Source organism: Melopsittacus undulatus, chromosome 6 (genome assembly GCF_012275295.1).
Source record: "Melopsittacus undulatus isolate bMelUnd1 chromosome 6, bMelUnd1.mat.Z, whole genome shotgun sequence".
Classification (NCBI taxonomy): Eukaryota; Metazoa; Chordata; class Aves; order Psittaciformes; family Psittaculidae; genus Melopsittacus; species Melopsittacus undulatus.
The window spans coordinates 42,683,503-43,836,935 of NC_047532.1; the positions used below are offsets into that span (position 1 = coordinate 42,683,503).

The 1,153,433-nt window shown below is 38.7% G+C and overlaps 2 protein-coding genes, 1 long non-coding RNA gene and 4 other non-coding genes across 14 annotated transcripts; 1 reads left to right on the forward strand and 6 right to left on the reverse strand.

Annotated features, from left to right (window-relative positions):
• Positions 1 to 57,964: 57,964 nt before the first annotated feature.
• On the forward strand, positions 57,965 to 692,873 carry NAALADL2 (N-acetylated alpha-linked acidic dipeptidase like 2). 6 transcript variants are annotated; one of them, XM_031047098.2, is made up of 15 exons: positions 57,965 to 58,026; positions 135,304 to 135,382; positions 256,940 to 257,441; positions 305,268 to 305,538; positions 323,715 to 323,834; positions 359,795 to 359,945; positions 400,685 to 400,828; positions 409,721 to 409,813; positions 415,081 to 415,286; positions 416,811 to 416,930; positions 444,636 to 444,782; positions 467,062 to 467,157; positions 502,050 to 502,143; positions 510,551 to 510,749; positions 527,202 to 529,748. In XM_031047098.2, exons 3-15 carry the CDS (start codon positions 256,948 to 256,950, stop codon positions 527,398 to 527,400), a joined length of 2,334 nt encoding a protein of 777 aa, XP_030902958.2. In that variant the 5' UTR covers positions 57,965 to 58,026; positions 135,304 to 135,382; positions 256,940 to 256,947; the 3' UTR covers positions 527,401 to 529,748. The 6 variants fall into 6 exon arrangements, with proteins under 6 accessions (XP_030902958.2, XP_030902961.2, XP_030902957.2 ...); XM_031047101.2 differs by lacking the exons at positions 57,965 to 58,026; positions 135,304 to 135,382; positions 527,202 to 529,748 and adding exons at positions 162,408 to 162,574; positions 692,786 to 692,873; XM_031047097.2 differs by lacking the exons at positions 57,965 to 58,026; positions 135,304 to 135,382 and adding an exon at positions 162,408 to 162,574.
• TRNAG-GCC (transfer RNA glycine (anticodon GCC)) lies at positions 150,220 to 150,290 on the reverse strand. The gene has a single exon. It is a non-coding gene; the product is annotated as a tRNA-Gly (tRNA).
• On the reverse strand, positions 153,699 to 153,769 carry TRNAG-GCC (transfer RNA glycine (anticodon GCC)). The gene has a single exon. It is a non-coding gene; the product is annotated as a tRNA-Gly (tRNA).
• TRNAG-GCC (transfer RNA glycine (anticodon GCC)) lies at positions 157,178 to 157,248 on the reverse strand. The gene has a single exon. It is a non-coding gene; the product is annotated as a tRNA-Gly (tRNA).
• On the reverse strand, positions 160,658 to 160,728 carry TRNAG-GCC (transfer RNA glycine (anticodon GCC)). The gene has a single exon. It is a non-coding gene; the product is annotated as a tRNA-Gly (tRNA).
• A 196,899-nt stretch (positions 692,874 to 889,772) lies between the features above and the next one.
• Positions 889,773 to 1,003,958, reverse strand: TBL1XR1 (TBL1X/Y related 1). Of its 2 annotated transcripts, XM_034063714.1 has the most exons (17): positions 1,003,763 to 1,003,958; positions 953,062 to 953,126; positions 929,741 to 929,808; positions 911,621 to 911,723; positions 909,301 to 909,446; positions 907,632 to 907,851; positions 905,359 to 905,491; positions 905,029 to 905,170; positions 904,699 to 904,762; positions 904,500 to 904,597; positions 902,733 to 902,793; positions 901,418 to 901,539; positions 900,836 to 900,910; positions 898,289 to 898,416; positions 897,945 to 898,110; positions 896,934 to 897,035; positions 889,773 to 895,131 (listed from the first exon to the last, which is right to left on the reverse strand). In XM_034063714.1, exons 4-17 carry the CDS (start codon positions 911,676 to 911,678, stop codon positions 895,105 to 895,107), a joined length of 1,542 nt encoding a protein of 513 aa, XP_033919605.1. In that variant the 5' UTR covers positions 911,679 to 911,723; positions 929,741 to 929,808; positions 953,062 to 953,126; positions 1,003,763 to 1,003,958; the 3' UTR covers positions 889,773 to 895,104. The 2 variants fall into 2 exon arrangements, with proteins under 2 accessions (XP_033919605.1, XP_033919604.1); XM_034063713.1 differs by lacking the exon at positions 929,741 to 929,808.
• A 46,441-nt stretch (positions 1,003,959 to 1,050,399) lies between these two features.
• Positions 1,050,400 to 1,068,484, reverse strand: LOC115946157 (uncharacterized). 2 transcript variants are annotated; one of them, XR_004080270.2, is made up of 4 exons: positions 1,068,393 to 1,068,484; positions 1,067,798 to 1,068,198; positions 1,066,348 to 1,066,438; positions 1,050,400 to 1,050,591 (listed from the first exon to the last, which is right to left on the reverse strand). It is a non-coding gene; the product is annotated as an uncharacterized lncRNA (long non-coding RNA). The 2 variants fall into 2 exon arrangements; XR_004080271.2 differs by lacking the exon at positions 1,050,400 to 1,050,591 and adding an exon at positions 1,051,518 to 1,054,119.
• Positions 1,068,485 to 1,153,433: the final 84,949 nt, after the last annotated feature.

The following is a 1,153,433-nucleotide window of genomic DNA, read 5'->3' on the forward strand; positions in this document are numbered from 1 at the left end:
TCAAGGACTGCTCAGTATCTAAACTACGGAAAGTTACCTGGAAGGGGCCGATCACTGCTTGGATCAGGCTGGGTATTTGGTCTGTGAGTGGTGAGCAATTGTACTGTACATCACTTTTGTGTTCTGAGTTTTTCATTTACCTTTTTTCATCATCCCCTGTTATTATTATCAGTATTGTTATTGTTGGTATTGTTGGTATTATTTCTTTTACCATTATATTTTACTTAATTTCAATTATTAAACTGTTCTTAACCCACAAGGCTTGCACTCTTTTTATTCTCCTCCCCATCCCACCTGGAGGATGAGTGAGCAGCTGTGTGTTACTTTGTTACTGGCTGGGTTTAAAACATGACAGTGGGAAAATTTTTAAGATTGGATCATCTAGAGATAGTTTCATACAAAAATGGTCTCATTAAAAGTCAAAGAAATGCTATAATAATTTCAACAGTCTTTCATTTTTTGGTTAAAAAAAATTGTATTTCCTCTAGTCAAATTTAGTGATACCTTTAAGTAATGTATAGAAAGATAGCCTATATTTTTCAAAATTATTGCAAAATTACACTGCAGCTATTATTCTGAATGAATCAGTTTTATTGCAGATGTCTTCAACAACAAAAAGAAAGAACAGAAATAAAACATCATGTTCTGTAATACCAGCACTGAGCACTTACCACATGTAAACCTGAGATGCCTACCCACAAGATATGTCCTCCAACATTTACAAAGTCAGTCAGCTGCAACATGAACAGGTATCAACCTTCAAGTTGCTTTGAATTAAACTGGCAGTCCTATGAAGCATCACTTTCCAAGAGGTAGAGTCTCTGCGATATGATGGAGTGTGTGAACTGGGCAGAGGAAGAGAGAAGACATCAGTACCTGACCTTTTTCAGCACCATTCAATCATCTATGGAAGATGGACAGAACCAGAATGGCACAAACTCATTTTGTTACTACCAGCAACCCTACTCCAGCTTCTTCACAGGCACTCCCTCTTGCTTGCCTTGGAGAGACCTGTAACAGCATGAGATTGTGCCCAATTAGGCAAGGGTTAAACCCAGCAATTAAAAACGCTAACATTTAATTTTAGAAAGTAGAGGCAGACTGGAATAATCCAGAGCAGACAGCAGGGTCAACAGCAGGCATGGTCTGTAAATTGACTCTGTCTGGTGTGAGCAAACTAGGTAACTGCTGATTAGGCAGGTCTTGTGATGTGCCTTTTGTGAAAACAAATTCAAGCTGCAGCTTTCCATACACAGTACAGCTGATGATGGGTTGTTACTTAAAGGTCTGGGAAAGCAGTTTGCAGATCCCAGGCTTGTCAGAAAAAACAGCAGGAAGGGGCACAAGTAATGAAAACAAATGTACACTGAACAGGTAACACTGGTGCAGAAGTCAACAATGTGATGTGCCCTGAAATGTATTGCAGGAAACTGCAAAGTCAAAGCCAACCCAAGGTACTGAAATAACCTTTGTGTATTTATTATTTGCTGTGTTTGGGTCCTGATGGAACAAACAGTATCAATTATGCTTTTCTACCCCTATGCAGGGCGTTGCAGTTTTAAGATACTTCCTATCCATGCAGAAAGAGTGCAAAATTGTACTGGTGGATATAGCTAGTTGTAGGGGGAAGGAAAAGCAGCAGCTAGTGATGGCTGTGCAGGGGAGGCTGAAGTCCATTGACAAATGCCATTGCCAGCTGGAGCAGTGCTAATGTACAAAATGCAGGTCAGCATCAAAGGGGGGTGGGGGAGGAGGGGGCGTGTTCAAGCTATTCCTGTAAGCCCCAGTGACCACAAAACGTTTTCCTTTTATTCAGTATGAAGATGGTTTTCAGACCACACTTAATGAATCACTTCCCTTATAAATGAGTAGCAGAAAACATCCTTTAATCAACAGAACCCTCTCATTGCTGTTGATAACAGGTTTTTTCACAGGTGCTCAAAAAGTCTCATTTCCAGTTGTCACATGTGCACAGTTCTCAAAATAGCTGAGAATTTGGAAGCCATTTTATGGAGTTTTAGGTTTCAAAGAACTTTCTGACTGTGAGATGGAACTGAATAGAAAAAGGCAATAAGAGCGGGGCACCAGGTTAATTTATTTCTTTAGAGACCACACTCACTAGCATTAGGAATAGTTCTCACTGTTGGTACTTAATTCCTGGTAGTAGATACTAATTTTACCAGAAAAAAATGATAACTGTAGGAAAACCTAGTGCAATTATTACTTGACCTGCTCTGCAAAAGGTAGCTTCTGTACTTTTACATGCAGTATCAGCAGCAGCTGTTTATCTAATGAGCTTTGGAAGACCAGGTCTGCCAGCTTGACAGCTCTGAGAAATACAAAAGCATGGCAAAAAGTGACATTGATGTTTCAATAACTGATGCGACATTCCTCTGAATCAGCATGAACAAAATGCCATGGAGGAGTGTTGGAGGCAGTGGGAGACACCACCTATAAGTAAGACGTAAAGCCAGCATCCATCCTCACATTAAAAATAAGAGACTCTCCAGCACAGGGATGCTAAATATGTGCACATGCTCATAGATTTCAAGAAATCCATGCAAAACAGAGACATTTTGGTGAAAGCAAGACACTTCTTTTGCAATATGCTTGAACTTAATAAACGTGCTCTGCTACTGCTGCATTGCATAAGCTGGTTCTAAACAAGTTCGTTCAGCTCTCTTAAACATGAGTTATTTTGTAGCACTGGACCTGCATTCAGAAGTTCGCTGCAGGTCCATATGATGATGATGCTCCAATATAGTGTAGTATAAGTCTCATATCTTTATAGCATTGTGCCAGAAAGTCATGATGTCGTCATATTTGTGGTTAAGCTTCTAGCCAAGCTGTCGCTTCTGGTGCTCTTAGTGTCCTACTGCTAACATCTGAACCCTAGAAAAATGTTCATATTCAGGTTTAGACAAAGAGCAATCATAAGTTGGCATTAAAGCTGCGTTTCCCATTTGGCTTTGTTCTGATCCACAATTGTTCTCACAGTACAGGTAAAAATAAAGTGACCTCTTTCTATCTGCTGTCATCATTGTCCAGCAGATGCCCTAACTTCCCACTGCACCCTGCTGGTTCTGCAGCCCCTGTGGTCTCTCAACCCAAAGAGGTTTCTGAACAAGAGACATGCTTTTATGGAGCCTGGCAAAGCTTCAGAAGGGGAAAGGAAAAATCAATACTGCTTCAAAGTAAAGTGTTTGCTTCAGTGAAAATGACATTTGCCCTTTCTTCACTAGTGGGAAAAACAAGGACACTTACACTGGTGATGGAAATAGAATGAATAAAGAGAGACCTTCCAGGTTTGACTTGTAAAGGAAAATAACTTTATAGTTATTGTCCCTGTTTGATGACATGAAAGGCAGGTGTAGGATGTTAGGTGGTGCAGTCCAGGAATGAAGTGGAAAGCAGCACAAACTCAAAGAGAAGAGTTGAGGGAATCTGGAGCAAGTGATAATGGACTCTGCTGAAGAAATGGGGAATGAAAGACGACACAAAGGTCAGGTCCATTGCTGCACAATCAAATCAATTATAAAATGTCACTTGCAAAGGTGGGCCATAATATTAAAATGACTTTCCAGTAAGTTTTACACCATTTAGACACCTTTGTAGCAACTGAAAATGGTGACAGAAGCTCACACTTCACTAACAAACAGTTTCTTGGTAGGTTCAAGCAGGTCAGAAATTTCCCACCAGAAGGTGAAAATGCCAATTTAAGAAATTAATGTTTCAGCAAAATCAAAACAACTTCAAAAAACTCTCACTGATCTTTTTAGAGGATTTATAAAAATGTAAAATAAATGTAAACCTTACTGTTCTGCTTCACTTACTTTTTATACTCAAGCTATTAATCTAATTTTCATTTCATTTTGACTGTGGGTTTTTTCCCAGCTCCTTTTGTTTCAAAATAAGGTGCTTGTTGCAGGTTCTTAATTTCATTCTTTCTTGACCAATCCACTTCTGAGCTAGTTTTCCAAGCTGTTTTGATGTTTTCTACTTCTGTGTCATTCTTTACATGCAACTTTGTGGACCTCTTTCTTTTGGAATAACATGGATTATTTCAAATAGGGTCTGTATAAATGTTTGAAAATAGTCTTTTTAAAAGAATTTTCCTTATGTGAAGCTGTGCCTTCAGCTGCAGCTGCCACTAGATTTTTGTAGTTTCTGACCTGTGCAGTGGGTAATTTGCAGCACCTAACTTCCTCTGCTGAGAGGGGATCCTGGGTCAGCTGCTGTTGTTGAAGTCATATAATAGTGCAGACTTCATCCTTGGTGAGTCAAATAGCACAATTTCTGACGAGCACACTTGTAGTGTAGCAGGACAGTCATGTTCTCATACTCTGACCCCTGTACTTGTGCTGGGTGAGAGTTCTGCAGCTACAAGAATCAATAAAAATGTATTGATTTCTCCACACCATCATAAAGCCTGTCTGCTCTTATCTCCAGTTTGCAAGCTGAAAAAGGAGACTGTAAAACTAGAATTGTCTTGGACTTTTTCTGTATCGTGGTTTAACACCAGCTGGCAACTAAGCACCACGCAGCTGCTTGTTCACTCTGCCCACCCAGTGGGATGGGGGACACAGTTGGGTTAAAAAAAATAGGTAAAACTCATGGGTTGAGATAAAGACAGTTTAACAGGTAAAGCAAAAGCTGCTCACAAGCAAAGCAAGGCAAGGAATTAATTTACCACTTCCCATGGTAAGGCAGGTGTTCAGCTGTATCTGGGAAAGCAGGTATTCATCATGCTTAATGGTTACGTGGGAAAACAAACACCATCACTCAGTGTGACCAGCAGGTTAAAGGAGGAGATCCTGCCCCTCTACTCTGATACGCTGGAGGGAAGGAATGCCATCCAGAGGGACCTTGACACACTTGTGAGGTGGGCTGATGCCAACCTCATGAAGTTTAACCATGCCAAGTGCAAGGTCCTACACCTGGGTCGGAGCAATCCCAGGCACAGCTACAGGTTGGGCAGAGAAGAGATTCAGAGCAGCCCTGTGGAGAAGGACTTGGGGGTGTTGGTTGATGAGAAACTGAACATGAGCTGTCTGAGTGCGCTCACAGCCCAGAAAGCCAACTGTGTCCTGGGCTGCATCAAAAGGAGCGTGACCAGCAGGTTGAAGGAGGTGATCCTGCCCCTCTGCTCTGCTCTCATGAAATCCACTTGGAATCCTGTGTACAGTTCTGGTGTCCTCAACATAAGAAGGATGTGGAGCTGTGGAGCAAGTCCAGAGGAGAGCCACTAGGACAGTAAAGGGGCTGGAGCACCTCCCATATGAAGACATGCTGAGAAAGTTGGGGCTGTTCAGCCTGGAGAAGAGAAGGCTGCATGGAGACCACATAGCAGTATCTGAAGGGGGCCTACAGGGACACCAGGGAAGGACTCTACATCAGGGACTGTAGTGATAGAACAAGAGGTAATGGGTTTAAACTTAAACAAGGGAAGTTCAGGTTAGATATAAGGAAGAGGTTCTTTACTGTAAGGGTGGTGAGGCACTGGCATGGGTTGCCCAAAGATGTGGTAAATGCTCTGCCCCTGGTGGTGTTAAAGGCCAGGTTGGACAGAGCCTTGGGCAGCATGGTCTAGTGTAAGGCATCCCTGCCCATGGTAAGGGGGTTGGAGCTAGATAATATTGAGGTCCTTTAAAACCCATTCTATGATCACTCCAAACCTCCCTCCCATCTTCCTTCTTCCCCAGCTTTACCTGCTAAGCGTGATGTCATATGATATGGAATATCCATTGGGTCTGTTGGGATCAGCTCTTTTGGCTGTGCCCTCTCCCAGCTCCTTGTGCACCTCATTCTGCTCACTGATGGGATGGTATGAGGAGCAGAAAAGGCCTTGACTCTGCAAAAGCATTGCTCAGCAGTAATTAAACATCACTGACTTACCAGCACAGTTTCCAGCACAAATCCAAAGCACGGCCCCATACTAGCTTCTTTGAAGAAAATTAACTTTACTCCAGCAAAATCCAGTACACTCACTTTTCTTCCCCATTCCATGCTTTTTGCACAGGAAACCAAGGTCTCTTTCTGACAGGAGCCATAGCCCTGCTTGCTGTATCACAGCATCCTATTCTTTTAACATTTGGATTGTGAAAAAAACCCTTAAAGGGTTTCTAAATAAGGAGATGTGAATGGTAGATTGCTAAAGGTTAGAGTTGGATAACTTCTGGGGCTTAACTCATCCCTCTACAGGCAGGTAGTGAAGGACATGTGAGTGAATAGCTCAGTGCCATCTCTGGATATTCCAGATTCACATAAGGTTGCTTTTGGGGGCAGGTCATTTCAGCTCCCTTTGTAACTTCTTAATGTTTTCTGTTCTAGGAAGAAGGCAGGTAGCCATCATTCATTTGAAGAACATGGGGATGTCCTTCCCTGTTTAAAATTGTTTCACTGGTAAAAATGAATCAGGTAAAGCAGTATTTTCAATAATATGTTTTACAGAAATTGTCACCTAAAGCCATACCTGTCAGAAGGTGAGTGGACAAAAGCCTGGTTTTGGTACTCAGACTATTTGGGAAGCTCAGCTTCAAACTTCTGGGGATGGATGCAGCTGTTTGTCAGCTGTGTAGTCAGTCTGGGATAAATCCCAAAGTCCTGATAAAACACATGGAACACAGTCGTGGAGCAATCAGATTGGAAAAGCTTTATCCAGAAGACAAAAAATATCCCACAAGAGTCCTGCAAACTGCAGAATACACTGATGCTTTCCATGATTTCATTAGCTATGTCAGCAGTATCACTGAACAATCATATTAAGAGATTTACAATAAAGTTAACAGAACAACATAAGGTGTGACCACAAACATCTTTGAGTGTTTAAAGGCACCAGTCTTGGATGCCTTTTTTTCTATAGAGAACAAAGGCTCTGACACTCAGCTTTTCCCATTAAGAAGATTCCCAGCTGCACCAATTTTGATAAAAATATATGCAGTATGGTAGGTAAAACTGTTTTGGCTGTTAGATATATGCAAGCACTGTTCAAATGACCAACTCTATATCTCTCATTATCTATATTTAAATTGTGTGTTACTTAAGGCTAGGTATTTGTGGCATAAAATATGAGTAGCCACTGATTTCTGCTCTACATGCTGAAGGGTGAGTCTGACCTGCTGACAAAGAGCAAAATGCCACGTGGTTTATCTGCTATACTACCATCTGTGACTTTTCCTACCTTCCCAGTTTCAAGCACATAATTCATAGATTCACACAGTTGAGTCTGTTGCATGCAGGATGTTGGGAAAGGCTCTTACGCACAGAGTGTTATCAGCAGGGTCTACCACTGAGAACACAGAGAAGAAAAAGGAAAAACTACCCTGTGGGTAGCTAGGAATAGCAGTAGTGGGATGCCCACCTCTCCTGTGCAGCAATGGTGAGGGTAAAGAGAAACATTATTATGGGTTTTGGCATGTTTCCCACTATTTATTATACACTTTTTTCAATAAGATCAACTCAAACTCCCTCTTGGATGTTCCTCTTTGTGGTATGATTATAGCTGAGTACAGTAATTAGATAAAATGTTGCACATCGGTCATTAACCTCTGTGCACATATATTATTGGATAATATTTTAGTATGTAAAATACTAATAGCATTTAGGATACAAATACTGCTTTAAGTAAATACTGCTTTGTTGCGGGCTAATTTTAGTTGTCCCTAATATAAACTAACATCTACAAACTGAGGTATGAAAAAGTTGGTGGAAAGGGCTGATTTTCACACCAGTGGTAATGGCTTCCAATGAAAACCTACCATATAACATTATTGGGGTTATAGGTGCAAGGCCATGGGAACAATAAACAAAGACATGAGAATGGGAAAACCCTGCCTCCACAGATGATGTGAAAGATTACAGAACTGCAAAGAGCAGTCCCTTAGCACTGCTAGGGCTGAGGCACAAGCACACCTAAGGCACAGTGCAACAGGCCAAATTCAGTTTTAGCATAAGCAAATGCTATGTCATAGTGCTCAATGTCCCATCTTCGCCTCAGACACAAGCCATAGTCTTGCAGTAAAGTATAAGAATACAGCCCTTACATTGAGATATACATGTAAGCCAGTATATATCTGGGGTCTCATTTTAGACTTTTTAAATATGGTGTTTATTCAAAGGAGAAAGAAAATCAGGCTTCCTAAATAAACAAGCATAGACTCATATCACTTTCCTCCTTGCCACACAGAAATTGGTATTCTGTAGCCTACAGGTTACAAAGTGAGTCATGCTGAAGTACAGAAAATACAGCCCAATCAAGCTGGTAAAACAGCCTAGATTTTAGAGATGAAGGTCTCTAAATTAAGAGTGCTCTTCTGCTGCCCCCCAGGCTGTTAAAGCTCATGACTGTTTGCTCCAGCACCACAGTTGCTATGGCAATTCATATAGACAAAAGCAGTAACCTTTCAGGATCCAACCAGGTAAAAAAATAGGACTTAAATTATACTCAGAAACAAAGAGGAAGCTGATATAGATGCCAAAGGATCAATATACTGTATTCTCTGTGTCTAATATCATTTCACAGGCAGGCAGCTGCATTCTGCACAAGCTGAACATTCGTAATGCTTTTGACCACTTACACGACATAGAAGAGCACATTGCAGTAACTCTGACTTGGAAAAGGAAACAAAAAAACTCATGTAAAGAAACTGGGAAAAGGAACAAATGTCTAAGCAGACCCAGACAACACCTCGTAGGTGCTACTAAAAAAAAATAAAAAAAAAATGCATCTTACAAGTAGAAGACAGGTGAGATATTTTTCTGATTTTTTTGACAGAACATGCTAAGACAGACCCCAAGCACCTCCAAATGATAAATCTCTTTAACAGCAGTAAGACAAGCATGTGGTTATGATGGGATCTCTTGTAGTTTAGAGATAGCAGGCTGGATCTTATTTCCATTTAATTAGTGAATCCATCTTGTTCATGCTTCTAGGACTATAGCACCTTAAATTGTATTAAAATATGCTTCTGTGTAGAAATGTGATTGGAAAAGACAACAGATTTGTCAGCAGCTACTTTTGTACATATAATCTTAGTTTTGTCATCTTCAGTAATGAAGTCAATGATAAAAGAGATTCATCAGATGGAAGCTACAGATTTAGTACACTGAAACTTTCTTATATAACTCACAAATGTCATTATAAAGCACAAAATATCAACCCCCCAAAAAAAACCCAGACAAAATATATACATGAATCTGCACTTCTAAGAAGGATTTTCAGTCCCTGACTTCTTTCTCCACACCTGGAGGTATGGAGAATGGTGAGGTACTCCTGTCCTTCCCCACAATGCAGTCGGTAGAGATTCTAGATGGTCCAGACCAGAAAGACTGCAATTCTGACAAGACTGTGGCATAAGAGATCTTCCTTATGGGCACTACCAAGATAGAAACAGTCACTTAAAGCAAAGTTGGAAGCATAAAAGTCTGACATCTCTCATAGGCTGTCAGAACAGGCCTCACCTTGATTGTACCAAGAGTTTGACTGAGCCAGTATTACTGTTAACTTTGACAAGCATCATTGCAGGGAAGAAGCAAATGTATCTCTTGTCAGGCACAGCATCTCCTTGCAAAGCTATGTGCTGGCACAACTTGATACTGTAACATTTCATCCTTTACCAGGCTTGCACATCTTCCTTTTTTGGACTGCTGTAGATAGACCAAGTAAATCAAAAGGGATAAGAATTTATGAAACCCAAAGCAGCACTGAATTTTTGGAATGACATCATGATTGTATATGGGTACTAATAAAAGGCAAAGGTTCACTGAAGCTGCGGGCTATGAAGTGTAGTAGTGCAATATGATTAAAACAGACTTAAGTCATATTGAACTTTGAAGAAAAAGGCATTCCATACTGACATGTTAATAGATCCCAAGAAAGATTTGTTAACGGATTAAAAATTGAGAAGCTCTTTGTAAGCAGAATTAAGGAAAAAGAAAATCACTATTTCTTTTTGGGTGAGATTCACTTAAAAAGAAGCTGGACAAGGCAAGATCACCAGCTACACCCAGGTCTGTCTTGCTGGCGCTTGGAGGCAGAAGCACAGGGCTGGTCCTAGTGCGCTTTCAGCCCTGGTGCTGCACTATGGGTCTGCACAACCACAGCTGGTTTAGGTCTTGCTTTCCACCACACTGAGCATAGGAGTCAACAAAACCTTATGATTTGGGTCTATGAAGGCGGTTTGGGATGTAGTGATTTCCTGAAGACTTCTTCCGGAGTGTGAACCACAGCGTATGTCTGAAGATCTATTTAAATAATGACTATTTTTCAATGAAAAGACAGTTCAGTTGGGCAGTAGCTAGAAATGAAATGCAATGTCATCGAAGTCTGAACCTTGTGAGGACACTGAGCCTAGTAAAAAACTTCATCTAGCTGGTATGAGATAGTAAAACTTACACTGATAGCCACCTGAAAGCAATTGTAATATGGGGGAAAACATGGCAGTGAAATGTTTGTCTTGGCCTGATCTCACTTCTGTGATCTTCTTTTCAAGCTGACATGTTAGAAACAACAAGTGACAATGTTTTGGAGCACACTTGTCTCTGAACAGCAGAAAGCACCAGAACAAGTAATACCGTCTCCTCTCAGTTGTGAAAGACTGATTTATTCTTCCTTCGTTATTATAAAGGGTATCATATTTTGTAACATGCTGAAAGCAGTTGGGGAGCTTTGCTTGGGCCACCTTATATCTTTGCCTCAACTTCATTTTTCTAATCGGATATTTTCAAGTTTACACACTATTAAAAACAGAGCAAAGGTAAATAAATCAAGCACCTTTAGGTAAATTAGTCCATAATCTACTGTGCAAGTAGTCAGTTTTGCATTAGCTATCAAGCATCTTTAAAACCAACTTCAATTCCATGGCACTGAATTCCATGAATAATTTTTTTTCTGATGATATTCTTATCCGAGAAGTTAAAACCTCCTGGCTGATTTTTAACTTCCAGGTCCACAACTTTAATTCCAGGCAATTTCTTTTCTCCACTGACTTGTCCAAATGAACCTAAACTCAGATTTCCTAATGTAAACTCTAACCTGTGTTTCACAGACAATGAGAAACTGGCATCAGGAACTTTGGATATGGCTTCAGAGAGGAGTGGATGTTACCAGGGGTAATTGCACAGCTGCTATTATACCATCACATGGAAAACCTACAAAAGAGGTTATCTGACATGTTTCATGAATGAAGGTCAGCAGTGTGTATCAGTGGTGACAAGAATTAATAAAAGAGCTGCCTATATGCCAGCCCTGGTCCAGCCTTGTTGTGCTTCTGCTGGGATTTCTGCTAGAGTTCCTTGGGTTATTTCTTCAGGCTTAAGGCTGTGAGGATTTCAGGGCCCAGCAAGATACCAAGGAGCATGCGCTCAAGCCTCAGTCTGGCAATGAAATTCTTCCCCTGCCCTTGTGGCCAAATGTTTTCCACTTGGGAGTCTAAAACCAGGTTGAATCCAGGTGATGGAGGCCACTCTCAGATAATTGCAGCCAGCTGTTTTGCACTAGAGAATCAGTTCAGGGGTCATGAATCACATATATGTGCCAAAGGGGGAATGGTTAATTTAGGCCCATGAACATCAGTGGTTGTAGCCTGACAGCTAGTTCTATCTCCCTTATTTCCTGACATGCCAGCCCCTTGGGAATCTCTGCTGGAAAAAGACTTTTAGAACTGAGAGCAAAACCAAAGATGCGGGGTGAGAAGGGAAGAGGTGGGTGGACGGCAGAGGAGGGGCTGCTGCACTGCGGCCATGATCTGTTATAGCTGCAAAGCAGCTTTGGAGGAAAGACTTAAAGGAGGGAGACACCTGAATGTCTTTAACCAGGCAACAAGACTTTGCCTCAAAGCAGAGTTGGGTGTTTGACTGCCTTAGGGGGGAAAGGTGTGAAGTATTCTTATGGTTATTATACAGATAATCCTGAAGGAATGTTTCTTGAGGTGAGGGTAAACCAGGGGAGTTAATAGAAGCACAGCCAAGGAGCTGTAATCACTCACCTTGCTTTTCATGCAGCAAAGCAATGTAATGAGTCAAATGAAGGAATTCAGTATTAAAGAGAAGGGTCTGTTTAAAAAAGAAAAAGCCACATGTCTTTCTCCTGAAGTCGTACACGGTAGGCAAATGTGTAAGTGTTGACTTCCTTAGGATACTTATGAGCTTAATTTCTTTATTGACTAAATGCTTGTACTCCATGGTTGGTTGGTTGGGTTTTTTTTTGTTCTCTTTTTTCCACTTCTTGTGTTTTTACTACAGTTAGCACTAAAATTTAAACTATGTGAGATGGAACTGTCCAAGGGGGTATTGTTTGTTATATGTCACAGGGATTTTTTAAGATTATTTCCATATTAATAACTACTTAGCTTTTACTTCTGGCTTTTGTTTTCCCTGAGGAAATAATACCTTTGCTCTCCTTGTGGAAGAGGGGGAGTGTTTGGGTGTTTTTATTTTATTTTTATATCAGTATGTATTTCTTAAGCGAGAACAGTCCTCCTTCCTAAAATATCTACCTTCTGGTGAGCATTGTAAATCATAAAATCATATATCTATCACTGCTTTTAATTTTTTTAAAGGCACAATAGAGAGGAAAGCCATTTAGCAAATCAGGTACAAACCTAACATCTATGTTTTAAGAGCTGCAGGGAGTTGGAAGAAAATTGGCTCTTGTGATGAAGCATTATTCAGTCACACATTGAAGTTCATCATTCACACATGTGAAGTCCAATTTTGCCCCCGAGGTGAAGAAACTGGTATTTTGTTCCCCCTTCTATATATAACCTTGGAATTCAGAAGATTTCCCTTGTCTACATTACTGTGCCACTTGGAAATGGAACGTATAATGTTTTGGGATATGCTAAGAATAAGGGGGGCAAGTATGTGCCTATTTGCAGACCTAAGCAGGTAAGAGTAGTAGGAAAGGGACAGGACTGATATCCTCCTGCTTCCCCCATGTAGCTGCTTTTCACAATGGGAGAATGGGGGGTTTATTGTTTGGGGTTTTGAGCTGTTTGTGTTGGGTTTTTGTTGTTTTTTGTTTTTTTTTTTTTATTTGATGTTTCGGTTTGGGTTTTTTGTTTGGTTTCTTTATTTTTTTTCTTTTTTGTTCTGAGCCTCTTCCAATTTTCATTGCCTTTGATAAAGAATTGATAAAAATAAGCAGTGTCTGAATTAATTTGTCTGTGTGCACAGGACCACCCCAGAGGCCCTGAGCATTGTGTACAACCTGTTTAAAGTACTAGGGAGTCATCAGTGCTTCTGCATCACACCAGCGTTCCTTGCACTTTAGGGCTCTGTCTGTGGTTAGGACTATTTCATGGTCCTTAGCAGTGATTTGAAGGTAGGGTAAATCAGCCATTAAATTAAAAATTGGGAGACTAAGTCAGTTTTAATTATTTGAATGAATGTACTGCTGTAAATCATTAATAGATATATGCCAAGAGGCAGGAATGGGTGCATGGTTGGTCCCCTCCTGAGCAGAACTTCAGCAAGCAGCATTCCTGGAAGTAATGTGCAGGTTTGGAAAGCATGGAGAGCAAGAGGAAATGGGGATGTGCTGCAACAACACCTCTTCAGTATTTCCTTTCTTTCATGTACAGCTTATTACCTTTAGTGTCACTGTGATGCATGAGAATGACTGTGAGTGATGTTGATTGTGTGTTGTGGGGAGGATGGAGCCTGAATTCTCCTTTTTGACTTTCCAGCACTTTTTTTTGGTACAGAGTAAGATTATTTTCTTGCCTTTTCCTGTTCCTCTTCAGAGCACTCTAAGAATACTAACAGCGTTCTTGTTCCATTGTGCTATGCTGAGCACTAGGCTGCAAAATCCAGCTGGCACTTGCACAGCGATTCATATAGAAAGCTATCCTGGCTTAACCCTCTATAAAGCCAGCCATTCCATGTTTCAAGACATAAGTTTAATAATAATACCCTTCTCCCCTCAAGAATATAATGTAGAAACTGCTGCTGTGTACAGCTCCATAGTTGAGATAGCTGTGATAAGACTATATCTTGAAGATAGAGGGCAAATCTTGTGAAAATGTTAATACCTTGCCTTGTAAGGGAGAGGGGAATGTGTGTGTGCAGAGAAAGAATAAGGTTTGGACATAAGGAAAAATTATTTGAATGGTATTCTGAGCAAAAGTGCCAGAAGGAAGATGTACGTATTTCAGAGAGACAGATTGGGCAAAGAATCCTGGCAAAGAAAATCCTTGTAGCAAAGCTGTTAAAAAGGCATTGTCTTCAAGCAGTGAAACAACTCTGCTTTCTTGCATTTCTCTGCATGAGTTAACTTGACCCCAAGCCATTGTTTCCTATGGGAGTGGAATATCTTGATAGGCAGCATGAGGCAAAATTATTTCAAGTCTTTCAGGATTGCTTCCTGTAACCAAAAAAGTAAACACGGACATCAGCATGTAAACAGGATGCACAGCTGCAAATTAGAGCAAGATGTAGCTTGTTCTACATTCAGCTTTTCCAAAAATAATTCTGCTTTAGTAAATAAGACATTCTGTATGTGTATCCTACTTTAACACATTTCAGATTGCTGTCAACAAACTGTAAGATTTTAGTAGAAGGTGTTTTCTAAATAACAAGTAAGGCAAACTGGATTTACTAAATCAGACCTTCTCTGTTTTTGTTGCTAAACTTTTGTGTGGAATATGCCTTTTCCATATTTGGATAAATGCTACTAGAGATTTACTGTTCTATTTGTGAATGTGGCTGTTCCTATAGAGCAGTCTTATGGTTGGGATTTTGGGATAACCAAGAGGTGGGTGTTCTAGTTCTAACACTGAATTACTCATTTGTTCCCCGTTGTCTGTCCTCTCCCCTGCTTATCCCCCCTTTACCCCGAAAATACTTTTGGGAAAGTAGGGTGTGTGTTAACTTGTTTTGTTATCTTTTTTTTTTCTTCCCATTTTGTTTTTTGGCTTCTAGATAAAGCTGCTGCAGTTTCCCTTGGAAATCATAATTTGAATATATAGAACTGCATCTCATAACATAAACCATAGGTCCCATGGCACACTGCATTGAGCAAAACTGTGATACACCTGGCTGTATGTGGCACCTGCCAGTGGCCATCCTTTGCCATTGAGGGGGTGATCAAAAAGAGAGAGCCAGGCTTTTTACAGCAGTGCATGGCAGGAAGCTGAGAGGTAATGGATGAAAGCTGGAATTACAGAGATTTATGTTAGATTTAAGGGGAAATCTTTCTCATCATTAGGCTAGTCAAGCTGATTTTGGCCAGAGAGGTTGTGTAGTCTCCATCTGTGATGAGTTTTTCAAAACTTGATTGGATAAAGCTATGAGCAGCTAAGGCAGACAGACAGCAACTTTGGATAATAATCTAATGCATTTTTTGTCAAAACCTGGTGCACCTCTATAAACTTCTTTTAATGTATGTGAGCATAGTAGCAGGTAAAGCAAATTATACTCTAGAAGTCTAGGTTTGTTCTTTTTTTTTCTCTTGACATTCTAGTGAAGATCATGGAATCTAGGGTGGTTTGGGTTGGAAAGGACCTTAAAGACCCTACAGCTCCAACCTCGCTGCCACAGGCAAGGATACCTTCCACTAGATCAGGTTGCTCAAAGCCCCATCCAACCTGGCCTTGAACACTGCCAGGGATGGGGCAGCCGCAGCTTCTCTGGGCAACCTGTGTCAGTGTCTCACCAGCCTTCTAGTAAATAATTTTTTCCTAACATCTAATCTAAATCTCCCCTCTTTCAGTCTAAAAAGTCATTCCTCCTTGTCCTGTCACCACATGTCCTTGTGAAAAGTCCATCTCCAGATTTCTTGCAGACATTCTTTAAGTACTGGAAAACTGGTTTAAGGTCTCCCTGGAGCCTTCTCTTCTCCAGGCTGAACGAGCCCAGCTGTCTCAGCCTACCTCTGTAGGAGAGGTGCTCCAGCCCTCTGAGCATACCTGCGGCTGTCCTCTGGACTTGCTCCAACAGGTCCATGCCCTTCTTATCTTAGCGGGACCAGAGCTGAATGCAGTACTCCAGGTGCAGTCCCACAAGAGTGGAGTAGAGGGGGAGAATCACCTCCCTCAACCTGTTGGTTGTGCTTGTGTTCTTAACATCAGTCATATAGCAGCAATGTAATAGGTACAGTGCAACATAATGGCTTTCTGACTCCTTAAGTATCAGACTCAGTTCACATAAACTACGCTTGAGATTATTTCTGAAACACTGTTCTTATTGGACCCTTGGAAGGCATGTCAGATAACTTACTCTTGACAATAAAGTTTAGGAATAGGGCAAATAAACTACCATTTGTCCCTATCCAGATATTGCATATTTTGTGACACACATCACACCTACTGTAGAGGTACAGGGTCTTGTATTTGCAGTGAGTATTATTGTTTGGAGGGTGAATTCAAAGTGTGTAAGATAGGTTATAAATATGAGGGAAAGTGTTAATGGAAAAAGGGCAGCTGCTTGTGACTTGAATTTTTTCTCCCTTCACACATACGCACATTGTGTAGAGTTTTAAAATGGCTGGCTTACTGCACCCGTTTGCCTCTCAACTATCCTTCAAATTCAGGCCTGGAAGTGTGAGAAGACAAAATCAATGGGCTGTGAAGACTTGTTTCTTTCCTTTTCAAATGTGTGTGCGTATCATTGCTATTACAGTGTACCTAAAAGCCTGTAAGTGGTCAGTCTCAGCATAGCTGTTACAGTGAGACCAGATGAACAGGCTTTTTTGTATTGATTTACCTTGGTTGATGTCTTGGAGTAACTTGCACCTTGTCTGCACCAATAAGTGTAGATACATTTGAGTAGTGGGTGATTTCTGAATTCTAGAAACGGAAGTACTTCACTTGCCCCAATAACAGAGATTTTTGTAATTTTAAGTATCCAGATGGTGATACTTGTGAAAGTAATATCTTAAATGGTTTAATTCATGCTGCGGTTGTTCATTTTGATGCTGGAGATGACATCAGAGTAGGGAGTGTTTCAAAATGAAAATGTTTGTCCAAAGCCATTTCTCTTTCAAGTCTATGAATAAAAAGATGAGAGGGACCCAAAGGAGCAGCTACTGGCTGTTAATGGTGATCGACAATGTGAGTCTATTTTAAGTGACAGACCACTGAGAACAATGATGATGCTTTCAGCCCTGAATACGTTGTTTTGAGCAGTCAGGCAGTCTGTAGAATGGCTTTGGCCACATGCCATCTTCATCTTAAGAATCATACCCCAGGCTGCTATGGAATATTACACTAGTAGTCAAAAAGTGGGCACTGTGTATGTCAAGTGTCTCACTTTTTGTTGCTGAATTCCATTCTCTGCATGCTATGGACAACACACATTTTTCTGTATATTCCTAATGCAGTTCTGATTTTGGAAAAAAAGGCAATAAAACACAAAAAGCAAGTGGTACGAGACTTTGCAGGCAAAGACCAGAAAATACTCTATTATCTTTATCCAGTTTATAAACATTATGCACTTCTTGCTTTAAGCTTTATATTCTAAAAACATTGTTCCTTAGCTGCGTGGGGCTCTGAGCACCTGTTTTCTGTGTGTTCCAAGATGATGATATGCACCCTTCAGTATGAAAATTGCTATGTAGCCTGCAGCTTAAAATAAAGAGGTTTTTTTGATGTTCCAATTCCTGATTCAGGAGTGCTCTGATCACTCAGTAGCTTCTAATTAATGGGAGAGTCTCCAGTTAGCAGTGTAATGTTCAAGAGTAGTGCTGCATTTTATCAGTAGTTTTTGCTCACAGCATAGAAAAAGAACATAGCACTACAGAGGAAACCAGTGACACTGTGTGTTCTGTCACAGATGTAGGTGGTTGGATGGAGGAAGAGGCTACAGGACAGTATAAAAAAATCTGAGTTAATTGGTATAGTTGTTTGCAACACCGAATACTAATGCTCTGTTAGAAGATATCCCCACAAGCAACTAAGCTGAAATGAAGACTGTTATCCATGTCCCAAACTTTGCTGGTTACAGTCACAGGAGCTTTGATGAAAGGCAAGGAAGGTCAAGCTGCATGAATCTCATTGTGTCATCTGAATCCTAGGTACTATTTGAAAAGGAATGAAGGTGTCTGGAGGTAAAGAGTGTATTGCTCTAAAACATTTAAAGAGCAAAAGAAAACGGACTGTACTCTGCCATTATTAAAACATAAGAGGTTAAAAAAAGCAAATATAGGATATATTTAATTATTTGTATTTTTACAGTGTGATTCTCTGTTGCACAGTCAGCCTTTTGACATACTTCAAAGTCAGGCTAATTGTCGAAATCCACAGCTCCAAGATGGTTGCTGAAGTTATTCTGCTAAATCCTCATAAAAATCAAAAGTTAAAAAAACCAAACCAAACAAAAATAGAAGAAACAAACACCAAAAAAAACCACAAACCCACAACAACCCAAAACCAAAAAAGACCTTCCTCTTCCCAAATACTCCTCTAATGACACTGTTGTTCTAATAAAGTGATTAGACCTCCTTATCCCAGCCAGGGATGTTGTTAAATGAAGTTGAAATACCCATCTTGCTGGGATTATCCTTTAGGCACAATTTAAGTGACCCACTAGCAAATATATCTGCTTTAACCTGACATGTGTTGTCCTTGCTGCTTTCTCCTACTAGTTCTGTAGGAGACTTTAATTTTTTCCCTCTGAATCATGATCAGCATTAAAAAAAAAAATTAAAATCTGTCTTTATTCTTAGAAATGACATTCTTGTTGAAGAGACCTCCACTTTCACTTATGAACCTTAAATTGTATGCTGTTTTGACAGCATTTTTAGCCTTGGAAGCATCTAGCTACACCATCACACTTCAGAAAAAGACTGTTCAGAGCCAAACTGTTGTCTTGCTCTATGCACTGGTGCTTGGAGCAAGAAAGTGAACGACATGAATATTTATTATGTGGTGACATCTTCAGTCCTGTGTTAGTATGAAATGATCTTTTATTCTGCTTAAGTTACTACCTTAGCAGTCTGTATGTTACCTTTTGATTAAAAGGTAATTTAATTGTCCTTAGTTTTAAAAGCTTTGGAAGTAAAGCTGTTAATATCCCAAGACACTACCAACTGAAATGAGAATCGGTGAAAATACTAAACCACCGCTTCTGCCATCTGATAAGAGGTACTGAAGCAGTGATACTTCTCACATGGTCTTTGATGGATCTCTTCTGCTTCCCTGTACTTCAGCTCTTTTTCTTATTTTATTCAGTCCAGCATCTCCAGTTACTCTCTTGCCCAGAATTTAACAAAAAAAAAAAAGCACAACATATTCGTATAAAATTGGCATGTATTTCTCTTTACCTGTCTCAGCTATGGATTTGTTTACCCTGATTAGAATTAAAGCACAGGCACTGCCTGTGTGAAGAGAACTAGTGTGAAGGGATCAAGTGGGATTATTTCATGTGTTTTCATTTAAATTGCAATTGCAGAAGTGTGTTTGGAATTAAAAGGTTTAATAACATATTCTTTACAGTGGCCTGCATTAGGACAGGTAAATCAGGTACAAGCTGTGCCTTAAAGAAAACCTAAGCCCTGGACAAACAACTCCCCAGTTTATCCCCTTTAATCTGGGTTATGTATTTTATTGGCATAACTTTTCTTTTGCTATATACAACCAATGGGTAGCACTGATAAGAGGCAGATAAGATTTTGATGAAATTCTTGTGTCCTATTAGGTTTGTGACTAATATTTTAGTGTGTGTACTCTGACTCCTTATACCTTGCTTGGGCATGTATCTGAAAAACAACAAAGAATTACAGCTACTGAATTAGAGAACAAACTTTACTAAATAGATTTCATGATAGCTGTAAAGCTATATTGTGACAGGTTTTTAGCAGACATTCTCTGGTCCATGCCAATCAGCTGAAGCTACCTTTTGAATCAGGCAGTTCACTGCTGCCTTCAATTCTTGTAACTTATGTAGTCTTCTATGTCAATGCAAGGGAAATAAAGTGCATCCAAACACTGTTTTTGGGGGGTTGTTTTGTTTTTTTTTTTTTTTTTGGTGGTTTTCTATTTTGTGTGGGTTTTTTTTTTTGTTTGTTTGTTTTCTGGTGGGTTTTTTTTGTGGTTTGTTTTTTGGGTTTTTTCTGGGCTAACAGGAATTTAGCCTTAATCACAAGACTAGGTACAGATTTCAGTGCAGGCTTCAAGAATGCTCTCACATAGAGGACATGTATGTAACAGAACCTGCTCAGCTGTGGGTACAGCACATATGATGGGGCAGAAAATACCATGGAAACAGAAGAAAGGGCACAACACTTGGGCGTTTTCCAAGCTTTTTAGATACTTAGGTCTGAATTATAGTAGGCACAGGCCACCTGACAGCAACAGAATACAGAATGTGCAAACTCTTGCAAGCATAACGTGAAGCAGGTGCAAGGAAACAATCCTAGTGCAGTATGGAGGGCTATCCCTGCTCTGAATAATGTTTCTCTGTGAATTTCTAAAAGCTATGAGGCCCTGGAATGGAAACAGGTGTTGACCTGTTAATGTTCGCCTGGCTCTATAGCAAAAGCAAACTGTACCAAGGACTTGCAATGTAAACCATAAACTAGATTACTCAGCCTATGCTCAGCACTGTATTGACAGGTTCTGTTGTGTCAATGGGACACAACTACTGACTTGAGTTGCAGCTTCCCAACAGGTACAGAGGCCTAACTCTGTCCCTACTCATACAGTTTTGCTCTATGTTTTTAAAAATATTATATTTTTTTTTTCCACGCCAGTTAAAATTGAAATATCCTTGACTGTTGACTTATGTGAGAACTGTAAAAACATTTTATTTTGTCAGGTTTTGATTGAATTAGCCTGTTTCAGGAGAAGATTAATATAGCATGTATAACCCTTATTTAAGTGCACCCAGTATGGTATAATAGCAGAGTTTATGCCAAACAAACAGCTGGGCCTCACCCAGAAGAGCTTATACTCTGGTGTCACAAATGGAAATACACAGTAGGTATAAACACAGAACAGTATGTGCTTGGTATTAAATAGAAATTATTCTGTTTCTGCAACTTGTTTTCTACAAGGTGCCTCAGAATTACAACTTATTATTGTTTCTTCTTATAGTCTTATCTCTTGATACCTTTCCCTTCTAAACACAGCTTCTGCTCCAATGCTCCAAATATTCATCAGGCACCTTCTTATAACCTCTGAGTTCTTTCCTTGTTTTAGAATCTGTGATAATTTTGCTTCCAAGTTACAGTATCTCTCCATCACTGACATTCTGTATGGTCACTTCATTCACATAGTTTATTTAAGTAGATTCCTGTATACAGGTGCAGTGCACTGGGCATAGGCTCTAGTGTCTCTCCTGACAGATCACTGGGTGCAGCTTCCACTCATTAGGACTCTGATGGGAATATGATTTTAATTATTTAAATAGTTATTAAAAAATAATCACAAACTACATTGAGAGAACAGTGCTAGGTATCTTCTTGAAAACTTTAAAGCAAGTGGAAAGAGCTGTCTAGAAGCTAGTTAGGCTTACATTTGCTTTAAAAAAAACAAAAAAGATTTCTTATTTATAAACAACAGTAAAAGCATTTGTAGAACACTTATTATCTTCTTACTGTTCTGAAAGCAAACTTGCTGGGATGAATCCTTCCCAGAAGGTGTAAGTTTTTTTTGTTTGTTTTTTTGTCTTTTTTTTTGTGTGTGGCTTGTCAGAGATAAGGTGGCTGTGTGGAAAACCATGATGATAGGAATCTGTAATTACTTCTGACTGATGAGCAGATGTGACATTGTTTCTTGGTATCCACTGATGATTCTAAGAGGTACGAGCAAAACAGACAATTTCGTCTGCTGGCATGGCATATATGCTCAAGATGCTGCTTGCTGTAAGGTTTTGGGCAGGGCTGTTATACCACATTGTGAAAATGTTAGTGAAAACAATGTATTTCTGGAGACCAGTTCATCAAATGTTTCTATCCATCAGGCTGGTACAGTAGGAGTGAAGAAAGAGAGTCCTGTGAGACAGAGAGCTCTTGCAGATATCAGTCCTCCAAATTAAATCCATAAGGGAAAATCAGAGCATCTTTGAGCAAAGACCATCTCTCTTTTCCTCCAATTATAAGCACTGCAATATTTTGAGTGGTGCAATAATAAGATTTTCTGGGAGAAGTTTATTGTCTTAATTTAAAAGTACCAATACATGCAAAATTAGAACTGGGCCCCTTAGCAGGTTTAGTTATTTTAACCTGAACATTTAAAATATTTTTTTTTAAATTTTAAAGTTTGAGAAGTTTTAAAAATATGAAAATTTTAAAATATGAAAGTTTTAAAAATATAGTCTAATATAAAGCTGAGGTCTTCGAGCTCAAATAACTACAAATAGACTTTCAAATCTACCACTAACCCGCACAACTACTTTTATCTGCATGGCTTAAATCAAATACTGTTCTCTAGAAGGGTAAGAGGATAATACTTAGTTTAACTGCACTTTATTTGGTACTTCACAAAATGATCAGTTGCAGGACAATCATTAAAATCACAGGCTATAAGTTACTGTCCTTTGAAGTAAATTATACGTTGCAAGATATGTTGGTCTTTGTCTTTTATCACACCAAATTGAACATGTCTAAGTAACTGGGTTATTTTTTAGGCTCTGCCTTCTTTTACTAGGTCTGCTGCTTTTAAATGTTTTGATTTAATAAAGAATAAAACCTCTTATGCTCATGTTGGTTTAAAAGCTGCTGTTTTGTTTAAGTATCTTTTCTTGCTAAGAAGTGACTACAGTGCAGCTCCTGATGAAATAAACCGATTAAGTAAGTAGGGGTTGTCTCCTTCTTCTTCCCACAGTCTTCTTCAGCAGTTACTTCTTTTGTTCAAAAACAACTGGAGGTCAGGTAATATGAAGGCACCCCATGACGAGTTAAATGATCAAGACCCAGAAAAGCTCAGAGCACTAAAGTCTGTGTTTTTTGTCCTCCATTTGGAACAAATTACCTCTCCCAGCTTCAAACCTCAATGGGGGTGAATATAAATTGTTTTTTATTTAGTCTTAATGTTGTGTTCACCACCCTACCTGTGCTCTGAGTATTTGTCAGTGTGAGCCCTGCAGGTTGCCGAATGACCACTTGCAATGCTGTATCTTCTGTTCTTGTTCTAGTTTTATTGTTTGCCACCCTAGATTAGAAGCTAAATGGTGTGTTGAATGTGAGGTGGAGAAACCTGGAAAGGCAGGAGGAAAGTCTGTCTGGAGAACAGCAATGCATGTATGTCATGGTAAAAAGGCATAAGAGGATCTGAAACGGCCAGGCTTTGGTAAAAAATTGAATAGTTAAAAAAATTATATGCTATAAGAAAGATTAAAGAAAATTAAATTGGAGGATTAAGGCTCAGGTTCTGCACTCTGTTTCAATTCACAAATACCTTCTAAAACCTACCAGTGAAGTGATTATTCTGTAATTAGAAAAGCAGGAAGTGGGTTTTCTCCATAACCTGTGGTTATAAGCTTTATCATATGAATTGTTTCTCTTGTGAAACAACTTTGAGAGTTGTGGAGAACTGCTTATTCGGGATGTTGATGATGTGCACTCATTTACATCTCTAATGAGTAGGTCTATGAGATCTTGAAATGTACACCCTGAACTGTTAATAAAATTACTTGTTAGGAACCCCAAATCCTGATTAAGTCAATGACAAAAAAACTTGCTTCTGGTAATGCATGAAAACGTCCATTACAGCCTCATGGACTTCAGGACAGTCTATGGTGCTTCCCATAGTTCTACAACGGCAACATTTTGACTAATGGTAACACCCCGGTGATTGTTCATTAGAAAATAACTTTTTGAAAGACTGTGTCCTGAGGCCAATCTGGCCACGGGAGTGATTCTTCAGTAAACTACTTTGTTTTCTTTCACAGTCTTATAATCTGAAAGAAAAGGACACCATTTTTGGTTTCACTTGTTCATTTGCAATTAATTTTAATTGGAATCAAGTGGGATTTTTTAGTGAAAGCCTCATAGTAGAGGTATTTCTTTGTACTCATAGCTGCTGTCTACCCTGGGCAGCTATCAGAAACCAAATACTTCCAGCATGGGTCTTGTGGTCCATAAAAACAAATTGATTTGAATAATTAAAAAAAAAAAACCAAATGCCCCCCCCCCCCAGCAAAACAAAATAAACACCCCCCCCAAAAAAACCAAACCCCCAAACAAGCAAAAAAAACCCCACAAACAAACAAACAAAAAAACCCTTGGAACAAATTAGAAATAAATTATGCTCAGGCTTTGGGGAATATGTTTTGCAGGTTAGGATATAGTTTTCCTGAGCAGGAGGGAAAAGGCTGAGAAAGTCCACTGTAGGAATGCATTGGTAAGAAATGGTGCATTTCAAATTAATTTCAATATGATAGATTTCAGAGTTAAAAGAAAATGTAATACTTCTATTGCATATAGAATTGTCTCTTTTACAGAAAAATCTGGTTCTGGTTTAATCTTTGAACAAAAATCAGAATTGCCTGCTTTTGTTAGTTACTCTTTGTAAGGCATAGATCAAGGAATAAAAAAAATCCCAGTGTAACAGCAAAACCACATAACTTCTTTTTGCATCTACTTAAACAATAGCTCAACGTGAATTAGACTTTCTTTCAACTGTGTAAAGTGTGTGTACTTAAACGTCTTTTTAGGAGGTATTTCACTGCTTATGGGATAATGAATAATAATGGTATTGTCTAAATACGCTGCATTGCTTCATGTTTAGTTAACCTTTTCTAAGTACTTAGGGAACCCACACTAGCCTTTTGTAATTTTGTAATTTTCTCACTTTCATAATACTATATAGCTCTGCACTACTATTGGCTTCAGTGGATCAGAGTACTTAGTTGTATCATGGGTAGAAACATACTGAGCAAAACTGGGGTCGCATTAGGGGGTGCATCAAGGCAGGTATGTTCAATGCTCATGATACATAAACAGGAATTATACCAAGTTTATATGATCCATTTCATGTCTTCATTCTTTAGAAACTATTGCTATCAGGAGATTTTATAAGTAGCACTCATTTTTGTTGATTTGTACTGTACTTTTCCAAATTCATTATTTACAAGGTCATTTTCCAAGGTTGCTAGGTCCAAAATGACCATTTTTGGCAGCAGTTCCAACCGTCTGTTCATTTCATTAATTTTCTTGCTGAATCATGGATTAGTTCTGTAAAAATACATATATCCAGTTAATTTTTCAGTATAAAAAGCAGAGACTACTCATAAAAAGAAATTTTAGAGATCTTCAAACTACATTTGGTAGATAATTGTTAACGGTATTTAATTTCTTATTTCTCCAGGTGGGGTTTCTGTTATTTAAATGTGCAGTGTTTTAGCCTGTGAAAGGAAGCAAGACTTGAAATTCCAGGCATGCCTACAAGTCATCTGGGTCTCAGTAACTTCTTTGATTAAATGCTGCGGGAGAGGACAATACGGGGCAGGACTGTAGGTCCATTTCAGACCTTTAAAATGACAGTTTGCATGCCTTCCTTCTCCCCCAGTGGAATAAATAGTCTATGAATCCAGTGATTCATGTCCTCCAGCAAGGATTGGATCCTTCATAGTGTCAGCCCATAAATGTGTGAACTAGAAAGTTTGGTGTTTTTTTTTGTTGTTTTTTTGTTTGTTTTGTACGATGAACTCTTTAAAACATGGCATTTTGATATTAGTACCTCTAATACGACCCGAAAGACAGTGTCTTAACCAACAAGTACTAACAGCCACACGATGGCACTTCTGCTTCATGTAAGGACTAAAGCTCAATCACTTAGCAGGCTGGTAAAAAACCGAAAAACAAACAAACAAGCCCAACTTTAACCTACAGAAGCAAAGCATGCTGCTTCTTGTGAACAGTAATTTAATGTCAGTAGTTAAAAACATAAAATGCATTCCTTTCAATAAAGCAGAAACTATTTTTGCTCTGTCCAGTACCTCAAGACTCAATGTCAGTGAAGTCTCTAGAATTCAACTTTGTCATGTTTCCATGAACATTTCCAAATTGCCTGAGGTATTTTTGATAAAGCCAGATGCTCATATACTTGTGTTCTATAGAGGTACTATCTGACTGCACTGTTTCCTTTCAGAAAAGTTTTATGGAAAGTTTTAGGTTTATATGATTGCCTTGAATGCTCTTTGATAGTCATATCCATTATGTTTCTGCAAAATTTAGCTGCATGGAATATTTATTTATTTTATTCTTTGTAGTGTAGCGTAAATATATTTCAGTTTTCCTGAATGTTGGGGCATCATAGAATAGTTAGGGCTGGAAAGGACCTCAAGATCATCTAGTTCCAACCCCCCTGCCATGGGCAGGGACACCTCACACTAGACCGTATCACCCAAGGCTTCATCCAACCTGGTCTTGAACACTGCCAGGGATGGCGCATTCACTTGCTTGTTTTGTGTGGTCCTGATTCAGTATTTAAAAAAAAAACAAACAAAAAACCAAAAAACTAGAGAAAATCCAAAAAAAAAAAAAGAAGAAAAAACGTTTCCTTGCCAGCTGACTCAAATGTTTTCCTTTGGCTACACTGGTGTACTGTGAATGCTTGCTTCTCCTGTTGCTTGTAATGAGGCCAATCCCTAGCAAAAATGTTGGGCAAAGAGAAGAACTATTGGAATGGCAGCAGGAAGATAAGGATTTGGGCAGCAAAGCCAACATGATTTTAGCAAAAGGGTAAATTTTAGATTTGAGTGACTTCTAGCTGTTGCTCAGAGTAATTAAGGGGCATGTCCAGGAATTTTTGACTAAGATGGAGCAGAGGCACAAGACTCTAAGCAGTCAGCTTTCTGATTACCCAACACATTTGAACCCTGCATTTGAAGTTACGGCTGGTGCATTGATTTGCTCTTGGAGACAATTTCTCTGCTGCACTGTTAGCTCACACTTGTGCCAAGCTCTGGGCTATCTAGCAGTGATTTACAGCTGAAGCAAGGAAATGCAGAACTGTGGTGGTGGTGGTAAATCTCTTTTGAACTTCAGTCTTTGCCTTTCACACAGAATGGGCAAGATTGGCTTATGCTATATGACACAAAAGCCTCAAGTCTCTATTTATGGTGTGACTAACAGAACCAGTATATTGCCATGGCTCTAAGCTGTAGATAGTCTAGAAAAGAGAAGAACGTTGGAAGGAGCAGAGTTGTAACATGTTTTTGCAGAAGAGAATAAACCCTGATGAATCATGCTTTCAGTAAATGTATCTGTATACATAAATGCCTGAGAGATTTCTGTATCCTTGGGCAAGACAAGTACGCCACCAGTTGTAGTTGTTTTGCTTCTGCTTAATACTGGAAAAGCTATTAATAAGGATTGTAGATTAATTCACCTGCTCTGCAGTGACTTCATTGCTCTGTGCTTTCTGAAATTGCTTTCAAAGCTACAGCATTCTAACCAGATTTTCCCATTAATACTTTATTAGCAGAAGCTATTTCTGCTATAAAAGCCTGAAATTTGCTTTTCTGTGTGCTAGTGTGCATAGCATATGCATGGAAGACTTTTAAAAGACATTGTTTTTTTGCCTCCTCTGCAGTAACTGCTGGGTTAAGATGCTGATTTTTGGTTTTATTTTTTTTTTTTTTAGCAGTAGTTCTTAGCATCCAGTAGAGAAAACATCTTAATTGTTCTCTTTGTTTTCCTTTTCCTTCCTACCCCCTTCTGGTAAACGTTTCTTGACATATTTCCCCTTCCTAAAATTAGTATTTCTATAGCTAATTCTCTTAGGGTAAACAGTACCTAAGAGCAGTCACTGGCTTCAGACAGTGAAAATTAACAGGCTGTTACTTCTCCTGCCTTTGTTGAAGACAGCTGAGCTCTGTAGCTTGCATGGTAGCAGCCTGGACTGCAAGACAAACACCAGATTTAGGACAGAATGCCCAGCAGAAAGCTTCCAAGCACAACTAAGGAAATCCTTTTTTTTTATAAGGAGAGACTATTGTACTGGGCCTGCACTGAAGAGTAAAGTTTATCTATTGACACTGTGAGGCTTTGTGAAAGTAGTATGACTGCAGCAGTTCAGGCACCTATACAACTGTGTGTTTTCTGGTCCTGCTGGTATTGGTGTCGTGACTGCAGCGCCCAGATGTTCACTCCCCGGAACTGTGCTGGAAAAACCTGCAGGTCTTGAGCACACTTCATAGCTCTCACTTCCATACCCGCGTGGTGGGTTTATGAGTAGTGTATGTTACCAGGCGAACTTGTTTGGGCGCAAACCCCTGCATATCCCAATTTACCACCAAAAAGACTTAACAGTATGCTTGAACACGACTGTATCTGTCAAATAATGTAGATCTGGATCGTAAGGCAGGGAAAGTCTCGGACTGGAGGAGCTACAGCTGCAGGCTCTGGTAATGGCCTCACGACAGCCTGCACAACCTGTTGTCACACCGTGCGAAAAGCTTTCTACACTTCCCCTTTCCCCATGTTCCCCGGGACCATGGTCTCGCTCGCCTTCTTCTCCGTCCCCTGTGGTCTAGGAGAGGGTTGGGGTCCCCAGGTACGGCAAAGCCCGTCTGTTCCCGGCGGCGGGAACCGTTATCCACGCAGGTAGGGAGCCCCGCGGCGGTCAAGTCCGGTGCTCCAGAGATGGAGCCGAGGTGGGGCGCGGCACCCCCAACCCGCCCCGCAGCCAAGAGAAGCCCCGCGCTGACCGCCCGCCCGAAGGGTCCCTTTCTGCGGTGCTGTGGCCCCTTCCCGGCCGCCGGCGCCGCGCCGCTGGGGAGAGTGCGCTCCCCGCTTTACGGCTGCTGAAAACCTCCCTCGGCGAGCGCGGGGCAGCCGTACGGCGCCGGGGCACCCACCCGGGGTGGGCAGGTAACGGCGAGGCGGCGCGGTGAGGAGGTGGGTGGGAGGGTTTGGGCAGCCGGTATCGGCACCCCCCTCCCCTGGGTGGGAGGCCAGTGTGTCGGTGTGCTGCTGCCGTGGAGCCCGGCTGTCAGCCGGGGTTGGTACTCACGCCAGAGCTGCCGGCAGTGAAGAAAACTTTGTCAAAGCGCGGCAGCTTCATGGGTGTTTGTCTGCAAGGAAAGCTCAACTCGTTACAAAAACTGTAGCTCCGGGCCACCTTATCGGGCTCGGCGGCTACTCCGCCTGTCCCGCCCCGCCCTTCGGCGCAGTAAGGTGTAGGAGAACCGCGACCCTCGCTAATTGATCCGTTGGTGCCGCCCGCTAACGAGGAGGTGCCGGCGGGGAGGCCTGGGCACGCTGCGACTTGCAGTGTAACAGGTAAATCTGCATTGCAAATGTGTCCTGCTGGGGGAGGGTGGGCTGTGCCCTCCCGCTCTTTTTTCCTCCCGAGTTACTGCGTAGACTTGCTCAGGAGTATTTTATTACTTGCTGTCAGGTCACTTAGCTTCGTTGAGAAATCATATGCAAGCGTTGTCTCGGCTAGATTTAGAAATTATGTGTTGAATTATGCGTTAGCTTCTTAAAGCTTCTAAGTATTAAAATTGAAGCCCCAAGGCATAGATATGTGACATCTTGAAAATTTTTTGGAATGGTCAAACAAATGCACTGGGTGGAAACATACTTTTCCTCCCTTATTTAGTGTGGCCTCAGATTAGCTGAAACACCAATGAATAATTTCACAAGTTTCAGTTCAGGGTAACACTGTAGTCCTGTGTGTGTACCTCAGCGTCTTGGTTTCTACATCCCTCTGGAGCTCCTTGACTTCAGTGTTTTCTTTTGTTTTGTACAGCAAGTTTCTCTTAGCCGAGATGGCCTCAAACCTAATTAAAATGTGCTATGTGAAGGCTGTGGGGTTGACACTTGTAAACAGTGCTGAGGCATCATGCTGACTTCAGCTGAAATGTGCAGCATTATTGCTGAGTCATCTGGACAGAAATATTCAGGCAAGAAATAAAGAATTTAGTTTCTACCCTAATATGAGCAGGCTGTTTCATATTGGTTTATTTATTACTTGGTACATATTTCTTGCATTTACAGACAAATTTATTTGTTCAGTGGTTAGCATATGGAAAGCATTAGATGGCTGAAATGGTAACGATGCTGGAGTCTTGTAAATCAAGCAATGCCATATATATTTTTAGAATTTTAATCTAAAGAGCTCTTTTATGTGTCCCAGTGCATGTGTAAAGCAGCATTTATCTCCAATATCATCAAAAGACTAGAGTATCTCCTGAATGTTGGTCATGGATCACATTTCTAGTAAATGTCTTAACTTTTTATGATAATCTACCATAAAGTTAATCACCTGAAACAAGCCCAAGAATGATCTTTTGCAGGAGATCTTTTGCAGTGTTTTTCAGCTGTTTGTTTTTTTTTAATTATTTTTAATGAAAAGCTATAGAGCTCTACACACAACATTTTCTTAAAAAAAAATAAACAACAGTTTTTTCTCCAAGTTACACCAGTTTTTCTTGTTTTAAGTATCTATCTAAACTTTGGTTCTTTTTTTTCTTTTCCATAGCCTTAATGTGAAAACAGTTTCATGTTGAAGATGCAAGCTCAGACATTACTAACAGGCCAAACTGCTCGATGATTAAGCAATTCTCATGTTTGTGCTTTTGGCAGGCTGTTTGATTTGAAGAGTTGGGTCCAGGTTGTTTATCTAAAGCAGAAAAAAAGGACTAAGTGGTAAAAATGTCAGAATTGTCTTAAGTTGATAGAAAGATGCTCAGGATTCATGTGAGTGTCACAAGCTGCAGATTTTTTTTTGTGGCAGCAGGTCCCAATAGTCACGCTGAATCATGTGACTTCTCGCTCTGCTGGAGTTTTAGCTTTGTCACTTACTGTGGGGCATACCTGCATTATTTTTTCCCTTCTTCAGTAACCTCAGGGTATGAATACAGACTAGACAAAAATAGACCTTTAAAGTGCACACCCCTCCCAGAACCCACCCCCCTTACCTCCCCCCAAACAGATTTGTTTCAGAAGAGTAATTCTTAGTGGTGCAGATGTAGCCCTCCAGGGAGTGTGTGCAGTAGGTCTTTGTGATGGTAAATCTGTCAAGTAGACATCTTCTAGATCCTCATACTCTTTTATTGGCTCTGGAGCTTAATGTTCTTTTGTTGGCCAAGATAGTATTCCTGCAATAAGGTATATTTATTTTACTACAGAATTGGTGTTTAGGCTTTGGTGATAAGTACGTGAAGCTATAAATATACATATAGTTATAACTGAGAATAATAGGAGCTTGGCTCTGAATTAGTGATAGAACTTAAAACTGGGAACTTGTAAGTTTCCTTCCTGTGCAGATCACTCTCACTTGCCGAGATGTAGAACAAAGGTTATAACACTTGCCTGAAGATAGCTGTGATTCAAAGTCTGAAATACAGGTGTTATCTCCAGCTGTGACATACAGAACAGACACTGAATGTCTTTATTTTTATTTTTTCCTGCCATGTGGAGATACAGTGGGTGCCATTCTTGTTTTCACTGGCATTTGACTTTGTTCTGTGTTTGATCTATTGGAAGAAGTAGCTCTCTGGGACTATATCTGCTTGATTTCTTGTCTGATGGGTTTCAGTATAAACTGGTGTGAAGAATGTCAGTTGAATTCGTTCTAGTACTCTATGCCAAACCTTCAGTTAGGTGGCCATGTACAGAGGGGACCAACTGTGTTTGTGTTATAGGCTGTTGGCAATCCAGCAGCCACTGGGTCTACGTATAGAGTGCCAGTAGTGGGAATTACATAACTCTTTTGTGTTGGTGTGAGGAAATGGACTTTTATGGACATAGAATTTGGCACTAGCACTTCCACAGATCGTGCGCTCAGTGCAGGTTTGATGAATCAAAGTGCTTTAATTAAATTTTATGCATTAAAACAGTTAGTTTCTTCTGAAATATACATCTCCTGGTTCTGTCAGTAGGGTATGCTTGGTTAACATTGCTATGCAGGAAAGTAGGAAAGGTTCATTCCCCATAGCTATATGGCTCCTATAAAGTAAAAAATCAGGTACAGCTGTTACAGCCTAGACTGAGTGCAGGAAAGTAGTTATTTTCCAGGAGCCATGGACTAGCCATGGGATCTGTTGGTCAGCTGGAATCTAGTAGGGGAAAAACACTTCAAGAGTTGAGTAGTTAAGGAGTAATCAAATGAAGGTTTATGAGCACTGTTTGCTCTGGTTTCTTGTACAAACACGGTTGCAATTGTGTGTGAGTATCTGAAGCACAGAATAAGTACAGGAGCTGAATAAAAGTCAGAATATGATATTATTTATTACTGATCCATTAGTTGTGATGTAGGTCCATATCCTGACTTTGATTGTTGACCTTGGAAACCCTTGACCGTTTATACTAGTAAGTGCAGCACTTCTCCTTTGCACAGAGACGAAGGATTCAGCCATGGTTCTTCTATGGTTTGTGGTTGAAAATCAGAGGGAAATGCCACCCAAGCACATGAATGCAGGAGGAGGGAAAATATGTAAGAGTCATTTGGGAATTTGAATTGGTAGAATTGTTGGGTCTGTTCCTTTGTTCATAATTCATAGCTGATTTTGAGCGTCTTAGTTAAATATTTTCCATGTAAATATGGATTAATTTATGGATCTTTTAAGGAAGAGGTTCAACATGATCCAATCTATATATGCCTGAGCAAAAAATGTACAGCATCTTTGTATTTGACAATAATGAGATCACTCCTGTCCAGAGAATCCTCTGTCCAGTATAGGTGTTCATACTTCAAGGGGAATGTTTAAGTCAAAGAGAATTCAGAGACAAACTGTAAGAATGAGTAAGGGTTGAAAATAGTTCCTAAGGAGTAAATTCTAAGAGCTCAATATGTTAAATATTATCAAAGAGAAAGGCAAGGGGAGACTTGATTCTAATGTTTACATGTGTGCACTGTGAACAGAAATTCTATTATGAAGCAGAAAATGATAGTATAACAAGATTCACTGGCTAAAATATGAGCCAGACACATTTGCAGTAGAAATAAGAAATGCATTTGCAACAATGAGGGAAATCTATTCCAGTTTATGTTAGGATATTTATCAATTATTCAAAACTAATTTAAATGTGATACCTTTCTTTTAAGATGTACTTAAATAAAAATTGAGGGCCTATGTCCATGTTCTGTAGAAGTCAGAGTATATGATCATAATATTCTTTCTGTATCTAAATGCATGAATCTAAATAAAAAGAAAATAATGAAATATGGTTCTTTAACCCAGGATACCATTGAAATTAAAACAGAGCTGATAGGTAGCTGAAGATTTCTAAAACATCTAAAATGCTTGGAAACAAGCTGTTTTAGAAGTTCTGTTTTGAATATTGAAGATCACCTAGTCATATTAGCACCAAATTTATTCAGCAATAGAAAGATGTCATTATACTTGATTACTGCATTAGTACATCTTGGCCATTGTCTGTGAATACTAGATTAACATCCCAGTTGCTAAGATACCTTACTAGTTTTCATGAAATTACTGTGGAAATAAAGATGGTTGAAGTCCATAATCTAAAAGAAAGGTGAAATTTGAAAAAAAAAAAATAAATTCCTGCTGTCATTGAGAAACTCGTAGAAGAGAATGCTTGGGCTGCTTTAGAAATGTGCTGAGTACAACAGGCTGGTTAATCGAAGAGCCTTCTCTCTGGTTATGTGTGCAGTTATTAGAGGGTTTGCAAGGAGGCTTTCATGGATCCTGCAGAGATTTCAGGGAAATCTGTGTTCTAATGCATTAGCTCCCTCACTGAAGAGCCAGAATGAACATTCTGAGGTTTTTAGTATGCTCAGCTTTACATGTCTTTAACAGGGTATGCTTTTAGGTCTTGTGCTTAGTGGAATTGTAGGCAGCTGTGCTGATTTTTTGTGGGGTAGAGTTACTTTTCTTCACAGTAGCTAGCATGGGTCTATGTTTTGGATTTTTGCTGGAGACAGTGCTGATAATTCAGGGATGTTTTAGTTACTGCTGAGCAGTGCTTACACAGAGTCAAGGTCTTTTCTGCTCCTCACACCACCAGTGAGTAGGCTGGGGAAGCACAAGTTGTTGGGCAGGGACACGCAGCTGGAACAGATGACCTCAATTGACCAAAGGGGTATTCCATAGCATACAACATTATGCTCAGCATATAAAGCTGGGGAAGAAGGAGAAAGGCTGCAAGGGGATGTTTGGAGTGGTGATGTTTGTCTTCCCAAGTCACCACTGGATATGATGGAGTCATAGAATCATAGAATCATAGGATAGTTAGGATTGGAAAGGACCTCAAGATCATCTAGTTCCAACCCCCCTGCCATGGGCAGGGACACCTCACACTAGACCGTATCACCCAAGGCTTCATCCAACCTGGTCTTGAACACTGCCAGGGATGGAGCATTCACAACCTCCCCGGGCAACCCATTCCAGTACCTCACCACCCTCACAGTAAAGAATTTCTTCCTTATATCCAGTCTAAACCTCTGCTGTTTAAGTTTCAACCCATTACCCCTTGTCCTGTCACTACAGTCCCTAATGAATAGTCCCTCCCCAGCATCCCTGTAGGCCCCCTTCAGATACTGGAAGGCTGCTATGAGGTCTCCACGCAGCCTTCTCTTCTCCAGGCTGAACAGCCCCAACTTTCTCAGCCTGTCTTCATACGGGAGGTGCTCCAGTCCCCTGATCATCCTCGTGGCCCTCCTCTGGACATGTGCTAACAGCACCATGTCCTTTTTATGTTGAGGACACCAGAAATGAACACAATACTCCAAGTGAGGTCTCACGAGAGCAGAGTAGATGGGCAGGATCACCTTTGATCTGCTGGTCACGCTCCTCTTGATGCAGCTCAGGATATGGTTGGCTTTCTGGGCTGTGAGTGCACACTGCTGGTTCATGTTCATTTTCTCATTGACCAACACCCCCAAGTCCTTCTCCACAGGACTACCAAGAATTTCCTTTTTGCCCAACCTGTAGCTGTGCCTGGGATTGCTCTGACCCAGGTGTAGGACCTTGCACTTGGCATGGTTAAACTTCATGGGGTTGGCATCAGCCCACCTCACAGGTGTGTCAAGGTCTCTCTGAATGGCATTCCTTCCCTCCAGCCTGTCAACAGAACCACACAGCTTGGTGTCATCGGCAAACTTGCTGAGGGCGCACTCAATTCCATTGTCCATGTCAGTCACAAAGATATTAAGTAAGACCGGTCCCAACACTGACCCCTGAGGGACACGACTCCTTACTGAGTCCTGTTTTTCTGGGAGGGGCTGAACAGCTGCCTGCTCATGGGAAGTGGTGAATGAATTACTTGGTTTGCTTTGCTTGTGCATGGCTTTGCTTCACCTATTAAACAGTCTTCATCTTAACCCATGAGTTTTCTCACTTTTACTCTTCTGTTTGTCTCCCCCACTGCACTCTGGTTAGTGAGGTGAGTGCCTGTGTGGGTCTTACTTGCTGTCTGGGGTTAAACCACAACAGCAATATAAGGAGAAAAAGAACTGTAAATCAGAATAATGTAAACTCCTTTTGACGCTTAAGTTTGACAGGAAAAGCAGAAATGAAGGTGAAGTGCAAGTCAGAGAAGATATGCCTGTCTTGTATAAAATCCAGCTTTTTTTAGGAAAACACGAGGAATCAGCCCTCAGTAAGATGAGAGAATTGTCAAAATAAATGAAAAGGACCCAAGTAAATCCACATCACTCAGTGAAACCTGTCTTTTTGCTTAAATCTTTGAAGATACTGAAGCACTGACCAGAGGATTGATTAAGAGTGTGGCTTGGTGAACTGCATCATATATTCAATGAGATCCAGCTGGCTGTAATACTGCAGCAAATTAGAGCAGGAAAAGACTGCAGCTGGAAGGTTTTTTGAGAGTTTGAAGATGATTGTGCTTCTTTTCTCAAGTGATAATGTGAAAGTATCCAGAGAGTTTCATGCTACATGTTGAAGAGAAAGCTAGAAATTTGTTGTATTGATCAATGTGAAAGTTGGAGAAGTCTGCAGAAGTGTGTTGCTTTTTAGGGCTTAGTCAACAAATTCTAAGCCATTTGCTAGTAAGAGACTATGCAATGAGAAGTATTTAATGGCTTAGAAAGCAGTGGATAATGGATGTATGAAGTACTATTGCAAAAAAGAGATTCCAAACTCTGGAATGACAGAAAATCCTGCATAAGTGCATGTAGAGATGTTTGTCTATGTATTATTTTTCTCCATACTAACAGCAAAAGTAATTCATAATTGTGTGCATGTTTTCCTTTATAACTTTTTATTTTTCAAATTATTATTTCTTAAATTTATATTTAGGCATTTTATTTGATGTTCTGAGTACTTCCACAGAGGTTTTACCCTTTCTACTTTGTATTGATATTCACCATAGGGATTGCCTAAATTTGCTTCAAACTTTGTTTTTGTGCTGGTGATAAAAATATGACTTTTATGAAAGAGAGGAATATTTTTAATGCAGCAACTTAGGCCTAAGATGATATAAGGTGGTACAAACCAATTTCGTGGTTTGAAAAGATTAACTTTGTCAAAACTGCAATAAGAACTATCTGTGTAGAGTGATGGGTGAGAAATTCTTAAAAAAAAGAATAATTGTTTGCAGAAAACCATATGTATACTGTCAATTTCCAAGTAGACTTGGGTGTATTTATCTACCCATTATAGATCTTATTTTACGGATGAATATGCTAAGTGCTATTCAGAATTATTTGGCCATATGTTCCTGTTTTTATGGAACTTCATTTTGCAAGCTCTTTATATAAATAAAGTTATTCTGTTTGTGATGGCATGTAGTAAGAGGAAAAGAATGTTATTTCAAATGTTATACCTTTTGCGAAAGAGCAGATGGTGTTTGTATGTTGGGGCTTCGAGTAAGTTTTACACTTTGAAGCTACTGCTTTATTCCAGACTGTCTAAATCTAAGTGAAATTAGTGTTTCTAGCTCCTCTGGAGCATAGCAGGTTATATTACTGTTGATGTCAGTGTGTTTTAAGTCAGCAAAGGTGTGGAATTACACTGACCATTTGTAGCCTTATTTCACTGTATTTGTATAACATGGACTGGTGTCTGTGTGCAGGGAAGAGTTTCTTGCTTAAAATTTCTTGTGTGCTGTACTTCGGCAAGACAGGACTGAGGTGAGGCTGAATGATCTCAAGTTCCTGCCTCTTCATTTGTGCTTTTTTGCAGCTGAGCATTAAGACTTGACTCTTCCTGTCTTTATGACCTTTTTCAGGTACCACACCTTTGCAAAGCTGTTAGAGAGCCGTCTCTTGGTTATGTTAGCCAACTCATTCAGCACCTGTGGACACATCTCATCTACTGCTACAGTTTGGTCTTTATAGTCAATTTGACACACTTCATAGGCACTAAATGTGATACAACCCCCTCCCTCCCCCCTGGAAAATAGTTGGCAGTTGATTAATTTTCATATTTGTCTTTTTAATGTGAAATTTAAAATCCATTGATTATGCCAGTTGTGAGGAAAAAAATAATTTGGTGGTAAAGTCTCAGAATAATACAGAGGTGGAACTGCAGGCCGTATTGAAACATTATAAAACATGCCTTTTTATAAATAAGCTCTTAGAGCTCTACATCTGTGAATCACAAACATCATGCTTTACTTTGTGTTGCTGTCTAAATTACTTAATTGTCTTTCACTGTTCCCCTGCTTAGTTTGTTGGTTTTTTTGGGTGTGTTAAAAACCATACTTTCCTTGTGATTTGTGTCAAATGACTTGGTTTTAGAGATATCTTAGTAGGCACAGATCCATATGAACTCTGACACAGAAATTATTTCTTGCATGAATTTGAAAGTAGTATTAAGAAGAGGGTAGCAAGGAATACTGAGCTACTGTAAATACATATCTACTACAAATAAAAGACTGTGCTGGTGACTTACAGAGTTTTTTAATCTTCCTGTTGATGATGGCTGTTGCTGTGGGAACCATTGTAGAGCATCTACAGTATGACAGAACTACCTCTGGAGAGGAATCTGGAACCTTGGGGGTCACCTGTATATAAAAGTGAAATGTACTGTGCCTCCGGCTAGTAGTAGACTGTGTCTGAGGCTGATTTGTGGAAGCCTGTTAAAATATTAGTGGATTTACTAATTTAGAGATCTCTGAGAATACCTGTGGAAGAATATAATCAACTGATCAGGCAGGTGCTTAACTGCTAAAGGAGACAGTTGTGATGCAGTGCTCTTTTCTGCATTCTGTAAGTGGGGCTGTAAGGGCTGTAACAGACATTTGGACTATGCATCAAGGTGTGTGTGGGGTGGAACTCTGGTTAAAAAAGGAAGGTATTTACATGGTGTCAGAAATGTGCCTCTGAAATTTTTATTTTAGTAGTGAAGTGCTGCATTACTGGACCAGTTGAGAGTAGCACCTATATGATGTTGTTTATGTAAGTGCTTACACAAGAGAGGCATATGTTGAAATACTTCAGGAAGCCTGGTCTTCTTATCAGGCCAAAGTGTTGGCCAAGAGCTGGTATGTGAGCATATGTTCAGCCTGCTGAACCAGTGGTTATTCAGTCATCTTTCTCAGTCACAGGCAAGCGTACCCATTTTGCTTATTTTTTAATAATAAGATTGAATTCTTGTTTTCCTTCCAGCTAATCACATGCATTAGATGCTTGATGAGTGTCTGCTGTTTGAAAACAGATGCAACATGGGCAAGTATGTCTGGCACAAGCCATATGGTTTAATTTTTGTCTTTATGGGAATTGAAAAAAAAAACCCTAATGCATGTAGTGAGCCAAGGAGCAGTAGAGAATATGGTGTTTCTGGAGGGTGGAGTTGCATCTCTAGGTCTGCTCGATAACCAGACTTTGCAGTTTTAATACAGAGTTTTTCTTGATTGTGGCTTCTTTTCATTTGCTTCATCCACCTACTTATAACACTGTGAAAATGAATATTTTGGGAGATTCTTTCTCACTTTCATCTTTGGTCAAAAAAAGTTTTTTTCTTCATGTTTTCTAACATCTGCTTTTCCATAAGGGTGTGTATGTGGAAAATACTCATTTTGCATGTGGGCTTAACTGGCTTTTTTGCACTTCACCATAACAAAAAGTGATTCTGCATAGACAGTTCATTCTTGATGTATTTTGTATGCCAGCACTTAAGTCTAGATTTTGAAGTTGAGTGGATAATTAACTCTGAAACTCTGAAGGTTTAAATTCACTGAATTCACATGTATATTTTATGTGGGTTTCAGTTTTTAAACCAGTTCTAAAGAACATGATTTCTAGAACAAACAAGGTCTGCTCTGCAGGAAAAAAAAATAGCTTATATTTTAAGTGTGGGTTTTGGTTTTTTTTAATATTTTTCTATTAATATATATGCTCCAAGGTCCAGAAATTCCCAAGAGCAAATGTTATATTGGGATTTGTGTTCTACTATAGGGTGCTTCTGTGGCACAAGTGTGGAGTTTTGTTTTGTTTGTTTGTTCTGTAAATTTATTTTTTCGTTGTTTCTTTTTCTGTGTGAAAAAGGCATATACTGATGTTCTGTTGTGTAACGTACAGATGGCTCTTGCACCTATAAAAATTATCAATGTACCTCTGAGTATAGGGAACTGAAATGAAATATACATTTTCATATATGTAGTGGTTATATACTAAAGTATGTAAGCATACAAGAATTTATTTAAGTATGTGCAATCTTGATCAGATAGGCTTGTGGCTTCTGAATTTGGAAATAGTTCTTGTAAGCTTGTACAGAATATTTATAGGAATTTTTCTAGGTTCCTGTCATAAGAGGAATCTGGGATGTATTAAAGGAAAAGTCTGTGTCTTAGGAACTACATAGTTTGAACAATGACTGAGTTGTTATTTCAGATTATGTGAAACTAATCTGAGATGGTCTCCCATTTGAAAAAGGTATTAGTGTTTCTCTTGTATCGTCTATAATGCTCAAGCTGAAATATGTTTGTTGTCTAGTTGCAAATAGACTATGGTTTGATAGAGTTATCTGTGTATGTTAGTATCTGAGAGCAGATGTATTGACTGTCTTTGGAAGGGTGAGGTGAGCTGTAAAGGAGCTATTATCCAGTCTTTATTTCAGTAAAATGCTTGTATTTCAGTACATGAAAAGAGGGAAAAATGTTAATGAATATCAAATTATATTTGAATTATTGGAAGTAAAATACTTGATGCTGCTGCTTAATGCAGAATTGTTTTTTGTTTGGTATGTAATTCAAGCAAAAATGACAGATTTGAAAAAAAGTCTCGTTCCATCTTTCTCAAGATAAAGTATATTTTGGAAAACAAAATGTTTAATGACTACTTTCTGCCCTTTGGCTTATTTGTTTCATGTTTGTTTTTTTTCTTTATAAAATTAAATGTCTTTCCAGATGTATATAATCTGTTCTATGTGACAACACCCAAGTAATTTATTCCGTTTTCTAGCAAATATTTTGTGTGATTCAGCTTTGAAGTCCAATTCTTTCTATGTTTAATGGAGATATTTCATTTTCTTTTTTTGCTTGAAAGGAGCTAATTAATGACACTTCCTAGAAAGATGAGATAGAATTGTTACCAAAAAAAGAGGGGGAAAAAAATTCTTGACCTTTAGTGCATAATTATTTTTAGTATCAATTCAAAAGTTGGAAAATCGCTGATGTCCTGAGAAGGCATGAAAGTGCTAGCGTAAAAGATACATCAAAGTAATTCAGTTTTTCGGAATTGAAATAAATGTGATGGAAAGAGAAACTCTCCAGATACTTAGATCTTAAAACCACTTAAGTGGAAATTTGGTTTTCTTCCTTTTTAGAAGGGTTGCATTTACACTATTGGTTCTAGAATAAATTAACTGAACAGGTTATTATTATGGTGCACCTTAGGGAATAGTAATCCATTTATTGTTTATCTCATGCTTTGGATGGATTCCATCTAGAAACTTTTACTCAATTACCTTGTGCCGTGTGAAGTATTCCAACCTGCTGCTGTAAATGTACCTCTTTAAAGTGCTGATCAACACCAAGTTATACTGATTTATGAAGAAAAGTGAAAAATAACCAGAATTTTCTTTGAAAGTATGTAGAGGAAATTGTCTTACAGTGATAGGAGATATGCCTCACAAACTGGCTTAAAATGCAGACTGACCCCTGTACAAATTTACTTGGTGTGGAAACGTGGGTAGATACTTTACTAACAAAAGGAACCCAGCAACATGAACACAGATAAAACTTGAGTAGTTCACTGGTGGAAATCTAGACATAGAAGTCTCATGTTGGTTAGTGAAGTAGTTCCTCCTTGGAGCATCCTGTATGCACTGAGAAGTTTCTTAATTTACAGAGCCTAATGTAAATGCTACCTTAGTCTTTCTTGGTAATCTTTTTCAAATCAGGGCTTTTCTTAAGACTTCATTTCAGATAGTGCTACAGGCACTGACTGTACCGTAACATGCAGTGTTGTATGTGTGATCTCTGTTCAGAGCATTTTCTGATCTTCACTGTTGTGGTATACTAATCAGTGTCTTCACCTCTCGTCTTCAGAGGTCTGCATTTTGTTGGGTATTGTGGTAAGTTAAAAATTAAAAGGAAGTGCTCAGGAAAATTAATTTAATCATTAGTACTTTCTGTAGTCTCAGTGCTCAGTCTGGTTTATCAGGCCTTCATAATAAGAACAGCAATAGTAAGAAGTGATTTGATGTTTACCTAAGGTACTGTTAAGATGAGAGGTTACTGGATTTTTTCCAGGTTGCATTTTTGAAGGCTGTTAGGATTTTTGTAATACTTGTGATTTTTTTATGTACTCCCTTGGCTGTGTCAGATGGACTGAACAGCAGGTCACACTTGTACAAAATAAATACACACAGTCTAAAATTTGCAATGTTTTGCAATCAATGTAATGAGTTAAATGGTTGGAAAGGTTGGTGTGGTTTTTTATTTTCTTTTTGTTGCTCTTCCTTTGATGGATTATAGATTAATATTGTAAATAATTTTGTTTTTAAAATAGCCTGCTACTAAAATACATGCCTTAGTTTGCAAAATTAGTGTCTTTCCATTATTTAGATGTGAAAATCTGGACAAGATTAAATTCTCTCCCCAGCCGCTTTACCTTTGTTTCTCTTCAGGCTTCTTCTGACCTTGTTTTAGATCCAGATTTCCAGGCTGGGGATGTGTCAGTGTGTTAGGCAAAATAAGAGACTTTACCTGGAGCATAAACCAATCTGAAATGAACCTGAGGTATCTGATACCTGAGGTGTTAGGCCTTTGTAGTGACTGCTTTAGTCACGCCAGTCTGGGGGCAATGAAGTTTAAATCTCTGGATTTACAGGTTGACCACTCAGTGCTCAAGTCAGTACTCTTACTTGGCAAAGCATTCATATTTGAGATATATGTTTCTCTCTAATAACTCAACAACTTAATGAAGAATGTTTGCTGAAATCTCTCTGACTTCACTTCTTTGTGAGGAGTTTATTACTTGTTTCATGAATAAAGATCTGTGGTCACTGGCAAACTCAGATGACTAAATGTTTCACAAATGGCTAAACCAAGATAATGGGATAGTTAAGGTTGTCTGTTTATTGCTTTGAATGCTTTAACAGTCTGGTCTCACTTAATTGAAGGTCAGCAGCTCATGGGAACAACCCCATTTCTCCCACTGAAGGGTCCCTTCCACGTGCTCCTAATGCACCTAGGTTGGCATAAGAGCAGTGCTTGCATAGGAGCAGTAGCTGGATTCTTGAAGTGAGTGTACCATACTAATCTGAGAGTACAAAATCTGCATCTTTCTTCAGTGGGTAACAAAGGTATCTTACTTAATAGTAAGGGATGCTATGAGGAGAAGAGAGTGGGGTTTTTGTTGTTGTATTACAGAGAGTAGAATATATACAGAACAGACTATTGTAAAGATTGGGCTACTCTAACAAGTACCGAAGAAAAATCTGAATTATTGAAACTTGTCCATATTGTGAAGCTAGGGTGCAATTCAGTAAAAAGCCCAACTTTACACAGATGAAGTTTGAATGCAATTTTCTGAATTGGTTTCCTAGTGAGAATTTGTGAAATTTTTATGCGTAACACATTCATTTATTCATTTTGACTTTTTTTCCTGATTTGTGCATGAATTTGTTAGCTTTAGGCAAGCCTATAAGGGTTCAAGCAATTTTTTTTGTTGTTGTTGTTGTTTTTGTTTTTTTTTTTTTCCCTAAAATTCAACCTGTAGTACTATCAAATTTTGCTCCTTTTTAACAAGCAGAGACCTTACTTAGCAGAGGTTGCTGGAGAGCTGCAGCTTCACACATCTGTAACTCATACCTGTTCTTATCGAGACGTGTTTGTTAGACATCAGTAGACTTAAGGTCAGGCCTGTTGCAAATTTGGTAGCTTGAGGCAAATTAATTTGGTGGAAAGAAATGTGTGAAAAGACTGAACATTTTATCCTGCTGTTTTGACTAATGCAGACTTTGACTAATTCAAGTTAGTTGTGTGTTTTTTTTGTTACTGTGTCAGTCCCTCCTTCCCTACCCTCCCCATCACATGATACACTTTGACTGGAACAAGTAGACTCTAACAGAGGTAAGCTAATGTTAATCAGCTTATAGAATTAGTGCAATTTGGTAGCAGAATGAAAAAATATAACACATCCCCTCCCAAAAACCTATTTATAAAGTAGTTTCTAACAATATATATTACTGAAGCAGTTTCTCCCACCTAGTTCCAATTTAATTGAAGTAATATTTTACTAGAAAGAGAATTAAAACATGAACAGCAGAGCTAATGTATTATCTGCATAGAAGTTATACAAATCTGCAATGGTCAAACTAGCATTACATCTACATAATGTAAAGTAGGATCAATGCTGTGCATATGTGTTCCTTACCTGCTGGAGCTACCTAGGAGGCTTCTTGGTGCATTGAGGCTGCAAGAGGTGTGGAGTTCCCTGTGCTCCCTGTGTGCTGATTTCATGGTGTTGCTGGATGTATTAATGGGACCGGGAGATGTTAAAAGCAGCTTTCCAGGCAGGAAATAGAAAACTAGTAGTTCTGTTGAAGCTGGGGACTCAGACAGACTCAGCTGTCTGTCCCCAGGGTTTGTGGGGACCTCCTCAGCTGACATAATCTGTTGTTCTCTACAGCATGTGGCTATTGGAAATGTAATAATGAACTTTGAGGCAATTATCTCAGTCCCTTTTTTTAAGAACTGAAATTTTGTTTGTTGTGGGTTTTTTGTTTGTTTGTTTGTTTGTTTTGTAATATCCTGTGTTCACAAGGGAAATGTCCAGGATGTGGATATCTAACTAAGCACAAGACAGAATGAACTTGGGTTTGGAAGACTTGGCCAATATTCAGATGCAGCCGCTGTTCACCTGCATTGCCTTGGCCAAGACTGCTTTTCTTTCCTCTGCTTTTACTTCCTTATCTACAAAATTTCAGAAACTGCAATAAAAAATGATGAATTAGATCTAAGAGTTATGGTTTTGTATATTGATATGACTTGAGAAAACTTATTATGTCACTATTTAGCAGCTAGAATTGTAATCTCATTGAATGAATGGTGAAGCTTACCCTCAATAGCAATCAGTGTGTCAAGAATAATACAGTATGTTGCAAGACAGTTGCTAGGATAGTAAGTACTTGAAAATACAATTAAAAAAGACAAAGCAGAGGAATATGTATATATTTATATATATATATAACCTACATATCAAAGAATAAGTGTGAGCTTGTTTTCTTGTGCACTCAGGTCAATGATTGCAATAGGCCTATACTTTGTACTGAATATTCATAGTTTGAATAGAAAGGCAAAAATGGGTAATTATGAAGGCAATGACATGCTTTGTCAGGCTGTGTTAAGATCCTTTGGGCTGTAACTTAATGCTGATCTAGTAGTAACATCATCATAGTGTCTCCAGCTTCATGTGAACCATAGTTTCTGATAAATGATAACGCATTCCACCGTGACATACGCTTCTTGTGTACCAGTCTTTAATGTGTTGTTCGGCTTTCCTTCATTACATATTTTCTAGCATAAGCTCTAACTAGAATAATAGTAATTGATTTTTTTTTTTTTATAATGAGGAAAGCTCTGCAAATTTTCACAGCATATCATGTACAATTCTTGCATCAATGTCGCTTGCTTGGGGGACAGCTATTTTTAGTCAAAGATAAATATCACAGGATGGATCTTCTGGCAGAAGGATGCTTTGGTTCATCACCAGAGGCAGAACAGCTTAAATGAAATCATGTTTTTGGATCTTTTTGTGTTCAGTTAGGTATTTGTATTCAAGGCATTTTCCTTGTGAACAGAGGATATTTAGAAAAGGAAAAAAAACCTGACAAACCAAACTCCACCTCAAATGCTTCATATGTGTTAGGTTTTTTATTAAGTAGAAAGTGATCAGTGGTGTTTTCTTTATATATTATTTAAAAAAAAAAAAAGAGCGGTCACTTCAAGGGAAAGGACAAATTCACCAAAACTGTAAAACTTTGATTGTATACTAACCATAAAATGGAAGTGCTGTTAAGTCACATCATGTCTGATGGGAATGCACTACACAGGTAATAGTTGCACAATTGTCCACTAACACACTGGAATGCTCATGAATTCCAAATATGACAAGAACTGTTCCTACCATTGGAGTACTGAAAGGATCTTTTCTAACAATAATCCTATTATATGTAGGAGGTAACCCACTGCATAAAGACGATTTGTACTTGTATCCTAATATGATAGAGTGAAAGGGGGAAAAAAATCATCTCTTTGTAAAAATTCTCCACCACTGTCTCCATAATCTCTACTTGAGTGAGCATCAGCCAAGTGAGAAAATGAAAAATTATAACCTGCCAAGCATCAGTGGCAAACTGAAATGAAAAAATTGTAAGTTAATAACAGTGATGCCTCAAAAAAATTGCTGGCCAATTTAACATTGCTTTATCCAAGGTCACATCTTGAAGCTGATTATTTTTAGTAATTTGCAGATGAGGACTTTCTACCTTTCTTACAGCAAGTGAAGATAAGGGAAATGCCAGGTACAATTTAAAGCTCAAGGTTATCAGTCTCTTCAGATCAGAAGTAAATCAGGTTCCTGACTTGTTTGTTTGAGACTGGGCACAAAAATATTTCCATTGTAGTGAAATGGGCACATTTATGCTATCCCTTATGGCAGCAATAAAGTCAGTGTAACAGAAAAGCTTACAATGGAGTGAGGTAGGCAAAGGTGTTGAAAGTATGAGAAACTAAAAGTTGTCAGTTTCTTCTGGAGGAGAGTCATGATAATGTTCACTTGATGACTTTTGCATAATAGTATTAAAAGGTGTTGTGTTTCATATTTTCAGGGTTTCTTAAGTAATGTGAACCTATTGCAAGCTAATACATGACATACTGTAAGTGTAATCCTGTGAAATAACCAAGCTACATTACTGGAATTAAGGATATGAAAATCATTAGTGGACTGTAGCAGCACTTAATTTCCTCCAGTGCAATCTACACAATCATTTAATGTTACAGAGTGAACCTTGCTGCAACATTTGCAAAGATTGGGCACACTGTCACGTATTTAAAATAGACCATTCTTGAACAAATGAAATGTATTGTTGGTTTGTGGAAACTTGTGCTCCAAGCTTGCAGTGCAGGGTTTGCAGGAGAAAACCCTCTGTGCTGTTGTTTTGATGTGGTTCTGTGGTCCTTTTAATGAAGGATATGCAACATCCTGATATGCTGAAGTGTACACAGTGATTCTAGGGAGATTTTGTGGTCTGTTGGTTTAAAAATCTTGTCTGTGGGTAATTGTTTTTCAGCCACCCAGTTGCTGTGCGGAGAAGAGTGCAGTGCTTCTGCCTGGCATAGAAAGTGAAGGGCACTTCTTACTGAGAGGTTGATAGAGTATCCTATTTGTAGCTGCCCTGTTTTCTAACCAAATAGGTCTTCTCTGTCATTAAAATGATAAAAATAGTCAAGCAACTCCATTCAAGGACTCTTTGAAAGCATTCCTTTTTATTCCTGTACTTGAGGGCTTTGTAAGCTAGTGCTATTCTTTGTTGAGATGGCTGAAAGTGTTGCTAGAGTGCTTTTCCAGAACAAGAGGATTAACTTGAAAGAGGTGTTACCGGCCATCAGTAATGATCACTGTGTTCAGAAACCTGGGTTGAAATCTTGGCCTCTAGAACCAAGTCTTCTGGGCATTTGCACAGTAGGAATTGGAGCTGAATTCCTGCTGTATTACCCATCCTCCTGTGGAAGTTCACTGTTGGATCACTCATGTCCTCTCTGGCTTCTGAGATCTGACAAAATCGCATCTTGAACTGTTTAATTTTTCTCGCTCTCATGCAATGCATCATATTGGGTTAGTTCAATAGCCTTAATCTAGCACTTGCTCAATGAAAACTGTGAATATATCAATCAATACTTATTTCAGTAAATGCAAAGCAAAATGAAAATTCTTTTGATAATTGCTGTCCATTTCGTTATCTCTTTTTTAATCACAGAACTGTCTCTTAAAGTTTGCACACTTCTTTAAACTTTGTAGCCTGTCTGCTTCCATATACATCAGACTGATGCCAGCAGCTTTCTCCTCTCCTGAACAAGGCTACTTCCATCTATTGCATTAGGTTAATCTGCTGCATTCCTGCAGCAGAAGGAAGCTGAATCTTTCCTGACATATCCAGGCAGCTGTGGCAGGCAGACCTCTGGACCTAGGAGCAAAAATTTCAGGGAATATGAGACTTCAAACTTGATGCTTTATTGCTGTGTTAGTTTTATTCCTCAAAAGCAATATTGCTTTAGGATATTTGCAATGCAGGCAAAGCAGCGACACTTTAGTATTGCCATTCTCTAGCATCACTTAATCTTCCCATCTAGTGTTATGTGATGTCTAATATCCAGACTCTGACAGGGTGTGCTCTGTCTCAGGCCACACAAAGCAGCAGCTGTTGGGTTATGTTCACGTATGAAGTGAAATTTCTCCACTGAGCTCTGTGATATTTTCCCTGTTTATACTAAGGCTGCTTTCTGTTTATGCAGGAAAGTGTGTATCTATGTGTAATATTTCTAAGTATATATGGTCTCATATATACACCCTTTCCACCATTTTTATGGCACTATAAAGGAGTCAAGATTAAATTCCTCCCCTTTTATGTAAAACATACCTCTAGTGATATTTCCCTGGTAATGGTTTTCTTTTAATGTTGCAAATATTAACAGGTGAGCAGAAGGAGCAAAGCATAGGGAAGATAAATACCTGTGCACACCTCGGCATGAATTTTTCTTAGTACTTTGCTGGACAGAACTGGACTAGTCCCATTCTACTGTTTATGTCAGCAGTGTTGTTTCAGATGCTTTATTCTGCCCCCCCTCCATGGGATTGAAATGACAGGACACAACTTTCTTGTGCTTATATGCATATGGCCATCTATATGGATGCTTAGTACTTTGTGGATGGAGGAGACAGCATCTGTAGCTTATAACGTCCAGTCATAAAAGTACAGATCTTTGCCAGCTAAGAGGGAGTGCAGCAGGCTGTACTCAAAATCAGGTCATTTTTGGTTGCTGTTGTGAAAAGATAGAGCTTGATTCTCCTCTTTGCTTTTCAGGGAGCTTAATGCTTTTGTGCTGTCTTCAGCCAAATGTTGTTAATAGGTTCTATAAAGGGAACTTCTGTGCAAAGATTGCTTTAGCAAAGAAATTGGATGTAGCAAAAGTGGGCTTTACCAAGAAAAAGGTAAGGTTAAAGCAAGTATTTAGACCTCTTTTTTTTTTTTTTCCTTCCTCAAACCATTCAGAGTAGGTAAGGGCCACTGAGCACAAATTAACACTTTAAAACAGAGTAACAAAGCTGCACTTTTTTCCTGCAGAAATCTAGAACACAAGCATCAATTGATAAACACCTATTTTAATAAAGCCTCTCTTGTGGCAGGTATTTCTGTGTAAGGGTTCTTGATTTGTATTGTGTGAGAGATCCAAATTGTTCATTTAAATTGACCCTTCTGATCTTAAAATGGATGTAAATGTTTGCAGGCTGTTGTTTTTTTGTTTTGCTTTCTTCTGAAAACATTGTTTTAAGGCAGCTTGCCCTCTGATTATACTGTTTTTTTCTGGTAGGCCTGCTATTTTCAGAAGCTGATAGTGAAATTATGTGAGAGATTTAAAATAGATTTCCTTTTTGAAGCTTTTGTACTTCAGATTATTAAAGTGTGCAAAAGGAGTTCCCTGACCCATTACAAAATAATTCTTCTGCCAATAGAAAACACAAGGCATTCTGATGACACTTGTAATTGTAGTACTTCTAGAATAATTACCCTGGTAGTTAATTTTCATATTGTTAGAAATCATATTTGCATGTTATATTTAATTGAAAAAGGCATACTTTGCTCTGTGCACATCAGGAAATACTGCTTGGGTTTAACTTGAGAGCAAATGTATATTTACGTCATATTTAAGCAAACATATAGCCCTCTGAAAGAATGCATTTTAAGATCACTTACATGTGATACAACATCCCTATACAACTGCATTTTTCCAAGTTACAGCAAGTTGAAGTAGTGGTGGATATTGAATACTTAGGTGTTTATCCAGCATATCAGATTCCAATGGTTATGAAGTTTTGAATTGTGCCAGAAACCAATTCGTGGTCAGGTTTTGGCATCTGTATCCTCACGTTCATTTGCTGATGTTGCCTCTTTTCAGTTAAATTACTTTAGTACCAGGTGAAGTTCTAGCTCAATACTAGAAAAAGTAAATAGATCTCACAACTTTGAACAGTTGCCCTTTATTTAGATTTTGCTATTCTTCACCCTGAACTATTACTGAACATTCCTTTGGCAAAGAGACGATTGAACTTTTCATATGTAACTGAAGACACCTGGTTAACGAAGTGCCAAAGCCTGAAGTAGGAAGGACAACTCTGTGGAGGATGAAGAATAAAGATAAAGGAGTGGTGCACTGGCACAGAATGAAAAATCAGATTCATTAGTAAAGTTAAAAAAAACACAACAACCCAACAACAAAGTTCAGACAGTGATGAACTAGAACAAGCACAGCTTTTCCTGGGGTGATCATGGGCATTTTAAAAGGTCTTTTGAATAGACATCAGCTTGTATTTTGAGGTTAAATTACCCCAGTGAAAACAATTTCTTTGTGTGCTTTCTGGATATGTAGTTTAGTCAGGCCATCTTGGAAAGAAGCCTGGGACAAACATGTACATTTTCTTGATGTGATTCCTTTGTTTCACAAGTGCGGGGAAAAGGCCTGTGGTCATTCTATCAAGTGGGAAGGAACTACCTAAAGCATGTGGTTAATACTAGATTTTTCTGCACTTTATTTACCCTGTAATATTATTGAGGTTAATGATTATTTTTTTTTTTTAATTCAGAGCTAAAAATACTGTCCAGAGTGTGAAACAATTGTTAAATTAGCAGTTGTTAATATGCAGTGAGCTCAAGTCGAAATCGGGCTGGGTGTAGGAGAATTCTTAGTACATGGAAATCAGTGTTACCATGTGACCTCATTTTTTCCCATTATGTTATCTTGTAAAAGCCTTCTGCTTAACAGCTCTGTATAGTGATTTATGTTTCAGACAGCTTCAGGTACTTGTTTTCTACACTTCTGAATCCTTCGGCTATGCCTTGTCATCAGATAGACAAAATGCTGCTCTCTCTGAGCACTGTGTGAGGCTACCCCGGTTTAACTTGTGATATGGCTACAACTGGAGTGAAGGTTTTGTTGTATAAGCAGAACTGGGGACTTGAGTGAAACTCCAGTTTGTATATCCAGTGGGTAGTCACTGGATAGGAGCTCATTTTGATTGTTACCAATCTGGGTGGTAATCTTTCAGCAAGTAGAAGCTGCTGAACTAGCCAGTCTTCCTAAGCTGTTAATATGTCTTTTTAGGGACTAAATTTAAAAAATGTAGTGTTTCTTCCAGCAATGTATACTACTATTTATTTATTTAATTAATTAATTATGTGTTCAGCATAAAAATATGTGTGACCTTGGTTAAAAAAAAGGAAGAAAAGTACATGATCAAATTTCAGTGCATGAAAGTACACCTGAAAAGTTAAATAAAAATCCTTTCTGGCAGATTAAGACTTCTGCCTTTCCCCTCCCTTTTAAACACACTCTACATGATGCTTAAGCTTTCAAGTCAAAGTTACGAGGTGCTTTTTCCAGGCTTGAGTCTGAGAATGAGACCCGAACCAGGACAATAACAAAATGACACAAAGATTGACTTCACTGTGCTTGCTGGATGAAGTGTAAACTGCTGAAATATAAATCCTATATCCTGGGATTTCACTGCCTGCTGGAACTAATCTCATTAACTTAAAACCACCTGAGGCTTAAAAGAGATATACACTGCTGTGAGAAATTATATTTATCTCATCCTAGGGGGGAAATCCTTTCCCTCCCCCAGTTTACCTTACTTTTGACTTTGTCAGTCTTGAATTACCAGGTCATTTCTCCCCCATGGGAAAGTTGTCATAGCTCTCAGCAATGCAGTTACTGTACTGAAGTTCTCTGCTATATGAATGCTGAGATCGCTGTTCAAGGTTTTTCTTCTTAAATAATTTCCTAAAGAAAACAAAGCCTGGAAAAATAATAGGGTAGCAGTTTACTTGAAGTTCCCCTAGAGTTACAGGAAGAGACTCTAGAATTAAAGACATGGCATAAGGAAACAGCGTATTGAAAATATTTAGGTGTTTATTGCTATTATAAACTAGATACTGAGTTTTCTTCAACCAGTGCAGTTTTAAGAGGTTGGTTGCTTCTAATAGCTGGTAGTTGGATGCAGGAATTTTGATTTCCAGTTTGCAGTTTTAAATCCAATGAATGTTTCCACTGAGAGCTGTGTAGTTGTGTGGTTGAGGGCTGCAGTCCCATTTGGATAGAGACTCCATGCCAAATCTACATTCAAGATTGAAATATAAGCAGTGGAAATGATGTGGAATGATTTTGGGTTAGGTCTTATCTGATAGTCCTGTTGGACTTTGCAACAAGGCAAAATGACCTTATTCAAGTGTCTTTTAAGGTTTGTCTACCTATGAAAAAAAGAAAAATCAATTTTGAGTTATCCATTAAACAGTCCAAACATAGAAAGATATTATGAAAAATTACATTAAAGCTGAGCTAGCTTTCAAAACCAAAAGTGAAGGCCTGTATGCAGGAAGCCTGAGACAGTGAAAGCTTTTTGTGCTAAGCCCTGGCTCTTGGTGTGTTGCTTCCAGAAGGGGGCCAGGAGTACATTGGTATTGTGAAGGTGAAAGTTCCTTACGGTGAAATGGAGATACCAGTTTCTATGGTTTAGAGAAAAGACCACTGAGAAAACTACACATGATTTCTGCAAAATCCAGTTAAGCTCTAAAGATGATTTGTAGATTTGAAAGATGAGTCTGTCAAAGTTCAACACTAATAGTGCCTTATTAGCCCTAGGTCACTGTCTTAATGACTAGCCATTTAAAATGTCCTCTACTGATAGAAAGTTCCTTTGCAACATTCTTGTCCATCAGTATGGAAGATGAAGAAAATGTTTTATGTTTTCAGAATGTGCTTCTTCCCCATTATGACAAGCAGAAGTGTTGCGTGCTTCAGATCATTTGATAACAGGTATGCTGTATGTTGGATCCTATTTCCCCTGTGAAAATCATGGAGTTTGGACAGCAGTAGTCTCATCGCAGGCCACGTGAACATGTGCAGAGGATGTTTCCCAGCATTGAAAACAGGATAAGTTTATACATTTCCAGTACCCAGAGGGGCTTGTTTGTCTCCTAGTTTACCCTCAAAGCAACCCTGTTGTTTCAAGGGGGTTGATTGGTGTATAGGTTAGTCTAAACTTGACTGAGCTGTTATGATGGTGAAATTCAGTGCTTGAGGTTATCATCAGAATTTAGAAAGAACAGACAGGATGAAGATTGGGTTGGGGAGGGATAGTAGGATGATTTTTGGTTTGGAAGAGTATTACTTATTTCTGTTTGTGTACAATTAATGCTTGATTTAGCAGTGTCTAGTAACAGATGGATGTGAACTCTTTTCAGGGTTAAAGGAAGAACAGCTATGGGGGACATTACTGTGGGGATATGTTACAAACTGCCTGATCAAGAAGACTCTGTGAATGAAGCACTCTATAAACAGATAGGAACAGCCTTATGCTTGCAGGCCCTTGTTCTCATGGGGGGCTTCAACCACCCTGATATCTGTTGGAGGGACGGTACAGCCTCGCACCAGCAATCCAGGAGATTCCTCGATTGTGTGGAAGACAACTTCCTTCTGCAAGTAACAGAGGAGCTGACAAGGAGAGGTGCCATGTTTGACCTCGTGCTCACCAACAGGAAGGGGCTCGTTGGAAATGTGACACTACAGGGCAGCCTTGGCTGTAGCGATCATGAGATGGTCGAGTTTGTGATCCTTGGGACAGTGAGAAGAGCATGTAGCAAGAGAGCAGACTTTGGCCTCTTCAGGAGCCTGCTTAGTAAGGTTCCATGGGATATAGCCCTAGAGGGCAGGGGGGCCCAAGACTGTTGGTTGGTATGCAAGGATCACCTGCTACAAGCTCAGGAGCATTGTGTCCTGACTAGAAGGAAGTGCAGCAGGAGGGCCAGGAGACCTCCTTGGATGGGTAAGAAGCTGTTGAGGAAAATTTGAGGGGAAAAAAGAGGCTTATAAAAGGTGGAAGCAAGTACAGGCTGCCTGAGAAGAATACAGGGATGTTGTCTGGGAAGCTAGGGACCAGATTACGAAATCTAAGGCCCAGTTAGAATTAAACTTGCCTAGGGATGTGAAAGATAACAGGAACGGATTCTATAGGTACATTGCAAATAAAAGACAGACTAGGGACAATGTGGGCCTCTCCAGAAGCTATCAGAACTGGCTACCCTGAATTTGGAGAAGGTTGAGGTTCTTAATGACTTCTTTGCCTCGGTCTTCACTGGCAAAGGCTCTGACCACACCATCCAAGTCTTGGAAGGCAGACACAGGGACTGTGAGAATGAAGACCTTGAGCCCACTGTACATGAGGATCTGGTTTGAGACCATCTTAAGAGCCTGAACGTGCACAAGTCCATGGGACCTGATGAAATCCATCCGCAGGTCCTGAAGGAGCTGGCAAATGAAGTTGCTAAGCCACTGGCCATAATATTTGAAAAATCATGGCAGTCAGGTGAAGTTCCTGAAGACTGGAAAAAGGGAAATATAACCCCCATTTTCAAGAAGGGGAAAATGGATAACCCGAGGAATTACAGACCAGTCAGTCTCACCTGTGTGCCTGGCAAAATCTGGGAGCAGATTCTTTTGGAAGGCATGCTAAGGCACATGAAAAACAACAAGGTGCTTGGTGACAGCCAGCATGGCTTCAGTAAGGGGAAATCCTGCCTGACCAATCTGGTGGCCTTGTATGAGGGGGCTACGGAACTGATGGACAGGGGTGGAGCAGTTGACGTTGTCTACCTGGACTTGTGCAAAGCATTCAACACTGTCCCACATGACATCCTTGTCTCTATATTGGAGAGACATCAATTTGATAGGTGGACCACTCAGTGGATAAAGAAATGGCTGGATGGCCGCACACAAGGAGTTGTTGTCAATGGCTCAATGTCCAGATGGAGACCAGTAACGAGTGGTGTCCCTGAGGGATCGGTGTTGGGACCGGTCTTGTTCAACATCTTTGTCGCTGACATGGACAGTGGGATTGAGAGTGCCCTCAGCAAGTTTGCCGATGACACCAAGCTGTGTGGTTCAGTTGATACGCTAGAGGGAAGGAATGCCATCCAGAGGGACCTTGACACACTTGTGATGTGGGCTGACGCCAGCCTTATGAAATTTAACCATGCCAAGTGCAGGGTCCTACACCTGGGTGGGAGCAATCTCAGGCACAGGTACAGGTTGGGCAGAGAAGAGATTCAGAGCAGCCCTGTGGAGAAGGACTTGGGGGTGTTGGTTGGTGAAAAAGTGAACATGAGCCAGCTTCAGTGTGTGCTCGCAGCCCAGAAAGCCAACCGTTTCCTGGGATGCATCAAAAGGAGCGTGACCAGCAGGTTGAAGGAGGTGATCCTGCCCCTCTGCTCTGCTCTCGTGAGACCTCACTTGGAGTTTTGTGTGCAGTTCTGGTGTCCTCAACATAGAAAGGACATGGAAGTGTTGGAACAAGTCCAGAGGAGGGCCATGAGTATGATAAAGGGGACTGGGCCACCTTGTGTATGAACAGAGACTCTTCAGCCTGGAGAAGAGAAGGCTGTGTGGAGACCTCATAGCAGCCTTCCAGTATCTGAAGGGGGCCTATAGGGATGCTGAGGAGGAACTCTTCATTAGGGACTGTAGTGAGAGGACAAGAGGTAGGGGGTTAAAACTTAAACAGGTTAGGTTTAGATTGGATATAAGGAAGAAGTTTTTTACTGTAAGGGTGGTGAGGCACTGGAATGGGTTGCCCAAGAAGTTGTGAATACTCCATCCCTGGTGGTGTTAAAGGCCAGGTTTGATAGAGCCTTGGGTGGCATGGTTTTGTGTAAGTTGTCCCTGCCCATGGCAGGAAGGCTGGAACTGGATGAGCTTAAGGTCTTTTCCAATCCTAATTAGTCTATGATTCTGTGATTCTAACTGTAAGATAGTGTTTCCAGCAGTTAGTAACAGCTCAAGTAATTTTTGTGGTGCAGATAATCAGGAGTGTAGTGCTTATGTGTTGTGATTTGTTCAGAAGTCTGAGTTTGTTGATAAATGGTACAACAGTTTATGGGGTGAACTTTAATTTTATATGGAAGGCAGTTAAATTCTGAATTTGAAGTTGAAAAATGAAGAACAAAATACCTTAAGTACTCAATTGTTTTAATGGACTCCAGTGTTCCCTGATATGTAACTATCTTTGAACATTCAAGTCATGTAGTCTGTTGATGTGAATGCCCCATTAAAGGTATTCCAAGGACTGCACTGTAATGCAGATGGGGAAATGGTTCAGTGCATTCATGTGACTGGGTAGGAAGCCCATGTAACTTACCTGGCCTGTATAGTGCTAATTATGTGTTGTGATCTTGTCTGGATGTAAGTGATTTTGGCCCAGTGGCTTTGTTTAATTTAATTGAGCAGTGAATAACTCAGTGAAGGTATAAACAATTATGCATATCGTCTTTCTAAAAAGAGCAACATGCTTGCTGGACTCTAATGTCACAGTCCTTTTCAGTCCTGCCTAAATAAGTACATCGTATTCTAGTTCAGTGATGGACAAGCTGTTAATTCTTAAACTAGCTAAGGAGTAGGAACCAAACACCTTGAATGATTTATGGGTTTTCTTCCTAAGCTTGTTTCTGTTTTGTAACCTTTAAAATGTGGGTTTTATGAGTGGTATCATTAAAATTTATACTCCCTTTAGTATGTGATGTTAGCCATTATTGCTCTGCTATGCCTCCACATCACCTGTGTGAATTATAAAACAGCCTTCCTTGGAGCTAAGTAGTATTTATTTTTTTTTCCTTGCTAGAGTAAATGCATGTGGAGTTCATTATTTTTCACTGGTGCTCCCATACTGGAGCAGAGGTCAGAATCTGGCCTTTTCTGCTTTCTGTCCAAATGAGAAAGGTTGCCAGGAGTAACTGTGTATTTCTAAGAATGAAATATGAAGGGTCTTTTAACTGAGAGATTTGATACCAGTCAAAAGAAACTGACAGAATTTGTTTTGAAGTGTACTATATATTTTGTTAACTCAGATTGATATGCTCAGTACGTGATTTTATGTTGTGCTAGGCTTTCTTAGGCTAATTTTAAAATGTTTTTATAAAAAGTGAATCATCAGTAAGAGAAAATACAAGCTAATACTGAAGGTGAATCATAGTCCTTTGTTTCTATCTATTGAGACTTTTTTAAAAAGGATCTTCTATACCAGGAAGGATATTGCAAAAGACTTCAAAATTACATTTTTAGTCTGCATTCTCAACTTGAAGGTGCCAGAAATGTTTCTTTTACCATAGTTTGCCATACTATAAAAAGTTGTGAGCTTTTTTGAAGGAAATAAATCAAGATGTTTTTTCTAATACCCAATCTAAACCTCCCCTGCACACCTTGAGGCCCTTTCCTCTTGTCCTGTTGTGTCCTCTTGCTTGTTACTTTGGAGAAGAGACCAGCCCCTAGCTTGCTACAGCCGTTTTTAAGGTAGCTGTAGAGAGGAATAAGGTATCCCCTCAGCCTCCTTTTCTCCAGGCTAAACAACCCCTGTTCCCTCAGTTGTGCTTCTTAAGGTTTGGACTACAGACCCTTCATCAGCTTTGTTGCTCAGAAGAGCTAGGATTGCGTGCAAAGAGCTAGGATTCAAGGTGGTCTTGCTTGCTTTTTTTTTTTTTTGTTTTTCTTTCCCATCCCTCCTGCCACAAATCTGATTGTTGTAATAACAAATGTTTTAATGATGTTAACAGAGGATAAAATACTCATTTCAGTGCAGCCTGAGGCTACCATGATATATTCAGTACTGTTTTCTGGTTCAACTAAAAGATATGGGATATATTGCTAGAAAACACATTTGAGCAACACTGAAGTGTTATTGTTGGAAACCTTGAGAATAAAATGGGTCAGGTTGGAGGTATTTCAGAATAAATGCACTCAGGCATTAGATCCTCCTCCAGTATAATCTTCCTGAAATATCTGGTATCATGCTCCGCATTGTTACAGTTCATAAAATTACCTGTCTGCTTCCTAGAGTAGGAAGGGATGCTCTGTGGACTTGTGCTCTTTCCTACTGTCAGTTAAGGTCTGTGCTGAGAGTCTTCTCCCCTCATCACACAGTGCAACTAGACTTTGATTAAAGTAATAGTATCAAGTTGAAGTTTAATTTGCTCTGTGCTACTTATACATATTTAAAATTGTGGTAGGCTTCATAAATGTCAGTGAGATAGTGAAGAAGATAGAAAGAAGAGCTGTGATGCTGATTAGAGAAGGCCGAGTAGAGTTTTTCATAGGGTTAATGCTTTTCAAATTGGAGGATGTAAGATTGAAAGTGAAGGGCATACTCCTCGTTGAGGGAAAGTGGTAGAGTGGTCCTAATGCAGAATCTCATTAAAGCAACTGTCACGATTCCTCTATTTTACCGTCACTTCCCCTATTCTGTGAGAGTCAACTGTCGTTTTGAGTGAGCATACTGCCAAAGAGGCATTTACAAATAAATGAAAAATGTCACAATTGATTTTGCTCCTTTCAGAGTACTCTGTGTCAGCTTTGTCACAAACCCTTTGTTATTCTCTTTTTCAGATCTGTCGTCTGGACATTGGAAATATCTTTGGTTCTGGGCTTCTTCCTGTTGACCCAGGGTAAGCTCCCTAGATTATGATTTTTTGTTAACATATGTGCAACATTAAAATACAATTGACTTTTCAGTGCTTATAAAGGATTAAAATGCTAGAAACTCTTACCAATTACCTGATGAATGTGTATCAAAGCTGCATAACACAGTCCACACTGGAGAATGCAACTAACCTAACAGATTTATTCCTTAGTTTCTTCTACAGATGTATTTGTGAATTATGGTAAGTACTTTGCCAGTGTTGCATGTGGTGGTAGTAGCCACATAAAATATATATAGCTGTGTGGTTTTGTTTGTTTCTGAAGAATATATTCTTCTAAATTGATAGTGTTATTTCCGTAAATATTTACAATATCTCATTCTCTTCAATGTATGCTATATGGTTATTATAGAGCATATTGCTGCTTGCAAACGTATCGAAAGGTAAGCTGTTTTTCTTATGTATTTGCTGGCTGCGTAAGTGGGCCTAATGGACAATATCAGTAAACCCCTTTTAGCACTAAAGTGTTAGCATAAGAATGGGTATCTGTATATTTCATTATAAGAAATACTTGAGATAGTTGAGATACAGCAAAATATCTCAACTACTATCACTTCTAATAAAAAAAAAAGTCTTAGTTGTTTTCTCCTTGAACTTTAGTTTTGGGATAGCAATCAAAAATACCTGGAGTGTTTGACTAAATCTTCTGTGAAAGAAACTTCATTAACTTGTATGGAAATGCCCATGATACTTTAAATAAGGAGTTGGAGGTTTTTAGTGACAGATGTAGTGCTACGCTTGAGTAGTTTTTGTCTTTTTTGCATTTTATGTGATGGCCAAGAAGTGTAACCTGCATATAGTAATAGGACAAGTGTTTACCATTTTCTACTACATTAAAAAAATAAATTTGCACTATATAGAAATATTTTGTGATGTGTCGTGTCAGTATATCTAAAGGGATTCTTCAACAACGGCAATCTGGCAAACAACATGAAGTCTCTTTGTCAGTGCATGTTATTTTTTTCGTAGTGTATTTTAAAAAGTTGCTTCATTTTATCACTATTGCTAATAACAGATTTTGAGAGAAAGATAAGAACTGAAGAAAAACACAGTGGTGTCATTTCTGTACTTTGGAAACTCCCAGGAAACCCAGGAATGAATAGGACTTTGAGGGAAAACAAGAAGAGTTTACGGTGTCACGTGCCCTGTATACAGGTTTCTATTTCTCTTTCATCTGGGGTTGTATTGTACCTGGATTAGCTTTACCCTTACTGCAGCAGAAACATCTTTCCATTAGTGTATGCTTATTTATTAGCTGTTTGCGCATTTTTAGTGTTACACTCACAGCCAGCTTTTACAGTTCTGGTATACCTGTGTCTTAAAACTAAATGTGTTAGGGTTTTGGGTTTTTTTTTTTTTTTTTGTTTTTTAAGAAGTTTTAAAATTAATATCTAAAATATCTGTTAACTTCCCTGAAAGTCTTGAATTTTTATTTTTCTTTAACTAGAAATCATAACCTGTTATTTCTGTACTGTAGTACACACTCATTTGTACTTTGGACTCTCTCTCTTGTTTACATGTTAGTACAAACTTTGGGCCAAAGCTTTCGAAGGCAGTCCCTAATACTAAGTTATCAGCAGTGGGCTGCCCAGCCTTGCTTTACTTCTGTTGTATTAGAAAAAAATCTGAGATTTGAATCTAGTACAGAGACAGAAGATGGATTCTGGCAGTTTGAAAACTGATGACATAATTTCAATGGCTAAACCAAACAGTTCAGGGCTGTTATATTTGTGTAATTATTATTGTTGCTGTAAATAAAGAGTAAAGAAAGGAAGGAAAACCTAGATGAAAATGAAGTAGAGCTCAACACTGTCAGCTATATGCATCCCCAAAGCTCCACTACCTGTTTGATTTTTATCAGTACGGTTCCTCATTGCCATGGCTGAGCGAGTTGGTTTTAGGTGATTTGATACTCAAAAAGGAATAATGAGGTAAAATGTGTTTTACTTGTTGTTGTGGCAGAGTAGTCAAGGTTGAACCACTTAATTTTAAGGGTTTGGACAGGGCAAAGAAATGGCTAATCTCTTGCTTAATTGATCATTCTTCCACTGTTGTCTCTAGCTCTAACGAGTTAATGATGGTCAGAGAGATTAACTATCAGAAATCCCCCAAACGGTACAGGAAAATACTATGAAGTAGCTTAATGGTGAAGTACTTTAACTGCTGCTTAATCAGCAGAGCAAGGGCAGGGGAGGAAGTTCACATGCTGACCCCTGGGTTCCAAAAAAGTCTTTAGTCAAAACAGTGATTCCAAATACAGGTAGTATGTTCATCTATGCATAGTATATTTGAGTGTGGAGGGGAAGTGTCTTTGACTACATTTCCTCAAGTCCTTATTTTAACAAAAGCATCTTGGGAATATTTCCAATGCTCAAAGCATCAGCTGGACCTAATGCATTTTAATTTTTCCCTATGAAATGGTAGTATTTTTGTAAGGAACAAATAATTATAATTATTATTGTTCCCAAGTAAATATGCCTACATATAGGTTTACATTACTCTTAAGAAAATCAATGAATTGCCATTGAGTGAATAGTATTGGCTCTATTTGATAAGCATGTCCTTGGGCTTCTTTACAAATTATAGCTATCATTAATGAGAGTTGAACAAAACACCTATGAGTCTCCTGTAGTTTGATGTTATGTAGCTAGTTCTGTAGCTAGAAAGAAGTTATGCAAACTTAACCTTGATTCCAGTGGTGTTCATTAGAGCCAAAATGTCACACAATGTTTTCATACAAAGGAAGCAAATGCAGTCTTTCCACAAGGATCTGCAGTTAGGGGTTTTCCCCTTATTTTCCACTGTCATGGGGAAGAATTCAGTTCAGTATTCTTGAATTGGTTACAGAGACATAATTATGTTTTTTAACACTGGTATAAACTTGACTTGCATGCAGGAGGTAGATTGTGACAACCTGTGCTATACTAAAATGACACATAAGTAGAGAATGTTTTCATCAAGTGAAAAGTTTTGTTGTTTAAAGTTGATCATCTTTAGAGGTGCCATAAAATAAGACCGTAACATAATCCTTCTCTATTGCATATTAATTCCATAGAGGGATGAATTAATCTTTTCGGATTGCAGTAGTGTATGGTTGACCATGGAAATACTATAGAACTATAAAATGATCTGTAATACAAAGTATATTTTTTCTAGGCTAGCATACTTATTTAATAAAACTTTATAAATGGCTCAAAATTCTAGTGATTTTTGTGTGAAACAAACAGGAAGTGAAAGTATTGGTTTTAAAATTAAAAGTTGACATGGAATGATGTGTACTTTGCCTTAAAGAAACTCTGTCAGCTCACAGAGTTGTTCCCCTGCTCATAGCAGGAATTCTGAAACCAATGATTACATTATTGTCTTTTTATTGAGCCCGTATAGGGCATCTTTCTGGTTGCATTATGAGGTGTGTCACACTTGAAAGGTTCTTTCCAGCCCCAAAGACTTGTGTGTTTGTGCTGTATTTCAGTTTATACTTATCATTTTAATTAATTTGGACATTAACCCTTCCTTTATTAATATTTTCATCATCAGTGGTGGAAGTTGTTAACAAGGCCCTGGCCTGTTATATCCTGATATAAGGCCCTTTTCTTTAAGAATAAACTAGACCTTGAGATGTAGTTAGCTATGGCAAAGGCTTTGGGAATGTGCAACAAAAAATCAGAGGTCTAAGGAAACACTGAAATTAAGCTCAGCCTTGACTACCTTTATCAGGTTGATACTTCTGTGTTCTTGTAGGAAGTTACATGCATTAGCACAAAGAAGGGCAGTAGTGGCTCCATACATGTGAATTAGAGCGAATGACTCATTTGTGTAACACTATAGTCAGCCTTTAGTTGCAGGCAATGTACCATAATCACTATTTGATTAGTTGATAAATTAGTCTAGAGTAGTGTGCAGAATGAATTTTCAAAGTAGCCAAGGTGTATGATAATTATTTCTCACATGAATATTGGAAAATTAAAGAAAATACGGAAGCTTAAGGAGATCCTTCTGATCCTGCTGTTGTTCAGGGAAGAAGTGTAGTATTTAGCATCCCATGGGCTTTTCAGTATACTTTATTCTTTAAAACTGTGCTGCTCTAGATGTACCATATCTAAGTTCAAAAGTGAGTATTTCCTATGTCTTAAGACCTACAAAGGAGATAATTGTCTAGGGAGAGTTTTGACATTTGTTTTAATGGAACAAGGATCAAGCATGAATGGTAGGTTAGCATGACATTTAAAATTGATTAGCAATACTGATCAGTAAATTGAACTATTCAAGTGGCTAAGATTCTCCTTTTTGTAATGTATTCTCAGTTCTGTATAATTTTCTGTTTTTTTAATTATTGTATATTCAAATTTTAAATTTTATTAGGAAGAATATGGCTATACCTGTATGAATAAACCATCCTCATCCTGTTGATGTTGATGACCAAGCTCTGATGGATTTCAATAGCATTATGAATCTGTCTGCTGGAGATTCAGTTTTATATGCATAGATGCAGTACTGCTCAAAGCAAAATATTTCACAGTTCTAGTATGAACACTTTCAGTGCTCTAAGGCATCTCAGTGATTATGGAAAAGAGCTTGTTTCCACCAAGAGAAATATTTTACAATGGTTTTATTTTCACAAAAGCTAAAGCCATAACTAAGAAATGATGACCCAATTTTTGATTAAAAAAATCAAATCACCCAGCTTCCCTCCCCCAGCAAAACACCTGCACAGCAAATAAATAATATTGTGATTAAATTACCTGATGTTTCAGCTTCAAGAAGGAGAATATCTAATAAGTGAGGCTTGCAGAAAATTGAACTTAAAAGCCTGAGATTTCAATGAATTGTTTAAAGACAGGGTGGAGGGTCTGGAAGATAGGCAGGTCCGACTTCTTGGTAAGCTTCTCTTTCATGGTTAAGTATTCCTGTTGTTTTCACCTCTGCTTCTCCAAGTCCACCTGTTTTATCAAAATCAGCTATGCCTGTTGTCTTCTTAAAACACTCTGCCCTGGGTGTAACTGACTTTTTGCTACTGCAGACCTTATGGATTTCTTCTGAGTTCACTGTGTAACATTTGCTATGAGCTTTGTATTAGCAGTTACTTTTACAAAGTATGACTTTTTCAGTTAAATAGGATCTTTCATCCTAGTCAGTGCTATCAGTATTTTAGACAACAGCTGTATGAATATATTTCAGAGTATCTTTCAGGAAAGGATGGATTGTATTTCAGAAATACAGTTTTATGATCTCAGTTTACTTCATCTTAAATACAGTTTTATTGGTGCATGACTTCAGAACATTTCCTTTAAAACGTAAGATGATGTTTCTCCGCATTCTCCCATTTATGAAGTACTGTACAAAAAAACCTAAATTCACTTTTTTTTTTGGCTCCTTCCCTTTATTGGTGAAGGTAATAAACACATTCTATTCCTTTTTGGATCTCCTAAAACTTATTCACTCCATTTTCTTTGCTTTTCTATGTCTGTGCTCACATCTTACGAGGAAGAGAACTAATGGATATACACACAGAAAAATCCACCTACTAGACACATTTTGAGACATGAGTAGAAATAAAGGAAAGGATTAGGGCAGAATTAAAGAGATTATCAGAGACTGAGAAGATGATGGGGGACATAGTCCCTCGTGTTTTACTTTTGAATAGTTTGGTGGTTTTGCAGTGTTTGTAAGAATACATTTGCAATAAAAAGGGAGAGCACCTTGTTTTGTAGCTTTTACAGTGATACTAATTCCTTCAACTAAAAGGGAGAAGCTTGCTACCTTTCTTTTTCCTGGTGTTTTTAATTCTTGTTTTTCCTGTACCTTAAGATCAGCTGAAGCTTGACAAATGCTGGTGTTCTTACAACTTGTCTTCAAGCTGTACTTCAGATTGCCTCCCTTTGCAATAAGAAATATCTGTTCAAATGTTACAGTTTCTTTATGATAGGTATTTCAGATACCTACTGCTGAATAAATAAAACTGCCTTCCTAGCTTAAGGAGACTGAGATGTTTTTTCATTTATTTCTCAAAATCTGTTGCAGTACAGAATGTAGTTGGTTGTCATAATAAAGAAGGTGGCCTGGCATTGAAATGAGAACATAATTAAAATTATTTTTACTTTTCTCAGGACTTGGAACAAACTGTTACTTAAACCTTTTCTTAGAGGTATTACACCTAACAAGCTCTCTTGAGAGAGATGGTGGCAAAGCAGCTAAGCTGTCAACAAAAATACCGAATGGCAGCATTCCCTGGGGTTTGCTTAAGTTTGAAAATAGATAGGAACTGTGAAGAAATATAATGCAGTCTGGTAAGGAAGTTGCAGTATAACTCCAGTGGTCTCAGACACAGTAATGTACCAGTATAAAAATCTCATATTAACCTGGAATATAGGTAACATCATAAAACATTTTAAAGTTGCTTAGCTTACATTTGTCCTTGATGCATCATCTTCAGTGTGTTGTCATGTTGAGATCAGTTTATGCTGTAAACTCTTTAGAATGGAATCCGAAGGTTTTTTTTTTTTTTTTTTTTTTTTTTTTTTTTTTTTTACCTGCTGTGGAAAAGACCCTGTGAACATTTTCTGGGCTGTGTTAGATTTTGACATGCTAAATGTAAAATGACCACTGAGCTAAAACAGCAGTCAAATAGGGTTATGTTCATGGCCTTGATTTCATGGCAGGTTAATGTTCGCAAAGCCACTGAAGCCACTTGCAGTCTTGAGGTTTTCGTTCCTTGCCCACATGAACGTATGTGCATACATGATGAAGTCCTAACACTGGTCTTCTAGGATTTGAAGCAAGTGGAGGGGACACAGCAGTTCTTGGGTGTTTTAAGGGATTCCTATTATTATTATTATTTTTTATTATCTGGATTGCTTGTTAATCTGTGTGGTATTTATTACAATCCTTTCTCAGAATTTGTGAATGGGGCATTTTCTTATGCCTTTTAGACATACTGAATTTTTCATTGGAGCAGAGAGAGTCTGTTGTGAAAGGGGTTATGAAGCATCCCACATTAACATTCTGGTTGTGTTGTTTCAGTTCATATCCAGGTGTGCACTTACATGCAGCAGGGATCCTACTACAAACAATTCTGGCTTGTCAGAAAAGGTGTACCTACAATATTGCTTGAAAAACCTCTGTGATTCAGGGACCCATGCTGGGTAACATCTTCTGGGTCAGTCTATATGTGTGTATATATGCAAGAATGTGATGCTGCCAGGTTGCTTTGTGGTGTTAGATATTAAATTACCAGATATACCTTTTTAAATAGTGTGTTATGGGGTTGGCTCAAGAAATAAAAGGCAAAGGGTTACAAAGCTGTCTTCACAAGCTCTATTACCTCTTTGAAAATAGAATTTCATAATATTTGTTTAAAAAAATAGAGGAAAAAAATCCTAATGTTAATAAAACATATTTAACATCTGAGTGAAGCACAGAATGAAGAGTATTAGTATAGAGATTGTGATGCATTCAGATTCCAGTCAGTCTAAATTGTTTGGCTTTTGTAACTATTCAAAACTTAAATCATGTTGAAGACATTAAGGTACCTCATTTTTAGCCAAGCATATGAAGAAAATGGTGACTGAGTGCAACAGGGGGCTCAGATAACTTATATTTAAAAATGTTGTCTCTTCTGGCGATTAAGGTTTGTGCATTTAGCAGGAGCTCAGGAGCAGACAGTGAGCAGGCATGCTGTGCTCAGTTTCTGCCTTCTTCCTGGCCAGATCAATCTTTGTCAGCGATGTGGTGGGATTGAGTGGACCCTCAGCAAGTTTGCTGATGACACGAAGCTGTGTGGTGCAGTCCACAGACTGGGGGAAGGGATGCCATCCAGAGGGACCTGGACATGATTGAGAGGTGGGTTAGTACAAATTTAATGAACTTCAACAGGTCCAAATGTAAGGTCCTTGTACCTGGGTTGGTACAATTCCAGGCACAAATAAAGGTTGGGTGGAGAGCTTGTTGAGAAGAGCCCTGAGGAGAATGAGCTGGGGGTACTGGTTGGTGAAAAGCTCAGCATGACCTGGTAGTTTGTGCTTGTGGCCCAGAAAGCTGACTGGTTGAATCTAAAGGAGAGTGTTCAGAAGGTCAAGGGAGGTGATTATACCCTACTACTCTGCTCTTGTGAGGCCCCATTTACAGTACTGCATCCAGCTCTGAGGCCCAGAAGAGGGCCACAACAGTGCTCAAAGGGCTGGAGCACCTCTCCTGTAGAGACAGGCTGAGGGAGTTTGTCTGGTTCAGTCTGCAGAGGAGAAGGCTGCATAGAGACCTAAGAGCAGCCTTCCAGTATCTGAAGGGGGCCTGCAAGTGTCTGGAGAGGAACTTTTTACAAGGGCATGTAGTAACAGGATGCAGGGGATTGGCTTTAAACTGAAAGAGGGGAAATTTAGATTAGACATGCAAAAGAAATTCACTGTGAGGGTGGTTAGACACTGGAACAGGTTTCCCATAGAAGCTATGGCTGCCCCATCCCTGGAAGTGTTCAAGGCCAGTCTGGATGGGGCTTTGAACAGACTGGTCTAGGGGAAAGTGTCCCTGCCTGTGGCAAGGGGGTTGGAACTGGATGGTCTTTAAGTTCCTTCCAACCCAAACCATTCTGTTATCCTAATAAAAACTTGTAGCTTTACAGGGTAATTTTTCTTAGGGCTGTTGGTTCTTCTTCTGTAGTGTCTCCTGTTCAAAAAGAAGTAAACTGGAATCAGTAGTCCCATTGGGTTTAAATGAGAACAGACTGTTGAAGAGTGCTCTATTCAGCAGTCCAGGTAGGCATCATTAGCTAGGAACTCCCAAGCTGGAACCTAAATTGACAGCTTCTGTGTTGCACCCAAATGTAGAATCTACCCTGATGTGAAATACAGGAAGTGCGGGTCAGATTTTGTATGGTGCCTTTTAATTCCTTTTCTAAAAGAAAACTAGTGAAATAAATTTGTTGTCTTCCTCTTTTGAATGGAAGAATGGTGCCTGAATGAAGATGAAGCAATTAGCAGCTCCTAGAAATATGGATGGCTTTACTAATGTGTGTGTATGTGTATACACAGGTGTGTTTTTCATGTACCTGTGGGTAGAAATCCCTTTTCTTGTTTCTGTGAAGGTCAGTCTGGAATAATCTATTTAGGAAAGAAATTATCTAATTCCAGTATTATGTACTGAAACAATGAAGCTTTATAGTCCATTGGTTTTGTATGTAAGACTCCTATGACAATATAATTTTCATGACTGCATAAAAATGTCATTAATGAGTTTAGTAACTACTGTTCTATGATCCATTAATTATAATAGATGAAATTGGATATGAACAGAACTTATATCCTGAATTCTAAAAGACTAACTTTATTTGCCATAAGTGTATAATCCTTAGATTCTGTTCTTAAACTATCTTATTTGATAATGTAACAAACCTGGTGTCTTGAAAAAATTAGTATCAGCAAAATCCTATATATATTTAATTGAAAAGATCATATTTCAGAACAGCTCCTTTTGTTGGTGCTATATTGCATTAGTGGTTTGCATTGAAACAAATCAGTGTAAATTTATATGAATTGATCTGCCTCATCTTGCAACAGCAGGGAATTACTATGTGTCGTGGTTTAAACCAAGTCCCCCAACTCCTGGAGAGTTAGGAAGGAGAATCCAAGGAATGTAGCCCCCACGGATTGAGATAAGAACGGTTTAATAGCTAAGGCATAACACAATAATAATGATACAGCCAATAACAAGTGAAGAGAATACAACACCCCACCAGCCACCGACCCATAACTCACTCCACCCTGCCCGGCCGAGCACCGCGTGCTCCTTCCTCCATTTTCCTCTAGAGCTCTACCCCTCCAGCTCTCTCTCTCCCAGTATGCATCCTGTACATCACGTGCTATGGTATGGAATACCCCATTGGCTAGCCTGGGTCAGGTGTCCTGTCTCTCCTTCCTCCCAGCCTCCACCTGGCTGGAGCACATGCTCAGAAAAGGCCCTGAACAAAAATACCCCCAAAACATGCCCACCACCAAGCAACCACTCTCAGCCCAGAAGTCAAAACACAGCACTGCACCAGCTACAAGAAGGAAACATGACTGCCATGGCTGAACCCATGACACTATGATACTACTTTAAATCTTCTCTTATTTACAGAGTAGTTGTTTACCTCTAATGAGTTTACTTCTAACTTGGATCAGTATAACAAAAGTAAGATCAGGTTCCTAAACAGGTTCTCTTTGTAAAGAAATAAGTATATTAATTTTAGCATTGTTTTTGCTCAGTCATGGTAGTTAAACTGCAAGATCTCTTCTCCTCCAGCCTTAAGCCTACACGTGGATGGGAGAGAAACCAAGACCAACCCTTGCCCCAGTTTCAGAGAGGACAGTACAGCAAAAATAAATAGATGATATAGCTGCATGAGTATTATAGTTGTAATGCCTGTAGTGTTTTCATACTGATATCTAAAGCAGGCTTAACATTTTAAAATAACTTTTCCGTCTATGTGTGAGTTTCTGAATTTCTGTCTTGTGCAAAACCACCCTTGTACTCTTGGTTACCTGTTTCTTTCTGTTGTTGGTTCTTTCCATGATGAAAAATTTTAGACCTGTCTGTGCTGTGGCATAGTAGAAAATGGGAAAGTTAATTTTATTCTTCACTCAACTTCCCTTTACAGGGACCTCGACATGAGGACACAGGCAGAAGTTTCTGATACATGTCACTTTTGATGTTGCATTTCATTAATCTTAGGGGAATAAATGGGTATTATAATTTGTGGTAATTTGCATTAGAATTGAGTTCATTTGCAGTTGATTTCTAAGTTTGGTTTGGTTTGATTTTTTTTGTTTGTTTTACAGTTTGAGTGAAGCTTGAATGGATGCATCACAATAGATGGTGCATGGAAAATATTAGCAGAAAAGTGAAATTTTGTATTGAAGCTTTTGTAACTTTGAAGTTCAGACTGTTACTTTATAGTATCTCTTGCATCTTAAATATTTCAAATTAAAATGTTTGTTTGCATCTGTCCCCAAACTCCAGATAGGAAAATCTACTTGTGGTGTTATTACTGCTGTGAATGTTAACTAACTTATAATTCTTCTAGTTTAACAAGAATTGCACAGTTTATCTGAATAAAACTGTTGTTTTATTTGGTATTGCTTTCCATGACCACCCAGTCCAGTGACAAAATGCTTATTGATTTCTATAGGAGATGCACTTAGTTGGCCTGTAGTAAACTGTGTGATTCTGTAGTTACTGTGTTGTAGAAAGTTGGCTTGATGTTCAGTGCATTGCACAATTGAAAAATAAGGTTTTCTGCAAGGCACCTTAGATTCACACACTTTATTCTGCTAATTGCATATTTCTGTTTTTACTGAAAGTGTTATTCTGGATGCTTTGCTCTAAAAGATTTCTCTCTTTTTCACAATTAACGCATTGATTTTTTTTTTTTTTCCCTCTGCTCTCTCATATCCCTGGTGTTTCTTATCAGCATTTCAAAATCGCTGCCTATCCTCTGCTCCAAATAATTTGTGCTTGTGTACATTCTGGTAGTACACCTCAACTGTGAATGTAACACCAATTAATATTATTTTCAGTAGTTAAATAGTTTTCATATATGGGTTTATTATCAAATCATAATATATTCACTAATTTTTATCTGAGAATCCTTGAGTCGTAGGAATTGGATTAAGGAAAAATTTGTATTTAGGCTGAGTAAGCAAATACCTTTGATCACTTAGAGTGTTTCTTTATAGCTCTCTACAGGAGGAAAGAATTAAAAAGGCAAGCAGGAAGTAAATATTTTAGAAAACACTTATTTGTTAAAATGTGCTTCACCTGGAAAAGTATTGTTAATCTGCAGATTTCCTGTTCGCTCTTAGGTTGTCAAATGAGATGTGAATATGAATTTCAAACGCAAAGCTTAATCACTGAAAATATTTTACTGCCTTTTGCTTGCAGTTTTATGGTACTGCTTTTTTTTTGTCTTAAACTTGATAATCTAAAGTAATTGCAGTAATAAGTGATAAGGTAAAGGCAAATTATAGCTAAATGCTTTGAAAAATAAAAACTTTGTGACTTCAAATTTGCGTTCAAAATGTTCAGAACCATCTAATTTCCTCAAGAAAATCTCTTTAGCATACAGTCACCCCTAGTTTTAAAAAAGCAGAACTATTTATCTTTTCTGAGTAGGAGTAATACGACTTACCAAGAATGTATTGGAATAATCAACATGTGAAGCAGAGATATTGTACATAAATATGTTAATGCCTATAACATAATGAAAAAGAGGCTTAGAGCAGCAAAATAAAAGAAATGTGTTCAGGTAAATTCTTTTGTCTATACGTCAAAGACTTCCTTTGAATGTTAACTTAGTTGTTTCTGATCCAGGAAATACATTTAGTAATATAGATTAAGTATTATCTTAGTTTCTTGCTCTCGTGCTTGGTTAGATCATCTCTTACTGTGATGAGTGAAACGAGAACATACAGAGGTATGTGGCAGCCTGAGGACACTTAGTTCATGGCTCAGTAAACATCCAAAATGAGAGAGATAGTATGGTGAGGTGGTCCTCTTCATGAGAGCTGTGAAACAGATAATTGTTCAAAACTACTGTACTTGGAAGTTAATGAACAGAACCATGTAAGTAATTCTCACTGTATGAGGTCAGTGTCACCTTGGTCCCTGACAGATTTTTAAGCATAATATTTTTTTTTCTCAGCTGTGCAATTGCATGACATAAATATAGTGTCTGTAGTTATATGTCAGAACATGCGACTGATTTTGTAACTTTAAAACCAAATTCCTGCACTTGGAATTTTGCAAATATATCAGTGATGTTTCCTTTTTTTAGAAAAAAATAGTGTATTTAAATGTATAATAGAGCTGACCCCTGAAAAAATACTTCACAACCCCCCCTTCATGAGGCTCATGAAACTGCATGTTCTTTGGTATCTATGTTAAGTTTGATTCATGAGGTGTAATGTTACAATCTGACAAACTTAAACACAGAATTATTGATCTCAGAGCTGCAAATAATACTTGTGAATAGTGTTATAAATTGAGACCACAACGGATCATAATCCAATTAGATTTTTATTAATTATAGCAAGTAGAATATGAGCAAAGACAGCGCTGGACGGCAGGGGAGTCTGCGCTCCGCCTACTGCCGTACTGAGCAGTTCAAAAAGCCCTCCCTTATACATCTTTTACTTCCGTGTTCATGACGTAGTTGAGGTACTCTGCGCATGCTTCAGCTGTTGCTAGGGGGTCGACCTCTGCCTCCCGGTGGTCGGTGAGGCCGAAGTAAGAAGTTTTCCTCCTTTGTTCCATAGTTGACCCTTCATTTATGTCCTTATATGGAGTGGTTTGTCTTATTTCTGCCAGTTCCTGGAACATCTTGCAAGCCAGTTTCTGTAACACCTTGTGGTCATCTTATGTTTGCATAAACGGTTTCTGGTTTAATTGGTGTAAGCGATTGTGGTTTAATTGGTGTAAGCGATTGCGGTTATCTTATCTTGCATAAACTGTGTCCGTTAACTGTGTGCATAAGCAATTTCATATCTTTTGTTGTCTAACCTTTATATTGGGTTTAACATATATATACCTAACATATATCTTAATAAACAATACCTTATTCTTTAGTTTTTCACAATAGGGAATATCCCAGTTTATCTTCAGTAGTTAGTAGTATTCAACACTTACTGTAAATTGGTTTTGCACAGTCATGGTAGTTAAACTGCAAGATCTCTTCTCCTCCAGCCTTAAGCCTACACATGGATGGGAGAGAAACCAAGACCAACCCTTGCCTTACAGCTTTTGCTGTACATTATTTATTAATGGATAAATTAGCTGGCTTTATAGAACTTGTTTGATAGCTGTAAGCATCTCTATTTCTTTTTGCACAGAAGAAAAAATTGGGTCTAATATTGGGTCTTAGTGCTAACAGGAAGTTATTGTCCTCTGAAATTGAGAGGATTTATCAAATGCATGAACCTTGGTTATCAAGTTGCAAATTTGACCTGTGTCACAATGTATGGACGAAATTAGTCCACTAGTTTTGTGAATCTGAGGGCCACAGTTACAGAGAGAGAAATCAAAACCACTAAATTAACCAAATTATGGTATTGCTATTGGTTTTAAATATTTAAATGAAGCTTGTATATCACTCTAGAAGGTGAGATCTATCTCGGCTAGATGCGTGTAGGTTCAATGCAGACATTACTGAATTAAATTCTTCAGCCTGTTCAATGTAAAGAGTCAGTCTAGGTGATTCCAGTTGCCCTCAATAAATGCTGTTTGTCAAAACCTAACACTCAGTTGAGTACATATGAAACAGCATGAAATGGGATGTATTAGAAATGAGATGTCAATAGATTATATGAGGTAGAATAAACAAATAGTGAAGGAATAGTTAAGGAATCTGGAATGGGTTCCCAAGTGCATACCATGATGTTTAAATGTGGCAGTGTACACACATGCACTTAGTTTAAGTAGTGTTGCACCTGAGTGGAGTCAAGTGGCAGTAAAAGAAATCTTTATGTTGGCTATTTGTTTTCTGAAGACTTTCAGATATTTATGGATTCAAAACTTGCGTGGTAATCTTTGGATGTACTTTGGAGAACCAAAGAAAACTTTTAGTGCTCAGAAGGAGCATGATTAAATCCTTAGTGGTATTCACAGAATCATGGAATGGTTTGGGTTGGAAGGGACCTTAAGGATCATCTAGCTCCAGCCTTCCTTGCCATGGGATAGAGCAACTTCCACTAGACCAGGTTTCTCAAAGCCCCATCCAGCCTGGCCTTGAACACCTCAGAAACTCTCTGGGAAACCTGTTCCAGTGTCTAACCACCCTTACAGTAAGGAGTTTCTTCCTTATTTCTATCCTCTTTCAGCTTAAAGCCATTCCCCCATGTCCTGTCACTACATGCCCTTCTAAAGAGTCCCTCTCTAGACTTCTTGCAGGCCCCCTTCAGATACTGGAAGGCTGCTCTAAGGTGTCCACACAGACTTCTCTTCTGTAGGCTGAACAAGCCCAACTCCCTAAGCCTGTCTCTATAGCAGAGGTGCTTCAACCCTCTGAGCATTGTTGTGGCCCTCCTCTGGACTTGCTCTAACAGTTCCACATCTCTCTTCTGTTCCACAGCCCTCTTGGCCTTAGGGCTGGATGCAGTACTGTAGGTGGGGTCTCACAAGAGCAGAGTAGCAGGGGAGAGTCGCTTTCCTGGACTGCTGGTCATGTATCAGTGTTACACAAAAAATGCTAAAGTCAGACAAAGTGACAGTTTCTCTGGTATATTGATTATGAAAACACAATCTCAAATAAGTGTAAATGCAAATGCTTTTACATCAACGGTCTTTCCTTAGGATGCAGCATGGAATCTTATATTTTCTGGCTACTTTTGCTGTTCCCCTTGGTGATACTTAAAGGTGAAATATACTGCTAGTCTGATAAGACATTACCTCCTATTGTCTACCTCAAAATATCTTTGAACAGAACAGTTAGTGGCTTATGAAAATGTACATTCATTAGTTACTCTGAATAATAAATTGTAATCCTAGATAAGCTGGGTGTTTAAGTTTTAAGAATATTTCAACTTTTTAAATTAGTGATATAATTTTACTGTTTGACTTATTCTTATGAACTGCTGGTCTTTGTCCTGTTGCTTTCTATGTAGCTATATGTAGGCAGCAGCTGCTCAAACAAAAACAGGGTTACAGGAGTAGTGTCTTGATTTGTGTAGGAAATACCCTGGGTTGACTGTTATAAACCCTTATTGCCTTAAAATATGTCAGAATCTGGTAGTGACTTTTTCCATATCTGAAAATATTTAAACAGCTGCCAGTGGGAAAATTGAACAGAATAAAGCAAATTGAATTTGGTTTAAGAATTCATGACCTTTTTGTCCTATGTATGAAATTCATTTTTCTCAAATGCTGTTCATATTGTGCTGCATATTAATTACATATAGCGTATTCTTTATTCATAATATACCACTGATAATAACATAAAATTACATTTTCAATTCCCAGTGATATCTTAATTTAATGTTTCATTTACTTCTTTTATCTAATCTTCTGTTCTCTGAAAAAATGTGATTAAAATCACTGCATTTATTAAAAAGAAATGGGCTAAAATGTATCAGTTTGGTCCACTAGGAGCTGGAGTTAAAAATTCCTTTCTGGGGTATGCCTTTCTTTGCATAGCAGATTTTAGGGGAGGAGATGGCTGATTAAAGCTCAGAAATAGCTAGGATAGTGAAAAGTGGAAGAAATTTTCTGCTTTAGTTACTGCTTTCTCATTTTCCAGGTAAACCATTCTGTTTTCTCCTTTCTCTTGTCTCCCGAAGTTCTAGTAATTATGAATTTGTGAAATTTGGGATGAGACGTGGGACAGAGTAGTGATTTCAGTGATGTGTTCTGCTTACCTTTTTTATCCCTAGTGCTGTTTTCCAGCAGACTGTCTTCCAGTCTCCACCAGCTGTCTGTCAAGTGATGAGAAGAACTCACTCTGGGCTCACTGCCCTTTTGTGTATGTCAGGCTGAGCAGAGTTAGTGACAGGATCTTTAGGATGGGATAATGCAGCCATGTAAATGGCCCTGCTGCTGCAATTTGACATTCTTTCTTGGTCAAAAGAGGCTTCCTTGTTTCTGCCTCCAAAGCAACCAGGAAAGCCTTGTATATATTTCGTCATGGAATCAAGGAGCTTAAGGTTTAATGTTCTCCTTTCACTGTATAAATGTAATTGTGGAACTATTTCATCAGCATGCAGCAAGTTTTTAGAATTTTCAACTCTTTATTGTTTAGAACAAGGTCTAAACAATAAATATATATATACACAATATATCTTAACATGTCAAAGTGAAGATATACTGTAGTGCTATCTAGGTGAATTGCTACAGCTGTGAATGTCAGTCTTGCCATTTTTATGATACAGTCAGTATGTTGCACTTCACTTATTCCAACATATACAGTTCCTGAAATTGTGCAGTACAAGCTTACTAAGTGGTTCTTAGTAGATGCCTCAAAATCCTTGTTTTGAAGCTGTTGGGCAAAAGGGAAAAATGGGTGGATCAGAAGATTCATGAATGTGCATTGATTCTTGGTGCAGGTTGTTTACTGACAAAGCATGTCTTAATTGGTCTTTTGTATTTATAGAAGACAAAAATCAGTTTGTGTTTATATTTAGAAGTTGAATTAACATCTTGTAATTTGTAACTTTATGCTTATTTTGTTACTTTGGCTTTGATTAAATTGCTACTGGTTTAACCTTAATTTTCTATTGTATTACATGATTATCTTTGCCTATTTGATGTTATACATATCTGTGTAATTATGATGTTGTAATCTTGTTTTCTTGGTCTGTGAGATTGAGTTAAATGATATCTGCTTAGGAAGTATGATATAACATTGTTAACTGATTGCCTAAATTGGTAGGGAGGGGTTCACTTACCAGTGAATAAAATTGAAGCTTAGGTCTTTTCCAAAATTAGCATTACATTGAAACACTTTTGAAATACTTGCATTTATTTTTATGGTTGTCCCTCTTTGTTCGTATTGTATGGCTGGTTTTCTGATGATTTTCTGATCCTATAGTGACGGGGCTTTTTTGAAGTATGAGTTAATGAAATGTAGTGCTGTCTGTGCTGGCTTCTTTAGGTCTTCTGAGCACCCATTAAGTAGGTTAGCTGCTCACTTGTTAAGCACTTCCAACAATGTGAATTAGAAAGCATCTGCCTTTACTGAATGCACCTATTGCATATATTCAGTCTAATTTTCATTCCTGATTAGTTTTTTTTTCTCCTCCTGCCCCTATGCCTTGATTCTGCAAATTCAGAGTACCAATTTTATGATTCCAAAACTTAGTACACCGTTAAGTTTTACTTCCTCATTATCAGTAGAGCAGTTTCTTGGTCATGAATGTTAAAGCTTGCATTCTGAAGCCCAGTGCACCTTTCAGTCCTTTGGTAAGGAAGGAGCTGATTTTGTTGGAGCAATCTGGTGGGACCTGGGAAGCAAAATTAACTCTGTGCAGGATCTATGTGAGTGTGTGACTGTCTTTTGAGGGATTGGTTGGAATGAATGAATTTCAGCCATGGCAAATGGCTCTCAGCTCCAGTGATGACACATTTCCTTCCTTTGTGCTTTTTTTCTTAAGGAAAATTCTTGGCCTGATTTTTGTAGATATATGTGTATTTGTGTGTAATGTAAGTATATTTGTGTGTAGAAGAGGAATACCTAGCAATTGTTTTGTCAGGTTTCATCTCTGTAACATGTAGATTCGTTACTGCAGATGAAGTGAAAAATTTGTTACACAGTGTGCAGGGAATAATATAGAAATTCCCATTGGCTATTTGGAAGTGGGGAAGGTCTTTCTGAGATGAGGTGACAAGCTGAAGTTTCGTTTTTTAATTTTAGTGGAAAAAGTAACAAACACCACAATTTAATAAATATCAAATAGAAGACTAGATAATGATGCTTTTAGCTGAATTCTATTCATTTGGGCTTTTTCCTTTCTATCTAACATTTCAGTAATTGTAGTTCCTAGTACTTTTGCCAGGAAAAACATTTCAACAAATGTGTGTGTTTTTCCTTGAAAACTAGTGTGAAAAGAACTGCCTTGGGGGTAAAGGAACTGTTTTATTGTCTAGGAATAGCATGGCAAAGTACTTCATAGAGTTCTAGAATACCACATTGGAAGGGACCTCAAGGGTCATCTGGTCCAAACTTTTTTGGCAAAAGCACCTTCTAGACGAGATGTCCCAGATTCCTTCCTAGCTGAATCTATAGTGTCCAACATTGGGAAGTCCACCACTTCCCTGGGGAGACTATGGCAATAGCTGATTGTTCTTACGGTGAAAAATTTTCTTCAGGTGTCCAATTGCAATCTCCCCAGGAGTAACTTGTAACCGTTACCCCTCATCTTCTCCATGTGACTCCTTGTAAAAATGGAGTCCCCATCATCTTTGTAACATCTGTTAAATACTGAAATGTGGTGATGAGGTAACATCCAGTGATAACCTTGTGGTGTTTTTCAGATTGCATGTAAGAAGTAGCACTGCTTCATGCCATCTGACAGTTTAGTAGTGAACCCTAGATGTAAAGCAAGATGTGGCAGGAACAAGCAAGCAAAACTAGCATTTGCACAATGCGGGCAGCCTTGCCTCTATTCATTTATTTCATGTTGCACAGTTTTCTTCTCATCCTTGTCTGATAACTCTTAATGACTTGACTCAGTCTGTATTACTGCTTTCATTTCTTACTGTTACTTCATTCTTACTTAAGATTCTTTTCTTGAAACTTTGAGTAAGAAATCTGTGAAGGGACGAGTTTTGTGCCGACTAGAAGGAGATTTGTAACTTCAAACTTACACTGTTATATTTCTGTTGCAGTGATCTTGGGATCCAATCTGTTGAATGGTTCCTTTGCAATTAGCATAGATCTTAAAGTTGTATATCTGTGTCATGGTTTGAGCATGTTTTAAGGGTGTTTTTGTTCAAGGTTTTTTCCAGCCAGGTGGAGGAGGGGAGTCTGGGAGGAAGGAGAGACAGGGCACCTGACCCAGGCTAGCCAATGGGGTATTCCATACCATAGCACGTGATGCCCAGGATGATACTGGGAAAGAGAGGGCTGGGGGGGGTGGAACGCTGGAGGAAAATGGAGGAAGGAGCACGCGGTGCTCGGCCAGGCAGGGTAGAGTGAGTTATGGGTCGGTGGCTGGTGGGGTGTTGTATTCTTTTCGCTTGTTATTGGCTGTATCATTATTATTTGTAGTAGTAAATGGCGGTAGTGATTTTTGTGTTATGCCTTAGCTATTAAACCGTTCTTATCTCAATCCCTGGGGGCTGCATTCTTTGGATTTTCCTTCCTAACTCTCAGGGAGTTGGGGGACTTGGTTTAAACCACGACAATCTGCATGTGATAATGGTTGCCAGTGTTAATGAGTTAAGAGTGGGTTGAGAGAGTGGCTTTAAAATACATTCCTTATTGGTGCTTATTTTCAGGCTTGGCATCAACCCTTTTGTGAATGACAAATTGGTTACTCAATGCTACATGCAGAAAATCCTGTTTGACAATATCTGTTTTAAAATAATTTTAAAAAATGTTCATATAGAATTTTGGCATGATATTGTGAGCATAAATCCTTGGTAGTGCTGCTGCCTTAAGTTACTTCATCCCCAAATGAGTGTGGTTTTAGGTGGTCCTCACTCCTCCCCACTCTCTGATGACTTAGTCTTGAGTGGCTCAGCATGGATAATCTTCATGGACTGAAAACAGAGGTACAGTAACAAAGTTTTTAACACTAAGTAGTTTACCTTCTGGATATACCAAACTAACTGTTGGTCCTGGATGAATCCTTTGCTGAATACAAAGCATGTCTTGCAGGCATGTTTCTTGTATGGTTATGGATTATTGAGACTAGAATTCATAAACACCATTCATTATACTAGCTTTTACAACATAGTTACAGACACTTGAAATTTGATTTTGGGATAACATTTTGTTTTGAAGTTAACTCTAAGTATATTCTCAAATATAGCAACCTTCTCTAAAGTTCAGATGGGCATACCTTCACCATTTTAATTTATATACTCAATGTGTTAAAATTATTAAAAAATAAAAATGTTCCCAAATAGTAACATTTCTAGCTACTTCATTGCTCTCCATATCTGACAATGAATTGATTGCAATGATTCTAAATGATAATAAATCTATAGCCTACTTAATTACATTGTGAAAAACACTCCTAGACATCATATTCTCTCTTAATAAAGGCTTGAATATTTGTTGGTATTACAGGAAAACTTGGAGTACTCGGCTATAGTTCAGTTCTGGTGCCTGTTTTTACAAGGTGTTGTATAAATGTTAGAGCAATTCCATCACCTGTAGAACTTATTTTTGATATACACCAGTCAGATAAAGGGTATGATCAGAAGCCTGGAGAATATAAACCCACCTATGTTTGTCTGGCAGGGCACTGGATGTGACTTAGTTGTGCAGTAATGCTTCTATATGTGTTATGTTAACACCAGGAGGCCTTTACTGAGAACCTGATTTCTACTGTGCTTTATTGCGAACGTGATCTCTACTGTGCTTTATTGCCAAGAATGATTCTGTAAAAAGTCATTTGTCCAAAATAACTCTTATATGAGGTTTGTTGAGCTGTAGCAGGCTGATGGAACAGAAAACAATGTTATGAAGTCTGTGGCAGTGCAATATGGTACTAGTTATGCAACTTAAATACATTATAATAGATATTACAGAATCACAGAATCCCAAGGGTTGGAAGGGACCTCGAAAGATCATCTAGTCCAACCCCCCTACAAGAGCAGGGTAACCTAGAGTACATCACACAGGAACTGGTCCAGGCGGGCCTTGAATATCTCCAATGTAGGAGACTCCACAAGTCCCCTGGGCAACCTGTTCCAGTGCTCTGTCAGTCTTACAGTAAAGAAGTTCTTCCTGATGTTAACGTGGAACCTCCTATGCTCAGTTTACACCCATTGGGCCTTGTCCTATCATTGGATATCACTGAAAAAAACCCTAGCTCCTTCATCGTGACACCCACCCTTTACATATTTGTAAACACTGATGAGGTCACCCCTCAGTCTCCTGGAGCTAAAGAGACCCAGCTCCCTCAGCCTCTCCTCATAAGGGAGGTGTTCCACTCCCTTCCTTCATCATCTCTGTGGCTCTGCGCTGGACTCTTTCAAGCAATTGCCTGTCCTTCTTGAACTGAGGGGCCCAGAACTGGACGCAATATTGCAGATGCGGCCTCACCAAGGCAGAGTAGAGGGGGAGGAGAACCTCTCTTGCCCTACTAACCACACCCTTTCTAATGCACCCTAGGATGCCATTTGCCTTCTTGGCCACAAGGGCACATTGCTGGCTCATGGTCATCCTCCTATCCACCAGGACCCCCAGGTCCCTTTCCCCTTCACTCCTTTCCAGCAGGTCAACCCCCAACGTGTACTGGTACATGGGGTTGTTCTTCCCCAGATGCAAGACTCTACACTTGCCCTTGTTGAATTTCATCAAGTTTCTCCCCGCCCAACTCTCCAGCCTGTCCAGGTCTCTCTGAATGACAACACAGCCTTCTGGTGTGTCAGCCGCTCCTCCCAGTTTAGTGTCATCAGCGAACTTGCTGAGGGTACACTCGGTTCCCTCATCCTTGTCATTGATGAAAATATTAAACGACACTGGTCCCAGCACCGACCCCTGAGGGACTCCACTAGTCACAGACCTCCAGCTAGATTGTGCCCCATTGACCACAAGTCTCTGTCTTCTTCCTCTCAACCAGTTCTTGATCCACCTCACTACCTGATCATCAAGCCCACACTTCCTTAGCTTATTTATGAGGAAGCTGTTGGAGACAGTACCAAATGCCTTACTGAAATCAAGAAAAAACACATCTACTACCACTTTACCGTCACCCTCCACCTATTTACTTCCTCACAGAAGGCTGTAAGGTTGGTCTAACATGACTTCTCCCTGGTAAAACCATGTTGCCTGTTCTTAATAACCCCCTCATCCTTGATATGTCTAGAGATGGCATCAAGACTAAGTTGTTCCATCACCTTTCCAGGGATGGAGGTAAGGCTGACCGGTCTATAATTACCCGGGTCCTCCTTCTTGCCCTTCTTATAGACTGGCGTGACATTTGCCATCCTCCAGTCCTCAGGCACCTCTCCTGTTTCCCACAACTTACCAAAGATGATGGAGAGTGGCCTAGCAATGACCTCTGCCAGCTCCCTCAGCACCCGTGGGTGTATTCCATCTGGCCCCATCGATGTATAGATGTCCAGATTGCATAGGTGATCCCTATCCCAATCCTCATCTATCAAAGCAAACTCCTCCTTTGTCCTGACTCCTTCTGGGGCTACAGGAATCTGGGGCCCCTGGGGAGAGTCTGCAGGAGTAAAGAGAGAGGCAAAGAAAGCATTCAGCACTTCTGCCTTCTTTGTATCCTCTGTTTCCAGGGCACCCACCTCGTTCAGCAGTGGGCCTACATAGCCTCTTGTGTTAGTTTTATTCGCTATGTATTTGAAGAAGCCCTTTCTATTGTCCTTAACCCAACCAGCAAGATTAAATTCCAAGGAGGACCTGTACATGAAATTCAGCTATCTGGCTTCTGGCCAAAGTAGTTTGCTTCATAGTTTTTGACTGAACAACTTTTACTTTAGTTTTAGGTAATTGATGAGTTTAAAGAGGAATATTCAGGTTTTTTTTTGTTACAGTTCTTCAGTGTTACTGTCAACTTGGTTTTTCAGGGTAAATGCTGATAAATTAAAACATTAATTTCTGTTGCATTGTGAGGAATATCAGATTTTTAAGGCCATGCTTTTGTGTATAGGGGGACAGTATATATCCTAAAGAAGGAGACTGCACATTCATACTGTGTATAATGAGAGCTTTGGTGTGTAAACATTAGCAGCGAAAGAATGAGCTGTTTGGAAGTCTCTGTTAATGTGTGCACACATGCTGAAAGATAATAAATTATAGCCTTTTTGGTGGGTTTAGAAGAAACATCCAGGTGAAAGCTTTTATATTCTAGAACATATGCATCAGGTTATTTTTTAAACTGGTATAACTTGGTGTATTGATGACATGGGTTACACCAGCTAATGACCTGGAGATTATTCAGGGGGTTTTCATGCTGTCCTTTTCAGAAAATATGAAGGGAAAATCAGATACCACTTAATTAGAAGATGTAAAACACTGAGCAAAAAGGAAGTTAATGTAGTGAAAATACAAAGATGAAAGAATAACCATACTGCCCTGCAGTAAGATTACATTATACTGCCAGTGCATTGGAGGAAACTATATGTCCGCTGTCTGAGACTGCAGCATGGAGATGTATGGGAATCTTACCGTACACCACTCTATGGTCTCTTATCTATTCTAGTGTGACAAATAATTCTGCTCAGCTTGTCAGGAGTGACAGCTGAGACTTTTTGCTTAGGTGCCTTGACAGTGCTTGTATTAAGCATCCAGGGCCATACACTCCATTAAGTTTTTGTAAAATGAACTGTCTGCTGCTTGCTGTCTTGCTGATACTGGCAGCATTTGTGAACTATAATCCCCTCCAGCTGCTGGCTGCCCAATCGAGTGCCTTCAGCTACCAGATGGGTAGTGAATCTGGATGTTCTCAGTGGAGTCTTCAGGGCATAATGTTACTTTAGACAATGGGATTGTACTGATAGTGGGTGTTTTGAATGATGGTCAAAGTATATTGTGGAAGACAGACAACTTCTCTGAAAAGAAAATAAACAAGAAAGTATCAGGTTTTGGTAAGCAAGCAGTGGCCATATGCAAGGAAGTAAAAGGTATGGCTGTATGGAGACACAAGAGATGAAGTCTGTGTATCACTTAAATCTTGTGCTATTGCTCTATATACTACCTACATCATGCTAGATAAGTTTATAAATACAGTGACTTTTGGAATTGGGAATTTCATTTTTGTGGAAGAGAAATGTTAGAGTTGAGTTATATTATAATTATGAATCTAGCCATGTATAGTCTGATGATAAATTTAATTCAAGGACCATTATTGAATTCTTTATTAAATTTATGGGAGATATTGAGATTCCCTTCCTTGGAGGCTCTACTGTGTCAAGGCACTGCGTATTGTTGTGGTTGGGCTTCTGCCTATAGCAGATGAGGTAGCATTACAGTTTCTTCAGTGATGCAGTTGCAATACCTTGCCCTCCAGATATATGAGTTAGTTTGCTAGAGTTTGTCTGTAGGAGCAGTAATTCTGTTGGAGAAATTTTAATTTATGTTCCTCTCCCAAAGGTGAAGTGTGAATAACCACTACTTCACAGAATAGTAGAATATAATTTTTTCTGTTAAGAAAGTGTGTTTTTGTTTTTTCTTGTTTTTTTTTTAACTTTGTATTTAAAGGCATTTTCTAGATGTAAATATGCAGTCATGCATGCTCATGTAAACATACCAGTTATATTGAACAGTTTATTGAATATTATACTGAAATCAGTAGAGACTTAACTTCTGATCCTGCATTTGGTTTTAAAACAATTACCCCATAAACTGTTAATAGTAGAATAAGAAATAAGCATTTGGAAACTTTAAAAATTCTGCCTGGTGTTTGAGTTGTACGTATGACTTCAGTTAATATTTCTTATTCACTGCATCATGTCTTATTTTCTACTTGGGCATTACAAGAATTTGCAATTATAGTACTGCTTGTTAATGGAAGAGCAGGAACATAGAGGTGGGAGTCCAGATGGAAATTCTGAATTTTGTTTCCTTATAAATCTTAGCCTGTATTTTATTTCGCTATGTTCATTCTTACATAGCTATATAGTGTATATTGATATTATATACATTGATGTAGGATATGATTTATATAACTGTGTATGGTACTGTTTTTTTAGCTGGGATGCTATGAGGATTTCAAGATGGTCAATATATACTCTTGCACCTAAGGTGTTTCAGTATCTCCATGAGGAAAGAAATTATTTTGTAACTTAATTCTATTTTAAATCTTGGCATGAAACTTCTTACCATAGAATATATATATTTTTTAACATCTGATTTAACACTTTTTTTCCCTTTCCCTTTGGTGATTGCAAAATGGAACTTTGCAGACTTACAGTTGCAATATGTGGTTCAAAGCATGCACCTTAGGCCACATGTGTGTGTGTTTTCTTTTTTTAAAATATTAGCAGGAATGGAACCAATTTATTTAATATACTGTTTGTGGAAGAAGCACATATGGAATGAAGGAAGAGCAAGTCTTGGGAGAGTCTGTAAGAATGGGGAGCCACAGGCCAATAACTGGTTTAGCACAGGGAAATGTGCACTGAAAAGGATAGATTGAGCAATTGAAGATGCGATTATAATATGATGAGTTGCAGCAGGTTCAGGAAAAGGACTGGCATTGAAGCTAAGCCTGGTAATTCAAAGTCTGCCAGAGGTTAGAAAAAGTAGAACAAAACTTCTAAGCTGAAGTTATTGCATGAGTTTTGTTGCAGCCCAGGTGTGTAATATGGATGCCTCATGTTTGGGGGCAGGTTTTGTTTTGTTTCTCATTCCAATATGTATTTGTGAAGCCCTCAGTGCAGACACGCATATGCTACCAAAAAGCTGTGCTACTCTGGCAATACTAGTATAATAATGTACTGTTGTTACCTGAACCAGTAAAGGCTTTGCTTTAGCTAATGGTAGCATGAAGTCTTAGGTTATAGACATAATTTAGAACAGATTTAGGTTCTAGTTCGGCACTGAAATCTTAGCGAGAGAAAACTCACTTGTCCTATGGCCATTTAGTTTGGGACATGAGTTTTGGTGATGGAGAGAGAACAGAGAGGGCCATATCTGAATCCCTGTCTCCTCTATATCCCTTCAAGTATTAATTTGTAGTCAATTATCCTTTATGTAGTTGGTGCCCTTTCTCTTTCATCGACTTCTAAAATGTCTGTTTGTATTAGTGTGGGTGTGCGAGTCAGGTTTTGATCTCCTTCCCTTTCTGCAAAAGTAACTTTTGATGCCAGATTTAGTAAAATCTGATTTTGTTCATGCTGAGATATTTGTATACCAATATCCTTCTTGAAAGAATATTTTTCTTACCAAACTCTGATAGTGGAAATACTGGCATACATGTACAAGGTACAGGCCCACATCAGTGTAATTAGACCTGTGATTAAAGAAAAAAGGATGCTTTTAAACTTTGATGTGAAACCATGAAACTAAAAGACTCGAATTTCTTACTTTTGGCAGGAGTGAATAACATAATGAGCTTGACAACAGAGATGTTTAAAAATGCTTAATTATAAATTGGAAGCAGTGCTTCTCTATTGCATGTATAATTGGACTGTTTCAAAAATATATTTTTTTCTGTATTGTTAAATTTTCCTTTCAGGCTTGGTTTCTTATTCTTTAGTACGTTTATTTTTGAAAGTAAGAATTGTGTTAATTTCTTATGTAGACTTATGAAGTATGATTATATTTTTCATCTGAAAATAGATGGTGACTATTGGAAGTCTGTTAATGAGTTAAAATTAGTTAGTACTCCTAAATACATTGCTGAGTTGCCAGGTAGTTTGTGACTTATTTTTTCTTCTTTCCCCAATAATCCTTTTACTTCATGTATATATGCTTCTCTCATCCACTACATATTAGAGATGAAAAAGAAAACACAAGACCACAGAGGTGTTAAGCCTTGGTAATGAAGGCTTGGCATTACTATATGATTAGGGTCCTGGTGACCAAAGCAGGAAAAGCAGTGGAGGTGACTAAGTCCTCCCTGCTTTGCATACATACTTAGGATTATGTACCATATCCCAAAGAAATCCCTAGATTGCCTTAAATTCTGGTGTTAGGAAGGAGGTCACGTGCATATTACATGAGACGTGGGTTTTTTTGTGCTTGTTATTTACTTTTTCTAACCTTCCAAGTTCGTATGTTAAACATTCCAAGTATGAATCTGAGATGTGAAAGTTTTATATATATATATATACCTGTGTATATATATATATAATCATATGACACCATGAAATGGAGTCTGAGGAAAAATGACCCATTATTGTGACAAAGTTACTGGAATATTGAAGAGCTAATGTTTGTTTCTGTTTTGACATAACTTGCATTTAATAAAAGGAAAAAGAGGACAATTTATTTAACTAGAACAATCAGCAGACAAGGCTAAAACTAGAATGAGGTGTGATTTTTTTAATTGGCAGTCTCTCTGTAACCTTATAATCTCATAAATTAACTGTTCTTAAATACTAATGACTTGGGAAATGCAGATGTTGTATCCAGCTGTTACTTTTTTTTTTTAATGTTCCTTTTTTTTTTATAGAGACAGTTAATTCCAGGGTAAAGCCTAAAACCATTCCAGGAAAAAAAAATCCTAGTGTAGTCCTCAGATGGATAACGAGCAATGACAGTATGCGAAAGAAGCATGAATATACCTTTTTAACTGCTAGTTTTATAGCTAGTTCTACCACATGTTGGTGTCTTCATTCTACATGTATTGACAACTTATAGTTTATTTATGGGAATTGTTAACACTGTTCCATGTTAAGCCAAACCCCTGCCACACAGTGGTGACATCAGTTGTATGTCTATGGCTGGGGAAGAAGGAAAGGCAAGTTAGGAGTAGGGGAGAACCCATAGCTTTGCTTTCTTAGGTCTCCTGGCAGGAGAATTGAGTATTTATAGAGTCATAAAATGGTTTGGGTTGGAGTGAGCGTTAAAGATCCGATAGCCCCAACACCCTGCCATGGGACAGGTACACCTCCCACAAGACCAGGTTTCTCAAAGCTCTGTCCAACCTGGTCTTGAACACTGTCAGGGATGTGGCATCCACGACTTCTCTGGGCAACCTGTGCCGGTGCCTCACCATCCTCAAAGTAAAGATCTTACTCTTAATATCTAATCTAAATAGACAGACATGTAGATAACAAAAGTATCAAGTTACTGCAGAAACATCTTGCAGGGTGACAGGATATTCTTTCCCCACAGGTGTTTCATCCTTACTGTGTTCACAATATCAATGTTTTTCCTACTGCTCCAGAGCTGTAGATGAGAGCCAGATTACATGGTAGCTGGACATGTGTGCTGCTGTTCAGTGTACAGCCCAGAGATGTGTTCCAAGGTCTGACATGAAGTTCCTGCTTTGACTGATATGTTTGTTAGAGTGTGTGTCTGTTCTGTACTTCCTTGTGCAGCATGCTCTGGGTCAGAATTACTGTTTGGATGAATTGGGTATTGTTCTTAACCCAAATGGTGGGGGTTAAAGGACTTGTCTGCCTTTTGGTTTCCAAGGGGATTTTTTATGCTTGGTTATGCAGCCTTTTCCTGTATCAAAAGATGTCAGTTATTTTGCCCTATAATAATAAGTTAGAATTTAGGACTGCAGATTATAGAATAGTTTTATTGATGATGACATGGTCAAATGATAACAAGTGTGGGTTAGTGACATGCTTGACCATCCAAGTTTTACTCTTGCTTCTAGATATGTGGTTCAAAACCACAGTATACTTCTTGGAGGTCTCTGGAAGTTACGCAGCCAGCTGAGGGCTAAGTTATCCCCTTTCTAAAGGAAAGGGAGTTGGGAGGAAGAAAAGATGTGATAATTATTTTTTCTTAAACAAACTTTTCTGATCAGAAGGAACTTCATTGCATGCATTTGCTCTCAAAGAACAGAATCAGTGCAAAAAATAAAAATGAGATCACTTCTCAAAAGTTCAGAGATGGCACATGTAGCCTCTTGTTGTTCCTGTGATACAGAGTTTAATCTTTAAAATTATATATTGGTTAGTATCGGAATCTAATTATCTTGCAAATCAATGAGGGTGGAACAGACTATGTCCAGTGATAAACGATAAGAATATTTGTATTTATTTGTGAATATTGTGGTAAGATGAGTGAAAGTAGTTAGCTGTAAAACAGTTGCCAAGAACTTGGAGGAATAGTGTCTGATCAGCTGCTGTGTGTTGAGGAGACTTCTGGTAATAGCTGTTACCTGGGGTGTGTAGTAGGTACGCATCTGATCTTGGGGTGTGGGGGTTCCTGTGTCTCTTGAATGTCTCCATTTGCAAGATGAAATACACTGTTAACTGAGTCTGTTTATTTCCTTCTATAGACTGAAAGCAAGAAAATGCATTATACTGAGCCACAATAGAATTATTTGCTTAAAAAATTCTTTTTTTTCACTTAGGCATTTTTATTCTTTGGTGCATTACTAATGGACTGTCAAAGGAATGAAAAAGCTACAAATCTTCTGAAGTTCAGCCCATGACAGATGTAGTCACAGCAGATTTTAAATCTTTATTTCAGTACTACTTAGTTTTATAACTATCTTTAAGTACACTCTACAAACTTTGCCACTAATAAACTCAAAGGTATGTTTTTACACTGTATTCATCTCTGACTGGCTGCTTCTCATCCTAGTGTCACATCATATGTTTGACATATTTTCCTAATTCTTGTGTGTGGTTTTTTATTTTGTCTTCTTTTATACTCCTCCAAACCATGTCAGAAAGCAGTCATAAAAATTATTTATTTTTCCTCCATATGGAAGTTCTTGGGTATTCAGAAATATTATATTAGGGTTTTAGTGCTGACTTCATTAGCTGTGATCCTGTTCTTATTCAAATCCTAGCTGGCAGAACCAGTAAAATAATGTCAGAGGGTTTTTATGTGTGTGTGAAGTCATATATATATATATATATATATATATATAATTATAATGAATACAAAAACCAGAAAAAAAACCTTTGTCATTCATTATTACACAGGAAAACAAAACAATTAAAAAAAATGTTATGGGAGGCAGTGGGAGTGGTGCCATGTCAAATATTTATCCATCTCTTCCAGACAAAGTGTTGTGTGAGGTAAGAAAAAAAAAATACAGCTAGAACAACAGAAAATAGTTCTTACCACATTATACATCTCTCATTCTTACATGGGGGAGGGGGGGGAGAAATGTGCTGTGCATTACTTGATGGTGCTTGGAAGTAGGGTGGAGACTAGTTCTGTTACAGGAACAAATCATTTTGCCCTTCCTGTAACAGGTCAGTGTTTTTGCAGCTGCTTTTTTCCCACTGAATATACTGTGTTTATGTGGCTGTCACTAGAAGCTCAATGGTTACCAGTAATACAGTTCTGTATTTGTCACACATGAGAAGATGTGGAGGAGAGCTGAGCAGAGAGGTTTCCTCTGCTGAGAAGGGACCTCTGAAGGATTCTCATGGATGGCACTGTACTGGGCTTTGACTGGAGGAGAAGTGTGCATTTGTCCTGCCAAATGGAACAAATTGAATTCAGTGTTTGAAAATAGAAAACAACAAGTTTGGATAATCAGGGCCTTGGTCATTAGGCCATGAAATTAGTATCTATTTGTCTGTTTACTAGGAACATGATTGAAATTACAAAGCAACAGATTTATGTCACTGAATTCAGTGTTGCTGCTGACATTAAGTGCTCCTGGTGATCTGAAGAGAGGAGTCTACGGATGTTTTGCATGTAGCAGTCAAATTATCTGAGCTCTGCAAATGGTTTCTTTGGCTTATGTACAGGTACTGCACAGCTGGCATAAATGTTGCCAGTAGTCTTCAGGTTAAAGTCACCAAAGACAGGCTTTGTGTTCCTCCTGTGGGTGTTGGTTGAGGTGTCTTGGCTTCTTCCTGACCTGGAATTTTAGCCTACAGCTTGCTTCAACAAATAAATGACAGGATATAAAGGCAGATATGTGAAAATAAGAACGCAGCATGAGTCTCTCAATAGATACGTTGGGTTGATTAATTTGTTTGACAGTTTCCTTGAACTGACCAAAATAACATTGCTGTTATCTGTCTGTTGTTCCATCAAGCTTATCTTGTGTCAGGCAGTTCAACTCGTTGCCTAAATTCTTCATGATTATGGTTGCATTCAGAATTATTTTTGCAAAGCATTTAGGAGCAGTGACCTGTTTACCCAGGAATAAGGTGAAAAACTCCTGTATGTTTTTACATTAAAAAAAAAGTGTGATAAAATGCAGTATGCATTAACAAGTGACTGATATCAAAAACTGTCAGCTTCAGGCAGACTTCTGAGTTATAGGTACTTTAGAAAGGATGGGCAGGGAAGACAAGGAGGGGGTGTTGCCCTCTATGTCAGTGACCAGCTGGAGTGGACAGGGCTCCACCTGAGGATGGATGAGGAGCTGACTGAGAGTTTATGGGTCAGGATTAAAGGGAGGGCAAGGACAGGTGACATTATAGTGGAGATCTGCTACAGGCCACCTGACCAGGAAGGCTGAATGGATCAGGTTAGGGAAGCTAAAGCCTTGATAGGATTGAATCTGGCCAGGGACATCAAGGACAACAAGAAAAGCTTCTTGCCAGGTCCTGCACCTGACTCAGGGCAATCCCAAACATAAACACAGGCTGGACAGGGAATGAATTGAGAGCAGCCCTGAGGAGCAGGACTCAGGGGTGTTGGTTGATGAGAAGCCTGGCAGTGTGTGCTTTGTAGCCCAGAAAGTCAACTGTATCCTGGGTTGCATCTAAAGGAGTGTGTCCAACAGGCTGAGGGAGGTGATTCTTCCCTCTACTCTGCTCTCATGAGACCCCACCTACAGTACTGCATTCAGCTCTGGGGCCTCCAACACAAGAAGGACCTGAAACTGTCAGAGGAGGTCTGGAGGAGAGCCACTAATACGATCAGAGGGCTAGAGCACCTCTGCTATGGAGACAGGCTGAGACAATTGGGTTTGTTCAGCCTAAAGAAGAGAAGGCTCTGGGAAGACCTTATAGCAGCCTTCCAGTATCTGAAGGGGGCCTGCAAGAATCTGGAGAGGGACTTTTTATAAGAACATGTAGGGATAGGACATGGGGGAATGGCTTTAGGCTGAAAGGGGATAGATTTAAATCAGATATAAGGAAGAAGCTCTTCACTTTGAGAGTGGCAATGCACTGGAAGAGGTATCCCAGAGAAGCTGTGGCTTCCCCATCCCTGTAAGTGTTCAAGGCCAGGTTGGACAGAGCTTAGAGCAGCCTGGTCTGGTAGATGTCCCTGCCCATGGCAGGGTGTTTGAACTAGGTAATCTTTAAGGTCCCTTTTAACCCAAACCTTTCTGTGATTCTGTGAAATTACTTGATTGTGCAGTGGTACACTTTTAAGTTAGAGGAATAGGCTTCTGAAGTGGTGTTATACTAAACATTACTGACTCATAGGTCTTTGTGAAATACTTGCATTGTGAGATTTTTTCCCCAGTGATATTAATCTGTTCTTAAGCATGTGAAACTTTTGTGAAGTTGGAGCAATTTTATTTAATTTTATAGAATAAAGTTGCGTATGAGGAGGGAACCAGGGGGCTGTGGATGCTTTATTGGTCATGATATGTATTTAGCTTATATTTAGCTTCAATAAGAAAAGCTCTTAAGCAATGCTGAATTTTGAGCACAATGATCCTTGCGGTTGTCAGTGGAATTATTTTCCTGCTTAATGTCCAGTACACTTTGAGTGGTGTTTGTGAAGGATTGTGCAATACCCAATTCCACACAGTTTTATAGACTTCCTTGTCACATCATCTGTAATTGGGTATTAAAAATAGAATTTCTGATATGTAGTGGACTGGTAAGTTTAGGCAAAGTAGTAATTTGTCTAAGGACTGAGCAAACTACCATGAAAGCTGATATTAGAAGTTGGACGACGCAAAATTTTTTCTGTTGACTTCCTAAATTAAGTCAAATGCAAGGGTAACAGGGCATGGAACAAAAGCCAGGGAAAAAAAAACAACAAACCCAGCCCTGAAAACCACTGTAAATATGCATCAATGCTCTATGTTTTTTTGTTTTTGTTTTTGGGTTTTTTTTGAGAAATAGGGAACTGAGACTGATGATTTTCTACATGGTGTTGGGATGACAAGCGTTAAGTGGTTCTGTCTCAAAAGCAAACTTAATGTGGGTCATTCTTTCAATTTCTTGTAATGGAGTTTGCCTGTGTATGCAAAAGTAGACTTCTCAGTTTGTTGATTCATCATGACTTGAACAGCAAGGCATAATATTGAGCAGGTACAGAAGTTGCAGGTTAGAAGTTGAATCAGTCCCTGACAAGAGCCACTCTAGGATCTATAGCCAGTGTCCATCCTTCTGCCCAATGGACACCCTAGCCAGAATCTCTTTCTTGCTCTGCTTTCCTTAATGTGTGGCAATCCAGTCCTTGTCTTGCTTAAGTAAAGTCTCGTTTATCCAAGGTGGGGCTATGCTTGTGCTGCTTGGGCTATCTGGTCTTATGTTAGGAACATTACTAATATAGTGCTTTTCTCTAAAGTGAAGGACAGTCATAATTTTGAATATTTATGCTGCTTTTTGATATAAAAAGTATGACCATCGCTACGACCATCCTTCCCATAGAAGTTGCTCTGCTGTTGGCTCAGGCCCTCACAAGAAGAACAAATTGTGTCACATTCTAGAAACAGACCTAGAAAAATGGTTATGGAACATAGTTTGAGCACCTCTTTACTCATTATCAAGTAGCTGGTTTTACATCCTGAAGAGCTTAGATCTTGTTGAGTGCTGTGAATGTACTGATATATACAAAATCTGCTCTAGTCTGATGTTGAATAATGAAGACCTTGCTATAGAATGAGGTAAACATTTTTAATTGCCTGTGTCAAAGGGAATCCAAAGAACTGACCTATATCACAGTAATTTGTACAGAAGCTATCAATATGATTGAAATCTCTAAATATTCTTAAGATACTGACTAATTTCCTTAAAAAAGCCTGTTGAATATTCATTTTGAAACTGAAGAGAAAGATTGACTTTACTTATTCCTGAGATTCTAAATTTTAGGCTATTTTAATAATAATAATTAAAAAAAAACCCCAAAGAACCTAAAAATCAAACCCACAACTCCCCCCCCCATTAATCTTTAATTTTAATAGAATATTTCAGATAAACAGGACACGTAGAGATATTTTCGATCATTACAGTTCATGAAACTTACAAAAATAACTTCTGCTGTAAAGAAAAATGTTTTCAAGAAAAAAATTGTGTAAACTCAACCAATTCTGAGAAGGCTCAAATGGTAGACCTGAGTGTTCCTCAGGCAGTGACCATAAGCTTTGGCAGCATTCAGTGTACCATTGCTTCCAAATAAAACCAGTTCATGTTGGCAATAGTGTCTGTTTAAATGGTTGCATCATCAAGGGAGTTTTAGTTGTGATGATGGTGTTAAAGCCACTGTGCATCACTCTGCTGCTGTGCAGATGGTTGGAGGAAAACTAAACTAAAAACATTGTAGTCATTTTACTAAGAAACTTCACAGAAGATATGAGAATGAGAGAGGTATCGTGCTGATAAAGGGCTATGATAGAAGGCATCGGGTAGAATTTATGTTGGAGCAACTGTCAGTGAAAATGTTAATCAAGACCCTTCATGCCCTTTTTTTATTTTGATCTCTGTTAGAATCCTATGAATGTGACAATAGATGTATTCTGATTAATGACTAGCCTGAACCAAAAAGTTTGTAGTATTGGGCCATCAGATTCAGGTACTGTTTATGATTGTCTTTCTCCCTAATGTAGTCAAGTATTGCTGTTTATTCTTTATTCAAGGACCTAATATTTTCAGAACTTCTGAGATTTGAAAGGCTGTGGAGTGGTAAATAATTTTGCATGTCTGAATGACCAGAGAGCAATTTAAAAAAGACTTTGTCTAAAAAAAAAAAAACTTGTTACATACATAAGAACATTTATATACATATATAATACATGCATATTGATATACTACTGATACTTAGGTATTAGGGGGGGAAAAAAAACCCACAGTCTCCTCTCAGCAGTTATTCACTGCTGTGAGCATGACAGTATATAAAGGTTACCCCCAGCTCTGTATTTACTGTTGATGTGAAGTTAACACTTAAGCATCATAAAACATTATATACTCTTCAGAATGCAGGGTGGATTTACAGAGTGTGCAGTTTGCCTCTACCTCTTAATCTCTCTTACTTCAGAGATGTAATACTGATTTTTTAAGTTTTTTATTATAGTTTCTGACTTATTCAGCATTGAACAATAAAAGACATTTCATGTCATAAGAGAAGATTCTCACCAACACTCGGGAGTGTTTATGCTGATTGGACTCTGACAGTGACTGTAATTGCAGTGAGAATGGTGGGCCCTATGCTCTGTTGACCCCTTGCTGAGGCTTCAATAAAATGTTGGGCGTATAGGATTAGGATTATTTTTTCTCCTTTATTTATTTTTTTTATTTATGTTAGCATTTATGAAACTATTGCAGTCATCTTATTTTTGAACACTTGAGAATGTCTGTCCACTTCTATGCTGTCATGGTGTGAATACACAGCCAGTTGAATGTGTGGGCATACTTGGTTCTTCCTGCTCTCTGGAGCTCCTTATCTAACAGTCTGGGTGTTGCATTGCAAGCCAGGCTACAGCATGCTCATGAAATTGTGCTGCTGACTTCAGTAGGAATGAAATTAATGTTTCTAGCTTTACATGGCAAAGCTCTTGCTTTTACTGCAGCTCATGTTTGAATGAGCTTCTAACATTCCTGATTATCAGCAGAGCATTAGAGCAAAAGGTTGATTATGGTCCGATTACCATAAGCCACTCAATGTATATGCTCTTCTTTTATTTGAGTTCTCCCCATCTTCTTTTAGAGGAAACAAATGGAATGTAATCCATTACCACCTACAATTTTTTATGACAGTTTTCAGTTTAAATTAGTTTTTCTGTATTAATTTTCACATTAGCTGTCTCTTTGATGTAATAATTGAATCTGCTTCAGAGTGAAAAAAAAATCATTGAGGAATGCATTTGAGATTTAAAAAGAGGCTATTTGTAAAATTGCATTATTGAATAAAACTGGATGATTTCTGGTACTGGGTTTGGCTCTTTTACATACTATTATATGTGAAGATAGCTGCCTAAGAGGTGACAATATCTAAAAGATTTTATAGTTTAAAGGGATGACACTGGCATCTGCCCTTGTTGAAGGACAGATCTGTTCTAGCAGTAATACTGATTTTACTGGAGTTCAATAACTTATCTCTTGTTAGCTTGAATGCAATTCATGTTAGTTAATGACCTGCAATCAACCTGTACATAACTCTTAAGTGCCTGATTAACAGAATGTTTAAACATAAGAGAATCATGGCATTAAGTATATTCTGCAGTGGGGCACAGGTGGTCCATAGATTTTTGGATGAAGTTGACTCTGAAAATTTCTAAGCAGATAAGGAGGTGCTCTTGGTGAGCATCATAATCTGTGCTTGTGTAAATCATTATCTCTGGAGGGGAGGGAGGAGGGGGAGCGAATTAGTATAGTTCATGCCTCAGGTAATTATAAAATAATGTGTTTAGTGTAGGTTTTGCAAGCTGTTGCAAGCCATCAACTGGTAACATCGAGGTGCCAAAAGCCACCAGTTCATAATAAGCTCATGTTATTTTCAAATTCTAATTCTAATTTTCTGTTATAAAGTCACTCAGTTTCAGACTTTCTTAGGCCAGTGTGACAGCTCCGTGATTTGTATGTAGGTGAAAATTTATAAAATAAAATCTACATGCAAGAAAGCAGAAGATTTAAAAAAAGAAAAAAAGCGAATCATTATTTAGGCACAGTGCTTATATAATAACCTACTGGGCTAAATAAAATGTCATTGGGCTGCAGATTTGTACATAGTAGTAATCATTTTAATATTACTCTAAAGAAGATGTGTTTAGCCTTATCTCACGAGTTTGTTATTAATAGGACAGCATTATTTAGGGTTGTCAGGAAAATCAGTATTGAAATGTGGTTGCCCTGGTCGTTAATATCATCATTAGAAGTAGATGCTGTTTGGTAGTGTAAGGAGATCCATGACCAAAGAAACCTTTTGATTGGCAGAGAATATTGTAAAGTACAGTGTGCCTCTCCTGAAAGGCTGGGCAATGGGAAAATGATAAAAAGAAAGCAAACCCAAAATGCTTTCGGTAAGTGCGTGTGGTATCCAAAGATACAGAAGTGGGGAAACGGGAAAGAAGAAGACATTTTGCAGTGACACTGTGACATTGATTTTCATAAATTTTCAGTTGTAGATAATGGAATGTTTTATTTTGCACAGCAGGAGTGCTGCTCTGTGTGCTCTGACAGCTCATTAGATACTGTGGTAGGAAAGAGTGCTGAAAGCTCAGGATTCAGCAAGGGAAGTATTTGGTACTGTGCATGATACAATGTAGATTCTGGTGCTTGCTTCAAAGTTTTAGAGTAGCATCAATTTACTGTCTCTCTGGACTGAACCTTGTCTGGTGTTAGACATGCTAACTAATGCAAATTTTAACTGTGACAGATAGCTGGAACCAGAAATATCTCCCAAGTCTCCGTTCTGCCTCTTGAAAGTTTAAGGTGTAAAAATTTATGGCTGACTTGGCCAACTTGTGCCATCATGGGGCATTCAATTATGGATCTATGAGGCCAGCTTGATATTTTTCATTTTCTAAACTTCCATGCAGTTATTCATTTCAGTACAGATTCAGAGTGTACTGTTCTGGAAATTGTGTGCCCCATCTCTCTTAAACACTATTGAACTGCTGCTGAGAAGCCTCAAGGGGAATAAAAAAAGTAACCGATCTGAAATAGCTCACTGAGACTGTGTTACATGCTGCTACTGGTTTGCAGGGATGATGAGGACTTTGGGTAATGCCTGCTTATCTAATGACTGTTATTTTCTTTGTGGTCATCAAAAGAACTGCTAGTTTTTGTGTTACAGTAGTTCCATGTTTTCTGCATATATTGAAGATACTTGAATTTGTGATGATTTGTTGGGAACTTCACCATCACAGTATTTTTTATCTTCTACGCTGTAAGCAGTGCAAAGGCTGCTTGGCTTTACTCTGCTGCTTGCCCAGGGTTTTAAAATCCAGATGTGCTTGGTTGTACAATAGGGGAGGGGACTTAGCATTGACAGAAACTTAATCCAGGGAATGTCTGGAGTGTGGCCACTGAGGTCATCAGAACTTCATGCCAGTACATAGCTTTTCAAGTCTAAATAAGTGAAAACTGTTGGTAGGTTGAAATATCATGGTCTGCTTGAACTGTGCAGGCAACTGTTTGTAAATATCTTTCTTAGGATCCTCTCTTAATATGTAATGCACCATAGAAACACAATTCTTTTTTTCCTGCTTGTGCTGCTGGTTTTGATTCTATAAACAATCATCAACTTGGGGTATATTTGAACACAGGGAAAGGAGCAGCTGAAACAGTGTCAGGTTTGCTTTGGCTCCTCAAGAGAAATTGTAGGGGAAACCCAAGCTTGTCTGTGTGGAAATGATCGCTTACCTACAGGAGCTGCTGTCTGAGGACTTAAGCCGTTGCTGCTGTATTCAGGAGACCTGTTCCAGGCAAAGGGTGAGAAGGCAGTGTCAGACCACTTGCTCAGCATCTGGCAGGCAGATATGTGACCCAGGTGGGAGAAGCTGTAACTAATCTTTGTCATGGCTCGAGGAGAGTTTTTCCCACTCACTTTGAGGAACTGAGAGTTACTGGACTTGTATTTTGATAGAAGCAGTATCTTTTGAAATAGTTAGAAGGTGCATTCAATGGAGATGCCAGCCAATCTTCAGATCCGTGATGTCTTCAAAGGTTTACCTGAAGTTCCATTTATTCAGTGTCATATCTGTGAGCATTTGTCAGTATTTTGCAGTCAGGGCATGCAGTTAGGAAGCCTGGTCTAGGTTGGGAATTCGCAAACATAGCTGACCTAGTTGCCACTCTTGAGGATAAGCCTTGTGTTTTACAGGGGAAGGGACAGTAGCTCATGGCTCTTTGCCACATCTGGCAATTTTTTTTGAGGAAATGGCAGTTCCCAGCATGCTTTCTCCCCATGGAAGAGGTAATGGAAGAGGCTGCAGTGCTGTACCTGGCTGGGTACAAGTGCTGGAGAGACCATTCCTGGGTCCCGTTTTTCTTGCATATCACTTAATGAAGTTTGTGTGTTGCTAATTGTATATACCTGAACAACCTCAAAGGGGTTGGTGGTGAGGGCTGTTATCCTCTTTAGGGCATGTTCTTTTTCCAGCTAAAGCTTTATGTTTATTTTCTTTAATGGTTATGGTATTAAGTAATATTAGTGTTACGTAGTGTTAGATAGATGTAGCCTATATTTTTCTAAATCTGTCTCTAATACTGTCTAATACCATATATGTGTGGCAACCTAAGAGTCATGAGTACAGGATGCAAATTTGAAACATTAGAGATGTTTACAGAGCGTGCTAAGGTATGATTCATGGTGAAATCATTTTATGTTGTGAATTCATAGCTAAGTATTAGCAGAGTTCATATGACTACCAGAACTTGATAATGTGTGAAAACTGCGACCAAAAAGTCTGAGAAGACTCATGTATCGCTGTAAAAAATAAAATGAATAAACACTTTGGTAAACATGTTTTAAAAGTTTGATCATCAAAGTAAATTGATGGAAACTATATGGTCTTGTTTGGGGAAGCACATGAATATGTGATGAATGTTAGAAGTTTGATTAAGCCCTTCTCAGTTTGATAGTAAAGTTTTCCTCTAACAGAGCTTGTTCTTTTAGAATGATGTTGTGTTCAGGCATCCCCCCAAGGTCATAGCACCCACCTGAATCATAGTGGCTTTTCATTTCATACTGTGTGCATTCATAAATGTAGGATTTTTGTTTGTGTTGAGTTTTAAGAAATGGCTTTCTAGTGTAAACATCCATTTGTTTTCATGCAGATAAAAGAATTGTGCCTTAGAAAATTCTCATTTTGTTGAATTAGAAAGTACCAATTTCTTAATTCTTTAATGGAGGTATGCTCGTCCTAGGGAGAGAGAGAAATCTTCCTAACAAAAAAAAAAAAGCCTCTGCTAGACAGAATGTACAAAAGCAAATGAATAAGACCTGTTAGATGTAGTTGAAAAAATGTTTTGTTGTTAATTGTTGCATAAACATTCTCTGTTTAAAATACCTACATTTATTACTTCCTTCCAGAAGAAGAAAGCTGAGGGGCAAAATGAAGTACAGAGAGTTTTTTCCAAAGCATTTCTTTTTCTCTGAAAGCAAAGCACTTGCCATTCTTCCACTTACATAGGTTTCCGTTTAGTCACAATGTAACTTACAGCAGCACAACTAAATAGCTAATGACAGGGACTGCAAGTACAAGCCAGTTACTGGGGAAGCCATCTATGGCAGCTCATTCTCCATTCCTACGAAGTTAATGGGCTTAACTTCAGTCATGGCTTAATTAATATGCAGATTGTTTCCAGTAGTAAAGATGATGGGCATTCTGGAGACAGTCATGTTATTTAATTTTTCCATGTTCCCACTTATTCCATGCCACCTTGCATTCTTTAAAAAATACAATATGTACATGATACATTAATGTATAAATAAAAGTAAATATGTATCAGTTTACAGTAGTAAAATTTCTCACCCTACCTTGCTTGGAGTGACGCTTTGCCGTGCTTTATAGTGAATGTACAAAGAGAGCATGGTGCTGCTTCCTTTGGCAAGATAATTTGGCTACAATGGAGATTTGTTTTACATCATTTGAAAGTGATGTGGGTTGATTATTTCAATGGGTTATTTCCCAAATTGTGAAATAGTGTTAGTACTGCTTCCAAATGGCAACATACTGTCCATAATTTCCCAAAAAAGGGGAAGTGACAAATTTGTTTTTGAGAAAAAAGGAAAAAGCCAAGACAAATAAAGCTGAGAAATAAAAATATTTGCTCTTTGCCCCAAATCCTGAAATTGGAAGCTTATTAGAAGCTTCTCTTACTTTGTAAAAGAAAGACTGACTTGAACCAACTATCCTTATCTCCTGTGTTGTTTTTCCTAGTGTTACCATTCATGCTAATCTTTCCTGTCAGTGCTTTCCCAGCTCTTTTAAATCGTGTGTTTTTTTTCCAGGCTTGCTTGAAACTGAGAGGTAGAATAATACCCTTCTCCCTGAGGTATACTGCTGACTGTTTGCTTCTGCTAGAGGCTAGAGGGTAGAGATGTCGCCTGCTTAATGTATTTATTTGAAGTTTTTCTTTGAGATGATTAGTGCTCAAGTTTACTGAAAGTATGAATCCCCAAACTTCCTTTAGAGTATAAGCCAGCAACTGGGGATAAGTAGTGGTTAACTACTTAAAGCTACTTTTGTTCTGTAGTTGGTGAAAACCTGAAAGACTTGATGTTTATGACATGAATTTCCACTTTCTTTTGCGGGTAAGCTTTCTGTACAAGCAGCAGATTATGAAAACATACATTTTCAAAAGTGGCAAAATGGTTCAAAATGATTCTTAAAGTGTTTCTTTTTTAGAAATGAACTGTCCTTATGTGCTTATCAAGTCTTTTGCGAGTTGAGACGGATGCTTCATTTTTTCTCTGCAAAAAAGCTAAGCAAGCTTTTATTCAGATGAAAAGATTGCTGTTGAAATCTATTTAAAGATGCAGAAGTTAGTCTGACACACTAGCTAAATTTTGTGGGAATGATTGCTGCTCTCAGTGTGCTACAGAGACACACATGTACAGTAACAGGAGAAGAGGGTGGTAAAGGAAATGAGAACATAAACCGCCATGCCATCTTATTACTTGAAGCAGAAAAATAAAAGTCCCAATTTTCATATTGTCATCCCTTTTCTTCTTATTTTTTTTTAAACATAATCAGAAAACAACCCAAACAACCCAGAATTTCAGCCAAATAATCCAATGACAGAGACAGTAGGTTGGAAAGTTAACAGTGAAGTAAATGACCCCTTTTCCATATCATACTCTTCTGTGCTCGATACTCTTTAAAAAAAAATACTAAAAATTCTCATTCTCTGAACATCCATGTGATGATCTGTAGCATAACAAATGCACAGTTTCAGCTGTTTGTGTTTGTGTTGGTGGTTTCTTTCTTAGTGTCCAATACTTACCAGTTTACATGTTCAGCACAAGGTTTTGAAAGTAGTTTAAATAGAAACAGAACCTTAAGGGGATTTACAAGTGTGCACACCATTTGATTTACGTATGGACAAAGGACTTGATACATTGGTGAATGAGTCTTGAATTCCTGAGTCAGTTGTAAAGATCTGTATATCATGACTTGCCCTAAAGATGTTCTAACAAGTTGAACTTAGTGGTGTGAATTGTTTTTGTGATAGGTCCACTAAGTTCAGCATCTTTGCATTATTTATGGCCGTCTGCTTGATGTGTTGAAGGCTCTGGCTCAATCAGAAAGCAGTAAGGGCTCTCAGGAACAGAGCACACAGTCATGTATGCTGGCTGCTGCAGAATAAGAAAGTAAGTAAAGACAGTGGTGTCTTCCTGCAAGTTTCCTTTACTGTGTTACTTACAAAATAAAGTGGACATGTAATGAAAAGATCCCAAGCCAAGATCTATGATGACATTTTTCATACACTGTAAAAAGGAGGGAGTATTAAGGTAGGGAAGTATCCATGAATTTTCAGAAGTCCACATTTTGGTTTTGTAGGATGGAGTTATTTATAAATTTAATTTGTGTATGTGTTAGGCTGTGACATTTTAAACAAGATGTTTAGAAAGACCAGCCAAGAATGATATAAACCACAACAATACTGTAATTCTGTGGCCACAGGCAATTCCTTCAGTCTTTTTTCAATCTCTAACAGCAGCAGTGGGAAAACAGCATTCCTATTCTGCATGATCTGGTTTGGAGACAAATTATGTTCACAAATGAGTCATTTCACTGTGGAAATACGGGATGAATGAGGTAAATTTCAATGAATTGTTTTTGTTTGTGGGTAGAGAAGGAAAGAACATCCCTAGTATTTTTAGAGAACTATAAGTTGTAAACAAGAGTGAGTAGCTCTAGAATTTTGCTTTGTGCATAATGATATGGTGAGATTGAAATGTAAAACAGTCTTTGACTTTTGCTGCTTTTCATAACAAGGTTTGGAAAATGAAAAGATGACCAAGGTTTTACACTCCTGAAGTCAGTAGTGGTGTAATGTCAAGCAGAGCTCATTTGTGCATTCATTTATTTATGCTAAATAAAGCCAAACAACTAGGTGCAAAATGAAGGATGTTAATCAACTAAGAGATACAATTCTTAGGTAAGTGGATGGTGGCAATGTTGATTTGGAAGGAAAATGTTGAGCAGTAGACTTTTAAGCTTCTTATTGTGTTCCCATGAAAAACCTTCACCTCTGTGTAGAGGTATCCAGTGTCATGAGGTATTCTTGAGAGCCATGGCTCAAAGGAGATGCAAACAGTAAGTTCCACATTCAGTCAGGAAAATTACTCCCTGAAAACTGTGTTCTTAGTGGAAATACACGGGTCAGTATAGTTCTGTGGTGGTTTTTTTTTGTTTTCTTTTTTCTGTTGAATTTGACTTTTTAACTGCCCAAGAACATCACTTATATATTAAGACTCAGCATTGTTAACATTGATACAATGGAGCAGTGTCTGTAGCTGGGAGATTTGTGCATGTTGATTATTGTTTGTTTACTAGGAAAAAAAATGAGGAGGTTGTGGAATTCTGGCGGCATGCAGATAAACAGAAGCTGTCCACTCTAAGGGCTATGACTAACTGAAGCACACACAATGTCAGTAACATTCCTACATGTAATTATGTAATTTGGGTTTTAGCATCTGCCTCTTTCTTAATTGCATAAATTATAACTGATACAAATTATTATGACAATGACAGTAATTGTAGATAGATAAATTAGAGGAACAAAGATGTTGAAACTAATTTGATTGCTCCCCTAAATCATTGTGGCCTGCAGTTGTACGTAAATGCTGCCATTTCTTAATTTTGTGAGTTGTTTTTTTTTTTTTTCCACTTTCAAGCTGCTTCTCAATATTCTGAAGTCACCCCGTTATTATCTTAGCATGGCATTTGGCCTGCAGCTCCCAGCTGGGAATGAAGAAGGCTGTCATTGGTCCTCTCTGCTCAAAATAGCTGGTCAGAACATTTTTGTACACAGGGACTGATATTCTCACCTTTTGAACAGCAATTTCTGTGATGACTTAGAGAGTATTTGACCTTCAGAGTAAAAGCTGCAGGCAGTACAATTTGCCCTCATAGCAGTTGTGTAGAGGTTTGTTTTTTTTGTGTGTGTCTTTCACTTTTCTGTAAATTGTAGTGATTCCTATGGAACTGGTTAGTCCCGTTCGGTCTGACAACCAGGTTACCAATAGTGGAGAAGAGGTGGTGTTTAAGAAAACATCCTTCTTTGAAAAGCTCACATAATTAATAGCTGCTTCAGAGCTGTATAAGGGCAGAGTCTTGGATGACATGGTTTAGGGTGTGGTGTCCCTGCATACGGCAGGTGGGTTGGAACTAGATAATCTTAAGGCCCTTTCCAACCCAAACGATTCTATGATTCTGTGAATCAAGTTTCTACTCTTTTCTATGTAAGATGTACAATAACTTTTATTTTTTAAATTTCTTCTTCCTGCAAACATTCCTTAATTGTTGCCCCTCAACTTGAAGGTAAAGGAAAATGTGTATGATATGTGGATAGCAAACCTGCCCACAAGGTGGGTATACCCCAAGCAGTTGCAGGCCTGGCTTTTACTTGTGTTGAAGCATACTTGCCAACTAGCAAAAATATGTAACCTTTCATTGAGGAAGCTGCTAAGTAGGGAATCAAATGCACCTAGGAGAGAGGTCTTTTAAATCTATTATAGAATAGTTAGGATTGGAAAGGACCTCAAGATCATCTAGTTCCACCCCCCCTGCCATGGGCAGGGACACCTCACACTAAACCATATCACTCAAGGCTTCATCCAATCTGGTCTTGAACACCGCCAGGGATGGAGCATTCACTACCTCCCTGGGGAACCCATTCCAGTACCTCACCACCCTAACAGTAAAGAATTTCTTCCTTATATCCAGTCTAAACCCCTGCTGTTTAAGTTTCAACCCGTTACCCCTTGTCCTCTCACTACAGTCCCTAATGAATAGCCCCTCCCCAGCATCCCTATAGGCCCCCTTCAGATACTGGAAGGCTGCTATGAGTTCTCCATGCAGCCTTCTCTTCTCCAGGCTGAACAGCCCCAACTTTCTCAGCCTGTCTTCATACGGGAGGTGCTCCAGTCCCCTGATCATCCTCGTGGCCCTCCTCTGGACTTGTTCTAGCAGTACCATGTCCTTTTTATGTTGAGGACACCAGAACTGCACACAATACTCCAGGTAAGGTCTCACGAGAGCAGAGTAGAGGGACAGGATCACCTCCTTTGACCTGCTGGTCATGTTCCTTTTGATACATCCCAGGGTACAGTTGGCTTTCTGGGCTGTGAGTGCACACTGCTGGCTCATGTTCATTTTCTCATTGACTAACACCCCCAAGTCCTTCTCCGCAGGACTACCATGAATTTCCTTTTTGCCCAACCTGTACCTGTGCCTGGGATTGCTCCGACCCAGGTGTAGGACCTTGCACTTGGCATGGTTAAACTTCATGAGGTTGGCATCAGCCCACCTCACAAGCGTGTCAAGGTCACTGTGGGTGGCATTCCTTCCCTCTAGCGTATCAACAGAACCACACAGCTTGGTGTCATCGGCAAACTTGCTGAGGGCACACTCAATTCCATTGTCCATGTCAGCGACAAAAATATTAAACAAGACTGGTCCCAATACCGATCCCTGAGGGACACCACTTGTTACTGGTCTCCAGCTGGACATTGAACCGTTGACCACAACTTTTTGAGTGCGACCATTCAGCCAGTTCTTTATCCACTGAGTGGTCCACCTATCAAATTGATGACACTCCAATTTAGAGAAAAGGATGTCATGTGGGACAGTGTTGAACACTTTGCACAAGTCCAGGTAGATGACGTCAACTGCTCCACCCCTGTCCATCACTTTTGTAGCCCCGTCATAGAAGGCCACCAAATTGGTCAGGCAGGATTTTCCCCTAGTAAAGCCATGCTGGCTGTCACCAAGCACCTTGTTGTTTTTCATGTGCCTTAGCATGCCTTCCAAGAGAATCTGCTCCCAGATTTTGCCAGGCACAGAAGTGAGACTGACTGGTCTGTAATTCCTTGGGTTATCCATTTTCCCCTCCTTGAAAATGGGGGTTGTATTTCCCTTTTTCCAGTCGTTGGGAACTTCACCTGACTGCCATGATTTTTCAAATATGATGGCCAGTGGCTTTGCAACTTCATTCACTAGCTCCTTCAGGACCCGCAGATGGATTTCATCCGGACCCATGGACTCGTGTACATTCAGGTTCTTAAGATGGTCTCGAACCAGATCCTCATGTACAGTGGGCCCAAGGTCTAGGTTTTCACAGTCCCTGTGTCCTCCTTCCAAGACTCGGGTGCTGCGGTCAGAGCCTTTGCCAGTGAAGACCGAGGCAAAGAAGCCATTCAGAACCTCAGCCTTCTCCAAGTCCTGTGTAGCCAGTTCTCCTGAAAGTTTCTGGAGGGGGCCTACGTTGTCCTTAGTCTGTTTTTTAGCCGCTACATACCGATAAAATCCCTTCCTATTACCTTTAACATCCCTTGCCAAGTTTAGCTCCAATTGGCCTTAGCTTTCCTAACTTGGTCCCTAAGTACCTAGACAACATCCCTGTATTCATCCCAGGCCACCTGTCCTTGTTTCCACCTTTTATAAGCCTCTTTTTTCTTGTGAATTTTTCTCAGCAGCTCCTTATCCATCCAAGGAGGTCTCCTGCCCCTCCTGCTGCACTTCCTTCTGGTCGGGATGCAACAGTCCTGAGTCTGTAGCAGGTGATCCTTGAATATTAACCAAGAGCCTTGGGCCCCTTGCCCTCTAGGGCTATATCCCATGGAACCTTGCTAAGCAGGTTCCTGAAGAGCCCAAAGTCTGCTCTCTTCAAGTCCAGGGCAGTGAGCTTACTGCATGCTCTTCTCATTGTCTTGAGGACCTCAAATTCGACTATCTCATGATCACTGCATCCAAGACTTCCCTGGAGAGTCCCATTTCCAATGAGCCCTTCCCTGTTGGTGAGCACGAGGTCAAGCAGGGCACCTCTCCTCGTCGGCTCCTTTATTGCTTGCAGAAGGAAGTTGTCTTCCACACAATCGAGGAACCTCCTGGATTGCTTGTGCCGGGCTGTACCGTCGCCCCAACAGATGTTAGGGTGTTTGAAGTCCCCCATGAGAACAAGGGCCTGTGAGCGTGAGGCTTTTCCTATTTGTCTGTAGAGTTCTTCATCCACAGGTTCCTCTTGATCAGGCGGTCTGTAACATATCCCCACAGTAATGTGTCCCGTCACCGATTTCCCCTTAACCCTGACCCACAAACTTTCTGTTAACTGATCACCTGTCCCCAGACAGAGTTCCATACTCTCCAGCCTATCCCTAACATAAAGGGCAACTCCCCCTCCCCTCCTACCGGGCCTGTCTTTTCTAAAAAGCCTATAACCCTCCATTCCAACACTCCAGTCAAAAGAGCCATCCCACCATGTTTCGGTGATGCCTCTTATATCATAGCCCCGTAGATGTGCCCACATTTCTAATTCTCTTGTTTATTCCCCATGCTATGGGCATTTGTATAGAGGCATCTGGTCCGAGCTCCAAATGAAGCCGGTTCAGTGGCTGGAGCGACTAGAATATTACTACATTGCTCTGAGTATTTATTATAGGTGCTGGCAACTGACTGGGTGTGTTGGGATGGAATGATGCTCCCCTCCCCCAGCACAACTAGTTTAAAGCATCCTTGACAAGTCTGGCAAGCCTCCCAGCAAAGCCACTCTTCCCTTTCTTTATCAGAGCAGCTCCACCAGCCCCCAGTAGGCCTGACCTACAAATGTGGGCCCCATGTTCAAGACACCCAAACCCTTGACTATGACACCACCCTTTTAACCATTTATTAACCTGTCCAATCCTCCTTGCCTTTGGAAGGTCCTCCCCTGTGTCTTGGGGAATTGTCAAAAAGACTATCTGAGCTCCAGAACCCCTGACCACCTCTCCCAGAGCTCTGTAGTCCTTCTTTATACTCCTCAGGCTACTACTATCTATATCCCTAGCACCCACATGTATCACTAGAAGTGGGTAATAGTCGTGGGACTTACTAGAGCAGGCAGCCTCTCCGCAACATCCCTGATCCGTGCCCCAGGTAGGCAACACACTTCCCTTGCGACCGGGTCAGGGCGACAGATGAGCACTTCTGTCCCTTTCAAGGCAGAGTCCTCTACTACTACAACCTGCCGCTTTTTCCTGGTGGCACCAGTAGAGATCTTCTGTACCAGTGCACCAGCCGACTGTTTCTGATGCAAGTGAATTTCCTCATCAGCCCCCTGCAGGACAGCAAAGCGATTCTGGGTGTGTACAGCAGATTTAGGAGGAAGCCCCTTGCTTTTAATTGCTCTCTTCCTCCTTTTGTGGCTTAATATTAGGTTGCTTCTTATTTAATCTCCTATCAGAGGAGCTGCAAGAGGGACTTCAGGGGAATTTGGTATATTGTTCTTTGGAAATTTAATCTGGAAATTGTACTTCTGAATTCTTGACCACATTTAAAAACTTTTTTTTTTCACTAATTTTTAAAACCTTGGTGTACTGTAACACAAACATTGTCAGCAATTAAAGTTATCACAGTTAGCAAAGAAAAAATTGTTTTTCTGCTGAAAAGACTCTTGCACTAACATTCAAATATTTCATTGAAAAAATAAATATTTAAACTTGCTCTGTCCATTGTTCTGTCAACTGTTGGGATTACTGATGTGTTCTCTAATTTTGACTCAGAACTCAGTATATTGACCTCACAGAATTAGTATCACAGATGGACACCAAGGGGGTGTCTGTTCAATTACTGTATCAGGGTAATAACTGTTCTTACTTGGGACCATAGTATTTTATAAAAAAAAAAGAGAGCTATTTCTCTTGAGGGATAAGAGTATTGATTAAAACAAAGTTCATACCAAATAAGGCTTGGTTATTGTACATTGCTTGTCTGTGTTATCATCTACTGTATTGTGGTAGGTATTAAAGTCAGTTTAACAATAAGTTTTCAGTTTTAAATTTAAAATAATACACTTTAGGGTAGTCTTTTCTGTCTGACTGTATTAGCAAACAGTATTTTTTGTGGTTAATGATTTTGTCATAATCAGTGTCAGTGAAGTTTTGCTAGATTTCTGTCAAAGTGAATACGATTTTGCCCTCTGTTTTATTATACTGGCCACTTTCATCTTAATATATTAATATTTCATAATCTTTCTTACTTTTCCCTGGACAGGTTGACAAGGTCTTTTGTGTTGTACAGGACTAGTTTTGGGCTGGAAAACTCTTGAGCAGCTGTTTAAGTATTTAAGAAGTTAGTTCTTTGCTACAGTTTTGTACTGCTTTTGAAATACAGTCCTGTGTGATACATACTGTAGTATCTTCCGTTCAGTGGTGAAGATGAACCTGGAAATGTACACCCCATTGGTGATTTGCAGTTCCTTTCCCTTCCCAATTGTTGCTCTTTTGCAGATAAGAGCTGCTAGTGTTGAGATTGCATTGCAACACATGCTGTTTTTCATACTGAGGCAGAAGAGCTGACCTTTGTAGCAGCTGGGCAAAAAATTCCTGAAAAGCATTGCTGGGTTTACTCATTCCCTTCTGGATTGTTTTCGTTAATTATTTTTATTCCCACTAAATTATATATAACTAGAAGACAGCAAACACTTGGTAAAAGAATGCTGGCATCATTCCTCTTTGCTCATGTATAATCTTGATGAGAGCCTGGTGCTCCAAAGTACTCTATGTGCTCCTTTCTTTGGGGGTGTGACGATACTTACTAGCTTTCTGTAAGATTAGGGACTGTAAGAGCAGGTAACCATGTACAGCGGTTTACTGATAAATAGAAACACATGTAAGTTCTTTCCTAGTACAGAAGAAAAATCCATTTTTATGGATTCATCTTTGAGAAGTGCACTTTGCAGAAGATTAGAAAAGGACTGTGTATGGGAGATACTCCATACAGTAAGCTAATTTTAAAACTGAAACATAGCAAGTGTCTTTCACTGGCACTAAGTTAGTAGGTCAGTCTACTGCCAGTGTAGAAGGGAAATAAGACATGATTCTAATAAAAGAGAATTATTTGTTCAACTAGGACTATTTGAGTAGTTTAGTTAGAGATGGGATAATTTACAAATAAGACAGTGAAATTTCTTGGAGATTAGTTGCTTTGAATAATTTTTTAATACTAGGATTTTATTTATAGCACAAAAGCTCTTAACCTGAAGTCTGATTATGTATTGGTGTTTAAATCAGTGATAGTGCTGTTAGCAAGAAGCTTTAATTGTATGATCAGAGACCAGTCAGGTTAGGCTCACCGATATGCAGTCATCATAACCTGGCGATATGCTAAACTCTAAAGCTAAGACTTCCTCTTCTCTGCATCCACATACTTTGAGTGTGATAAAAGTGTTTCTAAAAACGTGTACTTCAACCTATTTTGTGCTTGCCCCTGCAAACTCGTTTGCCAGCCACTTTTGTGATATGTTCTATGAATTTCAGAATCTTGATAAGGTTCAGTATCTCAAAGATGGTCATTCATATGATGCCCTTTGAAAAATTCCTGCCTATGTGCATGTTTCCTGCCTCCAAAATTATTATCTTCAAGGATACTATGTGAATAAATCCATCAAGAGCCTAAGGTACACAAGTGTTACTGTAGCAAATGCCAGCAGTACCTGCAGGTTGGCTTCGCTCATGAGCTGCAGTGTTAACACTCCAGCCCTGTGTTCTGTGACTGTGCTGAAAAAAAACCATAGTGAAGCACTCAAATTGCTTGTTAACAGAAAACTGAAGTATATATGGTGGCAGGTCAGCTTCTGAAAGTGGGTTTACTGTTCTGCCTTATCCTGTATACTTGGCATGGGAACTTGAAGGCTGTTCTGATACTAATCCATACCTACTTGCTATGAACTCAGTTTCTATGAAATTCTCCACACGTGTTGGATTATTATCCAGCAGTGATTATTTTACTAGGGTTTTATTTTTGGATGTGATTTTTTGGAAGCATGAATTTCGAACAGGTTTAAGTGACAGGAATGGTAATGAACATGGTAACTGTCCTTTTTCTTCCATGAGGTATTAGATGAAATCCATGACAGTGTCTGTTCTAGAGCAACATACCAGTTTTTCCTCGGACAATGCAGATACGTGCCTCCAATTAATGAGTGTGTGCTCATCAGCACAGTTGGGAATGATTAATGCAGCTCACAGCAAAATCTTTGCTCATAATAGTGATTCAGCACTTCATGTTTCTGAGCAAGCAACAGAGCTGCAGCCATCCCCTAATTGCTGTCAGCTTTGTATGCGATGAGTGTTTTCTGCTTGGGTCGTGTGCTTTGCCCATCCTCTGCACTTGTGGTCTCTTAGTTAACCTACCACAAGTTAACTTGCATAGGTGTTATACCCTGGAGATAGCAATTGAATAGCATCATTCATTAAAACAAAACAACCTACATAGTCTCTGCTGCTTTTCATTTTGAAATAAGAAAATGATCTTGGCACAGGGCATTTCTTAGGGATTAATGACTGGCTGGGGTTAATGGCCCTTGGCTGCACTGTGGGCCATCAGCTCCTCCCAGCTGGTCATTAATCTGCAGGAAATGCTCTGTGCCAAGATCATTATTGTTGTATTTGGGTTCTTTGAGAGCTGAATTCAGGAACTGACACTGCTGTAATGTGTGAGAGCCTGCTGGGCTTTCTTACATTTAGACCCTACATTTATTTTTTTTTTTTTTTTCTGAGCTTATCTGAAGTTTCCAAACATTTCACTTAGTGGAAAGTGACTGTAACGCTTCAGGGCCTTTCAGAATATTTTACTGAGAAGCAACCAAAGTAATGCTAAACTTCATGTGGTGAAAGTAAAAGTTCTGTGTAGCAATCACTATTGGAAAGAGTATGCTCTTCGTGTAGCCTAGAACAGCAAACCAGGGTGTTTTACTTGGCATGGGAACTTGAAGGCTGTTCTGACAGGCAGTGCATCTGTGCTTTGTTCTGTAAGGTAGGATTGTATTATGATGTGCATAAGCTGTATACCACTTCTTCATGCAAAGATGGTTCCCATTTTGAGGAGAGTTTTGCTTTTTTGGAAAATTAAGAGTGAGATGAGATGTACTAATTTTCCCCCTACCACCTGCTGACGGGGTGCAAGAAGTGGGCTTTCTTTTCATTTTCCATGTATGATTTCAACTTTTTAATGTAGATTCTGTATAGTAAGTTTATGAAGCTTTGTTGTACACTGCACTGAAATTAGTTTAGGGTTGAACAGGAAATTACAGGAAAAAGAAAACGAAACAACAGCAAACCCCCAAAAATCCCAAAACTAAAGAAAAACCAACTTCAAGTAGGTAGGTTCATTATTGAGGCCTGGAAATGGCAGTTCATGACTACTGTGATATTTCTTTGTTAAAACAAAACAATCCCAAAACCCGCAAAACTGAACACCACCCCCCACCCCAACTACCAATCTTCTGCTTACAAAGAAAATGTTTGATCATACTAGAACGTATTAGAAATAAGGTTATTAGGAAGCGGAGCTTGCATGGCAAATAACTGCAGTGCTGAGGATCTCGAATAGTGGTAAGTTGGGACTGTGCATGCATCTGTTGTTCCTGGATGACCATTTGTATTTCAGTGAATTAATGAAATTATTTCAGTTAATTAATTCACTGAAGAGAACAAAAACCAATGTTTTACCTTGATTTTTTTTTTCTTCTTAAATGCTCTTTCCTTGCTCCTTTCTTTCTCTCTGTGATTCAGACCTTAGAGACCTGTCTGTAAAGTCTCCTGCTTTTTCCTTCAGAAGCTTTGCAAACAGGCAGCTTGTGCTGTTCTCTTCCCCGTTCTCAGAAGTCCCATGCTGTGAAAGCTGCATTGGGTCAACAGGAAACCTTCGTAACATGCCTTTCAGGTCTTGAAGATGCTGCAGTGTGCATGAGACTTGAAGACAGCAGCAAGCTTAATAGAGACTGTCACATCTGTGCAGACCTTTTGATGGATTTAATAGGATTTCAGCAAAGAGAGGGAGAGGCTTTTCGTTAGAAGAGGTCCTCTATCAGGTCTATATACAGACTTTTACAGATCTACATATTTAGATCTACAGATTCAGTGTGAGGTTTGGAATTTTTTGGATGAAAGTATATTCATGACCCAGTCCTTGTGTATACAAGTTAAGGCTTATTCCTGTTATCACAGAAGGAACACTCCGAAGTTATTCCCTGTAATTATGAACTGTCAGTCTAAAACTTATACCTATAAAATATGATATGACAAGAAATAAGGCTTACTAATACTTTCTAAGTAAACAACACTATTGTAGCTACTTAGGTTGCATTTTTATAACAGAATGATAATTCCTACTCCATCAGTAAGCCTGTAACAAGGAGAAGACAGCCTTCCATGTTATTAGCTTGCTGTGTGCTTTTAAAAATAGATGTTTATGTTTTGTCACTTAATGGTGAACATCACTGAATATCTGAGATGATGTAGGTACCTCAGAAAGTTGATAATGTTGTCGATGCACTCGAGAGACTCCATTTACAGAAGCAAAGCAAAATGCAGTGAATAGCAAGGGAGAAATTACAGACTGCCTTTTGTTTGCCTGATCTGGGAAGATGTAAAGGAAGGGAAAAAAAATTTGCTCATAAGGAAGCCTTAACCAATTTCCACATTATTTCTATTTTGCTGCTAATCTAGTAATCTTTTATTGCTCCCAGTCAATAACCTCTATGCAGAAGATACATAATCTGTACTACAGCCTTTTGAGTTGGTAGGCATCAATTTTCTTTGTAAATTTTTGCTTTTCTCACAAAGACTGTGGTTTTGTGGGGTGGTTTGTTTGTTTTTTTTTTTTCTTTTTTCTTTACTTTTGGAGGGAAGGAGAGGGGGAAAAAGGGGGTCCTAGGAGAAGGTTATTAAAGCTGGGATAAATGGATTTCTCAGCCTGTTCTTTCTTTGTACCCAGCCTTAATAATGACTGGTCAGAAAGGGTCCCTGGTATGAAGAAGCAAGGAATCTTCTTTTAGCTATACTGACTTTGGTAGCTGGGAGGATAGTTGGATCTTCGTATGTGAAACCTGGTACGTGGCAGTGTTTTCACCACAGAGTGACTTGTTTTTACCAACTGCATCCTGCCTGTATCTGCAGGCTCGATGAAATCCCATGAAAAATTCACCCCTGTTGCTCCATCTCTCAATCTAGTGGTCAACAGAAATTTTGCTGTGTTCTTCATTAGAGCAGCTTTGAGCAAAAACCGTTTGGTGCAGTGGAGATGAATAGCCTGTAACCTGATCTGCTGCTCTTCTGGTAGTTGCTTTTAACATTACAAAGCAGTTGTAATTTGTCAGCATTCTTAATTTAGCTGCATGTATATGTGTATCTGATTTTCTAAAGTACGTACAGTGATAAACCAGGTTCTGCATCCTTATTTGTTGGGAGATATATTCATAACAAACTTTTATAAGTCTTTACTTTTTGTCAAATGTAACTTTGAAATACTGCTTGTGACGTCCGGTATACTGAAATATTTTACTTTTCTAGTCTTTTTATGTGAAAACAGAAGTATTTGTTGCTTATGGCTTTTAGAATCACTGGGTTTGCAAATGATTAACCAGCTAATGAGTATTTTGTAGTCAGCAGCGTAAACAAGACTGAAGAGTTCAATATGATATTGGGGTAGGGGGTTGATGCTCTCTTTACTGTATGGTTAGAAAATCTATCAGAAATTAAGTAAATATTAATTAAAAAAATGTTGTCTGCTGCAGGCAACATTTCAGTTAAAATGAATTTTAAATGGAGACTTCTAAAGCTGTCCTGTTGGAGGTAAAACCATCAGGATCTGAGATGAGCTAGGTAAGATTTTCTGAGGTACTCAGAAGGTTGCCAGTATTTCATTGTTATGCACCATACTTGTTTGACCTACTGTAGTTTTGTTTCTGTTTTCAGAAATCATACAAGTTTTATCTTGCTGTGATGTTTTTCTAGCTGCCTTAATGTTTACAGAGCAGTATTATATACTCCAGCTGTAAAGTAAGACCATGGCAAACTGTGGAAGCATATTTTATCTATTGCATGCACTATTAATTAATTCCAAAGACAGATGATTTCATTACTTGTTATTTTTGATTGACTATTAATTAATTCCAAAGACAGATGATTTCATTACTTGTTATTTTTGATTGTAAAAAAAAAAAAAGTATAGTTCTGTACATTCCTTAGCTTAATTTTAGCTACTGTTTCTCCTTACTTTGCATTTTCTGCCTGCCAAACAGTTGAATGTGTTATCCCAATAAAGAGATGGAGGCTGTGATACCGGCTTATTAGAAAAGTATATGCCAATAACATTTTAAAAACTTGTTAGACAGATACTTCTCTCTATATAAGTGTTGCTTAGTTTTGTTGGCTTCAGCAGAAATTTATCATTCTCTTTGAAATGTGGAATATCTTAGAGGAAAGAAAGACTCTTAGCATTTTGCAAACCCCATGATATGAGGAGGACTCAGTTTGCAATCATAAAGAGAAGCAGTCATGCCCAAGAGACATCACTACTGGACTAAGAAAAATGTTTGCCAATCAGCAATATATAATGAATAATGAACAGTATTTGTCATCTCCCTGAAAGTGGGGCATTGCAATGCAAATGGTACAGCTGTTATTCTTTAATTGCAGCTGTATTAATAAAATGTAATTTTTACAGCCCATTTGCGATATACCACTGGGGAATACATTTTATTACCACTTTGGGTGTCTTTTTAGTTAATAAATTTGTGCCTTTTGAGCATAACTGTTTGGCTTCAAATCTCAGATACAAGTTTATTAAAAATTGTAATAGGTCTTAGAGACTATAAAATGAACTGAAGTGCACAAAATGTGCATTTCTAGTGCTTGAGTTTAAAACCATTTTTTTACTTGATTAATTTCAGTGTTTCCAACACTAGAAAGTATTGAATTTAAATAATTATTAAATATTTAACCAACCAGACATACAGCATTATTTTCAAGAGCTGATTTGTGTTTGTTAGTAATTACAGATTCAGAATGTCACTGAGAGGATGTGGTTGTGATACCTAGTTTTTAAAATTTACACAATGTTTATGCAAAGCAATGGCACTGCAGGGAAGCAGAACTAATATTTGAAGTCAGAAACAAGAATGAGACAGTAGTTACATGATGTGATTTACAGAACAAGGCTGACCTGCTCAAGAATAGTTGGCCGGCCTTTAAGGATAAAATGGTTCTTAAAGCTGAGGCTAAATCAATTCTTGGCTGTTGGCTAATTTCCCTTTCCTTATTGCAACCAAACTCTTGAAACAACTATCAGAGACTGAAAGCTACCTCTGGTCAAAATTCCTTCTCTACAAAGTCCACCAGGCAACCAGGATAATTTCTGTTACCTATGAAAAGGAACACTGCTCAAGATGCTGCTCTCCACATTCGTGTGCTTGCATCTCTTTGCTGTCTGTATTAAGCAGTTATTCTGGTTTAACTATTATGAAATATAGTGAAACAAATAGCTTTCTCATTTTTGGGATGCTTCCACTCTCATTATTTTCAAGTTTTGAGATGGCAGTATATGAAGTTGTGGCTGCCCCATCCCTGGAAGTGTTCAAGGCCAGGCTGGATCAGGCTTTGAGCAGCCTCATCTAGCATAAAGCATCCCTGCCTGTGGTGGGGCTATGTGTGTGTGTGAACTACATGAACTTTAAGGTCCCTTCTAACCCCTTCTATGATTCTATGATCTTTGTCGTGAAGCGGAAAACCAGTTTTGCTCTGGTGTTTAGCCAGAGCCATTAGTGTCACTGTAGTGGCTAGCCATATTTTAGGTTGAATACATTCCTGTTATTTCTTCATCCTCATAAGATTTTAGTCTGAAAATTAAAATTGGTCCGTGTGAAGGGAATAATCTCCCATTCTCAGTTTATTCCAGTGTTATCCAAATTAATGAGTCAGGATTAATGCAGTCTTTTGATGGATAAATGTGCAATTTAGAAAAAGACTAAGGTGAGAACAAGAGAAACTTGGAGAGCTTGCTTTGAGCAAACAGTAAATGTAACATGTCTTTGTTACCCTCTGATAAATCCTCGTATCTCTGAGCATTGTGGGGAAGGGAGAGATGAAAGATGAATCTAGCCCTCAGTTAAAAATAAATTTGCTTGAAGGTGAGGGTGGGTAAAAGGGACTATGTTAAACTTGAACTGTAATTACTGCATTTGTGTCAGGGTTTGAAGTATCATACACTGTACAAAGCCTCTATAGAAGAGCAGTCTAGCTGTAGTCCTGTTTTTTTTGTTCTTGTTTTCCTTGTTGCATGATGAGTGAACTTGACTATGTTACTTTCATGTGATGATTGTACTCGTGTGAAAAGACAATTGAAAAAAAAATCCTTTTTAATTTTTTTATTTCCTCATTATTAAGTCTTTAAGGAATCTGAGCTTGAAAACTCAAAATGAACAACAGATACGAGCTTGCTGTACCTCTTACAATGTAAAAAAATGTCTCTGAATTTAAACCTTGGGACATTATGATGTGTCATATGGTTGTCAGTAGAACAAGATCTATCTTGTATGGGCACTCATTATTACACTATGACCATGGGAATCATGGCTGAAAGAGATTTTCTGTTAGACAGCCTGACATATGACTTGCTAGGTTCTCAAGAAAAAAATTTATAACATTTTATTTTTAATCAGATGCAGTGATACAGATGCACACTGTTTGTATTCAGTGATGTGCCAGTATAAATGTTGCTGAATTATGTCCTGTGAATTAATTTTTCTTGGTAATTAATTGTCTGAAAGCTTGAGTGGGTGAGTTAGAAGAAATTCTTCATGAGCATTGCATCACCTGGAGGAGGATATTAAAATTTAGAAAGTCCATTAAGCTAGTAACTCATGCTTGTGCCTTCTGAAAATTCTCCCTTCTCCTGCCTCTTTATTTTCACAGATACATTAAAATTGGGAGTACTGATTAAAAACACAGTAGTAATTTTTATTTGCTTGTGGTGTAAGCAGTCAGATTGTAGTTAGTTATTATTTGGGGGCACTAAGGAAATTGCCTGTGAGCATTTATATTGATCATTGTTCTGTCTCCACGTTTTTCAGTGTATTCACTGCTACGGTATTATACACCCTTTGTGAATACAAAGATGCTTATGAAATGTAAAGGCTGACTGTACTTAATTTTGCATCAAGAAGGACTCCCTGCCATAGTGTTCAGCTGAGCCATTGTGAATAACCCTCAGTTCTGAACACTGGCATAAAACGCTTTTTTGTCTGTGTATGATGTGAGTGTTTTGAAGTCTTTGGTGTAATTTAAAATGCAAAAACAACTGAGCTTTTAGCTGCTCGGAACCGACAGAGCAGTTTTGCTTTGTTTGTGCCTGCGAAAATGGTGTGAAAATCTTGATTGTGTGATTCATTTTGGGGGTGGATGTCTATGGACCTTAACAGTTCCATGAATATTCTATTTATTTATATATAGATATAGAGACAAAATAATTGTATATGTTTATTACAGAAGTATGTACCTGACTTCAGTCAATGAGCTTTCTTAATAATTTCTTGTGTCACTGTCAGTATTGGACTATATGTGAACAAGATTTCCATAATATCCTTTTAATGTAAGCAGTGTTTTGTAATAGTAAAGCCAGCCGGAAAATAAAATTCAGGAAACAATTTTGCCACAGTTAAATAGGAGGTGAAAGTACAATTCTGACTATTAAATTGGATTCTTCCGTAGAACAGATGTGGTAGAAGGATATGGCAGTCTTTAGGAAGCATAAAATGCAGTTAACCAGCACTAGTGTTTAGTCACTTGCTAATAATGTATGTGGTTTCTAATTACTTCTGTAGTTTGTCACTGTTTCACACAATCAAATCTAATTGGCCAGAAAATTTTTCTTGGATTGTCATAGTCTATGACTATGTTTTTACTGTCATTGTTCTGGCTTCTTTTACAGCACCCCAACCTTTACTGCTTCATTAAGTCTTAAATTAGACTGTGACAATCAGCCTATTTTATTACATTTATCAAAAGAAAGACATATACATGGCAAAGTCAAAGGGGAGGCTCAAGCATCATATTTTATTTAATGGTTAGCAGTTTCTTGAGAGTTATCAAAGGCAGGGATCCTTTATTTGTAATTAAATACTCCTCACTTAAAATCATTACTAATAAATGTCAAGTGCAAGAAGAGGCGCTATTATTCAATGAAAGTCCTTGGATATGTTTTAGAATAAAACCAGGTAGGCATGAAGGTGGTTAGTTTGTGAAATGTTGTAGGGTTGTTTTCATTACAAAATCCTAAAGTTAACCACTTCAGATAAAGCTCAGAAATCATTGAAACATTTGGGGAGCTCTTACTCTACAGGAAGCTCTTGACATTTGTGGTAATTAAAAGTGAAGGCATCTATTAAATGTGTAAGTTGTTCAAATAAACACCAAAGTAGTATGAGACTGTAAGGGCTGGATGTATCTTAATTAGGGCTGGTCAGGACTGTTGAGTGAAATTGTGTTCTGAGTTTGATGGCGGTTGGGTTTGATGGTGGTTGGGTTTTTATGTTTTAATGAGATGCAGAAATTCTGAGAAAATATCAGCATAAATGCTGTGGGAACTATCTAGAATGAGGTCGTTCTTCAGAAATATTCTGGTGGTTAGCAGATGTAGCTTGGTTGCTGCAAAGCAAGGATTTGCAGTCCCTTTTCCCTCCCTTGCTCTTGTCCATTCTACACTCATGTAGAATAGGAAAGGAGACCTTGTTCTTACTTATTTTTCAAAATCTTAACGTATCTCTGTGGAGTAGAGCCTCATTTTTCCAGCTGTTCCCAGCTGCAGTTTCCTGGCTGCTTGTCCTGATCCTTACTTCTCAGCATTAACTCAGGTGTTAGGATTTAAGAGTATCTAATGATGCTCTTAAAGTGCTTAGGGCCAAATTTTGAAACAAAATTTTCCTATGGGCAGTATTAGGAAAAAGTTATTAGTTCTTAGTGCAGGCTTAAAGACTGCAGAAGTAAGGACTAACCTGTAGAGAAAAATACTATTGTTACCACTTATTTGACTGTAAGTCTGTTTGACTAAAAGTTGCAGAATGCACCCAAACCGTGTTTCCTATTGAGTTTATTCTTGCCAATTACAATGACATTTGGGTGCTTTGCTGCCATACAGTGAGATAGTCTCTAGGTTGCATTTTTTTGGGGTTTTTTTGGGGTTTTTTTGAGGGGGGTCTTGTGTTTTTGTTTTTTAATTTATATTCTTATTTGCTTTTTTTTTCCCTGTTAAAGGAAAAATATTGTGTGAATTTTGATTTATGTAATCATTGAGGATGCATTGAAAATATATCTGGTTGAACTAACATGAAGCAGATGCTTTTACTATTGTGTTTTATAGTAATCAGCACTGTAAGTGAAGCACAGCAGTAGAAATAGCATTGTAATTGGAAAGGCAGTTTCTTCCCAGTGATGAAAGACTCCCCTACAAAATAGTGAAGTGTCTTCCCAGTTTGTTGTTTTGTTTACACCAGACAGTCCATTTTGTGGTGATGGTAACAACCAGAGTATAATAGTGTTAGCAGAGGAAGCTATGGCACTTTATATAAACTTCTTAAAAATAATAATTAAAAAAACCCTTTTTGGGTACTATTTTAATTCAGCTTTGACAGTTACTTCAAAGAATGTTATGGAAACATGGTTCAGTGTATTTCATAAGAGAGCATGTGATTATAAGACTGGATAAAATTGGTCCTCTCCCTCCTCTGTAAATGGAAGGCTTTTCAATGTACTTTTCCATGCATTAGCTTTTTTGTACTTCCTTTTCCACACATCTCCTGAGAAAAGCATGCAATCTACTGTTACTCTGAGGTAAACGGGATTTCAATGTAGTTTGTTTCAAATGAAATGAAATTGTTTATTAGTTTCACAGTTCTGGAGACTAGAGGCACCCTTGGGTTTTTATTAAGCTGATGAGGGATATGTTAGCCTATAAGTCCAGAGAGGACTGATGCTAACTGGGCTTTTCACTTTGATAAAGTCCTTGGTTTCAATGATGATATGCAGGTCAGACTCATCTTTTAATTAAACAAAAATAAAAAATATTGCATGCGGGAATGACAGAACTGTTGAGCAGTTTTTATATGCAAGTATGCTCTCTTGTGGTAAGCCATTTTATTGAATCCTCCACCAGTACTGAAGTTTGACAAATTGGATTTAAAACTAGATTTTTTCTAATTTGTTACTCTTTAATCATGCTGTGTGTTTTAGCAGGGTTTGCAGTGTGCTGCAATGGCAGAGCTCTGGATGGAGTATGTGTATATATTTTGAAGTTCTGCACTGTATAGTGAGTGATACTCATCGCTTGAACAGTGCATGATTTCTCTGGTAGCACCGAGCTTGCTGTGAAATCAGGTGCTATTTGACTAATAATGATTATAGGATATAGGGCAAGACACTTGTATAGCTTCTAAACATCAGGTAGAAAGGGAAGAGGGATTCTTGTTCTGAAGCATCTTTGCCAGATTGTAGTAACTGCATGATTTGTGCTTGTTACAACAGCTAACATGCTGATTAATAGAGACTGAGCCTTGGAAGTTTAGTTGTTCTAGCCTTGCTCAATAATCAAGAGGAAAAAAAAAGGCAAAACAACCCAGACTTTGCTCTACTATTGGTACTTCTGGGAGGCCTGAGCTGCAAATGTGTATTCCTTTCCTCAGCATCGCAGTAGTACTATTTCAAGTGTATATAAATTCAAGGAGAATAAACCCAAATTCCGTTCAGTTGTCTCCTCCCAGATATATCACAGAGACTGCTTTAATCTTCATGATTAGCCTAAGATCCAGGAAGTATAATTTAATAACTAGTTAAGATGTCTCTAATCATTTAAGTATTTTTTCATATTGCAGCTGGGGATTCTAACCAGATTTTTTACCTACTGAATAATTTATGTATAAATTTCTTTCCTGTTTTGCCTGGAGGTGAGGATAGCCAAATGTCAGTAAAAACGAGGTTATGTTAAGTGATCTCAATCCCGCAAGTCCTTGTATATATTTCCCTTCAAGGGATATAAGGTCCTCAAGAGGAATTTCAGAGAATGTTTCTTGAAGACCGTGATATTCTAGAGTCAATTTAAGCTACAAACACTCAGCATGCTTCATGTAAACACAACTGCCATTGACTTTTGTGGAAGTTTTGGCAGCCTGGTGACTCAAAAGATCACATTCCCATGGTTGCAGAGATGATGTGATGTTTGCTGCTGTGCATGAATATTTTAATGTCAAAACAATCAATTATTCAGCAGGTGTGGGCTATAGTAGAATGATCTCACTTGGCACAGAAGTTGGATAATGTGTAGGAGAGAAGGAGATGGATGGGATAAGAGCATGCTGGAGTCATACCTTCCATTATCTGGACCTTAATTTAGTTGAGGAGATGAACAGCATTTTTAAAGGAACTTTTTGACGGATGCATGTTACTTCTTTTGTTCTTTAATTACAGTTACATATTCATTAATGAGAATAGAAAAGTGAAACCATGTCTTCCAGTTTTCTTCCATTTTTATGTAATCTGAAAGAAACAGTGAGTTTAAAAGGTTGAGCATGTGACATGTTGACTCAGCTCCTCTTAAGAGCTTAATAGGACCTTGAGCAGAAACCTGTGCTAGAAACTTAATATAAATATTTTATGGAGAAATTGGGAAATATTTTCAGGCACAGAAGTTGGTTAAACAGCATCAGCAGTTTCAAGCCGTAGAAGGCAGGCAATAAATTGCACTGTTTGCAGTGAAAACTTTGTATGAAAGTGTCACCTGTGAAGCTTGGATTTTCAGATGATGCTGTATTACTGAATGTTCATACACAACCATATGCTACTGATGCTGCTTTACTGCATCTGATTACACATAACACTCCTGTGCAGTCTCTCTTATCTGTAACAAATGAATGTTTTCAGTTGAAGACTTTTTGCATGGGACTGGCTGCTGTATTTGGCAGCCATTGTCTCTCCTGTATTGGTTTTGAACTTTCAAGTTGATTTTGTTTCGCGCTGTCCTTCACACTTCTCTTTCTCCTCCATGGCCTCACTCACATTCATTTTCCCATTCCAATACTTGAAACTCCGAAGTGTTTCAAAACAAATGTTTTCATTTGAAGTTTCAATTATCAGCTGCTCAAGTTGGAAACACTTCATCCATCTTTGATATTGATTCAGCTTTCTGTGGTATATATGTGGGGTAAATATAAGATAGTATACTTCTTTCTTCTGGTTCAGTATGTTCTCCTAAAGCTTTCATTCAACTGCTTTCCTGTTTGATCAGATTTTCTGTCTCTTTCTCACCAGAGAGTTCTGACAAAGTAAATACAGAATAAATCAACAGCAGCTTCCATTTTACCCCAATGATGTCAATTTAGGACACAGAATTATGCATTAATTAAATAATAATAAATGCATCTCTGTTTGAAATATGTAGCTGGTTCAGTGCTGGACTTTGCAATATTAATATATTTTTGTAATTGCTCAGTTTTCTAGGTAGGCTGAATAATTTTAATCAGTCATGAAACAACAGGATCATAGTAGTGGCCACAGAATTGACCAACATCTAGCTGGGTTCCTGGAAGCTACAGATCTATAAACAGATGCTGCTTGTTACCTGTGAAAGGGGAAGACCACTAGTGGTTTGTCTGGATAAGGATGAGGGGGATGCACAGCTTGTTAGTGTGGTTCACGTATGCTTCTAGATGAGAAATTTATAGTCTGGAGTATTTTAGGCTCTGCAGTAAGAGTTTCGAATAGCATTCCTGTCTATGTGTCTCACTGCTCTCTGACCATTTCTGCTCTCTTTGGCCTCTGTTTTCTATGCATCCCAACCCTCGTGGTCTGCTTTTGTTGTGTTGTGAACTCCCTAAAAGCAGGCATGCTGCGGTAAGTTTTCATGTTTCTTATAGGTGAAGTAATGAAATAACATTTCAGGAAACAATAGAAACTTCTGCTCTTCAGTTGAGAAAATCAGATATAAAAATCTGTCAGTTGGAGGCTTGTGGAACCAGATGCCATAGAGTGATAAGTTGGCAGTCCAACATACAGACACTATTGTCTTGTATTACTGTTAACCATGTAAATTACGTGAAAACTGTTACTTTTTTCCACTCCTTTACATTCTGTATTGTTGCCAGTCTTCTTTTAGTGTCCAGTGCTCAGAACCTGCATTGCTTTGAAATTTTTATTGTATTTCTGATATGATTATGAGACAAACTGTTTATACTGCACATTCTCCTGTGTCTAGGAGAGTAAGAGTTACTGAGTAACTCCCTTCTGTAGTAGGTTAGTTTTTGAATTAATAGTAAGGGTTACCTAACTTTGGGCAGAAGGAGAATGATATGGGAGTTGTGTTGGTGTTCCAATTGAAAAAGTTTAAGGGCTGAAGACCTATTCTAATAGAATGAGTGATATTTTATCTTTTCTCTACATACTTATTTTTACCCTTGAAAAGAAGGAAGCAGTCAGGTATCCTCATTTTCCACAATGAATAGAATTATTTCTGTGTTGGAAATAAACAGCCAGTCATCAAAACTGAAGGTCTATTTTCTTCTAAGTGGGTGATTTTCAAATAACTAATTCAGTCATATGCAGAATACTCGTGTTCCTAAAAGTGTTCTGATTTTTGTATGTCTGCTGGCAAGGTTTTCAGTATATGAACCTGGAAACAAATTTCAAAGCCATCAATTTTTGTAGCCACATTTATCAGTTTGGCAGCAGTTCCTTCTGAGCTGGATGCTAAACATCGTAATTTTAAGTTATTAACTATGCTTTCTGTAAATCACACAAATCTGCCCAGTTCTGCTAGCAAAGTGGTGTGAGTCTCACAGGGTGGTACTGGTACATATATTTGTGACATATGCTACTGTTCAGAAAATAACTTTATTTTTATGCTTTCAAGAAAAAAGAATACTGTCTGGTGGAGAGGATAATTTTGAGCAGAATTCCTATATTTTGAAGAAAATTATTGAGCATATGGAGTTCATAATATCTTGCTTTTTATCTTTCAAAAAGGAACTGTTTCTGTTCTCTGATCCTTAAAATCAATCTTTCAGCTGAAAAACACATAGAAATAACAGGTTACTCTCTAAAGTAACATTTAGAGGCTCCAGATGGAGTCTGGTGTCTTTTGCGTTTGGTTGCTGCATGCAAACAACCCCATCTCCCAGTTCAGCTCTTTGCCCCAAAGAGCTTAAAATTTGATGACAGTGGATGTAGCTGGAGGAGCACAAGTTAATGTGAAGTAGCTGTGCCTGTCACAGCAAGCAGAAGTCAACAGCTCCTTTATCCATCATCAAGCGTTCGCTGGGCATTACAGCCAAAAAGTCTTTTTGGGGGCAGACTTCCATGCAGTTGTGTATACCTCCTTTCCCATATTATATTATGGCTTCTGAGAAGCAATGGGATGAGGGAGAGGCACATGGTGGCTAAAAAGTGGTGCATTAAACAAATTTACAGTGTATTGCCCTTAGGTGGGACCCTGAGATCCTGCTGACACATGTGTCAGCAGCAGAAACCTTCCTGCTGGATGAACTTGTGAATGTGAATACTGTCCTAGAACTCCCCAGAATATGGAGAGCTGGTTAAAAAAGAAGCAGTTTGATATCCCATTAGAAAAAGCCAAGGCTTAAACTTCCAATAGACACACAAAAAATTCCAACAGGGTGGGAGAAAGAAGGTGAGGTGGAAGAGGAGAAATGCCACGTGTCCTGCCTGAGGGAAGATCTTCAGTCATGGCTCAATCTGTGTTGTGCAGCAGACTCTGACTGTAGGACTGCAGAAAAGCAGCTTTCGTTGCTTGCTGTATGTGTCTGCAAAAGGTTAAATCACGCATGCGGTGCATGTTAGTACCACCTGGAGATTTCTGTATTGATCTGTTGCTTAATAATGCATAATAGACAATCAGATCTTTCCTGATCTTTTCACAGACATACTGTCAGCAAGAGTCTTAAATCACAGTGCTGCTACTGGTTGTGTCTGACCTGCCTTCCACTGTCACTGGAGTAGCTTTTATTTCCACTGAGACTATTCTTGATTTACCCAATGGAAAGTCAGGCTCTGTGTTTGGAACAGTTTTAAAGTTACAGTTCTTTGGCCTTTCAGCAAGGCAAGATACATCTGTGTTTTGTTATTTTTTTTTCCCTCAAAATCAGTGCAGATCTTAGATACTTCTTCTTCCAGCATGAGCAAAAATGTCAGTTTTGCATTAGTCAAATTTTATGTTCTGCCCTGTTTAATCTTTGCTCTTATTTGTAAGTCTTTTATGTAGAGTGGCTCAGGATGAGTTTTTTGTTTTGGATGTTGAACTGAGCAGGACTTTATGATTCTGAAGTCACCTCTCTTCCACCTATTAGAACATTGATTTTTAGCAATGTATGCTCTTAAATCAATGTGATCTTTATTGATATTTGCTGGTGACATAGTTAAGTCTGGCAGCAGCTAACTGCAAGCATATATTGCAATAGTGCAGTGGTTTTAATTAGAAAACAAATAAAAAGGGTTTTCAGCATTAGTTATTGCTGTTTGACACAATAGGCAATGCTTGTCTCCTGGACTACAGGAATTCATAATTGGTGCTGTGAGACAGGTACTTTATCATTTGGTTTTAAGAGTATTTAGTTGATAGCGTAGGCTAATAGAAATTAGAATTGTGTTATGATCAGTATTCTGTGTAAGTACTCGTTGTGCAAGCTGGTTCTTAGTTATCTGATTTTGCGTTTGACAACATCAGAAGTTAATTGGGCTACCAAAATAATGCAGCAGGAACAAAAACACAAAATTTGTCTTAGAGCAGCAGATAAAGTTTGGCTGTATTGTCTCCTGGCTATTCCTTCTGTTTAATTATTAGTGTTTTTTTTTTTTTAAAGGCATAGTTAGTCATAGCTTTTCCTTGTGTTGGTTCCTTAATAATAATGATAATAAAAATACTGTTGGAGAAAAAATTCATTTAAATTTCTCAGGAAGCAGGAGAATTGCAGGCTGTTTTGGATACTTTGAGTAAGATGTTTAATGTTCTATTTATATCTAGCATAATAAATATGCTGACCAATGGTAAGTCAGCAAAACTGACTGTGGCTGAATGGTTCAGAAGGAATCGGCTCTAATTTTAGCTCTAATCTTGGACAGATGGTAGGCCGCTAGTGCTGCAATTCACCAGGTGAATATCCCTTTGCCGGGGTTGTCCAGAAGAAACTTAAGAGCTCTTCTCTGGGCAGGACAAATGTAGGTCCCTCATCCATGGCATGCACTAACCATGAAACTAAAGGCAGAATCAGGTGGGAATCACACATCTTCTCTCCTGTTGAATCAGGGCCATTGTGTGCTCCTGATCCCAAATAGTAGAGGAAGAAGAGGGTGACCCTCTGATGGATCTGTGTCTCTGGAGGGGAGCTTCATTAGTTGTGGTGTAGGCATTGAGGAAGCGGCTCTTTTCCCTGCCTATCCCCTTTCTAAAAACATGGGATGACTTGAATGGGGTGTCTTCTGAAGGATTAGATGAGGTAGTACAATTTAGGGCTGTGCAGGAATACCTAATATAATTCAGGATAAGCTAGCTTGAGTGTAGTCTAGTTTCATTAGCACACAGCTCTGAATTACTGTACTGTATGCAACATGCCTGAGTGAGCTCATTGATTACCACTTTGTGCATCTCAACACCAAAAAACGTTTTGCTATGTAAAAAGGTACTGAAAACTGTCTCCATATGACTTGTCAGCACTGAGGCTGAATCGCCTTTTCCTGGTCTCATTAGCCTTCTGTGATTCCCTGGACACAGGAGGAGATTTTGAACTCATCAGATGCCCAAAGTTGTCGCCTCTACAGCCCCTGCAGCTGGTGCTGGCATCCCTGAGCTCTGTGTGTCCTGGCAGGGCACACAACTGGAGCATCAAGAATGAGTATTTTTGTTGAGCACATGTTAAAGGGCAGCACAGCCTTTGCCAATGAGCTAAAAATTGTTCTCTTTTTTAAAATTTGGCTATCTGTATGCTGTGGCAGGATGGGAGAGGTATGGTCTAGTTTTTTTCTCCTGACTTAAAAACAGCCTGGACCCCCAGTCTGGCATGTTTCCATTGCAATGTTATAATTTTTTTTTTTTTTTCATTTTTATTGCCAGTTTTTGAACTGCAGATGTAAGGAACTTGATAAAAATGCTGAAAGAGGAATATCTGTAGTTCTGCTATAATAAACCCTGTTTTGGTGAGGTTAATAAGCGGTTGCAAAATACAACAAATTATTACATGAAAATAGTTGTAAAGTCTGGAAATTGACTTTTTGCTATTTTTTATGATGTAATCTATTTCGAGAGACGTACCTGCTTTTCACAATTGGAATGAATCTTGATGAAAATACAAATAAAAACATAATATGTATTATCAGATTTTTTTTTTGTTAAGGGAGAAAATACAAACTATTTTGAAGATGAATGATTTGTCTTTATTGTATCATCTAGAAATCTGCCTTTCTTCTCCTTTGTTTTATTTCTTGTGTTTGAATTTGCTGAGTATGTGAATATTTCTTCTCCTTAAAAGGGAGAAGCTTAGAGAGAAAATATGGTATGTGTACCCACTAAACCTGATAAACTGATACTACTTTCCAGATATAATTTCAGAGCGTATGAAGGACATATTCCAAACTCTTGTTAAAATCAGCAGAAGTTCTGCAAACTTCAGGGCATTTTGAACCAGGCTGAAAGTGAAATACATCACTGAATATATAATTACAAGTTACTTTGTTCTTCAGAATATTACCCTACTGTGGTCATTGTGTGTTATGTCCTTGCTGCTTTGTACTGCAATGTACTTAAGTACTGCTATGGGCCTTGTTGTCAGTTTGTGGTGGTCTAAACAAGCAAATACTTTATTTTTGTATCAAGGACAAGACTGTGGCTTTAGCATTGGTAACAAGTGCTTGGAGACAGGTACTGGCCTTTTGAAACTGGTAAAAAAGATCCCCAGGAAATCCCATTAGGAGCAGAGAAGTTAGATAACAGTTTGTGTCGTGTCCTCCCCCCTGAAAAGACACAGCATTCTGCTGCTTGTTGTTAGGAGACTTTGTACCTAAACCCGATTTCTTTGCCTTCTCATCCAATTCAAAGCAGTAATGTTTGTCCTTTATGTGATAGATGCTTAATTATTTTTCTGTGAATATATAAAGGCAGACTGTTGGAGTTCTTATCTCCAAGACAGAGTGTAATATCAACACAGGTTTCCCTGTTTCTTTCCATATAGAGAATTGCACTTGCTCTTCCTTCTTCCAGTCCTTTGTTGAGGAGCAAAGGTGCAGAGTGAATCCATCAAGTGCTATAAGAGTTGGTGGTAGCCCTGAAATTGCTTGTCAATTCACAGCTGCAACCTGGCATTAGCTAGAGCAGTGTATCCATCCAACTGCATGTGCTGCTGAGATTTGAATTGCATGTATTGGTTTTTCTTACAGATATTATATATATATATATATATATATATATATATATGTATATATATATATATGTATATATATATATGCTGCTTTTCATGTAATATAAGAAGATGTAAAAAATACTGTAACTAGGTGCTTTTTGGAAGTTTTAGGAGGAAAAATTAGGATAAGGGAGATACATTGGGTTCTTTTAATAGTGTTATTCCTCCATAGAAACTTTTAATTGTCGTTTCCTCAATGTTAGAGTCTTTTTTAAAATCGACCAGATTTTCCTGACTGTGAGCTGGAGGGATCCTTGGAGATGCTTGCTTCTTTCCCGGCTTAATCTGTCATGATTCTGTGTCTTTAGGTCTTTGAACTTAACTTTGAAATGATAAAATTGGAAAATATGTATCATCACCTGTAGATACGAGCTGGCCATTTTCAGTAGCGAGACTGGAGATTTGTTGTATTTATTTTGCCTGATAAAAAAGCATGATTTTTGGGAGACCTTATAAAAATTAAAAAGAAGCAATAATTCCTCTGTTATGCCAGAACTTGGTAGTGATTATAGCATTCTCTTGTTCTATTTGCTCAGGGTTTCTGATTCCAGAACTTACAGATACAGCAATTGTGAATACAAGATTGAAGTTTTGTAGGAAGTACTGAAACTACCAGTAACTTTCAGCCTTCCAGTTGATAAAGTAACAATGGCACAAAGGAAAGAGAACCCTTCAGGATTTACTGTTTGATCTGACTTCAAGTCAGAGATCTTACTGTACATACTTAAAAGAGTTCCAAGAATTAGAACAGTGTTGAAGTAGCATTACTTGGGTAGCATGTTAATTACTTCAAACACTGTAGTTAAAACTGAGTTTTTTTTAGGTTTAAGGGGTAGTAACTTCAGATTATTGAAGTTGTCCTGGGTTCAGCAATAGCAGTCATTTTTTTCTCCTTCTTAGTGGCTGGTGCAGTGCTGTGTTTTTGACTTTTGGCCTGGGAACAGCACTGATAACACCGATGTCTTTAGTTGTTGCTAAGTAATGTTTAGTCTGACCAAGTATTTTGTGAGTCTTGTGCTCTTCCAGGGAGGAGAGGAAGCTGGGAGGAAGCAGAGACAGGGCACCTGACCCAAACTGACCAAAGAGGTATTCCATACCACAGCACATCATGCCCACTGTATAATCTGGGGGCAGTTACCTGGAAGGGTTAGACCACTGCTCAGTCGGGCTGGGTATGAGTCGGCGGGTGGTGAGTGGTTGTATTCTCTTCACTTGTTATTTCCTTTATCATTGTTATTACTGGTGGTAGCAGTAGTGGTTTTGTGTTATACCTTAGTTACTGGACTGCTCTTGTCTCAGCCTGTGGGAGTTACATTCTTTTGATTCTCTTCCCCATCCCTCCGGTGGGGGGAGGAGGAGGAGTGAGAGAGACGATGCATGGCTGGGCTTAAACCATGACAGAAGTGTAGAAGTTCATGAAGTTAATACTTTTCTTTCTTCACCAAGGTATGAAGAAATAAAAATATCTTTTGAACAGTTGTTTTGTTTTCAGGTTCTGTGTTCTGTGTTCATTGATCAACAATGTTGTTGTAAAGTACGAGATTTTCTTTGAATTCTTCTTTACACCATCCATTGTTACAGGTGTTTATTATTGCCTTCACAGGTTTGTGTAGAAATTGAGAAGGTATGTTTGGGAGGCAGGTTTTCTGAAATACTTCCTTTATTGAGAGAATGGGAGAAATCCGTGGTAGTTATCAAAATTTACTGCAGTCATGCTTTTGTGTTTTACGTGTTTCAGAATCAGGAAAGTAAACAAAAGGAGTGAGAAGGATGTTTCAGAATGGTTGAAAATCCATGCTCTCAATAATGTTTAGACTGTTATTCTAATCTGCTTTAGTTCTACAGCAGGTCATAACAGTGGATAATTTAGATATGCAGAAAACCATCCCATTACTTCTTGGAAAGAATGGAGTATTTTGAGCTTTTATACTTGGACAAAGACAATTTAATTGCAATAAGCCCTACTGCGAAACAGTAAAAAAAAAAGTCAAAGAAGAAAATGTTGCTTCTGGAGTCTTAAAGTGGAATATAGCTCTTTATTTCTTACTTGCGACTGAACATGTGAATTGTTCTTTTAATGAAGGTGTTTCGAATGCGAATCGTAATAGCAAGAAATATAGAACAGAAGCGTATATCTACCTGATCATGTTGATTTGTGAGCTGTCTGCTTTTACAAAGACCTGGGATGGCTGCACAGATGGCTTGGGTTCATATTTTAGGCCACTGAAGGTGTTTCCTTGGCAGGAATGAGGTGGCCAGAAATCCTACCTGTTGTTTTACTCCCACAAGTCATTTCACATCACACACCACCTGCCTGACCACATGGATGTGACTGTTCAGTTCATTCTGACTGGGCAAAGAACAAATCGGAGAAGAAAGTAGGAAAGAGGTACCTAGCAGTCATGTATTTGAAAAATTACTGTCATCAATTGGAGTGTTTCTGGTACAGGGAATGTAGGGTCCCTGACAGTAGCTGAAGGTGATCCTGGCTGCTACCAATGAGTAGCTCTGCCATTACAGCTGCCTTTAAATTTTGCCCTAGGTCTTCTCTTCAGATACACTCAGTTGATGTGTAATATTTAACTGACTGGGTGGACCCACACTAGCTGAAATATTAAATTTCTTGAAATACCAATGTAGAAAGCTTAAAAGAATAGAAAAGGTAGGGAAAAAAAGCTAATTTGTTTGTTTTGGCACTCAAATATTCTCTGCTGTATTGATGTGACTGATAGGTTTTGTCCTGGGACATGGGTTGGTCCCTTCTTTCAATGGCAGAGAAGGGAGAGACGTAAACTGCAGAGCTGTGTGAACTCTCAGTTTGGTGAGGTGCTGGTAGCAGGGGTTTTACTAGAAGAAATTTCCAAAGTCATTGGACTACAAATAATGACATTAGTTTCATAGAATCATAGAATCATAGAATAGTTAAGGTTGGAAGGACCTTAAGATCATCTAGTTCCGACCCCCCTGCCACGGGCAGGGACACCTCACATTAAACTATATGACCCAAGGCTTCATCCAACCTGGCCTTGAACACTGCCAGGGATGGAGCATTCGCTACCTCCCTGGGCAACCCATTCCAGTGCCTCACCACCCTAACAGTAAAGAATTTCTTCCTTATATCCAGTCTAAACCTCTGCTGTTTAAGTTTCAACCCGTTACCCTTGTCCTATCACTACAGTACTAACTCTGTGCGTAACAGTGTGTACTGTGTCTTGGAATGATACAGTCTCTCTGCAGGAGATGGAGCATTTAGTAGTGAGGACTTTGCACTTGAAAGGCTTTAAGCTCCAATGTTTTACCACTTTCTGTCCATTCAAGGAGCTGTGTTTTGGGAGTTTATCTCTCTAAAGAACCAAGTATAAAAGCCTGTATTGCTTTATCCTAGTCCCTTACAGTGGTGAGGTGTCTTTGCTTACTGCGTAGCCCACTGTTGCACTCCAGACTCTATTGACTTTGCAGCTGATGGTCTTCTCATGCTGCAGACACTGCTTCATCTCCAAGTTTATACATAGTGATCTCTTTCATGTGTCGGAATACCTGGCTCTGTTCTCTGCATTGGTAGGATTGAAAGATGACTGTAACTCCTATTTATTTTCATCACCCTTTAAAAGAATCTTTCGTTTACTGCTTATTGTGTCCGCACGTAACTTTTCAGATGTCTTATGTTTGCATACTAATACTGCAGTATAAGACAGCATAAGTAATTATAAGGTGATGAAAACAGAAATAGTTTCTGTAAATTGTCCTTAAGAACCTGCAAACCTACAATACTCAGGTACCTTTAATTCTTGACTGGGGCATGCCAAGCCCATCAAAGTAGCCTTCTGCTACTTTATTCTGTGTGTATTTATTAGTAATGTGAATACTGACATCTCACATGAAAGAACAGTAAGGGGAACAACGCTTTTTACTCAGCTTCCAGCCCCACATCTTACTCAGAAGGACAAATCAGCTTTTGTTGTTTATTACTTCCCCTGTTACTCTGAATCGTGATGCGTTTCTTTTTATATTGTGCTTGCTGACTGTTTTCTGACTAATGTATCTTGATATTTGCTACTTGAAGCACTATACAGAGAAGCTGTCATCACCAGCTGTGTAGAGGACAACTGAGAGAACCATCAATAAGTACTTAGAAGCAAATGAAAATGTCTGCTGCCTTACTGAATTTGGCTTTTAGTACTGTTTTTTGCCATTTTTCTTCCTTGGCTCAACGTGCTTAAATACTCTGAGAGAAACAAGTTGGTGGCTGCTTCTTGCATGATCTCCAGGTGCATAGGCCTATGCCCAGTTTCCTGTGATGCAGAAAGAAGTCTGTTGATTACATTTCTGTTGCCTTTCTGAAGCTTGTAATCTTCAGGGTCTATGAAGATTTAAGTCATACGAGGATAGGTTACTTCTGTGTGTCTGAATATTTTGGATTGAAAATAAACATTCAGCCTGTATCAAGAATAATTCACTGTTCTGTTAAGAAGGAAGAATAGGAAGTAAGCTATTACCATACAAAATTTCACTGCAATTTTCTTTTGCAGAAGCTTAAGTTCTGAGTAGAGAGGTTGTCAATTAGCGTGCAGACTTTTTTAATTGGCTGTAATAAAAAGCTAATTGGTGTTTTGCTTAAAGAGTGAATTAAGAAAGTGTTGCTATAGAAACTTTGCATGTGTATAGTGCTGCTCTACATAACAGTGAATATAATAGTCTAATGACCTTTCTGCGCCAGCTGTATAGTCAAGGAAAAAGTGTGAAATTTAGACTTGCTGAAGTGATCATTAAGGAGTTTGTGACTTTGCCCATTTCATTGCCTGAAAGTGTGTGTGGCATTGTCTTGTTGAATGTTTCTCTTGACTCATGTCAAACCATATGATAAATGTCAGGAGACCTGAACTTCTGTAAAATCCAAGTGCTCCAATTTCAAAAGTGTAAACTAATCTGTAATCTGTCAAGCATAGAATGTACTACTGGGGAAATTTCATTTTCATAATCTGAGAAAGTGTGATGATGGATCATAAGTGACAACATCTAATCCGTTAGCTGTTGTATTCCTCCCTCCTCTCCCTGCCTTCTTTACCCTCTGCATTCTGAACCTCATGTAAAATGCAGGAATTATAATTCTAAGTCAAATGGGATTTCTGGTCTAATTTGCAATGTTCTCTCCCAGCAAAAATATTTATCTTTCAAACACAAACTTCACTGAGGAGAGAATAATTTCGTCAGGATTTGTGACCAGGAATTTTTTCCTTGAGTTAATGCTTGCCTGCCTAAATTACTTCAGTGTCATTATCTGTACTTTTGCTAGTTGCTTAGAAGATAAAGATACAGGGGACGTGGACATGAGGTATATTATGAACATAGGTCAACCCTGCACAGGAAGATTGTCAGTTGTGAAGTAGGTGTGTCTACTTGGTAAAAGGGAAAACTGAAATAAAACCTTTAGTTCCTAGTCCTGAATCTCATTACCCTGTAAATAGACAAATCACATTGTCCCCTCTTTAACTGCATATCTAGAAGATGCAGAGCTGTAAGATTCTGCAGGTATGAGTGAAAGTGACAGCAAAACCTTAAAATGTTCTCCATGTTTTAAATAAAGCTGTGACTGTCTAAATGCAAAAGACTGGACAAAACTATAACCTGATGATAGTTCACTGTGGTTTTTTTTGTCTGGTTTTCAGTTAGAATTAAAAAAAAAACAAACAAACCCAAACATTCTCTGTCTTAAATTTGCCCTTGCAGTTGTTCTTCAAACTCGTACAACACAAAAAACTTTGATCAGTTTATGTTTAGTTCAGTTAGATTTGACTTCCCCCCCCAGAGAAATCTGAGATCTAAGTGGGCATCTTTGGGAGAATTTCTCAGAATTCTCTGGAATTGTACAGTTGGCTTCTTTCTGTACTTCTGAATCATGACTGAGTAGTATCATTCGTAGCAGCTTATTTTCCTTTGTTACACGTATGTGTAATCCCTATTAGTGTTCATGGCCTTTTGAAATGCTTTCCTCATATTATGTCATCTCTACTACTTACGTCCAAGCCTGAAGTCCTATGAGTTGCGTAGAATGTGGCTATCTCTAGAGCTTAATAGAAAGCTGGATTTGATCTCATAGTTCGTCTTTTGAGCAGTATAACTGTAAGACAGATAAAATGTTCTGACATGAAGCTTTTATCTGAGACCTGTGAGCAAATAAGTCTTTTTCTGGTCCAGGGAAAGAACTGATATTTTTTTTTTTCCTTTTATCTCCCCTCCATATTATCTTGCTCACTAAAATTGTAACTGAAATGTGTGCTAACATGGGCTTCTATAATTTAAATGCGTTGTTTTGCAGAAAAGTAGAATTCTATGGTATTTATGACTCAAGGAAATATGCTTTTTGGAACCGAGTTAAGTCCATCCTTACCTCATTTTAAATTTTTAATGCTTTGCTGCAGTCCATTGTCATCTGTCTTTGTGAAAATGGGACCAGGTCTTTGAAGGGCAAAGCGTGAATATACTTTAGGGCTAGTATTTTTGTCCTAGTTTTACATGACTGTACAAGGCTCTGAGCATCCTCATGTAATGTTAATGTAATTCCTGCTTTAAATGGGCTGTTGAATCAGGTGAAGACTTAGTGTTCTCCTAGCCCAAATTGCTTCATGCATCTCTGACAGGGTTCAAATCTACAAAAATAAGGGGACTCTCTTGCTATTGTTCTTCTGTTTTGATGAACTGTGACCTGCAGGTTTACCTTGAAGGCAATTACAGTAACAGCTGAAGCATGAATAGTTAAAGTACCATCAGTTGTGTTTGTTTTTGTTTATTTTTTTTTTTTAAGATGCTTTATCTCCTGATGATTAATTCAAACATGTCTTTCAAATTTGTCTTTCCAGCTTTTATTCTCCACATTATTGAAAAGATAACTTTGGTCAAATCTTTGAATGCATACCTAAGAAAAGATGCAAAAGTTATCTCCCATCTGAAGCTTTTCCATCTTCCAGCTACTCTTTCCCATCTTCTTAATCTGCACAAGGGGAAGCCAGTTTTTAAGTGGCTGCTACAGCCATTATGTTGGATCAGTAAAATTTATATTAAAGCCTAGTGTCTGAGAGATGGACACTGCTCTCCTGCCATTTCAATGAATTTATTTTTTTTTTTTTTTTTTTTAGTTGGAATTAGTGCTGGCTGAGGTTCTCTAAAATGAAGTGGGGTGGTGAAATAGCTTGGTGGGTTCCACATTGTGGGTGTCTATGGAACACCTTGGAAAAGAAGCTGCAGTCACTTTATTTCTTTAAATGTGAAAAATACTTCATAAGTACCAGCACATTTAAGAATATGTTCTACTTTGCTGCTGTGTTAGGAAAATGTCTTATACTTAATATTTACAGGTTACATCATTGAAAATGGTTAGTTTTCTGTATCAGTGACTGGAGTTATAAAATATGATGTGTTCCTCTTTTGCAGAGTATTAATGTTGAGGCCAGATTGAAAATATGCCTTCGTGAAAAAGCCTCTACAAAACTGATCCCACCTTGGCTCTAAGGTAAATGAAAAAAAAATGTATCAAACACCTGTTCTAACATCAGAATTGTTCTGTTTGAAAGAAATGTGAGGATATGATGTGCTCAGAACAAAGAAAGTACGTATTTTAAGGAGTTAAGCTGCAAAAATTTATGTTTTGTCAAAATATAAGCATGAATTTGGGGTAGGCTTCAGTAATAAAACAAAATGTCAGTCAGTGGCATGAATGCTTCTGTGTCTTACAATACTGCCTTGGCAAGTGTCTGTTTTTGTCTAAAAATGGAATATGCATACGAAGGAGAGATCACTATAATTGAATAGAAAATATGAAATTATGAAGGCAGCAAAGTATAAATAATTAAAAATCAGGCTGCAACTCTAGCTTCTGTATTTCATGAGCTCAGTTGCAAACAAAATTGCTAGAATGAGAATTCACATTTTTGTTCATTCTAATTTTACTTTCATGGTACCATACTCCTGATATAGAGAGTAAGGCAGTGAAAATGACTAAGGGATAATTAAATACCTGTAGGAAAGTAAGAGCCAAACCAGAGACTAATTTTCAGCACTCTATAGCTTTCATTATATATGTGTTTGCTTTGATTTCTCATGTATATGGAAAGTGTATCCTCTAACACTGCATAATTTAGTATTTCTCCTTCTGAATTGTTTAACTTGCTGTGTTATGTAGTAGGATGCAGCAAGCTTGTTTTATTTGTAAAATTATTGCAGAAAATAATTCTTTTAATAATTTTATGGACAGTTAATTACTTGTGACTTTAGCTAGGTATTCTCAATCTCCACTAAATGTCATGGCTATGCCTCATTTGACTGCTTAGTAAGTTTTGTTCATTCATTGAAATCAATCAAAATGGGTAATTTTCAGTGTTTGAAGCTTTCTGTATCTATTTGCCCTGCTGTGTGTGTAGATGAATTGGTCAGTGAGATTGCTGTACTCAAAACCCATTACTTCAATTTGAAACTCTTCATATTTAACCAATGCTGTTAGACATAATAGAAGCCATATGCTACTTCATATCACTAGTATTACGGGTTGTGATACTGGATTTGCCATAAAACCAAGCTCCAGACAGCTGGGCCTTCAGTGAGCCTGTCCAGCTGCCTGTGGTGTAGGACAGCAACCTGTAGCAGGATGAGAGTTTTGCTTTGTTTTATGAATTTGGCCTACTTAATGACACTCTATCACAGTCTTGGTTGTATCCCCTTTCAGATGGGATTATAATCCTTCTCTTAGGGTTTAATAAGAATTGGAAATTTTCTTTAAGGATTATAGAGTTATTTAAATAATTTGCTATTGATAATTTTCTGATTTGAACAACATTTAAATACAGATGTTTGTATAGTAAGACTTCAGGTAAATGTATATTTAAACTTAATATTTGAGATATTTGAGAAATACCCAAAGACTCACAGGTAGTGAGAATGTCTTATTCTTTGCAAGTATTTAACTCATCTATATTGCTGTCATAGTACTGGTAAAGTGTTAATGAAATGAAGCTTTAGTAAAGTTACAGATGACAGGCTTGCAATGATGAAGTAATGTGACTCTAGAATTTGCGAAAACAGTCTGATAGAATTTAGACTGTCACAATAAATAAAAAAGCAAAATTGCATTTCCCAGTAGTTTGGGAAGTAGCTCTGCCTGGTCAGGATAGCCATTTCCACTCTATACTTCAAATATTTCCCATAAGCACCATAAACAGATACCTTGACACAATAGACGGAGGGCTGTGCTTATGGAGGAGCTGCTGTCCATGACAGTGTGATCTCTCCTAGTGCCCTCTGGGACATGTGGTTGCAGCAAGAGCGGTTTCACATTCTTGTGCTTTGTCTGTGCTGTTTGGAAATACCAAACAAATTCAACAATTCCTTTAGTCTGGCATCAGAAGAAGATATTTTAAGAAATCTGGCAGTGTAGAGATAGATCAATATTGCATTTGCCTAAGTAGCAAATAGTTGTGACTGTGTGTTATACTGAAGTGATTATAAATGGGCCAGATAAAATCCCTTTTCTTGTGCTATCTACTTTGGGTTCAAATTACAGAAGTTTCATCTGAAAATGAGAGGAGTATCTTCAATTTTGACCTGTGTGGATGCAACCAGAAGAAAGTTCTGTGAAACACGAGTCTGTAAAAATGGTTTTGTTCTCTGAGGAGCAAACAGTAGAAGTTATGATATTTCCATCCATGCTGTAGAATTGTCTCTGTCATCTAGTTTTTTGACATCAAGAGTTGTTTCTGTTTTGCATATACTTTGCTAAATTTCATTCATTGTCATGTCTTGTTCACAAAGTGTGTAACAAAACACCCAGGAGCCTTGTTAAGGAATTGTGGGAGGTCTTCCTAGGTGATAGCACTGTTCCTTCTCTCGTCAATTCTTCATGTCAAATGTAATTGCGTTGTGGTGTGTGTTTTCTCCTTTGGTAGTTGCTATATACAGACCATGGACAAATTGAAAAGTAGAGCAACTGATGTGGTTGTCCTGTCTGGAGGCAATAGGCCTTCCTTGGTATAATTACTTCTGTGTGTTCAGTAGCTGCACTTAAAGCAAAAGCCTCCAATCTTGAAGATTCTGGTGATGGAAAAACTCTAATGATTCTTGAAAAACTGCCCAACAGACTACACTGCTAGAAAAAAGTTTGCCTTATTTCTTGAATATATCTGAATCAGCTTGAAGCATTAAAAATATCACCACTCTTTTTGTTCTTTCTGCTCACCTGCACAAGCTTATGTTATCATACTTCTGATCCTGGCTTTGTTATTTTGACTGCTAGTTAGTTGCACCCCAACTTTGACTTAAATATCAGACTAAGCTCTCTTAGCCTTTGTAAGGATGTTCTCCAGACTTGTCATAGTTTAAACACAGGCACACACACTCTCTCTCTCACCCCACCCTCCCTTTTTCTTTCCTTAACACCCCCCCCCCCCCAGACAGATGAGGAGGAGAATCGAAAGAATGTAACTCCCATAGGTTGAGATAACAACAGTCCAGTAACTAAGGTATAACACAAATCACTGCTGCTACCACCAGTAATAATAATGATAAGAGAAATAACAAGGGGAGAGAATATGATACCACCCGCCGAAACGAGCCTGACCCAGAAGAGAGTGTGCCCTTCCAGGTAACTCCCAGTTACCTGCCTGGGCATAACATGCTGTTGTATGGAATACCTCTTGGCTAGCTTGGGTCAGGTGTCCTGTCTCTGCTTCGTCCTGGCTTCTCCTTCTCCCTGGCAGAGCATGAGACTCACAAAGTCCTTGGTCAGAGTAAACATTACTTAGCAACAACTAAAAACATTGGTATTGTCAGCACTGTTCCCAGGCTGAAAGTCAAAATATGGTGCTGCACCAGCTACTAAGAAGGAGAAAAATTGACTGCTACTGCTAAAGCCAGGATACTTGTTCATGGTCTTTGTCCTAGTAATCGCTAGCCAAGCACCTTATCCAGACCTGGAAACATGTTCACATGCTGGTCTCAAAAATAAAAAACGATAGAGAGACAGTGCAATTTCTTTGTTCTCTGCTCAAGAGAAATCTCTGCATAGCATTATGCTGGGAATCTTGTTTTTGCCTATTATAGAATTGTAGGATTTGCAATGTTCAATGGTTTTTAGTGCTTTTTTCCAGCATTTTAATACTTCTCTTCACTTGAGAAGTTCTAATAAACTTCAGTCTCAAGGAAACTAGCAAGATTCTGAAGTACCAAGAATGTATTACAGGTTTGTTTGATGTTAGCATTAAGGTGATAAAAGTATGAACTTCTGCTGACATAACTTCATCTTCCCCTTTGTGGGAAGCTATGGCCCTACCACTTCCCCTGTGACACCATTGATAGTTGGGCTGCAGTGTGAGGAGCTCGATGAGAATTGCTCTGCCTGAAGCAAACCTGGGGCTGGAGATGGGGAAAAAGTTTTCATCCTCATTTGCATTGTCTAGCTGTGCTTATGGCTGTGTAACTTACCTACTAGTACCTCTGAGTGGATGTTAACCTGCGCCTTGGTGATGGCAGGCAGGGAAACAGGTGCATTGGAGGTGGTTCATATTTTTGTTGATATTGAGGACAGTGGATCAGTACCTCCAGTGGTTGAAGTTTTGTTTTATTTCCATGGAATACATTGGAGATAACACATTTCTACTTCTGAGATCAATTGATTTTTATTTATCTTGACAAGTTTTAGAATAGCATTTCCTCATGTCAAATGCCATTCTTCTGGAGTTAAAAAACTGTCATCTGTTTATAAATTCAAAGGAGACTTCAATACTATCAGCATGAGATCATCACTGCTTAATAATAGGCATTTTAGAGGATTTCTATTAATGTTAACTTTTAACAGAGTCCTCTTACTAAAAGAACTGTACCTTGTAATCATGCTATATCTTTCACTACAAAGCAATTATATGAATGGTGTGAGCTGGCTAAAATCTATTAGCTATTAAAACTCAGAATGTTATTTCTGATCAGAAAGAAAGTAATCTTGTTTAACTTCCCCCTCCCCTCCATACATCTGTGAGAGTGGGAGCTTGTATGAGAGAGAAGAGAAAGGGAGCCTGAATGGTAGTTAATGGCTAATGAATACAGCTGAGGATACAGGGATGGTTGCCTGGCAACGTGGGGACGGTGGGCTAAGGTCCCTTGTCAGCGCAGAGGAGTTGAGAATTGGCTCATCTCTTCAGTTTATAAAGATTGACTTTGGCATTTTTGCATACTTTATTCTCAATAGGTATCATAGCTGGGCTAGGTTTGTGAATTACATGTTTTGTGTCTATGTATTTCATTCTTTGAAAAAGAAACACAAGGAGAATTGAAGCAAATCAAGCATTTTAGTTAAAAGAGCAGAATATACTGTGAATTCTGTCCCATGCAGTTGTTATGCTTTCAAGTTGATAGCCATATTTATCAAGAGGCTTGGCTGAATTGCAAGCTCTTAGATCTAATTCCAGGTAAAGCTATGTTTTCTTAGTCTGAGAGCCCTCTGAAAATGACCATCAATACATTCAGTGCTGAAAGCCAGGGTTTGTGTTACAACTGAAACCTTTAGAAGATTCCCTTTTGTTTTGTTTTTGTGTGTGTGTGGTTGAAACACAGTTATGAAGTGACACATCTGTTTCCCATCTTAGAATGGAATAATACCAGGCTGCAAACAGAGTGTGCAAAGTGAGGAATATGACAGACTTGACCTTGTAAAAGTTGTTCTTACAACAGTTCAAATGAATTTTGGATATGGGTGTCACTGTGTGCTGTAGATCTATCTGCTGCAGTATAATTGTGCATTAGGTGGTGTTTTTTTAGGGAGATTGGGTGGATGGCCTTTGTTAGTTTGGTGTTCTCAGGAGAGGCTTCATAGAAAAGTAGGTGGGATGTTACCACATTAAGATAGTTACGATTAAGTGAATCTTGAACTAACATTTTTTTTTCTTTTCTATGGAGATAATTATTAAGGAAGAAGCTGCAACTGGCTTGCAGACCCAGGTTTCACAGTCTAGTGGGATGCGTAGTTTTGATATTGCCAGAGGCCACAATTTTCTTAGCACTTTTTGCTCTCAAGATCAACTTTGACGTGTAATGATAATGCCAAAGCTGTAAGAATAGGTTGGGTTCTTGTTTTAAATTGTTGAACAGGAGATTTACCTGTCCGTTTTGTGCCTGTTTATTCTACAAGGCAGAAACGTGATTAATGTGTATACATCTGCCATTCTGTTACCTTGAGGATTCTTAAAAGAAAAAAGAAAAAATCATCTCCACCTGCTAGTAAGAGCAGTTGCTATATGCAAAATGCTCGCTTCCATTTTTTCTTGTTCAGTTTTTTTGTTGATGGTTGTTGTTAAGGCTGAAACTTTTTTAGAGCATTTGGCACATTGTGAAACCTGACCAGCTGTCAAAATAGAGTGTTTGTATGGAAATGTTTTGATGGAAGCTGCAAAGAAATCCATTATGTTTTCTGGAAACTTTGTAATTATCAAACTTTGAATAATCTAGGTGAAAATTAGTGTTTTCATGTAACATTTTTTCTGAACAGTCTATTCTCTCTGTCCCCATGCAAACACAGAGGCAAGATAACAGCAGGCAACTGTGTAGAATTACTTCCTTGTAACTGGAGATACTCTGAAAAACAGTTGAAAGGTTTGAAATGTTTATATAGTCAAAGCCTTAAGGCAATTGTCATTAACAAGATGGTCTTTCTCCCTTCTTCATGTTATAAACTGTAGCTTCTGACTTACTATTTATTGTTTTAATGGTTTATACTTATATTACAAGCCTTAAGCTTGCTACAGAGTACTGAGAAATGTTTTGTAGTTTATTATGATTCATGGGAAAGTTTGGATAAACTGCTCAGGACTGTATTTCATGGTAACTTGTATTCCAAAGGGCAACTTTGGTCTGTAAGTAAGATTTCTCTTTCCCAGCATCTGCATGTTTAAGTGTCTCCTGATACAGTATAACTTAAACATATCCATCAGGACTGAAGGAACTGCATACCGAACTAGTATTACAGAAACTTTGTATCCAAGTATTTGAAGTTGGGCTTTAATCTACTGTGTTGTTGAATGAAAAGATTACAAATTTAAGATTTATGAGTCTGTGTTTATATCCAAGATGTCTTAATTTTTGGCTGTTTACTCACCTAAAATTACTAGGGGAGTAATTAGATTCCTAGATTCATAGATTTTTAGACTTTAAGACAGCAAAGTATGTTAAAATTATTATAATTGAATGAAGACAATAAGTAAGGATCAATAAGATTAAAAAAGAAAATAATATCGCTATTTCTTTGTCTGTACAATGCAGTGCTGTTAAAAAAAGTCTGTCCACTTCTGTGATGTTACCAGAAATGGTCTTTTATTTAAACCAAATTACATTATTTTATACTTCAAGTAAATGTTGGCCAGCTTTTGTAGCTGTAAGGAATGCAAGTGGAATGTATTAAATGTTATCAGCATTCTGTTGGAATACCTGCTGGTGTCTTACAAAATTTCAGTACTACTAAACTATGAAGACACTGGTTACATTGGAACCAGTGTAAAAAAACACATGAAAAATCACCTTAAACTATGTAAGTTGTATTTTACAATGATGCTTTAAATCAGCCGATTTTGACTTTTCAGACCTGTTTTTTTGCATGGGTTTTCTTTAATTTTAATCTACTGCCTGATACTGTAATAATTTCTGTTGGGCTTTTGCTTTTCTTATGCCACTGAAACATAAAGTCATAGAACAATAAATGCAGAACATATGAGGTAAATATTTTTGAGGGTTTTTTTTGTTTTATTTTTGATTTTGTTTTTTTGTGTGTTTCAAGCATTGCTTAAAAGTGAGATTCTGATTCCTTTTCCTAATTATGGACACAGAATTAGCTTCTCATCCTTTATTTTGGCTTCTGTGATATTTTATTTGCCTTACATAATACCCTGAAATAGGAAAGCATTTTATTGATTAAAGATTATGAAACAAGTGCATGGTAAGCAGGGAAAAAGGGACAAGTTAATGTATTTTAGATCTCATTTCCAATGTTGCTTCTGTATGAAAAAAACAAAATGAAAACAACAAAAACAACTACGTGAAAATATATTAAGCAGTGCAATAGCTGCATACTAGTAAATACAAAGCTGACAGCTGTGTTTTCCAAGAGTGCACCACCATTATTGGAATTGGGAAAAATAAAACTTTACTGCAGATTTGAGGAGAAATGGAAAACAATGCTAATACTAATCTATATTCCCTATTCCTTCCCATCCCTCCTTCCCCCTCCCCCACTTGTGGAGAATAAGATTTTGCTGCCTTTATTCTCTCAGCTCATTTAATAGACCATTGCGTAGACAATTAGGAGATGCAAACAATAATGAAAAGTGTTATTCCATACTAGAAATGCTTTATATAGGTAGTTACTTGTAGCAAATAATTAAAATAACTAGCCTGGAAAAAAAGGAAGAATGTATTCAATCTGAAACACAATTCAGATGTGATGTGTGTGCCCTGCTGTCAAAGAGGATGCTAGGATGGGATCTGAGCCTCAGTCCCATGAAGTGAGGTAATTTTATACCATAGTATTGCTTCTCTATATGATACACATCCATACATATATCTTTATATATAAATATGTGCATCTACCAGCTCTTCTGTTGGAACAATCTTTAGTGATAGAAGATTCACACTGAATATTCTTCCTGGCTCTTTTGTATTTGCTGGAGTAGAAGATACTTCAGAATCCAAGTCTTCATTGGCTTGAAAATCTATCTCCATATTAAATCACTGTATTCTATACAGTATATTTGTTATAAAAGCTTACATATGTGGTTGGAATGCAAGCTGACCTACTTAAACCACAACTCTTACCAGCTGTGCTTTCTCTTGAAAGGCTAAAGCAAAGATAAAATAGTGAGATTTTTTTTTTTTTTTTTTTTTAAGCTGATCAGCTTTTGATTCCTTATTTCAGGTTTTTAGGCTGTGCTTCCTAATGTGAACTTAGAATAGTAAGATTTACTGCTTGTGCTAGATGGAGTTTAGTATTAGTTATCATTTACAGCATTAGTTCTCTTGCTGACAAATATTAGAAAACCATTTTTCATTCACTCACTGTTTTGCTCTCCTTTTTTAAAGGTGCTTACTTTTGTCATTCAGTTTATCCTTTGCTTTCAATTATAACTCCAAGATTAATTAAATGTGTGAGTGGTAGAAATAAATTGTGCAGACGTTTTTAAGGAAAACAGTCAACATCTGTAAAAAACAATTGTTAATTCCACTGCTTTTATAAATAGTCAAGTGGGTTGAAGGGCAGTGCAATTGTTACCCTTTTTACTACATTTTACATTCTTTGCATTACTATCATTTGCAGGTTCAGATCATGAAGTATCATCTTCTGTGCATTATATCTTTATACTAACTTGCATAGTTTTATTTCGTTTAATACCAAAAAGACCAAATTCAAAGGGAAAAGAAGCTAATTCTTCTTTCTTTCTTCTACAAACCAACTTCATGGTAATGTGTCTGTAGGTTTATTTTCTGTAAATTCATCTTTCAGCTGTTGAAGTCAGCTTGAGTTATTTATTTTCTACAGACTCATCTATATTTTCATTTTATTTCCATTGCTGATTTTGATTGCTAACATTTGTTTGAGGTTTGGTTACTAAAGCTGTATGAATGCTGAGAAGCAGGAACTGGTTAGTAAAAAGATATTTAAAGAAGCTTCAGAAAGGACATTTTGACAAAGCACCTTTTTTCTGTGGAGGGAAAAATACCTCTGTTGGGGAAAGCTGTCAAAGAGTTCTTGTTTCAGCTTTCCAGATCAGGACTTTGAGAGTGGAGAGATGCTGAGTTCTTTTATTATGGTCATAAAGCTAGCAAATGGGGTCACAAATTGAACTGCAGTCTTAGATCTACTGTGTTACATTTGTCAATCATGTCAGGACTCATAGGTCTTGGGGAGAAAACACTATTGTCCATAATTCAGGTATTGTGAAAAGTAATGTATGCATTATTAACAAAACAAAAATAATGAAAACTACATGGATGTTTTGAACGCTGTTTTCTTCTGCATACTAAGATATTCCCTTGGCATGTTATTTTCTCACTCATCAAGGGAATAGGGAGAGCTTGAGGCAGTCATTTTGCTGGTTGCACTTTTGAAAAAGGAGACTGTTCCATTGTGCAGCCATCCTCAAACAAAGTGGCCAAGAGGGAAAAAGCCCTGTTCAGTCTGGAAGACCTAAATCTTACTTCTGTCCAGTCCCCATCAGCATGTTTCAGGTTACACTGGTGTTTCAGAGCCTTTTCTGGTCTTTAAAAAAAATTAATGAAAAAAAAACCAACCCTGCAGCAAAAAACTGAAAGTATTTCTGAGCCGAAACCCCTTGATCAATGGAATACTTGATAAAACTAGATCATTTCACCATGAAAATAGTTGTTTCAATAAAGTGGTATTTTTCTCACAGCCAATAGTCTTCTGACAAGAAGTTGTATGAGCTGTAATTAGTGCTTAGAAATAAGTGAGAAAAATACACTTTGTTTCCCTCTGAGATCCAAAGTGGTGGTGTTTGCATCATTGTGGAGTTTTATACCACAGCCTTCTCATAACTGGTGAAACTAGACTTGGAAATAAAACTCAGATATGAGGAATAAAAATCTCATCAATGACGGAGCAAGTCTTTCATGGGTTTTGCCTACTGCTCAGCTCCATACACTGCCTCTCCCTGCTGGCACTCAGTCACTCTTGTTTTTAGTGCACCATTTGCATAAACATTGAAAACCTATTTCACTGTGGGGTTTGAGACTGGTTATCCTTGCTTTTGTACTTAATCCATTTTAATTGTGGAAGAAAAGATCCTATTTTAATTGAGGTTGTAGGCTTAACAACTGCTTGTAATCTGGAGGTTAACCAAATAGTGCTGTTCCTTTTACTGTACCATTTTCCATGGAATGAATAAAATAGCTATGTTGCTCTTAAAAAAGACAAAGAAACAAATCACTGCCACCGCCAAAAAAACCTGCAAACACCACCAGTATAAAAACCTGAACATCTGTGAGGGAGACGGGATTGGCGCTGTCCCTTTTCTCCTTGCAATTCCACCATTGTTGAAGGTGAAATATTTGTTATTTTTTCTTGTGAAAAATGTTTGTAGTGCCGGACAGGTAGCTACTACAAGAGAAGCTGCGGACTGCTTCTTTCCTGTCATACCCTTTAAAGCACATGGTTATCAAGTTTTATAGCAAGTTTTCGTAGAGACTGGATCAGAGAGTAATCTTAGCAATTTGAACTCTGCACATTCCCAGTGCTTAGATTTCAGTTCTAGTTATGATTTGTGTTATTTATGCAATTTCACATCTAGAAAATATGCCTCATTATTCATGTTTTTGAAACATTGAAACTATATTTTTTAGGAACACACCCCACACCCACACACGCTCCTTCCCCCATGTCTTTCTGTTACATTTGTAGAATATGTAACATAATATGTCTGGGAATTTGAAGCATGTTACCAGTAAAGAATGACAGCAGATGTGTTAGCTGTTGATAATATTACTTTGCATTTATTCTGTATAATACCTAGATTCTTGAGTAGAAATGGGAGTCCTGAAAGCAATTTGGCCAGCACTAACAGGAAACATTTGCTTTTCTGAAGGCTTTTGGTTGTGAGGTTTGCAGAGTTTAAAGAACTTGTGACAATATAGAATCATAGTATCCCAAGTTAGAAGAGACATCAAGGATCATCTCTTCCAACCTTTCTTGGCAAAGTGTGATCTAAACTTGATAGTCCACCTCCCTGTCCAGATATATCTTAGAAGTGTCCAACACTGAGGAATCCTCCACTTCCCTGGGGGGATTATTCCAGTGACTGATTGTTCTCATTGTGAAAAATTTTTCTTATTAAAAGGTCTGACTATGTCTAAGACTGCAGAAGAGTGCAGTCAGAACCTCCATGGGAGCAACTTGTACCCATTAACCCCTCATCTTCCCCATGTGGCTCCTTGCAAAAAGATAGTCTCTGTCTACTTTCATATTCTCTGGGAACCCTGATCATTGTTGGGGGAGAGTGCTTTGTTTCTAATGGCATAGAGCTTAGGCTTAAGGTCATCCATGACATTGGCAGTATGATGCAGTGATCTATTTGGCATGGCTGTATGGGCAGCATAAGATCTAGCTTTTCTCTTTCATAGCCCTGATTGCTATCATAATAAAATCATATTACTGTTCATTGTCTGTTAAATACACTCCTTAGAATTGACAAACATTGTAGTTGCTGTACTGTAAATATAAAGAATAACTTTATCCTTTCTTATGGGAGTAGAACAAACCCGCTTCATTTTCACATTTGTGTCTTTCTAGAGAGAGTGACTGAATTAAGAGTTCCTCCTTCGGAAATCACTCCTTTTAAATCATTGCACACAAGTAAGCACAACCAACAGTTTTGAGAGAACAAAACCACAACCTAGCCATTTCTCACCATCAGTCATTGTTGGAAGAGGGAATATGAAAAAATCTTGAGTTTCAGTCCTTTTTGTGCTATTCCCACTTGTAGGCTTAATTTCAAAGGAAGAAGTATTTTGAGTAGTATCACTGTAATCTCTTGAATTCTTAAAAATATTTAAGAGTTAACAGAAGATGGTGTGATAAAATGCTAAAATATAAACTATAAAATACTTGAGTAGGTGCTAAAAGCCCCAGATGAGAATCTCACTCCTAAGGGAAGTGTTGGTACTCAGTGGTTTAGAAGACTTTCTGTTATCTTAGGTTTTTATTGTCTTTGGAGTTAGTAGATCTCTTTATAAGGGGGAGGACTTCACAGCATGCATTATTGAAAGTGAAACCTGATCATTATGATTTCTCCAATGTTTAGAAGTTATAGGGTATTTAAGGATTTCTGTCTTTCAAGATACGGACAGTTTGTATTTGGAGAGGGCAGAAATGCTTCAGATGTTTCTGTCTCCTCGGTTAATTACCAAATGTATCTTGCTTTGCACAGCAGAACTTCACTGATAAATAGACTTGTTTTTCTTAAATATTCCTCTAAATATAGAACAACTCAAGCTTGCTTGAATATAAAACTCAGCACTAAATCTTTGACTTTCCCAAGTTTTATGGTCAAGGAGGAGTTTCTGTATATGCATCTCTGCTGTACCCAGGAAAGGACATATGCAACCTAAGTATTGGTAACCAAATCAAACTAATAATGAATGGTGCTGTTTGTCATAATGTCTTTGAGAGCTGAAATAAAGAAAAGTCAGTGCCCAAATATTTTTCCTTCTCGTGTCTTAGGTGCATTTCATCAGCTTTGAGCTTCAGGAAGGTGGTGCAAAACTTTCATATTAGGGACTTGTTTAAAAAACAGGATTAAACATAGACCTTTTAATAAGGTCCCAGTATCTGCTCTTACATGCTTATGTCATTAACTGTACTGCTGAATACTTTCAAGAAAGGCCACTTTTGCTTGTCACTCTTAAAGGAATCACAAAGCCAGTAAAGACCATATTTATACATCTCTGTGAACACAAAAAAAAACACCTTAATTTAGTCTCTGACTTTAAATAAAGGAAACTCCTTTAGAACTAAGGTGAAAAAGACCTCCATTCACTAAATGTATGTTTCAGTTAGATCTTTCACTCATATCTTCAAGTGGAAGCTTAGTAAACTAATTCAAGATTATGTTCAGTGTTGGAAATGGAAGTTGCCAGGTGTCTGCTGTGTGACTGCAGAGATTCTCCAGGTGTCTGCTGAAGTCTTACCTCTTTTTTAACTTCTGTTTATGTGATAATTAGCTTGAGGAGTTGTCCTGGGTTGAGCACTAGCAGTAATTTTTCTCCTTAGTAGCTGGCACAGTGCTGTGTTTTTGATTTTCAGCCTGGGAGAAGTGCTGATAACACCGATGATTTTACTTGTTGCTAAGTTATGTTTAGCCTGACCAAAGACTTAGTGAGTCTCATGCTCTACAGGCAGGACACCTGACCCAAACTAGCCAAAGAGGTATTCCATACCACAGCACGTCATACCCAGAATGTAGAACTGGGGGTAGTTACCCAGAAGGGCTAGAACACTGCCAGGATCGGACTGGGTATCAGTTGGCGGGTGGTGACTGGCTGTATTCCCTTCCCTTGTTATTTCCCTTATCAATACTATTACTGGTGGTAGCAGTACTGGTTTGTGTTATACCTTAGTTACTGGACTGTTCTTATCTGAAACTGTGGCAGTTATATTCTTTTGATTCTCCTCCCCATCCCTCTGGGAGTGGAGCGAAGAATTTGATGGCAGTGAGCAAGGGCTGTGTGCCTGAATTGACAGGCTGGGCTTAAACCACAACAGTTCGTTTTGGTGCCCAGCATGGGGCATGAAGGGTTGAGATAAAGAGAGATCTGAGTGGAGTGTTTCTAATCGTATTTGTGATAAGCGTTCATTGTTTTGGATTAATAGTCACCCCTCACAATGCTGATTTGTTGGCTCTCAAAGTTGTTGCTCTTGATGTTACAGTTTCAACATTTCGTAACTTACTTGCAGCCAGTATTTGCTGTGTTAATGTTTATCAGCTTGGGGCCTTTGGCTAAGGTTCTTGTTTTGTTGTAATGTATGGTAATGACTTGTAATAGAATAAAATCATTGATCATGAAACTGATCTGGCTTGCATTCCCATTGTGGTCACCACCTCTATACTTTGGGTGGTATATAATAGAAGTGCTTAGGGATTACACATCTTTTTTCTCCTCGAGTAGTCAACCTGTGAAAGAGATGTTCCCTTACAATCCCAGACCCCTACCAGACCGTTTACAGCATCATTTGAGAGTTCTGAAGGTCTTGAATGGCCTTCAGGTATCCTTGAGACCAGCCTGCTGATTGTGCTGTGGATCTCCATGTTTGCATGCGTACAGAGTGTGTTTTACCCACGACCGTTTCACCTGGCATCAAGAGCTGAGCAGAGTCAGGTTTGGGCTTTGTCTAGGGTTAGAGGACGATGTAGGAGGACCAGGAGATTTTCCCGGAGGCGTGGCAGTTATGGCTGGGAGGGTGTGAGGGATAGTATGGGCAAGTATCTAGGTCAGTGGGCCCCTCCAGTGCTTTGGAATTTCACCACCGAACAAGTGCAAAATCTGGAAAAAATAGCAAAACTCTTGAATGAGGTGTGTTGTCATTCTGGTGACGCCAGAGAGGGACAAATCAGGGCAACGTTCTGGGGCTTGGCCTATGCTTACAGAGCCCTGTTCAACACTGTCCAGCACCTTCAAAAGGAAAGAAGTGTCCCTGGATCTGATGGCGGCGCAGCTACTCCAGCTCCAAACACCGCACTGCAGCAGCTACTAAGAAGGAGAAAAATGGCTGCTACTGCTGAACCCAGGACAGCATAAAAGAAAGAAATGCTTTGCATTGGCCGGGAATTGAACCCGGGCCTCCCGCGTGGCAGGCGAGAATTCTACCACTGAACCACCAATGCTCCTGCTGGCACCTGAGTTGCCCGTGCTCAGCTGGATGTTCAAAGGCAGGGTCTCCTTTACGCGTCATGCAGCCGATGCTACATGGAGTAAGTGGGCTGCACTAATTACACAAGAAGCTCGAATAGGAAATCCTAGTCATCCAGCCATTCTAGAAGTCATCATGGACTGGCCAGAGGGCACCTGACCCAAACTAGCCAAAGAGATATTCCATACGACAAGCACGTCATGCCCAGAACGTAGAACTGGTGGCAGTTACCTGGAAAGGGTAGATCACTGCCGGTGTTGCGCTGCGTATCAGTCTGTAGGTGGTGACCGGTTGCATTCTCTTCCCTTATTTCACTTATCATTATTATTACTGGTGGTAGCAGTACTGGTTTGTATTTTACCTTAGTTACTGGACTGTTCTTATCTCAACCGGTGACAGTTACATTCTTTTGATTCTCCTCCCCATCCCTCTGGGAATCAGGGGAAGAAGGGAGGGGAGTGAGTAGGGCTGCGTAGCTGAATTAACAGGCTGGACTTAAACCACGACAGTTTGTTTTGGTGCCCGACGTGGGGCATGAAGGGTTGAGATAAAGAGAGATCTGAGTGGAGTGTTTCTAATCGTATTTGTGATAAGCGTTCATTGTTTTGGATTAATAGTCACCCCTCACAATGCTGATTTATTGACTCTCAAAGTTGTTGCTCTTGATGTCACAGTTTCAGCAAATCACAGAATCTCAGAATTCCAAGGGTCGGAAGAGACCTCGAAAGATCATCTAGTCCAAGCCCCCTACAAGAGCAGGGTAACCTAGAGTACATCTAGGAGCCATACTACCTAGAGTACCTAGGAACTTGTCCAGGCGGGCCTTGAATATCTCCAATGTAGGAGACTCCACAAGTCCCCTGGGCAACCTGTTCCAGTGCTCTGTCAGTCTTACAGTAAAGAAGTTCTTCCTGATGTTAACGTGGAACCTCCTATGCTCAGTTTACACCCATTGGGCCTTGTCCTATCATTGGATATCACTGAAAAAAACCCTAGCTCCTTCATCGTGACACCCACCCTTTACATATTTGTAAACACTGATGAGGTCACCCCTCAGTCTCCTGGAGCTAAAGAGACCCAGCTCCCTCAGCCTCTCCTCATAAGGGAGGTGTTCCACTCCCTTCCTTCATCATCTCTGTGGCTCTGCGCTGGACTCTTTCAAGCAATTGCCTGTCCTTCTTGAACTGAGGGGCCCAGAACTGGACGCAATATTGCAGATGCGGCCTCACCAAGGCAGAGTAGAGGGGGAGGAGAACCTCTCTTGCCCTACTAACCACACCCTTTCTAATGCACCCTAGGATGCCATTTGCCTTCTTGGCCACAAGGGCACATTGCTGGCTCATGGTCATCCTCCTATCCACCAGGACCCCCAGGTCCCTTTCCTCTTCACTCCTTTCCAGCAGGTCAACCCCCAGCGTGTACTGGTACATGGGGTTGTTCTTCCCCAGATGCAAGACTCTACGCTTGCCCTTGTTGAATTTCATCAAGTTTCTTCCCTCCCAACTCTCCAGCCTGTCCAGGTCTCGCTGAATGGCAACACAGCCTTCTGGTGTGTCAGCCGCTCCTCCCAGTTTAGTGTCATCAGCGAACTTGCTGAGGGTACACTCGGTTCCCTCATCCTTGTCGTTGATGAAAATATTAAACGGCACTGGTCCCAGCACCGACCCCTGAGGGACTCCACTGGTCACAGACCTCCAGCTAGATCGTGCCCCACTGACCACAACTCTCTGCCTTCTTCCTTTCAACCAGTTCTTGATCCACCTCACTACCTGATCATCAAGCCCACACTTCCTTAGCTTATTTATGAGGAAGCTGTGGGAGACAGTGCCAAATGCCTTACTGAAATCAAGAAAAAACACATCTACTACCACTTTACCGTCACCCTCCACCTATTTACTTCCTCACAGAAGGCTGTAAGGTTGGTCTAACATGACTTCCCCTTGGTAAAACCATGTTGGCTGTTCTTAATAACCCCCTTATCCTTGATATGTCTAGAGATGGCATCAAGACTAAGTTGTTCCATCACCTTTCCGGGGATAGAGGTAAGGCTGACCGGTCTGTAATTACCCGGGTCCTCCTTCTTGCCCTTCTTATAGACTGGCGTGACATTTGCCATCCTCCAGTCCTCAGGCACCTCTCCTGTTTCCCACAACTTACCAAAGATGATGGAGAGAGGCCTAGCAATGACCTCTGCCAGCTCCCTCAGCACCTGTGGGTGTATTCCATCCAGAGCCGTGGATTTATAGATGTCCAGATTGCATAGGTGATCCCTATCCCAATCCTCATCTATCAAAGCAAACTCCTCCTTTGTCCTGACTCCTTCTGGGGCTACAGGAATCTGGGGCCCCTGGGGAGAGTCTGCAGGAGTAAAGAGAGAGGCAAAGAAAGCATTCAGCACTTCTGCCTTCTTTGTATCCTCTGTTTCCAGGGCACCCACCTCGTTCAGCAGTGGGCCTATATAGCCTCTTGTGTTAGTTTTATTTGCTATGTAATTGAAGAAGCCATTTCTATTGTCCTTAATCAGACGAGCAAGATTAAGTTCCAAGGAGGCCTTAGCTGTCCTAATTGCCTCCCTACATCCTCTAACAATAGTCCTATATTCCTCCCAGGTGGCCAGCCCCTCATTCCATAATCCATAGATTCTATTTTTCCACATGAGTTTGCCCAGCAGTTCCTTGTTTAACCATGCTGGTCTCCTAGCTCCCTTACTCGATTTCCTACCAATCGGGACACTGTGATCCTGAGCTGGGAAGAAGTGGTCCTTGAGTACTGACCAACTATCTTGAGCCCCTTTACCACCTAGTACCCTTTCCCACGAGAGTTCCTTAGCAGTTGTTTGAAGAGGACAAAGTTGGCCCTTCTAAAATCCAGAACTGTTGGCCTTGCTAGGTATCCTGTTCTTCCCACACAGGATCCTAAACTCCACCTTCTCATGGTCACTGCAGCCAAGGCTGCCATTGACCATCACCACTTCAACCAGACCCTCCTTGTTGGCAAGTACTAAATCTACTTACAGCCAGTATTTGCCGTGTTAGTGTTTATCGGCTGGGGGCCTTGGGCTATGGTTCTTGTTTCATTTTAGTGTATGGTAATGACTAAAAAAGTGCAAAATCTGGAAAAAATAGCAAAACTCTTGAATGAGGTGTGTTGTCATTCTGGTGGCGCCAGAGAGGGACAAATCAGGGCAACGTTCTGGGGCTTGGCCTATGCTTACAGAGCCCTGTTCAACACTGTCCAGCACCTTCAAAAGGAAAGAAGTGTCCCTGGATCTGATGGCGGCGCAGCTACTCCAGCTCCAAACACCGCACTGCAGCAGCTACTAAGAAGGAGAAAAATGGCTGCTACTGCTGAACCCAGGACAGCATAAAAGAAAGAAATGCTTTGCATTGGCCGGGAATTGAACCCGGGCCTCCCGCGTGGCAGGCGAGAATTCTACCACTGAACCACCAATGCTCCTGCTGGCACCTGAGTTGCCCGTGCTCAGCTGGATGTTCAAAGGCAGGGTCTCCTTTACGCGTCATGCAGCCGATGCTACATGGAGTAAGTGGGCTGCACTAATTACACAAGAAGCTCGAATAGGAAATCCTAGTCATCCAGCCATTCTAGAAGTCATCATGGACTGGCCAGAGGGCACCTGACCCAAACTAGCCAAAGAGATATTCCATACGACAAGCACGTCATGCCCAGAACGTAGAACTGGTGGCAGTTACCTGGAAAGGGTAGATCACTGCCGGTGTTGCGCTGCGTATCAGTCTGTAGGTGGTGACCGGTTGCATTCTCTTCCCTTATTTCACTTATCATTATTATTACTGGTGGTAGCAGTACTGGTTTGTATTTTACCTTAGTTACTGGACTGTTCTTATCTCAACCGGTGACAGTTACATTCTTTTGATTCTCCTCCCCATCCCTCTGGGAATCAGGGGAAGAAGGGAGGGGAGTGAGTAGGGCTGCGTAGCTGAATTAACAGGCTGGACTTAAACCACGACAGTTTGTTTTGGTGCCCGACGTGGGGCATGAAGGGTTGAGATAAAGAGAGATCTGAGTGGAGTGTTTCTAATCGTATTTGTGATAAGCGTTCATTGTTTTGGATTAATAGTCACCCCTCACAATGCTGATTTATTGACTCTCAAAGTTGTTGCTCTTGATGTCACAGTTTCAGCAAATCACAGAATCTCAGAATTCCAAGGGTCGGAAGAGACCTCGAAAGATCATCTAGTCCAAGCCCCCTACAAGAGCAGGGTAACCTAGAGTACATCTAGGAGCCATACTACCTAGAGTACCTAGGAACTTGTCCAGGCGGGCCTTGAATATCTCCAATGTAGGAGACTCCACAAGTCCCCTGGGCAACCTGTTCCAGTGCTCTGTCAGTCTTACAGTAAAGAAGTTCTTCCTGATGTTAACGTGGAACCTCCTATGCTCAGTTTACACCCATTGGGCCTTGTCCTATCATTGGATATCACTGAAAAAAACCCTAGCTCCTTCATCGTGACACCCACCCTTTACATATTTGTAAACACTGATGAGGTCACCCCTCAGTCTCCTGGAGCTAAAGAGACCCAGCTCCCTCAGCCTCTCCTCATAAGGGAGGTGTTCCACTCCCTTCCTTCATCATCTCTGTGGCTCTGCGCTGGACTCTTTCAAGCAATTGCCTGTCTTTCTTGAACTGAGGGGCCCAGAACTGGACGCAATATTGCAGATGCGGCCTCACCAAGGCAGAGTAGAGGGGGAGGAGAACCTCTCTTGCCCTACTAACCACACCCTTTCTAATGCACCCTAGGATGCCATTTGCCTTCTTGGCCACAAGGGCACATTGCTGGCTCATGGTCATCCTCCTATCCACCAGGACCCCCAGGTCCCTTTCCTCTTCACTCCTTTCCAGCAGGTCAACCCCCAGCGTGTACTGGTACATGGGGTTGTTCTTCCCCAGATGCAAGACTCTACGCTTGCCCTTGTTGAATTTCATCAAGTTTCTTCCCTCCCAACTCTCCAGCCTGTCCAGGTCTCGCTGAATGGCAACACAGCCTTCTGGTGTGTCAGCCGCTCCTCCCAGTTTAGTGTCATCAGCGAACTTGCTGAGGGTACACTCGGTTCCCTCATCCTTGTCGTTGATGAAAATATTAAACGGCACTGGTCCCAGCACCGACCCCTGAGGGACTCCACTGGTCACAGACCTCCAGCTAGATCGTGCCCCACTGACCACAACTCTCTGCCTTCTTCCTTTCAACCAGTTCTTGATCCACCTCATTACCTGATCATCAAGCCCACACTTCCTTAGCTTATTTATGAGGAAGCTGTGGGAGACAGTGCCAAATGCCTTACTGAAATCAAGAAAAAACACATCTACTACCACTGTACCGTCACCCTCCACCTATTTACTTCCTCACAGAAGGCTGTAAGGTTGGTCTAACATGACTTCCCCTTGGTAAAACCATGTTGGCTGTTCTTAATAACCCCCTTATCCTTGATATGTCTAGAGATGGCATCAAGACTAAGTTGTTCCATCACCTTTCCGGGGATAGAGGTAAGGCTGACCGGTCTGTAATTACCCGGGTCCTCCTTCTTGCCCTTCTTATAGACTGGCGTGACATTTGCCATCCTCCAGTCCTCAGGCACCTCTCCTGTTTCCCACAACTTACCAAAGATGATGGAGAGAGGCCTAGCAATGACCTCTGCCAGCTCCCTCAGCACCTGTGGGTGTATTCCATCCAGAGCCGTGGATTTATAGATGTCCAGATTGCATAGGTGATCCCTATCCCAATCCTCATCTATCAAAGCAAACTCCTCCTTTGTCCTGACTCCTTCTGGGGCTACAGGAATCTGGGGCCCCTGGGGAGAGTCTGCAGGAGTAAAGAGAGAGGCAAAGAAAGCATTCAGCACTTCTGCCTTCTTTGTATCCTCTGTTTCCAGGGCACCCACCTCGTTCAGCAGTGGGCCTATATAGCCTCTTGTGTTAGTTTTATTTGCTATGTAATTGAAGAAGCCATTTCTATTGTCCTTAATCAGACGAGCAAGATTAAGTTCCAAGGAGGCCTTAGCTGTCCTAATTGCCTCCCTACATCCTCTAACAATAGTCCTATATTCCTCCCAGGTGGCCAGCCCCTCATTCCATAATCCATAGATTCTATTTTTCCACATGAGTTTGCCCAGCAGTTCCTTGTTTAACCATGCTGGTCTCCTAGCTCCCTTACTCGATTTCCTACCAATCGGGACACTGTGATCCTGAGCTGGGAAGAAGTGGTCCTTGAGTACTGACCAACTATCTTGAGCCCCTTTACCACCTAGTACCCTTTCCCACGAGAGTTCCTTAGCAGTTGTTTGAAGAGGACAAAGTTGGCCCTTCTAAAATCCAGAACTGTTGGCCTTGCTAGGTATCCTGTTCTTCCCACACAGGATCCTAAACTCCACCTTCTCATGGTCACTGCAGCCAAGGCTGCCATTGACCATCACCACTTCAACCAGACCCTCCTTGTTGGCAAGTACTAAATCTACTTACAGCCAGTATTTGCCGTGTTAGTGTTTATCGGCTGGGGGCCTTGGGCTATGGTTCTTGTTTCATTTTAGTGTATGGTAATGACTAAAAAAGTGCAAAATCTGGAAAAAATAGCAAAACTCTTGAATGAGGTGTGTTGTCATTCTGGTGGCGCCAGAGAGGGACAAATCAGGGCAACGTTCTGGGGCTTGGCCTATGCTTACAGAGCCCTGTTCAACACTGTCCAGCACCTTCAAAAGGAAAGAAGTGTCCCTGGATCTGATGGCGGCGCAGCTACTCCAGCTCCAAACACCGCACTGCAGCAGCTACTAAGAAGGAGAAAAATGGCTGCTACTGCTGAACCCAGGACAGCATAAAAGAAAGAAATGCTTTGCATTGGCCGGGAATTGAACCCGGGCCTCCCGCGTGGCAGGCGAGAATTCTACCACTGAACCACCAATGCTCCTGCTGGCACCTGAGTTGCCCGTGCTCAGCTGGATGTTCAAAGGCAGGGTCTCCTTTACGCGTCATGCAGCCGATGCTACATGGAGTAAGTGGGCTGCACTAATTACACAAGAAGCTCGAATAGGAAATCCTAGTCATCCAGCCATTCTAGAAGTCATCATGGACTGGCCAGAGGGCACCTGACCCAAACTAGCCAAAGAGATATTCCATACGACAAGCACGTCATGCCCAGAACGTAGAACTGGTGGCAGTTACCTGGAAAGGGTAGATCACTGCCGGTGTTGCGCTGCGTATCAGTCTGTAGGTGGTGACCGGTTGCATTCTCTTCCCTTATTTCACTTATCATTATTATTACTGGTGGTAGCAGTACTGGTTTGTATTTTACCTTAGTTACTGGACTGTTCTTATCTCAACCGGTGACAGTTACATTCTTTTGATTCTCCTCCCCATCCCTCTGGGAATCAGGGGAAGAAGGGAGGGGAGTGAGTAGGGCTGCGTAGCTGAATTAACAGGCTGGACTTAAACCACGACAGTTTGTTTTGGTGCCCGACGTGGGGCATGAAGGGTTGAGATAAAGAGAGATCTGAGTGGAGTGTTTCTAATCGTATTTGTGATAAGCGTTCATTGTTTTGGATTAATAGTCACCCCTCACAATGCTGATTTATTGACTCTCAAAGTTGTTGCTCTTGATGTCACAGTTTCAGCAAATCACAGAATCTCAGAATTCCAAGGGTCGGAAGAGACCTCGAAAGATCATCTAGTCCAAGCCCCCTACAAGAGCAGGGTAACCTAGAGTACATCTAGGAGCCATACTACCTAGAGTACCTAGGAACTTGTCCAGGCGGGCCTTGAATATCTCCAATGTAGGAGACTCCACAAGTCCCCTGGGCAACCTGTTCCAGTGCTCTGTCAGTCTTACAGTAAAGAAGTTCTTCCTGATGTTAACGTGGAACCTCCTATGCTCAGTTTACACCCATTGGGCCTTGTCCTATCATTGGATATCACTGAAAAAAACCCTAGCTCCTTCATCGTGACACCCACCCTTTACATATTTGTAAACACTGATGAGGTCACCCCTCAGTCTCCTGGAGCTAAAGAGACCCAGCTCCCTCAGCCTCTCCTCATAAGGGAGGTGTTCCACTCCCTTCCTTCATCATCTCTGTGGCTCTGCGCTGGACTCTTTCAAGCAATTGCCTGTCCTTCTTGAACTGAGGGGCCCAGAACTGGACGCAATATTGCAGATGCGGCCTCACCAAGGCAGAGTAGAGGGGGAGGAGAACCTCTCTTGCCCTACTAACCACACCCTTTCTAATGCACCCTAGGATGCCATTTGCCTTCTTGGCCACAAGGGCACATTGCTGGCTCATGGTCATCCTCCTATCCACCAGGACCCCCAGGTCCCTTTCCTCTTCACTCCTTTCCAGCAGGTCAACCCCCAGCGTGTACTGGTACATGGGGTTGTTCTTCCCCAGATGCAAGACTCTACGCTTGCCCTTGTTGAATTTCATCAAGTTTCTTCCCTCCCAACTCTCCAGCCTGTCCAGGTCTCGCTGAATGGCAACACAGCCTTCTGGTGTGTCAGCCGCTCCTCCCAGTTTAGTGTCATCAGCGAACTTGCTGAGGGTACACTCGGTTCCCTCATCCTTGTCGTTGATGAAAATATTAAACGGCACTGGTCCCAGCACCGACCCCTGAGGGACTCCACTGGTCACAGACCTCCAGCTAGATCGTGCCCCACTGACCACAACTCTCTGCCTTCTTCCTTTCAACCAGTTCTTGATCCACCTCACTACCTGATCATCAAGCCCACACTTCCTTAGCTTATTTATGAGGAAGCTGTGGGAGACAGTGCCAAATGCCTTACTGAAATCAAGAAAAAACACATCTACTACCACTTTACCGTCACCCTCCACCTATTTACTTCCTCACAGAAGGCTGTAAGGTTGGTCTAACATGACTTCCCCTTGGTAAAACCATGTTGGCTGTTCTTAATAACCCCCTTATCCTTGATATGTCTAGAGATGGCATCAAGACTAAGTTGTTCCATCACCTTTCCGGGGATAGAGGTAAGGCTGACCGGTCTGTAATTACCCGGGTCCTCCTTCTTGCCCTTCTTATAGACTGGCGTGACATTTGCCATCCTCCAGTCCTCAGGCACCTCTCCTGTTTCCCACAACTTACCAAAGATGATGGAGAGAGGCCTAGCAATGACCTCTGCCAGCTCCCTCAGCACCTGTGGGTGTATTCCATCCAGAGCCGTGGATTTATAGATGTCCAGATTGCATAGGTGATCCCTATCCCAATCCTCATCTATCAAAGCAAACTCCTCCTTTGTCCTGACTCCTTCTGGGGCTACAGGAATCTGGGGCCCCTGGGGAGAGTCTGCAGGAGTAAAGAGAGAGGCAAAGAAAGCATTCAGCACTTCTGCCTTCTTTGTATCCTCTGTTTCCAGGGCACCCACCTCGTTCAGCAGTGGGCCTATATAGCCTCTTGTGTTAGTTTTATTTGCTATGTAATTGAAGAAGCCATTTCTATTGTCCTTAATCAGACGAGCAAGATTAAGTTCCAAGGAGGCCTTAGCTGTCCTAATTGCCTCCCTACATCCTCTAACAATAGTCCTATATTCCTCCCAGGTGGCCAGCCCCTCATTCCATAATCCATAGATTCTATTTTTCCACATGAGTTTGCCCAGCAGTTCCTTGTTTAACCATGCTGGTCTCCTAGCTCCCTTACTCGATTTCCTACCAATCGGGACACTGTGATCCTGAGCTGGGAAGAAGTGGTCCTTGAGTACTGACCAACTATCTTGAGCCCCTTTACCACCTAGTACCCTTTCCCACGAGAGTTCCCTTAGCAGTTGTTTGAAGAGGACAAAGTTGGCCCTTCTAAAATCCAGAACTGTTGGCCTTGCTAGGTATCCTGTTCTTCCCACACAGGATCCTAAACTCCACCTTCTCATGGTCACTGCAGCCAAGGCTGCCATTGACCATCACCACTTCAACCAGACCCTCCTTGTTGGCAAGTACTAAATCTACTTACAGCCAGTATTTGCCGTGTTAGTGTTTATCGGCTGGGGGCCTTGGGCTATGGTTCTTGTTTCATTTTAGTGTATGGTAATGACTAAAAAAGTGCAAAATCTGGAAAAAATAGCAAAACTCTTGAATGAGGTGTGTTGTCATTCTGGTGACGCCAGAGAGGGACAAATCAGGGCAACGTTCTGGGGCTTGGCCTATGCTTACAGAGCCCTGTTCAACACTGTCCAGCACCTTCAAAAGGAAAGAAGTGTCCCTGGATCTGATGGCGGCGCAGCTACTCCAGCTCCAAACACCGCACTGCAGCAGCTACTAAGAAGGAGAAAAATGGCTGCTACTGCTGAACCCAGGACAGCATAAAAGAAAGAAATGCTTTGCATTGGCCGGGAATTGAACCCGGGCCTCCCGCGTGGCAGGCGAGAATTCTACCACTGAACCACCAATGCTCCTGCTGGCACCTGAGTTGCCCGTGCTCAGCTGGATGTTCAAAGGCAGGGTCTCCTTTACGCGTCATGCAGCCGATGCTACATGGAGTAAGTGGGCTGCACTAATTACACAAGAAGCTCGAATAGGAAATCCTAGTCATCCAGCCATTCTAGAAGTCATCATGGACTGGCCAGAGGGCACCTGACCCAAACTAGCCAAAGAGATATTCCATACGACAAGCACGTCATGCCCAGAACGTAGAACTGGTGGCAGTTACCTGGAAAGGGTAGATCACTGCCGGTGTTGCGCTGCGTATCAGTCTGTAGGTGGTGACCGGTTGCATTCTCTTCCCTTATTTCACTTATCATTATTATTACTGGTGGTAGCAGTACTGGTTTGTATTTTACCTTAGTTACTGGACTGTTCTTATCTCAACTGGTGACAGTTACATTCTTTTGATTCTCCTTCGGATCCCTCCGCGAGTGGTGGGAGGAATTTGGCGGAAGTGAGCAGGGTAGCGTAGCTGCATTGACAGGTTGGGCTTAAACCATGGCAGGAATGTTTGTGGGGGCATTCTGAAATAATTGTTTTGTTTGAGTTAGCATACTTTATTTGAGAAATTCTTCTTTAAGGGTATGTTTTATTTAGCCTGAATTACCTTGATAAATCGTCTTAAGTTCATTGCCCTCCCTATGTTGCCATTTTAATAAAGAATTATTTCAGTTTAAAATAGGGAAGAACAAGATAATAAATTTTAGATTTTAAAATAACCTTATTTTTACTGGATTAAAAAAAAATCTGGCACCATTGATTGGATCATTTTATTTTTAATCCTTACAGGGGTTTACATTGTGAGAGCTTCTTACCTATTTTAATTGTCACTGTTTGTTTCTTAAAAATAGTGCTGTGAATTTTCTTTGATTTTTGCCAATGGCAGTTGCAAATGTAAATCTTAAAATAAATCTAGCTTTGTAGGCAGAGATAGGTGTGGTTGTTCAACAAATTGATCACAAATGTATCAGGCACCTGTTATTTGATTTCCACAGTAGAAAAGAGGAAATATTTCCTTAGAACTCAGCTTGAAGTTTGCCTGGATAAGTTTATAGTAAAAGTGTGTCCTTCTTCTGGAGGAGGTGGAAAAGCAAAATAAGCTTTTGTTTAGAAGCCCTTTCTGTTACAGAGTTAAAACAATCTCAATATTACAGTGTTAAAGTAAAGCATTTTCTTAGATATAATCTTATTGATAGATCGAGTAAGGGTGTTTCTAATTTTTAGGTTTTGGGCTCTTTGCAAAGCTTTTGCCAGGGGGCACTGCACCTGTGCAATCATCTTCCATGGTGGAGAGCTGTGGCTGCCATGTTCCCATCACACTGAGATTGGCGTGATGTTTATCATATAGTTTTCATATGAAATGTAAATTCAAGGGATCTTTAAAACCAGTTGCAAACTTTCTGCAGGCTTTGGCATCTTGACTAAAACACCTGCTGCGAAAGAGAAATACTCTTCAGATTGTTGTCTGTGTGAAAGTGAAAGGAAAGGGTGGGGAGCAAGTAAGTGGGAGAGTCCAAGAGGAGACAAAGCAGCCTTGCCTGAAGCACATGTTAATCAAAGGAGATCAAAGGATATGATGTCAGTTTATAGAGAAACAGGTCAGGCAAGTCCAGGTAGCTCAGGAAGCAGGATACTATTTATTCACAGAAGAAAGTCGGGTATATGGTTACTGTGCTACAATTGGAAGTCAGGAGGTCAACACTTGCACAGCAACCAACTGAACTTGATAACACAGCTTGGATCCTTACAGGGGAGTTTATTGTTTTCTCAAAATGGGAGAGAATGAACCCACTGTACCGAGTCCATCCCAACAAGGTAAGCACACGCAACCTGTGAAATGCTGTCCTTTGTGGAGGCTTGAGGTATTGTTAGTTTCTCATGTATAAGCTTGTTTAGCTGTCGGCTGTTGCGGTGTGTGCTGCATGTCTGCACGAGGGAATGTGTTCTTACATGTGTTTTGGAGAAAACAGGAAATCCTCATCTCTCATCTCTCATCTCTGCAACATCCTGCTCTTAAAAAAACACTGCATAAATTTAAGAGAGTAAGGGAAGGTCTGATAAGGTTGTGTAAGCAGTTGGCTTTTTATTGTCAACAAAGGTTGCTTTAAACTGAAGGTGAGCTGTGGATGTTGAGGTCACTGTTCTGTAGCTTAGTTCAATTTTCTGCAAGTACTTTTTGGATAGGAAATGCTTTGCACAACTGCTTTGCACAAATTGAGTTGCATGTGAGCAGGGCATGGCAAATGCATAAAGATGAAGGATATTCTTACCGTTTTGCTTTCTTGGCTTATTTCAGGTTGTTGCCTTTTTTTTTTTTTTTTTTTTTTCCCTTCTGTGGGCTGTGCTAAGTTAGCACCAAAACATGCACGCAAAACAACCTTTGTAAGCACTTGTGTGACTGTTAGAACACAGTATTCTGTCCTAGGTGTTGTACATTTTCAGTAGAAGCCTGAGCACAACAGTTCATAAATCTTTATTGGTCCTTCTTTTGCAACATTAATGTCAAGTTTTGGTTTTAGAAAGAATGTTTTCCCAGTAGCTCTTTTTCTTTCAACAAACAATCTTAATGTCCCAGGAAATATTATCTTCCTGAGGAACTACTCCATTATGTTATCTTCTTAACATTCAGTGTTTTTTTAACCCTGATATGCAACCCATGCTTTTCTTTTGCTTGACTTTACCAGTTTACTCCTTGCTGGTATGCAAAGCATGAGAAAGAGGCCAGGAAGAAAGTTTAGTGTCTGCTTTGTATTTTGCAAGAAACCACAAGCTATTCTAAAATTTGCAAATGATTTTCCAAGAGCTAACATGGTAACTTTTATAATCAATGTGAAGATATGCTACTATTTTTTCCCTTGAAGTTATTCTTTATTTACATGCATGCATGTTATACTGGAGTTCAAATACATGTCAGACCTATGTTAGTTGGGAATAAGTCCGTAAAATGCCAGAGGAGACTGAGAAGATTTTGTTCACCACAAACTTTTATTTCAGTGCTTTTTTTCCTTCTTTTTTTGGTGTGTGTCAGTAAGTACGTGCATACTGCAGCAAACACACAATAGCAAATTAAATTTTCATCCAGATTTTACTTTTGAAAAAAATAATTCAGTAATGTTCAGTAGTGTTTGGGTCTAAACACCGTTTCTGGGATGGTAATGAAAGAACTGGTGTTGTTTATTTCTTCATTCAGGATCTGACTTGAGATAACAGGGCTATGTGGTTCAGAAATATATCCAGACTAATTCTTATCTTAGTTTTTGTATTTTAAAGGGGGAGCTATTTCATTGCTATTAATAAAATTATATTGATAAAAGTGATGTGAAATGTTTTCAGGCCCAATATATTTTATACAGGTCGTTTGGTAACCGCAGTTGTGATTCTGACTTAATTTGTGCCTTTTCTTCATTAGTTTAAGTTAGCTTAGTCAAAGAGATTGCTCTTCATTTTCATTAATGGAAATGGGACAAGAATTATGTCTGCAGAGTAAATAAAAATGTTTCGTGTGTACACACATGCAAACACACACATACATCCCCAGTGTAATTTTTTTCTGTTGCCATCAGTCTGATGTACTGGGTTATTTCCATGTGTGTTTTTAGAAACTGTCCAAAATAATTGGTGATTCAACTGATATTTTTTTTTAAGGGAAAAAGGTGGAAAAATTAACATAACTCAAGATACCTGTCAAAATCACTGCTAGTGAGACAACCTGCATTTCTTTTCATTTTATTTATTTTTAGAGAACTTTGCACTTGTATGAATTACTAAAGGTGCCAGATTGACAGCCCTGGAGGCTGACTTCACTTATTCATTAGCAAAAGCGATACCACCTGGGCAGCAGGTGCACAAACCTACTTGCTGTGTGTGCTATAAGCGTGTCTCAGTTTTGCTGGGGAAATAAAACCCCTCTCTTTCTGAGGATCCAGAGGTTTCAGTCCTGTTCAGTCCTTGCTCTTCCCTGCAGCATTTTCTTCTAATGGTTTTGTGATGATTGGGTTTGTGTGCTAAAGAGACCTTTATTTGATTTTACCAAACAGCCGTCAGATGGTGAAGAAGGCTTGGGGCTTACATAAGTCAGTAATTCTCACCATCTGGTCAATCAGTAAATGTAAGGTCACTCTGCTGTTACAGCATTTCTGTTTTGCACCAAGTACAGTAAGCACAGAGAATAAATTAGCTCTTGATTCTGTTCTGTTGTTATTCTGCTATTTCTGCAAATGCTTCAGACCTCCATTTCTGCAGAGGCTTGCAGCCTGGGTGTGACAACTGAAAAGAACAAAGCCCAGAACAATAGGTCTTTGACTGCCAGCCATAAATTGATTCCTCATTCAATCAAGCACTCTTAGAGCCCTTCAAAAATGCACTGCAACTAACTGAGAATACCTTGTGTTTTGGTGGTGTTTTTTTGGGTTTTTTGCCTTGTTGCTGTGCTTTTTGCTTTTAGATTCAAGAGCTATTCCTTCATATGAGTTGTCATTTTCAATCTTTCTGTGAACTAAGTGCTGTTTACTGCCCCCCAAGATGTAATTTAATGTAAATATTAATTTTATAACACTGTATATAAGTTGTAATTGATTTTACACTGTAATGTGTTGTTAGGTAATCATAGTAGTTTTGCTCATGTGCTAAGTGTGTGTAATCCATGCTTGCCTCTCTGGCCCACAGAGGACAGTTAAATTGACAAGTTCAAGTTAAAGCAGCTTGTTCTTTCAGTTCTCAGGAGGCACAGTAAGTGAGCAGGAATGAGAGGAGTTGTATGACCGTTACTAATACACCATCCTGAAAAACTTGTTGTTTTGTTTTGTTTTTGTCAGAGCTCCCTTATGTGCTGTTTATTAGCATATCTAAGGCATTTCTAGAAATGGTTTAATTATATCTATCAGTAATACAAACGTATGATTAAATAAGCATAATAATTCTTAAAATAATTTCCAGCAAGTTCCGCTCCCTTCCGTAATTAATTTGGGCTTTGGATCAGCTCTGAAGCATGTGTTCCTTAGGGTTTGTTCTTGTGTTCTGATGTTGATTTTTAGATCAATATATATGTAGTCTCATGAAACATTTACAGACTGGGTCTAAAGGAAACAACTACTAGTTTTTGGTGAAAAAGATGGTAGGAAAATATCGAGAGCCTACATAAAGAACATGGCATACTTGCATGGGGGTGGGGGGGGACGGGATGGTGTGGGCAGTGGGAATTAAAAAGGGAATGTCTTAGAAAGCGAATTTAAAATGTTGTCCCTTCAGTCTCAAGTTCCCCTTTTTGTAATGAGAGGGCTTCTTGGCCACCAGGTCTGCACTGCTTGCTAGGCTCTGAAGAATGGTGGCTTTTTATGGTTGGTTTTTTTTTTTTTTTTTGTTTTTGTTTTGTTTTGTTTTTTGAGCAGGACTCTGAATAATGCTAATGAATGCTGTAATCAGCTGCAGTTATTAGCTGTGGTTTTCTCTAAGAAGATGTGGTGGCTCTGAAGAACCACTGTAAAAGCACTTCCTCCCCCTTTGTGTTTGATGACCTCATTTCTCAGAATTGCACCCTCCTTCCCCCCCCCCGCCCCCCTGCCACCCCATTTGGTGTTAGCAGAATACCTTTGGGTCCCTTCTTAACTCTTTTTGAATTATAATAGTGAGGGTTTCCTCATTTCTTATGCAGATTGGCTCTATTCCCCAACCAGGTACAGTAACAATAGGTAATTTAAAATAATTCATTTTATTGCTGCCTCCTGTAGATTTTTGACTTCCATTTCAAAGTCTGAATCTAGAGAGCTGGAGAAGTATGTTCTGATCACTATCCTGGTGCTGTGAAGAATATGAGATTCAAATAGTCCCGCAGAGCCATCAGCAGCTGGATCGGCACAGAACACTCTTTTGACTTCAGCTGAAGCTATTTGAACGTTTCCAGGGAGCTTTTAACTCTTTTATCACAAATATACCTTTTTTTTAAAAAAAAAAGGAGAAGAATCTTTCATTTCCAAGTTTATGTGTGCTTATGAATAAGGATTTGGGGTTACTACAGAAATATCCTCAGTAACATAAGCCTATTGAAACTGAGAAAACTGCATGAACTGAAGCATGATAACAGTGAATCTTTCCACTGGTGAGAATCCAGGTGAGAATCCACTGCACAACTGGGTGTAAAGCCCAGCTCTCAATCTGCTTCATATTATTGTGTTTTGCTGTTATAATCTTTTCCAGTTCTTAGAGGTATGTTGCAGATGATTGCATCCTAATATATATGCTTGAAAATGAAACAAGATAGCAACATCTTGCTGTAATAAATAGAACTGAAATTGAAAATATAGTGGATATCTAGTAAAAGGATGATATTTGCAAGGAGTCCGAAAACTTTCCTCATAATCTTGATCATAAAGCTACTTTAAGCTTTGAAATTCTACCGAATGTACAAATAAGCTCTTGTCAGCAGGGGAGTCTATCAGATTCAGTGTTTGCCACTCAGGGAAGCAGTCCAAGGGAAGTTGTTGATTTTTTCCCCCAGTACATCATTCTTCAGTGTGTGTGGTAAGTGTTATGTTTATTTTGGCCACTCCCATACCTCTTTTCTCTGAAAGTATGTCTCTTACTGGAGAAAAGTCAAGAACTGAGGTTGTCACAGAAGGAATATCAATGTGGTTTTAGCAGTTCAGGCAAAAGAAATCAAGGTTTATGTAAACTACTTCTGCAGTTATGACACTAGTTCATAATCTTAAGAGTACTTGCATTCGTAGCAGGTCCAGACAAGGTCTCTTTTTCCTTCTCCTTTAAGTACTGGATGGTTTTTGGCAGTGGCTGGAATGGAATATAGGGATTGCATTCCATGGTCCTGTTGGAAAAGGTGGCGGTAGTGAGGGGATTTATTTTATTTGTCTTTTTCATTTCCTTGAAAAACAGCATCTTCACTAATCTCCATCACAAATAAGGTAGTATAATCTTAGGACAGTAGCTTAAAAAGCATTCTGTCTTGCTGTGAGTTATTGAGATGTTTTTTTCTAAAGGCAAGCAAGGTGTTTTCTTCACTGCAATATCACTGTGATCAAGATAGTCAGATTTTTTTTTTTTTTCCCTGAATGTGTGTATTTCTTTGGTCTTTTGGTTTTTGGTTTTTGTTGGTTTTTTTTTTGGGGGGGGGTGTTTTTTGTTGTTTTTTTTTTTTTTGTTCTCCCCCAGGGCCTGGTCTCTTAATTAGTCCTTTCATACTCACAATATTTCTACTATTCCATTTGATTTATGGACATGGTCTGACTAAATGTAGTGATGTTAAATTGTAATATGGTGTGCATTAAGTAATGATGAAAAAATAGGGTAGATTTCACTAGAAAAGTTTCTAGTTTTTAATTAGTACATGTGGGTAGCTTTTGCTCTCAGGTTGTTTTTTTATACCACTGTCATGGGTACTTAAGTTAGATCCAAGCCAATAAGAGAAACATCAGTTACTTAGGACATCTAGGCAAAAAAAAGAGTACTGGCACAATACTTGTACAACAGTGCTCTCCTATGTAGTATGCGTTGAGGTTTGAAAACTATGAAACTGGTCTGGAGATCTGTTTCAAGTTTTTTTCTTAGTTCTCCTGCTAATTCCTAGTGGTTTGGGGTAATTCTCTGCATTTCCAGATAGTCATAATATATATGTTGTTTTGTACTGTAAATCCAGAGGTATATAAAGCAACTCTGTAATAATGGAAAGAAATATTTAGCAAGCAGTTAAATAATTTTCATCTCTCTCATGTTTCTAATCGTAAGGCCAGTCAGGCTGCTGGGGGAAAAAGGCATACTGCTTGAATTCACCCTTCTGATACTATTTGTGAGTTGTTGAACTAATAGTACACTGTGAAGGCCGTCAAACAGAATATGATAGACACAGAAAATGTTATGTCACGTCATTTGCACATGCCTCAAAAAGAGGTTAAGTGTATTATGTGAAGACTTTCGTGCTTTCTTAGTGATGTTGTTGTTATACAGGTTTCAACAGATACTGCAAGTGGCCATATTCATGGCAAATAGTTAAAATTTAGCATGTGTACAAAATTGGGGGATTTTTGATATTTTAACCTTATTTACTAAGGGAATGAGGCTAATGCTACCTCTGTCAGATGAATATGAAAATAACCAGCCAATTTTAGGGTATTTTGGGTGTTCTTCTGAAAGCGTGTTATTCCAAAAGAGTATATTGGCGATCTGTCGATTTATGCAATAGCAAATGTAGCTGAATATATATCTTAGGTGTGGGGTTTGTGGAATGCAAACAAGTTTAATTAATTTCCTGTGGCTTCAGATCTTCATATGCTAAGATTAATTTTTAATTACACAGAAAGCTGTGCAATCCTGGAGAAGTGTGGACGTGTTTTCACTTACAGAACAAAATATTGCCTGATTTGCTAAAGAAGGGCACATGTTTGCCAGAAGCATTGTGATTTCAATACCTGTTTTGGTATGTTCTAGCTCTTATTATTTCAAAGGAAAAACAAAAATCAGAAAAAACCCAAACCAACCCGTCTTTAAGGATGTAGTTGGTCTGGTTTTAATATCTATATAATAGTCATGATAATTTTTAGGAATCTCATGGTTTTGGAATATATAGAACTCTGAACAATAGCTGTAAATCTCTTCCTTTTGCATTTAGTCATCTGTCAGAGAAGCAAGAAAGATTTACTTGATCTACACCAGGAGAGTAACTAGAAACCATTAGAAACAAGTGGTTAGCTTCAAGGAGACTTTTTCATATTCTTCCCTCTCAAGAAAGATGTGCGTGTTCTATGTAATAGTGCTGAAGCTTTTTGCTGAATTTTTAAGCTTTTGTTTCTTCCGAGTCCATTGTCTCTACAGTCACATCTACCTCAGGATGGTATTTCAACTGGTGCAGAGGCGCAGGGTGCCTTTGGACCTGCATTGCTGCTGGGGGTCCATTCTTGCGGACTTACTGCTGCTGCTTCTGCCTTTTTCCAGTTTCATGCTTCCAGTTATATTTTGGTCATATATGGAAGCCCTTCTTAGTGTTCAGGAGAATAAAAAGCATACCTAAAGCTAACTAAATCTGTCCCTGTGGAAACAGTCATAGGGAACAGAGCTGAGGTTTTTTAACCTGAATGTTACTGTGAATTTATAGTGCTAGGCATACTTTCATAATAGCTGGCTTTGTCAATTTGTATATACATTTGTCTTTTTCTTCAAATAGTGCTAGTATGGAAGTGACATTTCTGCTGTCCCTGTAAACTCAGATTTTATATGCCTTCATAACACAGTTAAGTTTACCCCATTTTATTCCTGCTAGAGCTGCAAAGAGGGGCTGAGTCAGACTGCATTTGTTCATGTGCTTTATCATTCAGAAATGTTTACCAGCTTTTTAGTTATATTTTATTCGTGAAAACACAATGAAAGTAATGGGGTTGCACTGGTATCAGAGGGTCTAATTTGGCCTGTGTTGTTGTTAGCATTGATTGAGACATATGAGCAAGAAGTAATCTGTTTGACTTCCATTGCTGAAGGCTGAGTTTTTAGGGCTGACAGGAAACAAATATGAATCTTTTCACTTCTAAACTGAGTATATTTGACCTGAAAGTTTGAGAGTTACCATAAACCCAAATCATGGCAATGGTGGTTGTACAGCAGAATAGTCTTCTCTCTCCTCGTAGAGGTGATGCTTAGATGTCCTTGATCAGCTGCGCTCTCTTCTTGTTTTCCCTCCTTTTTCTATTCTTCTCAGTGTGCCTTGGCTGAAATAAAGTATAGGTGGACAGTTTGAATTATACATACAAAGACATTCCAATATGCCATTAAATTAAGTTACAGATACCATATTAATCCAGCAGTGCTGATGGCTCTGGTACGTTTCCTGACATCCCTAGGATGTTGCCTGTGTGTAACAAAGGCTCTGACATCTCTAAAGGACTGTAAATTCAATTCTTATTAATTCATGAGCATTCTGGTCATTCACCTGTAAAATGCAGAGTAGTTGATGGTTAACTAGCACATAATTATGTAAACTCATGTCCTCTGCATACCTGAACAACAAAATGTTTGTAGCTGTTGCTTTGCTGATGCAGAGAATTTTTCCTATTTACTGTTTCTGTACTTACCAGATTACATTTAAAAACTGTAAAATCCTTTATATATCCATAAACATAATAAGAATGCTACCCGTCATAACTTTGACTTAGTCAGTAATTCTAGATTTAGCCTGAGGAGTTGAAAGGAAAATTATTCCTGTTGCAAATTTTAATTATGCCATAAACTTTGGGAGATAGCTATTGATCTTCAGCATCTGGCATCAGAAATGTTGTCAGCTTTTTTTTTGGTTATTTAATTTGTGAGTAGCATTGTTATATAGGATAAAAATAACAAATGTCACATGAGATGAAGATGTACCATATGCAAATGAGAATATTTTTGTTTGTTTATGTTCTAAAAATATTATATTGCTGAAGAATTTTTTTTTTTTGTTTCTTACCATATTTTTTTTAGCTATCTCCAGAGAAATTTGCATTTGAGATGCAAGAAAGCAAATTCTAATTCTATCAGAGACCCTGTCTCACTATGGGGTATTGTAATGTATGCAGTATGTTTCTTGTCTTACAGGTACATTTAAAACTTCAGTTCAGTTGACTCTTCTCTGTTGTGGAAAAATTGTAATTTCAAGGGCCAGATGAGACAAAGGATGGAACCTGATTTCTGTACTTCTTGCCTTAAATCTGGGCTCTTAGACAATGACTGTTGGTGAGAAAAAAAGAAAGAAGTCTGGCTTAAAATAGTAACACTGAAATTCTGGTCTGGCATGATATCAGCAGCAAAGTTATTACTCTTCAGCACAGCGAGCTCTTATTGAGATGTTGCAGAGTAGGAGGAAGAGCTTTTTAACTTGTTTGAATTTCCCAGCAGCGTGTAATAAGGGCAGCATTTAAAATGCAGACTACCTTTTTAATCATAATAAGGCCTAGAGCCAAATGTGTTGTTTCATGGCATGTCTGCTTATGGTTCAAGATGTTTGACTGTAGGTGGAAGAAGAGGGAGACCTTAGATGATCCACAAAACCAGTCATTTTAGGTGAATGAAAACACAGGCTATACTCTTATTAAAATTTCAGTACAAGGATCCCTATAGGCAGAGTAGGATAAAGGCACTTTTCTTTTTCCCCATCCAAAATGCTCTTTGAGGAGATGCTACTTAGTGCTCCCCTCCTGATTTAAATGGAGGAAAGATATTTGTTCCTGTCCAGGAGAAGTGAAGTTACATAGAGAAAAATGGCTTAGAGAGTTCCAAATAACTGGCCCTTGGAAGGATGACTGAGGGCAACTCTCTGTGATGGCAAAGACTGATGGAGACTGACTCCTGAGTAGGTGCCTGTGGGACCAAAAAGTGTTTGCTTTTTTCTCTCTGAAAGTCTGCATTGTGTAAAGCAAGAAGGTTGTGTGGTCCCAAGTATTGTACCACATTAGTGCTATTTTAGTTGGCTCAATACAAAGATACAGTGACCCTAATTTTAGTGCCAAATACTATGTTGATGCATCTACATTAAAAGGAAAAATGTTTTTAAAGCTATAGCATGGGGGTGGGCTCTGCTGTGCTGTAAAGAAAACTCCCAGAACATCCTTGAGAAATGCTACACTTTTCCTCCCTAGATACACTTATATCCCATTTTGCTTGTTAGTTTTACTTAGAGTCTCATCTTTTTATCTTCCTGCACCCTGTGGTGAGTGCTGATACCAAGCAGCATCTCAAGTTTCTCAAACTTTTTGCACATTGCAGCAGTGCTGTGACCTCTTATTGAATAAGTAAACTAAGCAAAGTAGGACAAAGACGACTTCAGAGAGGCAGCTTGTAGTAGCTGTTGCCAACTGTTCGGCAGGAAATTGCTCCCTTGTAAGAGTATCTGCCAGTGGCCTATTGATGCTTGAACCTTTCTGGCTGACTTTAGTCTGCCTAGCCTTGAACAAAAGGGGTAGGAAAAATATCATAGAGGCTTGCAGGCATTTGAGGTGGCCAAACTGACAGGTTGCACTCCAGCAGGTAAACGGAATCCTATTAAGAACACACAGAGATAAAATGTGTCGTGTGTCGAGTGCTTTGTTGGGATCAACTTTGGTGAGGAAGACAGCTGTGGCCGTTTCAAGGGCACAGTGCAATGATGTGGTTTCTGAAGGTTTTCTATAGCAAGTTCTGACTTAAATATTTTCTTATAAGACTAAAAATCTAAATCAAAACATGCATCTGAATTATCTTTTTGGAGCAGGACTAAGGTGGCATCTCTATCTGACTGCAGAACGCTCTGTAAAATTAGAAGCACCTCACCATCTCCAGTTTTGTCTTCTCCAAAGAGCCCTAGTGCTACTTGAGTAATACTTTTTTGTCTTTCATTTTCTGGGAAGAAAAAATAAATGGTGTTAAATGCATGCATTTTCACAGGGAAAAAGAAACAAACTAAAAATCATTGAAATGCCTGGTACTCTTTCTAAAACCTTCCAACAGTTTGAGAACCCAGGCCTGCCTTGATTTTTTGCTCCTCTGAAGTTATCCGTTAGACATTTAATTTGGGCCTTGTACTCTTGAAAAGTTCTGCCATTTATGTATTGAGCCATTCATTTTGGTGACAAAAGGAAGCTAAATACCTTGAAAAAATGCAAGCTCTGATTTTTTTTATATAGTCCAATTTTTTATATATATTGTTTCTGTCTGGCAGGTCAGATTTGTACTGAAGTCATATGCAGCAACTTAAAATTCTTGTTGGTGTATCACTGCAGTTACTCCTCTTAAGCCTCCACACCAGAAAACTGTTAACTTGCAGCTGATGATAACGGAAGATATTTTATAATAAACTGTGAAATAACCTAGTTATTTGCAAAAGGTGTAAATATTTTGTATCAAAATGAAAGTAATTCTTTATTTCAGCAAATTGGTTATATAAGGCATACAGTTACCTGGCTTTTGCTTTGGAGGGATGTGTGTTTGGTGTTTGCTAAGACATGGTGTCTGCTCTAACAATAGATGCTACCACTAAATGTTATGATGTTTGCATGCAGGCTTCTTTTTTGTGTGAAAGAAGAAACTGATAGCTTTCACCTGTTAAATGTAGGTGCTGAGTGGTATTCTGAAGACTTAAAGCTGTGGATCATTTAAGATAGAACAGGACTTGTTTTGATTTTAGATTGAATAATGAATTTTCAGCATGGGTTTGGATTGTCCCCTTATCTTGCTTTGTGCAAATCACTTGTTTCATTTTTTACTTTGACTCTCATTTGAGATGGGCAGATGGGAGCTGCCTGAGCTCTGTGGGGTTCAAATCTGCCAATAATTCTCAAGTGCCTTAAGGCTTACTTGGAAGCATCTTTGTGGTTTTAATTGGCTCATTTCTAACAGTAGAAGAGAGTGTTCAAAAGAAATGGAAAAGCCCAAGTCTGCTATGTAAAAGGAAGCTTTCCTAAGATGTGAGGTTAGAACATGCTAAGCTATTAAAAATGAAGGATGGGAACTGAAAGCTTGGGAGAGAAAGATGAACAAAATGAAGTATATGATAATTTGTTCAGGAAGCACTTCTGCTACAGTGACGGTCGGTTATAAAGGCTGGTGGCACCAGCCTTCAATTGAACTGGAGGGAACCTAAAAACATGGAGTAAGTTTCCACCTTCCTGAGGATGTTTCGTATTTCACAGCAGACCTTTCAAACACCCTGTTGCCTCTCTATCTAGGCCCTGTGACACTAGGCAGTGTGCTAATAATACTATTATAAACTAGGTCTAAATGTGAGTCTTGATGTAATTATTTGTGTATCTCCTTCCTGGGTCATGTAGAAGATTCAAAACAGGTTTCTGTGTGAAAGCGGGTTTAGTTACTTCAGTGCCATGTGTGCAGCATAAAAGTTTTCCTTTTATCTTGTACTTTAAAACTCTGTGTCAGCCTAACATCTCTAAGCACTCTCCAGAAGTGATCTGGAAGTGATGGGTTCCCTGTACATCAGTGTTTTTTTAATCTGCTTATGGCATTTTCAAGTCATTTTATAATGCAAATACCTATTTGCTACATAAAGCATTCTCAAGTGGGGTTTTTTTTTGTGTTTTTTTTTTTAAGTGGTTGAAAATAGAACTTTATCTAGCACATTGATTTGATTTTTAGTTGACTAATAGAAAATCTTCCAAGATGTCAAAAATGTTGGGAAAAAATCTATCCCCCTAATTTACATTAGTCAAACATTATCCCAAATGCAGTCTTTCTTAAATGTGAAAGCTGAGATTTTGCTTAGAAATGCATTGTGTTGTTTCATTTATTCTGGTACTACTGCATTTTGTATTTTTAAGGGTAAACTGTATCCTTCAGTGTCGACGTGCATGTCTTAGAGTCTTTGAAAACAGCAGTCACTGAAATTCTGGCTCTGCTGAAGTTGGTTCTTTAAATCCTTAGGGGACATCTCAAGGGTCTATAATCCAGTCTTACTATTGCACTCTTCCGTTGAAGATTAGTGATTGCCAGTTACACATCTGTAAATCATGTCCCAGAGCTGCAAGCTTTTACAAGAATAGGAGTTAATTGATCTGTAGCGTGAAATCTGTCAAGTGGTTGGTGAGTATGTGTGTATACACATGCAATGCAGTCATCTTGTTTTGCCTACAGCCGTTTTTTCGTGAATCAATAGCATGCAAAGCACATTGTCTGCCCACCTGGGATATGTCATTTTATTTTGTTAAATTTTCCCCTTCCCACTGAGCATAACGGAGACAAATGGGATGAGCGGTGAGGGAAGCTTGTACAACACCTTGTTGTACATGTTCTGCGTTACACACAGAAAGGCAGTGGTTAGAGTTCACAGTTGTTACACTTAGCTTGTTAATAAATATAGCTTTTTAAAAAAATAGAGATTACATTTCTTGCCCTTCCAATATGTGATTGTACACCAACCTGAGAAGTTAGTGGGACATTCTCAGAAATAATCACATTATTTCACCAGTCATCTACCTCATTCAAGAAAACTGTGAAGGTGGAAGAGGTGAGTTCTCTTATTTAGATCTACCTGAGAGCAAAAGAAATATCAAATTGCTTCTAAACCCAAAAGGAGTCCTAGTGTCAGGATGTACATAGCCTTAGGGTATTGTGTTCTATGCTTTGTTTTATTTAGGTAAGGAGGAGAGTCCATTGTCACCTTATTTCTGTCTATTGCTTTCTCTTCAGTGCAGACCAAAAGAAAATATTTTACTGAATTAAATGCCTGTTTACTAGTTCATAGCATGTAGAGTGACTAAATAAGGATATGGCCTGATAAAACCTGGCTTTTATCTCTGTAAAAGTCAGCTGTTTATGAAACTTGGATAGTTCTTCTTTGCTAGCTTGGTGTCAGCTGCATCTGTTTGAACTGGATTGAAACTTGTATAGCAATTATACCAAAAGTAGGAGATGCAAGAAAGAAAAATCACCTTCGTATTTCTGATGTGACTGTTGAAAAAAGTAAAATAAAATTGGCTTTCTGTTGTCTTGAAACAGATGTTTGATTAAACCCAATCATGAACTTGTACTTAGATTTAATTTATTGTTTAATTTTGTACCAGTCTTTTGTAAATAAACTGCCTCAGGAGCAAGTGAATAGAAGTTTTCTGTATATTGCAGACTTTAAATTGGGCTTCTTTCAGCAGAGTTAAGCATCCCAGTTTTCCTGGGGAAAACTTACTTTCCAGTAAGCAATTTCAAAATTGCTGATGAAGCAGGATCTTGTATATAGATATTTGTCAGGGTTTAAAAGCTGCCATAATCTTAGTTTGCAATACATCTCCACTTAAATTTGAATAATTGAGTTTGGTCCAAATAAAATCTCAATCTTCAAAACTCAGACTTTTAAAAGTGATTTTTGGTGTAGTTTTTCTTTTTTCTGGTTGTGGAATCCATACCCTTGGCTATGTTCAGGCATTTCATATGCACTTCAGCTGAGTGTAGAGGGGTCTTAAGTGGAGGAGATGAGATACAGCTGTATCTTTAAATTATTTTTGACTAGATGTGAAATATCTGGAATTTCATGATAGTCATCTTGTTTTTCTGTGCAGAAATTCTTACCTAATAAGGAAAGACAAATGTTTCCGGTTATGAGCCAAACCCAAGCTTTTAAACATTTTCTGAATTGTAGTCATGTACTTTAGGAAGTTACTGACATTATAAGCGCAAACATACATCTAGTTTTACTACTTACCTGCTTTGTCTTATCTAGCATAGTTGATTTGAATTCTTCCCCTTAAAGACTGCAGAAAAAATGTCTGCATTTCATATTAAATTTATCTTGTATATATTTCTTATTCAGAATTGGAAGAGGGAGCACTCAGTCTATCTAGTGACCTGTGTCTGGCTTTTCAGGGAAACAAAAAAAGAAGTAAGATTATTACAATACTAAAAAAAACCCAACAACCCCCCAAAACCAACAACCCAAACCAAAACCTACTGACTTTAGATCTGGAACATTCATTTGAAATAAAAAATTACAGTTGGTTGTATATGACACAAATAATTACAATTTATCCTGTTAGTATGCTTCTGTTTGATAGACTATTTTTAGCAAATATTTTTTCTTGTTTTCTGGGGTTTTATTATGGCATTTATGGTCTAAAAAGTTGTAATTGCCTAGATTTTTTCATTTTGTGTTAGTTGGTTTTGTTTCAGTATTTGTTTCAGGAAGTTAGCATTTTTTCTTTGAATATGCACATCTGTTGTAAAGAAGGAAAACTGATAGAGGCATGATTGCTCACTGCAATAGGAGAAAATTAGAATCCTATATTCTGTGGAATAGAATAGGAGCAGGATGCTGAGATAGGACATTTGAAAAAGCAGCATTAGGGAAATGTTACTGAGTTGTTCAGTTATCATTTATAAATCCTGTAACCGTGAGGCATTTCAGCCATTTTAAATTACTAGTGTATAAATGTTTAAATTATGCCAAATATAAAGATAAACATTTGTATTATGCTTCAAAATTTGAAGATCATCAGTAACTTCCTATTCTTCGTAACGTTCAATTTCATGCAAGAGTAACTGATGTTTTCAGATGCAGTCAGTGATGCTGTGGCATCTGCAGAGCTTTTAGTTGGTAAGGGAGAAGAAATTAAAAAAATGATTTTGAATAGCTTATGGTTGATTTACTAATGCCGTTGGACAGTGTACCCCATATTGCCTTATTAAACCCAAGCATTATCTTATTAGTTATTTTATGTATCATCATAATTGTATAACTATTGTATATTATATATCCAAGTTTGTTCCCATTAGCTTTTAGTCTTAAATCATTAAGGGCAGATTTTAAATTACATGTGAATTAAAATATGTTTTTTTCTTAATCAGGTAATTCTTTGGAAAAAGCTCCTTCAGATTTTTCTTCACCCATTATTAAAGTTTTCCTTTCTCAAATCAAAACTCAATATTTCTAAATAGTTTGTTGTCTTTTTATAATTAACTGAAATTAAGGCATCGTGAAAATGAGGTTTTAACAATTTTAATAGTCTTATTTGAAATTATTTTCCTCTTTCCCATAATGAATCAAATTTCTAATTATTCTTCTTGCTGAATAATTTGCGTTGCTGTCTGGCTGCCTTGCATTTAATTGTCAAGAGTAACAAGTTAATATAATACCGGGAATCTTTCAGAACTATCTGTGTAGTGTTGCAACTGCTGACAGGGTATGGAAATTCACTGGAAATGATGGGCTCAGTCCACTGGGGATTTCATCTCTTGTCAGAAACACAGTGACTGGCATCTCAAAATCTTCAGGTAGAAGATACAGTAACCCAGCTCTGGTATGGGGCATTGTGCTTATCTAGAAAGCCACCTGCTTTCTGTCTGGATTAGTATGCTCTTCTTATTTTGCTGTCTACCAGTAAGCAGCAGAAATATGTTTATTTTGGTAGGAATTATTTACCTAAATGTCTGGGTTTATATTGTTGGTTTGCATTTACTGTATTAACAGAAGGCTATGAGATGGGTTGAAGTACTTTGCATGGTTAACTGCAAAATAGAAGTTTTCAACTAGTTCTGAAAAAACCCAATAAAACCCAGACAAAACCAGAAAAACATATTGGTAATCGGGCACTTACTTCCTTTGGTAAGAAGTTGCTGCTTACAAAAATTTTACAGTTGTTCAGAGTTATGTATTAGGCAAAATAGCAATGGTGAAATTGTATACTCTTGACTTTCTTGCTGTAGTTATGGTGTCAAATATGCTTTAACACTAATAACTGTTCATGCACTAAAAATAATAAAATACGAAGATAAAGTTATGGGTTTGTGCTATGGTTTGGTTTTGTTTGTTTGTTTTTTTTTAATGGAAGCCCAGAGACTATACAAGGGATGATTCAGCCTTCATATTACCACAGTAGTTAAATCAAAGTTTAAAACAATAATTGATCTTTAATCTTAGAAAAAATAATCAAATATTCTAAAAGAAACAGCAATAAAGTGATTTTTTCAAGAGTAAAGATTTCCACCCTCTGCATTTCTGATAAAGGGTGGAACGGCATTTCCAATAAAGAATGAAAGGCTTAAGGACTGTGGTAAAAATGGAGCAAATAAGTCTTACTCATAATTCTTTGTTCACTGTTTAAAATGATGGTAGTCATATTTTCTGTGTGGTTGCATGTTATTTGCTGTCCAGTTGTCTCTTATATCTGTGGACTATGCTCCATAATAAATATTTGGAAAAGTCTGAAGTTTCACAATACTACAAGGAAGAATTGGCTAATCCTTGTTTGTTTTATTTTTTTTAACTACTTATGATCTCAGACTGAATCTTTGATTTTCAGTTGGAAAATGAAATACCTGGGAAAGAAAGATAGAAGCATTCAAATGATATGATGGAGTCTATCCCTGTTTCTCTGTACCAGGTCTCTGCCTATCACAGCTCCAATAAAGAAATAAATTAAAAATGAGATGAGTTTCTCACATCTGGTTATACCCTCTTAACTAATTCATAGACAATGGTAGCATAGGAAGACAAATAACACCTTTTATCATTTCCAGTGTTGCACATATTTCACAAATAATAAAGCCTTAATTTGGCATTCTTTCTTATAGTTTAATTTTGCTCTTAGTAATGTCAGGGCATAAAAAATATAAAAGCATATTTCAGTAGTTTTTTGGTTTTGTTTTTTGCATTTTTAGTAGCACATCTTTAGCAATATTTGCAGTTTGAAATATTTGTATTAAATCTATGTAATGGGGATGTTGCTGTGACATTTCTTTCCCAACTTTTAGGCCAGGTTGGCTGTAAGTTGTGTTAGAGGGAGGGAAGAAGTACGGGGTTTTGCGTCATCAGAGCAAAGAAGCTTTATAACCTGATCATAAAAATGATTATTTAACACTGTCTGCATTAGGAAAGCATTAAACACTCATTAGGACTCTAAAGTCTTAGCCGTTATGAACCTGGCCATAGTTGGCATACAACTTTTACCTTTAGTGTTTTGGTTTGATGCAGCAATAAAAGTGTGAATTTAAAGCAGAAAGTTCCTAAGTGCAAAAATGACAGCTAAAAAAAATAATTAAAAAATCAGTATTTTATTGGCCTTTGCCTTTGCAAAATATTTTTTTTTTCTCTCTTCCTGTTAAAAGACACAAAGCTAATCCTACCCAAGACACTTTTTAAAGTTCTCATGGAAGAATTTGTACCACAGGGACTCAACCTGAAGTTACAGCACAGAATTAATGTGATACCATATATTATACTGGTGAGGCTACACTAAGTTGCACCTGGGTGGCATGTGTTGGTAGGAAGGACAGGCACATGATCTAGAGGATTTTTTTCCTATGTGAGGAACCTCAAGCGACATACCTGGATTCTAACTGGGATGTCATGTTAGTAATTCATGAGTGCATTAAGGCCCGGAAATGGTGCTCTGACAGGTCTGTGCTTGTTGTATATTTGTGACTGTATTGAAACTAGGCAAGTCTGTAAAAGTGAAAACCCTTTTTTGCACCCTTTTCCAATATTTTCCTTGAGTTGTATTTTCAACCAGGTTTGAGATTATTACAGCTGCTGTAATTATACTAGTAAATAGTGAAATATTCCATGTTATTTTAACAATGCAGTGATATATTAAGACTCTTAAAACATAGTGAGTGCTGATGTGCATGTTGCAGATGTAAAGACTGCAGAGTCCAACATCTGTAGGCTGTTGGTATTCTAATGCCTTTTTGGCTGTTCAGAGGTCGTTATGGGTTGTTCCTCTCTTGAGAAATGTGTGCTTGGTAAATATTACAGAGTTTTATTTAGAGGGTGCTGATAACAGACTTGATTTGCCAGTTTGCTTGATGCTAGATCATGTTTCCTGCTTTGCAGGTCCTTCCGTGTAAAAATTGGTCTAATTTACTTCAATTTAAATGTTAATGATCCTCTTTTTCTCGAAGAGGAAGGAACATGCACAAAGGGGAACATGCACAATAACTCTGAAAATAAAGATTTGTTCTTCTGACAATCCTAGTAATAACTTTATGTCTAAAAGTCCCCTTTTAGATGCTTGTTTTGCTGCTTAGAATTAAACTAGTTTTGCATAGACAACTTTTAAAAGGCATTGATGTGAGATTAACATTTCAGACTCAATCTGACAATATGTACATTTACTTGAAGCCAGTACAATGGATAAAAATTGTTTGCTTTTGGTGTTGCCTTTTTTTCCCCCAGCTTTGCAGTAGATATGGAGGCTTCAAAGTGCTTTACAAATCCTGGGGGTGGAAATGTGAATATTTTATCAAACGTATAATGAATTTTTATCATATACTTTATTTTGAAACTTTGACTACCTGTATTTATGTAATAGCACATTTTAGAACCCTTAAATTGTGTGCTGAGTCTACTTAAAATCCCCATGCTACTGTAATAAGAAATAATCCTTGCTTTGGTGAGCTTCCTTGCTAAATAAGTATTTAATTAGAGCAGAATCAGGTTATACATGATATACAATAAATTTAGTTATTCAGGATAAAGCAGAATCGGGTATACATGGTACAAACTGATGGGTGGAGAAGAAGAAACCTGTACATGTAGCTGGACAGGCCTGTGGTTTCTGGGCACTGTGGCTCTTTCCCAGGCACAGCTTCTTGTGAGCCTGATGGGCTTGAAAGGAGTGTGAGCATGCTGCTGGTGTGAAGACATGACAGGAGCCTGCAGATTACCATGTTCTGCCACAGAGTGAGCAAAGGGAGATAGGTTTGGACTGTTTTTTCTGAACTGTTGTGATTATTAGGCTCTGTCTAGTGCATTATAACAAAACACGGTTGCAAAGCTGGAGGGGAATGCTGATGAGCACCAGTGGTGATTTAAAATCTCAATAATCAGGCTGGTCTTGCTCTTTTAATTAAAGGAGTTGATGAGAAATTAACTGTTCTGTTTTTGAAAATATCCACAGAAGTACTTATTTTATATATCAAATGTCCGTTGGTGCCTCCATCCTTCCTCCCTGGAAAAAAAGGTGAGGGTCAGCTTGCTGTCTGCAAAGCTACATTCCCAGCACCCATCTCCTCTTATCACCTTCCTGTAATGAGGAGCAGGAAAGGCAGACCTTACACATCCAGAAGTCAGCCTGGATAAAATCAAATGAATGTTACTATACAAGTAATTTACCCTGTCAGGCTGCTCCTGTTATCTTTGGTGTCTTTCCATGTGCTGTAAAGATGGAGAATCTCCCACAGTTTTTATGTTGCAACTTTGTTTTACAAGCCAGAAGATAGTTTCTCCCCTCTGTGTTTATCAGTTGGTTGGAGTGGCTTGAGAAGTTCAGTCCTAGACTTATAGAATGGTTTGGGTTGGAAGAGACCTTAAGATCATGTGGTTCCAACCCCCCCGGCACAGGCAGGGACCTCACCCCTGGACCATGTTGACCAAGGCTCTGTCCAGCCTGGCCTTGAACACTGCCAGGGATGGAGCATTTACTAGTTCTTTGGGCAACCTCTTCTAGTGCCTCACCTCCCTCACAGTAAAGATCTTCCTTATATCTAACCTGAACTTCCCCTGTTTAAGTCTGAACCCCATTACCATTATCACTACAATACCTGATGAAGAGTCTGTCTCCGGTATCCTCGTAGCCCCCCTTTCAGATACTGGAAGGCTTCTTTGTGCAGCCTTCTCATTTCCAGGCTTAACAGCCCCAACTTTCTCAGCCTGTATTCATACAGGAGGTGCTCCAGTCCCCTGATCATCCTCGTGGCCCTCCTCTGGATTTGCTCCAACAGTTCCATGTCCTTCTGTTTAGGACACCAGATCTGTACACAGTATTCCAAGTGGGGTCTCTTGAGAGCAGAGGGGCAGGATCACCTCTGCCCCACTGTTGCTGGTCATGCTGCTTTTGATGAAGCCCAAGATACCATTGGTGTTCTGGGCTGCGAGCGCACACTGCTGGTTCATGTTCAGTTTCTTGTCATTCTTAATTGCTTTCTAATTCTTCATTAAACAGGCACATGTCTACCCTCTCATATACATTAAAGTTGTTTGCACTAAATAAAGTGAATGTGGATATTACAGAAAATGCTGTATTCATTCTGAACCTAAAAAAATACATCTGCTTTCTTTTAAAATGAAAGTACTCTTTCTGGTTTTGATAATATCTGGGGCTGCCAGTAATTTTTATTTTGTTGTTTAGCCTTTATAGGCAAAGATGCTAAACAGTTATAATTACATCACCACATTTGCTGTTTGGAATATAATTTATTGGCTTTGGATAAGGTATCTTGATTGATTGATTGATGTATTTTGGATTTGAGTAAATGTCTCTTCATCTTTGTGGCATTCCAGGTATGATTAATATCAGCAAAAAATATTGAAGTAATTAGTTTTTAGTGTTGAGAATTTCCTTTTGTTTGTCAAGATCTAAGAACGTGTCAGTAAGAAACCAATTTTCATTTCAAATGAGTGCTTGTAAATATGTAGAAATTAAAAAGCAATGAATTGTATTTATGAATTTTAATGGATGGGTATGGTGCAGCATTATGAAAAGGAAATGAATGGCATAAATTACAGTACTATATTAATTCATGTAATTTTCCTGTAACTCATTTCATGTATTAGTTGCATCTAGACAAGTCGTTGTCACGCACATTGTGAATCTTTTGCCACAGTGCTGAAACTCATCCATTACTAAGCTGGAACATGGCAGCATTTTTAATGGTACTAATCAAAACTCCAGCACTGTTTTGGAGAGGTTAAGAAGGGGACATTTCCTTTGTCTGTTAAGCAATGTAAGAGAAAGGATGTAACAAGAAATGCTTACACATTTTAATATTGGCATTATTGTGGTTTCCTACTACCTTTAATCTACATAAAATTTTTCATTTAAATAAATGTAAATGTAGAAGGTAACCTTGTTAACTGTATATGTTTCATTTTGCATCTCCCTCGTTGAAAGGAATCTAAGTAAAAGTCTATTTGACAAAGTAAAATTATTGCTTTATATAGTTATTTATTTTACATTGATGGTACAGATAGAGCATTGTATATGGTCACAGGGTGAATTAATGGATAATGGAAGTGTGTTACACAGTTTTGTAATAGACACCAGTGGACAGGAATTTGTTTCTTCCTCTAAAATGTATGATCTGAGTGAGCTGTGATGTTCAAGGACAGAATAGGAGGGTGGGTATAGGCAGGCATGTATTTCAGATGGAAAGATTACAGGCATATCCATTAAAAATACTTATAAACCATCATCCAATGTAGCTGTGGTTTCAGAAATAGTCAGAAAGCTCCAAAAAGACCTATGTGCTGAACTGCAAAAGTAATTATTACTGGTCAGCTTTAGGGAGTTTCTTTAGCATTGTAGAAAAAACAGGTTCAAAGCAGAGTCATGCTGAGCTTCAGATAGATAGGTTCTTGTAGGGGAGAAAGTAGAACGGAATATAAGTAGAGATGAGGCAATGACTTAATGCTAACAGAGGTATTTTCAGCCTGGCAGCAGCAGACTCAAAGTGTCAGTGGACTCTCTGCTAAGTATCTGTGAGGGTAATGAAGAAACCCAAAAATTGTCAGCTGGCCTCAAGTTGCTATGCAGGAGTCTGAACTGGCAGTAGAAAACTTCAAGGGTTCAATAAATGGGAAAACTCCTGAGTTAGAACTTAAGTGCCCAGACCCATCTTCACTTATATTTGTGGGAAGATTCATTGCAAATAACTAGTTGGACACTAGGTTACTTCCCTACCAACACTTTAGTTAACTGCAATTAAAATTTTAAGTTTGGATTGCACTTTTTACTGATGGCTTCATGCGAAGTCTTATTACTTTTTAAAAATGCTGTGCTTGTTTGATTAAAAATGTATTTCCTGTTAGAAAGAAAAACCAGGAAAAAGTTCTATGTCCAGCAACTTCTCATTTTAGCCATATTTAATGGAAGGATTAGCCTATGAAAGGTACCTAACTTTTGCAGAAAGAGAGACTTGATTCTCTAGTGTATTCGAGCATGTAGAGCAGGTAGCTGACAACCAAACACCATGTCACGGCTATAAAAGAATATCACACAGATGTTGTACAACACCTTAGAGAAGTTATTTAATTAAACTATTAAGACAGTATCGAGATCGTTGCTAATTTCAAAGGTACTTAAGATAATTTTTTAGAAATTGAATCTAAGTACTGATCTATTGATTTGAATCAGTAACTTGCTGAAATCAGAAGACTCAACAAGTTCACACTTTAGTCAAAGATAAACCTGTATAGTTTTTCAGAGCCCTGAGAAAATTCCTGTCTGTGATTTTCTCTTAAGTAAAACAAAAATATATTCCCAAATTTTATTTTGAAGAAAAAAAAATAATTTTCCTCCCATCCACCCTGTGCAATGCACTATTGAGTAGCAATGAACATTTGAAGAAGTGGAAGTCACATCTAGAACTGATGTTGATTCATCTTGCAGTAGGCAGTTACTGATGATTTGTTTACATGTGTCCACATCATTTCACATTACATGATGTCAACATGCCTTTCAAACCAAATTTATTTTGACTGAAAGCAAATTTATGTAGTGCAGGAAGCAGTGGAGCTTGCTGATACATAACCAACTGCAAATGTTTTCCAAGACAATTATTTTGTCTTTTAGGTATCTTCATAGAGGAGGATGTCTTTCACTTTAGAAAAGGTTTGTGTTCTGTTGATTTACTGTTCAAAAATAGATATGTTTTCATTCTAGATGTCTGTTGAGCAAGGATACTTTGAGATCAGTGGCCTAAAGACATATGTTTCTTCTTGCAGTAATTTTCAGATATTTCCTTGATTTCTGACTCTTCTTGTTGAGACACAAATTCTCTAACATATCTTCTGCCCCAATTCCAGCTAGCTTCTTATATTAAAACCAGTATTTATCCTTGTCCTCTTAATTTCCCTTACGCAAATTGTAACCAATGGAAGAACAGAAAACATACAGAAGAGCTGAATAAAACAAATCTACAAGGAAAATCTGTTCATACATGGAAAACTTTAACAGGTTTTAGAAAAAATACTTTTATTTTCATTACATTTGTGCCTATTTTTGTGTTTTCTGAAATGGCTAGAACTAATACCAAAGGTAACGTGCAGTGTCAGTAGGCTTGTGGGGTTTGTTTTTAGAAAAGAAAAAGCTCTGCAGCTTGGAGATAATATGTAATGTAGTAGTTGCTAAGGTAACTGCATGTTTTTGTGAATAGTGGAACAAATTAGGTGAGCAAAACATCTGTATATTGTCAATACGGAGGTTAGAGCTGCCCTTAAGCTGTAGAAATTAACCTCTTCAGACCTGCTAACAAAGCTGAGGAACATAGAAGAGGAATGGTCATGCTGAGGTCTCTGTTGAGCTGGTACTCCAGTGAATGCTGTCACCTTTCCCTGGGAAACAGAGGTTAGGGTTGTGGCAGTGGTGAGTTTTCAGAGGGCCACATTCTTGTCAGACCTGGCTGCATGAGGACTGGTGTGTGCTCCCCGAGTCCTGCATCAAGGGTGGCCAGTTCTCTCTTTCAGCTTATACTGGAGGTGGTTCTCAGTTGAGTATGCTACTAAAAAAGGGAAGTGCAGACTTGGTCCTTTGGAGAGATACCTGTAGAGGCTGAGTGTGTCCCACCCCCACATGTCCAATCTCTGAGAACACACAGTAGCTGAGTGCATATATAATTGCCTGTGCTTAACTTCACTCTTTGATGGGTTTAAATAGATGAAGACTAGGTGTTATTATCATCTGTTTATGGATGTAATGAGCTACCTCTTTGCCAACCACTGGTGAACAGAAGAACATGTTTTGTAAAGGTATGGAACATGAATTTTACAGGATGAAAGCCTGATGCTGTTGTGTGATTAAAGAACGATGGCTTGCAACTCCAGTCAAAATCTGGGCCATATCTACAAAGAAGTAGATATGATTTTATTTGGGAGGAGAAGCCTACTGATTTTTTTCTGGCATACCAGAGGCTCAAGACTAAAAATGAGAGCAGTAAGAATAGTAAAATCCTTAATGGTTCCAAATCCTTTAACACTAAAAATGATTGGCCTTATTGCCATTCAGAGCAGGGATTATTTTCCAGAAGAAAGTCAAAAAGTATGCCTAGTTCGTGGTGATTTTATGTGCCCATATTTCTGAGTGTCTATCTGTGGGATTAAAAAAGATCTTTGTTTCCTACCCTTGACATGTCTGCCTTGGCTTCCACAAATTGAACTTGGCACGCCATAACAGGATTAGAAGTTTCTGCATGAGAGTGGAGCAGTGAGGTTATGGGGTCAGAATAATTTGAAATGTGGAGGCAAAGCTTTGTATGATTAGTTTCCAATGTTAGCTCTTTACAAGAATAAAATTCATTATCGTTATGTGGAATGGGAGGTGAGGGGGAGACACCCAAGTGTTGTACACTATGTCCTCCTCATCCTTTAAAGCACATTCTCAAACGGAGGCAGTGAGCACACAGCTTCCTGCCTGGGAGAACAGAGATGGGGAGGGAGCTCTGCAGGCAATCTTGTCAAGACCACGTTCACTGAAGATAACCAAGATTGATTTGAAGGCAACTCAGACATGCTAGTGCTGGGAGCTCCAGCTGACCTGTTTTCTCACAAAACTATCTGTTTTGAATAAACTGGAGCTCCTGTACCAAAAACAGCCCCATGGCTCATCATGGGGAACAACTTCTATGTGAGAGCTGCACTCAGCTTCTCAGGAGATTTCACTATGCTTAACACTGAGGTTAGTAGGTACCAGTAAAGCTCCACCTATTTTGGGTTAGATTTAGCCCAGGTGGAACACACATCTTTATTCAGTATATCGTCATTATGCAGTACAGCAGATGCTTTAGAGCTAGTGGGTCAGATATATAGTTAAAAAAGAAGTAAGTATGGAGTAACTTCATGACAGTACTTACCAGATAAATGCACCTTTTATTTATTTTTTTAAGTAAACTCCTGCAATTGCTGTTACTGAGTACTTTTAAGGAGTAATTTTTTAATCATATGAAAAATTTTACAATTAGGTTTTGTATTTGATAATGTAAATTAATCTTCAATAAGAAGACTTTGTGCTGTAGGATGTTACTTGTTGAATCTGCCTAATTAATTCAGGAATTAGGAATAAGTACAAGTTACCTTTGAATTGAGAAATGAGGCATAGCCAGAATTACATGGCGCTTGTTTTTGCTGGTCTGTACGCAGGATCTGAAATGTTTTTCAGAGTGCATCTCCATAGATAGAAAGAAATGTTTTAAAATTAGGCAGGTACCATTTTACACAGAATTATTTGTTCTTTAAGATGAAAGAAATCTATTGTTCCCAGCTCAGAAATCTCCATTTCAATCCTTCTAGCTCAGTGATTACCAGAATTTCATTTTGAAGGCACTTTCAAATCCAACCACCTGTGCTCAGAATTGGATCATGGGATTCTATAAGATTGTATAAAAGTGACAATTACATCAGTCTAACACTGCTTGCATCCATTCCCATGGTGCTTTCCACTTTGCCTAACTAAGTTTTCTTGTCTCTTCAAGCTTGTTGCAATCAGGATTGCTTTTTTACAGTAAGATTTGAGACCATATGAGAAGGAATAAGTTACTAGCATGGGGCCTCATGCAGCCCCATCAGTTTTCATCCTCACTTTCCCAAAAGAGGAGATGCTGAGAGCTCTCCTATGGAGGGTAGGACATTGGGCACTATATTAGAATACAGGCAGATAAAGAAACAAACCCAGTTTCCTGTGCCTATTGTGTTTTGTTATGTTAGCTGGTAAATGCTTATTATATACACTTCAAAATCACACCCCCCATACCTCTGTGCTTTGTAGTGTACCCTTCCAAATAGCACTATCAGAGTCAGGAGATAAACGTATTAATAAAGTATGGATCTTTATAAATATATTATTGCTTGCTTTCTCTTTTAAAACACATTTATCTGGAGAATTTGATTTCATGACATATCTCCCAGCTAGAACATTGATTTCTCCTCCTTTAGCAACAGAAGTTGTCTTTCTTTTCTGTCCCTGCCTTGCTTACCCCAGTTGTTTTGCTGTTAATAATTCCTCAATTTACTTTCAGAGATCTCTTAATAAAAGTCACGAGACTTTAATTATTTTACAGTTCCATCAAAGTCTTTCAAGAAGGTAAATGCTGTCACTTCATGGCAAGTGTTGACACCTGCATAATTTCTGTCACCTTTTAGGTGATTGGTTATTATTTCTCAGAAGAATGATCTCAAAGTTGTACTGGAAAACTGTTCTTGTTATTGGTCTCTAACAGGAAGATCCAGACTGTTAATAGCTGACAGTCTGAAATGCATTTGGAGCCTATCCAGAAAATGCACTTTCGGCCTATTACACAAAATGTATGATTTTATATGTTAAAAAAACTCCTATCTGTAGACAGCAAATTTTATTCAGAAGAGTTGGACCCAGAAGGTAAAACTAAAATAAGAATTTCCTTTTTTCTTTTCAGCCTTATAGTAAAGTCTGTTTGTGATCTGTCAGAGGGAGAAACGGAGGAGTTGGGGAGTTCAGACATGATAGGTAAAACCTGTATCATGTTTTTCATCTGCTTTGCTGGTAATTCAGTAGTTTTCTGGACCAGAGGAAAGACAGGTGGAGCAAACCCACTGTCACTAGAAAGTGTAACAGAATGATCTTAGGCTGTGGAGGTAAATACAAAATTCATGGATATAGGATGAATGGAAAAGGAAGGTATTTCCATGCTTTATGACAAGGGGCTGTGACAGGACAGAAAGGAAGAAAGAATGACAGAAGTATGTATCTGTTCATGTTGTACACAGTTCCCTAAACTACTGCAAGTGTGATTTCTTCTTCCTGTGTAGATCATAAATTGTGAACTGCCTTCATGTTCTTTGGATCAGACAGATTTTTTTTTTTCCTGTAGACAGTAAAATAGAAAAGGGGAAAAAAAATCTTGATAAACAGAGACATGATAACCATATGGAAAAGATATCAATTATAAGAAATTCAGACAAATAGGTGTAGATTTAAACCACAATGACAATCATGGCTTGTTTTGACAAACAGGAAAAGTAATTCAAGAAGCAGTTTGTGTTGCCTACAAATGGAACAAATTCTGGAGAAAAAAATCTACATTATCTTTATTTCTGACACTCATCACAGTGATTATGAGGAGTTTTGCTGCAGTGATAAATGTACTGTGAATCACATAGGTTTGTCCAGGGCATTCATCTAGTTGAATCTCTAAAATATGTATTACCTTCTAACAATAAGAAGGTTAAAATATCATTCTGTATCAATATATATAAAAGCAGTATGGTATATTGCATGGTTGTTATAGTTAAGAAGGTAATGCTCCAGGAAGAAGTGCACCATAATATGGGAGGTGGGCAGGATTTTGGAGGATTTAACAGAAGCTGTAATTTCGTATGTAGCTATGAAAGAATATTTTCTAACGGAACTACTATTTTAGATGGAGCCATAGTGTTTTTAAAGGGTTGAAGCATGGGGAAAGTTGAATCTGTGTTTGAATATAATGTACTGTGAAAAGGATGCTGTTGATAACTGAATTGGCTGCTAGTTAGTTTTACATCAGAGTGCATGAACATCTCTTTTCATAGGTAAGTTCACAGGCATTAAAAGCAAGAAAATGTTGTGTTTCTGGAGTGATATTAATAAGTACAGTGGATTCCCTGGAATAATCAGAAAATGGGAATAATTTGGTAGTACTGAATTATTTACAGGCTGATACTCTCAGTCAGAGGTATATTGCTGAGGTATATTTAAAAAGTAGACAAATAATTTGCACAGATAATAACTGTCATAACTGAAATAATTGTCCAGAAGATGTGTTTGAAAAAGGAATTAGCTTTCTTGCTTACCATACCTTGTGAATGTTGAACTCCGAATCTGAAGCTGGATTTGGGTTAACATGTGCTGTGAATGCAGTAGTCCAGTGTTTGAGAATAAATTCTTGTAGACTAATTGTTATTGTGGGCATGTGTTGAAGATTTGTTATGCAAATATGTGTAGTGTGGTGTTAAGATTAGAATCAAAGTGATGACTAAAAGGTCAAAAGCGGAGATAATGTAGATCCATGGGTTGTGAACCTACTCTCTTACGGAGGTTTTATTTCTGTATATGTAGTCCTGGGATTTAAAACTGTTCTCATTCCTCTGAACACTAGCTGAAAAGCTAAAACCCCAGAGCTAAATGTAGAACAGAATAGGACTGCAAGGCCTTTGGGAGGAGGGAATGACAGCTTTAAGATGTAACTGTGGTGCTACATGTGTTAATGTCAGTATATGTCTGACATTGAGGGGTATTACCAAGTTCATGGAGGCTTTGTTTGATAGTAGAGACCCAAGAAATTTGATGGGAAGAGAGCATTAACTGTTAGAATATCTAGCACATATACTTGATAAACTATACATATGGTTATATAAAGAGAATAGCATTTTAAAGGAAAAAAAATACTGTGGATGATAAAATAGAGGACAAAAATTTAGTATAAAAGGATATCTCATTATTTAAAAAGCCAAAATGCTTTATTAAATTCAGGATCTCCTCTTGCTGCTGAAAATTCAGGAAAGCCTTTTGACCTTCCACTGTTTTAACAACTGTCAGTGGCTGAGCCATTATATTCATAAGCAGTTTTACAGTACATTTGAAACTACATCACCTATTTATATTAATACCTTCATACCACAAGCACAGCTCCTTTCTAATCAAACATTCAGTTACTGGTGGCCTACTGAAAAGATTAATGAAATGCAGACTTTATTAGCCACAGTGCAACACAAAATTTCACTATTGAAGTTACTGTTGTTACTCACCTAAACCCACACCTTTGACCACATGAATTTAATGTGTTTGATCTCCGAGAGTGCTTAAAGAAGATAATTGACTGATGCAGAGGATGGGAGCGTACTGAGTTAGGTGGCACTGTGTGTAACAGGTGAGAGGAGTACTTGTCTGGTGACACACATTCTTTCCCATGTTCTGCTGTAGTCCTTTGGCCAGGTTCCAGGGTGAAAACTAATGTCAAACAGCATCAGTGTGTGCTGAAGTGCGGCAGGGCACAAAGTTGTATGTTAGTCAGGCGAACCCACCTGATGCACAAGAGTATTTAAGGAACTTAGAGGAAAAGCAAAGCTGGATTGGTTTAGTTATTCTCCTACAGTGTGTGTAAGGATAAGCTGAATATGGCCTTCTGGTAGGAGTAGCAATTCCTTTTTAAACACTGATCCAAGTGAGAAATAGTTGCATCGTAGCTTGCATTTTTATTAAATATTTATTAATTTTTTATTGTTCTCTGGACAATACAGATCTCCTTCAAAGATGTATGTAAGCCAGTCTGGCAGTCTTTGCTTACCTGTGTTTTATATTGCTAGATCCCAATCAAAAGAGACTTAATAGGTCAGTCAGTGTTGTCTCAGACTGGCTTCCCTTAGATTTGTGCATTTTTAGTCCAGACTTCTTAATAAACTCTATTTGTGCAGTGAGGCTGTCTGTGGGTATGTGTTTTTTTGTGTTTAGCATTGGCAATAGAGAACACGCAGTTTGTAGAAGAAAAAAGGAGCCCAACAGCAGATGGAGCAATGAACTATTTGCATTGCTGTATTCGGATACTGTATGTGGCTTTTTTTATTTTGTACTTGCTCCATCTCCTTTTCCTCAGGCTGTTCAGATCAATTGTCAAACACCTGCCTGTCAAAAAAATCCAACAACTTTGCCTTTCTATTTGGATGATTAATTGGGTAATTTCAGTCACAGGAAAGTTGCCAGATCTTGTAAAAATGGGAAGCGAAGGGACACAAACTCTAACAGCTATTGATTAATAACAGATGTGTATTCAGTGGGATGGAAGATAAACTGCTCTTTCCAGGGATTTGATAGATTGGGTGCTTGCTTCCCAGTTTCCCGGGGAGCACTGCAGACACCTTTGTTAGGCTGCAGAGGGTGTTATCTAATGAATTTTCATTGATTACATGATAGTGAACATTGATCAGCCCTCTGTTGCAAGTCAGGTCCCTACTTGTGCTGCTGCTTCTGCCAACCTTTCTCCAATAAAATATAACAAAGACTGTTTTCCCCTGTTTCTTCTCTTCCATGTTCCTTTGTGCTATTAAGGACTGACTTGAAATGATATATGTTCTTAGAAAAGATCAAACCCTAGAAAATCAGCCCAAAGAGCATTCTTTCTTTATCAATTACTTTGCTTAATGCATAAAGTGACCAGCAGAGTGTATAATCCAATGTTTTGCTCAATTAGTAAATCAATATAATCCAAAGCAGATTTATAAACTGCACACAGACAACCTGGGGAACAGGATCTTTAAAGCCGATAGCATCAGCCAGCATGTCTGAAGTTATAATGACAAAAGGACTGGTAACAGAGTAACTAAATGCGAGATTGCTTTGTAATGCCATTGTGAATAAAAGGGACACTTACTTTTATACGCAACATGAGGAAAAAGCATTGTTGGCTTACCATAGTGCTTTTGTGATTGTGTGTTAGCTATATGTAGATAAATAGCTACTGCTGCTAGAAAGAGTAGAGGGAAAATACAAAGAAGCAAAAGAAGAGATTGTTAGGAGAGCTAGTAGGGAACTTCATGAAACAGTAATTCCTAATCCACTTGCAGAGGAATCCTGAAGTGTTTAATATGCTGTCTGCGGTTCAGGTTTTTTTTCTCACCTGTGATTGCTATTGTGCTTGTTTGTCTTGTAAAATTAGTTACTGAATTTTTTTGCATTCATGTAAGCTGTGTTGTTCTTCGAATGAAGTCTGGATTTACTTTTAATGATTCCCTGTCATCTTTTATTCCTGCAAGTGTCCTGGTATTTCTTTTGAATTTTACACTGGGGCTTGTATTTGATGACATTTCGGCTTTGCTGCAGCTTCCTCATGTGAAGGCCACATCACTGACAGATCATTGAACTATGGAGAACTGCATAGGATCGAGTAGCTGGATATCAGCTTTCTGGTGTGTTGACAGGCATTTTCCTGGTTGTTAGCAACAGAGGTTAAGCTAACATAAAAATCTCCTTCTGTCCACAGAAAGTACTGTCTGTCTTGGTTTGGTCTTGTGTTGTGCTGTCACCAGCAATACTCAATGTGTGGGAATTCTTAAAGAGCCAAGGCCACGTAGTGAGCGATCCCGATACCCTGAGCCTTATTACTGTAAAGTAAGAAGATTCTTGGCAGGCATAAGCAACGTCAGTTGTCTTGTTAGGCCTCTGTAATTTTCCACTGAAAACGTGCAGAGAATGATCTCTGCCAAGGTTGTAGTTTCCCACTGTATTTTTAGAGCAAGGTATTTAATCACAATTATAACAAGTTATAAACATTAACTTTGTAAATGGTAGTAACCTCTAGACTAACCAACTAGAGCTCAGTATCCAAAGCTGTTACATAAGGGTGTAAGGGTATAAAAGGAGCACTGTATCTAATAAAGTTTGGCAATCGCTTGATCACATTGATCGTCTCCGCATTGTCCATGACTCTAGCGTCTACACCAGTGGGCTACCATTTTTATTTGAAAAATTTATAAAGGACAAATTTAATCCATATGGCAAGTAGCTATAAAAATTCCAGGTCTTTAGTGTGGGTTGTGTGTGGCATTTTTTGTTCATCCCTTTGTTTTTGGTTGGGTTTTTTTTTTGCTGTTACATGCATGAAAGCTAAGATGGTTGGCTGCTGCTGGGTCACAGCACAGATGTACATTAAAATGAGCATCTGTTCAACCTCTGACTCAATTTTTCATCACAGTCCCACCAGCATCATTTCTGCCAACTGTGCTTCATGAGGTGTCATGGCAGCAGCTCCAAATAGGGTGGCTGAATTACAATGCTCCTTAACCAAAGGGTGCTTGGGTGAAAAGACCGCATGACCATTTAAAAGTAAGATTGTTGTATGATAAATTATACTCTTTTTCTTCCTCACATCAGTCAAATTAAAGTTGTGTAAGCACTGGTATTAGTTTCTAAATTTCAGTGACTGTATGGCTGAAAAATGTCTGCAAGCAGAGAGAAGTTATTTTAACAAAATACTTAAATGTTCTACTTAACTTCCTAATGTTGCCCCTTATTGGTGCAAACTGCAAACTTGTGGCCTGGGAGTAGGCTGCACTTTTGCTGCTGGACAGGGGTTGGCTGGAGTATGCAGAACCATCAAACTCCAGAGAATTTCCTCCAAAGACAGGAACTTCTCCTTAAATGTGAAAATGTTATATGGAACTACATATAATACTTTATTGTAATTATGACACATCACAACCTGTATAGGATTCTTTTTCTGAACTTGATACTGTTTGAAAGAATTTTCTTTGCAACTAGAAGCTGAGGAAATAACAGTGGTTGTTAGATTTTTGTCACAGAGATAAATATTAATGAAATACTTCATATAAGCTATGGTAAAGCCTTCTTGGAAATTCAGGTCTTTTTGTTCATTAGCTGAGAGCTCATTTGTCATTCATGCAGTAGCTCCCTGTTTTGGAGGAATGCAACTATGTTGCTCAACGGAAATGTCAAGAAATCTGTGTTGTGTGTCATGTGATCTTCTCTAACTCATTTTATGACTCTTTCAGTAGGTTCCCAAGTTCTACAATTACTTTGAAGTATATGTATTATTCAGAAATATTCATAATGTTATAGAAAACACTTCAGATGGCATAAAACTTGTGGGTATTTTCCAGTCGTGTACAGAGAAGTAGCATTCATATGAAAAAATAATTTGTTTAATCACCTTGTGTTTTGGGGCCTGTCTTTGAATGCCTCCTGAGAGCTTTCCTTTAATAGCATCCTCCCAGCTGATTACTCCAGCCTCTACCGATCTGTTGTTGAGATACTCTGCACTGTTTTTCCTCCTTAGCATAGCCATACTTTTACTTTGAAGTTACATCACGCTAACTCAAGATGTTGTCTTCTGATCTTTTACAAAGAAATAATAATGAAATTACAAAGGTCTTCCTGATTCCAGCTCCTAGGGCTAAACCACCTGCTAGCTGCGATTACCTGAGGCTTTCCATCACTAGGGTTTTCCCATACTGCCAGACTTCAAAGGAAATGTATTAAATGTTACTCTGTACTAATGATTAATTTTAATGTTGTATAATACAGTTTCTGTTTATTCTTGTCTTGCTTAGAGATTGATACATCTTTGTCTGTTAACTCATTTAGAAGTTTTGATTTGATTTTGAGTTTTCAGAAAGGGCCTAGGTAGCAAAGGCCAAGTAAGTGTTTTCATCTGACTTGATCAAAAACCTGTCCAAGAATTCAGGCTTTTCTAAAGTGAATAATTTAATTTTTTATTTATTTTTTTTAAATCCTGTGAGATGTCTTGTGCTTGTGAGAAATAATGTGTAATTTTTTTTTTCTGTTCATTTGTAGAATATAAGCAGAATTTATTTGCTCACAGTTCAAACCCTTCTTCAGTGTGCTTAACCAGAATGCACTTTCTTTGTGGGCTGATTCAGGCTGGATCCTTGACTTTTTGCTTCTGTTTTTGCTTTGACTTTTTTTCTCTCTTCCCTTCTCCTCTTCTCTTCCTTAAGCACATATCCCTCAAATACAGCTGCTTTGTTCACACAGTTAATGGTATTCATAAGTGTGTGTTTGAGGAGATGTGTCCCCAGTGCTTGGAGAGTGCTGTCATTTCAGCTATCTCCTTCGAACAAGGGACTAAATACTGCCTTATATACAGTAAACCATAAAAAATCTGGTTAAAAATCTCACCTCTTCAGCTCTTTTGGAATTTTCATGCAAAATAGAACAGTATTCTCAGTGGTTTTATTCACCCACATTAAGGGACAGCCACTAGGCTTAGAAAAGTCAGGGGGTTTGTTTTTCACTTTGGAGCATCTGAAGTAACATTAGTGGAAGGAGTAACATTTTATTATTTGATCAGTGCAAGTAAATAAAAAAATAGAAGAAAAGGAGAGCTAGTGATAACAATATGGAGGAAAAGCAGGAGGAAAATTAAAGATTCAGAAAGCCCCTATCAGTGTTACCAAGTAAAACCCTCCTTCAAAAACTTTGTGGTGTTTTTGCGTCATAAGATCTTATTCTGAGATGCTTAAGCAGAGGTCAGATCAGTCATACTGCATGCAGACCTGGATCCAGTTTACTGTGTTTGTATCTTTCACTCACACATCACCAGGAAATTGGTCCAGCTTCCACATAGTTGTAACGACTTCAGGTTTTAGAGACTTTCTTTTTTTGTCGTTTGAGAGACAAGAAATGCAACAGAAACTCTAGGTTTAGATTATAACCTGCCTTGCCATTGAATGTCATAAATATTTGGACAAATGGTAAGTGTCCAGTTTTTATAAATTTGCAGTGGAACTTTACCTCAAAAATAAAATAAACCTGGAAGCTGAATAGCAGACAACTGAAAAGTTTTTGGGTTTTTTTTCTTCTGCTATTCATATTTTCATTTTAATATTTCTTTTAAAAGAACCCTCCCAACTAATTTTTTAATTCCTGTTATGAAAGCTGTTTTGATTTAATAGATACTTTTTTTTGTGCAGCATTTCTAAATAATTTTTAAATTTCTAAGCCATATTTTGGAAAATTCAAGTTTTTTACAAAGTGATGCAGCATCTATGTCTTTTGTAGCTGTAAAGTAGGGTTGTGGTTTGTGTTTTTTTCTTTTTAAGTTCAATTAAAAAAATACCTTTGTGTCTCTCCAGGGTTAAACTTCTTTCTTCTAATGACATATGAATATTTTTCATTTGCCTCTAGATTTTAGTCCTAATTTTGAGAGCAGAAAAATAACCCCAAATATTTCTACTAAGGTATTGACTCTTATTTGGGCATGAGCCGGCATGTGCGCTTGCAGCCCAGAAGGATAATAGTATCCTGGGCTGCATTCAAAGGAGTGTGGCCAGCTGTTGAGTGAGATGATTCCGCCCCTCTGCTCTGGTAAGACCCCCCCTGGAGCACTGTATCCAGCTCTGGAGTCCTTAGTACAGGAAAGGCATGGACCTGTTGGAAAGGGTCCAGGGGAGAGCCAGAAGAATGATCAGAGGGTGGAGCACCTTTCTTATGAGGAAAGGCTAAGACAGCTGGGGTTGTCCAGCCCAGAGAAGAGAAGACTCTGGGGAGACCCTATTGCAACCTTTCAGTTCTTAAAAGGGGCCTATAAGAAAGATAGGGAGAAAATTTTTAGCAGGGCCTGTTTCAATAGACAAGGGGTGATGGGTTTTAAGCTAAAAGAGGGGAGATTCAGGCTGAATGTGGAAAAAAAAAATTATGATTTAGGCCAAGAAAGCTGCCTCTTAGAATTTTTCATCCTTATAATGTTCAGTTCCATCACTGTCTATTATAGCAGCATTTTGCAGCGCATAAGGCTTTTACTATAAATAAGCATTTTCCTAATACTCCTGTGAAGCACAACATTTCAGGATGCTGAATAGAGCTTTGTGCTTTCCAATTTTTATGTTCTGCTTCAGTCTTTCATCTTTAGCCATTATGATAGAGGTTATCATCTTTATACATATGATGGTGAGATTTGTGTGTATATAGTTAGCTTTCTGTATCAATCACAACTTTTGGAGTTAGCTTACTTGTGCTTTCTAGAAGGTTGGTTTCATTGTCCGTGCTGGCCATACCTGATGCTTCAAAACCAACGTAACTTCTCTTAGAAATACTTTACAGTGTTACAGCTTGTTTTAACAGCTGTTGTTTTGGATTTATTCAGTATTGTGGAGAGCAGCCTAGGAGCAATATACTACAAGAGTCAGTAATTAGGTCAGATTTGCAATTTCTTCCCACCCTGATGATATGTAATAGACTTGCATTATTGCAAGAGTGGCATAGCAGATCTGAGTTGTCTGAACTGTGTTCCCTGTGCATCTTCTCATTGTTGGGAGTTTTGCATGAGTTTTTCATACGTAGACTGTGACTTGATGGGCTTTTGCTTTTCCCTCTGTTTTTGTCAGTGTAGAGCCTTTCTTACTCAAGTATGTTTATTACTCTCTTTATGACAAATTAAATTTAGATTTTTTGCTAAGGCCAGCCTACTAATTGTGTCTAAAAAGAATTTCAAGAACAACAGTGTAATGTGTTTCAGTAATTGTTAAATATGAGCGAACTGACTAGGCTAAAATAAGAATCAGACCAATTAAACCTCTCTTTGAGGATAGTGGTGCTTGTAATTAGAGACGCTAAGGAAGTGTTTCTCTCTCGCTCCCTGCCACTCCCCACCTTTTTTCTCACACAAGATGATGGAAAGTGAAGGGAGAAAGCACTGACCTGAAGAGCTAAATGCTCAAGCATTGTAGTGGCCACATGGGAAACTTCAACAGGTTCCCAAGAATATGAAACCTTATAGCGAAGTTTTTAGAATGCATTTCTGTGAAATGTCTTGTTTTTCATAAGAACTGGTGCTTTGTGAGGGAAAATGGGTTCTCTTAGGAAGTCTCAATATTGCACTATTTGTGGTGGTCGAGAAGGTATGCAAAGTGCCCTATCCAGTGTTTTTAGTACCTATGATGAGAAAGTGTAGCCATAGTGATACAGCAGGACTTCTACTCTAGTGTATCAGCAGTCTATGAAAAAATTAATAAAATAATCCCCTCTCCCCCCCCCCCAAAAAAAAAAAAAACAAAAAAACACCACCAGAAAAAAAAACCCACCAAAAAACCCCTTCAAAACCAGAGACCCCCACCACTTTAAAAATAAATGACTGACCTTTTCTGATGAATTTTTATTCCTCATTAACTAGGTGAGAAGTTATATTATGAACTATGTTCCAGGTGTACCATCATCTTTCCCTGCAGCTCAAGGTGGAACATGCAATTTAATCTCAAGTCATGATGCTGTTTCTGTAAATTCAGAGAATCTGGTGAGAGCTCGGTGTGGGGACGTCTGCAAGTAGGGAAGTTTTGTGTTTATGTGAGTGTCAATTTGCCAGGTTTTTCTAATAGGTAAAAATGTATCAGATTGCATAAACTGATTTAAAATTATTTAGCATTCTTTTAAAATATAGTACATAACTTGATAATCTAGTTTCTCAAAAAAAGCAGTCCCTCTCTTTGATGGAGACTTAAAATAAGCTTCTCTAAGGAACAGCTCCCTTCATATAAGGAATGGCATGTGGTCCTATAAAATGCAGGTTATGGTCTCCAACCTGAAGATGGTATCTCTTATTCTTTACTAGGCTTTTTAATCCTGCCTTACTTGCATCTTTTATCTAACCAATTTCTATTTTAAGGAGTGTAATTTTTGTAGTACCATGTCATCGTGGAGAATTGCAAACCTCATCCATTTGCAAGGTCTTTGTTTTTTGACTGTTCTGGTATTGCTTCATTTTGTCCTGACTTAGGGATACTTACATTAGAGTAACTTGGGTGATCTTAACCTGTAATACTGAATATGATGCTGAAGGTGGGGAACTGAATGAGTTGACTGCCTCTTCAAAAATAGATCATACTTGTGAAGTGATGAAGCTTGCAGAAGCACTGAGCATTTGTCAGTTCTCATTGTTCAGCTGTAGACATATGGTACAGTTGTCTAATATAAATTTAGCAGTATAGTTTTTTTTTGGGTTTTGGGTTTTTTTGTTTTTTTTTTTCAAGAAAATTTGCACTTACTTTTCTCATTGCGAATAAGATTACAAACTCTGCAACGTTTTGTTTGCCCTAGACTTTGTATGTCACAGCAGTTTCTAGTGTCTTGCATGTGGCTTAACTGGCTCCCAGATGTCAGAACAAAATGCACCAGTTTTTCAGTGATCTGTAGAAAACATGGACGTACGCAATTACATTGTTTGAGTGTATTGATTACGAACCCTATAGACTATTCCTTTTTTATAGCAAGATTTCTTTTTTTTTTTTTTTACGATTGGTGAGAATTTTATATGGAAAATTTTGGGGATCTGGTGTGGATATGTATTTCCTATTCAGTCAGAGACATAAAACCCAGCATGGCTTTGTGTTTGCAGTAAGGTGTATTTTCCCTGAATTCATGGTATTACAGAATGAGGAGTCAGATCAAAACCCAGTGCTAACAGCAGCAATGAATGTACGATGTATTGTTGTCTGTTGATTTTTTTTTTCTTCCTAGTGTGGAACCTAAATGAGAGCAACCTTTATAAAAGATTGCAAAATAAAAAGAAAGGGGTTCTGGTATTACTGAATTAATGAAATGTATACATCTAAATGGAAAAAAAAGAAACAAACAAACAAAAAACCAAGCAAGCACAAACCTCATATTTCAAATCCCCTTCGTTTAATTATTAATGTTAAATGCAGCTCTTGGAACATTTTTTAGTAGCTGTCATTAGCAAGAATGTAATTCCAACAGTGGTATGTGATACTGCTGTCTTTTCACACTGTTTTTAGTGTAGTAGTCTTAATGGGGCAAACGTACTTCTAACTTAAGATCACCTTCATCCAATTAGCTACTACTAAAACTCTCCCTATGCATTCAAACCTTCTTCCTTTTGTGAAAATTCATCATAACAGAAGAGAGGTGAGTGGACGTGATATACAATATATACCATCAGGTACAAATATGTTTTATGAGCTTGTCACATTAAGCCTTGGGAAATCTTGTACACATGAATGCTTTCACAAATTATCTTGTATGTGCATAGGAGCAAACTACGATTTTTTAGTCTTCAGGGTATCTGTAAGTGGGTCTTTTCTTGCCTGTTGAGTGGAGAAATACAGCAGTAAAGCTTTAGACTTTGCAAGGTCATTTCAGACAGATAGAATTGTATGGAATTTCTTGTTGAAGCTTGAAAGCAGATGAAATTCAGGTGGTTTTACTTTTCAGTATGATGTGAATTTCTTACTAGTTTGGGAAAAGTAAGTGAAAGGACTAGCTGAAGTGTCACAGAAGTGATTAAAATGTTCTTCCAGATTCTGCTGTTACAAAAAGGGAAGGAAACTGTAGTTTTAGAAAAAGTAAGCCAAATAACCTCTGAGTAAAACTGGCGTTTTCTTTTTTACCTCTTTCCCCACAGAAAAGGTGTTAGAATCTTGTTCTGTGTAATGCATTGGTCCAAAAAAAAAAAAAAAAAAGTGAAATATTTCAGTTGGTTAGATGAGGCTTAATTACAGCATTATATATTTGATGCTTTTTGGCATTAGCAGCAATGTCCTGTGTGCCTTCCTCCTGCCACTGCAACTCAGAAACCTGCAAAACACAGTGTCACATCATTTTTAATTGTAGTTATGTCTTCTAGGTATGGATATAGTGCATTTCTTTCACTTAAAGGAATTTTTGTTCACTTTCCATCTTCCCCTTTCATCACACAGAGGGGTGATCAGAGTTCAGTCATGTCTGGGATGCCATTGGTAATTTTTTGAAGTGTCCAAATTACTTTTTAGATTTTTCAGGTTAGTTCCAAGCTCTGGCATTTCAAGCAATGACAACAGAAGCAAAACCACACAGCTATGAGTAATTTGCCATTTCCCAATAACTTTCCAAATAGATTTGAGTAGGTTTTGCATAGCTTTCACAATTGCTTTGAAGAGCATTCAAATGTACCTCTTATGTTGAAACAATCTCGTACTTAGGTTTCCCACACCAGCCAGTAATGTATCCTAAGTAGTCCTCTGCAGGGCATTCCCAGACTGATGTGTGAGAATTTAGTGGTTGAACCACTCCTGTTTCTTCCATGCAGCTGCCAAACCAGTTGTTTTAGCTATCGACTTTCCCTTTTAATCTTTGCTGTCTTGGTTATTCGCATTTACTAAAGAATGAATGTTATTAACTCGGATGATGACAGAAGTACTGAACACAAACTTGTTTAAACTGGGTATGTAATTTGAAATTTATAAGGGGAATCTTCAAGTGAAAGCAAGTTCTTCACCAGTAATGTTGGAGGTTCTGTTGACTTTTCAATCCATATTTGAAAGGAGCACCTTTATATTTTCTTTTCAGTCTTGTGTCAGAGAGAGGCTTCTGTGAATTAATATAAAAGCTGTTGCATGTAACCTACTACAGATAGGGAAACAGGGACCACAAAGTATATCCACCTTGGGAAAGTGGTATGGAGGAATGCAGTAGGTCATTGGTCTGAGAGTATCTGCTGAATAGGTACTGCACATGCACTCATGCATTATAATGCTATAAGACACAAAAAGCTCCCATTAGAAATACGAGGCTTATAGTAGACACCCAACTCCCACAACTGTATGGCACACTATAATGCCAGAAGAGAGAAATAACTGAAAGGTGTTGGGGAAACAAAGATTGCTAGTGAAGATACACTGGGCAAAAACTATCAATCCTTGTTTAGAAGAGTAAACGCTAAAGTTTCAGTGGGGCCTGGATGGTGAAGGAAACTGTCATTCATCTGAGTGTTATCGAAGGGCTTTCTCTTCCTCTTAACCCATACAATTGTGTTTTGATGCTTGGGAGAGTGCAGTCTTCCTCTTTGGAAATCGGTGTGGTCCTTACTAGATGCCTTGCATTCAAAGGAGAAGATACTTTTACAGTTTGAAATTCCTAAGTATGATGGAAGATACTTTCTGCTACTTTGCTCTAATCATGTTTATGAGTTGCCTTTGGCTCAAACCTCGCAGCTGTGTTAAGTCATTGCTCGGTAAAACTGCCAATGTAGAAACCTAAATCTAAGGGTATTAGAAATGAAAATACTTGATATTTTCATTGTGAATTTCCTAAGATCCTCTTTATAGTCTCTCTCACTTGTAAACTATACAATTAACTTAGGTTTCTGTGACTAGCTTGCTCTAATATTCTTTAAAAATCACTGTAAAATATAGAGACTTTGGAGTAGTAATTACAGAAGTAATGGGGAACTGCAGTTTTTTTAGCTGTTGCATTTATTTTATTTGTCAATATGTGTTTGTAGTGTTCAGACTGTCTTTTACAAACCCTCAGGTATGAGATGGAGAACTTGTCCTTTCAAAATGAGTATTGGTTTATAGTAAGTGTAGTAATATGAAAAACTCGGTATTGTACATGCTTTGAAAGCAGTGAGACAAAAGAAGAGGGTAGTCAGCTGTTGAAGATCCATTACTGCAGCATTAAAATAAACAGGAGACTAAGCTTTAGTGTGATTTAAAAACAATTAATCTCAAATAAAAACATAGTGGCAGCATAATTGATGCAAATCTATGTAAATAGGTAGTTATAGTGAATTAGAATGTAGCATTACTGAATGGACTGCTCAAGATCTTAGTAACTAAAAAGACTGAATACCCTGTTTACCAGAAATGTCCTTTATTCTGTATCAGTTACTTTAGGTTATTAATTTGAGAAGCTGATCATTTTGGACCATTAATCATCGTAATTTGAGACAGATTTAGTGAGCTTTAGTGCAGTTCTCAACTAGATTAATAGTTGTGTAAACCCGTGTTTATTAATATAAATGAAGTAAATTAGAAGCGTGACATTATAAAGACAGGGATGAAACTTAAGGAACTCTTCTGGATTCTCCCAAAACTCCCATTAGTTTAAACACGTTGTTCTCCAGTAGTTTGCTTTGTTTCGTTTCAGTCTTTTCTTTTTTTTTTTCTCCTGCACTAAAAGTGCTGTAGTTAAGCCCAGATAAGCAGCCTAGGAGAAGAATGCATGCAGTGAAATCTAACCGTGTTTACAGTTACCTAACATCCAGAGATTTTTATATTTGGGTGGAGAAGGGAGCAAAGAATTTAACATCCATGGGAAGTTATACTTTTTTATTTTTTACATATTCTTATCAGTATGATCATGTTTTTTCATTCATCTGAAGGCTCAGAGCCAGGATTGCCAGCACATGCAAGATTTTGTGCCTATGGAGACTCCTACCCCAGTGTGGCCCAATGGTTACGAGCATTGCCACTCTTATTTCTAAATAGGAAATACTGTGCACAGCGATGTCTCCTTGATGCTTCTCTCAGGTAGGGAGACTGAATTTTCAGTCTGCTAAAGATGTGACAACTGCATCTATCTCTGGCTTTACTTCAGAGAGGAGGTGGCATATGTAGTGTAGTGTAGAAGTGAGAGGTTTTCCTCAGCTCTGAATTTTTTTGTATCTTTTCTTTCCTGAGGGCAGATGCCTTCGTAAGTCTGGATTTTCCTACTCTGGGGTTCGCATGGCAGATAAATGATGGCTTGTAACAGGATGTCCCTGTGTCTGGACTTTCTGCTGATGTTTCCCTGGGGTTCTGGCATGAGTTCTATGGGTCTGTGTGTGCTCCTGTGCATTGGAAAGGGAGATCTCCAGATGCTTTATTGAACTTGTGTGCTGAAGCACCTTCTTTTTGATCAGTGTCTGTAGTTAAATGAACAAACCTCAGATTTCTTTACGATTAACATCAGTTTCTCATTTATAAACCTAATGTTTCAGTGCTTACAGAAATGTGAGGTTCTCCTGATGGTCTGTTCAAGCCTTGTAGATTCCAATTCTAGCTCTTCTGTTCCAAATTATTTTTTAAAAATTAGGAAGAAAATATGTTTTACAAGATTAAAAGACTCCTATTGCCAGAAGAGTCAAAATGTCTATAAATTAAAAATCTTCAGGTGTGTTTAGCAGCTGGAGGAAATTTGCATGCATGTGCATGTCTTTTCCTACATCCAAAACCCATAAACTGATCCACAGATCCCCAAGAGCTGTCAGCAATTTCTTCTCCAGTGATTTTTTTTTTTTTCCTTTTGAAGGTATTCCCAATGCCCAACCAAATGAAAGACTTTGTTTTTTTAGCAGGGTGGTTCTTGACCTCCTTTCACCTTCTATAGTTTAGGTACACAGGCATAGCTCTGTATTGAAAGTCACATTGCTAATGTAAATACTTACAGAAAGCTTCAGAGCTCTCTCTAAAGAAAAAAAAAAGGTGCAAGGAAGACAGCAATTGCCTTATTCGTGTGCTTTGAATAGCAGTTTCTAATAATACAAAATACTGCCTGGCAAATGTAAAGAAGATAATTTCCTATCTAATCCAGCCTCCTGGTTACAAATCACCTGACAGAAATACCATGAAGTAGTTGTGACATGTGCTCCTCTGTCAGTCCAGTTATTCCACAGCAGCTTTCCAGTGAGCAGGTTGGGAAGACCGGCTTTCCAGTGGAAGCTCCTTTAGGGTAGGTGGTTTCAGTTTTGCCTCCCTTGATTTGAGTAAGACAAGCCTGTTTGTAGTTCTGAATTCTTTTGGAACGTGTCTTCACATGCAACTTCTCATACCTTTTTGGATCATCTTAAAAGAAATCTATACCTGTAGTTGACCTACTTAATGTATGCAATTATTCCACTTTGTAGGGTGTATGCACATCTTGTTCTTGTCTCCGTGTTTTTTCCCAGCTTGGCAGACATTCTTTTTTTTTTAAATACCATATGGTTGGTAGTGGGAACTTAAGTTCAGTATTTCTTTTGTTAAAATTACTAGCCAGAAGAATGGAGGCAGAAATCAGACTACCGCTTTGCAAAATCACAGCTCATTCACTGCCTTCTCAGAAATCCTGCTGGATTAATTCACATCTTTTTAATAGCGATGAGTAAGGCAAATGGAGTCCTGCTGAAAGCAAGTGAAATGTCTGGGATTGTTGGTTCTAGGTAAAAATGCACCTGTTTCTCACCAGAGCTTCATGCTGTAACATCTTTTTATCTATAAATCTACTAAAAGACTTCCAAGAGATGATGGGTATCTTGTACCTAGTTGTTATCTGTTGTGTTGTGCCAAATTTACTTGTGTTTCTTCCTTCCTGCCTATAAAGCAACAATATTATTTAAAGCTCTAGTTTTCAATGTACATAAATTGAGTGTTTCTGGACTAAATTGCATCCGAGTGCAAATATGTAGAGACTATTCAGCCTTGTAAACCCCTGTACGCTCTGTGATCTAGCAGAACTCATTAACGAACTAAAATTGAAGGATATAAATGGCTTTCCTGAAGACACTGTGTCAGTTGCTGTTTGTTACTGGCTTAGTGCTGGTACTCTTAACATACTATATTATCTGTCCCTAAATCGATATAATTAAAATTCAACATTTTTCAACTGCTAAATATAAGACTATTTTTTTGTCAAAATTTACTCTTTTAATTTGTGGTTAAATGCTTGTTAGTATAGGAAAGAATGACTCTTTATTTGACTATTGTTACTAAGTATATACAGGTTATTATGCATCTGTATAGAGCACTGAGAACAGATTGTAGATGTATAATATAAATATACAAATTTTCAAGCTAGATACAGTGAATGTTTTGGCGATATTAACACATGCAGAGGAAGAACCAGTAACTACTAACTTCTTAGTCATGCAGATTACTATATGGCATCTAATACTATCTAGTGATTTGGTTATAGCATCTTTCACCCTGATGTTTGGTTTCCATTTTTCTTGTAGATGTTACTTTGGTAGACTTGCCCTAATAAATTCTTCCCTGTTTCCAAAGTGTTGCTTTGCCCCTTGGCTATCATAGGGAAACAGCTGTGATTTAAGACATCATGTTCGCTATTAACATCAAGTGGCTGCACAACAGCTATGAATCATCTTTATGAATGTGTTCTGACTAAATCATAGGACTCATTAGGTGTGGATGGATGAGTATCTGAGAAAGTGATACAGGTAATAGGCTGTCTTTTCAGATAATGAAAAAGTTTTCACCTTCACTTTTCTTTATATGCATGCCTTGGAAATGGTGTCTTTCTAATACAAATACTTGCAAACACACAGCTGAAAATGAGTCTATCACTGTAAATCCAGTTATATGCAGAAAACTGATTCATATGTTGGAATGAATGGTAATTATTCATAACTGCAGCTTCTGTAGCAGAGTATTTTATCAGACAAGAGCGAGTTAAGGTGGTTTTATTACTTGCTTTTTTTCTTATTTCATATTGGAAGTTTTCTGGTGTTGGGATTGGTCTTGTTTAACATCTTTGTTGGTGACATGGACAGTGGGATTGAGTGTGCCCTGAGCAAGTTTGCCGATGACACCAAGCTGTGTGGTTCTGTTGATATGCTTTAGGGAAGGAATGCCATTCAGAGGGACCTTGACACGTTTGTGAGGTGGGCTGATGCCAACCTCATGAAGTTTAACCATGCCAAGTGCAAGGTCCTACACGTGGGTTGGAGCAATCCCAGGCACAGCTACAGGTTGGACAAAAAGGAAATTCTTGGTAGTCCTGTGGAGAAGGACTTGGGGGTGTTAGTCAATGAGAAGATGAACATGAGCCAGCTTCACTGTGTGCTCGCAGCCCAGAAAGCCAACCGCATCCTGGGATGCATCAAAAGAAGCGTGACCAGCAGGTCAAAGGAGGTGATCCTGCCCTCTACTCTGCTCTCATGCAACCTCACTTGTAGTATTGTGTGCAGTTCTGGTGTCCTCAACATAAAAAGGGTATGGAACTGTTGGAACAAGTCCAGAGGAGGGCCATGAGGATGCTCAGGGGACTGGAGCACCTCCCGTATGAAGACAGGCTGAGAGAGTTGGGGCTGTTCAGCCTGGAGAAGAGAAGGCTGCATGGAGACCTCCTAGCAGCCTTCCAGTATCTGAAGGGGGCCTATAGGGATGCTGGTGAGGGGCTATTCATTAGGGACTGTAGTGATAGGACAAGGGGTAACGGGTTGAAACTTAAGCAGCACAGGTTTAGACTGGATATAAGGAAGAAATTCTTTACTGTTAGGGTGGTGAGGTGCTGGAATGGGTTGCCCGGGGAGGTAGTGAATGCTCCATCCCTGGCAGTGTTCAAGGCCAAGTTGGATGAAGCCTTGGGTGATATGGTTTAGTGTGAGGTGTCCCTGGCCATGGCAGGGGGGTTGGAACTGGATGATCTTAAGGTCCTTTCCAACCCTAACTATTCTATGATTCTATGATGGTCAAGAAGGAATTGTTCCTGATGCTCTCTGAGAATTGTGGGGAAATTAATGAATCATCCAGACATGTGCAGAAAACAAGTTTCCTGAATTTCTTTTTTACCATAACAGCTGTTTAAATAGCATGCATTCTTTCTGCATGTGGTCTGTATGGGAGAGTATTGGATCTTTTCTACATAACTCATTTATTTCAAGGAAATACTTCTATTTTTCCTCAGAAGAACCCAAAGATATATAAGCAAATTGCCTCTTGGCCAAGCTGTATCTCTTAACCCAGCAAACACACCTCTTCCTTCCCCCAGAGGAGCTAGGTTAATCTGCTAGTGTTGATATTTTTTTGCTATAATCAGATATTTCATAGTTGCTCTCTAAATAGTAATTTTAGTTTGATAAAGCTTTCAATGTATTTGCTGCAAAGAATGGTTATTTGACAACACCCCTCCAAATCAGTCTGAACATTAACCGCCTCAAGATATAAACTCATTAGAAGCACATACTCAGATTGATTGGACTGATACTGATGGTGATGATGATAATAATTGCATTACAGTAGTGCCTTAGGATCCTAGCTGTAAATGAGGTTCTCATTTTTGTAGGTACAAAACTATGATCCTCTCCAGTCCTGAAAGCCCTCAAAAATAGAAGTAAAATGAGAAACAGTGGGAGCTTGAATAAAAAAAAATCCTCCCTTCCTTCTCTTTTAATTAAAAAAATATTAAAAAAAAAGAAAAAAGAAAGGGAGACCTTGTTGCCTCTTTGGATCCCAAACAAATATGCCATGTTCTGTTCTTCAGTACTTTTGAAAGAAGCAAAATGTCTGTCAGAACACTCATACATGACACAGTCATGCAAGAATATGAAGTTTTGCCCTCTGATTTGTGATAAACAGTTAATAAAGAAATGAAATAATGAATGTTGCAGGTTTCAATGGTAGTAATGCACATAGTGCTAGTAATAAGCAGGGACCGCATATGCCTGCTTGAAGGATGAGCTGAGGTTTATACCAAGCTATTGCTTTTACAGTCAAGTAGATGTCAGTGGGCTTGTTTTACAGGATATCATGATATATGAAACTGAAGGTGTTTGAGTAGTAAAAATTACTCCTGTCAATTCGTCTTTGTGTATGGCACTTTGATATATCATTCACAGCTTAATTATATTGTCATACTTGAGAGATTAAAACAAAAGTCAGGTTGACTCTTGCTTAAATCTCTCTCTGAAATAATGCTGGTAGGTAAAGAGGGAAGAAATCCATAAGATCTATATAAAATTCCATTATAATGTATTGTACCATCAATAACAGGTTCCTTCCATGATGCAGTTTCATATAGTGCAGTTAGCGAGATATTCATCAGCCATCACTCACTACACAGAGCACAAGCAACTAATACCAGACATATCAGGAAAAAAAGTGAGACACTGGGAATTGTCCTTTGTAGAGGCCTTGGAGTGGTTGGGGTGTGGGTTGTCCCAGACCCCAGTGGGATGAGGGAAGCAGAACAAAGATACGGATCTGTCAGTGCAGGTTTACAGGCTTGACAGTAAAAAGTATTTGATAACTCCATCCAGGAAGTCTTTGCTGTCACCTTCACTGGCACGGAGATGGTCACCTATCTGCAGAAGTGAACTGTTGGGTGCTGGGCCTAGTGCCTTTTAGCTGCTGTCCAGAGGGTACAAAAGGGACTCCCCTGCCCACCAAAGTGGGAGGACTTTTGGCTATCGAGCTGGTCTCACTTTGTTGCAAAAAGGGCATGTGATTTTGTGTTTGCTTATTAAATGGCAAGCTACAAATGACAAAACAAACTGTAATCAAAATAAATTGCAGTACGTCATTTGGACATGCACGTTTTGAGGCTTAATTATTATCAAGTACATTGCTTAAAGCAAAAGTGATCAAAACTCAAAGGAGAATTTTATGTGTTCTCAGACTCTTTTGTGTTTGGGTATTTTATCTACATATAGTGGGTTGCTTTTATATGAAGGTGTTCATTGAAGTGAATTGCACATTGGTACCTAGTAAAGGTGTACATGGCATTGAAAAAATCAGTGCAGTTAAATTAATGTTGAAATTTTTCAAGGCATTGTATTTGGCGTACTGCCCCTTCACCTTTTGTTTCTGGATGATACTGTAATGCATACACAGTTTAATTGTTGTACTGATGCTTACTGCCAGGTGCTGCAAAAAAAATAAAGTACTAGACGAGTTAATGTAACTTAGGATAAAGCTGTTAATCATCTGTCATTGTGTTATTTGTTGCATGTTTTATATACATGGGTTCAAGTGATTGATTAAGGCATGCATTTAATATATTTAACAGCTTCCTGCTGTGGCTGTGATTTTAACTATGTGTGGCTTTCAGAGTGACAGCTTTGAAGGCAGAGAAAGGCTGTTTATCTTTGAACTTCAGGATGAGAAGGTAAAGGTGTGCACAGGCAGAGGTGCTGGTGGTGACACCGAATGATGTGTGCTTTGTAAAAAAATGGCTGTCAAGGAATTTTTCATTGACAGGGATCACTTTCAAACACTGTGGAGCTTTTTTTTGTGGATGCAGACGTAGAGCTGCTCCATATTCATCTACCTAGGGATGTGGCAAATGCTGACAATGCACTTCACATATATGTAAGCAAGTAGATTAATGAAACATCAGTAAAAAGTTCAGTCATACAATCCTTTTTTACTTGCTTTACTGTTATAAGGTTAGATTAGCTGTCACATATTATTAATCTGAGCCTTCAAACTGTACCAATTCGGTGCCTCTATATTTCTCTTCTGTAGCTTAGTTTAATGAAATTGTTATTGCTTCCTTCACATACTAAAGGATCTATGTAATAAAACAGAAGAAAGAAAACCTTACACAATTCCACAGCTACGTGAATATAATGAAATGGGTTTGAATCTAACGTTTTCAGATATTTGCTTTGCTAAAACAAATTCTTTCCATGCGTGTTAAATACTTGTACATGTTAGGCAAATTTTACATATTTTGGGAAAAAAAATCATTTAGTATGCTATGAATTTGTGAGAATGCTGCAATGAACTGGTAGATTGCTACAAATTGCTTCCACAGTGTGTGGCGTGTATAGGTGAGAAAATTTAGGAAAGCTTCTGATCAAAGGCAGAAAATCTTCAGAATCAAAATTTCAGCAGTATAGGGCAACAAAGATTTACTTTTTTTTTCCTTCCCCATTCGGAGCCGCCTGTCTGAATGAAGGTAGATCCATGATTTGATACTTAATATATAATCAGAGGACCTTGCCCTAGATAGAAATCTCTTTGTAGTTATTTAGAATTGGCCTGCAGCCCCTGAAGGCACAGTGTAAATTAATGTAAAATGCATTTAGTGATGTGATTTGGGTGCATTAAAAAAAAAAAATTCCCATTGCAGTTAAAGACTTGTTGAGAACAGCTTTTTCCAAAGAGCTTTTCACAGATGTTCTTACCTCACTTTTTTAATTGTCTAGTGCGGTATTTATGTACAAAGATTCCTGTTTCTCTTCTGCAATAACTTTATGTAGGATGCGGCTGGATACTGTTGTTCATATGGAAGTGCCTGGCTTGACATGATCATACCAATGCCTTTTGGGTGAGCCTTGTCTATCCGATTGATACATAATAAATCAGTAAATTTTTATTTTTTTTATTCTGTGTGGGTAATTCGCTTTTTAAAAAAGGAAGAGGTGGAGTCCACTGTTGTGTAGTGATGGTTGGCATGAAAGTATTTTTATTCCTTTAGAAAAGCATTTGCTGGGCAGGAGACCAGAAGCAACAGTTTACTACTGTTAATCTCTCTGTGGAATATTTAATCTTCTCTGTTTGGAGAGATTTGCTAATAGAGTAGTTTGGCTGAGTAACTAATGTCTTCTGAGGGAAAAATAAACAGATTTATTGATCTACAGAAGGTTGTTGATATTTTTCACTTTCTCTCTCTATGAATTTATTGTATTTTGTAATATATTATTACTAATGTCATAGAGCATAATTATTACAAATAAATGTTTCTAATGAACTTGAAGTTGTCTGTGACCATTTTTTGGCTGAATGATACTATACTATTTAGCAGACATCCTCACATCTTCCTTTTGAATTCTAAATGAACATTGCAGCAGATTCAGTTTAAAGATTATTTTTCTTGCGAGAGGGTATGGATACTGTGTTCTTAAAGCAATACAGGCAATCTGGAAAGGTGACAGATGAGGAGACTCCAAGGGTAGCTCTTGCATCCATTGCTGATAGATACACTGTGTCAGAAAGTTCTGCAGGCAACTCATCTCCAAGATGTGGAGTTCTTCCAGGTACTCATTTAAATACTTAGGCCTTTGTTTCTTCACTTTCTGTACCCTAGTGAATGCTAATGCTGCCCGCTGCCTCAAAGCATAACTCATATCACACTGTTGGTCAGCTTTGCTGGTCCTTGCATGGCTGTTTAGGGAAGGTGAGGAGGTTGCACACATGTGGGTCTGCTTGACCCTTGTCTTGGCTGTTCCTGGGAGTGAATGGTGAAAGATTTGGGTTTGGTAGGGCACTTCAAATTCAGGTGTTTGATCACGCACTGGTGGAACTCTGGGTCTAATTCACCCTGGAAAAAGTTATCTCTCTGTGTATTTCTCCCCTGACACACTGACTTCTGCAGTTTTTGTTAGTTGTGTGTGTGAAAATGATTTTAAATGTCTTCATATATGTGAATTATTAATTTAATAATTCTCTAAAATATTTACATTCTTGTGCTGCATTGAAAATGTTTAGCAATTGCTGGGTTTTAATTTCATTCTTTAGTTTTATTTTGTAACTGATTATGTTTAGTTACTTGAAGAAAATCAATTAAGACTTTCAGTAACCTCCTACTAGTGCTAAATCTTAGTGTTATAATGTTTTTGATGGTAGGAGTTCCTTGCTGTGCAGCCCCATAGTTTTGTTTTTAGGTAACAGTAAGGTAACTTAATAAGTAATAAGATGAGTTTATGTGTTATAAGTAATGTGTTTAATTGTATAGATGATGAATGATGTATTTCCTGCTGTATGCGATTTCAGTAGAAACTTTTAAGCCAGTATCATTAAACATTTCTGTGGTGATATTGCTGGTTCTTGACTTGCTCTTTCTTATTCCTGAGTTTGCTCCATAAGTTTTCTATGTGCAAATAGTCTCTCTGAATTTGCCTGTGCTAGGGTAAATGGAGGTAATAATCTTCCTTTGGATCACACCCGATATTTAGCAATATTTTAAGATATAGAGAGAACAGATTTTTTGTTCTCTACATGTACTTGCAAGTTCCTGTGCTTGTAAATTATTTAGAGTTGCTACAGTGAATTACTGCACTGGATAATACTGCTTCTCAGTGGTTCAGGAAGTTTTTTTTTATGTACATGCTTCACTTAAAGAATACTATAACATTAATCAGATTTATTTGAAAGGTATTATTAGGTTTTGTATACTCTGTACTGAATAGTAGCGTATCTTTGGTAATGATTACTCATAAATCCTGCAATTACTCAAAGAATAGCCTCATGATTAGAGTAGCATTGACTGTGTTATCCTGTGTTATTACAACAGTATGGAAGCATTTTCATAATAACAAGGGATTTAATTGGTGCGAAGACTTATTTGCAGAATACCAAACACATTGGTAAGCAAGGCATTTGAATTGTACGTTACAGTCACCCATAGTATTATCAGCTAATTACGTACTGGAAGGGCATATGTACTGTTAAGGAAGGCTGTTCAACTTCTGAACAGTTGTTTTTCAGTAGTAAAATGGCTGGAACAATGATTATAAGTTTTATGTGACTTTAAGTATGTTTTATTACCTTATGTGAACAGTTTCTAAAACATATTTTTAAGCACTTTTCAGGGAACAGTGCATGATTAAGTTTTGCAATGAAGGTACCAATCTATATCTAGAAAATTGTGCAGTAAAGTTTACATCAGTAATCACACAATATAAATATTTAATCTGTTTTTAGGAAAAGCTTTTCTTTTTTTTTTTTTCCTTAACCAGCAGATGTATTTTTTCAGGTGGGGGAAAAGTATCAGTGTAGGTTGATTGGACCTGGTGAAGGAGGAGATGCATTAGTGGGAGCCTGATCCCCTGGGAAGTTCTTGATTATAAATCTGCCAGTTTAAAATTCCATCTGTAATGTACCAATCAAATGCTTGTGACAGATTAAGCTTTATTTGTTACCTTTAAACCTGTAAAGAAGGAGGTTTTCCTCTAAAATCTGGTTTGTTTCTCATGCAGCTGTTAATTATGCCTAGTGATATATTTTGTTAGTTTTATCTTCCTTCCAGGCCAGTGTTCTGTGCAGACTTCTTTTGCTTCAATTCTGTGATATTTTATTGTCTGTCTTTGCTGCTCCTCACTTTCTGTTGAAATTCTTGTCATTAATGATAGCCCGAACAAGTATTTTATCTTTTGTTCAAATCTTTTATTGTTTCTGACCAGTCAGCTGTCAAAACCCTGTGTTTGGTGGTATGCTACAGAAGTTCTCCTTGCTGAAGGCAGGGTTTATTTTTCCATGGCGTGAAACATTTTACCATATAAGAGTGATGTTGAAAGTAGATAAATGCTTTGTGGAGGAGAAAAACTGTTGCTAAGCAGGACAGGGTGGATTATCATTTTGTGGATAAATGCATTTGTCTTTGCAGACGTTTGTGCAAAGCACAAAGGTGGCTCTTCTTGCCCAGGGGAGCACAAGGCAGCACAAGTCATCCTTGCCCTTTCAGGGGTGCAGAAGAGACACTCAGTGAGTATACTGGCTGGAGAGATGTGTATCTCTCTCCTTCCTGCTCTGGGCTTGACTCAATGGAGCCAGTTGACTAAAATGAGGGCCAGCTGAGGAACTGGCTTCACCAAAGCTATGCTATGTTCTAAGGATGTGATTGTTAACAAGGTAGAAGGTATCAACTTCAGAGGAGTTGGGGTAAGGGAGAGGGGAGAGCACATCCTTCTTGTTTGCTTAATAAACCAAATGTGGCTGGGCCTTATGAAGGCCAGTGCTGGGAAGAGTCCCTGAGAGCAGTGGTACTGCATCAGGGCTGATACTTGGAGTTTAAATTCTGCAGTGGTTTGTTTTTTCTAAAAGGGGCTTCTTCTGAGAGGGCTTGTGCAGTAGTAGTGCCTCCATATCTGTGGTGGTGCTTCAGCTGTGTTATCTCATTAAAATGCTGAAGCTTACACTGTACACTTACTCTAAATTGTAGATATATATTTAGGTAACAGTCCAGTTCTGTCCTTCAGTATGTTTATCATATGATAAACAGCACATGTATCATATGATAAACAGTGAGGCACTGGAATGGATTGCCCAGGGAAGTTGTGAATGCTCCATCCCTGGCGGTGTTCAAGGCCAGGTTGGACGAAGCCTTGGGTGACATGATTTAGTGTGAGGTGTCCCTGCCCAGGACAGGGGGTTTGGAACTTGATGATCTTAAGGTCCTTTTCAACCCTAACTATTCTATGATTCTATGATTCTATATCTGTACAACAAAATGAGAAATCTCAAAATGGCAGAGTTCACTCTTTGTTGTGCTGATGGTGGGTTAATTACTCGTTTGTTTGAAAGCAGCATCAGGAGCCCTGTAATTCCCCCTTTCTGACCCAGAAAAGGTTTTTTCAACTATTAGACCAAGTTGTAATGCATAAAGTGTTTATGGAATGGTAGATTTCACAAGTACAGCTGAAGGTAAATGATAGACTGTTATGTCATGAAATTGTGCTTGCTGGCACACCTGGCAGAGAAAGGATCTCGCTGATTTAATGGTTTTATGCTCTTCCAGCAGTTGGTGTGCCAGCCTTTCAGGCATTATGATACAATTTACTTATCTAATATCTGTAATTAATGTGTGAGCACAGTATCATTTTAAAGACAGATGATGATGAACAGCAATAAGGAGTTTTACTTCTGTTATGTATTGTACTCTTCAGACAGATTACTGTTAAACCCAGATGGTTTATGACTTTTTGATAACAGCGCAGGGTGTTTTATTCTTGGTATTAATTAGAATTATATTTTATAGAGCAGAAATTCATTCTGCCCTTCATTAAATAAGTAAAAAATCACACTATTTGGCTGTTCATGATTCTAACCGTCCTTTCTTTTTAGAAATTCAAATTTATGTTCTGTATGTTGCTAATCTGGTACAGACAGAATTAGAGGAGGAAACATTGTACGCTCACAGCTCAGCATATAGCTAGAAAATAAGTCCAAGACCAGTGTACTTTTACTAGTTTGGTTGAAGAAGCTAATAACTAGTTGTACAAGGTAGTTTTAAAAGACACTGATTTACTTACTAACAGTGTTTTGTTACCTGAATAAGAGTTTAATCATATTGGTGGGAAACAAAATTGATGTACTTTTAACATCAGATGGTACAGAAATAGTGATTATAAACCATTTGCCTACAGTTTAGAAGACAGAAATTTAGATTAAGCACAACTGAGACATTACTTGAATCTAATACTGTTGAATTCCTGGGGAAAATCTGCTGCTGTAAAATTACTCTTATTCCCCATTTGCAGTTATAAACAGGGTAAAATACTTGTGTAAAAGTCATCAATATACTTTTTTCTCCTTTGTACCTGAAGCAAGTATGTTTCACAAAATGTCCTTCTTCTCCTCTGTTGTGTTGCATGCTTTTTGACATTCCTGATCAACAAAACACTCTGGATTTAGCTTTCCAAAGCTAAGGAAATGAGATCCCAGCAGTCAAAAGTCTGCTTAGAACAAAATTTCACAAAGAAGGGAATGTGTCTCTCCCAGCTGGTTTATAGGCTTTAGCAGTAATGACAGAGCAGCCATCGTCTGGGAGCTGTTTCCTGAAAGAAATGCAAAATAAGCTGAAATTGTGCATGGTCGTTCTGCTCTCCTGCCAGGATTCTAGTCTGGACATTCACATTGTTTGGACTTGAACTCAGGTTGACTTTTCCCCTTGTCCCTTTCCCTCTGATTTCCATAAATTATAGCTAAAAGAATCACTTGGGGAAGTTGCCTCTTCTGTGGATGCCCTTGTATGTTGTACTTAATATTCTTTGCAATGTTAAAGTAGCTTTGGAGTTTTGTTTTGTCTGGGTGGGAGTCATCGAGAGAGAGCACTCGCTTGATAGCACTTGCATTCTCATTTAATACAGAATTCATTTCTGATTCATAGCAAAATATTTCTAACCGACAAAACCAGCACGAATTAGTTCAACCTCTGAACTAAAAATCTCTTAGTGCCTTCTTCATTTTGCAACATCAAAATAGGGACTGAGCTTGCAGATTTCAACACCATCTTTCCCAAAACTGCCACTGGCCCTGTTGGAGGAACCTTAACAGAGTCCGGCCAGAAGTTATAGTTACCTTTGCTAGCAGAAGTCCCATGGTCACGTGGTGTCTGATAAAGCTCATCAAATTGAATTTGTATTTCCTGCTTCCAGCAAGATCAGAAGTTGCCTAATCTACATTTAAACCTTTGTATTTAACATGCTTTTTTGTTCTCCTTTTTTTAGGACTGGGACATTAGGCTGGTTGGTCTCTTTTCCAAGTTTCCAATTAATGAGCAATAAACTGTTCCCATTTAAGGCAGAATTACTAAGGTAGGCAGGTTTTTCATGTCTGTTTAAACTCCCCACTTCCAGTCCCAGTTCGGCAGATAGATGCTTGTGTGCATCTGGGCTGAGCCTCCTGCAGTCGTTACAAGAGTTGCTGATTTGCTGAAAAAAATAGCATCTACTGGGGTGTTAGAAGCTTCATCATCTAACTACAGCAGTATGTCATCTTTCTAACACCTAATTTATATTCAGTTACAAGGCTGTGCTGGGGTGCTTTGTGTAGGCTGAAGTTTTGCTACAAAGGTTTAAAAAATTAAGAGGCTCAATATTGTGGTAGCTTCACAACAGATGTGGTTAGAGTTGGAGTGTCACTGCTCATTTAGCTGCTAGGCAAGTAAGTCTTGATATATTCTGTCAAAGGACTGGCCAAGGTGCATGCAAGACATTTCTGGTACCATAGGAAGAAGGTACTGATTGTGTGCATATGTGTGAAACAATTCCTGAGAGAGCAGCAGTGCGTCTTTATATACATGATCAACATACCAAGAGCTGTTCAGTTACTGGGGGTTAGCAGAAACACAGTGACAGGTGATGTTCAGGCAAACCTTAGCTGACTTGGCTTAACCTGATGTGAAAGAGGGCTTTGCTAATGCAGGTTACTTCTTTACCTTGCATTTTATGAGCTAAGACTAAGTGATAAGAGAGTTACTGTGGCTCGGTTGATGTAGGCAATATATTAATCTGTCTGAGGTCTGACTATGCTGTGTAAATATCATTAGTATTTGCACTATACTATACATACTTGCATACTAATGTGTGACTTCTGAAGGTCAGATTTGTGACAAATTATTATGCCTGTGAACATAGATACTAGTACAAGTAAAAGGTAAGCAACACAAGCAGTTTTAACAATGCTGACTTTTTACAAACTAAATGATTTTTATGTGCATGGAAGTTCCATTACAATAGATATTGTACACAAGCAATAATCCTGAACTGAGATGTGCTAGCTTTCTAATGTCAAGGCTTTCTGTTCATGACATCTGTCATCCTGTTAAATAGGAGACCTTTATTATCTATCTGGTTTGGTGATTTAAATCCATGAAGGACTTGCTGTCTGAAAAAAAACTGTGCTACATAATGCTTTCAGATAGCCTACCAAATGGAGGCATTTGTTTTTATGTTTAAAAATGCACTGCAGTGATAAAACAGTGCAGTTGTTAATCTGTGTGTTGCATTTATTATGGAATTCCTTTAAAAGGAAACAATTATTTCATTGTTCTCATCTACCAAAAAATGCCAATTAGCATGCCAGACTAATTAATCTTACAAAAACTAGCAATCAAATGCAGCATATTTCCTAGCATAGGAGCACACAGTGCTACTAAGGGTTGTCGTTTAGCTGTGTACCTCCTTTTATTGCACTTTCTCAAAAAAAAAGAAAAAAAGGGGGGGGGGGAAGGAGGGGTTGAGTTATGAGAACTCAGTTCTCTCTAATGCTTAATAAACTTAACCTTTATCATGGTATTGAACTTGATGATCCTGCATGAAAGAGGAGTGCATGCTGCTTTAGAAGCATTTGTGCTGACTGTTAGTTAATCATTTTTATTTGCTTTATGGATACCGCATAGAATATTTATTAAAATTCTTCAGAGCATAGTAAATATGAGAAGATATTAAAGCAGCAGAGTAGGAAGGATCGCTTCTATGCAAGGAGAAAGAAAGTGGACACAAGTGACTGCAGGGGATGCATGTTGATTCCAAAAAGATATATTCATGAGCAGTCATCTTTGTGTCTGATTCTGGACATACTTAAATGCTTAAGGTGCGGATAGAGCTTGGTGTTTTATCTGGGGTTCTGCAGTGTAATAAATAGTTAACATTTGACATAACTGAAAAGACATACTGATTTTTTTTTCTGCTTTTATGCTCTTATTAGGAAGTCTGTGGAAAAAGTCATTCTGAAAAGAAAGAAAAAAGCATATAAAATATAGTACTTTACAGAGGGGTATTCTCAAAGCCTGTCAAATCAACGCTGTCAAATTTTGTCTCTGATCAGTCATCTCTTATTGCTGCGTTGTAAGGAGTTAGGTATCTTTTCTCCAGTTGACTGTAGTTCTTCATCATCTATGGTATGCTAAGTTGGTTTAGGAAGTAACTAGAGAGTGAATTTTTTTTTTTACTACTGATCCCAAATTAGTTCCCAGAAACTCATAGGCTCCATAAGCATTTCTAATGATCCATTAAAATCAGGCTAACCATGATATGTTGTAGGATGCTATATTTTACATCATGATCCTCATCTGTATTTAAATTAAGTTCTTGTTTCCATAATTGAATATTAAATTCTATTCCTTGGTGACTACATCAATAGCGAGTATAAATCTCACTTTTATTTGCAGCAGGTGCTAATCTTGCTCTAAATACACATCCTTACTATGCTCTTTTCCCAAGAAATACAACTTTGCCACATTGTGCCGACTGTGCAATAAATGGGCTCTGCCTCTAGATTGAGCTGACATGTGTGGAAAGCTCTTGATGGCAGGTTAGCTGTGGGATGGTGCAGTTGATGCCACAATTAGGAATTAGGGTTCTTCAGATAGCTCCTCAAATACTGTTGGATTATCACTTGGAATTAAGAGGAACATAAAAGGTATAAAATAATTTTTCCACATCTCTTGTTTGTCTGTTTTCCCATGAGAAGACAAAGCCAAGCTTGCTGAAAAACTGGAGAAAAAGACTGGAGACAGTAACTGTGTTTACCTGGCAGTGATGGAAATGGGGAATGAGAAGGATAAAAAGTCCCTGACAATTTGTTGCTTTCTCTGTTCTGCCTCTGGCTTCACAGTGATTTTTATCTTTTCCCAACTTGTTTTTCTTTTCTGTAATGCTAGTATATGTAGGGAGCAACATACCAGATCAGCAAAGTTTTTAATTGCTTGAGGAATCCCAGCATACCTGTTTTTGGTTTCTTTGGGCTGAAAGGTGAGGGCAGGGCTGGTGCAGGCAGTGAAGATCAGGCAAATAAAGTTTTCCTGTCAGCCAGATGCAGCAAAACCAGTCACCACAACAAGTGGTTAAAAAAAAATCCTACCAGCATTTGTTCTTTGAAGATACCCTACTGCTGTATTTGTTTTAGGGATGTCAATCATCTGTAATATTTAACTTGCTTGTCAGTCAGCACCAGCCTTTCCAGATGCAGGAAGAAGGACCAGAAATGCTCCTTTACATTAAAGCCTCTTTTGTCACTGCCAGTTTTGGTATAGAAAACATCCATCAGCGTCACTAGTGGGAGGAAGTTGTGCTTTCTCTGTCAAAATCCAGTGTTCCTGGTTAGTAGGTTTTTGTTGTTTTCTTCTTCTACTCCCCCAGGAAACCCACAGGATCACTTGTCTGACACTGTGTTGGCTTCCAGGGACATAATGTGCAGCTTCCTTTGAAAGCTGTAAAGCCTGATGTTTGCTTTCCATGAACAGTAAGTGTCTTCAGAAGTCAGAAAGCTGCTTTCTGACTTGAGTTTACTTCCCTGAGAAATACAAGTACAAAACTTTTTGCTACCTTGTGTGCCTTTATAGATCCAGTAAAATGTGCTGGCAGTTGTGGCTTTAATTTTTGTGTGGGCAGCTATTTCATTTTATATAAGTATTACTCCTTTTGAGAAATTGCTAGAAGATATAAAAGTTAAAGTACTCTGCTGGAACATAATTCTGGCATTCATCAAAAGCTTGTATCTCCCAGCCCCTGTCAGCATATGATGTGTGTCACATGCTTAAACATGTCTTGCTGCTCCTCTAACAAATCTAACTCTTCTGCTGACATCATTTGACAGCAAGGAGTCAATTACAACCAAAATTAAAACAAAAAACCTAAAAAAAACCCTAAAAACCTCAAAAAAGAAAAAAAACCTCAAAAAACAACAACAACAAAAAAACAAATGTAAAGGCTCCACCAGTCAAAGCTTTTCCTAGAAACCAGGAAGAATAAATTGTGATGGCTATGTACTCAATGAGGTCATCTGTCAAGTTCCCCCGACAACTGGTTAAACAGACTGGCAAGAGGAATAAAAGGAAACATGGTAGTATCATGGTAATGTGAACAAGACTATCAGCCCTGAAGAGTGCACTGTTTCTTCGAAGGAAGGACTGCTTGGGGTAGCTACCAGCTCTCCTCTACAGATAACTACCTTTCTTATAGTTTGGATCCCATTGGCTGGGCTTAAATATGTCTGTTGCTCTGTGGCCCATCCAGCCTTTCCCGTATGTTAGGAGATCACTTCTTCACAAACACAGCCTGGGCTGCTGTCTTGCAGGGTAGGTCTTAATTCTGAGTAGGCAGATTTGCTACGAGCTGCTCCAGTTTGTGTCGAGTTTCTCGTTGCACATCCTGGCCAGTGTTTATGTTGTCATGTCTGTTAGCTGTGCTCTGGCTTGCTGAGGCTGTCACACTGTACATCTGCCCTCTGTTGTCTTGCTGTGCAGTCCCTGCAGGCATTCCACCTTCTTAAGGACCCGGAACATGCTTCTCAAGCCTCACTCACCTCCTTTGTCACAATGGAATAACTTACTGAATATTTCTTTTGCTTATTTAAAAATAAAAATCCTAACAAGAAACTCAAAACAAAGCAATTTCCTCATTTTCCCGCCAAGCCAACAGGAGTCCTTTATAGAGTCCCATTTCCTCCATGTCTTTATATGCCGAAAAGACAGATTGTAAGGACATAACCACAATAGTCTTTGCTCACTCTTTTTCCCAACCAACACTACAGTAGTACTGCCCACGTTCTTAGGCTGTTTTGGGCATTTTCCAGATAATTTACGAAGTGTAAATGCAATAAACCCAATTGGGCATGAATTGACTATATAAATTTATGTCCTCCAGTGTCCTCAAGGAGGGACTACTGTCTTCTGCACAGGTCAGACCACAGGGTTTTTACAAATTGTGTTTCCATTGTGGTGGCAAAAATATGGGACTTCTTGAGGGCATGTTGAGCGTGAAACAACGTTAAAAGCAGATTTAAAGGCATATTATTTTTGAGGTTGCCTTTATGAATTAAAAATGGGATGTTATTGAATGCGTGAAAGAGTTAAACTGGTAATAGCGATGCTTAAAATGTCTATTGTGATGCCTGTTAGGTTTGTGGATATTCAGTTAAGTGGCTGTATAATAAATACTTCAGGGATAATGTTAAACTAGCCTTAGCTGCCATGTTGAGGCTTTCTATAATAGACCTTTTAAAAGAAAACTGGAGAATTTTTTGTGTCTTTGTAATAAGGAAAAGTGAAGCTGTTTGCATGCAGGTTATCTTTTTTCATCTGCTGCAAGTATTTTATACAACTCTGGCTGTAAGAGATCAACAATACTTTTCCATGGCTTACTACTTACATGCATAATCAGCCAACAGTCTCTTTTGCAATGGGTTTGATTTCTTTCAATTAAGTACTGGAATGGTATTACCGCTTGCAAATATTTCAGAGTCAGCTTTAATATAAATTTTTATACCATGCTAGAATGGAGCTGCAGTCTGAAAGAATTTTCATCATAAATGGTTCTAAATGAAAGTACTTGCAGATTATTTCCGTCACATTTGTGGAGGAAATAATCTCTTTCTCCCTAAATAATGTTTAAGTCTATTACCTTATGAGAAAACAGTCATTTCAAGTTTTAGCACCCATGTGGTGCTGAACTTTAGTGATGGTAATATGCAGGTAAAAGTGCAGAAGAATAAAATTGCTGCCTTCTCCGGAGAAACCTCACTCCAAACAAACCCTAGAGTCTCAACTATAGGTCCTGTATAGTCAGAGTCTAGCGCATTGAAACCTGAAAATGCAGCATCTTGGCTTACTTAACCTTTGGGAGCATATAAATCACATATATATACACATATATATATGTATATGTATGGGTATGTATATATGTATGTACTTGTATATATTTCTAATAAATATTTTTAGAGTTTACAGTCAACATTGTAAGAATGAATATTACACATGTATAGTGTTTTTTGTGCTTTTCAAATCATATCCCAAGTCACTGCCTTGGAGGAATTGGAAATCTGGGAACAGCCCTTCTCTGCATGCTGCCCCTGCAGAGGTACATGGCCCAGTTTGGAACTGGTTTCCTATGCATCCCCTTGCAGATGTGATGTGTTTTGGTTTCAGAGCTTGGACAGTTCATGGAGGAAAGAAGGGCTGGGCAGATAGCGGATGCTCAGAGGAAGCTAATTGAATCATGATTTTAGAGTCATGGGAAAAATGACCAGTGCAGCTCCAATTATAAATTTGATTATCTAAGTTCATGTGAGCATGTTAAGGTGAGAGAAACATTTTTCTGTATGCTTGACTATTTATTCTTATGGCATTAAGTAAGGTTTTTTGCCTTACCATCTCAGATTCAAATTGAGCCACACACCACTGAATTTTGAGATTGGTGTTTTTGCTGGAGTAGGTCAATGAAAGTAAAAATCTGTCTACATTTATCTTTTTTTTTTTTTTAATGTTGCTTGATATTTAAGAATTGAAGAAAAAAATCTGTTTCTTAGGGTGAGTTGGTTGCTTTGTTTTCTTTTTGTGGAAACACTATACTTTTAAAAAACAACATTTCAGCATTAGGAATATTCTAGTTGCCAGGCTCTTTCTTTTAACACCTGTCATTAGCTTCTGCAGAAAGCTAATGTTTTTGCAGAAACATTTCATGCATGTTCTGGAAATTTGCCTTTGAACTTGCTGTACTAATAGCCCTGTAAAGGATTTGGTGTGGTGAAGACCTGCTTGACAGTGTCAGCTGCTGATTCTTACCTGCAACATGAGCAAAACAAATTAATTAAGGCTTCTCTTCAGAGGGCCTGTTGCTGGTGCAAGAATTGAACACATCTTAAATCATGCTAATCTTAAATTATGCTGTTAAGTGTCCTTATGGTTGTTGTGATATTCACTGTGAGGGTGGTGAGGCAACGGAACAAGCTGCTCAGAGAAGCTGTGGCTGCCCCAAACCTGGGAGTGTTCAAGGCCAGGTTGGACAGGGCTTTGGGCTATCTGATCTAGTGAAAGGCATCCCTGCTCATGGCAAGGGGGTTGGAACTAGGTGATCTTTAAGGATCCTTCCAACACAAATGATTCTGTGATTATATGATACCTAAAGCCATGGTTTCAGTGGGAGGCATTGAGCAGTACTGCAGTGGTAACGAAGAGAAACACTTTTTTCCCATACTTGCTCTTGAGCTTGGTCTGCCTTAAATTTGTCCATTAAATCTCATTTTCCTGAAAAGATTATTAAGATAGTATGGTTCTTAGGTTAAAAATTAGGAATTTTAGTGTACATTAAAAAAAACTTAGTTTTCCCCATAAACTGAAACACCTACATTTTCATACAGGAAAAAAAAAACATGTGCAAGTGTCTGCCAACATGTAAAATTACCTGTCATAATAAAATTTGCATGTGTTTTATTGAGATATAGGAGGTGCACATGAAATCTACTGAGAAATGTGATATTTAGGATGCTCAACTTTTAGTCCCTAGAGATCTAGAGATTGATAGGTAGCAGTTTCAGATTTGTAATACAATATATATTTGGTAATATAAAAATATGAATGTTATATTAAACTATCAAAACTCTTTTCAGAAAATGTGATACTTTTGCTCTATGCCCAAGCTCATGGGAACTTTTGAACTTCCATTAATGACCTCTGTATTTTGCAGTGTTTTAAAATTAGATTTTAAGTGAGTAAAGATGCTTATTTGAATTCCCTCTAAGCCAAAGTAACCTTTACTTTCTGAGTACTTGTTAGAGTGGTATTACCTACTCAGCTTCCTTATTGAAAAGTAGAGCATGAAAAACAAGAAAAAAGCCTCTACTGACTTGAATATGCCTAAAGGAGTTAAGGAATTTTTTTTTTCTCTCTTTACAGCTTAACTGTTTTTTTTTTTGTTTGTTTTTTTTAAGATAAGATGCAAACAACTTTGTAATACTGTATTTTACATCTAAACTTGTATGAGAAGATACCTTCTCAGTTCATGCCACATCAACACAAGAGTATTATTCTAATAACAAAATGGCAGATGGAAAATAAATGCTGGGTTTTTTTTTTATTTGTTTTTTTTTTGTTTGTCTGAACTCATTTTGTCTAACTCATGTTTGTGAGTTGCTTGGAACATTTTTCAGAAGAAGCTAAGGTTGAGAGGAAGCTCTTGATGTGTTGGTATGTTTATAAGCAGTTCTGTTCTTCAGTGTCAGCAGTGAAAGCAGAGCAGATTGTTAATCCATGTTTATACATTTTGGCTTTAGAATCCAATGTTGTTCATAGAACAGATCTGTAGAATTATTCTGAATAAAGCTTTGCAAAAGGATTGAGTGGCCAAACATTAAATAGTCCAAGACCTCTAAGGAGACTGCAAATACTGAATGTTATTTGCTTGAGTGTGTTATACCTCATGGTATCTCAGACCCTTAAATTTCTTCTTGGGCTAGTGACAGGAATGACATTGGGCTTTGAGGGGGCAGATGTTTTTTGGTGTGTTGCTGTTTGGTTAGCAAATTTTGTTTGTTGTTTGGTTGGTTTTTTTTTTTCAACAAGAGCATAGTCCTTTATGAGATCCATATGCTGGCTCAGCAAAAATTTCAAGCTCTAGATCTGTAGTCATATTGCCAAAAATTGCTACTCCTGTTGCTGAAGTATTCCCTTTCATGAAAGTGGATATTGGTTTATTACTCCAGCAGCTCATTTGAAGAGGATCAGTCAGATCAATTGGAAATACCTGTGTAGAGCTGGAAAGGCATATCCAGGTGAATAAATTTCATGTTTATGTATGCTTTCTTTAACTCTTCCACTGCCAATTAATAAAGTAGGGATCTAATGAACTCTTCATTATTTTAATACCTCAGCATGTTCTGGTTGCTAGTTCAGTGTTAACATGGGTGATATAGGTGTAATTATAAAGGAATTCTTGGTTCACAACATGCAGGAAGGTAATGGCTTTTGTCTCAGAGCTGTGCAGAAATTGCTGTATGAACATGAGACGGTAAGAGTATCCTGAGGCACTTGCATAGTATTTCCATAATTCCGATTTACAATGGTTACAAACGGGGTTGCCGATGCTGCTACTCAGCTACTAACTAATTTGCCTTTTTTTTGCAGCATAAGAAGAGAAAATAAGGGAGATCTAATACTATTCTTATCTGAGCATTTGAACAAGTAACTGGTAAACTGTTAAACACTACAAACGCATGTTTTGGAGGAATATGGTATTTTCAGATGCTTGTGTTACTGCTCTGTAACTTTTAAAAATAATAAGGAAACATTGAAACTGCTTTTAGTCAGCTAAAAGAAATAAGACTATTATTTTTTCAAATGTTATTTTTAGTTTAGCAGGTTTTTTGTGTTTCCACAAATGCCCTTTAGACTGCATTGTGTCCCTTTAAATTCAGAGCCCCTCTGTGTAATGCTTCTTCCCCTTCCAAGCATGGGGTCTGTCTTCATTGTGCTTAATCTCAGTGTGCCACCTCTGACCATTAATGCAAATTGGAGGCCAGATAAGAGTTGTTCTGGATTTAAATTGGTGCAACTCACAGCAGAATCTGTCTCCAGTTCATATTAATGACTGCAAGTGGGAGAAGCTGCCTGAACAGATAGAAGTCTCTAATGAGACCATGTTCCTTCATCCATAGCCGTATCTGTGCCACCTAATCTCTTTTCTATACTAACTGTCAAATCAAGTTCATTTAATTGTGTTTTCAGTTAAATTCTGCGAAGACACAATATGAGAATAAATAAGGAATCATATTTGCATGTTCAGATGTTTTTCTCTTTAAGTTCAGTGCTTACCTTTTTCTTGGTAATAGCACTGAAATTGTTCCATAGCATGTATGGGTGCTTTTGGGGGGCTGGTGGAAGGCACTCTGTTTTTTCAGTCTTGCTTTTTGGAGTACTTGAGGCATCACAATTAGCCTATGTCCACTTGGGCCTTTTTCTTTAGAGGAAGTTCAAATCCCCAGAGAATATTTGGCCATACTTCAGTTAATAACAGAGTGAGATTTCCATTTAAAGGCACTGTCTGTCAGCAAAGCAAATAAAGTATACTGTGATTTTTGTATGCTTGGCTAAGGGCAATATTTATTTCATCATTCGAGAGCTTGCATGAAGAATGTTATTCCCACTGTGAGTGTCAAAAAGGATATTCAGTGTCTTGCAGAAGGTACCCTAAACTCCCTTCTTTGATAAAGTACCTTTTGTCAGCAAGTGTGTATGTTGAAAATTAGCAGTTCCTTCAGCACGAAAACCTTGACATTGAATATAATTGAAGAGGTTAGTGTCGGCATGCTCATAAGTATTACCTGTCATTTGAAATATGACAGTGCTCTAACTGCAGGACCTTGGGGACTTCAGTGCGTTGGCATTGCCATCTGACTGCCTTGGAGTCTGTGAGACAGCCTTCCAAGCGACTTCGACCCTGAGATAATTAACATGGCCCTGGAGGCTTCTGCCTTTTGCTTTTCTGCACTTGTTTAATAAGATGTTTGTTGCTCTGCTTGTCTTTGATGCAGTGCTGTGCCTTTAGGGACACAGGGTCCTTCACATTCTGTCACAGTTAGTAGGTTTAGGTAATGCTGTTTGTGCATCCATTTTCTTCACTTCCAGCAAATTAAAATATTATCATCAATTATCCAGGTATACTTGGTGGCTTGCTTAATTTCTGAGAGGATGTACGTATTTATGTGGTATGAAAACAAGGCAAGAGGGGGGAGAATATTTGGAACCTGACTTCTGGCAATTGCATCATCCAATAATGTGGAATAGTAAAATGACATTATAGGATAGTGAAATGAAAGGCAGCATGCAATGCTTTGGGGGGATGGGTGGGGACTGTTTTTGTTGCTGTGTGGGAGGCACAGCCACATAGCAAAAGGTTATCAGCTGGCCGTGGTTGGAAAAACAGTTTCTTTATTTAAGGTTGGACCTTTTTCCTTAAGTTGGACCTAAATCTTTACCTTAAGGTTGGACCAGAGGATCTTGGAGGTCCCTTAAAACCTGGTACTCTTTTATTCTATGATTTTAATCTCTTGCATTGTTGGGGATCATGGTAGTTTAGTCCATAAAGTCTTTTTGATGTGTTATTGAAAGCAAAATCTGCTTTTAATAAGAGTGGGGGAGAGGAGCGGTAGAACAGCTGAAAAGTTTGAAACATCTATGTGAAGATAAGCTGATCACCACTGGCTTTAATTTTCCAGTCTGTTGATAGGTATTTTAAAGCATTTTGAAAAATTCAGTTGTGTTGCTCCAAAGAGATTCTTGTGAATGTGTAAATTCATACTGCTGAACTTCTTTTTGAATATTGGAAGAAATCAAAGCAAGACTGAATCTAAATTCTCAACTCAAATGGATCACATTATTGACCCAGGGTGCTTTTACAAAAAAAATGCATTTTTAGGCACAACAAAATCTTCACAAAATCATTTTATTACTAAGGAATTATCTCTTTCAATGAAACAAATCTGAAAATATTGTCCTTCGTTTATTTTTTTTTGTCAGTTGGCTTTTTTCCTGTAAATGTGTTTATTTCTGAAAGAGATGATAAATACAATGAGCATAACCTGGCGTGTGCTACCTCAGAGAGCTGTGGTTATGGCATTTAACTTTAATTTCATTATATAAAAACAAATGAAACTGGAAAGATGTCTCATTACACCCATTTAGTTTGAAATATTTATAATCTTTCTTGCTTGTGGGGACTATCATTCATAATTAGAACTGGGAATCAATGCAAGATAATATTGAACATTGAGTTTGGCTGTTTTAGAGAAATGCTTGTACTGGAGAAGCTTGTAAAATGCTATCAAATAGAGTTGGAGATATTGAAAAGATTAACATATAAACCACAATCCACCCATAAGAACTCAGTGTAGTAACATATTTCAAGTTCCTTAGTGTATTATTTCCACTGTCATGCTAATACAGAATGAAAGCTTTTCTCTTCTAATAATCCGGCACTAGTTTGGGAGTTAAAGCCAAGATGACTGAAAGCTACAGTGTGCTAAAGACTATTCTCCAGTTCTTCTACGTTATGAATATATAAACATCTTTTCAGTTATAGACATTAGACTTTCATCATGTAGCAGACCATTAAGCATAAAACATACAAGAAAGCTTTCTATATTAGGGTATTGAAATAGTACTGATTTATAGCTATTCTGTACCCTCACTTTGCAAATATTAAGGGAGAAGTACAGGGAAAGTATATTGAGGATTTTACATAAATACGTTAATCTTTCACTTTCATTTAGAGGTGAGGTGCTGGAATGGGTTGCCCAGGAAGGTTGTGAATGCTCCATCCCTGGCAGTGTTCAAGGCCAGGTTGGATGAAGCCTTGGATGACATGGTTTAGTGTGAGGTATCCCTGCCCATGGCAGGGGGGTTGGAACTAGATGATCTTGAGGTCCTTTCCAACCCTAACTATTCTATCATTCTATGTTTTTGGCTGATATGATTCTTTTAATTTTTTTCTTTTTTTTTTTTCTCTAAAATGTGCCTCCAGCATTATTTGTAATAATGTTGTAGCCAGATAGCCAGATAAACAGTTGTAACCTGGCTATCTAAAAAAGTAGTAATGTGATATGTCGTTCTTCTCTAATATAACGTCTTTAAGAATAGAGGTGTAGATTTTGTTATACATCTTAAAGCATTTGGCTTGCTTGGGAAAAGAAAGTGCTAAACTTAAACCCAAACATAATAAAATTCACATTTACTAAACACATATTTAAAATAACTAGCTGACTGCAAAATCACGAGTATTTGACTAATTCCAAGTTGATCCTTTTCTCATTTAAAAACTGTTACTGGAAGGGAAGAATAATTTTCTCAAAAATAATTAAGTACAAGATATTGATCAACTATAGCTAATATTAAGTTAATTTTTGCTTGGATTTCAGTTGGCAGTGACAGAAGACTTAAGCAAGAGAATATAAAAACTAAAGATCTACCAGATGTGATCCAAAATCTCACTGAGGTGGGTGGGTCTGCGCTTTGTGGCACAGCCATTTGCACCTCTTGTATTGCACACTGCTGCTTTACTTCTGCCTAGGCCTCGGCTCTGAGGCTGTAGGATTTTTAATGGAGATTGCTTAAACAGATAAAGAATATTGTAGGATGTAAGAGGGCTTCCAATGGCTGAAAGCACCTGCTGTACATAGATGGACTTTTTCACAAAGCCATTTAACTTTTATTTATCAGAGTACAGTGAACTTCTATTTTCCCAGTAAATGGTAGAAAATAACTAGAGTTAAGTGAGTAAAATTAACAGTAATAAAGTTAGGGAAGCATGAAATTAAGAAAGTGATTGCAGTAATAAGGTGTAGAAGTTTTTCAGAAAAATAATACCCTCTTGATTTGGCAAAAAACAATATTAGTACTACTCATTAAAGAGGAATAGATTTATTTTATCAATATCTCATCTATGAGTTCTACATACTTTTTGGATTTGCCTACTCTGTTCTATTTGATTATTTCAAATTAATTACTTTTTACAACTGCTAATCAATTTGTCCTCATTTTAATGATACATATAAGTATCATTACTTATGATAAGCTGAGGCTTATGACATAGGTAGTCTGTGTCCATTAAAAAGGCCTTTAGTTGTAGGTGCTTAAATTTGTTTACCTCAACAAAAGGTGAAGAGGTAGGTGTTTGCTGATACCTTATCCTGGGTTCACCATGACATACCACAGGTAGTGTTTAGGTACTTCACTCTACAATTTTATACAGTCACAACTCAATCCAAAATACATATGCAGCCTGTGAAACAGAGCTCATCCCTTTGAGGGAGAACATACTTTGAAGGGTGCAGGAAAATACTTATTCTTCCTGTTTTCCCTTTCGACTCCCAAAAACTTTTGTACTCTGCGCAAAGTTGAACGACTATAACAAAGGAGTGGAAATGGAATGTGAAGGAATATGAGTCAGGATCAAGGCTGAGGCAACAGGTCTGAATATAGTAGGTTGTTATTCTGAGAGGTTGTTTTCATTTGAATTGTCTCAGGATCAGGAGGCTCTGTAGAAATCGCTGAACTTCATGAGCTTCTGCTTAGGTTAAGAAAAAATGGAAAGACTGCAAGAGACAAATCAGTCCTAAAATTCTTCCATGCAACATCTGGCATAGCCCTGTTTTCTCTTTAGTAGATCTTCCATGTTCATCCTGCCCTGTCAAATTTATTTATTTCCTCTGCTTCCACCAATGTTCATAGTGTACAATTGGAAGGATGAATGTAACCCAGTAAAATGTTGGTCTAAGCCTGAACAGCAGAAGAGCAAGAAAATTATGGTTTATATTATACGAAGACAACCTTATGGCAGTGTTAGTTTTTTTGTGTACAAATGTGATTAATCCAAAATAATATTCTTGAATACTGTCGAGATTCTTTTTCCCAAAGATCTTCAGTAAAATGCAGAAAGAAATATCCCAGTAATCTTAGAGAGAGGAGATATTCAAGGGAGTGTCATTTTAATAAACTGTTTTCATGAAAAGTTTTCCTAGCGAATTCATAGAGTTCCCTTGAGATGCTCTGCTTTCACAGTTCTGCAGTTGACTGGTTTGCTTGGTGTTAAACAGCTCTAACAGATCCGGAGAAGCTGAAAAGCTTGATAAGGTCAGAGTAGTGAATGACTGCTGAGAACGTGTCTTATTCACAAAAAATGCATCTACTTCTTTGACTGCATTTCTGTTCATCTTTTTATCTTCATGTTAAGAATTTCACATTTTACGTAGAAATGTCAAGACTTTGTATTTATTTTTTTAAAAATATTGAGCTTTGCAGATCTGATTTTTATTGTTTTCTTGATTCTTGCCCTTTTAATAACCTTTAAATACAGGTCCACTTCTTGCTGGCAGACCAGTTACTTTGCCATGAGCATCTGAAAAGGGACTCTTGTAGAAGGAATAGTGTGTTCTGGGCAGGATTTGATTTCCCTGTGTGTTGATATCTGAGTTGCATCAGCTCAGTGGCACATTAAGTGTTAGGCTGTCATGGTCTGTTATGGAACAGTTCCCATGAACTAGCATTGGATGTATCTTATGTAACAAACCTATCTTTAGGCTGATGTACAGGATTTCACATTTGGAGCCAGGCAGAGATGTAGCTGATGCTTCATTTCTAGCATTAAATCTTTTTTTTTTTTTTTTTTAATGCTCAAAGCGTAAGTAGCATTTAGAAAGCAGATGCTGTTGCTTTTCATGCCCGCTAAAAGCAGATAGTGTTTCTTCAACATAAGCATAAGCATAAGAAATTTTGGATCTGTAACTGAAATGCCATAGCCTGCTACCCTGCAAGACATAAAACATTTGTACTGTGGCACAAAAGAAAAACCAAACAAAAACATGCAGTCTGGAGAGTTTGTTTCAGTTCTGGTGGCATTTCTAAGACTCACTTCAGGGCCCAGATTCGATGTTTCTTAGGCAACTACTACCATTAGTGAATGCCTCAGAGTTATGGTGAGTCCATTGCCTCTGTGGGCAGTTTGGTCCAATGCTTGACAACCACTTTGGTGAAAATTTTTTTCCTAATATCCAGTCTAAACCTCCCCTGGTACATTTCTTGTCCTATAGCTGATTATCTTGGAGAAGACACCGACCTCCACCTGGCTACAGCCTCCTTTCAGGTAGTTGCAGGAAGCGATAAAGTCTCCTCTGAGCCTTCTTTTCTCCAAGCTAAACAACCCCAATTCCCTCAGCCACTCCTCATAAGACTGGTGCTCCAGACCTTTTATTGTCTTTGTTGTCCTTTGGACACACTCCAAATTTCTGCTTTCATCAAAATTCCTTGGTTGTCTCTTAAATTAGCAGGGTCACACTATAGGAGATGGTTGGAGATCTAAAATCTCCCTTTTTTGCTGTAGTAAATTTATTCACAATGTATACAGTGCTTACAACAAGACTATACCCTCCTTGAGTTAGTGTATTTCAAGACAGGAACTTGTCACCACTGCCCTTAAGTCACTGTGTTCAGGTGGAGAGAGGACAGGGTGTCCTCTGTATCCTGTGTCCTCTCTGCCTGCCAGGCCTGTCTCAGGGAAGGCAGCATGTGATTCCACTAGTCTTTCTTTCACATCCCCAATACTCCCCAACTTACCCACTTGCTCTCAGAGCTGTGTCACTCAAATGGGAGTCCCTCTACCTGGACACACCCTGGGCTCACTCCTGCCATCTGATACTGCAGCCTGGCACCTGGGCGGCAGTGTGTCCAATGCTGGAGCTATGTCTGGGCAGCTGCATCAGTTGTGGTGGGTTGTGCATCAGCTCAGAGAGGCCATGGCTTTCAGCTGGGTACATACCACTGCTCCCTGGTTGAGTTAGCAGAGCTACAGGTCCCATCCTGCATGCCCATCTGCACCAACTGCCGCTTCCTGATGCTCCATGCACCACTGACCTGCCCCGCTGCTAGTGTTCCTGGTAGCTGGTGCTCCCTGAGTGCTTCTGTAGAGTCGGGGCTTGGCTGCCATTGGTCCTTAGTCCTACCCAGCTCCTGTCAGCAGCAACTCTCTTGGCTCCTCCTGAGGTCCCTGGTTTGTAACTGCTGCCTGTGCACTGCACTGCAGTGCTGTGCTGCCAGTCATGCTGGCACCGGAGCTGCTCACCTCAGTGACTGAGAAATAACACACTTGCCAGGTGACCTTTGAAGAAAATCACAAATTTCTTTGTTTAGAGTGCAGGGGGCCTGGATCTTGTATAGCAGTTTCTAGTAGGTAGAGTATATTACTTCTGTATCAAGTGTCACACTGTCAGAAAGTGGCACTTTGTTAAGATAATGTGACCTTTAGAGTAATCATCTTTCAGTCCTTTATTCTCTCCTTGGTACTGTGGAACTCTAATTCTTAATGCTTTTTGATGAAGTAGAAATAACACAAAAATAAAGTATTTGAGTTATTTCCTCTCAGCTGTATAAGATGTTTTTCTTCATAAATGGCACAGGTGTCATTTTGTTCATGAAAAACTTCTGTTTACTGACTGTGAAATGTAAATTTCTAAAATGTTCTGAAATGTAAATTTGATAAGGCTTTACATATTTTATAAAGGAAAAAAACTGATATAGTAATAAGTATCAACCGCTTTCTAATGGCTTCTATGGAAAAAAAGTGGACAAAACTTGCCCTTTGAGCTTTATGCAAGTTTGTCTGTTGAAGGAACAGAAAGCCACTGTACTGGAACAATGATTACTTAAAAAGAGAATATGAGACCAGCTCTGGGTGTTAGATACATGGATTTGATTTGAATACTAGCAATATTATGTGCTAGAATTTTTTGTGCACTAAATTCCCAACATGTTTTTTTAGGAGATGCCCAGCATCAAAATTTTGTTGTCATTCAGTCTTTATTTAAGCGCTGGCTGAATCAGAGGTTCAACTTGGTCTCTTTGCCATCTTCTCACTTCGAGTTATGCTATATGCTTTAAGTCAGGGAAATTATGTTTGCATAATTATGTTTCAGAAATTAAGTTTGGTGGAGTGTGTTGTTTGTTTGTTTTGTTTTAAAACTACCAAAAGATTTAGCTGAAAGCTTTCTATCCTGCTGGGTTCTTAACCTGATAACCATGCTGGTTTTCAGCAATTGTTCTCTTTGTTTTCATCTCATGAGGGCTATAGTCATATAAAAACATCGTTCTACTCAGAATATGAACTAGAGGTATGTTGATTATTTTTTCAACCTTATTGTTGTGATACAAGTCTAAATGGAGTAGAAATAGAATAGCAAAATTATAAGTAGCTTCATGTGTCAATTTTTTTTACAGAAAGTTGGAGAAATTTTGACATTTACTGGAGACAAATGTATTTTCCAAATAGAAGCTGCCTGTTTAAAAAAACATATATTTGTGGAGCAATGTTACATTATTTTTGGTTGTAATTGTATGAAAATCGTAACTTTTAAATGCTTAAAAATATCTGTAACTATACATGCAGATACCATTCTGACATCTCTGTTAATCTTCATCTAAAATTTCATCATTTTTACTGTGTTTGGTTAACTGAATAAAAATTTTGGTTAAAGTTTGAAAAATGTAACATATATTAAACATTTCTGAGACAAAGAAGGCAATAATTGATTTTGTTTGTGCTTAAAATTTGGAAGTTGGATCTGTTTGAGTCTTGTTTTGTTTTTTTGGGTTTTTTTAGAAGAGAAGAAAGTTTTACTGGCATTTTGTAATATTTTATAAAGATTCAAAGAGAAAAAAAAAAATTTCTAAGCCCCTTTTAACTTTACAACTGTCAAAACTTACAAAAAGGTCCATCTTACAGGGATATTTTTGATACAGATTGCTTTTTATTTATGAAACCAGAAACCTTTAAATTTTGTGGGTGTTTTTTTTTTTTTTTTTTTACAGAGGAAGGTTTTTCATATAATCCAATGGGAATGAAAACCTTAGTTTTTCCTAATGTTTTAAAATCTATTAGCTGTAAATGTTGACTGTTATAGATGTATTGCAGGACCTTAAAAAGAGCTGGAGAAGAAATAAGTAGAAATAATAATAGCTTATTCCCATAAACCTTTTATTAATATTTTAAACAGATACTAGACACATTGTAGATGTGTTCAGTTTGTTAAAGCTAATACTTCAGCTAGGAACCCATTTGGCACTTCAAGTGAATCTCCCAGATGGAACAATATCATTAAAAATTAATTATATAACCATTGGACCTGCCTTTAAAGAACTGCTGAGGCTTTCTAATCGTATATTGTTGCTCCAGTTCACCAGTGAAGCGAATCCGATGGCTTTTTTGGTGTGTGGCCTACTTCTGTTAATGAAAGTACAATTTATTCACTTTAACATACAGATTGTAAAACTAATCTCCTACTTGACACATTATGCTTTTCTGCATGTTTAACTTCTCTTCACTGTGCCAAAAAAAAGTATGTAGTAAATCAGGAGGGATGCATCAATCAACCTGGCATCATTTAAAATACAATTAGAGTTTGGGATTGTCACTGCTGTTGGTGTCAAATATTGAGCCAGACTCTTCTCTGGCATGCCTTGGTTGGGCTAAGAGGAGTTCTATCAGGTGCAGGTCTGGTCTGTTAAGCTTTATTGTAATACGTTGTTCAGTATCTTCATCTTTTCACAAGTATTTTTTCCCTAAATGGTGGTATTTTAAGGCAAATTAGATATTACCTGTCCCAAACAGGCAGACTTTGTTTTTCTCTCTTACATGGCTCCCAATGTAATCTTGGCATCTGATATTATTTTACAATGAGAAATAACATCAAAGCTCCAATGTACTTTGTCAAAGTGTTTTTCAAAGCATCAGCAATGTTATTTAATTGGGTGTGTGCATTCTGAGGCCTGTGCTAGGTTCTGCTACATCGGTTTACTCCAAAGCTGCATAAAGATGACTGGGTTTCACTTATGTTGTTCATTCAGCACATAACCACCCCTAGTGGGAATGAAGCAATTACTGTGCTGTTGTATCATCTGCTCCATCAACTTACTGGTCACTGCCATCTTTCGTTCTTGTGGAATGGCTGATGCTGCGATGATGGGCTCAGTCAGGATATGTCAGATAGCTCATTTGTCAAGATAACAGCTCATCAGATTATTGCAGTTAGGGAGAGAGAGAGGAAGGCTAAATAATAGCATTTATCATCAGGCAACAGTGCATGGATGCATTAGAGAGGACAACTTTATACCTTGGGGTAATAGGATTTGCTTTTAGTTTTTCTTTACTTTCTTTGTTTAGGGGAGCATTAACACTTCATTACCATTTCATTCACTGACAGAGTTGCACCTCTGGGCTTTCTCATGCCTACTTATTCACTATTATGAAATATCTTTTGGATGGTGAAATTAATCAGAAAACATCACCGGCTGAAACAGCACTTCAGGACTTCCATTTGTATTAGATGTATCTAGATTCCATGTCTATTAGATCTACCACTGTTGATGGTGGATAAAATAGGTTGTCTGACTCTTTGTTTTTGGCTCCCTTTCTGAGGCAAGCTAACTCATTTTGGCCTTCACACAAGGGTAGGGGCCCTTGCAGCTGTCATTACAGCCATGGCAGCAAAGGTGCCATGATCTGCTGCTGCTGTGCTTTGCCAGGCTGCGGTCCGAGATCTGCACCTACCACATGTATCTTCCTATTTTTGTAAATGTGGGGATCTCTCTTGTGCTTGACTTTTCTCTTTTTCCTGGAGGACAGAAGTAGATTACTGCTTTGCTGGTTTTACGCTAGCAAGTGCTTCTCTTACTGCATCCTTACTGCATTCCTCAGCTGCCCAGCTATAGCAGCATTAGGGCTGTTTAGGGTCATTTAATAGTCAGAAGCCTAATACTCTGGCACTCAATATTTAAACATGACAGTTGCTACTGCCACTTCAATGTTAGACTAAGTTATCTGTGCCACAGGAATAGGTCAGCAGTAATGTAGTTCTGTAAGTAAATATCAAATACTAATTTACATTTATTCTGTATATAGCCATAGAAAATACATACACATGCATAGTTGTGTATATGTATTTGTGTACTTAAGTAATTTATGTACCAAATAGCTGCCATTCCTGAAAAAAAAACCCAACAAAAAAACCCCAAACAAAACCAACAACAATAAAAAAAGGACAACAAAAAACCCAAGAAAAAACTGCACAAAACAAGAGCTGCATAAATGCAATAGGACATATAGAGGATTCTAATTACAGTCTGTCATTTCGCAACATGGTTGCAGGCAGACTGCAATGTAAGTTAAAGGTTCATTAAACAGCATTCAATTAAAAAAAAAAAGTCTGATTGTCTTCTGTGGTAAATGCGCCATTACACTCTGAATTAGTATGTCATATTTATTAAAATTTGATTTGCACTTCTTTTTCAGGTGACAAGCACAGCACAAAATTATATGGTATTTGTGTGTTGTTTTCATTATGAGGTTTATCTTTATATATTTTTCTTGGTTTATCTGGTTTTTTGAGCTACAACTCACGAACCTGGGGATTTTGATGTTTCTACATCAAAGTGACCTTTTGTAAGGTTTTAATGCTGGGGTTTTTTTCTAAATTTTGGGGAAATAAAATGTGAAAATCAAAAAATAAAAATAAACAGTTGTAAATACTTCATCTCAATTTTTTATGCCACTTATTTGCCCAATAAAAGCTAGGAAAAAATAAGTATGTTACAAAGACAACCACCAACCACCTTTGCTGCTGTTTTTCTTCTGTGCATTCAGAGAAACTGACCCCAAAGTTGGAACTGATCTGGCATACAATTTGGAGAGAAGTTATCTTCTTTGTTTATGAAATTTAACATTAAATAGGAAGTGTTTCATATGTAATTTTATAGTATAATAAAATCCAGAACCCAGCTTCCATAATCACTTACTCTATTGGAGTTTCCTGAGAAATACAAATAATTAATAAAAATAATAATAGTAAGCAATGAAAGTTTGCATTATGAACTGCTTAAATCATAGGACTAGTTTTTTTCCTACTAATTAGGCAACCAGTTATGGCATTTGTAGCCAGAATTAAAATAACCCAATAAATTCAACTAGTTATTTGTAGAATCTTTCTTTTATATATGTCTGTATGCATACTGCTTTCACTTTGTGACTCAACTGTAGTCACCCTTGAAGCTATTTGACCTTTACATGAAGGCAACATATTGTTCTATGACAAAATTAAAATACTATGTGTGTGCTTGTATTATTGTGAGATAAACATTTTATAACCATTACTTCTACTGTATTCCCACCCCCTTCTTTTTTTGTCTGTATCTTAATGTCTCGGTAGAAGACATACCATAAGGTCAGCAGTGACTGGAATGTACTATCCAAGTCTCATAGTGAAAGTTTGCTGATTATTCCAGTTAAATTTGCATTTACTTCTTTACTCCTTTACACTTCAATTTCTGAACATAATGCAAAGGTAACACATCTCTGATGTAATTCTAAATTCCTTAGGTTAAGATGATTCCCAGTGACTTAGCAGAATGACAGAGTTTGTACTTTAGTATTTATCACAGCATCTTCAATTTCTTTGGAGGTAGCAGTTCCTTTTCTAAAAGAGTGAAGTTGCACAGTAACAGCATTCAAAAGAGACCCTTTTCTTGCCTTCAGCTTTCATCAGCATATGTAGTATGTTAAATAGACCAACACAATCTTACCTTTAAAAAAAAAATATTAGTCTCTCATTTTCATTAAAATCACACAGTTTCTTGATTACCTCTGGTGGGATGTCTCCACTTCCATGTGATTCTGTGCTGCTGCATGAAGTTAAGAATGTATCAGACTAACGTTTCTTTATTGCTTTCATACTTTAGCAGTATCGACATTCTGTGCTGATGAGCAGGTGTGTACCTGAGCAGGTTTCTACCTGCAAAACTAATGATAAATTTTCTTGTTAAGTATTACATAAGTTTAGTTCTTGTCTTGGGCAACTTGTAGTTTATGTTGCAATTTTTATTTTATACCTTAAGTGTTTCATTAGGAATAAAACATGGTGTGCGACTTTTTGTTTACTGCTGTTTCCCACTGCAGAATAGATGGGTGGAAAGTCATTACCAATTCAACAAAACCTATTGCACTGCAAGTAAAAGATCAGACTGGACATTGTTTATTCCATCCTTCTTTCAATTTTTTTGGAAACATATTCTAGGAGTTATGTAATTAAATTACTACCTGCTGTATCACCATCTGCTTACATGGTTTTGAAGTGTTTCTAACCTCTGTGTCTGTATAGACTTCATGACTTCAAGGAAGTGCCAAAAAACAGTGAACATACTCAGCAGATGGACTGAGCGACTTAACCTCCAAGCAGTCAGTCGTGATTGTTCTGGGTATAATTAAGTATAATTTCTCTAAATCTAATTATTTAGTTTCAAAACCTGGCAGGGAGACTTTTGTAGTTGTAATAGTAAAGTATTCTTTATGGCATGAAGATCTGCTTGTGATGATGGCTATAGATAAATAGTATGTATTTTCTTGTTATGGTCATACACTGTTATTTCTTAGGTAAATAGTTGTATTATTATCTTCAAGTAAGTATACTTCAACTCAATTCTTGCACTACAGTATGACATGGGTAAATCTTAAAATGAACAAATAGATCTGGATGCTCATAGAAGGCCTGCCAAAAAGTGGAATTTGCATTTCAGTGCTCAAAGTTTCACTTACATGTTTATTTTCAAACATTATAGTTTCATATTATTCAAAACAATTGGAATATTCAGTAATAAAGTTTTTGCTGCCATAAATGTTCATGCTGGCTTTGTTCTGCTGGATTTTTTGTATATTATGAAGAAACTGAGCAAACTAATTTTCTCTAATACTGATGAGAGTTAAGGAGCCTCAGCAGTCCACAGGAGCAGTTCATTATGTGTCAAAAAGTGATGCTCTTAAACACACGTAGGCTAGAAATTTCATAGACTGTTGTACAGGTGTTAATAATCTTAGACCTTAGTCACAAACTGGAAGTCTTAATGGTATCATTAAATCAAAGTTTAGTCTGGTTTTATTCAGCTGTGTGAAGTCTAAGCTGTGATAGGGCTGTTAAGATGTTATGTAACTTTTCCAATTTCTTACTCATTTTGAAGTCATTTTGACCTTGGTAAAACAGATTCAAACTATCTTCAAAGGCATTTCAGTATCTTTTTTCAGTGCTATATTCAAAAACTCTGTAGGTAATACCCTCTCTGTATTTCGTACTCTACATATTTATTTTTCTGATTCTCATTAATTTAGTTAGATTGCAGTCTTCCTTTGCTCTTTACTGAGAGATTGCTCTGCAGGACATACACATTTTAACTTTAATGCCTAATGCTAGATGTGCATGCTCATAGGTGTCTACTCAAATAAAAGTGCCTGAAGTATTCTCCTTTCCTCACATACAAAGTTCCCAATGCAGTCAGTAAAAGTGCGATGAGGTTTTGATAATCTACATCTCTAATGAGAAATTCATCTCTTTACTTCAATCATAACTACTTCAATGATACATGAAAGTACTTTAGAATGGTCCTGATTTTGTTTTTGAGATCACCTATCAGCTTAACAACCAGCCTGGATATAAAATTCAGTTCTCAAGCTATTTGCAGTAGTTCGCACTACATAGCAAAGTTTATGGGCACTTAGCCAACTGTCTTTTGAAGTATTGCATCCACCTGTTTTGACATTAATCCGTAACAATAAATTCCATATGTGTCCCAAATACTGGTCTTTGTGGCTCCCAATTTACAATGGCAATAATTAAAATATTTTCTTTCATGTCACAGATGGTAACTGTGGCAGATAATTGTATTCACTGTAATTATTTTGGACTAAGTTTAGCGATGGAAGATGAAAATCCAGAATGGTTTTGTAACGACACACGGTATTTAATTAGTTTAACTGTAAGCTCAATTATTTCCAGGATCTAAAAGTAAGGAAAAATGGAAATGGATTACAACTCCAAACAGATCCACAGAACTTTTGCATGTTACTTAAATAGAGGTGTGACATAATGGTCATTTTAGGGTTGTTCTCTTTATGTTAAGTGTGGTAGGTTTTGGGCATAGCTTTCTAATGGTTGCATTTGGGACTTTTGCAAAGTTATGAAAATGGGTAACAGAACTAATTACTTTTGATCATGTGTATTCTGACCATACCCTTTGAAATGTATAGCGGTTTAGCTAAAGCTTTTGTGTCAGTATAAAGCAGAGTCATAGCTAGATTTTTTTTTTTAAAGAGAATGAAAAATTGAGTATTTAAGTAATGTAGTGATTGCACATTAAATCATTAAATGCAATACAATTGTAATAATTTTGTTTGTGTTACTATATTAAACCTAGCTGTTTCAGGCTGTATGTTGGCAGTGTAAATATTCTGTAATAAAGCAGTGTTTTATGACTTACTGAGTTTTACATTTTCATGCCATTTGCCTGACATTTTGTTTCAAAACAGCATTACTTTTAAGTGCCATTGAAGATCATTTATTTTTAATAATGTCCCAGTTCATAAATAATTTATAAAAACTATGAGATGTACTTAAAATAGTTCACAGTGTTTCTATATACCTGTAATACATACAGAAATTATAGGTATGCATGAGTATCTAAAATGCAGGAAATGTGTGTGTTTGCTGTTGGAAATAAAAAATTGCATTCAAATTTTTAGTCTTGAATTTCTGTTAAACTGTTTCCTAATGCAGTTTCTTGATTCATCTTAATTATAAATTTAGTCACTCTAAATCTTTTATGAGCTTGGGTGACTTTTCACTAGAGACTTATTTGCCTCTGTTTCCATGCTGTAAATCATGAAAAAAATTGCACTATGAAGCTTAGTGGAAGATGTTTCTCTGTAAAAAGCAGTAGAGGTGAAGAAAACACTTCTGCTTTTTTAAATTACATGGCCTGATCCTCTTCCGGTGGAATCTCATGGGCATCTTTTGACTTTTTTTTTTTCTTTTTTTCCTTCTGAGCTTGAAATTAGGTCAAGTATAAATAAAGCTGATTAAGTTTTGTGAGGGAAATATTCCCAGTAAAAACCTAAATTTAATAAAAATTCACATTTTCAGTGAGGAACTGTTTATTTTTGAGAGGAATAATTATAATGTACAAAAAAAAAAGCAGAGGATGTTCAGTTTTGAATGTGGAAAGTTTCTGGGGAAACTGGAAAAAATAGGTTTCAGTTTCTGAAGCCAAAGAAAATCTGCATAGAGTTCAGGATCTGTATCTCTGTTTCTATAATCTTTGTTAGTTTGATGATTTGAAAGGTAAAGAAAGATAGGAGAGATCAGGGACATACTGGTAGTTGCTACAGTAATCTTTGCAGTTTCCCAGAGGCCTGCAGAAAGAAAGAAACAGCATATGAATAACGATGCATTTGTTTATTTTATGAAGTCTTTCCTTCTTCCTTCAAGGAGACACCTAAGTATTCTGGTACAAAAGAAGGAACTCAATGGGACTGTAAGTTATATTCCAATCAAAAATATTCATACAGTATTGAAAATGCTTATATAGGAATTTGCAGAATTTCATGGGTCCTGGTGAGAATGCTTCTAATCTCACTTCAACTCAGCTGAAGTTACTGGAGGGTTCTTTAGAAATGTAGGGTAGCAACAGAAAGGCATTGTTTAGGAGGTACATGTTACTGAGTCTGAATAGACACAGCTGCTATTTGTGTGTTTATTCTGTGCTTACATAAAGTTGACAGTGAGAATGATATTTTGTACACATTCTGGTGATATGCAAATTGCATCAAAGACTGCAACAAATATGAGCTATGAAATGAAATGCTTTATTTGTCAGTGATTCAGGAAATCTGCATCATTCTTGTGCTTTAAGGGTTACAAGTCAAGCAGTTTTTAGCAAGCTGCTAATCTGCTATGCTTGCTATATAGTTATAGTTGCTTGCTATCCCATGAGTTTCCAGCAAATGCTCATACAATCTGATTAACATGGTTCACATACAAAGGGCGCTGGCCTGGGGACTACCACATCTCATTAATGGAAATTAATTTTTCATGCCATGGCTGCTATGTCTGTGTGTTAAGACTTTCATTTGGTTTTCCATTTCTTTCTGGTTTCTGTGTTTTAGTGTTATTTTTAAAGTAGAAATATCTGTATGAGTTTTAATGATTGGTTATATTAGAGGTTTGTGATTTTTTTCTTTTATCTTTTTTTTGCGTACTGATTTTATTTTTACTAAGAAACAGATGTAGCAGCAGCAGTTAAAAAAAGGGGGAGGATTGTGTGCGAAATGGCATACATTTGTGTTCATATTGAACCCTTTAGCTCTGATTGAATGCTTGATGAGCTCAGTTTATGGATGAGGCGACTTGATCTGTTCCTGGCAGCATTTCTGCTTTGAGAGGTTGGAGCAGGTGACCTCTGGGTCCTTGCCAGCCAACACTTCTGTGATACTGTGAACTGTCAACTTTTCAGGATAACTTTCCAGAATTAAGAGGATTAGTATAATAAATGTATCACAGCATAATAGAATGGTTTGGGTTAGAAGGGATCTTAAGGATATTCTAGTTCCAGCCCCCCTAGCATGGACAGGGGATACCTTCCACTGGACCGTCTCATCATTTTAAGAAGCTGGAACATATCCTACTGTGACATGAATGCTGTTAAGTTTCATAGCTGAAAGCAGGGAAGAGAGGGCTAAGTCTTCTCACAGAGCTGTTGCTTGGAGTGTTTTTTTGGATTAATGTTGCTTTTTAAAGGTGATTGGAGGGAAGAAGTAATAAAACATTAGCTGATATGCAGAGTATGCTCCATGACTGGTCATCCACAGCTGGTGTTCTGTGGCACTTGCTATTTAAGGGTTTTGGTCTCAGCAGATTGTAATTTTCTGGCCATTATTACTTTGTTGATAAGTTCCCAAACATCACTAGGTGTCTTGTACAAGAATATGTACCTGAATGTGGGTATCCAACATCTCACAAGATCATGAATACCCATTTAGCTGATGGTATAAAGCTAAATTAGCACAAACCATCAGTCCTTCTGTTCATGCACAATTCTTGCTTAAGATGAGATGTGCTGAAATACCTCTAAGCATCAGTAATATAGTTTATAGCCTACTTTAACTCAGTATACTAAGCTATATGTTTCTTGAATATGTCCTCTTTGTTCTTGCAATGCAGACTTCTCTTCAATTGCTGATGTCTCTAAATCAAAAAGTACTATAGCATAAACAATTTAAGCTCTAAAAGTTATGCACAAACCCTGGCTTAGTCTGAAAGAACAAGGTTTATTTTTTTTCCTCTAAAGCAGCTGATCTGTTTATTTAGATTGTGATGTGTCATGCTGCTCTCTTAAGGCTGCTCTGTTCATGATCAAGAAGTATTATGTTTACTTTGTGAGAAATTGTTGCTTAAGAAATTAGTACAGACTAGCAGTATTAAGAACTACTCAGAGTTCAGCCTAATAGTATTCCATTATAAATTCTGTGTAACTATAGAGTTATAGGTGTCAAAAGCAACTACAGACTGAGATAGACAATTGAGAATTGAGGTAGTCTTTGGGATAATGGGCCTCTCTGGTTCATTTAATGTAATAGCTCCATCTTCATACATCTCAGGAGGGCTGAGACATGTCCATAAGTGAGATTAGAACACCATCAAATAGAGGCTGAAGATAAAATCATAGGCCAAGCAACTGTGCTTCTTCTCTCAAGGCTGTGGTCACAGTTGGCTGAAAACAGTGTCATATCTAGCTGCTTTTTGTGATTTAATTCTCAACGGACTAGCATCAAGGTGTAAAATTATCCTGGAAAGCTACTGAAAGCATATGTATTACTGGTATACATAACTTTAGATACAGATTTACTTTAGCACAGATCTTAAATGCATTTGCAGTGTGAGTGATAACTAAAGGAACAAATAAGTTTTTAAGTTAATACGCTTCTACACTGAATTCAATGCTGGCTGATGTGGAAAGGCTGTATCAAGAGTTGCGTAACTCCTTAATAAGATAGGTATGTTGACAAAGCAGCGGAAAGAAGGGACACTTCCTTTAACTTTTATCCCCAGAAATCAAGTGAAGGTTCCTCTGGTAACCTAAACTAAACACATCTTGGATTTTCTTCTAAAAAGAAATCATAAACTTATTTTAGCATGTAGACTTTGGTGGATTCAGCATGCCAAATGTCACAGCATGTTGAGTATGTGTGAAATAACATGTGATAAATTCATAGGAATTGTACACCATGCAAACTTATACCTCCAGGCAGACACAAATGACCAAACTCTGGCATTTCTCAAACTTGACAGCTTATTTCAGTGGAGATTAAAAAAAAAACAAAAAGGTTAACAGACACCAAACATATTACCACTCCACTCTTTGCCTATAGCTATAGGAACACTAAATCTAATATTACATCTTGCGGCAAATTAAGGTTTCCTTGTTTAGGTCCTAGAAACCAGGAGTAAACAAATCATGAGAAGCAGCTGAGGGAACTGGGGTTGTTTAGTCTGGAGAAAAGGAGGTTCACAAGAGGCCTCTTCATTTTCTACAACTGCCTGAAAGAAGGCTGTAATGAGGTGGGAGTCAGTCTGTTCTCCCAGGTAAAAAGAAATAGGACAAAAGGAAATGGTTTAAAGTTGTGCCAGGGGAGGTTTAGGTTGGAAATTAGGGAAAAAAATCTTTCCCCAAAAGGATGGTCAGACATTGGACCAGGCTGCCCAGGAAACTGGTGGAGTCATCATCCCTGGAGGGATTTAAGAGATGTGTAGATGTGGCACTTAGGGACATGGTTTAGTGGTGGGCTTGGCAGTGCTGAGTTAATGGCTGGACTTGATGATCTTAAAGGTCTTTTCCAACTGACACAATTCTATGATTATATGTGGGGTTGCTGCAGCTTAATGGCTTCAGCAAATGTCCCCCTTTGCCTTGCCAGGAGCAGAATCAGGATTGGTAATGCATGAATAGCTTGATTGCCTTCTGACAGTGTCTGGAGCATCGATGTGCCTCGGCATGTGTATGCGGGTATATAAATGTGCTTTCATAAACATGTTCCCATCTTGGGTAGCAGTAGTGGTTGCCATGGCAACATCACTCTGTGTACTTGAGCTTTAACATTTGAGAGTTCACCCAGAAAATAAATCTGGTGTGATTATGAAGTACACTTGCTTGTTTTCTGAATTCTTTGGATACAGATAGTTGAAAAAAGCAGAAAATTATATTACTGCCTTATTCTTTTTTTTTGCTATGAACCACGCACAGAATCATTAAATCTGCCATCTATCAAAATATAGTAAAATTCCAATAAAGCTAAATTGTAAGTGTTGCCATCTTCAGATCTATAGAGATTCCAGTATCTGAAGGGGGGGCTATATGGATGCTGGGGATGGACTCTTCATTAGGGACTGTAGTGAGAGGACAAGGGGTAACAGGTTAAAACTTAAATGGGGGAAGTTTAGATTGGATATAAGGAGGAAGTTCTTTACTGTGAGGGTGATGAGGCACTGGAATGGGTTGCCCAGGGAGGTTGTGAATGCTCCATCCCTGGCGGTGCTCAAGGCCAGGTTGGACAGAGCCTTGGATGATATGGTTTAGTGTGAGGTGTCCCTGCCCGTGTCAGGGGGGTTGGAACTGGATGATCTTAAGGTCCTTTCCAACCCTGAATATTCTATGATTCTATAATGTATTATTTTTAAGAGCTTCATGTTATTGTTGAATTTGATGAAACTTGCCCACTCAGCAAGAAATGAAGGAAAAAAAAAATTCAAAATTGTACTCTGAAATAATGATTTTTTTTTTCCTTTATAAGTACTGACCTATTTCTCTACAGCAAGTTACAAGTCTGCTGGATGGTAACAGAAACATTTTGTTCGTGTGTATCAGTATTTTATATATATCATTTGAAGTCATGGTTTATCCAGAAAATTACTCATCATGAGATATTAGGTCTTTGTATGTCATGTTTATTTCTGACTTCCATTTGAAATCTTAGTAAGATGGTCTTCTGTAACCACGTAAAGTTGTCAGATTGATCTTAAGCTCTGCAGGTGAGCTTAAGTCATCTGATCTCTGCCTCACCACCCTCCATTCTGATCTCCTCAACAGAAGTCATAGAAACGGGTTTTTGTGAGTACTTGACATCACCAGCTGGATGCTTAGTTCTTCTGTGGGAAAAGAAATTGGACTCAGGTCAGTCACACATGCAGGATTTATAGAGGAAGGCTTTGTCTGTAGATCTGTTATTTTTAAAAACAGATTTGAAATATCATTTCTTTTTAAATTGCCTTATTTCATGTATAGTCATTCATATATCTGAGTTTATTCTGCTTGGAAGTGACATGCCCTTAAGTGTCTAAGTTGCTTATGAGCTGTTTTCCTTTTAGAAGAGATGTGAGTGTTACATACTAGGCTTATTGTCTGCAATCCGTATTTTACTGAAACTCATTCTTAGATCCTGAGCGTGTGTGATGCTTGCAGGTCTGCTGCATGCTGTGTCGTTTTGTCAGGGGGCAGCTTCTCTCAGGGAATAGACTGAAATTACAGGGCTAACTCTTGTCCATCTCTTATCTTCTTTGGCATAGACTAAGGGTAGATAATCTTGCATCCCAGTTGTTCTGAAGTCATCATTTTATTTTGGCTTGACATTTTATTTTATTTTATTTTATTTTATTTTATTTTATTTTATTTTATTTTATTTTATTTTATTTTATTTTATTTTGTTTTGTTTTGTTTTGTTTTATTTTATTTTATACATGGGTTGAAATAATGTAGTATGTTTTAATGTTGTTTTGCACCTTTTCATGTATAGTAGACTACCAGTACCTTGCAAGTGTACAGCTTTCATATTTTTAAAGTTAAAATGACTTAATTTTCTAAAACTAATTTAAGTATGAGTGACTGCAGCAATTAACAAGAAGATAGAGATTAAAAAAAAAAAAAGAAAAAAGAAAAAAGTCAGTGGAATGTACCAAAACCAAAGGACTGGCAATGTAAAAATTTCCAAGGCATTAATGAGTCATATAAAATTAACTTTCTTAAGAACTGCTAGGGCCTGTTACCGCAGCTATCACTGTCAGCATTTTCAAGTTAAACACCATTTACAATAATTTTGTATCACATCAAATTCAGCTGTAAGCTTAAATGCAAATGCCCCAATAATAGTTTTTTCTTGGTAAGGCTTTGTGGTTTATTTATTTCAGAGGCAATTATAATGTTTGGGAAATTTAATGCAAAATGTATTATTGATGAAACTGTGAATTTGGAAAAAAAATATTCATGCAGGCAAACTGTATGTTACTAGGTTAGCATACAGGCAATTGGTATGAGGAAAAATGGGAAAAGGGAAATGTGTTCAAAGAACAGTTTTGGGTGGGTTGATTGCTCTGTAAGAAGAGGTGGTTGCTGCTAACCTTCCCAAATCCCATTGAGCATGAGGGGGCAGAGGGGATCTAGGGATGGCTGCAGTTCAAACCAGACTATGACAGGAACTGGATGAAACATATGGCTAAAATTTCTTCCTTTGAACTAAATGTATTCTTATTCCTTGCAATTGCATCCCTTTTGAATTCATTTATTAGTTATAATTGTATAATGTCTCCAAGTCCCTGAAATCTAGCACTTGTTTTCTGAGGGATCCTTGGTGTAAGGTGGTCTTTCCCTACCCATTGACTGTTGTGACTCCCCAAGGAAGAGATGCCAGAACCTGATGGCAGTTCCAGCAGCAGGAAGGTAGGAGCAAGGGCCTTTGGGACAGGGGTGGGGAAGGATGTGGTTGCTCTGAAGGAGCAGGCACCCAGTAGGAAATGAGGATGGAGAGGCAGAGATGTGGGAAGGCAAATGGTTGAGGGGTGATTGAGGCAGGAACAAATATGTAGAGCATAATTTCTTTCATTAGACCTAGTTTGGAACAGTGACTAAACAAACATACAGAACACATCCCTCCTAGCACTCATATTTCTGTTTCTCCATCCCCTTTTGTGCTTTTAGAAACACTGCAATCCTATCTAATGCCCTTCCCAAGGAAAAGCAGCAGGATCTGTGTTGAGCACAAAGATGAGTGATTAATTAATTGTGTAAGGAACCAGTGTGTGGGGGGGGCTTCTCCCTTCTTGTTTGAGACTATTGTTCAGATATTTGAAAAGGAGTGTAGTAAAGAATGAGCAGGTAGAAAACAGCTGTTAACCACCCAAACTGGAGGGAAATGCTCTTTCTGAAAATGGAAGCAGAGCAAAAGCAGCAGCCCAGCATGTACCACAGGAAATGCACAGGCTCTGTAAGAGCCATTAGTACCAACCTGATTATGCTGCAGTTTTAATAAACCTCCTGATTAGGCTAAGCATATATCACGGATGCTGTTAGCTACTCTAAGTTCAGTAAATATTTCTGAGTTTTGTTTCAGGCAGATAGGTGTTTGCAAACTAAACATATCTGAGGATGGAGAAGATCCGTGTTAGTAATACATGCCCAGCCCACAGAGACCACCTGAGTCTGCCTTATCTTTGTGATAGTTGTCTGTTGGATGAGAAGGAGCTTCCTATCAATTCTTCTTTCTCTGAGTCCCAGGACTTCAAAAATTCTGAAAAATCAGCAGGCAAATACATACATGTCTACCTATGCACACCTGGACAGCCTAGGCTGCTACAGCTCAAGCAGCTGACACATTTGATCACTGCTTCCACAGGCAAGTTCAATCTTGTTTACAACTGGGCATCATTGTGCATAAGTCATATCAGTCAGGGCACATTAGACCCTGTTCTTGTCACATAGTCATCCTTTGTGTTGTTATTAATAGTGTCCTGGTCCATGTAGCTGTTAACGATATAATAAAATTGTTGAGAGGTTTTGAAGTTAAATATTCTATGTCACTGTCATGGTTTAAAACCCCACCTCAGTCTCCCGCAGTGCCACACATCCCTTTCCCCCCCCCCCGCCACCTCCCCACTCCTGGAGTGATGGGGAGGAGAACCGGAGGAATATAACTCCCACGGATTGAGATAAAACCAATCCAGCAATTAAGGTATAACACAGATCACTACTGCTACCACTAATAAATCAATGTTAGAGGAAATAAACAAGGAGAGAGAATACGATACCACCTGCTGAAACGAGCCCAACCCGGAAGAAGAGATAACCCCTCCCCCCCCTTCTGGCCAACTTCTAGTTACCTCCCCGAGCATGACGTGCTGTGGTATGGAATACCTCCCCAACTAGCCCAGGCCAGGCGCCCTATCTCTCCCTCCTCTCGGCCTCCCCTTCTCCCTGGCAGAGCATGAGCTTAGAAAAGGCCTTGGACAAAACCAAACATTTAAGCAGTAACTCAAAACATATGCGCCACCAGCAACTGCTCCCAGCCCGAAAGTCAAAACACAGCACTGCACCAGCTACCAAGAAGGAGAAAAATGACTGCTACTGCTGAGCCCATGACAGTCACTCATGCATGCCAGAAAGTAATCAATAGTGTTGCATAAAAAGACAATTTGGACTCAATTTAACTGTGTTCTACACACCACTTTTTTCAAGTCTGACTTCTCTGTTGTCCTCTGCTACAGCACTGCACACTCTTTCATATTGTTTGTCTTAAGTCAGCTACTGAAATGTGATCAGGTAGTACCTTTGTCATTTGTTTTTATATGGTGGTTGTGAATGGTGACAATGAACTTAATTTCCCTACTGTAACTGTTCTGTTTGCCAAGCCCATATCCCAAACGTGAGGGATAAGCCATTAATGCAGAAAATTAAGGAACTGATGATGGAAGGTAACACATTATTTCTTGAATTACAGTGTAGTGTAATGTTGCTGTTGACAAGGACATTGTAATCTCTTCTGCAAACAGCTTTTGTCAGGGATTTAGAAATGAAGAAATTTGTCCAGGCCTGAAACTTGGCATCATCTCATTTAACTAAGTACTAAATTGTTGTTGGATACACTTTAAAGACTTATATATGCAGTGGGTGTTGATTTCTATGATAACTACAGCTATTTGCCCTTCAAATAGGTGACATTGTATTTGCTTTTGGGGTTTGCCTAGATACAGAAAGATTTCAAGGCCTAAACAAAAGCATTCTTTATAGAGGATACTGAGAAGAAAATAAAAATTAAAGAACCTTTAAAATTGAGATTAATGAACAACCCTGGATTTCTAAGTTTATGATTTTATAAAGAGGCCACAGTGTCTGTAGTACAGTTCCTGGGTAAAATTTGCCTTTTCAGTAACGAACACGAAATGGCCAAAGAAGGTATTGGCTGTGGGCAACATGTTAACACTTGCTGCTTTTCTTTCTGTGAATGAGCCTGCTAATGGTCTCAGCTATTTATGAACTGGATTTAACGACTACAACACCAGTCACAAAGAATTACTATAATATATTCATATTGGTCTTTCCTTGGTTTCATGGTTCATATAAGCTGACCTTCCTGTTGTGGAGGTATTGGAGAGTGGCAGTGGTAACAGATGCAACACCTTTCACATAGTCCTTATTATATAGTTTTCAAAGGCTTCATTGATAAAGCATTCAATCAGGAAAGGTATCACAAAAAAAAGGGTTTTTTTTTGTTTGGTTTGTTTTTTTGTAACAAGATGTACATATCAGGGTGTGGATGCGTAGATGCATTATTTTTACGATCAGAGAACTGGTAGATAGTTTTGAAATGGGCTCATTAAGGCAATAACAGTCTGATAAAGCAGACTCTCCTGATTTCTGGTGTACAGTTAATTGAAATGATATTTAGCATTAATTTGGTAACTTTTTATAAACATTCTCCCCACAGATATGTAGGAGTGTAGAAATGCTTATCAATTTTATTGGTCATCAGCATGGCTCTGTCCAGTATTCCAGAGTTTATGATCCCTTTTGCTGTCTCTATAGAATGGCTTTAAAGCTCACTTAGTGCTCATACAGACTTCCGGCATTTTGCAGTTGCTTTTTTATCTTAATAATAAAACAGGTATTTAACAACAATTAAATGCTGAAAGAGCTTTCTGGCAGATGGGATGGATTTTCTATCTCCTGAAACTTTAAAAAGTGTCTTTCAAAAATATGTTCATTTTATGGTCTGTACCATACAGAAGACCAAACTGGGCTATTATAGTGGGTTTTGTTTGTTTGTTTGTTTTTTCTCCTTGACTTCATACAGTTTATCCGTACTTCAGTCCTCTTTTTTATTATTCTTTATGTAGTGTTTCCCGTATCCTTCTAATTCCTGCCTAAAATTAAATTTAATACTGGATCTGTAAGTCACACCTACTTCTTTAATTAGCCAATTACTAAATCAAACTGGTAGTATAGATTACATGGCACAAATGACTTGTGCATTGCCAACAAGAAGACCCTTTATAAAATCACTATTGGCATGGCTAAATACAATGCAGGCCCTAATTTCAGGTACTTTGTAGTAAGCGGTAAGTTGTTTTATGTCCTTACATTCAAATAATGAACTTGGCAATATGAGCAGAAAAGTGAACAAATTCACTGGGACTACTCTTGCATTCTTTAACATGTGTGATGAGAAGATCCCATACTCCAAAGACTGGCGTCAAGTATAAAACTGAATTGAATACTAATTTTTTTATTGTAGTTTATGTAGCTGGGAAAGGGGAGACTTGATTGTGTTGGTTTTGGCTGTTTTATTTCTGATTTTTGTTTTGTTTTCCTCCCAGAGTGAGATAACTGATTTGGTTGCTTTATATGAAACTTAGATTATTGAGACACTAAGCTGTGGAATGTCATTACTACTCATCTGTGTTAACAGCCATTTAAAAAAATCATAGTATTTGGGTTTTTTTATGTATTTTATGTATAGATTTAAATAACCTTTATCAATACACTGTATTGAACCATAGCATACAATTTTAAAATGTCATAAATATAGAGAAAAGCTTACTGCCACATATATGCAGTGGTCAACATTTATAAGCTCTGCAAAATTGATATTTACCATGCAACTGCATGTGATAAACTGCCTTAATTCCTGTTTTATGGGTAATACTGTTAAATGACTATGGTAACTCTAGAGTCAAAATTATGTATTTTTGTAATATGGTAATGGTTGGTTTAGCTTTTAAGGACAAAACACTTGCCTCTAATTTCTGATGAAGAATATACAATTTAGTTGGAAAAATGAGGTTGTCAGGCACCTGTTGTGACACAAAACGGTGCGGGAAGAGGTGGACAGGCTGCATACAATCATAGAATTAAAAAAATCATAGAATACCAGGTCAGAAGGGACCTCAAGAATCATCTGGCCCAACCTTTCTTGGAAAAAGTACCGTCTAGTCAAGGTGGCCCAACTCCCCGTACAGCTGAATCTTAAGTGTCCAACATTTGGGAGTTCACCACTTCACTGCAGAGTTTATTCCAAGGGCTCATCTCATGGTGAAGAATTTTCTTCTTTTGTCCAGCCAGAATCTACCCAGGAGTAACTTGTACTCATTACCCCTCATCTTCTCCTTGTGACTTGTATAATAAGGGAGTCTTCATCTTCTTTGTGGCTGTCCTTTAAATACTGGAATGTGAACTTGTAGCACTGCAAGTTCAGAGAGACCTTCACAATCCTGAGGGTTGGGCTAACAAAGTCCATAAACTTCAACCAGAATGGCTTTGGATGCATAAATAATTTATTGACTCAACTGCAATTTAAAGACTAACTTTTTTATCATTATGTAAATAATGCAGATTTTCACACTGATATTAGAATCTGTTGCTTCCACTGCATACAGAAAATTTGGGACTGCAGGCAGAGAACTGATTTGTAAAGTGTATACAATAACTGCACTTAAAACGTATACTTCGTTTGTCGGCTCTCTTGGCTGTTTCTAGACTACCTGGCAAGATATATAGGCAAGGGATATTAAATAGCTGTTCAAGGACCAAGTTGGTATTGCATAGAGCTGGACAGTCTTTCAGTGGACAATAGGCTGTTTCATTGTATCAGTGATTTCTAACAGTTTGGTCTCCTCAGGGAGCTTCAAAAGCTAAATTCTTTGCAATTAGAGGAGGTTCATCTGTTATGTGGCCTCAGTACTGTTTTCTGGAGGTAAGTCTTAGAGAAAGAAAAAGCTTTAAAATGTAAAAATGGAGCGATAATGTAGTGTTGTATGTGTCAGTCCAATATCCATCACTGTGAGAGGTTTAATATCTTTATCTTCATTTATTCTAATTGATGAGTGAATCTCATGTTTGAAAAGCCCTATATTACAGATGCTTTATGTGTTGGAATAGCTATTGTCAAAGTATGGAGGAGAATGACACCCTATTGTTGCAGTCTGTTAGAAATGATGTGTTGAAAATTGACTTTGAGTGTTTGTACTGGAGGTCAGAGTTCCCTTTAGGGAGCTCATACTTCCATAGAAATGTCTAGAAGTACCACAGATATGCCTTGCTATTAAGGGAATGATTTTGATATAAATACTTGCCTGTCAGTGCTTTTGATTCATTAAAATGGGAAAAATAAGTGGAGCAAAACAGCTGGGACAATTTCTCAGTAAATTCATCAGTCATTCAGGAAATATGCATTTAAAATACCTATAAATAATAGAATGCTCCATCTAAATAGAAGCCTTTTATTGATGTGTAAGTACAGTGTCACCCTGAAATTTCTTTTTTATCTTACTATTTCATTGTGTTTAGAATCAGATCAGACAAGTTCTATTAATTCTACTTTTTAAACATTATTTTAACAGCATTATTTTGTATGGTGTGTGAAATGAAGTTGATACATACAGTTGTTAAGCTTTGAAATTACTTTAAGGTCATAAATAATTGTTTTGGAAACTGTGCAGTCGCTTGATTTCTTTTTTCTTTTTATTTCTTTTTTTATTTTTATTATCTTGGGAACTGACAATATAATAGGATAACTTTTGTGCCTTGCCTTTGGCACTTGTAAATTCTCTTTATTCATATTCTTACAATATATTATATTCCCTTAAATACCAAATTTTCTCTCTGACAATGTTCGTGGGACTTATGATCCTGCAAAACAAGGCAGGACAATGGAAATGGGGAAAGTGAAATAGTAAGAACCCTGTTTATGCTTTGTGCTGTGTACGTTTACGTCTCCCAGGTTTACAAAGAATAGGTTGTTCATACAGAAGAAAATGAATATTTTTAAATTTTGTTTTAATAGATAAAAAGATGGCCTATCACAAAGTAAATGCAGACCAGAGAGCACAGGGGCACTCTCCATACCTTGACAATGATGAGCTCCAAGCTACAGCACTGGAACTGGAATGGGACATGGAAAAAGAGCTGGAGGAGCCTGGCTTTGATCATTTCCGGCTGGATGGTGCGGTCCAGCATCACCTGGGAAACTCGCAGAGCCCTGACCTTGATCTTGAGCCCATCCAGCCTTCATCTTCTCCAAAAGGAAGATTCCAGCGGCTTCAGGAAGACCCCGACTATATCTCGCACTATACGAGACAGGCACCAAAGAGTAACCGCTGGAATTTTTTTCAGATACTAAAAGTATTTTGCACTGCTTTGATTTTATTTATTTTTGGAATTCTGATAGGATATTATGCACGCAAGAAATGTCCCTCTCCCTCACCATCTCAAGAACCAAATAATGCTCATATCTACCATGAAATTCTCAAGGAAATCAAAGCTGAACATATTCAGCAGATTTACAGGTATGTACCTTGACATGTTTTTATCTAAATGCAATCAGGTGCCAATGTTAAGACTTCTTGTGATTTGCTTTATATGAAATCTTATTTACAAACTTTGACTCTGTGTTCAGTTTTCTCATGATGCTTGAGAAGCTCATACATACACCTGTGAAACTTGAGTAATTTTTATCAATATGAACTTGTGTTATTTTAGTTTTTGCTTTAATAATGTTCTACTGCTAAGTTTATTAATAGTAGGTTTAATGTACAAGAATTGAAAAACAGATAATTCAATATGAATAGAGATATAGTCAATAGACCAGCTGTCCTAGATCCTGTCAATTGCCAGATAACATTGTTGAAAAGCAAGATTTTAGGTGGTGTTTTGTAATATTTGTTGCTTTAAGAAAGCCCCATTTAATCTCTGGTGAATAAGTGAATCCTGTATTTTGTTTTTCAATCCATATGGTAAAGTAAACCTTTAGTCTGCATGCATTTAGGATGGAAAATTTGACCTCTGAACTCTGAAGGACTGGATTTTTTTTTTGTTTGTTTTTATTTTGTGTGGGTGGGGTTTTCTTGGTTTTGTGTTTGTTTTTTTGTGGTTTTTTTTTTTTTTTTTTAGTACCTGTTTCATACGTATAAAATATTGTAAAATATTTACTGACTGGGTTGGATTTTTTTTTTCTTGATGTGGAACCTTTTCACTGCTTTAAAAGTTTATATAACATGTTCATATGAGAGTATAATCACTTTTCTGTAGCAGTGACTGTGGAGAAAACTAGGTTTTCCTGCCAACTTTGAAAGTTATTTCTGTGTAAGACAAGAGATGAGCTTACTTCTGGCTTCTGAAGCTGCAAGTTCTTTTTTCATGATAAACACATCGTGGATTTTTTTATCAGTACTAGTTCAGGAGTAGCAAAAATTACATACCTGAGGTTAGAAATACTGTCATGGATGTCCAAAGAGTCATTCTCAAGTGAATCAGAACTGCATTGAAAGTAACCATAGAAGCCTTCTAAGATAGCAAATATAATAAAAGACATACTAAACCAAACCTAAAACCCTAAAGCAGTTAGCACCAGGTTTTGAGCCAACACTGTTACTAAATTCAAGGAGAAAAAAAAACAGGTATGAAGGATTTAGTGTTATCTTTCATATGCTGAACTGACTCTATACCAATCTAATTATTTTCATAATGAAAAAGGCTGTAGGTGATGAAAAGTGTTGATTCTCAATGGTAAGAAGTTGACTATTTTGTCTTCTCAGAGAGTAAATTGAAATGAATTCTGTCATTAGGCTTAGTCATGAACAAAGCATTGTTATAAGCTAAGCCCTACTGACTGAGTATTACGCAAATTACAGCAAATTGCAGAGAAGCCTGTCAGTCAGTAATGCTCCAATACTTTGTGTTTGGGGATGGAGAATTTCTTGCCATTTTATTGTTTCAAAGGCTATTTTGAAAACATTCCTTTTCAAACTCTTCATCAATTTTCAAACTATTTCAGCTAGCTTTTGGGGTATTAGTGAGAATCTGGACTTTAGGTAAAATGAATTTTATAAATACTTTGGAACCTAAAAAACTTACATAGCTGCTACACTTTAATTAGCATAATTCCTAGCATTTGTTAGTTTTTCCTCTCTGTAATAGAATTATTTCAACAAATTTAGTCAAGCATTAATGCAGTTACATATCAGTTCTGTATATAAATATACAATCAATGCTTTTAGTATACCGCATTACTCACAAGATTTTTCTTGACTCGATATTTTTATCTGAGACAGGGTTTATCCCATCCTAAATTGCTTTCTCTCAACATCTGTTTGGCAAGTTAGAGTTACTGCAAGGAAACTTGCATATAAGTAGCCCCACAAATATAGAACATGCAACATATGTTGTTGGGGGGGGGGTGGGGAAGGCCAAACCTGACAAAATCGATATATTTTATTGTAAAACTTCTTTCAATATAATATGCTTTGAATTACTGGGAATAAGTGGCAGGTTCTTAGCTTGCAATTTTTAAATGTTACTGAGAATGACATTAATTTGATTTTGTTAGCTTACTACTTAGATCAGACTCAATAATGGCAAGGGATTTTCCTAACAGTCCTGAAAAAGGACTTAGGAGAGAAAGGAATGTGCAAAAGACACATGGTGGTATCGCCCAAGGTGACATGACCTTAATGTGCTTGGAGGTATGGAGTAGGAATTCCTATTGAGATGAAATCTGGTGTGGTCAGATGAAGCTTTGAGTACTGGAACCCTCTGGGCAAGACGTTGCAAAAGTGCATCAGGGGACTTGTGATGATTTTGTTGTGTTTTGGACTGTATTCTGTTTGAGCCAAATGAAGCTTCTCTACCAATTTGCATTGGAAATGTAGGATCATGTAAGCTAACAGCAGTTTGTCTGCATGGGTTGCTGCTGTGGGATATGCAAGTGTTCCTGTCTAGCTTCTTTGCTGGACTCTTGATAATAGCTTGTGCATTACTCTTCTGTCAGTCCCATACTGGCTGGCTGCATCACCTAGGTGAGTGTTAAGCATTTTTCCCAGCAGACATACTAGGAATTGCTAGGTAAGAACAGTCACTATGTTGACTTTTATTCCTTCAGCTTTGCACCTTGCTTTCTGTGAAATGCCACTGCTGCAGAAATTGATTGCAGTTTAGCATAGTTGTAATTGCTGGCCTTGGCCAAGTTGCCTAATTGACGATGCTGAGATTTTGCTTATCTCATATCTTGCTAAGATTTTATATTTTAGAATGGTAAATATTTAATTTTTGTTTGAACTTTGGTGAATACTTTCAGTTAAAGCTTGCATTGAGTATTATTAACAAAATCTAAAGGGCCAAGGCAATGAAAGCACTAAAAGTAGCAGAAATGAAGTCCTGTCAAAGACCTCTAAGATCATAATAACTACTGCTGTCCAATTTGGCATCTTTTTCTTAAAGAAAATATATTGTGTTGCATGTTTAACAATGCTGAGCATTTCAATAGGGAAAATATGAAAAGTGGCATTTGTATTTTATACAGAATTATTTCAACTTTGTTACTCTAACAGCAGATAAAAATGAAACAATCCTAATTTTTTTGGAAAATGTGGGGCTATCATAATTTTTTGGGAAGTTTTAATTTTGGTGTTGACTTCTGTAAATTAAACCAATAAACAAAGATTCATGTTGAATAGTAAGAGTAAAGACAAATGATCAGTTGTGTTGATGTTGATGATGAATCTAGCTATATCTTATTTGTCAGATTATTTAATTCTCACAAGCATGATTTTTAAAATTCTTATAGCATTATTCTGCTTTAGTCTGTAATTCCTTTCAACAATCATATAGCTTGGCTACTATCAGATTCACAGTCCTCTTGGATAATTTTTTTCTAGGGTTAAGACTTGGGGTGGGGGCGGCACAGATGGAGTCTTTGCTTTGGTTTTCATCGCGCTTATAGGACAGCTCCTACATTTCAGTGCTGCTTTTCATCTTGTGTATTCTCACTCAAATGCTTTCTTTACTATCATTTCCCCCACCCCCTTGAGCAATAGGGAGGCTTAAATCCCTTTGTAATACGTCTAGTTGTAACTAACTGTCCTTTGGAGGCATATCTGTGCCTCCTTCCAGCTGGTAATATCACCTGCAGAAACTCCCAAATCCATCTCTGGCAAGAATTGATTTGTCACTGGTGCCTGGTGCCATCCATAACTTAATTCTTCAAAGGGCTTTGAGAGGCACCAGCAGCTCTCCTACATGGTCAAGGCCAAAGAAACAAAAGTGCCTATGCAGTGAGAAAAGGAGTTCACTTGTTTTTTTCTGAAAGTGAAGGAAGAAACTTCCACACTCAAGTGTTTCTTATCCCCGATCAGCTATAATTGATACTGTAGAAACTGTGGAGTTTCAAACCTTTATATCAGGTAAAGCCTGTGAAACATAGTCCTGATAACTAAAGAGTGCCTAGAAGTTCTTGGAAGATTTCAGTTCTGGAGTTTTGAACTGAATTAAATTTATGAGCTGCTGCTCAGCAAAATTGCTGTTGCTGTCCTAGGAATGAGAAATCATGACAGGAGCAGAGTCTCTGCTTCCCAAAGAAGAGTATGAGGAAAGAAAGGAGAGCTCTGGCCACTGCTCCCTTAGGAAGACCCATTTTGTCCCTACTCCTGTTAACAGCTGCTGTTAATTAGTAGTTACCTACTGACATCTACGTGGCTGATGGTAGCAGTGTGTTGCCCTAGACCACTGCTCATTCTATCTGTGGTCTGAGCAGTTGTCTTGGTGTCCCCTGTGCGCAAGCAAATTCTGTTTTTTCTCATTTTTGCCATGAGAACAGTTGAAGAACGCATTGCAAAAAACAAATCTTAGTGGGTACTCATCCTGTTTGCTCCTGTATATCAGTCTTACATATTTATTGCATTGCCATAAAAATTGCAAGTATCAAATATAATTAGAATGGGTCTTTATTTCTGCCTACTGCATCTTTAGAAATGGATGTTGGCACATGCCTGAGTAACTGGGAGCTAAGGAAGCATTCTGTTTCATTTCCACACTGTGTAATCACTTGGGATTCTCTTTATTCACATGATAGTTTGGATGTGTATTTATAAGTCCCTTTAGAAAGGAGATAAGAGTAATGTCAAACACATGAAAGTTCCCACTTATGCTCCTGCTGCCTGCCCAGGGAAGAATGGCTTCGAGAACATGGGAATGTGCCTTTTGTGGAAAAAAGATGCCCCCCATGACCTGAGTGGTATCTGTGGAACAGTGGCTTGATAAATTTAGGCTACAGATAGCCACTTCTATCAAATACTTTTTTTTTTCTAAGCAAAAATAGGTTATATCTGTACTTCAGAGATCTTAATAGAAAGTTGAAAGTCTTGTCTCTTTTATAGTTTCATTCAATTTTCATTTTCTTTTTTCTTCTTTTTTTTTTAATTATTTCCCCTACATCCTCTCCTTCCCCCCACACCCCCCACCCTCCAACATAGACATAGCTCTTTCATTTGTTTCTGTAGAGGAAAGAATGAAGCATTATGTTCATATAATGTTTGACAAGGAGATGTACATTTGTTCCTGTTAAGGTCAGTTACAGCATATGCTCATATGCTTATAACATTTCCCATCCTTTTTGAATAAATGTCATAGCTTATGGTTATTTTAACATTCAAAGGACATACTGCATGTTTAAAGTCCACCATATGGTTCACTGAGAAGAGTTTTTCCTCTTAGTTGATTATTTTTTTTAATGGTAACCATAAAAATACATTTACTGTCAGATGTTTTGTTTGGGAAGTCATTCACAGTGAAGTCTGATTTTTTTTGGTTGGTTTTGGTGGGGGGGTATTTTTATTTTTTTCTGTCATTTGTAAATGAAGTACACAGTGTTACCTTAACATATTTTTTCTAAGCAATACACCAGAGTCATGTAGTTAGAGCCCACGAGTATGGCTTCTGGCTTAATGCTCCTTTCTGAAAAACAGCATGCAGTCTCTGCTAGGGAGAATAAAAAAATCACAATTGGGTGAACTTTACAGTTAAGAAACTCTTTAAAGGCAAGAAAAGTATTTTAGTTGTCTTGGGATGTAAGAAAGTAAACAAGTGTTTGCCAAACCTCTGAGACTTTCCCTCAAGAGAAGCAGGAATATTTGTCTCATGTGACATTGTGGCTGGACAACATGCGTCATTTGTATGAGAACTGAGAATGAGGCTTCTGAGTATTTTATCAGGAATATATTATTCCAAAAAGTGGATTTTGTGGACTAGAAAAATGTATAATAAGCTAACTGGCAATTTTTGAGGATGATTCCACCGCCTCCCATAAATCTGCCTTTTTTTTGCGGTACAGTGTCTGTTTCAATACAACATTCACAAGCTCAGCCTGGAAATTTGAGAGGGGAAGATGGGCAACAGCTCAGTATTTCTGGGAGGTTACACGAAGCAGAGGTCTTGGGAGGGGACTCATGGTCCTGTTCTGCATTAGGTGGAACAAGACCTGACACCAGAACTCCTCCCATTGCAGTGCTTTCCTACACATCTGCATGTGGGTACAGCACCTCATATTTCCTCAGAAAGAGTAACTCTAGTTTTTGATAGGCTGTAAAGTATGAATAAATTTTTGCTCTGATCACTTATTTTCAAATTGCATAAGTTTACGTATTTTAAAATTAAAGTTTATCTTGCTGAATTTGCCTTAAACTCGTAGCAGAAGTTTGGATAGGATTTAGTTAGAGAACCAATTTCAATGGCCATTAGCCATCTACTTCTTTGCCATGACTGCTGAAATCTGTTGGGCAATTTAGTCCTAATTAGAACAGGCAGTTCTGAATGGGGACAAGTACTCCTTTACCTGATACATGATGAACTGAGCTGTGCTAGCATGGAGTGAAGAGTCTAGCACACCTCCTTCCTGCCTGCCTGGAGAAACAAAGCGACTGATGATACCTTGAGTCTTCTTATTTGTCTGGGTTGCCCCCAGGACATCTTGTTCTCCCCTTTGCCTGTAGATGTTTGTCGCTGTTTGGAAAGCCCAGATTTTCAGGGGTTTTTTTCCCGTGTCAGTATGACAAGCAAACAAATGGTCAAATGTGTATGGATTTTAAAAATGCATACGTTTTAAGAAATGTTTGTTGAGTATTAAGCCCTATACTTGACTTTACCTGAAAAAGAGAAATGCTTGACATTCCTGAGCATTTCTGACACTAATGCTGACTAAAAGGCAGTATTTAGAGGCAAAAAACTTATTTGTGTTGCCATCCATCAGGTTTATAGATGTAACCAAACCATATTTCTTGTAACAGAAAGAACGCAAAAGAAAAAACTACACTGCCTGCTGAGATGACATCCAGCTTTTGGTTTTAAGACAATTGCTTCCAATGGGGAAATATCAGAGGATGCAGAAATTGGACCAAGTTGACCTTCACTGTCCAGTCCTTGCAGCTCAGTACAAGGAGAATCAGCAATTTTGCCTAGTGGTCCCAGGGACATACTTATAAAGATGCTGAGAAACAAACCTTTCAGAACAAAACCCCTTAACAATTTTATTAGTGGTGGTAGGTACGTGGACTATCTACTAATTGCCTGAACAACTGCAAGAGTTTGCTCCTGCTGAGTTAACTGTATTGGCTCCCCAGTTCTTAGCAATACAGTATAGTATGTTCAGAGGTGGCTGTTATCTCTGAGGAGATGATGGCGCAGGGCATTGCAAAGACTTCTCTTGTAAAATTTCTCAAGCACCAAACCCTCTCAAATTCCTCTTTAGGATGCATCTCTCATCAGCAGAGTGTAAAACTGAGGTCTATTGGTACTCTTGAGATACGGTGTTTGAGTGGAGTGCTGCAATTCCATCTTATACACTGCAACAATTATCAATTAGTTTTCTGCCTGTACACATAAATCAAATTAACAAAGCCTCAAGGGAAAGAATTTTCTCTACCCTCTTTGGTGGTGTTTTGACATACAGTTCCCTACAGTCAGCACCTATGACAGCTATTTACTAGAAGCCTGCTAATAAGTCAGACTGTTACCAAATATACTGGGAGCAGCAGGACCGTGATATGTAATGCAGTATTAAGTTCCTGTTCATGCAGCATTTGTAACTGAAGTCTACTAAGGAGCATTGCTAGGAATCGATCAGGGATAATGAAATTGATATTGTCCAAATAATAATCCATTTTAATAGCAGTTTTCTACAGTAGTCTTGCATTAAGGGGCTTCTATTCTCATTTCAGTTCTCTTTGAAAGCTGATGAATTTCTGAAGTAGTAGATGCCCCATTGAAGCAAATATGAAAAGTTGGGGCTTTTCCCAATAATACTGGAACTTGTGCAGTCTTAAAATTTTCAAAATTCAACAAGCTGACTGTGTCTGAATTTTTAGAGTACCCTCTATGGACAAGAAGTTAAATAATGTAGGAGGTTTCTTTTTCTCAGTCTCAATAGTGGGTAATCTTTAAACATTGGAGAAGTCTCATCCTTCGTATAAGTTGATGTTTCCCTTGGACAAGCAACTGACACAGATTTACGTATATATGATTTCCTGGTGAATTAGTCGCTGTCCAAGTTAAATACACATAAAATACACTTACCTTATGAGTATTTTTTAAGGGTGAAAAGGTGGTAATATTCCAGTTTGATAAAATTTTCTCTATCCATTTTTTTTCTTTTAGTGGAATAAAAAAGTTGAGAAGTGAATTGAAATGTTTCTATGAAAATAAAGTGTTCCAATGGCTCAGAAATAAAAATATATGGAAACCCTTTTTCTTGGAAACATCAGGATTTTTATTCCTGACTGGGGACTTTTGTGTGTGTTTTGACATTTCCTTCCAAAGCAATGTCTCTTTCTCAAACAGCCTAATGTCTTTGTTAAAGTTGGTTACTTAACAGAATGAAGAAGAGAGCATTAACAGAAGTGAGCAGATAACATTTGAGGGGTTTGTTCATTTTACCTTTTCTAATGTGTGTCAAACTTTGTTAGACAGTAAGTGGGTTAAGTGGGTTATGTGAGGCTTAAGGAAAAAGGTCTCTATTGCTGCAGGGGTTAGGACCCAATCAAAGATTGATTTCTCTCCAGCAAATTTTAGAAAGCTCTTCAGAGTGGATTTTGTATGAATTCTAGTATTTTTGCTGAGATCTGGGACTACAGAAAGGAAATAATTTGGGATGGCTTTCATTTGGAAGTTTAGGGCATGGCTGAAGACTGATCTATAACACAGAATTGACCAAATGACCAAAGTTTTGAAGCATTCTGCCTTGACTCAACTATCCAATATTTGTGTTATGCTCAAGTGGCAATAGTTCATTTTGCTTCTGCTCAAATGGCAAACTGGAACCTGTAGACTGGAGGAACCCAGGACTTCTTCAAAATGTGAAGAGAGGAGACAGCAGGAAGAAGGTTTAATAGTTAAAAATGGGTAAGGAGACTGTGGAGATGTCAGTACGCCTCTGATGGAAATTGTTTTCTCTGTTCCATCAGGGCAGATGTGATTTAGCAGACAGCTTACATATTTACAGTTATGACTGTGACTGAGGCAGGAACATGTTCCCAGCGGTTCTGGAATCTGTTTCCTGACGAAAGCTACGTGAGCCGAGGCTGATGCAGTGCAGATTGAGAGCATTTAATTATTTAAATAGCTGGCTGAGTGCTATTTGTGAACAAAAGGTGGTAGCTCTGAGAAGTTGCCTGTTTCATGGCCATTTGATAGTTATTGAATGCTTTACTTTTAATAAATGCCAACCTAGGTGATAGTCCCTGTGATGTGCATTATTAAATAAATAGACAAGCTTCAAAAAAGGCCATGCGGTCATGCATAATGCTTCTGTTCCCTGTCAACTATTTAGGGAGCAAAGCAAGAAACTGAATTATTCATGATATCCTTAGTGGAAGGCAAATGGAACCTGCTGCTGTGTTGCTAGCAGCGCAAATACTGACTTAAAAAATACAAATGGTTTTCTTCAGTGATATCATGCTTGTTTTTCTTTGTTAATATGTCTAGAAACTATTAAAGAAAATTAAACCCTGTGATGAAAAATAGTTAAGTTTACATAGTTCCTAGCACAGACCCTGCGGGGGATTTAATTTCGAAATTACCTAGCCTATATACTAAAAAGATAGATGAGACACTGTGATTTGAAAGTTAATATAGCTGTTCCTTTTGTTCATATTGAAAACTTTTTTTTAAATTTGAAATAAATTTTGTAAATACAGTTTCCTATAGACAGAATACATATTTATTCAACTGTCCATTTATATATGGCGTTTTGTGCACATGTGAATACATAGATGTGGTTTTGCATAGTCGCTGAAGTTCTGTCATTTACAGTACACTTATCAAAACTGTTATATGTTCTAGTGCTTCTTCCTGTGTTTGTGGCTGAAGCCTGATTGCCATCTAATCCCAGGGCCAAAAGTACTTCCTATATTCATAGATCCTTTGAAACTGTAAGAACTCAAAAAAATGTTGACTGTTATAAATTCCCACAAATATTAAGGACACAGTTCTACACTGGAGGATGGGCATCAGCTCTTAATATAGTTACTTGTTACTTATGAGAGACAAATACAGGCTGGGGGGCTTATTCATATTGAAATAAGTATAATACAGAATAAAAACTTAATTTAGTTGATCATGGTGGAGAAATGTTTCTGCATGAAAATAGATACCTGGGCTTCTTAATCAGGGGAGGGTTGCATGTGTGGTGGTGTAGGGGATAGGGCAGGGAGGAAATTAAGAAGAGCTGATGGCTGAAAGATCATTAAGTTAACAAAAATACTATACACTGCACAGGTAAGGTGATGGGTGGAACAAACTTCTTAATGGCTTTATTTTGTTGGGTGTCCTATAGCCAAACTATCATTTTACTGTTCAATACTATACAAAATCTATGTATGTGGCATAGAAAAGGCAAGGTGATTTAGTGGTTTTTCTCTAATTTCTTTTTTTCCCCCTATCTCTGTGCTTCATAAGTCTTTTCAAAGATTTTATTGAAGCATACTGAAATCAGCAAGATTTATTTCATGTACAGAAAAGATCTTGGAGTGCAAGTTTAGAAAACAGTAGTAGTTTGGATGTTGAATGAGTTTCTCAGGAGACAGGACTGCTCCTTTTCCTTATGGTAAGTGCAAGGACAGTATGAAGGAAAGATAATTCTGAATTTTTGACCACATTTTAAATTACAACTGGTAGCTCTGAACTGCGAGTTGATATATATCTTGCTACGTTTTGGTGTCTGTAGCCCCTAGTACCTGGAGAAGGAGACAACAGCCAGAGGAGCACAAGAGGTGATTTCTACATGTGTCCTGCAGCAATTGTAAAAAAAAATGGAACTAGATGAACTTACCATTCTATGATTCTATTGTTATTGAGTTGTTTCAGCTTGGGTGACTGAGAGGGTTTGATACTCTCTTTTGACTAATAAACCAAACTACAACAGAGGACTTCAGCTCTGGTGGTTGCAGAAGCCAAGGCAGAACCAGACATCATTGCGAGGCTGCTAGAAGGCACACAGAGCTGTTTATAGCACTGCAAGCCAGTTGGGCATTATCTGGGATTTGCAGCTCTCCACTAGCAGATTTTTTTTTTCCCCAACACTGTTAAAACAATAATGATTTGGTATTATTTTAGAAATGCAAAGCTAAACAAATTAAATCCTACTTTAGTCTTACGGATTTGGAAATTGGTTTTACGTGCTTCTGTCATCCTGGCTGGATGAATCTAACTCTCTTTTTACAGTTTTGTCAGTGCTGCTGCTGCAGAACTTGTGTACCGATTGCAGTGGCAGCAGTGATCAGTGGGTCCCATGGGAAGAGCAAGGCTTGTAGAGGTGAGGGCTCACTTTCATCTCTCTCATTTTCTCCTGATTTAGTATGTCTTGAAGTTAAAATAGTCTTGCTGTTCAGGAAGCAGTCAAGTGTATCAGGAGGGGTCATAACCATGGTTAAATGCTGGCAGCGTGATTGAATCATAGACTCATACCATACCAGGTTGGAAGGGTCCTGGAACAGGGATCGTCTGGTCCAGCCTTTATAGGCAAAGCATGACCTAGACTAGATGGCCCAGATCCCTGTCCATCTGAATTTTAAAAGTGTCCAACGTTGGGGAATCCACCACTTCCATGGGGAGATGATTCCAATGACTGGTTGTTCTTTTTGTGGAAAATTTTGCTCTCGTGTCCAGTCAGAATCTCCCCAGGAGTCACTTGTATCCATTACCCCTCGTCTTTTCAAGTGCCTGCTTGGAGTCTCCATTGTCTTTGTAGCCACCCTTTAAATACTGGAACATGGTGGTCAGGTCTCCCCTGAGCTGCCTTTTCTCTAGGCTAAACAAACCCGGTTCTCTCAGCCTTTCCTCACATAGCAGGCTTCCCAGCCATCCTTATGGACTTTCTCTGTACACTCTCCAGTCTGTCCACGTCTTTTTTTGTGTAGTGGGGACCAAATCCGAACAGGTGTGGTCTCACAAGCGCTGATTGGATCCCTTCCCCTTAGTTAACATGATTAAGATGGATACTAAAAATCAAATTATCCTATACCAAATTAGAGCTTTAAGTAAGTGAGAAACATTTTAAGGACATTCCTGAAAATGGTAGAAAACAGAATTATCTAAAGATGAGTCTTAAGTGTTTGTTACGTGCTCTTGTGCCATTTCTGAAGAGAGATTTTGGGATGAGAAGTGACATTCCACCAGTAATTCAAGATCTGTTCCCTAAAAGGAGAAATTGTTACTTTTTCTAGAATGAGGGAAAAATAATTTCACACAGTAAAGGATGGTAATAATTGCTGTAAGGGTTACTGTAGTTGTACGCAAACAGTTTCCTAGTTTCTGAGGCCAGACTATGATACAGCACGTAAACAGTGTCTCATAAAACCAGTAAAAAGATAACTTCAAGGAAAAAGTGTGACCTTAGAAAGAATGGAAGGGTTGCTATTCCAGAAGCAGCAAAAGCATATCATGGTACTGACTATTTGTAATCCCTTAATTAGGTGATGTTATAGTAATGGAAAGCTACTGTTTTTTTCTAGATTCACCTCCAGCTAGAGGATGTATCTTTATGCTTTTTTATATTGCAAACAATGTATGAGCTTCTTTTTCAATTGCAAATGCTATAAAACTTTGCCAAAAAGCTTTTATTTTTCCTTGCCCCACCAATATTTCAATTCATGGAAACATTAGAATGTATTCAAGATTTGTGTATTATTGTTATAGCTAAGAGGGAGATAATTGATTTCTGTTAGCATATTTTTGAAACAGTATTTAAACTGCCCTAGGAATATTTGAGAATACATAATAAAATCAAATTATTTTTACTTACAGTATTATGTGAGCACTGACTTTCAGAGAGACTATATTCTACTAGGTATGGAGAATTAAAGTGAATTTTTGCTTACAGGTGATATGGCTCTGATTGTATGTAAAGCTCTGTGAAGAAGACCTTATTTGTTTTTGAAGGCAATGCAACAAAATTTTCAGTTGCTTTTCCCTGTTTATGAGAAGAGTTTCAGACCTACTGGAATATTTTATCTGCCCAGCCTTGAATGCATGGAAATGGTAAAGTACAGAAGTACAGCTTCACAAAATAGTTATCTCTTGAGGTGAAATTTTAATTTCAGAGGAGGCTTAAGTATTTAGGGAAAGATTGGGTGAAGTCAAGAAAGACTCCGTGATGGTATTCTACTTGCATTCCTTTCAGAATGCATGTACCATGATCGTGTTTTGATTTCATCTCTATAATTACCTTTATTTGGTTTGACAAAAACAAAAAAAACAAACAACACAAACCCCTAAACAAAAGACAGGCGTAAATTGCTACATGACCATTTTTATGCACTGGGAGTCAGAAAAGAAATGTGGGTTCATGCTGTTTGGACACTTCTTAAAAGAGGTAATGAAATATTTTACTTTAAATTTCAAACCCCCCTTCCCCCCCCCCCCCCCCCCCCCGAATTTTTCTCATTTTCTTGTGTATCTTCAATTTGAACAGAAAGGAGTGGTCAACGAAATTCAGCCATGGATGGGATTTAAGTTATTATGGTTCCAGTTATAGAACAAACTTCAAAAACATAATAAAGATGAATTGTGGATTAAAATGAAATTTAAAAGTATCATTTTAAGCAATATACTGAAGATCCTGAAAATGGAGCTATAGTTGTGAGTAGAAAAGCACATGATGAACTAAGGCAAATGATATTATTTTTAAATGCTCTTGATACAATTTCCATTGGTTTTGTCACTGAAAGGTATCCATCCCACAAGTTTGCAGCTTTCTTTGAGATGGTCTGAATAGGTAACTAAGTAGCATAAATTTCATTTAGTTCTTTTTCAAAGTAGACTTTAACATTTGGTTTCGATTCCAGTTTCAGGTTTACTAGTGTTATTTTCTTGAATTTCCTAGAGTTCTGAATTTACAACTGTGTAGCTGAGTTCAGAGTCTTTTATTTAAATTTTAATTATTTATTGTTAACAGTGTGGCCATTTTATTGTTTTCTTTTTGTTAGGTGAGATGTTTGGCATATCTTAGCACACCTGAGCAATGGCAGTAAGACACTGGGATTTATTTTTTCACTTAAAAAATAGCCATAGCAATACTTAATTTTGAGGTAAGTCCAGGTAAAGATCAAATCAGGCTGCTTGTAACACTCATATGCACTTGTTTTTTGAAATAATTTTAAAGAAATACTTCTGTGCATAGAAGGAACAAAATAACTAAGATCATGAAAGTAAAGATTTTTAAAACCTTGTCAGGATTTTTAAAATCTGGTTCATCAGCTGGAACTGTTTGGGGTGGCAGATGCTTTCATTAGCTGTATATGCATAGAGTGGCCAGTGCTCTGGAGTGAAGTTTTGAACTCAAATGACTCTGTTTTGACCCACTGGAATGGCAGTAATGAGTAGTAACACTGTCTTTGTCTTCCTAAAATTAATGCCTGCATGTGTGGCTTATGCTACTTAAATTTTGAACCCACACTTAGGGAGTGAAGTGGGTGAAGCTACTTACTGCTAATGAAACCTTAATTGTTCAGGTTAAAGGCTGAATATTCAGAGGCTGCAAACTCCCTTAAACTTGCTACTGGTGCCATTTAAAAATGATTGCGCACTTCAGTTTAATTTGCTTGAAGGTGGAGAGCTTAGGAAACTTACTTGAACCTAGAAATAATTCTGACAGATAATTTTTATATACATGAAAAAAGTTTTATAGTGGAAACCTTGACTTCTAGTATTGTAGAGTTGTCATAAAGGCCCTAATGATTTCTGACTTAATTATGTATCTGAACATGTAGGCTGATAAACTACCCTTTAGAGACTCATGTCTAAGTACCAAATACTGGATGTACTCTTTTGCTACGAAACCTTCTTTATCTCTTCTGCTGCACAGCTCTACTAAGATCTAGGAAATGGAGTTACCTTCTTGGTAGTATTTCACATCTAAGTAAAAGCCTCCCAGACATGTGTCCTTAATTTATAAATAAATGATGTAATCAAATTAGATCTCATTTGCTGATTGTGTAAAATGCTTTGGGAAAACTGTTAGGAAAAGTGCCTTACTGTGGAGGAAAAGAGGGGCTGAACTTTTCAATGAGTTATCTCCTTAGATTGCAGGAGAGCAGTACTGGGACTGGAAAGATGCTGCAGCAGCTTGGAGTTACCCTCCAAAATGCTGTGTTGCGTTCTTTTGGGAAAGGGATGTCCCTGGGAAACTGATGTCTCAGTCTGACCTGGGAAACAAAGGGAAGTATAGCCAAATAGGACAGGGCAGACTTATTTCTGGCTGACTGGGGAGAGAAAATAACAAAGGAGCAATTAGTAGAAATACTTGTTCTTCATATTTGGTTTTGTATTGAACTTGTTAGTTTAATAGTTAAGGAGTGCAATATGGAAAACATTCTGCTTCAAAAGTACTTCAGACACATTTTTGAAAGACTGTTACCCTTTGGCTACAGTTAATTGTGATTTAAATGTTTATTTTCACTTAGAAAGTTTAGCTGGAGTTTGGATTGCTTCCCTGTTGAAGATAATTTGATTTCAGATTGCAGCAGTTCAGAAGTATAAAGATAGAAGAAAAATTCTTCGGTAAAAGCTGCACTGTCTGTAAATCATACTTTTCAGGCAAGGAGTTTGTGTTAAGTTGCAAGTTTTGTCTTAAACATGAATGATTTATAGTTTTGATATAATAGTTTAAAATTCTGCTGAGCACACCTGTTTTTAATAGCTTTTGTGTCATCCAGTTGCACATATTTTGTGTATGTATGAAAGTGAGTGTTGAAGTTAAAGATGACTTAATGGAAATGGCCTTTCAGAAACATATTGTGACAGTATAGCAACCTTCCAATACCTAAAGATGGCCTGCAAGAAAACTGAAGAGGGACTTCTACAAGGGCATGTAAAGAATAGGATAAGGGGAAAAGGCTTTAAACTGAAAGAGGGTGGGTTTAGATTAGATATTAGGAAGAAGCTCTTCACTGTGAGGGTGGTGAGGCACTGGCACAGGTTGCCCAGAGAAGCTGTGTCTGCTCCATCCCTGGAAATACTCAAGGCCAGGTTGGATGGAGCTTTGAGTAACCTGGTCTGGTGGAAGGTGTCTCTGTCCATGGCAGGGGGGTTGGAACTGGATGATCTTAAATGTCCCTTCCAACCCAACCCATTCTGTGACACTATGAATACTTTTTTTTTTGTGTGTGTCAGAAATACTAAAACTGATCTGAGTTCTCAATAGGGTTGTATAAATGTCGGTCTCAAACTCCTCTGAACCTGGTTGGGTATGATGCATTATTTGCTGATGCTGTTTTCCTGTTTACATAAGTTGATTTGCACTACAAAATATTGGACTACTGAAAACCACCTGCATCTGCTGAGGTATTGAGACAAATACTCTGGAGGCTGGCCAGGTTTCTGCAGTGCTTTTGCTTACGTGGTTGACAGTAACATCTGGTAACACAGATGTTGAATTCTAGAGAGCCGTAATTATTTTGAGAGTGGGGAGAAGTTGTCACACGTAGTTATTATCATGCTACTATCACAGGTATTAAAATCAAAGAGACCATTTTGTTCTTTGCTGACAGCATATGTTTTCTCAGCTTTGGAGATATGCTATTTTGATGCCATTCAATATGCAGATTCAAAGTTATCTAGTTTGTTTTCTTTTTTTAAGCAGCTTGAAGGTTAAAGAAGAGCAAAGAGACTGTAAATGCAGTGTTTTGTTTCTTTAGACTACCAGTTCCATTGCAATTGTGATTGCTGCCAAAATGTGCTGCACTCTGTGCCCTAGAGTCTCTCATAAGTAACGGTTAGATTTTGTACTACTGGAAGAGAAGTGCCTTACCTCTGTCCATCTCAGGTGTTAGGAGTTTGGGTTTGCTTTTTGTCTGCTTTTAGCTTTTTTGGGGGGGTGATTGCTTTGTATTTTAAGTTCCCTGAATCAGTTTCAGGCACAGTATTACTGGAAGGAGTAAGACAGTTGAGATGTTGTGAATTTATGTATTTACAGGGGTATTATGGAACAAATATTTGATACTCTACCAAGAGAGAGATATAAACTCTTTTAGTAGAATTATTCTGGAAGCTTTAATTTGGTTGACCAACTTGATATCAGGAATTAGCATCCATCTATGATTTTTATAAGAACCACCTTTCATTGAAACAGGAATAACTTACTACTTCCTGATTATTTTTTCTTTTTTGACAGTAAATATTGAGTTTTCGTCTTAAAACTTTGTATTTGGATGTCTGAAAACGTGGAAATGAGCATCTTGTGAAATTTCTCAAGTCTAATTGGATGCACAGGAATGTTTTAACATGTTTTTCAAAGCTTATGTTTGCAGTAATAACATTTAAACATTTCTTAGAGAACACAAGTTTTTAAAATGGCTAGGAAAAAAATGCAGGGACTAGCTAAACCTCCTTTCTCCCTAGGTTTTCTGAGAATCCCAGTCAAATGTACTTAAAAATCTTTGGGTGATCTAGGTCAAGGTTGTGTTGGTTTGGTTCTTTTTTTAACCTTGTATCTTCATAGGATCGATATGAAAACGATTTGAGTAAGTAGGCCCAGCCCAAATACTGGTAAGAGTCCCAAGCTAAGGTTGTAAGTACCATGAAGTTCCTCTAATACCTTATTCTGTCTAAATCTGAAATTAGTAGGAAGAACAATTTTATAATAATCTGAATTCAGTCAGCATTAGAAATGTTTGGTTTTTTTTAACACAACTTTGATCACAACTTCCTAAAAATTAGCATTCTTTATTTGAATGTGTGAATCGTTTGTGTGAAGTTACTTAAAGTGTGTTAGTATTTTTTCAATCTCTCCTATCCATGTAGCTCCACAAGTGCTCAGGTGGCCAAGAGGGAAGTGAAATCACAAACAGGTAATTCTGTACTGTCCAGACATCTGTACTTTCCATTTGCTGTTGTCCTTGATTTATATTTACATTTTTGGCTGTGCTTGCTGCTCGATGAACACAGGGGACTGCAGACTGCTTGACAACCACAAAAATAATGGAATGCCCTTCATCTTCGGGGTTGATACTTTATTAAGTTAAGATGGCTTTTCACCTGCTTTATTACTGAATGAGTGCTCCAAGCCCTCTGTGGTTTGTCACTTTTCCACTGTAGGACCTGTAAATTGCTTTACTTTCTAGTGGCTTTGCATTCTTTGTGTAGTCGCTTCCTCCCTTGCACACTGCCAGTGCCTTAAGTTTCCCAGGGTGAGTCATTATGTGGGATCAACTTGACTTTGATGCAAGCGCTTTATTGTTTTGTGATGTGTTGCATAGGAATGGTTACCATGAGACACATATTTTGTAACTTTCTGATATGGTTTGTTGATGCAACAAGCTTAAGCGATTTAACATCGTTTTCTGCCCTCCAGTTTTACTGCTGCTGGATGAAAAGGTCTATTTATTTTTATTCTCCTTTTTTATGTATCAAGCACCTTGTCTATGAACAGTACTTACACAGTGCACTAGGTCAACTTTTAGTTTCAGATGTTTCTCAGTTGCCCTCATTTAACTGCATCAGTTAACCCTGGAAAAAAAAACTTGGGTCATTTTCACATCTTCCATGGAACATTTTTCCCTTGATTGTATAACTGCATGTAACCAGGTGAATTCCCATGCCATCTTGCTAACTGACTTGTCAATGGGCTTGTGCAACAATTTTCTTACCCCAGTCATTCCTTGCATTCTCTACCAGCTTTTACTTCTGGAAAGTATGGTGGCCCATTTTTACTCCCTTATTCCTATTCTAATCTGTTTAAAATGATTTATTAATATATTATGAAGATATTGAAATAATCTATTTTTCTTATTCCTACTCTAATCTATTTGAAAATATTATGCTATTTCAGACATACCAGAAACTATTTGCATGTTTACACATGATTGTAGATCCATATTATAGTAATAACAGATAAATTACTTTTTAAAAGTGAATTATATCAAAACAATGTGGTTTTCTGAATTACTGGTCCATTTGGTTACACTGGAAACTTTCTTGTGATAGCATGTTTCAGATAGGTATTTCATAGTTTCCTGTTTGCTTGCTCCTTAAGTTTGTTCTTAATGTCTGAGTTTGTGCTTGAAAAAGTTTTTCTATGGTGGATGGAGCATCAGAGCAATACAACAAACATCTCACTAGGGAACTGAAAGAGTGCTCTGGCACTCTTTGTTGTGTGTCTCTTGGCTATGTTTCTGTTTCCATCAATCTGAAGCAGTTGGTCTGTGAGGCTGTTCTTCAGTTTCCTTCTTGTTTTGCTGCTTCACTGTAGTCAAGATATTAAACCCTTGGACTATTATCAGGTACACTTTATGAGCTTAAGATTTAGTGTGAATATATCTTATCATTACTTGTGACCCTGACTTTCCTGCTGGACACCCATATATCCATATAAGGAGCTCTGCAGCCTGGAAAATCTGCTTTAGAAAAGAACCAGAACTGGGCAGAGTTTCTGTTCTAGGATGGCACTTACCTCATTAGTAATGCTTTTTAAAATAAAATAGGGAGTTGCTTATTTGTAAACTTTTTCATTTATGTTGGAGAGTATTTGAGAGCTGTTTTTAAAGACTAGATTTTGCCAGCCTTGCCACAGTGGGTCTGCTGATTTATCAAATATCCTCTTTTAGGGGTATGATTGCCAGATGCTCTCTGATGTTCATTAAACTGGAATCAACATCCTTATAAACTCATAAAGAGGAACCGTAATGCTGCTACATTAAATGGGGGAAAAAACTTATTGTCAGCCCTAAGAAATGCAGTGGCTATGCCATGAGACATCTTGATTGCAGTGGTCTTCGATAGGAGAACAAACAAATCCACCCAAAAAAAACAAGCTAGTGAAGAGAAAATAAATTTTCCAAGTGCTAATAATGTTGCTACATACTTATATATTCATAAAATTCCACACTTATGACACTAATGATGCAAAACATTCTATTTGAGAAAATGCAAACTTACATATCAACAGCAGCAATATATTGGGTAACATGCTAAATTCTGCCTAATGAGCATTAATATTGGAGTTCTGTCTAAGATAAATGTTAGGCTGCTGTTTATTATACACGTAATTTCTGCCTTAATTATGGGACGTGGGTTCTGAGAGTGAGATGGCAGAGCAAGATCTTATGAAACCAATTTTTAAATTGTTTCTCGCTTAAAGTGTTCTGATTTCAGTGGAAGATTGGCTGAGAATCTTATAGTTTAAAATATAATACAAGGTTAAACGATGTCCATATCAAACATTTTCAAAATATTGTGCTTTTTTTGTGAAGAAAATATAGAATTAGCTAAAAAATTTGAAACACATATTTCATAATTTGACTCTTTCCAATAATATAAGAAGGTGTGGACTCCAGTTCAGCAACCCGTAACACTGTTAATTAAAAACAACAGCAAAGAAAAGGCAAGAAGAGAAACAGTAGACATTTTCAGCATCGGCATAACTTTCACAGTTAAGACTGTGCAAGCTAGCCCCACTTCTGAAGATCAATAAACTTCACAGATCAGGCATGTAATTGAAACTGCCTCCTTTTCTGTGCCAGTGCCAAATGCATCAGAGCATACTGTAAGAATTCACAGTCAATAATTATGATTCAGTTAATGGTTGTATTATGCCTCGAGGTAAACTGTTTCTGACTCTTCTGCAAAAATTTTGTAATTTTGTAAGGCAAATGCATGCTTCCATTAACCATCTAAATCCAGCCTTGCTTCCTCAGTGTTGCCTGGATGCTCTTTACCATATTTTTATTAAAAAGAAAAAAGAAAAGGCAAAAAAAAAAAAGGCAGCTTTCCGCCATCATTTTTGTGGTAATTCTGCATAGAAGATTGGGTGAGAGGGGAAAAAGTGTATGGCAGCTTGTGGTAGCAGATGTGACATCTCTTGGGCAAGTAGTCATTTGCAATAGCATCTAACCGGGAAACCTTGGAGATGCTTCCTTCAGATACAACATTTGGCCTCCTGTCACAAACACATTTGCCACTTGAATAATCCAATATTTCATTTAAATCACCAAACTTTTTATTCTTTTGGTTTTTTTTTTTCCTTGTTGAATTTTTCGGAGACAAAGCCAAACTTGCAAGTGTTGTGGATGTTTTTGAAAGCAGTAAGAGTTGAGCTGTGTCTGCAATGGCAGTTATAAATCATAATGTGGCTCTCAAACAAGGCATGTCTAACCTACACAGTTAACCTGGAAAGAGGTGAACTGTGTAGTCAATAAGGTATTGATTGCTCAGAGGAAAACGTGTGCATGTAAGTTGTTACATTCCCATGCAGGGCTGTTTGTGTTGGTCTGCCTGCAGAGACTCACACTTGTTGCAGTAAGTGAAACAGCGAGTTCCTCCTGGGATATCCTAATACTAGCAACAGGTTTCGTGAAAGATCTTCACTATGAGAATAGGGAGGCACTGGCACAGGTTGCCCAGAGAAGCTGTGGCTGCCCTATCCCTGGCAGTGTTGAAGGCCAGGTTGGACAGAGCTTTGAACAGCTGGTCTAGTGGAAGGTGTCATGACAAGGGAGTTGGAAAGAAATGCTCTTTAAGGTTCCTTGTCACCCAAACCATTCGAAGATCTAATCCAGATAGGTCTCACAAGTTTTTCTTTCCAGATCTTGTTGTTTCAGGCTTTATTAGTATGGCTAGTGTTTCCATTTCCCTCTACTTTGCAAATGAAGTTTGAATTGCAGATTATGTAGAATCATTATTTAATAAAGAACATTATTTAATAAAACAAACTTTTTTAATTGCTGACCTATGCTGTGCTATTCCATTAATAAGCAGCTGTTCCCTTTTGAATTTGTAGTGATAAGTTTATTACTGCTGATTTAAAAAGATGACAAATATATCTTCATACTTTTTAAATATGGCTACAATTTAAATGCAAACAGATTACTTAAAAAGAAGATGAGAAGTTATTTATTGCATATTCTCCTCATACAGTGAAGCACTGGGGAGCATCCTCTGCTTCTGAGTTATTGCTTGCTTGGGAGATCTGTAGCAGAAGTCCTACTCTGTCTGAAACGGTGTTATGCTATTAAAAGGTGCATGATAGCATGTGGTCCATAGAGGCACAAAACTTTTCTTCAAAAATAGAGAATGCTTGGTATACAACAGCATCTCTATTTGGGGCAAATGTAATTTCAAGTACTTGCTGCACAAAGTCAAGGACACTGCTTGTTTTGACAGAAACAACCTTTATTTTAAAATTTTCTATTGAAATATTTTATCAACATACATGAGATTTATATGGATTTCCGAGGGGCTTTATTTTATTTTGTAGCTAATAATGTAATTGCTATACTGGTGATCAATAAATCTGAAAACCAGAAATCTGTTATCTCCTATTCCTGGCATTAGTAGTATTGACATTATTAAGCAAACAAATAAACCAAAGCCAAAACAAACCACCAAAAAATGCCAAAAAACCAACACCACCACAACAAAACTAACAACAATAAAATTGGCTGTGTTCAGGTGAATAACTTGCCGGCAAAACACGTGCATAATAAGCAGTTGATACATTATCATCGTTATACAGAAATTTCAAGTTAGCGTCGTGAATTTCATGTGACCCTGTGAATTAAAAATGTTTGGGCTCTTTTTTGTTTTGTTGGTTGTTTTTTTTTTTGTTTGTGTGTTTCTTGTTTTGTTTTTCTTTTTCCTTCCTAAGACCACATGTATTCAGCTGATACTGAATTTAATTGAGTGTAAGACTATATTTGAAGTAGAAGCAGAATTTGGATGGAAGAGCACTGCAACTCACAGCAGCTGAAATTGGAACAGGCGTAGATTGTTCAGCTCCTCTTTGGTCTCCTGGCTTTTTCAGTTAGAGTCTGGATTTTGCCATAGTGTCAGGTAGGAAGACATTTAATTGGGTCCAAGAATAATGACTGTATGTGTGAGTGTTGATGAAATTGATGCTGATTTCCAAGTGATTTTGAGAAGGAGGGGAAACAACAGTTTTCCCTTTTTTTTCTGCTTGTGGAAAAGCTGATGAACATTTTCAAACTCTACATTTTGGAGAATAAGAAAAGCGTACTGTTCTTTTAATAATAGTTGATATTTTTTTAGTTATTGACTGAAATGAAGACTTTCACCCAACTTTTGGAGATGTACTGATAACTCACTAGTGGCTTCTGACTGTATAAGGTTCATTAGGTTAATAACTAATACCCAGTGGAAAGGTCAAAATGGAAATTTTCATGTAAAAGGAAGAAAACTTTCTGGTTCCAGAGTCCTTGGGCATGTTCAGAAGCAGTTGTATGCGTCTGCGGTTGCAACGTGCTGTTTGTGACGCTGTCAGTACAGGTGACATAAAAAGTGAGGCCAAACTTGTCAGACATGTGTGTCAAGAATATATCTGCTTTTGAAACTTATCAGTCTGGAAGAGACTGATAAGATGACCAAAAGTAATCTTGAGTTGAGAAAAGAGAGAGAATAGCAGGATTTAAGATGATAGGGAGAGGTGAGGTAAACAAGAAAAGCAGGCTTGGGATGACAGGTTTTTACTTATAGTGTTAATAAATAACGTCCTACCTAAGAAAGCAAAGTGTATGTTGCTGATACTGTAGTGACATCCTTGGAGGCAGCCTGTGTCTGTATTTTATTCCTGTTAGTGGCTTTTTATTCTTCTGCTAGCTTGCATTCCGTGGAAGGATGACAAGGGTGGGCCTTTTGGTCCTCCCTATTGTTCATCTCTGATGCTCTGCTGCTTAACCTTGCATGCAGGTCTCTGCTGAGGCTCTGTTACCTTTTCAAAGACAAGAGACACAGAGGACATGCTGGTATCTTAAGCAGGCACTATTTTATGGTGGTTATAAAAACAAAACCGTTGTCATCATCTGATACTTCTTTGATCCTGACTTGCTTTGGACTGTAGGACGAGCATTGGAGCTGGTTTGATAGCTTGATCTCTAAGGCAGAGCCATATGGGACAGTGATACAAGTGGCACCTGCACTTCAGGTACCTATTTGAAATACTGGGGTGGAGGATGATGCCTCTTGCAGGTCTCAGGTGGCTGTTCATCGGCTCCTTTATCAGGAGGATTTCCTTGCCTGCTTCATTGCAGATCGTAAGCCTACTGAGTAGCTGGGATGTGTGATACTCACCTAAGGACTGTTTGTGGATTTCAGTGGGCAGGGAGTCAAATTGTTTTGTTTTATTAATTGAGTTCTATTTCTCTCCATACCCTTCACTTAGTAGTTAAAGTGTTTTTCTTATGTTTACATTACCCTTTCTATGATTAACTGACTAGTGGTGATTCACTATCTTGTGCTGTCCTATCATACCTGTTAAAAAAATTACAACTGTTTCTTATAGGTAAGGCAAGAAACACATTACACTGGGGTGCCTGTCTCTGACATTTCATTTGTCTGCCAGATTGTGCAAGGTTAGTTACCTTTGTGCCAAAACTGATTATGGACAGCTCTGGGATTACATAATCTGTCAGAAGCAACAAAGAAAAAAATAAAAACAAAAATCCATCTGTATTCAGAGGACTGGGTGAATAAGGAATAGATGAGAGTTTTCCAGACATAAACAGGAGCTTTCTCACTCCTGTGTTCAGACTTCTTACTGAAGTTGGTATAACTAGGATCATAGAATCATTTAAGTGGAAAAAGACCTTTAGGATTATTGAGCCTGATCATTACCCTAGCACTGTCAAGTCCACCACTAAACCATGTCCCTAAGTGACACATCTACACATCTTTTAAAACCCTCCAGGGATGGTGACTCCAATCTAAACCTCCATGACACAACTTGAGGCCATTTCCTCTTGTCCTATCGCTTGTTACTTGGGAGAAGACACCGACCCCCAGCTTACTCCATCCTCCTTTCAGGTAGTGGTAGAGAGTGGTAGGGTCTCTCCTGAACCTCCAAGCTAAACAACCCCAGTTCCCTCAGCTGTTGCTCATAAGACTTGTGCTCCAGGCCCTTCACAAGCTTTGTTGCGCTTCTTTGAACAAGCCCCAAATTTCTGCTTTCATCAAAATTGCTTGACTATCTCTGAAATTAGAATGGTCACACTATAGGAGATGGTTGAAGAGTTATGCTTGTCTCCCTTACTGTTATAGCACATTTATTCACAACATGTACAGAGCTTACAACAAATCTATACCATCCTTGGGTCACTGTGTCGCAAGGAAGAAATACCATTTAAAAGAGTAAATCTTGTATTGGCTGGGTATCATAATCTAAAGAATGTAACTGGTAACTGCGTAAATTACTGTTACATTCTCAGCAGTTATAAAGTAATTACTTTATTGCTCTTAAACCCTTACTGCATGTCTTTTTCATCAGTAATGGCTTGTGAAGGACTGCTAGCTGGTTCTTTATGCTGCTATGCCAAGTACTCTCTTCAGTTTAAGTGAAGACAGTAACTTTAACCTCTTATTTATTTGTTTGGAATGAGTCAAAATCTGTACTGGGCTTGTGTCTTTGCTTTTACTTTCCCCTGTGAGGGCTGAACGATGTGCCCTCCATCTGGTGTCAGGATTACAGGGGAAAAGGAAAGGATTAGAAATATACTTACAGGAAGTGGTGAAACCTTTTCACTGACTGTTGATTTAACAAGGTAATATCTCTGCAGTCAGAAATGAAATTGTTAGCCTGAGGTTTTTCCAGAATAGGCTTCTTGTTTAGAGTAGTTTTCTTTATATTATAGCAAGTGAGCGGGCCTTACACATACCTTATTATGTCCTTTTCCTCTCATCAATAAAAATCGAAGTGGGGTTTGAATTAATGTTTGCAGTAATCCAGACTTTCAGTTTTCTCCGCCTTCATACAGAAACATAGATCCTGTGGTGTGGCTATCCAGTGAGCAGGAAGTGGAGAGTATTTGTATTCCGTGTAACTCTTATTTATTGTAACTGTGATTGCATGCCTAGACTAGAAGAGTGCTGCCAGGACTCCATGTGTGTTGAATATCTTCTAGTTGGTCTGTGCATGCCGAATCCTCTAGGCTGCCACGAGGCTCCCACAAGAGAAGGGACCCCAAAGGCAGCAGAGCTGGCCAGCAGCAAGTGACATTTCTGACAGGGCCCTGCAGTGGTGGCCCCAAAGCTGCCCTTCTCTGGCAGCACAGGTAGGGCTGGGTCAGACCGTGGCAGCTTGCAAAGCGTCAGATCAAAGGAGCGTAAGACTGCTGTCCCTCTGTACAACTGTGTCACTGCCTTATTCTTTTTAATATCAAATAAAACAGAATTGCCACCACATAGCAGAATGATTCATCTATTCTCTATTGTAATTCGCTTAAGCAATAGAAGTTACTATATTAAATAGGAATGCTTTTCTGACTGCTGAGTGTTCTTGGGTCATTTCTATCACATTCTCTTTTGGAATCCTAAGAGCTAAATGATTTTTAATGAAAGCTGAAAATCTGACATCATCACAGTATTCCAGGAGCTAAGACTTCAGATGAATGCAAAATATATTTGCATGGCTAGAAGTGTTTTATTTGTAGCTGTAGGCATTTCCATAGGAATTTGAGACTAAATCTGGGGGGAAAGGCTCCAGCATGGACCAGGCATGACACTGCAAGTACCGTCTGTTTGTCTCAGTAACAGCAATTCTTTTCTGCAAAAATCTTGCTGATAGTTTGTCACTGATGTGCCTAAAATGGGAGTTATTAATAGACAGTGGTATCTTGGCAGATTGTTGTGTCTTGCACTTTTGCCCCTCTGCTCCAGTGTATGTTTATGAAATTGCTTTAAGCTGTATTTTATGTATTTGAAGCATTGACTGAACCTTTCTTGGAGCTATGCCAAACATATTCTGGGTGTTGTAAGAAATAATAAAATTGATATAGTCAAGAATCCCAAAACCCTTCTGATTTTCTTTTCAGTTACCACTTCTTCCTGAGTGTGCCTGTGTTAGGAGATTTAAAAAAATTCCATGTTAAAAATCATGTGTTATTGATAGTCTCTCAAAAATAAATCATTTCATATTGTCTCCTTATGATCATATGTATGATGCCATATTTACTATGTATTCATCATTTGACAACTGCAGCCATTCATTTTAATAATGTTTCTAATGCTATGCTTAGCAGGAATTATTTGATAATCTAAGCCAAAATAATTGGAAATACTTGCTTTTGGAGGTGGGTAATCAGATTATGTTCATCTGTCTATTTCAGGCTTTTTAAAGCTTTTTATGTAAGTGACTTTGGGTGTATCTTTTTATGTTTTCAGTTATATTGGGGAGGTTTATAAAAATTCAGTAGTTACCTGCTGAGGAAGGCTACTAGAAGAAAATATTTCATACATCATTGGTCCACGTGTTTTAGGAGGGTGGGCAAAATACTGGTTTCATTGCTGAAAACAATCTTGTACAATAATGGTTCACAAATGGATTTTCTGGTAGAAACAGGTGTTTTTAAATTGAGCACTTCCTCGGAATAGTGCAAGAGAAAATTACAGTTGATTTTGGCGTTAGAAGATTTTTGAAACATAATGTGAATAATGCTTTCTCTAAGTGCTCACATCTGATAGGATTTTGTAATATGAGTGCCTTCGTCACATTGCAGAACTGATTAATGTGACAGTAATGCATAGAAAAGCTTTGATTAATCTAAACTTTACCCTGTGTGTGCTCTCATAACTTTCTGGGCTTGAATACATGGCACAGCTTTGCTCTGTAGTTAACCCAAATAGACAGAGTTCAGTGTATGCGTGGTGATCCTGTGATTTTTCTTATCACAAGAGCTTACATTAAATCTTTGACCTCATTTGATAGTAGTTTGTTTTTTTTTTTCGGTGGCTGTGAAAGTGCTCCTGTAATTGTCTTATTTCCAAAAAACACTAAGGAGCCATAAATTATCCTGAGTAGCCTTGGTAGTTTCTTTGTGTCTTGGAAAATACAGGTGGTCTAAAGTGTGTTAAAACCCCAAAACACAAGAAAGAATAATTGCAAATGGGAAAAGCAGGTGTTGCTTTTGTTTACTTAAACTTTTTAGCTGGTAACAACATGTCTCTCTTTCTCCTTTTCAGTCTTATGTTTTTGTCAGCTGTGACCCTGCAGAGTTAAAGGGGCATTTTACAAAGAAATCCAGAGAAACAGCTGAATATGTTTACCCAGCAGGACAGCCTAATGTGTGGAGTTTTTTTTTTCCCTCTAAAATGGGAACTAACAGCAGCTGGAAGCTGTTGTGGGGCTTTCTCCAAGGCTTTTGTGAATGATGCTGCCTGGTGAAAGGAGCAGCCGGTTGTAGCTTTGTCTTGTGGGGTTTGTGCTTCATCTGGCAGGAGACAAGTTGAACCATAGCTAGAAGAGTCCAAGGGTAGAGAAGGCAGATTGTGTTCCAAACATCTTGTTTGCTTGCTGTTGTCAGGAGTTGCTCTGAAATCTTCTAAGTGTTTTTGCAATCAGCCTTAAATTGGAAAATAATGGCTGCGGATTAAGCAGTTGTCAGGCTTCTTCCAGTCACAGCAGTTTGTGCTGTGTGCATATGCTCATTCTCACACATGTGCATGCATGGCTTACTGGTTATGCCTGTGGGTTTATATATATATGTTCTACATATCTCTGACTTTTGAACAAAAATCCCACAATTGTTAAAATTTGCTTTAAAATTACATGTTCATCTAAGAGACATGCCTTTTGATAGGAAGAAAAGTAGGTATTTTCTTCTTACGATTAGTCTGGTTTGGTGTTTATTCTTAATTTGTCATCATGTGGAAACCTGTGTGTTTACAATCATTATTTCATGCGTCATTGTTTTGGAAACATGAAGGGATAGGAACAATGTGCCTTTCAATGCCTTTAACTATGGTGGGGTTTTTTTTTTTCTGTCATTCACTGATGAAGATATATCCTTCTGTTGTAAAAGCATGTGTCAGATATTGAAAGCTGATTTAGTTGTAGTAGATGGTATACTTCATTAAGTAGAGATCACTTGGTCTCAATTCATGTCATCCGGTGACTTTCTGAGCTTTTAACTTAGTTGCTGGAGTCATGCAGTTTATTTTATCTTAATAATAGCACACCTTTTAAAAGGTCAGGCCCATTCGCCTAGAAGATTTTGATGTGGTGATTTCATTTCAGGAAACAGAATTGCTGGTGCCTGCTGTGGGTGCTAGAGAAATACTGGAAGTGGACTTGTTGGATGGTGGCTGGCTGAAAGATTGCAATTAGTTTTAGCGAGACTTCCTGCAGAAAAATATTTTGGTAGCTAGTTGATGAGCTGGATTAACAAATGTATAGTGTTTAAACATGTAAATAAACCCAGACTATTTTGATTGAGGTGGGTTCATTGTTTTATCAGCAGAGCTGAATAAAGAGTAATTTTCAGATGGAGGGCAAAGAAGTAGGGAAGGGCTTGGGACAATAATCCCTTTAGTGGAACCAGATTTGGCTGGAGGTGCATGATTTGACTGGGGAATTGCCATTACTGATAACATAGCAGCATATTTGAAAGCAGAACATTTGGAGTGTCTCTTGAGTTTTAGGGCTGAATTCTGAACAGGTAGAAGAGGATCACAGAATCACAGACTGGTTTGGGTTGAAAGGGACTTTAAAGATCATCTAGTTCCAACCTCCTGCCACAGGCAGGGTGCCTTCCACTAGACTGTGTTGCTCAAAGCCCCATGCATCCTGGCCTTGAACACTTCCAAGGATGGGGCAGCAACAGCTTCCTATAGGATAACTTCCTGTACTGTTGATACCCCCTCAGCTCTGCCTCATTCACCCATCTGAATGTTGCTCTTCTACTTTTTTTCGGTCATTCACAAATATGTGAAACAATACAAGCCCTGAGGCTGACATCTGGGTAACTTCATAAACCATTTGGGTATTAAGTGGCACGCCTTGTTGTGCCCTTAAAAACACACAGTACTGCATACTTGCTGGTCTTCATTAGGAAAATTTTATAAGTGAGGAGGAATTAGTCTTCTATATTGGCTACTTAACTTTTTAAGAAAACTCATACAAATGTGACCTAATTTTCAGTGCTCATCATTTTTAATTAAAGATTTTATTTATTTATAAGTCTAAATATGGATCTGGGATTCTAATGTTAACCAGCCATTAAGAAAAAAAAAAGTAATCTTGGCTCTGGGTAATTTGATTAATTCAGTTTTTCCAATTGCTCATAAGTATACTAAATATATAGCTAGAGGCTGTAATTTTGTTGATGATTTAAAAAATGCATCCTAGCAATGTAGTATATAGCAAGCTATAAAGTTACTGTTGTCTTCATATAAATGTGTCATTAAACCACATATCCTAATATAGTGGTTAAGGTGAACTGAAGACAAGATAATGCAGAGCAAGATTCTTTTCATTTCCTGTTTCTCACCTCTGTAAATGTTCATAAGTATTTTGGCTAACAGTGTTATACAGAGTCTTACAGTGATTTTTTTTCCCTTTTTTTCATAGAAAAACCTCCTTAAATAAGCTGCTCTTTTGTTCCTCTCAGAAAGAGGTGTTGTATTAGTCATGAAAAGTATGAGTAATATTGTTAAATAAAATTTGCAACCTAACTATCAACATGGAAAAAGATTTCACCCATTTTGATAGGGAACTGTGCCTTTTGCTAGCCTGGAGGGCAAACTTGTGGGCACAGATTGACAAGTCAGCTCAGGTGACATACATTAATCTAAAAATGTTACCTAAAATTTTAAAACTTGAGTACAAGGCTGGAGAACGCTTCCAGCAGCTAGGCTATTCCTCTCCCCACTCACCATATGGATATTGTAAGTGATATTTATAAGCCCATGCTTCTCAAGTGTTTCCTCTTCCATGATGTGCAGGATGAAGGTCTGAGGGAGGCATACGTGGTCCAGCACCTCTGGCAAGCTGCATTCTGTTCTATTTTTTTTTTATCTTTCTCCACTCAAGGTCTATTTGCCTCATCAGTCATTTATTCAGTACCAAGACACAAATGCATTTTATTATTTATTTGGTGATCCTATCAGCTTAGTACATAAGGTAACATGTTATGGTGGAATAGTGGGCTGAAGCTGACAAGGGACAGTTCAGGGGTGAAATGTGGTAGAGAGCAGATGTGAAGCTGTTAAAGCTGATTACCAAGGGACAGTTTGAAGTGGGAAGAGGAGGATGGTGAGGAGAGCTGGCAGAAAAACTCCAACAAAGAATGGTAAAAAAAACCCCAACCCCTTGATACGAGGTTACACCCACATCCACGCATAACCCCAAACCAAAGCAAATCACAAAACCTCAGAAAGGAGAGGAGGTATAGGCAGGATGTGACAGTTTTGACAGTGTAGATTTCATTGAGAAAGATAAAGCAGCAAAGAATTTTCTCTTTGAAATCACCATTTTTAAGGACTTAACTCTTAACTCACAGTGACTGGCACATTTGGGTAACTGTAGCCTTTTTGCGTTCACATGGTTTATACCAAGACTGCATTTATGTAGTGTTACTGTGTTAGCGTAGGAAATTTGCTATTTGAAACACTGTGGAGAGAAAATGCTCCTACATGCAATTCAAAACAGAAGCTTAAGTCTTCTTGCTTTCCTAAATCCTGTAAGCACTTTGGAAGATATTGCTTACATAAATATCACAGCTAATATCGCATTGTGTTGGCAAAACTATTAACTTCACTGAAAATATGCTTAGCATCTTCCCTTGTGTTCTGTGTTACAATGATTTCAGATAAAGTGAATTTCTAAGCTTAACCACATGTGATATTCATTTTAATTGGCGATCAGATTGAACAAAATCCACAATTTGTTTCACTCAATATTGCATGCATTTCCAGATCATTATTTTGTTCAGTATCAAGGCTCACAGTAATATAGTTTTCCTACTCCTTTTTGCTTTCTAACATGCCCCAAATTGCTCAGGTCTTGTAATTGTTGCTTATACTTAAAGTGAAGTTTTAATTAAAAGTAACTTGATTAAGCATCTAACCAAAATTCAGAGGTCAGTAAACCCTATCTTAGTTGGTTTTGTCTTTGCCCTGGAAGAAATTAAAGGAGTTGATTTAAATTTTGGTTTTCATGTTTATTTAAAAGGAGCTTATTTGGGTATAGTTTTAATTGGGGTTGGGTAGAGGAGAGCTTGCAGTTTGTGCCGGGGTGACATGTTAAAGCTTTGTGGCAGTGGAATTAAGGAAACTGCTTGTGGGCATACTTTCAGCCAGGAGAAAATGCATAGTAAAAGCTTCCAATGATTTCTCATTAAACAGAACAACTACTTTAAAGTAATGTCTACATACAGATTTGCACTTCTATGATTTAAACCAGTGTGTTAAAATAGCTGCATGCAAAATCTGTAACTTTTAGTTATCATGTGTTGCTCTGAGGAATAAATGCCCGAGAATTGTTGAGCCTTTTGTGGCTGTGTTTTTCCCTTTTTGGCTGAATTCTGTTTGCTGTGAAAGGCTTCAGTGAGTACTCAGCAATACAGGCCGTTAATCTTAGCCATTTAGGGGTAGGTGGAGAAAGTTGAAGAATGGACACGATGCACATTAAACTGCAGTGGAACTGTGTTCCCGGATTTACTAAGTAAGGTATAATTTACTTAATTCATCTCCTCTCCCTCCTCCACCCCCCCACCCCCCAAGATTTCCAGTAAAACTCATTTCCATTTATCTTTAGTTTCCCCAAACCACAGACTTTACAGATTATCTGTGCTTTAGTGACTTGCTTCAGGTATAGTTATAATTGTGAATTTTTTACTTTTCTTGTCTGTTTATCCATTTCAGACTGTGGCTGCACTGCTAAATCTGTGGATTTACTTCTTTCTTTCCTGATTAAAAAATCTGAAGCTGCTCTGTATGATTCAGCTTTCTTAAATATATTTAGGCATTCAAGCCCTTATTAGTTTTTTCCATCTTGATATTAATCTTTTTTGTGTCATATGTGTTGATGTCACAGATTTTTCAGAAATGTGCGATGAAATGTTGTATTTGCATAATCCACATAGGTAATTTTTTACCAAGACTGTGAGTATTCATGTCATGTTAATAAAAAATAGACCATTTGCCTCCCAGAATTCCTCTACTTGGTAGCTAGTTTAATAGATGACTTTGTCCTTATAGTGGATGTAAAAAACAGTGCAGGATGACCATGCCAATATTTTCATTTTCTGCAGTGTAGCTAAGATGACCATGTTCTGTACATGCATAACCAGTGAAACTCTGCTCCACTGCTCCGCTGCTGAATCCTGTTTTGTGTCCTTGTGCCTGTCCGTATCTTCCTTAACACCACATTAAGAGCAAATTCAGACTCAGGTCATAATATCTTTGCAGGAAGAGAGACAACAAAGCATACCAAAATTTACAGTTAATAAGTAATGATATTCTGCTTTATTTTTTTCCTCTCCCCTTCTCTCCCCCCCAGCTTTAATTGATAGTGCAGCTTTGGAATAGAGCGCTTCCTACTTACTGCCTAGCAACAGCTACCCCCCTCTGGCCTTCAGGTTGAAACATCACTGTACTACAATAGCCCATTTGTACTTGCAGTAAGCAATTCAGGTGATTGCACATTAAAGTATGTTAAATACTAGAGGGCATTTTTCAGCCTTGATTCTAATTCCTGAGCATCTGTATATTGTTGTTGATTTTGTCTTTTATTTGTGCTTTATTTGCTTCAAAATGGGGTTTGAAATTTTAGTTAGGTTGTGAGAGACTGAAAATGAATTAGACCATTGAAGTATTGCACCATGAAACCACCACCCACTGTTTCTGGGGCAGTTTGTGTGGTTTATTTCGTTTTCAGATAAAGAAGAGCCAGAAGTCTAGAACAGGCAAGAAAACACAGGTAGGGAGACTGTTTTCCGTGGAGCAAATGACACTTTTGGGAGTGCAAGGTGAAAGCAGGGAATGTTGTATTCCAGAAAGTATGAAAGGAGAAGGTGGTGGAGGAGTGGGTAGGGTCCCTTTCCTGGACCCTACTCCTAGAAGAGTCTGCCCTGCGATGCGTACAATTTGCCCAGTACACCCAGGCTTTGTAAATGCACTTGAGGATACCCTTTATGGGAGATACGTGGACTTCAAAGAGCAGCTGGTTTTGATTCTGTGGCACAGAGATTGCTGACAGAGGATGAAGTGGGTAGTTCAGCCTTCAAAGTGTCAGATTTTTTTGTATGGACTCGAAGTGGACTGAGCAGGTGGTTGCAACAGGGAGAGTGACTGGAAGATGGCTAGACTAAGAGCAAACATGACTTTGGAAGCCAAATCTCATAGCAGCTCCAAATTGAGATTCGTAGAGGCTTAAAACTGAGTGAGCGAATACTTTGAATTTTGCCTACTTAAGAAAGTTTAACAGTGTAGTTTAAATTCTCGTGAAAGTTACTTTTTTGAGTCAGAGCCCATTTGGTGTTTTGGGAGGACTTCCTTCAATGAAAATGCACAGCTCTGGCCAGGCTTAGTTACTGACTGAATACATGGGTGTTTGATAAAGTCTTGTGTGAGGTAGACTGCACAGCAAATCTTGAAGTCTTGCACTGGCTGTTATTTTGTTGTGTTTGTTTGGGGGGAAAGGGAGAACCCATCCTTGACAGTGGATTCTCAGCACTTTGAAAATCTGACCTATCTTATATGGTATATGCAGATGTTTCAGGACCATTCCTTCTTGCAGCAGGTAAGTGATGAAATGAGGAGGCCTCTGAGGTCAACAGTGCTAAAGAACTTAGTGAACTTTCTGGAGAGGTACAGAGGTGAAATCAGAATAAAGACAGCAGAGGAATAATAATAATTGCCTTTTATGGAGGCAAATAGTTATTGGGTACTAATAATTCATTTTCAGTGCAAATGGAATATTCACAGTGTCCATTTGTTGGAACTCAGTTTCAGGACGAGTGGGAACAGGCTGGAAGAGGGTCAGAAGAGATTAGGAAAGGCAGCCGGAGATTCCAGGAGCGGGAGCTATGAGGAAATGGATCAAAAGACCGAGGACATTTGACTTAAGACAAGATTAGATGAGGGAAGATCATAAGAGCAATCCTTAAGTATGTAAGAAAAAAACAACTGCAGAGAGAAAAATATTAGTCTGTTCTCAACATTGGTGGTAGAAAGGAGAAAATGAAGTGCGCTCGAATGCATCAGTGTGTATGGTGATTATTTAGGATGGACAAGGAGTTTCTAAATTTGGAACAGGGCAGGAGAACATCTGTCTGGGATGGCAGTTGGGTGAGCTAAGCCTGCCTTCAACCAAATGATCTCCTTTGGCCTTTTCCCAAGCCTCTCTTTGCAAGGCTTTATGCTTGCTCCTTTGGAGAGAGCTTTCTGTACATCCACAAGCAATTTGATTTGCAGTGTAGCATAAATAACTCCAGGACACAGTTTTAGTTATCAGTGTTGATTTCCTTGGTTGTATATTAGAACTGAAGGATCAGTTCAAAGATGTCAGGATTTTCAGATAAAAACAAATTCAGCTGAAAAGCAGTTCAGTGAGTGAGATGGAAATTATCTGAACTAAGCCATGTGATATGGCATTCATGATAACATTTTCTGTGCATAAATAAGTAGAAATGATATTCTATCCTTTCTCCTTTTTTTTTTTACCTGCACTTTTCATTTTAGCTAATACACCTGACTAAACTTTTAAATATTTTCATAAACCTTCCAAGCTGACATATCAGCTAAAAATCTCTCCATTTCCATTATAATTGTACTGGTGATTTAACATATACTGATGTGAAAATGAGGCTGGTAACAGAAAGGTTACATAGCATTGTCTTGTGGCTGTCTCAGGCTTTCCTGTGTATAGGGTTAACTTCTTGAGATTCATGAGATAAAAATTAAGGTTTTACTTTTCTAATTTTAAAAATTAAACATTTATTTGGGGATTTATTTAATTCCAAATAATCCTAAATCTTCAAATAATAGCTAGCTTTTCTAAGCATTGCTGACTTTCTAGGATTTCGGGTTAGCATACTCTCTTAATTCTTCATTGCCCTTTGGGAACTGGGATATTATTCAAAAGTTAAATCATACAGTTCAAATAAAGATGTCCAGTGCCATCAGAATAACACCTGGCATTCAATGTAATTGCATTTCAGTTCCCAGTATAACCTAACAATTGGTAATTGAAAGGAATTCAAGTACTGCCAGTTGGGCAGTATTGAGATTTTTATTTTTTTATCAGATTTTCTATATAAAAAGCAAGAATTCAAGGGGTTTTTTGATCAATACATTTTCTATATAAAAACTGCTATTCTCATACATGCAGAAATGCTCTCTTGCTGTAAGTAAACGTAATTGTCTCCAACAGTAAAAGGTACCACTTGGACTTGATTATACAGCTGATCGCATTTTATTGAGACATTGACATATTCCCTGTGGTCTGAGAAGAAAAGAATATAATATCATTGTGAAGTTTTGCTGGGTCAGTGCTCTGCCTGTGAATGCAAGGTTACCTGCAAGCACTTTCAAGGCAGGGGATTGCCTTTTTACTGTCCTGTTTCAGCTGCATTGCCATCAGCATCATAACCTGCCAGAAAATGCAGGGCACAGTTGTTTTCTAGCTTGGGACCTGGTTCTTTTCTTGCATTAGGAGAAAATAATAGTAAATGATATTGTTAAACAATTAGACTTATAAACTGAAGAAAATTAGATTCCCTTTGCGGTATTTAAAACAGAAAACTAAGATACCCTTGTGTGTACAAAACAAAGGCTTAGGTTAAGTCATAGATAATGCTGTTATATCTTCAGATATAGCACAATTTTATTTTAAATATTTTAGATGGAATTGTGCAGAGGCACAGATTGCGGTGTTAAACAAACACACACAGTCCTGTATGCCATAGAGGAAACCCTGATTTTATGACTGAAACTTAGCAACTATGGAAGTTAATAAGAAAAAAATGGTTGTGATCTTAATGATTTTGAAAGAAAATGGCATCATTTTGAGACATCCTCTTGCAAAAGAAGACATTATATATATATTGAAAGAAGGTTTTTTTACAGGCAGTTCATCTGTTAAACAGTTCACTCTATTAAAAACAAGAAGTTTGTGAAGGACTAGATCAGTCCTGTTTGTGGTAAGTATTTGAAGACTGAGAGCTCAGTGTTAGGAAGGAGAGAGATTTGCTTGCTTTCCTAAATGCAGACTCTCACCTAAACCTTTGTGTAATCAAAAGGAGCAATGAATATGACAATGGCTTCCTTTGCACTGAAGGATGCAATGTAAAAGATACCTCCTGTCCCATCTTCATCTGGAATAACAGTCCTTCAGATTTTTGAAAGCAGCCCATTTGAGGTTTTGGAGCTGTTCTCCATACCAAGGTTTCTGTGGGTCATTAATGATTCTGAAAATCAGAACCGTTACCATACTTTAGTTTTTAATGTGTCTCCCCAGTGGTGGGGGAGAAATGCTTTGATAACTGAAACCCACAGTCTGGTCTCTGTTCCTGTGTCTGCCATTGTGTATTGGTCTGCCGCTGAGTGACTCGCTTATCCTAAGCATATTTAAAAACTTCTGTAGTTTTGTGAGTTTAATTTCCTGAGCATCTGGTTTAACATCAAAGTCAACTGCCTTTCACATTTTGACTACACAATGGTAAGTGATGAGAAAGCAGTAATTTAACAAGTTACTTCATGACAAGACAGCTGATTACACATGCTCATAGTCCATTGCAAATTAACATGTTTGAATAGCCTTTACTTTTGGCCAGTGTATTTTACTGTACTTTTCTGCTCTGTTGATAAGCCAATTCATTATAAAGTGCTGTAAATCTGATTTTTTTTCCATCCATTTTCCATGCTGCAAATAAAAACTGTATTAAGAAGGTCTTTATTTTTTGAAAATCTGATGTATTCAAGACAGCTTCTATCAAATTTACAACCCAGATAACATATTTTGCATATGTTGACAGTCTTTGGCTGACTCGAAAAGGATCTGAATTAAATAAGCAGTTCTTAGCCCAGCAATTTCTGGACTCAAACACTAGTGCACATATGCATCATTTTTTTGGACCTTAGTTGAAGGAATTTTATGACTGACACTTGCAGATGCTGCTGCTTCATGGAATACTGAGTATTCACTACACTGATTTAGAAGACCATACACAGAAGAATGAAACAAGAACCTTCCTTGTGCTGGGATGCAATTTATACCTACAGTTGCTTCTGAAATCGTGACTTACAGTGTCAGGAATTACTGAAAATCAGAGTGAACTGTTATAAACTTACATATTTTTTACATGGTGCACATGTACTGAATTTCTTTTTTGAATGTAATGTATTTGAAGATGGCTTACTTATTGAGAGGTATTTACCTTTCAAAACTTGGATGTCTTGGATTCATTGAGGTGATGTCTACAAATGTCAGTTGATGATTTCTTAGTGGAACTGGCCATATACTCTGTGTTGTGACAGTTTAACTCCTTAGAGTCAAATCATACGACATCATCCGTTGCTGCACTTACATATATCAGTAACGGTTTTCAACAGTTTTCCTTCTCTGTCAATAAAAAGATGTCGTTAGTAGTTTTCCATTAAAGTGTGATGGGCTCTTGAGCTATGAGTGAACATGTAGATCATACTGTTACATTAACAGTATTTTAAAATACTGTTACGTTGTTTCTATGATGCTAGAATAGGGAAGGCATTGCCTTTAAACATAGGTGTTTGTTTCCACAATAAAAGATTGAGTAACTTGAAGATTTGCTGTTCATTAAACGAATAGATCTGAAAGAGCCTTTTTTTTTTTTTTTTTACTTCAGAAAGGCATGTTATTTCTGAGAAGTAAAGGTGAACTGAACACTCTCTAAGATATTTTGAGGTATAGACTTTTGTCAAAAATACTCAAAGTTTAAAACAAAAGAGTAGTTTGAGGGATTTGGTGTGGTTGCCCTGTTTTTACCATCTTCGGGGCAATCATTTGCTAGAGTCTTATTGGAACTCATATTGGCATTCTGATGTTCTGAAGCGTTTGAAAGATTTGGATGCTGGCTAGATGTCAGCATAACTGACATCCACATCTCTTAGAAAGCTTTGGAAAGCTCACATCTATGGCCACTTTATGACTTTGTAATGTTTAGTGTAGAGGAGCAATGAATTGCTTGTTTTCCAGTAAACTGGAATCACAGAGTGAGGGAATCAGTCATTTTTTCAGTGCTTTCCACCATCTGCCTTGAATGCAAATTTGGTTTGTATCCTGATGTTGGCAAGGGAGATTTCAATGACCCCATTAGTTTTATAAAAAAAAAATAAAAAATAGGCATTTGACTGTCTGATGCAGTGGGTAGTAGCAATATGCTTCATAGTCCTGTAGTGGAAAAAAGTAAGACGTATAACATAGCTGATCTTGGAAGCCAGCATGATCTGAGGCTGTTCTTCAATCCTGTGACATTGAATTTATCAGGAAAATGAGAGGTTTGGCCTGAAGCTGTTGTGCATGGAATCATACTATGATAGGAGATAATACTTATGGTCAGGTACCCCTGAGAAAGTCTAACACCCAGGTGGACCTAACTTAGTACAAAAATGCCATGAAGTTTTGTTTAAAAGTACTTTTCTGCCTGCTCGTGATATAATTTTCAACTTCAAATATTTTTCAACTTTCAAATAATTTTCATGATACAATTTTCAGGTTCCGTCTGCAAGTAATAGAGGAGCTGACAAGGAAAGGTGCCATGCTTGACCTCCAGGGCAGCCTTGGTTGCAGCAATCATGAGATGGTTGAGTTTGAGATGCACAGGACAGTGAGAAGAGCGTGCAGTAAGCTCACTGCCCTGGACTTCAAGAGAGAAGACTTAGGCCTCTTCAGGAACCTGCTTAGTAAAGTTCCATGGGATATAGCCCTAGAGGGCAAGGGGGCCCAAACTGTTGACTGATATTCAAATATCACCTGCTACAAGCTCAGGAGCGTTGTGTCCTGACTAGAAGTAAGTGTAGTAGGAGGGCCAGGAGACCTCCTTAGATGGATAAGGAGCTGCTGAGGAAACTTCAGAGGGAAAAAAGAGGCTTATAAAAGGTGGAAGCAAGGACAGGTGGCCTGGGAAGAATACAGGGATGTTGTCTAGGAAGCTAGGGACTGGATGAGGAAAGCTAAAGCCCACTTAGACTTAAACTTGCCTAGGGATGTGAAAGAAAGCAGGAAGGGATTCTATAGGTACATTGCAAGTAAAAAACAGACTAGGGACAACGTGGGCCCTCTATGGAAGCTCTCAAGAGAACTGGATTTGGAGAAGGCTGAGGTTTTTAATGACTTCTTTGCCTCAGTCTTCACTGGCAAATGTTTTGATCACACCACCCAAGCCTTGGAAGGCACACACAGGGACTGTGAGAATGAAGACCTTGAGCCCACTGTAGGAGAGGATCTGGTTCGAGACCATCTTAAGAACCTGAATGTGCACAAGTCTGTGGGACCTGATGAAATCCATCTGCGGGTCCTGAAGGAGCTGGCGAATGAAGTTGCAAAGCCACTGGCCATAATATTTGAAAAATCATGGCAGACAGGTGAAATTCCCAGCGACTGGAAAACAGAAATATAACCCACAGTTTCAGGAAGGGGAAAATAGATGACTCGGGGAATTACAGCCCAGTCAGTCTCACCTGTGTGCCTGGCAAAATCTTGGAGCAGATTCTTCTGGAAAGCATCCTAAGGCACGTAAAAGACAAGGTGCTTGGTGACAGCCAGCATGGCTTCAGTAAGGGGAAATACTGCCTGACCAATTTGGTGGCCTTCTATGATGGGGCTATAGAACTGATGGACAGGGGTAGAGCAGTTGATGTCATCTACCTGGACTTGTGCAAAGTGTTCGACACTGCCCCATGCAACATCCTTGTCTCAAAATTGGAGAGATATCAGTTTGATAGGTGGACCACTCGGTGGATAAAGAACTGGCTGGATGGCTGCATGCAAAGAGTTGTGGTCAATGGCTCAATGTCCAGCTGGAGACCGGTAATGAGCGGTCTCCCTCAGGAATCGGTGTTGGGACCAGTCTTGTTCACCATCTTTGTTGGTGACATGGACAGCAGGATTGAGTGCGCCCTCAGCAAGTTTGCCGATGACACCAAGCTGTGTGGTTCTGTTGATATGCTTTAGGGAAGGAATGCCATCCAGAGGGACCTTGACACGTTTGTGAGATGGGCTGATGCCAACCTCATGAAGTTTAACCATGCCAAGTGCAAGATCCTACACATGGGTTGGAGCAATCCCAGGCACAGCTACAGGTTGGGCAGAGAAGAGATTCGGAGCAGCCCTGTGGAGAAGGTCTTGGGGTGTTGGCTGATGAGAAAATGAACATGAGCCAGCTTCAGTGTGCACTCGCAGCCCAGAAAGCCAACTGTGTCCTGGGCTGCATTAAAAGAAGTGTGACCAGCAGGTCGAAGGAGGTGATCCTGCCCCTCTACTCTGCTCTCGTGAGACCTCACTTGGAGTATTGTGTGCAGTTCTGGTGTCCTCAACATAAAAAGGACATGGTGCTGTTAGAACAAGTCCAGAGGAGGGCCACGAGGATGATCAGGGGACTGGAGCACCTCCCATATGAAGACAGGCTGAGAAAGTTGGGGCTGTTCAGCCTGGAGAAGAGAAGGCTGCGTGGAGGCCTCTTAGCAGCCCTCCAGTATCTGAAGGGGGCCTACAGGGATGCTAGAGAGGGACTGTTCATTAGGGACTGTAGTGATAGAATAAGAGGTAGTGGGTTGAAACTTAAACAGGGGAAGTTTAGATTGGATATAAGGAAGAAATTCTTTACTGTGAGGGTGCTGAGGCACTGGAGTGGGTTGCCCAGGGAGGTTGTGAATGCTCCATCCCTGGTGGTGTTCGAGTGCAGGTTGGGCAGAGCCTTGTGTCACATGGTTTAGTGTGAGGTGTCCCTGCCCATGGCAGGGGGGTTGGGACTTGATGATCTTAAGGTTCTTTCCAGCCCTAACTATTTTATGATTCTGTAATTCTGTAATTTTCAAAATAGATGATTCAAGTCCCTTTTAACTGAAATATCCAAAAGCTATAATGCAGATGTTAAAAAAAAAAACTAACAAAAAACAAACTTCGAAAGCATTTTTCTGCTGCAGAACTGCACAACTGAATCTAGAGCTGGCTTTCTGTTATCTGCAGTTATGTATTTTTGTATGCTTTCATGAGTTAGGTTTTATTCTGTGTCTGTGAAAAGTCAAAGCTGTCATAAATCATAATCCTTTGTGTTAATAGCATGATATCTGTATTGTAGGCACTGTGCAGCATTTGTACAATACGCAGGTGCAGATCTGTAAATGTTCTCTTTGATAGCAGTGGTTAATGAGAAGTTGTTACCCAAGAATGAATAGCACTTTAGCTTTTCCATCATTAGGACAGACCATGAATTCATCACTGTGTTCTGGTGAGCCATGTATAAGTTCTTCTGTCAGGAAGAACTGAATGACTGCATAGGGCTAGTAAAAGGCTTGCCTCCCATGAGAGTTTTATCTCCAGTGGAGAGGATGCCACAGGTGATGAGCCTGGCTGGCCAAAACCCAGGCAAACACAAGCAGCAGCATGTCACATAGTGGCTGACCCATATTTAGCGTACAAATGTTGTTTGACCAGAGGTTTCCATTGCTTTCATGCTGTAAACCAGCATTATTTTTTGTTCATGATTTAGGACGTATATCTGAATAAACTTATCTCTTAGTTTTAGCTATTGCTGTGGTCAGTGTGTGTGGCACGAACAAGCACAGTACTAGATTTCTTGTGTCCCATGACTGCTAGAAAATGGATGTTAATATCTGTGCTAAAAATATGCCCAGAATGCATAGAGAGTGATGGCAGATGTGACAAAGAACATGTCGCAGAGCAGTTGCTGGAGACCTGGCAATGAAACCTCAAGAGCCTGGAGTGGTTCTGGATCCTGTCTTGCACTAAGATGCATGTAGGCAACTGTTTACACCTTGAGAGTTTCTCTTGCATGTTCTAACCTCACTTTCATCCTCTCTTGGACTTTATTGGGGATTTTTGTTTGTTTGGCTTTGGGTTTTTTGTTTGTTTGTTTTGTTTTTGTTGGTGGTAGTTTTGTTTGGGTTTTTTTTCTCTTTATTTTGTTATCAGCAGGTTAGTGGCAGTCAGCTCAGACCAGGGAAATCCAACCAGGCAGATTGGAGACCAGCCAGCTGATGGCCCTAATTAACAGGGACATGTAATTAAAATTTAAGCAGATGTGGCTTGGGCAGGTGGTATTTCCTGAATGCAGTTTGTTTGCTGTGTGTGCACGCTATGTGTGATAAATACAAATAAACACTCTAGCTGCAACTGCAAAAAATACTTGTGCATATGCTGAGCATTTGGTCTGTGCAAGTGTTCTGTACTTGCCCAGGACTGTGGAAACTACCACATTTCAGATGTTAATGGGCTGAAACCAGTTGTGAGATCCTGAACATATGTAAACATTTTTAAAACTTGGTCTGGACAAAGTTTGTGGGTAGGAAAAAAGACATATGCATGAAAGTCTATATATACAATAACCCTGTATGATGCGTTTCTTGTTTTCTTTTTTGATTATCTGCTACCAGCTACTGTTGGAAACAGTGTATTAAGCAAGATAACATTTTGATCTGATGCAGCTTGCAGCTTCCCAAATTTGAAAACAAGTACTGTGCCAAAAAATCTGCCCCAAGCAAACCACACTTGAAGTTCTTCATTTTTGAGGGGAAACTCTGTGTCTTCAGATTTTTAAGATTAAAGCTGTAGAATCCTGCTACAGTTTTAGATCTGTTTTGTGAGGCAGTTGTAGCAGTTTAATAGGATTGCCTGATAAGAAATTTTGTCATAGAGTTAAATTATCTGACTTTTTTTTATTGTTAGCGACCTATTGTAATTTTTTGGTGTCCCTTGTGTGGTTTTTGCAGTGTCCCAGTGCATCACCAGCACTGAGCAGCTGACTTATTTGCAAACCTTATTCTCCTCTTTAGCAAGCTGTGTTGAAAGAAGTGCTGTTCTAGCAGGTGACTTTCCATTAAGCTGCTATGGCTTCATGTTCCCCATGGTTACCAATTTGAAAATAAAAATTGCTGTATTTTGTATGTATGCCCATGTGTTCATTTATCTTTTATAATGAACTGTTACAGATTGGTCTTCTCAAGCTACAGAGGCTGTAGAAAGCCTGACTTTATTACAGTAATATCTTTGTCTTACTTCAGATTATTTTGCTAGTTTTAGAACTTAAAACCTTCAACAGTCATGGTCTGCTGCTCTTTGCTGGCCAGGGCATTCAGGCAGCAAAATAGTCTTCTTGTTTACACTGGAAATCTAAGAAGGTGTCTTCATAAATGTTTTCTTGATCTTGTCATCATATCAACATAGGAAAAATTTACCTGTGATGTAGGGTGTGCTTTTTTGAGTTTTAACTGCCTTTTTTTTTTTTTCTTCAGTTTGGGAACCATCTCATTGGAGATGGAGAAGAATACTCATGAAACAAATTTGTGTCCTGTTCTAATGTACATTAGTTCAATATCTGATCTGTATTAGAAGGTAAAGACCAGTAACTTGTGGAAATGGAAATCTCTTTGGAGTATCCGATAAAAGCACAGGATTGTCCAGGCTGTTATTGTTACATTAATGGTGATTCTAGCTTGAGATCAAATCTTAAGTCTTTGGTGGTTCTATTTCAGTAAATAATGTAGATTTACAGCAACTAGGATGTACCTGAACTTGAACTGAAAAAAGTGTCTCTTTAATGCAAGAGAATCAAAAATTTGGCTGGCATTATTAAAGGCAGTATTGTAGATGGAAATTGGCAACAGCATTGCTATTGATTTCTACTGAGTATGCAGCTGCTTGCAAAAGAGAGAAACATAATCATCTCAAGAGTCTGTTTCTTTTCACTGTTTAAATCTTATTACTATGACTCTCAGTGCCCTGCAAGTTTTAGGAAGCAAGTTAATTCACAATTTGCAGAGAAGGCCAATGAAATGCATGTGGATTTTTCATATTTTTCCAGGACAAACTGCTGAACGTTACAGTTTTCTGAATTTGGTTGGGTTTAGGAAATGCTATTTTTTTTACATATTATACTTAGTATCCAATTAGTATATAATAAAAATGAATTAAATTACCTCAGACATTAAATTCATGCAATCAGCAGAAGTATATCAAAGAAAAGTGGTTGTAAGAAATCTAAAACAAAAGAAACAACCCAAAACCGAAAAGCCACAAGTATCTTTAAGATGGTGTTCGTAAGATTTGTCCAAGTAGTGTAATATGTGCTGATTTCTGTAATATTATGTGTGCTTATAATTTGTAATTTGATTTTAACATTCTATAAAGACATTATGGAGTAAATAGTGAATGTGCTCATTAACTCAACAGATAGGTTGTCACAAAAGTTTTAAAGACATGCTTATTTAATTACGAAGTGGAAAGTAACTTTTGTTAGTAAGGGAGCAATTTGCTTATTGTGTCTTCTTTTAATGCTTAATTCTTTTTATTGAAATAGAATACTTCTTGTTGCAATGCCCAGAATGTTGTTGGCCTGGCATAAGTTTCTTCAACTATTTATTCTATTAATGTTCCTGTCACCTGAGGGAAATGCAGATATTATGTTGATAATATTAATAAATATTAATAAAAACTTTCTGTATTTCTGCAGTGCCCAAGTTTATATCATTACATTAGCAGGCATAGGAGAGGAAATCGGGAACTTGTAATATACTACAGATTGAATTAACTTGTCTGGTTTGTATAGACTACTTAAAGACTTATTTTAGATCATTTAAAAAGATTTATTCTGCAATACTGTAATTCCTCCTTACAGGATCTCTGAAGTCTTCAGCATAAATCCAGCGTTCTTATGATGTTTTTGAGCTTTCTATGTGAATAACCTTGCCCTTGCAGTGCAGCGTAGCATACAACATGCTTCTTTAAACAGATACGTTTTTTTGTATTTTTAAAATCCTGTGGCTGTTGGAATGATTATTTTACCCATATAATGTGATGATGGGCATTAGACATTTGAATGTAGTAAACTACTTTTTGAGCCGTTCCTAGGCTACAATGGGTGTTATTCTCTTTGTACCTTTTTAAGGTTTTGATTTTATCTAAGCAGTAAATATTTGCTTTTTGAAATGTCTGTTGGAGCAGAAGGTAGTTTTGTTGGGGTAGAGAAGCGAGTCTTTGTGCTTGCTTTCTGTCATAAGCTTTTCTTGGTAGAGATCACCCTTGAATTAGTGTAGACCCTGATGGAAGCAGTGCCAGAACCTTTAGCTGAGATGATACTGCTTGCAGCATTGCAGCTGGGTTCTGATTAGCATAGGGGTGCCTATAAAGCACTTTGTGGCTGTCCTGGGTTCAGCAGTAGCAGACAGTTTTTCTCCTTCTTGTTACCTGGTGCAGCACTGTGTTTTGACTTTCAGCCTGGGAATGTTGTTGATAGCACCTATGTTTTTAGTTACTGCTCAAATGTTTGGTCTGGCCAAGGGCTTTGTGAGTCTCATGCTCAGCCAGGGAGGAGGGGAAGCCGGGAGGAAACAGAGACAGAACACCTGACCCAAACTAGCCAAAGAGGTATTCCATACCATAGCATGTCATGCCCAGGATGTAACCGAGAGTTACTCAGAAGGGCTAGTTCTCTGGGTGGGGGTTGGAGGAGGTATTGGTCGGTGCTTGGTCAGGCAGGGTGGGTTGAGTTATCGGTCGGTGGCTGGTGAAGTGTCGTATTCTCTTCACTTGTTATTTCCTTTATCATTATTATTATTATTGGTAGTAGCAGTAGTGATTTGTGTTATACCTTAGTTATTAAACTGTTCTTATCTCAACCCGTGGGAGCTGCATTCTTTGGATTCTCCTCCCCAACTCTCCGGGAGTTGGGGGGGAAAGGGACGAGGGAGTGAAGGAGCTGCGTGGCTGGGTTTAAACCACGACAGTGGGATTCTCAACAAAACCTGTCATTTGCAATATTTTTTTTTTTAAAGACCATTTTCTTCAAACATCACTTTTGATGGATGTGCAAGAAAGCTGAGGTATTTTATAAGGTTCTATTAAGGACTCTAAAACATCTAAATGTAATTGACTTTTTTATGAAGAGAAGGTTGTAAGCAAGAGTTTCAGGCAGTATCAGTTGTTTTTTTTTTTACTTGGAAATCAATACTTCTGTGATCCTTACTCTTTAGTTCTAAGTCCTGAGAGCCCTGCTTGCCTAGGTAAGTAGGGAGAGTCTTTACTTTTCCCCTCAGCATGTCTATCCTCTAAAGTTCTTTAAAATACTTTCTACAAAAGTATCTTTAAAATACTCTCTACATCTTGTATCTTTTGGCATTCCCTGGGCAGTAGTGTGGTCCTTCAGTGCAGTCACTGCTTTCATTGTATGGCCCATCTGGTAGCAGGTGTTAAACACTGGTACAAACCCAGTGCTACAAGCCCAGACAAACCCATCTGAAGTCTCAGTTGGGCCATGTGGTAGAGACTGCCAAAATAATTTCCAGACTCATTTCATACACTTGCCAAGCTGTTGGCTCAGGTAATCCTCCAGTGCAGGAAGGAAATCTGAGGAAAACGTCCTGACAGCAGAGTATTTTGGGGAACAGTTCCATTCTATTTAGCAAATTTGCTTTACTTAATGAATTTAAACCAAACATACAATTGCAATTAACATTCAGCAGCATGCCCTACCTGAAGTCCCTGAAATGCTACTTCAGATAAGTGCTACTTCAGTGTTCGTTATATTCAGTGCTTGGTTAAACTGATGCTGTATCAGAAACGTAATCAGCACCGGAGGGATCAATTTTGAAATAATTACTGTGATAATTCCTGTAGGATTCTTTGCTTCAATTAGGTATGTTTTCTCTAAATGTTTTTTCTTAATTTTATTTAACAAAAAGCAGTTGCTTTTGTCTCATAGTTGCTAAGAAATCATTTGCAAATATGAAGGGTGATTTCCCTCCCCACCCCCCATATTTGGTGGTACATTATTAATAAAATTATGGACCGATGCATATTAAGGTACAAGTGTCTTGGTGGGAAATAAATTAAGCAGTTTTTACTTATGTTTTTTTTCCAGAGATCTGTTACAGTTCCCTAGAGAAGACGATGTAGACATTGCAATGAAAATTCTGCTTCAGTGGCGTTCCCAAGGTCTTGAAGATGTCCAGCTGGTAAATTACTCTGTTTTGCTTGACCTACCGGGCTCTTCTTCAAACACAGTAACTCTGAAAAACAGCGGTGAATGCTTTTATCCTAGTGGACAACAGTGCAACACAGAGACCAAAACACTTCACAGCCGAGACCTCCTGTACTCGTACGCCGCTTACTCTGCCAAAGGAACTCTTGAGGTAATATAACCATTTGTCTCTGTCATTTGTGGTGAAATAGAGTTAGAAAACATTAGCTTTTGTTGAACTTGGTTGAAAGTACATGTGGTGAAATGCCCGGCCTTAAAATTGTCATATTTAGGTAAAATATTATGAGGCCAATCTCAATTCAAACTTGAAAAGTAGTCAGACCCAAACACATAATATGATATATGGGGGGTTTTGTTGTTGTTGATTTTTTTTTTTATTGTATCTGAGTTTATGAATGGGCATCTTTTGCTTGGGTATAAAAATCTGAAAACTGTGTCTAGAGCTACATTTTGTCCCTGTTGATGTATAAGTGCTACTGGTTTGAGGGATACCTGTAGGAAGGGTAAGATGAGGTTTTCTGCTGTGAGACCATGGGAGTACTGGGCTTATACTTTGAGCTCCTGAGTTATGGTTGTGGATCTCACATGCTTACTTCTCTGGCAGCTCAGCTGACATATCTGCTCTGTTTCCTCTTGGAAACTATGATTTGTAATTTTATCTCACTGTAGCTTTTTTAAGGAAGTTTTGTCAGTGGAAAGATCTGCCTATTGGGATTTCTTACTTGCCAAGTGAAATAAGATCTCAGATTATCTTGTTTTATTCTGTCCACTGTCTTCACTAGCTGCCTTCATATATTTGCTTTCCAAATACATTGAGGATACACAAAGGGGTCGTTGTTCTGTTTACTTTCCTAGCTGAGATAGTATGAATCTCAATAAATATTTCTGAAATATTAAAGTGGCAATTTCACTGCTAACCATATTACTGGTTTCTTTCTCTTCTGTAAAAAAAATACTGTATGTTAGCCCAGTGATGGAGGAGTTTTTCCATCTTTGTTTCTTTATTGTTTAGAACATATGTTTTTAATTACTTAGAACACTAACAGACTATATAGGAACAAATTGTGAATAGCTTTGCATTTGGAGCATGCCTCTTCCAAAATACCTTTATATTTTGTGAATATTTTTAATATTTGTAACAAATCAGTTACTGAATATCTAAAATGTAACTGTTGTATATTTGTCTTCTGTTTGTGAAAGTTTATTGATAACAAGTAATGCACTGAAAATCCTTTAGTGAGTCAAAATGGGTTAAGTTGCATGTTGCTAACTAATCTGTTTTATGGACTATAATAACATAATTGTGGTTTTTTAGCTATAGGAAATACGAGGGCTGGTAGAAAGGCTGATCCCTAAGCTACCTATCCTGAAGTTCAAAAGTTTCAGCTTCCCTTTCTTAGAACCATTGAAGCTTTTTCATCCAAGGTTTTTATCCCTGAGAGGAAAAGGAATGGAGTTCTTGTTCTCCTCTGGGAGAATGTCTCTTGTTTTTGTCTATCTTACATGCCCACTTTTCACATTGAGTCTCATGATTGTCCCCACACAGCCTCTGTTCTGGGGCTTTGTCAACCCAACAACTTCATGTTTGCTGTTAAGAAGTGAAATGAAGAGGCAGGGGCAGGTCTTAACCTACATGGTGTATGCTTTAACTTTTCCATGGGCAAGTAAAAAGTACTAATGAGTAGGTTTGGCTTCTCACATTTATCACTTAGAAACTTGATATGTAATATTGATTTCTCACTGTAAATTTGTAAGAGGATTTGCAATGAGGTGAAAGTATAGTTGTGGCCTTTGAGATTTTTTTTTTCCATGAAAATCAAAGTGTTGCTAACAAATGGATCAGATTAAAGGAAACCCAGTGTTCTCAGAAAAAAAATCATGTACTACTTTCAGTTATATTTCAGGGCAGTTTTCTCTGTGTTCTGCAGCAATGAGGACCATACACACTGCATTGTACTCACTGGGGTTAGACCTTCGCTTTGGCAAAATTTAGAGCTTGTGTTTGAGCTAAAGAATGACTGTGCACAATTTTACAGTCAGAACTTTGATTTACCTGAAAAACCCTTGAAAAACTTTGAATCTTTTATTCTTCAAAATGTCTTCCCGAGTGTCCTTAGATCTAGAGTTTTGACTAAAAGGGAAATTTCCCTATTTGTTTTGGCTACAGATAAGTTGGTGGTGTTCTAACCTTCCAGACTTTCAATCCTACACAGTAATTTCTACTATTTAAACTAATGGAAATGAGAAACCTTTAAATGAGAAATAGCAGGCAGTGGCTGTTGCTGGGATCAGCCATCAGAAGGTGACTTGATTGCTTGCAGTGAAACTACGAGTTGAATATTCTGAATATCTTTTAGTGGATTGTGATTTTAAAATCATGACAGTTTTCCTTTTAAAAGGTATTCTTGTAACAGCTACTCATAATCTGAATAATTTTCTTTCAAATGTGACACATTATTAGTAGGAAATTTCTATTGTGTCACACAATCAGGTTGAATTGCTAATACTGCTTTGATGCTGCTGCTACTTCATTGTATCTCATTTGTATATTTGGTTTGCCAGAAGTTCAAGCAAATAAAACCATTAAATAACTGCAGTCTGGCTAACAGTAAAGCTACAGCTCTACTTTCATGTTGACGAGATTATTTGTAGAATAGCAAAATCATTTTCTTTGACCACCTGTCATGTCCATTCATCATACAGCCATTGTATGTGAGCCATCCAATTTGTGCGGTCTTGTAACAGTCTAAACAGCATTTGTGAATAAAAATGTGAGCATTTGTGATCTGAAACCTACTTGAAAAACCTACTTAGTGCCATTGTGATGTATAGTACCCTTTACTACTACTCTATATTTCATTGGACCCTGAAAAGGTGACACTGTTTACCCATCACGGTGACAGGCAGGGCAGCCTGTAGATCTGGAGAGGGCTGTCGAGTTGGTTTTGAAGTAGGTATTGCAACAGTTATGTAAATAATGTATCACAGACTAGGTCAGTCTAAGGAAAGAACGACACATGAAATATATTTTGATTAGAACTAAAATATCAACCACCTTTTATAGAGTTTAAACCTTTTGTCTGCTTGATGAAAACAGGAAAGCCACACAGGCCAACAGAATACCTCTATAAAGGAAAATTACCTTGCATCAAATTTATGCATTAAAGCAAAATGTGTTGTCAAACAGTATCTAGGCATTCTCTAAGTGTGTAGTGTGGTGAATCCAAATGTGCTGCTCCCTGACATCACAGTGCATAGTGATCTTAGAGCTGTGGCTGCATGTGCTTTCACCAGCAAAGCAGTGGGGGGATGAGCTGAGGAACCATTGGTATGAGCCAAGGAGAGGCATATGTGTGTGTGAACCCCCCAGAGACCCAGCATCCTCCTCTCAGTACTACATTGGTAAGTAGTGTCAGCGTGGGTGCGTATTGTAGCCCGTCTGTTAACCTACACAGCAGTGATCCCCTAGTGCAGTGAAGTGCGAGTAAGGATTCATCTTGCCTGCTGCAAGGTGCTCAGGTCATCCAGGCAGTTGGTTTAAAGCAGGCCCATGGAGTATAGCAAACTTCAGGAAGAAACTAGTGTTGCAATGTTCATCTGCTCTGTTCCCTTTCCTTTAACAAATGTAAAGAGAAAATCTTAGCAGCTGCAATGGTGTGTTGAAACGACATTCAAGGACAGACTAATTAAAGCAAAATGAATATTGTTTGCTTTGTATTCCCTGATTATCTGAAATTGTGTTTGTGTGATCTGGATTTTTCCTCACCTTCTTTTCACCTTAAATTTATTCACTCTTTGCTTTATGGAAGTGTTAAAGAGCTTTTGGCAATCCTAACTCTGCTTTAATACTTTAAACAGAGATCCTTAGCTGCCCCTTCTATACAACATTGTCTAATGCTATGCTACACTCCTCTGCTGAATGCACCAAATCCGTATAGGTGCCTTTGCTGGTCCTGTGTCCTTCCTGTGTCCATCAAGGACACCCTTAGCAATCCCAGCAAAACACCACTTTTCTTTCCTGGACCTTATACACTGAAAGGACTTTGTTAGGTAGGAACCAGGAGAGAGTGCAAGAGAAGTCAAAAGTACTGGTAATATTCTTGAAATGGGAATGCATATGCAGGCAGGATTTTGACAGACAGAAATAAATCAGGCCCATCTTCAAGACATTTCTTCCAACACCTGTCCCCTTTGTTCCTTGTCCCCTCCTCTGTCCCTGTTCCCTGACTGCCTGAACTCCTCTGTTACATCACTTTCCTGCCATTATCCATGTTTCTGCACTGATTGTACCCAATTCTCTGTTTGAAGTGTCTGCTGATTTTAGGCATTAATTCTCCCACCTCAGCCAGTGATATCTTTGATTAGTTTTGGAGGGGGTGTAGGGAGCAGACTAGCAAGAATGCTGACTTTTTGCCTGTATCTACAATATGCAGAAGGGATTCTCTGCATCTGTTGATAGCATATCAGCCTGCTCTGGTTCATTTGTTTTGGTGACATTTTCTCAGCTTACTGAGAACTCACCACAGAGATTAATGCCACCTGAAGCAATACGAGAAGTACAAACCCATCTGTTAAGCTCACTTGCTGATCTTCCCACCATTCTTCAAACTTGGCAAGATGGGAATAAGGGAAGCAGGACTTGCTTTCTGTCAGATCTTCTTTCACAAGGAGAAGGGCTTGCTCACTTCTTATCAGATACCCTGTTTTCTTGTTGCTGTGCTGAGATGTCTCCTCTCTCCCTATTCATCTTTCCCAGATCCTTCACTGTGCAGGAAGATGGGAGTCTTCCTCTCCTATCCTGCCTGTTCCACTTATCTTTTGCGCTCATGCAGACTCCCCGCTTGCATGCCTTATAGTCCCCTCCCCTGTCTGCTACTTTTTTACAGCATTGCAGCACTGTTACCTTGCGGTACTTGAAGCTTTCGGTATTTCTAGCTCTGCACCAAATGATGAGTTTCTCTGAAGGGACAATATGTCAGGAAGTCCTTGACCCAACGGCTTTCTTTCATTTGATTTGGTTTCATTGGACTGGAAATGTGATTAGTGCACCTGTATTATCATTTATGCTCCCTCTAGCTAAGCAGTGGTAATTTCCTTAACAATATTTCTGAATTATGATTGGTGTTAGCAGGTTGGTTTTTGAAAATTTTTAAGTCGTCCCAGGTTATTTCTATCCCCAGGCAAAATTTCCAAATGCACTTTCTGTAGCTTGCTCACTTGCACATCTTGAATTCCAAAGACAGAGAGTGCATATAATTTAGATTAAATAATCAAAAGCATCTCACCCTAAGTCTTTCAGTCATTTTTGATGGCACATTGGTGCAAAATATCAAGCTAGAGGGCATCTTGAGATGTGTGCATTTAATTCTTTTAAGCATGCCAGTTTAGTTTATTATTATTTTTATTAATGTTTTCTAATATGTTGTCTCTGAAGAGACATCTACTAGCTAGAATACATCCCTAGCAGCTGCTAGTTTCCAGATAGGTTGAATAACACTTACAAATGAGAAAAATCTTTTTTTTTTAAATATTTAAATGTTTTAAAAGAGGTTTATTTATCTTTTATTTATAGAAGAGTTTCTCAGAAACCTCTCCCACAAATAATCATAATTTAGACCACTGCTCTGCATGCCAAGTAGGTACAGCATATTTTCAAAACATTCTCACTAAGAATATAGGGTTTAGAATAGACTTGACCTTTAAACGGAAAACACCATTTAACATTAACTACAGGATAGCTGCCACTCCATTATAATTACATATAGAAAGCTGTGAAATGCAATGTGGAGGTTATAAAATTGCAGTCAAGACTACAAAAATGATAATTGAAGAGATGTCCTGGAGAACATCCTGTCAGTTTTCTGGCATATATCACATAAACATTAATAAATAAAGTTGTACAGTTCCCTAAAAATAATAGGAGTTTGTCATGCACAAAAACCTGGTTAATATTGCCGCAATATTTTTGTGTCATTGAAGGGCAGGGTTCCAAAATGAAAATGGTTACTGTGGCAAAACTTTTTGGTGTTTTGTAATTGAGAATCAATACTGATGTTTTACTAACGGTATATTAGTAATAACATTTTAGTAATAATGCAAATGCTGAACCCAGAACACTGACATACTGCACTTGGTTATTTTTGAAAAGGAAGAAAAGTCTAAATCACGGTGGTTTCTCCTGTGAGTTAGTTGGCAGTTGAAAAGAATCAGGAGCAACTAGTTTAATCTTTGATTTGTTGTCAGAAATCTTATCAGTAGAAGCCTTAGCAATGTATTTTATCTTAGGAGTTATCTTCAACTTTTACAGTCAATACTGGTAAACATTTTGTCAAAATCATAAAAATGTATTTTTTCTAATGTAATAATATCAGCTGACTGAATGCTTTTCCTATGGGACTCTGTTTTTTTCATTTTTTTATTCCCCTCCCCCCCCAAGAAGTCATAAGATTTCCTCTCTCTCTTAGGAGATGGTGAGATGAAGTCCAAATACAGCCTCCTAAGGTGACCACTTGAATGAGTGGAAGTTCTTACCAAAACCCAAAACACCCTCCCCCCAAAAAACAAAAAAACAACCACCAAAAAACAAAACAGAAACCCCAAAAAACCCCAACATTCATGACAAGTTTTACATGTAATCTAAACTAGTTGAGGGTAACGCTGCCATTATATGAATAATTTGGTGAGGACAGATTTTAGCAGTTTGTCTGACTTCTTTGTTGAAGAATTTTGGTATCAAAGAGCAAAGGCTGTACCTTTCTAGAAACTGCTTTAAGGAATGCTATAAACCTGGATATAGAGCCTTAATAGTAAGAAAGACTGAAAAGCAAAGAACTCTCTCAGAGAAAACCCTTTGAAGTAAATGTCTTTTGAAACTTTTCAGAGCAGGATGACAAAAATGTGCAATAGAGTTGGTTGAAAAAAATAGGTAAGAACTGAATTCTTAAAAAATGTAAAAAAGAACAAACAAAAAAGACCTAGTTGCTAACCACAGGCGAGTCTAATTTTGGTATCCGGGTGCAGCTGGCAGAACTGCATTGGGTGTTCAGTAGTCAAAATACCAGAGCCTGTCACTGGCTGGACTAAAGTGTCCTGAGAAAAAACTTTTGTTCAGAATTTCACTTTTAAGGTCATTAGAAATACAGCAATTCTGCCTGTGCCCACCAGCTGCAATCTCAGCAGAGAAAAACCTGCTTAGAAATAAAATAAAAAACAATGCAAACCAATCAAAGCTGAAAATACATTGGATTCCCTTTTTTCTAGAATTAGGCAAATACATTGGATTCCCCTTTTTCTAGAATTAGGCATTCCTATTTTCTTCTGTCTGATATGCTGTCTCTTCCAGTAGATACAAATAAATCTCATGTCTAATACCTCATGTAATATTAGTTACTCTGTTTATTTTATTCATTAGGAGGGCCTTAATGTTAATTAGTTGTGCGATACATCAGTTCTTTTCTCAGAATTATTTATGTTCCTGTGTTCTGCATTTCAAAGAGAAGGTGACTAATCAATCACCAGCTTGTGACTGGCCCAAGAGTAGGTGTGCGTGAGAAAGATGCTCCAAGGAATTTACCTTCCACTGAATTATGTTACCATACAGAGTTAGTCTTCTCTCCTTTCAGATTCACTGCTTCATACTGATGTCTTTGAGGGGCAGACAGAGGTGAATAAGGATAGAAGAGGTCTGGCAATGGCTTCAACTACTAGAGAACAAAGCTACTTAAATATACAGGAAAGCTCCTGCTGTGTTGTCATCCAGGAGGGATCTCCCTCCTACTGCAGGGCAGTGCTTGCCAGGCATGAGCTTTACTTGAGGAGTATTTTAGAGGATGAAGTAGTATGAGAAGCTGAAGATTATATTACTGTCAACAGATTTACTGCATCAATCTTAAGAAAAAAAAAATTAAAAAAATTCCTTATCTCTTTGTCCATGTTGCCTTCTTATGTATAAAACTCTTACGTCTTAAGGCCAAAAGAAAATATTATAGTCCCGATGATGCTAACTGAAATTCTAGAATGAGAAACTGTATCAGTGCAGACAGTGCTAGGCTCAGGATCTGATGAGTAAGACTGGCTCTTTCAATTGAGAACTTCCCTGATGATCTTATTGCTGTTGTCTTCATGCCTGTAGAATTGCTTTGCCTGAAATAATATTTCAGTTTTCTCTGCAGACAATGAAGATAATTAGTTATCTAATAATGCCTTTCTTTTATTGAAAACTGTACCATATAGTACTAGTGTTACAATAAAACTGAGCACTTCTGTACTGCTGTAAAAGAGGCTGATCTGGATTCCAGGCTGAGTGGAAGATGAGGGAAACTGTGTTAGATCCAGTTCCAGAGCAACATCTAGAATGGGCTGCAGTGATGACAAAGCTTTTCCATTATCCAGTTAAATCCATTATATAATGTCAGGTCAGATTACTCCTTACCTCCTTCAAGTTGTCCAGATTCCAGAATCTCTTCAGACTTTCCCATATGTTTTAGATTAATGTGTACGCTTTTGTAGCTTTTCTTTTGAGATGCAGTTTAACTGGATGCCACTGTACAAGGAGAATGATTCTGGGCCTTTTCCCAAAAAGAAGCAGTTTCTGTCCTTTGCACGCGATTTCCTCTTTTTCTCCAGAATTTTCCATCTGTGCTGAGAGCACAAGAATCAAATTCACAAAATTCTCCACAGTGTTTCTGCCAGTACTTAGCAGAGATGAATGCTCAAAATATTTCTGTAAAATTTGACACAGCTCAGGAAAACCTTCACCCTAACCTTTGGGAAGGCTGAGCATAGTGATGAGCTAATTATGATATAGCAAGGATAACCAAAAGGGACCTATCCTGAATCATGGCAAAAGTTGGAAGCCTGAAAATTGTAAGACTATTTTCTAGGTGGTGTTGGTTTTGACACAACCAGACTAACTCTAAAAATGAAACAATTGGGCAAGGTTGAAACACTACACTCAAGGAAATTAAAATACTGAATATATTATAATTATAAAATTAAACATTTAAATTTTACTTTGTTCAAAAGCACTTCCATGTAACATTTCACTGCAGTTGATACACCTTCTGTCTTTCATAGGCATTGCTTGCATTCACAGGATGTTGTTCTTATGACCTGTCCTTTCAGACAGGAGGTTACTTTCCTCATCTGGATGTATAGGTGCAAACTTGTGTTTCATGTTTTTTCACGTTTTCATTGGTGGTGGGGAGCATGCCCTGTACCATTTGGGAGCTTCTCCTGCCCAGTTGGGCTGATCTAATCCTTGTCTAGCTGGCTGCTGCTGCTGCAGCCTGGACAGCCTTGTTTGCTAAGGGCTTCTTAGGCAGCTTCTGTAAGGTGCAACCTTCTAAAGTCTTACTGGTTGTAGCTACTATCGGATGGAATTCCTGGGGTTTATTTGATGTAAGATAAGAAGGCCATGTAGTCTGCAGCCACTGGGTGTTTTGCCTTTGTTCTTTGTGTTTGAAAGTAGCCAGTAAAGTCTCCAGCTCACTGCAGTCCAGCCTTGAGAATTTGAGTTCTGACGTAACAGCACTGGATTCTGACATAAAGCTGTTTCATTGATGTTTTCAAAACCAGGTTTAAATCACACAATTTTAATTTACTGCATACATATGTAGCTTATGATTTGTTTTTTAAGATGTCATATCAAGGCTGAACAACTGTGTAATTTATCCTTAGTCTGTAATTTGTGAATGTATATTTGCATGAATAATTACCCCTGAACAAACTGAACCAAGTAGGCTGGCAAATAGAGATTTCTGTTTCTTCTTTCAAAAGTATGATCAATGTGACTTTATGCTTAGGGACTAATGCTACTAAACATACTTGCAGTTAACTCTTATAAAGAGGGGAATGTAAATAATACATGCATGTAAGAAAGAATCATTAGAATATTTTTTTTTCTCACTAGTGAGGTGAACAAGTAATCAGCACTGCTTAATAAAAGTCCAAAATAATAATAGTTCGGATGGGGTTTTAGGCATAAATTATATCGTGTTTTTCAGTGTTTTACTAAAGAAACATTCTTAGAGATTTTAAAATAAACATAAATTTAATATGACCAAAAATAAGAATATTTTGTTTCAGAATCCTTGAAAAACAAGATTTGCATTGTATCTAATTAGAAAGGATGAAAAAAAATGTTGCTTGGATATCTTGATGGATATAATGAATTAAGAAGTTATATTCAAGTGTTAGTTTGGCCTTCTGCTAAAGGGAAGCTCAAAGAATATGACAGAGGGCAATGGGTCAGTATGAGCGAATTAAAAGGAGAAAGAATAAAGTTACAAATAGATATAGAGGGAGGAGTCTACAGGGTAAGCGTTGTGAACAGGGAACTGAGCTAAGTCAACTCAGATTTATCTGGGGCTCTCTAACCGTAAAAAAAAGAGGTTCTTTTCTGTAGACTATAAAAAAGCTTCGATCTTAATTCAGCCTCCCTGAGAGCTGGTAGAGGAAAAAAAAAAAACTGCTATAAGCTATAAAAAGCAAGGAAGCAAACATGTTGAACCTCATTGTCTTTCTAAAGATTATACTGAAACAGCAAAAACAGCCTGTAGGAGAAACTTCAGCAGAGCCCTGCGTCTGCTGGACCTCTGTTAGCTGGACAGACAGCACGAGAGGGAGCAGAGTGTGTACAATTATCTGTGATGGAATTTGGTCTCTGGAGCAAACTCTGTCAAATTGAGGTGAAGGGCCAACTTTTTTCCTGTTTTGGTACAGATTAAAATTTTAGCTGCCCCTGTAATGCAGTGTGAAACTTTATGAATAAAAGCTGGACATGAAGAATACTTTTGACTGAAAGCTGACACTGTGACTCATATAGAATTACTCTGGAATTTCATTGTATGACTAGGGTTATTGTAGTTAAAAAAAGAAAACCTCTATAGAATAAAGTGCTAACAACCATGAAGAAAAAAATGTCATGGATCTGTTTGAAAAGGAGTGCCTGTGGTTAAAACCTGCTAGTTATTTAATGACCAGCTAGTTATTTAATCACCCCATGCACATGTTGTGTAAGCCCAGCCCATGACCAAGTACCACACAGCTGTTCAGCTTGCTCCCTCCAACATCCTCTCTCGGTGGGATGGGGAGGAGATTTGGGAAAAGATAAAACTTATAGGTTGAAATGAGAGCAGTTTAATAATTGAAATAAAGTAAAACATAATAATATTGATAATAGAAAAGGAGAGGAATAAAACTCAAGACAGATAAGTGATCCACAGTACAATTGCCCTGCTGACCCAGCCCATCCCTGAGCAGGAATCAGTGGCTCCCAGCCAGCTGCCCCAGTTTATAGGCTGGGCATGACACTCTATGGTATGGAATATCTCTTTGGCTAGTTTGGGTCAGGCGTCCTGTCTCTGCTCCCTGCTGGCTTTTTTTGCCCCTTCTCATTGGCAGAGCATGAGAGACTGAAAAGTCCCAGACCAGGGTAAGCACTACTGATCAACTAAAACGTTGTTACCAGCGCTATTCTCAGACTAAAGCCAACACACAACATTGTACCAGCTGCTAAGAAGAAAATTAATTTTATCACAGCTGAAACCAGGACACATAAATCTTGCTTTGTAGAACTGTATTGAAGTTCTGTGGTGTAAACCTGGTCAAGTGCATTGCTTAGTATTGTAACACAACAAAATTAGCTTCAGCTATTCCAAATATGTGATGATTTGCCTTTTTGGGCACAGACAGCATGTTCAAATTCAAACTGCACAAATTGTATCTTTTTGGCTTTTCTCACACAGTTGCTTGGAAATATATCAGTTTATTTTTCAAGGCTTAAGATTGTTTTTCTCATTATTTTTTTTAGTGAGGCACACAAACTCAAGGATAGGGAATCCTGTGTGATTAGAAATAGAGTGTGGATAAGTAGTGGCCACAAAGAAGGTAGGAGAATTTACTTTCAAATATACAGCTTGTTTGTTAGCAGGGTATCACAGCTGCATTTCTGTGTAATTACCCTCAAATGATCTACAAGATTTCCCAGGCAGTTTGGGTATGGCCGTGTTTCATAGCACACACAAAACACTCTGGGTAGTATTTACTGCTGGAAGAGGGTATGCTTGGAATTTGAGACCTATAATAAATCTTTCATAAAGAGAGTGGAAAGCTCACCAGGAGATTTCAAAGTTAGTATTTTTTTTTATTGTAAACACTAGAGTATGGCATTTGCATGAAAACTGAGTTCCAAAGAACAGATTTGGTTTTAGGTTTTGATTTGGTTTGGTTTGCTTACAGCAAAAGCAGCTCTGTAAGATATTAACCTTTCATGTTACAACCCTCTCCCCGCACCCATTCCCGGGGGGGTGGGACTAAATGATCTTTAAGGACCCTTCCAACACATACCATTTTATGATAAAATGGTAAATAAAACTTACTTGTGCTTGCACTTGTCTTCAGTGAGTCCTAACTGTGAAGGAACAGACTGACTGATCCTACTCGTACCAAGTGTCATTACTGTGAAAGGAATGAATAATTTCGTTCATGGCTTTCATAGTTAAATCTTCATCACTTCAGTTGAACTGGAGACAGCCATCAGGTGCATGCCACAAAACCTACAAACACAGAACTCTGTTTCTCTTTCTGACTGGAACCAAACAAAGGACAAAGTTAGAATGTGAACTTTGTATATTAACTTTCCTCTACAAATACAGTAAGTATATAAGAGATGGTTATAGCTGTTTGTTTTGTCTCTGGCATGTTCAGTAGGAGGATGAAGGAGGCTTTTGTGGTAGCAATCACAGGGAAACATCTGTGTGTCCCTGATTATCAGAAGAGTGCTTTTGGCCAAAATGAGAGCAGCAGCTCCTATCCGAAAACATAGCGGATTGTGCACTAACAAATGATTTGGCATACTTAGGCACAGCTTTGTTATCTCCCCTTTTCTTTCTTCTTCTCTAATTTTAGAAGAGAAGTAGTTTTATGTTTGCAGCTTTCTTTGTGTTTGTTGATGTCCAGCTTTGATCTACAACCAGCTTGAGTTTACTTTTATGCTCTGCTGAATGCTGTCTTCAGCCTCAATTTCAGAGCTCTGAAATAAATTATAGTGAACTGTTTAGAGTTAGCCTAATGTCCTGATTGCAGACTGCCATCTTCTCAGCTAGAATTTGCAAATATATTTTGGTGTTGTTACTTTAGGCAGGATGACTATTTGTAAGGTTATTTACTTGTGATTGATCATGCATTGGATGTTTCTGTTACTTGTATTTTGTGAAAAACCTGAAAATAGTAGCTGAATGTTGAAGGACAAATGAAGGACATTGACTTGAGGGAAAGAGGGGGATGTAGTGAGCCTGGACAATCACATAAATTAGGGGTTGATATCTGTAGAATTATTTATGTGGGGTTTTTTTTGAGAAATAGTCTTAATTTTGAGAAATAAGCAGTCCTAGATACATTGTATACATGACATTTAATATTTAGTTTTCTTTAATACTTGGAGAGTCTTTAGGTCATCCATTTCTGACACTCATTTGATAGGTACATCAGGACTGGCAGGAATATGAGCTTGTCTGTGCTACTAAATATGACTCATTTTCATAGCTGCAGCTTTTACAGACCTCCCAAATAGTTTGTTTAGAAGCTGTTCATTAATATGAATCAATAGATTGATATAGTATATTCATGATTTGACGTGGCACTCACAGCATGTAACATTAAGATTTTTTACCATAGCAGTCCCATATACTACTTTTGATTTTGTTTTCTATGTAAATTTACAACTTTCAGATAAAACTTCTTTGAGGTTGCTCAGTACTGACCTTATTAAGAAATAATAATCAAACTACTTGATTTTCTATCCTGTGATCCCCAGCCTTGATACCTAGAGCGGGTGCGTTTAAAACCTACCTTTTTCCTTGCACTGACTCTATCTGCTTTTGGTGGTTGTAAGAAACATCTCTTTCCAGGTGTACTGGCTTTGAATTTGTGTGGGTTTGTTGTTGCTGTTGTGCGTGGGTTGTTTGGGTTTTTATTTGTTTGTTTGTGTGGGGTTATTATTATTATTATTAATAATTTTAATTTCTCTGTAGGATTTCCCAGTGTATTGTATACAGATGTATAATGCAGTTCATAAATTTCTTTCCTCATTCAAGTGGACTGAATGATAACAATGTGATATGACAAATATATTTTTGTTATTATTTTTGATCTGTTTAACTTACCCTTTTTGTCTGTTTGTTTTATTGCCCCAGCAATTTGCAATGAAAGCAAAGTTTTAAAATAGTATCCAACATCTTCAAGACCTCAGCTGCCACCTGCTTCTCACAGCTTTTCACTTTCCTGTTCCAAGATGTGTCTTATTCTTTTTTTTACTTCCATGTCTGGATGAAGTACACTGTTTTATTCTCTTTTGTTTTGGAGATAAGTAGAAGAAATTGGGAAAAGATCCTTGACTGTCTTGATTGTGTATCTTTTCTGTTTTGGGGGGATTTTATCATAGTTTTTAAGACAGAATGTTTGCAACTCATTCAGAATCATCATGGGACTTAGAAACTAATGATAAGTCTAACATAAAATAATTACTTTTTCTAAAAATGTTTAGCTTATTACCTCCCCCTACTTCATTTCATGCATGGGGGAATATTACTGAACTCCATATTGCAGCTCACAGTTCGTTCCTAAATAGTCATATCTTTCAAACAGCATAGAATGAAACAATTTGAAGAGTAAGTACCTAATTCAGATGGATAAAACAACTCATTCTTTAGCAGTTTCCCCATTGTAGGGTAAGAGAATTTACCCTTGCATGTCTAAACCCAAGTACATAAGTGCTCCTTTCCAAGCATCTGATAAAAGCATGAGTTCTTTTCTGTTTTTTAACAGAATTATCCTACCAAAAGGAAGCAGTTTCTCAAATATGGGTAGTTGGGGGTGCAGTATTTTGCTTTTTTAAAAAACTGAATGTGTAAAATTATGTTGTAAACATTTCTGAAAAAAATAAAGAATAGATAATTTAATTTCCATTTTTGGAGGTGTTAGGAGCATTATGAAATTAAAATGGAACTGTGCAACAGAAATGGACTCTTAATTTGTAAGTTGATTTTTGAGAGGGTAGCACTCTGGATTCAGTAGGATTCTTTAACATTATTCTAAAGCTTCACCCCTCCCATTATTTTATTTTATAAGCAAAATGTCTGATTAGTTGAATCCCAGTGTATCAAATAAAAAAATTCCTGATTTGATCTCTGATCTCTGAGATAGTGTTGCTGTGCTGTATTTGATGAGATGTTTTAAGTACTGCACAGTATTTTGCTTTGTGTTGAAAATTTTACTCATGTATTCGAGTAGAAATGAAGAAATTGAAATAATCTTTAAAATTTAATGTTTACCTATTAGGGTCTGGACTGTAGTGCCAAAATATTGTGACTTTCTTCTAAACTCTTCCAGTGGGTTATTGACTTTGTTTGGCAGAGGACAAGCCATAGTCAAGAGAAGAGATTACTCTTTTTTTTTGTCATTTTAAGTTAGATCTGAGGTTAGCTGTGCAAACTTCCAGCTGCTAGGCTATGTGTGATGTTACTGGGGTGTGATAACTTACTTTGCTAGACATGTGCAACATTTTTACCCATGATTCCATAAAAGGTAAAATTAAGGGTCAAAGATCTGTGCTGAGAAGAGAATGGCTTCAAAGTTACAGTGAAATATAAGTGTGCAAGTGCCCTCAGATTTGGACAGATGCATAGGTCATACTCATTTTCAGGCAAGTGCAAATGAAAGACTTCTAATATATTGAGCTTTGACACACTCTTCATGTGGAAGATGTGTAATGAAAGCACGCATAACTCTGTTATATTATATCCAGCTGCTTTTTATGTAATGACTTCTTACATGTACTCTCAATGTATGAATGTATGAAGGGGCTTACTTTTAACATTTGGAGCAAAGAACATGGTTGGCAGAGTGTTTGGGGCAGCAGGGAGTCAAGTTCTGGTTCTCCCATAATTAGAAAAGGAGCTGTGCTTTTTTAAGGCCTTTTATTCAGCCTGCTCTTATGGAGCTTCTATGTTGACTGTGAAAGACCAGTGAATAGCTCTTGATGATGCAGTTTGTGTCCATAAATGAACTAAGAACGTCCAAGGGCAGTTGATAAATGCGTTAATAATTGTGCAAACATGTAGTTTTGTTGTTTACAGAGCAGAGGGTAGCACCCTGGAGGAGCAGCTAGTAAAAATGATGTGAAGCAGCGCATGAATGTAGATGGGCAGGAATCTCATTTTCACACAGGCATACTGTACAAGTGAATAGTTTGATACTTCATTATGTTACATCTTTGTGTATTGATTTTGCCTCAGGAAAATTCAGTGTAGTTTCTCTCGTATGAATGATGAAAGCTCTGATTTTTTGCTTTGCTTGAGGGTAGATTGAGAAAGGCATTGGGTCCAAAGGAATTAGATTAGAGGTCTCCCAAGAAATCAGCCTACTTATAACCTCTCAAGCCATAAGACTTTTGAGATGCTAATAATTATTGCACTCAGGTGTGTCTACTGACATGTCGGTAGGTAGAAATTAAAATAAAGCTGAGACCTAGAGAATGAGGTAAAATTTGTGTGAATTTCAAGGAAGTATACTGGTTAATACCCTTTCCTCATTTGAGGTGAACTCTTTCTAATCAGATGAATGAGATAAAATATAAAATATTAAAATAGTTTCCTCTAGTATAAAAACTTCCTCACTTGATTTTATCATACTTTTCAAATAATATGATCACATGGGGAAAATTATTTCATCCTGTAGTCATAATTTCAGTTTTCTTAAGAAATGGTTTTCAAGTTCTTTAAGTGTTTCATATATTTCAGAAGAAACTGTATGAAGTGCAAGATTTTCTGTTCTTACACTTCAGTATTTGGTGTTAAATCTGATGCTTGCCTGTTCAAGAAGTGTTTTATAACTTTGGATGCACTTTCTAAATATTTTGTTTATACAGTACTTATGACATGTTGTAGTCTTAGAAACTTGATAACTTGAAAATTTAAAATAATACATTTAAGAAGATGGCAACCTTGGCAAAAAAATTGTATAATTTCAGCTTGAATGTTGCGGTGCAGACTCAGACAAAATATTCATCTACAGTTGTATAAGGGTAAATACTTTCCTACAACACCTATGTTCAGGAATCTAGGAAAGTTTCACACATCCTACATATCCAGAACAACTGTTGCTAGAATTTAAACAGTTTGTGTAGAGATGCCCAAAATCAGAACTGTTGCCTTTGGCAATGAATCCATACTTGTTACCAAAGCTGAACAGAAAGGAGACTTTTCTATTTTGTACTGCTCCTCTTATTTTAATTTTTGAAAATTCATGCAACATTTTTGTGTCTTCTTATATCTGTGTTTTATGTTAACACAATGGAGGGGTTTAGATGTTCCAGAATGTCCTCAGTGGTGTCCTGAGAGCTGCTGTGACATTCTAAAATAATAATGTACAAGCCTGATTGTCCTTATGCTTGGTCTTCACCAGAATTTATTGCTATAAAAATGTGAGAAATATGCCCTTGGTCATTCTTAAATTAAATATATGTATTTATTTATTTATTTTAAAATAATCCTTCAAAACAAGTCTTGATGTGGTTTTCCATCACTGCTGATTTGTGATATTTACTAATAACTTAGGCCTTAGCTACATTCCTTTCAGTGTCTTCACTGAAGAGCTGAAGATCTTCACACTCTAAAAGCTTTTCATTTAGTGGAAATGACTGTAAATAATTTAAAAATATGTATTAATAGGCAAGCTTGCATGTCAGAGAGTTGTAGTCTGTTTACCACTATAATTATCTTGAGTATAATGCTTGGATAATTGATGGATTATGCAATAGTTAAGACTGTTCAGGAATCACATGAGACCACATAATAAAACTGTGTATTGGTAGAGTTTATATTATCGATATATTTTGATAAGTGAACAGTATAATCATTCATTTTCTGAAACGCTTTATAAGAGTCTGATTAAGGAAGTTAACAGATGTGAGTTAGTATCCTTTACATGGTTTAAAATACATTCCTGTAGCTAATGAGGGGGAATTGTCATCCAAATCAGAACCACTTATTGTAACTACTGGGGGGGGGGGGGAACAAAAAAGGTGGGTTTTTTTTGTCACAGCTGATGAATTTTGAATGAAAATTGCAAAGATACAAATTCAGCTGTGAGACCAAATTCTCAAGCTCTTTGTTATGACAGGTTTTTCTTATCAGGAAATGGGGATAAGGTAATTGTAGAACTCTGGTCAGGTGCTTATACTTATGCAGACAGCTTTGTTTCTGTGGAAGGAGCATCCTCAGTGATGCATGGTTATAGGTTTACCATTACTTTGTCTTCTCTTTACAGGCAGAACTTGTTGATGTACAGTATGGGACTGTGGCAGACTTGATCCGGATTCAAGCCATTACAAATGTGACCAAAAAAATTGCACTTTTGAAGCTAGGACAATCACCTTTGCTTTATAAGGTTAGTCAAATGCTTGTTGGGCTTCAGCTGAATTATTTATTTGTACTTTCAGTTTCAAGATATCGAAACAAAGACATTCCCATTCTATCACAGTAAGTCAGGATTTACTGGCATTCAGATTCTTCCACTTTGGTCTGTGCTGCCTTTTATGTTTTACAGTTCTTTGTTTTGCTGCATATCTTAGAGTGTCCCAGTAGTATGCTGTATTTTCTCTGGGTGTACTGTAAGCCTTTTGGTAAATAAAGAAATCCCTAAAACAGGTAAATAACATGAGGTGGGGGGTGGAAGGGTGAAGAGGGGAAGGGAAAAAGGATGAGGGGAATGTGGGGAGGAGGAGGGGGGGAGGCAGCTGAGATCAGGAATAGTTTGATCTGTGTATGCTAAAAATGTACATACAGTTGTTTATATTGCTTAGTCTGCTGGCTGTAGTTTGGGCATGCTGTGAGAGGAGGCAGAGCACAGTATGTGCTCAGTCAACCTCAGGCTTCTGCAGGTCTTTCCAGTCCCATCAGACTGTAGCTAAAGGCCAGCACTTTGAGCCTTGCTACAGGTATGCTTCTGCCAGCACTGAGACTGTGAGGTAGTAACCAGAAGCGTACACTGCAGGAAGACTAACACTGTTGTTTATGGATTTGTTTAAGAAATTAGAAGGTAACTTGATTTAATCATGACATACATATATACATAAATACATACAGCCTTGCTCTGTGGAGAATTTACCTTTTGATACCTTGGTTCTTTCATCTATCCTTAACGCCTCAGAGGGATAAAAGGGACTAAGAGCTGGAAAGGAACATGAACTTCTGTGATGTTTTCTGCTGTGTAAACTGTGTAAGCAGACTGCCCTGTGATACACAGATAGGCATGTTTTCCCCCTGCCTTTAATGGTCAGTCAGTCCTGTAAAATCACTAGGATTTACTGGTCTATGAATGTGTTCAGATAATAATATGTGAATAATGAATGTGTTGAGATAATAAATTCAGAATGAGAAACATATTTTTCTTCCTTCTCCTTTGATTGCAGCAGTTGTGGGAAGGGGTATCTATGGCTATGGGTATGTGTCTATAATTCCTCCAATTCCAGCCAGTGCAGAGATGCAGCTCACTAGTCCACTTGTATGATAGACATCATAGACTCAATGTGTAAACCACATTTAAATTGCAGTGTCAAGTAACTGCCTTCTATTGAAAATATTTTATAAACAAAAGTGCTGTTTTGCCTTTCAGAAAATATACTAGGGCAGTAAATATTTAATTAATTCATTCCCAATTCATGAAAGCAATTATAAAAGGACAGTGACTCCAGATCTTACAATTAAAAGAATCAGGATCTGCTCTGTTGGCCGTAGGAAGCACAGTTGAGATGATGACACAGGTTCAGAAAATAACCCCTGAAAATTTCGTTCTATAATAACAGTATTTGTCTTAATAAAACTGCCATTTTCAACTGAGTAGCTTTAGCTGTTTATTTAAATTATTTAGATGCAATTTAATTACACCCATGAAAGGTCAGTTATCACTGTTAGAACTTGGCTGTTGTGCATTATTTCCAGCAATAGATCTCACACTGCATTTCACCACTGACAGGAACAATGAAATAGCAATCAGGGCTCATACAGTAGGAATTTGATAAAGATGCAAAGGCTGCTGTAATAGCATTGTCTGCAGTGCCTGTGAAGTGGACTTTTTACCAATTTGTGTTCTCTAAACACTTGCTATGTCTAAATTAGGAAGTAATGCCACCTGAATAGTAGGGAAAAACAATTGGTGCTGAGGACAAGGGTCATCTCAGGAAAATTTAGTTTGGGTTCGCTGTAGTCTCATCCCAGGAAGTAAGTGCAAACTGATGTATTAGGTGTGATAGCCACACTTTTGGTGCTCATTTGCTATTCTGAAAGAATCCACAGTCTGTTACATAATATGAACCAAAGTGTGATATGCTCAAGAGATTGATTTTTGAATGCATACTCAGGGACTGAGCTAAAAATACAGCTCCCCAGACCTATGTTTTATGTTCTGCTACTCTGTTACTCACACCTTCCGGAGCACAGACTGAGGTATGGAAGCTTTCCCTTTATTTGGTATTTTTTCTATTTGAGGTTGTAAATGGTTTTGTTTGGATGTTTTGTTTGTTTGTTTGATTGGGGTTTTTTTGTTTGTTTTTGGTTTGTTTTTTTTTTTGGGGGGGGGGTTAGGGTATAGATTGTGTTTCTTTAATTGTGAAATAATTGTAAACTTTACCTTTCTCATGAGAAAATATGCAGTAAGATATGAAAAATAGATTATTCTTCCATAAAGGATATTAGAAGTGAAAGAGAAAGATTGCCTTTATGGTTTAAATGGACACAATCTCTACTGAATCCACTTTTTGCATCATTTTCTCTCCAATGTTTATGTTCCTGTACTTGTCAAGTCTCAGATTTCTGTTCCAGCAAATACATCCCTCTCCCTATATTTTCATTACCTCTGCCTTTCCACATGTTTGGTTTCACATCACATTAAAACAGAGTGGTAGCTTGTAACAGAGCTGTCACTATATAGATATATTTTTATTGGTTTTCTTTCTGATTTTGTGTATTTAACTTGGGTTTTTTCCCCATTTTTATGTCCTTTAATTTCTCATTATTACTTTATATTATGCAAATATCTCACTCTCTACTTGGGTCTGATTTTTATAGATCCTGCATGAGATTTCATCTTCATAACCAAGTTTCTAAACTTGTCTCTGTTTCAGCTTTCATTTTCCCTTGCATGTGTATGCTTTTGCCTTTCTTTTACTGCTTGTTTTAACCATTTTTCTCCTTTTGTCTTTTTACTTTGCCTTTTTTAATCTCAGCTCTTCTTAATCTCCATATTGAGTTCTTTGGAAAAACCCTGAAAGAAGTACTATACTGCTGCTGGCAGAAGACTTACCATGAAAAGTTAGCATTTCTTTACATCACATTAATAGAAAGAAGTATGTGCTGGTAGAGAACAGTTTCATGTAGAATGGGATAATTTATAGAAACAGCCCAAATGATGGGAATTTGAATATTTGAAATAGTTACTGTATTACTGACAATATTTTTTGCTGTAGAGATTTAGTTTGATATATTATGGAGATTGAATAGGGTACAAAATTAGGGGGAGCATCAAAGTTGAAAATAATTTGGGGCTTCTACTTTCAGTCTTTCAGAATGGGCCCCTCTCTCATACCTTCTGAGACACTGAAAACAGCAGACAGAGTTCAGACTTGTAGTAATGTGAAAGTGGAAGAGCAAGAAGGCAGGGAGTGAGTGAGCAGCTGTGTGGCTCTGAGTTACTGGCTGGACTTAAACCACGACATCAGGGAATTTGAAGCAGAAAAGCCTGAAGTTAATGTGCTATTAGAATGTGCAGTTGAATCTTTAACAAGAGTAATTATGATTAAATTTGGTAAGGATCGCAAATTTAAGCTGCTTTGTGAGAATAAGATATGTAGAAAACTGACCTTTAGTTATTTTTGTAATTTAATATGTTTTCAGATTTTGTTGGGAGTGTTGTATTACTGTTCCACTGAAACATATGTAATGTAGTATCTGATTAAGGATAACAGGAGCAGCAACGGCAGGGAGCACATTTCCTAGAGTATTGGCAGAGCCACACAGACATGTTTTGGTCCCTTAAGCTGAACCTTTTCAGATAAAGAATATGTTACTACAGCCACATGATGGATGCCCCATTCCTGGAAGTGTTCAGGGCCAGGTTGGATGAGGCTTTGAGCAACGTGGTGTAGTGGAAAATGTCCCTGCTTGCGGCAGGGCGTTGAAACTAGGTGATCTTTAAGATCCCTTCCAACCCAAACAATTCTATGATATGATAAATTATCCATCTAAAAAGAAAGAGTAGGGATGCTACCTTTATAGCAAAAAGAGTGTTGACTTTGGGGGAGAAAAGAAACAGGTAGAGCTTACATTGCTATGATAAAAACAATAGAAAAAAAAATAGATATGTATTAAACTATGCATATATCAGAGTGGAGTAGAGGCTTAGAAGGGGTTTTTACCATTGATATGGAACTCTTAAGGTCAGTAAGGGAGCAAGACTGTCTATTATAAAAATAATATTAAAGGTGGGAGAAAAGAATGGTAGAAATGCTTCAACGGCTGGAACAAGTTACAGTACGGCAAGGGCAGAGTCATTTTCAAATGCAACTAAAAGGTTTAGGAATTTACTGCTTCCAGCACCTGGAGTGACAATTTCCTATAGGAATACAAACTAAACCAGTAGACTGAGCAATGAAGCATAGAGGGAGTACTCATGTTGTACATTAACTTGGCATGGCCATGGTGCTAGTAATTTCTGTCTCTCTAGCCAGAATAATTGACAGTGCTGAGTAACTGACAGAAGGAGAAATTTTAAACTGCTATGCCTACTCCTAAAGGGATCTTAAAACTAATCTGAGACACTTAAGAGAGCTGGGTTGTTTTTCAATAAAGAGGGCACTGGACTAAGGAAGAAAAACTTACTTAAGGAGAAAGCTGAATTGAGACAAATCTAGAACCTAAGTGAAGCACAACTTTTAGAATAGCCTACCATATAAAAGGTAGAGTACTTGCTTCCTCATGCCTTCTTGTTGAAAGTAACTGCCTCCTGGTGTTCTGTCTAGAAGTAAAATTTGTGGTTTGGTGGAACTTGGGCTATTGGGATCACTGGGGAACTTCAATAGCCAGTTACATACAGGACATCCAAGTGGACTCTCTGGTGTTCTTGAATCAGGAGGATCTATAAATGTGGGCAAAGATGATGAAATTTCTGTGATGTATAACACCTTCTTGAAAAAGAGGATCTTGTATTGTCTGCTGCGTTTGTAGACAAGAAATGTATTCTTATAGTATAAACTATGTGGAGAAAGAAAGATTGATGTAGCTACCGTGTTAGCACCCAGTTTCTCTGCCCTAAAGCTTGTTGGAGTATCTGCAAGCACATAACAGCCATAGAAGGCTTTATTTCTAGGGAGGAGGCTTTTCTGTTCTGAGGAGATCTGCACTGTCTGGAAATACCGTCACCAGATTCATTTTTTGAAAAATTATGTGAGTCTTGAGCATGATTAAATATTTTGGGGTTGGGATTCAAGAAAAAGCCGTAATTTCTATCCTAAGTTAACTTCTAATAGAGTAAGAAAAGCCCTGAAGGCCACACCACTTCATCTTTAAAATGTTCACATATTAACATTAACGTCCATTAAATGAAGATGTTGTTCTACTGTGTAAATATCTATATTTATTTTAATAATTTACTGCCTTCATAAATATTCATAAAATTGCTTTTTAACTGTCATAAACTTTAGAAATGTGAATGCTTGGATGTTTTTGCAGAGGTTATTGGTAGGCACTTACAGATAAGGATTTACTAAATGAAAAATATTAAAGATTCCCAGAATAAAGGCAACTTGGAAAAAGATTTCTATTTAACTGTGTTAGTTTTAAAAAGTTTACTTTGGAGAAAGTAATTTCACTTTTCTACTTGTCTACATTGTTTATTTCTTTCCCTCTGATACTTTTTATGGCTATCCCATATAGCTGTGAAGATTGCGTTTTAAATCTCCATTTAGCTGTGACCTTCTCCTTCCATCCCTTCCTCCCTCTTTATATATATACACACACATTGATATGTGTGTGTATTTTTGTATATATATGAACATTTATATACAATATGAGCATATAGATATTAAAAATTATACTGTATAAAATATATATTTTTTTAGGGAAGTTCAACAGCTTATACCTTTTATTATTAAGGGCACTGACCTTTGGTTGGTGTTGTTTTTTCTTTTTTTCTTTTTGTTTGGTTTGGGTTTGGGTTTTTTGATCATTTTGTTTGTTGTGGTTTGGGGTTTTCTAGGATAGATTTTTTTCCAAGGTGCCTGAGTCTTTATATGCCTGTTTTTCATGGGCATAATATGGGATTTTTAATGATATTATGTCCCCTCTGAAGCCCCTTCTTGAAAATTTGAGCCATAGGTATAAGTAGTATGGGTAAAAGTTAAAGAAGCCTATAGAACAGTACTTGGGGATCTGGATCTGATGGAGATTATATAGTAACATCCTCTTGAATAGCATCCTGTTTCTCTGGTTCTAATTTATTGTCCTCTTAATATCTCGTCTCAATTCCCAAAATCTGGAGAGTTCCTCTTGAATTATCCAAGCTGAGTTCAGATTGATTGATAATGGTCGTATCTGTGGAGTTTGCTATTTAGCCAAATTATATTCCTACAAAATGTACTAGTTCTTACTTTGTCTCCAAGGGATTATTAGTTGCTTTATGTTTCTTTTTCTGTTATCATTTGTCTCCCCTGAATTTAGAAAAAATTCACTCCTTCAAGTAAATTTATTTTATTGCTACCCTTCATCCTTTTTTTTTATTTTCCCAGAAAAGATCAGATTTAGGGTTCTTAACTGTCTCCCTCATCAACTAGCTTCTTTAATCTGTTCAGCCTGAAAAAGCCTTCATTTTAATTTCTTCCTCTTCTTCCTATGTAAAAAAAATCCTGTACCAAGGCCTTCCAAATATTTAGTGGGCAGGAGTCTGTACCAAAGAGCTGTTTATGTAATTCAGGTTTCACACTGCCATCAATCCTGTATTTTGAGTTATTCTTTTAGTCACCTCTTCCTGATTTCATGATGCTTGGAATAATGCAGAGGCTGGTTTTGCTCTCCAGTGGTGACAGAGAAAATTTGTTTGTTTTGATGAAAGACTATGGGTTTTCCCTCATCTGACAGTGTATCGAATTTAAGAGATTGGTAGATGTAGTTTTCAGTTATATTCCTTCTGCTTTGACTGATAGTAATGCTTTCTTTTCCCTTTGAACAGAAGGAATGAGCCATAATAGCTAATTAGAAAAGCCTGGAGAAACCCTGCCCTGGTATCATAAATCTGTTCTGTGTTGGGGTGACTAAGAAATCCACCCCCAGCCCATTGAGTGCACATACCAGAGTTGAAAAAGCAAGTCTCAGTCTCTCTGCACAGATTTATCACTTATTGCTTCATCCTGAGGTCATATTTTAAATTTTTATTGGTAAACTTAGTTTAAAACATAGATTAAAAAAAAATGAAAGTACCAATTATACTTTCCCCCTCTCCCCATGTGTGAGGTACTATGGGAATGAAAATGATACTGACTTATGAAATCTATAGTTAATGAAAAAAAAAATCAGAAGAGTGGTTTTATATTGCTGATTGGAACCAAATGAGCTCTATAGCTCCGTATAGAGCTGAGCTCTGTTGTTCAGTTTCTAGAAGGCTGTTACTACCCAAAATAATTTAAACTGAGCATGTCAATTTAGCTCATACTTAATCCAGCATTTAAAGGATGATGTACTGGGGCCTGTACCACCCAAAACAATGCCAGTGCACTTATAAATCCAATCTGTATCTGTCCAGATATATATTAAATATTTGACAAAAATTTGCTGTCATCCCTTTAGTCAAATGCAGTGCAGTAAATAACAGTGGAGTGTGAATTCCTAATCTACACAGTATAAATAGCTCCTCTAAGCAGTAAGAAGAATATGTAAGGGGTGGGGTAGGAGAACAGCAATTGATGTCTGGAAGGAAGCATAATTATAGCAAAGCTTGTCAATATTCTGAAGTAATTAGCCTTTTGGTTGCATCAGTAGGATGACTTTTGGTTATTACTCATTTCCTTTTTTATTACAAACCCTTGGATTTGTTTCAGTGAAAGGAGAAATGTGCTATTAGCAGAGTAAACAAGGGGACATACCAGTTAATGAGCAAAAGGAAGTATCGATTATTCTGAATGTCTGATGCCACAGAATTTTCCCTGAATGGTTTGAGAAGTCATTGCCATTTTGCAGGCATACTTCTATTCCCAGCTGTAATTCCTGTTATCTCTTTCCTGAAGTCTTGCCACTGAATCAAACACCGAACTCTTAGTTATTTGAGTGGGTACATAGTCCTGTTATCTCCAGTGGCACTGAACACTTAATTTTCTCTAGGGAAAATAATTCTAAATATTCATATACTCAATTGGGTGCTTAATTGCACATTCTCTACATGCATTAACTTCATCCTTTGAAAAATTAGGTTAGCTCCACTGTGAATTGCTATTTCCTGATGGAAGGGCTGACCATTTTATAGCAGGTCTCTTCCTTTTAGTACAGTAGGCTTAAATTGAGTGAGACAGTAAGTGGCTTCCATTCAAAAATGGAGGATGGCTGACTCAAGAGTTTCATTCTGGGGTGTTCTCAAACACTTGTCAGATTTTAGAGGTATGAAACCCAAGTATAATTTTCTATTCTGTCAAGCCCTTAAAAAGTGAGTAGTAAATGTGATCATCCAATTTACTGTCCAAGTGCTATGTCCTGACCAATGGTGCAAACTTAAGTGAAATGACTTTGCTGTGAGGCAATTGTTTTGAAGCACAGCTGAGCGAAGAAATCCATTGCCTCAATTTGTACCTCAGAGCCCTAAATCCATACAGCTGATCAGCAGCTTGTGTGCAGGGCAGTAGGAGGTATCTTACACACTTTGAATTTCCATCCTAAAATCTAAATGTTTTAAATACGCTCTTTCTGCACATACTTCTGCAAGTGGCCTTAGCACTTTTTCTGCTGCTTGTATAGGAAATTATAGGCATAATTTTCTACCCAAGCTGCTAATTGAGCTGCCCTTTCAAATTAGTTGAGCTTGGACTTCAAAAAGCCATTGACAGGCAAATTATCTGTGTGGGTTTTTTTCCACATCATGTAGTTTGATTTCAACAACAGACGAGAAAGTGAAAAAGAAAATGGAAGATACAGGAGCTATGAGTAGAGTTGAAGAGTGAATATATAAAATCTCATCTTGCCAGAACAGATCTGTCCTTTGGTTCTTTGAAAACACCAGCCACTGGACAAGGTGAAGCAATGCAGTCCATGCCATTAATCTTCAGCACTGCCTGCTTGAACAGCTCTGCAAAGGATAAAGATCAGTACTGCGCATACTGGTTATTTTATATTTTCTGGAATAGTGAACAGAGGAAAGATTGTCTTTCTTTAGTCAACAAGTGGTTTAGAAGTACTTCCCTCATTCTATAGTGGGTTTGAGTTTATGGCATTGTCTATGGCATGTTTTAGGTTTATTAAGTAGTTATGACTATTCTATGGCCTTTTAATGCTCTTCTAGGTCTTCTTTTCACAGTAGATACTTCTTAATAATCAGTTTGCTTACATATCTATGAACTGATATGAAAGGTATCAAAAGTCTTGGGTTTTTTTGTTTTTGGTTTGGTTTTGTTTTTATTTTGTTTTTGTTTTTGATTTTTTTTTGTCTTGTCATCAGCCCTTTAAAATGCAGCAAAGTTAACGCAATTAAAGAAAAAAAAAATCAAACAAACCCCAAAATGGTTCTGAATCTGAATAGAAACAACATTGAAGCTGGTCGTACATTTTAGGAAATACAGCCAGGTTCAAACCTTGATTTGATTTGCATTTGTTCTGCATGGCTTTAGGCACTCATCTGTGAGTACTGGTTCACAAAATCAGCACTTGTGATTTATGTACGAAAATCTGAATTCTGCCCTTTCAAATATACCTGTAGTTTGCATTGTGATCAGAACTTTGAGTTGAAACGTGGTCTTACTGAATGCTGATAGGCAACCTTTTCATTGGCATCAGTGGAACTAGTTTTTTATATTTTACATTCTATAGCCTATGAAAGTTTTGTATTATTTTCCTTGGTGTTATTTGATGCATTCTTTTCAGATCCTCTCTAGTTGGATTTCATGGAACGTGGGTAGATAAAATATATAACTGCTTGTCCTCAGGATTTTCAGGGATCTCAGGTCTCAGGAGCTTTTACCATTACATTTTTCCATTTCCTCTTTCTTTAGATAATGCTGAAAAAGAAGAACACCAAAGTAAAAATTTAACTTTTTGCTGTTGGGGTGTCTCAATGCGTGTGCATAAATTTGCAAATTAAAAAAAAAACAAACAAGTAAATCGTTACAAATATAATTGGCATCCTCTTTGCAAGTACAGCAGTAGCCACTTGGAATATTTTGTTTTGATTGCCAAAATACTAAACCGACCTTCTGTTCAGAAGGCTGTTCTTCCACAGTGAACAGATTTTCACTTAACATGGAAAGGTTGTGCATTGCAATAAAAGAGCCCAAGTATTTTAATTTCACCTTTAGGTCTGAGTGAATGGTTCACTGACACCAACATCCATCACAAAGTTATATCTATCTTGTTTTCTCTAGATCTAGCTCTAATGGCAACTTGCTTTAATTTATATGTTATCCTAGTATATTCTTATGCGGTTTAAGTGGGTTTGAGATTTATGAGTGGAGTTTTTCTGAGTTTATTTTGTTTGGGCATGTGTGTATGTGGTGTTGGGGCTCTTGTTTGTTTGGTTGGCTTTTTTTTTTTGTAGTATTACATTTATTCTAAGCAATTTTCTGAGAGCTGTTAATTTTCCATATTTGAAGTTAGAATTGTGGTCATTCATGGTGATTGATTTTTTTTTAATGTTGGTTTAATGCTTTTTGTTATAAATGGTCAATCAAGGATATTGCATACAAAAAGATTCCTGAGCTACCTGATGTTTACTGGAAGACAAAAGTTGTGTGATAACAGTCACTGAAACCTTAAATTAAAATTGGTGGGGTCTACTTTCCTAAAATGTCTTAGGATGCATATAACAACTAATAACATTTTTCATTAATAGTTCCAAATTTCACATCACATACTTCAAATTTCTCTAAAAATCAGGTTCTTCATCAGATTAAAGAACCTGCCAACTGAACAGACCAAACCCTTCATGTTGTTGATGATGATCACCTTGTAATTCTAAGTAGTCAGACCTCACTTGGAGTATTGTGTGCAATTCTGGTGTCATCAACATAAAAAGGACATGGAACTGTTAGAACAAGTCCAGAGGAGGGCCATGAGGATGATCAGGGGACTGGAGCACCTCCCATATGAAGACAGGCTGAAAAAGTTGGGGCTATTCAGCCTGGAGAAGAGATGGCTGCATGGAGACCTCATAGCAGCCTTCCAGTATCTGAAGGGGGCCTACAGGGATGCTAGGGAGGGACTATTCATTAGGGACTGTAGTGATGGGACAAGGGGTAATGGGTTGAAACTTAAACAGCAGAGGTTTAGACTGGATCTAAGGAAGAAATTCTTTACTGTGAGGGTGGTGAAGTACTGGAATGGGTTGCCCAGGGAGGTTGTGAATGCTTCATCCCTGGCAGTGTTCAAGGCCAGGTTGGATGAAGCATTGGGTGATACGGTTTAGTGTGAGGTGTCCCTGCTTATGGCGGGGGATTGGAACTACATGATCTTAAGGTCCTTTCCAACCCTAACTATTCTATGATTCTATTATTCTATGTGCGTGGGTTTAGATTTGTCAGCACAGTGTACAATTGTGGCTGGATACAGGTAATATTTTAGATAAAGGATGGAGAATTTGCAGTTTGTGAAGATTGGAGGAGTGCCTGCACTGACAGTCAAACCTGTTATTTATGTTTGCCACTGTAAATTATTATGCAGGCATCATAAGAGCTCTTACCATGCAGCCTCAGAGGTGACCTTGAAGTGACATAGAGAGACCACCCTTTCAGCAAAGAAGAAGCATATTTTTCACTTCTAAATCAATATTGGTTTTCCTTAACATGGAAATTGACTGTATTGCTTTTTATATCAGTATTCAATTATATGTGATGCTTTTATGATATAATTTGTCCTTTGAGGAACTGACCTGACAACTCATTTCAGTTAGGCCTCCAACTCTAATCTCAGAGGAAATACAATAATGTTTAATCCACTTAAACACCTATGTCCCATTCCTGTTTATCATATTATAGAGTACGGGGAAAAAACAGCAAGTTCATATCTGTTAGTTCAGGCCATTCTTGGATTCCAGGTTTAGGAAAACATTATGACAGAATAGAAATTGATTAGTCCTGTGCCTGTATCATTCTACTGCTGTAGAAACTACTTTCTCGCAATACTCATGTATACAGTCTTAATTTTCCCTCCCAGCATTGCAGTTGAATCACGTATATGTGTGATACATTGCATCTGCTGTTTCCAGTATCAGATAAATTTTGAGGCTTACTCAGGGTTTATGAGCTCTTACTGTGTCTGGCAATGAACTTCTCGGTAAGGTTCTGTACATGTACCTTAAAAAATGGCATACGAGGAAGACATTTGGAACGCATTAGGAGAATGGTGACCTCACCTCCTTTTCTGCCTAAGAACAGTGTTTAGCGTTAGCCCCATTCAAAACTTTATATATCTTTCTTGTTTTGAAAGATCTATTAGTCTAACTATCCTATTTGCAGAGTGCTTCACACTTGGCATTGTGGGGAGCCTCTTTAAAAGATAGCTGTTGCCCTTGCCAACAAAATAGGGTTGGAAGGGTGATACAGAATGAAAAAAGAAAGTACAGATGTTCTTACTACACAGTACTTAATTTACTTTTTTTTTTTCTTTTTTGACTTTTCAGTGTAGGGTGGTTCATTACAAATTAGCTAATTACAACAGTATGAGATCTTACAAAATGCATGTGAGGCTGCTGAACATTGCAAGGACAAAATCTGGCACTGCTTTTTTTTTTTTTTCTTTGAAGAGTAAGTCATTTCATCAAGGCATACAGATTCAGAAAATAAGGTTTGATTCTGACCTACCAAAGTGAGAATTGTTCAATGCTTTGATGGCAGCAGTGGGTAACAGGCAAGTGTAGCTTGAATGTCCTATTTCTCTCTTTTTCTGTTCAGCAAGCAGACAGAATAAAACTTGAATTACATTATTTAGTTTAAGGAAAAACTATAATGTGAAACCTAGCTTGATTGTTAATATGACACAGTTTATTTCTCAGTGAAGAGATAAGCTTGATTCAGTAATGTTTCTAGCATTCTTGATCCAGAATACAGAAACACAGACTTATGTTTTTCAGTACATTAAAATTCACTTTAATTAATGTAGAGAACATACTTAAGCATGTTGCTTAGTCTGTTTTACAGGAGCAATTCTCCTTTAGCAAAAGAAGCCATGTCTGAACTTTGTTCAGGTAAAACTCTCCTAAGATGATAAGGCTGCGGCCATCACACCGTACTGTTATTCTTGAAATACTGTTACCATAAACTGTCACAGTGAAATGCACAGACAGTTCCTTGTCCAGAATGATCAGCTGCTTAGCCTTCTGTCAAGTAGCTCTTATTGACCAGAAAAAAATGTCCATCTTTACTATGTTTCTATAATACAAGAAATGTCCTCTATCAGGCTGATAACCTCACCTGAGATGGCTTCTGGTTAGAGAAACGGTGTGACTTACAAAGCAAGTACAAAGTAGAGGGTTTAATTATCATCATAAATATTCCATGAGTTTGTGTATTTCAGTACTGAGGTTGTTTATGCTTACCTCTACAGTATCCTCTGGCGATGAGTTCCGCTATGTGCATACTTAAAATTTCTGATCTGAAATTCCATATTTGGGAAAGCATCTGTTTAAACTCTGGTAATGCTTTACTACTTATTACAAAACAAAAATGGATATAACAACCTACCCACAAAATACTCTAGCTTCAGTCTGCGCATGAACAGACTGGAGTAAATGATACATTTCTGAGAATGCCAGCTACAAGCTAAACTTTAGCCTTTGCACCTTAAAGGATTGTAGAAAGAGATGTGCTTTTTCCCTTGGCCTCAAGATTAACAGATGGTGTAGTAGGAACTATCAGTGCTTACGAAGTCTGTGCTCCTTAAGTAGTACACAGTTAAATTCTAAGCTGCTTTTTTGAAATGAAGTTGATGTCTCATGGCCAAAGTGTGTTATATGGTCATTTGCCTCTGAAGATGTTTATATGTACTAGGAAAAAAGACATCTTTAGTATTGCTATTATCATAATCTATAAGTACACTCCAAGTGGAAAAAAAAACCAAAAAAAACAACACAGCCAACCAAACAAGAAGACCCAAAGGACAAAAAAACAACACCCATAAAAAAAAAACCAACAACAAAAAACTAAACAACAAATCTAAATCCCCAAAGAAACATATTTGAAGATGTGTGTCTTGTCCTCAGAGAGGAAACAACATTTCCTTTTGTATCTTCCAGCATTGACATATATGTTTTGAATGGCACTTTGTTAAACTTTTCAGTCACTTTGATTACAGATGTTGTGCTTTCATTTTGGAAATTTTTTGGGGGCAGAGCTATATATCTTTTATTTTAAAATCAACTTATGTCAATTTGGTAGTTAAAAACATCTTTATGCTGATGGATAATGTATGATGTTTATTGATTTATGAAATTTAGGAGAAGAAGAATGATATGAAGTGATAATGTCAGTAATATAAGTGTAACAGTATATGGCTTTAAATTTTATAAAACAGAACTCTTGCATTTATTGGTAAATCTATGTATTATAAATGAAGTTGAACAGCGCAAGCTGCATATAGACCTAGAAAACATATGGCTGTGGAAATTAATCATTGAATGAATAGGCAATATACCGTAATTTCAGCGCTTTGAAAGAATGGAAATACATAGAGGGAGGAAATGTCATAGCTAAAATATTTTTTAAGTAAAAACTAAGTATGTTCTCTGAATTCGTATCTTCTAATATGTACTTCATCTGCTACTTCTGGAGGTAAATAAAACAGCTGTCATCCTATTATTAAAGGGGGGAGTGTATAGTTTATTTCTTCAAGTATCTGCTTATTAGCATCAGTATCACTACATTTCAGGTCTAGCTTCTGCACAGTTATCTGTGTGACCATATTGGTTCATACCTTTTCTTGCAACTATCTCAAAAGTGGAGTTGAGTCAAAGCAATTGAAGAGAACTATATCCATCACAGGTACATAAATTCAGAACTGTGGGTGCAATTGAGTAAGTGGCTTCAGAGGATTTCTCAGACTTTGTACCTTCACCTGATCTCTAATCTCTGCTGCTTTCCTGTTCTGGGAAGTCAGTGATTCAAAGTATCTTTCTCAAAACTTTGTGTCTCAGAGTCAAAATATTTCAAAGAATAATACAAAACTTTTTTTTGTTGTTTGGTTTGGTTTGTTTTTTTTTTTACTAAAAAGCATATTACATAGCCCCCCTCAGATTAATACTGCGTATAACAGACAAATAAAAATAACTTTATTTTGTAATGGGCCAACAGAGTAAATAGGTTAATCCAAGAAGATTGATGATTAGTTAACGGTGTCTTCTGGAATGTTAGAGCTGTTTTATTCCAGAGATCTTAGACGGTGAGCCTGGGACTTAACATCAGTGTCTATGAGGTGCAATAAATATAAATGTTTCTAAGGCAGACTTGAAACTCAGGTTATTTTATAATATATTAGAGTTGAGCTCTGTTAGAGGAGGCTTTTACTGTCAGAGCTGCTTTCTAAACTCAGTGTCTTCATGGGATGTCACATGAACACATTCTCTTTAGAAATTTTGTCTGAAAGTGCTGGCAAGAACTCAGGTAAATTAGATTTTAAAACCCCTGTCACCCTACTTTAAGTGTCTTAACAGAACTACTTAGCTATTTGGTGTTTCTTATTGGCATGCAGACTATTGTTGGAAAGATGGTTATTAATTTGTTTCCCTGTTAGTCTAAGTTGTCTCTACTGCAATTCACTGTTCTGTATTTACTTTGTCTGTTTTAGGATTAATCTTTAGTATTTACTACCAAAATGAATCCTAATGTTTATATGTGTATGAAATATTTTCCTGTCTTCTGAGAGAATTAGTTCATTGCACGTAGAAACATAGAATCATTTAGGTTGGAAAAGACCTTTAAATCATCAAGTCCAACTGTTAACCTAGCACTGCAAAGCCCACCACTACACCATGTCCACATGTGGCACATCTACATGTCTTTTAAATACCTCGAGGGATGTTGAATCTATCACTCCCCTGAGCAGCTCCTTCCAATGCTTGACAACCTTGCAGTGAATAAATTTTTCCAAGTATCCAATCTAAACTTCCCCTGGTGCAACTTGAAGCCATCTCTTCTCATCCTACTTGGGAAAAGACACCGACACATTAAAGGTTAAAAAGCTTGACTACTATTTTCTTACCAATTTTGAGTTTTTTGAAATTGTGCATGTTATGTTGGTGTAAAGTTGATGCAATTATGTGCAGACATAGACACAATGATTTCAATAACTATTAATGTTCTAAATATCATGGAGGTAGTTACATTTTCCATTAATAAATGTTGCCATGTAACCCTGAACTGGCTTTCTTTACCAATGCTTCAACCAGTTGCAAGCAATGGTAAGTACAAAGATTAGTTGTCACTGCCAGTTTGTCACCACAGAAAAGGAATTAATGGGTGGGAACAGAAATTTCTGTTTATGCTCTTTTCAGTCCTTGTCTCACTTGCAAAGATGCTGCCCATGAAAACATTTCTCTAAGCTTGAAACTGTTCCCTGCTTTTCTGTAGCTCTCTATGTTGAGCTAAAAGCCAGGGGATGTGAATTGTCTTCTATGTCAGACCATTCATTGTATGGCCTTGAAGTATAGCATTGTTTTGTGATTGAGCTTTTATTTGGGTTTTTGTGGTTTGGTTTGGGTCCCCTCCCAGGTAAATTTGTGTATGCTTTAGACTTCTGCTGATAGTTCTGTCTCAAGAGAAAGGGTGTGTAACAGAAATTGACTGAGCATGAGTATCACTGTAATATTTTTTTTTCATTCATCTGCAAACTACAGTATTCTGTATGTGTCTGAAGTAAATTCAGTGGAGTTCTAGGGGCTGTAAGTGGTGCTAAATCATTTCAGTGGGCCCATTAGAGGGAACTGTAATTATTTTTATCAAAAGTGTTTCATATGGTATTTGTTTTCCTTGCTTTCCCCAAGAAATTGTCCAAGAAAGACAAGAATGACTTTACTGTGGCTGCTGTCTTTCACCTAATTCAGGAGGAGAGTGACAGGGAGCAATGGTGATGCTAGTGCATCTTTCTTAACCACCCTGTGTATGACCTTGTTCTGGTATTTGGGTCTTCGTTTCCTAGTCACTCCTTAAAAAATCTTTATGACAGTAAGTTGGACATATTTTTCACATTTTATATTTTTCACTGCATTTTTATGACAAGGCAAGGGCATAATTTTGGATTGATGTTCTGGAATTAATTGTATATTAGTGTTGTTGGAGAAGAGATTGGAATTGTGTTTAGCGGTTTAGAGTGGTTTAGTTGTGGTTTGTTGTTGATGTTTTTTCTTACTGGTGATGAATGAATGACTTTGTAGGGCTTTGTGACTGCCAAGTTAATGCAACTGCCATCCCTGATCTCATCAAGTACTTCAACCTTGGACCTCCTTCGTGTAGCTCTATCTTCTGTTTCATTTTGGTGAAATGGGCTATTTAGTAGGTCACAGGGGGAGCCAAAGCTCTGTTTTACTGATGTGCGGAGTGGAAAGCAGTGAAAAAGAAAGGACCTAGAAAGAAACAAAAGCTGCAAATGTTGACTTTTTCAGTTGTAGTATCTTTTGTGTAGGTTTCTTACAGTTTTGCTTTACCAGAGTTACACATGAAGTGGTTCTTCACTTTATTACATATTCCATTACAGATTCTGATATGGAATATGAAAGATATACTCATGATATGTTTTGTGTAGCACAGTTCATGAATAAGATCTTGTTCTGAAATGTCAGTCATGAAACAAAAGGGGAAACCAGGCAAATTTTTAATTTTAGTATTTCTAGGGGAGCTTAGGAATGGAAATTAGTACTGATACTTTATAAAGAACTTTTATTGCTAAGGATTTTAATAACTTCTTTAATATTTATAGGTTTTGAAATAACTTTATACACTGGGGCACATTCTTTATGATCATTTATTTTATCATTCCTGGTTTGTGACACTTTTTCTAATAAGGAAGATAAATAAGTTCATTCTGAATATTGATTTACTTAAAGGAATGCTAACCAAGTAGTTAAACACTGCTCTTTTCCACAAATGAAAGTAAAATATTAATTAACCAATTAATACTATGCATTTTTCCTAGTTGATATATAGATACGCCTGAGGCTCACACATAGCATAATTTGTATCATTATATATTCCACAGAGAAACATAAATTGAAATGTAAATTTAAAAATATATAAAAATGTTATACAGTATCTAAAGAGACTGTTATATGATGTTCAAGGCATTATTTTAAAAGCAGGAAACCTGGATGCAATGTAATACTACAAAAAAGAGTTGAACAGATAACATGCTTTTGTACTTTAAAAGAAATAGACTGGATTTTCATCTAAGGTAATAATTGTGAGAATAATAAAGTAAGTGAAAGGGAATTATTTTGCACAGGCCTAATGAAGGCAGTTGTATTTTAACAATGTAGCGGATGTCCTGAGATTCATTACTTGAGGCAACAAATGTACCTTAAATAAATCTATGACTGATTGTTATCTGATTTGCGAGATCATCAACTGTTTATATCTTGATAGAGATCATGTAAAATTGTCCTTGATTCATCAGTAGTAGTCATTTTTCTCCTTCTTAGTAGCTGGTGCAGTGCTGTGGTTTTGACTTTCGGCCTGGGAACAGCGCTGATGACACAGAGATGCTTTTAGTTGGTGCTCCGTAATGTTCAATCTGGCCAAGGACTTTGTGAGTCTCATGCTCTGCCAGGGAGGAGGACAAGCCGAGAGGAAGCAGAGACAGGACACCTGACCCAAACTAATGAAAGAAGTATTCCATACCACAGAATGTCATGCCCACTTGTCATGGGTTGAGCAGTAGCAGTCATTTTTTCTCCTTCTTGTAGCTGGTGCAGTGCTGTGTTTTGACTTCTGGGCTGGGAACAGTTGCTTGATAGCGAGCATGTTTTGAGGGTGTTTTTATTCAAGGCTTTTTCTGAGCACGTGCTCTGCCAGGGAGGAGGGGAGGCCGGGAGGAAGGAGAGACAGGACACCTGACCCAGGCTAGCCAATGAGGTATTCCATACCATAGCATGTGATGCCCAGGATGCAACTGGGAGAGAGAGCTGGAAGGGTAAAGCTGTGGGGGGAAGATGGAGGAGGTATCATGCGGTGCTCGGCCGGGCAGGGTGGAGTGAGTTATGGGTCGGTGGCTGGTGGGGTGTTGTATTCTCTTCACTACTTGTTTGCTGTATCATTATTATTTGTAGTAGTAGTGGCAGTAGTGATTTATGTTATGCCTTAGCAATTAAACCGTTCTTATCTCAACCCGTGGGGGATACATTCTTTGGATTCTCCTTCCTAACTCTCTGGGAGTTGGGGGAGCAAGGGGGTAGTGAGTGAGAGTACTGTGAGGATTTGGTTTAAACCATGACAGTTTTTGGCGCCCAACGTGGGGCTCGAGGGTTTGAGATAAGAACAGATCTGAGCGGATTTATGGTCTCTTGTCACAATGCTGATTTATTGGCTCTTAAAGTTTTTTCTCTGGATCTCACAGTTTCAGAATTTTGCCAGGTATTTTAAGTATGGATTAGCTGCGTTTGTGTTTATCAATCATGGCGCTTGGGCTAAAGTTTTTGTTTCACTGTACTTTATGGCAGAGGCTTGTAATATGGTGGGGCTCCAGCAGCAGGGGGGGATGGACATGGCCGTGGACTTGGACTTGTACCATGCCATCCCGCTGCTCTTCGCCGTCCTTGCCCTTGTCCTCGCCTCCGTCTGCGTGAGGCTGAGTGAAGCCAGGAAGGAGCGGCCCCGGGAGCTGCCAGCGGCTGAGGCTGCCAGGGAGAGTGGCACGGGGAACCAAACGGCTGTGGAGGAGCAGCAGGAGCGGATGGTGGAGGAGGAGCACAGGGAGGCGGTAGCTGAGCAGCAGGACCAGGCAGCGGGGGGAGTGAGTCCCGGGGCCGTTCCCAACCCCCCGACAGCCGAGAGTATCCCCCGGAAGTCGCCCGCCGAGCCCCAGCAGGATGCAGGAGACCACGCAGCACTTCCCAGCAAGGCAGAGAAGGAGGATCCAGACTCAGGAGAAGAGAAGCTGGTTGTGGGAGAACTGGCAAGCAGGGCAGCTGCATCAGCCCCGATCCCGAAAGTTAAGCAGAGTCAGGTTTGGGTCTTGTCTAAGGTTAGACAAGTACATAGGAGCACCAGAATTCTGTCTCCAAGGCTGGACAGTCATGAGTGGCAGGACATGTGGGACAGTATGGCCAAGTATCTGGTCCACTGGGCCCCTCCAGTGCTTTGGAAGCATTGGAAGTGGAAGGCAGCTGTATGAGTCCCCAGCAGCAAACTGTAGAACTGCTGAAGGGGACTGTGAATGATTTTGAGCCTGGTGGGTCCAGATATTTCAGGCCATCAGTCCAGAGATACAACATAGAGATTGACTCATGATCGAGGGGTGGACTTAAGAGTGATGGTGTATTGGAAATGTGGGATCTGGGCATGACGTGAATGGTATGGAATAAGGGGTGGATAATGTCATGGGTTCAGCTGTAACAGTCATTTTTCTCCTTCTTGTAGCTGGTGCAGTGCTGTGTTTTGACTTCTGGGCTGGGAACAGTTGCTTGATAGCGAGCATGTTTTGAGGGTGTTTTTATTCAAGGCTTTTTCTGAGCACGTGCTCTGCCAGGGAGGAGGGGAGGCCGGGAGGAAGGAGAGACAGGACACCTGACCCAGGCTAGCCAATGAGGTATTCCATACCATAGCATGTGATGCCCAGGATGCAACTGGGAGAGAGAGCTGGAAGGGTAAAGCTGTGGGGGGAAGATGGAGGAGGTATCATGCGGTGCTCGGCCGGGCAGGGTGGAGTGAGTTATGGGTCGGTGGCTGGTGGGGTGTTGTATTCTCTTCACTACTTGTTTGCTGTATTATTATTATTTGTAGTAGTAGTGATTTATGTTATGCCTTAGCAATTAAACCGTTCTTATCTCAACCCGTGGGGGATACATTCTTTGGATTCTCCTTCCTAACTCTCTGGGAGTTGGGGGAGCAAGGGGGTAGTGAGTGAGAGCACTGTGAGGATTTGGTTTAAACCACGACACCACTATATAAGCTAGAGGCAGTTGCCCCAAAGGGTTAGATGACTGCTCAGTTGGGCTGGGTATCAGTTGGCGGGTGGTGAATGGTTGTATTCTCTCCCCTTGTTATTTCCCTTATCATTATTATTACTGGTGGTATTACTTTCGATTTCGAGGGGGGGGGGAGAAGGTGGAGGGGGGGGAGGAAGATGGTGGAGTGAGAGAGCAGCTGCATGGCCGACTGAGTTTAAACCACAACAAAAATCTTTAGTTACCAAGCTAGTTAAGTCATTTTATATTTGTCTTATAAATGGAAGGGCTGTTGCATTTCAACATTACTAACTTTCAGTGTCACTACCGGAAAACATAAATTCAAGTTACCCTAAGGATATTACAATTACAGGCTACATGTTAGTTGAGAAAAGACTGTGGAGACAATCGAAGATTTTGCATTTCCACTGCATATGGATCAATAACTTTAGAAACAAAATAAGGTGGGTTGTTTTTTTTTTTTTTCTATATTGTTGTTTACATATGTTTGTGTGTTCTTTTGCTTTTGGTTTGGTGATCTGGAGCCATTAGATGTCCAAAACCTCTATATTTTTAGCTTTTTAGTTACAAATTAAACCTTGAACTGTCATCCAAAAGAAAAGTTATTATTTTCATGAGTGGTAATATTTTATAGTCAGTAAATAGTATCAAAAATAAGTATATTAAAGGGATTTTACCTGTCACTCCAGTAAGAGTTTAAAATTATTGGTGCCTGTTTATTTAACCTTTACATTCGATCCAAAATGATTTTGCCTTTTTTTTTTTTTTTTTTTTCATTTTGAGGAATTCTCCATTCTTTCAGGAGCAGAGATTTTGGAGAAAATTTTAATCACAATTTCCATGTTTTGCCTTCAAAATATGCTGCCAGGTATTCAACCTGAAACTCACAGAGATTTAATGATGCCGCTGTGAGTGGCAGCAGGGGAAATATTCTCATGTTGGTGTTTCTTCCAGTGATGAGCTGCTATCCCTTTGGCATAGATTGAGACTATAACCCATGCATCACAGAACAGTCACTGGTAACCTGCCAGCATGCAGGAAAATTTAGAGATTAAGAACGCATAAATTATAATGTTATTTTACTGAAGTTATTTATTTATTGGTCATAGAGACATTCAACTGAAGTTACAAATCATATATTCACCTAAATCTGACTTCAGCACACTTGCCTCTGATTAAATGACTGAGATATCCTTATACTCTGACATTTATGAGTCAAATCTTTTGTTAGATTCAAGGCCATACTCACAACAAAATGTTAAAGCAGTGTCATACTAGTCTTAGAAAAAACAGACAAAAAAAGCTGAAGTGCCTATGTAAGTGCTGCCAGCAATCAAAGCACCACTGAGGGGCTTTGAGCAACCTGGTCCAATGGAAGGTTCCCCTGTAATGGCAGGGCACTTGGAGCTAGATAATTTTTAAGGTCCTTTCCAATGCAAACCATTCTATGCCTTTGAGTACACATCAGGCTTGTTTTTCTGCTTTCAAGCTACAGAGTCAAGTACTCTTTATTTCTCAGTTACATGCAGAACAAATCAGGAGCATGAGTATATGCTTTCAGGTGAAGGGAGAAGCAGCCCTTCTGACAGGGAGGGAACAGCTATGTCTCAGTTTATGTTGCAAGCATCAGCCTTCTGAAGTCATTCAGATTGCCATAGTCACTGTTCTTTGTGTATAAGGGAAACCCCTGCGGTTAAGTAGTGGTGTAAGTCGTTTACTGGCAGTATAGGGGATAATAGCAACTTGTATGTTAAACTCAGCATAGGGATCCTCAAATTCTTATGTTATATCTGCTATGAGAAGTGGCAGGTGGGCTGAAAGCCTGTAGAATTAATGCAAGATGTACTGCATTGTTAGACATACTGAACAGCAGAGGTCTACATGCTGCATGGACTTTAACGTCAGGAATGTGTCCTCTTTTGTGCATTTGACTTACCTTAGTTGTTTGTTACAACTGCTCCTAGGGATACTGGGTGTCATTACCAGTATTAACTCAACACCTGCATGAATTCCACAAATTTTACAACATTTATGAATGGTTTTAATAAGTGATTGTCCAAACAAAGGTATGTTTTGGACATTTAATGGCTCCAGACCACCAAACCAAATCAAAAGAACACACAACTAAATAGACCTTAGGGTGCTGCAGTCTAACCTCTCCCTGATGAAGTGTTCAGTTAGTATGTCATTATTGCTATAGATAACAGAAAACAAGGAGGGGAAAAAATACCACAGGCTAAATATATTTTTTTTACACCAAGCAGAATGGTGATCCTCAACTGAGGGAAACCCCACAGCGCTTGGCCAGGCCAGGAGGAGCGGGACCCCAGTGGGTTTCAGTGAGCCAATCAGGAAATTCTTCTTCCCCAGAAGGACTGGGGCTGGCCAAGCCTTCACACACACACACACTGCGTCAGATAATCTGCTTGGCAGCTCAGAAGCTTCCAGAAGGGGAGGTGAGGCATGTCAGTCTGTGAGGAGGATGTATTAAGGTGGGAACTGCTTTTGAGAGTGGGCTGCCACGTGATAAATTTGCAGGGCAAGCCCTGCTCATTCAGTGCAAAAGAAACCATATTTGCTGTTGTGAGCTGCCACAGCTCTCTGTGGAGCTGGAGGTTGCAGTGTGAAGGTTTTGGTTTCTGAATATGTTTGCCTTCCTTACTGAAATCCAGTATCACAGAAATCCAGTATCACAGAAACATAGAAAGGTTTGGGTTGGAAGAGAGCTTAAAGCTCATCTAGTTCCAACACCCTGCCATGTTCAGGGACACTTTCCGCTAGACCAGGTTGCTCAGAGCTCCATCCAGCCTGGCTTTGAACTACCGCAGCTGGGACAGACACAGCTTCTTTCTTCTTTTGAGCAAGCTGTTCTGGTGTCGTACTACCCTCACAGTGAAGAATTTCTTCCTTGTAACTAATCTAAAATGATCCTCTTGCAGTTCTAGCTGGAGGTCTGTGACCAGTGGAGTCCCTCAGGGGTCAGTGCTGGGACCAGTGCTGTTTAGTGTTTTCATCAATGACCTGGATGAGGGAACCAAGTGTACCCTCAGCAAGTTCACTGATGACACTAAACTGGGAGGAGTGGCTGACACATCAGAAGGCTGTGTTGCCATTCAGCAAGACCTGGACAGGCTGGAGAGTTGGGCAGGGAGAAACTTGATGAAATTCAACAAGAGCAAGTGTAGAGTCTTGCATCTGGGGAAGAACAACCCCATGTACCAGTACAGGTTGGGGGTTGACCTGCTGGAAAGGAGTGAAGGGGAAAGGGACCTGGGGGTCCTGGTGGATAGGAGGATGACCATGAGCCAGCAATGTGCCCTTGTGGCCAAGAAGGCAAATGGCATCCTAGGGTGCATTAGAAAGGGTGTGGTTAGTAGGGCAAGAGAGGTTCTCCTCCCCCTCTACTCTGCCTTGGTGAGGCCGCATCTGCAATATTGCGTCCAGTTCTGGCCCCTCAGTTCAAGAAGGACAGGCAATTGCTTGAAAGAGTCCAGTGCAGAGCCACAAAGATGATGAAGGAAGGGAGTGGAAGACCTCCCTTATGAGGAGAGGCTGAGGGAGCTGGGTCTCTTTAGCTTGGAGGAGACTGAGGGGTGACCTCATCAGTGTTTACAAATATGTAAAGGGTGGGTGTCACGATGATGGAGCTAGGGTTTTTTCAGTGATATCCAATGATAGGACAAGGCCCAATGGGTGTAAACTGGAGCATAGGAGGTTCCACGTTAACATCAGGAAGAACTTTACTGTAAGAGTGACAGAGCACTGGAACAGGTTGCCCAGGGGGTTGTGGAGTCTCCTACGTTGGAGATATTCAAGGCCCGCCTGGACAAGTTCCTGTGTGATGTACTCTAGGTTACCCTGCTCTTGTGTAGGAGGTTGGACTAGATGATCTTTCAAAGTCCCTTCCAACCCTTGGGAGGTTCCAATTCTGGGATTCTGTAATTACCCCTTACCGTGTCACTGCTTGACCTTTTAAAAAGTCCCTCTTCAGGTGAAGTCGAAGGAAGGACATGGTCTTCCACATGTCCTGCCTGGAGTGTGAGCCACTAGGTATCTCAGCAGCGCTTGCAAGATCTGAAATGAATCCAGGTACTGTGGTGTGCAACCAAGCTGATACTGCAAGTTGATCTGCCCTAAGTCATCTCCGGGTTGGGAATTTGCCACAGGGTTCAAGCCTTGTAAGGAGAAATGGACTGCAGAGATCTGAGGCTTTGCTGAATTTGAGACTAGGTTCCCTAAGTGGCTGTTGCAGACAGCATGGCTTCTGGAACAGCAAAAATTAGGGCCTCCTTGCCAGAGAAAATCGCCTGTGTTTTTTCTGCCCTGTGTGAAGGGTGACATGAACCTAACACCACGGCTTTCTGTGTAAGAAGTTCCCTGTGCTAGGAAGACTCTTTGTAGAATGCATCCACTGACCTTACCTCCTCTTTCTAGCAGTAGGCAAACAAATAAGTAATTAAAAAATAAAAAGTAAGGGGAAATTGTCAGATTTGACTCAGGCCTGTGACTGTATTGGCTGTGTGGTGAATTTGGAATTGGTGGGATGCATAAAATACAGTCTAATCAGTTTAATCCTCATGATTTACCAAGTTTATAATTATATCTTTGTGTAATTGTTTTTCATATGATGGATCTTCAGCTTTATTCTCTCTATAATAGAGTCTAAACATAGACTGAAATAACCAGAAACATTATCAGAAACTACAGTTTCGGTATGAAGAAGTAAATGCTATTGGCTTTTTGGAGGTTGCTTATCTGGACATTCATCCAGTCTTCTTGTTTCTTCTTTTTAATGTATGCTGAATATTTAATGATGCTTAATACACACCGTGCTCCTCCACATGCTTATTTAAAAGTGAGTAGTATTTCCTGAAGATGCAGGAATGGAATAGCTGTATGAAAGGTTTTGTATTATATACTCTCTAAATAATGAAGCATTTTTTCCTGGACTGTAAGCAATTCAGTTATTTTGTTTCTGAAATAAATTAAGTAAAGCTTACAGAGTCCAATCAGCCCTTGTTTCTAGGGAATTGTAGTGCAATTTCATTTTTAATTAGATTGAAGGTTGTGAATTTCTTAGCAGTGGTAAGCAAGACCCGGCAGTAAAACATGCACTCAATTTTTATTAAAAGTTCCTAAAATCTAGTGCAGGGAACTGGCAGTATATCTGGCTTATGTTTAATTGTCCAAGTACTCTATTGTGAAAAATTCCATTTTTAAAAACTGCTGGTGTGTAACAAATTACTTTTCTTTGATAAAACTGCATAAAAGATGAGCAGACAGCAAACAGGAAAAAAGTATGGAACAAAAACATCTTTGTAAGCTTAATACCACATTCAGGACCATGAAGTTAAAAATTTTGCTGTTCAAGGATTACCTGATTAAACCAAACTGCTTTTTGGTTTAGAGATGGGGGAAGGGGAAGTCTCAAGAGTTTTTTCCTCAACTGCTATGGCTGTCCAGAGGCTAGTGCCTAGATTTCCAGACAAATTAGTAGACAACAAGCTGAATTGTGATTCAGCATTATACATGAATACTTGGAAACTCTCAATCCAGGTTCAGTTTTGTCAATTTATTGTAGCTCTAATTTATTGAGCACTTTATTTCTTCAGTTGGTGTGAGCTTCTCTCAGACTTGTAGCATAGAAGCTGCTGCTCTTCGCATGTGTGCTGTGCTTCCCAGTGCTGATTGTCTGTCTTGCATTTTTTTGGCTTTCCTTTTGGTTTTGTGGTTATGTACTGTCTTATCCATGTTCAGACAACACTGCTAGACAAAAGACTGACTTTTGAGTATATCATCAGTCACAGGAAATTTAAATGTGGCTCTGTTACATCATCCTGTGCTAGGGAAAATAATTTCCAGCAGCAATTCAGGCCAACATCACAAGAGCATGAGATCATGTGGGACATATTAGAACATGTTATTTACTGTGAGGGTGGTGAGGCACCGGAACAGGTTGCTCAAAGAAGTGGTAAATGCTCCATCCCTGGCAGTGTTCAAGACCAGGTCTGACAGAGTCTTGGGCAACATGGTCTAGTGTGAGGAGTCCCTGCACACAGCAGGGGGGTTGGAACTAGATGATCTTAAGGTCTTTTCCAATCCTAACTATACCATGATTCTGTGTTGTTGTGTTGGGGTTTTTTGATTGTTAGTTTGCTCAGAGAATGAAAAGGTTCAGCTCTACATATTGGCAATGGATAACTGGGAGACAGGGGAAGTTTAGATTGGACGTAAGGAAGAAGTTCTTTACTGTAAGGGTGGTGAAGCACTGGAATGGGTTGCCTAGGGAAGTTGTGAATGCTCCATCCCTGGCAGTGTGCAAGGCCAGGTTGGACAGAGCCTTGAGTGATACGGTTTAGTGTGAGGTGTCCCTGCCCATGGCAGGGGGGTTGGAACCGGATAATCTTGAGGTCCTTTCCAACCCTAACTAATCTATAATTCTATGATTCCATGTCTGTGGGAAGGCTGTGTATGTATATCTCATTGCATGACATCTTAGTTGCTCCTCTTCCTACTGCAAGAGCACTTCGGAAGGGTGGGAGTGTTGGAGGGGGTGGCTGAAGGGTTCCAAGAATTCCTTGTGTCCGCATCTAGCCCATAAAGGGATTAAACTAGTATGGAGATGTTATATTGCTTCAAGTTGTTGGACTAGGAACCCTGAAGCCTATCTTACTTTAGTAGTTTCTTTTTAAGATAGTCACACTAAAGAAAAACAAGTTACCTTATTCTTTTACTTCTAAAATCAAATATTCATGAGCCTTCACAAATCAGTTTTCTTGTGGTTAGCGCTAACTTAAAAGGGTGTTGCCCCTGAATAGTTCTTATCTGACAGAAGAATGTAGGTAAAAATACAGCTGGTGGTAAATTTATGTACAAAGTAGCTCTTACAGCTCTTACTACCATACAGCCCCATAACTCGTATGCAGATTTTTATGGTTAGCATTCTAAGGTTTCTTATCCTTCCCTCCTGCTTTTCCTCCTACGTTCTGTAGGACATCCAAGAAATAAAAGAGGGAAATCTCTACTTGTAATTAATTTTTTAGATAAGTAATAGAAAAAGTCCTGAAAATTTAAAATTGTGAATGACAGTTTCAATTCGGAATGTGACTAATAAAAATATCTTGAAAAAATCTTAGTTATGCATGTCAAACTCCTTCCACAAATAGATGCACTTAATTTTATCATTTCTCTAATAATCATACATCAAAGTTTTGAGGTCTGGGCATGATGCAGAGCAAGTATTTATTTTTGTATTGTTTATATATATGGCCCTGTGTGTCAGGAATAATTTGTTTAATTCCAATGCAGTATGTTTTCCAACTTCTAAGACCTTTATAGGAATAACCTGTCATTTATGAGATCAATGTTGTCTGCATTTCAAGCTTTTTGAAGCTTTATGCAGCTTAAGCCTTTTCCCAGTTCTGTTTGTTCAATATAGCAGTAGTGTCACCCCTTAGACAAGGAGTGTTAGAGCTGAATAGGAAAGATGATTTCTTTTCATCATCCACATATAGTGAGCCATTAAACTTGCTGTGTCCTCCATCTCTTTGACTGTTTTAAAACATCACCTTGAGGATTGATCAGCAAAAGCCAAAGCCTCTTCAGATAGAGTTTTGCCACAGAATTCTTTTGAACATTGTGTCCCCACATATAGAAGCATGATTAAACATTAAGTGCTATATTAAAAAATTAAGCTGGAGCCAAAAGAGACCTTTGCCATCTTACTCGTTAAAAATATTCAACTTGGCAGAGTGGTAAAAATCTAGGTGTTCTTTTTTTCTGTCTTGAGTCTTGTGTTACCACTGCATCTTCCAAGTACTCTGTATTACAGTAAGTAATTAAGAGGACAGTGGCATCAGATTAAATCTGCAGTATGCAAAGTCTTACTTTTCTACTCAAGCAAACAGCTTCAGAAGTAAAAAGATGTTATGTCATTGAGGTCTTCCAACTGTTTAAATGTCACTTTTTCCTTATTTTTGCATACTTCCAGCTAGTAAAATGAGATGGGAGATCCTTTCAGAGCATCATGATTTTAACTGGAACTTCAGTAGAAAAGAGTAATAATTAACTTGTAACCTATTCAGCTCATAAAGATGTGTTTCAGATTAATAAACTATCTTTTACATTTTGCACTATGAATTGAAAAACACAGTTGTTAAAAGCTGGTTACTCTTGTTTGTATAATTCATGCTGATCATTGCACTGAAGTGTAATGACAATAGAAGTTGCAACTTCTATATTTTCATTAATATGTTTGATTTTAAACAGTAATATTCTAATAGGTAGATGGATGTATTTTTTCGTATATCCTTGATATATTTTCTTTCTTCCTCTGCTGTGTATATTGCATTGTTTGTTCTACTAATTATTTTTAATTCTTTAGTTTTGTTTGTTTTGTGTCAATGCCCCAAATGTATTATGACTTAGAATATAAAATTCTGCATGCATTTTTGGGTGGAAGGGACAGAGAAAAGGGGATGACAGAGATATACAGACAGGCAACATATAAGTGGGAATATCAATGAAGTTTTTACTTTATGAATACATTACATCCATGTTTTACTGTGTTAGTACCTGAATGGACTTGTAATAAACAGTACACTTGTGAATCTGAATTTAGGAAAAGGCGAAGACTATTTGCCGTGTTTTGGGACCATTTGCAAATATGGAAGAGGTCATATGCTGGAATAACACAATCCCATATGAATTTTGCTGTACTGAGAGTAACTGACACTTAAAGGCCTTTATGGTCATGAACTGTGATGTCATTTAACCTAACACAAACATTGTGTAAACTATAATTTTGGGGGTTTGGGTTTTTTTTTTGTTTGTTTTTTGTGTGTGTGTGTTGTTTTTTGGGGGCTTTTTGATCTAAGGGAATTTAAGGGGTGCATGCAACCCTATTAAGCTTAAAAAAAATGTGCTTAAGCATTTTTGTAACTGTATGTAGCAAAAGCATGTTTAATGTTTTTATGGTTCTGTTACACACTTTTTCACTACAGACACACTTTTTTTCTTAACAGAATTGGTGATAGTAGAAGATAAATGTATGTTTAATTTACCACTTTGGTGCCTTGGTATACCAAAGGCACCCCTCTCAAGAGCATCTAAATTCCTTTTCTGTCATTGTGACATTCAGTTGTGACTGAAATTTTCAGGTTTCTGTATAAATAAATTCACAGAGGTTGCGTATATAATCTTCAGGATGCTGACATCTGTCAGAAGCTCCTAGTGTATGGTATAATTGCTTTGATTCTGATTTACACAAGAGCTCCTTCTGCTATGTTGTGGTGGCAGAGTAGAAAGGCCTTCAAAGACATGTGAGTAGTTTCAGTGAACAGCCATGTAGTCTGTTCATGCCAGATCCTGTGTACAGGAATGAGGATGCAGCCAAGATAACATGCTTTCAGTAGTGTGAGGTACATGCATATGAATGCATTCTGAAAGTGAGAATCACATTTTGAGGCACTTTTGGCTTAAGATGGAATAGTGTTCTACAGGGTTTTTTGCAATGTAGACTTTTAAAGTACAGTAGTGTAGTACTGAAATACATTATACTGAGGTAAAAGAGAAATCTTAAATAGCATTGTGCAGGTAGTTTATATTATATTTACTGATACATTTTGACCATTATCTAATAATTAAAAGTCTGAAGGCTTATGTAGTGTAGTTGAAAGCAGAATTAGATCTAATAAGAAGATGTCACTGAAGTGATTTGAATTGAACCTAATATTGAGAAGTAAATCAACCTATAGTAAAGTGAAGAGACCTGTTTTTTTGTTTTTGTTTGTTTTTTGTTTTTGTTTTTGTTTTTTCTCCAGGACTAGAGTTTGATTTTTCACATACTGAAAAAATCTTGTTGATTTATATGCAAATTATGAAGTGCATCTGGAAATAAACTTTTCTAGACACAGTATAAGTGCTACTCACTTTGAACCTTCTGTTATGACAAAGTCACTTATTATATAGAATTGTAAACCAGTATGTCCTGTCCTGACTTGTGTTATCTTACATAATGTATTGTTCGATAAAATAATGGCTTGTTTCATGGGTTAATGAGCAGATTTTTCACAGCTTTGGTTCTTGAGGTGGGATTTTGTGGTATATAAATTCTGGTCTAAGTTTCTGTATTATTTTCCATCTGTCCCTCTATTATGATTTCTTACATGGGTTTTTTTTCCCCCATCACATTAAGGGGTAAGCTCTCCAGATTTTATTAATGCCTTCTCAGTGTGATGTTACCAGATCTGCCTGTGTCTACTTAATATCCCATTTTCATTAAACTTGAATACACTGAGATATTTCCTCCTGTGAAATAAGACTTCTGTGCCGACTAATCAGTGGTCCAGTCATTACTGTGGATCAAGACATATAAATGGACAATCATAGAAAGCAGATTGAAGCAGTTTTACAGAGGCAATATTTATCAGTAATGGGGCTGGTATTACAACCATTATGTAGCCATTACAACTTTAGGGGAGGGATAGAGGGGAGGAAGAAAAAATGGCCTTCAGCAGGAGAGAGAGAGAGGAAGACACAGTGGTGCTGATACTGGAGTTCCCTGCACATGTAACAGCAAGACTGTGATTGCAGAGGTTTCAGAAGGATGGACAACTTCCTAGACTGGAACAACAAAGTTCTCGAAAGGTTTGGCCATATTTTTGGGACCACTTGCAAATATAGCGGGAAGACTTGGTAATAATGAGAAACTATTGTAATATGTAATTAGTATGTTGATATAATCCAGTTACCTGCATCATGTTTTTTTTCTGCTAACCGTCACTTTTAGGAGTGTACTGTGTTGTGATGCACCACATTAGTTAATCACACATTGCTACTTCATAAATCATTTATCAACAGAACTATTACTGCGAATCAACTAAAGGAATAGAAAAGATGTCATGCTCATTTAGTTTTCTTTAAGCCAATAAGGTCTTGCTGGATCTGATTCAGAAAAGTTTGGGTGTTACATTGAGAGGGTAGTTTAGTAGCCCTTTCTTAGCTATTTTTGCATTCTTACATGCTGTAATCCAGATGAGACCAAAGTGTGAGGTGATTTTCTGATCTCTGCACAGGAAGTGACAGCTGAAACTCAAACCCAGATGTGGATCCCAGGAGCAGAGCATCAGAGTAGTGCTAGCTATCAGGCTTTATTTTCAGCTGGAAAGTGAGAGTACTTCTTAAACAGCTACATGCTTCAGTGTGCATGTTCTCAATACTTCTGAGGCTCTGTGCCTAGCAGGTAACCAGTCCCATGTACTCTCTGGATAAGAATGAAGCCTGATTACCTGATTGTTCTTTTGCTTTTTGATTTATCAGAAGTGCAAAGATAGTCTTAGATGGGCAAAAGAGACCAGGGAAAAGATCTTCATCAAGGCTGACTTTGCTTTAAGCTGAAAGATAACAAGTAGAGCTTAAGTCCACTATTTGCTGAATTGCTTCTCTGGTTATAACCAGTCATTTAAGGACAGATCCTACACATTAAGCTGGACTTTCATACAGAGAGACTGTAGTCACTTTGGTAGGTTTGTTCTTGTGTTCTGATCACTAACATAATCCCTCTGATGAAACATTCAGGTGCCCACTAGCCTCAGATGACACAAAACACATTGAAGTCAGCTGTGAGAAATAGTGGCCCTGCTTCGTGTTGCTCCTTTTTTCCAGCAAAGAGTCATGCTCAGCTTTTGGTTTTTGAATCTAATATCTGTAAACCAACAGGTCTGTGGCCAAAGCCCACAGTGAAGCTTGGCTCAAATGTGGACTACAGACCTGATCTCTGTTACCTGTGTGCTGGTTTAAAAGATAACAGATTTCCTTTGCGATATTCAGAGATGGTGCAGTTAAAATAGAGAAGTAGCTTTGAGTTTTCCTGTTAGAGCAAAACCAGGTACTTCAGTCCACTGCAATTTGCCTGCATGAAGAACTGGTTTTGTTTTCTCTTTCACATCAGTTATCTTTGTCCAGAAGCTTGAATGTGTTATTAGGGTCTTAATGTATCTAAAGCTATTGATGTCATAGTTATTGCCCTTTACATTCAAGTAATTATATAGAAACCTCCCCAGGTAAAATAGAGGCTTCCAAAATTACTAGTCACTCCTTAAAATAAAGGTTTGTGTTTTCACTGTTTCAGCCACATCATATTTAAAAGGCTATTTAGTGGTGCCATATGGTATTTAGAGTTTAAAAGACTAATTGGTCCTGGTTACATGAAAGAGCCATTGGTAAAGGAGCAGGTGTCCTGGATGTGATTTAATATACTGAATTGGAAGTGTTGCTGGTTTTTAAGTGACTCTAAAACCTGAGTGTTTAAGTAGCCATAGATGATGAGTTAACAGTGGGCACCAGCATCAGTTTTCTTGTCAAGGGTTCTGGTGTTTCCATTTCTCTTTGGGAGAGGGAGAAGGCAACAGATTCTGCTTTTGGTTGGTTCTACAATCTAAAATAATCCATTGATTTTACTAGATGTGTAACAGTTTACCTGAAGGACTTAATCTAGGCTCTTATGCCATGTTTTTTATTATGCTTTTTATCATATATATTATATTTATTATATATATTTTATTATATATATATTGCTAAGATTCTTTGTGCTAGGGCACTTTATGGCTGTTGTGTTGACTTAAGATGAAAATGGAAGCAACAATACTCATTTATTGTTGGCATAGTTGTGTTGTCACTGTTGGAAAGTTAAAAAGCAGTAATTATAGCTGAAATCAGAAAGCAGGTTTATTATTTTACATGCACAACACAACTTCTTACTAAAGATTGTAGCCATGGCAGCACTGGGTGCTGCACTTTGTGAATAACAACAGTGTAGTTACCTTCTTTCAGAGAAATAGAGGAATTCAATAGTGGTTTTTGTTAAGTACAAAGTTTTTAAAACTCTCTTCACAAAAGACTGCGTCTGTGCTTCTTTTGTATGCTATTAAATAAGACTGGAGATGCATAAAAAGATACTGGATATGGATACAGAAAAAGAAATAACAATTGTTACTTTAAATCCTGACTGTTCCATCATTTAACTAGTATCTTATAGCAGCCCCATCCCTTTTATTGTGCATAGCTGAATATGAACATGAATTGGAAACAGAACTAAACAATATTAGGCAAACCTACCATTATAAAAGTGTTATACATGCAGTATGTTTAAGGTCTCTAATACATTGTTAACCTTTTACATTTTTAAACGTCCGTGCTAGTCATGTTCTCAGTCTGCACACATACTCATCTGAATAGAGTTCTCTCAATGGGACTGTGCCTTTTCATCTAGGAATTGCTTGTTTGAGTATGTAAGATTACACAAGTGATACACAGGTTCACTTGCATCTGTTTATCTGAATTCAGACTAGTGTCAAACTCTTGGCAAATCACTGTATTAGCTATGTATATTCCTGTAATTTACATGCTTGTAAAGCCACAAAGAACTATACATAAACATTCCTTAAACTCAACAGCTAGGAGATAAATTGAAAATATATATACACACAAAAAAAAATGAAGGGTCTAAAAGACAGAAGGAAAAGGACGATTGAAGTGGATAAACGGGTCTAGTAACAACTTCTTGGGTTCATACAGAATCAGAGTTGTGTAGTTCAGAAACATCATATACTTGTAATCATTCCTCAGACCATTTGGAGCCATTTGGAAAGTTGTAAGTAGAGTACAGTAAATAGTAAAATAATCCTAAAATACCAGAATTCTGTCTGAAAATTAATCTAGTTTTCTGGCATAGTTGCTGGCTTCAGTTCCAAGTATGCAGAACATTATATGGAAAGGTCTCATTTCACAGGAGTATTTGCCACATTACAATTTGATTTCTTCTGATTCAGTATAAAATCCCCTTACTTTTCAGTTCTCTATGAAAGGAAAAACCTGAGGTTTTCCAAACAAAACTGATCTGTAGACTACTGCAGGTCAGGGTGCTTGCATACTTTTGTCCTTGACTTGAGGGACATTTGCTTGGTTTGCACCCCAGATCTATAGAGTTTTGGAAAGGCTGACTGCCATTACCAACTCAAGCTGTGGTGTTCTAATGAGACAGACAAAAAGCTGTCTGTCTGACAGGAAGCAGACTCCAGGGTTGGGTAAGCTGGGGTTTTTTTTTGTTTGTTTCTTTGGGGGTTTTTTTTTTTTTTGTTTTGTGTTTGGGTGGGGAGTTTTTTGGGGGGATTTGTTTGTTGTTGGTTTTTTTTTCCTTTGGCTTGTTTTTGGGGGGTTAAATTTGTTAATTTCTTTTGTTTTCTCTCTTAACTGAAGAGTGGGTGTTTCCAGAAATCCAGTGCAATGCTTATGCCAGTGTGTGCAAACATCTAGTATGTGCTATATACACTTAGTTATGTCCTTGAAGAGGTAAACTATGCAGGAATGCCATACTGCTAATAATATGGGAAATATGGAATATCTGCTTAATATTTTGCAGTGAGATTCGATTCAAAAGTAAAACATTTTCAAGCTGCTATTTAAATCACACAAAAATGTTAGGGTTGTATTTCTAGCAAGTGTCTAATGAGTAGGAAGAAAGGTGACTCCCTTCATATCTGTTTGTGTATGCTGCTGAATCACAGTCTGTACCTCATCTGAATATAATTTCTAACACACTAGCGTCATCTGACTATTAAAAGAAGTGAAGATGGAACAGTTGCAAATCTTAAATGCAGCTGCAGCATTAGCACTGTATAGCATAAATGTAGTGTGATATGTTAGATAAGTAAGAGTTCTTTCTGTCATTAGGCTTGAAAGTAGCTTTTGACATGAGTTGGGAAACATGATTATGAAATAGTTTTTTGGTGGTTGGATTTTGTCTTTTCAAGAATAGCTGCTGGCTTCATATTATAATCAGTTTGGAGCTGTGCCTGACTATTCAGTTTGTACAGAACATGGCATGGCAAGAGCCTGAGGTATAATAAAGTCTCTGTCTCAACAGTAATTAAAATAAATATTGTGTTCTGACATCATTTTTGTTAATAGATACCTGTGTTGTTGTTTTTTTTTTTTCCCCTCAGCTTTCTCTGTTAGAAGATGCAGGGTTTGGTGGTGTTCTTCTTTATGTTGATCCTTGTGACTTACCAAAGACTACAGATCTTACTGATAAAGCGTTTATGGTTTCCTTGAATGGCGGAGGAGATCCATCAACACCTGGTTATGCCAGTATTGGTAAGTACTGTTCAGGGCATATTCAGTGAATGGATATGTTAATTCTATGTAGATTGTAAGTATGGGAGATAAAACTCTAAACCAAATCCTGTCTGAAATAGAAACTCTGGATAAAGGAAAACCATTTAATGCAGCGTGGCTCAAAGTTTGGAATCTAGTCTCAAAGATCCTTTTGCTGTAAATTCTTAGCACAAAGCTTGCACTCTAAATAATCTATTTTGATGATTTTTGTATTCACACACTGAACCTTAATTCCTGTCTATTATTACCCCATTGAAAAAAAAAAAGTGAATTACTAATCTGGTGGTTTCTGAGCAGTTTCTAGGGGTTATGTACCCCCAAAATAAGCACTTTTCATTCTGTCTCCCACTTTCATGGTATAGGTAATAGAAACTTATGATCAGTAGTTGCAAGTACAATGTAGTCAGATATTTATATTTGAAAGGATTTAAGAAAAAAATAATGTTTATAGTATCTGTGTGCAATTACCACTTTTATAGGATATGTTCATTTAGCCTTGTCTCAGTTCCGCCTCAGTAGACTTGCTTATCAGTTATGCTTCTCTAAATGCATGTATTTTTGAAGTATGGGGAATAAGAATGGTTTTTAAGGACCTACCTAATCCTTTATAATCTTATGCTTGGGGTTTTTTTCTTGGGTTTTTTTTTTTTTGTTGTTGTTGGTTGGTTGGGTTTTTTTTTTTATGCAATGCCATTGATAAATAGAAGCAGCAGCATATTTGACTTGTATGTACTACTTCAATCCACATTCTGGCAGTTCACTGAATGTGTGTTCTTCTTTGCTGCCTTTTCAGCTTTACAGCCTTCTTTACTATCTTAACTATTTTGAAATGTATTAAGCAGCAGTCTGAGTTTGTGACAAGGATTCATCAAGAATATTTTGTCCAGTTACTAGCTCAGGCATCTAAAGTCTGACTTGAATTGGCACTAAATCAACTGAGGCAGTGCTGATATATACTTCATGACTAGAATGACAGAAAATAGAAATATTTGCCTGGTTGTCAAAGAAGGGTGTTAGCTATTCACAGCATGAATGCCTTGACAGCTCAGTGGGAAAGAAATTGCACGTTTTCTCAGTGTCTCAGTGTACCTGACCCAGTGTTCTTAAAAGTGCCCTGGGAGCTACAGAGGTAAATATAACACTCTTGAAGCTTTATTCTTGCTCATTTCATGGAGCTCTTTGAAAAACAGTTTGCCGCTTATCTGTCTGGCTGACTCCTTAATGTTTTATTTACCCTACATGAAAAGTGAAGCTAATTAAAGCAGATACACCAACATGAAGATGCCACTTCAAAGTCTAAACCTTATGCATTGTTTTTTTGTCAGTAAATGGTCTAATCGGCAATGTGCAGTCTAATCTCCAGTCTGAGATCATAGAATCATAGAGTAGTTAGGACTGGAAAGGACCTCAAGATCATCTAGTTCCAACCCCCCTGCCATGGGCAGGGACACTCACCAGATAATGGTGAGCTAAGTACATTGGTTGTTTCTACTAGAACTGTTAGTGTGGCTTTTCTGTGGCTTTAAATCTCTGACCATTCATAAACAGGAAAAGGCTATCTTGTTTCTAAAGTCATTTATATTTTGATCATAGACTGCAATAATGAGCTGGAATGAGCCAAAGGAATGCTTGAGGAAACTCTTTTTTTTTTTTTTTTTTTAATTTTTTCTATGATTCTGCCACTGGCAAGTAGATCAGCTAGAGGTAATATCTGTGTTTCCAGTGATGGTTTTCTTTTGTGGATACTATGAATCAGTTTGGTTAGAGGTAGCTGATACCTGGCACAAATACATCTGGAGCACAGACTTTTGCCTGAGGAACATGCCTGCATATGAAGTAGTTAAACTCACTACATGTACAGTAAAAGTGCCAGATACCTAGGGTAGGCCCTGTCACTTTGATTCATAAAGTAGAGTATGCACTACAAAGGATTTTATTTGAGGCTCTTACTTAAATTATTGGCATATCTTTGATACCATCTGCACATCACGTGTTGCCAGAAAAAGTGTTACAATTACAGTCTCAGAGACTGCTCCTACCACCATTCTCCCTTTTACTGAAAAATTCCTAGCAAGATTCATGATCCACAGTTAGTCTTGTACTAGGCATATAAGAGGTAGGAAACTTGTATTTTCACACTGCTGCCTGTTCCTCACATTCTTTTAGTCTGGAAAAAAAAAAATGGCCTGTGATGTCAGGATATTGTCCTGCTACAGTTTTTTCCTGGGGAAAAAAAAAAAAAAACCTTCAGGAAATACCATTTACAGATCACTCCTCAAAGTTGAGAACATTTTCAGTTGGAATTTATATAATAATTTAGAGAGAACTTTAGCATTCTCATGAGGTTTTAACTCAGATTTTCTGTTTCATGAAGGTTAAATGATGTGCTTCTGCAAACTAATTATTTTATAATGTAAGGAAATAGCTTGAGGGGATGGGCTTGAGTTGCCTACTACCTATGAGTGGAATGATTTTTATTTTTTTTCCTCTCTGTTTAAATAGGGGAAAAGTTTAGAGGAATAGCATAAAATATGAATAACTTCCCCCTGTACTTTTTTTTCCCCCTCACATTTTTTAATGCTGCGCTACCATTGTATGACAGACACAGACTGCTCCATTGCTAGACTTCAGAGCCAATTTAAATCAAATTTGTTTCTCCATAGGAAATGGCTCAGTAAACAAAAATACAGATACAACTTGTTTGTTGATCCTAGTATGTAAATAGGATAGTGGCGTACTATGGTTCAGTAAACAAAAATATGGGTACAAGTTATTTGTTGATCCCAGTATGTAAATAAGATAGTAGCATTGGGATAAGCATTAAGAACCCTGCCCCTGAGATAAGGCATGTCGTAAGAATCCCTATCTGTGCACTGGTGGAATAGAATTTTTTTCATGAAGAATTCAGGCAGCAATGTAGAAAATACTGTGAGCTCAAAAATGCTGAAATACGATATCTGTAAAATACAACCTTATGCTATCAGCTGGAGTTTCAAATGTAATGTTTTAGAGAATTGTTACACAGAGATTATAACAGCAAGGCAAAGCGATATATTTGGAAGTAGTCCATATTCATGTAATTGTTGAGCCATAGTACAGGGATTTGGGTGAAAAATCAGTAGCACAGGGGAAACGCATGGTGTCCCTAGAATTATTAATAGTGAATGCCATTCAGGCAGAGCAATTCATGTGAGCATTCATCAAACATTGATAATAGTAGTTTATTTCAGTGGACACGACAAGGAAGATGAGTGTTGAGACACTTCAGGCCACAGCTGAGCCCATCAGTGAAGTTGGTGGTGCCTCTGTGAAAACACATTGAAGAAAGGACAAGAATCCCGTGCAGGCAGGGGAGTGAAACTGAACTTGCAAAAAGGTATTGCGAAGGTGCTGGTTTAATCTTTTGGGGATTGTTTCTCACTATCCAAATCAGTTTTAATTGACAATAGCTTACAATGGTTTCCCCATGATGGCAACTGGTAAGTGATCTCCCTGCCTTTAGCTTGACCAATAAGCTTTTCCATATTATTTCCACCCCTTGTCCTGTTGAGTAGGAGTGAGAGTGCGGCTGGTTAGGTGTCTAGAAGCTGACCAAGGTTAACACACCAGACTGCGTACTCTGTACCTAAAAACGAAATTACGGCAAAAGTTTAAGAACACCAAATACACATCATAAAAACCCCATGACATTTATCTCTTTAGTCATGTGTCATTCTTTAATTGAGCTTAGCCAGGTCTTCTGTAGTGAACACAGGGAACTACTGCTAGCATTTGGAATATGGGTAGGTAAGTAAGTACATGCCGTGATTGAAATGTAAGCCTACTTTAGTTTTAGGCACTCCTGTGATTCTGTATGTTCTGTGCTTCCTGCCTTGTATCTGAGTTTCTCCTTACTGTCCTTCGAAGCAACCAGCTGAGCAGAAATGTTGTCTAGCAGTTTCAACCATGAATATGCAACATGTACTAAAATGTTTTGTTATAAATCATCATGACTTTTTACAAGATGTCCTCAGCCCTGTTTTGTCTGTTCTTTCAAAGAACAAAGCACAGTTACAAAGATATTTTTTCTATGCTTGCCTTTGTGATCCTGGGATTTTTTACTTTTTAAAAAAAAAAAAAAATTGTGTTTACTTTCTTCTAATAAGATAAATTAAATACGTAGGTAACTTGGTGTAAACTAACTGTCTGTATTCAGGCTTCTGGGTGGGTTATTTTGTTTTGGTTTATTCACCTATAGAGCAGATGAAGCTGGGGACAAAGAAAAGCTTACAGTGCCATAGTTTAATTTAGATGTGTGTGCATATATGTTTTACATGTATTCTTGATTATGTCATAATTAAAAAAAATATTTTAGTGGTTGCCATAAAAAAACCCTCTACTTTATCATCATTGCCAACTGCACTGCTCTATCTGACTTATTGTGTTATTTGCTGTATGAAAAAAAAAAAAACTGTGCTAATGCAATAGAGAGGTAAACCTTTGGAAAATACTGGCTTTTAAATAGTGAGCGCAGTAAGCAGTAACTCCAGGAGATTTCCAATAATACCTCTAGCACTGAGGGTTCAAAAGGTATCTGAATCCATGATCTGCCTCTTCATATTTCACAGGATACCATAAAGCAACTAAATTTATATTGAAATACCAAATTACATGCTTTAACTGTATTTAAAACTGAGAAGTTGTGCTTCCAAGGTATGTTGGGCTCACAGGTTTGAGTGTGGGGACCTCGGGATGTTGTGGACACACACAACAAATTTACATTGAAAATGCAGTGGTTTTACTAATTTCAGTATTGAAAGAGGAGCGTAGAAGTTACTGCCAATGGTACTGCAATAGCTGGCTGGCAGCATTTGTATCTTGCCTCTTGCAAATGTCATACTGAACTGTATGGTCAAAACTTTTCTCAGTTTCAAAAACAAAATAATAAAAAGGGAATTTAAAGAGTAGTGGAATGTACAAGTGGTAAATTATTTAAAAAACAACATATAAATTAGGGACTGTAGTGATAGGACAAGGCGTTAATGGGTTGAAACTTAAACAGCAGAGGTTTAGACTTGATATAAGGAAGAAATTCTTTACTGTTAGGGTGGTGAGGTGCTGGAATGGGTTGCCCAGGAAGGTAGTGAATGCTCCATCCCTGGCAGTGTTCAAGGCCAGGTTGGATGAAGCCTCAGGTGATATGGTTTAGTGTGAGGTGTCCCTGCCCATGGCAGGGGGGTTGGAACTAGATGATCTTGAGGTCCTTCCAACCCTAACTATTCTATGATTCTATGCTGCAGAATCAGCTCCATGGAAAACATACTGCCTAAATAGTTCCTGATACTTTAGAAGTTGGAGAGGTCCCCTCAGTATTTTTGACATTTCAATTTCAAACTAAATAGCCTTGTCTCCCTACAGAACTTTTTCCAATGGAGCCACTTTGTCTCTCATCCAGCAAAAATAGCATTTTAAATGTTGTCTAGATTAAATTTTTAAAGCTACTCAACTTGCAAGTGAGTTTAGCATATGTAACTCTTTTGTGCAGTCATGAGTGAATATAATCCTGCTCTAGGTTTACTAACATGATACTTCAGATCAATGTATGTGTGCAAATTAATTTATTATGTGCTAACATAAGAGCAAATATCACTGTATGGCAGTGAGGCTTGCTAGTGTGTTGGTATCTGGTACTACAACAGCATGGGTGCCTGCAGAATCTATCTAAAATCAGTTGTCTTTGCATGGGCTGAGTATCCAGGAGAGGTGCTGCTTTTGTGACATCAGGAAGTGTTGTGAGAACTCCCTTACACAACTCCTGGTTGTTTATGGGAATGGTGTTAAGAAGCAGGTGAGACCCAAGACAGGATATCAAGGAAATATTTTACTAGATTTATGTGAAAGGTTGAGGAATGGATTTCTTCTGTTTGCAAGGTAGAGAGGTGAATAGTTGTGCATTTGCTCACGTAGTAATACATAATGATCCATTTTAGGAACCAGCTAAGTTCTGAGCTGTTAGCTAGAGACCAATTTTATGGACCACTTGTTCTGTTGCCAGTCATTTGCTACGTAATGCTCATTGCTGTGGTTTCTTCTAGTCCTGTATCTTTCATAGCCTTTTCCAGTGGCTTCATTGTGTTGTTTTCTTTCAGAACCTAATTACACTGATGTTACTTGAGATTTTTCCAACAGCGGTGTCTAACAGGTAGGCAGGAAAGTTTAGCAGTATTTGTACGTGAAGTCTGAGTTTATAGCAAAAGCATGCATTAGAAATAGCAAGCCAACACAATCACTTTCACGTTTCTGCTGATTGCAACCTATAAGCACATTTCTTTGTTCACTGCAAGTGAAACACTTGCTTAGACCTATGTCAAATCAGTGATGACACCTCCCCATGTCAGGCAAGCAACAGTAGTATTGCTGGTGTTTGGGGGTCCAGAAAGGGCTTAGAGCAATAGGAGTGGTAACCTTTTGAGTGGACTTTTTTTGAGAGCTCCAAAACACTGATTATAGAATTACAGTAAAACCACCACAGTGTTCTAGGCCTGTTTTCCTGTGTTTCTAGTGCTTGAGTCAGTGTCTTCATTTCAGGTTATATATTATACTTGTCAAAATTTGAACATTTCTATGTTAAAATGACTGTTAAGGCAGCTTAGATTTGAAACTGGCTGTTAATTTTTCAATTAAGAGTTAAATTTGTTTAAAAGAAATGCCTGCAGACAGAATATGTTTGCGAATTTGGGCCAAATTTAGTGTTTACTTTTGTATACAGAAAGGGGATTTTCAAAAGCCATTAATTTATTTCTTTTTTATTTTTTTTTTAATTTAACTTTTCCCTTCTATTTGAATGTTCGTTAAATATAGGCAAGAGACAGAAAGGTTAAGTGACTGAACATTTTGAAAATAATGGGCCCAATTCACTATTAGTTGTGCCTTTTTCTTGATTTATTTTGGGCAAAGCAAATACCTGTTTTGGAAATGACTGTTTTACTCTAGTGTACTGCTAATATGATGGCAGGCATTTCTGGTAGATGGTATTAGTTATTAATGCTGATGTAATTGCCAGAAATACAGATATCTCAAAGTACAAATTCTGGTTATATTCGGCCAATAATTTTGGCTGCATAGAAGCTAAAGGAAAAAAATGTCCAAAACAGAATGATTGTAAAGCAGTTTAGGTACCTTTCACAGGAAGATAAAGCGGATAACAGCTATACATGTATAAATGAAGGAATTGTGTTTAGTAATAAAGTTTGGTTAACCTTCCTATATATTTCTGCATGTATGCAATGCAGTGGTATTTTATACACTTAGCACTCCTGTGCACAAGTTGGGATACTACAATGTGACTCTCACATATTGCAGAGATAACACCTGCAAGTGCACCTGCATAGTATCAAGAGAACCATAAAGTCAGCTGGCTGATTGTTTAAGCAATTAAAGATGTAATTAGTTTTATAATTGAATTTTTTCTAGTGCAGTTTGAGTACTGCAAGCCAGAGTAAGCCAAACCACCTTTAATTCGACTTCATCTCTGTTCCAGCCCACTGCTTACCATTTTCAGCAGCTGCATAAAAAAGATAATAGTACCTCTTCTTACTTTCAGACAGGTAGAAACTCCCCTAACAGAAAACCTAATCATCTTAAAATGGAGATGTGGAAAATACTTTTTCATTACATAGATGTGTACTTTCATATTATATAGTACTGTTCTGAAGAACACATAAAGACATAAGTAATTCATCACATTTTGGGCTTGGCCAATTTTCAGAAACATTTTGCTTATACTTTTCAGAGGTTTTTTTTCAGACTTGCACTGTTTACCTTCTCAGAGACAGAAGAATACACTGCCTAGGGGGACTTGGGTGGGGCAGGAGGAGCAGTTGGAAACTCTTTTGGTGGTTTAGTTGATTAGCTAAGGATATAAGTGGTAAAGTTTATGAGACAGCAGGTTAAAAGTATATACACATTAATTGTTGTCAAAACCATCTAAACATATTGAGGGTGTGATTTCAGTGACAGTGTGCTCCAGGGCATGGTGTGTCATGGAATGGCTGATCAGAGCTCTGATACTGATGTCATTAAAGGAGTCACAGTCCTTTGCACGGGAGAAAAGAATTGCAGAATAGTTGAGCTTAGAAGGGACCTGTGGAGATCGCTGAAGAACAAGCTGCCTGCTCAAAGCAGAGTCAACTAGAGCAGGTTGCCTGGGACATTGTCCAGCTGGGTTCTGAGTGTCCACAAGCACGCACCAAAACCTCTCTAGAAAACCTTGTTTGACCCCCCTTATGTAAAATAGCTTTCCTTATGCGTAAGGTAGAATTTTCTGTAATTCAGTTTGTGCTTCCAGCTGTTGTTTCACCAGTGCTGAGTGAAGGGGAAGAATTGCCTCCCTTTACCTGCTGACTGTCCTCTTTCTGATGTATGACAGGATGCTATTGGCCACCTTTGCTGCCAGGACACATTGTAGGCTCATGTTTGACTTATTATTCACCAGGACCCACAGATCCTTTTCTGTCAAATTCTAGTCAGTTGTCTGCCAAAAGGCTACTGGTGTATGACTTATTCCTTCCCTGTGCAGTACATTGCCTTTCCCTTTGCTGAACTTCATGAGATGCTAGCAATCTGTTCCTCCAGGTTATTGAGGTCCCTCTGAATGACAGCACGTGTAATCTGGTCTATCAGCCCCTCCTCCCAGGTTTGTATCTTCTTCAGACTTGCCAGTTATCTCACTGTAGAGGGCTGTTGGTTTTATAAGACATGATTTCCCCCTAGTAAATCGATTCATACCACTCACAGTGACTTTCTTGTCCTTCATATTTTTGGGTGATTTTCAAGGTCATTTCCACTATCACCTTCTCAGCGACTAATGTATGGCTGATCCTAGATCCTCCTTCTTGAAGGTGATACGAGTAATAGTTCCTTTCATTGTGTCCTCATGAACCTTTTCCCATCATCATGAACCTTCTAAGATTTTTATGGCCTTGCAATGAAATCCATGAGCTTCCTCATCACTCAAAGTTACCAGCCCATCAGAGTTTACATTTACAATTTATATCTTCCTCTAAATGATACTTTATGCTTCTCAGGACTACAAGCTACACTTGTAACTGCAGTTTGGATGTTGAAAGGTAGTGGTAGATGAGGTTTCTTAGGTATGGCAGAATGTAACCTCACAAACAAAATGCATTGGGAATAGAGAAGTGAGTTGTCATGTCCAGTGGTGAGCCATGGATGAGGTGAGCTTTCACTGCCTGGTTATCCTCCACTGGCTGATCTTCAGGAGTGATGTTATGAACCACTGTAGATATATTGCCTAAGTACACACAATATGACTGTAGTAAGTCCTTTCTATTAAGGGACATTAGATTCACTTACAATAGCTGGTAGAAAGTTGCAAGACTCCTTTATATGAGACTGCATCAGCCCTGATGCAGAGCTGTTCTCTCCTTTCTTTCTACTAAACCAATATAAAATGCTTTGATGTTTGCTCCGTGAAAACATGGAACTTCTTCATTTTGGGAAGGGGGCGGTACTTGAATAAGTATTTGGGTGTAGAGATGGTTGCAGCCATCTGCAATACAATAGAATTTCATAAATGTGAAATAATTTCTGTAACAAGGCAGTTGCAGCTTACAAAACTTCTTTCTTCAGTGCTTTTGGAGTGGCCAGTGTTGATGGCTGGTCAATATTTGCTGTTGTACCCATTTGTATGATGAGTACAATGGCAGAATGAGAAACAATCCATTTATTGCCAGATGCTTTTGTTATTTGACGTGTTTTTCATGTGCAGCACTAGGCTATGTGAATGATTTTAATAAACCTTTGAAACTTTGATAACTCTTTCAATTCTGATTAGGACAAATATATGCGCAAAATGTGTGCAACTTCTGATACCTCTTATATGTTAACTTTACATAGCTGGCAGGGTCTAAAACAAGGGAGAGAAAAAAAAATGAAAAAGAAGCTTCTTGGGTTATGTAAAACCTGATCGATTTTGTACATCTTTCAGAATAGTGATACAATTTCTTTACATGTTTATTTTAAATATGGTGCTATAGGGACCACACTTTATGAAATACATAATGAGCAAATGCTTGTGCTGCCTACTTGGGAAGTAATTTTTTTTTTCTCATTTTTTTGTTCTTACAGCAGATGTCAGCGAAAGCTGACACGTGATGACAATCTATTTATTTCTGCTATAGTGCTCATAACAAGGTGACTAATACTGGAACAAGTGGCCTACTCATGTTTTAAAATTCCTGGTTATTTATTTGGGTTTTTTTGTAGGTTTCCAAACACCAGCATTCAACTAGTTCACTGCAGTTTCTGCCAAGCCTGCTTAAAACCAGGTCTGTAAGGGATTTTCAGCAATATTTGCATACTCTGATAGAAATGTACCGCACATTTCTGAGCCTTCAGCAGTTAAAACTTTGGCAGTAGTAATATTTGCATAGTATAAAATCCATTTAGCTTCTTTTAGTGGTATACGAAGTGTAAAGGTGAGGTAAAACTAAGAATTAATTCCCTTGTCAGTTACCTCTACTCCGTCTTAAAATTGCTGTATTACAAGTGACTTTGAGTTTTTCTGGTAAGATGCAAAATATATCTCTGGGCAGTAATACTGTGTGTTGCTAATCCTTTATAAAAATACATACATGGCATGGACTGCCTCGAGGAATGTTTTAAGGTTTCCTCAGAAATACAGGCTTTTCAAAGACAGTACGAGTAGAATATTTCTTGAGTTAAAATTAGGTGACTCAGGAGTAAGGAGAGTCACATAAAGGTTATACAGATAATTTCATAAAAGTGTTAGTTTTTTTGGTTTTGTTTTTTTTTTCATAAAGCGGGGGGGGGGGGGGGGGTGATGGATATGAAGATGAGAAATTCAGTAATACCAAAAATGTAGATATGAAAAGATTGATACTGTGTAAGGTTAATTTTACACTATAGTCATATTAACCTTAGGTCTTTCAATGCTTGCCATTTCTTAAATGCTAGTATTCTGTTTTAAGTAAAAGCGTTACCTCGTGAGCTTCAGGACAGTGGAGAAAACCTGGAAGTGCTGTCTAATTAAAAAAAAGAAAAACAAAAGTGTATATCAAAACAGCATTCAAATGAGAAAAACATCCATGGGTTTTAAATAGGTTTCATAACTGTTAGGCATTATTCATGCCTTTTAAATAATTTTTGTTTGCTATCACAACGTATCAAAGCTTAGAATTAAAACAGTCAAGAGCAGTAGTCCTAAGCTGGTCAGCAATGTTTTCTAGAAGTTGCAGCCTCAAGGTTTGGAGGGTTTTTTTATGTTTTTTCTGACAATTTTGTCCTGTTAGACTAAACACAACTCTGTTGCTAGAGTGTGGATTTATCCTCTGATTTATGCAGTGGACCTGTAATTCTGAACTCTGAAGCCGTGATTTAGGAATTGGTGCCTTAAGGTAGGATTTAGTTACAGCTCTCGTTATTTTGTAAGATGAAAAGTTGAATTGCAAATCCTATAAGAGATTTACAAATCCTATAGTATATGTAGAAATACTGAAAGAGATTCAGAAATTGTAACATAAAACTCAATAATGTTTAGCTATACAATCTATACTCATTTCTAAGTTAAAATCTCTGTTATCCTAGCAGAGATCATTCTTGAGTTTTAATGTCTGTTCTGGTTTGGGTCAGGTGCTTTATGATTTTTTTTCTATAGGATTTACATTTAATAGAAATTTCTCAGTTTCTCCTTCAGCTTCATAGAGTTAAAGAAATTAAAAGCATTATCCTCTTAACAGAGAGAGGAGTTACCATTCATAAAAGCTGATACAAAAACTGGGACTTAATGGGTGACTGAAACCTATATAAAAGTACTGTTCATAAGATGTTTGTCTCATAGTATGCTTGCCTCACTGTGGATCAGTCTTTCCTCACCTTAAGCTGAAAAAAATCCTAGCTTTAATTTTTGTATTGCCTTTTCTTTGCACTTACTGTGTTTTGAATGTATTAGTACTATGAATACTGTTTGGGGAGCCAGAGAATGGAACAGATTGCGCAGAGAGATCAGTGTCCAGAGAAGGTATCCAAAATATGACTGGACAAGGACCTGAGCAACTTGATCTAACAGATGATGCTTTGAGTGGGACGTTGGACAGGGCAATCTCCAGAGATCTTTTCTAACCTGAACTATTCTTTGAATAAGGAACAAATTGTAGAATAAATGCAGGCTGACAGCCTTTTTTTTTTCCTTGACACTAATATTAAAAATAGTAATACAAGTGATCAGGACAGCATGGCCTAAAAGAACCTGGGAACTGAAACATGAAGCTAGAAAGCTCCAGAGTAAACCTTATAGTGTTCTTGCTCATAATCCAGTTGATGAGAGCTGTCTGTCCATAACAATTTTTTCAAACATGTCTGTAAGACAGGAAGAGAAACAGAATACTGAACCAAATGTAAGAAATCAGACCTGAACAGGTTCTGCATAGTCTCTTCCTTTTTTATGTTGACATACTGGCCCAAAACACCAATCAACTAATAAGATGTGGGTGGGAATAAAATGTCATTTTGGCAGAACTATAAATTATTTTTCTATTTTAACTAAAACTCTGGTTTTGGGTTTGTTTTTTTTTTAATTAACTACTATGGAATTATTTTATTATTTGAATTGGTTATGTCATACATTTAATTTCTTGGCCTTCACTCCTGATTGATAGTTTAAAGGACTTCAGTCTTTGTAAGGATAAAGAACAAGCTGCTGTGTGTTCGTAGTATGCAGCCATTTACATTGATCTTGATCTGGTCTTAAAACAGGTGAAAGCTTCAGTGACACCTATTGTAATTAGCAGACAAAGGAAAAAGTGACTGATTCACCTGTTTCAACATGTCCATCTAATGCAATTTCAACACAATGGCAAGTATTCATGACTTGGTACAAAGAATAAATGTAACAGTAATTTTCTGAATTCGAAGAATTGGGATATTTTCTGAGAGCTGTATATTTAAAGAGAATGGATACTTACATTGTTGTAGTCTGAAGATTGCATGCATTAAAGAAGATTTCTCAAACAGTACTGGGTGGTGTGCAGTGAGAAAAATGACAGGAAGAAATACATTTTAGAACTTTTTATTAAGGAATTTTTGACCTCTTGAGAAATGCATTAGTTATACAACATACCCTGTAACACTTAATCAGACTTTTTTTCTCTGACTTCAAGGCATGGTCTTGGGAGTTCATAGGCAGTTTTTGAGAGTGCTAAAGGAATTAGGAATTACACTGTCCAATAGGAGATATATCCAGGGGTTCTAAGAAATTACAGAGAAATGGACAAAAGAAACCTCAAGGTCCAATAGTGTTTATATTAGCTGCTGCAACATCATAATAGTTTTTATGATTCTTTCAGTGGAGTGGGATTCATGAAAAGCTATATGGAGTCTTTCTGGAAGGTCAATTACAGAAACTGTCATACTATTCTGGTAGGTACCACAGTTAACTGCATGGTGCTCAAAGCTAATTTTTCTACATAAAAGCAAGTTGTTGCTCCTGGGAGAAATGCTTGCGTTGTTAATTTTGTTCCTCTAGACTCTGGGCACAAGAAAGCTATTCTGAACTTCAGAAACTTTTGCTTTCCCCTGTATTGCTCTAGCTAAAACAAATTCCTGTGGGTAAAGTGTTTCAGGCTGATGTTGGTACTTAAATACTTCTTTGTAAGAGGAAAAAACTTTTATATTTCCTAATAATGCTTCCTTATTTCACATGTTTTACTTTTTATATCTATAGTTTATCTATATGTAATTGGTTTGCTCTTCTGAAATGTGAAAAAATGTGGTGTCAAAATAGAGGTCACAGTGATCAACTAAAAGAGAACAAGTTTTCTTGGTTTTTATAAGAATATGATGGCTACCCAGATGATCTGATCTTTTCATTCATCACATACAAGAACAATAGTGTTTTGCTAGACTTGTGTTGTAGAACAGTATTCTGCAAAATGACTTCTCCACTATCCTTTTCATAACTAGAATACAAGATGAAAATTAATCCAAAGAAACTGGTTTTATTTTGGCTAGTACTTTTGAAGGCAGAACTACAAATGTGTTTCTACCAGAGAATCCTATCTGCAGAGGAAAGAGGCTAAATCCACGTAAAAAATCTGAAAGACACATTTGGAGATACTAAAAACAGCTCTCTTTGCTGGTGATAACATCTCCAGAAGTGCCGTAGTACTCTTTTAACCTCCATGCTATCTTAGTCATTAATACTTCTGAAAGTTTTATCTTTGGCATTTATGTTTATTTACAGCATAATACTGGAAACATAGCTTATTATTTTTCTCTATGCATATATAATTTCATTATTCTTCAAGGTTTTGCTTTGTGTGCTTCAGTGTGTTGTTAATCAACAATGACTAAAAGAAAGCATTGTGATATTAAGATGTTATAGAGATGAACTAATGATAGTGGAAAACTGATTTTTAAATGCCGGCGTAATTGCTGATTATTGCAATATTCTGATTGGCATGTGAAGAATTCTCACTTTAAAGGGGATTTTTTTTATATTTTTTTCCTTATTTCAGAAATGGGTCTGTTTTCTGTTTGTCTGTTTCTTATATCGTTACATTTCACAGAAATTCCAGTATAACAAAGAATGGTAAGAGTTGGCCATTAGGATGGTGTAGCTGCCTCTTAGTGATACTTATGCAACAAGCAGTTGCAAAGGACTTCTGTAAGGTCTTTGAAGTTTGGGTTTGGTTTTGGGATTTTTTTCAGTCTTAGTGGAAATTTTAGTTGAAATGACAGTAATGCTTTATCTAATTAATTATAAAAAGTGAAAGAGTTAGATAATTTATCTTACAATATGAATTTGAGCACCTAATAGGAAAGGTGAAGGGGGTGGCCGAAAGATGTCCTCATGACACAGATATCATTACAAGTTTGCTGGTTATAGCTTACTGAAAATACTTATAATTTCAAAACTGGTGGGGTTTATTATGTTAATAATTGCTACAATAGAAATTATGTGAAACTGAAACATGTCTTCTGCCTGTCATTTGTGAGACCGAATTTAAATTCATTGAAATTTCTGGCCTGCAAAAAAAAAACAATATAACAAAGCACAGGGAATAAAAGCAACTGAGTTTTTAAAATACTATAAAACATTTACGTACAGTCCTGAGGCACTAGTTTGAACTGGACTTGATTTTGATGTGAGCTCATTTCCCTTTAGCTAGAACCTGATGGATGTATTTATTTATTTAATAAATCTAGTATTAAATAAGTTAGAAGAGTCCAGGGTCTTAAATTTCAGTGAGGGAATGGATTGTGTACTTCAAGCTTCTACTGAACTGCATTAGTAGGATTTGCCAGTCAATATTCAGTATGTTTTAAGACTAGAAGTAACACTTTTGCAGCTGAATTACCTTTCTTGTTTTAGCTGTGATTGTGCCTATACGTTGTATCTCTGACTGGACATAGGTGCTGCTTTGAGCACCACTGCCTCTGATGATTTGACTGTGAAACCTGATAAACAGATAGTTGGAGTTCTGATCTATTTAGGTAGTGTACAGCAAACTTGCCCACTTCTGTCTCATATTCTACCTTTCTTGTTACTGCGCTTTGTATCAGACTCTCTAGTAAAGTCAACTTTAAAATGAGTGTATTGCAGGAAATATATGTTGCAGCTTCTAATAAAACCTTTCAACGTCTTCTCAAAATTGAAAATGTAGCTCTAATTGTTTTTGAATACTTCCTAAAAATGCTGACAACTCTTCAGTGCATTGATCTGATGCAGCTTGGTGGCTGTTCAACGTCTTGCATGTCTGATTTGCAAAATGTAAGCTTTACTCAGTAAATTGTTTCCAACTAGCAACTGTTGTGTTCTAATCAGAGACTGTTCTCATCGAATAAAGTTGAGTTCTCAAGGCATCTCCATCACTTACTTTGAGGAGGGGAAGTAAATGCCTGATGCCTGTAGAAGGAAAGCTACAGTTATTTCAGAAATGTCAGGCAAAATGTCAGGGCCGAGGAAATTGGGCCAATGATTTTTATGTTCCACTGATGCTATATTTCTCTTATGCTTCCATCAGTATTTTCTTTGAATTATCATCTACAATCTTTTGTGTTGGTAAAGTAAACTTTAACATACCTACTGTTGAATCCTTGCTATAGATGAAGTCCTCACCATCTTTTTAAATTGCTTTGACTGTTGTTTTACCCAACTGCTAGATTTTTTAGTGTGAGAGCTAGCTATTAGAACAGTACTTGAGCTGAGACTTTTGTGAGTTTGAGTAACTGAGCTGCAAATGTACCCCATGCAGATGATTCATACTGCCTATTCAGGATAAAAACTTATTTGTGTATATGTGAGGGTACAGTTTCAAATTCACTTTAGTAGACAGAGGTTTATGTATACTTTGATACTTCTTTTACATTCATTAGTGCTGTTTAAAAGATGTCCTTCAAAAACATGTCTACATATGTTTGTTTCTGCTTAGATTTAATATAAGAATAGAGTTAGTGGACTAGTTCTTTGGGATATTATCAGACATGATGTTATTACTTGATAGTACTGGAAGCTCTGTCTTAGTTTACTGTACTGGCAAGCTTGGTAATTAATGGGTGCTTCTAAATGTATTTACAATTCAGTTATGACAATTATGAAAGATAGTTTAGGGTTAAAATCATTTAGATTAAATTTATGATGTTAAATATGGAGAACTAATTTCAGAATCAGTTGCAAAATGTGTGACTTTAGTTAATGGCAGCAACTACCCAAGTTGCAGTTCATCGAAGAATATTTTAAATTATTTAAACTTATAAGAGACTCCGTCACTTCTGCCTGATTTACTTGAAAGTTTGGATCTTTTAGGTAACATTTTTCCGTGCCAGATTTCTGCTCAGCCACTTTTAATAGTTAAGTAATTCCATGATTAACTTTGTATTTTTCTGATGACCTCAATGTGGCAATGCCTCATGGTATTTCATTTTCATCTTGTTAATCCTCTTGGCTGTGCATTGCTTCATCTCCTTCTTCATCCTAGGCAATGACTCCTTTTTCTGTCCTGATTTACAGATCCTTTAAAGTATTTCTTCTTCCATTTCACACAGAAGAAACAAAATTAAAAAATTAAAAGCAAATATCTTCTGGTTTTCCTCTACTCTTATGCATAGTTAATCTTCCAAGATTCATTTTTTTTAAAAAAGCAGAAGCTATTTGTACCAGCATCCACATACTATTTTTTTTCTCCCACGTATATATTTTAATAGTCCTAAAATGACAAATCCATAAATCTAACCTGTTACTTAAAGTATCGTTTTTTTCTGTATTTCATTACATATATTAAAATTTATTCCACTCTCTTTATATAAAATCTAAATGTTGTTTAGTTTAAACAATTAAAAGTTTAAACAGAACAGCAATATTCAGCAGGGTTTCTTTGTGTGTCCAAGATGGTTCTCACAAAGAAAGCTTTCCGTGCACTTCTGTGTTTGAAGTTGAAATAATAAAATTAAATTCTCATAAGAAAATTGCAATTTGACAAAATTTCTTAAAGCAAGCCTGAGATATTTGCAGATGCTCACTGAAACTCTTATTGAACAATATTACTGTTAAAATAGTTCATAGTCCACCTTGTAGGCTTTCACCTATATCATAATACCTGTGGTACTCCAAGAAGGTTGCATTTTTTTCTGTCCAGGAAAAACAGCTGAATTATTATAAGGGAAATTGTTTTGTTAAAGTAAAAATATGAGGTTCTTTACTTTGGCTTATTAAATGAAATCCCTTTCGAAGCTTTCTCCTCTGGCCTTATGGGATTTATATATTATTTCTAAATAATTAACTACATTTATGAATGCATAGTCTCTCAATTACAGACCAGTCAGTCTCACCTCTGTGCCTGGCAAAATCTGGGAGCAGGTTCTTTTGGAAGGCATGCTAGGGCACATGAAAACGAGAAATGTGCTTGGTGACAGCCAGCATGGCTTTACTACGGGAAAATCCTGTCTGACCAATCTGGTGACCTTCTATGACGGGGCTACAAAAGTGATGGACAGGGGTGGAGCAGTTGACGTCATCTACCTGGACTTGTGCAAAGCGTTCGACACTGTCCCACATGACATCCTTGTCTCTAAATTGGAGTGTCATCAGTTTGATAGGTGGACCACTCAGTGGATAAAGAACTGGTTGGATGGTCGCACTCAAAGAGTTGTGGTCAACGGTTCAGTGTCCGGCTGGAGACCAGTAACGAGTGGTGTCCCTCAGGGATCGGTGTTGGGACTGGTCTTGTTCACCGTCTTTGTTGGTGACATGGACAGTGGGATTGAGTGTGCCCTCAGCAAAGTTTACCGATGACACCAAGCTGTGTGGTTCTGTTGATAGGCTGGAGGGAAGGAATACCATTCAGAGGGACCTTGACACACTTGTGAGGTGGGCTGATGCCAACCTCATGAAGTTTAACCATTCCAAGTACAAGGTCCTACACCTGGGTCAGAGCAATCCCAGGCACAGCTACAGGTTGGGCATAAAGGAAATTCGTGGTAGTCCTGCGGAGAAGGACTTGGGGGTGTTGGTCAATAAGAAAATGAACATGAGCCAGCAGTGTGCACTCACAGCCCAGAAAGCCAACCGTATCCTGGGCTGCATCAAGAGGAGCGTGACCAGCAGGTCGAAGGAGGTGATCCTGCCCCTCTACTCTGCTCTCGTGAGACCTCACTTGGAGTATTGTGTTCAGTTCTGGTGTCCTCAACATAAAAAGGACATGGTACTGTTGGAACAAGTCCAGAGGAGGCCACGAGGATGATCAGGGGACTGGAGCACCTCCCATATGAAGACAGGCTGAGAAAGTTGGGGCTGTTCAGGCTGGAGAAGAGAAGGCTGCGTGGAGGCCTCTTAGCAGCCCTCCAGTATCTGAAGGGGGCCTACAGGGATGCTGGGGAGGAACTATTCATTAGGGACTGTAGTGATAGGACAAGGGGTAATGGGTTGAAACTTAAACAGCAGAGGTTTAGACTTGATATAAGGAAGAAATTCTTTCTTGTTAGGGTGGTGAGGTACTGGAATGGGTTGCCCAGGAGGTTATGAATGCTCCATCCCTGGCAGTGTTCAAGACCAGGTTGGATGAAGCTTTGGGTGACATGGTTTAGTGTGAGGTGTCCCTGCCCATGGCAGGGGGGTTGGAACTAGATGATCTTGAGGTCCTTTCCAACCCTAACTATTCTATGATTCTATGAATAGTTTTTTTGTTGATGGTGGATATTGGTATGGTATTAGCTCCAACATATTAGCTCACATTCCTCTAATCCTAGTAAAGTATTATAAGGGTCTAAAACAATGAAAAATAGTATTATCAGTGCGCAAGATATGCTTCTCCTTTATTTTGCTGTGGATGGTTTTGGATTATACCGTCAAACTATCCTTACCTCATGTACCAAAGGCCCTTTTAGTAAGCTGAAAATGCATTGAAATATTTGTAACTGCAGAAAATATATATAACCATTTTTATGACAACACCTAATCATTCTAGGTCTTCAAAATTAAATACATACTCTTAAATAGCAAGTGAAGAAAAACAGTTGAAAACCTTCAATTATACAAACTTCAAGATAAAAAGACAGATTTCATTATAATGTATTTTTCTGCAGTATGCAATATTATGATTTTTATAATATAGGAAGTAGTACGTGAGTAATACTATTTTAAATTAATTTATGGATATAATACTGTCTCCCCAGATGAATGGGAAGCAAAGTTAAAATTCTAGAGTTCTGCGTGTGTTTGAAATCTTTCTTTTCCAATTACAGTAGTCCTAATAAACTTGTGTACTATTTCCCTTTCAACGCTATGGTGATAAACTGTATTTGGAATTTTTGAGTGTTTCTTTGATTAAGGCTTTAGTGGCCACAAAGAATAAATACAGCTCTTCATAAATAGACGTTTCAGTGTCTTCAGACGAAAGGTGCTACTTTGACTTAGATTTTCTTTTTCTCACGCTCTCAAACTGTGCCCTGGGACTCTTTTAATTGGCTGTGACATTACAGAGCAACAGGTACAGAAATCCCAGCCTGCCATACACTTCAGTGGTGTAGCATCAGGCCCATTCACAGCTCCAGGGATTAAGTTCTTGCCTTGTTTTACACTGATTGCTAAATGTATTCTTACTCTAAGAACAGGGCAGCACTTATTTTAAACAACCTACCTGTCTGTCTTTAGTTCTCAATAGCCTATTATATATTCTTAGAAGCCTAAAAAGACTTAATCTTACCAGTTTTGACCTTTCTCATCTGGCAGTCATTGTTTATGATGAAAATTCTGCTTTGAAAAGTAAAAGTAACATCTTCGTGTTTTTTTCTTTTTGAGGACAAAGCAGTATGTCTCTTGTATGGTGTGCAGAATACTCAACAGAGATCTTTATGGTATCAATATGTCAACACCATTGGTTGTTATGGATAATTAAACTTCAAGTTATACATGTTAGAAAACATCTAGGCAACAATAAAATTATCTCTTCATTGTCAAAGTATTTTATCTTTTAATTACCTGTTTCTCTCCTACCTGTTTGATTCTATTGGTTAAACGTTATAGCATGTCAGTGGCATGTGTTTTTCCATATGTTTGTATCAGCACAGTATTGACAATTGGAGTTCTTTTGTCCCACATCATAATCTTTGTTCATTATTGCATCACTCAGAAGATAACGGGGTAGACTCTTTCAGATCTTCTGTCCAAGAACCTAGATCTGCTAATTTTAGCTAGTTCTGTTAATTTTATATTCTGGATTTTCTTAACCTTTTTAAAACATTGTTTAAATTAAAAAAAAAAAAAATCCACTGTAGATGGGTGAAGTGTTTACCAGAATTTGTCTGATACATTAAATTATATAGTTTTGCACTGGGAAACTCTTTTGCATTTTATAATAGCCCAAATACATACTGAAAAGTGAAGTCTTACATTCCAAATAGGCATAAAACTATATGTTCCTTAAAAAATGTGTTACATGTAAACAATATTTTAAAAGATTCTGTAATTGTATGTAATGAAAAATGAAAATTTCCTCAATTTCTTAATCAGAAAAGATTAATCCATAGTGTAAAAATGTCAATAAATACCTGTCGTTCTTCTCTTGTAGGATAAAAAGTAATGGAGAGGTGCCTAGGACTGGAGATGCCTAGATCTGGTGATACACTCTAAAATTCTGGCCATTTTAAAGTTTTTATGAGTTTCAGTTGACATTAGGGTCAGAATTCTGTCAGAATTTTCCACCTCTGACTTACTGCAAGGTTAAGTTAATTGAGGTAAAAAATGTCACATCTGTGTAGCTGGCGCAACAGCATTTCAGAAAATGTTTTGAAGTTGGGTGTTTGGGAATTAATTCAATTTGCCAATGCATGTCCACACATCCTTCTCTGCTGTCATTACCTCTACTTACTTTTTTTTTTTCCTCTCTATTATCATTCAGAACCTGTCTTGCCTTTGGATTAGGTGCTATTTCCTATTTTCATATTAACTTTAAAGATCTAGTATAATTACACTGAAATATAGAGGAAACTCATTCTTTCTCCTGGGAAAGTTTTTAATAAATATAGCTGTTGTAGTGTATCTGAAGGTTTTTTTTTTTTAGTCTAATACTCAAACACTATTTTGCTTTTGTCTGTAGTTGACTCTTGATGCATGCATGTTTCACCACTAGTAGTATAAAATATTTCAGACTGTATTTATCTATTCATCCATTTCTAAGTAGTGTCTACAATATTTCTTCAAAAAGGGATACTAATCTATAAAACCTGGCTAAATTCCCTTGGTCTTGTTAGTAGCAAAACTGCTTTCTAACTTAGTCTCTGAGCAGGCAGAAAGTAATCTGAACTGTGCCCTTCCTTATACTGCTTGCTTGTTAATGTTTAAAACTTTTTTCAGCTAAGCATTTTGAAGACATTAGTAGAAAAAGGCTCATTTTAATCTATCATTACATACAACATTTTGCTATTTATTGTCCATTATGTGTTATTTATCGTAGACTAAGCCCTGCAGTTATTTGAAAGAGAATCTTCTGTTGTCAATAGGAATACACTCTGTAGAGCTAGTAATTTTTTCCTGCTGCACCTGCTACTTTAATCTACATTTACTTTTATGCTCAATTAATATTATTCCTGTTTTAAAGGGACAGCTAATGCTGGGAAGAAATTGGGCTTTGGAAGTATCAAAAGTAATTATTCTGTTATAGTTGTCTGGAGTTATTTTGAAATTATAATGAAGTTCATGTCTGAATATCAACCTCAAAGTGATTACATACACACTGAGCACCACATAGATATTTAACTCAAGGTTTTGAAATAGGATGAAATTATTTAGCATTATTTCCAGATATTAATTTCCTCATTTCATTGAAGGTTAAAATGTGGGTTGGTTTTTTTCTTTTTTTTTTTTTTAAATAAGCATTCCTAAGACTATTTTAGGCTAAAAACTGTACTCTTCAAGATCTTGACCTGAGAATGTTAACGTTTCTTCAGTCAGTCCTAAGCAGGTATAAATTAATTGCAGTAAAAACATGTTAGTTTGTACTTATAAACAATCTGATCCTGTAACTGTAAGCATACATTCAGATTCTATAGCTCTTGGAACACAATATTTTACAGTATTGCCTTGTTAAGAAAGAGTAACTATCTTAATGTATAATGTTTAGGGTCAGATGCTCAGTAATAGTTATCTTTTAAATTTATGTGCTATTGAGTTTTTCTGAGGTAAGCAAGAGACCGTGGAGTCAACTTCGGCTTGAAACTGAGGGCATGACAACCTCCCACTGTGACAGGGAGAAAGAGGGAAATAAATGTTACTATGTGGTAACTTGGGAGAACATTTCTTAAGTGAGATGTAAGAAATCTTAGATATTACAGGGAGGTTACATAAGTTATCATCTTTTCTGTCGTTAAATAAAAGTTCCTTCTGAATTGAAAACATTGCAAAGAGGAAGATGTCTGTTGCACAGTTTTAATGTAGGTCTGAGGGATTTGTCTTTGAAGTGAAATTAATTGAAAAACTGTAGCACTTGGAATCTCAAATTCCATTCCTACTGATGTTTACCATTGTTAAAGTGTTGAAAATAATTTCTACCCTCTTTACTTGAATAAATTGCTCTTAAGAGGGCTTTTAAATTAGACTTTAATCTGGAAAAGGCATAAATATGTAGAAAAGTCTTAATTGTTTTATTAGACAGTTTTTCAGATAAGACAGTCAAATAAGCTTGACTCAACTCTGGATTTTACTGAAGGACTTACTCATATAACTGATAGAGTGACAGTCCATATGTGTTAATACAGGGCCTAGCTGCAGATCTAAATACAGAACTCCCTCTTCCCACAGTGCATTTCTAATCCTTATTCAACAAATGTGATAGCTGACCTAGTGTACCTGATTTCTTTATCTGAATGTCCTAAGTATGGTTACAGACATCTTCCGGAACTTAATTTACAAATTAATATGATCAAGTTCTGTACTAATCCTTAGTATTAGATTGTAAATGCAGAGTTCTGATGAAGTCTGAGTTCCCTAGTTGCTGGAGTATTATTGATGGAAACATTGCCAGAAGTCATTTGGGATTCTCTTTCCTCTTACATAGCTTTGTAATATAGCCATGACATAAGTAGAGCATGTGTGAATTGGATAAAGTACCAAGTTCCAGCTTCCAGCTTTGCCTTCTGATGACATTGATCCATAGATATCTTCTTGACTTTCTTTTTGTTAAACTATTATTTACTTAAAATATTCACTGTGATTAAATTTGTGATTACATATATGGTCCTGGCCTTACTATGGATCATTCTTCAGATAAGTAATTTGCCTATATAGGCTGGATTTCAGGGGGGAGAGGGGTGTTGATGGTGTCAGTGGTTTTGTTTTTTGAGGTTTCTTCTGCTGCTTCTCCTGTCTCTTTTTTTTTTTTTTTTTTGGTCCAAGAACAAGGAATATGTAAGGGTTCACCTTCTTTCCCAGGGACATTTCAGTTATCAGGTGCTACAAATGCCCCACACTATGGTTTGAGGTTAAGGTTTAATGTTAACGCACATATATTTGACCATTAGTAAAAAAGACATTTTTGTCTAGTAAATGTAAATCTCCTTTTTGACCACTTTCCAGAGAAGTAATCCTTGGCCACTCTGATTTCCCTTGCATTTTAAATCATGTTCACATCAGCCTTTCTGTTCTCTTTTGATCACATTGCACTTGGTGTATACTTTAATGCATATCATATAATGACCACTGAACTTACTGTGTGCTTTTTGTTGGTTTGCTTATATTAGAAGTTAGAATGAGCTTTTTCTAAGCTTGAAGTGCTGGATTGATGGGTACCAGAATTCCTGTCTTGTTCTGGATATGCCTATTCAAAATTGCAAAAGATTTTCAAAATCACTATGGTGAAAAATATCTTACTGTGTTTAAACATTGAAATGTACAGGATATTTTAATGTTTTGTTATGTTTTCCTTTGGAAGATCTCAATGTTCTGGATAGTAATATAGTGTATGATTAGCAATCGTAAGTATTGAACAACGAAATAAATATACCCCTTCATCATTGGGTGTGAAAACAATTAGAAGTCTGATTCTGCATGAAAGTACTCACTGCGAGTTGTCATTAATTGCAATGAATTTCAGTGTTTGCTGAATTATTCCCAAGCAGAAAAATATTTAGTCATTTGACCAGATTAAGCATTGTCTAAATTTTATTCTGAAGCCTGCATGTTTCTTAGAGTTTTTAATGATACCACTTACACATTACGAACTGGAGCAGAGAAATAAAGATATATTGCTTTTTGTTAAGTTAGCAGTTTCCAAGGTTGCTTTACTAAATTCAATCTCTTGCATATTTTCAGGAAAACTGTAAAGTTTGCAGCTGCATTTTTTTGTGTTATCATTTTAACATGTTGTTCTCTAAGTCACTGTCGTAACTGTGGGTAGGTCAAGTAAATGAGTGGGTTTCCAATGCACATTGATGCAGCTTTACTCTTAGCACAAACAAATCATTGTTGGTAGCTTTCAGAAGTTTTACCATCATCATATTGCTTCAGTTTGACTAAACTTATGATTTATATACTCAGTTATCAATACTTGCAAAGTTGAGGTAGGGTCACCTTATCAACCTGTGATTTGACAAGAAACTACTCAGAACTTGTTTCATGTCAAGTACATGGCTCAGAAAAAACATCTTTACTTTTCACAAAGCCAAAGTGTGGCTTAACTCTTTAAAATAATTTTATTTTCCTTATTTTTTAAGAAAGTGTGCAGTTCAAAATGTTGCCAGAGTTCTTTGAAGAAGGCTAATGTCACGATAACTAATCTATACTATACTTATAGTTTAATTTCCTCTTTCCATTTCAAGATAAATGTACACTGCTCATGAGAGGTATTTCTGTGAAATTTTAGGGCAAACAATTCAATTGCAATTGCAAGATTGACTTTGTACATAATCCAATCCAAATAATTTTGCCATCAAACTCATAATTAATTTTAGTGTATGTGTTAGAAATGCATTAGGTCTTGATTATCAGTAGTGCTTCTGAGTGCTTCTGTGTGAGTAGTTCTAGTATTTTTGCATTTTAGACAAATACCGTCAGGTTATTAATTGTAGGGGTGTTGCATATAGAATGGCTGCATGTGTCAACCTCAAGCAAACCTCTGATACAGCTTTCGCTATTCTTTTTAAATTGTATGTAGACAGGAAGCACAACAGATTAAAGTATCCTTGGTGTGAAACTTAATGGAACAACACCAAAGCTAATAAGCGTTTTATATTTATAAAAGTTGATTTGGAGAGGCACACACAGTTTGAGAAATTAGTCTGAATTATTTCAGTCTCTTGATTATTCAGTGGCGTATTAACTTTTCTAATCTGAGGAAATTTCCAGCTGCAGGCTGCAAGGTCTAATTCAGGTAATTGGCAATTGGTAAATTACCATATTGTGTCAAGTTATCTGACCATAAGAAAACTAGTTTCTCCTGTACAGAAGATATAGAATTGAAGGTGATACGGGATTGCAGAAACTTGTGCAAAAGGTGGCGTATGCATATCTCAGTATGGTCATGGCTCAGAAGTGGATTAAGGGGGATTCAGTATAGAGTGTGTCCTTTCCATGCAGGATTTCTTTCACATTAGTCATATCTTTCAGGAGCTGCCCTGAGTATGGAGTTGGAGAGTCATGGAATAGTTTGGGTTGGAAGAGACTTTTAAGATCATCTAGTTCCAATCCCCATGCTGTGGGCAGGTACAACTTCCACTAGACCAGGTTGCTCAAATGCCTGTCCAACCTGACCTTGAACACTGCTAGGGATAGGGCAGACGCAACTTCTCTGGGAAACCTGTTCCAGTGCCTCACCACTCTCACAGTGAAGAACTTCCTCGTAATACCTAATCTAAATCTAAACTCTGCCATCTTAAAGCCAAGAAAAGCTTAAAGCCTAATGTTGCATACGAGCGTGTGACACAGTTTCATTTCCTTCTTCAGCCTGATGAGGTTGGAAATACTTCATGAAAAACACAAGCTTCTGGGTGATGAGGTACCTAGTGTAAATACCACACACACTGAATGTGGGCAATAATTCTCTGAAAAAAAAAATCCAAAAACTGTAAGAAACAGTCCAGTGACCATTTCAAGCTTTTGATCTAAATTGAATGACTTTATAATATCAAGCCTGGACAAGGAATATATATTCTTAAGAAAACACATTTTCAGTTACTGCTTGAAAAATACAATTACATGCAGAGTCTGAATAGCACATCAATACAAAGGACTTCAGGTCAGGTGAAGGATAGAAAAAAACAACTCCACAGGAGTAATTGAGTTCCTATTTGTGGTTGTTGAGTGGCGTTAACTAAGTCTTTCTAGGAACAGGGGAAAAAAAATGGTTTAATTTTAAAATTCAGCAGCCAAAATTTAGGGAACCAACACTAATGAGCACATTCCCAACCAGTGGTAGAAACATACAAATTTTTTCTTTTGATTTTAAATAGATTGGTTTTGGCCTTTTCTGTTTGGGTTTTAAGCTAGAGGCTGACAGAAAGAATTTGAAATACTTACAGTAGGAGACAAAATTATTGAACAGATTTTTAAGGAAGCATAATTAGGCAAATTTATCTCAGGCAGTACCTTATTCTGCTCAATAAGCTCTGATGGGAAAATTATTATTTAAACTAGTTTGCATATATAACAAAATGTAATTTTGTTATTACCTTATATAGATTTATAAATACTTGAAGTTTCATCAATACAGGTCCTGTGCAATCCAATTATATACGGAAAGTAATTCTGTAAGAGAGATAAATAAGTGCCTGTAGAAAATTTATATTAATATATTAAATAATTTGGGTGATTGAGTAGTTTAAGTTTGCTGTTTCTGTGTTTCCTCTTAGCCCTTTATCTCTTCTCAAGAATAAGTCCCACATTTTCAACTTCCACTCTTGAGATTGGATTTTTGTGAGAACTGCAACAAAGGGCCAGATTTTATAAAAAGGTCTTATTTCCTTAATCTCTGTGTTTTCTATCAAATCAGCACAGCAGTATGCAGTCTTTTATAAAATCATAGAATCATAGAATAGTTAGAGTTGGAAAAGACTTTAAGATCATCTAGTTTCAACCCCCCTGCCAGGGGCAGGGACACCTCACACTGAACCATGTCACCCAAGGCTTTATCCAACCTGGCTTTGAACACCACCACTTTCACAGCTTCCCTGAGCAACCCATTCCAGTGCCTCGCAACCCTTACAGTAAAGAACTTCTTCTTTATATCCAGGCTAAACTTCCCCTGTTTAACTCATTACACCTTGTCCTATCACTGCAATCTATGCAACTATGTAACTAAATATATATGTGTTATATATGTAATATGTACAACTATTTAACTAAAATGTATTTGGCATCTTCTCAGAAGCCAGCTTTTTGACTGATCTCAGCAGTGATGGCTGAGATGACTATGACTGGCAAGAAGGTAATGGAACATCTTTCAAATGCCTTCCCCATGCTTGGTCCTGAGCTACATTGAAAATGTAGGTTAGCAGGACTTAGAATTGCTGTACCAGCTTAAACCAAAATTGAATAAAATTAAATTTTGCTTAAAATAGAGTTGTAACAAAAATAATACTTTGTGCTTTTCCGTGTGGTAAAATTTTGCTTGCTTTATAGCATTTAATATCTTTTCTACATAATTATTGTTTTGATGTTTGTGCAGAAGCCATGTAAAAAATAAAAGCACAATAAAAAAGATCAGGTCTATCTGCAGACTTGTCATGGGTTCAGCAGTAGCTCATGCTCTGCCAGTGAGGAGGGAGAGATAGGGATTTTGCCCTCTGGTCATTTATTAGTTATATATTAGACTTGTTTACTGCAGTAGAACAGCAGGCACTAAAAATAAATTAGGAAGCAGTAACCTGAAATCATGCTAAGGAGTACTTGAATTTTGGTCTTACAATGAACAGTGATGGGCAGCTAAGTTGTTCAGTCAGGTGTGTCTCACTGACGTAAGTGTACTCTTACAGCATATCATGTGTGAGAATGAAATGTTATCTACAGTGAGTGCATGGAAAAATATTTGAACTTTGAGTGGCTGTAAGTATTTTTTATGAGCAGAAAACATATTTGAGGACAAATGGAACTTTCTTACAATACTATTGGCAGGAAAGTGTTTATTATAAAACTGCAAGTGCTAGTTTGCACACTTGCATGATATACAGTACCTGTGACAATAAAGAATGATGCTGTCTGTTGTAGAGGCAATCATGTAATATTTCATGTGTCAATTTAATGGAGCAGTGTCAATAGATTTTACAAATGTGGCTTCTGTTTCATTTCTACCAGTGCTGACTAGGAGATGAAATAATATGGAAGTGATGACTACTTGTGACATATTCCTTTTATGAAAATAACTGCTTTAACCCATGTTGTTATAATTGTTCATGTGTTCTTTTTATTGATATTTCTTTGTTTCTTTCAATGAGACATATATTTTCTTCCTCTGTGTTTTTGCCTGTCAGTGTGATGGAGCATCTATTATCTATTGTAAAGTCGTGGTGACAACTTGCCAACTTTGTGTAGCTTCAGACAAAAAATCCATGGAACTGAATTGTAACAGTAAAGTAGAATCAGAACAGGGGCAACATTGAGGGTTAGGTTAGCAAACATGTTTTGAAATAAGTGCTGGATGAACTTTACTGTAATGATTAAGTGATGTAGGAGAGTGATGCTGTGTTTTTCCCATGGAAAAAATCCTGTAAGTCTTGTGTTACTATGACAGCACATCAGAGCTTTTTAACAAATAAATCTTATAGGTTAAGATTTATTTGCCTAGACTGTGCTTTCCAGAGACATGACTGTGCTGCTTCTAGTTCTAGAGCAGTCACTGTCAATGGCAGCTGGATGATTCTCTGTTTCATGTAACATGGGTTTCATGTGGATGGGTGTGCATGCACATACATTTATTTGTAGGCCATAATAAACCTTATTTAGATTGCTGTGACATCACACTGGTTTTGTTATTGAATAAGAAGACTGAATGAGCATATGTAAACCAACATTTTTTACATATGGACAGATAGTCCATATAGACATACTATTTGTTTGCTATAGAATTTGCAGGAAGGAACCAGAAATACATGTAGAAATCTGATTCAATGTATGTGCTGTAATGCAGTATTTAAATTAGTCTTTGGGCTTACAAAGGAATTCTTGTTACTTTTGTTTCTGATTATGTCATTGTGTGTATGCAGTTAGGATCTGACCCATTTCTGATTTGACACTACTCAGCTACTGAATGACTGTGATAGATATGCCAGTTAGTCCCTTCATAAACCAGACCCTAAACCAGTAACAATTTATTTATTTTTTCTCTGTGAGAATTGTATTACCAGGCTCTGATATATAATATCTCAGGTGAGCTAGCGTTTGCTTACAAGTCAAAATACAAAGCTGGTGGTTTTATTGGTTTTTATTTTATTTTGTTTGGGATTATTTTATTTATTTATTTTTTTTAGTAAGAGCTCTAGAGCAAATGGAAACTAATCTTTTTGTGTTATTTTTATTTTTCTTAAAGCTGTAAGAAGCTTTTGAATTGATGTGCATATTTTCATGTCATTCTGTGCCAAGGAACCACCAGTTTATGTCCTAGAGGACAAGAGCATTCTTTCTAATTGTGGTATACAAGGATTTGGGGGAATTCCTGCCCCACCATGTACCTCCTTGTCCTAGCTTACTTGCTGTTCTGCTGATTTATCTGTTAAGAGCAGTGCTGTGGTGTGGGTTGGGGAGCTGATCTAGCCTTAAAGAACTTCCAGAAAGTTCACTGTTCTGGTTCATAGTATGGCCACTGAAACAACTGTGCTGGCACAATTAATGGCACTGCAGTGGGAGAAGAGGAGTAAGTAACAAGCTGTGGGAATAGGGTGAGACTTCAAACCCTTGGGTGCCCCATATGTCATCAGACTGAGGCCAGAATGTGCCTTTCCATGATTTCAAACAAATATGGAGGAATAAATCAGAGATATATACTGTTGTAAGAAAAGCATAGTGTACCATAGATAATGTATGCAATTTTATTTCATGTAGCTCACCAAATATATAGACAGAACGTGATCTGAGTCATTCCAGTATTCACTGCATGCTATAAACAAAATAATTGGTATCCTAAACCTGTCAATTTTAGTGTTTTCTTAGAGATTTTCTATTTCCATTCCAGTCCTTGTAGAGTGTTATAGGGCTTTTATTATTTTTAATAACAATAAATCTCATTATAGTGGGTAAATAGGACTCCATGCTTGTTCATAACCAGATCGATGACAGCATATGTAACCTGGTGCATATTCTGTAACCTGATGCATATTCTGGCTGCTACAAGCATATTTCACCTAAAGGAAGACAGTTATTTTACTATTTTTATTCTTGATCATCACTGAAGGAAAGAAGATCTGTATCAGTGTCTTATTTCCATGTTTGTTGTTGGTTTTGTCTATAGTGGCCATCACCAGTGTAGAAAACCAAGGTTTATTTCATGAAGGAACAAGCTATAAGACAGCCCGTTAACTCTTGAATCTGCCAGAAGTCGATTAATTCTTGAAGTGATAAACAGGAAACATAATTCTTCTATGATTCTGTAATTTATACAGGAGGTTCTTTGTGCATTTTTTGTTAGTGACTTAAAAGTCTCTCTGTTGAGCTGAATCCCCATGCTTGGTGGCTATGTGGATTTTTTTTGCAGGAAGGAGATAAATCTTTGGTTCTGCTATGCAAACATAAAGTACCAATAATACCAATTTTTGTCCATTCTCATCCTTTTAGCTTCTTCAGAAAGCATGGGAGATGTAATAGCCACCCAATTACTGTAACTAGCCATAAATTAGAGAAAACCTGCATGCCCAGAATACAAGTGCAGCTGTGTTATTGTTGCTGGTTTTCTCATTGTGGGCTACTATCAGATAAAAAAAAAGGAACCAGCATCAGAAAAGATGTGAAGTCTGACAGGAATATGGCCCTGCAGATTGGAAAAGCTGGTTATAAAATCTGAGTATTATAGCTTTATTTTTTAAAAGAAGTGCCATTTATTACCTTGGAGGTAAAAAGCATTGTGGAAGAAAATGTAAAATGCTTATGTTCAGGACTAAAGGTATGTCTGTGAACGATGGTATAAAAAACGAAGAATGGAATAGGTGTCGTATCACTCACACAGTTGCATACTGTGACATAATCCGATGTTTTCAAAATTCTTGATTTCAAAAAATATTTAAGGAAATTATCCAGGCTATCAGAATGTTTGATCCACTGATACTTTCTTTGTCCATTTAAAAAGAGCAGACCAAATTCATCCATAGCACAACATCAGCGGAGTAAACTTCTGCTACGGCTGCACCCAGCATATATAAGCAGATGGGATGAATGCAAGTACTTCATAGACACAGACTAAAACAGATTTTTTTTCAAAATATTCTATAATTTCAGTTTCCCTTTTAAAAGCTACCTCTGTGATGCATCAGTTTGAATTGTGTTCCCTCATACACACACATCCATATACCCTTCCCTCCTACCTTTCCCTCCAGAGTATTTTTTTTCTTTCCTTTTCTTTTTATTCTTGCTATTTTATTAAATATTTTTAGAAGGGAACAGAGGAATTAATGAAATGATTTTGTATCAGTGTGTCAAAGCAGTTTTGCTTTTACAAAACAAATGTGTTACTTTTTATTCTGTTTATCTTTAAAAGAAACAAGGCTGACAGTTTTTTTTAAAGCAGATTAAATAGGCATTAAGACAAAAGTGATTTACACTAAGACACAGGGGAGTGACTTTTTTTTCCTCTTGCATATTGGTTAAACACATTTCCTTGAGAGGGAGAGAAAAAGATACTGAGTTCTAGAGTCAGATTTTCTTCTCATATCAGCTATAGAAGTTCTGGTTTTAAGGACAAGAAAAATCTATTTAAAGAGAAAGTCAGAGTGATATGTACCCAGAGTTGCATCTACTCCATTGATAGAATCTGTTGTAAACAAAATATAGTGAATATACTATGCAAACCAAAATAATATCTCCATAGTTTTATGTATTTCTTTATATATCAATGTATTTATGGTCATCTTAACTCTGGAAACTTTTCACAGGTAGGGTGATACCTTTGGGTTTCTTCTAAACTATTTTCATTCATAGAATCATAGAATAGTTAGGGTTGGAAGGGACCTTAACATCACCTAGTTCCAGCCCCCCTGCCGTGAGCAGGAATACCTCACACTAAACCATGTCACCCAAAGCTTCATCCAACCTGCACTTGAACACCACCAGGGGTGGAGCTTTCACAACCTCCCTGGGCAACCCTTTCCAGTACCTCACCACCCTAACAGGAAAGAATTTCTTCCTTATATCAAGTCTAAATCTCTGCTGTTTAAGTTTCAACCCATTAACCCTTGTCCTATCACTACAGTCCCTAATGAATAGTCCCTCTCCAGAATCCCTATAGCCCCCCTTCAGATGCTGGAAGGCTGCTATGAGGTCTCCACGCAGCCTTCTCCAGGTTGAACAGCCCCAACTTTCACACAGGAGGTGCTCCAGTCCCCAGATCATCCTCGTGGCCCTCCTCTGGGCTTGTTCCAACAGTTCCATGCTTTTTTATGTTGAGGACACCAGAACTGCACACAATACTCCCAAGTGAGGCCTCACGAGAGCAGAGTAGAGGGACAGGATTACCTCCTTCAACCTGCTGGTCATGCTTCTTTTGATGCAGCCCAGGATATGGTTGGCTTTCTGAGCAATCACTCACACAGTTGCATACTGTGACATAATCTGATGTTTTCAAAATTCTTGATTTCAAAAAATATTTAAGGAAATGATCCAGCCTATCAGAATGTTTGATCCAGTGATATTTTCTGAACACTCAGCCAGCTCATGTTCATTTTCTCATCAGCCAACACCCCCAAGTCCTTCTCCTCATGGCTGCTCTGATTCTCTGTCCAGCCTGTACGTGTGCCTGGGATTGCTCTGACCCAGGTGCAGGACCTTGCACTTGGCATGGTTAAACTTCATAAGTTTGTCATCAGCCCACCTCACAAGTGTGTCAAGGTCCCTCTGGATGGCATTCCTTCCCTCCAGCATATCACAGCTTGGTGTCATCGGCAAACTTGCTGAGGGCACACTCAATCCCACTGTCCATGTCACCAACAAAGGTGGTGAACAAGACCAGTCCTAACACCGATCCCTGAGGGACACCAGTCATTACTGGTCTCCAGCTGCATATTGAACCACTGACCACAACTGTTTGCATGCGGCCATCCAGCCAGTTCTTTATCCACCGAGTAGTCCACCTATCAAATTGATGTCTCTCCAATTTAGAGACAAGGTTGTCACGTGGGACAGTGTCGAACGCTTTGCACAAGTCCAGGTAGATGACGTCAACTGCTCCACCCCTGTCCATCGTTTCCATACCCCCATCATAGAAGGCCACCAAATTGGTCAGGCAGGATTTCCCCTTACTGAAACCATGCTGGCTGTCACCAAGCACCTTGTTGTCTTTCATGTGCCTTAGGATGCCTTCCAGGAGACTCTGCTCCCAGATTTTGCCAGGCACAGAGGTGAGACTGACTGGTCTGTAATTCCCCGGGTCATCCATTTTCCCCTTCTTGAAAATGGGGGTTATATTTCCCTTTTTCCAGTCGTTGGTAACTTCACCTGACTGCCATGACTTTTCAAATATGATGGCCAGTGGCTTTGCAACTTCATTCGCCAGCTCCTTCAGGACCTGCGGATGGATTTCATCAGATCCCATGGACTTTTGTACATTCAGGTTTTTAAGATGGTCTCGAACCAGATCTTCTCATACAGTGGGCCCAAGGTCTTCATTCTCACAGTCCCTGTGTCTGCCTTCCAGATCCTTTCCCAGTGAAGACTGAGGCAAAGAAGTCATTAAGAACCTCAACCTTCTCCAAATCCTGTTGTCATGGGTTCAGCTGTAGCAGTCATTTTTCTCCTTCTTGTGGCTGGTGCAGTGCTGTGTTTTGACTTCTGGGCTGGGAACAGTTGCTTGATAGTGAGCATGTTTTGGGGGTGTTTTTGTTCAGGGCCTTTTCTGAGCACATGGTCTTCCGGGGAGGAGGGGAGGCCGGGAGGAAGGAGAGACAGGACACCTGACCCAGGCTAGCCAATGAGGTATTCCATACCATAGCACGTGATGTCCAGGATGCAACTGGGAGAGAGAGCTGGAGGGATGGAGTTCTGGAGGAAAATGGAGGAGGTACCATGCGGTGCTTGGCCGGGCAGGGTGGAGTGAGTTATGGGTCGGTGGCTGGTGGGGTGTTGTATTCTTTTTGCTTGTTATTGGCTTTATCATTATTATTTGTAGTAGTAATGGCAGTAGTGATTTTGTGTTGTGCCTTAGCAATTAAACCATTCTTATCTCAACCCGTGGGGGCTACATTCTTTGGATTCTCTTTCCTAACTCTCTGGAAGTAGGGGGAGCAAGGGGGGTAGTGAGTGAGAGTACTGTGAGGATTTGGTTTAAACCACGACACCTGTGTAGCCAGTTTTCCCGATAGCTTCTGGAGGAGGCCTACATTGTCCTTACTCTGTTTTTTTATCTGCTGCATACCTACAGAATCCCTTCCTGTTATCCTTAACATCCCTAGCCAAGTTTAATTCGAACTGGGTCTTAGGTTTCCTCACCTGGTCCTTTGCTTCGCAGACAACATCCCTGTATTCATCCCAGGCCACCTGTCCTTGCTTCCACCTTTTATAAGCCTCTTTTTTCCTGTGAATTTTTCTCAGCAGCTTCTTATCCATCCAAGGAGGTCTCCTGGCCCTCCTGCTGCACTTCCTTCTAGTTTGGATGCAACACTCCTGAGCTTGTAGCAGGTGATCCTTGAATATCAACCAGCAGTCTTGGGCTCCCCTACCCTCTAAGGGTATATCTCATGGAACCTTACTTAGCAGATTCCTGAAGAGGCTAAAGTCTGCTCTCTTGAAGTCCAGGGCAGTGAGCTTGCTGCATACTCTTCTCACTGTCCTGAGGATCTCGAACTCAACCATCTCGTCATCACTGCATCCAAGGCTGCCCTGGAGCGACATGAAAATGAATTTTTGAAAAGGTGTTTTTGAACAAGTCAGTTCATCAGAAGTGCAAAGAAAAATTTGGAAATGTTTTTTGGGATACTCTCTGAGTATTCTCAGTAACTTATTTTACTTATAGGTTATCCTTACTACCTTTAAGTTCTGTAATTTCTGTAAATGTACGTAAATCTTATAGGCACGGGCATCTTTCTTACCCATATGTGAAATAGATACATAGTTCTAAGCATCCCTTGTCCATTTGTGAATCATGCAACTTGGAATGCAAGCTGCTGCTATACTGTTCTAATTGGGAGAGCAGTTCATCATCTCATGCTTCATTGCCTGTAAAACTGCTTTGAAAGTCCTTAGTTGGAGCTGCTGCTAAAATCCCTGGTTTCAGAATTTCAAAGTCCTTTTTTTCTTCTTTTTTTGTTTTTTTTTTTTAACCGAAGAGAAGCAAATGTTGTTCTTTTCCTTCATATTCCTACCAGAGGCTAGTGAAACAAAGTGCTTCAAAACTGACATATGTTCCACATGGTAATTCTGGTGGCTAATTAATAGAGCACTGAAAAAAGACAACAGTAATCTCATTGTTGCCACTTCCACTCCATAGCTATCTGCTGCAGGCTCTCCTCCCTCAAATCTCGATGCATAATATAAATGCAAGCCCTGTCTATCAGTATTAATTGATAGTGTAAATATTTCATTGAAGGATGTTTTTTGTGTAGGAAGGGTCATGTCTGTCTTGAAAATGATGCTCATGGACAGTATTGTAAGCAGCTGTAGCTAAAAATGTAACTAAATAGCTGCTGCACAGCATAATTATGATGTTTAACAGTAGAGATATGGGTTTAGTACCTAGAGCTACTACCTAGCTAGAGTACTTAGAGCTCTACAGGGGTGGGGTCTCCCAGTAGTAGACACCACAGAGTCCCTTTCAGTCTGGGCGTGGGGTGAGATGTAAATCAGGAAAACCACAGATAAACTGATTTTGCAGGAGAGTTTAAGGAAGTCATTGTGTCTAGCTTAATGAGGACCAGTGGAAGTCTAAGAGCAGCTGACTGAGCAGAGTTGGGTGGAGAGGTATACAAGTTCAAAGCTCATATAATTTGAATGTCTGTGATGTTTATACGTCTTTATTTTTGCCATGGTTAATAGAAGATCAAATGTTAACCAAATGCACTTCATTCTGTCTTTTATGCTCTAATTTATTCTCATTGTGTGCCGAGAAGTCTTACTTGGAGTGTCTGTTCTCAGCATAAAACTGTCAAATTTCTATTAAGCTTAAGGTGAAAAATTAATGACCCATTCAATTCAGATATTTCAAAACTAATACTGCTATATTATTAATGCAGCAGAAAGTCAAAGATGTATGTACAATTGTGGTTTAGTGTTCAGTCAGACTTTACTTTTCCGCAGTTTGTGGGGAGCATCATTAAAAGTGTGTTTCAGGTCATAGAAGGAATTATTTTCATGAATTTAAATTTTGGACAGTTTTGTTCATAAACTTTTTGTTTTATCAGATCTGGATGAAGGTGGCTATTAAATATTAAATATAAATATTGTTATCTGACACTTACAGATAACAGATTTTATCTTCTAATTTTTCTCTGAATCTGGAATTTTAACAGAAAGTTAGTTCTTATGGCACAAACCTTTTAGAGAAAAATAGACGAAATTCTAATTGCGTAACACTGAAGAAGCTGTGCCTAAAGCAGTATTCCTGTGACTAGAGAAGTATGACATGGTGACTCTCTTCTGTTCCATATGCTTTGATATTTCAGCCTTGACAAAAGTCACTGAAACAATGGTAAAGTTGTACTTCAACTCGGAATTGAGTGGCATGTAGTACACAAGTATTACTGCTAAATTCTCCCAGGGAAAACTTTTCCGAAATATCATTTTACTCAATTACCAGTTGGTAACTGGTTACTAATACCAGCAAGTTAAGTGGAGCACTGTGAAATGCTTGGTTACAAGTGTGTATCCCAGACTGAGCAGCATGGAAACCGATGCTTGATGTTTGCATTTGCGTTGAAAACACAGAACAGTCACTGCAGAAGTAGAAACGTAGTCATGCCTGTGCAGAAACTTTCTAAAGATTGCCTCTTTTTGTGCTACTAAAAATAACTTAGTAATTGATTAGCATATTTTCTTTTTCATTCCAGGGTGTTCTCTAGTGTTTCTTAAATCAATAGCAGTTTTAGGCCTGGCACAGTTAGATTATTAGACTTCCATAGACAAAGGCCTGGCACAGTTATGTTATTAGGCTTCCACAGACAAAGGAATTCCTAGAAGATTTTCATGCTATAAAACTAAATTTCATTACAAACAAAATGTCATATTTAAATTATTCTCAAAGCATTTGTTCTGCTTGCAGATCCTGAAAACATTGTGTGCTCCAGAGTTTGTCAACCAGCAGGGAAAGAGCAAGCAGGAATCTCAAAAAGTTCTTCCAGTACATTGGTTTCTTTATGAAGTTGCACTTCCCTGCTTTGTACTTGGTACAGCACGAAGCCCATGAGTGGTTTTTAAAAACTAATGAACACTTTTGCTTCAACTGGTAGCCCTGGAAGTCACCAGATTTTTCAGTGTATTTGTGTTTTACTGGAGAGATTGGTCTTTCATCTTTCTTTTTTGAATCCTGATCATGATGTGTATAACTTTACTCAGCTTCTTAAACAATGTACTCTTATGGCAACTAATAAATTTCTGGCAGATTTCTGGAAAGGAACTCTCTTTTTTTTTTTCCTTTTTTTTTTTTTTTTCCCCTTCACCAGGCATTTTTTTAATATGAAGTCCGGCATGTTTTTTTTTTTTTTTTGTAAATAGTTCAGAAAGTTCAGTTACTAGAGAATTGTGTAGGTCAGCCCTGAGAAAGACGTCAAGAGGTTATCTAATCTAGCACCTTCCCTCAGGGAAGGAATCAACCATAACTACATCATTGCTGACAGATGTTTGTTTAATATTTTCTTAAAAAAATTCAGTTGTAGAGATTTTACCACCTACCTATGCATTTCTTTGTTAATTCCTTCTCTTAGAAAGTTTTCTTCCAAATAACTTTAAATTTCCATTTCTATATTTTAAATATTTTTGTGTTTTTTTGTTGTTGCATGCACTTCACCTTATATCGTGAAATTATTAATTTTTAAACATGGGAGATTTTCCCTGGTAAGTTGTTCTTGAAAGTGTACCTTTCACAGTTTATTCAGATATGAAGTTCAAGTTGTGGGTAAATGGAGAAAGGAGAGATGCTTTTTATCTACAACAGTTTGAGATTCATCACTCCTGTAATACAGTCTGCAAACTGACAAGCAGTGGACAGAAAATAATGTCTGCTACACATCTCTGATGGACATTTTAGAATTACTTTTGATTCCAGAAACAGACTCTCAAAGCCTGAGGAAGATGATTTTACCATCAATTTAATCAAACAACTTTGAGGGATTTGCAACCCTGTCCAACTTCAGTAAGACAGAACATTCTCAATTATGTTTTGAGCAAGTTTCACCTTTCTACTTTGTCTAATTTGTTTAATTCTCTCAAAGTGAGCACTGATATTATTTCCACTGTGTTTAAAAGCTGAACAATACTTTTTTCTGTAATTAAATGACCTATCCTTGGTTGGTTTCTGCGTTATGAGTAAGGGCATAGTGTAAGAAGCCTCAGGTGATAGCAGGACAAAGCTAAGAAGGGGAAAAAAAATGCGTGTGCATTTTTAATATTGTGATTAAGTAACGTTTCTGATAGTAATTTTGTAGAAATTTATTCGAATACGTGTTGCTGATTTCTGATAGCTTTGTCATTGTAGTCACACAGAATGTAAAGGATGCCTTCTGGTTGTAAGGAATGTCAACAGAAAATGTGGTATTTGTTTTATAAAGGTCTTTGAGAGAGGTCTTGTATTCTAAATCTCTACTTGGAAGTTTGCATGTTATTCAGTATGGGCAGGTGTGTTGGAAAGCTTTTAGACTTCTGCAAGTTGATCTAGGACTGTTTTCTGCCCTGTGCTCCTTTTCTGAGATAGGATTTTGCCTGCAAGACAATGCTTGCTTTCCATGGAAAGAGATAATGCCTGTATTAGGCCAGCTGAAATAGTTGAGCATGCTGTCCTTAAGTGCTTCAGAGCATTTCCATGTGGAGAGTTTGCCTTTTTTTTTTTTTTTTGGGTTCTATTAATTGGTCTCCCAAAATATCAAATTATCTCACCAGAAACATTCCCATGCTTAAATGCTGGACAGTCATATGACTGGAAAATAACATTTTTTCAGTTAAAGGGAGGTTTTAAAATATGTATGAGTCTGCTGATACTGTAAGTTTTGTGCTGTGGCTTCTAAAGATCTTAAGTCTGTAAATGAAGTTTTCTGATGCTTTCTGATCTGTACCTTCCTCCACTTGACATGTCTGTTCAGTACACTCTTACTCCTGTCCTCTTTCAGCTGAGCCTTCAACCTTCCATCAGGGAAACATCCCTGCATTTTATTATAGTTTCCTTAGCTGCATTGAACCCACTTTGAGTCAATGAGGTGATCAGATTGTATTTTTTAAAAAGTGAGGACAGATATAAAAAAAATTCAGTCCTTTTGGTATATGCAAGGAGCATGCCTCATCAAGTTGCCAGTTTTTTGTACCTGTGTGGTATGTTTCGTGTCAGAGTTCTCACAAAAGCTTGTTTGTGTGATAGCTCGCCATTAGTTCTAGTACTAAGTAGCAAAACTTCTGCAGGAGTTAAACATCATGGTATCCCTGGCAAATCTTAACACCTTTATCGGTAGTAGCAGTATCCACTATAGACAGACACTTGTATGTTATTTCAGGCTGCTTGAACATCTGTAAGGCTCTGTTCAGTTCTTCAATTTGAAGGTTACTGCCACTAAGTAATTCTGTTTTCCACCGATTCCTTTAACGATGCACCAATTTAATTTGTTGTGCTTAAGTCACATACCATCTAATATTTTCTTTGACTCTTTGCCAGTTTCTTTCTTGTGAAACTATTCCCCAAATGCTATAATGTGTAATTTTGTGGCACATGCTCTGTAGGGATTTTTTTTTATTTTTCCTAGCAAGGTAAGTACAAAATGACAGCTATCTATGTAAATCAGCTGGTTTAAGTTGCATTGTAAGTACTTGCTTTTTTGTTTGCTTTATGCAAAAGAAAAATCTTATAATTTTCGTTCATTATATTGCTGTTCTCTTTCTGTTGTTTCAGATGGAAGCTACAGACAAAATCGGCTGAACCTCACAACATTGTTAGTACAACCAATTTCTGCAGTGCTTGCCAAAAAACTCATTTCCTTACCTGATAACACTGTCCAAAAAGATAGGTGTATACCCCTCCAATGGCCAGCATCAGGTAATGCTTTATAAACATCTTTTTCTTCTATGAAATGTTCTTCAAGGACTCCAAATTTGTTTTCCATAATTGTATAACTTAGAGGTACATCTGATTATGAGTATCTTGTACTTAGCTGCTTTCTAGAAGAGGCTGTGAACAATCTAAAAATCAGATAAAATCTGACATATGGAAGTGTTAGTTAAAAAAAAAAAAGAGTGTCTCATTTACTCTAAAAACCATCTATCTTTATACCATCACTAGGGAGATTTTGTTCTACAGTACAGTTTGTTCAGCTTCATACTGCTAAGAATGTGATTTTAATATTAGGGCATCAATGTTTGTACTAAAGTTGTTCTTTATGTTTTTTCTGCTGCTGGTGTAAAAATACAGTAATTCCAAACAGCGATGCATCTTTCTGTGTTTCTTAATTTCTATCTTCTGCAGAATAAACAATGTATTATTGTCTGAACCTTCAGGCACCTTTTCCTCCAAGTTTTACCAGAAAAATGGTCATCATGATAAGAACATAATACCATGAGTACACTTAGATGTAACAAAAGAATGCATTTAGATTATCTCTTCAGAGATAATACCATTAGCAGCGTCATATGTACTACTGCTTGAAAATACTTATTGCTAATGTGGGGAGAAAAAAGTTAGAACACAGTCTTCCAGCAACATATTGCACAGTGTTTCAATGAAGTAATACCTTCTAGATAAGGTTCTAGATGAGATGCATATTTAAAGTTACTCTGTCTTGATATTCATTTTGTGCTAGTATATCTTTCACCCCCCAAAAAATTGTGGTTTATTGTAATATCGGTTTAACTTCGTTGATTTGAATCAGTAATCTTGGAAGGGGATAGGCAAATTAAATTAGCTGCTGTATCCTGTGCTAAATACAGTGATGATAACAGTAAAAGCACATTATAAGAGCAAGCATTGTACTATCACATATGTGCTATATCACTTGTTTATTGCTTTTGGAAAGTTATTTTGGAGTAGAAGTACAATACAACAAGTCATAAAAAAAGGTTGATTAATTTTATGGATTGTGTTAGCATTTGTAGTTATACATACTAAAAAGGAAGGCAGAAAGACCTCATGCTTCATGGCATAATCTGTTGTGCTTAGACAGAACTGTTGCTCTTCATGCATGGCTGACTAGACATTTTTAAGATTAACTGGTCTTCCGTACAACCAATAGGTAAAGACTATATAAACAAGAAAGGGCCATTTTGGAACAAACAAATGCTTAACTATTCAAGGTGGGATATGTGAAGCTTCCTAGTATTGTAGTTTTTTGATAGCTGAAGTACCTGAAGAAAAAGATGATCTTGAGGTAGCAAATGGCATTCATTTTAGAATGATAAAAGGCTGCATTGTCTATGTTTCTCAAGAAGCTTTGTGTGGAGGCTGCAGGACAGAAATGCCTACAGGGTAGCGTATTATGAGTTTGGGGTTTTTTCCTGTGACACATGACATGTTTTCTTTTTTTTTTTTTTGTTTTTTTTTTTTTTTACCCTGAGAAGGCAGGAATTCTGTGTGGTGACAAATTTCATGAAAGAAAGAATATTCCAAGCTGTCAGTCTGGTAAAAGCCAATCCGTGTCTGCCTTACTCTCAATGAACACAACAGCTTGTGTCTGATTTCATGTAAAGCTTCTGAGCCGCAGTAATTCTTGTCAATTTATTTGAAAAAATTGTTTGTTTGTTGAGCAAGTATCATTCACATACTTATACATATGATAAGAAGCCTTGCCTAATTCTGTAACGCATTATGATAGATTATGCCTTGAAATAATGGTGAAACTATAGATATGCTGGAGCATGCAGTGTACTGAGTGTTCAGTAGCAGCCTTAATGGAAGAGGTAAAAGACTGGTCTTCTGATAACAAATCTTGTGTAACTATTTAATAATAATAATAATAAAAATAATAGCAACAGCTACTAAAGAGAAAATACTGAACAGAACAGCAAAAGCTAAATTTTCAGTCTTCCCATTGATTTGCACAAACTTAAAAGAGCGATTTCACTTCTGACGTAGAACTCATCACTTATCTGTCAAAAGAGGTGAATGAGCAATTCAGACGATTGGTTGGCTTAAAAATTATTAGAATAAAATGATCTTAATTCTCTCATCAGTATGTTTCAAAAAGCTGAACAGCAGTTTCATCAGTAATGATTAAACATTTATATATAGTTTTCTCACAGTGCCTCTTTTTCTCCCTTAGCCTTGCAGTTTTCAAGAGACGTAATGTGACAGAGGGGGTAGGAGGATATGAAGAGAAACATCTGAGATATTGAACACTTAGAACCTACAAAGCAAGCAGTGGAAATTGAAGTTAGTTATTAGTTTTCTGTTAGTTGAAGTTAGTAATTAGATTTGCTTTTTGTTTAGTGTGGTGCATCGTTGATAATCTTCATTAATTTGAAATTCTGTGCTCCCATGAACTTTTTCCGCAAAATGGGCAATTAGAAGGAATTTAAGAGTGAAATGCTGTAGAGAAACTGTACACTTCCGAAGCTTTCTTTTTTTTTTCACGGAATATTACTAGGATATTTGCTAGAACATTATGAAGACTAATGTAAATCTAAAGCATGCCTATAAACATAAATGAAGAAAGTCCTGCTGTGTTGCAGTAGTTTAAGTTACCTGCCACTTGGTGTATTTCAGTCTCGTGCCAGTCATCCTTTTTCAGTGAATCTCTTGAGTATTTAAATCTATCTATTAGAATTTAATTTAAAAAGTATTTTTCATCACTAACAACCATAGAGAATCATAGAATGGTTAGGGATGGAAAGGACCTTAAGATCATCTAGTTCCAACCCCCTACCATGGGCAGGGAAGCATCATGCTAGACCATATTGCCCAAGGATCTGTCCAACCTGGCCTTTGAACACTGTCAGGGAAGGAGCATTTGCTGCTTCTTTGATATTAAATGGAAAGTCTCATAGCCTTGAAGTCTGGTAGTTAAAAACATTAATGAGATATGTGTAATTTTCCTCTTCTTTAAGTGTCAGTTTCCATACTCATACTAACTGCATTCAAGAAGACAGAAGATGAGAAAGATCGTCTGGATCAAACAAGGTCATAAAGAGTGTATTATTTCAGAACATATCAGTAAAGTTAACATATACAGAACAAGACGCCATTCTTTATTAGCTCTTAATGTTTTTTGCTGTGAACTAGGTGTAGGGTTTTTTTATTTTAGCTTACAAAACGCAGTTACTTATCAGTAATGAATAATCTTAATGACTACAGTACAAAGCTTCATTATAGCCTGCAAACAAATCCACTTCTTTATCAAAAAAGGTGGGAGTTGGACAGATAAACAGAAGTGACTGCTCCTGAAAAGTCTTCTAGCATAACATAAGAATTTTGTGTAAGACTTCAAAAATGTATTTTATACTGTTCCATGCATTAGGTGGTCATTATACTGAGTTCTATAGAGAACTCTGATCATATGGAATTTGAATCTAATTATATCAAAGGAGTAATTGGAAGAGTCTTTTAGTTTCCATATTACATGATCATTGTCCAAGACAAAGTTCTCTGCCAAGTGCTGCAATAGTGCAAATCACGCTTAACTTCTTGTCAATCAGAAGGGCATGGAAAGATAAAGGACATATATATCCTTCTATTAGGCTATATCCTTGTCATGTTGTTATATGTGTTTCTCCTTTATAGCTTGCTAGCTGTCAGAGGGAAGAAAGAATACTGTATTTAATGAACTCTGGCTGTGCCATCATACACTATGCTATCAATATGCAAACAATTCCATGATTTCTAGGTATCTGCACTATGCTAAATGTAAATTCAAAAAAAAAAGAAATAAAGATGACAGCATATTGTGTGGCAGTGCACATCATATCTACAAAATTTGAATTAATTGCACATAACAGTAGAAGTGTAACAATGTTCTTCAGATATTACTTACTGGCATTGCAAAGAAATACATATTAAGTAGGGAAGTCAGATGTAATACAGACATACTGAATACAATTATACTAATCCTCTCAGATTTTCTTTTTGAGATTGCTTTAAATTATGTACTTTCTCTTTTTAAATGAAAGTTCATTAAAAGAATGAAGCATAAGCAGTGTGAAGCATTTTTAATATATCTTCTCTCTACTACTACCTGAAGGCTCACAAGTTTTTTACCAGAATTGTAACTGGTCAAGATGTATTTTCAGAATTCTGTTCTGTGCCGTTATTTTTCTCTCTGTGTGTGTGATGCTTTTTTTTTTGATTGCTGTAAAGCAGATGAAGTATCTCTCAAAATAGTGTGAGATTATGAACTTCAATTAAACAATATGAAGCATTCTCAAAATTCATAACTATCTATGATATCGAGTGACACATTTATTCTATATCTCATTAGGCCATCCTGGTTTAGAGCCTCTTTAAAGAACTTTATTCTAGACATCACCTGTTTTCAAAAGCTTTTTGTCTCAGTAGATTTATTGTTAGATTCCTTACTGTGGGTCAGAAAAGACTGCAAAAAGTTTATTCCTTAAACTCTTACAACTGAGATATGGCCTGAAGACTCAGGGCCTATGAATATCCATTTTAAAATTATGTTAGTAGGCAGCATAGTTGGTTAACCAAATAGAAATCTAGTCAGGAAAAAAAAAACAAACTTGATTTCAAAGAAACTGAATCTAGATAATTTATTGAGAAGAAAAAAAAAAACCAACAAAACGGTAGAGGGTTATTGTTATACGGACATCTGTCTAAAAGTTCTGGTATATTCCTGAACAAATAATTTTATAATTCAACAATACTGTACACTGTCACAGATTTAGTATTGATTTTTACATTTGGATTTTGATAGTGTCACATAATATTTTTTCAGAGACAATATATAAATTTTTAAGTATATACTATTTTATAGGTTAATTTGCTTTTGTAAGTATGTAGTTAAGTTGCATATATGATTTTTGGTATGCAAGTTATATAAATGCTATGACAGCTACATTTCTTCATTTGAAGTCCTATGAACTTAATTAAAAACTGATGCAAAATACTGGTAGATAAGGTTTTGCACTCATTTGGAATTTACATGATGAAATGCTGAGAACTAAATAAAATATATTTTTCCTACAGCAGTAATATTTCAAAAGCCCACTAAACAGTCAGTCTAAATGGAAGTAGTCAGTTGGAATTTACTTATTGTAAATGATAACATCTGATGAAGATTAAGCATTTGTTTCAAATGACAGCAAAATCCGCTGTTACATGTTTAATGTATACTTACCATATCAGTGTGCTTAACAGAGTATTCCAAACGTTATGTACCAGTCCATATTATTCCGTACAGTATCACCAATAGAATATAAGAAATCCATGACATATTTGATTTTTTTATATGTAAATACTTTAGGGTGTTTCTGCATTCCGATGTTAGTTCTCTCTGTATCATCTTGCTCTGTGGTATTTGACATTACTTTAAAGCCTTGGGTCTTGGGGCAAATAACTTGGAAAACCGCAGCTTTCATTATTAAAATAATTATTAGCTTTCAGGGTGTCTGAAAAGCTTGATACTGTGTGTGCTCAGAAAGTCAGCAGTTATTAGAACTTGGGTTAGGGTTTTTGAATGACTGAACAAGAGCTCTGTTGAATGTAATGTTATCCTGACTACCTCAGCTGAATTAGTGCCCCCTAAGTAACATGGCCATGGATGTTTGATGATGTTTGGAAGTTTTACTTTAACTGTGATTTCAAACTGATGTATTTTTATTCAGGTGTGGTTTGTGTTTATTTCAGGAGGAATTATATTCATGTTAAAAACTGGATTACTTCTTGAAGTTATTCAATATACCTTGTTTCTGCAATCTTCTGAAATAACTTCTGGGTTTATGATACAAGAACAGCATTATCAAAATACATGAATTTAGTTAGTACTCAATATTTCTACACTTGACTTAAATGTGTATGTAGGGCAAGTTTTGTATACAAATAGCAAAAATCATGTCAAATGAGTTCAATTTTCAAACCTTAGTCCCAAATGATGCTTTTTAAAATACAGTACTGAAATGAATGTTCAGAAAACTGTCTGATTATAGATGGTTAGTATGATAAGGATTCAAGATTTTAACCAATATATTAGAAAATCAGGTTCCAACCTACACTCCTCTATGTTGGTATGAGCTTAGGATAAGGTTAAAAGCAAAAAAAAAACTAAATAAAACATAACTCCTTTTACAGGCCACAGGTAGTTTTTTGTTCATCTGAAGTTCTAAAGGAATGGGAAGTTTAAAATGAATGGGAAATAACTTTGCATTTCCAAAAAAAACTATGTAATTGTGAGAGGAGCCGGTAGTCATTTTGCATGAGGCAGTTTATAGTTTCCAAGTCAAGAAATAAATAGGTAAATAATACTGACTATAAATACTTTTCTTCTGCTTCTGAAGTAGCTTTTAGTTTATGTAAACTCAAAGTGTAAACTAAATAATGTTAAGCTAAAGTTTGCTTAGTTTTCAGAGAATACAGAAAAAAAAGAAAGATGTCAAAATCTGTAAAATATAGCATTCAGAAGAGAGATTTGTTGTCAGAACTGTTTAAAGGCGATTAAATTTCACTTCTGCTATATACTCCAAAGAGTACTTTCAGCCTTTTCATATGGTGTACTAAGCCTTTAAACCCAAGTCACTTTAAGCTGACTGCTGTGTTACATGGCTATTAACACGAATACCTGATTCCAGAATATGTATATTGCCAGGGGTTAATTTTCCATTTCTTTATTGTCAGCTGAAGACTGGATAGCTGATGTTGATTAAAGAAAAACAGTTAAATCAGTTGTCTTCAAAAAGGTGTATGTTCTTTTTGTTTGAAATGAGGCCTAAAGAAACATATCTAAAATGTTGTAGGGTTAGAAAAAGAAAGGAGATCAGTTTGGGTTTGAAAATCTTTTTTTAATCAGAGTAAATTTGCTCTAGATTGGTTGCAGGTGAGAAATAGCAGCAAGAAGTAACTTGCATAGTACAGATAAAAATTAAATTGCTTGATTAACGTGGATGTTATGAGCTGTTTTCACATTGGTTTAAAATACTGAAAAGAGAGCATAGGTGACAGTACAGCACTGGGAACTCTTTGGATTGATGTGTTCTTTTTTTTCTTACTGATGTGCTTTTTAAAAAATTTCCAGAATAATATTGAGATTTATAGAACAAGCAATTCATCATCATATGGTTAATAACAGTAACTTACATCAGAAGAACAAAGTTAATTATAACTTAAACCCCAACATATGCATGGCGGATCAAAACACAAACTTGCTGTGGCTAATTATTGCAGAATAGGATGGTGTGGGTTATTTTTAATTGTGCTTGACTTGCATTTTCTTTACTGTTGCATTCTAACATAAACAGAGTTGTCATGTAGAGGACACATCTGTTTGTAACAGGTTTTATCTGAGTAGAAAGTAGAATAAATATTGCTACGACTTTCTTTTTTTTTAACAAAGAAAGAGTCTGGGAGTTGGTTTGCTTTTTTCAAATATCACTGAAGATTAGTGAATGAAAATATATTGGATTTTATTTTAGGAGAATTTTAAAGTAAATTTCTCAGATGAAGTACCAGCAAATGAACCCTGAAAAAAGTATCATAGAGATGTATTGTTTTTATTTTACGTGTTGGAGTAAGCTCTCACTTGCACATTCCTCACGATCTCAGGAAACATAGCCCGGAAACAAACTGTTAGAAATATATCTTTGGGAGGATAATAGCCTGGGAGATAGAGACAAAATGATCCATGGAGTATTCTAATTTTGGTCTGTGACAGTTGGGATACAGACACGGAAGGAATTCAGGCTCAAAAACGCCTTTAAACACAGGTCTGTCATGGGGGTGGTGCTGCACTCCATGTAAGAGAACCCCACTAAAGGTCTGGGATGACAGGGTAGTTATTGTCAGACAATTGCTAGCATTTAAGTTTGAGCTGCTTAAGACATTTTGACTTTTCTCAGATAGAATTTATGACCTTTCAGATGAGGTGAATGTTAATACAGGCTATTATAATGCAAATGAAACATTTTAAAGGTATCTGCAGCTCCCTGTAGTTAGTTGTTTTGTTTCCATTTACAAAAACTGCAGGAGTTACCATGGTCAGTGTGACCCACCTGAGACACAGAGGGAATGAAAGTGATTTTCAGCAAAGGACAGTTAAATTTTTTAAGCTATTTTAACTCAGACATTTACTTCTCTGTGGCTTTATCCTGCACTGCAGTCTCAATTGGCATAGTAATACTAGCAAGTCCTGTACATTTTAGTAGGTTTGGGAACTTTACTGCCTTTGTATTTGCACCATTTCCTCAGCTGATACCAGCTAAGCCAAAAAAAAAAAAATAGAGGAACAAAACCAAAACACCAAACCCTGTCTCCTGTTGGCTGAAGTTCACAAATGTATAACCAGAGGCTATGCTGGCAAAGTGATAAGTAATGCAAAGGCCTAACTTTTCCCATCTGATTTAGCTTAGGGGCTTTTCTCCAGAAGAATAGCATAACATAAATCAGGTATAATTTTGTGCATGTTACTGAAAGATTGACCTTGGTGAAGAATTAGGTGGGGAAAAAAAAAAAATACCAAGGTAAAGACTGAAGTAATAATTCTTGATGAATTGAATGATCTTTTAACTCAAGGAATAGAGATCTCTTTTGAGATTCCAGCTTTGAAACCCACTGCTAAAACGAGACTAAGAGAATGTCTTTTTTTTCTTTTTTTTGTTGGGGTTTCTTTGCTAGTTTGTGATTTTTTTTTTTTTGTTGGTTGGGTGGGTTTTTTGGTTTGTTTTGGGGTTGTTTTTTTTTGTTTGTTTGTTTTCTTTCTTGTGGGGAATTTATATCTGCACCCTGTAGATTATTTGGTTGGATAAACAAGTTTAACATGCTTTTTTTTGTCTGTAACAGGCAAAAAAATAATCAGTCTGAATATTCAGTCAGTCACAACTTACAAGACAATTTCTAATGTTATTGGATATTTAAAAGGAGCCATATTTCCTGGTAAGTAGCTCATTAGCACTTGTATCAATTATTTGTTTCATGATGGCTGGAAGTCATAGCTGGGATCAGGATTCTGTTTTGACAGATAATGTGCTAATACAGAAGAAGGAGAGAGCATTTGTTCCAGTCAGTTTGTGATTTGATTTATAGTAAAACATAAGGGTTAAACAGCGAAAGAGCTCAGGGGATATTATTGGCAGATATATAGTAAGCATATTTTTACAAAAAAATCAGTAGAGAGTATCAGTGTTTTATACCAAATAACTACATTGGTGATTTTAATTTTAGGGTGCACTTTATTGCATTATTCAAATTATTTGGCAAGCTTTCTATAGATGTTTAGAAAAGGGTTTGATTTTTTCTAATGTTAGCAGAATTTTGAGAGAAATAAAGCTCTATGCTTCAAGTCTAGAACATCCCTACAAAATTCAAGTGTCTCACTGAAACTAAGGTGTAGAACAGCGTGATTTCTGGCTTAGTTAGAATAGATTTTTAGTTGAGAATCCAATATCAAATATGATTATTGTGTACAAAAATCTGTGACTAAGCTCTTAATCACTCTTGCTGCAGCTTTGTTTTGTTACAATCATGCCTTATGTTAGTTTTACACAAGTATATGAATTATAATTACTGTTCTGTACAGTGAATTAAACAGGAGTCTAAGTGCAACTGTGGCATAAACCACAAATCTCATCCCACCTTTGATGCTGTATGTAGATACTAAGATAATCAGGCCATCATAGGAAGGAAGATAATTTTGAGCTTATTCTGTCTGCAAGTGAATTTGCCTAGAAGTTGAAGGATTTCTGAAATGCAAATGAACATTGTTGCTGGCTACTTACATAGTGCAAAAGGTTGTTGACCCAGTCCAATTTCTAATGTACAGATGGCATCATCATCAAAACAGCATGACATTTGTCTTGATTAATGCTCTTTTATTAGGTTCAGAAGAAAGGTTGCAAATTTAGCTAGAGTCCCTTAGGATGTTGTCTAGTCATGTCATGTTTAAGTGATGGAATAAAGGAGGTGGGGATTCCTGTTAGAGAAATAATGACTTAGTGTTATGTGTGCTAAGTGCTGTACTTTTCACCAGAACATAAAAAAAAAAGCCATCAAAGCATTAAAAAAAAAAAAAACAAAATAGAAAACAATTAGCACATTTAATTTAATTTCAATAAAGGATTTAATTTCCTTCATGAATTTGAAGTTATGAGTCTACTATAGCTAATGTGTTCTAAATAGCAGTCATGGAATTTGAAAGGTAGGAACTTCCATATTTAGACATACCATGTACTGAATTGTGAAAAGAAGCAAGACAAATAAAAGGCTTCAGTTTCTGTTTGATAAATTCTTTATCTTCTCTGTGCCTAAATCTTTCATCTTATTACTGCATTCTTAACAAGATGCTATCATAAAGGTATGTCAATATCTGCTTAAATTTATAAAGTAAAGGATATATAATGAAGTGAAGTCAATAGCACTCCCAGATGGCAACAGCTTATCCCATAAATGTCTTGCTGAACAAGGACCATAGCAACTGACTTTTAATTTAGGCCCAAGTTAAGCAATTAATGAATAATGATAACATTTTGTACAGAATCGATATTAAACCTTCATTTGTTTCTCTACTCTTCCAGGTTGATACTGTAGCCATACCTTCTCAATTGATTAGAGAACTTGTTGTTTGCTTGTCATTGATTCTCTGTCATTTCAATAGGGTTTTGCTAGTTTCATACACCTGAAACCGTCACCCTTATGTTCCCAAAAATAAAAAAAAAAAAAAAAAAAAGCGAAATTTATCTGTAGCACTTAAAGACTGCAGAGCATTGTCAAGGGTGGATTTTGAATTTTTGTTTGTTTGGTTTTTGCTTAAAGGTCTCCTAACACAAACACATTTATGTAATAGTGATCTTATTTGACATTTGAGCATCCGAAATGCAACCAAGATATTAAAAGCAGAGGAACTGTGATAGTTGGTAGCCTTTTAAACCCTGAAAAACTTAACACTGATTTTGTAGCTCTGTTGGACATGGTTGAAAATGAGAAGACAGTATAAAGTCACTCTTTTTTAATGATAAAGCAGTAGTCCAGCTCATCACTACCCTGAATACTATCCCATCTTATCACATTCACAAGTATCTGGTGAATATTTTTTCTCTTTCTCTACTCCTTTCTTTCTCTTTTATTACCATGCGATCTCTTTCTCCACATGCTTCAGCAAATGATTATGAGAAAGGACATCTGCTGTCTCTGTAAGCATGACCATCCTTTCTCCTATGCTTTTCCTATGGTCATTTACTTAAGAGTATTGCCTCTATTCAAAAGGGAGAGATGTGCAAAGATAAAGAATTTCAAAGGAGGCACCAGCTGTTATTTTTTTACCCCTGTTCATTCAGCTCTTATCTCCTACAGTAAATCGCTGCTTGTAGCTTTTTTTCTCCATCAAAATGCCCTATAGTATTTTACATAGTCTCTTTCCACTCTCTTTCACATATGCTGTTCACAGACTGAACAGAGATTAAAATACAGAGCAAGCATTGTTCCTGTCTGCTCACCCTATGTTGGTGGCACTTCCTCTGACAACCAAAAGCCTCTAAGGCCATTAATTTCTGTTCCCAATTTCTAACATTAAGTTGAAGAACCTATGACTTTTCACTGTCTGTGCAACCTATAATTAAACGTCTCATGATGTAACACACAGGTTGCAAAATTCTATGTTGTAGATTGCATTTTGTTACATTAAATTCCAGTATCTGAAGGGGGCCCATAAGGATGCTGGGGAGGGACTCTTCATTAGGGACTGTAGTGACAGGACAACGGGTAACAGGTTAAAACTTAAACAGGGGAAGTTTAGATTGGATATAAGGAGGAAGTTCTATACTGTAAGGGTGGAGAGGCACTGGAATGGATTTCCCAGGGAAGATGTGAATGCTCCTGTCGTGGTTTAAACCAAGTCCCCCAACTCCCGGAGAGTTAGGAAGGAAAATCCAAAGAATGTAGCCCCCATGGATTGAGATAAGAACGGTTTAATTGCTAAGGCACAACACAAATAACTACTGCCATTACTACTACAAATAATAACGATAAAGCCAATAACAAGCGAAAAGAATACAACACCCCACCAGCCACCGACCCATAACTCACTCCACCCTGCCCGGCCGAGCACCGCATGATACCTCCTCCATTTTCCTCAAGAACTCCATCCCTCCAGCCCTCTCTCCCAGTTGCATCCTGGGCATCACATGCTATGGTATGGAATACCTCATTGGCTAGCCTGGGTCAGGTGTCCTGTCTCTCCTTCCTGCCGGCCTCCCCTCCTCCCCGGCAGAGCACGCGCTCAGAAAAGGCCCTGAACAAAAACACCCCCAAAACATGCTCGCTATCAAGCAACTGTGCCCAGCCCAGAAGTCAAAACACAGCACTGCACCAGCCACAGGAAGGAGAAAAATGACTGTTACTGCTCAACCCATGACAGCTCCATCCCTGGCTGTGCTCAAGGCCAGGTTGGTCAGAGCCTTGGGTGACATGGTTTAGTGTGAGGTGTCCCTGCCTATGGCAGGAGGGTTGGAACTTGATGATCTTAAGGTCCTTTCCAACCCTAACTCTTCTATGATTCTGTGATTCTATGTACACTTAGATTTATATTTTGCATTTCTGCATTTAGAAAGAAATTTTCATTTACATGCCTATTCACCCCCCAAGCAGTTAAGTGAAGATTCTGTTTTATAGGTACATAATAGATACCCTGTTTATAAAGCATTTTTAGCTCCTTATAAAACAACATTTCCATTAACTTTGTTAAACAAAACTGGTAGAAATTCAGTTTGACTGAGAATGGTCTAATAATAAAAGTGTTCATTAAGTGTTCCGTTAACATTCTTTCTAGGCAGCAAACACTGCAAAAACACTGGGGAGAAGATATTTAATTTTATAAGCAATTACAAAACACAGGCATTCCCCACCTATGTGTTGCTGCATTCCAGTGTGCTGACAACAGTGAAGAATTAATCCCCTTGGATAAAGAAAGAAAACTAAAAATCTTTGCACTTTTAGAACCCAAATGACACTTGGAGATTCTTGTGCATCTGCCATCACTTGATAACTATTCTTCTGTTCTTTATCGGTGTCCTGAAATATGGAAAGAACTCCATTGGAAGTCTAGATCTGGACCAGAAAGATACTTTAGTAAATACTAGAGCACAACCAGGAGGAAGTCCTTCAAAGAGGCTTCAGTTTTGAGTTCATTTCACACAGAAAATCCAGTATTTTAATAAGTCATTCAGTATAACTGTGCTTTGGCTTCTTGACACGCCTCAGTCACACTAGTCATTCATGTTGTTTCATACCGCATCATCCTTTTGGAATAAAATGAGGTTCTTTACACTTGTGACTTAGTATTTGGATTATATATTATGCCTTGAGAGATGAAGTTTTCGTTTAATTTCTCTGAAAAAAAAATTAAATTGTGAGTTTATGTTCTGGATAACCATAGGCATGTTCTTTATTTCAGGTTGAAAGTTCTTGCTTTTCTTTTCATAATATAGTTATCTCCAGTATCATCAAAGTTGCTAGGTCTGACTTATCGTTTCTGTTTCATTCATTATATCTATTCCTCTGTCATGTCTCCTCTCTAAACCTGCAGTCCAGGTATTTTCAGTGTCTCCTTACATGGAAGTCTAAGTCCTGATATATAACCCTTCTGGTTACCAGCTTCTCAACTGCTGTTTCTGCAATGTCTTTTTTGAGATAGGGTGGTGAGCACTGAACACTGTCTTCCAGGTGAGGGAGTACTAATACTTTGTGCATTTTCTCCATGTTTCTCATTGTACTACCACACTTTTTCTTTTCTTATTTGGGTGCTAATATGTATTGAAGATAGAGTTTTCCTGCTTATTCATTTGTGATTTTCTTGTAACACTCTAAAGTGAGCTTGGGACTTTCTTAGATTATCAATATGAAGATGTCCTGACTGTAAAAATGGTATATGTCAGATTTATAAGAAGGGAGAATAATAAGCAACAATGAGGGTAAGGACACAGGGTTTAAATTAGGAAAATTATTAGTATATTTTAACTAGTATTCACAGTTTTATCTATTTATAGTGTACGATTGTCTTTCACATGATCATATAATTTTTTGTTGACAGCATTGTGTTGTATTAATAACATTACAGACTAATAGAGTTAATCTTTTAGGCTTTCTAAAAATCCTTTTAATGCTAATATCCAAAAGAAATAAGATTCTCTGTCCATTTTTTCACATTTCAGATAGATACGTCATCGTTGGTAGTCATCACAACAGTTTGAATACTTACAGTGGACAAGAATGGGCCAGTAGCACTGCTGTCATCACAGCCTTTATACAAGCCTTGACAATGAAGGTTAAGAAAGGCTGGAGACCTGACCGGACCATTGTTTTATGCTCATGGGGAGGAACGTTATTTGGGAACATTGGTTCATATGAATGGGCAGAGGTAAAATAGCTTTAGAAAAACTCATTGCAATAATGCTTATTTTTGTTGAAAGCATAAAAACATTACAAAATTGCCGCATAGAAATTATGGTTCATTAACTGGTATGTTATGTCTGTCTCTGTACCTTCATGAACTCCAGAGCAAATGCAGTGAAAAAATCTGTAGAGGCAGTTCCTGTGGAATGGAGCGTGTGATAGCAAGACGGCAAGTTTCTATAGCTGTCAATGTTGCTTTTACAGCCTTTGGGAACTGTTCCCCTCCCTAATTCAGCAGAGGAGTGTAAAAAAGGGCATTGCCAAAGTTTGGAGGAAAGGGAGGGGAAACCTCAGAAAAAGGCCTAGGCCCAGGAGTAGCTTAGAGGGCTTTTTCTGCTTCTTGGGGGTTCAGCAGTTACTAATTTTTAATTGATAGGCTTATCAGTTAAAAGTATGGTGGTAGATAATGATAGAGAGAGAGAGAACTGAATCAAGACCACACTGAATGAAGAGAACTGACTATGATCTACGTTAATCACATAAGCATTACAGTATCTCCATAGCTTGTGCTGATTCACTTTCTAAATAATTGTGCTAAGGAGTTAGGTACAATCTGACACAGACAATTCTTTGAGCTCTTTCTTTCAGCAGAATAGAAACCAGCTTACTGAAAGAAAATCAGTGTTGTTGATCATACAGTGGACACAAGTTAATAAATTAAAGGAATAGCTGGCAGAGAGGTTCATGGCTGCTGAATCAAAACAGTAGATAAAATGAAGAGTTAATTGCTTTTTAGCATGCGTGAGAAGCAGCTAGCTCTCATTGAAGTTTCATACTTCCAACATGATTATTCTTCAAAAACAAGAGGGGTGAAAAAATCAAGTTGAAAAGATCCAGGCTGGAAGCAAAATTTGTTTAGTTCCACTTCAAATCAGCTTTACATCAGATGTAATTGTGTTACACCCCTTCTGTTCAATATAAAGAGATGCTTCACGCAAAGAGTAACTCATTGCTGAGAAGGCAAAGAGGATCTTTTTAAAAAAGAGATAATAATTGAAACAGTTTGTAAATGCTATTTTTGTAGTCTAAAAAAATACTAAAATGAAAACACTGGGAAAGTTATGCAGTTCAGATCTGAATCTGGTCTCTAAAACTCTGACTACATTTAACTGTTGGTAATGATTAATTTTGAAGCTTGTCTTCTGTCTGGCAGAAGTTTAAAAGGCCATCATGTTGTTTCACAGTATGTAATGTTTTCAGTTTTGGCCTTACACATGTAGTCATTCTTAATTCCTCCCAGGCCCATTTGCATTCTGTTAGGATGATGTGTGAAATGGAATTTAACTTACGCTATATAGAGAAATAGCCTTAAGATGTCCTTTGAAGTCCTTAACAGTATATTGTAAGAAGTAGTAGTAAAGTAATACTTAGACAATAACAGAGTACAAAAGCATAGGGTTCAATTTTTCCCTAAAAGGAGCTGAAAGAACAAAACAAGTCTTAATTATAATGATGCATAGTAATAACCATTGTTCTGCTTTTGTTGTAGGATCTTAAGAGAGTTCTTCAAAGAAATGTTGTTGCTTACATTAGCCTCCATAATCCAGTCACAGGCAACTCAACTTTACATCCTGTTGCATCTCCTTCTCTTCAGCAACTGGCAACAGAGGTTAGAAATAAAATATTGTCTTTCACATGTTGTGTATTAGATTACATGGTTAACCCCCTTAATGCCAATTGGATATAGATAACTGTAGGTGGAGTTTGTTCTTGTTAAGCATTTTAAACTCACAAACACATATGAATTATTTTTACTTAGCATATTAAATTTTATTTAAAAAATTACAGGGTGCATTAAGAGTTTGGAAAGGATAACTAATTTAAACAGCTCAACCAAGTCTCTGCATACTTGCATGTCCTGCAACTTTTTCACCTTTTGTCAGCTTTAAAGTAACGTTTTTTATTCTTCAGCACCAAGCACATTTTTCTCTTCCTAATCTGATCTTTCCATTTGTTTGTCAATTTGCATTTAAACCTGTATATATACCAGATGTAAAATGATGAAGAGAGAGAGTATTACTCTTACTATACTAAATACTGTCTAAATTATGTCAGGTTCAGTGCTCAGCTAAACCTTTGTAACTAGTCTACAGTCAGAATATTCTGTAATTAGTTAGGCTGGTCTCTAAATTTAAACTAATTACCTTATTGTGCTTTCTGAGATTGCTGAATTTATTAATATTTAAAATAAATTGGAAATAATTTCAGGTACATACTAAATTATAACAGTTTGAAGTGGTGTGCATAAAATGGATTTCAATTTTATTTTCATAAAGTGTGCCTTATAGACATTTTTACATAGATTTTCCAAGCTAATACCCATTAGGTTTTCTGATGTTTCTTTGATTTACCTCTTAAGCATTTAGTACTAAACACTGCTCAGAGTAGCATCTTGGATCAAATGCAGTTTAAGATTGATCTTGCTTGGCAATTGTTGTCCAAATAAGTTAGTAAAATGGTACCAGTCAAATTGCTTTTAAGCAGTATTTTAACCACTTCTGTCCAGTGATTAGGTGGTACTTTCATCATGGAAAGGATCTGGAATGTAGTTTATTCTGTAAGTATTGTGGCAAATGCAATGCAAAATCATTTATTTTTAGGGTTTAATATGTGGAAAATTATTTATAGTGTTTCATATATGTGAGTTTACAGGTGCTATGGGTATGTCAATTAAAATTTTATTATTAGGTCCTGTATTTCTAAAAAAAATACTATTCTGATAGGTTGCTATCCTTTTCCTAACCTATAAGTATTTGCAGTCCTTTCTTTATGAAAAAAGGTATTTGCCATTTAAAGGAATAAATTTATTACATTAGGTCCTCAAACTTTTTTTTTTTCTCACTTTGTGTCTTTGACTTCACAGTATGGTCCATGGCATTGATCTGAAAACTGTAAGCTGTCTAGAGCTGTGCAGCAATGATTATCATGATTATCTATTTATCACTTTCTTAAGATTTGATTCTTTTATTCTAATTAGTGCCACATTAGTACAAGTGTTGGAGTCAGGCCCTCTATTTCAGAAAGAAAGCAATGGAAATCTCTTTTTCACTTCTGCTTTATTTAGGTGTTCCATTTGAGTGTGATGTTGTAATATTTTGTAATTCTTGTTGTCATAGCAAATGCATCTTGTCCAGTAGTATAGATACGGCATCTCTTAGATGTCCTGCCTTGCCCCAGTTAATTAGTTTACAGTCAGTAAAACATGACTAGAACTCCATCTTTTTTTTCTTCAGTAAAAACTCTTCATTTCTTCTCTGATTCTTTAGTGGCTAAGGCTTTGTTGTTGAGATTGCATCCATTGTTTACTGTTTGAAGCCCTATCTAAAAAGGACAAAGTGCATGTGAGATAATCTGTATAGTTTGTTGGGATTTTTGTAGGATAATATTATTTGTAATTAATGCAACAGTCACGCAGTTTGTGATGTTAAAAATATTTGAAGGAATTACTGCTTCCAAATGCTGGCTAGATTTCTGAATACGTCTGAATTGACAGTGATGGAACAGCCAAGCACAGATCTTTTTTTGTTCCCAAGGGTACTCCCAATTTGCCACGTGTCTAGGAGATTTTCTCTGGAAGACTGATCTACTTACAAAGCATATTGATTCTACTTCCAGCACCTGACAAGAAAACAGTGTAATTACAGATTACCTCAAAATTATTATCAAGGGTAAGATGTGACTTTCTGGAGCTCATCTCATCTTGAAGAAAATGTGAGTCCATTCACATGAGATTCTTGTTAACAGATGCAGGTAGCAAAGAAGTGCTTAAAAAGTCTAGTGAGACACAAGTATCATTTGAAGTTGTAAGAATAATTCTCTAAAATGAGGTTTGCTAAAATAAAAAAATAAGGTGAAATGAGAATTTCTAATAAATAAAAAAATGAAAAGAGAAAATAACCAGTCTTGTTTAGTTAGACAGAAACTTTCCATAATTTATGAAGACATGGAAGATACTGCACTGTACCTTTGGATTCAGTGATAAAAGTCACATGCCCATTTTTAGATCATGATAAAAACACCAGCTTGAATTACCTTTTTCCAGTGTTGTTACACTCTTGAGGAGGGAGAGACTAAGATCTGCTCAGTATTTGCACCAAGGACTGAGTTGGGTTCAATGCTCGTTGTGCTAAAATTGTGGACACTTCTCAATAAAACAGAGGAAGAATGTTGTTTTCCTAGGGACAATTAATACTTGTTACAAAAGCCTGCAAATGTTAAGTGTCAGTATTCTAGGGAAAACAAAAACTGTAGTTTGTCCTCTGAAAGAAAAGTAAAAATCGTACTAAATGTGTAGCACTCCATGAATGCTGCAAAGACCATCACTTAAAGAGAAATGTGGAGAAGTCACAAACTGAGGCAGATGCATGCAACAGTATTTACTTTCTGTGCTATTAATATGTGGCTTTTCTAAAATAAAATTTTGAACAGTCACTGACCACTGCAGCTTCCAAAACACCTGATTTCCTTAATTTCTGGAAACTGTGAGAAAACTAGGGAATAATTTTTAACTGAAACGTAGTTTGTGTTAATATTCTAGACCTGTAAGTAAAAAGAAAAATCACAAACCTAATGAGCTGTCTACTACATGAGATCTGGTGGTCAGTTAAAGAATAGAATAAGTGCTTGGCTAATTAACAAAACATGACTTAAAGATATTTTATGTAAAGAGATTACATCTTTATTTTAGTTGCAGATTTCAAAAGCAAGCTCCATAAGCCATATTCAAATAATAATTTTACGTGCCTATGGGTAGAATTCAGTGGGTTCTGTCTGAAACATCAAATTATGTGAAGAACCTAATTTAAATATTTGGATTAATTCAGCAAAGAGGAATTCAGACAATTCTGAGATCTTGACATTTAATTCAAATCTTTTTTATATAGCTATGCTAATTAGTGTCCACATTAATAAGAAGGAAATAATGCCAAATTATATTTCTGCCTACTATTGTTTTCTAAGGGAAATGATTGTTAATTTTCTTGCTCAGTTAATGAGTCACCATTTGTTGGCAGAGTGTCATTGGTAAATTGGGTTTGTTTGTTTGCTGGCATTCATTCTCTGTAAATATGGCCATTAATGAATTTTTCTATAATTAACATTTCACAAGTAAAAAAGTTATTATGAAACATAAATTAATTGCTGTTTTCTTCTAACTAATTGTATGACCACTACTGATCAGACTACAGGCCTGCTGTTGTTGCTGATCCAAGAAAACTTATTGCTCCTGTCTCCTATGGAAAAAGGCATTTAAAGCTATCAAATAGTGAGTGTTAAAAGTAACTGTACCAAGTATTGTTCCATGCTATTTAGCATTATTTATTTCTATTAATGGAGTAAAAGGCATAAAACATCTTTACATTTAGAGGTGGTATTATTAACAGAAAACTACCTTTTCTTTTTGAAGTAGAATTGAAAATAAACTTTTTTATAGATGCTTATTATTATATCTTGATTTAAAAATAATAATCTTACATTAATGTCAGCATTGATTCTTTTCTTCCAACTTATATGTGTTTCTCATTTATTTTGTTTTGCCTTCAGTATTTAAGAATCGCCCTACAAGCCTCATGTATCAGTAGGATGTACAGAAGAAAAGAACATTAAAATATTGAGTTGCTTGCTGTATTCTGTGTAACAAGATTACAGCTTTCCCATGAATTTTCAGGCTTTATCTATTACTGCTGTTAGTGTTATAATGGATTGGTGATGTTGCTTTTTATATTTGTGTTGAAAATAAAAAAACCTCCTGAGAATCAGAAATTTATGCTGTGAACACTTGTCTCAAGAATTCATAACTACGTTAAAAGGGTGCTGTTAATATAGACAATAATTCATGAAGATGCTGCTTCTCCAGTGTGAAAACCAAAGTTTCATTTAATGATGAATTTGATTTTCAGGTTACACCAGGTCCTTTTCATCTGCTAACAATGCGCTTATTTGGACAAAACATTGCTTTGTCCACTGTTTCATACTTTTTCACTCTTCCTCTAAATTAAACAATTTTAATAGATAAATGCCAATCTAGACAGTGGTTAATTGTTTAAACCTACTCATAGATTTTGATGTTATTAAAATACTGTTGCTTTTACGCATAGGGAAAAAAATCTTGTTAGCAAGGAAGAATGCAAATGGACTAGTTTTATGCTATGAATATTACTGAATGTCTGCTGAAAGTCCTTTGTTGCTAGTAAATCGAGCTTTCTGCTTCTGGGTCTGTCCCTATCATTAAGAAATTAAAATACTATTTTTTTTCTGCTAAAAGCATACATGATATATATTTTCAGTGTTTTTTTGTCGTTGTTTTTAAATGTAAATGTCAACTTTGACAGCCATTGCAGATTAAATTTGAAGAAATCTGGACATTTTCCTATCTTTAAATGTGATGCTGAAGTAAGGGAGTTTTAAGTAATTCCTTACCTGCTGTAGAATGGATTTTGGTTCTAGACTTCAATTGTCCAATCAAATTAAAACTATCTAATGTAATAAGCTGTACTGTGTAATATACTTGTTTTTTTCCTTCCAGAGAAGTGTTGTTGCTAACAGTATCCATACAGTATTAAAAAAATTGACTTCAGTTCTGTCTAAATATTGCTTTGTTTAATTTCATCTTACTGCCCCTAGTTATTTCCCTTCAGAACTGACTTTTTTCATGTTAATAGAAATACATTTTCTTAGTGGTAGAAAACTTTTCGTCCTCTGTGGAGAGTTCAAAATTAAACTTCTAGTTCTTATGAAAGATGATAGATTAACTGGTTTAGATATTTTAAATTTTCTGCATCAACACAGATCATTGAAAAGCTTCTCTCAGTTTGTTTTTTTTTCCTGGTCATTATTAACTATATTGTTGAATGAAAATTACTTAATAGCTGTAAGCTATGCAACACAAACAGCACATGTGAAAGAAATGCTTGTGCAAAAATGAAATGTATGGTAAAATAACCAGGGGGGGGAAAAAAACAAAAACAAAGCATCTTTAAATGAGAATCTACAAGACATTAGTATAAAATGAAATGAGACTTTATGTTATGTCATTTGGCTCATGTAATAAAAATGTGAAATATATTAAGTAATGTGATAGTTAACCTGGCTGAAAATATTGGATACCTTTTTTTGGTAGTAAGATACATGCTTGCTAAGTGTGCTGACCTCATATTCTGAGAGAGAAGTTTTAAACTGCTTTTTGTCACACCATTGCTTGCTCTGTCTGAGTATGTCTTCTGGCTGTGATTATTCATGTGAGTTTAAATAATTTACCAATATTTTCTGTTGTAAAATTGTGTGCTATTTCATGTGGTCCTAACCAGGTCACATGTTGAGAAGTCAGAGGACTGGGCAGAACACTAGATTTGTAGAAATGTGGGAAGGTGGCGTTTTGTTGGGTTTTTTTTTTTTTGTTCTTAAGCTATTTCTTCCAGAAAGAGTAAAATTATATCTGTAGAATACAAAGACAGTAACTGTCTTGGAAAGCCTTGACCTGAGTCCCACTGGGATGTAGTAAACTGCATTGCATTCTGCTCATACTAATGGATTTGGAGATTGGAAGCTCTTTTCTACCATGCACCCTTGCCATGTATGCACAGAAGACTCTCTTGTGTTTTAGTGTTCAGATTCACCTGCATATCCTGAAGTTGTCATCACACATTGCTCAGCAAATTTGTTGCAATGCGTGCGTCAGTTTAGTGGTCACAACTTTCTGAACTCATAATTAGCTGGCTTTGTCTAGTGCTTTATCATTGACTTCTATATTAGATGGAAATATAGTCAAAATAGACTTAAGTAGCAAAGTTATGATTTGAATGGTTTAGAAATCACCTTAAAATTCTAGTGATTGATATGTTTCGATAACATGCCTGTCTTTTACTATCCAGGGTTATCTTTAAAATTTAACTTTGTAGATTTGTCACCCAAAGTGTCCTTTTAATTTCAGTGTTGGTGCAGTTACATTTCCTTTACATGAAAACATAAACTGGATTCTTTTAAAGCTATTAATTGAATTTCTGTGCCTATTCCATAGGCATAACTATATAATAAATTCCTAAAGAAAAAAAGCGCAAACAAACAAAATAACCCACCCGACCACTTCAGTGATAAACATCCAAAAAAGGGCAGAACATTAGAAAAATCATGTTTAGGCATCTTTCTTGGCAAGAACTTAGTAAAAGCCTTTGATGAATTCTTCAGATCCAAGTTTGTGATGGGTAAACTATGCATAAACATGCAAAATAAAATGAGAATAGCATATACCAATACAGAGTTGTGGAAGAACTGGGGAAAAACTTTTCATATGCATATAAAGCTGTCGTAGCTTGAATAATCACAACCATTAACTGAAATTATTGTAGGGAATCCCTGTTTGTTCATTTTTCATTCCCTGTTCATCTGTTCACCACCAGAAGATTGTAGAGGTGGTATCTAGTTCTGTGTGAAAAACTACAAAATAGGGGTAGAATTGACGTCATCAAGACACTTTGTAAACTGGAAGTTTAAATTACTACAAAATTTCAAAAATAATTTAAAGCCAATCAAATATATGTGAAAAAGAAATCTCTGTATTTTCTAAATTATTCATGAGGGTTTAATCAGTAAAGTAGTTGAGAAGCCCTTTTATTTAATGAGTCAAAGAATCATAATTCCCATAGCATTCCTACTCTTTCCTTTATGCAGAATGTGACTTCACTGAATATACCAGGGAAAAAATGTACAGCTCATAATCTGTGATGTCAAGAAAAGAAAAAATGCAGGAAATGATTTTCCTGAAGTTTTTGCAGATAGCATTTTTGGCAGGTAAAAGGTCATACAGTTCACATCTTTGTCTTTTACGGAGCCTTGAAGGTGATGTCAAAATCAGTTTTGTAGCCATCTATTTTAAGACTTTAATGTTTAGGCTCTTTTTCAAGAACAGCTTTCTAATATTTAGAGGAGATGCTAACTTCTGAATTTTCTATCCTGTATATATCCCTGATTAGATATGTTATTGTATAATTACTTGAAACCTGTCTTGTATGGTGTACATCATTCTTTGTATTTTGTTTGCTGCATATGGTCTGATTGTTAAGCTTTGTGTAATGATTAGATTTTTATTTAAAGCAAGTAACAATAATTATTTGCAGTTTTCACGCAAAATATTTAATTAACTCCAAACACCACAAAAGGATCATAAAACTTATTTCAAAATATCTTCAAGAAGCTTGTAAAACAGTTGCTTGCAAGGCTAAGATGGAACTGAATGCTCAGAATCGAGGGTGCTTTGGAACCAGTTATATTTCAGTGGATACTTCTTTGGGGCTCTGAGGAACTGGAGGGGAAAAATCACATAAAATCTTTTCCTCCCTTTAAATTAATGTATCGTTGTTGTAAATGAAACACAAAAATGTAGTTTGGTTTATTGGGTTTTGTTTGGCTTATTTCTATAAAGGAAACAAGATTTTATTTTACAGATTCTATACATACAGTGTGATTAGGTACAGTGTACATACTAGTGACTATGTAAAGCACCTTTGGTGGTACAAAACCAAACCTTGTAAGGACTTCAAGCAATAACGTGATCCAGTTCCTCATCCAGCTGCAAAAATAAGTCTCTCTGATGTGTTTTAGCTTCCAGTCTACAAGATTCTACGACTTTCTTAGATAATCTCTGCTTGTCTTCTATCACAGTGCCATTTGGAAATTATTTTTCATCTACTGAAGTCATCACAGTTAAAGATTAATCTTTCTTCCACTGGTTATCTTTATTCTTTTTTGCAATGAATTTGTTACATATTGAACAAAAGTTATCATTACGCACAAAAGAAAATTGCATACTTTAAACACTGAATATCAGCTTCAAAAAATTGACATATCTTCGTTAAATTTTGTATGAAATTCAGTGTTTAGAGTTAATATGTTTCAGGGTAACAAGCGAAATCTCTGAAATACTTACAAATTGAGGTGCATGAGGCAAAATGGTATCCTGGCTGGTTATCCAGTGAGGGTAATGCATCTTCAGAGTAAAGGGTATTTGGAATATACCTTTGTAAAGCAAAGCAGCTAACTAGTGAGTGAACCTGGAACCAAAGGCGTTTTAATAAACTAAACTAAGTTAATCTGAGAACAGCATGTTTCTTCCAAATGCCTTCTTTCTTTATCTGAATTTCTTTTATAAAACATTTTCTTAATTCTCATTCATGTGTAAATCTCCTTTTTTCTTTTGAGTCTCCTTAGATCTTTTAAAAAGTGTTAGTCCCTAGATGTTAGTTTTACAGTGCTGTGACATATTTCACTTATTCTGCAAAATGGCTTTATGTTTGCATTTGTGGGTTTTTTCAATCTCACTGTTCTGATAATGGAGAAAAGATTAAGAATGAAATTCTAGTTTCACTTATATTTCTATAAAATGAAATGTTGTAACCCTAGTGATTTAAGTATATTTTTACTGATTTATACACCAGTGTAGACAGAAAAGAACTGGGTCTTGACTTCTAATTTATTTCCCTGTAAGAATAATGGAGTTTTCTCCTTCAGCAGTAAAAATTATGGCTTGTATTCTCCATAGAAAGAGCATTATGTTTGTGGTGACAGAGCTACTGAAGGCATCTGGTCCTGCTCATCAACACCTGGATTGACAGATGACACTACTTATCTTGTGAATGATGAAAAAAAAAATCAATTTGTTTCATAGAATCATGGAATGGTGAAGTTTGGAAGGGATCTTAAAAATCACCTAGTTCCAACCCCCCTGCCAAGGCCAGGGACACCTTCCACTAGACCATGTTGCTCAAAGCCCCCTCTAACCTGGCGTTGAACACTTCCACAGATGGGGCAGCCACAGTTTCTCTTCAACCAAAAGGTGTTCCAGTATCTCACTGTCCTCACAGTGAGGAATTTTTTCCTAATACCTAATCTAAATCTCCCCTTTTTCACTTTATAGCTATTCCCCCTTGTCTTGTCACTACACACCCTTGGAAAAGGCTCCTCTCCAGATTTCTTGTAGGTCCCTTTTAGGTACTGGAAGACTGCTATAACATCTCCCTGGAGCCTATTCTAGAAGTAGATTGTAGGCTTGCTGACACCTGAGCTTGATGCTCTAGTATTTAATCCCTCTTTTAAAAAAAAGTGGTAAATAATCATAGCTTATCATTTGTTCTTTCTGACATCCTGTACTTCTCCATCAAAGCAGACACAACTACTATGCAGTATTCTGCCATGCAGATATAGTATTAGATGCTTGTGCAGTGCTGCTTACAGTAATGCTGTAGCTCAAGGCAAAATATTCTGGTAACTTAAAGCCTACCTATGACCTTTTAAAGGAGAGCTGTTACACTATGTGAAAGGAGGAGAGCTCATACATGACCTTTAACTGGGACAGTGTGTTTGTGCTCCACAAAGAACACATTGCCTTGGGCCTTAGTGTAAATATTTTGGTCCTTATTCTGATTTCCTGTAAGTTAATGTACACTGAGAGGAATTATATGAGGACTTATGCAGCCAAACCAGTGTAAAAGTGGGGTAAAAGATGAGAGCTTTGAGGTTATTATGGCACTACTGAACTCTGGTTTTCCAGCAGAGTTGGCAGGCTTTTTTTTTGTTTGTTTTTATTGCTGTTGTTTTGTTTTTTTGTTTATTCGTAATGCAGTTAAAAACCCACAACTTTTTGTTTTTGTTTTTTTTTTTTAAAGGCTCCTGGTGATTAAGTGGTAAGCTAACTGAATACCACTGTTATTGAGTAAAAATCCCTTCAATTATTGTAATTTTGCTGAAGGATTACCAAGCAAAACACAGCAATATTTAAGTAGTCTCTGAATCTCAAACAGCATAAACACAGATCCTGAATCCTGAAAACCTGTGGTAGAGTAGCTCATCATGTCCGTGTTGTTATGTACTGGAGGAATTGCACTATGTCTGACTTGCAGGCAGCTATTAGCAAGTGCTTTCTTGCAATAACAGGGGCATATTTCTTGCTGAACAGAGCAGTGACAGGCCCTCACTTCTCTGTGAGACATGCTCACTCAGATATCCCTCTTTTGAGTTGAACTAGCTACATCAACTACATCGGCATGATTACTTGTGTTGACCCATAAGATATTTGCAGGTTATCAGTATTTCTAACTGTATGAACTGAAATCTTTGTGAATTTTTTCTTAGACACATCTTGTTTCTTACCCCTTGATTTCCTGTGGAGCACAAGCCCAATAAGGATCTTTTAGAATTTCATTAAATCTTTGTTGTTGTTATCATTCAAAGTCTGAGAGTAGAGCTTGTTAATTAGCCAGAGCATCCTCTGGATCATTGCTTTGGCATCATGCATTAACATTTTAAGTCTGTTCTTGGTCTCCTCCATCAAAGTATTTACTTTTAAGACAAACATAATAACTTAGTATTGATGATGATATAATAGTTTCAAATTAGTACAAATTCTGAGTATGATCATACAGCAGTACTTCACGAAGGAGATTTTCAAAGATACAGGTAAAGAAAGGTATTCAACCTAAGTGGCTTTCAGTTAAAGAAGGTTCCTGATTGGCCTTTGTTATTTGAAAATTCTATCCCAAGGGGCAAGATAGACTAGCAGTAAGGAAAAACAAAAATTATCCTTTTTTTACTAAAAATAAAGTGAAGTATGGGGAGATGAATAGGACTTCACAAAGTCACAGATGAGGGGTAGAAGAGAATTTAATCCAGATCTCATGGCAAATGACTAAAGAGGTATGAATTCTTAGTCTTTTATTCTACACTTGGGCACTCTTAAAACACTGGGCATTAAGTTTACTTGTTAATCTTAAAAATGCTTAAGAAATACAGTTGGAATCAGTTTAAACTGCATAGTGCAAGTTGTTAATGTACTATGCATTAATGCTTTCACAATGATGTATTTCACATTCAGTTATAATGTTGAAAATTTTGCAAAATGTTTCATTCTGTAAATGGTTTATTAATGTTGAATGAAATTTCCTGAATTAAGTCTTTCCTGTTCATGTATTTTTTCTGGCCCTTATTTTTGCAAGTTCATTTGTTGTTTGGAATGGTTTGCAAAATATTTTCTGCATCAGATCTGTTATTGACCTGAAAGTAGCATGCTTGTATCCAACATTCCAGATTTAAGTTGGTTAATATAGAATTCAACTTCTTTTTTTTTTTTTTTTTTTTTTATTGGATGAGCTTCCTAATGTTTTAGGATCACATTTGCTTAATTTTTATAAATAATTATCTTCTTTTGTCATGTAGCTGTCTCCAAATATTTTGCAGCTTGTGCCACAGCACCTTCCTGCCAGGCAGTGGTATTAGGTCAAATGCTTGGATTCAGATTATTCAGCTTCACTTTTGGGGTTTAAAAAAAAAAATGCCATTGCCTAGTAATAAAAACCTTGACTTGGCTAAGAAATGCTGAGGTACTATTGCTTTCAGATTTGCTATGCAGATGAATGAGAAAGATGGGGGGTTTGTTGGTGGTGGCTTGTTGTTTTGGGTTTTTTTTTTTTACTCATTTTTAGTATATACTGTGCTGGAACCAAGTTGAAAATTATTCCTGACATCAATGGGTTTTTTTAATTTCTTTAGATGGAAAACATTAGCCTCCTTAATGTACACTAATACTGTTTCTCTCCACTCCAGTCTCTCTCTATATATATTGAACACTGCATTAGAAAGGTTGGGTTTTGGGGTTTCTTTTAATCACTGCTTTTGGTTCAGCCTGATTGGCTCATATTTTAACTTATTTTTCAGTGTTTTGAGAAGTCAATCAGGCTGCACTCAGATGTGGTAAAATGAAGCACTTGAAGTGAAATTTGCAGCTCTAGAACTCATCTGCATTGCTATTTTTGAACAGTCTTTATAAAGCCTTCCAAATAATATTTTCAGAGATATTAAAGTACTAAAATTTGAAACTAGGTATGCTATCCAATGCCAGTCAACAAAGTGGCACATGTCAGCATAATGGGTGCTAATTTTTAGTATTTCTGTATTGTGTCAACATGCAGATACTTAGAGAAACAGAATATTTTATTGCAAATTAGTGTCCCAATGAATGTCCCATTGCTACTTATGTCTTAGTACCATAGAGATTGGTTTGGAAAAGTACAGTTTAAGAAAAATATGTGAGTAGTTTCTTACATTTACTTCCATTTAACTAAAGTTTCATCTTTAGTTCCAGCTTGGGGTCAGCACTTTCTTTGTGCAGTTTGTTGTTTCAGTTTTTTTGTTTGGGTAGTTCTTTTTGGTTTTATTTGGAGTAGGGTGGTTTTTAGTTTAGTTGGGGTTTTTAGTTGGGTTTTTTTTGGTGGAGGTGGTGGTGGTTTTTTTTTGTTTGGCTTTGATTCTGATTTGTTGCTGGGAGTTTTCTGTTGTTTGTTTGAGTTTTTTTTTCCCCTTTAAAGGTCCAGGATTCGAGCTATAGCTGTATAATGAATATTTTACTATTTCTTAAAAATATACTGCTCATACAAGAACAAGTCATTTTAATCTCTCTTTCCTTGTGACTTTTGAAATATCATGTATTTGTTAATAGACTTCTCAAAGAATAATATGTCTCCCTCAGATTTATTCAGTTAACTTTCCTAGCTTTTCAAAGTACTATTCATGAGACAATCTGCTGTACCTCAAGAACATCAGTGTAACTGATGGTCAGTCAGCACTTCTGAAGATCTAAGCCTTATATTTTAGAAGGCCAAATCAAAGGTGTGAACTGAATGGTAAGAAGGAGCACATACTAAGCATAGCTTTAGGTAGGAGAATTTGATATTTTTTCACTAATGCTTTCTTACTCAGTAAACAAGAAGTAGGTGAATATGGAGTCTTTATGGGAGAGTGTTCACTGCAGGATCTCCAAAGGACATTTGCTTATGCTAATTCATAGAAGAAATTATATGGCCATAAGTCTGTTGTAGTATTTTTTTCAACCACTATTATTCCACAGTCAGAATACAGGTAACAGATAAAAATATAATATTTTCTCAGCATAAAAATAGGCAGGCAGATATATATTTAATTCTTTCACTCTATTTCAATTCATACAGGATGAAATATGTTGTAGTGTAAGTATAGTGTAACAGGTATGCACAAGGCCCTTAGCATGTTTCTTTATATTTATAGGTCAAACATTGCCTAGTACTACTAAATGCAGTTTAATTTCTTCACAAAGACGTGATTTTAAATATTTGGTTACTTATCTCATAGTTGTACTTTGATACTTGCCAAATATGATCAAAATAGTAACCAGAAAATGGAAGAGATTTTACTTATAAGTCTATGTAAAGCACTCATACAAGATATATGGTTTAGTGTGAGGTGTCCCTGCCCATGGCAGGGGGGTTGGAACGAGATGATCTTGAGGTCCTTTCCAGCCCTAACTATTCTATGATTCTATGATATTTTGCCTCCTTCTTAAATACATCATTGTAATATCTTTCCTTCTATGTTTCTCTTAAGATATTAGACTTGAATAGATACTTAGATTCATAAAGCTGTTGTTAGGCACTGAGATGTTTGTGACTTTAGGGTGGAGGAGGCCTGGGGCTCTTCTCCCTCAGACTTAGGAAAATTAATAAAACGGGCTAAGAAATTAAGGACGTGCTGGCACCAGCACCAGCAGCTCTGCATTTGAGGAAGCCATGTCAACTGTGAAACCTCAGCTTCTAGATTGATGGTGTAAGAAAAGCTCTGAACTTCAGCTCCTCTGTGGGCTGCATCTTGACAATACTGACGTATCAGTAGTTAGGGGGAGACTTGGGGACCTAGTGTATTTGTAAATTAGGTATTTGATAACACGAGTGGTTGTAGTTTCTGGATGTTAAGGTCTGACCAGATTTGACCTTTGTAGCCAATTTGGGCAGATTGAAGTTTGATTCTCTAGTATCTTTACTCAGAGTTTAGAATTTGAGTATTCACTCAGCTGTTCTGCAACATGTTTTACAATGGATACATTTACTCTTTTCATAAATATTTTGCAGTTGGGGCAAACAGTAAAATGTATTGGCTGTTCAGGCTGAAGGCCTGAAGTAAAAGGATTATTTATTGTAGAGAAGTTACATACACATTGATCATTCTTTATGTAGTCTTGAGAATGATAGGTACATAAGATACGCTTCAATGCATGTGCATCTTATCTATGTTGGTAGTAACTTGGCATGTGTTTTTAGGTAATGAATATCTACTAATTTTCTGTGCTAGTACTTCATGTATTTTTTGAAAGTAGAAATCTCCTTCAAACCACTAGATCCGGTTATTCTTTGTTTGTGTGCATGTGAGATTTACGCCAAATGCATATTTGAATGCACATTCTGAATAATCCTTCTTATTTGTTATATTTTAGTGAACTATGATTAGTGCCAGATTGAAATCTGGTGGTAAGGTGTCTTGCATAAAATTGGGAAATAGTTAGTGCAAATTAACAACTGGGGTTTGAGGGGGGCTTTTTGGGGTGGTGGTGATTTTGTGGTTGGTTGTTTCTGGGGTTGGATTTTGGTGGTTTTGACTTTTTTTGTTTGTTTTGTGTTTTTTTTTTAATTGTAGTTCTTTTAAGGACATAGAGGAGGAAAGAGACAGTAGGAACTTTGGATCTTATTCAGTGTTAACTGTTTGAGAATGTGGTGCTTTGATGATTTGCCTCTTAAAATGAGTCTCAGATTAATGTTACTCTAAAAAAAATTCTGTCAGAAAGTCAGTAGCTGAATTTTGGTTTAGTTTTCACCTCCTGGCTAGTATTTTCAGATTAATAGGATATCGTAAAAATTAGGGAAACCTATATGGATAATTTGATCAGTCGTACTACATAAACATGAATTTTCATAAGATTGCACAAAATCTACAATTGGAAGTTATTAGACAGCTATGACATCCTATGCAGGAGCTGAAGAAGAGGAAAGCTGAAGTAATTGTTTTGCAGGGTCCCTAGATCACATAAGGCAATGGAGCTCAGTGTACCAAACCTGAGCTGTAGGCTGAGTTACAGCACCAAACTGTGAAGATTGTAGGTGCTCTAGAAGCCAAAAGAGTGCTTGAGTTGAATTAGCATTACAAAGGAGAATTGCAATGACCTGTGTAACTGTAGATTCATTAATTTTTATAATAACCACAGATATAGTAGTGATAATTGATTTAAACAAGACTTAGAAGGATAATTAATACCAGTCAGGTTTTTTTTTTTTTCACAGAACTCACCTTCATAAAATTATTTTAGTCTTTTGAGGGGCTGATTCTTTTATAGAGGAAGTAGTACAGACTTATATGGAACATCTTGTATTCTATGAATTTACAATAAGAACAATGCTTTGGGATAGCGGTTAATTACATAGATTTCAAATTTACACAAGCTGACTGATAGATATTCTAAGGTGTTACCTGCCAATAGAGAACCATCATTAAATAGAAATTTTCCTACCAATATTTTTCAGGCAGCAGCACTAGATTCAGTATTAGTCAACACCTTCATTATTTACTAGATTAAAAATTACTAATCTTAAAGTATGTGAATGGTAAAACATAAAGGATAGCATAAGAATCAAACACTGGAAAAAATAAAACCATACAAATTCATATGTGATGAACTATAAGCCAGTATTTTAAGAGTAAGCACAAGGAAACATTAGAACCAATTACTTTGTAAAAAAAAAAGGATTATTTCATCTTTTAGTACCTTTAGACAGAGATTAGCATTTTGGGTATATGGTATTCTTTATTTGCAGTAAGGCAACTGATCTCAGTGAAAGTATATTCTCTTTTTTTTTTTTAAAGATAAGTTCAACAACATAACAGTTGTGTTTGGTTTCAGATCCGTAACTGTCAGTTGTTACAGAAAGAATGTTGTTAAACAGAGCTATGTTCTTACATGTGATTTCTGATAAGTACCAGCCGTACCAACAACCAGTACAACGAAAATCATGTCCTGGAACTTCCAGTACGTTTATATTTTGGAAATGTGTGTCTGTGTGTGTGTGTGTGTGTGTATACCTGCTTGATTTCATATCTATAAATAATACTTCTGAGCTTACGGAAACTGTTCATAAAATTATTTACGTATACAATTATGGTAGTGAGGGCAAAGATGCAAACTGTGGAAGGTGGCCTGCGCACAGAAGGATGTAATACAGAGGAAAAAAATGAGCTTATGGTTACGTGAATCAGAAGCTTTACCAATTAAAAACTATTGGGTTGTGAAGTAAATTTTCTCCACACTGCTGACCGGAATCTGCAGCTTTGGAAGTTCACAGAGATACCATATCATTTAGTATTCTCAAAAATAGGTATATGCATCTTTCATCACTCTTCTTTACATTGTAAGAGTAAATAGCTGTAGATTACACTTTACTGAATTTGTCAATTTGTTTTACAAGTGCATTTTTCATTGCATGCATTGTTTCAGAGTGTTTGATTTTATTGCAGCAAAATTAACTTAAAGATGAGAATCTGGAGTATTAAACCTGAATTATAATGTAATACCTATTTTTCTCTAGAATATTTTGCAGTAGTTAAAAGCTGTCTTGTTTTAGTCTTATAGATCTGTACGAATAAATTCTAAAATAAAATACATTATCAGTCTCTGTGGGATTTGCTTGCTTGTTATGAAAGAATAGTGACCTATTCCTGGAACTTTGTAAACAGTAAAATCCCACGTTTTCTCATAAAAATTAAAATTTGTTTCTTGTCTTCCCATACTTGACATTACATGGCAATTACAACATCCTATTCAGTACTGTACGTGGATTTTGGAAATATCTCAGGTAATAACCTTAATTTTTCAGGCTGCAAAGGAACACGGCATTTGGGTGTATGTTGATTTTTAACTAATAGCTGGCTCCTGTATGTTTTGGTGAAAATATTTTCAGAGTTACTTGCACTAGATAGGTTTCATGTGTCTGGCTGAAATCCCGTTTTATTCAACTAGTTGTCATCCCAAGCCTTAATGTTTCATTGTTCTTGAAACCAAAGTCAAGTGAATTTCTATGGAAACCAGAAAGAAAAAGCACTGGAGCAGGTTGCCCAGGGGGGGTTGTGGAGTCTCCTACGTTGGAGATATTCAAGGCCCGCCTGGACAAGTTCCTATGTGATGTACTCTACGTTACCCTGCTCTTGCAGGCGGGTTGGACTAGATGATCTTTTGAGGTCCCTTCCAACCCTTGGGATTCTGTGATTCGACTACTAACAGTGGCACTACTTCTTTCTCTTCTGTACCTTTTTTTTTTTCCTCTTCTGCTCTCCATATTGTTTTCCTGTCCAGTACAGAGGCAATATCACGGATCCTTACTTATGGTATAAGTAGATAAAAGTTGGAGCAATCCAGTCATAGAAAACATCAGAGCATTGCACTGCCTAAATGAGGGTTTACAGTGCTTCACTTGTCAAAGTTTTTTTGCATCAGTGCTGTAAAATAAAATCATTCAGCAACTTTTGGATCACTTATCTCCCAGTAGAGCCTGGAGACCAGTATCTGTGGTGCTGTCTGACACACTTTAATAAATCTGCTTCATGATGAGCTTTCTGAAAAATGCAGTTGATAGAGATACTTGATATCTTAAGTGCATGTACTGTTATTATTTCATTTGCTCAATTCCCACTGAAATCCAGAAGAGAGGTGTTTTATGAAAAATATGATGGTAGCTTCTTGACCTTTATGCCTTGTATGGACTAATAGGAGTGACTTTCCATTTCAAAGAATGAAAAGTATTTTTGTGTGTGACTGGGAAAGGAGTGATTTGTTGATGCATAGTTGCTTTCGAGGAGTTTAAATGTCAGACCAGAGGTTTTAGGGCAAGGTAAAGCTTTGCCAGCAGTAAATTTCTTTGGCCTGATTCCAGGGTAGTGCTGTAAGGGGAGATTTGCAATAATTTACCGGTGTGGCAAGAGAGTTCCTCCAGAGTATTACATGTGATTTTCTGTGTTCTGTTACAAAAAAGTTTCTTCATTTGTGTATATTGCAGTTGAACTTACTCTGGTCTTTGATTGTAATAACAAAAGAGACGTTTTGACTGCAAATTTTCCCTGCACTTTAAAAACCTGACTGTTCCACTTGATATGCCATGTTTATTTGTATACATATCCTCCCTTCCTTGGATGATGTGGTGTTATGAGTCTGTCCTGCCTCTGTGTGTATTGTTATGAGATGTGCAGGATGATTCAGTAGGATTCCTTGTATCTGGAAAAGAGTTGATATGATACTGGAGTGATATTGGAGTGTGTGTAGAGCGGGAGGGTATGTGTGGCACATAATATGTTCACATGTGTAACAGGGATAAATGATGTAACATCATTTGTAACAGGGATATATTTTTTTTCCCTAGTGATGCACTATAGATTATGTTGTATTCATAAGTAGCAGATTGTAGATCTCAGCACAGTAAAACACTGCACTGCATGGGGAAAGGGTAGCAGGTTGACTTTCACTGCAGATGTGAGACATCTGTCTTTCTGGGTCAGCTTTACGATAAGGCTCAGAAGGATGAGCTGATTTGCACTTTGACAAGCAGGTTTTTGAAGGAATAGTGCTAGAAGACATTTCTGGTAGAAATAGTACAGATCATGAATACTGTGTAGTTCAGAAAGAGGAAGTGTGAAGAAAATATTGGTAGTTTGGAAAAATTCAGATTAGAGTAGGTGCAATCTGTAGTATCCAGCTAACTGTGCAAGCTTCTAATATTAGGTGTTGCAATACAAATACAAGTTTTGCGCTGTGCGTGGTTTGTTTTTTTGTTATTTTTGTCAAAGTAGGACAGAGTGATGGGGTAGCTTGAGCCATCTGGTTAGGTAACTGGGAAACACAGCTTCTGCAGGTGTGTGCTTTGCATACTAGTAGGGCTAGTATTGATAATTAAAAATTCCATAAATTTACTCTCATACTTTGCTTTCCTAGGTGAGCCTTAATTCACTTTTTAGCAGAAAGTGTATAGTGGAAGTTTTTTTTGGGGGGGTGGTTGTTGGTTGGTTTGTTTGTTTGTTTGTTTTTTCAATTAAATTGAAGACCACTGAACATTATTTTACTGCATATTAATTTGACATCCAACCTCATGATAACTGTCCTGTTTGGGACACTTGCAAGATCTTGAAACATGATTTAACACTTTGAGTGTACATATCTTTTCCCTTTAGAGGGACAAGTAATTTCTTTTTCTTCCTGTGGCTTATAGAGAAGTAAGACTGTAATCGCATTTCTGTCATGAATTATTTAAGACTTGTTTGCATGATGGATCCCAAAATGAGTAGCATGGCAGAACCTGATCATAACAGAGTTAGACTACACTGAAATGGGTTCATAGTCTTTCCACTTATTGTAGAATGAGAGTGCCTTTAGGCATTTAAAATTATTTGCAAGCCTTAAATATTTCCATGGTGTATAAACTGCCAAGCATTTGAAAACAAGGTCTTGTCATCAAATCCTAATCCTCTTGCCTACTTAAGCAGTGTAGGATTTTTTAACAGCAAATTTTACTACAGCACAAAACGTTAGGGAAGTCATGCAGTTCTTATCAACTCCTGATTTATCAGGGTTTTATACTAAAACGGATTAATTTGCATTTGTTAAACCTTGGTTTCACAGTATCTCACTATGTATGTGGCCATTAACCCTGACCAGTGTTCCTGTACTGGATACCTGGAAGAAAAAGCTTGAATACCATTAAGTCAAGGAAACTACTGCTTTTTACATAATCAGAAAAACTGCTTGACTGCATCCTTTAATTACAAATGCAACCATTCCATGCTCACAAATAGTTTACATTAAAAACTAGATTTAAAAATGCAAGCTCTAAAGGGGAAAAATAACCACCCAGTTTCCAGTGTGTGTTGAGCTAGGTCTGGAGACAAGTTCCTTCTGTTAATATAGCATTTTTTTTGCTGGGTTGCTCATCTAATGTAATACAATCTTAAGCTGTTTTCTGAATTTTACCATAAATAAAAGTAATGGTAAAATGTATAGGCAAATAAGTAGTACAGTAAATATTTTACCATAAATTACCACTGAATATTGAGGCTGAGCCTGTGATCATAGAAATTGGATTTTTAAAGTTACTGTACCTGAGATACTGGAGAGCTTGCCTTTATCTGTGCTGATGAAAAAATATGGGCAAAGTTCTCATGTAGTGCTTTTCTGGTTGATGAGCATAGGAGTGTGGGGTATGATGGAGAAATTCAGCTGCCATAGCTGTGTTCTGTAATTTCTTTATTGCTTTTGTTAAACCATCTAACTCTCTAAATTTTTAAGTTACTCAGATATTTGGAACTTCTGATGACATTCCAATTGCGGTCTTGCCACTTATATAATTTATGCTATGTAATTTTAGCTCTTAAATATTTGATTGCTCTGAAATTCTCTTATCAAATAGGAGCATACCTGCTTGATTTTTATCTCTCTTTAAAAAGCCATTAAAATTCCTAGGAGTTTGTACTGGATGTTGGCAAAAGTATATCTGAGTTAATGAGGCTTATGACTTCAATTTATGTATAGGAAGTATAAATATAATTCAGTATCATATAAAAAGCATCAGGAATCAGAGAGGGACTGTCAGTACATAAAGTTAAATGTAGAAAAAGTCCAGTAAAAGAAATTAAATTCACACTATAATTTTTTACTACCTTCTTTTTGTATTTATTACCAGTTTGATGTAAAATTTGCATCTAAAATGTGGTTCAGTCCTGTGAGGTCCCATTTATTATAAAGACCTTACATTGATGGTCTTTTTTTTTTTTAAATAAGACAATGATTTCAAAACATGCAAATGCTGTTTATCAGAACACAAAGAACTCAACAAGTAATACGGGTTTATGCTTGCTTAATGTTTTGTAGCTGTAAACTAAATAAAAAATAATATAAATCTGTTAAGTAGTAAAACGTATAGCAATATATCTAAACATTTTAAACCAAGCATAGGTATTCCCCCATGCTTTGTTTTATAACTGCTGGTATTATACTTTTCCAATTTAGATAGGAAGCCACCATTAAAGAGCCAAACTTAATTTAAACTTTTTTGAAAGGTAAAACTAGAGGGTTAAGTATGGTGCCTTATGCTCCGTAGTTCACTGAATTTTCTTTGATTTAGTGGAAATTTTAATGTAGTATCAAAACTTGGTCTTGGGTAATCTCTATTTGCTCTGACCTTTTATAAGCATTGTAGTTGTCACAGTTTTCATTTTCCCTTATCCCCTTGGGTGAAAAATGCTCTGTCATGGAGGATACCTGCATGCGTTTTCAAAGAATAATTCTTTTAAAGCCATGAGGTTTATCTAAAAGGCAGGTTTTGCTAGTGAAAATACAATATTTAATATTTTCTTCCCACACAAGCTAAAAACCAGTTTACTCTTGGAATTTCCAGATGCAGTGCTTCTGTGTACCCAAAAACATCAAGTACATTGTGAGGGACTTTCTAAGGAACTAATGGTGATCCCTGTCAGATGCAGTAGTATGATTGAGAATCACTTGCCCTATGATGGATGCTAAATATTTTGTCCCTGACATCTTTAAATAAACACTAGTTCTTGTGGGGGTTGTTTTTCCCTAGTGACAAGATGGTGTGTATGTGTCAGCACATTTTATTCACACTACCTCAGAAGATTTCTTAGTGTAGTCTTAATCATCTTTTCTTACTCTGAACACTTGCAGGCTTGGTCTAGAGAGTGATCATTCTTTTTCTTGTTCATACTTTGTTAAAAATGTTGACTAAAGTGTCTGAACAGGTATAGTGTAAGTATCATCAGATGAAGCTGCTCAGTTTTGTTTCAGTGTCTAATACAGTATCAAGAAGTCAAAGATCATGGGGAAATTGGGTTGTATGCACTTCTTGAACTTCGCTGTCATGTCTAAAATAGATGTAATAGACAGGCACAAGCACTGAAATGACAGCTTTTCACAATATTACTATCTGTAGCAGAATATCACGGTCTGCCTATGCCATTTTTAATATTTTTATTATGCCTCTAAAATAGTGGAGGTAATCATAAGATTGCATTGTTTAAATAGGTACATTCACCACATTAGTTGTGTGTAACATTTAGGCTATTCTCTGTACATAGCATATTACTTAGCAGATTTTCTTTTCTTGTGCAGTGAAAGAATGAGTGGATATAATTTAAAATTATTTTTATGTACATACTTGAATAATGAAAGTTTGATACGGCTCGAAAGTTAGGAATTATTCAGTTTCTATTTGGTTGTTCTGTTTGGTGATGTTAGGCAAGACTGAAATGTTAGGCACCTTGCTTGTCTTTAGTTGATTTGAAAAATACTTTGAGGTCTCTAGGGGAAAGTACTGTATTAAATATCCCTAATAATTTTATAAACATCTGTTTTGCATGAATATCAATATATATAATCAATCAGCAAAGACTGAGAGCAAAGGAGGATGTTTATATCCAAACCAGTTGATCAGATGTGAGAAAATAGAGGAGTATGCTTGCCAGAGAGTTGATAGAATTTCTTTTTTCAGTAGATTTTGGTAGTCAGGGCAAGCAAACAGCTGATAATATTTTTAAGGAGTTGTAAAACCTTTTTCCTCTAATGATTTGTTTCTCAGTGTAGCAGGGATTTATAGATGAGAGGATATATACTTGTGAATCTTTTGCTATGTAGATTCTCTGGCCCTTCCTACCTCTTGATGATGATTTAGTGTAACACATTTGCAGTAATAAAGATGCTAATCTGTTGCTTTCTTCATTTTTACATGGCCTGTGATTAATTTAATATATTATGCTCTTTGCTTATATTTTTTGTACTTAATTTATTTGGCTACAATGCTTTGGCTTCTTAAATGTGTTTTCCTTGCACCTGCTACTGGTACAGGTGGTGATTCAACTCATGGAATAAAGTTAGATTATTCATGAAGAATAAGCTTCCTTGCTGTAATTCTGAAACTGGGATTGCTGCAAGAATAATTGTTCACTCTTCATTTGTCCTGTTAAAAAACTACTTAAACATGTGAACCCTTTCTCAGAAGCTGCCAAGGTTTTAGCTTCAGCTGGAGTCACATGAAAGAAGGAAGGTAGGCAGAGCTAACTGACAGGTACATGTCTCTAAATGTGTAACTGTCAGTGAAAAGTGAACCATAGAAATGGCCAAGATATTTTTTTTTTTAATATAGGCTTTTATTTATACCAGGATCTTAACATTGCCACAAAAGGCACCTATGAATGCTTACATGTAATTAGTGCTAGAATAAGGTCTGCAGTGAAGTACCACTTGATGATACTTTATATGTGTCAGATGTTTTATAACATTAACCCAAATCAAATATACTTAATGGGCCATATGGTACTCTTCATTTTCTCAAATTTGTAAAATAAACCTCTAACACGATGCTGAAAACCAAAATGAACTCCAGAGAAATAAAATTATTCCGTTATGAATAGCATGTGCATCCTTACACTGACATGAACCACTCCTTGATTACTGTCTAAACACATGGCTTGATCTCCTTCCAGTCTAAGGGGAGGACTTGATTGACACAGTGGAGATCAGCATGAACAACTAAGTGATCTGAACAGTGCTATTATGTGTGTTTTGCTGTAAGACTAGTTAGCCGAAGAAATGCAGTTTGCCTGTTTTACAACTAGGAGGTAGTTCCTACAAATCGTGTTGCTGATAATTTTTTCTAAGATGCATTTTTAATTTTGGTGGGGTTTTTTATGTTGTTTTTTTTTTTCTAAAGGATCATTAAGTAGGACCTGACTGCAACTGATAAAATATTGCATAACATTTTTTCCAGGCTGAGAACTCACAAATTAGTTATTTTTGCATATATGAAAGGAGAGATTCTGTGGTTTCTTAGAACTAATCAAATTGACACTGTTTCAGATTTAAATGTGCAAAAATAGCAGACTAGTTGGGATAGGGGGGAAGGAAAGGGAAAGCAGAATGCCAAAGCAATACACAGTTTCTATTACATGATGATTGACAAGTTATTTGGCGTTAAAGAACTTTAAAATGCTTTTAAATCCCATGTTTTTAGAAATTAGCATTGTTGTAATCTTCTTTCCCACTCAGGTCAATTCTGTGACTCACATCCCCTAGCAGTCTTTTACTAAGGAGTGACCTTCATTTCCTAGCAGCAGTGAAAGTTGAACAAAGCAGTTAAACTCTTAGGATGCTAGCCCTATGGAATTGAATATTGCTGTCATGAAAATACAAATCCTATACCTTGAAGGCTGGTGATGTAAAGAACCAAAAAATACCATATCTCGTTGTACTCTTAACCAAATTGTAAACATAAGTAAACTTTCATAGAGGAAAAATATTTCATTGTTGCTTACAGTGAGGAAAAAAAGTAACATGGTTTTGAATAGCTAAAATGAAATGTAGTGTTTTCCAAGGGGCAGAACGCTGGCTAAAAGCTTGGGTTTCTGAAAAAGGAAGGTATCTCTTAGGTTCCTGCATGCTAACAGATAGGATGTCTGGTGTATATTCTGAATTAACTGACTCTACCATCATTTTCTTAGAAACAATACAAAACAATATCAAAATAGTCTTAATTAGCTGTGTCCATGCAGTATCTATAACCTTGATTGCTTTTATGTGAAACGTAATCTGCTTGGTAGATGACTTGATACTTAGCCAACCATTTTGGGGTATAGTGAGATGGCACTAATGGAAAATGTCTTAGAACTTCATTCATACAGTTACACCAGTTGACTTCTCACATACTAGATTAAAAAAATCTGGCATTTTTTGCTGTGGGAAATGTTATTCATTGCATGAACCCTTGTTTTCCTTTTTGATTATCCTCTATTATCCCCTCCCTAAATGGGAATTCTGGGTATAAATTCCAAGTCCACACTTGTACCTCCAGGCAGCAGCTTACAGTATTCCTTTTCTGAAAACCCCACAATAAATTCTAGGTACAGATACATAGGAGATGATGAAAGGTTAGAGTGAAAGGTATAAAGATTTAGATTGACAAGGAAAAAAAGGTACATTCATTTTCCTGCTCAATTTCCTTGCCTCTGTAAGGTATACGGTAAGATTTTGATGGCACATGCCACACTTCAAGATATCACTTCTGTTAATTACTTCTAGAAAATTAATTCTGGATAGTCACAATAGTTACATAAATTCTTAATAGTTGCAAGTAGCATTAGCCTTGAAGAGTTTGTCTGCCATTGTGTTTACTCAGAGCTAGGTTCAGGTCTTTTTAGAAAGAAAAGTTCCTTCCATGTACTATTTAGCTTTCCTATGGATCATTGACTCTCCAGCTTTGTCTTTTCTGATACTGAATTGTTTTGTCCAACACTTTTATTGGGATTAATTTGGTCATTTAAGTTTGCAATTTGTGACTTTGGTAGGTAACTGGTTTTTTGCCTATTTCAGTGATTTTCCTGTTGAAGCAAAAGGCTGTGTTTTCTGTCGTTCAGTAAACTTTTAAACATTAAAGAAGGAACAGACTACTCATCATTTATGAATGTGGACCAGATGCATTGGACAGTATGGGGAAATTGCAATATAGTCTAATCTGCACTGTAGCATAGTACATGGCATGATACTTAAAACGTAATTCCTGAAAGGAGTGATCACTTAAAAATGGATCTTGTGTGCATATATATGCTTAAAATTATAGACGTGCCTTTATGTGTGCTTGTCCTGGGTTCAGCTGTAACAGTTAAGTTTTCTCTTTCTTAGTAGCTGGTGCAGTACTGTGTTTCGGTCTTAGTCTGAGAACAGTGTGGTAACATGCTGATGTTTTAGTTGTTGCTCAGTAGTCAAGGACTTTTCAGTCTCTCATGTTCTACCAGTGAGGAGGAGCACAAGAAGCCAGGAGGAATCAGAGGCAGGACACCTGACCCAAACTAGCCAAAGGGATATTCCCATAACACCACAGCATGCCCAGTATATAAACTGGGGAGAGTTACCTGGAACACCCAGACTGATGCTCAGGTTGGGCTGGGTATCAGTCAGTGGGTGGTGAGCAATTGTATTGTGCATCACTTAAGTTTGATGGGGGGGTGTGGAGGGGGTTCCTTCCATTTTTTAGGTTTATATTTGCTCCCCTTGTTATTTCCCTTATCATTATTATTAGTGATGGTAGTAGTAGTAGTAGTTATTTTTAGTTATTGGACTGTTCAGATCTCAAGCCATGGAATTTACATTCTTCCAGTTCTCCTCCCAGTCCCACTGGGAGTGGGGTGGGGAGAAGGGAGGCAGTGAGCCAGCAGCTGTGTGGGTCTGAGTGAAAAGCTGGGCTCAAACTACAACACAGCTATGCAATGTTTTTGACTGAGAAAGACTGTAGAAGATAAAGTGTAGTTATTTAAAAATACCTTTTGAAATGAGTATATAGTTTGGGCTTTTTCTGTCATATACAGTGGATAATACGCAATTACATTCTTCATAGCACTGAAATGAAACTGTGAAGCAATAATTATGCTAATTTAAACATGGAAAAATACCCAGATTTGTCTTTTTCTAACTCTTATAACATTTTCCTGCCAAGCTCAGGATCTTTAATATACAAAATCTGGTGCATTTTAGTATTAAAGGAGACTAATCTTACCCTGTTTTTGTAGCAAACTAGTAATTACTTAGTAGGTATGTCTGAGGAACTGAAGTTATACTATGTAAACTGTTAGCTAAAACAAAATAATCTATAGTACTTCAACTTCCTAACATTCTTAAAAAAAATAAATACTTTATTTGCTATTATAGATGCTGAAAACCTTTGTGCCTACTGCTCATTAAGTGTTTAGTTACCTAATATATTTGGGTGCTACACAAGTATGTAGCACTCAGTCTTGGGCTTGTTTTCCAGTTTTCTTTTTGTATCTGTTAACGTTTTGTTGCTAAGACTTCACATAAAATGCTTATTTGAAAGAAATACAAACATGTCACTGATTAGAATTGTTTTAAGCAGTTTACCCCGATAATTCGACAGCATTTCATACACTATCAGATATCTTGAATATGATAATCTCATTCAGCTTTTTGCTGTTAGAGAGCATGCTATTAACTGAATACAGAATTAATTCCTTAATTATCCATTAAAGATCTGGGAACATGCTTCCAAAAGACACCATGATGACCTGTGATCTCCTGCCTAGCATGGGACATTCCATAGCCTACCAAAGGCTTCTTCTCTTGCCACTCCTACTATTTCAGTTGGAGATGACTTTCCTTGTCCTCTGAAAGACTCAGCCATGTTGCAGCACACTTCATTCTCTGCTGTGTCTGATCCTACAATATATATCAATAGAGGGTAAAAAGTTTGTAGACTCACTCACTATTAGGTATGAACCAGCTGATATCTGTTTGCACCAGTGTAAATTCCAAATGCTTCCATCCAAAGAATGCCATGCAAATGAGATACTTATACAAGTGATTAAGAACCTGGTTGCAAATGTGTAACTAGAATTTTTGATTTCTTTTTTTTTTTTTCAGAGCCAGAGCTTCCAATGTGTGGAAAAGACTAGATGTCCAGGATCTAATGTGAGTTCTGTGCAGATACAGGGCGATTCAGATTATTTCATCAACCATCTCGGAGTACCTGTCACACAGTTTTCTTATGAGAACATCAAGACATCAGAGGTAGGTAGAAATAAAAATGGTCAAATTGAAGATACCAGAAAGAAATAGAATTAGGCTTTCTCAGGTTATATCCTTAAATGAAAAGCATGTTGTACTGTAAAGTCATCTTCTATAAGTGCATCTTCTTAGATCTTCAGCAGATTAACATTTCAGAGACTGATTTTATAGGGGTATGGCATTCAAACAAACAGATAAATGTTTAGAACAAATGAAAAGAAAAATAAAGGGGGGGGACACACAGCATTATATTAAAAATTGTAATATTACTGATAGTATTATAGGTTACATGTCATCTAACCCAACAGCTTTCAGTATAGAGGAAACAAATTTTGGTGTGTATTTTTTTTCCTGCACTGTAGGATGTGACACTATTCAAAATTAACTTTCTTTTCATACTTGTGGGCAAAATATGACTCTCTAGTATATATATTGGTTGTATAGACATGTGTACTTGATTGAAGTCTTCAAAACACCATGTTCTTTTTCAGTCCATTGTCTTCTCTAAGGTAAGTAGAAAGAAGAAGCATGTTACACTGATGGGAGACCAGGTTGGAATTCAACACAGATCAACTGTTCCGAAAGCATGTCTGTCCTCAGCTTTCACTACTGTAGGTTATATTTGCACCTGGAAAGCCAAACGTCCCCTCAGTTTGTCAGCTGAGGAGAAGGAGGCCTGGCATTAGTTATTGGTCATGAGAAAAGGTGTGTGGTTTCTTGCCAATGTAACAATGCAGTGACTTCATATTCCCCTCATTTCTCTTCTTGCACTATGCTTATTCGCATATGTGCACATCTTTCCAGTTTCAAGAGGAAAGCTGAAGATGGTTTGAACTTGAATGCTTCCTGGCACTGCATGCTAATATGTTTCTATTTAACAAATGCAAACCTAAACAAAAATATGCCAGATAGTGAAACACCATTGTCATGTTGTGTAACTCAAAATATATTAAGTCAAGAATTTATATAAATAAGGAGACTTCTGTTTCTAAACAGAAATCACTGCACCTATTAGGCAAAGTATTCTGTTTCAGATTTAAACACAAGGTAGTGGCTGTAAGGAAAATGTGAAGGCAAGAGGCCCATAAGTGCAATGTTTGTGACAGGCTTGTGGATCAGTGCAAATTTCTGTTGTCACTTAGCAGCTGTTCCACATAATTTTAATTCCAGATCTGTGTATTTAGGATCTATAAAGCATGAGGAAGGATCTGCAGACTTCAGTATATCAAAATAATAAGTATTTCCCAGCAACACTTATGCAACATTTATAGTATGAACACTGAAGGTTGCTTTGGCTATTTTCTATTTCAGTCCTACCAAAGTTATTCTTAATGTTCAGTTAACTTTGCAGATGTGCATTTTTGTCTCTCAGATACACTCGGCAATGTAATTCAAATCATAAAAAAAAATATTTTCATATTTGCTTAAAAACGGCACAGCAAATTTGATTCTCTGTTGAAAACTCAGTATTTGTCCTTCTTGCAAAATTCTTTCCTGGAAATAAATTTGAGATAAGCGTAATCTTCAGTCCTGAGGTTGATATACTACGCCTCTCAGACCATATGAGATCTTGACCCCATGAGTTTTGGTTTATGTGAGAAATAAACCTGCTTAGCAAAATATGTAAATTTCTGTTGGTAAGAGGTTGGGGTTTTTTTCCTAAAAGTGAAGTCAGGCAGAATTACTAAATTTGGATTCTTGGCTATATTTTTGCTGTTTATTAAAGCAGTTATTATCAGTCCCATAAAACTTAGGCTTATTGTTTCCCCTATATTCTATCAGACAAGGAATCTTTTTATTTTGTACTGTTTATTGCAATTATTCATTGGGGATTATGTTTATTGTATCAAACAGGGGTAGTATTGTTATAAGGGAGACAAATTATTCTGGATTTACAATCGTGCTAGTAAATATTGTAGGAATTTCTCTTGTGCAGATGAGTGACTGCAAATAATCTTCAAGTTGCAGGGGGGGAGTTTTGTTTGTTTTCAAGCCATTCAGCTTTTTAAACTATGCCTCACCTTTGTTGCGAAACATGGTTTGGATTTGGGAAACCAGATTTCAGAAATTACATGTTTTTATATGCTTTTGTAGCCAGGTTGGTTTCCTCTACTGTTTCTTTCACTATTGTGGCCTACTCGTGAAATTTTCCTTTGGAATATACATTAGTAGTTTATTTTATCCACCTTTCAGCATGCAGAGTCACATAAAGCTGATGCTATTCCACACTCAAAGTTTTAGAGTAAAAAAGCCAAAGACCTGTGTCTTGCAGCCTGCCTACAGAGCAACAGTTATAGGTCAGCTTTAGAAATGCATTTCTTACACAGTCAGAGTAATGCCAATTCTCAGAGAGAAGGTTTTAAAAGCTTTTCATTGGCAGCAACCCAAGGAGTAAATAAGAGGGAATAAAAGTTGTAAGAGGAAACATTCAGACCAGAAGAGTAAGTAAAACTATCTTGCTTGAAATTATCTAATAGAGCAAACCACACAGCCTCAGGGAGGTTAAATCTGCATGGCAAATGCCTGTGGTCAGATCTGTGAGCTAGTAAAAGCTCATTCTAAGTATTGAACCACCAGTATAAAAATGCACTGAGAGAAATGTAACTCATTTATTTACTAGCAGAAAATATGCAGTGTTTTAGTCTGCAAGTAAGAAGTAAACTTGGGAGAATTTCTCAAGTGGAAAAAAAATAATATAAGCCCAATTTCCAAGGATTCTCATGCAGTTACTAAAGAAAGCCTTCATCTCTTCTTATCCTCTGATGCACTGGCTTTACCTCCACATGAGGGTCATATTCTGATTTGTAATCTGTTAGGAGAAAGGCTGATAAGGTTTTCCTAATAGCACAGATTATTTTATCTTGAGGAGGTGTCATGCTGTTGGAGTTAATGATTAATTTACATCTAAGTGACCCTATAGAGCCTCCAGACAGAGATATAATGTTGCTTTAAAACCTAAGTTTCTCTAACAGTGAAAGCCCATTGTTATAAGTCTATTAGTCCTCACCTCTGTGGAGAATAGTATTAGAAACATCTTCACTTAGCTTTACATCAACAAGAAAGAGCAGTATAAAGAGGCCCTGGATCGCAGGCTTGTCTTTGTTATTATACTAACAAAGCTCTATACTGCTCTTTAATTACTCCAGTAAGAGCTAGGTATCAATGGAATTACTCAGTTGCATGATCATTGGTACATCAGGAATGGCAAATTGGAGCAAGTGAGTAAATTTAGATTTATTTTTTTTCCATGCATGGACTATTTCTGTACCTTTGAAAATATCAGTCGTATTTCTATGTCAGCGTATTTTCAAACTGAAAAATGCTACAACAGGTATAATATATAAATATCTTTATAATGGTATAAACTATGTGCATATAATGGACAAATCACTGCTCATTGTGATTCTGCTTAGTGTCTTAGACATAAATTCTTCACCTGTGGCATTTTTATATTTTAAACAACATGATTAAAGCTCAGCTCTTGGTTACTTCATTGTAAATTAAGAATAACTGAAAGCAGTGGATACAGTGGTGTGTGATCTGAAGAGCGTACATTCATTCTATATTTGAATTCCTCATTGTTCTTTCTGAATGAATATGCATTGTGTGCCTGTGTAGCAAAAAAATACTGCTATATCACTTTTTTCTCTTACCTTACACATCTTTTTTCATCCTCCTCTGTTGCTTTTGACATCTTTTTTCAATTTTCACATTAATTGAAATTTTAGTATTAATTGGTTTGTTTCACATGTGACTGATAACTGTTTTATTCCATATGATTTTACAGTCACTGTAGACCCAACTCTGCTCTTGTGAATGATGTCTACAAAATACAACTGTTAAAAATAATTGAAACTTAATCTTTACAGAAATAAAAGGCTTATTATTCAAATTTGTGGCTGTGATAAAAGAAAGTGGTTTAAGTCACAGACTTACCTCTTAATTGTTAAGCAAGTTGTTTTGTGAGGATAGAATTATTTATTTCAGAAAGTGGATATAATCAGTGTGGTTTAGAGGCAGTGGGTGAAAAGCCTGTGGAGGAAGAGAACTTGTGGCTTAGATTCCTAAGATCATTTGTTTATAATCAGAGTTACTTGAAACAAAAGTCCTTCAAAATTTTGACACATATTCCAGCTGACCATCCTAAGGTGCTTCAGCCATTAAAATATGCTGAGTTCCCACAATTCTAAATAGTGTCAGTTGAATTTGTGTTTAATATCTCTGGAACTCAACTGGAAATTACTTCATATTCAGAGAAACAAAACAAACTTACTTCTTTACTGACTAAAAAAAGCCCTTGATTTTTCTATTGCTGTAGAACAGGGTTTAGCAGTGACACTATGCAGCACATTTAATCCAAATCTGTAAATTGTCTTACATAATCAAAATGGTATTTCTAAGAAACAGTTTGCACTTCTGGTCAAACCACTGCACTCCAAAAGGTTAGGGTCTTTGCCCAGTTTAGCTTTTGTCTTTCCTTGCTATTTTTTTTATGTGTATATAATAGAACAATGCTACCTTTGATGAAAGGCTTGAAGTGTAAACATGAGAAGGATGCGAGGTATTCAAGTGGGAATCATTTAATTAAAATGTGTGAAAGTTTCAACTTTCAGTACAGTTTTGGAAATTTATCTATGAACTTTTCAAAAGGTTCTTTGTAATATAAATAATATCACAGTCAGGACTTTATTTAGCAGTACAGATTCCCTCACTACAGAGGCAGAGTAAAATAAATCTCTTGGGCATCTGGGCTGTGTTTTGCCCCATTACTTTTTAATTGCAATAGAAGTATCACCTGCTACAGAAAAGGTGTAATTTAAAATTTAAGTTGTTTACACAGCTGTTGGTTATAGAGATAGCGATTTCAGTCAGTATATACTGAGAAAGGCTAAATGTGCTGGCATATGTTTTGACTAGGGCTGATCCTGCATTCTTTTGATATGAGTTTTAAGGCTGGTATAGGATATTATTTCTGAGGAAGGAGAGGCAGATTTCACAGGATCACTGAAACTCTGAGGCAAAATTAAGGGCTATTTTCTAATCCTGCTTCTTTAGTGGCCTTGTCAAACATGGAAAGGGGAATTCAGATTCTGCCATGGTGGAGATACGCATATCAGTACTTGTGGTATGTGGAGGGCTGACACTCTTTCAAACAACTTTCTGCCAATTTTTACTTAAAATAGATTGATGTTAATTCTACATCTTACAATGTACCATGTATTTGTCTTAAAATATGGCATAGCTTTTGCAATAGAGTTTTGAGGTTATTTCCAGCATTCTCCAGAAGGTTGTTTGGAATAAATACTTCCTTTCATTTTTACACAGCATTTCTCATATACAAATATAATACTAGGACCAACAGCATGGTCTGGAACTATTTTTTTTTTCATGTCTATATCCATAGTATTACCTTTCAGAGACACTCAGAACTTAAAGAGTTTGTCTGTACCTCCTCTTTTAATCTGCTTATGTTTCTCTTTATTTCCTCCCTTATTTCTTTAGATTTTGCCTAGTTTTGCTTTTTATATAAGCATTATCCCATATCATTTTTCTCTTCTTGGTGGAGTACCTTAAAAAATGAGTCTGTTGGATTGAGCATTTTAATCTGATGGCTGCACTTCTCTTTTTACCTTTGTGAAAGAGAATAGAGGAAAGCAGCTTTTAAAAGATTGATATTTGGAAATGTGGGCTTCTTCACCAAAGAGAAAAGAGCCAATCCCATATTTGCAAGTTAATTCAGTTTATAGCATAGTTGCTGAAGTACTGGAACATAACTAAAGCACAGAAACAGAGAAATAGCCTTTCTTTGGGTATAAGAGAAAATATAATCTGAGTTTGCCATGATTTCAGCTAGAGATATCATTGTTTCTTTAGCACTGTAAACCAAACATTAAAGTGTTCAGCATTTTGAAGCTGTTTCAGTCGCTTGCAAACTGAAGTTGGTAGAGGAGCATTTTGAGCATTTTGGAGATGGAAAATATTCATTTCTATGTCATTGCAGTCAACAGCTTCATGAGGAATATAATTTTTACATTATAGCTAGATGATTACCTATGTTATCTGCATATTATTTACCTTTCTCAGTGCATAGTAGTACATAATTGATTCCTATCTGATAACACAATCTTAAATCCTGTCTGTGATAATGTGGTAGGTTACATCAATGTTAGCATTACCATTTTGTTTTGAGAAAAAACAAGTTACTGAACATTGTTATTAAAAAAAGAACAAAAAACAAAACCAAACAAAAAAACCCCAAACAACAACAACAAAAAAACCCCACACAAACAATAACCAAACAAAAAAAAAAACACACCACAAACCAAACTTCTTTTTTGTTATTGATGGACACATACTTAGTATGAAATATTTTATGTCTATGTTTGGATATGCAGGGCTCATAGAACATTTACTTTTACACCTAGGCCATAAAAGTTGTTTTCCGTATCTTCACCAAAACTTAAGCACAGGCAAGAAGTATAAAAATTACCTGTCACATTATTCACGGGCTAGACCAAGATAGTGTAATACCATGGACCACTAAGCTAATTTAGAAGAAAAATGAAAAGGGGTTTCTTTATAGAAGGCATTTGTATGTAATATATGTAGAAGAGTTTAGAATTTTGACAGTTTGAGATTGTGTCCTCTTTAGAGAGAATGCATAATGATTTTTATTTCTGTTGAAATATGCATAACTTTTTGAAGGTAACTTTCAACTTTCATTAGAGCCCTTAAAAGTGATTTTTTTGCCCACACTTGTGTAAAAGCGAAGCCACTAAATCTTAACTCTGCAGTGAATGTGGCCCCTCAGGTTTTTTTTTACTGTCTCTGCTTCCTCCCTTCCCTCCTGTCCTGCTCTCTTTTCTTCCTTTTTTGCCACTCTTTAGGGAAACTTAACTGCAGTTTCTTCATTTTAGTATTTACATGCTTAGGCTGACACATCACGTGCTTCTTTCAAAAGGAATCAAAAGCTTTCCATGTTTTCTTTTTTATGAAAAAAGAAGCAGATGAACTGTCCTTGATGGAGAGAACTCAGTGCCTAGCTTACCTGAAAATAACTCCCATGCTGCATGCTTTTTTCCTGTCTTTCATGTGCTTACGTTCTTGTAGAGGAACAGCTTAGGCAGTATGGAGTGCTCTTCAGTGCATCCGCCTTGTGTCTTTTTAAAAGTGAATGTGAAACTGGTGTTTATACCAATTTTTGTCTGAGTCCAAACAGTACGAATGTCCCTAAGTTGTGGGGTTTGGTTGTCAGTGGTTAGGAGCACCATTGTAATCCCGTGTTATGGGGACCTTCAGCTGCTGTTTTATTTCTTGGGGGATTCCAGGTAAAGTTTTGAACTGATCGTACAAATTCACAGAAATCAGATGACAATGAAGTTCAGGATGTTGGCTGTGTGTAAAGGGTTAAGCATGCTCTATGCAGTCAGCCAGAATGGCCACGCCTGGGATCTTACAACCAGCATGTTTGTCCCACTGATGACTGGGACAGTCTGTTTCCCATCAGTATTGATTCACTGATACATTGAGTTGTTTCCAGTTATGACCTTGACATGTTTGTATTGTTCAATTTTAGTTCAGTGAAATTGTCTAAGTAATTAACCTCTGTGAGAAGTTTAACTTAATTAAGTGGTACTTGAAGGAAGCATTTGGAGTATTTTTTATTTTCAAATTTGCAACTAGTGTATCAGTCATAGCAGCATAGTGCAGTTGATGGCTACTGGCTATATTACCACAGGAATAGCTATGCCTATTACCATGATAACCTCCAGCACACTGTTACTTAGATTTCTCAAAACAGACAATGAAAATAAATGTAATTTCTGCCTGCTGGTGAGCTATTATCGTTTCTCTGGCTGCCAGAACTTATTAAAATCTGACATTGCTTTGAAAGAACAGTTCTCTGTCTCTGTATCGTAGGTACAGAATGGGCTGCATATGTCAACAGACCCGGAAACAACCAGTAAACAATTTGCAAACTCAAGGACAGATAATCCCCAGCGGCAGATACAACCTCTGTCTTCTAGTTATGATGTCTGAGCTGCAGCTTGCCTGGGAATGTAACATGGACTGTAATGTGAAGCAGCTGAATGTATTGTGAACAAACCTTGATAACTGTCACTGTAAATTTCTGACCAATGTTCTCATGCATTCTCTCTTAGCAAAGTTCTTGTCAAGGACTATTTATAAAGATACATATAGATGTAATCACACTTTATATGCATATGTTTATATACAAGTATAAAATCAAGGTGGCATTATGGAAGGCAGAAAAGTCTGGGGTATAGTTTGTCAGTAAATTCTGTGTAAAATAAGAAATTTAATTCCATGAACACAACCTTGTACCTCTGTGTGTGTATATCTAAAGCAAAAAATGAGTTGTCTAATCAGTGATATCCTTTACTGAGCCATTTTTTCATCACTAATGTAGTTCACTAGTTAAACAGCTACAGTGCTTAAGATCAGTCGTTTATGTTCTGAAGTTTCAGATCTCTATATTCCTAATGCAGTTATCGCAACATTTTTGCATCACAGCATTAATCTCACTGTTACTCCACATCCAGATTATTTTCTCTTTTACTTCTGGCATGTCCTCCAGTCCATTTTCTGGCAGGAAAGAGTGACTACTTAGATGATCTACAGATGACTAAGCTCTTCTGGTAAATTTTATGATGTTTTTCTTCTGTTATAATATGCTCCTGGGTTAAGTGTCACCTAGTACCAATTAATTTATCAGATCAAGCTATACTTATCAGGAATTTCAATTAGAAGCATCATGGCATTGTTGTTTTTTTTTTTTTTGAAGGATCAGGGCAGACCATATAGGAAGACATGGTGTACTTACTTCAAGTCTTAGCTGCTCAAAACAAATCTTTAGGCCTATGGCATATGCATGAATGTCCTTAGAAGAGAATTAGCAGCAGTTGTTTGATCCTGATATTCCAGGGAGATTCCTACCCTAAATAGAAACCATATTTCCCCTTCTGTATCTAGATTAATAAATGTCTCCATAACAGCAGTGTGTTGCTGTGATAATCTGCAATTTAGTAGCTTTTCCTTCTGAAAATATGGCTCCGCATGGCTCCCTTCTTTCCATGTTTTACTACTCCTTTCTCCCTGGTGTGTGTTCGTTCTTTAAGGAAATACACATCTGGTAGCTGCCAATGGGGAGTTACAGATGTTTCATGCATGTATGAAAGAGTCAAAGTACTAGTGTGCTTAAAGTAACAGAGGCACCAGAAATTCTTTGCAAAGAATCAAATGTGTATCAGCCTCAGAATGGCGGGCTGCTTGGGAACCCATGGTTTCCTTTTTCTAAACTGTCTCTAGAGAGTTTGCTGCTGCTGCATTTGCTGCTGGCAGGTGTTATGAACTTTGTAGTAGAACATTATGGTCAACAGGGTGTAGCAATGGAAGTTAGATGTATCAAGGTGAAGAGAGGTTTCATTTTTGTTCATGGACAAATGATGAACTGCCAGAGTGTAAGAAAATACAGTTCAAACTGTCCCCGGTAGGTTGTCTTGGGACTGCTTTTGAAGATAGGTCCAAACCACAGCTGCTTCTATGTCCTCCCTTTCTCACTCATGGGCTATACTGCCTTTATAATAGCTATGCTTTTGTTTATTCATACTACTTTTCTTCTGACCAACATGTTTTCTTTTCTGTCTTTAGCATAAATTAGTGCTTTCTAATTTCTCAGTAAATTTAGAGGTTACTCAGTGTACTATTCATCAGTAATACATTAATACATTAGTCCATCTGTTTGCTTGGATGCTAATTTAGTGGTATTTGATAGTGAGAGCATGCTGAAATTTTTAAGGTTAGTGAATCAGTATTTTACAAGGCAAAATACATTTGATGTTCAGTTCATTGCTTGAGTTTTTTATTGAATAATATCAGTATTTAGCTACTTAATTTCATGGAAGAGCATTTCTGTTACTATGCTAGTGTTAGTCAAACTGATGATGTTCTCATCAGTTGGATACATTACTTTGTTCCAAAAGCATCTGTTTGGTCTCACAAATCCTAGTGCTTCAATGTCCCAGACATTCCACTGTGCATCCAGAAGGGGAATATTCTTTACATACAGTAACAAAAATGCACAGCTTCTTTAGCACTCACACTGCATGAATACATGTTGCTATAAACTGTCCTTACAGATGCTCTCATAGACTCTTAATTTTCATGGAACTGGCCAACAGTTGTTGAAAATCAGTGGAAGAAAGATAGGTTAGAAGTTAACAGGGTCAGTGGGATGTGGGAAAACAAATGAGACATTTGCTTAGATACTAGTTACTGCTTCTGTTTGATAGCCTGCTGAAGCCTCTAGTTACTGAAACATGTATTATCTAAGGATACAAGACATCAAATTATCTGTTCTTTCTGAAGAAGTAAATGGCATGTTGCATTCAAGACAGCATTTTAGCATTGTTATTCTGAGTGGCTAAATTCAACAGACCAACTAAAAGTCTTCTGGTATAATGTCTGGAATAAGTATCAGAATTTGTTTTGTGTCAGCAGATACTAGTAGTGTGGTACTCAGCTTTGTTTTTAGTATGTCAGGAAAAATAATCAAGATCACTGGACTATCAAACAGCTGTGATTTCAGTCAATGATACATCCTCTCAAAAGCTGAAGTGCTTGATGTATCTTATCATGGCCATTAAATAGCTGTTTAATAAGGCTTTCAATAAATAAATACTGTCTTTGAAGACGTTGTTAGCAAAAGCCAATTCTGATTCTTACTGTAAAACACCGAGGTTCCCACCTACACAATATCTGTCCTGATTTTTTCATTCAGTATAATACCTTATACAGTGTTTTAAAGCACTAAAAATTAAAACTAAAAGTAGGAAGCATCAAATCAGGAAATAAAACCATCATGCTGTATAATAGTTGTGATTATGAAAAACATTGTCACTGGAATTCTATTCTATGTGACAGTCACTATTACTATTATATGATTCTATGAATTGATGGCCTATTGCAGGACATTTTTAGGATAATCTTACTGGCACTGCATGTTTTCCATGCAACTTGAATGCTGACAGTTGATCATAAAATGTTACGAAGTGTTCTTGCATCATGCACATGACACATCCAAGAAAAGGAAAAGGTTCTCTTAAATGTAACGAAGCTGAACTGAGCCTTTCTATTTCTAAAGTTCTGAAAATTGAGAAAGATCCTCTCTGAGGGTTCCAGTTTTCTGGCTTTGGGCTGCTTCCTCTTACTTAAACTGCTGATTCTGCTTTCAGTTTAAAAAGCATCAAGGGAAAATTCTAGAGAAGAATAAAGCTATGCAAGTGTCCTGATGTGTTAAAAGTTGCTTTCTTTATGCTGAAGTCTGTGAATTTATAGCTTTACAGTTATTATTTCAATTCACTTATTATTGCAAGGGATAAAACATTAAGTTAAAAGAGATGAGAGTAAGTGGTTATTTTCTTTTCCTGTCTGATTACAGTTGGCTTGAGTTTTTCTGGCTACAGTTGAGTTGAATAATAAAATAAATCGTGCATCAGTGATTCCAATTCTGCCTTTTCCATTTTCTGTGTAGTGTGATTTGGCAGGCTTTGCTTATTTTGTCCAGCATCTGATGACATCACAAGGTTACTGAGCATCTTTACCAGAGTATTAAAAACGTAGATAGATTTGGTTTTGTTTCTTTTCTAAAAGTTCTTCAGTGAACTGAAATGGTAAAAATTCTAAAGAAAAGCTTCTTGTCAAAAACTCCTTCCAGCATGCCAGTTTCCAAGACATAGGGTCATTCTGACTTTGAATGAGATTTTTGACACACATTAGGCTGTGGCGACTGCAAAGACTTGCTTTCTAAAAAAAATTGGCCTATGCTTACAGCGAAAACCAACTTTTATATCACTTCATAATCCTTTGTGGATTTTTGGGGGAACATTTAATTAGATATCGAGAGCATTTGCTACAAAGGGAACAGGCAGCCTGCTAGTGAAGTGGAAAAGTATGCACTCTTCTGCAATATGTTTGCAGCTTTAAGGGCCTTTAATAGTGAGAAATCCTATATACTGTACATCAATCCCTGGTGTTATGCCATTGATTCAGTTTAACCCACACATCAGAGGACTACACTTTAGCTTCGATATGTTCTATGATGGATAATCCACTTTTTCAGTAAATCTGTTTGAAAATCTACTTCAGTCTGCTGCATCCTCTCAAACTAAAAGTACTCCAGATAGCCGATGATAAGCCATATTTTAGAATATGAGATGCTCTTTTCCATTGCTCTTTTTTTTAATCTTTGTTCCTGTCAAATCTCTGGTTCAATCTCTTACACCCTGCCAGGAAAAAAAAAAAAAAAAGGAAAGTGTACGGAGATGAGATGGTCTTTTAGCCCAGCTGAGGTGACACACCTGTTTCACAAAGGGATACAACTGTGTATTTGCTGCCAAAACATCATATGCTAATTGCTTGATGCTAGGGTAAAATGGAATGAAGAATTAGGGAGAACCTGCAGTGCAGATTTCACCAGTATGTTTGTTCTCACTGCTCTCTCTTTATCTTCTCTTGTGATGGGGTTTTTACCTTCATGTTACAACAAATTTTTGGCAAGTGCTTTGAATACAAATGCATGTAAGTCCTCATGCAGTTGTAAGCCTCTGGATTTCTGTGTAATAGTTTTGGGCACAGCATAACTTTATGATGTGCGCTCTGCAGGTAAAATCAAACTCCCAGCTAGATTTGCCTCCCAGGACAATTATGAAGGTAAGCACTGTCTACTAGCTTTGTGTTTTAGTCATCAGACACTGTGTGTTTGTGAGTGTTCCTCAAGTTGCTACAATTTTACTCTTCATAATGTTGTATTACAAAAAGGCAGAAAGTTAATGTGTAGTAGCTCATAGCACAAACATACGCACACACACATATATGTTCTCAGTCCTGATGCAGCAGAATCTTTATACCCCTAAATTCTCCTCTCCAAAACATTATTCTTTGGTCTGTGTGAAAAAATAAACAGCTTTCTCTTGACTTTCATCCTCCTTTTGTGTATTTGCTTTGCAGGCTTTAGCAGTGTTAGATTTTCATTTTTATACTGTTTGGCCTACCTGTACAAATTTCAGACAGTTTTTTACTCTCTGTTGTACCTTTCTAAGAGACTTTTGCTTTTGTGCAGTACAAAATTGGTGGCACAAATATTGTGAAGTGCTGAAGGGCGAAGCTTTCACAAATGTGGACAATAGAGTCAAATATAAGCAAGGGTGAAGTCAAACTAATTAAAGAACTTGAGTCTTAGGACTGTCTTTTACTAGATTGAGCGTTTTTGCTGGGTAGAGAAACCCCCACTGCATGTTCCTTTCAAAAAATGAACAAACGAACAAAACACACACAGAATTCTTGAGGTATTTGTGTATTATTCACCAGGTTAAGGACATAAGGATGTTTTCTTATAAATGGTGGGAATATTCAGCAGGCAAGAAAAATGTATTCAGGATGGAATGAGAACAGATTAAGGAATCATTAGTTACATAATTTGAGTTTCCTAACTGGTAATTGAACAGTTTCTAAAGTCATAGTCAAGAAAACAGGACTCTGTTGTAGATGCAGCATTGTCATGGCTTCCTAAACAAACAAATAAATAAATAAATAAATTGTTGCGTGTACCACAGAACTATTTCCAGTCCTTAAAACAGTGTGTGATAAAATTTGATCTCTAATGTCCTGGTATTTACTATGTTTTACACTCAATCACCAGAATTGCTGTGGGAATTTATTCATGATTTAAAAGGCATTGGTTGAAAGTTGGCATATAAATTGAAGGTACGCTGTAAGACAGTACACAAAGGATGCAAATTTAGTACCTTTAGAAGGTGAAGCATTATGTTCACTTAATTACTTGAGGAAGGACAACTTAGAAAAATGAGTCTAGTAAATCAGAAGTGAATTTTAGCGCAAGTGTCCATCATAAATAAGCAAGAGTAAGCTAGGTTAGGGGCTTTGACAGGTTTTTTCTGCATTTTCGATCCCCATTTAATTGATTCATAAATCAGTTAATTACTGTCACAAGACCCGAGGGCAGCAGGAAATTGGGTTCAAATTAAAAAGAAAAGGAGGCAATTTGTTTTAAGATTGAAAGTTGAATGTTCAATCGAAGTTTAATCAGAAATGACCCATTATTTGAAAAGTGGAACATCAATGTCTTTCTAATTTCACAGAATGCTTCATTAAATGAGTGTTGAAAAGATCAGGTTAACTGGTCATTCCAAAAGAAAGATGAGACAAATACAGAGTTTTGGAAGCCTGATTCCAAATTCATGTTACACAGGTTCCTATCTCTTTTGAAGAGCTCATAGACAAACCTAATCATTATGCTGGGAGCTAAAGAATTATTGGTGGGGTCATTTCTAGATTATACACATTGTATGATAAAAGCATAGCTTCATATCAGAAGAGCAAATGTATTTAATCCATTTAGTTAATGATGTATGTGAAGAACAATTTGCAAAGGACAAGAAAACAGCAAAGAGGGAATTTTCGAAAGCATGACTGGAAGTTGAGCCTCCTAAATTTTTAGAGTGATTCACAGTGGTTTGACCTTTAAAAGGTTTTTCCATAAATTGATAGCATCTTGAGAACATTCAGCTGCACAGTATGCAGAACACTCTGACCATTGTAAAGGGGAGGGTGATACTAGTGCCTGACTAGAAACAAAGGCAGATGAGTTTTGTTTAGGAAATGAGAGGGGGAGAATACAAGGACAATAGCTATAGCTGTAATTTGTACTGTGGGTGAAAAACATAAAGTTCATATATATATGTAGTTGGTTTAATGATCTTGGGATTAATATGTCTTTTTCTTAGTGTGTATATACTAGAAATGTGCTTAGCAAATTGCTGTAAAAAAGACTCAGAAAAAACAACCACAAACAAAACAAGCATAAAAACAACCACCAGAAAACACCCGTGTATTACTCTGAACTTGCTGAAAGAATAAATCAGGAGTCTGATTCAGTTTCTCTCTGTTGGAAAGTGTTGCTCATGCTGTTAAATGCTGAGAGGTACTCTTGAAACAACATCTAGACTCATTCCTCTGCCATGTGCTCCCTTGGATAAAAAGTGCGCTTCTGTTACTTGGACAGTTCCTGCAGCTTTCTCTGATGAGCTCAGTGCTTGAAAAAAACAATAAAAGACAAGAGAAACAGAGTATGTTTGCCTTTCAAGTATTTTTTTATGGAGGTGGGTTTTATGAAGAAAAAAATAAAGCAGCTGTTTTAAAGATATCCTTTCATAAGTGTAGAGTGAGATATCAGGAAGTTAGTTCAGGTAGTAAAATCTAGTAATCTTGGATTAACTATTTGCAAGTACTGTCTTTACACACAGAGAATAATATGTGTTATCTGTGGATATATACGAATATGTTAAAATTGCAGGAATTTGTTTTACTTCATATACACTTCATAGGGAAGCCTCTATGTTCTGGGCACAAAGCTTAATTGTGTAAAAATGTTCAAGCCTGCTTAAAGCAGTGATTCTGTATGACTCCTTTTCAAGATCTTAGCAAGCAGCTAAGGGTCTTGATTCCATCATGAGCAAAATGGCTTCCTCTTTTGATGAAAAAATGGGTTTGGATGTATTTGCTGGTCATTGTTTATTCACATTGTGTTCCTTTAAAAGGCTGCAACTGCTACATGTGTACCTTGCCGTCTGCTGTGGCCTTGACTAAGTTGGAAGCCTTTGGAAGGAGGGTTGCTTGCTCAGTGGCATTCAGAAGAGGAACATAATAATCCGTCAGTTTCTAGAGCATAGACGTGGCTAACAAAAGAGAGCTAAACTGTGCTGGTATGAGTGGGACAGTAATAAAAATCAAAAAGACCCCCAAGCCTTCAAGTACAGAAGGGACTGATGAGTAGAGAAAGGGCATATCTGTAGTCTGACCACAAGACAGGTGTAAAAAAAGTCAAACTCTTCCTGAGGTTCGTAGCAGAGACTGTGCTGAGTTTGTTGCAAAATGGGAAGTCAGTGTTGGACTGAGGAAAAACCTAAAGATAATGACTCCTTTTTTTCAGAGAAATAACAGGCAAAAGTTGTTTAAAAATTGTTGTTCTTTTTTTTTTTAATAAAGGCTGTTTTCTTGCATGCTGTTCTCATGAAACCTAGTTTTAAAGAAAAATAAAGTTTGTCTTTGAGATGTTCACCTCTAGGAAGATATCAGGACTAATCCACATCAGAGCTCTATCTGACTTGGGGCTGAATCCTAGCACTTCCTTTTGTTACTCATTTAGGACCAAGTATTTCTTTCCATTTAAGTGTTGTAAGAGGAGCAAAACCTGATCCACAAAGGCACCTAAATGAAGAGAATGAGTGTGAATGTAAGCTTGCAGTGTTTATCCCATTACTGAATGAGATATGAGTGAAAGATTACTAGAATACTAACCTGTGCCCCATAGGTGTGTTTGAGTAGGGTGGGATAAAAGCCAGTTAAGCAGCGTTTTCCTGCTTTGCAAACATCTGATCCACCAAGTTTTAGATTCCAGAGAAAAGTACTTGTCTAGATGGAGCAATAATCTGATCTTGTGTAGCAAATCTAATTCAGTAATCATTCCCTTCACTGACTTTCAGTAAGGTACTCAAGAATGAATATAAATAGTGTAATTCTTTGTAAGTTATTGATTGCAATTATGTGAATGATGATGAACAGCATTAGCACTACCATAGCGGAATGACAGTGTTCCTCAACCTTCCCCCAAATAAATGATATGGCTCTGTAAACTAGTGTGCAGACTTAAAACAAAGATGAATAGGTGTTATGAAACAAGCTTGAAGTATGTATTTTATCTTTATAATAAGTTACTTTGTGCAAAAAAAAACAAATGAACCAAATAGTTGAATGGAAGAATGACTTCATTTATTATTCTGGTGCTTCTCTGACAACACACAGATGAATCACTGAACACAAAAATTTGTATGAGTCAGTGCTATATTTATTTTTTTTTTCCCTAAAAAAAAAAAGTGATGGGAGCTTACAACCAGAAATAATCTTTTAGAAATGTATGGAATACTGAGAGAATACAGATCATGGAGGCATTAATTTATCAAAAAAAATCAACAAGCAAACCTAGCAGTAGTATAACATACTTTACCTACAGCAAAGTTAGCAGCAATGTAACATACGTTACCACACGTAACCATACCATACAACCATACTGAGTTTTCTTGAACGTCTTGAATGTCATGTCTATGAGCCATGTAACGCTTTTCAAAAAAGCTTAATTTAGTTGTGAATGTACTAGTTCAGGAGGTGGATTGGGCATCTGCAGGGAGCTACTCCTACACTGCGTGCTTTTGAGAAGAGCATATTGCTATACCACATCACTGCTATGATTATGAGGAATTCGTGTCTCATGCTTGTTTGGGAAGAGAGCTAACAGTGCTGTGCAAAATTAAGAACTACCTCTTGGATCCATGTGATGTACTGCATTGTTTAGTACAAATATAATTCTGATTCAGCAAACATATATCAGATACCACCGTTTTATCTCCAGAGTTACATAAGATACTTAATATTGTTTGTTTCAAGGAAGAGGGTAAGAGTTTTTCTCTGCTTCTTCGTAACTTCCTGTGATTGAATTGAAGTTAACAGCTCTTTTCACTAAAGTACTATTTTTCTTCAGTCTTTTTATGGCTTAGAACCCAGCATGCAAAAGGGTATAGCTCAGTCACATAAGAAGAGCTTATGCAAGCCAAAACAAAGCATCTAAATTGTTTGTCTCTCTCATTTGCTCATTTCCTGATGTTTAAAACAATAAACCCTGCAGTATGTTTTTAGCAAGTGGTAGTGTTTTCTAAAAGGTAGTGTCAGCCTTACAAATCAATCAGATTTTTAAAATATTTTTTAACCAAAGCTTTATTTGGCCACTGCAAATAACTTTATGGTGGTTGAGAAATGTGTTTGGCATCGTTACCAGGTTTAATGACCCTAAAAAGGGGCTTCACTTCTTGCAAATACAGAGTATGAGTACTTTTTTGAGTACAAGGACAGAAGCTATTGAAGACCAATGTATATCAAGAGAAGGAAAGTGAAGTATTATTTTAGTAGATATAGGAAGCTGGCATTTGAAAAGGACAAGTTTTCCGAACATTATCAATATTGCCTTACAGTCTTGGAAATAATCTAAACCAGAAAAAATATTCAGCTTAAATACAGGACCATGGGCTTCTGTGAATTTTATTTGGAATTCAGTCTGAAAAGACTCCAGGCATTTTTCAAAATTCTGTTCACAAAGATGTAATCATAGTATAATCTCATTATGACTTTGGCATGTCTGAGACAGGGATATTGTCAGCTGCTTATTGCTGCTAGTACTATTTTATATGTAAATTCATAGACCATGAAAGTTACACTCAGAATTGGGGTACTCTTATATTGGGTCCTATGTAAAGCTCCAGAACTAGCATATGTAAAATGTATGATCATGAATCTGAAAAATACATTCATTTTATGAGTCTCATTCCATTGCTTAACCTTTCTTAGTGGATATGTTTTCTTATATTCTTATTACTTTCCCACCAAACCCCAAAAGCAGTGTCATTTAAAAGATGCATGCAAAATGCTAGTTCTAGGACTAGCCTAACTTGATCTGAAACTGCATAATTCCCTGGAGACTCTGCCAGGGCTGACAAAGAAAGGACAGGACTAGTTTCCCAGCACTCTGATGCAAAGACTTACTACAGGGAAGTATGTTAATGAAAAGCTTGAAATCTCTCTGCAGTCCTAAATTGATCCCTCTGTTAAGTCTGTATGTAATTCTGTGTGGCACACAATGCATTGTACACTAAATATGAAATACAATAGAGGAATTTAGGGTATTCTCTGAACACAATAATCTATTTAGGTTCTGGCATCCAAAATTAAAATAAAACCCCAGAATAAGATTAATGGTCAAGGAAAGATTTAGATCATCTAAAAGGAGATGCTGAACTTAGTTGCCTGGGGATAATCAGAGTTTGGCAGAAGGCTTGAGGTGATGTTTTGTTCCTCCTTGAGATGTAGGTAAATGCAGTGGATGCATCTCTGCATCATGGATGATGTTTCTGTGTCAGAGTTCAGTTTGACAAATATGTTTAGTAGAACTGTTCAAAGCTAGTGTATTTTAGAATGGTGTGATACTCATGCACTAGCGCATACTCCGTCCGATCACTGAAATATCTTTGCCTATGTTTTCTGTGCTTTTATACTGAACCCATTGCTGTTGGTGAATAGTGTATTCAAATTATGCTTACCAAATTAAGCCTTTCAGTCCATCAAGATGTACCTCTACACTTATTTTTATATCAGGTGGGTATTAGATGGGCACTAGGTTCCTAGCTTTTCTGAGGCAGGTATTTCAAGTCAAGTCTTAAAAACAAAACTAGGTGTGCACCTGTCATGGTTTGAGCATGTTTTGAGGGTGTTTTTGTTCAAGGTTTTTTTTTTCAGCCAGGTGGAGGAGGGGAGTCCGGGAGGAAGGAGGGACAGGACACCTGACCCAGGCTAGTCAATGAGGTATTCCATACCATAGCACGTGATGCCCAGGAGGCATACTGGGAAGGAGAAAGCAGGAGGGGTAGAGCTCTGGAGGAAAATGGAGGAGGGAGCACATGGTGCTCGGCCGGGCAGGGTGGAGTGAGTTATGGGTCGGTGGCTGGTGGGGTGTTGTATTCTCTTCACTTGCTGTTTGCTGTATCATTATTATTTGTAGTAGTAAATGGCAGTAGGGGTTTTGTGTTATGCCTTAGCAATTAAACCGTTCTTATCTCAATCCGTGGGGGCTACGTTCTTTGGATTCTCCTTCCTAACTCTCCGGGAGTTGGGGGACTTGGTTTAAACCACGACATTTTTGGCGCCCAACGTGGGGCCCGAGGGTTTGAGATAAGAACAGATCTGAGCGGATTTATGGTCTCTTGTCACAATGCTGATTTATTGGCTCTTAGAGGTTTTTCTCTGGATCTCGCTGTTTCGGGATTTTGCCGGGTACTTTGTGTATGGATTGGATGTGTTTGAGGCTTGGGCTAAAGCTTTTGTTTCACTGTACTTTGTGTCGGAGGCTTGTAATACGGTGGGGCTCCGGCAGCAGGGGGGGATGGACATGGCCGTGGACTTGGACTTGTACCAGGCCTTCCCACTGCTCTTCGCTGTCCTTGTCCTTATCCTCGTCGTCGTCTGTGTGGAGCTGCGTGAAGCCAGGAAGGAGCGGCCCCGGGAGCTGCCGGCAGCTGAGGCTGCCAGGGAGAGCGGCACGGGGAGCCAAACGGCTGTGGCAGAGCAGCGGGAGCAGGCGGGGGAGGAGCGGAGCAGGGCGGTAGCTGAGCAGCGGGATCAGGCAGAGGGGGGGGTGAGTCCCGCGGCCGTTCCCGACCCTCCGACGGCCGAGAGTGTCCCCCGGAAGTCGCCCGCCGAGCCCCAGCAGGATGCAGGAGACCACGCAGCACTTCCCAGCAAGGCAGAGAAGGAGGATCCGGTCTCAGGAGAAGAGAAGCTGGTGGTGGGAGAGCTGGCAAGCAGGGCAGCTACATCAGCCCCAGTGACAAGTGCAGCAGCATCATCTGAGAGTTCTGATGGTTTTGAATGGCTTTTGGGTGCCCTTGGGACCTGCCTGCTGATTGTGATGGTGGTTGGCATGTTGGCCCATACACAGAGTGTGTTCTACCCACAATCATTTTGTCTGATCCCAAAAGTTAAGCAGAGTCAGGTTTGGGTCTTGTCTAGGGTTAGACAAGGATATAGGAGCACCAGGAGACTGTCCCCAAGGCTGGACAGTCGTGAGTGGCAGGGCATGTGGGACAGTATGGCCAGGTATCTGATCCACTGGGCCCCTCCAGTGCTTTGGAAGCATTGGAAGTGGAAGGCAGCTGTATGGAGTCCCCAGCAGCAAGCTGTAGAACTGCTAAAGGGGACGGTGAATGATTTTGAGCCTGGTGGGCCCAGATACTTCAGGCCATCATTCCAGAGATGCAACATAGAGATGTCTCATGATCGAGGGGTGGACTTAAGAGTGATGGTGTATTGAAAATGTGAGATCTGGGCATGACGTGAATGGTATGGAATAAGGGGTGGATAATGTCATGGTTTGAGCATGTTTTGAGGGTGTTTTTGTTCAAGGTTTTTTTTTTCAGCCAGGTGGAGGAGGGGAGTCCGGGAGGAAGGAGGGACAGGACACCTGACCCAGGCTAGTCAATGAGGTATTCCATACCATAGCACGTGATGCCCAGGAGGCATACTGGGAAGGAGAAAGCAGGAGGGGTAGAGCTCTGGAGGAAAATGGAGGAGGGAGCACATGGTGCTCGGCCGGGCAGGGTGGAGTGAGTTATGGGTCGGTGGCTGGTGGGGTGTTGTATTCTCTTCACTTGCTGTTTGCTGTATCATTATTATTTGTAGTAGTAAATGGCAGTAGGGGTTTTGTGTTATGCCTTAGCAATTAAACCGTTCTTATCTCAATCCGTGGGGGCTACGTTCTTTGGATTCTCCTTCCTAACTCTCCGGGAGTTGGGGGACTTGGTTTAAACCACGACAGCACCAAAAAAGCAATGTAAAGAAATATTTTTCTTTTTAGTTCAGTTGCTTTATTTTACCAATATCAGGAGTATATGTTTAAAATAATTTCAGTTTTAGGCATCTGTGCTCCTCTGAGGTTTGTTGTTTGGGGTTTTTTAAAATTGTTTTGCATTTTTTCAGTTCACGCCTGGGTTTTAGTTTGCTGTTGCCTTGTGACAGCAAATATGTAGCCTAACTTCTTGCTTTCTTATGGTACAAGAAGATACAAACATCTTGTACAAATAATATATTAAGATAGCCTAGTTATAAAAAGAGTGGTCAACCTGAAGAATATAATTCTAGGGAATTCAGCAAACTTCCATATTATGTAGATTATATTACTGTATACAGAAGTACGATGATTGCGTAAGATAAAAGTATATTCTTTGATTAATGTATTACATTTCTTCTGAAGACTAAATCATAGCAAATAAAATGTCTGATTCCTGCTTAGCTCCAAATGAAATGTGTGGATATTTTTTCTCCCTCAAGGCACAATTTTTAGCTGCTTTGGTAAGCATAATTACAAAGACAACTGCCATTCAAGAAATAAAGTTGTAAGACTTAGGGTTTTTTTTTCCTGTTTCAGGGAATTGGAATCAGTTAATTAGATCAGTGAAATAAGTTTAATAATTGGCAAAGCTTAAGAGCAATTTGAAGGGTTTTTCAATCTCTCAAGAAAATCCAATAAGCATTCGAAAGAAAATCAATGTGGAATCGTAAAAGGCTTCTTGTTCCTTTCTCACAGAATTCCAGCTTTCTTTCCGAAGCTCTTTTTCCTGTACATACAACAAAAACTGAAGAGCTGGATCCCTCCTTCAGCCTGCACGAGACCATTGCAAAGGTAACAGAAACTGAGATCTCATTTATACATTATTTCCTTCATGTAGCCAAATTTGAATTTATTTATAGTTTTGAAAGAGAATATATTTTTTTTCTTCTGTATACTTTGAATGTAGTTAAAATTTGTGGAGTTTTTTTTCATTCAGGTTCATCTTTGGAAAACACTGTTACATTGGTCAACTTGTGTGAGCAAAACCCTTTTATGTGCAAATGTTTCATTTTCTGTGATTCAGTTGTATTTTGCATGGTTCACATTACACTTCCTGGCGTGAGTGCAGGGCATTAAACCTCACTAGATGGCAGGAAATAGCAGGTATGTTGCTGTCAATTTTGTCCTTGAAGAGGGCTCTCTGAGAGCACCTTCACATGCACTTTATGAGCCGCCATTAGGATGCTCACATGGAGGAAGGGGTGACCATCTCAGGAATTCTGGAGAATGCTCTACAGAGGGGATACTTCCACAGTTAATGTGTTCTGACTCCCTTCTTTTCACTCCAATACTCCCTCCATGTTATTTATTAATACTCTTTGCTCTGGACTGCTCTTTCTTTACTCTGTCCAGTCAGCAAGCCCAATTGTTGTAAAGACACATGACTGCAACTGAGTCAAGCTTAATGTATATGTGCACTTCTTATACATGGATTTCTTATAAACCTGAGCTTTGTAGACCTCACAAACAGATTTCGGAGCTTCTTATTTGGAGCTACTTCTCTTGGAAAAGCAGCTACTGTTAAAACATTTCTTATGGCAATAATAAAAATAAATTTACAAAGATCAGGCATGCAGATTTAGCGTAGAGGTGGATCAGCATCTTTGGCAAAATAGGCAGTGACTGATGTTGGGATTTTTAGGGGTTTATTTGTTTGTTGTGGGTTTTATTTAAAAAAAATTAAACACATATTCCTAGACATTGTTTTGAAGCTTGTCAGATACTGACAGTTAAGGAACAACCATAAAACAAGAGTCTTCTCTGAAGCCCTTTAAATGGAAGTGAAGGCATTTTAAGCCATCCTTCGTGCCAAAGTAACTGAAAACATTCACCAGATTTCTTTCCAAGGACTGAGGGAACTAGTGTGTGATTATTTACTACACAATTGATTTGTGATTAACTAACTAGTGTGTGACGGGCCATATATAATCTGAATCATCTATATTTTTGTATTTGCTATGCAGTGTATGAGCAGAGAAAAATTTTTATTAGATGGATGACTTGAAGCATTTTTATCCTGTTTAAATCATTACACATTATTTTAAGTGCAGTCATTGACCATTACAATTTTCTTTGACAAACCTTGATGAAAATTGCATTAGGATATGACTGTATTTCTGTTTTGGTTTTCAGACTGTAACCCAGGATGCTGTTATAAAGATGAATAAATTGCATAAAAATTAATATATGCAACAGTGAAGTGAGGCCCTTAGCTGGCAGTTTTGTCATCTTTACCCTAGCTTAATTATCTTGAAGTAGTTTCTGAATAGCTTGAAGAGCAAAAATTTTCTAAATTTCATCTGTTGTTTATGCTTTTTTCTAGCTAGTTGTTTCCTTGTGGTTCACTCTACTCCCCCCTCTCAGTGTCCGAGCCAGCACTGCCTTTCTCTTCTCCTGCAAAATGGGCTTCCCTTTGTCCCTCCTTTATCCCAGTGTTTGCCATCTGTTCCAATTTGAAAGCATTTCCAATGTGAAATGTCCAGAAAAGTATACAGTATTTTATACAAAGCTATAGTATAGCCTTGTGCTGTAATATTTATCCAGCTTCATACCTGAGGTGATGTCATATCAACCTTTTCCTTGGTAAGATCTTCTTTCAGCCCTATGTTTGATTCTAGTGGCCGCATGTTAGTGCAGACAAGCTGCTGCATATGCATTCTGAATTCTAAAGAGTCATCTTAATTTTAGAAATTCTGTTTTTTACAACCTAAAAAGTTTCTGGGACATTGCTCATGGTGATGGTTTTTCCTGTCTCCCTTATCAAAACTAAATATGTCCTGTGTATGCTGTGCACATAGTAATTCTCAATGTCAGCCCTTTAAGGAGGGGAAATAGGGGGAAATTAATGATTTTTTTTTTCTTTGTGATAAAAAAAATATCAGTTTGGCTTTAATGAAAACATCTGTAAGTATTAAAAGAAAGGAAATTTGAGTTATATGGAGGTACAAATCTTTTAAACAGTATCGAATTTACACACTTCAGTTGATCAGTTATCCATGGGCAGTGTATGAGTGCTAGCAGAATTCTAGGTAGTATACTGTGCACATGAATGATGCATGATGTTTTCTGCTTCCACATTTTTTGGTTCTAGTAAAAAGTGCATTGTTAAAAACATTTTTTCTATTTATCAGTTACTGTATAGGCCTGATGGTTGTCTTTGAGCTCATACAGGTGAAATTAAATAAGATACATTTTTATTTAAGTGAGAGAGGTAGATAAAGTACAGAAATGTTATATATCCTGAAATACCATTTGTCATGGGTTCAGCAGTAGCTCATGCTCTGCCAGGGAGGAGGGAGAGATAGGGCGCCTAGTCTGGGCTAGTCGGGGAGGTATTCCATACCACAGCACATCCTGCTTGGGGAGGGAACTGTAAGCTGGCCGGGAGGGGAGGGTGAGCACTCTTCTGGGCTGGGCTCATTTTGGCGGGTGGTATCGTATTCTCTCTCCTTGTTTATTTCCTCTAACATTTATTTGTTAGCGGTAGCAGTAGTGATCTGTGTTATACCTTAATTGCTGGACTGATTTTACCTCAGTCCGTGGGAGTTGTATTCCTCCGGCTCTCCTCTCCATCCCTCCGGGCGTGGGAAGGTGGGGGGGGGGGGGGAAACAAAGGAGTGTGTGGTACACTGCGGGAGACTGAGGTGGGGTTTTAAACCACGGCACCATTTAATCTTATATCTTTGAAAACAAGAGTTTTGTTGGGTTTTATAAGCAAGCTAAAAGGAAAACCATTTTCATATTCATTAAACTACAGAAATTCTCATGCAGTTCTCTCAGCACCTTGAAAACCTTACAGTTTGAGTGATCAAGACTTAGTTTCTTACTGGAGTCCTTAAAGTAGAAATATTAACTGGATATGGGATTTAAATAAAATGCGATAACTTATTTAATGCTATAACTTATTTAGTTAAAACTAAGCACTCTAGATGCTTTTCTTTAATCTGAAACCTTCATGTTTCCATTGTGGTATTGTGAACAGATGAGGCCAAGCTGTATCTTCAAAAGGCTATAAATCTCTAGCTTTATATTAAATTACTCATACTTAAAAAAAACAAAATCCATAGTGAGAAAGTAGCTCATAGTTAGAGAATTTAGACTCCTCAGTTGGAACTTAATGCTCCTCAGCAGGTGCATGCCAACTGACTGTACATGCTCCATTGCAATTGCAAGTAACATAGGTATCATAACTGCTTCTGAAATTCGAACTTGTAATTTCAAAAGACTTTTCACATAAAACTTTTTCATGTTTAAAATATTCAAATATAATGAATTAAACAGTAATTTTATTGTTTTGTTGTTTATTTTATTTAGAAATGGTTAATGAATATATTTGAAACTGTATCTTTTTATTCTTGAGACCAAACGTATTTTATTAAAATTTTTGACAGAATAACAATGTCATATTCCAAACTGCATTAGTCACATAAATATCTGGTTATTTTAGCACTATTTATCTAAATATCAAATATTCAAACCCTTTTTTACAGAACTAGAGTAGTACAAAACACTGTTAATGAGCTATAATGACATGGAAGACTATGAAAATCTTCATCGTTTATCAAGTTTTCCATTATATTAGATTGTAGAAGTTAAAATTGTAGGAAGCTCAAGTTGAGAAAAGACCTGTAAGATTTTGGAGATGCAAATCTTGGAAAATAAATCCACAATATTGTAGGTTGGTAGTTGTCAGCTTATTGTTGACTAACATTCTGCCGTATCTGAAGTAAAGATTTTGTGATGTCTAAAGTGCTGTCATGAGATTAGGATTAGACCCAGGAAATCCTATGATGTGCTCATATATTAATGTAATTCCTTCTGCTTCAATGATTGCTAATTTAACTATAGCATCCATGTTCAGTAAATAACTTTTAAGAATAACTTTTGCTTCCATTAATAGTCCTTGTATTTTGTTTCCTTTGGCAAATCTTAATGACCAAATAAAATTATGCTTAAACAGGAAAGAAAATGTGAAGTTTCATAGCACTAAAAAAAATCCATTTTCCATGTGTAGAAGTATGTATTTTACAGCTGCTTATGTGAGAGACTTTGTTTTCAAAATTGCAGACTCAGTTCCTTTAGTGACCAGCTGAGAAGAACCAAGGCATTCCTTACAGCTGAGTGTTGCAGGACAAAATTTAGTGGTATCTCATGTGAGATTTGCAGACCTTGTAATTTCAAATGTGTTTTATAATACCCATATCAAGTGTTAAAATGGAGAAACGTGTATCTGTGTGACAGAGAATGGATTTTCCCATCAGACTAGGAGAAGTCAGGTGAAACTCCATTGTTACCAAATGCATAATTGGAAAAGTATGTGTTGTTCTTCAGGAAGTTTCACCAGTGTTATTCAGCACAATTTTTCATGGTAACTAGTCAGTTGGAGTTATTAACAATTTTGAAAATACTGAAGTATGCTCACTAGAGTAGCCTAATAAGGCTCGGATTATGCAGTTCTAAAATCTTTAATGGCAGTCCCCCAACAGGGAGTGCCACTGGAGCCACTTAACCAATATCAGACATGGAATAATAATAAACAGTTATTGATTTTTACTTTGGCAGGCACCAAAGTGTTGAAAGGTATGCCAGAAGCAACATAATTGGTTTTATAATGAGTTATGGGTGCTGGCAGATAACTCTTGAGAAAACTATTAGTGATTCTCATTATTTTACACTTCACTATGGAGCTGCATAAAGCAGAGCTAACAACCATAATGGAATTAACTTCTAAACATTAAATAAAACAACGATAGGAAGAAGTGTTTCCATTTTTATTTGGAATAAGGTGTATTTTTGTAACACACTGTGTTTTTTCCAGTTTTTTAAAAGATAAGCACTTCCAGGAAGATGACAGGCAGATCCTTTTCTTGAGGCAAATGAAATAAAAGTACTGGACTGCAGGGCTAATGGTAGATGAGATTCACATTTTGACCACAGATAAGGTACAGCAGAGGGATATTGGTTTCAGGAATGCTCTAACAGGTTCATTTGAAGCATGGGAATGAAATATATTCCCACTTAACTGTAGTCTAGTCCCATTAATTCCCTAATGCAAACATAGGGAATACCTATTCATCTCAACAATGCAATGATATCCATAACATTGATAGTTTCTTTCTCTGTAATTTCCAAAAAAAATTAACATATCTGGTTTGATGAATATGTTACTTGTGCTAAATATTTTCATCTTCCTGCATGGTATCTGTGAATGAGCTTTTTTTTTTCTTTGTGCTTCTGTACTGCAAAAGCAAAATATATGGTTATATATAAAACTGATATATGGGATTACAATAAATTGCTGAAATATTCAATTTATTAAATTAAAGTTTATTAAATATATCTAAATTAGCATGAAGGTGGCAAACCCTTACAATGCCAAAGACTGAGAGTGCAAATTTTTATTCAGTAGAATAATATTGTCAAGAAAAATATTAAAGCTCTTTCCTGCCAGAGTTCAAAATTGCGTTGTAGCCAACCAGCTTGAAATTTCTTTGCATTTCATTGCAGCATCTGTTGTAGTTTTGGCAGGGATGCAATCCCCATAATATGAAATGGAAACACTTTCACAAACCATGTACCACATGTCTGTGCTTCAGAGATTTACCAGAAACGTTTCTGCCAGTATGTTATTACTGGCATAGCTATTAGCAGAGTACCTTCACATTCATGTGTTGTTCCAACTACATGCCCTTTTCAATATCAGATTGTTCTTGAAAAAGCTGTGTGGCATTGTGCTTAGGCATCCCAGGGACCTCTGCAGCAGGGCAGCTGTACATTTGGATTTCCACTGATATATCTTCCATTCTCATTTAAAAATTTCCTCTGTGTGTAACTAGAGGATTTGGCAGAATTGTTCAGCGTTTCCAAACAGCAGACACACAGTATTATTCCAGTCAGAGTTACAGCACTTAAAGTGTTAAAGTGTTTGTGTGGCGCATGCAGAATGAATCTGAAATACTCAGAATACAAAAGCCTGATTTACACAGTTATGTTGCATATCCAAGGCAAGCTCAGAAAACCCTTTATCCTTGAAAGGCCCAGGCAGATATACGGCAGCCTCCACCTGTATCAGTATATGGTGTGCTAACTGGAAATTTTTGCTGTATGCCATGATTTCCATAATGAAAATGTGACACTTTGGAGTGTCAGTTTTCACAGGTAATTTCTCCAGTTGACTTTTTTCAGTGTTGTATGCCTCGTTACATAGTTTTTAACTTCCCTGTCTTCAGTCATATGTGCCAGTTTTACATTAAAAAAAATGGTATATTTCATTTCTCCATTTCTTCATCATCATACCGCCTAAGACAATAGTTCTGCACAGGCAAACAGAATTCTCATGTCTTTTTAAAGACAAATTATGCTATGATTTTGTACTTTGGAAACAAATTATCCAAGCCTCCAGCCAACAAACAGGAATATGGACCCAGGGGTAGGTGACAGAGGTGCTGAAGGTAACATAACGGAAGCAAGGGTCTCAGTGTATGCAATGAACACCAAACTGGGGACCTGATCAGTATCAGTATTTGAGAAAATCTGCTGCTGATACTGAATTTTTAGATGTGTAGTTTGAACTTGTTTTGGACATACCAGAATTGTCTGCAGTATCTGTTGGATTCTCTGTCATGCATAAAGCACCTGGATGGGCGTTTTGGCCTGAGAAATTGCAGGATTACTTGGGTCAGCTCTTAGTTTTTCTGTTTGTGCTCCCACAGCTGGCAGCAGTTCATGGTGTTTCAGCACCTCTCATCTGCCCTAAGATGGTGTAGCAGCGTAGGTGTAGCGTAATGTGCCGAATACCAAATACTCTCTCTGGGGCTTAAATGACTTCCTTTGCTTTAGTCATCAGCCTCTCTCTGGGCATCTAACTGGAACTTACAGTTTAATGGTATTTGAGATGTGCAAACTGTTGTCTGTGGTGACAATGACTGAATTTGCACAAAAACACCCTTATCCAAGTTTTTCTGCGAAGAAGCATGGGCATATTTTACAGAAATGTTTTGATTTAACACATATTCTGTTAAGCACATGAAAGAGAGTTTTTGTTTTACCTTCAGCCTTATTGCATGAAAGAACATATAATCCAGTTCAAGCAGAGGGTAAATATAAACCTGCTGAAATTTTCCTTCTAACAGTGTGTATTTTATTCTGTAGCTATTGTCAGCAGCAATAAAAACAAGAGCTTATCTACTGATATAAACTTGCACAATAACTTTGGGGATGCTGTATGAATTGTGGTGAACAGGAAAGCATTCAAAGGGAAAAATCTGTCTGGGGATTTTCTCAGCATTAGATGTGAGAGAGGTGACTTTGCTGTTAAAGACATGAGGTGTTCTGACAGACAGTCATACTGTGTTTGGCCAGACACCATATTCTCTATGTGCGCTAGCTTAGGGTAGATATGCTTGGAATTCTTCAGTAGTTCTTTGTTCCTAAAAGCAAGTAGCCTGAAGGACTCTTCACTTTATACTTAAATTCCAATGGATAAAAACTAAGTAATAAAAATAAGCTGAAATTGCAGAACCCCTGGTAAAAATTTGATGAACCAGCTGCACTGTCCAGCACAACTTCACTTGGTTCAGTCAAGTAAATCAGCTTCATTCCTCTATACCCCTGAAATCCTACATGTCTTTTCTGCTAAGAATTCCTCCAAAACGGAAGTGTTACAGGACGGAACTAACTGCATTTCCTCCTACGTTGTTTATTCATGGAAAGATGTCAAGAGTTGACAATTCCAAAATTGTTTGTGGGCTTCATTTTGAGTAGCTGGAATTTAATGTTTTCAGTTGAAAGAATGGTGACAGCTATGAAAATATCAAAAAGACCCAGGAAACTGTGACTCCAATAAACAAAAGAAGGTGAATGAATGAGAAAACATAGACATCATTAGTAGCATGGTTCATGTGGAAACCATTCCCATGGATTGTCTGTGTACAATCCTAATTGTTCAATGCTCTGAGTGAATGAATTCTAGATACCTTAAATAATTTTGATATTGCAGTAAGTTCTTGAAAAAAAAAAATAAAGTTAGCTTTGGCTTCTATCTGAATGTTTCTTAACCAGATTGCTGTTTAGAACCACACAGCTCCTGAATTCTTCTTTTAGACCTAAATATTACTCAGTTGCTTTCAAGATTTGTCTGCCAACTGTCAGGAAAATTAAAAAAATCATTGCATCATTTTTCAAGCTGTAGTTGCAGTGTAAGTGAAGTAAGCAAATACATGTCTACTTCAGCTGATCCAATCAAAACACAGCATAAACATACAAGTTCATACATAATGTATCACTTTAAATCTTAAGATAAAACCCCAAGATTGGTGTAGTTTGTACATTTTACACAAGGTGTGTTTTCCTCCAAATTACAGCCATCTCACTAAGCAAAAGAAAATAAGGTGGGAATAAGAGGAGAAGCAGTTTAAGCCCAATTTTATATAGTAGAAAATTAAATAGCTTGGTTCAAAAATTATACTTACAGTAACTGAGCAACTAATTCTCAATACCTGAATTTAGCATTAACTTTTAGAATATAGTGATTCGTCTGACACTGTTCTTAAAGAATGGGGCATAATTCAAAGCTGAATCTAGATTTCTGACTTTGGAATTTAGCACCTACTTGGGATTTGATAGAATTACAGCTACTGGCTGTGACCAACTGGGAATTTTTTTGCTATGTATTGAAGCCATGTGAGTGCCTGTGTTACTGGGACTTACCTGGCTTGGAAAGAAGTTACGCTGCCTACGGCAATACCTTCATTTGCAGTGCCTTGGTTTAGCTATGTTGAGAATTGTGATCTGACTGTGTCTCAGGCTGATTGCTGAGTGCTTCATAGATGACAGGCTCTCGGCAAAAATGTTCATGACAGATGTCTTTTTTCTGTTGGTTGATGATCATGACTGTGTGGAGAAGCCACTGGATATTTATTACATAAGTCAAATTATTGTTTACAATTGGTCCAATAGTGGCTTTCTACTGTGTGATGAGAAAGTTTATTTTATATCCATTGCTTTTATGTTGAAAATGTAAGTTTGTTATGAAGGGTAGTGAATAATGAATATGCATGCATTTTTTTAAGGAATGTCAACGCGTGTTTATAGAATCATAGGATCATTTGATTTGTATTCAACCACTGAAAAAATAAATCTGAAGCTTTCTGCTCTAATAGGTAGAAATATGCCTGGTGTTATTTGTATTTTCCCCCATGTTTCCCGCTTCACACAGTTACTGAATTTATCAGAGTATGATTTTATTAATCCTTCAGTATTACTACAGACATTTGTTATTGGTTACCAAATACTTCATCTGCCAAAGATGCAATCTTTATTATTGGCATATATGTACTGAATTTGGTGTGCAAGTGAGATGGGGTTTTCTTTAAACAAGACGCTAACATTCTATAAGGATAGTTCCTTTGGTTACTCTTAAAAGTATCTTGTCTGTTCTATTAGCTCACTGTATTAGCTCTTTTTTGTCTTGGATCTTTTGACATAGATGTCAAATCAGACAATCCTTTTCCCAGAGTGTGCCTCTTAAAACACTAGTTTCTACTAACAGTACTGTAGTAATGACTGTTTTCCCTTTATTTTTTTTCTTTAATGTACCATAATCAAGCTTGAATACGAGTGAATAGAAGATAAAGTCAATGAAACAAGTATCTGTTTAAGTGCTTTTTAACAATAGATGAAAATGGCTTCTAAAGTACTGTGTATTAATTTGGTTTGTAAACAACTTGCAAAAAGACCTAAGATGTGTGTTTATTTGTTCATATTATTTTTTAGTCTATACTCAGTTATACAGTGTATTATTGACATATTTTTTCAGTTGCAGATTTGAGTTGTTCAAGCCAGAGAAGAAAAGAAACTGTTACAAAGGTTATAAAACTGAATATGCAGAAAAGGTGATTCTATAAATCTTTCTAAATATTTGTCAGGTCAGGTGTAGAATATCTGTTAAAAAGACTTGTTAAATTTTTCGAAGGTTAGTCCCTAATTCCCAGTCAAGAGCCAAAATAAACAGATAGAACTTCAGATTTCAGTATGCTGCACCATGAAATTCTGTACTTGCATTTTACAGTTCAATTGTTTTATAAAAGCAGTTACTTCTCTTCCCCAGACAAGAAGGGATAGCCACCCTGAAAGAGCTTAGTCTTAAGTATGTAGTGTAGGAAAGCAAAACCTTGACTGCATTCCTGCTGAATAAAGGTCACTGCTTAATGACTGAATAGGGCTTTCTGGCTGCCAGTCACATGGTAATTCAGGGTATTCCTGCTTGGATAGGAAAAAGGGGCAGAGGCAAATAACATTATACTTCCACTGGTCAGTTTTGCCTTCAAGACTTAGAAGTTCAAGTATGATCCTTTCCATTTCAGTCTGAGTCCAGCAGAATAGATTCGAGCCCATGTGTTGACATAACGTGCACAAGATTTAGTCAAACAATAGGAGTCATAGCTAGCAAGCAGTTCCTTGGGCCATGGGCTGGGTACTGTAGCAAACCAACCATAAAATCAAAGCAGTATAAAAGATGTATTTTCCTATAGTGGAAATTATATTTCTATTTCATAAGCAGAGATCATATACTAGTGACAAAGCTATTTTTTATTTTAATACCTTCTTGTAAAACTAGTGGCCAGGAGTTTCATAAATTGCAGCCTAATTCCAACCATGCATATATAATACTGATTTTAAAAGACACAGCATCTGTATTATCTATTGAACTAATTTTAGTTCAAAATTTAAACTAATATTGCAAAGTAGTAAAAATGGACCTAAAAATGTTTTAAGAAAACTGTCCAGTAACCAATAAAGGAAATGCAAGATTTCAAAAGGATAGAAGGAAAGGATACATATTTTTTCAGTAGTAGCAGAATAGTATATTCTAGTATGCTGCAGTCTTTCTCTCATCTACAAATAATACTATTATGTAGAAATAGAGGTTAACTTTATTTTATTAACCTTATTTTGAAGAAATTTTTGTCCTGAACGGTACTTTCTTTGAAGAATCGTTCATGAAAAAAGTAGTGTTTTCTTACACTTATGTGGTAATTCTTCAGTCACAGACACTTCTTGTTTTTTCAGTAAATGAAAGGCTAGCCCATTTATTTTGTTGCTTAGATATATCAGTAGCAGGTGTACACTGCTAATGTATGTGTGTATTCTGAGGAAATGGTAAATTTCTACTTAATCTGCTTTAAATTATTGCAAATAAGCAGTAAAATAATCTCCATTTAGCTACTATGAGATATGATCCATCAAAATGTATGTAATTATGTCTTTAGAAGAATGAAACTCTTTGTGACAAAATAGTTTTAATTCTTAAATGGCAGAATAAATAGCAATAATTTTGCATCTGACTACAAATTTCATGATTTTTTTCTTATTTAATTAAATATGAACTTTATAATACATTTGTTTACTAATTTATGATACCCTCATTTCATTCTGATGGAGCCAGAAATGTGTGGGGTTTACTATTTGGGTAATGGCAAATATGTAAATGCATACTGACACAATTCATCAATGTATAGTGTAGTAAAAGAGAGTAATTTGCCCAAAGGTCATAGACTTTCCTGCCATTTATCTCAAACTTGCCTGGAAAGGGAGAATAGCATGGTTATTCTATCAAATTTCATGAAAGCTCACTGGAATTTCAAAGCATCCAATAAAAAAAATGGGCTACACAATCAAGGTAAGATGAAAATTGACATATACTAATGATAATACAATCAGCGTTGTCAGAAATGAATGCTTTTTTCAAACATATAATTAAAGTAAGTATGAAAATGGTTGAATACAAACTGATTTTAATCCTTTCAGAAGAAATGTGACATCTTGTTACACTAAAACACCCTTCCTTTCTAATCAACAGCATTGTATAGGCACGATATTTTTAATTTGAAGTGGGGCATCCTTACAGATTTTACATAATCTTGGAGAAGATTTCTAAAGTTCTGATAGTTAAATAAGTTGGGGAAAATTTGGGCAGTGACTTTCAGCAAAATATCCTTCCTTTATTGATTACTAGCTCAATTTGTAAAAGCTGCCACTCAAAGCACAATCACTGATATCATGGGTTAGTTCCCCCCCAACTCTATTTTGTGCTTGATTACGTGGTAGACATTAAAATTTCTGGGTTTGCTTTTCTTAATGACTTTTTTGAGTGTTTTTGGGTTATAGGTTTGGTTTTGGTTTGGATTTTTCTTTTTTTTAATTAAAGCACTTATTTGACAAATTCATGATTTCACTTGCTTAATTGAGCTCTGTATACTCACACTGTTCACAAAACCCAAATACTTTGACAGAAAAAAAGAGATGTTGCTAAAGGCTCAGTGATGTTTTCTGTATTTTTATAAGATATTTTATATGTAACACAATTTAAAAAATCTTTTCTGATAATACTCAAACCCACAAAAGCTCAGTTTTCTAGCTCAATATGCTTACAGTTGCACAGTATAAAAACTGGCAGACGTTTCACTGAACATCCCAAAATATCCAAGGCAACAAAAAAAACAAACAATAATTCACTGGCTTCAGCTCAAATTAGCATACTGTTGCACTACTCCATGATTCCAGGATTCTTTTTTAAAACAACTTCAGAACACAAAAGTGGAGATTGCATCATTTTATTTTTTTTTCCTTTCTAGGTTGTTTTCTTGAGGAATTTTAAAATACAGGATTTAGTGTCCTGTCAGATAAATGAACCTGATTTAAACAGATGAGCCCAGATCTAATTTCCCTTATAGAACTCATTCAATGTACTTCAGCGGAGCTCACTCTGGCTTCAACCACCGCAAGAGCCAATGGTCTCATGAAGTGTGCATATAATGAAAAATGTTGGTCAGATTTTTAGTTGCTCATGAAGTGTATGAGCCCATAAGCGATACACTCTCAGATTTTCAGGTGTGGAATGAGAGGCTACAGCTGGAAATATGTAATTCATTATTTTTTGAAATAAATTTGTAGTTTTATTCTGCTCTGTGCATATAAGACATATTTGAGAATTAAATTATAAGGCATATTCTTCATTCCAACAGTAATCATCCAGCACTGTGCCACATTGACATCACTGCACTTGAGAGGGGAATTCAGTCCTGAAGCTTAAAAGGAAGCAGTGGAGCATTCTGAAGACAAAACACTAGATACTTATATTTATGCAACTAAAAGCTTGATTTGGCTCAGTGGAATAAATACTCTGCTACAGAAGTTTTAGGTATCATAAAAAATCAAAATTGATTAAATGAACATAAAAAGAGATTAAATCCCCTTTTCTCTTCTTCATTATCACTTGATGTGGAGAACATTCCCTTCTATGAGCAGAGCTTGTGCCTCAGCACACTGTGATCTCTGATTGTGGCAAATGATTTTTCTCATAGAAAGTCCATATATAAGTAAACATATAATTATAGCAAAACTTGATTTATATAAGTACTTAAAGAAAGATGTAGTAAACTTGAAAGTCTTAACTGTTACACATCTTGGTTTTAATATAGTTTTTTTACCTTGAAAGATTGCTATTGGAATGTAAATTTTCAGTTCAACCTTTTTCATATTTTTAGAAATATCTCAGAAAAAGTAAAAAAATCTTGAAGTAAAAATGCTTTCTTTCCCCTGTCTTTGATACACCACTTCTGATTTGCTACATCTTCCTTTCCTGTCACCTATATTCCATCAAATTCTGAGCTGAATGTCAAGTTTTTAGCACTTGCTGTTGGAATTGGATTTTCCAAAGATTTTGAAGCTAACGTAATAATGAAGATCATCAGAAGTATTCATCAATCAAATGTTGCTGACTTTCTATTTTCACAGCTCCCCTAAGCCAATCTGAATGCTACCACAGAATGAGAAGGATTAAGTTCGATGGACTGAAAAGTAATCATTTGGGGTTTTTTTCTGTTTTTGCTTAAGGGATTTGTTTTGTTTTTAGCTCTTGGTTCTGATACGTACAAGCTTTAGTGCCTGTGTAAGGATGAGAATGAGAAGTGTGTGCATAGAGTAGCATAGAAGCAGTTATTTCAGCAAGAGCATAATTTTTGATAGGCTTTGAAATTTGGACTGAAAGGGTGTTGAAATTGGCCCGGGGAAAATTAGTTCTTTGCATAAACTATTGCAAGTTAATTCTTAGATCTGCTTAAAATACATGCCTTAAATTTAAGAAGTCTCTTCCCTGTCTGTTGTTATTTCAGTAGAACTGTGAAAGTATCTTGGCTGAACATGACAAATAACAAAAAATTGCTACTTTTCAAAAAAATTAGGGTGCTTTGTGGCTGGAATATGATTTATTCTAAACTTAAAGGAAAATGTGAGAAAGAGATTACAGAACCTTTTATGAAGCTTATTATTACATCTGGACTTCAGGAACTCACTGTGGAAGTTCTGATTGGAATTTGTAATACCTAATTACGAGTTAATGTGTAAGGACTATATCTGTAATTTTGCTGCTGAATGCTGAGCCCCAAGACTGTGCTTCAGAAATAAATCTATTGCTTATACCTGTAAAGTGCACATTAAAAAATGCCTTAATCAAAACTTTATTTAGGATTTGTTGGTGAGATTTTAATATATGTTATGTTTTTTATTAATTTGTTGTAGGGTTTGTAAGTATGCTTTAGGGTTAGTAAATCGATTTAGACAATATTTGCTGAAAATCCAAGAGATATGCATTACTTGACTCTTAAGGAAGTATACATTTTAGTGAAATTACTGAAAATGCTTTCGCATTTTAGTGGTGGCAATATTTATGGTGAGTTAATGAGAAGTGAACTTTGAGAAGGCAGATTTGCATCTTCCAGTTTTATTAGATGTGCTGATACTCTCAAAGCTGTATTGTTTTGGCTTGAATGGCACTACCAGCTAATTATTTTCTGCAGCCAGTTTATCAGATATGAGGAAGAGATGAACCTGTATAGCTATTTAAATTTTTTTCATTTTCCTATTTTGAGTAGCCAAGAAGAGGACTGTAAGCAGAAGGACAAAGCTAGTGAAAGGGCTGGAAGGCATGTACTATGAGGAGCAGCTAAGGACATCAGGTTTGTCTGTTGTGGAGAAAAAGAGGCTGAGGGGCAATCTCATTGCTCTTTGCACCTTCCAGAGGAGGAGAAATGGAGAGGGAGGTGCTGATCTCTTCTCCCTGGTAAACCAGTGATAGGATGTGTGGGAGTGGTTCAAAGCTGCACCACAATAGGTTCAGACTGGACCTTAGGAAGCATTTCTTTGCTAAGAGGGTGATCAGATACTGGAACAAGCTTCCTGGAGAGGTGTTCCATGCCCCAGACATGTCAGTATTTAAGGGGCATTTGGACAATGGCCTTAATAACATGCTTTAACTTGGTCAGTTCATAAAGCAGTTGGAGTAGATGATTGTTGTAGGTCCCAGACCTGAAACCATGGTACACAGTGCTTAAAAGCTCCTTGAAATGGCCATATTCCTCTTTGTCTCATTTATGTTAACTGCCTCCTTGAAGAAAAAGCCATGGTACTAGAGCAGTGCTCTGATCTCAAATGATCAATACTTTCATTTTGATAAAAGAAAAAAACTCATGCAGTCTCAAATAGTAACGGTCGCCATTCCTAACAGCTATATTGTAATAAAAACAACAAAAAAAACATGATAATGAGTTAAGAGATTGTAAAATTCTGTGAGCACATTAACAGTTATGTCTCTTAGAATCAAAGATCTGATACAGTGTGCTCTTTAGTTTAGCAACTATTTCAAAACATAGCTACATGAAAGAAAGTGAATAAGGAGAGTACCTCTGTACTAGGTGACTGGAACAGAGAGCAGTAAATTTGAATATAAATGAACATAGCCTGCAGAAGAATCTCAGATAAATCACCAGAATTTTATCATTTTGATAATTTTCAAGCAGCCAAATAAGGAAATGCCTTACGACTGAATGTCAAGCCTGCTCTCCCTGGCCAATACAAATTTGAATACTATTTATCTTTTGTGAAACTGTGATCCCAATGAAAGTACTTCTCAGCTAAGAAAATAGCATATAAAGAGAAAAGCATGTTGGAATCATTAACAAAACACCTTTATATGGCACAGCTTGATTTTTGGTGTAATTGCAGGGTCAGGTTGGACCTTTACATAAGTATCGTCTAGTTGAAAAGTGATAAAGAAATTGGGGCCACAGACAGATTCTGTCTTAACTGACATGAAGTATCTTCTTCTGATCCTGATGTTCCAGCCAGTGCAATCCTTTTGACTGACATATTTAAGGAACATTTTAATATTTTTTCTTCTTTTTTTTTATATAAACTGAACAAACTTGTAGCTCACAGAGCCTCACATGAGATCCTAATGAGATTATGATAGTATTTGTTTCTTGATTATGAACTCACCCTCTACTTCTAAACATTAATACCAAACTGCATACATTGCTACAGAGCGTATCCAAAACAAGATAGTTTGTGACCTGCACTACACAAATTATTTCTTAGAAAACCTTGTTATCACATCTGTGAAAAGATGCAAAATGAGAAACAATGTGTCAACATCCATTTTCATAATATGGACCATGTTTTTGTGGTTGCTGCACACAAAATATGACGGCATTGCTCTAAAACATATTTGATTACAGTCTACCTCAGAGAGCTGCTTTTTTTTCTGAATTACAATACCTACTTAACAGATAAGATGAATTTTTAATGACAGAATTCAGTTTAGATCTTGTTTCTGTTTATCTGACACATTTTACTTAATCTGTATTTGCCAGGAAAGGACAAGGATACTCCAGAGGCATTTGTTTTTCTTAATGAAACAAAAATAAATAAAAATAAATCTTAAAGATACTTGGGTACAGTCAATGTCTGAATCTACAGCAAGTGCTTTTATCTCATCATACTGTTAGGAGTTATTGTATCATCAGTCTTTCATTGACTAGCTGTCAGAGAAGAGATTTGGCATCTTCTTTGAAAAGCAAAATTCTACCCATACCTGGAAGTTGTAATTTTTCTCCTCTTCGTGCCTCCTGCTGGGCTTTGCTGTCACTTCTTTACCCAGCCATGTTGCAGAAGTGTGGAGGAAGTTTTAAAGGATACTTGGCTGATGCACTTCAGCCCACATAAGCAGACAACCGGAAAAGACGTGTCCTGTGAGTTGGAAGCCCTCTATTGTTGACTTACTCAGCAGTAGGATATGGACAAGAGAAACTATTTTCTTGTGTGCTGAAGAAAACATCTTCTAATATTGGTAGAAGCACCCAAATTCTGACAAGCTTTGGGCAGTTGTGTTGCAATCATGTGACAGAATACTAGCTACATGGGCACATTTTTAAGAACTGAGCTGTATTTCCAAAATAAAGAGCTATAAATCTCTGTCCCATTTAATATCTTATGCATTTAGCCTGTTGAGAAACAGATGATATGTTAGTGCTAACAGTCTGCTTTTCATCTTCCATTTATATGCACAATAAATTGCTGGTAAGCTTTCCTGGTGGACTTTTAAAAGCAGAAGAGATCAATACTTACAAATATATACAAAGCTTATAAAATAGCAAGCCCTTAGAAAATATTAGAGTGCATAAACTTGTTTTCCAGTATATCCACAAGTAGTGAAGTGGTGCTGTTTATGGGCATTTCACTCTGCAGCTCTGCCTGTCCCAGGTCTCTAGGGAGAGGTGAAGCTGAAGACTAGGAGTGCATTTTCCTCCGGACTTGAACATTGTCACTTTGTTTTATTTTGTGTTGATGGAGTTATGTTGACTGCCAGATTCTAGTCTTGAGCATAGACCTGATATCCCCAAAGTCAGATCCACGACAGTGTACTTAAGTGAACTTGTTTATACTACGAAAACTATTTTAATATATTTCTAAATCTGAAAGGCATATGATGCTTTATATATGGTGTCAGGTAGTATACCTGCATTTTTTTTTACCAGAACTAGTTACTGATTTGCTTAGTGTGCTGTTAGAATGTGGTTGATGGTTTAGTGGGAGGTGTCCCTGCCCATGGCAGGGCGGTTGGAGCTAGATGATCTTAAGGTCCTTTCCAACCCTAACTATTCTATGATTCTATGATCAGCCATCTCACATGCACTATTTACACAACATCATTATCAAAATCCATATTATTTGAGGTAATAGCAAATCTGTAAGTTTTGATTTTATTAATTTTTTCTCATTGCATTTTTTTTATGAAAATTATCATATATTTTGCCCATGAGTAAGTTCTGACTTCACTCCTAACAGTTCTTATAGTCACTGAGGTGCTTCAACATTGAATTAGAAACTAAAGTAAGGAAGCTAGAATATTGGTGAACACAAAAATGGAAAACAGTATGGTTGCTTATTGTGCTTTCTTTGTCTCAATTACTATTAAGACATACATAAGTTTGAGATAATTATGAGCATATATGAAATTAAGAACTTGCTTCCGTTCACTGGAGAATGTGTGTGTGTTTAGTATAGCTCTTAGTAAAGCTGTGACATATGCTGCTGGAATTTGTTTAATTTCATTTAAACCCTTCATTTTTTTTATATTTCAGCTTGAATTATTTCACTGATACAGACCATAGATATAGAGCTGCTTTTCTAAGAATATTGTGGAAACCATAAAAAGACACCTCTTTGCCTTAAAATACATCCTTGTCATGACTTTCCAGTATTTCATTTAAAGCTATTTATATTGTCATGCTTTTTATTGTACTTATGAAAAAGGGATTTTAGTGAAACGTCTTAGAGCTTTAGTACTTTTGGGAGACAAAGAAATAATTGCCCAAAGTAACACTATCACATTCCTCACAGGCAGAAGTGTACTAATTTGATTTACAGATCATTACTCATCATTTTCATGAAAAGGCAAAGGAAACAGTGAAATTCCAAAGGTTATGAGAGTTGAAGACAGTACTTTAGCATTTCTATTCTCAGCTTGGACAATTCCCTAAATTTTCATAGAAACTATAGGAAGCACATTCTTGATACTAAGCTTTCTACCAACTTTTGAATTCTGTTTGTATGCATGAAGCAATTGAAGCTTTTGGAAGAAAAGAACCAAAGTTTAATATTAAGAGAAAATTGTTTTTCAGAGTCCCATTTAATTCATTGGAAATTTTATTAGGAAAAAAAAAAGTAGTGACCATTTTTTCTCTTCAGTCTTTGCCTGAGCTTTGCCAAACTACTTGAACATACTCCAAGCAATGAATTAGTGAAGCCATATGTGCCCAAACGTTTTTTTGGGGGGTATGTGATTTGCCTGTATTTTCTGAAGAATGCAAGAAAGCATTGGGAAGTATATACTGTGGTAAAATTCTGCAATGTCCTATGATCCATTGTTGTTTCCTGGACTGTTTTACCATATTTTTCATAGTTGTAGTGGGCCAAACTTTCGTTCTTATGCAACTAGTTGGATCTTAATTTAATTATTAATTATTAATTTAATAATAGTGGTTAAACTGTGGCTTTGAGAATGAAAAACTAGTAACTTTAAAATTACAGTAGTATTACCTTTCATAGTGTCTAAAAAAGGCAGGAGAACTAGAAATCCTGCTTTTAGAAGTCATGTAGGAAATTCTTAAGATAATCTTGAGTCACATGGTTTTAACAGAAAACGAAAAAAAGGTTGTGAGTGAAGGGATAACAGTGTAAGAGCTAAGGTTTCCTGGCGCCCACTTTTGTCTTTGAGCCAGTAGCTGCTTTTGAAAGATTTTTCTGAAGCTCAGGTTCCATTTTCAGAAGTGGCTGGTGGTAGTGTCAGATAATCAGTGTGGCATTTTGCTGAGCTACTGATTCTCTCCCTTTTACTTATCAGCTTTTTTTATTACCTGTCTTCTAACCTGGCATGGGGAAACACATACTCAGTTAACATCTCCAGCAACCCAAGTAGATTCTTCTCAGCAGACTAAAAGCCAAAATTAAATCTAGAATTTTAATTTCCCTTGTTTCAGTCTGGTAAAGTCTGGCTTCAGTAACAAAATCTTTAGTCAGTAAGACACAGAGATGAGAATACATGTGAAGAGTTTTGCTGACCTTGAGTGTTTAAGGTAATGCTTATACATGGTGTAGGTGACTACACATATTTCTTTGTATTTGAATTAATTTAGAGAAACTTTGTGACATAACATGCTGCTGGCTATCTTTTCCCTAAAATATGAAATCAGAATGGAAATAAAATATCATGGATGAGCTACTACAAATCGTTATGATAACTCATGCTAATTGAAGTTAGACTTCAGGACATATGAATTACCTCTACTCATTAGCTTAAGATAAAGAGCTTTGAGGTCATTTAGCTCATTCCTGCTGGTGCAGCACATTTACTTCCTTTCTTCCTAGACTGTATTTAACTATCAAAGAGAAAGGTCTTTTCCCACTTGATCAACTGTTCCATAGTACAGAATGACTACTCAGAAAGTTTTTAACCTTCTCTTGTTCAACAGAAATAGTTTTTCCTTAATTTCATTGCTTTTCTTTTTTTTTTCCTTTTACATTTACTTGGAAATTTAAATTTCCTGTAACTGCTGTGTTCTTAATTTCTTTGGTAAAAGAATCCTTTATTTTGAGATCAAAGAATTCTGTTATACATTAGCACTTTAATTATAAACCGCAGAATGATAACTGAATGAATAGGGTGAAGGCTGTTTTAGACTAACGGGGCTGACAATTAAAAGGGCTTTTTCATGACTTGCAGCATAGCCTATTCTTTTTTTGTTAAATATGGCTATTACTGTAATTGAAGATTACTAATCACTAATAGCTACCGGGTTCTTTTAATGTAATGTTCTGCACAAATAAACCCCTCTGCTTAGATGGCGCTTGTCTTCTTCTTCCTCCCCTCTTTTGCAAATGTCAGTTGTTGCTTGAGCAGAACAAGCAGAAAAGGCAGTAAGCTTGACTGAAGACGTGTATCTAAGCCCCTGCTCAGGTTTTCCCTTGCACAAAACCACGTTTTTTGTGCAGGCAAATGCTGGAGGACTGGAGGTAAAACAAACAGTACCAAAATGAGGATAATGTAGGGGTCTAATCTAACACTGAGTCTCATGTCTGCTGTTCTCAGTATTAATTTAAATTGTGAGTGAGATTTAAACATTTGGGAATGGAGACAGAGGTGCTTATATGCTGTCTCTTGGCACAAACCCTCCAATGGTGGACTGTGACTACTGAGCAACATGCAATTAGCTGCTCCTAGAAACCACAAGATTTAGAGTGTCATTTACATTATTCTTGTTTCAAATATCTTAAGTGTTCAGTGTTCATAATGTGAAATAAAGTTTAAAAGGTGTTAAAAAACTTACACTTTGTTATTTGTCACCTAACGCTTTTGGGCTACTGAGTGAGTGAATTCTAAACTCTTTTTTTTCATTATATCCATAAATGAAAGGTGTATGTTCTTAATTTTTTTTTTCAACTCCAGTATCAAGTATGCATTCTGATCAGTTCCTCACCCCAGAAATGCCCCATAGCCCTGTTACTGGATGTGGCTTGGATGAAAATGTTGTTAATTAGGGTTCAAGCAGCTGTTACAGCCTTATAATTTACCCAAGGGAGCAGAACAGTTTCTGTAGGGCTTTTTAGTTTCTCTGAATACATAAATGAAAAAAAAAAAAACGCAAAAACAGGATAAGTGGTTTGTATTTTTACGTACAACGTAAACATAGTGAAAAATGTTCTTGAAATTTCACTCCAGTATCAAAACTCTTTTGAAGATTGTTTATCTTTAAAGATATTTAGAGTACATGAAATACCTTTACACATTACATTAGTACTGTAGGGTGGGGTTGGGAGCAAGAAAATTCTTAGAGTTTACAAAGTCAACCCCATAGCAGCCTTCCAGTATCTGAAGGGGGCCTACAGGGATGCTGGTGAGGTACGACATTAGGGACTGTAGTGACAGAAAAGGGATAACGGATTAAAACTTAAACAGGGGAAGTTTAGATTGGATCTAAGGAAGAAATTCTTTACTGTGAGGGTGTTGAGGTACTGGAATGGGTTGCCCAGGGAGGTTGTGAATGCTCCATCCCTGGCAGTGTTCAAGGCCAGGTTGAATGAAGCCTTGGGTGGCATGGTTTAGTGTGAGGTGTCCCTGCCCATGGCAGGGGGGCTGGAACTAGATGATCTTAAGGTCTTTTCCAACTAACTGTTCTATGATTCTATTTTGGGGTGAAAATCTAATTTTATCTGTAACTGCATCTCTCTTCAAATCTAACATACAAAAGAATTCTGAGATAAGTTTTTCTCTGATCTGTGTATACAGGTACTTACAAACACATGCATACACATATTACTTTGGATGCTATCAGCACTCCCACTTATTTCTTCACTATGTAGCAATGCCATATTCTGCAGTACTTCTTCAGTTTGGGGAAAATTTATTTGGAATTTTACGTATTATGGGGAAATTATGCTGAGTAAACACTAATTACAGTATGCTGAAGGACCTTGTTAAGTATTTTCCTCTGATACATTCTCATTCTGTATTTCTAAAAATCCATCCCTTTTTCCCTGGCCTCTTGATGTAACCAGTTGTCTGCATTGTAATCTTCTCTTGTCTTGACATATTTGCCTTGCAAGTCTTTTTTTCTCCCTGCAATCCGTCTGTAGTGTCGTTGCCAAAATTATCTTCCTCAGCTGTCCTTATAATCTTCCCATCTCCTCTTTCAGAAATTCCCCAGGCTCCTGTTGATGTTGTGCAGCAAATTCCAACTGGTTTTTATTTCTAACTCTTTTGCCTTTTTCAAACCCTATCTCTTCCACACTCCAGTCTTTTCAAGAACGTTCCTTTCATCTTCCTTTTTCACTGTAGTCATCAGATCTCCATTCTTGTTGTTCTTATATTTGGAATACTCAGGCAAAATTTGTCTCCTTGTATATTTGCCTGTATTCGTATCTCTTATGATAAAACTTGTTTGTTCCAGAAAGTTAATCTAAAACTGAAGACAAATAGGCATTCAGCTAAGCCAAAACAAAAGGAATCTGTAGCAAGACCAGAGGCTAACAAAAATGTGATGCTTGCAAGGTGAGTTCTGGCATTTGAGTTCTTCTTACAAGAAGGCTTGTCAGATAGTCTCAAGTAACCTGTGCCTTTCCTATGCCATACCCCTGTTTCTTTGTTTGATTCTGTTGGAGAACCCCAAGATAAGTGACAAGCCTTTCAGAGCAGATGTCTTTTGAATTGTTTTCTGTGACATGTAATTTATTTTTGGTGCTTAGACACTAATGATGATTATAAATAATAAGATGCTTAAAATGGTAGTACCTGAAGCAACCATGGTGCAGTAACTACTGTCATTTGAGCGAGTATAACATTTCCTGTGGTGTTGTAAGATTACATGCTTTTAAAATGCACTTGTCTGTTTAATCTTTGTTGTTACCATTATATCAGGCTGCCTTTAGCATTTTAATACAAAGCCCACATAAAGATAGAATGGTGGTGGCATGAAATGGCCATCATAATTTGACTATCTTAGAAACAGGTGTATTATTACATCCCCAGATGTGGTAATAAATCCAATTTCTACCCTCAGATAGTTTTAAGTTTTATTGCTAGGGTTCCTTATGAATTCTGGGGGCTGTTCTATAGCACAGGACATTCTATGTTTTCTTTCTATATTTATATAAATATTTTGTGATGAGAAACATTATTTGCTAGGTCTTTTTTCATCACTCTCCAGGGACAAGTTGTAAAGGTGAGGGAGATTCTTTTTCAGGTAAATTGGTAGCCTCAGGAGCCTGCCAGCTAATTATAAAATATTTCAGTAGGTTCATCAAACTGACCTGGGATTCCCTAGGACCCAGTAAGTTTGTCAGACTTGGCATTTTCCCCAGCCCTGAGGGGAGCTTACTCAGTTCCAAACATATTCATCTTTAATTAATGTTTTCTTTTTAAAATAAAACAACCAATCTTCCCTCACCTTTATTTGCTAATTTATACTGTTGAATTACAGGGGGAGATTTGGTATCTCCTTTTGACGTTTAAATTTCCAGTTGTTAATGTAATTCAACTGATTATTTTTTATTCTATGTATGTCGCACAGTATACACTGAAGATTGAATATTCCAATTTGAAAAATAGTGTGAAAAATTCACAGAAATTACATATTTGAGTTACGAAGAAGATTAAATACCTTTCTGAATTGGTAACTGCTATACACGTATATCCAGGAGCAGAGTCTAACCCTAAGTAATAGCCTAAAAAGGAAATTGAGCCTTTTTGTGGATACTGCGGTATATCCTGGTGTCTGGGGGTAGCCTCAGAATGTTATGCATCCAGTTTGCCCCTGAAGTGGATTGTGTCTGTTAATGTTTATGGGTATTTTCTATGAGATGTCTACTGCAGAACTATTTTCAGCTCCCCTTGGATCCTCAGCACTGTGGTTCACTGGTATCCCTCCCTCAGGGCTAGTCTGTCATGTTTAATGAGCTGTCAGTGCTCCAATCCTGACTGATTAGGATGACCTAAATGGAACGTTTTGAGGCACCTTTGCTTCAAGAGATGGCAAGAGAGAAAAGAACAATATTTTCTCTATGTAACTGTTCCAGAGTTCGAGGATTCCAGGTGAGAGAAAATGAGAGACAAATAGAGAACTCTCTAGTAGTTTATTAATATAGGAAAATATAGAGAACCTAACAGGTACAGTAAAGGATGTTTCTGAAGAGTGTGTATCTCACCAACCCCAAGGACCCTGTGAAGACGATCAGGAAACCAGCTCCGAGAATCATCATTGCAGTGCAAGGTGGCAGGCTCAGCCTTAGCAGGCGTCCCCACAGAGACAACGTTGGCCTCAGTAGTATGAGGTTATGCCTCCCCCACATCACATGAGGCTCAGGCTTTTATACTGACAAAAATGCGCACTCATTCCAACGCAGGGGGCCAGCCTACATCGGAAGAAGTGGCTAGCAATATGTAGGTAGGTCTCCAAGAGTCGAGACTTTTCTGGGGAGTTCTAAAGCGGAACTTTCTGGTTAGAAACTAAAGCACAGTTCTCCAGGGAGGAGCCAAAGCAGACAAACAGTACTTTTCTACTTTGTGTGTTTCATCACAGACCATTATCTGTTGTCCCTGACACAATAACCATGAAATACACTAGCTTTTCTGAGTTTGAGAGGGTAGGAAGACTTTAATATGTAAAGTTCTTATTATTCTTTTTGTAATGCTTACTCTGTTGAGTCTATGTGGAATTGACTGTCCAAGTTTTCCAAGTTCCTCAAGGAACCATTGCCTCAACCCCTCACTAATGCTTTTCTTCAGGTATCAACCGAGTCAAGTACTAGATTCCGTTTCTTCCATCCGTTGTTCCTGGTCCTCCCCAAATTCTGTCTCTCTTTAAGGAGTGACTGCTGCCTAGCATACACTCTTCTTTCAATATGGCCACTTAGAAGTCATCACAGTTGCAAGTAAAATTCAAGACAAAAGAGAATACAGTTTAAGACTCCTGTTGTCGCATTTCCTCATCCTTTTCTCACAAGTCTTCATGGTCAGGTCTGACTCATTTTGAAGGTCATGCTATGCAGTGAGATTTAAGGATGTTGGCATATTAGTGCATCTCAGTATCCTGGTGTTTTCAACATCATTACTGTTGAAAAGGGTGTAAGTTAAATGGGATAGATGAGGAAAAACAGGAGAAAAAAAAGTATTGTCACAATAATGGAAGAAAAAGAATAATGAACATCAAGGAGAATGACTGTTAGGTACTGAAGCAGATTATATGCATTATTTTAATTAAGAGTGCCTAATAGTACATATGGTTTCCTTTGAATAATAATTGCATGCTGATGAAGTGTGATTAGAGACTTTTTTTTCAAAGTTCAATTAAATCCATTTCTTTAAAAGGGGAGTGATTATAAAGATGATATCAAGGTCTAAACTGAAAGCTGTAGTTGAAGCTTCCTGTTGCAGATTTCTTTATTATTTCACTCCTCTGATGACTATTATCTAGTTTTTAACAATGCGTAAGTTCAGAGAGAGTCCTGCAGATTCAGTGGAAGAGCTGGTTTTACAAGTCAGATAGAAACTTAGCAAGTACTTGGATGACCTTGAATGTATGATCCAGGGTTTGGTCCTAAATCAGGAAGATTCTTGGTTCATGTACCTTGAAATATGTGAGAAGATGCTTTCATTAATTAGGACTGTAAGGCAACATACTGTTTGCTGGAAACATAACTATGTTTCTGTAGAAGACTTGAGAACCTGGGTGATTAGAAGGAGACATTCGCTGCTGCTTATTTTATCTGTGGTAAAAGATCTGTCCAAGATGCAGTTTCTGTACATGATCATTTTTATTAGAGGTCTGTGCATTTCATATGTGAAAATAAATTTTGCTTCATATTTTATTATATACTTCTCTTTCTACCACAGCAATGGCTAAATCTATTTCCTCAAGACTGCCTGTAACCAGCTTCAGGCCATTAACAGTACCTCTTTTAAAAGGATCTAACACTAGTTTCACTATCCTCCTGCTGTACCTGAAGAGGGTCAGAAAATGAAAGCATTTAAGAGGATACTTTCTACGCAGTGATGACATCATGGTTCGTGGAAATGCTATATGCAAATCATTCAGCTTTAACAGAAAGTCCTCTGTATTTGTCACTCTCAAAGTCTGCAGCTGGTAGCCAAAGCAATCTGGCTTTAAAGTTGGAGATAAAAAAGAACTAACACTAGAACAACTTTTTAAAATTCTGTTTAAGAAATCTAGGGGGTGGGTTGTAATGATGTAAAGATTGGTATTGTCACAGTGTGATCTCTTCACCCAGAGCTTGTGAAGTGCAGAAGAGCATTCTGTGACATCCTTTTGAATGCTCAAAACTGCACACTAGAGAAAAGTGAAGTCACTAACTTTTTTTTTTTTTAACAAGATCTCAAACTCGGTGGCCTTTCTAAAAGTTAATTCAACACTTTCTTTGCACCAAGATACCACTAGAATTTGATATACATAAATACGTTGTGAAATACACGATTAGAAACTCTTCTCAAGATAATTGCTACTTACATACTTCAAAGACAAGACAATTTCTGCTTGGGGGGTGGATGGAGAAGGGAAATAACAAAGCACTTGAGGAACTCTCCCATTTTATTTACACTTTAAACTGCCCACATGTATAGGCCATAACCCTTTGTAGTCTGCATGGACACGAGGTTGCTCTGCCTTAGTTCCAAACTGGGTTGAGTACAAGTTCATTTACACAGTGCCAAGCCTAACTCAATAAAGCTATTGTCTTAGAATTTGAGTTAATAATCACTGTTCTCTGGTGCTGTGGTAACAAGAGCGTGAGAACTGCCACAGTGGGCCAGGCTTAACCAGTTCCCAGACTTTGACCACAGCTAGGGATGTACACTTCAGAAGAGTGTTTCTCTTGTGACGACAGCTGAAGCTTGAATTGGAGCATCATTTTTAGCATCAGCAATGCACTGCCCTGCCTGAGTCTGTGTAGTCCTGTCTGAAATCTGTTTGTGCTCTTGGTGTCAGGCATGTGCCTTGACAGTGAGCTCTGTAGCACAGTGACATCTTGCAGGACACAAGGCACCTCTGCAAGCTCTGTGCTGGGTGAAGAGGGGAGGGTTGCTCTCTGCTACTGTGTGAGGAGCAGCATGATGAGCCCTTCATGTCCTCGTTCATATCCCTTTTCACTGGTGATCTGAATAGAAGGTAAGAGTGTGCAGAAAGACACTGTATAATGGAGTTTAGAAGCCAGGGCGTGGCATATAATCACTCACTAGAAATTAATAGAATTTAAAATATGTTTTTAATATATTAATGTATTAGAAGATTAACCTGAATGCATTTGAATATACACAAAATATGTATTTCCATATACTTTACATAAATATAATTTAAAATGTAGGGATTTCTACATGTACACAAGAAACAAAGCAGACCTAAGTATGAGTTTCATCTTTGTACAAGTATTTGAAAGCAGTGGGATGAATGTTCCTTCCCAGTTGTGTATGAAAACTTTAGAAAATGTAATTTCACTGTTCTAAGTGCTGTATATTACTAAGTTGGCCAACAAATTAGATTTTAAGCAAATTAATCACTTAAATTAATTAAAACTTTTGACCTTAATTTCTCAAGGCCTCAGAATCTCATCATGAGCCATGTAGAAAATGTAGTATACGACCATGTAAATAGAGATCTTTTGTACTCCAGAATAAGTAGCCTAAGGTGCCATAGTTTTGGCATATCTTCATATGTAACTTTCAGGATGTGTAATGCTGTGCGCTACCATAATATAGTTAAAGATTTGCTGTGCACTGTTCCTAAACAGTGTTCTCTATACTGAGAGTAAATTAAAAAAAAAAAACAATGGGAGTGTCAAAATAAACTTTTTAATATTTGAAAATGTTAAAAGTACTCATACTTCCCTTGGTCAGAAACAGCTCTGTTTTGAATTGCTACGCTGTAGTTTGCTGTAGCCATCATACTCTTTTCTCAGAGAGCCCTCTACTGACCTAAAATACAGTATGTTGAACTGAATGTCAGATACACCAAAATATCATTTGAACTGTAGTTTTAATACATGCCCTAGTGTGAAGGTAGATTTTAGTAAGAACAAAAACACATATGGTGAACTGAATTTTTGAGAAGTTCTGAATTTTCAAAAGTTCACAGCTTTAGTGCAAAGCAAACATGTTTGTGACGAGGTTTCTGTTTCTTTGTCTGAAAGGGAATAAGGATCTTCGGAAAAATAGAGGGTCAAAGAACTGGTTGTTTACTCATGCTCCTGCCTCTGACTTTTGCTAACTCTTTGGGGGACTGATGGGTATAATAAAAACAACTGTGTAGACTGATTATGCGGGAAATTTTTCTATAGTAATTTGAGATACCAATATTAAAAATGCTCATTAATTTATCATTAGTCTCACAATTACTGACTTATCTAGTAATGCTAGGTGCTGAAATGATGTTATTGCTAGGGAATCGCAGATTTCATTTATAGAGACTCAATTTCTCATGCTTAATTAAAAAAAAATAAAAATGATAACTGAAGGAAGTCAGGAGGGACAGGAGGAAATCAGCAGAAAGCAAATTCAGGAAATTTGCCCATATCATAAAAAATGCCTATTTAATTTTGCAGGGTGGAGAGGTTGGGGAAGGCTGATTATTCTGATATGTGAGATTGCTGTTATGGCGCTGGATCTTAATACATGCAGAGATTTATATCTTATTTATGTGGGTGCGTACACTGAAACCATAGTTGATGTTTGGGTTAATGTCAAAAGGTCTCAGCAGGTCGTTCTTCTAGTCAGTACATAAGGAAAGACAGATCCCTCAATGCAAAGAGATGAACACCTGAGATTACACAGTGCAGCAGCCAGCCACAAAAATTAAACATTTTCATTCACCTTTACAAGAAAAAAAGAGAAAAAAAAAAGTGATACATTATTTTCAACACACTGTTATTGATCACCCTCAACAGCAGAGTATCTTTTCATGCTCTTTCCTCATCCATGAGCTGCATGGATAATGTGTGAAGGGAGAGGTGCAAGGTATGAGAGCAAGTGTGACTTGAAAAAATAATACCTGATGTCAAAGGAAGCTGAGGCTCAGGGTTCAAACTAGTTGCTCAGTGTCACACACTGATCAGTTACAGGGATTGTTTGAGTCTGTAGTAGGGAGTCTTATGTTCTGATGAATCTGTAGAGGGGAATCTACATGAGTCTAATACTCTGCCCTGTTACATTATTTGCTTTCTAGTATTTGTCATGTTATTGGTAGATTAACTGCCACATGTATGCTAGTTTTGACTGAAAGTGCACAGGTATCAGTAGCGTGAAGTATTCTTAATATACATAGAATAAAGTTATATATTAAACCCTGAAAATTACAGAATGCCGGAAGAAAGAAGAAGTATGTTGCACAGATATATGTTTGAAATAAAAAGGAGCTGCCACTGCACAATTCAGTTTTCAATTAGCTGTGTCAAATTCATTCTAGCAGGTAAAACAGGAGTACAGCACTATCAAAAAGCAGTGTTCACAAAAGGAGAAACATGGTAATTTACCTGTTTTTTAAGTTATGTTGTTTGTAACTTGGCATATGAAGATATCTGAGAAGTCTGGTTAGATTTTAGCACTCTTAATGTAACTAAAAATATCAGTACGTACACCAACTGAGGTTTACCTAGTGTGCAGGCTAAAGATAGCACACAGTTTCAAATTCCACTAGATTAAAAAAACAAAACAAAACAAAAAAACCCCACAAAATTAAGAAAGCCCACAGGAAAAAAAAAAAACAAGGCTGGCCTGTGAACTTCTGTGTTAAAGAAACTGCCTGCATGCTGTATGCTGATGTTTATTCTAGCAGATTGATTATAATCTAGCAGATTATATCCAATCTAAACCTCCCCTGTTTAAGTTTTAACCCATTGCCCCTTGTCCTGTTACCACAGTCCCTAATGAATAGTCCATCCCCAGTATCCTCTTAGGCCCCCTTCAGATGCTGGAAGGCTGCTATGAGATCTCCACACAGCCTTCTCTTCTCCAGGCTGAACAGCCCCAACTTTCTCAGCCTGTCTTCATATGGGAGGTGCTCCAGTCCCCTGAGCATCCTCGTGGCCTCCTCTGGACTTGTTCCAACAGTTCCATGTCCTTTTTATGTTGAGGGCACCAGAACTGCACACAGTACTCCAAGTGAGATCTCACAAGAGCAGAGCAGAGGGGCAGGATCACCTCTTTTGACCTGCTGGTCACACTCCTTTTGATGCAGCCCAGGATATGGTTGGCTTTCTGGGCTGCGAGCGCACACTGAAGCTGGCTCATGTTCATTTTCTCATCAGAAACACCAATAAGTCATTCTCCACAGGGCTGCTCTGAATCTCTTCTCTGCCCAACCTGTAGCTGTGTCTGGGATTGCTCCGACCCAAGTGTAGGACCTTGCACTTGGCATAGTTAAACTTCATGAGGTTGGCATCAGCCCACCTCACAAGCATGTCAGAGTCCCTCCAGCGTATCAACCGAACCACACAGCTTGGTGTCATCTGCAGACTTGCCATGTCTTGCCAATCCCACTGTCCATATCACTTGACAAAGATGTTGAACAAGAACGGTCCCAACATCGATCCCTGAGGGACACCACTCGTTGCTGGTCTCCAGCCAGACATTGAACCACTGACCATAACTCTTTGCGTGCGGCCATCCAGCCAGTTCTTTATCAACCGAATGGTCCACCTATCAAATTGATGTCTCTCCAATTTAGAGACAAGAATGCCATGTGGGACAGTGTCGAACGCTTTGCACAAGTCCAGGTAGATGACGTCAGCTGCTCTGCCTGGGTCCATCAGTTCTGTAGCCCCATCATAGAAGGCAACCAAATCAATCAGGCAGGATTTCCCCTTAGTGAAGCCACGCTGGCTGTCACCAAGCATCTTGTTTTTCCTGTGCCTTAGGATGCCTTCCAGGAGAATCTGCTCCAAGATTTCGCTAGGCACAGAAGTGAGGCTGACTGGTCTGTAATTCTCCAGGTCGTCTGTTTTCCCCTTCTTGAAAATAGGGGTTATGTTTCCCTTTTCCCAGTCATACAGATCTTCACCTGACTTCCATGATTTTTCAAATAGGACGTCTGTAGTATAACTCTACAATTATTGTGCTTTATATTAATATTTATCTATAAAGTAATTGGAAGTTCATTAAATACATTTTACTTTACTGAAGTAAAACCAAGTGCAGTAGAAACATTATTCATTTTTTATTTTAAAATGTTATAGAAAGAATTTCAGAATTAATTAGCATTTGAGCTACTTTTTTTTTTTCATTGGTCTTCATAATTGTGCTAATGTTACATCAATTTTTGTGTGGTGTGTATGTGTTATTATGTATAAGTTATTTTAGAAGTTGTCATTAGCGGATATAATGAGTCCTGTATGGGAATAAAATCAATTATTCTGCTTTAGCATTTCACTTTATGAGAAAATTGTTGTCTTTACTCTTTCTAAGTTATTGTTGCATTTAGTAATTCAATAGTAAGTCTGGACCATTTTTCACCGGGGGAAATGGGGCAGACGTGTGTCTATTTTCTATGTATATTCAGTGTTGTACTCGGGGGAATGGTATATCCAAAAATGAGACTATAAATAAGAAATCAGTAGCCTTTTCTGTCTTGCTGCATTATGTGGGCTTGATGTATGCTTCTGCAGCATTATTATTTACTCTGTTCAAATCAATGCTCTGAGCTTTGCTTCATGTGATTGATTTCTTCCAGATTAGACTAGGAAGTACATGATTTAATAAACACTGCTGTTACCTGTTTACTAGCACACAAATATCTGCAGTATCACGTTCAGAGATACTATAAAGTTTCCAAAATGCTTCAGTTAGTCATAAGATTTTGACAGTATAACTTCATTTGAATAGGAAAGAGAAAATAACCTTGGTCTTACATAGTCAAAGCAAAATACAGTGGTTTGGAAAAAATGGAAATAAAGCAAGAACTTACAAAAATTAAGCCAGATTCTGTCAAAGATAATGATGAAAAGGAAAGATATGTACTAGGGTGTTCTCCTCCATAATGCCACTTTCATGTCTCAGGAAAGAAACATTTTCTTAAACTTTGTGGTAAGAGATTGAAAATTATTAGTAGCACTGCAGAAATGCTCTTGTCCCTCCCTAAAATGTACCTCTGACTGTGTATCTTGCATTACTGTCAGTGAAGGCTTTTGCAGAAATTAGGTGTCAGGAAAGAATTTGAATGTTTTGTGTGATATATAGTACTATTTAGGATTCAGTGAGTTTGGGCTCTGTATATAGAATGCCTTCTTTTTAATAGGATGTTATTTCATTGCCACATTGCTTTTCCATAGCAACTTATTGGTTGTTAATATTTTGGGCAGCTATATTTTTGAAGAGTTCCATGGAGGAAGAGGAAGGATTCTGCATGGCATTTGGAGGATTAGAACCAGGTTTTTTACAGTTGCTTATGAATGGATTCTATGAACCTCATTTGGATACAGTTTTGTACAGATTCATCTTTGCCCTCAAATTCTACTTTTTGTATTTCTAATATTCCTAAGAATATTCTCTGTATTACTAAGCCAAATGTTTTCCAGTGATTTTCAACCCAGAGATGTTTGTGAAAAATCACTGGTAGAAAACACAATGCTCTTCAAGCAGTAATGGCCTGTGGAGTTGGGAAGTTTTGAGAAAAGATTCATGAGAGTTTAGCAGTGTAATATTTTAGCACAGGTGTACAAACAGTGTTTTTCTGTCTTCCTTCAAGTACACTCTTAGTTCTTTAATTTTCCTGATAACAGCCTGACATATCATTATTCCTCTCTATTTTTATCTCACTGTATGTATGATAAGGATTTGGAGGTTTTTTTCATGCCTTGTGCAGTATTGTATTTTCTAGAGGTAAATCTCAATACCTTCACAGTACGTCTCTGCTCAGATGTAGGTTGCAGCCTGATATACAGCATGTTCCCTCATTCTCTGTACCCAAATCAGTCTGTGGCCAGGTCATTCCTTTAATGCTTTCTGAGAAATGTTGTTCGGATTCTTATTAATCTTTCTCCAGGAAGCTTGTATTTCAGATATTACCCTGTTTTCATCCACTTCCCTGGGAGATGGTTTTCATTTTCAAATACTGTAGTATTGTTTTTAATATTGCTTAGGATTGCTGTCTTTTCCTGCTACTTTGTATTGTGGAATTAAAATGCTACTTTTCGCACAGCAGCTACCATATTGCTTTTGAAGAATAGATATTATTCTAATCCCCCTCTAACACCTTGGGAAGTATTGTACAATATGTTTTTTTTCAGTCCACATTTTTTATCAACACAATCACCATCACCTGCAGCCATCATTCCATTTTAGATCACAGCCCTACAGGTATTTTTTTCCCTTTTGCAATATCAAGATATGAAGAAGATGAATGAAAGCTTCTTGCATGTTTTTGTCACTGTGTTTTTATAGCTCCCATGAACAGTGCTGGACTTGGCAGCCTAGAGACTGAAATCACAGGCTAGGTATAGTTCAGCAGAAAGACATATTTCTATACACAGCCCCTGTAGCATGTGTAAGCCCTGAGCTGGAGAGCTGATCTTCTATAAGTAAAAAAAAACACTCAGGCCAGTCAGTCCTTGGCCTCATCTCTGGAGCTGTCGAAAAGAAGCATTCATGCCATTGAGTTTCATGACAGGTGGTAATGTCTAGTCTGGAGCAGACTGAGAGTTCCCTGTCACTCATTTGGGAATTTCTTTCTGTAAGTTACTGAGAGAATTTAGTATTCTGTCCAGTCTGGAAGTTGTACATCTGTGTGCATTATGTTGTCACATACCTCTTCAAAGGCATTAGGTTTTCAGGTCAGTTTACCTTCAGCCGTAGGCTTGACCTGAAGCTTATTTATGTCTATGATTTTTTTACTTTTTATTTTTACTTGGGTGAACTCTCAAAATCCCATAGCTAAAATGAAGTAAAATAATAAACCTTACTCCTCTTTTTAGAATGTTGAAATGTTTTATTTGACAACAAAGCAAAACAAAAGCCCTTCAGAGACTCCTGCAGTAACCTGGGTCCACAGAAAAAGTACTGCAGAGAATTCTTGTGTGGGGTCATAAACTGTAATCTCGTAGCATCTTTTAATGTTGTAATAGAAAGGCAATGATCTAGGTCATATTCTTTTTCACAAAGATGTGTTTATGGGGTTTTATTAATTTTCCCTGAAAATCCAATGTAATGAAAGTATGTGCTACTCCAGAAGAAGTGCTGGCTATTAAATCTGCTAGAAATTATTTGACTGTTTGTTGGGTTCTTTTGTATTTTTCAGCTAACAGGACAAGTGACTTTGCAAATTGCCAATGAACCAGTTTTGCCGTTTAATGCCCTCGACATCGCGTTAGAAGTTCAGAACAGTCTTAAAGGTAATTCTTGGTAGAGAAATATTGTTCTCCATTCATACTTAGAAAAAAGAAAACAAAAAGGATCATTTACTCCCTGATATGGAATTTCAGTTTCCACTTGAATGGTAGCCAGTGTTTTTGCTAATGTCATTATGTTATGCTAAATAAAACACAGGTTTTCTTGCTAAATAAAGAAAAAAAATAAGGTTATATTTCTTCTGTCAGTTAAGCAATAATTAGTATTAAAATCTTATAATTACAGTCAAAGATAACAACCTCTGTCACAACTTGATTTTAATTCCCTTCAAGGCTTTGTTCAGTACAAGCAAGAGAGGGTTTCTAATCCCATTGCCATTTGGCTCCTTAATTTTCACGGTCATCTTCTTTTTCTGATCATTCCATTAACTCACCTTGTTGAAAAGGTATGCTAACTTTTCTCCTTTCTCAGGCATGATGAAGCATATTCATTTACCAATATTTATTGAGTTGATTAAGCACTGAGACCATGGAAACTCTGTATTTGAAATCGATCTTTATAATTTTGCAACAGGGGGTTGGGTTTAGTGAGACGGACCTGAAAGTTCTTACTCAGAAAGTAAACAGAAATGACAGGTAATTTGGAAATGATGCAGATGTAATTCTCACAGGCTCTGGATTTGGCACTGTTTACTAGGTGTAGGATGAATATCTTGATATAAAGCTTCATCAAGATTGTGGAGGTATTACTAATATTCCTGTGTTACCTTCTCATTTTTGACTCATTCCATTGTCTTGCAGCCTTTTAGAACTTCATAAAAGAACAAGCATCCCTTTGCTTCTGGAACCTCTTTTTTTGTGGTTTGTTTTCTTTCAGGGGATTTTTGGGTTGTTGGGTTTTTTTTCCCTACAGTTGATACAAAAATGTTGATATGTTATAAGGAGCTAAGCTCATTGCATGTTAGTGATATGTTCTCTGCTACTATTGAGACTACAAAAGAACAATAAACCTTCTTGCAATCAATTATCAAAAGAATATGTCTTAGTTCCAGTCTTGAGCATTAAGGAGGGAAAGGATGTCTAGGTTCTAATATTGTCTAGTGTCACTCATCCAGAGCTTTCTCGTTCAGTATCATCTGTCCTCCTCCTCCCATTCTGTCCCTTTTTCCTTAGCTTCCTAGTATCTTAGTGTATTCAAGTGGTATCTAGCTCTTCTTCCCTAAGTGACTAGTTGAAAGTAGGACGGATGTAGAGAGCACATAAGAAGCTTAGTCCTTGGAGTTAAAATATTGCAATAATTGAGCTGCCAAATTCTAACATTATTCCTTTAATGTGTACAAACTGAGATATTTCAGAATCCAGTATCTTATCAGAATTCAGTGATCTTAAGAGATGCATCCCTCACAAGTGCCCCCATAAAATTTGAAAGACTGCTCCAAAGCATGTTCTTGTTACATAGTAGAAATACTTAAGATATGTAAAACCATGTTGTTATTTTCCTCATCTCCAATTAAGTCTCTGATGCATATTACCTGCAGCGTGCCAATGCCTATCAAAAATAATTTTTCAATATATAAATCTATGGAAGTTGATCTGTGAAATAAAGGTGTAAGTGCTGTAAAACCACACAAAAACTTTATAGTTTAGCAGAGTGTGAAATCTTATCTCAATCTCACAGATATTTTGCAATCTTGAGAGGCTTCCCCTGCCTTTCATACTCTCCCTATGGTATAAAGTATCACTTTTCTGTAATACCCATTCATAAAAGTATGATGCCTTTTTTTAATCTTTGCCATCCATCATTGTCAAGACCTAGGAGTCCGTAGGCTAGCATTGGTTTGGAATCAGTGACCATACAAAAACACATGTAATTTTAGCTCTGTTGTGCCATATAAACATTGGTTTAGTTCAGCCTAAACACAGCAGGGAATGATGATCAACTAAAAAGTGTGGCTCAGCTGGTATTTCTTAGACTGAACATGAGATGCCTGCTCTAGTTTTCCCTTTTTGCTCTTTTGAGTAACAGGAAATGATTTAAAGTCTCTTTTTTCCTCTAACTTCAGTTAGATCATTTACCTCAACCACTTTAAGAGAAGGAAAATTATTTTCTAGGCTGTGGGGCCAGTGGGATAAATTTTGTCCCAGCTGTTCACTTTGGAGTTTTATTCAATTACTTTTCTCATGACTTTCATGTCTCGTCTATCTCTGACTTGTGTCAAATAACAGTTTATTGTCATTTTGGAAACCAGTAAGACAGTGTCTTTTTTCTGTTTACTTAAATGAGAATTTGTATTTTTTAACATGGCTCATGAACTTCTTCATTCTTCAAAAGATTTTATGTTGTCTGAGATTTCCAGTTCAGAATTGCATTGTCTTAGTAAACTATTTCCTTCTTCAACTCAGTGGAAACTGCAAATGTAAAAAAGGTGAAAGGAAATCCACACAACATGCCAGAAGATTTTTTTCATTAGGTTTACTTTTGTGCCTCTTTGATCTGGTTCAGTCAATCACTTAAACACACATTTTACTGCCTCTTGGATTTTCTTACATTTCTGAAGTTAAATCATTTGTGTAAATGCTTGAGTCACAGTTTTGCTGTTTCCTGGATGTCCTCACCAAATGATGCATATGTCTTTATATGTGTTAATACTGCATTTGTTTATGTTTCCAAAGGTTTTAATTCCCTGATGTGGTGGGTGTCTGTATTGTTAGCTCCGTTAAATTCAATGGGATGTGACTCAGCAATTTGTAAACCATTTATTACACTCAGGATAGGCTGGATGGCAGGTTATAGGGCAATATCATCCACAGTGTGTTTACATCTGCCTTGAGGCCTGTTCCTGTTACAGATGTAATGTCGCTATTAAGCAACATGTGTTCTCTCCTCTTGCACATACCAGAACTCTTGTAAACAAGCTACTGTTTTGGGGTTTACTTGACAAGAAGGGTTCTGACTGGAGAGACTTTTGTTTTTGTGCATCTGCTCATGGTCTGATGTTTAACAGTAAACCTCATGGTCCTAAATAATATGAGATGTCTTTGAAGACTGAAATCCAGATCCCTAGGGCTATTCAGTCTGTTATCTCTCTGATGAAAGATGTGATATTTTAGACAAATTCATAAATAAGTGACAGTTTGAAATATTCTTATTATCTACACATGGCAGTTGATCAGTGTTTGAGCCTTTCATACATTTAAAATCAAGACCCACTGCAACTTCAATTAAATACAAGAATATCTCACTAGGCCTTGCATGCTATGAAAACCTAATTTATCTTTTGAGGTAGGGTGCAGACAAGATGTCAAATCTGATGTGTCAAGGATACAAATGGTACATTTAACCACTTCAGTAGAAGTATTTTGTATGCATATGCAAGTACAAATGTATAAGCATTTGTATACAACTATTTTGATTATATGTGAGCATTTTTATTCAAAATATACTCATACTACACACTAAATGATTATAGGACTGTGCAGTTTAGACTTGCTCCTTGTAGCCCGTCTTGCACTGGATTAGAACCTCTTCAAAATTTAGTATATTTTACAGCAAGGTTCAGGGGTTGATGACAGAGGTGTCATAGAATCATAGAATAGAATCATCGAATCATAGAATAGTTAGGGTTGGAAAGGACCTTAAGATCATCTAGTTCCAGCCCCCCTGCCATGGGCAGGGGCACTTCGCACTAAAACATGCCACACAAGGCTTCATCCAACCTGGCCTTGAACACTGCCAGGGATGGAGCATTCACAACTTCTCTAGACAACCCATTCCAGTACCTCAGCACCCTAACAGTTAAAGAGTTTCTTCCTTATATCCAATCTAAACTTCCCCTGTTTAAGTTTTAATCCATTACCCCTTGTCCTGTTACCACAGTCCCTAATGAATAGTCCATCCCCAGTATCCTCTTAGGCCCCCTTCAGATGCTGGAAGGCTGCTATGAGATCTCCACACAGCCTTCTCTTCTCCAGGCTGAACAGCCCCAACTTTCTCAGCCTGTCTTCATATGGGAGGTGCTCCAGTCCCCTGAGCATCCTCGTGGCCTCCTCTGGACTTGTTCCAACAGTTCCATATTCTTTTATGTTGATGACACCAGAACTGCACACAAAACTCCAAGTGAGGTCTCACGAGAGCAGAGCAGAGGGGCAGGATCACCTCCTTTGACCTGCTGGTCACACTCCTTTTGATGCAGCCCAGGATACAGTTGGCTTTCTGGGCTGTGAGTGCACACTGAAGCTGGCTCATGTTCATTTTCTCATCAGCCAACACCCCCAAGTCCTTCTCCACAGGGCTGCTCTGAATCTCTTCTCTGCCCAACCTGTAGCTGTGTCTGGGATTGCTCTGACCGAGGTGTAGGACCTTGCACTTGGCATGGTTAATCTTCATGAGGTTGGCATCAGCCCACCTCACAAGCGTGTCAAGGTCACTCTGGGTGGCATTCCTTCCCTCTAGCGTATCAACCGAACTACCTAGCTTAATGTCATCGGCAAACTTGCTGAGGGCACTCTCAATCCCCCGTCCATGTCACTGACAAAGATGTTGAACAAGACCAGTTCCAACACCGATCCCTAAGGGACACCACTTGTTACTGGTCTCCAGCCAGACATTGAACCACTGACCACAACTGTTTGCATGCGGCCATCCAGCCAGTTCTTCATCCACCGAGTGGTCCACCTATCAAAAGTGTCAGTGTCTCATTAGGTTTAAAAGCCTTTCTGTACCTTTGCACTTGCCTGAATCAGCAATAATGTGTTCAATCTCACAATTTACAGAAATAAAGGTAACCAGGTTTGATAGTATCTTTATCTGTCTCTTAGGTGCTGTTGGCTGTAGAAGCTGTTATCTTTCATAATTACAAGTCCCTGGGCCCAGCTAGGCTCATGCAGACCTTTTGGAAACTGATACCTATTGCCTCAGCCTTAGACTGTGGCTGAGTAGCACCAGGCAAATGTGCTAAGATACTCTTTAACTGTCATCAAAGTTTTCTGAAGCTGGTAAGCAAATGAGATGAACTGTAAGCATCTCTCATGTGTGCTAGCTGAGAGAGGCTGTCCTGGTTTCAGCTGGGATAGAGTTAATTTTCTTCCTATTAGCTGGTGCAGTGCTTTGTTCTGGCTTTAGTCTGAGAACAACACTGATAACACACTGATGTTTTAGTTGTTGCTCAGGGGTGCTTCCCACAGTCAAGGACCTTTCAGTCTCTCATGCTCTGCCAGCAAGGAAGGGCACAAGGCGGCAAGAGAGAGCAGAGACAGGACACCTGAACCAAACTAAGCAAAGGGGTGTTCCATACCATGGCACATCATGGTGGGTATGTAAACTGGGGGGAGTTATCCAGATGGGACTGGTCAGGCTGGGTATCAGTCAGCAGATGGTGAACGATTGTATTGTACATTGCTTGTGTTTATTGTTTTGGTTTTTGTGGGTTTTTTTTTCTTTCCTCTTTTAGTTTTGTTTTCTCCTCTTGTTATTTCCCTTTTTGTTATTATTATTAGCAGTACATTGTACTTCAGTTATTAAACTGTTCTTATCTCAACCCATAGGGTTTACATTCTTTCAGCCCTCCTCCCTATCCCACCCAGGGGGAAAGGGAATCATTAGTGGTGATGAGGGCTGCAAAGTGATAAGTTACTGGCTGGGTTTAAACCACAACAGAGGCCTATGAAGACAAATTAAGTGTGGGTGAGATTTTCTGGTTTTCCCTGTATGCGGAGAGCAAGGGCTGTAATTTGAAGCTCTTTGGCTGATAACAGTGTCAGTTGTGTGTTGCTTCCTATCAGTTAGGCCCTTTCTTCTCCCCAGAATGAATGTTTTACAGATGTTACAGCAGCTGTAGTGCTTGGAGTGATAATAGTAGGCAGTGCTAGCAGAAGTCTAAAAATAATCTGGTTTATGGGAAGCCATTTCCAGGAAAGTCAGCATGACTTTCCACAGCCCTGGCGCAACCCACACATTTCAGAATATCAGTCTAAACTCTCCATCCTTAGAAAAATCAATAGAGAAACATTTCACTGTCATTTACTTGATGGCTGCATAGTCATTGCCTACAGCTGTCTGCTAGTCTTCCATTTGGCATCATTTTACCTGCTTGACCGCATTTCCCTGATCTTTCAGGGTGCTTTTCAGACTTACTTTCCCATCTGTCTGTATTGTTCAGAAAGGTTCTCTCATTACTGTTCCCACCCATTATTCTTGATTGCTACAGAGGTGAAAAATGCAATAGTTAGTTATCTGCATGTATGATAGAAATATGCTCTTTGCCATGTGACACTGATGTTTTGACTATCCTTTCAAGGATGTTGTATATTAGTACTGGCAAACCTTTCATCACCCTTTAAAAAACAAACAAACATGGAAAAATGCATTTTCCATAGACAAAGTATTTGCTGCTGAAGGAAAAGTATGAACATCCATTCTGTATCAGTAGGCCATATGTGTTTTAGCAGCTGTGTACAAAGTCATCGATAACTTCATAGAATCATAGAATAGTTTGGGTTGGAAGGGACTGTTGAAGGTCATCTGGTACAGCCTTCTTGCAATGAACAAGGACATCTTCAATCAGAACAAGTTACTCAGCGCCCCATCCAACCTGGCCTTGAGCACTTCCAGGGAAGGGGCATCTTCCACCTCTTTGGGCAATCTGCTCCACTGTTTTACCACCCTTGTAAAAAAAAAAAGAAAATCCTTATATTTGGTCTAATTCTCCCATCTTCTAGTTTAAAACCATTACCCCTTGTCCTATTGCAACAGGCCCTGCTAAAAAGTTTGTCCACACCCTTCTTATAAGCCCTTTTTGAATACTGAAAGATGACAGTAAAGTCTCCCTGGAGCCTTCTCTTCTCCAGGCTCACTCTGTATTGACATGCAAAATAATATGTTGCAACATGCCTTTTTAATGATAACCTCTTTGAAAAGAGACTTGTAATACCACCAGATTAGTTTGCTTGGTCAGTAGCTGTCGTGGTAGCAAAACTGAAGCTGATGGCAACATATTCTTTGCACTATAAATGTCTGTGGATTTGTGTTTCTGCCCCCTTTAGGGCACTTTCTACAAAGCTTTCCCATTCAGATTTTCCACTGCCAGGCCTGATCATCCAACTTTGCAGAGCATGAAAAATCTTCCTAGTGAATACAGCAACACACCGTAGCTGATCGTGTATTTGCAAGCTAATCAAAACCTGAAGCACTTTTCCCTCTCTCTTACATGAAAACACATGTTCACATGCATGGTGAGCCAGTGTCATGCCTTCAGCTGCAGATTGTCTGTGCTCATTCTCCTGTAGGTACGCATAGGCAAGTACATTCATACTAGAGGGCACAAACACAATTTAAAAATGTTACTCTTGAGCAGTAATTTTCATAAGAGCAATCAGTTACACTGGGAAAAGCTTTTGTATTCAATGTCTGTAAAAATAGTATGTATTTGGAATAACCTGTTTCTGAATAAAATCCAGTTACATTTAGCAAGTGTAATGAGATTCAACAGTGTAATTCTCTGTTCAAGAATATACATACACTTTCTTGTACTTGCAATGTTATTTATTTAACAACTAAACAGCAATTTTAGATGATTCATCATGATTCATATTGGAGACAAAAAGACAAAGAATACAAAATACAATGAAGTAGTGGTGTTTTCTCAAGTGAAGTAACACTTGCAAGTTTATTTTCTTTGTAGAAGTATCACAAGCTGTTTTAAGACATTATTGGTTAAAGCATTATTTTATTTAAGAATCATTTGCACTTCCACTCCCAGCTTCTCAACTTGAGAAAAGTGTAAATCACAGTTGCCCTTGGTAGTAAAGTTCGGTGTGTTGCGGTAGAAACTACTGATGGCCTCACAGCTGCGTCCTTAGTTCTTGGTGGTAACACTAGCCATAGACACTTGCATGTTTCGTACTTAACTACTAAAAAGGGGCTTGATTATTAGTTTTATAAAGTATTTTTGCTTACAGTATGATGCAGAGTGCTTTTTACTTGAAACTGTAAAGTAAAATCTGTTGGTTTAGGGGAAAAATACTTGCTATGGAGAAGAAGTGAGAGAGCATTTACAGGATTTTTATGTTTAGAAGAGTGCTCTGGTTGGCTTAATTTCCAAATATAGAGTACATATTTTCCCTTCATCTCACCTTCCCTATTAAAAAGGCATAGCTGACATTTAAGACTGTTTATATAATATTCAGAATAAAGATTATAAGTAATTCCTCATAGCTTATTAGATCTTAAAACAAAACAGCCCAAATTGATCATCTTTGAAAAACAGATCAGATCATATTTGAAATATAGATCATTATGCACAATGATCTATGACTTTCCTCAATTCATTACATAATGCTCACAAGGGAAAAGAGGCTCGGGTTTTAATTGGACTATTAATTTTGACTTGTAAGCAAGAGTAATAAGTGATGTTCTCTGAATCACTGGAAACTGTCTTGCTCATACTGTTTCTAGGTGATGAAGTAGACATTCCTCAGTTACTTGCAGTGGCATCGCGTCTGAGGGACACCGCAGAACTGTTCCAATCTGATGAGATGCGTCCAGCTAATGACCCAAAGGAGCGAGCTCCTATCAGAGTGAGGATGCTCAATGATGTGCTACAAAGTCTGGAGAAAAGCTTCCTGATTCATAGAACTCCTCCAGGACTCTACAGGTATGGTGCCAAATTCATTCTTCATTTCAGCAAAAGCAGTAATCTGGCATTGCTTGGTTTTCAAAACTGTCATGCTTTTAAAAAAAAAATAAATCTGAGGATCCAAGACTAAAGCTTTTTTTTCCTATCTCATTCTTTCTGTAAAAACATTAATTCATTACAATACAAGAAGTCATTAGAATTCAACACTGTAGCATTTCTGTCATGACATCACTGCTAACAAGATGTACGGTGTGATGGCAGCTCAAGCAGCATGACAGATACTTGTGTGAGTACAGTAAGATTTCAGAAGAAGAAAATATTTGAAGTCTAATACTGCTTGACAAGCTCCATCTATATTTTATTTAAAACTTTTTACAGTTCATTGAAGATTCAGAATTATACAAGATACTGTGTAGCATTATTTAACATAATTAATTATATAGCAGTGCTCTTGGGTGCATTTCAACCAGTCCAAGGCAGTACAATGGAGTGCATTTGTCAGTCACTATTCATAACATCCTGGTTAAAATTATTCTCCAAAATGTAGTCAGCTGCACTACCCAGGTTGACTCTAAGAAGTCATAATCATTCCATCTTTCACTTTCTAAGAAAGAAGGCTACAGGTCTGTATCTCTTACCATAGATAGCTCTAAGAAAAAAAAAGAAAAAAACTTGCAATAGTCTAAAAAAGTTAGAAAAGCAAGAACTGGCCAAGCCTGCTCTGAATAATGACTGGCCCTCTGGCTGTTCAGGAGAAGTAATAAAGTGTGGACACGTGCTTCAGTACAAACAGCCCAAAGCACTGCACTGCAGCCCATTGATGTAGTGTTTCATAGCTTGACCCCAAGGATACGTTTTGAATGCGTTATTGAGTGAGGGCATATGTCAGCTGTTTGACTTCACAAAGTCTTACTGAGAGTATTTTCAAGGACTCTATGGCTGAAGGTATCCGATGGTTTATCCATAGTACCCATTAGGAGGCTTCCTCAAGTAAAAGTGTCCCTAAAGACATACCTAGGTTTTACTTCACAGGAAACTGGTTTACATACCCAAAAAAAGAGAGCTTAGAAAAGAACTGACATACATACGCAAGAGACGGACAGGGGCCAGGACACAGAAATGAATGAAGCATCTACGTTATTTAGAAAAATAAATGTATGTGCTACCAAAACAAACTAATGTAATAAACTGGTACTTTCTTTCAATTGATGGGAAAAAATGTCGAATGTCTTGTGCAAATAATTGTTTCAAGTGGGCACAAAATAGACAGATGATAAAGACTGTGGAAGAAAAGCATCAAGACAAAGAGATTCCAAGCATTAGGAATGGCATAAAACAAATGCAGACATCTTTTAACAAAAAAAAAAAACGGGCAAGAAAAAAAAAATCCCTATAGCTATAATAAAATTTAACAATGATATTTGGGGAGGGACTAATTGGCATCCTGGCTGTGACTGGATTTATAATATAAAAAAATAAACCAAAATGTGATTAAATAAAGTCTAATATTCCAAATTTAGCACTGCTGTCTTTCTTGACTGAACTGGTACAGTGTTGCAAAGAGGCCATAAAACTGAATAGTATAATGTAGTGTGTTTATGTGTGTCAAAATAGTATAATGTAGTATGTCTATGTGTGTCAAAACCACACATCGTAGAATGTGTCCCGGTTCTTTATTTAAAGAAATAAATTATGCCAAAACTTAGGATTCCAGTGAGAAGGTTTTTTGAGGTCTTCTAATATTTAAATTCTTGCACTGTTTGCAGTATTAAGTTTGTTATTCACAAGATGTAATTGCTAGATATGCAGCAAATATGTGGATTAAATTTTTCACCTTCCTGCTCTCAGCAGTACTTCAGTGCAGTGCACAGTATTCACCCTGGCAAAGTTGATAATGTAGAAGTGAAAGTTTTGTAATTTTTCCCCTCTTGGTTTCATTAAATTTGATACAAGGTTTAGCAGTAGATGATAAGGTTACTGTAGTTTGTGGAAAAACATCTGGTTTGAATTTACTCTGAATTATTTTGCCTAATGTAACTGGAGTATGTAACAGCAGAGTACACCTTGTGTATCATCATCATTTAGACACTTATTTTAAAAGAATGCATTCTTTGTACTGTGCCAAGCTGTGTAACTGTAGTGTAGATTTACCTTTAATGCAGACAAAATCAAGGACAGTGATATATTTCTGGTTTACTTTCCTGCCATTAAAAACCTGCAGTTTCTTCCCAAAAACAAAACACCAACATCTAACAGTATGTCTTTATTCGAGTTATTTTTCACTTTTTAGGAATTTAAAGTCCTTCTATTAATTGATGCAGACATATGAATATTTTATGTTCTGAAGCTGTAATTGTATCACAGCAACATTAGAAGTACTTTTAAAAAAAATTATTCTTTTTCCTTGTATAACATTAGGCTTTTCTTTTTGTAATTTGATAAAGAAAAACAAATAATAAAATCGGTCTCACAGCCAGGACCTTGTATGCTGTGTTTCATCCCAGTCAGAAGATTGATAGGCAAGTTATATACCCCTGAAATAGTGGTTTATAATGGAAATACTGCAGCCCTTTAACTATAACAGTGCAAGCAGTGCAGCAATAAATACTATGCTTCATCTGTAAACAGAAATTTAGGATGCAGTTTGCAGCCTTGACCTTCAGGCTCCAACTGTGTTTAGATCATTAAGATTCCATAAATACTGTAATTTAGAGCCTTCTGAAGGAAGAATTTGTGTGCACAGTAAAGCACGTATGCTTCATGAAAAAATGATTGCTTCCTGTATACCCATTTGGACTCATATTCTCAACCTCAATCAAAGTACTTGACAAATTTGCTGAAGTTTAGGCATCATTTTTAGGCTTGTGTTTGTCCTAATTCACAGCTCTCTGGATCTATACTGTTTTCTCTTCTAGAACTTGAATTAAAAAAGAAGGTGGATTTCTTTTTCTTTATTGCAGGCAGTGGGTTTCAACATACTTGTGCTTGTCCACTACAGAGAAACCAATATAGCTTCCTACATTTTTTTTTGCATAGTCTGTACACACACTGCTCCAGCTGTAGTCTGTTACTGTATGTGTGTACTTAAAAAAATAGATGCATCATTCCAGTGAGTATCATAGGGTGATATTTGGCCACAATTAATACATTATTCCTCTATAATGAGCAATAAAAATATTAAAAATTACTAACAGAATTAAAATTACTTTAATTTTTGTATTGTTATATTATGATAGCCTAAATAACGATTTGCATTAGCAGGTTGTTCAGTACAGTGTAAGAAAACACTGTAGTTTAGATGATTGTCCTTCTTACCTGAATTTCATTACATTGAACTGAAAATTTGACAATAGCATACTTTCTCTGTGATTCTCTGTTTCCAGCTGATCTGGAAATACACAAGTACAGCTTTTATCAGGGTATTTTAGTCTTACCCAGAAATTTAGGCAGAATGAAAAATAACAGGTTGAAAAATGTTATCCTGCTTTGCAAAGGTTACCCTGCAGGTTGATTTGGGGTTAAGACAAAATCTCTGAGTTTTATTGTACTGGAAGGATTTCTGTGATTCCCAGTGGTAACCCCAGGTAGGCTTTCTATTTCCAATATAAATGTTTATGAACAAACCAGGATAGCTATTGATATTTTTCATTTATCTGCCTTTTCTTCTCATAATATAATCATAATATTGATTATTTTCTGATTTCTATTTTGTCATTATTTTAATGGGATAATCAGTAGAAATTTATATATGTTTGTTTCTTTCCTCTGTTTCTTGCTTTCCACTCTTACAATATATACTTGAGCTGAACATTTCCATATATTTTCTGGGGATCATATTTTACTGCTAGTACTAATAACCATAGATTACACTGCAGTGGCATATGTGAAGCTAGGGTAAGAACAGAGGTTCTGTTACTTTAGGCACTGTGCATAGACAGGGGAAACTAGAGATGATCTCAAGCATATTGTCCTCTCAGTGAGGTTGTCAGCCTCAGCAGAAGCATAAGGTAATTCTATAAATGCTGATATATAGTAAGAAACACCCAAATTCGTACCCTCATCAGCATTCAATGAAGCACATGTAGTTGCCTGCTAGGAACAGAAGAAGATGCTTTATCTCTGTAGTCTAAAAAAAAAAAAAAAAAAAAAGGTGCTTCAGCCTTAAATAAACAGGCTGGAACAGAGACACCGGGGCAGTTTCCCATCAGTGAAAGCAGCTTGTGTGATAAGGTTAAGAAAGTTCTCACTGACCCCTCCTCTGATGCTGATTAACCAAATGTCTGCAGGGCTTCTGAGAGAGAATAGATTTAATGTCTATAAATATACATTTGTAAATTAGCTAATCTGGCAACCGTGTCCATGCTGAGCAGTGGGTCTTCCTCTTTGACTCTTTCTTGAACATCTTTCTTTGGTGCATCAGCTAATCCCTAAATCTAAAAGTCTACTGTCATGCTTTTGCATACTTTTCCCTAGTCAAAAATGCCTGTCAAAACACTGATACCAGCAACATCACGGGAAACAAGACAGCATGCATCTTCCTGGTGTTTATAAATATTGGGCTCAAACTTTATGTTTGCCTAGACTGAGTAAGACCATTCCTACTGTTCCCTGAGTATTTTATTATATATCTCGTATGTGTTGATTGCTACAGCTCCTGGAAACCTGTCAGTCTAAAGTATCTGTCAAGTCTTTGTGTTCACTCCTTTTAGGTATTCACACAGAGAGCTTGTATCTGTTTTTTTGAAAGGTGTAGCACTACACTGGCATTGGAACAGTGAATAATAATATTGCAAAAGAATGTGATTATCAAGAAGCCTTCATGGAGTATCAGACACAGAACACTCAGTGCAGTAAGATGTCCTCTTTTAGTGGAACAGTTTAATTTCTTCTTGTCCATATCTAATCTTCATATTTGATGGACGCTGTTGATACCAGATGCATCCAATAATAAGAATGCAGGGTTTACTTGAATACCCTGTGATGCTCTCACGAAGATTTCCAAATCTAAGAGTCACTAAAGACTGAGTTTGTGTCTTCAGTCTTTAAAAATAAAGTAAAAAAAAAAAAAAACAGAAAGACAGACAAGGGCTCAGGCTGTCATTTCTGCTCCAGTTAGGTGGTTTTATTCCTAATAGACCATTGCTTAAGGATCAGTTGTGTCGTGGCTGACAGTTCTTTTAACAATTTTATACAAGAAACAAAGTCAACTTGTGTAAAATCTTCCATTTAAGAGTTTCATCTTCACTTGCCAAGTTATGCACCTCTCACCATTATTCATGTAATTGTCACAAGGGCTGTTGTGATATGTCTGATACATGTAATTGTATGGATTGAGTAATAAGTAGGTGAAAAATAAGAATTTAGAAAACAATCTGTGTTTTCCAGAAGGACCTCCAACAGTTTTTATTGCTCCTTTGTGCAAGTTAAGCCTTTCTTTTGCTTCTTTTTAAATAAATGACAGCAAATCAATATGTTATAATGCTCTGAATAAAATACCTGCAAGAAGCAACAATAGATTGTGCACCCTGAATTTGTCATAATGAAATCAAAGAACAATCAAAAGAGTTTTTAGCATCACACAAAAAGGTGATTTACATTGCTGCTATTCCTGCCGCTCAAGTGTTTGTTGTTCATTAGAGCAAATGTTTTCCTTTCAGACTGTGATTTGTTACGTATGTTCCTGACATATGTACAGAGTCTACTTATTTCTGTTTTTCTGATAAACTGCAGCAGATTCTGAGTTGTCAAAATTCACATGCCCTTAGACTCTAGTTGCTAGAGATATGTTAAGTAGGAAATTTAAAGTTATTAAATCTCCGTGGATAAACAAGCTGCTCACTGGGTTTACGAATGACAGCATTAAAGATGCAAATATCCTGCTAATCTTACACAGAAACAAGGGTAAACTTGTAGTGCAATGTCAGCTGAAAAAAAACAGCCAGGACAGAGTTTCTACAGAAGACACTAATTCCAACTCATTGTGTAAACTCTTTGCAGGTTTGGGTTTTTTTTGTTTTGAAATCTTCATTTGTGGCTTCAAGTAGAAAAGACTCCTGTATACTTTGTTGTCATTGAGGCATTTTTGACTGCCCTGATTCAAACACATGGAATTTTTTTTTGTCCTGCAGTGTATTATGTTGAGCAGGGAGTGATCTGATATGGTGCTAGTGATCCTTAGTGTGGAAATACTACAGCAGTCCATGTTGCACTGGCAGTAGTAGATAATGTTCCATTTTGTATTATCTGCCATGTGCAATTTCTAAATACATTGCTAAAGTAATGTTGGGGGAGAAAGGAAGAATTGTGATCTGGTTTTAGAATAGTGTACTTCAGATTTTTCCAATCTGCCAGAATAAATGAATTTTCATCTTACTGTACAGCAGTGATTTTCCATCTGACTTTTGACCCAATATCTTGTATCTTTCAAAATTTATATCTGTTTTCTTCTATAGTTATTCCACATATTGGAAATGGAGTTTTGATTAGTGGTATTACTTGCTTCACTTTCTAATTCTTCACTGCTGTGTCACATCTCTGCAGTTCTTGTTCAGCCCACTTCTCTCATACACATTTGTCCAAATGTGTTTTTTACACATAAAATATCTTTTTCTTCTACCTTCTTCCTTCAGACTTTACAGTGTTTGTGTGGTCTGACTGTAGTTAATGCACACATAAATTAGAGATGATGCACATGTAAATTAGAGATGATGGGCTCAAATATTCAGGACGGAAGTGACACAGTTTCAGTAACACTTGCTTCATTGCTAACTTTATGAACTACTAATGGCAAAAAAAACACAGGAAATATTCCAAGGATGGTTTTATGTTCTTCCCAAGAATCTGGGAAAGCAAAAAGAAGTTTCATGAGAAAGGTGAACAGTAGAAGCTATGCACTGTCAGATTTGAGATGCTGTGCAGTGTGTGGTACATCTTAGTTACTGCTTACTTGGAAGGTGATTTTTCTCACAGTCATTGGTAGCAGACGTTGAATGAAAGGATTGTGTTATTGGTTATATGCTTCTCTAAATAGATGTTGTGTGTCTGGTGATCAGGCTTTATAGAAGTGGTGACAATCCCTAGTCAGTATCCAATCTTTACAACATAGGCTGAAGTGGATTTTATCATAAAACTGAATAGAGTCATCTCTGCAGTTGCTCCTGATTAGAAAAAAAAAAAACAAACCTTACGAGAATATAATGACAATTCTTAACTGCCAGGTTATTTTTTTCTAATTCTAAAACCACAGGCAAATAAGTTAGTTAATGACATGACAAGCAGTGATGTGAATTTAACTAGATTGGTACAAACCAAGAAATATTTCCAATCAAATCCTGAATACTAGATTCTAATAGCATTAATACAGATATCACTGGCTTTAAAAAAATGTCATGACATGTCTGGCACATTAATTTCAGTTTAAAATTAAAATTTGAGTCAAAATCATACATCCAGGTCACTAGCAGAATCTGGAATAACAACCTTGATATAAAGAGGACTAAAGTATTCTATTCATTATATTTCTTTTAAGCATTATAGCTAGGTGTTCTGTTGGGATATAACATGGATGGGAAGATAAAAAGTTCTCTCCTGAGCACCTACTAGAAGCCAGACATAATTAAGATCACTTCCTATTCACACAGATGCTGCAGATACTCAAAATGGGATTTGAGGGGCTGGGAAGAAGATACAGTCTTTAGTCTGCTCCTTCAGTGGATCACCGTAATGTAGTATCAAGATTAAGCCGTAACTCAGACTAGCTCAAGTTTTCCCCAAAATACCTTCTGCTACCAGTGCAGCTCCTCGGAACAGGCTTAGTTAGGGAAGTGTGGGAACTGTTTAATTCATGATGGACCAGCAAGAACAATATTCTAGCAGCATGAGCATATTCTGTGCACTGGACAACTTTGGGAAGGGTTCTGACCTAGTCCTTCCAGCCCCTCCAGGGGTGATTGAACCGCACTGTGGTTGTTCTGGCTGTAGGCCAGATAGAATTTCATCCACTGGGATATTGACTCTAACATTCATCCATGTGTGGAGCAGCACATTTGTCCTATCATAAATCAGCAGCAATTGCTAGTTTGATAATGATCTTATGAATTCCTGCTATGGTTATTATTTTTCTCATGACTGATAATCATGCTGAATTATGACCTCTCTTAATACTGAGAAGATGCGATTAAGTGAATGTAACTCATAGTCAAAACACCTGATGCATCTGAGTGGCTATTCAAATGTTTTTTCTTTCGGAAGCACCAGTACATGTAATGACCATGAAGTAATGACTGTATTTGTTGTCTTCTAAATTTTTACTATTTAAAGAGCATTTGCTGCATAAATACTACTGAATTAGCCATCCGCAGAGATGTAATTATGGTAGACTTTAAAGCTTATTTAAACAGGGAACATGAAAATCTTTTCATTACACCTGCAAAAGCAGAAAACCACTGTAATTAGGGATTATGTCATGGCTGGAAACCAGCTTTCTCACTTCTCTGGTATGAATGGTAGACCTGGGTGTACATACATTTATTTTTCCTGTATACAATTCTCATGAATTTTCTTCCATCCTTTTAATTAAATTGAACTGTACACTTAGAGTTCTGTCTGTAGTATGCATCAGCCTCATTACATTTTTGATACAGGAAGTATTATTATGTATATTGAAATTTAATACAGGATTGGTGGTCCAGAAGACAAGATTTCATGCAGGAAATACAATTTCTTATGCTTTCCACAAATGTGTGGCCCTCACCTTGCAAAGAACCTGGATTTTCTTGCACAGTGACATTTCTTTGAATGTGTGGACTTATTACATATTTTAGCCCATTCTCAGCAGTTGTTCTCTAGCTTTAAAAGCACTTTTACAGTCAGCTCTTCAGTGAGCTTAGAACAGAGCTATCATGCCTAAAGTACTGGATTTTGAATTTATTAAATATGACAGAAACTTAATATTTTATACATTCTTTCATTTTTCTCATAAACAGTATGGTTGATATAATTTTTTAGATCCATGTATATGGTTACACATGTTTGGTCATGACAGATAAGAACCACTCATGTATATTTGAAATATTAGTGGGAACTTTTCTAGAATATAGTACAAAAATAAGTGAAATTCATTGGAAAAATAGTTAGTGTGTAATACTTCCCCCACTGATATATTACCCAGAAAATATGGCTTAGAAATTTGGTCTTGAAGTCATGAACAGGAAAATTACCTTAACAGGGATGAAGTGTTAATTTTGTGTGTATGCATTCCATTTAAGGTAATAAAAATATAACTTGAGGCACTTCTCTAAATAACATGTTACGACATCATTAATTTTTTATCCATAGTTAACTCCTATGATAATGATCTTTCTGATTTTGGCTATGATGCTAATGGCATCATGTCTCATGGTATGGAGTTACTTATGATAAACCTAGTTGGGATCAGAGCTGGAGATCAAGGTCAAGCTAGTTTGCTGCATCAAACACCTGACAGTGCTTGCTGTTTTGTTTAGAAATGTTAGTCCTCAGGAATTGAATGTTTTACATTATTTCTAAATAAAAATCCCCATGAAACCTTCAGAGCATCAGCTGTGAGTCATTTGGAAATAATTTTTTAATTCACTTCCCTCAAGTCCTTCTAAATAGTAGCACATCTGCTTTGAATCTGAGTATTTCAGACTGAGACATCCTTAAAAGAAAAATAGTTTCCTCCAAATTATTCAGCATAAGCAATGTTTCTTTCGTTTGAAAAGCAAGCATAGCATAAATCATTCTTTAATAGATCTTTCACTCTCCCTTTAGGATTATGAATGCTCATACATGCAAATTGGAATCTAGTAGATGAATCTGTAATGGATCAACAGGATAGGTCTAAAGATGGGAAGGTCTGCATATAAGGTTAGGATGGGGGTTTATAAGTCAAGTCTCATAGTGTCACCTTTTTAGGTGGAATTTGTCAGGTGATGATGAGGACTAGCTGTTTCCTACATGGTGGGGAGCCAATTGTGATACTATGGCCACATGGCAGGGGTGTACCCAAGTGGTGCAAGCAGGGGAGGCTTGGGAATGGCAGGCAAGGCTGGTCAGGGACAGTAAGATGTCTTAGTACACTTAAGCCCTTGACAAAGGTCTAAGGTGCATCAAGCTGAAACTTATGCTGGAGTTAGGGTTAGGCTTTAGTGATAATTCATAAAATCAGAGAATCGTAGAATGGTTTGGGTTGGAAGAGACCTTAAAGATCATCTCATCCCACTAGACTAGGTTGCTCAAAGACCTGTCCAACCTGGCCTTGCTCACTTCCAGGGATGGGGCAGCCACAGCTTCTCTGGACAACCTGTTCTAGTGCCTTGCCACCCTCACTGTAAAGAACTTCTTCCTAATATCTAATCTAAACCTACCCTCTTTTCAGTTTAATGCCATTCCCCTTTTTGCTGTCACTACCTGCTCTGGTAAGAAGTCCCTATCAAGCTTTCTTGCCAGCCTCTTTAGGCACTGGAAGGCTGCTGTAAGGTCCCCCTGGAGCCTTCTCTTCTCCAGGCTGAAAAAGCCCAGCTCTCTCAGCCTGTCTTTATAGGAGAGGTGCTCCAGCACTCTGAGTATCTTCATGGCCCTCCTCTGGACTCGTTCCAATAGATCCATGTCATTATTATGTTGGGATATAGTATTCAGTAAAAGATTAGTGTGCTTTACAACAATGGATTCATTATCTTTAAAAAAAGTACTGTTATCAAATATAACAGTGAGGAAATAAAAGATAACATGTCTTGTAAACAGCTGTCATTCCAGTTTGGCTTCTCTTTTTTACTTTTGTTTATTTGGCAGGCAGTCAAGCCAAACCGAGCATCAAGACACTTTACAAAGTTACCAAAATCAGGATTATTTTGATTTTTTTTTTATTTATCAAGCCCTATAATAAATTGACCTGCCAAATTAATTCAGATCTGGAGTAATTACCTTCTTGTAGTCCCACGTCCCAACAGATTTTTGTTAGATGTAGCCTTACCATAACTCCCTTTGCTACAATTGACTGAATTAGATGTGTCCTGACTCCTGTCTCTTATGCAAGATAAATTTCCATCTAGTAGGAACAGAAATTACCTGGTTTACCACTGTCACATAGCAATGCCTTTGAAATGCCTCTCAGTTGATGAGACTTTCTTTGGGTTTGATACCTAGACTACCTGTAGCCTATCAACTGCTGATGCCATGCAAATACATATCTTTTTGGCAGACACTCACCTTTGAGTATACATGGTTTAAATATATCATTTTCTGTAATCCGTACCAGTAGAACAATTTGCAGAATTATAAATGAGAGCACTAAGTGAAGACGGTTGATGGTGCTTCAAAAAATATAGGATGTTTAGCATAGTGAAGGAATGGAGTGACATTTACAGCTGAGTTACCCTAAAAGGCTGGCTTCCGTATACCCATCTTCCCTGCATGTGTGGTCACACGGCCAGAGAGCCAGTGACTTCCACTGTTCTATCCAGCAAGAAATGAGCATTGTAGAAAAACATTCTTGCCCTGGATGAGTTACAATAACATGTAACAATAGTTCACCAGTGCATGAATTTTGTCCTGGTTAAAGTTGGTCTTTTTTAATTTTATAATTATAAACCTGACACAATAGTGCTGTGAAAAAATAGGTATGTGAGTGTCAAAAAAGTTTAAAAAGAGGAAATAAAAAGTTCTGTTGGAGATCAGAAGGACAGGGGACACAGAGGAAGAAGGGTGGCTTTCAGTGCCTTCACCATAAAATTTTCTGAGTTACAAACTAGTGTGAATAAACTAATATAAATCAGCTCATGCAGTTTCCAGGAAAGAAGACTTTGTAATATTTTTATGTCCTACAGCAAATAAATACCCTGTGGAACTGGAAGTCATAGAATCATAGAACAGTTACGGTTGGAAAGGACCTTAAGGTCATCTAGTTCCGGCCCCCCTGCCATGGGCAGGGACACCTCACACTAAACCACATCACCCAAGGCTTCGTCCAACCTGGCCTTGAACACTGCCAGGGATGGAGCATTCACAACCTCCCTGGGCAACCCATTCCAGTGCCTCACCACCCTCACAGTAAAGAATTTCTTCCTTATATCCAGTCTAAACCTCTGCTGTTTAAGTTTGAACCTGTTACCCCTTGTCCTGTCACTACAGTCCCTAATGAATAGCCCCTCACCAGCATCCCTGTAGGCCCCGTTCCCAACATGAAGTGTTGTTAGTAGGATGAATTGATTTGTTTATTTACCAAATTAATAATATTTTATGTTTGGCAAACATGAATTAAAAAAAACGCCAACTTACTAGATGTAAGAGAAATGCATTCAAAAATTAACATTACCAAGAGAAACAGAAATGCAGAGAATCCCTGTTCTGATGTGCTTTTATTCTTGGAATAATTTATAAAACGGTATTTGTGAGGATGCTGAAGCATCTCTGGTCACAGCCTATTGAGTTATAACTGGAAAAGACAGAGGCTGCCCACAGCATTTATCTGTAAGTAATTCGAATGTGATTCCACAGAGAAAAGCTGCACTCATTTCAAGTGGGATTCTGTACTTGCCATCATGTCCTAACGATTTAATAGTTACTTTTAAAAATCTCTTAAATAGGCGGCTGTTTGTAAGTACCTGAATAATTCAGCTTGTGTTGTAGATAACTCTTTATAAGCTAAAATATCCTTTTTCATGGCAAGAATAATGTAATAATCTTGTTCTATCTTGAACTGTTGAGTTGTTATAATATAAGCAACAAAATAGTTTGAATTTGTGTTGAAGTGAATATATTTTAGGGTGATCTGTGATTCGAGAATTTCTCAAATTCATTTTGGTATGGTGGGGGTGAGGTTACATCCTTATTTGTGATGATGTAAAACTTCATTTAACTCTCTGGCATAACCTAACCCTAGGCCTGCAAAGGGCTCTTAAAAATTACAGAAGAGGTTCTTTTACAGTTCATTTTTATAGTTTCTTTGCTTTAGTTTGCTATGGCTGATTTTTTTGTTTGGAGCCATTTTACATCTTTCAGTGGTAGTGCCTGAAGTTATTAATTAGGTTCTTACTTCGGTTTTACACTTTTCAGGTCACTGTGATGTGCCTTTGAAACAAGCCCATTAAGATGAATGATGGGGGTTGTAATTTCATTAGTGTCATCAGTGTATTGCACTTTTTAGTTTAGGCGTCTCTTTTCAGTTTGTGTGGGTTAGGCTAACTGTCCAAAATGTATTTTTAAGATCAAAATAGTTAAAAATGAAGATAGATACTAAAGCAGTTAAGCCAGATGCTGTAATTGTTGTTCTAGAGGTGTAGGCTACAAAACCAATTTGTATTAAAGAATGTTTAAGTAATTGAGTTTCATAGTATAAATTAAAGTCTCCTGGTATCATTATCCATATTGTGGTCATGTAGTGATATCTTGTGCCAGTGGAATAGCTGGGTTTTATTTTTCAGTCTATGTGTAATCTTTAATGAAAACACTTCTCTGACTTGTAAAGGTTTGAAAGTCATAAACTAGATTAACCATTTCATCTGATGAAGCTTGAACAGAGATAGGAAGTTGTATAAATTGATTCTTATGAACATGCATAAAGAGAGAAATCATTTTCTGCAACAAAAGGGTGGCATGGCTTGTGAAGCAAAGAGAAGTAATTGAAAAATTTAAGATCCTGGTGAGAAGTCCTAACAGAAAATCTGGAAAAACAGGTGCCATATAATGTTTCTTATTATTTGCATCCATAAAAATAAAAAGTAGATTCTGTCATACTATGCAATCAGCTATGCCAAACTCATATTACTATTGCAGAAGTTGCAATCTTTTTTTAAATTATGATAGCAGGATGCTTGTCTTTCATTTATCAAACAGTGAAGCTTTTCTCATTAGACACTGATTTGTACTGTAGTCAGGTGTACTGGGCTAGGAATACTTGTCCTTTACTGTGGATCACCTGCCTGTAGTTTTACTGTGGATTCACCCGATTCCAAAATCATAGCAGTAGGGTTAAACTGCATTAACATCCTTGTATGTCAAGGTAGGCCATCTTTTTAGCCTGTGTCCTTGTTAGGAGCACATTTGGAGGTTGGAATAGGAAAAGATCTGTTCCCATTCACCAAAAACTTTTTCTCGGTAATCCCCAAACTCCTCCAGTCTTCACATCATCCTCTCTTTACAGTCTGTTTTCTAGCAGTCGAAGTTAGCGTTGCTCTGCTAATGGTTATTGTCTTATGACATTTTTCTTAGTTGACATTACCCTGAATACAGGTATAGTGGAATCCCGTTACAGATGAAGATGCCAGTCTTCTAAGGCATTTGGAGCATTTCCATCTTGACCCTTCAGAATTCTAGCAGAATTCTAGCCTAGTCAAACTCTCCCAGCTACCAGCAAACAGGTAGGACTGTCACATGCCTCCTGAGAGTGGGGAAGTGATTATCTGTGCATTGCCCCTGCTATTCAAGGACTTTGAGGGGTTATGAACAGGCTTCTGTCTCCCTGTGAACTATGGGAACTGTAGAGGAGAGTTCTACAAAAGCCTGGTTCTGCTTTCACTGATCTCAGCAGGCATCCCTAAATTGATTTCAGAGGGAGCAAAATCAATCCTCTGCTTTGAAAACGACACTATTTCCCATAGCACAGCCTGGCCTTAGAAACAACCAACCAGGAATTTATCTGGTTCTCAACACACACAGTTTTCATTTAATGTATCACAGAGATGCTTTAGGGACAGTCCATGATATAACTTGAGTCACCTTTGAGCATAAACTGTGTTATAGTCTCTAGGAATAGTAGAAGCTCAGAGCTGAGGAAGCAGGCAGTTGTCCTTTGACTGCTGCAGTGTGAGCTGAAGAAGTTATTGCCACATCTGTTTATTACTGTCCTCTTGATGGAGGGTTCTGTCCCCACTGAGCTCTTTCTGCAAGTGCTCCTAACCTGTTTCAGTCCAAATGATAAGGTCAGTGATGATTCTCTATTTAAACTATGTAAGCTATCCAGTTACAGTGTTGGATTCTGTTTTCCTCCTCTGTTTAAAACTCTTATGTATTGTATTGCAGACCACTTGAAAAAATGACTATATGTAATGCTGTCAGGCTGTAAAGCTTATCATTCCTATTGCACATCTCTGGTTTTGGATGTATAGCCAGTTTAGGAAGATAAAAACATAAAACCACAAAAATTGTTGTTAAGAGTAATTTCAACTTTGAAAAACATTTCCCCTCATTTGAAGCATTTTTTCAAACTGGAAAAAATGAAGGAAGATTGTAGGTGTTCTGTGGTGTCACTTGCTGGGCTGCGTTGTTACCATTCCCCCTTGTAGATTGGAAATTAGATGATTCATATAATAATAAGATACACTTTTGTAGTAATCTATCTTGTAGGTACTTGACAGTTTTATTACTAATTTGGAGTTGCCATTGGGCCTGTTCTGTCATGCAATTAGATTACTAACAGAGTATCCAAGTTGTTCTGCTGTCTTGCTGGTTTCATTGTGTGAAATAACTTCTCCTCTGCCCTGAACACCTGCCTTGTATTTAAGGATGAGGTCCTTCACTAAATCATATGTAGCTTTCCTGTTTCAAATTTCTCACTTCTGTTTGTAATCAAAGGAGTTCCTGGGTGGAGATTTATGATAGTTACGTGCTCTTCTAATTAGGATAATGTTTACATCTGGTTTAGAGCCTGCTACAGAGGATCTAATTGAAATCACTGACTAGCTTTGAATTTTAAGCCTGCAACACCTCATACAGATAACATTTCCAAGGGCTCAGATGTTACCTTTGCATGTGATTTTTACAAGCCATTACAAAGTCTTGCAGATATTATAGGAAGACATAGATTTCATTTCGTAGGGATTTAGCTGTATTTCCTGCATTTATTTCCTTCCTCAAGTATTCAACATTAAAGCTGGGTTGCTCTTGTTCTAGTGCCCCCAAGGATTATTGATGGAAAAAAAGTCTCCGCTGAAAGCAATGAGAGTTTTACCATTGACTTGACTACAGCTAGGATTACTCCTCTGAAGTGTGAAATAAATAACAGGAGAAGACTTGGGGGGGGGGGGGGGGGGGGGGGGTGGAGCAGGAGGAGGGGAAGAAATCTGTGGCTGGGGTCCACAGGAATAACCAAACCTATTTTAGAGGGGAATAAGTGTAATCCAACTGAAACATTAAATACTTCATGATAGTTATGGTAGGTCTGGGCTCATGATTTTGAATAAAATCCGGAATGCTCAAAGAGAAATGTGAGATGGTGAGATCTCTTTTGACAGATTTAGTGAATGTTTCAATGTATATACACCTAGATCAATTAACATATTCAGTTTACATGGCTGTAATAAATATGCAATTGTCCTTCAGTTTGCTATGGGTCAGTTTTACTGTGCTTAATATGTAACATCTGTAAAGTGTGGCTGATACTTGCAGGTTTTCTTGGTTTCTGATGAATTGTTTTAAGTAAAAAGTTTACCATTCTTCATTGTTCTCTTTTAGAAATATTCTTTACAGACTAGATGAAAGGACAAGCCAGTTTTCAGTACTGCTAGAGGCACTGGAGCACTGCAAACTGCATCCGTCAAATGAGACCATTCAAACAGCTTTGTCAGAGGTGCTGAACAGCATCAATTCAGCTCAGGTTTACTTCAAAGCAGGACTTGATGTGTTTGAGACTACCTTAGCTGAAAAGAAATGAGAAAATTCTCTGCATTCTAAGACAATTGTTTACAACTTGCTAAACAAAAGTTCAGCTTGGACCAGAATTTCTCTGAGGATGAAGCCTTTCTCAGCTTTTCTTTCAGTTGGCACTTAAAGGTACCACAGTGTGTGATTTTATAAATAAAAAACAGTCTTTTGCACTGTTCATGATATATTTCAAATGTCTGTTTCTGAATGTATAAAACAGTGAGGGGGAATAACACTTAAGATACGATTTTTGAAGGTCATCTGCTGTATTTTTATATGTAAAATCTATTTTTATGAGTAACAGCTCAATCTTGCAAAGTACTGAGCACATCCTGCAATATGCTGAAGACGTGGTTCTACGACACCCCAGATGTATACCCAGGTGAGATTTCTATGCCTACTTGGATTTCTTAACTTCCTTGACACACTCATCTTCTTCCTTACTCCTTTCAGAGTAAGTAGTTGAAGTCTGTGGCATTTGCTTGGGTATCCAGTGCTGGTGTTAATCAGGAAATATACAGAACACCCTTAACAGTGTAATCCAATATCTTTACTCCTGTGGAACAATAAATACCTCAATTCTGAGAGTACAGATAAACTTTCATTATCCGATTTCTATATGAAAAAGAGTTGTTTTCCCTAGTAATTCTTCAAGAGATTTTTTTTATATAATTTCAAATTATTGAAAGGTTTGAATCAGTAATTACAAAAATACTTTGTATCTTTATGTTAAATAAAAGAACTGCATAGTCTTACAAAGCTACAGGCCTTACAAGCTTATACATTACTGAAAAAGCCTACTTTAAGGTCTCCCTAAATTTCCAGAGAGAAGTAAATGAAAACAAGACCTCAAACTTCCGAGAACATTTCTGATATTTCACCACTTGGCCACACCACCCACTATTCCAAGCTGGATCATTCTGTAAGTCGCCCCTGGCATATAAGTTCTGGACTGTTGTCAAAAAAGCACAAGGGAATCATATATCTATTCCCTACTGTAGAACCAGGAATTCACATCTGAAGGCACAAGCAGATGAAGCCTATTGCAGAGCTAAAACTCAAATCTGTTTTGCACTGGTGGAAGCCCTGTACAAAGTCTGTAATCACACCATTACCTTGTTGGCCTGAAGTTATCTCCAAAGGAAAGGATCAGGAGGTTCAGTGTCCTCACCTGTAAGGCAATAAAAGACACAATTGAGAATTGCAGGTCTAAATAATATAAACCGTTGAAAATGTTAAGCCCTATTGGGTTTAGAGTTTTACGATCTCAGATGATTCTGGGTTCAGTGCTTAAAAAATGTATTTTATATAGATACTTAGAATTGAAATATAATTTATTTGACGGAAACATTAAATGTATTGTTACTCAGTTTGCCATGGAAACATTACAGAAACATTTCAAGTTGCAATAAAAATAGAAAAAGTATCTGTATTAATGTGAAAAATAAAATGGCTTTCCAGAAAATTTCAAGGAGCACAATTTGGCGTAAGACTTTAAAGTGTGTGTTGACACAGCAAGAAATGAAAGTTGTTTACAGATCTGTGTTTCTGTTTCCAGGAATCCTTGGCAAATGGGTCTCTATTAGCAATGACCCATGACTAGATACATCTAGCTATGATGTTGCTACATTTCTTGCAAGTTATTATTATAACATGATCAAAAGTGTCTGAGTCTGACCAGAGACTGTACTGTCCAGTTGAATGGCTACAACTGAGGTGGGAATACATTCAACATCAGTCAGCGTGACTGCATGAACTTAGACATGATTATCTCCTATCTTTGCTTAGCATCTGATAAGCAAGTTTATATGATTATTCTTTTGCTAATGCTGATACAAATTCTGTTTACTGCAGAGAGAATTTTACCTTTTTTTCTGCTACTATAATATTTTTCATCCCCCTGATACTGTTAGTTTTTATTATTGGAATATTCAAATGGGTGGAATAGCCACATTGGAGATACATGTTTATTTTGAGATAGTACTGGGGGATGTACTGTTCACACTATATTTGACTTGTATTTTCTAATATGGACCATTCTTCTAACAGTTTGTTCAGTAACATATTTTCTTTAGAGTGCTGACTTGCTGTAAAGCCAACATCTCCAACATCTATGGTCTTAAATGATACAGTCAGGTGCCATTAGGAGGCCAAACCCATAAATCAACATTTCCTTTAACTCTGTCAGGTGAATTTAATAACTGCTTCCTCTACCTTGTATGTATGTTCCACCAAAATCACTTCTGATGTAACCACAGTGTACTCATGCAAAATCTGTGAAATCTGCCAGGAAGAGTATCCCTCATGTATTGATTTCTTAACCATGTAATTCCTCACTAAAGCCTTTTTTTATTATTATTATTTTCTCACTAGTGTCCTTCTGTAACCACTTTTAAAATAGCAGACTTAAAAGTACTTCACCACGAAAAGCACTGCTGCTATAAATGCCTGTCTATTTTAGAGACAATCATATATTCTTGTTGGTGAGATGAATCAGATAATCTGTTGAGGGACTTAAAGCCATTGATTTCAGTGCCATCTCACACTTCTAGATCTCTAGCCTTTTATTTGAAATGTTCACATCTTAAGTATAAGTGAATATTTAGTGATCATATTTGTACCATTATAGGTTCAGAAAAGGCACTTCTGAGTAATGTCCTTCCATTGATTTTTAAATCCTGCCTATTGGGCTCAAAGAATGTATAGTAAGTTAAGGTCCTAAGTGCCTGGTATGTTTCTAACAGAACTGTTCTCCAGCCAACTGTGGAACATCAGCTGAAGGAAGAGGTTAGTAAATTGTAGTAACTTACCCAGACTGAATTAATTCCTCCGTTACATTGAAATAAATGGAGTGCCCTTAAAGGCAGAAGTATGTTTGTGGTTAGTGAATGATGCTAAAAGTTTGTTATCTTTTCAAAACATCAGCTGCCAGAGACAGAGTAACAAATGCATCAATTCCAAAGTAATCAAGAGTCATGCTCACAGTGACCAGAAAATCCCTGCAGTTTGCAATATTTGTATGCTGAGACAGTTGATAATAAAGAGCTAATGAGATTTTATTAGTGCATATTTTAAAGAGTCCATAAAGAAGCCTAAGTACAATTAACTCAGGTGAGTAATAAGTACATGGGAGCTGGGGTTTGAGTACTGACCTTAAAAAAAGCAGTGAATTGGTTTTATCATCCAAGAAAAACGGTATCTGGGCAAATACACAAACACACAAATATGCACTGCTTTGTATCTTCAAAACATTGTACAAACACTAATTTGCTTGCTGTGATATGATTCAGCTAAGTAAACGAAGACATCAATAATAACTACATAAAAAAAAAAAAACACCAGCAAACACTTTACACTGCTTCGCTTAACTTTTAGAGAGATTTAAAGGAAGTCATTGGAGCTGACCTCACTTCCTGCAGCAGTAGGCAGGGAACAGTTAGATCCCTTGGGTATTACAGAATGGACCTCTGGAGGTCATCCAGTTCAACCTCTCTGCTCAAGAAGTGTCACCTAGACACGGTTGCCCAGGAGGGACTATGTTCAGATTACTTTTGATTAGCTTTCAAGGATGGAGATTCCACGGCCTCTCTGGGCAACCTGTGCCAATGCTTTGTCATCCCCACAGAGGAAAAGTATTTCCTTCTTTGGTAATGTTCTGGGTTTCTCCAAATATCTCCCTATATTTCTTAGTTGTTAAATTATTGTAATTGGTTTAAAAGATAACCATTTCTTAATTCAATGCAAACTCTTGACCAAGGTCTCCAGGATTTCACTGTTAGTATTGTTGGAAATTTCACATAAGATTTGTCCTGAAAGTCATGGGTTTTGTTTTTAAGTTGTAGAGACTAATGCCTTTATCTTTTGAGGTCTTTTTGTATAGTCCCGTGTTCCCAGTCACAGGGCTTCTATATACATTGAAAGAGTGATCAAGAATAAAGATGGATTAGAAATTGTAGGGAAGAAAAATGTCAGTTAGCATGTGTGTAGCTATGTATTATTTTAACCAAACTTTGAGAGATCAATGCAATTCTATGCTTGTGTTATGCAGAAAGTCAGGCAAGATAATTTTACAGATCAGTTTGGTTTTGAAATCTATTAAATATTATAAACATAGTTATGTCTGGGCCTATGTCCTCAAGGAAGCAGTTAAGAGCTTCCTCAAAAGCCTTGTGTTAGAAGCTGTTATCTGGATTACTCAGAAATGCATACCTCTGATGTAGATTATGGTTGCTATCAGGAAACAAGAATAGTATGAAATATGCTCTTTCCCTTTAGTCCTCTATAACATTTCAGCAGTATTCTGCCAGTCATGGAAAGGTGAGTGATGAGAAACAAATCTTGTCTTAAGATGCCTGGGACCTGAATTTTGAAAACAGTCTTATACAGCAGTAAATGTTCAAAACATAGTCAGGTGTCTTCTGTTGGAGCTCTGAGTCTAGAAAACTTGGGATGGAGACTAGTATGGGGAGTTAAATATCTCAAAAATACACAATTAATTACTGTCTTTCAAAGAGTATATTAGTGGTAAAATATATTTTATCCCTGCCTTCCAATGCAGGGATAGGATTTCATCACCCCAGGTAGTTTTGGTAGCTTTAACCATCAGAGTGTCTTTTCTTACTTTGCCACCATCTTCTACCCCCTGCATGCAACTTCTCTCACAATTTCATGTGATACAATGACTTTCCCCATTTCTCATCACCTTTCTCCTGATCATTCCGACTAGTTTTCTGTCTTCATTCTGGTTTATTATCAGTACTTAATCATCACACCAACTTACCAACTACCACTTCTTAATTTCCCCTTTAATTCCCCCTCTTTTCTTCCTCTGATCTCAGTCATGTTTTTTGTTCCTTATCTGTTTCTCACCTCTCATAAGTTTGATTCATATTCCTATTACAGCTGACCATAATAAAAAGCTGAAAGTGATGCAGAAGTCCTGCTCAGATCCAATTGTATAAAAACCAAGGAGGCTTCAACTGTCAAATTTAATGTCTTCTGAGTATGTGCAGACAGCAGTTTTACAATTATAATCTGAGAAAGTTGGGGCTGTTAAGCTTGGAGAAGAGAAGGCTGAGTAGAGACCTCATAGCAGCCTTCCAGTATCTGAAGGAGGGCTATAGGGATGCTGGGGATGGACTATTCATTAGGGACTGTAGTGACAGGACAAGGGGTAACGGGTTCAAACTTAAACAGGGGAAGTTTAGGTTGGATATAAGGAAGAAATGGAATGGGTTGCCCAGGGAGGTAGTGAATGCTCCATCCCTGGAGTTGTTCAAGGCCAGGTTGGACGAAACCTTGGGTGATATGGTTTAGTGGGAGGCGTCCCTGCCCTTGGCAGAGGGGTTGGAACTAGATGATCTTGAGGTCCTTTACAACCCTAAATATTCTATTATATTTATGATTCTGTGGTTGAATGGAAGCATATTTTCTCAAGGCCTGCAAAGTACTTTTTCCTGTCTTCTTTCTCACTAGTGTCTGGAGAAGAAAATTCCCTCAAAAATATCAGTGTAGGTAGGTGATAATTTTAGCAGTTTTGAAATAAAAGTTTTGAAGTTAGATGAATAAGGAATGATAGACAAACTTAATTGGAGTTGGTACTACCTGCCTACAAAATAATGTAAGCATGTAGTTTTTTATGACCTTGTGCACACTATCCAATACCTTTCATTACATGATGGCTACATGCAAATGTTACTTGCGTAAACATCCTGTATTGCAGTGGTTTAAATGATTACGGATGACAAGGGCAAAAAACATATGCACAATCCTGTACTTAAACGTGCAGACTTGAACCTAGGAAGTGCATGAGAATAATGAATTAAAGAATATCTAAATTAGACTCTATGTTTATTAAAACTATGGTGCTGTCAAGCCTTTTTTCCCCCCCTAATTTTACTCCCATTGCTACTGGTTATTTCTGTAATTGCTCATATACATCATAACTGGAGAATATGTACTCCTGCAGGTTTAGATTTACTGAAAGATAATGATCTCCCTCAAGCTTACTGACTCAGTCTGCTTTTTTCAGAAGGGATGACTTTACCATGACTGCTCATCAGGGTACTATTCCACATGAGTGAGGTCAGCAGAATTTGGCCAGTTTATGGAATTTCCCAAAATATTTGTTATCAGAATGTTGTTTATTCGTGTTTAGTCTCTTTAATCTCTCAACATAGATTATTATAAACAAGAGTATATTTTTCAGAAAAGTGGACAGGAGTCTCTTGGTCAGTGTTAGATAAACCCACAGGGTAACATATAAATGTGTATGTGCAAGTGAATGTATTTTAATCTAGTATTACTTTAATAGTTATTATAAATGTTGCACAGATTAATGCACACATTCTCTTATGAGCTTCACAGACTGGAAGTAATGCAAGGGCTTAATTTAAGTAATTAATCAGAATATAGGTGTGGAACAACTTCTTTTGCTGTGAAAATGTAGTAAAGGCTTACTCATCTGCCCACTCCATTTGGTTAAAGAAGTTTAGGATTTTGTTTGAGCTACTTTTCTCTGATTTATTTTCCAACAGCCTTTGAAAGTCTTGCTCTTTATTTTTCTTTTAAATGTGTGCTGTCTTTAATGTTTATGGAAAGCTTATCATCTGATATGACAATGTAACATCTTGTCTGATCATTCCTGGACTATTTGGTAGAAATAAAAGTGGTATTACAAAGCATGGTCTTTGGAAGACGGTCCCTTACTGACCAGTTAATGTATATGCCATTATATGCTTGAATGGCTGCCTTTGCTCTGCAGTGGTGTAGGTATGCTGTAGGTATGCAATTATGCTGCTTGGAGGCACTAATTTAAGAGAATGGTTTGGGGTTTTTTTAATAATACTGCAGAGACCTGCTCATTTTCCACCATTTGAAACTGTTCTCTCCTGAGCATACTGGTGATAAAGCAATGTAATACCAAGTGCTCTTAGCACCTGGCACAAGCTCATACTACAGGCGGCAAGTTAGGGGAGGTGTCTGAGCTGTCAGTGTGTTTTCACAGTTTTTAATTAGCATCTCTTGTAGTCCTGCTCAACTTTTATGTAGAACAGTCATAATTCTGGTCTGAATGACACCAAGGTGAGATGGATTGTTCTGACTGATGTGTTAGCTTGCTCCAGAAACAGTGGTTGCCTCCTATCCTTACAAAGTTAAATACAATACTTTGTAAGTGTTTACCAAAATTTTGGTGTTATTAGACTGTATACTGAGGATTCTGAAAACATACCGCACACTGGATTTTTTCATGCAGTCTTATTTGCAGTTCTCAACAGCTGAAGCATCTTGTAGTCTGTGAGTCCACTAGAGGAGAAATATGGAGATGCTTAATATTCACTTAAGGTGAATACAAATTCTCTTTGTTTTCCACTTGCAGTTTATGGAAGTTAATACGTAACATCCTCTTATCACATATATATGATTTGGTATTCTGAGACAAATGGAAATTGAATGTGATTCCATATCCAGAGGAAGTATAATGGATTCAGGGAACACTTCACATTCAAGTATCTTAACCATTTGCATACAGTAAGAAAAAGCACAAGTTAAAATACTTGGAATAGATACTTCTGGGGATTTTAGTGCACATTTGGAAAATAATATTATTCTGCATAAGGCCAGATTTTAGCATTGCATTCATGCCTAACTGCATGGTAATGTGTTGTGTGTCCTCTTTGTACCTTTGAGGATTAGTGCTCAAGTGCTGTTATCAGCAATCACATTAGTCTCCATACAAACTACTATTTTTATGTCATGTATCACCTTACAGTTTACCTAATCAGATGTAATATGCAAGTATTTCTGACTTCTGTCTGCAGAAGAAGAGCTGTCAAGTTGTGTTATCTTTGTCAAGCTTTGACACAGACTGTGAGATGCCTGAATGATGACTCGTTCATTCCATGTACTTCTAAATTTTTATGTAGTAAAATCAAGTTACCAGCATTGATGGCTAGTCAATTCAGAATATTAAGTAACTCAGCTTTTTGACCATGCAGTAATACAAACTTGGTGCAGTGATTCCTGGAAACCTATAAATATCATATTATGTGGAAATGTGCAATGAAAGGTTGATTTTTATAACACATTATAGACTGTTGAGTCTGAATAAAATAGCATATTTGCAAAATTAGTTTACTTTGTATCAATTTGTACTTTTATAACATAGTGTAATAAAAAGGTAATATTGGCCATTAATGTAAGTAGATTCTACGTACTTTGATTAAGAAGCACATTTTACTTGTTTGTGCTATGAATATGATTTTTACGGTCCATGAGAGTATTTGTACAGAAGGCACTGTGGGCTGGAATTCAGTAATAGACATTTTCTGAAAGTGATTGTGAATTGGACAATGTTTTTTTCCATGGTTACATTGTTGCTACAAATTAAACTGGAATATGAAGATGTGTATAATGTATGTTGCACTGAATGGTTTGGAATTATATTAATTTGGTTTTTTTCTTGGTTTTACTTTCTTTTTTTAATTGGTTCTGCCAGTGAGTTGTAACATGTGCCTCTCAAGCTGCTGATTCAGTAACCAGGATCCCAGGGCGTTAAAGCATAATGGGAAGAATTAAAAAAGCAAGGAAGAAAGAAGAGGAAAAAAAAACAAACCCTAAACAAAAACAGCACACTAGATGGAACCTCAAAACCTGGATGTGATAATTTATTGACAAGTAAATTTTGAATTACACACTTTTTTAGGTGCTGATATATAGAAAGCCATGATATTCAGATAATTGGCCTTCTAGGCAGGAAGAAATTGTCCCTTTATGTTTTTGAGAACCAAAAATTTGAAAAGTAGATAGAAACAAATTCAGAGTATTTAGGATGAGACTCTAAAGAAAAAAAAAGCTACTGAACCTGAGGAGAAACAGTTCCAAAAATCTTGATGATGTGTAATATTCATATTATATGAAATTCATATGATCAGGCTTTTTCTTGCCTTTCAGAGGTCATGAAATTATACAGTATTTGTTACTTCACGAAAACATGGATTACATCTTTTGCTTATAGTATATGAGAACTTGGAGGCTTTTATGTACTTACAAAGCACTTGAGAGGTGTAACAGAAGAGTTTCATTGTAAATGAATGTGTTTCCATTTTGTGTAGGTTTTTTTTTTGGAGACTGATTTTCTGTTCACCATACTAAAAGGAAAAATAAAAGGGATACATTGTTAGTATTTTTAATCATGGCTAAATTATTGATCTAATCTGATACATTAGTTCCATAGAAAGTGCAGCTCTGACTAGAATATCTCATGTAAAGTTAAAGACTAATTTGTGAAAGGAACATATTTCTTCAGAATGTGTCCTTTAAGCCATGTAAACTTGTGCCATAAAAATAAAAGCCAACTGTATATCAACAACTTTATACATGTATCTGATTTGCAATTCCTGCTGATCTCTGGAAGTCAATATATCTGAAAAATGTCACTGAAATTAAATGTTCTTTGCCTGGGTATCGAAATCTTCTGTGGCTCTGCTCAGGAGACTGGACCATTACCTTCTTTCACTGAGTAGCTGAGAAAATTCTGGGGTGGGGGAAATGTATATTTAACATATAAGTATTCCAAGTGGTCAGACTTAGTATAGACCAGATTTGTCCAAAAGAATGAGAGTATAACCAATCTTCTCCACTGGTTTTCTTAACCTTGAGATTGCTGTGGCATTTCTTGCACCTATATTTTTCATCAAGTAGTAGCATAGAGATACATGTGAGAGTGGAGTCTAAGTCATGTAATTATGAAGGCATTTGTTTTTTATATGAAGTGCAGGTATGGTAACCATGCAACTGCCATAGTCAAGTGTTTATATACTAGGCTGGTGAGCAGTAAAGGAGTAGAAACAGGTGCTGGCCCATGGTAGCTGCCTGAGGGGGCCAACAGTGAAATTTCTAAGAGTGCCAGGAGAGGGCATTGGGAAAGGTAGGTGCTGGAGAGATGATTCCTTTGCACTGAGTGCCAGAAAGCACACAGTGAAGAGCATGCTCTTGCCCAAAGAATCCTTGATGCATGTTTAACCAGCTCTGAATCTGTTCTGAATGTAGTGCAGACCAATAAGATCAGTTTGGTACCAGACTGATCTGGAAGTGTTCAAAACCAAGTTGGATGGAGCTTTGAGCAAACTGTTCTAGTGGAAGGTGTCTCTGATCATGACAGGAGGCTTGGAACAAAATAATCTTTTAAGATCCCTTCCAACCCAAACTATTGTATGCTTCATCTTGTGATTCTATAATTTTGGAAAGGGTGAGGTATCAAAAAGCTAAGACCTTTAAGGCTAGGAACAGTAGCAATTCTGTCGTTGAAAGGAAACTCATGGCTTTGTGAGTTACTTTCTATATTCCATCAGAAGAGAATTATGAAAGTGATGAAGAAAGTAGTGCTGTGAGCTGAATTGATTTTGAGATAATTAGTAACAACAGCTGGATGACCATTTTCTCTCTAACAGGCAAGCTCTAGAGTGGGTGATCTTAAGACTGGATAAGTTAAGCTGAGACTAAATATCTGAGCATAAAAAGTCTTAGAGGCTTTGTTGAGACAAATGCACAAAGGCACCAAAGCATTCTTTTAGTACAGTGACCTTGAAGTGTCCATTGACCTTATTTCTAATAAATTTCAATCTCTTTCTGCTTATAGTCCTTCTCTCAACTGCAGAGGCTCTGGGTTGTAACGCAAGTATTGTAAACCAAGATTGCTCCTTTGAGGCTGTTAGCTTGCAACTGAAGATCTGATCTGCTGTTTCTAGCCCAGCCTCAAATGGAAGCATTTTGTGACTTTGCTTGACTGTCTTATTCCAAGGCAAAGGTTAAGGTTTCTAGTCAGTGACTCCAATTCATCTTTGGTGTATGTGAACTGAGGTCAGTGCTGTGCCAGAGATTAATTATCCTGTTGGGTTAAGGGTTAAGGGTTTTCCTGTGCAAAAGAGAACACATAATGGAAATAATACTATTCCAATTTTTATTTCCTTTTAACATGTGTTATTAGTTTAATAGTAAGTATTGTACTCAAAATTGGACCTCTCCCTTAAACAAAGTTCAACCTGTCATCCCTTAAGTATAAGCTTTTATATCATTTAATGCAGTTTCATACAGTATCCTTTATCCCTGAGCTGTGATTAGAGAGGAAGGTGATAAGCCCAGTGCCCTATCAGAAGTGTGTCACTATCTTCTACAGGAAGAAGGGAAAATAAAGGGCAGAGACATACTATAAGAGCTGAAAATACAGAAATATAAAATGTAAAACAGTAGAAGCATTCACATGTTGTTGGTTATGCAATTTAGAATGAAAGTTAAAGAACTAAAGAACTATCTGAAGCAAAACAAAATGGGTAAATATTGTGTCAATATTGAGGAGAAAAAATGGCTGAGAAATGCCATTGTGCTGATGCTATAAATCTCTGGAGGTTGTTGTAGAACATACGGGGAAAACCTTAAGGATAAAAATTCTTCTAAGTCCAAGTTATATGCATATGTCTATGTTGTAATGTGAGAGAAGGCGTACTGCCGTATGACTGGTAAGATGTTGAAATGTCTAAAACCCATCAAAAAAGAACTGTTATATTCTGAAATGGAATAAGGCATCCAGAGAAACAAGGGAGAAAAGATACTGCTATCTGCATCTACCACAAGCAGGTTGACATTTCTAACTTTATTTCTGTTTTTCCTCTGAATAATAAAAGAGTTCAGTGTAAGAATTCATAAAGATGGATTTGTCTCTAGCCTGGGTGACAGGCAGGTGTTTGTCAGCGTGGGACTCTATAAGAAAGATGGTCAAATTAGCTGAGTAAGTTTCCACATATGTCATGTGTCACTGCATTTCCTAAAATGAAAGATCACTGAATTATCTAAAATGAAGATGCAGAACTATGATAGGAGACCCTGATTTGCAGGTGTTACTTATACAGTGAGCATGAAAAATTGGATCATATCCCCACACATGAAGTTCACATTTTCAGATTCTAGGAGGAAGATCCTGTAATGAACATTGACTGAGTTCACATTCAGGACTGTGCCATTCATAAAGCACTTGTCACACTCCCCTAGCACAACATAAGCAGGACCCTATGAGTGAGTAATAGCCTTGTGTTCATAGCAAGGCAATTTATTATCCTATATGTAAAATGACAACTTCATTATCATTCACTATTATAAAATAGCAAGGAAAGTAGCAGTTGAAATAAAAATGCAGCTTTTTAAATAATTCTTTTTACAGTACAAAAATCCAATACATAAATTCGCAGCATGTAACATTTTTATTAATCTATGTAGAATTTAACTTGATGTTCCATGGCATACTTCACTGATACCTCATCATTACATTCAGAGAGAAAAATTTGTAGTGACTTGTTGTAGCTTCATGGGTTTTTTCCAACCAGCTATGCACCACCTAACTGCGGTTTTATATTGGTATAATTCTGCCTCAGTTACTTTGCTGGCCATCCAAGGAATTCACTTAAGGCTATGCAGCTTGATGCAGCTTTGTAAACGAGCTACAGATACTTAGTTCTGGTCACAGTACAGTGCAAAATATTTGATAGATGATTGGTCTCTTCATGGTGTTTGCTATTATTTCCATGAGGCCTTCACCATCCATTTTAAATAAGCAACTATTCATTTAGCACCTGCTGGTAATACTGCTTTTTCAGGATAAGAGGATCTCTTCTCAGAATAGTTTTATTTATCCAACTTTTCTGTCACCTATTAATATTTATGAGAAAGTAGCTACATTAATTTTTTTCAGATTACATGTGTTCATGCTCATCATTTTATAAATCTAGAATAAATTAAAATGAATGATCTACCATGTTAGGTAACTCATTAAGTAGACATAAACCAGATTACATAGTAAGGTGCAATATGGTTGGTGGTTTGAATATCCTTCACAGTCTGAGAAGGTTGGCAGCATGAACTGTAACTGGGAGAATTAAGTTGTTGGGAGAGAGGAACCACAAACCATCAGATTTAGAGAAGGATGGGAACAGCAGGAAGTTGGAAGGGCTGATACTGATAGAACTGGTTTTTTTTCTTTTTTCTTTTTTCTTTTTTTGTTCTTTTTGAGAATAATTAAATCAGTTATTTTAATACATTTTCTGCACCAGTTCTCTTTCTGGAGATCATTCAGAGTTATGGCAAGGCCACAACCAGTACACTTCAGGGATCTCTAATGTAGCCCACATGAGGAACTACTTTCCAAGTTTGTTGTTAGTTTCCTCAAATCTCCCAAGAGAGGGCATTGGTTACTGCAATGTGATTCTGAGATACATTTGCCACAGAAGGTGCTTGCATTCCAGTACTGTTAGAACTTAATAATGACTGATGCATATGATGAAGACTAAGACAGAAAGTTATACAGATCAAGCAAATAATTTTATACTAAAAAAATCACTCTTGTAAATCTTACCGAAAAATAAATTGCTGTGTTCTATGAGTATCTCAGGGTCTCTAAGCTGGTCAGTGTCAGAACACTTATGACTTAAAGAGGTTTCCTATTTTCCTCTTTTATAGATAGGTGAAGAGAGTTAGCAGAGAAAGGCAGGCATACCTGCATACCGGCAGAGAAATTAACTGCTGGACTGTCCTTCTTAACCTTTGTCAGAGAGAGATTTTGCCAAGATAAATTTCTCTGGTCAGAGAACAGATACTTTTTTTTTTTCCAAGAGGACGTACAAAGACTTAAGAATTCTCTCCGTGACCAATTGTATGACACTTTGGATAAATCTTTATACGCAATAATACTCAAGGACCTAAGTAATACATCATACTTGATATGACCAGGCATAAATCATTTATTCATGATATATCATTCATAACTTGATTCATTGACTCATCTTTAGACAAGACAAGGTCAGTAGGAAAAAATGATTAAGCTTTTTGCCTGCAGGAGGAATAAGCTTAAACAACAGATTCATCTTCGCATCTGACCTCATGAAACTTGACAGAGAAGATTTTAAAAATAGAAGTAGACTTTAAAAGCCAACTTTTACTCCCAGTTACACTAGTTTAAATCCACACTCACTCCACTGACTATAGAGTACATGGGAAAAACCTATCCAAGTTACTGGAATCACTCTGGAGTTTGTGCCATCAGGAAAGAATTTGACTCTGAAAGAGGGGACTTGCACATTTAAAGTTGAAAATAATATGCCTGAATAATTTATTGAATCAAAAATGGCAAGTCAGACTCTGTACCCACTCATACCATTATAAATCTGGAAAGATGACATCAAATTTCAGACTAGTCTGAGCCTTCTGGGAGGATGAACTAAACAGCCTCCTTGTCTCACAGTTAATGTGTTTGCCTGCATTACTACCAGAATTTTATTACAATGAACCTGCTCCCTCCTGGAGAGTCCTTCAGAGCAGCATCTTTAGAACAGGTCACTGTTTTGTTAAAAAATACCAGGTTCAATAGGATGTCATTTCCCATGGTCCTAGCACTCTGACATTTGCCAATTGCCAAACCTTTGCTTATTGAAGAGGACAAAATCTTCCTCATGTTTTGTTTCAGCACTGGAAACATTTGTTGTGGAATATTTGTTTTAAAATGAGATAATGCCACACTTAAGGTAAGGCAGATCCTTCATAATAATATAAACATGTTCATGTGCTTAAGTATTTGAAGGACATATTCAAATAAGCATCTCCGCATTTATACTTAAATTAAGCAAACTAAAGCAATGTGTCTAAACTTAATTCCATTTGGTAGAATGCTCAACTTATTCGGATTTCTCAGAGTAACTGAAAACCTTTCTCAACAAGTGAAACTGGTAAAAAAAGAGGATACCACTACATTGAACCCTTTCGAACTTTTCTGTTTGTGTTTAAGGAACAGAGATAGTAGTGCATAATTGTGAAAATAGCTGTAAATAGATAAAACCAAAAGACAATAATACATTAGAAATGAAACAGACTTTAATATAGCTGAGGGGGGGTTGTTTGCAGAGGGACTGCAGGCGTGTTACTTTTTGGCTTTTTTATTTCAGACTATTGTATTATGGAGTAGCCCACCTAATGTTACAAATTTGAGTGTGAGCTGCAGAGTCTTTGAGCAGTGCATTTCCCCAGAAAAATCCTGTGCAAAATAACCTAGTGTCGATTTCACATCTCCAGTGTTCAGCAGCCTTTAAAATGTCTCATTTCTTTGCTCTGTGATTGTGCTTTAGGCAGTAGCATGAAGCAAATGTATTAGCTCAAGGCATGTAAGATATTTTCTTATATCACAGTTCTCACAAGGAATAATAGCTGTATTTTTTTTATATGAATGAACATTTTAATCAATGTAATTAGTTTAAAACTATATTCAAGCTAGGCAGATATTGAAGAATAGAGCATGACAACTAAAGCAAAAATTCAAAGTCCTCACTTACTAAACCCATTTATTTTGTGAACTTGCAGCAACAGGTCTTTAGTAAAGAATCACACAGAACACGTTTATCATATGTGTTATATGATACATCATGACATATCCAAATCTACCAAAAGGCAGCAATGACCAAAAGCAGTTTGGATGAACTGTGCAAAATTCCATTGTATTGATATGAGTTGCTGTTCAAAGGGAGAGGAAAACATAGACAGGGACCCTATCCAGTTCCTTAGGACTGAGCAAAGAGGGGTTTAGGCCCAGTTCATCCTAGAGAGAAACTGGGAAATGAACCAGAACTGAATTGAGAAGGTGGAGTTTTCTTCCATGTTAAAACAACTGCAGTTTTGTTCCATTTAAATTGTTTTGCCCTGCCAGCTGCGATTACCTGTACATATAATGACCCTAAAGGAAGAGGAAGGCAGTGGCTCCCAGTGCTAACATGATCACTTAGCAATTCCTTAAGAACGTGGGTTGGGAGAGCAACTGTTTTTGCCACAGCAGAAATTACCCAGAAGGATTCACCCTTGAAGAGAAAGGACTTCATCTGAAGACTTTAACTTTGGATACTGTATCTCATCCTGAATAATTGTCACTGTATCTATCTTAAACTTATTCTGAAGTTTGTCCTGTTTTAAGCAAGAGAGACAAATAATTTGTTCAAAGCTAGCCTGTTTATCTGCATTACTTTGTAACTCCTTATGCATAAAATTCTATTCTGGTGTCATTTAAATTCCTCCATAAGATTCATAAGATTCCTAATTGGTTCCAAGGACAATGTGGCTTGACATTACTCTAATGACACTTTCCATTATTGCTTTTCTATTTCTCACCCATTCAAATGAAGTGTTACATTGATATTGTTTAAAAGCTTGAATGAAATTCCTGATAAGAATTCACTGGTTTGGGCTGCATAAAACATTTCTGTAATATTGTCCAGTTAAGCTTCACTATTATCTCATGATTAATTTCTCCAGCATAAAGCCTTTCCTTGTGATATTAGTCTTGTCAGTGCCTGGGAATTTCATGGTGAACCAGTGCTATATTACCTTAGCAAATGTGTTTCTGCATTCCAGTTCATTCCCATGTTATCTATTATAGAATATCCCTGTAGCTCAATTTTTCTTCCTGGTATAAACATTGTATAAAGTCAAACTCTTTCTTAGTTAATTTGTGGTATTTTTCAGGACTAGGATTTTAAACCATAGCCTTGTTTGCTGAGAGTTGGAAGACATTACACTTCCTGAAGAATTACCCATACACTAACCTTTAACTTGATGCGTTTTCTCGTTTGGACTCACCTATTTATAAAAAAATATGCTAAATTGAACAAATTGCTGTGTTAAAAATCTTAGTCCAGAGATGCATAATTATTCCTATTTAAGCCTTTTCTACCACATTGACACATAGAGAAAGTTGATTTTACAGGTCAATATTAAATTTATATAATCCCAGCATTAAGTACATGTAGACATTGTTAAAAAAATAAGAATTAATTGTTGTTAACATCCTTTTTAATATTGCAGTTTTTGAATTATAGGAATATATCATTCCACGTGTCTGGGTGTATTTCTCAGTTGCTGTTAAGAACAAGAACTATTAATACTAAAACATGGTGCTCAATGGGTAAGGTCAAATTCATTCTGCAGCTACAGTGACATTATAATTAATGAGAGATCTGTATATGGCAAGAAAGGAGAATATTGACCCATTAATACACATTTGAAAATCAAAGACCATTTATCTCCTGGTAATTCTAGCACGTGTTCAATGTTACATGATTTGTTTCCCTCTAAATGAAGGACAGAGAAGCCATTTAAAAACTAAAAGTGGTTTAATCTATAAATGATACTTTGAAGTCTGAAACTTGTGCAGCATTATGTCAGTGAAGAACAGGAAGAGGGACAATGTCTGGAGCTGCTGGAAGCTACAAAGATCTGTTCTGTCTTTCAGGCTGGGTAAGTGCTTTATCGTATGCAGTGTTATAGTTCCATTATATGTATGTGAGAAATTTAAGCATAAATGTAATGCTCAGAGCAATTTATGAGAACTCAGGCCAAACCTCCAAGATCTCTAGTCCACTGTTACACTCCCTGGAAAGCAATGCTTTTCTGCATGCCACAGAGTGGCCTGTGCAATGTACAGAAACTTGTTAAATCAGCAGGAAGTTGCCTACTGCATTCTGTCATCAAAGGCAGAGCAACCAGCAAGGGGAGGCTGGTATGAGTGCCACCCCTGGTGCTCACCATATGTGGGTGTCAAGGTGGGATAACTGCAGGTTGTCAGTGCACTACTTGGCAAGGTGGCATGTAACTTCACAGCATTGCGACAAAGGAGCAAACAGTGACAAAACATTTTTGCTGTGCTGAGGTTCCTCAGCCATGCTTGTCATGTTTATATTTCTGTACCTCTGTCCTGAAGGTAAAGATATTAACTCTTACAATTTGTTTATTATTTTGCATGATAGATGTTTGGGTTTAAATTCTTTTTCTAGTTGACTATGCAGATGTTTTGACATGCACTTAGCCCAAAAAATCTATGTGAGATCATCTCAGTCAGCACAAATAGTCAGGAAGGTCTTTTCTGTATCATTTATGATATTTCTTCATTAAGGTATGATATTTTTCAACATTTCTTCAGAAAGTTAATAGACTCATCCATGATACAGTTATGCCGAAAAAAATAAAGCGAAGTCTTCTGTGTCTACTTCAGAGTTTTTATTTTATTGTTCCCTGTGGTAAGTTCAATAAAACTAACAAAAGCTCCATCTGTTTTTTTAAGAATTGTTCTGTACAGTATCTAACTTGAATATCTCACTCAAAAATCTTTCATGTTGCACCAGCAAAAAAAAATAATAGACAACTAAAATCCTTGTAAATGTACTCTGCTAGAGCCATATTGCCTCTGTTAGGGAGAGAAGAATGAATGTTGTTTTTTAGTATTGTTTCTTTATTGAAAAGTTTTAAGAAAAAGATGGGGTTTACTGGAAAGTTATCAAACCTTAAGGGTCTTTAAAGTCAATATGTTCAAGAAATCTTCAATCACATGTAGGGTATCCAGTCTGCAACAAATAAGGCACTTTTGTATTTCTTAATCCATGCTGTGAGTGTATGCAGGTAAGAACTTTTTGCATTTCATGAACACAGTGTAAGCAGAAATACTGGCAATGTGTTTTGGTCTAGCTCACATAAAATAAAAGGGAAAATCAATTGGTTTAGTAAATTCCCCCATAATTCTGGGTAAGTTGGAATTATATCACTGCTTACTCTGTGCTTAATTTCATATTGAAATTGCTGTGTCACATTAAATATTTGCTGACCTCACAAGAATTGAGGTGTGAAGTGAATGTCACTAGGAAATAAAATATCAGCTGACTCAGGATCAGTTAGTAATTACTGAGTTCCAGTGAAGAACTGGCTTATGGTCTACAACAAGCTGCATTCTCTGTTAAACCTGTTAGCTCTCAGGCAAGACAACCAACACTGGGGTAAGAGGTGCCTAAGAAATCCTGGGGAACCCACCAGCATTCTGTTTCTGCAAGTGTTGGTGTGTTGGTCTCCTTTCTGTAGGTCTTTCAGGAAAACTTAAAAATAAATGAAATTTCTGCTAAAATGTACAGTTAAACATGGATGTGGTATGGTACACTTTCAGATGCATTGCACATCATCAAGTCAATGTTGATTTTATAATGGTAGTAGCTTCCTGTGACAAATATGTATATAGCACATATAAAGGTTTCAAGTCTTCAGTATCTTTTTTCCTGTAAAAGGCATTAAATTGTGTAAATACAACTTGTAGCAAGTTTATCAGTTGGGGGCTTTTCTCGTTGGGTTTTGTGGGGATTTTTTGTAATTAGCATCCATTTTCTCTACACTGTAACAGAGCAGCTAGGACAGTAAGATGAGAGAAAGAATGCAAGAAAATAACTGTCTGGTTTTTATTCATTTTTTCCTGTTTCTCATTGTTTTCATGCTACTTATGTAATTTAGCCACCATAGCATACTCTGTAGAAAAATAGGGAAAATAAAAAATAGAAAATGAAAAATAGAGAAATTATATCTATGAAATATGTGTTGTTTATGAAAAATCTGTAATGTATTACAGCTCATTCTAAAATGAGCTAAGATACATAACATTCTGTATTCAATCTCTTGCATCTTATATCAGGTAAAAATTTGAAGTTAAATTGACATAGTTTGCACCATGTTTAATTTTGCATTTTTAATCTTTGATAGCCTGCAATTTACAGCAAAATGCAAAGAAAAGATGAATTCCCATTAAAAAAAAAACAAATGCTGTTTTCAGGTTTTGTGCAATCAATGTAATGTCACTAAAACTTGTTTGTCATTTATCTTTAAAAATTATCACTCCTTGGTTTCCATCTTTTTGCTCAGACTGTGACACCAGTGACATTGAAATGGATTCATTTTGTTCCTATAGACTAAATTTATTTTTAACAAGTTTATTTTTTAATACTGACATTTGTGTTGTAGGCAAAATACTTGTGTGACATTTTAAAGAACGCTTTTCCCAAATTGTGAAATGACCTATAAGATCTGAGAAAATATTCCAAATTCTTAAAATATTTGTGTTATTTTCTGCAAGAAGTATGGTTTAAAGCTTGAAAACATGGCTTCCATCTGGATTTCTCTAAAAAGTCTGTCTGACTTAAATATTAACTAGTCTTTGCTCAGTATACTAGGAAAAAATGCTGAGTTATGTACATAAAGCTGTTAGAGAGATTTGCCTAATGCCATGGCTACTTGGCTGATGCCAGGATGGTGCATGTAAAGGACTTTCTCTAGGCATAATTTGGTTTAAAGTTGGTAATTTAAAGTCTGAGAATTAAATGGAAATCAAAAATCTAAATTATCTCTTTGGCTGTGAATGTCCCTGTCTAAACAAATAGAAGTGCTCAGTTTTCTAAAGGGGTCAGATATCTCAGATTAAAAATGTGATTTAGTAGCATGCATGCATAATCTCATGTGATATGAGGGAAAATGGGTAAAGCAGTATCAGCTGACCAAGTTCAGTAATTAGCTTTCTCTCCATTTGGCAGCAAATAGCTGTGCAGTAATATTAGAAGAACATTACTGAAACTAATTTTCAGTAATGTGACTCCTTGATACTACAAATGCATGAATGCCATTAAATAAAGTTAACTGAATTTTTAAAGTCCATTTACAGCTCACACATCAGGTAGTTTTCTGTACCACATAATCAGAAATATTTCTTTGTGAGATAAAAGCAGAACAAAAACAGAATAACAAACACAAAACTCCTCCTCTGCTCCAGACTGATTACATTTTGCTCCCAAGTATCCTGCACACTCAATGTGGTGACACTTCTCATTTGAGAAGTCAGTTCCTCAGCCCAATTACATATGAAATAGCATTTCATAAGAGGAGAACCATGTGCTTGAAAGATCACAAAACGATTCCCAAACCAAAGAAGCATTTCTGAAAAGAAAATCTCACCCTTTGTATAGTGTCAAGAAGTCAGAGAGGGACAAAACAAAACCTGATGTAAAAAAGCTGGACAAACTGTAGCCTCATCTTGCACAGAGATATGAAGACAGTCAATATTGTTTGCTAGAACAGTTGACTAGGAATGATTAAGAGCAGCCACAGATTTGCTGTCTATAGAGGTGGAAAAAAAAATAGCATATACTCCTACAGCATTTGGACTTAACAGATGAGGAATTTGCAAAGTGAAAGCAAACACTGAAAAGCTTGTCTGAGCTCATGCAGCTCACTAGGCTAATAGGAATTTGGACTAGGTTGTGGCTGGGTCAATATAGGTAAGAAATGGGTAAAAAAGAAGGGCAATAGTCTTTCATCTTTTGCCCTAGTAAAAAGCCATCTAGTCACTATTATTATCTCAAATTTTTCCCAAAGTGTATCCCCAGGAACTCACTCACCAGCTGATGCTCTGGTTCGACTGTCAGTCTCACCAGTGCCAATTGGATGGATTTCAGTAGCTGGGTCAATAGCTGTTTCAAGCCCACATAATCACAACTTAACCCCTAGTATCTTTGTTTCAAATAAAATCACTTGTGAGCCACAAACCAGTTAAAAATGCAATCATTCTTGTGCTGCAAAGGAGAAAAGAAAAATTAATAATCAAAGCTGCAAAATGAGTAGAATGGCAGCTTACTTATGGAAGGTGCATTTTCATCTCCAGCAAGTGAGGAAGGAATGACTTCTGAGAATACAAATGAGGAAAATCAAATACCTCAAAATCTTTGGGAGGAAATTTTGACTTATCAGATAATGAGCTAGCTTTTAGTGATGAGAATGATAATGATTCCATTACTGATACCAATAACAATAGCTGTGTGTGAGCTTAGCAACATCAAATGGTTTACATCTGTTGAAATAATAAACTGTTAATACAACAATGAGCGATATGAAAGGTACAGATTCTTTTTTAAAGGCAGTAAAGACACAAAGAAGCCTAACAGTAATAATAAATTATATTATTTTTTTATTATTTTTTTTCACAGAAACTAGAATGAAATTGTCAGGTTTAGGAAACTTTACTAACTTGAATTCAAGCCTATCCTACTAGCATCCTCAGGACTGAGTACTACAGTAAATAGTCAGATGGCCAGAAAGCTTGTTAGATGAGCTAAGTTTTGATATCCTGATAACTTGGGACTGTCTGGAGGAAAAAAAAAAAAAAGAAAAAAGGAAAAGAAAGTGAAAGAGAAATTAAAAGGAAAGGCCAAAGTCAGTGTTCTTGTTTTTTCTAAAGCTAAGAACTTTCTGCTTCTGTATGATGATCCAGTGACAGCTATTGAAAGCCAGTTAAACTGAAATATAACCTACTTTCCCTTGATAATAACACAGCCTTCTCATAGACATCAATAGGTATTGGAATGAAACCAAAATTATCAAGAAGACTGATAATGACTGAGCTAATTAGAGTAGTTGGTTATCAAATATACACCTTAAACTGTTTCATAAATCATAGCCTGCCAGATTTAGCCTCAAGGGATGATTCTGCAGAATCAACATAAGAAGTTATGTTGATACAGAGAATATTATCATCTGCTGACATTTACCTTCCATCTCTTTATCTAAAACCATGCCTCTATTAATTCATAATCTATGATAAGTAAAATATACATCAGAGAATTACATTATGTAATAAACCCAGCATTGTAGTTTCCAGCCAAACTAGTCAAAGTTACACTTTTAATGAACTTTGGCTTCTCTCTTGGTACTCTGCAGAAAGGGAATCAATGGGCTGATTCCATGCCTCATGCCTTGTCTGTAGTTTCTCACCAGTGACATCAAGGGAGAAGATGAATTTAGTTAAACATGGAAACAATGACTAAAAAAAAAAATATGTTAATTTCGTGAAAGCTTCCTCTGATGCTCTTTGACAATATGGCTGCAAGGATGGCTTACCACTTATGATGACTAATGTACTGCTTACTGAGAGAATTTGGTCCTAAGTGAGCAGCTTCACGTTTTTCAGGCCTGGTTGGTGAGATAGCACAAATAGATTGCAACTTAAAAAATAAACAAATAAACCAACAAACAAATAATTCCAGGTAATTTCCTGAACTCTTGTTAATTAATCCTGGCAGGCTGAAAGCAGATCTAACAAAAGAGACCAAGGTGTGGAGGAAAGTGGTATTTTCTCCATGCTGCGTATTTTCAGCTGCTTTTAAGACATGACTTATGTCAGTTGTACTTAATATTACACAGCTGTTCTAAGTATCAGACTGTTCAAAAAAAACCCTCTGAATTCTCTTTATTGCCATTCCAAACTTTCGTATCCTGAAGAAAATTGGCGTGGATGCAAATGTGGAAAAAGTAGCCTAACAGTTCAAAGAATTTATTCCAGAAAAGTTTGCCACACTTTTACAATGTAATTATAAAAAGAAAATACTTCCTTCTTCTAATTAAAATACTTGATGTATTCATTGTGTACCAGTGCTTTTAAGTTCATTGTTACAAGGTAGGCTATCTGACTCCAAGTGGTGTCTAAGTCTCATGCAAGCCTTTCCTTCACAAGCCACTTTAACACTCTTAATACACCAGGGCAATTTCTGTTGTGGTGGTGATTGGCTTGAGCTGTGGCCAGATGCCCACCCAACCCTCTCACACCCCTCCTCAACAGGACAGGGAGAGAAAATGTGAAGAAGCTGTGGGTCAAGATAAAGATGGGGAGACCACCTAACTGTTGTCACAGGCAAAACAGACTCATCTGTTTTAGATCAATTAAAATAGAATTGGAAAGTGAGAAGCAATGACAAAAATTAAAACACCACCTTTCTCTCTCCCTGTTTATTAGGCACTGGCATAGCTGACAGTTCTCAGCTGTGTCCTGCAGTGGGTCCGTTACAGAGCTGTTTGGAGCTAGCTGTGTCCAACATGGGGCAACCTCAGCCTTTCCTCATGCCCATGCAGTGCCTTGCTACCAACACCCAGTACAATTACTGACTTACAAAATTGTGTAAAATACTGAATTATTACATTTCTTTTACATGGCTGAAGTCACTGCTTTCTCAAAAAAGGACAGATTGAGGACTTGTCATCTTCGCAGGAAAAAGAGGTCAGTCTCCAAAAAACATGGTGACATCTAATTTGCTAGTCTTACATGCAGAGTTCATTATAGTCTCTCTCTGTGAAATACCAATGAACATAATATAGCAATATATATATATTTCTATTTCTAACTAAACAAACCTGCATATCTACTAGCCTTCCTCTCAGGATGGCTCATTTGGCATCTTCTTTCTTGTGACTGCTCTCTGTGGAAAAAGCAGCTTTTTCTTCCACTTTCCTACTGCTCCTCAGAGTGTCCTCAACAGACACTGTTCTTCCCTTCACTCTGCCTCTCAATTCAAGCCTGTCTTCTGCCAGCATTTAGGCTACTGTTAAAACAGATATGATTTGTGTTTTACATAGTACAAGTCATGCTGGCTGATTAGTAGGACCAGAGTTTTAATACACAGTGACTCTTGTAATTCTTATATTATACTTTTCCTTTGTATTTCTGTATCTGTCTCCTATGTAAGCTCTCATTTTGATCACAACCTAGTTAGCTAGAAGTTCATCTTTTTTCTAAAGATCGTCTAACTGGGTTTATTTCCATAGGCAGTGGGAAATGATTTATCTAATTTGATCTGGAGGTAGAGAAAGAGGGGAGTGGACAGCATATAATTAAGTGAATAAAGGGACTGCATGAAGCATACAGGACAGCTTTTAAAAATTTACATTGATTAATAGCTTGTATAAATCTAAGCATGGCAATACCAAATGCAACTATGGTTTATCATTATTTAACTGTGAGACAGATAGCCCTAAGTAATCAATAGCAGCAGACAATTAGAATCTTGACGTAGTTACGAGAATGGCAGTGGATGGCAAATGGCTCTAACACTCTTACAGTATGACTCTAATGGTGCTAATGGTAATTGACAGCTATAGCAAACTGCTCGGAATACAGCCACAGAAACATTAAAGGCACAATATCATCATTATGACAAGCATTCCCAAACCCTTGAGATCTCCCAGCTCACTGTGGTCCATCATGAACCACTGTTGGTCCTTAGAGTCCACACGTATAGCACGGGGCTCCTGGCAGCATCCCATCTCACATCCCAGGTTTTTCTGGAGGTGTTTGCTTCCACAGCAGTTGATTCTTAGCAGCTAGGGTTTTTAAAGCTCATCTGCTTTTGCTAATCCCACCTTCCTAGTTTTCTGAGTTGTCTTTTATCCCCTCAAGAATCCATATAACCTATGGCCTTCTGTTCTATGCTTCCTCAGTTTCCCAGATTGATAGTTCATTGCTACTGCTAAGTCAGTTTCCCAGTATGAAGGTTTTTCTGTTTCTTTGGCAAATGTTTCTCTGGGAAACTGGTATCCTGAAACCAGCTCTCATATTTTCCTATTTAAATATTCAATATTGACTTTTGAATTCCATATTCCAAAGGTAATGTTCCTTTCAAAGAGTTCATTTTCCTCTCATTCTGCAGCTGTCTTAACTGCGCTGTTACTGCATTATTTTTCGTATGTGCTATTTATTGTGTTAAATCAGCCATTTGTTTGTTCAGCAGTTCCTGCCACAGCTTATAGATATTCTCAGGCTTTACAGTTATGCTGAATCAGCAATTTGGTTACTTCTTGTTTCACCACAAGTAATGCCAAATGTATTTTCGCAGGGTTAGCAAAAATTATACCATGGCCCATATTGGCTTTAATGATCCCCTTTCTGCTACTATGGTACAATATTATGTTAAGGCCTATCCCAGTTCATTGGTTTCCTTCACCTGAAATAGCAAATTATGAGAAAAACTATCAGCTTGTCTTGGCTTGCTGGTTCCCTTCCCCTGCCATGAAAACATCATATCTATGCTGTTCTTAAATTTCCCCTTACATCATCTCTATCAGGAGAGCATGTTAAAGAACGTACTGGTAAATTCCTCAACTTACAATTTTAGTGTTATTGACCAATAGAAAATCAGTCCCATAGCTTGAAAATTATTCTTTATCCTCTCTGATATAGGTTGTTTGGGTTCATTTTTTGTTTTGGGGTTTGGTTTTTGGTTTTGTTTTCTTTTTTTCTGGAAATATATTGTGTTAAGAATACTTTTTTGCAGGTGAATGTCAAAAAAATCATGCCATAACTTCTGAATCTATTGCATACACATATAGTATTGGATGCTTGCATGATACAATGGTGTATTAGGTGGGAAAACAATTCCAGCACAGAAATGTGCTTATGTTTTAGCTGATAAAGTTACAAAGATGATTAGGGAAAAAAAGCTATAAGACAATTTTTTATGAAATTGATACATTTGAAGTCTTTGCAGTTTCCTGTAAAGAATGTGGTCATTACTTGACACAGGATAAATATGTAAATGAATCTCAGGTATGGTATTATAAAATATGATACTGTTACTGGAATATATTTTTATTATATAAAGTTACAGTCAAGGCAGCCAAAGTAACTACAATTTTAAGCAGAATTGAATATTTATTTTTCTTTGAAAGCCCTTAGTACATTTTGTGACCATGCAGTAAAAGGCTTTTTAGAATAAGGCTCAGGGGAAGAATCGTATGTTGTTATTTTTTTGCAGTTTACTATTCTTGTAATGAATCTGCTCTACCAGGCCAGTTAGTACCAAGCTGATTTCTATATTTATAGTAGAAATGACAATAAACTAGTTCATCTTTTTCAGTTTGAGATAGCTTACTTATTTAAAATATATTTTCTTATGGGGAAATCATTGCCTGGAGGATTTATGGGTCAATAACAACTGAAAAAATGTATGAAGAATCTGTCGATTCTACTACAAAGTAGCACACTGCTATTCCAAGGTAGGAAAGAAATCATTTGTGAAGAAACTGCATCATAAGTGGACCAAATATTAAATTTTGAAGATGTTCAAAAGAATTGCTTTATCAGGCCTATTGTAACATGAAGCATGAAATAGGGCAGCTTGTTTAAAAAAAATATATTATCTAGAGTTAAAGGTGAAGGAGAATTTAAATTATAGGACAATTCTATATGGGTTGGTGATAATTTGATTAATTTTAGATACTATTTTAAATATCCAGTAAGTCATTTGCAATAAATAAGTGTGATGGGAGTATAACTGCTCTTGACTGGCAACTTGGGAGTATGCCATGGTTTTGCCAATACAGATGTGATTCTGCTCTCTATTGTAGATGAATCTCCTTAAGTTCACTACCAAAGACTGTATCAGTAAATCAAAAGCACATAGTAACTCAATGCTTACAAATTCTGTTTTACTGAAAACACTGGAGAATTAAAATGATCAGTCAATAAATATTCCACATGTTGTGTGGACTTGTGGGTGAGCGACATGTATTGTCACCAGTTTTAGCAGCAGGTTCCCTGCAGTGGCTAATGGGTGCATAGCCAAGGTTCTTCTAAATTATGTCTCAGAAACAGTTGTAAGAGAGACAAAATAAGGTATTTATATATGACAATGGACAAAGGAAAGATGTGCATGGCCTTTCTGACTTCTCTGCTTGTAAGGATAGACTGATGGGGTTTCTTTCTGAAACAATCACACACAGCAGCCCAAAAGGATATCAGATGCTCATGGGATGTCTTCTCTGTGGCAAACTGGTATAAGTGATCTACTTCTTCCCTGTGATGGGAGTTTTGCCTGTACATGACTGCAATGCAGTACCACAATTTTGCAGATAGAGGCTGACGATTTCCTGCTAATCACAATTAAAGTGGTTCATATATGTATCATATTTTTTACTAAAAATGTTTTGAAGAATGATCTTGCATCCCTCAATGAAATGTATTTGTAAAATGTTTGAACCTGCAGATACATATTTTTTTGTGTGTCTATATCGGTGTATACATAATACATGCACAGGCACACACATACACATAAATATATATATAAACATATGCATCTGATGCTTTTATGCTGTGATTTTTGGTTTCATGAGTAAAGCAGAACTTGAAAAGGCTTGTGAATCTTTTTGAAGATTTTTCAGGAAGTTTCCAAGCAATTTATTCCAGATTATTTAATAAATTTACAATTTACATCCCATTAAAGTATAATTATTTTGCACAACCAAAGAAGGAAACTCAGTATTAAAAGTAGAGCTAACATTTAAAGCCCTGACATAAAATGTTTGTTATTTTCATATAGTTATTTACAACTGTGTACTGGCTGAATTAATGAGTTAATTTATTACTTGTGTATGAGTATTTATTGTTGGTGTCATTATTATGTGTCTGTAATTTCAATTAATTCCTTGGCAGAGTGTCTGTGATTTCTGTGTGGAACATTAAATGTCAAATTGACTTTCTTTGTTGCCTCATTTGTAAGTATTAAAGTATTTATACACAGGAAAAAGAAATTAGTAGCAATTACTGTAAGAGATCTGTTTCATATGCTAAATTAAAGCAGAGTGCAAACAACCCACCGTTGAGATTTATGTTATTTTGGATTCTTTCTTTGGAAGTTAGATTGTGATAGTAAACTTGGTCAAATGTAAAAAAAAAAAAAAATCCAACAAAAAAACCCCAAACAAACAAAAACAAACCCCAAAATAATCTATGTATTGTTCCTCTGTATGTATGTGTGTGTCTACTTAATGGTGCAGTTTTTGAAGGGTGTACTGTAAAAGAGTACTTTCTACTGTGATACTGAGAAAGAAAGGATGTGAGGCAGGCAGCTGCAGTCACATAATTGGTGATTTATTGATTCTGTTATATTTGTATGTAGGGTAGTGACAGTCAGCCCTCTAGACTGAGTTTATTAGAAGGCCTTACTTTTTAATGTATTTTCACCATAAAGATGTCATGGGCTTTTCAAAAAGTGAGCATATGAATTAGAACTATGCATTATGTCAGTAGAGGAAGTTCATATAGTTACTGGAATAACACTGAAACTCTAGATAGTATTCCGTGCTTTAACAGCATCAACAGTAACAATGGTAGTAGTAATTCCGGTGGTCTGGTTTTCATCTTAACCTCATGGTAATGCTTACTGCATAGCTGATAAACCATTGTTATGTATCCATGCTCTTAAAATCATTTTCTAAAAATACCATAAATTAACAGAAAAACTAAGGAAGGTGTGGTATGCCATATTAATGTTTTCAGGAAGATATTCTGTGTTGATATACTACGTTTTCTGTCTGCTGAAAAGCTCATTACAATCACTATAAGTCTTTCCATTACTTCAGTGGGATTTAGACAAAGCTCTTGCTTCTTGCAATTCTAAGGTTAAATTCCCCATTTCCCAAAAAAGCAAGTCTTCAAAACTCTGGTAAAATTTTGCAGAAATGTTGAAGCTGGAAGTAATTACCACAGTGTGTTGAGACCCCGTAACCATCGTGAAGCCTCTTACATTTCTTGTACAGGCCCAGGGTAGAATTTTATAACCAAATTAAATAAGCAGATAAGAAGATGCCAGTGTCACTTTCTGAGGTTGTTAAAGTCATTAGTACAAACCTCTAGGATAAAGCTACATCCAATTTTTAGGTAGAAGGATTTGGTTGTGAATTATAACAGGAAACTCCTAATTTCTATTCAGAGTGGTCATCCTTCTTGGATTGATTATTTTAACTCATTAGAATTTTTATCATAAAATTAGAATATGGTATTCCTACTACCAGTTGAAGTTTAAAATAATAGATATAAAATACAAGTTGGGTAAGGACATTTGATTTAAAAAAATTGAAAAAGTACATACTTAGAAATCTAACCAACATTTTGTGTTGTTTGATAGTCTGAATATATTTTTTTATATTCCATATTTTAAATCTTAACATAAAATACGTTGGATCTTTTTCATTTTGATGTCTAATTTGCATTTTACAATTATATTGATAAACAATTCAGGAGATGCTAATGGCTTTATATAATGCTGATTGCAAAAGAAAGCCTAATTTCTCACAGCAGAAAAATCCACCCATATGGAATTTTTAAGTGGTCTAGATAAGAATCTTCTGTACTAATGAAGCTCATTTGCATGGTAAACATTTTATTTTGTGTTTTTCTTCATCCATGTCTTATCTCAGTCTTTCATTTGCAGATCAGACAGGCAGCTGAACATGGGATATTTTTTTCTATAGAAATTTTTAAATATTTTTTTAATCCAAAAATATTACAGATCAAAATACTGATGTTTTATAATCTTTCCATACTGATGGTCATATTGTATTACAGCATATGATTTAAAAAAAGGCCAACACAGGTATATTATGATGTTAAAAAAAAGGCAGGCATTTCTTCAAATTCTCTCAGATCTCTTCTAAGGTTAATGCAGTAGTTAAGACCTATATGAAGAGTGTTCAGTCCACAGAATTGTCATGCAGTTCCTGGAAGAGCTGATATCTTTGTGCTGATTTCAGTGTAACCTCATACTTCATTTTTCAAAACTTTTTCAAAATATGAGCCACAACTGTTTCAAGACTTGCTTATTAATTGGCAAGTTTAATCTGCATGGATATATAAATCCACACATGGACAAAGAACCATAGAAATTCCAGCAGCAGTAGAATAACAAAGCTGGTCTTGCATTTCACTAACTGTAACTCAGTTACTCATGGTAAATTCTAGAGTGAGAAGAGTTTGGTGATTTAGCCTGGCCCTCTGCATATCATTGGCCTTTGAGCTTCCATAAATTAAGACTGGTTTGACCTGGAGCATAATATTATGGTAGTAGTTAGTTCCCCTCCAGAGCTGGGGGACTATTGCTCTATGCACAAGACCTGCATATAAAAGACAGATCTGCCTTAAAGTGTTTCTAGTCTAAGTAGACCTGACAAATAGTATGAGGAAAGAGCTGTTACTCATATTAGCATTTTATTCCTGGAAAACTGAATCATAGAAGGTGTTATGAAAAGGCCATAAAAGTGAAGGAAAAGCTTCCAGTGACTTCAGTGGATCTATGATATTATATCAGCAAAGCACTTAGGGACATGCTTAAATGATTGTCTGACTCTTAAGGCCTGTTCCACGCAAGGCTTGCAGAATAGGCTGAAAACTGTACTTCTGGTGCCAGTGCTGAACGAATTACCCACAAATGCTGTAATTTTGCCAAACAGTAAATCTATTTATGGAGGCCTTTTTGGTCTTTCATCAGTTAGACGATCCCTTATGTATGGAAACATGCACCTTGCATTTGAGTTAAAGACTGCAGATCTGATTTGTAGCCTATGAAAATCAAATCAGTTCTTCAGTAGACTTTGCACGATGACCCCAGGGAATTTTAATCATTGACAGAAGAATTCCAAAATTGATCTAATGTTTAAGAAAGCATTTCTTCCTTGCTACCACAGAAAATAATGGTGGTGTATCAGCCTCAGAAATGTCTTATTCTTTCTTTCTGAGTAATACACAGTAAAGTAGGTCATAATCTGGGGCATCTGAAATATCAGTTTGTAGTGAGTCATGCATGCAGCAGCCAAGGGCAGGTTTCTCCCCACTAATGCATTCTTCAGATCTCTATTGCAGAGTCTAAACTCAGATTCACCATCGATATTAGTAGGAACTTAGCCTGTGCTGTAGCTACAGGTTGTGAAGGGAAGGAGATGGACAATCAACTGGGAAATGAAAAAGGAACAGTAATTAAGATGAGAGGGTAGCAAGTTATTAAAGAGGGGCTAGCCTCTTCCAGCATACTAGACAACAAATTCATTTTCTGTTATGGTACCATGTATTAACATCACTAAATGTTATTAATTACACAAGGAGCTAAAACTCATGCAAAGCATAATCACACACACACATACAAAAAAAAAGATATTTTTTTATCCCAGAATATTTGTCACCTAACATTTTCATTTGGCCAGATAAGGTTGGTCTGGAGTAGAAAAATATTCTTCTAAGGCACCAGTCAAATTTGTGGTTTTGGCTAGAGATATCTACACAAATGCTGTAAGAGGAATGAGAAAGGAAAGGAAAACAAGGTCAGAATCCATTGTCATACAGTGAGGAGAGTAGAGTGGATGTTCTGGCAGCACTGATGGCTGAAAAAGTGGAAGGAAAACAGACATGACAAACCAGGCCAGGGCCATTGCAACAGATGGATTCAGAGCATAGTGCTCTGCTGATAATCATTTCATGAGAAGAAGTGTCAGAGAAACAACTACATGGAAGGCAATGGTGGGGACAGGGGAGAAAAAGTGTCCTTCCATCTACAGTCTTGAGTTCTCTCCATGGATTAGAAATACTTTTTTCTCTCTGAGCTCCCCATTGTCAGCAAGAAGGAACAGATGAATAACTTTGTATAGCTGTGATAGCTTCAGCTGTTTGATCACCACAGTTGCTGGGAAGATTTTACAAACAAATAACTTGCCGATCTTTTAAAATCTAGCATGTCTCAAAAATATGGATCATGTAGGTGACAAGTTAATTTCATAGAAACTCTTTACTAATGTTAACAGTAAAAATTTAACTATCCATGCAAAGCAGGAAATTGCAACTTTAGGAGCATAACTGTTTTTAGTATATCGTGTTAGATTGTAAGTGACATCAAACCTGAATGATTCGAAGCTGTAGGTGCAGTAAGTGCTGCAGTGTGTAAGCAGAACTGGTTGCATTTCAGATGCAGTCTCAGCTTGGACTTTGAATTTTGTTGCTGTTGAGATTGAAGTGTAAGTTTTACTATCATCATAATATTAAATGCCTTTGTTACAATGTCCAAAGCAAATGTTGACTCATTGGATGCACAGCAGCTCTTAAAGAAAAGCTTCATCTTGCATGTGATGCTCAAGAGTAAACACTGCAAATTTAATTTACTTTAAAATCACTTTTGTTATTGGGGACACATCAGTGGGAATGCTTAAGTAAGCATTTTTCAATTTTACAACAAGGAAACAAAAGAAGCTTTAATGCTCCTATTTTGAAAGAAATATCATTCCTGTGGTTCATTTTTACATAATGGGAATCTGTCAGTTTTGTCTCAGTTTATATTGGGTGTTTCTCTATGCCCTGATGACTGCTTGTTTGGAGCACCACCTGCAGCCAGAAGCTCTGTTAACTTGTTTTGGCAACTCTGGTTTGTATATTTGCCTGTTTCTGGCATGGTCATTCATTCTACTACATCTTTTGCATTTAACTTAGGCTCACTACTAAAAGAGTGTGTAATTTCCCTTTTCTGAATGCTTTATTTTCTCATTTATTGACATATATCTCCCTTTATTGTTAATCTTCATCAAAATGTCTAGTCTCTTTTTCTGGATTTGGATAAACATTAACAAATTCCTGGTTCTTTTGTTTTCTCACATTTGAAGCAGCTCTCCAAAACATGCTGTAATGCTCAGTGACAATGATAAGCTCTTGCTTCTCAACCTCTGAAGAAGAGCTGGATAAATGTCCTCTGCACCTGTTTGATTTTTACGAGTGCTACTGGTAGGTAAAGAAGCACTGCTGAGTTTAACAGAAAATATTCCAGTTCTTATCTTTTGTGAGCGTATTTGGTAGGATGCTATCACTTGGGTCCAGAAAAAAAGCCCTATGGGGTTTGAGTGTTACTTAATACAGGCTTAATGCAGGATCTGCATTGCAAATACCATTGATAATCATTTGTGTTAATCATGTGGAACCTTTGGCTGCTGAAGAAAATGTAACAGAAGTTAGAAACCTGGAGCCTTACCAGTTTAGGGACCATCCTACTCTCTACAGGGGAAAAGCCATCTGTAAGGGTGGAAAAATGCTTTCTATTCACATTAAAATTAATAAGAACTGGAACATTGTTTGGATATTAGGATGTTCAGAGATTTAGATGAGTTCGTATATTTATTTCTGAGGGTAGTGAATACGCAGTGTGGTGGATCAGATGATCTGCTTTGTGGGTAAGCAGGTGTGTAGAAGTAGCCCCCTAGGGAATTCTACCGTGTGTGTGGCTTTTCCTGGGTACCAGCACTGGGACCTTTTGCTAGAAGACTCACTGAAGCAGTGTAATAATCAACACTGCCATCTTGTGAGCAAAACCTACCCCTACATATTGATGCCAGAGTTGATGGCAAGTAGGCAGTAATAAAACATACATATAAATGCTGTTTCATTTTTTTAGAGTATCCAGGTCTTTCTGAGCAGCTAACTGTTCAAAAAAATTGCCGTGAATTTAGATTGGTTTCTTATACGAATAGACTCCCATGCTAGCCAATATGCCTTGAACTTGCAGGCATGATTGTTTGGTAGGTTATTCTGTAAATCAGTACCTGCTACCAAGTACAGTAGAATCCAGCAGTATTTTATCTTTTTTGTGTCCCCTGCGATCTTTCCTCTTTGCTTTATTATTGTCATTCCACAGGTCACAGTTTGCAAATTCCCCATGAAAGGTATTTTTGCAAATAATAGTCAATTCTACTTTATAAAGAATGGTTTATTATATTATTTCTGTTACTTGTTTGGGCTCCATTCCTTCAGATGATGAAGGACCTCTCTTTATTAACTTCAGTGAGCTGAAAACATTTCATCTTCGAGTTTGTTTTAAGAAGTGCATCTTGGTAATTTGTGATGGAAGTCTTCTGTGCCTACCCATCAGCCTCACCCATCAGTGTTGCTGTGACTTTCACTATGTTATACTTAATAAGAAATAAACACCCTCATCCAGAAACAGAATCCTGCACTGCAGCTTGATTTCATCAGCAAAGAACAATGATTACCCTGACTATTTGAATACAAAAACAGCGAGTGATGGTGAGAAAATACAATTCTGTTTAAAGCAATACTGGTAAAATACCTTCAATCCACAAACCAAGGATTTATCATTATTCCAAGGTGGTGTGTACTTCCCATTGATTGTACAATTGCTCCTTGTCTTTCCTCCTATCTGGGTAGGTAAAGAATGCAGTGTCAGCTTCCTCTGGAAAAAGCAGCTGAATATTTCAAAGTAAAAATGAAGCAAAGTGTCTTTATAAATGACTACTTGTATACATAGACAAGCAAAATAGCCTTTGTGAATTTCTTCATGTCAAGGCTGGATACTGTCTGGAAGATACTGTTTGGTCAAATGTAACTATTATGCTCAAGCAAAATGAATGTGAGTAAAAGATTACTGTGATATATTGTGGTTATTTGCCTTTAAATCCATTTTAAAGAACTAATTATTACTTCCAAATGTAGTTTTAGGAGCAAAATCCTTAAGAATGAACAAAGGTATTGTAAAGCTTAGTACAACAGACTGAAGCCTTTGATGCCAAATTTGTTTGTACCTTTGCTGCATTAGTAGCATCTGTGTTTTGAAGGCCTATCTGGTTCTAATATCGATTTGATGCTCTGGATTGCAACAGGTCAGACTAGTCTATATCACCTGGGAGGTCACAACTTGTACAGTGCATGTAGAATTCAACTTCAAAGGCATACTAGAAGTTTAATGTGTAAGTATTACAATAACAAGCTTTTTTATGGAACAGCCAGATTCTTCCTCCTTACAAAGGCAATTAATTTAAAAGAAAATAGTAGGGGAAAAAAACCCAAACAAAACCAACAACCTAAGCACACAAAACAGCTAAAAATACCCTAGAAATCCCCAAAGAAAGAAAGAGATTAAATCAATCTATGAGCTCAGTTCAGTGTGTTTTTCTTGGGGTTTTCTATAGTTGTCAACATGAATTTGAAGCTGTAACTTTATTAATGACTAAAAAATTATGTGGTGTTGAAAAGAGAGTACCTGTATCTTAGATAGTGGGTGTTGAAAACCTAACTTTGTCAAATCACAGAATCATAGAACAATTTGAGTTGGAAGTGACCTTAAAGCTCATCAGTTCCAATGCCCCTGCCATGGGCAGGTGCACCTTACACTAGACCAGGTTGCTCAAAACCCCATCCAACTTTGCCTTGAAAACTTCCAGGGAAGGGTGTCCTGGTTTTGGCAAATACAGAGTATGGAGTTAATTTTCTTTCTAATGGCTAGTACACTGCTGTGTTTTGGCTTTAGTCTGAGAATAATGCTGATAACACACAGATGTTTTGGCCTACCCTGATCAAGGACTTTTCAGTCTCATGCTTTGCCAGTGAGGAGGCACACAGGAAGCTGGACAGGACACCTGAACCAAACTAGCCACAGGGATATTTAATACTACAGAACATCATGCTCAGTATATAAGTGTGGGGGGAGTTACCCAGAAGGGACTGATTGCTGCTCAGGTTGGGCTGGGTATTGGTCAGTGAGTGGTAATTGTGTTACGCATCACTTGTGTTTATTGATTTGAGGTGTTTTTTTTTGTTTACCTTTTAGTTTTATGTTCTCTTCCCTTGTTATTTCCCTTATCATTGTTATTAGTGTCATACTAGCATATTGTACTTTATTTATTAAACTGTTCTTACCTCAACCCATGGGATTTACATTCTTTAGATTCTTCTCTCCTTCCCTCTCAAGGAGGAGGGAAGTAGGGTGAGCAATCAGCTGCATGGTACTGAGTTACCAGCTGGGTTTAAACCATAACAATGGGGCAGCCACAGCTTTTCTGAGCAACCTGTTCCAGTTCCTCACCACCCACAGAGTAAAGAATTTCTTCCTAATATCTAATCTAAATCCACCCTCTTCAAGTTTAAAGTTATTACCTAGCCAGTTCCCTCAGGACACACAGATGCATCTCATCAGGTACATGAGCATGTGTACCTTGAGGTTCCTTAGATGGTCTTGAACCTGATCTTCTCCTACATAGACTGATTCTTCATTGTCCTAATAGTGCCTTCTGTGATTTGGGTGGCATGGCCAGAGCACTTGCTGGTGAAGACTGAGGCAAAAAGTTGTTGATCCCTTCATCCTTCTCCATATGTAAGGTAACCAGGTCTCCTGTTTACTTTTATATCTCCAACATACTTACAGAAGTTTTTCTGTTACTCTTGATGTCCCTGGCCAGATTTGATTATATCAGGACTTTAGCTTTCCTAACCTAATCCCTGATGCTTGGAGAATTTGTATTCCTCCTGCTAGCCAAAGGCTACTCTGAGATTTGGTATATTTTACATGGCATCTAATGTGGTTCTGAGCATCAGATTGAACTTCATTGGTGTTCTCCTGTGTTCATTTTCTTACTTTTACATTTCATTGGCTTAATTTTCCTTTTGCTGGCTTGATTTGGTGTTCATACAAATCTCTTAATGATTAAATAACATAAAATTGGAATGTTAAACAATACTGAACTGGGAGATAATTTAAATTTAATTTATTTACTTATTTATTCATTCCTTTTGCCAGTCATTTCCTATTCTTAACTTGAATATAGGATAATATCAACATTTCCTCTAATGTGTTCTGCACTGGCAGTGTTTACAGATGTCAGAAAAATTGTTTTTAGGTGATTAACCTTTGACAAGATTTAGTGACAAAAAGTCTCCTATGAAAATATAACAATCATAGATTATCAAAGAATTTGCCTATATCATTCTGACGATCACAAATCACAGTGTTTTTGAAGAACCTATTTAGTTGTTTCAGATTGTTCCTCACTGTTCTTTGTGTGACCAGGATATTGTTATGGTAGTATTGTGTTCTGATGTTGGTGGCAAATAATTTTCTTCATTAGTGCTTGATTGAATTATACACTAACACATACATATATGGTGTATATATAGCTGATGCAATACCCAAACAGAAAGAGAGTAGCAAAACAGACATTTTGGTGTGTTTGTTGCCAGGAAATGTCATGATTCATCTTTCATGAGGATCTGCAAATATTCATCTGCCAAATCTATTTTACTAAAAGCTTGTTCTCAGCCAAACATATTCTTACCCCAAGAGTATGACATTTTTGACTGACAAGAAGAAAAGGATTAATGATTACTTTAATGTCTCTACAGATTCGCACATTCCCATTTTCCACCATACAATAGGAACAACTATCATGATCCATTGTCACATGGTAGGAATTACTTTAATGTCTTTCCAGTTCTGTACATATGCTTTTGAAGTGACATGGGGAAAAAATTATGCCTTATAGGATGAAGACTAGGAGCCATCCTCAATGGTTAGCTTTGCCTGAAATTTACTCAATTCTTAATTGCTATTTCCAGAGCACTTCATTCTAATCTACATGAGGCATTACTAATGTAATAAAATTTATATAAATTGTTGTCATTTTTGCTTTGCTGTTAAGAGGATCTACACAAGTCCAACAAATGAAACTACAGTGATTATCAGGGTTCATCAGACCATTCTGTTTCCTGTGTCTTCCTCTGATTTTGAGACTCTGTAGATGTTGTAAAGCATGTGAAGTTGCTACTAAGCTTCCTGACAATTCTAAGCCGTAATCTGTTGTCTTTCATTAGGAGCAGGGGAAAGAAGAGAATTCTTATTTATTTTGGCATGTGGAGTCTTCAACATCTTTTGAAATCAGCAAAGAGCAAGCCCAAAACAGGGACATTAAACTTTATTTAAGAATGTTGAAATAATTGATATCTCATTATTAGGATTAGAAGTCAGTTATTTTAACATCCAGACTGGCCCTCTAGTTTTAAAACCCATCTCATTTCAATATAAAATGATATCATTTCCTTAATACTGCAACTAAATATGGATAATATGACATCATGGTTTGCTGTGAGGATTATTTTTGAGTGCTGTAAATGATAAAACACAGAAAGATCACCAGTGACTTCAAAGTATCATATTGTAGAATGAAAAATTAGAGAAAAAAAAAAAAATCTGTGTTCTCACAGTATTTCTGGACTTTTCCTTCATCATCCTTAGTGGTATATTGACAGCATTCTGTTAATTTATATTGTGCCTCCTTTTCTTGCCAGGTCCGTTTCTAACTTCATCTGTGGTCTGGGTTTGGTTTTGTCTGGAGGTGGGGTGGGTTGTTTTTACAGAGAAAAGACTGTGATTAGCCTCTTCTTTTTTAATGTTTAACTGTGGTTTTATGTTCAAGTTCCCTCCTTAGCTTTTCTCTCTAAAGTACCAAACTTACCAGCAAAACGAAGGGAGAATAGTTGCATGCAGCTTTAAAAATAGTTTTTGTTACTTTGCTAGTGCATGTGCCACGTATTTAAGAGTAGAATATTTCAGCATATGAGTAAGAAGATCTTTCTCTGTACATCTTCATGAGAGGTTGTAGCAATATGTTGAGTCCCCAGTCCACTGAAGTCAGGAGAAAACCACAGAAGACAAATTGATGGTAGTGGGAAAAAAAAAAAACAACAATAAGGCTTAATAGTGGCCAGTAGGCAAAAAAGGCAGTCTTATCCACTGTAAAGATCATGAGCTAATAGAAAGGAGAATTCTAACCAGGGGTGAAGCATTTGCAGTTTTCACATGCATTAAGTAATTTGCAAAAATTCCAAAAGAGAGGAATATTACAAACTACATTTTCTGCACCTGGTGAGAAAAACAAAGCCTGACCGCTTGTGGAACACACCAGCAGGCATTTTCCAACTGAATTATTTTCTGGTCCTTAAATCCCACCAGGGCAGTAAAATAATAATTAGCTGCTATTCAGAAGGAAGCTGTCCCCAAAATCAAAAAGGGAGAAAAAATGTGGAATAACTGAGGGAAGAAAAAAAATAACTGGAGGTACACTCTCCCTTCTGCAATAAAAGGAGTGGTTTTGGCTGTGTAAATCACTTGTTGCTGTCCACAAAAGCCATTAGTAGTGCTTTTCTCTCTCACCCTTCCTCCTCCTTTCCCTCCCTCTTGCCTTTTGTTTTCCTCTTTTTTTTTGTTTGTTTGGTTTTTTTTTTTAATTTTGTTCATTTATCTACACAGAAAAACATTCAAAACAACAACAGAATTCTGTGTGGTTCATTTCTTTCCTAATGTGGGATGAATTTCTGAATGTACATTCTGTGCTGGAAAAGCAAATGCCTGTTTTGGCTTACTCCCTCCCCATTCTGCCATCCACCCTTCTGGGCTACATATTGAAGAGATGGTCTTCTGCATATAAAGGATAAGTGAGTTAATAAAAAATAAAGTACATAGGAGGGCAGAGTAAATGGAGCATATAATTTTTTTTCCTGAACCGGTCTCTTAAGTTTCATTTTGCAAGGCATCATGATTTTCTACATATTTATGAAAACAGGAAATAGTGAACTCGATGCTTAATGCAAAATCTACTTAGAAATTTTCAGTGAGGCTGTATCTTGTTTCCTCCATCAGAAAATCTGGTATATATCTCCTACAGGCACTACCACAAAGACAGGAAGATTATGATACTTAGCTGTTATGAGATTTTGTAATACTACAAACCTTCCTTCAAAACCATGTCTTACAAAACAAGTTTACATTCCAGCTTGGTAATGTAAGCAAAAACATTGTCAAACTGACTGTTAGGGATGGTATGTGATGCTTCAAGGATAAAAGTTCCTTAAAATTAATATCACCAAATGAATATAAAGTACAACTATTAAGAAAGATGGGTAAATATTATCTTTTGAAAAACTTTTGTGATAGAGGTGTGTTTTTTCTAGCACCTAAATGGTGTTTTCAATTGTGAGAGCTCTAAAGCAGTTTATAAAGATAATTAGGCATAAATGTCCCCATTTCACAGCTGTGCAAACAGAGGGAAACAGTTCTGTAACCTACTTACCAAAATCTTACAGAGGAAAGCAAATCTTGAGCCACCAGATTGCAGCCACTGGTTCAAGATCGCTTTCGTATACCTATTGTGTTTTAGCTAAATTAATTAATATTGACATATCAAAAGAATAAAAGAACTCCTAGATCTCAAATTCTTAAAGTTACCTGTTTCAGCTCTGTGTAATTTCTACATTTTTTTAGAAGACATAAGCTGCAGAGTAATTCAGTATATTTAAATGCACTGCCTCATTACAGTCTTGAATACCACTAAAATTTCCAGTGTAATGTTTAGGCAGGTGTAAAGTGAGAGCCACTGAGGATATATCACTGTGACAGCATAAGACATAGTGAAGTGAACTACCCAGGTACTATCCCAGCCACCAGTTGCAAGGCGTTCAGAAAAGGTGCTCGTAAACAGATATGCTCTGCAGTTTTCAAAGTACACAGCATATAGTCTCCCGCATTAGCAACATCTCCATGACAACTGCTTTATAATTCATGCCACATAATATATAATTTCACTGTTCAAAAACAAAAAAAAGCCCTTGCAACATGCTAACAAGGCCACATTATTGAAAATTAAATGAACCTGAAAGATTTTTTAGCAATGATTTAACCAGTAAATAAAGCTTAAAAATCATTAGAACAGTAAGAATGACAATATTTATGGCTTTGATGGGATCTTGAAATCTCATTCTCTGCTTCTCCACCATTCTCACCATTTCAAATCCCTGTAATTGATACTGATGGAACATTTCAGTCAATAGCTATAAAAAGGAATGAGAAGGACAAAATGGCTTTTTGACGTTTAATGAGTACAAAAGATCACATTGAACTTTGTATTTTAGGGTTTTTTGTTAATCAATCTTGTTTGAACTTAAAGAGTTTAAAAGGGTTAGAGGGATATCAACAGTTTTGGGGCTTGGCAAACAATAGAATGATAACAGGGATAATTTAAAAAATGTTTTCTAATGTGGTGTGGTGTAGAGAATTAAAACTACTAAAATGATTTCCCAGTTATTGCTTCAAAGACAACCTAACCAATCAAATAAAACTATTGCTAAAAAACTAATAAACATTCTGACAGATATGAAACCCAGTGTAAATTTAGTTCTGTAAATTTACCAAGACAACAGATATATAGATAAAGAGGGAGAAACATACAGTTAGATATCAAGTGTTCACTGTACAGGTCCTACTTTTTAAGAATCAGAAAAAGGAAACAGGGCAAAGCATGTTGCACTTGATGGACTGTGAACATCCCATCCATTTTTCTGGTTTAATTGCCATCTGCTTCTTTTAACTTAATAACTTTAAATATCAAAACTGGGAAATACTGGGATGCAGGCCTTGGCTCCTTCCAAGGCAAAAGGAGATACAAACCCATCCTAAGGTTGCTTAGCCATTTTCATGCAGAGTTTGGTATTTGAAATTTTCTTTATTATGATTTATAGCATATATATTGTAATAATTGTTTTCAGAACTGGTGTACAGAAACTACACAAGATATCAAATATTAAGGAATTACCAACTGACAAATCATGGAATAGAATCTTAGAATAGTTAGGGTTGGAAAGGACCTCAAGATCATCTAGTTCCAACCTCTGTGCCATGGGCAGACACCTCCCACTAAACCATATCACCCAAGGCTCTGTCCAACCTGGCCTTGAACACCACCAGGAGCGGAGAATTCCCAACTTCCCTGGGCAACCCATTCCAGTGCCTCACCACCCTTACAGTAAAAAACTTCCCCCTTGTATCCAATCTAAACTTACCCTGTTTAAGTTTTAACCCGTTACCTCTTGTCCCCTCACTACAGTCCCTAATGGAGAGTCCCTCCCCAGCATCCCTATATGCCCCCTTCAGATACTGGAAGGCTGCTATGAAGCCTCCAAGCAGCCTTCTCTTCTCCAGGCTGAACAGCCCCAACTTTCTCAGCCTGTCTTCATACAGGAGGTGCTCCAGTCCCCTGATCATCCTCGTGGCCCTCCTCTGGACTTGTTCTAACAGTTCCATGTCCTTTCTATGTTGAGGACACCAGAACTGCACACAATACTCCAAGTGAGTTCTCACGAGAGCAGAGCAGAGGATCTGGATCACCTCCTTTGACCTGCTAGTCACATTCCTTTTGATGCAAATGAAAGACTTCTGTTGAGTTACAAACCTTAAACTCTGTTAAAGAAAAAGAAAAAAGAAACACATTCTGGAATGAGAAGCAATAGTTGAAAAACAGGCACCTCAAAATGAGACTTATTAACTTAAATTTACAGGGTTACATAGTAGTTGCCAAAAAAGATTAGCCTAGATTCTCCAGTGAGATCTACTTAATGATGACATTAGTGACCAAACAATAGCAGCTGGGCAGAGCTAATCCAAAGCAGGGTGCAGCTATATCAGAAGCACATAGTGGTTTTGGCTTTTTTTTGTTGCCTTTCTTTTTTGTATCTCTTTCAGTGGATGAGAGGAGAATTGAAGTAAAATCTGTACCAACAGTTTGAAATGGGACTGATGTTATGCTGTTTTAAGTGTTTCAGGTAGGCAGTATTATTTTGAGAATTATGTGACTCTGGTTTTGGAATTTAAATTGCTTGGTTTATTGAGAGATAGAATCTTGGATTGCAAATAGATTAAGTGTGCTTAAGGACAAGTGTGCTTGTGCTTAAATCTGAGAAATTCTTTATTTCATCTGTTAAGGAGGTTCAGGTGGTATATACTAATTTATGCAGTAGAGGTTTTGTTGTATTGACTGTTATGAACCTCAATTACTGGGATCTCTGTTTCTGCAAAGCACTCAGAACTTGATAGTGGTGAGTGGAAGAATGGAAACGTTTTATACGTCATAAGGACAATTTAATTTTCCATAGCTAAAAATTATTAAAAATTCCCTGTGGAGTTGAGCTACAATTTTTCTTTTAAACAGCAAAAATATTTTAATTTTCAGTAGATTCTACAAGGTCCATAGTTAAAATTTTGCTTCCAGTCCTAACATCAAGTTCCTTAAATAAGGAAACAAGAAGGCAGTTGTACACAAATGTTAATGGTAAGGGGATGACAAAGGTGCTGAGATACAAGTTTATTGTCACAAATTCCAGACAGAATGGGGTTCTGAGATGACTAAGCGCCAAAGGATTGGCCTTTCACAGATTAAGTTTCTCAGTAATAGTAATGTGAATTAGGGAACTCTTTTCTAGTTTAATTGTGTTGACTGCTGAGAAATATTTCTTTTTTTCTGACCCTGTTATTCAGTCTTTCAGTTGCTCATCTAGCCCTATGTATCTGTTCATTTCCTCCTGTCTGCAATCTGTATAGCTATGGCCTCCTGATCAGAATATTTCTTCACTTGTAAGTTCAATAATTGCTCCATCAATTTTAATTTTTCCTCTTTGGAGAGGTACTGCTGTGTTGAAAAATCTCTCTATCTCTCTTTCTTCAACTCTGTCTTCCTCTTTGACTTCTAGACTGTGTGCTTTCTAAACATACCAATATTAGTGTCTTGTACAGTGCCAAGAATACCAGTGTTCAATATGTAGCAGTACAGGAAATGCAGAGTTTCTATAAGAGAATTAAACCACTCGGGCAAAAATGGAGATACTGCTGCCTTGGCAACAGCTACTGACTGCTCTAACTGTAAAGTCTAACTAATAACTAAATTGTTGGGCTTGGTATGTGCTAAAGAAACTGAGCGATAGTACATACATAGATATTTATTTTCCATTATCCTGGCAACCCTGAAGTATATATATCCTTGTGGTGCAATGTAAACTCCTTTCAAGATGCTGTTTAAGAGGAATTTAATCTGTATAGAACACTAGCAAACTGAAGTACAGTGGATTTATTAATTTAAGAGAATTATTCATTTAATTTTCACCATTTAGTATTTATATTCATTTACCATTCACTTATTCCCTTCATTTTTATTCATTTATTCATTTATCAAATATTCATTTTAATGGCATTTATTATCGCTACAGTAACCATAGGGACAGATTTGCAATAATTTTATTCTTTAAGTAGGTTTATTCCTGGAAAATTTACAGAACAGGGAAAGGCTACTTGTTGTGTCAGGTTAATTCCCTTTTCCTTTTCTCTGAACTGTGTGTCTCTTTACTCCCCTTGTTTCTTTACAGCCCTCCCTAGGTTTCTCTTGAATTTCTTTATATGTTTTATGACAACAGCTCAGTTCAGTGATATTGGACTAAATGCCTGACTATGTGTATTGCTGAAATCGGAGCCTGTTTTTCAGTGCTTTGGATATTTGATTTAGTCTGCTTTTTTTCTCCACGTATATTTTTTCCCTATAGGATAGCTTTTCCTCTAAAATTCACCTCTTTTTTTTCCCCCTATGTGAAAACAATGGATAAATAATACCTTTGAGCTTCCATAGGTATCAGACTGTGCTTTTGATGAGATGAACAAGGACTGGATCATCCAATGCCTGTTATATACAACCAGTGCTTCTGAGTTAGAATTACAGTTCTGCGGTTTCAGCTGTATAGGCTAAGTGCTTATGCATTTCAGCCCCTGAAGTATATTACCAGTCATCTTTAAGGATGTGACTTACATGTAGTAAAATTTTATCATGGAAAGCAGGAAATTCACAGATGAACAAATGCTTGTTCTTGGTAAAGGATTGAATTGTTTGTAGTTTTTGCGCTTCTGTTTTCAGTGTACCCCCCATTTCCTATGAAACTTCTCTGTCACTACTTTAATCCTTCTTTGTATTACAACTTTTAAACAGTGGCAGGTTTTAGTCTCCCATATCTTAAACTTTTCATCTTTAATCAACCAGGGTATTTGAAACTTAAACTCATTAATCTTTAGACAACTCTAAATTCAAGCCATTTCCTTCCTATATTCTTTTACACCGTATCTGCATTCTGACTTGTGTCAGAAACACTGGTGCTATTTTAACAAAAACCCTGCTGAAATAGGTTACTACATAATATTTGTTGCATAGTACCTATATTTGATGCTTACAAAGTTGTTATTTTGTATTTATAAAATCAGAATAGACTAATTTCCTAATCTTGCAGAAAGCATCTTGAACTGGGTATTCCCTACTGTTGTATATTCAATAAACCAAACTGCTTCAAATATTTACATTCTGAAGGTTATCTTTGTTGCTAGAAGAGCTTGAAGTAATTTCCTTTAAATGAGATCTTAAGTTTGTAGAATATGTTGTGACCCTGCAGGAAAATCTCTTCACACCCCAACCTCAGGTTGCAACTCTAATTCTGAACCACTGCTCTGGAGGCTTTTTATCAGCTCAAAAAATGTCTTATCTGCGGTTGCTTTTAGCTGCATAGTAAGCAGTCATTTGAAATAGGTAATGTCTTCTTGAAGGTCTATAATCTGAAGCCAACAATTGTCAGTGCAACATCTAATGATTTCAGGGACTGTGGATCCAGGTGTTTGTTTATTCCATAATATGCAGTGTTTGCTAGTTGTAAGATACAAGGAAATGGGACTGTCTATTGAAGCCAGACAGCAATATTTTGGTGGCATTTACTTTGTCAGATAAAGCCCTGAAATCCCTTTGAATCTAAATATTTTGCAGGAGCGTGCTTCTTTAACTAATCTCTTCCTGTGAAAGCAATCATCTTTCCATCTCACCTGCCCAGCTCCTCCCAGCCCTAGAGCATCACTGCAGCCCTGAAGAGGAAAGCCCATCTCCAATGTTAATAGCCTTCAGGAGCCTTGACTTCCTGTGGCTGAGACTAACTTTTCTGAGGGTGAACCTGAAAGGCTGGGCCCCAACACAGTGTAAAAAACATCATTAATATAAATGTTTATTTTTATATGCTCCAGTTAATATTCTTAAAAATATTTAATACCTTTTTTATATAAATCAGCTCTACTGTCCAACAATATAAAGGAAAGTGTATATTCAAGTAAAACGAGAAATAGTTATACCTTATTCTAGCTCATCTTCTCATGCAGTGTTTGACTGAATTTTACATTTGAGGGAGCTCCACTGCCCCCTCCTGCCCAGAAGAGACTTAGTCTAGAGAGACTGGCTATATGCTATTTAACCCTCAGGTGTACATACATTTTTTCATTAAATCTGAACATTAACCTAATGGACTTTAGGCACAATACTTTTTGAAAAACTTAGGTGTGTTGTCTATTGCTTGCTTTTCAACTCCAGTTCCTCTTGCAAACACTAAAGGGACCTCATTAAATTCTGGGACTGTATTATGCTCCTTCTTTATGAAGTTTCTTCTAATATCCTTCCATGGTCTAATGTATTCTCTTGTCAGCTTCACTCCACTTTACACATCTGAAAAAGACTTTTTGTTTTTATTTCCTTGCTCTGAAAACTTCATTCACAGCCAGCTTTGACATCTCAGGATATTGTTTAGCTTGTTCCTCCATTGTGTCAGCCTTTGTAGTCCCTTGATAATATTCTGTGCTTTTTAGGCATGACATGCATATTTTAGTCATTATTTTAATTTCCTGACTTAAATCTAAATAGGGCAAGAAATAGAGCAGAAATATAGATGGTCTTGTAGGCCTTTCTGCTGTCCTTAAAAAAGGAGAACTTGCAATAACATGAAAACTTAGTCTCAAGCTGGAGAAACTTTAGCTTTATTTTTAAGAAGCTAGTAGACCAGCAAGTAAACTACTGGCTATAAAAGGCAGCCCAACCCACTGGTGCATGCTTAAAGTTGGAGCCAGAGCTGCTCGGTGCCTCTCGAATCTGACCATGTATTGATTACTCCAGTTCCAGCTTCCACTCTAGCCTCTTTTAACCTTCATGACAAACAGTAGCGTTGCAGGAAAGATGAAAGATGCTTTTGTGAGAAACCTCTGCCTGTTATATCTGTTCTTACCCCGCATATCCTGTATACAGAGACAAATTTCATCTGTCCTTTTTTTTTTTTTTCATCAGTTTCATGAGTTTGCTTTACACACTTCACCTGATCTGAACATTACTTTCTCACATTAGTTCCAACCTGTTGTTATTAGAGAAAGACTTGCTGGGTTCTGTATCTGTCACTCTCTGGAACAAATCAACATATAAGCACATTCCAGTAAAATTCAGGATACTGGAAAAAAATAGTATTAACTGTTCATGGAAAAATTTGAACTTTTGTAGACAGAAAAAAAAAAATCAGTAAGACAATATAGTAAAGGAATACAACAATTATCTTATGCAGAGCCAGCTCATCAACATTTTAAAGAAGTTTCCATATCCACTTACAAGTACTTATGATGATCAGTGCACCCTGTTAAACAAAGTCAAGTATGCAAGACTAATACCAAATCAGTTACAGCCACTAATGTGTGTTACAACTAGAGAGCAGAAATATTCTGAGTTGTACGTAGCATTCATTGTAGGGAACAATAAATTAATAACTTGACTTTCTGAAATAAAGTAATCCTGTAAAGTTCAAGAGAGAGCTTACCACATGCTAGGACTTTCCAATGTTAGTGTTCCTACAATGCTGAAATGGAAGCTGGACTGTTACTGCATTTTACAGTAACTTGACTATCCAGTATCTTACTGGTCTAATGTCTTCCTTCTAATAGCTCTAGAACTATTCCTGTTGCCTTCAGAATGTTTCTTGCATAAATTGTAATTAATTATGGGACATACAACTCAGATTCTCGAATGAGTCACAGGGGTTTATTAGGAAAAAATAGATTTAAACATGAAGAAATTATGAGAGCAGTTGATGGGATGTTATAACCAGTATTTCAGATCTTGTGGCAATCCTTAAGTTTATTTTCTTAGTCAGTGGAATATTAACAGTTAAAAGTAATTTAAAACTTTACCTTTTAAATTGTAATGAATTGCTCCATTGTTATTGCATTGCAAAGGCAAAAGCACTGAACCAGATCTAGAACCAGAGGCAAGACTTTTGCATAAAGCATGGGAGGGAACAGGTACAAAACTAAATTAGGAGCTGGACTAGTAGCTAATGCTTGTAGTATGGCCCCTGTTATTTCAACAGACAGGATATAAGCGTCCAAAATGGCATAAGGTAGGAAGAACTGCTGGGATAGGCAACTGGGGTAGACCACAACTTGAAGGAAGAAGAGAGAATTCTGGAGAGGAAGGTACATGAGCAAAACAAGGGCTGGGTATAAGAAACCTGTGGAGTGTAACAAGGAAAAGAGGAAAGCAAGGGTCAGAGTGTGGCAGGAAGGATCCTGTTGTGGTTTAAGCCCGTCCGGTAACTCTGAACCATGCAGCTGCTTGCTCACTCCCTCGTGCTTCTTCCCTCACCCCCCTCCCGAAGGAGGGGAAGATAATCTAAAGAATGTAACCCCCATGGGTTGAGATAAGAACAGTCCAATAACTGAGGTATAATACAAAACTATACTGCTACCACCAATAATAGTAATGGTAAGGGGAAAAACAAGGGGAGAGAATATAGTTGCTCACCACCTGCTGACTGATACCCATCCTGACCCAAGCAACAATCCGGGCCTTCTGGGTAGCTCCCCCCAGTTTATACATAGGGCATGATGTGCTGTGGTATGGAATACCCCTCTGGCTAGTTTGGGTCATGTGTTTTGTCTCTGCTTCCTCACAGTTTCCTGTGCCCCTCCTTGCTGGCAGAGCATAAGACTGAAAAAGTCCTTGATCAGAGTAAACATTAGCTACCAACAGCTGAAAACATCAGTGTGTTATCAGCATTGTTCTCAGACTAAAGCTGAAAACACAGCACTGTACCAGCTACTAAGGAGACAAATGACTGCTACAGCTGAACCCAGAACAGATCCTCTGCAAAAATGGAGCAGAACGATTGGAAGTGTGACTGGAAGGAAGGCAGAAGAAAATGACTGTGTTGATACTCCTGTGTTTTTCTCCCTGCATAGACGTGCTGATTGGCAAAGCTTCATTCCATTGTAGCATTGATCATTTTAGGGAATAGCTATTGTTATCGGGATTATCATTAGTTCAAATGGCAGAGGTTACTTCTGTGAAGTCTCCCTCTCCTGATTCTGGTCACGTGGTTAACTGATTTAAAAATAATAATGAAAAATGTAGTCATGCACAGAAAACCAACTGAAGAGCTCCTTGACAGATGTGTAAAAGCATTAAAGTACAACTTGCTACAGGTTCAAGTGTTATCTTTATAGCTATATAACATGTATTTTTATAAATGAAGAAGTTGTTGTACAATATATAGGTGGCCAAAGCATGGACTTGGCAGTGCATCTATCCTTATCTATGGAAGCTCTCTAAAGAGGGTAGCAGTGTGATTTTGTTTTCAGTTTGATAAAGAGATAATCAGATGAAATGCCTTGCTCTAGGATGAACTTAGATCAATTAATGGGTAATCCCAGCTGTCCTGTGTTGTACTATATCACAGTATCCTCAGTAATACTTGATGCAATAATGGTACCAAACCACATTTCTTATTTATGTACCTAAACTTTTAATGCTAAAATGTACGAGCAAGGTGCTTCCAAAATTCTGGGGGATACCCATAAAGAGATAGATTCATGTTCCTCTTTTAAAAATGGCATTTGTTTCTCTTCCAGTTCGATTCTCTGAGAACTTGATACTTGTTCTTGCTGCTTATGACCACATAACTTATCCCATTCTGGTTGTGTGAACACAGTCTTCCATAAAGAGCTGTGCAGGCAAGAAATGTGCAAAACAGAGCATTACGTTCTGTCTGCGCTATTTACTTACAGCTGCATGGTTTTGTGTCATATATGTCAATATGTATACATGGAAGTGAAGTCCAGCAACACTGTATGTGTATCACTTGGCATCACCCACAGGAATTACGAAATTTGCTTTCTTTAGAGTTAGATGTTTGTCTGTTTACAGAGAGTAAGCACAAAGAATGAGCACAGGAGATGGCTTCAGGCAAGAGCAGATCTAAAGCAGAAGCTAAGTGTGGGGTCATGTGTTGTGTCAGCTCACATGGAAAATTAGAGGCTTTGGAGTCCAGGGCCAAATCAGTGACACCTACTAGAAACTGCTGACAAGGAGGATGATTTTGCTGAATTTGTTATTATCTTTGGATATATTCCTGCAGCAATTGATCAAAGAGAATGAAAAGAACTACTAAACCCCCTTTTTAGGAACAAAATAAAATATTTAAGTCTTTGTCATGACTGTAGAGGTCAGAAAGCAGAATTAATGTTTGGTTTAAACAACTCATCTTTACCTTATACAATTAGAGGCTCCCAAGCTACTGTACTGATGCAGTAAGAGCATAGTGATGTATTTGTGCATAAAATGGAAACTGATTTACTACAATTAATATTATCTGAATATTGCACCCTGATGGCTGTTTGTATAATTTAAATGCTGGAGATTTTCATCTGAGCAGTTATTCTCTGAAAAACGGGTTCAGGAGAGATCCTTTCTTGGGTTTCCATTTGTGTTAAAACATTCACGTTTTAGACAGGAATAATTGTATTTCCAGCCTTTAGCGGAAATGGGATTTTCTAAAATCCCTTATATTAGGACTTACCTAGAGGAAAAAAAAAAAAAAGGAATGCAGCTAGTATTTAAATAAGGTGGTTTTTTTTGGTTTGTTTTTTTATTGCCAACTAAAATGTTCTCTTAAAAGAAATACTACATTCAGTTATTTTAGTCTCAAAGGGTTTTCAATAGGGAAGCAAACGGAATTAGGCTATAAGAGTATATCAAAAAGTACAAACAGTAAAGGGGGGAAAAGAAGATGAAAACCTGACAAAATGAAGTGCCTGATATTCCATCTGTCTTAAATCAAGGTGAAGACAGTATGCATGATGCAGCCTACTGTTAATTACATGGCCACAGCCATAGAAAGACTCATTATTTAAACAAAGTATTTTATACCAGAAATTATTTATAAATCTTACAGCAAAGTGTGGGTGGCTGAACCCTGGGAACACGTTGAAAGTGAACGAATGTTAGTAACTGTCCACATGAACACTGGACAGATGCTGAGCTGCCACTACCACCTTGTGCAACTGATGGTGAGACAACTGAGCAGCCATTGAAGCTCTTTACTATGGGTGATTTATTCAGAAGCCTACCCATTCTAAAAAATCATTGAGAGTCCTCTGCATGAACAGCTTGATAGGGTTTGATTTTTTTTTCCTTTATCTTTAATTGCCCCATTGTTTAAAGAACAAACATTTAGAAGTGTCTGAGTATAACCATGGAGCTGCACAGACTCCCACCTGCATGATTTTGCACAATTAAGTTTTAAGAATATCCAGTTATATGGCTTAGATAATCCTTGAGCTCTTAAAAGAGGCTTATGAGAAAGACAGGGTGAGACTTTATAGCAGGGCCTGATGTCATAAGATGGGGGTAATGGTTTTAAACTAAAAGAGGGGAGGTTCAGGCTGGACATGAGGAAGAAATTTTTTACAGTGAGGGTGCTAAAATACTGGCACAGGTTGCCCAGGGAGGTGGTGGATGCACCATCCCTGGAGTCATTCAAGGCCAGGCTAGGTAAGGTTCTGGGTAACCTGATCTAGTTGAAGATGTCCCTGCTCATTGCAGGGGGGTTGAACTAGATAACCTTTTAAGGTCCCTTCCAACCCAAACTGCTCTATGATTCCATGATTTTATCTCAAACATGATGCTGTTTAAAGAGCACTTGAAAATTTTCAGAATTCATTAATTGTTTAAAAGAAAAAACGTTTGGTTGGGGGTCAGCAGAGCATTCCAGCACCTTATTACTAAGCTTAAACTAGACTTTAGTTATTTGTGCATGTGACTATTTTACTGTTTGTGAAAATTCTCAGTTTGTTTGTCAGTTCTGCTGTGTTTTATTTTAGCATTCTCCTATATAGATAACTTGGCATATATGCACCATGACATAAGTATTGTATTATGGGTTTATTTATAAGTCTTAGAAGTTATAAAACATACTTTGAATAATTTTTATATGTGAATATCTATATTTTTGAGCTCACTCTACTATAAGGCTAAAGATCCTGGGCCCTCTGTCCTCATGTCCCTGACATGAAGTTTGGCACGGTGGTGTGAGAAAGCTGCATCTGTCAGCTCTATTGCAGTGAATGTGTGAATGCATGTTTAGCTTATCCTTTTGTGTTACGCGGTGTGGAAGTTCTGGTCTTTCCAACAGCCTGTCAGGAATACGGTTGATGGTATGTGTGAATCTCAGAAAGAGAGAAATTCTGGGCAAACCATTTTGGGATTAGCGAATGGCACTTCCTGACAAAACTCTGGTGTATCGAAAGTGTTTTCCAATCTAGTTCTGCTTCTTGTGAAACTAATTTTTTTTTTTTTGTGACTAAATGCTGCATAATAAATTGATGTAAACTTCCATTTACATCAGACTGACACTACAATATCTTGATTCCCAGAGACAGAGGACTCATGGCCAGAGCAGGAAAGTGCTCATGTCATGGGTATTAAGGCTGTCTGTCACTTCTATGCTGTTGGTGCTGATCCACAGCTTTGCTGGGCTCAAAAATTCTGGCTATGAAAGAAAACAAAATCTAATACTTTCCCAGCTACTGCACTTTTTATCTTCAGGTTTGTAAGATATGATTGTCATGCACTATTGAGTTCTTTCATAAGTTAGCTGTCGATACAGATTCTTCTGATTGATAGAATAGTAGTTCACTTTCCTTTTATGTCAATGTAAACAAAGAACAACTTGTCTAAGTCAAAGGAATTACATGCCTTGTTTTATCAATGCAAGTAAAAAGGAGAATCAAACTCCATATTCATTTTACTCCTGGTTTAGCTTTTGGCTGAGTTCTAGGTGCTAGAAATACCATAAAAATTAAATCCGTGCTCCAACATTTCCAACATACAAATCAGCAGCAAATGAAGCATTTCTTTCTTAGTTTTTGTAGCTTAGTATATACATAAAATTAGTATAGGGCTCCAGAAAAACATGAAAGGGGAGAGCTTTACCCAGGAAATGTATGAACAGTACCAAGAAATTGGTGTTGTATTGTGTTATTTGCTGTGCCCTATTTTCATAGTTGAATGATTTCTGCTGCCAAAAATGCATGAAAATTCAGAAATTCAGAAATTTCAAGAGCCTCTGTGGTGTTGTGAGGGTTTTTTTATTCTTTTGTTGCTTAATGGAGCTCTTAGTTTCTCCTGACTGATGCAAGCATAAATCCTTTTATTCCTAAAGGGGGTTCCACTGAGTAAGAGGAGATTCTTGGAACTGCAACAGGATCATATAAAAGAAACTGTTATCTCCTCACATTTTCAGTTTCTTGAATGTATGGCCCCTCTAAGGTGGGTAAGGAAAATCTCCATCTCTCATCAGACACTAGGGGGAGCAGTGACAAATGATGAGGGAAAGTCTGAGGTACTTAATGCCTTCTTTGCTTTAGTCTTTCATAGTAAGACCAGCTGTTCTCTAGATACCCAGCTCCCTGATCTGGAAGACAGGGAGCAGAATGAAGCCCCCATAATCCAAGAGAAACTGGTCAGTGACATTCTGTACCACTTAGACACACACAGGTCTATGGGGCAGCACAGGATCCACCCAAGAGTACTGAGGGAACTGGTGGAAGTGCTCACTGAGCCACTTTCATTTATCAGCAGTCCTGGCTCAGCAGGAAGGTCACAGCTGACTGGAAGTTAGCAGATGGAATGCCTGGGTACAAGAGTGGCTGGAAGGAGGATCCAGAGAGCTATAGACCTGTCAGTCTGATCTTGGGTGCTGGGAAAGATTACAGAGCAGATCATCTTGAGTGCTCTCCTGTGGCATGTACAGTACAACCATGTGATCAGGCTCAGTCAGTATGGGTTTATGAAAGACAGGTCCTGCCTGGCTAACCTGATCTTCTGTAAGAAGGTGACCTGCTTAGTGGATGAGGAAAAAGCTATGGCTGTTGTCTACCTGGACTTCAGTAAAGCCTTTGACACCATTTCCCACAGCATTTTCCTGCAGAAACTGGTTGCTCATGGCTTGAATGGGTTTAGCCTTTGCTGGATGCAAAGCTGGCTGGACAGCTGAGCCCAAAGACTTCTGGTTAATGTTGGTGATGGTCACAAGTGTTGTTCCCCAGGGCTCAGTATTGGTGCCAGTTCTGTATCAGTGATCTGGACAAGGGGATTGTGTGCACCCTCTCTAAATTTGCAGATGTCACCAAATCGGGTGAGAGTGTTCATCTTCTTGAGGGTAGGAAGAGTCTGCACAGGGATCTGGACAGAAATATCAGAAATAATGCTGCCAGCAGGGCTAGGCAAGTGACCATCCCCTCATATTCAGCACTGGTGAGGCCGCACCTCAAATACTGTACTCAGTTTTGAGTACCTTGCTACAAGAAAGATATTGAGGTGCTGTAGTGAATCTAAAGAAGAGCAAAGAAGCTGGTGAAGGGTCTGGAACACAAGTCTTTCGAGGATCAGCTGAGGAAATTCGGATTGTTTAGCCTGGAGAAAAGGAGGCTCAGAGGAGATCTTGCTGCTCTCTATGATTACCTGAAAAAAAGGTGTAGCAAGGCAGGTGTTATTGGTCCCTACTCCCAAGCAATAATCTACAGAATCAGAGAAAATGGCCTCAACTTGTATCAGAAATGATTTAAATCGGATATTAGGAAAAAATTTCTTCCCCAGAAGAGTTGTCAAGATCTGCAGCTATCTGCCTGGGGAAGTGGTTAGGTCACCATCCCTGCAGATATTAATAGCTGCATTGATGTGGTGCTTTGGAACATGGTTTAGTGGTGGACTTGTCAGTGCTAGGTAGACTTCATGATCTTAAAAGATTTTTCCAACCTAAATTATTCCATGATCCTGTGATTCTCTAACTTTTATGATTTGGGGCAGGGGCAAGCCTGTGTCTTCAGCTAGTATGTTGAAGTATTCCTGAACTTTCACGAAAAATTGCTTCAAACCAGGTTCGAGATAACAAATTGGGTAGAAATGTTACCTTTTGTTTGCTGTCCCAGTAGCTGATGAATAAGGGAATTTTCAGTTTGGTTTTTTTTTTCTGTATAAATGACATTCCATCAAATGCTTGCATCTTTTTCACTTTAGACAAATAAATTAAGGTTTACAGGCCTGTAAGAAAGTAACCTTCATCTAGGCTTGCATTACAGGACAAATCCCTCTGTTTCGTCTGAAATCCTAAACGACATTTTCTATAGAGCATTTCACAAGATCTGAGTCATACTGATCAGTAAACTTGTGCTCCACAAACACTATTTTAAGTACTTTGGGATTACTTTAGTTATTTTGCCTTTAAAATGCCAGCTCAATCAAATAAAGTACACCCCTCCCAAAGTCTGTCAGATGCATGTGGAGATTCAGGGCATTTTCAGTGAAATTTGGAAGACCATCTTTCTTTTGAGCACATTTTTGTTGTTTTTTTTTTTTAAGTGTTCACTCACGCACACACTTTACTTATCTCTCTCCTATTAAAATGTCAGTACAACATTACTCTTCCGAGGTGAAGTCTATAGTAAATTCTTATTTTATTATGCAAAACTGGATCATTGAGGGAATTAATTTTTTCCCAATTGTTTTCACTGGTGAGGGTTGAAAAAAGGCAAACAAAAAAGCTCCCACCTCATTTCAAAGACTCTGTGCCTTAGATTTCTAAATGTAAATGTAGTTTTGTAGCTTTAATGTAAGAATTGGTAAATTTTATAAATAATTAGTATAATGAAAGGACAGGTATAGAATATATAAATTTTATATCTTCTTCTTGTAAGACTTCTCACTTCTGAAAGATAGCACAAAGATTAGCAGGGAAAATAAGAGCTACAATTTGAGCCACTGATACTGTATTTTTTTCCTCCTAGTCACTGCAGTAAATCTAGCCACCAGAAAGCTCATCATAACTGGCACTGAACATATTCCAAGGCTCATTTTTCAAAGATCAGAGTTTATTCCCACACGTGGATCTACTGAGATCTATGTACATAGCACAGCTAAGTTTATGGAAAAAATTATAGCAGCCTTAAAATAAGTGCCTTCTTAAGAAGTGCTCTGGGGCCCCCTTATTTGTTATGAATGTGCAGTCAGTAATGCGTCAGGTGTCTAAGGTCAGGGAGAGATACTTCTGATTTGGGTCACTAGTACAGTGGTTATATCCAAGGTAGTACTAATTGCTGGCCAGCCACATAAGTCTCCCATAATTGAAAATCCCTCTTTACAGCTTCACCTCTCAAAGCAGAGTCATAAGAAAATTTTGGAAATGGAAGTGAGCTCAGTAACTTCGGCTGTCATCCACAGCAACATCTTTACACCTAAGCAGTCAGTCCTACGTTGCTAACAAACTCATTTGCCATTTTAGATTTCACTTAAAAACAAATTATGGGGATTTTTGTGTTTGGTTTTTTTTTTTTTTATTTTGGTGGCTGTTGTGTAATTTTTACTGCTAGTCCTAATAGATGTTGGCTTGTGACTGGAACCATTCAACCCTTGAAGGTCTTCCTTTAGTTCTTGTCTTTGCCTGAAGGCAAATATTTTATTATGGTATATGCCTGTGCTGAACTGTATGTTAACCCTGCTTTTCATGTAGAGTGTACTACACAAATAATGCAGGATTTGCAGTTTCCTAAATCCTTTATCAGCTGGTAGCACAATTCTTTGAAAATCTTTTCCTAGCTTATCGTAATATAGTACTTTTTATGATGAATCAACTCAGGGCTTTGAAGGGAAAGACAAGCTATGAATATAGAAAGACTGGAGATTTTTTTTGGGGGGGAGTAGTGTTGAAGCACATAGATTAGATGGATCTTTCATAGGAAAATAGTCATGTGTAGGCTGGACTATACAATAGCACTGCTTTCAGAGATAATATTTATCCTACCTCTACTATAAGGATGTCAGTTCCAGACAGAGCAGCCTAGACACTGTACTAGAAGTCAGTCAATAGAGTTGTGTACCACAACTGAAGATACCTTCTATTAAAATGAAGTCTAATCTTGAGGTCTGCAGCATTAGACTTTCAAAATTTCTTATTTGTTATTAATAAGTTACTAATGGGGAGAAGACATATTCATTTAGAATGGAAATGATAGAAGTTCAAAATATTTATAAGATGGCCATATTATCAAAACCTTTTTTTCATATTGTAACCAAGACTTGGATAAACTCCATTAGCTGGGTATGACATTTTTGTTGTTGCCTGGTGGCTGACAACCCCCAGAAAATCAAACAATGTAGTAAGGAGTCCAGAATGAGCAAGATTCACTGTCTGATTTTCTCCAGTAGTAAAAAGCTTGCTACTGAAGTGTGACGTACTAACATTGTTGCATTTTTGTCTTGTTTTTCTTTGTCAGCCCTTTAATAATTATAACCTGTGTTCTCACAGCACAGTAACAGGGTTCAAGACAGGTATCTGGAAAAAAAAGAGTATAGTGTATGTTGGTATATGCTTCAAGTGAGGTCAAAAATCACTGTCATCCTGCTATCTCTTACATCAACCTGCTAACGTGGTGGCACAACCCTGTAGCTGGGCCTCGATACTTAAGCAGATTTCTGTATCACTGCAGAATTCTATTTTAGAATGAGCAAAATCCTACAAACATATGTAAATCCTCTGCTGTTAACAGTGGGGAGATCTAGACAGATTGATTTCTTCATTCTTCACTCCAGTATTTCGCATATAAACAGTTTTCTTGAGCAGTTTTAATATCCCTATGGAAGGGATATTAAAAGATTAGCATTCCTCCATGAGGATTGTTGGTTATCCTCCTGAATGTTTAGACAGTGATGTCATTCACAAATGACTTAGTGGGATCATTCCTTGCCTGGGTGGCAAACTGTACCTTGTTAGCTAGCTTGTGAACTTAGCTGATAATAAGCTCTTCATTAATTTACTGTGAAACAAACTTTCTCCTGTGCCAAGCTGGTGAGAATGTATCATTTCCTTTAGTATATGTTCAAAGCTATATCTGAAATTAATATAAAAATCATCACTCCCACATCTTATACAAGCATAGAAATGAAAACAGTATGATGCAGTTCATTAATAGATCTTGCTCTTTCCTAGGTACAGTGATAACCTATTCCTCCAGTGGCATGGAGGAATTGACCTTTGGGAAACTCCAGGGATTTGTCTATAAGTGATATAGGGGGGTGGAATTTTTTTTAAATATAATTTTATAACCATTTTCATCAGAAAAGCAATAATTTTTATAAATATTCTATAAACAGCCCTGCATGGATGATTTTTTATTTTTATTTTTTATTTTTTTTAGGCTTAGGAAGGGGTTTACGGCATAGAGTAGGAGGTACACTTAAGTTTTTAGAGGTATATCACAAAGGGTTTTCATCTGAGAACATTTTTCTTTCTTTACTTGGTCCACTTGTACCACTGACATAGGTGATTAATAAAAGCAGCAATAGTAACAATTAGTACCTGTAGTGCTGTGTATCTAACTACATAGCAAAAACACAGTTTATCTTACAGTTTACCCACTAAACTGTTCCCTTTGTCAGATAAGCATAGCTAATCAAATGACTTGCTTGATCACACAGTGAATCAGAGACAGAGCTGTTGAAACAAGTTTGAAGCTACAAATATGAATGACTGTGAGTAACTTTACTCTTGGGAGTATTCCAATTGACTCCAAGAGGGATTATGTAGGTAATAAGCTCTGAACTTCATGGAAAGTGTTTGCAGGACTGGTCCCCAAGCATATTCAATTGCAGTCTTCACATAAAATAACATAAATCTGTATTCAGGGAGTTTTAATAAACATATTTTATGTCATAAATTACTGAGGAGGATTTTTAGAGGCATAGTTTTACGACATTGACCTCGAATAGACTCATAATATTCTATCATGTTAAATGTATATTTAATAGCTTCAAACCTTTTATACTAGTGTTCCAAAGGACCTGAAGGACTGAGAACTGCAAAAACCTATTGTGTCAATGGATATTCAGAGAGGTTTAAAAAATGCAGATTATTGACTTTGTTATTGATGCAAAGGAGTCATTATATCTTATCAGGCAATTAAATGCCCTTTCATAAAGAGTTCATTGCATGGAGGCTGAATTTATGGAAATAATGTAAGTTAATAATCCCATAGAAACCATTACATCATGTCTGAAACAAATTATTTTTGGTTGTTATTATTATTTATTTTCACATTCATGCTTGTAGTAACGAGAAATTCAGGAATTTTGTAGTAAATTACAAATATAAAGGTGTAGATATAGAGGTTGCTATTTTAATTTAAACAAATCCTAAAGGAAAATCTCCCTGCATCCTTTCCTTCTTTCTTTAAAAGCAGAAAGTTAAACCAGCCTAGTGAAAAAAGGTGGCTGTATTTTGATAGCTTTTGTAAATCTAGAATGTGACAAGTTAAAATTTACAATTTTAATTTTCATTTCTATATCTGATTTATGAACACTTACCCACACTTCATCCGTTTCTACTAGAGCTGTAATTTTGCACAGGTTATTCTGCCATATATTTTATAGTTAATGAATGATTTTGGAAGTATCCACATACAATATGTCGTTGAACCTGGAAATTGCTCTGCTGTCTTCACTCAAGTCCCTTTGTAAATTCAGTCCTAAATTCAGCCTTCCAGTAAGGTCTCTTGGTTTTGCAGTTTTTCCATTCTTAGGTGTATGTATCATCCAGATATGCTTCCAGAGTTGGTTTGGTTGTTCTTTTTTGGTTGGGGTTTTTTGTTTGTTTTTTCTTTTTTCTTTTTTTCTTAACACCTAGGTATTTAAAGTTATTTGATGTTAGACACAAAGACTGTGCAGGTGTATGCATTTGTTTTGATAATGTGTGAAGCTGCAATATACTCATTACATATCCATCTACATGCTTTATGGGCCGGCTGTAACAAAAGGTCTGTACTGAAGTTTGCAGATAAGACCTACAATCTCTATGAACATTCATATTTTATCCAGGTCCATAAAGCCAACAGCAGTAGTGACTGGCAAGGAGTTTGTTTTCTCTGTTTTGTAGAGTCTGCCCTACAGAATGCTTACTGCATTGTGAGATAATTATCTGTTTTTTTTCTTATTGCTTAACCAGAAATTTTATTGTAGCTCCATTCAAACTTTGCTTTTTCATCTGTTCTTATCTGGCAAAAGAAAATTAAAGGAAGGTCATATTACTACAGTCTGTGCTGCATAGTCCTTGGGTAGATAAAATGTTAAAATTTACTAGCTATAATTAAAATGAAAATAAAAACATTTGCTTTTTTTTTGGAGGGGGTGATGCCTTTGTCTGAGATTGGCAAAACAAAAGCACAGAGATATAAGCATGGGAGTGCCAATGTACTGCCAATAGCACTATTTTGCCCCTACTTGAGTCAAATGTCCTCACATAAGTAAAGCCCTGTTTACCCATGTTACAGGTTTACCTGTGTTGCCAACTTACCCTGATTTTTTTTTAATGTTTGAGAATGTTCCCATCTCTGTTGTGGCTAATGTATATAGGTGCCTGTATACATCTTGGTAGCACTCATAAAAAAGAAAATCACTGAGCAGAGTCAGTGCTTAATAAACCACGAATTTAAGGGAGTGCTTAAAATCACAGTTAACTTTATGAATCTTTTCAACTCAATGATGGGGCTTATTCTTAACCTTAAGAATCTTTTATACTTAGAAGCTGCTCTGAATAAGGATCTTCCCTACTGCAGGGCTATATGTGAGGTAGTAATAACGCTATATTTTAACACAGGTAATTTCTCTTTTGCTCCTGTGAAGTTTTACAGACCAGTACAAAATGATTTAAGGCCCTTGACATGTTTTGTTTTCAACTCTTTAATTTTAGTGTGTTTTTTTGTTTGTGGTATTTTCTGAGTTTTGTTTGTTTGTTTTGTTGTTTTTGTTCTGTCTGGTTTTCAGTTTCTTATTTTTTGACTAAATGTTAACTGCAAACAGTTAACTGTTTACAACTGTACCTATAAAATAAATTCTTTTGTAGAAGGAAACTGTAGAGAAGTCCCTGAAGTGTTTCACTTTGAGGAGCTTTGTTAGTCAAGGTAGAGGGCTCTGTAAGCCGCAGGCATTATAATTACCTGATATTTTGCTCTTGTTGAAATTGGTGAAAGAACTCCTAGGGATGCAGTGGTAGCAAGACTGAAAGGAGCTTCTGTGCTTTAGTTTATTGTTCTGTTTTCTAATTAACACCTTAAACTGTGTTTTGATCCTGTAGCTTCTACTGACAGAGAATGCCTGATGGTCTCTTGTTGATCTGAAGAGAATAAGAGCTCATCTTGATGCTCATCCAAGGCATCCATAATTTAGCTGTTCCTTTCAGTTACTATACTGAGAATGCAGTTCAGTCCTGTCTCAGAGCATCTCCACTCCATCTGGTGACCTGTCGGAAGAGCTCTCAGGCCTCTTTCCTTTCAGGATTGAGGAAGGAATTTCTGCATCAAGTGTGGCTTTAGCATTTTGTATTGGATAAATTTAACAGGTCAGAATCTAGGTAAAGTTATTGTGCACCAGTAGAGACATAGTTTTCTGGAAGAGATATTACTCATCTCCAAAGAGTATGTTAATGTTACAAGAAAAATTATTGGAAAAAAAGAAAAAAAAAAACAGAAAAATCCAAAGTTCATGTTACATTCTGTTTGCTGCAATGAGTAGTAATGGACAAGTACCTAAGAATAGCTAAAGTATCCATTTGACTATGAAATTGAGTCATTTGGGCATTTATTTGTTTTCATTTTCATGAACATATGGTTTTATTCTTACCATACAATTTTTAACTCCACTGTGTTTTTGAGAATTCTCATCTAGCTTTCATTAGCCTTTGCTCTCCACACAGGCAAGTGTGCTGCACGTAGTCTAGGACTGCAATTAAACAGAAAGGGGAGCAGAGAAGAAAAAAAAAAGTGTGGGGTGGTGGGAAGTAGATAGGTACAGAGGTCCACTCTTCCTGTTACATTGTATTACTATTATGTGTAGGTGTTAAACAGAGTGCCTCCCTTTCTCTAGATCTCTAGCTTCAACATATGTCATACAACATCCATCAGTAGTACAAAGGCAGTGTCACATGCTTAGTTATTTCTGCCAGTAGGAATAAAAAAATCAGTCAGACATATAAAAACCAGACCCTTCTTTATATCAAACCAGTAAAAGTCCCCAACAGAAAAGGTTGTGGATTTTTAATGGAAAGAAGGCACTAATGAATAGGCATTAATTGAAAATCAGGGCATGAAAGACAGAGAAGAGCTAAGACAAATCAATTGCTGTACCTATAAGCCTGAGCTGACAATAAATTAACAGCAGCAGCAAAACGCATTGGACCAAAGTAATCACAGATACAAACAGTTGAAAGTTAGGTGTGAATAAATTGGTTTTAGAAGGGTCTACAAATGCTAAATAATTCCACAACTGACCATGGGTAGAGTAACTGCACAGAAGGATTGGAGCAACTGTACAAAATAACTTACATGTCCTGCCTCTGGTAAGAGGTACAGTGATTGACTGTCAGAGTATTAACAAACAAAACCCATGTGACTCTTTACTTTGGGGATAGTAGGGTCTGTTCCATGTAAATTTTTTGTAAACCTCTATAAAACATTTGATTTTTCCCTCTTGTGCTAAACCCAGATGGTGCACATGCCAGCACCAGGTCTAGCCCACACATGTGGGCAGGAAAGGTAATGCAGAGAACAAAGTTAGGTCTTAGTACCCTGGCTGTTAGGTGATTTCATTTTTTATGTGAGTAGGGAGAATTGACTGAGTAACCCTGTGTTTAAATCCTCCTTTTACAGTGATGAATGATTTAATTGTGTGTTTGTGATGAATGATTTAATTGTGTGTGTGTGTGTTAAAACACAAATTCAGTAAGTACACTACAGAATCACAGAATCCCAAGGGTTGGAAGGGACCTCAAAAGATCATCTAATCCAACCCCCCTGCAAGAGCAGGGTAACCTGGAGTACATCACACAGGAACTTGTTCTCTTGCATCCATTTCTTCAGCCCCAGATATTTTGATGGCTATTCCCAAGGTTAGGGACGGGCATTGTGCAACTCAAGCTGAACATGAAAAAAGACATTTAGGAAAAAGTTGCAAGGTCCTTTACAAGTAATTTTTTGTTGCTATTCTCTTTTCCAACATATAAAAACTAGTTAGTGTTATCCAGATAATAGTAACTTGTACTGTTCTTGCCTTATACACTATTGCTTATTTAACCTACATTGTGTTATGCCCACATGTACATGCACTGGGATATCTTGAAGTGAAGGATGTTATGCTCTTGTGGTTGCTGAAAAGTAGCTGCCATTAACTTGTTCTGAATTCTTCAAAATTAAATTACAATAATATTCCTGCTCTGCATTGGCATTGCTGACATCAGCAAAAAAGCATTAACTCTAACTACAGGACTGATTCTGTTCTTATTAGGCATTTGATAAAGCCAAATATGCTGCCACTTGACAGCAGAAGTGAAGCATTCTACAGAATGCATTCTACCATCTATCTTCCTTCCCTGGTGGTGATTAATGTGCACTAGGAAAAGATTAGATAATTTGCTTTATTCAAGTAATGAAAGGTTCTGTGCACTTTCTCTTTAATCAGCTTGTTGATTCTGATCAAGTGGGGGACTTGGCTGATCTTGGGATTTATTTGTTAGGAAAATGGAAATATTTAAAACTTGGAATTTACTGAACTACTTCGTTTCATACATTCAATTCATAATGGTTCAAATATTGTATGCTCTTTAATGCTATTCTTTACAATAAAGAGCTGTATCTGAATTTAAATAGTTGAACTTACTTTTCACTCAAAATTTCCTAAGGTGCAGGTGCTCTTCTTTTTATAGTAACTATTACTGCTTCACGTCAGAAGGCTTAAACCAGAGGTATGGGACAATACACTGTCATAGTCAGGGCACTTACCTTTGTGCTGCTGTGAAACCTGCAGAGTCCACTTCTTCTATCTGGAGAGTATTAGCTAATGGATCTATCACAATTTCAAATTTCAGGTATATATAAACAAATATTTTTGTAGAATAGTTGATATTCTACAAAATATCTTTGTTTTTGTCTGACCTGAAGCTATTTGTAAATTCAAGTCAAATCCCATTTAATTCAATCTACCCAATTAGGCTGCTTGTTTTGTAGGATGGAATTTAAACTCTCATTTCCCAAAAGAATTCCTAAATGACTTTGCAATATCATATTCTAGGAGCAGTATTTTTCTCCCTCAGTTAAACCTGTCCTACTTTGTGTAATAGAGTTAGCTTGTGCAGCAGAAACTGAGAATCTTATTTTCTACCTTTTTAGTGAGTAGTCTTTATAATTCTTCAGTCTTCACTCCTGTTTCTGATTATCATGTTTAGTGGAATACCACCTTTAGGAAGAACTGAGACTAACCCGAGTATTGTTGCAGTAAACAAGATGTGTAACAGCTAATGGTTCGAGGCATGTATCTACAAAAGAGGCTTTTTAAGTTTATGTCCCCTTAGGAAAAGGAATGCTCCCTCTAACTTTTCTGGGGCTTAATTTGTAGTTTAGCAAAAAGAACCAACCAACCAAACAAAAAAAAAAACCAGTATAAATATCCTTGGATGTTTATCTAAAGCAATTAAAATTAATCTAAAATACAGATATAATCAACTACTGTAATTATTACCTATTGTACTGCTTATTGATGCCAGACAAACTAATGTGTTTGGGTAGTTTTCCTTTTATTCTTTGTGGTTTTGGTCTTAATGTGGGAGGCAAGTGATTGCTGAAAGTAGAAGAGAGTAAGTGTTTGATACAAAGCTGTTCCTTTAGCCATTTCCAGTACTAGGTACTTGCTGTATTCTAAAATAAGCAATGTTGTCTGAAACTATATGGTGTCTTTTATGCATTGCACAGAAAGACACAGAGTAATCAATGTAAAGATTGAACAACTCTGCCAATTATTAAATTTGGAAGCTCTTACATGACTCAAGAAAGGTTCTGAGTACCATACAGGAAAGAATATGGGGCACTTCAGTTTTCTTACATGCAGCCTACTCAATGTATGTAGCATGTTGTTTTCTACATCCTTGCTGTTCTGTAAATACCTAAAAACTAGATTTCTGAATTATGCTTGGGTGTCATTAATAGGATCAGGGGCACCAAAGGTACATCCAAGGTCTGCAGTTGGTGTCCAGTTAAGTGACCTGGCCACTTGTCTCAATGCATTTTTATCGACAATGAGAAACAGGTATACGTCGGCAAGATAGTAACATTTGTTTACCTCTGCAAGCTACCTTCCGTTTGTACTTTCTGATCAGTAGCAAATAAGATCTATTCCTCAACTACTTACTTTGGTCTATGGGGTAAAGTGGGGGGAATCTAATATAATATGACAGGAAAGTGGCAGGCAGCTGTTGCCTCTCTAAGCAGGGGGATGGTGAGATTAACATTTTGGGATGAGAACCTTCTTTCAGAACTTTACAATACTGTAGTTTGAAAAATATGCAGCAATGAAAGCATGTTTACTTTGTGTAGAATTCATGTTATGATGAGGACAATAAGACCCTCGAAGGCAATAATTGCTTCACTGTAGGGTGCTTCTGCATCTCAAATTGCTCAGCATCTGGGTTTTAAATCATTTGTGTTCCTGGTGGGTGAAACTGCCAGCTAAACAGGCAGGCAGACAAGTAGCATTTTTAAACTTACACAGCTTGATCATGGCATGTGTGCATTTAAGACTGAGCTTATTGTCATCAGGAATTGTTATTTAAGCCATGGAGACAGACACCAAAATAGATACTATATGATACTGTCTTAACAAATTGCTTTCGTTCACAAGGAAACCATTTGGCTTGTGTTATAGATTTTGTACTGGTTTGGATATTGCTGGAAGACTGAGCAGCAGGAAAGTGTTGTCTTCTGAGCTCAGAAAGTGTATAATAAATCCCACAGTTCATCCGTACTGTGGTGAGCAGGTGACTGTCACTGAATGCTATTCTAAAGATGTTATAAGCAGGAAGAGGCTTTGCTGTATTCACAGCAAATTATGTTAGTAATATGTAAAGCAGACCTCAACTTGGTAAGAAGTGAGGCCATTCTGTATACAGGAGTCAATGAAACTGAATCTGTTTCATTTTTACTTGGGGAGAGTTAAACTTTGCTGATGAATATTCTGTATTTGACACACCCTTCTCTATCATAGTTTCTGAGTGCTTCCTAGGTATTTCTTCCATCCCCTAACCTAAAATACACTGAGTACATCAAGGTGCATATGCAGATCTGTGTTTTTGTTTCTATTTTTGAATATTCTGCTTTTAAGAAGAGCTCCCTCAGATGCTGGTTTAGAGATGGCTGGAAGTCCAGCTTGAAACAGTAGGTCTGCACCTGAACTATCTGAATACCTTAAGTTTGGCAGCAGTGAGAAGACTTGTACTCATGCCGTATACATTTCAATTTATGGTTTAACACCTGGTGTTCATGCTTTTGTATACACAATTCCCCATATTTGTGTTTTGGACTTTGAGTTAAAAACTTGCTGTTATGTCCATCATGTCCCTGTGATAGAACAGGCACTTGCCTGTCTGTCCAGGCTCTATGCCTCAAATACCATGGCAATCTAACTGTTCTGAAAATGTAGGCTCAGGAGAGATCTTGGTGAGGCTGTGACTTGCCTGACATTTCTTTTTGACACCAGTGGCAGCTCTTTGAGTTTTTCTGTATTGTGGGGGGGGGGGGGGGGGTTTATGTATGTATGTGGTATGTGTTTTTTGGGTTTTGTTTGGGCTTTTTTTTGTTTGTTTTGTTGGGTTTTTGGGGTGTTTTGGTGGGTTTTTTGTTTGTTTGTTTGATTTTTTTATGTTTGTGTCTGTTTTTTTGTTGGTTTTGTTTTTTGTTGTTGGTTGCTTCCACCCCCAGGTTATTTTTAACTTGGATCAATTCCCTGATCTGATTCACTTCACAGTCACACAAATAGTTGCACTGGCACAACAGAGGGAGCGGCAAGAATTAGCAGAGGGAAAGGTGGCTGCACACAGCAGCCCTCGTAAAAGAAGAAAAATGCCTTAAAGTCCTCTATACTTTGTCAATTTGAAATGCTCTCATTTTCTCTCTGTTCTAGTTTGGGTTTTTTTTTGTTATTGTGGATTTTCCTCACTTTGTTGTTACACAGTTTTTTTCATACAGCATGTTGTTTCACCTCTGCCAGTACTCATCTACCATCCCATTAGTTGTCTGCTGACTGCTGAAGCATTTAACAAAAAGAAAAAAAGAAAGGAAGAAAAAGTCACTGTAGACTTCTAAGCTGCATTAGCAGGTAATCGAAAATTAGCAGTAAGATGAGCATCACCTGGTTTTCAAAAGGCAAAAAAAAAATAATCACTTTCCTTGTAACCAAGCAATTCTGGTTAGAAAGCTAGCTTGCTGACACAGTTACATGTGTTAGGTAATGGTATTTACTCCTCTGGGGGCTTTGCGTCTTTCCAGTCAGTGAAAGAAAGTTTTGTTAAGAAAGACTGTGCCAGTGCTTGCTTTCACGTTTTCTGTAGTGAGTTTTATCTACAAGATAATGTGCACCAGCATATAACTTGATGATCTTAAAGGTATTAATTATGATTGCTCCTGTTGGCCCATTGTTTAGCTTTCTTTCACACACTTTTTGTTTGTTTGTTTGTTTACTTGGGGTTTTTTGTTTACCTTTTCCATGAAGAGAGGTTCAGTCCCTTAGAAAGCTATTCTGCTATTCAACGTCATACTTCTCCATATCAGTAATTATCCTTGATAGATCCTTCCTAATTTACCTGGGATTGTGCTTTGTTAGTTCTCATCCACAAGTTTGTTAAGGGTGAGAAGATGTCTGTAAGAAGTGAAAATAGATGTTTGACTGTTATGTTTGCTGGGTTTCTGTCCTGGGTTCAGCAGCAGCAGTCATTTTTTCTCCTTCTTGGTAGCTGGTATAGTGCTGTGTTTTGACTTTCGGCCTGGGAACGGTGCTGATAGTACTTATGTTTGTAGTTACTACTCAAATGTTTACTCTGATCAAGGACTTTGTGAGTCTCATGCTCTGCCAGGGAAGGAGGGGAAGCTGGGAGGAAATAGAGACAGGACACCTGATCCAAACTAGCCAAGGAGGTATTCCATACCACAGCACATCATGCCTGGGGAGGTAACCGGGATTTGGCCGGAAGGGCTCAGGCTGGCTCTCTTCCAGGTCGGGCTCATTTCAGCAGGTGGTATCATATTCTGTTCACTTGTTTATTTCCTCTATCATTATTTTTCTTGGTGGTAGTAGTAGTGATTTGTGTTATACCTTAGTTACTGGACTGTTCTTATCTCAACCTGTGAGAGTTACATTCCTTCGATTCTCCTCCCCATCCCTCTGGGAGCTGGGGTGGGTGGAGATGGAGCGAGAGAGAGAGAGAGACTGTGCTTGGGTTTTAAACCACGACAGTTTCAGAAAAGATTCACAGTTAGGACTTGACTCTTCTTGAACCAGTAGCACCTTTACTCATCTGTAATGAAGTAAATGCAGGGCATGATCCTGCCTTCTGTCATTTGAGAGTGGTGTAATGAATTGGAAGATGTACCAGACCTTATCCTTCTAAAATACTCTAGTAAAACACAGTTTTGCTGAAAACTCCAGCAGTCTTGTTGCTTTTTGTTTCCTTCTGTTTTGGTAATGTGTGAATTCTGGACTAAAGGGAGGTTGATTAGAAGTTGTAAAAAAATAGCTGATTTATAGCATTTATAGCTCAAATTGTGGACCAGAACCTAAGCACTATCTGAACTTGGAACTCTGCCATTGAATAGGTAGCTTGAAAATAGTATGAGTGGAAAAGTACTCAGTTCCTTGCTATGTCCCAGCATAGAGCAGAGAACCTATTTTTTGTTTCTGGGGCCCAAAGGAGCCTTGCTGTTACTTAATGTCCAATAATGCGTTCAGGAAACCAGAAATCAGTGCTGCCGGAGCTATTATAGTCACCCTTTGTCACAAAATGATAACTTTCGGCACAAGAAATTTTTATTCAGCCAGATCCAGTATATTACAGATTTGTACCTGGAGGTGGAGGAGACTCATTTCCTTAAGGTGCATAGTACACAGAAGAGTGATACAGTTTCCATCAGGTTAAGAAAGTGTCTAGAGACTTACCTTTTGAAGGAACTTTTCTCTGCTTTTACCCATATAGATCTAAAGCAATTAATCAATAAGTAAGGACAAAAGGTGAAAACATATGGTCTTTGATATTTAATAAATGGATTAACAGAGTCCACCACTTAATATTCAGCCTCTGCGTTAGGAGTATAAATTAATAAGCATTAGGTGCTTTTTAATGAGGAATTTTCCCTTTAAAAACCTGAATGAATTATCAAAAAGAGCTCTGGCAGAATTTCAAAGACATTTTCTGACCTTCTAGTATTCTGGTCTGCATGAATTTTTAACAAGTTGCTATATATCTGGAAGGACTATTAGAGTTCATCTGCATGAAATCTATCTGCCCTCTAGCCCCACACTCCGCATTTCTTTCTTTTCTTTCCTTGTTCAATTTTTTTTTTGGGGGGGGGAGGGTTGTTTTTTTGTTTGGTGTTTGTGGGTTTTTTTGTGTTGTTTGCTTGGGGATTTTTGTTTTGTTTTGTTTTGGTTATTTTGTTGTTGTTTTTGGTTTGTTTTTTTTTTTGGTAATTAGATAATTGAAGCAGAAAAAAGAAAAATATCTATAACAGCAAGGGAATGCTTAATTTATGTAAATGAAGTTTTAAAAAAGACTCCTTGCTGAAGTTAATAAATCCCCACACATTGCTTTTAAATATTAATAGTGGCTGGCAAACTCCTTTATTTATAATGACATTTTCATTTATATTCATTTTTCAATAGTATCAACAATGTAAAATGTTCAAAGATCTGTTTGAAAATGCACGTTTTAAAGTGCATAACATGCATAGTTATAATTAAATGCACATGGCTGTGATTTCAGTCCTGTAAAACATTCTTTTTTTGCTGCTTTCTATTCTAGAAAACCTTTCAGAAATCTTTTTGATATCTAAATCTGTTCAGAAAATAAATGCAATAGACCAAAGCAAATGTTTTAAGTATTTGTAGGCTGATTTTCAGCTTAATGAAGAAACTTTACTGCCATTACTACTTGCTTCTGTTTTTTTGGGTGTTTTTGTTTTGGTTTTATTTTGTTTTGTTTTGTTTTTTTTATTTAAAGGATTGTACTGTGACATTTTGAAAATGAGAACACCCTTTTTCATAAAAGGTTGTAATTATCTATGCAATTTTTTCCTGAAAATGTTTCGAAGTCTAAATGCCACTTCAGAAAAATACTGTATATGTTAATGAAAACGGAACTGTTTCACTTCTCAAAATTACAGTATGGGGTGGGTCCTATGAATGGGATAGTCTATTAGCAGGTTATTGCTCTGAACTGTTGTGGCAGATTTCACGCTTCAATAGCTCACTTTTAGCTTCTATTCAGTACCATGAATTAGACACATCCTGGAACTACCTGGGGTCTTTGATCTCACCCACCTGGAATCTGCTGAATAAAAGCACTTAGAACAGCTCTTGCTCCTGAGGGTGATTAATGTGCTACTTATTTGCCATGAGTTTCCTGGTGCCTGTGTGCCTTAGGAAAGAAGCAACCATTTGGTCTGAGTAAACAGATTGCTAGAAAATAGTTGTCTTTGGCCTGTTAATCAATAATGGCAGGAACTACTAATAGGATTTCAATGTCACTATTTCTTTTATTTCACTTGTTTTCTCAGAAGGGGAAGTTCCCTTCTGAGTTAATCCTTTTGAGCAAAATATATCCTCAGGGTAAATTCACAGTTGCAGTTGATAGAATTGCATCTCAGATAGAGCTGAGCCACTTACAATCATTGATCATAAAACTGGGAAATCTGGAGTTTGCATCATTCATTCAGATGACAACTGATCTCTTCAGTCTGAAGTTCATGGATATTCCTCTTCCTGGATCTTGATTAAGACCACATAAGAGTAGAAAATGATGCTAAAAAACCCCATGGCTTAATAAAGGTTGATGAATTATTTGCTCATGTTGCTTTGTCAGGACATCTTTAGTCTGGAACAACTCCACTGTGGCTTGATTTTCAAGAAGCAGCATTGAGCAGACATTATACCTTGTTTCTAATTTTTCTTTGAGAGAATGAAGGAATGCAGTTTTAAGCATGTATTGATTTAATTGCAGAGACTAAGTCTTGTAATAGCTCATGATAGTACTTGCCTACCTGTGTCAGATGCTTTTAAGGACAAAAAGCAAAGCTGGATACATCACTGTTCTCAGAGGGCAGTGGGGGATTGTATTCCTGTTGTACCTTTCAGCTTGTCATCGTTGGCACGCTGTCTTTCATCTAATTCTGCACATGCAATAGGCAGCTTTTCTGAGCTCATTGCCTTCCAGCAGGCAACTTGACAGTTCCCTCTCAAATCCCTGGTGAAAGGATGACAGGGAAGTGGGGTGGCACTCTCTGCAAAGTGTTTTCTGCTAGAGCAAAAGGTGATGCTTTGTATGAGAAACAGTCCATGGGGACAGTGTATGCTAGCTTTTATATGGAACTCATGGGCACAAAAAGGCAGTTTGACTGACTGGTGAGAGGCTGCACAATGACAGTATCCCTGAAAACCAGGGTAGGGAAACTAGAAAGCACCAGAAAAAAGTCTCAGGCTGGTAGGTGGCAGGAGCTCTAAGGGTATGTAGTAGCACAAAGGGGAGACCTTCATCTTGGACTTTCTTTAGCTAAACCCACGGTTTTTGGTTTTTAAAATATATTACTTAATCTTTCTTTGCTAAGGCTCAAAGTCAGGTAAGTTTGAGACCTCTAATAATGTAAAAGTGTTTTGGCACAACTCCGCATTCAACACCAAAAGGCTACTTAACAATGATTAATGCTTGTACTCTGCAGTATTTGTTGTATAGGGTAGGATGCTTGACACAGTGTGATATTGCCTAGACAGACTGGCAAGCAACCCTTTGCAGAATTCATACTAGAACTCGTATATGTTATAGTCTGGGGGGGCACATATTTAATGGTAGAGAAACAAAAAAAAAAACAGTGTTTGGTACACTGGTGATCCAGCTACTCAAAATGGTACTGCTTGGAGTGGTATTGTGCAAACATCATTAACAATCAGTTCTAGTAATAAGGATTGCAACAGGCCTCTGTTCCGCACTTTAACTTCTTTTTCAAATGTCCTCACACTTCAAAAATAAAGGATAATATGCATGAGAAGATGAGCAAAGGAACAGCAGAATTGAAGGGTAGGGCTTGTATCTCCTCATGTCATTCTAGTAGTCTCTTAGAATAAGCCATGTAGAGAAAATAATGATGGTATTTTGAAAGATGCTTGGAGATGCTAATGACCCAAATGACACCAACAGTAGTTGAAAAATACTTCTACATGTCTCAGTTCAAACAGAGACAATCAGTTAAGTTGGGTCTCTATGACAGTGCTATTGACCACAATGGAGGGGAATGTGCTATGGAGATAACAAATTGTGGAATAATTAAGAAACCGTTGTTCTACAGACAAGCTATTATATTCCCCCAAAAAACAATAAATGTTGAGCTTTTAATGATGGAAATTCTGAGTATAATATGAATGGGTTAGAGACTACAAGGGATCGTTGTGTGAATTAACATGCTTACTTTTAAGAGCATTAAAAATGAACTGCACCTTACATCTGCAGGCTGCACAGGACTACATTTTCAAATGATACTTTTTCTGAATAGGCCACTGCATTTGCAAGGACTAATTTCCATTAAATGAATTAAATGAAACAGTTACCTGCTTGTATGTGGAAAGAATAAACCAAAAGGAACTGGGGAGCAAAGAGTACTGACATTTGCTTACTGAGCCAACACTTCTCAGAGGTAGCCAAGTCTATAGCTGAGCAGAAATGAAATTAAAATTATGCTTTCAGGTGGCTGGTGCAGCTGCTACCTTTGAGATTCCCCCCACCTTTGTCCTTTCTGCTGATTTCATAGTATTTCTTTATGTGGCATGACTTCTGATTTATGCCATGTGGCAGAGGGCCTAATTGGTTTTTCTGAGGTCTAATATGGCTATCAGGTTGCATGTTTGAAACAGCAAATAAAGGTGGCTGGCACAAAGAAAACTGTCTTGCAGTGTGTTAGTTTGGCTGTCCTTTCTGCAAGGCAGTGGGAAGTAGTTTTCCCCAGGAGCAACCAGACAAGTACCAGTGGAGTCCTGTGCAAGTCCCTCGGATTCTGAGGCTGGGCTGGTTGGGCAGGACATAGGGTGGGCCCCAGGATGAGCAGCAGCCCCCATCAGGCACTAGACTTTCCTGAGCAAGTGTCATGGTTTAAACCAAATCCGCACAGTTCGCTCACTCACTCCCCCCCTTGCTCCCCCAACTCCCGGAGAGTTAGGAAGGAGAATACAAAGAATGTGGCCCCCACAGATTGAGATAAGAACAGTTTAATTGCTAAGGTAGAACACAAATCACTACTGCTACTACTACTACGAAAAAAAAAGATAAAGCAAACAACAAGCGAAGAGAATACAACACCTCACCAGCCACCCACCCATAACTCACCCCACCCTGCCCGACCGAGCACCGACCGATACCTCCTCCATTTCCCCCCAGAGCTCCACCCCTTCCAGCTCTCCCTCGGTTACATCCTGGGTATGACATGCTATGGTATGGAATACTTCTTTGGCTAGTCTGGATCAGATGTCCTGTCTCTCCTTCCTCCCGGCCTCCCCTCCTCCCTGGCAGAGCATGAGCTCAGAAAAGGCCTTGAACAAAAAACACCTGAGCAGTAACTCAAAACATGCTTGCTATCAAACAACTGTTCCCAGCCCAGAAGTCAAAACACAGCAGTGCACCAGCTACAAGAAGGAGAAAAAATGACTGCTATGGCTCAAACCAGGTCATTATCCACCTCTTATTCCATACCATTCACGTCATGCTCAGATCCCACATTTTCAATACACCATCACTCTTAAGTCTACTCCTCGATCATGAGTCAATCTCTATGTTGCATCTCTGGAATGATGGCCTGAAGTATCTGGGCCCACAAGGCTCAAAATCATTCACCGTCCCCTTCAGCAGTTCTACAGCTTGCTGCTGGGGACTCCATACAGCTGCCTTCCATCTCCAATGCTTTCATTTGACAGTGGTCTGAGTTTTCTGTATTGAAAGATGTACTCATGAGAGAGAAAGCAGTAGCTTCAGCTGTTTGTTTGGTGGGTCATGGAGCACTGCCCCAAAGCCACCTGAAGGGATGGGGGGTCAGTTAAAGCAGATCAGCTCTGGGGAGTGTGCAGTAGCTTAACAGCACTAGCATTATACTTCAAGTTTTAGTTTCACCACCTATGGTGAAAAGCTGCCATACAATAATACTGTCATATAATTTCCCACCACTCTCCTAGAGATTTTAGTAGTTAATACAGTCAGAGATTTGCATGTTCTTTAATCTTTTTCAAAATGCTTAGTTGATGGCTAATTGTGTAAATGCTGCTGTTGGAAGCTTTCTAGGCACTGGATTTCTCATGCTCATTTGTGCTGTCAAATGTGTGCAGCTATCAGTTGATTTAGATTTCTAGGCTAAAAATAATTAAATATTTCTGGAGGCCATATAAATAAGTATACATTAGAAGAATAAACAGTGACATAGGAAATGTATTAGTGGTTAAATGCAGACCAAATATTTTGGTTGTCTATCCTATTTTCCAATTTATTCTGGAGTGCTGCAGGAGAACGGTGCAGGGGGGTTCTGCCTGTTATACATAACACAGAAGTGTTCAGTAGGGTATGTAGAGTGATGTATAAAAAGTGCATGAAAGCTTATTCAGACAGATGTACCATGCTTTCTGAATGCAGAAGCAGGTTGCAGTTATCCACTTTGCCAGACGGTGAAAGTGGTAAGAGGCAGGACAAGTGAACTTGTATGAGAAGCTGTTGTCAATCCAGCATTAGCTATGGCCTTCCAAATGATGACTTAAGACCTGTTGTCACAATTAAACGAAATCACAACTGTTACCTTTGCATTGCATGCTGGGTCCCTTTGTAGACTTTTGCACACACTTATCAAAAAGCATTTATATTGTGAAGACTTAGATGTGTGTTCACCTAAAGCATTCATGGGAATGCAAGTGAAAATGTAATTTTGTGTAAAAACTTTTGCATGCCATATTTTATTGTAGTTCATTTCTGTGGCACATTTTAAGCCATGACATGGTACCTCTGCTCATTTATTGCTGCATGCTTTGTTTCTTTGATGGTTTATAGCTGATGCATCTGTCCACACAGTCTTTTTCTTTTTTTTTTTTTATCAGACTCTGAAGTCATCTGAAGATATTTGCAATACTTTTTATAGATTTAAAATGAATGGTAAATAATATGAATGCTGCTGAAAAGTTAGGCATACCTAACGGGAGTTGATTGCCCTGTATAAATAAGGTTGCATTATCTATGCATCGAAAACCAAAACCAATTAGAAGTAATTGGATATCTGTGTTCTGTGTGCATGTAGTAGGAAGGAACAGAGATTTTATTATGTTAGGAAAGGAACCGTCTCTCAATATGTGTCAACTCTGAAACCACTGCATGTCCATCAGACAGTGCAAATCATCATTCTCCCTGACTTTTTCCTTCAATACTTCTATAGGACAGTTGAACGCTGTTATTTTTTCCCCCTTCTTTTTTTTTTTTTACCCTCTCTCTCTCCACAAATAATCATTCAAATTTAAAAAGGTTTTACTTTGAAACTGCTGTCACCTTCTTTGGTTTTCGTTTTTGCATGCGTTCGGTGACTTTTCTGGCAGGGAATACACAGCAAGTTTTAAATAATTAGGGAATATTTATAGTGGGTGAATTTCAAATTGGTGTATATGGCATTTCACAAAATCTATTCTAAGTCATATGCTCTTCCAATCATGAGCTATCAATGTTCTGTGTAATTTATAATGTCAAATGGGCTACTTCACATATTTTAAATATCACCTATTAAATTGTGAATACTTGTATTCACAAATTTTATTTCTAGATCTGTATACTAATTGTTGACCTCTGGTGGCACAGACTATGAATATGGAAGAAGAAACCTTGTGGGTTTTTTTCCATGATTCATAGTTGCTGCAGTAGACACTGACTACAAATTCGAATATTTTGCTTAAATTAAGTATTGAGTATCATGCAGTGGGAAGGTAGGAAGCTTCACTGTTTGTTTTGCACTGTCGTCTCAAGCATGCCACTTCTATAAATTAAGTTCCAGCAGTCCACTGCATTGAAGAAACAGTAAGTTTTCCATAGAAACGTAACTGCTTTCTGGAATGCAGTAACAGAACAGCTCTGTGCTAATTAAAAGCAGAAATTTGCATGTACATGACTGTGCATGAACTTTCATTTACATGTATTGATATATGATTAGGTAAACCCTTAAGTTTTTTGAAAATTCTGACCTTGATCAAAACAAAAATGAAGGATAAAAGTATATATTCTTTTTACATCTGAAAAACTCAGATATCCTTTAATAGCTGGTCTTATAAATAAACATAAAACTTTAGGCAATTGCTCTGCTGTTTTACTAGAGCTGAGTTGATGATGCCTTGCCTGGGAGGAGCCCTGGTTTTTAATTTTGTTTAAGTAGTGCTATTTGTGTTGAGGGAAACTATTCACTTGGTTAAGGATTACCTCTCTGATATGAATCAGTGGAGCAGCATTTTTTATAACTTTGTTTATATCCAGTGCATGATATGATTGCAAAACATAACTAGGCTTTCCTTGTCTAAGACTTCCTATCTTTAAAGAGTTTAAATACATGGCTAACATAAAGCATGTGTGCAAGTGCTTTGAATTGATTTCAGTCTGTTCATGCATTGTTTCCCTTACCTATAAAATGGGGAGAAAGACAGATATTGCTGCTTCTTCAAAGGAGTGTGAGTAATGGTTCTGAATCTTTATTTTTGAGCTGTTTGGTGACAGGAGGTTGAGAAGTGCAAAGTGCTGCAGAGTTATGTTTGTTGTTCCCTTAACGCTCCAGGAAGCAACTGTGGGAGGTTTCCAGGCTCAGCTCTGCTTCTCTGTTAACTTCTCTATTTATCTTTCTTAGAGCTTTCTTTGATAGCTTATTCTCCCCACTGGCTGCTTGTTTTCTTACCCTAAAATATGTCTAGGCAGGTAGGTGATTTTTTACTCTGTGTAATCTTTAAGTTTCATCTATGCTTAAAGACTTTTACTTGTGTATACTATTTCCTTTGATGAAAATCAAGCCCTAATTGCCCTTGTGTCTATGGTGCTTTCCTAACATTTTTATATGATGCTTGTGTTTGGAGAACATGTGTGAGTTTCCATAACTTGCAGAGCAGGTTTCAAGAAATAGCAGTAGTTGACACAGACTTCAGAGAGAAAATTGCTTAAATGAGCAGCAAGACTTTTGCATAGGTGAGGTGTGTTTGTAAGGAGAAAAATAATTGAATCTGAAGTTGTAGCATAGATATTTTAACATGGAAATAGAGTAACAAAGGGAGAAAAAAACTTTAGTCTACTCTGTTGTTTTAGTCTCTCTGTGCTGTAAGGACACTTCATTGCTCCTCTAGGCTTGAAAGCCGTTCTTGGCACACCTGAGTTGAACTTGGTCTCTAATAGTGTATATTAAGATTTCCTTGATAGTGGCCATTACACCTTCCAGTATAGAAAAATGATCTACATTTTTTTTTTCAGAATAAACTAGAGGGCATGTGTTGGCTACTCTATAATTATGAATATACATTGTCTCCACAGCACTTTTTTTCTGTTGATTTTTGTTGTTTTGTTGGTGGGTTTTTTTTAAGGATAGTTTAAGTCCTCAGCTGATAAATGCACTTGGTTAATTTTAGGACCTGAACATGTAATTCAATATTTTTTTTCTTTATTTGGTTGTAAAATAAACAGTTATTTTTGTTTCTGTTGTCTTTTTTTTTCCTTAAGCAAAAAGCCCTGGGGGCCCAGAGAACAAATACATCATATAATATGTTTTCTAGTACTGCAAAGTTTTATTATATTTATAATTTGTTTGTCATTCTGCTTCTTATACCAGAAGTAGCTCTTGTTTCAGGATTACACAAAATCTACTGGGGATAGAGAAATAAGATATTTATGAAAACAGACATCTTTCTTCAGTTACCTTATTGGATTAAAGAGGAAAAATCGTGGAACCAAAAGGAAAATGAAAATAAGTGCTTATTTGTTCTTGAGATAATATGTTAATACTATTTCATTATGTTTATTTATCTCTAATCTGCATGACTCAAAAGATTTGAATATAATAAAGCAGTGGTACACCAAAACCAAGAACTGATAAAGAAAACGTTCTAATTTAATGTATTTGACAAATTACCTCAAAGACAAAAAGTTGCTACATTTGTTGTGTTTCTTTTCTAGTGCAGAGAAAGCCCATAACCTTATCAGATTACAGTTCTTTAGCATTACAAACTTTGGCCTGTTTATCACTTGGTTGTTTTTATTTATTTTGTTTTGTATCAGAATACAATTCAATCCGATTTCTGTTGCATCAGGGAAACACAGGGATAAAAACTTTACTGTTTAAGAGTTTACAACTGCACTCAAATAGTGCTTTACCTAAGAATGATGCATGGTGACTGATGCAATTCCACTTTTTCCAAGTGTGCTTATGTGATAGGAGAATTTATTTCACACAAATAATTTCTCAAGATGAAGTTTAAGTAAATTAACTGATTTACATAGGCAGACTAAGGAAAAAAAAAAGAAAAAAGTAATCCCGTAACAGTAAATACAACTATTCTTAGTGAGATTTTTACATGAAACCTCCATTATCTGCAGAGAAGCTATATTGAGTCTTTCCTTAGCTTCTGTTTTGCATTACAAACAAATCAAAAAAAGGCAAGCTTCTCAAATTGGCACTTAAGCTTAGACATGATATGAAAAATAGTTCTATTAAACTTAAAAAACAGATGAGATATTAAGGGACACACACTGGGCATTAGGGATAACTGCAGTACATCTGTTACATGGAACTGTGACAATAAGACCAGTGTGGCATCACGGAAATGGCTGAAATCGGTGAGTGCAGTTTGCACACATAGGATTTAGAAAAACAACAGAATTTCAGTTCCCCAAATAACCTTGTATATTCTGACACAGAGTCCCAGCTTTGTTGCAAACCTGAATTAAATCTGATATATTAGGTACCTCAAAGCAGTTTTCCAGCCCAGAGTTGTAAATGTATCTAAAAATGTCCAGAATGAACTGGCAAACTAAAAAATCAAGATCAGATCAAGACAATCAACAGTTGCAGTTTTCAATTAAAATTCTCACTTCAATGACTTGACATATTTCTTGCTAATTTGTTCAGGCTTGATATTTTTTTTTCGTTTGTATATTGGCTGTTAGGCTGTGCAAATTCAAAGAATACTCAGCCTATGGTCATATACGGAGTGGTGGTCAAAACACATCTTTTGAATAGTCAGCTATCTTGGAATGCTCAAAGTAGCTATTCATACCAAGGTAACTGGAGGAATATCCCTTAGACGTGGGCATGAATGGGGTTAAAGAAGTACTTTATCATTAAAAAGTAATGAGGAAAAAATGCATTCAAAATAACTACTTTAAACAAGGCTGAGTAAAATCTCAGGTGCCCAAAATAGATATTTTCCTCATGTGATCCAGGACAAAGCACAATAATAACAAAAAAGATCTCTTATCTGAGCCATTTAGACACAGGCAGCGCTCATATCATTGTCACAAAAGTCACAGCCTGTGTGCCTGTAGCCACTTCACATCTTAATACAATAGCCCTTGATCCTCTGTTTCTCCTAAAGTATGTCACAGCCTACCTTGCAATACACTTGCTAAAGAGGAGGAAAGAAAAGGATAAACCATGCATGCCAGTGGATGCTTCCTATTTTTGTGGTATAGTTATATCTCAACTTGTGACTCCAGAAGAAAGAAGATGAGAAGGGCAGGGTAGATGAAGAGTACTGCTGGAACGTACAATCAGTTAGTTAACTTTGTGGTTTTGTTCCCTGGGGTTGCCAAACCTCCTATGAAGAGTTAGATTTGAAGAAAATTCAAAGAACTATCATTTCTTTGTCCTACCCTGTTGCCTGTAGGATGACTACTTAGTTTGGCTAAGTTCCTGGAAGCTAAAAGTCACTTACAGAGACAATTTCTGTCAAGGACATGCTTAATCAGCTGCACTCAGGTAGGAGGTAACAGCAGCACTCTCTTGGGCTTTGTAGTGAGGCCTCGTGTAGATAAGCAACATGGTCTGCTGGCAGCTTAAAAGTGTCTATTCTATTTGAAGCAAACTCCATGGACTCTAAGCTATGTTCAGAGTTACTTTGATAAATGCATAGCTTAAATATCCTCAGCCAGAGAAAAGTTTTTAAAACTGGTGGACCACCTTCCCCAAGCTAGTGAAAGCTTCATGTCATTTGCTACTTATATTTCCATTTTTTTCCACATCCAAGGCTAAAGGAATAAAGCCCATTATATTTCAAGAAATGTATTTTGATTCCTTTTATGTTGCCTTCTTTAAATATAATGTTATATGACAGTATTATTGTAAATCTGAGAGTGATTATCTTTCCTTTGAAGCCAAGATCTATTCTTCATTTTAATGTGTCTACTAGCTTCACGTTGCCTGCTCTGCAAGATTCCTGTGAAGATGCAGTACATCTGCTTTTGCTAACTGTCACCATCTTCTCAAATGTAGAGGTGAATTTAACTTTGATATGAAAAAGGCTTAAAGAAAAAAATTACTGTGCCACAGAAAATCTTTACAGTTTTTGTTAGTATCCTCCTATTTGTAGTCTGGACTTTAGTGTTAATGCATTCTGTTTGACTCGAATTTTTCTTCAAGATGCAAATGTTTGTTTGAATAACTTTGAACAGTGGTTGCACTTAAAATGTTATTGTGACTTCATAAACATATACAGATAATATAGACAGTGGAATCTTACTCTTTCACATTTCTTCTGCTTAGACTAGGAAGTGTCACAGGAACATTACTTTATAACTTCAGGTATACATCAGATTTTTGATATCAACTTCTGTGGGCTTTTAGATTTGGTAAACCAATATCCATTAACAAGGATTTATTTCATTATTTGATTATTTTGGCTTCATTGATTCCCTTCACATTTCTCTAATGCTATTAATTTTTATTGAGTACACCAATTACTATAATATCACTACTGTAACTGTGGGAGTGTATAATTCCATTGTTACTGCCTCAGGATGGTCCTTCTCCTCCATCCTGAAAATATGTCTTCCAGGAAAAAAAATAGCTAGGTGGGAGTATAAACACAGTGGTCATATATTTTCTGAATATGCTACTGTTAATTATCTGGGGGCAGGAGCAATAAATTTGAAAAGATGTTTTCTAGAAGGCTATATATTGACTTAGGCCAATTAACTAAGTTTCAATGGGTAGGTATGGGTATTGTATCTTATCCAGTATGACAAAGGAAAACCCTGCAATAGAGATTAGTGTGATGGGCTTTTTTTTCACTGCTTTGTAGTCACTGTATCTCAAGCCAGACAAAGTCAACATATGACATCTTTAGTTTAGCAGCTTGTCTCAGACACGATGAAGGCATGAAACACTGTGCTTGGCAGGTTTAGGATAGCTTGGGTATGGCAGGGGTTTGGAGAAAGGGAGAAGAAGGTACTTTAGATCTACTCTGAAAATAACAGTTGAAATTCCAAAATCCAAAGCTCTGAGGTACTTGCATCTTTCTCTTCATTTTGGGGTGATATCTTCACAGGGTTTTAGTGGCAGGGTTTTTTTTTTTTTTTCTCCCATATCTTTTAAATCCTTTAATCTGAGTATCTAATCAGTCTCTGGTTTCACTGGGTTAACTTGTATTGGTATATTTGTTGGGGTGTCAGCTCTCTCAGAAGAGCACTGCTGCTCTGGATCATGAGGTAGTCAGCCGCGTAACATGAGTGTGCTTTTGACACTTGAACCCATAATGTCTCACTGTACTTGTACCAGTTTGATAGACCTGCCAAAAGTAAAATGAGAAGGGGGGAGATTCATCCTATAGCGGGACATCCACTATCAACAGTTTGAGAGGATATTTATGCAAGGAACTGTTCCAGAATATCTCTCTCTTTCTCCCAATTAACTGTTTGTGTTTTATCTTATTCCTTTAACTTGAACTATTACTTCATCTGAAATGCATTTTGCTGTAAACATGCCGTGAGCAAGAATATATTTGAATGATTTTCTTGAAAGTTGTTGGATTAGATGGATTGACTACTGATGTCTATGATAAAATTATTTTAAAGAGTTATTAGAATATCTGCCTTTTTCTGTACAAAAAAACTGCTGCTGTATGAGTTTATACCAGCCTGAAGGCTTGGCCTATGCATGGAAGCCAACATTTGACTTTCCTTTCTTATATATAATTCATTTGGTGTATCTAGTCTTTGATACTGACTGGATTCTTGTTTCTAGTAGGATATGGATTTTAACCTTCATGAATATTTTCAAGAATTTACTTTTCAGATTCGTGTTCACGAAGTGAAGCTCATGGTGAAATTGCCATGAGATGGAAGTAACTAGAATGTGAAAACTCTTTAGCTTTCTTTTTCTGCTAATAGTGTATTTAAATTGATTATATTGTGCTCATTAGCCAGTAACTACTACATCTTGCATATTGGCAATTAGCCAATGTGTGGGATTTGGTGTTCAGACTATTTTGTGGGGTGATCCATTTGCTAACTGTAGTTGCGCATTGAAATTCTTCATAGGTAGCTATCAAGTGTTGTATTTTACAACAGTGCTTTAAGCTGTGGTACTGGTAGCTAGCTCCAGGCTTAAAATGAACCATGCCAGTTCCAGTCAGTAAAGTCTTTACCAGATACTCGTATCTGAGGCTTGCTAATTTTTATACTTAGCTGAAAAAAGTAGTGTTTACTTTGTTTAGCCTCAGGACTATCCCTGTTGGTGGAAGAACAGGTTGACTTTTTTTGCTATTGTTGTCATACTGGAGCCTGAATATTTTATTATTTCTTTTTATACTTATGCCTTGATGAAAATACCTGTATGTTAATGTTAGTAATTTGCAGCAGCTAGTTATTAGGGATCAGCAGTATTGATTGTTCCTCTTGGGAAAGTTCTAACTGTATTGATCTGGTTCTGTAAAGCAACCAAATCTGTGCCTTGAACCATATTGTAACAGAAGAGGTAGCATGTGAAACAACAACAAAAATCACCATGACTGATTACATCATATTGCTGCTGGAGATATTATGTCCTGGCCATCTGACTTATGTAGTAACATTCTGTGCTTTTTAAGCATTTTAGTCAAACATTTTCTACCACCATTTTATGATGTAATCAACCAAGAGACTAACTCCTTAACTTCAAACCACCTACTTTCTTGGATACAGAAATCCATGCAGGGTTTTGATGTAACTGGAAACCTCTCTGATTTCCTCAAACTTGCATGAACACTTAATGTGTAATTAGTATCAGTTTAAGTTATGTGCATGAATCTCTGTCAAACATTACAGGATGTAAATGCAGATGCTTTGATGTTGGCTTACCACTTGAAGATATTGTTTATTAGTGGTGTTAACAACAATGGCCCCAAGCAGCAGAGATGACGCCTGAGCGTTTCTACAGTTTTGATTTTGCTACAGGTTATTTGTGGCTATGTGCAAAAAAAGGGCCTAATTGTTCAATGTGCTATTTGCATCATTTTATTTTTGATGGAGAAAAAAATGTTTTAGTAACATAATTGCTTATTATAGTTTAACTGAGTTTACCTTCCTGAAATATACAGTAGATACAGATTGTTAGATAGTATAAAAGTCAAAATATGCATGAATTCCTTTTAATTTGTTAGTAATTGTGCTTTTCATTATGTAGGGATTTCAAAATTTATTTCATTTATGACAAGCTATTATGATATACACATGGGACTTCAGATTTTATGCTATCAAACTGATGGAAACTAAAGTTAATAAAAATTCTTTTTTTTTTCCTTTGAAACATTTAAGTACATATTGAGATCCTATGAAAGGAATTTGAGAATTGCCGCGGAATGGACTCAGTCAGAGATCAATATGATAAGACAAAAAGCCATTTATTGTGAAGCACTAACTCCTTATATACTATTGCTTACACACACCTACAGCAATTTGGCATATCATGATTGGATACTTGTCTTTAAGACCCTCAGTGACTAGTATATAGTTGGTTAAGCACAGGTGTGAGAACTTGACCTCGAATGTTTGCCAACAGTCCACAGTTCTCATAACTCAGTGAATTCCAGCTTCTTATCTTGCTTGCTTAAGCTTCCTCGGGCCTCTCATGGCCTTGCTGTATCTTTCAGAGTTATTCAGACATCATGTACCAAATATCCATTCTCCTGTGAGAACACTGTCTCCACAGAGAATACTAATTAATTCGTAAGGATATTTTGTATTTTTATTTTTAAACTTTTTTGGGAGCTGGATACTATGAATTTCTCTCCTTTCCATTATTCTTGATTTATTTGTAGTTCTTATTCCAGTGCCCCTTGTGAGCCTTTTATGTCTGGTTTCATGTGTGTGACTTGCAGGCTGAAATTCTTGGTAAGGTATATATGTCACTCAGAAGAGCCTCCTGTCCAGATATATCAATTCTGAGTTCTTGTCCTATTGTGTGTTACTACAGCAATATAGGTCAAGTATTTATAAGCCACATTTTGTTGCATAGGTAGGAGAGACAGAGGGTGACCTATGTGTGTCTACTCTATATAACTTATGAGTATATATGTCCAATGTGCTTATGCTTGACAAAACCATGACAAAATTCTTGGCAGTAGGGGAAAATTGCCTCACATGATTTGTCACAGAGCAAAGACTTCAGTACAGCCAAGACATGATACTGACCTACTAGCTGGGGCAATTCTAGCCCCAGTCAAGTGATGAAACTTGGGTTGTTTTTTTTTTTTTTCTGTGCTGGGTGGGAGTTAAGAAATCCAAATAATTAAAGATTATTTAAAAGATTGTCTAGCAGGAAGGCAGGTTTACCAGGTAGACATCTGTGATCTCCTTGCATTTCATTAGAGGGTGATAACCTTAAGTTCAGAGTTGTATGGATATTGGTAATTTTAAATCTTTTCTTCTTATTGGTTAAGGTTATTACCTTATTCAAAATCCTAATCAGTGACCTGATAACCACAATGAGTTGGTTGTGAGCATTTGTTGAGTGGCTGGTCATGATTTTTTTGTGTGTTTGTTTTCATCTGTCTTTGAGCATATCCATGAAATAAGTTGGATTATTTGTATTGATAAGCAGGCTTTTTGTTGTTGTAAAATAATTGTAAATGTATACAGATGCAGATTTACTCCCTTAGCACTTCTCAAGCTGCCATTTGGTATTAGGAAGAGTAGAGGGTTGCACAAAAATAATAAAGCTTTCTGATTATTTTTAGGAATTTTAAATAAAAAATTATTTCAGGTAAATTCCAATCTGAACTGTGTGATGAATGTTGTTCTGCAAATACTTGTGCCTATAAGGCACAAAATAACTAAAGCAAAATACTAAATTTATCTTCACAAGAAACCTTTGACAAAAGTCATTGTAAGTTATCTCTGCAAGGAAAATATAACCTAAAAAAAAATTAAGCCCTAAAGAGCATCTTTTATCAACTTTCTACCAGAAATTAATGTAAAAATGTACAGCTTTTTTTTTTTTTTTTATGTGCCGTAAGATACTTCCTGGTTTTGGACTAATTTCTAATGATAACATAGAATTCAGTTCACAAATTTGTGGGTGGGGCTTTGTTGTTTGGAGTGGGGGTATTTTTGTTTGTTTGAGTTTTTTTCAGTGTTACAGGGTTCTGGAAATGAATAGTTATAACAAGTGTTAAACAATAAGTTTCACAGGCAAATAATGGCATTTCAGTGACAAGACGTAGTGGTTCAGTTGCCATTGAGTGTAAAAATGGACACTTCCTTATACCTTTGTACCATGCCACTTATTATTCTGTGTTAACATCTGTGAATAGTTGTTTAATGCTCTTCAATGTTGCATATGTGACTAAGTGGCACAGTGAGCCACATCAAACTGACAGACCTTACTGTCCTTTCAGCTGAAGAGACAATGCTTGATACAGTATCCCTGAAAGAAGCAATTGGCAGATTTAAAGAACTAGAGCACTAACTTACTGCATGATAGCAAATCATAATATTACATTATGTGTTAAAAGGATATTAGGAGCACAGGCTTTGGAAGAATCCAACTTGCATCAAGTTTGAATTAGCATATAGATGAGCTGATGTCTTAGAGGAAGCACAACGTGTATGAGTTTTCTGGCATTATGCTGCTTTGTATGTTAGCGCTGACAAAATAGAGTGCTGTGAATAGGACCTTACACACGCATTTTTATGAAAACAGCAACACAAGGGAAGGCATTCACCTGTGTTTCCATGCTTCCTGTGCCTTATCAAAACAGACTTGATACACATGTATGCAGCTCTGCATCATATAAAATAATTTGCAAGACAGCTCTGTAACCTTAAGTTGCTTTTTTTGTCCCATGGAACATTATGTAACCATTCCTAACAAGTTTTAAAAACTTTGGTAGAGTTGTATGTTTCCTTAGTTACATGACTTCTATGTGTTCAGCTAGAACATTATTTTCTATACCAGTAACCTGGGACCTGGAAAATATTACAAAAACCTCTTCAAATTAAGCATAAATGAAACATGAAAATGGGGAGAGGGAAGGTTGTTGTTGGGTGTTTTGGTTCATGTTTCGGTTTTTTGTTTTATTTTTGTTTGTTTGTTTGGGTTTTTTCAGAGTAAACAAATACTACATTTTGGAATTAGATAGGCTTGAATTACTGACAGAACCTATGTCATGGTTTAAGCCCAGTCGGTAATTCGGTTTCACGCAGCCGTTTGCTCACTCCCCCTTCTTCCTGCCACCGGATCCCAGAGGGGTGGGGAGGAAAATTGAAAGAATGTAACTACCACGGGTTGAGATAAGAACAGTCCAGTAACTAAGGTATAATACAAACCACTGCTGCTACCACCAATAATAATAACAATAAGGGAAATAACAAGGGAAGAAAATACAAGTGCTCACCACTCACCAACCGATACCCAGCCTAACTGAGCAGTGATCTAGCCCTTCCGGGTAACTGCCCCAGTTTATACAGTGGGCATGATGTGCTGAGGTATGGAATACCTCTTCGGTTAGTTTGGGTCAGGTGTCCTGTCTCAGCTTCCTCCTGGCTTCCCGTCCTCCCTGGCAGTGCATGAGAGTAAACATTACTGAGCAGCAACTAAAAACATCGGTATTATCAGCACTGTTCCCAGAATGAAAGTCAAAACCACAGCACTGCACCAGCTACTAAGAAAAAAAAAAAAATGACTGCTACTGCTGAACCCAGGACAACCTAGAAATGGGTTTGTTGAGAAAATGTAGTAGATTGTACCTTTGCATAGTGTAAGCCTGACTTGTGCCTGGCAAAGCACTTAAATAATGATATATGACCTGAAATGTGGACAAAGAGCAAACGTATTTTCTATGTGTCTCTGAAAATGATAACGCTTAAAATAATTTGAGGCATAGTAACTTTAATCTGTTCTTTTTTTCTAGAAATACATAGATGAATTCTGTCATGTGTGTAGTAGATCTGTCTCTGAATCAAGAAATGCTCTTAAAAATATAGGGTGGCATGAGTAGAAATAGAAAAAGTTAGCAGAACTTTGTGTAAATTGTATTGAAGATGAGTGAATGGGATGCCAGTCTGACCAATGTCTTAGACATCCACTGTTCTGACATGTTTTATCTGAATTTTAAGAGTGAGCTTTTTGTGTGCTTTTCCATATATAGCTTGCTCTGTAGACATGAGAAGGTGTTTGTTCCCAAGAAACAAAAGCAACCAGAAGTGGAAATTACTGCCAGCTCATCAGATGCAACTGAATAATAATGAAAGCTAATGCACGACAACATTCAAGGTTATTTTTAAATCTTTGTAAAGGTCAATGTATTCAATGGTATGCAGTTCCAACTGCTGAAAGTGTTACTCCATTTGAAGATGATGCCCTTGTTTGGGAAATAAGAGATCCTTACTAGGAAGGGTGAACAGGACAAAGTCATATCTATATGTCTTCTCATTGCATAATTTAGGAAAACAATCTTAGAAGTATTACTTTGATGATTACTTTCAGTCTCAGAAACTTGTGTACTTTTTCTCCATCTCAGGTTGCTAAGTTCATTGCTGGAGAAAGAGCAAGGCACTTCCCTTGTTGACTTCTTTGATCTTGGTAGCAATAAAAGAAAAAAATGTATTATTACCCTGACTAGGCTAACCTCTCAGTGCTCTGGAGATGCTATTATGTAATCATTTGGTCACTGTAAAAATGTCACCATGTAAATGTTAAAATATTTATGGTCTTTTGTAGTCATGACTTCTGTCCTCGCAGCTTTTGTTACTATGCTAGTAGCAGGATTAAAAAAAAACTCCAACAATCAGAAACTGGAGACCTGGGAACTAGCCGGTAGGCAAAAACAAATGCACACAAAACATTTGATTGGAGGTATTTGCTTTAGCTAGCTAGGGATGTGTACATAGCATCGTAGAATACCTGGCTGGAAGGGACCTGAAGGATCTTTTGGTTCAACCTTTCTAGACAAAGAAACCTAGGCTAAATGACCCATCATGCTGTCAAGCCAAAACTTAAAAGTGCCCAACACTGGAATAATCTCCCTGCAGAGGTGGTGGATTCCCCAGTGGCTGATGGTTTTCATTGTGAAAAATTTTCATGTGTGTCCAGTTGGAATATCCCCAAGAGTAACATCATCTCCTTTATGCTGTTAATTGTAGAATATTACAAGTATCCTGCAATCCTCTGTAGAATCTTTTGGGTTCTCCTTAAAGAAAAACAAAGACTGGTTTGGAGATAAAAATCAGGAGGTCCAGGAATTGCTGACAAGAGGTCTGCCCATCAAGCACACCTTGCTCAGCCACTTTGTCATGTCAGAAAAGCAGCCTTTTGTCTTGCACGTAGTAAGCTCCAACAGAAACTTCAATATGTCCAGAACAAGTGGTGGCTCAACCTAGCAGAAAAGACTCAATTATGTGCAGATTTGGGTGACCACAGAGGATTCTATGAGCCTCTGAAAGCAGCGTATGGACCCACATATCAGGTTCAAAGCCCCTTACTTAGTGCAGATGGCCAAATGCTTCTTACAGATAAAATCTCCATCCTGAATCGTTGGTCTGAACATTTTCTAACACTCTTTAGTGCTAACTGTGTAGTCCAAGGCGAAGGAATCCAGCACATTTTACAACATCCAGTGAAAAATTAATTGGATATAGCCCCTACCATGGGAGAGACTCTTAAGGGTACGCAGCAAGTGAAAACTGGCAAGGCAGCTGAGATCAATGGAATCCCACCCGAAATCTGGAAGCACAGAGGTCAAACACTTCATGCTAAATTTCATGAGCTAGTTATGCACTGTTGGGAGCAAGGTAAATTACCATGAGATTTTCGTGATGCAATCATCATCACTCTGTATAAGAAAAAAGCCATAAAGTCAGACTGCTCAAGTTATAGAGGTATAACTTTGCTCTCCATTGCTGGAAAAATTCTTGCCAGAATACTATTGAACCGATTAGTACCTGCTATCGCAGAAGAGCTTCTGCCTGAAAGTCAGTGTGCTTTCAGATCTAATAGAAGTACTACAGACATGGTATTTGTTCTCAGACAACTGCAAGAAAAGTGTAGAGAACAGAATAAGGGGCTCTATGTAACTTTCATTGACCTCACCAAAGCTTCTGACAATGTGAGTAGAAAAGGCCTGTGACAGGTCTTGGAACGATTAGGTTGCCACCCCCAGTTCCTTAAAATGATTATTCTGTTACATGAGTGTCCTGGTTTGAGCAGTAGCAGTCATTTTTCTCCTTCTCGGTGGCTGGTGCACTGCTGTGTTTTGACTTTCGGGCTGGGAATGATTGCTGATAGCAAGTATGTTTTGAGTTACTGCTCAAATGTTTGGTTTGTCCAAGGCCTTTTCTGAGCTCATGCTCTGCCAGGGAGGAGGGTAAGCCGGGAGGAAGGAGGGACAGGACACCTGACCCAGGCTAGCCAAAGAGGTATTCCAGACCATAGCACGTCATACAATGTAACCAGGAGAGACCCGGAAGAGCTGGAGCTCTGGGGGGATGGAGGAGGTATCGGTCGGTGCTCAGTCGGACAGGGTGGGGTGAGTTATGGGTCGGTGGGTGGCAAGGTGTTGTATTCTCTTCACTTGCTATTGGCTTTATCATTATTATTTGTAGTAGTAGTAGCAGGAGTGATTTGTGTTATACCTTAATTGCTGGATTGGTTTTTATCTCAATCTGTGGGAGTTATATTCCTCCGGTTCTCCTCCCCATCCCTCTGGGAGTGGGGAGGTGAGGGGGAAAAAGGGGTGTGTGGTACTGCAGGAGACTGAGGTGGGGTTTTAAACCACGACAATGAGGATCAGCAAGGCCAAGTCAGATATGGCAATGCACTCTCTGAACCTTTCCCAATAACCTATATATGTTCTTACGCCAACTTTATTCACAATCTTCTTCAGCATGATGCTTCAAAGTGCTACAGTAGACCTCAACAAACAAAACGGCTTTTATATTTGATATCATGCTGATGGGAGCTTATTCAATCTAAGGCAACTGAAGGCCCACACTAAGGGCTTAAATCATCTTGTCTGTGAACTGCTTTTTGCTGATGATGCTGCCCTTGTTGCCCACACAGAAGCAGCTCTGCAGCATTTAACATCTTGCTTTGCGAAGGCAGCTGAGCTTTTTGGGCTGGAAGTCAGCTTGAAGAAAACTGTAGTTCTCTACCAACCTGCATCACAAGAACATCATCATCCCCATATTACCATTGGCGAGTCAGAGCTTAAACCAGTTCAGCAGTTCAGCTCTCTGGGAAGCATTATTTTCTCGGATTCCACAATTGACAAAGAGATAGACAACAGAATAGCAAAGGCTTATAGAGCCTTCAGAAAACTCCATACAAGAGTCTGGTGCAACCTGAAGAAAAGCACAAAGATTAGTGTCTATAGAGCCATTGTACTGTCTACTCTTTTATATGGATCTGAATCATGGATTACCTACCGCCATCACCTGTGACTCCTCGAATGCTTTCATCAGCGCTGCCTCCGTAAAATTCTAAACATTCATTGGATTGACTATGTGTTCTTGACCAGGCAGGGGCCACCAGTATCGAGGCCATATTACTGAAATTGCAGCTGTGCTGGGCAGGGCACATATCTAGGATGAAGGATCATTGCCTCCCTAAGATTGTGTTTTACAGTGAATTTGCCACGGGCTGCCGCAAGAGAAGTGCCCCAAAGAAGAGATATAAGGACTCCTTGAAACAATACCTTAGCCTTGGCCATACTGACTACCATCAGTGGTCCACCTTGGCCTCCAATCAGGAGACTTGGAAACACACCATGCATAATGCCATTGTCTCCTTTGAGAACACGCGCAGAACTAGTCTCAAGGAGAAAAGACAACGTAGAAAGAGCTGCTCCCCACCTATACCACCCAAGGAGACCTTTGATGTGCTTTTTGCAACTGGATTTGCCTATCCCACATTGGCCTTTTTAGTCATCAGCACGCTTGTAGTAAGCATGGGTAAAGCCCTTCCCAAATCATCGTTCGCGAAGTCAAGCCACGATGATGATGGTGATTACAAGTGTGCTCCATTATATTATGTAGAAAATACTGTCAATGAATCTCAGAGGGAAAAATGTGGAGCCTCATACAAATGCAGAGTCCCTTCCCTATAACCAGGATGTCATAATATGTCACAGCATCTTTATCAATGGCAGCAACTGTAGTACATTGCTGCAAATTAGACACTTGCTGTCTAGCCATCATATAGCCAATAATGTAAAGGGAAAGTATAGATATGGGACTCTATAGATTTTAACTTTAGAAATATTATTCTCATGTTTATGACTTTTAAATATTTTATGCACTTTTTTTTTTAATTAAAGACATCAATAGGGGAGCCATTATGTATATAATTAATGATCTAGAAAAATTCTCCAGGAGGGAATCTCAAACTTTTCTATTATCTGGATATTCATATTCTCCATTATGTATGAGTAGCCCAACATATAGCATTTAATGTTTTTGTTTGCAGTTCCATTTGTTAAAGGTTAAGAAAAATCATTACCAAAATGACTTAATGCACAGCAGATAATTCTCAATATAGGCTTAACTAAGCTCCCTTTGAACAGGAAATTTTTTTTTACATAAAGATTTAGTATATCTTTGTAATGTAACACAGGCAAAGCAGTTTAATACATAATGCATACAGACAGCTTTGCATAACAATTAGTTGCCAGATTTTTTTCTTTTCTGTTCAAATGGGAGATTAGAAATTAGATGTTTTTGAAGATGTGGACCTTAGGACCATCTAAGAAGGTTTAGTCATTGTACAGACTTGCTGCTTGCTACTTCAAATAAACCATGTGGATATAAGTTAGGGGTGAAGAAAGAGGCCATTCAAGGGCAGCTAACAGCTGGATGGCAATAGTTATATTAGGTCTGTAATTTTTTTCCAGCCCTTTCACTGGAGTTGCATGAATAGATCAGACTGAAGAAAAAGAGGAAGTAAAGGAAGAGGGTTTGACAGAAACAAGAGGTAGTACAGAGCAGCCCATTTAGAAAGCAGTTTTTCTTCAATGTTAATGTGTGTATTGGACCTTGCTGTGTTTTGCTGTAACTTCTCTGATTTGTGTGAAGACATTTTGATTTCTTGGTATTATGTGTTTCTTTACATCCACATACAGGTAATGGGACATGAAATGAATGAGTAGCAGATGTTTGCTTAAGAATTTGAATGAGAGATTCAGAAATTAATCTGGAAAACATACTGGAATGTTTGTTTGTTTCCTTGTTTGAGGAAAATTCTCATGAAATAGCTGGGTAATGCCATAGGTGTGATATTTATCATTGCTATCCAATGTTTTCTGCTCCTGAGAGAGTTGCAGCTCAGGCACATTTGACAGGGCCTGATTTTCTTTGCTGGGCAGTTTAGGCCAATGGGTGCTTCACAGCAGCCTTTTTTTTTACTTTTTTTTCCATAGAGCTTAGGAGAGTTAGGTGCTTCAAAAGTTTACTGGAAAGCATGTGTAACTAAAAAGCAAAAGAAAAATTGTCAGAAAAAAAAAAGAAAGCAGAGCTCCAGAATCAAGAAAGGTAGCAGCTGAGGGAGATACAGCATTGGGGGAGCTCTCTAAAGACCTCTGAATGCAGAAACAGTGAACTTATTTTACTGCTAGGAGACAAAGGGAGAGAGGGTTTTATACTACATATTCCATAGAGGCTTTTGATCATCATTAGAAGCAGCTTGTCTTCCAATTTCTCTGTCCTTTCAACGAGAAGTCAAGACTAGTGGAATGACTGGATCTTCAACAGCAGCAGAGAGTGCTGTCCCCTCACTCATCTCTGCTGGAAAATCCCTGGGAGGTCTTAAATCACAGTGTAATAATACCGTCTGGGAAGTATGCAAATAATTGAATAAACTTTGTAGAAGTCCTTTTAAGGACTATTGAACAGAACTAATTTACAAATGGGTTCAAAATATGCTTATTTGCCTTTAGAATTCTTGGCATTTATGCAGCTGGGTATTCACTTTTGCAGTTCTTCTTTCCCCTGGCTTGCTAAAGCACATGTGCCTTGAGACCACCAAACTAATCATGGGAATTGCTGAATAGCTTTTTTCTTTACTCATCTGTGGTTGACTCTCTGTTGGTTTGTTTTCCCTTTGTTTGTATAATCTTCTGCATTTCAAAATAGACTAAGTGGATTTATGAGAGCAGTATTTTGCAATTTGGTGTTTGAGTGGATTTCTTTAAGAGGAGCCTTAAGAAGCAGGGGAGATGATCAGGGTGGGACAGCTACACTAAAAATGAAACAGAGGAAAACTATGATTCAGATTCTAGTTAATCCAAAGATTTTTGGATCAGCCTTCAAATAAGAAATTAAGACAATGTTTATGAAAAGGTATCCCCTACAAGCCTTTGCATCTTTGATCAGGTTGGGCTTGACCAATTTCTCCTAGATTATACTGAAAAAAATAAATCTAAAGATAAATGGGTAATTTTGGATCCAGAAACATGAAGGGAGAAATGAGTACAAAGTTTAGAAAAGATGGCCATTGAAATTAGACTCCAAAGTCTAAAACACTTAAATGCATATCTCTGGCATCCTTTATGCATTTGTATCCCATTGAAAACCCTGATGGGTTTACAGTTTTGGTTTGGGGTTTTTGGACTGGGATAGAGTTAATTTTTTTCCTAGTAGCTGGAACAGTGCTGTGTTTTGGCTTTAGTCTTAGAATAATGCTGATAACTGATGTTTCAGTTTTTGCTAAGTGGTGCTTACCCTGGTCAAGGGCTTTTCAGTCTCTCGTACTCTGCCAGTGAGGAGGGCCACAAGGAGGCAGAAGGGAGCAAAGACAGGACACCTGACCCGAGCTAGCCACAGTGATATTTCATACCGTTTTTCATGCTCAGTTTACAAGATGAGGGAGGAAAGGACAGGTTGCTGCTTGGGTCAGGCTGAATCTTGGTTAACAGGTGGTGGGCAATTGTTTTGTGCATCACTTGTGCTTATTGGTTTTTTCCTTTCCCCATTTAGTTTTATATTCTCTCCCCTTGTTATTTCCTTTATTCTTAGTAGTAGTAGTAGTGCAAGTATCATACTGTATATACTTTTTCCCCTTACACCGTTTTTATTATGCAAGAGCCTTGGAAAGTCATGAGGTTCTGCGCCTGACTTTGCCTTCGTTGAAGTATTCCCACATCAGGTCCCTTGAACTCTGTAATGTTCCTTCAGATACAAATTTTGATGGGGTTGTAATTTTTGACTGTGTAGCAAGATATGCTGCTACTGATGATGAAAGGTACTAAGCAAAGCTCAAATATTTTTATTAATTGAAGTGCTAAGTTGGTTTGGCCAGTTATAATTTCAGTAATGGTCTGGATAAATTTCTTAACTGAATTAGTTATGTCCTGGTCTATGGTAATGGAAATATCTGCATCAAGCTTGATTTCAACTTCTTTTGAGATATGACTGCATAAAATCTTATCCTACTGTGAGCATTGCTATGCAAAACCCAGTATCTTAAAACTTAGCCCATAAATCTGGGAAACTGTAATGGAAAATAATGCAGTTTTGCTGATGATAGTGTCTTGCAGTGGGGCTGCAGTCTGTGTGCTTGTATTGGCTACATCAGACAAGGCACCTCTTGGCAGAAGACTGTGGTAGAGGCGAAGGGTCTTTACTGACTTTTTTTTTGTCCTTTTCTTTTCTTTCCTTTTCTTTTCTCTTTTCTTTTCTCTTTTCTTTTCTTTTCTTTTGATAATTATTACTGGCAACCGTTAACTTTTCAAATGAATAGGTGTGTGGAGGTATGCAACTTCATCAAGAGTGCACAGATACCAGAGCTGCTTTTAATTTGAGAGACTTAGAGTCATATTAATGATTGTCTCTGGTAACTAATGCTGTCAGGGACTCTGGGTGTGCCACCTTCTCCCATGTAGACCTCAATGCTGAAATGGATAGAAGAGTGCTCAAGGTTGTTTTAAAGTTGATGTGATTTATTGGTTGCAACAATATTATTATTGCCAGTTAACTTGAACCTAAGGAGAATTTGGTACATTTTTTTTATATATTTCTCTGCAGGTTTCTTCCTGTATCTAGCAGGGTGAAAGAACAGTATCATGTCCTTAGAACTTACCAGTAAAGATAAAGTATTTACAACATGTCTCTGAGCACCACTGCATGGATGATGGAGCACTCCTAAAAGAATATATGTGAAGGAAATAAACCCATTAATTGAACAGAATTATTGTGCACCAAAGCTGCATGTTTGAGAGGTCTCCACAGTATTCAAAGAACTGTTGAACCATTTGGCACATCCCTAATAAAAAACCTTTATCCATTAGCCCCATTGGCTCATGCTTAAGCAAATTAACTCTTTTATATGTAGATTTAAAGAAAATGGTGTGTTATAATTGTATTATTCTTTTGGGGACAGTAAACCTCTCTTCAAACAGCTTGAATATTAGTACAGCCGTTTTTCTTTCAGCCCTACTAATCACAGCCAATTTAGCTTGCACAGCCAGAGTCAGGGTGCGTGTTACAGGACATTCTGGCAATGGCAATGAACAAATCCCATAGGTACTGGGGTTTAGTTTATAAAAGGGTTTTATCTGAAGTTAATGTAAATTTATCTGGATTCTTGCTGTTTGTGAAATCGTGTTGCTGGTACTTAGGATATGTGTAGTTTGGAGGCCACCTGATAGAAGCCTGTCATATGATTGATTTCAGAATGGGATTTTTGAATGGGAGACCTAGGGGATTAAATGGGAATTGTAGTCATTATGAAAGAAAAACACAAACAAACAAGCAAGGCCCCCCCCCCCCCCCCCAAACAACAACAGCAAAAACCCCACCCAAACCAAAACAGCCAACCAAACAAAATGAAACATCCATCCTGCCAGTCACTCAGGTTTCTTTTCCCATTTTCTAAATAATTTGAATCTTATTTGACTTAGGTGGGATTTTGTACCTTTTCCATCCAGCATTAGGAGTGTTCCAGATACTGAATCATAATGAAACAGACCCATAGATGCCTAGACAAATGTTTAGGCAAAGTTTTCCAAAAGTGAAAACCAGTTGCTGGGATCTGATACTTTCATTTACTGAAAGTGCTGAATACCTGTTTTCTGAAAACTGGGCTCTATGGACATGACTTGTTCTGACTTCTTTTACTTGTAAAGCTAAATGTACCACATTTAATTGCTGTAATCTCCTGAGATTACTGCACAAAGCTGCCTAAGAAACTCCAAACATATGTGTTAAGATATTTGGACTTTGTTTTTGTTTTGTTTTGTCTTTTTCTGTAGTATATAGAAGGTAGTCTGTTATAAAATTTAACTTTGGATTTCCATGGATATCTACTGGAATTTAACAGCATGAAATATCTATTAATACCTCCTTTTCTTTACAATCTATGTCTTCTATTGTCAGTCTTGTGGGTGTGCTCTTACAAAGTGGAGCAGATGACTTATCCCAAGCAATTCCAGTGCAGTTAGTTGACTGTCTGCATCTAACATAGTCTCTCTAGGAAGGAAACTGAAGCATATTATTAGCAATGAGGATATCTTTTTCAGGAAAACCGCTTACAGTGACTGTAAACTCTGGTTTGTCTTAAGGCCCAGCTCTGTCTGCATTTTTTATGTTCTTCTATAGAACAGTGGGCTCCCACATGAGCCAGCATCATTACCAAAATCTCATTTTCCCCTGGGCTTTCTGAACTACCTGGTAAGTGTCTCGGAGCTTTCATTTTTGTAAGAATTTCAGTATCTGACATCTGAGGTCAGGCAGCTTGGCTGCTATCAAAAGAGAGTTATTTAAATTGGGTTCTGATAGCAGAGAACGTAAGTAAGATCAAGAGCAAGATGAGATTCAAATATCCAGCTTGTTATGGACACGGGGTTTTGAATTCCACTAAGAAAGGCAGATGGCTTTTTCAAATTATATGCTGCAGGATATAAAAGAGCAAGCAGGTTTATCTCACAGGACCATGAGTTGCCTTCAGTTTGCACATGCAGATTACATTGGTTTGAGTCCCAGTGTATTCTGAGGGCATGATATACAGTCCAAACCTGACAAATCTCTTAAGGGGAACAGTGTTCATCCAGTTTGTTTGGCACTGTTTAAAGTTGAAAATTGGCACTTTTAAAATGGCTAGATTCAGCATGCATGTGGATCTCTCAGGCTGCTGTTGTGTATTCTGGAATATGATATGCAGGTTTTCTGTTACTGGTATTCCAATTGTGCTTAAATAAAAAGACCAATTGCAAGGCCCAGGCTGATCACTTGTAGTTTCTGAAAATAAACAGTCTGTGTCTGTTCTTTCATTTATGGTATATTAGTCACCTGTAAGACTTGTGTAGCTTTACTGAGAAACAGAAAAGACCACTGCAAATACAGTGTCATCATTGGCACTAAATTACAGGTAAACAATGAGGTGTGATGAGAGCCTAAAGGGTGGCTGAGGTGGACCCCTACTTCCACTAAAGTCAGTGACATTGCAATGTTTTCTCATGAATAATTTGGGCCCTAATTTAATGCAACTTCTTTCTAAGCCCTTTAGGTGTAAGTTACACTGTTTCTGATGTGCATTTACATTTCTGGCATCTTAGACTTTCAGGATTTTTAGTCTCACCTAAAGGGGATGATATTGTCTCTGCTCCTGGCCAGGAACTGATAACATTGTTCACTGATGTTAATTAGTCTGCTTAGACTGTCCAAAGGTGGTAAGAGACATAACTTCCAAGAAAACTTAGGAGGTATTTCCATTTTCTTTGATTTCATGAGATAAAAAATTATCCATTATGGATTTGGTGAAGATTAGGAACTGTAGAAATATTATTATTACTCAGTAATTGATTTATTCAGTGGTCTGTGAGGGTCATCAGTTTGCTTTTGGAGGAGTGCAGCTTATCTCCAGCTGTAATTCATAACCATTGCTTCAACTCTTAGCATCAGCGGGTTGTTTAACCTTGAGGCTACTTGCTGTATCAGTGCTGATGCCTAATGTGCAAATGTGCTGTTTTGTAATGCAGAGATTGTACCTCAAACGTCCTACCTTACAGACTACATTAAGTTTTCTAGAAGGTGAAGCATTATTTTCCACATCTCTCCTGGGATGTATAGAAAGCCTACTGAATTCTTTAAAGACTTGGCATTTAGTTTGCTTACAAATCTCTTACTATTATCAGATACCAATGGAAATACATAATGTAACACATAAAAAAAGAAATGATGTTTCAGCATTATGTAAAAATCACTGTTGTTCCACTTACTTTGTGATGTTCTTTGAATGCCAGAAATGGTCCTTTGGCATCTTATATGAGTCTTATTTATTTCCATGTTCAGCATGATATGAAGGTAGATTTTAGGGTGCTTGAAGCTGTTGGATTCCCTGTCATCTAGTTTCCATTGAAGCCTGCTGGGGGAACAACTGCTGCACTAGTGGGGAAAGAGGAACTGAAAATTTTATTTTTTAAGAGCATCTCTGCAGTTCTGCTTTTTAAGAAGTAGCTCATATTCTGCCTTCATCTTGACACCCCAAAAATTTCACATGCAATTTATTCTAAATGTGAAATTTTCCCTGTTGGGGGGGGGGGGGGGTAATTTTGGCACTCTAACTTTCTGCAGTAATTAGAAAGTCACTTTTTTATTTTCCCATAAACTTCTTACTTGCAGACAGTTTTCAGGGTAATTAAATTGTTTAAGTAATTAAGGTGATATTGTACATAACCTTATTTGCAATGTAATTAGCACCACTAGAAGAAAAGTACAAGCAATTCATGATTTAATCCAAGTGAAGATTGTTTTGAGTTTTAGGTTTGAGTTTTTGTGCTTTCAATCCCTTCACACCTACCTCTGTAAGAATGAAAGTAAAGTAATGCAAAAAATGTTTAAAATTTCAATGGGACAATCGCATGGGAACAGAACTGATTTATATCTGTATAGGTAGGAAATAGAATAATTTTTATCTATGCTAAGTCATGTCACCTTGTATTTCAACAGGTACTTGGGATCCCTGGTTTCTTCTAGGTTAGACATTGATTCACTGTCTGGCCTTAGGTAATATATTATCACGCTTACAAATTTTAGTGCTTGTAGCTACATTCACATACTTAAATAAGTGACTCGAGTAGTGTCAAAAATCAAGTAATTTATGTAACTGTGTAACTATGGAACACAACTCCAGTTCTGCAAAGCTAAGGATATCTTAATTTTACAGTGATTAATGCTGTTCACTTAAACATTTGCATAACTCTTAGTAGGTAGGGGAACCGGGTGTCTAATTTGAAGTAATAACTTTTGGATGCTCTGTCATTCTCTAAGCGTGTCAGTTTGTGTGTAAAATATTTCCTTTTCCACAATGTCTTTGATTCTACAAAGACTGTTTTCTTTAGTAGGCCGTTCACCAGCAATTACAATGTCCATTGAATGTGTGTAATTAGAGAAAGGTTGACTAACTAATGAAATTATGTTATGACAGCTATTGGTAAGAAAAAGTAAACAGTGGTTTATGGAAGATTCTTCAATGAAAAATGTGTAAATATTTAGGTAGCAGCTACTTCTCTTTAATGAATAATCTTTTGGAAAAAAGACAGCTGTATCAAGTATCTAACTCTACAGCTTCCTGGTTCTGACCCTAACAAAAAGCTTTTAGTGAGATGGCAAACAGTTCTCCTGCAGTCTAAGAAAAAAACACTTTGGACATTTATTACATTTTCATAGAGGGGAATAAGGGTTAGAATACATATCTCTTTATACTAATAATTTTGCAAGTGATTCTCGTTTCATCCTCAAGATAAATAAGTACTATGTGAAAAAGGCAGGATAAGCTGCTGAAACAAGTCTTTCTGGGATGGAAATAACTATCCCTGTGTGGACAACGTCTGGCTATTCCATCCATTATGTACCTAATACAGTCATGCAGCTTTGACTGCAAATTACATATATGCCCTCCTGTAGTCAACATCCACTTTGCTCCCTTGGTTTCTTTTCAAGAATAGCTGTGATTTTCCAGGCTTAAGTAAAGAATGAATTTATACTTTGAAATGATGAGAACTTTTCTCTTAAAAAATACATGACTGGAGTTAATGCTGTGTTTTGTGAAGTAAGTTAATATGATTTCCTGCAAATTTAAAATTATGACCCTTTCTTTTAAATTGCTTATGATGTTTAATCAGCAAATCAAGACATACTTCAACTCTAATTAAAACTCAGTGGAAACGCAGAAGGGTAATGGACATAGGACAGGAAATCATCTGAAAATTGAAGAAGTGGTACATTACAGAAAATGTTTATGGCACATTTGCATTTTCAGAAGGCAGATACAGTTGCTTCTCCTGCATCAGTTATCAGTTCTAATAATTAGCTGCAGTATAATTAACCACTAAATCAAGGAGGAAGCTGTAGTCCTGTTTCCTTGATAAGAGGTTTCAATATTTCTGTATTCACAGTTTGAAGCAGCTATATCTTTTTTAAAATTACTCTAGTACAGCTCATTTGCATTCATAAGCATGAGTAAATTTTACAACCCTCAATCTTGCTGTTCCATATGATCTTCATTCCAGTTTCTGTCAACAAAATCCTCTTAGGTTGGGTAGAGAGTCATGTTAGCACTTTGTGCTTTTGGCCAGGCCAAGCTAGCTAGAAGCCATCTGGCTTATATAAGTTGTGTCATTCACAATAGCTGAATGTCAGACTCCCTCTATCTTTTCATAAGTTTTATTAAGTGTGGTTGTTTGTCATATCTAGATGAGATGCTTCTGAATCTTAGTGTTGCTGTTTCTTGTGCCCTTGGATTATTAGCTGTGCATCCTTCCCCCACCTCTCTATTTTTTTCAGTGACTGTATGATTATAGTAGCAAGCATGGTAAAATATACTAAGATGGATTTTTTACTGATGTAGTTTCAATAACTGCTGGGTCTTGAGAAGTTGATACATGGTGTAGAAAGATTATATAATGTTTTAAGGAGTGGGAGGAGAAAAGTTCTTTTTCCACCCATCTGTGCTTACATTTAATAAAGACCCTGGGATGGGTGTGGTTTGTTAGACAAGACAAACAGAACTTTATTTTATATGGTATCAGAAAAGGAGTGCAACCTACTTCTGTGCATGCACTATATGATAAATGACTATTGTATTTTCTTTCAAAAAAATTTTTTTTTCATAATCATTTTCTTTTAGACTAGTATTGCTAAAATATTGTCCCTGCTCAGAAATTACTTCTTTTATTCGATTCTGGACATATCTAGAAGCTTGACAGATATGCTGCCTAGTACACAAGGTGCTTGCACCAGCACACAGGAGATTATATTCTAGTTTCAAGCTCATTTTCTGATCCATTGGATAAATTGAAAGAAGTAATTTCTGGTTGCTCCTTTAGTTAAGTGGGGATGATGCTATGAACTGTCCTTTGTAGAGAGCTACAGTTCTTTACAGAAAATACTACTACTTCCTAGTCATTTGTTACAGCATTCAGGGTTAGAGAAAGGGTAGTCAAATACTGCAGCCTGCTGCCCAAAAAAGAAGTTGTATGCCAAATCATTTTAGTGCATTAGAATTAAAATAAAAGGAAGATGCAAGTAAGATTTCAGTGGAATTTTTATTTCTAAGGATTTTGCCCAGTTTAGAATTTCTGCAATAAAATAAGGCATGTTCTCTGTATGCTGCTGGAGATTTTGGGCATTGTGCTAGTAGTGTTTTGGTTGGCTTGGGTTTTGGATTCGGTCTGTTTTTCTTTGTGGGTTTTTGATGTTTGTGGTTTTTTTGTTTGGTGTGTTTTTTGTTTTTAAATCAGATCTGCTGTTCTGAAGTTCAGTGTCTACATTGGGTATATATTGCAGTGAAGGGCAGCAATATTTTTGTAAGAGATGTGTGTGACTACATATAAAGCAAGAATTGTCTGTCACTTCCTATTCATAACTATGGTTCCAAAGAATATGTTGATATGTTGGGGATAGTAGGAGAGACATTCTTAAAAAAATGAAACATCCATATTTTCCTCAGCTCTTAAAAATTACGCAATTAACAAAAGAAAACATTGTTAACTAACTAAAAATATTAATGAATAAGTTTAAGTTAATGTGAAATTAATTTGATGAGTCTTATTTACCCAGGTTTAATAGCTTCATTTCTCATTAAACTGTCCAAATTCCAGGAGGATCTGATAGTTGTTAGTAATGTGAAACTTGTGTTAAAATAAACAGGAGGAATTAACATGTGATGCATATAAATATAATTCTGAGTGAGTTCATTTGTTAAAGTTAGCTCACCAGGAATTTTGCTGGAATTCAGGATTGATGTTTTCAATTTATCTTATGGTGAAGAAAAGTTGTATTTACAGATGGAAGGGTTCTGATGAATGCAGCACTTAATTTTTTGCCATCCAATAAAACTAGAATGACACTGTGTGAACCTAGGAGCTCTTGTAATCTGTGAGAAGTCAGGAGAAATCATATTACAGTAATTGACTTCAGTAGGATGGAGGCTTTCTTTAATAATTTCTTGAGGTTTTAAGTATTTTTGCATTCTATTTTAAGACATTTGCACACTGGTGAAAGCAGTGCTTCTAATCAAAATGGGCTATATTTTATTCAGACCTTGGAGACCAAGTAGGTAGAGCTAATTGGCTTATAACTGACCTGTTTAAAAGATGTCAAAATTGGCTGTTGGCTTTTTCTTTATAACATTAGTTTGATTGACTGAGTCTGGCAGCAAGATATGAAATATTATGAACCCAATTCATTAAAATTGTCCCCATTTTAGATCATTACATATTTTCAGACCAAATGGAATGTACTTGCAGTACAAAAGAAATATGGATATGTAAATTACTAACTCATCAGCCATTACTAACTCATCAGCTACCTCCTTCTCCTTCTGTTCTCCCTGGAATGAAAACTATGGTTGATTGCCCGTCATGCAAGGACTCAATGCAAGAGCAATGTGCATTCCATCACTACATCAGAATTCTGCCTCTCACATTAACTGGGAAGGGATTTTGTTTATTTGGACAATAGTTTTATTTCACGTTTTTTAAATCATAGACTTTTACTCTGCTAGGTACATAGCTACCCTTTCTCAGGTGATCGATTCTGTTACACTGTTAGTAGAATTTAATTTTGAATGTGGTATAATTAGGTGATGGTTAGATGCATGGTAAGTGGTTGTGGTCTGAAGAAACTGCAGCTAGTGGTCATCCACCATGTAAGAAGATGGGACATTGGGAAGCTTCAGTGTCTTGAATGCACATATATTTTGTACATATGTACTTTATACCTGAGCACTATTTGGTATAGAGGAAGATACTGATCTGTGGTCTTAAACTGGGCTGTTAGCTTAAGTCAGGACCTAAGGGATTATTTTAGAAAAATTACTGTTGAAACTGGGTATCCTTATGTTATCTCACTGTTTTGCCACAGGAGGTAATACCTTTTCAGAGACAAAGTATTGTTTCTCTAAATGCAGGTGGAGGTGGGGTTTTGCTGAGAGTTCATCTTTTCAGGTAGTGTTTATGCTGGAAATCATCTCACTAAAGTTTGCCTAGGGCTACCTTCCGACTGCTGCATTCTCTAATGTCTTTGGCTTTCTCCCCTCTTAGGTCCTTGCTCCTATCTTTGTCTTGTAAGTTGTACAAAGCAGGCTATGTTCTTTGAAATGTATTTTACCTGTGCCTGTGCAAATGAGCTCACTGCCTGAGTCTGCAACCACATGTGATGGAAACACTCCAGCAGAACGGATGATATGCCTCATGCTAGGCACAAAGTAACCTTCAGCATCATGGCCTTGGGTACCTTAACAGACCCCTGTATAGACTCTCTGCTTTACAAGGCTCTAAAGCACCCTGTATTCTGCTTGCACCTCCCACAGTAGGAGCAGTAGGGTTCTTGATACAGTGACTTTAAGGAGTGCAGGTATAGAGATTTGTCCTTTGGCCAAAGGCTTCTGCTTTTTTAGTGCAGAATAATGGTACAGACACAGCTAAAATGACATTAAACCACATTTTCTGCCCACATAAAGCTGTTAAAAACAACATGTATGATTTACATTGGTGCTATTCCATATGCATTTGAGCTATGTGTCTCAACCAAGCCTTTGGAGTTGCCCATTAATATAAATTGTTTGCTCATTTTGGCAAACCCCAGAAAATCCTAAAGGGGCCAAACCTAACTGAAATACTCATTATTCTTATAACAAATGTTTCATTCAGCATCTTTACCTGAAAAGTTTAGCCCCTTTTTCTTGTTTTACACATTAAATAGCTTTTTCAAGTTCTGCATTTGAGCACAGAAGTCACAACATAATGAGTATCAGTCTTCTGAAAGAGGTAATGTGCTGGGGAGGATTTGCCTTTTGTGGTTTTGTTTTTTTGCTTTTTACTTATATTACATTACAATTCCAAATGTAGTAAGTTTCAGAGATGTTGCTACATACTTATGTTCATCTGGGTGTTCCTTAGCAAATATTTTGACAGCAAAGTGAAAATATAATTCTTCCATTATTACATGCTTTTTCCACATCAGTTACCCCCACACAAGGTAAAACTTTCAGTCATGCTCCATTTCCATTCTTTGTATTTCAGTCCTCTGTTTAGATGTAGGGGGCTCAGGTAGAAGTCTGGCATCATTTGCAGAAGCCTTGTAAGCATTGGGGGAGGGGAGGGTATAAAAATATAGTTAAAATAATGACATGTCTTGGTAACAGAAATTTAACCTAATTGCCAAAAATCTTGTTGCTTGTGCTCCATGTTCTGTGTTGAAAGGTTTCCATATTGTTCTCTTCCACAGTGACCAGGTAACAAACCAAAGCCATAGCACCCAGCCTCATAAAGTACTGTTGGTTGGGGGTTTTTTTCTTGTATTTTTTTTTTGTTTGCTTGTTTGTTTTGAGTTTTTTTCTTGTTGTTGGCTTGGTTTTTTTTTTATGAAAAAGAAGGAATAATCTCTTGCTCTTCTCATCAAAGCTTTATAGCATGGTAAGGCTTCCCTTTTCCTTGGATTTGGCTTGGAGATATACTTCCGGCTCTGCAGTGAGCCTTGCAGCCAGACTCTGGGTAGGAAAAGGGAGGATCTGAGGCTTTGTTATATTGGTTAACAGGCATTTCAAACTGGCCAAATTAGTGGTAATTATGACAGCATCATTGTCTGGAAAAGTGATCGGTAATTTCAACCATCTACTATACGCAACTACTGGACTTTCTCCTATATAAATAAAAATACTGTTAATTACTAGAAGTAACTGTGATGAGGGTTTCTTATGCACATGCAAGTGTACATGTGTATACAGTGTATAAGGGAAATTCGTAGTAAAAATCAAGGCTTAGCCAAGTTTTGTTAACTACTTCAGCCATTTTGCTAGAATAAAACTTGTAAGAGACAAAAAGCTGTCATTTCTATTTAATGCAACTTATTTCCTTCCATTTCACCCAAGCTTTCCAGTGGCTATTTTACTGGTGAAAATTTTGATTTTTCATTCTAGTGTGCCACATTATAATTTAGTTAAAAATATATAATTATATGATTATATACAATTAAGTATATAATGATATATAATATACAATTATAATAATGTTTACATTATATAGTTATAATAATGTTTACATAATTATGTTAACTTTATAATACCATTGGATAGATGATAGAAAGCACAGTGATTTGTCTCCAGTCTTTCTGCAGTCCATCTGAGGTCTAGTGCACAACCTGATTCTATTAATGTCAAATTCATGTTGTTTTCCATGATTTACACAAAGTGAGGACCAAAGTTCAGCTAATTTTAATCTATTGTAATTTTATGCTCTCTTGAACCATTCTTACTGATTTGAGGACTTGATAGTAATCATTATTAAATGGGGGGATGGCTTTAAACTGGAAGAAGAGGGATTTGGATTAGATATTAGGAAAAAAATCTCTGTGAGGGTGGTGAGGCACTGGAATAGGCTGCCCAGATAAGTAGTGTTAAAGATCAGATTAGATGGGACTTTGAACAACCTGGTCTAGTGGATGCTGTCCCTGCCCATGGCAGGGGCATTGGAACTAGATGACCTTTAAGACCCCTTCCAACCCAAACCATTCTGTAAGTCTTTCAGTATTTATCTTGTCTACTCCCTGTCTACCTACCATTTTCCCTTTCAAATTCTGCTAAGAACTTTAGTTTTTTCTTACCATCTTTCCCCCAGCACTCTGTGCATCCTGCTTTAACCAGTCTGTCTTTTTGTTTGTTTGTTTGTCTTATGTATTTATGGATTGGAATATGTCATTTGCTGTACATCAAATCCTTTGGTGCTCCCTAGACAGCCTTGACTGTGTGAATTAAATGAGGGCTGTGTAGTGGTTGATGTCGTAAGTAATCTTAGGCTTATTTTTCAACTGTCTGCTGTTGGGCTAGTTTATCACTTTCCTGATGTGGCATGCATAAGGGTGCCCTGAAGGCTGCTACTTATATTAGAAATCTCATTCTCTGAAGTCTATGGCTCATCTGGATGCAGGGCTGCAGCTTTTTTCCTCTTAGGTATGCATTTATGTTACAGGATGAGACATACTTTGTGGGGGAAAAAATGTGAAGGGAAGGCTTGTATCTCATGAGTATCTCTGGAGTGCAGGTAGAAACATCCACCAGCAGAATGATACTAGAACCACTTTTAGAGCTCCATGTAGTCTAACCCATTTGTGAACTGAAGAGAGGCTATGAACTGGGATGATTATGATCCTAAAAGTTCTTTTACTGCTGCTTTCAGTGTGGTCATGCATTTCTCCTCCTGTTGAGTGATTACCTCTTTTCAGGAAGAGCTGAGCTTCTTCTACAGTCATGGAAATTGTTCCTTCTTATAGAATATGGAGAAAGATCAGAACTGAAACTTTAAATTTAGTCAGTCAACAGGTAATCAAACCTAAATAGGAAAGTTGCAAAACTTGAGTTAGATGCAGCAAGGTTCTAATTACACATCGTCTTGCATTGTAAAGTAAAATTCCCAAGGTATAATTGCACTTTTTTTTTTTTTTGTAACCTGTACATGCTCTTGATTTCATCTAAAGTAACAGCACATCAAAACAAGTTCTTGCTGGTGTTCTGCTTCAGTCCTTGACTGTCCTTTGTAAAACACACCACACTGCAGTGGCACAAATAATTACCAACATGCTCTATGACACTTCATGCACATCTTGAAGGTAAGTCAGGAGACTTCTACGGGGTAATGAACCATCTCAGCTTTACGCAGCTCATTGTCAGAATGACATCTGGTTTTAGTAACTGATAGTAAGAGATGATGTAAGGCATTCTACAGCTTTCTTCTGACTGTTTCTAGGCATATTTATCAGGAAAACTGCATACAGCTCCCAGCTATATAGTGGAGCTGTAATCAGATAATTAAATAAATACAAGAAAAAGGTGCTGTCCTTTCATGTATGTTTTCCTTCCATGTCCTTGAAAGCTAACTTGTAAGGCTGTAGTTAGAGTCACTATAATATTTGTAAAGCGGATTTTTCTTATACTTAGTTGCATTATGTAACGCAATGTTGGTTTACCGTGGTACAATATTTTTGAGAAGCTTAGATCTGAATATGAAGCTGATACCATATCTAACAAGAAAAAAAAATAAAATGCTGCAATTTAGGTGGTTGTAATGTAGTTACTGAGCTAATGTGAAAACTACCTCGTCTCCATGTGCTTTTTTGGGTGCAGTTCATAGACTGAGACTTCAGGTTGTTGTGAGAAACTGTTTTTATCTACAGTACTTTTTATAGTATAGTACTTTATATATGACTGCATAAACTGGTTGTGGTTCACTGGGACTCCAAGTTGTCATCAGTGTATTATGGGGTCCTCATTTTAGCAAAAATGTGCCTGGTGTCCCTGGAAAGTGCTATGATGTGGGAGTCCAGGGGGTGCACCTCACCCTGTCATTGGCTTGCACTCTAAATGCGCACAGATTGCTTCATGTCACTTTGTGCCAGCTTCACCACCTGCTAAATAAAGATAGTACACACCTTTCCGATGTGCTTTGTGACCTCTCGGGGTGTCATAGCTTGTCAAATAGTCACTAAAGATTCGGTAATTCAGACAATTAATTACAACCTTTTCTTGAATCTCAGTTTCATTTTTATTGCTTTTGAAGACTGTTTTCTTTGTTTCTCAAACCCCATAGCATGTTGCAGTTCTTTTTCTGAGCGTTTCCTTTTCTTATCTGACAGGTTTGATATGTGGAAGGCAGTTTTATCTGACACACTGTACTTTGTCTAATGACCTTGGCAATCAACAGAAGAAATAATTAAGCATTTAAAATGATTCTTGGAATATTCTAAAAATAAAATATTGGTCAGAGGCTGGTTTTGTGATTTCTGAATTTGTCAGTAAATTTTTGGGTCATTCTGTGCCTATTCTTTTTCCTTTCTGTCTTTTGCATGGCTCTTTGAAAAGCTCTCATGGTAGTTAGCACAAGCTGTCCTTCTCTTTTATTCAGTGAATATACAGTGCTACTTATTCAGTCCCTAAGTGTATGAGTTGAGTTTCTCTGCTCTTGTGTGCACTCCTTCAGGTGAGACTTGGATATGTATGTCCTGCTAAAGCCTATGAGCCGGGATTTTTGTTTGTTGGGTTTTTTGTTGTTTGCTTGTTTGGGGGTTTTTTTGTGTGTGTGGTGGGTTTTTTTGTTTGTTTGGGTTTTTTGGTGGTTTTTTTTTTGGTTGGTTGGGGTTTTTTTTGGGGTGGGGTCTGAGTTGTGGGGATGAACATTTTGGTTTTGGTTGTTCTACTGAAAACATTTGTTCAGAAAGATGTCTTCACTGTAGGGAATCTTCCTAGCACCTGAAATTCTCAGCCACAGAGTTGACTGTTGCTGTTGAAAGATATTAAGGCAGGAATGGTACTACTTCTCCACTCATTACTGATCCCAGATCCACTTGGGAAATGACAACGCTGAATAATTTCATGTTGTGTAGGCTGAAAGGCTGGTTCAATTCAGTCCAAATCTCTTCCAAAGAATCTTGACCTAAGCTTACTTTGAGCTGTAAGATGAACTTTTGCAAGTAAATGTGTGTAACTTCTAATAAATCAAAGCACTTGTAAGCAGAAAAAGCCCCAGGGATTAATAGATCTTTTCAGAAAGGCTTTGTTGGGTTTTTTTTTTAAGACATCTTGCTCTTCTTACTCTCTACTAAGGTTATCTGGAAAGTATCAAGGTAATTACATTCAGCTGGGGGGGAGGTGAAGGCAGCACCTGTACTGCTTTTACTTTCAGGATGGTTACCTGATATATTTCATGTCAATGATACAAACTCTAGACAAAATGTAACCCCAGGGTGTCATGGTTTAAACCCAAATTGCACAGCTCGTTGACTCACTACCCCCTTTCCCCCCCAACTCCCAGAGAGTTGGGGAGGAGAATCCAAAGAATGTAGCTCCCGTGGGTTGAGATACGAACAGTTTAATAAGTAAGGTATAACACAAATCACTCCTGCTACTACTACCAATAATAATAATGATAAAGGAAATAACAAGTGACGAGAATACAACACCTCACCAGCTGCAGACCCGTAACTCACCCCACCCTGCCCGACCGAGCACTGACCAATACCTCCTCCATCCCCCCAGAGCTCCAGCCCTTCTGGGTAACTCTCCATTACATCCTGGGTATGACGTGCTATGGTATGGAATACCTCTTTGGCTAGCCTGGGTAAGGTGTCCTGTCTCTCCTTCCTCCCGGCCTCCCCTCCTCCCTGGTAGAGCATGAGGCTCAGAAAGTCCTTGAACAAACCAAACATTTGAGCAGTAACTCAAAACATGCTCGCTATCAGCAACCGTTCCCAGCCCGAAAGTCAAAACACAGCACTGCACCAGCTACCAAGAAGGAAAAAAATGACTGCTGCTTCTGAACCCAGGACAGAGGGTTAACCAAATATGAATTTATGGTGTCAAGCAATAGTTGCAGCCCCACAATGGGTGCTTTCTAGAATCTATATGGCACTATAAGAGCATTTCACAGAAGCTGTGTTCAGTATGTGTTGTGGACACTGAGGTTTTGATAGACTCAAATGACAAATGCCCTTCTAAAATTATCTGACATAACAACCTGCTTAGCATAAACCAGTAGAATTTGATAAATGGTTCTTTTATCAAGCTCATAATTTTTAATTGAGCTAGAAAATAATTTTTTCAAGACATCAAATAATGAATCATCCTTCTATGCCCAATTTAATGGTTAATTATCCACAAAAAAAATGTATTCTTGCATCCATACATAAAAGGCTCATGTTTTCAAAATTTGAATTTTATTCTACTTTGCCTAAAGAACTCTCTATGGTCAGTAATCCACTTGTCACTTTTATATGTGATGCTACAGAACTTCCCTGATTTTTTTTCGATTTTTCTGCAAAATGTGTATGGATCAGGTATAGTGCTACAGGACTAGTGCCCATCTTATACTATAGTATGTTATCTTTGTGTTTCCATTACTGCACCATGCTTGCATATCCAGCTTAAACTCTCAAGGACAATCTATTTTACAAGGACAATCTATTTTACAGGCACTTAAGTAGCTTTAAATATCATGAAAAAAGTACGCGTATAAAATGTTATACCCAGTATGGGTATAATGGTTATAAAATGTTGTATCTAGTGGGAATGTCTGGTCCTGTTATTGCTGCTTCACTACTGAAGCAAAAATACTGTTGAAGACAGGTTTGAAATGAGCAGTAGTGTGTGTTTTCAGTAGCTAGGTGTAGAACAGAGCTATGTGTAAAGCTGTCACTCTGGTGTTGGATATAGCTTGGCAAGATCAAGACTTGACAGTCTTGGTTACAATAATTTTCTCAGAAGTTGGTATTACCTAGAGCAGCCCCAAAGTTCTTCTCTTGACATATCAGAGGCAAAAGCAGAGAGAGGCATTGGACATTATATGATTGTATTTGCACTGCTAATCTTACTGGTAATATGCTTTATTTTAAGGATCTGTCCCACTAGCTTCATGGTCAGATCAAGACTAACATGTTACTTGCTATGGTGAAGCATTTATGATGAGAATGTTCAGCTTTCCTAACAAAGTTAGTAAGGTGTTTTTTCCTTTCGTTAACCAATTACTGAGAAATCATTTTGTTTGACAATTACTGTGTGTCGAAAATGCCAATAGGGATATTTTATTCTATTACAGGTGTTATCTCTGCTTCCCTTTGCTTCACCTTTAAATATCTATAATTAGATTTGGAAAGAGGGTCTTTTATTCTTACAATTATTTTAAAAATTGCATTTTGCTGTGCTTCATACAGTAGCTAGACCAATTAAACTCTTCAAGATAACAGTGTTCTGAACTTGCATCTATTTTTGGAACATTAATCATATTCTGCAATGCTTCCTCTGAAAAATCAGAGACAGATACAAGCATTAGTATGTGATAGCTAAATTTGAGTTAGCACTACCTTTTTGGTCAGAGCTCTGCACTGTATACGTGGATGTGTCTCCTGGTTAATATTTTTATATTATTTAGGCTAGTTGTATTTCCTTATTAATGAAATTGAATATATTAGGATTTGTACGTACTGGATAGAATTTGCTTCAGAGAGGCCAAAGTTCACTTCTGATCATGTTATCCAGGATCAACCTCTGCTTTACATAGACCAGAAAAACGTCAAGGTACACTACATCAGATGAACAGTTTATCAGAAATGTTGAACTGAAAATCCTGTTGATTAATTGTTTTTCTACAGTTTTTCATCAAGAGTTTTTCTTTTGAAAACTCAAATCACTAAAAATTTAATTTTTCATCCCAAACTGATCTGGATTTTCTCAAAAAGCGTAGCTGCGATTCATCGTCTTTGTTTCCTTTTGTAAACTTAATTCAAAAGTGGGTTTTCTTATGCAGTAGTTTGACCAAGTAAGTCCACAAGGCTTTATAATTGTGGTTTGCATTACCATTTTTATAAGGACATCATTGAAACTATAGTGTCAGCTAGGAAGCTAAGCATATGGATGAGACCGTGTATATGAAATATTCATATTACAGCTCCCTGAAAGCATTACACTGAAGTAGAAGGGCTTTTCTTTTCCTTTCCCTCATCTGCCTGTATTTGACATTGAAAAAGTGGTATTATCTCAGAAAAAAAAAAGAAAAGAAAAAGAAAAAAAAATAAAGTGGGTCAGGAAGACACGGAATGTGTGGCTTTTTCCTATTCTGCAGGAGAGCACTGCTTCTAGCAGATACAGGAAGAGAAACTCATGGAAACCTTTTAGACCACTCTCATACCCCTGCTCTGTACATCAGAAGAAAATAGATGACTGGTACATGCTGTGCTTCACTCTTTATCTGCTTGTTTAATCTCATATATATTCCCAGTGTGAAATCTATTTTTAATTTCTCTTGAAATGATTGGCTGCGAAATGGTTCAGTTCTGTGTTTATGAAAATTTTAACTCTTCTTGCAAACTGTTCATACAAAGATATTGTAGGGTGCTAGATAAATTTCAAAACATAAACAAGTTTTGAACCCATGTTCTTTCTATTTACAAAATGTAATGATGAAAAAGTAAATTTCATCACTCTCTTGATATTCTTCAAAAATCACAGCATTCTTGGTAACTAAACTCTGTGTTGAAACACTGTTTTCTATTGCAAATAAATTGGTTAGCGCTTTTTTTTTTCCAGGTTTATTTTTTTATGGATTCTTGTGCACATGAGCTTGAAACATAACCCTGACTTACTTATATTATTCCAGACAGTGATAGGGAATATTTTGGTTTATAGCTTATAAATTCATTCAGATTTCCATTCTTCGAGTAAAACTTGACTGTTGTCTGAGAATGCAAGTCATATGCTACCTGAAAGACCTCTGGATCCAATTGCTCTATGCAATTAAACTTGTTAAGCTATCCTAAATAAGCAAACAAGTCTTTCCTTGAGGGTACTGTGCTGAAAAAAAACCCAACAATAATAATGTAATTTAGAATAATTAAGTCATTAATGGGTAAATGGAGTTGCAGGTATAGAAACTTTTGGTGGAATTAAAAAATGAGCCTTCAACTCCTTGTGATTCATCTTTCCTTTTCCTCTTGTTTTAGTAATATGGTAGCAATCATTATTTAAGAGTGTGGAAGTATGTCACTGAGCTACACAACCTCTTAGCAGAATTAGTCCAGAATTTTCTATTATCTGTTCTTCATCAGAAAGCTTGGGAATTAAAACTGTATATGTCACACACTCTGATTTTTAAGAAGTAAACTCATTCAAATATTTTTCACACTTAAAAGCTGCTACACTGAAGTTGCAGACTGTGTGCTGCTGTTTTCATTGTCTTCCTTAGCCATGGAGTGTTTTCCATGTTGCATTACTGTGATTTAATAAAAGGCAAGTGGTCTCACTTTTCGGCGGATGGAGGGGTGCACAAACATCCCGTTTGGTAAAGCATGAAGGGACATGGAGTCCTGGAAGGATGAGCAGTGGTGTTTGGTCATCAGTGTGAGAGAGTGCAAATATATTTGGTTTTCTGGTATTTGCTGAGAAGTCAAAATTTGTAAAGGAGAAAGAAACAGGTTTTCTAAAATTTCTCCCATTATGTTCTTGTTATATCTTTGCTTTGATATTCATCTATTTGCAAGAAGCATCTATCACTTAAACTGTTACTATGACTGCCAAATATTCATTTTTTTGAAAGTCTGCTTTACTGTTACAATGAAACACCTATGTTAGATTACTCATGCTGTGGTCCTATAGCTACTTTGTTAGATCTTATGCAGTGTTTCAAACATGATGAGTCTTGCACAGATTTTGCACAGGCAGGTTGGAAAAACATCTGTCAGTAACAAAGTAATCAAATATTCCTCACGCCACACCTTAGGAAAGCAGAGGAGGATAATTTGCACAAACTAATTAGTGAATGCCATTCCCTCTCCTCCACATAATAAATAATTTACAGCTATCACATGTTCCTTCTACAGTTAAATATGCAAGAAAAAAAAAATCTGCATTTCATCATTAGCTCAATCAAGCCAGTGTATCAGTAACCTGCCGTGAAACTGATTGCTGTAGAGCAGGAAGAGTTGATATCTGTGTAACAGATCATAGATAATTTTGAACCTTAAAGTTTGTGAAAACTATAACCTCTTTTTTATGATAAAGGTTAGTATTTTGAGGACTATTTTTGAACAAAATTTCGAAAATACTTAAATATGAAAATTCACTTGTTCCTTTTTCTTGTTTATTTGTTTCCATGTGAAACAGGAGTCCTTGACCCTTGAAGGAAAAGGGTAACTTTAAAATCCAGTAACACTGACTGAAGCAAGGGTCTGCATACCCCCAGGGCATGTTTTTGGCTGCACAGTATGGAGGCTGCAATTCTGGAGTGCTTTTTTCTTTGTGTGTTTTTTGTAACAAAGTTTTTTGGGTTTTCAAGCTTCTTATCATGAAAGATAAATACAGCCTCTGGCTAAATCTAGGGCTTCTGAATTTCCAGCAAAAAATGAGGAGTATGAGCCGGGGAACCCAGACTCAGATTCCCAGACAGATACCAAAACTACAGGGAAGTGGGACCAAGTGCAGATCAGTCTCCTACTTATCAATGTGGTTATTGCTGTTCTTGCATAATTATCCACCTGTATGAAAAATTCCTCTGTCCTGCTTTGGATTATAATAACTATTTCTAGACCAGTTCCATTTTAAATAATTCTTTTCGTGCTTATGTAGTGGAAATGTAGCTGTAAGCAGGAGAGCTGAAAACAACCATAGGTCAGCTTGAAAATGTGAATGACTAAAGAATTAAAATTTTTGTGTGAAAGTTATTTAGATAACTGTGGTTTAGAGGCACAGAATATGATGTCTATAAAAATGTGTTCGCTATCCAAATAAGCTCAGAGTCATTGGCTGAATTTTATACTGAAGTACTTTGGTTTTGGATGATGAAGATGGTAACTACACACTTCTGTTGGAATTATCACCTTTCCTTTTCTTCTATAGTAATTTTTTTTCCTACCTTCCTCAAGTCACACTGTGGCCTCTCTTGTTGTTCTATTTCCAGATTATTTTTTTATTCTGTTTTATTTTTTTCTTGCTAGAGTTTTAAAGCACTCAGATTAAAAAAAGATAAAGGCAGCAGATCTGAAATGCTAAAGAGAGTTCACATCCTGTAAAAGAGGAGTGGAAGTCAAATGGGAAAAAAATTACAGAAAAACACAATGCATAAGACCTAAAGGTTTAAAGAAATCTTGAAGAGACTTTCAAAAACAAATTTTCCCTTTGAGAACTATTCCATCAAATGTTCTTTTAGCTTCTTTTATCTTCTGTATCTCCAGTGAATTGTTTTAAGACTGAAATACTCCCTTGAGCATACATAAGCTCAGAAATGATTGGGAACTAGAGATACATAATTCTACTTTGTACCCTAGAATACTCTCTTTTGTTTTCCACAACTGGTCTAGATATGCTGAGTTTTCTAGTTCAGGGATATAGGCAATTCTGAAGTAATGGGTAATGACTTATATTTTCCATTATAGTTAATTCCTTGCACATGTTTTGATGCTTTAGGCTTTTCTCGGTATAAAGACACAACAATTTGCCTCATGTTTTATAAAACCTATAAGATGCAAGAGTGCATCAAGATAAGGACAGTATAATAGCTTCAAAACAGCTAAGACATTTTGGAGGAGAAGCTGCTAGAAATCACAATGAAAAACGCTACAAATATGAACTAAAATTACAGGAACGTAAAATATATTAACTAAACATAAGCCAATTCACAGTGTTCTGCGGGACAGAGACTAGTCAGATGCAAATTCTGGTCTGCTTTATGTTTCATGTGATCCCATTAAGTCACATTCTGACCTCAATCAGATAAACATCAAATCAGAGTAGATAGATAGAAACTTATTTATAGTCATTGAAGGGGAATTAAGAATCGGAGATGTTGATTTCACTATAGCTGCATTTGATACAACTCGTTTCAGACTAAATAAAACATTAAATACCTTTGTGCTTCTCTCTATTATATGGAATGCTCTAATTATGAATTTGAGCATCCCCAGGTATGTTTCAATGCAGAAATTTATTTGGAAGAGGGCCCACTGAGAATTCTGTGCTGTTATCTAACAAAGAATAATTTAAAATGAGTCAGTGTCTCACATGCATTAATACATTGCTGAACCCGCTACTGTATTTGGTGATGTTTGCACAAATACTGCATTTATATAGGTAATCTTGTTTAATTAACATCTGTATTAAAATGTTGAAATAAGGCTGCTGCTGTTGGATAGACTGCTGGAGTCTCATGTTGTGAGAAGATAAGGGGGCACTTAATATCTTTTTATCTGTATGCATAGTGATGATTTACCTATGTTGGAAGGGTTTATTCTGAGAACCAGATCTGTGATTGGTTCCTTGCCAGATTGGACCTTGTCAAAATTTCTCTGTATTTTTGTGTTTACAGGAGCAATTTACATTTTTTTTCTTGTTGGATTGTAGCTAATTTAATGGCCCTGCACATACCTAGAATTTTAGAATGGGGAATAATGGCTGGATAGGTCTTGAATTCAGAGCTGGCCATGTAAAAAATCCCAGGTAAGATTTTATTTATAGGGAAGAAAAAGAAAGTGTGCCATTCTGAAACTCAATAAACTTCTCATATTTTCTTCTTTACTTAAGGAGGCAATAAAATAAAAAGGCAATGTAAAACGCTGTGATTGAAGAACAGCCAAGAAGATGAATGAATGAATGAATGAATGAATGAATGATCTTGATAAATCCCCTTTTCTAGCTGTTGGATTTGTATTTCCTAAACACAGCTAGCTAATGCAGTAGCAAGTACGGGATTTCTCAGCATCTAGGAAATGGGAAATCACAATTATTTATTGGGTCAAACAGTTCATTTGCATTCTAATATGGATGAAAGAAACCTTATTGTTTTGACTGTCTGACTTAATAAAGCCAAGAGTTTTTATCTAAGAAAGTTTCTAAAGCTCTCAGCATTGCTTCCATCAATCTGAATAGAATGTGTGTCTTGGTGACAGCAGTACCTGGTGCTTTCCTTTCTGTTTCAGTGCAGACAGATCTGCAGCCACCTGCACCCTCAGCTGTGCTGCTGCTGGGTGCCTGGGCAGGCTGGGTACTACAGATCTCTCTAGCAACATGTCTCACAACATCGATGGTCTTAGGGTTACCATCAAGATATTCTGTCAGCTGTATGTACAAGTAGAAATTGTGGGTGGAAAGCAGAACAGAATAGGATCTCTCTGCAAAGATTTTAATTGATTTATTTTTTTCCACTGAAGTAGCTTACATTCACATGTTGCATTTGAATTTCTGCTAACGTTTCTTTTCAGAATTTCTTCACCAAAATAATGTCTATGCAACTTGTTTTAATATTTCTAAGAGGAGACCTTACTGCATGAGGCTCTCGGAGGAGATGAGCAGGCAAATTCCCTGGTGTGTAAATGAAACCTTCAAGCCAGTAGACATCTTTTGTTCTAGAGAGGGAGTAATTTTCCCCACTCCTTTAAGCACACCAGCCCTGCAGCTGACATATCCTTAGTTCTGGCAGTGAAGATCAGTTCTGTAGATTAAACAAAGTATCCCTGAAAGTCATGTACCCAGACAATTCTCCAAATATTACCTTAAAGTGTTACAGTTTAAAGACATATTGTTCAGGAAATAAATGCTTTTCTGCAATATTTCATTGATTCTCCATGTTACATCCTGATGAACTTCAACTATTTTTGTTCCCCTCAAGTAATCACTGATGAATTTAAAAACTGTGAAATTAAGTTTTTTTAACCAGGAATTAAAAATTTCCAGCAATTAAAGACAAAGAAACAAACCAAACCAGCCACCACCATTAGAAAGTGATTAAACATGACAGCAACTGAAATGCTGAAATTAGTTGTTCTCATTCCAAATGGTTTGTAAATACTATGATGTTTTTGAAGCTATTAAATGATAGTTAAGCTGTGTTGTTATTTGTAAAGCAGTAACTTTTGTATCCTGGGCCCACTAAGTGAATGTCTTGCACAGCAGGAGACTGGAAGATAGCAAGCCTAATCATTGTCATGTTACTGTACAAGAGGCAATTTTAGAAAATAATTCTGTAAATTATAAGATCCAAACAAAGACAAGGCTCTCCAGCTGGGAATGTTGCTCTTTTCTGCTATTGAAGTGTTTTTCTTTTGATTCTGTGAACTTAAGTCAGTTTCACTACTACTGGTCTAAATATAGTAAAGGAAATTTATAATGTTGCATATTGAATGATTTTTATACTAGTTAATGTAAGTATAAGGATTTGATGCACTAGGCCAGCTTTGAGCTGTCTGTAGAAAGGGTACTGTGCAAACAATGAGCCTAATACTCTCCTGAATTGCTCTGGCTTCGCTCCGGTATAATTATGCTGCATTCAATAACATGGCACTGCTGTAAATTTAAAATACTGTAGAAGAAAATAAAATTTGGTTTACTTTTGCCATAGATTGGCTGGAAGGTTTTAGTGTACTGTATACAGTTTGGAAACTTTTAGGTTGCTACCAACGATAACCTTCTTCCTATTCAGTGTTTTGCAGCATGTGCTCTTATAAAGAATATATTCCATTTCTGAATGTTTTGCTCCAGTCCCACTACCTTACATGTTTTCCTATATGAATTGCATAAATTATTCATTAAGCTCATAGTTCATTCAAATAATAAATATTTTGTCACCATCCTTTGTACAGACTTAACTTTCACTCTTAGCTAAATGTCACCTCTGGCTGGATGTATTGCTTTCTCTAGCTTAACAAAAATGTGTTCAAAATACATGCTAGTTCTGAGGTCCTAATATATCCCATTCTGTTGGCATTTTTCCTTCTCTGTGGTGAATGTAAATACATTACTCATTTTTATGTGATAGCATTTTACACCCACATTGCACAGACGCAGATTATTAATGCTAGGTGCAAACCAGCAAGAATTAAGCATACAACACACTGTGAGTCTCATGACAGACAGGAGTTGATGAAATCTGAATCCTACCCTGTCTTGTCTTGTGTACAGGGCATTCCTTTCAAATGCTGTTGGGGTGGGAGATATCTGTTTTACCCACAAAGGCATCATCTCTCACTGTCAGCTAGTGAAACTGAAATGAAAGCCAAGGAGTTACATGAGGAATACAGACAAATAATTTAGGTTGCTATTAAACCTCAAGATTTTTCCTTTTCTTCAATCCTGACTTCTACTTGGTCATCAGTGTTCTCTTAAAGTAATCACTGATGCTATTGCCAGTAGGTGTGGGTGAAACTGCTTGTTGTCATTAGATCACTTGTTCTGTGTGCTATGTCACTGAGATGGATACACTCAGCAGATGACAGATTTGAGAAAAGTCTGTATGCAGAACATGGCAGCTGTGTACAGGAAAGAGTTTGACAGAGAAGAAGGAAGGATCAAACAGCTACTTGAGTTGTTAGAGGGAAAAGTTTAATGACAAGTTCCTATGACATTTATGACCAGATTGATTATCAAGACTGAATAAATTTAAGGTATATTTCAAGAGTGTTACTTTACAACCACCTGATATAGGGGTTGCCTATATGGTAAGTACAGATTTTCTATTAACCAGGAAGGTGAATGGTCTGATAAAACCCAGGAAACTTCTTAGTGAATAAATTGTATATAAGAAGAACCTCTATTGACCCTGATGGAAATTTGATATTTCAAACAATGCTGTAAAGTCTTTTCCTTAGTTATTTTTAAAAAGCAGATTGTGATATTGTCAAATCATAATGTACCATTTCTGGTATTCCTCGTTTCTTGGCTGACAGCTTAGACAGATTGGAAAATCATCACTGAGCTAAAAATACTAGTGTGGAGGCAGTAGTATAAGAAAATAAGTTACTGAATATTGTTAAATAGGACTTGCTCTGCAGCTTCTTTACTTGATAAGGTTAAAAACTTCAGCATTACAAACTGAAATTTAAAAAAAAATATGTGAACTGTTTATTATTTGATTACATAACTTGTGAGCAATATTTAAGGAGACCAGGAAGAACATTATTGACACTGCAATTTGAAGAAACAGAGCAAAGAAAATCTCAAGCATTAAATGATAGCACTTACAGGTTTCATTCCTTCCCTCCTTGGGCTGTACATACATAGAAAAGAGTTCTCACTTAAGTATTGTAAATCCAGAGAAACAATGCCAGGGTGGAAGGGCGAGCAAAACTACATTGTGTCTTTCTTATGTCTAGACATGCAACCACTTCTACCTCTATGTAAAGTGATGGTTGAAGCAGTATGGTGGGACCATTGCTGTGCTATTCTCCTGTGGCAATTTTGGTTTACAGTAGAACCATAAATTTATTACTAAAACCCATGATTTCATTGTTTCTTACACAATATAAATTGGTCAGTAATTGATGTTCCTGGTGAAGTCCAGTGGAATACAGAAAATGTTCACTGGGCGATAGTCTTGGATGGTGGCAAGAATTTCTGCAAAGGGTCAGGTCAGCTGCTGACAGTTTAGAAGAGAGTGTGTTGCAGCTGTGGAAGCATTAGATGACTTAATAATGTATGTTCTTTACAGTAAAGGAAGGCAATATCATCAGTTGTGTCCCTCTATTCCTGTTCCCTCTATCCCATTCTCATTCATACCAGAGGATGCCTGCTTTGACTTCTCTCCCTGTCTTTGCTGCTGGCAGCTCTGACTCACTGGCCATTCAGCATGTTTCATATGCAATTTCTCGGGCAGAATAATAACTGCTCAGAGACAACACTGTCTAGTAGTTACCATGTAGTATTCAATGAGGTCTGACTGTCCAGCAGCATGAACCCAAAGGACTGGAGGCACATTTTTTGCTTATCTACAGCAAGCAATTTCTAATTCACTACATCAGGTGTATTTGTCTTTAGCAATCATCTTCACTCTTGTATATTCTTATTAGCTATATGTTTTATCCATATGCTGTTTCTGCTCTAATAATTAGCACTTTTGTGTATTCAGTTCATACCATATCTTTTTAAATGCTGTATGTTCATATATCCTAGTCCACATATCTTCCTCCAAGCAATACAACAGGTATTTCGTTTAGACCTCTGTTAGTCCTTTGAACTGCCGTGGTTCAGCTTGTTAGCCTGCTGTCTCATTTCTTATCAGTCACACTCGTTTCTCATTATTCAGTTGTACAGCTACCATAATTAGATTTTATATTTTTAGGCATTCCTAACACTGCTGTAGTGTGAACTGTGCTGTCAGAAGCATTTTAGACAAGCCACAAGACCAAACTAATTAAAATGTTCCACAGAGACTTTTTAAAGGAAAGCTATTGTTACTGCTAAATTGGTACATTCATGCTCATGCAGATGTTAAGGCCAGAGAAGGCTGATAGGGCAGGTTGGTAGTTAGTCAGATCTTCTGTGTACTGGAGGTCACAGCATCTCACCTTGTAATATTTGCTTTCAGTCCATTATGTCTGATGTCTTTTAGGAGAAGATTAGCCATGTTTTGGCTTTAAAAAGTGTTATTTTTCCCCTGCTTAGTATAAGCTTCCCTTTTGATTCCTGGAAGTTTTTCCGGTATCTGAAGATATTCCAGTATTTTTCCAGCAGCCTTCCAGTATCTGAAGGGGGCCTACAAGGATGCTGGGGATGGACTCTTCATTAGGGATTCTAGTGATAGGACAGGGGGTAATGGGTTAAAACTTAAACAGGGGAAGTTTAGATTGTATACAAGGAAGAAATTCTTTACTGTTAAGGGGGTGAGGCCCTGGAATGGGTTGTCCAGGGAAGCTGTGATTGCTCCATCCGTGGTGGTGTTCAAGGCCAGGTTGGACAGAGCCTTGGGTGACATGGTTTAGTATGAGGTGTCCCTGCCCGTGGCAGGGGGGCTGGAGCTAGATGATCTTAAGGTCCTTTCCAACCCTAACTATACTATGATTCTTCCCTCTCACCAAAGGCTATGAAGAGATCTTGAACTTCTCTGTTCATCAGTACCGATTAATCCAAACTTTTCTCAGAAACTGCAAATTGGGTTGCCTACAATATTTACAGATTGAATTTTCAAATCATTATATGTTTGATTAATTCTTTGTAAGTATTATTTTAATTTGAATTTGCACAATTTGGGTTCCACTATCTTCCATTGCACCCTCTAGTAGCCTCTGGTAGGGATTTTCTTACCAGCTGTATAATCTCTGCCTTTATTTCCTTTTCTTTTCTTGTAAATTACATTTTCCTCCTCCTGTAAGTGGCTGTTGTCTTGTTCCTCTTATCCAACGAGAGGAATGTCTTTAGTAGATGGTTGGCTGAGGCTGGCTTTTCACCCTGCGTAGAAGATACCTGTAGATAGACTGCATACAGTGCGGTCCTTTTTGAGACAATAAGAGAAATGTGCCTGGAAGGTACTCTGCAATGTTGTGCATACCTGTAAAATACTTACAGAATTATTACTGCTTCTGTTCTAAAATGTGACTCTCCCTACCCATGGCAGGGTGGTTGGAACTAGATGATCATAGGGTACTTCCCAACCCTAACCATTCTATTATTTGCCACATAATCAGCAGTACCTTTTGAGATGTAACTTACCTTGTAAGGTCTCTGTACGGAATGGGTGATTTTTAGGTGAGAGCAATTTTGTACGCAGGATGCTCTAAGTTTATTTACTGAAATATTTTCTATCTCTGTGCTGAATACAATCTGACCTATTAATTTGCATTGGTTCCTAAAATAATATGCACAGATTTATTTATGTTTTTAATTACATATTTTGTATTTATAACTATATATTTTATAAATGTTCTGTCTTGAACAAGAAAAATGACCTGGTATTATGGTAGGATGTTCATTTCCCTAGAAACACAGGTTCTAATATGAAGTTTACTTGGATATTAGTTACAAGAGGTGTAAGCACTCTCTCCATCTTTTAATCTCATTTGTTTAGTCTTTGCTAGCACTGTAAATCATTGCTTTGGGGAAATGAACAAATGTATTTTACCAACATAAGCATATTCCTCCATCATTCATTTAGTCATTTTAGTGTTGACAAAGAATTAAAAGTCTGTTTTACAACAAGAACTCAATTTCTGAAATTTCTAAAGGGAGCAAGCAACAATAAATATCAGACAATTGTATGATAATTTTTAAAATAACTGCAGTGCAAATTTACATAAATAACCATTTTTCTTTCAAAATCCAAAACCATGTATTTCCCTGGCCCTTCCTCTCAAATTGAGCATTTGTAGTTGGATTTTCATCATTATCAACTGCGGTTTGGTTGGCAAAAATGTCGATTTCTGATTTGGAGGCAACTTTGAAAACTTTATCGGTTGTATTATATTGTTTCAAGACCAGGCTGGATGAAGCCTTGGGTGATATGGTTTAGTGTGAGGTGTCCCTGCCCATGGCAGGGGGGTTGGAACTAGATGATCTTGAGGTCCTTTCCAATCCTAACTATTCTATGATTCTATGATTCTATGTTTTGGCAATTGAGTCTTCAGGATCATCTGTATAAGTGAAGGCACACACTCACTAATGTCATTAGTTTTGGCTTTTTTAATGGAACAGGAACTCCAGACTCAAGGGCTTTGGGATATCACACCTTGATATATGCAAATATATATATGAACTGCAGTATTATTTTTCACATGGTGAAGTACTCTGTATCCTGGAGCACACAGGCAAAGGAAGTTTCCACAAAATGTATTTTTTTTGTATTAGGTTTTATAAACAGTATTTTCTTTGCAGGAATCTTTCTGTAAACAAAGTTCTATGTCAGTTAATATTCCTTGTTCTGACCCCATCGTTTCTGATTCATACATCTCTGCAAAAAGAGAGTGGTGGACAGTAGCCAAGCCTCTAGAAGCACCAAAGGAATCTCTTCTTTTACACCCCGTGAAGAGATTAATGTTGTGCTCACTGAAAAAAAATACAGATTGTTAGTAGGTACACAGGTGGGTCATACATCAGTGTGAGAAGAGGTCTCACAAGGATTTCCATTGACTATGCTCTTCACATATTTTTTTGGGCTAGCATTTACAGAAACCCTGAGTTTCTCTCTGTGGATCTTATGTGCTTAAAGCAGTAAATGATGCAGCTTTTTGCTGGCCACTTAATAGGCGGAAATACTCCGTCCATGCACCATCCTCTCAGGAGGTGTCAACAGAGGAGATGGATAAGACAGCACAGTCTGTCAGTTTGGAGACTATCCCACATAAGATCAAGACAGGTAAATGCCTTATTCCTGCTGCATATTGAACACTTTAAAGAGGATTTAAAAATGGTAAACCAAATCTTATTTGACTCAGTACCTCAAATGCAAAACACAGGCAGTGACAGAGGAGTAGGCTGGAGGAACTGAGGCAGCGTGCCTTATCAAGGCAAACCTCCAACCCCATCAACATTAGAAAAGAACGAGCAGTTATAATATAAAAACTGTCACAGGTGTTCTCTATCTTTCAGTTAGGTAGAGCAACTCAAGGGACCACACAGGTTCATCTTTCTCATAGAAAGTGGTGACATGCAAGCATTTGGCATTAGTGTTTTCCTTTGGAGGGGAACCCAAAAAAAAAAAAAAAAAAAAAAAAAGAGAACAAGCATGTTGGGGAAGATTTACAAAACCCTGGCTCATGAAGCTGTGAACTTTCACAATTCAGCCTGTTTGTCCTGAACTGAGAAAACCCCCTGTGTACTGTACTGCTAAGTAGTATTTTATGTTCAGATGGGATTAAGCACATCCTGTGCACATATTCTAGGTTCTCAAACAAGTTGCATTTGCTCCTTTCTCTCGTTGTCCTCTCTTCATGTAAAGTTAAGGTGCTTTTTTCATATACTTGGATGGTTTGCTTTGTCTAGCAAAAGCAAGAGCTTCCATTGTTATTTCTGCCTTACACTTCAGCAGATTTTTCAGTCTATATAAAGATTCTTGTAGTTTCAGTGATTTTTACGAGAATACAGGAGAGATTTATTGATACATGAAAGGCAATATTGTGTCAAAGACGAGAAGTAAGAAATGCGCCCATGTATGTGGACTTTCTGTATAAACCCTACAGCCCCTAATCAGTTGTTAATGATGTTGATTTTCTTGATTCTTTCCTGCCATAAGAAGTATTTCCTAGAGGATTCACAGCATTACTGAATCCAGCTGTGTCTTATGCACTCTCTGTCCACATCCTGGCGATGACAGGAGCTATCATTGTCAACGCCACACTTGTTAGGGTCAGGTTCTAGGTGCTGGTTCTGGTTCTTCATTTTAATTCCTCTTAAATCTTGAGGTTTTTACAGGCTTTTCTCCCTGTATCAACTGCCAGTTCTCGTTTTGTACTGAAACTATTACCTTTTCTAAAGCATTTGTCTCAAAATATGCTGTTTCCTGTAACACTGTATCAGTCCTCACTGGTGATCAGCTTCTGTCCTGCTGCAACAGGGTTGAACAGGTATCATTGATCCTAGAAGACATGTAACCTAGTGCAAGTGGGAAAAATACAAGGAAAAGGCAAATTAGAGTAATGTAAAGAAACTATATAGTCGTTATGGCCACCTTAATATATAGCATTATCAGCATAGCCTAATAGGACACAGTGTCTTCTGCTAGCCTTTTTGTATATCTGTGAAGCACCGGTCCAGCAGTTTGCTGCAATATGGTGATTCTTGCTTAGCCCACAGGAAAGAGAAGGTGGTATCACAACATGGCTTCTAGAAGGCTGAAATTTGCGTATCAAAGTAGAAAATGGATTGTAGCTGGCTTGTTCAGGACAATGAAAAGATGTGGTTCTTCATTTATGCCCTTACTGCACCACTAGACAACCTTTGTGAAAAGCAATTCTGATTTCCACCTCTGAATTTTTAGGAAGATGGGAATGAAGTCAGCTATCCCTCAGAAGAATGTTTCTCATTTAGTAGAAGTGAAATCATCACTTTTGATGCAAGGAAAAATTATTGGTGAACTGCAAATAAACCTTAGTAAGAAATATCCTTTGAAGAATAAGAGAAAATAAAAAGCTTAAAGTCCGGGATGAACATCTGCTTTTCTCTTCAAGCAGATTGAACTCACTGAAAGAAGAATTTTCTCTAATGCTGGCATATGAACCATTTAATCGATGAGTTGTCATATTCTTCTTTTTTTCTCCTTTTTTTTGTGAAAGGAAAAATAACAGTGGAAATATCTTGTGACAAGCTCTGCAGTCCAACCTTATAAATCCTGGTTGAGATTCAGTGGACTCAATAGACTTGTCTCTAGCCACTGTTCACTATAAATCCAGACTGTCATGCTGTATCTAGATTAAAAAGTGCAGGCTTCAGCACACTTCACAGTCCTGATACTCAGGCTGTCCAGAATTAGGACCTGCTAATTTCAATACCTTCTGGTTCACGTACACTGTATTTCTCCCCAAAATCAAGGCACAGCAAAACCAACATACTACTGCGTCTTGCACTGAGTCAGCAGTGCATATTCAGACTCTTCAGCCTAGAGGCACTTGATCCCAGGACCACAAGTTCATACCTAAGCTTAGAGGCTCTTATTTTTAGTACAGCACAGTACTCCTGCTGACATGTCATGGAAAATAAACAAGACATGAGAATAATTCAATGTTACCCTGATGCATCAACCCAGGCTTAATAAAGCGTTATCAAAGTAACAATTCTCTTTCCTTTGTAGTAGTTAAGGACATACTGGTTTATCTTGCTAATGAGCCTGTCACAGCTATCATTCAGCAGTTGCTGAAAATCTTTGGAAAATATTACCTCATAGCAGCCTTCCAGTATCTGAAGGGGGCCTACAGGGATGCTGGGGAGGGACTATTCATTAGGGACTGTAGTGATAGGACAAGGGGTAACAGGTTGAAACTTAAGCAGCAGAGGTTTAGACTGGATATAAGGAAGAAATTCTTTACTGTGAGGGTGGTGAGGTGCTGGAATGGGTTGCCCAGGGAGGTTGTGAATGCTCCATCCCTGGCAGTGTTCAAGGCGAGGTTGGATGAAGCCTTGGGTGATGTGGTTTAGTGTGAGGTGTCCCTGCCCATGGCAGGGGGGCTGGAACTGGATGATCTTAAGGTCCTTTCCAACCCTAACTATTCTATGATTCTATTCTATGGTTCTAAGTTTACTAAGACTCCCTCTTAGAATTTTCTGGTCTATGATTTGTCTCATTTCTTGCAGACATATTTGGAAGTGTGACATCATACAGATTTTTTTTTCATGGGTTCACTCTGTTCTATATCAACAGGGCTACAGAAACTCTTCTTAGGGTGTGAAACAATATATCATGTGTAAATTCTGTAGATGGAAAATACCTTATATTTTCTGAAAACTTACTAAAAATTCACTTGGAGCATTAATTAAGAGCACTTTATTAAGTTATAGCACATCAAGTTAGAGCACTTACATACAAAGAGAGATGTTTCCTTCTCTGCATTGCGAGAAAGAAATTAGTTAACACTAGAGACAATGTTTTTTGCTAATCAAAAGAACTGAGCTTAACTTTTGTCTGTTTAAGCAATTCTGTTACGGAAGAAAGGGGGAAACCAGCCGTACTACTGAACTATCAATTAAAATGAAAACATGAAATGCAACATAATGAATTCTGTTAAAAGCAAGAATTTTCCATTCAGAGTGCAAATGTGTTTGGAAAATGATGAGGCTACTACTCAGTCTTTGAGTGCTGCATTGTATGAATGATTTTTTTAAAATTCAACCTTCCAAGTTTGTCTGATACTAAAATATTTTTTAATCTAAATGCTTGTAGATCATTAATATTATATTTTCACCACCCTTTTTCATTTTGATCTTACAACTCACAGTGTCTTCCACCTTGGGTTCTTCATCACATATTCTTTGTCTTCCATAAGTGACCCTAGGTCAACTTTAAATAGAGCCCTTAGACAGAAAATGCTTTTTCTGTTATCACTGGATTTGACTGAATTAATAATTTCTTTCACCTCTTTCCTGGTTTGTTTTGTTTTTCGTGTTTACTCTAGTGAGTTTATAGGACATAGTGAAGGTCCGAATTAACTTAATACTCTTAGTATCTTGAAATTTTTCATGCTGCAGAAAAACAGGCACTCCAGTTTGTCTTTATAGATGTGTTTCCAGCCATTATAGCTCTGATTTAATCTTTATATGAAACACCCCTACGCAGGGCTTTTTATTATTCATTTATACACTTGTATTAAGGAAGTCACTGCCCTAGAACTCTGTGAGATCTTAACTGAATTCTTGACTTTACTACAGATTTCTTATTAGTTCATGTGAAGCTGCTAAATTTATATGCCTGAGATAAGTAAGCCCTTTTTTTGAAGACTAGACTTCTGTTTTCCACTCAGCCTTTTCTCCGTAGCCTAGACTACAGACTGCAAGCAGTGGGGATTGCCTCATTGGCAATATGATCAACTTCTTGTTTCTGAAACACAAAGGTAATGTTTATTACTGTAGAGTTATTTCTATCAGAACAGTCAAAACCCCAAACAAGATATTTTATGTTTAATCTGCCAGGAATCTTCTGACAGAGCATTTGTCTTCTGTTGACCACAGAGATCCCAGTAGTTAGGCATATGCTCTTTAAAGATGGTTGAGTATTCTTCATGGTAGGTTCATTGGTGAGAACCAACCACTACATAGACAGACTAGTAAAAGATGACATTCAATGATTAATCTAAGTACTGGGGGGAAAGGATGAACTGAAAGAATTCTTGTGGTCCTTTCCTGTCTTATGCCTATCTGTGTCTAAAATAACTATCAAATGTTCTTCATAAAAGGAGGAAGAGGTAGCATCTAAAATCTTCTAATTTATTTTCTAATGTTCTCCACACTGAGACTTTTGATTGGAGAGGATTGGATGTTTTGCTGAAGACACGATGTCTGTCACAGATTATTGAAATGTCAGTAGAATATTTTCCAATCTACTTTTTCTTTCTAATTAAGTTCCTTATATCCCTGCTGCCCTGCCACTCTCAACTACCTTTTTTTTTTTGTTCAGCTTCTTCTCAAAATTACAAAAGGAACTGGACAGCTTTCTTCCTGCTGTGAAGGACAAAAAAATCAAAATAGTGTTCAACTGACATGGACTGTGCTGCTTTGCCAGTCTCTGAAATGTCATTGTCTGGGCAGCCTGCTGGGTTCAGGTCATAGCCATGGTGCCAAGACTACTAATAAAAAAAGGATAAAGGTTAATTAATGAATTAAGAGTTTTTATTATCCAAAATAAAGTTGTGTGGTTTATATCTGTAAGGCTTGTTGAAAGCATAAAGTTTTGATTTTTAATTCTATATTTTTTCGCTTTGCAGTATGTTTTATTTAGTTTACAAGCTAAATCACAGTGGATGCACAGGACCCACTCTAGTATCTTATTTTCAACCTGGTCTACTTTTTTTCTCTAGCAGTCCTTGAAGTAGGGGAGTAATAATGGATATGAGCAAGACTCTCATCTGGCCCTGCATGACTGCAAAGCAGGAGTGATCTCTTTTATGACTACAAAGGTTCCTGTTTCAAAAACCAGAAAGCTAAGCATGTCTAGAGCCTCACTCTGTTAGTGGAGCTCCTTCTTGCCCCTCCCAGTGTAAACTGTTGTGAAAGACAAAGATGTTCCTGTGCAATGGCTCTGTGTTTCCATGTGCTCTTCAGTGTCATGGAGGTCTAGTCAGAGCAAGGTTATTTCTCTATTTGTTTATATGGGGATTTTAACTTTTTTTTTATACCTGTTGAGCTACAGAAAGAGGACATACTGCTGTGAATAGTATGTGTGAAATACAGGGGTTGAGTGGAAGAAGAAGATAAGGCAAAGACCATTAGACACACTTTTATTTTTCTCTTGTCTATCTGCACACAATAGGTATATTTTAGTTCTAACACACCTTGATACTGCTCCCACCAGTAGCTCGTCAGCACAAAGACCATCTGTTACTGATCCTCTCCCTCCTGCCATGCCTGCCTGGTGAGTTGTCAAATACTGTTTGTTTATTTTTTCTCACGCTACTCGTAGGTTATATATAATTCTGCTATATAAATGCATACTCCTTGTACAATCTGACATGACACAGAGGTTAGGCTGCAGCTAGTTCTTTCTTCTGGTTTTTGAATCCAGTAGTGTCTTGGTCCTTCTCATCACAGGAAGCAGATCTACTCTTACTCTCCACCTTCTGTATTATCTTTTGTCATTGCAGTCACAGCTGGCATGTCACCACCAGGTGCATATACCAGGATTTTGATGAGCCTTAGCATATCAAGTCCATGAATCTGTTTTTCAGAGCCATCTTACAGTGGCACTCAGCTGCATAATTTTTAACTGCAATTGAGATGGAAACAATTAAGTGTCTATACTAGGGGAATTTTTTATTTTAGAATTATGAAAAATAACTTATTTTACAAAGACAGGGATGTCTTTTCTCCCATTCCACCTTCCTTTATTAGCCCCCTGAAAAGTATACTGGAAGCTGACAAAAGAATTCTCCACAGTAGCAAATAACAGGTTGAAGTCTGACAGCTAGAAAATGTTCTTATTTGTAAGTTGTACTTGTAGTGAAGTCTGAAAAAGTCAATTTTTTTAATTGTTAAAAAGCTGGTCTCAATTTAGGTGATTACTGTGGTTATTACATCTTCTCCTTTTATTGTAAAATGCTTTGGCAACTTTTTTTTAATACTCTTTTGAACAAGTGTAAAGAAATAATAGCATGGTGAAAACAGTTTTAATTTGTGTGAGACTAGGATAAAAATGTATAAATATATGTGCAAATAAAAATACCAGTGCATGCACATACCCATCAGGGCTTGCATACAGATACACAGATTTATCTACTGATGTGTATTAGTGATCAGAAAGATCAGGCCTTGTTTGTCAATGATTATTAAACTTAATGTCTCCAAAACTAAAAACAACAGTATCCCACTGGAACTAAATTGTTTCCAGAATTTACAACTCTAGGGTGTTATTCTTTGTTACTTGAAAAATGAAAGAAATTTACAATTGTTTCTTGCTACCTGTTTAAAAAATGAATGGGAGAGTGGTGGAAGCAAAGTAGTCTATTTGTTTTAGTTCTCCCCCACCATCAGTAAATTAACAACAGAGGAAGTAAATCTGTTCTATTGAAGAAGAAAAATTATACCTTACTTGAAGAGTAGAGGGAGTGAGTTTGTTTTTGTTGTTTGGGGTAGTGGTTTTTTGTTTGCCTGTTAGGGTTCCGTTTGTTTGTTTGTTTTAATTAAATTCCATACAGTTGAGTAAAATACCAAAATAAAGCTCATACCCAGCAGTGAAAGGCATTATCTGGCTTTCTGTCAAGTCACTGAAAATCCTCCAGTTGACAATCACTGAGCATTGCATAGTGCTGAAGGCAGAATATAAAATGAGAGTGAAAACATAATCCAAGTATTATATGTAGATGTACTCAAGTGTTGTACAAAATTATTTTGCAGAATGCTATGCAATGTAGTAAAAATGAATGACAGTAAAATATAATTAGGATCACTGTACAACAACACTATAGAAATAAAATAGTTTGAAGCAGGGTAAAAGAAAGAAAACCAGATACTATTAAGTAGAAAGTATAATGTGATGGTGAGGAGGAAAAGACCATGCTAAGATGGGGTTTTGGTTGAAAATAGTTTAAAATAGAGCTTTATATTTCCACTTTAAGAGGGCAGTGTTTTAGAGCCTTCTTCAAAGAACTATGCTTTTGAGACTAATACAGAAGAACTTTGAAACATAAGACAAAAACTCCCTTGAAGGCAGGAAATAAGAGGTCTAATTTTCTTTGGAGAATATGAAGGAACACAGTTCCTGCAGAGGTCCCTCCCCTTCCTTTAATTTTTGTAGACATTTTTCACAGTCTCTGCAGAAGGTGACTCCCCATGGCATAATTTTCCAGCCCCCATTATCACCATGACTCAGTTAAATGTTGTCACTGCTTAGTCAACAATGGGAAGCTTGAGTGATTGCCTCGTACTGGTACCATACTCTGTGTGCCAGACCAGGCATTTAACTGTTCTCATTTTGCTTTTATAAATTCTTTATGTCCTGTGCCATAATTTTTTTTAAACACTAGACATTACTTGTGCTGGTGCTGTATGCTGTATCGTGGTGCTGTATGCAATTTGTGCTGTTGCTGCTTCTCAGGCTGACAAACGAAGGAGAAAACGTTCCCTTCTCCCTCTCTGAGGCACATCCATGAGGGCATCAATTTCTATAGAAGCTGTTATGTTTTGTCAGACCTGAAAAAGGGGCATATAACCCTGTGTCGCATAAGGCAGGTTATAAGAGAATGAGGCTTATGGCTCAGAGAAGTATTTCCTCTGATTTCCATTTTTTGATCTAGTCCTTTTGAGGGATGGGGTGAGATAGTGGTGAGAGTGAATCAAGTCTCCTTATTTCGTTCAGAGACAAACTCAGTTATAGGCATATTTGCAAAATAAAAGTTCTTTTTTATTAGATCTGTGTAGAAAACCAAAGAAGATGGTGTTCCACTGATGTTTAGTGTCTCTAATTGTAATTAAACTTCTGGCAGTGAAACACTGAGTTTACAGTTGAAGAGAAATCTTGCTAGTTCAGCTGCCTGTTCATGAACTTGACAGAATCTATACTTAGAATAAGGGGCATCACAGAGGAAAAGACACCCTTTCTACTTAGGGGAAGTAAGTCTGTATTTCTTTTAACTATTATTTAAAATTTTTAGACCTTTCCAGCCATATCCATCGCTGCTCTCATCCTGTCCACTGGTTTTGAAAGATGAGTGAATTAATATAGTCCCTTGTGTTTACCAACTGTACTTAAAAAATACTAGTTTTATTTATAGAAAGTGTGCCTTTTGAAGCTATTCGTTGTTTTGGATTTGTTTGGTTTTTTTCTGGGCTACAGGAACCACTGAATTAATGCAGAAAATTAGTGTCCTCTTCCATTTGTACCTTCATTGCTGGTTTTGCTCAAATTTAATATTTTCCTAGTCAGCCTTTCTTGTCTATTTTAATGTGAGTTTTGTTTACTATGTAGCAGCAGATACCCAGAACACCTATATTCGGTTGGAACTGTACCATCTGTGATTTTCATATGTGAGGGGTATGTGGCTGTTAAATCCATGTGTAACACTTTTCTGTTTTGCTGTGGCTGTAGATAGGAATTCCTTTTTAATGAGCAGTTGTTTTTCTCAAGGTACTGTGGAATCATAGCACTACAGGGTAGATTCGGTGTACTCCAAATGTGAGTCCTAATAGATGACCCTGACTCAAGGCATCTTTCCTAAATTTCCCCCCCCACCTCCTATTTTAACAAGAACTGAACACATATGGAAATCCTTGGCAAGAAAAATTGAAGATTCTGTTCCTAGAGGAGCTGGTGTATCTCTTTATGTGAGGTTAAAGGTCAATAGTAAAATGGATTTTTTGCTCGGCATGCATTTAATGTAATTATAGATAGATCTGAACTGTCCCTGGGTGTGTGGCTGGAACCAGAACCAAGGGAAAATCCTATGCACAGACACTGTAACTGACAGTATGTGGGCCAGGTTGGGTATATAAACGCTTCACCCAGCATTTATCCCGTGCTTTCTGCTCTTTTGTGTATCAGTGAGCCCAAATTGCTCAATTGAATTTTATTAATAGTGGGCCAGATCCTAGTATCCTGTGGCACAACCCTGTTTCTGAGATTGTCATTCCAAAATTGGAGCTGGGAGTTGCATATTTTAGGGAAAAGTGGGGATTGTTTTGGAGAATTTAAGTGGATCTTCACATTCTGCAGCTTGTCAGGGGCATAGTTCACATGATGAGTGAGTGCAGATGTATTTGATCTAACCTCTCTAGTATTTTGTTTTCCTGTCCTTGATTATAATATCATATCTGGATGTTTGATATTTAATCTGAATTTGGTAACTTTTTTACGATGTGGATGTTACTGAGACCTATATGTGTATAAGTAAGGAAAGCATAAGGAATTTTGAAAGACTTGAAGGAAGGATTCCAAATCTATTAAAAAAAAAATCATTATTAAAGGTATGATAGTGGAGAAAAATCTCTGCAATAAACTCCTGGATATTCAGGGGTTGCTTGGAATGTTTGTATGAACTCAGAATTGTTTAACTGAATTTGTACGGGAAGTCCATATTATGCACTGGAGAGAAAAATAAATTAAGACCCAGTCTAGGTTAGTATATTGATGTTCAAATATCAAATCATCAAGATAAAATTTGCAGTTGACATAGCAACTGAAAATAAAAGCTGAAAATAGAACCAAGACAGAAATCAGAGGTGTTCTTCCTGGAAAGTACCTGGTACTGAACTGCAGGAGATTTATGGTGTTCATTAGATTCAAAAATGTAGGATGGGTCCTTTCAGGTATCAGTTGGCATCTGTAGAAAAACAAACCTCATTACCATGCACTGGGAGGAATATGAAGGTACCAGGACTCTGAGATCAGGCCTGTATAATCAGCACCTTCAAAATAGGAATCATTATAGATACTTTAATAATAATGCTACGGAATGAACATCTGTCATACGGAATATACACATTCTTTGGTAGGGAAGGGAACCTGCAAAGGTAGAATGTGCAAGTATCAATCCAAAGATCCTAATTTTGCATTTTAAAAGTGCCAGTTGATTTTCAAGGATTCTGTGGAATTTGACATACGGTTTTCTTAGATTAGAGTGATTATCCTGAAACCACTTATGGACATGGCTGACAAGTACAGCTCTTGGGAGTGTGATTGTGAGAAGACACTTAATGTTTCTGAAGTGTCTTCTTTAGTAGTACTTGAGCAATTGACATTATAGAGTAATAAGACGTCATCTCCAGACTATCAAAAATTAGCCAAGTAATTATTTCTTGAGCTCTAGTTCTGTACAAATATTTAGGGGCTTTTGTAGTGCAGTCACATTTTGTTTGTAAGGAATATGACATGATTGTAACTGCTCAGCAATGGGTGTATTTATGTGGGATTTTTCAGGCAGATGTTGGAGTACTTTGCCAGACAGATGTAAAGTTCATTCAGCTGAAGTGCCAAGCTGGCCAGGAGCCTTATGGCTGCAGCAGTACCATTCTGAGCTCAGGATAATATACTCTGCCTTTCTTCAGGCCTTAATAACATGGGCTCTCTGCCATGCTAACTGTGGCTCTGCTCTAGAGCTGACTTATGCCCAGCTGGCTGGGAGTGTGATGAGAGTTCACATTAACCACATTGTGGAATTATTCCGTAGATTTATCCAGTATCTCTTTCTTTTCCTAACAGCCTAACCCAAATCCTAATGAAGTTACAAGAATTCCATTTACTTCATCTTTCAGTCAGATCATGATGGAAGAAGGCATTTGCCCCAGTACTAGAATATGCTGCTATGCTGCTGCAAGGCATTCAGAATACTGAGTTTATGATAAGTTTATCCTTACGGTGTCACACTTCCCTGAAGTTTTCTTCTTTGCTACAATACTTAATCTTTTTCCTGTGATTACAGTAACTGTAATCGTCAACTCACTTGCAGTATTTCACCAACGATTTTTCTTAGTCTCGGTTAAAGTGCTTACCTACACATGGCTAATATATTCTGAATGTGCACCTAGTTGTTACCAAGTCTAATATGGCAGAGGTGATCTCAAAATTATTAAGTTCCTAAAACTTCAAGGAAAATAAGCAACCAAGGTGAAGATGGAGAAAAGTGATCATCAGTTAAGTGGCAATAGGAGCTTTGTTTCCGCTGATTAGAGCATTGACATAAAGATACACATATTAAAAACAAAAACAAAAACACACAAACCCAAAACTGATGAGGACTTATTCAACCTGGTGTAAGCTAAACCCACAAACAAAAGGCAAACTTCATAGTTTTTGCTTTACCCAAGCCACTTTGTAAATTCTCAAAAGCTGAGGCTGACTTTTACAGGTGATTAACATTGAAAAAGGAGCAATTTGGGCTTTTTGCCTTATTTAATCAGTTTTCTGAAACACCTGTGTATTTCATGACACAGATTCTCCCAGTAACTTTGGTAGCTATGGAGATGATGAAAAGTATGTTAGGACAGGGAGTAGTCAAACACAATTACATCATGTTCAGACTTCCAGAAGATTCACCTAGTATTGTTCTATTCACCTTATTCTGTGGCTGATGCTGATGGGGGTTAAGAATATGATTTTTTTTCTTTAAATAATTGATTTTATGAATTTTATTGCTGAGTGTATCCTATGCAGTCTTGCTACTCACAAGACATAACTGATATCATAATGATATACATAATACAGCAGATCAAGGTGCTCCAAGCTGAACATTTAGGTAAAACTGGCATTTATGAAATCCCTAGCAAGGCCTACAATGTCTCAGTGCATGCTTCCTTCAGCACCACGCAGCTTCATTAGGGCAAGGTTGCAGTTCATCACAACAAACCTTGGTGATTTCTAGTTCTCTCAGTCTACCTCAAGTGTTATCTGGAAACACTGGAAGGGCTACTGCAGTACTAGCCATATGAGTCAGCTAGTGCTCTGAATCAAGAACTGTAGTGCAGTATGACAAATTCTTGCCTGGAGTTAATGTTTATGGCTAGTTTTATACTCTGCTGAAAAGCAGAACGTATTGCTACACCCTGAAATATAATGGTGTCGGTGACTGCTGCCATAATAAACTGCAAAGCTTCCTCCCAACCTTTTGGATTAAGTAATAAAAGAAAATGATTAAAAGGGCAATTCCATCATTTTTCTTTTGTTGAATAAAACACTTCTTGCCATCTTGACTTACTAACAGAGACAGCCATGAAAATGAATGATTTGACTTCACCCATAATGATGGATAATCCTGCTAGAAGAGCATGACAATGATAGACAGACATCTTCTGAAGGAAAAGGTAATAGAAAAGACTGACACTTTGATAGGCACCATGATGAACAAGCCCTCAGGGGCTGTGAGTTAATAGGTTAATAGAAGTGTTCTAGCTCCCTCAGCCCCTTCTATCTCTGAGCTACTTTTAGAGCTCCTTCAGTATCAAAAGAAATAATGTTATGAACAGAGGATAGACAGATGCAGGACTGTGGTTTCTGTGTATTAATACTGTAGTGAAGCAAAGAATGAAACTACTTTAAGTGAGATGTAGTGAACGATCACTCTGCTTAGCCCTTATTAGAGACTTTCCTTTTTTCTTTTTTTTTTTTCCTTAAACATTACTTGCAAGTATTGTAGTGCCCTAATGATACTGCACAGGTTGAGTTTAATCACCTATTGTCATGGGTTCAGCCATAGCAGTCATTTTTCTCCTTCCTGTGGCTGGTGCAGTGCTGTGTTTTGACTTCTGGGCTGGGAACAGTTGCTTGACAGCGAGCATGTTTTGGGGGTGTTTTTGTTCAAGGCTTTTTCTGAGCATATGCTCCAGCCAGGTGGAGGAGGGGAGGCCGGGAGGAAGGAAAAACAGGACACCTGACCCAGGCTAGCCAATGAGGTATTCCATACCATAGCATGTGATGCCCAGGATGCAACTGGGAGAGAGAGAGCAGGAGGGGTGGAGCTCTGGAGGAAAATGGAGGAGGGAGCATGCAGTGCTCGGCCGGGCAGGGTGGAGTGAGTTATGGGTCGGTGGCTGGTGGGGTGTTGTATTCTTTTTGCTTGTTATTGGCTGTATCATTATTATTGTGTTATGCCTTAGCTAGTAAACCGTTCTTATCTCAATCCGTGGGGGCTACATTCCTTGGATTCTCCTTTCTAACTCTCCGGGAGTTGGGGGACTTGGTTTAAACCACGACACCTATGAATTATGTTAAAGTCCTGCTGAAGTTGGTGGTGGGCCAAGGTTGACTAAATCAGAAGACAACCCAGATATTCACTGACATCAAAATAGTTTGCTGACTTCTTGGTCAGCTGCTCACATAAATATTTCATATCATGAAAACAAGAAACTAAGATTTATTCAAATAATTTTTAATTCATAATAGATTTTTTATTTTTTCTTTTTTATTTCCTCATAACCTGTAGCATTTTTTCTAATAACACAAAGTCACAGATGTATCACTGTGTATTTTATTATTTGTTGGATGTATTGTCAGTTTTCCTTACTAATGTCTTTAAAGTTAAGAGGTTGTGATTTTGCAGTCAATCCCATCTTGGCCTAAAAATCAAGCTAACATAAGCTCTACTAGGATTTTATGTCTTTTGCATTATAGACTGTTCTGATTTGAATGAACATTTTCTCACCCTGTTTTCAAAACCAACTGTAAGAGTAGGTTTTGACAGAAAGGGTTTGGTAAAATGGGATTGAACAATTTATATATAACTTATATATATATAATATAGTAAAATTATTAATGTAAGCTTAACATGAAAAATGGTAACAGAAACAGTAAAAGAATAAGGCAAAGAAAAAGGAATTCTATAATGTCAGTAAAGCATGTTTTACAGCTGAAAGAACGTAAGCTAATGTATTTCAGATCAAAAGAATGTAGGAGAACAGTTGGCAAAGTCTCTCTGAGACTATAATGAGAAGTCACAATAATATCTCAAAGGTCTTTCCAACATAAACAGTTCTATGATTCTATACATGTTTGTGCTGTTAGTGCTAAGAAGTAATGCATGGTCCACTATATAGAATAGTGGAGGACAGATCAGCTTCCTGACATGCTGCATGAACTTGGATGCACTTTTCCCATATTTATTTTTAATGCTCCCAGACAGTGATTGTCAATATGCCTACGCATGCCACATTCTGTATAACCTTAAAAGGCATATAAAATATCAAGTTCACATAGAAAGGAAGTATACTTGAATTTAATTCATGTAACTAAACTCTGTATTTGAATGGGAAAATGTTTATCTCAGCTGTTAATTTTTATGTTGGCTTTATTATTTAAGAAACTTTTTCATTAAGTGTGTCTATTGCTTTTTCTTAGTGGACAAGAGTATTTCTGGCCTTCAGTAGAACAAAACAGGGGTGTTACACTGTGCAAATTTGTATTATATCAGTTAATGGACTATTAAAAAGAATAGATGTTTATCTTTCTGAAGCAAGTCATTATGTCTTCCCATCTGTAGAAAAAAAAAAAAAAAAAGAATGATTCTACGTTTCCTTTGTAAAATGCCTGAAAGATACAGGGCTAGAGAGAAATGCTGTCCTTTGGAGAGTTTTAGCGTGGGTGAACTGGTACATGGGTCACGGCTGTGGTAAAAGGGAAGTGAAATACAATTGGATTACAGCTCATTACCTTTTCACCATGTGCTGCATGGCAATGATAGTCTTGGCAGACCCATTGCAGTCCCTTCCCCATTGGAAAGGAAAGACAATGGAGAGATTGAACCAGCTCTGTGATTTACTGCTGCTGAAAAATGCGAAGCTTAGAGGTGCTTTTGGCTTTACGTAGATATTATGGGTTGTGATGAATTATCCATGTATGCTTCAAATGCAGACTTATTTAGAGCTTATATTTTTTGTTCAGTGTTTAGCCTAATAGGTTCGTGACTGAGACTTACAGCTATAAAGACAATTAAGGTAATGATAGTAATGAGTTGCGGATATCTGCACACTGGCATATACACAGTCCATTGATACTTGAAAACAAAATTGCTTTTCACTCACTACACCTTTAGCCCAGCACACTTCCCAGATCACAGATTGTGCATTTCTTTCACTTGTAATATGCCCTCAATGTCAATTATCTTTGTAGTTAACTTTTTTCCTACAGAAAAAGGCAATTGACATTAAGCTATGTTCTAAAAAATGGGCTGATCTGAATGTTAAATTAATGCATATGCATGCATGCACATATATCTTTATTTTAACTGAGACAAATATTTCAAAGGTATCAGAGGATTTTGTCATTCATGCATGAAAATTAATTCATAAATCTTTTTTTGTATTTACAGCAGTCCTGACAGAGTTTATAAAAAAATGAGTTTCCTTACAGAACTATCAATGGATTAATAAAAAGAATCTGATCTAATATTCATGACACGGGAGACAAATGTAAACGTCCAGGCAACTTCATCTTTTTATTGTTACAGAAATGGATGGGGTTTTTTCATAACTTTTCCTTGTAGATTTTGTTTTCTCAGTTCATAACTGCTTTAACAAAGGAACTGTGCCATCAATTTTGCTATATTGCATTATTCATGTAGAAGTGTACTTCAATGCACAAAGGAAAGAAATACAAACGAACATACTATATTGTTATTCATATAAAAACCAGAAAGCTTTCCAAATCACGCTGTCCTGTCATATTTATAACCCAATAATATTCTTCAACTGCGCAGTCATTAATGTTCAAACACATCTTGGTGCCCTGTTGCTTACAGGAAATCTTAGCATTTAATTGTTTATCCCGATTATTTCTATCAGTTGATTTTGTTCTGAGACCCAAGCAGCCTATAACTAATTTAGCGAAAGGGTTATTCTTAAATTTGGGTTTGTGACTTGAGCTGCTAGTTGTAATGGAAGCTATTAGCTTATTATAAAGGAATAAATGTAAAGAATTGGCTGGATTGGCACACATGCAGAGAGTTGTGGTCAATGGCTCAATGTCCAGCTGGAGACTGGAAACCACAAGTCTGGTAATCAGACCCACCAAGTGGTGTTCCTCATGAGGTTCAACACTGTGAAGTGCAAAGTCCTACACCGGGTTCAGGACAATCCCAGGCACAGTTACAGGTTGGGCAGAGAATTGGTTCTGAGCAGCCCTGAGGAGAAGGACGTGGGGGTGTTGGTCAATGAAAAGCTCAACAGGACCCAGCAGTGTGCACTTGCAGCCCAGAAAGCCAACCATATCTTGGGCTGCATCAAGAGGAGCGTGACCAGCAGGTCAAAGGAGTTGATCCTGCCCCTCTACTCTGCTCTCCTGAGACCCCACTTGGAGTATTGTGTACAGCTCTTGTGTCCTCAACATAAGAAGGACATTGAGCTATTGGAGCAAGTCCAGAGGAGGGCCATGAGGATGATAAGGGTGCTTAGAGCACTTCCTGTATAAAGATAGGCTGAGAAAGCTGGGGCTGTTCAGCCTGGAGAAGAGAGGGCTGCATGGAGACCTCATAGCAGCCTTCCAGTATCTGAAGGGGGCCTACAAGGATGCCAGAGAGGGGCTCTTCATTACAGACTGTAGCAACAGGACAGGGGGTAATGGGTTCAAACTTAAACTGAGAAAGTTCAGTTTAGATATCAGGAATAAGTTCTTTACTGTTAGGGTGGTGAGGCAGTGAAACAGGGTGCCCAAAGAAGCAGTAAATACTTTGTCCCTGACAATGTTCAAGGCCAAGTTGGACAGAGCCTTGAGTGACATGGTCTAGTGTGAGGTGACCCTGCCTATGTCAGGGGGGTTGGAGCTTGGTGGTATTAAGGTCCTTTCCATCCCTAACCATTCTGTAATTCTATGAATGTTCAGGTATAACTTCTGTTATAAGAGAGTGATTGTGCCCATGTTGGTCTCTCAAAATTCTTTTCAAAGCCATTTATTTCTATGCTGATAGCATCAGCTTCAGGGTGAACTTGGAATTAATCTTCCTTAACTTTGCCTCAGAAGCACTCCTGTATGAACCAAAGGCTCTGCTCAGCTTCCTGCCCTTATTTACTTCTCAGTATACTCTTTTTCTACTGGTGGATTGGCAAGCAGTTGTAGGCCCAAAGTATTTCTGAAAAACCTCATAGTCTCAACTAGCTGTGTGCTTAAAGTTCACTGAAGTCTGTTGCACTACTGCGTAGTTCACATGGTGGTGCTTAATAATATTTCTGGGCCAGATTCTCATTTGGTGAAAAATGGCATGGCAAAAATGCAGCTTCAATGCGCATAGAGTTCTTGCCCCAGAGGGACCATCTGGGAGTCAGTATTGCTGTTAGGCATTAAGCAACATTAAGCTTTTCCAGTTATGACTAGCATAAAGGGGTCTGCTTCAGTAGTGTTGTCTTCCATTCAGAAGTAATTATTGTCCTCAATATTGCAGGCATACCATTTACTTACTCTCTAATTTAGTACTATACTAAGGGCAAATTACTTTCCAACAGAAAATGTCAATGGTTTCGTAGCAACCAGAAGTACCTGAGAGCTTTGCTTTCACATTAAATCCCATCATAAAAGCATCAAGCCTGGTGCTTTATACTTCATATTGGTACTAGAAACTGACAACTGCATACAAGCAGCAAATCAGGTCTCTGAAATCTAATACTCATTGTGCATGCTAGAACCAGAATTTGAGAGGCCACCAACTTGTTCTGTCAAAAGTTGGGTGGTTTATTTTAATTCATTTCAGTACTTGCTCGTATAAGACAGAAAGCTGTTTTAAGTGGGTTTTATCATCAGATCTTTTGTGCAATGTCTTGATTTCATGCTCAGAAACTGTGAAATGAGAAATAACTGAAAAGAAAAAAAAATTATCAGTCAATATTAACTACCTTCCACTGCTTTCCTACAGAAAAGAAATGGTAACCACTACTGCAGTCTGATCCAATGCATACAATTTAGCATGCAAATAAAACCATCTGATTATTATTTTTCTTATTTGTTGGTGGTATTGCATCCTCGAGATGTCTCTTACTGCCATAAAATGATCTGCATTGTTTTTAAACTAGGGGTTTTCTAGGGAAAAGGCAAGCTTCTTGCATTATCAGCCTTAACTTAGAGCTGTGTAATGGTGCAGAAGGCGGGGGAAAGCAGAAAGAGATGGGAATCCATTGCTCTGTGAGCCATCCCTAGGTGATTTCTTTTACAGTTACAATACCTGAGAGGTACAGTGATACAAGGTTATATTTTCCTTGGCTGTTGTCTAAAGGCAAACATTAATTGCTAGTGGTTTCTCCATTTTTGTAATTCAGAGTCAACTGCTGAGTGCAGGTTAGTCAGCTTTGATAGGTCCACCACCATGTGAATGTGTATTATTCCCCAGAAACATGAATGCATGCAGAAAAGCTCTTCCCTGAGCAAGTGCAGAAGCTTATCTCAGCCAGCACTCGGATAGTCTCTGCACATGTACGAACAAACTGCAAAAGCACAGGAGCTTGTAGATGCTTTGTACTGGTGTTTTCAAGTACGTACCTTTTTCTTAGTATTTTAATACAAATTAACTGTTTAGTTCAGATTTTATTGACTGAGTCTCTACAAGCTGTTATAGTGTTTAGGCCATTTGTGGGTCAATTTGATGAAGAAAAAAAGGAGACGTGCTGACATATCTTACTTCTGTTTTTATTTCTTTTGTCAAATGAGAGGCATGGCCTCAATACACATAACAGAAAACAAAATACGAAATTTGTCTTTGTTAGGCATTGTATGTGGACAGAAATAAGTTTCAACTGATGTGGGATTTGGTAAAATTAAACATGCCCACTGGGGAAAGCTGTTATTGGATTTCATAATAAAAGATTGATTTCAAAAAGCTGAGACTGTCATGTGAACAGTCACTGAAATCAGTATTTTTATACAGCAAAGGCATAAAAAAATCTAATGACAGTGAGTGACAGCTGCTTCTTGAAAACAGGCTTCCAAACCACCCTAAGAAGAATGAGGTAGTTGCCCTAGAGTTGGCATGATGACCCTTTCTTTTACTCTACACATGACCCTTTCTTTTACTCTACAGAATGAATAAACTAGACATGCATATTAATTGACATTGCCAGAGCTTCTGTTGCCTTTTTATCCATGTTTATTCCATACGTTTTGGGTTGGTTTTTTTCTGAAGATGGTTTTATTTTCTTAAATGAATACCATAGTCATCTATTGCTAAAACTTTTATTTCCTCACCTTCAACTTCTCCCAGTTGTTAGCTTATAAAAGGTACTCTGGCTACACTCATGTAGACTCTGTATTTGGATGTGCAGAAAATTATTTTCTCCACTTGTTAAAGCCTCTCATGGCAGCAGACTGACTATGAGGTACTGTTTAAAACTTGATAGTGTTCTGAATGCATCCCAAAGCAATCCCTAATTCTTATGTTTGTGTTTGCTTAATCTGAGTCAGGTATCTGGTCCAATTTGCTTTCATTTGAACAATTATATTATTGGCCATGCTAGGAATAAAAACAAGCATTTAAGTCTTTTACTGGCAGCTCTTCTTAGCTACAGGTGCAGTTATGGGTTATAAAAACTGAGTAAGGATCTTTTAAAAATATTTTTGAAAGTGGCAGGTTTGTGTGTTGCACATAACTTTACTTTTGATAACTCAGAATTGAAATTCTGGACTCTGACTGATAATCCATAAAAAATATATAGAGATACTTAAGATTTCTAAAAGAATTGAAGCATGAAAGTTGCAGAACTAAAGCAGATTTTTGTAAGAATAATAAATTCAGAAAGTCATAGAAACACAGATCATTGCACGGATAGAGACCACTATAACAAACCAATAAGCATAAGGATGTTCAGGGAAGAAGGTGATTATGAAAAATAAATGTTAGTATAAATCAAGGAGAAGGAGAATAAGAAAATATGACAACTTAAATACTGGCACTTTGGCAATAAAAAAGAACTCCCCCAGGCTGTTGTCCATTTGGTGGCCAGTTTGTGTCATACAAACCAAGGTCATCCTAACAAATATGCAAGCATATTCATAGCTAAAAAAATTTGCAACTTTCATTGTGGTTTTTTGTAGTTATATGATGTTTATTTAATTGGCTGTATTCCATTAAAATTGAGCTGTGATTTCATAAGCTTCTGAATGTGTTCCAGTTCTACAAATTCCCTACCTTTCCTCCAAGTTATTTTACATTTTAACCAGTTATGGTGACTACCAGAAGGAAAAGCTGAACTGTTCATATTTTTAATCAGTCTTAGTCAGTGATTAGTTGATTGTCATTACTATGGTCACCTTTAAAATCTTTAGGGGAAATATTTATTTGGTCATCCATTCAACACTTGAGATATTAGATATTATTATTACCATAATAGCAAATGTAAACCCAAAGTTCCATCACTGCTGTAATAACTTAAACTGGGGTTTCTTTCCTCCCTTTCAAGATCTTATTTCATATGATTTGTTGGAAATATATGCATGCTTTTTTATGTAAAAAGTTAATGATTTTTCCACCACTATTGAAAAATAATTGAAATGTGTGAGTTGCTTATACAGCTCACTCTGACAGGTAGCCTATTGGGCTTTAAGTCTGAGCTACTGATTTCGCTTCCTTCAGTACATTTGCTTGCATTTAATATCTCGTCTCTTTGTCTCATGATTTCAATGGCAGAGTTTTTTCAGTTTTCATTATGATAGAGACTCTATTAAGGTTCTGGACAGAAACAAAATTTAAAGTAGTATGTTGATTTTCAAGACTCTAACTTACCCATGAGTAGTAGAATATTGGGAATGTTCCTGCTATCCATACTTCTAGGGGGAAAAAAATATGTGCAAAATATAGGAACAAGAAGGTTTTGGAGGGCAGAGAAAACACATTGCAGTAGGTGATTTCTGTTGAACTTACAAAAAAGAAAGTTAAGCCAATATAAACACCTTTCTCTGAAGAAAATCTGAAATGCTACAGAGTTCTTTAATCTACCAGATAAATTTATAGCAAGAACAAGTGGCTGGCAGCTAAAGCAAAGCAATTTCAAATTAGAAATAAAGCACATGCAGTTGCTTTTTTTTTCTCTGTTTCACAGAGATGGTAATTAAACTTTGGGGCAGGCTACTTTACAGTAGAAAATGGTAGATGTCATCTCTGGAGGCTTTCACATATAGTCTACTTTCTGCAAGTTATTTTTTGGCTGAATGCAAGTTAGGGGGGCTCAATATCAGAGGTAATTGGATGGAATCTAAGTAACTGCAAAACAAAACCTCAGTGTTGATGAATTAATCTCTTCTCCTGGCCTTAAATGTAAGAAAATATAGATTATATTACTGGTATGTGTTTGTTTCCTGTACCTAATTGGTTTTCTTTCAAGTCTCAAAAAATTTTAGTCACTGCAGCTTGCATCACTAACCATTAAGAATTCAAAACAATGTTCTTTACTGTTCGTTGAATTGTCACATACTGTATGTCTCTAAATCCATCTGAATGTGCAATATCCAACTCCTAATTAGCACCAGGGGTCCAGTCAAGGATGATAGAACATCATCAGATTTTTATTGATCTCTACCACAACAGTCAAAAGCTGCGTAAGGGAACTACATCTTACATCTTCAATCTTTTGAGGGAAGAGTGCTTGAAAACATGCTATACCACAGGGGTTATTGATAGAAATAGGATGATTGCCAGAAAATTTTATAAAGACAACCTTCCTAGGATTCGTTACAGCACAAAGATGCAATCCACAGAGAACGGACTGTCTTTAGTGTGAATTTACATGGATGGATTCCCCATAAAGCACTGGGTAGAAGGTACCACCAGGCAGGTACAATAGCTCCTCTCCCAGAGTAATGTGCTTCCTTGGTTCCAAGGGCACTGTGCATGGAGATTGTATTGGGTATATAACAGCAAGAAGTGGTGGGGTGGGGTTGGCATACAGTAGCCATGTCCAAAATGACCAATGAAGGAACTTAGAGGATTATTTTCTGAGAAGAGTGTCAGCTACTGTTGCATCACTGATTCAATATGAAAATGTGTGTACCTACTCTGCCCTTATGTCCACTCTGCCTTGTTATGCGTATCTTCCTCAGCTCTTACTACCAGAATGCAAGTGATTCCACTCTTTGTTTTGATTCACTTGGTCTTATTGGGTATTTACTTTCTTTCCATTTCTGATAGCCACTGAAGTCTTTTCTCCCAGAAGATACATTAACTCAGTTGGTTTGGTTTGTTGGGCTTTTTTCATATTTTATTAATATCCCATCAGGAGAAAAATACAATAAATAACTGTGACTCTAGACTGTTGGCTGGAATAAATTGCTAAAGATTCTGAAGAAAGTTATGTTGTCTTCTAAGCTGTGGTCTTTGTAAACAAATGAAGCATACCAGCGTAAAACTTTCCTGTTCAAGCTATTATGAAGGATGTTGAGAATGTGATGCTTTGGTTACTCCAAACTTAAACCCGTATGGGCAGGTTGTTGACAATTGGCTTTTCTCTACTCCTGTCTATCCTGAAAAAGTTTTTCATGGTCAATACTGTGATCATAACTACCTCCATGCTCTCATTGCTTCTGATCTGCATTTTGTTATAGCCAGGACAGTGAGAAGAGGAAGCATTTCCCACAGAAAGGCCAGCAGTGCTTTTACTTCCCCCAGAAAACTTCCCCTTCAAAGGCAGAGTTGTAAAAACTATCAGCCTGACTGATCTAAACCTTCAAGCCCAACCCAATCCATTCTGTGGGTTTGACCTGCCAGCTGGTGGGAAGCCTGAGGTTCAGTGGAAGTGTCACAGTGTCCTCAAGACCTGGTTGCTTGCACATTTGAATTTGGGGGCAAATAGTTCACCTGAGAGTGCAGTTAGTTTATTTTATTTTTTTTTTTCATTCTCCATGAATTTGAATCCTAGTTTGTACATCTTGTAAACTGAATGCATTATCTTCTCTTTCTACCACATCCTATTATATAGGTACTACTTGGGTAAGAAATTGTCTCTATCAGCATTTCTGTCATGCAGAACAAGTGTTTTGTCGGTGTTGGCAGCTCTTTTTTACTACAGGTCTCAAATGTGAATTGAATTTTATATAAATTTCATGCTGTGACTTAAATTGTCTCCCTTGAAGAATGACTACCTGTAACACTCCTTTTAGTGAAGAGTCCTTAAAGAGTCCAAAGCATGGGACTCAGAGTTAAAAATCATTAACTGAGAGTTAAAAATCATGAAATAGCTTTTGTGAAAGAACATTTTATCCAAAGCATTTTGTCGCAGTAATTCAGCTGTTTCCTTCTAAAGGTGGAAGGATAGGTATGATTTTTTTTGGGTGCTGGTTATTTCTGATGTTCTACATTCCCAAATACCAGTTCCAGGAGTGAAACCTAAATTGTTAAATCATTCTGCTTTCAAAATCATCAAAATATCCTTCAAATGGAAGGAAGAATAATTTTGGAAATCTCATCAGCAAGACATATGGCATGCTGGCTTTATCTCTTATACATTCTTATACATTCTCTGCAGAAGACATGGGAGAAATGGATTTTTTGTTGATTTTTGGTGCTGTCCAGGATTTCACCTTCAGAGGATTAGTGGTATCTCAGAACAGATATTCTGTAATAGTTTTGCTCCCAGAAATTCTTCTTTGGGAAACAAACAAATAACAAAAAGCACATGAAAAGTTTCTCCTTCAAAGGCCAATAAATTCTCCTTCTTCCTGTAGAGGAAAGAATCTGAAAAAGAGGTTGAAGGTGTATACATTAGAAAATGTGATAGCAGCATTTTGCAAAACATTTTTAAGAAGAGCCTTTATCATTCTTACCAGTATGACATCCAGTACAGAGCTTCAATCATGCCTCCTGTTAAAGAGAATTAAGCTAATTCATTTTCATGTTGTGACCTGCAACAACTTAATTTACTTTATATTATTCTGCTTTGTTAATACAAACTGGACAAAAGCATAACTTCAGGTTAAGTGTCTGCTTTGTGATGCAGTCTACCTCTGCAATGACTACAGTGCTCAAATTAATTAATACCAGATAATTTTCTTTAGATGGCAGGCAGATGTTGAGGCTAAGGTGTTTGTGAACCCTAAGTGCGTTTTTTTTTTCTGTGCACATCATGAGCTGTTGCTGTATAAATTGAGGATCCAAGGTCTAGGCCTTCTGGCAGTCAGTTGGTTTTGTAATTATCTTAGTAATAGTTCTCAATTATTATTCAGTAAAGGTCGTCTTTTCTCTGCTAATGGGTCATGGCACCCTCTAGGGATCCATAGATGGGCCAGTTCCCATTTTTCTCACTCAAATGACTTGCCATCTGTGTGCACTGCAGGTTCATCTTAGGCAGTTCTGGAAACACTGATTATTAAAATTAAAGTTGCAGCTTCTGATAAGATAGTAGAATTATTTAAAACATTTTTAAAAATTGGCTTTTTTTTTCTTCTAAAATTTTCAAGACTCTTTGTTAAATGTTTTGGACAGATTAGAGGCAATTCTCTTGAAGTAGTACGATGATTAAAACCCCAAAAGTTTTTTTTTTCTTTTTTTTCTTTTTTTTTAACTAAATCATATGTATTTTACCTGCTTATCTTGGTAATATGTCTTTAATTTAATTCACAAATTATTATGGTTGGAACATATATCAGAAATAATTTTACTTTGAAATTGGCTGCCCTATGTAGTGTTAACATTCTGATAGATTACTGGTGTACATGACAAATTTCCAAACCTTTGGAATACTTAAATACCTGAAAATCCTTGGTTTTGAAATTCAGTTTCAGCCTTTTAGTATGTGGGGTTTTTTTAGGCCAGTCAATATAACTCCTGTGTATGTGCATTAAATAATATTTTTTATAAATACAATTGAAATGCAAGGTCTTCACTGTTGCAAGGCAGACGACTATGTTTTTCCAAAGGAATAGTGATCGTATATTGCAGACTATTTCTCCAGAAAAATACAGACTTAGACTTTAATAAAAGCTATAGTCCAATACAAGGTGGTTAAGCTGAATTTTCCTGTTGTGAAAGTCATCATATGTGTCCTTCTGGTTAGCTTTTCTCATAGTTTGAAAATTTTGTATTTCTGTTGCTAGCATAAGCTCAAACAAGCCTTTATTCTCTGCAGTGATGTTACTCTGCCTCTCCTTCCTTTCCATGGCACTTTTCAGCTGACATTGATAGTTAGCAAACCCTGATACCCTTTTTTCTGTTCCATCCTAATGCTGACTTGCCTGCCTTTATTTCTGCCCCACTGCATTTATTTCTTCCATGTGATTGCCTAATACTAGATTACTAGCCAAAGTTATTAGAATTGCACAAAACTTCTTTATTCCCTTCATTACATTGTGTTTACATTGCAGGTTTTGCTAACAATGAATGAAATGTAAAAGTTCATAGAATCATTTGCTCTTACTCTATTGTAAAAGCCATGCTGTAATTGGTGCTGTTTCATATAAAATTACCGTATATATTGTGCCATTCAAATCTGCAGCAGAAACAGCAACAGTATTTACAATAAATGGCAAATCCCTATTAATTGTTGATAGCCTAATAAACACACCATTGTCATTCATTCTTATTATTCATTTTTAATAATAATTCTTCTTTAGTATTCATTGTGTAAGGATCAATTATAATTAACTGTTCCAAAAATGAATGGTCCACATGAACATTTCTATTTCCAGGGCCTTTTCTATTGAAGTGATAGCTTTCCATATTAAAATGCTCTGTGAATTCAACAGGACAAAACATATTGATATCTAAAGAGTAAGTCCAGTATTCTTACCATGGTGTCTGCAAAAGGCTGTTACAAGCTCTGTCAGAGGCACTTGAGGACATTCTTTCTTTGAAGGCCACTACTTGCCCATAGGGTGGTGTCATGGGTTCAGCAGTAGCTCACGCTCTGCCAGGGAGGAGGGAGAGATAGGGCGCCTGGTCTGGGCTAGTCGGGGAGGTATTCCATACCACAGCACGTCCTGCTCGGGGAGGGGACTGGAAGCTGACCAGGAGGGGAGGGGTTAGCTCTCTCTGCCGGGCTGGCCTCTTGGCGGCGGGTGGTATCGTATTCTCTCTCCCTGTTTGTCTCCTTTAACATTGATTTTTTATTGGTACCGGTATTGTTTTGTGTTATACCTTAATTGCTGGACTGATTTTACCTCAATCCGTGGGAGTTGTATTCCTCTGGCTCTCCTTCCCATCCCTCCGGGAGTGGGAAAGTGAGGGGGGGGAGGGGAAACAAAGGGGGAACTGTGCAGATTTAGTTTAAACCACGACAGGTGGTTAGATTATGAACTAAAGCATGAAGTTATGCAAAAAGTATTTTTGCCTTAGTGGGATGTCCATAAAGTATTCTAACCTGTACTTGAAATGTATGGGTCTTTTAGGATAGTATTCAGGTGACTATACAAGGAATATAGCATAGGCACATGCAAGTGATATAGATGTTCTTTTTTATACCAAACAAAAAAAGCTAGCCATTGCTGTTTAAAGTATACTCCACACCATCCTAAAGTAGGTGCCTGCATTTGGGCAAACAAATTGTACCCCACAGCCTACTGAATAAATCAGTTAGATTTCTATTGTCTAGAATGGGGACCCAGAAAACTAGTTCATATAGAGGCAGGCATATTTTGTACATTTCTAAATTTAAATGAGATTACAGAATGGGATCATTTAGGTTAGAAAAGACCCTTAAGGCCATCAAGTCCTACCATTAACTTTCTATTGACAAATCCACCATTAAACCATGTTCCTGTGTCACATCCACACCTATTTTAAATGCCTCCAGGGGTGGTGACTCTGCTGTTTCCCTGGACAGCATGTTCCAATGCTTGACAACCCTTTCAGGGAAGAAATTTTTCCTAATATCTAACCTAAACCAAACCTCCCCTGGTGCAGTTTGAGGGCATTTCTCTTGTTCTATTGCTTGTTTCTTAAGAGACGAGACCGGCATCCCCCTCCCTACAACCTTCTTTCAGGTAGTTGTAGAGAGCGGTAAGGTATTCCCTCAACCTTCGTGTCTCCAGACTAACCGGCCCCACTTCTTTCAGCCACTCCTCATGAGACTTGTTTTCCAAAGCCTTCACCAGTTTCGTTGCCCTTCTTGGGATGCACTGGAGAACCTCAGTGTCTTTCCTGCAATGAATGGTCCAAAACTGAGCACAGCATTCGAGGTGTGGCCAAACCAGTGTTGAGTACAGGGGAACAATGACTTCCCCAGTCCTGCTGGCTACACGAATTCTGATACAAACCAAGATGCTATTGGCCTTCTTGACCACCTGGGCACACTGCAGTTGATCTTTAAGTAACGAAGTTTTGCTTTACTGCTTAGCAATGTTAAAGAGAGCTCTTTTTAAAATAAAATCAGCCCAAAATTCATTGGGCATCATCATAAATCCCACTGGCTTCACACTTTAAAGTTTGCTAGGGAAGGAGGCTGCATTCCAGGTGCTACAGTGAAAATGTGTCCTTGGGTGTGTCTGCAGAATCACTATCAGGTATAGTATAAATGAAGCTGTCTTGTCCAGAAATGATAAACTACTTGAGCCTTTGGTCTTCTCACATAGATGCAGCCAGTCCAGTCTTTCTAGACTTCATTGCTAGAGTCATGACTTTTGTCATCCAGAGATGGTAGTGTCACTGCTGGCTGTAGGACGAAAACAACTGGAAGTATCGATAGCCAGTGCTATAGATGGTATTTTTTTTCCACCATGTTTTATATTTTCAGACCTCTGTTGTAAGCATGGCTCAACAGATAATTGTCACTAAGAAACAGCAACAGAGAATAATAATTTCTTACAGTGGAGACCTAATGCCTATCTTGTTTCAGCTTTTAAGCTTCTAAGCAGACAGGTTTTTGACACACTGGTAACTCCACTGTATCTCTTTTTATGTGTTGCATGCTGTGATTTCCATCTGCTAGGAAACACACTGAGACTATCAATCAGTGCCCACCAGTGCACAAGGAATGTGCCTATAAGTGTGCCTTGCAAGTGCCCTGAAGCTTTCACAGTGAATTCAGCTGAAGAGAGGGCAGAAGTATAATCACTGCATGCCAGGGTGAGACTTTTCTTCAGAGGTAACTGTATTTCAGGCTTTTTTTCTTAGGAGAGTTTAAAGTACACTCTGTAGGCAGCATTCTGGAAGTATCCAGAACTCCTTGGCAGAGAGTAACTTCTATATATTTCTATCTATACACTTTTTGTTTGACAAGGGTTCTCCGCTGTCTTTCCCCAACCACCCACTTCAGAACTTAAAATATTTGACATGCTCTGTGTTTTTTCCATGATGTGCCAGTTCTCACCAGCTGTGGTTTTCCAAATGCAGTGATGCACTATCAAGCAGCCAACTGACTTGTAAGAAGATATGAGTTTGTGTGCCAAGGAGAATTTAGCATAATGATTCATCTGCAAATATAAAATATAATTTCAAAGAAGGGTAAGAAAAAAACTAAAAATGTATATAAACATGATATTAAAAAATATTTTTATATTTAGTATCCAAGACATACTAAACATTTTTTTTTAGCAGATAAGTAATGATTCATTTAGTTTGTGGACACAAAGTAGTATATAAATCTTGTAGTTCAATAAATGCTTTGTTTTATTAATTTATTAATTAAAAAAAAGAAAAAAGTAATTTAAAGGTATGTCCTGGCAGCAGAATGGAGGCATAACAGTAGTCCTGTATAACATGTGGCACCTCTATCAGTAGCAGCACAGACAGGCTGCATAATGGTAGCACTGATGCTGCAGTGCAGACTGGAATGTGGGTTAACACTATGTACATGTCTCATGGTTTGCACCTTTCTTGAAGTTGTGCAAGACTGTTCCAAAGTGCCACTTCTTAATCACTGTTTTCATTGCCTTGGGGAGGTGTCTAGCATGCTTTGTTGAGCAAGTCGCACCTTCATATTGAGGCATTGACACATCTTAAATAAGAACAGATTTTGATCTGCCTTAACTGGTCAGTAGAGTATACTCTTTGCACAGAGTCATTAGGCAGTTCTCACAACCGCTTCATGAGGTAATTAACTATTGATCTCATCTCTTTTATAGATGATGAAAATACTCATGCTGTATTCAGAGGGCTGATCTCTTTTACACAGTGTCACAGTTTAAACCCAGCTGGCAATGAAGCCCCACACATCTGCTCACTCACTCCAACCCCAATAGGATGGGGTAGAGAACTGGAAGAGTAAAAGTGAGAAAACTCATAGGCTGAGATAAAGACAGTTTAATAGATACAGCAAAAGCCACACACAAGCAATGCAAACTAAGAAATTCATTCATTACTGCCCACAAACAAGCAGGTGTTCAGCCATCTCCAGGGAAGCAGGGTTCCATCACATGTCATGGTGACTTGTGAAGACAAGGGCCATCACTCTGAATGTCCCACAGCTTCCTTCTCCTTCTCTGAGCTGAAAGTGAGTATGGAATATCCCTTAGGCGAGTTGAAGGTCAGCTGTCATGGCTGTGTCCCCTCCCAACTTCTTGTGCCCTCTTCTTATCCCCCCAGCCTACTCACTGGTGGTATGAGAAGCAGAAAAAGCCTTGGCTCTGTGCAAGCACTGTTTATCAACAACTAAACATCAGTGTGTTATCGACACTGTTTCCAGCTCAGATCCAAAACGCAGTCCCATATTATCTACTGTGAAGAAGCCTAACTCTGTCTCAACCCAAACTAGCATACCCAGTCTGTTATCTTTCCTGGTCAAGCAAGCAAAATGCACAATCTTCAAAACATACTTCTTAATCTATTTTTTTTTTTTCCATGGAGAATTCCAAGTGAACACCTTGAGAGTGTATTCCCATTCAGAGTTCATGCTCAGAAACAATTCTCATGGCAACATTTATTTTTGTCACCTAAAACCCTGTGGTAGACTGAGAACATGTTCAATAAGCCATCTGATAACCCATGGCCTTTGGCTGGTACAGATAAGGGTAAATAAACCATCTTACAGCTGTCATGTACCCAGGCTCCACAGCTTTAATTCTCCTTTATCAAAAGACTTACTGGACAATAATAATAATAACTTCTTAATAAATGGCAGTTTACTTTCAAAGCATTTAAGTACATATTCCAATTGATATAATTTTCTAAATAATGTATCTCTAACCCTTACAAAGTCTTTCTAGGAGAAAAAAATGCTCTAGAAATACTAGCTAGGAGTGAAACTGACCATCTGCTATTATTTGAAAACAATCTGTGAAACCATTATGCTATTTTAAATTAATGTCCTAAATGTCAGTGATACAAAGAACACAACCAAGAAGTTATTACATTATACACACTTTTATTATACAGCATAAATGAAGAGCAATATTGTTCTTAAAAACAAACAAGCAAGTAAAGAATGAAAGATTCTGATCACAGAGAAATCAGTTTTACCATGTGCTGTATTACTGAGGCAGAAGCATACTTACTTTTCAGAACCCAGATAATGAACAAAATAAAGAGAGGAATATCATGAATCATAATTTGCTGTGAATGCAAAATGCTCAATATATTTAGTTCTTTCCTTTTTTGTGTGTTTTGTTTTTAAGTAAAGAAATATACATATTTTTATTACTTTAGTGAAACCTCAAAACATGGAAATGCAGCAACAATGAAATGTGAAAGCTACAGAAAATGCCTCCTGGAAAACATATTTGCTGCTGGCACAACTGCAAGAGCTATAACTATTCTTTCAGCTGACTAACACTTGAAGTATTTCCCACCTATTGTAGGAAACAGTGGCTGTTTGCATAAATATATATTTAAGGCTTAAAAAGCCAACTTTGAGGTTAGTCCAACTGTTTACAGAGGACCTAGTGTATTGGGAAAGTAACTGCCTGTTCATTAGCTTGTGGTGGCAAACTTGCCATTGAATTTAGTAAGATAAGAGCTAACCTTTTACTCCCATTGTTGCTAACACACAACTCTGGTGCAGTGGACTCCTTTTCCTTACACTGCATTTTCTTTTGTGTGCAATGTAATTATCAGTTTCATTATAAATACTCTTTCATTTAAGGGTGACACTTATCTGAAGGCAACCTGTGAGATTTTGTATTTGTAAAACACATCCTTCTGTAATAAAATGATATACTGAAAATAGGGTGGCACTAGGCAGTTATTAAAATGTCTGATATTTAAAAGATAAATGATTAAGAGTATGATATACTATTCTAGGTAAGTGAAGACAGGTAAATAAATGAAGGCAACTGAACTGTTAAGCCAAACATAATTATTTGACAGTTTAATGACTAGATATTCAATACATATTTACTTATTTGTCCTATTAAACACTAAATTAGTCTTCGTAGTGTAGGTATGACAGAAAGGTTTTTCTTCAACTTCACTTTTCCATTTAAGGGTTTCATATAAGCAGATTTTTATAGGAAAATAGGAAAGCAGAACTGTGCAATTTGTGAATGATGTGGAAATTAACAACACAAGGAAGTTATATTCTATGAATTTACTACAGAAACAGGTTCAATAACCAGGTCAGCTTTCCTAAGAGAAAAGAAAGCAAACAAACCCAGACTCCCCTGAACTTTATTTGATGCAGATGAATGAAACATTGGTAGGCTTTTGGATATAAATGAATAAGGAAACAAAGAAAAGGCAGTTCTTTTCATTATTTTATGCTTCTAAGACTTGAAACCTTCCCGAAGAAGTGGAACTCAAATATAGGACTTTTAAATTATGTTTTTAAATTATGCTTTTCTTTTTTATGAGCACAGTAAACTTGCAAATGTCTCATTTTTATTGTGTTTGAGATTATTAAAAAAAATTAACTTTATGTGCTGTATTGCTGTGGCACTTACCAGTTTAATAGCAGTCAGAGAAGTCATTATTCAGGACTTGAGTATAGTTATGCATTTTATGTTGGGTGTTTGGTTTGGTCTGGTTTTTAATCACTGACCACATTTCAGTGAGGTTTTACTGGAGATGCTTTTTACCATTGCTTCTAGACTCCTTTCGTTTATGCTATATTATGTCATCCACAATTACATTTGCTACCTTTAAATTCTATAGTTCTGGAAGGTTTCATAGGCAAGTCTAAGTTATAGAATAATTTCAATTTTCCCATTGTTAATTTTGAATAAACTGGTTTTTAGAAGAACTGAAGAAATTGATTGATGCTGCTGTACTAATATTTTCCAGGCACATCCATAGAATTCTAGGTATGTCTGTCTGACTTTCTTCAATCTACGCTAGTCCTCCAAGTTGCGGAACATTTCAATTTGATGAAAACATGCTTGGTTTCCAAACTGATGGAAACTTCATATGCTTAGTAATACCATTGCAAAGTATTAGCTTGTTTTAGTAATTGTTTTAGTAAAGGTTATTCATTAGAGATTAGGGACTAAATCTGAAACTTATTTTCCTTTGGGTACATGCCAAATTTCTTTACAGGACCTAACTGATCTTATTTATTTTGGTCTTCCTACAAGCCCAAATTACAACCACTTGCTAAGATTTTTCACTACACCACATTTCCAGATAGCAAAGAAAGTTTCATGCCACAGGTGATGATCTTTAATATACAGATACAAGTCATACAACACTGAAGACAGTCATCTTCAGATTGCTTCATAGTTTCATACCTAGAGGTGGCCTGCAATGATCTTACAGTAATTTTGTCATAAACTGGAAGTAGTAACTAGGTCTAAAAATACTATACTGCTTTTATTTCATTTCTTGATGGGGATTGGAGTAGTTTTGTATGCGTCTAAAGTGAAGGAAGATTTTGTAAATAGAAAGTATGCGGATTGCTAATTTTGAAGTTCTCTCTTTACAGAGCTGGAAATGCTTCTTTAACATAAACTATAGAAAAAATTATTTGCTGTGAATGATGAACATTTATCATAAATAAAATTACTTGCCTTGTATATAGAGTTCTGGGATATCTGCATTTTATTTTTTTCTCAGATGTTAACAAACATATGCGCACATAAGAAAATAAATATGTCTGGCCTTCATCCACACTACCAGACAAGCAGGCTTTTTTAATGCACTGAGTGACTTTCATAAAATAAGGGTATTTTCTTTAAAACCACTGAATTGGTAAATGATTCCTTCTATTTGGTAAAAAATGACTAAATATTACATTTCAAAAGAGTATGTTTATTCCTTTTTGGATATATTCCTCAGTCTTGGTAGTAAAAGCCAAACATTGTGTTTATGTCATTTTAACTCAAGTATTTGCTAGTCCCCTTCTCAAGGGCTGAGAAGATAAATACACAGGGAAAAAGAGTTTCCATCAGATTATTAAAGCCTGATGAAGTCCTAACCATTATTGCATCAGTAAAATTTTAATCAACTCTCAGTGCAGTACTTTGAGGCTATCTCACTGGTGCCACTTCTAAAATTTACAGCATTCAAGTCTAAATCTCTTGTTTTAATGATGTCTTCTCAAACCATTGTTTGTAGAGCTGCTGAAGACTTAACACTGTTCAGTATACCCTGATGTAAAATAGATTTCCTCTAATAGCTCTGCTGCATGCATCTTCCAAGGCAAACGAGTATGGACCTTGCGCACTTCCAGCCTTCATGTGCCTTTGTCTCTGCTTCTCTCTCTCCTTGCAGCTAAAGTTGCTTTTCCTGGGTGAATTGTCAGTGGGTGCTCCATGGTGCCACCCTCTTCTGGATGGCTCCTGTGCTCTCACCTCTGGGTGGGAATGGCTACATGTGTGAGCTCCAGATTTTGGAGGGAGTGAAGTGGATAATACAGAACATTATGTTAAGGGCAAGTGAAATAAAAACAGTACTAAGATTGGAGTGAGTGAAAGGGTTGGGCCAAGTTGAGGGAATGGTACAGGAGTGACTAGATCTGCTGACTCTCAAGGACCTTTTGTTGCAGATTCTACTGTGAGGTGAAGAATTTCAGTGGCCGTCACTGTGCTAGTGGGAGGGACCAGGAGCTGCAGTGAGTGGAAAAGAATTGAGGGGTCATTTTATTCTTCTGAAAACCCAGTTATTCTGTGTACAGAAGGTGTGGTTACTATCACAATGCTTGCAAATACTTTGGCATCTAATATTCATAGTGGGACAGAATAAAATTAATCCCTGTTTGATCCTGTCATTATGGAAATGCCTCCAGCAGCCACTGCAAAGAACTGAGTAGGAAACCAGCATAAGATTGTCTAACCTTGTAGTCTTAATGAGCTCATCCACTGCCATGAGCCTTTCTAGGAATGCAGGTATAGACAATGTTCAGCACATTGAATGATATGGTTGCCTGCATTCACTGTGGGTGCTTCTTAACACTGACAAGTGAACTTAGGGATTTAGTTAACCAAAAGCATGAATGATAATAGTGTGAATGTTGTATTTCTAACACTGTGCATTTTTTTTTTTTTTTTGCTTTTCATAGTGTAACCAGAGTGTAAGAATAGATGCAGGATTTTTAAAACATCCTAGTAAAGAGAAAACCTTTAAAGCCATGGACGCTGCATATCCACTGGCACGGCAATGAATGCAGTTTACTTCTCCAGTATTGCCTTGAAGTATCTTTAGAGATTCATATATAAAATGCAAGTATGTAACCCGCTGTAAAAAGCTACAGTAGTGCCTTTGGCGAGTTTCCCTGGCCTGCAGAGGATAATTACAATGGGAACACCAGCACAACTCCAACCTCAACTTGATTAGATTTCCAGCTTTTTTCCCACACAAATGCCATGAGATCTATCTGTCCTAATAAGAGTTATCTGTGATATCTTGATGTGGAATTTTGACTGTAAGAGCCTAATCAGGGCTCGCTTTAGCAAAAAAATAATAAATTAAAAAAATCCTAAAGGAATAAGATACTTTTTCCATCTGTTGCAAGAAGGATTTAGACATGATCTGGTTTAGTACATGGTGTCCCTGCCCATGGCAGGGGTGTTGGAATGAGATGATCTTAAGATGCTTTCCAGCCCTATTATATGATTCTATGTACACAGTACTGTCAGGCTCCCTTTTCAGTCGGCTGTTATACTCCAAGTCAGCAGTGCAGCTGAAGATATGAGTGAGCCAAAAGGGCTAGCTAGTTTTGAATGGAAATGTGCCTACAGCAAAGCTGTCTTGGACATAAAGCTTTGTGTTTTAGCCAAAAACCAGGTAGAAACGGTTGTAGCTTAAATGTTACACTTACAAAAATGTACTTAGGCCTTGGTTATTCATCATAGTTAACCACAATTAGCTTCTCAGGAAGGCATGACTTCTAAAATTTGTTCTTTATAAGTAAAATTGTGAATGTTCCTATGAGGTTCCCATGAATACCATGATTTCTGCCAATACCATGCATAACAAGAAAAAAAGAGACATCTGCATTTATAATAATATTCTGCAATATTTTAAAATAGTTTTGTGATTGGGCATTTTTAGGTATTTGCCAGTGCTTTTAATGGAATTATGTGATTTATGCTATTAGATCACCCTATTGCTTTGTCCAGAGCAAATGATCTGCAGTCATGGCTAATACTTGAGCTAGCTAGAAATGATTAGCAGAAATGGCTTGCACTAGAAGAATTAAAATATTGCCAAATTATTCCTGGAAATGTAAGAGTTTTGATAAAAACTTTAAACCAGCTAGATTGCTTCTGTCCAAGATGGACTTTGCTGAGGAATTCAAAAGAGAAGATTATGGAGTAAATAGAAAAGAGATCCAACAATTAGTGAACTCAGATGTGAAGGAATCAGATTCAAGTATTGTTTATGTAGACAGAGTTTTGACATACATGCAGGGAAAGAAAATATACATTACAAAAAAAACTGGATAAGAAAATGAACAATTTGGTATAGATTTACTGTGTAAAAATTGAGGTGTGATATTTGCAGTTAAACATTTATATAAATGAAAGCTGTGTGTATATTTCTGTACCAGAGTTGAAGGTGACCCTGATTTAAGTAATTCAAAAAAAGGAGAACGTTTAAATATGTAAATCAGAGCTGAACTAAGTTTAGGGAGGGTTATCAAAAATGTTATCTTTGAACATGAGCATATGCTCACTATGCTATTTCTGTACACTCCTTAGATCAAATACTGGCATATTTCAGTGTTTTGCATTGCTTTAAATTTTGACATCTGGTTCCATCCCCAGTTTTCCTTTTTTGTATGTTTTGTTGCTTGTTTGGGTTTTTTTCCCTACTACCAAATGCCAAATTAAGAAGGGGACATCTGAAGGGGAAGTCTTACTGTATTCCTCTGTTAGACTTGAGATATTGCATCTTTCTGATTACTGGCCTGAGAACTGTCCAGAAGAATATGAGATCAGAATCTGGCCACTCCACAAGTTCATGAGTAAATGCAATGTCCCACAAAGGATAAATTTATTTTCCTTGAAAATGCAAGTGTTTAAAGTAATTAAGACCACAGAGCCCCAAATTTTTAAATACATTGCTGTCTCAAGGTTGTTGATGGCTATATGTGTCTAAAGACTAGTCAGTCATTGTTGTAGGATATGATACTTATCACAAAAGACAAGTGTTATTTCACAAATTGAAAGAAATTTCTCAGTTGCTGGTGGCACAAATTTTACTGCAGGTTTCTTCCTCATAACGTACAGGAATAGACTGTATGGTACACTCATAGGATGAAATGTAACTGCTGTTTTGTAAATCTCATTACCATTTGGTTTTTGATGGGTTTTTTGTTTGGTTGGTTTGGGTTTGGTTTGTTTCTTCTTTTTTTTTTAATTTAAGATGGAAGCATGGTGTGTGGTTTATGTTTTCATTTCTTACATAGTCCACAAAAAATTTTTCTTTGTTTAAACACTTGTGTTTGTGTCTTTTGTGCCACCCAAAAGCTCTTTCATTGAAGTTTAAGTATGTTCCTAAAATAATGAAAGTGCCATTATCATCCTTTTATTCATTTAGGTGCCCAGGAAGGGCACTGAAAAGGTATTTAGCTGAAAGCATACTTTCAGTTTAAAGAGGTAACATTAACATAAGAATCTCATTAGTCTGATTATTTTGTAATGTATACTCCCTTGAGTTTTGTTTGTCAGCATATAGTGTGAGATCAATGGCAGGCACATCCTTATCTCCAAACTGAGGAATAGCCCCTCTCTGCATCCTGTATGGCTGTATCCCTTCAGAAAAGACCTAGTCACTTAGGACTAAATGAAGACTGCTGACTTATGTTTGAAAAGTAAAAACCACAGGAGGCCCTAACTGTTGCACCATGAAACCACAAATTCTTTATTTTCTAGAGCTTAGGCAGCTGCTTTTTTTCACACTCTCCACACTAGATTTCTCACATGTCTCCTCCTAGGATGATGTGGGTAAGTTACATTATGGGACCTGGTAAAAAGCCTGAAGTAAGGTTGAAAAGAGATATCAAAATATTTCACCTCAGAAAAAGTGTTCTGATTTTATATTCTTTTTGAGATTATAATATTTTTACATTATGGAAGAAAAGATGTAAAATATTCACTCTTCAGATGAAATGAGTAATTCCTATAGGGGTTTTAGGTGTCTATTCATCGCTTCCTTAGGTAAATTGTCCTGCTGGCTACCTAGCTGTAATATACTCGGAATTTGAATTTTTTTAGCATTAGCTTCTAGCTATTGCATGAAATTACACTTTCCTACCCTCTATGAAGGCTTGGCTTCGTGAGCGAAGATTTGGGAAGGGCTTGACCCAGGCTTACTACAAGCACAGTGACCAAGGGCATGTGGGATAGGCAAATCCAGTTGGAAAAAAGGCTGCTTAGGCAATCAGGAAGTTTGCAATCAGAACTGTCATCTCCTGGGGCAATCTTAAGCGACCGAAGTCCTGATCTGCCCGTATGCAAGGCTGGGTCTGCAGCTTCCAGTGCACCTTGTCACCTGCCGTTTCAACCCTCTCCTGCCCATACAGACAAGCGTGGGTAAACCTTTCCAGCCTGCTCAATGGATGTTTTAGGTAAGGTGCAGCTTGTGCAGAACTGGCCCCACCCTTTACACCTGAGGTTCAACTGCCAGGGGCTAGTGAGCTTGGACAGTGACAGCAAAGTCCGCAGGTCGTAGGTTTTATAAGAGTGTCCTTCTCTTGGATGGAAGACCATACAAGGCTAGATGAGCTCCATCTGCCCGGGTTTGAAGTTAGGGTTGCCCTTCTCCTATGAGGATGGCTTGTCTTTGCTAATGAAGATACGGGAAGGGCTTTAACCCATACATTCTGAGCAACACTGTCATCAATCTCAAGTGACCGATGTCGCAACAGCACAACATCAAACGTCTAGGCAGGATTCTGACTCTGACTTAGAGGCGTTCAGTCATAAGCCCTCAGTTGGTAGCCTCACATCAGTGGCTCCTCAGCCAAGCGCACGCACCAACCCTCTATATCAACCATAAAAATGTACATTAGTCTCTGAAATTTTACAGGAGGAGTTTGCAAAATCAGCTGGGCTACTGGTTATTATACAGGGGTTTCAAATCTTAAAGCATTTACAAGTAGCTTCTGATATCAAAGACAAAGGTAATGGCTATTAGGAGTTACTGTGAAGTCTGCCTTCATAACATGGACTCAAAATATAATCTTGTTATGCACCCATGTGCAGATGAAATAAAAAAAAAAGCTTCAACATCTCAAAAAAACCCAACAACCAAACACACATCCCCCCTTCCCCCCAAACCCTTTTAAACTTTCATATTCTGTTGCTCTGGTAATTGACAACTGTAATTGACAATGGCTCTCTAACACAGGGTTGGATTTTTTTGGTCGACTAACAGCCAGCTGATGTTCTTTGACTAAGCTTGCACTCTAATCTTGGATGTTATATGAATTTAAAGAGACCTAATGAACATTTGTGGAAAATGGGTTGTCGTTTTTCCATTACTGCTAATAGGATTAAAAAGGTGATGAGTGGCCCACTGAAGGTTTTGATACCTCTGAATAAAAAAGGCAACCTGCAAGCAATACTTGCAACCCAGCCATTACTATTTACAGTGCAACACTGTTTGGATGGCAGTGCTGTTTCTTTTTCACCATTCATAAAAGTCTACTACCATTTTTATAGACCAATCTGTCCAGGTTAGTCAACCTTCCTATATCCAACACTTGCTTTATGGTATGTCAGAAGCTGCAGGGAGTAGGGATCAATGTCCACATTTCAGGTAAAAGGCAAAAAAAAAAAAAAGAGAAAGCAAGGAGAGGTTTTGCACATTTCTCATCCTAGAAATGCAGCTTGGGCTGATCAAGGTACAGTTTGGTAATTCAGCCCCTGATGCTTACCAAGTGTTTGATCTCAAGCTGAAGAACATGTAAGCCAATGTGCATTATTACAGTCTGATAAGAAATTTAAGTTTCTTTTTTTTTTATTGTCTGCTTCTAGCTGTGTACTATCTTGTCCCAGCTTATACATAATGCAACACTTAACTGATTTCCTAAATTATGTGGCTGCATGTTCAAACTTGTAAAAGTTTGTAATGAAAACAGCATTTTCATTACAATGATATTTGAATAATATGCCTTATTATATTTTGTTAACTGACAATAGATGTGATGAGAAGGAGAAGATTTGTACCTTTTGCCTGTCTGTAAGAAAGAGGTAAATTAATATAGCTATAGTTGGTCAAGTTCTTTTGAATTACACCTTTCTTGGTTAAAATAGCAATATAACATATTAAATCTCTGACGCTCATGAAAAAGAGTCTCTTGAACGTCTTTTTACTCAAAACCACTTTGGAAAATATTTCAAAATTATCAAGATATTTAATGAGAAAACTTTTAAAAGACATTCTAAAGCAAGAATTTGATTTCGATTTTAAGCTAACTAAGTAATGCTGTTCACAGGGAGTAATACTCAAATCAAATGAAAGATTTTGAAATTATTTCAATAGACATAGGTTATTTCATATTTCACTGTGACCTTGGGAAATTTTCTTCAATTTATGCCACATTTTTAAAGTGATGTGAATGTAGTGAAACTTAAATAAGTCGAAGTGTTACTTCTAATAGCAAAGAGTGTAATTTTCAATGGAAATGCTTAGAAAATTGATTTTCCTAGGGAAAGCAAAACAAAAAACAAATCTTGACATTTTCTAAACTTGCCTTTTCTGAAAATGTTGACAATAAATATAACGTAGAAATGTTGCAAGTATCATCTGTATATGTTAGTGTGAGTAATGCCTTAGTTCTTGCCTATGGATGCCCTGCTTGGGTTGCCGTTCCCTGAATATTTCATAATCTCTCCTTTTCTGTGGACACTGTTATGTGTCACAAGACCAGAAATCTTTCTGTAGACAAAGGTTAGCATGAAGTGATAGCAGTCTCTTTTTTTTGGCAACAAAATTAGACTTTCAGTTTTTAAGTACTAATTCTTTATATTACAAGTTTCTTCCCTCTCCACAGACAGCACAAACATCTGACAAAAATGAAGCATGCCACCAAGAAATGTCAGCAGCAGCCACCACCACTAGAGGTAAATGTCTGATCAGCTTTGGGTTTTTTTTCTAACTACCCATGACTGTTCTTCAGACTTCTCTGAGTAGACTTTATTTCTTTATTTTCTTACTCTGATGTACTGGAATTAAAAGAGGACACATACCCCATGATCTATATGAAAATCTTTTTGCTTTCGGCTAGCACATGTTACTGACAGTCCTTGTCCCCACAATAAGGGGTATATGTATGAGGTATACATTTAGACATAAGCTAACCTCTAGAAATAAATCAGCTGGGTTCATCACAGGTTTTTCAGCCTTAGCCATATGTGAGTACTCTATGAAAACAGGTAGAGGGAAGCTCCAGGAGAGTTAACACTTAACTACTTTACAAACTACCTTACTAACACTACCTTAACACTAGGTGGTGAGTCATGATGTAAATTAATTCTTTTGGTAAGGATAGATCCCCAAAAGTTGATCCAGAGCAACAACTCAGTTTAACAGAATAAAAAGATCTGCAGCCCATTTTCATAGCCATACAGTAACCTAAAGAGCAAAACAGCAGAAGTTATGTAAACATCATTGATTTTCATCCCTTTCAGAGTATCCTTTCATAGTATTTTTAATGAAACATTGAATTATAACTTAAACTGTAACCAAATGATGTATTTTTATACTTTCTTAAATGGATGCTAATAGCTGTGTCAGTATTTGCATGAAAAATGGTGTACTAAGCGAAAATATCAAGGTTTTTAACACTCATAATCATTCTTCTGCTGTTACCATCTGTCAGCCTAATCTTCACCTCCCAGATTTGAAGACAGTGGGTGCCTTCAGGGAAAGGAAAAGGAAAAAATTACTGTTATGAAAGTACAATAAATTGAATTTAAACCATGGACTTGAAATCCCATTTGATTAGATAGGACTTATTAGTTATTAATTATCAAAGTTGGAGAATAATTAAGAATTACTGTTGGGGCACTGTCACTCATCCTCCCTGAAGAAGCTGTATGGTTCCCTGGAGAAGACAATGGGAAGCAGCACACACACACAGAGCAAGCCACCTGCAGAGAGCCTGCAGAGAAGTTAATAGAAGCTGCATCTCAGAGTGCCTGGCTAAGCTGCAATTCCATATTGAGTAGTGAAAGTCTGTGTATCCTCTTCATTGCAATGGAGGGCAAGCAAAGAAGTCTGAACTGTGTAGTTTGTCATTTTTACAGTGACTCTGCATATGCATAACCTGCATATATCTGTTGCTTGGGACAAGCCACCTGGCACTTGTTATTCTTCAGGGTACTATTAGATACTGGCTAAGAAAGCCAAACCCTCCGAAAAAAAGGGGAGGAGTGGAGCTGGAAAGCACATCACCTGCTGCAGATTATTCTTAAATTAGAACATACATACAAAGCAGGGACATATATTCTCCAAGATTATCTTAAATCTTTGCAATACTGCAGAGGCTACAGGCCAAGTCCTTCTTAACACACATAAGAGGGTGTATTTTCAAATATCTCCAGCTGTAAGCAACTCCTTTGACACACAGCTACTTTACAAGATTGCCATAAAGAAATTCAAAAGTCATAGTTCATTCAAAAGCCATGTTGTTCACATTTCAAAGACAAATCATAGAATCATAGAATAGTTAGGATTGGAAAGGACCTGAAGATCATCTAGTTCCAACTCCCCTGCCATGGGCAGGGACACCTCACACTAAACCATATCACCCAAGGCTTCATCCAACCTGGTCTTGAACACTGCCAGGGATGGAGCATTCACTACCTCCCTGGGCAACCCATTCCAGTACCTCACCACCCTCACAGTAAAGAATTTCTTCCTTATATCCAGTCTAAACCTCTGCTGTTTAAGTTTCAACCTGTTACCCCTTGTCCTATCACTACAGTCCCTAATGAATAGTCCCTCCCCAGCATCCCTGTAGGCCCCCTTCAGATACTGGAAGGCTGCTCTGAGGTCTCCACGCAGCCTTCTCTTCTCCAGGCTGAACAGCCCCAACTTTCTCAGCCTGTCTTCATATGGGAGGTGCTCAAGTCCCCTGATCATCCTCGTGGCCCTCCTCTGGACTTGTTCCAACAGTACCATGTCCTTTCTATGTTGAGGACACCAGAACTGCACACAGTACTCCAAGTGAGGTCTCACAAGAGCAGAGTAGAGGGGCAGGATCACCTTCGACCTGATGGTCACGCTCCTTTTGATGCAGCCCAGGATACAGTTGGCTTTCTGGGCTGTGAGTGCACACTGCTGGCTCATGTTCATTTTCTCATTGAAATGCATCACCTCTTTAATGTTTGTGTTTGTACACCATCTGTACCTCTAGGGCTTCTACTGAGGTGCTGCAGTTGGAGGTAATCCCTGCCCATGGGACAGTACAAGGTAAAATGTGGCTCATCTCCACTGTCAGAGATTATACTGCAGTAGGAGTAAATCTATAGAGCAAAGCAGTTGGTCCTGAGGTCTGTATCCTGCATGTTTGGGGTTTACCCTGCATTAGCTCTGGTCTGATCGTGTAGAGCCCTTAGTGAGTGAAATGTGTTGTGTGATCTTAGTGGGCACCCTTCAGTTACAGCTCACACAAAGGAATGTGCTTCATGCACTTAGGGAGAATTTTGCAGGAAGGCCCATGCACAGTACATGAGGAAGCTAGTAAGAACTGCTTCAAAGGTGTTCATCCAATCCAAGTGGAAGAAATGTATTTTATTCCTTTTTTCTTTTTTTTCCTTCACACCATTATGAGCTCTGAAAAAAAAAAAATCATGGTAATTTTTAAATTATTTCCCACCCCCTTCCCATGGGGAACACTTGCAGCTTTTCATACTGCTTTGAGTAGCTGGTCAGAGGAAAAGGAGGAAGTAAAAACTTGGTCTACTGATAACTACTCTGCTGGCCTGCTAACCATCTGCTGCTGATGCCTTCCTCACTTGAAATATGTGCCACAAACAATTATGAAAAAAAACCCAAAGAAGCATGTAACAAATGTGTAGCCTTTGGCATGTGCATAGAGTGTGGCATTTGCAGAAGCCTCCAAGCCAGCAGCTAAGGAGTCTTCAGGTTTTCAAGCTGGGGCAGGAGCTATGGTGGGAGGAGTTCAATTCAAAGAATACAAAGGAAAAGAGAAATGTAATTTTCATAAGGAAAAACTGTTATTTTGGCAAAGAAAAACAAACTTATTCCATTTTTTTTTTTTTTCCAGTTTCTGGAATCTACAAGCAGCTGCTAATGCCCTTGGCCCTCTCCAGTTCCTAACAAGGCAGGCAGAGTCAGACTATATCAGAGCTCCAGCACCAGGCAAATGAGCATTTTTCATTAATCTTATTTTCTTATTGTCCAAGCTTAAATAACTGAACAAGATAGACCAGCTGGCATAAGGAGAAATACTGTTAGTTTCTAAATTGCAAAGCTGCTCTACTTGTCTTTTTTTTTGTCCCAAGAATCAGATTATATAGATGTAAAATCTTTGTATCAAACAGCTTGCAAGTTTGAGGCTTCATAATGTTTTTGTGTATATATAGATATACATATGTATGTACACATACATATGTATACACACATAAATATATTTAGTTATATAAATGGCATTGTACTTTTATTCAATGGCCTCCATCCATCTCATATTACTTTTCTGAATTATTTGTTCTATGTTTGCATATCTGTAATCCCAAAATAACTTAAAAGTGATCCTACTGAGCAAGTTTCCCAGAATTAGTGTCCTCAGACTGGTGTTCAGGTTAGATAATAGCAGAAGACCAACTTTCAGAATATTAAAAAAAATGGGGTTCCTATCTTGCTTTTCTCTCTCTTCTTCCCCACTCTTTAATTGAACAAGTAATTAGCAGATTAAAAGAGAGAGAGGAGCGTTTTATGCTTTCCCTGTAAGTAGTTCTAAAGCTCAAGTAGTTTATCCTACTTGCATTTGTTAATACAAGACAGTCCAAAATACACACAGACATAACACTTATATTCATCTAGCAATGACAGATTAACCACATTTTCTAAACAAAGAATATTATACTCTGTTCAATCAGTGTCATCCTTTCAGTTCTTTGTTTGATTCATTTTCTGGAATTAAACTTCCACAACAGATAATAGTCATTCATTCTGATGCAGAAGAATTTCCATAATTTATCCTCCAAGGTGAAATTTCACCCAGTACAGGAGACTAGCTGGAGGCAGACAAACCACTTCAGCCTGACATAAGTCTATTGAAGCCTCAAACAACATATAAGGCCTGTGCTGCTCCTTGCAAAGAGATATTTTTTACTGTGAGACATCATATCACCTCCCTTACAGAGAAGTTAATTGTGGTTATACCAAAGGCCAAATTAATTTCATCATCAGCTTACAAATCAAAGTTAGGTCAATAAGGACTATCATACTACTTCAAATAATAAAATTCCTGATAAGGTGAGGAATTACTTGCCCTCCCTCTGAAGTATTTTTCTTGGGAGATGAAATAGAGAAGGACAGAGAATGGCAACTCTATTTCATACATTCTCAGTGTCCTTTCACACATATAAGCCTTAAAGTCAGAGCTTCTCACTTTCCATGTTGTTTAAAAGGTTATTTGAAAGGTTTTTTTTGTGAACATGCTTCTCTTAGTTTTGCGTGTCACTGACATATTTCTATAGAAGATGTCCTAGTCTGAACTTTAACTCTGGACCTGGCAAGTAATTTAGCACTTATTTATTGAAACATGCATAAGCCTTAAAACCACCAGACAGTTCCAGTGCAAACATCTGTCTTTCCAAAAGATAACACCCTGTCAAAATGCCCCAGAGCATAATCTCTTCCTTTGGTTTGAAATGGAAGCAAGTAGCAGCTACAGTAGTTAGATAGTATTTTTGGAAAGATGACAGCTGGGTTGTCAGACAATGCTGAATTACACAATGCTTGCATGTTACAGCAGAAATGTAATAAACAATTATTCTTACATTATCATATATAGGGCTGCCAGCCTACTGTCTGAGAGGTAAGATAGAGGACTTGGGGTCTGTAACAGTTCTATTGATGTTAGGGGATTTCCATCAAATGTAACTGATGTTAGGTCTGTTTTCACTCTTGCTGCATAAGGAAGTATCAGCTTAAACATCTGTCATGGAAAAAAGACATCGAGTAACAACTCCAAGGCAGAATTATGCCCAGCATAAGAAAAGCAGGCAAGCTAGTTACTGTAACTGCTGATGATGAGAACTTAGCTTCTTCATCAGCAGATTTAGTATATAGAATAAAATCATATTTATTTAATCTTCAGTGTTGGAAGTCTCCAGCAAATTTCATTGTATTTCATATATGTCATTTTTACACAGCACTATTAAGAAAATCAATGCAGTCTTCAAAGAAAGTAAGGGGTCTCTGGGTAGTGTTTATTTAGATCTGTTATAATCTTGAAATAAGAAATAAAAGAACTCAAGTCAGGGAGGAGGATGAGCAAAGATATTGAATAACTGCATTTTCAAGGGAAAAAAACAACAAGACTAGAGCTAGAAAAGAGATAACTGGAGCTGATATGACACAGGTTTGTGCAGTCATAAATTAAGAAGTTAATGGAGAAAATTATTCATTGTTTCTCAAAATAGGAGAACTAAGGGACAGCAAATTAGTAGGTAACAGGTTCAAAACAATTAGGAGATAATTTTCCAACATCAAGTTAAGTAGTTAGCTTAGTTAAAGTAGTTAATTAAACATCTAGTCAAATTCATGGCTATGGGCCAGAAATGTATTTGAGATAAAAAAGCCAGCAACCAAATTGACAGAAGAAAATAAAATCCACCAAGGACTTAAAAGTTATAGGCTCTGCCTCAGTTGCAAACTCTTATATTTTTCCCTAGGTATATAGGGATGCTATATAATAGGTATATGCTATTAGTGATCAGCTAATGGCCTAGACCAGGCTTGATATGGCTCTTCTCGTGCTCTAAATTACAAGTCTAGAAATTCAGCTTGCTTCAGTTGTCAGGAGCCCACTGATGTCAGCTGACCTATGCAGAATAAATCTTCTGAGGACTTACCTCTCTCTATGTTTTCAACAAACCATTGTAGAAAAGAAAGACCTTTGGAAAAGAAAAAAAATATAAATAGAAAATAAAAAAAAACCCAGCTCTTCAAAAGTGCGTTCATTATCTTAACCTGCCAACTATCAGAAATTCTATTTGAAATACTTGTGTGGTTTTCCAAGGAGCAACATTCAGCAGCTGTTCTGTTTTGCCTCCTGGTAAAGCTTAGATAAGAAGGGCAGTTTTCCAGATGTGACTCTGCTAATCGAAGGCAGGACGTTAGTTTCAGTCAGAAATAATGTTTTTTAAATCCTCATCTCACACCTCTGGTTTCTTAGATTTCAGTTCAGATTAAGCTCAGATTAAACTCAGCTGGATAGGACATAAAAATAGTTACTTAGGTCAAATTCGACACAATGAAATAAATTCACACACAAGTCATGTTTAGAAAGATCGGTGTGTTTCCCCTTCCATTCAGGAATCCTGCAACATAAAACCACCCTGATGTTTCTTACAAGAATAAAGGTCTTGAAGCACAACAACAAGTAAGCAGGAACATTTCTCAGACTATCAACTGAACCAAATGTTGCTGATGGCATCTGAAGTCAGTCTTGTGTGGCATTAACATGTATAAAATTGGGTAAACACGTCACTAAAAATCAATATGTATTGGTTCTCATGTTAAACAGGAACTGCTTCCCCTGTTTCATTCTGGGAAGACTAATGCCTATGAGATTTTGCTCCACATCCACTTTTCTAAGATAAGAACTCTGCAGCACAAGAAGCTGCCCAGCTGTGTGGTTCAGATCACAGATTCCTATGACCACTGTGACAATACACGTCTTTTCCAGCTGGGCTTTGTCTTCATCCTTCCTTTGGTTTACCCACTGTTAGACTGCAAATGTTAGGTGCCTGATGACAGAAGAGGATACCAAAGGCACATACAAGTGAACCTGTAATTAATCCTTATTTTTATTCTGTCAGCTGTACAAAGTACATGGATTAGATACTAGTTGCTACATAGATTAATGTTTTCTGGGGTGTGTATTTATTAGTAAGAAAAATTGACTAGCAGGATACCTGAATTTTATTCATACTATCTATTCATAGCACATAGACCTGTTCTACAATTGTAGTCACTATTAAAAAAGTCAACAAAAGGCTACAGTATTATCTGAGCTTCCCTAGCAATTTCTCTCTCACATTAGACATGCCTTACTTTCCCTTTGTTGGACAAGGAATTATTATTTGTATAATGTTCCACTATACTTTAAATAGCTCTCCAGTTCCTTTCTCAGATGCATTAAGAATAACATTATCTTTTATTAAATAAATGTTTTTCCTTTGTTGCCTCAGATTCCCAGTTAAAAAAAAGTTTAAAGAAGTCCTCCCTAACTCCTGCAAAACCCTCCAGGGAGTCCCTGTCATATTTAATCTTTCTCTAGCTTCCTGGTTCTTGGGGTGTCTTCTGAATAACAGCAGTTCCATTTTATTTGCTCCCTGTTGTATACATGTGCAATTTAAGAAAAGTAATTGAAACTATGGCATCTCACTTTGCAGTACCTGTGTGGTTTGAACAGACAGGTGTCTAGAGATCAAATTTCTGCTTATCAGCTTCACTTGTGGAACAGGTGTTCTTGGCCCATGATAGGCAAAGAGGTTTGGGCTAGAAATAGCTTTTTACCTGTGAAGACTGTGTAGCTTTGCCTGCAGTCTGCACTCCTGGACTCACCAGTCACTACAGTGACCTCCAGTTTACTGTGAATTAGATTGGTAGTCCAGGCCAAACATAATAATATGGCATTAAACAACTGTCTCCTGCCCTAGTTTTGCTATGCACATAAACTGGTGAAGCTGCAGGAGCTCTGCCTTGCCACACAAGCCACAGCAGCTGCAGTGAGAACCTCTTAACATGCCACAGTACGTAGACTTATAGGCCACTTACTGTCAGAAACTCTCTTACACTTTTTACACAAATAACCATGTTGTTTTCAGCTATGCAATTTCTTTGTATTTTTTAGTAGAATCTTGATTTAATTTTTATTCGTTTTATGTTAATGTCTAAAATTAAGGTAAAATATAATAATTGGTGTTAAGTTTCCCCCTTTAGAAGTGCGACAGCAAACAGGCTGTCCAGACTTCATCAGACAACTTTCTGTTGAAAACACAGCTTACTGTTTTCTGGAAATTGAAATGTCTCATGAAAAACAGCTTTGCGTCTAAAAACACAGGTCTGAGCTGTGATTCATTAAGCATCCAGACTGCCTTCTGCAAAGGATAAAATCTATTAGCCCTGGGAAAGGATTTGAGGCACTTCTGGTTCCAACACAACTTCTTCCTTGAGGTGCCTCAGCAAGGAGTTTCTTGAAGCTGGTGGGCAGCCCTGTCTGCAGGTCACCTCTGCAAAGGGTGGTTACAAAGCCCCACACTCTGAAACCCACCCCTGTGTGTGTCGCTGTACATGGAATTCTCACAATCTTTTTTTTTTTTGCTGTTGTTTAGGTTTTAGGATTTTTACTTCTTTTTTTTTTTTTTCCTCCCATAGTGGAGTTTCCCTTATGTCCAGAACCTGAAAATCACATGCAGGAACACAATGGAATTTCTCGTCATTCTTTTGGGTGTCTCAGGTCTGCAGAGCTGTGAAATTGCTGGGAAGTTTTTTCAAAGTGTCTGAGTTGCCCAGGATTTTGGAGAGAATCTTAAAACCATTTTCTACTCCTTCCATATCATCATGAAACTAAATTTGGTTGTACCTATAAGTTTCTAATTTGAAGCCCTTTTGTAAAACTGGAATGCTAGTTGGAACAATTTTGGACCTTGAACATTATCAGAGAATTCAATTTCCTAGACATATCCAGTGCTAAGCTGCTCTTGTTTCTATTAGTGTGTGCTTTCATTCTTGCCTTGCATTTCTATTGACAGAGAGGCATTTAGAACCTTAAATATGATTTCTTTTTGTTAACCTAATAATTGCATGTTAGGCTCACAAAAGTCTCTTCTAGGGATTTATGTTTTAATTTCATTCTCAAAGTCTCAATCTTGTTAAGTGGTGGTGATCTTGGGATATTAAAAAGTCAGCTACATGATGATTTTTACTAGTCTCATCTTCTTTCAGAACCTCACAAATTACCATTTTGTTATTATGGTCTGTGGTGGAAACCTATTCTTGGTGTGAGTGATAAGACAGGTGGTTGTCATTTTGAAGACTCCAGTAAAGGTATTTAAAGGCAGCACTTAGCAGCATAAATTAAGTGTTCTCTAATAATCTATGTGAAAAAGTTAAAGAAGGCTTTTCCACTCAATTATAAAAATAGACCAGGGAAATGATCACACACTTTCAAGATTGGATGATGTTTTTATGTCTTTTCATAGAAAGGTTCATTTCTGGCTATTGCTTCTGTGATAGCAGGATGCAAGCCCAGTTGCTGGCTCTTTCCAGAGGCAGGACTCTGGACACAAACGTCAGTTCTAAATGTCACAGGCTGGTAGGTTACAGTGTCATCAGACTTCCAAGTAGGACTTTGGAAGTGTGCACCACTGCTTAGGGTCATTGTATGGTGGGAGGTTAGTGGTTCTAGAGCATAAAAATGATCATGGTATAACACCTGCCAGATACAGGGTAGTTCAGGGATGAAAATGCTCTTCTGTGCCACTCTGACTACTACACTCCTCTGCAGTATGTTTTCTTGTGCCTTTGTCCAGCTTGATTTGTGTTTACTATTTCCCATGAAATAGGCCTGTTTCCCTTGTGAAACCATAATGAAGGAAACACAGCACTTGCTGTCAAATTATTTTTTTTTAAATTTTCACTTGATTTCATCTCTCCTGTTTATGCAGTGCTTCATGGTTCTTTGTATTTCAGTTCTCAGTATTTCCCATGCAAATGCATCCTTAAAATATCTGCTGTCTGCTTTCCTTGCCTTATCTTTTAGCCAAGATAAACAATCTTTAATTTCTTTATTTCTCATGTTAGTGCTTCAAAATCGAGGGTTAGGTTTTTTTGTGGGTTTTCTTAATGCTGTAGTTCCTTACCCTGCTTGCTGCCACTGCCCTCTCTGTCACCATCACTGGACCTACAGCACTGCAGTGTTCAAAGGCAGCTGCTGGATCCCACTGCAAAGACTCTCACTGAGCTGCTACGTGGCACAGACAATAATAGAAGCTACTTTTAAGGTATGGTAAGATAAAAGAGAGCAGCCACAGCAGTGCATTGTAAGGAGCTACAGCATTGTTCTTGCTCCCCTACAGCAGCTGACTATTTGCACGCTTTTTGTCTGGACTGCTCATTTATGGCTTAGGTATTACTTAGAATGGGGGCTCTTCTTTTTAAGAGATAATTTCTTATTACAGTTGGTCTTTGATTTCCAAGTAGAGGCTCAGGCACAAGTACAATTTGCAATTATTTCTTAACTGTAGAAATTCCAATAGTAGTTGTGGTGTCTTTTCTTAAGCAAGTTTTTTCCCTTTTAGTGGATATCTGCAATTTCAGCTATTGTTGCTCAGATATAGAGGGTTTTTTTTTTCCAAGGGAAAATTTTATCATCAAGAAATTCAAACAAAATGAATGCAAGTCACTTGCAAGTAAAAGTTGTTGTGGGGGTTTTGAGGGGGTTTTATTGTTTGGGGTTTTGGGTTTTTTTTTTGTTTAAAAGTCTTCACTCAAAAAAAAATGAGGTTTGCTGGCAAAAATGTTGAGGAGTCAGAGCATAAAATATTATATAATAGTTATATTTTTCTTATTTTACAAGCAAATCTACTAAATAATAGAATATTCTGATAGGATACCCTATAAAAACCTTTACATAAATGCAGCTGACTAGATATATTTTCTGCCTGAGGATCTGAATTAGTACATGGTTTGAAATATTGCTACGCTGCTTTAAGAAAGTAGAAAGCCCAAACATTCTTGCTGTACACCAGAAATGATGAGGTACTTGAGAATATAACTGGTAGGCAGTTACTTAGATTAATGAGCGAGATGTCTTCAGTCCACTAAAGAGCATCAACAACTCAGACACCTGAGATGCTGCATAGAGAAGATATTCAGACCAAAAAAAAAATTAAATATGTTAAAAATACATAACATTTTTGTGAATAAATAAAGCTTGAGTCACACTGATTATATTCATTAACTAATTAACAAAGGAGATTACAAGTGAGTGGGAGATGCATGACTAGATATATAATCAGTAGGAATACACACAGTAAATTGAATGAGAAACTGATTAAAATGACATAAAAGGGGATTATGAACTGGATTTTGACCTCACAGTATGTTGCCTGGCTCTCTCCATGCAGTGTTGCATTTACTAAGTACTATTCTGCCTCAGTAAAAGGATCTGGATGAGCAAACACTGTCCTAAAACACTGTACTTAGAGCTGAGTGAGTGACCCTGTGTCTGGTTTTTTATAATGAAGATTTGTTCCTCCTGGAGAGGAAAATGAAAGGTCATTCCCAGACCAGTTCAGGCTAAACTAAGTGACTTTTCTGCCTTTGCAATTTCTATATATCTTGACAGAGAGTAAGTATTTAATGCCTTTAATTGTCTGCAACCACAACAACATGGCATTTTGATATGAACAACTTGTGAGGGCAGGTAAATGCACAGGACTTGTAAAGCTGACAGTGTCTTTCTAGATAGCAGCTGCTCTTGATGGAAGGTCCCTGAACTGCTTAAGGTGTCTTTGAAATATCAAACAAGAAATGGTTGTTTTGTTTTCTGGCTAACTCCAGCTTGAGCATTAGGTCATGTCAAAGTCAAAGTGTATTTGTTAATGATCAGTGCTAGCTGTGATGCTGAGCATCAAGGGATGAAATTTAAAGGGGGATTAGAACTAGACGGGCATATTTTCTAGATGCTGGGAAGAGCAAGATAAGGAGAAATTCCCAGGGAGTGGCAATGGTAATGTCCCATATTCTCTTGTCAAGTGTATCTCACACAAAATGAGAAACAAAATTAAGTCTTTGACACTGAACAGATAATTGAGCCTCCATGCTTGTTCAGCAGCTAATATTAATCGCCATATCTAGTAGGACTTCAAAACATTACTGAAACTGTGAAATGTGTCCATTTGAGGTTATTTTTCTTAATTGATCACTTCTTTATTTCATCCAACAGCTTTTTAAATGACACAAAGACAAGTTCTGGACTACCAAATAAATATATGTAAACTAATTCCCACTATTTCTCTATTCCACTGTTCCAGAAGGCAGAGGAAAAACAACCCCAAAACTTTAGCAAACACATTTTCAAGGAAATCATTATTTTCTTTGTGATATATGAGTAATTTAATATTAAGCACATACCTCAACCCTTGAATTATGTCTTCCTCTTTGATGTTAGTGATCAAATATTCATTACCTTGATTTTCAAATAATTAACCATTTTATCAGTTTCTTTGAAAAGCTCAGAAGTAGAAAGGCAATTCCCTTGAAGGGATGTTCAAAGTTTAGTTTACTGTCACAAGAAGAGTCATCAGGCAGGAGAATACTGTGACAGGGAACAAAAGTGTTGCAGAAGGTCTCAAATTTTCTAAGTTAATGATTTACAGCTTCTAGTGTATTGTAGCTACTTATTGCTCAAAAACAAGAGGCCAGATCCTTACCTGGGGATACTTATCACAATTCCAGTACTTTCACGGAAACAGAGCCAAGCCAGCCCAAGATGTGCTGGTCTTAGATGAAATCCCTTACATAGCTGAAGGTTCTACTCAACCGCCCATTCTGCTTTGACCTAAATGGTGTTTATAGACAGTCGTGAGGAAACTGCATTTCACCCTTGCAGAAAAGGTGCTGAATATGCAAAAAATAAAATTTAAGCTCATGTATAATTAAAACTAAATATATAAATTCCTCAGTCTCTTAATGAACAATGAACAGTGTCACCAATGAAACACTGTTTTTAAGGTTATAATTTAGCAGTTGCTTAAAAAGAAAAATTACACATTTAGATCTTTATTACGCTTAATTGTTTCAGGCTTTCTCACTACTGTGTGTATGTCGTGGAGCATTAGAATAAAATCAGCTCAATGCTCATGCATAATGTTTGAGAAATTTCTTGTTATAATTTCTATCCTTTCATATTAATTGTAATCAGCAGAGAATGAAGGCTCTAGTTGTCTTGCTAATGATAAATACAAATATAGTAACAGTATTTGTTGTGCTATTTATTTCACCCTGTATGTGCTCTATGCCAAGCATATCTCTAAAGAATGAACAAAAGGAGCTCATCAGTGCACATGCACTGTAGAAATGGGGAGGTGTAGACTGTCTGTATGTTTTTTATTGAGAGATAAATATTAAAGCATTTTCCATCACTTGCTGCTACAGATTTTGGTTACAGCTCCATGCTCCTGATGTTTATGTAAGCAGAAATATTTTCTCAAAAAAAGACAGAGGTAGCTTGACTTTAGTGTTAATTATTTTAGAGTTTCAATCATGATAAGCATTATCTATAAAAAAGACATCATCAAGAATGCTTCATAAGAAAATGCTGTTACACATATACATAAGGTAACATTTTATGCATATAAAGTATAAGTATATACACATTAGTAAGTATGTAATGGGTTAAAAAAAATGAAGAAACAAATGAGACAATAGATCTATCAAGTTGCTTGTAAAACTACTTTTCCTTTGGGACAGTGATATTCATTATAGCTACATCACAGAAAATAGAACTGTGGCAAACAGAACAAAACCATAATTGTAAACACATTTACATGGTACTTCTGACCCTATCAAATGCTATAAACGTCTGGAAATGCATTTTGCCTTCTTCTTCTGTATTTTTATTCCTAATGGACCCACAGGTTGCAATATTACAGATGGAACAGGAGAAACTTCTTCTGAGTCCAGGGTAGATGGCCAGGTCTGATGCTCATGATTACTGCTCACATGGTCCCCAACTATAGACACCTGAAATGTCAAACCAGGAACATGCCAACAGACTTACTTAAAGAACTCAGGTCACTTGATTTCACCATCCTAAGATACCCCATTGCAATAATTAATAATACAAAGACCTAAAAACGCAATACTTTTTTTTCCTAACTTAAGTGTTTGAGGTACCTTTATAACATTCATCTAGTTAAGTAGTCTCTAAAGAAAAATACTGCTTCAAGCACTACATTTTCAAGAGGCTTTTCTTTTTTCTTAATACTGGATCAGAAACGAAAGGATTACAGTGGTTACAAAGGAGTCAAGGAGAAAGAGGACAGCTAAGAGCATTATAAACAGGCAAGTGTTTTTATTTCCATTTTGTTTCTGCTGCTCTTCAAATACATGACCTCGCTATGTTATTTCCTTCAACAAGGATTTTCCATTCATACTGAAAGAATCCAAGGTTTTCTATGAAAGTCAAACAAAATGCTAAAATAATTCTTTAAGCTGTATATAAAAAAAGTCATTGTCTTGTGAAAACCAAACAAGTCTGTGTACCAGCAAAATAATGCACTGTCTCTCTCTGATGGACATTATCACTGCTGAATAACATGAGTTTTGTATAGATTGTATTTGTTGCCAGCAAAATACAAGAAATTACTGGCTGGAGTTAAACCAGGCCATAGATTGGAAGCACTGCATGAGAGACAAGAGTAGATATTAAGTCAAAGGAACACAGTGTGGAAGTGCTCACTTGCTATGAGGCTCTGTCATTGACTCTATTATAACAAATTCAGTAGCATGTAAGGAACAACAGTCATGACACCAATTGCGTGTCTCCTCATTTATTTTCAGATGTTTGCAGCTCCTTTGTAAATGGTTAGTCAGTAGGAAATGTGAGAGAGATTATTTAATAGAGATTTAACATAGTTTCTTGAATACAATCCACTTAGGATGTAAAAGCAAAGGTTTTGTCGATTGCTTTCATAGTAAACTACTAAAAGGATTTTCTTAAGAGAGATTGTATATGGTTATCCTATAACCAGAGAAGACCAAAGAAGAAGGAGGAGAGACCCATTGTCTCTGACAACCCAAAGAAACAAAGAACAATTATCTCTACACAATTCACAGAGGAGATGGAATTCTACACAGAAGATGCTAAATCTGCATGGCAATCAAGTCGATGCATTGAAACCTGAAAGAACATTTTTTGAGGGGGTAGGAAAGGTGGTGGAGAGTGTAAGTAATCTCTGCATAGAGTGACTTTGAAATTGAGTTAATGGCTATGCTTTTCTATTCCTTGTGGAATCTTAGTCACTGCAAGATTTTACAAAGAAGCCTCAATAGTGAATATGAACAAGAAATACAGCCACAGAAATGTTCTGCTTTAAAGCAGCCAATGAAGCATGTATCTATCTCTTTTTAATGGGGAGAAGTGGGTAAACAAAATCCTAAGTAGAAATTCAACATATTTTTGTATTATTTCATATAATGAGTTGTAACCCTCATAGCTATCCAAGTGTTTAGAAAGCTGCATGCATAGTTTTAGAACAGACCTTGTCCTAGAGAAACTGCTGAGCACAGCTTTTATATTGTTGTGTTAATGCAATTTATTTACTGTGAAATGTTCGTGTTATCGAATCCTGTTTTTCTACTAGCTGGTCATATCATGAAAAGAAAACCATCCTGCTTAAATAGATACATAAATAAAACAATAAAATTAATTAAATATTAAATAAAATATTATAAATATTATATGTAATATGGTATATGTATTGTATATAGTAAAATATAATATTATGTAAGATATTATAAGTATTAAATAAAATTAAATAAGTAAAACAATACTATTGTGCTAGTAAGTCAGAAGGTAAGCTATATTCTGTATAATGAAAATGCAACTACGAATGTAATTGCTTTTTCATGGATAAATGAGACTTACAGAAAGGTGGTGCAATGTTTTTCCCCTCTTTTGTTCACATAATTATTAGGTCAGGTACTAATCCATCCTTTGTTTGCCATATACCATACATTTTAGTGAACTGTTGTTACGGAAGAATGGTATTTCAAAAGGGCTTATGAACATTTCTTTTCTGATCTAGTAGCCTGGTGACCAGAGGTTCAGGTATCGAATTACCACAGGTCTCCAAAAGTTATTTCAGAGACACATCTTCTTTGCTGAAGATTACTTGAGATAATAGCTGTTTTCCTGTGTGTATCTTTTTCTTGTTGGAGAGTATTCTCAGTACAGCTTCCTTTTAGGCAGCTTTCAGTGCTCCAAACAATAAGCTAATACTTAGGCACCGTGTCATCTGTCAATTTTTGTGATCATTTTAAGGTTCAGGAATTATATTAGTTAAGACTAAGAAAAAATACCTAACCAGGAAAACTGAAGATTATTCTTTTCAATAAATATCTTTGTTGCTAATTTTTTTTGTTATTTTTCTAGAAGGCTGGTGAACATTTTGTTAACATTGTGGGATTTTTTTCTTTTTTTTCTATATACAATGAAATTCAGAAGTGACTGGGGGTATCAGAATTAAAGGGTTGCAAAGTCTAAGGTAGCTAGAGGGAGCACATAACTATAGAGGGGCAGGAGCTGAAGGCTTTGAGCTGGGCAGATTTTGGGGCCATGAAGGAAGGCAGAGTGAAGTAATGAAAGTGTGGTTTTGATGGTTAGCAATCATATTAATCCTGCTTTCATACTTCTAATATGTACTCTGGCCTTAAAGAAAGGAACATGTGTAAAGAATATTCCCTCCCTGCCATCCATGGCCTGGCAGCGCTTGGCTGCATGGTAGACCCACTTGAATACTCAGCTTCATTTCTTGGTGCTTATCCAAGGTGACTGAAACTACTGAGGATCACCTTTCACATTAAATCTGTATTCTCACTTCAGCTTGGCCTGCACTATATAAGTATACAAATTAAGATGTTTTTCTGATTGAAAGCCCACACAGAGATTGCTCCAGGCTACTTATACCATGCTTGTGTGGAATAAAGACAAGGCTCAACAGTGATAATGCACACAGAAAGAGTGCTACTTTTTCAACAGAGCATCTGAACCCTTTAAACATCCTCTTGGCCAAAAGTAGGTCTATATTCCTGCATGGATCATACCTTTGAAATGTTTATTTTAAAATTTTATTTCTTCTCTAGATTTTATAAAGGTATCTATTTATTTATTTAAGCATGGTAGCACCAACAGTGTTATAAAACATCTCCTTTCATGCTTGTTAAATAATATTTTCTCACATTTTAGGTTAAAAAGTCCTTTTCTCCAGGAGATAACAGTAGGAGATAGTCCTGTTGTATGGATCATTTTTTGCTTGTCTGTCTGGAATTTTTATTAACATGCCAGATCCTCTCCATAACAAAAAAATGACAGGGGAAGACTGGACAGCATTCTCCAGTGTCTGCTGAGGTCATTAAATTTTAAATATTTTAGGTAGCACTAAGGAAAATACGGATGGAATATTTTAGGACAGACATTGTGAGAAGAGCTAGATATGAGATTTATCAGTGTATGGAATAGGTTTCTAGTGGAAAGTTATGGCAAATTAACCTGAATATAGTACTCAAATATATGGCAGGAAGCAATTCCAGAGAGTTATGACAATAAGCAAAGTAGCCTACAGGCCATTTTCATCTGGACAGTTTGGGAATGAGTCTGTGATTGGTTTCTCTCACAGCACAGTCTGTAGCTGTTAAGCAAAGAGAGGGGAAAAAAAAGTCCGGTTGTTTTTTTTTTTAATGTTCCAAATATTTTGTACACTGGCCACTAGGTCATCCAATTCTCCATGTACCCATTTACTGTATAAGTTGAGTTGCCCGCTTGCCCTATGAAAACAATTGAAAAAAAACTCTGAAAACAATTTTGATTGTAAGAACAAATAACAGCATATTGGGCTCATAGCAGGAAATTAGGGACACAAAAACAGAAAGGAAAGACCAAACCTGCTGATCTCATAATTCCCCTCACTACTATAAGAGCGTTCAGCTCAAGTGAACATTTTTCAGGCCATGTTCAATCTGCTGCAGTTTTAAATGTCTCAAGCGACGGGGAATATTTTCTCACTACTCACTGGGAAGTTAAGAGTGTGTCAGTTCAAACTGATACATATCTGGTTTGATGGTGACATTTACAAGTTGCCTGCTCCACTGAGCTCAGCCTGCAAGTTAACAGCTCACATTCTGAAATCAGTTCCTTAATTATCTTGTCTTTCCCCCAAAGATTTGTCAGAAAACCTTCTGATGATATCCCAGATATTTGTGCTATGCCAGTGAAGCATAGTTTTGACTTTGACAGGCTTTCTGGGTTCCTCCATGGTAGGAGGAAGTGACTCAGCAGGCATCCCAGTGCTTGTTCCTCCCAGCCCCATAAGATTTTCCTTAAAATGCCTTTGCTTGAGGGTTATTCAACTGTTTAATTATACATATTTTCATTATACACGGAAGGCAGGAAGGAAGGCAGGAAGGAAGGCAGGAAAGAAAAAGAAAGGAAGGAAGGCAGGAAGGAAGGAAGGAAGGAAGGAAGGAAGGAAGGAAGGAAGGAAGGAAGGAAGGAAGGAAGGAAGGAAGGAAGGAAGGAAGGAAGGAAGGAAGGAAGGAAGGAAGGAAGGAAGGAAGGAAGGAAGGAAGGAAGGAAGGAAGGAAGGAAGGAAGGAAGGAAGGAAGGAAGGAAGGAAGGAAGGAAGGAAGGAAGGAAGGAAGGAAGGAAGGAAGGAAGGAAGGAAGGAAGGAAGGAAGGAAGGAAGGAAGGAAGGAAGGAAGGAAGGAAGGAAGGAAGGAAGGAAGGAAGGAAGGAAGGAAGGAAGGAAGGAAGGAAGGAAGGAAGGAAGGAGGAAGGAAGGAAGGAAGGAAGGAAGGAAGGAAGGATGGAAGGAAGGAAGGAAGGAAGGAAGGAAGGAAGGAAGGAAGGAAGGAAGGAAGGAAGGAAGGAAGGAAGGAAGGAAGGAAGGAAGGAAGGAAGGAAGGAAGGAAGGAAGGAAGGAAGGAAGGAAGGAAGGAAGGAAGGAAGGAAGGAAGGAAGGAAGGAAGGAAGGAAGGAAGGAAGGAAGGAAGGAAGGAAGGAAGGAAGGAAGGAAGGAAGGAAGGAAGGAAGGAAGGAAGGAAGGAAGGAAGGAAGGAAGGAAGGAAGGAAGGAAGGAAGGAAGGAAGGAAGGAAGGAAGGAAGGAAGGAAGGAAGGAAGGAAGGAAGGAAGGAAGGAAGGAAGGAAGGAAGGAAGGAAGGAAGGAAGGAAGGAAGAGAAAGAAAGAAAGAAAGAAAGAGAGAAAGAAAGAGAGAAAGAGAGAAAGAAAGGGGAGAGAGAAAAAGAGAACAAAAAGAGAAGAAAGCAAGAGAAAGGGAAAGAAAGAGAGAGTGAACGAGAGAATGAAAAGAGAAGAAAGAAAGGAAGAAGGAAAGAAAGAGAGGAAGGAAGAAAGGAAGGTGGAAAGAATGAAAGGGAGGGAAAGTAAAAGAAAAGGTAAAAGAAAAGGAAAGAAAGGGAAGAGAAGAGAAGAGAGAAGAGGAATGAAGAGAGAGGAGAGGAGAGGAGAGGAGAGGAGAGGAGAGGAGAGGAGAGGAGAGGAGAGGAGAGGAGAGGAGAGGAGAGGGAAAGATATGAGATCTTCCCTTAAATGATGAAATGTATTATTGAAAGCAGTTTGGGGAAAAAAATCTCATATCTAGGGCAGGATAGAATTTAATTAACATGGAAAGGACAAAAGGAAGTTTAACACAGTGTATGGATTCCAGATTTTTTTTTTTTTCATAATGAAATTCTTCCTCCTTAAATAGACCTGGGCTTTTTTCCCTTCTTCACAGCTTTTCCACTGAATATTTTTTATTAGCAGTCACAAGGCAGAGACAGGAGAGACAAAAAAAGCCTATTGCTATGTGATTTCACTTCTTTTTCTCTCTCTTTCATGAAACATTGTGGAGGACAAAAAGATAAAAATTTTAGGCTTGTGGAAAGCTACCTTCTCTATATGAAGAAATTAATTATAATTCCTTCCAAAATAAATCCTTCTGATCTCATCCAGTTGCTATGTTAAAAATCATGATAAAAATGCCTATTCATGTGAGACTCTCAAATATAAAAAATGCAAATTAATTATTAGAAAATCAGTCTGAATGAATACATTAAACCTCTTCTGTGCATGGTTATACAGACACTTTTGAAATTTTTCTTGTTCATCCTTACAGTGGCACAATAATAAAATTGTCAAGCCCTCCATCTTATTTATTTGCTGAAGCCATTCCACAGAAATTAGACAGGAACAAAAATTATGCTGTGATTTTATTGTTATTTTATTCCTGAGAGCCTTAAGAAAAAAAAAAAGAAAAAGGACAAAAAGAATTAAAATAACAAACAAAACAAAACAAAAAAAAAGAAAAAAAACCACAAAAGCCTCAATATGTTCTTCAACAGAATAACTGCTTCGTAACTAAGAGACATAGAAGGGGGCATCTGTATTTGTCCTGGTAGATCTACATACCATCCATAGAAAAAAAAGGTAAGAAAATATGTACTAGCACTAATCAATAGCACTACCAAAGTGGCTGAAAATACACTTTCCTAGAAGATTTAATATTTTGCTCTAAAGCTAGGAAGGTATTTCAGACAGAGGTCTGTCAGTGCTTTTATTAACTTACATGATGGAAGACTGTACTCAGGTAAAATTTGCAGTGTACATTAAACTATCAAGGGTAACAGCACTCTTATAGCCTGAATTAAGATTCAAAATTATCCTGATAAATTGGAAAGATGGCCAAGATTCAATGAGATGACATTCAAAGTGGGCAGGTGACAGTATACTACATAGTACCATAAGAGAAGACCTGAGCTAAAGTGCCCATCAATGGTGTAGCTTTGTGGCTGAAGTGCAAATCTCATCTGTCTATGTTAACAGCAATGCCATATATCTGAAACATGGGAGGTAATTATTCTTTGGTACTTGGCACTGATTAAGTCTGATCCAGAGAACTTCATTCAGGACTAAAGTGTAGGTAAAAAGGAGTTGAAAGACAGAATCACAGAAATACAGAATCAGCTAGGTTGGAAAAGACCTTTGAGATCATCAACTCCAACCATTAAATCAAGAAAATCAGGAGTTTTAACAAACGTCTCTGAGTAAAGATGTAAGAAACTGGAGCTTTTTAAATTTTTGAAAAAAAGACAAGACAGAAACATAGAGACAAAGGAAGAGAGAGACAAGATAAGGAGGTAGACAGAGAAGTGCTAGTGCTGGGGGCAGGCATGAGCACTGCCTGCCAGATTCATGGAAGTTGTTAAAATCAGTCACTCTCTTCTGTGTTCCACCACCTGCACTGGAGGAAAGAAAAGTTTATGGTTGGAAATTAGCAAACATTTTTATGGTTTTTGAATCAACGGAGAGATGAAGTATGGGTGTGAGTTGTGGGTTAGAGGGCTCATCTCAGGAAAGACATGTGGCAGTGATGACGTAGCTCCATGGTGTCTATATCAGATCAGACCAAGGGAAGAGCCAAGGGAAGTCTGACAGAAGAAGTTATTCTTAATCTTGATTTCATGAGATTGTACAGATTTATATTGGAAGAGACTATAAATAATTTCTACATGCACACAGAGAAGAACAAGAACAGCCCAGGGGAACTTTGGCCCTTCCAAGCTCCCACTCAACACTGCTACCTCCAGCATTTCTCAGTTGAGACTATGCTGGGAAGATGAAAGATGCATGTGCTGCTGCAGAAGCAGATGACAGTATCCAATGGAGGTATGGATAACTTGAGATCCTGGCTCCTCACTGCTCACCAAGAAAATATATGAGTGCAGTTTCTTTAATATGAGGTAAACACAAGGTTAAACAAACATCAGCTGAGGTTAATCAAAGTATTGAGTCCTCTCTCAATACAAGATGACTGGACTAACTCTGTTCTTGAGGCCTTTCCAATTATTCTGTGATCACACACGCAGGTTAAAGCATATCTTGCAACCTCCAAACTAAGGTGAAAAAACAGAATGTAACTATCCTGAGATAAAGCCAAGAGACATTTCTAAGGGGCAATGACATAGAATATTAAAAGCATATAACCATGTATTTTTTTAATCTATACTCCATTAAGTATCTAAGGGTGAAACTAAGGACAAACCTATACCAAAAGATGTTTATTTTGTTTAAAAATTACTTAAAATGAGCTTTAATAACAAACGGCAACAAATGCAATATAAAAACTGTAACCCAGTCCTTGCTTAAGACATACCATTTTTTACTCCTGAAAAACACCATGGCACTTACATATACAGAGCAACAAGGAAGCTGGAAAGTGGAACTGACATTAATCATACATTATTCTCCACTTCAGTGTCCAAAAAAATTATCTACATTATTCACCAGGTTTGACACTTGCCATAATAATCAAACAAAGCCTATTCTTTCTCTTTCACAACTCAGCCTACAAAACCTCTCATTACTGCTAAGGACAAGACACAAAAATTATGATTGCATTCACCCTCCTACAATGACAAACTCCACACAATTCTCTTCAGCCATTCTTTCCCACACTTCTGACACACTATCTAAGCTAAGAGATTTAGATGCTGAATCCCATGTGATGCTGTTAACCACAATAACAAAGTAACTCTGATGACATAAAGGCATTTGCAGTCACAGTTGATAAAGCCAAGCAGTCAATACTAGGTTTAAGAAAAATGTTTGAGCTAACATCGCAAGGTGAGGGTTTTTTTTGCATTTTGCAAAAATGTATGATTTGTGTATTCATTACTGGCATTGGCTAAAGACTGGAGAGCCTGTGCTCTGAGTGGTGGAAATGAAGATGGCATCCATCTTTTGATCTAAGCAAATTAAAGAACAGAATTCCTATGGGCTCTCATAATTGGATATTTACAGTGGATTTTGGTGAAAAACATTAAGCACAGATATCTTTTATTAGTTGCATTAAGCACAGATATGTTTTATTAGTTGTCATAAACAGTAAGTGCTCAGATAGAAAGCATTCAAAGGATACAGATGGCATTTAGGTATTTCAGTCTTAATGGAAAACTATGGGGTTAACAATCTAACTGCCATTCACTTGAAGATATCCATAGCTTTTGATAGATTTTTTTAAAAACCTCTCCTCTGAGGTGTGTGTCTCAGTGGTTTATACAGTAGCTGTTGGGGCTGAGCAACTTCATGGTCCTTGTTAATGAATCTTTTTTAAACAGATGACCTAATGTGAAATGAGTATTTGTGATCTTGGTTTTGCCCATCTCCAACACCAAGTGAGTGATTGGTTATAAAAAATAAAAAGACTGGGAAGCAGTTATCTAGAAAAAAGAAAATTCTGAAGAGAAAAGAGAATTACTCTGGCTAGGATTGCAGAGTTTTGCTAAGGGAAATAAAATAATAGGGTGTTACAGGGAAAAGTCGAAGAATGAATGACTACATGGCAAAAGAGAGTAAAAGCATAGGGTACATTCACAGCTACCATCTGAAATACACTTCCTTGCTTTTTCTGCTGAGAAAAAGACTATAGTTTAACCAGAAATGAGACTCCTATTATTTATATGCTTCTTGCCTCAAGAGAGAGGTTCAAGAAGTATTTATGTTGTACATGCTGATATTTTATGCTATGTGTGCTACATACAGTTCATTACCACGGCACTGCCAGATGCACTAAAATACCAGGTATTCAGTATATCACCTGGGAGCCTTCTGTGGGTCCTTCCTCAAATTAAGGGTTTCTGTGTTATTTGTTGATGTCAGCCTTTTCTGCAGCCTGGAGCATGCTGCTGGTGCCAGCCACTTACAGGTTAGTGGTGATAGTTTCTGAAATTAATTCCTGTCCAGTTTGGATGTGGATTAAAATTTTCTGCAAACTGTGGGGAAATCCCTTAAAAGAACTAAAAATCCCTTAAAAAACTAGAAATGTCTCTCCTGAGTATTCCTTACCTAAATTTATGCTCTTTCCTTCTTTTATTTCAATTACTTTTGCTTTCTGTTGTCTCTCCAGAGCCACAGAGCTGGGTGATCTCCCACAGCAGACACAGGCTCTGAGAAAAGCATGCTGCATATTGCTCTGTTTCTATTTATATGTCTCCCCAGTAACCAAAAAATACATCTAAAGAATGTCATTGAAGCATCTGTCTTTCCTTTCTTTATCACTGTAGAGTAGACCTGACCATAACACAGGACTTTCTTCACAGCAATATCTGTGAGCAAAGTACATTTTAAAAACCAAAGCATTTTTTTTTTAACAAAAACACAGTTTAGTTGGTTGGTTTTTTTTGGTTGGTTTTTATTGTTTTTTTTAAAGAAAACCCCTACTCTCCAAAAACAATCCGGGGAGCAAACTACTTCTCAGAAGCCTCCCTGTTTTGGTGAGTGTCTCCTGGCAAGAGGTTTTGAACAAGATATAACAATCTACTCTCATCTCAAAGCATTTTGGATAGAGAATATGCCACTTGGTCTTGTTAATGAGTCTAATTAAATCTGAATCTGCAGAAAGAAAGTGAGGCCAAGAAGAACTGTAAACATTTCATTTCACAACACCTACTGAAAACAGATCTGCCGTTGAACTGGAGAAACAGTGTAATTGGGGTGTCAGAAATGGTTACAGTTAGAAAACCCCCACAGCTGTAAACGTCACAGTGCATATACAGCAACAGCCTCTGCACAAGACACATGGCAAAGAAAATGAGGGCATTTTGTGAATACAAATCACCCTCAGCACTGGCAATGAGATTGCCCGTGCCTTATCTGAAGCAAACAGAATTGTTTTTGCTTTAATGCATGTTCACTCAGTACGGATTGATTTCAAAGTCACCTTCTTGAACCGGGTAAGTTCTGCTTGCCATTTCCACCTCTATCTCATGAAAGGATGGCAGAAAGACATAGGGACTAAAATTAATTCTGCTCTCAGCTCTGTCCAACAGCATACGGAGACTTAACTTAACCTGTGATATGGCATTATTTGGCTATGTTTGCAGTTGAGCAGGTATGCTCACCTGCTTCTACCCTAACTGTCTGGGACAGCTGCTTTTTAGTGAAAGTGTTGTCCTTTTTTAGGTACATGCTTTGCTATAAGACCATTCAAATGATGTAAAGTGAGATAATGGCTAATAAATTAAGAGTTCAATTGACTGCTTAATTTTCCTTTATGTTGTATCATCTTCTACATTTTTGTGGTTAAGAAAATTTCACCACCCAGAGCTTGAATGCAACCCTATTGAAGAATAAATATTAGTGAATAATGTAAATTTAGGTATTTAAGAAAAACATTTAAAATAACACTGTAACACCTGAGGGATATTTTTCAATTCTTAGAATTACTACAGATAAATAAAGTGTTATTTTAAACAGACTGAAATAATAATTTTTGCTTTAACTTGGATTCCACTTATAGCAAACTACATTTAACATTTCATTCAAAAAAGCAAGTGTAAGAGGGATCATTCCTATCTACCTTGTTTATGGGGCAGGAGTAAATTCAGTTTATTGACAAAGTATTCAAATTAATACAAAATGAACCAGCACATCTACCAGGAAAAAAATTCTTACCCTTTCTGAAGCTCAAAGACACCAGAAGAGCGCAATGACATGCTTCCAGATTTAGACATCATTTATTTTCTGAAATATTTTTTAGAGAGTGTATTATGGTCATATTCACAATTGGCCTCAGAGAAGGACATGGACTTGGAGCTTGTTCAGAGTAATTTAATCAATCTTATACAAAAAGGAACAGCCAACCATTATGGCCCAAGTCAATACTAAAATGATTTCCCAAAACTCATTTTAAAGTAATTTCCAGGAAACAACTGGTACCTTCAAAACTCTGAGGCACAACTATAAATTTATTTTTTGTTAAGGTCTGTAACTGAGCATTTTTTAATAAAAAATATGGTGTACTGCCATTTCTTTTAAATACAATATTGTGCGATGGGTGGCATGTCATAGAGTTACTGCTAACTCTTCATTTTTTTAATGAAATTGTACTTTGTAAAGTTGTTACCACCTCATAGTGACTAGAAATATAAACGTAAATCATTTTGTTACAAGAAAAATAAACACATGGCATAAATTTAATCTGCCTGCCTACTACCAGATGGAGACAAAAACGGGGCCAAGTCACTGGTGGAGTATGGAGTAACTATTTAATCACAGCAGCTTATTGTTGACTTACTTATAAATACAAACAAGTCCATCCGCACCTTTGAGAACTCATCATGTTTTCTCCCAGCAAATATTAAACTGCAAGCGCATGGCAGCTAAGACCTTATTCACAGGTTAGACACATACATGATACAATTGAGAAACAGCAAGGAAACCTCTTTATCACTACTGGTTTATGTGGATACCTGTATCATAACTATACTTGAGAACTAAACTTTTCCATTTCATGCACTGTGAGTCTACTTCCAATTAGTTTGAAAAGTCTCATGTTTTGATGAACCTTTGTTGTAAGTACTAGAAATATATCATAAGTAATTCATAGCAATTTCAGCAAGATATTTACTCAGGTATAATCAATGGATGTTTTGACACTGCCTTCACAGCATAAGGGTTTGGTCAATGCCAAAGCCAGACTTTGGCTCATTTGGGGGTGCTTTAGTTCCTGTTTAGATCAATGAAGTTCTTTTGTGGGATAAAAAGGATACTCAGAGGAGCAAAGAATGGTGCTTGTCTCAGAATATCCAGTGTTGGTTATAGAGTGGGGAAGGGGACACAGCTACTGGACTGCTGAAGTTGAAATACTGCCTGTAAAAAAGGCAAATTCTACCTTTTCAAAAAAGTAGTCCAGTTGTTTGTGTTACAATGTTGCCATTGATATGACCTACCTAAGCAACCCCCACATGTTCTACAAATGAGATTGGGCTCTGGGGGAATGTTAGTGAACAAGAGGAGGAGAGAGATGTGTTGGAGGCAATAGGTGGGATTGCAAAGCAAAAAAACCCACACACATTTTGTCCAGGACTGCAGGAATGTCAGTATCTGTCTGTCTAGCATTAGATGCTCCCAGGAACATGCTACATATTTTACAATTCCTCAGTTTGTGAATTTTTCTTGCCTACTCTCCTCCCATCTCTTTTTTTTTCTTTTTTTTTCTTTTTCTTTTAATGAGGGACACAAAGAGAGAAAGGGAGAGGGGGGATAGGAAGAAGGAAAAAGGGAGGCAAAGCTTCAGTGATCCATCAAAGGTATTACTAATACAGTAGGAAGATTATCATAAACTCAGCACATCTTTAACACCAGGGGAAAAAAATATATTTTAAAAAAAAAAAAAAGAAAAGAACCTTTTGTCCGAGAGTTTCCTTTGTGTTTCTGGGGTACATTTATACTCAAAAAAAAACCCCTATTGAAATATCAGTGTAAATTCCTATGGAAATACTGATGTAAATATGATACCAAAACTAAGCTACAAATTTCAAAGAAAAAAGTACTTTTAGAACTACTTACCCAAGTACCTGGCAGATTTTCTATTACATAGTCTTTTGTGAGCATTGAATGGCTTTTTGGAAAAACACACAGTAATTCAAGCAGAAATTAGAGGACTGATGCAGTAACCAGTGGGTGAGGTTCTGTGGTCTTTGCTATGCAGACAGTAGGAAGAGATTATCATAATGGTTGCTTCTGGCCTGAAATCTATGACCCTATGAATCATGATAATGACACTGCCACCAAGGCAATTAGCAGCATATATTCCAGGAGAAAGAATTAATTATCATACATTCACCTTCTGCTTTGATGTCCATGGAACTTTCTGTTGGGTTGTTTACCTGTGCTGGATCATTTGAGTATTTCACCCTAATCACTTCAGCTCTGGCCTCTAGATTGAGAAACCTAGAGAAACAAAGCCTTTGTCTCTCAAATTTTGCTGACAATAGACATAGGTATTTAAAGATTTGACATGAACTTTTCTCTCCCATAGCTATAGATACATGGTACCGGAGGTTACATGGACATACACAGATCGCAACAATTTTTCAGGAGATCACAGACTGAAAAGCTAATACGATAAAATAAAGTGTATGCTTGTGTGTGCATATCAATGTCTGTAATATATGTGAATTTGACAGCACAAGAGATTACACATGAAGAGGAAAATATGTTTGCCCACAAATAAGATTAGGGGAGGTTATTATTCTAACATTTAGGAATCTAGCACAATTTGGACACTTGCCTACTTTTTTTCAGTAGTTTCTGATACACATTCAAATTACTAAGGAGCAGAAAATAACCACAGTTTAACCATCCCATTTCATGAGCTCAGTCTAACTCTGAGTGATTTGAGAAGTCTCAGGTACCAGTTTTGATGACCTTTACAAGGTCTGTCAGACATTATCAGGTCATTGAGTGCAGTGGGTCTGTGAGTGTTACCAATCCTGTGTCTCAAACAAGCAGCTCCACAGTCTTACCTGGACCTCTGAAACACCTCTCAGTTTTCTACTCCAACCTCCAAAAAGATTCTTGAGTGTTCCAAAGCACTCTTGATGAAGAAAATATAAATTATTATGACTTTTACCATTTACAAGGGAAACACTTTTTTTTATTAGGTTTTTTTTTAATCCCTGCTCTTTTAAGGATTTAATGATTTTGTTCTTTATGGATCTGCACAAAGCTCCCTATGGTGAACTCCAGCAAAGTTATGAGCAAGGAGGATATGCAAGGGTTCTGGCTCCTCTCAGATTCAATAAATGGATCTATAACAGATGGATAATTACAGGGATAACTATTAACCAATCTTAGTAACACTTAGCTCTTCCAAAAATGTCATGAAGGGGTATTCTGGCAAACTGTGTTCCAACACTGCAACTGGAGTGAGCCAAAGACTTTGCCCCAGGCTGGTGAAGAGATTTTAAAACCAGAATATCTGTGTCCTGATGGCTAATTTTAATTCTCCCTAACTGTGACCCTTTATCATCCATAGAGCTTTATTCAAGACCAACAAGGGCTGAATAATTGGATTTTCTTGGCAGGTAACATTTTTACTCTGCCAATTAATCCAGCAGAAAAAAAAAAAAAATCCACTGATCTCCTGTGAGAAGAAACAACTAAGAGATCAAAGGCTGGGTTCGCTCTCCCAGCACTCCTGCCAGTGACAACACATGAAATATACTGGGGCATACTGCTCATGTACCATGCAGCTGAAGTGGGCACATCAGGTTTTCAATTGATGTGAAAGCTCAGTGTGAGCTGCTGGACATTCATAAATATGGAAGAGATGCTCAACATCATCAAATTTAGCCTGACAAAATTTCTGGCTGAAGAAAGGGAACTTCTTGTCTGGTAAATATATATATATAAAACCATAATAATTATATAATATATAATATGTATATATAAATATATAATAATCTTTGAAGTGTGCACTCTGATGGACAGGCCAGTGCAATGCTTTTTCCTTGCTCTCTGGCCAGTTAGTCATAAATTCTTTTCTGCAGTGCCATGTTTTTCACAAGATCATCTCATCTCCCCTCCTCCTTCTGCTCCCACAACATTTAAGATTTAGATACTGTTTACAGAGATTAACAGCCTCTTAGGCAGACAGGAATATTGACTATGGGCTGCAAACTTCCCGGAGGAGCAGATCAGCCTTCAGATGACTGCAGAGAAGGTGCAGTGCCACACACCACCTTGTAAGTGGTGGGCTGGCGGGGCCTGTGCAGCTGTATCATATTGCAGGGATCAGTCATGTCTCCCAAGATGGCTCTCTTCTGGGAGGCTCATAGCTCTTTTAACCTCCTAAATAAATCCACACCTCAGTTGGTGACCCCTGCATGATGAAGGCTTTTTTTATTTTGAGAGAGCCAAGGCTCTGCAAAAGTTAAGGCACAGATGCCTATTCTCTTTGTTCCTGAGCTCTCCAACTAGGGTCAGACATAGGTGTCACCTTTCAGACCCACACAGCACACTTGATGATTCGGATTCCTGCTCTCTAGCACGAAGATGCTGTTCATTTAACTTGCTGGCTGCCCCAGGTAGCAAATCTGAGCCATCTAATTTGTCCACCTCACTGCACAGGGAACCTGTGCCTTAATATATTTTTGTATTCATTCCTGCCAGCTGGGCTCAAAAAGGTGGGAGCCATAGTGAATAAACAAGTCACCGACTCTTGAGACAGATAGGAAAGAGGAATAGCTGTGCTTTGGATTCTCCAATGTTGATCTTCAGCTAATATAAATCAACTCTGTTTTGCTGGCATCAGTAGATATGAGCTGATTCATCCATTTATAGTTTCTTCTTACTTACTTACTGCATCTTAATGACTGCCAGGCACAGAAAACACCTGACTGAGGGCATTAGATACAAAGGCTTTATACCTTTAATGTTTTGTTTAGTTAGAGACTAACAAAGAAGACAGCTTTAGCTTCTGATGAGAAAGCTAGGCCCCTGAACACTTAGCACTAATAAGGTGCTTTTCAGTTTCTAAGTGCTTTATAAACATTAATTAATTATTCCTTTCAACAACATTTGGTTATTTTCTGTTACTAGAGTGCATGTTTACCAAGTTAGCTCCATTCGTGCACAGCACGTTGTTGGCAGCAGGCAGGAGCATAAATTGATCTATAACCACATGCTGTAATTTGCAGCAGATTTGCTTCACCAAACACCATCAGTAGAGCTACAGAGGCAGCTTGAAGGAGTGACCATTCCTCCCCACATCCTATGTTGTTGATAACCTTTACCTTCCCTGCTATACTGAGTGGAAACATAAAGCCTGCTTGCTGCACAATTTAGCTAATTCCATAGCAACAAGTCAAACAGGAACTTCCAGCTTGACACAGCTGCAAAAAGTAGCAAAAAAATTTATGTGTCACACAGAAATACCCAGTACAGAAGCAACACAGAATAGGAAGACTTCTGATAAAACATGAGGTTGCCACCATGAGACAGCAGAATTTCCTGCATGCAATGGTTTTTAAATTACAAAACATTCCTGGTCTTATCAGGAAGTTGCCAATAACTCAAAAAAACCCAAAACAAAACAAAAAAAGCCCAAAGAAAACCCCCAAAACTCCCCAAGCAAAATTAACAAACCAAGCAAGAAAAAAAAAAAAAAAGGATAATGAGGTATTACCCATCCTAAAATAGGCAAGAGCCCAATGGGGAGGAAGGTGACCAGAAGGCAGGAGTTGGAGTCTCACATTCTGCCTCTGTTCAAGTCACACCAGAAGACCTGAACCAGTGCTTGGCTTTCTATCAAAGTAGCTCTAGCCACTGATTTCTTATTTATTTTCACATCTCTGTTTTCCTCTCTCCCCTTATATTGCATGCTAAAGCAGAGGAATGCTTTCTAGCAAAAGTTTTGTTTGAACCTATGTGTTTCCACTGGAAATGAGTGTTTCGGCAAACTGTAGTAGACAATAGCATCTACCGCCAAAAGCAAGATAATACCTCTGCAATTGAAAACAGGGTCTTGAGAAGTGTTAAGCTATCAGTTTTTAATTAGAGTAGCCCACAATTTTTCCAGGCACAGATTTCTGACATAAAAAGCTGGGAAGTATCAAGCTGATCAGAACTGCCAGCAGAAACCAGGAACAACTGTCTGTGGTACCTCATGCCCAACTCCTCTGCAGGCAATACCTCTCAGGGCACCCAGGCCCTGTTCAATGAGGACCTGGTGCACAGCAGTCATGAAGCCAAATATTGCATGTGCCGCAATCTAGTCTCATTGAGTGTTCAGAGCAGCTTGATCTACACTGCCTGCTGCCAGCACTAAGGTGAATCTGTCTGTTCCCTTTCACTTCCAGCTCTCTTTGCTCTGATCAGCTTTAGACAGTGTAATCTGGCACCAATGACATGGCTATGTACGCAATATGAATTAAAATTGTAGAACTGGGAACTAAATCTTTCAGTATCAGTATCCTCCGTCCCAGGAGTCATAAGGAACACCAAACTCTAATGCTCCGAGACATGCAGTCTAAATAACTAGCTATTGTTTGCCTTGTTCATATTTAATATGTTTTGTCTGCAGGTAGAGCTGCACACACTGGAAACAATCCCATTGTAGAGCTCTAAACAGAAAGAAAATGTATTGGCAAAAGGATTCTTTTGCATGTATAATTTTATCTATACCTGGGCTTTTGTCAAGACAGCTATTTTCTTGCAGTCCTACTCAGTAAAGCTTTCTACAGTAAGAAAGGCCTGAGACTGGTTACTAAGCATTATCTTCTGCATGGGTGTTTACAGTCTCCAGCATCTCCTCTGAAAGAATCTCACTATAAGTAATACACAAGTATTTACTGGAATCAGACCGACAAAATTCAGTCTATTTTCAGCCTGAATAGTTTAAACTGTGCTCTGGGATTCTTTGATGGTTTGTTTGGGAACAAAACAAAAACCTCTTCTGCTGATGAGCTCTAATTCACTTCCATCTATGCTTGGTACAAAGAAACAGTGAGGTAATCATACATACTTCTGTTGTCTGCTCTGCAAATGCACTGAGCTTTCATTTGAGAAAATAGCACATTGCACACCGATGCAAACAAAAGATTTGAGATTATAGTCATTCATCCAAACCAAACACAATAGTCATTCCTTTTCTGAAGTGTTGAGAAACAAGAAAGCCTTTTTGTTTCATGAAATAAGAACATCTCTAGCTGTAGAAGTGCAATTTTAATCTTTGAGTAGAATTTTCAGCTTCTGATATATAGCTATATTCCTATTTCAGATTTTATGAGGATGCAAGCAACTACCATTTTTCTGCATGCTAACATTAAATGCAGAAAAAAATTAAACCATGTCATATTCTAAAGGGTACTTTTCCATTGCTCATATTCATGCACATATCAATATATTTTTATACTGATGCACTGTGAAATCTTTATATGTTAAAAGCACAATAATTACTGTAATACCACATGTGGCTTCAGAATAAATGTTAATAGTATCACAGATATATGTTAAGTAGCTGTTTGTAGCAAATATGTTGAGAGTTATACAACAGATACCAACCAGTAATGTGCAGAAGACCTAACCCTCCCTTACCATTCTATGATTCTACCATAATATCATTCCTACAAAGGAAGGGATAAACCAGGTAGTGGTTCATCTCTTCCAATAATCAACCTCTGTTGCTAACCAGAACCAGATCTTCTAAAGGAAAATGCAAAATCTGTATGAAAAATGTGGAATTAAATGGCTACAGTTAAAATGTCTTTCCAATATTAATGAGGAAAACACTTGGTTCACATTGTGAAACATGAGAGAGTTTTATTCTTCTCTGAAACTGGGATTAACAGCCCCTCACTCCCATACTTTCTAAATAATTCACCTGTGGACGTTCTTTTTATTCAAAATATCCTCAAGTTTTAAACTTTTGCTATGCTTTCGGTCCCTGTTACATTCCTGGCAATAAAAAATACAAACTAGCTCAACATATACAAAAATTACTTTTTTTCCCCAGCTTTTGAATTCACTGAATATTATCTATCACGACTTGAGAAATGCAGCCAATTAATACAGTCTTCAAAGTAATAACTTGTACAAAAGCATCCAAACCTAAAAGTAATTTTCAACAATGAAAACCTGTGATTTACTCATGTCATGGAAAAGCTTTTTGCCTTTTTTTATATTTAACTTCCCTGTAAGAGCCAAGAGAGCTAGCACTTACCTCTCATGAATTTGTAGGAGAAGAGAGCAGGAAAGAGAAAAATATGAAACATGTTCTCTCTTGCACTTCTCCAAATGAGGGTGTTGGATGTGTTTGCAACATAACTAGTTGCAGCCGATTGGCACCAAGCCCTGACAAGCTCCCTCTCTAATAAAGTGTGTTTCTCTCAATACCAAAATCTAACCGGTGGAACTTGCTTGATATGTTCTAAATGTAAAACATGTTAAACATCCTAGGCACTGAATATGTGAAAAGGATAATTATTCACAGATTCCTAATCAAAGCTTTGTTTTGTGTTATTATTTGTTTGGGTTTACATGTTTCCTGCTTACTTGAATGAAAATGGTGTTGGAAATTGTCTCATCTAGCTCAGAGAAGGTAGGCAAGGAGCTGTGCTGCATTCAGAAATGCCTAGGCATAGTGGGTTGTTGTTTGGGATTTGGTTGGTTTGGTTTTTTCTTTTGGAAAAGTCTGCACTGTTTATCAGGTTGTAAATTATTGATTTATTTTGTGATTTACTTTGCAGCAAATTGAAGCTATATACAAGCTAAATACAGCTTCACTTAAGCTAATTATGATGATGGAGGCTGTAAAGGTTCAGAAATAGATAATTGTATTTGTTTGACATGTACACTGTAAGCCAAATATATACCCTCTTTCACAACACATACTTGCTATATTGAGTAAATGTAACTTAAAACACATTTAGTTCTTTAACAGTTGCAATTTCACTGCATATGAAAGCCTTAAGTTGCTATGAAGCAACAGCATGAAAATATTTTAGGTTGTCTTAGCTTGCCTGTAAGGAGAGATCACCCCCATGTTGATGCTGGGACCACAGATGGTCTAAGCCAGCATGACCTCCCCACACTTTTTTTCACTGAAAGTCGAAATACAATTACTAGCCCTTGCCATATGAAACATTGACCAAATCATCTTTCTTTTTCTGTACTTCTTGGGGCTGCAGATGCTCCTCGCAAAAATAGTTTCCAAAGATACGAGCATCTGGGTGGAATAACTGGACACCTGGCATCAAGCTGATAACACAGAGCATGGGCTGCAGTGCACAAAGATCTTACCTGTGCCTCACCGAAGGCAGAGTTCAGTTCCTGGAGTTTCAGGGCTACTATCCTGCCTTTCCCAGAGAAAAGTGTTTGACTTTTAGTTTGGATTTTCCAGAAATGAAAATAAGCCACTGCAGATATCTCTCTCAGGATTAAACATGGAATTATAGAATGGTTTGAGTTAGAAGGGACCATAGGGATCGTGTAGTTGCAACCCTCTTAACCATTGGCGGAGAGACATTCCACTAGACCAGGTTGCTCAAAGCCCCTCCAACCTGGCCTTCAAGTAATTGCATCTGGAGCAGATGATCTGAACAGAAATCCAAGTTCTGTTACAGATACACAATGGATTTTGGCACTTTGGCTACTGATGTAGATATATCTCAGCTATCTTTTAAGCTAACTAGTCAGAAAGTACTTGTGTGGGATTCCCAATCCACAGCTTTCCGTACTTTGTCCTTTTACTTCTACACTGCTGTAGGTATCCTACCTGGCTAGTTAGCATCAGCTGCTGACATGCCAACACCTGTGCTGCAGATGATACCCTAAAGTATACCTCTACTTTAGGGCATAGGGAAGGACTGGGATTCATAGAATCATAGACTAGTTAGGGTTGGAAAGGACCTTAAGATCATCTAGTTCCAACCCCCCTGCCATGGGCAGGGACACCTCACACTAAACTATGTCACCCAAGGCTCTGTCCAACCTGCACTTGAACACCACCAGGGATGGAGCATTCACTACCTCCCTGGGCAACCCATTCCAGTGCCTCACCACTCTTACAGTAAAGAATTTCTTCCTTATATCCAACCTAAACTTCCCCTCTTTAAGTTTTAACCTTATCCTATCACTACAGTCCCTAATAGTCCCTCCCCAGCATCCCTGTAGGCCCCCTTCAGATAATGGAAGGCTGCTATGAGGTCTTCATGCAGCCTTTTCTTCTCCAGGCTGAACAGCCCCAACTTTATCAGCCTGTCTTCATACAGGAGGTGCTCCAGCCCTCAACTTCGTGGCCCTCCTCTGGACATGTTCCAACAGTTCCATGTCCTTTTTGTGTTGAGGACACCAGAACTGCACACAATACTCCAAATGGGGTCTCACAAGAGCAGAGCAGAGGGGCAGAATCACCTCCTTCGACCTGCTGGTCACGCTTCTTTTAATGCAGCCCAGGACACAGTTGACTTTCTGGGCTGCGAGTGCACACTGAAGCCAGCTCATGTTCATTTTCTCATCGACCAACACCAACAAGTCCTTCTCCACAGGGCTGCTCTGAATCTCTTCTCTGCCCAACCTGTAGCTGTGCTTGGGATTGCTCTGACCCAGGTGTAGGATCTTGCATTTGGCATGGTTAAACTCCATAATGTTGGCATCAGCTCACCTCACAAGCATGTCAAGGTACCTCTGGATGGCATTCCTTCCCTCCAGTGTAACAGCCAAATCACACAGTTTGGTGTCATTGGCAAACTTGCTAAGGGCACGCTCAATCCCACTGTCCATGTCACCAACAAAGATGGTGAACAAGACCAGTCCCAATACCGATCCAACACTCATTACTGGTCTCCAGCTGGACATTGAGCCATTGACCACAACTCTTTGCATGCAGCCATCCAGTCAGTTCTTCATCCACCGAATGGTCCATCTATCAAATTGATGTCTTTCCAATACAGAGACAAGGATGTCGTGTGGGACAGTGTTGAATGCTTTGCACAAGTCCAGGTAGCTGATGTCAGCTGCTCCACCCCTGTCCATCAGTTCTGTAGCCCCGTCATAGAAGGCCACCAAATTGGTCAGGCAGGATTTCCTCTTAGTAAAGCCATGCTGGCTGTCACCAAGCACCTTGTTGTCTTTCATGTGCCTTAGCATGACTTCCAGGAGAATCTGCTCCCAGATTTTGCCAGGCACACAGGTGAGACTGACTGGTCTGTAATTCCCCAGGTCATCCATTTTCCCCTTCTTGAAAATGGGGGTTATATTTCCCTTTTCCAGTCATCGGAAACTTCACCTGACTGCCATGATTTTTCAAATATGATGGCCAGTGGCTTAGCAACTTCTTTTGCCAGCTCCTTCAGGACCCGCGGATGGATTTCATCAGGTCCCACGGACTTGTGCACATTCAGGTTCTTAAGATGGTCTCGAAGCCGATCGTCTCCTACACTGGGCCCAAGGTCTTCATTCTCACAGTCCCTTCATCTGCCTTCCAAGACTTGGGTGGTACAGTCAGAGCATTTGCCAGTGAAGATTGAGGCAAAGAAGTAATTCAGAACCTCAGCCTTCTCCAAATCCAGAGTAGCCAGTTCTCCTGAGGGCTTCCGTAGAGGGCCCACGTTGTCCCTAGTCTGTCTTTTATTTGCAATGTACCTATAGAATGCCTTCCTGTTATCTTTCACATCCTTAGACAAGTTTAATTCTAACTGGCCCATAGCTTTCTTTTTTTCTAACTGGATCTCTAGCTTCCCAGACAACATCCCTGTATTCTTCCCAGGCTGTCTGTCCTTGCTTCCACCTTTTATAAGCCTCTTTTTTCCTTCAAAGTTTCTTCAGCAGCTCCTTATCCATCCAAGGAGGTCTCCTGGCCCTCCTGCTGCCCTTCCTTCTACTCAGGATGCAACACTCCTGAGCTTGTAGCAGGTGATCCTTGAGTATAAACCAGCAGTCTTGGGCCCCCTTGCCCTCTAGGGCTATATCCCATGGAACCTCACTAAGCAGGTTCCTGAAGAGGCCAAAGTCTGCTCTGTTGCTGCACGCTCTTCTCACTGTCCTGAGGATCTTGAACTTGACCATCTCATGATTGCTAAAGCCAAGGCTGCCCTGGAGCATCACATTTCCAACCAGCCCTTCCCTGTTGGTGACCACAAGGTCAAACATGGCACCTCTCCTCATTGGCTCCTCTATTACATGCAGCAGGAAGTTGTCTTCCACACAATCGAGGAACCTCCTGGATTGCTTGTGCCAGGCCGTACCATCCCTCCAACAGATATCAGGGTGGTTGAAATCATCCGTGAGAGCAAGGGCCTGCGAGCATGAGGCTGTTCCTACCTGTCTATAGAGTGCTTCATCCGCAGAGTCCTCTTGATCAGGCAGTCTGTAACAGATCCCCACAGTAATGTCTCCCATTGCTGTTCTCCCTTTAACCCTGACCCACAAACTCTCTGCCGACTGCTCACTGTCCCCAGAGTTCCATACTCTCCAGCTTATCCCTAACATAAATAGCAACTGCCCCTCCCTGTCTGCCAGGCCTGTCTTTTCTGAAGCGCCTGCAACCTTCCATTCCAACACTCCAGTCACAGGAGTCATCCCACCATGTTTCTGTGATGCCTATTATATCATAGCCCCATAGATGTGCACACATCTCTAATTCCTCTTGTTTGTTTCCCATGCTACGGGCATTTGTATAGACGCATCTGAGCCAAGCTCCAAATGAAGCCAGCTCATTGGCTGGAGTGGCTGGAATAACTCTACTTTGCTCCGGGCATTTATTACAGGTGCTGGCAACTGACTGGGTATGTTGGGATGGAATGATGCCCCCTTCCTCTAACACATCTAGTTTAAAGCATCCCTGATCAGCCTGGCAAGCCTCCTACCAAAACCGCTCTTCCCCTTCGTTGGCAGACCAGCTCCACCAGCCCCTAGTAGACCTGGCCTACTAAACTGAGTCCCATGCTCTAGATACCCAAACCCCTGACTAGGGCACCACCCTTTTAACCATTTATTAACCTGGCCAATCCTCCTAGCCCTTTTAAGATCCTCCCCTTTATCCTGGAGAATTGACAAAAAGACTATCTGAGTTCCAGAGCCCCTAACCAGGGGCTCTGTAGTTCTTCTTGATGTTCTCCAGGCTACTGCTATCTATATCACTAGTATCCACACGGATCACTAGAAGTGGGTAATAGTCAGTGAGACTTACTAGAGCAGGCAGCTTCTCTGTAACATCCCTGATCCCATGGTAGGCAACACACCTCTCTTGATACTGGGTCAGGCTGACAGATGGGTGCCTCTGTTCCTTCCAAAGTAGAGTCCCCTACTACTATGACCTGTTGCTTTTTCCTGGCAGCATCATAGAATCATAGAATAGTTGGGACTGGAAAGGACCTCAAGATCATCTAGTTCCAACCCCCCTGCCATGGGCAGGGACACCTCACACTAAACCATATCACCCAAGGCTTCATCCAACCTCGCCTTGAACACCGTCAGGGATGGAGCATTCACAGCCTCCCTGGGCAACCCATTCCAGTACCTCACCACTCTAACAGTAAAGAATTTCTTCCTTAGAGACAGTCTAAACCTCTGCTGTTTAAGTTTCAACCCGTTACCCTTTGTCCTATCACTACAGTCCCTAATGAATAGCCTCTCCCCAGCATCCCTGTAGGCCCCCTTCAGATACTGGAAGGCAGCTATGAGGTCTCCATGCAGCCTTCTCTTCTCCAGGCTGAACAGCCCCAACTTTCTCAGCCTGTCTTCATATGGGAGGTGCTCCAGTCCCCTGATCATCCTCGTGGCCCTCCTCTGGACTTGTTCCAACAGTACCATGTCCTTTTTATGTTGAGGACACCAGAACTGCACACAAAACTCCAAGTGAGGTCTCACGAGAGCAGAGCAGAGGGACAGGATCACCTCCTTCAACCTGCTGGTCATGCTCCTTTTGATGCAGCCCAGGATACAGTTGGCTTTCTGGGCTGTGAGTCCACACTGCTGGCTCATGTTCATTTTCTCATTGACTAACACCCCCAAGTCCTTCTCCGCAGGACTACCATGAATTTCCTTTTTGCCCAACCTGTAGCTGTGCCTGGGATTGCTCCAACCCAGGTGTAGGACCTTGCACTTGGCATGGTTAAACTTCATGAGGTTGGCATCAGCCCACCTCACAAGTGTGTCAAGGTCCCTCTGAATGGCATTCCTTCCCTCTAGCATATCAACAGAACCACACAGCTTGGTGTCATCGGCAAACTTGCTGAGGGCACACTCAATTCCATTGTCCATGTCAGCGACAAAGATATTAAACAAGACCGGTCCCAACACTGATCCCTGAGGGACACCAGTTGTTACTGATCTCCAGCCAGACATTGAAATCAGTAGAGATCTTCTTTAGGAGTGCATCAGTCAGCTGTTCATGGTGCGAGTTCATTTCCTCATTAGCCCCTGCAGGACAGCAAAGCGGTTCTGGGTGGGGACATCAGATTTAGGAGGAAGCTCCTTGCTTTAAATTGTCCTCATCCTTCTTTTTTTTTGTTGCTTGTTGGGTTTGGTTTTTTGTTTTGGTTTTTTTTTTTGGGGGGGGGTTGTTTTGTTAGTATTTCCCAGCTTCCTTCCTGGGCTAGCACCCTCCTTCTTTCCTCCACGAGCTACAGGGGATGCTTGAGGTCTCTGCCCAGTTTGGGTTTGGAGCAAGCAGTCCTGCTTCCTCTCAGCTTCCCTGACATCTTGCAGCCTATTGACAGTGTCCCGCAGCTCAGCCCCTGTTGCAGGAGGACCTCCATCAGGGCGCACCGAACGCACCCCTGCCCATTGTGCACCCTCCCTTCATCAGACCAGTACAGGCACTCTGCACTCCGAACTCTGCACTGCAGCCTCCCCTCTCAATGGCTCTGTCTGGGTGCCTACGCTGGCCCCTGCCGGGGCAGCCAGAGTGGGGCAGCCAGAGTGGGGCAGCCAGAGCAGAGCTCCCAGACCGGGCTCTGGTCGTAAGGCGAGCGCTCACCATCCCGTTCACCTGCCCACGCTCCGGGTCTCCCGCACTCCCTGGGACAGGTTTTTACCCAGTCAGGGCTGGTGCCGCCCCTCCTGGCTCCGCCCCTTGTGAGTCAGCTGCTGGCGTCAGCTGAGCTGCCGGCTCCTGGGCAAGTCCTGTCGAGGACTTGAGGCTCCCTCGGTGGCTCTCCCCGCCCTGAGTTGAGGCTCCTGGACGCTGATCTCCCTCCCGCTCAGGTGTTAAAGGCGTCCTCTCTCGAGCCACTCACCTCCTCTTAGTGGGAGGCAGAACAAGAAGATACACAAATGCACATTCTCACAGTCTGGACCAGTCTGACAGCTAAGCTCTGGGAGCCACTGATTTTGAGATCCCAGAGCCTGCAGCTGTAATCAACCATCACTCTGGAGGCTTTTGACTCTCCTTTGAAACTGAGGACCTGAAAGTCCTTACTCCAATCTGAAAGGAGAGCCTTTCCATCTCAAGCTATTGCCTAATGAAATCAGTATTTTGGTCAGCTCCACCACTAGAAAAAGCAGCTGCAATATGCATGGGAACATATTTTGTTTTCTCAGCTCCATGTGCTAGTGTTTCACAAACAAAATTTTCTTTGACATTCAAGCTATATGAAATCTTGAAATTAAAGTGAAATATAATTGCCAGTGAATGGAAATCATTACTTTTTGGCCAGCTTTATTTGTACATATGAAATATCCTAGGCTTCTCAAAGTGTATTTCATGCCATCTCAAATTATTTTTCTTTAGTATTTTTTATTATTGAGCTCTCCAAAGCCAGCTGCTCAGGGGTTTTCAATGCTCAAATTCCCACTCATTATTTCATTTGACACTCAGATCCCTTGAGCAGTGCTGAAAAATTACTAAGCCTTAATTTCTGTGCAAGACTTCCAAACAAAGGTGCAAAGAAGAAAGTGGTCCTGGCACTAAACACCGATGAATATGTAAGACAAATTGTATCTGGAGAGAGCAAACAATAGGCCACCAGTAGCATCTTTCAAAAGGTATACAATGTAAGCCACATACTCTTCAATAGCTCAAGGGGCTTATAGTCAATAAATTTAACAGGCTGCAACCAAAAAAGTCAAAGCTAAAATACAGTATGTAAATGGAAGTGAGAGTGAACTCTTCTTTTCAACCTTAGGACAGTTAATAGAGGGGAAATGACAAAATACATAAAAAGGAATACACAGGATTTGACAGAGTATGTTTTTTTTCTTTTAACTTCAAGGCAAACTACCAGAATATTTTGGTTTACAGATATATCACAGAAAGAACTTTAATCAGTTTGCATAAAAGTCTCATTTTCAACATTGCAATGTTTAAGCTTCAGAGCCTTATTCTGTATGTGCATGTGGGGGATTGCAATGGAAGTAGTGTAAATAATAACTTTTTCAAAGAGAGATTAGCTTCAAAGATTATACAGTAAAATAGTGTTTTCTGCACTTATGGATTAAAATATCCATAGACAGTTTCTGTAAACTAGTGAAACTCATGGGTATTTGTAGTAATAGAGTAATGACACTAGAAGTATCTGACAGCCCCATTGCTGCCTCTTGACATTATTCGTGGTATTCTGGTGTTCAGTATGGGTAGTTAAATCTTCAGCCTTGCCAGTTTTGTTTGCTGTGCCTCGGTATTTATGTTTATTTTAAGAAAATAAGTTTCCTTTAGGAATTCCCTTTATTTTACAGTTATGTGGTCACACTAAATGCAAATGTATAGGACCCACTTTGTCCTTTTGATTTTTCGAGACCTACCCCTGACTTCTCCCAGTTGACTAAGAGCACACACGGGTTGGATTTTTGCTGACAAGCCACTCATATTGACATCTACGCTCGTTTAAGCTGTCAGTAAAAGTGAAGTAACTTGGCTGTATCCACTGAGATTCTCTTTCCCCAAATTTTCACTTATTATGATGTTGTTTGGAAAAATTTTTTTGAGGAAGATGAGAACTATGTATCTGGGTCAGTAAAGACTACGGTGTTGGATGTGACAGACCTAACTTCTGCCCTGACTAAATGGTGACTCCTTGGACTGAAAAATCCTGCTCTGATAAAGGCAGAGCAGAAAATAATGTGGAAGCTCTTGCAGCCCAGGTCAGTATCTTAATACAGGATGTAACAGGCAGAAACCCTGTCTGAATGAACGGCTGAAGGTCTCTGAGCACACTCTATCCAGTTTACTGTTCCCAAGTAAGATGAAAATAAATTCACCAGAAAATGTCAGCTCCTTGTCTGGGTGCCTATAAAATGGTACAACAACAAAAACTTCTGTTTACTCTGGTGATATCATTTTAAAGTTTGCAGATATTTTGGTAGCTGTATATCATGCAGGACAGTGAAGGAAGAGACTCACCTTGTTTACATGCTACTTGCACAGAGTATTCTCAGTTGTAAAGTTACTGGATAAAAGAGTAAAGATGATTTAGCTCATGAGGGAAACATTCCCCTGTGAGGAACAGCACAGCACAGCTAGGACTTAGTGCAGTCCTAGCTTATTCTTTTTGGGTTCTTCACACAAAGCAAAACGTGGTCTTTTGTATGAGACACATCCTGGCATAGAAATGAGGGCTTTATAGCAACCTATAAAGATTCTGTTGCACTAGCAAAATTGGTTAATGTTTAGTTATGTCAAGTGGAGAAAGATTTCAAGGTCCTAGATTCTGACTTTCTAAATTGTTTCTACTACAGATTTAATATGTTAAGATTTTTCTTGAACAATATTATCTACCTAGTCAATTAAGCTGTGTGAAATTGGACCTGTATTTCTGCTTTCATTTCATGACAATGGAAAGTGAGATAAGTAGATAGGAAAGAGAACTGTGGACCTAGGTGGAGATTTATTGAAAGTACAGCACAAAACTAAACAGGTCCATGAAAAGTACACACCACAAATGACCATTAAGTTTTCAAAAAGGCTGCTTATCATAATTATGGGTATTTGTACACTCAGTATGCCATTTCATAGATTGTCTGTACAGCAATGTCTGTCTGTGGTGCAATCAGGATGTAACCAAAAAATATGTAAACCAGTTGCATTGGGCAACAGCAGCAGACTATCTTCAGAAGCCCAGATCACACAGTTCAAGATGCAAATTTCATTCAGAAAGTTGACAAAAAACCCCAGGAGTTTATCGTGTGCTGCACTCAGTGTTCTACCTGGTTTAAAACCTAGGCTGTGTTTACACTGAAGCTTTGTAATGGTTGAGACATAAAAACTGAGCCATGCTTTGACTGTGCATGCCAGTAATTGGCAAAAAAAAAACCAAACCCAGGCTGACTACCCTTGATCAAGGGAGAGCTGCTTGCACGTGCACAGGTTGTAACAGATGAGCTCTCAACAGAGAAAAGCATTAACAACTAGCCACCCAGGGACAGAAACAGGCTAATCGGAAAGTCCGAATGAAAATAGAAATCTTTCAACAGACATAAAAACAATCCCTTTCATGCAGTCAATTTGAGAAAATTTTATCTCATGTAGGTAATGAAAAATACGCATCCACTATGATAAATGTACATCTGTATATTGCCAGCAATTCACTTTTTCTTGTAATTACTTTTTCTCCTTGTTAGTTCTTCTTGTTTCTTTGATGTAGTCATCCCATGGACAGTGTCATGAAGACCATCTTGAGAACAGAGAGCTTGCTGTCTTCTAACGAGAAGAGAAAACAAAGATTTCTTGGGGCTATATTTGCCATACAAGACACCCAGGTGACTTCGTCCGCCTCTAACTGCACTGGCTGATTTTAGCAGGAAAAAGGCAAATATACTCTCCTTATCCACAAACTGGGAGATAGGAGGATGCTGTACTTTCAGACTGCATAAAAAGAAAGACTAATTGCTTTTACTTCTCTTTACCGTGCACTTTTCCCAAAGTATTATTTTCCAATGATTTTGGGTCTGTGAGAGCTACTTTTAAAGTTCTGGTGATAATTTTATATTCTAGAAGGAATTTGAACATGTTATCACATGTTCCAAAATATATCAACTTGCATATTACTTAGCATTAAAAACAATCTTGCTCATTACCCTCATAAAACTAGAAACGTTAAAAACTACATTCTTTTACATGAAGTAATTTACTTATCAACTCTTTATTTCAGAAAAGAAACATGATTAAAAATATGGTCATAATAATTTCTTTATGCAATAATAATCATAATTTCTAACTATAGTTAGCCAAATGGCATTTGAAATCATATGATCTCTTGTTGCTTTGCCTGATCTTTGCCTTTTGCTGACCTGAAAAAACAATAAAGTCCATTATTGAACCAAATGTTTAAAAACTTAGTAGTTAATTAGACAGAAAACTACCTCTCAGGCAAATGGTATCATATGGAGTAAGCAAGGTCAAATGGAAATGAAACAGAATATTCAGAAACAAGTAAGAAGAATTAGCAGTATCTACAAATAACCAGTGTTATTTGTAGCCCTAATGAAATTGGTGGGAAGCTCCCACTGACCACTGACAGCCAACTCTGAGCAGCATTGAAAACCTGAACTGATCTAATTTTAAAATTCACGTGTTCATTGTTCAAAATTATGCATTTATAAATATTTTATTGTACAGCAAAAGTTTATCCAATTTAATATTGGATAGTAAAGGGATACAAACACTTGATACAAACACCTGATGTAAGACAATCTAGAGACAATTAATTATTTGTGAACCAATTTTGTCATAACACTAGTAGCCACTTGCTAGTCTTGAGTCTACACTTGTGTCACTGGCTACCTAATATTAAAGTAAGGTTTCTGTGTCCTACCTGTATTTTATTTTTCTGAACAAATAAGTATAAGTAAATGTTAACGGTATAAATACAAATGAGCTTTTCTTGTCTTTTCTTACAAACTGAGTTAGGGCTAGTGTCTGTAAAACATAAATTTGGAGTTTATGTGCAGTTCTGGTGTCCAGAATGGCAGGTGGGAAGACAAAAGTGCCATTCCCAGTCTGCTGGAGTATATTAAGCTGTATCTTGAGCCATGTATATATCTGACAACATTTGAGGTAAGTACTGGAATAAAACTGCCTCTAAGTCTCTCCACAGACAGGACACTCTGACCAGACCTCTGCCTTGAGGAAGAGGCAATTGCTTGAAGCAAAATACCATGAGGCTGTACTCTCACTGATAGCCTAAGACAAGCATTTTGATTTCCTCGAACCCAGAGGTCTTCAGCACAGTGACATGGCAATAGCTTTAGAAGTGAACACTATTTCACAAGTGACTAGATATAGACCTATTTTTGGAGAACTGCTCACACTGATGTTCATATTAGCATCTCTTCCATCAAACCCACATACACTAAAGGGTCTGTAAAATCCATGCAAATCTTGGGGACTTCTCACCAGCTTATGAAAAACAAAGCTCTGCAGGTCAAATCTTGATTCTAAATTGCATCCAGGTACCTTTCAAATTACAAAATTATGAGAGAGTTCAGCGTTGTCATTATCATTACGTGCCACCCCTGAAAAATGCTCAAGAAACATCGCCAGTTGTTCCCAGGGGGGAATTTACTGTTACAAATATTACAATTACCAAGTACATTATATCGTTTAAGTATATATTTAGTTTAACTGTGGGAAAACTTGATAGTATTCTGTTGATTTCATAATTACTAGAAAAACTGCAAAATAAATATGTGTCTTGGGGGACTGGGAATTTGATGTGGTTTATAATCAACAGCATTGTTCACAAGGATGGATCTGAGTATACAGAAATTATTTCACATTGCAGCACTGGTGCTAACACTTGCTTTTCCACTTGCTTTTCATTACCATTGCAAAGTAGTTTTCATAGACAGTGCTTATTTTAGTCATGGCAGAAACTAATGAATTTTTCAGACTTGTATCTGGGTTTTATTACTCCTATACAACCTTTTATTATACTCCTACAAAATCTAGTTTTTATGTATTGTACTATCAAAGAGTGGGCTGAGGATGCCCTTACTTCCCTTTGAATCTTTTTTACAAGTTTATAATTCAGAAATTTAAGCTTTTCTTTACCCATTATTAAGTGCTAACCTCTGAGTATGGCCTTGCTTTTCCCTCTAGCTCACTGTGAAAGTTATTTGCACTATGGTGACACCAAGTGCCTCTCTGCTTTGGCCCTGTTGTCCTAAACAATGTAAAAGCAAGGCTGTAAGTAGTCCCATTCTCAAAAGCCTGCAGTCTGGCATGTTTACAAGACCAATTTTAGTGAAGTGAAGCAACCGCTGAGCTAATTGATTTGAAACTAACATATCTCTACTCCATACTGGAGTGTAAGCATGATCTAAGTCAGGAAGACAAAGGAGATGGGAGCGGGTGCTAAATAAATTATAGGAAAGGGAAACTCGTAATTTCTCCCTCCACACAGCTGAATGAACATGGTATTCACAGCAACAGATGCAGCAAAGAAGACATTTCTTGTGAGCAACCATCAGTCTGAACATCATTTAGCACATTTTGAAAAATTGTCCTCTGAAGAGACATGAGCACCACTTTAGTGAGTTACAGTTCTGTTAGATGTTGAAAGTGCTGGAGAACTTTGCCACAAGGTGAAACATGTGGCTGTCCTAGTGCCCAGGGAAAACAGTAGCACTGGATGTATTGATTAACCTTGTGCTATTTTCTAGAAGAATGGAAAGAGGTAAAAAAGTGTGAAACGGAAAAGGAAATACAGTTTGGCTGATACAGCAAGGCACAGGCAGCCAACAGACTTGAAACTTGGCCTCCCTATTTCTTCTGTTGCTTTTCCTTCGTCAGTTCATTTTGCTCCATGAATCAATTTCCTTATTGGAAAAAACACCTGACAAAGCTATCTCTTAACTCTCTTTTTCCACTGTACCCTAGGATTTGTGAGTGGAAAGATATTTCAGATGTGTGATTGCTGTTGTGTACATAGGTATCTCCTGTTTCTGATTAGGGGGAGCCAGCTGTTCTCTTAGAAAGTATGTCATGAGTGCTGAGCAGGCAGACCTCAACACAGAGGTTGTCTGAGAGCAGCAGTAAGAGAAATACCGTGTGTATGCTCTGAATTTATTTTTTCTTTGTACAGATGAAGTTTGATTGAGTACAACTTAATGTAGAACACAGGAAGGGAAGAAAAGATATTACAGTGGTAAAACAGAAACTGTGATAAAAAAGAGCTTTAGAACACTAAATACAATTGAAACAGACCTTCACATGAGTAACAGCATTTTTCCCTATCATCTGTTGTTACAGATAAGAGCTCCTTACCTATATTATGCTCCTCTCTCAGCCTCACACTTCGACTGTCCTTGTTGGTTTTTTTGCAATACCAAAATAATAACAGTGGAAAGACAATAATGCTGGCATTTAATGTTATAAGGAGCAGATGCAGTTAAAGCATTTGTTTAATTTGAGAGGGGCTAATCCTCCCATCTGAGAGCCACATACTGGCAGTTGTAAGATATGAGCTATGCATCTCAGAAGGATAATTCCCTGGTAAAAGATGGTAACTAACTGCTCTACTTGGAACCAGATCCCCTTCAAAGCAGGTTTAGATAACCAGCAATGTCCCTGGCTGACTCCTTATAGTCTAGGATATAGCTGGGGAGAGGAAAGCGCCATTGCCCTGCTGGTGAAATGCAGATAATACTCACCAGTTATTTCTTCTGTTTGAAAACTGCCAAATATCTAGTAAACATGCACAAACTTGTCAGCTTGTACAAGCTTTCTGGGGAAAAATGTAACAGCCAGTCAGTCAGATGGAAGAGGATATAAACGAATATATAACAATTCTATAAGAAGCCAGATGATCTTCAATATGTGAACACCAACGCTGCACTAATTCATGTAGGAATGATGCATGCCTTACTATAGGTTAAGATAACGTGACAACTCAGACAACATTGCAGACCACAGTTAATTTCAGGTTCTGTAAAATGGTTGGCACCTACATACTTACAGACCATACTTCAAGCAGCTTAAGAGAAAATTATGATTTTTAACAGCATAGCATATAATTTATTTTTCATTAACTACACAAGTTCATTCTGATACAGTAAAACTAAATGCAATTTTTAAGTATTTACTTTCATCAACCATTTTATTTTTCTGACATATGGCATATCTTATTATGGCATTGGCTGCTCTTTTTTAAAATAATATTCTGTTTTCCAGAGCAGCAGTATGATTGTATTTAGACATCTTTAAAAAATGTAGTGACAGCAATTTCAATCAAAAACGAGAGAAAAAAAAAGACTTTCTTTACAATGAATAGCAGCAACTGAAACAAGTTAGAAATAAGGAAAGCAAAACCGGTATTGGAATACTTTGATTTCATTCATACTGAAGTTTGTGGTGTTCTGAAAGAATTATATGGGCCTTGTATACAAATTAATGCTGCAGTAGATCACCATTGCCATCTCCTGGTAAATAAACCATATAACTGTGTTCTGGAGCTTTTTCTAAACAGCCATATATTGTACAACTGTAGAGAGATTACACCATAAATAGGCAGTAAAGAATTTAGGGTATTTATTGTGAGACTATCATTGCATTTTTATTCTTTGCTCACATAAGACCTTTATAAAGAACTGCATTACAGTTGATAAATAGTGGCATTTGTTCCAGTGCACTCTTTATGCTGAAAAGAAATACTACTACTTATGACTCCATAAATTAACATGAGACGATGGGTATTGTTGTGATTGAAACAAATACCAGAGCTGCTTAAGAAAAACTCACCATAACCAAAACAAATACACTCAGTGAGAAGGCATTAGTTTCCACTGTATTGTGATAGGACTGTAATATGGTAGTCAGCCAAGACAATGTCAAACAACATTAAGCCACATTCTGAAGCGACAGTGGGGATAACAGCAGTGACAATAATAAGCTGCCATTTCACTTTCTGGTATTTCTAAACCTTTAATTTTTTTTGCCATTTTCATTGTCCTTCCCACTGTCACTTCTCATTCCACTCCCTCTCTCTCGCCTATGCTCCCTTTTTGTCTTTGTGCAGCTACCTGAAACCTCCTGATAAATGATGTATGTTCTCTCGTGCTTGGTGTGGAAAAGAGTGAGCCAATCTTAAAGCCAGCGTGAGCAACCCCCTCCCCAACAGAACTGCCCATGTATCATGCTGAAGCCTGCAAAAACTCACCTTGCCCTGCAATCTCTTTGTCACGTGGGGAAGGAGAATATGTCTACAACTCATTACCCTTCCAAGCAGAGTACAGTATTCAATGTGATACCGAGCCTTGATAAATCATCCTTTCAATCATATCAGTAAACAGAGAGAAATTGCCCTAACTGGCAATAAATTTCAGACAGGTTCAGCAAGGAGTGACAGATTAGTCCTTGCCTTGTGTATTGCTTTTGCAATACTTCTCTGTGCAACAGAGAGAGTGAGTTCCTTAACTTCAGCTCTATATCTACTGCCAGCATTGCCAACTAATATGACAGGGAACAACCCCTTTAACAAGTTTTTGGGTTTTTTTCCATGGAAGCATGAGAAATGTTTGCAATATTCTGGAAGAAACTACAGCTGAAGGTTTTCTGATACCACCAAACCTTCTGAAGCCAGAGATGCATCATGAAGAGCGTTTACTTAAGAGAAGCCTTCATGGGAGTGACAATTCCGTTAGTTTGTTTCTTTTGGCTCAGCAGCCATATAGCTAGGACTGCTGAATGAGGTCAATCACAAACACTGAAAAAGGGAATGATAAGTGCAGGCAAGTGCAATGGCATTTTAGAGCCGCCATAGTGTTAGAAAGAGTAAATATTAACTGAAGCTCAGACAGAGCTGCGGGAAGTTGCTGGCTATATATAGCTGGAAGGAAAGTAGAGCTTTGGAACAAAAATGAGAACAACATCTTGAGGGACTAATGAGAATACTTCTTTTCCCATCAACCTAGTTTCATCATAGGAGGACACAGACTTGATCTTGTACTCACAAAGGCATTTAGAAACCAGAGTCTATGGCAGGTTACACTAAATGATCATAATAGTTATTAAGGCCAAAAGGGACTGGAAAACACAAGCTTAATTATTAGGCTATCCCAGGGGATCTGGAATCAACACACAATGCTAATGGTATCTCCAGCCATTATTATTAGATTATGCCTAGAAACTTTTCCCTGAAGCAACAATGTAATTATGTATTTATTAATTACTTGCTTTAGCCTTTCTCCACACTTCAACAATATGCATACTTCCTATTGCAAAGAAATTCAAAACAAAGTCATCTCAGTGAGGAAATAGGTAAACACATCTGAGCTCTAGCAACAGAGGGTTAGAACTAGTAGCATTCTTTAGAAATTACAAGTTAAAATATAAGTGCTTGTATTAGGGAAAAGAAGACAGATGAAAATGAGAAGCTGAAATACATTACCTTTTTATAGACAGTGACAGTCAGGTCTACAGCTGAAATGAAATGAAACACCTGCTCATAAGGGGTTGAGAAGAGCATGTGACTCATAAGGAAATCCAGCCTTAAAACAAGCTAGAACAAGAATGGGGAAGGAACACAATTCCTGTTGCCCTGTCCATGGTAAGGTACCAGGTTTGCATGAGACACATGACTGAACATGTTTCTGTTGCCTCCCATGCCCTTGCAAATTGAAAGATGAAAGCTGGGGTGCAGATTAACTCTGATCCTATATGAATTTTTGGGCAGCCAAGGTTGCTGTAAACCATGTGACTGACCTGGAATATCCCTCTGTCTTTGACCTGTAGTAAGTACAGCAATATTATGTGTATCAATGGGTAAATAATAGCTGGATGAAATTATTAAGCTATTTCAGGCCATGAAATGTAAAATCAATTAAAGAAACAAGTCACAAGCATTGTTTTGTGTATCCATAATGTAATAGACATGTAGTCTTCCAAGGCACAGAGCTAGATGACACTACTTGCAATGTCCATAGACACATTCACTCCTCAATCAGCTCCTTTCTAAGAAAATAATTTTTACAGTATCAAACCAGCCAGAAATATATATTCTGGGCAATGCTATCACAGGTTGGCAAACTTAAGGCACAAAAAGTGAAGGTTCAGTGACACTGAGCATCAAACACACACAGGACAACAGTAAGGAATACTGCAGTTAATCGGTGCTAGTGCAGGTTCATGCACTTCCTGATCCCTGCCAAGTTGACAGAACCTGCATTGATGAATAATATTTGTCTGTTATTTGTACATGTTGGAACTAGCACGAGGGGATCAACTTGAAGCAGATTCAAGTTTCTATCATTTTCACTTCTTCCTGTGCTAAAATTCTTGTCAAGGAGGAAACTTTGACTATTCTCTTATGTTTACACTGGCTATTTCCTTATGAGAAACAATTTAACTTGGCATGCTGGAGTCATTAACCACAGATTGACTGTCATCACTTCCTACAAATCATTCAACTATAAAAACAAAAACAGTGGGATTCTCAGAGACATTAAGTTTGCAGTGGCATGAGCAAAAATGCAGATAGCCTAAAATCTTTAGGGAATATACACAGATTCACACCGCTATATATGAGAGAGAGAGCACCTTAGCCTACACTGGTAACCATGTTCTATTTCCGAGGCTATCCATGCATCAAGAAAGGACAGAAACTCTGATTTTTTTTAAATGGTTTTAAGCTCTAAAAGTCAGGAGGTGGAAAATAACCATGAGCAAGTTCTTTGTACAATATATGTGAGGGCTGTAAGACTGACCCACCTTTCCACCCTCTTTCCCTCGAGACTGTATTTTCAGTAATTGTGCTTAAAATATATTCCTTAAAGAAAAGGAGGAGGCAGTAAGGAAGAACAGGGATGAAACAATATTTCAAAGACTTAATGAAACATAGATCATTGCTAACTGTCCATCTTACCTCTGTATGCTATATTTTTTTTGAGGACTGGGAGTTTACTATAAAGCACTGCATTTTCCTTAGCATATATGGATGGGAAGACAAAGATTCAAGCCTTTACATTCCAAAAGAAGGACACTTTAATACAGTCTTTAGGACAGATAAGTCAGAGGTACATTCGAGAAATGCAGAAAAATGTGTCTTCATAGAATTGACTGTACTAACACGACCTATATAGCAGGATTATACTCTATGACTTACAAGAGTATTGATCTGTGTGTACTCCTCAGTGGTGTTACATTCATTTTAGCATTGATCTCTGTTTCATTATGCCACTGCATCATGCACTCTCAGTGTCATCTCAGTGCCCCTCTAAAATTTGAGTGTGTTCTTGCTGTCAAGATGTACAGATGCACTGTTCAGCTTCCAATTCAAAACATCAATTTCAAAGCCTACTTATTCACAAATTCAACCTGCTTTTAAAATAATACTAAGGACCTACCATGTTTTAACCCTCCAAAGCAAGGTAAATAGAATGAAAGAGACATTGGAAAGTGCTTTTTCTTCAAAGATTTTTTTTTTACTCTGTGCATTGTTTGTGTTACCTTTCAAAGAAGCTTGAAAATACCATTTCTTTTCCTCATAGCTTCTTTCTATTCTATTTGGAAAACATTGATTTTGCTTCCCCCCTGTGATTCTTATGCAGCACAAGTAAACACAGCTTGTTTAATACATGTCCAAGTCTGTGCAATGCCATCAAATTCACTATAGCTGTGGGAGAAAAACCAGTCCCTTTGTTGGCTTTTAGCTTTGCTACAACACAGTGCAAAATATCATGGTTCTTGCATGTCCAGAGAGGTTACTGGTTTGGTTAATTTGCTTATGCATGCTGAATTCTTCAAAGCATATGACTAGGCATCAGGGCCTCATGAATTCTGATGTCAGCTTTAATAACATGCTGTTGTTCAGCTGCAATACAGTTAGAGATACAAGGATACATGGATCAAAATCTAATCACACAACACACTGTGCAAATATATGGGGGAAAAGCTTTATTACCTAATGGATTAACAAACTAGTACACACGGTCTTTGGCTTAACATTTAAACCTCTGCTGCAAGTTTTGCTTATTCTTTGACTGGTGTAAATTAGAGATGGGCATGCTGTTTTCAGGCTGGTAAATATGAGGACAAAAACCTTAGCAAACCTACTACATTTCCCTGCAGGGATCATTTTTTTCCCTGCTAAACATGTCTTCAAGATCATTTGCTGTCTTGCTACTTCCTACTATATTCCAAAACTCTGAGCAACAGATATCTGATCTTGCACCCATCTAATGATGTCATTCGTACCTTGGCTATTCCACAATAATTACCCTTGACTTCACTATCTGATGTACTTCTATGTCATATTCATCACACCTTTAAATAGGTATATTTATACATCTGAGTGGAGAAAAAAGCTTTGTTGTTCCCTCGCATGTACGTTGCAATAGAAGTGAACAACCTGGAAAAAACACCTGCTATTTTAATCTTCATTATTCTCAAGTTTTTTCTCTATAAATTTTCTTTTTCTGCCTTCATACTGCTCTTGTTTTTTCTTCTCAGTGTTTCGCTGTCAACATATGTTCTTACAGCCTCTTTCTTACTTTAAACCAGTAATGCCATATTTTATTGTTGTCAATCCAAGCCTCAACACTTCAGCTACTGCACCACGGACCCTGGTCTAGAGTTTAAAGATGGGAATCTTTCCCAGGACATCCTTAGGTACTGGCACTGGATCAGATGCTAGATGTGAGTCTGGATCTCTCATCTCTGTAGGTTAACTCATTAATAAAAAGATTCTATCCAGCAGGAGAGTTACTTACCAAGTTAATATTTTATGCATTGAGCTTCAGAGTGTCGCAAGATGGTTTTAAGTATCACAGCAGACAAGAGAAATTTCATATAAGTTAGTTCTTTAAACTGTTACCTCACCACTGAAGCAACCAAAAAAAATACTGTTTAAGCACTGCCACAGTGCGTTACTGCTCACATCTGAAAAACCTTTTCTTACAAAGATTAGATCTCTAAAACCCAGAGTGCTTTTACTTGCTTGCACAGCCCTTTATAATTGCATGCAATAGGAGCTGACAGGTTACCAGTCAGGGAGACATAATTTCACAGAAATTGCATATGAAAGATTCAGTAGCTGTGTAAATATAAACATGTAATTTATAGAAAGGGGTCCATCTTTTAAAAATATGGGTATGTAACACTGGTTTTAATTTTTAAAATCAATGATAAAAAAAGCTTTTCAGTTACTACTGTGGACATGACCTGACCAGAGGAAACATGATCCTGAACAAAAGAGAACATGCTGGCTGGTTCCAAAACTACATCTAATACATCTTCAAAATATACATTCCATGTTTTCTTATGTATTTTGAAAATACTTGCAAGACCACCCCACTTATGGATTGCAGCTTGCTCTAGCTAGTGTGCTCAGCATTCAGATACTGAATCTCTTAATGTCAACCTATGCCAATCAACTTGCTCACCTCTCCTGAATAGGAGAGCATCCTTTTCTCTATGTTGTGTCATAAAGATAGTATAATTGAGTAGGAGGAAGAGAAAAGGGGTGTCATTTCACAGATGATTCAGCTACAGTCACTCTTCCCATTTATTTCACTGGGTATCTGACAATCAAGAAAGGTGCAATTATCTAAAGTGAAGAAACCAAATTATTAACAGAAATAGTATTTTACCATAGAGATTAAACATGAAATTTTGAGGGCTCATTCATCAGTGTGTTGCTTACATGTTAGAAGTAATCTCTGAAAATCAGTAGAGTTATACTGCTGGGAAAGACAGTGATTAATGAGATCCTACCTCTGAAGGACATCTTTCAGGTGAAAAGAAACAAAACTAGAAAAGTGTCAAGGGCCAATGAGACAAACTCTTAATTGTAGCTATCATGAACTAATTCACAGATCAGTTATAGGGCTACATGAGATGCAGAAAAATGTTCCTGGATTTTATAATTTTATTTTGTGAGTACAACAAAGAAATAGCCAGTCTGCATGGTTGCCATAGTAATGTAAACTTTTATTTCTAATGCTGGGAGAAATTGCATAGACAGGGCTCTAAGCAGCAGCATATTGCGTAAACAGGTCCATCCATTCCCACTGCACTTTGGAGGTTTAAAGAAAGTTTTCCTGAAGAAATGTGACTACCTCTCTTTCCTCAGCCCACATCTTGCCTTTGTTTACTTCTCAGCCTTTCAATGCTCTTTTCAATTCATAGTCTTAACTCATTTTACTTGTACTAGCAGTTGTCATTCAGATTAATCCAGGGGTATTTTAGTTCCTCTGACTCTGCTATTCTCTTCCAATTTCACTGCAGTAAACTTTGCCTTCACTTTTGAAGCCCCCAGCACTGTGATATCAGAATGACTTTCAAAAAGTAATTAATTAGCAGCTATCATAATAATAACTTTTAGTCAAGAATGACTAATTGTAGAGGATTACCTTGATAGACATAGTGATCTTCTGTAAATTCAGAATCAATGACTAGTGCCATGAAATCTCAACCCTGTGTTTGGATATGTGATACCCTATTATGAAAGATATTCAAATAATATTAATTTACTAATTTCCTAATCTTCCCAAGTATTCACTTAGAGAAGTTCCTGACAGAAGGCAGGCATACACAGATGAAAGGAGGAAAGAAATGGGAAATGTAAAGGGAGAGGCAGAATAAACTGTGAAGTGGAGCTGTCAGCATTTCCAAAGCGCCCTCCCTAAAAGACAGCATTGCTAGTGTCTGCTCTGATATTGACCCTGTCCCAGGCTGTTAAGCTTCAGCAGAATACCACTACTTTAAGTCCAAAAATTTTAGTTAGTTGGAAGTATTTCAAGTTTTGGGAAATTACACGATGGCCATTGGGTTTGAAGGTGGAAACTGAGACATACTCAGATGACCCCAACAAGCAAAGAACACTGCAGAAGAATGTAGAATAGTCCCAAAACTGCTGGCATCAGCAGATAAAGGAAAACTCTTTCCCATTCCCAAGAAAACAGAAGTCTGGCCTTTGCTTATTTGATTGGGTATATGAGTGTAAACAAGAACTCATGTGAAATTATTGGAATTTCTGAGATATGAGATGAATTACAGAAAGCAAGAATTTAATCCCATGACAAATGTATCCCATCCTTCTGTTTATTGCCTCTCCCTCTGGGAATGGTGTAGCACAGCTCAAAATTCATCTGTGTGCTGAGGCAGCCCATCTGGAGTTCTATGAGCCGCACACCCACACAGTGCGTTAGAGCATCAGGTGCTGAGAGCACCGCTTACTTCCACTGCTGCAGGAAGCAGAGCTGATTTGGAGAAGGGATTAAAACCAAAGCGAGAACATAATTACAGCATTGCACATGGCTTCTGCTATTTTTAATGGGGTGCTGGTATTTTCATTATAAGTTCATATTTCCAGGTTTTATAACTTGACTCAATCATAAAAAATTGCTGAGGGCTAAATATTGGCAAGCAGCTCTGCTTGCCAAAAACATAAAGGATTTCCAGAGTGCAGAGAGAGGGAGGGAGTCTCATACTCTGCTTATTCCACTGGGAAAGTTATTCCAGCATGAACACAGTATACCAACAAGCAGACCCTGTCAGAAACTGCATAATATGCCACAGGCACAGTATGTAGCTCCTCAGTCCAGAGGCACTCATTGTAATCAATGAGACAAAATCAAAATGCCAGACTTCCCCCCAGATTTCAGACATCTGTTTTTTTGCCATAGATCTATTTTGGACCACAAAAATAATTTTATAACCCACTGATGATGTCCACCATAGGCCTTCAGCGCTTTGATGCTGCTGTATCAGCAGACATGAATATTCAGCTCTGACATTCTGGTGCTGTCTAACATCACTGGTAAAAACCAGAGCCTAAAACAGCAACCAGACAAACTGAAAAAGGCTCTGTCTCCAGGCTTTCTTATGTCAGTTCCTTGCTATGCAGCCTACCTGCACACAGTGCAGATCTGTGATCTGGGATGCTGCATGTAAACTGAAAAATGAAAATTAAAGGGCTATATGCTTTCATATGAATATATGGTGCTTCATTAAGAAGTTAAAGACAAATGGAATAGTAACCACTTTGGTTTTTTTTTTTTTTACAGAATGGTACCTGAAAAAATTGGCTTGAAAATGTAACCATATATATGTGGTAACCATATACATATATGCCCACTGTGACCTTACAGTGACCTTAGTCATGGTGCTGCAATAAAAATGAAAGAAGAAAACAAATGCCTAGAAGTAACAGAAAGACAGAACTAAAGAATACCACCATCTCACACCCATTCCTTCTCTCCTCTTACAGCTCAGTGATCTTATCTGCATGATTGGCTCTCATAAATTTAACCATTTTATGACAGGATTATGCTATTTTAGATGCCCTATTTCATATGCTGGTTTTTGATGTAAAATTAGAATTGATTGAAAAGAACCCAACAAAACAAGAATTTACTAAGAAGAATATTGTTAAAGAAAAAAGAAATAGCAGCCTATAATGTCATCCCAGACTCTGTCTCTTTAAAGATCTAAGTGGTGTATACATGACTTTGTTGTGTGATGCAGTGGTTACCATGGAAATTTATATCTTTTTTTAAGTTTAGTGAAGACGACGCAGTCAGAAACATAAATAGCCTGAGCCCCTGGCAGGGTAAATTGTACAATGGCATTCTAGAATAAATTTACATGGCTTTTCTTTCTTTTTTTTTTTTTTTGTAAGCAGATATTAGACAGTAATAATTCCTTGCGAATAAAGATACTTCAATATTCTTAAGATGGCAGTTACAGTTTTTAACTGCATTTGCTCCTGGATGATAATAAATTATATAGCCATTCATGTGCCCATAATCTGTATCTATGTACCTCAAAAAATGTGATGCAAGCTGATGGGTGTGGGAGAGTTTCCTGCAGTACTGCCTGGTTAATAGGGGTTTTTTTAAGTTTTGCAAGAACATCACCAGAGAGATTTGCACAGTGAGGTTTCTTAACAGTTTAGTTAACAAAATGAGAAATGTATCCTGGAATAACTGAGTTATAGAGTTGTAGAGATCTCATACATATATGCTAGCCTTGAAGCCAGGAAATTTGTTTATATCTTGATTAAAAAAAGAAAGGTAATATTTTTGAAGTTGAAATTTTTATTTGCCAGAATGGTTTGGTAACATAAGAGTGTTGCATGGGACCTAATTAAAGCTAGACCTAATGAAAGCTGGAATGTAATCAAAGCTGGAGACAAGATGCAATATCTTGTCTCCAGAAATGGGCAAAATTGAATATCAGAAAAGAGTCTAAGAAAGGGTCAGACTGAAGAAATACCTGACTTACATACTCCCCCATCACAGACATCCTTGGCCAGACACAGTTGCAGCAAGCTTGGAAGATTTATTTCCTTGAGTTTGGCCTTGAAGTCCAGTAACCTTTCAGTTTTCACAGCATCCTGGGGCAAGAAGTCACAGTTAAGCTATGTGGTTGAGTTGTGTCAACAGTAGTTATTAGAATATTGTAACAAATGTAATGTTGCTTTTATGAAAAGCTGAATTTCTGATTTTACTAATGATTCCACGCACAGAAGTAATGTGTTATATATGGTTAAAGATAGTTTTAAAATGCTTGGGCAAGATGATTAGAAGAATTTAGTAAAGACATTTTTAGTCCAGTGGTTTTTGGAGTTACTTCTCCAGTGTAATAGCTATTGCATCTTGCCAGCTAAATACTTGAATAAACCAGCAAGACAGCAAACAACAAGCTGAAGCTTTGTCATTTTGTCAATTTGTCAATTTGTCAATTTGTCTGTTGCTGCTGCTTTGTCATGGACAGAGATTATTACTTTGATTTTTGCAGTGAAAGAATATTGTCTCATACCTTGGTTTGCCTTCTACTGAGCAAACACCTGATTTCCCCACAATAATTTTAAACTCATCAGGATGAATCTGGCAAAGCCACAAATGTTTATCTATCCAACAAAAGTAATAAAAATCTCGTTCCTGGAGAAATTTTTAATCATTACATCACACTGAGTCCTCCACATATCTTTTTGTCAAGTACAAATTAGTGTAGCTCTGATTATAAAGGAAATTATGCCCATTAGTACCACCTGAAAACATGACCTCATCGTATTCACAATAGGACATGTTTATTAATTAACCTGAAAGTAAACAGTCTTTTAATATTAAATAGCTGAATTTCTATGCAAGCCATGTGAAATACTGGAATACAGTAATTTATTTTTTTTCTCTTTGTACAGTCTTTCTACCTGACAGGTATGCAAGAGAACTCAGTGAGGAAATAGACCAACAAAGAAAACCTTGCTATCCTGTATTTTATGAGCAGAATAACATATTCCTTCCAGCTGTCCTTATTAATTTATAAACAGCTATGATCCTAGGTTTTTCTGGTCATTCAAACTTATGATCAGAATAAAATTACTCTCAAATGAGAGAAAAAACCCTCTTATCCAAAGCTTCATAATGAGTGATAAATATTCACTGAACTATAATTATGTCTTTCTATTTTTCCTATGCCATTTTATGTTTTAATTTTTTTAATATCAGCATTTTAATTAAGCTTTAATCCTCACAGCACTAAACTAAATTAAAAGAATCTTTATTGTGTTGTTTTGGTAACTAACAGAAGGGGTAAAATTACCTTATCTGTTTGTTCACCATGTTGCAACTGTAAACATCTCAGTTATGGTCTTTAATTTGATCATTTTCACTAAAAAAGAAAAAAAAAAAAGAGAAAAAGAACTCCACTCAAAAAAAAAAAAAAAACAAACCCACATGTGACACCAAATTAGTTATCGCTGTTGGAACAGTTCTCTGGAAGGACCTCACTGTGCTCATGAACAAACACATAGTAGGGAACTCTTTGCTCCAAGAGAATACAAGCTAATTAGGCAAAAGACAAAGCAGGCAGAGAAAGGTAAAGCAGCAGTATCCTTCACAACAGTTCCCACCTCCGTACCCTTCTGTCTGGTCCTCTCTATTTCCTTCACCAATCTGCAACACAGTAAATGTTAAGCAAACATAAACTTCACGAGATTCCCAAAGCTTCTTGCAGATAATTAGCAACAAATCTTCAAAATGTACCTGCCATGTAGCTGCCATTTCATTGTCCCATTTTATAACTAGGCAAAATGCTAAACAATAAATTGAGTTGTCCAAGCTGAACAAAATCCTACATTTTAACACTTCAACAGAAACATGCTGAAGACATGAAAGCACCCTTGATGTTGAAAAGCCCGTAGAACTTGTACTATGAGTCACTGAATAAGTAAGGGAAAGACAGAAAAATTAATATTTTCTTTCTTTTAATACTGAGAAATCACTGATCAAAACAACAATAAGTTCTTGTCACTTTCTAACAGAAAAAAAAATACTTCATAAAATCTCTTTCAAAATTGTATACTTTATATGAGATGTATACTTTCAGATATTTACATATCTCTTTCTCTTCTTGAATCTTTCTATTTTGGATTTAATTCATCACCCTCACTAAGTGACCGACAGTCACTTCCATTAAAAGCTAGCCCACAGGTACTGGCAACAGCAGCCTGAAAATGCAGCTTAACCTAAACTTCTACTAGCTCTTTGGCAACAGTCCTCTAGATTGAAAGTAAGTGATAAGCCATGCCATCCCACCAAAAGGCAGAAGTGATGTATATATTAGCATCATCCAAAGAGATAGCAGGGATTTGCACAACTGTAGAGATAAGCTTTCCCAGCCATGGGACATAAACCAACACACATTCCTTCTTCCTAGCTCTGCAGTTGATGTGAAGCCTTTCTAGGTAAAATCCTTTCCGCCAATACTCATTTGCTATGAATCATACATCTTGAACCCAACTGATATTTAGAGGGAATGGATTATATACAAAGCAATATTGAAAACCCTGGCACTTAACGTAGGTGATTCCCAATACCTTGTGCTGCCAGTCTGACTCTGAGGCATAGTTTGCTTCATTGCCTAACTTCTCAGAGAGGTGACCTCTTTGACTGTAAGGATATCTTTGAGCACAGTCGAAGATTCACATACACAGAAATTCAGCAAAATTCCATAGACATAATGACTTCAGACTCATTTTGCCGTTCAGTTTGACTGTCCATGTGTATTTTTCCAGTGTTCTCAGAAAAGCAGTTACAGCCTCAAGTCTATCACTATAATTAGCAGCTAGGTCAAATGTTCAAAGTTCTCTCGAAATGAAAAAAAAGGTACATTTAACAAAAACGGTTTAACATGTGCAGCAGTCCACAACAAAGCTGTCCTACAGCTCTGACTGCAACTTGTTTTGAAATTTCAACTTATTTTCAATTTTAAGCTAAATAAACATGAAACATCAAAGCCTATAAAACTAAGGCAGATAATAAAGTGCTGTCAAGCTGTGATAAAGTCAGTCTTCACCAAAGATCCATCTTCTCCCACTGAGAGATCCTAAATTTGAGGCTGAACTAAGAATGACAGAACAGGCAGCACTGAAAATCAAAGTTTTTAGTTGGTAAGATTTCTGTTTTCTGATTTTGATGGACAACAAAATGGCTGAAAGCTACAACTCATTTAGAGATATGAGAAAAATGACAAAAAATAGAAGATACAGAGTAGAAGAACTAAGAACTGTCATCCAGTGAATATAAAAGGAGAGAAAGATGACATTTTATTTTGCATCACCTTTTTTATTATGTACTAGAAAAACCTTTTTGCTCAAGTCTTGTGCATTAAATACCTTTGGTCTTTCTTCAGTAATCCATAGAAAAACAGATTATTAAAAGAATCTTAAATGTAGGCCTCATGACATAGTAATTAAATATGACTAACAATGAAAAAGTCATACCATTCAGTATTCACTGATAACTTTTTTCCTGAAGTATTTCATCCAGCATATCCTACTTCAAATCATGTAAACAGATAAGCTGTATTGATCTCACTAAGAACAGCTTTTTTTTATATAATGGCTTCCCCCCCCGGGATATTTGAATGTAAGGAATATTTAAGTAGCACTTAAGCAAAATAAAATTACCCTATTCAACACACAAAACATTTCAAAAATCTACCTGTGTCTGTAATCATGCCATAGGCTGTTTGCTGACTGCTAATTGTTACCATAATTTTTATCATATAGGAAAAAGAAACACCCCTGTGAGTTTCCTGTGAGTACTCTTAACAGTGATATCAATGCCTCAGGGTAAAGCAGCTGCCAGAAATTAGTCTGATCAATTATGAGAGTGCAGTCAAGCTTTTTGTGTATACTTAACAAATATAAGTATTTAGAAGTTAAGGATGCTTCCATGTTTCCTTGTTGTTGCTTCAATTGTGTAAACAGAAAATGAAACCCTCACTGAGCAGGGACCCAGGATACAGACTGAGGGCAATATGTTAACCTACAATTAAAGTGCTTTTTTTATAGAGAATCTAAGGAGCATCTCGTAGGATTTAGTATAATCCATGAATTGCAAGAACAACTGTGGTTACAGCTGGATTCCACCTGTTCACCCTCTCTGACAGACGTTCAGGGCCCCTGAACCCCTCAGTTAAATACCAGCTGTACCTTAGTGAGAGAACAAGCCGTATTACCACAGAAGCACCTTCCTGAGAATATTGTCAAGCTGCAAGAATTGCCTGACCTGTCAACCTGCTTGTAGAAATAATCTGCCCCAGAGAACCATCTCAATATTGAGACCACTTCCCCAGAAGGCTTCCCGTCAATGCAAATGTGCATTTATTGGTTTCAAGCAGAGATTTTCTTCAGTCTGGTTCTCCCTGACTCAAGAGCAGAGAAATACATTTGTCCATGCCAGCCATAGCCTGATGTGAATTTACTCAGTAGCAGAGCTAAATTATGGTATTTGTACTCACTGGGGCTTATTCCCACCCCCAAGCTGCAGTCTCATCAACAGATCCATACAATGAATTGGATCCACCTGAAAAATGACCAGAAAACTAAGTCTGCACCATACTGATTTTAAGTAGGATCCCTTCCCCACCCTATTCACCAGCTGAACAGAAGGGCTGAGAACAGCTGAAAAGCCAAGGGCACAGCAACTAGATTTTTAAGCATTGCCTCAGCTAAAGTAGCTCACTCACAGTAATTAGAATTAACTATAATAGACACGAAACTGACACTGGCATAGGGCTTGTATGCAGGAGAGTATTTCTTCTGTAATAAACTCTAGTACCCTGGAGAATTTACTTGGAATTTAAAAGTAGATTTATTAAAAAGAAAAACAAACCAGATTTCATATTAATATTTGACAGCCAGTCTTTACAGGGAAAGCTTTTCTTTTTAATGAAAGTCACTTTTATATATTTCCAAAATAGCATATATTTAATCCAATGATTTGCCCTAATGTTAATCCTGTATACCTGATTACTTCTTTTTCAGTAACTGAAGAAAAAGAACTTGACAATTACTGCTTTTCCTATGCTGTAATATTAGAAACTAAAAGGCAAATTCAGGATAATCCCATTCCAAAGATATGCTGGATACTGGTTTATAACAAGCACTCCTAGACCATGACCATTAAAAAACATTTTCTATAAGAAAATGTAGTAATCTCAAAAGGGTTTAATCTCAAAAATTTTTGGCTATTTGAAATCTTTCATGCTTTTGTGGCATTTCCTAATCACATCATTTGTGCTTTTCTGAGCCTACCTCCCATTTTCCTCTTCCATTATTTTCTTTGTAACATATATTAGTTTATTTTTAGCTCAAAAAAAAAGTCTCTCCACATCATATTTTAATAATCTCTCTCTTTCCAGCTGCTGTATTGCTGGGGAGGTCCTATTAAAATCTCATACATAACAGTTTAGTCTCCCTGCAACCTCAGTCAACTTCTCCATGCATGCAGTGCTTTGCTTAGTAAATTATAATGTGATTTTCTTGAGAAATATATTTCTTCCTTGAGGTAATTGTCAGGAGCGTAAGATGGTCATTGAGTTCTCCCTTCCATTTAAAGAGTTTCCAGGCAGAATCACAGATTATGTTGTTGTTGCTGCAGTTTTTATTTTCGCAGTAGGGATGGAACCATCTGTTCTTTTGAAGATGTGCCAAATCAGTTGAAAATAATTCACTCAGATAGTCAGTGAACCACAAAAGCTGATGGTTTAAGGATTCTGGAAGGCTTCTAAAGGGAATACCAAGTGCACTTTGCCCAGTTTGGTTTAGATTTCATTAAACTTTGGACTTGGAGGAGTTCAGGAAATTAATAGCTGGACAAGAGAGAAATTGTCTCTTTCTATCTACTGCATTCCCACAGACCAGCAGCAGATGAGCATTAAAAAATTCCAAAGGTCACCTGAGGCTTTGACTATCTCAATTTCCAATGGTTTTCTGATTAAACAATTGGAAAATATTAGGTGGTGTCTGAGAGAGGATAATTTCTGAGTCATTTTCTAGTATGGACTTTATTATGGTGTCTGCATGAAGTCTGCATGAATTTATAACTGAGTGGGTTAATTAAATATTACCCCTGGGCATCTGAATGTTAAACTATGTGTATCTACTCTGAAAGGAACGCATAATCCTTCTCAGCCTGATGCACTTACTTTACTATTTACTAGTATAGTTTAGCTGATTTATTGCAAGAATTATTTATTATAAGCATTGTGAAAAAAACGGTGGCTTAATAATTTTATTTTACTCATATTTTAAACTGATTACAATGGTAAATTTTAAATAACGAAAACCTACATTGTAGCATTCCTTTTTCCTGTAAAAGATTGGAAAGAACTGGACACAAACATGACTGATATTAAGCAGTGTTTAAAAGCAATGATGAGAACAGAAATAACATATTAAACCACTGCATAGCACCTTTCAAAACTGTGACAATCGGACATTCATTACAATGTTGTTAAATAGCTATTTTATCAATAGTGCTAGCATTACAATGTAGTTGTTTAATTAGATTAAGCTTCTTTACTCCTTTATTTATTGGATTTATGGGTCACAATAATAATAAAAAAAAAAAAAAAAGATTTGTAGCCCCAATAAAGTACCACAATTACTGTATTTCTTTCATACATTAATAATCTGTTAGTTAACAGGCATTTGCATTTTCTATATTTTGGCCATGATAGATTAGAAAGTAATTACCTAACATAAAAATGGAGAGCAAATCAAAATATTTACAACATACTATAATTTCCTTTGCAGCTTAATGTTATAATTAAGTAAAACCTAAGTTTATGAATCAGTTTTGCATGTTTGCAGGTCATGTGGATGTGTGCTTTACAGAAACCACAATCTTTATAAGAACTGTTAGCAGACACACTGTCAAAATCCTATACACCTAGAAAAGATTTGAAATAGTTTTGCAAGTTCACTTTTAACAAAGTGAATTTGAGGGATACCTTGTCTCATGGCTTAGAGACAAATGACTTTTTGACCTGGACAGAGAACAGCTTTAGGTCTACACTGAAACACCGTATTCTCACTTCAGACACTATGGTTCATCAGATATTGAAGCTAAAGCCTGTCACTGGTCAAGAACACACTATTGTCCCCTCTGCACTTTATTCTTTTTTTAATTAAAAAAAAAATAGAGAGAGAGCTCCCTCTGCATATATTTTTATTTAATCCCATTGTCTTTAAATAGACACATTTGGATTTGCATTGTATGAAATAATCCTGCCAGATATAGACTAACAGGAAGAAGGCACCAGAAAAGCAAGATGAGTTTAACTGCTCAAACTGTGCTGTGAGGAGGCACTGCCATGTGCTACACACTCTCCATGGAGAGCTGCTTTAGCAATGCTTTCCCTAGGGCTCTTCTTTTTCATGTGTGAGGACAGCATGTCTTGCACTCTCCCTCATTGAGATGGCCTGTATGTGCTATATACTGACCGCTTTTCACTATACTACTATTCTTCCTACACCAACAGATCTTCTGTTCACCCATGATACGCATCACCAAACATGGGAAGCAAAAGGAAAAAAATACAGGTTAATTGCTATGCTAATATTGAAACAAATTAAGATGTCCAGCTACTAGTAAGGATCCTACAGACACAATGGTAAGTATCGTGCAGTTTTAAAATAAAGCAAGCTGTTTAAGTGTGTCTAGCATGAAAGCTCAGGTCATTCTCAAGAGAGACCTGTACTAATATAAAATCTGGCACTATTTTAGGACTGGTGGCTTTAGAAAATGCAGGTTTGTTGGCAGTAAATTTCTGCATCTTTTCAAGACACTTGTAACAGGAAACTATCTAAAAAGAATATATAATTTCCTGCTTTTCATAAAAAGAATAATGAAAATATGAGTAATGTATATTCTACTGTATCAATTACACCAGCTCACAAATACAGACTTCAGGGGAGAAGGGTGGGTGAGCACCACCATTACGGAGATAACAATCCCTGCCTAACTCTACAGAAAGAGATACTTGGAGGTGTTTTTATATTCAGCCCTTCCTGAACTCTATTTGAATAACTGTTTTGATGGCATAGGGGTTATTTCTGAACTGTCCAAGTCTTCTGCAATGTAACTATGACTGAGGGGTATGGTGCTTTAACTTAAACTTCTTTAAGTCATTATGAGCCTCTTAATAGCAGATAGATTCAGTTACAACCCACATTAAATTCCAGTTAACCAAAATTGTCAGTATAATAATTTTCTGGCTGGATGTTGACTAGCATCAGAAGATTAACAGGCATTTCATTTTAGTTCAGATACCTAGTGTGGTAAATGTTTTAATCAGGCAGCTTTCATTAATACAAATCAACAGCCATCCCTTCTAAGCTGTACTATTTATGCTGCATTCCAGCACTCTGGAAGTGAGCACACTGAATGTCTACATCTGTATGTACATATATGAACTGGATATCTCTATTCATATTAATTCAGTGTAAACAGGAACTTTTTGACAAATGAATGATTGTGCCACAGGGAAAAAGTTAAGCTCATCTTGTAATTTCTGGCAGCTTCACTTTCACAAAACTCGGGCTGCTCTGGAGTAGCAATGAGACCAATCATAAATTGATAAAATAATTCATTTTTTTTTTAATGCAAGCAAATACTTAATGCAGAAATCCAATCAGCCTTTCTTGGAGGATAGATTCCCTTCATATGCCTTGGGAGGTCTTCAAAAAGATCATTAAAAATCCATGCCCTTGGAGAAGAGGTTCATAGGAAAAACTTTTCAGCAGTTTAGAACATTTACTGAAAAAGGTGCAGCTGGACTCAGTAAGATATTCTGCAGCAATATGTGAAGCAGAACAGTGGTACAGATGCCACGCAGATTTAAGAGGATGTTGCACAGCCATATGCTATGCAAATCTTCAAAAAAAGATATTACCCACCCCCAGCACGGTTAGCAAAGCAGGTTCTCCCACATATGCAAGGAGGCAAGCAGGCAAGCAGGTATGTACAGCAGGAACAATGCTGTATTTTCCGAAGAACACAGAGGTTGATTAAGACTTGTTGAAAACACAGAGAGAAAACAGGAGAAAAGTATCTCATGTGCTGTAGTTCTTATTATTTTCTCTTTTTATCAGAACCTGAATCAGTGTAAATAACAAGCTTTTTTTTTCTGCTTCTAGAACAAAACACTGACTGCTAAAACATGGTTTTTTAACCTCTACAACATTGTTGTCCTGCATTCTAAACCACTACCAAAAACCTTTCTTTTGCTAAGGGTTAGCTGTTTTGAACCAAGATCTGCATATCATAATTGCAATTTAAAAATATTATTTAATTAATTTCATTTATTTGTATGTAAAGTAACTTCCATTTGTATGCATACAATTCACTCAGTCTGTGGTCTATAGCTGGCAAGTAACACCACTTAACAGCTGTTAAATAGGGTAATCACCTGTTGTTATCCACAGGTAGCATTAATTCAAATGCTAATTGCTCTCAGTGCTCTACTTATAAACCTGCCCCAATGTCAGATACTGCATGTGTTACACCAGATGGATGTGAACCTCAAATGAATTGCGTTGTCCCTCTGCAGGATAAAAATCTGAATTATAAAAAACCTTGCTACCCTACAGAGCCATGAAAAAAGATGGCAGAAGAATTAAAGAATTATGTTCTTTCAGAGAGCAATAATTGCAGAGAAAAAAACAATGAATGGGAAAGATGAAGAAGAGGATGGCAGACAGGACATTAAATATTGAGTATGAGCTGGTGCTTCACTCTATTTACAACTGAAATGAGTTAACATTCACCATTAATAAACTCAGTCTGAGAAAATTCAGAAACAGCAGTTGCAGACTTATGCCAGGGTCCGCCTAAAGTGATAGGAAGTGAGAGTTAAACTGCTCAAATAGTCAGGTGTTTGAAAAGATCCAACTGGAAAAATTAAAGTTCTAACCTGATACAGGTAAATTCTTATTCTTCCAGAGATGTAATTTGTCACAGAAACATCATAAAATATTTCCTTGGTTGGAATACTTTAAAACTACACTGTCCTACTTACTCCTCATAGCAAGAGGCTTGAAATTATTTTTTTCTAAAATACCTCCTATTCACCCAAGCTCTCTGGAGAAGGCAGTTTCATGTTGTGCTTAATTTCATCAAACTGTGTGTCACTGCCAAAAATGATGGTTTAATTCTGTCTCCTTCTTAACTCCATTGACATTTTCCTCACCCTTTCCTCATATTAAATTTAGTCATTTACTGTAATGCTGGAATATGACTCACTGATCCGATGGGAAAGTAATTTATGTGGAGGAGAGAGATACGGGTGAGAGTCTGCAGTTAGACTGGATTAAGCTTGGTGTGGAACAGTGCCCTAAATTGTACTGTTTCTTACTTCTATACAGTGAAGTTCCTGGCTGCACAGCTGTAGGTTTTATTTTAGATCCCATGACTGTAAAGGGGCCATTCATTCTGTAATGCTGTTGGGTTTTCAAACTGTACTGGAATGACTTCCCTGTCATACTCTCTGAAGGGCTGCTTTTTTGCAGGCAAATGAAGCCATCCATCAGTTTCTCAATAGCAGAATCTCTTTGGTCTGTTTCTACCCTTTGATTTGCTCAGTTTAGATAATTCTGCTGGGTGCTAAAACACCAGCCAAAAGAACCCTCATCTCTGGAGAATACATGCCTTCCCATTGAGACAAAATGTTGACCTCTTGAAATGACTATTAGCACAAGGCTAAGTTTTCCTACCGCAGCATGTTTTTTCAGTTAAAGAGGAGATAAACGTCACAGGTGAAACCTGGCTCTGTGAAAGAAATCAAAGCATATAGGAATCATGTGTTTGACAGATCTGCAGCAGGTACAGGAACAGTTTTCAGGTTTGTTCTGAGCTCATTACAATGCATAGAGCCCTAGGGTTGGAGAAAGGACCTGCTCAACATTTCTAAACCTTAGATAAAAAAAAGTATTAGTGCTCCAGTTCTCTGATATCTTGTGCTCCTTCAGTAGCAACCACAACTTATCTGTGAATATTGGTTTTAGCATTATTTATTATTTATAATTATTTTATTATTTAGCAGTATTTCAGTCATCAAGAGGAAAAAACTGATTATTTGACAGTTGTGACTGGAGTTAACATACATTTCATTTTGATGTCTGGTTTTCATTTTGTTTTACAAATATTGCTTATAGGAAGGGGGGGGGGGAAGAGCTAAATGCCTAACTGTTTCATCCTCACAGCTGTTGTTGGTGTACAGAGTATTCACCCTTCCAAGTGAGACTTAACAATGTGCCTCTTCAAATATGAAGAATGAATCCTCTCTGTCGTAGTTTAAACCAAGTCCCCATACTCCCGAAGAGTTAGGAAGGAGAATCCAAAGAATGTAGCCCCCACGGATTGAGATAAGAACGGTTTAATTGCTAAGGCATAACACAAAACCCCTACTGCCATTTACTACTACAAATAATAATGATACAGCAAACAGCAAGTGAAGAGAATACAACACCCCACCAGCCACCGACCCATAACTCACTCCACCCTGCCTGGCCGAGCACCATGTGCTCCCTCCTCCATTTTTCTCCAGAGCTCCCCTCTCCAGCCTTCTCTTTCCCAGTATGCATCCTGGGCATCACGTGCTATGGTATGGAATACCTCATTGACTAGCCTGAGTCAGGGGCCCCGTCTCTCCTTCCTCCCGGACTCCCCTCCTCCACCTGGCTGGAAAAAAACCTTGAACAAAAACACCCTCAAAACATGCTCAAACCATGACACTCTCTCTTAAACTAAAATGGAGAAGGAAAGTTATGTCGAGTAAGACAGAAAAAAAATGCAAATACTCACAGTGAGCTTAGATGAGTTCTTCAGTCCCATCTTATTAGTCAAGAGCGCTTAGGCTGTCAAAGGTGCAATATAAGGCATGTTGAATATTCTCCATTACTCACAGCTGGAAGCAAAAGGTACACATGGCATAAACAGAAGACAGAAATTATAAAATTCCTCTCCAAAGCAGAGCTTATGAAATGAATTGCACAGCCAGCCCACAATTACCAGTGGCTTTGCATGTTAGATGGTATACAGAAACTTTGAAAGCGATGTTTCATTTATTATGTACATAAAGCACTGACCGTTTTTGGCCAATGCACTGACTCTTCTGACATGTTCTTGTGTAGTTTACATCTGAGATTCACAGGATGCATCATATGGTCATAAAAGCCTTACCCTGTGTCTTCACCAGGGCACACCAGAAATAAAAGGGGTACTGTCAGAAGCTTGAACAGAATCTGGGGAACCAGAAACTGAAAAATGGTTCCTACAGTGAGCAGACAAGGATAAAGGTGATGAGCTTCTCAGGGGAGAGACTGACTAGAGAAATTTTCTCTATGTTCTTTCATGACTGTGCTATAACACACATAGATTTACCTACCATAAAAATTGTTTCTTTTCATTACAAAAATAACATTACAAAAACTCTTATTAAAAGATGTGATGTGCTTTGACTAGATATCCGTCAGCACACCTTGTGATAGTAAGACTGATCTGGAACTGCTTTGGAAAAGTCAGTAGTGCAAAGTTTTCTGGTTAAATGATGTTTGCTATTGCCTTCCTAACATTATACATGTGTTAAATGGTCAATGTTGGGAAGCAAAATACTAGGGAAAGAAATCGAAAGGAGAATGTTGACTTTTTCAAGAAGGAAAAGTATTTAATCCACTGTCTGGATATTTTCCTCATTCTGTTATTTCACACTCATCTGGGGTAACAGGTAGTCCTGATCTGCTCAGTGCAAACTGCTTCTCTGCAAGGTCCATTAAATCATATAAGCACACTCCCCTACTAAGATAAAGTTGTGGAGTGTGTTGTAATGTCACTGCCATTCAAGGATAATGTCAGAATATATATTAATCAAACACCCACAAAAAAAAAAATTAGTGTGTCACTATGGTTCTACACTTCCTTGTTCATCTTTGACCACCTTGGAAAATGCTATTCTGAAAAGTTCAACAAATAATACTGTAATTCAATGTCAGAATTAAAAGGTATAACATACTTTTCTTACAGTACTTTGTCAAAGAACAGCTTTTCCTGAAGGTCATTGGTATTTGCAAGTTCTGCAATTGCAAAAGAAATCTTTTTATCCTGACATACTATCGTAACAATCTTGTCCAATATCTCTATTTTTTCTACTTTTGGCCTCTCTGTGTATTCTGAACTTGACTATTCCTTGTATTTTATTGAGTAAAATTAATTTTTCGTAAAAGGATGTAAAGTTTATGTTTTGATAGTTTTAGAATCTCTTCATAAAAAGCTGTAAGTAGGCTTGTTTTACCGTGTGAAAAATAGATTGTCTGAGTCTCTTTCAGACTGTGAATAGAAAAATAAAGCTACAAAATAAAGTTGAAAAGTTGCAAATAAAAAGTTATATGTAATATGATATTTTAAATATAAAAATCAACTTTAATATTAATTTAATCTTGCATGACAAAAGAAGTACAAAAAAGCTGAGTTACTATTTGAATACTTCACTTTCCTTATACATGTCAAAATCTGTCCACATAATATTCAGTTTTTTATCAGAAATTGAAAACCATTTGATCAAATTATTTCTTTTGGCTGTATTACCGATAGGAAATAATTCAGACAACTTCAAGAGGGTTTTTTTGTTACTTCTCAAGGAAAAAACCACATGAATTAATAATTATCCTAATTTTACTTCTTTCCCAGAGATCAGAGGTCAAGTATCATTAAGTACATTCTAATCTGAAATGAGAGAATTGCACAATTTACTCTTTCATCACTTAAACTAAATAATTAAAAATGGTTTGATGTGAGGATATGCAGAGATGAGAAAATGTAAACCTCTGGGACTGAGACACAGCTTTTAGTCAATTCCTAAAGTTATAATTCATTCTGTTATGAGTCACAAATGGCTACTGCTATTATTTGTGTTACTGTACAAATTAGGAGCCTTACTCATATCATTTTTTTTTCTCCCACAGATTAAGTTCAGTGACTACTTCTGCTTACACTAAATTTATATATCCAAAATAATTCACTCAGGACATAAGCTCATCTGGATAACTTAATCTATTTGAAACTTTACTTATGGTAATTTTAATTCCACAAAACAGTAAGCTGTGTCTTGCACAATCTGATATAACAACTGAGCAACTGAGATAATTTTGGATACTGCCAGAAATGTATTTTGCTTCTCTAGAGGCATTTAAGGAAGAACACATCAACTTTAACGAAAGCTGAGAAAGAAGAAAGACAAGAATGTCTCAGTTTTAAAGCAGGCTTTTCTCATATCCTCTTTTTTATGTTAACATTGTTGGAATGATAAATTTGCACCCACCAGGTTCAGTTTAATCCTGAAAAATCTTGTGAAGTGTAGAGCGGAAAGTCACCTTAGAACAGGAAACAAGATCTCCACCTTAGCTCAGGTGGTGCTGATACTCTATGTTGAAAGGTGGTTTTGGGCACAGGTGTTGGGTCAAGTGGTTATCTTTTCTCTTTATCTACAAACTGAAAGATTAATGCATAAATTGGCAGGTATAACTTCTGAAAGGTATGTACTGATATTCCCTGACATACGCATATTGAGGGTGATGGAAGGTATGTTGGGGGAGAAAGAAAATTTTGCTAGCTATACAACACCTACAGCACACACTGTATTAAATACATTCATTGTGGGGTACTGCCTACCTTATGAGATCACCTGCTACAAGAAGCTATTCAACCTGCTACAAGAAGCTATTCAAGCCCACCCTGATACTATTAATTTCAAATTTTAAAGATATATCACGAAATTAAATGGACATTACACTTTCTGCGTCACTTGGTATGAGAGAAACAAGATGAAAAGTAGTAAGAACCCAACACAAAATTTCACCATCTTTTGTAGATGTTACTGACCTCAAAAAATGGCAAAGAACAAAACAAAAGCAAATTCCCTGCTTGCCATCAAACATAGCAGAGGTGGTACATTGTGAACATCAAGTCTTAAATACAGATAATCATGAAGTACCTATGCAATGGAATTACCCAGGCAACAGGCAATGTTACAACACTGTTTTTAAGTACAGGGGATTTCTGACATGAGGAATTCTAGGTAAATGGACAGACAAGAATGCAATGTGCAGCTTACAATCTGAAGAAAAACTGATTTGGGGATGGAGGTGCTGGAGTGTGTCTAAAGAAGGGCAGCAACTTTGATGAAAGGTCTAGAGCACAAGTCTTATGAGGAGCTGCTGAAGTAACTGGGGATGTTCAGCCTGGAAAAAAGGAGGCTGAGGGATCTTATCTGTCTCCAGCTACCTGAAAAGATGTTGCAGTGAGGTGCATATCAGTCTCTTATCCCAAGTAACAAGTAATAGGACAAGAGGAAATGGTCTCAGATTGTGTCAGAAGAGGTTTAGATTGGATATGAAGAAAAAATTCTTTACTGAAAATGTTGTCAGGCATTGGACCAGGCTGCCCAGGAGAGTGGTTGAGTCACCATCCCTCGAGGTAAAAGGCATACAGTTTGTCGTGGTTTAAACCAAGTCCCCCCACTCCCAGAGAGTTAGGAAGGAGAATCCAAAGAATGTAGCCCCCACGGATTGAGATAAGAACGGTTTAATTGCTAAGGCATAACACAAAACCCCTACTGCCATTTACTACTACAAATAATAATGATACAGCAAACAGCAAGTGAAAAGAATACAACACCCCACCAGCCACCGACCCATAACTCACTCCACCCTGCCCGGCCGAGCACCGCGTGCTCCCTCCTCCATTTTCCTCTCCAGCTCTCTCTCTCCCAGTATGCATCCTGGGCATAACGTGCTATGGTATGGAATACCTCATTGGCTAGCCTGGGTCAGGTGTCCTGTCTCTCCTTCCTCCTGGACTCCCCTCCTCCACCTGGCTGGAAAAAACCTTGAACAAAAACACCCTCAAAACATGCTCAACCCATGACATTATCCACCCCTTATTCCATACCATTCACGTCATGCCCAGATCCCACATTTCCAATACACCATCACTCTTAAGTCCACCCCTCGATCATGAGACATCTCTATGTTGCATCTCTGGACTGATAGCCTGAAGTATCTGGGCCCACCAGGCTCAAAATCATTCACTGTCCCCTTCAGCAGTTCTACAGCTTGCTGCTGGGGACTCCATACAGCTGCCTTCCACTTCCAATGCTTCCAAAGCACTGGAGGGGCCCAGTGGATTACATACTTGGCCATACTGTCCCACATGCCCTGCCAGCCTTGGGAACAGTCTACTGGTGCTCCTATGTACTTGTTTAACCTTAGACAAGACCCACACCTGACTCTGCTTAACTTTTGTGACTGGAGCTGATGTAGCTGCCGTGCTTGCCAGTTCTCCCACCACCAGCTTCTCTTCTCCTGAGTCTGGATCTTCCTTCTCTGCCTTGCTGGGAAATGCTGCGTGGTCTCCTGTATCCTGCTGGGGCTCGGCGGGTGACTCCCGGGGAATATTCTCGGCCGCTGCGGGGTTCAGAACAGCGGCAGGACTCGGTTCCTCCACTGCCTTGCTGGGAAGTGCTGCGTGGTCTCCTGCATCCTGCTGGGGCTCGGCGGGCGACTTCCAGGGACACTCTCGGCCGTCGGAGGGTCGGGAACGGCCGCGGGACTCACCTCCCCCGCTGCCCGATCCCGCTGCTCAGCTACCGCCCTGCTCCGCTCCTCCCCCGCCTGCTCCCGCTGCTCTGCCACAGCCGTTTGGCTCCCCGTGCCACTCTCCCTGGCAGCCTCAGCTGCTGGCAGCTCCCGGGGCCGCTCCTTCCTGGCTTCACGCAGCTCCACGCAGACGAAGACGAGGATAAGGACAAGGACGGTGAAGAGCAGCGGGATGGCCTGGTACAAGTCCGAGTCCACGGCCACGTCCATCCCCCCCTGCTGCCGGAGCCTCACTGACACAAAGTACAGTGAAACAAAAGCTTTAGCCCAAGCCCAATGATCGACAAACACAAACACATCCAATCCATACACAAAGTACCCGGCAAAATCCCGAAACCGTGAGATCCAGAGAAAAACCTCTAAGAGCCAATAAATCAGCATTGTGACAAGAGACCATAAATCCGCTCAGATCTGTTCTTATCTCAAACCCTCGGGCCCCACGTTGGGCGCCAAAAATGTTGTGGTTTAAACCAAGTCCCCCCACTCCCAGAGAGTTAGGAAGAAGAATCCAAAGAATGTAGCCCCCACGGATTGAGATAAGAACGGTTTAATTGCTAAGGCATAACACAAAACCCCTACTGCCATTTACTACTACAAATAATAATGATACAGCAAACAGCAAGTGAAAAGAATACAACACCCCACCAGCCACCGACCCATAACTCACTCCACCCTGCCCGGCCGAGCACCATGTGCTCCCTCCTCCGTTTTCCTCTCCAGCTCTCTCTCTCCCAGTATGCATCCTGGGCATAACGTGCTATGGTATGGAATACCTCATTGGCTAGCCTGGGTCAGGTGTCCTGTCTCTCCTTCCTCCCGGACTCCCCTCCTCCACCTGGCTGGAAAAAACCTTGAACAAAAACACCCTCAAAACATGCTCAACCCATGACACAGTTGTGGCATTTAGGAGCAGGGTTTAGTGCTGGACTTGTCAGTGAACTACTGGACTAAATCTTCAAGGTTTTTTTGAATGTAAATTATTCTATGATTCTATTATAATTAAATACACAAGTATATCATTAAATGTCAGAATAAATCAGTTATGAATAAAGTCTCCTGGATTGAAATTCTATATAATTATGTTTAATAATCTGCCTCTGACAATGAATGTGGGCTGAACTCAGCCTTAATGCCAACTTCAGTTAACAGACAGAGGTGAGTTAAAGTGTTTCTACTAGTTTTGTTCAAGACATCTGACAGAAGATAGAAGCAGCAGTTGATTAGAGGGACATGAGAGCAGTTTTGAAGATTAAGACAGCAGGGAGAGATGCAAAGAAGCAGAAGAGTGATGAAACAAAACAGAGAATAGGACAGAGGGGGTAGGAATCAGGAGATGAACATTTATAAAGGATTTCAATCTGAACGGCATAGTGGGTGAGGAGTCAGTTGACATTAAAAATGAAATGACAAATTTTTGATGAGGATTATGTGTGGCTGAAAGAACCTTGCTACTCATCATTCATAACAAAGACTTGAGTAAACTCACTGATACCTCCATTTAAGTATAGACTGAATATAGACAGCAGAAACATTTGGAAATGAGCAGCACCTCATTTCACCTCAAAACCTCCAAAGCTGCTCCACCTCATCTGCTCAGAAATATACCAAGGGGAACTGCTTATAGTTCCCACTTCTGAAAGTACAAAGAACTGGTTTTGATTCACAAGTTACAGATAGACACTTGTTTATTATGGGAAATATTATAAGGTCTGGTCCAGGACAACACTACACTTGACAAATCATTTACATTATACCGGGCACAACTTGTTCTCAAATCCCTCATGTTCACAAAGTCTTATTAAAATTATTTTATAATTCTCATTGTTTACCAAAATAAAATATGCAGACTGATACAGGAATACCAGATACATCACCCAACAGACATCAAAATGAGATTCATGTCAGATCACCCTTGTTTAACACTGTCAATTGAAAAAGGAACACGTAATTTTAGATGTGTCTGATAAGCTACAGTCTTGTCAATGAGCACTTCCCTGAAGAGACTACAATTAGCCCTTTCATTGTTATTGCCAAAGATCCCCTCTTTGTGTCTAAACTTCTTGCCCTGCCCCACCAAATTCAGTCTATCTCCTGGAGTTTCACTTCATTCTGTAGCAAAAAGCATACACAAATCTTTTATTTGGTATAAACAACTGTCAGGAGGAAGAAGACCAAAATCTCTATAGATCTACTGCTGATAGCCTAGAAACTGTCTCTGCTTTAGAAGATCACTCTCTCCAACTTTCTTCTTCACAATTTTTGCTGAGAACACACTGACTTGTATAAAACCCAATATTTTTGGTGAAAAATAGACAAAAGTCTAGCAATAGATTTTCCTCAAGCTTTTCCTTTAGGTCCTGGAGTAGAGGTAAGCTCCTCTTGCTCAAGGCAGTGCCTGCTTTTGCAAATAGCCTTTAATAGTAATATTCTTGGGTTATGAGTCTCCTTTAACAAGCATTAATGAATTATAACAGTGTCACAGATCTCCAGCTCTGTGCCACAACGGAAGCAAGCATGTGCACGTAAACCACTTCAGGAATTACACAAAAAACATACTGGTGCCTGTGTTCCCCTGGTTCTCAGCCTCAGCCCATGACTGACCAACAGCCTCCACCACCTGTGACTCTGTCACACAGATGGCATGTGGTAACCACAGCCAGAAGCACTGCTGCACTTAAGACTCAGGTATAAGACCAGCGGGATGCAAAAAAATCCCTTGCTGTAGCCAAACAGAGTTAGCACACAATGCAACTACTTGCAGCCTTGCTCAGGTACCAGCAAGTTTTCAGCCTCTGCAGCAAGGGTATTCACAGAGATCAATTCACCTAGCTTTTTGCTACTTTCTGGGTATTTACAGGTACATCACCTTTCCAACTACTGTACTGCAGCAAAGGTGTGCAGCTACAATCTGAATGACAATCAGTTGCTAAATATAGGTTAAATTGTTTCAGTTGTTAAACCTTTGCACCATTTTCCAAGGTCTGGAGTTGCTAGTCTTTGAAATGATACCTTTAAGTAAAACTTTAAAACTATCATACACCAAAGAGTGAATTATGTTTGAAGGTTGAAATACACTGGGGAGAGGAGGATTCCTTTTTCTTTTAAATGACAAACTTAACCTATTATTAATCTTCAAACATGAACAAATACTTCTAGCTCCTGAACCAACTGAGGACTTATTAACTGTCAGAGTCTTAAGAGGCATACCTAATACATTATACAGACAGCAATTGCTAATAAGTGCTCATGAAGCATTAAAGGAGACATGTAAATCTGGGCATGTCTGTCAAATATCCTGGCAAATGAAATATTAAGAAATCAATCACATTTTAATCTACTGGCACAGATTCTTTGGAGTAAAAGAGTAAAAATTGGTTTACTCCCCTCATTCTTGTAGAATAACATTTTTTTTCCAGAATACAAGACCAGAGATTTTGTACAGTTTTTACAAAAAAACACACAATTTTTTTCAAGATTAGACAATACTGTAAATTCAGATTTCCCCTGAGTTTTATTTCTTTGAAAATTGTACATCTCCACAGACTGAGACAATATGATGATTCACCTGGCAGTACAACACAGTTTTCTTTACTGTTATTTACAATTTTCTGTTCAGATTGGGTGGGTCTTATCTAAACCAAATACCAGCCTGGTTGATTAGAATTTAGGCAGATTTAATCAGTAATGGGTATTCATTCCAGGATAAGAGCTGTGGGGTAGGAAGAATCTCTTTTGTGCTGCGAAAAGGAAGAAAAAACTATATGCTCAAAGTTTTCAGGAATGTTGCAAACCTGTGTGAAGTTCACCTGTAAAAATTGCTTACTTAGGAAGAATTATAATTAAGAGGGAATCTCTTTCAGAGCTGTGCTTCAGTGATACATCATGTTCCTCCTTTTTTATGGAGAGGAACTCCATCTCTAACATTCCTAGGTCAAATTTATTAGGTTGAATTGACCGTCACACAATATCTTATGTGTGATTTGCACAATTAACGCTGCATCATGAGCTCAAACAATTAACACTGTCAATCATCCTACATGTGTGTTAGGCTCACCTATCCTTGTAACATCCTGCTAAGTTTCTACTAGTATCCATGCAAAAGTCATCTTCTAAAAGAAATAATTACTGCTGAAGTTTTCAGTACCATATACTTAAGACATTAAACAATTCAAAGTTCTTTATAGCAAAAATTTAATGAATAACTTTCACACATTATTTCTCTATAACATGCATATTTTTTCTTACATTTTAAGATTAGCTGAAGCATTTTCCCAGTCATCTACAAAAAGTACAATGTTTAGAAGACATTAACTTGTCATACATTAATTACCATCTCTTCTAATAAATTCTACCATGATTCTAAAGTCTGACCCATAGTAATTGTGATATTCCAGTTAATTCTGCAATGAAAGGAAAATGTGTGGCACTTCATGATTAATCATAGGCAAAACTTTATTTCTTTTAACTATTATTTCTTTCTGTTCCTCAGGAAAAAATCTGAATCTATTGAAGTTAAAATACTAATGGAAATTAAATTATCCTGTGGATAAAATCAATATTGCTTTTCTCTAAGGAGGAATAAGCTCTATATTTACTATTAATCACCTGATATGTAGACATATGAGATAAATAAAGTGCAAGTTAAAAATGAAATCTTTCTTCCTAAGGTTAGGGACTTGATTAAATAGGTCAAGAAGTTATGAAAAAAATAATTATTACTTCTCTATTTGCAATGATTATCACCCTTAAATGGGAATTTGTTAGATACCCCTCAGCTGCAACAAATTAATTACAAATAGTCTTTCAATTCTCATTCTTTTGGGTTTCCAGAAGAAAAGTACAGAACAAGACTTAATAGTTTTGAAATCAAATCAATGATATGAGGGTCTTTTTTGTACTTCTGTTACAAAACATAGTTCTTATAAAATTTCAAGAATCAAACAAAATCTCTTTGGGTTAGAAGCAAAAACAAATCAAAATTACCCCAACATATATACTGTCATATGAATATGAGACATTTGTGCCATTTTCTGGCTTCTGCCCTTGCCAAATATACAAGTAGTCAGAGAATTATAAAGTTTCATATTTTCCCTTTTCAAACCAAGCTATTGATACACCCAGAGATCAATTTGCTATATTAATCTATTTAAATGATTCTCCCATTTTCCTAAGTATAGTCTGGCTTGTGTATGAAAGACAAATCACACGTGCCTCTGTCTTATTTATTATAATTCAATCTAAGCAAAAAGGCTAAAATTAATTTCTTTTAAGTTAATGCATATTTGTGGAATAAAATTCCAAGGCTGTATGGCCTTCATACTAGGAAATGAAGGAAAGCTTTACCACAGTGCCTACCTCCACATACCTATTAATATCACTAAAATTACACACATTCAGACACTCTAGGCTCTGTGCTTAAATGGAACTAGGGTTCATATCCTGTTGCTTTTCAGTCTCCAGTAATGGATCGTGAAATGCTTTGTGTGGAAATCTGCACCAAAAATATAATCTGTAAACCACAATGTAAATAATGCTAAAAAATTTTCAGTGAGAAGGTTTGAAATTAAAACCATTGTCTCAAAATGCTGATTCAAAGTAGGTATGTTGGTTTTAAATAACAGGTTCACATTCTCTGAAATTCTATTCTGACATTCCCAAGGACTTATTCTACATCTTTTTTATATTTAAAAACTTTTCATTTGCATTCAAACAAAACTAAACTCAAGATGTCAGCAATTCCTATGGAGAAAGCATTTCTGCTTCTAAAGAAAGCTGAAATCTTTCACTCTTTTCTTCACTGAAACCAGTAGAATTCTGGCTCATATTTTATAAACATCCCAAAAGCCTGTTATCTCTAAGAAGGACAGAACAGAACAGATGACCAATGTGATCTAAGTATGTTCAAAGGCAACAGGATACCATAAAACTGACTAAATTACTATGTAATTCCTCTCAAAACCTTACAGAGAGGGATTTGAGAGGAACTGAGAGGATCTGCAGAAACGTTGGTCTTTTTTGTTTTTAACCAGCAGTGGGCCTTAACTATAGGTATGAATATCCATGTTTTATTTTAATCAAAGGCCACTTTTTTCTGTGTGTGTACTCTTTCAGAACAGACTGCTCACTGCCCTCACCCTCCAAGAATACAAATAGCTTGATTTTACCCTTCTCTTGTGAAAACTCAAGGACAGGCAATAGTGCAAAGAACAGGTAATAACTGAACTTGATTGTGCTTTGAGTTTATTCCTCCTTAAACAGCACAAGTTCCACACTCAGCTGAAAAATGGTTCTCTAAAATCATCTTGCTGTGCTAAAAATGTCTAGACAGATATTTAGCTGGAACAATTTTATAAGAATTATGTCAGTTCACCACTGTAAAGTCCCATTGCTATCATGCGACTCCTTGACTGTCCTCAGTAGTGCTTAATAAGGAAGCAGTCAGAAATCAGTGATAGCACAAAAAATGTTGAGGCAATTTATGTAATGATAGAAAGAAATTACGTATACTGTATGTGAGGGTTATCAGTCATAATTTACCGAATGCAACAAAAGAGGCACTAATTATTTTCATATACAGAAATCACACAGAAATAGAAACAGCCAGTTATAAATGCTTAGAGTATAAAACTATAAGGTCGTTAGCTTTTTCTTTGCAGTAACACTTTATTAGGTCTAAATGAGGATTTGTAATTGTAATCTTGAATAAAATCAATATTGACCATAGCTTACAGAGGAATTCTGCTGTATTTTGGATTAGGGTGCCATGCAAGTGGTGACAAAGCGGTTTTTAAAAATTATGATTATCACCTAGACTTATTTAGACTTATCAGCTTTGCGCAACTAAGGTTTTAAAGCCAAATCACAAAAGCCGTGCGAAAGAAGTCAAAGATAGATCCAGAAGTTTCTGGTAACTAATTCTTTGTATTGCTCTTGCTGAAATGCCTGGTATCTCCTTATGCCTTCACATATCTGAATGAAGTTAGGAAATTTAAGTCAGTGACATACACAGTGAGGACCTGTACTATACAGAGTGCAGCCTGCCTGAATACCATTCCTTTTGTCCCATCCCTTTGTCTGAAGGGTCAGCTCCCTCAGCTGACATGAAGACCTTGCGAGAACACATCACACTCCATGCAACTCCACAGTGAAGAGAGGCCAAGAGGTCAGAGGGTTAACATCTGCTATAAAAAACCCACAGGATTTCTTAGCCTGAACTGCAGAATGTGATTGCTTTATGTTTCTACACTGGACTGAGCTGTTTCACACTGTGCATAACATTACTGCGTGACAAAATGCGGAGTGGAAAGTCAGATACACAAAAGGAATAATGCACCTGGATTTTCTCACTACAGAAACATACTGCAGAAACCTGAATATATGAGAAATAATTATTTCAAGCAACAAGAATCTTAAGGCAAACTGAGTTCCAGTTCTTATTCAGCTCTTCAGTCAGGTCTGGATTACACACTACGATAGTGAATTTATTAAGGGATACATATAGATATAATCTAAAGCAACAGACTGCAAAAAAAAAGAGCACCAAAAGATCAATTTTTGATTTGGGCATTGAGGTCATAGCCTGCTCCTGTTCCATGAAATAATGTTTTTTTACTGAGTTCAGTGGAGCAAAAGTAAGACTAACATTTACTGTTAAATGGACACTCAACTGGCAGGTTTTGTGCCACTTTGAACAGCTATTGAAGAGTGGCAGATCACTGAAAGGCTCTGACCTCCACTGCAAGCAACTGTCAGCACAGCAAAAGTTGAAAGCTTTTCCCTATGTCTTTATCACATATTTGGTACATGCATATAAGAAACCAACTTTAATGTTTCCCATACACAGATTTTATTTGGGAATTTCATCTAAACAAGATATGAGAGATTCTTACAAAAATAGCTGTAGGCTGGTTTAAACTGTTGCCACCAATCACTGACTGTCTACCCATCAACTTTGAAAAAATATGAGGAAGTTGCAATAACTAAGTTGGAAGGACAAGGAATAGTATATTGGACATATAATTCCAAAGATATCAGAACAGGACGAGACCATCAGAGCACTACGAAGACAGAGTATATCACATCAGTCAACTTAAGGTCAGTCTTTGGTCTCACACTGATATTTCATTTTAATAATCTCTGTTGCAGAAGTTATAGCCCAAGAATTTACAACTATACAAAGAAAGTGTTGAAAAACAGGAGGTGGTTGTTCTTAAAAATTTCACAGTTCACTTAATTCTAAATATGTTCTCCCTTTTAAATCCTGTTTTGTTCTGATTTGTAATATTCAGACTTTACATAAAACAAGATTTTAAAAGGAGATTCTGTTTGTTGTGCAAATGTGTTATTTCTTCCTTTTCCTATAGTATGCTGGCATAATCCGTGGTAGGCATTAATAATGATTTTACATATAGTTCTAAACTGGATTGCAGTTTTTCAATTCCAGCATGTCTAGCCACTGCTATCCAGGAAAGGGAAATAAGCAAAGAGTTTGGTATTCACATCATGTGAGAATGGGATTCAAAAAGATGTTATAAAATGCTAAAACCTTAAAAAAAGTAAAAAACTATGCCTTTTTTTCTCCCTGTAGAGGGATAAGCCAACATTCTTCTTGCAACAAATTCTTCATGCTTTAATGAAAAAGGGTGATGGTATGGATGGAGGAAATCAGTTATAAAAATACTTGGAAGTTTTCATATTTCAATAACTGTTTAATACCTACTACAAGCTTGTTTATTGCAGCAGCTTCTGAGCCATGCTATTTAATGTATTACAACCAAAAACATACTGTTTAACATTCTTGATTAAAGATTTAGTCCTTTCACACTGCATTGCTAGTAAAGGAAATATCTAGTTGTATGATTTCCAGATGATATATTTCTTTCTTACACTATGACTTATATTTCATCAGCCACAGAAGTTCAATAGCAATCAAAGACAATCTATGTAGTTTCAACAGTGAGATACTCTCATTAGTTTCTTCAATTCGTGTAATCGCACAGGTTGTGGAGGCATTAATGGGCTGTACTTCAAGGAAAATAGAAAGCTTATGTATCCTTCATATAGTTCTAGTTTGAAAATAATTTAATTGTCTTCAGTAAAAATATAACCATTAGGAAAATCAGCCCAAAGGTAAATACATGTATGAGATAATGTAAATAATGCTGGACTGATAAAGTAGTGTCTAAAAACTTATTATGGTTATACAGAACTAGTGAAAAACTGAAAAAAACTGTCATTGCTAATGGAGAAGTTAAATTATCTCTAAGACTATTAATAACATATCACATATGCAATGTCGACATTATTTTAGTTATAAAAGTATCTTCCTCCACCTAAGGCATTAGCTTTTTGTAATATAATGCTACTTCTTTCCTGTCAGCATGGTGAGATTTTTAAAAAGAGTACATCTACTGAGTGGAACAGAGTAATGTATATCAAGATCATGACATAGGCCACCCACCTTGTTATCTTTCATCACCCCTTTACAGTACCTTAGCTTCACTGTCCAGAAAATTAGATAATACTTCATTTGCAAATCAGTTGTAGAGACTTGGACATAAGGACAGACAACATAATGATGGACAAGTGCTATTGCCATATAGAATAAAATTCAAGGAACATTTTTAAAGCATCTACCATTTCCACAGAATGTCCCTAGAGTACAGTGAAAGGATAAATAAAAAACTGCAACAGCCTTTCAAAATGCAACAGTCTTCCATATAACTGTATAAGCATACATAAACGCACATGCTATATACATCATAACACAAGAGTTTTCCAAGTATAAGTCCAAGACATGTAAATTATTTGTGAATGCACCAATTAGAATTGGGTGCTACCTGAAGCTAACCAGTTTTATAATATGCTAATCCACCAAATCATTTTATATATGATACTAAAACTATTTCATAAATATTCTAGACAGCTTTTGATTTGTATGAGGTTCAAACGAATTTCAAATACAGTCCAAGTCCTCTCTTCGGAGCCAATGACATTAGCTACTATTAGAATATTTCATTCTATGTGCTGAAGGAGCAGAAAGGAAAGTAAGTATCAAAATGATCTTTTAATTCTACTAAGAATTCATTGTATTATTATTATTATTATAAGATATCAACAACATTGGATGGACTTCTTAAAAATTATGCAAACAGAAATAAATTACATATAATCATGTTAGAACCAGCAACTGAAATGTTTGGTTGAATATCCAAAAGGAGGTTTCCAAGCCAACTTCCCCCTCTTTAGTAGTGTCATCCAGTTTATTTTCATCAGATTCCTTTTTTACATCTGCTTTTACAGAAACAGGAATTAGAGTTCTACAACAGAAAAAAAAATAAAAGGCCAGTTTCTGTAATTCATCACATAGAAGACTAAGAAGACTATGCTTTTATTGTTAAGATCCTTGGGAGATTTCACTGAAAAGCATTCCATCATAGTTTCTAACAAAAAGCTTTTCTGAAATATGGTAAGTAAATTCTTAGGCAGTTCAATAGTTGGGATTTAAGTTTCATTCCTTCACATCTCCTAACATGACTCCTTACGAACATAATTTTCAGTTTAAGCTTGACTTGCAGAATCTACAAGTGCTTTATGTTAGTTTGCTTATAAAGATACGTTGGGTTTTTTCCATTTCAGCAAACCGTATTTATTCTTGTATTAGAGCAATGTCATGAATTTCCTTCCATATTTTCAGAGTGAAGATAGACAAGTTGTTAAGAATCTCTGAAAAATTAAGATTCTGCTTTAACAAAGGTCTCTTGAGTTTGATATGTTATTTTAAAACAGCTCAGCAATGTAGCAACTAAGGAAGAAAATCATTAAGCCTTGACTCTTTGTATGCAGAAGTCCTTTAGTGTAAGAGGAACACCCCCTCAGAAAGCAGAAAAGAAAACCAACCAAACACAAATAAACTCTCCAAAAAACAAAAACAAAACACCCCATCCCAAACAAACAAACAAAAAAACAAAAGCTTCACTATTTGATTCTGTTAAGCTGTTATAACAGCTGTGGCTTCAGCTTGAAATGAAAAACTTGTAAGTCTGATTCACACATTAATCTCCACTTGATAATCATGTGTTTTCTCACAATGCTCACTGCAAGCACTCAACACTGCTGTCACTATCTTGGGATCTCACCTGCAAAATTTGTTATGACAAAGAGTATCTATATAATTTGCTGCTCTGTAACCAAGAGAAATGTGCAGTTATGACTCCTACAGAATACCAGGACTGGGATATTATAATTACTCTAACTTGCTTCTAACAATTTAACCTGTTGCAGAATTTAAATACAGGAAAGAGAAAAAAATAAAGAGAAATATTGATTAAAAATAGTTGAAGAATATTTTTCTCTAGGAAAGAGTAAGGGTATTTAGAGAAAATCAAAAAGTTGCAGATACAAATCAGAAGAGAATACTGACTTTTTTCTTCATATCTGCATCTGAACAAAACCAAAACAGCCCAGAAAGTGATTTGGATGACAGTTCAACCAGTTTGAGATGCAACCCTGCAGCTGAAAATAAAATTTGAATTTTTTATTATTTTTACTTTTTAGTCACAATGAATTAATGAAACAAGTAATGATGTTAAGCTATACAGAAAACTAAATATACTCAGTAAAATTAGAAGCAAGCTTGAAGCATCCTCTTTGCCTGAGGCAACAGAAATGATGGATGATAGTCTGAGGAATACTCTTTGTGTTCTGGACGACTAAAACTGTAATCTCATTAATCTTCTTGCAGCTTTTACCTTTTACTTCTGCTTTAGCTACAGAAAACCTAAGAATTTTGGACGTTTTTTACCTGAATTTTTGATACTGCATAACACCAGTTGGATGCGATGGGAATTCAGAAAATTGCAAGGGGACTATGCAATGTTAGGTCTAATATTTCAACAAGCAGTTTTAGTGCAAAGTAAGAGGATAAAAATACAGTATTTAATTAAAACAAAATCTAAACAATAGAAAATACCATTGAGATGTAACATTTCTAGTTCTGTTCCGTGCTTTATAATAAAATTCTAAAGCAAGAAGAAAGATTTGGGAAAACAGAATAAAGCAGGAAGCAGGGCAGTCAGTGCAAGTGATGGAGTTCAGCTCTATACCACATTCTGTGGAACCAACACTGGGCAGGCTAGGTTAACTAATACTTCTGTTGAGCACTTTTATTCTGAAATACAATATTTCTAGAAATTAAGAGAGCTCAGTCTTGATAACCAACATGAAAAAATTTGGCTGAAACAGCAGCCAAAGTTGCCATCAACTAAAATCCACTCCTAATCCTGAAATCCAGCTACAATTTTCCTGCATAAATGAGCTCAGAAGCTACAGAGCTTTGCGACAATTTATATTCCAAAGCACACAAGAAATTTGATAGACAGAAAAGACTTTATCAAACAGGTTCAGGCCAAGATGTCAAACATTTCCTTTTAATTAGAAAGGAGGGAAAAGCCAACAACACCTTGAAGTACAGTAGAAGCCTCACTGTGAAGAGATAATATTGAGAGTTTTTTGAGACAGCAGTGATGGGCTGTACATAAACCCATAGATTTTTACATTTAAAGTCCCAACTGCCTACCTATACAGTAATTACAGCAGATGGATAATGTGCAGTGTTCAATTTTTTTAATAAACATGTCAAACATTAAACATCCTGTTCACAGATGTACTATAATAAAATGTCTTTGCTGTGATCTGAAGTGATGCTGTCTCAAAAAGCCCTACAGATTTTACTTCAGAGAGAGAATCCAACTGCTTCACATACCTTAGCCATGACTCATTTTTGCACCTTACCTACATAACTTTAGAGAAAGAATTTCAACCCCAACTATGCCAGCTAAGACTTTAGCTGTCAAGTATAAGCCATCATATGATGATAAGAGCCACAAGATGCTGTGTGATTGAAGGTACTTTGCCTTAGAACATCCATTTGCACGTCATCTATTCGTGGTCTTTGGAGACCTTACAGAATTTTTAGTAGATTCTTTCTGTTTCTAATCTACACATGGAAAACTGTGTTAGAATTCATTGAGCTTCAACGCCATTCTTCACATTTATGCACTTGCACATTGCAAGCAGCATTCTCAGCATGAAAAAGAGCAGAGGGAAATATTCTCAACAAATGAAAACCAAGGAAAACATTTAATCTTGTGTTAAGAAGGTGGCCAGATTAAATCCTACAAGCATTTTTATCTAAAAAAATCAACATTTATTTTTATTCTTTGTTAACTCAGAGCAGATTTGCACAGATCCAGTAAGGATACAAGCTATGGGCTTGGCCAGCAAAATTCACCACCCCCTACAAGTGTGTGTCCCTAAACCGTTCAAGCACCAGGTGTTACTGACACACACACCATCCTCTCAAAACTGAATTACTTCCCCTCATTCTCATTTCAGTTCTTCTAAAAGAAGCTTTCAATTTTCTTTCTTTGTTCACACTAGAAAGAAATGTGTGGTTACATAAACATTTTAAAATTAAGCTATTTAGGGTTTTGCTCCCCTTTTGGCAGTGCTGGCATTGAAGAGACAAACTTTCCAAAGTCAGACATTCCCAGCACATTTCATCAAAAGCTTAGGCTTCCTTAGCAACCCCAAAACATCTGAGTTATTGACTCCATGCCCTTGGTAGAGCATCTTGCTAACACAGAAGTGCACAAGACATCACCTGTGGCCCTTATATCTAACAATACCTTATGGGCTGGATTTTGGGGGATTGTTTTCTAAGTGCAAAATAATTGGTTTATGAAGTAAATGTGCAATGTCTGCTCAAACGAAATTCAGCACAATATTTTGGGTTTCTGATGTCTTTCTGATGAAAAGCTGATTGCAGTGTGTTAATTACAGTCACAGGTCCCAGAAATCTCACTGCATTAAGCAGTGTTCAGAAAGCAAAAATAATTGATACCGCCTCTGTAATAAGAAAATATAACCACAATAAAAACATATCTGAGTCAAAGAAAGGCAGGGCCATAGCAGACTCTTTACAATAAGTGGAAGGTAACTCATTGAATTTAACAGGCAGTTTTGCCTCAGTGCTATATGTGATAAATGGATTCCTGCCTTTTCTGATGGCTGATACATGGCCACATTTGTGGTGAAATCTGCAATATATATGTATGCACATAATTAAACAGAATTTAATATCTCTGCTGCTCGTACTCCCAGGAAAGGCAAAAAAAAAAAAAGTAATCTCAAAACTAAGTATGACAGGTTGAGGAATACTTATTTGCCCAAAAGGTAGTAATACATGTTCAGAAAACTGAGTCCTGACTGAATGTCAGAATACAACAATGATCAAAAAACCCCCAAACAACCAAAGAACCTAAATCATGGATACCAATCCACTTGCACACTTTCTTATTTTGTTTCTAATAGAACTATTGGGGCTAGGTGATGACCTGTCTTCCTCTAATGACTTACAGCTTCTCTTCAAGTGCAGATCTTTTGCCTACACTTCCATGCAAGATTGCTCCATTGAATCAGCTACAAGTCTTAAAATACTACAGCATCTGGGACGACAGCAGAGCATATGTTCAGACATGAATAAATATGTTCAGAAAAGAGGGGAATCTTTCTGTTCCCTCTGATTCTACGAATCCTTTAGGTCCTGATGCATTACATTTTAATGGGAGCTGTTGGTGGTCTCCTACTGCAGATGAGCATCTGTGGGTAACCTTACATCCACTGAAAATACAGGACATGGGATATCCATAACATGTGTCTTCCTCAAGACCACACGAACAGAAGGAGAGGCATCTACAAGTCTCCCCTTATGTTAGCAATGCACTTCAATCCTGATGTAACATATTTCTGATAATTGATCTTGGTGATACTGGTGACTTACGAAAGGGAGGCAAGAAAGAAGTCTTCCTAGAAACATGTTATTTCTTTTTTAATTTTTTTTTAAATTTCTTTGTAGTGGTCACAATGGCTTTCATTCCTCCTCAACGTATGTGAGGAGAAAAAAAAGCAAAGTTAAGTTGCACATTCAATGTAAATTGATCCTCCTCTGAATCTAAAAAGGTGTTGATTTTGTGGGGGTAAGAAGTGCTGCAAAGAGCTGAAATCATCATCAGCCCATTAATATTTCTATGGCTTTTAAGGGTTCATCTGCAGAGTAGATTCACAGTGGAGAATCTCAATTTTCATTACGAAAAAAAGGTATTTCTACACTCTGCAGTAGAGAAGGAAAGCTTGAAAATTACCTCACCACAATCAAAAGATTCAGAACTCAAAAGATAAATTAAAGTAACACACATTTAGACAGACACATAATGATTTTGAAAGGCAACTGCACAGTTCTGTTATTTGGAGAGCAGATAACAAAGAGGAAAAGACCTCATCCCATTTAAGGGAAGTGCTGTTTAGCTGTGCAAGAGTTCTCCAAATATAAATGCGTTATTTAGTCTCCTGATAGGAATGTCTCCTTGTGGTTAGGCAATCTAGACAGCTTCAGCAGCTCCTTCCTATAGCTTCTGCAACACCGTATTTATATACAGGTTAATTTGCATGCTGGTCAAGACTTCTGAAAATATTTTTCTTCTATTTGACATCACTTATTTCTGATTCAACAAGCAAATCCAGTACAAAAACCATAGACTATTCTTAGCACGATCTTTGCCACTTCAGCAGGGTGTAGATATAGAAGAATATTTTAGGGGAAAAATGGAGTGGAAACATCCTTAAATTAATATCTCAGCATGGCTTAATGTTTTTATAAAAGTAGAAATTCTTTGCAATTTGCTTTTCTGTTTTTTGTTTCAGGTGAGTTCAATCGTACCATTTACTTACCACGTGAATTAAATAGCCTACATACAACTACTGAAATTATTTTGTTTAATGCCACATAGAGCATGGAAGTATTTAAACTCAAAAGTGAAAGGAGAGATGCTGGAAAGTATTAAAAGAGCTAAAGCTTCTCTCTTTTAAAGGTAAGAGCAGAAAGAAAATATCTGGTGATTAAAATGAAAATTCTCCATCCAATCTCTTTCAACACCACATTACAACCAATTAACAGCTTAGTTTCAAATCAAGGACCAATATATGTGGTACTTCAGCTGGTATTGTCACATGCTGAGCTTTTTACAAATAGAAATCAAATTCATTTTTTCCAAGACACCGCTACTGATGATTACTATCTTCATAGTCGCTCTCAACTAGGTTTTTCTTACACTGTCTAGAAAATGCAATAGCGACACACCAAATGAGCTAATTTCACACCCACTAAGTAGAATGGACTTAATTCTACTCTCATTACCAGTAAGTCAAAGTTATTCTATTGCACAGTGGGAGCTCACATTTCACCCTGTAATACCTTCTGTCCTCAAAATAGTGATAAAGTATTCCAGGGATCACTGGGTGTACTTCAGGCTAGATTAAGAAATACGTACAAACTGGCACTTTATCTCTGCTTTTGCCACAGGAAGACAGCCACCGGTGGCATATGCAGATCCAAAACCAGTCCCATTTGGCTAAATCAAAATTGCTACTTAATGAAGGAAAAGTCCTTTGAAAACTGTGCCTTTGTTGCTAAGTTCTTCTGCAGATCTCAGACAGCTCTCCTTTTTTTTTTTTTTCCTGGCTTTCTTTCCGTACAGGTTATTCACAGATGGAACATTACAGCTGGAATTTGAACACATCTCAAGTAGAACTGGAATGTCTAGTGGTAGGAAAGGCTACTTCTCAAACCACAGTTTTTAAGATTTCTACACAGCTGTTAATTCAGTAAATTGGCTCTCTGCAGCTTCATCACCAAGGTGTGAAGAGCAACTGGGTGACAAGCTTTCACCTCATTCACTCACTTTTTTTGCAAACACCAAGCTTAGCATGCAGGGCTGGAAGGATGGCAAAGGAGATGGACAAAAGAAAATTTCTGGGAGAAACAACAGCAGTCACTGCTTCTGTAGCAAATTAGAGCAAATGTATCAGCAAATGAGATTTAAGAGGCTTGATTCTTCTTTATCAAATATAAAGTGAATTAACTACATGTGGAATTATGTAATATGACAAGAGTAAAGTTGACAAAATAAAAAGAATGAAAAGCAAAAATGAAAAACCAAATCAAAGAATGGGAAATTATGAGAGCAGGAAATTATGAGAGCAAGTAAAAGCAACCATGAAGAATGAAGTACAGAAAACAGATAAAAAGAGGTAATATGTCAGGCACAATGTGGGAAGGACAAGATGGGAGAAATGACAGAAGAGGTCTAGTCACTGCCCCCAAACCAATTCCTTCAAAGCTAAAAGCTAACGTTTAATTTATGTATGCCTGCCCTTCAGAAAACAAAACATGTAAGGTTTCAAGCAAAGGACAGAAGTGCTGGGGAAGGAGTGCAGTGAAACATGAGATCTAAAACTGAAAATGGAAAAGAAAAAGGGAGCAGATTTTAAATTTTGAATTGCCAATAAGTTACTAATGATTAGAAGGTGAACATCATTAAAAGAATAAAGAAGAATTTATACAAATTAACAGAGACCAGAAACAGTCATCATAAAGTTGCTATTGTTGCCATTAGCACAGGTGATCTCTGAAACAGAATGGTCAGAAGCCAAAAGTTTATATCCCAAAATATTGCTTTGTATTTATCTTAATGGTGTATTCGCTAAACATTATACAATGCTCAGTACAATATACAGCATTCTATTCTCTGTAACATTGTATCAGCAACCACTGAAGTCCACTGATAGCTTTTATTTTTCTAGAAGCTCTCTGCTAAAAGGATCGGATAGGAAAGTCTAGGATTTACTACCTCATAGGCAGATTTGCCTCCAATATTATTTTCAAACTTGAGTTGCTTTTTGTGCATGCTACATATATCCTCTCCAGAAATTATAGGTTTAAAAGTATGCAAGGTACATAAAACTACTATAATGCTTTTAACCTATACATTCCCATTGTAATCTCAGTAATTTCTATTCCAAATTTTAACAAAATGGCATAAAAACATATTAAAATTTTGTAGTGGTTTAATTTTGGAATCAAATCTTATAATTCACATAGCAAACACATAATAGTCTTTATAGAGGAGACTAAACTTGCCATTAGTTCCTAAAGCTTTCTATCATGCTCTCAAGCTCAGATTTTGTGCCCTCACAACACAGCGAGAGATATCTTCCCCTAATGTTCCCACATAGTAAAGGTCAGCATTAACATTATGGAATTTCAACTGCTGTGGAAATAAGTTTGAAATACGTAGATGGAAGTTCGGTTACTTGTACTGCAGAGTGGATCTTTATTAGAAATTCTGCTCTATCTCATTTGTAATTCCCACTGAAACTTCATCTACTACTATCAAAGCTGCTGTCTGCCTAAGGTTTTCACTGCTTTTTTATACTTTTTTCCTTTCCCATTGTTATTAAATTATCAGCACCCATATGCACTCGGATGAAACACAGAGGGGTCAGCATGGTATACCACATGTTAGGACATCAAAATGGGACAAGAATAAGACTAAAATAATTAATAACTCTTATGAGAGGACACATTGCACTGGGACAGCTCTCTTTGTGCATTTTACAGAAGCAAAAAAAGCTACAGACTAGTAACCATAAATTTTGAAAGATACTGAATTTGAAATAAAATTCATTTCAGGCAGGAACAATTTGTACCCATTAGACAGAGCAGCCAGTTTGCTCTGAAAGCACCACTTTCAGAAGAGCTGTGGGGAGTTCTGGGTAACTTTCATCTCATGGAAAATATCTGCATTTCCAACATTCTTATTCTTGAGTCAGAATGGGTAATTTTCTGTAGTTAAGATACTCCTTCTTAATCGCAGGACAAGAAATAATAGGAAATCCCTGTAAAATATACAGACACAGACAAAAATTACAATCAACAAATGTTAATTCATATGGACCTGGATTTGTGCACCTAGTTATGGTACAACACAAATTGTTATTGGAGCACTAAGTTTTGTCAACCAGCACCAGACTGCCTCTTTGTAAATTAGTTTGTGTGCAAGATCTAGATGTGGCAGGCACAAATGATGTAATAGAGTTTGCCATGATGACAAAAGGTTTTGATTACTAATGTTTAAACAAGGATCCCCTGAGTTGTCTCTCTTCTGTAGGAATGATGTTAAATATTTGGCAACAGGATGACATCTCCTGCATAATTTAAACCGTTCCATTTTACTGGGAACACAAAACACATATGCCTGCAATTCATTAGTTCCTATGCAGACTTTTAACCAGCATTAAATATACATTTAAGATGAGCTACTGTTATATCCATCAATCTCTCCTCTCCCTCTTACTTACTTTATCTTTTTATTGTTGATATGGCTTTTACTCCAGGTAACATATCAGCACTTTTGTGTATTTGTGAAACAAGAGGCCTCAAAAGCTCTGTATTTGATATCTTCTTATGTCTGACTGTCTACACTGCTGTCACACCAGTTCATGACTCCAAAGACAGCTTCCATCCTTCCCTGTCTGGCTGCAACCTAGCAGCTTTGTATGGTCTGAATTTATTTTATTTTTTTAAAATCTGGAGGGAGCAAGAAGATGATAGGATGTAAAAGGAGACACAATGAAAAGGGAAGTTCAGTATACATTTAACAAAGACATACAGTGCCACCGCGCAGCAAGTGACAGCCTCTCCTTACCTCAAATAAGAGAAAGGAATTAAAACAGAAAGAAGATGATTAAACCGTTTTAGACCTTTTATGCAAGAGTGGTGAAGATCACTTGATGGGCAGTGGAGTGGATTAGGCATAACTAAAGGTGTGGAAAGCCTACTTCCACTTCTACCTGCTTTCCACTGCTTTGACTTGAACACTATTTAAAAAAAAATTATTGGGTAGCCACTACCTAATGGTTTCAAAGGTTTGGGTTTGTTTTTTTGTTGGGTGGGGGTTGTTTTGTTTGTTTGGGTTTTTTTATAGGTTGTTTTTTTTTTGGTTGGTTGGTTGGTGTTTTGTCATGTCAAATAAATTACCAAAGTTTTATATTAGATATGTTTGATCATCCTAGTGATCACTTTTTTATTTCAAAACTGAAAAGTTCAGTTCTCAAGATCTCCCTGAAAAAAAAGAAAAAAACCCACAAAAAAACGAGAGCAGACCTTGAAAGATGAGAATAAATGAGGAATGAATTTATAGTTAAATTCCTCTCAAGCATAAGAGACATGTTAAAGTACAAGGTATGGAAAAGTAGACAATAAGGTCTAGCATCACTGGAGACATGTCAATGGAAGTTGATGTTTATATCCATCACTGTCTCTAGGACAGAGACAATACAAATACAACAGAGTCCTTTTCCACCACAGGTTTTGCATTACTATACTTGTCTATAGGGATGCCTTATAAACAGTAATTACATACAAATAAGCATTAATATTTGCTTTAAGAGTAAATAATCAATCTGCAAAGACTTCTGTCCAAAACATATTACACTAACAGAGCAATTACTATCTTACATATGCTACCCTGTAATACAGCAGCAATTGTCAGAGTGCATTCTCAAACAGCTCATAATCCACCTCTGCACTCCACAGTGCACAGAGAAGAAAGACAAAACCCAAACTATTCTGCAAGAATTAAAAAAAACCAGAGAGCAACAATTAATAGGTCTATCATTTTTTTTTCCTTTTTTTTTCCCTATTGTAATTATTAGAAATATTGCTACCACTGAAGTAACAAATATAGTGAGAAAATGAGTGAAAAATGTTACAGGAGGACATCCCTGGCAGTGTTCAAGACCAGGTTGGATGAAGCCTTGGGTGACATGGTTTAGTGTGAGGTGTCCCTGCCCATGGCAGGGGGTTGGAACTAGATGATCTTGAGGTCCTTTCCAATCCTAACTATTCTATGATTCTATGAAATTTGAAGACGGGTCACTATGACAAAGATGTAAAGTATTATTTGTGCCACCATCCTTGGGTGTTGGAAAGTCTTTTAGTTCAAGCCACGTATAAAAATAGCAATACTCTGACAGGACAGGTCCTGAAGACTCACAGAGAATTGTAGCAATGTCACAGAAATAAAATATAAAGATAGCTAATCTCCTAACTGTGATCTTGAGAATATCCCTTCCCTGTATTTCACCATCATCTTCAAAAAAAATTTACCTTAAGGTAGTTGAACTGGAAAATTAGGTTCCTATGTCCAGGAGAAGATGCTGAAAAAAGGAATCCCTAAAAGGTGTCAGGATATGTACAAGCAGATTTTATTGTGCAAAGGGTTTCTGACAATCTTGCTAAGGTGACAGCAGAAAGAGATAAGAAGGTTTCTTTCATCCTTCTTCCCCAGGAGCTGCAGTTGTGAAAGGGGTAGAAAGACTCTGGAGTCCACCATCATGTTAAAAACTGAAAAGCTGACTACACAAATGTGTTCTTTCCAGTAAGACTGTAAAAATATACATGCACAAGAGCAGCATGCTGGTGTTAAGAAACTAGAAACTGCTGCTAAAGCTTGTCAGCAAAAAAGGTGACTTCTATTAACAGTACAGGCATTAATGAGTAAATCATAATAAAATATTTGGATCTTACTGTCTATGTACTATCAAAGTGATGTGAAAATGAAATACTATGTTCCAGGGAAATTAACTCTGTTTATGATGAACACAAAGTATAGAACAGTGTCATTAACTGAGATATAACAGATTGGGTTTCCTAGGATATACCTACATTGATTCAATTTGTAAACCACAGCTCAGAAACCTATTTTCTTCTTAGATCCATTCACTATTGTAAATTCTTGCTGCTAATCATATGAGGCGATGGACACACTGACAACTGCTTTTGATAAATTTAATTAATACAATAAAAGAAGAAATAATATATTGCTACCATCATACTTCTACAGTGTATTGTATCTCACTGAGCAACTGAAAAAATAATATATTCTAGTGCTGGGTTGCACTATTGCAACCAGAGCCTTAAAAAATAAGATTTCACTCCACATAAGCACTTAACAACATGTTGTATCCTGGCTCTAAAGATTTAGCCTAAGTTAGTGTTTATTATTTTTATTTTCTTGCATTTTTTTCATTTATTTCTATATACTAATGTGTCTGGATGCTTTGTGGGGCTACAAACATTTTCCAAGGGTTTTATGTACTACATACCTTATGCTACCAGAGACTAAAGAGCAGTTCTTTGAAATAAATGTCCAGTTCCTGCTTTGAATCAGTGTCAGGGCTCAGCGTGGCCACAAGCAGAACACAGTCTCCTTAGATAAGTCCTTGCAATATGCCAATTAATATTCTTCAGAAAGAGGCCTTTTTGAACATCAAGCCGTATTCAGCAAATTACCTCAGCAAATGCGTATCAATTTTGCAACAGTCAGAGCTTTGGGATTTGTGGAATTGCGTCAGGGTCTGATTGGAGGAAAACCCCCAGTGCTGGATGTCATTTCAGTTCACTATCCCAAGAGTGAAATTAAGACACAAGGGAGGTCAAGTACCGTAATTGGTTTGTTTATTACAAATTACAAAAAAGACAGTTATTGTAAAAAAAGGAAATTATTGTTATAAAGGGGATAGTGATAGGACAGATTGGAAAAAAAGTAGAAAATGAATCAAGGATTTAGGGTGCAGAGAGAGAGGGAGAGATAATTACCACCGTGGATCCAGTGGTGTCCTGGGGAACTGTTGTTGTTGGTGGTGGTGGGAGTTCTTCAGGGTTTGTAGTCTCATAGTATTGGAGCAGAGTGTCCCCCAACAGTCCATAACTGGTAGGTGTCCTCGTGGAAGTATCCTTCTGGGGTCCCCTTGAAGGTACCCCATGGAGTTGCCCTCATGGCGATGTCTCATGTGCACCTCAGAGGCTGTAGTAGATGGTGGAGAGTGTCCTCACAGAGGTGTCCTTCTGGAGTCACCCTTATGGCAATGTCTCCCTGGCAATGTGGTTCTTGATAATGTCTCTCTTGGTGATTACCTTTTTCCCTTTACACCAGTCCTCGAGGGAATGGACGGAAGAGTCCTGTCTCAGCTAGTTCCCACTCATCCCTCAGGCAATGGATCCTGGAGTCCCAGTTCAGCTACTCACTCCCTTCTTCCAGACAATGGATAGAAGTCTTATCTCAGTTCCTCCCACCGATCTCTGAGACAATGGTCTTTGGAGTCACATTTCAGTTCCTCGCACCAATCTTTGAGACAATGGACAGTGAAGTCTGATTTCAGATCAGTCTCTCACAATGGCAAAAGATTCAGAAAACAGCCTATAGTTGATATTAAGATGACTAAGTGGAGAAATTTACCCCAAGGTTTTCTAAGGAATTCCTTGGATTTGAAATTGTACTTGCTACTAGTAGTTGCAAATAGATGTGTGAGAGCAGTACTTACATTTGTAGCAAAAACTTCCTTACTCTATAACATTTTCACCTTTTCTTTTCTTTTGAATGTATTTACCCACAATATACCCAGCTTCAGTATTTTGCAAATAATTATTCATAGTTTGGAAAAAATAACAAAGCTTTTAATTGTAATTGAATACCTAGAAAAATAAGGTCAGATGGTGGTGAAACTTATTTTATAAATTATTCCCTATGTATCATTTCTGCAAAGGATTCCATTCCCATCCAGATATCAAAGGTAGACAATTCCCAAAGGTATCTGGTGATATTAGTTAGAAACTTGCCTAGAAAGCTCTATGTATGGTTGGAGGCATTTGAATAGGGAATCCTCAATGAGCTTCTTGCTTCAGACTTGTTGGTCTTCTGCTCTTGACTTCATACTACCCTTACTGCTTCTGCTCAGATGTTCGGTCAGTGCTACACCTCAAAGAGGAATCTGTCTCCAGTACTTCCAGGGTGCTGCAATGTGCAGATTAAGGCAAGTTCTTATAGATGTCTCATGCATCACAACCTTTCCAAAAGTCATGGGAAACACATGACATTTTAAACAGATGAGAAAAGAGTTGAAAGAGGACTTGAGTCCACAGAGAATATTTTGCTTTGCATTATGTGGCCCTGAAAATAAAAGTACTGTACAGGTCTGAGAAATTACGCTTTTTTTGAAATTAGGAAAAATATCAGATATTGATACATACTGAAAATGAGTAAAATCTCCATTATTTAGGTAAAGTACTACTAAATCCATACGTGGGACTATGTGTAGCTAAAGAGATAAAATACAATTGGTATTACCCTTAACATATGAAAAATCTGAATATTTCTCCTGCAGTTAAGCTGCCAAATTGGAAAATTAAATTCTAACACTACCTGCTTTTCAGGCATGGACTTCCCCTCATTACCATTTTTTCTTTAATCTGAAAGATGTCCATGGAGTTATTTGATAATATGATGATTGCTGGAGATAGCTGAAAAATGTAAGACTTTTTTCCAAACAATCAGGTATAATCTGAATTCTGCATCCTGAGCTTACAGTCCTAAAATCTGGCAAGTCTGCAGTTTCAGAGAGGATGTTAATAATAATGTTTTCAGTATCTGCACCAAGTTGTTTTGTCTAGACTTGTCCATTGCATGTAATAAGATCTGTTCTACAAAAATCAAGTCATTACTGAAACTCCAGGAGTCAGGAGAGCTGTGGCAGACAGATAATTAATTTTGCCTCTGAAACTTTCAGTAATAATTGGATCAGGGAGTGACACTTGCATTGAAAAGCAACTGTATCCCTGCAAAGCTGTTTGGCCTAAGAAATCTCTTAATATCTTAATAGGAATTGTGTTTTTTTGGGGGAAGGCAGGATAACTCCTGTGTTTGCACCCCTTTTTAGATGAAATATTTTTAACAACCTGTTTTTAACACTGCTGCCCAAAAAAAAGGTTCTGCATTTGATGGCCTACATGAAATGCATCCAAAAGGTGATATTTTTGATTATAAGAGCCATTCCTCTTGGAAAACCACACTGCCATTTCAAACTCCAAAATGAAGATAACAGAAAAAGATGGCAAATGAAAAAGAAATTCATCAAAAGAGGTATCAGTACATACAATAAAGCCTGTTCAGTTTTTGGGTCATCTTCAGAAGCAAGCTGAAAAACTTCAATTTTTCAAAAAGTACCATCTATTCGTTGGCTCTTATGAATGAGACTCTATGTTTTATTTTCATCATGATATCACCTTCTCGTGGTTTAAAACCAAACTGCACAGCCTGTGCACTCACTCCCCTCCCTTGCTCCCCCAACTCCCGGAGAGTTAGGAATGAGAATCCGAAGAATGTAGCCCCCACGGGCTGAGATAAGAACAGTTTAATAACTAAGGTATAACACAAATCACTACTTCTACTACTACAAACAATAATGATAAAGGAAATAACAAGTGAAGAGAATACAACACCTCACCAGCCACCGACCCATAACTCACCCCACCCTGCCCAACTTAGCACCAACGGATACCTCCTCCATCCCCCCAGGGCTCCAGCCCTTCCGGGTATCTCCCAGTTACATCCTGGGTAAGATGTGCTATGGTATGGAATACGTCTTTGGCTAGCCTGGGTCAGGTGTCCTGTCTCCGCTTCCTCCCAGCTTCCCCTCCTCCCTGGCAGAGCATGAGGCTCAGAAAAGGCCTTGGACAAACCAAACATTTGAGCAGTAACTCAAAACATAAAGAACTGGCTGGATGGTCGCACTCAAAGAGTTGTGGTCAACAGTTCAATGTCCAGCTGGAGATCAGTAACAAATGACGTCCCTCAGGGATCGGTGTTGAGACCGGTCTTGTTTAATATCTTTGTCGCTGACATGGACAATGGAATTGAGTGCGCCCTCAGCAAGTTTGCCGATGACACCAAGCTGTGTGGTTCAGTTGATACGCTAGAGGGAAGGAATGCCATTCAGAGGGACCTTGACACACTTGTGAGGTGGGCTGATGCCAACCTCATGAAGTTTAACTATGACAAGTGCAAGGTCCTACACCTGGGTAGGAGCAATCCCAGGCACAGCTACAGGTTGGGCAAAAAGGAAATTCATGGCAGTCCTGCGAAGAAGGACTTGGGGGTGTTAGTCAATGAGAAAATGAACATGAGCCAGTAGTGTGCACTCACAGCCCAGAAAGCCAACCGTATCCTGGGCTGCATCAAAAGAAGCGTGACCAGCAGGTCGAAGGAGGTGATCCTGCCCCTCTACTCTGCTCTCATGAGACCTCACCTGGAGTATTGTGTGCAGTTCTGGTGTCCTCAACATAAAAAGGACATGGTACTGTTAGAACAAGTCCAGAGGAGGGCCACAAGGATGATCAGGGGACTGGAGCACCTCCCATATGAAGACAGGCTGAGAAAGTTGGGGCTGTTCAGCCTGGAGAAGAGAAGGCTGCGTGGAGACCTCATAGCTGCCTTCCAGTATCTGAAGGGGGCCTACAGGGATGCTGGGGAGGGACTATTCATTAGGGACTGTAGTGACAGGACAAGGGGTAACAGGTTGAAACTTAAACAGCAGAGGTTTAGACTGGATCTAAGGAAGAAATTCTTTACTGTTAGAGTGGTGAGGTACTGGAATGGGTTGCCCAGGGAGGCTGTGAATGCTCCATCCCTGGCGGTGTACAAGACCAGGTTGGATGAAGCCTTGGGTGATATGGTTTAGTGTGAGGTGTCCCTGTTCATGGCAGGGGGGTTGGAACTGGATGATCTTGGGGTCCTTTCCAGCCCTGACTATTCTATGATTCTATGAAAACATACGTGCTATCAGCAACCGTTCCCAGCCCAAAAGTCAAAACACAGCACTGCACCAGCTACCAAGAAGGAGAAAAAATGGCTGCTACTGCTGAACCCAGGACACACCTACAGGTCTCAGTGAGTACAAGGTCTCTTTGTTTACATGTAATACATATAATAAAAGACACTCCCAGGTCTCCTTTTCCTTCCTATACTCCAGTCAAAATTAAAAGAAAAAAGTCAATAGCTATGGAAGAGCACTGGCTCAGGGAAAATAAAATCCCACAGAGCAAGTCTGAAGCAAAGCCTCATCTATCCCAGTTGTATCCTTACTCAATTATCCAAGAAGCCTCCAAGATAAACAATTAATAGATCTTCAGGTCAATTTGTAGTGGAACAAATCCAATATTGTTCATGACCATGCACAGGAGATGTCCACCCCTGGTTACCTTCTACAGACACCTTCTATTTCTGTATTTTGGTCAGCACTGCCCTGCCAGGCTCTTTTCTTTGAAAGCTGTGCTCTGATTGCAGAGAATATGATAAATTCAATGGTTCCAAGAAACCTGGTATATAGTAGTTTCAGTAAGCTAACTGTACTGCAGAAGAGTCCTAATTTCATTTTATCTTTAATGCACAGAGCTCAGCGCAGCTTTTTTGTGCCATTGACCCTGCCAAGCCTGATAAGCACTTTGCTTTAGGGAGACTCTGTAACTGTAAGCTGGGGTCCTCAACATCCAGTCTTAGCTATCAGCCTCTTCTGATTGACAGGATTGGTTTGTCTAATAGAAATCTATCTGAAATTTATGCCTTTATTTCCTTAGCAGGCATTGTGAACTGTTACAAGGGAGGCACAGGTTTCAAAAAATACTAGGATCTCCCATATTAGTCACCAGTTTATGTGTGGGTAATGGACAAAATAAGGGGGAGTGGGGGAGAGGGGCTTGTGGAATTTAGCTATCTATCTCGTATAACTCAACAGCACAGGTCAGATTCAAACTAGAGGCCATCTGATATTTCATCCCATGCCACACTCAGCCTCCAGCCAGGACACGAAGCCACATCCACTACAAGCCCAAACCAGCCTGCACTACACTTTTTAATGTTTCAATAATACAGAACACAGACCTTTCAGCAAACTTCTCTCTGACACAGCACTTCTGAGCCCTCAGTCTTGTTCATTTGCCATATGTAAAATGCCTTTGGTCTCCCAGGGCAGGAGAAAGGAAGATCAAAGTCAAGCCCCACTACATAGATCCCAGAAGAGAATTTGGCATAATCTTGTGTTCTTTTACCTTGAAGCACAGAGGAAATAAATTAGAAAGGAAAGAAAATTATGATTCAGTAGTATATGCAACTAGCAACCAAAGGGAACACAGCCAATATTTTTTTCCAGTTATCATATAACCTGTTGGAAGACACGGTTAACCCTCTCTGCTACAATCTGCTCACTTGAGACATAATATTTAATTACATCTTGAAACCTCAATGACAATCCATTTTGACAGCTTCATACTGAGAAGGGGAGTCTCCCTCATGCTCATTCATAAAGTCACCACACAGTTCTGAAATCTCTTGCTGGGATATACATGCCTGATATTTTCCATCTTTTCCCAGATCTCTACACTATGTTTAGTTGAGTTGTATTTATTCTTCATATATCTGAACTCCAGTAAAACAAGAAAGCTTGATGCTACATATGATCAAGTTGGATGAAGCCTTGGGTGGCATGGTTTAGTGTGAGGTGTCCCTGCCCAAGGCAGGGGTTTGGAACTAGATGATCTTGAGGTCCTTTCCAATCCTAACTATTCTGATTCTATGATTCTATAATAATAAGAACTGTGATGCCCATAAAGTCCAAATTATGTTCTAAGCTTCAGTGTCAGTAAAGAAGTCCTGACTCAAGAAGAGGAGTAAAATACTTGAAGATTCTAGATATTTTTGTGCTGCTTTATTCTTAAACATCTCTGTTAACATTAGAAATCTTTGAAGAGCTGTATTTTCCATTATAAGTCTTCTTAAATTAAAAAAAAATAGCAAAAAGAGAAACCTAGTCTGGAACAGTCAAATCACTACATCTGTTTGCAGGAATACCTGGTAAATCAACAGATCTAAGAAAGCTGGTGAGCAGCAAAGCATTATTTTTTAACCCAGTTTTCTGCTGCTTAACCTTATCCGAGTTTTGTATTTAGGATTCTGAAAAGAGATGTCAATCTCATTCTGCATTTTAACTATTACTGTCTTTCCACCCAAATAAAAAACTATTAGATTAATCTTACTAAAATGGTAAAAAGCACAGAATTCTTCCTGCAATAGGTCAACCACAAAAGAGAAAAGATTAGAAAGCAAGGTGTAATGTTAAGTACCATGTTGATACGCTAGAGGGAAGGAATGCCATTCAGAGGGACCTTGACATGCTTGTGAGGTGGGCTGATGCCAACCTCATGAAGTTTAACCATGCCAAGTGCAAGGTCCTACACCTGGGTCAGAGCAATCCCAGGCACAGCTACAGGTTGGGCAAAAAGGAAATTCATGGTAGTCCTGCGGAGAAGGACTTGCAGGTGTTAGTCAATGAGAAAATGAACATGAGCCAGCAGTGTGCACTCACAGCCCAGAAAGCCAACCGTATCCTGGGCTGCATCAAAAGAAGCGTGACCAGCAGGTCGAAGGAGGTGATCCTGCCCCTCTACTCTGCTCTCGTGAGACCTCACTTGGAGTTTTGTGTGCAGTTCTGGTGTCCTCAACATAAAAAGGACATGGTACTGTTAGAACAAGTCCAGAGGAGGGCCACAAGGATGATCAGGGGACTGGAGCACCTCCCATATGAAGACAGGCTGAGAAAGTTGGGGCTGTTCAGCCTGGAGAAGAGAAGGCTGCGTGGAGACCTCAGAGCAGCCTTCCAGTATCCGAAGGGGGCCTACAGGGATGCTGGGGAGAGGCTATTCATTAGGGACTGTAGTGACAGGACAAGGGGTAACGGGTTGAAACTTAAACAGCAGAGGTTTAGACTGAATATAAGGAAGAAATTCTTTACTGTGAGGGTGGTGAGGTACTGGAATGGGTTGCCCAGGGAGGTGGTGAATGCTCCATCCCTGACGGTGTACAAGACCAGGTTGGATGAAGCCTTGGGTGATATGGTTTAGTGTGAGGTGTCCCTGCCCATGGCAGGGGGTTGCAGCTAGATGATCTTAATGTCCTTTCCAACCCTAAGTCTTCTATGATTCTATGTTATCTGAGAGAGCCAATATGACAAAAATGCTGAAATCAACATGTTCATCTAAATAACAAAAGAAGAAAAGGTTGCAAATATGACACCAAACACAGTTGTAATGGTCTGAGTTTAACTAGCCTGAAGGAAACAGCTTGGGCTTTCCATTGTGCTTGAGTTGCTGAAGGCCACAAGAAGCAAAGAGCATGATAAAAAGAGATGGACACGCCAGCAGGACAAAAAAAATTATCAAATGTTTAGGTTGCCAGCAATTTTAAGACAGAAGAGTTGAGAGTAAAAAAGAATTGGCTCTGGAAGTTCTGAGGCCAGAAAACACTTGGTATTTTAAGACGTGGCACATTATTCCTTTAAAAGTAAGTTCATTTTTTGTGCATGTGTCAGCCATTTCTATTTTTCCCAATGATAATAATAAAAATTCCAAATTGAAATCTTTTAAATAAAATATAATAATTTCAGATTAATATTGCTTAATCATAAATGTAAGAATAATAGAGAAATGTGTATTTACCAACTACGTTTACATGTTTAAGCAAAAGAACCATTTCTAATACTATAATTTTACATCACACTTCCATGCATCAAGCTCCAGTCAGAAAAATCAGTAACCTTCCAATTATAAAAAAACTCGTTGAAAGGTCACCCTTTCCCTAAACTATGGCTAAATAGATTTAATCTCCTCAGTCTAGTATTACAGCCAGAGCAAAGCGTTCATGATCAATTAAATTAAAATGGTAATTTCAGGGGGACTGGCAGCTCTCCTAAACTGTAAAGAGTTCTAGTTTACTTGAAATCCCATGGCACAAGGTAACAGTATAGGATGTCTGCTGTTTTGTCACTGCGGTAATTTTCCATGATATTACATTGGAACCCTTGCACAAATATAACTGCAGATAACGGCCCAAAAAAAGAAGAGTTAAATTATTTAATTTTAATGTAATTATCACATCCCACTGAAAATACATGACTAAGATCAAAATATATATTGCAGTGTAGACAAGTGAAAGCACCTTATTAATCACAAGGAGCTCTGATTCAAATCTATCCCGCTTGCCAAAGTGAGTATATTGTTGGGTCAAACAAGATGATCCATCCCCTTAGAAGAAGGTTATTGGAACTGCATCATTATTTTTTGCTCTTGCAGACTTTGATGGTGTAGCAGACTCTGAAGCAAAGCTTTACCTCTGGTTGCAGTTATATAAACTTCACCGTTTTTACTGCAAGTCCTCCTGAATGGCCTTGTGATAAGCCATAAGCAAAAACTGGTAAGCAATTGTTGTTACTGAGATCTATTAATAGATATTTCTCTTTAAAAGAAAAAAAAAGAAATAAAAAGCTATTCACATTCAGCTGATACACAAGGCATTTTAAGGGATTTTAAAGGGAAACTGTCACCTTGAATTTCCATTTCTTTTCTAATTACCGCACACATACCTAAAAGCTAAAGATGACGATCTGGGTTTCTTTTACTATTTCTTCCTTTCCTCAAATCTTCTCTACTCAGCTGGTCAACCTACCTTGCAAATTTGACTGACTCTCCTCAGTTCCATGTTTTGTTGCTGGCAAACACCTCGTCATTGAGCACTGAAAGTCACACAGACACTTTCCCTAGGTATGCAGAAAGCGGTAGAACAATGTAGGAGGTCAAAGAGATTGCAGTCAGGAAACGAACAGGCATGTACTCAAGTTCAGATGATAAATGTCATCTTGTTCGTTGTTTGTTGTATTTCTGGTTCTACCAGAAAGACCTTCCAAAAGAAGCATTACTGAATAAGTGGAAAAGCACCCTAAATGACAGTAAAAATTTTTCAACAATATCTAAGTGATACATGGAGTTTAGAGGTTGCCACATTTGGACTTCAGTAAACTAAAGTAACTGGTTTTCCACTTAATCCTGAAGGTAGTCAAATTATATACCTTCAAATTTGTGAACATCATTTTGAAAATCACAGAATCATAGAATAGTTAGGGTTGGAAAGGACCTTAAGATCATCTAGTTCCAACAGTGCTGCCATGAGCAGGGACACCACACACCAAATCATGCTACCAAAGACATTGTACAACCTGGCCTTGAACACTGACAGGTATGGAGCATTCATAGTCAAATGTGTCTTGCTTACACTGCATTCTCTGCTGTGGCTGAAACCTGGTTAGTTGTTCCTCTATTAGCTGTCAGCTAAGTAGCTAAGAACAATATAGCTGCAGGAAAAAAACAAACCAAACTGAACTCAGTCTGGACTGCAAAAACCCTTCTGAATAGCAAAGGAAATATTTAGATTTCTGGCTTACACTGAAATCAGCACTGCTATGACAAAAAGTGCCCAAGCCAACTCAATTACACATTAAAAGCTCTTAGCAACAGAAGTATTCACATATCATTGGTCTTGATGTACCTAAAAACGTAGTGACTGTGGAGCTCAGTCATCTGGGAGGGGGGGAGAACAGGTGAGTAGGGGAAGAGTTAAAAGTGTAAAGAAATCCGTGTCAATTTGCTGAGTGAAGAATTATGCAGTCAGCATAGCAATGAAATCACAGAACCTTTTCAAAGCTACCCAATACAGAGGTAGTAAAAAATGGCTTTTATTTTCTGTTAAAGCTCTTAGAAATCTAACCAAACAGTTACTGATATAAAGGCAGAAGGCCCAAAACTAACAGAAGGTACTAAATCCTTTGTTAAATTCAATAGGACTTTAGTAGGCTTTCACAAGTGACACATGATATTTTACATATAATTTAGCTATTTTGTTTAGTGATGACCTGTTTGAATGTTCAAGAATTGCCTAAGTATTGGGCATGCTCTTTAGTTAAAGACATACAAATGGGACCCGAGTGATACACAAAGTAGTACGAAGGAAAGAATTACTGACCTGGTAATGTACAAAGTCCTTAGTTTAGGACAGACACATTAGGAATACAGTTCCTAAAACCACTGCTCTCAGCTTTCAGCAGCCATCTGGCTCAAAAGGACTGCAGAAGTCCAGTGTAAGAAACCAACCTGTTTCTGATTCTCACTAACATTATTTTTTAAGAGGATGCTGCTGGGGAAACTAAAAGAAACACAACAAACTTGACAAAATATACACCAAAGAGTGGGCACCTGTAAAAGGAGCAGAGGAAAAGTATGCAAAGGGAAAATGTACTCATTGTGCATTCTGGAAGTCTGAAATATTCTGCAAGTAGTACTGCGGGCATATTCTTATTTAAACATACCCAAAGCAGTAGATCTACGTTCAGCAGCATGTGTTGAAGCTATGACAAGAATGGAGCACTGGAGATGAGACTGTCTGGGGGACAGAAACCAGAAGACAATGTTTGTTTTGACACTGAAATTAGGGAAGTTACGTGCCTAAAGAAACTCAATGTGTTGATACAACACTTTATTGGCTGTGTTAGTTTTGTGGCAAATGACCTTGTCCGTAACTTATATATATATGTATATATATAATGAAAGCAACCTCCACCTCCAACTCTGAAAGCATTTAAATGACCCCAAAAGATTTCTTCACCTCTATGTTCTTTCATTACAACAGTATCTGCTGCTGTTTCTATTAATACAAACCCTGTATGCTGGTAAGAACACATAGGCTAGCTTCAAGTGAGCTGAAAAATTACAGACAGAATCAAAATATTCTTTGGCAGATTATAAAATTAAAAAGCTCATGTGGGAGATCTTTTTAAAGTACTTCTCCTTTCAAAGAAAAAAAAATGCCCTCTTTTCTGTGTAGCAGAAAGGAACAGTTGTAGTTAAAAGCAGGAAATTAGAATATCTCAGGGTTTAGACAGGATTTTTTTTTGGCATTTAAAGAATTTTCTCTTTCCTTCTCTCTTTCTGCCTGTAGATTTCTTTGTCCATTTTATTCTTCTAGAGTTTATAATTCTCTGAGTTACCATACTTTCAAGTATTGTGTCAAGTATATGGATAATTATTCCTGTGGCTATTTGAACTCAAGTATCGAGAAAGCTTAGGCTGTTTTGAAGTATCCTCCACTTCTTACACCAATACATCTTTATAGACTTTTGTTGAAGTGTAACATTTTCCACACAGAAGCAAAGAGCTTGCAAATGTAATTTCTGAGTTTATTCCATGTTTGAAACACCACATAAACAAGATCATCATGCCTGCCTTCAGTATTTACCCAGGATTTAAAATGTCTGCCAACTGGAAAACAGGGAAAGAAGGGGAAAAAATGGATTAGAAAGAATATCCAACCAAAACCAAAACCACTTTATAAGAAAGATTTGCCATCATTACCCAAAGAGTATCCTCAACTCCCAGGGAAAATCCCAAAATCCAGGCAAAAATATAATAAAAATTGAATCATGTGGATTTGGGAGATAAAACCTAACTATCCAATTTGGATTCAGATCTGAATTCTTGGGGGAAAAGAAAGTGTTGTCATTGAGTCGAGGACCAAAGACCACAGTTGAACAAGACAAGCAGGGGATGAGAACAAGACCCTTAGAAATGAAGAGCCAAGGAAGAGTAGCAAAAGGATACAAAACTGGCACCAAAACCTGTGGAAGGCAGTTGCCATTAACCACTCTGATGTGGATGTGACTCTAAAAACTTGAGGACCAAGAGACTGAAAAGATATTAAATGACTTTTTGTGGGGTAGGTAGATTTCTACCAATGATATTCAAAGTTATCAATAAAAATTTAAGATTCAGTGCTTATCTTTTGTTAACAGCAGGCTCAAACCATCTGCAGACAAAACATTTGAGTGAAACAACAAATGAAAAATGTCAGGAGCTACATTTCTAAACCACATATCATTTATAACCAACTTAGCAACATTATTGTTTCAAGGTAGGCAAAAAGACATCTTTATAAAATATATGGCCAAATACCCAAAAGCTCCTCCAGTTTTACTTCATGCATATGGCCTTTCAGCGCTATAATTTATATTTATATTTCTACTGCTCACTTGCCCAGATGGGCTTTTACAATATCCTTCCCATAGCTCTCCAGGTGTTGCAAATAAACAAAACACTTTATTTCAGGGAGATAAGAATAGAGTATGTACCAGTGAAAGGTGCCAACACACGTGTTTAGCAACGGCCATTATAAAAATGTATTGCACTGTTATCATTAAGCATGTCAAGTGATTCTGTATATTATTCAAATGTCATGCATGACAAGCAAACCACAAACCCTACTTTCAGTAAACTACTGAAACACTGTGTCAAATTCAGTAAGGAAACTTATGGAGTATTAGCATCAGAACTAGAATTTGACCGCCTCGCCCTGTGAGAAGTACTGTGCCAGTAATATTAACAACAACCACCCAGCAAGTGCAAAAGATTAAGTGAATTTCTGCATGAGTAAATGGCCATCCCTTTGCAGATATTCAAGAAGCAGAAAAGAGTCTAAGATTGTTACATGAACTGTATTTTGTAAACCACTTATGACCTCTAGTCTACAGTATATTAATTATTTACACAACCTGCTTTTAGAATGAAAAAAGATGAAGCATGTGAAAACTGGCCCTAAATTCTCACCAGTCCCACACAAAGTGGGGGATTCTCCAAGATTAAACACTTCAGTCTTATTATTTAAGACAAAATACACTTTTAAAGTATGGACTATTCTAACTACTTGAAGGTATTTCTGAAGACATGAGAGTGCTTTTGTCTATGAAGGCTCAGATCCACTGTCATTATTTTAGATTTGCATGAATATCCTTGTACACATGTCCCAGGTGATTAAATGGGTTGATGCTCTTCAAATTCTTTAGTCCATACTGTAATTAATAAAATGAAACCAGTGGTATTATTCAAAATCACATGCCCATAAAAACATTTCATTATCATTTTTTAACCGAAAAAAAACCTAGAGCTATATTGGAAGGCAGAAATGCAGAGAAGCAGCGAAACCATCAGATGCTTCACATAGAATCATAGAGTCAACCAGGTTGGAAAAGACCTTTAAAATCATCAAGTCCAACTATTACCCCAGGACTGCCAAGACCACCATTAAACCGTATCACTGAGGGCCCCATCTGCATGCTTTCTGAACACTTCCAGAGATGGTGATTCTAGCACTTCCCTGAGCGGGTTGTTCCAATGCCTGATGACCCTCTCTGTGAAAAAAATTTTTGTAATATCGAACCTAAACCTTCTCTGGCACAGCTTGAGACCATTACCTTTTGTCCTATTGCTTGCTACTTGGGAGAAGAAACTGGCTGCCACCTCATTACAAGCTCCTCTCAGGTAGTTGTAGTGAGCAATAAGGTCCCCCATGAGCCTTCTCTTCTCCAGACTAAATAACCCCAGTTCCCTCAGCCACTCTTCATCAGACTTGTGCTTCAGGTCCTTCACCAACTTTGATGCCCTTTTCTGGACCTGCTCCAGTACTTCAGTATCTCTGGTACTGAGGGGCCCAGGACTGAACACAGGATTTGAGGTGTGGCCTTGCCAGTGCCCAGTACAAGGGGATGATCACTGCCCTGGGCACAGTGATACAGGCCAGAATGCCGCTGGCCTTCTTCACTGCCTGGGCACAAGCTGGCTCATGTTCAGCTCCATCAATCAACACCCCCAGGTCCTTTTATGTCAAGCAGCTTTCCAGACACTCTTCCCCAAGCCTGTAGCATTGCATGGGGTTGTTGTGGCCCAAATGCAGGACAGCAGTTTGCCTTGTTGAACCTCATATCATTGGCCACCGCCCATCGATCCAACCTGCCCAGATCCCTCTGCAGAGTCTTGCTAGCCTTCAGCAGATCAACACTCCCAGCCAACTTAGTGTCACCTGCAAATTTACTGAGGGTGCACTCAATCCCCTCATCTGGATCATGAATGAAGATATTAAACAACACTGGCCCTAATACCAAGCCATGTGGGATACTGTTAAGTGACCAGTTGCCAACTAGATATGATACCATTTAAGACTACCTTTTCGGCTTGGCCATCCAGCCAGTTTCCAGTCAGCAAAGAATCTTCCTATCCAGGCCATGGCAGCCAATTTCTTCAGGAGAACACTGTGGGAGACAATGTCAAATACTTTAATAAAGTCCAAATAGGCAATATCCACAGCTTTTCTCTCATTAAGTGGGCAGGTCACCTTATCATAGAAGGAGATCAGATTGGTCAAGCAGGTCCTGCCCTTCATGAACCCATGCTGGCTGGGCCTGATCCCTCTGTTTTCCTGCATGTGCTTTAAGATCTCTCTTAGGATCATCTGTTCCATGGCCTTCTCTGGCATTGACCTCAGGTTGACAGGCCTGTAGTTTCCTTTCCGCCCTTTTTATAGAGAGGCATCATGTTGGCTAACCTCCAATCCTGAGGGACCTGTCCACTAGACCAGGACTGCTGATATATGATAGAGAGTGGCTTAGCAAGCTCTTCCACCAGCTCCTTCAGAACTTTTGGGCATAACTGATCCAGTCCCATAGGCACATAAAGCCTGCCATGCATACAGCAATAAAGCCATCTATGGCATTTCTGATCTATGGATCTTAAATTACTATAATCTTATCCTGCAAATTCAATTAGTTGTTGATAAAAGTGTGGATTTGAACAGAGACCTAACTTTTTAGAGGCTTAGATAAAATTAATAAAGTACACAGAACTGTACATTTGATCAAAAAGTCAAACGTTCAAAAGAGTGTTCAAACGTACAGGAAAAAAGCAAAAATATGAGACTCAGCAAAAATTAATCTAACACATACTTGCATATCCTTTAGAAATCATAAGCAATATTAACTGTCTTCTAATTCTATCCCTGCAGCCTTTTGGATGCCCACAAGGCCATATTGCTGGCTCACGGAGAACTTGTTGTCCAAGAGGACACCCAGGTCCCTCTCTGCAGAGCTACTTTCAAGCAGACCAGCTCCCAGCCTGTACTGGTTCATGGAATTGCTCTTCCCACACGAAGAACCCTGTACTTGCTTTTGTTGAATTTCAAAAGGTGCCTGTCTCTTCTGTCTGTCTAGATCTTTCTGAATAACAGCACAGCTGTCTGGGTTATCTGCCACTCCTCTCAGTTTTGTATCATCAGCAAACTTTCTCATACTTAGTCCGTCTCTTCATTCAAGTCAGTGATGAGTGAGTTAAACAATACTGGACCCAGTATTGACCCTTGGGGCCCACTGCTAGTTACAGGTCTTTAACTAGACTCTAATCAAAACCCTCTAAGACCAGTCGTTCAGACACTTCTTAGTACACCTCCACCATCCGCTTGTCCAGCCTGCAGTTTGCCACTGTACTTATACATAACATGTAAACAGCTTAACCCACACAATCATATACTTTTGCTTCATTTAACTAAGCATATTTACCAAGATTTGGTTTTGACCAAATTAAAAATTATCATCATTGTAATTCCTCTATTTCACTGCCAGAAAGCACATCACATGATGGGTAGCAAGGCAGTTTGTGCTATTTAGCATTCCTAAAAGAAGTATGCCCCTGTAGGGTGTTGTGTTTGAAAAGAAATGGTAATTCAATAAGACTGGAAATGAGTAGATGATTGAGTGAAGATATCTCCTCACCTCTTTTACAGTTTTAAACACTTAGCATTCCTGAAAGCAGAAAAAACATCTTCTGTATTTACAGATGCAACAATTCTACCTCAGTTGATGTTTCCCCACAATCTAACAATGACACTGCAATTAAAATACTTTTTTTTTTCTAAACAAAGCCATAACTAAACCCAGATACCTCTAACACCCACTCTTTTTCAGATATATTTGGATGCTGCCTATGATTACCAGCAGGTATCTGTTATTTCTCAACTTGTCACAAAATACACACAATAAAACTGTTGTAAAATCATTTTATCACATCTCTTTGCTAGTTCCAAGCCATCTTGTGTTCTGTAATGGTTTCTGTGGTTTGGGAGTGAGTCAATATCTACAAATTGGCTTATTGCTGAAAACACTCAGTGATTCAAAGATCATTTCTTAATTTCTGGGGAGGAAGAGCATGGAGAAGGAAATGCACTTTTGCTTTCAGAACAAGGATATTTCAATCATTTCTAGAAAATTAGGAATGGCATGTTTAATTTTAAAGGTGCAGTATTGTTCTCATTGAAAGTATGATACCAATAATTAAACCATCCTAGCTTTGCAAAGAATAAAACAGTTTAATGGTTGCTATTTGGCATAATAGTCAGTATTTGTGCACAAAGGAAAGGTTTTCCAGAATCACTTATGATTGTGACTTCTATTGATTCTGATAAGTGTCAGTTGTGTTTTCATGCAAGTTTATATTTACTCCCTTGTTACTCTTTCTTTTAAGGGTCCAGAAAGGAGAGAGTCACACAGCTGAGATCACCACAACACAGGCATCCATTCAGACTTTCCTGTGTCTGTGGGCATGCAGAATGAGAACTCTTCAGACGTGGCATGTACATAGCCAGTGCACCTGGGCACTGAACTCTTGATATGGTCACTGTAAGTAAGCAGCATGCTCTCCAGAGCTTCATGAAAGGTTGTGGGTATACTGCTCTAAACAGCTCTTGCCAGAACCATGCCAGAAATTGAATAATCCAGATTGAGACCTGACTGCTGCACATTTATGAGTATCTCATATCCAAAGCAACTACTGTGTAGAATATGACAATGAAAATTATATATGAACTCTGCACACACCCCCAACAAACCTTACAGTAGCAGGTTTTTAAGGAATTATCTTTAGTCAAAGCTTGTCTGGTGAACCAAAAAAAAAAAAACACCCAATTTTAACATTTTCTAAATGTCCCTTTCTCTTTTCTGTTGCTGTTTCTTCTTGAGGTTTTCACAGTCCCAGGGACATCTTCAGACTCTTCTCCTACATTATATTTATTCAATACAGAGACAGTTGCAGCATTGTGTGACTTATCACAATGAGCCCACAAGACTTGCATGTTAAATATTGACTAGTAAATAATCACAACAAGCCATTCACAAGGAAAAATGAAACAAGTAGGGAGAAAAAACACTCAGAAAACAACTGATAATCTGTGTGAAAGCATTATCTCATCTCAAAGGACTGTCCATAAATAGAAAACTAAATTAATCACTTGTTCCCTGAATTAGTGACTCAGCTCCAAGATATAAATTAATCAGATTGTTCTAGAAAGAAAATAAGAAGACTCATTTCAAAATTCAGACACATGTTCAAGAGACTGTTAGGTACAGATTTCTCATTCATACAGCAACAGAAATGAGAAAGGGCCATTTAGAAAATGTTAAAACTGGGTTGTTTTTTTTTTTTTGCTTCACCAGACAAGCCTTGCATAAAGCATAATTCCTTAAAAACTTGCTACTGTAAGGTTTGTTGGAGGGGTGTGGGGGTGTGTGTGCAGAGTTCATATATAATTTCACAGTAATTTCCTGAGTTAAAATTCACTAAAGACAAAGAAAAGATTTTCTCTTATTTTAATTAGCCTTGAGATGTATTATAAATACATAATAGCTAATCTTATAATCAGCTAGCTTCCAATTTCCTTTATGTCTTCGCATATCACTGATGTTTGAGGTGTTTGAAAGGCATAAAAAAAGGTGCTTAGTGAAATGAGGCTGATGATTGGAGACTGTTTCTGTGCTAGTGTTGGAGGTTTAGTGCTAAGCTACACACCTATAGCTGAAGGGAAGACACACATTTGCTGATTAGTCCCAAAATTGATTTAAAAACTTACCAGTGCTATGACACCCAAAAAAAATTGTTTTAATATATAGACAAAATGTAATAATAATAATCATCATCATAATGAGCAATGTTTTTGTTTTCATCAGAATGTAGCTAATCACAATTTCAGTTTACTTGAGCCTGGAATAAAAATATCTTAAACAATCCCCTCCCCACTAGTTCTATTCAGTTTTCTCATTTCACTGTGATGGGGTCTGCCTTCATCAGAGCACTACTCCTGCATATAGCCAGACCACAGTGAAGAAATTGTTTTACAGAAAAATGTGGTTTAGCAGGTAACTTAATTTTCTTAACCAGTCACTCCAATGGAAGTTAGGAAACTACAGAATATGGACAAGAAAGAGAAGGAAAGTAGAATTGTCCTGAGCAGAAATATCACTTTATAGTTATCCAGTGTTACCAATGCTAGCATATTTCCACAAACACAACAAAGTATTCAGACAAAAACAAAAGGAAGGGACAGATTCTCTTCAGGTTGCTGCTCATGTAAAGTCATTGATGTAACTGGAGATACAAAATTATAAAACTCGACACCATTGTAAGAGAATTTCTCTGGAACCTGGTGAACTGAAAGAAACCCTGAGTGCCTGCTGTGAGGAAATACCCAATGCCAAAAAACCACCCCAATTTGGATTATGTCAGGTATGTGATTTGTAGTCACAAACATGCAAGCTTTGCAGAAGTCTTAGACACATTTTTGTTGTTGTCATCAGAAGGGAAAAAAAAACAAACCCAACCCTCCCCCCTAAAAAAAAAAATCACAAAACCAAAGCAAAAACCAAAAACAAAACACCCAAAACACCACGAAAACAAAAACCACACACACACAAAAAATCAAAACAAAAACCCAAAACTCCCTAAAACACAGTTTCCAAAGCAACCTTCACCAGCACTGCATTGGTTTACAGCTTCCTCTCCCAAACACATATGTATATGCAATTCCCCCCACATACTATGCAGTGCCAGCCAGTAACAGATAAGGGAACAAAAGATGGACTTCTTTCCTTTTCCTCTCCATGTTGATCTCTTGAATGAACTGTCATTTCCTCCAGCAAGGTATACCACCCATGTTGCCATGAAAGAAGACATAGTGTATACCCCTATTTCATGTATACTTGCAGTTTCTCAGAGCAGATTGATCAGGGCAGCTGGGAGTGTGCAATTCTCTTATCCATCCACCTTAGCTGGCAGCTGCCAGTTTCCTGAGCATTAAGCTGACTTTCTTCTTTCAATAAAGAAGCTTAGTAATGTACAGCATGTGTGTTGAGTCACAGCGTAAGAACAGCTCTGTGTGCTACTGATGGTTATCCAGTGCCCGGCTCTGGCTGATGCCTTTGAAAATTTTTTCCAATGAATCTCCTCTTAAGTAATCACTCTGCCAAATATCAGTTGTCTAGAAGAGCTTGGTTTTTAACAAAAGGTCAAACAAAATTGCAATGAAAACCCTAGGGATACTTGCAAAATGTTACATACGACAAAGGGGTTTCCCCGCTGAAGTACAGGTTTCGCCATAGTGCATATACTCTATGGACTACATTTTCAGAGAAAAACTTTAATTCATAGTCAAAATTAATGCTTATAATTTTCTGTGCACAATAATCTGTACAGCCAGGAAATTAAATAGTCACAGCCAACTATGTGATTTGCAAACTGTTACTTAGGCTTCCAAATAAAACATTATTCCAGAGCACTATTACTTATGATGGCAAACAAAGTTACAACATTACAATACTTACAGAGTTGTACTGGTCTGTCTATATGAAGCTTTTTAAGACCTGGATTCAAGAAATGTGCTTTCAGTTCTATGCTTGCTGAGCTGGATGAGCATTTCATAGTGAATAATCTATTTTTTCTAACTTAGGGCCATCATTGGTTTACAGATTTTTTTGTGCTGACTTCTTTGGCCACTTTGTTCATTATTTGAAGTTACAGAACAGATGGTTTGTTCAGATATATTTCTACATAATGATTGCTCATAAACCCTTTGTCCTGGATAGTGCTTTGAATATTTGCTATATAGGTTCTGTGACTGGATTTTTAACTCACATAATGCATGGACTAGATTCCCAACTCACGTTCTGTGTGAACTAAGTATTTCTCCAAACAGCTGGTTCAAAGCAAAGTTTCTTAAAGATATATGCAACTTTAAATTTCTGAATAGTCTAATGGAAGCTATGAAAATCCCCTCATGTACAGATACTTAAGAACTTGACCGGATTGAAACCTTTATATAAAGGGACCAACGAAACTGTCAACCAAACAAAATGAGACTCAACAAAACATTTTAGAAAAGTGAGTAAATGAAATAAAAGGTATCCATGAATTATAAAAAAACTGACAAAAAATTTTGCTATTATTGCCAGGAGGGGGTCAGAACTGGTCCAACAGGATGCCATGCTTGTAACTGGAGCAATAACTGCTCTCAAAGGTAATGATAAGCCCTAGAAATGAATGGCACCTGTTTAAACCAGGTAAGAACATTGGGCAAGTTGGCTGTTGTTGAATGATATACAAAATTGCTGTAAAAAAATCTAGCAAACATGATTCCTTAGTAAATCTGCATAAGAACAAACAACAGTGATCCAATCAGGCTTACATTTTGCTGCTAATGATGTGTTTATAGATATTTACCTCTGCAGCAGTTTCAGAGACTGTATCTTGAATCGCTATTAATGCCGTTCTTCACTGATTAATAAAGAGTGAAGCTCTTGAGATGTAGTTTCTGCTTGTTTTTATACCAGTGTAATATTGCCATCTACAGGACTTACAGCACAGAAAGCGTTCCATTACTGAAAGACTAATTTTTACAATCAAGGAATAGAAACCACTGAAGTTGAAAATGTAAGTATCCAAAATTAGCCCTGTTTGATCAGCCTGACAAACTGCTATTTTACAAATTATCCAGTAAGAGTATGGCTCACCAACAAAAGCAGCATATTAAACTAGCAAATTATAAAGTTGAAGGATTTCCATTAATCTAGTTGAATTCTGCATTAGAATGAAAAGAAACAATTATTAAGTACAAGTGTCTTCTGATTTGGCTGCTCATCAGAAATTGACACAAGTTACATTTTCATACTGTTATACAAAAAGTTTATCATCTTCTACTCTACTGACAATTCAGAGAAGTCTTTCTCAGCATGTGTCTCTCTTCTCAGCTTTGTGAATATCCCTCCACAAGTATTGCTTAATTTTAACCCCAATGTTTAATCAGTGCCCTAAAGACATAATATCAGTGATTTTTCAAGATGGCATTGATTCATTTAGAGATCTTACTCTTCTAGAAGTAATTCTGAAGCTAGTTTCACACATAGCATCTGGAGATGTTTTCAGGGCTCAAATGCTGTGTTAGCTGAAGAAGCACCCCAAGAAACACCACAAACGGGAGTGATATGTTATTGAGAAGCACTAAATTAAGGCTGATGCACTAAAATCTCTTTCAGCACGACAAGATTTCTTGAGAATCGAAGAAAACCAGTAAATCAGAGGGGAAAAAGAATCAGCAGCAAAAAAAAACCAGACAAGAGATCTCAAATTTGAGATGGACTCTTTCTACATATGCAGAAGAGTCAAACTTGGACATTAGTGCATAAAGCTGGCTCTCTCTAGTTTTTGGGAATCACTAGATGGATTTTTGTCTCCTTAGTTTATACCTAGGGGAAAAAAACCAAAAACCCACCCACTAAAAGAAAAAAAAAACACAACAAAAATACCAAACAACAGAAAAACAACCAGTTGGGAAAAAAAATTTAGAAAAAAGTCACACTGACCCAAGCTGAACATATTTTATTTTTTCAGTTTGGTGGCCAAACTAGAAAAACAATGTTGTGGTTTAAACCAAATCCACACAGTTTGTTCACTCACTCCCCCCCTTGCTCCCCCGACTCCCAGAGAGTTAGGAAGGAGAATCCAAAGAATGTAGCCCCCACGGGCTGAGATAAGAACAGTTTAATAGCTAAGGCATAACACAAATCACTACTGCCACTATTACTACAAATAATAATGATAAAGCCAATAACAAGTGAAGAGAATACAACATCTCACCAGCCACCGACCCATAACTCACCCCACCCTGCCCGACCGAGCACCAACCGATACCTCCTCCATCCCCCCAGGGCTCCAGCCCTTCCGGGTCTCTCCCAGTTACATCCTGGGTATGATGTGCTATGGTGTGGAATACCTCTTTGGCTAGCCTGGGTCAGGTGTCCTGTCTCTGCTTCCTCCCAGCCTCCCCTCCTCCCTGGCAGAGCATGAGGCTCAGAAAAGGCCTTGGACAAACCAAACATTTGAGCAGTAACTCAAAACATGCTCGCTATCAGCAACCGTTCCCAGCCTGAAAGTCAAAACACAGCAGTGCACCAGCTACCAAGAAGGAGAAAAATGACTGCTACTGCTCAAACCAGGACAATCAATTATGTTCACAACTCTATATAGGTGTTTTTAGTCCACAAGATGCATTTCTGGAGCAGAATGGGGAAAAAGTGGTAATTTCACTACATGCAGAGACACGTTCTATTTTCAGAATTTTCTTCTGGCAGCTTCAGACTGGTCTAGCTGAGACAAGCAGATGACAAAAATGCTGATTTATTTCTATTTCAACACTGGCAGTCTGCCATATTTAAGGATACTAATAAGGCTGTTAGCAGGGGGGTGTCAGCATTAAGATATGAAGATTGCTAAGAGACTTTCCAGATTGAGCTGATGTCAGTTAATACTTGAAGCCAGCAGCTGAGCTGTGAGCACACAGTATCTGTAACAATGCTGAAGGTGTCAAGGAAGGCACAAATTTATATGTTAACCTGCCACTTAGTTTGCCCCATCTGACTCTATTGTTGCAAGCAGCTGGTATAACATTATAGGTTTCACAGAAGAATGCAGAAGAAACTCATCTGTGTTACAGTCAACAATTGACAGATCAGTTTGGAGAGCACTCTGCTGCAGTGTGAAGTCCTGGGAACTACAGCAATGATGAGATTTGTCACTACAGCAGGTTTTACCAGGGTACTGTCAGTTACCACCTTACTACTGACACAAAAAGAAGAAAGTGGCTATCAAGGCATGATTCCTTAGATAACTGTGGTAGTAGCCAAGGTCATGATATCTAGAGGATATGGTGGTAGCAGTCTTTTCTCTTGGTGAGGTTCTGCTGTTACTAGATTAACAGTAGAAAAATAATAAATCAGTGTTTTGAGAAGGCTCATTGAGTCTTTTCAGGACCATCTTATTACCCTGTGTAAAAACTCTAACCCTTATTGCCAGGAGTGTACATAGAAAGTTGTAATTTCAGGTGTGTCTCGATTATAATATTTACAATTCACATGCAGCTCAAGAATCACCAGTTGCCTAAAAATAATTTGTGGCTTAACTTAGAGTATATTTCTTGTGGATGATGTATCTCAGAATATTGAAATTACTCAGAGAAGAAAAACAATTTAAGAATTATTTAATTTGCTATTGTATGGAACTGTTTCATTTTTGCAAGACTTTTCATTATGCTATAGAAGCAGTAATTATATATTAAAGAAGGACTAAAAGCCTCTAGGTCAGTTTGCTATAAGCATTTAAAAATACAAACTCTGAGACAGCCACCTCCTCTGCCTCATTAAAACCTCCCACTTGGAAGACAGAATTTTCATTGTACCCTTATGTGGGATGGCCATTCATGCTCAACAGATGGTCAGAGGAACATGCTCAACATCATCCTGGCATCTACAGCAATGCCCAGGAGCATGTCCAGAAGTTTGTCCTCACACTTTTCCCAAGCAACCTTCATTTGTGCTTTTTAGAATTTTTTCCGATTTTGTTTTCTAAAATGCTACTGGAACACATTACATTCACCCACTCTAGAAATCAAAGTGCATTACATAAATTAGGGCAGTTATAAAGTCCATAGACAAAATATATGGGATAGAATTCAGAGCTATAAAAAAAAAGCTTACTTAATGTTACTAAAAACAATATTTACACCTTCAATTGCCTAAGGAAGTTCATAATGCTGAAGGAAGACCAGAGGTCACGGCTAGCAATTGGCACCAGGGTGGTGAGGGTTCCCACATGAGAAGTAGCAGGTCTGTGAGGTTAGGAAGGGGCTGCTGACATGAGCTTGAAAAAAGAGATGAGGAAGGGAGGTGGGAAGCAACATTTAGGGAGTTAGGCAGGAGCACACATCCATTGCATATTTTATAATGACATACACCAGGAAGGCAGGGTATGTACAGCACCATCTGAGTAGATGTCTTGAAAAATGGGGCTGCTCTTTGTGTGGACTGTTTACTGTGCCATAGTGTGTAGTGCTCACCAGCAGGTCAAAGGAGGCGATCCTGCCCCTCTACTCTGCTCTCGTGAGACCTCACTTGGAGTTTTGTGTGCAGTTCTGGTGTCCTCAACATAAAAAGGATATGGAACTGTTGGAACAACTCCAGAGGAGGGCCACGAGGATGATCAGGGGACTGGAGCACCTTTCATATGAAGACAGGCTGAGAAAGTTGGAGCTGTTCAGCCTGGAGAAGAGAAGGCTGTGTGAAGACCTCATAGCAGCCTTCCAGTATCTGAAGGGGGCCTACAGGGATGCTGGAGAGGGACTATTCATTAAGGACTCTAGTGATAGGACAAAGGGTAACGGGTTGAAACTTAAACAGCAGAGGTTTAGACTGGATCTAAGGAAGAAATTCTTTACTGTTAGAGTGGTGAGGTACTGGAATGGGTTGCCCAGGGAGGTAGTGAATGCTCCATCTCTGGCAGTGTTCAAGGCCAGGTTGGACGAAGCCTTGGGTGATATGGTTTAGTGGTAGGTGTCCCTCTCCATAGCAGGGGGGTCAGAACTAGATGATCTTAAGGTCCTTTCCAAACCTAACTCTTCTATGATTCTATGTTCAGCACCCCACTAGGTTCCAATACCTCAGCCAACCACAGAGGTGACTCCAGCTTCCTGCTGCCCATGTTTGTTTGGTGCTTTTGGTTTATTTTATGCAGTCTTTCTGACGTGCAGTGTCCTAAGCACTAAGTACCAATTCAATCCAGCATTGAAAGGGGTGAAAGTTATCTCTCCTGTTGGGTCTGACTGCCATGATTTAGTATAGACTGGATCTTATAAAGTCTGTGGATCTCACACAATTTTGGTGAATTAGAGGCATTGAGATGTCCTTGCCAATCTATTGCTGCCTCTGCCCTGATTCCAATTCAATTGCTTGTAAGTCACAGTGGGGAAGCAGAATAATGATCCTCTGACCACTGTAACCTTGGGCAGTTAGGCTAGAATATGGTAAAATTACAGTAGTAGAGGCTGTGATAAATGCCTGTTCTTGAATAGGCAAGTAAGAACTTGGCATTACAATCGTAAAATATATGATATTTTACAATTTATATTTTACATAAAATATGAAGTTCTACTAGGCTTTTGGAGAAAACTTGCAGAAGCTTGGTTAGCATTCACACTGCTAATCCCAGAGATAGATTGGACACCATTAAATAGAACAAAAATGTTACTGAATAAATAGTTAAGGCTAATGCTTTCTGTGCCAGAGAGGAAATAAATTATCCAGCATCAGATGCTGTATTAGCCATATCACAGAATTATTAAATAAAATGAGGGACTTAAAAAACTGGTACAGGAAAATGATGCAGTATCTAACTGCATTTTTTAAGAGAATGAGGCTAATTAAAGAGAGAAAAAATATTTTAAACTTGATTGCTCTTGCTGGGATCAAAGACACCCTGAGATGATGAGGAAAAGGGCAGTCTTAAACACAGACCCTAGGGAGCTTAAAAGCAGTGAGGCAAAGGAAGCCTTTATTTTAGTGCTTGTGGGGAGCACAACTGGCTCTGTAACAGATGTTCCCTGTTGGCCTTCTGACATCTTTAGCAGTATTAATCTGAGGCATGTTTGTGCTCAACTTTCCTTCATTCTCTGCCTGAGGACCAAAACACAACCACATGTAAACAGCTTCCATTGGAATAAAGGTTCATCCACACAAACATCCAGCTACACTTTTGTAGCCAGCACGTGAGAATGTATCCTGGCATGGTTAAGACAATGGATTTACACCCATTCAGAGACATTACAGTCTGATAAAAATAATGATGGCTAATTCTCATGCAGTCTGTTTGGATATTTACAGCTACTACCTTAGATTGGTCCTCCTTTACCATGAATGAACAAAAGGAAGTCCTAACACGGAATAAAACACCAGCAACAGATGGGACAGTGGAGCATGGACAAATACAGGTGAAAGGAAGCAGGTACAGAAAGACCCTATGTACTGTGGTCTAAGTAATGCACTTTCTTTGTTTTGGAAGGCTTATCCTTATACATATATATATACAGCTTTCTGTCTAATCAGTGTCAGTTCTCCACAAACATTAGCCCCCTCAGCAGACTTCAAGGTGGGCAATTTAATAATTTTAGGTGTAGGAAGAAGTGTGGTTCCAGAGACAAAACAAGAGCCATTTATTCTCCGTGCCAGACATGAAAAGCTATGCTCACCCTTTGGCAGGTCTTGCAAGTAAAAATTCCAGAGTTCTTACTCTAATCTGTCTCCTTCACAACACAGCAGCATCTACATTTATGGAACTGATAGTCCAAGTGACTTGTTTGAGTACCTGGAACTGCGATTTGAACTCATCCTGTGGAACAAACAGCCCTGAGATACTGCTACAGGTTCCTATGCCAGATGTCAGACCCCACCTGTATTCCTTTACTCTGCTGCAAATTGCAATCAATTAGAAATTATTCTGAGGTTATATTTAATATTTATGATTTCCTATCCTGCCTCTAAGCTAGTTAAGATGAAGTTTATCTAACTAGCTCCTACCTCCCTCCTGCATGGTGAGAGTTTTAAATCTATGGCTCATGGAAGCTGTTAACTGTGTTACAGCTAACCCGTACTCAACAACAGCTGCACATACCAGATATCTCAGATGAAAATTCTCATATTTTAATCTCTGAAGTCTAACATCTAACTCTCTTTTTTTAATAAAAGAAACCATTAAAAGTGGTGCTCTTAAAGGGGCTCATTAATCCCTGCTGTAACTTGATGCACTTCACGTTATGTTAGGAAATACACTTGACCTCCCATGACATTATCCGGTATCTATGAAGCACCAGCCTTATTTGTGCCAGCCATTTATGTTATGCTGTGAAAAGCCCTTCAATTTTCCTATGTCCTCATCTCAATACAGGGACGATGTCAAGGGCTAAATTTCCAATATGCCACACTCTAAGTTGACCAGCTCTACAATATAATATGCATGAAGGTCAGAAGCAGCTATCACCTCAGATACGTATTTGCGCAAAGTTATTTTCTTAACCAAGAAGAAATTCACTGGAGTATGTTACTAAGCTGAGAAAAATAACATGAGAGAATGGGAAGACGCTATGTAAAAAACGAGATAGACCAGAAAACCCCGTTCCTTTTAACTGCACTAGCATGTTTGATCCAACTTCTAAAACAGCCATAACGGAGCATTTTTCCTGTTCAAATTACATTAAAAAGTGGAATTAGCTTTATAAATATAAATCAGTTAAGTATAATGCAATATTTATGCCATGATGTCTGATTTTTTACCCTTTAGGATTCCATTTAAAAGGGAAATAACAATGAAACTTAGCATGCTCAGAAACAGAGTGGGTTTACAATTTATGCTAATTAATTTTCATACTAACACAAAAATAAACCCTGCATTTCAGTTGATTTCAGCAAAGGAAAAAGAAAAAAGGCAGATTGAACCAGATATTTTTTCTGCAATAGATAATGATGTAAGGAAAATATCTATTTTTTTTACTTAACATGTAAATTCTCATTCACTCCTACTACTACCTAGCATGCAGATCACTGTGCCCAAACCAGTCCCTGCTCCCTATCCCAATTCCTCAACCACAAGGGCAAAGGTATAAGCAAGAAAAATGGTTCAATTTATTTGAAGCACTGAAAGGCTCCAATCAAGATCAAGAAGCCATTATTCCAGGCACTATATAAAAAGAGCAATAGCCCATCCCTCACCTAGAAAGAGGTTCAAAATTTTCCATTAAATCAAATAACATCATTCAAAGTTAGAAGAAAAAATTCTTTGCTAGCAAAGGTAATAAAAAACCCCAACACCACTGTCTTATGGAAGAGGTTACTTTGAATTTGAGAAAACAAACAAATCAAACACAAAACTCCTACCAGCTGGCTGATTCCATACATATATTCATTGAAGAGTCTGTGTCAAACTCATAATTGCTCTAACTTGCTGGGCTTCACTGATGCTACACTAAAAAACAAAATAAAAAAAAAACCAAACAAACAAAAAAACCAATAAACTAATCCCACCCCCAAAAAAGCCAGAACAAATCAAAACAAACCCAAGACAGGTCTTCTGATATCTGCTTTCTAGAATTATTTTCTATTCTAGAATAGAATTAGAATTTTTCACCAAGGATCTGCAAACCTGATCTGAAATTTTCTTCCAAATTCAGCTGAATCAAATTCTTTTCTGGTGTTCAGACAGTTTCATTCTTCTCTTCCCATAACCCACACATATGGCACACCTCATTTTGGCAATAGAGAAATGTTCTATACTGGTAGAAGCGATATGTGGTATTATGTCTTTGATTTTTTTAGAGAGGCAGAAAAAACCTGAGGAGCATTAACTCCACTGACCAACTCAGGCTCTGACAGCTTTGTCCTTTTCCTCAAAATATTTACTCTTCTTAGTAATATTTTAATTATTCAGTCAGGGTTTTTGTATTGTTAACAGAATTTGCCCATCATATTGATTAGCTTACTTAGTTCAGCTGGATTCACAGTGTAAATAAGACTTCTTTTCAATTTAAAAATCCCTTTGCTCCAATGACTCCATTCTGGGGTTTTTTCCCCCCTAATTTTAATAAAGCAGCAGCACTAATTACCTGCCTTTATGTCAATGTTTCTTCAGCAGCATTCTCCAGTATTGAATTGCTGGTTTCCTTGTTGTTACTGTCATTAGCTCTGAAGTACTCTTGTAAGGAAAATTTCATTCAGCCAGCCTGAGGTTCTTCTGCAAAAGAAAAAGAATAATTTCTCAGTTAGAAATCATGATGTTGTCTATCCTTAATGAGAAAGAGCATGATTAGAAATGGAGATATTTTCCATTTCCCATCCACATTCATTTTAATTCACATTTCACTGAAGTAAATGCAGGCTTGTCCTGAAATGCATATTGCCCCTATTAAAAAAAAAAAAAATGGAATTCTTTATCTCAAGTTTGCAGCTCTCACAAACATCATAAGATCCTAAATCAATTTTCCTTATTTTAATGGGCTTTCCCAGTACAGTTTTCAGGCAGACATGGAAACTAGATTTATTCATGTCTGGCAACAGTGTGATGTTGTAGTCCTCAACTAAACATTCTGTGTCTGAACTATACTGTACAAAGATATTCACAAAATTAGCAAAACGGAGAATGTTATAGTATAAAGTATGCTAGCAAATCCTTCATCTTAAAATCTATTTTCCACATCTTATCTCAGCATAAGAGAATAAACTTAGTTCTTTTTAATTTACCAGGATAGCTGTCTGATAATTTTATTTGATTGAAATAGAAAGCAACTTTACTCCACTGGTTTTCTATTTAAAATACTTGTTTTTTCACTGTGTTGCCTTACATTTTCCCCATTAGTTCAGTCAGTTTGAATATTTACAGTTAGTTGACTTTGCTATTTCTTCTATAGTCTGATTTTTAAAATAGCAGCCAAATGACTTTGGATAGTAATAAAATGTATTAGGCACCAATTTATTACCAATATGGACAATTTTAGAAAGTTTAGTAGAAAAGGGAAAGACTAAGTCTTCCTTCAGGGAAAGGTGACACACTGAAGTAGGTGACACAAAGGATAAAGACATGTAAGGAGATGAGAGGCAAGGTAATGATATCCGTTAGAGGATAACAAATTCAGATGGCATAAAACAGCACATGAATTCTGCTTTCTCTTAATAAAACATTGCTTGGGAAAATAAACTCAAAGAGAGGTACTCCAGAAGCATTGATCAGGAAAGACAGCCTAAATCATAGAATCATAGAATAGCTAGGGCTGGAAAGGACCTCAAGATCACCCAGTTCCAACCCCCTGCCATGGGCAGGGACACCTCACACTAAACCATATCATCCAAGGCTTCATCCAACCTGGCCTTGAACACTGCCAGGGATGGAGCATTCACCACCTCCCTGGGCAACCCTTTCCAGTACCTCACCACTCTAACAGTAAAGAATTTCTTCTTTAGATACAGTCTAAACCTCTGCTGTTTAAGTTTCAACCCGTTACCCCTTGTGCTATCACTACAGTCCCTAATGAATAGTCCCTCTCCAGCATCCCTGTAGGCCCCCTTCAGATACCGGAAGGCTGCTATGAGGTCTCCACACAGCCTTCTCTTCTCCAGGCTGAACAGCCCCAACTTTCTCAGCCTGTCTTCATATGAAAGGTGCTCCAAACTAAACTAACCTTGAGCTTTTTGAGGAAACTGAAACCTAATTTAAACCCAACCTGATGTGTGCTACAGGTTGCCAAGTGCCAGCAAAGGGGCAGCTTAGGCTGAGCTTGTGTGGCTCAGTGAAACCAGGACTTTATTCTAGCTGTTTCATAAAGCCTATCCTAGGAGGTTAACTTCATGCTCTTCTCTGTACTTCCAGGCAAATTCTTGTATTGTTTGAAATCTTAACACAGAGGTACAGAGAGATTTGTCTAAGATCTGCATGTCAGCCCCAATGCTATTTAGTGCATTGAAGCTGGAACGGTGGCAAATGTTAATCCAGCATTGATCTGTTAACATGTGGGTAATCCCTTTCATCTGCATATGCATACAGAATTCATGATCAGTGCTCAAATTCTTCAGAATTCTTGATTAGCTACCTGTTAATAATGCCATATAAAGAACATCCATGGAGCATTCTCTAAGTTTGTCAGGGAACAAAAGAGTTAATTCAAATGATTTTCTGAAGTGGTTTTGCTAAATCACATTAAATCGTTTTTCAGACATTTACATTAAGAATTTAAAAATGCCTTGATTAATTTTTTATTTTATTTTCCAAAGAGATTTAAGTTAAAAACAAATTAAAGACATTTTATTTCTGAATATGAACGTGTGCACCACATTTAACAGTTTAACTAAACCTCCTTACAAGTGTCTGAGGCAGAGAATGCATTCTTGGCAATTATCACAGCTTCCTAAAGAAATCAAGACAACTCTCTCTAACAACATTTCTTCAGATAGTTAAAATCTATCTTGTGTATTTAAGGAGGGATAGGAAGGAAGTAGAAATGCATATGCCTCATGCAATAACATTATGTAATGGCATCTAATACCAGAGGCAGACTTTGGACCATTTAATTTCATCCCATACGGCAAGACAAATGTTCTCCTAGTTTGTTATTAATAGCACTGTGACAACACTGTGACTCAGCATCAGAAATCATTATTTTAAATATCTTCCACCAGAACTGTCTTGCCATGAGTCTTTTTTTCTACAGAAAGTCTGCCCCAACTAAAACCTTCCACCCAGCACTGAGATTAGCACAATAATGCAACAGTCTGGTGATCCACTTCACATACTAAAATAAGCACGTATCTTAACCTTTGAGGAGCTGATATAGAATTTTGAATTATAGATTAAGGAGAAAAATCTAATGGATAAATGTTAAAACCATGAAAGTAGCTTTTTACTGCAAATAGCGTATGACTCATCCCAAGTCAGCTATCAAATATATCAGTTTAGGTTTTCCTTCCCAAAGTATACATAAATCTCTTCAGTCTCATCTTTTGTCATCTTCTTGTCATAAAAATTTTGCATCACTTCCCCTCATTATTACTCCCCCTCTGGCTTCTGAAAACATTCGACTTCAGAATTTTATCACAGAGGGTTGTTTTTTTCTCCCCTTCTAGGTTTCATGGAGGGTTATGCTATGAAATGCACAGAAGAAGATCATACTAAAAAAAAAAAAAAAAAAAAAAAGGCACCTTAATACAGTTGGTAAAAAAATTACCACAGAATGACTGAACAACCCTGATGTTTTCCCTCTCTGAATCTACCTTCGTTTCATTTCCAAATTTCAAGTGCAGAGTTTGATGGGTATTTTCCCTCATTAGAGCATATGTGATGCTATTAGAGGACAAAATAGATGGATCTGTCACCCAGACAGACTCGCAGCAACTACTTCCTTGTGACAACCCATCCTCAGCCATGAACACCTACTTCATTAGCTCACAACAACCACAGCTAGCATCTAAGGGCTGTAAAAATAAACCACCACGCCACCATGACAGGCACCCATTTTAAAAGACCTGATAGTTTCAGCTACTTTCTATGTGTTTCTCCACCTAATTTTTTACACAAGGGAACACACAGGTTTCTGCAGTAAACAGATTGGTGAGGAGATCAAGAATAACTTAGCTTTATAAATGCATATAAGTAGTAGCTGACAGCAGAAGGAAAATCCTCTATGTTTATTAGAGCAGGCTTATGACACATAAGACATAGAAAAGCAACCAACAGCTTCTTTTCAGTACCTGTAGTTGAAGATCATTTCCTTTTGCAGTTACAGTCACATGAACACCAGCAAATGGGATGTACTCTTCTCACAACTGCATCCATATGTAAGGAGACAGGACTTTGACTGGGCAATTGAGAGATGGAATGAGCATCTTCTACTTTATTTCAGCTGAAACTGTGTTTTAAGGAATGAGACCTTGGGTAAAATACTGACTGTCATCTGCAATTTTTATAGTGTTAGAAAAGCAAAAACCAAGAAAACAAAGGGAAGAAATAACGTAATTTAACTCATAATGGTATCCTAATATCCATATGAAGATGGACATTAATTTGGCATTCAGTAACATTTTTCACACTTCATTCTGCAACTTCAATGATCATCTATCATCATTTCCTGGGATTTTTTATTTTTTTTTTATCTTTGGAAGTAACTTTTAAAAGAGAATGAGACACAAACATTGTTTCTAGATTTCACAGATACTGGCTGACAAAAGAAAAAATGAGATTGGCTCCCTTGAGCTCCCTCAGGTTTTGGAAGGACCCTTTTGTGCCTCACTTTTCATGTCTGTGCCTTTTCCTCACCTTCAGTTCCTCACCTTATTAATTTTCAGCACTGTCTCAGATGCCATTATCAGATAATAGTCATTCCCAAATTCACATCTTACTTAGATCTATTTTGCCTCTTTAACTGTCTTCTCATTCCAACCATTATCCCAGGGTGTTATCTAAACCTGGTTTCTGTCCACAGCCCCAACCTAATCCCTTGTTTCCCTTTTTGGCTCAGCCACTTCCAAGTTCCATCTCCTGTATCTAAACCTTTACCAGATTAGTACCTGTCCTCTTACCCTTTGCTTCCTCATTATCTCTCTTCTCCCTTCAATCTCTCCTCTGATCTCAGTACAACTCCAACAAATTAGCTTCTCACTTCTCCCTCTTCCTTCACTCCCACATTAAATCCCTTCTATATCCACTCCTCCCCAAGAGGTCCCCAGCTCTTGTGCTCCTTTTTCCTTTGCTCTCAGCCCTTGCCCCATCCCTTTGGATTTCAGTAAGATGAGTTCTTCCCAAGCTGCCTGTCCTGTGCGATGGAAGGAGAGGAATCTCATTTTGTTTGCATTTTGTCACTGGGTAAATGTAGCCCAAGAAGCTTCATTGCTTTTTTATTTTTTCTTAAGTTTTTTGTGATACTGCTTTGAGACAATTTTAGGAGTAGGCGTATTGTACATCATCAGCACACAAGAGTTTCTGGCTGTAACCCAGCAGAAACCTCCTACATTTCACAGGTGGCTTGTGAGATGCAGATGGAGAACTTGTATAAAAATATCTAAAAAATTAAAGTCATCCAGCCTTATTTGCCCTTTAATTAGACTTGATTTTCACTACTTCCCCACATTCTCTGCCTTTCTGAATGCTGCAGAATTGCATTCAACTTCAAGAAAGATTTTTAAATATAATAAGCTTTCTTATTTTATAACAATCTTCTCACTGCTGCTAAGCTATTTATTTCATTAACTTCCATCTTTCTTATTTTCCTTCATGCTGTTGCATAGAACCCTGGTCCTTGCTTGGCAATAGGCACACACACCAAATATTGCCTTGAAGGGGCTCCTGCAAAGGCAAATATAGTTCGCCAGTGACAGATCAGAAGAGCAAGGGAAAAGTTATGAATGAAGAAGCGTATCTAAGACAACTTAGTTGGACACCAATTCAGCAATTTTCACAATATAATTTAGCAGTAATTTTTGCAAGCCACTAAGCTGCCAGGTTTCCCTGCCCAGACTGAATTTTTCCTGGATATTGCTCTTCCTCAAGGTTGAGGAACTTGTTTCTAAAAAACAAGTCTCCTTCCAATACCAGGTCTAAGCTTTAAATCCCACTGCTCTGTCAGATTCTTGCTTCCAATTAATACACTGAATTAAGAGCTCCTGAAATGCACAAAATCTATCATCTAGGGAACCATGATATCACTGCCTGTAACACCAATTAAATAAATAAAATGTACTCTTCACTGCACTTGGGAAGATCATGACTAAGGTTTACAAAGTCGTGAGCACCAATGATAATATGAGTGCAGAATATTTATTCACAAAAACTCACAACAGTAGAATGAGAAACACCCAGACCAGTGTGAGATAAGCAGATAAAAGCAGGTACTTTTTTACACAGCTGGTAATGAACTACTGGAATTTGTTTTGACACGAGCTTATCAAAGCAGAAAGTAACAGCAGATTTAAAAATGGATTAGGACAGAAAAAAAAACAAAGGGAAAAAAATAGCTCCATATCCAGCTGCAACAAGGACTAGTTTCAGCCAAAAATGAAGGCAAGAAATAAAGGCCATTTATCTTTAAACTAACTTTTCAAATTTGCCTCTAAACAATGGGGAACTTTGTTACCTTTAAAAAAGAGCTTGTTTTAAAGGAAAATTCAAATTAATTTTCATTCCTGTTGCTTTTATTAATTTTCATCTGACTCAAGTACTTATACTCTCAAAAGGACATTAACCAGTGAAAATGGTATGCATGACAGATCAAAAAATGCACCCATTGCAATTATTTTATAATTAAGCCCTGGTGGTATAAGCATTTAGAAAGAGTCAATCTATCAGGTTGAAATACAACTCTGCAAACATGGAGTTGGATTTGCAAGTGTTCAGATCTTACTATTATTGAAGGAGAAATCAAATTAAAATAGGATGCAGAAATTTTATAGATCTACAGTACCTTGGAAATTTCTCCTCACTTAGAGAAACAGATATGCAACTACTATAAAAATGATGGTGCTTGTTTCTTTGGTTTCTGGGTCTAGAAGTGTTCTAAGATTATTTGTCAGTGTTTCACTTACTACTTGCCACTGGACAAATATTCGCATTCATATTATTCCATCCTGCCTAGATAACAAGTAATACATAGCATATGGTCATCTCACAAGGAAAAGAAAAGAGTAACACAGACATTTAGCCTGACCCTTCTCTGTGCAGATGTAATCTCTTATTAAGCAGCAACCTCAAACAGACTAGTTAAGCTTTGAATTGTCACTGTGTCTATGTTACTTGAGAGGCTGTAAATTTGGTGACTGATCCCAGTACTTCTCACTTTTAAATAGATAATTTTAACAAAACCAAGTGTTGCTCCCATTATGGATAAAGCAAAAACACCCATGCAAATATCCAGAAGTTACTATCAGCTATTTTTAGGGGTAACTCAAAAATTATGTTAGACAAAGTCCAAAACAAAACACACAATGGTGTTAGCACAGCCTTTATCCTCAAAGAAACTCCAGAGCTGAAGCTCTCAAATGAAGATGTTTGACCACTATTGCATAATTTGTACGCATCATCTTAGAAAAATATATATCCATCCATGGGTAATACCGATGTACTAATTTGATACTCGTTTAACCTATATTAGCAGAAAGTAAATTTAAATAGTATTAAGGCAGATGTGAACTTTAGACTCACCAGGTTCTTCACTAAAGGCCATAGATTTAAATAGCTCCATACATCCGCCTTATATACATGAAATAGTTGGTACAATGAGAACCTGAGCAAACTGACCTGATTTTGAAGAGTTTAGTTATCACTTCAGTTACATGCAGCACTCATCTGTGCCCTCTAGACAGGGAAAAATCTCTTATAATGCAACAATATGGCAAAAAATATTCTCAATGCAATTCTAATTCATCTTGCCAAATAAAGACAGCATGCAGCACAATTAATATGCATAGAACATAAGCCCATTAATGGACTGTGCTTAGGTGAGCTAAAGGGAGTGAACCAAGATCACCTTAAATCTTCTTATATACTTTTGGTGATACCATGACAGCTAGGAATTAAACATGCAAGGAACTTTTATTGAACTGTCCAGATCTTGTTTATATTCAACCAAAGCAGCCCACTTTATCACGCTGCTCTTGACATTGCTGCAAAATGGATAACAGCTAAATCAGAGATTGTCAAACTGAAGTAACTGTCAGGAATTAAATGGCATTGTTGAATAAAAGCCATAATTGAAATGCACAAAACCCCTTCTGAAACAATGTGGGAAACTTCAGATGACATTGCAGAGACATCAGAAGTCCCTGATACAGCAATAGAATGGAGCAGATTGTTTGAGCAAAATGTCATCATTTGAGCTTTCTTGTGCGTTATTACACACAGACATCATCTGGGACTCTGCAGAGTACTGAATTACTATTTACAGCATTTTGACCTTGAACATCACAGTTGCATTAACACAGTCCATTCAGTGGAACAGACAGATAGTTACGAGGTCAGTGAAAATGTATAACAGATTTTTGTCTTCAAAGAGGGAAAAAAAAGAAATAGTGACTTACATATATACTAAAAAGAACCATCTGTTCATAAAACACCTGGACTAATAAAGGGCAATCTTTTCTATATAACAGTTAAGATGCCATATATTATTGATCAAACATTGTAAGAGGTTTAGCACCCTTACAGAACTCTCATGATACTCTAATTATGTGATGTAAATTAGAATCTCTAAAACCTGTAAATTTCTTGAAGATAAAATTCAGTCACCCTCACGCATGCCCTGTTAACTGAGTGACAAAGAATTGTAAGCAGGAATTTGAAATTCAGTATTCATTCAAAAGAAACTAATCTGAAAATTTCAAATACTCCACTAATAGCAAGAGTCTAACAGCATATAGCCTGATTATTTCACATCCTAAAGCTATTCTCACCCCTACATTTATAGTGACATCTGCAAGCGCTAATAGGGTTCTCTCTAAGATGGGGATCATTAAGTCAAAGTACTCAAGCACAATGGGCAATGAAAGATTGAATTTGTTTGTGCTTATAACAATTGACAATGATGCTAATATACATGAGCACTTCATTGAATTTGTGCAGCATAGTCAACATCTGAAGACTCTTCCTTGGATTTCTATACAATCAGTATAAAACTTTAAATAAATACTTAGTAATACACATTTGAAATACATATCTGTAACCTCCTTTTCATTATCTGGAATTGCCCATAAAGAACTTGAGGAATCAATGGGAGAGGAGAAGACAGAATATTTTTAATTGTGGGTAGCCAAAAAAAAAAACAGTACAGGGAAGGCTGCCATTCCTACATGTGGTACAGCCATGCCCATTTGAGACTTGATTCAACAACATTAACATCAGTGGGAGCATGCCACTGATTTCTAATGAGTTCAAGAGCTCACTCCTTGAAGTATTTTCATGAGCGAGGTGAGAACTAATGAGGAAAAAAAATAAACCCTCACTCTTTGATGTTCACTCACACTCAAAAAAAGAAAAAAAAAAATCAAAAGACTTCAGGTGGAGAATAAGAGCGAATATTCATCTAGCACCCTAGGTCTGACAGCAGCCTGCAGCAGGTATTTGGGGAACCAGCTAGGTCCAGTGCACCATTACATCTGTTCACACTAGGAAATGGCACCCTGAATTGAAAGAATATGTAGGTTTGAAGTGCAGAATTCATTGTATGTTAATTCTGCTAATAAAATGCAAAATAAGACGGCAAAGGGACTACCAAAAGCTTCTTGTTAAAACAAAGTTCTTCTATCCATCCTGAGATCCAAAAACAAAAACATGATTGAACTGCAGGAATTGTATGTGAAATTTTCTTTTGAGCAAGAGGCCATCGTTCATGTATGTATCTACACACATGGAAGTGATCATTTTCTTGCACGATCACATCACATTTATCTCAAAAAAGTAGCTTTTTCATGAATTCACATCTTGAGTAGATCACTGAGTGTGAATGTATATGTTCACTCATATGCCCAGGAAATTATGGGATATACAGTGTTTATGCATAAAGCTGAAGTGATGTGGTTCTGCTTCCTTGCAACATCTATTTGCATTGCTTGCAGTAAGCAATATGCATATTTACTGAAGGTGACAATCTACACCTCTTATAATATTTTTCTTTGTTTAAAATCTGAATATCATTTTCACAGACTTAAGTTATTTTTAAGTGCCTGGAGCACCTCCCATATGAAGACAGGCTGAGAAAGTTGGGGCTGTTCAGCCTGGAGAAGAGAAGGTTGCGTGGAGACCTCATAGCAGCCTTCCAGTACCTGAAGGGGGCTGCAAGGATGCTGGGGAGGGACTGTTCACTAGGAACTGTAGTGACAGGACAAGGGATAACAGGTTAAACATGGAAGGTTTAGATTGGATATAAGGAGGAAGTTCTTTACTGTGAGGGTACTGGAATTGGTTGCCCAGGGAGGTTGTGAATGTTCCATCCCTGGCGGTGTTCAAGGCCAGGTTGGATGAAGCCTTGGGTGACATGGTTTAGTGTGAGGTGTCCCTGCCCATGGCAGGGGGGTTGGAACTAGATGATCTTAAGGTCCTTTCCAGCCCTAACTATTCTATGTTTCTACTTAATCAATGCAAATAACATGAACCAGCTGTTTTCTTTTTTTTACACTGGTTTTTACCAGCGTAAAAGACACTCATGTTTTTATTTGCTTTTCACATTACAGAATATGAAATTTTGTTTGTTTTTTTTTTTAATGAAGAATGGCCTTATCAGCCTTTCATATCATCTTACATCATTTGTCAGTTAGAAAAACTGCATCAGAATTAGACACCTTGAAGGATATAGGGCAGGTTTTATGGCATATGGCAACAGACTCTTCTGTCTGTTAAGAACAGGTAAAATAATAACCTATTTCATAATGATTTTTCACAGGTTGTGAAATTATGCATTTCTTTTTAACCCAATGAAAATTTGGACCATTTCCGCTCCATATAGTCTTTCAAGATTAGCAGTTGCTCTTTTCACAATGTGATGGATGTTGCACTGGATTATACAACCCAACTACATCTGTTCTCTTGTTTTGTAGATATTACATCCATTGTATTTCACAGCATGAACTCACAGTCAAGATCCTGAAAACTGCTCCATGATAAATATCACAGATGAATGTAATTTTCATGGTGCTGGCACATCTCCTGAGCAATGTCTCTTACTGCTCACCATTGCATTTGTTTGTAAACACTGTTTCAGTTTCAACAGATTTTGAGGGGCTACTGTAACATTTAGTTTGAAAGAAATTAAATTTTAAAAAGTGTTTTAATATATACGTCATGCTTTTTTCCTTCAGCAACACTTTCTGCGAATGAATACTGCTCTTTCCCCCCTTGAATATTTGTAGAAGCAGGAGTTGATCCTGTTAATACTTACACCCATGAGCAAGTTAGCTATGTTACTGCCTTGTTATATTCAGTAGGACTACACATACAATGAAAATCTAGCAAGACTCTTAGCCTTGATATATCCACTCAGCTCTTCACTGAAATACAACCATCTCTCAGGTAAAGCATGATAAATATTCAACAGCACAGGGAAACACTACAGTGCAGATTTAAGGCTCAATCTGGCAAATACTTACACAAGAGTATATTTTCTTCACACTGCTAAAGAAAAATACTTATATACATAAATGTATTCATAGGCACAAGATTGCAGAGTATGGGACCCAAGAGAGGAAAGAGAATGGAAGAGGAAGAGAATGCTTTTTCAATGCACCCCAGGATCCTGAGTGTGTGTTGAATTTCTTGCCAAAATGCAGAAAGGCCACAATCCAGCAACAGCTGGAATCAAACCTGTGCAAGAATGCCCCATACCAGGAATAAGGATGTCAGCACAGCACTGCCAATGTCCAGAGAACCTGACTGAGCACTGCTGATGGCAAACCAGGTTGTTGAAACACCTGTGCACGAAGATGGGAGATAACAAGCAGGAGTAAAAGCTCTTTTATAATATACAGTTGCAGGATCTGTCTCAAAGACATGCCCTTTCAGTTTCACTTCTCTCCTAAAAGGTGCCAAAATCTTCCAAATAATCCAAAGTGCCTAACACTCTTCACAAAGCCCTGCTCACACACATTTTCGAAAATTAGATAATATTCTGTGTGTGCAGTGGCTAGTCTTTGGACATCTGACCAAGCATATTTCTCACTTTTCAATGAGAAACTGTGATTTCTTCTCCAATCTAGCTTCATTTCAGCACTATAAAAAGGAACCAGTCAAAACACCAATCTGGCACCAATTCCTGGAGAAACATTTCCCTGTTTCTCTATTCATAGAGATACCTGTAAGCCATCATTTCTAAAACTGTATTTTCCATTTAGTAACTCATACAGAACCAGAATTACAGGAAATTGGTTAATAGATTCCTTTTTTAATTACCTAGACTTAATTCAGCCTCTTCAGTGCATAGAAATGGAGAATTTTTCATTCTCTCCCTTTCATGTTTGTGTTCTATTGAAGTATAAGATAGCCTTTTCAATTTGGAGAAACTCACTGACATGAAAAGACAGATGTATAATATTTGGTGACAATATATTAGATACTCACTGCGGTACTTCCACAGTAGTTATTCACCAATAACTGGCTTAAGTTGTTTGAACCAGTTTGAAAAGGCTGCTTAAGATTTATACTTATGAGCAGTGATGTCTTTTACTATACCATTAACAAATTATCTAAAATGGTAATGGCTCAGCTGCAATAGTTACAATACATTCTCTAGAGGGGTTTTTTGGAGGGTTTTTTTTTTTTTTGATTGGTTGGTTAGTTGCATTTGGGGTTTGGGGGTTGGCTTGTTTGGTTGGTTTTTCTAATGTATCTGTCATTCTCATTTCTGTTTTGAGACACAACTTTTTCCATAAAGGAGCAATTATTTCACATAGTTGAAGCTTTAAAGAAAGTAGATATAAGGTCAAATTGTCTTTTCCACACACACAAATTGAGAACATTTCATTTTTCTTCTCAGAGAAGCCACTTAGCCTTCTGGCAAATTAAGAATAAAAGACAACTTATATTTACAGAGCTACAAGAAAGATTTAGGTGTACAATTTCTATTTTACTCTTGATGCATCTGAAGCTACTTATATGTGAATAGTTAGAAAACTACAGCAAACTGCAGCATAGCATATGCTTAGTTATGAGCACATCTTGTGCTGACACATCTTCTTGTAAGAACATAGAAATCTGTAAGATCAAGCAAGCCCTGCTTCATTCTGTTGTAAATATCTTGCAGCCAGCATGGTGTTAAATTATTCTGGGGCTATGTCACATGCTTGGATCTTGAGAAAGGCAAGGATACTACTAGGCAACATTTCTGCTCTTTGAAAAAGAAATATATATGGATGTTTTCTATACTTCATATATAGTTAAACTATTATCATATTTTGGTTGGAATCCAAAAGAAAACAGCAAAATTCAACATATGACCAAAAAGGCACCTAATGATTTTTATGTCCTTAATAATGACAAGGAGACCTTGCCATAACTATTAACTGTTAAATGCTAAGATGCAGGACACAGTCTCAGAGACAAATTGCACACCAGCTTGGATATAGTTGTCACAACCCATAAAATAGTATATGCATTCCTTCCCTACAGCCATATTATACTTTGGCAATGCTTTGCAAAGTCCTTTTGCTTTAGTTAAATTCTTAACAAGTTACATTTCTCACTTTGTATCTAAGAAATTTTTCTGCACTTGTCAAATAGACTTCAGCAATGGTTGATAAAGCACCACAGTGATTTTTACTAGGCAAGCTGGAAACCATATTCACAGGAACGCCTCACTCCTTGCCTTTCTGTCTTTCTTCCTCTTAAGTTTTTGGTCTCCTGCATCTATCATCTTGTGTTGATTATTTTTTTTTTCCTTTTTCATGTCTTAATGTCTTCTCTTAACCACCAGCTCCTTAATAATTCCACTAGTCCTTTATACTGCTAGAGAAGGTTCTTAGGACAGCTCCCACTCCTGTCTTTTTGATTGTATAAAGAAAATTAAACAATGACATTGAAAGAAAGCTAAGACTTTGAAAAGGGCAAGTAAAAGAGGAGACCTCAAAACATCACACAAAGTTCCATTCACAATCTATATGGACAAATCCAAATTAAATAAAACCCCTGAAATTTAAAACGTTTATGTGCAGAGTGCATTGGATATGTTTTTTCTACATTTTCAAGCACTTTGAAAAATATTAGAAACAGTTACCATTTTAAAAATTAATGTGTGCTTCAGTTTCTTTTTATAATACTAAGAAATTACACTGATGAGTATTTCCTCTAAAATTGTCTAATGTGCTTCTTCAGCCAGCATTCTGCACACGTATTGAAATCACTGATCATTAGAGTGACATTGCTTGCATTATACAGTAAAATAACAAGGATATAGGAAAATCTAGCTCCTGAAGATATTTGAGACTGGCTCAACAACTCTTAGATCTCTTAGGACCCACCTTTATTTTTGTACATAACTACCCAAGTTGTTAGGTGCCATCATAGATTCCTAAAAGGGACGCATATTAGGAACTTCCTTTTGAGAAGAATGAATATTAAAAACTAATTGTTACTCCTTAAGATATAAATATTCACTTTGGAAGTAAAAAATATAAAAGACAAATCCCAAATTGTTCAAGGTATTTTATGTTGTGAAACTCATACAATAAAGGGAATATCATCTGCTTCTAACAGGACTTCCCAGGGAGAAGACTTGGTAGGGTAGAGTAGTCCCTTGTCAGCACATTTGCAAAAGAACAGTACTTCTGACTTCCGTTATCCTTTTGGGTCCAACCAATGTAATGGCTTCATGGGATTAAATTAATGTAAACTCTCCAAAGGTCACAAGCTATTGGTCCAAGGTAGCACAAATTAATCAATTTATAAAATCTCTCAGTATGCTGAGAGACACCTAATATTCCTGAGATGTTAAATTTCAGGACAACTTCATGGGTAGGGGTTTAGCTTCTGTCAGGGTGCTTGAAAACTGGAGATAGATTTTCAGCCACCTACATGCCAAAAGAGTGAGAAAGCTATCTGGTGGTCTTTCACTCCCATTAAAGCCTTCAGCAGAGTTATGGTACCTCTTCAGATTCTTTATGTTTTCTGCCAAGATCAGATGGTGAATAGAAGTTTGGAGAGAAGTATTATGTACAGTGTGCACTCACAGCCCAGAAAGCCAATTGTATTCTGGGCTGCATCAAAACAAGCGTGAATAGCAGGTTGAAGGAGGTGATCCTGTCCCTCTACTCTGCTCACGTGAGACCTCACTTGGAGTATTGTGTGCAATTCTGCTGCCCTCAACATAAAAAGGACACGGAACTGTTAGAACAAGTCCAGAGGAGGGCCACGAGGATGATCAGGGGACTGGAACACCTCCTGTACGAAGATAGACTGAGAAAGCTGGGGTTGTTCAGCCTGGAGAAGAGAAGGCTGCGTGGAGACCTCATAGCAGCATTCCAGTACCTGAAGGGGGGCTATAGGGATATTGGGGATGGACTCTTCATTAGGGACTGTAGTGATAGGACAAGGGGTAACGGGTTAAAACTTAAACAGGGGAAGTTTAGATTGGATAGGAAGATATTTTTTACTATGAGGCTCGAGAGGCACTGGAATGAGTTGCCAAAGGAAGTTTTGAATGCTCCATCCCTGGCAGTGTTCAAGGCCAGGTTGGACAGAGCTTTGGGTGACATGGTTTAGTATGAGGTGTCCCTGCCCATGGCAGGGGGCTTGGAACTAGGTGATCTTAATGTCCTTTCCAACCCTAGCTATTCTATGATTCTATGATTCTACAGTTACCAAAAAGAAGAAAGATACACTTTTACTATCCGTACACATTGAAGGATGCAAGACATTAAATGAATTGTGATGCTAAAACTTAAGGAAAAGAAGCTACACACTATGTAAATTCTTACATCTGTAAGTGCAAATCCTAGACAACACTCATCAGTAGCACTTATCCCATATGCACTCCATGCTTGGCCCTATACTCTCAAAAAGTTCTCTGTAAAGTTATGACCCTATTAAACACTGATGGTAGATTATATTGGTGAGGCAGTGCCATCACTACTGAGCATGTAGATACAGGGATAGCAGCAAACTGCAATTTAACAAGTGTGCCTCATTCAGTTTTGAAGGATATGTTATACCGGGGTATGTTGTATCTATGCCAAGAGGACTTTGCTGATTTTATATACTCACATGTGTGTTTTTCTTGTAAAGTGTTCCTTGTTAGACCAGTTAAAAAAAAAAATAAAAAGAATAGTAGTGAACAAGGAGGTGGATCTGAGGCAATTATAACTCTCAAACTAATGATAGGTTTTATTGTCGAATTTTCTGGGTAGATCATTTTCCTCACACTAGGAAGGAGTGGCATAATCTGCCATGAGTACACTTCCATCGAGCAGAGCTACACTTAGATTTCTTTTTAATTATCCTTTATTTTGTAGGTGTTGCATTTATATGTTCAAGATTGCACCTGCAGGATGAAACTTTATATGCTCCCAACCCACTCCAGGAACCTTTACCTCCTTCTACTGTTCCACATAAGAATTTAAATAACACCCAATGCTTTCACCTAGTACATGTTTTTAGTGGAAGAAGCGAAACGTATTTTTAGCCTGTAAGTTCAACTTATGTAGGTTAGACTCCTACTCTTCAGATAAAGACATGGAAAGGTTTGCCATATGGTATATACAGAAGGGTACCTGTCCTGATTTCGGCTGGGATAGAGCAAATTGTCTTCCTAGTAGCTGGTATAAGCATTCATTATATTAGTTCAAAAGTGGCTGGTCACAATGTTGATTTATTTGCTCAGAGTTGATGTGCATGTTCTCAGAGCTGTGTAACACCTTACTTGCTGCATGTGTTCCTGCTGTGCTGTTTGTCACATCTGGGGGCTGAGTTAAGGTTATCATTTTGTTGTACTTTGTAACACTGGTTTAAGATAGTGTTGCTGCTAGTGAGACTGCCTGGTATGTGCACTCAGCATTGCCGTCATCTCCGTACCTCGGGAGCCATCTATCGGAAACTATTCATAATTACTCCTTTTACCTTTCCTGCTTGGCGAGCCAATCCTTGGAGAAGAGTTTCCTCCATATTCTCCTTCTCCCAGGCTAATTACAATAGCTCTTGAGAATTTTGAATACCATCAGGATGCTCAAACCAGCCTGTTCCTAGTGCTACATCTCCTGAATGTGTTTCAGGTCATGTATAGGATTATCAACTATTTGAGAATATCACCTGGAGATCTGCCCTGAGGCAAACAGTTCTGTGTGGCAGGGTGTGTGTAATAGTATGGGCAGGTACCTAGGACAGTAAACACCTCTAACGGTGTGGAATTTCAGCCCTGAAGAAGTGCAAGATCCTGAAACACTAAGAAAATATTTGGAAAAAAATATGCTGTCATTCCAGCAGTTCCAGAGAGGCACGAATTACTGCAACATGCTGGGGCCTGGCCCATGCCTAAGGAGCCCCCTTCAACACTATTCAACAGCATCAGGGGAAAGAGAAGGTCTCTGGATCTGACAACAAAATGACAGGCACCATATCTATCCTAACCCCACACAACAGTCACTGTTGTGCCTGACCAGTCCCAGCACACAAGACCCACAGGAGCACAGGGGAGTGGAGACTAACAGTAGACTATTGTGGCCTGAATGAAGGCACACTGCCACTGAGTGCTAATTTCCAAGACATGCTAGAACAAGGAGAAGCACCAAAGCCTCTGAAGTCTTCAGATAAGAAAATTAAAAAGATACAAATTCATGTTTACCATTCTATTACCTATCTCAAGTTCACTATTATGGCTTTCTATACAGCAGCCAAGAATCACAGAATTAACTATAAATCTCTATTCTGGAACTTGGTATTGCTATTCAGTCTTAGCTGGTGATATGTAAAAAGCTACAAGACTGATTACTATACTTGTATCACTTCTTTACCCCCCACCCCCCATGTTTATTGTACAAAATTCATTTACACATTAAAAAGCCTTTTCCTTTGCATTTTTGCCATTTCTGTGTCATGCTATAACAGCCTGTTCCTTGTGCTACAATTCATTATGCTATACAGAGTAGGGAGAGAAAGCTGAAAGCCTCTGATAATGGGAATACTTGTCTAAAAACATGATCATAGGAAGTCCATCATCTAAATAGTAGATACTCTCCTTTTCTAGCAAAAGACATAAGGGATTCATCCTTATGTTTTAGCAAGAGAGAAAATATCATGTGAATGGGACATGCAGTCTAATTAAATGAATATATTAAAAGTTTCTGGGTTTGACAGGTAAGTAGCTGTCATTCTTTTCAGCACTTATGTGAATTAAGTTGCTGTCCTCCATTATCCCAAGAGATTATTATTGCTCTGTTTCTTGTGAGTGCAGTGAACTAGAACAGCAGAGATAATAGGTTATTATAGGAAAATTTGGCTTTGACATTTGTATGATAAATTTGAAGTCAATTAGAGGAAAAATACTGTATTAGATAAAGTGAGCGTACCGATTACAGCACAGAAGAGCTATTGCTAACAGCATAATTGAAATTTATAGAGTAGTGGTCCCAGAACTGTAGAATTAGATTGTGTAAGTGAATGGCAATAATAGGCATGTAAACATCTTAGTTTGTAGCCAGTTCCAGAAGGCATTATTTTATTAGTAATCTACTTCTATCCCAATGTTAGAAAATCCACTCCAGAATTACCAAAGGGCCTATGTGAGACACTTAACCTTTCTTAAGTTCTAGCAAAAGAAAGTAAATAGCTCCTTATAGTAAAAAAATACCAAAAACACACACACAAAAAAAAGGAAAATCTGCTTTTTTGCTTTTTCATGGAAATGCAGGATATGTATAAGGAACAATTAAGAGAAAGCAAAAATAAAATTTTCCCCAGAATGGGAAAATTTTTAGTGCTGAGAGAATTAAACAAATGTATAAGTTAACATGAACACAAAGTTACAGGAGAAACCGAGAAAACTATTTTGGTGGTGAGGTGGCAAAAAAGAACAGTTTCTGTCTAAAGTGTTGGACTATGAAATACCCTTGTGAAGGAACTACATAAAATTCAATTTATAGCAGTTCAAATCTAGATGGAGAGACATGCTGGAAGATGAATACTACAGAAAATTATGCCAGACTAGATCAAAAGGATAGTTTAGTAGGAATTTGATTAAAAACATGCCATCCATGCTTTTAAAAACTTGTGTTTTCCAAAAGCTTTAACACAAACACCAGAGTCAGGAAAACAGCGTAAGTAAGGAGCACACTGCAATTACTATTTGCGATGTGCTATTTTTCTTTTTGTGTCTTTGTGCTCATATCTGACTGTACTCTTGCCTTACCTCCTCCCAAGACTTCCTTCCCTGCTGATGGAGGACCAAGCATGCCACAGCTCTTGCTGGATACACATCAAAGGGTGATGAAAGAGGCAGGCTCTCAGCTGGGGAACCAGAGGTGTACTGGACACTGTGTTTTGATGAAATAGAATTTCACACTTCTCCTGCTAGTCACTGGGAACACAAAGGCAGGTCTTAGGTTTTGTGGCAGAAGCTAGCAAGGGTAACAGTGCAAAGGTCAAGAAGAGCTCTGTGCTCTGCAGGTTCAGCCCTAATTCAGATGTGGAGCAAAAGCTGAAATAGGAACCATTGTACATTGTGCCATGGCAAGACACAGCTATGGAAAATGAGAAATATCAGCATGAGGCCTGAAGGGAAGTGCACACAGTGCATATTTTTAAGTTCTTTTACCATCAACTTACCTTACCAAAGTTATGCTTCAATACAAACGGGACACATATTTCAAATATTCTGATCAGTTCCACTGACTTGGGTGGAATTTGAAAGTTCACATCTCCCAAAAGTAAGTTCACTATGTGTCAAAATAGGAGTTAAGGCTTAAATTGAGGCTAACTCAAGGTTCTTAGCTTTGATCATTTTGGCTGTGGAGTATTAACCTGAGAACACATGGTGTACATTGCACAGTTGGATCAGTAACACTGTGCTGGGCTCTAGGGAAATCTAAAGGAGTCTGCTCTGTTTTCACCCACTCCGCAGGAGAAACAGCCATAAGTTTACCCTGGGTTGTTATCCCACTAGTAAATAAGATGTTCCTGGTAGGAACAGAACCTATAAATCTAGTTCCCTACCGATTTGTGTTTCTTCTCCTCCGACTGTCACACTGTTAGCAGAAAAGCTGCTCCTCCCTCCTTCCCCTTCACCTCTCCTCAGTACCCAGGTGTAAACTTTGCAGGTAAGAAGAAATCTCTGCTAATACCAGTCTGGAGGTAAGCACACTTCCCAGCCACAATTCAGTCTACCTTTTTCTCAGGGACTACTCTGAGTCTCTCCTTCTCAACCTGATGCCAATTTTTACAATTTACAATTAGCTTGTGGGAATATAATTTACGCTCGATCTCTATTCCGAAAGTTGCCAGCTGGTAACTGGAGGCAAAAAGACCCAATAGTTACAAATGTATTGTTTCTTTTAGGAGCAAGGTGTTTTGTTGTTTTTTTTTTTATTTTTCTTTTAGAAAAGAAAGAAAAAGAGGCACTGTCTTCCACTAATGTAGATAAAATAAAATAGCAGATATATATTAAGGGATCACAAATATGTGCTGAAGATAAGTTGCTTCATTGCTTTCATTATGAACTCATTCTCTGAGCTGCCATCATTTCTTCACTGAAATTCTGCTGCTTACTGAGATTTCTGCAGGCAGAAATAAGAGAAGCAATACTCCCTGCACAACTACTGCAGGGGAAGTGATGAGACAGCTGCCTAAATCATTTCCAGCTGGCCTGCTAATTCCTTTTCACTTATCCCACTTAGGAGATCCCTTGTCACCTTTGCAGCTATTGCAGCCCAAATAGTGGTTTTGACTTCACTGACATTTTTTCTCCATTTTCAAAACCCAAATGTACACATTTTCAGATATAAAATATTACCTGTTATTTAGCTCTACCAGCAAACCCCATTAATTCCAAAATGTTCACTCAAATTCAGCTAGTTTTCTTCTTCAATCAGGTTTCTACTCAACTCAACCTATCAAAAGAAATTTTCCAGTTTCTCTTCTATGAGCATCACTTCCCCACTCCCATTCCAGCAAGCACAATCAGACATTCATGGTACTCTCCTCTATGCCCTGCCAGTATTGACAACTGTCTCACACATCCCTGAGAAAAAGTCATCCCTTCCAACTAACAATCTTTACTTTTTCACCCTCTTTCAGGAACACAACTGTTAGAGAACAAAATCACTAATGTCATCTTGGTGACATGGAGTTTTCTTATGCATCACCAATGGCTACCCATAACTGACGGAAATTTCCAAGGAACTGCTTTGAAATAATTGTAACATGTTACCTGGTGCGTCAGCTAGTATGTCATTGCAAGACTTTGTTGTCTTCCTTCAATAGTACTCTGCAGTCATTAATGCATTAGTCCAAAGCACGCATCTATGCACACAGAGCTATACTTTTATTTCTGGTTAATGTTTAATGAATGCAGCAAGCTGAAGTGACACTGGAATTCAACCTATCCAAATAGTTTGTTCAAAGGATGCTAGTCTGAGGTTCAGTCCTTTATGCTTAATGTTATACCAGAGACTACTGACAGAAATACAATGAAGATTGCCTCTTAATAGTAACTTATTTTCCTTTCATGTACAACATTACCGTTTGAGAATGCTAGTGTGGTACCTTCCTTCATTTCCATCCACTTAGCTTATAATATGCAACTAAAATTTCACAAGGTTTTAGTGCACTGGGGTTAATTTGCCTTTTTGTTCTTTGTTTCGAAAGTGTCGTTTTTTCAGTGAAATTCATCCTGTGAGCAGGAAGATGTCTAAAGGACAGACAGTTTTGAAAGCTCCAAAGCTGCAATTGAAAATAGAGCAGGGAGTTTTATTTATTCTAAATATTGCTGACTCCATTTGGTCTTTCAGCCAAGGCTGATCTAGTTCACTTCACTACTTCTAGGACTCCTGCCAAAGCAGAGTTTGCTTTTATTTAACATGCTTAGTGTATTTTTATTATCACACTGGTACTGTATCCTTAGCCCTACTGGGGAGCTTCAGTTCAGTACCAGCTTGTTATTTCCTATGATCTACTGAAAGTGGAAATCAGTTATTTTTTGCTTAACCATATGGGATAGCAAAATGAAAAGACAACATTCTCTTTCATTGCTCCACAGCTCTTGCTACAGTAGTTGAATAACTAGTTTCAGGATAAAAAGAGCTGGGCATTTGATAATTTATTGGCAAAGGCTTTGGTTGACCAGAAAAATGATTTCTGGCTGCAAGCCTGTGTTACCAGCTGACACAAACACTAGAGACTCAATTCGCTTTCCTTTATTGTAAACCACAAACAACAAAATTAAAGGCAGCAGATTAGCAGTGACACCTGAATTAAGGTGTATTTTCATCACAGAAAAATAAGAATAGACCTATCTGTCTTATTTTATCTCAGTCCAAATGAACCAAGTTAAAATTTAACCAATTCTTTAAAGTCATATAAGTAAGGCTTCAGGCAGCATGCCCTCCATTTCACATTTTCTCCCCTAAATATCAATTCTAAACAGTATATTCCAGATACGTCCACTGAGTAAGATACACAGTTACCTTATATTCAGAGCTAGTTCCTGTATGCAACCACCCTTGACATCTTTGAACTAAAATTATAAGCTAGTATTGATGAAACAATTTACTTTAGCTTTTATGTTCGCACTCAAGGATGGATCAAAATCATCTTTATTGGTCAGATTTCAAAAGAAGTTGGTGTGAGAGCTCCTGCTGGGAACAGTGACAGCAACTAATCATGCAGAGCTTTCAGAAATGCAGACTGATGATATCTAGCATAGTGTATCATTCAGAACAATATACTTTCTTCTTTTTCCTGCCTTTAAAACTACATAAGCCTTTGTTTACTAGCCGTTTTACAGCTTGCTTTACTATGTTGCCTTCCAACCAACATCCATGTAATCATTAGATGAATTACCCAAGCATAGAAATGACTAGAGAACAGATGCTCTTTCTTAAAAAAAAAAAAAAAAAAACACAAACAAAAAACCCACATTCCTACAATAATGTAATGCACTTTCATTGTATATCTGTTATTTTTGTAAAAACTCTGGAACAATAACCTTGCATTTGCAGTGCACCCTTTTCTTCAAAAGAAGAAAAAGAAACTTTTTTTTAAGGTATTGAAGCCTATTTCTCTCACAGTTAATACCTAGCATAGGAGAGGTCAAAATAATACAAAACATTCAGAATCGAGATTAAAAAAAACATGAAGGGTAACAATTTTTATATATATATATATATATATATATACATAAAATGGACTTAAGAGTTTATGGCCCCATTTTCAATGCACTTTTGGCTGGATGATTCCAAAGGGACTGATGAGCAATAGGAACCTACATCCTGCTGGTCTTCCATGAGAATCGGGTCTTTACAGTTATTTTATGATCCAAATTTTCATGCCAAGTCCAGTTTGCAATAACCGCTGCTGATGAGAAATCTGTGTTTTATTTGGTTTGAAGATGACACTGACAACAGTATAGGGATCTGTAAAAGGGCTATTGTGGAACACTTACAAAAAAAAAACCAAGGACCTCCCCAGTAATTTCCGTTTTCTGCACCTTTTTTTGGTCATTTTTCTGGGAAATCTCCTCACTTGCTGTTCCTGAAATGTTTTTTTCAAAAACATGTAGTCTTTAGCATCACTTTTCTCTCTCTTCTACATGATCCATATAAAGCAGCAATCATCAAAGGCAAAGAAAAGCTCCCTCTTTTTTTTTTTTTGGCTATCTCTATGGATACACTATTGTAGTCAGTAAATGGTGATATCAGCTGTTCAATCTTGCTGAAATTATTTTGATGGCATGTAATTCACAGTTCATGGTTTTAGAGGTTATGTCCTTGTTCAAGAAAAGTACTCACTGAAGCTTGTTGGGTTTTGCCCAGAAAGATTACTAGGATCTGGCCACAAGTAGCTTCCAACAATATTGTGTGATTTTGTCTCATTTTCACTTTTTACAAAGTGCTTTTAAAAAATCAGTTTAACAAGAAATTTCATTGTCTAATGGGCCATGACTCTTCACAAGAGGATTTAATTTTAAATTCAGTTCATTATGCTGTCATTAGGGAAGATATGACTTGTCTTATTGCATCTTATCATTTACCCTGATTTTTATGTCCATTATTAGTTTGGATTTTCAAAGTTAGATATTCACTCAGAACCTGACTAAATGAACAGAGTAAGTCAGAGAGGAAGATGGATTACCTCATGGGAAAAAAGCAACAAAATGAATCTCAAAAAATCTGGTCATTTTCCAACTCTATCCCATTCTTACTCTGAACATGTTGTTTTACTCTTTGCGGTAAAGCTCTTTGTAAAACACAAAGACAAATACTTCAGTCCCACCTATTAGCCAATCATTTTAAATTAAGAATTCTTCAGGAAAAGTCTCTCTGCCTGCATCACATGCAACATGCAGTACGATAGAAACACTGCCTTGTTGAGCTTCTTCCTGCTGTTCTAAATCAGAGTTCATTCATAATGACCAAGATTGTATTCCTTTACAACTTGGTCATGCTTACTTTTTACCTGCTCTTCACAGATTATTCCCTTAAGCATGGCTTCTTTACTTCAATCAGAATGCTAGAAAAGATGAAATTTTAGCTTTATGAATTGCCTTTGCATCTCATGTCAGCCATCATGTCAGCCTCTGACCTACTGAGATCACTGTTGGTATCAAGGTCAGCTGCACTTCTAGGCAAGATAAAGCTCCTTTAAAACACCTGGCTATCATCACAGTGTCAAGGCAACCAATGGTATTTCAAAATACATTAAGTCTCAAGAGATCTTATGGAGAAATTAAACTTCTTTTTCCAATGCACTATATTTAGAACAGAGGCACAGTTAGATGCTGTTTCCTTAGATTTATAGTTCTGCTCAAGCTACAGAAAATAAATTACATGAATGAACAATTTAGGAAAGATGTTTCACAAATCTTTAAGTCTCATTTTGTCAGCAATGTCCTCTTAGAGCTGACCAGCGTATATTTTGTTGTGGCTGAAAATGCAACTCACTCACTTGTCCCTTGGATAAGATTAGAAAAACTATGAGACATTAAAGGTTCTATGATCCTTCTTTTAACAAGACAGTAGCAGCAACATTTACTCATCTCTCAGTGACTCTGCCAGCACTCTTTGAGATGAAGGTGGGCAGGCAGTCTTGACAAAAAGTGATTTCATCCCCAAATGGTAGTTCAATACAGCTAGCTAAAACTCCATGTAAAATCTGGTGAAAATGAAAAACAATTTCATCCAGAAAAAAAAAAGTTGTTTGGGTTTTCTTTTTTTTCCAAAATACTTCAAAGTTAAATAGTTCATCTTTTAATTTTTAACTGACATTTTTCTTTTTAAAATAGATTTTTGAAAATTTTTTAAACAATACTCAACCAAACCCCCATGAAATTACAGTATTTTAATTTGCAAAGCAAGATTTTTCCAAGCCTGGTCACTACTGCTGCATTCATTGCAAACCTAAAATATATCAGTGATAGTTATCTTGCCTTGACTGCAACTGAGGGTTTTTTCCTTCAGTTTTCCTTTTGGTCAAAACACTGAAAACCTCACACATTTGCCATCTCTGTGTAAACACTAAGGATAAGGCTGAGTGGTCTGGAAACCTCTTTAGGATTCTGCAAGATGAGAAGCTATCCAGTACATTTGTTTTTACATGCTGTAATATGGTTTGTGGTACCACATATGTTTGGGATACTCAAGGATGTTCTCCAAGCGATTGTTTAAGCTTATTGTGGCTTTTAAAGTACTTGAGGCTTTTTTTTTAATCAGGTTTTCATGTATTAGGATTGAAGTATCAGAGCTAGACAAGATGGAGATTTGTTCAATGCTAAACACTTTCAAAAAATCTGATGCATACTTTTTAGATGGAAAGCTGATGCAGCAGAAATATTCAGCATACTGTCAGCTTCAAATGCCATCTTGCAGGAAGCAGCAGATCATATCAGTATGCACTTTTAGATCTATTACAGCAATATCAGCAGTTCTTGATTTCTCAAAATGGTGTTATTTGTGAAGGTAGAGCAAGCTGTCACAATTTGACGGGTTTAGATTATTTCACAGGGGACAACCCACTGCAAGGCACAGACAGTAACTGATTCATTTCTCCCCAGACACAAAGATCACCAAAATGCCATCACATGAGCTCAGAAGCTTGCTTACCGCAGAGCAAAGCTGGGTTAATGGAAAATTAAGTTACCATCTTTGTGTAGTCTTTATTCAAAAGCTGTAAAGACAGAGCAAAGCCCTGTTTATTGTTATAGTTTCTATTTTAAGGGCTTTATCATTTTACTGCCAATCAAAAACAAAATTTGGAAAGCTTTAAAATCTAAAAATAACCACTGTGCTCCTTTATTCCAAAACAATCCTACATACTGTAATCATGCCACATACTGAGCTGACTCTTCACTTGGAGAAACAGTGGGTCACAGCCAAGTGCAAGCAAGTACTCAATACAGTTTTGACCCTCAATGATTGACTACTACTTGTGGCTCTCCACTCCTGCCTAGAGAATGATGCTCCAAGATTTTGTGTGCTAATGAAGATTTTAAAATTCTAGCACAACTTAACACTTCTAATAATGATGTTCACTCACATTTTTGCTGCATTTAGATATTGCTATATCATTAGAAAAAGAATAAAAAAGTAAATAAATAATGGCAAATATATGTGTATATTTGTGCACAAGTACCATTCCCATGTGCACACACAAGCCAATGAATACCTGATTTACTAGATTTGCCCAGAACATCTATTATAATTTAAATTATGAGACATGGGTAAGTAATGTTCAGAGATGGTGCTGGCCATACTCTGTAACTTCAGCCATCAAGGGAAAAGGTTTTATACAGGATCTCAATCATCAGCTAAACCCTCAAAAAAGTTTTAATGATCACATTCAAAACTAATGGATCATAGCCTAATAAATATGACCTTTGAGAAATACAAGACAAAGGTTTGACTTAAGTGATTTTTCTAGTGTGCAGTGAGCATTGTTTTTCTGTGTGGCCATGTTGGTCTCTTTCACCATATGCAATGAGCCTGGTTTTAATTGCTGCTGTACCTCTGTGGCTGCAGCTTCTTTATTGCTTTGGATTTGCTTGTGTCAGACAGCACGGAGGAAAGAACACATATCTGAAAGAAACAGGCCTATCTGGAACAACTTTTATTGATTAATTTTCTGAAGAAAATTAAAAAACTGATACTGCTAAAGATGTTTTTACTTCAGCAAATGTAATTTAATTTCCCTGGCATGAAGAGAGGAAATGTTTTACACCTACATCTACAAATCCTTTAAATTCAAAACCTAAAGCATTTGAAGATCAATATAAAAAAAACCACACTTCTTTAAATACAAAACCCTAAATTACTACTTTCCAAATGTCAATAAATCTGACAAAACCTTCCACCTAGATGGAAAACCCATATTATGCCTAACCACAGGACATATTGAATTAGAAGGAGGACAACAGAAGGAAAAATTATTTCACAGCTCAGTCCTGAAGTGCTACCCAGAGAATGAAAATCTTCTTGTCCTCTGACCCAGAACTCCTCCACAATATTTGGCAAGCACTTAACCCACATGGAACCACTCCTGGTTTCCAGTTGCCAGGGCTTGGGCACTTGCAGTCATATTGGCAGGACTTGCTGAGTGCCATCAGCTGCAGCTGAGATCAGTTGTGGATGTGTTTTAAATGCTAAGATGCCTCTAAATAAATAAATAAATAAAATAAAATATCTCTACATTTTACTCTAGAAGCCTCAGACTGGGTGACATTTCCTACAGTTTCAGAATTTTAAGCTTGACCTTTCTGGGCTTCAGTTCCCCTGATGTAAAACAGCAAGGTCACCTGCTACTTTGAAAACTATTACATGCAGGTAAATTCATTTCTATCCACAGAATCTTTAGAAACAATATTGAAAGTGCTAGGGAAATGTAATGAGTAAGTGAAGTTTAATTTAATGCAGCATTTGGATGGCTAGTAAAAGGTCAGTTTTCAAGACCACACAATGAATGTGAGGAGTGGAAAGAAATACTGTGTAAATCCCTATAGAATGACATAAGGACAACTGGAGAAGACAACAAGTCATAATTTATCAAAAACCAGAGACAGTGCAAGCAAGGAGTTGATTTGAAGGCCCACATGCATCCTTAGTTCTGAGCTTTCTTATCTGAATGCTTGACTTTACAAAACATTCTTAAAAATGCTTTTTTCTTTTAGTATTAAAAAAGCTTTCTCAGTCAAGCTGACTGAAACAAAACAACTTAAGATAAAAATATATTTTGCACATCAATGAAATCCAGCTACTGTAGAGGTGATTTATCACCAATTACTGTGGAGATGATGTGTCTGAAACTGAAGTCTCTCTATTAAGGAAAAAATGTTTGTGTAGTTAGTAATAATAACAATAAACAGGGGATGGAATCCATCACTGGACATTTGGAGGTACTTCTAACACCACACAGGATTTGAAGCCTTTATTATCAACAGTTCAACCTGTGATGTTTCTGCAGAATAAAATGCTTAGGCCATGGTCTATAACTCTTTAAATGAACATAAATGAAGTTCTGCAGCTGATTCTTGGTTACATTAACAGAGCAAGATGATGTGACAGTGAAATACTGGATGCGCCCTGCTTCTTCCTGCTTTTCACCCAAGGGAACACTTGAACACATCATGATGTATGGTTTCCTCTACAGGTCAGATAACTTGCAGTCCAAGTACATTTCCAATTTCTATGCTGAATAACAATTACAGAGTGCCTCTCACCCAAACTTATGGCAAGCACATACCCTAAAACAGTCACGCAATAGTTCTTGGTGCCCTTGTTGCTTGTATGCTTTTTAACACTTGATTTCTCCCAGCAAAAGTTCACTGAAGATGTGTTCCAGCATGTTTGCAACTGCAAACTGTATTTAAAGATCTTGACCTCCTCTTTCACCTAATGTTATTGACAATGCATCAGATACAGCCTTTTCTTTTAGTGGGACCATCCAGGGAAGTCCCATCACATATCTGACAATCAAACATAAAAGACAGCAGGAATGCTGCTGCATTTCTACTGTTGTGGGGTGATGTTGCACTGTTCCTGCACCATCAAAGCTCTACACAGCTACACTCTGAAGCCAATGGAGTCCAATCTGAACAAAAGCATATAATTGCATGCTGGGGCAACAGAGCACTATGTGGTGGAAAAACCATAAATTCCCTTACTGAGTCCCAGCACATCTAAGCCTTCTACCATCCTTTGGAAACAGAGATGGAGTTGCAGGTGGGCAATGAGGGTAAAAGAACTTCAGATACTGGAAAGATGAAAGCGTGTCTGAAGAAATCAAAAAATCCACAGATGAAGTATACAGATAAAAACTAAAGATCAGATGTTTCAGAGCCTAGATACATTTAATCTGCTTATCACAAGATGCAATAAATGCAGAATTTCATTGCACCTCATTTGCAGACCTACTCTTCCTAATGCAAAAGCACTTCAAAAGCAACTCATACATCATGAGAGCCTGAAGCCTTGACAGCTTCTTGCCCAGATAAAGGTAGCTAAATATCATTATTTATTACTTGAAAGGAGTGGCTTTTGCCTGCTACATTCATCACATTAAATAATGTTTAACATTGTTGATTCCAGTGAGTGTTTTCACAGCATGTGGGACCATTACACAATATCTAAGGATGACAGCAACTGGGAATTAATTGTTTCATGAGATACACCAACTTAACATCACTGTCTTGTTTTCAAACCAGAGACTTGACTGAAGCTACTCCTGACTAACATGCATACAGACTTTCTTCCTACCAAGTCTGCCTGTTAAACGCAAACAGACAGGAATTGGTGGGCACAGCTGACAGTTAAACCCCTTTTCTCTTTCTCTCCCACCACCATGGACTCTGCATTGTGCCTTGTTGAGGCCATCCAAAATCTCACCATTGTCCAGTGTGAGAACAGGCTTGAGAGCAGGATGGTTGTTATGTCCATGCTGTGTTGGGCAGCTCTCTTCCATTCTCTCACAGGCTGAATTTTTAACAGCTCCTTTTGCCTAAGCTCTCAGTCAATTTTTTTTCCCCCTCTATGAAGTGACTTAGCCCAGTTAAAAGCAAACTATCCTTCAGAGCTCTCTATATTGTTGGTTTTAAGCTTGTATTCTCTCAGTGAGGTACAAACACATGAGCAGCACCATGTCTTTGATTTTGTTTTCTGGATCTGCATTGACTTCTTAAGCATAATACAGATTTTGCTGTTTTTTTCCAAACATGCTTCTGCTGAGAAATCAAGCTACCTAACAACAGATTGCAGAACATTTTAGCTATAGGCCCACTACTTTATTGAGCAAATCTCTTCAGAAAAGAAAACACAGTGGGTCTATGTGTGCTTGTGTGTTGTACTTTTTTCTAAACCAATTCCTGTCCCTATCCTTGGACCCTGAGGTCCAAGAATCCACTTCTTACCATTATTACAGAAGGGCAATAAATGATTCCAGACACCTCTCATCCAATAGACATTACAATATCATCAATTTTGACCATTCATTCTTCTAATAACACCAAAAACACAAGACACTATTTCTCCCCTCTGATTCAGTTACATTCTGGCTCAAAACTCTGTGCTATTCCTAAATTATCAATTCGATAAATTAGTGATTTTCTAGTGAAGTAACTGATGGGCTTTTTTATTATTTATTTTTTTTAATCCTAAACATTGTAATGATGATTGGATGACTTACAAAACGTCACTGTTTCATTGCAGCTAACTAACACCAGAGCAAATTACCAGCACTGATGCCATATGAGCCCTATATTATGTGTGCCATAAAGTAATCTTTGCTTCCTCTAACATTGTATTGCTCTAAAATTTTCTTCAAGTTTTGCCCAAAGTTCCAGAATGCTGGATTTATATTTTCCTCTGGAAGAAAAATAAGCCATTCTGAACATTCATTTTCATTATGGTGACGAATAACTTGCACCAGGAATTTGAAGTGCAAAAATGGCAATTGACCACAGGATATGAAAAGACTGGTCAAAGCAGCTGGCCTGTAATAGCAAGTCCTATTTCTAGTTCTTCAAAATGCACACAGATTGATCTGTAACAGTTTACTTCAGCTGAATGTCCCTTCCATCCCCTGTTCTGACAGCTATTTTAAGAGCAGTCTTGCTGTGACAGTGTCAGATTTTCTGTACCACACCTACCAGACCCATATTTCAATTATCAATGTTCCATAGGACATCAGCAGTGAACAAGTTTAAGCAGCTTTTTCCAGCACGGTTCTGTGGGCACACACAGGCACAAACAGCGATGACATCTAATTCATTCACACTATTGCTTTGTGCAATGAGAAACAAAACTCAGGGGGACTCAACATGGGAAGTGAATGCTTTAATTGCAATCTATACCCTTCCAAAGAACTGAACATTCTTAATATAAAAACAGCTCTGACAGAGAAGAGCCATATTGCTATTATATTCAGTGTTAAAATCTGCTACTGGCACATTATGGTTTACTATTTAAATCCTGTGTGTTCAGAAACCTCTTCCTTTCTCATTTGTAGTACTTTTTCGCTGAATTGCTCTGCTTTCATTGCCAAAAAGTTTTTTGAATACATTCTTCTAAACAGGAGAGGGGGACAACCAAACTGTGTCTTATTGTGCTTATATTTACTTGGTTTTTATTTGCAATATATATCATATTCTCAATTTATGATGCAGCATTATGTCCTTATAATAAATTGTCTGACTTTTTGTCACACAACACTTTGTACATGGTACACAGTGTTCTCTTTGCAGTAAATGGGATTGCAATTAAAGAAACTATTACAAAGCTGACAGTTTTTAATTGCAACACATTTTGGCCACAGCCAAAAAGCTTGCATGCAGAAATAAGCCTCCAGTGCCCATCTCATCTTCTCTGGGCTAGCTTTCATTTTTATTGCACCATGATCACAGACTTTCAGGATGTAAACTCACATGGATGTTCATGATTAAAAGATATCAATGTGTCTTGGGGCAAAAGGATTCATACTAAAATCTCAAAGCACCATCAAAGTCCTTGCAAGTAGCTCTTCTTAGATCCAGACCAGGAGCTTTTTAGATGAAAAATGCCCTATTCAGTCCCAAAGTTTTCATTCTCAATTTCTACTGTTTTCACACAAAAAAGCAGGTAATTATGAAGTCCCTCTACTGGGGAGGGAAGTAGCTTTGAACTAAGGCCACCAAAATGCAGTTCTTAATTTCTAAGGACTAATTTGAAATATGTGATGAAAAGAAACGTCCCGCCTGATCTGCCAGCTACATTCTCCATGCAGAAAAATACAATACTGTTGGATAAAACAAGCGAACATTGAGAACACTTCTAATCCATTTAGTACTACTGCTCAGCAGTACCACTATTCTACTCAGTGCTCTTAGGTAACACAGATGAGAGGGATGTTAGTAACGCCCAGGTGGTGAGAGACTGGCTCCAGCCTGCATACCAACTCACTCACTATTAAGTCCTTGTTCACAGGGGTATCAAATTGCCTTTCAGTGTGTCCCAGCTCCTGGAGTTTTGTTTGTTTGGTAACCGTAACACGAGGTTACCCTTTACCCTTGTTTCAGCCTTGTGTTTCTACTTCCCTCCCACTTGTGTCAGTGCTGGCTCCTACATTTCCCTAAGAGTCTAGCATTTGTGGAGATTGATATATAAAGTCTCTTCTATTAACTTTTGCCCAGTAAAAGTCAGAGTCCTGTCTGCTTCTGTGCTCAATTCCTCCCTGTGTATTTGCAATCCTTCATGAAATTCCCACCCTACAGCTTCTCCTGCTCTTCCAACTAATCAGTAAGCCACTCTGGCTAAGCAGCAGCCTGTTGTGCCAGCAGCAACACTCCTGCTTTCCCTTTTATCTCTGTTTGTCTTAGAGCATGGGATCTTTAGGAAGAGGGGATGTTTTTTGTAATATATTTATAGCACGTCCAACATGACTGCAGTTCCTCTGTGATACGAAGGGCAATCTATGTGAACATTTCTATTTTCTTTTTCCTTTCATTTTCAGTTGGTTGCTTGATAGATCCATTATATAAAATGCTTTAAATACCCTCCAAAAGAATAGTTCCTTCCATGTGCAACCTTCTGTTTCCTTATTATGCAGTGCTGACCTCCACAGGAATAGTATTTTTGGTAAGAGAAAGGAGGAGGGTGAAATCCACCTCTAGACCTCCATCCCAAGAGAAATCTGTGCTCCTTCAGCAAGCTTTTGCTAATGTCCTCATTACAGCCTCTCTGTCAGACATCATTTGGCCAAAGGAGACAATAAAGTAGCATGTGGCTGGTCTGGTCATCACCTCATGTGACCAGTTTCTATCCCTTGCAGGTGGCTTGCTGTCCTCTCAGGCAGTTACAGCCACAGATGGGCAGCAGTGATCTGAAGAAATCCTTCTTTCCAGCAATCATGCCCCTGAGCAGTGCCCTGCAGTTTTACTGCTGTCTGTCTGGCACTCTTTGGAAGTACTGAATTGACAGTAAGAACTGAATCAACAGTGCCTTGAGGAACATGGCCCACATCCAAATCTAATTATGATTTACTACATCATCAAAAGAATCATCCACCCTTTTTGCAATGCTACATCTCCATATATGCTACCTGTCAACACTGAAAGGTGAGAGACCAATGGCCCTCATATTGTCCTCTCAGTTACAGGCATTACCTGTTCCACTGCATATTGACAAGAACCATAGCTTTCTAGATTCAGATATTGATTAACTTTTCACTCCGCTATCCAGTACACTCCCAGTACTGCAGATATGGATCAGACCATGTTTGGGCCATACTTTTGCCATTTGTAGAAATTCTTTGGTATAGAAAGATACACTTACTGGAAATTCTTCCATAAAAGACAGAGATGAAGAAAATATGAGCAAGTCCACAGGAAATAAAACAGGCAGTCATAATACCACTGAAATTATCATGCCTGAGGCTAACAACCACTCTCCAGTAAGCAAAGCAAACTTGATGTGTGGTCGCATTAACAAAAAGAACAGAATTTAAAGCCACAAGTAACTGGATTAAAAAAAGAGAGTATCAGTTTCTAAGAAACTGAGTCTATCAGTTCAATTATGTTCTTGTGACTAATAAAAGTAATACAAAAAGGAACAAGATGTAGAGTACTCCATCATAATTCCATGGAGGTAAGAGAAAGGAAGTACTAAACTAATTTAATAATGCAGTTGTAAAATATCTGTGTCTGCAAACGGATTATCAGGCTCACAGTAACACAAAAGAAAGAAGTCAGCAGGACATTTGAAAGAGAGGAGGGAGCAACATCTTTCTTCCACAGCAGTGCTTTTTGGTTCAATGAAGCACCACATTCTAAACTACATTATTGTTTGTAACACTCAGTAGGAAGTATTTTGCATATAAAAAATCTTGCTGAGATAAATCTGCCAAAATGTGGTGCACTAATTGTATTTTTAGCTATGGATAAAATGATGCCCTAGAAACTCAAAACCAATTTAATATGTTTATATAATTTTTCTTTTAAAAAGTACTTATTTTGAGGCTGTTGAACTCTGCTACTTTTATGTGGTGTGTGTTTTAAGCCCATGTTTTACACTCAGCCTACTTGCTTGTCAAAGGATACCAGCAGCAGCAAACTCACAAGAAACTATGAACTGCAAGGAACTGGTGATTTGGGTTTTAATAAGTTACAGCAAACAAGATGCTCTCACTTTGGTCTAAAGTAGCAAAGTGAGCACAAAACAGAGCAATTCCATTTCCACTCTGCCAAGTGTCATCACACCTGCAGTGCAGTGGGATGGAAAACATTTGATTGCCAAGCCTAGATGAGAAATTTCACTGAAAGTTGTGGAACTCGTTGTCAATTATTACAAAGCAAAACATGAAAGGGAAGATGTAGGTGCATGCTAGTGTTAAAAAAGGTATTTTGGGGACTAAAATTTCTGAGGCATCCAGGGTAGATGTCTTTAGTTCAAGTAAGTAAAGACATCACTTAGAACAGCAAGAGAACATGCAGAAGATTAAACTCCCCATAATGATGCAGACTTTTTTCCTTCCTTCCATTCTGCTGTTCATAAGGATCATTTTATATTGCTTACTCAGAAAACAGTTGACAAATTATGTGTAATAAATATTTTCTTAAATTGCGCTGGCAGAATCTATTCCTTCTTTTAAAATATATTGTTCCCAGTTTACTTATTACTCTGTGCTGGGACTTACCTCTTAAAGAGAAATATTGCTGGAGGGACCACTCCTCATTTAAACAAATGCTATTAAGCCAGAATGTGAAGATAGTACAGAAACTACCAAAAGGCTTTCCTGGCTGCACTAAATCAAAGCTAATGGCTTGAGATAAAGTAAGTGGAATTGTTCTTCTGTTCTTTGTCAGTATTAATATTTTGAGTTACAGCTCCTCACTAGACTCTCCCTGCTTCTATCCCCAATTCTTTTGAGCCACAAATTCCAGAAGGCTTCTCTTGCACATGGCTCAAACTTTTATTCCTTGCATTTGTCTATCGCTTCCAAAATGTCTTAACTGCCTGACATTTACTGAGCTTGGAGTAGTGCTCACACAACATTGAATTTTTCATCTGAGCACCATGTTAACAACAAGCAAGCATCGGGCTAATTGCAAGCACAATTTACCTGGAATATGTGGTCTGGTAAACAAATGAGGGCAGCACACAATGTTAATGTCTTACTTCATAGAGGATAACAACATAAGGAATTAAGAGGTTTCAGGAGCTTTTGCTGTTGAAATACAAAATTTTTCCTGACCTTGAATTATTTTTTGCCATGCAACAAGCACAGTTTCCATCTCCGTAGTCCACATCTCTCTCTTAAATGCACCCTGGAGTTAAGTATTCTCATGACTCTTTCCCACTCTCTCTAACTAGAAAAATCCCTTCAGAGTTTCTTTTCTGAAAGCATTAGATGGCCTTTTTGGCTGTTTCTGAATAAAGGATTTCTGAAAGACCGAAAAAAAAAAAACCTCACCACTTTCCCCCATATATTACAGTGCTTCAACTGTTTCCAATAAAGCAATTAGATCTGGGTGAAAGTTTTTCAGAAGGCACTAAAACCATTAGAGTGCAGCTTTAGAGGCAAAGTAATACTCATAAATTCAGTTGCTGTTCAGGGAATAGATTCTGTCAAATTAAAAGCGGGGAGACATTTTTAGAAAAGCCTGAGCACTAACTTTCAGAATTTGACAGTACCAAAGTCACCCAGTTTGGCAACAGCCACAAAGCAGTTGCCTATGACTAGCAGCTCTTGACTCTTGGATGGATGGGAGGGGGAAAATAGAGAAGATAGACTATGAATGGACAATGGTTAGGAAATGTCTATGGTGTGGCTGAAAAAATAGCATCTTCATGTAAATAAGTGTGAAAGGAGAACAAGCCAGGACAGTTTAAGAAAGGCTGGAAAAAAAGAGAAGTGCTTAGAAAGAGTTTTCTTTTTTCCTTAAATAAATCATTTTATATAGTTACAGTTATAAAGAAGTTAGAAACAGCAAGAAAGATATGTTTATAAGAGAGATTAAAAGCGTGTATGGATAAAACCAGAGATCAAGGCACACAGCAAGATCAAACCAGTAAAAGATGTGAACAACAACAAATCACTCTAACATTAGGAAGAGAAGGAAGATTAAAGAAAAAGAATTTGTCCACAATGAACACAGAAAAGCTATCTACAGAGGGGAGCTCTGCAATTTCAGTGGCTTTCTGAAGCAACCTTTACTTAAAATGTCACCTTGCAAGTAAACGGTCAGCACAATTAGTGCTCTTGAGAAACGAGCGAACTTTCAGACAGACAGGGCCTAATGAACATTACTGAGGGTGCCAGAAGAGCTGGCTGAAGCAATTGAAGAACTATTAGCATTCATCTTTGCAATCTTATAGAGGAGGGGCAAGCTACTGGAAGACTGGAAAAAGATCAGCATAGTGAAGTTCTTTAAAGAGAGAAAAAAGGAGTAGCTCAGAGATTTATAAATCCATCTGATAAACTCCAGTGTCTGCAGAAACAAGTCAAACCATTTGTCAGCATTGGGAAGCTAACAAGGAGATGAGATGAAGTCAGCGGTAGATTTGTTAAGAGGAAGAAACGCCAAAGAAATATATTTTATTTCTACAGCAGGTAACAAACCTGGAGGTAAGAAACAGCAGATATCATCGATCTCAAAGCAAGGCTTTCAATGCTCTTTCACCCACTAGTCTCAGAAACAAGCTAGGGGGAAAAAAAACTTGTTAATTTTTTTTCTGTGTGATAGGTAAGCAGATGGTGACGGGGTGGCTGTATCCAAAGAGTGATCACCTATGGTATGATCTCAATATATAAGGATATACTGATGGGTGCTGCAGGGCCTATCCCAGGTCTCATATTGTTATCAATATTTTCCCTAATGATAAGGGTGATGGAATGGGAAGTATACTTTTAAATTTTCAGAGGAGAGGAAACCTGGAAGTACTGTGGTCATACCAAATAACATATCCAGAATTCAAAATTATGTCAAAAAGTAGGAATGATTATCATTCAGGCTAGAGACATACACTGTTCCTTACCTTAAGCAGAAATAATCAGCTGAAGATGGATTGTGGAAAAGGCAAGTACCCTGTAGGAAGGGTTTAACAGAAGCAGAGTCTGCAAACTGTACCCCACAATCCTTTCTTTCAGTACCTTCATCAGCATTAATAGGGTCTCAGCTAGAGCACTGCGCACATATGGGTACCAGCTGATGAAATGTCAGAGGAAAGCCAGAATGATCAAGAATCTAGTAAAAACACTCCATAAAGACTATATGTGTTTTTTTCATTTGAAGAGAAGACTGCTCTGTTGTGGACAGATACAGAGGTAATAGATTTAAATCACAGCAAAGCAGATTCATGTTGGATGCTATAAAGTTTTTCAGTGGGAAAAATAAAATACTGAAATAGATGCCAGAGAAACTGCAGTTTTTAACAAGTGTAGCACTACTGATGGTGCTGATCTGCCTTAGGACATGAGCTAACCAACCTGCTCTCCATATGATTTTGCCACAAACCTGTAATCCAGCAGATTTTCTGTCTGAACACAAACACGTGCAATGAGAACAGGAAACCAGAAAGTTGCTTGCATCCTCAGAGGTGTATGCAGCAACCAGTGCAGAAATACAGGGGAGAGGGCTTCAGCTCAGGGCTGCATCCCCCTTCTCTCAGTCACAGACTGTCACTTTGGGGAGGTCATACTCTGCTCTCCACTCCTTTCTTCGTTTATGATAATCAAATTTCCACTTATGCTTATTAGATAAAACTAATAAAAGGTAATTTCAGAAATCTAGCTGAGGCCATAACATGGTGGGCTGTCTTGCTTGCTCTCTCTCTATTATGAAGTACAGATGACAGTTATGCTTAAGGCCTTAGGATATTATCTAGAGACACTATGTACAGCAAGGATGCCACAATATCAGACTTTTCAGCTAGGCAGCACCTCCTCTGAGCATTGACAACCACATTCATTTTACATCCTATGTGGGTTTTGTAGACAATGGTCTCTCACTGTATCAATGAGAGGACATGTCACCTTCCCCTGCTTTGCATTAGTATCAGTTAAAAGACTGTAAAAACCCTAAAGAAAAAACAAATCTTCAAGTTTTTTGTTGAGTGTTTTTGTTGGGATTTTTTCTTTAAACGTAAGTAAAGTATAAACCAGCACTGACCTGGGCACAAACCATTTCTCTCTCTCACTTTGTCTGAATACCAGTTGAATCTCCATATATCTTGTTGCTGTCATCCCCAAACCCCTCATTTGCAATGATCCTCAGCCTTCTCTCAGACAGCTACAGCTTCTCTTCTGGGAGATGTGTTTGCCACTTCCACCACATTAGTGGAAAAGGAGCGGGTTGGCTGAAAAGCAAAGCAAGACAGGGGTTCTAGGAAAGCAACAAAAGAATTTTCAAGAATTCAGAGAATTTGATAATACCGAGAGTTCATATAGAAACAAACTCAGAAGCAGCACAAACTCAGCATGCGACCTGAGCTACTGATGCACATGAGGCAAAGGAACTACTCAGTTCTGGCTGTTGTTGAAAGCAACTAAAAACTGACTAAAACCTTATTCCAAGTCTTGTTTTTCCAAGTCTATTACAAATCACTAAAGCAGTAGAGCAGTATACTAATCTTCCCTTCTATATGAACATGGAATAACTCCTGAAAGGAAAGTCAATAGCATAGATTTATCATGGGGGTATGTGCTATCCTGTAGTGTCATCATGAGCTAAAAAGAGATGAGCATCACTTATAGCCCCATCCTTGCTGGAGAGACCAGTTTTCCCTTCCCTACGAGCATGGTCTCTTGTGTAGAGCAGGGGAGGATACCATTTTTCTCTTCTAAGGGAATTTTTCTTTGAAGTATTTTAGGCTTTGCTCTCTGCAGGTAGTGCCACAGCAATGCTGTCCTGCTTGTGATTGTACCAAGGGAGATCTGCTGTGCCTGAAAACACATTTTTAGAATGTGTCCAAGTTAGCCTAAGCTTTGAAACAGAGCAAAATACATCAGCTTCTTTGTAGATCCACAATTTGTATATAAACAATTGAGCTGAGACACTGAACGATGTTCAGAGACATGTATGGTTACACAGCTGCCAAGAGACATTTTAGGGAATTCAACTGCAAACCTGCAACATCTAACTTCCAGTTTAAGCTGTAACTTGGATGGAATCTACCTAGAAGTGAAAAAATATCTAGACACATTTTCACAGCTGCAGTTCTGCCACATCTAGCTCAAATACAGACTGTGCGGGTTTCGATGTGAGCCAGTGCTCCAGCACGAGCACACACTTGAATTCTGCTCCGCTAGCTGAGACCCCTTCCCCATGCTGGCATTCCCACCTATTACTCAGAAAAATTAAAAAGTCAGTGTGCACCTATTGAAGCCAACAATACACCTAAAAGCAGTTGAATAAAACAGCTCAGTGTGTGTGTCATAGCTTGACACCACTTACTGTTAAGGAACTTATTTTTCAAAGATGCCTATCTCTGTGAAATTGGGCCACCAGGCTCAGCTGTGCATCATGAACCTTTGCTGCCTCAGCTACCAGAGCTGCTTCTTGATTTACTGTTAGATGCCCAAAGATCTGAAGCAGAAAACTTCAGCTGCTGCCACAGCAAAACTCAAAATGTCAGGGAGCAAACAACATGACCAATGGCAACAAAATTACATGACATTTATTATTTGCTGTGCAAAGCAGTAATTGTAACCAAGCCTGAGCACTCCTATTTTCCTTTATGGCCTAATCAATACAGTCCTGTGCATGAGGACCAAGTCAGTAACTAAAAGGTGTTGGAAAACAATGACCGTGTATTTTGCTTCAAATAAAGAATTTTTATTTTTTTATGTTATTTTTAATCCATCTTGGGCATTTAGCTGTAAGAAAAAGCTTTAATAGAAATGACTTCTCAAGACAATAAAGTTAATACACTATTATGCTGCCTTCTGTTTTCAACTGATGAAAGATGAGATGAAAGGCAGAAAATGTGGTACTTCAGAAGACAGTGCATTGGAAATAATTCCACATGTAGCCTATTCACATTGAGGGGAAGGCCTTCACACATTCTTGAAAGAGTCCAAAAGAGCAATTCTGTGGGAGGAAACACAGGACTGTAAGCAACACTGAAAAGTTGGCCTTAAGCTTTAAAAGAAAATAATTACCCCAAAACAATATACTTCTTCCTAACAGGTTTAAGGGAAATGTCATTATTTTATTAAAGTGATCCATCTGTTCCTTCAGGATCGGCTCTGTGGCAGTGCTCACAATTCCAGCTGATGTTATAAGGTGCAGTCTCTGATATAAACCTAAAAGAAAACAGACACTGAAAATATTTCTTCAGCAATCTGTGAAAGATGTGGTCAGACATTAGCATAGAGGATACTACCAGCTTTAATATCGTTGTCTCCAGCCTGGTGGAAGGGTGCATCTGCCTGGGCAAAGAGGATACAGCAAGACCCACAGCTAAGGAGAAATTGAGAAAATACTTCAGAGAAGCTGCATAAAAGAGCCAAATCCAAACCTGACATGGTTTTGGCAAGTTCTCACCTTTTATAGCACACAAGTCTCAAGAAACTTGGTAAGAACAGTGCTCTGGAGTAACAAACACACCAGCATCTTCTCTGGGCCAGATTTTAAAGGAGCTTTCTTCACCATAGTATCACATGTATCTAGGTCACTTGTGAGACCTGGCCCTGAGTATGATGCTTATATGGGAGATGGGTTCTTCTCCAGATCCTGTCTAATAGCAGAGGAGCATGCTTGTCCTGACATGACTGGGATGAAGATTTGCTACAGGTTATGTGGTAATGCCTACTAGCTGCGCTTTCCTGCTAAATAGCTATTTAAATTCCAGCCTTCATCTCTTTAACCCAATAAAATTGAGTATTTGCACTGGTACAAAATTCCTGCATTGGAACAAAATTCAAGCTTATGAGTCCAATTCCCGTATCACTAAATTTAAGTGGAATATAGAAATTAATATTTGCTGAGAATCTGGCATGGAGATGGGGATATAACCCGCCTCTGAAGAGAGCACCGTATGTTCAGTCAAACATTTTGTATTTCCTCTTCAGAATGCTTAACTTGACACCAAGATCAGAATTAAAGAAGGTGCAACAAGTGAAGTGGCATGTGGGACAGCATATACCTGCACTCCACAAGCCAGCCTTCAGGTTAAACAAGCATTGTTTTACTGGTCCCAGGAACGATTAATGAGACAGGTCTTACAAACAGCCTGACTAAGCCAGCACTAAATAAAGTGCTCTTGTCAGCTATGACAGCTCTTTCCTCCTTCAGCAAAAGAAAGCAGGACAAGAGAGGCTTAATGAATTTAACAATACCTTTCTGTGCAAAATGCTGAGCTTGTATGTGTAGACCTACCCTGCTTTAGATACCTCCTCCTCCTCCATGGCACGATTCCCAGAGGTATCTCAGTGGCTTTCCTAGTCTTGATATCAGCATTGCAGTTACCTTGTTACACCTGAAGGATAATGCTATAATAGGAATTCCAGCTTGAAGGAAATTAAATGCAAGTCTCATTTGTGCAAGAGACCGGCTTTTGTTTGATAAGATGCACATTGCACTTAGCATTGTTAGACAGCAATTATTTTAGAGTCTCCAGCAGCCTCATTTATCCTCAGATGACACAGCTCAGTCAAGTGTTCAGTGCCAGGCTTACATTTAATAGCAGCATTTTAATTCCTTCTAACTTGTCAGTGCTTAAAGCAAGAAGCCAAATGACCTCCCTTAGGAGAAGAGGTGCTACAACATGCTACTTCCCACCAGGGAGTTTACAAGTGCCAAAATCCAGCACTCCCTTTGTGGTACCACCACCAAGACTTAGTTACCCCTGTTACAAAACTGGTCTCATTTGGACCACAGTGATCCCCATCCAACCAACATGTTGCTTTTCATATTTTTTCCAAGTCTCTCTGTTGCCCGTGTCTTGTGCAGTTTTGGGCCATCATTTAGGGTGCTGAGCACATGTATCACATTTATAAAATAACAAGAATACCGTCCTTTTACACAGGATCTTTATTCTCTTAAGATACTTAAAATTCTAAGCTGATCTAGTGAACTAAAGAGGAGCCAGGTTAAACAGAATAATTTCATTTTCAACAGTATCTTGACTTGGGACCAATTACAGTGAAATGTTAAAAAGAAAGCATTACCTTTAAGTTATGCTTTTCTCTCTGTAAATACCTTCATTTTCTGTACTGTTTGTTACATAGGAAATCACTACCTGTCTTATTCTGAAATGCATTTAGTTTCTGATACCACATCAACATATATTCCTGTCTGTGCTCTACTATTCCTCATTGCTTCCTGGAGCATGGCTATCTACAGTCATTTCCTTCTTATTGTGGCCTTTAAGATAAGAAATATTTTAAATGCTGAAGACTTCAGCTTACTTACAAACAAAGGTTTCTGTGCCAACAAGAGTGAGTTAGCCAGACTACTCAAATCCCCTATTCCCGTCTCATGAGACTCGTGTGTCTGTTATCATCTCAGAAGTGCCAATCTAATGCACCTAAAACTGGCAGGCGACTGTACTTTTGCCTGCTGGCATCCCCTTCCCACGGGAAACACGTGAAACAACGTCTGGAAGTAGACAGAGTTTAATAGAATATCCTCTGTGAACGGCACTGTACTTAGGGTGACATCTGGCCCTTAAACTTTCCCACTGCAAACTGACACTTCATCTTGATTTATTTCGCCATTCTTCCATTTCCCTCCTGATCATGAGTACTCATTTGGTTTCACCAACAAATCAGTGTTTGGCCATTGATTTTGCTGGGGACCAGAAATTCAGTGCTTGCCCTGGCTGCTCAGCTCTGTCACCCAAGTATTCAGAGAATATTAACCTTTTCCAACTCTCCTGCAAACAAATCTTACCCAGGATTGTGGTAGTATAAAAGCTATGATTTGATTAATACAAAGCATGAGGTGGCTATGGAAGGAGAATTTGTTGTAAGGAAAATCAGCTCTTTCTTGTCAGTAAATGAATACTCTTTCCCTACTAAAGAAGAATCTTGCTTTAAAACTTTTATGTCTTCCATATATGTTTTTGGAAGAAAGTTTTGCTATTTAAATAGCTTCCAGAGTGTTACAGGCTTATATGATTACAATTTACAGTACTTCATAAATCAGCAGACCTCAGATGCATTGAACAGATGAGATTTCAAATTGACATCCTTTCTTTTTATGAACATTAAAAGGCTTGATCTCATGACATACTTACATAGAAGTATCCCTGATGCCTCAGCCAAATTGTTCCTAAAGTATAAAGTACTTTACCTGAAAGAACATAATGACGACAGCCTGGAGCTTTGTACATTAAATTATCTAAGTGTTACAGCTAGTCCAGAGGGGTTAGCTCAAGAGCAGGAGAGATCTCTGCAGAGCCTGTTGCTTCCACATAAAAATCATGGAAATCTGTCCTTTAAATAAGAATCACATGCAGGAATCCCACAGGCAGAGGTGACCTCAGAAACTAGACAAAACATTTCCATCTTCACTTTAAAACGAGTTTACAGAAGGCTGGGGCAACCTATGGACACGTCCAACTTCCAAATCAACACATCATGGCATGGCACTATTAGAGTAACTAGATGCAGGCATACCAAAAACAATGGCATGCTTGAGTCATGCCTCCCTCTCAGATCCCTCAACTAGACAAAAGAAATCTCTCTGCTGACATTCTCCATGGGTTTTTCCATTGCATTCAGCAGACCCCCAGCACCACCAGCCTCACTGGGGCACCATTTGGCTCCTGCACAGACACTCCTGACTCAGTACTGATGCTATTTCTTACAGCTAAACTGGAAAATCATGGTAATAGTCCTTCCCTCCAGAGTGGCTAAAGATGACTATGGGAAGACACAGAATTGATAGGTTTGCTTGGCTTTTTTTAAAATGGAGTGAAAAGCAAAACATGTATAAGTGTTCAGCTGAAAGAACCTCTGACTTGAGAGCAAAGACATCAGAAGCAGTGAAATTTGTTCCAAAATAAAACACTGAAAACCAGCTTATTATTCTTAGAAAAAAATGTTTTGAATACTCAGGCTTACTTTCCGTATGAGAATGATTTCTCTGTACATCCAGAATGCCTAGGAGTGACACATGTGATGAGAGTTGACCTTGGATGCTGGGGAACCCCAGTTTGAGTTTATTCAGCTGTTTCATTCTGGGTTATTTTGAATGAAGATGAAGCAGTACAATTGTAGGGATCCCCCAGAAAAAGGAACTGAGTGACTTACACAATCAAAACAGAGCAGGATGCAACACATTTTAGCTGTCTCCAAGAGCCAAGTACGTGTGGGGCTTTTTTATTTACTTGGATCTGCCTGCAATTCTGTGCAATTGCAAAGTGCCTTTTCTGCCTCTAGCAGACAGGATAACCTGTGCAAGCATCTTGTGTAATTGGAAATGCACAGCCTTCTGAAGCTTCAGAGACCACATTTCAGTAACACATAACACAGAGCTGGATGCCATCAACCGTGTTTCTAGTAGAATAATCAGACTTTCTTGAAAAACTTACTATTTTGAGAACATCACTTCAGTCAGTGCGCTGGCCCAAATCTTCCAAATACATACACACACAAGTAATTTCATCTAGCTATGAAGCTCTGTTGAAGGAAATGAAATTACTTACATACAGCAGAGGAGGTATAGACTATATTTTAAGAAATATGTGCTTTGGAAAAGACAAGAAGGTGGAAACCACAGGGCAAGCTCCCTTGAATTAGAGTACATTTTGAAGTTCACAAACACAGTAACTTCCCTCCAGGACCACAGTTTATTGTATGCAACTGCTGTGAGTCAGATTTTTCAGGCTTTTGCCTTTAAGTCTGCCTTCAAGGCAGCTCTCTTTGCATAGCCAGAAACGAAATGCTTACAGATTATGATTACTTCAGGAGAAAACTAATTTTGAGACCCACAGCATTAAATTCACCTGCAAATCTGTCTGATAAATCAGAGTTGAACATTTACATACTATTACCTAACTGGCCTGGCCATCTTTTAATTTCTACATATCTCCCAGTGAAGCTGCAGACACGTATTTCAGAGCTTCTTTCCAAGCAGAGGGCAACAGTCCACTTCTCATCATGAAGAAAAAGGAGAAAATAAGCCAGGAATAAATCATCACATCATTTGAAGCAACCCCAGGAGGTAGATGACTGCCTTAAATGATGCAACTAATATTGTCTGTCTGCAAAAAGTTACCAAAGAAATTATTTTGCTATTAGAAAGCACCAAGAAAAAGCAACCACTCTCTAGACTTAGTTGCTGGCTGTAATCAAACAAACGTTCATGCACATCCCTTATCACTGAGACATACACCCTAAAAGCTGAAAGGACAAAACGAATCCATATTAATAATAAATTTTAATTTCCTCTTGGTAAACCTTACTTTTTTAGTTACACTTCCCACTTACATAGGTATTGGTTAAAGAAATCATATCCTCCCTCCTCCCTTCTGCCAAAAAGCACTGTTAACATATGTGTAAAATATTACGGCTCTCACTGTTGTCTTTGTATGAGCCAGCCATCCTGAATAGCTTCCCTTACTAACAGCAACAGAGCTGACTGGTCACAGCCAAGAGAGGAGAAAAGAGCAAGCTCTGTTATTAGTTACGCCAGTGCAAATGCCAGCAGAAGTTGAGCCTGTTGTTAACATCAGTGGAATTATTGTTGCAACCAGTTTGTCTTGTGATTGGGGTTTGAGTTCATTTTTCTGAGTACTTTGGAAAAAACATCACCTGCTCACAGCCTCTTCACTGATTGTGATGTGCAGAAGTTGTACAGGATCACGATACACCTCGGTCTGAAAACATGACTGATTATGGATGAGGGAATTCAGGTGTAGAGTTGCTGAAAAGACATTAGGTACCCAAATGTACAACAAGAAGAATATTAAATATGAATGTATTTAGCTTCCCTGCTATCCACTCAGGCAGGTACATCTTCATTGCTTCCACTACACAAGGAAATTATAGTGTAGACAAGGAAGAACAATGTTTTCAAAGGTATTCATTCAGTTTGGGTCTGTCTGATCTAGTCTCAGGCACCCGACTGAGGTTCTTTAATAGTGGAGATTTGGCAAATCAAGTCCCCTCTGCAGACACCCATCTCACTCTGCTGGACCACATGGGTCCTGATTGCAGTTACCTCTGTTACATGTCAACAGTTTGATGGCAGAATTTCATCCCTGACTTTCCTAAATGTGGTCACATCCTCATTACCCAGACCTCAGAGAAGTGTCTGTGCCAGGGCTGAACAGAAGCTAGGTCTGGTCCTGCTCCCAGCCACCTGCCTGCTGAAGCACTCTGTCCCTGCAAGCAGTCCTACCCAAACATCTTTCCTGCCAAAGCAGTACACATTTTCTGTCCCTGCTGCTCATTTCCACAGGGCAGAAAACTATGCAGCGACAGTTTACATCATGTTTCACCCATTTGCTACTCAATGAATATAACAATTGCATTCACATGATTAAGTAGTCTCCAGATAGGGCACTAAATGCATAAACTCTAACACTGACGTGCGGTCCCAGACATGCCTATGTTATCATGTTCTTGCTCACATCCCCAGAAAAGCCTTTTTACAAAATTAAACTTGGTAAAGGTGCTAAAGGACCCTTCTTTCCTATAAATACAATTTCAGACAGCAAGCATAAGAAAATAAAATTCATAACAAATATGCACTGTAAAAAACTGTATAATCAGTGCAAACTCAGTGGATATTTTGGGTAATTCAGACACACAGAAATACAAGAAAGGATAGAAAAATATAGAAATAACATTGCAGTTTCTACTAATCCTAATATAGAAACCTAGCAAGGCAGTCAGTGCAATGCTCTTTGAGTTTAGCACTAATTAGCAAGGTTAACCCAATATCTATCTTGATCTTCCCAACTGCTGTGAAGCACCTTCATTGACTGTGTAACAGTTTACAAAGCACTGTCAGTTTCCAATGATCAAAATCTTGATTGCAGTTGCCCCACCATCATCATGCAGTCTTTAAAATCATGAAGTTAGAAAACAAATATCAATAAATGTTAACAGCATTTAACAATCATTTGTGGATGATGTTTGCTTTTCTAGGTAGGAACTAACTTCTGATCTTCAAAATACAGGGTCATGTCTGCTTAACATTTTGAACTTCGGCTCAGGAAAATAAAAGCCTAATCTTTTGCTTTCTTTTCAAGAAATGTGAGATTTGCCTGAAATAACGTGATTACAGCAACTAGACCAGTTTTTATTGTTCGGGTATTTTTAGTTGCTAGACCAGGTGATATGACTGCAGCAGAACCACTTCTGTGGCACCTATTCAGTTTATGATTTTTGCAATACAATCAACAAGAACTGTGTTACTGCTTATTTGCTCTGAAGCAGACCCATTTACCTATGCCTGATGTCAGGTCCCTCTTCTACTGCATATGCATGTTATAGCAGCTGAGTTTCTGTCCTGCAGGGATGCAGCAGCAATAGTGCAACATAATACGAAAACAGAGAAAAGACATTTTATTCCCTCTTTATTCCTGGAAACTGAGGCATAGAAAAAAATAGTGTGCCATTATTAAGCTTTTCTATCAAACACACTATGCTCATGCTCAGAAGTGGCTGGACTCAGAATATCTCTCCAGCCATGGTCACAGAGAGTTTGCGTAAGCCCAGCATCATATACAGGTCTGAACTGGCTCCCACTTAAACAGCTCAGAGTCTGGGCAGCATTGCCTCGTATCAGCCCGCTCATGACCGTGCTCACTGAGAAGTGGGGACTTTTGCCAGACAAATTGTCACTGCCACTGGCATACACAGGAGCAAAGCCACAATGCTGGGGAGATCCCTGAGCATGCTCCTCTCAGCTGGGTGCTAGCCAGCCTCTGTGCATGGAAAAGCCAGACACATGGGCAATTGATTGCAAAATGCATTTTTGTGTCACAGTGGAAATAATCTATCCAGCTTCCCAATTGAATGTTGCAGTGGATGCATACCCCTTGTTCCTGGCGCCATGCTGCATGTGTGCAACCTGCTAGGCTGTGACCACTGAGCCTATATATTGCACTCTGAATGTTATACCTCCGTAACTGGAAGTCTCTTGTTCTGACCTTTGGAGGCCTTCCATGGAAAGAAAATGTTGAGGACAGAAAAGCAAATATTTCCAAGATACTCCTACCTGAAGCTGTCCTGAAGAGGCTCTGGAAAGGATGTCTGGAAGCTGAACTGACTTCTGGAAAGCCAAAATATGTTTTTTCCCTCTGAGCCAGCCCTGAGGGCACAACAGTGACTGGTGAGGTCCTCACCCCAGCACCACCGGCCCGTACATCTTTTTTCTCACTAATGCACAGATAAGGAAGGGCAGTATATAATACACAACAGGGTTGTCTGGAGAAGGTTTAACATTGTGTATGCATTACCATGAAAAATAATCACATTAAGTAAGTGCACTCACAAGTGAACTCTGAGGAACACTTTCCTGAGCCTTTTTTGATCTTCCTTCCCACATTCAAAGGTTTATCGTTCTGACAATCATAAAATACAAACCTTTTACCATTCCACCAGTGCAAGCTTTATGAAATTCAGAGGTTTACACAGCTACAAAGGTTAAATTCATGTATTTCCTGCTGACTTCACTAGTTTTAACCTTCTAAGTTTCGTTGTGAAAATCCCCAGCCCATCCACATGAAACAAACTGAAAAACTCAGAGAGCAGTTCTGTTTGGGATTACTCAGGGGTGTCAGAAGGTATTAGGTCTGTCTCTCTCAAAGTGCTGCAAAAATTATTTGTCTCCCTGTAAAAAAACAAGACAACCCTTTCCTATTCATGCACACAGCTGAACAGGGGCAGGGCAGAGGGTCAAAGTTACTGTGTATCCTCCCTATTTTAAAGAGAGTTGACCATTTCTCTACCAGTCTGTGTAATACACCACAGCCACAACTACTTTCCTGTATCTGAAAATACCTCTTGAACAGGGATGACTGCCAGCAGGTTCAGGACAGGACTTTGATGCACAAGCACGCTAGGACAAGAAGTAGTCGTATGTGGATCTGTGACAGCAAAGCTGCTCCAGGAAGCTGGTGAAGACCTCAGGTACACAGACTTGCAGAGAAGCCATTCTGGTTATAGCTGGATGAGGGATTAAAAACACCAAAGTGAAGGAAGGTTTGGGGTATGTCTTTTTTTGAATCAGGTCAGCAAAACATGCAAGAACTGTAAGTCTACACCTAGGTTTTTGTTATCTTCATGTGACCATACTCAAACAGAGCATTCACAGCCATCTACAAGTTCTTCTGAAAACCCTGCACTTCCTCATCACTCATTAAGAGTCTCCTCTGGCATCAACTCAAGAACATGTTGGTGCCAGGAAAGATAAGGTCTTGTGTGCCAGGCTGAGCAACAGAGAGGAACGGAGCTCTACAGAAAGGGCATTTTGAGAATTACACCTCACAGGAGGGAGTGCTGTAGTAGACAGGAGCTGTTTTCCAGGAGTGTGGCACATCTAATTACGTTTGATATTCTCCACTGAGGGCTGCCTTTCAGAACAATAAATATTTTTGACAATTTTTAGCATTCTCCTGTCAGCAGTGTAAATCTCTATGAAACTAAGACTACGTGAATTCTGCAGAGATCTGCAGCATCAGGAGCTGAAGGCAATACAGCCCACAGTCTGGGTGTGTGAAAGTCCCAGACCCACTTGATACCTGTGCAGAGCTCACGCAGCTTATTGAGCTGAGACTGAACAAGAGCACAAGTGTCATTGCCTCCTGCTCAGAAAACATCCTCATTATAGAAAACATTGGTAGCAAACAATCAATTAGAGGAACAAAAGAAATGTTCAGAGCCAGGACTTAGAAACACATCTGCATCTGTTCCTCTTTTGTCGTGAGTGTCACCTTGTGCTTCTGGAGGGTCTGATCCTGCTTTTGATGCATAAGCATCAGCTAGAGCTGCATGCACATAGCAAGGAGAGAGTGAGACCCCGTGAGCAAAACCACTCAGTGTTGCTGGAGCACATCTCAAGCTGATGACAATGTTCTTGACAACAGCAGAGATGCAGAAGCACACCCGTAGCTGCTGTAGATGTCATATGTCAACATCAGCGCTTCCCATGTTTATGAAGAATTTGATTGACTAAAGGGCCTGGTAATAAACTATACAAGTGATTCCAGATTGCAGCACACATATCCATCACATGCATTTTCTCCCCTAGAGTATTGTATTTCACCTAATTGGTGACACATGTTAAGTGCCACAGACTGGCTGCCACCCATGCGGAGCAATGGCTCCCTCACTGTTTGTTGCTGTGCCTTCCCAAGAACAGCGACTCCTCCAGGTTCACCAAAACCACCTCATTTCACCGAGGTGGTTTAGTGGGAACACGGCATGTACATGAACCTATGACAGTAAAATGTAATTTGTTCACATCTTTGCCTTCAGGGTGAACGCTCAGGTGCTGCCACCAGCCAGAAAATTTGTGATCTAATTTAGAAGCAGTGATGCATGTTTTTTCTCTGAGGTTTCTGGAAAACAGAGCTGGGTTCTCCCTTTTACATGCTAAAAATGTCCAGTTTTCATCCAAAAGGCAGCAGGCTGAGACAGAAATGAAGGCACCTCACAGAGATCTGTTGGCTGTGCACGCAGCCCCATGCTCCAGGCAGGCTGGCGTGCACTTGGACACCAAGTTTGATGCTGGCGTCCCTCAGCTGCTGCCAGTGATGGTCATTCACAACCACCAGCAAGGGGGGAAAGCAGGGTTTTGAGATTCATTTTTGTCACAGCTGCCCCATTAATTGTTTTAGATGGCTATTCTACAATCTTCTATGCACTTTCTCCTTAGCCTTCAGTTGCAGTGCAGAATAATGCAGCTACAATGAGTGATAGGATGTTTCAGCTACAATTTTAATGCACAGCATCCCATTTCACCTGCTTAACCCTGCCTCCTGCGGAGTGTTTGAGATGGGCTTAGAAATATCACACAAAAAGACCAGAAATATTTTTTCCTCTTTTTTAGAAAATTTCTGGGTAAAGTCCGCTTCCTCCAGTCAAGCTAAAAATACTGCTGCTTTATTGTGAAGCAGCGCTTGGAAAGGTTTCCTAAAGGTCATAGGCTGGGACTGAGGGTTTGAGCTCCTGAGATTTACACTTAGCTCTTGCTCTAAACTGTTATGTGTTATATGGCTTTGCTCTCCTTTGCCCTGATGTACTCACACAAGTGACAACTGCAGAGTTGGAGATGCCAGCATGTCCAGCTCACATGTGTCTTGCTGAACTGCAGCTGGAGCACAAGACACCACCACACATCCCTGGGCCAACAGGGTTGTGAAGGAGGCATCACCTTGGCTCAGGGTAACTTGGATGAGAAGGGTCTTTCTTGGGGAGGGCCATTTCTAGCCAGTCTCTCATCTGGTACTTAGCTCTGGCTCTATCACCATGGCTTCACCCAGCAGATGAGCAGTATGGTTAACACCAGAGAGCACTGGATTTGGGGCAAAGACACATAGAGATATCCCACACCTTTGCAGATCCATCCCTTCTAACAGAAAGTTTCCCTTGTTCTACCTTTCTTCCCAGAAGCAACTCCCTAGGGGCACCAGAGGGGAGGACATGGAGATCCAGAGCCAAAACTGAGGCCTGAAAATGAAACATTTACCACTAGTCCAGCTCCTTGCTCCCACCACGGTAGTGTTGGGAGTTACATACTAACCTAATTCAGCAAGAAGAATTGCTGCTGCTTTGTTGAGGATATCGCTTTAGTGGTAACGCCTGTGTCTCACAAGAGCTCCAATGCTCCTCGAGTTAAATACAGCTGAATGCAACTGCTTCACCATCCTCTTTCTGGGGCTTTCAAGCCAGGCAGAAATTCAGTGGATTTGGAAATAAAACCTTGAACCAAATCTCCCTGATGAATACTAATTTCCAAGGAGCTTCTTAACTATTCAATAAAAAGGTTTTCCAAGCTTTTTTATATTCTTCCCCGTAATTCAGCAGTAGCATGGGCATGAAGGCAAACAGTTCTTGACAGCGTACGGCAGTAATGTATTAACAAGTGAGAAATAAGTGTGAGCCGCATGTTCGGCCGGCGCTGCCTGCACCTTCAAACACCCTCCGCGGTGACAACAAGCATCCCTCAGGGACGCGGCTAACACCTCCGCCCATCAATTCCAGCCGCTCCTGCCACGCGTAAGGTCTCAACAGCGGAGCTGCGGCGGAGTCGGGTCTGCAGTAAGCATCAAAGCCCCCGAGGCAGCCCCGGAGGCCAGGGGTGAGTTTCGGGGATGACTCGGGGTCACCGCGGCACCCAGCTCGGAGGAGCGCTGAGGGGCGGGAGCGACGCGGTACTGCGACGGTGCGCGGGCGCCACCTGGCGACGGCAGGCGGCGGCTGCAGAGCGGGGCCCTGCTCTGCAGGGACGCGGCCCCCCATCAGCGCCGGCCTGCGGCTGCCGCCCGCCTGCTGCCTGCTGCTCGGCTGGGCTAAATTAAGCTGAGAACCGTCCTCGCCGCCGCTGGGAAGCGGGGGGACTGCCAGAGTCCCGCTCGGGCCTTCCTACACCGGCTTCACCCGCAAAACCAGGGTCAAAGACCCTACCGACAGCACTGTTGTTGCTGCAGCCCGCACAGCCCCGTGGCTGCAGCGCAGTCTGCAGTTTGCCTGCGGTGCCAGGGAGGTCAGCAGTCACCTACCCACCGCTCCGGATAACCACTTAAATTATCATAAATATCGTTGTTACCAAGCTCTCCACCAGAGCTTCAGCCATGCGGGCCAGGGACATCCCGCCAGCACCCAGAACACAGCTTTGTCTCATCCACAAAGCAACAGAGCTGTCAGAAATGACTGTTACAGGCATTTATGTTCAATCCCTGCTCTGCAGGAACTAAGCTCTTCCAGCAACTGAAGACAGCGTATCCTAGATAGTGTAAACAACTGCAACCAGGAAGTTCCATCTTAGCTGCTGAATGACTGCTGCCATATGATACCCCTACAATCCCTCCACTTTGCCTCTAAACAAAACAACAAACAAGCCCCCAAGAATCCACTCCCCCCCCCCCCCAAAAAAAAGGCAAAACAAACCCCAATCAATGTTTAAATCACAGCAAGTAAAGATAATGTAAAGGATACTGGTTTAAGCCACTTACGTACAACAGTGTTGTCCAATTCCACAGGCAAGAAGACCTAAGAATATGTGTTAGGTCCTTAACTGAAGTCTCTTGACTTTGTAGCATTGTTGGCTTTAGAGGTGAGAAGAACTGGAACATAAAACTGGAAGGCTCACATTTAATTCTCAGCTGTTCTCTGAGGCTTCCATGGCTGATCTCAGACTTGCCCCAGCACCACAACCTGGACATGTAAACGACCTCATCCACAGGGTCTGGAGTATTTGTGATTTTGGGCCACTTGCCCTATGTCTCACTCTCCCATCCATGATGCGGGGAAACAGGTGACTGTCACAGAGGCTTGTGTGAGAAGCCATACATGAATTAAGCTGGTCACAAACCTTTCCCATTCACTTGCCACCTATATGAGGGAACAAAAATGTCATCATGGAACCTCGCTGCCAGCCTGGGAGAGCAAAGAGGAGATTCAGGTTATGCCCAGGAGCAGCCTGCTCCAGATATTGGCACAAGCTCACTTACAGTTGGAAAGCTATCAACTGGCTTTTGCAGATGTGTTGCACAAACATTTACATCTCTCTGCAGACCCTATTTGTACCTGTCTGTGTATTTAAGCTTTTCTTTTGTAGCCAGTTAGGAAAGCAGAGGGTGATTCCAGACAACACAGTAAGGTGCCCTTAATGCTCCAAGCTCACAACCCTAAGTAGAGGATTGTAACTATTGTGAGGCTGGGGTATTCATCATCACCAGGGACTAGAGTGAGCATGAAGCCAACAGCATTCAGTGCTATGTAAAGGTCAAACTGCACCCTTGAACAACATCTTACCTCAGAATTGCTTTCTGGGGAGTGTTAGCCCAGTCTCTGCCTCGTGAGGATGCTCTGAATAACCAGTGCTGTTCCCATTTAGCAGGTGGATAAGTGAGATGGAGATAAAATGACTCACCTGCCCAAATATCACTCCACTTGTCCCACCAGCAAACTCCACAGCAGCAGTTACACTCAGAAATTCCCAGGCCCTAAATCTGGCTTTTATTGTAGCTGCTTTCCACCAGGAAAGAGACTTAAAAGTTGAGATCTCACCAAAGGGAAGTGACAGAGAGTTTCCCATACAGGGAAGTTTTTATCTGATAGAAAATGAAAGCTTTCCTGGAGCTCCTGGAAGGGAGAAAAGCCTGTGGTGAAAAAGCTGACCACAATTCCATCACATGCAACGTTCGTGTTGTACCCTTGGGGCTGTCTTTGTCTTTTGTGGATCCCAGAGACTGAGCAGCTAAAACTTAAAAAAAGCCTGGCACCCAAGTGACAGCTCAAAGGAAAATTGTAGCTATCAGAAGTCAGAGCCTGGAAAATAAGCATTATCATCTCTGTGGAAAAAACAAGTGCACATACAGCTGAGATTGGTCATTGCAATCTCGGCTTCTAGAGCTGTACCAGAACACTCAGACTGTGATGATTTATAATTAGGAGTGGGTGATTTATTGCACACCAATAGCCTTGTAAATCAAGCTGAAAAACCAGGCCTGTCAGAAACTGTCTGTTAGCATTTCTATTTCTTTCTATGCTTACTGCTACTGAAGAAAGTCCAGACTGTGCTATTCCAGGTCCCACTTTCCTTTCACCTGTCATTTTCAAGTATTTCAGCTCCTATGAAATGGCTGAAAATTCTGGGGTTTGATGCTGCAGGTCATGGCCCAAAATACTCCCCCAAAGCCTTTTCCTCCCAGGAACACAGAAGACCTCTCCCCATCTACCACATTTTGTGTCCCTCATTTAAGGAATGCACAAAACTTCAAATACACTCAGAGACAAGCTGGCTGCAGCTCACAGGAGCAGCGTGGGCAACCACAGTGCAATGCAAAGCCAGATCAGAAAAACGAGGAAAATACTTAATCTCCATGAAACCTCTTACCAGCCTGGCTCCCTGCACACACCACATGAGCTCCCTGCCTGCTGCTGCAGCCCGTTTTGACAAGGGAAGCATCCCCTCTCTGACATTACTTTCCATCTCCCCTGGATGTGGGTTTCCCCAGGGTACCAGCAGTTGCATGCACCACCTCCCCTGTCTGAACCCACTGCTGCAGTATTAGACAGTTTCTCCACCTGTCTTACAGAGAAATGGCAAAAGAGAGATCCATAAAAGGTGCAGTTAATATATTTATATAACCTAACACTCCTGCTGGCTGGTCTGGTCACTCTAGGCTAGTTGTGGGAAGGACCACAAAGGTCCAGGCACATTTTCCCTGTTGCCTAGTTTTCCCCATGAGGAGCAGTGTGACCTTTTCCCACTTTGACACTGTTTTTTCCTTTTCAGGAAATTTCTTCCTGACCCCATCAATTTGTACCCTGAAACATGAAAATAGATAAATTTAGATATGACAATTTTATTTCCAGCCATATTTTTTGTTTTCATAAATGTCTCTAGTTTAAGGTGCTTGGCTGTTTGCATACTAAATAGGCTGCCTTGTTTCCACTTTGCCACATCTTTGTATTATATTATTTTTACAGCTGACAAGCACTGTTAGACTGTGGGAATGCTGCAGTGTCAAGAGCAGATTGAATTTGCTGATTGCTGGAGTTCTTTGTGCTGCTCACACAAAATTTCTTTCCCCTATAATACATCTGTTGTTTGTATATTCGATAAAGTTAATATCTGTGAAATCAGTCATTTCCCCTAGCTCTAAATTATACTGCAACAGACAGAAGATTGACTTCATTGTATTGACAAGAGAGCTCTCAATGCTTATTATTTGTGGTGACTTGGAGAGATTACAAAAGCACACAGAATGGCTTTATCAGGGGAGTATATTTCTATAAAACCTGATAAGGTGGTGTATGCACACTAACAGTGGGAATAGTTTTTAACAAACTTTGACTTTTCTAGTATTTTGGGGAGGAAGAATTTAAAAAATGGCTTAAATCAATGTATCATTCCTTTCCTCCCTTCATGCAAGTATCCTGTTTAACACCAATCTCATGTGCAATATTTATGTCTACATAAATAATTTAGGAGCCAATTAATCCAATTCTTTTATAATTACCTCTTATAATGGCATACAGCCCAAATCCCAGCAGCTTAATTGCTACTTAATGGAGATATTTATGACACCAGCACTAGTGAAGAATATAGGCACTCTCACTTATTTCAAGCAGAGTTGAAGCTTAGGCTAATAAACTGCTGATTTGAATTTCAAACGCCTCCAAAGTTCTGGCATTTGAAGACACATGTTTTTTTTAATTCAGAGCAAGAGCCTTCAACTCTTCTGCTTCACATGTGACCAGATGTTAGGGCACAGGAGTCAGCACTCATTTGCTGCAAGACAGCAATACTGCAGTACCATTTCTCTGATGCTTTGACTCTTGCAGCAGGGCTGTGCTGGATTTTGATCCCATAGATATGACCAAGTTTGACCAGGTTAGCTTAGCGCATCATGGATGCAACCAGAGTACAGATCACCCTGAGTTAAATCCATAAGCCTTGCTCAGTACATGGGAGTGGCTTGATTGTTAAGGGCATCTCAGATGGGAATGAGATGTGATGAATTATGAATCCTCTCAATGAACCCCAAGGACTATAGTAGATGCTTAGGTGAAAAACATCACTCAGACAGGTGAGAGCACAAATGTATCATGTAGATCTGGGAACACTAGAATCAGGTAAAGGTTTCTTATGTACTATTCACCCGTGAGAAAGATGTGAGGGAAATCTCCAGCTTTGCCAATGTCCCTACCAATGACCCTATGTGGATTCAGGACTTTATCATTTTTCCATCTATGGCCAACAGTGTAGTGACCCAGCATGCCACAAATCTGATTAACACAGATAGTCTGGTGCTTGACACAGCTGCCCGTGCCAATCCCCTATTTCATTTTCATGGAAGGGAAGTGTAACATGGCAAACAAGAATGCTTCTGCAGATCTCTCAGGACTGGCCAAAACTGTGGGAGCAGCTGGCAGTGAGAGGCCCTGACCTCTGAGTTAAGGTCTGCAGCATGCATCAGGATGCTCCTGCAGAGATGGGAGCACTGTACCCAGCAGTACTGTGCCACCCTGCCCAGTCCCACAGGAAGGAGGACAGAGGTCAGATTTTGTTAGGCTGGAACAGTTTCAGGATCGATTTTGCTTATTTTCCCCATGCAAATACAAAGTTTAATAACAGCACAATCTCGCAGTATATGCAGGTAGCAGCTTAGTGAGTATTTATGATAGCTACCTGAAAAAACTGGATACCCAGCTTTGTCCACTAACAATAGATTAGAAAACACTCGGAAAAGTAAATAGCATATAAAGGGATCTTTCAGGTCATAACTGCAGAGCTTTTGCTCTAGTCATATCTGTTGACACTTTGATGTCTTGTTTTATGCAGTCAGGTTAATAAGGGAACTAAGATCACAATAAGAGTCATGAATAATCAGATGTCACTGGTCACATCCTCTTGTTCTGTCATTTATGCCTCAAGAGGGGAAAACTGACATGATTTAGAAATAAAGGACAGTTAGCTCTCCCTGCTTCAGCTTAGCAGGCCTGCAATTTTCCCATCATCCCTTCAGAGGAAAAAGTGAAAAAGAAACCTTGCAAGAGGAATAAATGCTTGGGGGCTATCTAATTTGGTAGTCAACTCTTCAACACACTTTCAAGCGAGTAGCATATTTCCTGAGCATAGTTTGACACACATTGCCTGCTATATGATCATCTTGTGAGGTTGTCTCACACATCATTTAAAATAGACCTCGAAAAGACAAGAGCATTTCTTGAAGTGTCGTAGAATTACATATGTGGTGCCTTTTCCTCTGCGTATGTTGCATGTCCCTCAGTATGACTGTGCACATGCTCTGACATAACTCAACATCTAGAGGAAGGGAAGGGGAAAAGTCTGGAGCAGTACCCTGCACCCTTCCTGGCAGGGATGCCCCACATTCATGGACTGTTTTAAGCAGCATGTTACAAGATAGGCACTTGTATTCAGATAGTCAGAGGCAAGCATGGCATTTCTGAGTAAGGCTTTGTCTGCACTGGGTGGCTGCATCAATCTGGTTTACTTCAGCCTCAGCAAAAATAAAGCCTATTAGACAGTACAAACAACCATCAGGATATACGCATTTGGGATTCAAGGGACTGCATTCAAGTTGAGCTCAATGCGTTCTCGATTGATTTAAATTAAGGGAAAATAAACAGTTCTTAAATGAAAAATGAACACCCACAGATTGTCTGGCACAGGTTTATACTCTCAGAAAATCACTCCTTCTACCAGTGTAATTTTCCCATCATGAATAAGTTCTAAAATGTTAATGGCTTTCAACTTGCAAACACACAATGCCCTGAAACTTTGCCCTGTTACTTGTAAAGTGTGCTCTACCAAGAAGTACTTGATAATTAGAGGCAATGTGCTGATGTGAATATAGAAAACTCATTTTAAACTATTTAAAAGCTCAAGAATACAGCTTCAAACTGAGAGTCACTTAGGTTTTATGATTGCTTTTATCTGTACTAGCAGCTAAAGACATCCTCTGAAATCTTAAACTAGTCTTAAAGACGGTTTAGTCAGGGTATTTTCATGATAATTGGCAAATTTATTCCATTGTGCTGCTATTAACTGGTGGATATTTATGCATTAGGATGCAAAGGAGTCACTCCTACAGCTAACAATTCACTAAGGAAGGCTTTGTAATTAGACCAAGAGACTGGGAATTTGGATTCCTGTGTTTCTTCTGAGCTGTGGGACAGACATAATGTGCTGTCCTCAAATTGAGTCACTTTTATTCCCTTATCCTCTGAATGCTCAATAATGTTGATAAGAAATTATTGTGATATGTGTCAAGAACTGTTCAATAAAAGGGTGAATTTGGGGGCATTTGATTCCCTCACCTGCATGCTCACTGCTGGTAAGGATCTTTGAGATTCTCAGGTAGAATGTGCTGTTATGAGTACTTCTATTAGTGTTTATGGGTGGTTAATTAATTAATCCCAATCCATTTGTCTCTGACCTGAATTACAGAAAACAGAAAGCTGAATTTGAACCAACAACACTGGATTAGAGGTAGAACAGAGACATTTACAAGGAAATTAAAAGGAAATAGAGTTGTTACTAAAAGTATTTTCGAATTAGCCCTTTTTATTTGGGGAGAGGATGACATTTTTCTGGAATTACCAAATTTCTTAGAAAGAAAATTAAACCACCCCCACTCCAAGACACAAAGACTGAGGCTCACCATTTCCAGAAGAAACTTCCAGCTTTGTTTTCTCAATAAAACAGAAAGAAAACCTGACCTTCTATCTACATGCTCCTAGATCCTTCACTTCCAGCAGCTGATGAACAGACAGGGCAGAGAAGCACCAGCAGTTACCTGAAGAAACATCATGCAGCAGTCAGCAGGGGTCTTAGAGGGACACCACTTCACTTGTCTTGCAGAAATCCCAAAGGGAAGCTCAGAGGGAGCATCAGGTTTCCTCTCCTATATCTGCAGAGAGCTGGGCAGACCACTCTTGCCAGATATTGTTCTAATCTCAGCCTCTTGTTCTTCTTCTATTTCTAGTACACTTGTCCCCAAGGACAGGGTTATGAATAAGCCCCTTGGAGAGTCCCATATTTTTTAGAATTAGGAGCCTTACTTGTTACTTCCACAAGAACTAATCACCAGTGGTACTGTACCCAGGCTGTACTGCACCGGTACAGTCTTGGGGGCCAGTGCTGGTCTCCCATCTCCTCACTTGTCCAAATAACCACTATCAACATTTACGATATGGGAACAAAACTGAGCCCTATCAAAACCTTTAATAAAAAATTGGAAGAATCACATGCCAGGACAGCTCACATGCCAGGATAGCTTTCTATGGATGTCCTCACTGCAGTCTGCCACAGTGGCAGGTGGAAAACCTAGCCTTTGGCTATTGTATGGGTCAGTGTAGCCATGAATACAAAAAACTGTTGGGTTCAAATTTTCCACTGCAGCAGCTTTATCTGGCTGAAATGTTCAACAAGACACACTGTAGAGAAAGATATTTTATCCAGAAGAATGTCTTGAGTTTAGTAACTCCACTGACTTCGATGGAAGAAGTCTCCTTTCTGAGCTGATGGTGATTTATCTGCTCCATTAAGTCCAATGACCAAGTGCACAGTGCTTTCAATGGGACCAGAAATTAGACTGTCTGTGAAAAGGGAACAGACAGAGGTTTCACCTCAGTTACTCTGATTTAAATGCAGAGAGGCTCTTGTGACTTCTTCTGTGTTATTTCAGCTCTAAAGGAACAAAATGGAGAGCAGAGCTGTGCCAGTGAACAGTTGCCTAGGCTGAAAATAGCAGGTAGTTAAAGCAAAAAATATTTTCTTTTATCATGGAATTCCCCAGTACATTTGGGAAGTTACTGATTCATTTCTCACAAGTAGCAAATTATTTGCATTTAATGAAAAGAAATCCTTTGCCACTTCTCACTTATTTTAAGAACATACCTGAACCTGTGTATTTTGGGTTCCCCCCCATATCTCAGGTACAATTCAGCTAGCAATAAATAAATATCTTATCCCCCATATTTAACAACTGGAATTCCACAGTAATTTCACAATCAACAATGCCTGGTGTTAAGGATTTCATTATTAAATCTGATTGAATATGATTAAATATGGCTCATGCTTTCCAAAATGGGTTGCATGATAGATTTAAATGAACTTATTAGTGGTTAATGCAGCAAAGCATTTTCTAAATGCTAATGTTTGGCTCGTTAATTAGTTTGAAGATTGTGTAATTATCAGAGGTTTCAATTAGCATACGTCTACTTCTTTTTATTCCCAAACGACAGTTGTTTCCGTGTAGCTATTGGAAATTCAATTATATTTATGATAAAAATAGGACATCAAACTGCCCAAACAAGCACACTCTGCATGGGAACAGCATCTTTTCCTTTAAAGACTCTTTTATTACTGCTATTTTCAAAAATAACATAGGCTCAGCAGCTTTCTCTCAGCACAAAGAAGGGATAGCAAAGTACACGGCTTTACCAGATAGTTATATACCTCTGAAGAGTTGTGCAAGATGCACAAGGTCTGAATAGGGCTTAGAAAGAAGCAGGAGCAAAGCCTGACTTGTTTTCCCTCCCTCTCCCCCCTCCTTTTTTCATTTCTTTGGTACTTTGCTTTTAAAGGCCAGCAGCTATGCCATGAGGCAATACAGCACAAATGCCCTATCCAGAACAGCTGAGCTGCTGTGTACACGAGGACATGGCACAAACCCAGGTCCTGGAAGATGTGCAGAACCACAGAGCCATGGGCTTCAGCACAGGCTAGGGAAGGGTCACCAGTTAAACACGCTGATATCCAGAGCAATTAATGCACCAGCAGTTCTATTTTAAATAATACAAAAGCATGGAAATAAAGCAGAAATAGTCTCTTAAGCAGATATTAGGCATGATAGGGCCATAAATGCAACAGAAACTGAGAACTGAACCAAGTGTTACAGTCAAGGCTTGTGTCTGTAGAAGAAAGACGTGGGTTATGAGATATGAGCACTTCAGAAACATTAGCATGGACTCAGAAGAAATGCCATAAGGATAACTCATGTCCAAGTTTCCTGGAGCTGGAAGGCTCTTGGGTGGAAAAAAAAAAAAGGTTTTTTTTTCCTGCAGCCATATTGAATGACAATAGCTAAAAAAAATATAAAAATAAATCAACTGGATCATTTTTCTCACACTTTTTAAAGGCATCTGATTTCTCCAGCAAGCCTCCATGATTGTCTTCGCAGCACATGCCAAATTCATGCCAATCCTTGCAACTTTTAACAAGGAACTTGTTTGTCATCAGTAGGTCTCGTTTCCACTAAATATGGAATCCCCTGCTGTAGTTAGAGGGCCACAAACAGCTGAAGTGGCAGCACAAGTGTACAAGCCAGAAAAATCAAACCCTGTAGCTGCTGGCAGAGAAGGCTCTGTTCAGGCAATGACATGCATGCTAATGAACCACAAGAGCCACAATGCATTAACATATGGAACAATTAAGACCAATAAGCAACTATTACATTTGCTACTGAAATAAAACAATTTTCTCAAACAGTCAACTTGTGTCTCAATACCAACCAACGTGCACCACTTAGGTAAATCACCTGATGAGTTTGGATTTTAAATTGCTATTAATCGTGAATGTTCATCCTATGCACTTTTATGTGTGTACTTGTTACTCAAAAATTATCAACACGGCATGATTAGGTAGATAATGCTTTATGCCCCCCAAAACCTCAACACCCCCAAAGCTTCATTCAAGGGAAAAAGATAAGGAATGATTACAAAGCAAAATGTGTCACCCTTGACTTCTAAGATACTGCTTGTTTTAATGAGGAAAATCTGTTAATTCTTTGGTTTTCACTAAAGTAGCTACCTTCACAATTCTTATTTCAGAGAGAGGTCTACCTCAATCAGTAGCAAGGAGGTTAAAAAGACAAGGCAGGGTTCCATTAATAATTTACAGTGAAATAGGGATGCCAAGGTGGTATCTTAGAGAAAAAAAATCGCACTTCCAGTGGATGCAAAGACCTGTCACCAGTTTTACTGTCATACAGGTATACAGACTTGTTACTGGACAGGTTATCCAGTGCTCAGCCAATTTGATTAATGCCTGCAAATCCTCTCAGCACCTGCTTCCCATCTCTAAAACATGCAAACCCAGGTGTCTCAGCATGGCCTAGGAGATGGCAGTGACCCCCCAGCAGCAGTCACTGTCAAGGCTTGCTGCATGTGAAAAGCCACCTTCTTCCCTTGGCCTCCACTGCCAGCTTAGAGAGAAAGCAAACACAGCCCATGGCATATAAGGCCCAGGGAATATAAATGGGCCCATCAGGTCAGAAAGAATATTATTGTTGAGGGGTGCGGGGACTGGCAACATGGAGAAAAATAACAGAGCTTTTGCCACAGCCTCTGATGGGGGAGGCAGAGAGTGATGAAAGGAACCAGGCTCCCAGGCAGCTCCTGGAACCTGTGAAGAGTCTCCTGGGCTGATGAAAAACTGATGAATCAAAACTTGAAATATGCACTCAAATCATTACATTGACTCCAGGAAAAGGTGTGGCTCAGTTCAGCAGGACACCACTGGGAAGTGACAGGAAAGCGTGGGGTTTAATGTCGAATAGCAGCTGCTGTCTGAGGCAGAGGTTTCACCAAATGTCTACAATGAATTTTCAAAGCCAGAAAAAGTGATGAAAATGTTGTTGTTCTGATGTTCTCAGAGATTTGGCTGCTGATTTCCATGGACCCACCAGTCAGCCACCCTAGAAATACCTGCAATACCAAGAGGGAAAAAGCCTCTCACTCTACTGTGTATGGCATTTATAGATGGGAAGGGCAAAATGTGGCATTGCTCAAATGCTTTTCCTTGCTGTTGGTTAGGAGGCTGCCTCTGATATTAATTATGCAGACATCCCTTTAAATCCTGCATTTAATGCTAATGTCCGTGAATCACGCCCTGGGAAGCTACAACAGTGGGAACAGGCAGCTCTCCTTCAAGACAGACCAATGGAAGGAAATGAGAGGAAGGTCCTTTAAGTGCACAGTAGCTGACCCCAGTCTCCAAGGACAACTGTGTCACACCAAGCTGACAGCCTGCTACTCTTCATGCAGCCCTCAGCCCTCATCTTTCTCTTCTCCCCTGTAAATCCACAAAAACACACACACCTGCCATAACAGACATTACATCGGAAGAACACTCCATCCATCCATCCACCCATCCATCAGCTGAAAGGGCTGATGGTCTCACTGAATCATCTGTCGTATTTGCCTTTTTATCTCCTTTTTTTTCTGTACTTGAAGCATACTCCAGCATCTTTAGTTCTGCAGGCAGCAAATGCCTGTACACTATCATTTGCTCAGTGGATGATGAATTTGACAGCCTAATCTTAACTTCTTAACAGCTGTGTTTATTTACTAAAGTAGTAAATTGTTTCCTCTAAAGCACAGAAGGGTTGGTTTGAACAAACTAACATCTCTGCAATTTGGTGAGATTTGGTACTTGCACGTGCTTTCTCTTGAAACTATACATTTTTCTATCACTGAAGTATCTGAATTATAGGCAATCTTGGGATCCAATCTTTATTTTAATGACTGCTGTGGCTGCTGTATTGCATAGAGAAGGAAGGGTGGAAGTACAGTAAATTGGCTTATAAGAAATGTAAGAACTTCTGTCCTGAATCTTACTGACTACATTTGCCCCCATTCCAAGACTCTTCTGTTTCCCATTTTTAGTTTGGTCCAGACTATACAAGTCATTGCAGCACCACACTGCTCTTTTATCCTGTCTCCACACTTCCACAAACTGGACATTGGACAGTTGCTTGCAAGCGGCAATGCTCTAGGTCAGAAAAGATGTTAGGATACCCTAATGAGTCTCACACCTGCCCCCTGAAATTTAAACCCCAGCCCTATTAGTGGAGACCAGTTTGGGTTTTGAGTTTCTGGAAATGGCTTTCAGTAAGATACGAGCCTTGCTGGGACTCCCTGCAGCAGCCCCTGAGCTGTTGGACTTCCCATGGTGCCTGGCTTGCACCATGATGCTGCATGCTCCTGCTCTTGCCCCAGGATTGTGACTACTTAGGAGCCTGTACAAAGCACAGCTACTGCCCTAACACCAGGAAAGCAAAATCTTGCAGCTTATCATGAGCTAAGTATAGCTTTGCTGCAGCAAATCCAGCTGGAACAGCAGGTTTTGGAAGACAGTGGAGATGCACAAATCTAGTGGGAATACAACACATCCTTCTTGTTCAGTGGACAGTTCAGTGATAAAATAATGCTAATAAAACCTCCTTTTCTAATTTCCACTTCTCCTTGGGGGTATGGAAGCAGCTGAGAATACAGTACACGCTTACCCCCTCCACCACCACTGGGACTGTTGGATCCTTAAAATCCCTCTATCAATTAGGGCCAAGAGAGGAGATGTCTTTCTTCTGACTTATTTCCTCTGGCAGCAGCAGTCACACCAAGACCCCAGTAAGAAAGGTTCAAGTGGCTCCCCAATATAGGCAAGAGCAGGGCAAGTAATAACCCAGAACTAGAAGTGATCTGCATACTGAAAGTACAGTTTATACCTCCCACCCCCCCTCCTTTTTCTGTCATTCCCCACATACCTGTAGACATGAAATTTGCTCGAGAATGCATCCAGACATCTCAGCATGTATCAGGGTTTTGCAGTGGGTGCAGGTAGATGTGGCAGCTGCACCCACCCTGCTGTTGGGTGATCCCACTGCCTCCAACCTCTGCTGTTCCTCCCCCATAAAAAACAGTTTTTGCTGGGTCAGCAGGCTGAAGCAGCACACAGATAGGAACCTTGTCTCTCCTCGTGGGAGATCTTAACTGCTCTTCTACCAAGGAACACACGCTGGATGCTGTCTTAGCTGGGATGGTGAGTGCCATGTAAGCAGTATGCCTGGAACTGGTTGCCCTGGTGGCCTGCCACAGGCTGTTTCACAGCCATGACTGCTAAGCAGAGTACTTGAGAGGTACTTGAGAGATACTTCAGATGTTTGATCCTTACAACTTGCACTTTGTCCTTCAAAATTCTCATTTACATTGAAATGACTTACACATGGTGTCAGCTGAGAATTACCTCTGTATGAGTTTGCAGATGTTTGGGGGGTTTCCAGTTTTAAAAAGAGGTATGTGTTTAAAAGCTTTTTATTTACAATAGATTTGGTTACTTTTGAAGCCCTGTGACACTGGTTTACTTAAAAGAAGCTCTTTGGGACACAAGACAGCTGTGTGGTCAGGAATCAGGAATATGTGGGTCTCTCTAAGACAGAAGCAGCTCTGACTGAAATATATTTTTATCACTTTATAAAATGTTTATTGCCTGAAAACATATTTGATATAAAGCAGCAAAATTTCTTTCTCTCCTTCTTAGTACTCTTAGCAAGCACATTAGCGTATCACTGGAGCATTTCATGAATTCATTCTGTCTCAATGGAGGCACCACGTACATCTCCAGCTCCCAAGGCACCATTCCCCATTCTCATTGTTTCTGGAACACCTCTGTAGCAGTGCTGGTTTGGGAGGGTTGTCCCAGGTGAAAGCCATGGGCAGATGCAACCCTCAGCCTGGTCTTCTGTCCTATTTGGGGGGAAATTTAGAGCTTTATTTCTACCTCTGCTATAGACTTGCTTGGCAACTCCGGACAAAACCTGTCACTAGCTGAAAAGTAGGAAGGGGGAATAGTGCAAAGGCCTCTAGGAGAGAAAAAAAGGTGTTTATGTAAAACTTCCAAGAACAATGGGGTCTCATCTTTGCTGGGACATCAGTAGTGCAAACCCATTAATTACTGAGCCATTGTTCATATCCGTTACAGCAGAATTGCAAAGCTAGGAGTCTTATTTCATTTTCAGGCCCCCCTTCCTCTCTCGTGACCGTATTTCTTATAAACAAGATTCTTATTTCAGTATTCATTAGATTGTTTGTCAAGAAGAGCAGCTGATGTTTATGAACTGATTAAGATGCACTGAGGAGGGTTCAGCCTAAACAAGAAAAGACACAATAACAGATTTCAAACATGCAAAAAGCTGCTGTGAACAATAAAGAAACAGCTTTTTTCTTTCCCCCACATTCAATGTGGAAAAAATAGTAAGTTTTTAACTGCAACAAAAAAGATGCAGATTAAACAAAAGTGCTTTGACATTAAGGCTATCACAGTATTGGAACAGGCGGCTCAAGACAGCCTTTAGGGCCATACTTGCAGCTGTCAGATACAGGTGCCTACTGCCTGCATGCCTGCTGAGTTCTCTTTTAGACCTACAACTGCAGTCATTTCCCCTTGCCTCCCTTATTATTTGATAACCCCATTATTTTCAGACACTCCAAACCCTAAAATATTCCATTTGGTCCTGCTGTTTTTAAAATCCTCCAAAAGTGTAAAGTTGAGAAGCTGGAAAGACAGAACCCCCACATTCCCGTATCCATGCCTGTAAAGCGTGATCCAGCTACAAACGATGCAGAAAGCCACGCAATGTGCTGATGTCCAAACTACCAGTACTATGGGCACATGTTTCTTACCCTTATTATTTCTTATAATTACTTCTTATTATTTCTCATCCAATTCAGAGGCATAACTTACCTGCAATGAGAAAAGCATCTGCTGGAAACACCGAGTTGATTTATCCATCCAGCCAAGCAAATAGCAATAAGCCAGAAGATAAATAAATAAGTGGGTCAACAAGTATTTCACACTTGAGTGCTCTAGATGAGAAATCATATACCTAAACCTAAAACTCAGAGGAATACCCACTGTCCAGAGACCAGCAACAAACAACACCTCTATTTAACTGACATTTCAAATTGGTACCAAACAGGAAATTTCCCCCTTTTTAACAACACATGGTGCAAAGTTATATTTTTTTTGCTATGAAAACTCTATTGAATTATTTCTTGTAAAATTAGCTGCAGGAACTGAACTGAAATAGAATATCTAATAGAATGAAATAATAGAATATTTAATTCAGCACACACAGCAAGATTTACTGATTTGAGCATGAGATGGTAAACAATGCAATTGCAACAAATAAAAATGCTCCTACTTCTTTGCCTTGGGAATTGGCTTCTGGCTTCAAATTACTTACTGCTAGAAAGCAAGTCTGTTGCCATCCACCTAATCAGCATCTGACTTTGCTGCAGTATTCAAACAAACTGAAGATAGATGAGATGTGGCAATAGAAAGTGAAAGAACAGCAAAACTTTCAAAAAACAATTTAAAAAGTAAACTAAGCATCAGTAATTGCATTTTTTCACTATTCTCCTGAGGAAGGAATTCTCTATCTTAAAAATTATTCACTTAAAAGAAAAAATCAGGGATATATGTCAGAATCCACTGTGGCTCCCAATTTAAATATTAGGAATGCATGGTTATTAGATTTTACCTTCACAGAACAGTTTGGATTGGAAGAGACCTTAAAGACCATCTAGTTTCAACCCCCTGCCATGGGCAGGAACACCTTCCACTAGACCAGGTTGCTCCAAGCCCCGTCCAACCTTCAACACTGCCAAGGATGGGGGATCCACAACTTCCTTAGGCAGCCTGTTCCAGTGCATTGCCACTCTCACAGTAAAAAACTTCTTCCCAATATATAACCTAAATTCACCCTCTTTCAGTCTAAATTCTCCCTTGTCCTGACACTAAAAATGTCTTTTCCCATATTCATGGAATGTAAGGCCACAATGCAGTTCGAGTGTAGCAGACATTACACTCCTAGCACCTTTTGTAATTGTAAATGAGGCAGCATTGCAATTCTGTAAGCAAGAGAGATTTTAACGACCCAATACAGCTTTGGAGAACCAACAGCCACGTTCAGATGACTTACACCCTCCTTGTGCCTGGTATTTACTGCAGGTTGACCCTTACACCTTCAGATATTCTTGTCAATAGAAGACATTTGAAGCAGGGACAAAGGTAGCAATTAAACTAAATGGAGCCTACAGATTTAATGTTTTCTATCAAGGCTGACAGAAAACATAAAGAATGCCTTACATTTGTTGTATGTGCACTTCAATACAGTGGAATGGGAAATAATATCTTTAATAGATGGATTTTTAATATTTGTCAGAAAAAAACCCCTCATCTCACCAACATTTATTTTCAGAAGTGCTGCCCTAGGTCTGCTCACACTGAAGTAACTGGAAATTTCCCTTCAGCATCACTGCAAACAGTGGCCTTTCATTTTCTGATGGGAAAGGGAGAACACTCAATCTGAGCTGTCAACAGTACAGTGAAGAAGTCTTGAAATGTTCAAGGACATGTAATTCAGGAAGCTCAAAATGCAGCTCTCTCAAGGTGAAAATCAGGGTTCTTTGCATATAGAGCAAGTCAGAAAAACCTGTGGAAACAACAAAACATTCTGCTGAAATTACTTCACCTGTACTGAAACTTCTTGACATCTTATTGAGACTAAAACTTTGACTTGGTGTCAGAAGAATGATTCCAGGAGCTGCACATTTTTACATTCCATCTAGCAAGAAAATCTTTTTTAATCCTTCAAATAATCCTTTATGGTACCAATTTTCAGTCAGACAAATGCACACACAGCAGCTCCTGGGTCAGCATTCCTTAAGGACAAATTGTACTAACTGGGACATCATTGTTCTCTACAGAATGATCAATAACTTCCTCCTAAATTATTATTCTGTTACAGCTGCGCTGTGCTGCCTCCAGTGTATCAAAGATGTTGCTTAGACTTCCATTAAGTCATTTCCCTACAAGGTAGGGAACATGGATTTTTATGAAACCCCAAGTTGTTACAGCATGAGGGTAACTAACTTTTCACAGGGAAGATTTGGGCAGTAATGGCATGAGTCACCTACCTGGGATACTCTCTCCTCTTCCCAAGATGGAAGTGGGCATCACTACCGTACAAGCATAACATCTACCATAATATCTACATAAAAGTACCAAAACACTGCTCTGGGGTTCCTGCATCTCATGGTGGCCATATTCTGGAGGGCAGCATTTGTGCCAATGGAACTTCCAGACACACAGATTTCCATATCGTGAAATTAGTTAGTACAGTCTGTCTCAAACCCATGGAATTGCTTCAATATTGCTCTCTCAAAATTCAAATGGCAATGGAGAAATACTCAAGTGAACTTAAACTCCACGGGAAGGGAATCCAAGAGTGGTTTTACACTTGTAAAATACAGTCTAGCCTCTATTTTCAATCCATTATATATGCTTTCGACAGCAAGTTTCAACATACTAAAATTGATTTTGGTAACATTATTGAAATAAGAAAGCTTACTACTTTTGAACATTTTATAGCAAATAAAAAGCCTACATGAAAAAGCAGTATTTCACCATAAAGTTCTAGCGACATTAAAAATAAGCCATCCAGGTTCTCTCTCTTGGAATATGACATGAACCACAATTCTAAAGGAATTAAACCATCATTATGTGTAGATGGATGCATGTTATTACATGTGTAACCCAAATGCTTTCAAGTACCTGAAATACAGTAATGTAAATAACATTCCTTTGCATAATCAAATTTAATCACTCTATAAGAACAGATCTCTGATGTGACCACAGAGGAGCCTGCTCCCATACCTCTGATGCCTTCTGAACAGCTGGAGTGTAGTTGTATCACTAGACTCAGCTTTGCTTCCACAATTGCATGGTTAAAGAGAAAATGAAGTACATAAAATGCACACAGGAGAATTCAGTTCACCTAAATCAGATGCACAGTGGTAAATGGTGGCAGAGGATAGCTCCACTGTTTCAGAGGATCTATTGTGTGGTCACAAAGAGTACATAGCTATACAATGTATCATCTCCCACTACTTACATATTCTCGTAGGTGAAAATGTGCCAAACTAAGTATTAAAACAGGTGGTTTAGTTAGTTACTTCTCCAACATGATCTGTAGATCTTCTGTACCAAGCATTTAAAGTTACTGGTATATAACATACAGGCAAGGTAATATCAAAATATATTTTATTCTGGACCTCTTTCAGATCTGATTCAAATTACAGTTGTCAAAGCAATACAATGCAAAGGGAAACTGCAACAGAAAATGTGCCTAGAAGGGATATAAGGGCCTTGGGGACAAATCATTGTGATGTAGAACCAAAATACATCATAAAGTGTAATTAACATGGTCCAGGACAGTATAGAACATCTATATCAGTCTTCTTTAGACAATAATCATGAAAACTGAACAATAAAAGTCCTTTAAACAAGTACAAAAAACTGTCATGGGCTGGTTTACACTTTTACAACAGTTGTAATTTAACTGGATAACTGAAGAAATGATGCAGACATTTTAATCCAGTGCTATAGGTAGGCTCACAGAATTAGACCCAAAGGATTTGTAACTCCAAATGAAACCATTACAACTACAATGTCAATGTCAGGAGAGAGAGAAGATTACTTCTGTATTCTAGAATTACTGTTCTGCACACTGCAGTCTGTTGGGGACAAGATTGCAAAAGTACACTGGACTAGCAACAACATGCAGACTGGTTTCTTGTATTTACCCACAAATGTCAAAAAACATTATGAAGTAAAAATGAATGATTATTTAAAAAAGAAAACAAAACAAAAACATGCCTCAAGTTATTGTCAAGCTTCAAACTTAAAGGCCGAGAGAGCGAATTATGTACTCAGAACTACTGATCTGAAGCACTACTAACACTAAACCTGCAATCCACAAGAAAAAGCAGATTTTCCTGGTTCATCTGCCTTCCATTGGACTGACAGCAAAGACAGTCACACCTTCACAGAACATGGTATTTCAGAGCTTTCTCTAGAAGGAGAGGCGAGGATTATGCCACTGCTCTCTCCCTACAGAACATGTTAGGGATCTTGATGGAGCTTTACTGCTGTCTCCGAAAGCCATATTTGCTTCTAACATGCCACAATGTTGCTTCTGCTTTCTTCAGACTTCTGGAGAGTGTGAAACTGCTCCTACAGGGTAATAGCTCTACAGGACTTTGTGAAGGGAGAAGCACTCATGCTTGTCAATGAAAAAGGAACACTGGGCTGAATCTGGCAGGCCCTGCTGTGGCAAAACGCTCACCTAAGCCAAGGGGAGTCCCGGCTCAAGCGAGAGGTGGCTTGCTTTACCTATGCAGCATGCTGTGCAGTGTTACACAGACTCCAATGCCGACTGTGGCAAGGTTTTCTCATGAGGTGAAAGACAATGGGATTTCTGGTTATGTAAAGATTGGAAAAAATTGGGTCCCAAGGCTCCTCTTTGCTAAACAGACAAAAACATACAACCTCTTATTTACAAGCTGAAAATCCCAGTTTGCAATTTGTATGAAATTCCTTCATTCAGCAGAACTGAACACATCAGCTGCTAAGACTGCTCTGTAGACAAACTGGCACAACTGCCCTATGCCACCTACTATTCTTCCTAAACACAAGGAACACTGCAAAAGTACAATGTCCCATTAAATACCCTAGCATGAGGTAAGCAGTGTAAGGAAAAAGGAGTGCTTTTCAAAATGAAATTTAATTAAAATTGGTAGAAATCTTTGGCCTTTCTCTCAAGATGCATTAAAGTGTCATGAAATCAAGAAACATGCTTCAAAATGCCATGTCATTCTAACTCTGGTAACTGTTACCTCCCTCCACCCAACCCAGAAAAAGAGGCACTTTTAGTGTTTCATATAAGATTTCCAATCATCTAGTAGACATGCTAAATAACCCTGCACAATTGTAGCCCCAGAATAAACTGAGTTTATCAACATTACAAAGAGTCTAAAAAAGCTTTTATGAGGACCTAGATATTCTCTTAACTACACTAAAAAGTCCACTGGTTGGGAATCTTTACATCAATTTAAAAATGCGGAAAAGGTGAAGTAAAAATAGAAAAAGAGGAACTCTACAGAAACCTGGACCTAATTATGCAGAAATAAGAAATGGATTCTGAGATGGATGCATAGAAAGACAGAGAACTCAAGTGTAATTCATTTCTTATTCCATCGTTAATTCTGAGCCCAGTTTTCCCCCTTCCTTTTATCCTCTATTTAGATGTTTGCCCATTGACTTGAACAGGAAAGAATAGGAACTATAATGTATGCAAAGGCTTATGCACATGTTTGCCTATATATTTGGGAAACAGGCAAGACAATTACTCAGAACGTAAGACTAAGCATGTGCATACGTTCATACAAAGTCAGGGTCTCACTGGTATTTGGCATACCCAATTTATAGGAACAATTTTGACAGTCTACCTCACTACTGAAGACGAGGTCGTTGTGCTATAAAAGATAATAATTAATGTCATGGTTTTCTTTCTTTTCTTTTTGCTTCATGTAATCACAGAACCTAGCACACCTTGCATGCATGCATTTACCAATGTATAAAACAAGAGGCGAGAAGAGGTGTGAGCAGGAGCAGCACTGTGGCATGCTAGTAAAGGACAACAATAAAATACCTATTGGCCAGATCCTTTGCTAGTGGAAACTGGCATCATTCCACTACAGTGGGGCACTGTGGATTAACATCAGGTTGGGGGTCACTGCCTGCACATCCAGAGCACTCAAGTCAACAGATTTGACATTCCTGCTGGACTGTGCTTCAAGCACATGAAAACCCTGGACCTGTGAGACTGAAGCTCTGTTTTTCCTATTTCTGAATATGTGATTCTATGCTTAAGCAACCAGAATTACAACCAAAACAGCTGATGATTGAGAAAGAGGAAAATGGCAATACCCTAAAACATGGCTGTGTGATTTTGCAGCTATGTCACAGAATTCCACCACAATTATTTAGATTGGCTGAAAGAATCATCCAATAACTTGTATGAAAAAGAATAAACTGTCCATATTAAAATACAAAAGTACTATCAAGAATCACTTCTGACTTTCAAATTTAAATTCAGTGCAATTGACAAATGCATTGCTAAACGAAAAATGCAGCTTAAACATACTCAAAACATTTGTGTCTATTCCTGGGAGCACAGTTTAAAATTATTGCACAGATTTTTTTTTATTTATTTTTTTTTCATTAAATGACAGAGGTCAGCCACAGTCATGGACCTCCAGCAATAAAAGCAGTATTTCAAGTGCCAGACACTCAATATATTAAATTACCTACATATTGTAACTCACAGGGTAATTGCTCTAAACATTTGTAGTATGTTCCAAACCCCTAAATACAGCTGGCACTGAACCACTGCAGATGACCATCTTTATGGATATGACTTGGTCTTAAATATTGTGTATGATAGTATTATAATCCTGGGGTATATATAAAGAATTTTGTTGACTTCCCTATACCACTGGCAAATTGCTACCCTACCTTAGCCAAACTCAGACTTGCTTCAAGTCGTATTTATTCCATGAAATAGCAGAAATCAATGCCTAAAGAACAATGGTTAGAATGTCAAAGCTGCATTACCTCAATTAAATCAATTTGTACCTAACTTGGAGTGAGGAAAAAAAGCAAAACCAAAACAAATAGGTTAGAGACTAGCAATCATAAGCCACAAAATCATTTGTGATTGAAATAGTGTTGTAAAACTGGTAACTTTGCAAAGCTCTGTAATATAAACCATTCCTTAAGTAAAATTCCTGTGACATAAATTTGACAACTTCTCTTTTTATAAATTTACACTCTTGGAATCTTATGCAAGACATGATGCAACCTTTTCAACTACACGTACTTGTAAACACAACCTCATGCTATCATTTACAAATAAAATCACTATCAGTATACTTTTAATCACATGAGCAGAAAAAGGTTTGCCATATACATCTGTCATTGTAAGAAAAATACTTGATATTGTAAACAGAGTAAAAGACGCTATATAGTAGTGATTATTAAAAAAATAGCAGCTTACATCTACCCTATATTTGGAAAAAAATGTAGTCACAAGATACAATAAACTGCAGGACTGGAGCAGCAGAGGAATTAGTGCAAGTATTCATCTTTTAAATAAGCTGAATCACTGCTATTAAAATAAACTTGAAGCAAGTCCTCTGTTTAAGGTTTGTTGTTGTTTTTTTTAAATCTAAGGTAGTAAACATTTTGCCTCTTAATGGCAGTGTTATCAAATATATGACAAAGATTTTATTTTAATAAAGAAAATTACATGAGATACTTTTAATACTGGAGTTTGATTACAATTATACATCTAAGCTCCTACAAATAATGATGGGCAACTCTCGAAGAAGCTGTGGCATGAACCCTTGTCCAGAAAGATCTTAGACTTTGAAAAACAATCCCCCAGCTACACTTTGCTCCTTATCACAATAGTGCACAATTCAAGCATACTTCAGCTATGGTCTGAAAGCCACAGGAGATGCATTTTTTCCTTTTTTTTTCTTCCTTTTTTTTTTCCCCTGCATCCCTGTATTTTTCTTTTCTGTATTTTTGTGCCCTTCTACTCTTAAATTTGGCAGAATTATGTCTCAAATAAGAAACTACTGCATTTCAGCCATGTCACCAGACAATAAAACACAGCATTACACCCATTACTCTCATACTTTGTAGATGAGCAGGACGTGAAATATCACGCCTTGAAGCAGAATTTTTTTCTTTGTTTTTTATTTCTGTCTCCATAATCCCTTTTCCACCCTCCCTCTGTTCACAAAATTGTGCTCTGAGAGCCACAAAATGTACTGAACAGTACCGGGTTCAATCTACCTCTTCAAAGAATGCACTAAAATATGTTTCAAAGAAACATTTTTTTTCCAAGGTGAAAAAAACATAAACAAGAAACTAATTCACTCCCTTACTTCATGCATCCGTAAGCTTAACCAAAACAAAACAGAAAACCCAATGTTTGAAAGCAAAGAAAAAACTACTGCTGCAGATTTCTGTAAGTCCATTTTCTCTGTACACACAAACTGCTCAACTACTAAGAAGGAAAACAAAAATACCCCACAATCCACTGTCATAATGGATTTAAAGGGGGGAAGGGGTAATGAAGGCTGCCATTAGTATCTTCTGAATTTGGTATGTATATGGGTCTGCTCTTGTATATGGTATATTTCTCTCTCTCTCTTCTGTTTTTCATATCCAAAACCTTTAAATGTTATTTCGGGGCACAGCAGATTCCAGCACTTGGTGAACAGGATTCACAAGCTGTGACAAAACTCTGTCATCCTCTTCAGGGTGTCTTTTTATTTTTTTCCCCTCTTTTTTTTTTATATACAGTATATGTATATATTTCTTTTACGTTTGGCTGTAGTGGACTGGCCATGGTTCAATTGGGACTATAGCAGTACATGGGTCAGGGACAGTCATTTTGGCTATGTACACATTCATAGTCGGTCCATGGCTTCCAACTAATAGCGCTATTTCCGTAGGTCTAATACACAAACCTGCAAGAAAAAAAACACAGAAACAGAAATTGCACATGGCACAATACTACATACTTACACAATAATGTGTGATGTATCTGAGCAAAACCTACAAAACAGATTGTGTAAGCTTAATCTTATATCTATTAAAAATGGATTGGGCAGAAAAAAAAGTCACCAGGTGAACAATTTGTCTGCAGTTAGACAAGTGTACTGCTGCCTAATGAATTACTATCAGAACATTAACAACATCTTCTGTAAGTGGTCTGCCTGTTATTTGGTATTATGGAGCTGAGAACTTACTGGAATCTAGGCTATAAAAATACAGTAAAATGAAATTAAAAATTTGTGGCCAAATCTAGAATTGATCAGAACAATTTGGAATAAACGGTTAATGGTACACAAATTCCAGTTTTTGTCTTCAGAAAATCTTTACCAACTAGTGCTTCTAGTTCTGTCAGATATAGAAAACTATAAAAGCTATGCTTTTAGTCATCAAACAGTTCAAAAGTGGCTGTATTTGCTTAGTTGTTACCAGCTATAAATATATTTAAAACAGGAGAGAAGGGCTTTTGCTAGCAAATAGAAAACAAAATAAGCTGAACAGTTTTAGAAAAGCAAAAACTAAATGAAAACAAGTCTGCTGCAAGTACAATCAGCCTCTTGGAACAAATTAACTGGAGGACTGGAAAGGTTTTCACAGCAAATTATAAAAGGGTCATTGGGAGGGAGTGATAATTAATTTCTACTCAGGGTATGCCTTGGGCTTTTTCTCTATGTATGATATTTCTATACATGCAGGACTAAAACAATATGGAAGAAAAATCAGAACCAACTCTCTAGAATTTTATCTACCTAAAATCTAGAATTTCCTATTTTCTGTTTTTAACTGTAACAATGTGATCGTGCTTACCAGCATGGAGCATGCATGACAGGAGAATGCTTTGGCACCTCCGTCAGGATACTGAGACTGGACTATACACAAAGCCACCATGATTGCCACTTACTGACAGTTGTTAATTTAAGCTACAGCACTTCAAAATATGATCCCCTTATGACTCTTATTTTATTTTAATTTTGCTTTTCCTTAGGCTCTCTTCTTTTTTAAAAAACATGGCAAAAGAGAGAGAGACAAATGAAAAAAAAAAAGAAACAAGCATTGTCCTTGTTTTGAAGAACTGCATGTTAATATCTTACTGCAATACTTTGTAAAACAATGTCAGAAGAGGAAGGAGGTGATGCTACAGTACACTAGTATCAGATGATAGGGGGTACATTATTAGTTAAACATGAATTAATGCCCTGCTTTTTCTAAGCACAGTAAGCAGACTGGTATTTACATATAGCTCCTATCATTTTTAGTAACTTTAATGATGAGCATTAAGAAATTTGCACTTTGTTTTGCTGTACTTTCTGCTGAATGCAATGCAGAAGATATTTCATTCCTATCATGCACTGTAATAATATCACCTACATTGAACATTTTCACTCAGAAAGACTAAAATTAATTTGTTTCTAGGCTACAATGAAAAGACCAGTCACACTGAATACATTTCCATAGTAAGCTCCCATAGGGACAGAAAATCTAAATTAGAGGCATCTTCACCTTCTGAGATTTTTGGAGGATTTAGAACAGTAATGCATTAAGCTGGAATAAAGACAGTCTCCTTATGACATTACTGAACTCTTACAAGCAAAATCTACAGGTGAGCTGACTGCATTCAGACTTCAGCTATAGAAGAAAATTTTGTCTCCATTGTTAGTCAAAAGATTTCCAGAAGATGCTGGTTGTGAGAATGTCAGCCAAGTCAAGCAACACTTACTGAACCATCTGAAGCACTTGCTCCAACTTTGTCTCCCGCTGCATTCCAGCAAACCTCAAAAATCCCTCCTGTTCCCCGGTAACTGTGAACTAGGGCACCTGTCTAAAAAGGGACAAAACATGTAATTAATATAATTAATAAAATCCAAGCAAACAATTAAGATTTGTATAAAATGTAAAACTTTCCCACTGCTGTTAAAGGCTGAAATTCTCAGAGGAAATGATTCAGATGAGACTTGTTGATAATCTCAGCACTGTGTTAAAGGACACAACAAACAATTATTGTACCTCGATCTCATGTTTGACAGGCAAAACTGGGGATGGCCATGACTACTTCATATTACTAAAATAAGCCTCTTAAAAATTAATATCCAATTAATTCCCAGGAGCCAGAGATCACGTTTTCTGACACAAAGGTCTTTTAGACTTTCATTTGCAATCAGCTTTTCTTTTTTCTTTTTTGCCTGAAATGCAAAGCCAGTAATAATGCCCTTTCTTAGAATGTTACATTGTGTCGTCATCTTTTCTCACTTTCTTTACATTCTCTAATTTTCAGTGAAATTCAACTAAATAGCTAACAGATTTGTACATCTACACCTAGTCATCACTTTTCAAAGCAAAACTGTTACCAGGAGTTTAAAGTTCAGGTTAACAAAGACAATTTTTGGACGTAACATGCTATTGGAAACACTGTTAAATGTATTTTTGTTGGAAGTAATGTGGTTTTGGTTGGTTGGGTTTTTTTGTTTGGGTTGGGGTTTTCTGGGGGGTTTGTTTTATGTCGTTTTTATTTCTAAGTAAAGACAATGTAAATAAAATTATTGCTTCACCCTAGCCAAGCACTCAAAGAGATAAATTAAGTGTACATCCAGTAACAGAAATAACATTAGACCAAAGAGAAAGTGAAGCAGGGTGTTAGGAATGGCAAAACAATTTGTGGCCAAAACATGGTGGAAGGGTGCTGATAGAAGAGACCAAAACACAAACTTCTAAACAGGCAGAAGAGCTATACCTGTGTATTCCAGATGTGTACACATTTATCAAAGGAGCCACTGGCCAGGTACCTGCCATCAGGACTGAAAGCTACACTGTACACAGGTTCTTGATGTTTTGTCAGAGTATGAATGCAAATTCCTCTGTCTACATCCCATAACCTAACAGTAGAATCAAAGGATGCACTGCCAAGGAGAAAACACAGATTAATTAACATCTCGATTTGACATATTTTAGTTACTAATACAAACACAATATGATAAAGTATCTTACATGCTTCAAAACATTCTGTGAACCTACATATATAAAGAGTGAAGTAAAAATTATGTTTAACAGGTATTTAAAATCAGGATTAAATAGTACCTGGCTAACATAAGATTGGCATTTGGATTATTTGTTCCTGGTCCTGTAGGACTCCATTTGATAGTATAAATTTCTTTGTTGTGTGCTTGTAAATCATGGACACAACTGTCTTGTTTCATACTCCAGATCTAGGATAAAAATGAAAGAGAACACAAAGACACTTAGCATAATATTGTACTAAAATACTTTCTTCTTTATCATTTGCATCTTTTTAGGCCACTCTAAAGGTTTGCTATGACTACTGGGTTTCTTAAGTAATTATGACAAATATTATCCCAATACACACTATTCTTTGAGTTGTAAGTACCTGATGGGGTTAATGAGTAATAAGGGTACTGTCTATAGAAAGCAATCTGCAAGTGTTAACTTTCAAAACACTTTTTAAAGTGTTAACTTTCAAGCCTCTTGAAAAGTGCACGGATGAGAACAGATACTAAAATGAGAAGAGCAATGAATATATGTTCATGTCTGAATTCACAAGCATCACAGTCCTATTTTAAATGAACTTTTTGCTGCACAGACTGAGTAACATAAAGGTATAGGAAGTAAAATGCTCTGCCTCCATACAAGCATTTCCCTGGCTTGTTTGGATTTGCATTTCTAGGTGTTTGTTCAGTACTTCACTCAGCTCATTAGGACTGCAACTCCTTTATGATAACCTTCAACAAGCAAAATAACTTTATTCTATTAAGGGTTTACATTGCCACTACAGAGGAGATTTTGGAAGGCTCTTATACCTTTTCCTAAATGTGAAACTTCATGTGGTAGCTAATCATCTGAATGCTTTTTTTTTCTGATATCTGTTTCAGTAGTGCTTATAGTTCACCTTTTGTTAGAAAAAAATAAGACAGGCATGTTTAAGCCCAACTGTATTTAAGATACAATTGAGGTGTACATGTAAATGAATAATGCTCTTCAGAACTAGTGTCTCACTGAAGGGGAAACTGATTTTCAATGTACAGACAGAATTAAAATTGTGTTTCCAGTTTAAATTGATGGGATCAAAATCTAGTGTCTCCAAAACTAGTACAGATAGAAAGAGTCCATATAAGCTGCCCTAGAGAGCATCAAGGCGGCATCACAAGAGAGAAAAATACATAAATCAATCAATCGTCTTCCATATGCTTCAAACCCCAACATTCATTACTACTGCCATTGAAAAGTAAGTGGTCCACAAATGACTAGTGATATGTAAACTTATCTACAAACAATCGGTCTTCCAGATAATCCTGAATAAAAAGATGAAATTCTTTCCAGTCTGGGCTGAATTCAAAAAAGGAACCAAGTTAATTGCCTGAGCCCACAAACAGCAACATGTTCCCACTTGTCACCTCTCTACTCACTGAGAGGCAGCAGCAACACCTTGAGCTCTATACTGGAATTTATCTCACTTGAGTTTCAGCTGTGTAAGTATTAAACATCTTGCTTAAGCTGGCTATTTTGACTCCGTCCACTGCCAATGGAGAACAACTGATGCTCTCAGAGGTCTGCTCATCACACTTGACTTAGACACTTAGGAAAAGATTAATTATTTTCCAGTGGTGCTAGACACTCTGTGGACTAAAGATGCCTAGACATCGAGCTTTGTATTTAGATAAGGTGACTTCCATTGCAAAAGCCTTACCATGTGCTAGCAGAGGAGGGAATATCTGGCTACTCATTCAGCCATTCCCTGTCTCTGATTAAACAATGGTGAGCTTGATGGAAATAACTGTCCCAAGGGCTACTAGCATGACAGCACTGTCAACATAAAATATGATATCCCAAAACTTGACCTAACATAGGGCTAAAACATCCACTAAATGTAAAGCAGTATGGGAATAATAAGAAAGTATCTACTATGGAAACAGCACAGGCCTGTCAGGCATGAACCATCTAATTTCTTCTAGTGTATCTAACCTGGTGGGATTCTTCTATGGTTCTCTAATGGGCTGTGAAATCATATGTGTAACTTACAGTATCCTCTACATTCATGAGTTTGCTCCAGTTCTACAAGCAAGCATGTTGCTATGAATTATTTGGAGGAAAAGAACCCAGGACAATGGGCAGCTAAAAACTTACACGGGGAGTAAAATTACTCCCAATGAACTGGAAAAAAACAAAGACAACTCTGTTTTTTTTTTAAGACACAATATGCCAAAGATTTTAACTAAGAAGAAGGGGAAAATAAAGGAAAACCAGGAAAAGGGCTAGTCACCCATTCTTGTATGTAGTACACAACTTGTATGCATTCCAAATCTTCCTTTTAACCAAAAGTAGTCATCAAGAGTGACAGTTTAATGATTAATGACCTGATTCTGTAAACAGCTAAAAGCACCTAATAAATCATGCTTCAAGTCTCAGGGTGGCAGCCTGTAACAAGTTCTCTGGACCAAAGCTTGGCTCTGATTAACAAGGATTTGCTAGGACTGCCTAACTTTGCTGTATTAAAAAAGAACAAATATTAGACGGCACAGCAAGAACAGTGATACTGCTGGATTCCCTAAGCTAATGCTGTGCATTTCAGAGTCCCACAAAGACAAAAGCCAGTACCAGAACTCCTGTTACCTTTAGAGTCATATCATCAGAGCAGGATGCTAGAAGATTACCAGTTGGATCCCACTTGATTGCGTTTACTTCATTCTAAAATTGAACAATGAGAATAAGTTGTCATTACAAATGACAGCTTATGAAAGATAAAGTTGGACAGTAGTTATAAGTATTTGTATAACTTAATATTCTAACACTTAATTTTCATTCCTAGGTTTGCCTGCAATAACTGTTATTTAATTTCATCATAGAATTAGCATCATTATCCCGTGCATGCTCTTAACACTGGCTGTGCATAACAAAGTCTTAAAGTATTTATTCTTCTGAATCTAATTTTTGCTATGCCATCATGGCACTGGGAAAGAAAGCTACGCATGGGAGTCAGAATTCTTCTAATAATGACAGACTACAGTTAACATATGACCTTAACTATAACTACCTGCACATGTATATCCACTGCCTGTTGCCACAGACCCACCATTACGTGAGTGCTGTATACTAGCAAGTATCGCTACTTGCTATATATAGTATATATATATATATCGCCCCCAATCTCTCATTAATAAAAATGTATAGCGCGCCCAATTTTTCAGTACTTACTGTGTGACCCTGGAAGGTTTTGATGGGCCGATCTTGTCCTAATTTACAGACATGAATACACATGTCTGTACTACAAGAGGCAAATGTGTTGTTACTCTGCCAATCAACATCTAATGCTGGTGCTAAAAGAAAAACAAAGATATTTAAAACTATAGTTATGTATTCTGCAGGAGTCTGATTTGCAAATTTAGCACGGGCCACCTTAAAACAAATGCCAACGGGAAGCAATCGTTAATTTTACAGTAGTTCTGAAGATAATCAAGCACTATGAACAGTGAGAAATGCAGTCAAAACCAGTCCTACACAAAGAAATTGAACAAAATTTAATAGAAGTCACTAAAACACGGAACGTATCTGAAATGAAACAGTCATACAGAAGACAGTAAAACAGGACAACAAGATGTAGTTAAGTCACCTATGAACAAATCTCAAGAGTCAGCAACAGGAACAGGTTCCCACAACTTAACACATCACCATGCATGACCTTATCTCCACTAACAGCCCATGCTTGTGCTGATAGATGGCAGCCAGTGAAAGGTAATGATTTATTTCCTTTCTTAATTCCAGCACTGTAAGGTGTGGTAACTCACAGCTTAATCATGGGCAACATACTCCATTTGATCAAGCCAAGGTATTTACGGCAGATAACACACAGAACTGCTTGGAGTACATCAAGAACTGATGTTTTTGACTATTGTCATACCACTGAAAATGTAGTACGAGTGGAATAAAAAGTGGAAATGAGACACATCCCTTGAAGGCCCTTCAACAATGTGTTCATCATCCTCTCTATTCTATTTACCAGCTGATTCTGGCAGGCTTGCACAGCATGCAGCCCACAGAGTAATTTGTCTGACCTCCTGAGGCACTGCGCTCTTCTCCCAGCTGGCCAGTGAACAGCCTTTCAGCTGGTTTGTGGCCAAACAAATTGGGGGCAACACAGCAGGCAGCACAGAACAATGGGATGCAGAGATGGGATTACTATAGCAGGAAGATGACAAATGCAGTCCTTATCTGATAAACACAAATCCTTTTTGGCCCAGCCACTTAATTTGTCTGCCACTGTACTACAAAAGTCAGTAATATTTGGGTTCTCTCTTGACTTTCATAGAACTGTAATAAGATCATAAGCTACAAAATTATAAAATCAGAAAAATTCTACATTTACATTCTCAAAATTCGTAAGATTATTAATATGGGAGTTAGTATCCAAAGACTGCCTGCAAGACTTCAAAAGGGTGTAAATAATCACCATCGATGTCATTTATTTCATCTTTTTAGATGATAATCCTGAATGATCAAAATCAAGACTTACCAGAATGAAAAGGAAACTGCTGCTTGGCTTCACCAGTGTGGGCATCCCAAATAATTGTGGTCTGTATTAAACAGATAAATAATAAACAAACTTATACAAATTGCTAATATCCGCACAACTACCAGCATTCACATGTATAAGTCTACCTAGTCTACTTCCCATTGCCCATACCTGCTCCTATCCTCCCGATTATGTGTTTCTAGTGTTTTACCCAGTACTTAAGGAAATGGTAGTAGATGTATAGACAGGAGTAGAAAATCTTAGTATAATGCAATATTAGAAAGGTGTTTAATCACATTTTGGGGTCTAGAGGGAAGAAGGGGATTGTGTTGGTTTTGTTTTTTTATTTCACTTAATAAACAGAAATTAAATTCATTTCTTTAGTCCTAATTATATCCTTGTAATCCACTCCACACACCTATTTTAATTTCAAATACCTGTATATTCAAATTATAATTTCAAATACTCATTTGTTCCTAAGGAGATCTTTACATAAACAGCCACATACTTAAGAATCTGAAAGATTTAAGGGTTGAATTTCGTTCTGACTTGTTCTATGCCAATGCTTCTGATGTCTTCCTGAGAAAGACATTTTACATGACAAAATTAGTACTTTATAATCACTACATTATATGCCAATAATCCTGACCTACCTCAACAGTCAATGAGAATTCTGACAAGGGAAACATGAACTGACCACACAAATTATTCATGGAAAAGCAGCATAAGGTTGGGTCAATCTTTTTTGCTAATGCAGAATATTTCTTAAAGCATAATATCAGTTGTTTTGTCCGAGCTTTAGTGACTGAAACAAGGCTTCTACCTCCTCCAGAATACCTCCACAAAGATTTAAAAATTGGCATAAGATATCACAGCTGCCAATAGAAGAAAACCATCCTTTTTATGCTTTGAGACATTTACTTTTTCTTCCTTTGTGCCAGCACTAGCATTTATAAAGCTGGGCACTAAAGTAAATCACGTTAAATGTTTGCAGGAAAAAAGTAATAAATAAAGGAGAAAATCTACTTCTTTACAGTGACACTGACAGTTTTATGTATTGTGGGCCTGTGGTTTTACTGAGCTTGTAGTTTGCCAGTCTCACTAAGAGAAAACCTGTGTTTACTTCTGCACTTTAAATCAGTTACAAAGGGAAAACTAAACTCTCCTTACTGTTTGAATAATCTGTTCTATTCTTTGAATTCATCTTAAGTCTATTCTTCATCACTAGGTGCTTTTCCTACCTTTCATAAAATTTCCCTCACTAACAAAGGCTTTGAATTTAAAGACCATGTGAGTCTAAGTTTGTTTAGAGATATGAAATAAAACAGAGTTATCAGTATACATTGACTTTTCTTATGCTTCAGTTCTAAGCTTTCTAATCATTGTCAGGCTTGACTGATATCAAGATCAGCGTCAAACTGTTCCTTCAGTACAATTGTTTTTCTGCAGCTTTCATAAAGTGCTTCTCCAAATTTTGGATGATTTGGTTTTACAAAGGTTTAATGCTCCCGTGTTCAATGCACTTACTTAGGCTAACCTAACTGGGAAGAGATCTAAGGACACTGAAATCTAATAAATTAAAATATCTCAATAAACTACTACATAACACAAGGAAGCCTTGCTAGCATTACAAGTTCTTTGTAAGCACATATTTACATCCCCTGCCTTTAGTTTCATTTACTTAGTTTCTATTGCTTTGCTATTATGTTTACAATTAGATTATAAAGGTGAAGGAAAGAATTTTAACTTTACCAAAGATTATCTCACCTTGTCCACTCCTGCACTTAAAATGAAGTTTCCTTTCTTGTTCCATTTTAACGCAAATATAGGACCTTTATGTTGCCCTAAGGTGCTGGCAAGATTACCTGAAAATTTATATTGATATGAATACATTAAAAAAATAAAAAACTATGCTGTGAGCCACAATACAGGAAAATATACTGGAAATGAAAACTATTTAACTTACCATCTTTAGTCCATATCCTTGCAAAGCCATCGTAAGACCCAGTTGCTAGAAGTGTACCTTCACTCTGCCAGCAAAAAGGTTATTTTACTTATTTTTACTATATGACACAAAGTAAATGCACAAGATTTACTTACAATATTTCTTCCACTGACTACAACTTACTAAAAAGTCACTGAAGCATAATACAAGAAATTACAATGCAACTCAAAAATAGAAATATTTCAGGAACTGTAGCAGAAGATGCACAGTTGCTGTCACTTAAAATTTGACTATGCAAACTTATAGGTACAATTTTCTTGGAGTATTTTGAGCACTGCCATTTCTACTTACGTTCCAATCCAGCGATGTCACATCTTTGTTGCTGGGTACATCCTGCCCTCCTTCTCGTATACAGTGTCGAAGTACCAGCTGTGTAGAGCCGCTCGTGCTGTTTTCACTGAGGTTCCATATCCGTGCTGTTGAATCTCCAGATCTACAAAAAAGTTACTGAGAATATAACTCTCCCAATTAATTCAGTTTTAAAAAGCACCATTTTTAGAACAGCAAGCATTGTGGTTGATGTAGAGATTTTTAAGGCAGGTATTATTTTGTTAACCATCAACAAACAGAAGTATGCCAATGAGCACTGACACTATGTACGTACATGGTTAATGCACATACCCTGAGGCCAAAAGGTCACTAACGGGATTCCAGGCACAAATGAATACTTCAGATTCATGGCCACGCAGCACCACTGCCTTGTTGGGAGGAATTTCAACATCACCATCTACTTCCATCATATCTGTATGATTATCTGCATTATGGGAAACAACAGTATAGAAAGGTGGATTTTAATATTTTGGGACAGTACACTGTAACTACTGTATGCTTCACGTTCTTTCAGCACGAACATAACAATTCACAATTTATGTAGATCAAAAGTTGACAAAGCTGTAATATCCCTTCATTTTTATTTATGAAGTACTATAAACAAATGGGATGTTTCAAAAATATGAAAAAGCTCTTAACCCTTTTAAAAGTCAGAATCTAAATAGATTTAATTTTGAAACTTTAAACTGAAGCCAAAAGTTAATTCTTTGCTATGTGAAAAAAAAACACTGATGTTGAAAGTACTGACAGTTTTTCAGGCACAATACTGCGCAGTACAATATATTACTAGTCTATGTTGTGCTTTAAAAATACGCTTATGACACATCCATTTTCAAAACTCTTTTCACCAACTGCAGTCAAACAGGTTTTAAATCAACATCTCAGACACTTCATTTACTAAATGGCTTTAATTAATATAATAACATTTGGTGATACAGTAAACTGATAGCAGAGCTTTTTAAACTCCATCAGCAATTACAGTGGAATTGTGGCAATACATAGCTTTCTGTGTGGAAGTGATGTTGAATCCATATTGTTCTGCAAACTGTACTGGAGGTAATTCAACTGGCAGAACAGTTTTCTTGGCAGCTACCATCAATAATTTTCTATTAAAAATAAATTCACACTAGTGTAAATGCAAAATATAAAAAAATGATAAAGAGTTCACCTGCTCTGTATTTGTTCACTGTGGTTGAAGAAACCATTTCACATCTATTACTTAATTTAACATTAAGGGTTTCTGTTGCTGTTTGTATGCATGAGAAAACAGAAAAGGCTAAGAGAACATGCATATTTTAAAGAGCACCATATAAAAAACATTGCTTAAGTTTAAGAGAATCAGTGTCAGTATAATTTGGTGTAGCAGCCAGTAGGGGTTGCTGCAATCACATTTAACAGTGGCTAAGATCTGAAATTTACACCTACTCTATCCAGTTCACAGTTAACAAGTAAATATTCCTTTGAGATTTTTAAATTAAAACATCAAAGTAAAGAGCTTATTTTTTAAGACAAGGATTATTTTTCGAGTTTATTTATCATACAGAATAAGGAAAAAAATCTACTAAAATCCAGCTGTAAAATGCAAAACTTGGACATGGCTTAATGTGAATATTATCTCAAAAGTATCTCTTTTCTCCATGTGCTTTTACACCAAAAGCTGTAGCTCCTCTCAAATATGTAATTCAATAACTTCCAGAACAATATTTTCAAAATCACATTTTAATGCCTGACCAGAATTTTTCTGTACTAAGCTTGATTGTCAGATATGCTCCTTTGACCAGTGATGGCAAATCTTGTTTCAGGAATCACGATTAAAATGGAACCAATGAATAACTCAAACCTGCAAGCAATTGCATTGAGTAAATCATGAAAACTGATACCCATAAAGGAGACAAATAACACAGGATTTGTCTCAGCAGCCATGATGATCTCAGCATGACAAGGAGGTCTGTTCTACAGAGAACTAGTTACAGCTCTCTGACGCAAGGGGCTAGCAGAACCCATCAGAAGTACATTTGCCGAGCTTCACAAGAAATGCTCAGTGTGGATTAGAAAACTCTCTTTACTCATTGTATAGCCAAAGCTGAGAAGATGCAATATTTGAAGAGCTGTCTCTGATTCCTCCCCTCTCTCCACATCCCTTTATGCAAAGGCTCTCAGAGAGTCCTGTGAAAAACCTTCAGATAATGAGAAAGGAGCAGTACTGGAAGTGAGACTGGTCAAAGGAATATTGTGGACTAGTGAATTCAGAAGTCTGCATCTCCTCCTGCCATACGTCAAACGGGGGACAGTCAAAGGTGAGACACCATCTGTTAAAGTATCACCTATGATGAAGCATTCTCTGCAAGATGAAGTGTTACTAGTACCTCTACACATTTACCTCTCTCTTACTAGCTCATAGTATGAGCCTGTACTATGACAAACAATAAGGAAATGATGTTAACATAGGACTGGTGTCCCTGCCCATGGCAGGGGGGTTGGAACTAGATGATCTTGAGGTCCTTTCCAATCCTAACTATTCTATGATTCTATGATTCTATAAGGTCATTTCTGTCTCAACTTACTTGCTATAGTATGTGCTCCATTCTCTTCTCCATTTGCAGTATTTTCTCCATTTTTCGCTGATCCCTGTTGGTTAGTTGCTGCTGCAGCTGCAGCAGCTGCTGCCTGCTGTTGTGCAAGTTTATCTCTGTAGGCCTGTTGTCTTGTCTGTACCACATCAGGCATTACTGCATCTATCAGTGAGAGAGACTCTATCGGCCTACCATCAAACAAGGTACCATCCTAAATAGCAGCAGGGGGAGAAAACAAAAAAAAAAAACACAAGACCAAGTACAAATTAACATTATGGGAATGAATTCCAAGAAAAAAATAAATTCTAAGTTTTGATTTAATAGAGTAAACCAGTTTACAAATGGTGATATTCCATCACTGTTGTGTTTAGGATTGGAATTTTAATCTAAAGTCATCACCATAAATATGCAAAAAAGGCACTGCAGGCCTCTGGCAGAACTTCTGGAGTCAAAAGTTACATGCTTCAAGTTTGCTAAGTAATCTGCTAAAGCAAAAAATTCTGTAAGCTCTGTATGAGTATGATTTCAAACACGACTGGCCACAACAAAATCTAATAGTTTGTTTGAATTGCTGCCAAACATTGCAAGCCTGGTCACTGGCTTGTGAAGTTATACTATCTATCAGACTAATACTTTCCATAAACATATTATCTAGAGAGTTGACTAGTTTTCTTCCTTTTTTTAAACTGTGCTGGCATGCTTTCAAATAACAAGAAAGAATTTTATCCTGAAATGGACAAGACCCAGTTAAAAATACCATGATACATATGCTAGGGCTTTGTAAGGATCTATTTTTAGGAGCTAGAAGGATTACTTGCAATAAATACAGAGTCCCCTTCTATTCCAGTCACTTGCTTTATTTTTCTGAGGCTTCCTAAGGGAAAGGATTTGCTTCACTGAGACTGTGAAAACTACACATAAACAGCAGACATAAAGGAGACTGGAAAGAGAGCAGAATTAGTAAAAAAACCACTTTCCTTCTGTAATATAACTGACATATACAAATGCTGCTAACCTTTCAGGCATAAATGAGAATGGAAACAGGGCAAGGATCTGCACCATCAGGCACGAAGACACATAGCTTTCTGTACTGCTGGAATAACCATTTAAGCATCAAATTTAATAGATCCTACTAAAGATGAATTTTGGCCAGCAAAGGCAAAAAAGTAAACTGGCTTATAACTTCATTCTTCCTGCCACAAATTAAACCCCCCTATCTATCTGGAAACCTTGCCTATGACCTCTCATTACTTCTTTATAATGACACATCACCTAAATGAGAGGTGCTGAGTGCTCTCCCACCTCCCTAGTGCAAGTCTACAAAATAAAAATTAAGAGATTACTTGTCTCAATGATTATCTTATTGCACTTGTCTGGATTTACTACAACAAAATATTAGGGTAAAAGCTCTACAGACAACGGACCTTTAAGCAATGAGCCAGAACACCATGCCTGGTGTTGTGTGGCTGCACTGGGCAGAACCCCTACCCAGTTATGTCAGTCCATTCTGGTTCCACCACTGGAGTCATGGTGAACACCAGCAGTAAGGAATCTGAAGTAAAAGTAAATAAATAGGATACAAGAAAGTTAAGAAAAAATACTAACATTCAAACTTACTGCAAGCAAGGACATAATGCTGCTGCACGCAAAGCCTCCTTACCTCATTAATACTGACTTCTGCCTCTACATACTGCAGACCTTTCTGGATGATGGAAATCAAAGCAGCTGGTGGCACCAGAGCACCATTTATATTAGACTGGCTGATATGGCTCTCTATACCAAAGGTAAATGCTGAATGGGAAAACCCTAAAGACAAGGCAAAGACATCATATTTTTATTTTTATAGGCAATGTTACTTGCCACACCACTGCAGGATCTTCTGTTTACAAACCTATGCAAATTATACAAAGTTATAGCATGTTTATGAACTACAAAAAAACTCATCAAAACATCTCTGTTGTTTGTCTTATGGTTTTAGCTTAAATGTACAAAAAGAGAAAAACAAATTTTATGTATAAACACAGAAGTTATTAATTACAGTATCATTGGCAAAACATTTCTGAGTGACTAAATACAAAAACATAAAATAGACAATTTGGAATAGCATTTACATATACTTACATTTTCTCAAAATATATATATATATATATATATAGTATCACACATAGCATATAATAAAATATCTCTCTCCCATACACCAAGACTCACTTGTTATTTACACTCACTGATTTGCTACCCATGAAAGTGAAATGGATCTGTATGTAGAACAGAATTCCATTCATGGTACAGTTCTGTCATAATTGTGTATATTTTGGCACTTCATCACTACTGTGCACTGATTAAGAAGGAGCAAGTGTGCTATGGTGCAGCACTCCTAGTGGCTTGCTATTTATTTGATCATCCTGAAAAGAAAACTAAACCAAGAGAAAAATAGTTGTTTCAGCAAATTAACTTTACTGACTGAGAATTTTTTTCTTAAACTCCTTTGATGTCCTTTTTTTTGTTTTGGTTTGGTTGTTATTTTTTTCTGTCAGGTAACTAAGAAGCTGACTGCAAACTTTCAAATGATGATAAAGCCATTTTGTAAGTTTGGCTTCCGTAACAAAAGCAATAAGAATAAGAACATGTAATAGCTTTCAGTAAATTCAGATGGAACAATGAGCTTCTGCCTTCTTCTGAAAAGCAGAGACTGAAAAACTCTGCTGTTCACCATTGCTCCTCATGCTGCTTTGTCTCAGAGTTTGAGAAATCCATGAGCAGTAGACATAAGCAGTGGGCAGATGTTACATCAGTCAAACGCATTTTCAAGAACCTTGAAGCCACCCATCAATCACTGAACAAAACTAAGAAACAGTAGTTTCTTGTTAGAAAACAAGGTAATGTACACATTAAAGATGGTCCTTACATTGTTACCTGAAGATTGGGATGGGGGGTATTTTGCTTTAATATGCTGACTTTTTTTTTATGTATTGCTAAGGTCATATTCCCTCCTGCTAACTGACAATCATCACTTGTTCATTTCCTGGGGCATGCCCTGATTTCCAGCTAAATACACCTGTTCTAAATGTAGGCTGCTTAAGGCAATTGGTATCATAGCTGTAAGTAAAAGATAATGTCTTTTACGTAGCTTGAAGATCAAAAACCACTGCAAACCCCTCTGCAACCATATGGCTACATCTAGAAACCCAAATATGCAACATAAACTGCTAATCCAATAGGGTTTGGGAAGTTTTAAAAATAAACTGTCAAGGGAACACTACTGCATTCTATGCTGTATTTTCTAGACACAGTCAGTTTGGACAAATATGACAGGAAAAAAGTTCCTTTTCAAGTTTGACAGTATTCAACCAGCTCTTATTCCTAAGAAGCAAGAAGCTTTGGCTAGCCTAACACCAAAGGACAAAATCCTCCAAGAAAGTCTCCTCCAGGAAGGAAGTATTTTCAGAACATAGAAGTCACTCCTGTAAGAAAAATCTGTGATCTGTACTTCAAATGATACAAGTTACACCAGCACAGTTGCCACTTCTTCCTTTGAAATACAGCAACATCCACCCTCCCCCACAGTCACATTCGTGTAAGGAATTCAGCCATGTAAGAGCACCACCACTCCAAGATAAACACAGGAAAAACAGTATTTTGGTGGTCATCCCTTTTTCTTTCTCATGCAGCCCCAACAAAAATGGTGTGAAGTATCATCAGCATCCTGTAGATAAGGGATCTCCAGGAAAATGCATTTCTAGCAATCCTTGGTTGGTTGACTGCCATCTGAAGATTCCAAATGGCTACATCTGATTAAGTTACAGAAGGTAACTTGGCAGAAATTCATTCTCTTGTTGAGAAAAAACACCAAGAAACAGTTCAGATAGAAGCACATGCCTACTGGCAAAATAATTAAATGAGTCCATGTTTGCTAAAGCCAGTTGCAGATGAATACCAAGTAAATAATGCATTATTTAACAATCAGAATTGTAAGAACTCACCTGACTCTTGCAAGTATCTATATACCAGGAAGTTAACCTCATCACTGCTTATACTCATCTTTATTCCCAGTTAAACCATGAGGTCACAACAAAGGACACAACCCTGAAAATAAAGAAGTAGGTCAATTAAATATTTTTAATTCCTAATACATATTTCTTAAACACTGTATTTATAAAGTAAGTGGCTCCCTGGCAGCATAGACAATCATCTTATTTTATAATGCAAATAGGTCTAGTCATGAAAAAGTAATTTCTCTCACCACAATGTAAAGGTCAGTAAATTAAATATTGAAGGGACAGATTCTCAAGTGACACAAATTGGTAAGAGCTGGGGAACTATGCCGCTTAATACCAGTACTAAAAGGGCCTCATTTCACAGGTTTTTAAAAAAAATAATCAAGTGAGTTTCATCTAACCAACATTACTGCTATAGAACACATTTTTCAACATGTGGATTTCTCTCTACCTGTATAACAAAGACCTAGACCTTGGTTTCACATTGGTATCCAGATAAGTTCCGATTTTTACTTTCTCATCCTCTTCAATTTTTAGGTACTCCTGCTCTAGTAAAAAGGTGCAACATGGGTTGTACCACATATCTGTTCAAAGAAAGCCCAGATAGTTCCACTAAAAATTAGAAAACATCTCAGCCATACACTTAGGTTTTGCAAAAGGAATTCTCAAAATCAGAAACCAACTTTAACCAGACCATTTTCAGTAACTTTTCTCTAAACTTTCACTCAATGCTTTAAAATATGGAGGGACATCTACACACAATTTCCCCTTGATTTTATTAACAGTAAATATTCAGCATGGCAAATACTGTATCAGAAGATACATGCTTTTGGATGACAAATTTTGAAAATATGAAGCAACAGCAGTCTTTAAAACACAAAAGATAGTAGAGACGGAAAACATTATTTTACTAAATTTAAGCCTTATTTTTGAGAACATTCTCAAGACTTTTGAACGTTTGATAATACTAATTTTTCTATGGCATCTAGTAAATAATAAAAACATCAGATCCACAACATAGTATGAAATAGGGTCCATCTCCTGTTCATAGTATTCACTCAACACTTTTCATTAGCAGACCTTCAAAGATTTTACCCAGCCACCCACCACTATCACTTTCCCCTACGGAACTACAGTCTGAGAAGGTGAAGGACTTTCCTACTGTTATTTGACAGTTCAACCTGGAACTGACACAAAAAATGGGGCCACAGAAGAGGTTTTCCTGTTCCATTTGCAATAAAAACTTCTTGTTACATGGCTGCGTGGTCAGGCCACTCATCACTGTTGCCCAAAGTGGGAAAGCAGTGAACATGGCAATAAGCAACAACTATGAGATTATGATTGGAGGAGATTATGATTTTAGATTGGATATAAGGAAGAAATTCTTTACTGTTAGGGTGGTGAGGCACTGGAATGGGCTGCCCAGGGAAGCTGCAAATGCTCCATCCCTGGCAGTGTTCAGGGCCAGGTTGGACAGAGCCTTGGGTTGCATGGTTTAGTGGGAGGTGTCCCATGGCATGGGGGCTGGAACTAGATGATCTTAAGGTCCTTTCAAACCCTAACTATTCTATGATTTGCATTACAAGGCTGCCATACATATTCTTTCTTGGTATCTTTTCCTGGCAAAATTTCTGAAGGAAACAGGAGAAAATGACTTTATCATCCTACTTCTGAATTTTAACAGTCAATTGCAAACAAATTTGATGGTGAGAATAGCTCTTCAAGATGTGACTTTCTATAAATCCCATAATGTTGTAGAAGAAAGACCCAATTAAACTCCTCAAGAAGAGAGGCTACAGTATGTACCTGGACATCAAAAGGAGTGTGTTTGGTCAAAACACATGAACACTGATGAGTCAATGAGCACATGGACACCCCCAAACCCACCACAGCCACGTGGCCACCTTCCAGCTAATAGCCAGGGGTAAGAGGGAGGGCAGCACACACTGCCCGCTTTGTTTGAAGAGGGACCAGGAAGAGTAACACAGCCCAAGTGCTGCACAGGGAGGGCTCAGAGCCAGCAGGGGCCAGTGGGAGAGCTGGGGTTATCCTGCAGGGAAAATGGGGGGTTGTAAAGGGTGCTGGATGTGTTCACAGAAACCCAGGTTTCACGTTTACAGAGCAGCTTGAGCATACTGTGCTGCCAAAGGTAAGAAAGATGGCTTTAGTTGACTAAAGAAATAAATACAAATACAGAGCTACTTTAAATCCTTCTAATTTCTATATGAAAAAATAACTGATCAAGTGCAATAGCTTCTAGACAGTCCAACACAACTGGCAAAGAAAGGTGCTTTCATACTCAAGCCACCACACCCCTCCACAGCCCCCCAGCATTGTCTGACATACAAGGTATGCCTGCCAAACTACAACATAGCTTGATGACTTGTTTATTGAGCAGTGTGCGAAATTAATGTAATTTTTAGCCATTTCATGCATTAGCAACTGATTCTGCCATGTGCAGGATCAAACGTTTTATTTAGCTATGTTTTTTTGTCACACCTGGCATAAACTATCTTAAAGACTGCTTCTTAGAGAAGTTCTGTACGAAACAATATTCTCCTTAGGGGAAAAAAAAAAGGTAACTAAATTACTGAAGACTCGTAAAGAAGCCTTTTTATATTCCATACGTGCACAAACAGTGTACTTCATAGATCTAATATTGATTTTTGAAATCTTGCTGCCTCATTGAAAAGGTAGATCAAAATGCAGAAATCAGATGAAAATGCCATTTGCTACACAGAGATGACCTACATTTTTAATATAAAATGCCCCCCACCCCCCACAAAAGCAGAATTGTGGAGATGCCACATAATTTCACCCATTACATAGCTGGATAGCTAAAGAAAATAAAAGCTAACATTTTGCTTGTCTGTCAAAAGCGTTATTCATCCTGTCCAAGTCAAATGAGTATCACTTTTCAAAGCTTGTTCACAGTGTTTTCCAGAAGATGCTTTGGTAAGGCAAGGAGTACGGCCATATGCTGTCCTGCCCGGCTATCAAGAGGTGGCAGTGCAACACTGGCTTTGGTACCCTAAAGGCCAGAAAAACAAGAATGTGTTCAATAAATATACAGTTTGCCTGATGAGGACATGAAACCGAAAAGGGCTCAGAAGATTCCATTTTTTTACCACGATATTGCTTTATCTTTTTTTTTTTATGCGTATTCAAATTTTGTGAAAATATTTCTGTATTTATCCCTCATCACAGGCCCAGTCATTCAGCCCTGGAGACAAACATCACTCAGCTATCGCACAGTCAAGGGAAGTGAGGAAATGCGAACAGATCAAGCAACATCAAACCACCTTCCTGCCCATCCCGAAAGTAAACTATCCCATTAAAGAGAAAATAGAGCAAAAATACAGAGAGAGGATACAATAATTATTTCTGCTTGACAAACTTTGAATTGATACCAGGCTTGATTCTGGCTGCTGGGCTTATGCTGCCAACCCTTGAAAGCAAGGGCTGAGCCAAATACCTCAGCAAAGGGCTCTGCAATATAGCCACCTCCAGCCTCAGGAACAGACTTTGCAGGCAGATGAAGAAGCAGGTCAGAACTGCATGAACCCCATCATACATGATGGGGAAGCTGCTGCTGTTTCTAGCCCTGGGAACCGTGCTGCCTCCTTCTTTCTTCACAACTTCCTGGGATGTAACCAGAAGGAACAACCTGAGACTGTGGCAGCAAGAGGATGATGGAGAAATGGAGCAGAGGTAGGATGGGGAGAGGACCCACTGACCCCAAGGCCACCAGCCATGTTGCTCTCAGTGCTCAACATGCATGGCCTCCCCTTCATGCTGAAGTTACAACTTACCATGGATGTCTGCCAAATTAAAAACAGTAATGGGAAAGAAAATAAAACTGCTAACCTATGAACCATGTGAACAACAGTTTCCCTAATGCCCCAACGCAGCCCCAGGGCTTGTTTGGGAGGTGACAGAGAAGATTTCTTCATGGTGTCATGTAAATGGAAACACAAACACGAACAGAGGAGGAAAGGCTGAAAATAAATAGAGGAGGGAAAAAAAACCCAAAAAGATTTACCTTTATGTATGCACCCATGCATGTACACGCCCCACGTACTGACAAATCTACCCCATTAATACTGGTTTATTTTCCCTAACTCCCCTATTTATATGTGCAATCAAGTACTTATTTTTGGCACTTAATAGGTATTAATATTGCCTTTTATTTTAGATACAAGAACTAAAGAACCAAAAGGACAGAAAAAAATGAGCTAAAAATAAATAGATGTGACACATGACTCCTATCAGTCTTAAATTTCTAGCCTAATTTGCAAACCCCATTAAATATATCTCACAGTATCTATGCCCCAAATCCATTCTGAAAATAAAACAAGATCCTTGAGGACCTTTTTTCTGGCCCTTATAAAAATTCCAAGTCTTCATCCAAACATTCCATGAATTTACAGGAAATACAGCAAAGTATGATGCACCCACACTACTGTTTTAGCTCCAAATGTGCTCTTAAAGGAAATCTCTCCCACTTGCCTCTACTTTTGTTTTGCATGTTGGAGCAGTCACAGTGCATGTGAAGTAGATTCTTTATCAGTACAAGCAGGATTAAAACAACCAAACAGAATTAAAACATGGGTTAAAAAGGATATGCACAAAGGCTTATAAATCATGCCCATATTGGTTTCAGGCTTCCAGTCCCTAGGACCACACCAGGATCCATATCAATTGCTCAAAACAGAGCCCACTTCCGCACATCTCAGTCTCTCAATCCACACGTGTCACTGCAATGTTCAGTAATGCCACAGTGCCAGTGAAACTGTATTAAGGCATAGCTAACCCGTTGCCCTGTTCTCCTTCGGTCATCTGAAACCACTGGTTATCTGTAGGATCCCCAGCCAAAACCAGCACAATCCCCTTCGTAAGTCTGTGGTTTGTAACACCACTGTTCAGTTAGAAGCAACACAGTACCAAGATATCCCAGGTAATTTTTAATGTTGCTATAGAAAGTCTCTGAACTCCCAAAATTTATCAGACATAAAGCTTATTGGCCATAAAAGTCAATTGTCTATACAGATGCTGGCCTCAAGATCTACTCAAGAACTAGAAGTACCACAGGTCAGGAACAGAAAAGACGCACGTCTGTGCTTTAGACAAACCGACCCACCCATTCCAACTCTAAATCCATGTCAGAAGTCCCACAAGGAGTCATTTAGAAACTGCTTTTTTCAAAGGAAATGAGGTTTCTTGTCCCAAAGCCAACATACCAACTCCGACTTAGCTTCCACAGAGCAAAAATTAGCCTGTATTTCTATAATAAGCCTACAGTAACTCAGACACATAGATGTCACAGAGGCTTCTCCATCCCTTGAGGATCATTCTACACTTTCATACCTGGCATAAAACTTACAAGTAAAATTCATTATAATGAGATTAAGTTGCACTATCACAAGCACTGGCTCTGCAGCCTAATGGAAGCCCAACAGTACAAAACTGATTGCATTTCTGACAAATTATTATTCTACTCTGCAAGTTCATGCTAGCTGTGTACTCTTCTTCCAGGTTCATGCCAAATGCTGGAGAACAGATGCCACCTGATATGGCTCTTGACCTAATAGTTGTTTTGTTTCTTTCTTTTTAGAAAAAAACCTGAACTAGCAGAGAAAGTTCATACATCAGATTAGTGCCCTGTATCTCTATCACAGTTTTATAACATATAATAAATCTAACTGTAGCAAATCTATTATATCATCAAAAAACAGCCTAAGAAAGTAATACTTCTGCAGTTTTAGGTGGGCTCTAACACATCCTAATTGGGCAGGATAAGAGAAAAACCTGTCAGGTTGCTGTGAATCAGACTTCCTCAAAATACACCAATCATTAGTTTGATACCAAATGTGGTAAGTTAAAAGGCACAGATAATGCTCTGGGTAGCTCTGAAAAATGTTCAATGTTCAGATATAAACAGGAGTCTGGCTACAGAAACAACAAATCCCCTACAACAGAAATATTGCCGCTAGTCCTTTTATTTTTCCCTCTTTCATAAGAAGTCCAGACAAATATTTTGCCAGCATGTGTGCACATAGTGATATCTTTTTCTTTTAACTGCTGCTTAAGAATCTTTTTTTTTAAATGACTACAATGATTTATAAGAAAAAAAAAAAAAAAAAAGCAAGTTACATGACCCAACATGGAAGTTTTTGTTATTCCTCCCCAGACCCCTGAAATTGTGTTCATGTCCTCTGGGAAGTTTTATTACAATTCTGCTTTACATCCGTATTACCTCTCTCAAAAATAAAAATGAACTCCTGCGTTCAATACACAATTCCTCTTCATTACACTTTGCAACTAACACTGGATCTCCTCAGCCTGGCAAATCCACCTGCTGAGTTCAACTGCTAAGTGCTTGCTGTCATGGTGACTCAGGAGACAGACAATACACCACAGCTCAGGGAAGTGCTGATAAAACTGCATCCAGGTTGATTAAGACTGAGGCACCAATGCCACCAAGTCTGCTTGGATTTATCATATCAGAGGTGCTGAATAAAGAGAAAGGGTGCTATTTAAGTCCAGCCACTCAGACCAGGTAAACTCCTGGATGCATGAGGTTTCAGAAGGACTTCATTTGGGTACCAAATCTACTGTGTGAGTACCTTGCAGAACTGGAGTCTTAAACCAGGGCTCCACAAAACACTGCTGTTGGTGACTGATGCCGTACGAAAGCCTTCTCCAAAGACTCTTCCCAAGATGTGGTGTGTATACCCCAAATAGCTGCTGAACTCAGTAAAAATATATTCAAAGTAGAGTTATGTATAGCCCTTTAGAAATAGTTTATAAAAAGAAAACTCGCAAAATAAATTGGTGGTTCCTGTATACCAAGCAGGCAGTGTATGACCAATGTTGTATGTCCTTCTGTGTAAGAAATTATTAGATATCAATTTCAATCAAAAGAACATGTTCTCATATTAAAAAAAAAAAAAAATTGAGTTTTCTTTAACCGCTTCAACTGATTGCTCTAAACACTCCTATTTCACATCTTCACTTTAGAGATAAGGTGCAATATTGCATTGGGCACAATACAAATAAGCCTTTATTAAAGTTCTACTATCTGACAATCTGCAATTAGGAGTTCTTTATAACCTTCTGAATTTAAACGAAAATGATTTTTAACTGAAATGTACAAGCTTTGCTGTAATACATCTCAAAATGAAAGTTATTTTCTGCATTTTTACCTATATCTAAATTGCTATTATTTAAATTTGCCCTTTTTTATTTTAAGATTCAATAACCTATGTCAGATGTGAACTTGCAAAAAACCAAAAATCTGTACTTCTACCTAGTGAACCTTCTTACTGATTTCCCACATGATCAGGTTTTACTAGTTTTCCTTCTAGCAATTTAAACTACAAGATGCTTCTCATGTTCTAAATACTGCATTGCTTTTAATCTCAAAATACAGCTTCATTTCCAAATACTAAAAAAAAATACTTTTTCCTCTCCTCATCTGAATTGTTTTCCTTAGCTCAGGAGATAAATATTTGCATTCTGTACTTCAGCTTTAGTGACCTAATTTATGGCAACAGCCTCTGTCTTTCTGTGCCAGTTTGAGAGTATGAAGCATACAAGATGACAAAGCCACTCTGAAATTTTCTGAAGAACAAGAATTAGAGCCCTGAAAGGAATTAAAAAATAAAATTGCCAAAACCACCCAAAACCTTAGCTAAATATACTGCCTACTTATCTGAGTAGTCAGTCCCCAGAAATGCCAAATGCAGTCCTGACTACTATTACAAAATAAGCTGCAGATGAAGCCCATTTGTTGGTTTTGCCTAGAGCAAAGTAGTATTTAATTACTGAACTATGAATCTCCTCCCCAAAGTCATATGCTGCACGACCCAGGAGACAGGGATTCCGGATGTTTCTGTAGAGAGAGAAACAAGCCACAGTATATTCCGCATCATATTTCCAGGGCTATGGCTACAAAGCTGCAAAGTTCTATGCTTTCTAGAGTCTTCCTGGACAGCTATATGGCATTTTGTAGTGATTCTTGGCTGCCATATTCTGTAAATCTCTAGACTGACTAAAGACTAAGGGATATTTCTGGTACTGACACTTTCTTCAGCCTTCTCTAGGTTCTTAAACATCTTTTTTATCTTGTTATAGTGCAACACAAGAAGAAATTAAGTGCTTAGGGGAGACTTTTTTTTCTCCTTATTTCCTGTATTAGAATAGCAAATGATTATCGTATATTAGTATTTGAAAAACTTTCCAAACATTTGGGGAACAATGAAAATAGACATCTCTTTCCAGACACAACTCTTCTGCAAGATAATTACAACCCTATTGAAATGGAGATAGTCGCAATACATCTTTCTTGAGAAGCAAATACACTATTCCTCAAAACTTAAAAGACAAACTTAGCTGCTCAGCACATGCACCCATATTCCAGTAAAACCACCAGCAGAAGAAAATCCTGCCTCAATTTTGACTACTTCATCAAAGTTGTTCCCAAATTCCCACAAGATCCAAAGCCCAACACCTAGTCTCACTCCCCGGGGGGCAGCTAAGGAGAGGGTTTTTAATCACAGACTCACTGATGCACGCAAATTAGGATTAAATGAAAACTGTTCAAAAGCAGTAGTTAAAAGGTAAATCACCATCCTCTTTCAATACTTGAATAATTTTTAGAGTGCTCCAAGAAATATAACCAAATGTTATGATATTCTCCTTAATAGAACAGCTCATCCAAACTAAAGGCATTTTGTTGGAAAGAAGGAAGCCATGGCTTGATGAGATGACCTATAGGGTTAGACGGTCCTACCTGCACAGAAGTTGGGCAGATGCTCATAGCAGAAAAACTGGAAATGCAACATTTGTAAAACTGATCAGAAACAGCTGACTGATGACCAAAATTAGCACAGTTATCTGGGGAAGCAGCAGTATTCATTCAGTTCAGCCAGTATTGATTACTTCACAAGATGTCCTGCAAAGTCCACATTCTAGGCTCTGTATGCTAAATATACCAAAGTCTGTAATGGAGAGGGAAATACCAAACAAATGCTTGCTGTTACTCCAGGGAGAGGCATCTGTCCCCCAAAAAGGAAGAATTTTCTTATTGGTGGGGTCCTCAAAGAAACAGTGGCAACATCAAGCAAGCTGTAGTTTCCATTCTCAGCTCATTAGAAAGTTGTCCCTTTAGACAGAGTTAGAATCCTTCATGAACACCTAATTTAAATAAAGACTTTTGCAGTCAAACTAACAGACCCTGTCCCCAAAAGGCTTTGTAAAATTGCTAACTGGTTTTAAGTGCCAAAGTAACAGTGTACTAAAATTCTCTGGATCTAGATACCAAATAACAGTAGGTTGCTGGAATCAAATACAAAAAGACAAAAACTGGAAGAAGAATTATCTGCTATGTTGTTTAAAATCCCATGCAATTTACCTCTTTGGCAAGCGCCCAGTTCTAAGCATACAACTATATGACTGCTAATTTCCCATGCTGCGTTAAAGCCTTAGCAAAAAAATTAATTATGGATGAATGTGGGAACACACCCATTAAAATCCCTGCCTGGATCAAACTGTGTAAAAATTTCAGAGAAAATAAGGGATTGAGAAGAGCTCTTGAGTCAGTCAAAGTGAGCCCTATCAAGAGCTTCTGCTGAGATTAAGGTAGGGGAGCAGCAATGTCCAAGAAATGCCTTCTATTTGTGACCATGCACCACTGAAAATAAATATAAGAATTATGGTTTTAGCTTTCTGATCAAAAATGTGTAGAAATTAAACTGGTAAACAGAGTTAAAGATCTCCACACTGTGCTAAGTTTCTGCTCTTAGCTGATTCTTTCTCATTTTCACTGCTGGAAAACCCACCAAATAACACAGCCTGTAAGCCTGATCAAGAGCATACCATTTTTCCAATACATTGTTCCTGATGTTCCCACAATAGATCATTCAAGGCTCTAAGGGATTGTGTCAATTAAATTGAATGATGTCGTCGCCTGCTGGTACATAAATGCAAAGGCAAAGCTGAGGGGGTTTATTTTCAAAACAGGAGACATTGATCCTGTGACAATGTTCCATTACCCTGACTTTATTTCTATTAGAGACAGTGATTACATCTACATCAATTGCTCTAGCTGATGGATACTGGTGTACTAACAGTGACACAGTTTTTCACTATGCCGCTGCTGCTGACCTGCACACTGATAGCTTACAAAAAATTATTCATTCTGAGGTTGGACTGATGCTACTTATTTATCAGTGGAAAACTACTGAAAATTAGGCAGACTTTCATAATTAGTCAGCTTTCAACTATTTGTGGTTTTGGGTTGGTTGTTATATGTATTCTGGAAATCTCACTGTGGAACAGTGATTAGTGACAATGTAGCCTGGAACGATTATGTTAGGATTAAAAAGTTTATATTGCTAGCTGATGGTAATAAAACAGCATATGTAGTTTTACAAGCATCTGTGGAAAGATATCTCTGCACACCTACAACAGCATCTCTATTTTGACTGGGGACTTTTTCATACGGATGTATGGACTCTTCTTCCATTTCCCCATGCCATTACCCTTTTACAGTTTCTATCCGCTGTACCTGCTATATTTCCCAAGCTGGTGATCCATCTTCTGGCTTTCATCCCAATTTGACATACAATCTTCAGCCTGTGGTCACACACCTGCCCTGGTTTTCACCTCTTCACCATGCAACTGCCTGCATGTACTCTGCACTCCTGAATTCACCTCTCCAACCATATTCAGGGGTGCTGCCTTTATCTGTACTACCTTCAGTTGCTTCCTTTTCTATATTCTTCTTTCACCACTTCTCTCTTGCTACACAAGTTGCTAACATTTTGCACGAATAAACTGATGGTTGAAAAAAATTCAATTAATCTTTAGAACAGTGATTTCTCTTTCACCTAAGCCCTGTTCATTTTATTTGTCCATGTTTGTTTAGCCTTGTGCCCCCAGTCATGTCCTGAAGTGCTTTCAAGAGAAAGGCCTTTGTAAGACTTGCTTCAGTGTATTTATCACAATGGGTTCCCTCTTTCTTGGTTTGCAAGGTTTTTTAATGCTGCCATAACAACAAACTGAGGTGATTTGAAGTTATACCTACGCAGAATAACAGCACAGCGGAGGCTGGAGTTAGCAGCATCTGATTGAGTGCAGAAACCGAACAGCAGCACACCTGCCAGAGCCAACCAGCATCTTCTCATGGCACCCCTCTGCATCATGCTGACACCTATAACTCACATTAAATACAAGGCTGGGCACCTCTTTGGTGAAGTCCATTCCATACTGCATATCTTTAGCTTTTCCGTAACCAAAAGTAACACAAAAAGACCCCAAGTCTTCCTCTACAGTATGCCCTGGTACTCACAAGGCTGAGCATGTGTGGAACCAAGCAGCCCCTGCCTAGGAGATCCAACTGCATTCAAACGAACAGCAATGAATTTTGGTAAAGTCTTAAGTTTTTAAGTTTTGAAGCACTCTTTAGAGGCCACCACTGCTTCGTGGCTTTGAATTGCATCTTTTTGGTGAAATTAGAGGTTTTAATGTTTTATTAAAGTTGCTATCATTATTTAGGCAATTATCCTGAATTTCTGCATGTCTCTGGGACCTGGTTTGTCTTTCCCAGTGAACACCCTAAAACAAAACTAGGACCAAATGCACTTAGATCAGTCTGGCCACAGACAGCTACGCAACCATGACATTTTCCAAAGGGATCTGCTCACGCACTTGCCCTGTCCTTGGCGTATGAGCCCGAACACTCTCACCTCAGCTTTTTTAGCACCTACAAAGCTAGTATTAAGTGCAGATTTTATTTTCAGCACATAAGTTGACAAAACTACCCTATAAATAATACTAACTACATAAAAAGAGGAAGAGAAGCATTTCCTGCAGTGGAAGATCCAGGGGAAGGTGTTGCTCTCTGTGTGTGAGCATCTTCCCTAACTCCTACATTATTTTAGGAAAGATCTTGGATTGTCTGGCACAGCACGTAACTTCTGCAGTGCTGGGGATATAAGTGTGTGATTTGATTGGGGGTTGGGGGGGGGGGGGGCGGGGGGAAGAGAGACAGTAACGAGGTGCTCTGTTCACAGAGCAGGTGAAGAGGGTTTGATCTATTCTAAATGGAAATAAACCTATCTTATTTCCCCACTGTTAAGCCTAGTCTTATATGGCTTTCCTGTGAGAAAAGAAGTTCTGGAATTATGTACTCTGACAGCATCTAGTTTGGGGATAACAAATAATTCTTCTGAAATTCCTATGTGAGCACAGGAAAGCTGCCATTTTTTTCCTGAGGCAGATGTTCTGTTGAATACTAACAGCTCCGAGTCTGCTGCTTCTGAAAAAATGAAGAATGAAATGTAAAACCCCTGTGAGGAAATACCATCATGGGGTCAAAAAAAGAAAAAAAAAAAAACCCAAACAACCTCACAAGACACAGAGAAGATCCTTCAGTTACAATTCATTACAATTTCAAGTCAAGAAAATGTAAACTGTTAAGAAGGATGGATATCTCCAGCTTTAGTGGCCAGTAATCAAAGCAACTTCATCAGAATTTGCTGCTTACTGAAAAGAAGGCCATATATAATCATTTATCTTTTAATTTGGGATGAAGAAAAATCAAACAGCACCCTTCAGAGAGGGAAGGCAATGAATTAATTGTATTAAGAATGCAGGGGTTTGTTGTGATTTTTTTTTTAATAAAAGCATCTGATTACTTCTGACTACTAGGGACAAGGCTAATATTAGTAATGAGTTACATACTCATGGCAAACAGATAGAATGGTACTTATAAATGTTAACAGTAGAAATGCTCTGTACTTTAGACATGTTTTTCTCTATTAACAGATATTAAACATGTTGAGAATCTAACTGTAGTTGGTCAGCAGAATTTGGTATTGAAAATATGTGCTAACATTCATCATATTTAGTGCTCAAAGTTCCCTACAGCCATGAAAGATATCCTAAAGTCTCAAATAAATTAAATATAAATTGACAAGTTCTTTCTAGCCCCAAGATGTTAACCTCAAAAGATTTAAGGCCATGTAACTCATGACTGACTGCAGCATTATGCATGAATGGAGAGTTTTAAAGAAAGCTTAAGAAAGTTTACCCTCAGATTGAAAATTCAGCTCTTTCCTTTACCCAAGCATTTTCACATCCAGCCCTGCTTACTAAAGTTGCCTGAAATGAGCCTGTAAGAATCTGCAGGTGAATAACCATTATGAGTTCATGACCTTTAAAAATAAAAATTAAGGATCATTCCCCCCCCACATTCACAAACCCAAAGGCAGACAACATGCTTCTGCAATTGGTCATATGAATGTAAAAAAACCTCAAAGTGCAAATCTACATTAGGTATGTTTACTCCCACACTCCTCACTATCCCTGCCTTATTAGATAGCTAATCCGCAAAACCAAGCATCTTTTCCTTACAGCTACTCAGATATCACCTACAACACAACTTCCTTTTATTTCCAAATAAAACCCAAATGCAAGAACAGTATTAGAAGGGCAAACAACTGCTCTGAATCTTTAAAAGCTGTCTGCAACATTTTTGCTCAAGAATAATCAAATTACAGTGCCTGAACTTAAATGACAGAAACTAGTTACCAAAAAAGATCAAGTGCAAAAAGGCTGCATGAAACCATCCTCACCCCAGCTTATTTTGTTTTTAATTGAAGACTAATTAGCAGGAAGAAATTATTAAATCAGAGCATACCTCACAAAAAGAGATGTACTAAGATTTAATGCTTACAAATTAATTTTACAAAAAGGATGGTTAAAGTGGATCCAGGAATTAACCACTTACTTTAGCACCTAAAGATTTAACCTCAGATGGACTTTGAAATTGGGTAGCTAAATTTACCAGAAGCACCTAAATCACTTAGAAGCCTTATTGGAATTGACTTCTAACGAAGAGCAGGATGTGAAGTGTCTGCCTCTTCTAGCAAGTTGATGTGCCTCTCAAAACCCGTGAAATAAATTAAAACACAAACACTGTCTGACAAACATGATTTCTGGTATGCAAAGAGACAAAGCTGCTCTTATCTGCTCAATTTAAATCACGTATTACTCAAGTAAGAGTTTAATATCCATGATCTTAGCTCTCCTAAGGAGACCAAGCACGGCCACTCCAGAACATGACTGACTGCAGCCACAGACAGTATGTAATAATTAATTTGTCTTCAGTTGTGACACAGCGTGATCAAGTACTTGTCCTATTTTCTATGTGCAACCTAAAATAACAAAAATGTGAGAGCAATGTAAAATTGTCAATTCTTCTTTCACTGCCATATATACCAATTTGCAATACACATGCAATCTGTTAAGATGTTATCAAAAAATAAAGCAACAACAACCCAAGCAACATCTTGGAGATGTTGTACCAGCAAATGCAGCTAGTCAAGCAGGTATGTGCCTAAGGCAGCTCTAGAAATGAGCAGCCTAGAGACAGGTTAAAAAGGGTGCTGGTATAGGTTGTAAGGGCAAAATACTGCTTTACTTCTACTGAAATAAATGGGAAGACTGGGCATTCCTGGTCCATCATTCCATCATTGTTGGTCTCTCACGGCTGTCATGGCCTCTGCCACAAACTGTCCAGGAGGCAGCAAGACAATAACCGAAGAATGAGAGAGGCAATTAATTGACTTGCATAACCCCTGCCTCAGATTGCACTGGACACTCAACTACACAAGAAGCTGAGATGCAGACCTGAGACCCTTGCCAGGAGAGAGGTAAACAAAACCACCTCTGCTATGTTAATCACCTTCGATGCAGACATTCAATCACCGTATCTTTACATTTAATAAAAAACTCACTCATGCCTTCAAAGGTTTGCCTAGACATTAAGCTGGTGTCCTTTCCTACCTCCAGCATCTGCTTATTTTTATTTCTCTAAATGAAGCTGTATCAAGGGTGTTTTGGCAGAATATTAAGAACAGCATATGTGCTGAGGAGATATGCATGGAGGAGTAATACATGGAAGAGACATGCAATACAGTCATCATCCTTGATCAGATCTTCCATACCCTGCAATATATGTTTTGTTTTTGTTTTTTTTTTTTACTGAGAACTGTTCCAATATCTAAATCACCAATAGTCTTTTACAGAATGCCCTGAAAATAAAAACATGCTTCTTTGCTTGTTAGTTGAAAATGGAAGATTTTAACTCCATTGAGCTAACTAACTCGAACTAAGTGATTAAGGACAACTCTAAATAAATGTCAAGTTCTGATACTTCATCAAAGTTTAAGTCTATAAGCATATTCATACTACTGAGAAGAAAAAATTCCCAGAGATCCAGTGAACACGCCTGCCATAAGACAGTCTCAGACTGCTCCTGAACACTGTAGTCATCTCTATCTGTAGAAGCAACTACATTGATAATCTTAGAAGAGTGAAGAAGCGTAATGTTCTTATAGTTAATTTAGCCCTGTGCAGACAGTCTAACTAGTAAAAGAAACCTGAACACACCTGTAGAGAGATATACAACGAGACTGAAAAAAAGTATTAAAAGATGGTTTAAAAGAACACGATTCGTTTTTCTGTATAGAATATGGGATAAAGAAAAGCTATACTGAGGCACCCTGTTGTATACAGAGTTTCTGTTTTGGAGGGAAGCATCCTTCGAAGCTGTATGCAAATGCTTGCATGAATGCCTAGACACACGCATAAAATCCTTAAAATTTAAAACTGTTGGCTTTGTACAGCAGAAGCAGAGAGTCTGCTGAAGAAACACTTATCGAATGGGCTGGGAGTCACAAAGGATCCAATTAAGATAAAAAGTTCAAACCCAGGACATTTCCTCTTCTTTCTGGATGCTCAGGACAACATCAGACATCTGCTCTCACTAATTTTTTAATTAATGTCCTTTGAAGCAAACTATTCAAAACCTGAGGATATGTCATCTGCGTAATAGGATAACCCCCTCTCCCCCATTAGAAGGTTCTATTTTGAATTAAACAGTCTTCTCTACTGGTGCAGCTGGAAATATGATCATAGCTTTGTGTAGGGAAAAGTTTTGCTTAGTCAAGTTAAAATATCAGCAGATGGAAATACACCATGTCTTGTAACTGCAGGCTACCATTACACATAGGCAGCTGCACTGAAACAGTCTTCAAACTGTCCCACAAATGACCTTTACTGCATCTTTTGCAGAATTAAGCAAACACAGGAAGTAGTTCTGCTCATTCAGATTAAAACAAATTAGATAGGATGGCTTTTCACAAAAAGAAACATGCCATATGAGATTATCTTTACCTTACTTCAAACACCGGAATAACAGGTTCCACACATGAAAAATTCTTCTAACCCATTTCCAGTAATAGAAGCATTATTTGAAAATAAGCTAGAGAGGAAGAAGTCCATGACTTCTCCACATGACATTATACTTTAATAAGCACTGCACAAATTGCTCACAACATTTTGAAAAATTTTCAGCATTTCTCAGACTCCAAAGAGCTCCCATCATCTTTCTTTTCTTACAATATTTATAAAGCTGTGATGTCTTTTCTTTGCAGAATTGCCGTTTAACATTCTTGAGTAATGGTTCTCAAAACTTCACTATGCCATTTCTCTCATCTAAATCTGAAAGCTTATTTTCTTCCACTCCAAGATTTAGAAACTCTAATGTAAGCCTACATGCATGATTTGTGCATGCTCAAGGTATAATGTACCTACAGAGCAGGAAACCATATAATTCGAATAGTACAGTGCCCAAATGTTTTGGATAGACCAATCTAATACAATGACAGCAGGGAAAATGGCTACAGTGTTTACAGCAATTCACTTGCATCTTCAAATAGCACCTTTTGCTTCCCTAATTTATCAGCCTCCAGAGCCTTCTCAAGCAAGCCCCCCTCCCACCCAAATCTCCAACACAGAAAGACATACTACCAGCTTCTTAGGCTGACTAGAGAATCCCATTAAGAACTTCTTGTGAACCCCAGCTTTTTTTTAGGAAACAGTAAAGAGCTTGTGAAAGTACACATAGATACACATCAACCAAGAAGAATATTTAAACATATTCTAGTCCCATCGACTTCAATTGCTTAAGTGATTTGTTGGAGCAGAGCCAGTACAACAGTTCCCTACAAGGAGAAGGACATAAAGAACAGTCAGCAATATCCTTCTCTACCTTGGGGGGGGGGGGGTCTACTTGCAGTATAAAGTTTGTTAAAATGAATTCTCTCTGTTTTTAAGAACCCTGTATAGACTTAAGATAGTATACTAATAGAGCTTGCAAAAAACTTTAAGGAAATACGATTTTTAAAAAAAAGGAAGAAAAAAGAAAGAAAAGACATCTGCTACACCCACAAGACATTTGTTAAATTACAGTATCTATTAAAGATTCTACAGATACAAATGTGATTATCAGTTATCCACTGCTGAAAGAACAAATACTCAATTGTGCTCTGGCACAGTACTTAAGCATGGCTGTCTATAGACTGGTTCAGAACCAATCTTGCCTTTACTAGAAAAGGTAACTCTGGCCATCTGGGGAAGAGACAAGAAAATGGACTTAAGGCAAGTGTGCAAAATCAGAAGAAATGATAGAGAGACTGCAGATATATACATTTAAAGAAAACAATCACAAAGTTGCACATTAAATTTATGACAAGGAGACTAGTCACAGCTCATGGTCTGGGTATTTGCCCTCTGAACCACATATTCAAATTTTCCTTTAGGAAGCCAAGCCTTTAGTACTTGAAAATAAAAAAGGACTATGATCTAAACACAGTATTTTCCCCCCCACAATTTTTAAAACCTAATACACACTAAGGCAACAGTGACTCCAGCTTCAAGTAGACAATAAGATTTTTACAAGGTGCTTTGTCAAAAGGTCCATTTATTAACATTTCCATGCTGTGAATTGATGTGTTATACCACAACTCTCAACTAAATGAATATGGATTTACATGAGACAGTAACAGCTCCAAAAGGAACTGTTAAAGACCACTGAATAAAAGAATACTTAATGTAAAGATTCAGAGGACTGCAGAAACTGAAACCTAACAAATACTGTAAATGCATGTAATTGCAATTACTAATACTAAATTGTACTGAACTATCAGTCCACTTTTATGACAAATAAACAGATAAATCATTGAGTGTCCTTACCAGAACTACTCTCTGAAACCCCACAAAATTGTGATGTGGCAGCAGTACAGCCCTTGGTATTACACCACCTGTAACACAAACCATATTATGATAGTTTCTATCAATATTTATTTTAAAGGATGAAAAAAGGATAAAAGCTATTTTCTACTACCCTTTTTATTGAAAGCATTAAAACAACATTCAGTTTCCTACTGATTACAATACACACTTAGCTAAGAAAATAATTGAACAAAAATTAAATACTATCTTTTGATTACTTACATTGAATTTATGTAAAAAAAATAGAGGCACAGTTTCAACTCTACCCTTTTCTCATTGTTTTAGTTGAAAACAAAACCCTAGCACAGATTAGAACAGTAGCTTTAAAGGAATTTCTGTTCTTTTTGGCTGCCCATATTGACAAAGGGGAACTTTATGAGAATTCAGACTAAAGTTTAAAAATGGCTAAGGATTGATGCGGTAGCTTATTTTAATGCTAGCTAAAGTATAAAACTAAAATTCAGTAGCCAGATTAAAAAAAAAGAAAAAACAGAAAACACAAGGCCATGATCAAACCACCCAGCGTTTCAAAACTGATCAGTTTGGATCTGAATTTAATAACAAATTACAATGAGCATGTGATATGAAAAAATCCTTGAAATATACTCATGGAGTTTGTTTCCACAAGCAACTTAAAAATTAAACATTCCCTATATGATGAGAACAATTACTGATCCTATATTTGTATAACATAGTGATTATTCTTACCACCAATATTCATTACAGATTAAATCATTAAAGAGCAATTTTATATTAACTAAGGGATTAAGGAGAAGCCTTTGAATGTAGAGGCACAGGAATGCTATCTGGGCACCCCAAGAAAAGAATCCACACATCAAGAGAAAGCATGTCCTGCTTCAACCAACATATTAGTAAAATATATAACCCCGCCCAAAATGAAGAGGATCATGAAAACAGCAAACTATTTCCTGAATACAGAACTCCAGCCACAAAGGTTCACAAAATACACTACAAATAACACTGGAACATCGCAAACACCTCCTTAAAACAAGGACTAAGAGCAAGGAAGGCAACACATGCTTTAAACAGCACACAGCATTTCAGAATTTCCATTACCTTAAAAATAATAATTGACCTCTAAGAAACCTTTCGCTATTTAGTCTGTTACTAAGCTGAATTAGACTTGAAAATATTTCTTCCTTGTTTTGATTGAGGAACTAGAGAGTATTTTGGTCAGCAACCATTTTCCGTGTTTAAATTCCAAAAGGATTCAAATAAACTTCTTCCTCATTCCTGCAGAGCCCCTGACAGCTGAGTGGACATTAGCCTCCAAAACTACAGGAAGCGCCCTGGGCAAGAAAAGGGAGAATGCCATGAAAACTGGTGGCAATAACCTCCACAACATATAAGGAAACTGCAACATTTGTTTAATTAATATTTACATATTAATTGCTCTCTTTTTCAGAATGAGAGCTATAAATACCACAACCTAGAGGTGTAAGAAGTAAATGCTACATAGCATCACGTGGAGATCAGTTTTCTCATAATAAAAGTCAGTTTATTCATTACTGCATGCCTGAGAAAAACACTCCAGCAGTTCCACCACCCTAGCTTTAAAGTGTTCTGGTCCCCCACTGTAACACCACTTCCTCAGAGTAGCTCACAAGATAAGTGAAAAAGGCCTGACCCTGTATGAATGTAATTTTAGTTCTCTACTAGGCTATTACGTACTGTATTACTATGAACCTAACTCTGTATATCAACTGTTTTAATTTAATTAAAAAATATCAGAAGCAAAATGTAACACACTTATACAATTTTAACACTAAATGAATGATAGTGCAAAAGGCCATTGAAAGGCTATGCGGGTCGTGCTGGCTGAACAAACAAGAGGGAGCAATTTCAACACTTAAAACATAAAAACTTCAAAGAATGTAAGTTTACACGAAATATTTTTCATTCATTTAAACTCTGTTTCAAGTAAATAATTAATATTGCCCAAAAAATGATGCCTAATGGGAGAAAGAACCAGAAGAGTGGTGTGGCACACCCTCCTCCTCCCCCCCCCCCCCAAGAGAAGCTGCTGTAAGAGGAATTTCTTTCCTCTCCACTAAGCATACACAAACACACAACACACCCAAAACACCCGAAATTCATCACTAGCCTCCCTATAACAGCAACAGGAAACCTGTTCACAGTTAACTAACTTGCCATGGGATGGAGAGAGCGGAGAGCTAAGCAAGAATTCAATGCACAGCCAAATTTAACAGGTCTTTAAAGAATGACTAAGTGCCAAAAGTAATTTTTCACATGGATCCAGCTGCCATCTACTTCTGAAGACACTTACACTACATAATGTGACCATCAAAGAATCCACTAACTTATGTTTATCCTGGAAATTCTTTTATCCTGCTTCAAATTAACAAATAACATTTACTGCATGTGCCGCAGAGAGTTACAGATTACATGTAGGGAATATGTTCACTTTTTTTTTGTTTTAGTGACGTTAACAAAATTCACAGCATGTAGGATAAAAATCTCACATTTAATTATACTTCTATCAGGCAATGTGATGAAATGAACAACATCACAGAATGCCTACCTATAATCATAGGGTAGAATTTCCCTTACTACATCCAAACTTGAAACTTTCATTCTGTGGTAATGCTGTGGGTTGCTTCATAGTTACACGCTTAGTCTTTTATTTCTCTTTCTTACAAGATGCATGCCTATCTACATGTATTTCAGAGAATCTGAAAAGAATCAAACTGCAAACCTGCAGTCTCATTAAAGGAAAACAAACACAAAACCAGAAAAGTTAAGCAGGAGGGGAAGAGCTGAAAAGATTTACAAGCCTCAGGGAGAGGACAAAACCAGATAACACTGCAAAGATGGGTTCTCAAAATCATCCACATTTTACATGATGCTAACTGGCAAGCTTAGCAATTGTATCTGTTACTAACATGCTCACACTCTGTATTAATCTGTGCATTGTGAACATGATTTTTTTCCCTCTGCAACTTAAAATATCTGTGTGTATGAAAATACACACATCACTTTCCCATTTCAAAACTAATTATGGAGCAGGAACTTTATCACACTACCGCCAATACCTGTGATGATGCCACATTTACACATATCACACTTGTTTTGGCACACGACAGAAATATTGATGGCAAAACTAAAAAGATTCTGTGAAAATGTCATTCTCCTCCTTGTAGTAGTTGATATCGGTGGAGGGCTGGGTACCCAAGAAGGCCACACTGGATTCACCTGCCACTAGGGTGTGCTCCTTGATCAGCACGCAGTCCTACTTACCCATTTTGTGGGTGCGGTTTTTTCCACAACCTTTTTCATTTTGCTAACCGAGAGAAACATAGGGAAGAGTGTGTCTTGTACTTCTCTAAATTAAAGGAATATAACGATTCAAAAGAGACTGACTTAATCTCTTAAAACCTTCCCATGCTTTTGGGCAGTGGTTTTTATTACAGATTCTTCTCTTCCATGACTTGTAACTGAAATCTTTACTATTAGACTGGGACTTCTGAAGTCAATACAGGTTTCTTAAAATAATCTATTTCCAACAAACAAGTAACATTTCTTTCTTGAGTGACTGTCTAGGGTTTTTGTTTGTTTTGATATTAAATCACATATAGTTTGGGAAAAAAAGACAAAAAAGTCAATTATATGTTCATAAAAAAGTACCAATGTGCATTTTATAAATTGAAGGTAGCCCATTAGGGAGACAGAAATTATCTACTTTTAGGAACTGTTGTTTACTGCTGCCTTCCCCACCAGAACATCTATTAATGGTATTTGATGTTGTTTTCTTTTCATATTACTATAACAAAGACTGCTACTAAGGTGATGAAATGTGCACATAGAGAAAAAGATTTCAGTATAAACTGACATTATATAAAAATGTAAGTCTTTCGCTTGAACTTAAAGAAATGCATACATTTGGATCTTCAGAGAGCTCAATGCATGAATAAGGCCTTATTTTCAGTCTGTCCTATGAGTGCAGCATAATTTCTGGTCTGCTTCTCATTCTTCATTTGCATAAACCCAAATGTTACCAGCGAGATATTTGATCTGCTTGCTACAACTTGTTCCCTCTAATCCCTCTGTTTCAAAGACCATTCAACCAACAAATGTCACCAGCAAAGAAACTGAAATCCAAGTAATGCGTTAACAAAATAAGGGATGGTTAATATACAAAAACATTTGCTTTTCCATTTTGACTCTGCAAACAGCACCACAGATGCCTTTTTTGCCACACCTGAGAAAAACACACAACTAATAGGAGCAGCAGCTTAGAGAAAACCAAAGTCTTGGGTTGAAAAATTCATGTCAGCCTCTTAGAGCTGCTTTATGAAATGTAAGCAAATCTATTTAATTTTCAAGTAGGACTGCATTGATTGCTAAGTATTTTGTTATAATTTGAAGCTTACACACAGCACAACCAAACACAGCATCAGAAGTGACAATAAAGCATTTATCGCATGCAAAGTTTAAGATCGCAATTCACTGAATAATATTTACGATCACAAAGTAAACATGATAAAAGTGGTATTTCCTGGATAATAGCAGACACAGTAATTTCAGAACACATCACAGAGGCAGACTCCAAACCGCTAACAGCCCTAATCCCAATAAAAGAGACTCACCCATCAGAGAATCTGCTCAGATCCTGAAAAACATATTCATGGATTAAAATGCTACAGACAAGCAAAGCTTCAGCATTATTGCATCTTCAAGTGTAACTGTACTATTAAAACATTACTTGTTAGCAAAACAGTTATTTCAGGCTCTGAAAATTAAACTATGAAGTTTAAGATCTTTATCTGTAAAGCATTACTGCTCTACCTTGACTACCTAAAGGCAATATCAATTCCCCCAAGTGAATGTACATTTTCTCTTCCTTATCCACTGTCATTTCCATAATCCATCTTTTAACAATTTAAGAAGTGCATAGGGTATTTTCAGAGGACATTGATGGTGCTCAGAAAGTCTTATATTTTACTAGCTGCTGAGGGGCACACCAAGGAAGCACTACTGTGTACATCTAGATGAGCTCTGATGGTACACTGAGCAGACAGATTTTTGAGCTTTATAGTGTTGTGCGTTTGTGAACAGAAAGGTTTGCCCATACCACAAACAGAACAAGCAGCCTTCATCTTTCCATTTACTCCCACTGAGTCAGTGCCACCATGTTCTCCCAGGAGAAAAGTGTGAGAGATGAAACACTGCAAGCAACTACAGCTAAGGACATTCAGAGGTAAGGTCTGTCCTTGCTGCTTTTGGACTGTGACAGGGGAAGAGATGATCTGCCAGGCAATGACCATGTCTTGTAGAAGCCTCAGTTCCTTTTCAATAAATATCAAGCGGCACTTCTGCAACGGAGCACACACTTCAAACTGGACTTTGCTTGTCTATGCATGTTACAAATAGTGGGACTTGGTCCTAAACTGGACCAAAGCAGGTTATATCATAATTATGTCATACCTAATTAAAGTACGTAGCACTAAAATAGAGACTTGCCCATGTACACACAAACATTTGACGGCCACAATACTTCTCAAGCCTGTAGCCAGAACATAGCTCAGGACCTCAAACCGTAAGAAAGCTACAGAGTGAGTAGCCTGATTTCCAGACTTTAGGTAGATTTTGCTTTCACTTGTAGCACTGTAGTAAAACTTACCAGAGGGAAAGACAGGTTCTTCTATTTCAAAGCTGCAATACAATAGGTATATGGAGTTACAACACATACCTCTCTTGTACTCTCTCAGGAGACTCAAGTTAAATTATTGGCTCAAGTTTGTAGTGAAAAATAAACAGCATTAATCTAGTCACGATTTTTTCATAAATTACACTGAAAAAAAAAAACCAAACCCAAAAGACTGTAAATGCATCCATCAGACTAGCAGCAAAAAAAAAAAAAAAAAAAAAAAAAAGTGCCTGACAAGGTCTTTTAAGTAGCTCTTGTAATCTATCATCTTTTTACTGAGACAAAAATCATCTTGGGACAGACAGTGTCACAAAGTCAACCAACAACTCAAACCAGGCTTACCAGTGCCTGCTCTATGGAAGACTTTGACAAGGAAACAGAAGTCTGGTTTTCTCTAATTCTGGAAGCACTGCAGTATTGCTCAATAATTTAGTTTATTAAAGGCAACAACTGTCAAAATCTATACAAACTAATTTGTTGTGCAGCAATTTTACATTATTGGAACCTTGTTATAATCTGACTAATGCATTCTATCGCTTTCTAACCATGCCTATAATTGGTTTCTTGGCTGTATAGGCCTAAAGACAGTAATTCTAAACACTTTCCAATTACACTAAAAATATGCATCTTTGCAGAAAGTTACATTACTCAATTTTCAGACTCGAGGGCTTTTAATAATATGAGATTAAAAACAAATGTGTGCAAAAGGACACCAATTTTTGGTGCTTTTCTGAAATTTATGTTTGTGCACAAAAATACTATCTTAAGACCTGTAAACGCTAAAGCAGCATATACTGAGGTACTTGTGCAACCCTAAAGAAACGTGAGGAAAAAAGGTCAAAAATCGATTCAGATGGAAGAATAGATTCCAAGTCAATACATTCAAACCAAACAAGAAATCCAGCCACTGAAAGTCCCAGACCTCAAAACTTAGGTAGGTGTGACTGTTACCCATGAACTTGTTTACTTCCAACAAATGGGATTGTCTATTGCCATTCCCTGCAATTCTTCACAGGGCATTGGAAGTTCCTTGAATGTGCTGGTAGATCAGCAAAAGTTCAAACCATGAGCACTTTGCACAGGAGTAGTATTTCTAGTGCACAGTGTTTGACAGCCATTTTCACTGCAGTACCAGGGTTGGCATACAGGTTTTTAAGACATTTTAAATGGTGTGGCTTGATATATTAATACTTCGCAAAAAACAGTTTAAATATTGCAAGGATAAGCGGGATTGCCCAGATGCAGGTATGATTCTTAGCAGAGGAGAAAACCTTGAAAATGCCACCTGAAATGAAAGAGAATGTTTGTAAAATAATCTTTTTTAAACTATTACAGAATCTTCAAAATTGTCTATAAATCTTGGCAGATTAAGTGTGCACCTTATGATGGATTCTCATGATTACAGTGAAATCAACAGAGCTACATTACATACAGGACAACATGCAATAAGCACATGCATAGATACTATATTCCCAGAGTCTGGAACTAAAAATAAAATCACGTACAGCCATGCAAGAAGAGTGAGAAAAATACACAAGGAAGGGTCAAAAGCTGCAAAACAATCCCATGACAGTCACTCCCAACATGCCTCAAGCTGATTGTGAAATGAGAGAAATCACGCTTCAAGTCCCCTGCAGAGTTTAAACATGGGCATCATTATCTGCCTTCATAGACAATGCTCATCATCAGAGTAGGTGTGTGCTTTCGTGGTGTCAGTTCTTCCTTGGACCACTGTGAATTGGACAAACACTACCAGCTGAATTTTATCAATGGAGAATAACTGAACCTTAAGCAGTTGAAATGGCCTGGATCCCACGTAATGCTTCAAACACCAATCTCTCCAGCTAAGCTCTGTATCAGTAACACAACAAATTGTTTTGGGTTGGTTCACTGCCCAGGGCTGTACTGTGCACAGTGAAGTACGTAACAGCCAGAAAAAAAATCCAAAAAACCTTAAAATAGAAATCTTTGGATATCTGCAATAAAATGGAAGGAAGGAGCTTGCTGCACAGAGTCTGTATATCCTTAGTTGTTTCTTTCATGACAATGACAATACAAACTACACTTAAACATAGGCAGAGACACAGCTTTGGGCAGATAGGCAAGAGAAATAAAATACAAAGAGCTTATCAGTTTTGGAAGGACACTGGCAATTGCCAGGAGAACTCTGAAAGCTCAAAGCCCCGTGCTATGCTTCCTCTACCACTGATAACCATGCCCTCCAACAAGCAAAGAGCTGTAGCATGCTGCCTTCCAAAGTACACCTGTGCGTTTTTAGATCTTTGGAACTAATATGGGCTTTTTCTCACGCTTACAACAGATGCAGAAGATGCAGTGTGTGGTTGAAGCTACTGCTGATGCTTCCTTCTACTGACAGGCGAGTTTCACAGATAACAGCCTGCAGGGTTTTAATCCAGCAAGCACCCAGTACACAGCTTAAACCTCCTAAGCAGCTAGCTAAATGAATAACAAACTCTACAGATAGTGGGGAAACAATTTTTGTTTCCCTTGGGTTGAGGGCTCATAGCAAAGTTACTTGCACAAGAGGGAAAAGATGCAAAGACAACACACAAATTCGGCAGTCAGTAGTCACAGCCTGGGGTACCACAGCACTCCTCTATCAAGTTCAGTGGAATGCATCGTGTTTGGGTATGACAAAACAAAGATTTAAAAATATCAAGCACATACAAAGTATAATGCATCTCTCACATAATCCTCCTGCCTTATTATAAATTCATTTAAGAATTCATAAAAAGGACAAGTATCGCACATGCTTATTAAGTTACAGACAAGTGTAACTGCAAGAAAGATGTCAGGAGGCAAGGTGAATAGGTAGGCGAGATACGAACCTACATGGAAGTTTGTCCCATCAGAGTAAACCAGAAAATAACGCCTCTTTGGTATAGTAACATGTGCTATGAGAAGTGATGTGCACTTGAATGCACATTTTACTCTAATACCAAAGGATCAAGCTTCCTTGACATGCTCCTTCCTATTTTATTCCTCTTCAGTTTGCCTATGAGCTACCCACTTCCACTGGATGCATAAAAATTGCCCTATGTCTTAATTTACACACAGGAAAACACACAGTATTAAGGCTGCTTTGACTCTCAAATTAAGATGAGATATAGACAATGCACTATTGGCTTTCCTTTCAGGTCTTACTTCAGAAGCAAGGCTTTTCTTAAAACAGTTTAAGTGCCATCACTTTGAAATCATCATACTCAAAGTGGTTTTGAGAAATATAAGCAAATTGCTTTTAAGCTTTTGATTGCAAAGGCACATAAGCATGAATGTTACTAAAGCAAAAATTTCAGAATTAAACATGTATGCAAAGAAGGCTACACAGTATAGATGAATGATATATGCCTATAAATAAGCAGAAAAATAGACTTAAAATATCCACATAGCTATTAAGTTATTAATATTAGATCTCTGGTCTAGTTCCCTTCAAATTAGCCACCCACTAGCAAAATGTCAATTGCAAAACAAGAGCTATATTTATAGTACAACCTACTTGGGAGGTTTGAAAGACATGTCAGCCACTGCTAAATTACAATATCCCTATTGTGCACCTTCCCAAATTAACACATAACTTTCATTATAGGCAACTATATGTACAGAAGTCGCATTAGTTTTTCATGGACTTTATTGCACCACATAAGTTGGTGCAAACGTTTTTCCATATAGATGTCTACATAGAGAGAAAGAAAAAGTAGTATTAAGTAATTCATTGGTATGAAGCTGGGTCAGACACTGGCACAGCCATATCTTAAAAGGTCCTGTGCAGTAGTGATGCTGGGAGGATTGAGTATCAAGGAGATCATAATAAATAATTCTTGGATCTGATTTTATTATTTCCCATCCTGAGACTTTGACAGTAGTACAAGTGATGCATCATGAAATGCAATACAACATACTACTCCATCTCTAAACTGTATTTATATGGAAGAGTCAGCAGCAAAGGGGAAACAACTTCTAACAACATATCAATCAGTGGGGGAAGCTGTACGTACCTGCTTAAGATACCCTGCACAAAACCACACTGGGTAGAGACCAAATACGCCTGGTGACTGCCAGCTCAGCGAGATGGAAAACACACGATATACATGGCTACCTACTGAAATGCAGAGGTCCCTCTATGGCCTCTCCAGCTTCTCTTCTGTCATGGAGAAACCAAGTAGAGTACAATCAGCATGGGGCGCCTCTTCTCTGCACCTTTTGCAAATGATGTAATTCATAGATTCCTCTGGCAAAACTAGACCATGTTGGGGATTTCAAAGGAGGTTAAAAGTCACTGCAGAGAGATACATTTTTAAAGAATATGACCTAATCCACTGAGTTAGCTTTTGTTTTGTGTTTTGTGATTTACCTCTAAACCAGTTCTCCTTCCCTTTTCTCTCCAGATGCCTGACACAATCTGCTAAAAGCAGAAAAGAGTATCCTGCAGAGGTTTGCTGAAGATGAAGAGCTGGCAGGAGAAACCCTGGCAATACACACTAAACTGCCTCAAGCCTTCTGCTGAGAGAGAAGTGCAACTTGTTGTTTCAGGTATGTCTGCCACAGAGAGGAAGCAGAAACAAGAGAACTACATAGAAATCGATCTCTAAATAAACACTTAAGACTAAGAAACACCATCCCCTCAACAAGAGGTGACCTGTGCTCATATTTTAGTGGATAATAGTTTATTTTATAGTTTTATGGCAGATTAATTTGGAATATTCAGAAAAGCCTGAAAGATAGACGTGCAAAGAAACACAGTAACCACTGCTGCTCATCTTTACTCTTCGTATAAAATCACCTCACTTTCCATCAGCTTGCAGAAGCACACTCCTCCTAATAGCACATTTTACAGAACTTCCTTCTAGAGCTAGTTCTTATTTTTGTAAATAAATAGATAAAATCATACTTCTAGCCTTAAGACTCTGGACAAAAACAGAGACCCTGTGCCAGCTGCTTAATTTCTTACATATTTATGCATACCAAAGTATTTGTACAGAGAAATCAACTGTAGCTGCAACTAATTTTGCATGTTGTCTATTTACCTTTAAACCCATCAGGACTGAAGAGAATACTGAATTATTAAAAATACCATTTGCTATCTGGTAACAGCATTGTCTATGTTTTTCTATTCCCTAAATTTTGCTTTTATCTTAAAACTCACTTTAATACTGTAACTATTAAAAACTAGAGGATTCAAAACTGAGAAAAAGAAACAAGAGCTGGAAGAAGAAACAAAATACAAACCCAGCTGGGATCCAAAGCCACTTTCATCACATGGGATATTTTTATGTCCATTGTACAATTTATTTTTTCTAATAACTGTCACACATTCAGCAGGAAAGCTAAAAGGTACTTGAAAAGGAGGTAAAAAAGAAAAGATGAACACAGCCCTATCCATCCCTTGCTCTGCTTTTGCTTTATACGTGCTGAAAACGTTTAAACATTAAGATTATCTAAAAGTTGTCAGGATTAGGGTGGGCTTGACCACCTAAGTGAAAGTCTCCATTATCAGTAATTTTCACTCAAGCAATGACTGCACAGATCCACATGTCTTATACCTATGAATAATAACAGGAGCCCAGCTATCAATAAGCAAATTCACCTCTGTAGCTAGAACACTGCAATCAATCTCACACTGCCTGCTTTATATCAAACCGGAATCAAGTCAAGACCTAGTTCCTACCTTTGATTTTTCTCCTACTCCAATAAGTTTAATGCAACAGCTTGTCTTTAAACATGCAAACAGTATCAGCAGAAGGAAAAGACTATTTCATTTTATAATTATGTTTTAGTTACACTTACCCTAGGCAAAGCTGGCATTACAGAGGGAAGGACATTTGATATAATTTTTAAGGTTTAATTAGTCTTCATAGAAACAGGGATAGAATTTTAGGTTTCGGTATGTTATGGAGATGAAGGTGAATGGTTTTCTGGGAAGTCCTGGCTCAGACAGATCACTCAAAAATCCACAACAAAAACTTATTCAGACCACAGAACAAGCCAATAACAGACACTTAACCCCTCCTGCTAACAGATTAACACCCATTTCTACATGCTCTTTCTTCAGATGACTACTGCATATCCCACAGGTTCCCTGCTACTGATGAGGGCTGCCTTCCACCAGACAAACCACAGACTTCATGGTCAATCTGGTCCATCTCCTGGTAAGAGTATTCCCCCTCAGAGAAACCAGGGAAGCTGCCTTTCCACTGACTTTTAACAACATTAATCAGTTAATATATTACCAGAATTGAAATTATTATAACTGAATATACCATTATATAACCACAGAAACAGTAAGTACTTTTACAACATATCCTTCACCTGAACTGCAGTTAAGAGAGCCAAATCCGATGACACTGCACAGCTAAGCAGGAAAAGCAGACACTGTTACCCACTTACGCAACCTCTGTGGATAAAGATCAGGGCAAAAGCCTGATTCAGGCTATGTAACGCAGCCTGAGGTGGAAGAACGAGGCAGCATTGTCAAGTGATCATTGACTTGAACTTCGGCTCCTAAAGCTGATAGACTCTTAAAATATAATTCTAAATATATAAAAGTATTATTTTCTGCCTCAGGTGAAGCAAACTCATCTGTCTACTGAGAACAGCAACAACCAGATGAGAAAGAGGTTCAGTGTAGATATGCCATAACATATATTACTGAAAGGAAAAAAGCTCATTTTGTCAAAAGAAAACTGAGAGCACTTGCAAGTAGTTAAAGATTTGTAGGACTTCCTAGACCTATTATACTTTACATATATACATACAGAACATATTTTTGTTAGTGCCAGAAGAAAATAGCAGATCATTTTTTTGTCCGCTTTTATACTGAGAGAAAAGCTATTTAAGCACTAGCTACCATGACACCACAATTAAAACCTGACCCAATTTCTAGACATAAACAAGCTGCATTTTTCACAGAGTAGCCATATGTAACCAAGTTCATCTCTATTTACCATGCCCCTCAATTCCACTTGTAACATTGAAGCCTCAGGAAAAAACCCAAGGCTACTGAAAATCAGCCCCTCAGAGGAAAATGAGCAGGTATACATGCAGAGGAGTGGGTGGTAGCCCATGCAGCTGTGCTTTGATGACCTGTAGAGAAGCCAGACAAGTCTATGTGCAGAGTTTTTATCACTTCTCAGCACTGCAAAACAGACAGCAAATGAATTACAATGCTGCAAAGCCAGGATTATATAAAACCAAAAGAACTCTGGTAGTCACCATTGCTACTATCAGAGCACAAATCACAATATGCACTGATACAAACTCTTGTAAAAACTCTGGTTATATACACTTTGATAAAATGGCACTGTACAAGAAGAACTGCAAAATACACACACAGTTAAGAAGCAACCCATGCAACAGATCATAGGGATTTTTTGCATTTTACTTAATTTTTCTATTCTGATACTTCAGATACTTCTCTTTTTGCTGAAGGAACCTTCTCTACAATTAAAACTAGTTATTATGAACATTATCACTACTTATTTGTGGTAATAGCACCATCCCAAGACCCTTTTTCCAAGATGGGGACCCCATTGTGCTAATGTTGCACAAACATGTGAGACTTTCTTCCTGTACTTGAAGAGATTGTAATATAACCAGCCAAGGTCAACAAAAAAAACATAAAACGTCAACAACAAAATCTCCTATACTGGACTTTGTTGTTTTGTCTTAATACATATTCTTCAGACCACTTGCTACTCCTCTTACCAATCAAGGTGCTCCACATAGTCTGCATCACTGCTGCTGCTGATTCTGTCTTCCTAGCATATTCCATAAAAACACACCTGCCTCTTCTGTGGGAGATAAAAACACCGAACTGTATTTAACAATAATGAAAGTGCCAAGATGCAACATAGCTTTTCCAGTCATCCCTGAAAGTGCTAGTTGTTTCTGAGTTAGGATAAATACAATGTTTAATATTGCCACCTTCATCTATATTCAGTAACTCCTCTGGACAGTGAAATTAAGTATTTATAGCATTAAACAAGGATTAAGTGCTGGCCCTTGATTTATAAAAAAAAAAAAAAAAACCCAAACCAATAAAGAGCTATATAAGAAGTCTACTGAACATTTGGAAAAAAACAATCTATATACAGCCTGTAGTGTGAGAATGCCATTTCTCTTACTTTTTAACTATAAAGCAAGCAGCCTCCTACAGACAGGTCCTTGCTGAGCCCCAGTGAACGCAGAAGAAATACGAGCGCTGACCTAGCTTAGAGCCTAGCGAGCAAGGAAGCATTCTGAGGGAACAGGCTGAGACAGGAAAGGAAGAAGTCTCATGGGAACAGGCACTTTTCTGTTCTTGGCTCTGGCTATTGGGCTGAGTTAGGGAATGTCTTATTAAACAACTGAAGCTCAAGAAATTTGCAGCCATTATCCCACTGTGAAGCAAAATGTTACACATACACTTCTGTCTAGGATTCTTTCTTCATTCAGCAAATATTTAGTAGATTTAAGATTCCGAAAACAAATTATTTTCTAGGTGTTACTAAAAAAAAAAAAAAAAAACAACCTACCAAAAACCATACAGCTCACATAGATTTGGCTGCAAGTGATAGAGATGTACTTCCTACACTTAAGTCCACGCTTCGCAGATCCTACAGTTGCTTCTCCCATTGCAACTTTGCATAGGAGAAAGGAAGCAAAACCCTTTCTTCAAAATGCTTAATTTGCAAGCATTTTTTCACCTATTTTTACAGGAAAAAATTGTCCTCCTCCCCCTTCCAATATATTCCTGCTTTTTGACAGCATCACTCTTTCCATTTAACCCAAGATGTCTATTAGGAAATTCTTCTAAGAATATATAGCAAGTAAAGGAACACTTTATCTTTTGACAAATCAACCTTAATTGAAGAATGTGTGTTTTACAACTGTCTCCCCACTCAATCTTCAACTCAGCTTCCCAAATACACACTCTTATTGCAGGATTTTAACATACAACCACAGAAGCACAGTATAACACACTGAATTTAAAAATCAAGATACCCACAAAATTGCTCTTCAAACACCCTAAAACCATGTACATGGTAACAGCATACTATAGTTTCTCAATTCTTACACAGTGTGCAGCAAGTTGCTTGTGTAAACAAGCCACAGTGTTACCTTCCGAATCTTCCTAAGTGACACTCAGGTCCCATAAACCATGCAAGGAAGAGCTACAAACACCTCTCACTGGGCAGCCATGTTTCACCCACTTCCGTTCCAAACTGGCCCTTTTAGCTCAACTCTAGTCACTTTTCATGGGTGTACCCAGCAGAGATAAGAGAAGCAAGTCTAGATTTACTGGATTTTTTTTTAACATGTAACTACTCCAACATGCATTAATTTTCCAATGAAAGATTCCCAGGGAGGTAGCACTGTTCAAAACACAAACGACATGCTACCAGGCTAAGAGAATAAGGAAATAAGTGTGTTATTCTGCAACCTAGATCTCCAAGCTCCTTCCCTACCCAGAGCACTGTGCCTACAAACCATTGTGGATTTTTCCAGACTGTGGGTTTCCAGGTGATTTGTAAGTCACAAAAAAATACATGAAACAATTAACTTTGCTAAAGCTGCAACGCTTTTTCTTCAAATGCAAGCACTGGGGTTCCTAACTTAGAGTCCTGCATAGTTGAAATCTTCTTTAAGCAGATGTCAGCCGCTGCAGCTGTAACCTGGCACTTCTAGTAACACTGATCAAACTCTGCCTTTGCTGCTGTTTCTCCACTCATGTATTGTGAAGAGTCCCAGATCAATCTTGGTGTAATAACAACATAAGGAATACCCAAAATTAGTATTTTTCCATAGGTTTGCTACATACAGATGTCACAAGTCCTCTTTGGAAGGCTTTAGAATTCACATAGGTAACACCCCTTTTCAAAGCATAAATCTGAAGACATCTACATAGCAGACTGTTTTCCAAATCAGACAAAAACTAGTCTAAGATCTGTTAACATGCTACTGAATTTGCTGAATTGTAATGCTCATATTCATTATATTATTTTCTCCCAGGCAACATTTTTTTCCCATGTTCCTAAAAGGATTGTGGTTTACTTCTATACACATCAAACTTGCTAATCTGTCAAAGAACATAGCTGAGAGATGGCTGACGTTCTCTCCAGGTTACACAAAATTGAGCTTTCTTATATTTCAAAACCAAGAATCTGCTATTCCACAAATAAATTGTGCTTGCCAGAAAGACCATGGGACTCCCTTTTTCAGCACAGTTTGTGTAAGACGAGTACATCCTAAAACTAGCAAGGATTTCTTGCCTCCCATTATATTTTGGGAAGCTTATCCAAAAATCTTACTCCCCTGGTGGATGAGAACTGATTTCTAATTTCCAGCATGAATGTACTCCTTGCCAAGATGCACACATTTCTTTTTCCAGTGCTGTCTTGAATCTAACTTAGAAAACAGTTACACTCACTCATCTTTATCAACCCCTCATGTATTTGGAGAAAGCAATTATATCCCCTCTCAGACTTCACTTTTACTCAGATAAATCAACCAATCTCACAATGTTCTCCTGTGAGACAGACTCAGCTCTGCCTTTGCCCTTTCCACAGTCCTCTTCTGCACCTGCTCCAGTTTATACTCATCTTTCTTGAACATGATTTACCAGAATAGCTTGGTTTTATATACTGGGATTTAGTGGTACTACCTTGCACATGAGCAGCATTAACACTTTCCCATTCTTACTAAAAGTACCTCCACCTCAAATATTTTATGACTACATTTTTCAGAGCTGCAGGGTACTAGAGGAAAGATACACTTTGGTTTTACTGGCTAATACACTGAGGTCTTCCTGTTCCTCCTCCATTTTCAAGAGATAAGCACCCAAGGTTAGGGTTAAATTACTATCTGTCCAGAGGTACACAACCATGCATCCTATACTGTGAAATTTCAGTTCACTTTTGCTACTGAAGTCCTGCAGGCCATCCGGCTGTTCCTGTAAAATATTCATCTATACTGACAGCATCTCCCAACTGTACACCACTGGCAAATTTTATTGCACACTCCTACTTTTGGTGCCGAATTCATTAGTGAATGCATTAATATCAGCCCAAGACCAGTTCTTAAGACAGCTAACATCCTTTAGCCCCAGACATCCCGCATGAGCACAAAATGACATGACCCCCCTTTAACAAGCTCCTTATTCACCTCACAATACTTCTACAACATCTCATCAGTATTTTAACAAATAATTTCCCACGTATCACTGGAGCAAGCATCATACCACAGTCTAGACAGATCAGCTCTAGCACATTTGTCTGAAACCAAAACCAAACACCTTTATAAAAGAAAGAGAACAGAAATGCTATACAGGTATCCATGAAGACCATGTGCTTAAATCTTGTCTATTGTGATTATAAAAGTATATACACACACACTACAGAGCAGTAACCCTTCCTCAGTTCCCTCTCAGTGCAAAACCGGAGTTCCCATGAACTCCAAACACTGAGACTTTAGGACTAAGATTTCAGAGGATCACAGTTATGTTACGCCATGTAACATTCATTTTTCTTCCAAATATGCTGCATAAAAATCCACATCTGACTGTGGATGACTGAAAAACAGTCAAATGAAAATTAGAAGCATTAACAGCAGCAGTCCAAGGGGTACTGTCAACCTCAGTAGGGTAATCCCTGCAACTGCCATGACACAGTCATATTGCAAGACAAAATTCAATAGTTTAGTTTGCATTCGGAGAAAAAGAAAATACATGGGTCACCACAGAGACAATCAAAGCATGCTTGAATAATGCTAGGCCATGAGGAGATAACTACACTGAAAAAACTTGAGTCGGCTGTGGCAAAAGCAACAGTGGTACAAAACTGGATGGGTCAATCAAAGCAACCTGGCTCAACAGCCTATTCACCACAACTTCCACCTTGAGCCAAAACCTAGGGCATGAAAGAGTCCTGCTCTTTCATGACTGGGGTGGACTATCAACCAGGACTCTAGTAAATTACAGCAGCATAAGAAGTATCTTAGTATACTTAGTAATAACCAGAATTGAACAATTCAGCACAAAAGGATTTTGGTTTTAGAAGTTCAATACAAAGGAAAGTAGGAATTAGGGTAGTAGGAAGGTATGCCAACAATCTGTTCTACACTGCACTCACATTCACAAATTCATAAACATACCAGTCATTTGCTTTTCCTAAAAGTCATGAAATATGTAAGAGATAAGGCAATCTTGCCTAGACATCTCTATAGAGAAGGGCATCACCTCAGGGATGCCAATACTAGGAAATAACAACTTGTACTGTATCTTCTATTTCAAACAAAACCCCGGCATCCCCAATGTATTTAACAGCCACCTCCTCACAGTGTTCCCTTCTGTTCAAATACCCTTACCTATTCCTCCAGTTACTTCCCATTTCCCAGATGGTCAGTCTCTAGAAAAAAAAGTCTTCTGCAGCTCAGCCGCTTCTTAGTTAAATCCATTCTGACGGCTCATTAGTAGAATAATTTCTCAACTGTTGTAAGAATAGCTGTTATAAATTTGTTTTCTATGTAAATCAGGCTCCATGCAACTGGACGGAATTCCAGCCTTTTCAAATGCATTTTAATGTGAAATGCTGACATCAAGTCTCAAGTCCATTTGATTATTTTTCTGTTTATATTACTAGTAATCAGTTTTTCTGGCACTCTTTTCTGTTCCAGTTCAATCATTCAGTTGAATTACTTGAACTCCTGCTGAACTGCACCAAAAAAAGGAAAATTAACTAATGCCTCATTTGATCTTGTGACCATAAAACTTGTGTTTTCATCCCCTCTTTAACCTTTGACCATCTATTTTCCCCCTTAATTTGTGTGTTACGTACCTGATAGTTTTAAATTTGTTCCCTTTATTCATGAAAAATAATCTGCTCTGACAGCTGATCTGCCTTCTATTCATTTTAACTACTGCTGGCTTAATTCTAAATTCTCATTAAGAAACAAACACTTAAAATCCCTTCTTCACAGTCCATCATATATGCATATTATTTGACTTACTGTATGCTCTTTACCAGAAGTGCATGACTGTTTTCACAAAAAATGTTGACTACGCTAATAGAGAAAACAAGCTTGCAAAACAGTGAAATAGCTGAATTTTTAAAAGCTCTTTTGCCAGTTTATTACATTAACAAAGTCCTCTCCTTTTCATATTGTTATGATAGACTTGAATTTAATTTATGCTAGTGAATTAATATTTAAAAAACAACAAAAAAAGACAGATGTCAAACACCAGAACACATGATAAAACATTCCTACAACACACGTAGACCGTAATAAAATATAGTCCATCTACAGCCAAAATAAACTAAATTAAAGGGAAAGATTTCATTATCATTAATGAGTACAAGTGTTGCAACTACAGCTCACATTTGACATCAATACCATTCATTTGTGTGACTATATACGTAATGCTCAGTATTAACCTCAGGAGGATCTAGATCCCTTGTCTTGAATAGCTTTTTTTGTATTTTTTATAAAATCACAATAAGAACACCACACATGACCTTCATTTACAAACACAGGTCCACTAACCCAGTAACTATTATCTTTATTTCTATTCACATGGTGAACTAGAATCTTGGCATATAGGTACAGGCTTCTAGATCTGGCATCCATGCTGACGGCCATGTCAACACAGGGTTTTTAGTGGCCAGGTCTCAGTTTCTCCCGAGTAAACAGAAGTCAGTATATTCAGTGTCATTCTTCTCAGCCTACAGACATCCTGTTGTTCTGCAGCAATATTCATTATCTCCCAGCATCAATACCACTGAAACTAAGGGCAGCTTTTACTTTTGTTGACTTAAGCTACTACCAACTTTCTGTTGACAAGAAGGAAATCAGGATCATGACCTGATGATGCAAGTGACATATTAACATGGCTTTCTCCAGACAGTAACACTAATGTGCTCAGATACAAAACAGCCTGTCCTTGGGTCTTCTTCATGACATCCTACGTCACACCTAATATCCAGTTTCATTTTTTAAATCTGCAGCAAACCTAGTCATTGTCGAGAACATTTAACACTATATTTCTAATTCTTTCATATAATAGAGCAGGGAAAGGGTCATTTCAGGTTCTGTGACTTCACCATGGGCATATGGCAGTGAACCCACAGCAGAAACATAAAATCTCCCTCTCCTCTAAAGCAGATGGCATGCTGATCAAGTAAGATATAATCTAATGCTAGCTGTACTACTGCTGCTATTAACTACTAAACCAAAACCAGTATAAAGCAGTAAAGACAAAAAACGCAAGGCAGGGGAGAGTGAAGGATAAGGAAGAAAAAAAAACCAAACCAATCAAACAAAAAAAAACCCCACAAAAAAAAAAAACAACCCTGTAAGATAAGACAATGTATCACAGCAGGAACAGCCTCTTTTCAGGCACATTTGTGATTAAAAAATCTAGGAATAGCAATAGGAAAGGAACAGCTATGGCCTTTATCCTGTTTTAGAGGACATTCCCCAGATTTGAGATACTGGCCCATTTCCCTTTGCTTTTGTGATTGTGCTGCACTGGGCACCTGCCAGTGGCTAAATATCCCAGCTGCTTAGATAATTACATATTTATGATTCTGCCGAGAATTCTTAGTCAAAGCTTATTTCTGAACTGCAAAACGATTACAGAATCAGCAGAGAAAGTTCTCTGGCAAATGCTCCTTCAAAGTAGAGCCACCACTTCTTAAAATTCTTAAGGACAGTAGCCACCTTTCCACTCGATTCATTCAGTAGTGAACTGTAATGCCACAAAAAAGAGGCAAGGGGTGCTCTCCTTCAGAATCAGAAAGGGATCTTACTGATGTGTTTAACTTGTTTTCTGTAAAGAAACAGAATTAAAAAAACCTTGCAGAAAATGGATCAGAATGCAGAGGTACATAAAATGCTTAATGCTTACTAAGTATCTCTCCCCTACCACACATTTTTTTCTTCAGTATCACACTATTAGCACTTCCTCTTTAACAAATACACCACTAGATCAGCTAATTCATGCTGATCCAATAAACAGACTTACGTATGAACGCTCTGACATATTTCTGAAAATTCAGCTGTAATCAGTTAACAGAGAAAATACGCTGCACTTCACCTTCCTTCATTGATAATAGCATCCACTGGTTTCAGAACAACCCAAAATTTCACGCTGTCCCAAGAATTATACCTAGTTTTCCTTCACATAACAGGCCTTTTTGTTAAGTGTTTGTATCCTTCTGAGATTCTGAGGAATACTACAGTTATCTGGAAGAATGGGAAGAACTTACACCAACTGAACACAACTACAGTCTCTATTAATAGCAGATACCACAATGTAATTTTATTTAAAAAAAAATTGCCAACAGAATACGTTTGTAAGGGGTAACTGATATTACACTCTATTTAGCTATCAGTTAACATACTGTATGTGATGCAAAAAATAAGCATCTTTTAATTACTTTTAAAATAGAAAAGCAAAGAAAAAGCAAAAGAAGATGTGTAACTTCTATGGCTTACACCCCCTCACCCCCCTTTTTTTTTCAGTACCAAGAAATGAAACTGACAATCATGATCAAAAATGCAAGGATCCTTTCTGATTCAAATATATGTATTGAACACAGGTAGCTAAGCTCTGTTTGGGAAAAGAACACAAACTGCTTTTTCAGGTCAACCTCTGGCCCACACTTTGTCTACATACATCAGAAAATAAAAATGTAATATAAACCTATAAAAGTTTTCTTTACTATAAACCAGATTAAGTTACCGTTACTTTGGGGATGATGAAGAAGGTGTCTAGCTTGTCTCTTAAATTTACATTCAAACTGTTTCATAGTTAATTAAGAGGTAATTGTTCAGAAATCTCTAGAATAATAAAATACAATAACTTACAGCACAAAAGCAGCCCTTAAAGAAAAAAGTGGGAAGTCTTTTACTTCACTACAAGTAAGAGTTGAGTGTGTTTTATGATCACTGCAACAACTAGTATGCCCTTGAGACTGTGCAATTCTGAATTTCTAACATAATTTGAAGGGGGAAAATTAGGACAAAATGCAGTAACATTTCAAGTACAGTCTTTCAGTATTTTAAAATTTTATGAAGTATTAAGGACTAGGTTAATACGTAAGGAGTCATGTTCTTAAGAGAAGCAGTAATACAGACCTATATTTTAAACCATAACCAAAACCATACTCAACTACTACAAAATAAAAATAAATCAGAGTAGCTTTTATTTGGAAAAAGGTCAACAACAACAATGAAAACTCAATAATAATAGAAAAACCTGAGAGCATTGCTAGTTTCAGGTTTGGAAGGTTAAAATACCAGGCTAAGTGACCAGGTAAAAATGATGCCTTCTCACTCAACAAATTCATGCCCATCAGCTGAAATTCATCCCAAATCAATATAAACATTACACTTATCACCCCTGAGCCTAAACATCAGGCTATTAAATGACATATACACATAGCGCAGATCTGTTGATTTCAAAGTTATATTTGCTTTACTTAGCGCCAAATACATGCTGCATCATATTTCACTCTGTGATGTCTTCAACACTCAACAGAATAACTTACTGCCTTTCAAAGTAAGCAGTTACACCCAAGCAAACTCTGTTGGAGTCATTTTGCTCACAGGGTGAAGACAGTGGAGTTGTAAATAAATTATAGCCTCATACAGACCTTTGCATATTTGTTACATCCATGTCCACATGCCAATCAAAGGAACCCAGCTCAACTCTCAGATCCCAAACTGAGTTTTCAAAATGGAAATACCATCTCTTTAACTTCTGATTACAGTGATCTATGGATGCTTGAAATACAAAACTCAGGCTAGCACCTTATGCACTTATTTCTTAAGGCTAAGGTTCCAGTTACCATTCTTGTATATCTCAACTGTGACCACAACAAGATACCGCAACTGCTGAAAAAGATTTGATCAAAGCTGAAGCAGAAAGCTTCAGCCCTTCTCTTCAAACCTCACCTCTGCTTTCCATATGCACAAGTATCAGGAAGTGTTAAGTAAACCATAAAGACAGTCTGCAAATGCAAACTTCCAATAGTCTGTAACATTGAGTAATATTCCAGAAACAAAGTAAGATCACATGAACCAAACCTCTTTCCAAAGAAGTTAAGACTTTAACTTCACTAGTCTTATGCTGTCAAATGTGCTGAAGCAAAATACACCTGGCACTGCATAGAATTTGTATATTATTTCATTTTTTTTTCTCTGAGGAGAAGCTGTTAGTCCTGAAACAAACTGCAGAGAGCACCCAAGTTGGGGCAATAGAGCACTCAGCTTGGCTACAGCTTGCCCTTAACAGGCTTTTGGCAAAAGAGGAAGCAAAATCAGTTGCCAACAGGACAAACTATGTTATTGTCAACTCACAATTCTCGCTTCAAAATTAACATGCTGCCTTACTTTCCACAGGATAAAATCCAGATGCAAGCATTAATATTTTAGTCATACAGAATAACGGTCTATATGTTTCCTAAAAAATTAAAATAAATCACTTGTGTACTAAAAAGTAGTTATTTTAAAATATACTATTTGCAATACAAGTCAGCTTACGGTCTATCTGTGAGAAGGAACCACACCACCTCTAATCAGTTAAAAAGGTACTTACCATTGGCAGTGCATTGATATGTGGAAGTTTTCCTTTCAGGTGCCTCTTGCCACAGAAGGGTGATGCTGACAAGGAAATAGACAAAATAGGAAATGTTATTTATTATTTTGAAAACGGTGGTGTTAACACAATAAAACATTATCATGGCTCTTTCAGCCTACTCTGCTCAAGGAGCTGAGTGATTACCACTGAATTTGTATGCAGCCTAGAGCAGCAGCAGCAATCAGGCCCAGAACAGCATGCAGAGCTGGGCTTTTGCATATATCCTGTCACTACCCACATCACACAAACTGCTCCCATGGGGAGCCTGAAACACAGATCTTTGAACAAGTAAGTCTGTTGTAGGAATACTTTTACCACCAGACCTCTAGAGAATCTTATCCATTCAGCAGGGGCACCAAACAGAACAACCTGTGTTTAAAAATCCTGATGTCTGGATTTTGCTTTGGCTCTCCAGAAGAATCTTTGTGAAGTTAACTAGGCAAAGTAGGTAGCTTAGAGTATCTTCTGCCCATATCAAATTTGTTCAGGAAATAAACCTCAGCTATTGACTTCTAAACACTCTGAAAAGCCCCGAACAAAAGAATCAACATTCCAGTGGTCTGACCTCCAAAACAGTTACATCCACTGTGTTCCTAACACATATTGCACTGAATAAATTCATTTATGTACACAGGTGTGCCTGTGCACCCAAACAGTTGCAGGGACCTCAGTAATTAAAATAACCAGCTCACACTAGTTGCTGGTGACATTTGACAATATGCATTTACAGAAATACTCCCAAGAAAAATCTTTCCTATGTTCAAAAAATTAACAAAAACATAATTAATCAACCCATGCTCCAGCACATTTTTAGTAATTTTATTTACATATCAATAATTTCACGCACCTAACAGTTAAGTATAAGAAAACATGCTTTGATTTCCAAATATGCGTTAATTCAATCCACTTTTTATTCAGTAATGACAAATTATTTTAATTCACACTAATATGTGACTTGTTGCTCTTCATGCAAATACTTGCCAGACTACTTTTCTTTAGGAAATAATCTAATTGCCAAATCACGAATGCAGGAAGGGTGACAGATGGACATGAGTGACTAATGAAGTATTATCAGACTATTTTTAGATTAAACTATTTAGAAAGCATCTGTAAACTGTGTTCAAAAACTTTGACTATGAGCACAGAATAACCACGGGGTTTTGGGCTCATGGTCTACACAAAGTTCTCGCATGTAATTTTCAAGCTCAACCAGCAGGAAATGGTTTATTATAAAGCCAGTTTTTGGACTCAGCTGAAAAAAAACAACAAAAAAAGCTGCAGCAGTCAGGCTGATTTTATCCTTAGAAGATATCACCACACCAAGGCAGGTAGGTAACCTTTGCAGCCCAAGTGAGAGACACTGCAGAGAATGATGAAGAATGCAGGAATGCTGGGAATTGAAAGCATTTGCAAACATGCTCTTGTTTCCTTGCTTAGTTGTACTGGTGATGCAGAAATTATGTAAATTGGCTGAGGAAAACTCCACTCCTCAGTGGCACAGTGTGGAGCTACTCAGAAAGTTTGTTTTTTCCACAGCAAGAGTTGCAGACCAGTAGAGAAAGCTTTTATCAGCTGGCTTGGAAGACCCCATAAAAAACATTACTTGCTTATAACAAAAGTTTTCCTTAAAAACAGAACAAAACACCAAAACCAACCAGTATTATTTTGAGAACAGTCTAAATCATTATAAAAGCTGTGCACAGAGAAAATCACAGGAGGCCCCCTCTGCCCTATCCTGAGTGTGATTCTTGGTTTGGGTTATTTCATTTGGGAAGGAACATGGCAAACATAAATAAAGGATGATTGCACAAGCATAAACCATTTTCTTCAATGAAAAAAGGCTTTATTCACTATACACTGCCCAAACTGTTTCCTTCCAACACCTCTTTGCCCTTATGCAATCTTCTGAGTGCAGCACTTATCATTGAAGCCAGAGACAGAAACCTTTCCGCGTGATCTGTAGAAGAGGCTTCTTGTCCTTCACTTTATATTTAAACAGGGCAGTGACACAGAAAGAACCTGGAAGCAAAGACTCAAGAGAGCAGAGAATGAGAAAAGAAAGGGCTCACTGACTGCTTCATTCCTCACTCATGTTAATTGGTTGACAGCTCCAGTTTTAAATAAGAGCGTTTGAAATGACACGTAAACATTTAGAAAACTCTGTGATGTCCTTCTTCAGAATCAAGTGCTGAGTACAAATGCCTCAGCAGCAGCTTTTTTGTTTCCGGATTTTGCAATTTTAACATGTATCTTGAAACAATGGAGGTGACTGCTACAATTTACTGATTTTTAGACTATATCTCACCTTTACATATTGACCTGTTACAGTGATTTAAGCAGGTGCCCAGGTGTAGTAACAGCTGCCATATGTGACACCTAGAAATAATCCACCAGATGCTCTTGAACAGCATAAAGCACACCTGGAGAACACAGTAGTTTGTGAGTTTGGATCCTTCATCTTGGAGGGTCTGGGGGCTCACTGCTGACTGATACTTTCAACACTGAATACTGCTCCGCTCGACTTAACTAAGGTTTTTCTCTGTCCTGACTCGCTCGCAGGCAGTCACACAAAGCTCACCAGCTTTGCCCACACCAGTATTTTCTGCACAAGAATGACACACCTGATGCTTGTTTCCTCCCATGAGACTGCACCCAGACAGCTCACTACAACACCCAACATCATCTCCTTGGAAAGAGCATCCCACTGCATTGCATAGAGAAGCAGCAATGCCCAAAGACATATTCTTGAGAGCTGCTTGTATGCAGAGGTGACAAAAAGGTCTGAGCAAACAGGCTGCACAAGACAGCAGTTCCCATCTGCAAGACCAAAACTAACATCCCAAACTAGCTACCGAAAAAACAAATACCAACACATGTTGCTAGCACAGATCGGGCTGCTGTTATCAACCAAGTAATAATCATGCGGTACAAAGACAAAACCACAGATAACAAAACAACCATGACACCACGCAGCAAGAAATCTGCTTATAAACCCATAGCACAGATGTACACTAATGTTATTCCTTACCTGTTTCCAAACATAATCAGTTCAATGCAAAGATTTCTCTAAAAGCTATTTGCAAAAATGTTTAGACATTTACTTATAAAAACACCATCATTTATACTATTTTCTCCTATCTGTTTCACAGTGCTCATGCTATGGCTAGAACAATGTTGTCTGCCTGAGTTCTGAAATGCTTTGGTTCCTCATGTGAACATGTGCACTCATGTTTTTCTTCTAATCCTCTTAGGATCACACTGTTTATACTACTTTCTGAGATTCTGGTGCTATTTGAGCTCTAACAACAAATTTAGTCATTAAATGTTGTGCTTTGTGAATTACAAAAGCCTTCTAAGGACACAGTATCTTTTATTCTAAATTATCCTCCAGTATTCTGCTTTTATCTGGATTCAGTATCTGGAAAGAGTGTCCCAATCAAAATAGAATTAAAAATAACTAAATCCTGGATATTCCCCTCAGTAACTAGGCTACAAAAAGCATCAGACAATAGTTTTAAAAGCCTAAATTGAAAACTAATCACTCCATTGAATCCTTCCTTTCATTTGGTTAATAGGCATATACAAAACTAGCGTGATTCTACCACTGCGGTGCTTGGAACATAAACAGAGAAAATCAAAGTTATTTCTTTTAATCACGGTTCCACAGCAATGCATGGCAACTTTTTTTAAAACAATTCAGCACTTCTAAAATAACATCTGCTTTTCAGATATTACAGAAAAGCTGAACCGAGAAAAATACCAACTCAAAAAAAAAAAAAATCAAGAGAAACAAATACATATACAAGTGGAGGGGGGAAAAATCAGCACCGCGCCTGAGATGCATTAAAAATTGTCATTACCTATCATTACTAGTTGATAGCAATAGGAAAGGGAAGCTGAAAAAAAAAATTACACAGGCTGCTCCAATACTCCACTCTGATGGATGGGATATTAAAGTATCCAAGACCTGCCCAGAAACATATCCACCTATATTCCTAAACTCTATCTGAAATGGTTTTTCTGTATCGATCAAGAAGTCTTTATTTTCTGATCTTCAGTCTGTCTTTAGGCCTTTCTTACTTCAGAAATATGGGAATACATGACACTTTCTGGACGTTCCAAAGAAGAAACATTTAACTTATATATTTACAACACAGAAGAGCTGCACAACTTTCCACACCTCAGAAATACTCTTTTGCATAGCAAGCATCTGTATGTCAACAGATTTATGTGAACCAGCTAGTAAGACAAACCAGGATATCTGAGGAGATAAAGAGTAAGAACTAGGTAAGCAGACAACACTGTTCTGCAAAAAAGATTATCTGGATATAGGAACCACTCCTCAGAAGTGCACAGAAACAGGATTCACTGTGCAAACAGAAACATAGACCAGAGCAAAAGAATATTGTAGCAGCTATATACAAATTTAAACGCCAATTTCCATGGAAGTAAAAAATTGAGGCAATCACAGAAAATAGCTCATAGCCTACTGAAAGGAAAGGGGAGGAAACCATCTTAGCCAGCTCTATTAAAAAACACTTACTGCACCAGAGAAATCTTGTCAATACCAATCAGCTGGTACCACTGGGGAAGGAGGGAGGCTGGGCTGGGCTGCAGCACGATTTCACTTGCAAGGCATTTAAGTGAAATTCACTGGTAAGTAAACCAATTTCCTAATTCCCATAAACTGAAAGTGAAGAGATCCTACAGACCTAAGTCATATCCAGTCTAGACTGGGAAGGTGTATAAACAGTTATTCCTCAAAGCACTATGTGTTATGTGAAGGGGCTAGAGTAGTCACAAATCCCATCTTCACAGACTGCTCCATCTAGGGTCAGGGCCCACCTATGTAAATTCAAGTACTGTAATCTGTGTTACTTGCTCGTTTTCTGAAAGTAGTGGACATGATGACTAGTGGCATATTGATAATAATTGTAGCATAATAATAAATTATTGTTGGTGGTTTTATTCTAGAAATGAGTCAGAAATCTAAATTCATGACTGCAAGATTAATCAGAGAAAAGACTGAGAATAACAGCCTGTCAAAATACTTTCTTCCCTTTCCATGCTTCTGCTAACAGAGCCTTACTTGTCTGTTTTTAGATACTGAGAGCAAGATATTGATCTGCTTTGGGATTGGTGGTGGCCTTGCAAAAGAACCAGTATAGATTATGGCAGGCATCAGAAATCCTCACTGTGGGGCAAAAGCACAACTGCACTTCTTTCTTAAAGAGCTTAATTTATTGAATTTGTTAAAATTGACTCAAATGTGCCATGATTTGAGAGGTGGGATACACGTTTTAATTAGACATCACACTGAGAACTGGGCTCAAAATGTTTAAGTAAGGAAATCTAAAGAAATAACAAGAGGATATGACAACATTGCAGTATTTTCAGCCCTCACAAACGTAACCACCATCCAAACCCTGTCCAGGTTTCCCCCCATGTCAGTAACACCGTCACCCTCACTTTCTTCAGCAACCAGAAGTCAAATGGAACGTTCTTTCAGGGTAAAAGCTCGATCTGCATTTTTGTCAAGCCAGATTACTGAGCCCTGGAGGTCATTTAGACAATGTGGAGGGATCTGAGTTCTGCTGCAAGACAGCCTTTGCAGATAGTTTGATGTCAACAGCCTCAAGAAGTCCCACTGTGGCCACTGACCCTGAATATCGTATACACCCAGTGCTGCTGAAGCTGTGGCTCTCTTCCTATCTGAGAGCATACTACAAAGGCTGGTTGACTTCTGTCTGCCTCCTGCAGGAGTGCCTCACAAGAGGTTTGCCCTTGCAGCAAAATAGTGGTTTTAAAAACAGATGTACACCAAAATGTCATAAAAATCTACCTTGTGATGTTGGGCATGTAAAAGTAATAGCACAGTCTAAAGAATTAGAATCTGAGAATTTTTTAGCCCTCATAATTATAAAGTTACTTCAAATACTTAAAAGCACTTAAAAATCCATAGGTATGGAAACATTTTTCTGAAAACTTAGTCATTCCAGAGGTCAAAAGTAAACTTTGTGGTGGAGCTTGGGCTCATGTACTCCAGATGTTCCTCAGATACAGCTCCCTAAAAGAAGGTGTTTGTAACACATTCTAGATTCTTCCTGAAATTATTGCTGTTATTTTGTGTAAAGCCAAAGAAAGATATAAGCCACCCATGCTGCCAAAATAAATGTGATACTCACTGCCCTGAAATCACCCATTAAATGTATCAAAGAATAATTAAATAGTTTATTCCAGAAATCCTGCTCACCAAAATCTGCTGCACCTGTGCTTACAGTCCCCTCTCATTTCCCCAGGAATTGTCCAAAACTGAGTGACATTTGGTGCATAATGTACTGGTGTAGTATTCAGGGAAATTCTGTGTCTTGGTCACATTTTCACACAGACAACCTACACACTACGCTCTTCCTATACAGGTAAATCCTGTGATTGAGCAGCAGTCCAAATTGCCCAATACCAAGCAACACACAGAGAATTCTTCCCTTTTTCAAATATCCACATCCTACAATGAGCAGACAAAATCATCTTTCCTACAAACCTTCCTGTCTCTGCCCTTCCCATGCTCCACCATTTCTCTAACAGTGTAATTTTGCATTGTTACATGAGGCCTCTGACTCACAAGAAGTAAAAACCTATCTGGATAGGGCTGCCAATGTCCATGCACTGGTTATCCAGCCATTCATGCTTAAGGGACAATTTACTCAAACACAGTGGCTACTGAACTGTGACAAACTGCAGACAAGGGTACAGGAAACAAGACTGTGCCTCTCCGTATCACGGCAAGCTTTCCAGGTTCATAACCAGATAAGCCATCCCTGTAGCAGGTACTAGAAACTTGGAGGGCAGAGGGACGGCACACTCATTCCCAAATAAACTGCCTCTTGTCTGTAAGAGTTCAGAGGGTGTAGCTCACCTGAACACTTTGGCTTAGTTTTATTCTCAAGTCATATCCGAGCCGAAAGTTAGCTGCTATTGCATGGGGAGAGCTGGGTACCCTCCCACCATCCCAGGTGAGTACTCTCGCCACTTCCTTTCCCCTAAAAAAAGTAAAAATACTAGCTTTGTATCACTCCCACCAGCCTCCAGTGCAGGGTCAGAAGAGGACAGAACTGGCTCAAGAGCGGAAGAGAGTACACAGCCCTGAAAGGGAAAAAATGCGGGAACAGCACTGCCATGTCATCAAAATACACCTGTGTTTCCAAGGGTTGCATGGTGCCTTGGACAGCAATGGGGATCCCAGCAGAAAAATCTCACAGCAAGCATAGAATGAAGTACTAGTTAAAATGAGTCATACCAGAAATAACAGACATTAACTGTACTATATTTATATATATGCATATATGTATGTATTATTTTGTTGTCTTTTCAAACCATGATACACCAGAGCTGAGAAACTACATCTGTCACACTGATTGAACAAGGAAATAATCGCATCAGTATTAGACTTATACATGGAGTAACAGACACTGAAACCCGTTCCAAAGAATAAGCAAGCCTACACTACACATAAACATGGCAAAATATTTACTTTAGCAGTATGACCAAGGAGAATAGCATTTATTAAATAAATGGATTAAAGTCATTAATCAGCAGCAGCATTAGACTAATCTAACTATGCCACTTTTTCTTCACCTGTTTTTTTTAACAGGTCCTAAGCATGATCAAGGAAAACAAATATATTTGGTTCATCAACGACAGCATAGTCAAAGGATTTAATTAGCATCAGGATATGAAGCCACAGAAGAGAAGTCTTACATAAAGACCATAACCAGGCTATGATTAATTGATAATCTAACAATGCCCTTACTCAAGTTTGCTGCAAGTAGTAAAGCGAGGCTTAGCTACATGTATACAGTTAAACTATGTACCTCCCACCCTACATGGTCTATTCTGAAATTAAAAAAAATTTAAAAAAGGCTTTTCCTAAACCTGCTGTTCATTTTGTTAATTAACATTTCAATTACATTGGGCTTTCCTACTGTAGCAAAGTGTTCTCCTTGTTGTAAATGGGTGAAAAAAAAATCCAACAAAAAACCAAAAAAGAAACAAAAAAACCTAAGCACACTTCATTTGTTGCCAAAATGCATGAAGTCAGTATTTTTGTTTCATTGGAAATATTTTCTGTTGAGTTTCCTACAGCCATTGCTCAATTTACAGCCCCTTTGAACTCATGTATTACATATACAGAGCAATACATAGCAGGCATTTATCCCACAAGCAAATAGAAGTGTGATTAGATAACTATTATACTACTTTGCAAACAGTTTTAAAAAAAGCAAAATAACCTGGTAATGTTAGTTTCCCAGCACCTTGTATTTTCCTTTATACAAGGTGAAAGATTTGATCCAAACAAAATTCCGAGGGACCTGAATGAGACCTGAAGACTGGCCATATTGGATCAGGCCAAAGGGCTCCCTGGCCCATTACCCTCTCTCCAGCAGTGACCCAAAGGCCAATAGCCAAAGGAAGAGTAAAAACAGCACCAACACAACCTAACCCCTAAGTAATCTCCTTGCCTCCAGCCATTTTTAACTCTGATAACTTTTCAGCACACAATTTGTTTGGTCTCTGTGTGTTTAGTAACCGCAAAGGAATTATCTTCCATTAACATTTCAGTCCCTTAAACATTTAGCATTTACTTCTGGTAAGAAATTTTACATGTCTGCTCCCTGCTCAGAAAAAAAACAGCTTGTGTGTCTCTCTCTTTACAGTTTTATATATGTGCTTTAAATATCTTATTGGCTTAATTTGACCTTTCTGTAAGAGAAAAGGAACCTCTGACCCCTATTCACCCTCTCCATGACTCTCGTGTCTCCACAGAACTCAGTACGCCCCACTCCCATGTTGTAATCTGTCCTTAACAAGCTGCTGTATGAAAGACCTACACATGGTCTCTATATTATGATTTGATATGACAACTGCACACTTTGCATGGGATTAACTGAAGTCTCCCATGGCATTTCCAACCTTCCTGCGCTTTTTGATCTTTCTAGCATTACCATTTTGATAGGGCGGTCACTAATACATACAAATTGTATGGACAATTTGTACAACACCCACAAGAAAATAAAGGAAATTACACATTGTTATTGAAGGTGTTCATCTATTAAAGTACTCATCTAGGAATATGAAATGGGAAATTGAGCATCTAACATAGAATGAGAAATGTCAAAATAATGCCATTACATTTCAAGTCTATTTTTGAAAGAGCATTGGCCAATATGTGTTCATCAGCATAAACTCATACCTACAGAAGAACTGAGATTCTTACATATTAGTTTTTATTCTGGAAACTATTAAATTCCAAATCTTATATCCACAGTAATCTGACTAATGCTCTCCTCAGTGTATTGCCTTTCCACTTCTGTTCTTCAGTAGAGCTCCCCATAAACAGGGTTAATAGCATTTTGTTTTCTTTGCAATAGGCATGCCCTAATAGTATCTGTAAAGGATGTGTCAATGCTATCAAGAATAACACGACTTTAAGCTTTCTTAAGCTTTTCTGAAGAACTGACACAACATTCACCATCTTCAAAAGTATCCCAGAATAACATTAGGTTTGTCAAGCATGTTATTTATTATTTCAAAAATCCATACAAAAAATGGAACTAGTTACATCTCTCTACATTAAATGTCATTTTAATCTCAGTGAAAGTCTACCTGATAACTTGGAAAGCTGTTAATGGATCAGGCTTCAGGTACAAGTAACTAACACCTCCAGCCAGGTGAAGACACACAGCAATTGAACAAGAGCAAAAGTCAAGAGGAAGAAAATATTTCAGTTTTAGCTAAATCTACTGAAGATGGTGTAGCTGGAAACACATTTTAAATAACAAGGAAAAAAACAAAATCATGCAGCTGAAGAACAGTTATGAGAAACAGCTTATGCTACGGGACTCCTGTTATTTTAAACAAAACCAGTAAGGACTCTGAAAGGAGTAATTCTGCCTAAGGAAATATCTAGTATATGGCACTTGATCTAACAGGGGTTTTCCCTTAATTTACTTTTTGATTCTTATCTTGATTGTTTCACACCAGGAATTTGAAATTGGCTGAGCTGCACATCCTGTAAATCTGGTTGAAACTAGAACAGGCTGAAGATGGGATTTTACCACTTGGGAATTCTGCCTCTGTGGTTGCTTGCAGAATTCTACACAACTGCTGTCAGGACTTCATGAAAAAGGGGAGTTTGGGGCTCTTTCCATTTTTTTTTTTTAAGTCACCTCACATTTATTAATGTGATCTACTAGACTGATCAGAGAAAGTAATAAAGACTCAAGTCCTCTAGTCCTGGTCTTTGATTTTCCAACTTATTAAAGATACAAAATTTACTCACACCTTAAAGATACTTAGATGTAGGCCTGTACATAGAATCACAGAATCATAGAATAGTTAGGGTTGGAAAGGACCTTAAGATCATCTAGTTCCAACCCCCCTGCCATGGGCAGAGACACCTCACACTAAACCATATCACCCAAGGCTTCATCCAACCTGGTCCTGAACACTGCCAGGGATGGAGCATTCACAACCTCCCTGGGCAACCCATTCCAGTACCTCACCACCCTCACAGTAAAGAATTTCTTCCTTATATCCAGTCTAAACCTCTGCTGTTTAAGTTTCAACCCGTTACCCCTTGTCCTATCACTACAGTCCCTAATGAATAGTCCCTCACCAGAAACCCTGTGGTCGGAGCAATCCCAGGCACAGCTACAGGTTGGGCAAAAAGGAAATTCAGTGCAGCCCTACAGAGAAGGACTTGGGGGTGAGAAAATGAACATGAGCCAGCAGTGTGTGCTTATAGCCCAGAAAGCCAACGTATTCTGGGCTGCATTTTGCTCCTTTCTTTTGAGATCATGCTAACACACACTCATTAAACAAGGAAACAAAGTGACAAATGCTGGGGTGAGGAATATCAAACACACACATTTGTCAAAAATACTCCACCTAGCTAAAGTATTTCCCCTCAGTGTCAGACATGTCAAATGTTGGGGTTTGGTTCATCTCCAAACAGAACACTGTAGATATTATTTTAGTCACACCTACTCAAGGGCTTTCTTCCCCTTTTTTTAGGCTTTTTTTTTTTTTTTGCTGTGCTTTTCAAAGTCAGTGGCAGGATTCTAAAATGGAACAGTATGAAGTATTTAGCAAGCACTAATAGACAGGCAAAGTCTATACAGCACTATGCAATAAACGCACAGAACTTGACAGCCCAATAATGATGTATATTCCATCTGCCCACAAGTAGTAGCAACAACCTAGGTTTACAAGCTGCTGCAATTCAGAAGAGACTGTTTATCAGGATCAGATAAAAGCAAGGTTCAATATATATATATTGTTGCATGACACTGTACAGCTGCAATCATTTATCAGACTTTTTCTTGTGTCTCATCATTCTTATCATAGCCAAAAGAATAAGCAAAATCTTGGAATTACAAAAATGCCTCAAACACTAACATTTCTTACTTATTTAATACATAAGATTTTTTTTTTACACCAACTTTTTCCAGAAATAAATCAACTTGCCATATTCTTATAGGAATACTGCTACTAGACCGATTTTGACACCTTTCCAGAGAAGTCTCATTTGACCCTCTTGGACTGCACGTGTAGCAGGCTCTGAGTGTGCACCACAGGCACAGTGACTCTTCTGCTCCCACAAAAATAAGAAGGATGCCATTTTTCTACTTGCATTTATAGCCTAAGCAACCTAAGTTTAAGAGAAATTAGCACTACTTGTTTTTTTGTCAAGTTAAAATACTTTGAATATGTCATTTTTAACTAAATGATTTGTTAATGCAATGATTCAGAAAACATTACTACTTTAACATTATTATGAACAAAAATATTTTCCTGTAAAGTAGTTAAAATAAACTACATTAATTTTTCATAGCCTACAAAGAGTTAATTTTTATTGCTTCAGTGTGTAAAGACTTTACTACAAAATTCTTAAGTGACTTGGACAATTGCCAGTCCCCAAAGTGACACATGCCAAACAGTTTTGCCAAATTTTGAAGATGCTGGCTGCATGGACAAGCCACAGACCACCCATGAGCCCACAGGACAAAGATGAGTGTGGATGACGGCATACAGCCACAGTGAAGTGCCACAGAAGCAACAATAGCATAAAGTGTTTGCAATACATGCATTAAAGTCATCTGTGAAGCCTCCCATCACTGCATAGAATCCCACCATCCCAGCACATACTACATAGCCATAAACGGTAAGATAAGGAAACAGACATGAATTCTAGCAACATGGCATAATGAAACTCAGTATACACACATATGATAGGAAATGTAACTAGACGTAGAGGTTTACTTCTTGGCTTGCAATTGTAACAAAGGTATTGGCTTTTCCCATCTGTTAGCGTGTAACAAAATTGCCAATAGGGCAATTTGATTTCACATGTAACTATGTAAAAATCTCTCATGTGACACATTTTAGACAGAGAAACATATTGGCAAAATATTAAAGGCAACATTTGCATTTATTTTGATTAACAAACCAGAAAGATACTACTGAGGATTCAAATAGTCTGCTCATCCTTAGCTACCAAAAGACTTCCCCTGGTGAGCTTCGAAACACGAAACACTCCACCTAAAAACCTCCTGTGGTATGTGATTCTGTTTATGACTTTTTTAAATTAACCATTTCTCACTTCTGTTAGTAATGACATAAATCAAGCTTTACAGATAGGTATTTCCTAAGTCACCCAAAAGTTAGCTGCAGCACTGCCCTTACTATTGCCCCATCAGCTAAATGAAGTTACCAAGATTCAGATGGACTTCACTGTGGCTGCTCACAGCCTGGACACACACTGGAGTGTTTCCAATACCCCCTTCCAAAGGAAAGGTATACACACTACCTAAGATAAGCAGCAGAGTTATTCATAGCCAGAGAGACACCAAAAAAATCCCAGAACTGAGGCATGGTGAACTTGAACATTCTGGTAAAGATACAGAGCACAGACACTTTTCTGGTATCAATTTAATTGTGTTTAGAAGTAAGAAAGATTGAAACACAAACCCTACAGATAACACACAGTAAAAATTTCAAACACCACTGCTTATTATTTTGTTCCAACTGGAACAAAACAAAAATAAATGACAATGCCCACAGATAACTGGAGCACAGCAGCTCCAGCCATGGCGCAGGCAGGCTCCTCACAGCTGGGCTGCCTCTCCTGCCCAGTACCACTGCCTCATCATGGCGTGAGGAGAGTAGAAAAGAAGAGGGAACACCACAGAAGTATTGTTGTTTGTTCTTTTTAAATAGTATTATTTTTTCACCTTTGGTAAAAATTTCTGTCAAAAACAAAACAAAAAAAAATTCTTACTCTTTAATTGAAATTCTCCCTGTGTTTTGACAACACAACCCTGATGCAGCATCCTTGGTATGTGCACTACTAGTCTCTTAAAAAAACAAAGCTTTTGCAATGATACAGTTCATCTTGGATCACATAATTTTAAGGCTGAAATTAAAAGACATTGGTTGATATCAATCGGATATGAGAGAAAAGACAGAAATCCAGAAATCTCACTGATGCCCTAAAACATCTGTTCAACTCAGAAGGAGAGGAGGCATGTGTTCCGATACACACCACATGTCTTAGAAAAGCTCTTTGAGGAAAAGGCAGCATTGATTCACACAGGAGATCCTTCAAGCATAGGAAATCCTTCAAAACTTTGAAACACAAGACCAGTTTACAGGGAATCACATACTATTATTTCCATTTTCCATAGAGTAATGTATGGATTGCTAAATACAGGCAGAAAGAATTCATGACACGCTTTCTCATGTCTCTGAAAAGTAATGATGGTCAGAGTACAACCCAGTACCAAATTATTTACAGGTTCAGAAATTAAAACTGGTACTTCAAAAGGACCAAAACCACACACAGGGGCAATTCTCTCAGGAAAGTGCTAATTCGTGTACACAGCAATGCCTTGCACCAAGACTGCTGGCTCCTACACTAATCCAAGGCCATATTGCAGGCTGGCAGAGCTGACCCCCAGCTGGGCAGCAGGAACACCACCACTTCGGCCACAGTGTTTCTAATCTTAAACAACTGCTAAGAATAAGTTTAGATTTTAATTTCAAATTCCACTTAAATTTTTGGCAACTTCTGCCAAAATCTGATTTAAGCCACTATAATAATTTCAGACAAATTAAATAGTCAACCAATACATGAAGTTTTAACGAAAGTGAAACTGCTGGAAATCGGAGGCATTGCATTCACCAAAAAAAAAAAAAAAAAAAAATTATTTGTTTATTAAAAGTGTTAAGTTCTTACACTGGCACAGAAATTATTTTTTATATCCCAACCAGTTCAACTAGCTTACTTGTATGTACTCTGTACATTCAAAGATGGGATGAGAAGTTTATCCACCAATTATAAGATGACAACCCCCCACTAATTCTGAAATATTGAAGAACAAAATCAGTTAATTTCAATACTCACAAAATAGTACTTTTTCCTATTTTTAAATGCAAAAGTTTTCAGAAATAATCCCTCTTTATCCAGTACATCCAGTACACTGCAACAATAAAACGTAGTGAAGATTTTGTGCATTAGATACCCGCTTTCATCTAAATACCATTTGACACAGTAAATAAGAAACATGCATCAACTTGCAACTTCATAAAAAGTCATGAAAACTTAAATAACCTGAAAGTTGTCATATGCTTTAAAAAAAAGCAGAGCAAAGCAGTAAATCAGCCTGATTAGCAAAAGAAATACCAATTTTACTGTAACAACTCATTGCTAGTAGCAAATCAAACATTTTAATAGATTGCAGCACAGCTATTTTCTTTACAAAGTTTGATTTCTCTAAATCCAAGACAAAATTACAATCAATTACTTCAAACAAGGGCTTCTGTGTGTTGATTAAATAGTTTTCACTTTGATCCACCCTGGGCCTAGCAGACATTTCTTCTGGTATTAAGTAGTCAAAGGTGTAAATTAAACCTTGAAAGACCTCCTTAAAGCAACATCTATCATAAGCCTTGATATTCAAAGAGCAGTCAAAAATCTTTTTCTTTTGAAAGTATTGAAGTGGGGTAGCAAAGGTATGCAGCAATAGGCAGTCTCCTTCTAGATGCAAGTCACTGAAAACAGATCCAAAGAAATGCCTAGCAGGACAATCTCACATCCTGAGGTGGCCAGTACTCCCTCAGAGTTAAAACAGCCAGCACTAACCAAACCATTAAGAGAGTTTAACCACCCCAGATCAAGAGCTCTCAGACGTTGGTATTCTGATAAACTGTAACTTCTATGCTGCTGAACAAAAGAAAGTCATTTATCTAGTGACAGCATCTATTACAGTTATTTGTACCATGATGGCACTGGGGTTCCAAATGCAAATAAAATCCCCAATGTGCTAACCAAAGATATAATAACACCTGTAGTTTAAGGATAAAGGCAAGTTCTGCAGAGAAACATAAGGAGGACAGAACCGCCAACATAAGGAGGACAGAACCGCCTCAGTGAAGCGAAGAGTGTAGCAAGAGGGGTAACAGCAGGCAACGGACACTCCACACTGCACAGAGATGAATTCTCAGAAACTGCGCGTGTAGCAAAGCTGCTTCTGTTTCTCAGGTTGGCCTGAACCCCTCCAATCCACCAGTACCAAGCACTGCTGACAAACACAGGTTTAGGCTCTGATGTAAAAGCAGCCAATCTCCAGCTATCCAACACAGCAGGAAGGCCTAGAGACTACACAGAACCAAAAGAAAAGGGTCCTTACTTGCCCTCCTGCGAGGCAACAGCAAGGTTGCATGCATCAAATCTATTGATTATGACATGAGAGAACTCCTGCTTGGATTTACATTGAAAAAGAAGAGAGATCTGCAATGTTCTCTGCACATTCATCTTTACACTTGGAGAAATCAAATCAGCATTTTGAAGAAAAAGAGCAGGCACTAAAAAGCATACAGTACCTGCAAACTTCATTCTCAAGTTCCCAGGTGTTAGAATTGCTCTTTCCCCTGTCCTGACAGTGAATCTTCTAAATGAATTTTAATATATCTCACATTGTCAAATATCCACAATTTATAAGCCCGATCTATTTTGCAGTAGATCAATTTTACAGCCTTATTTTCAACAACTGATATTAACATGCCACAGATCACAAAATTAGAAATACAGAGGTCAATATCTGGGCACTACCAATAATTAGAATAAGTAGTCTTCATGTTTGGGGTTGTTCTTGGCTTTTTTTTTTTAAGTTTAGCTATATCATTTAATTCTAATCCAGTGAACAAATATTTAAATAAAACACTAAATTTTATGCAGACTATAGTAATCTTCAAGTAATTACACTGAGAAAGAAGAGAGCAAGAGGGCAATTGCCACATGAAGTCACCTATCTTAATCATACCTGCAATTATTTTTGTATTTGGTACTCATTCAAAACTATTTTTTTGTACTTCAATAATTCATACTCAGCAGAGCTGTATGCAAGCACCCCCCAAAATTTCACTTTCGATATCATAAAATCTCAACTCATTGGCAATTAATTTGTGTATCACAACTAGAAGCTTCTGTACATTTCCAATCCTATATCCCTTCTAGAGCATCAGTAAGAAACACCAATGACTAGACCAAGAGCACTCATTTTAAGTACAATGTCAGAAGAACAATGAAGTTGCTCCCATTTGTATGGCAGAAAATAAGGAATCAATAACAATGTAAAATATATACTTTATATTAAAACAAACCAACCAAACAAAAGAAAAATAACAAAACAAAACAAAAAACAACTCAGAAACCCTTTTATGAATTTAGGTTTCACTGCCTTAAACACTACAAAAATCTAGAAAGACCCTGAAAGGCCAATACAGCCACAAGATAGTAAGGTGCAGAAATCAATAAATATATTTAAATAATAAAAAAAAGTAAATTACATGGTAGCAAACACCGAGATGAATCAAATGGACTTTCATAGAAGAAACAAAATAGCTGATACATCAAGCACTTCTAAACCTCCCATATTTTAAAATAGGGGATGCTGTGAAAAGAATGCATGACAGAGAAATTGTTTTCTAGGGGCGTTCATGTTTTTCTTATTTCAAGTAAAAACTTTTATTAAAGGAGAGTGATCTCTAAGGATGTACCTTTAAAGAGCTTTCTGAGAATTTACTTTGTTTTGAGTGTCACTGGTTGGGACACCAAAGGAAGAGGACAGAACCCTTTGATCAGCAGATATAACCCTTGCACTGGTTTGGGAAGGATTTTACTTGAAGTCATTTTTAAAATCTTCATGTTGTAGAACCAAAGTCTCATTTCAGAAAACTTCTGGTTTGGAGACTTTGGGGATTCATGTTCTGCTAAGTCATTGCTTTTGTGAACCAACTGAGCTCAGACACTGGAGTCCCTCAACAGAATGGACATAGAAAGATCCAGCAAGATGTGCCTGGCATCTAATTGCCACTCTGGCTCTATCAACTTGATTCACTTTTATTCAGTTCAATGCCTGAGAGATTTCCAAACAAGGCAGAATGAATCTGCCAAACCCTGATGTACATCCACACCACAATGACACTCACTGGACTGATTTTAAGAATGGGACACCATTTGGGAAAGCTAAGAAAACAACTCATTAGAACAAGAGGATAAAAATCTTTTTCTCCATGAAAACTGTGTCATGTAATAGAAAAGGCTATTAAACAAACATGATTGGCTCCAAACAAATACAGATAATTTATTGAAGAAAAAATACCTTGCAGTTAAGAGACGACATAAATTATCATATGCAGACAACTGATATGCCAAAATGGCATGGGCTTGTTGTCCCACAAAAGTAAAGCAGCAAATGCAGAAAGACAGTTATTGTGTTTTGATTTTAGCAACAGAAATTAAAAATAATCCAAAATTGAGGATGTAATTGCCAAAGGGAAAAAACAAACACTACAGAAAAAGAATAATTGAGACTGGAGAAAAGGAAATTATCAAAGGCACCTGCTATCACAAGACAGAAATGAGATCTTTAGAAGCCCTGAAGGACTCCTTACAGAAAAGGAACAGGAAAAGCTAAGAAAATTGATCATTACAGATTTGATCATATTAGCACACAAACAGAGGCACTAGAGATGCTAGAAACTGCCAAAGGGAATAAAAACAAAAAGAGGGGGTGATGGGGTGGGAGAGGGGGTATCCTGTATTCGTCTTGCCTGTACCATGCCAGAAGAACTCCCCCCCATCTTCATCACCTTCATCCAGAGCCCTGCAACCTGTTGGTTCTGTGGCAGCTGCATCACTCACTCACTTCACAGCCACAGTGCTCCAGAAAAAACACAAGACACGGGGGTGTAAACATCTCTGTGAGGCTAATGCATCATCTTCTAAAAGATTTTCACTGATTGCTCTGTTGATGGCTTCAGCCCCAAGACGGCACTATTTCTTTATTCAGAGCAGAAAACACACCATATCAAAGCAAAGCACAACTTATACTGTGTTTTTCCACTCTGACCAGAAAGCCATTCACTGTGTCCTTCTCCCTTGCCCGTGCACACTACAGAGTACTTCAGCTGCCTCCTTAAAAGATTCCATGCCAAGAATACAGGTTCATTAAACATACTGAATGCACTAACTTCTACAAATAAAACACGTATCTAAAACCTAACAGTTTCTGTAACAATTTTACTTCTGTAACTCAAAATTCCCATAGGAGGATCCTGTTTGATATTTGAACAGTCTACTGTAGCTACCTGAGATACAGTGTAAAGATACTGTTTCAAAACAGATGCTATACATTTCTACTCATTTGCAATATGCTCAAGACCAGTGAGAAGTTCTAAGGAGAGGACTTAAATTTTCTTCATTCATATCCCGCATCTACCAGCTCCCTGAGTTCATGCAGCCTTTGATAAACAAGAAGCGCCTGCTGGTTAAGGACAGAGAGAGCGCACATTACTTAACCTGAAACTACATATGAGACACCTTTCCAGTTTTATTTTTAGCACAACATATCTGTTGGTGGAAAGCCTGTATTTTAACCGAGAGGAATGTAATGGGAAATCTATTTTAAACATACAGTTCTAGCAGGTCATAAAGACTTTCTCATTATCCTCCTTGGGCAGTAATTGGCAATGCAAATACGTGCTCTTCTCTTAGTTTTTGTTTCACTGATGAGTTGTAAGGAAAGAGCAATGCTGTTCATCCAACATGCTGTTTATTTAATACTCAGCTTTCTTGAACTCTTCTTAGGCAAAGAGCAAATGCTGATGATCAATTATTATAGCTATCATAATTCAATCTGAAATTTTACACTTTGCAAACACATTATCCTGACCACTGCTTTGCACATTTGAAATATTCCAGTTGCAGCAACCCCCCCCCCCAAAAAAAAGAAAACACTGCATTAGGTTTACAGTAAGATTCTGTGCTGACTATATGTACACAGTTTTTTTCTTTCATAGCAATAAAATGAATGAAGCACGCATATGCTGAATATTTTTCTATGCAGTGTACAAATGCACACATTCATACACTAAAACATTTATGCACTTTAAATATTAAATAAAAATGAAAATATTTATACTTCTCTGTAAACAAAAAGCTATTTCAAATATCATAATGTTTTTAAAATTAAATTATCAGATAAAACAGAGAAGTCAAAGGAGAGCTGCTGCCATTTTTATGGGAAAATGTCCTGCAGGCTGACGACAAAGAGAACTAAGGTTTCCCTGAAACAATCAGTAGATCTTTGGGAGCAATCTCAAACTCCCTCACACTCAGTGGGTAGCCTAATACATCCCAAAATGTAAGTCTGTAATTAAATAAAAATTTGCAAAATTCAGTTTAGACTTTTTATGGGAACGCTTAATGCACATGTAATAGAGGTGTAACACATACTGCATTACATCTCACTGACAAATCACAACTTTTCAAATCCACATTTCAGGAAAATGCTCAGCACACAGTCTGACATTTAATGCTGCAGATAATAGTAAAAGGCTAAACAGGGAAAAAGTGGGCCTGTTGCTGAAGGAGGTAGATAATTTAGCAACAGCAGATGGAGAAAAGGCTGAGTCTCATATAAGGGATTATTTGATACAACTGGACCCATGGCACCAGATGGGCTGTGTCCAAAGGTGCAGGCAGCTAATGGTATAGCAAGGCCATGTAGAGACTGAGAGGGTCCTCAATGACTGCAAGAAGGCAGATCTTGTGCCATCTTCAGGAAAAGGGAGAGAAGCAGAGACTATTACCTCAACTTTAGCTAGGCTTGGCACCATCTGCCACAGTATTCATATATCCATTCTGGGATGTTGCCATCTGGATGAGAGACCACCAGACAGGTAGAAACCTGGTGGAACGGCTGGGCTCCACAGGAAGTGAAAAATGGGTTCTTCAGTGACTGACAGGAGGACCACAAAGATAATCAGAGAGCTAGAGCACCACTCCTGTAGAAACAGGCTGAGAGCACTGGACTTGTTCAGCCTGGAGAATGCCCTGGAAAGGTGTTAAGAGCAGCCTTCAGTACCTAAAGGGGCCAACAGGCTAAAGGAGCTAGAGAGGGACTTTTTACGGGGGGGAGGGGGTGGGATGTAGTGATAAGACAAAGGATAATAGTTTTAAACTGACAGAGAGGAGATTTTTTGATTATATGTTAGGAAGAAAAGTTCTTCACAGTGAGAGTGGTGAGACAGAGGAACAGATTTCCCAGGGAAGCTGTGGCTGCCCCATCCCTGGATGTGTTCAAGGCCAAGCTGGATGGGGCTATGAGCAATCTGGTCTTGTGGAAGGTGTCCCTGCCTGTGGTAGGGAATGTGGAACTTTAAGGTCCCTTCCAACCCAAACCATTCTGTGATTCTATGACTTGAAGGCCAGTAACATGTGGGATACTGCAGCCATCCATCCATCCTGGGACCTGGCCTATTCAATATCTCCATCAATGACTTTGAGAAAGCCATGGAGTGCACCCTCATCAAGCTTGCAGGTAACATCAGTATGGAGGCAACCAGCTATTAGGCTTGAGGGCAAGGCTGCCATCTGAAAGGAGCAGGAACCTATGGCAGTTCAGCAAGGAAAAGTGTAGAGTGCTAACCCAGGAAGGGAAGAGCCCTTGCATCACCCCAGACTGGGACTCACATAGCCAGGGAGCAGGTCTGCAGGCAGGAGAAGAGCCTGGGATCTTGGCAGGCAGCAAGCCGAGAACCAGCCAGCAGTGTTTTGTATTTGCCGGCCTCCTTGATCTTACAATGGTTTTGTCTGCCTCTTTACTGCCTTTGGAGTATTTGACTTTAAAATCCTGTTTCAGCAGTTCTTTTATAAAATAATGTAGACCAGCATGTCCACGTCCATCAGGTACTGCTGGCTGCAGACTTTTTGTTTCAAAAACATGCACTCTGTCCTTCAGAGAAAATTAGCACATAGAGCCTTCAGCAAAATAACTAAAAATTGTGATTCTTGTGTCTATAATTAACCCACGATTGGCATTTTAAGGGGCACATTCTACAGTGCATGCTGCAAAAGGAAATACTATATGCACAAAAAAGTGCCACATGGTGACTGCAATGAGCATCTGTACTCGCTTGCCAAAGGAGTTCCTCAAATTTGTATTTAGCTCCAATTTCTCATCAAGCATACTAAAAGTCAAGCAATTGCAAAGTCCTATAAATATAAGTGACTATCTGAATTTTCATTAATATGGTACTTAACACGCAAACCCAAATGTATTATTTCAAGCAAAAATCTGAACGTGTTGAAGAGACAGCACATGCTCGCATACTTGCTTGGAACTGAGCAAACTGCTACACATTTACAGCAAAAATACACACTGGGCATATGTCATAGGTAACTTGTGAACACACGATTGCTATTTCTAACCCAACCCAAAGTAAATCTACCCAAAAGACATGTTCATATAGACACATTATTATATATACTTATATATGCACACACACACTTTTAAATCTTCTATATAGAAGCACATGTTGAAAGCATGAAAACCAAAGCATGCTGGGGACACAGAGTCCTACTTATCTTTGGAAGGGAAACAGAACAGCAGCTGCACAAAGAGAAAGTTAGAGGTTAAACCATGAGCAGCTGGAGGGAAGAAAATGAAGCAAGGAACTTTAACTTAATGTCTTCCCAAGCTTGAATCACAGCCCTGACTTCAACACATCCTATCTTGCTAATATTCAAAGATACGTTACAAAATTAGAATCATAGAATCATAGAATAGTTAGGGTTGGAAAGGACCTTAAGATCATCTAGTTCCAACCCCCTGCCGTGGGCAGGGACACCTCACACTAAACCTTGTCACCCCAAGGCTCTTTCCAACTTGGCCTTGAACATTGCCAAGGACAGAGCATTCACAACTTCCCTGGGCAACCCATTCCAGTGCCTCACCACCCTTACATTAAAGAATTTCTTCCTTATATCCAATCTAAACTTCCCCTGTTTCAGTTTGAACCTGTTACCCCTTATCTTGTTGCTACAGTCCCCAGTGAATAGTCCCTCACCAGCATCCCTATAGGCTCCCTTCAGATACTCGAAGGCTGCTATGAGGTCTCCATGCAACTTTCCCTTCTCCAGGCTGAACAGCCAGAACTTTCTCAGCCTGTCTTCATCATAAAGTATACTGAACTGACATATTCTAATCATATGAGCACAAAGCTGCTAAGATTTATGTAGATAAAAATTGAGTTCAGAGTTGTTAAAAGGAATTCTCTGAAAAATTAAGACACAAGCTGACATTAAAGTAGATTTAATTTGGCAGTGTTTCTATTTTGAAAATTTGAATTTTTAAATACCTGCAGAATTCCCCTCTTTTCTCTTTAGCTAAGTATCTGCTTAGTGTAAAATTTCTTCCCATAGAAAAACTCAATCTCCAATATTAAGAAAAAAAAAAAAAAAACACTCCCAAATTAAGGTTTCAAAAAAGAACCAGTGACATCTACCTGAGCAACACTTGGCAGATCACAACACACTTTCATATAATAATCATTTTGGAAGAAAAAACTTAACTAAAGCATATACTTGGAATATTAGCTGAAAGGCTGACTTACACCACCATTCAGTATCAATAGAAATCTTCTTAACTAAGCTTGTGCAATCAGAACATCTACTCCTTAAATAATCATGAAGAAAAGTGAGACTCATTCAGTTCTTGAAGTCTTGGTGTACATTCCAGGGCTCCTTATACTTTAAGTAAACAGCAATAGTAAACAACGGTATTCTTATTTTTAAAGTGGTTTTGTAGGGTTTTAGACACTCTGATCTTCAAAACGCTCAAGTACATAACATACAAGATTCAAAACAGTGCTGCCCATTAAAAAACCCACACATTTTCACTGGTCAATATAGAATACAGATTTAACTAGGTTGTATCTGAATTTTAAAATTCTTTATGCATAGCACTTCTAAACCTTGGCCTATTCCATACATACATACATACAACTTATGGATGGGAGTTCTTTTTCAGACTTCCATTATCAAAAGCCTAAGCTTATGCTGATCCTGGCAAAAGCAAGTTTGCTCTATTCTGATTCACTGAGGATCTTTCTGAAAAGATTACCATCTTTTGTCTTGTCACATCTCTTTGTACTTCTTCACCAGCTTCACCTTCTAATACCTCACACATAACACACTTAATAGGCTTCGCTTTTAATAGCCAAGAAGGACCTTTGTGCTTTGCTTATCACTGGTTTGGTACCAAAGAGCTAACTTCAGCTACCTCCAAAAGGCTAATGATGCACTCGCATTTTCTAACAAGCATCATCATGCTTTCTCACATAGTGCTCATTATGAGAGGTGCTCCCAAATTCACAAGTCTCCTTTGTATCCTTTTCAAAAGCCTCTATTTTCATGTCATCTACAAAAACCATGTGCTTAGTAGCTCCAGGTGAATTTTTCTTCCATTAACATATACAATGGCTTTCTGAATTCACATACAATTTCAGCATTACCATGTTCTGAGACAAAAAAATCTGCAGGGATATTCTAAGAAAAAATACCTAACTGTGCTTACTTCGGACATCACTTTCTAGTTTCACTTGATGCATTTAGTATTAGTGTAACAGCAATCACTCTCTGATTACCTTCGCTATAACATTCTCAATTTTACAAACCTCTCCTATCACCTTACTCAGCTGTTACTGGGCTCCTGCAACACAAACTGCAGACTACTCATCTGTTTAATGAAACTCTTCCACTGCTAATTCTGACTGCAGAGATGACCTTAGTTGTGAACCCAAGCAGATATTTCACTAAGTTTCTAGTGAAGACTTAAAAAGAAATAAGCTTTTTTTTCTCACTAGCAGGACAGGCTTCTGGAATTGTTCTACCTCAAGGACATAAGATACTGAGTCCAGTGTACAAAAAAAAAACGTGTCAGCACTACTAATTTCTGCTGCCAGGAAAAGAGAGATGCTCTGTATTGCCCCGGCAGCACAAGGGAAAGGATAGTGAGAATTACTGAAGCCTGTCAAATCCTCCCTCAGCTGTTACGGTTATTCAGTGCCCACACCTCATCTTATTACCGTGAAAAAATAAAGAATTAGATTTTCTCTCACAGGTTGAACTTCACTGATGGTGATGAGGTACCTGTGATGAACCAGAAACCTGAAGGGAAGCCACAGACCTGGTTCCCATACACTTCAGTAGCAGCTCTAACGCAACTGTTGTTACAGACTAACCTGCCTCCTGGTCCAATTCCTTGTTCTGCAACAGCAGGGAAAAAGTTCTTGTTATAGGCAGCAGAAGGGAATGGCTATGTAAGGAAGTTCAACATGCATGCCTCCATTAATCGACTAGATGAGCAACTTCCCCATGACACCCACAGCAAACACAATAATAATGTCCTAATAAACTCATATCTAAGTCAGGAAATCCACTTTTGGTACAGATTTGAAGTTGTCTGAGACACAAACTAATGCAAATCTGTAGTACTGGTTTTCTTTCCTTTGAGCATGAATCTATAAGAACTTTGGTAAACACACTGAAAGGTTTTATGGTTCCACTACTTTATAGGTAAATAATTTTATATCCTTTTCTGAGATCTGTTTAAAGAACTACTGCCTACTGAGTCACAGGTATTTCCAAAGCCCTAGCCACATCAACCACTGTTATTTTCAGTCTGAAAGAAGCAAGATACTAATTAACTATAGCATCAGGGAAAATTAACTCCATGCTGCCTCACTAAGCTAATACTGCACATCCAATAAAAAAAATTTCAAAAAACATAAAATCATTCAAACAATTTTTGTCTTTGACGTTTCTCTTACCACACTTAGCCATTTCTTCATGTTTCTCTTAACAAGGCTTACATGAGATGACCTAGTTTATTTGCACTCCTCCAAAACTGTGAAGTAGAATGTGTTAACATAAACCAAATGGTCCCAGTCATTTAGAAACAAGCTTCTCCTCTGCCAGCCACTCCACCCTCTGCCACTTCTGTCTACTGCCTTGACATTTTCAAGCCATTTTTCCTCCTAGGCCTTTGCTGCCATCAACTTTGTTCTCAAATCTTGCTACCCCTAATACCTGATATCTCCATGCTTTCTTTCCTGGGCTGATGCCAATTTCTACTCCCCCCCAGGCCAAGCCTTGCAACCCCAAGCACTTGGGTTCCACCTTACAACCAGTAGCTCTTCACCTCCAATGTCACCAAACATTGCAGTGTGGGCATCAGTAGCTCAAGCCCTCCCTTGTGAAGCCAAGTGCTACTCATCAAGCAGAAAGTGGCTGGCTCTGCCTGCTGTTTAAATGAACACAGTTTTCTTTCCAGGGAGCACAGCCCAGTAGACACCACAAGTTAACACCAGTTAACATCATGTGCTCCTATCAGAGAAATTGAATGCTCTGGGCATGGGACAAAGCCCAGCTAGGATTCAGTGCCAAAATACAGAGGACAGATCGGCACATCACCTATCCCACTGCTAAACAGAAAAGCAAGAGAGCCTTGTACACCGATTCTGTTGAGGTATCAGTGCCATCCCTGGCATGCAGTATTACTCAGGTTACTATTTTCATCTTCGCTAAAGCAGTATCTATGGTAAAACAACAGCCAAAAAACTGCACAATATAATGGGCGGGAGGAGTCCTGGTGCCTAAAATAAAAAAAAAAAAAATAAACAAGTAACAGCAGTGAGGAAAAGGCCTTTAAAACTTTTGTACTGTTGTGGCACTGTTCTGCTATTAAAAAAAAAAAAAAAAAAAAAAACAACAAAAATCCAAAACATTAAACTACCTTGCAATAAGCTACCTGAAGCAAGCTATTTTCACATTTCCTCTAGTTTAATGATTGCTCATTTCCACACTCCAAAGGCATACCTACAAGTGCCACAGGCCACACAGGAACAAACCTCTGCATGCCTGTGGTAGTTAGGAGAATACACAGCAAACACTCACCCATTACACACCAGCCTGAAGGACAGGTTGAGAATTGATAGCAGAGGACACAATGAGCAAATAAGAGTCCACTATTCACACAAAATACCTTTCATTTCTTTAAAATCACCTTAACTGCACATTCCTGTCAGAAATTCACATCCAGATACCCAAGACAAACAGAGGAACTAGTACAAAGTTATGTTGCCAGATTGAATTTCCACAAAAAAGCCCAAAAGGAGAAGCTGTTCTCTGGCATACACCACATTTGACTAGACCCTACCTCCTCTCCAAAGGCAGTGTATCAGTTGTGTCATGCTTTTGCTGATTTCCTGGAAATAAGACAGTCAAAGCAGCACACTGCTCAGCCATGAGCATGAACTTGGAATTAAGGTCTATTTTTATGAGAGTTTTTAGGTAGTTCAGGTAACTTATCTAATCTTACCATCAGACTGAAACCAGGACAAAGAATGAAGATGAGATTGTCATTTTCCATTTGGCCATGTACTACGGGCAACTGTTGCAGGGAACTTGAACTGCAGTGTAGATTTGGGGCTCTTAAATATGCACCCTCTGAAACTGTACAGTTGCCTACAGCTGTTCCTCAGGGTAACTAGAAAAAAACCCACTAAAATCTCCTACAGCTACTCAGAGCTCATCATTTCCAGGAACATGCAGCTCAATAAAAAGCAACAGAAAGTCACTGCTTATCAAGAACACAACATGCCTCATATCCAACCACACACTGCACTGCAAGACAGAATTCTGCCTAAGACAGTATCTGCACGAGAGAGGAACCAGAAGCCACAAGCAAGGAAAACTAATTCAGTGTCCTCCACAAAAACAACACACTTTGTGTGCTGGACTGAACAACTCAAAGATTCAAGAGTCTCTTCTGGTCACCAGATTTCTCCACCTGCTTCTCTTTTCTTAATTTGCTGGGTAAACTGACACCACCTTCCCCTGAGCCCTAACTGGAAATTATCATTAACAAGATGATATAGGAGGAGAAATCTGGTCTCAATCAGTATTGAATGCTTGTGTTCTTGCTCGTTGAGAAAAGAAGTTAACCTTCATTCTGAATTTTGCATGAATAACTGCAATCATTCAGCATGGCCTCCTGATCATTATGCTTCCACTAGCATGATAAAACTATTTCCTAAATGAAATAATAAAGGAACACTAACGAACAGGAGTCCAGACTGGCGGGTAACCAGGCTAACACAAGATCATGTTGCAGGCTCTGAATCTGCACTGACTTCCATGTTGCTTATTCCTCACTTTTTAATGGCAGACCACCAAAAGCCACTTGCCCTTGCACAGAATTATATCTGTGGCCTCATGTTCTCTGAAGGATCACAATTGTAATGTGCATAGGTCTGAAACTAGACACCTAAATGAAAAATATGCTACAATGAATGTATGCGTCAAATACAAAGCACCAGAAATTCTCTCCCACAAACACACACTCTTATTTTAATCTCAAATACATTGAAGCATGATACTGCAATCATCAATACAACAGTTTAACTGGTTGGAGGCTGCATTAGCTCCCAAACTGAATTACATTTTTTTGCCTTAAAATTTGACTATTTTGTCTAACTCAACAAGGATGAGGACAACAAGAAAGCATCGTATACCAAATATTAATATATCAAAAATATCAAATAAAAATTGCCACCTCAACTTACTGTCTCCAGAACATACTCCAGAAACAGTCCCCTCTAAAGGAGCAACTTTGTCTTACAGATTGCCTAAAATCCAGACAAATGGACAATCTTACACACCGCCTCTCTAATAGATCACTAAAAATCAACTAGTCCATGACTAACAGTTAAACTATAGCATACTCTCTATACCCATGTTACCCAGTGTCATCTAGAAATTCATATGGTGAACATTCCCCTAGCTCTCAACAGTTTTCAATTAAACAATTAAATGTTCTTCTCAACTGAGTTCACTGTGAGCAAACATATGCAAGCAGTTACCTTTCCCTTTTCATTTGAAACCTGTATACTGCACATTACTTAGATAACCATCCTGCACCACTCATTCTCAACTAAAATACCCTGAAACTGGCTATTAAACAGACACACCCACTGCAATCCAAAGGACAAAAAGTAACTTCCTTCAATTGTGGTGTAGATGAAAGGTATTAGTAAGAAAACTCTCAAATTACTGTTAGTAAATGAAAGTAAAATGTTCTACATATCCTTCAGAAACAACCCCCAGAAGATCAATCTTCACAGCCTTTACTTCAACAGTTTCTCACTCCAGGCCATTCCCAAAGCCAATTTAATTCTTCCCATGAGCTGTCTTCCCTTCAATGATACCTACCCTCTCCACACTTAAAATGTACACCAGTTTGTATTTCTATCAATTCCAGCCAGACCTGCTCACGAAACAGAAGAAACTCTTATTAGATTAGTCCACAAGCCACCCAAACCAGTACAAGATTTTCTCCCAGTAAAGGCTGGGATCAAAGCCAATCATATTGTCAGCCTGAACTCGCAACAGAGGAAGTCAATACAAGATGGGACTTCTCAGACTATGAAGTACATCTCATCACTACCAGCAATAAATGAAAACAGAAGTCCTTTCTCCTCCGGGAGCCACTTATTTTCATAAGAAGTGAAGTCTGATTTTAAAAGATTAGTGTTCTAGGTCACAGTCAGATCTGCACTTCAGTACACATAATATGATTAATAGCAGTTGAAGACATTATTTTGAGCTTCAAAAACACATACCAATACAAGGAAACCGGACCTGGAGATATCAGAGAAAGGCTCAGATCTGGCTACAGTTTAATGTCTCACTTATAACCAGGATCCTAAAGAGCTTTTCTTACTCTTCTGTGTACCAAAATATGAGTAAGAGTTCTCTGCATAACTCAAAGCCTAACTCAGAGCTCTGACTTTGGCTTCTTCCTCACTGAGCACAGGAGATCAGAGCTGCAGCCCTACCAGACACCAAAGAGGAGTCAATAAGCAGAAATATAGCTTTAAAGCACCTGCAGCCTTAAATGTAGGCAGCAATGGGAACAGTATTCTTTTCTTTAGGTGTTACTAAAAATCTTCAAGATAGCATTACTAGAAAGGCAATCTGGGTCATGTTTCTAATGCAAGAGGTCACTCCAGTTGCTTGACCCAAGTTGTCACTAAACTTCATGCCAAACACAGTGAAAGCAGGCCACAGGCAAACTCAGCTCAAAATCACACAGACTCCACATAAGAATGATTACAAGAGTCCAAGCATTTTGATTACATCACACTTATATTTCCATCCTATTTAAATAATCATTTGCACACAATTAATTTCAATTATTTGCATGCCTATCATAGGAATTGAGAGATTTTATTAAAAGATAAAATAAATAGTATTTCAGACAAAGCAATTTTATAGGAACCTTGCAATGAATTAATTATAAGCCAATATAATGAACCAAAACATAAAAATTACCCCATAAATAATTAACTTCCTCAGTTTTCCCATGCCACCCACATTCCAGTAATCATACTGGCTCACTGAACACTAGAATAATTTCCACCATTCAAATTGAGCAGAAAGAAAACTATTACATTTGCACACATGCACCAGGATCTGTGAGAGAACATCAAAGCAAGCACAAGCAGTCAGAAAGTCACAGAGTTTCCAGTATGTTTCAGCAGTATTCAAAGCGTTACAATTTTTCCACCTCAAAATACACGTTGCAAAAATGTATCTTTTGAAGTACAAAAAAAAAAAAAAAAAAAAAAAAAAGAAAATTCAAGCTAGAACAATTCAGGGATCAAAAAATTCTTGCCCTGCTCTTCCTGCTCAAGTTGTTCACAATTGATTTTTAATATAAAATATTTTATTATAAAATTTCTAACAGTAACCTTAAAAAAACCCATCCCAACAGTAGGGTCAGAACACAGAAACTGAGGGAGGCTCCATAGAGAATTTGGTTTGGTATTACACTTGTATTAAGCTGAACAGGTTGACGGAACTGGCTGTTAAACTGGAAATGGATGAATAATGGGGTTTTATTGAGGAAAGTAAACATGAGAGAGGGAAGAGACAGGTGTTAACATTACAGCCATCAAAACCGGTTTTGCTCAGGCAGTAAGGAGGAGTTTGAATGGAAAATGGCACAGCATTATTTTATTGTTTTTGTTAAACAAGAAAAAAAAAAGTCCTGAATACAAATAACCAAACAAAGCAGTGGTAAGAGTAAGAACTCCATCAAACTAATCTGAAGTATACCTGATGCTAATTCTAAGTTTCTTTTAATTTCAACCAACTTTGATATTAAAACCAGAAATACCGGCATCTATTTGTCTATGTGGCACTTGCACCTTCTATTTTCCTCTTACTTCATTTGGTAAAACCACTGATCCTGCAGGAACATGTATTCAGTTGCACAGAGGACACTATTACCTTGCCTAGGCCACCAGTGACCAGGTTTGAAGGGAGATATTTCTATCTGTGTTTTCCAGTGAAATTAGATTCATAACACTCTTCAATATATTGGGATTTTCTTTGCTCATGTTTAACAGCTTGACAGCATAGACAGCTAATAAATTACTCTAATAAATTACTCTCTTACTTTTGGAGTTAAATCTAAACTATGACTGGTTTCTTGGTAGCTTAAAACTGCACTACAGTGGTAGCTTAAAACTGCACTACAGTCCTTTTTTTTTCTTTTTTTTTTAATTTTGAGATGCATTCACGGTTTAAAAAAAGAAACAAAAAATAACCAAAACCCAAAACTATACACAAAATCAATCCCCCCCAAAACAAACAAAAAAAAAAATCCCACAAACAAATGAAAATCAAAATAACACACAAAAAAACCCACCAAAATGACAACTTATGCTTCATCACAAGCATTAATGGTCTTTCAAGACCACGTCTTGTAAATGTGTAAGGAAAAGTTATAAAAGCTTTCTAGAATTTGGGAATCCCCCTGCAACTGACCCAATAGGACAGGGAGCTCCACACTGTTTGAACAACATTTGCCATGCAGATGCAGATCTCACTGCCACCCACCACCTAAAGGAACAGTGTTATTAATGGCCTGCTGCAAGGATTTCAGAAGTCATGTGTATTCTGCCATGCCACTTCAACAAGTGTAAGCAGATAAAAATCTTAAATCACTGAATATTGTTACACAACTATCTCCTTGTGAAAATATATTCAAAAAACTCTAGTATCATTTCATTTCCTCTGCTCATTTCATTAACTTTGTTTCTACCCATCATTCCACTACTGTCCTTCCTAGCCCTAGGATTAATTAACTTGAGTGAAAGCGATTCCAGTGTTCTTACTAAAGCCATACTTGGGAAATTTCTAGTATCTATATTTATACATCTCTAGAGCTGGTAATAAACATAATTTTAGTATTGCCACACTATGTTTTTTAATGAGACCTCATTCCTTGTCTCTGTTTACCAGGAATTACATTGGCCACAACTGAGTCCATATTATTATACCACGTAACAAGAGTTTGGAAGACTGAACAGAAACTTTGGGTTATATATGAAGGAACACTTAATGGCTAAGGATTGGTGTTCTCCCTGCATCTGTGGACAGCAAGGCTACTCAAGACATATACTGGAAGGTATCTAAGGGGAGGGAGATGCCTGGGGAAGTATTAGGTGTGAACGCTCAGACTTTAGAGCTTATTTCCATCCATATCCCAGCCACAGTGACTTTCATAGGACTGCGCCAAAGACATTTGTTCAAGCCTGAGTGTGTGGTTCCTTGATGACATCAGGTATCTGGGCAGCCAGCCAGCTTCCTGTGGAAGTGATTTTGATATTGCTGAGGTTCAATCTAATTGTATTCATCATGTGATCACTTATATAAGGAGCCAGCAGCTTGCATAGGTAGCCTGTATTTTTTAATCTAATAAGATATGTTTAGAGAATACAAAGAAATAAACAGAAATCATATTTAAATTTCATGCCTTCCTCTAAAGCCACTTATTGCAGAAATACACAGATGTTACCCTTGCTCAACTGGGACTTAAGACAGCCTATGATGTATTTTTTCACCTGCAAATTTACAATTGTTCCATACCCATAATTACACCTTAAACATAAAGCCTTGCTCTTTCTACTCATGCTTCATAATAGGTTCTCACTGCCCCAAGGCTTTTCACAAAATTTGCTTGGTTTTTTCCCTTTAAGATATTTCTTTCAAAACTTTTGTGTAACATACAAAAACCTCCATTCAACCAACCAACAAGCCAAATTAATTTGAAGACAGTTATGTTACGGGTTACTGAAATGACCATTCCTCTTCCCAGGCAGTATTACATCAGTACTTCCATGCACACTTTCATCTCTGCATTAATTTAACTACTGCCTTATTTTTTTACTGAAGTTATAACTGCACACAATCAAGCATAACTAAGCCCTGATGTGTGTCCAGAATGCTGGTGGAGCCCTGTCCCGCGGGCAGTAGGCAGTGCCACATCAGGAAGCAACATTCTGTAATGCACTCATGATCATGAAGTAGTTCATTGTTAACAAGCAGAAATAGGAAGCTGGTGAAGTTCCTACCATGTTAAAGCAGGACACTGAACTGAATGTGTTCACGTAATCAGTGCTCAAGAGGCATTCAGGGATTAACATGCTCCAAGATATGCTTTGAAACACAAGAGAAAAAGAATTAATGCCACTCCTCCCCTTCCTCTATACTCCTTCAGCCCCAGTCTCCTCTTCCAGTCCTCATAAAGGAAATATGCACTCACAACACCCAGTTCAGATTTCAGATTCTAGCAGAGTGTTTCCAAGGTCTTTGCTGTCCTTTCTGATCATGTCTCTCTCCTAAATAACAGCTGAGAAGTTCAGTGACAAACAACAGAAGGAGAAGGACAATAGAAAAGGCTATGTCCTTCAACAATGCCTTTAGGATTCACCATATGTCTGAAGGACTGTACTAACTATAACAAGATTCCCTCTCTGTTCACTGCACTCTCGTAACACTTCCATGGAAATCTCTGGTTCGTTTCCACAAATTAAATTTGGACCATTCTCTAGAAGTGCAAATAAAGCAGACAAAAAAATAATTTTAATTAAATACACACATCCTTTGCAAAAAAAAAAAACACCCACAACCAAACAAAAAAAAAAACCAAAACAACACACTAAACAGAGAATAAAATTAAAAAAATAAAGTTAAAACAAAAGATAAAATCATACAAACAAAAAAACAAATCTTTTTTTCATCTGTGGTATTTTCTGCACAGGACATATTTGCAGTAGTCTTAATCACTCATCACTATGCAGTATATTGTGCAACAAAGTCTTTGAAAGCATTCTCAAATTTTGGAGAAAATTAATGGGAAATCTCTATCCAAGTAAGCAATATATTAAGTTAGAATTTTTTATTATACCAGCCAACATTTAGGAACTCCAACCCTTTCACCTTCATTAAAAAAGGTTTTGTCATCATTTATGTATGTCACAAGTGTTCAGTGAACATTGAAATATTTTATTTCAAAGCTTATTCTGCTCTTTCTACATTTTATTTGTGTACCAGTTAGTGCTATTGTGTCATTTATGCTTTTTAGTATTATACACCACCTTTCTACAGTGATTCACCAGCTTGAACAGTCTGCTGTATTAGAAATGCAACAAGCAAGGTTGCCTGTGTCAGATTTGTGTTTTACAGGATAACTTCACCTAACACGAAGAACAAAAAAAAAAAAAAAAAGCCCAAACCAAAAGAAAAACAAAATTATCTCCACGCCTGACACAAAGGTCACATCTTTGCCAAACTTCAAGCACATGTTCTCAAACAGGAAACAAAGCTTTTCAAGAAAACTATTCTAGCTAATTTGGCAAGAAAAGGGAGTCTACTCAAAACAAGCCTTATCATCAAACATTTCAGCCTTCTTACAAACAAGCAGTCATCCAATTTCCCAAGTTTTTCCCCACTGCAACCACATTTCCATTGGGATCATAACCCTAAGCAATCACATAAACAACAGCATTTCTGTGAGGGCCATGACCCCTTGCAACTTCCTCTGCCCATCCTCCATCACCATCTCTCACTAGAAAAGCCCTGAGACAGAGGCAGAGGGAGGGACAACTCTACACCCAGAAGACCCCAACGTTCTCCTTTCAACACATAAAGGAACAAAAAGTATTTTTCAGTCTTGTCAATGACTGCTGAGATTAGGCCCAAAGTCCTAAAGACTAAAAGCACTGTCCTAAGACAAAAGCAAACCAAACCAAAACAAACAAAAAAAAGGGGGTAGGAATCCAGGTCTGCAGTTCCGGATTGGCTTTCACCCATGGAAAATACAAGCTCTGACAAGCCTTATTTTGGCATATTCTAACATAAGCCACCACCTCTAGCTGAGCCCACCTCAAGCTACCTGCAGCTATTTTGGTGCTGCCAATACTAATGCATGGAGTGGCCCACACATATATTTACTTTGTGATTTTTCTGGTAAATTATTATCAGTGAATTCTATATAGTGGAGCCACCCTTTATAAGAGGTAGGAATAAATAGGGCCTTACAGGATTCCACATGATGGAAATAAGATACCAGGTCAAAATCCTGCACTTTTTAAAATACTTATTGGCTAAATAAAACTGTTAAGAAACAATAGGCCATGAATACAACCTAGAAGTCCTGAACCACCTCAGTGCAATAGTCACACAAAGGTGCTTCACATATAAACACAGAACAACAAGCATTTCAAAAATTGTCTAGTTTGGTTTCCAATTGATTTTATTAACCCACATTTTGCTTTTGACTTAGCATATTTAGTGAAGAAAAAGGGTATTATGCAGGGGGAAAGAAAAAATAATTTTTAGCAATTTATAACCACACAGATACACTCCTCTTAAAAGCAGGCCCAAGGCTCTATGCACAGATCTAACTCTGCTTTCTCTGCATATGCATTATGCAACGCAATGTGACAAATATGTAACCATGCAGTCACACACTGTATCACAAATAGGACACAGTACTCTTCAGTGACCCAAGAGAAGGCAGGCTACACCATGTTCTATCTGTGATTTCCACACACCACACCCCCCATTCCATTTTCATAATGGTCCAGCACTTACTTTGCAGACTTTTTATACCATCTCCTCTCTAAGGTATGCAAATAATTTAGTCAACAGTAATGCATTATGCAATTTATTTTCAGTCAACAGCACAGGCCTCGTTAGGTGCAATTCATGGGAAGAAGCAGTTAATTATGGTAATTCATCTGCAGACATAGGTGAGCAATTTCACTGTTATTCTGCTACCCTACTTAATATGCATATGCTGTATAAGAGCAGCTAAATGGCAACTTTCAAAACTGACATCCCAAGCCCTGATTCTCTAACAAGCTCTGAACCTGGGCTTTAAGGCACAGCTACAGTAAACACTGCTTCTGGGAGGCAAAGGAGTCGACTTACACAAAACAACTTGCAAGATCAGGGTTTAAGGTAGTCTACTGAATAGACCTCTACAAGATACTGGAAATAATTCTATGCTACTGTATTGCACTATTTGTGGAATGGTATGTGATCATATAATTAGAGATCATATAGTACATTCACACAAAGAATGCTTTAGGGCTTGCCAGGGAGGGGGGAGGGGAGCTCTTTTAGAAAAGAAAATTACATTATCTGGAAATTCAGAGCTAATCTCAACAATTCAGAAATGCTACCAAAGAGCTTTTCCTTCACAAATTCTAGAGGAACACATTTCAGGTCTGATTTCTGCATCAGGAAGAATTACTTACAAAGAAAACCAGCTGAGGTTTTCAGCCATTTAGGAAAGTACTTAGGAAAATAATCCAAAATACACCAATATTAAATAAAAATAAAAAAGTGATTTCTAAACTGCAGGTATTTGAATGCAATGATGGGAAGCAAAGACAGCATTTGGTTCAGAACCAACACTGAAAGAAGCACTATGGACAGGTACTAAAAAAAACCCGATGGTTTGGTAGCTAAATCAGAGAAGAGAAAATGAAGGGCAGGTCTCAACTAGAGGCAGGAACAAGGCCATTTCCAGGAGAAGCGCTGTGCTCAAGTACAGACTGGTTAGCACCTCTATTTAGGGTAGACTCCAGTCTCTTCTGCTGACCAGGGCCAGAGGCCATCCAGACTGACAGCACACCCATCCCTGTGACACTTCCTTTGGGGCAGCTCAAGCAGCAGCAACCTGACCCAGCACCTGCTTCCCTGGGGGTCTTGGCACATGCCTTTCCATAGCCTTGAAAGAAGGGTCCTTGATCCTGGGGCTCTTCTTCATTGCACCTTGCCTCCACCCTTCCATATCCTGTCTGTAGGCTTCAGAAACCAACTGCTAAATGATCCAGCTTGTGTAACTTTAAAAAGCTTACAACCACAGAAGGGCAGGCTTCTGACAGATCCCAGCCCTCTTGAGTGAAATGAATTAGGCAGTGCAAAAATCACTGAAGCTCCACTTGCTTTGGAGAATAGGCAGCCCACTCAGCCAGGTTTGTCTGTGCAGTGCTCAACTTCAGCCATAAACCAAACCTAGAAACTTGCAAATCTGCTTGAAGTCATAATAACTTTAAATAGACCCTGCTTTAATGATAGAAGGCACAGAAATTTTATGTCTTGAAGGTCTCAGTGGAGCACAGGTCCAAGATACATGTGCACAGACATTCAGACAGTTTTCATTTTAACCTTATATGCTTTGATACAGCCACAGGACTAAAACATTAGTGGCCTCCAGCTTGTTTATGACTGACTACATATGCTAGACCGTGTTTTGCCAAAACTCTTAGCTAAAATAAAAACAGCCTTCAAACAGCACAAAACTTCATGAACCAAATAAACAACACATTGCAAATATTTAAGACTTCCAAGCAAAGGCTATTTCCATAAATTTCAACATTTAAACTGGCAACAAAGCATTTCAGACACTGAAACAAATGACTGGCTAAAAAATGTTACCCCATCATCATCATTTTAAACGGCTCATTTTTCTGTTCTCCTGAAACATGCACTCAAACAATAACTGAACAAATATACATATCCTAGCTGTTTAAAAAAAAATCACTTAGCCCAAGACTAGAAAACCATCAGCCCCAAAAATTAGCTTTGCAGAGCCTTAATGCATCTGAAAATGGCTTACTTGCTAAACATGACAAGCAAGTTCCAAAATAAAGGGAAACCGTTTCCCTCAGCACACACGCTAATATTCTTCTTTCCTGAAGGCTGGATCATTTCCAGAAAACCTGAATTGACTTCAATGGAGCAATGATATATTTCTTACAAAGAACACGCAGACTGCCTCAGAATACAAGAAAATGGCTCAACTAAGAAAGGGCTTCTCTCAGCTCTTCTAAAAATACCCAAGGATCACACTTACAAGTGATTATTTTTTTTTAACAATTAGGAGTTTGACTACATCAACAGCTATATCTGCTAATATGTATGTATCTATAGATATGTATTACACTAAACACTTTCTTTCTGGAGTCATTCCAAAAACCTGCAAACACTGTAAATTCATGCTTTTAACTTCCAGCCATGCTGCCTAGAGAGTGTAAATACATTCTTGTAAAGTTTAAGGGATTTATTAAAGTGCTAGCAAGATTTTCTTTTTAAATTAACCAGAGGATACTTCTCAGTGTGCAGTGAAAACAACTGAAGTCACAATATAAAAACATGACTTACAATAGCAAAACCCAAGTGTACACAACTTTAAGTATTATCTCCAAACTGAAGAGATTTCCCAAAGTTAAAATACTCTCTAAAATTTCATTTTCCAGCAGATGGAAAACATCCAAGCAACATATGAAAACAAGACAATGTAACAAGAAGCATGTGCTCATCAGGAACACAAGCATAACAGTGCTCATCAGGACTGCAATGTGCTTTAGGAGGCACCTACTCTGCCAGGGAAAACTCTCACCAGAAAGACTCAGCCTAAGTTAGGACTGTGCATCCTGCATAAGCATTTCTCTTGACAACGCCTGCAATACTCTATCTGAGGCACACAGCTATGACAAGATAGATATCACTGGTTCCTAGAAAGGACATAAAAAAAAAACAACACAACATTTTCATGCAAACTTGTAAATTTGCTTAACTATATATCTATAAACAATAATCATTTAGAAAGTTATTAAGGAAGACTTGCCCAAATGATATTGTAAGCACATAACAAAGACCATGTCACCACTTATGTCTACTTTACATACAGACAAACCCAAGCACACTTATGTCTACTTTACATACAGACAAACCCAAGCAAGTTAAGACCGTATCAGTAACAGTCACTACATACAGGAAGGCTCATGACAGACTGGCTTAACTATTAGCTGGCCCACTGCAGTCTGCAAAGATTTTGCCTGATAGCAAAGATGACGTAAGAAGTTCATATCCCACCCTTACATGCTGCAGGTAGGTTCATTCCTATGGATTAGCTACAGTTTACCATCACCTTTGTGGTAACAATGCAAGCATTTCCAGAGTCATGCTGTAAACTGGTTCAGCAAGACCAATAGATGTTAATACCCCCCACAAAACAGCAGTGGGTTTTAACACAATCCTCACAGAGATGATGGTTGTAGGACCAATAAAACACTGTATTGGCATGGCAGAGGAGTCAATAAACAATGGCAGATGACAGAAACTTTGTTTCCAGACACAGTGGTTCAGAGTTCCATCTGTCACTTTTGCTGTGTCTCACAGAGACCAGGATCAACTCAGGAGTCCGACCACACCAACTCCAACCTCCACCACTGGGACAAACAGATGCCTGCATAGCTGCAGAAACCTATCCCTGAAGTGGCTCCACAAAAAAACTTCAGCCATTCCCTGCCCCAAAGAGTTGCTAGGGCCTAGAAAAAGTGTAGGCATCTTAAAACTTCGTGTAAGGTTGCATTTCCACGTTACTAAGGAAACAAACATGCCTAACTTTATGAACAAAGTAGCTCAATTTCAACATCATTCTACATTATGTGCAGGCACTATCAGAAAATATTTCCAAAGTCAAGGACCATGTTTTGTCCAAAATAAAGCTAGAAGAGAAGCACAAACCTATGAAAATAGAATGAGTACTTGCCTAAACTAAAACCTCTTAAGCAAGCAGATGCTGAGAACTAAAACAAAAACCACTTCACACTGCTACGCAGCCTTTCACCAGAGTATCTCAGAGCAATGAAGTGGTCCGAAAAAACTCCTGCTAAGTATTAAATTACTGGTACATGGGTAAATTTGTTAATCCATTTGCTAAGGTCACACAGCAGCAGAAATAGCAGATAATCCTGACACCAACTTTCTGTCCTAATCGTTACGTGGACAGAAAATCTTTGGTGATGTAAACCAAAAATGAAGTAAATACAGTTATCTGATACATAAAGGTACACTAGGTGAACCCAGAAAAGCAAACCTGTGGGTGTGGGGAGCAGAGGTGTATCTCTAGGAATCCACTACAGATCTAGACAAGCACCTGAAAATTTAGAGTGAGAGCTTATAACCAAAAAGTAATTCCATAATTCCCTCTACTCAAGCAGTCCCTGTGCAGGGACTGTGTAGACAAACTGCAACCATGCTCAAAAAAGAAGTCTGAAAACCTTGGAAGAGCAACCCATAGGATATGTTCTATTACTGCAAAGTACCCACAACAGTACGCCAAAAGCTTGTTATTCATTCTGTATTGGAACTAAAGCAGTATTTTACAGACTGCCTCTAAACCACCAAAAATGGGGAAGTCTTTTAATACCAGAGGACAGACAGACACACAGCTGACATTATCGACATGCAGTCAAGAATACTAAGACAATTGCTACAAGCTTGAAAATTTCTACCAGCTTTAGCACCACTATATATGAAAGCATCCTGGTTAATATCCACTATGGAGCTTTGAAAATGCAAGACTGTTTTGGTGAATGCTCTTATATTGGTATAAAATACACTGCAAGCACCAGTTTCCGAAGAGGAAGAAGCAAGACCATGAGCTGACAAAAGAGAAAAACTTTTTCTAAGAATTAAAATACTGAACCAGACAATGAGCTGTATTAGCATTATTAAGATGTGCCAAAAGCAACAACATATTAAAATTACTGTAGGCAAGGAAGATTAATCTTTCTGTTCTTCCATAGGCAAAACTCTCAGCAATTTCAATGGGGACTCTCCACAAGATGCGGCTGGATGACTACATCCACAGACTCCACGTGCCAAGTTTGCTCCTGCAGTCTCCATTGCATCCATCTTAGTTACACTACACATATCCTGATTACAGCAATTTATAAACAGCAAGAGTAATCTAGGTGAGTCACAAAACCATGACTTAAGTTGAGATAAGGTTCACTATTATCATCTCCAGTGTCAACAGTTTTGCAGTAAAGAACTTGTATTTATAAAAGACTTCCAAGCACAAATTTTTTACTGACTTTCTCAAAAGCACATCTTGTCTTCTCTCCATCCCAAGCGTATCTATGTCAAAGTCACAATACTAGCCTGCTACCCCTAGGTTTCTCTGGGGAGCAAGGTAGGAGACAGTTTATGATGCATTAACCTCTTCCACTTATTTTCTTAGGTTCTGTACAGCAAAACATGAAAAAAAATGGTGCTTAAACACCAAGCAGTTTCTAGACACAAACTCGTTAAAGACAATCTTTCAATCCTGAAGTCATAATTCCACACACTCATCTGTGCAGTGCAGGACAAAGACGTCTGTGCGCACGTACCAGCTCGCAGTCTCAAAGCAGTGTTTGTTCACCCAGAACAATGGGACATGTGACTTGTCAACACTACCCACAATAAAAACAGTAAGATAAGGCTGCCACTGATTTCATGATGACTGATTTTGGTTTTGCTAATTTTAAGTCACAATGTCAATAAAAATGTATTTCATTAAAATCCCTTCTTTTAAAAGGCCCAAAGCTAACTTCACACTGCGCTGAGGTTTTCACTCAGACTTCCTCAGCTGTCTGCCTTTGTACCAAACACACCAACTCCCCCCTAAAGCCTCCCTCTGATTTCATCAGTTAGATGGATCAATGTTTCACACCTAAAGCCAAGACTATTTTTATCAAATACAGGCACTGCCAAAACTTGTCCTCTGTTTCCTGCCCTGCATGCCTGTCCCAGCTACCCCTCTGCCCATAGGCAGGCCACTTGCTCACCTCTGGTGCCCCACTCAGTGCCAGCAGCACAGTCTGCAAAATGAGACTTCCTCAGCAATCTGGCAGGTTTTGTTTCATCACAGACCAGGGCTGCACCATCCAAACCCACCTAACCTCTCTAGTTCAAGGGAGCTACATAGGATCAAGTTGTGTATGTAAACTTAACCAAAGTTAGGAGAAATAGGAAGAAAGCAGAGACAACCCAGAGAACAGAAACAAAAAGGCACCAATTTGATTTAAAGAACTTGTGAAAGAAACAGATAGGGCAGGTTCAAAATGACAGTGAGAAGAGAGAAACCTCAGAAAAAAAAAAAAAAGGGGGGGGGAGGGAAAGATCAGAAAAATCAAATAAATCCTTAGGAAGGGTTAATAATAAAATGATGCAAACAGTCAGGCCTAAGACAAAACACCCCTGTATAGTACATTAATTTGCCATATTTGTGCTGAAGCATGGAGAAGGGAGCAGAGCAAAGCAGAGGAAGAGGGCACGACCATACTGACCATTGGAAGGGGTTAATTTAAAAAAAAGAAAAAGAAAAAAAAAGTATAGTTGCACTATTTGTCTTTTAATTACACAGGGGAGACTTAGGGGGTTATTTCAATCACACAGAACAGCAACAGGCCCAACAGCACCAGACTAACAAATAAAAGTAGGCAGCAACAGACACATGGCAATACATTACAGTTCCAAACTTCCACTGTTCACTGGAACATTAATGCAAGTGAAATCTGACTAACCTGAACTCTGAACAAGTTTTTTTAAAAAACACTGTATTTCTTTCTTTTCACCTTGAAAAACTCTGTTCCACAAGTGGGTAGTTACAAACCACAGTTGAGAGAGTGGGAGGCACATTAAGCACGCAAATAAGATTTCATATATTTTAACACCATCAGCTGCAGCTTCCTGGAGCTCTTCAGCAATATCCAGCGTACACAAGCCTTGCTGCTGGCACACCAGAGAACCTCAGGCTACATAATGGACACTCTCTTAGCCGGATTCTGACGCTGCATTTCACATATTCTCCGAGTCACTCATATGAAGTCATCCAGAGAGTCAAAGAGCGAGTCAAAACACATCAGAAGTGTTTTTCCCTGGCTACCTCTGAAACTTTCCATCCCTTTTATTTTTTTTTTTAAACTTCTTTGCATTTCTGTCAATACATATGGGATCTTCAAAAGTCCAGCGTTATGCCCAGTACATACAAGCAACCAGTATCTCCCTAACACAGGATCCCAGCTGTGTCCCAGACATCAGGACCATGAGGAGAGTGACTAATACTCAGCTTAGTGCTTCCACAACCAGCCCACAGAACCACACAGAAAGCAGAGGGATATTTTTAAGTCATAAGCAATGCACATCTATTTTACCAGGAAGTAAGGAGGGCTGTGGTGCCCAGACACTTCAATGGGACGACCAAATGGCTGAGGAAGCTTCTTGTTTGTTTTCAATGGAACAGACTCTTAGAACTTACTTTCTAATATATTTAGTGTTTACTATATGCTCTGCAAGAAAGAATTTTACAAAGGGTGTTGATGAACTGGAAATAAACAATCCACATCAAAATAACTTTGCATGTGTAGACAGTAGAGGAAGCAACTAACATGGACTTTGCCAACAGTAAGATAAACACATTGATATTTCTAATGTAATCAAAGGCCATTCAGAATCTGCCCTAGAAGACAGTCATAAAAATACAAAGCATTTTTCTTACAACTCAAATAGCTGTGACAAATATTTTCTATAATGGTGAAAGCTGCTGGAGAAAAAAAGAAGTTGGTTTCTATTAATCAGCTACATTTAGATATCCGTTCTTGCCATCAGATTAAGCTCATCAAAACTGCTTAGTAGGCTGTTTCATTGTATTTTGGTTTAAGTTTTATCGCAATTCAACATACTGAAGTTTCATACTCCTGACTTTCATCTTACACAGTGCTAGAAATTTACAGTCTAAATAGGATACACCAGATAGTAAAATTCAGTTGTGCATTTGAAATAAAGCGAAAAATCAGGCACCACAGCTGCATCAGCAAAGCATTCACACTACACAAAGTATGGACCCCACCTTTCTAAACCCCAGATCCGCTGCATTAGCTATGGGAACCAGCTAATCCATTGCTACACAAGGTATGTTTCTAGAACAATTTACTGCATGACAACACTAATAGATAGTTTGACAACACTGTTCCTCATTTTCTTCCATCCACATTTGTGCTAACTTTGCTGTGAAAGTACCTTAAAAAGTATTAAATCTGAACAAATGTAACCCCAAAGTAAATGTTACAGATTCACAAATACCATCATGGCAGAAATCCATATTTTTTACAAAGCACTTCCTAATTAAAATTTATCACTACCAGTCTGTATTTAGGAATGCATGTTTTTGTGTTAATATCCAAGCAAAAATTTCTGAACTAGAGAAGAATGTTGACGTCCATACAAAAATTAGCTGTGATTCATTGTTTATCAGTTGTCTTCCCTTTACAGAACACCGCACACTGAGGGACATATTGCCAAAATGAAAGCACCAGCACTTCCTTTAACCTAATATAAGACAAACAAATATACAATTCAACAGCCTCTAAATCTCACATGCCCCACTTTTTTGACCCAGATCTCTTATTATTTCCCCCACAGGTCTGTGCAATATCAAAACTACTTTTCCCCACAAATTCAGACATAAACTAAAAGAGGAAAATCTCTCATCATTTCTCTGAGCTAAACAGACCTAGAAGCAGGATGGGAGGGTCAAGAGACAGTCTCATCTCTGTTAAGATCAACTGGTATTTTAAGGTAAAATTTTCAGCCACACTTAACACTCTCCCCAAATGTTGCAACTAATGGCAAAAATTCTCATTTGTTCCAACAGGACTGTAAGTTAAGACCACTACCAGTGGTACATGAAAAATATTTCAATATTTTTATTACTATTTTTACAAAGCAAAAATATGTTTTCAGAAGTCATGCTGACACTCGAACATTAATCAGCCTAGCCAAAACACACATAAAACTTGTTACTCCTCAGCCAGCCTAGACAACTTCTTCCAGGACATCCAACAGTGTCTTCTTTGCCTGGTACTTTTAGGTAATCATCAGGGGATGGAAATTCACCTAGCATGGGCTAACAAGCAGGTGAATTACCAGCTCAGTTTGCCTGTGACATGTCACCTGTGTGAAGCGCTTGAAATTTTTACACTGTTAATGTCAAATGGATGCAACTTTTAGGATAAGTTATATTTAGGGCTCTAAACCTTGACAATTTGTGGTTCTGGAACTGAGCACAGTATTTAGCACAACATTTTCAAAAACAGTAACTATTTGACCCTGAACTCATAACGGTGGGGAAATGCTCCACAAATAGGATGTACAGAGATCTTTTCTGCATGCTCTCTAGCCACCATGAGCAGGCACACAGCTGCATACAGAAGTTTCCAGAGTCGCTTTCACAGTGCTAATTGACAGAAATCTACCATCACCCTGCTGTCAGTGGGGTTCAGTGGGAGGTCTGCATGCAGCTGGGGAAGCAAATGAATCATTCCCCAAACCACCAATGGGTTAAAAGGAGCACTAGCATTAGCGGCAGAGACAGCTGCTTGACTGCCTTGCCAGGTTGGCAAAACTACTGCCTTGCTGAGGGGGAAGGGAAGGCCATCTACTCACACCATACCAGCTAAAATTTCTAGTAACGCACCTCCAGTAACCTGAAATAACTCTCAGGGTGTTTGCATATGGCACATGGTTGTAGAGAGTGTCTCTGCAATACACACTTACACTGAATAGAGCTTGAAATGAATCTCAGATTAAAAAAAAAAAAAAACAAAACAACAACCAAACACATAACTAACATAAATAAAGAAACATAAAAACACATAGCTGTTTTTTCCCTTCATGATTCTGAATTTTTACTGCTAGGCATTACTAATAAACAAGATTGCTCCTTTGCAACATGGAGACTCACAACAATTAAACACAAGGCAGAGTACACAACATAGCCTTTTACTAATACTACATCCTCAAAGGAGTTTGCAACAGCAGCAAGTCACACACAAGCCCTGATTTTTAGAAATGGTAAGCACACACAGTCAACTTCACATGCAACTCTGGGGGCCCAGCATCTTTGAAAATCTGACTGTTAGTATCTTACTTTATAGATGTAGGCGCCCATTTATAGTTTTCAGAAGACTCACATTTGCCCCAAGCAGAACTACAGAACAAGTCCAAAGGCCTGCTATCCACTCCCACCACACCATGCTGCCCCGTTCTCTCACAGCTGTGCAGGGTCACACAGCAGCATGATGGGCCACATGCACTTACATGTGGCCCACCATGAACCAGCTCAGTGCAACCAAGCTGACACCAAGTCTGCTTGCATTACTCATCCTGAAAAAAGCTAAGTTGATTAGAATGACCTTAGTATCTCTACATAGCACTGAATAACACTGTATATACTTACATGCAAAGACAAAGAGGGGCCTCTTTGAAAGATGCCATGTACATGGCCAGAACAATTCTGTGTAACTCATCATCACTTCAAGGGTTCTTTCAGCAGATTTTTCAGACAGCTACATCAATTCACCAAGAATTTTTCTTATTGTTTCTATAGGTGAGAAAACATTCTCTGAAGTCTTTCTAGCAATCAGCCCATCCAAGAAAGCAAGTGAGCAGGGTAAGTTGCAACACCATCAATTTCACTCCTTGGCTAATCAAGCCAGCTAGATCCTATGCGCCCAAACCCGTGCCTGCATTTTCCCCTGCGGTTACACATCCTCCAGCTCAGTGACCACTTATTCCTTACCCAGGAAGAATTTTTTTTAAAGCTCTGTATCAATAAAAGCAGAAGAATAAAAAGGATGTCACAAAAAGCTCCGTGATTAAGTATTAAAACTCTGCATTTTAGAGCTATGTATGATTCTATAGATCCTTTAGAACCAACCAAAGGAAAACTCACCTTGAGCTCAAACACAGCCACAAAGACTCTAGGGCATTTTTGTATAAACAAATTCAGCCTTTTTCATTATGAGAAGGAAGAAAAGGGCCTTCTCATCTTGGATTAGATACCACAAGATAGAACCCTAATGAGGAGAAGTAGTTCACAGTTTTCACACAAACTGGCAGAGTGATTTCTGTACCAGACTTTGCTACTTTTTCAGTCAACCTATCAACTCTCACAAAGTGACAGCTGTGCTGCCTCATCTTCGCTATTTCTTACCTCAAGTTAGCTAATTCAATCTCATACCAAATGATATTTCTTATTCCTCATTTCATTGTCATACTTTATCTCACAGGAAACCAATTATGAGACGAATAAAGCAGTCTCCATCTACTCTGCCTGAGATCACTGGATGAACATTTTTCCAGTAAAGTCACCCTTTCTGTTAAGCTACTTTACAGAAATTAAGACCATCTAACTTCACACTGCAGTGCTTAGAAAGCTGCATGTATCTGGGACAGGGTAGCTTAATCAGTAGCAGAAAAATAGGAACAGTTTCTTCATCACTTGTTAATTTGAAGGAACTACATTAATGCTACAGTGCAACTCAAAAAACACTGAGAAGAGGTATCAACCATAGCTCCTAATGAAAAACTTATGACACTTCTTCCCCCTGGCACAAACACTTGTATTTATATTTTAAAATGAGCATGCAATGAGTATATTCTCGCAGCAGGCACTCTTTGTAGGAACCAAACATGTATAATTATAGAGTGTGTGCACACACTTTCACTTCTCTCCCAACCTGCATCTACTTGCATGAGCTGATGTTTAGGGCTTTAAATATAGTCATTGTTACACCCTATATTTTGCATGTGTACGCATGCAGAAACACACACACAGACCCCAAGGATGGTCAGTACACATAACAGTATCACAACTCTCAATACAAACAACAGGAATTAGATTTAAAAATAGTTGTATGTCAGTATGATACAATTCAGTATCACAATATTACAGTACTGACAAAACACACTCCTGCAGTACACCCTATTCTTCCCCTCCTCTTCAAAGCAGATTGGACCACTTTATGAGCTCCCTATCCCAGTTCAGAAGGGGAAGAGCTGGTGGCAGGGTTGTGTCTGCCTCTCTTCTGCTTGCCAGTAATGTCCTCTCCAGCAAGGTGTCAGAATTCACACAGGCACCACTATCCTGAGCAGCTATAGGTGGAAGAGACAGGCAAAGCAAGCAAAAACTAGAGGGTGGTGGTTATCTCCTAGGACTCCAGATGAGAAGAGGGAACAGGATTAGTGAGGGAAAGGTATCCCAAAAGGTGCCATGCCTGCCACTGCCCCAGCTTTCCCCAAAACACTAAACAGTGCTGTGATAAAAAAAAATAAAAAGTATTTTAGTGTCATGAGTCACATCCTATTGCCCACCACTAATACAAAACACACTTAACTTCTGTGAGCAACTTCAGACATCTGCAGAGCTTATTCAACTGAACTGTTCACTGATGTTCACAAAGTTGTGTGTGTTTCTTCACAGAACTTCCTGACTTCTGCACAACTACATCCTTGTAGGATGTGGGTCTTTACTGCCACTACAAAATTTATAACAGCAAACACATTCTGACTCAAATGTGAAGTTCATGTTAAATTCCAGAACCAAAATTGAGTTAGGTACAATAACTCAGTTTGCTTTACATTATTCAGATTTTTTTCTTCCTAACTAAAAAATATTACCCGAAAACAATATTCTCAGCAATTTTGACATTTCCACTAATCCATCCAGAGCTTCTTTATGCTTAGGGCTGTAGCACCTTTTAGCATCAAACTCTTTCATGATGGGAAAATGCCTATGACGTACTGCTGTTGGGTTCTTAGTGCTTGTACCATGCCTCACAACTTCAAAGCATTACACAAACATCAATAATTACCATATATAGAGTAAAACCGAAAGAAGTATTCATATTAAAAAAAAAACACAAAACCCAACCCTCACAGAGAGAAAAAGAAGTCATAACTACCTGTTTGAAGAGGAAAAAAGCTTAAGCAACAGAATCTCCCATAATTATTGCATTGTTTCTGCTACACACATGCATTATGGTCGTGGAAGTTTAAATAAACAAAAATCATAAACTCTCACCTGGTCTTACAAAAAAACAACTTAAAAGCCCAAAAGCCAACCCCCAATTCCTTTCATACATTCAGATTACATTTCCTTCCCCTTTCCTCGTGCAGTGAGAACTAAGTATTCTCCAGGTGTTCTCAATAACAGTTTGGGAGGCTTGCCACCAAGTTCCCAAGACACAGTACCACATGAACCCTGTTCTCATGGAGACAAATCCACCTTCCCCTAAGAAAACTTCAGACCAACAGTGCACAGGCTCAGGTGATCTTTGGTAAATAATACACCACATAGTTATTCCACTAGATCTTAACCAAAAGCAAAGGGGGGAAAAAAAATCACTACAAAGAAAACCACAGAAAGTTTTCTGTGATCATTTACAGAGCACCACCTGCACCCTAAGCGCTATCACCAAAACCGTACGGCCTTCTATTTCTATGACTAAGAGGAAAAAAACCCTTCCACAGCTCATCCACCAATACATATGCACTTGCTGAAATCCAAGGACACATGAAAGTTTGCAGGATTAATCCTCAGTTGAAATATATTCTGGAAAGGCAGTTAACATACAGGTGTCCAAAGGAAGGCCCCAAATCCAGCGTGAGCCTCACATGAACCAGCCTTCAGGTTGCTTGGAGTAAGATGAAGCCCCACAAAAGCCCTGTGCTACCAAAAGCTGCCATCCAATTCAAAATCCAAACATCAACTTTGCAAATGGTGACCTTGCTCTCAAAGGGGCACAAGCCGCTGCCCCAGTGAACACTCAAAGGGTAGACACTGCAGTTACCAAAGGACCTTGTTAGCATGTTCAATGTGCTCAGACATTTATTTTAGTACCAGGATAGCAAATAGTCCAGAATAATTGGTGGGGTTTGTTGTGGGCTTTTTGCACAACAAAGACTTGGTTTTCCTGATCATGCTTCTCATGCTTTAACAATAAAGTAGTAATATGCTTTGTGATCCCTTGTCCCTCCCATAAATCAGCTAGGGATTTGATTTACACAGACAGGAAAGCAAGGAAGTTGAGCACACTGGAGAGTAGTAAAAACTTCACCAGAGAACTTCACTTTCCTACACAGCGACCTACAAACCAAACTTTCCTCCAGACTCACGTGTCATCTGCAGCAACGAGCCTCTGCCACACAGCACATACAAAGTTTGCTTTTCGAGGATAAGGTAAAAAGACCAGCAAGTAGAGACTTTTATTCTGTCAGGCTGCCTTAAAAGGAAATTCGGTGATGAAAGATTAAATTCACCTGGAACAACACTCCGCTTAACCCTTTCGGGGGTAGAACAACAAGCCACATATTGAAGGACCTATATCCTCTACCAAGAAAATGTATATATTGCCCCAACTGAGCAAACCTACCTAGAAGATGCAATGCAAATTCACACAGGGTTTCAGACAGGGATAAGCCCAAGAAGAGCAAGCTAATGTGAAGTGCCAAGAAGCTGATTTTTGTGCCCAACCGAGGCCTAGTCCCTGCCACCACCACGGGGCATCTCACGTTCCGCCCTGAACTTCTCAAGTGAAACTGATCAATAACTTGGCTGCTTCACCCCTGGGAGGGCACACACACACAGCCATCGGGCACGGCCTGTGTCACCTCTTTCCGCCAGGCCCCCCAAGAACGGCCGGGCCCCCACCCTGCTTTTCCTCCCCTTCCCCTCCCCCCCCATAAGTAAATATGCGGGGAGGGGGAGGGGAAGGTGTATTTCCACACAAATCTGGCTAAAAATAGGCCTCTCGCCATGGTTCCCATGTGCCATTCGCTGCCCAGTCTGGTGTGTGTCCCCCGTTAAATCCTGTAACAAAAATGAAGCGGGATGGGGGAGGGGAGGCCAGCGGCGCGGAGAGGGGGAGGGGAAGAGGGGGTGCCGCTTGCTTAAAAAAAACCCCAACATACTCCCCAAAACCGAGCCCTGGGGCGCCCCCCCCGCACCCCACAGCGCTGATAAAGGACAGGGGGCCCGGGGGGGGGCAGGGGCCCCGACGGGCGTTAGGTGAGCGCCCATCCCCCGCCCTCCTCCAGCCACCACCACGACAAACAGGGCGCCCGCCCCCCATTCCCCGGCCCGGCCCGGCCGCGGCCCCCTCCCGCCCTGCTCCCGGCCCGCGGGGGTCGGCGGTGGGCAGCCCCGGTGCTTACCTTGCGAGTGGCGGCGGAGCGGCGGCTCCCCCCCTCCTTGGGAACGGAGGTACGAGCAATTCACCCTTGTTTGTCTCTCCTCCTGTTTTGTTTTATACAGCCATATATATATACATACACATCTCTGCCGCCGTGTGTGTGTGCGTGTGTACACACGTACGTGTATCGGTAATGTATATATTTTTTTAGCTGAGGTGTCCACACCGACAGCAGGAGGAGGGGAAAAAAAAAGGGGGGGGGGGGGAAACACAACCCAAAAACACCACCACACACACACAGGAGGAAGAAAAAAAAATAAGCAGCGCGTAGTGCTGTGATATTCAATTATATCCGAGCCAGGGGCCGGGGGGAGGGGAGGGTGGGAAGAGGGGGGGTTAGAGATTAAGTCCCGAGGAAGGAGGGAGGGGATAAAAAAAAAGTAATATCTGTGTATGTGTGTGTGATTTAGATTGAGGAGGAATTGAGGCAGAATGTAAAAGCTGTTACTAAGGGAAGGAGCCAAGCGGCTCGGAGCAGCCAGCGGCCCTCAGACACTCCGCGCGGGGAGAAGGTGGCCAGCCGCACGGAAATGGGCGCCAGAGACAGCGCCGCCGCTGAGGGAAGGGAGGGAAGGGAAGGAGCCGGGAGGCGAGGCCAAGCGAGGAAGAGTGGGGCCGGCCTGCTACGGCCGCCCGGCTCCACAGACCCGCCGCCGCAGGAGCGCGGGGGTCGGAGGCCGGGGCGGGGGTCTTCCTCCCTCCCCGCGCTCCGCGGGCAGGCGCAGCGGCGGCCCGGTGTGCGTGAGGAGAGCCGGGCAGGGGCAGCCCGCCCGGGCCTGCCGGTGGTGTGGGGCCCAGCAGCCGGCCGAGGCCTGCGCCCGCTGCTCAGGGGCCCCTGAGGGAGAGAGGAAGGGCCGGTGGGACCCATGCGGCGTGGCGCAGCCTTGGAGTTTTTTCGAGGAAAGCCATTAATTTGGCTCCGCTGCCATAGGCGCTTGTGTAAATGCAGGATTTAACATGGTGGTTTCCTTCTTTCTCTGTAGCGCTGCGGTTGGCAATGGCAGCCGGCACTGGAGATCCAGCCCTGCTCGGGGTGCGGCGCAAAGCTTGTGCCTGGGCCCGTTACTGCGTCTACCCTGTAATTTAAGTAATAAAAAGTAATCCTCTAATATTGCTGTATCCTACCTGGGTACTCTTCAGTTTTAGAACTGAAATGCTATTTATTGTTTACATCACTTGTTTATTTTTTAAAGCAGGCTTTGTTAATCAAAATCATATTCATCACTAGGTAATCCTTTCTCTCTTAAAATATTTTTGACATAACATTTCACGCATTGGTCCAACGCTCATGTCAGGGCACTGGCACCTGTGCAGAGTCCCAGTGACCACAAACCTTGCACACATCTGACATCAACATCAGATGTCATTCCTGCTTGTGCCAAAGGCTCCACACACACGTAAGCCCAAGTCTGGTGCTACCCAAATGGGGTTCCCATATTGCTGTGTTTCTGAAGGACTTGGTTTTACTGCAGCTGGCAAAACCAGAACATAGATGGGCCACGTGAACAGAGCTCAGCATCGCTGGAGTTATGCTAGTCATAAGGTGGCAGTTCTGGAGTTAAGGGTGGATTTTACTTTCAGCCTAAGGACTGGGTCATACCATAGGCAGATTTCATCTACATGAGCCTGATCTCACAGTAGATGGGACCCCTCGACTCTACAAAGCCTGGATGAAAGCAGACAGGTGGGTCTCTGGGTGTAGGATCATCTCACAGTGCTCATGTTCTTCAGGGTCAGGCATTTTTCTCTTTCTTCTATGAAGAAGAATACTTAAATACTTGGAGAAAACAGATTTTTTTTTTTCCACTGTATAATCATTAAATTCTGGGAAAGCCTTGGGCTACCTTCCTTGGAGAGGCCAGAGTTGTATGAGGAAACCAAAGTCTCTCCAGAAAGCCGGGGACCATATTAGTAATTGCAAACCAGTTGATACTCAGCATTTATTTCTGTAATGACTGTGAGGGCCCAAATTGGCCACTTTCTCTTCCCAATAGTGGTGTGTAGGTTGTCTGCTTTAGGTATGCAAAGAGGTGATAATTTTTGAAGACCAGTCCAATTCTGAAATTTGAACACTTTGCTGTAGATTGGGAAATATAAGAGGAGCAAAAAAAGTCGCAAGGGACTCATTAACCCTTCCTGCATTATAATCTCAGATCTGTCCATGCTTCTGCAGGAATTTAACCTCTTGATACTCTGACGGATTTACTTCCCAGGTTAAAGAAAAGCAGTAACGATGGATGGGGGAAGTGGGGATGATCATAGCCTAAGGCAGGAGGAAAGAAAATAAGGGACCTCTCGCAGGAGACTGGGGGCCTGAGGAAGAGAGTATGAGAGGAGCTGTGAGAAGCCCAGGAAATAGGAATGGGAGGTGTAACGTTCAGAAAGCTTGTGTGAGAAAAAGAGGAGGGAAAACCCCTCAGGTGTGTGCTGTTTGGCCCACAGGAGCTACAAACACTGTCTTCCCATCCACCTGCTGAGCAGCAACAGTGTGCAGAGCTGAAGTCACGTAGGTGAAGGCTTCCCTGGTCTGGTGTTCTCCAAATGTTCAGTCATGACTCTGGGTGTCAGGCTCTTCTTTTTAATGTGATGTACTCAGCTGGGTGATTACCCTAGTGTACCTTCTGCTCTGTTGAATCCACAAAGTGCATTCTGGCAGATTTCTAATAATAATTTGACGCCATCCATTTTGTTCTGGTTTCCCTTTCTTTATGAAGAAGGACACCCACAGGACTGCATGAAGGCCTCACTTTCTGTGATGAGCTTTAGGTTTTGTAGTTCTGTTGCCCAAAAAGGCAGCTGGGCTCAAAGTTACCAGGGGCTACTTCCAGAGCATTCAGGAGAGATGTTCTCACTTTCATAGGTTTCCAGGAACAAACATTGGGTAACACAACATAGGGCGGTTGAACAGGTTATGGTTTATGGCAGGTGTTTCAGTGAGTGAGCTGAGCTTAGGGACTTGTCTTTGCCTTGATCTGGGAGAGGCACTTTCAAACACTAACTGTTGTTACGTTTCCTTTCACAATGTCTCCTAGTAGCGAGAAAGACTGGACCAATCCCTAACTTCTGGATGTGGAACTGGAGCAGATCTGAGGTCTTGGTTCATCTGTGCATTTGCATAAAGGTGTGCTTTTGGAGTGCTTTACCAGCCCAGCTGCTCATGTCCCATGGCTCTGTCGTCCCAACTGCTGGAAAGACTTCTCACAGCCATATTTGTAAGACACATCCTTAAAATAGTTGAAATTTTATCAGTGAGTGTTCGGCCTACAAAGCACATACAAGCAAATATTTGCAATAACTGGACCAGTGTTTGTACAGCACCAAACACGTTGCCCAGACTCCATAAATAATAATACTTGGCACTCATGAGGTGGTTTCCATTTTCAAAGCACTTTAGTCATAACCCTTGACACCTATACGGCCTTTTACATCTTTACAAGAATTAATTAATCCTCACAATGTCCTGTGAGATAGGTATGCACTGCAATAATAACAATTAATAATTCATGCCTTCTACTCAAGAATGACTTCAGGGATTAAAATGCTTCAGTAATACTTGTTTTTTTATTAACATTTTCCAGCAAATAATAAAAGCCATGGTATTTTGTTAAATCTATATAATATATACCCATAAATCTTTTGCAGATCAGGGTGAAACTAAAGGCCCAATGAGAGGTACCAGTACATCAGCAGGAACTGAATGACCAACCAGAAAAGCCAGTTCAAGCCCAGTCCACCACACAATCTAGGTGCAAGAATGAATCTTGCCCACACACATGGCAGTTCATAAATACCAGTGAACAAGGAAGGCTCTGTGTTCATTTTTAGCTCTTGTATATGCAAAGACTCCCCAGTTACAGCATGCATTACAGGACCCCATTCTATACAAACACAGCACCAAAAGAACACGAGTGCTTGCTGGGTGAGAAATGGCAGTGACTCAGCACCGTGTTGTGAAATGAGGAGAGCAGGGACAAGTCTGGCCAACACGAGGGCAAAGCCTTTTCCTTGTAAACATTACCATACTGCCTTTGATATACAGGCGAGCCCCAGCTAAACCTGATTTTAAACAAGCGGGACTTACACTCGGTTGACCTAAAGAGAAGAATTGGCAGGCTCCCATTGGGGAGCACCCTTGCATGGAGCAGAGGAGGGATCAGGGTGCTGGAGTCAGCCCCCTGCACGGACGTTCCCATTCCCTGCAAAGATGCTGTTTTTAGTTTGCATCCCAAAGTGGATTCATGTAAGCCACAAAGGCACCTTTAGACCTAATAATGCTGCCATGCCAGAAAACAGTGAGAAGGAGCAGAGATTCACTCACACCCTAGCAATTTCCCCATGACTTACCCATAACTTCCCTGTGTCTATGAGCAATGAATTTGGAGCACTGAACAGTTAGGGCCAGTGGCCTTTGTACTCTAAGCCTTATTTTTCCCTTACTGTGAGGAAGATATCTAATTAAACAAAACAACTTCTAAATTATTTGTGCTTGTGTTGAGTTTACCAAGAAAGGAAATGGAAATTCACCAGGCTGAAGGGATTGGCTTTATTCTTTTTGCAGCTGCTGACAATGGCTGCAGGAGAGGACATGCTGGGAAAGGGACTGGTTTCCGAGTAGGGAGCACCTTCTGCCACTACCCTGGCATACAGATTAATCAATAATTGATCAGTGGACACGTGCTAGGAAATGTCTAACGTTGGTGATTAACATGCCTATAGCACTACTTTTTATCCATTGCTTTATACACACACAGATTATATTGTTGGTCTCCATAAGGCAGAGAGGATTCAATCCCAAAACAATAATTTCATTGATGCACTTACCCAGATCCATTTCGGAAGTTTCTGCTTCCCAGAATAAACAGCAAAAGTGGAAGAACAGCACAACCAGGTGACTAGTCCCTCATTCACAGACAGTTGATAAAAAGTGTGATGCAAAGCCATGAAGCAGCTTTCAGAAATTTCAGGACACGAGTTATGCTGCTTAAAGCACATTTAGTACAGCTCTAAATCAGTGGTGTTAAGACATGTGAACCAGTTAGCATCTCCCTGGTAAACATAGCACAGGCTCCTGGTCCTGGCTGTTCTGCATAGGGGCAATTTCATGTTTCTAGTTTTCAAAAGCTGCCAGCAAGCTTCACAAAAATAGCAGAGCCTGCAGATGACAAAGTTAAAAACTGCTGCTTTGGGACTGGGATATTTACCAAACAAAGCCATTGGCCTTATTGTTTTATTGCTGCCAACCTCCTGCCCAGAGCCCCGGTGTACCCTAAGGGCTTTAAGAGGGACACAAACGTGTGTGTGAATGTACCACACCAAGGTGAGCTTTCAGATCACTGCCAGAGGAACGTATTTTAAAAGAAAAGTGAGAGGAACAGGAGAAGAGATGCCAGCTGCTTCAGCTCCCTTCAAGCAAGGGCTCCTGCACCTTGTCTTCCTGCAGGAGAAGGGCCACTCCCACTGGGGCACATTTTTCCCCTTTCTTTTATTTGGAGAGGAAATAACAATGGGTTTGTTGCTGCAGTCCCAGGGCCTCCCTGCCCACAGCAGGCAGAGGATACCACTGTCCCCCTAGGCTCCAAAAGCAGTTCTGGCACAAGAGGGAGGACAAAGTAAAAGTTGTCCCAGCTGGCACCATGAGTGTCTTGTTAAAAGCCCTGAATACCATCCCTTGCTACCCAGAATCTGGCCCCAGGAGGATGTGCGGATGTGTCTTACAATTGTGGAGAAGAAAAATGAGCAAACAACACAGAAAGATGCTGATACAGATCTGACTCCTTAAAACAACAGGGACTACCCCAGCGGGTTTAGTTATTGCAGGTGCGGAGCTGCAGTTTCAGTGAGAACTGGAGTGGTTTCCTTGAGAGGCAATGTTCTGACCATGGATACCATGACAGCAGGCAGGCTGTTGTTAAACAATGTCTCTGCGAGCACACCCAGCAATGCAAGACCAGACTGCTTCAGAGTTCCTCTAGTCATTAGAGACGTAGGAACAAATTCATTTTTTGCCTTTAATCACTCTGTAAGGAGTGTTTTATATTTTGTTGTTGTTGTTGTTGCTAGTTGGATATGTAAATACCCACATTTCTTAAAATAGAGGGGTGAAAATAGGTACTTCTCAAACAGAAATACCAAAGAGGGCCTTGTTAGCTCCATGCTTATGGCAAAGCTTCCTTCACAGCAGGGTTGTAATTCAGATGTTACATCCTTCAATGGCTAAGCAAATCCAAACGTGTTTTATTTTAACAAGGTTATGAAAAAGGGTGTGTACCAGCTGCTATCGCACACCTCTGAAATTTCAAGCAAGACATATCTGGCTCTTGTATGAGATCAAACCGGATTATCTCACACTGCTAGGATGTGGTTGCAGAAATTCAGTATTGTAAGCGTCATCATGATTCATAATACTTGATATAATTAAGTAAATAAAGGCACAAGTACAAAAAGGTATAATATTTGTTAGATATTTACCTTTATCTCTGACACATACTATTTTAATACTTCCTGGCAGCCCAGGAATCCAGCCAGCTTGAAGAGGATTCCTTTTTCTTGCCCATACTTAAAGCCCTGATTTTCTTTCATTGTACCTACATTGTTCTGGATTTTCATGTGAGTGGTGAATGGAGCCAGGACTGTTTGCTCCCTCATCAGAGTCCTGAAAACTCCTCATGTGTCCTTCAGCAAGCTGTTTATTATCAGGGCATGAGCTTCGGTCTATAAAAAGAGAGGACTAATGCAGCTACTAATGATGATGATGATATTGTTAACACATAATTATCTATCTCACAAGAAAATTGGGAGGGTGAATCAGTGTTTATTAAGTATTTTAAAGATTATAATATTATTTATGTGAGGACTATACTTTATGGCCTGAGGACAGCAGTTTTTGCAAACCACCTTCTAATTAGGTTTTGCTAATAAGAGTGTCAAAAATGTTTAAAAAAATAAAATATCAATAGGTACATTCAGGAATCCCTGGGTTTTAGCCTTACTATAGTGTTAGTATCAGCTGCTTTCCTGTAGATAGATATGCTATATCCACATCTGCAAGACGTTAAGCATTGTTTTCTGGCATATTAAATGTAAAAGGAACAAAGTACACGATGGTGCCAAAGCACACCCTGCACTATGGTATTAGGAAACTTATTCCAGTGATTAAATCCCTTAAAGTCAATAAAGGTTTTGCAGTTGTTTGGTTTGTTTTTTCTCCCACCCTGCTGGGCTAGGATTTCATCCTGGATCTCCAGCTTTATTTTTCACTGCACATCACTGGTGTTCTTAACATTCAATTAAAGCACACTGTGGATTTATTTTATACAATCCCTTAGCTGTGAAAGGGTGATTGTAGTTCCTAATCAGAAGGAGCTGACTCCAGCACAGGTCCAGCCAGAAGAATGACTTTGCTGGGGCCTCCCATATTTCCCCTTTTTTAGTCAATTATCTACATTTCATTCAACATCCATTTCTTTCAGTTTTATTCTTGAGGACTTCTGATAACGTATCAAACTTCCCTCAGCAGGTTGTAATCTTCACCCCCTGAAATGCCCACCACAACAACATTAACGGTGAATGACTTCAGTAGATTAAGCAGCATATTTCCACAAAGCATTTTCCAATACAAGACCAAATTTTATGAGCTGTGTGAGTATCCTGTGTAACATCTCTAGCAGGCACATAAAACACTTTGGGGTATATACAGAAAGAGACATTTCACTGGGCAGACCAGTGCATTAGAAATAGTTCTCAATCTTTCACAGTACTGGATGTGTACCATAATGTGAGACCAAAAGACACACACACACAAAAAGAGAGAGGGACAGGAAAAAAACCTCAAAGCACTTGGTGGAAGAATGAATTGAGAATTATTTCCTCAGCTGAGCCAATATATCCTACAACATAGCTTTCTGTGAGTCAGCCTTTTCGTGCCACCTAACTTAAAATAGCAAAAGTGGGATAACAGTAGGCTTGTTGGAAATAGAAATTTTTAAGGGATACAAAAAAAAAGAGACCAACTTTTGGACTGGGAGAGTGGTGATGACCATGCTGGTGATCTGCTGGGAAATATTACTGTAAGAATATAACAAATAATGCTAAAATATGTGTCATTTATCTGAGATCATAAAACAGTGGTTTCATCCCAACCCCACCATCTCCTTTAATTTTGCTTATGCTGCTGAGAAGCCCTGAGCAGGCAGGGAGGATCCTCAGGCAAATTCCACACTGATTTCACATAGTTTGGGACAGCGCTTAATACATATACATAAAGAAGGAAGGAGAATGTTTCTAGAGGCAGAGTGAAGCCAGGGAGGGGCTAGCTATTATGCAGACTTGTTGGCCACATCCCAGCCTTAGGTGGTTCTTCAAGGGTTGTGCCTGCCAGAAACAAATTTAAAGCCTGGATGAAATGTGTCTCCCACCAAAGCCATCAGCTTCCCTATTTGCTTACATGATGTGCAGCACACACAGGTAGGGGAGGTCCCACTGAGAGCAAAGATCATGTGCCCACTGGTAATTCTGCACCATCAGCTTGAAGCAACTGGCATGCAGAAGAGGTGGAGCTCCACCGTGGCCTGTATAAAAATGAAGATCATTATTAAAATGGACACAAAAATTAAAAAGGCACCCCACGCACCCCAGCTTTTGGCAGAGCTGGGGTTGTCTCTTCCATTACTGGCTTAATGAAGTCTCCTCTGCAAACACCCTGTTCACCTCAGATTTCATCCACTTGCTCACAGTCCCTGCATTGCCCTATATTTAGGTTCAAAATCTAACATTTGCCAACTTAATTGGACTTGGGACATCTTGCAAAGCAGTGGCCCCATGGCATTTGTCTTTTAGTTTTCATTTCTTCTTACCAAACGCAGGTGCCGTTTTGCAAGGTGCTGCGCAGAGGCAGCTGCACAGATGTGTACCATAAGCAAAGGCAAGGTGGGGATACTGCCTGGCTTCACACAGCAGGTTATTTTTAAAGCTAAGAGCAAAATGTCCATCTCCTGAGCCTCAGTGATGGAGGCTTGCTCCCACCAGGCTGTGTCTTGGCATTCAAACCCAGGATTTCTGTGCAAGCACCTTCCTTCCCTCCACTGCTCAGGAATTTTTATTTTAAAAAGTCTACAAGGACATAAAAAACTTTTCATTTCCCACATCCTGTCATTAAGCAGCTGTACTCTGAACAATGAATGATGACAAACTAAAGCAACAGTTTTAACTGAAGCAGGATTACACTTGGCATCACTATTTGTTTTGTGGCTTACTGGACAGCAAGACAAATGTGTACTTCTGCTACCCTTTTTCATTGCCAGCTCTGTCCCCTATTAATACAATAATGGCATGACTGGAGGGAGCACTGTAGCCAAAGCAGCTGTAGGATGAGACCTGAAAAATCAAATGACATGTGGGCTAGCAAGGGCTAGGGGTCTGTGGTTTTGGATGGAACCCTTGGTTCTTCTTTGCTGGCACTGACCTGGGACTATCTGATGCTTTAGCAGGAATAAAAAGATTCACGCAAGGCTTCTGGTCCATGGTGCTTTTGTATACATACAAGGAGATAGCTGTCCTGACCTGGGGGGAAATCAGCTCGTCAGAGGATTATAACCAAAATCCTGATCCACTGCACTCTACTGAGTAAGGAGAAAACATAATCAACCTGTGCCTGATTATCACACAGTACTTGCAGAGGTTTAAGTAATATCACACTTTGTTTGTGCATCTTCATAAGCCTTGCTGGTAATGATGATGCATTGCTGCTAACAGCAATGTCATTTAGAAACTGGAGGTACAAAAATATCTGCCAAGGATGCTGCCAGCTTTACACAAATTGATGTGAATGCATAATAACATTACTCTGCACCAATGTGGTACTTGTAAACCAAGAGGCTCAAGTTGCTGCACCCATCAGGGCAGACAGCTCTCATCTAGGCAGAAGGCTGCTGAGGGACAGCAGTACGTGTGCAGTGAGTGTGATCCTCAGAGGGGTTCAGCCCATTCTACAGAGTGGGTCATGACACAGGCAGGATCTTGTTCACACTTCCTCCTCCCGGAGCACAGCCCCAGGCTTGCATGATGGCGCACCCAGAACCCCTCACTGGTATACCCGCTCACAGCTGGGGGGGGGGGGGGGGGGGGGGGCTGTGCTCTGCACGTACAAAGTGATATTCAGCGGTTTCTGCTTGGAAACGTTCTCAGTTCCTTCTGGGCCATCCTTCTGTGCAAACATAAGACCCATTCAACCCAAGCTGCATCCGCAGGCAGTCGGGAGTCAATGGGATCATTCATGTTCCAAAAACTGCATGCACACTCGAGTTGTTCCTTTGGCAGTGGCCTGGGCTGACTCTGCTGTGTGCTTCCAACACCAATCACTTCAGCATTTGCATGTATTCCACTTCCCATGAGGTCCACAGGACTTCTGTAAACATAAATAATGATAGTATTATGGCCCTGTTTCAAGTCCGAGTTTGCAAATGGTGCTTCTATTTACTACTGAGCATCTATTTATTCATCAAATGCATTAGAAAATCCATTAAAGAGAAATTAGGGACCTAATAACCTACACCATCCTTCTAACACGGTGCTTCAGATACAGGCATTGAATATAGTTCAGCACTTGCATTTCATCTCATCTGATGACTCACTCGAGGTGGGAAGCGTCATGATGAGACAGTCTTATTCACCCTCCACACTAGTAATTGGTTGGCAGAAAATGAGGCTGTGGGGCTGATCACAGCTGCCTTGCAGGCAGGAGAGGCAGCAGAGCCTGCACTGCAGGCAGGGTCAGGGCTGCTGACAGCCATTGCTGGGAACCAGCAGCCCCTGCAAAGGAAGGGATAGCATGGTTGGCTGTGGCATATGTCTGTGAGCATGCATGTAGATAGTAAGTGTATTTAGAAAGAGGAGCAAACTGCAGCAGATCTGCCTCATAGCTCTGTTGGTCCTGCAGGAACAGCAGGGACAGTGAATTACCTCCATCTCTATAGGGAGTCACAATTCAAGCACGAAATGATGACAGTAAGTGGCACTTTGCTGTAGCCAGACCTGAGGTTTAAGTAGTAGCTTACCCTCAATCTTCAACAGCAGCTATGGGTTGGCATGTCCTCAGCTCCTTCTGCCATTACAAGAAATATAGCAAGGGCAGGTTTTCTGATAGGACTTTCCATCCCAAATCTCTTTCAATGAGCTGACAGCAACCAGGCTTCCCAGTCTTAAAATTTGCAGTGAGCTCCATAAATTGTTTGAGTGCCAGAGCTGTTGTGTATATAAATCTGTACGTGAACTGTGTCTTTGTGCTGCTCCATTTTATTAAAATAGCTGAACAATTCAGTAGTTAGTTTATACCTCCAGGCACTTGGATCATCTCTGATTTTAACTCATCTCAGAGTTCATGTTTGCAACAAATAGCTTTTCTCACTGACAGGACAACGAGATAAAGTAAACCATAAAATCTTCCCCAGTGAAATGGCTCCTACCAGCAAGGAGCAGGAATGGGGCTTGTCTTGTATCGCACCCCTGCCTTTGCCCACATCCACATCTAGGGAGTGCTGCACCACCCCCAAGTCTTCACCTTTAGTTTGGATTGACAGCAGAGGCCAGGCCACAGTTAACTCCCCCAACACTGCTACATCCTTCATTCCCCTTCCAGAAGTATGACACAGCAAAGGTCTTTTCTTTCTTAGCTACACAACAGTGGCATTTGTTTCCTCCACACCCCAGCAAGGAAGATTTTGCAGCCTTTAAATGAACTGAAAAGATCTCCACCAGGAGCTCAGTTCAGCAGCTAAGAGCTTGTCACACATCAAATCCCCATCGCTTTCAACACGGTCTGTGACAGTTTTGCAAGTGAATAACATATAGCTGCAAAAGATTTAAAGCTTTCTAATAAATGCTCTGTTGTGCCCCCCTCCTTCTCCCTCCTCCCCCACTGCACAGAGACACACACAAACTGCATTATTCTAATTCCCTGCTAAGCTTTCTAACTCCTTCTTACATCATACAATATAATCAGCCATTTGGCCCTGAGTCAGTATTTCCATGAAGCAGTCAGTGTAAAAAGCTTTCAAGGCACTCAAATTGTTTTTGCTTCTGTAATGCTTTAAAAATGCTATATCTCGGGACTGAAGAATATTCAGTGACAACACAGCATTTCTGGATGCCTTTCAGTTCTTGAATCAGAAATGCTGGCATTGAGAATGAAATTTTTCCCGTATTTGAGTTTGGTACCAAAACATCAAGTTTTTGTTTGCGAAATTTATAAAAACAAATGAATATAGACTTGAATACATTAATCAGAGAGAAATGGAAACAACTCAGTAGGATTGTCTAGCAACCCCTGTACTTTATATAAACAATAATAGGTCGCTGTTTACCAATGGCCACATTCTGGGCCAGATGAAAGCAATTGAAATGGTTCATATGCATATTCAGAACTCAAAGCAGTATTAGCACATGCCTGTATACTGACCAGCACCAGCTTTGTGTGCAGACACCACAGCTGTTGTTGTCTATAGTATGTCCAGGTACCCTATACCTATACTAATAGAATGGTTTGGGTTGGAAGGGACCAACTCAAACCTGCCACAGGCAGGGATACCTTCCATAAACCAGGTTGCTCAAAGCCCCATCCAACCAGGCCTGGAACACTTCCAGCTTTCACCATTCCAGGGAGGCAGATGAGCACACCGCATGGCAGGGAGTGCAAGCAGGTGCCTGAGTACGCATACTGAGCCCACTGGGATGTGAGAAGTCAAGTATCAAAACATCAGAACCCATAGATGAAAGAAGTCCTTTAGGGTATCTTTGAGGATCCTTTTAGGGATCCCCTTTCAGCTGGTCTGCAACAGTGTGCTCTAGCTTCTCAGCAGAGACGTCCCAGCATCCTCTCCTTATCCATAATGACACTTAGGTGCCATTAAACACAGCATGGGGATGGGAGTGACACTTTGTCCATGTTGTTTGACTGCTAATAAATGCATTTGTCAACCGTGCTTCTTACATGTTATTCCTCACCACTGCCCAGGTTTATTTTGCTTTCTGAGGGGTGGAAATGCTGTCAGACCGTCAGCAAGGAAAGTAGCACACAGGCTTTTTGGTGTGTTTATGTCCATTCTTTGCCATCCTCTTTCTGTTTGTAGAAGCCATTGTGAAGCAAGAGTGCAATCTTTGCATTGGTTCCAAAGATTCCATGGCATCAGTTGTAGCCACTGACAGGTTTAAATGTCATCTGAGAAAAGGAGCAGCAAGAAAGGCTGTGGTTTGAATTTTAATGGGAGCAGAAACTGATAAGATATTGCTGTTTTGGGGCATGCTTAGGGAAGGACTGGAAGAGTTCTCTGCTCTAAAGTGATGCGTGTAGTCAGTGGAAACAGTGTTTTCCAGAAAAATTGGGAAAAATGGTAGAAATCTATAGAGACAGGCCCACTGTCCTGTGGAAAATAGTTTTGGCTGTTTTTTTTTCAAAAAAAATTATTCCCTTTTCCCTCATGGTGAGAGCTCTCAAGCCCCACTTCATCCCCAGTGAGGCACCATGACAGGAACACCTTAATTCCCATTTGAAAGGGTGTCATGGGGTGACACGGGATGTACAGCCCAACCAACAAAACACTCCAGCAAGAAAGTCCCCTTGGGGAAATTTCCCTGTCAGAATGCTAAGCTTTAAGTTGAAAGGTTTTGCCCCAAAATATTAAAGTTTTGACTTTTCAATAACAACTGTACATTTGATATTTTTTATGTAAATCCAGTAGAAAGGACTGCTAATCATTTCCCTTTTTTTCCTGGGGTATGGGTGAGCCCCGCGTCAGCTCTGAAAACCAAATAATAACCCCCCAGTTGATGTTTAATGAAACCTCTAAGCTTTTTTGTTTGCTATTAGTAAACAATAAGTTTTATCTGCTTCTCACCATCTCAGTACTAAGGAAGAAGCTGAAGAGTTTTCTAAGAACTTCTTGAACCACCAGTGAAAACTAGCCACAGTGAAAATTAGAGATAAAACTACAGTATCTGGAAATCAGAAAATAGCTTCTCTCCAGCTGTCTTATCAAGTAGCAGCACAGAGCTGTGAAGTGTACTTACTGTGCAGCAACTGAAGAAAAAAAATCTGGGAAAACACTGGAAGCACAAGGCATATTTTAGGCACCCAGTAATGTGTGCAGTTTGCATCTGAGAAATGGAAAAGAAAAAAAAGAAAGAAAACTCCCTCAGATATATCAGAATCTCTCCAGATTATCAGAATCTAAAACTGGAAGGGTTGTATTTTATCATTATTTTAAGGACATGCCTAACAAAGTCCACAGAAGAGCACTCGGCCATTTCCAGGGGAAGAGCAGGGACTGGCTGTGGTCCCTCTACCCAAGTGTCAATTGAGTGCGGCACAGCAGTGTTTTTTTCTGATAATTTCCACACGAACATCCACATCAGAGCAAATCCAAGTAGAGGCCAAGCTTCCATCCAACACCACTGACTTTGCACACACAAGTAAGCCATGATGCGTATCTGTTCCCCAGCTCTCCTTGCCCAGAGCACTTGCCTGTAATGGTTTCCAGCTGCAATGGCCCTTGTCCAGCCAGCAGAGATTTTCTCAACCCCAGCTTGGCTGCTGGCTGCTGCCTCCCTGGCCTTCAGCATTGCCTTCAGTATTCACAACCCTCTTACTCTCCTTCTTGCTCTTTCCCAGAGTTCCTAGGGCTTTTTCCAAAATTAGCTCTGTTCTTATAGGACCCTCTCCTTCACCTGTGCAGTCCAGCACTGTACCCCAAACTTTGTACCCCAATCACTAGATAATGACTGAGATATGCTCAGATATGAAAGTATATGAGTGCAGTGGGTTTGGCAACAGCTTTTCAGCCTATGTGGCTGGAGATCTGTCCCATCCTATATGTTTTGCTGCTTTTCATGGCTGCATCTCATCACTGTGGCCATCTCCAACCAAAACGTGCTAAAACAAAAAAATCAGAAAGCAAGCTAACCCATGGGGAACCTGTCCCCTCCAGGGGACACAAGGGTGTCGTGGTTTAAAACCAAGTCCGCACAGCTCGTTCACTCACTCCCCCCCTTGCTCCCCCAACTCCTGGAGAGTTAGGAAGGAGAATCCAAAGAATGTAACCCCCATGGGTTGAGATAAGAATGGCTTAATAACTAAGGTATAACACAAATCACTACTGCTACTACTACCACAAATAATAATGATAAAACCAATAACAAGTGAAGAGAATACAACACCTCACCAGCCACCGACCCATAACTCACCCCACCCTGCCCGACCGAGCACCGACTGATACCTCCTACATCCCTCCAGAGCTCCAGCCCTTCCGGGTCTCTCCCGGTTACATCCTGGGCATGACGTGCTATGGTATGGAATACCTCTTTGGCTAGCCTGGGTCAGGTGTCCTGTCTCTCCCTCCTCCCGGCCTCCCCTCCTCCCTGGCAGAGCATGAGCTCAGAAAAGGCCTTGAACAAACCAAACATTTGAGCAGTAACTCAAAACATGCATACTGTCAGCAACCGTTCCCAGCCCGAAAGTCAAAACACAGCACTGCACCAGCCACCGAGAAGGAGAAAAATGACTGCTACTGCTGAATCCATGACAAAGGGTGACCATCTTAGATGACTGTGGTGCACAGTGGGGGCTGCAGCATCCCTACTGAACCAGGACCCCCTCTACTTGGCAGATCTGGGGGCGCTCATGCAACCACCTATAAGGGCTGGTAGCACCCCCAGCACACTCTTCAGGCAGCTCACACCAGGCAAAAAGGACTGGCTATGGATGCCTTGGATGCTCCTTCCTGAGCAGGAGAGGGAACCCACTCCCAATGCATGCAGTCAGGCAGCAGAACACAGACTGCTCGAGCAGGGAACACACTCATCATTTGAGAGCTGCCATCCACAGCAGATGTATGCTGTGGTACTGTAACATTTCCATAAAGAAGTACAGTCTCTGAATGTAAACCTCAACTTGGTTTTGCATTGAATATGAGGGAAAAATTCCAGAGCTGCAATGACCCTGTCTAGTTCCAGTGCAGTACACAGTCAGCCCAGCAGAGCCAGTTCCATAGGAACACTGCTGAGGGTCAGCTGTACTGCACCACTTCAGTTCTTGTCCAAAGACGAAAGCAGCCCCTGCCAGACACTAGCCAGCTCACTGGGAGAGGAGGCAGCTGGGACAGAGCCTGATGGTGAAAAGAAGCAACACTTATGCTTTCTCCACGTTTAATCCCAAAACAGAAGGATTTAGAATTGAAATTTCCAAATCTACAGCTTTGGTTAGCAGATGTGAACCCTTCTAACATAATAACAATAGGTGGGGGTTTGGTTTGGAGTTTGGTTTGTTTGTTTTTAAACGAGGCTTGCTTTTTTGTCTTTAGTTATTTTTCTGGTCATTTCACCCCTGAGCTACTGAAAACAAGCTTGGGAAGGGTAAATACTGGACCATAGGGATAAACCCCAATTCATCACTAACTGCACACATTATGCTAGAAGAAAAAAAAAAAAAAATTCAAGGGATCTCACAACTTGTAAAGGCTGTTTCCAAGTCCTGACAGTCAAGATAAAAGGTTCAAGCACGAGATATAAGAGCAATCTGAGCCCAGGTCTACCCAGCAGTTAGGAGGGAGGCTGAACTAAAGCTTTGAAGGAATGCTAGCCTGCATTACCAGCAGCACAGAGGGAGGCAATGGCTCTGACCCTGCTATCCTTTCTCCTCCAGCTAGGTCAAACACAGATAGCTTTCAACAGGGGTTTAAAGCAAGGCTCAGTCTGAATGCATAGAAAGATGCCACAAGAGTTACCTTGGACCAGAAGGAGGTTTAGCACAAGGGTGGAAGGTGTAGCCAAGGACCATGGCAAAGCCTTTTTGGAAAACACTGGTGAAAGCAAAGCTATATTTGCTTTTCTGGGGTTAGTTTGGAGCTACAGTAGGATAAATGAGACTAAGATCTAGTTTAGTTGTTAAAGCAAATGTATCTGACATTGACTTCAATAGACTAATTCCAGATTTATACTACACTGAACCCAGAGCCAATAGACATGCAGTGCAATGATAATTATATAGAAAAACAAATCACTGTATTAAGAGAAACAAATAGATCCTGGAGAAGTGCCATGTTTTTAAACTAGGCCACAGTAACTTGGGCTGGTCAGTGCAGATCTTTCTCATGTGCAGGTGTTTGGTTTCTGTATCTTAATTGTGTTGAGAAGCTCAGGCAGAAGAAAGAAAAAGCAATTAATCTTTCTCTTAATAGAATGGTGCTTTTAAATAATAATAATGATAAAAAATGCCAGACCAAATAAAAACCACAGCAAAATCAAGGGAAAGGCAGATTCGAGCCAACACAACTTTCTCAGGCTTTCACAGAGCATTTTCTGCTGCACTGCAGACCTTCCTCCTCTAATGCCTCCCTCCTCCAGTTTCCCTTGTCCACACAAAGCGAGAAGTTAAAGGTAAACATCTGTTTCTGCTTGCTAACCTTTCTTTTTTTTTCCTTAGGACGCTCTTACTGCTGACAAGGGCACTGCACATATTTCACTCCGAAAGATCAAGTGAGGATAAAGGGAGTGGTTTCCTGCTCCTAAAAGCAGCCCGTGCCAGAACAGTAATGCTGTTTAAGCACGGCTCTCCGTCATCGCCAGTATGAATGAAAAGCCAAGGCAGCCCTGGGACACAGTGAGAAAGATCTCTTATAAATCAGGACAGCAAGCTGACCTCTGGCTCTGATATCGCCAAGCCACCATTTTTGGCCTGTTTATCATTGTTTGCTCCTCTGGGCATCATCTCTGTGAGCCATGGTGCAGAGAAATGGGGGGGGGGAGGGGGGAAGGGAGCAGCAGGAATTCCCCTGAGAAATCACTCTTGCCCTGCACACATTAGAGCAGCAACTCCCCAGCCTGGTTGCATCCCATCTGCTGGCTGTGGCCCATCACCCCGGGCTCTGGTGCAGTCCCCCAGAGCTGCTCCCCAGGCCCTACACTTGCCTGGTCATGCAATGCCAAGTGACATTTTATTTAGCCTGTTTCAGAGGCGCAGAGAAAAAAAGGCACAATCTTACGCTTTCCAAGGCCCCTCAAGTCATATACCCTTTCCACCCATAGTTTTCATCTCTGGCAGTGAAGCACAGCAAGTACCCCAGGTCCCTGCAGCTTCTCTTTGCTTGTGCAGACCCCGTGCCTCCAGCTCATCGCCCTCCTTCCAGTGCTGGGACATCTGCCCGCCGCCTCCAGCTGACCCGGCACACCCCTCACCCTCTGAAACACTGGGAGAGATGAGATCATCCAGAGCAGCTTGTAAGACAAACATCCTGACAGCTCTCACTAACATTTTCCACAGGTTTCTCATGCTCCATTAGCTCCTGCTAGATAGTATCACAAAGCGGCTGCTGTAATTATAATGGCTTGTGTACTTCTGCACACACGGGTTCTTATAATCCCTCTGCTCCTTTCCAAAGAGAGTCAAAATCACCAGCCCAGAGCAGCAAATGTGCTCAGTAAATACATAGTCTTGGCAATCACTTATAACCTGGTTTTCTGACTACCAAACCCCAACAGACAAAACCCATGGTCATCTCCCTTGTAAGGTTTGAGGCATAAACAGAAGAGCATAAAACGAAGATGTATCTCAACTAAAATCCTTCATCTCTATCATTTGCCCACATAGCTTGGGGATCAAGGAAAGCAGACCCAAATTTTCTTGCCTGGACCTAAGCTTTAGCTACAGCAACAACAACAGAGAAGTGATGGAAGTGAGAGAAGAAGGGCTTCCCTACACATATTGGCCTGAAAAGGGAAAGAGAAAAATGCAGAATGTGAGTCTTTCCTGGCAGGAGAAGCTCCTTGCTGAAGGTCTGATGGAGAGGAAAGTCTGTGGAGAGGAGCAGTGGAAACCCTTTCACACCAGTGACTCTGGCACAGAGAAGAGGACCCTTGCCACAGCGTGGGCAAAGCAGCTTCTCCTCCAACTTTGACCTCTGGAATGTTCAAGTCAAAGCTCTGCCTCACTTGGAGTCACAGGGAGTTTCCCTGCCAACCCCAACAGATCCACAGTTCCATGTGCAATCAGAGAAGGGTTCAGGCTGGGAAGGGATGCCCAAGCACCCTCCAGTCCAGCCCCATCAGAGCCAGGCCATTCACATCTCTGTTTCTGCCAAAGGATACACAGGAACTGCACTTCAGACAAGGCTTCCCAAAACATCCCACTGGAGTGCTTTACTCAGGCAAGGCAGTCCAAGGGCCTGAGCCTATTCTCAATGGGCAATGTCTGACTGGCTTCCATGGGGACCAGGAGGAAGGGTTGTTCTGGTCAAACCTGGTACACAAACTATTAAAGTCAGCCTTAACAGCATGCCCCTCATCTTAGCCAGCATTATCAAGAGATCTCCAGCTCCATCCTGACCTCTAGCCATGCCATGCTTAAAGGCAGATGCAGAGTCACCTGTTTGTTCCACCTGCATCAAAAACAAGTAGTGCCACATCCCAAAGGACACGACCTCTGTTCTGCAATAAGGCACACTGCAGCCACGTCCTTTTAATAAGCAGGACTGTAATTTCAACATTTCTAGAGACCCTCTACACACCTTCTTCCAGAGGAAATCACCAATGGAGGTACCACCAGACACTTCCCCTCCCATAGGCCAGGACCAGCAACTTTTCCTTGCCCAGAGCAGCACCAGACCATGGCCCCAGCATCTGCATGTGCTTATGATCCTGGTGGTAATAAAATCATGACTGTGGTGAGATGTTAATGGGCACATAAATAGTACCAATGGAGTTATCATTACCAGTGCCTCAGTTCAGACAGGCATTACTGATATTTACGGTGGAGTGCAGTGCTGGTTTTTAGCAGTATTTGGGTTTAGGAGCCATTACATTATTGTGAAATATGCACACTGTTGGTGGATGCTTAATGCTCTGCTACACAGTGGCATAAACTTAGTATTAATTTTGGCTCCATAGAGGAAATTGAAAATGGTGCCCTTGCAATCATTACGCTGACTGAAATTCAGCAGTAGGGGAAAAGACAGCCTGGAGGGAAACAATAGAAAATCTACTGCAGGCAGCTGAAAGACCCTGTGGGATTGCTCAGCCCAGGCACAGAGGATGATGTTGGGGCAGCATGGTGGGATGGGTGGGGAGGTTCTGGCATCAGAGCTCCAACTCCACAGCTGCCCCTTCCTTAGGCCCAAGCTGTTAGAAACCTCACAAGCCCCTGGGGGATGACTTTTTGCCTGTGAAGTATCATTTGCTCTAACGTTAGCCCTATTTCTGTAACTTTAGGGGGCTAAGGTACAACATTACTGGAGGGACTAAGCTGAGGAAAAAAGCCTGTTCCTACACCCCTAGCATGGTATTCGTGTCTGCCAGGGTCATTCTGCCCCTATGTACTGTGCACAGGCAGTACTTGAAAGGATGCTATCCAAGTCTTACAGACTGTATCCTGAGAAGTGGTACATATGATGAATTCAACCATTTTATCCAGTCAGCCAGTACTCTGCATCTGCCAAACCACCATTGCTTACAGTGCCCAACACAGGCAGGGTTGTGTATCGCCCTCTGCAAACCCAAAGGGTAATATGGCACATCCCAAGTGCTGCATCACAAGCTTCTGCTGGTAAGACACACAGATGGCAAAAATGAGTGGGCCTGCTTTTATAAATGTATATATAAAAATAAAAAAGCCCACTTCAGCTGACATCCCAAAATATTGTCCCTGCTGACTTTGCATTTCCTGACCATTCTGGATAGAGCTGTGCAGAACCTGAGTGACCAGCGCTGGTCTGTAGGTGCAAGGGATTTAAAGTCTATTTCAGTAAGCATCAGAAATAAGTGAACTTTATTGAACTGAGATAAATCCTTGGATCTCATCCACATAGAAAGGAAATACTCAGAATTCATCTGAGAGTTGACTCAGACCTGCCCTTTCAACCTCATATCCTGACATTACAACTTACCTATATAAAAGAATAATAATAATAATAAAAAAAAAATCTAAAACCTCTACTGGGGCTTCAGCAAGCAGCAGAACTGAGCCCAGAGCAAGAGGAAAAACAAAAAAAAAAAAAAAAAGCCAAAACCAAAGAAACACAGAAAAACAAACCCTTGAATAGCACCATGCGAACAGCTGCTGGTGTGTGCTCTCCTTCTTCTCTTGCTTAAGAGAGCAAAACCCTGCAGCTGGAGCAGAAGCAGGGACCCATCACAACCTGGGCCCCCCACTAGAACAACAGGTCACAGGCATTAGCTGGGTGATGACAGAGGAAGTAGCTGGTCCCACTACCCCAAAGCCGCAGGGATGGCTCCACAGCGTAGCAGCCCCAGCCCCCCCAGCTCATCCCCACAGCTGTGGGGGTGCAGCTCATGGGATGCAAGCACCCACCAGGTTTTGGAGGAAAGCAGTAAGCAATCAGTGGATTTTCTTGCTCTTTACAAGGACTTGCAGGAACAGAGGTCTGGCTTGGTATGGCTCAGATTAGTTCTCGTATGTATAAAACTGTGCTTGGCAATACAGCTGCCCTTTATTTAATGCAGATTGTGTGTGCTCCCCACTCCCAGTCTGAGCATAGCAAGCATTACCTCATCAACTGGATACAATTTCTCAGCTCCCTGACTTCAATAAAAATTCTAACACCTGCAAACTTTTTAAACAAATTATGTCCATTAGAGTAGAATGCCCCCCATACACATGTCAGCAGCCATGAGTCTTGAAACCAAATCCTCTGGAAGACATCTGGTCCATTCTGGTGTCGTTATTACAAGGCTCCCCCATGGCGCCAGTGGCAGAGAGCCCACGGACCTGCTCCACAATAGCCACTCTGTAGCCTGGGCTCCCTCTGCCACACTGAGCTCCTTGGAAAGCTGATGGATTTGCTTTCAGGAGAGCCTTAAGACAAATAATAATTAAAAAAAACTCCTCTGTCTGTAAACATAAATAAAACAATGGAAAGCAAAGGGTGAATCCTGCAAGTGCCAGTACTGAAGGGGTGTTAGTACCTGAAGCCTTCATACCGTGGAGGCTTTTGTCACAAATACATGCACTGGGGTACTAGGAAAAGTGTCCAGGCTGCAGCAGCTGTGGAGTCAGGAAGGAGAGGTCTTCAGCTTACATTCCTGGGTACAGTCCCCTGCAAAACTGCTTTCCCTTCCCAACCCAGCAATAAAACAAGTGTATACTTAAGCTCTTGAGTAGCTGATAACTAGGAGTTGAGCACTGGATGTGTTGAGAGCAGCATGTTTTCATCAGACCTGAGGCCCAGGATTGCATAATTCAGGTATGTGCAAATAGATTTGCTGGAGTGGGTTCTAAGAAAAGGCTTATTCATCTAAAAACCCCCTTGTATTCTTTTCCTCCAGACCTTTAAAGCACAATTCCCTTCTGAACAATAACATGAAAGAATGACAAAAGATGTTGCAAACCCCCACCTCTCCAAAGCCCTGCACAGCAGAAGGCCCACCTGCAAAACTCATGAGCAACCTTTGTTCTGGTGGCATTTCCAGCCCAGTCACTAGGTCAGAGAGAGAACACACAAGTTTAATTAAACATCCAGGCTGTCTAGTGTAGCTTTATTATCACCTGAACCATCCCACTGCTTCTCTAGCAAGACCTGAGGCAGATAATCCTGACAGTGAATTAGCAAATTTTTCTTGACTGATTGACCCAGACTTTGGAGCCATAGGAAAAAGAACAAGGGCAGAGCTCAGTGTCAAGCATCACTCCTAAATGACACCCCAGACCTCAGCAGAAGCAATTTGACTTTCCTTACTCAACGTCCTGTCACCAGCAGCCTGTGCAAACCATGCAAATGCTGCAATTAGTATCAGAGATAAACCAGATCCATTAGTAGATGGAAAGGGAACTCAATCTGTTTTACAAATGGAAATGAAGTAGCAGCCTCAATTATAGGATTTTTAAAAACATGCAATTTAGCAAAATGTTGATTTCCTTTTCGTTTACTTCGTTCTTTGTCTTTTAGATACTTCAGCTCAAGTAGCAGGCAGTATATTAACCGACCAGATTTTGGCAATGTATTTAATAATCAAGCTCAAATAAGTGCTCTTAGGAAATAATTTTATTTACAGTTCAGCTGGGGAAGAATATTAAAGCTTGAGTATTTGGGTAAAATTATTATCCTACAGTAATATATTTTGAAGGCATTTGGGCTGTAGATGTCTAGTACTAGTGAGTCAGAGCACAGTATTTGACCTTTCAGAAAATTCATCATCTGTTTAGGACATAGGGCAGGATTTGCCCTCCAGCTTCACTCAGCTAAGGTGGGCAGCCACCGCCAGCAACAGTTCTTGTACCTCTGTAACACACCCTGTCCCCCAAGTCCCAGCAGGAAGGTTCCTGGCAAGCAACAGAATTACTCCTAAGCTACCAGACTCCCTCCTCCATACAGTTACTTTACATATGGATTTATTTTACTATTCTGCAGCAGGACTGGAGTTTGGAAACACTGCATGAAGATATTTTAGCCTGCACATGCCTGTATAATAATTATTTTTTTTAATTGGTCCAGCCCACGTTACTGTTTAAATAATTGAAGGTGCTGAGCATTAAACATATTTTGCCATGCTTTCTCTATGGCACCTTTCCCACTCAAAAATGTTTGGAATCTGAACAGAGACTAAGCATTAACTAATTAAATTTCTCCAAACAAAGGTTAATTAGTGTGTTTATTTTGGATTATGCGTGTATTGAATTATTAAACACTATATGGTACCATAAAAAAAAAATAAAAAAAAAGGCAGGATGAAGGGAGGAAACATTCCTGAGCCCAAGGAATAGTTTCTCTGGCTGCCATACAGCTACAGTAACCATTTATTCACAACTTCAGCACTGCACTTTTCCACCAACCATCATCATCTGGGTGGGCGTGAAGGCTAAAAGCACAAGCCTTATCCAGTCCACAGGGGAGGTCCATCAGCCCTGCTCTGTGACTATAGGAGATTCATGTCATTTTAGGATGATGAATAACATAGATACAGGGAACCCACATTTGGCTCAGGATAACATTATGCTGAATGCCTTATCCAACATACACGCATGATCCTCTTGTGGGCCCGTTTACTGTGCCAGACACAGCAGCTGCCAAGGACAGGAGGTCCCCTCACATGGCCCTTTGGACATGAGTGTCCTCTTCTTCTTCCATGCCCCCACCACACCCTTCCGTTTTGCTCCCAAGGTGGAAAGTTTGAAACATGCAGCCTATGTTCCAAATACTTCGATTATACAATTACCTGTAGACCAAGATAATGGCTGGAGTCTAAGAGCAAGACCACACTAAAAGAAACAAGCTGGTAAAGATTCAGCCAGGTTCTAGTTCTCACCCTATAATGGTAGAATCAAACCACACAGGATACATGGATAAACCACTTGGAATACATAAGAGGTAGGAAGATACAAGCTACTACCAGACACATTGCAGTTACCTCACAGCACATAAATATACATACCTGCCCTGAAAGGGAGGCACAAGGGGCACTATTTTCAAAGAACAAGGGAATCTAAAAAGCTTTCTTCCTTTCTCAAGTTTATTGCATGGAGCAGTATTTCATATATGCTTGCCCTACAGCAATGGGAACAGCATCAGAATTATCTACTTTAAGCATTTCCAGCATGCTATCATGGTGGGTTTAAGATACATTTTATCTGAAGACTTTTGTGACAGCTGACATGAGAACCTTTCTTCATCACCAGAATAAGCCTTTGTATTTTAGCTTTCAATTCATTTTCTATACCAACAGAAGTCCTACAAAACACATCTCTTCTTTCAAAGCATCCTGCATTGATACAGTGAACAATAACCAGCTTGATAGCCCAAATAGCAAAAGAAAAGTAAACTCACAGGCACTCCTCAAATGAGAGATTATTCCTTAGTTGCACTTATCCAGAACCCAGCCAATACCTATAGAAACTTCTCTCCTGCTGCCCCACATCAGCAGAATATACGCTTCAATGTAATATTGGAGATGCAGTTTCCAAGGATGCTGTCAGAGAAGCTTTGCTGGCACTTGCAAGGGGGATGAAAAGGACAGTTGGTTGAGGATGGGCATCAGAAACAAAAATGGGTCAGTTCCTGGCTTATCACCTTGTGATTGTCTTGTTGTGATTGCAGCAGTATCTGCAGGAGTAATCAGAGCTGCACCTGACACCTGCAGAAGAGGCAGAAGTAGTTTCAGCTGCTTGTTCTCACCCTGATGTCCTGTTCCTATCCCTCTAGGTCAGGATTCCTCATCAGTCCTGAATCCCTGCCTGGACTGTCAGTTATTTGCCACCAGACTTTTTTTTTTATTCATTAGGAAGGCAAACCTAATTAAAGTTACTTTATTGAGGGACTTTATACCAACAGTTGCTTTAAAGAAGCAAATTGTTAAAGCCAAAACTCCTCTTTATTTTTAAACTCAAATATTTTTGTCCTGATCTAGGAAGAAAAAATATGTATCTTTGAATGATGGATATCTCAGAAATCTGATTTTATTCCCCTTTTCTCCTTTCCTAATGGTTTTATGTTTCACATTCATATCCTTTGGGAAAATGCCTGGGAAACTTTTCTGATGATATGTTGAAGGTCATCTACAGTAAATGTGAGACAAAGTGAACCCAGATCTCAGGCTTTGCAAATATTCATTATGTAAATTACAGGAGCTGTGAAGATGGAAATGAGGCGTACAGATGCTGTTATGCATGAAAAAGCAGAGGGGAAACTTCAGATTTCCTTTCACTACAGAGGCAGTTGGTGTCTATAGGCACTCTCCTCCCTGCAGTATTTCTAGCATGAAAAGGTCTCAGATTCTCTGTGGGTGTTATTTCAGAAATTACTAGCTCTGTGGTTCTTGGTGAAGGCCAAGGACTGGGATAGATCTTTAAACTCATCACACATCTGGAGAGAATTGAGGGCCAGATGCAGCTGCAACCTGGATGTGAGGAAATGGGGAGGGTGTCTGTGCAGCACAATTGTGAATGCCTCTCTAGTATCTTTGTTCCTGGGATTAGTCTTTTTGATTGCCGTTAGTCAAGACTAGTCCTGAGGAGGAATGTATCTGTGTTGTGAATTGCACTGCAGAGATACACAAGTGGAGGAGATAAAGATTCAGCATTTGATTTCATGCATCCTTGGGCATATCACTTGGAGGCCAGATTTTGAAAGATGTTAGAGATCAAAGGATGAAGAAAGATAACAGCTTCAGTTTTCAGATCTATTCCTGGGCATGTATTTCCTGAGCATTTCCATAGGAAATTAGTATCTTTGTGGGTTTTGTGTTGTTGGGTTTTTTTTTTTTTTTTTTTTTTTTTTTTGTTTTTTTTTTTTTTTTTTTTTTACTAAGTGCCTTTGGGTAGCTGGTTTTATCATGAGAAGCCAACATATATTTAAATAGCAGACCTTAACTTGCACTTTGTTTCAGTTTCACACCTGAAAAGAAAGGAGTGTGAATCTCCATTTCTTTGTTTTCTCCCAGGTCTTGCTCAGGTCTGAAGCACAATTCTACCCTAAGTAATAAAAACTGTTGATACCTTAGGCCTTATTTCAAGAAGTGGTGAGTACTCAGAAGGTAATTGGAGCTACTGGTCTTCAGCAGCCTTTTGAAACCCTCCTGTGGTGAGTTCAAGTTCTTCAATAATGAAGAAATCAAAAACTTGAGACTGCTTTTGGTATTTTGGGCTTAAAAACTCCTTAGGGAAGCTGGGACACAGACATATTGATGATTGGGTGGAAGGACAATGCTGAGTCAGGTGCTCTCCCATCAGGGGACTGGCACTACCCAAGGCAGATGGAATGGGAAAGAAGGACTGAGAAGGACTGAAGGACTGAGCCTTACCCCTCAGCCTCAGTACAGATCTGCTCTGACCTGCAGGGAAAAAAAGGAAGAAAAGAAGAAGCAGAGTAACACTGAAGGGAAATTCCAGCTCTCTTGACCCTGGAACAACCTCATCCTTCATGTTAACAGAGCACCAAACAGAGGAAAAATTATTAAATTGTTTCAAAACGAAAAAAAAAAAAAGAAACAAAGAAGATTTGCTGAGTCATCCAACAGTGTTCATGTCAAGATATTTTGTAGCAACTGTGCTAAAAGAGTAAATGTAACATGTTCTGGTTTGGCTCTTCCTTTAGCAGTGAGATTGATTTGCATTCATACATGAAAATCTGGTTTACAGCAAGGTTCTCCTGCCCCTTCCTTTCTTTCATTGCTTCCATCATGTATCTTGGCTAGAAAATCTGCTCTTGTGAATCTCCACCCACTACACAAATCCTGGGCAGACCATTCCCCACCATGCACATGTTTTCTTCAAGCAGTTTATTTTTTTTCTGAAAGGCGGTTTTGAGAAACAGGAAGGTTTCGTCCTTGGCCCCACTGAGCTCCTGCACGCACCATACTGGGTGAGCAGAGCCTCACTCCCCAAGGAGGAACTTGTCCTCCACAAGCCCCAGGTTTCGCAACACATGTAGGAAACATCTTGCGCTGGCCTTGATTTATGCAGAAACGTTAGCTAATCTCTTTTATGTAATCACCGATAGCTGCTTCTAAAGGCTAAGTCCCCAAAATGGAAGGAATGAATTAAAAGAGACAGATGTGGTTTGGCTGACTCTTTGTTCCAACAGTGGCCTCAGAAATAACCTAATTTGTGCTGATTTATGCAGGGTCAAATACGTTGCACACCCACCCAGACAGGAACATACAGGTTATTTGCTGTTCAGCCCAGTTTCACAGGCTGATTCCACTCACACCAAGACCACTGGAATTGCTCCAGGTTTATTCTGCTGAAATGCGATCAAAGTCTGGTCAAATGTCACACTAAGACTGGCTTTTTGCTTACCCTGGAACCCCTTGCTTGGCACCAGTGAAGGCTTTGGGAACTAAAGGCATGACTTTCCCACTCAAGAGCTGGCTGCCTCTGTTCACCCAGAGTGACTCAGGGAAGGCAAATTTCTGAAGTACCTTCTGCAGCATCTTCAGGTTCATACCCTGTGCCAGAGTGCTGGTCAAGAGCCAGCCTGAGGCTCAGTGACCCACTTGGCTGATGTGGTTACCAGTTGACCAGTCCACAGGCATAATGGTACCTGAAGGAGTAATGTATCCCAGCATGCCCAGACACTTGCGATGCACAGACCCATCAATCAAACATGCATTCAGGGGTGGGCAGGGTGTGAACATGCTTGGTGAGAGACTCAAAATCCTGCTTCTGGGAGAGAAGATACAGGGTCTGCTCAGCCATCCCACCTTCCCTGCTTAGAAATAGATGCCTCTTTTTTCAGGGACTGAGCCGTTGCCTTGCTCATGCACACTGACGAAAGACCCTCCTCTTTACTTTTTCCCCATGGAAAAATATTACTGAATAGGGCTGCATTTACATTCCCTTCCTCCACCAAAGGCTCCCCTGCCATGGTTGACTTCAGGGGTAGCTAGAGCAGTCCCACAGGCTTTAGAGAATATTTTCTCATTTTATGTAAACTGAGCATTGGCTTTGTAAAAAGAGAAAGATTTATGCTTGGCAAACATTTCCAAGGAGCCAATATTTCCCCTTTACTTACTCGTGGCTTGTGAATAAAATCCTCACACAGCTGGTACCTCCACTAATGATCCCATTACAATATGTATTGAGCTGATACTCTGTGATATCTCATTGAGGTATTCATCCATGTCAGAAAGGATTTGTCCATAAAAACATCTCCTCTCATACCATCATAGGATGCTGCATTCATCCCTTCTTTCTCTGTCATCTGGTGCTGCCTAATCCCACTCACTGACATCAATCACAGGAGGAAAATAAGACAATTAACTGGCAATTAATTAAATTATAAACTGTAAGGAAGAGCAGAATATTTGTAAACCCTAATGGCCTTATTAACATGTGCATTACAAGCTAGTTGCTCAATCTTATGGCTATGGATATCTTTATACATCCATGACATCACAGAGACCTTAATCATGGGGTAACCATTGTTTACCTCAAAGGGCTGCACAGCAGTTCAAGGAACCTGCCCAGCTAGCCTGGAGCTGTGACCATACAGCTGCTTTACCCCTCCCTGCCCATGGAAAGCAGGAGTAAAGGATCACTGGAGCACGTGCTATGCAGCAGCATGCTGCCAGCTGTGGGTCCTGCAGTGTCCACACTGTGAATGATTCTCTGCAGACAAATGCTTTCTGCACAAAACAGGCATCTCATGGTGTGCATAGGCAGTGGGGAGCTCTACCCAGCCCCTAGGCTCTGTGATCCAGTCTATGAGTGTACTGACCTGCAACAACTCAGAGACAGCCACTCAGTACAGGGCTCTCTCTGGGATGGACCAGGCACCTGCTGGTCAGGAGTGGTGAGCCCTGGCTCCTTCCCCTGTTCCCTTCACAGCCAGACAGTGTGCTGGCTTTTCTGTCACAAGGACACATATGTGTTGGGCCTGGGCTGAAGTCTGAAATGGCATCGGTGACAGTAACAAAGGATTATCATTATATAATGCGTATGCAATGTGGTTTTGGTTAAAGGGATTTCCTGCAGGACAAAGGGAAAGTAAGTGGAAAGCAAACAATGTCTCGGGTAAGGCACACTCTGCAGAACTGCAGCAGCTGTTACAAGGCAATGGCACTGGCTTTGCTCAAAACTTAACACACCCAGTAATGGTGCCTGACATTTGTTTAAAAGTCACAAGAGAGGAGGAAAAAAACCCAACCCAACCAATCCACGAGTGAGAGCATGAAGCCATATCTAGCCCCAAATGAGGTACCAGGACCCAATGGCATTGCAATGGTCATGTTGCTACAATATCACAGCATGGTCCTAAGGTCCCCTATTCATAAACCTCACACAAACCCCTCAAGGTATGCTCTCTCTTATCATGCTATTTCTATAATATTTTTGCCTTGGAAAGGTGACTGAATCAGTCCCTCTAATACACACCAAACCTCTGATTTTCTCCTAGTCTATTTGTTCCAAAAGAAGTACTTTGTTGAAGTGGGAGAGTGACCTGCTAAAGAAGGGAAATTAGAGTGTGGAAGATGGATTTAGCTGTAAATCAGGTTTGCCTCCAATGGCAGGTACAGCCTAACTAGACTGCCATCTTTCTTCTGTCAAACTCAGCTGCATCCCAAATCTCAGCTGTGTTAACTCTGGTTCCAGTCCAGTGTTATTTCTGTAACATGTGAACTGGGATGACATGCACCAAGCCCATTCATTTATTTGTGGAGTGTGGACTGCTGACCGATAGCCAAGTGCTAATAAAAGCAATGTTCTCCCTTCTGTGCCATTCTGTGCTAGCTACTGGAGACAGGCTGGATCTTTGGGCATATGGTGCTCACTGTGAGCAGAACTGGGGTCACCACCCAGCTGCAGCTCAAGGTTTTCATTCTTAATTCTGATGGAGCTGCATTGGCACATTGTTTTCTCCCCCAGTACAGCTCTGTATTTAGCCAGGGATTCTGTCCTTGGCTTATTTTTTTCAGCAAGATTGGTAGCTAATGCTGCTCTGCTGTCAGTATGCCTGGCTCCCTTGTCAATGCACAGCTTGTTCTTGGGATGCATGAGGCAGTCAGATGTGACAGAAGCTGAGAGGTTTCTTTCACAGCTAGGAAGGGAGAGGAGGGAGCCAAGCATTTCCATACCCACCCAAGGAGCTCTGGTCCCCATGAAGGGCTGGAATTCAATACTGACTGGTGCTGGGAACACCCACATTCAGTTAACCTGACTGCAGTGCTTGCTGCAGGATAAATGGCTCTGAGAAGACATTACGGCAAGAAAAAATAAATTAATCAGACAATATGGGACATCAGACATTTTAAACATAACCCAGGGAGAAGTTCCAAGCAGCTGTGATGACCAGGGGCCATATCCGAATTCCCTAACTCCAGATCTCACACCTGGGGAAATTCTGACCCCTGTGGAGTCGCCTGGGCTGGTGCTGGGACCAGTGAGATCAGAATCTGGCCCAGATTCTGATCTCACTCGCCAAATCACTTGGCCTCCTGCTGCACCCCATGTTGTAACTATCCATGATGCTGACACATTCAACTTGCCACTCATTTGTGGGACTAATTACACATTCGCATTTGTCTGTGCTCACTCGGCTCCTAGCAACTGCAGTCACAGTCCTAATTAAAATAATAGACTGAGATTGGTAACATTACTGATTTAACAGGAAATTAGAAGAGTTACGTTCGCAGAGCTTAGGTAATTGACACCAACAGCGCTTTTCTTGTAATGTGCATTCTGTGATTGATTTTGTTCCCCAGTCAGACCTAAAAGCAGCTTGAGAGCACATCCCACCATCAGATAACAGTAGAGAGGAATTAAATGACTATTACACCACTGCCTGCTCTAGAGCTGGCAGCTGTAGGCTTGAGCACAACTCTGAACTTCCAAACCAAACATTAGACCTAAAATTATAAGCCTAATGTAAAACAAAACACGTTCAGCACAATGTGTTCAGTTCCCCTTTTAAGAGCTACCCTGCAAGGTACTCATCTGACAGTGCTCCAGCCCAGGAAGAGGGTTGCAGTTGGCAACTTGCGTGTCCTTGGTTGCTTCAAATACCAACTCCCTTAAAACAGGGCATGGCCTAAATATAATGTAGCTTCCTGCAGGCAGATGGAAAGGCTCTGGGCACACCACTGACTCTGCAATACACAGAGAAACTCTGGTCATACCATGGTGGAGCTGAGAGCAGATGGTGATGGGCAATGTTCAAAGCTTTGCTGTGCTAAACCCATCCTGCAATTTAATCCACATGAAGGAGTTTAGCCTTGGGTGGCATGGTTTAGTAGGAGGTGTCCCTGCCCCTGGCAGGGGGGTTGGAACCAGATGATCTTAAGGTCCTTTCCAACCCTGACTATTCTATGATTCTATGATTCCCCTTCTGTAAGAAGGGGAATTGGATTTCTGGAGATGGTCCTGCTCATTCTCATGGTTGTGTAAGTCAAAATGGGTCCATACTAGCTTCAGAAAGGTGAATCAGACTCTTTCTGTTGAAGAAGCTTTTGACTCTACAGTCTTCATATTACCATGTTATTAATGACATGAATTCCAGCATTTTCAACAAAATAGGCTGTCATGAGTGTAATGGTGCAATTGTCTCAAAAATGAGGTGGCCTGGTTCAGTGTCATAGTTGCAACTGGGGCTAGTATCTTCCTATCACCTCTCTTCGCAGAGGCTGGGGCTGCAAGGGCAGATGGGTTTCTTTTCTGACCTCCTGAACATCCCATCTCCTTCAATTCCTTCCAGTTACAGTATTGTGTTGTCCAATAAGTTCCCTCTATTGAATTGTGTTGAGTAGTCAGTTCCTTTCAGAAAGACATGGCCCCATTTGAAGACACCAAAATGAAGAACCCATCTCTGCCCTTTGTAGTTTCATGCAACTGACAGCCATTTCCAAAAATGTTCTGGGCAACTCACATCCTTCTCCACTACTTGAAGGCACTCTATGATCACTACTAAGCATCTACAAACAGATGTTCCTGAAGATCATAGTCCTAAAAAATGAGAGAGAGACTGGACATTGCAGGGAACTTCAGGGGTGAGGACAGGGTGGATATTTGTAAGGTTTTACACAAGGCCACTGCTACAAGCAGACGTGATGCCTGATTTAGATACCCCCATGCAACCTGCAACACATTTTGAGTGTCTGAAAACCATTTCATGGTTCAACCAGTGAGTTTCTGTGTCATGTTGCATGCAATGCTAACAGCTTTCATATACCAAGAAATATTATTTCTATCTGTACATCTATAGATTAAGATGCCATCTTTGGAAGCATATATAACTGCTGCCTGCTTCTAAAGAAACACATCACCTGTAAATAATTGTAAAAACTGTGAATGAAATGCCAAAATTGCATCAGGTTGCAAGAATATTAGTTACTTAATAGTTATAGGCTCTTGTGGGCTCCTTTCTATTTGTGGACTCAGAAATATGCTGGGAAAAAGAAAGTACACGTGGTTTGGACTTTCTTGTCTGATATTAATCCCAGCACAACAGGGCTATAAAATGTTTTCATTAACATATATGTCTTCTACAGAGAGTTTCATGGAATAATACTGCCGAGAGAACTGCAATGTAGGAAATACCTATCCACAGTTTATAAATCCTATCCATCTTGGCATGTCTCAGGGAGTATTATCAGGGCCCTGGAGAACCAGTGCAAATGCTACTCTTGCAGCTTGCATGGATAATTGTTTATAAAAGTCTTCTTTCTGCTGTCCCTGTGAACAATTATATCCAGGAGGCATTTGTTGTGTCTGTCTCATTTGGCTGCAGCAGCTCCCAGAGGTATTGCACATGGGATGCTCTGGTAAAGCCCCTACCTTCCTGCTGGGCATAGACAAGAGAATTCGACTGTGCTGCACAGGTATTTCTCCCAGTGCTTTATCCTGTGAGAGCCAGCTTTCAGGTGGTAAATGACAGTATAGGCTTTAATCACCTTGTGTGTGTACTGAAATGAATACTGGGGCATTTGCTTCTGGAGTGTTTCTGTACCCCACAATTTAAACCTTCCTGCTATTATCAAATATTTGATCCTATAAATATTGGCCAAATGCTCAGAATGGATGCCTGCTGTTCATAATGACAGCATCAGGCTAGTCTAAAAATTAAGTGAGTGCCATCATCTTCTCCCCGGGTCCCTCACTGAACTACACTGCTGCCTGTTATACCCCACCAACACGGCAAACAGCTCTCAGTGCAGGTGATTCCCACCACCATGAGGGCAGGCATCCTGCTTCCAATCCTGCCTCACGTGGAGTCAGTGGGGAAGCTCTGAGCCATTCAGATGGCCCAAGAAATTTACGTCCTTCTGGTCTGGGTTCGGGTAGAAGCCTCAGCTCCAGACTGTGAGATCCACTCATGCCTGACAATACCATTGCTCACAGCTCCTGCCACCAGCCACGGCTTGCTGGGCAGGAAAATACACCACTGGTAGTGACCAAGCATTACAGGCAAAGACTGCTTCTTGCTTAGGCCTTTGCTTTGATCCAAGCTGAGCAGAATGTGCCCCAAACCCAGCACACCCTTTTCATGCTTCTTCCCCAAATACAAACCGCAACTCAAGGAGCTTGTAACCTAGCTAAGAGTTTATAGTATAGGAAGAGGTAGATGGGAAAATACAATGAGACAATGCTATGGAGTAGGGGACAGGGCATCTCAGCAGCCTCACTGCTGCAATAAATTGTGAGCCTCATGGCAAAGCCAAGTTGGAAACACATGAAAAACTTAAAATGACTTGTTGGAACACTGAAGAAGTACATTGTTTGATCCAGAATGAGAGCCAGTACGGACAGAGCACAACTGGCCAGGGGACAGAGGACAAGATACATACCTGTGCTGATACCACAGGCTAGGCACTGGGGTGCACCAAGGGTGGCACAGGAGGTGGGATGGACTGAGAAGGGTTTATCTTCAGCTGTGAACTGGATGGAGTAGCGCAGGCTCGGGAGTGAGGTAAGGAAAACAGGATGTCAGAGCAACCTGGCTGCCAGGAAGACATCAACTGCCTGGGCTAGTCGTGGGGCGGGAACACGGAAGAGACCGCACTGTAGAGAATATATGCTTATGTTCTAGGTGCAGCCTGGCAGATTAGGGTAGCATAAGGACGTTTATGGCTTGTTGGTGACTTAACTGCATGACACTGGCCCAAAGTCCCGCTGACAAGCGCCGCCGTTCGGACCCACCCGCCCGCCCCACGGACATGCTGGTGTTCCACACAGCAACTGTAACAAGGCTCAGACCTCCCCTCCAGCCTGCCGCCATTTCACGGCACCTCCCGCCCACGGCCGGGCCTGGCCCCACCTGCCGCCCGCCCCTCCCCGCCCCTCCTCTCTCCTCCCCTCCCCCATCCGCGGCGGCAGCGGCGCACCCCTCCCCCGCCGTGTCCCGCGAGCCCATTTCCGCCTGGCCGGGCGCCGCGCGGAGGCCTCCCCGCCCCCTCGCGGTGCTCAGTCATTCAAACCGGCACAGTCAATAACACGCTGACATCACCAGCGGCGCGTGGGGGGAGGGGTAGTGCCGGCGGGCTGAGGGGACAGCCCTGAGGGGAGACCGTTGAGGAGGGGATGGCTGCACGGAGGACAGGGAGGGAGACCCCTGAGGGGAAATGGCTGAGGCCACAGGTCCGCTCCCTGTGTGTCTATAGCCACCTCTCTGTGGCCTCCGGTGCTCACGGTCCTCTGCCAAAACCTCTCTCCGCTCGAACACTATCCCTTGCCCCCCTGCCACCAGCGTCCCCACAAAATACAGCAAGGGAAGGAGCTGCCGGTGGCGGTGGTGAGGCTGTTTCTGGGGGCTGTGTAGCCTGCAGCCCCTCACACAGGGGGTGCTGGGTCTGTGGCAGCCCCCAGCAACTTGAAAGAACCCATGGGGTACGCTCGTGCGACTAACGGGAGGGACTTCAAGGCCGACGGCTCTGCACGGCAGTCACTTTTCCTAAATATAGAGTCCATATTGTGCTTGTGTTGTCTGCTCTGCGTGCGGAGGGGGAGGGCGGTATAAAGGGATCGTCAGGCTGTGCTTTGCCATTCCTATACCAAAGGGACAATATAAATTTTATAGATCTTCATAATTCATAGCTTGCTTGTGGAAAAAAAAAATCATAATAGCTTGGTGTGATATGTCAGACATCTATAATTCATGGCGCTGAGATCACACAACCACCATACAGTGGGAGTTCACAGAGTGAGATGTTTGTAATTAATCTGTGAAAAGAGAAACAAAGGCAATAAACTGGGAGGGACAATAAATGACGGTCAGATCCTTCCACCCGCACTGATGCGAAATAGCACTCGGCCAGAAAGCTTGAATAACCCCTGGCTAGAATTAATAAAATTACCCAAGAAGCAGGGTAAACAGTTTATCACTGGTTGGTTTTCTACAAAGCAGATAGACACAGACCATGCTGCCCTTTTGGGCAGCAAGGTGCTAAAGACAGATGGCCTAAACTTAAGCTAAGTTTAGATGGAGGTTCGAGGAGACAAGAGTGCTCAAGTCAGATCTTGCTGCCAGGGAGGTGGTGTAAGGGAGTACTGACTCCAGGTAGTGGGCACTGCCGGGCACCCTCTGCCCTCCTCATCCTGCAGGCTGGGGACACCAGCTGGGGGAAGGCTGAGTAGCTTGTGATGCACTAGGAGCATTTGCATCAACCTCATTGACTCTAGCAGGACTGGGGCATATGCTGAAGTGCTTTCCTGAACAGGGAAGTTTCCTTGAACTGAAGCCTGAGTGAGGGTTCGAACAATTTGTGCTACTAATTAAGATGGGGTGCAGCAGTGGAATGAGCCAAAGTTGATTACTAATTGGAAACAGTGAGCTGGAAATCTCCAGAACCCCCTGGAAATCTCCAGAACCCCTTCCTCTTGCAATTGTCTATTTTCATCCTGGTGAAGCTAAAGTTGGTGACTGTGATGTGACAGCTTAAAAACTCCCTGTGGTTCCTCACAATAGACAAACCATCTACACTGGTCTTCAAACGATACAGGGGGATCTTGTAGGACTGCATGGACAATCAAAGAAGGGGGTGGAAATTAATTTCTTCTGAAGTGGATGCTACAAGGAAACTGGAAAAAGAAATCTTTGTTCTGCTGGGAGCTTGTCTAATGTGTGGCTTTAACCAATCAAAAATAATGGTGCAGGGTCCATCAGACAAAACCCTGTCACAATTAAATTATTTCATCTGGGATAAACAAGCTACAAGGTAGAGGGGCATTATAGTGAGTCAGGACTGAACCCAAATGGAAGCCCAGGCCTTGCTCCCAGGGAGTTGTGATAGTGCCAGTGCATGGATGCTGGAGGCCAGAGGCATTCATTATTTTGTTTACTCATTTGTTACTCTCTCAAAAAATAATGGGTTTTCTTTTGTTTGTTTGGCTGTTTGCATTCTTTGGATTTAATTTCTCTTGTAATATGGCCTTGATTTGCGTTGCGAGGATCCGTGTTTATTTATTATAGAATCACAAAATGGCTTGGGTTGGAAGGGATCTTAAACATCATCTAGTTCCAACTCCTTCCACTAGAACAGGTTGCTCAAAGCCCTGTCCAAACTGACCTTGATGCCAGGGATGGGGCAGCCACAGCTTCTCTGGGCAACCTGTGCCAGGGTCTCACCACCTACGTGCAGGGCCTTATTTTATTTGTTTATTTATTAAAAAAATAGGCTGCTGGCCCTTGCAAGAGGACAATGGCTACATGGTGACAAGGAGAATCGGGAGCCTCAGCCCCAGTCCCCATGGCCTGCACCACTTCCATCCCAACCTGCATGATCCTGGTTGTTGCTGTTCTTTGCAAGCAGCTCTGAGCATGAGGCATATGGGGTGCTTGCAGGGAGGTGCCTGTAGGCTCGATGTAGTGTTAACTGTGAAATCCACGAAATCCCTGTTTGTAACCCCCATAGCATTCTTGGTATAACCCAATTTGAGTCTGGGCTCTGTGAGTTTCAGTGATGCCCCCTGGTGACATGGACCCAGCGGCGCCGCTGGCAGCACACAGGTTCCCCTCCGTGGGGTCACGGTTGGCACAGAGGGCACTTTTCCGGCTGTATAGGTCCTCAGGGAAAGTGAGGAGAAATTGGGACTTTATCAGGTTCTCCAGCTTCTCAACTCAGCCTACTAATCACTTTGTGTCATGTGAGTCCCTTCAGAATCCTGGTGTTTTTCAGCATCTGGGAAATAGCTTAGGGGAACACCTGAGCATCTTCTGCCTCCTACTGAAGTTGTGGGAAGTCAGGAAGAGGGGCCCTTTGACCCCCAGATCAGGTGCCCTGATGAGCTGATTCCAGTTACCATAAGCAGAACACACTGGAATTAATGGTTTTGACCTTAACTGGCTCTAGCATAGCCATGCAAAAAACGTGTGATTGTGCTAATCTTCCCCAAAGGAACGTTGTGAGGCCCAATTCATTGTTGTGGGTATGGTGCTGAGAGCTCCTTGCACAAAACCCTTTGCAAATGCAGAATATTTTCCTCTACATTTTATTGGTTTTGCCTAGGAGCCGCCTGTAGCTGAGAAGAGCAGCCTGGTTACCTAACCCATGTCTGACAGTGTGACCTAGGCGGTATTACACTTCACTTTGCTGTTATTTCTCCTGCAGTGTTTGTGTGACAATATTCTATAAGGGAAATTATACAGAAATCCCCATTATAAAAGGAAGAGTGGGCAAACAGGTAGAAGAATAAGACTCTGTCTTGACAATCTCTCTTCCTGTCTGCAGCCCAGCATACACAACACAAGCTTGTGCTGAATTACCCTAAAATATCACATGTGATCTTGCCTAGGATTTAATGACTGGGATCCACAGTGCCTGCAAAGATCAGATCTAAGAGTGGGTGGCAAGAAGCGCGGAGCAGTAGATGTGCTTGTTCAGTGCAAACCCAATGGCTAATATCTGCACCTATCCACCTGTGCTTCATAGCAGGCACAGTCTCAACATGTGCATTTAAGCCGTAGCAAAAGATTGTCTTCCTCACCATATCTCTTAAACCCTTCAGAAAAGCCAAAATACTGCAATAGTCTCCCTGGCTGGACTGCCTGGAACCTTTGTGGCCGTGGTCCTCCTGTTCATTCTCAGCCTTCCCCTCACCTCACATCCTGGTGGTGGGGGTGCCACCTCTGCGTGTCTTCGAGGTTTCAGTGGAGATGGTAAAGGCTACAGAAGAAAATGCGCTTGGCCACATAGAAGCAGGGGGGAAACAACGATTTCAAAAAATACCTTTTGAATTTTCACAATCCTCTTTAAAAAAAAAAAAAAGGAAATAGGCAGGCAGAGAAAGCCAATCTGGGTGTATAAATAACCAGTAAATGGGAGGGTGTTCACCCTTCCCACACTGCAGATTACCTAACGCATTGCATTGCTCACTAAAGCTCAAGATGGGGGAGCTGCCAGCAGAGCAGTGCCATGCCTGAAAACCAGAACAGCCTACAGTATTGCAAGCTAGCATTCATGGTTTGAAACGTAAACAAGGCAGAGCCTCTTCCTCACGCTGTGAAGGCAGTCACCCCATGTCCCAGGGGGCTGGAACAGCCCACTGCCTGAGATTAGCCAGGCCAAATCAAAGAACAGCAGACATGTCTCAGAGGGGAATATGCAAACACACAAAAAAATGGTCCAAGCTTCCACATTTTCTCAGGAATCAGATATATAAAAAGTGCAGAAATCCTCTCCGTTACCCAGGCAGTCAGGGCAGTGCAGGAAAGGCCATGGTAGAGATCCATAAGCCCCAGCTTGGCCTTCTCTGGGGTGACGGGATGCAGAGTTCACACTGCCCCTTGCTCATTGGGCCTCCTGGTACACATCTGCTCAGCACCTTTTTTACCTCTGAGCTGAAAGCCTTCCCAGTAGGGTGGTGAATTAGGAGAGAGCCAGCAAATTGCCGCAATCAATAGTAGTAATAATGGCACCGTTCGTCCAACAGTCTCACAGTGCTTGGCAAAACCAGACTGACATGCTCTCCTATCCACCTGGTGCAGCAAGTGAGCAGTATTACACATTGTGTAGTGGATAAGTGAGATGTGTGGTGACACAGTGGCAGACAGCAAATGGCACAGCAACCAAAGCCTGGGCAGCATCTGCTTATAATCACTTATAATTTTGAGTTGGCCTCTGTGTTCAGATCAGTTGCCAGGCTTTTGATACTGAAATTCTTTAAATAGAAATAGGATGAAGGCAGGCACCTGTTTTTTTTTTTCCTGTCCCTTTCCTGCTCAGGACTCATATCCAAACTTCTCGGTTTAACCTTGTCTTTATGATGTGTTGAAATCAAAACGTTCATGCGAACATCCTGAAACACTGGGGATTTTCAGCTCAGATCTGAACTTGAAGCTGTTCTCCCAGGCTTTTCAGCGCTTACTATTTTTAGCTTCATGTCAAAAAGTCTAAGCAGCACGTGGTAAGATGTTATGACTCTTAAAATTACTGTAAAAATGTTCCAGGGAATGATACCAATTCATCAAAGGCAAGTTCGTTGCATGAGATAACTCTGTGGCCTTTGATGTTGTATTGAATTTGTGGGTCACTTAATGTTACTGCAATTTCTTTAGTGATAACCCAGTGATTACAAAAGGGAAGTAGCCATTAATGTGGTAAAAGGCACACCTAAGCGAGGATGTTTACTCATATAGACTGAGAAGGAGAGGATTATACACCCTTCAAGATGTTTTCTGTAACTTTTTTTTATGATACTAAAGATAAGGATCTGTTCTACCTTCTGCCACAACCAGACGGAGTGTTGCAGTTGGAAAATAGTGCCCTGGCATTTGAAGTGAAGGATGTGAAGGCAGACAGCAGGCAAAGAGTCCTCTTTGCTGGCCATGAAACTGAGACGATCTCCTTACAACATGCACAAAGGCTGCAAGATGACCTCTCCTTAACACCCAGGCATATCAGGTGGGATCTGTGCTTCAGAGGCTTTCCTAGGAGTGTCTGTAAGAAGTTATAGATAGTTTCATGGCCCAGGGTGGCAGCGGCTCCAGGAAATGGAGGACAAGAGACCCCTCTCTTCATGGCACCTTTTCTCACCTGCTCGTTGTTGCCCCAAGCAGAGATGACTTTAAGCTCACTGCCTGCATGATTATCACTGATGGGACTTCTATCAGTCAGTTCAGCCTCATTGTTTTGACACCAGGATACCCCAGGTTAGATGCCTGGTGCTTTTGACATGAGCAGGAAGACCTGTACACAGCAGGAATGGAGAGATACCCAGAAAGACAAGGAAATTGCAAAATGAGAGGAAATTGCCCTGTGATAGGTAGATGGGGAGAGGATTATAACGCTGAAAGCATCTTCCATAGCACCAAACAGAAGTGCACATCTCTGCAGTAAGATTCTCATCCTCCCAAACCTAGAGACAGTGGGAAAATGTAATCAGCTACATCCACCATAATTCAGGCAGGCTACACTTTATTATGCTTAATTTCTGCAAGGAGGTCTTCTGTTCGACTGTGAAAAGCTGCTGTACTTAACAAGGCCAAAAGTCTGCAGAATAGGCTACCTGGTAAGAGAAGCAGTACAAAACAGTCAGGGACAAAGATCTAGATATCAGAAAAGGGAGCAGAGGGAGGTTAGTGGCCCAATCACACCAGTGATGGCAGCGAAAGAGCCAGAGCTCTTTTCTAATAGAGGAGGAGCTCAGGCATTCACTAGTGTAGGTTACCACAAAACCCTACCAGTCTTGGGTTGGTTAGGAAAGTGTAGTGCTACCTACACTCCATTATCAGCAGGGCAGGATGATTTATAGTCCCACATGTAGTTATAGCTTAATAATAACAATAAAGACAATTCTCAGTCATTCCAGCCCACTACACCCACATCACCTTTTTGCATTTGCTAAATTTGCTTCTGATTTATGGTCTCATAAGCAAGATGAAAATCAGTCACCTTAGTTTCTAGTTGGTCTGGAACTAACAAAAAGGAAAAAAGAAGAAGGTAGTTTCCAAAAATGGCCTGGGTTTATCTCTGCCTGTTTTCAGAAGTCTCAATTTTAGGTTAGACTAGCTGTAATTACAACTGTCCCACAGCTTTGTTGATAAATACTAGAATCCTGCCATCCCACCTGGCAAGTTTTGTGAAGTTTCCTTGATGTAAAGCTCCTCAATTTATTTTGTGCTGTGTAATCGTCCAGGTTTTGGGGACTGTTCCCTACAGGAATACCCTTCTGTTCTTACTGTCATCTTTCTCACAATTTACTGCTAGGTTTCCTTAGGCCTTTGCTCATCAACAGTCTTTCCAAGATGTTGAACCTCAGCTGTATACTTCACATTTAGTTCACAGGAGAGTTGAATACTCACAGACTGCTTACAGCCGTGCAGTTAAGTAGCTATCCTCAGCTATATTTTCACCTAGTTTGGATGCATGCTCCTGAGAAACCAGCAGGGTCTGAGAGCCCTTAGTCCTGGCCATTAAAGCAAACACTGCATCTGCTCCTCCTATCCACTTTGCAGGGCTTCATTTATCTACTGGGATTTTGTGGGGAAAGCAATTAAACATTTATAGCTCTGTAACCTCCTGGCATTTGCAAGTGGCAGCCTCCTGCTGACCTACACAGAGCATGACTTGGCTGCATTTTCTCTGTCACCTCGGAGTGGTCCACAGCCTACTTACTCCCCAGCAGACCTGTCTGTGTCCCACACCATTTAAACAAGCCCCTTAAAGGCTTTGGGCAGGAGTTAGAGCAGTGTGGGCAAACATTAAGTGACATAGGGCTTTCAGCAATGTAGATTCAGCTCAATATGCTTCATTTTGCTGTTGGGACACAGATAGATATTTCCCAGTGCTTGGTATCACTACAGACAGCCTAAGCTTTGGTGCTTCTATGAAACCTTCCCTGGGGGAACGAAGGGGCTCTCAAGCAACATGGAGGGTAGGTTGGATGGACTTCAATTTTCTTGTGAATGCTCTGCTTGAGACTGCTACGTGGGAGGTTTTTATAGGGGAAGAGAAAAGGACAGTGGTCTGTCTTCGGGTCATCCTTGGGTCACTGTTCCACCTCGTGATATTTTCTCCTGCAGGCATTAGCAGAGAGAACTCTTGGCCCTCAATCAGCAGTACAGCTGGAGCAGAAGACCTAGACGTGCTAGTAAACATTTTGAAGACAGAAAATAAATCCATCCATCTCCGTAAGAAATGCTGCCCCCAAGAGAAATTTCTGATCATAAGCAAGGCTAAGTGCACAGGCACCAGCAATTCACCACCAGCATTGATTATTTCATTATAAATTGCTCACTTGCTTTTTTACATTTGCTTCTGAACAGAAATGAAACACCAGCTACTGAAAATAACAACAGCTAATACACAACCAAAAACCTGACTTGCATATGAAAACACTGTATTTTCCACAGGGGCTTTCCCACTGTTTAAGCTCCTTTAAAGTAAGAGCTTCATTAAGATTAGAAAAACGTACTGCCTTAGCTGCTGGATTTTACACTGTGTGAAAAGGAAGACAACTGCTCAGAGGCTGATTGGAAAGAGCAATCTCAATATTAATGAACAGTCCTGCACTGACATTGTTGATTGATGGCAAAGATGAGGATGTAGATGGAGGGATCAGGGACATTCCACATTGTAAAATGGGGAAAAGAAACCAGTCTGTTCTACCAGGGCTGGAGCTACATAAGTCAGATGCCTTAGGATACTCAGCAATGACCCCCACAGTGACACTGGGGTCACAGGTGCTTCCTCCTTGATCTGGAGTAGTTGTTTAGTGCAAAATATTGTGAAGGATCATTTCCTGAGAGTCTTTTGCACAAAGCTCATGGGCCTCTACCTATATGGCAGTAGCTGATGTTCAGGCACCACTAGAAATGATTTTCCATCCTGGAACTGAAGGGGGAGTGAGGAAAGGCAGGTGGATATTGGATGAGGAATATGAGAGTGGAGAATGAAGAATAGAGCAGAGAAGACACATTGGTCCTTGACCCCAGGAGTTAAGGGGGCCCGGGTAGCTCTAATCCTCCCGTGTCTGCTGCCTGATGGCTTCAACAGAGGCCAGCAGAATACTTCCAATGCCATGATGCAGGGCCCAGGAGCAGTAGGAACAGGAGACAGGACTGATTCTGGAAGAGCTGCAGAGCTCTGTGGCTTTCTACAAGAGGGATGTGACCTTCTTCACCCTTTTGAAGTGAGCAGAGAAAAAGCTTTTCAGTATATTTGTCTTTTTCTCAATATGAGACTAGTTGAACTCATTGGTTTCTTGTGGTCTTCTCTGGTCTGTAAGGGAAACTTCTCCAGTAGACCATAATGTGGCCTATTAATGATTTTAATTTTCCTACATCCTGAGCTGAATGTAACTGGAAGAAAAAAGGTTGTGTAGTACTGTATGACTTAACAGCCATCTTCACATTGAAGCCAAGATGGGCAACTCTAATGGTAGAGAAAAGGCAGTCCCACTGAGGTAGGTCATTTCTATTTGCTGTCCCATGGCCTCTTCCCACTGAGATGAGCCATGTACAGGTGCTGACAGCACATCTGCTGTGGGACTGGATTTACACCGTCTCATTCTCTGTTTATAGGGGTGATTCATCTTCAGAAACACTGGCTACTGGATGCCATTAAAAGAATATTGCCCATGATGGCATGCTCTGGGGTTCATTCTAACCTTTGATTTTTTGTGTGGCATCAAATGATGGGAGTGTTTTTTTATGATCACCTGTATTTATACAGGCAAGCACAAGGTTGGGCAGGTAGATGGGAGAAAACTGTTTTATTCTGTAGAGAGAAGGAAAACAGCTCAATGGGAAAATAAAGTAGGAGGTAAAAAGGTAAATATTTCCTTTGTCCCTAAGGCACAGTCAAAAAAAAAAAACCATCTTCATTTTGCTCAGACACTAGTATAACCTTGTATTTCCCACAGAACATATTTCCCCAAGATCAGTTTGCACATATCAGGTTTTGCCAATGAATACTCATGAGACACAAATCAGTCCCTTTAATCCATGATTAGTATGTCACCCCACGCTCAGCAGTTGCATCATGGTTTGGAGTTATTGTTGAATGGGTGCTGTGCTATTTGTTTTTTGCTTAGTGATCTGTTCACTCTTAATATTTAATTCTCTTTTTCCATCCCTCTTTCTATCCCCAAAAGGCCTGAAGAATAGGGAAACATCTTTCATTTTCTCAGGGCTCATGTGGTATTGTAAGAAGATACCTATTCATAATCTACTGTAGGTGATAATGATGATACACAGTCATAATACTGGAATTCTTAAGTGGTTGCCAATGCTTTATAGCTGAGAAAAAAAAATTAAAAAATGACCTGATTTTAAGTAGAGCAGGTTAGCATGCTTTATTTGCCTTTTCCAGGGGTTTGGATAATGAACAAATTGCCATCTTTACATATCCTCTGCCAGATTCTGAACTGAGTGCTGCACACGAGCCTGAATGACAGTAAACAATGTGCTGCCTGGTGCTTTGCGTGCTTTGCAGAGGTAAATTCACGAACACAAATCAGACCTTTGATTGATCCTTTAAACAAAAAAGAAAGGAAAACAGTAACATTAATTTAAACAAGCTCTAGCTGCATTGCATTTTTTACAGTGATCAATTTCTGGTCATTGTAAACAGCAGCTTTACATAATAAATAGCTGCATTATGTAATGCTAGTTAAATTTAGAAATGGTTATTTTATTACCTTTAGTGCACATAAAGTAGAGAGTGATAGGGCTGGAGCCCAAGAGCTGCCACTGTCTCAGGACTCAGAGAACAGCTGGGCCTGGCTGTGCATAGTGAAAATAAAACCCAGAGCCTGATAAAGCAGCTTGGCTTGGTCTGGGTGTTCTGGGTCACTGTCAAGCATTTCAGTGGGGGTGGCAGGGGTGGGCCCTGCTCTGAAACATGGCGTGCTCCAGAGCAAAACATCTCTGCACAATAAAGATGGAAGATTTATTATGAAGGAATGAAATGTGCTACTTTTGTTCTCCCTAGTGTCCCTATAAAGCTTTTGTTTGACAGACTAGGTTGGGCTCTGGTTAGCTACACACTCTTCTGTGTAGCTACTGGCTGCTTTGAAACCAGTTTTGTGCAGACTATAGATCAATTATCTTCCTGCTAGGGATGAAGAGTGTTTTCCTTTTTTCCTCTTCAGTAGCATTCACTATTATCCTGGAGCATAAGAGCCCTTTCTTTTCCTTCCCAGCCACACACATACACAAATGGGTTACTGGAGGGAGGCTACAGAAGAATTCAAATTTTTTGCATTAATCGTAATAGCCTTATCATCTTGCAGCCTACTGCTGCTAACTTAGTGTTTGCTGTGCTACGCATTTACAATAGGCTGGAAGGACAAACCCTTTTGTTACAAATAATTATGAGATCTCAATCCAATAAACACACTGAAACAAGAGCCTCTGAAAAAGTGAGTTTGGAAAAATACAGCTGAAGAAGGAAAGTCCCGTTGTGAAATCTTTTGCTGAGCAGAACTGTTGTTTGGATGTTTCACAACACACGGGGTGCTCCAATGTGGGCAATGAAGGTACTTTAATTAGGACATCAGAGCTTAGGTATTTCTTCTGCTTACTGTGGTTGGCACTCATTTATCAGTGGCCTGAAGTGCTCTTAGGGCTGTGGCTGGAGCCAAACTGCTGGTGGTTATGTGCTTTCTGTTGCCTGCATTCTGCATTGCAATTATAGGGCTCTGAATTATAGTTAATCTAAAGCATCATCAAACTTAAGTAAAATTCAGATCTAGGTCATAATTTTACAAGGAAAGCCTGTAGGTTCTTAATGGACTGAACCAAAATCCTGATTTGGAAGAGCATCCAGCTTTTTAAAAATAGAGAGTTGGACTGATATCAGGAGTATCTCTAATAACTGTATATTATATGATTTATATATTGTATTATATAATATGATTTTACTCAAATACTATTCACAGCTTTAGAATATATAAGAATCCTGCCCCGCATCTGTTTTACCTGGAAGTTTTTAGACTGTTGAGCAGCATATAGCCACCTCAGAGAAATTGTTAAATATTATTTAGCTGGGCCAATGCGAGAGACAAAAGATAAAAACTAAACCCCGTTTGAAGGCAAACTTTGCAAAAGCAGTAAATTTTATCAAAGGCTGACTGCTCTTGATTTACAAATATGTTCCCAGTCCTGATTTCAATTAAAGAGAAATCCTCAGGCATTTCTGCCATTCGGCGTTTTTCTTTATTCCACATTGTTACATATTGGGTAATAAACAAAACAAACAAAGACTGTGTTCTGCAATGAGCTACATGCTTCCTGTGCAGGCCCAGGGAAATCAATAGGTCACAGCTTGGCCTTGGATTGCCTCAGTATCACTGTCAATAAGTCCCCCAGCTTTAGTGGAGTTTACATCTGTGCAAGTAAAAAATGAACACAACATATCTGTCTGTATATTCCCCTAAAAAAGAGAGAAAAAAAATACTGTTGACTCCACTGCTTTATACAGAAGGAGAAATAAATAAATAATTAGCTAGCATTGTAAACACTGACTTGTTTGCAAGGGCTCCCAAAATCATGAGGGTAATTTTAAAGAAAGCATGTTTGCAGGTTTTTTCTTTGCTTTCTCCTTGTTGCATTTCTACCTCCTGGTTCTCTCGCCAAGGACTGCAGTTTACAAAGACCAAGACCTCATTTGTATTGGTGGTGTCTGAGTCTCGCATAACAGTACAACAGCGAGCACTGGGTCTTCAAATAGCAATGATGAAGATGGTGATAAAAAACCCTATTCTTGATGATTTGGTTTTCTTCGCAAGTCCTGAAGTAATGATTTCTTTCATCCTGCTCCTGGTAATATTTTAATAACTGTGAATGGTTTTCCTTCAGCAGGCAGTGCTGGTGAGTGCTGAGGCTGAGCTTCAGGGACAGGATAGGTCTGTGCTTCCTTCCATTTGCCTCCTGCCCCACTGGCCTCTGGACCAGCAGCTACACCTGGCACTGAACAGGTCTTGCTGGTGTTCAGCTCAGGTGCTGATCTCTTTGGATGTGGATGCAACTTTCAAGCTTACACAGCTGGGCTTTGCGTCTTGCTCACACATGAACATATCGCATGGATTTTGTTCTTGAAGGGGGAATTTGTTTTCCATTTATTAATAAAAGCAAAGGAAAAGGAAGGTAAGAAAGGGGTCTTTGTCACCCTGTGAGGTCAAAGGGACAAAACCCACATGCAGTACCCTGCCTTGGATGAGAAAGGAGGCTGAGAGTAGTGGTAAAAGCATCTCAGCAATGGCCGTGATTTCCCTGCAGCTCCATGAAAACTACGAGTGAGGAGTCAAAGGGCCTCAATGCCAGGGCCAAGTCCCCACCACCTCCATGTCCTTACCCAAGGGTGAATAGGCAGCTTAATTTATACCTCTGGCTTAACACTTTGGAGTGACAAAATACTCAGATTTGAGACATTTTAATGTCTCCCTCTATTCCTGCTGTGAGTCTTGTTTTTAAATAGATCAGATCTTCATCCACATTTAGGATAGCATAAATCAGTAGTTAATCTAGGCAAAGTCACCCGGCTCTAAAGAAGCCTGTGGAAATGCCCTTGCAGGAGATTGCAATCAGGCCTTGTACTCACAGAAAACACTCACTGCACTGGGAGAGAAAAACTGATTGGGAGCTGTAAATATTATAACCCACCTTCTGAGTCGGGTTCTTTAGATCTCACATCCTCTGGTACAGTCTGGCCACAGCTTGCCCAGTGTGTGCTTGAGGCTCCATATGCCCTTTAATCCTCCACACTTGCTTCTTCCCAAGTCATTGTTTGTATGCACACATTTAGTAATCACTCACTCTGACCATAAAACCTACAGGATTTTAAATTGAACTGAAGTCCCAAATGCTTTAGAAGAATTTATGTTGCATAACTGTACTGGTTTGCCTGGAAACAAACAGTGATATATGGCTAAAATACTCTCCCAAGTGGATGACTCGGATCCTTGCTTTTGGCTTAGACCTTGTTTTGTTGCTGATGGTGCAACTTGTAATCTCTCCTCTAGATGCAGGGCAAACAGAAGACTAACACACAGAGTAAAGTGCATAAGATGAGAACACACAAGTTATTTGGAGCTTTTGGAGACACAACATGCTTTCATTTATTCTGAATCAAGGCAACACTGGAGATTATGGGAAAGAAAACCAAGCCCCATCAGTATTACATGCCGGCCCATTTGTGTGTGGAAGATGTGGCTGGTTTTGTGTTGATTGGCAAAGCAACTGTGTGCCTGGTGGCTTCCCACCATGGGGGAGCCTGCTGCAGACAGTACAGGACACAGCTGCACAAGTAGGGTATGTGGACCTGGGGTGGATTGGTGCCCTGCAATGATGTAGCTTCCCAAAGTGCCACTACTGGCCTCATGAATGGGCAGCTTTGGGTGTTTTGTAGTCCCTTGAAGGTTGTGGGCAAGTGCCTTGTGTCTGGATGTCCCATTGCTAAGGGCTGTCCAAATGATCCTGGCAGGTGGGCTGCATCATTTGTACTGTAGAAATGCTTTTGCCACTGAATCAGCAGTTTGTATGGTTTTTTGCTGTCACTGTTATCACTCCCATACTTTGTTTTCTGTAATCATGCTTTATGTCCAAGGACATCATCTGACTGTTGGTAATTAAGACAACTTTTCAAGCAGGCTCAAAAAGATATATGAAAGCTTTACTTTGCAAATGTGACATTCAACCAGTGCTTAAATGTCCTTCAGCTGTGATGATAAGTCCTCAGGAGTCCTAAACAGCTACAGGAAGGATCACTTAATGTGTTTCTGAAAATTTATGTTTGCTCAGTACATACATAAACCAGTTTGCAGAAGTGGCTTTGCAGATTTGGGGATTTTGCCATTTTTCTGCTGTTTGCAGATTTGAGGATTTCCATTCTGAGCATGCACTAAAACTGTGGCTGTTACTGCATGTGAGCAGGCATTTGCAGAACATTGGCCTCAAGTGGCTCTATCCTTCTTTCTGTCGTTACCAGCTGGGCAGAGGACATCTAAGGATTTGTTGCTTATTGGAGCATGCATTGAAAGTGCAATATATACTCCAGTGTAACTTCATGCACGTATGGCCACGCAGCCCTGCAAGTGCCCTCCACCCTTCCTCTTTCTAAAACAAAAGTATCAGGTATGAAGTTACCTTTGTGGAGCATACTCAAATAGTCTGTGTTCCTTTCCAAGCAAAGCAAATGGGAGAGCAGTCTAATGGAATAACTTTGCAATGAAAGAATATTCAAAATAGTAAAAAAAGATAATAAAAAGGTTAACTTCATGGCAAAGAATAAAATAAGAAACTTTTTTTTTTTCTGCAGGCAGCGCCAAGCATCATCAGGGGATGTATCAATTCATAACAGCTGTGGGTAGCTATTTCTGTCTCAGACTTCAATAGTTTAATCGGAGAAGCATGGTAAAAGTTAACAGATCTGTGTCCAGCAAGGTTAATGCAGGGGTTATCAGATTATGATGCAAAGAAAATCAGCCAGTGTTTTTCTTTCTTGCTATTAATAGTGTAAATGCATTACTGCTACCGGAAGGGTAGTCAGCTCTTCTCAGTCTGTGGTCTCCCACTGTCAGGGAGTAACCTATGAAAAACTGGTTTCCTTTACAAACATACCCTTCTGCCTTCTCATTCAATGCCTACGTAACCATAGTGTTGAAGGGGTGGTTGCTAATATCACAACTTGTGATCATGTTTTGCTAGAGTCATTCTTTTTTCTAAGCCCAATGAGTAATTTTTGTGCTGTTTAACTTTTTTTAAAAAAGATGTTAAAACCAAAGGAGTTGTTAAAATGCCTTCAAGAAGTGTTTCTGCAAAAATGATTGTGATTTTTACTTCCACCTTGTTATGTCTGCTTCTGAAACTATTTGCATGGCTCTTCTGTAGCATTAGTGGCAATGGCAATGTGAGGCCACGGGGCTTTTTCCAGAAGATTTCCAGTTTGAATGTACCCAGCAGCCTAAAGGAGGAGGAAAAAACACATTCAGCAAGGAGACTTGCAAACAGCCCCATGGGAAGGTGGAATCAGAGAAGAATCTTTTGATTCTGCAGTGCTTTGTCCTGTCCAGGTCTGTGTAGCCAGCTTGTACTGCCCAATATTGAAGTACGTCATGAGAAATTATTTCATTTCCTGATTGTGCAAGTGTAACAGAGGCCTGTTGGCAGTGGTGAATTAGAAGTGAAATTGAAACTTTCCAGCTCAACAAACACTGTGAATATTTTTTTCCATGCTTGCTTGGCTTTCCAGTCTTATTGTTTATTACTTATTATTATCTTAGAAAATAATGAAGTCTCAACAAAAATTAAATACTTTGATTTATCTTCCCTTTGGTTTTGAGAATTTCAGAAATTATATTCTGATTCAAAAGCCACACTTGAAGATATCGGACTCTGCAGTGAGCTGGAAGATGCAGCCCCAGCAGCCCAGTTTTGCAGTTCAAGTTCAGTGTACTGTGTGGCTTTGCCTGGGATCTACTCCATAGCTCAAGCACAAAAGATAGAAGATGCCCCCAGTCTTGCACTCACAGTACAAGTCTGACTTGAGCTGCCTTGTGCTTGCTATAAGGAATATGAAGACTAGGTCATGAACTTAAAATAATATTACTTGATTCTCTCAGGCTATATATAAACTGCCTGGTGGATTCCTGTTGCAGCCTGCTCCAGCAGAATCTTGGTCTCATAAGTGTCCACGGAAAGGAAGAGGAGCTTGTTGCCAGGCTTACACACCACTGCCTTTCTGCTGAAACCAGGAAGAGTAAAACTGGGGTGCAGCCAGGCCATACACCCAAACTTGCATATTCAGGATCCTTGTTGCATCCTGTGGCTGCAGTGCCACATGAGACTTCAGTGCTGAGTTGTCATCTGCATCCAGGGAAGAGGTAGGAGATGAGATCCCTGATTCTCCTGCCCTCACATAATGCAAAAGCAGTGAGTGGGGAAAAGCATTTCTAGAGTTCTTTTCCTCTGACCATGGAAATACAGTCAGTTCTCCAGTTGTCACTGGTTAATCAACATCTTCCCCAGAGCAGAGGGGACATGAGAATCTGACTCATGCCTTAGAGCCACGTCCCCAAGCCTGGCATCCTCCAAGGGGAATGCTGCCCTTTCTTTGGGGCTGATAAGTCCAAAGGCATGAAAATAGTAGGGTTTTAGGGTTGCTGGCCTTAAAATGGACCTTCAAAACTATTTTCCTTTGACATTACCTTGACTGATTTTTATGTTTATTCTTGACAACAAGCTTTCCTTGGAATACTTGTGGAAAATAAACTCTGGCAAGCCATATGCAGAGCCAGCAGATTAATTTAAGACAAGAAAATATTTGTGGGAAAGTTTGTGTTTGTTCGTGCTATTCATCCAACACTATCACAAAAGCATTTTTCGTGAGTACATAACTTCGCTGAGGTACCTTTTGGTCAGAGAGATAGATCAGTTACTGTGCATTCATGTCCATGTTTTTCAGCTGTGGGGCATCAGTAGAAATTTTGGTATTTCCTCCAAGAGGAATTTGGGTTTGGCTCTGAACTTCACTTGAAGAGTTAACATTTCTGGAGCCATGACCTCAAAACCACAAATAGAAAGAAAAATAACACAAGATAAATGAGCACAAAGTTCTGGAAGCCCTAAAGAGTGGAAAACAAATTTCAGTATGTTTTGTAACCCATCCTCTAGAGTTAGGGAAAAAGGACATTTTAATAAACGTGCACCCTAGGGCCCACAGAGATTTGTGTGATAAATGACAGACACACAACTGGATGTGGGATGAAGGCTGGGTCTGTATTCCTCCAGCTCTGAAAATACCCACCTAACCATCTGAGCAAGAAAGTTGGTATTGGCCAGTAGCTAAGCCTCCTGGACCAGTTGTTGAACTCTACTACCACTCATTCCCATGAGCAATTCAGTAAGCCCTGAAGTCTAGCAGTGTTTTTCTCATTGAAAATCACCCAAAGAAAAAAGAAATTTAAGCCAAATCAAGACACTTGGTTTGTGAAAAAGATCCAAGTGCATGACTCTGACCCTGTCTCTAGGTTAACACCCCTGTCCTGCTGCACCTCCTGTGGCACCCTGTGGGCTGCTCTCACTGAAACAGAGCAGGGGCCACCATGGGGGTTCATGGAAGACTTTGACTAAGTCAAAGGCATTTACTCTGACAGTCCTCCTCCTGCTCACAAAGTTTCATTCCTGTCTGACATCCCTTTGTCATTTCTTACAAATACAATGGGACGGGAAGCTGTTATTTGGCTGTACCCAAATAAAAGGATAGAAGAAACCAAAATTAGATCAGTAATTCCACATGTGGAAAATGCCACACAAACACTTCCATGCTTTTTCGAGTCAGAAAAGAGAAGAGGAATAACCCAAGCAGCTGTGAAAATCAATCCTGATTTTCACAAGCTTAGGTAGAGGTACCCTAGCATGGGAATCCCTAGACTTGCATGAAGAGCTTTAAAATATTGATTTTGTTGTCTCGTAAGGGCTTACAGCTCAGAAAAGAGATGCTGCTTCTCTTTGCAGGTCCATGATGGAAAAAAAAGAGAATTATTCCAAGAAACACTTCTCATGAAACATTCTGACTCTTCTTTCTCTACTTCTTAAAAGAAGGTGTTTGGAGCTAAATAATGTGGATGGGAAGGTGAGGGATGCTCATGCAATGCCAAGAGAGATGGAGCAAGGCTAGGGGGCATAAATTGTTATGCCTAATGCCATGTGTGCCTATGTCGCAGCTGTCACATGTGCTACTTGCTGACTTACCAGTAGGGTGATCACTGTTCTGGGTGTCAATGCTTTATTGTTAAAAGCTATTTTATGACCTAGGTATGTGTATACACCAAAATCTTTTGCTCTGGATTGAAGTCTTATGACTAGAAACAGGATCATGAAGTGCTGTATCATACTGGAGGAAACAGAGTGACATGGGCATCTGTGTTAACTCCAGTTTCAAGATAATGCCTGTGTTAATGGGGAGCAACACTACCTGAATGATCTCAGCAGATGTCCTCAAGTTAAAAGGACCAATGAGCAACACAACTAATTGGCTAATACGGCTTTAAAAATTTGCTTAAGAAAAAAAGAAGTGAGAAACCCCATCTGCTTGCCTGCAAACATGCAGTGCTTTACATTAGCAATGCCACATGCTTTGCTTAGAGCTGATGGGGCTTGCGGTATCCTGTTGCAATAGGGTGAAAGCAAGGGGAGACACAAAAATAGCTCTTCTGCCCACAGTCCCACCCGCGAAAAAGCACAAGTCACCCAGGAGCAGTTGCTTGCTGCACTGGCGGCTACTGGAGCAGCGTTCTCTGCAGCTGTTAACTCACCAGCACACTGGGACACAGGCCTGGAAACAAGGACCATGCTCTCATTAGCACCCAACTTCCATGCAACAGGGGTTTTGCTTTACTCCAGGTTCAGCTGAAGCCATGTTTGCTCTGTCAGCTTGTGAGCTGGCCACCATTGCCCACCCTATAGTCACCTCTCGAGCAAGCTCAGGGTACAGGATATTTTCCACACATGCTCCCTGCTCAACTTTGGCCAAATCAGCTTCAAGTGAGGAGATGTGAGATTAACCACCTGCTTTTCCCCAGGCCACGTGTTGCTGTTCTTTCCCTATGGTTTTAATAAAGTTTCCAAGAAGGAGAGGTCTTGCCTGGAGGCTGTAACCCCATTCCCAAATCAAGTTTCTAGTGCTTTAATTGTCACCTCTGTCCCATTAGATCATCAGGGGGAGTTTCTGAGAGTAGTAAAAATGATGCTGAGACTGACAGAGCAGCAACCATTTGAATTTGTCCATCCTGCATATAAAATCTCAGCAAAGGCTGAAATCAGTCTGCAGTATAAGATATGTTGCCTCTTCTAAACCCCAAACCTGAGTCCCCAGAAGTAACACACCTCTGGCCTCAGTCTCTTGCTCGGAGATTGATTGCAGGGCAACCCCCACCAAGTTCCAGGAGGAGCTGGATGTAATTAGGAATGGGATTTTGTCACATGCATCTGACATCCAGGACTGAATTTAGTGACCTGGGTGGATGTGCCAGGGCTTGTTTGTCTTTGGGAGTGAGTCCCATTTCCTCAGAAGTCACCCAGTTTTGTGGTTCCCTCAGTGATCCTTGGTAGCTCCGAGGATGGCATTCCAGGACCATTGTCCCCCAGTGCCATGGTCCCACCATTATCCTCTTCTCCAGGCTGTGGTTGTGCTTTTTGAAAGGATAAGACGCTGGATTACCCTAGCTCTGTTACTCCTTGAGTAAGCTCTATGGATATTTTTGTCTGTCCTTTTCAATTCCATCTTAAGTCAGTGCCACAGGCAGATCTCTTAGTAGATTGCATTTGTGATTTATGCAGGTCCAGAAGAGTCCAAGGACCATTTATCTTCAAACCAGGAGAGAGATGAAAGATACTAAAATTTCCTGCAGAGCTAGATCTGAGCATCAAAGAGGGAAAAATGTCATTGTTTTACTGAGACAAGACGACGTGAGGCAGGTTTTAATGCTGGGGGATTTTTTTTAATTGAATAATTTGCCTTAAGAAGAAAGTGAAGTTTGAAGAAATGAAAGGAGGGCAAATGAGCTTGGTGGGCACTGCTGGGAAGCACTCTCTGGGGAGGGGCAGAAAAAGCTGCGTAGAAGCAGAGCCCAAGGGGACATGATTCTCCTGGGATGGAGAGACAGCACGAGGCAGGGTCGGGCTGTGGCTGCGTGGTGTCCTTATTGGGAGAGCGCCATTATGGGTCTGGGACAGGCATACCATCAGCCCATGGTGCCTGCAAGAAGCCATGTGCTCATGCGACACTGGGTGTACTTGGGATGAGCAGGTCTGCACAGCAACATGACTGTGCCTAGCATAGAGAAAAAGTAAAGTTCCTAGTCTCAGTGAGTCTGACTGCAAATATGGGAAACACCACTCAGATGCATTCCTTTGTGCTGCCATGGTTTGGCATGACAGCAGTGCATCTTGTCAACCAGCTCCTGGGCCAGGGGTTGGATGAAGCATCACCCTACCACAGCATCAGGTCTTGTGGAGCAGAGGAGCATCTTCTGCTCTTACATCCAAAGCACAAATCTTGGGAAATGCGATCCCATCAGAGGGCTGGAAGGAAACGGAATGAAGGAGGGGGCTGGGAAAGGGTCCGTTTACATTTGCAGCAGATGTTGTCTACAGGAGGAATATACTTTTATTTCCCCTGTGGACTGCCAGTTGATTTTCATGTGGCAGGCACTAATGGAAAATAATAAAGCCCATTTTAGTTAGACTGTATCTAGAACACTTACAGGTCAAGCCAGTACTCAAAACAGAGTTACAGAACATAACACATTAGCTTGTCCCCAGCGCCTACAGTGGCCAGGGGATTTTTACCATTTGAAATTGAATTTTAAAGGTCAAGGCCTTTCATGGGTTTTAAAAAGCAGTGCATCTCTGTAAAGTTAGCATGAACGTGGAGACAATTACTGGGTGTAAGGAAATACAACCTTTGTGTTTGTTAACAGTGAAAAAAAACCCCAAAGGGGACTCATGATGGGCAGTGTGATACGACTATAAACTCCAGAATATCCTCATTAATTATTATGACTCAAATTATTTGGTATTGTCTTCCTGCTGCTAAACCAAACCCACAAAATGCACAGGAGGTATCTTTCTCTGAAAATTAAGTCCTGTCAGTTTATAATATAAAATTCACTGATGATTGTAAAGGAAGCATGGTCATAAAAGCTCAAGTTTCTTCGAGATTAGTCAGAAGTAGATAATTTGTTTAGGAGAGATTAACTTAGTTCAACATTCAGATAACCTCAAACATTTTCCATGTGGTTTTATACTTCACAGAATAAATAAAGCGAGCACATGAAGTTTGTGCCTGAACAGCCACACACACATGTGAACACCCTCATGTCTGTGTTTTCTTCTCCATCCCCTCCCCTTGCAGAGCCTCGTCCCCACAATGCTCCCAACCCTGCTGATTCAGGAAGGCTGTAAGAGGGCACACAACACTCACACTTTGATTGCCCAAATCAGAGACAAGGGCCACCAAAATCCCTGCTTTGAGCATGCTGGACGTTGAGGGTGGTCCGCACAATGCCTCCATCCCTAGGAGACCCAGTGATGAGGGTCTCCTGTGTCACAGTGCCCCAAAGCCAGGCATCCTCCATGGCATTCCTGCTGAGAACTGGAACTGATACTGATGACTTTATTATGACACCAAATCCACATGCCAGGCAGGTCAGGCATCACTGTCCCAGGCAACTGTCTGCACTGCTGGTGGGGCTGCTGGGATGGCCAGGGTGATCTCCCAGGTGATAGAGGAAGCCTTGTTGCTGGACTCATTTCCACGACACTGCCTTTTCTCCCACAGCCAGACAGGTTCCTGCTGACTCACGTACCACACTGATTGTGATCATAATTAATAACAGCAGAAGGCTCAGGCCCAGGCTGCAATCTTCCCCTCTCAGCTGGGCAGACCCTCATAAGAGAGGCCAGCAGACACAGTCCTGTGCCAAGGGGCTAAACTGGATCAACCCTTCTGTTTTGGCTTTCTTGCCAAGTCAGCAAGTATGCCAGTCAGCTAAACACATAAAATAACTATGCTTTTCTTTCCTTTCTTTATTTATTTTTAACCCAAAGCTAAGTGTACATCTCAAGAGTAAATTGTGTTGTGTTCTTAGTAGCTGATAGTAGCTGGAAAGTGCATATGCCACTCTGTTTCCCAGTAATATCCACTGAAGTCTGAAATCACTATCATATCTACAGGTTTTTCCTGTAATACAGCTTTAGTAAAATCCCTCTTAATAGCATGCCTTGGCTGAGCTAAATATTGACTGGCTTTTTTGTCAAGCTGTTGGACAAAAATCTGAGAACAATTAATATTAAATCTGCTAATGTTTAGATAATGACAAAGATCTCCAGTTCCTCACATTCATAATGAAAATGCCTCTTTCGTGCTGCATGAGGTACTTTGATGGACAGTAAGTGCCTTTGCAAAGAGGGTGGCAGCCTGAGCTCCTCTATGCAGGTGGAAAAGGTCCCAGGGCTGAGTAGCATTGGAGCTAGAAATAGCACTTTTATCTCCACATTGCCACCATGAAATGCTGTGCAGTACTTGAAAACCCCATTGCTTTTCTTTTTCCCAATGCTTTATTATCCTAAAGCTTCTAAAACCTTTGCTGTCCATGGAGGGGAAAGATTGCCAAGTGAAATTAAAGTATATAAAATGTGGGGGAAGAAAAAAAGAGAGCAGTTTAGAAGGTATGTGAATGTAAGAAATAATAAAGTTCATGTTTGTAGACTGCTTCTGCTGACTGGCCAATGCACACTCCTTTCAGGGACCTGTGGTTTCCTATGGGTCTACTGAGCACTCTACAACACCACCGACCACATTCTGCGGCTTTACCTGCAAACAGCATTTTGATCATCCCATTTCTAGATGACAAAACAATCACGTAGGTTATTCAGACCTGTGTTCCCAACTGAAGATGGTTTTCATGTTGAATCAAGCACTGAGCTCAGTGTTTTGGACAAAGTCACGCATCCAGCTAAGCAGTGGCTAGCAGAGGATCTGCAGTCAGCACAAACAGCTCAAATGAAGGACCTGAGCAACAAAATCCATTTGCCTGCTCCCTTGTGGTGGTGTTGCCCACATTGGAGCCATGGTAAGCTACTGAAGGAAAATGATCTCTGGGAAATGCAAAGGGTTATTGTGTAGTGGCAAGGAGAGATGAGTGAACCCATGGAGGAGAGTGACTTATGCAGAATGGGGTGAATCTCACTCCTGTAAAATGCAGTGACTACAGATGTCCCTGTGTACCAGCCCACAGCTCATATCAAGCACCAATGGGAACCACCTTGGGTGTATGTTGGGTGCAACTCTACCTAGTTGCCAATTCCAGCTGGGTTACAAGCACAGGGATTTAACTGCCATGGAAGTTAAACATATGCAAGAGCTTCAGGATCAGACATACTGATTTTTCCTCTGTTGCTACTAGCCTGTTGCACAAGAATTCAGAGCAGAGCACAGACCTCCACTTTTTCCTTAGGTCCTCTCCCCTCTGTGATGTTTCTGCCTTCCATGCATCTGCTCCAGGATCTTTACCACCTCTGCAGCCAGTACAGAGATGAAGGCAACCCTGAAATGATTTAAATGTTAGACTGGCTGAACTGCCCCAATAAATTGCCCCTTTCTCTCTTCCCTGAAAGTACATGGAGTGTCCTGGTGCAGCAGCACAGTTCGGGTGCCAAAGGCAGCATGGCCAGGTCCCCGTGGGGTGTGCTGACCCATGCAGGATAGCATGCAAGGCAGGCTGCTGAGCAGGACTGAGCTCCCACTCCCATTCCCAGCTCAGGTATTTTGCATCCATCTGATTCCTTTCATCATTAATTTTTTTTTAAAGACTCTACTATTGCTGACTCCACAAAGGTCTTTGCAACATAATGAGAACTTTTCTAAAGACTCAGAGATTTCTAAATTAAATGTAAAATGTTTGTTGCGGAGATGCACAGCCGTACATTATGCATTACTGGTTTGAGACAATAACATAATTCTGGTAGAAATTATCCACGTGAGCTGCAATCAATTTTAGCTACTACCCTTTGCATGCTTGACAATCTGGCCACTCAGCTGTGGAAAGGGCTTTTACTTGATAACTTATACTGTTGATAATCGATGTGGCTTTTGGCAGTGCTAGGATATTATTTAACTCCCTGAAATTACCAACACTATTTGTGGAGGGACCAGGCATAGCTGCGAATACTCTGCCAAACCCCTGTGGCTTCACTCGACACCAAGGAATGCACAGACTCCAGCACAACTCTTGAAGACTTGTTTTAGCAGTGTGGGCTTTCATGGGTTTCCACCAGCCCACCTCTCATGATCAGGCAAACAGCATCATCCTCACTCTGGCTATGTGGCCCCAGTTGGACTGGTGGAAATCACCATTTTTATAATGCACCCCCAAAATCCTGTAGTCCCTTTGCAGGGTGGACTTCAACAGTCACCCGTGTCATGTGGGTTTTGCTGTGTGCCAAGGCAGCAATGGGATGGTGGAGGTTTGCACTGTGCAGGACTGAAAAAAAAAAAAAAAAGAACAGTATTTTATGTGATAAGAAAAAATCCCAAAGGGGAGAGATGCTGAAATAATAAGCTCACAGTAGGGATGTGAAGAATTGAAGGCATATATTCCCTGTGACTACATTTGGGTGGTTATTATACTACTATCTTTCTTCCTGAGTTTTGTCAGCCTGTGTTTCTATATCAGAGAAGGATGCCTAAAATAACTGTGAGCTTAAATGTTGAGATAATCCCATGTGCTCATACATTCCTGCAAGCTTCGCCAAGCAAAGTGGGGTCTCCTCCCCAGGCAGGACAGCAATGCCTCTCATACTCACAGGAGCCCTTGTTCTTGCTCACACCATCATGGCAAGGGGCAACTCCGGCACAGGGACCAGCAGCCTGACCAAAACGCCTGTTCCAGCCCCCAAAGAGCTTGCAGTCCCCACAGTGACCCCTGGTGCCATCCTACTCTCAGAATCCCTCTGATGTTAACTTGAGGTATCAACCACGTAGGTGAAAGGCTGGCATTTGGCCACCACTGCCTGTAGCATAAGGGCATATAAATCAGTGCAAGGGCTGGCCCTCGTAGCTACCAGCTCTAGCTGCGTTGGGCTGATTTATTTCACATGGGAGCAGCAGTAGCAGTTTACGCCTCCTAGTGCAGATTACAAGATAAATCTGGCTTTCAATGAGACCCACTGGTGACTGACACTGACAGAGCTTTTAAATCACCGCAGATGCCTGGGTATAGCCATGGGGCAGATTTGGCCCTGCAGGTCAGCTCTGTTTCTGGCTGGTGTAAATCAGCACAGCTTGGATTGAGATGTGGTGTCAGGTTCGAGCGCCAGTCTCATTTTTAAATGTCTGTATGGTAATTCCAGCTCAGAGAGACACCTGAGGGCTGCAGCCCTTCTCTGCTTCAACTACCAGCTTTTCCCATGCTAGGAAGTGCTTTTAACAGTGAAAGCTTTAAGTATTGACTAAAAGTCTCTTGGGTGTGCCACACAGATGCTCCTTTTAAGACCCACTTCACACAGCCAAGGTCCATCCATAAGAAGATAAATACCTTCCTCAGCACTAATTTCAATTACTTATATGCTCTAAAAACTTTTGCACTGACTGGCTTTACATATTGCTAACTGGTAGAAGCTGGCCTGGTCTCCGTGAAATTGCCAACACTGCTCCTGGAAATAATCTGGTCTTGCCTGGATAAATTCTTCAGCATTAAGGCAGTGAGAACATCCAAACAGGACATGAAAGTCCTCTCTGTGCTCTGACAGGCACTGATCCCTTCTGACACATGTCCTGCTGCCATTAGCAGGTTTGGCTTTGCTGCCAGAGGTGCATTGTCATCACAGCCAGGGATTATCCTTGTGCTCTTGTTGGTGGGACAGATTTCAGCTTGTCATGAGCATGCACCCAGAGCAGGATCAGACCTGAAGATTGGGCAGGGGCACTTGCCTGCTCCATCTGTGGAGCTGATCCTTGGCCAAGCACTGCTGTGATACTGGGAGCATAAACATGTGTGAATGTATCCTCTATCAGTATAATACCTAGACTGTAAAGTCATTTCTAGACAGGTTTTATCTGGACAAATTACACTGTAGATGGAATAACCACACCAAAGTACAATATGTTATAAAAACAACATCATTTTGAAATTAATTGTGCTTTGCTTTTCTTAGCTTTTAGCACGGTCCAAGACACATCAGAGTGTGTGGCAATGGTCCATGATCTGGGCCAGAGGAGGACAAAACAAAACACCAGCTCATTCCTCTGCCACTTGCAGCTGCTCCTTGTTGTGTCAAGAGCTTGATGGAGCCCTGGCTGTGTTCCCTCTGTTCATCTTTCCATTTCTGCATGTTTTACATGGCTGATTGGTGGCCACAATTTTCAGTTCCATGCACTGATGATTCAGTGTGAGTTACCCAGGGAAAGGTACAGGTTGGCCATACCACTCGGTAGCCACCCTCTTCCCAGCCTGCCACCAGCCTGTCAGAACATATGTTTGGCTGTAGTGTGGACATACATCATGGGTGCAGTCATCATAGATGGTCAATAAAGTTGTTGCTAGTAAAATGAGTCCATGTAATTCTGAAGACATGGCATGAAACCCAAGATGGGTAGACAGTAAGGGTGATATTTTTCATAGCTTCTATACATCTTCATGAAACAAAAGCTAAATAATGCTGTTGCTTGTTCTTGGCAAATGGCTCAAAGAGGCTGGTGATACTGAGTGCCTATACAAATATCCTGTGGGTTTGGGGTGTGTGAAGGTAGTTATTTAGCCTTCATTCTGAGGAATTCATTTTGTCATACTTTAGATAAACATCCATTTAAAGCAGAATTTTTTATGATTGCAAATTATCTTTGTGGCTTACATGACCATCCTGATTAGGCTCCTGAGGGCAGAGCATCAGCTGGTGCAACAGGACATCATGCTACTGATGAGCCTTATGGCAATTAGCGCTACTTGCAAATTCATCTCTTCATGTAGCTTAGTAGCTAGATGGCACTGAAGGTATTTTGTGGCATCTACTGTCTCAGGTATGGCAAAGAGATGACTAATTTGCCTGTGAGTGGTAAATAATTGTAGAAATTAGTATTATTCATTTTTAGTGCTGTTGGACCAAATTCTGTCTGCTACTATCACTCATGTAGGTGTTGTGACTACAATAACATCTCAATGTGATAAGCAATTCAGACTATCCAGCCTGTCACATCCCAGCTCCATAGGCACCCGGTGGAAGAACTGGTGCTAACACATGTTAGTCACCTACTGCAGATGGTCTGAAGACAGCTAGAGACTCCACGTCGATATTGAGATAAGGCAAACACAAGATGCAGAGCAATTTAAGAGGAGAAAAAGAGAAGATTGAAAAAGGCTGAGGGGAGAAGACATTGCCATTTCTGGGACTGTTTATAATTTGTGACTGACTTGGCACAGGGTTTTCATTCCTCACCGCAAAGGGGAGGTGCCAAACTTGGGAGCAGCTCTGGGTTTCAGTCTCATGATTTCATCTCCTTGGCTGCTGGTACAGAGCCATGGTGCTCCAGGACCCTTATTTATTTTATGAGTCAGGCAGAAAGTTCTCAGTCACAATCACAAAATCATTACAGCTCAGACAATGTGTTCAGTGATTCAAGACCATTTCTCACCCATGTTAGTGCTTCCTGTGCTGCTCCACTGACTCCACCACGGTCATCTGAAGAGTTTCTCCAGCTTCAGAATTACCTTTTTGCATGGCTCCTGGTGAATGAAAATAGTTTCACTAATAATTTTATTTCCTGTTTGCTTCAATTATGCTTCCTTTCCAGTGGGAGTTATGTGGTTGTTTTGGTCTCACTAGCTGGAGGCATGTAAAACTTGTATAGAAGTTTGTGTATTAGAGGGCTCTGCAGAGAAAAAGAGGAGCCATTGCCAACCAGCCTAGCACTGATTTGGGGAAGGAAAACTCACCCCAGCATCAGCACCACTGGGAGGCTGCAGGTCTCTGCATTAACATGTGCTGCTGCTTGGGGACCAGGCGGCAGTGCAGGTGGCTGAGGGGCTGCTGGGGTCCACCAGAGCAGCTCCTTGCTGTGTCTGTGATGTCCCTTGCAACCACAGCCCATGGCAAAAACAAATGGCAAGTGCAACTAATGGGATATTTAGAAATGAGGTTTATCTCTTGTTCAGCCCAGACTGAGCTTTTTGGAGAGTACTTTAGTCCCCCACCCAAGATCCCATTTCCCCTTCAGATGAGCAGCTGGAGAGATTGCAGTGGGAGGAGGGGACAGGGTTGCTTTTTCTTGATACCCTGCTGATTTGGAGAATATTTCAGAGCTACCTCAGTGGATCCAGCTGCCTGACAGGAGATCCTTCTGACCTACTTGGCTGTGCAGAGGAATAGCGGGAAGTAGGAAAAGGGTTAGGTTGCTGCATAAAAGGAGCTGTGTATCTGGTTGACCTAATTTGGGTCTTTCTTGCACTTTTTTATCTCCACTGGCTTCAGCAAAGGAATGCTGATTTACACCAGAAGAAGCTGACCCAATTTCCATGACCTGCTCTCACCATGTACTGGGGCAGTGATGACTTTGCTATAATCCACTGTCCCATTTTCCCTTAGTTCAGGTTTCTGCAGGAGCACAGAACCACAGAAGCATGAAAGATGCAAATGTGCATGCAGCCAAGCTGGGATGTGGGGCAGCAGGGCAGGCACTTTGCAGATGGATTGCAGTCACCCAAGTTTTCCTATCCTTAAAAATTCAGAGTCAAACCATAGCAAGAAACCCCTTCTCAGGCTGCAAGTTAATGCAAGTGGGGGCTTGGCTTGGGTGGAGGATGCCCAGCCCCAGCTCACTCTAGCTCCATCCCCTCCCAGCACCCCAGACCACCACCCCAGCTGGTGGTCCAGATTACAGTGCCATATTTCCATAATGGTGAAGGACCTAGAGACATGAACATCCTTATACACAACAATTACTGTCCCCTCCCTCCTCCTGCACAGCAGCTTTGAAAGTCTGTGAGAGCTGCATCAGAGGAGCCTTGGTGCTGAAGTTTGTTAATTAATATGCTACAGTTAACTGTCTCAAAGCTTTCTTCAGATCAAGTGAAATGGCTCCTTACCTTTCCCTGTGATCGAAGAAAGGCATTGCCGGTGGGTGCTGGCAGCATGGCAAGGATGAACATGACAGAGCAGGCACCACTTTCAGCAGTGGCTGGTCATGAGCTGCCTCTTCTGTAGTTGCATATAAACCATAGGAGATGAACCAGTACTGCTCAGCTGTTGCTAATATCATCAGGCATCCTCTGATAAATGGGCAGGAGGGATCCAGCTAGAGCAGGGGCTAATTCTCTGGGACTGTTTCCTATTGCTTTCAGTGAATAGCAGCATGAGGTTCCCAGTGGGCATTGCTGAGCAGCAGCAAAAACACAAATGTCTCCTGGCCTTTGCTTTTATCTAAAAACTGCCTAGTCAGACTGGTTAATTCAGGTTGGGTTCTTCAGGTGCACTTGAATGAAAACACCTGTGAAAAATATTGGAGAGAGACAAATACGCCTTATTTTTGAATGTTAATAAATTGAAACAATCAGAGGCAATCCCAAAACAGAAAGGAAAAAAAATTCTTGAAAGAAGGCATTCCAAGTAACTGGAAAAAATAAACAAGAAGCACTAAAAGCTGCTAGTTTTTCACTGCTCCATGTCAGCCCTGGCTCTCACCTTTCCAGTGCCCTCAGCCTCTCAGTCAGCTCCGCAAACAGAAATTTTCACTCAAGTCTTGGCATAATTCCTTGTGTCAGTTTGGCCTTGGCTGGGATGACCAAGTGAGAACGCAGGATCTGATGTTTCATGATTAAATGGAGGCTTAGCTGTCTCAGGGTCATCAAGGGTTGACCAAGCTGGGCTGTCAGGGGTGAGGTTTCTGGCTTGGACAGCCTCGTCTTACAACTCCTTGTATTGATCTTGATTTACAAACCTGATGAGCTTCGTTTTCTGCATTTTACATGGTTGGTCTGGTCTCCAGCTGGAGATGTGACCACTCACAAACTAACTTGGAGCACAGTTTGGTGCCAGTCCAGTGTGCTTCTCTCTGCCATAAGACATTCCCCTGTGTACATGCATGTCTCACAAGTACCTGGGGTCAGATCATCCTGCTTCCAGGACATATATTCCCAGTTTTAGGGGTCTAAGTGTGGGAGGAGAAATCCCCTCCCTGACTGCTTCAAAACCAGACTGAAACCATCCCCATTTGCCCATTGCAAAAACACAGAAAAATGCAGAACTGTTGTGAGTGCTATCAAAAATCAGGCATAAAGAAAAATTCAGGCAAGGAACAAGAAATTCCTCTGTTTTCTGAGGCCCACACTTCAAGGAGGAGACCAACCAGGCTTACAAGGGGCAAAGGAGTGGATGCTGCAGTGCTGCAATACTGGCTTACAAGGTGTCCCTGTATTTCCCATCCACCTCCACTTCTTCTGGTTGACAAAGGCAGAGTTTTAAGTGCTTTGTCTAATACAGCTATACAATGACAGCCTGGGGACCTCAAAATGCTGTTCTCCCCTGAAGAAACCCTGAGGAGTGCAGGAAACCACACTCACACCAATCCCTTGAGGGGACAGCGATAAAATTAAGATTTAACAACAGCCCTTAATTACTGGGTTTCTGCTCAACCCTGCCATTGGGAGTGAACATAAACAAAGGGAATTTCTGCCCTCCACACCTCGCCCAAATAAAACAGTTGCTGGGGCTGGGCATATGCTGAGATCAGATTGCAGGAGTTTATTACTGCTGGAAGCAGTCTCACCAGCCCTGGAGTCCATGAGAGCCCTAAAATATCTGCTTGGGGTTTCTGGAGCAGCTATGCGTCCTTTTGGGGTTGGGTGCATTTTACGGCTATAATCAGATCCTTACTAATTTCTGCTCTTTCTACCCAAAATATCTGACAAGTTCTGCTACAGGCAATATGTAAAAACCAGAGCCTGAACTGTCAGATCACCCAAGTACTGCCTCATCTCTTGCCTCATCATTAATGAGTGATGGGGTTGTGCTGACAGACACTGGCTGGGCAGGGAAGAGAAGGAAAGTGATAAACTCCTCAATTTAAAGTGACATTTTCTGTGTTACTGGCTTCTCTGGCTCCAACAGCCTTTGAAGAGTTAAAAGAGGAGGATGAAGAAAAAAATACCCTTCCTCCTGCCTGACTGTCAGCTGTCTGGTCTGTACCATTTATTTTTAATAGAAATGTGACATGGTTTAATGTTCTGTCGATTAAATTAAACTGCAGGGATGATGTAGACAGAGCCTGAACTGAATCCCCTGGTGAAAAATGATCTGCCTGTCCCAGCGGTTTTCCTGGCCATTGCCCTGTGGTGATGGATATGGACAAGCTGGGTACTGGATTGGGAAGGATGGGGGAAGTGCAGGATGTGGCCTTTCCCCATCCCAGCACTGTTATTACTTTCCCTTCACGCAGAAGTGCTGCAAGCAGAGTGGTCTGGGCACTGTGTCAGCCTCCCAGTTCTCATGTGGTGACATAGGAGGAATGAAGTGGGCATGAAAATTTGCCATGTTACTGAAGCAAAGTATTTGAGTAGACCTGGAATGGTCATCCTCTCTCATATGTCATTTCTCTGGGAGTTTTGCATGAATTCCTCAGAAAATTAGTGAATGGAAAACTACTGTCAATAGTAGTGGAGAAAAAACAGGCTTGGTTTCTACACAGCATGTGAAAAAGCAGGACCTGGCTCCACACAGCCCAGATGATAGGTGTTTCAGGAGGTCAGGCTTTACCTAAACATGGTGGGTTCATTCCAAAGGACCCTGTGGATGGGAGATGTCAAAACCCTGGTTCCAACGGCGTATCTCCAAACCTCTCAATGTACCAGCAGCACAATGGGGTTGAGGCTGCCCAGGTCCCTGTGTGCTGGGGTGTGCAGATGCATTGGGCATGTTCAGCAAGGGCTGTAACTGTCTTTCCACTGATGAAAAAAAAATGGTCTCCAGGGAGGACAGGCAGGCTTATTTTGTAAGCACTGAATTAACATGTAGGAAGCTCCTGCAGGACTGCCTGTATGGGAAAACATATAACCATTGCACAAGTAATCTTACTAATAGAATTTAAAAAATCCAAACATTTTGCATGAAAAATGACAAATGATCTATGAATAAATAATCTCTCAACATAAACACACGAGAAGAATTCGTTGAGTGCTTTTTAAAAGCATTGGATTTGACTTAGCAGATCTTTTTCAGATGTCCCTCTCAAGCAAACCTAAACATCAAATAATAATTGTGTAAAAGCAAGTACTACTATAATAATAATGCTAAAAATGCATTATGCAGCTTTTCCTTTGATTAAGGTCTCTGTACTCATATGAAATGTTTATTATCTATACTTCCCCCTGTATCTGAAGAAACCAGTGCTTTGGAATCTGAACAGTTCAGTACGCGTGGCAGAGAACAGAGCCAATGGGGCATTATTTCTGATAGACTGATGTTATAAAACTATCCTTCATGTCCCCAGAAAGATTCTTTCTATTATTTATTTGAAATTAAAATCAACTCAGAAAATATTTCCTTTTTTTTATGACAGATTCAGCTAAAGCTCTCTTTTCTTGTAATTCATATTAATAAGGATTGCTCTAATCTTTTAATGTATTTCAATAGTTTCAGCAGGTTTATGGGATAAGATTGCTATTATTTACCTCAGTGACTGGTTTTATGGAACAACTGCAGCTTTCCGTGGGGATAGATCAAATGCTGAAATGAAGGAAAATAAAATATAACACTGGTTCTCACCACTCACGTAAAAAGCAGAAAAACAAAGCGGGCAAGAAGGACAGGATATGTGCTTAAAACTTAAATATACAGGTCACTCTACTTAGAATGATTGAACTGGTGCTTTTTTATGTTATTTGTAATGGGTCTGAGCAATACATGGAGGAAGTCATGTTAAAGAGTGAGCCAGGATGGTGTCCCAAGACAGGATCCTTCTGTCCTCACTCCCTGCTTCCCCACACTATGATCTTGAGAATACTCTGTGGTTTTTAGCTCTTACACTGCTGAACACTAATGTGCCGGCTGGCCAAAGCCTCTTCAAAGACTGGAAAATAGTGATGTTTTTTTCTCCTTTGGAATGACATAAAATTAATTCCCATGTTTTATAAAGGTGTTGCAGTTGGTGGAACAGTCAGGCTGGTGCCAGGGACAGACCATCCATCCCTGGCACAACGCGAATGGAACTATGGGTACCAGCTCCTGCTCTGAACTGCTCCAGTGCTGAAGCTCCAGAAACAGTCAGGGATCCCATCCAAAGTCCCATGAAGTCAAGGGGCTCCTCTTAGCTTCAAAGCCAGGAAATACATTCTTAAAAGCTGAAACCAGTTTTATAAACACTTAGGCCTAAATCTGGAAACCTCTAAAAATGTGATTCTTTTATTTTGTTTTCATTATATGATAATTGGAAACATGTGTGCCCAGCTCCCACTGCGTCTTGGAAGCATCTGCCCTAAGACCAACAAGCCCTGCTGCTTGCTGGGCTGGAAACTCCCCATATCTCCACAAACATGCAAAAAGAGAAGCCTAAGAGCCAGTGGGGCAAACATGAGGGTTTCGGGAGAAGCAGCCTCTGGTTTATGCCTTTAAAGATGACAGTTGCAAAGGTTTTCAGATACCAAAGGATTTGGAAATGGAATTATCATAACAATTAATGACACATGAAGAAATGATCAGAGGAATGTGATCTCTTCTTTCTCTGTTTGAAGATTTTCTGTTGGCAAAACATGAGAGCTTTATTTATCTTCTGTCAGAAAGGAATTCTATTTTTTCTTGCAATAAAAAAGGTCTGTAGTGATTTCTCAGATTATTTCAGATATAGGAGATGAGTCATGATGGGTCTGATGCATAACACTTATCCTTCCTGAATGGTGAAGTAGAAGAGTCATGATGGGTCTGATGCATAACACTTATCCTTCCTGAATGGTGAAGTAGAAGAGCACTGCAGAGTGCAGACCAAGGATAAACACATTGGAACTTCTAAATATTAGTGAGATTTTAAATTCAAAACTTCATATTGGGAAAATGTGGACTAATCCAGGTAATTTTCCTCCCAAACGATGACCCTCATTTTTAAGCCAACTTGAAACTGGTTGAGGTTATTCAAAGTGTCAATTCTGAGGAAAGAATTCAGTGCTTCTTTTGCTTGTACCAGATATGTTTGTTTTGATACACCGAAATGCAGAAGTATTAATGGCAATCAAATGCACAAAGAATTCATTGAAAAAACAAGCCGTGTACTTACCCAACATAGTTGCAATCGTTTCCTGTGTTACCCTTGCAAAATAAAGACATACTCAGAGCTAACCCTTTTGAGGGATTGCTACAGACACCACAAAGGAAATTTAACAGCAGCTTGGAGGTTTTTTTGTTTATGATGTTATTCCTTAGGCACTTAAAAGAAGAGATTGTTTTTCTTGTACAGAAGCACTAAGACAAAGATGGGATGCAAGTAATTTTGTATTCAGATGACTGTTGTCATTTCCCCTCACACAGCTGTAAGATTTGTGCCTTTGGCACCTATTACTCTTGATAACCATACATTTCTGAAGCTATTTTTCAGCAGTGAGCTTACCATCTTCAAAATTAGTCACTGCAGAAAAATCCATGTAGTGGCAGGGATGATAAAATAAAATCATCATGAGGGTGGATGAAAAACTTAACAGCCTGAATTCAGGTCAAGAGCAGCACTGATTATTTTGAGAGAAGTCCTATATTTCTAAATCCTTGGCAGTGCCATCAACTTCTTTTGTATGAGGCAGTGAAATTAACATTTTCTTTTAGGTGAAGCCCTCATCCTGAGCTAAAATGACAGCCTGTAGATTTAGTGCTTGTACGTGCAACAGGTCTGTGTGCTGCTGTGGTAACTCAAGCAACCGTTTGCAAGTTCTGGTGTTCCTGCTCCTCCTCTGCAAAACCTGGCTACCGGTCATGTCAGTGCCTGCACTGAGCCCTGCAGGGCAGGTTGCTTTGATGTGATCAGATAAATCAGAGAGCTGAGGTATGCCTACTCTCCCCTGAGCTTTATTTCCCTATGGGGCACATCCTCCCAGGCCTGCCCGGGGCTCCAGCCAGCCCCGCTCTCACTGAGCACTTCCCCAGAGGGATGGTTTCACAACAGGCTGAAGTTCACACTGAGGAAGGTTTCCTGGTGTGCTGCCACATTGGCTTTTGCTTCACTCAACAGCTGCCACCTCTGCCCAGTCACCCTCTTTCCCCTTGGACATTTCACTCTTCAAATGCAGTTAATGCAACACCTGCATTAATGCAATCCTCCTCCGACCATGGCCAAGCCCCTCTGCCCGAGCACCTCACAGTCTTTCTGGCTCTTCCCTAATTCTGCCTAGTCTGTCAGCACGTCTGAGCTCATGAGATGCCCAGAAAACAACGATGGTATTTCCAAAGCTGTCTGTGGGATTTGGATGCCTCATCTCTCTTTTCTTTCTGTTGGCATTAAAATCTCCAAGACAACTCTGAAAGCCTCAGCCTGTGGATTTGATGGAAAAGGATGTGGGTGAAGGAAGCACCCAGCCCACATGAAGAAGGAGACACCGTTTCTCTAAGCTCTGCTCAGCCTTTGGGGTGGCTATGCCATGCTGGGGCATGTGGGAAATGTTCCCCACACTCCTGGGAATGAAAGCCAGAGAAAAGAGGGCATTGCCATGCTTACATCACCTGCCATATTCACATCAGTCCTTCCCACTACACTGTGAGTATGACACTTTTTGTGGGTATTTGCTGGTAGTTAAAAAGCTCTTAAACCTTAGAGTTACCTTTGCTTCAAAACATGGTAACAAATCACATTTCTCCATGCAAACCTATTCAGAGCCAGAGTCCTCCCCTGTGTAAATTCTAATTTCCATAGGCAAGGGCTGGTCATGAGCTGTAATTAGAGCTGGCCGGGGAACAACGGGTTTGTTTCATGGCAACTTCTGAGGTTTCAAAATCTGTTTATGTTCTACAGAGGAAATGAAATCAAAACATTTCCAGTGTGAGATGGGAGTCTGTCAAAATGTCCATGTTCTGAGCAGAGACAGCCTCTTTTTGCTGCAGGTCCTTCCCCTGCCCTCCTCACCGTGGTCAGGGCACAGGGTGTGTGTGCAGCCGGGAACAATTACAGGGTGGATACGCCTGGGTGCCAAACGCATTGGTGCACAAAGCAACCCATATGTTTTGATAAAAATAGATGAAGTTGGAAACACCACTACCGCTCTTGCCTGAAACGTTCAGCTTGTACGCTGACCCAGTAATGCATCGCGCCAGCACCCTGGTGGGGCAGGAATGACCTAAATGGACCTGCTCTTTTTCTGTTCTGTACATCTGCCTAGAAAGACCTTAAAAATCTGGGTTTTTCTTCCCAAGGTCTAGCAAAGACTTTAAAAATACCTTCTCTGTTGGGATATTAAAGGCCCAATGGCATACTTGGCAGGAGCAGATGTCTGCCCAGGAATCGCTGGCATTTCCTCTCCTGTCCCATGTGTTTGCTGACTGCCTGCATCTCCGCTGCTGTCTGTCCCAGAGAAGCTCAGTGCAGCTGCACAGTGTGTAGATCACAAAGTGCTTTGTGATCCTTTCTGTGAAAGTTCCTAATCAATTATAGCTGGAGAGTTTAGTCCTAGCATCATCATGTTGAAGAAGGTTTCTTTGACACTCAAAGAAGGACTTGAACTAGCAGATATTGGTAGTCCTTGACCTTGGAGCACAGAGATACTTATCAAAAGACCTGCAGACCCCGTGTTGGGGTCTATGCAGCTGGAACGATGCACTGGAAGACATGCCAGCCAAATTTTTTTTCCCCAGTTGGGTAATATAATTTTATAAAACTTGCAAGTTTTTCAAAACTTTGGACAAATTTGTGATCTTCCAGATCAACTGAAATCTAAAAGACTTTCAAATAGCCATTAGAGTGACATAAGAGAGACCACCTGCAGGAATTGCCAGCCTTACCCAGCTGGATGTCAGCAGCTCACTTCCCAGCCTCCTACATCCAAAGACATTTCTGCTCTGATCTCAGATAACATGAGCCATTGCCTACAGTGAACAAGAAAATGGTTTCAAATGGAGTCCTGCTTTCATTTACCAGCCCCTTGTGCTACTGATTGATGAAGACCACCACAATGAGGCTGACTTCCTCTCGGAGATCTCCCAGATCCTGTGAACTGCAATAAGACAAATGCAGTGGCACATGCAGGCAAAGGACTTGCCTGGTGTTGACATCTGAAATCTGGACTCTTACATTACTGCTAAGCTGGGAGATGAGGAGCTGCTGTTTGGGGTTTAAACACAGTACTTCTGCAGTTAATATGTGCCCCAAAGGTCATCATTCTTTCTGAATAATGTAGCCCCTTGCTTTGCAGTGGGGCAGCCAGGAAGTTTACAATAAAGAGCACAAACTATTCTCCTCTGACAGATTATGCATCACCACATGTTTAACCCCTTTAGAATGTGGAGGAAACCCAAAGGCTGCCTTTCCCATGTGAGAATGCTTGGGTTCATTAATAGAATATGAAATACACAGGAAATGGGGAAATCACAGTGCAGTGAGTTTAAACTGCTACTTCCAGCTCTGTGGATGGCAACAGCAGCAGAGTGAGGGCTACAGCTCACTTTGGAGCCCAAACCACAGCTTCCTTCAGAGCTGGGGCTGATTTAATTTGATGAAAGAAAGAATACCTGGCTGGTTTGATACCAGCTGACCCTCCGTGGTCCTGCATGCAGATGGTGCCTGGCTGCTGCAGGAGGCGACGGGGACCCTGGGCAGCTCAGTGGCCCTTGGATGGGATTGAGTTGTGCAGCCATTTGGGGCAGGTTTCAGAAGCCCTTGCACAAACAGCATGTCCCCTCCAAAGGCATTTCTCCAGCAGTCTCTTCAAGAGGAAATGTTTAGATGTGGTATTGAAAATGCTGCCTCTGATTTTCCCAAACCAGCTTTTGAGTCAAGGAACAGCCCTGGCTGATGTCCCATGAACTGGGATTTTTCCAAGGGAAACCTCTGTGCTTCTCGGTTGTTCAGTTACCCCCCTTCATCAGTGATAAAGGACTAACCCCATAAGTGGGGTCTGCAGTCATTTTAAATCAGAAACCTTGGGTTTCTGGACAAATTATGTCCTCTGAGTCTTCAGAAAATAGGATGCACGGAATAACAACAATGTGCAAAGTTCAGTGATAATAGTCAGTTGAATGCTGCTGTGAACTGCAATGGTTGCAGCATGCAAACTGGTGCATCCTCAGAGAGCCAGCTAAGACCATCACTGGTTCCTGCGGTGCTTCCATAAAATAAAATAATTACTTCCACACTTAGAATAGCATAATCTAGATGAGGAAGGTAGGAAAACTTTTCCAAAAAGTCATCTTCTTATCACTCCATTCATTGCTTTCACTAGGGATATCTGAGAATTCCCTTAACCCATGATTAACAGTTTTTATGACTAAGGTTCTTTTCTCTATTAGAACATTTTGTACCTGAAAGGTCTGTTTAATTAATTTTCACAAAATGGCAAGTCTGACACCAAAGCAAAGGAGCAAAGTGAACAGGAGGGGTGTAAAAATGTGTAGACCCAGCAAAGGACAGAGCTGCAGGATGAGGTGCTTGGTTGTTCTGAGCAAGGTTGAGGGTGTGAGGAATGCCAGAGGGCACAGTGCTATCTGGCATTCTGAATCACTGCCTGGCAAGCACACCCATAAGCTCACGGAGGCTGACCTGTGCCCGCTCTCTTCCCTAAGTGCCTCAAAGCTACAGAGAAGGCTGGCACTGCTGTCAGGGTGCTGATGGGCTGCCGCATCTCAATGAGAAAGAACAGATGAATGAATGAATACACTCAGAAAGTACGGGGTGATACTTGCTTTTCTTTGCCTCTCTTGTGCCCTCTTCTCAGAGGAGTTGATGACTTCCAGCTCTGCTGCATCGCTAACATCCCCAGCAGCCCCACTGACATCAGTGACACTTCCGCAGCAAAATGCAATTTGATGCAACAAAGAGGCAAAATATCCAGATCCAGAGTGTGTCCATACTGGCTATTATTGCAGTACTAATGGCAGTGAGTTAGCCTATCAAGAGAAAGGAGTGTAGTAAACTTTAACAAGGGCATTGGCTTCCTAATACCCTGAGTGCCTGCCTTAGTATGCTTCAGACTTAAAAAGCCTTTCTCTGAATAGCTCTCTGCTGGTTGTATCACAGACAGAAAATAGCTTTGAGGATGGAAGATGGGTTTCTTTTGCATGCAGACATAAGCATGTATGTATCACCCTGAGTTTGTCATGCCCTGAATCTCTCAGCTGTCAGCCTGGCTGGCGTTGGAAGCAGCACTTCCTCAGGCACTGGCCAAACCAGAGTGACAAGTCACAGCACTATAGGGTGGCAAAACAAGCAGGATGATATGATCATGACTTTGAGGCATGAGTTAGAGGTGACAGAGGGAAATCAAAGGCTGAGAACAGGAAAACCTCTTTCCCAAGAAAGTATGTGGCCTGGAAGTCATCACTGATACTTCTGCAGCAAAACACAATTCAAAGCTATGAAGAGGTAAAAAACCCGGATCCAGAGTGTGTCCATACTGGTCTGTAATCTTCACTTTGCCATGAGCAAACCATTAGTTTTGAACACTTAACAGCAACACCACCATCATGTGGAGACAGGTCACAGCTCTACTCCTTTATAAGCCCCTCAGAATGAGCCAGTGCATGCAGAACTCGGGACCATCCCCCCATAACAACTATGCACCATCAACATGCTCCTTCCAGAAACAGGCTGAGAACACGATCCAGTGAGTCCATGAAGGACCTGTGTTTTCTAAAAGAAGAGTCAAAACACTGGCAGTATGCAATGGGCAGAGAGGCCACACAGCAACTGCTGGATGATGGGACCTGTTGGAACTGTGAGTAAGTCAACCGGGAATGTTGTGCTTATTTCATCTGGTGGCATTTGGTCCATTTAGCTTAATTGCAAATAAATGCAAAACAGAAAAATGGGTTGCAGTTATTGTTGGAGCTGGTAAAACATTTTGTGTGAAGAGAGGGTTGGTCTTCAACCATCCAAGTAAAACCCATTGCTGAAACAATGAAGCTTAAAAGATGAGCAAATTGCTGTTTATGGGCTGTTCCAGTTCCATACCACTCAGGATGAAGCCAGGGCTGAACACATGAGGGATTTTGCTGCCTAACTCATTAGTAAAAGAAGCCTAGTGCAGGATTTGAGCCATTTAAAATCATTCACTCAGAGCACGGAGGAAAGATCAGAGCAGCAATGATGGAACAATATTAGTGGGAGCATTATCAGTCTGGATCTGCAAATGCTGGTGCAGGCAAAACACATGCGAAGGATGTAGCACTAATACAACCGGCTTGAGGTAGCCTGAAGAAAAAATCCAGAGAGCGCTGTGTGCCAACCAGCCCACCTCAGGATGGGGAAGGGGAGCGTTTCCCTGTCTGTGCTCTTTCTGATTCCTGGCCCAGCATGGGCTGGAAGACATTTTATTGTCACCCTTCTGTGTGCGGAGCAGCTGGACCAGATTTCACAACTCAAGCTGGTTTGGGGAATGCAATGCCTCGTTGGCATGCGGCTATTCAAGCTGGTGCCTATTATGTTGGTCATATTAAAATGCTATGAAAACAGGCATTGTGCATTGAGAGGCTGAGCAAACCTTGTTATACAGTAATTATGCAATCAGTATATAATCTAATTTCAGTGGCTGGGGTGTGGAAGGGAAATTTTGGTTTCTAGATGCTCATGGGGTCTCCACAATGAAATATGTGTATAGACATATTTACAACCAGTGGCAATAAAGATTCTGAAGAATGCTAACTATATTGGGCTTCTGTGATGTCAGAGCAACTTACAAAAGCCCCGCACAGCTGGTTAGGCTCAAAAAGAGTCTTCTACTCAATAGTGAGACTTTCTGCAATTGAAATGCTGTACAATTAACAGCCCCTTCTGGAACAGGGCAGGAAAGAGCTTTCAAAACCACCAAGGGTTTTTTGGGGAGATTTTTTTTTGCGATTTTTTGCAGCTCCTTCTTGAATTTGAGAGGAAGCCAAAGCTTTTCAAAGCTTTTATAAAACAAACAAGCAAAACCAAATCCTCTCTCTACCCTCCCAGCGAGCGGAACACCCCGGACAAGCAGATCGCCCTTTACTAAGATGCTTTCCTGGTGGTGAAAGCCCCACAGGCAGAGCAAGAACTGGAATGTGGGTTTCTTGACAACCCGTTTTTTCACATCTCTGATGATCAGCATGGTTTGAACTCAATTGTTTGCTGCAGCAGAGCACAGATTTTTCTGGGGGAGTATTTTATAGTTCGAGCCTGCTGAGAAACTCTTTCCAAAGAAAGTTCAATCAGGATGGGTGTGTTCCTATGAAAAGTCTGACTTTCCCTGTCTCTGCAATTTTTACAAAACAGCATTCATGAAAAAGCAACTTTAGTTTTCCTTCCTATGGACACACAGTCCTGTGGCTCCATGGAGCAGAAACTTTGTCAGAGAGGAGTCCAGGATTTCTTCTGTTTGATGGGCCAAATTATGTGCTGATATAAATAGACTGAACTCTGCTCAGTGGGACTGTGGTCATTTATGCAAATAGAGGACTTGGCCTGCAGTCACGGATTTTTTCTGTTTTTAAACCATGACCCTAACTGCAGAGCCAGGTTCAGACCCCAGCTACCATCACTTTCTAGGCATACATGGCTACTTTGGTCAGTGGTCCCACTCGCTGCTTCAGCCTGCACCCAGGAGACACCAGGGGAGGACAAGGGGATATGGAACAGCCTCAGGTTTGGAGAGCCCACTGACATCCCCATTCTCTGCTGTGTCTCGGGAGAAGAGCTGTCTGATGTTGCAGCCTGGATCAACCTGGCAAAGCCTGGAGGAGATTAGGAGAATATTTACACAGGATCTATACACAGGGCTGTGGGCACACATCCTGGCTTGGCTTTGCTCATTAGACGTTCATGGAAACTCCACAGAAAGGACTTTCTTAGATACTTTTCCTTCTGCACCACCTACCCCAAGCTGCTGTGGTTTGTAGCTCTCCACCCCACAGCTGCTCCCTCCACATGCACTTGCAGAAACTGCTGCCCACTGCTTTTCCTTCTCCCCTCCTGGAGATGCAGAACTTCTCTGGTCCCTTTTGTGCAGATGTCTCACAGAGGTGGCTGAATTTCACAAGGGGAGCTTAGGAGGGCTGCATATCTGTGTGGGGTAAGCATCAGGGGTACAGGTTTGGGCAGCCCATGGAGACTGAGCAGGTTTTCTCCAACTCATAAACATGCCCTTTAAAATCTAATTGATTTACACATCTGTTTTTTACAGAGCATTTTAAAATGGCAACTCCTGGCCCTAAAAAAAATGAACTAACACACAAAAGAATTCAATAAATCATTAAAGCACTGCATCCACAAGCACAGCCATAGCTAAACCTTCAGCTTCTGCATTTTTGGGTACAGGAAAGCCAGAGGTTGCCATTGCCAATCACCTAAACACTGCAAACTGGCCAGTCATTGCCCCTTTGAACCAGCATTATAAAGACCTGCTTCCTGACTCTCATCTACAGCAAATTGCTTTTGTTACTGCCCCTGCAAAAATGTGTAGGGAAAACTTACCTGGGCAGGGTCTGCTGGCCACACTGCAGCCCACACACCCTCCCTGACCTATCCAGTTTTCTGGTAAAACAGAACTCCTGCAGCCATGCTGGCTGTGCGTGTGCACTTCGAGCTGCCTGTCTGTCTGCCCTGAATGATTTATACTTCCGCCAGCCCAGCTCAGTGATGCTGATGCTGGCAGGTTGAAGGCAGACTCCTCTTCATCCCTTTGCTTCCCAGTCCAGTGCAGCACTTGCTCTGGTGTTGCTTCCTACACAGGGGACACAGCCTGGCAAGAGAAGAGATTTCCACTCTCATTCTCCTTTTTTTCTTGTGTGACATTTTTACTTCCTACAAAATTGTACATGCCCTCCGGACAAGTGATTAAATTAGAAGATCAACAATACATGAAGAAGGAGTGGGATCAATTCACAGAGAGGTGGCTGAAAGTGGTTTATTACATCTTTTATCTTTTTTGCTGGGAGACCATTTGCCAAATCATTAAAAGGAAAATCAAGTAAATGGGATGACCAGCAACGAAAAATTGCCGCTTTCTTGACAAACTGATGTGATGACAATGGTATTTTGAGTAAAGGAATAAAAACAGAGATGGCTCTTTTTGAGGTCTGATCACAGTTACCCCAATAGCCCACTAATTTACTGTAGCAATTCAAGACATCACGTTCACATATATCACCAAAAAATTGGGCAGGGCTCCCATGGCAACTTATCTGACAACAGGCTATATATGTGCACCCTGTGCCTGCTTGCCGAAACACAAACCTCCAACATTTTCTCTGCTTGCACCACGAAATCAAGACTATTAAAGAATATTGTCCATCTACATGCAGGCAGTGTTACAGTGCTTCTTGCACTTTAGATTTGCATCCACTCTCACCTCCTTTTACACCAACACACTTCAGAAGGCAAGTAAGAGCAAAGCTCTGTTTCCAAAAAAACCTTCCAAAATGAAAGATGTTGCCAGTTTTTATCAAGTAATAATATTCAGGTGCACTGAACTGTCGAAGCACAAGATGTGCTGAACTGGGCTGGGAATAACTGCTGAAATCACCAAAAAGTACTGCAAATGCCAGGGAAAGAAACCCTTAGAGCTCCAGGAGGGACATCAGGCTTGTTGTCTTTTTCCTCTTTTTTAACCTTATTTGAGCTGCCTGTTACTGGCAAGAGCAGCATCATCTGCTTGAATCTATCTGGATTCAGGATACACAAGCCAGAGAAAGATCCAAAGCCTGTCAATTATCAGCAGACAGGAGATGATACCACACTTGAAACAGGTCCAACATTTAAAAACCCTTACTATAAAAAGGCAAAAGATTATTCAATCACAGAAAACAACAGTGCAAGACCTATTAGAGCTGGGTCACCATGTTTTCAATGGGAGCTGTATCTTCTGTTTTTGCTCCATCATCTGCTACTCACATGATTCGACTTAGCAACCATATCTGATTAGGCTTGTTTGTGTGCCAGGTGCTATTATTTTCTGTTTGAATTAGTGCCTCCTGGTTTTCTCCCTTTCCAAAAATACAGCTGAATTATCTCCTTTTACCCAGAGCTTGGGTGCCTGGTTATTCCCCTTTTGCATGGTGAAGCTGAGCATCCTCACTATTTTATGGCTGGAATGGGAGGAAGCAAAACTCATTTTCATGCAAATCCCCACAGTCTATCAGACATCATAGTTGTCAAGCAGGTCATTAGAGGCCTACTGTGTAAAATGAATATTACTAATCAGACCTGAAGAAATAATTTGCAACAAATAATTTGTCCAATGAATTTAGATTTTTTTTTTCTCATTGTAGAGTTTCTGAGAGCAGATTGTTGTTTCACCAGGGTTGGCCATCATTTGAAATGTTTTTAACTCATTACACTCATTGTGATTGATTCTGATGTTTCAGTATTACTTTTCTGAGCTGGACGGTTAGCCCATGTTGATGTGGGACTTATCCCCTGGCTCAGGCATCACAATGTTGCTGAAATGAATAAACGCCAGTATAAGCTTAAAAAGTACATTCCCTGAACACTCAATTTGTGCTTCTGCTAACACCACAAGAGTAATTTGGGAATTTTCAACTAAAATACGTTTATCTAGTAAAAGATATATCTGCAAAATCTAAAATTTTAACCGAGCAAATATCACATTAGGCAAAAAGAGCCTCCAGCCATAGTGTATTATGCAAGTCTTGTGAATGAGTATCACCAAAAATGAGAAGAACAAGTTCATCCTGCAGGGGAAAAGGAAACAAATGTATCTGTCTGCTAACATCCCAGAGGGCCCTATAGGACCCTAGACACATCCATTAAATATAGAAGTAACTGAGAATGAAAACTTAGTCACAGGAAATAGTATTTAGCAAAATCTGATTAGTTCACTACAATGGAAAATGTCAAAACATGGATTTTGGATAACTTTGATTGACCATTTCTCTTCAACCTGTGACACATTCTGTTACGTTGGCTCATAACGTTCATCTTACTCAGCTTGAAAAGAGACACCGAAATTTTCTATTGATTTTCATCCTGTTGCAAAAGTCTATTTCTACAGACACTAATTCCAATATGATGCACTCTATGGACATTTGAAGAAAGGTGGAGTACAAAGAAAGAAGCAAAATTCAGCCAGTGAACTAATTCCAGCATCCAAGCACATTATCACCGGAAACCATTTGCAATATTCACCATCTTTATTAATAATGGGGCAAAGTCACACCTGTGGCTGATACTACAAAATCCTGGATTTCAAAGGAGCAGCTTCATTTTCAGCTCTGCTAATGAAAAATATGGAGAACAGTCCTGGGGGGGCTTAAGAATGTTTCAGTGATTTGAGAAAGACAATTTGTACCAGACTCTTCAATCCCATCTGCTTCATATCTGGAGCACTTGGTGTTCCCTGCGCTGACTCACTCCTCTTTGTGTTTGCAGGAGGGAGAAGCAGCGTCACCGCCGAGGAGGGGTGGGAGATGGAGAGATATGCAGCAGGAAAGGGAGGGGGAAGAAAAGCAGCAAACACTCAGGGCTTGCTTGTCTGGTCTAAAAAGTGTCCAGGGCAAAGCAGGCAAGATTGATAATGCTGCTGAGAGGGGAAAGCTGGCTGGGGAGAAGTAGAGAAGTGTTTTGCTTTGTGGCTCCTCCAGGGACTTTCTACCCTTCCACCACAAACCCCAGGGAAATCAGGGGAAGGTTGTAGGAACCAGTGATTCTGACAGAGATCAGGTATTTTGGAGCATGGCTGCTGGGCAGCAGGTGCATTTACATCTTCCTTGCCTACAGTCTTGGCTAAGAACACCCAAGTCTTTGTTTGCAGTCACCAAAACTGAAGATGACTTCATGACAACCACAGGAATCACGTGGAAGGGGAGATGGCCTGGGATAAAGGGAGGTATGAGGTTCACCAGCATTTACACTGATTGAATAGCACCAGTGATGAGGGAACTTGGTGGCCCTGGGGAGGGTGAACCAAGCAGCATTAAGGGACATTGGCTGCATTCCCAGCTCTGCCACTAGTGCTGTGTGCCACCCTAGATAAGTCTCATTTCCTTCTGTAAATTGGGAACAACCACTCTTCTTCAAGAGGTGCTTTGAGTTCCCTTGAAAGGCATTTTATGTAAGACCTAACCTACTATTTAGGTATGCATAGATAAAAAGCAAGCATAGAAAGGAGCCCAGATCAACACCCAAACCAAGGAAAAACTTATCCTAGGCATACCAGCCCAACTCTTTCACTGAGTTTCTGTCTCTCACGTGCAACACAAGCTCAGCCAAAACAATATTTGACTCCGTCAGCCCAGTTGGACTCATGTCTGTGTGGGTTTGAAGCAAGGCAAAAATGGGCTTGACCACCTTTGCAGTGGAGGCCATCCCCTCTAACCACATCCCTGTGGGAACAAACCCTTTCACAGAGCTGCATCCCCCCTGGGGAGACAATAGCAGCACAGCTGCCAGCGCAGCACTTCTGTGTTTAAATACATTTTTCCCCAGAGTGAGCATAGGTTTGAAAAAATAGAACACCAAAAAAACACTGAAGAGAAAACCGACCTTATTCAAAAGCTGGCTGAACTCAATGGGAAGACTCCCCATGAATTTCAATGAGCTTCAGGAGGCCTGTGGGGCCAGATTAATGTAAGAGCTGAGAGGAAGATTTCCAGGTGCTCCCCACACCCAGGGTCAGATATTCCAAGAAGACTCAGCACTGACGTGTTTTGCCCTCCAGCTCTGCAGTGTGTTTACAGCCAGGCAGCCTGGCAATGGCAAGGAAACCCTGGCTGCCCAAGATATACATTTCTAGAGGAGATTATCTATCTTTCCATCCATGGCAGAAGAAATGCCGTACAACCCATCCCAGATGTGCCCGGCTGGCTGAGGCATGCACCAACACTGCCAGGGCAGGCATCAGAGCAGGGGTTGCCTCCCCAGACATGCTTGTGATGTCTTGTTGTGGTCAAGCCCAGACTGCACCACCATCAACTGGGGATGGGATGGAGATGGGGCAAAGAGCATCTCTGAGGGAGACCTGGCCTCCTTTGAGGGAATACAGGCAGGTGGATATGAATCAGCTCACAAAGCTGCAGCCCCTTGGTATGGGCAAATCAGCTCTTGTGCCAAGAAGAAATTCCTCTGTGTCCTCTCTACAGAGTCTGGACCAGTAGGAAGGACCCAGGGGTACATCCCTGAGCTACAAAGATTTCCCATCTCAGGAGTCTCAGCATAATATTCCTATTCTTGTCTGGTCAGATCCCATGAACACTAAAGAAAGAGCAGCAGTTACTCTTAATACTGCAGTTACTCTTGTTCTTGTGGTGGATGGGGTTTCATCATCATGTCTGGTTTCAGCTGGGATTGAAACAAGAGTGAATCCCACCAAAACCTCTTCAAACCACTGCTGGGTCTATCAGCAGGAAGTGAGGATGGCTGGGAAAGCAGTGACATTTACAGGGGATTTTATACAGCTGGGAGATATTTAACCCTTTCTCCTATCAAGTTATTAAAAGAAATATATATGTATTTGAGAGAGCTGAGAGAGCAGAAAAACAAATCAGGCCTGACTGTTCTAATTACCAAAAGCACAGTAACTCAGTTAAGGTCTATGAAGAAAAAGGGTTCACCTTCTGCCAGAAACATGCCTGTATGCCTGCAATAGTGCTCATTATTTTAATGGGGACCTGAATTTGAATTGCAATCCGGTTCTCCGTGCTGCTTTGAATTGAATACAGCTGGTACCTTGCCGCAGCTGCTGCCATGGGAATCTCGCTGATGAGAGCAGGATCCGTCTCACACTGACTCCAGATTTGACACCTAACCGGGTGTCAGCCTGCCCATGTGAGCCCTGATGCCATCTCATTGAAGACCTAAATGCTGCCTTTGCACCCTCTCCCAGTGCTTTTATCCTGCAGCTGAAGATTTTAATGAATCCCTAAAATTTATTGACGGGTTTATTAAGACGACCTAGTAAAGCTCAAGGTTGCTGCAAAGATACCAGTGTATTCCAATACACAGCTAGCCCAGACCCCAGCGCTGGGTCTTAAATACCTAAAGACATTCTTGCCAGCATTATTTCTGTACTGTTTTTTTTTAAATGCTGAACTGTATGTTTAGAATACACAGCTGTCTTTGTTCAGAATAAACCAAAAATAGCAGATTTTCCTCTGCTTAGCTGGGTGTTAAATTATTTACATTTCAAAACCCATAAGTAGAAACAATGACTGTATTTCCAGAGCCTGCTCCTGCTGTCAAATATCCTTTTCTCTTCTGCAACCTAATTTAGACTTCCTTTTTAGAGTTGCAGTTTAGCTCCATTTTCAATTATATTAGAGGAACTAAGATTTCAAACCATTATCTCATCATTTCCATGAATAGCAAAAGATGTTCTCTGTGAAGGCAGACATAGCCCTCGTGGTGCTTGCACAGGCAGTGGCCCATAAAATTGGGGATTCTCAGACACAGAGGAAAAGAGAGGAGAATTCGGCCCCCGTGGTCCCTTTGGGTTTGGACCATGCAAAGATGCTTTGCTTCGCCTATGCAACCCCTGTGAGGGTGCCCTTGTCCCCTCCAGTGGCAGTGGGGAGTCTCTCCAGGGGGATGTGGTGGCAGAGGGCACTGACATGGTGGCTTGTCCTCCCTGTGTCTCTTTTCTGGGGCCACCGAGGCATGTGGTACTCCTAGGGGTGCTCGTGCTGTTTGGACACCAAGTCTGGCTGAGAGGACATGGCCACTAAAGTAAACCCAGAGGAAACCACACTGCCATGGAGGGCACTGAAAGCCCAGGCAGAAACCCCAAGTTATGACAAGATGCTGCATCCTGAGATGCTTCTTGCAGTCAGGGCTGCAACATTAAACTCGGTGCCTAGAGATCAGCCTAGGTCAACAAAACTGATTTGATAGAGGTGCAAGTTGGGACCTGAACAAGTCTGAAATATCACATAATTTCACTGGGCTGCTTCTCAGAAGGGCTGGCTGAGCATCAGCATTTCTTTAGTAACCCCCAAACTCCCCTTGGCATCTCCTCACTTCCTGCTCGCCCATGCCAGGTGCTTTGCACTGCCATTGTGAAAGCCCTTGCAAAAGTGCCAGCCACATTAGCCCTGTTCCTGGTTAAATCCCCGTGTGTGTTACCATGGACATGGTGACTGCCTACCCAAAAGTCAGTGGGAACTGAGCAGCAACATGAACCCTCATCAAGGAACATAGGCTTTGGGTCTTTTCCTGCATCATCAAAACTTATTGTATCTGTTTCTCTTTAGCAGCCCAACATCCCAGTGGTGCATACTCTTCTTGGACACTTATAAAAGGAATATTCTGCATCTAACTTGAGTCTCAGCTTTGCCAGACCCCGTGATTTTATTACCAATCTTCTGATATTTGGAATTTTTCATAAAGCTGCAGCTCTTGCATGCAAGCAATTAAGTGAGACTCTCAGCTTTCACTGAGAAATGAGAGGAAGTTTCTAGTTCTCATGTTTTGGAAAAGCTGGAAAATGTGCCTAAAGGCATAGACTCCAAAAGGCATGTTAAAAGAACCAATATGTTTTCTTTCTTTTTAAAACAATTGTGATTTAGGGACAGGAATGGGGGACTTGATTCATGATTTATAGATTCTGTGCCTGGCAGCTCTCCAGTCTCAATGATAGCTCCATGCAGATGGACCTGGGGCTTTTTGAGAGCTGCTCAGTGGTTTTCAACTTATCTCCTGAAGCGCTTCTAAACAAAACTCCCAGAAAAATCTATATAAAACTTATTCTACAGAAGGCACAACTTAAAACTAGCATGTGACATCTTATAACCTAGTTAGATCTGAAATGTCACGCATTTAGATTCGAATGGGAGACACCACCACTCTGCCAACTTGCTGAACAACGTATTTAGCTGGGGTGGGTGGCACTGAAGGTTTGAAAAAATGAGTTTCTGTGTGTATTTTGGAGTGCTCAGAGCTGGGACTGACTCCTTTAAGCCTGTGTAGTATTTTGTATCACCCCATGTTATTTCTTAACCTCACAGAGTTGCTGTTCCCCACTAGAACAGGAAAAGCACCCAGTGCCCATGGCTTCTCTCCACAGGCGCTGTCCCAGGGGCTTGGCTGCACCAAGGACAGCTGAAATCCATGCAAACACCGAGTCCAGTGGGCTCCAGCTCCGCCTGTGGATGCACTTCTTTTCCAAACAATTACAGATGACGAGATGTGAATAGGTATTAACAACTTTATTGCCTCATAATATCAAATGCACAGTAAATACCCTAATAAAAAGTTGTTCCTCAATAAGGCAGTGCTGCTGTCAGTCTTAATGCTGTACCCAATACACATGTGCTGTGCACACTTGTGCTTGTTTTGAGAAGAAACACCCAAACTGCCTTTCCCACTTCGTGAGCTTAAAGACTGTGAAACTACACTACACTGGCTCTGAGTTACAGGGGCACACTCGGTGCCAGTTAATATCTGTGAACTACAAACCCCCTGTTAGGGAGGTTGGGGCTGAGATTTCTATAACAGGTGAGAAAACTGGAGATGCTTTGCTTGCAGGGTGCAGGATCACATTAGGGAGATTTTGGTCCTTAATCATTGAGCAAACCCCAATGTGTGGGCACTGCTCAGAGGGAGCATCCCATCCACATCTCCTCAGCAACGGGTCAGGACTTATTTCCACTCCCCCTCCCTCTCACCTCATGTGTTATTTCACTTTAGTGAAAACCTGCTGTAGGCAGCTGCAAGCAAAGCAAAACCCCACCAAGGCTCATCTACCACCAAGCACCTGTGAACAGAGAGCTTGTCTTTGCTATTGGACACATAAGCTGGAGCCGTGGCACAGCCAGAGTGTAACTGGTATAACCAAGAGGATGCTTCTGCATGGCCAAAACTGGCACTGCTGAAGAAGGCGATGTAAACAGCTCCACCTTAAACTGCAGAGAGCACCTTAAGCTTTCTCCTGGCCTCCTGCCACCGAAACTGCTCCAGGCTGAGCTTTAATCAGAAGGAAGCTTGTGCTTTGCACAGTGGGGGAAGGGGCAGCCAGAAGGACATTTCTCCATTGATTTTTTTTTTAATTTTAAAAGTTTATTTCTTGGGTGGTGCGGTTTTGGGTTGTTTTATTTTTCCCCTTCACACAATAAATTTCAAATTGATTTTGCAATCCTGCCTCCCCCATCCTTATACTCTCCCTCTCAAAGGTAACTGAGATGAGAGGTTTCATTTGCCCTGGCATCCCCTGGTCCCCTGTCATGCTCTCTGAAGAGGGCTCCCACAGCTGGAGGCAGCTCTACCCAAGGACCCCGGGTGGGATCAAGGATTTGTTTCCTTCCTTGGGGGTCCTCAGATGGAGCCTGAATGCCTTTTGCAAAGCACCCGCAGCTCCCCCAGCCCTGGGCTCTGTCCCCAGTCCATGGCTCTGTTCTCCCTCCAGCCCAGCTGATGAGAGAGCCTATTTTTCACCAGGCATTTCCTGATAATCAGACCATTAGTCCTTGTGCTGATTAACCAGCTAGTTCTCAATTTAATTAAAGCATCGGCTTTTTTAACAGAGGTTTCAATCATTTTACTTGTATCATTCCAGATCTGATTGGCATTAGCCACAAGTATCAGGGGGAAACTGAAGCAAGTAACCCTTTCCATTGTTGAAAGAGGCTGCAGATTGTCATAACACTGCTTTGCACCATAGCCTGAAGATCTTGAAACACATTTACCTTGACTTTCACAGGCTAGCTCTGTTTTATTGAAATACAACGCAAAAAAATATGCTACCAAGGAAGCCTAGCACAAAACCAGCATCAATATACAGAGAAAGCAGTGTAGGGCCAGATCCTGATCACAGAGCAAAGCAGATTGTGTGGATCAGGTTAGGTTTCTCTGCCTGAGCAGGGCCCACTTGGTCCTGCCAGTGGTGTTGTCAATGCTCCTGTGTGCAGCCTACAAGCAAACACAGGAGCAGGTTTGTGTACTGCTGCAGCCCAGAAGAGGCTTTGCAGGTCACACAATGTTTTTCAGCTGTTGGAAGGTGGGAGACCCCAGAAAACAAGTAGGATTTTACAGCAGGGAGAGACGCGATCTGTCACAATTAACCCTGAGCAGTGCGTGTACGATGACAGAAGTGTTCCAAAGTTTGCTTTGCAGTGAAAACAGCAAGTGTTTGGATCACCTAGGGGTGCCTGCTTATACCCAGCCATGCTCATGAGATACAGGAGGAGGATGCTGAGCATAGGCTGGCTAGCAGCACCATGACCCCTGAGCCCAGCTCTGCTGAAGCCATGAAGCATTGGCCCTACATGCTGCAAAGAAATGTGGGACAGGCCTTTTTTTTAAGTAAGGCTTTGGTATCTCATTACCAACCTCAAAAATATTTGGCTCTAACTCACTTTTGAGGTTTGGCCTATGTCCAGGCACTCCAGCAAGAGAAAAGTCAAAGCTAAATAAATGAGTTCAAGTTCAAACCTCTCCAGCCCCCACTGTGGGGCATTCTCTTGCTACCACTGCCCAGGATGCCTGGGGTGCTGGGAGAGCCCTTCTGCAGAGAAACTGCTGCACCAAAGGGTTTGGAAGGTATTTTCCATAGGTAGCTAATGGCCCGTCTTTCATCTTGCAAAAAGCACAAACTAATAATTTGCTCCTCTGCATTTCCCTGTGATGGCAAGCTGCACGCCTTAGGAGTTATTTCTTTCCTCCCCACCTGACCATGTTTCCCACGGCCCATGGGAGCACAGCCCACTCCTTGATGCGTGTTTTATTCCCCTGCTACCCTGGAGTAAAAAGGCACTTCGTAAAACATCCTCCTATTCGCTTCTGCCTTGTTTCCTGTTGGAGGCTGACAGCAGTTTGTGCTCAGAGGCAGCCGCAACCCTGCCCTGCTCCCCTCCTTGCACCCATGGTTAAGCCCTCCCTGTGCACTACCCTGAACACGGAGACACACTTGCAGAGATGTGAGATACACCCTCAATCACTCCCACAGCCCTGAGCCTTGGTAAACCTTTCTTAAAAATCAACAGCATAAAGGCCTTTGCTCTCTGCTGTGCATGCTGCGGTGAGGGGGAGGCCTCATCCTGCACCTTCTTCACCCAGTACTGTGGTGGTTACAAACAGACCCTGCAGAGTTTAGGGAGTTTTACAGCCTGCTGCTTTCAGATACTGCTTCCATCAGGAATGGCTTCCTATCAGTCTTCCCAAACACACTCACATCCTGCAGAAGATCTGCCTGAAACCTCTCAGATGGGACCATGCACAGTCCCAATGGGAATATCCATGTGGCAGTGATGGTGAGTGCCTCTTACCCTGGAACTGGGGATGGCTGGCATTGGAGGTGGCACACCTCCAGCTCTCTGCTCCCATTTTGGCCATCCCCTGGGAGCTCTAACAGGATGGTCAGGGTGGTCCACACCTGCAATTTATGTTTTTCATCATTAAAATTTCCTCACCTTTTGCATGAACACAAACCACACCATAGTGTGCATGTGTATTTGTGTGTGCAACAGCAGAGCATGTTCATATAGTCACACACCACTGCTGCTGCCTCTGCAGCAATGCCCACTCCATAACTGGTGTTACGGAGAGGAAGTTGCAACTGTTGCATCTCTTTCTGCATGGAGACATGATGCTGCTGCCTGACTTTTCGGATGATCCCCCAAACTGGTGCCTAGGACCTGCTGCTGGAGAGGCTAAATCACACAAGGTGTGCATGGGTATTCTCACACCAGCAGGTGAGCGAGTTGCTTTGAAAGGAGACATCTTCGAGGGAGACATTTGCTCTCTGTGCTGGTAGTACATTTTTCTGCTTGAATTGCTGTAACATCAGCCAAATAAGGAGGGATTGCAAGTGATCATAAAACAAGGGAACTCCTAGGGTTCAACATGCTGGGAATATCAACCTACCCTGGAAAAAATACAAAAAATGCTGTAGATTCTTTCCTGCAGCCAGCCATTGACATATAAATTAAGTAACTAACCTGACCTGTAACTGTTTCTCCAAGAGACAGGCTGAGACATGACAAATGGGCCTTTCAGCATACCAGGGCTGATTACTGAAAGTGCTATGGGAATAGCTCAGAGCCTCCCGGTTACATTATGAAAAACCCCAAGATGCCACTTTAAACAGAACACACACTGCTGGAAAGCCCTTGGGTCCTGGCTGCAGAGGAGCTGTGCAGGGAGCCCTCGGCACAGCAGGATGGGTGATACTCAGGGTGATTTTAAGAAAAACACTCATACTCATTCTCAAGAAAAGGATTTTGTATTGTTCTTTGTTTGAAGGATGGGGTTCAGGGTTTTTGGGGTGAGTCTTTGCTGGTCAACATGGACATGGTATGCACCGCTGGCTCCTGGGTTGGATGAAGGCAAATTCCCCCTCTGCAGGTCCAGAAGTCAAACCTCCCCAGCCCCTGAAGTCATGCTGTCAGTATTGCTACTGATAAATGTGGCTTTCCAGGCATGCAAAAAGAAATTATTTCATTGCCATCATGCTGGATTTATGGCATGATGACAGACCTCAGAGCAAGGCAGCTCCTGCTCCCCCTAACGCTGCTGAGTCACTCATGGGAAATACTGGGTTCAGCACTCACTGGGGAGGGGCAGACAGATAATTCTTATTTGAACTATCAGCTACTTGCATTAAGGCCATAAAACCTGTATGTATGCCCCAAAACCTGAGCTGTGAAGTGGCCAAGACACAGTCAAAGAGGTAGTTGAGGGGTCTTGCTGGGGTAGAAATGAGATTTAAACTTGCTCTTCAACCTAAACACAACAACTTGCGGCATATGCATTCCCCATTAAAACAAAGGCGCTGGTAACACAATTTAGTTGGGCCTCTGTGGGTGAGCATGGCCGTGGTCAGGACTGGGGGAGATTTTGCAGCGCTTGTGGCAAGAGGAATTAAGAGATTTTCACGTAGTGCTTGCTCACACCTAAGAACAGCTCAGGCATTTGGGGCTGGCATCACTTGAGTTCATATGTGCCTGCTCAACTTTCCTACCTGCCCTGCTCCCTTGAGGGTACCTGCCTGCACCTGTGCAAAACATGCTATCACCTGCCTGGTCCCCTCCACAGCCATATCCTTCACCTACATTTTGGCTGAATGGGAAAAGTCTGAGCCAGCCTCCAGGTATCCCACATCAGCATCTCCCATCCTGCTTGAGGGTGCAGGTCCAGACAAGGCAGTGGTCCCAATGCTGTGTGTTTCCAAGAGGAATTTTTCCCAGCAGAATTGTGCAGGCTCAGCTAACAACTTCTATTCCTCTCCCATCTGCTCAAGCCATTTCAATCCTTGAGTTTCAACATGCAATTTCACAAGATGTGGCTTTGTTTCAAAGGGTGACCAAACTGCAAATCAGCTCCTTCAAATGCTCAGTCATGCACTCTACATTAAGCAATTAAACTGAGCAATAAATATCGCTTTGTTGTGAACAAGCCTCCATTTCCTTTCCTATTTTAATAACAATAATGGTCAAACTTCTGTTTAAGAAGCAGTTTCTGGTTCTATTAGGAAATGTGCCAACCTATTCAAAGAGACACAAGATTTGTACAGGGAGGTAATAGCTTTTATTAAGCCAAATTATATAATTAGTAAAAAACCAGTCAAGCTTTGAGGCACACAAGTCCTTCTTCAGGTCTGGGGAGAGGCAATGGCTCCTGGCAGCTGCAAAACAGATGAATGTTGGGTGTTGCTCAAGACCTGGTCTCTTTGATCAATGCTGCTCTGCCTGGGGCATGGCGTCTACACAGGAACAGGCACTGGCTCCCTTGCCTGGGCTGTGTTTAAGGAAGACAGCTCTGGTTTGGGTAATGTACATCCCCAGGTTAGACTGAACACCGTTCCAAGGTTAAGTATATTTTAATTTGCAAGTTTGAATTTAATTTACAGCTTTTGAGAGGACCTCTTGACCTACAGCAGCCAACTCTCACTTAGCATTGTGGCCATATGAACAAAAGCCTGTGTTAAATACACACTAGCCCCAAATGGCCCGTGTCTCCTGTTGTATAGAGAGTGCCCACAGGCTTTTTTGAGATGTAATTTTCTGAACATCTGATATAGGCACATGGGATTCCCACAGCTTCTTCTGGCACAGCCTTTGCTTCATCTTTCAAACTGGAAAGCTCTTGAGACAGGGACCATGGTTTTAATTATGCACAGCTCCCAGCTGAGCAAAACCATCAGTCCCTATTAAGTGAATAAATAATTACTTCAGCACAACTCATTCCTGGCTCCAACCCATTACTGAAGTGTTCATAGGTCATGGCATATTTATAAGCATAACTTACATAAGATATATGTGCATTGGATAACCGTTCAGCAAAGATGTCGACTTAGCCTCCAAATCCTGTGATATGTTTTGGTGGCACAGGCTTCAATTTTTTAGTGACACACAACCACCATCATCCACCACTGCAGAGGCACAGGACCATGCCACTGAACCCCAGATGAGGGTGTTCCAATATGTTCTTCAAAGACTGGGAGGAGAGCCAGGTGAAGCTGCTGCATCTCAGAACCTACATCATGCAGGATTAACACATAAGCTGGCGAGGCACTGGGGAGATCTCCATGCCTATGTCTCTTCACAACTCTGTTAACTTGCATAGGAGACTTCTAAAGTTGAATTACCAGCAAATGTTGATTGGGGTGTGTCTACCACATCCCCTTTTATGCCAGTCACTAATTTCCAGAAGAGTAAGAGCTAAATGGGAAGACGATAATTAGAGGTGGAAAAAACCCACAAGTCTCAGTAGAAAAACATAGGTGACAGGGTGGAATGCAGGATTCCCACTTGTTTTTACTTTATGCATGCAAGCTCCCAACCTATGTTTGTGATCAGACCTTGGAGTAACAAATAGACAAACTGCCCCACTCCCATGAGGACTCATGCCCTATGGGCCAAAAGTTTTTGCCTCTCACACTCAGCTCTCGAGAACAACTGACACTTCTGGCACACAGCCACTGTGGTGGTGTTGGATGCTCATTCTGGCTGGGTCCCATGATGATGTCTCCTGGCACAGGTCAGCCTCTCTGTGCGGGCAATAGCTTTCCATCAGCTAAAAGACCTTCCAGCCCCCTCCTCCAACATGATGCTCCCTATTTTATATCCCTCTGAAGCTCTGGAGTAGCTGCTTCAGATCACTATCAATCAAAGTCTCCGTGCCCAGACACACTGACCATCACTCCAGGTGTGTAACCGAACTGGTGATCACAAACTTTATAGACAGATACCACCTTCTGGATATTTTATCTATGAGGTTACACAGAAGATCCACTTCATATCCTCCAACACCACCAAATGTTACATGCTGTGTATTAGGCACAGGACTGTTCAAAGGAAGAAGGCTAAAAAAATCACAAATGGTACAAACATTCACTGCACACAGGAGGGAAATCTCAGGACCCACATAGTTAGGAATCTTTTTGGGTAAAAACACAGATATTATTGCAGGAAATCTGAGAACAATGCTTGACTATTTAAGGACAGCAGTGCTTCCTTTCTGAACATCAGCATTAATTACTTGTTTTGGAGTCCAGCCAGATACCATTTGATGTCTGCTGTCCTGTTAAGGTGGAAAAGCATTTGCAAGAGCTTTCTCAGTGTTACCAAAACATAATTGGCCTATATCTCTATTCATGTGCATTAATGCCTTGTAAACAAACCATCCACAATTGCCACAAAACGTTATGGATACCAGAAACAAAGGAATTCAAAAAGCTTCAAAGCTCTTGAAAAAAGGTCCACCGGGTACAATTAAAATCAAACACCACAGATTACTGGCAGCTGGGAAGGTACTGTCTGACCACTTCTGCTTTGTCCTAATTCTCTTTTCAAGCCACTAAGCAGTGGCCATTGAGAAAGAGACAGGACATAAATGAGCTTTTGCAATAGTGTGATGTCTTTATGCTCAGCTATGGAAAAGGTGCCTTTTCTAGCCCTGCTCTTTCCTGAGCAGAGCTGCAATCAGCCTCCACACCAACCTGACCACTGATTTCTGATTTTCTCTACCACATCAGATTTCAAAGCAATGGCCAGAGCTAACCACAAACTGCTTCAAAGGCTTCATTACCATCTATTCTACAAGGAATGTTTAAGCCTAAAGATGGGAACAGGAATGTCATTCCTGTGTTCATGAGTTAATACTGCTCCTCCCTCATTTCTGAGAACATCTGCAAGTCCCCACAGACCAAGCAATGAGAAATAATTTCGTATCAGCAGCACAATATTTCTTATGCTTTACTTCTAACCTCACCCAGTACATAAAAAATTTCCACCACCCCATCGTAAAAACAGATCAAAAACCTCAAGATGCAGGTGAGAAGTCACAGACTAATCTTTAGCATTAGGTTCCACAGACCTCAGTACTTCATAGGAAAGGACAGGGCAAACTCCCTTTCCATAAACAGTTGAAGGTTATTTCCAAATATTAACCACAGCAGCAGAAATCACAACTGCTTTGCCAATCACATGCAACAAAAAAGTCCAAGCTTTTTTCTGAAAATCAAATTCCAGTATAATAAACAATTTAATCCTTTCTATTAGCCAGAAGTCAAGAAGCCGTAGCAATTAGGCTAGAAAAGGGGAAAGAAATAGATTAAGCCAAAATAGCAATAGCACATTTGGACAGCACTGCAGAAACAACAAAAAAATTGGCTGGATTTCAGTGGTTGCATTACAGCTTTAGGCCAGGCCCTACAATACAGTCCTTACACAATACAATCTTCACACAGGAACTGGATTCTGCCCACTCATCTTATTTTTCTTTCAGCAAACAGCAGTAGCAGGGGCAATCTGTGGGCCAGATAAAGTTGTCTTGGTGCTTATTCCATTAGAGGCAAAGCATTTTTCTCTATTTTTTTTAATTAAAAAAAAAATCCCTCTCTCAAACCAAGCACACATGCCCATGTGCTAAATAGCTTATACTGCCCTGCAACTACATCCATTCCTTATGTCATCAGCAATGACACAGCTTGCTCAAGGCCCTTAGTAACAAAGTGCAAAAAAGGTATTAAAAATACAGGCCATTTCCCCGACTGACAGAGGGTTGGTTTTAGTGAAAGTGAGGGGAAAAGGGGATGTTTCTCTCTTCTGCCTAAATAATGGAAAGACTCAGCAGGGCAGCCTGCAGTATCGGCCATAACTGTTTCCTCCAGACAACCCCCATAGCCCCCAGTCTGGAAAACTTGACAGTTTTGTCTTAATTTCCAGCTTGCCTGATCTGGGAACAGGCATCCCACAGCTTGCACTGTTCTGATCTTGATTTATGAGGACTCAAAATCCTTGATTAAAAAGTCAGAAGTCCTGAAGCAATACTAGCACTTCTTTCCAGCAAACTTTCTTAGTCACCTATTAGGGACTGTAAACTGTTAATGAGTCTCCTGCTGCTTTTCCATGCAGCTTCGTGGTCAGAGCCCTTAAATTCAGTTTGACTGTGCAATCTCATGGGGTTTCTTTCCTTATTTCTTCTGATTTCTGGTCTTTTGAGGCACATTTTTGTTCTGAAGACTAGACACAGTTTTGATAAATTAACCTCACTGAGGACAGTTACATTGAAAATTACATTCTTCCTCATAGGCATAGACTTTAAAAGCTTACCTGTACCTGTTTGTGTAAGGAACAAGAGCCTCTGTAGAGCATTGTCCCTCTGGTGCTGTCCTCCATTTCATCTTCACTTTGGATAGCTCTTCATCCAAAGATGCAGGAAAATAAAGACTGCTCTGCGGCACCAACACCCAACTTGCTTGAAGCTAAACCTCAACACAAGATGTTTTCCTTGTGTTATTCAAGATGCTGTCCCTGAGGGTGATTGGTGCCCTCACACAGACCCATTCCTTCCACACAATCCTCCTCTCTGGGCAGGCTTGCTGCTGGTGGGGTTACTGAAAAACCTCTGGGACACACTGGGGGCTAGGAGCCCTGGCACTACAATCTGTGTCAGACCCAACCAGCTAACAAAACCAACCTAGCCCTTGTGCTTCCCTGCCTTAGCAAGACAAGAAAGTGGGCATACAGAGTACATTAATGCCCCTAAAAGCAAAATCTGTCAGCATTTCCTTAAGCAAAAGCTCAAAGAGCCCTACTTCAAATAGAACACAAGAAAGAAAAAAGCAGAGAAAACCTCTACCTGTGACTCTCAGCACCTTTATAGGAGAAGTCTGAGCTTCCCTAATTCTCTCCAGCTGAGCTGGAGACTGCAAACTGTGTGCACCTGGAAACCAAAGCCTTCTGTATGTTACTGCTTAGGAGGAGACTGTGGGCTTCAAGTGATGGTGAAGCTTGAGGAGGACCATTGTGTGTCTGGTGTCTCTGCAGCTCTGCTGAATTACAAAATGCAAGATGGAATTGTGTTTTTTGTTTTATTCCTATTGTTTTAGGGAGCTGCAGTTGCATTCCTGGGGCAGAGCCCGATTCTCAGATTGGCTAACTGTAGGTTAGGCTTTCAATTTGGTTTATGCCTTGTTTTCCTAGGGTGGTTAGCTAGCTAACACAGAAAAGAGAAAAAGCATTTAAACAATATATATTATCTTGTTTCAAGATCTTTCCAAGAATTTTGGCTCAGAGACTAAGGGAAGGCCCCTCTTCCATGTAGGAAAAGCACAAAGCAGCAAATAAAGTGCAGTTGTACTAGTTGGGAGTTGAGGACTGGGGTTTTGGATGTGTTTTTAAATTATTTTGTGGGAACTTTAGATGTTATTATACACTGAGTAACTCAGGCTTGTGTGTGTCCTCACAACAGCCCTAAGAAATAAGGAAATACTTATTAACCTTACACTCAGAGAACTGAACCACAGAGAGAGAAGTGAGAGGGCTTGTTAATGGGAAATACAGAGCACCAACCTGTCAACAGTGGAGCAACCTGAAGGAGAGCCATAAATGACTGCTGCCCTCCAGGTGCCCCTGCAGCTGCCAGATGTTGGCTAAAATGCAGCTCTTTTCCCAGTAACTGAGCTTCTCTAGCATTGGCTCAAACCACAGCTTTAAACCAGAGCTTCAGACCTGTCCTATGAAAGGCTGAGTCTCTCTGATAGGGTGCACCAGGCCTTCTATTTCACCCATTTTCATGTGGGACAGCCCTCTGACTACAGAAATGCTGGTTTTGCAGATACCTTTTGCCTAAATGCTGAACAGCTTTGGGGTAACCTGACTCGTTGGGTCGTTGTCCTCTACTTGAATAAGATGCTTTGAACTGTGGAACATAAAGGAACATCAGGAACATTAAAGCAAAACCAAACCTAAATGCAGTAGATGTCTCACGAGAAATACCATGACACAAGTTGTAATCACCCAGCCTCTGCTGTGCTGTGCTATCAGACATGAGAATAAACAGCAGAGAAACACACTCCTGTGGCATAGCAGTTGTTGGCTTCCATATATAGTCTCATGGCATCCCAGCCATCCCAAGTGCTTAAGCCTGCTCTAAGATGCTGCAAGGGCTCAGGAATGCCTGTATTCCCTTGGCACCCAGCTCTTTGCAGGAGCTGAGCACTTTCAAGAATGAGCCCACTGCTGGCATTACCCCACATCACTGCAGACAGATTGAGGTGAATCACCCGTACCTGGTGGTGATGTAGAGTATACAAAGCCTGTGTGGTGCCTGAACCGAATCCTCACCTACAGCAAATTTAAGAAATGGGAGATCGTGACAATGTGTCATCCTACCTTTTGTAGACCTGTGTGATATAATTATCACTGCCTAAGATCCTGCTTACTTAGTGGCTCAGTAATAGCTGAGATGCAATAGATCTTGTAGCAAATGATTATATTTAAAGTGGGAAGTTGGAAAGTGGAAGGAAGGAGAAGAAAAAAAACCCCAGGATCCTATCACATGTCTCCTCTTAGCTTTTGACTTGGCCCCTCTGAATGTTTCCAAAACAGCAGGAGTACAACTTGGCTGTAAATCTGTATTATGTAATGGCAATTTCTTTGTTTCCTCTCACTTTAAGGTTTAGCAACAGGAGGAAAAAACCCTCATATATAGCAACGTGGGGGAAGGGATGTTAGGATGATGCTGAATCCCTTTGAGCTATTAATGGTGAATTGCATAACTGCTGCCATGGGGTTGCTAGGTTTTACCACGTCCCTGCACTGTGTTAAATATTCACAGTACTTGTACTTCCAGCGGTATTGCTGCTGCTGCTGAGCCTGGATGTGGCCCCTCCAATCCCAGCTGCTGGCCAGGTTTCCATGGAGCCGATGGCACCCCTTCTCTTCATTCACAGTGAAATCCTCCCAGTGCTTGGCTAAACCTACTGCTGAAAATGAGGCGTGTACAAATGAAGTAAAGCAGTTTATCAGCATTTGATCCATGTCTTGTGGATGTTCTTGCTTCATCTTAGAAAAAGCAAGGTTTAGAAATGAAACGTATTTTGTTTTGTCTTGCCTGGGAGATCTGCAGAGCTACATGGTGCTTTTAACCCTCGTGTCACCAGCTCTGAAGTTGCTACCTGTGTGGCTGGATTACTTTCAATACTTAGAGAAGGCTTATAAGAAAGATGGGGACAGACTTTTTAGCAGGGCCTGTTGTGGTAAGACGAGAGGTAACGATTTTAAACTAAATTAAGGGAGATTTAGACTAGATTCTTCCTTATGGAAGAAATTTTTTTGCAGTGAGGGTGAAAAACTGGCACAGGTTGTCCAGAGAGGTGGAAGATGTCCTGTTATCCATGGAATCATTCAAGGTCAGACTGAAGGGGGCTCTGAGCAACCTGGTCTAGTTGTATGTTCATGCTCATTCCAGGGGGGTTGGACTAGATGACCTTTAAATATCCCTTCCAACCCAAACCATAGTATGATACTGTGTTCCTTCTCTTCATCTACCTTAATCTATTTCCTGTCTTAAATCACACTGTAAAATCTTATGGAATAGATATGAAAAAATGAACACGGTATCTCTGAAACTGTGGGTTTGCCTTCTTTTCCCCCAGTAACACAACTCTTATCAAAACCTTTCAAATTTACATTTAAAGCATCTTAATGGAGTTAATGGTGCAGATTTTCAATATATTGGCTTCATGGGACCAGTTTATGTCTGTGCTGAGCCCAGTTTTCATCCATGCTGTAAGCTGAGAGGCTTTGCTTGCTGTTACTTTTTGGAACAGGGCAGCAGTAAATGCTTGGGATCTGCATATTCAATATGCATGTGAGCTCAAACAGCTTTTTTTATGCCTCTAATTAGGCTAAGTAGGGTGTTGGATTCAAGTGCTAATTAGAAATGACCACTCTAAAATACATTAGGATATTTAGGGTTGTGTGCTGTTTGCATATTCAGGTTCCAGCTTCTGCTGTCGGTCTGTGTGAGTAATGAGATGAATCCATCCACCCAATCCCTTTTAACCTGTGACATTATTCTATATCCTTTTTGTTTTGACAGATACACCATGTCTAATAAAACGTGTCTCTAGCAGTGGGAATAAGCATGCATAGGACTTGTTGTTATTCCTGGCAAAAGGGGGAAGGAAGTGTTTGGTAGTGAAAGGCAGGGGCTGGCAGTCATGACTTTTCCAGCTCTCTAAAATAATGATGTGATTATCCCCTGTTTACCCAGCACTGAGGAGGGCATCCCTGGGAGTACCCTGGGGGGAATTTAGGCTCATGGGTTCACAGGGTAATATGGGTTGAAAGGGGTCTCAGGAGGTCAGTAGCCCCACTTGGAGTAGGATCATGGAGGAAGGCTGACCAGGGTTTACCCAGCTGAGTCTTGCAACCCTCTAAGGACCTGGACAGCCCAGCCTTTCTGGGTAAACATCACACTGCTCCTGACCAGCTTCTTCACTGTGATTTTAGATGTATGAAACAAAGAACCTAGGAACTTAATGCCCTCCTGGCATATATTTCCACTTCTTGTGGTGAGTGGATCCTGTAAGCCTACAGGCAGGCTTGGAAGGATACACAAGTCTTTCTTACAATCGCTTTGCTTATGTGAGGAATTCTGGTCCCATGGAAATGGGGAGTAGTAACTCAGATGTGCTGTTGGGAGGTATCGTCAGAATCAGTCATGAGTGGTAATGGAGAAGGTTGTGCCTGAGCTGGGTCAGGGGAGAGGGCCTCTGCTTTCTTCCTCCTCCACTGGAGCCATCAGAAGGCAGGACAGGGACCAGCTTGTGATGTTCATAGGTGCATTCATTTCTAATGAAGTGGCTTGGTAGGAATAGATTGACAAAAATACATGCTCCAAGAGCTTGACTTGAGGGATACTGAGAATACAACACCTACAGGTGAGCTAAAGGGGTTGGAGGGATCTTGGCACTTTCTGAGATGAAGCAAAACAGGAATGAGAACCCTTCAGGTCACTTGTGCAAATAGTGGCTGCTTGAAACAGCCAATTAGTGAAAACAATAACAGCCTCTGCTTTCCAAATCTACCCTGCGGGATACAAACAAGGGCAAGGCCAATGGCTATGGCTTGGCAGTACTGGCATAAGTTTGCTCATACAGTGAGGCCCAGGCACAAAGAGGGATGCAAACAGGGTCCTATGCACTGCCTGCTGAATGACCCCCCTGGAGCTTCTCCAGAGCATTCCTCATCATTCCATCACGATTCATCCCAAAGAGGTTTATCTGAAATGCTGGGGTTCAACTGTACTCATTATAATCTGGGCTATACAAGGCAAATGCCTTTTATGGCCTGTGATACCCAGTGCTGGAAAGCAAAGCACCCCTTGCTCCCTGCTGCCTGCTGGGGAGTTGCTGCTAAGAAGTGCATGGACATGGGGTCCAAATCCATCCCCTCCCACTCGGAGAGGATGCAGCTGCTCTCAGGCCTATTCAGGGTCACAGAAGAAGTCCTTGTCTGCTTTTCATACCACTGTCAAAGCCGAACTGAGGCTCATTTTCCTGTCCCTGGGAGGAGATGGCTGGACTGGGGAGCCTGCATTTACCACCATGGCAGTGCAGGCTGGCAGCCTGAATGAGCAGCCAAGCTGCAGTTCTGAGCCAAGGAAATCTGTTTTGAAAGCTGTGTTAACTAATGTAACACTAAGCTGCACGCTCTCCTTATTCTGGGCAAGGACTGTTGGGTTTCAAAATCTGTCAGCTATTACACACGTTACATGCCAGACCAGTCTGGGATTGACTGAAGCATTCACATATGTGACCATCCTCACGCACCCCAGGGACAAAGTCATCCTAACCCTGTTGCAGCTCTGCAGGTGCAGCACATCCCTGCACAGCTGGGCACCAGCACCCTGCCCCTGCAGCCCTGCCAGGGTCTCCATGCCTTTCTATCAGTGGACATGTCATCCTTGGATATTTGCAGCACCCTTAAACTGAACAGGAGACATGTTATAGCAAAGCATGGCTTTACTACCTGAACTAAATGGTTGAAGCTGGGGATAGGAAGGGACAGGCAGGGCACAGAGGCCCTGGTCAAGGTGCAGGGTGGGATGTGGCTGGTGTCAGTGCCTTGCACAGGAGCACAAATGAGCTTTCCAAGGAGACCCACATGAGCAGACAGCCACATGCCAGCTCAGTGGGTTTGGAAGATTCTGAGAGATTCTTTCCAAGCACAGGGCTCAGCACAGACTCTCCATCCTTGGTTTTTTAACTGACCCTTGGGCATAATTAAACTTGCCCATCACCAGATGCAAGTGCTAGTCCAAGCCCTAAAGATGTGTCCCTGCTGTGGCTGCCTCCTGCACATACCCAGGGGTGTGCAGGGACCACATTGAAAAATAGCCATGAAAAACATAGCTGAGACCCCCTTGAGTTGCAGCCTCTTCCCCTGTCTCCAATACAACTGACCAGTGGCTCCAGTGATGTTTCTGACCTGCTCTGGCCTGTTCTCAGGAAACAAAAGATGTTCAGGTGTTTAATGATGCCTTAATGAACATCCTAGCTTTAGCTACTTGCTGTTCAGGCTGATTCCTCTTGGCTTGATCTAGTTACCATGTTACAACGTTAAGAATCTTCACTGAAAATCCATAAACGTTTGGGCAATGCTGGGTTGTGTGCTGCTCAGGTCAAAACACAAACAGGTTGCACCTTGCCTGAAGTCCCAAAGCAAAAGGTTGGCTTTGAAGCTGTTATAAATGCAAGCTGGTCTAGGTCCAGTGTTTGCTTGGCTCCAATTCAGATTCATTCCTGAAATCAAACTGAACTTCCAACCCTCAGGTACATTTACAGGGGATGAACATGGACATATCTATAGCTTAACAGAGCCATAATTTCTGCCTGAATGCTTTACTATTTGAAAATCGTAAATAAGGTGAAGTGAAAAGGACAAGCCCCTTTAATCTATGAGTGCTGTGCTAAATGGTGGTGGTAAATCTCTGCTGGCTCTGTGGCAGGTGTAGCTGATTTGCACTCCCAAAATGGCTGGGGTTTTATCTCTCAAACCACATGGAAGTTGTGGAGATCAGCATTCCGAGGAAAAAACAAACTTATTCTTGGCCAGACTTGGATGGGAATAGTCAGCAAAGCATTGCAAAGAGACTGGGGGTGTTCAGCTGCTCCGATGAAGGAAATGCCCACCCTGCACTGACCATGAACTTTGTCACGCTCCCTTCTTATCTCCTCCATTGCACTTCTTATCACTCCTGATCTATTTATTGCTCTGCTTTGCATACTTTTCTAGCCCAGTAGATTAGGCTGTTTCAAGGCTGGTGTGTTCAGCTATCCCTGAAAACGATCCTACCCCCAGCACTATGGAGACCGTCCGTGCCAACAGCCCCGTAGAAAACCCCACTCCCCTCTGGCACAGAGGTGCTTGAAAGGTATTTTGATGAGTTATATACAACAAAGTGCAACCTTCCAACTCACACATCTGTGCAAGATGCTCACACTGCTGCCAGAGGACAGTGGTTGCTTGAAACCATCCATGTTGTGTGCATGTGTGTCTAACCAAAGGGTGTTCTACAAGCTGTTGGGAACTCCGTTGGTGGTGGGGCTCTTCTTTCAGTCTCGATTTCAACCACAGTCAGGATAGAATAGAACCCGATTAATGCATACAGGTTCAAATACCCTTTCTGTTTCAGGGCTTAATGTTTATCATTTTGTAGAGAGAATATCTCACACATGGCACTTTGGTACGTTTGATTTGCAGAGCACCTTGGAGTACTTTTCCACAAAAGGCACTGCATTAAATTTTCTCATGATGTTGTATTTTTTGTACAAACTACAAATTGCCACTAATCTGCTTGTCTCTGATATGCACATGCATTCAAAGTTTAATTTGTATACATCCCAGCCCCCTGAGAGCTGGAGAAAGTAGGGAGCCCTCTGGGAGCTGTCAGTCAATAAAAATACCTTCTGTAAAGGTTTTTCCCTCTGTCCATCCCTGAGTGTCTCTGAGAAGTCCGAGCTGAGGAAAACTCCACCCCTACATGGGAAGAGCTGAGAAATCCAACTCAATCTCCTTAAAAAAAGAAATTTGTGTTATTCAGGAAGAATTTCTGTCCTCCTTTCAGTCCCAGTGGAGTTTTTTGTAAGGCAATCAATGAGTAATAATCAAGTAAAGACTTGAAAAAAATGTCCCTTGTTGCTGTCGTATGTACCACATTGTACATTCCAACCTCAAACCGGGTGACTTAAGAAGCTGCAGAAAAAGAGAGGAAAGATTATTAACTCTGATGAGGATGCTCATGCATTTGCCCTGAATCATGTTCCCTACAGGGGGGATGCTGGGGAAATGCATTTTTGGGTATAGCATCATAGTGTCTCTGCTAGAAACTCCAGTCTCCAGCATAGCAGGGGAACCATCAGCGCTGTGGTCCCACTGCTGTGGGACCTGATGGCCATGGAGGTATCCTTTAGTGCTGAACACAAGAGGGGGACACACTGGTATCCAGAGAAGAAGATCCTTTAAAGAACTGCACAAAGTTTAATGGAAATACTAAATCTGGGGTTCTTCTTTATCCCTTGTAAGGTTTGGGGTTTTTTTTTTTTTTTCCTATGAATGTGAAGGTTGGAGAAATGTTTTTGAATGAGATTGATGTTTTACCAGAAAAAAGTTCTGGTCTCCCAAGAGAGAGATAAAATAGTCGGCAACATGGTATTCAGCATATGGTTGAAGATCTCCCCTGTTCTGCCAGGGTTGCAAGTATGACTGGGCTCAGAGAAAAGAGGTGGAGGAAAGGAAACCTGAAACATAGACTTTTTGAGGTGGTCAAGGTGCATACTCCTCCTTGCAGAGCTGAAAACACAGGTGTCCAGATTACTCCAGGATTCACTGTATTTTTTAATATTTTCCAAACCTTTAGAAAACTCAGTATTTTGATCCACAAATTTTTGGTTTTCCATTTTCAGCCACTTTTCAAAAACCATCTCAGACACATTTCTGGAGCTGCTGGCTCAGAGTCTTCAGTTCATTGCTGGCCAAGAAAGGTGACAAACTGAGTGTATTTGAAAAGGAAAAAAAACCCACACTGTGGTTATTGAAGGCCTGAGTTGGCTACTAGCTTCCAATCGCATAAAATAAATATTTGCAACTGCTTGCACAGGACATTATTTCCTGGGTACCTGGCTTGTAAGTATAGTTAAGAACTTGTAAATCTGAGGAAATCTTAAATTAAGGAACCAAAATATGCCTGCAAACCTTTCTGCCTATCATTTTTCAACAGTAATAATGGCAGTCCTGTTAAAACAAGGATGAAGAATTGGTCCTATGTCAATAACCTGTATTAATGATGCTAGAGGAAACTGGCAAGTCATCAAAAGGCTCTGTTCTCTATTTAATTCTCTTCCCAGCTCATTATGGATTATCACATTTTGTCTAGTTGGTGGCGTGACTTTAGAAATAGAAAAACTATTTCTTTTCTTATCTAAAAGATGAATGAGGCGCATATAATTGGCTTAAGTTATCATTTAGAAGTGAGCTCCAGTGATGCAGGGTTTTTTCATTTTGTTTTTTGTCCTAAGTTGAAGTCCTGTGCCATGGTAAAGTGCTGGCTTACTCCTCTGGTTGTTTTCTGTCCCCACCACCCACGTGCTTGGCCAAAAGCAATATGTTTATGAAGGGCTGAAGTATGCTTTTCCAGAAAGATCAGCTGAAATTACCCAGCAGGCTGAACTGATCACCAGGGTGTAAATTACCTCCAATGCAAACAACAGCTGAATCACCCGAGGACACCCAGAAAGTCACATCCACCCTTGCCTTGGACACAGACCTCATCCCACTACACCTAACTCTACCTGAGCTGCAGCCACATCTGCAAAGAACTCTTCACTGTGATTGTGGTGAAGCCCTGGCACAGGTTGCTCGCAGAAGCTGTGGTTGCCCCATCCTAGCAGTGTTCAAGGCTAGGTGGGATGGGGCTTTGAGCAACCTGGTCTAGTAGAAGGTGTCGCTGCCCACGGCAGAGGGCTGGAACTAGATGATCCTTAAAGTCCCTTCAGTCACAAGGCATTCAACAATTCTATGATTCTATGCTTTATGAGTCCCAGAAATATTATATGAGCTCCAGGCAACCTGGACTCCTGCCTCCTGGAATGTGCTGGAAAAGGACAAGGGATTTGAAATCAGTATTTTTCTTTTCAATACCAAGAGAGATTAAAAATAGCAAAGGAAGAGGAGGTAACAACACCAGATGGCTTTTCTTTTCCCAAATTATTCTCCAAAGTGTTGGAGGTGCTCTAAACCAAGCACTTTCCATTGGGTTGCTAAACCTTGGTTACAACTGCATCGATTCATGGCGATTATTCAGTTGCACATGTTTGGGCCCATGATACTTGTGTTTTGGTGCTTAAAAGCATCTGCCAAAAAGTCCAGCAGCCATGAAGATGGAGTTGTCAGTCCTGCTGGTGCTGTCAGTGCAATTCCTCAGTCCTCAGAAGACACTGGGCAACAATGGCAATTGGAAAGCATAAAACATTGGAAAAAAACCCAGCAATTTGGAAAGGGGCATTTTTTTCCCTCCTGTGCTCCCTTATATCTTTATTCAAAGAAAAAATAGTGTCTGAAAAAAGGGGAAAGAGTATCGGTTCACCTTGATTTTCACAGAGGGAAAAAAAAAGAGAAGTGGGAAGGAAACAGGATGCTTTCCCTTTGGTTTATATTATTGGAGTTTAATTATTTTCTAAGAATTTTGCTCAAGGCTTTTTTTTAAGAGCTCCAAAATAATAATTGCTGAAATTCCATTTTTTTACATAGAAAGCATCACTAGCAAAATTTCTTCCACAGCAGTCAGCTGGAGCAGCAGAATTTGATGGACCATGGCAATTCAAAGGACAAACTGTCCTGGTGGCAGATCTCTTGGCCCAAATTGCCCCTGTTGTGTTCCTCTGTTGCCTGACAATGTGCTCTCAAGAGATCACAAAATGCTGTTCTCTTTGTGCAAAAGTCTTGTAAGATTTCTTGCATAGGTTCACTAAAATAAGAAAAAGAGCCAAAAAGGAAGTAGAAAAATATCAAAAACCCAGAAAAATTACAGAACTTTTCTCTCCAAATTACCTCTGTGGTGAAAAATGTCACAGAAGACTTGATATTGCAGAAATACTGTCCAGCTGTGAGTGAGTGTAGACCCAAGTGAGATCAGGATCAGGCCTAATTCGCTCATGGTTATATTAAATTCATAAAAATAATTTGCCATTTTTCTGGATCCAACCCCCAAATTGCACTTTTAATATCCAGAAATGCGCTAGGGAACAATCCATTATGTTGTCCTCCCACAATTACTATTTTTCAATATGACAGGGAGATGACAGGAGACTGTGGCTCCAGGTTGTGAATGAGCAGTGGGAACAGATGGGTTTGTGAGAAGCAGCAATCCTGCGCTCCTGCTAAAGACGCTACAAACAGGAACCCCCTACTAACATGCCCTGAAAATATAGATCAGTGGAATTGTCCCTTAACAGAGGATTTCACAACAGTTTCCAGGAAGCATCAATATCTCTGTAATAAGGAAATGGAGCTGCAGATGCTAAAGTACTTACTGCACTTTTTTTTTTTTAATATGGGGACAGCTTCAATTATCCCACTATCATGTACTAAATAAGGTTGATTAATCAAGGTTTAAGATAACAGAAGGAGTTTTCAATGCCATTAATGTGTCTCGTGGGATTCTCCCTTCTTTGGGGTAATGGGAAGCTTCTGGTTGTGAAGATGTGGATAATAAGGATTTATAGCACTATAATGTGCAGTGTTTTTCATAAGGGACACTATGAAAACATTGGAACTTGACAGCAAATACTATTTCAATTATTTAGTTGCCTACCAGTGAGCCAGGATGGGGCTGTCTCTGCTGCTTCATCCCCACCTCAGTCTTTTGCTTTCTCTCTTTGCCTTTATTTCCCAGCAATGTCAGTGTTCCCACATGTTTTGTGCAGAGGCAGGTGTGCACATCCCCTTCTTCTTGCCAAGCAACTATAAAAAAATTTTAAAAAGTCATATAAGCGGCTTTTGACCATTCCCAAATTTCCCAGCAATTTTCCTGGACCACAAGTGGATTTCATGGGCCGCTCTATATGGGAAGGGTCCAGAGTGAAGGGTCTGCTGGTTTGAGCTGCAGTGGAAAAAAGAGTAACCTAGAAAATGATGATATCAATGTGAATTTTCACAAAGGGTTTTCCCCATAGCCCTGGTGGGGTTTTGAAGGAAATCTGAGCAGAAAGGGCTGGTATGAAACCTATGAAAGAAACAACAGCTGGGTTCTCCATCTCCTTTCTAACCAACCAAAGTCAAGAGAAGTTTTCCATCTTTATCTGCCTCTGTCTTCTGAGCAATTTCACAGGCAATTTGTCATCTCACACTTTGGGCTCTGCAGCTTCCTAGTTCGTTATGATTTTTCTATTATAATCACTCTCTGATGCGGCAGTTTTCTGGACCCTCAAGCATAAGTGTAAGACCTTGCAGTAGTCAGCTTTTAACGCAGGATGGTGCAAGTTGTGCCACTGCTCACCCCTCAATGCCAGGTAAGCTGGCCAGATTATGGAAACACACTTGGCAATGCCATAACCCCATTCTGGCAATGTGAGACAAAATAAACACAATAAATAGCTGACAAATGGACTCAAAATATGTGTGCTGAGAACTGCATGGATGACTCAAGTGCTGCAGCCTCCATGTCTGGCGGCGCCCCAGCGATGTTCTTCTCCCTCTGGCTGTAGTTGCTACAGCAGGCTGATGTATTGCATTTGCATTTTTGACAGGTTACGGTGTAAAGAAGGCTCCTTCATCAGCCGGGGAGGGAGGGGAGCAGGGCTAAGAGAGCCTGGCTGACCTTTTAATTCAGCTCCTGCTGCCTCTTCTCGTACACTCACATCCTCCTGCCTCTGCAGTGTAAGTGCCAAAACATTTGTCCTGGATCCTGCAGCCTCCTCACCCTGTCTTCACACTTTGCTTTTAAGGCCATGAGAGGTGGGGTGAATGCTCAGTCCTTTCAGATGGAAAATACACACCCTGCAGCTCCAAATACCTCTTTAAAAAAAGTATTCTCATCCTGTGCCATGGTATTACATGTTGCACATATAATAGAGAACAGCCACTGTGCCCCCTCCGTGGGCACCAGATCCTGCACAGAGTGGTAAGGGGCTGGGTGGGCAGCAGTCACTGCACCCACAGGCAGTGAGCAATGGCCGGGGTAGGAGTGTTGTTACCCTGTTAAATGGGAGTTTTACTGTTGTCCTTGGTGAGAAATTAATTATTTACTTCAGCAGGCACAGGGTTAGATTGTAGCCTGAATAAATACTGTATGCATCCCCCATGAGGTTTTCTCTTCACTGTGTTCTCTAATTTCCTTCATACAGGATAAATACTTGGATTTGTTGCTTTCCCTTCTTATGCATTTGCTAGTAGGACTTTCAAGCCCAAAGGCCTTCGCTTTGAATAGAAATGCAGCTTTTGGTGTTTTCTCTGTTTAAGCAAGGAAAGTAAGGTGACTGGAAAATGTGTTGCTTAATCTCTGACCTATTTCTGCGCTCAGTATATTTGCACACACCCCCCACCCCCAACATGGGAACTCATCCCAAATGCTGGAGCTGCTTTCTGCTTCCAGTTCTCTCTCTTCTGGGGCAAGAACTTCCTGGAGGACTGGCAGCATGGGTTGGCTCTTTCCTCTGTGTTTCTGCCTCTTTAGGGTAAATTTTGCTCCCTGTGAATGCAAGAAAAACACCATTTGTCAGGGTAGGTGCTTCGCATGTATTTAACACTGAAAGAGAATCTCAGGAGCAGGCACAGAAGGCAATTACATGTGTGTTTTTGAGTCCTAATTAGACTGAACTCTGTGATTGTGAGATGCATTTCTGACCTTTTTTTTTAATTATTATTTTTTTAATTAAAGCAATAACCCCTCTTTTATCAGGGCTGAGCTAAACCCCAAGTGGAAAGGAGAGGGAAGGAGGAATAATTAATGATAATGATGCTGTCTGCCACAGGAGCACTCCTACATCTCCCATTAAATTGTACCCCTTTGGTGTTGGTGGCCCTTCTGTGATGCTTCTGAGCCTGGAGAGCTGGTGGCCAGGACTGATTGTCTCCAGCATGCAGGGGATTTGGGGACTGAAACTCCAGCAGCAGTTGTCACTTCAGCCCAGAGGGGTGCATTTAGCTTCACGGACTCTAGTGACCTTCACAAGCATTAAATGTATAACAAAGGTCCGTGGGGATGGATATTCCATTAAGAGTATTATTACTCATAATATTTCTTCATGTAACTGTAGGGCCTTGGGAGGTCTGGGCTGTGCATTGAAAAGGGGAGCCTGATGACTGACAAGTTCTCCAGCAGGATCAAACCTTTAGGAGAACCAGACACCCAACTTGGAAAACCTGGGGACAGCAGGAAATCTGGGGTTTGGATGAAATCTCATCTGGACTTCAGCGTTTGTGGCCATGAAGAGCAGGCAGTGGTGCAGGTAATACAGGTCCTTACATCTTAGACAGGGCTCCAATGGGGGCAGCTGTGAAATCCATGATGCAGTACTTGAAGAGGGGATTTGTACAGTTTTAAGGCAGCTCACCTTCCTTCTGCCCAGCATGGTACCTCCATACTGCCCAGCGCTGGCTCTGCAGGAGCCAGAGCACATAGGAGCAGGGGGATGACATTGGTAATGACACACGTGGACAGGATGTGCCACTGCAGCAGCATGCAGAGTTAGCTCAGCTCCCTCTGCCCAGCCTAGCTAGATGGTTTTCACTGCACAATAGCATGAGAAAGGCATCTCTCGGGAGCCAAGCCAGTCTGTGAAGGGGGAAGTGTTATTTAGGATAGGGAGATACAGGGGGGTGACACAGCTTTATTGTACCTCATAAAAATAAAGCCAGGAGAGATAAAAACAACACTACCATTTGAAAAGAGGGAGGAATAAGCCAGATAAAAGATATGAATTTTTCCTCCAAGACAGACTACTAAATAAGCTCTTCTTGTTCACTGAGGTTCAGTAATGCAAGTTGACAGGATATTAAGGTTATTTCAGGTTCTTCTGTCTCCCAGGGTCATAAGCCTTCTGCTATGCATGTTAATTCATCTTAGCATTCCTCTGAGTAGCTACATAAGTAGGGCAATCGGTTTAGTATGCACTCTTTCCATTTACAGTGTAGTTGTGAGGAGAAAACTACTAATTAACAGAATACCCCTAGAAAATCAGGAGAGATTTTAACATCACAGAGACAACCACAATGTGCTCTGGTTAAGGAAAGACAAACCTTCCTCAGAAACATTTCAGGGGTGAGAGAGGGAGGAGACCCATGAGAGAAAGAACCAAGAGGCATGTATCCCCCAGCCCTTCTCCCATGGACAGCTGGGTGATGCCACATATGACTGGTGAGCCACATCTCTGTTCGACTGAAGAGAAAACAAGAGCCTGAGTCTCATTGCATCTCCCTGCAAGCACAAGCTTCCCTCCCAAGTAGCAGCTGAACAGTTACTGTCCTTGCTGCATGGAGAGTGCTTGTGCATCATGCATCATGCCATGGACTGGTTAACCCCCTTGTGCTCTGGCAGCATCTGACCAGACTGTACCTCCCCAGTGCATGGTGTGCTACACACGTGAATATATTCACCTTTTTTGTAGGTCGTTTGAAACTGATCAGGTTTCAAGCAGATGCTACAATGACATCAATGACTAATGTTAAAGATAATAGCGCTCCTTTTGAGCCTGATGTGTTGAAAATAACCACCCTGAAATTCTCCACTCTCTCACCTTGTTCAGTGTGATTCACTCCAAGTTCCCAAGTGCTTTCCACATTACCTAATACTGCCTGTAAACTGTGCTTCCATCTTAATGACTGTACTTGTTCTGGGGAGCACCAGAGCACAGGGCAATGGGTGAGCGGGGCTCCCTCCTTCTCCGCTGTTGCAGTGATAGGTCCACTGAGACTAAATGTACCAGCATTCAATTAAAATGAATTAGTAAAAAAGTAGTTTTAAAACCACATCTAAATATTTTGCTTTGATCTGGCCTTTAACAAATTTTTTTCAGATTTTTTTTTTTCATTCCTGCAAGAAATGGAAAATATTTGCCCTGGCCTCAGGTTTTGCTGGAGATTTTAAGCAGGCAGCTGCTCAGAAAGTTATGTTCTTAACCCTTCCATTAGCAACGGGAATGCACTCCTGCTCTGTAGCTGGGAGGTGGAGTTTTGCCTAACCCTGATTAATCTGTAGTTTCTGCAGAGACCACTCGCACATTAAAAAAACAGATGCAGATTATTTTAAAGGCTGACACACACAGTGAGTTAAGTAATTTCACCTTTTAGGATGGGATTTTTTTTTTGAGAGACAGAAGGCATTTCAATGCTAATACCCCACTCCTGGGAAAAGGTTCTAGATCAAAAAGCCTCCTAATCTACAGCCCACAGATGTCAATAGGAATAACCCCACTGGCTTTAACAGACTTTGGATCAGGTCTTAATATGTGAACATCCTGCCACATCTACAAGGTGCAGTAGCTTTCCTAAACCGTTTGTTGTCAGAGATATTACAGGTAGATCTTGTCTCACAGGCAGTGGCTTCCCTAAGAATAAGGAAGAATTGGGAAGAGGACAGTAACTGGATTCAGAGTTCTCCATAACATCACCAAAATCATCGGTGCTGCAGGACTGCCCCTGGCCATCCTGGCCACAGCACTGCCTCAAGCTGCCTGAGCCCAGGGACGTTTTATTCCTAGGCAGATGATGAAGAATCATAACATTTTCTACATCTTCACTGGCAGAAGCTAGAATATAGCATAGACTGTTTGGTACACCAGAGAGGACAGGTGGAAATTTGATAAGTGTATTTATAGATAAGAAGCAAGATCTTTTTCTCAGTTAGTGAGATGAAAACATCTCTCTTTTCTCATCTGTTGCCAGACCTGAGCTAGGTATCACAGACTGTAACCTCGCTTTGCAAAGAGCTGTGCCTCCACTGGCACTGGGCCTGTCACTGCAGAGCTGCTGGCAGCTGGGGATCCTGATCAAGTCATTACAGAGAAAACATCTACGGGAAAAAAGAAACAAATAATACAATGGTTCAAGCATTGAATGAAGTCAGTTGTGTTTTTGCTATCGGGTGAAATATCTGAAATTCAGGCACTGAGAGTATGCGATGCACCAGACATCCTGGACATCCAAACAACAGAACTCTGCCTCATGGGGAGCACCGGAGATACCTGCATTCCACCAGGTCTTTCTTGAGGTGTTCTGAACTGATGAAAACAAGCTCTACTACCAGGGAATGGTCCCAGCCTACTTCAAATGCAGTGAGCAGGATGCCTCCCCATGCCCTTCACTCTGCTGGCTGGCCAGGCTGAGTTTGCAGCAGAGACTTGCTGACTGTCACTTCTCATCACTCAGCCAAAAAGACTGGAAAATACAGATGGTCTTGCTTAGGAAAGCCTGGTTAGTATTTCATGTCCTTTCCTATTCTGGGGAAACCAAATTAAACAAAATTATTTACAAAAGATGACTTTATCCTGTTCTATTAGCAAGATAAAATTAATCTGTGAATTCATGGAATAACTTCAGTAATTTCAAATTGATGAGCATAGGATGAGATGGTCTCAAAAACCAAAATGCCATTGAGCCAATGGAGTAAGTAAAACAATAAATGATTGCACATTTAGAACAATCAATAAGGCATTTACAAAATATTACATGATCCAAGATTAATTAAGGATGAAAAATTCCCCTAACGGATAAAACACAGGGCAAATAAAATCTAAATGAGAATCAAGTTAACAATTTACAAGAAGAACTGTCAGCACTTAGTGCTCCAACATCCCATGTTGCTCCAATCAAAGATCATAATAACGATCTGAGCATCTCCAAGATGGATATGTGTGTCATGATAGGTGATATAAACATCGATGGGTATCTGTCAGGAGGTTGAGAGGTGAAGAGAAAGCCAAAGAAGCAGAAGCCTGCCTGGGTGATGGGGTTTTACTGTTCTGGCAGCAGATCTGTGTGTTGGGGTTGCACGTGCCTGCAGCCATCTGCGTCTTGGCAGAGCTCAGAAGTCAGGCAGCACCAGGAAAAAAAACCTCCCAGGTTAATTCAAGACCTGGAAATCTTCCTTTAGCACCCAAAGGAGGGCAGGAGGTCCTGCACCCAGCACTGCTCCCTGGCACTCAGTCATGGCCAAATGGAGCACTTCCAGCCCCCACATCTCCTCCCTCATCAACTGGGGCACCAGGAGAGGAAAGGTCCCCACAGCCCTGTGGCCTGTACTAGTCTCACATGATGGAGATACAAAACCTCATGCACTTCATCACCTCCTCCCTTATCACAGGTCAGCTCAGTCATTGTGAAAGTGCGTGTTTTTAATCTCATCAAGGAGTGCTGAAACATTTTAGCTTAAACCTCATATGTGTAGGTTTCAAATGATTGCACTGTCTCATCTGGCCCACAGCATCCCTGCAGAGGTCCCACTGCCCGGCTGATGAGTGGTGACCTGAGGGATTGCTCTGTGAGCTCAGCCTGTCCACCTCATCACTGCCTGATTATATTCACAGCCATTTTTATTCATTTTCTTTCTTTATTTTTCAGCCTAGGTAGAGAAATTATGGAACTTTTCATATCAGGTTACTTGGGATGTGGATACATAAAAGGCCTTGAGAATTTGTGTACTCGGCTCCTGCTTTGAGGCACTTGAAGGTGCTGGTGCAGACTGGGGTTTTCCTTAGCAGCAAACCAGGCTGTTCTCTGGGAGCCTAAGCTGGCCTGAAATGACAAGGCTGATCTGATGCATATCTCCAAAAGAATTTCGTTATATCTTAACTGAGAATGAGATGCTATCACATTGCATGTAGCAAATCACTTTATATTAGCACAGTTTAAAGCCAGACAGTGGTGTCCTCATTTTGTTGTAAGTACCGCCTGCTTTTAACCCAGTATCACCATTTCAGCCATATAATTCAAGGAATAAAGTGCATGAGCTCACCCTGGCCAGGAATCCCCCAGCCCCAAGAGCAGTACATCATGGTCTGTAGCAGCCTGCACAGAGTCTTTTTTCCCTAAAAGCTTTACATTCACATTTTCCCTGCAGCTGTGAGTGGTGTGAGTCCCCCTCTTCCCCCTGCAGCCTGTGAGCTGTCATCCCCAACTGTCTGACACAGATGTGGTAACTACAACATGGGTGGCCACTCCTTCTCACATCAGGGAGATGACTTGAATCATCCTGGGCTTGCATATGAGTCTATTTATTTTAATGCAATGAAGCTTGTTAATTCTCCAGACAGCATGTAAGGACTAAGGCCAAAACCTGTGCTGATGTATAGCTTTCACTATCAGATTTATAACTTAGTGCAAGGGGGCTGGAAAAATGGAAGTCAAGGCAGAAGACTGTGAAGAAGCTGCACCATGCTCCCATACACACAGTATTAAATTTACAAGGTAAGTTAAAATCATGGAGCATGTTTGACCTCAGTTTTTTGGCTTGCCTGCAAGATTAAGTCTTTGTTTCATCTTTTTATCTCCTGGAAACCATGTGGCCAAAGGGAGATCCATAACAAGAGCAGAGACTGCACTTTCTGTAGTTTTGAAAGACAATGATGTGAAATGGGAATTAAACCATTTTCACAGCACAGCCAGATCAGATTCAAACCAAAGGAGATGCCAGCTCTTCTCACTGATTTCAGCTTGGCTCCCCTAAGACTGGCAGGGCAGGAAGGTCACATGCAAAAACGGGTGCATCAGACCAGAATTTCTTGAGCCAGAGTTTTTCTTGCACCTGGCTCCCACAGGACACCCTCTCTGCTCAGCTTTTGCTTGTGTTCATCACCATCTTCCCAGAGAGATTGAATCCAGCATGCAGCATGCTCTGGGTGTATTGTTGCAGATGCAGCTGTGCCTCTGGCTGCCTGTCAAAACCAGAGGGAGGTGAGGGCTCCTCAACCCTGCAACAGTGATTTACACATGTAAATTAGATGCTGTAACCCAGAATAGGAGCTCAAAGTGGGACAGCTCTCCTTCAGGTTTTCTGCATACTTATTCATCAAAGTCATGCCCAGTTCCTCATCACCATCTGGTCACACTATGACTCTCTGGTCTCATGTCTGCAGCAGCCGGACTCTTGGCACAGGGAAGAGTTAAGGTTACTAACTGGCCTTTCCCTTCTTCAGACACTGCCTCTGATGTTTAAGAGAGCTGGGAGGGCTGAGTCTTCTCTACGTTCTAGCATTTCTTCAAGGGCATGGCTGCCACCAACATGCAGACAGGATGGCATGCAGCCCCATAGGGGAGCACACAGATACGTGCAGAGCTCAGGGTAAAGCCTGTTGCGTCATTTTGACAGTCCAGGGCTTTTTGGCATAAACCAAACAAGTGATGCAAAGCTGACTAAAGGGCAGCAAGACATAAGCTGGAGTAGCACCAGGACACCCTAACCAACAGGTCAGCCTGGGCAGGGCAGTGCCCCTGCGCAGCCCCATCCCCTAGGACTCCTTCAAGACAATGCTGCACTGACCACTGTATTTTGACCTCTCCTTGAAAGGTATTTATTCTCCTTCTCCCATACCTCTTAATTTTTTTTCTCAGTCTTGGAACAAAAGTCATTGTTCAAAATGAGCTTTTAAATCTGGTTGTGGTAGTTGGTGAAACATGCTTTAGAGAATTTGCTACACTGGAGATCTCTACATGAAGGATGCCCTAACTAGCCTTACCACTACTGAAATATCTTCCCAAGTCCAGTAGTAAATTCACACACAAAATCAGGTTTCGGATACAGTAGGGAACCTATTCAGCTTTGTGTGGTTAGGCAAGCTGATACAAATGCCTTATTAATTAGAAAATCAATCATGCTCTCCAGCTGATTGATGTTAATTCTACATTGAAAGGGGGAACAATAGTATAATCAAGACTAGACCGTGTCTTCCCATTACAGAGAAAGGGACAAGACTGTATTTCAAAGTGATTCTGCTGTAATGAGCTACAAGGATATATGCAGTGTGGTAAGGACTCTTTTAAGAAGTGGCACATTATTTTGATCAATAATACTCAAATTCATTCTGGATCCTGATTCTAAGGAAATTTCATATGAAGATTAAATGAAATTATAATATGATCAGAGGCGATTGCAAAGGAGAAGAGCTGTAATTGTTCAAGGGCAGCATTAATAAATAGGAAAGAGTCCAAACGCTGTGAAATCAGGACAGGACAAGAATGCGCTAAGAGAGCTTAAAGTGTTTCAGGGCATGCAGCTAAGGCCTCAAAGCTATAAAATAATCTACTTTTTAAGAAATTGATAACAGTTCAAAAGCCTAAAGTTAAGCAATTGAATGATGATTTAGGAACCCAACTGAATCTTCACCTGCTCCACATTATCTGCAGTCAGCCCTGCCAGCATGAGGACTGGTAGCAAATAGTGCTAGCAACCATATGCATATCATCCCAAAACACTGTGGCTGGCCAAAACCTTTTGAAAATACATGCAAGAATCATGCTAAATGACCAGAAGAGGACTGGAATACAATCCTTTCAACATAAGTCAAGCTATGAAGAAGAAATAGCTCATTACCATGCAAAACCATGTTGTCTTGGTTCCAGGATAATTGTTGTATAGTATACACTATATAATGCAAAACAAAGCCCCAAGGCTTGTAAGCCAAGTAAAATGCAAATTACACCATTGACAGAGATGAAGGCTTTATGCAACTTTAATCAAGGGGGGTACAGTGTATTTGTGAGACAAACGAGCCGGGTAGTTATATCAGAAAGAGCTCTCTAATATGCAACCTGACTAATAGGCTTGAACATGGGTAAGAAAATACCTTGACCACCAAAGGCTAAGGATGTTCACACTTGCAAAAAAAACCACCATGATCATTCTGTGCCAATGGAATTTAGCAATTTTTTTATAGTTCATGGAAATGCTCCACACTCCAGTGGCTGTTCCTTTTCTCTCCCATCTTCATCACTGCTTGTAGTACGAGAGTGTGCCAAAAATTCAACAAGACTTTGGGTATCCCTAGACCAAGACCACTCACAAATGTATTCCTGCCCTGAAGAATTACCACTTTAAATAGACATAGTGGACAACAGGCTGATACATACTAATACCAGAGATTAGGAGTTATTAGATCGAGGGCCCATGTTAACCTGAAGTGCTGGTCTCCAAAGCAGGGGATTCCAGCCGATGGTCAGTAGGTGGGACCTTATCTCTGGGCCACCCAGAACAATTGGCAAAGCTCCTGACCTGCTGTGCCATTTGGGCTGCTGGCCTTTGATGGTCTTCCCAGGGATTCAAGCATCCCTCCAAAATATTTTAAGGAGGCTGGAGATGAACAGGTGTGAACACACCTCTTGGTGTGAGGAACAGGTATTGTAGGAAGAAGAGGCATGAGGTGAACCAGTGAAAGAGAACAGAAAAACCAAAAACTAGGACCATACAGTGAGGCTTCTGTCTGATGGGAGTGATTCATAATCAGAAATCCAGCTGATTTGGGGAGAAAAGTCACTGGAAATGTCTGATACATAATGTGGGAAACTGGCTCATCAAGCAGTTATTATCTTTCCATGGTAAGGCCTGGTGAGTTTTCTGAACAAGCTTTGCAAATGCCCTAGGAAACACGTAGGTTTTGCAGTGATTCCTGTTGGGCTGCTACAGACTTGCTTCATTTAGTTTCAATGTGAGTAGATGCTCAACGTGTCCTGGGATCAAACACAGAGTAGATCTCTATGCTGTTTCATGTACTATGCACACTGCAGCTGAGACATTTTCCGTCTCATAACTCAAGAGTTCAAAAATAGATATAAATTTACACATTCCACCACAAACAGATGGTGTCTTTGGCTGTCTTTTGCTGTGTTCCTCGAAGGTAGCACTAGGTTGCAGAAGTCAATCTTTCTACAACAATCTCTGCTTGCAGGAGTTTTTGGGTTTGTTTTGGTTTACCATTCATATTGCATGCTGGCAGGGGACCAATGAACACGAGCGGACTTACCAAACTATTTCCTATGCCCAGAGATGTGATAACAGCTAGAGATGGTCACAAAACAAAGTTCTGGTTCTTCATGGCACTCCGGAGGACTGGTGTGAGCAAAGAAGACTTCAACCTGTATTTAGGGTTTATGGCTATCCCAAAGCTCTTAGGAGAAAGAATTGGAACATTTCTCCAAAGTCACTTATTTTTGCAGACCTAGGGAAAAAATATCTGAAGAAAAACAGCTGCTACCCCTGCTCAGGCTGAGGATGTGACTGTGATACAGGAATATTTGGGTGTGAGGACAGATTGCCTCTGGATGGGGACAGCTCAGGGGAATGGTCCTCTCAGCAGGGAACATGTAGGTCCGATTCCAGCAAAAAAGGTCATTCACAAGGAAATTGTATCTGATAATGTGTCCCTCAGGAGAACTTGCAGCAGTTTCCCATCCTGAGTGCAGCTGCTCCAAGGGCTGGGGAGAGCTTGACTGCTTGCTGCAAGTCTGCTCCTCAGCTTTCACAAGTAGCCACTGCTTCCTTGTGCCTTCCACAGCCAAAACCTGATTCTACACAAATGAAAAAACCCTCAGTCTCACAAGGAGGACCATGCTTAGGGCTGTGTGGGTGAGGGATTGCCCCACATGAAGGTGATGGTCTCAGACACAGCTCAACTCTGTGCCACCAGTGCCACTGATGCTTCCCAATAAACTCATACTGATCAAAAGTAATTCCTCTGCATCTATTCTGATCCCCTTGGTATCCTCTTGCTGTTTATCCGGCATGGGCTAGGCCAAAGCACAAATCCCACAGAGCAGCTGGGACCAGTGAAAGCTTTTGGAAGAAAGAGCTGGCTGAGCTGTTTGGGCTGGTTATGTAAGGGGAGTACATGTCATTTGGACCACCCAGAGAAACACTTCCCAGTGGTGAGAAACTCAAGTGAGGATTACGTGTTACAGTTATGGATTCCTTCAGCTTTTGAGCTGACACTGAATTTACTGGGGAGGAGATGAAGGAGAGATGGCAAAACCCAAGAACAGCCTAGCAACAAATGCGCCAGGGGAAGCAGCTCTTCAAGTAGCCTATTTAATACTGGCACCACACAGTAAAGGGAAGCTTGCCAGCATATTTCATTAAAATACCTTTCCATCAGTTAACAATCATTCTCCGTGCTTTAACAACATTTCCCCTCCAAGATTTCTAAGCAAACCCATAAACATCAGCTCTACCTTGGAAGAGAAGTGTTTTTAGGGCTATTTTATATGTAGGTAAATGGAGAGACAGAGAGGTGTTGCCCAAAAGTACTGTTTTATTTCCCCAGCCCTGCACAACAGCAAGTCTGTACATGTGAAGCCAGATAACCAAGTGGCTGTTTGCATAACGATGGTCTGAGTTAGTGGCCAAGTTAGGAATTCAGGACTGGTGACTTATTGACTGCTTTTCCCCTTCTAATAAAACTTTCCACAGATGCTGTGGGTGAGAAGTTACATGCCAAATTCCAGGAATAAGTACATTGGAAACAAATGTGCTGTGTGACCTAGTAAAGTGTGTTTACAAGTGGACTACTTCTACTATTGCTGTAACACCAATTTGATGCATAAAGGGATCTGAAATTGGATGAGCAGTACCTTGGTTCTCTATTCTCTCTAATGATGCTCTGTGCAGCTCAAAGATAGCTTTTCCACTTGGGTCAGTCAACTTCTGAATAGCAACATGAAATATTTCTTTTTTCCAAGTCAGAAGAATAGCTGTCTTCCTTGATTTTTGTGTATGGCCCAGCCAAAGAGATTTTCCGTAACTAGAATTTTCCTAATGGTGAAACAAGTACCTGTGTTACCCATGCACCATATTTCATTTAGTCTAAATTACTGAGAACAGACAAAAAGCAGACCTATTAATCTGCTTGAAAATAGGGAAACATTTTTCTGTCTGGTCCAAACAGAAATCTCATACTAAATGTTGTTGTTATGACCTTGAAAAAGAATATGTCGAGGATTTCTCTGGTAGTGTTCATATGCCACCCTTCATTTTTGTCTATTATAAGGTCACACAAGGTGTGACCTTATAATAGGTTGCTTCATTACAGTGGGCCATGCTCTGATCTTTTTAAGAAACGTACCTCCCAAGTGCACATGGAAACAGCTGACAGTAATAAAAACAATAATAATAATGGCATGTTGTGGATGAAAATCTTGATACTAATGCGTAATGCTATGAAGTACATATGGACTTTCCAAAGGCAGCCTTCAAGGCATGCAAAGCTATAAACAGTGCAGGGAGGAGCAGCTCCTCCACAAAAAATACTCCAATCACTGTGAAAAGCCCTCCCTACATTTACTCCAGGAACTTGGAGCCTTGTTCTCATGTACTGCTATCGCAAAATAGCTATGAGGCTAGCTGACAGGAGCAGAAATTCCCTTTTACATGTGAATGGAGACGTATTGGCTGAGGAACAAGGACCCAGCTCATAGAGATGCTCTCCTGCCGCAGGGTTAAACCAGCTGAGGAGCTGGGCAGGTGCTGCTGTCTTAAAGGTTTTTCAGTGCAGGAGTTGTGGGGAGTCCAGTAGTTTGGGTTCATATCTGTCACTGACATAAGCCCCCAACACAGTCAGAGAGACCCAGAAAACCTTGTGTATGCTAAGCCCAAAGCGTTTCGCATTTATGTTATCTGATGCTGCCATCCCAGTCTCTCTGGAGACACTGATGTCCGTCTTCCACCCTCAGGGACAGATAAGTAAAAAACCACACATATTTCAGGTAAAGATGGATGTAATCCCACCAGAGAAAGCCTCTGATGTTTTAATATTTAGCTTTTTGATTTTTTTTCCCTGACTCAACAAAACCCCCAAAAAAACTCCTCAACAAAGCCACAAATGCATAGAGACATTTTCTCTGTAAGGAAATATAAGGAGCTGTCTCAGTTTGTAAAAGGGAGGCCAGAGTGGGTCCCAAGACCACTGGAAGACATTTAATCATCTCATTAAGTTCCTACAAGATGCCCAGTCTTTGCCTAATAGCAACACACCTTTCACAAAGTGGCTCAGGCTTTTGGGAGACTGTGAGCCAGGTTTCCAGGTGAAAAAGTTGCTGGTACTCATCCTAAGGAACAGATTCTGTGTGTGCTTGATATGATGGGGCTGCAGCCTTAATTGATAAGAGGAACCAGAACAGCACAGAGCATCTTAACTGGTCAGGGTCAAGGTGACTGGAGAGGACACAGTCAGTGTCAGAATAGTGTCCTGCATGCTCAGTGCCTGGTAATGGGCACAAGTATAATATTTTATCAGTACCATTGTCCAATCCACCTTTTAATCTGCAGCTCAACCTGGCTGGCAGCCCATGGCAGGGAGTTCCCCAGCCTGACTGTCCTTTCCACTGCCTGCACTCCTCTTTCTCAACCAGACAGAGAAAGGACAAGAGAGGAAATTATAACGTGTTTTTCCTTCTGTCAGAGGAAGCACCACCTTTTAAATTAGCTGCCATTTGGGAAGCAGTCACAGGATTCCCAGCAGAGTGACTCTCCTCCCCAGATCTGCTTCAGCATTGCAAGTACGATGAAGGCCATCCGGACACGAGACGCAATGTGATGCACAGATGTTGATAAATTCTCCCATGTGAAAAAATATGAAGTCATTGCAAACAAAACAGCTTCATAAACAGAGCCTTGAAAACTATGATAAAACAAGTTAGTTAGGCAGCAGACTTGGTAAAAGCCGCTGTCTCAGCTAAGGCAGATTGAGAGTTGAACACATGCTGCGTAGATCAGCATTTTAAACACATACCATTTACCGGCCTTAATGAATACTGAAAGCCCAATAAGCAGGAGCCAGAGCCACTCAGACATAGCTTTCATACAGACGTCAGTGGCATTGTGTTTCATTTTGTTTGCTAACGAGTTATCAATAGCAGTAATTTGCTGCTGATAATGCTGCAGGTTATAAAAGAGAAAAATTAACAAGTTCTGCTAAATGAGGAAACGGGCTCTACACTCTGCTTCATCCTGGTTCATGAGCTGATGCGAGGCAGGGTTGCAGGCAGCAAAGGCATCGAGGTCCCTGGTTGAGGCAGAGCTGTGGCAATGCTCACCATAGCTGACCACCACCGGGATATTTGGCCACAGTTCCAGCACAGCTACTCTGCCAACAGGGAGGGGATTGATGAGCCAGCTGCTGTTAGCACTGTTCTAAGTACTGTTGAAGGGGCAGAAAGAAAGGAAAAGGCAAAACAACATAGTCTGGGAATAATAAACCAGAGGCTGAGTTCATCCTGCCACAGCATTAGGTGGGACTCCTTATCCCAGATTACCTCCTTGTAACCAGACTTTGCAGAAAACCAAGAGTAGATTTAAGGTGGGGACTCTGGTAACCCTGAGCTTTGGTCCTGATCCAACTGCTGCCTTCCCCAGGTTTTGACTGACTTTCTTGAGTTGCACTGTTGTAAATCCTGAATATCATCCTCAGCCATTTGTGGCAATACACAGACATTAACTTAGGCACTGACCTGCCCAGCTCACTGTGAGAATTGATTTCATACTGTTTGTAAAAAGCTTCAAGGAAGAAACCCCAGGCAAATGCAAAATATTGTTGGTTTTACTCATTGTGGTTAACGAATAGTATTCTTGATATTAAACAAATGCAGAAGTCAAAATAACTCGTAGTGAGGAAAGAAAGTGTTAGGAAGGTAGAGGTGTCCTTTGCCTGGCCAGGGCAGGAGAGAACAGGTGGGGACAAGGCATGGCCTGGAGGTCAGTGCCTTCCGCAGCTCTTTCCTAATAGCCGGGCTCACATGCGCAGTGATTTTCAGCAGATCTCATCTGTTCACAGGTCTCTGAGGTAGATGCTGTAAAAAGCACTGTATTTTGTAGGTCAGATGAAGTTCAGTCATTTGCTAAGCACCTTGAACTCCTGGAATGAAAGCAGCGTTGATCAGTTCCTGAAGTGCGGGCTTGAACTGGCACTTGGTGCAGAGCTGGGCAAACATCCAGCTGCACGCAGAGTCAACAGGGTGCTGCCTGAAGAGAAACATGCAGGAACCTCAGCACTGGGTGCTGGTGAAATAAAATATTATCATTACAGTTGCTAGCGTTAATGAGGGTCCAACCCTTTCCATCTGTCAGATAAAAGCAGCAAGTAAGTGGGTAGTGTTAACGAGTTTTTGCAATGTAACGGATAAGCCATGTGCTCATGAACTGGTGTGTCTGTAGGGCACTGTGGTGTACAGCAAACACCAGTGTAATGGTCACCCTGGGGGAAATGAGGGGATGCTTGGGAAGTGCTGGAGAACTCTTCCACTAAATTTGTCACTTGGAGTACCCTGAGCCCCCAGGACTAAGTATTTTATTCATGTAGATGCAAGCAATGATATCCATGCAGAGGACAGTGAGGCTTTTATCTATTCTAGTGTTAGTGTGCTCCTTCCCTCTGTGGATTCAGGCTTCATGCACTTCTTGGAAAAGCATAACTGAGTTGTCCTATTTTCCAGTCATTTTTCTGTAGAAGGCAGTTATATAGATCCACTTTTTCATCACTGAAAGTGAATGCGCATCCCTGGCTCTCAGCTGGAAAATCCTGAGGAAAAACAGGATCTGAATATTTTGCAGTTTACAACCTATGGTCTTCAAGTCCATTACCAGGCTATGACTCTCGCTGATGATTCCTTGGAACCAGAATGGTTCATGTGTCTTTGGGAACCCAAAGGGAAGATCACTGTGACACATGGCGAAAAAGAAAACACAGTTGCAGATGTCATCTGGGGTAGAGGAGAGCAGGTTGCAGGAGGTTTTGCAGCCTGCCCATGTTGGCTGCCAAGTACAGTCTCTGGCTCTCTGTCTGGCTAGCCCATGAGGCTCCTTGCCCATTTCCCAGGTTTGTTCCTTGTTTCTTTCCAGCAGGATGAGCTCTGTCTCAGGACAGTGGATGGGGAGACTCCTATGGCTGCTCAGGAGCCAGCAAACAGTGTCCCGATTGTGGCTGAAACACAGGCTAGAAAAAAAGCAACTTCTTCATGAGAGTCTGGATTTTACCTTCAGTTGTCTTCTTTTGCAGTTTTTAATTTTAATTTAGGCTAACTGATGTGCTCATGATTATAGATGCGGATTCATTGGTGTAGGTGCCATTAGTAAAGCCCTGGCATTATGGACTTCATGGAGGACTAGAGCCAGGCTGCTGCTTGCTGTCTGCATGTCTGCCACCACAGGCAGGTTACAGGATACAGGGAGTTTGTATTGTAACCAGCAGGCAAGAGATGCTCCCAAGTACTAATTTAATTGTGAAATCTTTGATTTTTCCCTCCCCCCTTTGCTGTTTGTGGTGCTTACGGAAATCAATTAAAAGTATTGTGCAATTAAAAAAAGCATTAATGGTTTCCTTTCTCTGGAACTGAGAGCTTTCTTCTGAGCAGGAGGGAGGGGTTTGTGAACATGTCTTTCCTTTTTAGGGGGCTAAATAGAGGCTTCTATCCTCTCATGTTTTAATTAATTTTTTTATAGTTGCTTCATTAATTGATATTTATGTATTGCTTGTTGTGCATAAATTCTGGAAACAGCACATAAGAGGATGTTCTCATTACAGCTCTACAAGTGCTTGGCCAATACTGGAATATTAATAATTGGAATCACATGGAAAAGTACGGTTTGTTTCCCTTTCTCTGAGGTTTCTGTCCCATATGGTGCCTTCAGGGAATAAACAGTTGCTTCAAGAAAGGCATTTTTTTGTGTGTGCTGCAAGAACACTATTGGTAATGCCAAACCGATGGGGACGCAGCTGAAATACAGCCTGTGTAGCACCGTTTTGCAGGTTCTATAAACCTAAATATGGACAGAAAACATCTTCCTGTGTGCATCTTTCCCAGTCCCACTGCGTGGTGGTCCGGCCTCCATACAGTTTCCCTCTGGGAAAGGCAGGCAAGGATCCAGGCAAGACATTTCTGGAGGGTAGTGTCTGCTCCTGTTTAGTACCCGAGTTCCCACTGGACAGTTGTTCTGTTGCAGAAATGTCTGAGGAAGAGAGGACCACTTTTGTCACTGGAGGTCAGAACCTTATACCACTGAAATCAGCAGAGATCGTAGCTCAGCCTAGCAGCCCTTCCACCTGCAGTGTCTAATTTAGGTTACAAAGAGTCATTTTCCATCTCTAAAAAGAAAAATAAAAAATAAATAAAAAGTTGGGGATTTACAGGAGCAGTTGCTCTGGGTCTCTGGAATCATGACTGTGGTTTAGCAAAGCATCCCTCCATCACCCACATATATGAACATCCCAAAATGCTCACATGTCCCTCTGCCCAGATGCTAAAGCACAAGCTCCTCAGTGGCCATGTGCTCAGCAAGCCATTGCCTCTGCTCCAGGTGGGACTGCAGCACAGCACCTGCCTGAGGGACCCAAGATCATACTGAAATCACTCAGTGTTCCCTGTGGCTGAAAATAAAGGTCTGATGTGCTTCTTGTTGATGCTCTCCAGCTGTACCTCAGTTGGGATTTCTCTGTTGACTCATGGCTAAAAAAATCTCCCGCACAGAGCGATCAGATGATGTCCTCTAAAGGCATGCAATCTGCTCAAGAGTGTTGAGTTATGATCTGCCCATGGAGCTATTGTTATTTGAGATTTTATTAATCATTTACTACATTTTATGAGGTTAGTCACCTGCATCGCCTCTGTGCTGACACAACAATTTACCACTACAAGGATGAAAAATAAAATAAAAGATCATTTACCAGCAGCTCGCAATGCTCTTACCAGGTTACAAAGGCAGCTGGCGGAGAGAAATTTCTGCTGGGGAATCAAAACAAAAGAAAAAGGAACGATGAGGCACAGCTAGAAGGGTACCACTGAAGATCAGTTTTATACTGAAGTGTGTGATAAGCAATTATTCAGAGACATTCTGAATTGATAGCTCTGGCATTGAACGATCTCTCCCATGGGTTTGTAAACCTCTCACTGGCTTAGCTCTGGTAACATTTATTTAGAGATATATGAGAGCATCACTGGAGACCACAAGACGACACTGATATTAGGCACATAATGTAGATACTAGATAATATAAATTATACATATATTAGATATATTAAAAAGCACAGAACTAGCTAATGCCCTGCCATGAATGTATATTACTTCATCAAGGTCAATGGTATCGCTGCCATCTCTCCCCAGCTGTGGATTGGACCCACACAGGACTTGGAGAGCACCCCATCAGGCAGAGGCAGCCTGTGTTGGGAGCCTCATGCTCCCTCTCAAACTGGGAGCAACAAACAGGGCTAAGCTATGGATACAGAGCAACCTGTCTCACAGCTTGGCTTCTTGTGGCAGGATGTTCAGGGAAATGCAAGACAATGCCTTGTTCCCGTGTGGGCAGGACATGGACATAGCTGGTCACGGTGGGTGAGCAGGGTACTGTGCCATGCTCACAGGGAAGCAGAGCTGAGCAGGAGCTTCCAGTCCCCTTAAAAACATTTTTCAAAGTAGCTGATAAATTATTTATCAACTATAAATGGCCAGGGTAAATCTGTTGGCAAGGAGCAGCACAGCACAGTTAGTGTCGACAACTGTAACTGGCAATTTATAGCCACTGGTAGACCACTGTTAAGGATATTACTCAGTCTTCTAAGTGAGTCTATTCTACTTACAGGAATAAAAAACAATCCCCCCAATCTCTCCCTGTGCGGAAGGCCATCTCCTCCTGGCTCACCACAGCTTTGCTCTCCAGCTTCTTCATGAGACCTACCATCTCTCGCTGTTTTGGGTATTTCCCGGTGAGAGACACTTGCAGCCTCTGGCTCGTAGCTGTCATGGCAATGAAGTACAGGATTTCTTTCTGGCCACAGCTGCTGAGGACTTGGAACAGTGGTTGCCTCTTGATCGAGTGATGGGAGATGTACAGCACTGTGGTGATGTACGGGGTGGACCTCTGCCACACTGGCCAGCAAAATGTTTCACCTTACTGTTGTGTGTAAGGAGAAGTAACAGTTTATCCTCCAGACCTATTCCAGGTGCTCCTTCTGCAAAGGAGGCAGAGCATCTTGGCTGCTGCTGGTGAGGGTGATATCTGCAGGTGGGTGGTCTGGCTGGGTGTTGGAGGGACAGAAATGTGCTAAAACCAGATGAACAGCCCTTCCCCCACTTAAAGCACTGCTATGACAAATATGCAAAAGTCACATATTTTGCAAGTGTAGAGCCTTCCTAGTAATAATTAGCTTCTAAACATTCCCCTGTCCTGTATAATAAATGAACAGCATAGTAAATGTTATGAGAATAATTCATTATTCATAATGAATAACAAATGAAGGGAATAATTTACCATCCACTGATCTTTAAAAGGGCCCTGCTTCTTTTTTAATCATGTAGGGATGCCAAGTGCTGAGGAAGAGGTCCATGTTCGGTCACACAGACACCACTACGGCTGCAGCTGCTGCTGGGTGGGTGCCTTGGCCTCAGGGCTGGCATGCTGCTGCTGTTTGCTGGTGGTACCATGACATAGCCTCTGCAGATGTCACCTTATGCATGGATGAGGATGGTGCTGCATCTCTGATATCCTTTCCACCTCCATGCTCTTTCCTGAGCCCATCTGTCTCCATGCACAGCTGTCACCCTAGGCCAGTATGTACCCTAAGCCAGTACACTCCTGAAGCCCTGACATATGCCTCCAGTATGCTGCTGTACTTTGATCATGACAAAGAGCCCTGAGTCATCAAAACAGCAATTAAAGGCATGGTCACACAGGTAAAGTAGAAGAATACTTTTTTGCCTCATCAGCTTTAAGGCCCACGCAACAGCTGTTCACCCATCATGTTCAGCACCACAGCCCAAATCCAGGCTTGTTCCTCATCAATACCTTTCCCTTTTTATCTCCCTACAAGCAGCTCTCCTTTTCCTATTTCCCAATATCAGATTTTTTTCCTTGTCCACAGCCAACCTGTTCTGCTGTTGTCTGTGTCCTTCAAAGATCATAGTGTTCATGGGATTTAATCCCTCGCCAAAGCCTGCCTCTTTTGCCCTTCTGGAAACCTGAGAGCCTCCCCCATCCCCCAACCCCTTTCTTTAGGAGCTTAATACTGCTGGGGGGTAGCATTTTTAGACCCATTTCTGTGTTATCGCTGCTGATTATTACTTGTTTATTGCTCTTCCTTCTCTTGTGTTCCCCCAGTGCTCCAGATGACAGACAGCACATAAATCACTGTAATGGAGCACAGCAAACAGAGATGAAGGTACACAAATTGTGTGTGTGCAGTGGCTGATAAGGAGTGTTAGTGGATCCTTTTGGTGCCTTTCGCAGCCAGGAGCCAAGGAAGCTGTGCTCCCAGCCCAGGTATCTCCAGCACCCTGACCACTAAGGACAGCTGAGAATATACCCTTGAGAAATGGGTCCCTGCAAAAATCACCCCACATGTCACGCTTGAAGCTGCCTTAGCATGCCAGCAACCTCTGCAAATTGTTCTCATGTGTGACTTGTTTAAAAAAATCCCTAAATGAACACGTACATCCCACAGACCAGACAATAAAAACTAAAATTCTGCATTAGGATTTTAGGAAGTAATTATTTTTTATTCTAACCTTTCACCTACGTTATTGCTCCTGGATGTGAATGAGCACTAAAACATAAAGGGTAGTTAAAAGCATCTGCCTGTTACACAGTAACTGCCCTCATGTGAATTTAGCTTGGTGAGTACATTTAATGTTTTCCAATGATTTCAGCTCTAAGTTTTGCTAAACTTGCTTTTTTGGAGACTATTTTTGAGTAAAGACTTCCATAGGATAATCAAGATAATGCCGGCAAACTGGCTTATGACCTTCAATATCTCAAAATATTCACAAACCTGCTGACTAACTGAGTATATTTTTTGGCTGTGTGAACTTTCTAACCCTGAATGAAGTGATTAGCGACAAAGAGGGGATTTATATTTAAATCAGCGTGAGCTAATGAAACTCTGGTGTGTGCAGAGAGCAGGCTCTGAAGAATACATCGTGGTGCTGTGCTGAGGAGCAGTTAACACCTCACTGGCTGCCACTTTCCATAAAACCCCACCACCCCAGCAGGACCTGGACTTCTCTCCCCCACCCAGCTACCAGGAACAGGAGTATCAAAATCATGCAACATCTCCAGCCTAATAACATTTATGCAGGATGCTGAGATGATCAGACACTCAGAAGGAGGCTTTCTGATAACAAGTGAGACAGAAAGAGTCACACCAAGCATTGCAGCTCACTGCTAGGCTTTCTGGGCCACTCTTTTCCTTGGGGCAGTGTAGAGGAATGTTTCAGTCTCATTGTTCCTTACACATACCCTCTGGCTCTGGAGGACTGACAGATTTTCATGTGTGTACATGATTTTACAGCTAGATCCCACAAAACCTACATGCAAGAAGCCAGCAAAAAGCTTCCTTAGAAACCTGCAGAGACATGCACTTGAACAAGGTCCCTAAGACAATCCATAAAATGCATTTCCCAGGAAGCTCTGATTAACACAGGCTGCTTTAATCAGAGTTAAAGCACTCATCTGAACACATGCATAGAGGTATGAGCTGTGGTTTGATCCTCCACATGTGTTCTCTTCAAAGACAGCAAGATGACCCACCTCATCCTGGCTCACAGCACTGACCTGCAGAGTGGGACCTTGGTGCAGGTTAAAGGAAAGTTTTAACTGGCATTATGCCTTCTCAGGATTTATTGGTCAGCTTTGAAGTCTAACCAGCTTCCTTGTGAGGAATTCAGATTTGGCATGCTTGCGTGAGACATAATGTGGTAACAGAGGTAGCTCTATATGTATGGTAATTTTTAGAGTTGAGTGACACTTCTCAAATGGATAAGTTCACTGAAAAATGCAGAAACCAATGGAATTTGTGAAAAAAATTAGAAAGTGCACAACTGTTTCCTTTTGACGTGTCAAAAGAAATGGTTTGGAGATACAGAGACATTTTGTTTCAACATCATCAAAACAAAATATTTTGACTTTCTGTTTTGAAACAAGCTTTGTTGTTTAAAAACTGACCTAAATTTTAGGAAAAGATTTTTTTTTTAAACCAGCATTATGTAATTAAAAAAAAAAAACAACCCAAACCAACATTTCTTTTCCTGCTGAGGAAAATGCTTGATTTACTCATTTTTCCCCTGGTTTTGCATTTGACAACCAAACTGACAAATCCATATTCATCTGCTTTCTCACCGTTAACATTCATGTCATATCCCCAGCTGCTAAAAGAAAGCAATGCCTTCATCCAGCAACGCATCACTGCTGTTTCTCAACATCCCTGCTTTCGCTGTGCAAAAAAGGGACTGCTGTAATGGAGTTTTGTCCACTGCATGTGGAGTATGTCCACGAAAAGCATGATGACATCCCAGCTACCTGCAGGCATAGGTGATTCAGTGTTCCTGGCATAGCACGTGGACATGCCTGACTGCCCCACAGCCACTACTGCCTTCAAGCCCCCATTGCACCTGGGCTGGTCTCTACCAGGAGCTCTGTCCTTATCAGGACTTTATTCAGTCAATCAGGTTAATGAATCACTCCGTGTTTTGCCAGTGAAATGAACCCTCACTAGCGTCTTATCTCCTGATCATGCACAGCAAGAGAGCAGAAGAACAAAGACAGATTTATTATGTCCTCTGTTACTCACCACCTGAAATGGCTGATAGGCTCAGCAATGTGGCAGCACTGCTTTTTAATGGCTAATTTATCTGCTTTCTGCTTCCCTTCCCACCCATGAGTTTTGATTCCAAAAATAACTTTAATAAAACAGTTGCTGTGGAGCTGGCTTTGTTTGTGGCTGGCGTTTCTGCTCTGGCCTTGGCACTCTCAGACAACTGGTTCGCTGGTGTTTAAGTCCACCATCCTCCCAGGCAGAACTTGCTGCAGAGTTGGGACCCTCTGAAACCATCAGGCATATTCTTGTGCTCAGGATGCTGTGGACAGTGACTCTCAGTGCCCTGCACTGCAGAGCCCAAGGTGCATGAGGATATCTCATGCCCTTCAGATGCTGCAATTCCCTGTGACGTTTGAAGCCGCCCATGCCCTCGGGGTATCCTTAAGCACTGGAAAAGTCTGAAAAGACTGAAAAGTCTGTTCATTGACAACAGATGAGTTTAGGGGTTTAGTATGCCCACAGACAGGGTAGTTCATCTGTGTGTGATAAAGGGCCCTGAGCTGCCTGCAACACACATCTGCCATGGCAGTCTGAGCATCAATGAAAACACTTCCTTCTGCATGCAGCAGAGCCAGGATTTCAGCCTGTACTTCATCAACAGCTATTGACACACCTAGTTTTCAATCTCACTTCTTTCTGGGCCTTGGCTTCCTCATTTAATTTGATTAAAAGCTCTTCTGCCCAGGGTCTGTCTGGACACTAGCTATAATAACGTTTTCGCCATGGGGTAGCTGGACCCTGTTGCCACAGAAGCACATCCAGTATTTTTTCCATTCCTCCCTGCAACTCTGGGAGTTTGCGCCAAGATTCAGTATTATGGAGAATTCCTACTTAGCAGCGATTTCCTGTGAGTTGTTCTTATGCCTTCTGCGACATGAGAGCCTTCAGCTCTCTCTTTCTAGTCTCTTTCTAAATTTTGCAGTAGTGAAGGGATGCTTTAGTTACACTGGTGAGCAGGAAATCGAAATGCATTTTAGTGCTCTGCCCAGCACTGTGGTTACCAACTATTGATTCATTTACAGTGCATTGTTAGTGCCATTTGCTTCTATTTTAGTTTATTCCCTTTTCCTCCTACCCCTCTCTGTTTTCTATAACAACCCCAGGCACAGATTGATGCTTGGTGGCTGAGACGGAGCAGTGACATCTCTGCAGCTCAGGGCTCAGTGGCCAGCTGCAGTGACTCAGAGGACGCATACCTGCTTTAAAAAAACCCTATCTCCAGGACATTACAACTCAAAAATAATTTCCAGTCCTATTATTATTCTCAGCCCAAGGCAATTGCACTGTGGTCCCAGTGCAGCCGGCTCTGCCAGTCACTCTTGTTAAATATACTGAGTTTTCCTTCCAGTTTAAGGTTAACAAAAATTAGATTTGTGTGGCCAAATATAGGCAGAGATTTCATTCCCGTGAGGCCATGTCTGCATTATTGAATCCCAGTCTTTTTAATGTGAAACAAAAATATACCAGTCATAGTTTTTTATCAAATAATATCACACGAAATTATGTTTCAGGGAAAAAGGGGTGAGTTTGAATTTTCCCCTGGTGATTACTGCAGTGAGGAATGAGTTTTATCAAGGCTCCAGCAAGGGAAAGGGAAATAGATGCAGAAGATATGTACACAGCAGTGATGCTGCTGCCCTTAGCCATGTCAGAATGGGTTTGGAGAATATCATGAACTGGATAAATAACCTAAATTTTCAGAATTTTACAAACCATGTTGGAGTGACCCCTCAATGCTATATTTGTAAATATGTAGTAACAAATTCCTCCAAAGGTGTTCTCTGTCCTTGTTATTTATTTTCCATGATTCTATGAACATCTGCTCCTACACAGGCATGCTAATGAAGAACAGGAGGTTTTTGATTTGATTTGTGGGATATTTTACTTTCCTGTCCCACATCAGTTGCCACTTGTATATAAGCCATAGATTTAAAAAAGGAAGCAGAAAACCTGGAACAGGCTGTCCACAGAAGTTGTAGATGTCCCATCCATAGTGACAGTGCCCAAGGACAGGTTGAAGAGAGCCTTGGGGACATGATCTAAGGAAAGGTGTCCCTGCCCATGGCAGGAAGGTTGGAAAGAAATGAACTTTAAGTTCCCTTCCAACCAAACCGTTCTATGACTCTATGGTTAATAATGATGATCAATAGTAATAATGAGCAATACAAATTGATAACATAATCATTTTGACATTAAGAGTTATAATTATTATTTCTAAACTGTCTAGATTTATATTGAGAATTTTAGTGCCAGGTCCCCTATTAGGCAAATCTGTTTTCACATTTGATGTTATAATAAAAAGTAGAAGTAGGGGTAGCCAGTAACGTAGTTCTACATTATCTCCTTTAAATATAAAGATAGGTATCATTAAATATGGATCTATATGTATATAACCAATCATTTAAAATAACTTTCGTGGCCTGCAGTGTCATTAATTAGGTAATAACTAAAACACATTTAGGTAAAAAATATTGTTGAATACTTTTTAATGTGACTCTTGTCCTGGCTTTTTGTTAAGAAGAGAAAAAGCACATGAGGTTCCTAGGAGAGCTGTGCCTATGGAGGGAATGAACTAGCTGAAATGCAAGTTTTTTGCTTTATCAGACTTCTTTTAAGTGGCTTTTTTTAAAAAAAATACACGGAGTTTTGGATTTTCCCCCACAAATTCTCTCTTTGCACTTTTGGCACTCGCTGTACCTAAGCGGTTTCATCCCAGAAGGGTGCTGCAGACAAGTGTTGAATCTGCACAAATGTTTCCCAATAAAAACAGTCAAAGTGCTACTCTATTTCCCTGGTTCTCTGATGTTTAGAAATAAACATTGGCAGTACTTATTTAGGGCTTTTTGGAGCATTTCTAAGCATGTCAGAGGCATACTCCCTCCCAGAGTGACAGAGTTTGCAATTTTATTTGGTGGCTGAAAAGTGCAGGCTTGGAAATGCTATTTTGAAAAATGGAAAAAGGCAAAACTGAAGTCCTGCATGGAACACCTGCAGCAGCTGAATGGCACCCCAGCAGTCCTTGGGGACAGCCAGGAGAAGAGCATGGTACCAGCCCATACTGGCATTGCATGTGGCACAGCATCCCTCGGATATTAGCCAGCAGACAAGTACTGCTTCACACGTGACCTCACCTCTCTCCCTGCTTATTTTCCCAGCTTTCCCAAATTGCTAACCCCTTCCTCACATCTTATTATCTCCTCTTTCCCCCACTGAATCATATTTATTTCACACCCCACCTAATTCTGAGTGTAAAAACTCCTAACATTCTTGTTCTTTGATGGCATGGTTTGTTCTCATCCAGAGAACAAATTATAATATCCAAATTTCCAATTTATTTTCTTCAACATTTCTCTGCTTATCTTGCCTGTCTTGACACCCTTCTTATAGGTCTTGGTTTGCTACTTTTAAGATTTACTGTGATGTACAAATTGTTTCTATTTGTATGCATGTGAAGTCAGTTGTGATGGGTCTTGGGAAAATTGACTTTAAAAACATAATATGAAAATGAGCAACATTAGGGAAAGCTAAGCTGCCTTATTGTCAATATATTTTCCACCTTAAGAGGTTTTCCTTTTTTGCATCACTTACATTATTGCCTTATTTACATTATTGCCTTTTTCTGGGAATCACTCCAATGGTGGGACTAAAGGGTCACAATTTGATGGAATATAGTGACGCTGATGCCAGATAAAATGTGCACACACTGTTCCTTTCAGTTAATGTTACTGAGATAGCAAGATGTTGGAGAAAATGGATGACCTACTTTTATCCTCTGTGTTAGAGATATGTTTTATAAGGTGGTAAGACTGTTTTGGAAATATATGCAAAATCCAAAGGGGTTTATACCAGTATCAACCCTGTGATTTCTATTTATAATGGTGTAAGTAAAATCAGAATTATAGAGTAAAGGTAAGAGAAAAAGAACAAATATTTTTGTATCTGCAGCATAGTTCCAGCCTGCTATTCTTGGGAAACTTCATGTGCAATTTTGCTATGAAATGGCATTCAATCATTCTCAACTGTTTTTAATTATATTAGCTGTGTTATTGTAGCTGTTATCATCTAAGGATATGACTGAAGCAGTATTTATACAGAGAAGTAATATCATTTGTTGGACCAGCTGATACAGTGACAAGCTTTTGGCATACAAGCCTGAAAAAGGGTTTGCGTGCCTGAAAACATATCTGTTTCTTTTTTCTTTTTCCTAAACTATCAGTTTGTTCTAATAAAAGGCATTACATCTCCCTATAGACTTTGTCTCATTTAATTATATGAGCACTGAAAATAGGTGAACCAAGTTGCATAAGATAATTTTTTTGTCCCCAAACTATGCTAGCAGCTCCATTTGAGGCCCTCTGTTTCCAGACTGCCCGAAAAGAGCTAGAACATCAGGTTGCAATTATTACCATACATGTATTAACTCATTTTAATAAAAAATATCAGAAAGAGCATAAACCATCAGACTTTGGGCTTTGAAACAATCTTTGTCTTTGGGAGCTGTGGCTCACAAGGGTTGTGTCTACGTGCAGGGGCTGCCCTTGCTTGAGGCATGCAAAGTGACTGCTCTTTGTACTAGCATTGGGTCTGGGTGGGTCTCAGAGCTGAGCCAATGTGGCAGCTTCTATATCTCCAACTTGCTGTATAACTTTTCATACTAACCCATTTTTCTGTCTGGAAGTAACCCAAAGCAGAAGCCCCCAAACACTTGAACTCGTCGTATTTCAACTCAACACAACTGAGAATCATTCAAAATCTTTAGCCAAAATAATTTCTTACCAAGTTTCCAGCCAAATTTGCAGGCTCAAGAGAGTCCATGAATCATAGAGAAGCAGCCAATCATTTGCTGTATAATTTTGCTTCTAATTACAAATGGGCAACCACAATCTTTGGAGTCATTAAATGGTCAAAAATAACACTGGGAATTCAATGTAATGGGATCAATGCTTAGATATGATGATGAGAAATAAAAGTATTTAGTGCATGGGCAAAACACAAGCTGCTTGGCTAGCAAAATGGAAACAGTTTTTAAAGCTTCCTTGTACCTTGACTACACAACATTTAACTTCATGTTTGACTTTAAACATTATAGAAGGGCTTTATTTTGGTCACGTGTACAGTGGATTCCTCTTAACATTTATTCCTCAAGAGTAAGGGTTTTATTTAATCCAGAATTTGCAGGCTGAAAGGATTAATCTTTTGTATGCCTTCTTCCTTGGAGAGCTTTTTTAGAAAGCATATGTTTGTTTCATAGTTTTCTGACTATGTCTTTTGGTATAACTGTTTGCTTCCCACCTCCCCTTCTCCCCCAGCTTGTTTACACAGGGAACAAAAACCTGACCTTGACTTTAAGGTCTTTGGTGTTTCAGACTGTACAGTCAGCAGAGAGTAAGGGGAAAAATCAATGTGAATCATATTAGAAGAGTAACGCATAAGTGCTGGGAAGTCATCCTGGAAATGGAAATAACTGAGCTAATTCTTTAAAGAGCACATCCCACTGATTCATCTCATGTACTTAAAATCCCCATCCCAACCTTCTCTTTTCTGCACCCTTTTTCTCCCCATCGAACACATCCTTGGGACTGTAAGAATACGAGGATGCACCAGAGCCCTCCCAAGGTACTCACCTCAGCTAGGTGGGAGTTGGAGTCAGAGGACAAAGAAGTGGCCCATATCTTCACCTGCCACAAGCTCTGCCTCTGCATCTGTGACTCTGATATTACAGGGGTCTCGTTAGCATCTCCAATAAACAAAATGTGTCAAATAAATCTGTAAGACAGGTGAGAAAGAACAGCTTAGCAGATAAGAAACGTGACGTTGTTAATGAGGATGTCAGCAATTGATTGTGTTTGTCACCAGTGGAATCACAAAACACCCCATCTGTACTGTGTTGTGGGAGAAATTGCTGTTTCCTTGCCATTTCTCAATTTATGGAGTGAAATCCTAGTGGAGCTGCCTTGGCATACTGTCAGGACATCGAGGTCAGGGAGGCAAAGTCACACTTCATCTACCAGACGTGCCTTCCCATGAAGATGTACAGATCATTGCCATTTAAATGCAAATCATGTTTGGTTCAATATATTTAAATACCAGTGAAATGTCCTCAGCAATAATAGCAGACTGTTAATACATATGAGTATGAAATTCTTAATTAATTCAATGACATTAGAGTACCAGTTGTGCTCTCAAAACAGCTCAAAAGTACTCTTTTAAAGGGAATTAATAATTAATAAGAAAAAATGCAACAGCTTCCTGAAGTCTAAATTAAATGCATGTACCTTTATGGCTCTTAGAAGTGTTTTACTCACAATTTAGTCTGCCAGGGGATTTCATCATAGGTGTTTTCTGCAACAGTAGGGCATACCCTGGGAAGTGTACCATCCATTAACCTTTTCTTCAGAGCCTGATTCCCCTTCTTAAACAAGGAATTGCCGGACGACCAGAAAAAGTGTATTTCCCTTGAAAACAAGCTGGAGGAAAGAGGAGAGAGTTAGAGGAGGTGTAGCACTAGCCAAGGAGCAGACATACCCTCTAGCATAAGGGTACCTCTTGCAGGCAGGGGGGGCCATTCAGGCCCCTACCCCACCACATACAGAGGTCCATGCGAGCTGCAAGCAGTGCTGGGAGCCAGCAGCACACATGCATATGAGCTTTGTGCCCCCCCAGCAGGAACCAAATGCCACATTTACCCATTTCACAGGTTTATCAGGTTAACATTCCCACAGCTAGAATATCTGGGGGCACCTCCCAGATACTGTGAATGATGGTCCTGACCAGGGAACAGACCCATGAAGACAACCTGTGAGGTTAATGTCCTGCATATGAAAACAGCTGACTTATAACAGTAATGGCCATTCCTCAAGTAAATTAGACTCACATATGCAGATCCTTATTTGCAAATAACCCGTAGGTGTCATCAAATAATTTGCATTTTACTCCTTATGCAACAGAAAAATAATCAGAAGACAGCTGAAGTGAATTTCAGGCTGCAGCCCTATAAAAAAATACCAACATGCTGTTGAGAAAAACATTGTTTAAAGTAATTTGAGAAGCCGGCTGGTGAAATTCAGTCACTTTTTCGAAGGCAGAAGAATTTATAGACGCTATCTTCAACACAAATAATTTCTGTTAGATTCCCCTGCTTTTAAAATTGGATTCCGCTAACCTTTATTTATCATGTTTTCTCAGGGCCACACAAATCAGACAAAAATTGCATGGTAGTCTCCTTTCTGTTTAAGCACATAAAGCAAGCATGTGCAACATCTAGCATTAAGAGTTTCAGACATGGTTTTATTTCCATAACTGTTTCAGCATTGCCAGATGTGACTGCTTAAAGTCACCCTCTATACCAGGAGGGCTTCTTCAGTACTACTGTGTTATAAATAACACTAATAGTAGTAATAATAGTGAGTAGTCCTTAAGTTATCTCATACCTTTCTTCAATTTTGCTCTTGCTACACCATGTCAGGACATTTTTTGTGAGCTAATGGGAAGAAGGGGTATTGATTTTCTCAAGATTGCTACCTTTATCTCATACTATTTAGTGCGAAGGGCTGGTATAAATTGTGCCAGGATCACAAAACACCGTACACTGGCACAACCAGGCAGCAAGGCACCGAGTTTGAGACTGCAGCAATGCTTGCTTGCTCAAGATGGTTCACAGCAGGGACCTTGCTTGAAATCTTGGTGTATTTTTAGTTGAGTTATGTGAGAAATAAAAGTAGGGCATCAGTGCTCAGCAGAACTGTACAGACAGGTTTTGCATACAGAGCAGAATTGGAGAACAGGGTGGGGGTTGGGATTTTTCTTCTTTTTCTTTCATTCTGCTGACTTTGTGCAAAAGTTAAACATTGTGTTTTACCCAGTGAACTCACATGAGGGTGTACAATAGATCTGTGAGAGAAAAGCAGTCTGCTCAGAACCAGAGAGAAGCAAACAGTCCTGCATTGGCCAGGTCTGCATCGCCACCAGTGATGACAGGACCAACGGCCCCATCGTGGAAGAGGGAGAGAAAGGAGTTGGGAAGAGGTTCTTGCATCTTCCTTGAAATATCCTCTTAGTGTTCATGGCTGGGAAACCAAGCAGGGAAATTGAGGCACTTCTCTCTAGCCTTATTCTGTGGTTTGGAAAACAATCTGAATGAAAAATGAAGAGTTTGTTTACAAACCAGAGAAGAAAAATAGGACCCATACAAGGGAAGAAGAAATTAAAGAAGTGGAGTCTAGGCTTGAAAAACTCTTCAATATCATCATTTCTCCCCACCAAAAGGAAGCATTTTATTTTCCCTGGAAGGAGACATAATGAACAGCAGGGACTACTGTTGTGGCAAGAACACCTGGAGATGTGCTAGCTGCAGTGAGAGCTCGCTGGCAGCGAAAGCAATGGCATAATTTGCAGCAACATCTGCAGTTGGCCCAGCAACCATCTCTCCTCATTAATTAGCAAAAAACATAGGTTTGCCAGACGGTCCCATTGCCTTTTGTATTACTGTACCCCTTAGCTAATAAGCTGTCCTCTTCCATTCCTGCTGAGTGAGGTATATCCAGTCCAACTGCAGAACAGGCACAGAAATCCCATGTGTATAAAAGGGGGTGGCAATGGACTTACCACCATTTTGTGTGGGTCGTGTTTACTACAACCACATGATTCAACAGCCGTGGGTTGTAGGCCTACGGAGATAATAACAGAGGTTCATCACTAACTCCCTTGTCTCTCCCTGTGCCCCTAATTTTATCCTGCAAGGGATGCAACCCTCTATGTATGATTCTGGCTTTTACTCTGTGAAATTATTTTGGGTTAGCAATTCTGCCTTGGTCCTCCAAGCTGACAAACACACCTTTTCACCTAGCCTCATCTTGTCTGCCTGAAAATAAGAACCATGACACTGTCCTTCAGAAGTTATTTGTTTCGGCCAGTGAGACAATTTTATAACCCAACTCTGCTTGATCCCCATTGAAACAGTATAGTCCAGCTATTCAAGAAAGCAAAATGTTGATCAACAGGGACCCCTGGGCACCTTTGTCTGGCCATTACATGCGATCTCCATTGAACACCATCCTGGAGATGAATTACATCAGCAATGGAGAAATTAATACAAGGCGAGGGAGGTGTCAACTTTAAGCAAGTCTCTGCCAAGCTCAGCTTTCTTTTCCAGGACTGCACTTATGATCAAATGTCAACTCATGGTCATGGATAAGAGACTGCATGCTGTTAAGTGGGGAGCCCCAGATCTTTGGCAGGAGAGCTTCTATCAAGTCATGGCTGCCTAGTCCTTTTGGTCATGCAGACAGCACTGAGCCTCACACAGTCTTTTCATAACTCAAGCGATTTCATGCACAGTTTCATTCTTTCCATAGTAGGGAGGGGGACTTATTGCAAGAAAACACGATCCAAAATGATCAAGGTGGCTTAATAACACAAGGCAAATGGTAGTGCTATGGCCCTGCTAGACAATAGCAAAACACATTCGGATACGCAGCTCAGACCTTGCTGCATTACACATGTAATTAGGTTGTTTCCATGGTAATGATCTAATTATGGTCTTCTTGGCTTTGTGTAATCACATTTGCTGCTTTTTGGCAGAGCTGTTTTCCTTATTTTTGAACTGCAACACTTGGCAAGATGTTCTTTCTAAAGCCGAATAATAATTTTGCCTGATGGAAACCTACAAGTCTGTGAGCTTTTATTTAAAGCAGGGTTGAAGATACAAGACAAAACTATATATATATATATATATATAGCATATATATAATATATACGTATATATAAAAAAGGATTTTTATCCCCGTAATTTCTGTTCCTCCTTCCTTCCTACCTTTTTTTAGCAAGTGCTTAAAATAATGAATTATAACAGTGGCTCCCACATGGACAGGATACTCCAGAGGCCTCTCTTCTGTTCCTGGGGTTAGTGATGGGCTGACCTAAGGTCATGAGATTTCACCTCTCCCTGCTTTATTTTCCTTGTCTGGGAATAATGATCCTGACTTCAGGTGAAATGTATATGCAAAATGTGTATTATTTCTACTAAGCTATTTTAGCTCCTGGTAAGCCAGGTACCTTAGAGACAGCTGGTGAAATCCTGGCTCTGTAGAAGGCCAAGGGCAAAGTTAGAATCATAGAATCATAGAAGAGTTAGGATTGGAAAGGACCTTAAGATCATCTAGTTCCAACTCCCCTGCCATGGGCAGGGACACCTCACACTAAACCATATCACCCAAGGCTTCATCCAACCTGGTCTTGAACACTGCCACGGATGGAGCATTCACTATCTCCCTGGGCAACCCATTCCAGTGCCTCACCACCCTAACAGTAAAGAATTTCTTCCTTATATCCAGTCTAAACCTCTGCTGTTTAAGTTTCAACCCGTTACCCCTTGTCCTATCACTACAGTCCCTAATGAATAGTCCCTCCCCAGCATCCCTGTAGGCCCCTTTCAAATACTGGAAGGCTGCTATGAGGTCTCCACGCAGCCTTCTCTTCTCCAGGCTGAACAGCCCCAACTTTCTCAGCCTGTCTTCACACGGGAGGTGCTCCAGTCCCCTGATCATCCTCGTGGCCCTCCTCTGGACTTGTTCTAACAGTACCATGTCCTTTTTATGTTGAAGACACCAGAACTGAACACAATACTCCAAGTGAGGTCTCACGAGAGCAGAGCAGAGGGACAGGATCACCTCCTTCGACCCGCTGGTCATGCTCCTTTTGATACATCCCAGGATACAGTTGGCTTTCTGGGCTGTGAGTGCACACTGATGGCTCATGTTCATTTTCTCATTGACTAACACCCGCAAGTCCTTCTCCACAGGACTACCATGAATTCCCTTATTGCCCAACCTGTAGCTGTGCCTGGGATTGCTCTGACCCAGGTGTAGGACCTTGTACTTGGAATGGTTAAACTTCATGAGGTTGGCATCAGCCCACCTCACAAGTGTGTCAAGGTCCCTCTGGATGGCATTCCTTCCCTCCAGCATATCAACAGAACCACACAGCTTGGTGTCATCGGCAAAGTTGCTGAGGGCGCACTCAATTCCATTGTCCATGTCAGTGACAAAGATGTTAAACAAGACCGGTCCCAGCACTGATCCCTGAGGGACACCACTCGTTACTGATCTCCAACCGGACATTGAACCGTTGATCACAACTCTTTGAGTGCGACCATCCAGCCAGTTCATCCACCAAGTGGCCCACCTATCAAATTGATGTCTCTCCAATTTAGAGACAAGGATGTCATGTGGGACAGTGTTGAACACTTTGCACAAGTCCAGGTAGATGACATCTACTGCTCCACCCCTGTCCATCACTTTTGTAGCCCCATCATAGAAGGCCACCGAATTGGTCAGGCAGGATTTTCCCCTAGTAAAGCCATGCTGGCTGTCACCAAGCACCTTGTTGTTTTTCATGTGCCCTAGCATGCCTTCCAAGAGACTCTGCTCCAGGATTTTGCCAGGCACAGAGGTGAGAATGACTGGTCTGTAATTCCCCGGGTCATCCATTTTCCCCTTCTTGAAAATGGGGGTTATATTTCCCTTTTTCCAGTCATCAGGAACTTCACCTGTCTGCCATGATTTTTCAAATATGATGGCCAGTGGCTTTGCAACTTCATTTGCCAGCTCCTTCAGGACCCGCAAGTGGATTTCATCAGGTACCACGGACTTGTGTACATTCAGGTTCTTAAGATGGTCTCGAACCAGATCCTCATGTACAGTGGGCCCAAGGTCTAGGTTTTCACAGTCCCTGCGTCCGCCTTCCAAGACTCGGGTGCTGCGGTCAGAGCCGTTCTTATAGATTTCCACAGTACTGCCATTTCCCATGTGACTGTTCAAACGCCTTAGAAAAAAACAGATACAAAGAGCCAAATCTAACAGCCTTGACCAATATGGATCCTCTACCCTGCTGCCCCAGAGCTGAGCAAGCAAGTTGGCATTAGGTTTTGGTGACGTGTAGTATCTCTCTTAGCTGCCATGGTACTGCAGGGGACTGTGGGATCTGCTGTTCACAAGTGGGATCCCCTTCACCAAGCCCATGCCCCCTGGCAACTCTGCTTATTCCTCTGTGCTATAGGTTTTAGGGAGATGCAGAGTAAATGCTTATAGGGATTTATTTTTGTCTGTGTCTGTTGTGCAGGAGAGGTGCTTCTAATAGCCTATAATCTTTCCTATGGCTACTCTCTCCTTGAAGTCAGCTGCAAGATCTGTCTGTTAGTTATCACTTAGTAAGATTTTTAAAGCTTTCTTGAAAAACAAAAGATATTTTTCTAGCTTGAGCAATAAGGGATCTGGGGAAAGACAAGAGATGAAAGGTCAAACAAGAGGAGCTTGTGAAATCACACTGGAGCAGAACTGCAGGCTGTAGTCAGCCAGGAACTTGTATTGCAATTGACAAGGCTATTCACAAAAAGGTTTTTGATTAGAGTTGCCATGACAATAGAAAACACCTAAAAAAGATCTATGAAATGTTATATCAGCATCAAGCCAAGAAGTTAAGCCAAGTCTACACTCAGGTTATTTCTATGAATCAGTAACTTTCATACTCGTACTGCTGAAGGGAGGATTTAGTCCTCTGACTTTGGGGATTTAGGAAAACAGGTATGAAATGTAAATTACGACAGAAAAGATTTGTGCCATAAAAAATTTGCTGTGATGCTGGAAATCTTAACAATACTGTTTACAGCTCTTGCTTAGTGTACTGAATATACACACAAGACAACGGGGTCCTCTGATTTTGACAGGTGGGTATGGCTGCTTTCTGAATTAATACAATATAACACCCACTCTGAACATCCTCTGGGGATTGAAATTTCCATCTCTAAACCATAACAGAGAGATTTCAAATCCAAAATAAGTGGCATAGAATTTCAAGGACCCAGCAAAAATTATTCACTTTTGAAAGCAGTGTTTTCTCAAGATATCAGAGGTGAGAAGAAAAAATCATGCTGCCATTTTTTAAAATGAATAATGATGTGAGGGTGGCATTTTTTAGTTAATTTGCTGCCCCTCGGAGCACAGGATCCTCAGAGCTTAAAGCAAGGACCAGAGTTGTCCTCTGCTGTTTTTTGGGGCAGGAGTGGAGGTTTGCAGAACCGACAATGCTGTTAGCCCAGTGAAGTTATGCTATTGCGCCATATGATTTTGTGATACGTTCAGCAGAAAATAAAGCTAACTGTGATTAGCTATTGCCAATGAAGTTTTAGCAGATTGACACTTCTCAAATGCCAAGATATACCCAAATAAGCTCAAAAAGTAATGCTTGTGAATGGACAGGCAACTGCACAGCACTCATGGTGGAAGTCAAATAACAGCAGTGAAGTGAGGTGGGATTTCAGGTCTGCCCTGTCACTGCTCCTAGTGAAGTGAACGCCTTTTCTGAGGACCTTTCAACAGGTCACAGCTAATTGACTTCCACATCTCCCCTACAGGGCAGGTAAGTATGAAACATGTGCCCTGCTGGAATGTCATTTTTCATTGATACACAGCCACCTCCTGGATGGGATGGTATATCCGCTGGTAAATGGGCTATAGTCTTAGTAAGACATTCTGTACCTCAGGTACCATTCTCCCCTTCCTCCTGCCCTGCTTTTCAGCCAGCCAGAGCAGGGAAGAGGAGGCTGGCAATCAGCTGGAGGTTGATGGCCCCAAGGTTGAATGAAGAGCAAGCACTGCGGTTGGTAGGGACCAAGCTGCCGCAACTTTGCTTGCTCAGGGCTGGGGCTTCTCAGAAACATCTCACCACAAAGGCCCCCAGTGGAAACTCTACAGAAAATCCTTCCATTGAGGGGCAGCTCAGCTCTACCAGCAAGTGCCTGGGGCTGAGGATGAACCAACTGAAGGGGACAGGTTGGGTCCTCTGTGTATTTTGTCCATGCAGTACAGCAGTGTACTATGTACACATAACAGCACAACACATACGTACACATACATATACAACATAACCATGTGGGATATCATCTCCTGTCTCTTCCCTATCTAACAGCAGAAGAAGGGACAGGCTTGTCTCCACGGAGAATAATGGCATATTAACAGGAGACTGAAATTTCTGCTTCTTGTACTTTGGCTCTGGTTGTGGTATTGGAGAATATGGAACTGCATATTTTACTGTGCAGACTGCACAGACATCCCTGCAGTGCAAAACACCGTGCACAAGCCACAGTAATCACCATCTCTTGCCTTCAAGATATTGCACACTTGTAGACTAAAATCAGAGCTGAGGAGCCTGTCCTCCTTACCACGAGTCTGCAAATTTCATTAATGTCACCAAGGTTTTAATGTGTGCTGCAGAAAAGACCAGACCCCCCTCAATTTATTTTGCTCCTGTTTCCTTCTTTCATAACCCAGATATTCGCATAATACAGAGCAGTAATGCCAAGTGCTGGATGCCTCCGTTCCTGCTGCACAGGCTCCATATGCTGTCTATCTCTATCAGTCCCAGGGAGCTCTGCAGTTGCAGGAGGATAATTTTCAAACTGTATGTGTGTAAATTAGAGCTGACACTCTGCAATTCTAATTCTCAGACTGATCCTGATCCTTGCTCACACCCTACCCGTCAGGTAACCTTAACACCATGATCAATACAGCCAGATAATTACAACAAGTAGGAAAGCTAAGTGTATGTTTCCAGGTTTTTTCATCAAAACAAAGTCCTAGTGATACATTCCTGACAAGGCTTATACAATTCTCCTTCGTTACACTGAGAGCTCACACAAGCCTAACACTTTATAATACTTTTAATGTGAATACTCTCAATGTGAAATTCCCTTTCATCTAAATCTAGCACATCTGTCTTGGTTTGAATATCTAATTCTGTATGTGTAGGGGGGGGAAACTGTCCCTCTGTTTCCCTGTTAATCTAGTGCCAAATCTACTAACTTCAACAGCTAGCATGAGAATGACTAAGAAGAATTGAAACCTGGTCTGTGAAATTTCAGAGATTCCACCTTTGGGTTTCATTGCTAAAGCTGACTGATACAATTTCCCATTGTCTCTTGGTCACTTCAGATCTTGTTTCTCAAACATATGTTGCCCTTTTGCTCTTTATATATTTGCTTTGCTATTGGTTGAGAGAAGCTTGTCCTATGCAGACATTGCCTTAGGAAGAGATACCAGCAAGCAGAAAGCCATTTCACACTACCCTGGGAAGAATGAATCAACTTAGAGACATCCTGATTTTTTGTGTCAGCTGGAGCACCAAGGACACCATTTCTGACCACAAACACTGTCTTCCACGCCAAAAGGATAGGGCATCACTCAAAGTACAGTGTCAAGTGAAGCATGAGCATTTTTCCCATTTTCCCTTTCAGCTATACAGAAACAACAGTGTCCGCAAAGCATGCATCAGGGTACCTTGATCAGGACCTAAGCAATAGCTCGGTGTTAGATAATTCTCACCTCTGTGCACCAGAACAATGCAAGTAGGTGAATCCTCTTCCTTCGAAGTGTAATGTCCAACTTTTAGAATGTCTGGAGTTAAACAGCAGTAGTAACCCTGCAGTGAAAGAAAGCAAAACGACTGCAGTCATTGATTGCACTGCTATAAATAATCTGGTATAAGAAACTTTCATCTGTGCACACAGTTGTGAAGACACTATCATGAACATGGGCTCTAGCACACATACACACACAGAGAGAGCATATGCACACATAGAGAGATCAATAGATTGCATATGGTGCATGTGGCATAATTCATTACTTTTCTTGAAGGCTATCACAAATCTGAGATGTATTGGGTGAGAAGAGTACTGGGATAGTCTTGTTATTAGTCCACAGCTTAGCTGCATTGTAAGATTTACTCTATGACATTGCTTCCAAAATTTATAACCTTTCAAATCAAAGGAACATCTCGAGTTTTTGCTAATTGAAGGTGATAATGATAAAAGCACAAGCCTGAAAAAGAGACATGTTAGACAATTATTCACAATATTCAGAACTGTTTCTCAGGCAATGTGCTACCCTATAAAAATTAATTGGAAAATATATGGTGCTCCCAGCTGTCTCGCTCATATCCGTACATTATCTGGTTGGTGCCACAGGAGGTGGTGTGATGAGAGAGCTTCATTTTGTCCATCTGTGGTGGATGCTTTGCAGGACTGCTTCCTAAATGAGCAGGGTATGGATACTACTCAAGCACAGCCACACTGGAGAGGAATGTTTTTTGGTGAACACACCCAGGTCATGGCAGCCTTAGTGAGCCCTAGACCTCAACCCCAGGAGGACATAAATGGTATTGGTTTGAGAACATTTGGGGTGGTGTAGTAGACGAATGTGGCTCTTGGCAGCATTGACATTTTGCTTCAATAACACATACACTACTGTCTCTTGGCTTCTTGGCAGCTGTTGCCAGATGTGACTTAGCTTTTGCTAGGATAGGAAGGAGAAAAACTTTATCCCCAAAGCTGGTTTGAGTGTTTCTGTAGAAACAGTTTTTCTCTGCAAAAGTTTGTGTTGTTCAGTTGGTCCTTACTACAAGGCAGTACTACTGTACAGCTTTTTCATGCATCAAAATTACTCTGAACTGCATGGCAAAAGCATAGCCACACAATCTTGTGTCACTGCCAGGAGCACGGGCCACCACGGAGGTGGTGTAGCAAGTGTTGTCCCAACCTACAAAGTAATTTATGAAAAAAGAGAGCCAGTATGTGTTTGACTGGCAGGCTGCAGTTGGAAAACATTTATAAAAATTTAACCTTCCTTCACTATAAAATCAGTTTGTTTTCAGTTATTTTGGAAAGTTTCTTTTCAGTTTTGTCCAATTACAGCCTCTCTTGCAATGAGCTTTCCTTTCAAGCCCCACGGTTCTTTCATATTGAAATTTTTCATTTGTAAAATATCTAAAGGCACATTTCAATCACTGAAAAACCTTTTCCTTCAAAAATATTGAAAAAATATTGCTTAAACCAGCCACTAATTGTTTCAGTATCTGCTATTCAGTGATTTCTAAGCACAACTGTTCAAAGAGTCTTAACTGCTACTATAACAAATTAACCTGGAGAATGCTTTGCTCTTTAGGGTAGGGGTCAGGATAAGTATTCAACAAGAACAGCATGAACATTACATGTACTTATTACATCTGTATCTATACTCTAAATAGTAGATCAGTTTCCCAAATTAGAAAGACCCCAAAGCAGGGCCTAAGTGGCCACTATGTTTGGTTTGCTCATTTGTGTTTTAATCAGCCCCAGATGGAAAGGTTATTCTCCACTGTGCTGAGGGATTTGAGACAAAGTGTGCTGCAAATTGTGATCACTGTGAATGAATATGTTTGGGTGAATATGTGACTTTGCAAAAAAGTAGTGAAACTTTCTTGTTACATATGGTGATGGGTTTTCTTTGTGGTTAAAGTCTTTGCAATATCACCAAAGAAAAGGAAAAGAAAGATGTTTGATGGATACTTCTCCATATTTCCAGTAATCCTGTTCATTTTCAGAACACAGCAATAACTAAAACACATATAATGCTTCTGTATTTCAAGGTGCTGGTTGCAAAGGTCATATTGGCCCTGCTCCTGCACAACTGCACGTTCTGGGACATGCCAGCTGCCCCTGGGCATCTCAGCCTGTCCTGCCTGAAGGTGACGGAGCAGGATATGGTTGCAGGCTCCCAAAACCCCGGTCCATCAAGAACACGCAGCCTGCATTCCCTGACACCCCCTTGCCCTGGAAGGATTTTGTGTCCAGGAGGAGGGACCATCAGAGGTGTGCAGTTTGGATGCTGTTAACTGTGGGTAAAAAAAGCCTGGCAGCAGTGAAGTGTCTGAGGGAAGCCCATTAGTTAAGAGCTGGGACACCCGATGCTGTTGTCACTAATGTCTTCAGCACAGGACAGGGCTGCAATCAATTTCGTAATAAATCAAACCCATTTTCTAATACGAACCGATTTATCTGCCAGGCAGACTTGCCAAACGCTATTAGAGGCTGAGGTCAAACCGAAAGAGACATATCGTATTTTCAGCTTCTCCTTCTAACTTCGCATCTCCAAGGCACACTCTGCAGTCACTTGTTCACAGCTGTTTACCCTCCCTGGAGACTTCTTCAGGAGACTTTCATTTATTGATGGTGCAGACACAGCAGGAATTATAAATGTAATGCCTAATACAACAGTGTTAAACCTGAAACTAGCACCTGTCTTTCTTCACCATTGTACAATATTTATAGACACTGGATAAAAAGATTATTTGAAAGGCTTGATATACAGCAGAACAAAGAAAACCATGGTTTACTAAAACCAAGCCTATGTTATGACTTTATCTCTGTTCATTTAAGCTACAGCTCTCATGGAGTCACCCAACTTAAAGCATTAGCTATGATAAACAAGATAGGAGAGAGATCTGACATTGTTATTTATAGAAGGAATCACACAGAGATGACTATAAAAATTATTAACACCTAACAAATATGGATAGCATTAGTCTAAAGATACACAGAAGAAACAAAGGAATCTCTGCCTTGAATGGTCATTGTACAGCACAGGCTAAGGCTTGTGAAAAACGCGCGTACATGTGAGCAAGGAGCTGGGATCTGCTGGCAGCTGGGAGCCTTGGACTGCACCAGATTAAAATACACCAATGTTTAACTATTCATCTGACGCTACAGAGTGGCACAATCAGCCATGACCACTCCCAGATAAGCAGAGAATATTGATTATCCCATTCAAAAGTGTTAAGGTGTTGCTGAAAGCAAGAATAATAATAACTGGTTTTGTTTAGCCTTGGGAAAAGAAGGCTTAGGGAAGATCTTTTCACCATGTTAAAGTATTTAAAGGGTAGCTACAAAGGAGATGGAGACTGTCTTTTTACAAGGAGTCATGTGGAGAAGAAGGGGGTAATGGGTACAAGTTATTCCTGGAGAGATTCCAATTGGACACAAGGAAAATTTTTCACAAGGAGAACAATCAGCCATTGGAATAATCTCCCCAGGGAAGTGGTGGATACCCCAGTGTTGGATACTTTCAAGATTCAGCGGGACAGGGAGCTGCACCATCTTGTCTAGACCGTGCTCTTGCCAAGAAAGGTTGGACCAGATGATCTTGGAGGTCTCTTCCAACCTGGTATTCTACGCATAATTGCATCAGCAGTTAGCATCCTGGGTGGTTATGCATGTGAGCTTGCATGTAAACAAAGGGTGAGAGGTGTCTTCGAGAGAGGAGTCATGGAAGATGGACTAAATAGGCCTGGTCTGAAGAAAAACCTGGGGACAGGATAATAGGACCAGAACTGCAGGACAAAAAGGCATGGAGTTAACTTTCAGCAAGGCATATACAAACCAGATACAAGTCAGGCATAAGGAATAAGTTCTCTAACAATACAATGACCACCATAGAAGCAACACAAATGCTACCAGGACCCAGTCTAAATTCAATGGCATCCCTGGCAGCAGCTACCCTTGCTTCCTTTTTGCCACACTCATCTCCTTGTAACTCCATACTTGCACCAGTATTTCCATTAAACTAATGGGCTTCACAAATTACGATGCCAACAAACCAGTCAGAACAATTCTTTCTTTTTTTTTTATTAAAAAAAAAAGAAGGCTCACAAGGGCTAGTACTTCTAAAGAGAAGCCAAAGCTTTGCAAATGCAAAGCTGGGTGAAACATAGCCAAACAAGAAGGCCAAGCAGTAGAAATTTCAGTGACACAGGCAGTTACTGGAGATGCCGAGGCAGGTTCCTGGTTCCACTCTTCCTCTCAAAGGGAGTTCCCTCTGGTGCATTTATTTAAAATCCTTTGATTTTGCACTTACAGCACTTACCTACTGGAAAACAACTCCAAGTATTAACAAGCCCAAACTCTTTATTCCTCCTATTTCACTTAAGACAA

Excerpts from the sequence above, each read along its gene's own strand:
- NAALADL2 (XM_031047097.2), top strand. The coding sequence starts at position 162,532 with ATGGGAGAGAATGAACCCACTGTACCGAGTCCATCCCAACAAG. Across the intron at positions 323,835-359,794 it reads AATCACCTTTGCTTTATAAG|CTTTCTCTGTTAGAAGATGC; the intron begins GTTAGTCAAATG and ends TTTTCCCCTCAG. Across the intron at positions 409,814-415,080 it reads AAAAGGAGCCATATTTCCTG|ATAGATACGTCATCGTTGGT; the intron begins GTAAGTAGCTCA and ends TTCACATTTCAG.
- TBL1XR1 (XM_034063713.1), bottom strand. The coding sequence starts at position 911,678 with ATGAGTATAAGCAGTGATGAGGTTAACTTCCTGGTATATAGATACTTG. Across the intron at positions 904,598-904,698 it reads AAGGATATGGACTAAAGATG|GTAATCTTGCCAGCACCTTA; the intron begins GTAAGTTAAATA and ends ATAAATTTTCAG. Across the intron at positions 900,911-901,417 it reads AAACCTTCCAGGGTCACACA|AATGAAGTAAACGCAATCAA; the intron begins GTAAGTACTGAA and ends GTTCAATTTTAG.